The following is a 1153433-nucleotide window of genomic DNA, read 5'->3' on the forward strand; positions in this document are numbered from 1 at the left end:
AGAAAATTTCAGACCAATATCCTTAATGAACATCGACGCAAAAATTCTCAACAAAATTTTAGCAAATCGCATACAAAAACATATTAAAAAGATAGTGCACCATGATCAAATGGGTTTCATCCCAGGGATGCAAGGTTGGTTCAACATCAGGAAATCAATAAATGTAATTCACCATATCAACAGACTTAAAGTCAAGAATCACATGATTATTTCAATAGATGCAGAAAAAGCATTTGATAAAATACAACACCCCTTCATGCTCAAAACACTAGAAAAAATAGGGATAGTGGGAACATTCCTTAACATTGTAAAGGCCATCTATGCTAAGCCCATGGCTAATATCATTCTAAATGGTGAAAAACTGAAAGCATTCACCCTTAAAACTGGAACAAGGCAGGGATGCCCTCTTTCACCACTTCTTTTCAATATCGTCCTTAAAACTCTAGCCAGAGCAATTAGACAGACCAAAGAAATTAAAGGGATACAAATAGGAAAAGAAGAACTCAAACTATCCCTATTTGCTGATGATATGATTGTATACTTAGAGGAACCAGGAAATTCCACCAGAAAACTTTTAGATCTCATAAGTGAATTCAGTAAAGTAGCGGGATATAAGATCAATGCACATAAATCTAAGGCATTTTTATACATAAGCGATGAATCTTCAGAAAGAGAAATTAGGAAAACTACCCCATTCACAATAGCTTCGAAAAAAATAAAGTATTTGGGAATCAATCTCACAAAAGAGGTGAAAGACCTCTACAATGAGAACTACAGAACACTAAAGAAAGAAATTAAAGAAAACCTTAGAAGATGGAAAGATCTCCCATGTTCTTGGATAGGAAGAATTAATATTGTCAAAATGGCCATACTACCAAAAGTGCTATACAGATTCAATGCAATTCCAATTAAAATCCCAATGATGTACCTTACAGAAATAGAGCAAGCAATTATGAAATTCATCTGGAAGAATAAAAAACCCAGAATAGCTAAAGCAATCCTCGGCAGAAAGAGTGAAGCAGGGGGTATCGTAATACCAGATCTTCAACTCTACTACAAACTAATAGTAACAAAAATGGCATGGTATTGGTACCAAAATAGAAAGGTGGATCAATGGTACAGAATAGAGGACACGGACACAAACCCAAATAAATACAATTTTCTCATACTAGACAAAGGGGCCAAAAATATGCAATGGAGAAAAGATAGCCTCTTCAACAAATGGTGCTGGGAGAATTGGAAATCCATATGCAACAGAATGAAACTAAACCCATATCTCTCACCCTGCACAAAACTAAACTCAAAATGGATTAAGGACCTCGGAATCAGACCAGAGACCTTGCATCTTATAGAAGAAAAAGTAGGTCCAGAGCTTCAACATGTCGGCTTGGGACCAGACTTCCTCAACAGGACTCCCATAGCACAAGAAATAAAAGCAAGAATCAATAACTGGAATAGATTCAAACTAAAAAGCTTTCTCTCAGCAAAGGAAACTATCATCAATGCAAAGAAAGAGCCTACAGAGAGGGAGAAAATCTTTGCCAATCATACTTCTGATAGAGCACTAATCTCCAGAATCTATAAAGAACTCAAGAAACTCTACACCAAGAATGCAAATAATCCAATCGACAAATGGGCTAAGGAAATGAATACACTTCACAGAAGAAGATCTACAAGCAAGGAACAAACATATGGAAAAATGTTCAACATCTCTAGTAATAAGAGAAATGCAAATCAAAACCACCCTAAGATTCCATCTCACCCCAATTAGAATGGTGATTATCAAGAATACAAGCAACAACAGGTGTTGGCGAGGATGTGGGGAGAAAGGTACACTCATACATTGCTGGTGGGGCTGCAAATTAGTGCAGCCACTCTGGAAAGCAGTGTGGAGACCCTTTAGAAAACTTGGAATGGAACCACCATTTGACTCAGCTATCCCACTCCTTGGCCTATACCCAAAGGACTTAAAATCAGCATATTACAGAGATACAGCCACATCAATGTTCATAGCTGCTCAGTTCACAATAGCCAGATTGTGGAACCAACGTAGATGTCCTTCAATTGATGAATGGATAAAGAAACTGTGGTATATATATACAATGGAATATTACTCAGCCATAAAGAATGATAAAATTATGGCATTTGCAGGCAAATCGATGAAATTGGAGAATATCATGCTAAGTGAGATAAGCCAATCTCAAAAAACAAAGGATGAATGATCTCGCTAATAAGTGGATGATGACACATAATGGGGGGTGGGAGGGGTTAGTGTTAGGGTTAGAGTTAGGGTTAGGGAGGGGGGCTAGAATGGAGGAAGGAAGGACTGTATAGAGGGAAAAGAGGGGTGGGAGGGGTGAGGGGGAAGGGAAAAAATAACAGAATGAATCAAACAACATTGCCCTATGTAAATTTATGATTACACAAATGGTATGCCTTTACGCCATGTACAAACAGAGAAACAATATGTATCCCATTTGTTTGCAATAAAAATAAATAAATAAATAAATGAAACAATTTATGTAAAGTGCTCAGCTCCTGGTACATAATAAATGTTCCATAAATGGTAAAAAAAGAAAAAAGAAATTAGCAACATCATGTCTGAAAATAAAAAAAAATAAAAATAAAAAAGGCTGGTGGGTGAAAAATCTCAGGAGGCTAAGGCAGGAGGATCACAAGTTTGAGGTTAGATTTAGTAACTAAGAAAGACCCTGTCTCAAATAAAAAATAAATAAGGTCTGTGGATATGACTCAGTGGAAGGTGCCTCTGGTTCAATCTCTAATACAAATAAAAAGAAAAAGGAAAAGTGCCGTTAATGTAACTCAGTGGTAAGTTCTCCATTCGATATCCAGTATCCACCCCCAAATTCATGCTTGACTCATAATTCCACACTGATTGAAAGGGGCCTGTGTACTGCTTGACTACCATTCAAGAGTTTCTCCAAGGTTGGCATGAATCCCTTGGTGCCTAGTGCTCACTGCTCCTCAAGGCAGCCCATTTCATCTTTGGACTGCACAGACCATTTTGAAAACTTTTATTTGTATTAAATCAAAGTCATAAATGAACCAAACGAGATATGACCAGGAACAGGACTCTTTGGCTGTGTACTATAATTTCCCTTCCAGTCTGACCAAACCACTCTTTCACTCCTTTGGCTACAGTGGTTCAACTAGTTATAGGCTTTTCTCAACAAGCAGTTCAAGCATCCAGTTTATATTTTTCCATCTCATCTACAAGGAAATTATAGAAAACTTTGTCCAATGCCTGGATCAGATGAAATCCCGTATAGCTATCACATTCTCTGATCTGCCAATCTAGCAACCAGATCAAAAAAAGGAAATGAAGTCTGGGAGGGATATTTGTTTTTAGCAGGGCAATTTGTCAATGACTCAAAGTAATGAGTTTCCAGTGGCATACTTTCAGACATCATTGAAAGGCTGTCAGGAAGATGAGTTTTTGGGGGGGGCAGTGGGCTTCCTACTGCTCTTTGAAAGACATCTTAATAGACAGGGCCTCCCAGTTTTATTGTTTTCAATTGTACAGCACTCTTTGCACTTGTTTATTTATTTTAGGTTTCCATTTCAACTTTCTTTGCTCATATTAGTCTCTGTGTTTTGCCCTACCACATCTTTCCTCTCCCTAATTTATTCCCTAAACTCCTACATTTCCAGCCCCCAAAATGCATGAGCACATTTGCACACACATGCATCCCACATCCTCCATGTCCTCTGAGAATCAGTCTCTGAACCCTTCGCTAACAAGCATTCTTTTTTGTTCCCAACTTGGGTTAACTCCTCCTGTGTGATGTAGTGGAAAGTGTAGACAATGTCTGTCACAAAACAGATAACCAATAAATATTAGTTTCCTTCTCTGTTACCTCCAAAAAATCTCTAAAATAGTATTAATCACACTATGTTGTATTTTCTTGTCTGATATCACTCAGTTATGAACTCATTCATTCATCTGTTAATTTGTTCATTCAACAGATATCTGTTGCTTATCTACTGTGTGTACAAGTCATATTATGTTGATGTCTGGGATTCATTACATTCTAAAATATTTATTTTCACTCTTTCTTAGTATTCTGTATTCACAGCACCTAGCATAATGTTTGACAAATAAAGTACTCATTTAATCTGTGTTAAGGGAATGCACTTCCTCAGCAGTTTCTCAAATTGTGGTCCTTATATTACTTGCAGCTGGATAACTGAGGGGTGTAGGTTAATTCCCAGGTCCCTCTCCAAATCTACTGAATCAGAATCTCTTAAGGGTGAGCTGGAAGAATTTGCATTTAAATTTAGTTCTGCAAGTATTTCTCTCACCCTAAAATTTGGGAGCCACCATAAAATAGGAGATGGAAAGGGGAAAATAATGTCTATTTTTGAAAAGTGTTGCTAAAATCTATTGAATAATTTTTAATGTTTCTGTCTTCTGTAAGAAAAATTAGCAAAGGAAGAAAATGGCATTAGTTGAAATTCTCTAAAAAGATTTTAAAAATAGACTTGGAATATTCAACTAATTAAATGCAAGTCTTTCTAAAATTGAAGATAATAAGTGGAATTATTGCTAATAAAATCTAATCTTAATTTAGGTCAAATTTACCAGAGAGTTTTCATTTTTATATAGCTACTTGTAAACTTGAGAGTATACAGGGTCCCTTTGTATAATCTAACAGTATAATATGTTGATTCCCATATTGTAGACTTGAATTACAAATTATCAGAATATGTTCCAACAGTATTTGTGATTTGACACTGATCATATATGTGATTTATCTGATACCTAGTGCTTGTTCAAGAATGGTAGTGCTATTTTCCATGATAATTTGATCCATTTAACTGTTTTATGCCATAATTTCCAAGAGCTTGCTGTTATTAAAAGTGCTCTTTGCTGACAGATTAAGTATATAAGATTTGAGTCAACCTAAGACAGACACACTCTCTGTGGTATCTTTCAGGAAGATTTTAAAAGTTGGATTTTATGGTCATCTTCTTGGATCTGAAATTGTTCATTTTAGTTTGTCTTGACATGGGCTCATGTTCAAGAGCTGAGGTGACCTTGAATCTGGATATGAATCAAATATTCACAAGTTTGTACTTTTGTTTCCCTCCTTATAATTTCCTTTTTTTCCATTTTAAATCTAACTTAGGACTGCAGTGGTGATATCACTGTTGCCTAGCTCGACTGAAAACTGCTGTTTGCACTCTGTTCATTCAATACAACGTCCAATGACTTGAGAGTTCTGCATAATGTCTCCTTCCTGGAACTGCATGATTACCAGGACCAGCAGTTCAGTGGTGATAATGTTGAGCATGAAAAATTACTGAAAGAGAACTCCACACTCTATGTGGGGAACTTTTCCTTTTGTACAGAGTCAATATATGAGCTCTTTAGTGAATATGGTGACATCAAGAATGTATTTATGGGACTGGATAGAAGAAAATATCCTGTGGTTTCTGTTTTGTAGAATACCATAACAGGGCTGATGTTGAAAATGCCATGCACTTCCTAAATGGGACTTGCCTAAATGACCATATCATTGGCACAAATTGGGATCTCAGTTATTTAGAGGGTAGACAATGAGGCCAGGGCCAATCTGGGGGTCAGGTAATAGATGAGTTTTTTGAAAACTTTAATGTTTTTGATGGAGGATTTGGGGAGGCCCACATTAGGAGAGGAATCCACTAGAGAAAACCTTGAAGTTCAAATTTCTTGAAAAATAGATTAAAGAACAACATCAGATATGCAAATACCCCATTCCACAACAAGTTTAAATCACTTGCTGAGAAGAAACCCTTTCTCTCTGAAAATTTATTAAATGCCACAAACATAAACAAAATCCTTCAGTTCCCATCTTCTCTCTCTCTCTCTCTCTCTCTCTCTCTCTCTCTCTCTCTCTCTCTGTGTGTGTGTGTGTGTGTGTGTGTGTGTGTGTGTGTGCGCGCTGGGGATTGAATCTTGGGGCCCTTTACCACTGAGTTACATTCTTAGTCCTTTTTGTTTTTTATTTTGAGAGGAGGTCTCACTAAGTTGCTGAGGCTGGCCTTGAACATGCAATCCTCATGCCTCAGCTTCCACAGTTGTTGAGATTACAGATAAGCACCACCATGCCCCTCCCATCTTAATTTTGAAGGTGGCTGACCAATTTCCAGTTCACCAGTTTGATTATCAAACTGGTCAAAAGTGAAATGTTCTTCAGGAATGAATTCGGTATAAAAGATCTGTGGCCTCCAAAGTTCAACCTCCCTTTGAGGAAGACTTCAGCTGGATTTTACAAACATGTTCCTGGGGCCCAAAATGATCATTTTTTAACGTGTATTTAAAATGAAGTCAAATAAATGGAAAATTAAAGAAAATATCAAAGGAGCACAGGAACATTACTTTAAACCGTAAAAAGTCTGGAAGAGTTTATGATGAAAGGAGAATCCTCCTGCCCTACCCTCTCATATATGAGGCCTGTTCACTTTTGTTTTTGGTACTGGACATTGAACCCAGGAGCACTTAACCACTGAGCCACATCCCCAGCCCTTTTTGTATTTTATTTAGAGACAGGGCTTGTGAAGTTGCTTAACGCCTTGCTAAATTTCTGAGACTGTCTTTGAACTCGCAATCCTCCTCCCTTGGCTTCCCAAGATGTTGGAATTAGAGGGATGTGTTACTACATCTGGCTTAGGTCTGTTCCTTATGCAATAATTTAATTTTAAGCAGTTATTTTGTTTTTGAAAGTTTCCTCCATATCTCTAAATAGTATGACTGCTTATTTGTTTACATTTGAAACATTATCTAATTCCTGCTTTCATAATGAGGATTTAGCTCACTTATTACCTTAGTTTGCACTTTTCTAGTCTCCATCCTCTCAATATAGTTCATAACATTTTACTTCTTTTTCTACCATTAAGTAGTATTGATTAGGTTATGCTTCAGTAACAAACAACTCCTTAAGTCTTACTGATATAAAATCACTAAGAGCAATTCCTCCCACTACATTTCCATTGTTAAATATCTAGGTCTTTGTTTCATGTCATGATCATCGTCCTTTTCAGGATCCAGGCTGATATTATAATCACTAAGGGGAATGATGGTGATACAAGAAAAATCAGCAGCAAAACATGGGCCGGCTCTACAAGTTTCCTCCCAGAAATGATATATGTCACTTTTTGCTCACATTTAAGTTCTCAAAATATGTTGCCAAAACTGACTTTGAGGGGGTGAAGGGGTAGGGAAGTTTCTTCTGGGAGAGGCTCCGAATACGATAGATATTCTTGTAATTTAACATAGGTATTCTTCCATTTTTGTTCTACCACTTAGTACTCTCCACTTTGTAAGATGAAGATGTTAATTCCCCTTAGTCTTTTCTTCATCTTTCCTCCTCCCTTTCTACTTCCCAGTTTCTTTTATTGTACTTTTAATTTTACATTGTCAAAGTAAATTGATAATTAAGTTGTCCATGCTCTGTCTTAAGTTAATTCCAAATGGTTAAAATTAGTAAGGAGTATTTTATTATTGTGAATATGTAAATACTATTCTCTGAAAAGCCAAGGAGAATCCAACAATTATATTCTTCCTGGAATTTTGCATCTTTTTCTATTTTTTAAGGGTGGTTGTGGTTTATTCATTTATTTAGTCAGAGTTGAACACAATACCTTTATTTATTTTTATGCAGTGCTAAGGATCGAACCCAGTGTCTCACACATGCTGGGCAAGTGCTCTACCACTGAGCTACAACCCCAGCTCTTTTTTCTGTTTTTACACTATTTGGTCTTTATTGCATCCCTTAATTTTCTGCAAACTTCTGTTAAAATCAAGTGTTCTATGGAAATTCCCTTACTTTTTTCCCTGTAATCTTGTCTGTCCTCATGCTCCAATCTGGGTTTGTTACCCTATTGACATTCAGATCAGGTAATTCTCATAGGATGTTTGGTGGCATCCTTGACCTTGTATACCCATTAGATATAGTATTGTGCATTCACCCAAATGTGTGCAGATGCATGCACATGCACACATACTCCAACTTGTGACAATCAAAAAATGTCTGCAGACATTACTCATTGTTCTTGGCAGGCAAAACTAAAACTGGTTGAGAACTACTATTCTAAGACAACAGTCATCCACGTACTTTTTTTCACTATTGTCCTGCATCTGATTGACCATTTAGTGTTTATTTTTTGTGGTTTCTTGTCTTGCTTTGCTGGAACACATTACCAAGGAATCAAGACAAGACATGTGGTAAATTGATTTTTCTGAGTCATCTTTATTCTTCCCAACATTTTCTTGATAGTTGGCATTGGTGAAGAATTCTAGACTGTCAATAATTTCCATCAGGAGTGTGAAGTCATTGCTCCATTGTGCTCTAACATCCAATACCTGTCAGATTTTTAAGTCTTGCTATTTCTCTGTCAGAAATTTTGGTTTTCTCTTATTATTGATGTCCTGAAATTTCACAACCATGTTTATACAGTTGTGTTTTGTTTTGTTTTAATTTACTATGATGAACTTTCAAGGGGCACTTTGAACCTAGAGATTTCTGTTCTATTTGGAGAAATTCAATTTGTCTTATTTGTTATTGTTTCCTTCCCCTTCATTTCTTCTGCTAGTTTGTGATCCCCATTAGCTGGATATTGGGCTTCTTGGATTAGTTCTCTAGTTTTCATGGGTTTGGCTATGTAAAGCATTATGGTAATCCCCTCCCTCTTGCTGGTGATTGGTTTAGGAGCACAGGCTTAAGCCAATCAGAAATTGACAATCCTGTGATGATAGTTATTAAGTTCAGGGGTGGACAACAAGCAAGTGCATCCAAGTGAGATTGAAATGAAAGAATTTTACTTTATGCTTGAAGGATAGGCATGTGATGTGAACAGGTACAGTGATTACTACAAACAGAATTCTTACAGTCACAGGAGAAACTAGCCATAGGATGAATGGGACACTTCAGATGCTGAAAAGAGGGACCAAAAAAAGTCATGTCTTTCATGAGATCATTTAGTTGCTCCATGAGCTAACTTTGCAGCACACACTGTGTCTGGATGTCTTATTATGTAAGAAAATACATTATACTTTATTGTTTAGGTCAGCTCGTGGTGGGATATTCTGTTGACTTGGCAGCTAAAAGCACTCTGATCCCAAAGTTCACACATTTTGCCTTTAGTTTAATCCTTGTTGTAAATGAATTAAATCAATGCCTCATAAACTCAAGCATGTGTCTTCAGGGTTCATGATCTTTCATCTGGAAAAGTGGGTAAAATCACCTTCTAACATTTTTTTTTTTTTTTTGCTGTACTGGGGATCGAACCCAGGGCCTTGTGCATGCTGCAAGGCAAGCACTCTACCAACTGAGCTATCTCCCCAGCCCACCTTCTAACTTTTGACTCCTTCACCCTGTGACCTGATGTCATTCTCTCTGATCAGTAACTTTCTTTTCTGAATCAGGGAGGAAAGGGAATGTCAATTTTTATGGAGTGATTATTATGTGCTATGCACTTGTGCTGGTTAATCTGGATTGTTGACCTGATTAGATTGAGATACTTTAAAATTTAGAGACTTCTGGGTGTTCATTGAAGGTGTTTCCAGAGATGATTTGGCATGTGGGACAGCAAATTGAAGTGGGAAGAACTGCCTGGAATATGGGTAGCTCAGTTCAATAGGCCAGGGGCCTATATTTAAAAAAAAATGTAGAAGAAGGAAGCAGCCAATGCAGACCCAAACTCAATTCTTGAGTGGGTGCTTGGATTCCTCCTGTGATCACCAGAGGGTATGGAACGTCAGCTCCTTCACTCTCCCAAAGCGGACTGTGACCACCAATTCTTCAGGGAGTTTCCAGGCCTTCAGTCCTGGACTGGAGCTGCATTATTGGCTCTTCTTCTGAAGCTCCCGCTTCTTGGACTGAGAAACCCCTGGTTTCTCCAGTACTCCAGCTCACAGAAGACATTGTGGGACTAATCTGACTTCAGGTTCTGTAACCTAATCTAATATATATATATATATATATATATATATATATCCCCTATTGACTATGTTCCTCTAGAGAACTCTGACATACAGATTTTGGTACCAGGAGTGGTTCTAGAGAAAAAGAATTGTACAGGTGAATTTGTTTAGTTGGTTTTGTGACTTCAGGATTTGGCTCTCTAAAGTGTTTAGGCTTAATTTGTTAGGAATCAAGTTGCTTCTCCAACTAGTAGTATGGAGAGCACAGATGATAGTCCATGCTGTAAACTGTTTAAAGCGATATGCCAAGTAAAAGCTTTTTAAAAATTAAATAAAATTTTAGTTGACAATGGATCTTTATTTTATTTATTTACATGTGGTGCTGAGAAATTGAACCCAGTGCCTTGCACGTGCTAGGCAAGTGCTCTACCACTGAGCCACAACCCTAGCCCAAAGAAATGCTTTTGATGGTTTTAATTCACCACTTGTGAGAGGCAAAGGAGTTTAGTGACTCTAAACAGGATACTTTTGAACATTTCCAGAAAACTAAGGCATATAATGATGTTGGCTGATTGCTTCTCATTTCACTGGAGAAAGCAACAAAGGAGAAAGATGAGCTTAGAGATTCATCTTTTCATCTCCGGATTCTCACAACCAAGCTTAAATCTTCTCAGTGTGCTCTGAAAGAGAACCTCTGCTCCTGTAGCCATAGGGCTGAAGTTGCTGAAAAACGAGACACAACCCTCATCCTGCGATTGGCTGAATTAGGATACAAGTTTAACTCTCAGCCTCAAAGGGTGTGTGTAGTTGATGTGAGGATACTGCTTGGAAGAGAATGAGATCCTGTAAATTGAGAAGGAGACATGTGGGAGGACCCTGAAGAAGTTGGAGATTTTGAACTTCTATATGCTGATTTTTTTTCTTGCCCAAGGAAGTAGCCTTCCCACTGTTACTAACAGGAGGGCATCTCCATCCCTATCCTCTGTGGTATTGAATTCTCTGCCTCTCCCTGAGGGAAGGAATCCTGAATTGCCTGTGTAAACAGTAATGACCCCCCACAATGCAGTTGCTAAACATGACAATACAGATTCCCCTCAGGACCCACCCTCAAAACCTACTTTGGCCTCAAGGTCTCTAACCAGATGCACGTGTAAGCAGAGCTCTGGAGGTAGGATGTGACCCAAAGTAAATTCTTGACGTACCTAATTCTTACAGAGGTCTGGGGAATATGTATGGGTATAGATTTTAAGGGTGTGGGATAATAGTGGAAGGAAAATAAAATTAGACTAGTTTGAAATTAATGATGTGGGCCCATTAAAGCAGAGATTTTGAATTTAATATAGCAACTCACAGTTTTAAAAAAAGGTACTAATGGTTTGTTTTGTGATCCTTGTCCCTGATGCCAACCCAATAATAAGAACATGGTTTTGAGTAAAAAGGTAAAATAAGTGTTATTGCTTTGCTAGCAAAGGAGAAACACAGGGGACTCCTGTCCCAGAAGCTGTGATTTTGCCCATCAGCATGAACAGAGGATTTTTAAAGAGGTGACTCAAAGGCTATATTCCACATGTTATCTGTTGGAGTTGTAATTCACTTGTTAATTTGGGAGACAGTCATTTTGGAGATCTTCCGGCATTCCCCAAAGTCTGGATTACTTCGTTCTTGTGGTGCGTGTGTGCTCAAGGACAGATAACTCTGCCTAAGGTGGGGAAGAAAGGTAATCCTGTTTCCCCTGAGATTAGGGAAGGGGAGATTAAGGAGGAACAGGGGGAACAGAAGAGAAAGAAACATGTCCAACTTAAAAATAAGTTGTAGTGGGGCTGGTAGAGCACTTGCCTAGCAAATGTGAGGCACTGGGTTTGATTCTCAGCACCACATAAAAATAAATAAATAAAATAAAGGTATTGTGTCCACCTACAACTAAAAATATGTAAAAAATAAGTTGCAGTGGCAGAGTAGCAAGGGCTATATTCAAAGCATAATATTACACTGTTACAGATTTACTGAAATATGAGTCAAAAGATAGCCTACTGTGAAAGAGCAGGCAATGCCTGATATTCCTAGGTTTTCTGTTGATGAAGGGATTCAGAGGCTCAGAAAGTTTGAAATGCTGAAATGAATTTTCCATGTATGACCTTCTCCACATTGGGAGGGTCCAGCAGATGTGCCCTTATCAATACCAAAAGAAACAGATTTGTGAGGGGAGCACCAGGATCCTTTAAGAGCTCTGTCTTTGCTTTTCTCTATATCCTAGGCCTTATGGTGGGAGCTGCAGTCACTCAACTGGGAAACTTAAATGCAATGAGTTCAATTGGATCCCAGAGCAGCGGGGGCTAAGTGGTGGCACTCAACCACCAAAGGCAAGGTGGTCATATTTACCATAATGGGCAGCAAGAAGAAGCAATGAACAGAATGTTTTGACTCATGTAGCTTTGCAGCATCGGTTAATCAATCATGGTGTTCCCAGAAGTCAAATAAACAGGAAATTCACCAAATTCCTACTTGATTTCTATAAGCATAAAAATTCCAGGGCAAGTACTTAAGTCTGCTTTAAATCATTTAACAGCAGAAAATCATGGTCCCTCAACCAATTCTCAGACTTGAGCCAGTTTACAGACACAGAGTCCCTTGAATGAAGGGGAGACCAGGTCCCCTTGAGGAAGGACCCTGGTACAATATCAAAAACTTTCACTGTTAATCTTTCCCCCATGGTTCCCCAAAGGGACCTATGGACTTTTGCCAGGATGATCGTTCATTGGAGAAAAGACAATAATTGGAACTTTTGGGGACTACTAGACACTAGCTCTGAATTGACATTGATTCTGAGAGATCCAAAACATCACTATGGCCCTCTAGTCAAAGTGGGGACTTATGGAGATCAATTGATCAATGAAATATTGGCTAAGATATGACAGTTGGTCCAGTGGTTCCCTGAACTCATTCTGTAGCTGTTTTCTCAATCCAAGAATGCATAATTCTGATACATATAATTAGCTCTTGGTTGAACTCCCACATTGGTTTTCTAAGCAGTGGAGTGAAGGCTATTATTGTGGGAAAGGCCAAATGGAAGCCATTAGAGTTGCCTCTACCTGTGAAAATGGTAGATCAAAACAATATTGCATCCCCGGAGGGATTGCAGAGATTAGTGCCACCATCAAGGACTTGAAAGATGCAGGGGTGGTAGTCCCCACCACATCCCCATTTCACTCTCTTATTTGGCCTCTAAAGAAGATGGATGGATCTTGGAGGATGATAGTTGATTATTGTAAGCTTAATCAGGAAGTGACTCCAATTGTGGCCCTGTACCAGATGTGGTTCCTTTGCTTATGCAGATTAACAGATCCCATGATACCTAATATGCAACTATTGGTTTGTGTTTTTTTTTTCCATACCTATTCATAATACCCACCAGAATCCATTTGCTTTCAGCTGGTAAGACCAGCAATACGCCTTCACTGACCTACCTCTAGGGTATATCAACTCTCCAGCCCTATGTCATAACTTAGTTCATAAAGACTCTGGTCACCTTTCTCTCCTACAAGTTATCACATTGATACATTACATTGATGATATTATGCTGATTGAATAAAGTGATCAAGAGGAACAACTACTCTGGACTTATTAGTAAGCCAGTTGCATGTTAAAAGATGGGAAATAAACCAACTAAAATTAAAAAGACTTCTACCTCAATGAAATTTTGAGAAGTCTAGTGGTATAGGGTCTGCTGAGATATCCCTCCCTTTTTTTTTTGGTACTTGGGATTTAATCCAGGGGTGCTTAACCACTGAACTACATGCCCAGCACTTTTATATTTTATTTTGGGACAGAGTCTCACTGATTTGCTTAGGGTCTTGCTAAGTTGCTGAGGCTGGCTTTGAACTTGTGATCCTTCTGTCTCAGCCTCCCCCGTCGCTGGGATTACAGGTGTGCACCACCATGTCCAGCTGAGACATCCTTTCTAAGGTAAAAGATAAGTTGTTGCATCTGGCCCCTCCTTCAAACAAGAAAGAAGCCTATTTAGATTTTTGGAGGCAACACATTCCTCACTTGGGTGTTTTATTCTGGCCCATCTTCCAAGTAACTTGAAATGTTACTAGTTCTGAGTGGGCCCAGAACAGGAGAAGGCTCTACAACAGGTCAAGACTGCTGTGCAGGCTGCTGTGCCACTTGGGCAATATGATCCAGCAGGTCCAGTGGTATTTAAGTTGTCAGTGGCAGATAGGGATGCTCTCTGGATCCTTTGGCAGGCCCTCATAGGTGAATCACAAAGAAGGCCATTAAGAGTTTGGAGCAAGGCCCTGCCACCATCTGCAAACTACTCTTCTTTGAGTTCTTGGCCTGATGCTGGGCCTTTGTGGGAACTGAATGATTGACCATAGGCCATCAAGTTATCATGCAACCAGAGCTGTCCATCATGAACTGGGTGCTATGTGACCCACTGAGTCCTAATGTTAGACATGCATATAGCAATCCACTATCAATTGGAAGTGGAACATACATGATTGGGCCCAGGAGTGTCCTAAAGGCATGAATAAGTTGCATGAAGAAGTGGCCCAAATGCCTGTTTCCTACTCTTGCTACAGTGCCTTTTGTTCCCCAGCTTGCACCTATGACTTCATGGACTGTACGTTATGATCAGTTGATAGAGGAAAAGAAGGGCCTGGTTTACAGATGGTTCTGTATGTTAGTGAGTACCACTGGAAAGTGCATGACTCTAGCACTACAGCACCTTTCTGGGACATCACTGAACATGAAAGGAAATCTTCACAGTGGGCAGAGCTTCAGGCAGTGCAGCTCATTGTACATTTCATGTTGAAGGAAAAATGGCCAGATGTGTGATTGTATACTCATTCATGGGCTGTAGCCAGTAGTTTGGATGGTTAGGAGCCTGGAAAGAACACGATTAGAAAGTTGGTGAAGAAGAATTGGGGAAGAGATGTGTGGACAGACCTCTCCAAATGGGCAAAGAATGTGAAGATATTTTTGTCCCATGTAAATGCTCACCAAAAGATGAGCTCAGTAGGGGAGGACTTTAACAACGAAGTATGTAGGATGAATCGGTCTGTGGATAATAGTCACCTCTTTTCTTACCACCCCTGCCATTGCCCAATGGGCTCATGAACAATATGACCATGATGGCAAGAATGAAGTTTATGCCTGGGCTCAGCAACATGGACTTCTACTCATCAAGTTTGATCTGCAACCACTGCTGAGTGTCCAATCTGCCAGCAGCAGAGATTAGCACTAAGCCCCACCTATGGCATCATTGCCTGGGGTGATGAGCCATTGACTGGTGGCAGTTTGATCATTTTGTAAGGGGCAGTGGTTCATCCTTACTGAAATAGACATGTACTCTGGGTGTAAACTTGTTTTCCTTGCGTGTAATATTTCTGCAAAAACTACCATCCATGGACTTACTGAATGCTTTATTTACTCTCATGGTGTGACATGCAGCATTGCTTCTGAACAAGGAACTTGCTTCACAGTCAAAGAAGTGTGGTATTGGGCTCATGCTTATGGAATTCACTGAAGCAACTGGGTTGATAGTACAGTGGAATGTCCTTTTGAAGATGCAGTTACAGTGTCAGATAGGTGGCAGGGCTGGAGCAAGGTTCTCCAGAAGGCTGTATATGCCTTGAATCAATGTATGCTATATGGTACTCTTTCTCCTTTAGCTAGGATTCATGGGTTCAGGAATGAAGGGGTGGAAAGGGGAATGGTACCAGTCATCATTACTCCTAGTGGCACACTATTAAAATTTTTGCTTCTTGTTCTAGCAACCTTATGCTCTGCTGGCCTAGAAGTCTTGTTTCTAAAGGGGAGAATGCCCCTACCAGAAGACACAATGATTCCAATGAACTGGAAGTTAAGATTTCCCCCTGGTCACTTTGGGCTCCTCATGCCTCTAAGTCAACAGGCTGAGAATTATGGTGTTGGCAGCAGTGAGTGATCCAGATTCCCAAGGGGAAATTGAACTGTGATTCTACAATGGAGGTAAGGAAGAGTATGCCTATAGTGCAGGAACCCCCTTAGGGTGTCTCTTAGCATTACCTTGTCCTACTATTAAGGTCAGTGGAAAACTACAGCGACCAAATGTTTCAGATCCTTCAGGAATGATGGTGTGGGTCATGCCTCCAGAAAGAGAACCAAGACCTGCCGAGGTGCTTCCTGAAGGTAGAAGAAGTACAGAATGGGTAGTTGAAGAAAGTAGTTATAAATACCAACTATAACCACATGACTGGTTGTGGAAATGAGGATCATAATTCTCATGAGCTATTTCTTTCCTATTTGTTAAGAATATATTTGTGCATATATATATATATGTATGTATTATAAGCAGCCATGTTTGTTTCCTCTCCTCTCTTATTCCTTTATCATGTAACAATATTGACTGACTTAATGTCAATGCTAAAAGTCATGTTAAATCTACGTTATAGTATTTAAGCTGTGAGATGTCAGAAGAGTAAACACCACCTAAAAACCTTATCTCCTATTCTCAGGAAGAAATTAGTGAATTTTTGGTTGTTTGAAGGATAGTTATATCATGTTAGGTGAAACCATGACCTTGTTATTGTGTTTATTTGGAGACAGAGTATGATTTAAAGAGAAGTTTGGGTGTCAAGTTGAGTGGACTTGTGATGGTTAATCTACATTATCAACCTGATTGGATTGAAAGATGTTTTGAGATTCAGAGACGTCTGGGTACGTCAATGAGGGTGTTTCCAGAGATGATTGGCATGTGGGACAACAAACTGATGGGAGAGACACATCCAGAATATGGGTGGCATAGTCCAATAAGCTGGGCCTGGATGGAAAAATGGTGGAAGATGGAGGAAGTCAATGCAGATGAAGCTCAATTCTTCTTGACTGGGTGCTTGGATTGCTACTGTAATCACCAAGGATGATTCTTCTGGGGCTCCAGTTTCTTGGACTGAGTAGCTACTGGTTCCTCCAGATCTCATCTACATGGCCATTGTGGGATTCTCAGGCTTCAGATCCTGTAAGCCAATCTAATAAATCCCCTTTTATAATCATATATATATATATATGTATACACATATCATATATGTGTATAAATCACACACGCACACATATACATACACACACACATATATCTCCTCTTTGTTCTTTTCCTCTAGAAAACCCTGACAAATACAGCACTTTATATTTAGAACACAATCTCATTTATTCTTAACAATTCTGTACCTATTACATAGGTGAGGATCGAAGAGGTAAAATAATTTGCTCAAGGGCACCAACTAGTAAGTGGCACAGTTGGGATTCAAACTAAGGGAGTCATTGTTAAAGCTGATGCCCTTAATTAGGGTATTTTATTGTCTCTTTCCCTTTCTCTCACTGAGGCCACTAACTCTAAAACATTCTTTTTTTTTTTTTTATTTTTTTTTTTATTTTATTTTTTTTACGTTTACATAGGGTAATGATGTTTATTATATTTTTCCCCTCCCCCCCACCCCTCCCACCCCTCCCACCCCTCCCACCCCTCTTTTCCCTCTACACAGTCCTTCTTTCCTTCATTCTTACTGCTCTCCTTAGCCTAACTCTAAACCTAACCCTAAACCTAATGCTAGCCCCTCCCACCCCCCATTATATGTCCTCATCCGCTTATCAGCGAGATCATTTGTCCTTTAGTTTTTTGAGATTGGCTTATCTCACTTAGCATGATATTCTCCAATTTCGACCATTTGCCTACAAATGCCATAATTTTATCATTCTTCATTGCGGAGTAATATTCCATTGTATAAATATGCCACAGTTTCTTTATCCATTCATCAACTGAAGGGCATCTAGGTTGGTTCCACAATCTGGCTATGGTGAATTGAGCAGCAATGAACATTGATGTGGCTGTATCTCTGTAGTATGCTGATTTTAAGTCCTTTGGGTATAGGCCAAGGAGTGGGATAGCTGGGTCAAATGGTGTTTCCATTCCAAGCTTTCTGAGGAATCTCCACACTGCTTTCCAGAGTGGTTGCACTAATTTGCAACCCCACCAGCAATGTATGAGTGTTCCTTTTTCACCACATCCTCGCCAACACCTATTGTTGCTTGTATTCTTGATAATCGCCATTCTAATTGGGGTGAGATGAAATCTTAGGGTGGTTTTGATTTGCATTTCCCTTATTACTAGGGATGTTGAACATTTTTTCATATATCTGGTGATTACTTGTACATCTTCTTCTGTGAAGTGTCTGTTCATTTCCTTAGCCCATTTGTTGATTGGATTATTTGTATTCTTCGTGTAGAGTTTTTGAGTTCTTTATAGATTCTGGAAATTAGCGCTCTATCTGAGGTATGGTTGGCAAAGATATTCTCCCACTCTGTAGGCTCTCTCTTCACATTTCTGATAGTTTCCTTTGCTGAGAGAAAGCTTTTTAGTTTGAATCTATCCCAGTTGTTTATTCTTGCTTTTATTTCTTGTGCTATGGGAGTCCTGTTAAGGAAATCTGATCCTGAGCCAACAAGTTGGAGATTTGGACCTACTTTTTCTTCTATAAGATGCAGGGTCTCTGGTCTGATTCCGAGGTCCTTAATCCATTTTGAGTTGAGTTTTGTGTAGGGTGAGAGATAGGGGTTTAGTTTCATTCTATTGCATATAGTTTTCCAGTTTTCCCAGCACCATTTGTTGAAGAGGCTATCTTTTCTCCATTGCATATTGTTGGAACCTTTGTCTAGTATGAGAAAATTGTATTTATTTGGGTTTGTGTCCATGTCCTCTATTCTGTACCATTGATCTACCTGTCTATTTTGGTACCAATACCATGCCGTTTTTGTTACTATTGCTTTGTAGTAGAGTTGAAGATCTGGTATTGCAATACCCCCTGCTTCGCTCTTGCTACTGAGGATTGCTTTAGCTATTCTAGGTTTTTTATTCTTCCAGATGAATTTCATAATTGCTTGCTCTATTTCTGCGAGGTACATCATTGGGATTTTAATTGGAATTGCATTGAATCTGTATAGAACTTTAGGTAGTATAGCCATTTTGACGATATTAATTCTGCCTATCCAGGAACATGGGAGATCTTTCCATCTTCTAAGGTTTTCTTGAATTTCTTTCTTTAGTGTTCTGTAGTTCTCATTGTAGAGGTTTTTCACCTCTTTTGTGAGATTGATTCCCAAGTATTTTATTTTTTTCGATGCTATTGTGAATGGAGTAGTTTTCCTAATTTCTCTTTCTGAAGATTCATCACTTATGTATAAAAATGCATTGGATTTATGAGCATTGATCTTGTAACCTGCTACTTTACTGAATTCACTTATGAGTTCTAAAAGTTTTCTGGTGGAATTTCCAGGTTCCTCTAAATATATAATCATGTCATCAGCGAACAGGGATAGTTTGAGTTCTTCTTTTCCTATTCGTATCCCTTTAATTTCTTTGGTTTGTCTAATTGCTCTGGCTAGAGTCTCAAGGACGATGTTGAATAGAAGCGGTGAAAGAGGGCATCCCTGCCTTGTTCCAGTTTTTAGGGGGAACGCTTTCAGTTTTTCACCATTTAGAATGATATTAGCCATGGGCTTAGCGTAGATGGCCTTTATAATGTTTAGGAATGTTCCCATTACCCCAATTTTTTCTAGTGTTTTGAGCATGAAGGGATGTTGTATTTTATCAAATGCTTTTTCTGCATCTATTGAAATAATCATGTGATTCTTAACTTTAAGTCTGTTGATATGGTGAATGACATTTATTGATTTCCGAATGTTGAACCAACCTTGCATCCCTGGGATAAAACCCACTTGATCGTGGTGCACTATCTTTTTAATATATATTTGTATGCGATTTGCTAAAATTTTGTTGAGAATTTTTGCATCGATGTTCATTAAGGATATTGGTCTGAAATTTTCTTTCCTTGATGTGTCTCTGTCTGGTTTAGGTATCAGGGTGATATTGGCTTCATAGAACGAGTTTGGGAGGGTTCCCTCCTCTTCTATTTCATGGAATAGTTTGAGGAGTATTGGAATGAGCTCTTCTTTAAAGGTTTTATAGAACTCGGCTGAGAACCCATCTGGTCCTGGACTTTTCTTTGTTGGTAGGCTTTTGATGACCTCTTCTATTTCATTGCTTGAAATTGGTTTATTTAAGTTGTGTATGTCCTCCTCGTTCAGTTTAGGTAGTTCATATGTCTCTAGAAATTTGTTGATGTCTTCAAGGTTTTCTGTTTTGTTGGAGTATAGATTTTCGAAATAGCTTCTAATTATGTTTTGTATTTCACTCGTGTCTGTTGTGATGTTTCCTTGTTCATTCCGAATTTTAGTAATTTGAGTTTTCTCCCTCTTTCTCTTTGTTAGTGTGGCTAAGGGTTTATCAATTTTATTTATTTTTTCAAAGAACCAACTATTTATTTTATTAATTTTTCCGATTGTTTCTTTTGTTTCGATTTCGTTGATTTCGGCTCTGATTTTAACTATTTCCTGTCTTCTACTACTTTTGGTATTGGTCTGCTCTTCTTTTTCTAGTGCTTTGAGCTGTAGTGTTAAGTCGTTTATTTGCTGATTTCTACTTCTTTTTTTGAATGCACCCCATGAAATAAATCTTCCTCTAAGTACTGCTTTCATAGTGTCCCAGAGATTTTGATATGATGTGTCTTTGTTCTCGTTTACTTCTAAGAATTTTTTTATTTCCCTCCTGATGTCTTCTGTTATCCATTCATCATATAATAGTGTATTATTTAGTCTCCAGGTATTGGAGAAGTTTCTGTTTTTTATTCTGTCATTTATTTCTAATTTCAATCCATTATGATCTGATAGAGTACAAGGTAGTATCTCTATCTTCTTGTATTTACTAACAGTAGCTTTGTGGCATAAAATATGGTCTATTTTAGAGAAGGATCCATGTGCTGCTGAGAAGAAAGTGTATTCATTCTTTGTTGGATGGTATATTCTATATATGTCCGTTAAGTCTAAATTGCTGATTGTGTTGTTGAGATCTATAGTTTCTTTATTCAATTTTTGTTTGGACGATCTATCCAGTGGTGAGAGAGGTGTGTTAAAATCGCCTAGTATTATTGTGTTGTGGTCTATTTGATTTCTGGAATTGAGAAGGATTTGTTTGACGTACGTGGATGAGCCAATGTTCGGGGCATAGATATTTATGATTGTTATGTCTTGCTGATTTATGCTTCCCTTAAGCAGCATGTAATGTCCTTCTTTATCCCTTCTGACTAGTTTTGGTTTGAAGTCCACATTATCTGAGATGAGGATGGATACTCCAGCTTTTTTGCTGTGTCCGTGTGCATGGTATGTTTTTCCCCATCCTTTCACCTTTAGTCTATGGGTGTCTCTTTCTATGAGATGTGTCTCTTGCAGGCAGCATATTGTTGGATTTTTCTTTTTAATCCAATCTGCCAGTCTGTGTCTTTTGATTGATGAATTCAGGCCATTAACATTCAGGGTTATTATTGTGATATGATTTGTATTCCCAGTCAATTGACTCATATTTGTTTTTGACATGATTTGGTTTCTCCTTTATTTGGCTATTCCTTTAGGCTAGCGCCTCCTGTTGCTGATTTGCATCGTTGTTTTTCATCTCTTCCTCATGGAATATTTTGCTGAGAATGTTCTGTAATGCTGGCTTTCTTTTTGTAAATTCCTTTAGCTTTTGTTTATCATGGAAGGATCTTATTTCATCGTCAAATTTGAAGGTAAGTTTTGCTGGGTATAAGATTCTTGGTTGGCATCCATTTTCTTTCAGGGCTTGGTATATGTTGTTCCAGGCCCTTCTAGCTTTTAGGGTCTGGATTGAAAAATCTGCTGATATTCTTATTGGTTTCCCTCTGAATGTAATTTGATTCTTTTCTCTCGCGGCCTTTAAAATTCTGTCTTTATTTTGTATGTTAGGTATTTTCATAATAATGTGCCTTGGTGTGGGTCTGTTGTAATTTTGTATGTTTGGAGTTCTATAAGCCTCTTGTACTTGGTTTTCCATTTCGTTCTTCAGATTTGGGAAATTTTCTGTTATTATTTCATTGAATAGATTGTTCATTCCTTTGGTTTGTTTCTCTAAGCCTTCCTCAATCCCAATAATTCTCAAATTTGGCCTTTTCATGATATCCCATAGTTCTTGGAGATTCTGTTCATGATTTCTTACCATCTTCTCTGTTTGTTCCACTTTGTTTTCAAGGTTAAATATTTTGTCTTCAATGTCTGAGGTTCTGTCTTCCAGGTGTTCTATCCTATTGGTTATGCTTTCTATGGAGTTTTTAACTTGGTTTATTGTTTCCTTCATTTCAAGGATTTCAGTTTGGTTTTTTTTCAGTATCTCTAACTCTTTATTGAAATGATCTCTTGCTTCCCGTATTTGGTCTTTTAACTGTTGATTGGTGCGATCATTTAATGCCTGCATTTGCTCTTTCATCTCCTCCTTCAATGCCTGCATTTGCTCTTTCATCTCCTCATTAGCTTCCCTGATCGTTTTAATTACGTACATTCTGAACTCCCTTTCTGACATTTCTTCTGCTCTGCTGTCATTGGGTTTTATTGATGTAGTATCTAGGTTTGTTTGGGACATTTTCTTCCCTTGTTTTCTCATAATGGTCAGTTGTCAGTGGGACCCTGAGATATTGCAGTTTTCCACTATTGGCTTATAGTGTCCCAGTAGATTTCCAGTGTATCACCTCCCAGCCTTCAGTAGCCTGATGTCTTGGAGGAATCTGATAAAGCAGCTCATTCGAAGAATACTGCCCCTAGCCCCCTACTGGTTCCACGTTTTGGAACTGGCTCTGTGCGGAAATGCTCTCACTGTGGGCCTGCACCGTGCAGCTGGCCGTGTGGGAAGAGCCCACTGCCGGAGTGTGGAAGACTACCTTGGGAAGACTCAAGCCGGAGTGGGCAGAGCCGCCTGAAGAGGTCTCCGGCTGCCCTGCCCTTATCCCTGAGGCTGACTGCAGATCGAGGCTCTCCGCTGGTTCTTTGCAGGAGTACACTGCACTGCAGGGGCTCCGGGACTCAGAGCGTGCTCTGTTCAGACAGGCTCTCACTAGCGGGCCAGTTCCGTTCCGAGAACCTGGAGAAGCTGGCTGTGTGGGCGGGGCCCACCGCCGGAGTCCGCAGGACTGCCTGTGGATGACTCTAGCTGCCCTGCCCGGCTCCGATAAGCCACCTCTATCTGGGCCTGCCACCCGGGCCGAGCTTTACCCAGTGGGCAGACTCACCCGTGGCTCCACTTCAGTCCGAGTCTCTCAATGCCTCCCCTTCTTAACTCCTGGGTTGTGGAGCGACCGGAGGTGCAGTCTCCCTCTAGGCCGCCATCTTGGATCGCCCCGTGAAGAGAGCCCGCAGCCGGAGTGGGCAGAGCCGCCTGAAGAGGTCTCCGGCTGCCCTGCCCTTATCCCTGAGGCTGACTGCAGATCGAGGCTCTCCGCTGGTTCTTTGCAGGAGTACACTGCACTGCAGGGGCTCCGGGAGTCGGAGCGTGCTCTGTTCAGACAGGCTCTCACTAGCGGGCCAGTTCCGTTCCGAGAACCTAAACATTCTGAGTTTCTTTTTTCTCCGGGAATAATTCCTGACTACATCACACCGGAGCTCTCTCTTTCTTAAGTAATCCCAAGTGTGATCCCCTTTCTGGCTTGACTTCCAGGATCTCTTAGATCTCACATCTACTGCCACCTAGCCATAGTTATTTTTACATTTAGAGAAAAGGAAAACCATCTGACAATGTTTCTGGCCAATTTAGCTTCCTCTGCATATAGCAACAGAGTTTACCAAATTTTGAGCATCTCCCTTCTGCAACTACCCTAAAATAGAAAAAGAAATTTTAAAGTCATTGAAGTAAAATTTGTTTTCATTATAGGGTGCTTCTGGAGTAGAATATTGAAGTGTAACTCAACTATTCCTCCTAGTGGCTTCCAACTTGGATTGGTCCCAAGGATGTCTTCCTAGGCTCAGAAAAGGCTTTTAACAATTTCTTCTGAAGGATACTTGCAGTTAAGTAAAAGAAATTTTTTGCTGTGTGGTTGGAAAATTCCTCTAGTAGTTCTTACAATATGTTCCTCAAAATCGTGCTGAATGCATCAATAGATTAAAGGCTAAAACCCACACAATCATCTCAATAGAGTCAGAAAAAAGATTTTTTTAAAAAACCCAATACCCCTTTCCTTATTAAAAGAAACTCTCAGAAAACTAGTAATAGAAGAGAATGTCCTCATCCTGATAAAGGTTATCTATGAAAACCCTATAACTAACATCATCAGTGGTGAAATGAATCAATGGTTTCTTAGATATGACACCAAAGTTTTTAACTTTCCCCTGATGCCAGGAATAAGATATTTCTATTCAACATCATCCTAGTGGTTCTAGCTAGGGCAATTAGGCAAAAAAAAAAAAATGAAATAAAAGACATTCAGATTGGAAAAGAATATGTAAAATCGAAAATTATCTTTATTTACAGGTGACAATCATTTATAGATAAAACCTAAGGAATCCCCCCCCAAAGAACTATTGGGATTAATAGTTCCACAAAATTGCAGTATGCAAGATCAATATATTCAAATCAATTGTGTTTCTAAACACATCTGTAGGAAAATTCCAAAGTGAAATTAAGAATTCAATTCCATTTACAATAGCATCAAAAAATGAAATACTTAGGAATGAATTTACCAAAAGAAGTGCCAAATTTATACTCTTAAAACAATAAAACATTTTTGACAGAAACAAAAGAAGACTTAAATAAATGGAAATATATTCCATATTCGTGGATTGAATGACTTAATAAGAGGGTAACTCCTCCCATATTGATCTGTAGATTCAATGCAATTCCTGTAAAAATTCCAGCTGACTTTTTTTGTAGAGAAGATGATCTCAAAATCCTTATGGAAATGCAGCAGTTAGAATAGCCAGAACAATCAGGAAAGAGAAGAACACAGTTTGAGAACCCACACACACTTCCTGATTTCAAAACTTACTACAAAGTTACAATATATAAGACAGCATGGTACCGGCATAATGATAGACATGGAGATCAATGGGATAGAATTAACAATTCAGAATAACTGTTACGTTCATAGTCAATTAATATTTTTGTTTGTAGATGAACACAATACCTTTGTTTTATTTATTTTTATCTGGTGCTGAGGATAGAATCCAGTGCCTCTCACATGCTAGGCAAGAACTCTACTACTGAGCTACAGCCTCAGTTCTAGTCAATTAATTTTTGACAAGACCATTCAATGGATAAACTAATAGCCTTTGATATAAATATGCACAACTGGATGTATACACGGTTGGTTAAAGGATATACACTGTTGAAAGAATGAGGTTGGACCCATACCTCACACCATATGTTTAACTGGGAATGGGTCAAAAACCTAAATTGTAAGAGCTAGCACTATGAAACTCTTGGAAGAAAATATAGGTATAAATTTTTAAATTAAGCAATGCTTTCTTAGATATGACACCAAAAGCACAACCAACCAGAGGAAAAAGAGATAACTTGGATATTATCAAAATTAAAAGTCTTCAGAGTACACCATCAAGAAAGTAACAAGACAATCAACATAATGGGAAAAATTTTCAAATTATATCTGATAAGAAACTGCATCTAGAATATATAAACAACTCCTACAATTCAATAATAAAACATAAACCAATTTAGAAAGTGGACAGCCAGGAACAGTGGCACACACCTATACTCTCAGATACTCAAGTGTATCACAAGTTTGAGGATAGCCTGGGCAAAGTTAAAATATAAAGGCCTGGGGGATGTACTTCAGTGATAGAGTAAGTAAAATCTCCAGTATCAATTAATCAATATATAGTGGGCAATATCTGAATAGGCATTACTTCAAAGAAGAGATACACATGATTAATAAGTCCCCCAAAAGATGTTAAACATTGTTAGTCATAGGGAAACTCAAATCAAACCCAAAATGAGATATAATCACAGGGTGACTGTAACCAAAATGTCAGATAACAAATGTTGGTATAGATTTAGAGAAATTGGAACTCTCATACATTGCTGATGGGAGTGTAAAGTAAAGCAACCACTTTGAAAACAATCTAAAAGGTCCTTGACAAGTCAAACATGGAGATATAGCCTAGCAATTATATTATTAGGGATACATTCATGATAAATGAAAACATATGTTAATACAAAAACTTGTACACCAGTGTTCACAGTACTATAATTCATTATGAGCCCAAAGTAGGAACAACCCAAATGTCCATATATTGATTTAGGAATAAATAAAATATGGTATACCCATACAATATAATAGTATTCAGTTTAAAAGAAATGAAATACTAATACCTGCTACTAAATGGGTGATTTTTTTATTAGTTCTTTTTAGTTATACCTGACAGTAGAATCTTGAAAACACAATGCTAAGTGAATGAAGCCAGACATAAAGGGCCATAGGTTGTGTGATTTCACATATATGAAATATTCAGAGTAGGCAAATTTATACAGACAAAAAAAAAACAGATTAATAGTTGGCAGGAGCAGGTGCTCGGATGGGGGAGAGTAACTACTAATGAGTGTGAAGTTTCTTTTTGGAATGTTGAAAATGGCATTTAAATCCATGCAAATTAGTTCACCCACTGAGAGAATGTAGACTGAAAAGAAGTTATAGGGCAGTTCACTGAAGAATACCAGTATTGTTTTAAGGGTAAAGAAAGGATGGCAGGTAGCAAAGGTGAATGAGAAATAGCTAAGAAGTTAGGAGGAAAAACATGGGACTATATAGTCACGAAAGACAAGAGGGAAGTGTATTTCAAAATGGAAGGTGTGCTGAATGCTATTGAGAGCATGAGTAAAATGAGGACAGATAAGTGCCCATTAGATTTGGCAAAATATAGGTCATTGATGACAATAGTTGTTTTGATGAAATGTAGGGGTGGAGGACTGATTATAATGAATTGAGGATTGAATGGGAAGGCAGGAAGTCCAGACAGCATATTTACACAACTCTATATATGAGAAGTTGGTTAAAAAGGGAAAAGGGTAAGTGGGATGGAAGTTGAAGGTTTATGTATGATCAAGGGACAGTGTTTATTTTTTAAGACCAGAAGAACAAGGACATGCTTGAACTCCGATGGAAATGACCCAAGAGGGGGAAGGAAAAAGAGAGAGAGAGACAGAGAGAAAGAGGGGGGGAATATTGCAAAAAGGTGCATATTCCTCAAAAAGAATAAATGGAATGGGATTCAAAGCATAATGGAGGGACCAATTACCATCTTGGGGTATAAATATATGAACATAAAGGGAAAGCAATCAGCTCAATTGTGTGATATTCCCCTGCATTATTCAGCATCTTGGGTGCATGCCCCAAAAAAGCAGATGGCAGAAGATTAGAGTTTTGCCAGTAGAGTAAACTGAAGGGGAGATGGGCAAGGAGCTAGTGTACTTGCAAAGATGAAACATACATTCAAATTATAGGTGAAGTTAGGAGGGAGGCTGCTGGGCAGTGAGGAAAATAATGGGCAATGAATTTGAGGTCTTAGGAAGGTTGTGTGTTATGGGCTAAGTGGGTGTATTGATATTGAGGGTAAGTGGTAGATGAGTGGGATATTCCAAGTGAAAATGGCAGAGGTGATAGAATTTTTGTGATGATGAGGTGCAGGGTGTTACCATGGGAGTAAGTGACTGAGTTGGAGTTGAGAAAAAATATCATGTGAGTTAAATTGGTCAAGGAACTGAGAATTGTTTTATCCATGTAAATACTGAAGCATTAACTTTATGGAGTAGGAAGTAAAGCCATCAACAAAAGTGTGAGTTAACCAGTGTTTTTGCTCTTTCACAAGCAAGCCAGTTTTGCATTTGGATTTTAACTTCTTTAAAACTCAACTGAATCTTCTACAATACTAGAAAACTCAGCATTTTCCCAGTTAATTTCCTCTCCCATTTTTCAGAACAGTTATTTTGACTATGTACCATTTTCCAAATTAGGTACTTCACCATGTCTCTGATCATACTTCTAAGATGACTTTACCTCTTACTCCATAAATAGGACATCAGGAGGGAAATCTCTCTTACTAACTTCTTACATAGAAATTTATCTTCATACACATAGTTTCATGTTTTTTCTTTCCTAAGTAGGAAATCTATACATTCTACTAAAGGTAATGCTCCATCAATGGACCAACTCCCAATAATAACTCCTGTATCTTTACCCTCTTTCTACTTGATTGTTCCCCTGAGACTATAAACAGGCATAAATCTCTCCCACCTATACAATAGCAGCATCTGCAACTACAACCACCACTGGACTTCTTTTCAGTTAAACTTGTTGAAAGAATTTAAGAAGTAAAGCAAAATTGGTTGAAAAGAAGTTTCTGTCTTCACTTCATAATCACTTTTTTGCTCTTTTATTTTGACATAATTTTAGATTTATAGAAAAGTTGCAAGAGGAGTAGAAGAAAGATCCCAATTACCCTCCTTCCATATTCTTCAAATGTTAATATTTATCACATTTTTACCTCATCCTGTCTCTTCCTCCCACCCCCTACACACACACACACACACACACACACACACACACACACACACACACACCTCTTTGGTTCTGATCTGAGTGAATTGCAGACGTGATGCCACTTATAAATCCTTCAGAATGTATTTCCTAAGAGTAATGACACTCATATTACTCAAGTATAGTTTCAAAATCAGGAATGGAATACTGATACAATATGAACTAATTTACAATCCTAATACAGATTTTACTGAATTTGTTGCCCCAACAACATCCTTTATGAAAGAATAAAATCTTAGTTCATCAGTTGGACTCAGTTTCCACATCTCCTTTAATCTGGGAATTTATGTGGTCTTTGTTTTTTGCAGTATTGACAAATTTGAAGAGTACAGGCCAGCTATTTTGTAGGATGTTCTTCAGTTTTTCTGTATGAGTTGCTGTCACAATTAGATTCAGTTTATGTACTTTCAAAGAGAGTATCATAGAAGTGTTGTGCCTTCAGCATGCATATGATGTTGATTTATCCTATTACTGGCCATATTAACTTTGATCACTTGCTTAAGATCCTGCTTGCTAGGTTTCTCCACTATGAAGTTACTATGTTTTCCTTTTGTACTAATAAATCTAGTAGATACTTAGCAACCACATATATATATGTATATATATACACACAAGCACACACATATATAAATATTTTCTCATTACCCCTTATAATTAATCCACTAGCTTTAGTATCCACTGAAGATTCTTGCCTGATTCAGCAATTATTCTGATGGTGACCAAATGCTATTTTTTAATTCCATCATTTCTTCTACATTGATTTTTACCATAAAGATGAACTTTCCCTTATCTCTCATTTGTTTATTTCTATCAGTGTGGACTCATAGATTCTTATATTATTCAAAGAATTAGCATCTTTTATTATGATCATTTTAATGCTCTAAATTTCCAGATTTGGTGAGTGGAAGTCTCTTCATGCTGGCACTGTTTCCATTTGTTCATTTGACATTCCCCCATTATTTTTGAATACAGTGTTACTTTCTTGCACAAACACAATATTCTAGGCTCATAACGTACTTCTCTTACTGGTGCCCTGACCATCCATTTCTTTAAGGAGTTCTATTTGTCTTATTTCTTTTAGTGGAGAATAGCATTAAGCAACCAAAGTCTGGATACCTGCTTGTTTTATTATTATTTTTGTACCAGGGATTGAACCCAGGGATGCTTAACTACTGAGCCACATACCCAGATTTTTTATTTTTTTTAATCTAGAGACAGAGTAATGCTAAGATGCTTAGGGTCTCCCTAAATTGCTGAGGCTGACTTTGAACTTGTGATCCTTCTGCCTCAGCCTCCCAAGCCACTGGGATTACAGGTGTGCACCACCACACCCAGCTTGTCTGCTGTTCCTGTTGCATGTAGAGCCTCTCAGTGGATAGAGCTAACATCTCTATCAGCAGCTTGGGTACAGGTCACAAGAAGGCAGATGGTAGAGTTCATCCAGGATTGAAGTTTTATCAGTAGAGTAAAACTGAAGGAGACAGATGGGCAAGGGAGTTCAGTATACTTGCAAGGATGGAACATGCAGTCAGATTTGGAGTGAAGTCAGGAAGGAGGCTGATGGCCAGTGAGAAGAGTAATTGGGAAACTTTTTTTGTAATTTCTAGATCCAAAGGCCACTCTTTGATCTTGATCTTCCTCAACTTTTCCTGTGTTTGACTCTATGGACACTCCTCCTTTTATTAATTTATTTTTGAATTGAAGTCACTCTACACCTGAAGTACATTCTCAGTCCTTTTGTTTTTTTCCCACACTTTATTGGTGCATTATAGTTGTATATAATGATGGGATTTGTTGTTCCATATTAATATATGCACATATTATAACAATATAAGTTGACCAATATCATTCCCCAGTATTCCCCTTTTCCCTCCCTGGTCTGTTTCCTCTAATTTGCTGATATTCCTTCAGTTCTTATGCCCACCTTTCTTTTCCTTTTCCTAAATGCTATATTATTCAGGTTGGCCTCAAACTTGTGATCCTCCCCCTCAGCCTCTCAAGTAACTGGTATTACAGGAAGGTACCACCACACCAGACCTGACTCTCCTTGAGACATTCCATTTCCTTAGTGAAGCAGACAAAATAATTCCACCCCCGAAGATGTCCATATTTGAATCCCTGGAATTTGTGAATATATTGCTTTCATATTGAAGAACAGGCTTGTAGATCTGATTGAGTTAAGAATCTTGAGATGGGGAAATCATCCTGTATTATTTGGGTGAACCTAATGTAATCACAAGGATCTTTATGAAAGGGAAGCAAAAGAGCAGTCAGAGAAGGGGATGTGATGAGAGAAGCAGAGATAGTCAAGGGGATGTGACAACACTGTGCTGCTGGTTTTGATGGAGGAGGAAGGGTCCATGAGATAAGGAATGCAGGGTGTCTTTAGAAGCTGGCAAAGGCAAGAAAACAAATTATTCCCTAGACTCCAGGAGGGGTCAGCCCTGTTGAAACCTTGACTTTAGTTTGTGAGATTCGTTTTAGATTCTGGATCTTCAGAAGTGTAAGGTAATAAATTTGTTTTGTTTTAAGTTTTTAAATTTGTGGTGATTGGCTACAGCAGCAGTAAGAAACTAATATGCTTAACTCCATGATACTCCACTGTCCTGATTTTCCTAACTTCCTGACGGCTCCTTGTCTACCTCCTTCTGGGGTCCCTCTTCAACTGCCATTCCTTAAAGGTTAACGTTCCCCAGGCCTCTGTCCTTAGGCCTACTCTCATCTCCCCTTGCAGCCTTTTCCTTGGTGAAATTATCTGCTCTCTCAATTCCAATGTGCATGCTCATGATATACACATCTGGGTATTCAGTGCTTATCTCTCTCCTGAGCAACCCACACACATATCCATTTGTCTACTCAAAAATTCCACTGGATTGTTTAATAAACTCTTTAAATTCAGCAAGTCCAAAACTAATCTCATTATCCTTCTCCCATTTCCCTATTCCCATTTCCCTTAAAAGCCGGTTTTTCCTTCTGCATTCCCTACCACCATCACTCATACTCAACCAGAATTCTGAATAATGTCCATATCCCTTGGAATGTCATGCAGAGTCTTTGTGATCTAGCCTCTGACTACTTGATTAACTTCTCTTCATTTTGCTCCACATTCATTCTATGTGACCAGAATATTATCATGCTACTGAGGCTGCTACATTTCCTCTGGCCTCTGGGCAGTTTTGTGCTATCTTTCTGAAATGCCCTCTTGCCCCATATAACTTCTACACTGCTTTCAAGACTCATCTTTCCCTGACTATCCTCTTTCCACTTCCACTGCCAATTATGACCTTATTCTACATGTTCTGTAGCAGCTTGTATTTATCATATCTCAGTACTTTATCAAAATTTTAAATTCGTCTACTTAGTATCTTCCTCCTACGAGATTTTGAACTCCTTGAGGAAAGGGACTCAGTTCATATTGAAAAATTAAATTCCAGAATAATGAGTTTGATTTACATAAGGTACCAATCATGTTGCTTTGTAGTCACAAGCTTTTATCTTATCTTATTATATGCTTATGCATTGAAAATTATTTGAAATAAAATATAAAATAGAAATGCTAATTGTCATATATTTTTAGATATTTCTTAATCTTCTAATTATGTCCATCTGGACTGCATTTTCACTACTTGAAATCTGAATTCCCTTAGAATGAAAGTTAAAGTCCCACCTAAAAGACTGTCTTCAGTGAACAGGTAAGCAATTTTCCATAGAGTTGCACATAAGTGAGTTCTTCATTATTTTCTGCCAATTAACCAGGAATTAGAGACTCTAAGGGTTGAGAAAGACCTTTACATATCTCATTTTCCAGTGATTCTCAACTCTGATATCTCATCTGAGGGATTCTGTGAAGATGCAGATTCTAAGACCTAGCCCCAGAGGTACAATACAGTACAATCTTAGGTCAGTATTTCTACAGTTTTCCTCTGTAAATTCAGATGAACAGTCAATTTTTAGAACCTTAATCTGGTCTAGTGACAGGACATAAATTCTCTGGACACCAGTAGAGCAATATGCAATATTTTCAAACTTGATTATGCAGACTAATTTGAAGGAAGTATCTTCACAATACTGTGTCTTCCTATATAGGCATGTATCTATTTTTATTTAGGTCTTCTTACATACTATGATTAAATTACATGAGATAATTTTAAAAGTCCAAACATACACAGAAAGGATGATAGAAATGAATTCCTACATATCTATCATTTCAGTGTCAACAACTACCAACATGTGGACAATCTTCTTTTATCTGTGCACCAACTCATCTCTTCTTCATCTGAATTATTTTAAAACAAATCCTAGGCATGCATGTAATTTTCTCCATGAACACTGCAGTGTGCTTTCTAAAAGATAAGTTGTCTCTCCCTCTACCTTTTTCTCTCCGTCTCTCATTATAATTGGTAGAGTATTATTTTCACTTAAAAATTAACATGAAATCAATAATATAATCAAATATCCAATTAGCATTCAAAAATACCCAATTGTGTCATAAACATCTTTTAGAAGTTGGTTTCTTCAAATCAGAATGAGGATGTTAGTTGGACTGTTATTATTAGTTTTATCATTACAATCTCTGCCAAAAAAACTTCTAGTCTATACATTGACCTTCAGTGATGAGGAGCTTTCTAGCTTCCATGGCAGCTCATTTTAATCTTTGAATAGTATGACTATGAAGTTTCCATTTGATATAAAGTATTTATATCTTCCTATATCTTCCATCCATTGGGTCTTACACAAAACAAATCTGCTCCCTTGGCTCCATGACAGTCTGTATTGGTTGCCCGTGGCTGCCATAACAAATTATCACAAACTGTGTGGCTTAAAACAACAGAAATTTATTGTCTCTGGAGTTTACAAGTCTGAAATCAAGGTGTTGACAGGAGCATGTTCCCTCTGAAGGATCTGGGGTAGAATCTTTCCCTGTCTCTTCTAGATTTTTTTGGTAGGGGCTCCTTGTTCCTTGGTCTGTGGCAGTATAATCCAATCTCTGATTCTATCTTCACATGGCTTTCTTCCTCCTATGTTTGTGTTCAAATTTCCCTGTTCTCAAAAGGCACCAGTTTTATCAGAGTAAAGGCACACCCTATTCCAATGTGACTTCATCTTAATCAATCACATCTTCAAAGAGATCTTTCTCAAATAAGATCACAACCGAAGTTCTGGCAGTTAGGACTACAACTCATCTTTTGAGGGTACACAATCCAAATGGTAAAACAGCCACTCAAATACTTGAAGAGAACTATCAAATCCCTTAGTCTTCCCTTCTCCTGATCAAATTTTCTCTATTCCTTTAACCATTTCTGAGATATGGCTTTATTTTTTTCAAAACTCCTGGTATTTATTGAATAATCCAACTAATCTTGTCAGTCAAAAATTTGTTTAGGTGTAGTTCGGCCATGCAGAATAGATTCACAGTATCTCTTCCCTGGTTTCACGTAATCTGTTTCTATATCTGCAGTACAAATTTGAATCAATAAACTTCTATATCTCCTTTTTCTCTCTATCCCCTTTACCTTACACCAAGTTATGTGTCCTTCTTCTGTTTGTTTATTTTTATTTATTTATTTGTTAATTTTTGGTACTGGAGTTCAAACCCAGGGGCACTTAACCACTGAGCTACATCCCTAATCCTTTTTATTTTTTATTTTAAGACAGGATCTCACTGAGCTGCTCAGGGCCTTGCTAAGTCCCTGAGGAACTTTTGATCTCCTCAGAACTCCTTTTTGAACTTCTGCCTCATCTTCTTGGGTCACTGGGATTACAAGTGTGTGCCACCACAATGGCTCTTTTATTTTTCCTCCTTTACAATCACACTTATTGCACTACATGATAATTGTTTGTGTAAAAAGAATTAAGGATGTAACAAGTCAACTTAATGGGTTGTGGCCATAAAATAGGTGATTTATCAAGCATTCATTTAATTCTTAGAATGTTGCAGGTACCATAAATGGTGCCATCGGTACAACTTTGGATAAGCCATAATCCCTGCCCTTTAGTAGCTCATAATCTAATGAAGGATATGAACAAATAAGACAAATGCAGCCAAATTAGTGCCATGATAGAGACAAGTTCAGGATACCTTGAAAACACAGAAGAAAGCCATTTAACCCAGCCAGGATGGGGCATATTAAGAGAAGTCTTGTTTGAGGAGATGATGTGTAGGCTGAGTCTGAGAGGATGACAAGAAGTCAGCCAGGCAAAAGGGGTCAATAGTAGGGGGATGGGAATAAAACAGGCTTCATGAAGGAAGGCATATAAATGGAGAAATATAATGTCATGAGCAGTTTGGAATTGTTGAAACATTAGCTGTGAGTGAGACAGTAGTTGGCAAGTTTGAGGAGATTTGTATGGTCTTGACATAACTTGAACTCCATCTGGTAGGGTGTTACATGATCATATTTTCACTTTAAAAGGCTAATTCTGGTGACTGTGTGGACAACTGACTAGGGGAAGAACTGAAGGTAGAGAGTGGCTAACAGTTGGTTATAACTGCTAGGTGTGTGATGAGTTGAGAAATATTTGAGAAGTAAAATCACTAAAATTGGGTCAATGTTTATAGTAATGAGTGGAATGAGAGTGCTAAGAAGGCAAAAATGACTTTCAAGATTCTAGCAAGAGGGTGAGAGGATGATGCTATTAATTGAGGCAGAGGACATAGGAAAAGGAATAAGTTTTGGGAAAAGATATTGAATTTTATTTTGGCCATGTTAAATTTGAGGTGCTTGTGCAATTTTTCAGGCCTGCAATACAGTTCTGACCTGGAGTTTGAGATTGTGGTGTCATCAGGATGAAGGTATAAGCAGAAACAATGACAGAAGATGGAACCACCTAAGATAAATTGAAAAGTGAGAAAAACAAGGGCTGAGGACAGAATTCTTCTCATTTACTCATGTTTTACGGGCTGTCAGAGGAGAGAAAAGAGAAAGGTCACATAAGGGACAAAGCAAGAATAGAAAGGTGTGCAGGGAACTAGGAAACTAAAAATTGTCATGGAAACAAACAAATAAAAGTAAAAAAGCATTAAATGACATGGGAAGTTCTAGGAAAATAAGGATTTCTGTAAAGATCTTGTTTAATGCTTTGCTAAAATCCAAAGAAATGCCAAATTTTATTCCCCTTTTTTGTACTAAATATTAGCCTCACAATTCTTTGTTCTGTTAGCCTACTCAAAGAAGAAAATAGAGTTGATCTGATTTACTCTTAGTGAATACTGTGTTATTAATTAGTGTTTTAGAATTTTTATTAAATTGAAAAATGTGTATTGACCACTTATTATATTGTTCTAGGCTCTGTTCTAAGGTTCTCAGTAAGCAAAACTGACAGAATTCTTGCTATTGTGGAGCTTGTCATTGAGATATAATATTGCATAATGCTTATGAGCCTTAATCTAAATTCTGGAAAACCACTGATTAAGCTATGTGACCATGGATAAATTAATTAATCTCTCAGCCTTCACTTCCTCATCTATAAAATGAGGTGATTAAGAATTGTAGACATAAAGTTATTAAGATTTAAAGAATTAATACATATAAAGCACTTAGAACAATGTTTTTTTTTCTTTTTTCTTTTTCTTTTTACCTTTTGGTTGGCAATGGACCTTTATTTATTTATATGCAGTGCTGAGAATTGAACCCAGTGCCTCGCAGGTGCTAGGCGAGCATTCTGCCACTGAGCCACAACCCCAGCCCTAGAACAATGTTAAGCACACAAAAAATCTTAGTAAATGTTAGTTATTCTGAGGTGTGTGTGTATGTGTGTGTGTGTGTGTGTGTGTGTGTGTGTGTGTGTGTGTGTATGTGTAGGAGTGGGGAGAAGACAATAAGGAAGAAAAACCAGTTGGTGATAGGTTCATTGGAGATCATTAAAATAGGGAGGTTTCAAATTAAGTAAAGCAAATGTGTAGTTACTTTCAATTGGGTGGTGTAATCCAAGACAATGATGTTTGTGTTGAATTATGAACAAAAAAGAATCCTGACAATGCTTACTCCAAATTCAACAACTTTAGCCCTTGGGTCAAATTTTGATTTTGAAAATAAAGTTTTATTGTTTATGTATTGTCTATGACTGTTTTGCACTCATCAGCAGAGCTGAATAACTGGGACAGAGATTACATGACCCACAAAATCTGAAATATTTACCTCTGCTTCTTTTTTTTTAATTGTAAACAAATGGGATACATGTTGTTTCTCTATTTGTACATAGAGTAAAGGAATACCATTTGTGTAATCATAAATTTACACAGGGCAATGTTGTTTGATTCATTCTGTTATTTTTTCCCTTCCCCCACCCCTCCCACCCCTCTTTTCCCTCTATACAGTCCTTCCTTTCTGCATTCATGCACCCCTCTCTAACCCTAACTCTAACCCTAACACTAACCCCTCCACCCCCCATTATGTGTCATCATCCACTTATCAGCGAGATCATTCATCCTTTGGTTTTTTTGAGATTGGCTTATCTCACTTAGCATGATATTCTCCAATTTCACCCATTTGCCTGAAAATACCATAATTTTATCATTCTTTATGGCTGAGTAATATTCCATTGTATATATATACCACAGTTTATTTATCCATTCATCAATTGAAGAGTATCAAGGTTGGTTCCACAATCTGGTTATTGTTATTTGAGCAGCTATGAACATTGATGTGGCTGTATCTCTGTAGTATGCTGATTTTAATTCCTTTGGGTATAGGCCAAGGAGTGGGATAGCTGAGTCAAATGGTGGTTCCATTCCAAGTTTTCTAAGGAATCTCCACACTGCTTTCCAGAGTGGCTGCACTAATTTGCAGCCCCACCAGCAATGTATGAGTGTACCTTTCTCCCCACATCCTCACCAACACCTGTTGTTGCTTGTATTCTTGATAATCACCATTCTAATTGGGGTGAGATGGAATCTTAGGGTGGTTTTGATTTGCATTTCTCTTATTACTAGAGATGTTGAACATTTTTCCATATGTTTGTTCCTTGCTTGTAGATCTTCTTCTGTGAAGTGTCTGTTCATTTCCTTAGCCCATTTGTTGATTGGGTTATTAGCATTCTTGGTGTAGAGTTTTTTGAGTTCTTTATAGATTCTGGAGATTAGTGCTCTATCTGAAGTATGATTGGCAAAGATTTTCTCCCACTCTGTAGGCTCTTTCTTCGCATTGATGATAGTTTCCTTTGCTGAGAGAAAGTTTTTTAGTTTGAATCTATCCCAGTTATTGATTCTTGCTTTTATTTCTTGTGCTATGGGAGTCCTGTTGAGGAAGTCTGGTCCTAAGCCGACATATTGAAGATCTGGACCTACTTTTTCTTCTATAATTTGCAGGGTCTCTGGTCTGATTCCGAGGTCCTTAATCCATTTTGAGTTTAGTTTCGTGCATGGTGAGACATATGGGTTTAGTTTCATTCTGTTGCATATGGATTTCCAATTCTCCCAGCACCATTTGTTGAAGAGGCTATCTTTTCTCCATTGCATATTTTTGGCCCCTTTGTCTAGTATGAGAAAATTGTATTTATTTGGGTTTGTGTCCATGTCCTCTATTCTGGACCATTGATCTACCTTTCTATTTTGATACCAATACCATGCCGTTTTTGTTACTATTGCTTTGTAGTAGAGTTGAAGATCTGGTATTGCAATACCCCCTGTTTCGCGCTTTCTGCTAAGGATTCCTTTAGCTATTCTGGGTTTCTTATTCTTCCAGATGAATTTCATAATTGCTTGCTCTATTTCTGTAAGGTACATCATTGGGATTTTAATTGGAATTGCATTGAATCTGTATAGCACTTTTGGTAGTATGGCCATTTTGACAATATTAATTCTTCCTATCCAAGAACATGGGAGATCTTTCCATCTTCTGAGGTTTTCTTTAATTTCTTTCTTTAGTGTTCTGTAGTTCTCACTGTAGAGGTCTTTCATCTCTTTTGTGAGATTGATTCCCAAGTATTTTATTTTTTTCGAGGCAATTGTGAATGGGGTAGTTTTCCTAATTATTTTTTCCAAAGATTCATCACTTATGTATAAAAATGCTTTGGATTTATGTGCACTGATCTTATATCCCGCTACTTTACTGAATTCACTTATGAGTTCTAAAAGTTTTCTGGTGGAATTTTCTGGTTCCTCTAAGTATATAATCATATCATCAGCAAATAGGGATAGTTTGAGTTCTCCTTTTCCTATTTGTATCCATTTAATTTCTTTGGTCTGTCTAATTGCTCTGGCTAGAGTTTCAAGGACGATGTTGAAAAGGAGTGGTGAAAGAGGGCATCCCTGCCTTGTTCCAGTTTTTAGAGGGAATGCTTTCAGTTTTTCACCATTTAGAATGATATTAGCCATGGGCTTAGCATAGATGGCCTTTACAATGTCAAGGAATGTTACCACTACCCCTATTTTTAAAATTCTGTCTTTATTTTGTATGTTAGGTATTTTCATAATAATGTGCCTTGGTGTGGGTCTGTTGTAATTTTGTATATTTGGAGTCCTATAAGCCTCTTGTACTTGATTTTCCATTTCATTCTTCAGATTTGGGAAATTTTCTGATATTATTTCATTGAATAGATTATTCATTCCTTTGGTTTGTTTCTCTAAGCCTTCCTCAATCCCAATAATTCTCAAATTTGGCCTTTTCATGATATCCCATAGTTCTTGGAGATTCTGTTCATGATTTCTTACCATCTTCTCTGTTTGGTCAACTTTGTTTTCAAGGTTAAATATTTTGTCTTCAATATCTGAGGTTCTGTCTTCCAGGTGTTCTATCCTATTGGTTGTGTTTTCTATGGAGTTCTTAATTTGGTTTATTTTTTCCTTCATTTCAAGGATTTCGGTTTGTTTTTTTTTTCAATATCTCTGACTCTTTATTGGAAGGATCATTTGCTCTCTGTATTTGCTCTTTTAACTATCGATTGGTGTGATCATTCAATGCCTGCATTCGCTCTTTCATCTCATCGTTTGCTTCCCTAATCATTTTAATTATGTACATTCTGAACTCCCTTTCTGTCATTTCTTCTGCCATGCTGTCGTTGGATTTTATTGATGTAACATCGAGATTTGTTTGGGGCATTTTCTTCCCTTGTTTTCTCATATTGTTCAGGAATCAGTGGGTCCTTAAGATATTGCAGATTTCCTCTATCAACTTATAATGTCCCTGAAGATTGCTAGTATATCCCCTCTTATCCTTCAGTAGCCTGCAGTCTTGGAGGAAGTTGATAATGCAGTGCTCCCCAAGGAAGCTGCCTCTCTAGGGGTGGTGGCCTTCAGGTGGGGTATATTCCCTGATAGTGGGCAGAGGTGCCTCCACTTGTTGACCAATGGTCATCCAAAGGGGAACTAGGCTGCGGGCTGAGGCAAGGCCTGTTTGGGCCTGTGTCTCTGGTTTTACCGTCCTTGTGGGAAAACCTCACCCAGCAGGGAAGACTCACCTGGTGTTGAGGTCTCGCTGGTCAGTTCCCCTCCTAGAGCTTCCCTTCAATCCACAACTACCGCCTGGGCTGGGCTGCCTTCCTCTGCAATGTTCCCAGGAGCCCGGACCTACCTCGTGGGCCTGGGAGCCTCACCCTTCGCAGACGAGTCTCCTTAGGCTGCCCCTCCTCAGAGAATCTGCCCGCAGTTCTGGAATCTTCACTCCACCTCTCAGCTTGTCTCTGTGTGGCTCTTCCACCAAGAAGCCGCCTAGGTCCTGGGACCCTGCTCTGCACCTAATCGCCTGGCTATGTGGCCCCTCCTCTGAGCCACCACCTGGAGCCCCGTACAGTCGCTCTGAGTCCCAGCGACCCACCGACTCCTCTTCCTCCTGGCAGCCACCCGGTGTTCTGGTGTGGTCGCTAGGAGTCAAGCAACTCACTGCGCACCTCCTCCTCCCGACAACCGCCCATAGCCCTGGTGCAGTCACTCCAAGTCCAAGTGACCCGCTGCGCTCCTCCTCCTCCTCCTCCGGGCAGCCCCCCACCCCCAGTGTTCAGGAGCGGTCACTCTGAGTCCAAACAACTCACCGTGTGTCTCCTCCTCTGGGCAGCCGCCCAGAGCCCCAGTGGTTGCTCCAAGTCCCAGCATCGTGCTGAGCGGCCTCCTCTACGATGATCCCAGTTGTCTGTGTTCACTGCTCCAGCGGGGGGTGGGGGAGGGGTGTCTCGTTGGGCATCTCTAGTTCACAAAGTTCCCTGTGTTCCAGGACTACCGCCCCATCCGGATGCCTCCCCAACGGGAGAGACTCACCCGGCAGATTTGAGTTGGTCCCAAGTCTCTCACTATCTCCTCTTTTGAATCCTGAGTCCTGGAGCAACATGATATGTAGCCACCCTCTAGTCCACCATCTTGAAACGCTCTTACCTCTGCTTCTTACAGAAAAAGTCCCTGCTCTCGGCAGAGGGAACAGCAAATGCAAAGTCCATATGCATGGATGAGTGTGGCTAGTACAAGGAACAGAAAGAAGTACTGAAATGAATAAGAGGAATAGTGGTGTGAACCTTGTCTCAAATCAAGCCCATTGATCCTTACTTTGCAGAATCTACCTATACCTTTTGAAAAACTGCCTATCTCTAGTTTTTTTAATCTGATATTGATACTTCTCTCATTTGTTTGCTTTCTCAAGGAGTATTAACAGTGGTTCATTGATCTTGTTTGCAGGTTCTTAGTAGCCTCGAGGAAATTCATTCAGGATAGAATATTTGAACTAATTTAGAGCAGTACTCTCCATCAACTGTAGGCCAGTACCCTCCTTTTAAAAAGTCAATATCAACAGTATGTAATATCTCCAATTATTGCCTTATTTTAAACTTGCATCCCATTATACTTCATCTCACAGATGTCTTTAAGTTGGAATTTATTGCCATGGACCTAAAGTTAACTCTGATTAATATCTGTGATACAGACTTATACACACGCACACACACATCTCTCTGTATATATCTATGGCAGGGTTTCCAAAACTACATTTTGAGAGATGCTTGTGCCCTGTGAGATATTAGTAAATGAATAGAACATAAATATTCCATGACCAAATATGTTTGAGAAATGCTAAACAGTTAAAATAGGTTTTATTTCTGCCAGAACTTCTTAGAGCCTTTGTATGCTAATGTGTGCTGTAAGTCTCTGAGAGAGAGAGAGAGAGAGAGAGAGAGAGAGAGAGAGAGAGAGAGAGACAGAGAGAGAGAGAGAGAAATTCATTCTGCAGCATTTCCTAAACATGTTTGATCAATTTTTTTTCTCAGAATATTATTTAATATCTTCAGGGACACTAGTTCTTCTTGAGTCAGTTTAAGAATTTCTGGCATATAGGCAGTTGAGGTATTGAGTTATGTGTTTGCCTTTCTCCATGAAACTGCTGTGAACGCACTGGTTCTTCCAAGAGATCCTTTTCATGCAATGTTCTCATTGCAGATTGAAGATGGGGGTAAATTTATGTCAGACTTGCACAGATCATCTCTGAACTATACTCTTTACTCTGTATATTGCTATTTGTTCAGAAAATATTAGATCTACTGTGATCTAGGTACTGTTCTAGGTGTTGGACATCATACCTGTGATAGAAATGGACAAGGCTCTTGTTCTCATGCAATGTATACTCATGTGTGTGCATGCATGGAGGCACATAATAAACATATTTACATATTTTATATTAATTTTAGCTAGTGATAATTTCCCTGGAGAAAAAGAATACTATACTAGAGAATATAACGTAGAGGGGGTACTTTAGATAGGTTGGGAAGGGGAGGCTTCTTAATGAAGTGATGTATAATCTGAGGGAAGGCACTAGGCAGTCATGTGAATAGTAGAAGGAAGAGCATGCAAACATTCTGGGATGGCCAAGGGCATTGTGTGGCTTCATAGGGGTCAGAAGGCCAGTGCATTTAGATGGCAGTGAGCAAGGGTGAGGTGGAACAGGACGAGGTTGAAGAAGTAGACAGGGGCTAGCTAGTGCCTGGTCTTGTAGACCAACTCAAGTATTTTGAATTTTATTTTAGTGACAGAGAACATTGAAGGGTTTAAATCAGGGAATATGTGTCAAATGATCATTTTGAAAAGATCATTCTGGCTGCAGACTGATTGCAAGTAGAAGTGGGGACACCAAAATATGGCTTGGTCATGGATTGAATGTTGGGCATTGGGGCAAGGAAGGTGTCAAGGATGACATCCCAGTGTCTGACTTAAGTAGTTTGGTGGTGTCATTAACTGAGATGAGGAGGAGTAGAAACTAAGAGCTGTCTTATGTCCACATTAAGTTAGTGATATATTTGAGATAGCCAGGTGGAGATGTAAAATATTCAGATGGATATGCATTAAGTTAGTGATATATTTGAGATAGCCAGGTGGAGATGTAAAATATTCAGATGGATATGCAAGTCTGGACCCAGGGGAGAGGTCTGAGCTGGAAAGATAAAATGGAGATCATCAGCATATGTATTGTACTTAAAATTTTGAGATTCGAGGAGGTCACCTAGGGAGTGAGTGTCAATGGAGAAGGGTGCCAAGGTCTGAGCCCTGGGGCATGCCAACCTTCAGAGGTAGAAAAGCAGGAGGAGGAAGTCACAGAACCTGAGGAACAGGCAGTGAGATGGGAGGAATACCAGGAAGATGTGATTTCATGGAAGGCAGATGTGACACTGCTGGTTAGAAAGCATGGCCAGCAGAAAAGTTTAGGCTTGGTTCAAAAGACACATTAAAACTCCAAGAAAATATTTACCAATGTAACATAGCTATCAAACATACAACATATATGTTGTAACAAACAAAATTCGAATAAGTTACAAAATTAATAATAGCAATAGCAGAATATAAATCAAAGAAGAATAAAGAGTACCAGGGTCATGCCATTTCTCCATACTGGAAACATATGTATTTTGAACCACTCTCTCTTAAGCTGCCTGCACAGCCCATTCACAACCAGGGTTTTAGAACAATGTGCTATTGATGAGTCCATGCCAAAGTGCTTTTCTTCTTCCCATCTTATTAAGAGTCCCTGGTTAGAAAAGCCTTTCCTTGGTCAACCTCTGGATTTCAGACAACTAGCTACTTCTTTTGAGAGCAGTATGAAGGTCCCCTTCTGCAGAAGCATGGATTCTGTTGCACAACAGAATCACCCTTCTGTGAATTTTCCTCCCGGAACAGACTGGGCTCTGTGCTTCTCTCAGTAGAAAGTATCTGGAGCTGTTCCTCCCTGCTCCACATTCTTAGCTGGAAAAAATAGCCCATAAGCTATCCCTTTCATACTGTGGGCCTGTGGTGTGGTAAGTTTGCCTCAGATTAATTCAATTAAACACCTCAAGCTGAATCTGTCAAATTTTTTTCCCATGGGCCAGATTTATTTTGTTAATAGGATCAACATATGTTCTATACAAAGGTAACCATTAAATAATTATAAACAAATAATTTCATCACATACCCCCAATCAATTTTGCATCTCCTGCCAGATACAAAACATTTACTTTAATAAATTTACAGTGAGTAATTTACATAAAACCACTGAAAGTGAGGATACTTTCAAAGCAGCTGCTTATGTGCTGTGATTAGCAAAACTCTTCCCACCCCCCATTCCCACCCACACACACTATTAGTCATTCCTTTGAATTAATACATTGAAGGCCTCTGTTAAAATTAAAATATTATCTACTAATAGAGAGACAAATGAAGCTATTAGCATTTAGCTCAAATTAGTTGGTTGAATTCTTAATCATTAGCAAGATTCTTTGTGAACAGAACCCAGAAGCGGTTAAGTTTTGAGGAGGAAAAGGAAAAGTCCAGAACATGGGCTGCTGCCTGGGGAGGGAGATGGAATTAGGGAGCTACAAATAGAGCTCTGGTGAGCCAGGGGCTATTTTGAAAGCCCTGGAAGTTCAGGTGGAGGAGAGATTGCTAAAAAGTAAAGGATAGGATAGTTTCTAAAGGATGCTCTTATGGTTTGGATGTGAGGTGGTCCCTAAAGGCTCACATGTGAGACAATGCAAGAAGGTTCAGAGGAGAAATGATTGGGTTTAAGAGTAATTTAATCACATAATCAGTGATTTACTCCCCCTATGGGATTAACTGAGTAGTGACTAAAGTGGTAGGGTGTGGCTGGAGGAGGTGGGAATTGGGGCGTGGTTTTGTATCTGGAGAGTAAAGTCTCTGCTGGCTGATGATGTGAGCTGCTTCCCTCTGCCACACTCTTCTGCCATGATGTTCAACCTCACCTCGAGCCCTGAGAAATGAAGCCAGACTTATATGGATTAGGACCTCTGAAACCGGGAACCCTCAAATAAACTTTTCCTCCTTTAAAATTGTTCTAGTCAGATCTTTAAGTCACAGTAGCACAAAAGCTAACTAAAACAATGAAAAAGGTCATTAAAAGCAAATCCTTTATTGTCAGTTCTGTCAAGAGCTAGCTTGCTTTTTTCTGGGAATGTCCCTGATGAAAGTGGTCAGTTCTTCACATTTTAGAAAATTATGTAGCTCTCTGTGGAGATCATACCAAGTGAGATTGAAGGATTCTCAGGGAACAGTTGACTTCTGACTTAATTTTGGGTTCAATTTGTGTTTTGGAGACATACCTTAAAATTTTGTTTGAAACTACTAAAGGACAATCTCATTGCACAATATCCAATTATGAAATGAATAGAATCAAACACCATCCTTAGTTTTGGACTCACACTCTTTGCAAGGTGCTCCCAGGCTCTTACTATGCATCTCCTGACACGTACAGATAACTGGTTTCTTACATAAATAGAATCATCTGTACTTGTTCTGTGTACATCCTCTTTCTTTTTATTTTATATTCGTTTTATCATGGTAAAACATACTTAAGATACAATCTACCATTTTGATCATTTTTCAGTGTGCAATTTAGTGGCATTAAGTCCGTTCACAATGCTGTGTAACATACTATTTCCAGAATTTTTCATCATCCCAGACAGAAACTCTATGCTTTAAACAATAACTCTTTAGTTCCCCCTCCAATTAACCCTTGGTAACCTCCATTCTACTTTCTATCTCTTTGCTCCTTGCTCTTTTAAATGGTTTTTGAAAAGGCAATTCATGAAAATTACAAAAAATCCAAACAGTACAAAACAGAATATACAATGTTAAATCTTTTGGGTTTGATTCTCCATCTTATGCTTGACCTCCAGGCAATCAGTATAATTGGTTTCCTAGATATCTTTACAGAGGAGTGTCTGTGTACAAGTATATATACACATATACCTCCCCTTTTTTATACAAGTACTAGCAAATCATGCATAGTTTCCCCCCCCCCCCCAGGGGCACTTAAACACTGAGCCACATACCCATCCCTTTTTTTGCATTTTGTTTAGAGACAGGGTCTCACTGAGTTGCTTAGTGCCTTGCTTAGTTGTTGAGGCTGGCTTTGAACTCTCAATCTTCCTGCCTCAGCCTCCCAAGTGGCTGGGATTACAGGCATGTGCCACCTCACCCAGAAATGCATGCATAGTTCTTCACTTTGCTTTTCTCATTTAACAATATCATATATATTCTAATATATGTATACACCTGATGTATACATATGCATATATATGGTTGTTTTCAGTGACTACATAATTTATCTGTTCAATTATGCTGAGGTCATCAGACTTCTTACCCACTAACTATTTTTTGTAGTACTAGGGATTGAATCCAGGATATTGCTTGTTCTAGGCAAATGTTCTACCGCTGAACTATTTTGAGATACTCTCACTAAGTTGCCCAGGCTGGCCTCCATCTTGGGATCCTCCTGCCTCGTTCACCTAAGTAACTTGAAGGTGTGCGCCACCATACCCAGACTGACTCATTAACTTTTAGAAAAGCAATTAACTTTTTTATTGAAGCAAAAAACCACATAACATAAAATTTACCCTTTGAACAATTTCCAAGTATACAGTACAATATTGTCAAGTAAATGCACATTGTTGTGCAACAAATCCCCAGAACTGCCCCCATCCTGCATGACTGAAACTCTATACTCATCAAACAACAATTTTCACACCCCCACACCCTAGCCTCTGGCAAATACCATTCTACTTTCTTTTTCTATGAGTTTGACTATTTTAGATTTCTCATATGAGTAGAAGTATTCAATATTTGTCTTTTTTGATTGACTTATTTAATGTAGCGTAATGTTCTCAATGTTCATCCATATTGTAACATGTGACAGGATTTCCTCCTTTTTAAAGACTGAATAGTATTCCATGGCATGTATATATCGGATTTTCTTTATTCATTAATCAGTAGATGAACACTTAGATAAATTTCATTTCTTCATTCTCGTGAATAGTACTGAAATAAACATGGGAGTGAAGATGTCTTTTCTATTTTAGAGAAGGGTCCATGTGCTGCTGAGAACAAAGTGTCTTCAGTCAAGATGTCTCTTCTATATTCAGATTTCATTTCTTTTGTGTACGTACTCAGAAGTGGATTTGCTGCATCATATGGTAGTTTTATTTTTAACTTTCTGAGGAAACTCCATATTGTTTTGTAATTTAAAATCCCTTACATAGTGGCTGAACTGTTTTTCAACAGTGTGCAAGGGTTCCAATGTCTCTACAACCTTGTCAACACTTATTATTTTCTGTTGTTTAATATAATGGCCATACTAATAGGAGTGAGATGACATCTCATTGTGATTAGTGCTGTTGAGCATCTTATCACAAACTTGTTGGCCATTCATTCCTCTTCTTTGGAAAAAAAAGTCTATCTGTTGCCAAATTTTAGTGGTTTTGTTTTGTTTTGTTTTGTTATTGAGTTCTAGAAGTTCTTTATATATTCTGAATACTAACCCCATATCAAATATATGGTTTTCAAATATTTTCTCCCATTCTGTCAGTTGCCTTTTCACTCTGCTGATTGTGTCCTTTGTTGTACAGATGTTTTTACGTTGTATGTAGTCTCATTGTTTATTTTTTGCTTTTATTGCCTATGTTTTTGGTGTGACTCATTAACTTTTACTTCTCTTAGGGCTGGACTCTCATCAGAGTAGCCTGGTTGTAATTTTTGCCTTTGTTTCCACCTCAGTGCTCTCTAGCACATTGTTTAACAGGGGTGTTGGCTGAATACGATTGGTTCCCTGACAGGATACACCCAGAGCTACCTTAATTTTTCTGGACTTGTTCCCATACACAGTAAAAGAAGGCCTGAGTGAGAGGGATTCTTTCCTCCCATTTTATGGCTTCTTTCCCCTTCTCCCCTTTTTCTCCTTATTAGAAATAGTCTTCTCTGGGGCTGCCTCCTCCTTTCCTCTCTTGTGAGTGGGGCGGTGGTCTCTGAGCCAATGAAAGGTCAGCAGACAGGCCGCTTCCAGACCAATGGGAGGCTCTTGGGTTCCAAATGGACCAATCGGTTTATTAGGGATATTGAATACCTGGATAGCTAGCCTCTGCCCCATTGTCCTCTTCGTAATGACCCTCTTGTTTTGCCTGTCAAGGATTTGAAGGTGCACAAGACCCCTCCCCACACACACACACTCTGATAGCTTTAATCCATCCTCATAACTTCTGCCCAAGGCCAATAAAACAGAGCCATTCTCCCTTTGTAAAGAGAAAGTGGGGTTGGGTTTCCTTCAATTGTCTGCCCTTTTCTGTCTCCTCCACTATTTTTGTTTTACTCTGTAGTTAACTTTGCATAGAGGAGCTTCATCAGGAGGACCTGTGCGGTGGACCCAGGCACTCTCTTCTCATTGGCGGGTGCAACAGTCTTTCCCTTGTTTTAACCTGGGGGTTTGTGAGGCCAGGGGGTTGGTGGGTGGGAGAGAGTTTGGCCACAGTCTTCCTGCTTCATTTCACACACATTCTGCGCTGTCCCCCTCTGTTTCTTTCTCTCTCTCTCTCTCTCCCTCTCTCTCTCTCTCTCTCTCTCTCTCTCTCTCTCTCTCTCTCTCTCTCTCTCTCTCTCTCTCTCTCTCTTTCACACACACACACACACACGCACACACACACGCACACACACACGCACACCCGCCCGCTCAGGCCCCTCTCTGTGTGTCTTCGTTCAAGATGACAGGGCGCTGGAGGAAAGGCTGCTGGAATCAGCTGGTAGGTACAGTAGTAATCCGAACCCCACCCACCCTGTGCCTTTGCTTGCTCAGGTTTCTCCGGTCACTCCTGCTAGGGGAGAAAACATGTAAACGCGTCTCAAGAGGAGGGCCTGGGGGAGCTGGGAGTGGCGGGGGCGGTGGAAGGTGAGCCCAGGAAGGTGGCCCAGCGCCCCTTCTGCTGGGGCCCCTCCCAGTGCTCCCTTGGGGTGTCAGCCTCAGCCCTGTGTGCCCCCACTCCACCCCCCTTTTCGAAAGGATTGCCTTTTTTTTTTTTCCCTCTGCGGCGGCGGAAATGACAGTGGTGCTGCTGTGGTGTCATGGTGCTGCCCCTGGACTGAGAGGCGAAAACTCTTAAGTTTAGCCCAGGAGACCCAGCTGCGGTAGCGTCACCGTCGCCGTGCTGTCCCCTGCGGGGCGCGCGGGCTGGCGGATTCTGGTTGCTGCGCGGCGGCGGCGGCAGCGGCAGCGGCGAAGGCGGCGGCGAAGGCGAAGGCGGGCGGCGGCCTAGAGTGTCGGTGGCGGCGGCGGCTGCGAGGGCGGCCCGGGAGCTCGCGCCAGAGCCCGAGCCAGCTTGCTGCGGAGGCAGGCGGGCGCCCAGCGCTCTTGAGCGCGTGTAGGAGATGGCTGGCACACGGGAACGCTATGGGTAAAATGCGCCCCCTCGCCGCGGCCCTGGGGTCCAGCGTAGCCGCCCGCGCAGGGCTCGGCCCCGGCTCCGGCCGCTCCTCAGGTGCCACTGGGGCCTGGAGCTGGGCAAAGGCTCCCGGGTCAGCAGGAACGGGTGACGAGGCCCGCGAAGCTCCGGGCGGCGGCAGCAGGGACCCTGGCCTGGCCCTGGCTCCTGCCGCTGCCCTCCTGGGACGGTGTTAGCACTCCCGGGTGCCAGGCAGGGGTGGCCGGAGGCCCCCCGGGCGGCCGGGCTGTGTGGGGCAGAGCAGTTGAGCGGTCCTCCCGGCGCCTGGGCGTGAGTCTGGGAAAGGGCAACGCCGCCTTCCCACGCTCCCGCGGCCGGCAGCCTCTTCTGCCCGGGCGGCGCCCCTCAGTCGGCTGTCTGACCAGCGGTGCTGGCGCAGCAGCCTGAGATGCTGCGGACACCCTGTCGGCGGGGAGGCCTGGCGAAACTTAATCCTTTTTCTGTTGGGGGAGCAATCCTTGAGTCTCCGTCTGGGTGGTTCCTTATTTCTGGCCTAGCTGTGAAACCAGTTCTGTGGGGGAGAGGGAAAACTTACATGTGTTCACAGGACAGACTGCGACTGAAGCAGGGAAAGGTGGGGATTTCCATTTCTGGCTGGTGAGAATTAAGTAAATAACGGCGGAGCAGATTTACAGAAACATTACTGCTGATGGTCCGGTTTAGGTTACTTAGCACTTCGTGTGCAACACACTTATTTTCAGAGGCATTTCTTCTTAGAGCCCCAAATTGGGGTCCTGGGGTCGTTGGGCTGTTTCTCTCTCTCTCTCTCTCTTTCCCCTTCCTCTCTCCCTCTTCCGCTTCTTCCTTTCCCTCTCTCTCCCCCACACTCCCCCACCCATTTTCAAGATCACTCACTTTATTCCTGCCTTCCAACACCTACTTACCCACCCAAACCTCCTACCGGAGCCCCATCCACCACAGCCTTTCCCCATCATCCTATGCACTCCCAACCATGCAGCTTCTTGTTTCTGAACCCCATGTTGCCTTTTTTGAGGATTTCTGAGTGTGGGATGGGTGATGTGTGATGGTTGCATGTCTTTGAGGAGGAACCCTTATGAAGGAATATCTTCAAAGCAGCAAGTAGATAAGTACAGTATGGGGGTTAAAACATGATTCTTAAGTTGGACCTTTAACTCCATTCTGTTACATCTCAGTACTCAGTCTCTCTGGAAATGTTCCAATAGAAGGGGGTTGCCAAATATGAAGTTCCTCTCCCCTACTTCTCTTCTGTTTAGGGAGTTGTTTTGCTTTACCCCAGATGATCACCCCCCACACCCCTCTTTCTATCACCTGTCCACTCATCACTGCTCTGAGGGGGAAACAGTCTTTGCTATTTTTATATATTTCTGCCCAATCAATTAACTTAATACAGATATATAATATGAATTAGATTTCTTCTGATTGTTCCTCACAACTTGATTTATGTGGTTGAAATACTGGTCTTGGAGCCAAGAAGATCAGAGAGTTCATCCCAAATCTGATATTGCATTGGCTTTATGACCTTAGGACATTCCTATGACCTTTCTTTCATAGTTGGTGTACTTGTATAAAAGGCACAATATTGTGTACTGGGTATTGTGAGTCTTGGCTTGGTCCTTTGAAGATGAAAGGATTCAATAAATCCTCAGTATTATACTTCTCAAAGAAAGCACTTCATTTACCTTTTATGGGGTTAGTGGACTGACTGGGTGTAAGTAGGAACCCTAGTTTACCAAAATCTTAATTTTCCATTATTAGTTCCCTGAGATTCAAATCCATCATTGTACTTAGGTCCTAAGTCTGTTTTTCCCCAATGAATGTACAACTGTATGAAAACATACCCACAAGTAGGCACACAGAGTAATGGTAATGATTTTAAGTCGGGTCTTGCATCATATCTAATGTACTCTAACCCAACAATCTGAGTCAGACTCATTCAAAAACAACCTCACCCATTTTTAGCCCATACGGGGGCAGTTAGTTAATTTCTATTGAAAAGTGGCATAAATAATTTTAGGCCTTGCTATATTAGCATGATTAGCATCTGACAGCAGTGAGTCAACAATATTTATTAAGCATCTGTAATGCGCAGGGTCCTCTTTTGACTGGACTGAGTAGTTGGCCCAGTATTTTGGTCTCAGCTCATTCCAGGCTATGCTCCATACCTGTAGCTCCAGGATTAGGATGGGGAAATGCTATGCAGGTTAGGGGCAGAGGCTAGGTATGTAAAGGGCTGGTTGTGTTTCTTCTATTTACTCTCATGACTACTAGAATTCTCATCTAGCATGTTGCACCTTGCAAGGCCACTCCAGGATATACTGTTGCAAACCAGTGACTTGGTTGTTTCACAAGCATATCACCTAAACAGTGCAAATTGATTTTGATGAAATTGGTTTAGTTAATCCCTCCTTTAAGAACAGGGCAACTTGCTTCAACTTGCAGAACTTAAAGTAGTGCCAGTGGAGTCTCATAATTGCTTCCAAATATTGCTCTGGGTAGTGAGCCTGTCCATTCCCTCATCCCTCCTCCTATAAAATCTGCTGACATCACAGCAATTGGGAAGGAATCTACAGAAGGAATATGTCTTTATCACTCAGCAAAACTCATTGGCTTGATGAAGAGGAGAGAATGCTGTGTTTTCATTCAGTCCCTTAGAACTCAAGTTTTCTCTTTTTGAACAGGGACGTAGAGCCCTAAAAACTGTAAAAAACAGGGCTGAACCTCAGACTTTGCCTCAAATGGCTGTTCTTGGAAGTACCTGCTTGGCCTTGTGTATGTCTGTCATCCATCTTTATGGATCTTGTTAACTTCCTAGCTGTTAGGTCCTAGGACTGGGTTCTTAGATTCTGGGGCTCAGCTGTAAGGAGGCACAAGGGTGCTCCATTTCCATTTAGCATTAAATTTTTGTCCTCTCTTCTGTGCAAAAGAGACAAAAATGAGGCTTTGTGTTCATGAAGTGCCTCCTTACTTAAGCTGGGTTTCTCGACTCAGAGCATTGCATCATCTAAATATGAAGTATAACATGTTCATACTGGATATCCCACAGTTCAGAAGAGTTCAAAACTCTTCACTTTTTCATGATTGAAAATTTGATACCAAGGCCGTATTGCACAAAGATTGATATTTCAGGTCTCTCAAAAAGCACTGTGTTCCTCACTGAGCAGTTTATAGAAGAAACTAGAGAAGTGTTTCTCAATGAGTGTGTTGGGTCACATTAGCAAGCCAGAAGATCAGACGAGGGGTATTGAGACAAAAAATTCCAACTCCAGTTATCCCCCTGTGCAGATGGCTAATCCCCTTTCAGTTCCCCCCTCCTCCAATAATTGGTATTGGTATCCACTTTCATTTATTAAAAATCTGCTTAGAGTTTTTATGGGCTCTGGAGATTTGTGGCTCTTCCTGCCTGTTACTCTTTTCATCTTTCTCTTCTTTGTAAACATAGGCAGATATATTTTTGATAGTCAATCTTCCAGATTCTGTATTTTTTCCTTAGAAATTATATACCCTAGTAAGACTACTTGATGATATAAGTTGTTTAAAGTATGGGTGGTGGAGGGATTTTGAATAATGTGTCAGCACCCAGTCATTCTCTTCTTTATTTGAGGTTCACCTAAATACACACTAGGATGTTGGTTCAGGCTAACTGGATTGGCTAAGTATCATTTGTAAGTTATCCTACTTGGGTTCTTGTCTCTTTGCAATATTCTGATGCTTGACCTTGGACTTTGTTTCAGCATCTTTCCTGCAGGTCAGTCTTCAGTCTCCTCTGTCTCTGGAGTATCCTCTTATAGAGACCCCGGATGATATGATAACAAACACATTATATAATTTAATATCCTCCAGAAATATGAAAATCCCAGTATTTGCAATTTCCTCTGAGAGGATCATAATGTATATGCATGGCAAACAATGCTAATTCAGAATAGTGAAATGTCTGAATATATACAGCACAGGGATAGAAAAATGGTTTATGGTCCAGAATCCTCTATTACTTTGTCTATAGCCCTTTGTTCAGTGTTGCTAGGATCCATGCAGTTCCCAGGAGAATAGAAGCTTGATTTCAAGTAGGCCTCTGTTCTCTGTCCCTTGTTTCTGACCTGAACTTGGGGTCCTCTCGGCTTAACATTCACCAGCATTTCCTACATTCATATATATTGCAAATTTTATTCTGTAAAAATAGAGATGACTGCCCATTCAGGTGGACTGCTGAACTTTTAAAAAAGATTCACAAAGATTTCACTGGGAAACAGGCTGGGAAAATTAGTCCTGGAATAGATGAAGAGCTGTACCAATAGCAGTAGGTAAATTAAGTTTGTTCTCCATTTGTTCTCCAACCTTCTAACCTTGCCAGTGTAATCTGCATTAAGATAAAGGCGTTATGAATTATACTTAGGATTCCTGTCAATTATCATGTGTTACCTTGGCAAATCCGTTTCTTGGTTACTTAGATTAATCTTTTGCATTTGCAGCAGATTCAGGACTGTTAGTTCTGCTACTTTGATATTATTTTAATGTTTATGGTGACTATATTATATAAAATACCCAATGGTTGGACTTAATTATTGAAAGGAAAATATCATTAAATCCATATACTATAAAATATTAAATAGGCTTTAATTACCTATTAGATAGGACCTGGCTGTGGTTTTCTCTGCCAGTCAGTAATCAACCTCTAGTCCTCAGCTCTCCTTGTGTATGTGATGAAAGCTTAAGAGAACAGACAGTTTTTTTCCTTGGCGGGGTGGGATCCCAGCCTGAAGGGGAAGACATAGGAGAATAAGAAATACCACAGACCTGTGGCCATCCAGCAATCTTGTGGGGAAGTGTGATTATCCTCCATTATGACAATCAAGTGTTCAGGGTGAATTTTTAAAAAAAATTTTTAGTTGTAGATGAACACAATACCTTTATTTAATTTTTAAATATTTTATGTGGTGCTGAGGATGGAACCCAGTGATTCACACATGCCAGGCAAGTGCTTTACCACTGAGCCACAACCTCAGCCCTCGGGATGACTTTCCAAACCTTTTAAGCTTGTAAAAAATAACATGTTTTGTGTGTATCGTCTATAAATGTATGATGAGAATACTTATTTTTGTAAAACAGGTTGATTATTTTCTTTTATCCTCATCTGATCCTCACAAGAGCCTGTGAGATGCATAGGGCAGGTATTTTTAATTCAATATATATGAAAGCTGTGGCCCAGAGAAATGAAATGTCTTCCCTCGGATGGTTCTGCTAATTTGGTTTAGATCCTGGATTATAAATCAGACTCTATTTGGAGGATCAAATAAGATAATGACTTTGAAACCATTTGAAATGTATAAAACACTATACAAGTGTAAGGTGACTATTATGAATTTCAATTATTGACTACCTAGCCCTCTTTTTCTTGGTTTTTATTTTCCTCTTTATCCTCTATGATGAAAATTCTATGCATTGTTTGCACAGAATTTGAACTTCAAAGGGTTCTTTGGTAATCATAGTGTCCTGGGATTTTGTTGTCTTCTTTTTCAGTTGCAAAAGGTGTTCTCACAGTCTCACCTGGGACTACCCTCCTCTTTTGTTGTCCATTGGAACATTCATTGTAACTTCCCTGAGATACAACAGGCAAAACCATCCACTGTAATTCAGCACCTTGGCTTAGCCAAGGGAAAGTCATGCATTTTGTTCATTTCCAGTTCCCTTGGTGATGATACCCATCACTTGTTAGTCTTTCTAGTTAATATAATAAATAAGAATTGTATTTATATTACAACATAAATATTATAATATATGATATAAATATTATATTTAAAATAATCCAATGTGTCTTTCCTACTCATCAACAAATAACAGGGACTCTATAGTAAATAAGATGTCAGAGATGGAACAATCTTAAAGAGACTATCTGTTGATTCTAGTACAACTTGAACAACATTTTTCCATGGAGGAAACTGACTAAGCCAGGATTCATTTTCTCATCTCCCTAGATCAGGAAGACAGTTTCTTATATTTTAAGTAAGATCTCATGGGAAATTAATATTAATATTCTGAACAATACTTATTTTATATTAATTTGTTTTTAAATAAAACCTTACAATTCAGGTCAATTCTCAATCTACAGCCCAGAGGTCAGGCTTGGTTTCATACTCATGGATTTTCTGTGAAGGAAAGAAGACTGTGACTCCTCAGGTAGGTAGTGAGAGCCCAGAAACATGCTTTGAAGACACAGAAGATGAAAACTAGATAACATATATTAGCTGCTGGAATAAGTGGACATTTAATTATGTTCAGATAACATTTGAAATAATAGAACTCTGCCAAGTGCAGATCATGGCTTATCTTTTGATCAGAGTTACCTAAATGCTATATTTAGAGAGCAATGCTAAAAAACCAATCTTTAGTCTTGTAGTGGTAGAATGCATTTTTTTCTGAAATTTTAAATTTTATATTGAAAAGAATAAAATCATTCAATTTGCCTTAAGGAATACCAAAAAATATGAATGATAAATTGGCAACTTCAGATTACTCAATTAAAAATAGATACGGTAGTCCCATATTTATCACCTAGTGACATTTTACCTGCCTTAGTCTGTATGATTACACTATGATGTTTACATGATAATAGAATCATCCAAAATGCAGAATGCATTATTTTTTTAATCTTAATCATGGTCATTGAAATGCCTCTTTTGTGTTTCTACCCAGGCACAGAACTTTCTGATAACTCATTGATGAGTTTCTCATTGGTTTCTTTTTTCATGGGTTTCAGCCTAAAGAGGAGAGCAAGGAAAAATAACATGCAGAAACAATTTTATAATAGAGCAAGGGCAAACACATAAACATATATATTTGACTACACAGCAGTAACTCAATGATTTGGAAGTGAATTGACCCAGTTATATGCACATGGGCATTTGTTTCTTAATCTATTATGTCTCTGCATTCCATATGTAGGATACTATAAAAACTTAAATTGAGTTAAAATTTGTTGCTCGACTTAAGTTTTTTTTTGCAGAGAGGGATACCAGGGATTGAACTCAGGGGTTCTCAACCACTGAGCCACATCCCCAGCCCTATTTTGTATTTTTTTTTTTGAGACAGAGTCTCACTGAGTTGCTTAGTGCCTCGTTTTTTCTGAGGCTGGCTTTGAACTTGCAATCCTTCTGCCTCAGTCTCCCAAGCTGCTGAGATTACAGGTGTGCACCACTGCACCTGGCTCAATTTAAGTTTTTATAGATATCCTACATATGGGACATCAGGACATATACCAAATGGTCATACCATCCCAGGTATTTCCTTAATGCATTTTTAAAAAGACAAACCATTGTTTTCTGGAAGAAGTTTTATGATTACTTGTCATTGGACTGTACCCTATCAGGTCTTGTCTTTGACCTTAGCATATTCTTTATTTCCTCATAGATCAGTGATTTGAAATCTGAAGTTGCAACACTATATCATTGTTTTGTTTTTGTCTTACCAATTCCTTCTTCTAAACTTGTGTTGTGATGATAGGAGTCAAATATTTTTTAGGAGCTACTTAAATATTTTTAAGTAAAAAAAAATTGGGAGTTGAGAATTTTCTGACATCTGTTAATCATTAACAGTATCTCAGAGCATTTCAAAACCTAGATAGGGAATCACTGACCTAGAAAAACAATCAAAAGAAGTAAGCAACCCAGTAGAGTTTATAAATACTATGTAATTACAGTTGGCAGTATAGTACAGTGGTTAATTATTTCCACTTTGGAGTCAGACAGGTCTGGATTTTAATCTCCTTTTAAAAAATCGAGATGTAATTCACACACCAAAATATTCACCATTTTAAAGTGTATAATCCAGTGATTTTACTAGATTAAAAATTGTGCAACCATCACCACTATATAATTACAGAACATTTTCATCATCTCAGAAAGAAATCGTACCTGTTAGTTGTCATTCCCTTGCTTTCCTGACCCTTAGAAACCAATAATCCACTTCCTATTCCTATGGGTCTTTTCTTATTAAGGGAATCATGTAATACACAACCTTTGTATCTGGCTTCTTTCACTCAGAATAATGTTTTCAAGGGCCATCCATGTTGCACTTCATTCCTTTTTATAGTCAAATAATATTCTATTTTATGTGTGAACCACATTTTGTTTATCTGTTCATCTCTTAATGGACTTTTGGGCTGTACAAATTTTTCAATGAGCACTTTTCCAATTCTTTTAGGTATACAACTTGGAGTGGAATTTCTGGGTCTTACAATAACTGTGCATTTAACATTTTGAGGGACTGCTGAAATATTTTCCAAAGCAGCTGCATCATTTTACATTCCCAACAGCAATGTATGAGGTCTCCAATTTCTTCACATCCTGGCGGACACTTGCTATTTTCTGTTTTTGGCTTGTTTGTTTATAGCCATCCCTGGTGTATGTAAAGTAGTTTTTCAATGTGGCTTTGATTTGCATTTCCCTAATGGCTAATGATGTTGGGCATCTCTCCATGTGTGTATTGGCTATTTGTGTATCATATTTGAAGAAATATGTATTCAAATCTTTTGCCCATTTTTAAATTGGACCATTTTTTACTGTTGAGTTATAAGATTTCTGTGTTTCTAGATGCCATATTCATATCAGATATGATTTGCAAATATTTTCTCCTATACTGTGAGTTTTCTTTCCACTTTGTTGATGGTTCTGTGGACAGCCATAGAGTTTCAAATTATGATGAAATACCATTTACTTATAGTTTATTTGGTTATTTTTGCTTTTGGTATCATTAAAAAAACTGTTGCCTAATCTAAGTTCATGAAGATTTATATCATCCTTCGAAAAATGTTATAGTTTCAGCCCTTACTTTGGGGTCATTGTCATTTTGAAGTAATTTTCTGTGTTTTTTGCTTGTGGAGATTCAGTTGTCCCAGGACCCATTTGTTGAGAAAATTCTTCTTTGTCTATTGAATGACCTTGAACCTCTTGTCAAAAATAAGTTGGCCAAAGTGCTGGTGATGTAGCTCAGTTGGTAGAGCGCCTGCCTCACAAGCACAAGGCCCTAGGTTCAATCTCCAGCACCGCAAAAAAAAAAAAAAAAAAAAAAAGAAAAAGTTGGCTATAAATATATTGGGAGTTTCCCCCCTAAGTTTGAATATTAGCTTTGCTATTTGCAAACAAGTATGATATTGGACAAATTATTTTCTTTTAATAATAGTACCACCTTTTAGAAAATTGAGAAAGCTAAATGAAATAATGTATGTAAAAGTGCTTTGATAATCATGGAGGTAGGGAAAATGGAGGACAGTTGAAAGGATGCTGAATCACTAGGAGTAACCAGAACAAGGAGACCTTATAAATGAGAGATGAATAAATAATGTTTGAAGAAGTTGATAAAAGTATTCAGTTCCCCACCATTGACCAAAGTAGTTACTATATGAAAATAAAATAGAACAGAATAGAAACAGTACAGAAAAGTTACAAAAAGCAAAGATTGTAACCATCTTACATTGTCCTTCATAGAGTTGAAATCAGTTAAGGTTGGTTACTTTAGAGCACTGTGCTGCTTGAGTTTTCTGCCAAGGACTCTTGAGAATCCTTTGAAAACTATGGACAAGGAGCTAGGGATGTGGCTCAGTGGTAAAGTGCCTTTGGGTTGAATTCCAAGCACGAAAAAACTATTTTTGACCTTACTCAAGGTAATCCTGACCCACTGCATGTTTTCCCAAACTTAGTTTCATAGTGAGGTTCAAGGGTCACACTGACTTGGAACACATTTTAAGGCTTCAGGCAAAATTGGAGAACTTTCGCTCTGTATAGAACTTAGATGACACTCTTCTAAGACAGGAGAGCTGTAGCACTCTGGTAGATTTTATATAGGTTTCAACCTGTAGACCTGCTTTTCAGCAATGCTTCTAACCAACCCATGTAGTTTCCAACTCAGACACTGAGGAATGCAGACATGCAGCCCTAGAAGATAGTAATAGAAGTGCAGTGTGAGATGGAGATGGCCCTAGAGCAAAGAGATATGATTCTGGAACAGATCAGAATGAAGGAGGCAGATTTGGAGGGACAGAGAGACAAAAATAGAAGTAGAAACATGTTATTTAGAACCCTCTTGTATATAGTCAAGATAAAATATAGTGAAGGAAGTAAGATGATTGAAATAAAGGTGTAAAAAGCACAGGCATTGGTATTAGACTGACCTGTGTCTGGGTATTATGTTCCCAATTGATTTACTTAATGATGCTGAGCCCCACTTTTCTAACTATATGATGGATATAGCAATAATATCTTTCTCACAGGTTTTGTGAAAGAATTTAATGAAATAATGTGTGTAAAGTGCTTAGCATTGTACTCAGAATACAGGAAGTACTCAATAAATGCTAAATCCCTTCTTCCACTTTAAGGAATACTTTATTAACAACTATTGAATACCTAGCTTGCAGGATGTGTCATGCTGTGAATAAAAATATGAAATTTTTGATGCCCCAGAATAGCTGAAAGAGTTCACTGGATATACAGATATGTAAATGAAATGAAACAGAATTTTCTGGAAGCCAGAAGTGATTGAAGTTATAAATGTAAATGAGAGAACTCCTTGGTTTATAGGCTTGATATTTACCAGACAGATAAAATTGGAAAAGGATCTGATTTTTTTCAGGGGTAGTGGGGGAACATAACTTCATTTATGGACATGTTGAATTTGAGCATCTAAGTGAAATAAAGTAGCTATCTAAACAATATTTCTGCCTTGAGTGGAGATTGGAATCTTTCTGCTCTGTAAATTTTCCAGTTCTAAGATTCTGATATATATATATATATGTATATATATACATATATATATATATACACATATATATATATACATATTTTAATTTTTCATCTTGGTAAGTGAATGTTGATAGATTTTATAAGCTATAAAATACTGACCAACAATTTTCAAGTACTTACAGATTGTAAAAGAAAAATAAATCTCAGATTATTTTTCAGTACATATATGCTAGGCACGCACTCTAACACTGAGCTACACATCCCCAACCCACATCTTACATTTCTTTTGAAAAGTGGTTATACAGACCCTTGAACCTACTAAACTAAGAGTGGTTTGCTTTACAAAGAGATTCTTCCCTTTTACATCCCACTTTCCTATAAATTTCCATTAAGTATCTAGTTAGTTTAGTGTGCTTAAAAGATTTTATTTAGCAACAGCCTTTAGGTATATATCTATTGTACATATGCACTAGGCTTAATTATACTCAGTATTTATGCACTCTGTGAGAGGGCTGTGCAGATATAACTGATAAATATCTGAATACCAACAGTGGATTCAAAATTTCAAGTCTCCATGAGGGTTTCTAGTGATAGCAAGATGATGAACAAAAGCTACTCAAAATCAAAAGATACCTTTTTCTTTCCGATACTAATAGGATTAACAATTTCAGGCAGTAAGATATGCTTTATATTTTTACTTATTTAAAGCTAGCTTAGAATATTTATGTGTGTGGATTTTAATTAATGGAAGATCCATGGCAGTAAGTATCTGTATGTTTAACTCAGAAATGCCCGTAGGAGAATGGAAAGACTGAGAGACAGACCAAGTCATTAGTTTCTTGTCAGATAGGTGATTTCTTTTACTCTCTGATGCACACTAAAATGAAAGTCCCCAGATCTGAAAATTTCTGGCTGCTCATCTGGCTAAGTTTTATCTAGATCTTGGTTTGCATCTGGTTATGTTTTAGGAAGCATTAAAAGACATATGGAAGATAAGCTTCATAACAAGCTTTTGCTGGTTCAGAGAATGTTTAAAAATGAAATCAAACTGAAGCCACGAGGTAATATGACTATCATTGATCAGCAACTATTGCTGAATATGTCAAAACTCAAAGTTCATTCCCATTTGATTTGATGGGTCTTTGAAAGGTGAAGAAAGAAAGCAAATGTGAAAACTCTCATTTTTGGTTTCTAGCAACTCGGTTTACTAGAAATGGGATGAAACAGACATTTTCATGTGTGATAATAGGAAGTAATTCAAGTTCACACTCTGAAGAGGAACTTAGTATCCTGCACTACATTTTTTATAAAGTTCTCTCTTTTTTCATGCAGGCTCTCAAAATGGAATCATTTCAGGAAGCAAAGAGTTAGCTTGAAAGTTGGGCTTGCTTGCTTTCCACTGGATATGAAATAGAAGAAGCCCTTATATCTTTCCTTAAAGTGAAATAGAGAACAATATTGGAGAATAGAGATTAAGAATTTTGCAGGGCCTCCAACTCATCATAGTCTAGGAGAAGAGATGTCAGTGGAGAATATGTGAGAAAATGATCCATGTCAATATTGTGAGCTAGAAAGGTAATGTTAATCAGAAAACCAAAGGTGGCCACTTGGTTCTATTTATTAGTGCAAGAGAATAATTGCAGGCATTTATCAAAAATAATGTTTGAAGAAGGAAAAAACGGTTACCGAATTAGTTCCCAAATCACTTTCCTATTGCTCAAGCATCCCTGGGTAGTTCAGCATGTAAAGTCTCCATTGGTTAGAGTATAATTATGCTATATCCACTTTTCTGTTGGAAATACATGATGACTCTTGCTTTGTATTCCTTACAGGTGAAAGCCCAGCCTCTGTGGTTCTTAATGCCTCAGCAGGATTATTTTCACTAAAGATGGAAACACTGGAGTCTGAATTGACCTGTCCAATCTGCCTCGAGTTGTTTGAAGATCCCCTTCTGCTCCCTTGTGCTCACAGCCTGTGCTTCAGCTGTGCCCATCGCATCTTGGTCTCGAGCTGCAGCTCCGGTGAATCCATTGAACCCATTACTGCTTTCCAGTGTCCCACGTGCAGGTATGTTATCTCGCTGAACCACCGGGGCCTGGATGGCCTCAAGAGGAATGTGACCCTGCAGAACATTATCGATCGCTTCCAGAAGGCTTCAGTCAGTGGGCCCAATTCTCCAAGTGAGAGCCGTCGGGAAAGGACTTACAGGCCCAGTTCCGCCATGTCTAGTGAGCGAATTGCTTGCCAATTCTGTGAGCAGGACCCACCAAGAGATGCAGTGAAAACGTGCATCACCTGTGAGGTCTCCTACTGTGACCGATGCCTACGGGCCACACACCCCAACAAGAAACCTTTTACCAGCCATCGCCTGGTGGAACCAGTGCCAGACACACATCTTCGAGGGATCACCTGCCTGGACCATGAGAATGAGAAAGTGAACATGTACTGTGTATCTGATGACCAATTGATCTGTGCCTTATGCAAACTGGTGGGTCGTCACCGAGACCATCAGGTCGCTTCACTGAATGATCGATTTGAGAAACTCAAGGTAAGGGATCTGGGAAATATCCCTTACATGACTTTGACTCTTAATACATAGTTATACAGTTAGCAAGTTCCCTAATAAAATGGGTCGCTTTTCCTATAGACGTAAGTGATCTCCAAATTGTTCTAATGAGGAATAACTTGACCTGCAAGCTCTCACTGGAAACAGTTTTATCTGTTGCATAAACCTGCTTGCATTCATATACTTCTGGACAATTCCAAGGGAGTTAGCCCATGGTTCACTCTACCAGTAATTCATCCAGAGAATCAGCACCCTCTCTCCTCTGTCAGTGGCATATTGCACATTGCATATCTTTGCTATGATTTTTCTACCTCTTCTTTTAAGTATGTGAATGCCTGTGTAGGTGTACTACAATAAGCATATGCACTGATTTGCATATGTTTGGGTGTGTCTCTGTGTAGGTGTGGTTGGAGGTGTCTGAGTATATCTATATAGATGAGAGATTTTTGTGAAGGACATTAGCATATGTTTGTGTTTACATGTTCAGTACAGTAAAGAAACAGAAGTATGGCATTGGCCATTACAAATTGCCATTAAGCACTTAACACAGCTAATTCTAACCTGCCTTAAAAAGAAAAAAATTCAAAGAAACAAACAAACAAAAATAATGTACCACAAAATTAGGAGGGATAATCAAAGAACTGAACTAAAAATTTAAACTAAATGCAATAAATATTTAATCCAGTATTAAATTTAATGCCAGTGCTTGTTATTATGGGCTACAGACTGAAGCACTTGTTTGTAGTACCCACCTTGGAAGTTTCAAGTCTTTCATTTGTGTTCAGTGGACAGTGGACAGGTTTTTGAAGTTGTGACATTTAATGTTTATGTGCAAATCTAAGTTCCTATTTTTTTAAGTCCTCCTACCTCACATCAATGCTAACAAATGTCAGATCTAACAAATCACTTTATTCCCATTGCCTGCTATGTGGTATAATTTCTCTTTAAGAAGGAAACTACATAACAAAGATTCCAGAAAAATAAAATGTTTAAATGGATAGTACAACTGCCATCTCAAAATAGGTCCTGAGTAAGAGGCCAAGAGAATAAAGAGCTAGACAGGGGCAGGGCGTGGTGGCACACATCTGTAATCCCAGCAGCTCAGGAGGCTGAGGCAGAAGGATTGTGAGTACAAAACCAGCCTCAGCAATTTAGCGAGGTGCTGAGAAACTCAGTGTGACCCTGTCTCTAAATAAAATACAAAAAATGGCTGGGGACGAGGATCAGTGGTTAAGTGCCCCTGGGTTTAATCCCCAGTACCAAAAAAAGAAAAAAAAAAAAAAGAGCTAGAGAGCATGTAAGGAGAGCAAGAAGGGAGTGGAGATTTTCTTCCTGCCATGTTCTGGAAAATTTAGTCAAACTTATGTAAAAAATATAATGTTGGTGAGGGTAGCAGTAGTCAGAACAGGACACATTTTCCCTTCCATAATTTGTCATAAGTTATATCAAGAGTAGTCACACTGACAAAGGTTTGTACTTCTTGAGGTTATTATTTATATCTAATGTGTATAAAATTCAATGTTTATCTTTTGATTTCACTCAAGGTGATATTCTCATTCATATCAAGGCAACAGATGGGGATTATCTCATTGACTTCAATCCTTAGAATCATAAAATTTTAGTCCTTGGACCTGGTCTAGTCAAAACCCTACAATTTAAAGTTTATAAACTGAGTCTTTGAAAGATTAAGGGATTTGGCCAAAGTTACAGAATTGTTTAGTAATAGGAAAACTGGCACTGAAACTAAGTCTCTAAATCAAGTTAACTATTCTTTTCACTGTTGCCTGCTGCCACTTTGTTTTGGATGTATGTTCGTGAAATGTGATTTGAAACTTAACTTTATGCTCCAGCAACTGCACATTTCATGGGTCACAGATAAATGATTAGCAGCATCAAAGAAAGGGCATATTATATAAACTTAAAACTTCATAATGGTGAAAGATGGGGGAGGGATTGTAGGAAGAATGGGGGATATGGAGAGGATGGAACAGTCTCTGCCAAATATTTGCAGGTGTTAGGACTATAATAAGGCATTGACCTTGAGAAATATTCCAAACAAATATCTGTATCCATATGTACTGTTGAGATAACAAAAAGACCGGAGAGAGTAAGCCTGTATCTACCAAACACCAGCTATTTGAAAACATCTGAAAGCATGAAAACATTGAATGATTGATTAGACATTCGGCATCATCCAGCTATATAATGCTTGTCTCCGGGGATAGAGGAAACACGAAAGTATTTTATCAAAAAATGCTTTAGTATGCGACTAGTCAGTAATTTTTGGAGAAAGAAAGAGCAGATTTTTAATAGTTCCCCTTTAGTTTTTTAGGAAATGTGCAGAAAATTCTGATTATAAATTAAGTGGAAACTATTTTTGCTCATTTTTGGATGGAGAGTGGAAACATATGAATCATTCCCAACTATGTGGTTTGTTATGTTGTCTGGAACATCTTGGACTTTGGGGAGGAGAAGGAGGTGCTGCTTTGTGTGTGTGTGTGTGTGTGTGTGTGTGTGTGGTGGGGTCATTTTTGTTTGGTGGCAAGTGTAAAAGGATATCAGTTCTCCATATTAAGCAGAGAGCAGGAATGATTTTTAGTGTAATATATACTCACTTCTTGGGGTTAATTTTGAATTAGAGAAGCACTTAGGATTATCCTCTTAATCTGCTTGGTTCCTCCCCAAGGAGAAAAAAAGAAAGTTGACTAACAGAAGCTGTGGGGGAGACTGTCTGAACATACTCCTCTGACCCTGAGAAGGGGAGGGAAGTCCTGTAAGAGGAGAGAAAGGAGAAGACTGATTTTATTTATGTATATCTCAAAGGGGTTGACTTTCTGTCCTGTAACGAATTCAGTGTTTATTTTTATGTTTTAACTCTGGAGCTTCATTTTTAGTGTTTATAACTACCTTTTATGTACTAACCTCCCTGATTAAAATTAGTGGTCGCTAATATTTGCTTGTTCAGCTAAGTATAAACAAACCATTGTATTATAGATGAAATGTCAGAATAACCAGAAGCTGGCTTGTCATCTTAACATATACTCAAAATGAATTAGAGGTCTTGGGATACTTACATAGTATTGTGATCTTATTTAGTTGTCTAGTTTACCTATAAGATTGAGATGTAGAACACATGTCCTTTGGAAGGCTACCAGTGGTTCAATTAATTCTCCAATTTCAAAGGATACTTGTGTTCTTGATAATTATTACAGTTGTAAGGCCTATCAGAGTAATCATTTTCTTCATTGCCTCTCTCTTTCTTCTGACTTACTAGTCCCAATATATATCTCAGTTTATGATATGTGCTGCATTTGTATAAAACTATTTCACATTCAAGAATTTTCATCATCCCATGAGTTTCTCCCCGTATCAAAGATTGATATTATAACAATAAATGTTGACTGTTAAAAAGTGGTCAAATGTTGGTGGCTCTTTATTGCTGATAGACCTCAACTTGATACTCTATGTCCTATACAACTCCATGTGGTCCACTTATCTTTTCCCTTTACTACTCTGAAACATGCTACCTTCATTTACCCTCCTGTCTCCTAAACATCCCATTCTCTTTTGTTAGTGCTCTTCCCTTGGCCTGCTTAGGAATTACACCTATTTTTGGTGTTCAATTCAAACCCCTCAAGCTCAGCCCAATATACCACAGGTATATCCATAAATTCATTGAGGCCAGGCAGTTTCTTAAGTATCCTCCTTAATGTGTAGCACACGTAGTATATGCTTATGAAATCCAAATGAATTGTCATCTTTATGGTTTTGCAGGAAGTATACCATTTTCTGTAGATTGCTTTGGTTCTCATCTTAGTAGACAGAAATTGATCTTGCCACTATGAGCACTTTAGAGGTCTGAAAAGTCTCCTGTGAACTACTGACAATCTTTAAAACCAGAGTGTTAGCAAAAGTATGGCATGTCCTTAATTTTAAATATCCTATTCATTTTGATGGCTGAATTTTCCAACTGCCTAACCCTATGGTGACATCTGTATAAATCAGATGTGATTATTATAATTCTCTTTGCGAATGATGTCTTCACATTTCCATGCCCACAGCCTGCCAAAACTATAGCTGATGAAAACCAGGGGGAATAGAGGAATTTCCTGAAAGGAATAAACAAGCAAATTTTCTTTTTCTTATTACATTGCCACAAACTCATTACTACAAATAATTTTTAAATGAAGTTACATTTACATATGAGGGATCTTGTTGTTATAAAATATTACCTGGCACTGGAGTAAGCTTTTTGCCAGTGGGAAAGTAAAATACACACACACACGAAGAGAGACATAAGATTGCCAGACAAAGAGAAGGGAGATATGAGACCTGGAGAATGTTCAAAGGAAAACCACAACAGGAGTTAAAAGTTTGGAAAATATGATATTCTAGAATCTTATCACAGTTGATTACTTGTCCTTTTTCCTACTCAAGTCACTCTGTCATTCACTCACCAATTCTCACTCAGCTGCCACCTTCTCCCAGTTGTCTACTCACCCACTTGACACTCGCTTCCATTGACAAAGACAGATACCCTCTCAACTTATGTACCAGTGCACATTTGACTATTTCTGGACCAGTATGAGTATGAATGTAAGAGTAAGGATGAAAAATATCTTTACGAGAGACCAGGTTGAGAAAGGATATATATGTATACATACCTGTGCATCATTTTATAAGAATGTGTGTATTCTTGCATGAATGAGTGGCTGAGAATGACTCTGTGGCTGTATATCCTTGTGTCTACAAATGTGTGTTACTGTAAGTAAAGATGAGATTGTATCTGTATTTCTGAAATGTTGGGTAGGAGGGGACCATGAATATAAGGAAAACACTCTGTAGTCACTTTAGGGAGGGTTAGTAAGGCTAGGGATCACTCTAATAAATGACTTCCACTGCATTCACTTGTACAAGAAACATCTTCAATGGAGGCCAGGATGGGTTACCCTAGGTGAAGGAATAGTTAAAGATGTTTCTTGCTCACATTCACTTGAGTCCCGAACCACAGTAGGTAAATATAATAAGTACAAAATATTTGAGTCCATATTTACACTCTCCAGGATGTATAATGGTCACGGTGGACATATGTAGATGGGAATAGGGCCAGTATCTGTCAAGGGACTTCTCAGTTAAACCAGACTTCAACTCATGGTCATAAAGTTATTATTGCTTGTAGATTTGGCTTTTCTGCTGTCTCTATCTGTTCAAGACTTGCTCCCCATTATATATAATATGTACGAAGCTGTACATGTTTCATGTAACTATATAGGTAAAAATGCATTTTATTCTATCTCTACTCAAACTGTGTCCTAAGACTACTGTGAATCCTTGTTCTTTTTCCTCCAAGATTTATATTGATTTATCTGGCTTTATACTCATTTAATATTAACAGAATCCTGTGTTGAATGATGTTTTCTGTTGTTTCCATTGTTTGAGATCAAGTTTAACAAGTAGAATACTCCTATCATTTGTGCTCTTATCTTTCGGTTTTTGTTATTTGTTTTGTCCCAAGTCTTCTCTTCATCAACATCTGAAAGGTGCTAATGATCATTAGTTTGAGAATATTTTGCAAATGTTGACTCAGATTGTTTTGCAGTTGATAAAAAAAAAATCCTGTTTTTGTTGGGTAAAGAAACATAGTTGGAAATATAATATAGGTGAGGAAAGATTACAGAAACAAGAATTATTACACTCAAAGCAGTGGAGTTTGAAGGGAAAATGTGATATTGGCCTTTAAGTTCATGAAAGGTTGAAATAATGAGGTAACACCTTGTTAATTGTCATCCCTAGATAGAACAACCCCTAAAGTTAGAGCGCTTGCCTAACATGCACAAGGCCCTAGGTTAAATCCCTAGTACCTAAAAAAAGATAGAATAGTTAATAACCTAAACTGTAGCATTAGGAATTTAGGCTAGGGAGTAATTCACTCACTTAACAATGAATGAATATTTGAATTTTACTGAACACTTTGGACATTGTGTCCTACCACAGTAAAACAGATTTAGTCGCTACCAAAAAGGGGACTTTGAGTTCAGTAGCGGAAACAGACAAGTAAATGGAAAGTTCTAACTCAAGATGGTGAATGCTATGACAGAGGTTTTCACTAGGTGCTCAGAATCACAGAGGAAAAAATCAAAGAATGTTATCAAGTCAGAAACAGAGAATCATGAATGCATTTGTCAAGAGTAGAAGTCTCAAACTAGAGTCCATGAAGAAAGAATTGGCAGGACTTGGTATATGACTGTAGTGTTATATATGATGGAGAGAAAGAATTTTTAAAAGATTTTTTGAGTTGTAAATATCTTGAAGAATAATATTATTCAAGGCATTATCCTGACATTGAGAACAGAAATGGGGAAATTAAGAAAAGGCAGCAGTTTGGGTTGGATGGTTTAACTTTAGTTTGAATTTGATGTGATTGTGGATCATTCAACTTTCACTTATTCATCAGAATTTACTGGACACCTATTAGATGCCAGGCACTAGGAGAGGTTTTGGGGTTACACAGATTAAAGACAGCATAGTCTTATCCTTGATGGAGCTCTCAGTTTAGTGTGGGGAGACAGTCAAGTAAGGACACAGTTATAAGACAGTGTAGACATAAAGAGTTGTGATGGAGCATAGGAGGGACAGTGAGAGATTTGGGGTAGGTTTTTACAACCTCCCAATCAGGGGATGGGGTAAAGTCAGGGAAGGGAATGTTCTAATATACAGAAAAGAATGTGTTCAAACATCTGGAAATAGAGAAGCATGGAGTAAGTATGGAGTGCTCTTAGAAAGGAAAATGCTAGTGTTCTAGATGGAATTGAAATTCAGGCCTTTGCAGTGGCAGAAAAATCAGGGGAGACAAAGAGATTGGAGTGGCTTCAGCATGGAGGTAGACTTGTGAAGTCGTGAGCCAAGTGGGGGCCAAGAATTGAGCCTTGCAGCACACTCATGTTCTAGAAATTAGACATGAAGTGAGAGCAGATGAAAGAGAAAAAAAAAAGATGTGCATGACAGGCTGGCACTGAAGAGGAAGAGTGCAAGTTTAATACAGTCCTGAGGCCTCTAGGAAAGTAGAGTTGGCTTTGGCTAACTAGTTTGAGTGGTGCCAAAATAAATACTGGATTTAAGTTTTTAGTGCAGATTTTCTTTTAGAAGGTCCACATAATAATTTACCCATTTAAGTTAGATATTTAATTATGCTGTATGCCTGATGACAGGGTGGAAATGAAGGATGATTAGGTGAGGGGAAATGGGGAGGTGTGTGTCTTTGTTCGATAGAGTCTTCTGTGAAGAAGAGGGTTGGCAACCTGTTTTACCTGGCTTGAGTGTCTAATTATTCTCTAACAAGTCTCAAGTAGAGTCGGCCTATGTGATGTACATCCAGTTTATCACCTGCGTCTCATTCTGGGATGTAGCCTGTTTCTATACAACAGCAAATAAATGTTTGGGGAAAGAATAAACTCTGGCATAAGGGTGTGGGCTTCAGTTTGTGGACCAGATGGTGTGTTCTGTTGTTGAAAGGCCATATGTAATTGATACATAAAGTGACAGACTGAAGCAAAAGCAAAGTAAGTATTTTAAGACAAGCAGTTAAAAAAAGAAGGCAGAATGTGACCCCAAAAGCATGTGAAGATTCTGACTTCTGACTTTTGGAAAAGCTAGGAATATTGGTGTGTAGACAGGATGTTAAAAAAGAACATGTCAAACAATAGTAATGGGGTCACTGACTCAGATTATTTTTAAAGATGAAGTTGTCTTCTGTCAATTGGGAAGAGTTGGGCTTGGGATGGATTGTCCTTTCTTCCTTTCTTCACTTCTCCCTCTCCCCATTCACCTCAAGGTTCAATTTCCACATCAAAACTTCAAGATTGGAATCTTGCCTAGGTTTAGATAATGTTCCCCTTGTACCTGTTAGAAAGCAAGAAAGAAACACATATTCAATGACAATACTAGATGTTTCAATAGAACAAACGGAAAGGCTTGCATCCCATTTTAGTCTTCAAAACTTATGAGTCAGGTTGGTGCATGCAAGTGTGCTCATAAACATGTGACTACATCTGCCTTCCTAGAGTATGACAGATGGAGATCAGAGTCCAGTTTGTCCTGTAACATTAATCTCTTGCTTTTATGAAGAGCTGGTGTTTGATGCATGGCTAGGTTTTTTTGAGGGAGCATGTAAGAAAGTTACCTGAAATAACCTGTGTCTAGAGAAGTTTAAAAAAATAGCAATTATTTTGATAGGGTTAGACAAGTCATTTTTAAAAAATGGGATGCTGTCTGGAAGAATAACCTGTGCCCACCTTTCTCAGATGGCAAAACATGTTCCTCTTTGGGAAAGGTACTACGGAGCACAAAGAGGCTGTCTGTATAACACAAATGAAGTGGAACATGGGTAAAAATGGAACCAGTGTAGACTGCCAATTTAACTAACTTGGGTCGTTTGAATCTCAATTGTGCAAGCCAGCCAAATCTTCTCCTTGTTTTGTGTTGTTTAGACATGTGTACAATTTTGTGAGAGCGAGAATGATATAGTCATCTGGAGGTAAAGAGGGTCTCCCATTTTCATAAACAAAATGGTTTCTCTAACCCTCACAAAGGGGAAGCACAGAAGGACCCAGAGGTAACCTCCTGTTGCAGGAAATGGGAGCTTCATCCTGCTTTCCCTGCCAACCTCCTGTCCCCATTTCCTCCCAGCATATATCTCCATTCCAATCTCCCTGCCACTTTGGCTCTCTTGCTGTCATGGTTCAACTATTCTGAGAAAGTTGTACTAACTGAGTTTAGACAGAGGGAACCTGGCCCAGTCATTAACAGGACTGTACAAGAAAAGAACAAAACAAACCAATTCTTCAAACTAAACAACAAGGAAGAAAGCACGTTTATTTTTACATAAAAAAAATTTATACCCACACTCATGGGCACACACACACATACACACACTTTGTTTACTCAGCCAAAGGATAGACAAGATAATTCTTTGGCCAAGTCAATTAAATTATTCAAACCTAGAGTGGCCCATAATTTTTAGTTCTAAATGATATGTCAGTGCTAGGCATGATAAGGAAAGGGTGAGGAAATAGGTTGCATAATTGCTTCAATTCTCTGCTTCCCTTTGCATAAGTTCATTATTGAGAATCAATTCCAATTTGAGAGGAGGCTTTAATTCCTTGTAAATGAATAGGAAGTGAGTAAGTAAATGTTCGGTGTTTTCCTCAAATTATGTCTCATAATGTAAGAAAACAGTGGCAAAAAGCCATCAACAGATGGTGTTTTCATTAGTCAAAGATTTATTTTTCAAAGCATTTTCATATTAATGAAGCAAGGTTGAAATTAGAATCATCTTGTCAGTTCTAGTTCGCTGTTGTTAAAATGAACTAGCATTCTGCAGATTGCTAGGGGGCCAGAGCAAACTAACCATTTGCCATAATTTTGTGATGGTAAACCCAAGGCCCATAGTCTAACCAGACCTAAAATTATGTGTTCAGTTCTAATTTTTGTTTTCAGTGGCTTTATAGAAGGCGTGAGCCTCAGTTTGGGGCCATAAATGAGGAACACAGCAGGAATCTTTGTCCTGCTCTGCACTATGAATTATTTATGAGATATCAATTTCAGGACCAGTGTTGCAACAGGTCACATATGATTGTTAAAAATCATTTTCTCCAAGGAATCCTGTGTTTGAATGGAAATACATTACAGTTGGAAACGGACTTCTAATACTGTTTCTTCTCTGCATTTATCAGTACACATTATATTTACCTAATAGGCCAATATATTCATTTATGATACATGGAATTTCCACTGATTTAGGAATTTGGACCACCTGTAGAGGATAGTGTTGACCAATTGGATGTATTACCAATTACCACTCTCTAACTTAAGTTAGATCTTTTGATCAAACTGAGCTCTGTCATAGTCACTCTGACAAAACTTTTGAAGAGGAGTCTATACATGTAGCCTCAACTATGTCACTAATGACGTACTCTTTAACCCTATAATTTGGCATCTGTTTCCAAAAGCTTACTGAAACTTCTTTTTCAGAGATTATCTATGACCTCTAATTAGCAAATCTAGCTGCCTATTACCAATGCTCATATTTCTTGTACTCTCTGCATATATGACAGTGACAATCTTTTCTTGAAATGTGTTTCTCTCAATTATCCTCTAAGCTTGGTCCAGACCTGCATTAGCAACTACCTAATACTTCAGTTCTTCTAACCAGTGTCTCTTCCCCCCAGGCTTTCCTGTTTCAGTCTGCCCCACATATTGCTGCTAGGGTAATGTCCTAAATGAAACCCTGATTATGCCATTAGCTTGCTCAACAGCCTTTGGTAAGCACCCTAAGCTGGGAAAAAGGGAGGTATAAATTCATCTATACATTTCAGATCTTCATAACAGGACTTTGATCTCCATTTCAAACCTTGTCCCCTACTAATCTCTTTGTACCCTCTGTTCTAGCCATCTAAACTACTGTTCTCTGAACAGTATTCTCCCTCCCTTTCTCCTACCTTTCTTCCTTTTCATTTTCTTTCTTTCTTTCCCTTCTCCCTCCTTCCTTCCTTCCTCCCTCCTTCCCCCCTCTCTTTCTCTCTCTCTCTCTCTTTCTCCCTTCCTTCCTTCCTTCCTTCCTTCCTTCCTTCCTTCCTTCCTTCCTTCCTTCCTTCCTTCTTTCTCTTTCTCCCTCTCTGCCTGTCTTCCCTTCCTTCCTTTGTGAGATGGTATCTCACTTATATTCTCTAGGCTTTCCTGAAATTTCTGGGCTCAGGTGATCATACTGCCTCAGCCTTTCAAGTAGCTAGGACTACAGATGTGCACCACATAGCCTAGCTACTTTATTCATTTTTACTTTTGCTTGTGGTATTCCTTGTGCCTGGAACACCCGGCCCTCTTCCATCTGTGTAATAAAATTTTACTTATACTTCAAGATCCATCTTAATTTAACATCCTGTCTTTGAAATCACTGTACCTTGAACAGAGTAAATGCTCAATATATTTCTGTTGTGTTAAAAATCCAAACTGTTGTTTCTTTTTTCCTCTGGTATCTATTTAGCTTACAGATCATGTCCAAATCAATTATTGACACCCTGCCTTTTTCCTTCTTCCCTCTCTTTGTGCTTGCTAAGGAGATCACAGATTGAGATTTTAGTGGGATTAAAGAAAGTCAGGGAGGAAACCCTCAAGTCAAGAAAAGTGGAATAAATATTGAAAAATCACTTCTATGGGAATAAAGCCAAAGAAAATCAAAGATCTGGCAAGAAGGGAAGCAATGGTTAAGGTGGTCTTCAAAATCCTGTTTGATAACAAGTGAAATCAGAATACTCAGCCTAGAAACACATATATCTATGCGAGTATATCCTCTGGGATATATTCATAGGGACAATGTTCAGGTTGCTTAGCTATGCTACTTATTAGATTGGAAAAGGGCCAAGAACACAAGCCCCCTCTCTTCATCCACATCCCATTACTGCCCACTGTCCTTCCTATCCTCTCTTTCAAAGGTGTGAACTTTGGGGCTGGGGTTGTGGCTCAGTGGTAGAGCACTTGCCTAGCATGTGTGAAGCCCTGGGTTTGATTCTCAGCAAAGCATATAAATAAATGAATAAAATAAAGATCTATCAATATCTACAAAAATATTTTTTAAAAAGTGTGAATTTTGAAAAATTGCAAACCATTAAGAACCACAGAGACAACAATGAAGCAGTTAACAAGACTGAGGGAAGGAACACTATCACGATAAGGGCCAACAAGTTGGAGTGTTACAATTGGAATACACTTTGCAGGGTGTTGATATGATGGATGAGAAGGTAGTAGATATTGAGACAGGTGGTGGAGGAGAAGTAGCCATCAAAGATGAAGACTAGGGGAGAGAAGGATAAAAAAACCCATGATTCATCTAGAGTGAACACTCAAATGTTCACATAAGGAATAAGAAACAGTTGCCTGCTGAACTGAAAATATGCTGGAGTTCTGAGTACTGTTCTAGCTATTTTATATTGAACAAATCTGCAAAGTACTCCTAATGTGTGTGTAAAAGAATGCATGTGCTAATAAATGATGGTAAGCAATGATGTCCTCTTGACACAGTCAGATCTTGTGTTTGAAGCTGAGCACACCCGTGGATGATGCCTTAGTTCCAAAGAAGGAATGCTGTGAGATACAATGCTAGATTTATATGAATCTCACATTGAAGGAGCCTCCTGATAAAATTATAGTGTTATCAACAAGAAGACACACACACACAAAAAAAGAGTCCTGAGTCAAAACTGTGACTAGGGGCTAGAGATCTGAGTTCCAGTCCTCACTTTGCTGCAAACTGGTTATGTGCCTGCAAAATGCTTTACCCTCACTCAGAAGTTCAGTTCTCTCATCAGTAAAATGCTGGCATCTCCTTTGTGAAATCATTACAGTATTTTAATGGTATATATGAAATTGCCTGGAGTACTATCTTGCAAGCAATAGTCATTCAATAAATTATAGTTTTCTCAATCTACTCATCAGTAGAAAAGATGAAACCAATTTTTCATATGCTGTAAGATTTCTATGAGGGAAAATTGAGACATTGACTATGAAATACTTTTAAAAGTTCTAAATATTACAACATTATAAAACATCACATTGCTTAATGTTAATAAATCCCTATATCTACCCACAAAGTCATGAATATCATCTTTTGCTCAATGATTATACTCTGGAGCAGATGGAAAGCATTATTAACTATTATCTAGATCAGGTTTGGTCTGTAGCAAGTACTCAATGAATCTTTGAAATATCTACTTATTGACTGATGTCCACATGATATTGGTTCTTGGGCTCACTGTTCTTTTTTTCTCCCTTCTTCTATGTTTCCCTCTGGCTTCACATTCTCTGCGATGACAGCAAACTCTGGAGATGAACCTCACCAACCTGGTTAAACGCAACAGTGAACTAGAAAATCAAATGGCCAAACTAATTCAGATCTGTCAGCAGGTTGAGGTATGTAACAGAAATATTTGCAATTCTTTCAGAGGACCTGGATTGGGAAATCCTTTGGGACTTCAATTTTGGCAGAGTATAGCTCAGTCATTTGGAACAAAGGTCTGAATGGAAGTTCTAGGAAGTCTCATTCCTTTAGGATGCTTGTCCTAAGAAGAAAAAAGACAGATTCTGTGTTTTTTAAAATAGGTGATGGTGATGGATTGGCAGGATAACAGTCAGAGAGGTCATCCCTTCTCCTTTCCAAAAACCAGGCAGTATGAGAATCAGAGATGAAATGTGCTTCTTCCTTCAACAAATTGGACATTATTACTCCCTAAAGATATTATTGGAGTGTCATAGGCATGTTGGGAACTCATGAGTCCTTGGGGTAAGATGAGGGTCATTTAGCATAATATTGTTTCTGTAACAATATGATTAAGACTGCTTCTCTTCTTCCTAGCCTGTCCTCTTTCCATCCCCTGCCGTTGGTCTTAGCTATACCATGCACCCTACCTGGTCCTCACGTATCACCTTTCCACCTGTTCTTGTCATCAACAAATAATATCTACATTAAGGTTGTCTGTGTATTGTAAAGTGCTGTACAACTGTAAGGTTTTTCAAAATTGTTATCTACAGAGAATATTAGAGCATAGCTCAAAAGAGAAGTTGACCTCTTCTTAACTGGGCATCATCAAAGAAAGATGTTATTCCTCGCTCTTTCTCAACAACATGCACAAAACTTATGCTGTATTATTTAGTTTTATGTTGATTTTGTTGAAGAACTGATGATAGGCCTTAAAGTCTAAACAGGGTCAGATAAAAAAAAATTAGAGGATTCATCATGGCAAGGATTGGACAAGAATGTTTCTGATTCTATTTAGAGTCTGATTTTCTAGTTCTATTCTTACTTGTATAACAGATAAGTGGTAACAGTTCAAGTTTATTTTATTTTAAATAGTAAAATAATTGTATTTTAATACCATCTGAGAATTCTTGTTTAAGAGACTATAGAGACTTTGCTTCTTATAAAGCAAAGACTTGCTTTTTGTATATGAGTAACTCCACATTTCCCAATTGTTTGGACTTAAAGTCTTGGGTTTCTTGCAGTAGAGTGTACTTGTATGATGAGCATACCATAGCAATTTAATCACTGTGGGGCACTCTGTGAAACAGAGTGGTACTTTATATAGGTACATAGGGTACTGGTTAAAATTAGGTGTAAGAGCATAGAATAGGATAGGGGATTTGAGAAGAAGCATAAGACATGAAAGAAAAAAATTGGAATTTGGGTTGGAAAATTGGGTTCTAGACTTGGCTGTTCTGTTAACTGGTCACATAAATGTAAGCCATTTAACCTCCCAGCTTCAGTGTCCTTCCCTACAAAATAAGGAGTTAAACTGACCTTACAACCTTCTGTGTATTTCCAGAATTCTTATGTCACAGTTCTGTAAATGGTTACTTTATTCTGTTCCTTTTCTCTACTGTCTCATCCCTTCCAAGAGGGGAGAAATGAAATAGTAGTTCAGAGTGGTTTTCAGCTAATTAGAATCCCTCTATGTTCTGCTCTTTCAAAGCTTCTGATTATGCTGTTAGATTACAGTATAAGAAATCCACACTGGTGAAGGGACAATGGAGTATTGTGAGCAGGAGACTAGATAAGGGATCTTTTGGTTTAGAATTTGCATGATTGAAGGTGGAGTAACACTTAATAGTGAATAAAATATGGTTAGAAATTATAATTATCACCTTCCTCATTCTAATCAAAGGACTATTAAATACAGAGCAAGTTGTAGTCAAAATAGCAAAGTAAGTGGTTTATTTCCATTGCTCATTTGTTAGGAACTCTCTAGTGTCTCATCTCTGTAGGGAAGTTTATCACTGTGGCTGGACTCCCCCAAATATAGCCCTGTTCCAATCTTTCCCAACTCTTGCTGCCAACGAAGCCTTTACATTTGGGGCCATATGGTTTTCAAGTAGCAAGGAGCTAGTCCCCCCTCCCAGATTAATTCATCATTGTTTTGGTAGGGAAGGACTCACTCTTTTTTTGGCGGTGCTGGGGATTGAACCCAGGGCCTTGTGCTTGCAAGGCAAGCACTCTACCGACTGAGCTATCTCCCCAGCCCAAGGACTCACTCTTTGACATTTTTTGGATAACAGGTGATGTTTTTTTTATCAGTGCCTTTCGAAGTTGGCATTCCACCCTGAGCCTTAAGGAAGTGACACTAGTTGCCACATGCAAGTAAAACAAGAGGGAAAAGTAGCCCTGTGATGAACCAGCAAAGTAGGTATTCAAGGAGCACCCTTAGAGATGTTTGTTAAATCCCATCATGTACGCTACTGTCTGTTCTGGTTACATAAAAAAGTCACCTTTTACTAATACTTCTTTATGCATGGCATCATACGAGGTACAAAGAAAACAGTGCAAATGCAATATCTACTTTCTGAGGGTTGACCCTACAAAAATCCACCCCGACATGGATATCTGTGTGCAAGAAATATGGACAATGGAATAAAAACATTGAGAAAGAATAGTGAGATAATATAATATTGTTGAACATGAGAGTGTATTTTTTGTGGGTTAACTTCAAAGTCTATTCAGTTTAAAATTCTGTCCTTGACAGGGGTCCTATAGGATAGTTTGTGGAAGGTCATGTCTGTCCTCTATGACATCATTCTGTCTGAAAGGTTAGGGATGTGCCCTTACCTTCCCCTTAATAATAGGGTGAATCCAGGCTACTTATTGTATTCATTCAACATTGAGCCTGTGTGTCAAAAATGCTTCAGGACAAGCCCCAGGATTAGCAATGGAGTTAAAGGAGGGACGTGAAATTTCATAAATGCTTATAAATACTTAATAAAATGAAATAACAGGATACTGTCAATCTTGAGAGTCAGACACATAAGGATGGTTTGTTTTCATTTTTTCTAATTCAGATTTGTCTATAAGGAATGTCTATATTCACAGTGTAAACCAGGCATTTCACATTGGGTGGGAGTGGAGGCTTCACAACTAGGGCATTTCTGAGAAAACTGGAATAGGCTATTTCCCTGCCAAACCTGTTCCCTTCCTTATTGTCTGTAAATGTTTTTGTCACAGATTGACTTTTCATAAAGAAGCCATAAATACTGCCTCCCTATCCTAGTTCTTTCTCCCTGTTCTCTATTCTTTTCAGAAAGTAAACAAAGCTGCAGTCTTCCTATTATTACAGAAACAGAGATTAAGATCACCACAGATTTATTAGCTGAATTGTAGCTTGTTATAGTTGCTGCTAAGCTTTCAGAATTCAGTAAATAGGCAGTTGAAAATAATTTCTTTGGGGGCATGGGAAGGAGGTAGAAGCAGATCAAGACTCCCTTTAATCTGGTTAAGGAAGGACATGCCTTGACCTTGTTGCTCTGGCCACTTGATCTCTATATATAGTTCTTTGTCCTGGCTCATCAGGCATCCTTTGTTTGTATTTCCAAAGGAAATATCTGTATAATGCATAGTCAAGGAAAAATGTATACCAACAGATGGATACTTCCTTTTGGCTTCCAAGACTCCATGATTCTGTGAATAACAAGTATTCCTGAAAAACAGCAAGGGGGAAAAATAAATACTTAGTAATCACTAAGAAGTACTAACAGTACTTCTTCAGCATATACAACATGCTCAACAAGATGGTTGTCTTAGAGGTTACAAAAGAAATACATGTGGTTGGTGACCTCCAGGAGCTTTTAGTGTAGCTGGGGAAAGCACAGTATCTAGTGGCAAATTATGCAGTACAGGAAGTACAAATGAATGTAGTAGAGTCCTTCCAATTTTACTTTTTTGTTCTTAGCTTTTAGGACACTGAACACATTAAAGCACTTTCCTTTAAATTGAATGTGCCATCTTCTTTTTTCCTCTTCTCAGCTGCTACAACACAATGGGTTAATCTATCCCAGAAGCTGCATGGGCAAGTTGATCTTTTTGTGGCTCTTCAAAAACCTATTAAGGATCTGGGTGGTCCTGCTTTTTCAGCCATAAGACAAAGAAGAAAGGACTTGAGTTGAAAGAGAAGAAAGAGAGGCTTCCCTTAGTTTGGGGAATTTCAACTTTCTACTGTGCACTGTGTCTGAGCTTAAATCACTTTTGGAAATAGTTCTCTTTGGGGTCAAATTTTAGGTGACTTTTTCCTCTCCCTTTTCCAATGCTGTTGCTCCCTGGAAGGGAAGTTTTGGGAAGAACAAAAATCTTGAGAGTATATATACTAACGGTTTGATCACTTCTTCAAGCATAAAAATAGGTCTTCTGCAAGCAAATAATTTTTAAAAAGCACTGCTATAAATGTTTTCAGGAGATGATCCCTAAATGTTTTAGGGAGATTGAGCTAGAACAAGGAATAGAATGTAAACAATTCAAGTACAAACATGTTTGTTGGAGGAACCCTCTATAAGCACTGAAGCATGATAAAATTCAGGTGTGATTAGGGTGAAATGAGTGTAATCAGGAAAAATTTAGTGAAGGAAATGCATTTTGGTCAAATATTGATGGAGAAAAATTAACTTACCCTTCTCTGCTGGAGAGGCAGACAGCAGAAGTATTAGTGAAGGTGGAAATTACAAATCATATAACCAAAATGGTTCCCTAAGTTTCTGAGCATATAACAGTAAATAGGAAATGATTCCTGCCCTCAAGGAACACAGATTGGTTGGGAATATTACTGGAAAAATAGCAAATAGAATATGAAGTGATCATTGTTATGATGAAGATCATTTCAAGATGACAAACTAAGATGGAGGAAGAAACACCTAAATCTGCCTGAAGGACTTGGGAAAGACTGAAAATTGGAGATATAAATGGAGTTATCTTGAAATAGATATAGAATTTTGCCAAGAAAAAATGAGATAAAGGAGAATAGGTGATCACATGCAAGAACACAGAAGAGTGATCATCATAGAGATATTTATCAGAAGTTTGGTTCAGCCCAAATATAAGTTGTTAGAATCATTGCAAAAAGTGCGTCTGGTGATCAGGTAGATGCAATGGGTCACTGAATGAGAGAGACTTCAAGAAAAATCCATAGCTTTCTGGCTTGGAAGGCTGAATGGGTCTGTTACCTTTATCTTGGTTAGGAAATAGAGTTCTTTTAGACATGTGAGATTTGTTGTGTATGGCTCAGAGAGTCAGGTGGGAAATGCCTGCTATGCCTAGCTGGTTGGCTGGATCTGCAGGTCAGGAGAGGGCTCTGGGAAAGGAATAAGCCTGTTAGTCATCAGTATGTAAGTAGCACTTCAAGCCATGGAGAATGTACAAGAGAACGGGGGCTAGGACAAATCTCCAATAATTGCTTGTCTCTCAGAATACAACAACAAATTGGACTTCAAAAAGTAAAAAGAAAGACTGTGCTTTAATGAGATTACTGAGGTATGGTATGCATTTTTAAAATTAAATATCAGAAGTAAGTTCTTCATTTGTGGAAAGAATAAAAGTTTTAGATATCACCATTTTAAAGACTATAGTAAGAAGTAAACAGGAGCTGGAGTTGTGGCTCAGTGGTAGAGAACTTGCCTAGCACATGTGAGGTCCTCAGTTTGATCCTAAGCACCTTATAAAAATAAATAAAATGAAAGTATTATGTCCATTTACAACTAAAAAGTATTTTTTAAAAAATAAGTAACTGTGAGGATTTCCCCTCCTCCAGGTGAATACTTTATATGTGTCAACTTATTTAATCCTCATAAAACTCTATGCTGTAAACATTTATTATTCCTGCTTTACAGATGAATAAATGGAGATACAGAAAGATGTAAGTAATGCCAAGGTCATTCCACTAGTAGGTAATGGGGATTTGAATCCAGATTCTTTCGCTTCAGAGCTTATGCCCCTAATTGCTCTGTTACACTTTCTTTTGCAAGAGCAAGGTACACACTACTTGGATGTCTCCTTGTCACAGGTGGTTCCTGGACCCATTTTTCAAGATGACTTGTAGTGAGTAAGAAATATGAGATAGAGATGTGAATTCTAGAGGAGAGAAAAGGAAAGGTGGAAAGAACAGTTAAGGGAAGAGAAATACAATCAAAAACCAAGAATCAAAATATCAAAGGAAAAAAGGTCCTTATGGTAAGGAAGATTTGATAGAGTCCATTGGTGCGGAAACAACGTAGAAGAAATTATTATTAGTGACTTTTGAGGGATAAGGTTCTGTGCAAATATGAAGATGGAAGATAGATTCAGAGAGGTCAAGGAGAAAGTAAGTTGTAAGGAAATGCAGGCTACAAGAAGTTTTATCAAGAAGATGAGAGAGAAATAGGGTGGTAGTTGTTATCTTTTTGAAGTGGAAAACAATTAGACTCACAAACACATGTGTAAAGCTCTTTTTGTTTATTATTTTGTAACTGAGTAATTAACAATAGGACTCACTAGACCCACTGCTTTCAAATACCTGCTTCACTTCCCTTCCTGACTTGGTGTCCAGGCACCTCTCCAAGGAATCTCTTGCCCATCTCCAAATCTTTTCTTTTCCCAGTATTGGGTGTTGAACCCAGTGGTACTTACCACTAGCTCTATTCCCAGCCCTTTCTGTGTTTATTTTAATTTTGAGACAGGGTCATGCTAAGTTGTGACCCTCAAATTTACTATCCTTCTACCTTAGCCTCTTGAGTAGCTGGAATTACAGGCATGTGCCACTGTGTCCACCAAAGCCTTGGTTTTTATAACCTGCTTCCCCTAGAAGTGATGTGTAGATTCTCAGATGCAGTGTACTATGGTAGTTTTGAAGTTGGACAGACAGTAATTGTGCTAAGTGTAAAACTTTGATCTTCTCTGAGCTTCAGTTTCATCATGTATAAAACTTGGACTGATACCTTAAAAGGAAAGGGTAAGATATGGAGAATGCCTGTCACTGGGCCTGGCATATATAGGTAAAGCTTAATAAATAGTAGTGTGGGAGGAGAAGGGGTGGAGGGAAAGATGGAAAAGGAGGGAGAAGAGGTGAAGTAGTAGTAGCAGCAGCTGTTGATAGCAGTACTTATGGGCATCATATCTTTTGCTAGAGATTATCCTATTCTTGACCTTAGGATTTATAGAGGTATTTATCACTATCTCTAAGGGGTGTGGAGGAAAGTGATTCCCAAATGTTCACAATTTCAAATATAACATATATACTTTCCTTGGGAAGAGGGAGGTGTAATAAAATTGCAGCACCCGGAATGCTGGGAATCTCAGTCCTAAAGCCCTATTCAATAACCCCAGGAAGTCTGAAAAGGCCATAAACTAAAAAAATATTCTGTGCTCCATAAGTTGCTAGTTTTCAGCTACTAACTTAAACAAATTTTATTTGGTAGGGAAAAGTTTGTTGCCCTTCTACAAGAATATCTAAGGAGATATTTACATTGATACTTCAGTAAACTTGCCTTTCATCCTGCCCAAAGCCCTCTGGGTTACTGCTTCTAAGAAAAGGCAAAGAGAAATTTTAGGGAGGGACATATGCTTTCATCTGTAGACTTCTTTGGGGTTTTTAAATGTTCATTAGTCAAAGTATACTGTTAGTATTTCTGTGAAAGACTGAAGAGTAAGGGAAGCAGACACAGTAGCTCCTGAGAAGGATTTGAGCTACCAGTGCCTTATGAGAATGAAATGCCTATTTTGAAACTACCGTGGGATTATAGAAGAAAATGGTTTCCATGAACAATGGAAAAATATGTGCATATTGACCTAGTCATTCTATTCATTTATACTACTGTAATGACTAATTCAGAGTATTTCATTCAATTTATTATTTATATAGCAATTATATTTAATATAGGTAAAAAACTTAAATTTACTGCAATCTGAGGGTGGGCATAGCCTATTTTTATTCTAGGAAAGAAAACACTTTATAATCTTTCATATACCTAAGGTGTTCAGACCTTTTTCAAAAATACTTTGTGACAATTTTTGATGTTACAATAAAATAACACTTTCAATGACATTAAATATTGCAGTTGAAATATTTGGAGGGAATGAACATATAATAGGGTTTAGGGATAAAATGAGTTGAGATTAATATTGTTTTCCTTCCCCACATCTATAGAACAGGTAAGCTCTCAGGTATGGTCATGTCTTCTTAGCCAACAAAACAGTTCATATATGCATGCATTCTCATTTTACTTTGGTGTAACAAAACTCCTCTTATAACCCCATTTATCATCTGCTGACTTCCTCTTCCATTACCTATTCCTCAGTGTTCAAATGCCACGTGGCACTAAATGACCAGAACAGTTGCCTAATTTTGGCTCCACCTGCTTGCTCCACTCTCGATGACCTGCCCAAATTATCCATTTCCAATGAGCTCTTGGAAAGTTGATGCCTAATGATTCAGCTAAAGACCTATCAAGCCTATGTTGTACCTCTGAACATTTTCAGTTCTACTCTTACCTCTATTCTCTCCTGTCATCAACCCAGACAATACCCCAAATTCAAAAACAAAGCAAAACAAAATAAAAACCTTCAACAGCACACAGCTGTTGAGACATCCTTTCTGTCTCTGCCTGTCAAGAGGAGTTCAGCTGTGTGGTACGGTTAAGCAGGGACTGGAAGGGAGAGAGAATCATATTTGAATAATTTATTCTGGGCACTGTGCTAGCGGCATCATTGTTTCCAGTCTCACTTAGTGTTTATGACAACCCTGTGATACAGTTGATGTTCCCATTTTGTAAAAGAGAACTGGAGGTTTAGAGAAATTAGATGCCTAACTTGAGGTCACACATAGGATAAACTGGGGCTTCACTCTACATTTCTCCTACCCCAAAGCCCATGTTCTTGCCACTGCACTAGGCAGCTTTGAGGAGAAGCTATTTGCTTGCTTGCCACTGATTAATTTGTGTTCAGAAAGGAATGCCCACTGTTTTTCTCCCCTAAACAGTTCTAGCTCTAGAAGAATCGATGGCTTATTTAGGGACTCCACATACCTTGATTCAAGGCAAACCTCTTATATACCCCAGCCTTTGTCCTATTGTTGATAAAACAGAGTGGCTTTTCATATCCTAATAGTCCTTCTTAGGTAGGGAGAAGAAGGACAGCTGCTAGCATTGGCAAAAGGAAGCAGTAGTGCCTGACATCAAGAAGTTACTTGCTTAGATTAATTTTGGGGTAGATGGGAAGTGAAAATAGGGTGGGTAATTCGAGGTATCAGCACTATTTCCAGCCATATAGTCAGTTTATTATAGAACCTGCACTTTGTTGTCGAGACTGCCTGGCTAGGTCCTCCTTCCTTTTAAGGCTGTGCATGACCATGTTGCAGGGTAAAAGTTGTCTTGATGAGACACAACTTCTCTCATTTTTTTCCAAGCTTCATTACCATCCCCCAACTTTCTTTCTTTTTGTTTCTTTTTATTGTCACATTATAATTATGCATAATAGTGTGATTTGTTGTTACACATGCACACAATGTAGTAGTATAATATGGTCAATGTTCCACTTTTTCTTCCCTCCTCCCTTCCCCTGATTCCTTTTCTGTTCTACTGATATCCCTTCTCTTCGCATGAGTTCCCCCTTCCATTTTTTCTTTTTCTTCTCTAGTTTCCACATATTAGAGAAAAAAATATTACCCTTGACTTTCTGAGTTTGTATTATTTTGCTTAACATAATGCTCTCAATTTCCATCCATTTTTCTGCAAATGACAGTTTCATTCTTCTTTATGACTGAGTATAACACCACTGTGTACATATACCACATTTTCTTTAGTCATTCTTCTGTTGACAGACACCTAGACTGGTTCCATAATTGTGCTGTTGTAGACATGGGTATGCATACATCTCTAGAGTATACTAACTTTAATTATTTTGGAGAAATACCAAGGAGTAGTATAGCTGGGTCATATGGTGGTTCTATTCCTAGTCTTTTGAGAAACCTCCATAGTGATTTCCATATTGGCTGTACTAATTTAAAATCCCACCAACAGTCTAAAAGTGTTTCTTTTTCTTCATGTCCTCTTTGGCATTTATTATTATTTGTATTCTTTTTTTCTTGTTTTTTTTTTCAGTGCTAGAGATTGAACCTAGGGCTTTGCACATGTAAGGCAATTGCTTTACTACTGAGCTACATCCTAGCACTATTACTTGTAACTGGAGTGAGATGAAATCTCAAAAAAAAAAAAGATTTTTTTTTTTGTACTGAGAGTTGAATCCAGTGGTGATTAATCACTGAGATACATCCCCAGCCCTTTCTATTTTTTTTAAATTTTGAGACAGGGTCTCATTAGGTGGCTTACTAAGTTACTGAGGCTGGCTTCAAACCCATGATCTTCCTGTCTCAGCCTCCTGTGCCACTGAGATTACAGGCATGAGCCACCATGCCCACTCTCAATGAAGTTTTGATTTCTATTTTCCTAATTGCATTTTTCATGTATCTGAAGGTCATTTGTATTTCTTCTTTAGAGAAGTGTCTGTTTAGTTCATTTGCACATTTATGGGTTGACTTATTTATTTATTTATAGTTTATATATATTCTGGGTATTATTCCTCTGTCTAAAGAGTAGCTAGCAATGATTTTCTCCCATTCTGTAGGTTCTCCGTTCATGCGCTTGTTTCCTTGGTTATGTAGAAGCTTCAGTACTCATACGAACTTTAAGTGCATGAATTAATCTGCACAATAACCTGAGGATGTACATACTATTCTCATTTTGCAAACAGGGAAATTGAGACATAGAGCAAATAACCAATATGTACAAAGTCACATATGGAGTGTCAGAACGGGGGTTTATATGCAATTTGACTCTAAATCTATCCTCCTAACCACTGTGCTGTATTAAAAATAAAGGGCAAACCACAAGATTAATCAAGGATGACTCTGTGCAATGTTTTGCAAATTGCTGATTATTGTACTTATGATCAGGGTAAATATAAATGTCTGTGTTACCAGTCTTGGTGTGTTACATGGGTGTGTGTACATGTGGGAATGATGCAGTGTGAAGGTAGAGCAGTATTTTGGGCATGCCTTACTCTGGACTGATAATCTCTCTAGAGCATGCATCCTAATACACTTGCATGTGGCATGTGTTATGCATCTATTTTAAAGATGGCAGCCTCAGTGTTCATCTTTTGTGTTTGTGGATACATGTGTGCATGTAAGAGGATATATCTGGGAAGAAATATATATGTCCAGTGAGAGAATTCAAGTTTAAACCAGGTTGTGAGTTCTGTTTTTTCCTACCAAGGGTTCTTTTCAATTCCTTGCTGTTTTCTCCATATAAGTCGGAAAACTGGAACATAACAGGAGGACTCCCTAGCCTTTTGTTACTTCTGATTGGAAACATTGTCTTTTCTGTTCACAGCTGACTTTTCCCCTCTTTTCCATGTGGGAAGCCTCTGTCAGCTTCTCCTTATTACATCAAAGGCACAAAATAATCATTGGCTTTGGAACAATTTCTAAACTGATAAAACTTTAGCTCAAAGACTGTATTGTACCAATGGGTGTCCAAATTGCATACAACCACTGAGTTTCAGCCTTAACTTCTTCAATCTATAGAGAAGTAGTCATGTACTGGCACAGAACAGCAGGCATATAAATGCCCAAAGGTATCAGGCGCAGGAGCAAGCCTAGGACATGAAGTGAGAGGACTAGATAGGGGAGGATAAAATTGATAGATGAAGAAAAATTATGTAGAAAGGAAAGGGAACAAATAAAGAATGCCAATTTACAGTGCACATACTACGAAATTCTTGCCAAATTTGTGCTGTGTTCTAGCATCTGAAGAGTTCTGTGAAGAGCTCTGGATGTTCCAGCCTCCTGGGGCTAGTCTGGGTTTCTGATTGCCTAAGCGTCATCAGTTAAGAAATCCAAACCATTTGGGGAGGATTCCATTGGATTTCTAATGAAACAGATTTATATCATATTGGTAGCTCAGTGAACATTTATATTTAAGAAGTAAAAATCTGATATCACAAATGAGTAGGCAAATTGCATATTGTCTGCCTGCCAGATAGTAGAATTAAACACATTTGTGCTTTCACACTCAATTTCTGTTAAAAACAGAATATTGGCAGCAAACCATTGGGGAAAAAAACCCTACTGACCTACAGTAAGTACTACCAAGTCCCATGCTAAACCAATGACACATCATTAGCCTAGAAAATGAAAGCCAATGATGTTCACAATGTTTTGGTGTCTATTATTTATGGTCTTAAAATATAACTAACTTCCTAGAGAGTAAAACTGTAGTCACTTTTTCCTTCTTAATCTTTATCAGAAAGTGTTTCTTAAGATTCATTGTGTGTTTAGCATTGTGGTAAATGCTATAGGGCATACAGCAGGTATGTAAGTCATTATCCTTTCCTACAAGGACTTTTTAGTCTAGTTGTTAGAAGTTACAATATGAAGCCTTTGCAAACAATGCAAAATAAAATAATTCCTGTTAAATTGTATGATATTAACTGGAAGCACTATAGGTGTTCATAGGAAAGGGGTATTAAAGAAGGCTAATATCATCACTATTATCAATAGCTAACACTAATTAGCACTTTAATATGCACCAGGTATTGTGCTTTACATGTATTATCACATTTAATCCTCTTAACTATTGGGATAGGCACTACTGTTATCCCTAATTTTTTTTCAGATGAAGAAATTTAGATAGCTAAGTGACTTATCCAAGGGGAGTGATAAGAGGCTAGAGAGGTACTAGAGAGATACATAGGGACTTGATCATCAAGCATCTTAAAAGCCATGTTAAGAAGTTTGGAATTTATGCTATGGTCAGATAGAAACTATTGAACCTTAGTATAAAACCATTCTAAGCATGGGAGTGGTGTGTTTCCATAAAGATTATGCTGCCTGGCTGCTGAATTAAGAATTCTTTGGGAAGATAAGGCTGGAGACAGAGATACCAGTTAGGAAATGTTGTGGCACAGCGCTTGGCACATTTAAGACACTCAATATGTGTTTTTTTGAATGGATGTGTGGATGGATTCATTAAAGGACAAGATTTTGGTGGACATATAGTGAAGTGATAACTAGTAAGAACAGAACAGAATCTATTTGAATTGTACTTAGAAGGTTAAAATATATGGAATGTGATGATTCATTAGATATGGAGATGAGAAAGTCAGTGAAGTTAAGAATGATACTCAGTGTTTCTGAAGAGGCAGTGGCCCCCTAATTTCATTTAGGGGATGTTAGAGAATAATCAAATTTAATGAAAAAGGGAATGGAAGGAAATGAGTTCAGCTTTGGAATCACTGAGTTTGTGGTGCCTGTGTTTATGCAAATGAAAATATCTGGTAAACGGTGAGATATATGGGCCTAAATTTCAGGAAGGATTTAAGATAGAGATAAATATAAGTGAGGCAAAAAGGTGATGGAATTGTTCCATCTGAGGTGGAACAGTTGTTCAATCTGAGGTAATAGAATTGTTCTAAAATTAAATTGTGGTTATGGTTACATAATTTGTAAATTTACATAAATCATTGACTTATCTACTATTAAAATGAATGAGCATTATGACATGTATATTATATGTCAATAAAGCTTTTAAAGATAAAAATTAGAAAGATTAAATTACATCTCAATAAAACTTCTATTAAAAAAATTTAAAAAGATAAAAATATAGGTGGTAACTAAGACCTTACAAATGGATGAGATTACCTAAGACTTAATAGACTAGAACTCTCAGAATACTGGCACTTAAGGTACAGGTAAAGGAGTTGGAGTGTTATCTTTTTTAACATACTGTTATAAGAGCCTTATATATCTTTGAGTGTCAATGGGAAGGAGCTAGTTGATAGGAAGAGAGTGACTGAAGGAGAGGTAGGGAGCAGTTTGATCTACTAAGAACCCCAAGAGGATAGGAGAGGATGAGATACAGAAAACAGGTAGAGGAATGAACTTTCTTGATGAGAAATACCACTTCTTTGAGAGAAGGGAAAAATAGTCAAGGATAGTGGCATGTTTATTGATTTGTTGTGAAAATTTGAGGGTTTTCTCTGGAATGAGTTCTATTTTCTCTATGAAGAAAGAAGTAAAAATCATTTGCTATGATTTTCTGTGAGTGGAAAGGAAAGTGGAGGTTTGGGGATGGCAGTGATTTGAGTTAGCTAATTTAAGAACTTGCTTGAAACTGGAAACCATGATTTGAAGGGGAACTACTCTATGCTTATGATCATACATATAGACTGATAATTTCAGATTTAAAGAAAACTAGAGTTTCTTTATATATACATATATATCATATATGTCATATATATCACATGATACTAACCATTTCCCTGTCATGTGTTGTGATTTTTTTCCTCCAGTTTGTCTTTGTCTTTATTCTTTATATTGCTTTTGATTTTTCTAGCTTATGGAAGATCTCACCTTCCTTAAACTTTCTTTTCATATCTTCAGTGATTTTATTTTTATATTTTAAGTCTTTAATACCCCTAGAATTTATCTTAGCGTGTGAGGTCTTGAAATTTATTTTAGGATGTGTTGTCTTGTTTACTTCAAGTTAAATAGCTACAGTACCAAAAGACCATTTATTGAAAGAGAAGAGTCCTTTTCCCATTGAAAGAATATAGTATGTTTGCCATATTTTGGGTTTACATATCTACTTAGTTATAGACTCTCCTGTTACATTGATTTAATTTTTGTTTCCTATCCCAATACCTCACTATTTTTATGCCTTTATTTTGTTTATTTAGTTGTTGTTTTTTAATGTGGTGCCTGGGATTGAACCCAGTGCCTCACGTGTGCTAAGCAAGGGCTTCACCACTGAACCACAACCCCAGCCCTCAATACCTTACTATTTTGTTCATAGTGATTTTATGGTAGATTTTAACATTTGTTAATATCTGGTATCTCTTTTTCATTCTTTAAAATAATTTTATCCAGATATAAAATGTACTCAGTTTAGATTGTGATTATCATTTCATTATCATTATATATTAATTAGGGGGAGAAATATATTTTTGTTATCTCAAGTCTTCCTATCATGAATTATAGTATTATATCTGAATTCTTTCAATTTTTAAATTTGGGACCTTCTCTAATAATTTTTTCTTCAAATAGATACATTACCTTTAAAAAAATAAATTCCTAGATATTTTGTAGTCTTGTTCCCATCGTGAATTGGTTCTTTTTCTGATTCCAATTTTAAAAAGCACATGAAAAAATGTTTTGATTTTATGTATTTTCTTGTATGCGATAATTTTACCAGACTGATAATTTTAGATTTAAAGAAAACCAGAGTCTCTTAGGTTTATCTGGGATACTTTTATCTCCTTTACCAATATTTATGCCAATTATTTAATTTCCTAATTTATTTTGCCTCAACCAAGACAAAGAAACACTGTGGTGAGGGCTGGGAATGTAACAAAGTGGTTCAGTAGTTACATGGTATGCAAGGGGCCCTGGGGCAATCCCCAGTACCACAACAAACAAACAAACAAAACACTGTGGTGATATCAGATATCCTTGCCTTGTTCATGATCTTATTGGAAAGGGCTTTAGTCTTTTAACATTTAGTTTGTTTTCTATTTCTTCTCATCGTATTTAAATGTTGCCTTTCATTTAGAGTTTTCATTATTATTAGCTGCTGAATTTTGTTTTAAAAGTTTTAGAATGAACAAAGGAAATAAGGTGGTTGGGGAAGGGATTGGATATCATAACAGTGTAGAGAAGATCAGTCGAGTAGAAGAAGGAGAATGAGAGTGAGGGAGGAAAGAAGGAAAAGGGGAAGAAATATGGAATAACGAAATTGTGTTATATACAAATATAAAGGTACCAAAAGGAATTTCACTTTTATGTACATGTAGATTAAAAGAAGTTTAATAGAATAGAGGAGAGAAAATAGAAGGAGGGGAAGAGGAAGAAAAAGGGGAGGGAATGGGGATTCAAATCAAATTCCTTGTGTGTATGATTTTGTCAAAATGAACCAAACTATTATGTATAATTACAATGCTCTAATTTAAAAAAGATTTTAGAATATTTTAATATAGCCCTATTTATTAATATATTTTCTAATGTTGAGTCATTCTTTTATTTCTGGAATAAACCCTATTTGGTTTTGGTATTTTAATTCCTTTGTTGACCTATTGGATTTCACTTTTTATTTTATTTAGAAATTTTTGAATATGTTCAAAAGTTAAATCAATCTGTAGTCTTGGTGTGTGTGTGTGTGTGTGTGTGTGTGTGTGTGTGTGTGTGTGTATTTTTTTTTTTTGATCGAGGGGATTACTGAGGATTGAACCCAGGTGTACTTAACCACTGAGCCATATCTCCAGTCCTTTTTATTTTTCATTTCAGACAGGGCCTTGTTAAGTTGCTGAGACTGACTTTGAACTTGCAATCCTCCTGCCTCAGCCTCTGGAGCCACTGGGATTACAGATGTGGGCCACCATATCTGGCTTGATTATATTTATTTAGATTTTGGATATTATGGTATTATAGTAGATTCACTAAATGCATTTGGGTTCTTTTTATAGTTCTCTTTGGTTTATAGCTTAAATAGCTTGGGAATAGAATGTGACTCTAAAATCATCTGGAACCTTGGGAAAAAAGATAGATTTTTAATCACCTTTCCAATCTGTTCTAAAGCTACCAATCTCTTGAATCTTTTCTACTTTTTATTGGCTAAAATTAGGTAGTATGTATTAGATATCTCAGCTATTTGCCATAGGCTGCATATAATATTCCCTTATCATTACTTTTATAATCTATTTAGAAGTGTGCTGGAGCTGGCTTGCAAATTGTGTGACTTTTTTCCCATCGTGAGTTTAGTGGCTATACATTGGTAGCTTAAAATCCACCATAGTGGGAGTTTTTACACCAGGAAAATCAATAAGCGCTACAAATTGTGGCCAATTGTTAAATGTTTACCAGCCCACTATTGTCTTTATCTATGATTGTTATCTCCTTTCGCTTTGTTCATATTGTTTTCTTTTGCTTTTTCTTCTTCCTTAATCAGGATTTTCAAATGACCAGCTTTTGGTTTTAATTATTTTTGTAAGGTAGTTTCATTTTGATTTAATTAATTTCAGGTTTTTATTTTATTGTGCTTTCCATTTTTTTAATTAAATGATTAATTCATTTTTTTCAAATTTTTACATTTTCCTGACTAGAACTCTAACCATATCCCAACAATTTTGGTATTAAGTTTGTGCTCTTGTATATTTTCTAGAGAATTAACAATTTCTTTTTTTTTTTTATTTATTTTTTTACGTTTACATAGGGTAATGATGTTTATTTTTTTCCCTTCCCCCCCACCCCTCCCACCTTTTTCCCTTTATACAGTCCTTCTTTCCTTCATTCTTACCGCTCTCCTTAGCCTAACTCTAAACCTAACCCTAAACCTAATGCTAACCCCTCCCACCCCCATTATATGTCCTCATCCGCTTATCAGCGAGATCATTCGTCCTTTAGTTTTTTGAGATTGGCTTATCTCACTTAGCATGATGTTCTCCAATTTCGACCATTTGCCTACAAATGCCATAATTTTATCGTTCTTCATTGCGGAGTAATATTCCATTGTATAAATATGCCACAGTTTCTTTATCCATTCATCAACTGAAGGGCATCTAGGTTGGTTCCACAATCTGGCTATGGTGAATTGAGCAGCAATGAACATTGATGTGGCTGTATCTCTGTAGTATGCTGATTTTAAGTCCTTTGGGTATAGGCCAAGGAGTGGGATAGATGGGTCAAATGGTGTTTCCATTCCAAGCTTTCTGAGGAATCTCCACACTGCTTTCCAGAGTGGCTGCACTAATTTGCAACCCCACCAGCAATGTATGAGTGTTCCTTTTTCACCACATCCTCGCCAACACCTATTGTTGCTTGTATTCTTGATAATCGCCATTCTAATTGGGGTGAGATGAAATCTTAGGGTAGTTTTGATTTGCATTTCCCTTATTACTAGGGATGTTGAACATTTTTTCATATATCTGTTGATTACTTGTACATCTTCTTCTGTGAAGTGTCTGTTCATTTCCTTAGCCCATTTGTTGATTGGATTATTTGTATTCTTCGTGTAGAGTTTTTTGAGTTCTTTATAGATTCTGGAAATTAGCGAGAATTAACAATTTCAATTTTGATTTCTTCTTTGATTCCAAAGTTATTTAGGAGTATGTTTCTTAATTTCCAAGTGGTTAAGAATTTGGGGCTTCATCTTTTCAAAATTTTATTCTTATTTTACAGGATAAAGATCAGAGACAGTAAACTATAAACTCTTTACTTTTTGAATGTACATGCATTGTGTTCTTTGTGTCTGAGTTAATTGTGAATGTTCCATGAATGTAGGAGAAGAATGTTTATTTTCTGTAAGGTACAAAGTACTATAAATATATAACTATTACATGGATTTTCTGGCAGTTTTTTTCCAATCTATATTCCTTATTTTGAGGGGTACTGAGGATTAAACCCAGGGTTACTGTACCACTGTGGTACATCCCCAACCCTTTTATTTTGAGACAGAGTCTCTCTAAGTTGCTGAAGTTGTCCTCTAACTTGCATTTCTCTTGCCTCGACCTCCTGAGTCACTGAGAATACAGACTGTGTGCCACTGTGCCTGGCTCAACTCAATTCTTCTATATTCTTGCTTTTTTTCCCACTTGATCTGCCTCTTATTTTCTTATCATTCTTTCCCCCCCAGCCCCCCCCCCCCGCTCTCTCTCACAGTTGCTGGGGCTTGAACTCAGTACCTCACACATGCTAGAGAGGCTCCCGCTCCCTACCAGTGGGCTACATCCCAGCCCTTATCCTTCTATTCTTAAGAATATTTGTTTCCTAGAAATGAATGGTCATTTTAAAGTTATTCATACATATTGTCAACAATCTCTGTTTACTGAGGTATTTATACTCCCACCAGAGATGTACCCAGGGAGTAGATGGTGCTTTCATGCTTTCCTTTATCATGTTGTTACAGAATATTATTGAATTCAGTCACATACACATATCCTTTTTGTTCATCTCTCTGAAAATAATTATTGGGTGCCAGGCTATAGTTGAGAGCAGAAACTTCCACTGGGTTAGGGTTAGTGATGGCAGACCTAATGGATATCATCCAGTGGGCCTACTTCCCACGGTACAAAAAAAATTGTGTCTTAAGTACTTGTGTTGCTTCAATACAGAAAAAATAGAAATCAGAAACAGTTTTGAGTAAGTAGTTGAATGTCCTCTGATAGACTTAAGTAGTCCCCTCCAAAATTCCTGCTGCCCCAGCATCTCTTAAGTTTCTCCCTGTCTTTGTTCTTCCTAGTGAGAACCTTTTCTCCTCTCCAATATCTCCTTCAAAACTTGTTTTCTGATACTAAAATTCATAATGCTGCATGCCTGAATGAAAATCATTGTATAGGGATCTGTGTTTTCATAAAGGACATGCATTTCTGAAGATGGAATTTTAAGTTTCAATAACAAGAATGGGAGAGGTGCATAGAACCTGATGAGGTCTTCTGTTTTTTCACTATGAAACAACAGTAATTATGCATGAGAACTATGCATGGCCTTTGAAAAATCAATATCAGATTCCTCTTCATAAAGTTCCTGATTCAAACAAGACAATTTTAAGGGTAATTTTTTTGCATTAATGAGGAACTTTAAATATGGAACAAGCATTAGATGAATGATATTGAGGAATCGTTTTAATCATTGTTTTTATGTGATAAAATTTCATTTGGTTTTTGAGAGGCCTACTGAAGTATTAGGGGTGAAATAACATGGTATCTTAGATTTATTTAAAAATACCAACAGAAAAGGGAAGGAATAGATTAAACACATATTGAAAAGTGTTGATGACATTTTAAGCTGGGGGGGCACATGGAGTTTCATCATTTTCTCTAGTTTTAAATATCTTTAGGAAAATATCTTTAGGAAATTTTATAATAAAAATGTTTAAAATGATAATAGTAATATATTTCCCTAAAACCAGGAAAAATACCAAAATATATTTAAAAATTTTAAAGCTTTCCCTACTCTCTCTAGTCAAAATCTACAACCTAGCTTATTTTTTGTACATCAAATCCATTTTTATCAAAGTCCCACATCCCCACCCCCCAGAACTAGCCCAGTTTTCTCCCATGCCTGATTTATCTTCCTTTTTGTCATATTGTTTGAAGCTCCTCAGTGAGGAGACTGTGACAATAGGGAAAGATCCAGGTGCAGGCTAAACCACATGACTAAGTATACACAGCCCACGGGAAATGGGCTGCTAGTAGATCCTTTGTTAGAAAAATGTATTTGGAATCTGGTGCTGAGTATGTGAAATCTGAACTTGGTAAGAGATCACAGACATGAAGTGCAACAATATATTCATATCAAACTAACTGAACAAGTTTGTTCACTATCCAAATAAAGGCAATACAGCATTTAGGTTCTACCTAGATGAGTTTAAGAATGATTTTCCTGATTTTATAGAATGGAAGTCATTTCTGAGTAATCACTTAAAAGTTTTAAAATTATTTGGAAACATATTTGCATGTACATGTTATATACAATTAAAAATTCCCATTCTATGTCAAATAACCAACAAAAGATTATGGAAGTGTTTGTCATATGTGATAAACCAAGAGTTAAAATTCCAGTCATCCTATATTATAGTAAGACAAATAGAGATATAAATCAAAGACTGATTTTCAGTTTTCTGAGAAAGAAGTACTAACTTGTGTTCAGACCAGGGTGGCAAGAAGGGGTGGAAGAGGACTGAGGAAAGAAGTCAGTATTTATTTGACTTTTACTATGTTCCAGGTAGTGTAAGATCTTTATCTCTATTATCTCATTTGTTTCTCACAACCACTTGTGAGATAGGTAACATTATTTCTTTTAACTGGTAGAAAGATGGGCTCAGAGATGTTAAGTGACTTGTCTGAGGTCACTCAGTTTGTAAATATCAAAGCTGGAATTCAGACTAGGCCTGCTTGACTTCAAATCCATGGCCCTTTCCACTCTACTCTGTTGCCTCCTGGGAGAAAAAAGTGCTGAGAAAAAATGGAAACTTAGTATCTGAAAATCCTCAAAACAGAGAACATGGTTTTCCTCCAAATAATAGCTTTAACTACAAAGACAGTGATCAAAGGGCAGGGTTACTTTGATGGTTTGAATGAGACATGGGTAATCTGCAGGAACCCTGGCCTTGGAATTAGAAAGCCCAGTTTGGGGGTTGTTATTCCATCACTTGCTAGCTAATACGACTTTGGTGAATCACTTTACCCTTCTGGATCTCAGTTTCCTCATCCATAAAATGCATAGAGACATGCCTACTTTATCCATCTCATAGGGTTGTTGTGAAGATCAAATACAGAGATCAAATACATCTGAAAGCACTTTATACATTAAACTTTAACAACTATGTAGCTATAATAACTACACAACTGTAATTGTTTCTTTTTCTTAACAGTAAGAATGTGTTAGATGATTGGATCCTTGGAATTTCCTAGTAAATAGGAATTCTTTCCCTTTTGGTTTATTCCAGAAGCCACTGGACTTTCCAAAATGGGGAACCCATAGCCATAGGCATAAAGTTAAGATCCCAAATATATCACACTCTGTGCTATTCCCCACATGCCCTCACCATTTTGATATAGGTGAACCAGGTTAAGAGGAATCTCAAGGACAGACCTATATGGGAAAGAAGCTCCATAAAGGTAGGCTTTTGCCTAGCAAGTGTGGGGGTGGGGAATGAACTTGCTTTGCCCTAGTGATGGTGAAGAGAGATTATGAATTATAGGCATTATGCATACACAAATACACGTACATGAACCTCTGGGCATTTTACTACAAGGTTGAACCCATCAAGATCCCTGTGTAACCTAGGGCCTGTGTAAACTATGGCTGCTTCTGACTCAAGTAAGACTTTCATAGTACCACATTTTCTGATGATATTTTTAACAACTGTCTCTTCCTCCTGCATCCAGCAACAGGCAGGCTAGTAAGAGGATTCACTTCTATATAGAACAGAGATTGGATGTGGGATGTATTCATTAATGCATTAACGAATGTTTTAATGAGCCTCTAGTATACAATGCAGAGTATGGAACAGGCAGAGTTCTCTCTCTCAAGGAGCAAAGAGAGACTAAAATTGAAGGTAATTACTGTATTATATTTTTATAAGCAAGGAAACGTTAGATATTTTTCCTGCTTACACACCTATTTCTTCTAAACTCAAGTTATTATCTTTTGGGCTCTGAGCCTGGGGGATTGTGTTAATTATGGGGGAGCCCAGAGCAGAAAAACAAGCTCAGGCCAGCCAAGTTCATCCCCAGCCAATGATGTGAAATGTAATTGGTGTTTTGTCAGAAATTAGCAGTTGACCTCCCTTCTGGCATTGACCTTCTTGTCTGAATTAAAGAGTAGGTGGTAGTGTAGTTTCTGGTAGGAAGAGAGGCCTTCTTACCTTTATAGGCAAGGCTAACCCTATCCAATAGTATGGAGATGACTGCATTAGGAAATGATATCTAGGTGCTTAGATGTGGAAAAAAGAGTAAGAAAAGGGACATGACAATCTCAGGGAAAAACAAATCCTGACCCAGTATGTTCCAGAAAGCAAAGCAGACTACATTGAGAAACTAATTTAAAATAGACCAGATGAACCACAGTGAATTTCATCTGTATATATATCTATAGAGCACCAATTTAAAAAGTAATAAATAAATAGAAGGAAGACCAATGAGTAGAGGAAGAGAAACAGGGGGAGGGAAAGAGGAAGTACTAGGTACTGAAAAGGAGAAAATTATATTCCATGCATATATGATTGTGTAAAAATGAACCCCTCTGTTATTTATAACTATAATGCCCTGATAAAAACATTTAAAATAAACCAGATGATAAAATCGTGCTTGATTGTTAGTTCTGTAGAAAATCCCAGAAGATATAGTGGTTATAGCAATAGGAGTCATAGTTGTTGTCATGTCTTAGTAGTTAATAGTAAAACAAATAAAAAAGCAAAACACAAATATTTGACAACCTAGCATATATCAGGAAAGGCATTAGGCGCTTTACATATGTTATTTAATTTAATAAACATGCACAAAATCCCATAAGGCTAGGTATTCATGTTATTGTCATTTACAGAAGAATAAACTGAGACCATTTACTCCAGATCAAACAGGGTTTTGGTAAGTGGTAAAACCAGGAGGCTCACCTCAGGGCAGAGGCGGGGGGCGGGGAGCTGTTTGATTTCAAAGTCTATTTTTTAACTCTCTCCAATTTTAATTTAATTTTGTTTTTTGGTTCAGGAAAATATACTCTCATCCAAGGACTCCAAGGAACGCTCCTTCCTTGACACTACCTTAAGGGAATTGTCCATTCAGCACTTGATCTGATCTCTCTCTCTCTCTCTCTCTCTCTCTCTCTCTCTCTCTCTCTCTCTCTCTCTCTTTCTCTATCTCCCTGTGTGTCTCTGTCTCTATCTCTATCTCTTTCTATTTTTATCCCATCCTCACCAAGATAACCTGGCCAAGGGCTCTAGTCAGGACCCCTCCATCCTTGTGGGCTTTCCTCCATAGATATCCCTTAAATGTAGTCTGTTTTCCTGACATATGAAGGAGTTGAGATCTATAAAATATAACCTCAAGACATCTTTGTTACCACAGAGTTGGAGAGTATTCTAAGGCTTCCCTTCCCACTAATTGTCTCATAAAGAATTTCTCAGGTTCTTGTTCTTGGGGCTCTTTTCTGGTACTTCTCTATCTTCTCTCCCTACCTCCCTGCCCACCCTAAAACTTCAAGGCAATACAAGCCATTCATTAACTCTTTCCACTCTTACACTTGGGCCTTGCTTCTACTAGTTGTCCCATCTGTACCTTACACTTTGTTCATTTAGTCTACAAATATTTAAGCATATTTCTGCCTAGGGCCCAGACACTGGAAACACAATGATAGACATGGCATGTATCATCATAGTACTTACACTCTTTCCCTTTTCTTCTGGCTGACTACTGCTTGTCCCATAAGACTCATTTCAAGTGTCACCTCTTCCAGGAAGCCAACGTGCCTGCACCATGCCTTTCTCTGAACCTCCCATATCTGGTTCAGCTGTTCCTCCTCTGTACCCTGTACATACTTTCATCTTAACACTTATATGTGCCAATTTGTCTCTCCACCAGACTAAACTGTAAACGTGAATACTATACCCTATCCAGTTTTTTTATACCCAGCACATGACTTGGTACACAATGTATACTGAGAAAGGATAACTAAGTAAACAGTACCCTCTGGTGGCTAGCTGATGTAAGTGTGCTCTTTTCTGTTTTGGAAGTATGATTGCAGCACAGCCAATTACCTAGGAAACACAACTTGTTTCTTTTAATATTGGGAAAGGAAATATTTCAGAATATGTGGCCCTCTAGAACCTAGGTTGTTATTGTAACATCTCTTTAATTTTTTCATAATTCAGCAAACAATACTGAAGTGGCAGAAGAGATAAAAGAAAACCATTTTGAGTAATTGTGTAAAAAAAAGATAACGGAAATTTGTCTCATGTAACAAAAAAGCATAACATAGTGTAGTCATTCCACAGTATCCTTGGGGAATTGGTTCCAGGACCCCTTTGGGATACTAAAATCCACAGATTCCCTTACATAATATGGTGCAGTGTTTGCATATAACCTACCCATATCCTCCCATATACTTTAAATAGCTCTAAATTACATATAATACTTTATACACTGTAAATGTCATATAAACAGTTGTTATGCTGTATTGTCTAGGGAGTAATAATAGAAACCCCCCTGTACATGTTCAGGGCAGATTTAATATCTTTTTCCAAATATTTTCAATCTGAAGTTGGTTAAATAAACAAATATGGAACCCATGGATATTGAAGGTCAAATGTACACATTTTTCTTTTTATCTTTGTTTCATGGCCAACACATACATATTTATTCATTCTACAAAGCACCTAGGGTGTGCCAGGCACTATTCTATGTATGGAGGCTATGGTAATGAGCAAAACAAAATCCTTAGCCTTATGGAGCTTACATTTTATTTGGGGGAGACAAACAATAAAACATGTATATTCTTAGCTGGGCACGGTGGCACTTGCCTGTAATCCCAATGGCTTGGGAGACTGAGGCAGGAGGATCACAAGTTCAAAGTCAGCCTCAGTAAGGCCATAAGCAACTTAGCAAAACCCTGTCTCAAAATAATAAATAAATAAATAAATAAATGTATGTTATTAAGGATTAAAAGTATAAAAATAAGGTACAGAGTGAGGTACGTGTGTGTGTGTGTGTGTGTGTGAGGGGGGGGAGAGAGAGAGCAAGCAAGAGAGAATTTCTGATGCAAGTCCTTTATCAGATATGTGCAAGGGCCTGAAGATGTATTAGGATCTATTAGTTAGAATTTCAGTAAACTACAGAAATATTGATTTAGTAGACCTGCCTAAAAGTTTTTGGGACTTCCCCAGAATTTGTGTTTTCTTTTCTTCAAATTTTATTTTGAAGTAGTTTTACCTCACATGGAAGTTATTAAAATAATGCGAACTACACATATATCATTTGCCTAACCTTCCCCAGCACTAATATCTTACATAACCACCTAACTATGAGAATCAGGAAACTGTCATTGGTATGATAATATATTGAGCAAACTCTGGGTATGATTTGATTTTTTTTTGCCAATTTTCACACGAACTCAGCTTTTCTGCGTGCATGTATATTTGTCTTTGCGTGTGTGTGTTTCTACATCTATTAATTTTAACACATGTATAGATTCTGGTAATCACTACTATAATTAGGATGGTGTAGTTTCATCATCCCCACAAAATCTCATTTGTGCTACCTCTTTATTGTCATATCTGCCTTCCTTGCAACCACAAATCTGTTCTTCATGCCTATAGTTTGGTCATTTCTAGAATGTTATGTAAATGGAATCATATAGCATGTAAAATATTGCGATTTTTCTATTATTCATCATAATGCCACTGAGATCCATTCAACATGGATAGTATTTTTTTTTTTACTTTTATTGCTGAATAGTGTGCTATTGTGTGGATGTTCCACAATTTATTTATCCTTTCTCCAAGTGAAGAACATTTCAGTTGTTTTCAGTTTTTGGTTAAAGCAAACCAAGTTGTTATGAACATTCATGTAATTTTTTTTTTTGCATGAACATAAATGTTCATATTTCTACGGTAAATGTGTAGTGGTGAGAATTGGAGAGTTGTATATCTTCAGAGTTTATAAGCCTGTGCTACGCTTCACAAAACAAGCAGTGGAGTAGAAAGAACACTGGGTGGGGAGTCAAAAGATCTGACTCTAGACTTGGTTCTGTCATTTCTTAGTAGTAGGATGTTGGTTAGGCCCCTCCTCTCTCTAGGCTTCATATTTCTATCTATAAAGTGAACGGGTCAGAATATATGATTTTCAGTCTTTTCTACATATAGTCCTTTCATGGTTCTGAAGACATAGAAATGAGGTTTCTGCCTCATTTCACATAAAATTTATAGTTATGTAAGGAAACTTACTATATGCAAAACCTAGTTTATATCATTCCCAGTTTTTATCTCATGTTTTAAGTAGTTACTTGACATGCAGAGATATGGGGGATACAGTAACTAAGATTATAAAAGTTTGGTGGTCTGATTCCTAGAGAGGAAGAATTCCAAAACCAATACTGAATTGCCAAAAAGCAAAAGCCATTCGTAAGGCATGTATGTGGAGCAAATTGTCTTTGCTCTCTGCTCCAATATTTTCATTCGGTAAACTAGGTAAAATAAGCATGGAATATGTATGTGTACATATTTATGTGTAAGCATTATTTATGTTTTCTAAATATGTTTCATTTTATGTATCTTTACAGTATATTATTCCAAAAAGGAAGGAAATACACAAAACACTTACAATGGTTAGCTCTAGGGAATGTGATTATCTTTAGAGGAAATTCGAAGAGGAAAAGAAGCATGTTTGTGAACATAGACTCTCTCTCTCTCTCTCTCTCTCTCTCTCTCATTCTCTCTCATGCATGCCTACACACACACAGAGAGAGAGAGAGAGAGAGAGAGAGAGAGAGAGAGAGAGACAGACAGAGAGACAGAGAGACAGAGAGACAGAGAGAAAGAACAGTTAAAATCAAAGACATGAGCCAGACACAAATCCTGGCTGGTATTTACTAGTTTTATGACCCTGGACAAATTACATAACTTCTATTGTTCTCAGTTTCTTCTGTAGAATGAGAATAGGAAAAGTGTCTACCTCACAGGACTAATGGGAAAAGTATGAGTTAAAATATATGAAACATTTAGAACAGTGCCTAGCATGTGGTAAGCACTAGAAAAGTGTTGACTATTATTTTCCCAAAAGCTGACAGGAAACTTCTCTCAGGCAATGTCTTTCTTTTTTTTTTTTTTTTTTTTTTTTCAGGCAATGTCTTTCTAGAGGTCTCACATAGCATGTGGTTTGGAGCCCAATCCACTAGCATTCTTCCACTGTTAGAGATGCCTTAGCTGCCACCTCCCCACCCATACTATTTTTCTAATTTCAACAGCCCACTTTTCACTTACCTCCAGCTCCACCCTCTTAATCTCTGTTCCCGTCCCCTGTCAATATATAATAATTTAGGTACGGAGGCCATAGATTGCTTAACTTACCTCAGTTAAAAAAAAATCAACCTACTAGTCTTTAGTTACTCCAGGACAGGAAACTAAAAATCCTATTAATAGTTTCACATATCCATTAGTACTTTAAGTGGCCACCTCCCCCTAAATCTAAAGAAACAGATAAGAATCATTAAAGAAAACAAAAGAACCATTAAATAAATTACTGTTTCATTTAGTTATTTTTATATAAAGTTAGCAGGACCATCTTTGAAATGTTGTGGTGTTTCAAAAACAAAAAACAAAAAAAAAATAGTCTCTACCTCTGTTTATTCATTCAAACCTTCCTGATACAACAGGGTTGTGGCACTGGAGGTGCTGGTGTGTGTACGTGTGTCTTTAATGTGCAATCTGGTTAAAAACATTAGCATTGATGCTGCCACAGTGAGTGCTATGTCTGCTTCATAAAGATTGCGTTTTCTTATAAAAAAGTAATGAAGTCTTTGCAGCTCACTAAGATGACAATGCTGTTCATAACAACTTCTTTTTTTTTTGTATACCAAAATAGAACATATTCCAGTTTTATTTTTTTTTCTTTTTTTTTATTGTAAACAAATGGGATACATGTTGTTTCTCTGTTTGTACATGGAGTCAAGGCATACCATTTGTGTAATCATAAATTTACATAGGGTAATGCTGTTTGATTCATTCTGTTTTTTTTTCCCTTCCCCCCATAACAACTTCTTGATGATTTATCAGATGTCCAATTTACCTCCCACTTTTCCTTCTCATTTCCTTTGTATAGAAAGAAACTACATATTGAATGAAGTCCAACTCAACCGCTTTTCTCTGATGTTACAGAATCTGAGAGGGACTAAGGGCAATTGTGGGAAGTGGGGAGCTTGTCATGCCCTCGCACTTTGTGTACGATGCCTGCTTTCTCTCTCCACCTTGTTCTCAACAATACTTGAAGTGTTACTATAGTGCTAAGTTCCTCACATTTCATTCAGATACTTTCAGAGACACAAAATGACAGCACCTTTCTCCATAATACATCTGCAGCCTCCATTTCCAGCCTTATTTCCTTCATTGCATCTGTCAAGCTGATTTGCTTTATGGAAGCACGTTCTCCACTTTTCTGCCTGTGCTTTTGCTTACACTGTTCATAACATTCTCTCTGACTGGACTTCTCTCCTTAAATCTTCCTTCTTTTTTTGTCTTTCTATTGGTTCTCCTTAGTTATGCATAACATTAGGATACATTTTAACAAAATTATAAAAGCATGGAATATAATTTGTTCTAACTTAGTTCCCAATACTTCCCCTTTCCTTTCCCTCCTCTCTGCCTGTCTCTTTCCCTCTCTTCTACTGATATTTTTGCTATTTACCTATAGTTTTTTTTAAATTTAGAGTCTTGTGGATATACTTGATAGTGAGATTCACTGTGGTATATTCATATATGTATATAGGAATGTTTAGTCACATTCATTTCACTGTTCTTGCCTTATCCCATCCCTCTTCCTTCCCCTTCAATCCCCTTCATCTACCCCACTGATCTTTCTTCTATTTATTATCCTCCCCTGCCCCTGCATTTTGGATTATCTTCTGCATATCAGAGAAAACATTCAACCTTTGACTTTGGGGGGCTGGCTTCTATAACTTAGCATGATAGTCTCCATTTCCATCCATTTACTGGCAAATATCATAAAGTCATTCTTCTTTATAGCTGAGTAATATTCCACTGTGTATGTATACTACATTTTTCTTTATCCATTCATCTGTTGAAGAGCACCTAGATTTGTTTCATAGTTTGAAACTAATTCACAACTATATTGTGAATTGTGCTGCTATAAACATTAATCAAGACCAGTTCAACTACCGGAAACCTACATGAATTCTCTAATTGTCCTTTCCTGCACACGAAATTGTTTTCCCTTCTCTAAGTTCTCATATATCTTTATTTGTATCCTATTATATTATTCGTTCTGTCATTTTGTGAATTACAATTATTTGTGTTCTTATTCATTTTCTCTACTAAACTGCAAGTGCTTTGAAGGCAGATGGATTCTTTTTCATCATTATATCCCACTCAGGAAATAAAGCTTTGGAAATGGTAGGCACTTAGTAAATGTTTGCTGAAATAAAATTTCCCCAAATGATATTTAATGCTGGAATTTCAGAATATTCTAGGTGGAATGGGAATATGTATTTGTATGAGAGACTGCTGAAAAATTATCAAATTGATTCTCTTCAAGAAGTTAAGATACGAAGATCTAGCCCATTTACATTTTAATACATAAGTGAAACAATTGCCAGAATAGCTTTTAATTGTTTATTATGTCTATTTCTTCTTAGTGACCATCAGTAAAGTTCTTCCACAAAGGGACTTGTATGTTTGTATTATGGAAGAGTAGAAATTTGGGAAGACCAGGGGTCTTACTATACAGTCATTCTTTGGACTGGGAGGTGGGAAAGAACTTCAGGAATTAGAGCGGAGTGGGCAGTTGGAAAGAAATACACAAATCAAAAATACTTGTCATCCGTGGGAATAAAGTAAAAGTGCACAGAGCAGAAAGAAGCCTGTGTGTTTAGTGCTTAGGTCCTGGAATGTTGAGGCTCTTAGTCTTAAGTACCACAAACTGCCCCTTAGAAATTTTTTTGAGTTGGATAGATTTGCACAAGTAGATTGACAAAATTTCCCTAATGGCATTTTCAAGGAGGATAAATTGACAGACATAAAGCAGTTTATTTAAACCCACTAACCTAAAACAAAGAGCAAAGTTCAAATAAGTAGCTGTGGTCTTCCATAAAATAACCAACCAAGGACACTTAATGAGATAACCCCAGTTATTTTGAACTAGGGATTAATATGCAAGTGAAATACCTTACTGCATTTTCAAACAGAACATCACGGTTTTCAAGTGTCTTCCAAGCAATTTGAGTGGTTTTATTCACATCATGAAGGCACTTTCTCCCTGGAGTATTTCCTGTTCAAAGAACACTTAAATAACCTGCTCTTTTGGGCTGCTTCTTGATATGGAAATATTTTCATGTCACTGCCTTTACTTTCAGTTTGTGATTTTGCCTCTTCAGTCAAACTTCCACTCCACCACTTGTGCTGGGTTGTTTTGTCTCCCCTGATGTGGCTGTCCAAAGACCCTTCCTGACCAAGTTCCCACCCTTCAACTTACATTTTATCTACAAAATACACTTACTGAAGTGTGTTTTCTAATGGTTGGCATTCTCATTTTGATATTTTATTGTGTTAAAGTAGTCAGTAAAATATTTCATAAGTGTTCATTGTGCATAAGGCTTTGTGCCAGGTACCATGGGAGGAGCAAAGCAGCGTAAAAAACCTTTACTCAAGGAGCTTGTTGTCTAAATTTTTTCAGCAAGGGACTATTTGACCTTTCCTTTCTATTCCTGTTATCCTCCCTGTTCACATCACAATAGTCTCCTAACTTGTCCATAAGCTTGCAATTACCCCCATCACATCAGTCCCAGTTTCTCTTCTTTAAAAGTCAACTGTGGTCATCTTTCCATCACTTTACCTTCCCTCTACTCAAAAATATTTTTTTCAAAGATAGCATATTGCATGAAGAATCAAGTTTGGTGACTTTTTATCTTACTCAAACCCTATTGCTTGGTTTGAAATTTGCCCCTACTCCTACATTTAAATCTAAATCTTATTCCATCTTTAAGATTCATTCCAAGTCCCATGTCATTCATGTATCTTTTCCCCATTTCCCCACTGAGGGTCTGATCTTTCCTTTCAGTTTCTCTGATGATGTTCTACATCATTAATTTAATGTTTAACTTCTGCTACCATGATTTGTTTGTTTTACATATAAGGGTCTTGTCCATGTTTAGATTATAAATTATTAAGGACAGGACCTTAGCATAATGCATTGCACACAAATATGTTTAATACAGGTTTGAAAATGAAGATGGTGTTTTTTCCTGGTCTTTCGTTAAAGGGAAGATTCTGAAAGTAGGAGATTAATTAGGGAGGCTTTTGCAATAATAATCCAAAAGGGTGATTATTGAAGGCCTCAATTTATTGACTCCTTGGCTCAGATCCTCACTCTATTACCAGAAGAGCTTTTGCAAGATTGAAAAGAAGGGAAGGACTCTGGGACTGTTGTGAATTTATGTGGGGGATGAGGGAGAAGTAGAAGTCAAAGTTTTACTGAATCTGAGTGACTGCCAATACTCATATCATCATTGAAAAAAGTCAGAGGTGGAGGATGAATTTGGAGAGGAGATAATGATTGTTTTTAGATGTAGTGTAGAGAGTTTAAGATAATTTGGGTGATCAAACGATGTGCCTAGCAAGCAGTAAAATAAACTTTTTATCACCAATCAATTCAATCTAATAGATATTTACTTAACATACACTGTGTGTTATTCATTATGTTGGAAGATAAACAAAGTCAAATAAGACATAGTTCCTGGCCTCCAGAACTCATGTTTAAGTGGAAAAAGCAGACCAACACAATCACTATGATATAAGGTAGTAAATGGTATTATTGAATTAAATATAAAGTGCTATGGAAATATAAAAAGGGGACCAATGGATTGTGTATGGGCAGCTGAGAAAAAGTCACAAAAGTGATGATCATTGAGTAGAACCTTGAAAGATAAGTAGAAGGTTGTTCAATAAGTGAGGACATGCCCTTCCAAGGAAAAGTGTAAACATAGGCAAAGTCATAGAACATGAAAGTTCATTGCATTTTAAGGGAACAACAAGGACTCTGAAATGACTAAAGAAAAAGAGATAACAGGATAAAGAGGAATGGTGCAAAAGAGATAATGATTGTCAGAAAACGAAGATGTGTTGTTATATTAAACTGGAGAGGCAATATATGTATTGGGTAAAAATGTGGACTCTGGAGTTGGATTCCCTGGATCAAAATCTCACTTCTACCACTACTAGCTGTGCATCTTTGAGCAAATCACTTAATCTCTCTGTGCTCAGGTTTCCTTCTGCCAAATGGGAATAATGATACCTGCCTCATAGGATTGTTTTCGGGATTGAGAGAGCCGATATTTATAGACTGATAAAGCAGTGTCTGGCATAGAATAAGTGTTTTATAAAGATTAGTTCAAGAACTAAATTACAAGTGACAAGGTTGCACACCATTTTGTACTACAACAGCAACAGCCCAAAAAAGAAACTATAAATGGGAGGTGAGGTGCCTGGGTTTCCAGATACTCTAAGTAAGGACCCAAGAAGTAATAGATGAATCTCTTATTCTCAGATAAGTGTGAGTTCCTTGAGATGTTCAGATATCTACCTTGGAAAGGTAGATTGAATTTAGGGAAAGGGAGGGTATTCAGACAAAAAAAAAGTATGATGTGCATAGTGGGAATATTCCCTTAAAATAAGTAGAAACTCCCATTGTGACATTCTCCCTGAAAAGTGGAAATAAAGCAAAATAAGTGTGTCACTCACTAGCAAATAGATTTTATTTTGATTAAATAATAAACAGGAAATTAGCCAGTAGGGGCCTTACAGGATGAGAGAGGAGGTAACAGGTTCCAGGCAAAGATATCTTGCTGGAATTGAAGTATGTAGAGGAACCCTGTAGAAAAAAAGATGGCAATTAGAAATGCAGCCCTCTCTTGCTAATGAAGCACAGGTAACCCCTTGAGTTTTGATGCTCTCAAGTAACCCATGTCTATTCCTCAGCCTTCTAGAGCTCTGCTCGAGTGATCCTTGAATAGACTCTTGGAATGATTGTGCTTCCCTGTGTGACTGCTCTGTGTGCTGCTGAAATGGAACTGAACCTCGTCTGCTCACCCAGCCTGCCAAAGGGTTTCACTTGACAGAACTCGGTTTGAATTCTGGTTTTACCACTTTCTAGTTATGTGACTTGGAGCAAGTCACTAAAATTCTCAGAGCCCCAGCTTCCCTGTCTGTGAAATGCAAATAAAAATGATTCCTATATTATAGAGTTACATGGATAATTACATGAAAATTTTATCTATAAAGTGCTTGAAAAATGTTAGTTCTTGGTCCCTTCCTTTCCTTTTATATTTGGACAGCCCCCAAATGCCCTACTCTCATTTTAACCCCTTCTTGGGGCTCTGTGCCATCTAATATGAATAGTGATAGAGATGGGTGGAAGAAAAAAATCAATCCATGGAAAGGCAATGAAAAATAGTACTCTTTTTCAAACCTATCTACAAATTCATATATTTAATGTGAAAATATATCTGCACTTTCATATATTTAGAAAGTAGATGGGAACAAGGAAACTGAAAGCATTTTTGGTGAAGGCAGTAAAATATATTGTAGCAATGTTATCTTAATATTATTGTGCCTGTGGAGAAGGATCCTCTTTTCCTGACATACATAAATCTCCTTAACCTCTTTCCAAAAGAACATCAGGAGGACAGGGTGCTGGAGTAAAGGGAATTGCACAGTGGGAATAACATGCCCCATCTCATCTGTCCTTCTGCCCAGCCTTCCATTAACCATCATGATCTACCAGAGGCCCGGAGAGCTTCCTATCTGTGGTGCTTCAATGCCCTTGCATCATTAATATCATCATCTCTACTCTTCTTCTAGGAGTGGATCTTATCGAGGGAGGTATGGAAGAAGTTGTGCATGTTTAGCTGTCAGTCCGAAACTTTTAGAGCCAGCAGGGGACAAAGGCAACAATCACTGTGTAATACTCTGGACTTTCTTGGCAGGTGAATACTGCTATGCATGAGGCAAAACTTATGGAAGAATGTGACGAGTTGGTAGAGATCATCCAGCAGAGGAAGCAAATGATTGCTGTCAAAATCAAAGAGACAAAGGTAAAACAGCATTTCAGTGAGACCAAGGAAGAATTGACTCTTTATGAATGAAAAGAGTTGAATCCTGATGATTGCAATTTGAAATTAGATCATGAAAGCAAGAAGAAATGAGGTTACAGGGAGAAAGGCAAAGAAGAAATGTTTGGCCTAGTGCTATGGATCCAATAAAATGTATGGTAGTTCTGGATGCTGAAAACATGTTATACCTTGACCTATGTGTTGTTACATGGGTGTACGTATTTGTGAACATTCATTGAGTTGAACACTTAGGATATGAGTGCTTTTGTTGTTTGTTGTAAGTCAGCACACAGAAAGAAAAGAAAAGAATGATAGAAATGTGGGCTAGAATTAGGGAAAGACTGTGAATGTCACTATGAGTACTTTGGCCTTAGAATGAAAGTTGTTGGGAAATTATTCTAGAAGACTGATTGATATGGCCAAAGTGTGCAGGGCAGATCAGAACAGGATGATGATGAAGTCATGGAAGCACATTAGGAGGCTTACAACTTGATTCTTGGTATGAGTTGTTAAAGACCTAAAGCAGAATATGGACAGCATACAGAAAGAAAGAACATAGTACGCATTTCCAACAGAAAATGATTGGAATCATCCAATTTATTAGATATAAAAGATGAAGGAGAGAGAGTAGTCAAGGAAGACTCACAGGTTTTTAACCCGGGAACTAAAGAATTGTGGTGAAAAACATCAGGTGTGAGCTTCCATGCAGCTATATGATTTTAGGTTTGATGACCTTCTGGTCAGTGTTAGTGATTATAAGCTCATGCTGTGGGCACAATGTAAAAACTTATGAGAGTTTGGTTTGATGACCAATACTTTATGCCATGCTGGGTGGTTCCAGTTAGCAGAAATGGAAACTTCCAACAATACAGATTTGTGAACACACAGGTATGAGTAAAGATACTTAGAGAAATATATACATGGATATATATGTATATATATAGTCATAAAGAAAAATGAGGTACGTATTATGAAATATATGTGCAAAAATATATTGACAATAAAATGTAAACAGAGGTGATCTCTAAGTGGTAACATTTCTTTTTATACTTTTAACTTTTTAACTTTTCTATTATGAGCATGGATTGCTTTGACAATCAGTAAAATTAATGCTATCAATATAAAGAGGAGTTAGATAACTGAGACTATATGGCTGAGTGCAACATAAGTAAGGAAGCTGTAAATTGAAGGAGGAGGGGTTGGCAAGACAGTCTTAGTGGGTGGGGTGAGAAGGTGAATGGTTAGTAAAGGGACCATGGGGTATTAATAAGCCTTATTTTTGGAATCACTGCAGCAGATCTCCTTCATGTTGTTTTATTGTTTTTAATTAAGTGCTGTGTCTTTTATCTTATTTTTTATTTGACTAATTCCTTTAAGGTTATGAAACTCAGAAAGTTGGCACAGCAGGTTGCTAATTGCCGCCAGTGTCTTGAACGATCAACAGTCCTCATCAACCAAGCTGAGCATATCCTCAAAGAAAATGACCAGGCAAGGTTTCTACAGTCGGCAAAAAACATTGCTGAGAGGTGGGTTCCTTATATTCTTTTGATATGTCCAGTCTTGTGAAAAGGGGCCAGCTTAAAATCAGTGAATTCTGTTCAGGCATGTATATAGTAGCTGCCATTTGAAGATTTTACCAGCTAGGTAACTATTGAGCCTCGGTGGTAAATTTCCTGAGGAATTTCTGGATCCTTCTCTCCATCCTTGCAGCCTGCCAGTTCTTTTAATGAACAACCAAACATGAGGCCTACCTGCTGCCTTATCTCCTTGTTGCTCACTTAGGAGCTTGAGCTCTCTGTGATGGTAGTGGTGTAGGGTCAGAAAAACTTTTGGTTACATTGATAAGTGTGTGCATTTCTTAAGTCTACATGCAGTTTCTATTGTTTTTGTTTAGTTCTTGCTTTTATGAAACATTTAGAGCAATGATTTTTCACTTTTATTTAATCACTCTCTTTGAAAATCTGATGAAAGTCATGAATATTATTCCAGAGTGGAGAAAATGCATTTTAGATGTATACACAAATAATTTTGTACATAATTTCAAAGGACTCATGATGGATCTTTAGAAGCCTATCTATAAATTATTGACAAATATTCCAAGGTCTACTGTGAAACAGTGTTCAGTATAGTCACCAAGGATTCAAGGGGCTACAGGAGATCATTAGGCCAGACTTAACCTCCTTATTTCTCCCTCTCATTCATTGGAGACTTGGGTTCCAGGTTCATAGTCTTCTTCCTATTGCCTCTGTCATCATATGGGTGACATAAGCAGCACCCACACTGATCCATCTCATGCTCTAGCCATTTAGAGCATCTGTTCCTCCAGTGTTCCTCTCACCTTGCTCCACTTCATCTACCCACTCCCATTTGACCACATGTTGAACCTTATCATCACTCACAGTTGCACTGAAATCACAAACTGAAGCATCCCACTTTCTAATTACAACCTCCATGCTTGAAACTCTTTTCTTCAAATGCATCTCTATTTTTCAACTTCATTGGAACCTCTAGCCTGGACTCCTATGCTTTTTCCCACCTACCAGTTACTTTCTGTACTTCCAGTTACTTCCTACCTACCAGTTACTTCTTTCTTTAGCCTATTTTTTTCTGTGATTTCTCCCTTCAGCTTCTCTTTTTTTATGTTTGTTTGGTACCCAGGATTGAATTCAGGAGCACCCGATCACTGAGCCACATTCCCAGCCCTATTTTGTTTTTTATTTTTTATTTATTTTTTATTATTATTGTATACAAATGGAATACATGTTGTTTCTCTATTTGTACATGGAGTCAAGGCATACCATTTGTGTAATCATACGTTTACATAGGGCAATGATGTTTGATTCATTATTTTTTCCCTTCCCCCCACCCCATCCACCCCTCTTTTCCCTCTATACAGTCCTTCTTTCCTTCATTCTTACCACACTCCTTATCCCTAACCCTAAACCTAACCCTAAACCAAATGCTAACCCTTGCCACTCCCCAATATATGTCCTCATCCGCTTATCAGCGAGATCATTTGTCCTTTAGTTTTTTGAGATTGGCTTATCTCACTTAGCATAATATTCTCCAATTTCATCCATTTGCCTGCAAACGCCATAATTTTATCATTCTTCATTGCGGAGTAATATTCCATTGTATATATATGCCACAGTTTCTTTATCCATTCATCAACTGATGGGCATCTAGGTTGGTTCCACAATCTGGCTATGGTGAATTGAGCAGCAATGAACATTGATGTGGCTGTATCTCTGTAGTATGCTGATTTTAAGTCCTTTTAGTCTTGCTGAGATGCATAGAGTCTCACTCGTGAAGTTGCTGAGACTGGATTTGAACTCACAATCCTCCTGCCTCACCTCCCAAGCCGCTGGGATTACAGGGGGGAGCCACCAAGCCTGGCTCAGCTACTTTTTTCAATCTGCCCAATTCCATTGCCCATTATTGTTTTATCACACCCACCTGATAAAATCCAAACTCTGAAATCACTCCAACTATTCTTAACTTTTCCATGCCTGTATTTGAGTTGCAGAACTTCACTGGAAAAACCACATAGCCAAAGAGGTTGGTGCTACTGCACCACAAATTTATGGCTTCCCATCTGACCTGGGCCTTTAATACTGACCTAACATCTTTTTGTGTTACTTTAGTTCACTTCCTTTTTAACTCATCTCCACACTGACAAGTTTAAATCTTTTGCACCCACCTCAAAATTCCAACCCAGCCTCCTTCCTGCTTATGCTCAGCAAATGCCCATCCACTTTTAAACTGGTAGGTATGAAATGATAAATTCCTCAACTTTTTATAAGAAAGTTCTGGACACATCTACATCTACATCTATTACTTCTACCATCCTTCTGTTTATAATGGAAGAGAGGTTCCTTCATTTGTCCTTTGACCACATGCCCTCTTTTTTTCCATAGCTTTGATTTCTGCCATTCTGTAGTTGACTTCACGTCCATGTTCAAATTCACTGATGTCTGTCCTACCTAAAAACAAAAACAAAAGCCCTGAAACTTTCCTTTCCTCATATCCTTTTTAGCTGTCACTCATCCCTCTCCTTTCCTTCACATTAAACTACTTGCAAGACTTTCCAGTTACTTGCCATTAATTTACCCTAATATTTAAAATACATTTATGTCAATGATACCTTGTACATAATTAGAAAGTAAAATATTACTTTGAATCACATTGAAAGAAATATCAATCTTTCTTATCTCTAATTTCTGATCTATAACAATAATAATAAGAAGAAAAAAACAACAATAACAACTTACTTTGTGTTGGGAACTATGCTAATTCTTTATAAGATCTAATACATTTAAAAACCTTATGTGGTAAACACTGCTAATATCTCCATTTTATAAATGAGACAACAAGGCTCAGAAAGGTTAAGCAACTTGCCTAAGATCACCCAACTAGTAAGGGGCAGAAGCTGGATTGAGATCTATGGAGTCTATATCATCATCTACATTTTCTCAACAAAGCCAAGCAATTTCAAATCTATTAAATTGGCATGAACTTTACATTTGTAAATAGCATTCTTACCTTGCTATTTTTTACCTTTATTTTTGACTAATTATTTATTTATTTACTTTTTACAGACTGCATTTTGATTCATTGTACACAAATGGGGCACGTCATTTCTTTTCTGTGGTTGTACACTATGCAGATTCACACCATTCGTGTAATCATACTTGTACATAGGGTAATGATGTCTGTCTCATTCCACCATTTTTCATACCCCCTCCCCTTTACCTTGCTATTTTTAAATTCTTTTTTCAATTTTAGATATTAATTGACATGCAAATCTGGTAACATTTTTACCTATAATTTTTTCAAATATTTTTAGACCACCTCCTTCTTCTATTTTAGGTATTCCAACTACATGTATATTAGGGTGCTTGAAGTTGTCCTACAGTTTAAAGATGCTGTTTTCTTTTTTCCTTTTTTTGGAGTTTTTTTTTTTTTCCCTCAGTATTTCACTGATATTTCTTCAAGTTCATTAACTTTTTATTTTATAATGACTAATCTGCTCTTGACCCCCCTCCAGTGTATTCATCTCAAATATTGTAGTTTTCATCTCTAGAAGTTTGAGTATTTCTAAAAATATCTTCTAAAATATCTACTTAAGGTATTCAGACTTTCCTCTAATTTTTGAACATACAGAATACAATTTTAACAACTATTTTAATGTCTTTGATTGCTAATTCTAACATCTGTGTCAGATCTGGGTCAGTTTCAGTTAGTTGATTTTGTCTTCATGATGGGTTGTATTTCTTTAATTCTTTGCATGTCTGGTAATTTATTTTATCAGATGCCGAACTTAGTGAATTATATCTTGTTGGTTGTTGTTTATTTTTTTTTAATTCTTATAAAGATTTGTAAGCTTTGTTTTGGGACACATTCAAGTTACTTAAAAATAGCTTGATTCTTTTGAGTTTTATTTTTAGATTTGTTAGGAGAAGTGCTGGGGGAATAACTAGTGGTGGAATGCTTGCAAGGCCCTGGGATCCATCCCCAGCATTGTAAATATTAGATGAGATTAGAGAAGTGTCTAGTCTAGAATACTTTTTCCTCACTACTGAGGCAAAATACTTCTGAGTAATTTACACAGTGTTTCATGAATCCATGATTTTCTGGTACTCCTAGAATTAAAATTCTAAGTAAATTAGAATTACATTAATTTAAATGATACTTCTAGACTAAAATCTAAAAGATTTTAAAATTATATCTTTATACCAATAAAAATATATAAAAATAATTTCTTTAACCCAGTTTATCCAAAATTTCACCAAGTTTTGCCTTGGTTATGCATCGTTGACTATTCATTTTTGCTGTAAACTCAGGGAGTCTTTGCAGTCTAAGGACTAGTGATCTTTGATTCCGGAAAAATTTCTTTTAGTAGTCACTAATATCTTCCTCCCCTCTATCCTCTTGCATCTCTATTTCTGGGACTCTAATTGATCATGTATCGGACATCCTAGATTTTCCTCTGATTAAAAATATATTTTGGAATCTGGAGTTGTGGCTCAGTGGTAAAGTGCTTGCCTAGTATGCATGAGGCACTGGGTTCGATCCACAGAACCACATAGAAAAACTAAATAAACAAAATAAAGGTATTAAATATCTATATCTACATCTATATGTATATCTATATATATATGTGCATATATATATATGGTTTCCTATTTTCCATGACTTTGTCTTCTTGTTTTAGTGTTTTTATTTCCTTACCTTCTCTCCTATCTTTCTATTAAAATTTTAATTCCAGCATTCATATTTTTGTTTACAAGTTTCCTTTCTGGATACTTTTAGCATTATTCTTGTATTTTATGTTTCTTTTTAGCATTATTGCTTTGTGGATTCAAACTACTTCTCTTTCTGAGAATATTTTCATTTTTAAGTTTCCTTCCAAACCCTACATTGTCTTGCTGTCTTCCAAGTTTCTCTTCTCTATTAGTTTGTTTTGGTTTCTGTCCTACTCTAAATTTCTGGTAAGTTTTTGGCTGCCTTTTATGATTTAAGCACTAAAAGGTGCCTGGAAGCTCTGAGTAGATGGGGGCAATTCATTATTGGGTTGAATTTGCTGTAGTAATACAAGGTGGAGTGCCAGTTTTTTTTATTGAGGGACCTGAAGTGTCAATTCTATAGGCATTTTCTCTTAGGTCATTTTCCCTTGGAAGAAATTCCCCAATCTCCTGTTTTGGTGGGTGGAGGTTATAAGTCTGACTGCCAGGATTCTGAGAGCCAAGCAGGGAAAGGGAACTGAGAGTTTTAAGACTGCTTTTAGTATAATGTCAAGGCTCTGCATAAAACAAACCTCACATCTCCTGCCAGGATAAGGAAAAGACAGTCTCTGATTGAGTGAATCTGGGATCTAGCTGTTCTTCATGCAAACTTTCAAATTTGTGGCACTAAATCAGCTTGATGTTGTTGGCTTCCTGATCTAGCTTTTTCTGATCTGTTGTTGGTTACCACACATCCATTCCTTTCTAGCTTCCAAACATATGTTGACAATCTCTTAATCACTGGCACTTTTTCCATTCTCTTTGCCTTTGTGGGTTTATGATGCTTTATTCTTTGTCATTTCAGTGGGATTTCGTGAAAGCAAAGTTAAAACACGTATTGAAACCACTATATTTAATCATTCCCACTTACTCTTCAACTCTGTTTTTCTTTCCACTTCCATATCATTGAAAGTGCTTTTTTTTTTAAAGGTCACCAAAAGAAGATCTTACTGCTAAATATAATAGCCAATCATTTGTTTCATCTTACTCTTTCATCTTACTTGCTCCCTAAGTAGCATTTTTCTCTGTTGATCATGTTTTTGTTTGCAAACTCCATTTTATCCACAGTTCATCTATGTGTTTTTTTAATTCACAAATATGGTACATACAGGCAGTTACAATTGGTTATCATTAATAATCAAAGACACTGGCATAACATAGTCTTCATGAAAACATATCATAAAATGGAGAATACACAGTAATAATATTTTCAAAAGCAATGGTTGCAAATATCCGTATTTCTAAGAAAATATAAATTTACATATATATGTATTTTAAGGAAGCTTTATACTCTTGCATAAATTCAGAAAACAGAGTGTGAAATAATAATGCTTATTTATGGAAAAAATGAAAATAATTTAAATTATGATCCAGATGATTTTAAGTAATTAGAGTACTCATAGATTGGATGTAGAACGTAAAGAAATTTTCTGTAGTTTACAACCATCCTAGTTGAAAAGAGCTGAAAAGTTAATCAGTAAGTAGAATTGTAATTACCAAGTATGTTTAATACAAATTCCTTAGGTACAAATTGTAAATTGTTTCAACCCTAGCTAATTTAGGGACATAAGCACGAAGAGAACAGTATTCAGTTTTAAAATGACTTTCTAAGGAATTGAACTCTCGTCTAAATTAGTTTTTATGAGGTCATTTGATTTTAACTAAAATGGCTTAGAGACGATTTTATGAAATCTAAATATTCTAGTTCTTTAGTTTTTTCTCAAGGAAAGATACCTTCATCTGCTGACTATTTTTCCTTGAAATCACTCCGTCCTTATCTTCCATGAACTCCCCTAGTTTCTTTTTGTACCTATGTGATCTGTTTTGCCTTTGTGAGCAACTCTCCCTTGATCTATTCCTTTAATGCTGTTGTTCTTCCTGATTCTGTTTTTAGGATATTCCCTTCTCTCCCTATACATTTTCCTCTTTGCAAACCTATTAGCTTGTCGAGCTGCAATTACCATTGAATTACCATCAATTACCATGTTGATTGTTCCCAACTCTCTGTGTAAATCTTTTTTTCATAGGTTCAAATATAGTGTGTGGTGTAGGTGGAATAGATGACTGTTTATGTGGTATGATTTGAGAATCAATTATCCAACCTAATTATCTTTCTCACTGATTTTTCCCAGGTTCTGAAATTCTTCCCCACCATTATTCCCTGTATTGTGTTAAGGCACCATTACTTCAGACAAAATGAAGTTTTAGCTGAAAGAGCTGTCCTTTTCCCCTTACAAATAGCAATTGTTATATTATCCCTTATACCTTGAGAGATTGCAACGAGATGTGAATGTTGTGTTTTGCTTAAACACAGAGACAGATAGGCATGCACACCCACACCCCACAGCATTACTTTAACTCATTCTTAACCTTCCATCCACCATTAACATTTGGGAAGTTAGCATTCTAGTGGTTATATACATAAATATATATATATATGTATATATATATATATATATATTTCACAAACATATGGTCATTTGTATATACTGCATTATATCCTACATTTGAAACAACATATCACAAACTTTTTCCTATCGTTGTAAAACCAATGATCTAGTGATTTTCATCTTTTGATGAATGATATGATGTTTAACTCAGTCTCCATTGTTAGACAATTAGGTTACACATGCCGTGTTGAGTGCCCATATAGTTGTATCTCTGCATAGATCTAAATTATTTCCTTATTAAAATTTTTTATGAAGAACTGTGATGTCAAGAATATTTCATTGTAAGGTATTTTAATTTTTAATGCTAAATGAACCTTCAAAATGTCTATCAATTTCAGTCCTAAGAAAAGTATTTTAAATGGGGATAAAAGCCCCTATATCATCATTATTTATAACCTACATGCTATCTCACTTCAACTTATATTTCTTTAATTTCTCATGTAGTTTGGATTTTCAATATATTCATTGTCCATTTGCTTTCACATTTTTTGAGTAAACTCTTTCTGTTTTAGTTGTCTAAACTCCCATTACCACTTTTTACTTGCTATTCATTTCTAGCACCTTAAAATTCAGTCTACCTGCTTCCAATTTTGTTCCTTTCCAGTCCATCTACTATCGTCATAATACTCTTCTCAAAACATAAATTCAAGCAAATCACTCCTCTCCTTAAAATGCTTCAGTGGTCTCACTGGTCTTAAGATGAAGGCCAAAGTTTGTAGCATGAAGCCCTACAAGGCCCTGCATAACTATCTCATTCTCCAGTGTTCAGGCAAGAGAGAATACACATGCCCACATTGTCTTTGCTTAGCTAACTCCTATTCATCATGCAGGTGATTGCTCAAAGTTGACTTCCTCTGGGGAGATTTCCCTTAGAATCCAAGTCCCTGGTAGATGAATCCCTTTGCACATTAGTTTTGCTTAATAAGTATCGGATGAATTGATGGATGGATGGATGGATGGATGGACGGATGGACAGAAGAAAGAAAGAAGATTTGGGAGGCCAGGAAGAGATTTTATGTACCATTTTTTGGGCTGAACTTTTACCCTAAGTAGTTGTCTCCTTATTCACCAAATCTTAGAAGACTGGCTGTTCAATGTAAGGCCTTAAGATTGTACTGAGTTAGTATTTCATTTGTTTATACCAACCTGTACTTTATTCCCAAGATATCTCTATTTTCACAAATATCTAAGGGATATTTATAGATGTGTATGAGTGCATACCTGCATGAGGATATGTGTTTGTTCAACTCCCTATCCCCTTACAATTGGTTCCCCATAAAGATTTCCTTTCTTTTCTTCCTACACATCATGCCTCTTTCTTCCACTCTAACCTGCATATTTCTTTCCAGCCTATCATTTGCATGCACAAAGATCTTCATTGGCTTTGATTCAGAAGGTCTGATACAGAACTTAAGCATGTGTATTTTGGTAAAAGCACCCCCCAGGTAATTCTGATAGGGAACCATGGTTAAAAATTGCTCACGTGTAGCCAGGCGAGGTGGCATATGCCGGTAATTCCAGCAGCTTGGGAGGCTGAGGCAGAAGGATCACAAGTTCAAAGCCAGCTTCAGCAACTTAGCGAGACCCTAAGCAACTCAGTAAGACTCTGTCTCTAAATAAAATACAAAAAGGGCTGGAGATGTGGCTCAGTGGTTAAGCACCCCTGGGTTCAATCCCTGGTACTAAAAACAAACAAAAAAATTTGCTCAAGTGTGTAAAACAATTTTTTTAAAAAAGGAGCAGTATAAATGGTTTTGGGTACAGAATTTAAAGTCAGGTGGACATAGGCTCAATTATATTTTGACCTTTATTGGTTGTGTGATTTTGACCTAGTTAATTTGTTTTTCATTGTGTCAGTTTTCTTACTTACAAAATAGAAATACCATCTACTACACAGTGTTATGGTGAGGAGTGAATTAGATAATGCATGTAGTGTACATAAAAGTGCCCTATATATATTAAACACTAGATAAATCTTAGTAATTGTATTGTTGTTCCTGGTAATTCAGTTATTAATTCAACAATTATTTATTCACCATATTTCCAAAACTGTTTTAGGGACCATGGAAGATTAAGAAGTACAAAATATGAATCTCATTCTTGAGTCTCTTAGAATTAGTTGGGAAAATAAAATTATTGTAGCATTATACAATATAGAACAATAAAATGAAACATAAATATTATAAAAGATCAAATAAAGGACAGGATTTACAGTAAGGTATTAACCCAGCATGTTGTTCTGTTGATTAGCATGAAAAATAGAGAGGGAGGAAACGATTTCTCAAACTGCTCTTACCAAGCCTTCAGAGGTCTAGTTCTGATGCTGCCTGCCAGATGGAAAATGATGCAGAGGGGAAAAAATTCTGTATTTACTTCTCAAAATTAAGACAGGATGGGGGAGTATGTTTGAGGGGTGAACATATGTGAATAAATATGGTATAACTCTTAATTGGTTCCTGATGATTAAAATTGAAATGATTTGTTAGAAAAGCACAGCTATGATATTTTCAGTTAACAAATCAAGCCTTACAAGTCACTTATTTTCACCTCGTTAAACCAGAAATCAAACACTGGATGAAGGTTGCAAACCTATGTTGATGTATATTGATGAACTTTTCTTTTCCTTTTTTTTCAGGGTCGCTATGGCAACTGCATCTTCTCAAGTTCTGATTCCAGACATCAATTTTAATGATGCCTTTGAAAACTTTGCTTTAGATTTTTCTAGAGAAAAGAAATTGTTGGAGGGGCTAGACTATTTAACAGGTGTGAAAATAATGTGCTTTCCTTCCCATTTTAATTTTTCCAATGAGCTTTTACTTCAAAATAATCTGAAAAGGACAATATTTACAAGGAAATATTTTATAGTCTTTAAAATGATACATGTACCATTTCAGATAAAATGTGTTTTGGTTCATGTAACAGAAATTAAAGATGATTTGTCAAATATTTCTGGAGTCAGAATGCATATGTCATCCATACTTTAATGTAAAACACAAGAAATTGCTGATCCCTTTCTCCTTATGAGTCTATCAGTCATCTATTTTTAATTGTTATAAGGGTAAGAATTAGGGAATATTACAGAATGTCCCATATTGTTTAGGACCTACTCAAATGGTTTTAAACAAACTTAGGAATCAACAGATCAGGAAGAAAAATGTAAGAGATAACTGACTTGCAGACAACTTTAAAAAATATGGGATACTAAATAAATGTGATCCATTTTGATTTTGATTTTTTTCCTTAAGCATGAGCCATCTCAGCATTACTGAGAATTATCCTCTCTAACATTGATTTTAGTTACCATGTTTATTTTGTAAATCCTTTTTAAAGCATTATATCTAGTCTCAGAGCTATTAGGACTCAGGATTAGTTTTCAAGATGGGTTTTGCATATCAGAAACAGCTGTCAAATGTGACAGGGTACAATTGTTAAAATGTCTGAAATAAAGGATAATAAATGTCTACAAAAAAGAAAATAAGGGAGGCAACCAGCTTGTTAAAAATGCTGTTTACACTGAGGATTATTGAATGGTTATTTCATAAAAAAATACACACACACTAACATTATCTTTATAGTTATTTTGTTAATACATTAACATAGCTTTTGTTTACTGAACATCTACTTTATGCCAGATACTGTACTTTAATTTTATATAATCCTCACAACAAATCTATAAGGTAATTATCATCCACATTTACAGATGGGGAAATTCATAATGATTTGCATTTGAATATACTGTCAGACATACATAATAAAACTCATTTTGAAATAAAAATAAATATGCTGAGAGCCATGTAATAAGAAAACCATGTGGCTACTTTGCTCTAATACCTACATATGTGTTTACAGGCAGACTAGACAGCTGGGGTAATCATCATAATAACTTATGCTTGTATGTTGGCCTAAAATATTTTCATCATTGAAACAAAAGTACTTTGGGAGAGCTTGAGTTCTCAGCACTTTGCTTCAGGTTGCATGGTTCTTGCAATCTTAAGCTTCTCTACTAGGAAAACCTCTCCAGGGCTTGGGTATAGCTCAGTGGTAGTGTTTGCCTAGCATGTATAAGACCTTGGGTTGGATCCCCAGCACCACAAAAGAAAATAATAAAAATCTCTCCAAGAGATGTTGAGTTAGACAGAAAGAGTAAGGATTACAAACTTAAATAAGGAAGAATGTGCTTTCCTTACCTTCTTTTCTACTTTTCTTTACAGCCCCAAACCCACCATCCATCCGAGAGGAACTCTGTACTGCCTCCCATGACACCATTACAGTCCACTGGATCTCAGATGATGAGTTCAGCATCAGCTCCTATGAGCTTCAGTACACCATATTCACTGGCCAGGCTAACTTCATCAGTAAGTCATGGTGTAGTTGGGGCCTGTGGCCAGAGATAAGGAAATGTAAGGAAGCAGTAAGCTGCTCAAGATTGGCCGGGGCGCCACGAGGCAAGTGTTTGTAAGACATGTTAGGTTGTTTAGTATAGTCTTTCATAGACAGTGTAAGCTCCTCAGGGCATTGCAAAAACTTTATTTATGGGTGACAAGCAAGTTGTGTATTTCCTTGCTGGGCAGTCATTGGGGCCACTCCCATTTGTTTATGTAATCCTTAGCCTTTGCTCAACTAATCCATGGCACTCCACTCTCCTAAGGAGAGCACTGCTCAGCATTTGTTCCTGGACAGCTAAGCAACCATCATCACTGGTTCCATGTGTTTGAACATCTCCTTCCCTGACTCTTCTTCCACTTCATTATCATGATAAAATGTTTTGTTGAAAGATTATTACTTTCTTTGCTGTACTAATTTGTATCAGTGAACATGGTGACAAGCCTCCTGCCTCTGTCACTCTTCCCTTTATTCCATCTCCCTTTCCATGAAGAATTACAGTAAATATAAAAACATGTCAGTGGGCCACAAAATGAAAGATGCTATAAAGCAGTTGTTTAGCTCGCCTAGTATGATGGTTTCACCTTCTGGCAGGGTAGGAACTTGATTGATCTATTGCCAGTTAACAGGCATTGAGCTGAAAATTCTCCTCAATGTACTTGATGGGGGAATAGAAACAGAAGCAAAATTAAAGCTGGATTCAAGACTGGGACTGATCCCCACCCTATGATTGCATCTCCATAGCTGCAAATTAATATTTTCTTTTAACTTTGTGCTTTTCATTTATGTCTGACTTCACAGGCCAACATGAGAGGAATTTTTCCAACTAAGCCCTCCTTTTGAACTTCTTTTTCCTGTTTTGTGACAATTCTGGGGCAGAATTCTGTTTTGTGACAATAGTGGAGAGGGAATATGAGAAGACAGTTGGGAGTCGAACACTAAAAACACTTGCCTCCTGCAGCTCCAGCCTAAGCCACTTGGCTCATGTAGCTGAGTTCCTGGACGTTTCTTCAGTGACATACTTTTCTGTACTTGTCTTTCATGTTCTTGGAAAGTCTTAGAGCCAATATCTGTGCTTCTACTTCCTAATATGGGGAGAACAGTCATCTCCTGGGAGTTGAGGGCAAGTTTAAAAATTGACAAAGATCTAAAGGTTGTCACCTTTTGTTTTCAAGGCTTTGTATTCCTTTGTAAAGAAATATCTAGAGAATAATTCCTAATAGTGATAGGATTATAGCATCTTAGAGTTGGAATGAATCTCAGAAATCTGATCTTCTCTTCTGCCAGACATCCAGTAAATTATCATTCTGTCTCTGCTTGAGCATTGCCAGTGATGGGGAGCTCACTTCTAACAGAACAGCCCATTTGATGCAGCCGTAAATAATTATCAGTACTTCTTTTTAAGAGGCCTTCTTTCTCTTAGTAAATAATAAAAATAATAATTTTTATTATGCACATTATCATTGCCATTTATAAATACTCCTGCATATATTATTTCATTTAGTCCTCATGAGTTCTTATGTAGCCATATGAAATAGATTATATTGATTTTATTTCATACATGAAGAAACTGACACTCCAGAAAAGTGAGTTGCCCAAGGTCACAGAGTTATTAAATGATGTAGTCAAGATTGGAAACCAAACCTGTCAGAGTTCAAGCTTAATGCTCCTTGAATTAAACAATATCTACTAGATAGTACTGTCTGGCATTTTATGCCTTATTAACAAACCTAATCCATCTTTAACATGCCAGTTCATCAGATAATTTTAGGTAACTCCTATGTTCCATCTAAATTTTCTCTTTTCTTGGCTAGACATAATTAGTTATTTCAATTGCTCCTCATACAACATGGGTTTCAGACCCTTTCGCATCCTTATATCCTTTTTATTAACACTCTCTTGTTTGTCCAAGTGGTTTATGAAATGTGCTGTAACAAAGGCAATTTCCATACTCCAAAAGTGGTCACCATAGAGGATCACTGGATTATTTCTCTTGTACATGAGTCACTCTCCTTTTGATATATGCCCCAATTTTTTGTGTTTTGGCAGCCACATTGACTACTGATTTAACTGAGCATATAGTCAACTGAAAACCCTACATAGTCCAAATCCTGTTCCTATAAAATTGAATATCTAAAACTCAACACCTTGCATTTATCTCATTACATTTTATCTGAAACTGGTTCAGTGGTACATGCCTGTGATTCTAGTGACTTGGGAGTCTGAGGCAGGAGGATTGCAAGTTCTAGGATAGCCTCAGCAACTTTGAAAGACTGTCAGCAACTTAATGAGAACCTATCTCAAAATAAAAAAAAATGGTTGGGGATGTGGCTCAGTGGTACAGTACCCCTGGGTTCAATCCCAAGTACTGCAACCAGAAGAAAAAATCTGGTTAGCTTTGACCCCTCTTTTCAGCGTGCCAAAATCCTTTTGAATCCAAATACCTTCCAAAATATTTGCTTTCCCTACCAGCCTGACTCTTATGTCTTCCTGCAATTATTGACAGAAAAGTGCAATAGGACTGGAATAAAGACAGAGTGCCCTGCAGCAAAATTTCTGTTTGAAATGGAAAACAATTTTATAAGAAATAAATATGAAAATTCAAGGTACTAGTAAGGCCTGCCACTGAGGACTGAACCCCAGTTCTGAGAGCTAGTTTCCCTTGAGGCCTTTTCATGTTTTCTTTATCCACAAGTTTTCTTTCTTGATGGTTAGGCTTAAGTCTAGAGAAGTAGTTCTGTCTGTTTTTCAACTTACTTCCTTCACTTTTAACTTTCTTCCCACCTCTTCTAAGATTTGCAATTATCATGACCAATACTGTTTCAGATAGATGATGGTGTTAGCTGAATGAGAATTCCAACAGACATTAGTCTTCCCAATTATTCTATTATCCTTCCTCCATTTCAGTTTTGTGTTCTGCATTACAAAAGCAGTGTGCATAACCTGTGACTGGCTAGTCCATCTGTAATATACTGCCACAAAGATGTAACTTTCATTTCTCCTCCTTCTCACTCTCATGCAAATGCTCTCTACTATGCATTTGCACTAAGGTTCATAGATTTCCATATTGTGTCATTTCCCTTTTGAACAAGATATAGACTTCTGTTACCGTAGTTCAGTCATAAGTCCCATCTCATCACATCTCAGTGATACCCAGAGGATCATATATTTACCCATTTAAATTTAGAAATAATTTCAAAATTTAGAAAAGTTGCAAGACTACCATAAAGAATGTCCATACACTCATCGCCCACATTCCCCTACTATTAATATTTTGCCCTATTTCCTTTATCATTTGAAACATTCTATTTTTTGAATTTATTTATTTTTTTCTCTGCATTTTTATTGGTATATTATAGTTGTACAAACCAATTGGATTTTTGTTCCATATTCATACATGCACACAATTCTCTTTTTGTCAAAACTGAGAGTAAATTGCATGCATCATAGTCTTTTACCCCTGAAGTCCTCAGTGTGTGTTTCCTACAAATAAGAACATTCTCTTACATAACCATAGTACAATTATCAACTTTAAGAAATTTAACATTGATGCAATACTTCTACTTAAACCACAATTTATATTCCAATTTTGATAGTTAACCCAATAATGTTCATATAACTTTAAAAGAACCTAATATTGTCCTTTATAGTCTAGGATCAGGTACTGCATTTAATTGTCATTTCTCTTTAGCTTCTTTAGTCTGGAACATTTCCTTGGTCCTTCCTGTCTTTAATGATATTGACTATTTTTGTAAATATTTTTATTGGTTCTTTTTGTTATATATGACAATAAAATATACTATGACATATTTATAAAACATGGAATATAATTTGTTCTAATTCAGTCCCCTTTTTATTTCTTTATTATACTGTTCCTTATTTTGAGTTCGTTTGCTGTTTCCTCACAATTATATTCAGGTCACACATTCATGGCTAGAATACTGCATAAGGGATGTTGTGTCCCCAGAGTGTCGTATCTAGAGGCACATGATGCCAACCTTCCCTTCATTATTGATACTGATTTTGATCACCTGGTCAAGATATTGTCTGGTTTCTTCACCATGTCATTTGTGTTTCTCTTTTGCTAGTAATAAGCAATCTGTGTGGTAATACTTTAAGATCATTAAAATATTCTGCTTTATCATCAAACCCACCTCATCCCACTCCTGTTTTAGTATCAATTGATTTTTGTCTCATCCATTCTTTACCATGATGATAGCAAGGTGATGATTCTTCAGCTGTATATTCCCTCCCACATTTACAAGTTGGCACTTAGTTTTCTATTATAAGCAAGAGTCCTACCCTTTGTTCCTCATCATTTGTTTATTTATCAGTATGGACTCATGAATTCTACATTATCAATGATTTAGAATTCTTTACTGCCCTTATTTATTCAGATGCTCAAATTGTCCAGCTTTGGCTAGTGGGAGGCTTTCAAGAGGATTCTGCCATTATTTTCACGAGGACTTTCTTGCTTTCTGTCATAAAAAATGTTCTAGGCTTGGGGCTGTGACTGTAGCTCAGTGACGAGTGCTTGCCTAGCATGTGTGAGGCACTGGGTTTGATCCTTAGCACCACATAAAAATAAACAAATAAAATAAAGGTATTCTGTCCATCTACAATTACAAAAATTTTTTAAATGGTCTAGTCTAATTTTGAACTTATCCTGTCCCAGTCTTGAAATCAGCCATTTTGTTCAATGAGCCTTGGTTTCTTTCAGTGTGAGAATAGTAGTAGAGACCAAGGTCTGGATACTAGATATACACCTATAATGTACATACATATATACTCTGTATGTGACTCCACCTATGTGTGCATACAAAACATATGTAATCATCCCTTGGTATACACATAAGATTGGTTCCAGGACCTCCTGAGGATACCAAAATATGCAGATGCTCAAGTACCTTATATAAAATAGTATAATGTTTGCATATAACCTACACACATCCTCCAGTTATACTCTGCATCATTTCTAGATTACATATAATACCTGAAGAAATGTAAATGCTATGTAAATAGTTACAGTATTGTTTAGGAAATAATGACAAGAAAAAGTCTGTACATGTTAAGTACGGATGCAATTTTGAAATATTTTGAACATGTAGTTGGTTGATTCTTTGGACAGAGAACTTGAAGATAAGGAGGGTTGACTCTACATATTTTAGATGCCATTCAGTCACATCAATGCCAATTCCAACTCATCCTTAGGAGTTCTTTCTCATGCCATATTTTTATGTTCCTTCTTCCATAGTGGGACCCCTGTCTACCAACAACATCAATATGTATATTCATTTACTCAATATCATATCTAAAATACTTTTAGAGTTCCTCTGCACATACCACTATAAAAAGAAACCACCTAACAATACTTCAAGGATTTGCTTGTAGTTCTACCATCCCCATTGCTGTGGTGTGATTATTATTTATTGGAAAATTCATTTAGGATCATTAGTTCCAGTCCAGTTTTCAGTGTTTTTGTCATCCTTGCTGATTTAGCTCAAAAAGGTTACTCAGAGAAGTACCTTTCTTCCCATATCCTTTTTAAAACATGTTTTTATTAGTTGTAAAGGGACACAATACCTTTATTTTAATTATTTTTATGTGTTGCTGAGGATCAAACCCAGTGCCTCACATGTGAGAAGCAAGTGCTCTACTGCTGAGCTACACCCCCAGGCCATCCTCATCCTTTTTCCTCCACCTTCATCCTTTCAGGGTAACTAACTTCATTATTTACTGGGTTTTCTTTGCTATTATTGTTTTGTAAATATAAGACAATTTAATATGTTCTCTTATTTTCATTTTTCCCCTCAAGAAAATGTAGCATACTATATATACTCTTGTTTAATTAACTTTTTAAAATTGATCATATATCCTGGAAATCACCCTATATTAACTCATAGAGAGCATACGTATTCTTTTTCACAGATGCATCATACTACATTGTGAAGTTTTTTTTTATTGTTGGAAATGTGTCTGGAAGATCATATACTTTCCTCATATTGAAATTTTATGTGCAGTTTTTGATTCACATGCATATTGGTACATAGATATGCAAGGTCTCAAATGTTATTCCCAACCCTTATACCCTTATCCTTATTGGCTTTTTATAAGAATCACTGGGTGCCTCCACATACTTATTCTTCTTTCTAGGACAGAGGTTTGCCTCCCATTATGCTTCTTATTCTAGTTTTAATTTAGGCTTTTTCTATCTTCCCCCAAATGAATTGTAAAACGCTTTTGATCAGATCTCTTGCAAAACACTCATGACTTATTATTTCCAATTTCCAAACTCACGAAATTCTTTACTAGAGCTGCACAGAAGTGACTACATTCATTACTCAGTTTCCTTGCCCTTTCCTTTCCAATATCTGGTAGAACTGTGATTAAAAAGCGGTAGGTAAGCTGACTGAAAAAGAGGTAACAGAAGAGGAAAATCTAGATATTCCATAGACTAGAATGTAGGTTCTTCTTTTACTGAAAACTAGCCAAATACATATTTTAATTATGTATAGTCCCCCTTTGAAGTCAATGTTTATAGTCTAAAGACCTTCAAAAGCAGAAATCTAGATCTCTGATATTTTTCCCTACTTGGGAGGGGAAGATTCCAGATCACAATGTGTTCTTGGACTATCCAACCCCAGAAGAGTATGAGAATCAGTCAGGAAGGGTAAAAATATGTAGCGTTAGACTGAGATGATATCTTACTTTGATTATCATATCATCTCCTTGACACTTTGAAACCCAGCAAGATTGGAAAAGGTGAAGATGGTTACAAGAGAGAAATAAGTCCTGGAAACCTTCACAAGCTTGCAGAGACGAACACTGTCCTTCACTCCATGAATTGTGAGTTAGTGTAGAGAGAATACTGGACTGAGATTAAAAAGTACCAAGGTTATACTTAGCACTCTCACCAAAAATCTATGATCTCAGGCAAGTCTTCTCTCCATCCTAGTTTCCCATTTGTAAAATGAGGGAAACTCAATGTCTAGGTGTCCCTTCTGCTTTGAGTTTCTATGGTTCTGTGCTCTGCACAAGACTGCTCCACCCATGAAAGACCATATTCAGCTCTTAGAAGAATGGACATTTGGGGTAAAGATCCAGTGACTCCATAAGAATGATGGTTCTGTGTATGTAGTATAATGGTCATCCCTGGGTTATTTGGCAGAAAACTGAAGTAACCTAACTTTTGTTAGTGGTTTCATTCTATGGTTAAAAGTCAAGAGCGTGGCATAAACCCAGCTCTGTTGGACTGAAAAATAGTGGAATCATAAGCCCTTGTTCATTTCATTTTGTTGTCCAAGACTTAAAAGAAATGAATTCACTTTGGGGGACTTATGATTGAATTTTCAGTGTGCTTTTCATCCTCTCCTACCTGTTGATTAAAGTCCTTGTCTTTTCCCACTTTACAGGTCTTTATAACTCAGTGGATAGCTGGATGATTGTTCCCAACATTAAACAGAACCATTACACAGTGCACGGACTCCAGAGTGGGACACGATACATCTTCATTGTTAAAGCCATAAACCAAGCAGGCAGCCGGAACAGTGAGCCTACTCGACTAAAAACTAACAGTATGTTGTGATTCTAAAAGGAAAGATCCATTTTCTTTTCCCCAGGAAGGACAGCCTGGGCAGGCACCCGCAACATTGTGTGAGAGCAGTGACTCTGTGTAGAGGAGCTTTACTCTTGTAGTTTGTGTTTTGAGCAAGAGGTTTGTGTCTATGGGAAATTTGTGGACAAAGAGATACATAAAATAGCTGATTGTTTGGGAGAATGTAAGTGAAAGTTTTTTCTTTGCTTCTCCCTGCCCCTATGCTTGGTGGAAAATTGAGTGAAAGAGCATTAATTGTGATTGTGCAGCAAACCTCTACAGCAGAGAAACATATCTGTTAGGAATGCTTTTGACCACAAATAACAGAAAGGGTAACAAACTTAGCTTAACCAATAGTCTTTGTTGATAACTTAAACAACTAGTGTTTCTCTCTTTCTGAATATACGGACATTGTAACTCCACCTCACATTCAACCACAAGAATGTGATCAAAATTATAATGGGTGGCCCTCCAAGTACGTATAATATGTCAAAATACACTCTCCTGTCATGTATATCTAAAAACAACAAATTAAAAAAAAGTTTGGGATGGGCATGGTGGCACACACCTTGGAGGACTTGGAAGGCTGAGGCAGGAGGATCGTGAGTTCAAACCCATCCTCAGCAATTTAGCAAGGCGCTAAGCAACTCAGCAAGACCATGCCTCTAATAAAATATAAAAAAAGGGCTGGGGATGTGGTTCGGTGGTTAAGCACTCCTGGGTTCAATCCCATACCAAAAAAAAAAGTTTGCAAGTAGGCATTTCAGGGCTGGTGTAGCAGTTCTGCAATATCATAAATGGCACAAGTACCTTTTCCCTTTGTGCACTGGGTTATTGCCATGTGAGCACAACATGGCTACTGCAAACTACATATGTCTGCTTTCCTTTAAAAATAGGAAGACAGAGGAAAACCATTGGTACTCATGATGGTAATCTCTTCTATCAGGAAAACAGAAAGTTTCCCAGAAGTTTCTACCACTCTGACTTATAGTTCCATCTTATTAGCCACTCTTGGCAGCAAGGGAGTATGGGAGATTGAGTTAAGAGAATAAATAGGGAACGGTCATTGTGTCAGCTAACAGCATTTGTCACAGAAGCATTTTTAATAATAAAGCTTTTGCCATACCCAGCAACTGGCCCCTGATAGCAATGCTTTTGTCATATGGTTATAAAGAATTCTCTATTGTGAATGATTCTTACACAATAGAAGTTTTCTCTCATCTGATGATGCACTGTCACTCAAAGATGCCTAATGATATGCTGTTTACATCCCAATTAATGAGGGCAAAAGCTTGTATTTTTGCTGAGTCCTTCTCAGGTTTTTTCTTCTGTTTTTGTCACTAAACAGCAATTGCCTAATAAGTACTCCTCACTTTGTCCCCCTCAAACATCATAATACTCCTTCTCTTACAATATACTCAAATCTCAAACCACCTCCTGAAATAAAGCAAAGTACAAAACATATTTGAGAACACAAGCCTTAGAGAGATCCATTTTAATTTGATAATATATTGTGGTGGGCAGCTCACTAGCTCTCATGTGCTTAGAATATGATTTCAGAAAAATACTCATATGAGAGATCCACATTTCTCCTGCAATGGGAAAATAAATGCCTTCAGAAGATAATTTTATCAGGGATTGACCTCTATTTTTATTTAATTGAAAATTGTGTGGCTTCGATCTGCCTCCTTAATATAGTCTAAACAGCAGCCAACTTGCACTGACCAAAGAATGATCATTGTATCAAGTCTCCACTGCTATTGATGGTCCTGAAAGACAAAAGTAAATCTCTTAAATGGTTCATCACATCTTTTCTTTTTTCTATTTTTTTTAGGTCAACCCTTTAAACTAGATCCTAAAATGACTCACAAGAAATTGAAGATCTCCAATGATGGATTGCAGATGGAGAAGGATGAAAGCTCTCTGAAGAAAAGTCATACCCCAGAGAGGTTTAGTGGCACAGGGTGCTATGGGGCAGCAGGAAATATATTCATTGACAGTGGCTGCCACTATTGGGAGGTGGTCATGGGTTCTTCAACATGGTGAGTGGATCAAATTTTTCCTTTTTTCTTATTACATCTGTTGTTAAGTCTTTGGGGATTCAATTTTATAGCACAACCATAATACCAATAAAGCATGGTTAAAAAGTATGTGATGAGAATCAGTTCTAGAAAATATTTCTATTTTTTTTTTTACAAAATTATGGAAGATATATTGTGGCATGAGATGGAAATTACTATACCGCTCTAATTGCTAACTTTTCAAAACTCTAGTGATATCAGAATTATGCAACTATTTAAGGAAAAAACATGCATTCTACTTTCTATATGTCCTACATGATGTCTAGCACAACTCATATGATTTATGAATATGTATTTCTCTCTCCTTTCCATGGTCTCACAGGTATGCAATTGGTATTGCCTACAAATCAGCTCCAAAAAATGAATGGATTGGCAAGAATGCCTCCTCATGGGTCTTCTCTCGCTGCAATAGTAACTTTGTGGTGAGACATAACAACAAGGAAATGCTGGTGGACGTGCCCCCACAGTTGAAGCGTCTAGGTGTCCTCCTGGATTATGACAACAACATGCTGTCTTTCTATGACCCAGCTAACTCTCTCCATCTTCATACTTTTGATGTGACCTTCATTCTTCCAGTGTGTCCAACATTCACAATCTGGAACAAATCCTTAATGATCCTGTCTGGCTTGCCTGCCCCAGATTTTATTGATTACCCTGAGCGGCAGGAATGCAACTGCAGGCCTCAAGAATCCCCCTATGTTTCTGGGATGAAAGCTTGCCATTAAATTTCAAGAGAGCATATGATTCACTGGCTCTCCTGTTCAGCAGTTCTTCCCCTCAGTTAGTGTTCAATATACAAGATAAAATAAAGTTCATCTGAAGCATCCAAAATAACTAGATATTGTAGAGTTAATTTTGTGCATTAAAGCTTGTATTTGAATCAACATATTGAGTTTCTCAGAACAAATTATCTGAGTAGTCTGGGTTCAAGCCATCAAAGAAGAAATTTAGAGAAAGCCTCTGTTGCCATTGGAGAATTAAAAATTCCCAATGATTTAGGAGTATTAATTATATTGGAAGGAATTAGGGTAATTCTAGGTAGTAATGTAGAAAGATACTCTGAACAAGGAGCTAGCCAGCCAGAAAGGGGTATGGTGGTCAGCCTTTCTTATCACATATTACATGTCCCTTTTAATAAAAACCTACAAGCGAGGCTTTACCATAAGAAAAACATGAAAGTATATATAATATATAAAATAACCAAATTCATTTTATATATTATATTTACAAAATAAAATTTTTAATTTGCACATTTGGGTGATAAGTTTACTGGAAGGAAAAACACCTCACTTCATTAATTTTTTCCCTAAAAGAAACATCAAAATCAATCAGCATTTCTCCTCTCCCACTTCCATCTCTCCCCTCCCTCCACTTGTCACACACACATACACATGCAATCATGACACAGACAGTGAGAAGCATTCTTGGTTGGATTAAGAGAGACCTGGGGACAAGATTGTACAAAAGATGCTATTGCTAGATAGAAAACTGATCCAGGTGGAAGTGTCCTATGTAGCACAATTTCATTGATGATCATTAATGGAGGAGATCCATCTGAATTGTTAAAAATTATGTCAGAATATTTCAAAGAAATACAGTTTTATCGCTCTCAAATATGTACTGTTTCTAGAATTAGGCCAAAAAGGTTATATAATGCAGTTTCTTTAGAAATTCACTTTACTTGATCAGTAAGAAAGGAATTGTATAGGTGCAGCAACTATTTGCATATAAATGTACTGTTTTCAGATTAAAAAAAACTTGAAGTGCTTATGAATGCCTGAGAACAGTTTGTTCCTGTTAAATGAGGTTAAATACTCTTTCCATTTGCAATCTTCTTCACACTATTAATTTACTCAGCCACCTTTCCAAATACAAACTTTAACTCTGTCCTCATCAGCAAAGTTGAAGGGGAATGAATTTTATGGTCTGTGATTTTGTCAATTCTATTGCAGGGAGGAGAGCTATCAGAGAGTAAGAGCTTTCTTCTTTCCAGGAGCTAAGTCTTCCCCAAAGAGTCTATTCTTTAGAAGTTGTGAAAATACTACTATTTTGCAATTATGAAGTGATAGCTATAGCTATGATCACTTGTAGATTGGGGCCTTAAAGTAATGTCAAACCTTTGCTCATCTTGCTTTCCATCAGCTTGGTGAAGCTCATTTACTAATTTGTTCGATAAACTATTAGATTCCAGGAAACACACTACTGCCCTGAGAATGCACATAAGTAAGAAAACAATTCTTGCTCTCAAATGGCTTATTATTCTAAAGAAGAGAGAGTATCTCTACAAATCTCACCCAATAACAGTTAGATATTGTTTGTTTGCCTAACATGGAAAGCAAGACTGATGCAGATACAAAAGGAAGGCTCAAATTTACATAGGTAATGGTAAAGTCAGCTTTTTGGCTTTAAAGACCATATGTATTCACTGCTAATCAGGAAATGAGCAACCTCAGTAAGATTTAGGATTTTTGGCAAATAGCTTACTCTAATGGAAAGCCTTCAGGTTAGAATACCTTTGGGTTAGAATAATCCTAGTTTCTCAGCCATTTACTAGCAGTGTGACCTAGGGCAGACACCTCACTTCTCTGAGCCTTTGTTTCCTTTTCTGTAAAATAATACTTCACAGGCTGTTTCAAAGATTTCAAAAGATAGCATATGAAAACTGCCTAGCACAGCACCTGGCATTTAGTAAGTGTGTCATATATATACATAGATTTATCTCCTCCTCAAAGCCATTTATTGGATTTTGTGTCCTTTAGATTTTAGTGCCCTGGGACGACACTTGAATTTTCCCACTCTACTTTTGACTGTAACCTGGACTAAATTTCTCCACCCCTGACTCTCTCAACCAGACTAACACCTGATCTTCTAGACTGGTTTATGGGCCCCTCTTTGGAACTCACATGGCACTCTAAACATTCCCTCCCTCAGAAATAATCACAGTGTATAGCTGTGTTTTTCAAAATGTGGTCTTCAGAGCACATATGTTAGAATCACCTTCCATGATTTCTTTGTTAAAACAATTGATTTATGGACCCCACTACTGATCTACTTAATTAAACTATCTGGAAACAGGTGGAAATGTACATTTTTGACAAGCTCCTCAGGTTATTCTAATGCACATGAAAGTTTAATGTATAATAATTATCTTCCATACTAGACTGGGAATGCCTTGGGCAAGGACTATGTCTTGTTGTTGTTGTTGTGTTTTTAATACTTGGCACAGTGTCTGGAACAGAATAGTTGCCTGGCTAATGTTTGTTGATTGAATGTATGAATGAACAAATGAACAAACAAAATTTCTGTCTTGTACTCTGATGAACAGAGAAGTATTTGTTATTTCCTGGGCAGAAAAGCTTGGTTAATTCTCCATTTTGTCTGTATTGATATTTTGCGGATACACGAGGGCTCATACATATAAATGATCACTGTTCTCCTCAAATACTCTTTGGTAGTCAGTCATCTTGGGGAACTGTCTTTGGAATATGTGCCACCATTCTTTTCAATAACATTTCAGTTTTTTTGACTTGTCTTTTGAAGGTATATTTAAGTTGATTAGAGGCAAAAATCACTCAAAGCTAAGCCTACTAAATAAACTGGGAAATGAAAGAGTTTGAGGTAAGCAATGAAGTTTGACACTAAAGTCCCAACTTCTGAGCCAAATAACAAAGTGACATCTAAGATATAACATAGTTGCAAAGCACACAGTAGGGGTTCCTCAAATCCTAGATATTTACTTCAGCAAACTTAAGACTTTTGCAGAATCCTGGCAGTGCCAGGGACCATAAGCAAAGCCATTGGCTATCTCTAGCTGAACCCAGTAGCACAAGCCGAATAGAATCTGTATTTAACATCTTCAAGGAAGGTGACTTAATAAGCTTTTTTGTTGCTTTACTCAATCTATTCTCCACAGCTCTTTCTGCTAGAAAATTATTTTCTGTGTGCAATTTATGCTTCTTTCCACTTTTTATATTGTCTTATTGAAGAAAGCACAAACATGAAGTTTAGCCTGTTTTGAGAATATGAAAGAAATTTTAATACCACATAGAGGTTCTGGCTATTTACATATAAGTAAGAGTAACTGCATCTGACTGTGTTTTTATTATGTCATTCCATTCTATATCTTCAGATGCAGTGAAATTCCAATTGCAGCAAAATCACTTATATATCATATTCAGCTAAAATACTCTAGGCAAATTTTCTAAGCTTCCATGGTTTACATAGTTATATATGATGACTACCTGGATGGAGCAATCCATGGATGGACTTTTGAATAAGCTCAAACATTTGATACCCTTTCTTCCAAGGAATAGAGAATGTGAGGCAGGTAGATATGAACCACACCCACACTTATTTCTAGCTCCTGAAGCCAATTTCAGCCTTGGAGTCATTGGCTGTATTTGGCTGTGTATTATGAGTTGGCCAGACTTATTGCCATTGGGTCAGGAAAAACTGCCCTTTATGGTGTGGTCTGCCAGCTTCAGACATACGCTGTGTTGTTGTTATTGGCTAGAATATTTATTAGACTATTGTTGGACTATTTTTTATCAAATGCTTTATCCCAGGCTTGTTTGTACTGGGAGCTCTGGACCAATAGTGTCTCTCCTGGTGACAGAAATGTGAGCATCTGTGAATTATACACAGTCTCATCCCTCTAAAATATCCCAGCCCATCCAAAATGCTATATTATGAATTAAATAAATATATATGTATTCATGAGTTCTTGACTGTCTGTCACTGGAATTTAATTGGGGGAGGACTAAATGAATGATCATGGGTTACTGTAATTGGGTAAATGACTTGGGGGAAAATTACTCATCATATAATATGTAGAGATCTGGGCATAGAGGGTCTAGGAGGTCTGGAACTCAAGATCCAATTATGTAGATATTGATTTTAGGAGCAGTGTACAGTAAAGTCTAAGGAAATGAAGACATAAAGTCCAAAGAAACATGAGACATATAGTATTAGGTACTGGAACAGAAGGTAGGAAGTAAGGGAGAACAAATAAGTCCCTAGTGCCAGAACCCATTGGTTAAGGTCAGCGTAGGAACAGAAACCAGTGAGCTGACTTACTGGTAAATAATTGCCCTATATGAGGAGCCTAGGAATATTAGGCAGTCCCTTAGGGCTGGGATTTTAAATAAATTTTAATGCCACAAAGAGGCATCAATCAGATTTGTGGTTACCCTGAGACTAAAGGGCCATGCAATGTGAAGTAAACTGGGCAGTCAAGTAGGCAGAGTAGTGACTTGAAACAATTGATCAGACCAAGGGCCTATAGAACTATAGCCCAAAGGTAAGAGGATTAAAACATAAAGGAAAAAAATATAGGAGGCAAGAATTTGGAGTATCAGGGATTAAGTGGTCTAATTGGTAGCCTGGACCAGTGCCAGATATGAGGTCATTGTCCACAGTCAAGGTTTTAATGTGTATTTTTTGTGTATGCATGTGTGATGTGATGTTTTGAAAGGCCAGCTCTGGTCAATGTACCAGAACAGAGAAGACATAGGAATCTTTATCTTACCCAATGTAGGAAAAGAGTCGACTCCAGAGTCTCAATGAAGCTGAGCCTGTAGGTGAGGATGAGGTGGCCTCAGTTGCAAGTGTTAGGAGTAACAGAGATCAAGAAAGTTGTGTGAATATAGGGAATGTATGTAGCATGCTAGCTAATGAGAATGACTCCTCCACTGTGAATTTGCAGGAGAGGAGAAGGAAGTGGTCTTATAATTGCAAGGCACAATATACAAATTATAGTTGTAACTGGATTGACCTGATTCAAGAAGCATTTATTGATCACTCATTATGTTTCTAGCACTCTTAATTTCAGTGAGGGGATCCTAAGATGAAAAATATTCTAAATACTCATATTGGAGAACCCAAGTCAATAGTTTTAGGTGTCTGAACTCAGGGAGTTATTGGCAATTGAGAAAGGAAGCATTTAATGGAGACATAGAGATGAAAGTGGAAGCTCTTACCAGTGCCTATTATGGGGACTTGTGCATAGTAAATTTTTAGTAAATGCTGGTAAAATAGAATTAGAACATGATCAGCAGAATAACAAGCAGGCCTCTCCACCACCACTTAATTCCCCCTGGCATGTACTCCTGACCCAGCATTCCTATAACTGTTTCTTTCCATTATTCTTTAAGGCCAAGTTTCTTCAAAGGGAACATTTAGAAGAGTTAATAAATTAGTCATCAATAATGTGCTAATGGAGAAGTATGGACAAAATACATACCCCTACCAACTACTTACTCTATCTCTTCCTTTTCATAAATGTTAACAAGGACCTTCTAGAGTCGCTCTTTCATTGTCATTTAGGGGTGACTAGGTAGGAAGGGCAAACTCTGAGTTTTCATGTTTATAAGGGTCAACTGGCAATGTGTTGGAAGACTTGTAGGGAACATAATTTGAGTCAAGAGAAATCCTTCAAATCCTGGAATATAGATATCAACTCTACTCCTTGTAGGGTCAGCCTCATATAGAATGCAAAGAGGATCTGTTACTCCTCCAGCCAAACTGAAAGTCCCAGAAAACTGACTGATTTTCCCTTTGATTTAGAGTGACAAGAAAAAGCCATTATGAGCTACAGCTCTTTGTCCAGCTGAAATTCCTTTGTAACAAAGGAGGGTGCTATACCAAAATGTGAAATTCACAGCAAGCAACTGTCAGGCACACAAGGCAAGGCCAAATTCAAGGCCTGGCTGATTCAGCAAGTAACGATAAAATGAATTACTTTTAGTTTCATTGTATTTATTAACAGATGGTTGTTAACATAGTGAAAAAGAAAGCACCAGAAGTTCCATTTTCTACCAGTACTTCTCCCAAATACAAAAAAGGCTGACCTGGGGGCCAGAGGACTAAAATGTGTGGTGTGGGATATATCCCGTTGCTAAGAAGGCAATTCTAGACTGCAGATCAGTGGCTATATATTTTGTAGCCCTGTTCTGAGGGAAATGGGTCAGGAAGTCTTATACCTCATCAGAACCCAGATGGTGGGAGGTGATGAAAAACGGATATATACAGTCTCCCAGGGGAGATAGGGAGACAAGTGGATGATGGCTTTGAAGCATCTCCTCTCAGGCTAGCCATCCTCTTGTGCTCTGGGAATGGATCACAGGTAGTCTGACAAGACTAGCTGTGTGTGGTTCAAGTCTTTGTATACCATACCTATAAGGATAGTGCAACATCTCCATGGTGCCAGAGTGAAGCCCTTCTACAGAGACTTCCTGAAGTTCCAAGTAACTTCCCTGAGGGGGGTGGGGGAAAGCAAAAGGAAGTAAATCAGGGTCTGATCAGGAACTTCCTTTCTCCATCCCTTCTGGTGTCCTTCTCTTTTTTTCAACCTCTTTGGTATAGAGGGTGGACATGGTTCGGGGATTAAAGGAATAATGGGACAATCAAAAAATGCAGGCCTTGTAATGTTCAGTACCAAGGCCAGAGAATCCTAAGGTCCAATCTTTTCTATCTCTAGCCCTTGGGATTTTTTACTTTTTATTTTTATTTTTAGTTACATATGACAGTAGAATGTATTTTGGCAGAATATACATACATAGAGTATAACTTATTCTATTTTGGATCTCAATCTTATGGTTGTAACATGATGTGGTGTTACCCTGGTTGTATATTCAAGGCTAGGAAACTTATGACCAGTTAATTCTATTGTCTTTCCTTTTCCTCTCCCTCTCCGTTCCCTTCATTTCCCTTTGTCTCCCTCTCCCTTCCCTTCGTTTTCCTTTGTCTAATCCAATGGATTTTTGTTATTCCCCTCCCCAACCTCTCTTGTTTTGAGTTAGCATCAGTTTTTAAACTATCAGTTGAAGTATATGGGTAATTTCTAAGGTCTCTGCTAGGCCTAACTGGATTTCCATAAATGCAAATTTAGTGAATGTACTGATAGAAGCCTAATCTGCACACCTGCCCCAAGAAGGTTGGGACATTAAGGTAGATCATGGGGAATCCTATGACCACAACAGAGAGACAGATGGCATTATCTTTACTTTAGGACCTCTGTCAGATTTCCTTTTGAACTGACTATCCTCCCCCATACTCACTTACTTCACTTGGAACTCCCTTGCCAATCTCTCCCACTTATATTTGCACCATTAGTTTTCGTTTTTCACTTCAGACCTCTCCCCCCATCCTGCTTTACTCACTGACTGAACAAGATGCAAATACTGCTCTAGCTAGTCATGTCTCAGTGTCAAATTTCACGATCTTCCATTTGTCTGTGTAGGAAATTGTTAAAGGTATTTCACTTTCCAAGAGCAGAACAGGTCATTTGATGTAGCAACCAACAGGGGTCCTGTGGACCACCTTCCCAGTCATTGGCCTTCCCCTATCCCTCAGTCAAACTTCCACAAATACACCCCTTATCTGACTGAGGAACAGGGTCTTGGTCTAGCCACTAGCCCAAGTTATCATTCAATCGTCTATTTATCTATTCATTCAACAAGTTATTTGTGGATAGTCTCTTTGCGTTAGGTACTTGAGTTCAGTTATGAGTAAGACACAAAGTCCTTGCCCTCATAAAACTCATGATCTAATAGGGGCAGATGATCAACAAACAAGCACTTTTATAATCATAAGAGCTATCACTAATGGGTTGCTTACAATGTGCTTGACGCTATGCTAAGTTCTTGAGATGCAGTGACTCATTTTATCCATTCAGCAAGCATATGTGAAAAAGACTATTATTACTTCCCTAGAGCAGGAATAAATAGTTAATCCCTGCATCCTGTGCCCAGACCAGCAGATTCCTAGATGCTTGGCGAACTGCAGGCAAAGACGTTAGCCATAGTTGCCTTTGGCATGAGGTATCAAGTTTAAGAAGGAAATCACCTAGCCCAGGAGCTTCTGGGGGCAGGGTTGACCAGGAAGGATTTCCAGGTAGTCGCTAGATATCCTCAAAATCTCCCCTGGAGCAGTTTCCCTACCCTCATTTTCCTCCCCTTTCTCTCCCGCTCCCCAGTGCCCCACCCCCTTACAGCCCGGTCCCTCCCTCTGGGCCGCCTCCTCCCTGAGTCATTTCCCCTTCCCCGCCCCAAAGACTTTTGCTCCCTCTACGGATCCCTTCCCCGCTGGCAGGAAGTAAAGAAGGGCAAACTGGCTTTGGGAACCAGGTGCATGCTTTCAGCAGCGAGGATGAGAAAGGACTCCTCGCTCCCGGATTCCGAAGGACCGAAATAGAGGAAGTTCCCGGAGGCCGTTCTGCTGACGTTCCTGACGTCCCTGTCGTCTGAAGGCCTGGTGGCTGACTGTGGGAGTTGCCATAACCCCCGCTTCCCCCAGTGTCTCCTGGGACTGGATTGAAGCGGCGGTCCAGTCCCACAGGCCTGCGGAGTTGCGGTGGGTTCGGGTGGGGTGAGCTCAGCGCGCTGGGGAGGGACCTCACTGTTGTGGAAGCTGGAGGGCAGGACGGGTCGGCCCCAGAAACCAGCCATTGCAAGGGAGTGGTGGGGGGGAAAGGTCCCGAAGATGCTGGTGGGAATGGGGGCGTGTGCAAGGGGGCCAGTAGGTGTGGTGAGTGGGAAATGCATGTGCGCGGAGGGACGTGGGGAGGTGGGTGCTTATGTGTGGAGGCGCCTGTGTGCGGGGATGTGTATGTATGTGTGGAAATGTGTGGTGGTGATGTGAATGTACAGTGATTTATACAGGTGCGTATGGTGACTTAGGTATGTTCCTTCGTGGAGAGTGTGTATTGGAATTTCTGGGGACGCTTGTGTGACTGTGTATGTGTATGGAGCTGTGTGAGGCAATTTATATGCGTGCACCTGGTGCGTGCGTGGGGGTGCCGCGTGCGCGGGGGTGCGTGCGTGTAGGCGTTGGGGGGGGGGGGTAGAGGTGAGAACCGAAAAGAAAGCTGACCTACACAGCAGGAGCAGGGACTGACACTGCTTGTGCGCACAGGCGCGACCTAGGTAAAGATGTCACAAAACCTCTGGCTGACAGAGCTTGAAGTCATGATTCTCAATATTTTATGGGGGTGGGGGAGTGGGTGGGAGGGTGGACACGGACCTATTGGAAATCTGGGGAAAACTCTTGATCGTCTCCTAAAAGAAAAAAAAAAAAAAAGGTCCGCAATTTGCATATAAGTATACAGGGTTCGTGGGCCCCCTGTATGACCATTTCTGGACTCCAGATTATGATCTAAAGGGGAAGAGCAGATCCAAATAGGTTACTTTGATACTTGTCATTGTATGTTTTGATTTCGTGAGAGCAGAAATGAAGCATGACTGAGCTGTTCTCTAATCTTTCTGTGGTCCTGTTCTTGGCTTGCTGTGGTTTACACACTAGGTGAGCTGCTCCTGTGGGACATACTGCCCTCAGAATGAGGGGGAGGTTAAAAAACATGATCACTCCCCTGAGTAAGCTTGAGGAGACCTGATTGTGATACATTGTATGCAAAGCGCTCCCTGAGCGGGTCATGGGGTATCATTAGCTTTAGTGCTTTACTTTTCAATTTTTACTAAATAAGTTTGGAGCAAAGATTTTCGTTGCTTCCCTACGGTACCCCTCTCCCTAATTCTGGACAGGCAGTGGGTAATGTGAAAAGTAGGAATCTAAATTTGGGACTTTGTTGGGTGACTAGGAGACAACAGACTTGGATTCTGATCCCATCCTTACCATTAACTGTGTATAAACCTAAGTAGTTTTCTTGATCTTCCCATGCCTCACTTTCCTCTTCTATAAAATGGGATAGTAGCTCATGGGGTAGCTGAAAGTATAAATATGACTATAATGAATTCCCAGCACATAGAAAGCCTTTAACAAATGGCAGCATACCTAGAAACATGCATATATATGTATACAGTGGTCTGTAGGAATCCTGGGAGAATTGGCTCCAGGGACCCCAGTGGATACAAAAATTCTCAGATGTACAAGTCCCTTATATAATAAAATGGTGTTATATTTGCATGTAACCTATGCATACCCTCCCGTGTACCTTAAATCATCTCTAGAGTATAGTGCTTGATGCAATGTAAATGCTATGTAAATAGGTTTTATGCTGTAGTAAGGAATAATAATGAGGAAAAGAGCAGTGAAGCTGTTAACAACAGAGTGTTTGAAGTCAAATTGAAGTGATACACCTTGGCACCAGACTGGATAGGGAGTGAAGCTGCTGTGGTTTAGATCTGGAATGGCCCCTAAGGGTTCATGTGTTAAAGGCTTTGGTTGCTGGCCTGTGATGGAACCTATAGGAGGTTCAGATACAGCACCCCCCCACACCCCACCTGCCCCGACCTTGGCTTCTGGGGATTGAATTCAGGACCTCACAGCTGCTAGGCAAATGCTCTACCACTGAGTCACATCTCCAACCCAGTACAGGCTTTTTAAAAATATATTTCTTAGTTGTAAATGGACACAATACCTTTATTTTATTTATTTATTTTTATGTGGTGCTGAGGATCAAACCCAGTGCCTCACATGTGCTAAGCAAATGCTCTACCACTAAGCTACAACCCCAGCCCCTAGTACAGGTTTTTAAAAGAATAGTTTCAATCCTTGATTAGTCAAATGCACAGATATGGAACCCATTAATAAGGAGGGCTGACTGCATAAATATACACCTATAAAATATATAATATGTATATTTCCTAAGAAGTTAAGGTAAACATTTTATTCTGAGAGAAGGTATTGAATTGATTTCATTTTGGTTTATTCTAGGCACTCCTAATTGTGCATCCTCAGCCAAAGTCAACTTGGATTCAGCCTGTAAAGTCACACACCTGAAGTAAGTGGGATTTTATTTTGAATTATTTGCAATGTTCAGGTTCACCATTAATTCTTACCTGATTTGCTGTTTTGTTTTCCAACCCTTCACATTTGTCTGCTTTCCTCTCCTACGTTCCTCAATTGTACCCTACTCCACCACTGTCTAGCTGTGTCACTTTTTTATAAGTTGCTTCTTTAAGTACTTTTCCTTATTTGTAAAAGGGATCAGTGATGTCATTTACCATGTATAGATTTTGTGAAGAGTAGAAGAGATGATGCCTGTAGATTGGCCCATAGTAATTGCTCAATAATGGTAGAGTAAAAATGGTAAGAGCAGTGAAACTGCTAACAAGAGTGGTTGAAGTGGTACATTATGGCACCTATACTGGGTAGGGAGTGAAATTGCTATGGTTTGGATCTGGAATGTCCCCTAAGGGCTCATATGCTTTTTTAAACTCCTTTTTGAAAATATTTTTTAGTTGTTGATGGACATTTATTTATTTATATGCAGTGCTGAGAATCAAACCCAGTGTCTCATATGTACTAGGCAAGTGCTGTACAACTGAGCTACAACTCCAGCCCCTGGGCTCATATGTTAAAGGCTTGGTTGCCAGCCTGTGGCTCTATTGGGAGGTGGTAGAACTTAGAGGAGGTGGGTCCTAGTGAAGGAAAGTTAAGTCATTTGAAGCATGCCCTAGAAATGTTGGGACTTCCCCTTTCTGTCCCCGCTCCTTCCCTATTACCTTCCATCTACACTACTGACCTTTCTGCTATTTATATATATGTATTTTTAAAAGAGTCATGTGGTTTTTGAAAATTGATAGTATACTGCAGGAATTCCTTGTCTACTCAATGAGTGTCTTCAGGTTATCAGTGCTTTCCCTCTCTGACAACCTCTGCTAGGGAGATTCAAATATCTCTGTTGGGAATTACCAATTCTCCCTCTGGCTAGGGACTCCTGGGCTTTCCCCCTGGTAGGCACATCCCAGCTCTTCTGAGTTTGTTATATGTAATTTGAGGATATGTTGATTATTGTCTCTTTTTCTAAAGTTTGATGGGAAAGTATCTTTCATCTTGATAGAAGAGTGCTTCCGCTGCCCACTGAACTAAAGCATACCCGACACTGCCACATCTGTTGCCTTTATTGATTCATCTTCTGTTTCAGGAACCAATATTTTGGGGTTTCTTCTGGATACTAGCTCATTGAGTTACCTTCCTACTTTTTCTTGTTTCCTTACCTCAGTTTGTCACTGCAGAATTACTGACTTAATTCACTCTTGGAGAGCTGCTACAACACTGTGGATTCATCTTAGCTGCCATCTTTATATATTCTTATGTTGATGGTTATTTTTCACTTTCAGGTTATTGTGAATAAAGCTACTATAAACTTTTTTGTATAATTCTCTTTGAGGACACATGCTTTTATTTTTCTTGGGGGAATACCTAAGAATGGAATTGTCAGACAGGTGAATGTTTACTTTTTTGAGAAACTTCTACACCTTTGTACCATTTTACTATTTCATCAACTTCCTCATAATTATTTGGCAGTTTCAGTATTTTTCATATTAACCATTTTGGTGAGTGTGAAATGCTACTTCATTGCAGTTTTAATTTTGATTTACCTGATTACTAAGGATCTTTTTTTGTGCTATTGGCCATTTATATATCTTCCTTTGTGAAAGATCTCTTCAAATATTTTACTCATATTCTTTTCTTTTCATTGTGGCAAATATATATAACAAAGGGATGGGGAAATAGCTCAGTGGTAGAGCTGAATTTACATAAACTATATAGATCTTAAAATGTGACATTTTTCCCATTTTTAGGTATAGCCATTAGTGGCATTAAATTCACATTATTGTGCAACTATCACTACCATTAATTTTCATCTTCCCAAGCTGAAACTCTGTTAGCATTTGTTATGGTTTCAATATGTGTTGTTCCCCAAAGGCTCTTCTGGGTAGCATGCAAGAACATTTAGAGGTAAAACGATTAGGTTATGAGAATATTAACCTAATGAATGGATTAATCCACTGATATGGATTAACTGTTAGCTATAGACAGGTAGTGTGTGACTGAAGGTAGTAGGTCACTGGGGGCATGACTTTGGGGTTTATATTTTGTCCCTGGTGAGCAGAGCTCACACTCTGCTTCCTGGTTGCCATGTCCTGAACTGCTTTCCTCAGCCATATCCTTCTGCCATGATGTTCTGCCTCACCTCAGGCCAAAGGCTATGGAGCAGATCATGGGCTGAACCTCTGAAAACCATGAGTCAAAATAAACTTTTCCTCCTTTATGTTGTTCTTGTCGGATACATTTGTCCCAGTGATGCAAAAACTGACAAAAACACCATTAAATATTTATTCCCTATTACTCTTTCCCCCAGTTCCTCACAAACACTATTCTATTTTCGAAATTATGAATTTGACAACTCTAGCAATATAAAGGAAATCACACAATATTCGTCCTTTTGTGTCTAGCTTATTTCACTTATCATAATGACTTCAAGGTTCGTGTATGTTATAGCACGTGTCAGATGCTCTATCCATTTTAAGGCTGAATAATATTCCATTGTTTGTATATACAACATTTTGTTCATGCATTTATCCATTGATGAACATTTGGGTTGTTTCCAGTTTCCAATTTTCTTTTTTAATTGCATTTTAAATTAATTTCATTCAATTGATATTGATTTCTATTCTCAAACCATAAAATTCATCCTTTCAAAGTATGCATTTTAATTATATTGACTATTTTTACAATGCTGTACAACTATCAACACTATATAATCCCAAAATATTTCCTACACCCTACACAAAAACCCCATACTTATTTGCAGTCACCACCAATTTTCCTTTATATCCAGTTTTTTGCAACCACTAATCTACTTTCTTTATCTATGGATTTACACATTTTAGGTATTTCATAGCAATGGAATCATACAATATGTAGCCTTTTGTTTCTGGCTTCTTTTACTTCACTTAATGTATTTCTTCTTTTTTTATCAGAGCATCATAATTATAAAGAGTAATTGGGTTAATTTTGATAATATAATACATGCAAGGAATTTGATTTGAATCCCCATATCCCCCCTTTTCCTCCCCTCCTCCTTCCCTCTATTCTCCTTCCTCAACTTTACTAATTTTCCCTTCTTCTACATAGACATAATGGTGAAACTCCCTTTGGTACCATTATATATGAATATGACATAATTTCGTTAAATTCATTCCATTTATCTTCCCCTTTCCCTTCTTTCCTGCCATATTCTCTTTTTCCTACTCCACTGATCTTCCCTGTATCTTTATGATATTAGATCCCTTCCCCAACCACATTCTTTCCTTTGTTTTGCCCTAGCTTCTACATATGAGAGAAAACATTTGACCCTTGATTTTTCTGAGTCTGGCTTATTTCACATAGCATGATGTTCTTCATTTTTGTCCATTTTCAGGTAAATGCCATTATTTCATTCTTGTTTGTGGCTGAGTAAAACTTCATTTTGTACATATACCCCATTTTCTTAGTCCTTTCATCTGTTGATGGGCATGTCGGTTGATTCCATAATTAGGCTATTATGAATTGTGCTGTTATAAACATTGAAGTGACTGTATTGCTACAATATGGTATATTATGTGCAGTATTGCTATGATATGGTATACTATGATATATGGTATATTATGATATACCAAGGAATGGGACACCTGAGTCATATGGTGCTTCCATTCCTAGTTTTTTGAGGAATATCCACACTGCTTTCCAGAATGGTTGTTCTAATTTGCAGTCACACCAACAATGTAAGAGTGTACCTGTTTCCCTACATCCTCACCAGCATTTATTATTAGTCATGTTCTTGATAATTACCATTCTGCCTGAAATGAGATTAATGCAAATCAAAACTACACTATGATTTGTGCATTTCCCTAATTATTAGAGATGCTGAACATTTTTTCATATATTTTTTGACGATTTGTGTTTCTTCTTTTGAGAATGTTCTGTTTACTTATTTTGCCCATTTATTGATTAGGCTATTTGGGTGTTTTTTGGCATTGAGTTTTTTAAATTCTTTATATATTCTGGAGATTAATCCTCTATCAGAAGAGCAGCTGACAAAGGTTTTATCCCATTCTGTAGGCTCTTCACTCTATGAATCATTTCCTTTCTTGTACATAAGCTTTTTAATTTGATGTCATCCCACTTACTAAGTCTTGTTTTTATTTCTTGAGGTTTAAGGGTCTTGTTGAGGATGTGGGTACCAGTACCTATGTAATGGAGTGTTGACCCTGTGTTTTCTTCTAGCAGTTGCAAGGTTTCTGGTCTAATTTCTAAGTCTTTGATCCATTTTGATTTGACTTTTGTGCAGTGTGAAAGATAGGGATCTAAATTCTACATATGGATATCCAGTTTTCCCAGCACCATTTATATTAAAAAGGCTCTTTTTCCCCCAAAATATATTTTTAGCACCTTTGTCAAGTGTCAGATGTCTGTAAAAATTTGGGTTTTTCTGTCTTCTATTCTATTCCATTGGTCTTCATGTGTATTTTGATGCCAACACCATGCTGTTTTTGCTACTATAGCTCTGTTCCTGATTTCTTTCCCAGATGAATCACTGTTGGAGTATAGAAAAACTATTTATTTATGAGTATTGATCTGGAATCCTGCTACTTTGCTAAATTCCTTTATTAGCTCTAGAAGCCTTCAGGTGGAAGTTTTTTGGGTCTTCTAGATATGGGATCATGTCATCAGCAAACATTGATTATTTGACTTCTTATTTTTCAATATTTATCCCTTTAATTTCATTCTCTTGCCTGATTGCCCTGGCTAGATTTTCGAGAACTATATTGAATAGAAGTGGTGATAGTGGGCATCTTTATCTTGTTCCTGACTTTAGAGGAAAAGCTTTCTGTTTTTCTCTGTTCAGTATGATGTTGGCTATAGGTTTGTATAGCCTTTACAATGTTGAAGTAAGTTTTTTCTATTCTTAGTTTCTCCAGTGTTTTTATCATAAATGGTTGGGATATTTTATCAAAGAACTTTTCTGCATCTGTTGCAGTGATCATGTTTCTCATTCTGAATTCTATTTAAGTGGTGAATTACATTTATTGATTTGTATATGTTGAACCAACTTTGCATCCCTGGTATGAAGCCAACTTGATAATGGATTGAATCCAGGGGCACTTAACCCCTGAGCTACATTCACAGCCTCTTTCTGTTTTTGATTTTGAGATAGGGTCTTGCTAAGTTGCTTAGAGCCTTGATATGGTAAATTGCTAGGCTGGCTTTGGACTTGAGTTCCTCCTGTCTTAGCCACCCAAGCCTGGCATTACAGGTGTTCAACACCACACCAGGCTCTCCTTAATATGTTTTTGAATAAGGTTCCTTATATTTTATTAAGGATTTTTATATATGCAAAAATCATGGTGACATTTATCTATTGTTTTCTTAAATGAGTCTTTGTCTGGTTTTGGTATCAGGGTTATATTGGCTTCATAGAATGTGACTTGGTGTGTTTTTTTTACTTTTAAGTTTCATGGAATAATTTGAGAAAGCCTGGGGGTTAGCTCTTCTTTAAAGTTCTGGTAGAGCACTGTTGAGAATCCATCTGGTCCTGCACTTTTCTTTGTTGGCATTCTTTTAATTGCTTTTTCAATTTCATTATTTCATATTGGTCAGTTTAGGTTTTCTGTATCTTCCTGGTTCACTTTGGGCAAGTCATATGTGTCTAGAACTCAATTAATTCTAGATTTTGCAGTTCATTGGAGTATAAGTTTTCAAAATAAGTTCTTTTCAAAGAATCAACTCTTTGTTGCATTGATCCTGTATATTTTTTCTCAATTTCATTAATGTTGGCTCTGATTCTTATTATTCAATGTCTTCTACTTATTTTGGAGCTATTTTGTTTTTCTTTAAGGCTTTGAGATGGATCATAAACTTATTTATTTGGGATTTCTTCATTTTTTTGAAGTAGGAACTCAATGCAGTGAATTTTCATCTTATGCAGATTTTATACTGTTGCCAATATTTTGATTATGTTGTAGCTTTGTTTTTATTTGTTTCTAAGAATTTCTTGATTTCCTCATTTCTTCTTTGATCTAGTCTTCATTTAAAAGAGCAATTTTTAATCTTCATGTGTTTATGTGGATTCTATTATACTTCTTGCTGTTGATTTCTAGTTTCATTCCATTATGTTCCAATAGAATGCATGAGATTTTATTGATCTTTTTGTATTTGCTAAGACTTATCTTGTGACCTAGAATATGGTCTGTTTCAGAAAAGTTCCATGAGCTGCTGAGAGGACGGTGAATTCAACTGTTTTGGGGTGAAATATTCTGTAGATGTCCATTTGTTTCATACTATTATTTAAGTTGGATATATCTTTATTGATTGTATGCTTTGATGACCTATTGGTGTTAAGGGTGTGTTTAAATATCCCAATATTATTGTATTAGGATCTTTGTGAAATTTAATGTCAAGGATTATTTTTAAAGTAACTGCGCATATTGACATTTGGGACATATGGATTTACTGTCATTATATTAGCTTGATAGATTGTTCCCTATACCAGGATGTAATGGCTTTCTTTGTCTCTTCAGACTAATTTTTGCTTGAAATCAGCTTTGTCAGATTCAAGGATGGCTATTCCAGCTTGTTTTTGAACTTCATTTGTGTTAGATAATTTTTTCTATACTTTTACCTTCAGTCTGTGTCTTTACCTATGAGCTGTATCTCTTTCAAACAGCATATAGTTGAATCTTGCTATTTGATCCACTTTGCTAGTCTATGACTTTTAATTGCAGAGTTGAGATTGTTTATATTCAGTATTATTATGGACATGAGTTTATGTTATGCTGCCATTTCGGTTTTTTGTTATATTTTGTTCTATCTTGATTCTCATTTAGCTGATTAGTCTTCTATTGATCTTCATTTATTTGACAGTATCAGATTTTGTTTTGGGCATCCTCTATGTGCAATTTGTCTTTGAGGCTTCTTTGTAGTGCTAGTCTGGTTGTCATGAATTCTTTTAGTTTATCTTTGTCATAGAAGCTTTTTATTCTCCTATCAAATATGAAAGATAGGTTTTTCTGGGCATATCAATCTTGGTTGGCAATTGTTTTCTTTTAGAGCTTGGAATAGCTCTTTCCAGGCCTTCCTTGATTTTAGTATCTACCTTGAGAAGTCAGAAGTGAGCCTTATTGGTTTGCCTCTAAATGTGACCTGATGTTTCTCTCTTACAGCTTTTAATATTCTTTCATTTTATAAACTTTACATAACACTTAGACAAGGCTTAGACAGATATAGTTCTCAGATGCATACATATACCTAGTCACATATATTTAGGTTGTCAACTCTATTGTTATAACCTAAATAACAGTTATTTGTTTAACCAGTTGCAAAGTAATCATTTAAGACTTTTAACAGGTGCAAATCCTGCCGGGTGCATCAGTGGTGCAAGCCTGTAATCCCATCAACTTGGGAGGCTGAGGCATTAGGATGGCAAGTTCAAAGTCAGCCTCAGCAAAAGCAAGGCATTAAGCAAATCAGTGAGACCCTGTCTCTAAATAAAATACAAAATAGGACTGGGGATGTGGCTCAGTGGTCAATGCCCCTGAGTTCAATCCCTGGTACCCCCAAAACAAAAACAAAAACAAAAACAACCAAACAGGTGCAAATCCTAATTCCTTTAAGACTTAGTTTCCCCAAGTAATAAAACCTAACAATTACAAGAAAATTATCTTGATAGATAAGAGCAAGTTGGTGTTTCAGACTTTGTTTCATATCAGTTAAAATTCAAATAACTTTGATAATTATAGCCAGTTTAATCACAAACTTTTTGAGATTTACGTTCTGTAAACCTTCAGCAACTTACTTAGATGTGCACAACTTGTTAACATCCTTAGTTTTGCCCTTTTTCATCTTGAACTTTAGCACAAGAATATTACTTTACCAGACAAAATACTTTCTCATCCAGAAACATTTTTTATCTTCAAATTTTCCTTATTAAAATATTTCCATACCTATAACTTATTCTATCTTTTCTAGTTTCAGATACTTTCTTTATACTTTCTTTATACTCTGAACACTCCTTATAAATGTTATTTGCATTTAATTTACACAACAGATTTCATCCCAGGAGAGGGTTGGACAATCCAGCATATCCAAAAATTGTGGCTTAATCTTTTTTCTCCCAGGTTTCATTTAAGTGATTGGAGCACAGGATTGTTTTGAGCCTGACCTGTCTGTCTTATCATTATCACCACACCATCAACTTTAAGTTTTAAGTTCTCCACTGTCAATTGTACCCAGAGGCTTCTTTTGCATCTTTTTTTATACTGGTCATATTGATATGCAATGGAGGAGGCCCTTTCTATCCTTTTCTTTAGGCTTCTTTGAAGATCCTTTTGCAGAGGCTACCTAATAAAACATGGGTTGGCCTTAGTTTCTGTCTTTTTCCTTTCTGGGTGTAGTCATTTATCCTGCCAGACTCCCAATGCATATAGTTTGATGGGATACTATTTTAGCAAGAACTGCTTTGCCCCAGTGAATGGATATTCCCTGACCAAGTGGAGTATCCTGTCTGATCCCAAATGGGGAGACTGTTTCTGGCCTAGGTCATAAATTATCAGTGCTGAAAACTACTACCACATCCTTTGTGACCAGCAGCCTCCACCTGCCATGGGCAAAAGGGGCTGGAAAGCAGGGCAGAGGACAGGTTTCTTTGGCCATTTTTCTAAAGTTCAGGCAGCTTTTCTGGGATTTTTTTTCTAGTTTAGGGCTGGTGTCCTTGACCCACAGTGAGATGATCTGAGGCTGCCTGGGCCAGGCTGAGAAACAGTACTGGGAGTGCCAGGACTGGATTTAATAGATTTAATCTTTTTATAATCTTTTCTTCTGGTGTCCTGCTATCCTTGTACACTAGAGGCAGTGACTTTTGACACCTTCAAATTAGTTCCTGACTGTTCAAACTCCTTATCATGCAACTGCATAAATGACTTTACATACAGAATCTCTTTCCTATACTTTACCCCTGACAGACCAACTTCAACTTCAAAATTGTATAATCCAGAAAAACCATTCAAAGGTCAGATTGTGTTACAGTTAAACAGTCTTTCTCTTAGATAGACTTATACCTGTAGGTGACCCATTCAGCCAGATCTCTCTGCTCAAGTGACTACTGGTAAGATCAATGCAGTATGGCCCATGTCTTAAAGGGCTAGTACAGATACAAGAAGCAAAAACACAGATGAGAGAGGATCATCGAAACCAGGCTGACAGATGGGAACCTTTAAAACAGACAGACCTGCACATACAAACTTCTTCCACTTGCTTTACCTTTGATAGACCAACTCCAAATGCAAGATTGTATAATAATGCAGAAAGCTATTCAAAAGTCAGATCATTACAGTAAAACATTTTCTTAGACAGGCTTATACCTTTTGTTGGCTCTTTGTAGTTTATGTTACCTTTGACATACCAACTCCAATTGCAAGATTGAACAAAGAAACACAAAGAAAGACAACCTGAGTGGATCCCAAAAACCATGACCAACAGACGAGAATCTTTAAAACAGACCAGCCAAGATATTTCCCAAGAGACTTCTGAAAGATCAATGCAGTATTGTCCATGTCTTAAAAGGTGCAGTTACAGATAGAAACAAAAACACAGACGGACAACCAGAGGGAATTCCCAAACACAAGGCCAACAAACAGTTGAGAACCTAGAACAGACCAGAAAGGAGGAAATATTCCTAGGTTCTCAAGTCTCACTTAACCTTGACTCCTTGGCGCCACAGATATCTCCACAAAGAGGGACCAGCTGTGTGGAATCAAGTGTTCTGGTGTGCACACTGGGGTCTTACCAGATGACCAAAGTTGTCCCAACTTTCCTGAGTACAGTTTCCTTTCTCTCCAAGTGAACCACAATGGAGTAACCTGTACCATTCAGGGAAAGAAGGCAGGAGTTCCCTGAAGCAAAAGGAACTTTGACAGCTGCTGGGATGTTTCCTCAGTTCCTCCCTTTATTCAGAGGAAGGGCTCCTCTGGTGTACCTGAGGCAAACTCCCCTGTCTCCTAACTCTCCTGCAATAGTTGGCTCTCAACAAGTTTGCCAGCACCATGAATCCTCAGCATGGAAGTGGGGTTCCTTGGAGGGCCAAGTCTGCCCAAGAAAGCTGGAGTGGGGCCTGCTCTCAGGTCTCACCTGGGGTACCAAATTTGTTACTGAAAATTCTGTCCTTGTCCCAAATGCCAATCCAATAACAAGTACACATATACAATACTCATTGTATACATATATCACATTTTATCAGTTTTATCAGTTGATGGACATTTGGGTTCTTCCCATGTTTTGCTGTTGTGTATAGTACTGCAAGGAACATTGTTGCACAAGTTGTTTGAATACTAGTTTTCAGTTCTTCTGAATATGACTTAGATGTGGAATTGCTGGGTCATGTGGTAATTCAGTTTAATTTGTTGAGGAATTACCAACTGTTTTCCACAGTGTCCATACCATTTTATGTTTCCACCAGCAATGTATTAGGGTGTTAGGATAACTTAGGTTTTCTACATCCTTGCTATTTTCCATTTTAAAAATTGTAGCCATTCTAGTGGATTTGAAATGGATCATTAATCAGCCATAAAAAGGGAACAAAGTACTGATATATGGTATATCATGAACGAAACTTGCAAATATGTGGCAAGTCAAAAAAGCCAGATGCAAAAGACCATATATTGTAGGACTGCTTTTACATAAAATGTTCAGACTAGACAAATCCTTAGAGACATAAAATAGAATTGTGGCCACCAAGGACTAGGAGGAGAGGGGGAATAGGGAATGTCTGCTTAATTGGTGCAGTTTTTCTTATTGGGGTAATGTAAATGTTTTGGTATTAGTGGTGATAGTTACAAAACTTGGTGTATATACTATAAAACATTGAATCGTACACTTTAAAAGGGTAACTTTATGGTATGCTAATTATGTCTCAAATTTTTGAAGTACAGTCTCACTTTAGGCCTGGGAATGAGGATTGATCTTTGAAGTTTTATTGCATTTATCAGTAATCCTAACAGAAGAACAATCAAAGAACTAAATGAATGTTTTTCCAAATATCAAAAGGCTCTAAGCATCATTAATCATCAGAAAAATAGAAATGAAAAACACAATGAGCTATCACTTCACATTTGTTAAAATAGTTTTATAAAACAGGAGAAAACAAAAGTTGGTGAGGAATGATAAAAAGGGAACCCTTGTATTCTGTTCCTGGAAATGTAGATTGGCATATAACCATTGTGGAAAACAGTATGAAAGATAATATTAAAAGTAATATTAAAAAATATAATATTAAAAAAAGATAATATTAAAAGTAGATTTGCCATATGATCCAGCAATCCTTCTTCTGAGTATATAGTCAAAGGAAATGGAATTAATATTTTGAAGACATTTCAGCACACTCACATTCATTGCAACATTATTTACAATAACCAATAAGGCTGGAAAATTATACTGTCTCTCCTGTTTTTGTTAGCATGCATCGTGTACAGTCATCATGTAGAGTTGTGCAGTTTGTTGAATGAAAAGGCATGCAGCCAAAGATGTGAATGGGGACTGAAATTATCCTATACTCTGTTCTAACCTGTGTATTCTATGGAAACAACCTAAGTGTCTGTCAATGGATGATTGGATAAAGGAAGTGTAATATGTAATGGAATATGATTCAGACATAAAAGAAAGAAATCTTCACATTTACAAAATGGACAAACCCATAGGACATTATACTGAATGAAATAAACCAGACACAGAAAGACAGATACTGTATAATTTCCCTCGTATGTGGAATCTAAAAAAGTCAATCTTAAGGGCTGGGGATGTAGCTCAGTAGGTAGAGTGCTTGCATCACAAGCACAAGGCCCTGGGTTCAATCCCCAGCTCTGCAAAAAAAGAAAAGAAAAGAAAACAGAAAAAAAAGTCAATCTTACAGAAGCACAGAGGAAAGGTGGTTACCAGGGGCTAGGGGTTGAGGGAAATGGGAAGGTGTTTAAAGAGTATGCTTTCAGTTACAAGATGTGTAGGTTCAGTGGATCTAACATGTAAAACAGTGACTATATTTAATACTGTATTGTATACTTGATATTTGATAAGAGAGTAGATCTTAAGTATTTTCACCACAAAAAGAAAAGAAAAACTAAAGTGACTGATATTTAAGCCTGATTGTGGTAATCATTTTATAGTGTATGAATGTATATCAAACCATCACATATACATTATTTATGTAGTTTTTGTTTCTCATTTATACCTCAATAAATCTTGGAAAAATTCTAGTGTCTCCTGTATTTTGGGCAGCATGCATTTTGTAGAGTCACCATGTAAAGTTGTGCAGTTTGTTGAATGGAAAGGCACACTTCCAAAGATGTGAATAGGGACTGAAATCATCCTGTATTCTGTCCTGACTTATGTGCCCTAGGTTGGTCCTGTCTTGTCTCACAGGAAAGCATATCATTTCATCATTATATTATTCAGCTACCCAGAAGAGACAATCTTATTTGTTTTCTTCAAGATAATATATTTTAATACCTTACATAAATATTTCATAAATTCTAGTGGAGATCCTAGTACAATGGATACAACTTTCCCATTCTGGAATTTGAGCCATCTCTCAGCCTTTTCTGTAGCTAGGACTAATATCCAGCAATAAAATATCTCCCCCCAAATTCCTCCAAAGTATGTTAACTTTAATTCAGTCTCACATATAACTTTTATATTAGAATTCTTTACTTGCATATAACATAAATTGATTTGCATATGTTAATCAAAAACAGGGCTATTTGGAAAGATACTTGGTTGATCAAATTCAAATTGAAATGCTGAAATTCAAGGCCTCAAGTTCAGGAACCAATGAGCTTGAGTCATTTTGGTAGTAGAACCCCAGTCCCTACAATCTTTTTATTAAGTTTAAAAGTTCAAGGATGAGGAATCTGATTATTCCCTACAGGGATTGTAATCTCTTATTAGAGCAAAGGTGAGTGAAAGAATGCAAGATGAATAAAACAATAGTAATCAAAGGAGGTAAAAACAGAGAGGAGTCAATATCTAATTGGATATGTTGAGTAAATTTTTAAATGTATAAATTAGAATCTCAGAAGAGAGACCTAGACTGGAATAAACAATTAGGAGTCATAAGAATAACTGAAATAATGGACAAGACTTAGATTGCCCAGGAAAAGAGTGAGATACCATGCACCTCTCCATCTTCTTCATCTAGGGCAGACACTGTTACTGGAATAATTTTTAGCCAGAGAACTGATTATATTTAGTGGTGCTGGGGATTAAGTCCAGGGCCTTGCATATGCTAGGCAAATGCTATACCATTAAACCACATCTACATCCCAAGGATTGATTTTATCTTGAGAAAGATAATGATATTCCTAGAGATTGGGAAAATAATCCAAAATGTGTGAATATGATTTTATCCTGGAAACATTCCGTATCATAGGAATGAAATTATTATGTATAAATAGAATATGCCTTCTTTCTGTCAAAGTTATAATAAATGACATCTTATTTCTTTCTCTTAACATTTACCATTTGTATTATACCCGGCCCTGTGCTAAGCATTTTATGAATGCCATATTACTTAATCCTCACGAATTAATGAAGTAATTGTACTCACGAATTAATGAAGTAATTGTACTATCAACCATATTTCATATGTGGGTTTTGGAGTCTCGGTTTAATTTACTTAGGATCATTTTGCTAGAAAGATTGGAAATGGGACTTAAAGTCTATCTGAGTTCAAAGACATATCTACTCCATATAAAATGATAAAATACATTAGCTATATTTTAAGATTATTGAGTTTGCACTGTGTACTACATAGTGGACTAAAACTTTATATGCCTTATCTCATTTAGTATTCTCAATTACCTTATAGGGAAAGTACTATTGTTATCTCCACTTAACAAATAACAAAATCTGATGTGTAGAGATGCAAATTCTATGGTTGTCACATAGTAGGTAGTAGAGTCAGGGCTCGAACAAATTTATTGGATTCTAAAGCCTATTTGCTTCACTAATCCATTCTTTTTGCTATCAAAAATAACCAGATCTTAGGACAGTAGTTCTCTTTGCTAACTGTGTATTAGCCTCACCTGGAGATGCTTTTAAAAAAATCAATGCCAAGCTTCACCAAAGATTCTGATTTGATTTATCAAGCATATGGACCAGTAATTGGATTATCTTTGAAAGCATCTATTCATTCAATTTATTCATCAAATATTTAATGAATATCTACTCTGTGCCAAACATGTAGTAGCCATAATATGTTCTAGAAAGATTTATAGGTTAGCTATTGCCACAGTGGTACGTAACAACCACAAAATCTCTGTGGTACTAAGTACTTACTATCACAGCTCTGGAGTCCAGCTGGGACTTAGCTTCTTAGTGCTATTGGGCAACTGTGAGCAAGACTGTGGTGGCTCTACAGTTTTGCTCTAGGATTGTGAGTAAACTAGGGTAGCTGTGCTTCATATATTCCTCCTTCTTGGCTCAGTGGACTAGCTGGGGATTGTTTCTTTTGTGACTCCTCTCATAACAGTGACAGAATTATAAGATGGGGAGAGATTCAAGCTGACAGATTAGAGGAAGACTGCATTTCTAGTTGCTCCATGTCTTGGAATTCAAGCAGCAGTACTGCTTCTCACTCAGGTGGGTGAAAGTGGAATCTCACCAAAATTCAATAATTGTACAGAGTGTCTTAGAGACTCAGGAATTCTGGTACATTGAACCAAGAAGAAAGAGTACATTGGAGTCAAACCCGTTGTGGTAGTGGGCTGGTTCACTGCAGAAGGGAGGGACAACACAGAGAAACAAATTGAACAGATTTGATACAGAAAAACCTATAGATCAGAAAAACAGCCTGAACTTAGCTGATCCAGAGGCTGCACCACAAATTTGTGTTTTAAAAGTGATCTATAGTTCTCAACTGGTAAACAGAGAGCTAAGGCAGGAGCCATCTTGAGACAGCCATGTTGCAGCTAGCTGTTGCAGGAACCGAGGAGATCATAGCAAACATAGCTATACTCTCCTGGCAAGTGCCTGCTGTGTGGCATAGGGTGTACCTAGCAGAAAATGAATGAAACAGGCACAGGGGAGATTGTTCATGGGGAATTCAAGTTAGAAAAATGAAGAGGAGCCCAGCTCACTTCTTTGAGTCTGGTGGCTCATGTGACTAGCTGAAGAGGCTGTAGAATCTGAACAGGTGGGTGTGAATATACTCAGTGACTACACGTGGACAGATTGTTTGTGGGTAGCAGAGCGTGTGGAGGGTTGATTCTCTTGCCCGGTAAGTAGAATTCTTGGGAGGCTTCTGCAATTCATACTCCCAGCAGAGATCAACATCTGAGAGGGCATAGGGGTGTATTGATCTAATATCTCCAGAGCAGATATCCAACAAAGCCCCTAAATCCTGATTAGTCCTAATCCCCAGCTGGCAGAACTCTCCTCATAGAACTTGGCAGCAACCCCACCCTCAGAGTGTATCAGTCTTGTCTATCCAGACAAAACTCCAATCAACAGTGTATACCACTCCATCCTACCTTATACTGGTGAGAAGGGAAGCTAAGAACTATTTCAGTCAGATGCAGTCAGTACACTTGAAATAGGAGCTTGGTGAGCAACAAAAAAGAGGAAGGACTTAAAAACCCTCAGCCCTAGGCCTGGTTTGTGACTCAGTGATAGAGCACTTGCCTAGCATGTGTGAGGAACTGGATTCGATTCCTAGCACTTTGAAAAATGAATAAAAAAAAAATCTAGCCCTTGCATGCATGCATACCCCACACCTTAGTATAAAACCCATATGACCCAGCTATGCCACTTCTTGGTTTTTACCCTGAAGGAATTAAAGGCATCTTGCTACAGTGATACATGCATCCCCGTGTTTATAGCAGCACAATTCACAATAGTCAACTTAGGGAACCAGCTAAGGTGTATATCAGTGAATGAATGGATAAAGAAAACATGATATATTTATTTATCTATCTATCTATCTATCTATCTATCTATTTATCTATACACGATAGAGTTTTCTTCAGCTGTAAAGAAGAATGAAATTATGTCATTTGCAGGAAAATGGATGAAACTTGAGACCATTATGTTAAGCAAACTAAGTCAAACCCATAAGGTCAAGGGTCATATGTTTTCTCTCATATATGGGGTGGATCTCCTAAAAATTAATGGGGGAATCTGTAAAACAATAGAGGAAAGGGACCAAGGGATGGAGGAGGGTAGGGCGGGAGATATACAGGGGAGTGATATTGGCCAAATTTATTAGAATATATATATGTATTAATAAGTAGCAATAAATTCCACCAGTATGTACAAATATAATACACCAATAAAAATATGAGGAAAAAAAGGATTACAAGAGGGGACATGTTCAATTCTGTGTTCATTGTTTTGGTCAAAACAAGTCTCAAGGTTGAGCTGAAAGAAAAAAAAATAGGAAAATATACCCCAGTTTTTTTTATGTGGGATTGCAAATTCATGGCATTAACCATAATGCAGTTTAGGTGAAAAAACTGACAAATAACAATAATAATTATACATAAGTAAATTACTAAATATATTTGAATGTGATAAGTCATATTGCAAAGAAGGAAAATTAGTTCTAGATGGTAGTACAAAAATGGTTCTAGGGACTGGGGAGATAGCTCAGTTGGTAGAGTGCTTGCCTTGCAAGCACAAGGCCCTGGGTTCTATCCCCAGCACCACACCAAAAAAAAAATGGTTCTAATATGCAATGAGAACTGAAAACCACTGTTCTTACAATGTGAAACCTAAAAAGAAAGAAACCTGATCTAGCATTGCCTTAGCCATTTTGAAAATAATAAAACAGATCAAGAAAAGAGAATAATCTTACTCAAATTGCAAAGGTAGACAGAAGTTGAACTAAGGCCTAGATCTCTTGATTCTCTAGACTATTTCTCTTATACTACAATATTCCAACACATAATCTTAGAATTCTCCCTTTACCAAGATCACCAAAGATATGTTGTAGAAGGGTATTATAGCCATTATTTCTGTTTTGGATTACGGTTTTCTTTATTTTCCAGGATGAACAGTCAGAAGAAAAGAAAAGATATGGAACCTGCTTGTACCTGGAGTTTGTTGTCTGCAGAGAAAGGTGAATAATTGAATGAATAAGGAGTATTCTAAATAAAACTTTTTGTTTTCTTTCTTTTACTTCTCATAGCCTTTGTGATTCTTCTGAATATTTATATTTTGTTAGATGTGTATATGTGTATCTTTTTTACATTTTTATTTGTTCTAATTAGTTATACATAATAGCAGAGTACACTTCAACTCATTGTATATAAATAGAGCCTAACTTCTCATTTCTCTCACTCGATTCAGAGTGACACTGTTTGTGGAATCATACATGTACATAGGGTAATAATGTGTGTCTCATTCCACCATCCTTTCCACCTCCACACCCCTCCCCTCCCATCACTCCCCTCTGCCCAATCCAAATTTCCTCCATTCTTCTCTAGCCCCTCCCCCATTATGGATCAGCTTCTGGATAGCAGAGAAAACATTTTGCCTTTGGTTTTTTGGGATTGACTTATTTCTCTTAGCATGATATTTTCCAACCTCATTCATTTATCTGCGTATGCCATAATTGCATTCTTCTTAAAGGCTGAGTAATATTCCATTGTATATATATGCCACATTTTCTTTATACATTCATCTGTTGAAGGACATCTAGGTTGGTTTCATAGTTTAGCTATTGTGAATTGAGCTGCTGTAAACATTGATGTGACTGTGTCTCTGTAGTATGCTGATTTTAAATCCTTTGGGTATAAACCAAGGAGTGGGATATCTGGATCAAATGGTGGTTCCAATCCAAGTTTTCTAAGGAATCTTAAGCTATTGCTTGGATACAGTATTTACTTCTTAATTTAAAATTGACTCTACAAATTATGTTTTGCCTAAAATGAGGGAAAAGAAAGCCAAAAGGTGAAGAGGCAACTGTGGTTTATTATTTTCCATAATCCCCAAAACATTCATAATCATAAAAGACTCACATCTCTTCCTTTGCTGTAACCACAGCTTTTTCAAAAGAGAACACAAAAGAGCAAAGAGTAAAATTTGCTAGAGTCCTTCCCTGGTGGCTGACTCCACAACTGCAAGGAACATTTAGTTGTGGGGGAAAAAAGCCTGTTATGCCCATTATCTTCAACAGACCAGTCACTTGCTTTCTCATTTCTGTAACATTCTAGTGTCTGCCTCTGCAGACCCTGCTTCCATCCATCCACCTTTACCACCTATCATGTTACACCTTTTCCCAGAGGTGTGCAAATATTAAAAAAAAACAACTATAGGAACGTGGGGTTGTACATTTGGTTGTTTATTCTTACTTATTTCCTTTTTGTGTACTTACTTTACTTTTATGTTTGGATTGAATGTGTGTATGTGTATGTGAATGTAGGCCATTGTATATATCTGTTAAACTAATATCCACCAATACTTTACTCTTTCTCATTTACCATATTAGGCTCAGAAGAAGCCTCTACAGAAGCAATAGGCTAATGTTCAATGGAAAGAAAAATACCAGAAAACAGTCATTTCAAATATTGTATACATCTTTAAGTTTATGCCTAAATTTTCCTTATTAATCATAAGTTAAAATGTTCACAACCTATATATGTGTGTGAAGGAAGTTCTTACGTTTTCCTTCATGGTGGGCATTACTTATAAAATACCTTTGTAGGTACGTTAAAAAAAGATATGAAGTGACTTGCTTTCTTCCAGCATGAATGGTTGTAGCAATGTAGCTATATTTGTGTTTCTGTTTCATGTATGAAAGTGTATTTGATATAAAGGTATATTTGTGCTTTTCCTAACTCAAACTCTTTCTCCACAGCTGCTTCTAGTTCTCTGGCTTCATTTTCATGGAAGGAGCTTACAGGTAGATGTCTTTTTTATTTTACCCTCTTTTTCTATTTTGTGATTAGTGTCTCTCATCAACCCAGCTTCTCATTTCCACTCTTCTCTTATTTTTACATTTCTCTCTTATTCTTCAGCAGTTATTGACTTTTGGAAACACCTATGATTTTCCAAACTGTCATAACAAATAGTACTTTTACATCATGTACAATGTATCCAAATACTGGAAGGACCAGGAGGTGGTCATTAAGAGACAGATGTAGATTTTTATAGTCTAGCAAATTCTCTTTTGGAATTATATAAATAAGACCAACAAACTGTAGCTAGTTGGCCAAATCCAGTCAGTTGCGTATTTTTGTACAAAAGTTTTACTGGAAAAGACCATTCATTTACATATTGTCTATGACTGCTTTCATGAAAAATTGAGATTGCAAAATTGAGTAATTGCAATAAAGCCTGAAAAACCAAAACTATTCATGAAATTTTACAGAAAATTTTTGCCAGATCTTATCTAGTTCAGTATTCCCCTTCATTCTACAGAACATTGTCTTCCAGGAGTTAAAATCTTTGCTGTTATAAAAGGGTTCTTTAGTCATTTAAGACCAGAAAATGTTGGATTAAACAAATTTAAACACTCTGTTTAACTTGAAGTAAAGAAGTCTTTCATATGCTAATATCTAGCATTGAGAAACTCAGGGGGAAGAGGGTACGTTTCTCTCAATTTATTTGATCATAGAACACCTTTTTTACAGCTTTCCTTATTAATATATATATATATATTTTTTTTTTTTGGTTGGTTTGGTTTTATTTTCTGTAGCTTAATGGATCATTAAAACAATGAAACTGAGCTGGGCATGGTGATGCATGCCTGTAATTCTAAGAGCTCTGGAGGCTGAGGCAGGAAGATCGCAAGTTCAAGGTCAGCCTCAGCAACTTAGTGAGACCCTGCCTCAAAATAAAAATTTTAAAAAAGGGTTGGAGATGTGGCTCAGTAGTTAAGCAACCCTGGATTCAATCCCTGGTACCAAAAAGAAAAAGATAAAAAAAAAAAGAAGGAAGAAAGAAATTGAGATATACCTCCTTTTTGGTATTTAGAGGAAAAAATAATCTCTGTATGGAAGGACTTCATTTATTTTAAGAAAGCCTACAATTTGTCTAGTCATCAGTTTTTTCTGCTTTTGAGGCAAAAATCTTAATCCTTTTCTGAACATGTTCCCCACTCCCAATCTTATTTTCTTTTTTTTTATTGTAAACAAATGGGAAACATGTTGTTTCTCTGTTTGTACATGGCGTAAAGGCATACCATTTGTGTAATCATAAATTTACATAGGGTAATGTTGTTTGATTCATTCTGCCATTTTTTCCCTTCCCCCCCACCCCTCTCACCCCTCCCCTCCATCTATACAGTCCTCCCTTCCTCCATTCCTGCCCCCTCCCTAAACCCAACTCCAACCCCAACACTAACCCTTCCCACACCCCATTATGTGTCATCATCCACTTATTAGCGATATCATTCTTCCTTTGGTTTTTTGAGATTGGCTTATCTCACTTAGCATGATATTCGCCAGTTTCATCCATTTGCCTGCAAATGCCATAATTTTATCATTCTTTATGGCTGAGTAATATTCCATTGTATATATATATACCACATTTTCTTTATCCATTCATCAATTGAAGGACATCTAGGTTGGTTCCACAATCTGGCTATTGTGAACTGAGCAGCTATGAACATTGATGTGGCTGTATCTCTGTAATATGCTGATTTTAAGTCCTTTGGGTATAGGCCAAGGAGTGGGATAGCTGGGTCAAATGGTGGTTCCATTCCAACTTTTCTAAGGAATCTCCACACTGCTTTCCAGAGTGGCTGCACTAATTTGCAGCCCCACCAGCAATGTAAGAGTGTACCTTTCTCCCCACATCCTCGCCAACACCTGTTGTTGCTTGTATTCTTGATAATCGCCATTCTAATTGGGGTGAGATGGAATCTTAGGATGGTTTTGATTTGCATTTCTCTTATTACTAGAGATGTTGAACATTTTTCCATATGTTTGTTGATTGCTTGTATATCTTCTTCTGTGAAGTGTCTATTCATTTCTTTAGCCCATTTGTCAATTGGATTATTTACATTCTTGGTGTAGAGTTTTTTGAGTTCTTCATAGATTCTGGAGATTAGCGCTCTATCTGAAGTATGATTGGCAAAGATTTTCTCCCACTCTGTAGGCTCTTTCTTTGCATTGCTGATAGTTTCCTTTGCTGAGAGAAAGCTTTTTTGTTTGAATCTATCCCAGTTATTGATTCTTGCTTTTATTTCTTGTGCTATGGGAGTCCTGTTGAGGAAGTCTGGTCCCAAGCCGACATGTTGAAGCTCTGGACCTACTTTTTCTTCTATAAGATGCAAGGTCTCTGGTCTGATTCCAAGATCCTTAATCCATTTTGAGTTGAGTTTTGTGCAGGGTGAGAGATATGGGTTTAGTTTCATTCGGTTGCATATGGATTTCCAATTCTCCCAGCACCATTTGTTGAAGAGGCTATCTTTTCTCCATTGCATATTTTTGGCCCCTTTGTCTAGTATGAGAAAATTGTATTTATTTGGGTTTGTGTCCGTGTCCTCTATTCTGTACCATTGATCCACCTTTCTATTTTGGTACCAATACCATGCCGTTTTTGTTACTATTGCTTTGTAGTAGAGTTGAAGATCTGGTATTGCAATACCCCCTGCTTCACTCTTTCTGCCAAGGATTGCTTTAGCTATTCTGGGTTTTTTATTCTTCCAGATGAATTTCATAATTGCTTGCTCTATTTCTGTAAGGTACATCATTGGGATTTTAATTGGAATTGCATTGAATCTGTATAGCACTTTTGGTAGTATGGCCATTTTGACAATATTAATTCTTCCTATCCAAGAACATGGGAGATCTTTCCATCTTCTAAGGTTTTCTTTAATTTCTTTCTTTAGTGTTCTGTAGTTCTCATTGTAGAGGTCTTTCACCTCTTTTGTGAGATTGATTCCCAAATACTTTATTTTTTTCGAAGCTATTGTGAATGGGGTAGTTTTCCTAATTTCTCTTTCTGAAGATTCATCACTTATGTATAAAAATGCCTTAGATTTATGTGCATTGATCTTATATCCCGCTACTTTACTGAATTCACTTATGAGATCTAAAAGTTTTCTGGTGGAATTTCCTGGTTCCTCTAAGTATACAATCATATCATCAGCAAATAGGGATAGTTTGAGTTCTTCTTTTCCTATTTGTATCCCTTTAATTTCTTTGGTCTGTCTAATTGCTCTGACTAGAGTTTCAAGGACGATATTGAATAGAAGTGGTGAAAGAGGGCATCCCTGCCTTGTTCCAGTTTTTAGAGGGAATGCTTTCAGTTTTCCACCATTTACAATGATATTAGCCATGGGTTTAGCGTAGATGGCCTTTACAATGTTAAGGAATGTTCCCACTATCCCTATTTTTTCTAGTGTTTTGAGCATGAAGGGGTGCTGTATTTTATCAAATGCTTTTTCTGCATCTATTGAAATAATCATGTGATTCTTGACTTTAAATCTATTGATATGGTGAATTACATTTATTGATTTCCTGATGTTGAACCAACCTTGCATCCCTGGGATGAAACCCACTTGATCATGGTGCACTATCTTTTTAATATGTTTTTGTATGCGATTTGCTAAAATTTTGTTGAGAATTTTTGCGTCGATGTTCATTAAGGATATTGGTCTGAAATTTTCTTTCCTTGATGTGTCTCTGTCTGGCTTAGGAATCAGGGTAATATTGGCTTCATAGAATGAGTTTGGGAGAGTTCCCTCCTCTTCTATTTTATGGAATACTTTGAGAAGTATTGGAATGAGCTCTTCTTTAAAAGTTTTGTAGAACTCGGCTGAGAACCCATCTGGTCCTGGACTTTTCTTTGTTGGAAGGCTTTTGATGACTTCTTCTATTTCATTACTTGAAATTGGTCTATTTAAATTGTGTATGTTCTCCTCGTTCAGTTTAGGCGATTCATATGTCTCTAGAAACCTGTTGATGTCTTCGAAATTTTCTATTTTGTTGGAGTATAGATTTTCAAAATAGCTTCTAATTATGTTTTGTATTTCAGTCGTGTCTGTTGTGATATTTCCTTGTTCATTCCGAATTTTAGTGATTTGGGTTTTCTCTCGTCTTCTCTTTGTTAGTGTGGCTAAAGGTTTATCAATTTTGTTTATTTTTTCAAAGAACCAACTATTTATTTTGTCAATTTTTTGTATTGTTTCTTTCGTTTCAATTTCGTTGATTTCAGCTCTGAGTTTAACTATTTCCTGTCTTCTACTACTTTTGGTGTTGGTCTGTTCTTTTTCTAGGGCTTTGAGCTGTAGTGTTAGGTCATTTATTTTTTGAGTTTTACTTCTTTTATTAAATGCACTCCATGAAATAAATCTTCCTCTAAGTACTGCTTTCATAGTGTCCCAGAGATTTTGATATGATGTTTCTTTGTTCTCATTTACCTCTAAGAATTTTTTAATTTCCTTCCTAATATCTTCTGTTATCCATTCATCATATAGTAGCATATTGTTTAATCTCCAGGTGTTGGAGTAGTTTCTGTTTTTTACTCTTTCATTAATTTGTAACTTCAATCCATTATGATATCATAGAATACAAGGTAGTGTCTCTATCTTCTTGTATTTGCTGACATTAGCTTTGTGGCATAATATATGGTCTATTTTAGAGAAGGATCCATGTGCTGCTGAGAAGAAAGTGTATTCGCTCTTGGTTGGATGGTATATTCTATAAATGTCTGTTAAGTCTAAATTATTGATTGTGTTATTGAGATCTATGGTTTCCTTGTTCAATTTTTGTTTGGAAGATCTGTCCAGTGGTGAAAGAGGCGTGTTAAAATCACCTAGTATTATTGTGTTATGGTCTATTTTGTTTCTAAAATTGAGAAGGATTTGTTTAACATACATGGATGAGCCACTGTTTGGGGCATAGATGTTTATGATTGTTATATCTTGCTGATTTATGCTTCCCTTAAGCAGTATGAAGTGTCCTTCTTTATCCCTTCTGACTAACATTGGCTTGAAGTCCACATTATCTGAAATGAGGATGGATACTCCAGCTTTTTTGCTGAGTCCATGTGCATGGTATGTTTTTCCCCATCCTTTCACCTTTAGTCTATGGGTATCTCTTTCTATGAGGTGAGTCTCTTGCAGGCAACATATTGTTGGATCTTTCTTTTTAATCCAATCTGCCAGTCTATGTCTTTTGATTGATGAATTCAGGCCATTAACATTCAGGGTTATTATTGAGATATGATTTGTATTCCCGGTCATTTGGTTCATATTTAAAATTTTTGACACATCTTGGTTCCTCCTTTCTTTGACAGTTCCTTTAGGATAATTCCTCCCTTTGCTGATTTGCTTCTTTGTTTTTTATCTCTTCCTCATGCAATATTTTGCTGAGAATGTTCTGTAATGCTGGCTTTCTTTTTGTAAATTCTTTTAGCTTTTGTTTATCATGGAATGATTTTATTTCATCGTCAAATTTGAAGGTAAGTTTTGCTGGGTATAAGATCCTTGGTTGGCATCCATTTTCTTTCAGAGCTTGAAAAATGTTGTTCCAGGCCCTTCTAGCTTTTAGGGTCTGAATTGAAAAATCTGCTGATATCCGTATTGGCTTCCCCCTGAATGTAATTTGGTTCTTTTCTCTCACAGCCTTTAAAATTCTGTCTTTATTTTGTATGTTAGGTATTTTCATTATAATGTGCCTTGGTGAGGGTCTGTTGTAATTTTGTGTATTTGGAGTCCTATAAGCCTCTTGGACTTGATTTTCCATTTCATTTGGGAAATTTTCTGATATTATTTCTTCAAATAGATTGTTCATTCCTTTGGTTTGTTTCTCTAAGCCTTCCTCAATCCCAATAATTCTCAAATTTGGCCTTTTCATGATATCCCATAGTTCTTGGAGATTCTGTTCATGATTTCTCACCATCTTCTCTGTTTGTTCAACTTTGTTTTCGAGGTTAAATATTTTGTCTTCAATATCTGAAGTTCTGTCTTCCAGCTGTTCTATCCTATTGGTTATGCTTTCTATGGAGTTCTTAATTTGGTTTATTGTTTCCTTCATTTCAAGGATTTCTGTTTGGTTTTTTTTCAATATCTCTAACTCTTCATTGAAATGATCTTTTGCTTCCTGAATTTGCTCTGTTAACTGTCGATTGGTGCGATCGTTCAATGCCTGCATTTGCTCTTTCATCTCATCGTTTGCTTCCCTAATCATTTTAATTATGTACATTCTGAACTCCCTTTCTGTCATTTCTTCTGCCATGCTGTCGTTGGATTTTATTGATGTAACATCTAGATTTGTTTGGGGCATTTTCTTCCCTTGTTTTCTCATATTGTTCAAGAATCAGTGGGTCATTAAGATATTGCAGATTTCCTCTATTGACTTATATTGTCCCTGAAGATTGCTAGTATATCCCCTCTTATCCTTCAGTAGCCTGAAGTCTTGGAGGAAGTTGATAATGCGGAGCTCCACGAATAAGCTGCCTCTCTAGGGGTGGTGACCCTCAGGTGGGGTATATTCCCTGCTAGTGGGCAGAGGTGCCTCCACTTGTTGACCAATGGTCATCCAATGGGGAACTAGGCTGCGGGCTGAGGCAAGGCCTGTTTGTGCCTGTGTCTCTGGTTTTACCGTCCCTGTGGGAAAACCTCCCCTGGCCAGGAAGACTCACTCGGTGGGGACGTCTCGCTGGTCAGTTCCCCTCCTAGAGGTTCCCCTCAATCTACAACTACCGCCTGTGCTGGGCTGTCTTCCTCTGCAATGTTCCCAGGGGCCCGGACCTATGTCCTGGGCCTGGGAACCTCACCCTTTGCAGGTGAGTCTCCTTAGGCTGCCTCTCCCAGAGAATCTGCCCGCCGCCCTGTAAACTTCGCTCCGCCCCTAGGCGTGTCTCTGTGCAGCTCTTCCAGCAAGAAGCCACCTAGCTCCTGGGACCCTGCTCTGCACCAATCGCCTGGTTATGCAGCCCCTCCTCTGAGCCACCACCTGGAGCCCCGTACAATAGCTCCGAGACCCAGAGACCCGCCACACACCTCCTCCTCCAGACAGCCGCCCGGTTTCCGACGCAGTCACTAGGAGTCCAAGCAACTCACTTCGTGTCTCCTCCTCCCGCCAACCACCCGTAGCCCTAGGCAGTCACTCCAAGTCCAAGTGACCCGCCCTGTTCCTCCTCCTCCTCCTTGGGGTAGCCCCCCGGGTGTTCAGGAGCGGTGGCTCCAAGACCAAGTGACTCACCACGCTCCTCCTCCAGGCAGGCCACCGTTGTTCAGGAGCGGTCGCTTCTAGTCCAATCAATTCACCACTCGTCTCCTCCTCTGGCAACCACCCGTGGCCCTGATGCAGTCACTCCCAGACCAAGCGTCCCACCGCTCTCCTCCTCCAGGCAGGCCACCGGTGTTCTGGAGCAGTTGTTCTGAGTTCAAACAGCTCGCCACGCAGCTCCTCCTCTGGTAACCGCCTGTGGCTCTGATGCAGTCACTCCTAGACCAAGCGACCCGCCGCTCCTCCTCTTCCTCCGGTGTTCAGGAGCGCTCACTCTGAGTTCAAACAGCTCACCACGCAGCTCCTCCTCTGGCAACCGCCTGTGGCTCTGATGCAGTCACTCCTCCCTTATTAGTATATTGTGTAATAATGTTCTAAGGAACAACTCATTTGGAAAATACTGGTGTAGACATTCACTTAACAGAAGTTTCAACTGGATATCTGACTCCTTGTTATTTTTTTTAGATTCAGTTGAAAAGCTACCTAGTATAGTGTTTAAGCACACAGACCTCAGATAAACCTGAATCTGCCACTTACTGGAATTGGTCAAGCTACCAAATGCTATAAGGAGGACTGGCTATATAATTTGCAGTTTAGTACAAAGTGAAAACACAGGATCCTTTATTCAAATGTTAAGAATTTCAAGACAGCAATAGTGGGACATTAAATCAAGCATGGGTCTTGAGCATGAAGACCTGATGTACACTCCAGAAGCCAGTCCTGGTTATGTGTTTGAATTTCTTCAACTACCAAATGTAGAAAATACCTAACTGGCGAGATTGTTTTGAGAATTAAATCAGAAATGTATGTAAAGGGCCAAACACAATATCAGACACAGAATATTTAATAATAAATGACTTGCTTTTATTTCAAAAACATTTATAGCCATATTCAATAAATATATATTGAGTGTCCACTGTGTGCTGACCACCATGCTAGGTATTCAGGGTACTGTGGTGAAAAAGACAGATAAAACCTTTGTTGTCATTAAGATTATTATTTAGTGGGAAAAGCAAATAATGGAAAATTTTAAAATAAGATAATTATAAATTGTGACAAATGATATAAAGGGGAAAACAGTGTGCTGGGAAGGGGAATAGTAGAAAGAATATTAATTTGAGTGGCCAGGCAGATTCTCTTCTGAGAAGTAATATTTGAGATCAGAAGTATAAGAAGAAGCTGTTCATGGGAAGAATAGGAGGAAGAGTGTTCAAGTTAGAGAGGACTGTTAATGAAAAAGCTCTGAAGTAGGAGAGAATGTGGTATTTATGAGAAACTAAAAGTATGCTAGGGCAACTTTAGTGGAAGAAGTAAGGAGAATGATAAAGTGAAGCTGAGGAGGGGAGGTAGGTAGGGTCCAGGTCATGGAACACCTTGTAGGATGAAGTGAGAATTTTGATTTTTATGCCAAGGGCAATGAAAAGCTCTTAAACGATTTTGGACAGGGCAGTGACATGATCTGATTGATATTTATAGAAACTCACTTAGGCTGCTTGGATTAGATAGATAAGGGTAGACAAGTAGGAGTCTATTTCAGCAGTCCAGGAGAGTTCATAATACCTTGGACTTGGGTGATATTGAGCACATGCTGACAAATCAATGAATTTGAGGCTTATGTTTTTTAAGTTTTGTTAAATTGCATTTTAATTTTAATATTATTAGTTCTTTTTACTTATACATGACAATAGAATTTATTTTGACATAATTATAGAATCATGGAATATACTTTGTTCTAATTCAATCCCCAGTACTTCCCCTTACCCTCCTTTCCTCCCAACCCCTGTTCCCTTCCCTATACTCCTTTGATCTTTTTGCTATTTACTTTTAGTTTTTTTAAAATTAGTCTTGTGGGTGTACGCGATGGTGAGATTAAATGTGATATATTCATACATGTACATAGGAATGTTAGGTCAGATTCATTCCACTGTATTTCCCTATCCCATCCCACTACCCTTCCCTTTGTTCTCCTTTGCCTACTCCACTGATATTCTTTCTGTTATTCCTTTTTCTTGGTACCAGAGATTGAACCCAGGTGTGCTTAACTACTGAGCCCTATACCCAGCCCTTGTTATATTTTATTTTGAGACAGAGTCTTGCTAACTGCTCAGGGCCTCATTCAATTGCTCAGGGCCTCACTAAGTTGCTGAGGCTGGTTTTGAACTTGCAGTTCTCCAGCCTCAGTCTCCCAAGCTTCTGAGATTACAGGTGTGTACCATCATGCCTATCCTTTTTTACTTTCAACCTCCCCACCTTATTTTAGACTAGCTTCCACATATCAGAGAAAACATTCAACTTTGGACTTTTGGAGTCTGGCTTATTTCACTTAGCATGGTAGTCTCCAGTTACTTCCATTTACCAGAAAATACCATACTTCATTCTAATTTATGGGTAAGTAATACTCCACTGTGTACATATACCACATTTTCTTTATCCATTCATCTATTGAAGGGCCCCTAGGTTGATTTCATAGCTTAGCTGTTGTGAATTGAGCTGCTATAAACATTTATATGGCTGTATCACTGTAGTATGCTGATTTGAAATCAACTGGGTCAAATGGTGGTTGCATTGCTGGTCTTATTTTTTTAAATTTTTTGTAGTCATAGATGGACAGCATGCCTTTATTGTATTTGTTTATTTATTTATTTATTTATTTTTTTATTTTGTATTTGTTTATTTTTTTTATGTGGTGCTAAGGATCGAACCCATTGTCTCACAAGTGCTAGGCAACCACTCTGCCACTGAGCTACAGTCCCAGCCCCATATTGCTAGTCTCTTGAGGAATCTCCTTACTGCTCTCTAGAGTGGTTGCACTAATTTTCAGTCCCATCAAAAGTGTTTGAGTGCACCCTTTTGGCCACATCCTTGTCAACATTTATTGTTAATTGTATTATTTTTTTGTTACATGTATTATTTTTTGGTACTGGGGCTTGAACCCAGGGGCATTTAACCACTGAGCCACATCCCTAGCCCTTTTTGTATATTAGACAGGGTCTTACTGAGTTGCTTAGGGCCTCCTTAAGCTGCTGAGGCTGGCTTTGAACTTGCAATCCTCCTGCCTCAGCCTCCTGAGCTGCTGGGATTACAGGCATGCACCACCATACCCAGCCTATTATTTGTATTCTTGATAATTTTTGAGGCTTATTTTTGAAGGTATAAATGATAGGCCTTGTTAATTGGTATAGAGAATTGAAAGAAAAAAAAAAAATAAAGAACAAGTCCTGAAGTTTTTCTGATCAATTGGAAGGCATCATTTAACTGAGATAAGAGATGTTTGGGGGAGAGTTGTTTGAGGGTTCTGGGGCAAAGTCTGTGAGTAAATCAAGAGCTCAGGTTTAGACATGTAAAATTTTAAGAACCTTCGAATCATCCAAGTGGAGATGGTAGTGATTGTGGTATTAGTCGTAGTTGTTGTTTGCCATTATTGTCTAGGATTCTGTGATTATTTACTCTTGGTGTCACCTCACTAGATTACCGGGAAACATACAGAAAACATCTAAGAGAAAAATACCTAAAAATAGGAGTTGATAAATGTTATCACCATGGCAAGCATATAGAGTCACGACTGCTTCTTGTAAAAGAGCATGGTATATCAGAAAAGACACCATGTGGAATTCCTCAACAAGATCATTTTATTGAGATGGAACATGTATTTGATCCTAATGAAGAAGGCTCCAGCTCATCCAGAACTGTGGTGCTTCAGGGGTGTGCTGGGATTGGGAAAACAGCTGTAGTGCACAAGTTCATGTTCGACTGGGCAGCAGGAATGGTTGCTCCAGGCAGGTTTGACTATCTCATTTATGTCAATTGCAGAGAAATTAGCCACACTAATAATCTTAATGCTGCTGACCTGATCACTAACACATTTCAAGATATAAAGGGACCAATCCTGGACATTATTCTTCTGTATCCAGAGAAGCTCCTATTTATTCTTGATGGATTCCCTGAGCTGCAATACCATGTGGGTGACCAAGAAGAGGATCTTACTGCTAATCCCCAGGAGAGGAAGCCAGTAGAGACACTCTTGTGCAGTTTGGTGAAGAAAAAACTGTTTCCTGAATCCTCTCTCCTGATAACTGCCCGGCTCACAGCCGTGAAGAAGTTCCACTCTCTGTTAAAACAACCTATCCAGGCAGAAGTCCTATGGTATACAGATGCTGAGAAGAGAGCATATTTCTTGAGTCAGTTTTCAGGTGCTAATGCAGCAATGAAGGTCTTCTATGGTTTGCGAGACAGTGAAGGCCTTGATATTATGTCTTCTCTTCCCATTGTCTCCTGGATGTTATGCAGGGTCCTGCAGTCACAGGGAGATGGTGATAGAACTGTTTTGCAGTCCCTTCAGACCATGACTGACATGTATTTGTTCTACTTTTCTCAGTGCCTCAAAACTCTTACAGGCATCTCAATGTGGAAGGGACAAAGTTGCCTGTGGGGCCTTTGCTCTTTAGCTGCAGAGGGACTACAGAAGCATCAGGTTCTGTTTGCAGTCAGTGACCTTAGAAGACATGGGATAGGAGTTTATGATACCAACTGCACTTTTCTCAATCACTTTCTGAAAAAAGTTGAAGATGTCAATGTCTACACTTTTCTTCACTTCAGTTTCCAAGAATTCCTGACTGCTGTGTTCTATGCCCTAAAGAATGACCATAGCTGGATGTTTTTGGATCATGTGCAGAAAACATGGCAAGAAATATTCCAACAATATGGAAAAAGTTTTTCATCACCAATGATACAATTTTTATTTGGTCTTTTACATAAAGGAAAAGCAAAGACTGTGGAAACTACTTTTGGGAGAAAAGTCTCTCCAGGACTTCGAGAAGAGTTATTGAAGTGGACTGAGAGAGAAACAAAGGATAAATCTTCTAGATTACAGATTGAGCCAGTGGACCTTTTTCACTGTTTGTATGAGATACAGGAAGAAGAATATGCAAAAAGGATAATTGATAATTTACAACCAATTATACTACTCCAACCTACCTATACAAAAATGGACATTCTGGCTATGTCATTCTGTATAAAAAGCAGTCACAGTCCCCTGTCAGTGTCTCTGAAGTGTCAGCACCTACTTGGGTTTGAGGAGGAAGAGCAAACCACAGCATTCAAGCCAACAGTCTTAACATATAATCAGTGAGTATATTCATATCCTTCTAGATCTTTTGGCCTTCACAGACAATGGGCCTTCTTATTTATTTCATGTACTTAGGCATATGTTCATTTCAAGTATTTTCAATAAGTAGAAGTAATCATCTCAGCTTTCCATATTTTATGCCAGTCAATAGAGTAAAGATTTACTGATTATCTACCACGCATTGAACACTGGCGTAGGTAAACAATGAGGAAAGCTAATATCTTTGTGTACTTACCATGTACTGGGCACTGTGTGTGTATTAGTCTTCATTGTTACACTGTGGATGTGCTTTATCATTATAAAGTGTTATAAACATTTAAAGTCATCGAGATTATCATTGAGGACTCTGCTATTTTGGCATAAATGACCATTCTGGGAAAGGTTGTAAACCTAACTTCAAATTGGTTTTCATTCTTCTGTATGTATACCTCATCACTGAGGCCTCAGAGATTTCCAGGCTATTAAGGGGAAGAGCTACGTGTCTGTGTATCTTTCTATAAAACCTGAGCTCTTTCTACAAGACCTTTACAGAGGACTGAGAGCTGCAGTTGAAAGAGACTTAGGTAAACCACATTTATAATATGGATTATCTGTATACTATAAAATACAATTCTACTTCCTTATTTTTATAATGTGGATTCTGTACACTTTGTAATACAATTCTACTGACTTACTGATTACAGCAATGAATAACAATACCTATTTGTTCTCAATATCTAAGTTGAGGGATGATGCCTCTTTTGTACTTGTGGGGCCAAATAAGAGGTAGGGAACCCCAAGGAGGAGAGAAGAGTGAACAGAAAGCTCTCTTTGAAGAATACATTAACCCAAGTCTTAGCTCTTATAGTTTTATTTCCTCAGTGGGCTGTAGCATAAGAGGTGGAAATGGGCAATGGAGTGTATGTGTGTTTGAAGGAAATAGGGAGGGAGAAGGAGGTACAGCAAGAGTTTGTGTTTGAACTAACAGGGACAGGGATAGGAGAGGTTAAGTTGACAAATAATTATGAAGGATCTTGGCTATAAGGTTCCAATGAATTAGTGATAGCTTCAATCCAGTTGTATGTTATAAAGTAAAATAATGGACAAATATATTTGAGAGATTTAGAAAACTGATGGAAACAAAAGGGGCTTCTGATTTATTCTGGGTTTCCAGAAAGTCAACTTTAGATGGAGTCCCCCCTCCCTGCCTTTGTTGACTTTATCAGAGGACTTAACCTGTCAAAAATTTAAGCCAGAGCTGGGCGTAGTGGCACATGCCTGTAATCCCAGTGGCTCAGGAGGCCGAAAAGGAGGATCACAAGTTCAAAGGCAGCCTCAGCAAAAGTGAGGCACTACGCAACTCAGTGAGACCCTGTCTCTAAATAAAATACAAAATAGGACTGGGGATGTGGCTCAGTGATTGAGTGGCCCTAGGTTCAATCCCCAGTACCAAAAAAAAAAAAAAAAAAAAAAAATTAAGCCAGAACATTCCCAACATTAGCATGCTGGCAAAGTGAGAGTACACTATTCAACTTTCTTGGGTTTCAATTACTGTTAATTTTTCTATCTGAACAGACAACCAAGAATCAGTTATATTGTAAAGTTAGCTTGGGCAAGTCACTTAACCTCTTAGAACATCTGCAAGATGGTGATTATAATTTTAAAAACCAATAAATAAATAGAAGGAAAATCAGTAAAGGAAGGGATCATGGGAGGAAAGGAGGGAGAGAAAATGGAAGTACTAAGGATTGAATTGGAGCAAATTACATGAATTTATGAATATCTTGAAATGAACCCCACCGTTATGTTTAACTATAAAAAAAGTTTAAAATGGTGATTACAATAGTCATTAGGTTAAGGGCCAGATAACCTTGGTGCCTAGCACATAGTAGCATAGATTTGAGTCAGACCCGAGTAATGGCCTCAGTTCTATGTCAATTTATGTGATCTTGACCAAATTACTTTTTGTGCAAAAATTACCTAATCCGCAACCTGGTGTAATACCTTCTAATGTTTTTGGAAGGGTAAATTAGTACTAGCATAGAAAAAGAAGCCAAAATAAGCTTTTTGCTTAAAGTTTTAAAATTATTTTCTCATTTCTTTTAGGTCCTTTCAGCTGCACAATTTCCCAGTATCTCAGCTACACTTGCTTTGCCAAGCACTGCGTAATCCATACTGTAAAATCAAAGATCTGAAGTAAGTTGAACTTTGCTGTAAACTCTGAGGTATTTGCAGGTAAATACTGGGTTGCCAGAAATTGCACTGTTGGCTTATTGGATCTGAAAACAAAGTATAGCTAGTGTTCAGCTTGTCCATAATAGAGAAGTAAATGAAAACATGCTACAAACCTAGAAGAAAGGTGTCAGTAAGATCTTTGTCCACATGGGCCCGCTTTTTGTAGGTGCTGTTTCTTCACACAACAATGCACTGCAATGAATGGGTGGCAAGTTGTAACACCTAAGAGATTTGTCTGGTGTTCCTCCTGGATCTACCCATCTTCCATTTTCTACCAGATTCCTGAGATCCTTCCCTAAGTTTTCTTTCAGTTGGGTGCTGTCCTACTGTGGAGGTGGTTTGGTGATCATTTTCTCTCTCTCTATTCCTAATCCTCTGCCTCCATTTATTCATCAGAGTGCTCAGAGTAGTCCCCATCCTGACCCTGACCTGTCCTTACTCACTTTTGATTTGTCCACATCACAGGCATATAAGCACAAGCCTCCTTGATTTCCCACACCTTTGCCATATAGATCAGTGTCTGCTGTCCTGCTCCTGTCCTATCCCAGAAAAAAAAATGATTTTTCTAAAACCACAGAAGCCATTAAATTCAGTTTATTTGTATTTTTGTGAACATTTCATTATTTTACTTTCACATTACAGAATCATAAAAGAACATAGAAACCTTTCATCCAGCTGCCCTGTACTCTACCCTGTCCTCTATCCCCCCAACTCTATGGCCTCCCATTCCCTGACCATGAGACCACCCTTTCTAGGGTAGTATCTTATTTGCTAAATGTGTTTCCAGAGCTTTCCTATTCTTACTTAAGTAGGAATTTGTAACACGAGACAATCTATAAAGATATACAGCACACATAAAGATACAGAACTTTGGAGGTTTTGTTTTATACAAAAGGGACTTATATAATTTTTTTTTCATTTACCAGAACAGTAACTATGCCTCTAATACAATATGTCAAATCTACTTCATTCTTTCACATATTTCTTGCATTTTCAAGCTTCCTTCTGTGATATCCTTCCCCATGGCTCAAGTTTCTCCCACATTCAAAAGAACTCTCTCAACTGCGTATCCCACTTAACTTCATCTTGTCATAGTCAAGCTTTGTCCTTAAAAAGAGCTCCCCCTCACCGACTCCACTTCCTCACTTCCCATTCACTCAGTCCTTGCAGTTTGGTTTCTACCCTGCAACTCCCCTGAATCTGCTTGAAAATCCAAAGTAAATGCCAGACCCAATGGACATTTTCAGCTTATATCTCTCAGGGCCCCTCAGCATACATGACCTTCTTTTGATTCATCCTCTAATCAGACTATTCCTAATTACTTTATTGCCTCCAGTCATCTCCAACTTGGGATGATTTTAACCTTTAATGGATATGTAGCAATATCTAGAGCCATTTTTATCTGTCATGACTGAGTAAGTAGGGTGGGTATCACTGGCATCTAGTAGATAGAGGCTAGGGATTCTGGTGAATGTCCTATAATGCACTGGCAAGCCCGCCATAGTAAAGAATTATCCAATTGAAACAGTCAAGAGTACTGAGGTTAGGAAAGCCTATCTAGAGGGATATAAACAAACCCAAAGACATTTCTGAAAATTCCAGGCTAAGTGTCTGGCCTCCAGTTCTGATGGTGATTGTGCGCACCCTTCCCAAGAGGAAACAGCCCAAAGTCACATCTCTGCTGGATGTCCCAGGGCCATGGCAGTTTTCTGGTATGTAGGTCCACCGTCCCCAGGTGATGTCCAGGGCTTCTCCAGTCATGTCTCCTTGTGCTCCAGATGCACACCTCCTCCCCATCCTTCCACCTGAGGGCTAAAGCACACTTTTAGCCCCCTTCAACGTAGCTTATGGTCACCAGGAGGGAGAAACAGACCAACCTCCCGCCCACCCCCTTACTGTACTCGCTCCCCTCTTCCTCCCACCTCTCCCCCTCCCACTGGAGGTTGATTTCCCATTGGACATGCTTCGGTTCTATTTCACATTCCTGAATTCACTGAGATTTAGAGCCAGACTCTTCTACCACATTTTTCATGGTATTAGGTTGGAGGAGAGAATGGTCTAGATCAGCATACCTTCTGGGTGCTATCAGTTGCTCACTCACCTTAGCAGTGGTATGAGTTCAGATCTGTCCCTGGTTTCATCTACTGAGGAATGGGGAGAATTCTCCTGTCATGAGGCTATGCAGTTATAGCATTATTGCTGGCAGCTGGTGCTGCTTGTACTCTTTGTATGCAGCTCTGTGGGATTCCCTTAGGAGCGGCAAATTTCTGCTACGTTGAGTCAAGAATAAACCTGGGGCAGGGTATGGTGGTGCATGCCTGTAATCACAGCTGCTCAGGAGGCTGAGGCAGGAGGACTGCAAATTCAAAGCCAGCTCAGCAATTCAGCAAGGCCCTAGGTAATTTAGCAAGACCCTGTCTCAAAATATATATATATAAAGAGAGAGAGAGGGACACACACAAACACACACACACACACACACACATACATAGACACATATGGCTGAGGATGTTGCCCAGTGGTTAAGCACCCCTGGGTTCAATCCCCAGTACCAAATTAAAATAAAATAAAATAAACCGGGAGTTAACCCCAGACTTGTTCTGCTTGTTTCTTATGATTTAACGCCCTCAGTTTGCTCCTTGGGACTCTTTTGATGTAGGAATTCCTATTACTTGCCAAGCCTAAAGGGACTCCCCAGTCAGTTCCAAAGTTTTCTTTGATGGTCTGTTGTTTCAAATTTCTCTGCTGATGCCGGTTTCTGACTTTTAAATAATCTGGTTCTCCATAATAGGAACCCACTCAAGTTAGCTTAAAGGAAAGGGGATCTAGGTAAAGCGGATCCACATGTAGGGTAATTGCAAGATGTGAGCTCTTTTAGAGTCACTGGATCAACTCCTCTAAGCCTGTCTGTACCCTGGAACCTTACATTGCTGTCCTCCAAATGATACCTCTGTAATGTACCCAGTTTTGTTCCCCCACAGTCAGGGTCAGGCCTCATCTGTGGCCTTGGTGTTTATGGCTATGACCCAGGCCCTAACTAAGTTATCCTCTGCTTCATTGACCAACTCCATCTTGACTATGGCATCAACCTCTTAGTTCAGATGATCTATCCCAAGAACCTGTGTGGCTCAGTACAGGTCAAATGACCTGTTCCAATCATCATAAGGACTAGGTGGGCAGATGGTCTTTTATATACATGAATTTCCAGGCCCACCAGACACTAGGGCAGGGAGACAGACAGACAGACAGATAGATATACCCCTCTCTCTCTCTCTCTCTCTCTCTCACACACACACACACACACACACAAAGAAGCTGCAATAATTCTAGAGTGTTGAATGATAATGTTTTGTAATACAAAAGGGGTAATCAGACCAGTCATGGTGGCACATGCCTTTAATACCAGCTACCTGTGAGGCTGAGGCAGACAGATTGCAAGTTTGAGGCCAGCCTAGACCACTTAGTGAGACCCCATCTCAAAATTAAAAAATAAAAAGGACTGGGGACTCAATGGTAGAACACCCCTGGGTTCAATTCTCAATACTGCAAAAGAGGTGGTTAATCAAAACATGTCTCTCCTTCCACCATCTGCACCCTCCCCACTTCTCACCTCTCACTTCCCTCCCCCACCACCTCTGAAAATTGATTTCCCACTGGGTATGTTTTGGTTCTATTTCTTATTTCTGAATTCACTAAGGGCTTTGCAGCCAGATTCCCCTCCCACAGCGGAAGCAACTTTCCCTTCGTGAAAAATTCACAGCTTTACACCAAGGGCAGTCCCAATCCCCAGGCCTGCGAAACACTGGAGGTTTTCTCTGCTGATGGATTTCAAAGTCTTTCCTGTTCAGGGTTTCTTGAGGATCTAATCCCTGGGTCCCCATATCAGACCACCACAGGCTAACATCAAAGGCTGAGCTATGGGGAAGCATCTGAGGTGGAGGGGGTACTGTGATCATGCCTGATGGTGGGGATGGTGAGGGTAAGGCTGGGAAGGGAGACAATGGAGATGAATATGAGTAAGAGAATGAGGCAGGGAGCTGGACAGGGAGGGGTTCTGGTGAGGCAACAGACCCGGGATTCGGGGTCCCAGAGAGAGAAAACATGGCATTTTCCATGAATCTTTGATTTCCCTCCCTCTGCCCACCAGAGGCGTAATTTTTTGGCTCCGTGGTTCCAAGAAGCTGCAGGAAGCTCCCACCCAGCTCCTGTTCGGCCTCCATGGGGGCAGCCCCCACTGCATCACTTTCCTCTCTTCTTCCTCCTCCTCCTGTAGCATCATCTGTAGCCGCCGTTGCCTCTTCTATCTCACTTCCTTCGGTCCCCGTCCCTCTGGCAGTGGCCAGTCCTGGCCCCTCTACAGCCTGCTCTGGGAGAGCCCTCAGCTCCTGGGGGGAAGTGGGCAGTGATGAGATGTGGTCTGTGGACAAGTGAGGGGGCAGACTTAGGATGGGGGCGGGAGATGAGGCAAGGACGGTGGGGTGATCTTACCGCCCTGAGAAGCTTCCACCTCAGTAGATCCCGCTCTTTCTGCACCTCTGCCAGTTTGGCTTGGGTCAGCCGCAGCTGGAAGGCAGCCTCCTTGCGCTCCATCTCCTGCTGTGCCCCCAGCTGCTTCAAGTCTGAGGCCAGGGCATGCGCCGCTGACTTGTGTAGTTTGGCGAAGTCATGCAGCCACTGCACCCTGCGCCCCTGTAAATGCCCCTGCCTGCGTGCAAAGCGCACGCCCAGGGCCAGGCTACCCCAGGCACAGGCCTCCTGGGCCTCACTGGGCATCTCGCTATCCTCCAGGATAGTTCTTATCTTATCTTCCACTTCCTCCCAGGACAAGGTCAGATTGTCAAGGTAGAACTCAGGGCCTTTCGCGTGCCTGGCCATCTTCTCATTGATGAAGGCCACCACGTTGCTATGCCGAAATCCACTACAGGGGTCCTCAGGTTTCAAGGCCATGATGTTTAAGGGCCTTGTGGCTTCCTGATCTCTGGGAGATGGATCAACCAGTTGTGTCCTTCGCCTTTAGCCCCCCACCCCCATCCCCACCCCGCGGCCCTTATTTCCCCCACCCCCGCATCCTCTGCAGCCCCCCACCCCCACCCCCAATGTCCTTAGCTCCCGACCCACGCCCACACCCCAACCCTGTGGCCCTTAGTCCCTTCTGCCCTCACCCTTATCTCCCCACCCCCATCGCCTTTAGCTCCTCCCCCTGCCCTCATCCCCTCCCCTCCCCGCTCTTGGCCCCTCCCCTGGCCCTCATCTCCTCCCTGCCCTTAGCCCCTCCCCTCGCCTTCAGTCTCCTCCCCTTTCTTGCGCTCCGCTGTCCTCTCCTCCCGTCTCCTCCCCGCCCCTCACAATCACCCTCTGGCTCCCTTGTCCAGTCCTAGAACACCTCCCACCAGGCCTCACCAGAGGAGATCCAGGCCCACCACAGACTCTCCCACGGAGAAAGGGGTCCCGCTCACTCTGAGGGCTCCGGAAAAAGGGAGCCTCTCGGCCCAATCTCTAGGTTTTTACTCTAGGACGGTTCCAACTCCCAGGGACTACAGGGGTGAGCAAGAGTGAGAGAGGAAGGTCGCGCCCCCTCCTGGGCCTATAAGGGAACCCACCACAAGGCTGAAAGCCATCGAAGGCGTGAAGAAACGGGACTGGTTGGAAAAGTCCCAGAGCGAAGAAAACGAAGCTCTCCTGAGCAAGTCCAAAAGGTCCTACCCCACCATAATGGTTTGCTCCATGTCGGGTGAGACCCCTCCTACACATGGAATATTCTAGAACAGGAAGTGGCTCCAACTCCTCTGTCGCTTCCAGTAGACCCTGAAGGAAGAGGAGGAGCCAGAAAACAGCCCTTCCCCCAATGGCCCCTGAACTGGACACCGCAGTAATTTTGGTAATAAAGGGTAGCGTTTCCACCCTGAAAATATGCCCTGAATCTGTTCATCTCCATCCCTGATCCTAGTTTAGCACCTCTCATTTCTTCTTTCTGCCACTGCAGTTCTCTGACACCAGGTCAGTCTTCCAACCTACACTGTCATCAGTGGGATGTGGTTTTGTCTCTTAAAACCTTCAAAGACTGTCTGAGGCCTATAGGATAAACCAGAGAGATCATAGTTTGCATCCCCGTTTTGACATTTATATCCCCTTGAATCTCAGTTTCTACCTATGGGACCAGGATGAGGACAAAATGATGAAAATACATGTAAAGTTGAAGAAGTAATGTTCTGTGTGATCCCATTTTTGTAAAATGTAAAATTAAATCTCATATATATATGTAATCTAATATGTATGCATGCATTTCTATAATCTCAGAGAATTGGAGTGGGAGAGGGTGGCACCACAGTCTTAACGTTAGTTATCTCTGGAAGGTGGGGTCGGATGGGAGGTTAGAAAAAATTTTTTAACTTTTAAAATACATATTTTTTTGATTCAATTTGTTATAAACAATGTATAATTACATGTATGCATACATTTAAAAATATGGAAAGTTACATGCCAGCATTTTAATAATGGTTGTCTTTGGGTGCTAGGAATATAGAATTTGTGCATGTGTGCACACATGCTGGGGATTGAACTCAGGGCCTCCCATCTGCTAGGCAAGCAAGCACTCTACCCTTGAGCAATATCCCCTTTAAGAAAAACAACTTTATGTTTTTCTCTATTGCAAATTTTTTTCAGAATAAGCCAGACACAGTGATGCATGCCTGTAATCTCAGCAACTTGGGAAGCTTAGGTAGGAGGATCACAAGTTCAAGGCCAGCCTCAGCAACTTAGGGAGACCCTGTCTCAAAATAAAAAGGACTGGAGATGTAGCTCAGTGGTAAAGTACCCCTGAGTTCTATTCAAGTACAAAAAAAAATTAGAATAAACATGACTTTCTGAATTTTTAAAAAATCTGTTTTCCAATAATGTTTTATAATGGTAAATAATTTGTTAGTACCTGAAAAGCACATATCTTCCTATAATTCCACCCTTCCCCTATCCTGGGAGAGAAATGTTTTAATTGTTGATATATATCCTTCTGGTCTTTTAAAATAGGCCATAGCAAATAATTTGCAGTTTCTTAAAGGAGTTCTCAGTTTCCTTTCTCTTTTGCCTCCTGGCCTTTGCATAGGCTATTTCCATATGTGGTTGACCCTCAGCCCCTGCTACACTCTCCATTCCTATTCTCCATATCTACCTATTCCTTTTCAGTTTCCATTTCTCTTACACAGGCACTCAAGCATTTTTTCCTCTTATTATAAGTATTTCTTGATTCTCCCAACCCCCTTCTGAGCTAGGGGGTGCAAATTTTGTTTCCCCATAATGTTTTGTATCCATCTTGCAGTGCTCCTCACACTATATAATAACCTAGGATTTTCCAATCTTTTTTCCCATTAATTGGGCATTACTTGAGAACATAGTTTGTCTTAAATATCTCTTGTGTTTTGAACTCTAGCATAGTAGTAAGCACCCAATCCATTAATCATTAAATAAATGGAAAGTGTAAAAAAGTACCTTCAAAAAGAACCATGTTTTTTTCTTTCCTGAAATAATCTTTTTCTTCACATAGACTGATTTTCTGCCACCTCACAGCTTCTTGTGGTAAGGACCTCTCCTCAGTATTTGAAACCAACCGGTGTCTGACAGATTTGGAATTTGTGAAAAATACCCTGGAAGATTCAGGGATGAAGCTTCTTTGTGAAGGACTGAAACATCCAAATTGTATATTACAGACATTGAGGTAACTGATAGCAGGATAATATATCATTTGTGTGCATTTCATTTTTTTTGGTCACCTTCTATTTCTGGGGGAGTGAGAGTAAGAATAAGGTAATGAAGCCATTTTTCTTTTCTTTAAAGGTTGTATCGGTGCCTTATCTCTCCTACATCTTGTGGGGCACTTGCTGCTGTGCTTAGCACCAGCCAGTGGCTCACTGAGCTGGAATTTAGTGAAACAAAATTGGAAGCTTCAGCTTTGAAATTGCTCTGTGAAGGCTTAAAAGATCCAGGTTGCAAATTACAGAAGCTCAAGTAAGTTGTAACTGTTAGTTTCTATTCTGCAGGAATATTTCTAAAATACACAATTCAAGATGGGTGTGGTGTTACCAAAACACATTTCAAAGAGTCATGAAAAACAAGAATAAGAGTGGCAATTCCTGAACTTGTTCCTATGTAACTAGTTTAGAAAAATAATTTTTATTCTAATTGGTATATAATCAATGTCAATAGTAACTCATACTTTGTATTAAGCACTGAGCTAAATGCTTTGTATAATGATTTCCGTTAATCTGTGTACCAGCTCTGAGAGGTTCAGATTATTGTACCCTTTGTAGCAGAGGAGGAAATAGAAGCCCAACATCATTAGGCTAAACAACATGGCAAGGGCAGAATTCAAAACCCAGATTTATATGTTTTCAAAGTCCATGGTATTCACCAAAATCTGCAGGGTAGGCTGCAAGTCCAAAACCTGCAGGGTAGTCTGGCACACTGGAAACCCGGGGAAGAGCCCATGTTGCAGTTGATGTCTGAAGACTGTTTGCTGACAGAATTTCTTCTGAGAAGTTTAGTATTTTAATTTTGATACAGGGTCTTGGTAGTTGGGATCTCAGTAAGTTGCTAAGACTGGCCTGAAACTTGAGATCCTCCAGCTTTAGCCTCCCACGTAGCTGGGTTGATAGGCATGTGCCACTGTTCCAACTTATATGTGTGAGTTTTAAAAGTAAAAGCTCTTTGGCATTAGCATAAAAGTTTATAAAATCCACTTTGAGAACTCATTTTATGCAAACTACCTCTTTTTAAAATTTCAAAACTGGGGAGCTGTAAATTCATCTTCTTATGAACCCTCTTCAAGACTGAGTTTGGTGTGTCCCTCTACTCTCTCACTCCACCCTGCTCTGTGCCTCCTCTCCCTAAAAGTAGAACTCAAACTCCAAGATCTTGACTTCTGGGACAGCCTCCATGGCCAGGTCCAAGGATTACTGGACTGGGACATGGGAAACGAATCCTTTCTGCCCTTTACCACAGTGAATCTGCCCCTGATGGACCAGAACGTTGCCAGATACAAACTTCGAATAGTTGAACCACCAAAACTACCTTTGGGAAAAAAAAAAAAAACAGTGCTGATGAAGATGGTTCAGATATTGAGCCCAACCTGTGGGTATGGATGAACCCCAATGTGTTTTATCCCCCTGGCAAGCTGGAGGTTGCAGAATCTAAGAAAGGGGAGGATATGATGAGTGAACTGCAGTCCCTTCAGCCACCCCTAAAGGAGGAAGATGCCAATTTCTCAGAGGTGGCACAGTCAGAATCATTGCTGCATTCCTCCAGTAAGCAGTCTCCCCCTTAGAAGCAGTTGGTCTCTTCCTCCAGCAACTTGGAGCTCTCAGAAGAAGAGGAGGCTAAGGACCAGGATGCCAGCTCCTCTGTGGCTCTCCCATCCCCTCACAAAAGGGCACTCCTCCAGAGTTGGAGGCTTTGGCAAGCCATCAGCCCAGAGGGAAGGCTCTTGTCCCAGCCCCCTCTCAATTACTTCCACCTAATTGCCCTGGCACTAAGAAACAGTTCCTACTGTTGCTTCAATGGGCAGCATATCTACAGTTTCACTTAACACTTCCCCTTTTCCTGGACAGCTCCAGAAGGTTGGAAGAATACTGTTCATCACAATCTCTGTTTCTAAGACAGCTTTGAGAAAGTGCCAATGTGATGCCCTCTTTAACCTTTAACTCTAAGAAGCAGGAGTCTGCCAGTTTCCATTATTAAAGTTTCTCTCAGCAGCAAAAAAAAGGACATAGTTTAGAACATAGTCATGAAAAAATGAGGATTCAAAGATTATATTATGTATCTAGAAATTCTCGAAAGTATTCTCAATGGGAAATGGTTCAAGGAATTTGACTACTTAATATGGAAAAACAAAGATTAAGAAGACAGGGAAGTCAATAAAAAACACATTTCATTCCAAAAAAGTTATATTATATGGATGATTGTGATAAACTGGATTTCTCTAAACATGGCAAATTAATTAATACTGAATATTTTGATACAAGGAAAAGAAAATGCATTTGACTAAAAAGTTTATTAAGGACAATTATAGAATTTCCCCCCTGGGATTTGGAAGAAGTGAGCTGGAGTGTTGAATTAACACAGGGATTTAAAATGAAATCAGATTATCAAGATTTCCTCCCAACCTTTTTCTCAAGGAAGTCAACATTTATTGAGTTCCCACTGTGAGACACCTTGCCTTGGAAACATTTCATAATTCGGTGACATGTTCAAGATTTTGGTCTTATAACTGTGGATCTTTATTTTTTCTGTTCATGTGGTATGGTAGGTAGAAAGTGAGTAGTATTCTAAAGTGACCAATTCTGTCTCTCTCCATCTTTCTCTTCAGGTTGTGTGCAAGCCTTCTCCCAGAAAGCTCAGCGGCTGTTTGCAAGTATCTTGCCTCTGTTCTCATTTGCAACCCGCACCTCACTGAGTTGGACCTGAGTGAAAATCCCCTGGGGGACAAAGGGGTGAAGTATCTTTGTGAGGGTCTTAGACATTCCAATTGTAAAGTGGAGAAACTAGAGTAAGCTTCTTTCAACTCTCTGGTATTATGTAGTGATCATTTGTTGAGTGCCTGCTATGTGCTTGGTGCTTGCCAGACATCCTATCACTTTATTCACTACTTAGAATAATCATATAAGATAGGTTTTCTTATCTACATTGTACAGATGAAGAAACAGAGGATTGGAGAAAAAGTGACTTGTTCAAATTCATATTGCTAATAAGTGATATAGTCAGAATGTGATTCCAACATGTGTTTCCAAATCTCATATTCTTTGCAGTATACCACAGATTTGTGTTTATAGGAATGATATTGTTAACTACATAAAAAATACCTACTAAGTATCCAAAGATTATCAGGCTAGATGTCAGTGAAGTTATCAGAAGTTCTTCATATGACAGGGCTATCCTTAAGGACATAACAGATGTGTTATGATTGTGGAATCATTTAATGTCAGATGATCTCAGGAAGAGGAAGAAGTCACTGTGGGCTGGAGACATTAGGGGGAGCTTCTGTGAAGGTGGTGGGACAGGAGCTAGAATTCAAAGGAGGGAGCAGGGAGCCTGCTAGGACATTCCCAGGAAGCCAAAATGATCATAGTGGTTTATTTTTCTTTTCTTTTTCTCTGGGTAGCTTAAGCAAATGTAACCTCACAGATGCTAGCTGTGTGGAGCTGTCTTCTTTCTTGCAAGTGAGTCACACTTTAAAAGAATTGTTTGTGTTTGCCAATGTCCTGGGGGACACAGGAGTACAGCATCTCTGTGAAGGTCTGCTGCATGCAAAGGGCGTAATTGAGAATCTTGTGTAAGTGTCTGCTTATCCTTGTCCTTCTCATGGGCTTTTGCATTTGAGGGTCAGTGGGACTCCCAGCTGCTGTAGTTAACAGCCATCCGGGTGTCTTCATCCTTCCAGGCTTTCTGAATGTTCCCTCTCTGCAGCTTCTTGTGAACCCCTCGCTCAAGTCCTGAGCTCCACCCGGAGCCTGACAAGACTGCTTCTGATTAATAACAGAATTGAAGATTTGGGACTGAAATTGCTGTGTGAAGGATTAAAACAGCCTGACTGTCAGTTAAAGGATCTGGCGTGAGTATTCTGGACTATAGCCACAGGCAGTTTCTTGATATTTGAGCAACTCCCAAAATTAAATATTTTTGGCCTGGTCATTGAATCTCCAAGGAAGCAATAAATGAAGAGCCAAATAATTTAGAGGGAATAAATCATCCTTTCTCTACAATCACTGCTTAGCCCTGACCCAAGGGATTTTTTCTAACATGGCACTCTGATTGTCTAATATGATTTTCTAATGGGAAAACACAATTCCTAAAGTGACCTGGTACAGATGAAATGTCATCAGCTTTCTCTTCTTACTGGCAGGTTGTGGACCTGTCATCTGACTGGAGCATGTTGCCGGGATTTGTGCAACACACTGTATACAAATGAACACCTGAGAGACCTTGACCTCAGTGACAATGCCTTAGGGGATGAGGGCATGCAGGTTCTATGTGAAGGGCTGAAACACCCCTGCTGCAAACTACAGACCTTGTGGTAAATGTATGGGGACTCTGTCTAGTGAGCTTTTGTTTCAGGCTGTTTATGAAAGGGAGGGCCACTAGGAAACTTGGGATTACACAGATTTCTTAAATTTTTGATCCCTTCAGGTTAGCAGAATGTCATCTCACAGATGCATGCTGTGGAGCCCTTGCCTCTGTTCTCAACAGAAATGAGAACTTAACATTGCTAGACTTAAGTGGAAATGACTTCAAGGATTTTGGAGTGCAAATACTGTGTGATGCACTGATTCATCCAATATGTAAACTTCAGACATTCTAGTAAGTCACTATGGTGGGGAAAATGGGGCAGAGGGATTCAAGACAGGCATGTTGGGTTTGGTCATTACTTCAGTGAAGAAAGAGAAGTAAAACTGAAGGCAGACAAAGCTTAAGCAAAATAATAAAGTAAGTTATAAGGGGAGAAGCAGAGAACAAGCAGCCTTGTATCTCACTGCTAAGGAAGAAGCATGGTAGGGGAAAGAAAGCAAAGGATCTTGATATACATGGCTCAAATTCTGGGTTTTAACATCTACTGGCTACATGAGCAACAGCATGCTTACTTAATCTCTCTGAACTTCAGTATCCTTGTCTGAAAATGGGGATAATGCTAGTATTGACTACCCAAGGTTAACATGGGCATTGAATTTAGATGACAACTATGAATGTACCTAGTACAACCCTTAGCATACAGGAGGTACTCCATAAATTTTAGGGCCTTTCCATTTCTACTTCTAATACATGATGGAGTGCTGAATATGTGTATTTTGAATATCTCCAAAACTCAAGGGGATGAAGCTATAATTGTGTGATTACAGAAGATAGAGGTCTTGACCCTCTCTGATCAGTGTCCGTCTGCCAGCTCAGCAGGCTGGCATAACACACAAAGTAATTCTTAATTACAATACAACTGTGCTCTGTTGGCAACTAACTAGTGGCCAAATGGCCATGTGTTTCTGGCATTCAGAACTGGAACACATAATGGAAAATAAAGCCTGAAAGCAAAAATTCCACATTCCAAAATCAATTTGATAGGTTGAATCATAAATGAAAACAGCATAAAGGCTGGATTATAAGTGTGTCTAAAACAGAAGCTGCTGCTTTACCAGAGAATGAAGTCTTTTAGTTCCAAAGGCTCAAGAGTGTAGTGATTACTGCCCAAGCAGAGGTAATTATGCACAACATTATAAGCCTCAGGGGTTAGAGACCTCCATAAAGTCTCTCTCAGAAAGATGTAGATGGATCCTTTATTTTCAAGAAAATGAAATAAACTCAGTTATCAACTTAAGGTTCCTTTAAACAAAAGTAGTTTTAACGTGGCCACACGCTACAGTGTGTATGGTGTGGTAAAGTTTCTAAATAATAACAAGGAGAAATTATTTTCTTGGGGTTGGTGTGTAGTTACTTGTTTTTGATATTGTTATTAATTGTAAATTGTTGTATCATTTCCCATTTGTCTTATGTTTTGTCTTTTAACCTATATGCTTCCATTGTGTTTTCAGACCAACCTTCAAACCCTTGTAACTTGTCAATCCACAAGTTGAGAGCAGTGTGCAATTGTAATTTTGAATAGAAAATAAAGGACACACAGAGTAGACACAATATGTTGACTTCAAATAAATTTTTAGTACTAGAATGCATATAAAACAAAACTGAAATCAATGGAAACAGGTACTAATCCAAGTTAGGTAAGAGGAACATATGGATCATTTAATATGGTGAGTTGGCAATGAGTTAATCCAGGAGAGCCTCCTAAGAGTTGTCCTCTCTAGAAATTGTAAAGGCTAGAAGAAGGTTATTTTCTAATAGCTGCTTGAGTGCAGGATCTAAATCTTATTCCTCACTATATTTCCCCTGTAAACTTCCTAGCACAGTGCTAGGAAAAACATATAGGAGGCCAGTTAGTAATTTAGAGTATCTGGGGGCAAAACAAGAAAACAGTTATTGTTATATTCAATAAAGACTAAGTGTCTAGACATTCAGAAGATCAAGGAAAAAGAAGTATGTCTTTAAAGTGACAAATCTCACCTTCAGTCATTCCATGAGTATTTCTTTCATACCTCTTATATGTCAGGTAGATGTGCCAGGTGTTGTGGAAACAAGAATGAATAAGATATGAGACATGGTTTATACTTTTCAGGAGCCAGTGAGCCCAGTAGTAGAGAGATACCTAAACTTGTTAAAGCAGTGAGAAAATTAATCAGGAGATATTAAGGAAGCCTTTGCAGAATACAACTAACCCAGCCCTTTAAAAGGGTCAGGGAAAGCTTCTTGGAAGAAGCGCCACCTGAGTTGAATGTTTATGACTATAGCTAGGGGAGGTGGGTGTAAGGATGGAAAAGGGTAGTCCAGGCTTAGGAGATAGTATAATAAGGAAAGGTATCCAGATAACAAACAGCATGGTTTATGGTACTTGATGGGTACAGAGGTGTGAAATTTCTGACCAATTTGGTATTACTGGAGCATAAAGTGCTAAACGGTAGTCAATAAATGGACCTGGGGAGGAGTCAGGACCTCATAAACTTTATGTGATATGTTAGACCTGTTAGCAGAATTTAAGTATGTATGTATGTGTGTACACACACACACACACACACACACACGCACACACACATACACATAGTTATATGTAACTATGAGAGAAAGAGTTATCTCTCTCTCACATGCTGCTGTTGTGGTAGTAGTACATTTGAAACCACTCCATATCCAATATTTCCAAAGCTAGATGGAAAAATCAGTCTGTGGTTGCTGCTGTTTTTCACTACTACATGGGGTTCATCTTGAGAATTGATCCTACACCTTCCAACAGAAGCTTGGTGAATGGACAGTGATGCCCTGTTTGGTCCAGGATCCCTGCTAGTCCTGCAGTGACATTATACTTCCACTTCACAGTTACATGTATCTTATTCTATGTACAAATATGCACTCATTGTTCTATGAAGTACCATTTGTGTCAGGGTACCTGAGTGTGGAGGAGCTCCATTAATCAGCCACAGGTGTATACATGCTGAAGTCTTCTCTTGCCCACCAAGGTCTTTGAGTGGAGCAATGGTCACCATTTAAGCCTTTCTCTATTTTCAAGGCAATTTTATTTTAGGGGTATTGGCATCTTTCCTAGCCACTGGACCTTGACTGAGATTCCCTAGCTCATCCTTGATATTTGTTCCTCTTTTTAAATGTAGAAATAAAGGGTTGAGAGTAACTGACTCTCAACTTAACTTCCAGAAGACCTCTAGGCTTCCTGATAAAATTACCCCCTAGTGATAAAGCTTCCTATGCTGAGGGAAGGCAGCTTTTGGTAAGTCATTCAAAAAATTCTAAAGATGTTGTTACACTTGTATGGCAATTATATAATTAATGAAACCACTAGTTTCACTTTGCCAGATAAAGATTAGTTTTTATCCACTAAAAACTATACTTCACTGTATACTTAAAAGAGTTGTCTTTTGTAGTCAGTGGATTTTAATCATGGATACACATATTGAGTTTGAAGTACCTAAGGAACACCCAGGAAGTTTTCTAGTAGGTAGGCAGTTGGATGTAGGAGTATGCCCTGGGAAGCAATCATCTATGTAGAGATAATAGCTGAAATTATGGCAGTGGATAAGATCTGTTAGGAAGGATGAGAAGAGAAAAACCATGAGGAATCTCTCTGGAGGAATCAGCCCTGGTCAATATCAGCTTTTAAGAGGTGACTATGGAAAGGAAAAAACCATGGAGAGAACCAGGAGAGAATGGTGTTCGGGAAGCCAAGAGGAAAGTGGGTTTCAAGGAAGAAATGCTCAACAGCATCAAATGCAGCAAAGAGGTCCAATAAGATGAGTACTGAAAAGTGTGCATTGAATGTATCAATTAGGAAGTTATAAGTGGCCTTGTCAAGGGATGTTTTAGTGGTGTGGTAGGGCCGGAAACCATATTGTAGTAACTTGAGAAAAGATAAGGAAATGGAGAAAGAGAGTACTTTTTCAAGAAATTTGTGAAAAGTACAGATGTAAGATCACAGCTAAAGGGAGTTGTGGGTCTGCAAAAAGTAGGGATTTCTTTCCTTTTTTTGCCTTGTTTTGAGATAGGTACATTTGTAGGCTGAGAAAAAAGAGCCCATAGAAAGGGAGACATTGAGCTACAGGAGCAGGAACTAATGGACTAATAGAACAGGGACTTGGACAAGGCAGGGAGGGACAGGAGTGAGAGTCCAAAAGGAAAGTAGTTAAGGCTAGGAAAATAGGTAGACAAATTAGTGAATGCAGTAACTGAGTGGTGCAATGGAGCAAGTGTGAGTGGGAATCTTATCATTTAGAACAGGAAAGCTACTGCAAAAATCTGCCGGCTTGATTTTACTCAAGAGTTTTTCTTTTCCTTTTTCACAGCATTGACACAGATCATTTACATGAAGATACATTTAGAAAGATGGAAGCTTTAAAAATGAGCAAGCCTGGAATCACCTGGTAGTTCCCAAGGAGAGCCCCTGAACTGACTTGATATAGACCCTCTGCATTTGGTACCATCTTTAACAACTGTGCAGTATTATTTTTCCAAATCTCTTGACCTTTGCTGAGGAATCGTCTATGAAATAAGCATCAGTGATTGAAATTTCTTACATAAAACCATCCATTAAATAGGATGTAAAAGGCAGAAGCACCTTATTTCAAATGTTTTCAGCAATAATACCTTAAATTCATATATTGTATTACCATGTTTACTGTACTGTCACAAGAACCCTCTGAGGTGAGAAAGAGGTTCAGAAAAGATGTGACTAGCTCCAGGTCATACACATTATTAGTGAGAGAATTGAGACTGGAATATAGCCAGGTCTCCTAACTCCTAGACCATGCAGAGAAACAATAGGAAAAAAAATACATGAATGTGTCTACTTAAACAAGATCCTTGAAATGATAAAAAGACAAGGAAATATACAAACATATATTATAGCTTATGGTGCTGATTTTAAGTAAACTTATAGTTCGTGAAGGAGAGAAGAATGAACTAGATCAAAAGAGAAAGTCTCATGGAGGAGGTAAGACTTGATGTTGGTCTTGAAGAATGAGGAGGATTGAGATAAGCAAAGGTATAATAGACCTTGGCTTTAAGACTGCAGGGTAACCAAGTGTGGTGACACATGCCTGTAATCTCAGCAGCTCAGGAGGCTGAGGCAGGAAGATTGCCAACCTCAGCAATTTAGTGAGTTCAAGGCCAACCTCAGCAACTAAGTGAAACCCTGTCTAAAACAATAAGAAGGGCTGGGGATGTGGCTCAGTGGTTTAGCATCCTTGGGTTCAATCCCTGGTACCAAAAAATAAAAATAAAAAATAAAAAAGACTACAGGGTAACAGGACTGTTTTTGTATCTCACTAAAAGATACTAGGGAGAGAGAAATGTTTGCTTTAGAATTTCATGAGCTACCATAGTATCCATACTACTAAGCTCCTAAGAGTGCTCTCCAGTTCCCAGTCTTAATTCCTTTTCTGAACTTTTAATATCTCATAAATGTGTTCATATTTGTTCATGGACTACCAAGACTAATTCATTCCTCATACCTGACATCTCACTTATCCCAACAGTGATCCTTCATACCACCCTATTTCTATCTCTGCCTAGTTTCCACAAAATGTCAGATGAGACAAATGCAGAAAGAGTGCTAGGCAAGGAAAATAGCACACACTCATTGAAATAGGTGTGAATGGGGTATGGGATCAACAAAAAGAGGCCAACCTTATTAAAGTATAGAGTTGTCCCTGTAAGCTATTTAACTAGCTGTGTGATCCTCAATAATTCACTTAGATTCCTAGACTCTCCATTTTTTTTATCTATAAAATTTGGATAAATTTATTTTAGCCTTGAAGGACTGTTTCCCAACATGTTTCCTACTCCAGTAGGCAGCAATTAATTGTACTTGTCTGCATGAGTGTTTACTTATAGTATCACTCATCTGTGTTATCTTTGAACTCCTAGATTTTCTTGCTGTACTAATTAGTGCTAATGGTCCATTTGAACTAAATATGTACTGGAGGCAGTGAATCTAGTGGCAGAAGAGACACAGTGAGATGGTACTTCAGGTGAGGAACTGAGGAAGAGTCCAGCTGTTCCATGACCTCACCCATAATTGTATAGTGTTTACCACATCCTGGGAGATGGTAACTCTCAGTAAGGAGACCAGGTCTGTCCTGAGAAGAATAATCAAAATAGTTTGTCTCCAGATTAATCAAGTTCCTCTTTCCCTTTATTTATTTAACATATATTTATTGAACATTTATTATGTGCCAGGTTTTATGCTAATTGTTGGTTTTACAGAGATGAATATGCCTTTTTCTGAGCACTTCCCCTTCTGTATTCTCTGTTTACCCTAGTTCCTCTGTCAGTCCAGTAAAAAGCTGATAAAACTCATTCATATTAAGGACCTAAAGATATAAAGTTAAAAGAAAAATTGCAGAACAGTGTGTGTGTGCTTATTTGTATTTAGTTTGTAAACAAAATCATGTATATGAATTCGTATGTGTGTATCCAGAAAAATCTATGGAAGAATATTTACAATTAATAATAAACACTGATTAGCTCTGGCAAGAAGAATTTGGCAAGCAGAGCAATAAGGAGAAAAAGAAAGAAACTTTTCATCTATGGTCTTCTGTTCTACTTGATGTTTTTAACATGTGCATGTATTACTTTTATAATTAATAGACTTGCTGATAAAAATAAAAATCATACTGGTGAATTACTTTTCTTTTAAAATATGAAGATTTAGAAGGAAAACATGGCAGGAATTTATAAGCATGGCAGAAAAGTAAAGGAAAAGAATGAAAGATTTCACAACATCAAAGTTAGAAACATTTTAATATAAAAATGTACACCATAAATAAAATTAAAATATTAGTGATAAACTGGAAAAATATACTTCATACATGTAAAAGATAAGGCTGATAATCATAATATCATAAAAGCAACAAGTCAGTATGAGAAAGCAAAATTTGGAGGACTTCCACTTCCACAATTACGGAGTAGCAATGACTAGATTTACCCTCCTATCATAACAAAAAATGAGCAAATATATGAGACAAAAATTTTCAGACATTGGATAATAGGCAGAGTTGGGACAAATAAAAAACAAATAGCAAGATGGTAGGTTTAAACTGAATCATATCAATAATCATTTTAAAATCATTGGTCTCACAGCAATCCAATAAAAGGTTGATATTGGTAGAATGAGAAAAAAATAAAGGCCCCAATAGAGGTTGCTTATAAGAGATAAATTTGAAATAACACGAATAGGTTAAATATAAAAGACAGGAAAAGATACAATATTTAAACATTAATTTTTAAAAAGCTAGAGCGAGTGTGTTATCAGAGAAAATAAATTACAAAGCAAAGAATATTGCCAGAAATAAAAGGGGCCAGTTCAAAATGATAAAGTGGCTAATTCATCGAGAGAACATAATAATTGTAAATACATGTGCATTTAATAACAGATTCAAAATACATGAAGCAAAAACTGTACTTAAAAAAATAGACAAATTCACAATTTTAGTCAAGAGTTTTCAATACCTCTCAATAACTGATAGATCTGGGACACAGAAAATTAGTATGACTATAGAAAATCTGAACAACACAAGTAATAAACTTGACCTAATTAACATGTATACAACACTCAAACCAACAACAGAAAACATACTCTTTTCAAGTGCGTATTGAACATTGGTTCAATTGAACCAAGCTAAATCATTTCTGGTTGCATTATATAAAAAGTCTCAATAAAGTTAAAGGAATGAAATCTTATGAAGTATGTTCTCTGACTTCATGGAATTAAAATTCATTGAAAGATATACTGACCCCCCCAAAAAGAAATCTGAAAAAAAATACACTTCTAGATAACCCCTGGCTCAAAGAGGAAGTTTTGGGAAGTTAGAAAGTATTTTAAATTAAAGGAAAAATCATATCTGTGGGATATTGCTAGTGTAGCACTTAGAAAGAAACCTATAATACTAAACAGCTGTATTAGAAAAAGTCTTAATATCTCAACTTTCACCAAAAAAGAAGATCAAGTTCAAGTTTAAGGCAAAGTAAATGAAAGAAAGGAAAGAAAAAATATTAGACCAGAAATCATTGAAATAGTAAAGCAATAGGTAAAATCAAAGAAACCAAAGGCTGACTCTTAGAAGATCAATAAGATTCATAAACCTCTGGTAAGATTGACCATGAAAAAAGAAGACACCATTTAGTAATTTCAGGAGTGAGAGTGGGTCATCACTATAGATCCTACAGACATTAAAAAATAATGAAGGAATATTAAGGACAAACTTGTGCCAAAATATTGTAAGTTAGGTTGAATATAAAAATACTTCAAAAGACACACTACCAAATTTCAGTCAAATAGAAGCCCTGAGTGGCACGATATCTAGAAATTTAGTTATTTTCATTTTCCCCAAAAGAAACTCTAGGCATAAATTGTTTCACTGGTGAATTCTACCAAATGCTTAAAGAAGAAATAACACTAACTCTATTTGAAATCCTCAGAAAAGTAAAAAGAAGATAACAATTCCCAACTTACTCTATGAGGGCAACATTATCCTTCTACCCAAAACAGAAAAAGGCATTACAAGGAACAAAAAACTACCCAGTGACTCTCAAGTCTGAGGCAAGAGAATCACAAGTTCAAGGCCAGCATAGGCAACTTAAAAAGAGTGTATCAATTTTTTCAAAAAAATAATGAAGCTCTGATAATGTGGCTCAGTGGTATAGTGCCCCTGAGTTCAAGTACCACAAAAAGTAGTTTAAAAATTAGAAAGAAAAAACCATAACAATATGTCTTATGAAGATAGAGTCTAAAGTACTTAAATATTTAGCAAGTCAAATCCAGCAACAATTAATCATGACCAGTTGGGCTTTATCCGAGAAATACAAGAATGATGCAACAATAAAAAAATACTTTCCTTTTGTACAGACAGAAGTATATAACATGATTATCACAAGAGATGTAGGTAAAGCATTTGTCAGACTCCAATATTCTGATTTTTTTTTAAAAAGTAAACTGGGAATATAAAATTTCTCAGCCTGAAAATTGGCCTCTAAATAACAACCACCACCACCAAACCTACTTTCTTGAGAGTGAAAGGTTTTCTCTCTAAGACTGGGAACAAGGCAATGATGTCTGCTGTTACCACATCTTGCCAATATTCTACTAGAGGTTTTAGTCATTGCCATACCAACAGAAATAAGTAAAACTGTCTTTATTTCCAGAAAATCTTCTGTGTAGCAAATCTTAAGGAAGGTGTAGAAGAGCTGCAAGAAATATTAAATGAGTTTAATGAGGCTGCAGGATAAAATATATATACCAAAAATAATTGGGATATTTCTATATACTAATAGCAAACAAATCAGGAATTGAAAAAATTTATTTTAAATAGCATCAAAAATATGAAATAGTGTAAAGATAAATCTAGCAAAGTATTTGCAAGACCTGTGCACTGAACACTATAAAGCCATGCTGAGAGGGACTAAAGACCTAAGTAAACATAGTTATTTATCATGTACATGAACAGAGAGACACAATATTAAGGTACCCATTCTTCCTACATTCATTTCTAGGTTCATTGTAATCCCAAGCCAAATCCCAATAGGGATTTTTTTGGGGGTAGAAATAAAACACCCTGAATCTTGAATTCACATGGAAATTTAAATAACCTAGACTTGCTCAAACAGCTTTGAAAATATAAACAAATTTAGGGAACTCACCATACCTGATTGTAAAACATATTACATAAATATATTAATCAATACTTTGTGATGGTGTAAAGGTAGATATATGCAATGAAAACAGAAATGTGTCTACCCCCATTGGACAATTGATGCAAAGGCAAAGAGATAACATTTTTCAACAAAGGGTGCTGGAACAATTGGATAGGCATTTGCAAATGAATGGCTCTAAACCCCTAATTCACTCTATATACAAATACTGGCTCAAAATGGATTATAGACTAAAATATAAGAACTAAAATGATCAAAGAAAGCATTGGAGAAAGTTTTAGTCATCTTGGTTTGGCAAAATGTTTATTAATAAGACATATAATGATGAAATATAAAAGGAAAGAAATCAATAAATAGACTTTATCACATTAAAAAATTTGCTCTTTGAAAGACCCTGTTATAAAGATAAAAAGTCAAGACAAAGACTGGGAATATTTGCATAGTATATATCTGAAAAAACATATCTAGAACATAAAGAACTCATACTACTATACAATTAAATGACAACTCAATTTTTTGAAATGGCGAGGATTTGAACAGACATCTTAGCTTCACTTCCATGTAACACCAGCTCTCAGCTTGGTGAGAAACACGAAGAGATCAGGTTTAACAACCCCCAGTCCTTGATCCAAGGAGTACATAGCCCCAAAAGAAATACGAAAAGGACAGTAGCATAGGTCATGAATGTTCATCCTTGCCAACACTTCTGACCACCTCAGCAGAGACAAGCTCCTCAATTTTCATTAACTTTTTCTTGTGTTTAAAAATATTTTCCATTCTCTATGTGTGTTCTTGTTGTGCTGATTGATTCAAGAAAAAAAGTGTGTGTGTGTGTGTGTGTGTGTGTGTGTGTATTCATATAATTTGTCTTTTATTTTAATCATTTATTTCTTCACCTGCTTGTAACTTATCTTTGTTTTGACTTTGGAGAGGTAGAATTTTTTGTGGATTTGTTTTGTTTTGGTTTTATTTGTTTGTTCTTGTTCTTGTTTTTATTACTCCTTCAATTTCCTTCCCCTTTCAGAGGCAAATGCTCTTGTTCGCTCTTTCATTATTAATTTTATTACTTTTAGCTATTTTTTCACTCTTCCTTTATAGTCATCACCAGCTACCTGTCCCCTGCTTCCCCTCTCTTCACTTTTTAAGTATTTCAAATTTCTCTTGCCTTTCTTCCTCATTTTCTGTTTACTTAAGGAGCTATAATTTTACAATCTCTTAGAGCAAGGCTGGAAACATCACAATCTTTGATCTCAAATTGTGCTACAGAGCTATAATAACAAAAAACAGCATGCTATTGGCATCAAAAAAGATATGAAAATGAATGAAATAGAAGACACAGAGACAAATCCACATATTTACAGTCATCTGATACTTGTCAAAAGTGCCAAAAATATATGTTAGAGAAAAGACAGCCTTTTTTAACAAATGGTACTGGGAAAACTGGATATCAATATGTAGACAATGAAACCAGATCCTTATCTCTTGTCCTGCACAAAAGTCAAATCAAAGTGGATCAGCAATGTCAGAATTAGACCAGAAACATTGTAACTGCTAGAAAAAAACATAGGGTCAACACTCCATCATATTGACAGAGGCACTGACTTCCTTAACAAAAACCCTAAAGTTCAAGAAATAAAACCAAAAATGAGTAAGTAACATGGCATCAAATTAAAAAGTTTCTGTATAGCAAAGGAAATAAAAGCATGAAGAGAGAAGCTACAGAATGGGAGAATAACTTTGTCACCTACTCCTATAATAGGGAGTTAATACCCAAAATATATAAAAAAATGAAAAATCTTAACATCAAAAAAATCAATAAATGGGCAAAAGAACTAAACAGGTACTTCTCAAAAGAAGAAATACAAATGGGCAACAAATACATGAAAAAAAATTCCACATAACTAGCAGTCAGTGAAATGAAAATCAAACTACACTAAGATTTCATCTCATTCCAGTTCAAGTGGCAATCCTCAAGAATATAAATAATAATAAATGCTAGAGAGGATGTGGGGGAAAACTTACTATCATACATTGTTGGTGGATCTGCAAATTAGTACAACTACTCTGGGAAGCAATGGGGAGATTCCTCCAAAACTAGAAATGTAACCACCAGATGACCCAACTATCCCACTCCTGGGTATTTATCAAAAAACAAAAAACAAAAAATTAAAACTCACCTACTATGGCAATATAGCCAACAATGTTTATAGTAGCACAATTCACAATAGCCAAGTTATGGATTCAACCCAGATGCCTGTCAACCGATGAATGGATAAAGAAAATAGATACACAATGGAGTTTTACTCAGCCATAAAGAAGAATGAAATTAAAGCATTTGCTGGTAAATGGATAGAACTGGAGAATATCATGCTAAGTGAAATAAGGCAGATTCATAAGGTCAAGGGTTGAATATTTTCTCTCATATGCAGAAGATAGAGCAAAATAAGGGAAAAATGGAGGGCAGATTCCTGAAAATGCAAGGGAGATCAGTAGAGTAGAGGAAGATGTCTGAGGGGGAGAGATGTGAAAAGGAAGGAACTGAAGAAAGAATTTGACCAAATTATGCCACGTACATATATGAATATATCACAGTGAATTCCACCTTTACTGGTCCTTTATCAATAAAGGACCAATAAAAACAATAAATGACTAGGAGGAAGAACAGTGGAGGAAGGAGAACATTGGGAGGAGAGAGGGGAGAGAAAGTGGAAGCACTGAGGACTGAAAGGGAGCAAATTATGTTCCATGCATCTATGATTATGTCAAAATGAACCCCATTATTATGTGTAACTATAATTCACTAATAAAAACATTTTAAAAAGCATATGAAAAGACAAAATTAGCCTATTTTTTCATTATTTATTTTTTGTTTTATGTTATAATCACATAATTGATTCATTTTATTCTAGCATGCCTCTGCCAGTTTATTTGTATTTTTGAATGTGTTGAGTATTTTAAATTAAGTATTCATAAATTACTCTCATTTTTAGAAAATAAAAATATTTGTATGAGTGGATGTGACACATTAAACTAATGGGATTAAAATATGAAAATGATACCAATAATTGATATAACAAGCACCTGTACCTCTAAAAGATTTCTGAACAGTTTTTTATAGATACTTAACTACTGAACTATAATAACATTAACATTTTTAAATAGTTAACATTTCCTAATGTTCACTTTATCCCAAATATGATTGTCTATACATTGTGTAAAATAATTTATTTGTCTCATATAACAACATAACTATCCCAATTTATAGGTAAGAAAAGAGTATGAACAGCTTTTGAAAGTTTCTAGACAGAGCAGGAATTAGAACCCAGGCTCTTTTTTTTCCAGAATTCAAGCTCAGAAACACTTGGTGAGAGTCTGTGTGCATTGGTGTTCTGTGGTTCATTCTCATGTGGAGTCCTGTCAGCCCAAAAGTACATGATTCTCACCCTCACCCTTGGCTTCAGTCCAGTGGAATTATGGAAGTTTCCATGACTCCCAAATAAGTGTTACCTCTTGTGTCCTTTTATATTAACCACATTCTGTTTATCTCTCTGATGCAAAATTGCATTTATAGATTCCGAATGCTGAAAAGCTCCTCTTTCTAATTTTGTCCCCATGGAAGCACATCATCATGTTGATCAACATCATTATTTCTTAGGAAAATGTAAATTAAAATCACTGTGAGCTACAACTACGCATCAACTAAAATGCCTAAAATTAAGGTTGACCACATTCAACATTTACGATCATGAAACTCTCAAACATTGATTAGGAATGTAAAATTGTATATCCACATTAGAAGAAAATTTTTTAGTTGTTCACAATGTTAATTACTTACGTACCTTATATCCAAAATATTTTATTCTTAAGCATTTATTCAAGAGAAAGTAAAGCATATGTCTACACGACTTACATATGAATGTTCATGTCAGCTTTATTTACAATGTCCAACACTTGAAAACAACTCAGATCCCCATGAGCAGGTAAATGTATAAACAGATTATACAACATTCATACAATATAATGCAGCAAATAAAAAAGGAACAAACTGTTAATACATGCAGCACTTTGGATGAATCTCAGAATAAATATGCTGAATGAATGAAGCTAGGAAAAAAGGATGCATACTGTGTGGTTTCATTTTTATAAAATTCTAGAAGATTCAAAAAGTAATCTATTGTGACAGAAAGCAAGTAAGAGCTAACTTGGGAATAGGGATGGGAAGAAGAGATAGACTCCAAAGGGGCACAAGAAAACTTGTGGGTGATAGCCATGTTCATTATCTTGTCTTTGATGATGATTTTGGTCAAAAATTTTCAAACTGTATTTTTCAAATGCATTCAGTTTGTTATATGTCAATTATACCTCAATAGAGCTAAAAACACAAACATTCATATATTCACAAACATGTCTGAAAGAGTCATTTAAGAACACAATTTTCTAACCCCCTTATTCTACAGATAGAAAACATGGGTTCCAAATAGTTCCAGGTCACACAGTTAATTCTTGATAAACCTGATGTTGAAACTTAAATGTCCTTATTCCTGTTCTTGGTCTCAGTACACCAAATGAGGAGCTCAGATCAATGTAATAAATTTCAATTGTTGGATTTTCAGGCTTTTGTATCAGACCAATGGAAAAGACAGACTCAATGACAAGGTGTGACTTTCCCAGGATCCAGTGTGCTGGAACTGACTTGTACTGATTCATGAATGCTGATGGTTAAATTCCAAAGGAATTTTTCAAGTTGGTTGTTGCAAAAAGTTATTAAAAGGAAATCATATAAATCTACAATTAAATAAATTATACTAAAATAAAATTAATGAATACTCAAACTCATGACTACTTAATAATTTTACTACATTTTACTATCGTCTATGTTAAGGTTATTTACATTTTTGTATCTGTGTGGTAGAAATATTAAATAATGGTGTTTTATTTTACATCTCTTTTACATTCAGTGACATCACATTAGTAGCCTTAAATTGGCCATGGTGGAAGTGCCTACACTAGATAAATCATCAAATATTACAAACCAGAGATCTCCTTCCCATCCAAATAACTTGTTAGACACTAGTGCATTTCTGCCTTAAAGTATCATTTCCCTGGCATTCCTTTATGTCTGGACTGGAAGACAACCCATCAGTGGCTAAAGTCATTCTAGGTAAACAGTGGGCAGTCAATAAATGTTCTCAGATAATTATCCTTTCCAGTTTGCCCAGGACCTTTCTGCTTTTAACACTGATCATCCCAGAATATCTTTTGTCAGTTGTGGGAAAGACAGGATGGTTGATCATTCCAGTGTTAACTCGCTTTTCAAAAAAATGAACCAGCTACTAAGGAGGTGGAAGCAGGAGGATTGCAAGTTTGAGGCCAGTCTGGACAACAGAGTTAAACCGTGTCTCAAAATAAAAATGAAAAGGGCTGGGGATATAGCTCAGTGGTAAAGTGTCTCTGTGTTCAATCTCCAATACCACCACCAAAAAAAAAAAAAAAAAAATGGAATCGGGTGAGTAAATCAATAGAAAGATATAACATTTCTTGAAAAATTAGACCATCTATGAGATAAATAGTGGGTACATTTGTGCATAAACCCCTATACATTAGAGTCTCAGTAGTATCCAAGAGTAGAAGTCAGGGCCTTACACATGGTAGGTGCTCAAGAAATATCCATTGGTGGTAGATGACTGAGAGAGGCAGGACTGCAGGGGGAATGCAGCTCAAAGATGGTGGAGAGACACGGTGAACAGGAGGAACTGAATCAACCATGAAAAAAACTGGGAAGTAATTGACATTTGTTCGCAGCATCCTCCGTTTTAATTGTTTAGTGATATACCTAAACCAGGCTGCCATTTTGTTTACCAATGCTCCAGAACTTTCTCTTCCACCCCTCTCTTCTCACCACCAAAACTCTCTTACTATTTTTATTCTAGGATCCTAGGAACTAACCGGGAGCTAGTTTGCTAGCTTAATCATATGTTAGAATTTAACATGCTACTAATTGATTCTTATTTTCTCACTATGCAGTGCTTTTGAGAACCCTAACTCATGAGTATAGAAAAATGAAATGAATGGTCCTTCCCAGCAATGTCTTTGGTATTTTCAATGTGTTAACAACCAAAATAAGCACCTCAAAATTATGGCCACCTTGTTTAGTGTTCACGTATCACTCTAAATGACTGTATTGTTTTTATCCTTTTTTCTTGAGGCTTTCCCAACTTTTGTCCACCTCATATCTAGAGTCATTTCCACCTGGAGTTGCCACAATTTGGTAGATTTATCTCTTTTCTTTTTCTTTCTTTCTTTCTTTTTTTTTTTTTTTTTTTTTTCTTTTTCAAATCTAGGAAATTGTCCCTGAAAAATTTGGAGATGTAGTAATATGTTCCATTTCCATTCCCTAATGTAAATGTTTCATGTTCCATCTCACAAGCAACTTCTTAACACCCATAAGGAAGTGCCTGGAGTATGCCTTCTTTGATAAAAGAAACAGAAACAGACAATAATAATAATGGCACTGGAAATTATTACAGTTCAAGAACTTTTTTGGATAGACTTATACTTTACTATATTCTCTTATTTAATTCTATGAAGTAGATATTTATTTTCTGGATGTCATATATGACACCCAGTACTGTCAAGCAATTTGACAAAGGTCATAGAGGTAGCAAGTGGCAGAGCTAACATTCAAACCTTTATCTAATTCCAAAACTTGTGCTATTGATAAGCATACCTCTTCATGTAGACTCCAGCTTGGATTGGAGGAAGAAGGAAGAGTGGACATTTAAGAATTATTCCATCTGACAAATATGTGTATACTTCCTACTGTGTGCTGGGCTTATTGAATATAAAAAGATGAATATGTACAGTTCCTGCCATTAAAGAAATTATTTTGACAGAGGGCATTTGACCACTGTTCTAAAAGTCCTAATAAAAGCAGAATTGGATCAGTACCATAACACAATATTACCTAGTACTTATTGAGAGCACACAATGTATTAGACCCTATTCTGATAAATTCTAAATATATTTAATGCTCATGATGACTCTGGGACTATTATTTCATTGAATACATGAAGAATTAGGACTAGTGGAGAGTTAATTAAGCCCATCAGAGTCCCATCATTGGCCACCACCACGAATACCCACTACCACCACCTTTTTTGTTTAAAATCATTTATTCATTATGAATGTATTATATGTCACTGAATGGTATACTTTAAAAATACCTGAAATGGTAAATTTTGTGTGATATGGTTTTTACTGCAATAAATGAAACATTAATTATACAAAATGTTAAGTTTTATTTAAAAGTCTAATATACTTTGCATGGTTGCAGAAAGTCATCTTTCCACAAAATAAGGTTCAAAAAATATATAATCAGGGCAAAAGAACTTTTTTCCAAGGAGACCAGTAGGCCAGCTTACTACCACCACAGCAGAGTTTTGAAGAGAAGCATTGTCTCAATCATCTCTTACATTCTCATGCTATTTCATGCTACCTCTCATTCCTTCTTTCACATGTCTCCCTTTTATTCACAGACATTTCCACTGTGTGTCTCAGGTCCTTTGTTGAGTGATGAAAAAGCTCTCTTACACTCTCATCCTTGTTGACTGTTACTTGTACCTCCTTGCCTTGACTCTGGCATTTCCCCAGGGACACTCCTGATAGAGTATGCAGAGTGAAGGGTATTCTACTATAGGGACTGGAGAAAGGACTGATATCCTCTTGATTTTCTGAGGCAGCTTCCAGGCCATTGTTTCTCTGCTCTGTTGGAAACACAAACACATGCCAATTGCATCATTAACTTACCATACCTCAGGTCTGTTGCCTAGACACTGGTCATGCTTCCAAAGTGATCCAGGTCTTTCAACCTCTAACATATAGACTTCCTCGTGAACACTCATGTGATTGTTCCAGGGGCTTCAATGTCCACCTGGTTTATTTATCCAAACCTTTGGCCTAGCAGTTCCTAACTTAAAACCCAGTTGCTTTGATTTACCTCTGTTTTATTGACACATTTTCATGGCTACCCCCTGAAATTGTGCAGCATAATGCAGGAGCCAATAGCTACAGGTAGTTATTTAAACTTAAATTAACTTATATTAAATAAAAATTTAAAATCAACCCCTCATTTCAAGTGTTTGATATCTACATGGAGCTAATGACCAATGTATCAGATAATGCAGACAGAGAAATTTTCCATTATCACAAAAATTGTATTAGAAAGTATAGTTCTTAACATTCTCATCACACTTAACTGCTCCACCTCAGATATGTTTTAAATATGTATTGCATATCTTTTGTTTGGTAAGTACTATACAAGGTTAAGAGGATATAATGATGAACAAAACATATGTCATCTATTAAGGCTTACTGTATAGCTATACTAAACAAGACAATGTGGTATCAAGGAAGGGATATATGCATAGATCACTGAAACAGAATAAAAACCAATAAATAGATTCACATAAATATGCCCAATTTCTTTTTTCTTATAAAAATGCAAAAAAAAGTCAATGGAGGAAAGATAGCCTTAACATCAAATGCATATGGAAAAAATGGACCCCATCAAAATTTAAAACCTTTGCTCTGTGAAACACCCTTTCAAAAGGACAAGCTAGAGACCAGGAAAAAATGTTGACAAACTACATATCTGACCAAAGACTCATATGTAAAATATATAAAGAGATGTTAAAACTCAACAGTTAAAAAGCAGGAAATTCAATCCAACAATGGACAAAACACATGAAAACACATTTCACAGAAAAGGATGTACAGATGACGCATAAGCTCATAAGAAGATATTGATCATCTTTAGCCATTAGAGAACTACAATTAAAGCCACAAAAAGATATCATTACACATCTATAAGAATTGTTAAAATGAAAAACAGTGATGTGTTATATTTCCATTACTGTAACAGATACCTGAGATAATTAGCTTATAAAGAGAAAGGTTTGAAGTTTTGGAGATTAAAGTCCATGATTGGTTGACCTCATTGTTTTTGGGTCTGTGCCAAGGTAGCACATCATGGTGGCAGAGAATAGCCAAACCATTCCCCTCATGGCAGCAACAAAAGGGATAAGAGGAGACCAGTGTTCCACAATCCCTGTCAAAGGCATGCCCTTAATGACCTAAGACTTGTCAATAGACTCCACCTCTGGCCACCTATTTAACTTTAAACTACCTTCCATTTGCACCAAGCTGAGGACCAATTTTTTTAGCACATGAGCATTTGGGGGACATTCCAGCACCACCAAATGCTTATGATGATACAGAGACACAGCCACTCATACATTGCTGGTGGAAATGTAAAATGGTGTAGCCATTCGAAAACAGTTTGGCAGTTTCTTACAACACTACACACAAAACTACCATAGGACCCAGAATTGAACTTCTGGCTATTTTTCTAGAGAAATGCAAATTTTTGTTGACATGAAAACCTGTATGTGAATGTTCATTGCAGTTTTATTCATAGTAACCCAAGACTGGAAATAACCCTGATGTTCTTCAAAGGTTGAATGGTTAAACAAACTATTATACATGGTGAATGGGAAAAAACACTCTTAAACGTGGTACAGGTTTTATGAGTTCCAATTATACTACATTTATGAAATGGGGGAAATATTAGTTGTTACCAGAAGTTAAGGAAAGAGATAGGAATGTTTGTGACAAGGGTATGGGACAGAAATTTGGCTATAAGAAGAATCATGAAAGATCCTTGTGTTGGTGGGACCGTTCTGTATCTCAACTGTATCAATGTCAGTATTTCGAATATGATGTACTATAGTTTTGCAGAATGGTACCCTTGGGAAAAACTAGGTAGAGGTACATTAGATCTCTCTTATTACTTCTTATAACTTCATGTGAATCTATAATTATCTCAAAATAATAAATTCAATTTAAAAAGCCAAGGGTGGTAAAGAGTTCAAAAAGGAAGAAGTGATTAATTGCACCAAATGTTGCCAAGAAGTCAAGTCAGAAGAAATATGTCCATTAAATTTGACAATATGGAGGTCATTGTGACCTGAACAAGAGCTACTTTGCCATAGTAAAGGAGCTAGAAACCAGATAGAAGTGGGCTGAGATGTAAACAAGAGGCCAAGAAACAATGATAATAACTTTTAAGAAGTTTAGCTATGAAGTGGAGGATAGGGTCTTGAGTAAAATGTAGGGTTAAGCAAGTATTTATTGTTGTTTTATTTTGTTCTTAATGGAGACACTTCAATATATTTAGACCTGTTGGGAAAGATGCAATGGAAAGGGAAAAGGTGAAAAGAGAGGAAAGATTAAGGATCATCAATTGTGTTAAGGCTCCTGAAAGACACATAGAGGGATTGTAACTGAAGAAAAGTAGTAACTACTTTTCTAATGTAATGAAAGAGAGTAAGATGAGCATGGAAGTATAAAATTTTCTCTGTGATATACAGGAACTACTAGGAGCAGGTGTGGGTATGAGGGGAGGATGGAGTACATCAGAAGGAATCAGGATTTGAGGAGGCAGAAAGTTCCAAATATTTGTTCTGGAGAATGAGTTAATCAAAGAAACGTAGTAGTGTTGTGCACCTATTTAGGATTGTTGATCTTGAACTTCTCGTAAACATTATGTCCTGTTGTGCAAATTTCTTTAGCAGTGCTCAGGTGCTGGTACAGAGAACTGAGAGAATAGAGATCAGCATAATGGAGGCTTTACAAAACAAATTTAAGGCAAGGGAACCTGTACTACTGGAAAGAATTTTATTAAAATTATGAACCATGAAGTCTAAGCTAAATAATGAGGGAAATAAAAATGAAGGGCTTTGACAGAGTTAGAGGAAGTAGAGGGCTCCATGGACTTGAAGAGCTAGGGAATGATCATAGTGTTAGCAGTTGTGGCAAAAAGTTTTGATGCTTGAATTTATGATGTTGACTAATTCCTCTTTCGGGAGGGAGGCAGCTGCAGGTAATAAGATCTTAGGTGTGGCTAAGATGAAAGAGATCATTTGAGTTGAGGAGGTCAAGGAACTGCATGGCAAGGTGTCAGATGGGTTATCCTTGGGGATGTTGAAATCAGTCAGGATAGTAGCAGAGCTTGATATGGGAAGAAAGTCTGTGAACCAGGACCCAAAGTCATTGATAAATGAAGGGAGTCATCCAAAGGTAAATTCATGACTGACTAGGAGGGGAATAGGGGATATAATTGAATGACCTCAAAGGATCAGATTTGGGTTTTATAGTTTTCATTTATGTGTCAGTGTCGTGAACAGTGAGTAAGAAAGGAATCAAGTTTGGTTCCAACAAGTGGATTTTATTTATGCAATGCACACTCAACTTAACATTCCTAATAATAGCAAGTCACAAATACATTGAAGATTCACTCCCTTATTCACCTAGATTCTAATCCTCATGGACTTACTCAATGCAACGTCTCTTAGCCAAGAAGTCAGTAAGCAAGGCCGAGGGGATTCTTCTCAGCCATAGCCTCTCTCAACTCCTTGGATGTCTTTGGATGTCCTCAGGTGTCCAGTAAGCCAGAGGCTGGGTGGCAGTTTTCACCACAGGAGAGACAGTCAGTCGTCTGGCCTCGGTGACAATGGTTGATCAGCAATCAGTGATAGAGTGGACAGCAGCCAGGGCAGTCAAGAGACAGAGAGACATGGTCTCTTGTCAAGAGACAAGAGTCCTCTGGTGACAGTTTGCTCCAAAAGTCCAGGGGTTTAAATAGTGAATTTCAGCCCAGTCATGCTCTGGTCTTCATTGATAAAGACCAGAACATGACTATAATAGGAGCCACCACTCAAATCATAGATAAAAGTTCATATCAGCATTGTTCAGGAGTGTCATCCTGCCACACAGAAAGTTTGTCACCAGGTGCCTTTATGATTTTAGTTTTACAAGTCCAGGCAAACACCAAATACAGCTTATTATTACTACATAACATACAACTATAGCAATTCCTATTATTTCCTTGTCTCATTACAGTCAGGAGCACAGGGAAGTAATGGTCTGAAAGAACACACAGGGGCAAGCAGGAAGTTACTTGCCCTTCATGTATCTCTGAGGATAAAAAAAAAAATTCATACTCCAGAAGGCTGCACTGGAAAACACCAGGATTTAATAAAGTTTAGGAGGTGAAGGGAACTCTCAACGATGAGTGGGAGCATATGGGAGAGTTTGCTTAATATGTGACAGCTCACCGTATTTCAGGAGTTACAGAGGAAATTTTCTGGGCCGGGGGTGGGAATGGCAGACCGCAGCAGGGACAAGAAAGTATGTGGTATTTTGGAGATGATGGCAGAATGGCAGATAGGTAACATGGGAAGGAGGAGTGATAGCAACTTGGATGAGAGGCCTACACAGATAGCCTCAAAAGACTCTTACAGGAGGGTGGGAAGCAGCCCTAATGGCCAGTATTCTCTCAATCCTATAGTCTCTTGTCTACTTGGATTAACATGGTGGCAAATCCATGGGTTACAATTTCTATACTGGTATGTTTCCGGAATGGCACTGGTCCCAGGTGAGTTAATTTCAATCTCAATTCTTGTGACCTGGCGCAGTAGCATCCTTGGTAGCTACAGTTCTTATTTCTCTGACCTAATCTCAAGTCTTGTCACACGTCCAGTGAGGGTGAGGGAAAGAGTTCCTGTCAGAGAGATGGGCTGGTTGTAAATTAATCACTAAGAATCTTATTTAATAAAAAACCACAGGAGACAATTATCTTTTGAATCAGACAATACGCAACTGCTACAGTCTTTGAAATGTAAATAGAGACCTGGTCGCTTTGAATACTGAAGATCAGGCAGGTCTGCCTGCATCTCCGACTGTATGAGACCGAGAACTAACTTGGCTGAGACGGATGCAAAAGTTTAGAATCCTGAGAAGAAAACATCCTAATCAGGAATTCACAGAAAAATCTGTAATTTAGAAGGGGAAATTCCTCAGTGAGTTTCATAGTTTAAATATGTGTGTTCCTGCCACAGCTTCCAGCCCTCCAGAAATAGCATGGTTTCTGCTCCCTCGGAGGAAGGATGGAAGCCTACAAAACATAACTGCTCCCTGCTCAGGCAGAGTCCCTCAGGGCCAAGCCTCTTGACGAGGGGAGAAATATCACAGGGATTGGAAGCCCGATGGCAGGCTATGAGAATTTAGTTCGGACTGTAAGAGAAACTTACTTTTATTTGGTTCAAGATGTTGATTTGTGGTTTTGGGAAGATTTGCACACAAGTCTTAGAAATACTGCTAAGAACTTTAGATCTAAGACTCAGAAATGCTCCTCATCCAGGACCTCTTTGTCTTCTGGGGAATTGTCAGTTGATAAAAAAGAAAAGGATTCAGAAACTAGTCCCAAGCCTGTTTCTGTGGACAGAGAGTCACCTGATAGTCAGGGTGAAGTTTCTATTCAGAGGACTGGAAGGAATTCAGATGTAGAGGAAGATGAGTTAACATGGAACTTCTGTAATTTACATTTGAAAGGTCCTACTCTAGTGCCTTGCTCTGCCCCTGGAGAAGTTAGGGTACCAAGAATTCCTACCACTATTAATAGGGCATTGGAAGGAATTGGTAAAATTCGGGTTATACCCCATTTTTGAGCAAAATGATTCTCAAAGTTCTGAAGGGACTAAAAGAACTCATGGGTCTATTCCTTTTACAACATTAATGGAGTTAAAATCTGCATGCTCTATGTAGGCAGCAACACGCCGTTTATACTAAGTCTCTTACAATCCATATGTAATGAGGCTTTGCCACCTAAGAATTGGCTCTTACTAGCTAGCTCCTGCCTTTCCAAAGGCAAGTATTTAACATGGAAATCCAATTGGAGAGAGCATTGTTCGGATCAGGCAGAAATTAATAAATTGAATGGAGTTCAGATTACCTTGGATATGCTTACTGGCTCAGGACAATCTGCTGACTTGGACAACAGCTGACTTATGACTTACAACTTAGGCTCAATTAAGTGCATGTGCACAAAGAGCATGGAGAGAATTACCTGGCCAGGGAGAAAAAACTTTAAAGCCCAGCCAAATTCGGCAGGGGCCAGAGGAAAAGTTTTCAGACTTTGTAACAACTAACCTGGACAGTGTTGCTTCAAGGATTTGGAGATAGCCCTCACCTGTTCAGACAAACCCTAGCTAAGGACTTAACAGAATTCAGAGATAAAACATTTGTAATTGTTTTCCAATAAGTAGATGACATCTTTTATGTTCTACCACACAGGAGGACTATCAAGGCATTACAGAGGCTTCCTAGGGATAACTGGGTACTGCAGACCTTAGATTCCTGGGTATAGGGAATTAGCTAAGCCTCTTTACAGCCTCCTTAAAAAAAAAAAACCTACAACAAGGAGCATAGTAGCTTCATTCTCAAAAGAAATAGAAAATAAGGTCTCATAATTTTCTTTGACATTCAAACCTGTCCTAAAAATAAGAAATGGTTAAAATGCCTTCAGCATCAAGTTTTTGCTGGAACCACTAATCTTTCTTTTAGTTCCTTACAGGTCTCAGTGAAGTTTACATTGAGATGTAAGTGGAGAAGCCTGCAAACTCACTAGGAGACCACTCAGACCCAAAAGAAAAAAAAGGGGGAAAGAAAAGATTTTCTGAAGTTGATAAAAGATGTTCTAATTGTGCTTTTTGCTGGATTAATCTTTTGCTTTTTAGGGATGATTTTAGAGGTGAATAACAATCATCAGGGGCTGGGGATGTAGCTCAGTTGGTAGAGTGCTTACCTCACAAACACAAGGCCCTGAGTTCAATCCCCAGCACTGCAAAAAAAAAAAAAAAAAAACAAAATCATCAGGACAAAAGTCAGCAACTTAAAATATTATGAAGTTTTTCATTTTATATCTTAAATTCTTAAATAAATTAAATCAATGTTTAATGCATGTTTGTTCATTGCTATGTAGATTCACTTACAATAAATTATAAAAATTTCCTTTTTTTGACGGATCTATAAATGTGTGCACACAATGACTATTTACATGACTTCAAAACTTACAGTTCAATGAGTATGCTCACTTTTTAAAATTAAAATAAAATGGATCCTATAATTTTAATTCATGTGAATTAATTAGTAATTATTATATGAATTATTGGGTAAACAACTAAAAATATAAAAAGAGTTCTTTATACTTATTAATGTGCATTTTTCCAGGTAAAAATGCTTCTTAATTAATTCACATTTTTCAGGTGGTCAAATAAATAATAAAATTGCTAAATTCTATAATATTTAAGATCTTTGTCCTTTGCTTCTAACGTATTTTTAAACAGGAAAGAAATTATTAATATTATTGATATTTGTTTGATGTCTTGACTTTTGCAATTAAGAATAAATAAATTTAATTTGAGGTGAATAAAATTAATTATCTAGGCTTTTATTACAGGAGATACTTATTTGATTTACGAGGATGGGATGCTAAAAGATCATCAATTAGAACATCATCTACTAAATATGAAAACATCAGATACTTTTAACTAATACTTAAATATTAAACATATTTGTAATTTGGTTAATATAAAGAAGGTCTAAAATTCCTTTATTCTCTATGTTCTCATTGAGAACCAAGATACTAGCACTTAAACTATCAGGTGTGATACGTAAGGGTCTAAAAAATTTTTTTTTCATCTGATAAAATGGAAGACTATAACATGTTGAATAAATTAAAACAACATTTGTACAAAATAATTTTCAAAAGCTTTACATGTAATTAAATTGGCTATATATAATTGGCTATATATATAATTAAATTGGCTATATATAATTAACACAATCAGCTAAGGTTATTGAAAGTTTTTTATTCTTTAAATTCTTTAAGTTTCTATCATAAAGGCTATTAACAACTATAGACAAGATCTTTTCAAAACCCCTATTAATTGGACATTATAACTAAGGACAGAAGAAAAAGAAAATATTAAAACATTAATTTCTCATTGTAATAAAATAATTTCTCATGCCTGTTGAATTTCAATTATAAAAAATAAACTAATTTCAAAGACATTATGGTTTCTACAATTTGGTTAAACAATAGCTGTTATTTTACAATATCACCTTACATTCCAAATTTCAAATTTCTCTTTAAAAGTCAAATTTGCTTAATATAAAAACATCAATGGCTATATTTTAATTAACCATGGTAATTAGTACTTATTATATTACTTATATTCTTGTTTTCCAGATAAAGAAGTCTTTAAAATATTAGATTTAGACAAACATTTTTATTAAGCTGATGATCCCCAAAGTTTTTTCAATAATGTTCTCTTGCAAACTTATATTATAATTAAAAATTAATTTAAAAATTAATAACATTATTTAATATTTTAAAATTAAATAAATATAAGTTATACAATTCTTATATTACTCTCTACACTAAGAAGTAAACTTAGCTATATTTTTAGAGGACATTCAGGAGATTACTGTCTTATTTAAAGTCTAACAATATGAGATATAGAAGTATTTTAACACCTCCCCAAGAAGGGATGAAAGCTCTTGGCTTGCCTGTTTCACATTTCAGATGTGATATTAGATTATGCTACTTAATTTACATTAATCCAAAGAATTATATATGGAAATTTTATAACATAATATTCAGATAAAGAGGCTAAAGATAGTTTCAAGATTAAGATAGCTTCCCTAGATTTTGTCAAGAGATCCACTTAGGAAAATTTTTTTTTCGGTGCTGGGGATCAAACCCAGGGCCTTATGCTTACAAGGCAAGCACTCTACCGACTGAGCTATCTCCCCAGCCCCAGGAAAATTTAAGTATACATAAAAAATTTTTTTTTGAGGTTCTAACAACTATTATTAACATTTACTAAATCTTCTAAACTGCTTTCCATACATAAGCTCAGAGATATACATATTTTGTACATACAGAAATATATTGTTCATTTTAAAGCTTATAACATTTTAGATTACACATAATTAGTATTCTTTTACAACATTATGTTTAATGTAGATTTTTGTCATGTAATTTATTTATCCAAAACCCAATTTGGGACATTTAAATTATTTTTGCTTCTTTAAAAACAAGGTTATTAAAGATATTCATACACCTATATCTTTATACATAGATTATCTTTCCATAGATCCCTTAAAATATAATTTGTAGATCAATGACATAAATTCTAAGACTTTTAACTAATTTATTTTTAACTAATTTTATTTTAACTAATTTAACTAATTTATTGTCACTATCCTGACAGATACTACCAATTCTAATATAATAGCTTAAGTTAATTTAGAATAATAAAGCCATTACCTATAGAACAAACATGTCATAAGACTAATTTTCAATGTCGGCACTGACTGCATTTTATAGCTTTGTAACTCAGCCCACTATTAGAGACAAAATCAGATCTTATGTTTGGTGGAAACAGGGCCTTCCTTTTAGTGTAATGCCCTATTCAACTCAACAACATTGACTTTAATAATATGTAATTTTATTAATCTTCCTGGCCAAATAGAAATATTTATTAAGTCAGTTCTTATGGTTTAAATATTTGTACAATGCTAGGCCATTGTCTACAACTTAAGGTTAATAATGCTCCAGTATATAGCAATCTTTTTCTATAATTTAAAAAAATAAAAAGGGGGAAACAGATCCCTATGTAAACTTACTTAATTTCAAAAAATGTTGTCTAAAATTATGATATTAGGAGTTTCACTGCTGCTGAGTGACATATGGAGCAATAGAATGCACCAGATTTTACAATAAGGAGATTTCAAATCTCTAATAACAATATTTATATGCTAGCTCTCCTGAGCTCTCAGAAAAGTGAAATATATGGGAAATCTCTTGGGCCAATTTCACAGATTCACCTTTAATACATCCAAAAATGTGGACTGGAGAATCAATCTCAATATTTACTGATGATATTCATATGATGAGAGGTTTTACAGATATTCACATTACATCCATCCACGTGACTGGATTTGATTATACTGGCTGTAATGGAAACTTATCTATATGCTGGTTCCATGAGAAACTTTGACTGTCTAGAAGTAACCTTTAAGAAAAAGGCAGCATAAAGAATACCTAAGCCAACCAATTATACTGGCCCTTGGAAATTAGGATTCTGTGTTCAAATGGTTATTGGAATGGGACTTTCTCATATAAAGCCAGTCATTTCTATGAAATATTCACCAATATTTTACTGACTTAATTGTTCTGTGATAGAATCTGGCACCTTTCCTAAATGGATAAAACATACAAATATCTTGCCAATGATACATATTATCTCTAAAGGTGATAGCTATGTTTTTGGATTGACCTAAAAAAATTGATGAAAGATAGTTATATCAAAATATTTTCCTCTAGAAGATTCAAAACCAGAAAGGTCTAACATGGCAACATTGCCACTAAATATGTTTCACTTTTAATTCCTCTTGAAAAGAGTTTACAGGCAACCATATTTAATCTAAATCTTTACTTCTATGAAAGATCAAAGGAACTAGGCAAATAATTGAGTTGTTCAAAAGTGATTTTTAGATTACAAAATAAGATTAAATATACAATCATTCTGATTTTTGAAACTACATGCAATTTGTACTATTCCCTATTATTTGGATATTACTTTGCACTACTGGTAACCATGTATCTAACAAACTGACTGATATATTGATCACAAAAGAGAGATGAATAATTCACAATTATATTCTAACAGTTATTTCTTTGATGATAATTTGGTTCCTATATATTTTAATGTATTCTTCTAGGTTTCTGTCTATTCTCACATTCATTATACCTAGGGCCATAATTCCTCTGTTAAGATGCTATGGCCCCTGAAAGTTAAGTATTAATAGAATGATTGAGATTAAATTAAATGATTTAATAGCTACTATTTCAAATATCAGTGATGAGCTTTTTGCTCTCAAATTTAAACAAAGGCTTAAATGCCGTGATTGTAAGCATGTATGTTGTCACAACTAAATATCATACTTCCCAATGGGACTAAGATAATTAAGAATCATCTAATGGACATTTGACATAGCAGTAATAATAGCCTGGATTTTGTAAAATCACATCACTACATCAAGGATATTCAAATGATAGAATTGATCTCATAGACTCTACATTCCTGGTTGAGCAGATATTTCCTAAATGGAAAGATATTGAAATGATATGTTTGCTACTAATTCTTTTTGTATCGTGATAATAGGTTGCCATACCTCAGAACCAAGAACTGGAACCTCAGAGCAGCTCTCAGAACCAAGATCCAGAGCCTCATCATAACTGCCCATCATTTATATTTTAAAATATTAAGAGAGGAGATGTGGGAAGCCATCCTTATTTAGCAGAATCGGACTAAGTTGAGCCATGGGATGCAGAGGCCTGGCTTCTAGGAACTGCGGGGAAGTATGTGACACTGCATGGGAGTGTTTCCCTGTCTCCTTCTGGAATTTTCCCCCTAAGAGGATGGCTCCCCTAACTCCACCCTATCCTGTCTATCACAGAAGAGGCTCCTCCCGGTCCTTGCCCCCTTTACCTGTATGTTATAAATAAAGAAGAGCTGGGCAAGTTGTTGTAAGAGGCCACAGCTGGTATGCCCATGCCCGTCATGCCCCATCTCATATGAAAAGAGTATTGGCTCTTGTGTGTTCATTGAGTAGATAAGTTTTTTGGGTAATAGATAGAAAAACCACCAACATCCTCCTCCGGTAGTTAACCCTTTCCTCTTCCATGTGGGATGTGACAGAGAGGACCCCCACATCCTCACTTTTTCTCTTAAATGTAAATGATGGGCAGCTACTTCAAGGTCTCAGATCTTGGTTCTGAGGGTATGACAACCTATTATCATGATACAAAAAAGAATTAGTAGCAAACATATCATTCCAATAATATATCACATAGAGCATTTCAACATATTTCTAAGATTAAAGCCATTCAATTCATGAAGTATTTGATCAGTTAGAGACAGGGTCCATGAGATCAATTTTGATTTTTTGAATATCCTGGATGTGATGATGTAACTCCATAAGATCCAGGCTATTATTATTGCTATGACAAATGTCCATTAGATTATTCTTAATTATCTCCCAGTCCCATTGGGAAGTATGATATTTGGTTGCAGTAACATAGACATGCTTACAATCATCATGGCATTTAAGTTTTTATTTAAATTGGAGAGTAGAAAGCTCATTACTGATATTTGTAATAGTAGCTGTTAAAGCATTTAAGTTGATCTCAATCATGTTATCAATACTTAATTTCCAGGGACCATAGCATCTTGACAGAATGAACTGTGCCCCTAGATATAGTGAATATGGGAACAGATATAAGCCTGAAAGAATACATTAAAATATACAGGATCCAAATTATCATCAAATAAGAAATAACTATTAGAATGCAAATATGAATTACTCATCTTTCTAGTGTAACATCGACCACTTTGCTGGGCTCTAATTTGGTTTAAATTACATGGTTACTAGTAGTGTCAATACCCAAATGATAGGGAATAGTCTAAATTACATGGAGTTTCAAAAAAATCAGAACAATTGTATATCTAAACTTATTTTATATTCTGAAAATAGTTTTAAATAACTCAACTGTTTGCCTAGTTTTTTAGATTTTCCATTGTATTAAAAATTCAGATTAAACAGGTTGAAAATTCTTTTCAAGAAGAAGTAAAAGCAAAACATATTTAGTGGCAATGCTTGCATGTTAAGCCTTCCTGGCTTTGAATCTTCTGGAGGAAGTGACATTTTGATGTAACTGTCTTTTATTAATTTTTGAAGATCAATCCAAAACACATCCACCACTTTTAGAGATCTTATGTTGTATTGGCAAGACATTTGTACATTTCATCCATTTAGGAAAAGTGCCAAATTCTATTGCAGAACAATTAAAGCAGTAAGATAATGGTGGCTATTTCATAGAAATGACTGGCTTTTATGAGAAAGTTCCATTTTAATAACTGTTTGAACATATAATCATAAGTTCCGAGGGCCAGTATGATTGACTGGCCTAGGTACTCCTTATGCTGTCTTTCCTCAAAGGTTACCTTTAGACAGTCAGAATGTTTATCATGGGACCAGTATATAGGTAAGTTTCCATTATGGCCAGTATAATTAAATCCAGTCACATGGATGGGTGTAATGTGAATATTTGTAATACCTCCCATCATATGAATATCATCAGTAAATACTAGGATTGATTCTCCAGTCCACATCACTGGGTGTATTAAAGGTGGATCTGGGAAATAGGCCCAATAAGTTTCTCCATGAATTCCACTTACCTGACAGATCAATAGAGCTAGCACACAAACATTGTGGTAGGAGACTTAAGATCTTATTGTTGAATCATCCCTTCAGCCTGAAGTGTCAGGTCCTTCAGTTGTTTCCACGATGACAGGTTTTTTTGAAATATACAAATATAGTTTCTACCCTATAGTATTATAAATCTGGTGCATTCTATTGCTCCATGCGTCATTCATCAATGGTGAGATTCCTAATATCACAACTTTTAGAAAATTTTTTGAAATTAAGTGTGTTTATATAGGGTTCTGCTTCCCCCTTTTTATTTCTTAAAATTGTAGAAAAAAGTTGATATAAACTGGAGCATCATTAGCCTTAAATTGTAGACAATGGCCTAGCATTGTACACATATTCAAACCATAAGAAGTAACTTAATATATATTTTTATTTGGCCAGGAAAATTAATAAAAGTTACCTATTGTTAAACTCAATGTTATTGATCTGAAGAGGGCATTACAGTAAAAGAAGGCCTAGTTTTTACCAAATATATTATTTGATTTTGTCTCTAGTAGTGGGCTGAGTGACAAAAGTTATAAAAGGGACTCAGTTTTACAACTTGTTTGTTTTATAGGTAATGGTCTTATTTTCTTAGGTTTTTATATTAGAATTGGTAGAATCTTTCAGAATAGCAATCCAATAAGTTATTTAAAAGCCTTAGAATTTTATGTCATTGATATAACAATCAATTTTAAGGGATTTATGCAAAAATAACTTTTATGCATGAAGATACAGCTATATGTATATTCTTAATAACTTCATTTTTAAAGTAGCAAAAACAATTTAAATGTCCAACATAGGGTTTTGGATAAATAAACTATATGACAAAAAATTGGGGCATTCAAATTAATATTGTAAAGGAATATTAATTATGTGTAATTTAAAATAATTTCACAAGTTTTAAGAATAACAATAAGATTCTACATGTATAAAATATGTACAACTCTAAGCTTATGTATGGAAAACAGTTCAGAAAATTATTCACCAAATGCTAATAGTAATCATTCCTGGACAGTAGAATTCCAAGAGATTCCCATGTGCACCAAATTTTTTTTAAGTGGGTCTCTTGACAAAACCCAGGCAAGGTGCTTCAATTCTGAAACCAATCCTAGTTTCTCACTTGAATATTTTTTACAAAATTTCTACATATAATTTTTTGGATCAATATAAACTCAGTAACACAATTCAATACTGAAACATGAAACAAACAAGTTAAGAGAGCTTTTATCTCCTCTTGGGTGAAGGTGTCAAAATGTTTTTATATCTCAAATTGCTACCCTTCAAATAAACTAGTGTCTCTTAATTGTCGCTTAGAAATATAGATAAGTTTACTTCTCAGTATAGGGAGTAACATAAAAATTTTATAACATATTTAATTCTAAAATATTAAATGACATTAAATTTTTAATTAATTTGCTACTATTATACAAGTTTGGAAGAGACCATTATTGTAAAAAACTTTGGAGAGCATCAACTTAGTAAAATGTCTTTTTAAATCTTATACTTTAAAGATTTCTTTATTTGGGAAATAAAGATATAATTAGCATAGCAAGTTAGTAATAATCACTAAAGTTAATTAAAACATAGTTATTGACGTTTTTATAGTAACCAAATTTAGGTTTTAAAGAGAAATTTGAAATCTAGAATGTAAAGTGATATTTTAAAACAGCAGTATTGTTTAATCAAAATTGTATAAATCTTAATTTCTTTAAATTCAGCTTTTCTAAATAATAAAACTCAACAGATACAAGAAATTACTTTATTGGAATGACAGATTAATGTTTTAATTATTTTCCTTTTTTTTATCCTTAGAAAATTTAGAACTTCTTCATGTCAACCAAATTATAAATACACCTAATGTTAAAAAAAAATTTTAGTTAAAAGTATCTGATATTTTTATATTTAGTAGATGATATTTTAGCATCCAATCGGTGATCTTTTAGTTTTTCATGCTTGTAAATCAACAAGTATCTCCTGTAATAAAGACATAGATAATTAATCCTATTTACTTTAAATTTAATTTATTTATTCTTAATTTAAAAGTCAAGACATCAAACAAATGTAAATATCAGTATTAATCATCTCTTTCCTGTTGAAGAAAATTGTCAGAAGTAGATGGATATAGATTTTGAATATTATAGGAATTAGCAATTTTATTAATTATTTAACCAGCTGGAAAAATGCGAATTAACTATAAAAAAGCCTTTATTTTTATTTTTACCCAATATAAATTAAACCTTATTAACTCAAGTGAATTAAAGTTATTTGGATTTATTTTTATTTAATTTTAAAATGTGAGCCTGCTCATTGAACTGTAAGTAAATTTTGATATCATGTAAATATAATCATTGTGTGCTCACATTCATAGATTAGTCAAACAAAAGGAAATTTTTACAACTTTTTGCAAGTGGAGCTCTACAGTAATGAACAAATACGTATCAAAGCTTTGATTTAATTTGTTTAGAAAATTAATATATAATTAATTAAACTTTTATATGATGTAATTGATACCGCTCTTTACCGGTGACTAGTCCTACTTCCTCAGGTGTTGAAGTATAACGCTGGAGAAGCACGCCAAGGCAAATATAGAGTGGAAATTAAACTTTACTAAAGAAAAATAAAAGCAGACTTCTCCCAGGTGGAAGAAGGGGACCCAAAGGTAGAATCTATGGGATGAGCAAATCTTGTCTTTTTATAGGTTTTATTCTCCCATTCTCTCCTTATCTCTTTCCTTCCTGCCTACGTGATTAGGCCGGTTTTGCAGGTGAGATGTAAGAAGTGAAAAGCGGATGGGGCAGGGGGAGGGCCAAAGTGATTCAGCCAGGTAAGGGCCCAGGGGGCATTAATCAGCATCTTCCTGCCTGTAGTCTTTGACAAGGGCAGGTAAATTTGTTAATCAATGGGCTCTGCAGGTTCTTGACATTCCATTCTCCCAGGGCAGTCTCCAACTTCCAGAGGCAGGTGGCTTTCATGGCCTCCATTTCCTTGATCTGACCCGATCCCCTATTTCTACACTAACTGCCTGTCCCCAAATCTGACTTCATAATTATAAGGCAGGTTTGAAGTCCTACAACAACAAGACTCAAATATTTCTGGTTGCTTGTTGCTGTCCTAATGATTGTTGTTTCACCCTTAAAATCATCCCTAAAAAGCAAAAACTTAATGCATTAAAAAGCACAATTAGAACATCTTTTATTAACTTCAGAATTTTTCTCATTTAACTTTGGTTATAGATAATCTATTTAAGAGAATGAAAGAAAGTGCTGGTAAAATCAGTGAACTGCAGCTTGTTAATGGAGCTGCCACCAAGGCCCAACAGTTAGCTGAGATTAACCTGTAAAAATACTTGCTTTATGTATTTTCTCCAGCGAGTTGTTACTCAGGGAAGTAGAAGACTGTAGCCAAGATTTTAATTCCCTTTTCTTCTCATGCTGTAGAATTAAGAACAATTAGCTTTCAAGTGCAGTGGAGCGCGGGAGAAGGGCTAGAAATGAGTAGTGAAGACCATGTGGTTCCACTACGTTTTTCTGAATCCTTACAGCCAGCGCTATGGCATCTCTGATCTGCGTGTTATTTCTCCTCTCATCTTGGTGGTCTGGCCCTGAAGGCCTCTGCCAAAGGCAGGAACTAGCCTTGCTCTCTAGGAGCAGGTGGCACTCCGTGAGCTTTCCTGGCCACCCCAGGAAGTGTCCTGTCTGCGGCCTCCCATCTTCCCTGCCCGGGATCAGAAACCATGGGGTTCCTGCAGCACAGAAAACTGTGGGTGGAACACACACATTCAAACCACAAAACTTGCTTATTAATCTCCCGTGTCTAAGTTAGATACCTTCCCTAAATTCCTGAATAGGATCTCTTCTCCAGGATTCCAAACTTGCACACCTATCTCAATCAAGCTAGGCTTCACATGCAAGCTAAGTCGAACAGTCAATCTCTGCAGCACTCAGGCAGAGACAAAGGCAGACTAGGCAGGCAGACTTGCCAATGGAGCCTGTACGATTTTAAGCAAACAGGTTTGCTACCACTTTCAAAAACTGTAGAAGTTGCATTCTCTCCAGTGAATTTCCATTCTGATTACGTTATTGAGTATTGCTGAATGAATTTCTCTTTTCACTCGTTCTCTCTGTAAATTCCCCAGGCTTAATGTCACACTATGAAAAAATTCCTTTCTCTACCTTCAAATAACCTATTCACATGTGGGTGCTTCCCATGAGAAAGGGCTGACACCCACCTATAATTTACTTCTTCTGGAATCCTCTCCAACAGTCCCTGTTCAGGCGCCAAAATCTTGTGTCTTGTCACACGTCCAATGTAGGCGAGGGAAAGGGTTTCTGTTAGAGGTATGGGCTGGCTGTAAATTAGTCGCTAAGAATCTTATTTAATAGAAATACCACAGGAGACAATTATCTTTTGAATCAGGGAGCATGACGGGATTGAGCCATGCTAAGATCTGGCTCTAATGAGAAATGGAGACTGCACTTGGTTTATTTATAGCAGTAAAGATCAAAGTGGTGCCATGAGGAGCTTCTTTCATGAGAAACAGGATGGGGTGGAGGTAAGGAAGTCATTTTGCTTTAGCTGCTCATCCCAGCAGGACCTGCAAGTTCTGGCAGTGAGCCACTGCACAGAAACCACATACTCCAGGCAATCTGGAATAATCTCTCGGTGATTGCCAGTTCCTGAGAGCCAGATTTCCGTGTCTGACAGTTCACCAAGCCTGGTTTTATTTGCTGGGCCTGATGGTTTCCCACAACCCAATCCTTCTATTTCTATATCTATATTGTTATTGTACCTATTCTTATAATTCGTTTAATCTTCTAATCCTTTGATACCTTCATTAACTCTCAAACCCTGTCTTCCCAATATTTTCAACTGCCTCGCCCCTGGTCTATCCATTACACTTGCACGATTGCAGTTGCTATTGCACAATGTCACTCCAAAATTTGTACCTTCTACACATGGCAGTTGCACAGTCTCAACAGGGCTTTACATACTCATGAATCCATGTGTCCATTTTCAGCATTTTCTCCCATTTTCCCATTCACCCAAGAAGCCATGTCAGCCCTTTGTCTGTTTTCTCAAATACCTTCACCCCTTTCCCTCAGCAGATAACCTAGACTCCTATTAATCCATAAGTACAGAGCCCAGAAATAACCTCAACTTCTTACCCCTCAACCAGATACACCCCTCACAAACTTTGTAGGTATTTAAGGTTAATCATGGCATCTATGCTTTGTACCTTTATTCCTTGTCCTTAAGAATTTTGAGCCATTGTTTGATGGCCCTCCCTCCCTGCCATCATCCCCAGCTATATCTTCAAAAATTTTCCTTTCCACTAGTTTCTTTTTGTCTCTTACAAACACACACACACACACACACACATACACACACACACACACACAAACAGAATAAACATGCTCAAGCATCATTCAGCTTTAGAAAACAAATTCTCCTTTCGATTTTCTGTGATATTCTCTGCATTTTTTAATTATTTATTTTGACTGAATTAGTGATACTTCCACTATACAATAGCTTTTCTTGGGGGTAGGAGTGGGGCAAGTAGGAGGGAAGCAGGAAGGGTAGGGGAGAAGAAAGAAGAGTACAGATGCTGACAGTGGAAGAAGTAATGTTTCAATATAGTCTGTAGAAGTATCTAGTAGCTAGTAGAATGATGCTTATACAGAACATTTATTAACATGGCAAAGTGTTTACAACATATTTAACCAAAAAACAAGTTACAAAACAGTGTATATGATTTGACTTCATTTTTGTAAAAAGGTGTGTTTCATGTGTATAGGATAAATTCAGACCAGAAAGGTAAATGCCAAAATGCAAAATGTTGACCCATGATATTTTTAGTTTGTGGGATACCTTTTATTTATTATCTTCTAAATCTTCTACATGGACTTGTAACTTCTTTCTTTTATTATTTTTATATGTTTCATTTATTTATTTTTTTGTGGTCCTGGGGATTGAGACCAGGCTTGTTCTACCATAGAGGTTTATCCCCAGTCTTTTTTTTTTTTTTCATTTTTAAGTTTGAGACAAGACCCCATTATGCTGACAAAGTGGGCCTCAAACTTGTGATTTTCCTGCCTCAACATTCCAAGTAGTTGGGATTACATGCATGTGGCACTATGTCTGTCTACACATGTAACTTTTTCCCCTTTTTATTATTTCTTTTACTTATATATAACATTAGGATTCATTTTGACAAAATTGTAAAAGAATGGGATATGATTTGCTCTAATTTATTCCTCAGTACTTCTTTCCTCCCCCCTCCCTTCCCTGTTCCCTTCCCTCTACTCTATTGATCTTTCTGCTATTTACTTTTATTTATTTTCTCTTTTGTTTTTAAATTAGTGTCTTGTGGATGTACCTGATGGTGAGATTCATTGTGGTATATTCATATCTGTACACAGGAAAGTTAGGTCAGATTCATTCCACTGTTCTTTCCTTATCCCATCCCTCCTCCCTCCCCCTCAATCCCCTTCATCCAGTCAACCATTATTTCTTCTATTTTGATGGGACACTCCTCAATTTTCCTTTCTCTCTCTTTTTTCCCCTTATTTTGAACTAACATCTGTATGTCAGAGAAAACATTCAATGTTTATAGCAGCACAATTCACAATAGCCAAGGTATGGAACCAGCCTACGTGACCTTCAGTGAATGAATGGGAAAAGAAAATGTGGTATATACACACAATGGAGTGTTACTTAGCCTTAAAGCAGAATGAAAGTATGGCATTTGCTGGTAAATTGATGGAACTGGAGAGTAACAACTTTTTTTTTCAAGCACTCTACCAACTGAGCTATCTCCCCAGCCCCGAGTAACAACTTTTGTAATTAAAAAAAAAACCTCCTTAGATATTAGATCATCTACCTCCCCTGTATTTGCCACCCTATATCTCTCTTACCCTTCCAATATAGTTTTTGAATAGTCTCCATTCATTGTTTCCACTTTTCTCCTCCCTTTCTCTACTCAATTGTTTGTAATCTGGCTTGAGCACCCACCATCCACTGAAACTGTCCTCACCAAGGTTGTCCATGATATCCTTGTTGCTAATCTGTTGCATGGTTTTCTGTATTTATCTGACCTGGCCAAACTATTGGACTGGATTTAATACTATACAATGGATTATTCTGCTCTTCCTTACATTTCATCATCCCTTGGATCTCAGGACCACTCTTCCCTGTTTCTTGGCAACAAGCATGTGAACTGCAAAGGCAGACAAACATGGGTTTGAATTCTAACTCTGCCACCAATTAGCAGCATAAATTGGAGCAGGTGATTTTCATGTCTCTGAGTCGCAGTTTCCTTCTCAGTAAAATGAGAACATAATGGCTACATTGTGAAGTTTTGTTTGGTATCAAATAATATGATATTTGTAAACCATTTAGTACAGTCATTTGCACATGGCTAATTGTAGTAAACAATACTAGTGGCATTAGTGGAATTATTCCCACATCTCTGAATTCTCTTTTCAGCTTCCACTTAAAAGTCATTGCTCTCTAGGGCCCTTTCCTGGTTCCTCATCTCTTTTGATACTTCACACTGCCCCTGACTGATCCCATCCATGATCATGGCTTCAACTACCAACACATGCTAAAAAACTGTCAAATATGTACCACCATTCAAACCCTTTCTCTGAGTTCCAGACCCTTTTAATTTTCTGCCTGAGGTTCATTACCACTTGGATTTCAGAGTTGGGAAGATTATGCATACCAGTGGGGACCTCTTTGTCCCCTGGGAAGTCATATGTAACGTGTAGAGATATTTTGGGTTTTGTGACTGTAGGGTTGCTACTGACATCTAGTGGGTTGAGGCCATAGATATGTTAAACAGCCTACAATGCACAGGTCAGCCCTCCACAACAAAGAATTATCCTGCTTCAAAAGTTAATAGTGTTAAGGTTGAGATACCTGGCATAAGTAATCTCTAAAGACCCAGCTCTAAAATTCTTGTAAAGGACATCCAAGTAATGATGAACATGGTCCCTAAGGTTCAGAGGAGAAAGTGGCATGATTAAGATCACAAAGGGTTTTTAGTGGTGAAATGATTGTTGATTCTGTCTTGTTTCTTGTTTACCTTCTACCCCTCATTCTGCTCATCCTCTGCTTCTTTTGTTGACTCTTCTTCCTGTATTTATTCCTTAAACAACTGCCTCTTCAGTCTTCTGACCTCTTTTTCTGTTCAGACTCAAAAACACTCGGTGAGTGATCTTGTCTAGGTCCATAGCTTTACCTTCAGGCTTTATCAGTGACATCCAAGTCTGTATTTCCAAGACAGATTTTACACTCCTTACTTTGCTACATCTACATATGCCTTCTCTTAGTAAATATTTTTGTAAATGCCCTGTTTTTTTCTTTTGCAATACCCAATGTCCTAGAAATCTTCTAAATTTTCTTATGTTGATAGGATGAGGGTAGTTTAGAATGGTTGTACTTCTATCTGCTTATAGGAATTTGTCTTCCTACAGTATATTATGGCTCAGTGAATTTGGGTCTGGGGAAATAATTTTCCTTACAAACTGTATGTTGTTTTATAGCCAAAGTTTTCAAGAGATAGTGTAAAGGGTGAATGTATGGATGAAAATGTGAAAGGAAGCCAAGAAAATGAAAGAAGTAGAACAGAGCCAGACAAAGAAGAGAGAGCAGAGGACAGTCTTAAACAGCATAATAGTAAGAAAGGAGATCTTTGGAGAAGGTTCTTCTAAGAAAAGACTAAATACCTAAAATTGGATTTTTTCTTAGTTGTATATCCTTTTTTCATCTTCTTCGAGAAAATTTTTTTATTTATTTACTTTTTGTGGTGCTGAGTACAGAACCCAGTGCCTCACATGTGTTAGGCAAGTGCTCTGCCACTGAGGCACAACCCCAGCCCTTTTTACAACTTCCTTTTGCTGTGAAAGTCTGTGGCCCATCCTTTTGGTTCTCAGGCATCGTGTACACATACATGAGTCTTGACAAGTGCTAAGACTCCCAAATGAAGCACTGCAGTTCAAAATTGTCTTGTTTAAAGACATGTTTTTAGCTCATTACAAAAAAAGTCCAACATAGAAGGGAGAAAGGCCTTGTCCACCTTATAATCATGATCTAATTCCCTGCTCCCAGAGAATGGAAAGGTCAGAGAATCCTGAAAAAGAAAAGAAAATTAGAGGGCAATGACTTCAGTGAGATAATTGGCTAACCCTTTTGAAGAATCACGATCTGAAACTTTCATGCTACAACAAAAAAGTATCACATGAAGAGAAATAGACTTAACCACTTGACCCTATAGGAGCCTCCATGAAGGAAGGAAGAAGGTTCCTGGGCTTGTTCTGTCCTTATCTGAAACCTCAGTGGGCTCAAAGGCCTATGCAAACTTCATCCAAGTCATGGCACCAAAAGTACAAGGACAAAAATAAAGTGACTTAAATAGAGGTTACAGACTTTATTCAGTTTCTGTGTATCAGGCAATGAGCTCTTCAACATTAGGTAACTCCTTGAACTAAAGTATGATTGAGGGTTTTTTGGGGGGGAGTATCAGGGATTGAATGCGGGGGCACTTGACCACTGAGTCATATCCCCAGCCCTATTTTGTATTTTATTTAGAGAAAGGGTCTTAGTGCCTCACCATTGCTGAGGCTGACTTTTAACTCACGATCCTCCCACCTCAGCCTCCAGAACTGCTGGGATTACAGACGTGTGCTACCATGCCTGTCTAATGACTGAGTATTTTTTTATGAGATGATTCTTTCTTGGGATCTCTGGTGCAAATCTCCTTTTGGCGGCTGTGAGAACAGTTTTTTTCAAAATCTGTGTAAAGCTGTGAGTTGTCTGTTAACTGATTAATGTCAGTTAAGGTATAGAGAATGAAGACGTAGAAAATAAAACAAAGGGCCTGGGGAGATAGCTCAGTTGGTAGAGTGCTTGCCTTGCAAGCACAAGACCCTGTTTTGATCCCCAGCACCGCAAAAAAAAAAAAAAATGTATACATTCAAAAAAAGGACTGGGGAGATAGCTCAGCTGGTAGAGTGCTTGCCTTGCAAGCACAAGGCCCTGAGTTCGATCCCCAGTACTGCGAAAAAAAAAAAAAAACCAAAAAAAAAAAAAACTAGGAAACTAAACATCAAAAAGAAAATAAAACAAAATGAGAAAATAAAAAGAAAGGAGACAAAGTTCTAAGCAAGGAAAAATTGGGGTCTATTTTAATTCTATTAAAGTTCCACCAATTTCTTCCATTTGTGCACTCTCCACTCAGATACACAAATTCCTAGGTTCAAACCTCAGATTTTCCCCTTCTATAGCCTAACTCTAACCATCCTGTTGCTTCCACCACCCAATATTTCTCTGCATACCAGTTCTGCCCTCATATCTTCCATTCCATAGCTACAGAATAGGTCACAGCTATTGGGGGGGACCAGGAAATCAGGGAAGGCTTCATGAAGGATGCAGTATCTGAGTTGGACCTGGAAAGATAGGACAGGATTTACCAGAGTAGAGTCAGAGGGAAAGACCTGGTAGGAGACAAGGGTTTGAGTAGTTCTTCAAATAATGTCATGGAATACCTTCTTTGTGTTGGGCATTAATGGTGTCCTGGGTAAGAGTATGAACTTTAAGAAAAAATGCTTGAATCCCAAACCTTGTCACCTCCTTGCCACACCAGTGTTTGGAGATAAACCATGAAATGATCGGCGAGACAGTTAAAGTGGAGACTCTGATAAACTGAAGAGCAAAAGTCCTGTCTAACAGGGACAACTCCTGCTCAGATGATGGCTGTTATAGACACAGTGGCCTGATAAGGTGTGATATTCTGGCATTTCAAGAAAAGCTAGGATTCTGGAATTTATGTGCAATTTTTTAATTTTCAAAATACTAGCCACTAAATTCAAAAGGATAATTTGTAGGTCAAACTGTACACATCTGTAGGCTGGAACTCTTTATGTTTGATAAGTTTGCCATTCTGAATTCAAGTCTTAACTCTATACAGTAGTCCCCCCTTATCTGTGTTTTTACTTTCTGAAGTTTCAGTTACCTGTGGTCAGTCATGGTTCAAAAATATTACATAAAAAATTCTAGAAATAAACATATGTTTTAAATAACTTTTATTATAGTATATCATTATAATTATTCTACTGTGTTATTAGTTATTGCTCCTAATCTCTTATTGATTAATTTAAAATCAAACTTTATCATAGGTATGTATGTATAGGAAAAATACATAGTATATATAGGGTTTGGTACTATTTACAGTTTCAGCCATGTACTGGGGGTCTTAGAACATATCCCTTATGGATAAGTGGAGACTACTACACTTAGAACAATAGGCTGGGCTCTCAAACTAGGGCCTCTGCTTGACCTCCAGACTTGCTTCTACCAACATTTCTCTTCCTTCCTATTCTATGGCCCCATATGTTAAGACTGTTGCCCAGATTAGTCTCTATGTTCTTGCATGTATTATCCCCTCTGCTTGAAGTGTTCTTCTCCACATCTTCACTTCAATTTTCTTCTCCAGACTAGCATCTGTTATGCTTTAAGGGCCATCTCCTTTAAGAAGCCCTCACCAATTCCTTATTTTGGTTTCCTGAAACCCTGGGTAGTACTAACTGCATTGTATTGTCATTTCCTATCTACTGATTTTTCTTTTCCACTAGACTAAGTAAAAATCCTTGTTCATAAAGGCATACAAGAAATATTTGCTTGTAAAATAAGTAAATTAAACTACTATATGGGTCATCTGTTATATGTAAACATGAACCAAGAGAAATATAGAAATCCCCTTCTCTAGCCATTCATCCATTTATTCAGTAAATATTTATTGAGTACCTACCTATTATGTGCCAGGGATTGTTCTAAGTGATGGGTATACAGGACTGAGTCTGCTAGACAAAGTTCTTGCTCTCAGAGAGCACATATTTTAGTGTACAAATACACTAAACCCAATATGTACTATAATTTAATATGGCAATAAATGCTAGAAGGATAAAATAAAAGTAGGGTAAGGGAATAGAGGGTGACCAGTGCATTTTTGGAGAGGGTAGTTGGGGAAAGGCTCTCATAGAAGGTGACATTTGAGCAAAGACTTGAGGGAAGGGAAGGAGCATATCATCAAAATAGCTGGGGAACAGCATACCAGGTAGAAGGAATGCCAAATGCAAAGGCCCAGAGGTGGGGAATATTTAGAACCTTGAGGAACAGCAAGGAGGCCAGAGTGGCTATGGAAGAGTGAGCGAGAGGGAGAGTGGGAGATGAGGTTAGAGAGCAGTAGAGGGCCAGACCATGTTGCCAAAACCTATCTAACCACCAGTGAAGACAGCCTCACTGAATAACGATGTAAGTAAATTTTAGCCTTGCTGGGATGAGTGGTGGCAGTCCCAAAGAGCTATGCATCCTTCAAAACAATTTTCCCCACAGATATATGCTTCCTTTAGCTCTCTCTCTTACTCAGAATCCTTCCCACAGACTTCTCAGATGCAGGTGTCACAGGTGGCCAGTCACTGTTTGCCTTGGGAGGGTCATGACTGGTGGAGATTGGCCAAAGTTATTTCCTGATTGTTGGGGCTGGGACCAGGTTGTGCACCTCCACCTAGTTGGAAAGGGCTCCGGAGTGTTATTCACCAGATACACTGCTATATAGAAAAGTCTCAAGTTTCCCACCTCTCCCTTTCCCAGGAAATCACCAAAAAAGGGTAAGGAGACCTGTATTCTACTCCTTGCTTTACCTCTACAAAAAGTTGTAAGACCTTGGGCAAGTTTGGTACTCGATGAAATGAAGGATTTGGATTCTATGCTCAAGTGTTGTCAGGTCATGTTTGTGTCTTAACTCTTTGTGCATGGTGGGTCACCTGATTTCTAAGACTGGAGGTGGGCTTTCTGTGACCCTCTTCATGATGCCTTACCTATATGTAAGCAGAGCTGGACTTCTTATTGAAAAGCAGCATAGACAGGTGGTAGGTTTTGATGGAAGTCTCCAGGATCTTTGCTCCCAAACATCTCCATCCTTGGCTTCTTCTCTCCTTCATGCCCTGACAGTACCATCATTAGTCATTTCCCACAAACAAAGGTCAGGGACCATCCCCAGGGTGACAGCCGGAGCCACCAGGCCTGCAGGCCTGCAGGCTGCAGCTAGGGGTTCATTCATCCTCCTAGAGAGGAAAAAAGAAGGGCATCTCCACTGACAGGGCATAACACAGGCTCTGAGACTATCAGAAATCCATTGGGGGAGGCTCAGGTGGGACTCATTACTAAGTGTCCTTGAGAAGATCCGGAGTCAATGAACCAAAGGGAACTAGGAAGTTCACTGCCTGAGAATGCCTTAATGAATGGTGGCCCTAAAGACACACTTAACTGATCACACAGTTTGGTTTAGGACTAGCTACTGTGTAAACTCTTCTTGAGCAGTGAATTTTTAATCCACTAAAGTTGCATAAGGAGTATACCATTTGTCAAGACCTGGTAACTCAGAGGAAGGCTGCACATATTGCTTTGCTGATCTCAGCTTTGGGCTTCCCCTAGAGTTGCTGCTGCAAAGAATTGTGGGAGCCCTAAGTCTTCCTTCCCATCTGAATGACTGAACTGGGCAGGAAGACATGAGGGAAAGGAGGAGTCTTTGGACATATGGGGTGTTTGTGCAGTCCATAGACCTAGCACCTGGGGTCAAGGAGGAACTCCAGGTGCGGGAGGAGGACAGATACTTTCTCTTAAATTTTAAGGGTTAGAAGAGCTTATGAACTTAACCAGTCCTGGGTCCCAGATTCAAATTGCTTTCTTTGTGAGCTCTCATTGTAAATCTAGAGGCATAGTAACAACCAGGATGTTTCTTTCACTTTAAAGGAAGAGTCACAAGATCACAGGAAGTGGATTGGGAAGCAGTAGGGTGGTGGTCAGACCTGTAGGAGTTGGAGAGTGCTTGCCCCATCTAAAAGGCAGCAGCTATTACTTGGCTCTCAATTGTTGTCATGCTGCAATATGCCTGTGTGGCATCAGCTGTGAGATTTTTTCTTTGAAGAGAAAGATCTTTATAAGAAATTGTATCAGGGGACTGGGGTTATGGCTCAGTGGTAGAGCACTTGCCTAGCAGGCATGAGGCCCTGGGTTCAATCCTCAGCACCACATAAAAACAAAATAGTTATTGTGTCTTCCTACAACTAAAAATATTTTTAAAAGCAAGAAATCATATCAGAGATTTCCCACATTTCAACATTGGTAATGAGTTACATTTATATTTATATAACAAGTATGTTGATAGAACTTAATATCCACAGGCACTGTTCTAAGCATTTCACAAACAAATTATGTAGTTCCTATAATAGTATTATGATGTAGGTCTTATTGCACTTCATCTTATGCATGAGGAAAATGTAGCACAAAGAAATAACTTGCTCATGGTCCCTTAACTGGTAAGTGGCAGAGCCTGGGTTGAAAGCCAAGTAGCATGACTCTGGAACCCATGCTCTTTGTCACTACACTATGCTGTCTGTCATTAGAACAAGCACACAGCAAACCAAAAACAGAAAAAAACAAAGGACATGCAAAATGCCACACAGGACTAAAAAGAAATAGACAAATAAAACACAATGGAAAAACCCAGGTCTTCTGTTTGCTTTCTCTACTTTAAATCAAATCCAGCAGAATTTGCCAGATTTGCAGCAATCTCCAGCTTTTGTGGTCTACTTTGTAAGCTCCTTCATGCTTGACTCCCACCTTAACTCTTTTACTTTTGTAGATATTTCCAATGCTGATATCTTTCCATTCCTTCTATATAAGCAATCTTCTTTCTTCTCTTTTTGCCTTTCTGACATTCTTGCCCTCTGAAATACTACCTCTTTCTCTCTTTTCATTGTCCATTCTAGATCTTTCCTTCAAAAATCTTGCTCTGGTCTGATCATTGCATATTGTATACACATATTGAAATAGCATACCATGACATATAAGTATATGCAATTATTATTTTTGAATTAAATTTTAAAATTCCTGCTGAAATCCCCCCAGAATCTCTGCTTCCTGCCTGGTAGACTCATGGAATTCATTCTTCAGTGAGGATTTGGGGGCTCACAGATATCCATTGCTATATGTCACATTCCCTTTTCTATGCTAGTATTTATTTGTTGTCTGTGTTGCTTAATGCAGGTTTTCATAATCATATATTCCTTAGGATTAATACCTGTTTGTGGGTATTTGTCTTGTCTTCCCATCAAGAGTGTGAACCTGGGGTAAAGGGACTGTGTTGACTATGTATTTTACCATCCTTTTCCCAGTGCTTAGTGAGTGAAGGCATGGAATTTAGGACTGTCTAACCTAATCTCAAGTTCTGCTTCTGCTAATTATAAGCTGAGTGATCACTGGCAATCCATTTGCCTCAATGAACTTCATTTTCCTTATCTGTAAAATGAGTGGTATAACTAATGCCTCCTTCATAGGATTATTGCAAAAATATAATTAATATAAAATGCTTAACCCAGGGCCTGACTCATCTGGTAAACTTGCAGCATTTGGTAGCCCTTACTATGTCAGAGGTCCCATTAACCAGGTTAGGCAACTGTGAAATGCTTCAATCTCTTTACTTCAATCTCCAAATCTCTGACTTTTAGGTTTAATTTCACTCAAGAACAACATTTTTTAGAGTGTTGAATAGAACTGGTTTAAAAAACAGGGCCCTGAAATCATACATCAGAATGTAATTTTTTCATTGTTCAGGTCAAGCTCCACTTTTCTCAAATGGAAGCAAGTGAAAGATCTAGGACATCTTGGATTGAATAGGAATGTGTGTGTTTTTATTTGTGTGTGTGTGTGTGTGTGTGTGTGTGTGTGTGTGCGCCTGCACACAGGTAGTGTGCAACTGTGCATACATGTGATTTTTTTCAAAGCAGACTTTATGACATGTGTTTGTACAATGCGTCAACACAAATTGCCTAGGAGTAGGCTTCCCCAAACACTTTAATGTACACAGCAGATTGAGTCACACTATCGGTTAACATAGAGTTCCTGGTACTAACCCTTTCCAGCCTCCCTACTATCGCTAGGTAAGCAATCGGAGGCTACTCAACGAAAGCTGACTCATACTTATTGTTAAAACAACTCGTCAAAGGAGAACTTTCTGTATAGTTCTTCCCTCTAGGAGAGGAAACAATGATTTCCCAAATCAGCTGGACAGAAACCTCTGTGGCCTTCCTTAAATATACCCCCAAAGTGCCCCTGCTTCTCAGCCTTACAGAGGTCTCTCTCTGGTATTTTTCTGAATGTCTCTGGAGGGTTCCCAATAAGATATCCAGAGGGCACATTCAAGGACAGTGTGTTCACACCAGGTTCACTGCTGAGAGCAATTCCAGCCCCTATTTTGGGGGATGGTAGGAGAAGGGGTACTCTCGCTGCATAAAAGCATGACAGAATTCACTTAAGAGTTTCACTTTTTAGAGTCTTGAGCTTGGGACTTCCAACATGTCGGTTCAGAGAATTGTAGAATTATACACTACTTCCTCTTAAAGATTGTTAAAGGCAACTCTGTATGCTCCTGGGATAAGTTTATTATTATTGTTGATATGATTTTCAGTTTGTATTTCAACAAATATACCAGACCTTGTGCATCCAAATGAGTGCTGTCCTTGAAAATAGTTGTTTTGAGATACCATGAACTTGAAAAAGTGAATTCACCAAACATTTCTTAAGTACTTACTAGGTGCCACTACCAGGCCAGGTTCTCAAATCCACAGAAAAGTAACCACAAGTTAAGAGCACATGTTCCAGAGCCAGCTGACTTCAGCTGAGGTTGTAGCTCTGGAATTTATGTGATCTTCAAAAAAATTTCTCTTGGATCTTCAGATTTAGAAATTAGTCAATCACTGGGGACTGTTGACAAACAACAGTTGTACTTTTGAGAGGATGACTGGCAGCCATTTCATAATGGGAAACTGATAAAGTAAAATAAAAATGGTTGCTCACTAGCTGTATGCAGTAAAGAATGGGAAGAGGAACCAATATGTACAGGATGCGAAGAGAAACCAATAGGTACTGCCCTCTGAAGAGAACAAAACACCACCTAATTACGTATGGAGTAAGGCACAGAGTATATATTGGAAATATTTGAGATGAATTAAGAAGAATGAGAATGAATCCTGAGTCCATATGTTGCTATCCATGAGATTTATATAAATTGCTTAATTTCCCTGTGCTTCTGCTTCCTCGCCTACAGAAAGAGGCTAATCAAATCTCATCAGAATGTTAGGAAGATTAAGTAAGATAATGTATAAAGCACTTACTGCAATGTCTGGCCAAAAATGAGTATATGAGTGTGAGTAAAAATCATGAAAATATAGTTCCTTTTCTCTGTAGAAGCTTGTTATCTTACAGGTGTGAAGAGGAAAAATGTGTGAATAGTTATGGTATACCATAAACACTGTGCAAAAGGTATTAACTAATTCTCTGAAGGTAAGATTATATCACATAGGAATTAGTATACAATCCATGGAAGAGTTAGTAGCGAGGCTCATAGGATCAGTATATATTTTTTGACAATTAGGCTTCGCAGAGTGATCTAAGAGAAAGGAATAGCCCAAGTAAAGGTGCGGGTTATAAAAGTGACACACATGATCAGGTAAGAGACAGTATTCAGTTTTGTCTGGAGATCACTTATAAGACATTTGCCAGATCTGATGTTCTTTGTTGTTATGATGAGGAGAAAGTAGACAGGAAAGGCATGGTATCAATTGAATGACAGATAAAAATATTTATATCTAGGGAGGAAAGTGATGGAGAGTCATGGAAGATTTTTGAACAGAAGAATAACGTGATTGGACTTTAGAAAAACTTATCTGATAGCATTACAAGGGTGGATTTTAGAGGGATAAAGTTTGGAGGACAGAGGATGGGCTTTGAGGCCACAGCAACCATCCAAATGAGAGATAATGAGGGTTAAACTAGAGTATGGCACAGGAGAGAGGAAGGAGAAGAAGGACTGAAGAGAAGTTTCAGAGCTGACTTCAGTAGAACTTAGTAATGGTACAATGGCAGGATAAATAAAGATAGGAACCAAAAAATACCCAAATGGAGAGTTATAATGAGGGCATCAGCAATGGTGCTTGGGAAGTTGAATGGGTTTGGGGACAGAGGGTGATACATGTGAGATGGACTTTGAAGTACTAGTGGGGCCTATAAGAGATGCTTGACAGGCAATTGGAAAAAGGAAGGGTGCTGTGATTGCCTAAGGGATTTTTGAAACACCTTCCTTAGAATCATTCCAACTGAAATAACATATTTATACTCTAAGCACTGACTAGATTGTACCCATCTATATGTAATCCAAAAATTTCAAAGTTGTAAAAAAACTTTAAATATATATAATGAAATCCAATAAACTCTAATTCTTCCACAATGATTATTTTGAGGATAAAAAAATGTATGTGAAAAACTTTAGCCCCAGATTTTTCCATTCTGTCTGTGTGTATCTCTCTTTCATGTTGGTGCCATAAGAATGGCATTGATCTCTTTTGGAAACTTCAGACTGCCTTCTGAGCCAGCCCCCAACCCACACAAAGGTAACAGCCTTTTAACTTTATGACTGTGCCTAATTTCTTGACTAAAAACTAGCATTACTGAACTTGATCATCTACCTTATTTATTAGAATTAACCCTAAATGACCTGTTTCCATATAGCAAATCTCCCTCAAAGGGTGATAGTTTGTCACTATTTAGGACACTAGGATATTTAACTTTTTAATCTTATTTCACACAATACACAAAAATAAATTCCGAATGGTTTCAATTCAGATTCATAAATTCATCCATTCGACGAATAGTTTTTTTTTTTTTTAACAAATGAGGGAAATCAACACATTTATTTGGGCCTATTATTTTAGGCAAAAGTAGGCCCAAATAAAGCCAAGTTTTAGGCAATTATTTGCTTAACCCATAAGTAATTATAGAAGATTATATTTTAAGTAAGTTGCATCTCCCCTACTGACTTCTTTTAAAATTTTTTGTAGTTGTAGATGGACACAATACCTTTATTTTATTTATTAGTTTTATGTGGTTCTGAGGACCAAACCCAGTGCCTTACCATGTGCTAGGCAAGCACTCTGCCACTGAGCCACAACTCCAGCCCAACAAATAGTTCTTGAATGCTTCCTATGTGTCAGGCACTCTTCTAGGCCCTTGGGATAAATAGTGAATAAGACAGACAGAAATCCCTTCCCTCTTGAAACCTATATTCTAGAATGGTGAGAAATCAAACAAGTCAACTGTGTAGTACATTAGTCCCCCACCCTTATCCATGAGGGATACATTCCAAGAACCCCAGTGGATTTCTGAAACTGTGGAGAGTACCAAACTCTATGTATATGGTTTTTTCCCCTATGCACACATACCTATGATAAAATTTAATTTATAAATTCAGCATAATAAGAGATTAATAATAACTAATAATAAAATAGAAAAATTGTAATAAGATATTGCAATCAAAGTTATTTAAAACTTATGAATTAGGAGCTGGGGATATAGCTCAGTTGGTAGAGTGCTTGTCTGGCAAGCATAAGGCCCTGGGTTCAATCCCCAGTACCACAAAAAAAAAAGAAAAAAAAAGAATATACATGTAAAACTTATGAATTACTTTAAAATTTTCCTTGGGCAATTGAAACCATGTAAAACGAAACTGTGAATAAAGGAGGGTTACTCTATTTTAGAATGTAGTGAGCACTATGAGGAAAAGGGAAAGGTAGGGGGTTTAAGAGGTCTGGTGTGGGGGAAAGCTGAAGTTGAAAATTGTGTGAGCAAGAAACACTTTGCCAAAAACTGACAATCAAGCAAAGACTTTGAGGCAACGAGGGACTTCATCCTGCTAATATTTGAAGGGAAAGAGTTACAGGTAGAGTAAGCCTGGTACAAATGCTGTAAATAGTGGGACCATGCCTGACTATTTGGAGATTCAACAATAAGAGAAGTATGACTGGAACAGAGTGATGGGGAAAGTAAGGTAGAAGAGGTCAGAGAGGTGATGGAGTTGGTGAGACATATCATTTTAGGTTCTTCTAAGCTGTTTTTTAAATATTTAAAAAATTTTAATAATATATTTTATGTATCTCAAATGTTGTCACTTCAAAATGTCACCAGCATAGGAATTAGTGAGATTATGCTTTATTTTTTCAGGTGAAGGCTTTGAAATCTGATGTGGCTATTATAGCACATCTAAACTCAAACTAGTAACATTTCAAGAGTTAAAAAGCCATGTGTGACTTGTGGCTGCCATATTGGGCAGCACAGATCTAACATACAGTGCATTAGAATTGACATTTTCTTATCATTGCTCCTTTCATTAACTACCTAGAACGTGTCCATCAAGGCATTTAACATATGAGCTATGAATCTCTAAGTTATTTTAAAGTCTTTAGTTTTACTCTGAAAGACAGGTCTAGTGAAGAATCTGAGCAAAGGTGAGACATGATCTGATTTACATATTAAAAGGATTCTTCTGGTGGCTGTTATGAGAGTAAACTGAGAAGCATAAGAGTGAAAATAAGACCAATTAGGAGGTTATTTGCAGTGACACAGGGAACTGGTGCTGGCAGCTCAGAGTAGGGTGGGGAACAGTGAAGGTGGGGTCAGAATCTGGATAATTTTTGAACATGGAGCCCAAAGAATTTGCTGATGAATTAGATGACGTGTATGAGAGGAGAGGACTCAAGGATGATACCAAGGTTTTGTCCTGAGCAACTGGAAGGACAGAGTTGTCATAAATGAGATGGAAAGAGACAAAATTATAGAAGTATCAGAAAAATAAATAGTTCTATGCATTATTTAATGATGACATGCATTGTTTAATAATAATAATAACTTTCTATAGTTTTTGGTTTGGAAAAGTTCAAAAGTTTTCTTAGGGAAGTCATGTAACTCAGAAATTACAAAGAAAAAATCAATAGACTAAACAAAATGTAAAATTTATGGTGAAAGACAAAATAAAAAAGTGATGGGTTTTAAAAGGTGATGGATTAGAAGAAAATAATTATAACATAGATGCAAAATCCTTATTATGATTCATAATAGCAGCTGGGGTTGTAGGTCAATAGGAGAGCACTTGCCTCACATGTGTGAGGCACTGGTTTTAATTCTCAGCACCACATATAAATAAATAAAATAAAGGTCCATCAACAACTAAAAACAAAGTTAAAAAAGAGTCATACTATATGCAGAGTACTTCTTTATATATTTATAAAAGATGACCCAATGTAGTAAATGGGCTAAGGTTGTATAAGGTCAGTATACTGGGAAAGGAATACAAATTAGACCAGAAAACCTGTAAAAAGAGGCTCAATTTCATTAGAGAAATACAAATGAGAACAATAAACAATACCAATTTTTATAAATAATTTCTGGTGGACAATTTTACAGTCTACTGAAAGTTTAAAAGTTCATGTCTGAAGCATCAACTCCATTTCTAGGAACCAGTCTACAGAAATAATCACAAAATGGGCAAAAATCTAGACAAAAGGATGTTTGTTGCTTCATTGCTTATAATAGTGAAAAACTGGAAACAATCTAATAATTGCCCAATAATATGGTTAAATAATTTATCATATTGTCATTTTATAAAATACTAGGCAACCTTAAAACAAATAAAGTAGTCCTATATATGTAGTTGGACATAATGAAAGACATAATAGAAATGCTTTTTTAAGAAGAAAAAGGCAAATTATAAGAACAATATATATTGTACAATCACCCTTATGTTAAGAAAAATTCTGTGTGTGTGTGTGTGTGTGTGTGTATGTACATAAGTGCATAGAAATAGTCTGAGAAAAATGCTCAATTCCTGTTGCCTGTGAACCTGAGCACAGAATTATACATGTTGGTGAATAAATGGGGATGAACTTTTTTCCTTTTACTTTGTATACTTCTTTGTTCTTTAAAATCTTTTTGCAACCAAAGCATATTTTTAAGTTAAAAAAGTATAAATCAGATACCACATATTTCTGAAAGTTCCCAAGGATAAGCCGTGGAGGCAGTAGCATATTTGTTACATTATAATCACAGCATGCCACTGTGTAGTATAGTGGGAACAGCTTCTAATGCGTGCTATGTGGCCTTGGAAAAGACACAACATTTCTGAGCTTCAGTTTTCTTATATAGAAAATGTAGATAATACCTTCCCTATATATTTTATTGGACAGTTGCACAGATAAAATGGAAAAGCAGTTTAAAATCATAAATCCCTTTACAAATGCAAAGACTAATAATTCATGTTCCAGTTAATGGTTCACTTCTTTGAGCAATAGTCAATTAACACTGAAATTCGGTTCTAAGTAGAGAATTTGGATGATCTCTTTGTGTTTGTTTTAACAGAATTACTCCTGTGCCAGTTAGGTTTTAATCGCAACAGTGTAGACATGTTACTTAAATGTTCCAGAGTGTTTTATGTTGTATGAGATATCTGGTGCTGATGGGTTTTGGCAATACCCTTAAAACACTGTTTACTCCCATATTGAATTAATTAGCAAGATCTTCCTTACTTAGTACTTTGTGCCTAGCACTTCCCTGTGGGTAGATGACCATACATCCGGGTTTGTTTGGGACTGTCACAGGTAATGCTGTCTCTTCCATGTAATTGCTAATGATGCACCTTTCACTCTCAAAAATGTCCCAGTTTTAATGATACATTATAGGGTCGCTCTACTATGGTCACTTATGGGGCAAAAAAGAAAAGCAGAAAGCCCTTGGTTTACAGGTGCCAGACTTACAAATCTCTGGGAAATGGCAATGTTGATTTCAGGGAAGCCACTGTGAAAATCGCGGGTCTTTTGGAGACTCGGTGGACTTACCAGTCTAGGCAGATCCAAAGCTGAAAAGAGCTAGTATGGACCTCCAGAGGACCACTCTACAAGTTGTCCTCCTCTGCAAAAATCCCTCCCTCAAACCATTCCTCTTTTATTGCATTGGCTAGTCCTCCTGATCAGAGATTTATTTGGAGGAATACAAGTTTCCTATTTTTCAGTAGTGCAAGCAGGTTGAGGAATATTCACAAAAGATGATTGTTTTCCTTCCTAACATGGAACTGATATCTGCTTGTGCAGAGGAGGGGAATATTTCTGGGAGGAATAAGGATAAAAAGAAAAGAGAAATTTTGGAGCGTGGGATATTCTGGGGAGACTTTCTTTAAGACCAACCTAGGGACACAAGGGGTCATGAGCATCATTCCAGAAAGGAAAGTGGGTGTCAGGGACATGCAGTACTTATCGGGTAAAACAATGTTCTCTTGTTCACAACTTGTGTCTTGGGAAAAGAAGAGAATGTTCTTTCTCTGTCACCTGCTATTCCTTCTCCCCAATCTCTATGACCCAATATCTAGAATTGAAGCTGGTGATGAACTATTTGCTACATAACCTAGGAATGAGACTTCTTAATAGTATTGTTTCGACAGGAGTGTGTATTCTTGGGCACATTTTTGGGACACACCCTTTCATAAATTGGGAGCTGCCTGTATAAGACCTAATGCTACCCTACAGGAGGTCACAATCATCGGATTTGAGGTAGACTCAGTTAATAAATAAGAAATTACCTGAGAACAATTAAATGCCAACTATAGAGTATTGAATGACTCTAAGTAAAATGTTAATTTATGCTAGGAGAAACCCAGAGATGAGTGGTATGGGAGTTAATCAAAATCTTCACATAAGAAAACATGACGAGTCTGCACCAAGAATTTGCTTAGATGAACTGGAGGAGAGAGAAGAAAATTCTAAGTAGTTACAGAAATCACCTGGAACCAAAGCTTGGCATCAGGTATGAACATGGATGAGAAAGGAGGAATTAGGCCTGATGGAAGCAAAATGACTTTCTGAGAAGTAGGGGAAAATTGGCTTGGCTAAGATAAGATAGGGTCAAACTTTTATAAATTAGAGTTCATAAAACATATCACTTGAAACTTGCACATATTTCATGTGACCAAATGCTTTGAAGTAATAAATCTTGATAGCATTTTTCAAGTGGATGATTTAATGTGGCTAAAGGTCAGATGAGGTGAGGACCAGGTCTTGGATGACTGAGAACCCAGATGAAAGACTTTGGACTTGCTGAAAGAGTCCATATAGGATGTTATTGAAAATGATTGATTAGGGTTAGAACATTGACCTGTGACTAGTACACAGGATGAAGGAAGAAAAATTATGGGACACCATTTAGGAAGCTACTATAGTAAATCAAAGGTGAGGAGCTGAGTATTTGGAACACAATGGAAGCAAAAGGTTGGAGAACAGAAATATTTGAAAGGAAGTGTCTTAGATATGAAACAACAGAACCTAGAGATCAAATGGAAAGAGCCAGAGGAGGCTTTTAGGTTTCCTAAGGTAACTTAACCAGGAGGGGAACTCCATTATAAGTTTATATTCACATAAAGTCTTCTCACCTGTGAAGTTTCCCATGTCCTCCTAGTGAACCTCCATTTCCAAGGAAACTCTATAGCAGCTATTCAGTAACTTAATTCTGCAAAAGTTTAGACTCGTCCAATGAAAGTCCTGAAGCATTCATTCATTAACCTGATTTTGCCAAATTAGGTTAGTGAATAAGTGCTATAGGGTTTCTAACCTGGAAGACACAAAAAAATATTGCATTCTAGTGCCAGTTTGGTGGAAGATAATGATGACTGCCAGTGCTTCAAAGAAAAGTGACATGTCCAGTGTTTGTTCACATAGAAATGAGTTGCTTCATAATCCATACACCCTTCCTGTGAACTGCATCTCTCCAAGAAATCTTACAGCACCAATTTACTAACCTAATTTGTTAAAGAAGGTTAGTGAATCATTGCTATAAGATTTTCATGGAACTATTTGAAATTAATTAAACTTCTCAACTTTTATTTGTGTAAGTTCTTTTCCAACTGTATTTTTCACCACAAGTACAATTTTTTAATGAGATTGATTTTAAATAATGAGACTTAGAAAATCTTTGTACAATGAACTTGAAGAATTTAAATACATGGGTTTATTATTAACACAGTAGCAAATATATCAAGGATACACACCCCATGAAAAGTGTTTCAAAGAAACACAAACGGCTCTGAGAAAGGTCTGTACCCAATAAGTAAGCCCAAAGAGGCATGTTTGCTTGGTGATGCCCAGCAGATAAGCCTGGCCAACCTCAGTGTGCTTGAAGAAGCCAGTGTGAGACTCAGCCTAGGTCAGGCAAGCTGCTGCTCTCGACAAACTTCAACGCAATGGTATTCACATTTTGGAAGGTTTTTCTGATCCTAAACTGCCTTGCAGGTAAGGAAAAGATCTCCAAACTACCCAAGATAATTGGAAATGGAGTTTCCTTTTAGACTGAAATTATACATTTTTATATTAGGTTTTCCTCTCCTATATGTGAAAGGAATTGTGATTAGCATGCTAAGTAATTGTAAGAACTCTAGCTTAACAAATATGTGCCATGTTAATATTTGGGAGTCCAGCCTGCAGTAAAATTGTCTTGTAGACCTTCTGGATTGAATTTTTCTCAGAAAAAAATCATAGTATCTTACTTAGTTTATGAGTTGAACAAATAAATTTTCTCAGAAACCAAAGTTTGTGCTATGGATAATTTCTTATATCTTTTATTTAATGTTTCCCTTAAGTTCACCATAATTGACTTGCTTTACTACAGCAGGCAGAACCTGGGTTTAAGCCTACCAGGGCTTACATGTGGGAAGAACAGAGATTCAATGAGCAATTTATTATCCAATACTACTTAGGGAGTTTTTGGTTCGCTAATCCTAAGACTATATTTAGGAAAATAAGTGAGTAATTTATCAATGTGCACAATATGGGTGACTTTAGGAATTCAAGCAGAACAAAATCATTTTTAGAAGCAAAATCACAATGGTGGCTAAAAGCCTAAAGAGATCACTCATTTGTAAATGCCTTGGCCATTATTTTCCAAATACTAAATACATTTTGAATCTGTCCTTATGCTAACCTAAACCCATAGTAGATACAATAATATTGTTTATCAAAAAATGAGCTTATTTTTTAAGCCATTGGTAATGTTAGGTCTTCATTACAGTGAGGTTTACTAAGTACATTCAATGAAACAAAATACTAAAGATAAAATACTAAGTTAAAAAGCAGGATACACATAACTATAATAAATTACTGGAAGGTAATATACTGAGGCACTCATATTGGGAACTTCCAGGTGATGAGACTATAGATGATTTTGATTTTATTTACCAGTTATTTCATACTTTCTAAGTTTTCTATAAAAATTATTACTACTACTACTACTACTATTATTACTGTTATTATTATTTTACAATGCCCTGGGTTGAACTCAGGGTCTGTTGCATGCTAGGCAACACTCTACCACTGGGCTGTATCACCAGCCCCTATACTATTTTTACAATTAGAAATGATGTTACTTTGAAAACTATCTTGTGGTTAGCAATAATTCTTTTTTTAAGTTTGTTTTTAATTTTAAAATTTTTCTAGTTGTAGATGGACACAATACCTTTATTTTATTTATTTATTTTTATGTGGTGCTGAGGATCGAACCCAGTGCCTCACACATGCTAGTTGAGCACTCTACCACTGAGCCACAATCCCAGCCCATCAATAATTCTTTAACTGTTCATTACTAAATGTTTGAACAAAGATGATGTACAGAGTCAAGTAACCAAAAGGCAGTACTACAAATATCCCATTGCCTAAACAGGTCATATACTTGGAAACATGTTACTATTTTCCTTTACCCCAGAATATTCATTTAAATTTAATTTTAGACAGGAAAAATCTTTGTTCCAATCATTAGCCAATTGGGTCAAACCCAGGCCCTCTGCACCAACCCTCTAAGATCACATCTCTAGCTGATACTTAATTCTCTATGTGAGGCCTTACCCTGGCCTATACTAAACACATGGTTTGGAACAGTTGCACGAATGATTTTCACTATAAATCATATGTTATATGTATATATAACTATAAATCACTGTTATATGTATATTATATATATGTATAATAAATATATACATTTTTTATTGATTATATTTTTATAACCACTGTAGGAAGGATGTAAAATGCAGACATATATAAATAAGGAAATAAAAATCACCTGTAATTTTGCCAATCAAATTTGGGTGAATTTCTTATCAATATTTTTTCTTTGCAAGTATATATTACATTAAAAATGAGACCCATACATTGTATGCAATTTTCATGTTGTTTAAAAAATTATTTAGCACAATTTTGGGATCTTATTTCTGACTTTTAGAATAAAGCCTGATCAGAGTGACCAATAACTACTTCAGAATGTCTTTTTTAAAATTACAATATAAGTGTTTTTGTTGGTATATATTGTATGCTGTGTTTCTATGCATATATGATCTAGCTGGTATAAAGCAAAAAATAGTAGCCAGTCCAGCAGATGGAATGGAAATAGGGTATAATATGTCATTATTTGCTATACTTAATATGAGTGGATATCAGAGAAAGGAAGATTTAGATAATCTATACCTGCCATTTGCAGTGACCCAGATCCATCAGTTGATCCAGATCCTGAAGTTGATTCAGATATTACTGTGAGAAAATTGACAATATTTCCAATAATGTACAACTTAATGCCTCATCTGCACTTGTTTCAGAGAGAACATCACTTTTTGGTGCCAAGTAGGTGCCTGGAACATAGCAGGAACATAGTAAATGTTTATTGAAAGAATGAATTAACCTCCTAAACTCCAAACATTCAGACAGACATGATTTTCATATGAATATTTAAAATCAATTTCCTGTACAAATAAGCAGGGCAGATTTAATGTTTTTAGTATTACTCCTTCCCCTTATTTATTTTTAATTTAATTAATTAATTAATTTATATTGGTACTGCAGATTGATCCCAGGGGCACTTAACCACTGACCTACACCCCCAGGTTTTATAGTTTTTATTTTGAGACAAGGTCTCACTAAGTTACCAAGGGTCACAAAGTTGCTGAGGGCTTTGCAAAGTTGTTGTGGCTGACCTTGAACTTGTGAACCTCCTGCCTCAGCCTCCAGAGTAAGTAGGATTATAGTTGTGTGCCACCATGCCTGGCTCAGATTTTATTTTAATCAAAATATTGTCAATGGCTTCTTAGGAGGTCTTAGGTTAAACCTCAATTCAGGAAAGTAATTGTAATAAAAAATATCTTCCACAAAAAATTGATGACTGTCATTAAAATACTTGTAATATGTATTAGTCACCTGTTGGAAAGATATGTTAATATTGCTCTCATTTTCTGGAGATATGTATTATATATGTGAAAGAAGTGATATATTCAAATTTTGGTTTTGAAGTCAAATACAAAAAGTGAATGATCATTTGGTTATATTATTTTATAACTCAAAACAAAGCAATTATACCTGAAGTTACTGGAAATTAAATCACTTTAAATGCATCATGTTAAATATGGCTAATTGGAAGATATTTTTGCTGTAGTGTATTAGGAGAATAATAATCTTCCAAATAAGCAAAGTCCTTGCCCATATTATAGGCATTAAATGAATGAACTAATAACCATTACCAAAATGCAAGACATTTAAAAGAATCTTCCTAAAATGTTGATTGATTTAGTTGCATGCACCTTGGATTATATTCCTTTGATAAGAAGCACTGGCTTTTGAAAGAAGTAAATCATAATTCAACATCATATACATTTTGTATTGTTTTTTAATTCAGCCAAGTCAGTAAGTGGTGTTGCAATACTGTTTTGTTTAAATCGGGTATGATTCTTTAGATTATTATTTATTCACAGTCCTGTTAATTTATATATTTTTCTGACTTTATCAACTTTTAAATAATTTTTCAATTTAGAATTGAGTAATCCAAGGAAAGGCAACTTTTTTCTCCTTACAGTCATAGAATTGACTCTAGTTTAAGACTAAATTTATACAGGTCACTATCCACATGCAATTAAATTTAAGTTAACTCAAATTAAGTAAAATTGTAATATCATTTCCTCAGTCTTACTGGCTCAATAACTGCATATGGATAGCAGCTACTGAACTGCACAAAATGGAGATAGGATATTTCTATCATCACAGAAACTTCTGTTGAACAGAAAAAATTTTGAAATCCAGGCTGGGGTTGTGGCTCAGTGGTAGAGCCCTTGCCTAGCATGCATGAGATACTGAGTTTGATCCCCAGAACCACACTAAAACATAAATTAATAAATAAGCAAAATAAAGATTGTGTCCATGTACAACTAAAATATTTAAAAAATTTTTAGATCACCATCTGAATTCCAATGTGATATTTCTGAGTTTTTACACATATCAAATTAGTTATAGATTTTTACTTATTCTATATTTAAAATATTAGAAATGCTTGAATCGGATTTATAGTTCTCAAGACCTTGGTTTTCATTCACCTCCATCCTGGTCTGTGCTATAAAAGATTTCCTGCTACATTGACATGGCAGGAAAAGAATGTGTCTGTCTTGTTCCTTATGTTTTCCTCAGTGTTTAGCACTATTTGTGACACAAAATAGGTGTTTACCAGATATTTGTTGCTAAGTTCTATGGCCTCTTCCTTAGTTTGTCTTGTGTGAGAACTATGCTTACTCTACCTCCAAGCACTTTTTACTGAGACTGTCCATCAAAGGGTTGCTTTGCTTTACATGGTCACAAGTAACTACTGTTGATCAATTTTATAAAAGATAGTGAGACCCAAACAAGAGAACAAAAATTTGTTTGTCAAATCATCTCTCCAAAATCTCTGTTTTTAGGGAAAAGTTCTTGGGAACTTTAATGACTACCAGATACCCAGTTCTATCCCTTTTATTTTGAACATTTTAAAGACATTCTAAAGTCATCATTTAAGCACAGCCACAGATATGGCTAACTTCCAGGAGAATGGAGATGGGCTCTTTGAAGACAGGAGAGTTCCACTTTCCCTCTAACAGAGGAAATCAGCTTTATCCAATGACATTTATGTTGGAAAAAGTAGCTGCTCTCTGAAGGCCAGTTTCTCTTTTGGGGAAGGCATCATGGGAAAGGAAAGCAGGGGAAGAATAATGTTGCAAGAGGGAAAATGCATGGAATTAGAAGATGCTGTATTTGTGTCTAACCTAATGCACTCTTCTCAATTCATCAATGCATTAGTTGTCACATAAACTGTCATCTTCTGCCAAGGTGGGACTGGTTGTAACACAGAATACAATTATTGAATCCAGGAAACAAAGAATAATCAGTGCAATGGTTTACTTTTTCTTTACTTCTTCAAAATGTTTCCCAATACCCTAAATTCCTTTTCTCTGACTGCTGTCATTAAATAAGAAAAATGAGAAATAAAGTCTTTGGAATCTCCCCCATTCATAGGCAGGCAGAATTAATACTGTTAAAATGGTCATATTATCAAAAGCAAGCTATGATTCAATGTAATCCCCCTCAAAATACCAATGGTATTCTTCACACAACTAGAAAAAAACAATCACAAAATTCATATGGAAGAACAAAAGATCCAGAATTGCCAAAGCAACCCTGAGCTAAAAGAGAAATGCCGGAGATATCACAGTATGTGATTTGAAATTATACTACAGAGCCATAGTAACAAAAAATACAAGAATAAAAGCAAGGTACCAGCATAAAAAGAGTCACATCAATCAATGGAACACAACAAAAGACACAGAAACAAATTCACACAGCTATAATCATCTGGTTCTTGAAAGGTACCAAAAACATACACTGGAGAAAAAACAGCCTCTCTAACAAACGGTGTTGGGAAAACCAAATATCCATATGTAGAAGAATGAAACTAGATCCTGTACAAAAGTCAACTTGAAATGTCAAAAACTTAGGAATTAGACCAGAAACTTTGCAACTGTTAGGAGAAAACGTAGGGAAAACCCTTCAGCACATAGGTGCAGGCAAAGAAGTCCTGGATAGTACTCCTACAGCTCAGGAAATCAGAGGAAGAATCAATAAAAGGGATTTCATCAAATTAAATGACTTCTACACAGCAAAGGAAACAATAAAGAGATAACCAACAGAATGGGAAAAATCTTTACCAGTTACTTTTCAAACAGAGGCTTAATAGTCAGAATATATAAAGAACTAAAAACACTCAACAAATGCTTACCTAACTAAATCATTGTTTTCATTTGTTCATTAAGGGCCTTGACTTACCCATTTGTTTGTATAATATATATATATTGGTAACAGGTATTGAATCCAGGGACACTTAAACACCGAGACACAACCCAAACCCTTCTTATTCTTTATGTTGAGGGTCTTGTTAAGTCGTTCAGGACCTTGCTAAATTGCTGAGACTGGTTTTGAACTTGCAATCCTGCCTCAACCTCCCAAGTACTGGGATTACAGGTGTGAGCCACTGTGCCCAGTTTGTCACATCTCTTTAAATCCAACTTTCTGACTTTCTTTGTGGGTCCTCGTTCTGTACCATCCTTCCTATACCTTCCATTGCAGTATTTCACCAATCCCACCTTTCCATGTGAGCAGCATTTGGGTTCCATACTGTATCACTCAGTTTCCTCATACCATAAATTTTTACTTTTCTTTGCAACAGCAACTTCCAAGTTAGGGCATCCTTTTTCCTTAACATGCAGGCTAGGGACAAGTAACTGAGCATTCTTTAGAAAGAAACAGAAAGTACCTTTAAAGTTGATAGGTGATTTGCACAATGGCCTTGCATGGTCTGTTCTCAGAACATCAGGATGCCTGGAAAACAAAATCACAAGTGCACTTTGATACCAATTTGTAAGAATGCTGCTACGTTCAAGAATCATAAAAGAAAACTAGACCTTAAATAAAAGCCTACTAAAACTCACCCAATATGAAATAGATAATTTGAATAACCCCATAACCATTAAAGAAATTGAATTCATAACTTAAAAAGCTTCTTCAAAAGAAATCTACAGGTCCTTCAGTGGATATTTCTACCAAACATTTAAAGAATAGTTAACATCAATTTTGTATATTCACTTCTAAAAAAACAGGCAGGAACACTTCATCTCATTTTATGAGACCAGTATTGCCCTAACACTAAAACCAGACAAAATAGTACAAATATAGAAAATAACAGACCAATATCTTTCATGTACTTAGAAGCAAAAAATGTTCATGAAACACTAGCAAGTTGAATCAAGCAGTGTCTAAAAAGAATTATACATCATGACTAAAGGAGATATATTTCAAATACAGAAGGCTGGTTCAACATTCAAAAATTATTTCATGTATTTTCATGTAATAGTGTAAAGAAAAAATTGTTATCATATCAATTGGTGCAGAAAAAAAATTTGGTAAAATCCAATACTCATTCATGAGAAAAACTCTTTAGCATGTTAGGAATAGCAGGTATGTGAGCTTCATGGAGCTACTGTAAAAATTTGCCACAACTGGGTACTTAAAACAAGAAAAATTTATTATCTCACATTTCCGGAGGCCAAAAGTGTTAAATCAAATTGTGGTCAGGCTTGGTTAATTCTGAAAGCTCTGAAGGAAAATCTGTGCCACAAATTTCACCCTCATGGTGGCTGGGAATTCTCGGCATTCCTTGACATGTAAAAGTATCACTCCAATCTCTGCTTCCATCTTTATAAAGCCTTTCCCTGTATGTGTCCATGTGTCAAATCTTCCTTTCTTTTTACTTATAAGGACAACAGTCATTGGGCCAACCCTGAATGCATGATGATCTCATACTTAATGAGATACATGATGATTTTTAACTTAATTGCATCTGCAAAGATTTAATTTTCCAATAAAGTTATACTCCTAGATATTGTGGTTTAGGACTTGGACTAAACTCTTTGGGACACAGTTAAACCCACTGAAGAGAATTGCTTCAACTCAAGAAAGAACACGTACAAGTAACATAATGCTGTCTTTGTACTTAATGGTGAAATAACTGACTATTTTTATCCTAAGATTAGGATCAAGGCAAAGATATCCATTCTCGTCCCTATTATTCAACAGAGTACTTGATGTTATAGCCATTGCAATCAAGAAGGAAAAAGAAACAGCATATAGATTCAAAAGGAAGAAATAAAACTCTGTCTACCTGACAGAAGACTAACATGTAGATTACATAGAGAACTCTCAAATTGCAGCCATAAACAATCCAATTAGCACATGGGCAAAACATATGAACAGACATTTCATCAAAGAAGTTATAGAAACAGCAAATAATCACATGGAAAGATGTTTGGTATAACTAGCCATTACTGAAATGCAAATTAAAATCACAATGATATGTGACTACATACCTATCAGAATGGTTAAAATAGAAAATAGTGACAATATTAAATGCTGGTGAGGATATAGAGAAACTGGATCACTCATACCCTATCGATAGGAATATACAATGTTGCAGTCACTCTGAAATGCACTGTGACTTTCCTTTTTACATAAAACTAAAAATGCAACTACCATATGACCCAGCTATTGCACTAGTGGGTATTTTTCCCAGAGAAATGAAAATTTCTGTTCATGCAAATATCAGTACATAAATATTTGTTGGACTTAAATACTATAGACAAAAACTGGAAATACTTCAGTTGTCCTTAAATTGGTGAATGGTTAAACTGTGATGCATATATATCATTGAATATTACCAAAACAGTCAACTACTGATATACAACTTTGAGTGGAGTTTCAAGTAATTATGCCAAGTGAAAAGAACCAATGTCAAAAGTTTACCATGACTTCATTTATGGAACATTATGAAATGAAAAAAATCTTAGAAGACATATTAGTGAATGCCAGTGGTTAGAAACAGGGATGGGGTACAGGAGGGAGGTGGCAGTGTTCATAATAGGGCAACATGGGGCATCTTTGTGGTGATGGAATTGTTCTGTGTCTTGACTATAGTGGAGACAAAATCTTACACATGTGATAAAATTGAATAAAACTAAATACATACACACAGTTGCATGTGTACAAGTAAAACTGGAGAACTCTGAGTAAAGTCAGTGGGTTGTTGTATTAACATCAGTATCCTGGTTGTGATACTATACTATAGTTTTACAAAATGTTACCATTGAGGGAAACTGAATAAAATGCACTTGGGATATCCTTCTTGTTCCTAGAACTTCATGTGAATCTATAATTATCTTAATAAAATTTTTAATTAAAAATTATTGCGATGGAAATGGGGCATATCTCAGTGGTAGGGTGCTTGCCTAGTATGTATGAGGTCCTGGATTTCAACCTCAGCACCACAAAACAAAACAAAAAATTATTGAGGACCCCCAAACCTTTTTCTGTGTGAATCATTTCTATTTATATGTACTATGTTCAAAATTATAACTAAGAAAATAATTTTAAAAATACACAAGCACACATATCATTAGCCACTAGAGCAATGACATCATTACCTGTCATGTAGATTTTGGGAAACTCCAATGTGTACTCATGAGAGAGAATGAAAAAGAAAATAAAAAACACCTTAGTATTGTTATGAATATAACACCCCTCCAATGGTTTTAAGGAAGGGATAGCTAATTCATCCCAGTTTGCCTGGAATTTTTCTGGTTTCAGTCCTGAAGTCCTTTAAAAACTAATATTGTTTTCTTAAGACCTACTGAGTTTCAAAACTAAAAGTCCCACATTCAAAGGACTCTTGATGCTTAGCAAACTGGTTTTTTTTCTTTTCAAAACACATATTTAATGTTTTAACTTTTACAGGAAAGAAAATTAAATAATATATACTTGTTTTTGCTATTGACTTGATTATTTCACAAAGGTGACAAAAATACAGAAAGCAGTTCTGTGAAAATAAAAGCATAACACTGGGAATTTTCTTTAGCTTTCCACTTTAACAGCTGAAGATACTACACAGACTTGTGCGATGTCATCATACTCATATGTTGTCTTTAAGAATGTGTCTGTTAGTCTTAAGCCGGAGACTCTTCGTAGTCCCTGTACTGAAGACAGTAGAGTAAGGGCAAGGCAGAGAAAGGAACTTGGATGCAGCTTTCCATGCTGCCTTCCTGAAATACCACACCAATGGATTAAATTGGTATTGCACATTTCCAAAACCAGATCCATCGTCCTTTCACTGCTACAGTTAGTTATTTTACAGGTAATATGAAAAGTTCTTCTAGGTTTACAGTATCTGGAATTGCCTCCAAAGACAACCGAACATCTCCGTAACCTGGTGCCATTCTCTGAGGTTGGCTGGTTTGTAACCTTCCCCTTTCACCGAGGTTTGTTTTCCATACAATATCCAATTTTCCAATTACTGTTACTCCCTTAATGATGCCCGCTTTTTCTGCAAACTCCTTCTTGGGCTTTAGGCAGTATAAGTACTGGCGTGTATCCATTGGCTGCAAATATGCTCTTGATCCAAATGTTGATACACACTCTCCAGCTTGGTTGACAGAATTTAATTCTGTTACATTACACGTTATAGATGGCTCCAATGAAACTTTTTCCGTAAACATGGGTGAGGTTGTAATATTCTGAATCTGGGCTTCAAGAAATACTTCATCAGTCACAGAACTGAGGTCACTCTCCGCATTGTAAAATTTGGTTTTCACATCCAATGGTTCGAGAACCTGAAATTTGAAGAATTTTCTAAAGTACATTTTTTCTCCACCCTGAGTTGTATAACTCACAGCGCACACCAGGATGTGTGTTCCAATTTCCTTTACTTCGTGGTGTATGACATCATCAATACAACAATCAGGTTTAAGCTCAGTCACTGCAGCATTGGAAGCTGAAAGATTTAAACGCTGAGAACTTGTCTGAAGGTCAGCCTGCAGGTTTGGTTACACATGGCTGCCACCATTTTGAGACAACAGTCAGGACTTCACTGGTTGGTTTTTATCCACATTCATGGACCTTTTTGGGTCCTTGGAAAAGAAGGTGTGCATCCTTAAATAGAAAGAATTCCCAATTCAGTGCTATTACCTCACCATCACCTAGGATTTGAATATCTTTACACTGCAAATTATTAGAAACTCGCCTTTCCCTGGCCTCATTGCTTGCTCAGTTTCCCTCTACGGTTCATTCTTCACTGTCCTCCTTACTTTGGATTCTCTAAATAAGATATTTTTGAAAGTGTTTTGCGTCCCAAAAAAGTGTCATCCGAATGTAAGTGTGTACCATTGTTTTTCTGATGATTATCTTTTCAGGTCAGGTTAGCTTGGTGCAAGTGACCATTCCAGACAGTTTTGTAAATGTGACTGTTGGATCTGATGTCACTCTCCTCTGCTTCTACACCACCACTGTGGCCTCCACGGACAAGCTGTCTATCCAGTGGTCTTTCTTTCATAAGGAGGAAATGGAGCCAGTTACTGTAAGTTCCTAAACTCTTCTCTCTTGCTAGTCTGACTGAAAACTGTTGAGGTAATTATGAGAAAGAATGGTATGCCAGTGACAACAGTGACAGAACCTGACATACAAAGTTTGAAGATAGATGTTTAGGGAAGACCACCATGGAAGTGAATTTGCCTTTGTGTTCTCTTCATACTATTTTATATCTGTTATCTCAATTCTGTATAGGTCAATACTTTGTGTATCATGTATTCTATATTAGACAGAAATGTCTTCTTATGGGTGAAATGAACAGTAGTTCTGAAAGAGCTTTCCCTCCAAATATCTCCGTACTATCTCCTGAAGACTTCAGTTCAATTGCAAGTCCTAATTAATCTGCCGGTCTCTGCATCTGGGATCTGTCTGTTAAGGGAACTGACTCACTGCACCAGACTGTGTACTGACAGAAGGAGGAGACTCCCCAGATGGGTAGAGAGGGGCCACTTTAGAGGACAACCCTGGGTAATCAAGGGTAGCATGAGACCAGAGAGTGGGTGGGTAGCTATAAGATCTGGGGGGAAAGTTTGCCAGAGGATGGTAGATAAACATCAGTGAAGGGGAATTATTCCACAGGCATGTGGCCTATTCCCAGATTTTTTTCATCTGGCCTTGAGGGAAAATCCTTCTTTAAATTAGCCAAAGGATTAAAATTTTATGTTCACAGGTATGTTTGTCCATGCATCCACACGTGTAGGTGAGCAAATATGCAATGAATATCCATATACACCCCTTGAAGAAAAAAGTTTTTAGCTTTCACCAGGTTTTCAAAAAGATGCATGAATCAAAGTGGAGTTTAGAGAAGAGACCTATCAGTGTGGTTTGGTTTATTCAGTTGTGTAGAGCCTTGAAGGAAAGGAAGCATTCAGTTAGTAGAAAGATAGAGGGAGAACAAATTGAGAGGGCTAAGAAAGGTCCGGGGCAGAGGTAGAGGGGAAGGAGGACATTGAAGGAGGCACACTTGGCCAGAGTTGCTTCAGCCAGTGATGGTCAGTGCTGAATCCTTGCTTTTACTAGAGATCTTAAACATCTGTCAGCAGGAAACACCATTCAGGGGGAGACTCCATCAATGGCACTCTAGTCAAATAATTTTGCTGGGTCCTGGTTACCTTGGACAAATATTTGAATCATGTGCCTCTCTTTAAAACATGATAGAACAGCAATACTCATGGAGAATCAATTGACATAATGCATGTGAAAACATTTGGGAAAAATTTAAAGCCCTGTAAGTTTTAGCCCTTGTAAACACCATTATGATTATCAGCAGCAGTCATACCACCACCACCAAAAGAAAAATAGTTTTTCTACCAGTTTCCATCACCCAAAAATGTCCTGACCCAAGACCTTGCATGTTGGAGCCAACTAAGAAATTATCAGTTTCCATTGCAAGTTGCTCTCACTTAGAATGTGGATGGCAAAAATCACATAATCTTTAGTTCTTTTTTCTGACCAGTCTTTTCAACAAATTCTTTATCTGTAGACTTGAAGTTCTTCTCGTTTTTTCAGTAGGGACTGAATTTTAGAGACTTTGCTAATATATTTTGAAGTGTTTTATGCTTGATGCTCAAATCAAGATGGCCTCACCTGCCTGGAGGCCAGGCAAAGCCAGTCTGAGTTCAAAAGCACAAATTCTTCTGTATGACAATGGAATTCACAGGGTCACTTCTTGCTTGAACTGTGTTGCTAGTGAGGGAGGGAGTTGTAGGGCCAAAGGATATTGTTACCAGCAGTGAGTATTATTTTTTAGGTCTAGGAATGCAGGGGAAGACATATTTAAACTGAGTGTGGACTGAGCTCAGGGAATCTCTTAGAACTTTCAAAAGAAAATCCATTAACAAATAGGTATTTGAGGAGTGGCTCATTTACTTGCCATTTGCCTCATTCTTCAGATGTCAGGTACAAATGCAGCAAATAATTTAAGATATTTATTCTTTGGAGATGTCCAAGTGAAATGAGGTCCTTACCACCGAGCTGCTGTCAGGCGGGAACATGCTCCCTCATCTGAAAACTGCTTGAGATATGTGCTATGCTTGGGTCCTAACCATATGAAGGACAAGATAGAGTAGGGTCATCTCTTGGCTGGAGGACAGAGGAAACCAACACCCAAGGGACAAACTTTCTCCTCCTCCTCCTGTTTTCCTGTCTTGCTTCAACTTACCCTGACCAGATCCTCATTATAAGTATTTTAGATCTCTGTTTTGCAGAATAGAAACCCCTTCCTTCTCTTCCCATATGCTGCAGGCATGTGTTTCTCTGTGCTTTCCCAGATAAGTAGTTTTAGAGTCCCATTGGAAATCTCCTGATGGATGTCAGTTGTACTCCTTGCTATACTACTTACTTACTGGTTGGATGACCTTACAGAAGTCACTTAACTTTTCAGAGTTTTAGTTTTTCCATCTGTAAAATGGAGCTACTTACGTACCTCATAGTTTTAATAAGATTAAATGAGATGATGCTTGTGAAGCACTAAGAAGCCTTCCATACTGTAGCATTCAGTGAATGTGAGCTATTGTTAGTGCCATTGCTACTCACAAGTTGGCGATTTTGCAAAATCCTTATACCACTCATGCTCTGGTATATTAGAAGAACTGGGGAATGTACACAGGGAACCCAGCCTAACAAGATACATTTAGTATAACTTAACTGTTGGGACAGAACTTTTCAGGGACATCCTGGCCCAAGACTGACTCACAATTGCACTGCCTTCAGGATCTCTGTGGCTAAAAGGAGAACCTAGATGCCTTTTCTGCTGCTTTTTGTCTCTACCAGAGATTCTGCTCAGTCAAGGGATTGTAGACTTCCTGGGTAGAAATAGTATTCAGTTCAAGTCCCTTTCCTCTTTGAGCACTTCTCTGCATTGAAAATTCTGTAGAGCATGTTACATGTAAATCTACGGATTGCTGGTGGAACATTTTTGGGATGTTAAAAAGACAGTTTTGTGTTAGACAATTCTATGATATGGGAGTAAGTTGTTACCAGACTGACCACTGAGTAATTCAATTCAACTCCCGGGTTGATATGGTAGTATACCGTGTAGCATTCAGCTCTCAGATCCACCCATTTCTGCTCAAACACAGCATGGCTCGTGCCTCAATACACGAGGTATGGAGGAAAAGGCAGTCAGTCAGTGTCTAAAAATGGCGCATGCAAGAGACGCTCGGGGAAGATGTAGCTGGACCTCTCAGGTAAGAACACCTATTGGTGTACTACTAGACCTCTTCACTGTTTGGAATCTCTAGGGCACTGACACCAGCTTTAGGAGTGGGATCAAAGGGTCTGAGTTTGGTGAATATCCAGAGCAGCACAAGCCCTTAGCAAAACTGGGAAAGTCTTCATTTCACTCTCATATCCACATCTGGAACAGTTTTTGGCCTCCTCCAAAAGTTTCAGGGCCCTATTGGTGCCCCAATCTGGGCAGTGGCCAGCTCTTGCCACATGCCCATCTTCTTCTTCTCCCCCAAATTATTGTGTTAAAGTCGATTTGAGCTGGGCACCGTGGTGCACACCTGTAGTCCCAGCAGCTTGGGAGGCTGAAGCAGGAGGATCGAGAGTTCAAAGCCAGTCTCAGCAACAGTGAGGTGCTAAGCAACTCAGTGAGACCCTATCTCTAAATAAAATATAAAATAGGGCTGGGGATGTGGCTCAGTGGTTCAGTGCCCCTGAGTTCAATCCCCAATACCTCCCCCAATGCAACCAAAAAAAAAAGTAAAATTGACTCTAAGGCCTGGTGTTTCTCAGTACCCAGGGGCAGATGTTATCTCTTTGTAACTGTCCCAACTAAGGGGTTCTTTTGCTAAGTGGCAACTATATAAATATCTCACAAGTTTTCTGACCCAGAGACAAGATTATTTATTAGCAAGGTGGTCCTTTTAGAGAAGGCCTTTTATAAATTTGGACAGTTTCAGATAGTCAGTTCTTTAGAAACAAATCTCAGCTGAAAACTCTAGACCTGGTACAGGCAAGGTAGCATGGAAACTCTGGGTGGTCTGATGCCCCTCTTGTGTCAATGATGTCCTCTTCTTGCCTGTTACGGGTAAAATTACAGACTTCACCTGCCCATGAACAGAATACACATTGACTCTGCTTAGTGTGAGTCTCTTAGACAATACTCTTCTAGAATATTTATAAAGGAAGAAACCCTTTGATATCCTCATATTCCCAACACATGCATAAATTGGACGACTTCTTTCCAAGGACATAGTGCCCTCATGCTCTCCAGCTTCTCAGATTTTCCACCCTGGTCTGATCACTACAGATAGTGTTATGTTAAAATGTTTTTCAAATGTTGGTGTATGTGTGTGTGGGGGGGGTGTTCCATTACCTCAGAGTATTTAAGAATGGAGAAGGTGCTGATTTGATTTTTAGGACTTGGAATCCCTACGGGAATTTAGTGGGTGCTGGCTAGAGGTGCTAAATATTCTGCAAAACATAGGACAGACCCACACAACAAATTGTCTGTCCAAAATGTCAGTGTCACCCTTATTGATAAATACTACAAATCTCCCCCCCCCCACCAAAACAGTTATCTATTTTATGTCCCATTCCCTCAGGTCTCTATATTTGCTTTATCTGATAAATGAATCTAACACTAAAATGTTAGGAAGTTGCAATAGTTTATATTGTTGTCTTTCAGACAAATGCACTTAAGCTGCAATCTTCCATGACTTCACCCCAAAGTAGCAGATGGTAGACTGGTAAGAGAATGGTTTGAGGCATGAAAAACTTTCTTTTGGTATTTTATTCCCTCCATATGCAATCCCACCTCCCATAGTACAGACCAGTGAAAATTCTGGACTTGAGACCTTTGCCACCTTATCCTCCCCTCTTGCTTAACCCCTTTGTGGGCAGTACCAGAAAGCAAGAAGCTGCAAGGGGAATAGTGGGTGATTTGCTGACTTCATGCCTTCCACATTTCCCAAAGGAAACTGCAACAGAAGTTCTGGAAGCTAAAGGTATTTAGTAATTCCAACTCTGACTCAAATAGAAAGCAGATGAAATTCTTTCAACCCTTCTTGTTTATACACCAGTCTCTAGTTTGAGAGCAGTGGCACAAAGTTGAGGAAACATCTTTTAGGACAAATCTGGCTCCCAGATGCACAGCATTGTGTGACTAGGAACTTAACACAGTGAGAGAGGAAAGTCTGCTCTGCAAAGAACTCAGGAGCCTGCAGTGCAGCTGGAAAATGTCAAGGGTATCATGTAGTGAAGCTGCTTAGTGTGGGAAGCATCAGGTCAGTGAATAGTGGCAACTAACAAGAGGAAGATCAGACTGGAGTGGGATTGAATGGCCCCCAAGGGGAAGTTTGCCTGAGAATCATCTTCCTTGCCTTGGGCAGGAAGGACTCTGAATGCTATCTGAATACATTCAGTGGGAATTGGAAGGTATGGATTCCAGGTCTGAATGTAAATTGATTGTGTGACCTTGGAAAATGCACTTCCTCTACTGGGCCCTCAGTGTCATCTGTAATAGAAGAGGATGAATCAAAGTTTGCAAACAGTAGCCCTCTGGGCTAGATTTGGTCAGTGGACATATTTTGGTTGTTTAGCTCAGTGTTTCATTTGTTTCCACAATGTGCCCTGGCTCTCCACTTCACCATGGTCTCCACCATCCCTTATGATCCCACCACTATCCACCAGTCCCTCCCAACCATTTCCCATATTTACAATATCCACCTACCTCGTAAAGTTTTCTTAACCTTAGAAACCATGAACTAAGTGATCTCAAAGAGGGTCTTATAACTAACGTGCTATTGTGACTCTATACGTTAGTCTCTAGCATCACCAACGGAACAGAGAGGACCTTGGAAGAACACAGTGCTCTTTGCCATGAACAAAGGCACAAAGAGAAAGTGAGTGAAAAAATTAACAAGCACTTCTTAAAGGAACATTGGGATGAATTTTTGAAAAGCAGGACACCTCCACCTCGCACCCTATCCCACCAAGGATGTGGCCTGTCGAATGTTCCTGGACTTCAATTGCTTTGATATCTAAATTGACAGTAATCTGTCTTTGAAAAGTATACAGACCATGAAGGATCATGGGTTGGAACTTGGCCATTGTTTGGCTTTGATTTTTAAAAAAGAGTTATTCTTTTGTGAAAATGGAACCAAGTTGCTGTCCTTCCTATGTGATTAGATAAGCAGTTTCAGAAAAACATTTCTTTCTTTTTTCTTTACAAAGACAGTGCAACTTCTCTGTGGACTTCTCCCACAGAAAGCCCCTGCATCTATGTATCTGGCTACTATCTAACCACTTTCCCTCTCACACAGCACCCTGAAGCCAAAGTGATTTTTGGTCTCCATTATTATTCCTCCTTACTCCATTCCCTACCTCTAATACCAATTATTGTCATTTTTGAGAGGGAAAAGTGATTAGACTGCAGTGTAAAGAGATAGGGTAGAAGGGGTGGTGAGGTTTTTCTTTATGGGTAAGTTACAGGTCCAGGACCTCATTGCTTATTTGCTAGTTTTACCTTAATTCATGCCCAACTATGAGACTTTCACAGTGGCTTCTTTTCTTGTCCTAATCCTGGCCTAAAATATACTCTGTTGGGCTCCTGATCTCTGTCGAAACAAGGACTTTTTCACTTGGATCCTCTGGGTTTCAGGCAGGACTGATGTGTCTCATTGTGCTGTAATCAGTCATGAGTATAGAGTAGGACTGACTTACGACCCAGTCTTCTTGGGGGCAAAGGAAATGACTAGATGTTTAAGTTCTAAAGGACTTTATTGATGGACAGCAGGTTGTCTTCCAGGTAAGCGACAGAAGGGCTTCAAATAGTTGATCAGAAAGTGAGTAAACCAGGGTAAAACACGCCTGCAATCGCAGTGGTTTGGAAAGCTGAGGCAGATGGATTACAAGTTCAAAGCATGTCTCAGTAACTTAGCGAGGACCTAAGCAATTTAGAAAGACCCTGTCTCTAGATAAAGTATAAAAGGGACTGGGGATGTGGCTCAGTGGTTAAGCACCCCTGAGTTCAATCCCTGGTACAAAAAAAAGTGTTGACTAGTCAAATGGAGGTAAATGACCTTTGAAATGCTGAACCTCTTCCTGTCCCACTTGAGTACCTTGACTTACATTCGTAAGTCAAAAAAGATCACTCTGGTAAAAAAGGTATGTGGTTCAGTAGGTGTGAATGAATGAATTATAAACGGATGCATTTCAGGCAGGAAAGAAAGCATGTTGGTGTTAGAAAAAACAGAGGAGACAGTTTTTTTAATCATAAATATACCTGTTTCTTTTATTTTTCCCTCCAAATCTATCTTCCTGTGTTAGTTTTAATATATATTGACTTTCTGCTTAAAGGAATAGACGTTTGAATTTGGGCAATATCTTTTCATTTTCTGATTACTCTCTCTCTTTGATCAGTCAATTAGGTAAAGAGCTGGAATTAGGTGAACTGGGCTGTAATTCTATTTCAGCTGTTAATTTTGTGTGTGATTTTTAAAAAACTTTTCTGGGCTTCAGTTTCTTCTGTAAAGTAAGGGGAGTGAATTAAATGCACTTGTAAGACCCTTCTAGTTGATTTTATGAAAATGATTAGTCTCTTTGGACTAAGATAATACCAGCTTATTGAACAATAAATGACAATCACTAAATGTCACATTTATTCAAAACTGAAAAGTACATATACAAAATATGTAAATTATGAAGGGACCTCAGAGATTACCTTGTTTAGTGATTCCCAAGTTTCAGTCACTCATGTATCATCTTCATAATTTTTTTGTATTTGTGGATCACCAGTATTATTAATCACTTAATGTTTTCTATACTGACTTGGTTTCTTAAAATCTTAGAAAAATCTGCATTAGTCTATCTATAAGCAACAACATCAATGAAGTCACATATTTGATGAATTAGTTATATATTTTGAACACATTAAAATTAGTAGATTTTCCTTTAGGAACTTTCTAAAATCAACTTAAGTGACTATGCCTTGGGAATACATATCACACTTTGGAAAACATTGCTCTGGTTCCTTGTTCAGATGTGGAAACTAAAGGTTAGAGAGATTAAATAACTTTGTTTCTTATCACAAAGTAGGTTGCCATGGAGGCATGACAAGAGGCCACCTCCCCTGCCTATGTCATAGAGGCAGTGCACAGTCAGAGGGAGAGTTGAGGCCAAAACCCAGCCCATGTGACCCTTAAACCAGGCCTCTTTTTACTACATCATACTGTTCCCACAGTTCTTTGAACCAATTATAATCTAAGTATCCATATTCTTTAACACAGATAGGACTAGAATCCAGATCTTCCTTAAGCATAGTAAATAATAATAATAAAATAATAAATAAAATAATAAAAAAAATAATAAATGAATCCTTTAGGTTTAAGATGTGTCATTTAACCTTTAATCTTTCCGGGTCTGAGTTCCCTTATTTGACATGAGGAGAAAGATGATTGACGATTGACTAAGCACTTCCTAGGCCTTTTATTAGTTCATGTTGTTTCATCCTCAGGAAACCACTAGGAGGAACGGGGTCCAGATGATTTCTCAGGGATGCTTCTGCTCCGAAATCTGACAGTTCTAAGAAACAGAGCAAATCCAGGTTTGCTTATTGGAAGGTGTTTGTATGAAAAGAATATGAACATCTGAACTTTAACAAACATCAGATACTATTATTGAGTAAGGAAAACTCAAATAAAAAGTTTATGAAGAAGTAAAAAAAAAAATAATAGTTTTGGTTTCCTATCAGACATTTGGTCCTGTATAATAAGTTTCCTTCAGGAGGACTCAGTACATGAGCATCTTGATCTTCTAGCTCAGGGTTAAGAGTTAAATCCTATCAGCTCCAAGCTTTCCCCTCCTCTATAAAATAGGCATACCAACTATTGCCAATATGACATCACAGAGATGCTCTGAGGCCCAAATGAGGTAATCACTGTGAACAATTGTAAGAAAATTAAGTTCCCCAATGAACTGAAAAAACCTTGGTCACAGGGACCTATTCCCCAGAGAAGAATGATGCTGCTTCTTACCAAAGGTAATATGAATTGAAGGAGCTTCCAGAAAACTTATCCTAGTCATGGAGACTCTCTCATTCTCAGTTCTGCATTTTCTGTTCTAGATTTACTATTCTGAAGGTGGAGAAGCTAAAGCCACTGGACAATTCAAAGATCGAATTATAAGATCAGCCAGTCCAGGTAATGCGTCTATCACTATATTGCATATGCAACCAACAGACAGTGGAATTTACATCTGCGATGTCAACAACCCTCCAGATTTTGTTGGCAAAAACCAAGGCACTCTCAACGTCACTGTGTTAGGTATGGATACTTTTCTCTGCATTTTCTTTTCTTGGAGCAACTCAGAACACTGAATGACCAGGGTACTGAGTTATGATGCTAAATAGACCTTTGGGGATAAATATACTCCCTGTTCCTTTCATTATTGGGGAAACAGAGAAACATCACCAACTCAACCTGTACAATAACACTGAGATATCATTCATAAAACACATAGAAGCAACTGCCAAAACAAAAAGAACTGCAAAAATGATAGCAGTAGCTGATCCAACCTCCAGGTAACTCTATTTCTGAAGAATACAATGAGAACAGATGATTCAAGTCACTGTCCACCCCAAATGATCACTAGCAACTATTGCAGAGAGAACTTCCATCCAATTAGAGCCAGATTTACCTGGAGGAGACAAATGTCAACTTATTAATTCTCCCAAGACTACTACAATCTCCACCATGAAAACATGATGGCAAGAGTTCCCCTTTCAAAAATGCTAATGGTATTTGGAAAAGGGGGCACACATTAAGCCATTTTTAAGAATTAATTTCTGCATACACACATTTTCATTATATGATGTTGAGCAAGTCATATCTACTCTCAAAATGAATGTGGAGTAGTTCCTGTATTCAGTGTTTGTTGACTTCCTACTTTGTCCCAGGAGGGAGAAGTGCCTTTGGGGACCTCCAAATTTTGCCAATTTCTAGTGATCCTTCCAACTTCTATTTGAGAAGACATTGAGAACTAAACCCTGCAGGCCCTGGGAGTGGGAAGTACTAAAGGGCAGAAGGAAAAAACTGACAACCCTTACTGCCTACCCAGTTGACTAAGCATTTTCCCACTTCTATGTAATCCCAAATGGAGTCGATGTAATCATTTGCTCTTCTCAAACTGTGTATGTACATCATAGGAAAGGGGGCACTAGATCAAATCAGTAACAAGTGTTGCTTGGAAAAGCAACAGTTGGTAACAAGGTATACACCTAGGAGAATTGCTCACAATTGCTTTGGCTTGCCTCTGGGGTACAGAGACAGAAAAGAAATACTATTCATGTACTTTCCTGGGAGAGTTTATGTTCTAGTTTGAAAGACTAGCCATATACATGGGGACTAAATGGTGTGGTATTATTGCTAAAGCATCAAGTTGGGAGTCAAAAGACTTAAGTTCTTGACCTTATTCTGTACTCAGTGACTTCATGCAAATAAATCCACCTTTCTCTGGTCATTGTAAGATGGAGTTGTAACTCCTGACCTGTCTTCTTTAGTGATTTGTTATGAAGATAAAATGAGATACTGGTGATTAAAGAGCTCTTTAATGTTCAAGTAATTTCAGAGATTAATTCTGTAATTGATTTTGTTTCTCCCTGACTCTGGAGTGTTCTAAGCGGAAGCAATCTAAAGAGGCAAAGCTTCTTCAAGACAGGACTTGGAAATAGCCTTGAGATAAACTTAGACATGAAGGTTAATGTTCTTAAATTTAAGCTTCAGAGGATTCAAATGAATTTCCATATGAGGTCGAGGGTCACTTTCTTTGTGAGTTATTCTTTCCCATGAGTCTTTGAGTCAGATGCTTCCTGTCATGAGTGTTCCACAACTTCCTTAAGCAGCTAGGACCCAGGCAAGGTAAGAAAGTGAAGGGTCTATGGATTTCCTTGTTCGGGAAGTCTCAAAGTTTTTTATCTTTATTCATTTGGTGAAAAACACAGCCATTCTAGATATTTAGCCTTTCAGAAATTTCAACATGGCTAATTTATCTTAAAAATGCATAGTGTTGGGCTGGGGATATAGCTCAGTTGGTAGAGTGCTTGCCTTGCAAGCACAAGGCCCTGGGTTCAATCCCCAGCACCACAAAAAAAAAAATGCATAGTGTTTGCAGTTATCAAATCTCATTGCACATGAGGACCTATTCTGCTTGCTCTCCTGGGGGTGTAGCAAGGTGGGTACAGGTAGTTTTGGGAGATCAATTGCGGAGAAAGATATTGACGTTTCCTTAATGATGACTCTTTGTAGCAAAGTTTCTTTCAGAGACATTTCATTACCCAGCAATGAACACCAATCTCATGTATTTACCTGTGCATTCATGAATTCATTCAACAAATTCTGAGTACATATGTCAGTTACAGTGCTAAGCAATGAAGATGGGAAGATGTAAAAGATAGATTCCCTAACCTATAAAAGGTCGATCTAGTGAAGTAGATAAATATGTAACACAAAAGCTCTCTTTGGAGGTGTGAAATGATAGCTGTGAGGGCACAAGGGAAAGATCTAAAAGCTTTGTAAGGAGCAGGGCGTGGCAGTGCGTCCCTGTAATCACAGCGGCTCAGGAGGCTAAGGGAGGAGGATCACAAGTTTGAGGCAAGCCTCAGAAACTTAGTGAGATCCTGTCTAAAACAATAAAATAAAAAATGCTGGAGATGAGGCTCAGTGATTGAGTGCCTCTGGGTTCAATCGCTGGTACACACAAAAAAAAGGATAAAAAGCTGTGTAAGGGGACTAGAGAAGGCTTATTAAGGAAAGACTTTTATGCTGACTATTGAAGGATGTGCAAGAGTGTGTCAGGCAGAAAAGGGACTGAGGTGGCAGGGTACAATTTAGGTGAAGGAAATGACAGTAAGCAAAGAACCAGGTGGTTTTGATGAACATTCATTTGAAAGATTTTCATTAGTTATGACAACCTTGGAAAAATCAATCCCTGAAAAATACCCAGGTCAATCTGAATAATTATTTTGTGTGCATTTGGATTAAGCATTATTTCCCTTTTGCAATTTGGCACATACAAATAAAATGATTAATTTAGAGAAGGTTTGAGAACATACTGAAACATTTTCATTTATTTTCTGAGGTGAGACTTCTCCTCCCACACCAATTCTGTTGAAAGCAATAAAGCTAAAGGGTAGATCAATGACTTTGCCAGTAAAATATTCAAGTTCTACTGAGGACTTTAACAGGATAAAATGTCAATTCAATTTTGATTCAGTAGTTTTAGAAAATATATAGATTTGGTTCAAAGTGATTCACTAAGTGTTTTGTCAATAAAAAGAAAAGAAAGATGTGTTTAGCAAAAAAATAAAAAGCCTATCTGGGTTTGAATCTAGGCTCAAGGGACGAGTACAAATCATTACAGTTTTCTGTCTATAATTTAGTTCAAGTCCTGGTGTCTGACTTTTTCCCAAGGAAGCACCCATATGTAATTTTTGCTCAATTATTATATTATGCTGGACTGTTATAAAATACTCATATTTTTAAAAGTGGAAATTCTAGTGGTAGTTGCAATGGACTCCTGGTCAAATGGCCTATTTCAGGATAGGTAAACCAAGTTTTTTCCATCTGAGAATATCATTGATAAGGAAGACAAAATCAAGAGCTAAGTAGAAAATCCTTCTTTTAATCAAAAGACACATGTTTCCAAGGTATGACTAGTGAAGTGTTTCAAATTTACAGCAGTATGCATTTATCTTCTTGCTCATTTGTACAACGGGTTAGTGTCTGAAATGGCTGAATTGAGCAATATTTGATGGAAGATTAACTTTAGTAGCAGGAATTAGTCCTCTCCATGCTACCAGAAGTTCCATGTGCAATGTCCTATATATATAATTTTATTGAATCCTTGGATCAGTCAGAGGTTAGATATTCTCTAATTCACATTTTCCAGATGAGTCAACTGGGGTTTGGTTAAGTTAGGTAACTTGCCCAAACACATCTAGAGTGAAGCTGTAGAGCCAGTATTCTATGTGGGATCAGAGTTTTGCTTTTAAATACCATGACACAGGTTAAGAGATGGAGGGCTGAGCCTTTAAGATGTAACTTGTCTAAGAGAACATCAGCCTTTGGAGGGTTTTATAGTCGACTTAAGATAAGGAAGGTGAGCTGGGTGCAGTGACTGATGCCTGTAATCCCCATGGCTCAGGAGGCTAAGGCAGGAGAATCTCAAGTTCAAAGTCAGCTTCAGCAACTTAGCAAGGTCCTAGGCAACTTAGCAAGACCCTGTCTCAAAATAAAATATAAAAAGGGCTGGGGATGTGGTTCAGTGGTTAAGTGCCCTGGGTTCCATCCCTGGTACAGATATAATAATAATAATGAAGGTGAGTTAGAAATTAAAGAACTTCTGATCCTTGTCTACAATATGATTAATGATAGAATAAACTGTGCAAAGTAAGATGAATGGGAAGATTCGGTTTCAGTTTTCCAGTTTTTTCATGCATGTATTTTCATGTGTAGCTAAGACTCAGTCATATCCCAAACCACCTTCATTATAACTCCTTCCTCCTCGTCACTCCTTTCCCTAAAGCCTGCTCCTCTACCTGCATTCTTTATCTCAAGTATGGCAAGATCATATAGCCAGTTGTCCAATTCAGAAGCCTGGGAATCACCACAGATCTCACATTCTTCCCTCATCCCCCATATTCAGCTGGTCATTGTTGCCTTTATTTAATACCTCTTGAAACTGTCTCCTGCTCTCCCTTGGGTTTGGCACCCCCAGTGTCAGAGAGATCCATCTAAAATATTAAAATAACCATCATCACTAACCTGCTTCAGGTCTTTCCATGGTCTCCCTGCTTTCAGAATACATGGACTATAAAGCCCTCCAAGATAGGATTCCAGGCACACTCTAACTTCATCTCCCATTGCTCCCCTCTATCCCACTTCAGAAATGTGCCAATGTTACTTTTATATCCCTGGTGCTTAGTCCCATATTAGTTACACAAAAGGTACATAACTAAATACTTGGTGTGAAGGAGGAAGAAAGATTGCATTGCTGTGTAGCATGCACACCCAAAATGGGATTCCCCTGCTGATAAGAGACACAAGCAAATTCAAATTTCCCAACCATTTTGTGTCACGCACAGATGAACAAATGAAAAAAATGACCCATAAAGGAATAAAAATATAGTATTTATTAATAGAATTATTTTTAGAAAGAATAAAAACAGGTTATCTCAAGTTATTTAAGGGTTCTGTTTTCCTCTAAAACTTCTTTTAAAGTATAAGCTATGTTCATAGTTGTTTAGTGTTTGCTTACATTTGGCTGTTTTATTAAAGGCATATTTTAAGACACAATGTGGAAATTCATAGTTATAAATCTGGGGAGGAAGCAGACAGAGACACTAGTTGAATCTTAATGACCTCCTGACTAGAATGTTCCTGCACCTGAAGTGCTCTACTCCCATCTGGTGGTACGATCAGAAAACAGTCAAAAAAAGTATACACACACACACACACACACACACACACACACACACAGACATATATATTATGTACCACTAGGTACCTCTTACCACTATATATATATATATATATATATATATATATATATATATATATATATATTTGTAAAGTATATATATGTAAAATAAACATCTATTCTGCAAAATGAAAGTGAGGAAGTGATAGCGAATGTCTCAGGCTGCCATGCATCCTGCAGGAGTTTTACTCTTTGTAATTGTCTTACAGTCAAACCTTCTAAGCCACTTTGTAGCATCCAAGGAAGACCAGAAACAGGCCATAGTATTTCTCTGACTTGCCTCTCTTCTTTTGGAACACCGTCTCCTGTGTACCACTGGTATAAACTTGAGGGAAGTAATGCCGTGCCAGTGAAAGAAAGCTTTAGTAAGTATCACCTTTGGCAATCCTTGGCAAGGCCTGGTTTTGGGGGTTGACTGATAGCATATGTGACTGACTGTTGTCCTGACAGTTCAATATTATCTTTTACTTGGTTGGGGCGAGGGATTTAAAAAGAATATCTGTCTCCCAACATAAGACTATAGTATGGACTACTCAAATTCTAGAAGCCAGCTCAAGGCTTGGTTCTACCTGGTGGTAGATGGGCTACCTTTGGAACAGGTCCAAGTGGCCTAATTGGTCCATGGACATCTTAAGAAAGGGAGGGTAATGTAGGGGAGTAGGTAAGCATTGAATGATAAGTTACACTGATGTGATTCCTACCCACAAAAGAGATCTTAAAAGTCTATTTCCTGGTTTTGACAGACCCAGCCACTGGAATTTTGGTTATTGGAAATCTGACAAATTTTGAACAAGGTTATTACCAGTGTACTGCTATCAACAGTGTTGGCAATAGTTCCTGTGAAATTGATCTAACCTCTTCACGTGAGTTGACCATACATCTTTTACAGTTTCTCCTTGAGTCAAGTAGCCAGGACCTGTACATTAATTAGGATCTTCAGTTGGTCCTTTCTGCCTCTCTGGACATTTGTGTGCTTTATTTATAGACTGATATGATAAATGATTGTTCTGATAACTAATTCTTACATAAAACTTAATATGTTCCCTAAATCCTTTACAAAAAGCAAATATTTTAAGCTTTGCAAAAAATCTCTAGAGTTAACAGTATCAGTCTGGATTTCTCTTAATGATGCTATTGGTAAGTTCAGGAGACACTATAGCTATCTATGTCAAACACACAGCTCACAAATTTTCCAGTTCTTAACTATTTGGTAAAATCTATCCCTAATAATAATAAAACTCTCACCCACAATCATAGAACCTAATATTTGTCAATATTATTATTATTATTATTATTATTATTGCTTTTATGTGCCAAATACTTGACCAGTTGCTACATGAGCATTATCTCACCCAATCCTCCCAACCATCCTATATATGGAGGCAGAATATATTGTTAACCTTATTTTATTGAAGAAGACATTGAAGCTCAGGGAGGCAAATTACTTGCTCAAGGTCATCCAGATTAGTAACTGGCAGAGCCAGGTTGCCTCTGAACCTTAATCATCCTGTTCAAAGGTGCTTACTTCCTCTCTAAGCACAATACTTATGAGCCCTGGAATTGTCACATTGGACCAACCCAGGGAGTTTTCTTCATTATTTGTCCTGAAGCTTCTTGCTCTTCATTCTCATATCACTTTCAGCTATTTTCCCATGATTTTATCTATTGTCTTTCTTTACCTCTTTGCCAATCCCTGTCTGCTTTCCCACAGACACAATCATACTGCAGATATGCAGACACATAAGATTTGTACCTGAGCCTTGTTTCCCTTCTAATCTTTCCAATGATGCTCAACATTTGCCTGCCTTCCTATCCCTCTTCTTTCCTTCCCCTTTCCTCACTTCCTCCTTCCTTCCTTCTTTTCTTCCTTTCTTCCTTCCTTCCCTCCTCAAGCATTTATTGAATATCTGCTATGTGCCAGGGATTGTCCTAAGTGATAGGGATACAGAGATTAAGAAGAAATATGTCCTACACTCATGGAGTTCACAGTTCACCTAGAGGAACAAACAAAACTAAAATGTGCTGAATGCTATGAGAGAGGACACCAAAGAGGGAACAATTATGCTAATAGATCCAGGGTCAGTTTTGCTGACCAAGTACTATCAGAGCTGATTCTTTAAGGAACTTGTGAAGCCTGTTTCTTTATCTGTAAAACGGGATGTTAAAGAATGAAGAATGAAAATACAGCAGTCGGCATAGAAGGACAACCAGTCTATGGTGGAAGAAGAGGGAGAACTCCATAAAGGTTGTCTCTGAGGGAAAGAAAACATAAGAAATATATACATATATGATGTGTTTGAATCTATTGAAAGGAATTTAATGATTTTGTGGATGTGTTGGGATTGGTATAATGCATTTTTTTTTTTTTTTTTTTTTTTTTTTTTTTTTTTCATTTTTTTTTTTATTTATTTATTTTTTTTACGTTTACATAGGGTAATGATGTTTATTATATTTTTCCCCTCCCCCCCACCCCTCCCACCCCTCCCACCCCTCCCACCCCTCTTTTCCCTCTACACAGTCCTTCTTTCCTTCATTCTTGCTGCTCTCCTTAGCCTAACTCTAAACCTAACCCTAAACCTAATGCTAGCCCCTCCCACCCCCCATTATATGTCCTCATCCGCTTATCAGCGAGATCATTTGTCCTTTAGTTTTTTGAGATTGGCTTATCTCACTTAGCATGATATTCTCCAATTTCGACCATTTGCCTAAAAATGCCATAATTTTATCATTCTTCATTGCGGAGTAATATTCCATTGTATAAATATGCCACAGTTTCTTTATCCATTCATCAACTGAAGGGCATCTAGGTTGGTTCCACAATCTGGCTATGGTGAATTGAGCAGCAATGAACATTGATGTGGCTGTATCTCTGTAGTATGCTGATTTTAAGTCCTTTGGGTATAGGCCAAGGAGTGGGATAGCTGGGTCAAATGGTGTTTCCATTCCAAGCTTTCTGAGGAATCTCCACACTGCTTTCCAGAGTGGTTGCACTAATTTGCAACCCCACCAGCAATGTATGAGTGTTCCTTTTTCACCACATCCTCGCCAACACCTATTGTTGCTTGTATTCTTGATAATCGCCATTCTAATTGGGGTGAGATGAAATCTTAGGGTGGTTTTGATTTGCATTTCCCTTATTACTAGGGATGTTGAACATTTTTTCATATATCTGGTGATTACTTGTACATCTTCTTCTGTGAAGTGTCTGTTCATTTCCTTAGCCCATTTGTTGATTGGATTATTTGTATTCTTCGTGTAGAGTTTTTTGAGTTCTTTATAGATTCTGGAAATTAGCGCTCTATCTGAGGTATGGTTGGCAAAGATATTCTCCCACTCTGTAGGCTCTCTCTTCACATTTCTGATAGTTTCCTTTGCTGAGAGAAAGCTTTTTAGTTTGAATCTATCCCAGTTGTTTATTCTTGCTTTTATTTCTTGTGCTATGGGAGTCCTGTTAAGGAAATCTGATCCTGAGCCAACAAGTTGAAGATTTGGACCTACTTTTTCTTCTATAAGATGCAGGGTCTCTGGTCTGATTCCGAGGTCCTTGATCCATTTTGAGTTGAGTTTTGTGTAGGGTGAGAGATAGGGGTTTAGTTTCATTCTATTGCATATAGTTTTCCAGTTTTCCCAGCACCATTTGTTGAAGAGGCTATCTTTTCTCCATTGCATATTGTTGGAACCTTTGTCTAGTATGAGAAAATTGTATTTATTTGGGTTTGTGTCCATGTCCTCTATTCTGTACCATTGATCTACCTGTCTATTTTGGTACCAATACCATGCCGTTTTTGTTACTATTGCTTTGTAGTAGAGTTGAAGATCTGGTATTGCAATACCCCCTGCTTCGCTCTTGCTACTGAGGATTGCTTTAGCTATTCTAGGTTTTTTATTCTTCCAGATGAATTTCATAATTGCTTGCTCTATTTCTGCGAGGTACATCATTGGGATTTTAATTGGAATTGCATTGAATCTGTATAGAACTTTAGGTAGTATAGCCATTTTGACGATATTAATTCTGCCTATCCAGGAACATGGGAGATCTTTCCATCTTCTAAGGTTTTCTTGAATTTCTTTCTTTAGTGTTCTGTAGTTCTCATTGTAGAGGTCTTTCACCTCTTTTGTGAGATTGATTCCCAAGTATTTTATTTTTTTCGATGCTATTGTGAATGGAGTAGTTTTCCTAATTTCTCTTTCTGAAGATTCATCACTTATGTATAAAAATGCATTGGATTTATGAGCATTGATCTTGTAACCTGCTACTTTACTGAATTCACTTATGAGTTCTAAAAGTTTTCTGGTGGAATTTCCAGGTTCCTCTAAATATATAATCATGTCATCAGCGAACAGGGATAGTTTGAGTTCTTCTTTTCCTATTCGTATCCCTTTAATTTCTTTGGTTTGTCTGATTGCTCTGGCTAGAGTCTCAAGGACGATGTTGAATAGAAGCGGTGAAAGAGGGCATCCCTGCCTTGTTCCAGTTTTTAGGGGGAACGCTTTCAGTTTTTCACCATTTAGAATGATATTAGCCATGGGCTTAGCGTAGATGGCCTTTATAATGTTTAGGAATGTTCCCATTACCCCAATTTTTTCTAGTGTTTTGAGCATGAAGGGATGCTGTATTTTATCAAATGCTTTTTCTGCATCTATTGAAATAATCATGTGATTCTTAACTTTAAGTCTGTTGATATGGTGAATGACATTTATTGATTTCCGAATGTTGAACCAACCTTGCATCCCTGGGATAAAACCCACTTGATCGTGGTGCACTATCTTTTTAATATATATTTGTATGCGATTTGCTAAAATTTTGTTGAGAATTTTTGCATCGATGTTCATTAAGGATATTGGTCTGAAATTTTCTTTCCTTGATGTGTCTCTGTCTGGTTTAGGTATCAGGGTGATATTGGCTTCATAGAACGAGTTTGGGAGGGTTCCCTCCTCTTCTATTTCATGGAATAGTTTGAGGAGTATTGGAATGAGCTCTTCTTTAAAGGTTTTATAGAACTCGGCTGAGAACCCATCTGGTCCTGGACTTTTCTTTGTTGGTAGGCTTTTGATGACCTCTTCTATTTCATTGCTTGAAATTGGTTTATTTAAGTTGTGTATGTCCTCCTCGTTCAGTTTAGGTAGTTCATATGTCTCTAGAAATTTGTTGATGTCTTCAAGGTTTTCTGTTTTGTTGGAGTATAGATTTTCGAAATAGCTTCTAATTATGTCTTGTATTTCACTCGTGTCTGTTGTGATGTTTCCTTGTTCATTCCGAATTTTAGTAATTTGAGTTTTCTCCCTCTTTCTCTTTGTTAGTGTGGCTAAGGGTTTATCAATTTTATTTATTTTTTCAAAGAACCAACTATTTATTTTATTAATTTTTCCGATTGTTTCTTTTGTTTCGATTTCGTTGATTTCGGCTCTGATTTTAACTATTTCCTGTCTTCTACTACTTTTGGTATTGGTCTGCTCTTCTTTTTCTAGTGCTTTGAGCTGTAGTGTTAAGTCGTTTATTTGTTGATTTCTACTTCTTTTTTTGAATGCACCCCATGAAATAAATCTTCCTCTAAGTACTGCTTTCATAGTGTCCCAGAGATTTTGATATGATGTGTCTTTGTTCTCGTTTACTTCTAAGAATTTTTTTATTTCCCTCCTGATGTCTTCTGTTATCCATTCATCATATAATAGTGTATTATTTAGTCTCCAGGTATTGGAGAAGTTTCTGTTTTTTATTCTGTCATTTATTTCTAATTTCAATCCATTATGATCTGATAGAGTACAAGGTAGTATCTCTATCTTCTTGTATTTACTAACAGTAGCTTTGTGGCATAAAATATGGTCTATTTTAGAGAAGGATCCATGTGCTGCTGAGAAGAAAGTGTATTCATTCTTTGTTGGATGGTATATTCTATATATGTCCGTTAAGTCTAAATTGCTGATTGTGTTGTTGAGATCTATAGTTTCTTTATTCAATTTTTGTTTGGACGATCTATCCAGTGGTGAGAGAGGTGTGTTAAAATCGCCTAGTATTATTGTGTTGTGGTCTATTTGATTTCTGGAATTGAGAAGGATTTGTTTGACGTACGTGGATGAGCCAATGTTCGGGGCATAGATATTTATGATTGTTATGTCTTGCTGATTTATGCTTCCCTTAAGCAGCATGTAATGTCCTTCTTTATCCCTTCTGACTAGTTTTGGTTTGAAGTCCACATTATCTGAGATGAGGATGGATACTCCAGCTTTTTTGCTGTGTCCGTGTGCATGGTATGTTTTTCCCCATCCTTTCACCTTTAGTCTATGGGTGTCTCTTTCTATGAGATGTGTCTCTTGCAGGCAGCATATTGTTGGATTTTTCTTTTTAATCCAATCTGCCAGTCTGTGTCTTTTGATTGATGAATTCAGGCCATTAACATTCAGGGTTATTATTGTGATATGATTTGTATTCCCAGTCAATTGACTCATATTTGTTTTTGACATGATTTGGTTTCTCCTTTATTTGGCTATTCCTTTAGGCTAGCGCCTCCTGTTGCTGATTTGCATCGTTGTTTTTCATCTCTTCCTCATGGAATATTTTGCTGAGAATGTTCTGTAATGCTGGCTTTCTTTTTGTAAATTCCTTTAGCTTTTGTTTATCATGGAAGGATCTTATTTCATCGTCAAATTTGAAGGTAAGTTTTGCTGGGTATAAGATTCTTGGTTGGCATCCATTTTCTTTCAGGGCTTGGTATATGTTGTTCCAGGCCCTTCTAGCTTTTAGGGTCTGGATTGAAAAATCTGCTGATATTCTTATTGGTTTCCCTCTGAATGTAATTTGATTCTTTTCTCTCGCGGCCTTTAAAATTCTGTCTTTATTTTGTATGTTAGGTATTTTCATAATAATGTGCCTTGGTGTGGGTCTGTTGTAATTTTGTATGTTTGGAGTTCTATAAGCCTCTTGTACTTGGTTTTCCATTTCGTTCTTCAGATTTGGGAAATTTTCTGTTATTATTTCATTGAATAGATTGTTCATTCCTTTGGTTTGTTTCTCTAAGCCTTCCTCAATCCCAATAATTCTCAAATTTGGCCTTTTCATGATATCCCATAGTTCTTGGAGATTCTGTTCATGATTTCTTACCATCTTCTCTGTTTGTTCCACTTTGTTTTCAAGGTTAAATATTTTGTCTTCAATGTCTGAGGTTCTGTCTTCCAGGTGTTCTATCCTATTGGTTATGCTTTCTATGGAGTTTTTAACTTGGTTTATTGTTTCCTTCATTTCAAGGATTTCAGTTTGTTTTTTTTTCAGTATCTCTAACTCTTTATTGAAATGATCTCTTTCTTCCCGTATTTGGTCTTTTAACTGTTGATTGGTGCGATCATTTAATGCCTGCATTTGCTCTTTCATCTCCTCCTTCAATGCCTGCATTTGCTCTTTCATCTCCTCATTAGCTTCCCTGATCGTTTTAATTACGTACATTCTGAACTCCCTTTCTGACATTTCTTCTGCTCTGCTGTCATTGGGTTTTATTGATGTAGTATCTAGGTTTGTTTGGGACATTTTCTTCCCTTGTTTTCTCATAATGGTCAGTTGTCAGTGGGACCCTGAGATATTGCAGTTTTCCACTATTGGCTTATAGTGTCCCAGTAGATTTCCAGTGTATCACCTCCCAGCCTTCAGCAGCCTGATGTCTTGGAGGAATCTGATAAAGCAGCTCATTCGAAGAATACTGCCCCTAGCCCCCTACTGGTTCCACGTTTTGGAACTGGCTCTGTGCGGAAATGCTCTCACTGTGGGCCTGCACTGTGCAGCTGGCCGTGTGGGAAGAGCCCACTGCCGGAGTGTGGAAGACTACCTTGGGAAGACTCAAGCTGCCCTGCCCGATTCTGCTAAGCCACCTCTATCTGGGCCTGCCACCCGGGCTGAGCTTTACCCAGTGGGCAGACTCACCCGTGGCTCCACTTCAGTCCGAGTCTCTCAATGCCTCCCCTTCTTAACTTCTGGGTTCTGGAGCGACCGGGGGTGCAGTCTCCCTCTAGGCCGCCATCTTGGATCGCCCCGTGAAGAGAGCCCGCAGCCGGAGTGGGCAGAGCCGCCTGAAGAGGTCTCCGGCTGCCCTGTCCTTATCCCTGAGGCTGACTGCAGATCGAGGCTCTCCGCTGGTTCTTTGCAGGAGTACACTGCACTGCAGGGGCTCCAGGACTCGGAGCGTGCTCTGTTCAGACAGGCTCTCACTAGCCGGCCAGTTCCGTTCCGAGAACCTGGAGAAGCTGGCTGTGTGGGCGGGGCCCACTGCCGGAGTGCGCAGGACTGCCTGTGGATGACTCTAGCTGCCCTGCCCGGCTCCGATAAGCCACCTCTATCTGGGCCTGCCACCCGGGCCGAGCTTTACCCAGTGGGCAGACTCACCCGTGGCTCCACTTCAGTCCGAGTCTCTCAATGCCTCCCCTTCTTAACTCCTGGGTTCTGGAGCGACCGGGGTGCAGTCTCCCTCTAGGCCGCCATCTTGGATCGCCCCGTGAAGAGAGCCCGCAGCCGGAGTAGGCAGAGCCGCCTGAAGAGGTCTCCGGCTGCCCTGACCTTATCCCTGAGGCTGACTGCAGATCGAGGCTCTCCGCTGGTTCTTTGCAGGAGTACACTGCACTGCAGGGGCTCCGGGACTCGGAGCGTGCTCTGTTCAGACAGGCTCTCACTAGCCGGCCAGCTCCGTTCCGAGAACCTGGAGAAGCTGGCTGTGTGGGCCTGCATTTTTAAAAACTAAACAAATACGAAAGAAAAGAAAGGGGGGAAAACAAAAAAAATACCCAAATAAGGCAATTATTAGCTTTGGGGAGAAGGTTTTTAAAATGTTGCACAAGGAACAACAAAATGTTGCACAGTTCCTCAACTGTGCACAGTATTTGCATAGTCATAATACTGAAAGTTTTTTTTTTTTTTTTTTTTTTTTGCAGTGCTGGGGATTGAACCCAGGGCTTTGTGCTTGTGAAGCAAGCACTCTACCAACTGAGCTATCTCCCCAGCCCATACTGCAAGTTTTGTGTTAACTAAAACTTGTGATATATTAGTAGAATGTGATGGGACTTGAGTGAAGTGGTATAAAAGGACTAAATTTCCAATTTCCAGGGTAGGAAATCAAAATAGAATGAAGATTGAAAAAGGTAGGACATTCGGGGATAAGTACAATAGAAACACAGGGGCAGGGGGCCTCTAGTGATTGGGATCCAGAGATGGAGAGGAATGGAGCAGAGGGACTGCTATTATTTTTAGAAGTTTAGAAATATTTGACTTTTTAAATTATTTGAATTTTTTAATTATTAAATTTTAAACTTTAAAATTTATTAATTAAATTAATCCCCCAAAGTTAAAGGAATTATTAGGTAATTCAACTTGTCTCCCATCTCAAAATACAAGCTGCCCATCCTTGTTTGAGAGGAAGTGGATGGGGATTAGCCAGCTTATGACCCAGACCTGCTCTCTCAGGGACAACACCTCCAGGCTTGAAGGTCTAGTTCTCAGCTGGATGGTCTCACACTCATTAAATTTTTCCATACACTGACGTAATAAACCAGATGCTGGTTCATCAAAATAACCATATCCTCTCCTAGTGGCCAGAATGCACAAGGTTCCTCAGTGATCATGGACTATGCTAAATAAAAGGCTTTTAGGAACCTATTTCATCTGTGCTCTGAGGAAGCCTGGTGAAATGTCCCTACTTATAACAGAGGCATATTTCTGGTGAATAGATTGTGACTCCATGCTCTCTTTCTCCCTGTCTCCCTCCCTTTCCAAACAAATGCATACAGAACACTTTCTTCTCTAAAGTCCATTTCTAAAACAACCTGGCCTGTCTCAAGTTGGCATTTTTTTTCTTTTTGTGTGTAAATGTCAATGGTTAACCTACCTAGTCAAGGCACTCATCTTTCTTCACTCACTATAAATACAACTGGGATTCTAGGGGTTTCTGTTCCCTTGGCCTATAGGAGTCACCTGATATGTGAATATTCCAGATACTCTCTACCAGTCACAAACACACACGTGAGAGGACAATGTGTTTCCCTTTACTAACCAGCTAGCTGCTTGTGTCCTCCAGATCCAGAAGTTGGGATCATTGTTGGTGCCTTGATTGGTACCCTGGTAGGCGCTGCCATCATCATTTCTGTGGTGTGCTTTGCAAGGAACAAGGCAAAGGAAAAAGAAAGGAAGAAGAATTCTAAAACCACCACAGAACTTGAGTAAGCCCTTATTTACTTGAATACAAACCTTTGAAATATTGTCTTTACTTGAATACAAACATTTCTCAGGCATCTCTCTTTTAGTCAGTCCTTCCTAAGCACTCCTTTTAGCATAAGATATCACAGGTATCTTTCTACTTGGTCTCATTGCTTTTACAAAAAGAATGATAGGGGCTACCATTTACTGAGTCCTGTGTGCCAGACTCTGTTCTAAGCACTATATGCATATCCATTCACTTAACTCCCATGACCGCCCTTTTAGATCCAAGAAAACATTTTATGATATAATGTTAACATACTTGTGTTTATAAAAGTACAGTTGTAAATGTAATTTTAAGTATATTTTTTATGGAACAAGAGGCCCATGAAGGCAAAAGGGTCTAGGGACAACAGAAGTCATGATGTGGCCCTGCTTGCAGCCCACGTTCTTAACCACTCTCTCATTTCTTTAGTGTAGAACACATTCATTCACTTGTTCACTCATCTGCTTGCTTCCATAACTATGTGTTGGGTACCAACCAGGTACCAAATGTGATACTAGGTGGAATCAGAAGAAGAGATGCATCACGACTGTGAATTTGGCCCTCAGAGACCTCATTAGATTCCTAGACTCTCTCACCCTGATATCAGTTTTCCCACCTTTTAAACACTGGTCTGTCATTCTTGAATTTTCATCATAGAGACCTAACCTTTTTGAACACCAAAATGGACACACATGATCTGACAGTGACTCAGAATATCAAAATGAACAGACATCCTGAACAGTCTAGGAAAGACCTGTGTCACTGGAGGTATAATGAAATATCAGCTATCATTTCCCTAACTTGATCTTTTCTGGGTCTTCTTTCTTACAGACCAATGACAAATATAAACCAAACCCGAGAGAATGAAGCCATTCCAGTGGAAGATGTTGTACAGCTAGAAGCAACTCTGCCACCCTCCACTCATGAGACTGACCCTACTATCATCTTGGAACCAGACCATGAGCCTGCGCCACAGACAGAGCCTGTCCCAGCACCTGTCCTAGGACAGGAGCCTACTCTGATGCCTGAGCTTGAGATTGAGCTGGAGCCAGAGCAGGAACTAGAGCTGGAACCAGAGCCAGAACCAGATCCAGAGCCTGGGGTTTTGGTTCAGCCCCTGTGTAATGAGGAAAAGAACATGATTAAGACATAGATTAGTGCTCTGAGTACACCATTCATCACTAAGGAACCCATCAATGGTGTCCGGAATTCACTTGACCTAGCCCGTCCACATCCCCTCCCTCCATACTGACCAACCTTCTTCTAACAAGGTGCTCATTCTTAACATGAATCCAAAATAAATGGGTCAGGATAACTATTAAATAAATATAAGGGTTCCTACATTATCAATAGAGAATACTTAAAATCATACTAACAAATATGCATAACAAATGACAAGGCAAGTGTTTTCTAGCTCATTTGAAAGTTTTTCTGAATGGTCAGAAAATATTTTGTTTTTAGCTGTGCTTCATGTGTTCCACATGCACACACAACAAAGTGGCATTAATTAGTTATATTTTCTAGGGTTAGTTGTCAGGTTTCCCTATTTGTTGCTATATTTACCACTAAGAAGAGAATTTGACAGCATTATCTCATAGATTAGGAAAAAGTTCTCCAAAAACAACAGAGAACAATACACAAACATAGTATTTTAAATCAGGTCTTATTATCAATATATTTACCATGTTAAATTTCCTAAGAAGTCATCCTGGTGACTAATATCTAAGCACAGCAAAATTTTAAAATAATCCAAGATTTAAATGCCAAATATCATACAGGCAAACAATTGGAAATATGATTTTCCTTCAGTGAATACAAAGTGTTGATTAATAGGCGATGTACAAGTTAGCTTTGAATAAGCTATTATGTTATCACTGTGATGCTACTTTTATATACTTTGAAGGGGCACACTAGGAAAGTATTCTAAATGAACACTTAAGATCTATTTTAGATAACAACTAATTATAAAATCTGTTTTACTGTTGGTATATTCCACATCAATAAAGAAATGTTCTTCTTGTGTACATGCTACGTAGTAAAAAAATGCATTGATATCTCCTCTTCTTCACTTAAGTTTTTTCATGATCTTATTTCACTCACATCCCTCTGTGAAGAAATTTACAGGTAGACATACTTTTTTCACTTCTGTAATCAATTGTATCTTAAAACTTATTTTAAGGCTTAATAAATAATACTCAATAAAATCTCATTTTGATGACTCCTAAGGTAAATTCTTTCATAGACATCTTTATTGACATGTAATTTATGCATGATGAACAGCACCAACTGTGATGGGTTTTGTCAGTTATGCATATACCCAAAACCACCATACCTGTCTACATAGGGAACTTCTATCAGCCCAAATACTCCCCCATGCACAATCCTACTGTGCCCTGCAGCTCATCAAACAATGATGTTTTCTTTTTATTATTTATATATTGATTGATTGATTGATTCTTTTTAGTTATAAATGATAGTAGAATCAATTTTGGTATAATTATACAAGCATGGAATATCTCTTATTCTAGATAGGACCCCATTCTCATGGATGTACATGATGGTGGGATTCAGTGTGATTTTTTCATATATGTACATCAGAAAATTATGTCAGACACATTCCACTGTCTTTCGTTTTCCTATGTCCTCCCTTCCCTCTATTCCCCATTGTCTAAACTACTGAATTTCTATTCTCCTCCTGCCTTATTGTGGGTTAGCTTCCACATATCAGAGAAAACATTCGACTTTTGGTTTTTAGGGACTGGCTTATTTCACTTAGGATGATAGTCTCCAGATCCATCCATTTACTGGAAAATATCATAAAGTCATTCTTTTTGAAAACAATCCCATTCACAATAGCCTCAAAAATATTTGGGAATCAATCTAACAAAAAACGTGAAAGACCTCCATAATGAAAATGACAGAACACTAAAGAACGAAATTGAGGAAGACCTTAGAAGAGGGAAAGCCCTCCTATGTTCTTGGTTAGGCAGACGTAGTATTGGCAAAATGTTTTCTATCTATGTGGATTAGTTATGGATTGTCTTGACCTTCTTTACAAATGGGATTACAGAGTATGTATTTTTGTGTGTCTGATTTTCTTCTAAAAATCCTTTTCAAGTGAGGTCTGAAGCACTAACAAATCACAATTATATTTACATATAAAGAAATTTGTTATACTGCAATTTCTCTTCTATATAGATCATACCCTTCCAATTGAGGTAGAGTCTTTGAAGATTTCAGGGTGGACTGAAATGGAAATGAGCATTCATTTGTCCAGAGCCATGGAGAGAAGAGATAGCAAAATTATGTATTATCTTGGATCTGTCAATTTGCAGTCAATCTCAGAGTTTTGAAGCATTCCATTCACAGAAGACTGTACAATGATATATGGTATTTGATGGGTACAGGCAGCAAGATGATGAAGGTCTTAAGAATGATCTAATAATCCAAGATTAAAAACTAAACACTAGCAGTATAAAAATGTTAATAACCAGAAAGGCCAAATAGCTGGAATTCATTTTTCCCTTCTACTTTTAATATAGAGTCAAATCACAGGAAAAGAGACTGACATTTAATTGTCAATTCTACACCCCCAAATTTCTGAAGGATCAATGGTGACCAGGAAAAAAGTCACTGTTGGCAGTCTTACAGAACTCTGTCCTTATTAGCACTGCTCTGTTCAAAATACTGATAAATAGTTGGGCTGATAGTTTTTTACCTTTGTTTGAAATCATGAATCACTGTGAGAATCTGCAGAAAAATCTTGACCCCTTACATTGAAAAATGTTTTATAAAGTGACATATACAGTTTTAGATAAGTTATAGACTCCATGAATGCAAGATTAAGAATAGTGACTTAGTATTCTGTTTAACAGAATCATGATTCAAAATTATCTTGATAGCTTGGAAGCTGAGCTGAAATTAATACAATGAATTAGACATAATGGATAGAAAAGTCTGTGTTTTAAAACAATAGAGAACATGTTGTCCTTGTCAAAACCATATCTGGATAAGATTGGAAAGTTTGTGAGTTTCATCTGAAATGGTATCTTTGGATCTTTCTTTTCAGTCACCTTCCTGGACATTGTGGCAATTTATTTTCCAGACACCCAGGATTCCCATGCTCTTATTCACTTAGGAAACTACTCAGGTCTGCATCCCCCACGCAGAATTAAGCACTCAGGACCTACTTCTACATTTGCCACCATTTCAAAAAGATTCCTGTTTTGTTACTTTGCTCAGTGAACTTGAACTTTCAAACTTTCATCATCCTGTGATTTCAATCAGGTTGATAAATGAGTCCTCTTAAGGAGTATTTACACTGCCCCCCTTTTTTTTTGCAGTACTGGGGATAAAACCCAGGAACACTTTACAACTGAACTACAATTCCAGTCCTTTAAAAACTTCTTTTGAGACAGGGTCTAAGTTGCAGAGGCTGTTCTCACTCTTGCAATCCTCCTTCCTCAGCTTCCAGAGTTGCTGGCATTACAGAATTCTCCTGCCTCAGCCTTCAGAGTCATTGGGATTATAGGCATATACCACTGTACCCAGTAGGAATATTTACATTTTTTCAAATTTTTTAGGTATAGAAGTACATAATACCTTTATTTTATTTATTCATTTTTATGCAGTGCTGAGGATTGAACACAGTGCCTCACACATATCGGGCAAGCACTCTACCACTGATACACAACCCCAACCCCATATTTACATTTTAAAAGGAACTCTTGAACATGTAACCCTTAATTCAAAGAGTCCAAGTGTTGGAACAGATACTGGAACAATCAAAAAGAGAGATATTTCTGGAAAAATGAGCCTTCTCAGTTCCTTTCAAATCAAATCATGTGAGTTGTCATCCACTCGGCCTACTTAATAAGGTCACTCTGGTCGATGCAACTTCATCCCAATCTACTTAAGTACATCCATGACACAAACTATATGTATGTTTGTGATGAATCCTGAGACTGGTAAATACCAACACAATTAAGTACACTATATCTCACTTGGGCAGTAAAATGAGTTTATATGTTAAAGAGCAGCCCAATAAGGGAATAAAATATTTTTCCTGCTTCAACACTGGATCAGAAAATATTCTGACTAGTTAAACTTTGACCAAATTATTTCAGCAAAATGTTCATTCAGAGTGGGTACTAAATTATTTATTTTCCTACAAGCAGTTAAAATGTAAGTGGGCAGTCCCAACCAAATCTTAAGCCACGCTTGAGCTTAACAATCTTACCACCCAAAAGGATTTCCAGAAACATCTCTAATTTGTTTTTGCATTTAGCAACCAGGGTATGCCAAAATCAACAGAACACCCTTATGGTGGTAGATCCAAATTCCCTCCTAATTCATTTCTTTATTCTGTTACCCATTGGACATTGATTAAACTGCTACAATATACTAGGCATTGTTGTTTATGCTAGTGGTGCAACAGTAAGCAAAAACAGTGAGCCCTTATCTTAATGGTGTATACAGTTTTGCTATCTTTGACAAGTTCCTGTGTGTTACCATCAATTGTGTGTTGACTGCAGGAGAGGAAGGTTGGAATTTGTATTGCATTGGGGAGGGTCTCCAAATTATAGTGATCTGTGATGAAAATAGTAATTCTTGACCAATAGATTAAAAACCCACACATACTGATATTTCTTATGCCCTCTAAAATACCAGGTGACTTCCCCCACATACTATATGCTAAGAAGTTAATATTAGCCTTTTATAGTGGCCTATGTGTAATGTAAGTTTGAGGAACTTTCAGTAGGAATTTCAGAGCTGGAAAAAAGTTTACAATCAATAGTACTTTCGATGTGTCAAAATGCATTCTACTGTCATGTATAACCGATTAGAACAAATTTTATATATATACATAAAAGATCAATAGTATTCAAACTTTTTCAATCCCAGTACACCTGAAAGTTATAACACATATAATAACTCTCTCCTAACAATGATGGGACTGCAGATGAGATATGATGTAGAATTATATTCTTGATAGGGAAGACACAGAAGAGGTCGATGTAATTTCAAAAAGCTGGTTCATTCTTATATATTGTCACCAAGCCCACAGAGGATAAACCTTGAGTAAACAGAGGTAAAATAATCTGCTGGAGATTACACAAAAAAATATAAATGAGATATAAAGTCCCAGTGTGTTTTAGTCAACTTTTTCATTGCTGTGATCAAATGACCTGAGAAGAACAACATAGAGGAGTAAAATTTTATTTTGGCTTATGGTTTCAGAAGTCTCAGTCCACAGACAGCTGACTTCATTGCTGTGGACTCAAAGTGAGGCAAAACATCATGGAGGAAGGACATAGTGGAGGAACACAGTTCAGGACATGGCAACCAGAAAGCAGAGAGAGCTCTGTTCACCAGGGACAAAATATAAATCCCAAAGGCACACCTCAGTGACCTACTTCCTCCAGCCATACCCTACCTACCAGAGTTATGCATAGTTAATCCATATAGGTGAATTAATCCATTGATTAAGTTGCATCTCTCATAATCTAATCATTTCACCTCTGAAAATTCTTCCATTGTCTTACATTCAAGTTTTCGGGGGAATCTCATATATAAACTATAACACGGTGTAATTAATACTCTTTCAATGCACCAAACTACTAATTTCCATGAAAAAAACATGTTTTATTAATAAAAGATTGCTTTACAATGTCCACATGCTCCTTTCAAATCAAATCATGTGGGTTGCCATCCACTCAGCCTACTTATAAAGTCACTCTGGCCACTGCAACTTCATATCAAGCAATTCTACAATTCCCTGTGGACACCACTGGGTGTCCTACAACATTAATTCAATACTGACACTACCTGGAGTTATCACAGACCCCACAGGTTAAGGGCTAGGTCTTGCAAGACTGCCCCCTTTAAACACAAGTCACAAGTATTGGGTACCATCCTAATTAGAATAAGATATATTCCATATATGTATAATATGTCAAAATATACCCTACTGTCATGTATATTTAAAAAGAATAAAAAAATAAATAAAACAGGTATTGGGTGCCCAGTGTATCCACACTTCAGATTTGGATTCAAATAGGGAATCCTTACAATCTCCTCCTCAGGTTGGATAATTTGGTATAATGGTTCACAGAACATAGGGAAACACTTATGTTTACCCATTTATCAGAAAGGATAAAGGATATAGATGTGCAGCCATCTGAAGAAGTAAATAATGTGAGGTTCAGGAAGGTCCTGAGCATAGAGTTTCTGTCCCCATGGAGTTAGGGTGCACCACTCTTCTGGCATGTATATGTGTTCACCAGCCTTGAAGTTTGTTTAAACACATGGTTTAGGGATTTTTATGGAGGTTTTATCATGTAGAAATAATTTATTACTGACTCAGTCTCAAGCCCCTCCCCCTGGAGGATGGGAGATGGAGCTGAGAAAGTTCCAAGCTTCTGATCATGGCTTCTGATGAGCAGATCCATCCTGAATCTATTCAGGAGCCAAAGAGTTGCATCACTACAACAAGACACTCCTATTGTAATGGAATCCATTTAAATTTAGAAGCCCCAAGTTGTTTCTTCTCCTCCTTCTTCATGACCTGTTAATTTATTTGTAATGCTCGTTTCTCCATTCCAGTTTCCTAAAAGCCATCATCTCATGCTGAGAATAGAAGTTAAAACTGCCCCCCCCCAAAGCCCTGGCATCCAAAAAGATCAGAGAACTGGAATTCTAACATATCCCTCCTGTAGCACAGCTTGGCTGAATCTACCTATGTGTTTTAGTCAGCTTTTTCACTGCTGTGACTAAAAGTGTCTGACTAGCACAATTATAGAGGAGGAAAGGTTTATTTGAGGGCTCATGGTTTCAGAGGTCCTTGTCCATAGAAGGCCAGCTCAATTCCTCAGAGCTCGAGGTGAGGAAGAACATCATGGCAGATGAGTATGGCAGAGGGAAGCAGCTTGCACCATCAGGAAGGAGAGAGAGAGAGAAAGAGAGAGAGAGAGAGAGAGAGAGAGAGAGAGAGAGAGAGAGAGAGAGAGAGAGAGAGAGAGGAGAGAGAAGAGAGAGAGAGAGAGAGAGAGAGAGAGAGAGAGAGAGAGAGAGACTCCACTCTCCAGACACAAAATATATACCACAAAGCCATGCCCCAATTCCAATCTTTTCCAGCCACACCCTACCACTTCAACTAATCCCATCAGGGATTAATTCACTGATTGGGTTAAGACTCTTACAACCCAATCATTTCTCCTCTGAACCTTCCTGCATTGTCTCATATATGAGCTTTTGGGGGACACCTCACATCCAAATCTAACACTATGCATATGTCCAGGCTTAGTGTCCCTATAAATTGTAACAGAGAAGCGCATTGGCTCTTTTCCCACTTTTGGTCAAACTGTGATTAAATTCATTTTTTCTTTTTGAAAAATTATTTTCTCTTATTTCTGGATGCAGGTAGGTAACCAGTCTAGTTAGTTGGGACCCCAGTAGCCTCGGACCTAGGTCCTGGTAATACTATCACCTAAGAAACTCAAAGGAATTTAAGAGCTCTGGGTAAGGCACTTTGGAAATTACAAGGGCTTTAGGAGCTCTGTCTCAGGAACCTGGGACCAAAATCAAACAAGCATTTCTTATGTCACAGTCAATTTAAAGAAAAGTACAGGGTAGGTATTAAAACTAATGGGCTATTACCTAAATGCCAGAGTACCTTCCATTTGGTCCACTGTTTTTGAGTACTGGTAGAAAAGAAAATGTCTTAGAAGCCAGGAAAGCCAGATTGACTATTAGTCAAGAGTATTGACTATTTCTACAGCTTTGGGTGTTTTCTTGTCTGGAAAATGAAGATGATTTTGGTCTTCTTTAAGACTATGGTAAGAATGAATGTAAACAATTTTAAATTGTGACAGGGCTTTACTATTATAGAATCTACATGTCTTGACAATTGGTTCGGTAGTATTCTTTTGATCTCTCACTCAGGGATTCTTAATTTGGGGGGGGAATTATAGATTCCTTTGAGAATCTGTGGAAGGTATGAAACCTCTTCCTGGTAAATGCACAAAGTTCTGCATCCAACTTGAGGCAGTGAATAGAACTGTGGAGCTGGAGTCATAGACCCCAAAAAACCCTCATACTATATCAAAATGGCTAACAGACTGATTCAGAGACTTGATAGCATAACAGAATATGGAAACAGAAAACAGTAGATACAGCCATATGATGAATTCATTGTAAATTGGTGTATTTGAGAAATTGCCAAATAAAACACTGGGATCAGACAGTGAAATTGTCCCCAAAGATTCTACAGCTTACCTCAAATATCAGAACCTTGCTGAAATTCTCAATTGACTATAATAGACACCTAAGAATTTAAATTTTTCCACTATTTCCATTGACCTGTTTCTTCCATCTTATATTCTCAGCTAAACTCTGCAACTGAATTATCATTTTTAAATTAATTTTGGAAGTAACTGTAAAAAATGCTGACCTTGAATCACTTTCATCTCTATCAAATATCCTACAGGAACAGGTAACAACCTGAGGCCATTAATATAATTGTTTATACAAATCATTGATTTAAATAGTTAACAAGTCACTTAATTTAAAAGAGCAAAAGCCTACAAATGACCTCAGGCTTGGTTCCATTTGTACTGCTTATTGAAGAACTCATACTAAAGAAGTAGAATGAGTTTTCTTTTATGCCCACAAAACCTGTTACTTCAGACAATAAATTCAGTATTTATGAAGAAAAGGTCTTTAGTCCTAAAAGACCTTATAAGAACAAACTTTACTCTCTGGTCATGCTAAAAAAATTGGAACTAAATAACTTCTTCATTCATCAATTCTATCTCCAACCTTCAATATAGAAAGCTTTGTTCCATAAGATGCCTCCCTGGGCTTGGGGTGTAGATCTCAGTGATAGAGCACTTGCCTAGCATATGTGAGGCCTTATATACCATCCCTAGTACCACACACAAAGGAAATTCATATAAAAAGTTTTGTATGTCAACAACCAGTTCCTGTTTACAAAACTCATGTTAGTTACTGGTCATTAAATCTTTGACTCCCAATAAATCAGTCTGTGGGCTCACTTGGATCACTTACTTCAAGAAGTAGTTGTAGCATAAAATTCAAATTAAAAGTAATTTGAAGAGTCACTTGAAGTTTATTAGATTTTATGACTGATAATCATTTAAGATGCTTCCCTAAATTGAGCTCAAATTTACTTATTAATTTCCTTTTGCTCTAAATTTAGTTGGCAATCCAGAAGATTATTATTTTTAAATATTTAGTTGCAGTTCAAGATCCACTAATTTTATTGACTTTAGAGACACTCAAAACTGAGAAATGTCTTTATTCAGGATTTTACGGTTTAAGTGAATGTCTGAACAACTTGCAAGAAAAATTGGGAGATTCTTTCAATATTTTATTTTTTAGTTCCTGAAATACAAATCAAAATAACTTTTTGTTACATATCACTTGAACAAGCTTGATATTCTTTTCAATACATGGTGAACCAATACAGGTATTTTAACATTTCCTTTTTAATTACAATACATCTTGTTTTGGAGGAAAACAGCTTATCAAAAAGATGAATGTGTACACAGAGTTAGGATATACCCTCCAACTTAAAATTTGGTCCACTAAAATATATCAGTATTCCTCCTATAACAAAAATAAATTAACCCTCATAGTTGAAAAAACAAATATTTGGCACAGGCCTCTGAGATAGCTTGAAAAACAAGTTAAGATGTGTTTCAACTCTACAGAGGAACATACAAAATCCACCAGAAACATCTTACAGAAAAACCGGTCTGATTGCTATTGGGATTCTTCTGCTTCAGACGGGGAGAGAAGGTACACCAGAGGACAAGGAAGACTCACAATGGCCACAGAATCACTTATGAGAATTAATCAAAATTTAATACAGAATAACATATGACAACAGTACAATAATCTCAAGTTATTCAAATGCCTGGAAAGCAAGTTGTAAGCTTAGAACAAGTACCTCAGCAGGAACAATAGAACACATTTATATAATGTTGAAGGTGAGAAAACATCATTCATACATGATACTTTGTATACAAGTAACTTAGATTCTAGGACTCTGGAGACAACAAAACATACAACAACATATCCAAGCTGCTTAACCTTCAACCATTCTCTTGAGTATTAAACCCAGGCCACCTTTGGCCACTTGCAGAGGTGTTTTTTCTTCCTTATTCTCAATGTATATACTTGCTCCTTGGGACACCAGCAGCTTTGCTTCTTCTATTCTCTCCTCATCACAGGCTAAGTGTCTGAAATCAGGGATCACAAAGACCAATTAATCATTAATAATTCTATGTAATAGTTAGGCTGTCCTGCAAGGTAGTCTAAACTGCATATTATTAGGCAGTGATAGATAATATTGGGAAGATATTTCATCAGGAAAGGAAAATCAATTTGCATGGGAAAGACTATTTATAAATTAAAATTCACTGGAATAGCCTTATAATACCAGATTATAAATTTGAATCCTGGTCTTATTACAGTAGAAGAATGGATCAAAATGCTAGCCTAAGGCAAAATTTCTGAATTTTATGGAAATTACCCCCAAATACTATATGTCATAATTCAGAGTTTGAATTCAGAAAAGCTTCAATTTATAAGCTATCGATAGCAAATTTTGTGGCTTAAATTTTGGCAAAGCAGTTGAAAAGGTTTTATCTTGTTTGATGCATCTATCTACTTGATGTTAGCAAGGTATTATTTTCACCATTTTATAGTTAAAATTTTGACCGAGGTTAATGTTCTTGGTCAGAATGACGTGGTTTAGCAATAAACTGAGTGGGGGAGGAAACTAACCTTTGTCAGGCACTTGTAGTTTGCCAGGAAGGGTACTAAGCACTTTATATGTTATTTTATTTAAACCTCATAATAAGCTAGTGGGGAAGTAATTATAATATTAAAGATGAAATTAAAACTCAGGAAGATTAACTAACTTCCCTAAGTTACTTAATGTGCATATTTAATATGTTAGAAAGTGGCAGAGTCTGGATACTATTCCTACATCCTGTGTTTTTCCCAGGACCCTAAATCGTTTGTCTTCTAGACTGCTTCCAGACCATCCTGGCTTTCAAATATGGAGAAAGATGCTGGGGCCTGGTGCATGCCTGTAATCTCAGCAGATTGGGAGGCTGAGACAGGAGGATTCCGAGTTCAAAGCCAGACTCAGCAAAAGCGAGACCCTGTCTCTAAATACAATACAAAACAGGGACATGGCTCAGTGGTTGAGTGCCCCTGAGTTCAATCCCCATCACAAAAAAAAGAAGCTGGAATAGGCAAGTCTTTCTAAATATAGTAATTTAGAATTACAGGATAGATATTTAAACTAAGAGTTAAGAAAACAAACATATGGTAATAAAGTCAATCTGGAAAACCCATTCTGGACTAAAAAGCTGACTCATAGATTTTTTTGTTTCAAAAAAAAGGACTCACTCTTCAACAAAGAAGAAAAGTAACAAAGTACTGTGAAAAAATATCAAGGTAGGTTATGGCTTCAGGTTATACACATAAATTTCATAATAAATAAGTGTTAAATGCAAAACAATAACTCTCAATCAACACCTAAGAAACAAAACAGCCAGGCATGGTGGTGCAACCCAGTAATCCCAGTTATTTGGGAAGCTGAGGCAGGAGGATTTCAAGTTCAATCTAGTCTCAGCAATTTAGCAAGATCCTGTCTCAAAACAAAAAATAAAAAGGGCTGAGGATTTGGCTGAATGATTAAGCACAAGGTTCAATCCCAGGTACCAAAAAAAAAAAAAAAAAAAACAACAAACAAAAACACAATAAGAAAACAAAAAAAACCCACAATGAAATGTGAAACAAAACCTGTAATAAAATATAAGTAAATATGTAACTAATTTCAGGGTAAAGAACAGCTTTTCAGTCATGAGGGAAGATTAATATGTACAGAACTTGAAACTTTGTTATTTTAAAAAGAGCATGAACAAAATGAAAAGACAAACTGGGAGAAGTATTTTCAACTAACATGGCAGAAAAGTTAGTATTTTTACTATCTCAAGTCAAGAGCACTTAGAAGTCAGTAAAAAAGAAATTAGTTCTCCAAAAGGAAACAGAGAAAGGGATACCAAAAGTTAAAATTTAGATAAGAAATATAATTAGTCATAGGCATTAAGATTCAAAATCAATGAAAGTAAAAAATGTAAACTGCAACCATGAAAAACCATTTTTCACATAACAAAGGACAATTTCAGTGTTGATGAAGGGGTAATAGGCATTTTAAAATGCTATTTGGAGGGCTCAATGATTCAACTCCTCTGGAAGCACTTTGGTAATACATAGCAATGGTCTTAAAATGTGTGTATTTTTTGACTCAGCAATTCAACTTCTAGGAGTCTATACTAATGTAATATTCAGCAATATGGTCAAAGATTTTATACAAAATTGATCAGAGTAGCACATGGTGGAAAACTCAAAATTGTTTAGAGGAATGATTAAATTATGGCACATCCATAAAATGGAATTGTACCTTAGCATTAAAAATGTTTTAGGGGCTGGGGCTGTAGCTCAGTGTTAGAGTGCTTGCCTAGCATGTGTGAGGCACTGGGTTTGATTCTCAGCACCACATAAAAAAGAAATAAAATAAAAATATTGTGTCCATCTACAACTAAAAATATTTTTTAAAAATGTTTTAAACATATTTAATGACATTGGAAAATGTTCCCAATATACTATGAGGTGGAAAGAACAAGACACAAAACTATAAGACCCTATATGTACTATAAAACCCTAATTTTGCTAATACATATACATATATATATATATATAAATAAAATATACACATTTGCATGTATAAGACTGAAAAGAAATGCACAAAAATGCTATCTATGTTTATTTCTGGGTGGCAACATGATAGGCAATTTTTATTTTTATGCTTTGGTGTACAAAGTTTTTGCCATTAACTTGCACTGCACTTATAAGCATAATAAAAAAAAAGAAATGATGTGTAAGAATTATTGCAAGAGGGCAGATGTCAGGTAGAACACAAATGACTGCTGCTTGTCACTTACAGAGGAGTGTTACCCTCAGTGTCTTGGATGTTTGTGGATGCTTTGTAGTACAGAAGGATATGAATCATCTTCAAGTTACCCTTGGCTGCTGCCCGGTGCATTGCTGTAGCCTCATAATGATCCTTAGCATCTGGATTAGCCCCACCTTCTAGTAACATGACAGCAATCTGGAAAGACAGAGAAGGAAACAATGCGGAGATCCACTTGTGTTTTTGTATACATTTAGAACTCAAAAGAAGTAGGCTAAGGATGGACCCATACCTCATGCCTGTTTTTGGAAGCTGCATAATGTAGGGGAGTACAGCCATTTTGATTGACAGCATTCACTTGCGCACCTTTTCCCAGGAGCGCTTTTACAATTTCATCCCGGCCAGCAGAAGCAGCAATATGAAGAGGAGACCAGCCTGCCTGTAGGAAGTGGGTCATAGAAAAGTCAGAGGCCAAAGGCACGGGTATCAATGTGAATAGATTTTAAACATTCTTGTTTCCCCCTCATTAAGTACTGTGGAAAATCTGGAAACCAGAATGTATAAAAAGAAGAATCAACCCAAATCCCATAATATAGACATACTGATACATAAGTCTAATTCTAATGTGCTTTCTCCCATATAATACTTTTTAACATTAAAATTGGGAATGGATAATATATATTTCCATGTACATTTTTCCTAATTTCCACTTATCATGCTGGTCATTCTTTGGAATTATAACTTCGTTGTTTCTGTATTATTTTATCATATGGATATGTTTTATAGTATTCAACCATTTTCCCATTAAATTACTTTTATTTCTTTTCTATTATAAATATTACTTTGATAAGCATCCCTAAAAGGAAACTTTGCCTACATAAAAAGTTGCATTTTTTTTTTTGTACCAGGGATTGAACCCAGGGGCATTCAGCCTCCTAACCACATTCCCAGCCCTTACTTATTTTTTTAATTTTTAGGCAGGATCTCACTAGGCTGCTTAGGGCCTAAGTTGCTAAGGCTGCCTTTGAACTTGCAATCCTCCTGCCTCAGCCTCCCAAACTGCTGAAATTATAGGCATACATCACAGCGCCCAGTGAATGGTTCCATTTATATTTTTCACAATTCTAATCCTAATATAACCAAAAGCATTACAGTAAATATCTATATATAAAAAATAGGGCTGGGGATATAGCTCAGTTGGTAGTGTGCACGAGGACCTGGGTTCAATTCCCAGCACTGCAAAAAAAATCGCATATATATATATGCGATTATATATATATAATCGCATATATATATGTTTATGTATATATATAAACACATACATACATATACATACATACCTAGGCCCTCATTATTCAGGCAATACTCACCAAAAAATTCCAACATAATAAAAAGAGTATACAGTCTTTTAGGGTTCAAAAGAATAAGTGTTGGTCTATATTTTTTCCCTAAATCACAGAGTATGAGTGACAAAATTAACATTCTAAAATAATACAAACACTAGTCTCATGCTTGATCACCAGGGCTAGGCTATAACTTCCTTGTTGTAAAGGTTGCAATTTTGTTTATGAGCTTAATACTCATGCTTCAGTAAACACCACTCTGGAGTCTAAAGATAATTGGGCATTTATCAACTTTGCCAAGTACTCACATCATCTTTATCATTCACTGGCACTCCAAGTTGCAGCAAGAACTCAACAATTTCAGTATGTCCAGCTGAACATGCCCAGTGCAATGCGGTTCTGCTGTCCTACATGGGAAATAGAGAAACGCTACAGTCAACATTCATGAAGAGAAATACAGGCTAAAAGGCAGTAAAAGTTACACTGGTGTGCTGACAAACCTATAGCGTGAAAACAAGAAATGGAGAACACTGGATCCCCAGGTAAGTAAACTTAAAATTTTATTGCCTACAGTATAAGAGAGAGCAAGATTTTAGTAACATGTGGTGAATAACATCAATGAATGTAAACAATTCTGGCAGAGTACAGCAATGAAAGCAGTAGACAAGAAATTGATTCCAATGCTTTAGCAGAATGGAGCTTTGACTGTATACTACCACATTACTTATGTACCTGTATGTCTGGCACTGTGTTAGAAGATGTATGTGCATCATCCTATTTTACCACCAACATCCTATATAGTGGCTATTATCCCCTTTTACAGAGAAGGAAACGAAGACTCTTTAAAGTCAAGGTATTTATCTAAGGTCACACAACTTATCCAAAGTCTGTCTAACCCTGAACTCTCTACTACTACACTGATCTGAAGTTACATGTTCTAGAAAGAACCAATGAATCTAATGGGAGAAGAAATGTTCATAAAACTAGTTGAGATTATCTATATAATCATTTAAAAAACATTCCACACAAATTAAAGAGCAACAAAATTGTCTTTTGTAAAATAGCTAGGAGTTAGTCTTGTTTTTGAAAGAGAATCCCTACTTGCATTGATGACTGCTATATTTCTTAGTTGGTCCTAGGTAATAGAAAGTGGTATTATTGTTTATATTTTGCAGTGACAGGGATTGAAACTATGGCCTTCTGCATTCTGGGCAAGCATTCTACATATGGGTAGCTCTGAAAATAGTACTTTAATATTTTACCATATTTGCTTCAAAGTTTTCCTCACTTAAAAACGAATTCTATCATGAATTTTCACTCCTAAAATATAAAAGTACTTTCTTACATAACTACAAAACCAATGTTACATTTATTAAAATTAACATTAACTCCTTTATAACATCTAATATCCAGTCTGTATTCAAATTTCCCCAATTGTCTCCCAAATACCTTTTTGCAGCTGATTTAAAAACAGGATTCAAACAAAGCCCTTAAGTTGCATTTGGATACTACATTTATTATGTGTTTTAATTCCAAATAGCCTCCTCCCTTTAATCCCCATTTTGTGCCACAGACTTCATGGTTAAATTTTCAATGGAGTATTATTAAATCTCAATATGAATTATTACATTAAAATCAAATCATTATCTCCAGGCCAAAAGGAAGGCAAACTAGGAAAATGTAGGGGAGTTTTCAAGTTGAGTAATAAAGGAAAGTTCCAGAAAAGAGAAAATAGTCTTCCTGATTTTGAATTATCTTCCTAAAGACACAAAATGAAACATTTTAAGTATGGGACACTGTCTTACAGAAGGCAATCTATCTATCTATACATAGATGTTTGTTGCTTTACTGGGGCGGGGGCACATGATCTTGGTAGAAATTCACAGTGAAAGCATGAGGGTCCGTTTGAGCAGGAGAGCAGAAACACTTCAATATGTCTATTCATTTATGTTCTCTCTGTTTAAAAGGCGTGTTCATTCGCTGTGGAAATTCCACTCTTTCAAGGTCGAACTTCTTTTACATTTTTTGCAAATCCTTTTCTAATAACCACGACATTCGCATAAGGTCCTCCCATTACATCTTCTGAAAGTACCAGGTGAACTTCTCTCCAGGATATTTACCATTTGCAACATATGTTTTGTCGTTATTGTCGTTATTTTATTAATTGACCGTATACCCAGCTCCTAGCAAACGGCCTGGGACAGAAGGGGCGTTAAGTTTCACGTGGGCTATTGAATATAATCGCTAAGGGTAAAAATATTCATAAAATAAAGCTTCCCTCTCACGGATATCGCAGACGGGGCATTTCTGAGAAATGCGGTAGACGTTCTAGAAATATCCAAAATTCAGCGAGCTAAGCTCCGGGCCAAAAAAAACATTTGAGGTCTGCTGGGCTAGCTCTGGCAGCCCGAATACGAGTCCTCAGGTGACCCCGGGGTGCGGATGGGGAGGCGAGGGCGGGGATCTGCCCCGCGTGGAACCGGCCTCTGCTCGGGCAGGGCCCGGGAAGACACGTAGGGTTTCACTGATGCCGCCAGCAGCGGGCAGGCCCTAGTGCGGCTTTACCTGGTCAGTTCTAGTAGCCAGTGATTTATCGGCCAGGATGCTCTCCTTCAACTCCTCCAGCTTCCCGCTGTAGGCCAGGTTGCAGACCATCAGGTTAGACACACACCCCTCCATTTCGCTTTCCCAGGATCTCGGTGAAGCGCAAGCAACTCCCGCCTCACGGGCTCCGGCTGCCAGTCAAGAGAGCCTAGAGCTCCACCAATCATCACCTTTCTCGTTCCCGTGTTTCTTTTCCCATCGCGTGGCGTTTCTGGGAGTTGCAGTTTGAGAGCAGTTCCGGGCAGGGAGGCGCCTTTCCTGTCCTCACGGACTCGGCCCCTAGCAGTGAAAAACTACAAGTCCCAGGGTCCCTTGCGACGGCCATAGTCAAGTTGCCGGTGGAATTGGCCCAGGATGACAGCTGGAGAATGGAGTCAGGTACGGGGAGCGGCTTCGTGTGGAACTCTGTGGAAGAGCTGGGGTGGGTGGTCGCTGTTGGGGCATTGAGTCGGCCATATAAATCGGTTGCAGAGGCAGGGCAAGAGAGTTATGGGAGCCTAAAGGTGCTGTCCCTCGGGGGGCCCTGACCTGCACTGGCAGGCGGAAGGGACAACAGTTGGAGCTGAATACAACCTCCAGGGCTCGAACCAGTGACTGTGGTTACCCTCCCCCTCCTTACCACCGCCCGGGAGTAGAAAGAAGTAGGGTTTAATTATTCTGACATCTCAGCGGAGTGGCATCAGAGCAGGGTTCTGCCATAGCAGTGATAGCCTATAACACCATACTAAGATGATGTGCCAGTGTGATGCCAAAGGCAGGGTGTGATGCTGTGGAAGTCACTTGATATCTAAGAGAACTCAGTGAGTCCTTAGCCTGGTGACATCACTACTTAATGAGGGTCATTTTAAGAATACAGTGGTATGGTGTTGGCATTTTAATATCACAATAATAACGATGACATTGAGGCTTTGTTACAACTATTAAGTTAATAGTGTTTCTTTTTATGGAAATCTCAAATAGTGCCAAAGCAGAAGCAAGGCAAGGCTTATCCTTTATAGGGCAGATCCAGAAGGGCATTATGCCCAAACTAGGTAATTATAAGAATGAATACATTCAAGAAAGAGATTGATTATATTTATGTTTATCCTGTTATGGTGTAGAAAAGGGCTTACTTGGCAAAGTCTCTGTTTAAAATAAAATGGTAAATACGTTAGGCTTTTGGGACCAAAAGGTAAAATCAAGGATATTTTGTAAGCATTTATATGGCAAGAGAGAAAATAAGTTTTGACAAATGTTTATTGATCGAATTCAAACTATAATAATAACAGTGCTTATTTGTAACACAGGACTACTACTAAGAAGAATGGAATTATTTTGGGGATAGCATTTTGCTTAATTGGGTCTCAAAGTTAGTGTTCCTTATCATCAACATTGATGCCAAATATATCTGTCAATGCTGATCTGTAATGAAATTTTACCTATTTCATCTTTGAAAATGTCTTTTCACACAAATAAGCACTGCCAACTACTGAAATCAGTCCAGGAATGTATACTTTAAATTTTTTATCTAAATACATTTTTTAGATTTCACAATAGTTTTGGATTTATAAAAAAGTTGCAAAGATAGTACAGATTTCTCATTTATCTTTCACCCAGTTTCCCCTGCTGTCTTTTCTATTTTAACGGCTTTATTGAGGTGTATTTACATACCATAAAATTCACCTATTTCAAGTTTATAATTAAATGATTTTAGTGAGTTTACAGTCATGCAGTTTTTACTATAAATAGGGATTATAATACTTGCATCTTCCCAATAAGATCTCATGTCCATTTACAGTTAATCCCCATTCCCACTCCTAGCCCGGTCAACCAATGAATCTACTCTTGTCTCTATAAATTTGCCTATTCTGTATACCTCATGTAAATGAAATAATGTAGTATAAGGTTTGTGTCTCTGGCTTCTTTCATGTAGCATGTTTTTGAGGTCCAATCATGTTGTAGTATGTATAAGTACTTCCTTACTTTTTATTGCCAAATAGTATTCCATTTTATGGATGTAACACGTTTTTGTTTACTCACTAGCTAACAGACATTTAAGTTGCTTCCAATTGTTGGCTATCATGCTGATGAGAGAATCTGAGTGCAAGTTTTTGTGTGGATATATGTTTTCATTTCTTTTTGGTCCATACCTGACAGTGAAATTACTGGATCATAGGCATTTTTTTTTTTTGGTACTGGGGATTGAACCCAGGTGCACTTAACCCCTGAGCCATATCCCCAGCCCTTTTTTATATTTTATTTAGAGACAAGGTCTTGCTGAATTGCTCAGGGCCTCGCTAAGTTGCTGATGCTGGCTTTGAACTGGTGATCCTCCTGCCTCAGCCTCCAGAGCCATTGGAATTACAAGCATGAGCCACCACCCCTGGCTAGATCATAGGGAAATTTTATATTTGACTTTTAAAGAAATTGCAGAACTGTTTTTCAAAGTAGAAGCTCCATTTTGCATTTCTACTAGTAATATATGATGGTTCCTGTTCCACATTTTCAGAAACATTTGTTATTGACTCCATTTTCTATTTTAGCCATTCTAAGTGGGTGCAAAATGATATATCAGTGTATTTTAAATTTTCATTTCCTTAATGACTAATGACAGTGGGCATTTTTTTCATATACCTTTTAGTCATTGATATATCTTGAACAGTGAAGTATCTGTTCATATCTTTTCTCATTTTAAAATTGTTGAGTTGTAAGAATTGTTTATATATTCTACATTCAAGTACCTGTCAGGTATATTATATATAAATATTTTTCCCAGTGAACTTCTTGTCTTCTCCTTTTCTTTTTTTAAATATATTTTTTAGCTGTAGATGGACACAATAACTTTATTTTATTTATTTATTTTTATGTGGTGCCAAAAATTGAACCCAGTGCCTCATATGTGCCAGGCAAGTGCTCTACCACTGAGCTACAACCCCAGATCCTCTTTTCCTTTTCTTAAAGGTTTCTTTTGAAGTAAAAATGTCTCAAATATTGATGAGGTCTAGTTTTTTTTTTTTTTTTCATTTATGGTCCATGCTTTTTCTTTAACCTAACAAGTCTTTGCCTAATCCAAGATCTCAATGACTTTCTCCTATCTTTTCTTCTAGATGTTTTATTGTTTTATCTCTTACATTTAAGTCAATGATTCATTTTGAGTTAATTTTTCTGTATAGTATGAGGTGAAGATCTAAGTTCATATTTTTAATGCATATAACCAAATTATCCCAGCACTGTTTGCTGAATCTCTTTTCATATTAGTCACACTGATGAACACACATGGGATATTAATATTATCTGTACTTCACACCAATTTCACTAGTTTTACCTCTATCCGAATGGTGTCTATGATATCATGTTACACTCATTCATTCTGTCTCTTTAGGTTCTTTTGGTTCAACTGTGAAGGTTCCTTAGACTTTGCTCATTTTTATCACCTTAAATTTTTAAAAAAATGTTTGTAGTTGTTGAAGGACCTTTATTTTATTTACTAATATGAAGTGCTGAGAATCAAATTCAGTGCTTCACCCACGCTAGACAAGCACTCTACTACTGAGCTAAAGCCCCAGTCATTGACCTTAACATTTTTAGGTGTATTTGTCAGATACTTTGTAGAAAATTCCTCAATATGGATTTGTCTGATGTTTTTCTTGTGGCTTAGACTGTGGTTGTATTTTTTGGAGGAAGTCCGAAGAGATGAAGGGCCACTCTCATCATAGCTTATTAAGGGTACATAACCATATGATTTTAATTGAGCCTATTCATTGCTTGGAATAGAATTGTACTAGATTCATCATTCTCTTAATATTTACCTTTTAGAATGTCATTACATTGCAGATTAATAATTTCCAATTGAAAGTTAGGTGAAAGTTCCTCAACTGAACGTTTAAATGGATGTTGGAATATGAAAATATCCTTTGCACTTCCTCAAGGTCCAAAAACTATTGCTGAAACTGTAGTTTGAACTCGGAAAATATATATGTAGCAAATTTGTGTGGAAATGGAGATCACGTTTCTTGTCTTAACATTTTTAAGGTCAGCTTTATTGTGATATAAGTTGGACACAGTAAATCTCATACTTTTTAGATGAAAAGTTCAATGCACTTGGTTATAAAAATAACTGTTTTGTATACCATCACAATCAAAGTACAAAATATTTCTGTCATTCTCAGTAGTTCTCTCATGTTTCCTTGAGGTCACTTCTCTCTGCACAACTCCCAATTCTTGACAACAACTGAACTGATTTCTGACACTAACTTTTTAAATGTACAATTTAATGATTTTAAGGATTTTTGAAGTTATGTTACCATCAGTACAATATTATTTGATTATTTACATCACCCCAGAAAGAGACCTCATACCTATTTTCAGTTACTTCCCATTTCTACCCCAAACCCTAGGTAACCACTCATCTATTTTGTGTCTATGGATTTTCATTTTCTGTATTTTGAATATAGATAGAATATAGATATGTCTTGCTTTTTTCACTTAGCATAATATTTTTGATATTTATCTAAATTGTAGCACATATCATTTCTTTCATGGCTAAATAATATTTCATTTTATGGCTCTAACACATCATTTTTTATTAATTCATAAGTTGGGCATTTGGACTGTTATCACCTTTTAGTTGGTATGAATAATGCTGCTAATAAACATTTGTGTCCAAATTTCTATGCAGGCAAATGTTTTCTTTTCTCTTGGGTACATATCAGGGAGTGGAATTGCTGGTCACATGTTAACTATATTTATACTTTATAGTAGCTATATTTTATATTTAATTTATATTTGTATTTAAGTTTTTGAGGAACTGAGAGACTGTTTATCAAAGTGGCTATACCATTTTGTAGAAACTTATTTGGGATCAAAGTTCTCCACATATTTACCAATACATACTTTATCTTTCTTTTTATTACACCCATTCTAGTGGGTGTGAAGTGGTATGTCATTCTTATTTTATTGTTATGATTTGTCATATCATAGGAAGTATGTAAAGCATCTTCATATTATTTGTAATTCAATGTTAGTTGTTGATGTGACTAATGTCACCTATGTAAACTATACTAAAGTTTACTATGTAGACTTACTAGTGTAAGTTTCGCATCTACATTGTTTTGTCTTATAATTTTATGTTGAATTAATTAAGAAACATTTGCAAGTCTGCAGCAAAAGCTATATTTCCAGAGCCATTCAGTGTTCACTAATAGTGATTGAAGGCCGTTCCGCCTTTAAAATGTGAAAATCATCCTCACCTTGCTTTCCAAACAAACACATGAGATTGAATGAACTTAGCCTGCTAACCATAGTTTGCTAACAACTGGTGTAGAGCGAAAATACTTTGTATGTGGTAGGTGCTTGGTAAATATTTACCCAGTTCGTTATGAAGGTGTAGTAGACCTGTTGTGTGGTATTCACAAATACATGTGTATAGTGACATTTCCTCATAATAATACATCAAGGGACTGGATCAGATTGCTATAAACAGGTGGAAGCTCCAAATGTCTCTCCTACTGAGTGACTTGCTCAGGTAATCTTTTATAGAAAATACATTGTGCTTTTATTTTATTTGGTAGACATGGTAGCTCAGTTTCAGCTTGGAGTTTCTTAGGGCCAAGAGTCAGGTACTTCTTGACTTTTTGCAAGCTTCAAGGTAAATGGATCTTAGAGGAGAAGGTCTTGTCTTTTCTGTTGCTGGCTCCAAGTTATGGAAACAATGTGTTGGCTGTTTATATCTATCAAGGGACATTAGAGACTCCGTTAGGGTCTCATTCCCTTGCTGCTTACGTGATTGGATGCCTTTTCTATTGGTCACCTAGACTTAAGTGCTAGAACAAGCCAAGTTAACTTTCTAGACTTAAGTAGTAATACTAATAAAAACTAGCATTCATAGATCATGTGTCAGATATTGTGCTTATCCCATGTAACTCTTACAACAACCCTATGAGGTAGGTATTATTGTCCCCTAGCCCATACCTTTTAAAAATGAGAAAACAGGGACAGAGAAGTGAAGTAACATGTTAGTTAAAGTTGGAGCTAAAATTGAAATACAAGCTTATTTTACCTCAAAGTCCTAGCACATAACTACTGTATCATACTGCTGTATATTACTGAAGATAAAATTATGGAGAAATGCAAACCACAGAGAATACAATAACAATTTCTGTCAGAATTCTTTGGGCTGTAACTCTGCCTAATTGTGGGAATGACATGATTTTTCATGTTCTAGATTAACATTGTCCAATAGAACTTTTTGTGACGTTGGTCAATATCAATATCTATACTGTTCTTGTATGGTAGTCAGTAGCACATGGCTATAGAGCACCTGAAGTGTGTTTAGTAACTGATTTTAAATTTTATTTATTTTAATTATTTTGAATTTAACTAGCCTCATATGGCTAGTGGCTTCCGTTTTGGACTATGCAGAAGGCAAATTTTCCCCCACTTCTTTTAAATCATTACTATTTTACCTAATACAAATATTATTTCCATAGCACACCTGGGAATGAATACTTTCTATTAGTGAAAAAAATTGGGGGAGACCACACACAGAGTAGATGCAAATCACTTAACTGCATGACAGTCATAGAAATAGGTTCTGGGTTATCTAGCGTGGAACTCCTCCGCTTACTAGATGAGGTTTGAACAACTGGCCCTGAAACCCTTTCCAATTGATTTCTCATTGGTTGCAAATGTAATTTATATGGCCTTCACAATTGCAGTTGCCTGGTATAAGATGAGATGTTTTAATCTGTGGCTGTATTTTAAATCACATGTGCTTCTTAATCCTATTGTTAAATGTCCTTGCTATTATAGTTCACTGGCCTATAAAAACTATTCTCATTTAAAATCCGTCCCTTCATTAAACTGGCATACTGTTATAGACTATTATGGTAAAACATTTCATTTGTTTACTTTCTGAGTTTTAGCTTCCATACCTTTTTTTCTGAGTTATTTGCTTTTAAGTAATTTTTTAAAATATGAATAATAAAAGATCCATAAGAAGCTGCAAAAATAGTGCAGAAAGGCTCTATACAATCTTCATCCTGTTTACCTCAATCATTAGATTTTACATAATTATAATATCAAAACCAGTAAACTGTCATTAGAACAATATGTGCTTATATTTTATTTTGTTTTTCACATACATAGATTCATTGAACTATCACCACTATCAGTAAATGTTCCATCAGCATAAAAATCTCTCCTCTGTTACCCCTTTTTAGTCATGCTCATTACCTGCCTCCACCATTCATAACCCCTGACAATACTAATTTGTTTTCCTCCTACTCTGCCATCATGTTTGTATGTCACATATTTTGATATGATTTTCATTTTTATTCAGTTCATTGTTGTTGCTTTTTACTTCCCTTAAGACTTCCTCTTTGACCTATGAACTATTTAGAGGTATTTTGCTTAATTTCCAATTGTTTGAAAACTTTCTCATTTTCATTCAGTTCCCATTTTTTAGTTTGATTCTATAATAAACATTTTTAAGTTTCAGTAACAAAATTTCAGTTATTCAAAACTTGCTCATATTTGCTTTATGACTCAGGATATGGTCTTTCTTGGTGAATGTTTCATGGCAACTTGAAAAATGTATATTCTTCTGTTATTGGGCAGGTGTTCCATATATGCCAATTAGATCTTGTTGGCTTATTGTGTTGTTCATATTTTCTGTATCCTTGCTTATTTTCTGCTTAGTAGACTTATCAGTTTCTGAAACAAATGATGTTGAAGTCCCCAACATAATTGTTGACTTATCCACTTCTCTTTTCAGTTTTATCTGTTTTTGCTTTGTGTATTTTAAGGCTATATTTTTTAGTGCAAACACATTTGGGATTGATCTGTCTTCTAAATGGATTGACCTATTTATCATTATGTAGTTTCCCTCTGTCCCTTGCAATTTTCTGTACTCTGAAATCTATTTTAGCCAATATAATATAGAAATTGTTGCTTTAAAAATCATGTTTACATGATATAGCTCTTTCCATCTTTATATTTTCACTCTACCTATATTGTTATATTTGAATGGAGTTTCTTGTAGACAGCATATAGTTGTGTCATGTTTTTATCTATTCTGCCAATGTCAGTCTTTTATTTCATACATTTACACCATTTATATTTAACGCAAAACTTCACGTTAGGGTCTAATCTGCTGTTTTGGTTAGTTTAGTTTTCTGCATTGTCTTACCTGGCTTTCTGTGGGTTGCTTGTAACCTTTTTATTCTGTGTTTGAGCACATCTGTGTGTGTGTGTGTGTGTGCACGCATGTGTGGTTGTTACTCTAGGCATTATGTTATGCATAAGTAACATATCAGAGTTTACTGTGTTGAATTTTAATAGTTTAAGTAAAGTATAGAAACCTTACCTCCCCTTAAGTGACTTTACTCTTCCATTTGTGGTATAATTTTCTTAAATATTTCTTCTACATTTTTTTAGAATCTCGTCAATGTTACGATTTTTGCTTAATCATAATTTAGGAAAAAACAAGGAAAGTCTACTGCATGTACCAGTATTTTTACTCTTTGTGTAGTTATGTTTTTCCTTCCTCATATTCACAGTTTCCTTCTTTCATCTTCCATTTCCATTTCAAAAACTTCCTTCAGGCCAGGCCTGGTGGCCCACACCTGTAATTCCTACAGCATGGGAGGCTGAGGCAGGGGGATCTTGAGTTCAAAGCCAGCCTCAGCAAAAGTGAGGTGCTAAGCATCTCAGTGAGACCCTGTCTCTAAATAAAATACAAAATAGGCCTGGGGATATGACTCAGTGGTTAAGTTCCCCTGAGTTCAATCTCTGGTACCCCCCCCAAAAAAAAACTTCCTTCAGCTGTGCATTCCTTTAGATACATATGATGGCAACAAATTCTTAGTTTTTCTTCATCTGAGAATATCTTTATTTCCCCCCAAGGATGTTTTAACTGGGTATAGAATTATGGATTGTTAGTTCTTCCCTCTAGGCACTTGAAAAAGTTGCCATTTCAGTTTGTACTCCAAGGTTCTTGTTAAGAAATCGGTTCTTATTCAAATAATTTTTCCTCTCTAAGTAAAGTATCACTGTTTCTCTTATGGCTTTTTAAGATTCTTTTTCTGTTTCTTTTAGATTATGTTGCCTTCATGTGAAATTATTTGAATTTATACTATTGAGATTTGCTCAGCTTCTTCAATCTATAGTTTTATATATATTGCCAAATTTTGAAGACTTTCATGTTATTTTTCTTTTTTTATAGCAATGTTTTCATTTGTTCTAATTGGTTATACATGAGAGTAGAATGCATTTCAACACATTGTATACAAAGGGAGCATAACTTCTCATTCCTCTGGCTGTACATGGAGCTGAGTCACACCCATAGTGTAATCATACATGTATATAGGGTAATAATGTCTGTCTCATTCCACCATCCTTCCCATTCCCACAGCCCCACCCCTCCCCTTACTCCCCTCTACACAATCCAAAGTTCCTTCATTTTTCCCTACTCCTCTCCCATGGATCATCATCCACTTATCAGAGACAACATTCAGCCTTTGTTTTTTAGGGATTGGCTTATTTCACTTAGCATGATATTCTCCAGTTCCATCCATTTCATGTTATTTTTCTTGATTTAGCCATTCTACAATGTATGTACATATCACAACATTTTATTGTGCACAATAAATGCTACTTTTATTTGTCATTTAAAAATTAATTTCCCCCACATTTTTATTCATTATAGTTGTACATAATGGTGAGATTTGTTGTCGCATATTAGTATGTGCATACACTATAACAATATAATTTGTCAAGTATCACACAGCAACATTTCCCTCTTTCCTTCCACCCCGCCCACCCCAATTCCTTTCTTCTACTGATCTCTCTTTGATTTTCACGAGACACCCACCCCACCTTTCTTTTCCTTCTTCCTCTCTAAATTCCTCTTATGAGAGAAAACATATGACCCTTGACCTGAGTTTGACTTATTTTGTTTAACATAATGGTCTCAAGTTCCATGCAATTTAAAAATTAATTAATTTTAAAAATTTAAAAATTTTCATCAATTAGTTTTTGAATACTTCCTTAGCCTCACACTGATTTTCCTCTCCTTTTGGTACTCTAAATCAGGCATGAATTTTTAATATGCCATTATAGTCCCATATGTCTCTGAAGCTCTGTTCACTGTTTTTCTAATTTCTTTTCTTTCTGTTGTTTGGATTATGTAATTTCTATCACCAGTTTCACTGGTTCTTTTCTGTGTCATCTTCTTTTTGTTATTAAGCCCATCCGGTGATTTTTTCACTTGGTTATTTGATTTTTCAGTTCTAAAATTTCCATTTGTTTCTATTTTATACAATCTATTTCTTTTCTGATACTTTCTGTTTTTTTTAAATTCATTTCCAGAATGTTTATAATTGCTTTTTGAAGCATTTTAAGATAGTTTATTTAAAGTTCTTTTTGGATGATTCTAATATCTGTATCATCACAGTGTTGGTGTCTGTTGAATACCTTTTCTCATTCAAGTTTTTATGTTCCTGGTTATTTGCATCATGAGTACATTTTTATTATATTCTGGACTTCTACGTTTTGAGACTAGATCTTATTTCATTCATCTGTTTTAGCAAGCCTACTCTGACACCATTCTAGTGGGAATGGAGTTATGTATTAATTCCAGATGGAGGTGAGAGTTAAGGTTTCCTACTAACCATGTATTGATAACACGGTAGGGGTTGGGATGCCATTGTTACTGGGCAGGGGTAGAATTTCAGGATCCTCACTAGGCCTACACAAACACCATCCTGACTTGGAGAGAGAACCCTTTCATGTTCTGGGAGACTCATTGTTGCCTGGCAGGGATGAAAATAGTGGATCCTCATTCTACATTTTTTGAAACTACTTCATGGAGAAGGGGAATGGGATGTGTGACTATTTCAAGCCATTCGAAAAGGGAACACATGAAAATAGAATGGAGATCAGTAAATTAGAGGAAAGGAGGAGAGAAGGGAAAGGGGAGATACTGGGATATGAAATTGATCAAATTACTTGGGAATGAAATTGATCAAATTATGTTATATGCATGCATGTATGTATGTGTTGTAATGAATCCTGCTATTATGTATAATCATAATTCACCAATAGTAAAATAAAGCAAGATGAAGGTAGAAGTCTAGGTTCCCTACTTGATCTTTGCTGTTGAGAGTAGGGATTGAATTGTCGTTTTTCTCTGTGGTATTTGGCTGGGAAATTATCTTCCAAAAGTGTTCTTTCTTGTAGGTTTCCCCTTTCCTGAACCTTTGACTTAAGATAAGCTAGCTTTTTGATGGATGTATGTGCGCACCCCTCAGCTTGCTGGTTTCCCTTATCACAAGTTCCAGGATCTATTATTTAAAAACAAAACTGAGGAAACTCACTGCCATATCATTACTTGGGCCTTGAGGTCCCTAGTGCAGAATTCTTTCTACCTATAGGAGACTCATTAGAGATGAATCATACATATATTTATAAATAAATATAATATATAAATGAATATATATATATATATCTATAATTATAATGTCCAGTGTTTAAAACTATGCCTAGTGGGAGAAACAGGGAAAAATGAATCTACTCCATCTTTTCATGGAACCAGAATATATAAGTGGTTACTTGAAGAAGACATGGATGTTGTATTAATCCCAGTAAATATCTAGTTAAGAACAGTAAAATCACTCTGACCCTCATTCCCAGATTCCCAGTTCCTGTCGACCACTTTTGCAATCTCTATTTTTATGAATTTCATGCCTTAGATGTTTAGATGTCTCATGTAAGTGAGATAATATAGTATGTGTATGTGTGTACATACATAATACATATAAATATATATATACATATATATGATCACTTCTACTCTCGTTTATTGATATTAATACTACTATGAACATGGATATCCAAGTATTTTTTGAGACCCTGATTTCAATAATTTTGGACATTCATCCAAAAGTAGAATTGCTGTATCATATTGTAGTTCTGTTTTTCATTTTTGGGGGAACTTACATACTGTTTTCCATAGGGCTTGCATCACTTTACAATCCCATCAACATTGCCCAGCATTTCAATTTCTCAACATTCTTGCCAACACTTCTTGTTTTCTATAACCATCCTAAATGGATGTGAGGTGATATCTGATTGAGGTTTTGATTTTCATTTTTCTGAAGATTAGTGATGTTGAACATCTTTTTATATGCTTGTTGGCCATTTGTATTTCATTTTTGGATCAAAAAATCAGGATATTTTGATTTTTTGTTGTGAAGTGGTAGGAGTACTTTATATATTCTGGATATTAACCCCTTATTGAAAATATCATTTTCAAATATTTTCTTCCATTTTTAGGTTGCTTCTTCACTCTGTTGAATGTATCCTTTGATGCACAAAAGTTTTTAAAGTTGATATAGTCTCATTGTCTATTTTTGTTCTTATTGCCTAATGTTGATGTTATATCCAAGAAATCATTCCCAAGTCCAGTGTCATAAAGCTTTTCCTATGTGTTTTTTTTAGACATTTTATACTTTTAGGTCTTATGTTTAGGTCTTTAATTCATTTTGAGTTAAGTTTTGTATATGGTATATTATCAGGATACAACTTGATACTTTTGCATGTGGATATCTCAAGTTCCAAAATCATCTGTTGAAGAGAATGGCCTTTGTCATTGAGTGGTCTTGGAACCCTTGCTGAAGACTGAACATATATACTAGAATTCATATTTGAACTCCTTATTCCATTCCATTGTTCTATTTCTGTGATGCCTTTAGACCAGTATCATACTGTTTTGTCTACTCTAGCTTTGTAATACTTTTGAAACCAGGACGTTTCAGTCGCCCAACTTTGTTCTTCTTTTTAAAACTTGTTTTGGTTAGTCAGGGTTTTTTTGTGATTCCATATGAATTTCAGGATGATTTTTTTTCTGTTTCTTCAAAAAAATAGTCATTGGAATTTCAATAGGGACTGCATTGAATCTATATGTCACTTTATGTACTATGGACATTTTAACAGTATTAAGTCTTCCAATTCATGAGTATGGGATGTCTTTTAATTTACTTTTGTCTTCTTTAATTGCTTTTGGCAATGTTTTTTAGTTCCCTATTGGTATACTTCTATATAAAATTAAAAGTTGACTTTTATTTTTAAGAATAACAATTCTTTGCTAAACCTTGCTTTTCCAATGATATCAGGGTATATAACTATGGATGGGGTACCATTATTTAGTCCCACAAATTCTTTGCTGCATGGAAAAATTACTACTATTCCAGAGGCTTTGCTCATTTAGTCTATTGAAGCTTTAGCTGGCTTCTTTTACTACAGTAGAATGGGACCAGGGTTTTCATCTCATCTTTTTCTTTATTCACTCTCATAAAATTTCCCTAAGGACTAGCTATTTTTAGTGACTCTGAACCTGAGGCTCTGGAAGGACTGCCTAAGTGTGGCAACCAAGAAAGGTAGCACCAACCTATGGATGGAGAGTCTGAAACTAAACCCAGCCCTAAGCTTTGCTTTCTCTCTGAAACCTTCTTCTACTATGCTTACCCATGTTCACATTCTTAATCTGGCTTACTACAATACATGTCTTTACTGTACAACCCAACACTCTTTTTGTCTTGCCAAACACAGTAAAATCTCATAACCTGACTATTTCTGGGAAAAGGGCATTTTTTCTGGATGACATTTTTTCCAAAAAAAAAAAAAGTTTTTCCAAATGGCTCATAATTTGCCCAATTTAACCATCTTGAGCTTCTAACATTTTAACTATTCTAAATGGAGTTCTCCAAAAGACAATATATTCCCATGACTTCTGAAACAGAGTAGATGGATCATAATTTTATTTGAGTGGGTTAGGATCATTACTAACAGTTGTTATCCTATAAAACCATGATATTTTAAGGCATATTGAAATGTTTTTTCTAATGTTTGCCCTGGTACTAAATGGTCCCACAGTATTAAAGCTGTGTGTGTTTGTGCTTGTGTGTGCATGTAAGTGTGTCTGTGAATCCATTTAGACTTTCATGATTTTCTGTCTCTTTCCTTGTCATTTGACCCTTATTGCTGATGTCAAACTACTTTTGTAAAAGTATTCTCCACTCTGCAGCTAGGTGGGCTTAACAAAGTTTTCTTGATTGGACTTGACACCTGAAGGGATGAAGGATCCTGAGAGGTTCAGAATTTACCTTCTCTATCCATTTTGTTCATCTTCATGTTTGCTTTAGTTTGAAGAGCTTTATTGTGGGACTAAGAACTAAACCTCCAGGAACAGGAGCCACTGTGGCCCTTGAAACCAGATCACCCTAATTTTTCCTTATTTCAAGCTCCTTTCACATTACCAGACTCTTCAATTGGGGTTTGCCTCCTGGGGCTGCTAGAAAGAACAGTTGGTGACAGGAAGTGTTTTGAGTAACTCTATCCTATATCTCTTCCTCTCATCAGAGAAACAAACTTCAAAAGGTTCACAGGAAAATGCACTTTCCATTGGACCTCTTGCAAAGAGTATTTGGGGTGCTGACAAAGAGTTCAGAACCAGGAATATTATTAAAATTCATTATAGTGGTCATGATGTATGGCAGAGGGTAGGAATGAGAGCAGCTTTCAGGGGAAGTTAGTGTGACATTCAGAATGCAGGGGCACTTTGGCACTATGTGTACTGCTAGGCTGTTGCAGAAGCATTTCAAAGTTCTCAGTGTATCATCTCAATATAGCGGATGTTTCATGGCTGAAGATTCATGTAAAACTCATAACAGGGAACACCAAGGAAGGAGGCTATTAATTGTGCTTCATTTTACACATCTATTTTCAGTACTTGTTATAATGGAAGTGTTTCAACTTCTCAGAGATATTAGAAATGTGAGTATACTTGCTGATCCTGACTCTCCAGTGAAATGTAAGATATGTGAAACTGGAGTACAATTTCTGAAATGTAAGTGCATTTTCTATTGGCCACACCCAGGCACAAGCTCTTATTAAACACTCAGTTCAGGGCATATTAACATTTCTTTAAAGTTTACAAAGCACTTTCATATCAATTTTCTCATTTGATCCTTACTTTAGGCTCATGAGCAAAGTATTATCTTCATGAGGAAAGGTAATTTTAGAGAGCTTGCAAAACTGGCCCAAGGTGACTTGACCATAAAAGGCAGAGCAGAAATAGAACCTTGCTCTCCTAATTCATAGGCCAGCATTCTATGCAGTTTGTCTTGCAATACATACTTTATTGCAATAACATTTGAGGAATGAATTTGCTCAAAGGTAAGCTTGAGTACGTGAAAATTTTAAAGAGTTTATCTGGGCAGATAGTGATTCTTATATGTTGGACAGCACCAAACCATAAGTAGTTTGGCTCTGCAGAAGGGGCATGAAGGGAAACTTTTATAAGGTACTTGAGGAAGTAAGACAAAGAAAATATTTGATTGGTTAAAATGGAAAGTCCCTAGATATTAGTTGGTGGTTTCTGACTGGCAGATTCTCTTATTAGAGGTTATTTGGTGGTTTCTGATTGGTTAAACTTAAGTTTCATTTTCCTGTTTATAGAGAGTTGGATATTGGTTTGCTTAAGTAGGAACCAGAGGGACTGGAGTCACCTGAGCCCAGTGGTCTTCCTTTTCATATAAAAAATTCAAATTCAGTATATTTCCCTGATGAAGACCAGCTAATGTTATAGTAGGAGAGAACAATTACTAAGTTTGAAAATTTATAATCACTGTGAGTCTGTAAATATAGCTAGTATTTTAAATACTATAAATTGAAAAATCTAATAAATTAACCTTATAGATAATATCTGAAGCCTGTAACTGCTTTCATTTACACTTTAATTTTTAAAAATATTTTTGGTACTAGGAATTTAACCCAGGGGTGTTTTACTATTGGGTTACATCCCAAGGTCTTTTTACTTTTATTTTTTGAGACAGGGTCTCACTAAGTTGCTGAGTGCAGATTTATTGAAGTTGGCCTTGATCTTGTGATCGTCCTGTCTCAGCCTCCCAAGTTGCTGGGATTACAGGTGTGTCCAACTGCACCCAGCTTTTCATTTAGATTTGATGTGGGGGGGGCGGGTTTTTCCACTCTGGTAGTGAAAGAGCATATTGTTTTAGCATAATTTTGATCTCTGTTGCCAGGCTATATCATACATAAATCTAATATAAAACTTAACATTTTCTTTTTTTCTTTAATAAAGGTATACTTAGGGGTAGGGGATATAGCTCAGTTAGTAGAGTGCTTGCCTTGCAGGCACAAGGCCCTGCGTTCAATCCCCAGCACCATGAAAAATAAATAAATAAAAATAAAGGTATAATTACAGATAGTAAAATGCACAAATATTAAGTGTTCATTTCAATGAAATTTTATGCATGTGTAAACTCCACCCAGATCATTACAGCCCCTCATAATTTTCTCTTGCCTTCTCCTATTTAACACCCTCTCCCGTGGCTGGGGAGATAGCTCAGCTGGTAAAGTGCTTGCCTCGTAAGCACAAGGCCCTGAGTTTGATCCCCAGTCCCACAAAAAAAAAAAAAAAAAAAGATTAACACCCTTTCCCAAGGGTAACAAATATTCTGAGCACTGTCCTAATAAGTTAATTTTGTCTGATTTCAAACTTTAAAATTCATTCCTCTATTGATGAATTTTGGTTGTTTCTAGGTTTGGAATATTATGAATACAACTGCTATGGACATTTTTGGTCATAGTTTTAGTGGACATAAACAGTCATTTTAAAAATATAGACCCAGGAGTGGAATCACTAGGGTAGGTATAATAAAACAGTTTTAACTTAGAAAAGTATTAATGAAGGAACTGCTATCTGAGCATCTCATAAAGAAACACTTTATGAAGAGTCTCAGTTGAAGATGAAAATGGTCCTACGTTTGTTTAGCAGGTCAAGATTACTTGCCTGTCATAGATTAGAAAATATTTTTGCTTTTCTTATTGGGCTGGGTCTTTCATACTTATGGATAGATATTTATTTTCCTGGTATCTGGTCCATATGGTAAATATCAGGGATGAGGAGCCATTTACTTATGAGCCCTATCTTTTTTGGATGGGGTCAAATTGCCTTTTCTTGGGTAACGTGGCTCAGATGGTCATAAAACAACATAGAAAATCAAGTTCACTTTACAGAAATTTGCTTTAGGATTAACTTGGAATACATCTTTTGTTTTGAAAGTGAAAGTACACATGTAATTTTATGGAATCCCCAAGCTGAACTCTGGCAGTATAATTTTACATTACTTAGAAGGTAAAGAATTTTTAGACATCATATTTCTGCTGGCAATATTTACTAATGAAGTGTGATGTTGAAAGGGTATGGGGAGAATTCCTGTGGTTTGCGAAGAGGGTGAGGTGGTTAATAACTGAGGAGAAAACTGGGAAAGTGCTCCAAAGGAAGAGTACAATTTCTGGAAAGGGCTCTATACTTCTCTGGTGGTGGTTTAATATTTAACTGGCATTAACTGTTTCCTCAGCAAAGATAGTCACTTTTGGTCTTTTTTTTTTTGATAGAATTTGATAATGAATGGAAAAAAAATATAGTTAAGACCCTGAGTATTTGTTTTACAGGCAGTGACTTACTGTGTCACTTCTGTTCTGCAAATGCAGAATACCTGGGCTAATCTTGAGGCCTTGAACACCTTTTAGGGGCTCCATGAAGCCGGATTTCAGTCGAGAATCCTTACCAATGCCACCAAGGCCTGCCCATATTTCCTGGCCTCTCCAGTCTCAACCCTTGCCAGTCCCCACACAGCATCACTATTATACAGTCTGTCAGACCTCAGCAGTTTTTTAAAATTTATTTTTACTGTAAACAAATGGGATACATGTTGTTTCTGTTTGTACATGGAGTAACAGCATGCCATTTGTGTAATCATACATTTACATAGGGTAATGATGTTTGATTCATTCTGTTATTTTTTTCCCTTCCCCTCACCCCTCCCACCCCTCTTTTCCCTCTATACAGTCCTTCCTTCCTCCATTCTTGCCCCCCTCCCTAACCCTAACTCTAACCCTAACACTAACCCCTCCCACCCCCCATTATGTGTCATCATTCACTTATTAGCGATATCATTCGTCCTTTGGTTTTTTGAGATTGGCTTATCTCACTTAGCATGATAGTCTCCAATTTCATCCTTTTGCCTGCAAATGCCATAATTTTATCATTCTTTATGGCTGAGTAATATTCCATTATATATATATATATATATATATATATATATATATATATATATATATATATACACCACAGTTTCTTTATCCATTATCAATTGAAGGACATCTAGGTTGGTTCCACAGTCTGGCTATTGTGAAGTGAGCAGCTATGAACATTGATGTGGCTGTATCTCTGTAGTATGCTGATTTTAAGTCCTTTGGGTATAGGCCGAGGAGTGGGATAGCTGGGTCAAATGGTGGGTCCATTCCAAGTCTTCTAAGGAATCTTCACACTGCTTTCCAGAGTGGCTGCACTAATTTGCAACCCCACCAGCAATGTATGAATGTACCTTTTTCCCCACATCCTCTCCAACACCTATTGTTGCTTGTATTCTTGATAATCACCATTCTAATTGGGGTGAGATGGAATCTTAGGGTAGTTTTGATTTGCATTTCTCTTATTACTAAAGATGGTGAACATTTTTTCATATGTTTGTTGATTGCTTGTAGATCTTCTGTGAAGCGTCTGTTCATATCCTTAGCCCATTTGTTGATTGGGTTATTTGTATTTTTGGTGTAGAGTTTTTTGAGTTCATTATATATTCTGGAAATTAGTGTTCTATCTGAAGTATGAGTGGCAAAGATATTCTCCCACTCTGTAGGCTCTCTCTTCACGTTGCTGATAGTTTCCTTTGCTGAGAGAAAGCTATTTAGTTTGAATCTATACCAGTTACTGATTCTTGCTTTTATTTCTTGTGCTATGGGAGTCCTGTTAAGGAAGTCTAATACTAAGCCAACAAGTTGAAGATTTGGACCTACTTTTTCTTCTATAAGATGCAGGGTCTCTGGTCTGATTTCATGGCCCTTGATCCATTGTGAGTTGATTTTTGTGCAGGGTGAGAGATAGGGGTTTATTTTCATTCTGTTGCATATGGATTTCCAGTTATCCCAGCACCATTTGTTGAAGAGGCTATCTTTTCTCCATTGCATATTTTTGGCACCTCTGTCTAGTATGAGAAAATTGTATTTATTTCAGTTTGTGTCTGTGTCCTCTATTCTATACCATTGATCTACCTGTCTGTTTTGGTGCCAATACCATGCCATTTTTGTTACTATTGCTTTGTAGTATAATTGAAGTTCTGGTATTGTAATACCCCCTGTTTCATTCTTTTGCTAAGGATTGCTTTAGCTATTCTGGGTTTCTTATTCTTCCAGATGAATTTCATGACTGTTTGCTCTATTTCTGTAAGGTACATCATTGGGGTTTTAATTGGAATTGCATTGAATCTGTACAGCACTTTTGGTAGTATGGCCATTTTGACAATATTAATTCTGCCTATCCAAGAACATGGGAGATCTTTCCATCTTCTAAGGTCTTCCTCAATTTCTTTCTTAAATGTTTTGTAGTTTTCATTGTAGAGATTTTTTACCTCTTTGGTTAGATTGATTCCCAAGTATTTTTTTTTTGAGGCTATTGCAAATGGAGTTGTTTTCCTCATTTCCCTTTCAGCTGTTTCGTCACTTGCATATAAAAATGCTTTAGATTTACGCGTGTTGATTTTATAGCCTGCTATTTTGCTGAATTCATTGATGAGGTCTAGAAGTTTTCTGGAGGAGGTTTTTGGATCCTCTAAATATAGAATCATATCATCAGCAAATAGTGACAGCTTAAGTTCCTCTTTTCCTATTCATATCCCTTTAATTTCTTTAGTTTGCCTAATTGCTCTGGCTAGAGTTTCGAGGACAATGTTGAATAGAAGTGGTGTAAGAGGACATCCCTGTCTTGTTCCCATTTTTAAAGGGAATGGTTTCAGTTTTTCTCCATTAAGAATGATGTTGGTCATAGACTTAGCATAAATATCCTTTACAATGTTCAGGTATGTTCCTACTATCCCTATTTTTTCTAGTGTTTTGAGCATGAAGGGGTGTTGTATTTTGTCGAATGCTTTTTCTGCATCAATTGAAATAACCATATGATTCTTATCCTTAAGTCTATTGACATGATGGATTACATTTATTGATTTACGTATGTTAAACCATCCTTGCATTCCAGGGATGAACCCCACTTGATCGTGGTGCACGATTTTCTTAATATGTTTTTGGATATGGTTTGCCAATATTTTGTTAAGGATCTTTGCATCTATATTCATCAAGGATATTGGTCTAAAATTTTCTTTCCTTGATGTGTCTTTGCCTGGTTTGGGTATAAGGGTGATATTAGCTTCATAGAATGAGTTCAGTAGGGTACCCTCCTTTTCTGTTTCCTGGAATACTCTGAGAAGTATTGGAATGCATTCTTCTTTGAAGGTCTTGTAGAACTTGACTGAGAATCCGTCTGGTCCTCAGCTTTTCTTGGATGGTAGATTTTTAATGGCTTCTTCTATTTCATTGCTTGATATTGATCTGTTTAAATTGTGTTTGTCCTTCTGGTTCAATTTGGGAGGAGCATATGTCTCTAGAAATTTATCAATGTCTTCGGTAGTTTCTATTTTGTTGGAATACAGATTTTCAAAGTAGCTTTTCATTATGTTATGTATCTCAGTGGTGTCTGTCATGATATTTCCTTTTTCATCACAAATTTTAGAAATTTCAGTTTTCTCTCTCCTCTTTGTTAGTGTGGCTAAGGGTTTGTCTATTTTGTTTAATTTCTCAAAGAACCAACTTTTTGTTTTGTCAATTTTTTGAATTGTTTCTTTTGTTTCAATTTCATTGATTTTAGCTCTGATATTAATTATTTCCTGTCTTCTACTACTTTTGCTGTTATTCTGTTCTTTTTCTAGGGCTTTGAGCTGTAACGTTAGGTCATTTAGTTGTTGACTTTTCTTTCTCTTCTGGAATGAGCTCCATGCAATGAATTTTCCTCTTAGTACCGCTTTCATAGTGTCCCAGAGATTTTGATATGTTGTATCGTCGTTCTCATTGACCTCTAAGAATTTTTTTTATCTCCTCCCTGATGTTTTTTGTTATCCATGTTTCATTCAATAGCATATTATTTAGTCTCCGGGTGTTGGAGTAATTTCTGTTTTTTATTTTGTCATTGATTTCTATTCTCAGTCCATTATGATCTGATAGAACACAAGGCAGTATCTCTATTTTTTTGCATTTCCTAAGGGCTGCTTTGTGGCATAATATATGGTCTATTTTCGAGAAAGTTCCATGTGCTGCTGAGAAGAAAGTGAATCTGCTCATTGATGGATGGAATATTCTATATGTGTCTATTAAGTCTAGGTTATTGATTGTTTTATTGAGTTCTATGGTTTCTTTGGTTGGTTTTTGTTTGGAAGATCTATCTAGTGGTGACAGCGGTGCACTAAAGTCACCCAGAATTGTTGTGTTGTGTTCTATGTGATTCCTGAAATTGAGAAGGATTTGTTCGATGTACTGGGATGCACCTTTGTTTGGGGCATAAATATTTACTATCATTATGTCTTCCTGATTTATGGTTCCCTTAAGCAGTATGAAATGTCCTTCTTTATCCCTTCTGACTAACTTTGACTTGAAGTCCACTTCATCTGATATAAGGATGGAAACCCCCGCTTTTTTACTGAGTCCGTGTGCATGGTAGGTCTTTTCCTATCCTTTCACCTTTAGTCTATGGATGTCTTTTTCTATGAGATGAGTCTCTTGCAGGCAGCATATTGTTGGGTCTTTCTTTTTAATCCATTCTGCCAGTCTATGTCTTTTGATTGATGAGTTTAGGCCATTAACGTTCAGGGTTATTATTGAGATATGATTTGTATTCCCAGTCATTTGGCTTATTTTTGGTTTTTAAGTTGGCTTGGTTTCTCCTTTGAGTGGTTTTTCTCTAAGGTAGTTCCTCCCTTTGCTGACCTACATTGTTGTTTTTCACTTCCTCCTCATGGAATATTTTGTTGAGAACATTCTGAGGCACAGGCTTTCTATTTGTAAATTCTTTTAACTTTTGTTTATCATGAAAGGATTTTATTTCATCTTCAAATCTGAAGGTTAGTTTTGCTGGGTATAGGATTCTTGGTTGGGAACCATGTTCTTTCAGAGCTTGAAATATGTTGTTCCAGGCCCTTCTAGCTTTTAGAGTCTGGGTTGAGAAGTCTGCTGCTATCCGTATTGGTCTCCCCCTATATGTAATCTGATGCTTTTCTCTCACGCCTTCAAAATCCTATCTTTATTTTGAATGTTAGGCATTTTCATTATAATGTGCCTTGGTGTGGACCTGTTGTGATTTTGTGCATTTGGTGTTCTGTAAGCCTCTTGTATTTGATTTTCCATTTTATTCTTCAGGTTTGGGAAATTTTCTGATATTATTTCATCGAATAGGTTGTTCATTCCTTTGGTTTGTATCTCTGTGCCTTCCTCAATCCCAATAATACTTAAATTTGGTCTTTTCATGATGTCCCATAGTTCTTGGAGATTCTGTTCATGATTTCTTACCATCTTCTCTGTTTGGGCAACTTTATTTTCAAGATTAAATATTTTGTCTTCATTGTCTGAGGTTCTGTCTTCCAAGTGGTCTAGTCTTTTGGTGATGCTTTCCATTGAGTTTTTTATTTGGTATATTGTTTCCTTCATTTCAAGGATTTCCATTTGGTTTTTTTTTTTGAGAATCTCTTTCTCTTTTTTGAAATGATCTTTTGCTTCCTGCAGTTGCTCTTTCAGCTTATTGGTATTATCATTCATTGCCTGCATTTGCTCTCTTATCTCATCCTTTACTTCATGAATCATCTTAATCATGTATAATCTAAAGTCCTTTTCTGACATTTCTTCTAACATACTGTCATTGGATTCTATTAATATAGAATCTAGATTTGTTTGGATCATTTTCTTCCCTTGTTTTTTCATGTTGTTCATGTATCTTCCCCTCTAGCAATGCAGATATGGGGTATTGCAGATTTCCCCCTATAGGCTTATAGTGGCCCTATTGGTTTCCAAAACCCTTTCTGACAATGAGCTTCAAGCCTCCAGCAGGCATCTCAGGATGGGTTTTGCCCCACCTAAAGATCGGAGCTATGGCTTCCAGAATTTTCCAAGATGTCCCCTCTGGCTTCGAAATGTGTTAGCAAATGGGGAGCTGCAGCTCAGGTTGTGGCCATGGTCAGCAGGAGGTCCTGGAGGCGGGATGCGGTTGTTCAGGCAGGGGTCCTGGAGGTCGGGTATGATTGGTGTGGTTGTGGGATCCTGGAGGCCGGTTGCAATCAGTTCGTCTGGGGTCCCGGTGATAGGGCACAGTCAGTTGGCCTGGGGGTCCTGGTGGCAGGGAGCAATCAGTCGATGTGAGGGCCCTAGAGGCAGGGAGTGATCGGTCGGGCTGAGGGATCCTGGAGACAGGGCTCAGTCAGTCCGGCCAAGAGTCCTACAGGGCCTGGCTGTTGTCTCAAAATGGCAGCAGCCACGTGTAATCAAACCTGCAGGTACTGTAACAGTGAACTTCCAGGCAACAGTAGGCAACTGGTGCTCCACTGGCGGTCTGTGATCAGTTTGCTGACTGTTGTCAGACGATTGGGAGGTGAACCTTGTGTATTGGGTGATGGATAGGTGTAAGGCAGGCGATGGACAGGCGAGAGGCAGGCAAATGGTGGATGATAGGTGCCTGACAGTGAGCAATCAAGAAACAGATATCCTCTGCTTGAAACCGGAGTTACGGAGCAACAAGGAACGCAGCCTCCCTCTAGTCTGCCATCTTGGATCTCCAGACCTCAGCATTTTGATACAGGCTTTCTCTGCCTGGATTGTCCTTTACAGGTCTGATTTGTTTAACTCTCACTCATTCTTTAAGTCTGAGTGTTACTGTAACCTTTCTTTCCAAAACTGCTTCTTGGCCCCAGATTGGCTTAGGTGATTCTCTTCTTGTGCTCCCTTAGCCCCCTTGCCATACTGTATCAAATGAACTCTTCCCTTCTCTCCCTCCCTCTTCTCATTAGACTCGGAATTGCTAAAATATGTTGCTATGCACAGGGCCTAATGCAGTGCTGGTCACATGGTAGGCACTCAGTAAAGGAATGTTACATTGATATTTAGATAGACATATCAATCAGCATTTAGAGTTTTTTCAACATGCTCATTCATTCAATAAACATTTGATGAACCTTAGTGGATAAGTTATTGCAAGGCACTATGACCAGAGATATAAGGGATACAGAGATGATTGCTACCTGAACTGAGACTTTTAGGAGTTCATTTTAATAGCAGAGAGATGACATGTATGCAATCAATAATAACCTAAAGCACAAAGGGTTCAGTATAATAAATAAGATATAAATGAAGGACTATAGAAGTTTTATTTTATTTAATTTTTTTAAGTTTTGGGTGGACACAATACTTTTATTTTGTTTTTATGTGGTACTGAGGATTGAACCCAGGGCCTCACACATGCTAGGCAAGTGCAGTGCCACTGAGCCACAACCCCAGCCCAGGACTACGGTAGTTTAGAAGGAACTTTTCCCAACTTCTTGTTGCAAAATTTGAGGAGAGTTCATCAAGAAAATAGCCCTGGAGATAGGATTCAAAGGAAAGTAGGACAGAAATGAGCAAAGATAAGAATATCCAGTGCATGATGTTGTTTAATTTGAATGAAAAGAGTAGATACCATGAAGGAATAATAAGCAGTAGGAAACAACTAGAAATGTAAGAGGTGGCACTATTGGAGAGATCCTTAAATGCCAAGTTGATGAGTTTGTATTTGATTTCTATCAGGTAGAACAGTCTTGGAAGTCCATGGTAGATTTTTAGTGGTTTATTGACTCTAGCAGAGAGATTCCTTAAAATTAATCTGACAATGGCATATCTTAGTATCTTTTTAGTAGATCATCATTAAGTACTTAATTGCTAAGCTGACAGTTTTACTGAATAGTGTTATAAAAAAACTCCAAAGGTTTTAGCTCCTTGAACTTTACTTTTACTTTTTCTCACTGGAAATCTAGATGAGGTAATAGATCATATGACCAATTAGGTCTTAGAAATGAAAATTGAAATTGACAGAGAAAAGAAACACTACCAAGACAGAAATGCCTCATAAAAATGCATAGACATATAAAGTGTTGTTTGCTTAGGAACTGTGTCTAAAACATTGCCTTTAGCTGTCTGGAAAAACCTGGACATAGTATATGAATTATACTGTTAATATTTATTCCTTTGGAGGTAGTTTTAGGTCATTTCCAGTAAATATAACTACACTGTTGTATCCTCTGACTGTCTACTCTTACTCTCCTCTATAAACAGTGGATACTGCATTGTCAGTCTGTTTTATGGCAAGTTATATAACCATAACATCTGGTTTCTTGCCACCTTAGGCCAGGCCTTCAACACTCTAGTCCTGAATTATTGCAACAACATTCTCATTGGCCTCCTTGTCTTCAGTGCCTTGAATCACATTCTTTTCTTAGCAGCCATATATAGCAGGAAGAATACTGAATGGAGAATGAGATTAATTCTGTTTGAATCCTGGTTATACTGCCTACTAACTATATTACATTGAATAGTCATATCACCTCTTCTGAGACTCTGTTCCCTCAACTCTAAAATGGAAGTAATAGTCCTTGCCTTGCCTATCTCAAGGGACTGGTTCCAGGATCACATGAAAGTGCTCTGAAAACTGTCAATGTCTTTATGGAGAGTTGGACTCTACTGACTGGCTTTATACACTCTATAATCCAGTGCCATGCCACTTCTCTAATCTCCATTTTCAATATTCCCCAGAACTACCTCCCTTTCCCATGTACATATAGTATTGGTTTCCCTCATCCGGAATATTTTCCATTCTTGACTCTGCTCATCAAAACCAAGCAATAAAGACAAAATCCTAACTTCTTGAAATCTTACCAGATGACTCCAAATACTCATTCATTTCCCCCTTTGCTGAAATTTGACAGCACTTAGTTATTGTCAACACTTGCCTATATATTGCCATTTATTATTCTTGCTTTTACATAAGATTCATATGTTTAACTACACAATGATTTTATGATGCTTTGCTGCCTTGCTTTATATTTAGAAAAATATTTATGAGGAATATTGCCTCTGTATTCCTCATAGAACCAAATTCAACATAAGTAATTGTTGGTTCATTTATTTAGAAATTCACATAGAAACTCTCTTAAGAGAGAAATAAATGAACCCATCTTCTCTTTTTTTTATACTGGGGTTTGATCCCAAAGGAGCTTAACCACTGAGACACATCCCTAGTCCCTTTTTTATTTTTTATTTTAAGACAGGGTCTCACTAGGTTGCTTACAGCCTCGTTAAGTTGCTGACGCTGGCTTTAAACTTCCATCTTCCTTCCTCAGCCTCCTGAGCCACTGGGATTACAGGCATGCACCACCACACCCGGGCCATCTTTTCAGAGTTTGGACAACTCCTTCTAAGAACTCACTCTGTCACCACTTTCTATAGAACCATAGAAAAGTCATTAGAATAGAACTATCTAATAGAACTTTCTGTGATGATGGAAATGGACGCATGCTATACTGTCCAACATGATAGCCATTATCCACATGTGGCTATTGAGTGCTTGAATTGTGGCTAGTGCTATGAGGGATTGAATTATTATTTTTTGCTTTTTTACTGGGGATTGAACCCAGGGCCTTGTACATGCTAAACACATGCTTTACTACCAAGTTACTCCACCAGCCCCCTAAATTTTCATTTGTATTTAATTTAAATTTAAAACTGCATGAAGCTAGCATGTCAGTCAGTATAGGTCTAGACCAGTGGCTTTTTAACTTTTTTGATCACAAGAGCACAATGAAAAATACATTTTACATTGCAAACTGGTCTATATATATACAAACGAGCTTCATAAAGTAATACTTATTATATATAATATGCTCTAATATTTTGTTCTAGTTATGTTCAATTTTGTTTTATTAAATGCTGACTGCAACCCACTACATAGATTGCACAACCTACTGATAAATTATGATCTGCTGTTTGAAGAGCACACTGCACATTTTACAGATGGAATCTCAGGTCCACAGTAGTTTAGTAGGTTTTCCAAGGTCACATAGCAAGTTAAGTGGTACAGTGGGACTAGAACCTACATTTTGGGGTTCCTAGCCTAGAGCTATTTCCAACAGGAGTGGGAGGTGTTTCCTTTTCTTCCTTTTCCTTACCATACTGGGTAGAGAAAATCAGTTGTGACTAAATAGTGTCAGTTTCTTGATTCCTACATGAGACATGAGTTCACTCTTGAGTGTAAGTGCTTTTTACTTTGTTTTCAATGTCCAAAATCAAAGATACAATACCATGGAGGCTTATTTTCAACCCACTCCATGAGTTTGTAATGGCACTAATGTAAAACTGTCTTCCTTGGGGTTACAACCATACTTCCCATCAATTGCTCAGTGACAATTGAGTAGCAGATTCAGGTTGAATCTTAAAAACAATAAAACTTGTTGATAAAGAGTCAAGGTGATTCTCACTTCAGTTGTAGCAGAGGTCCCTCAAGTCTTCTTAAATCATATAGCCAATCAAGTACTTTTCCCCATTTATACACCCAGTGTGCTACCCTCTCTGTATGTCTTATCAACAAAGATGGTGGCAGCAACTTTTTTTGATCACAGAGGAATTTAATTATCCTCTCAAATCTAATCTCTCACTTTATTTTTGAAAAATGCATCTCTCTTAAATAAAAAGGAGTTATCAAAAACAAAATGAGTCACCAATTTGGAGGTGCTATGACTGATGTGTCATACATTTCTGACCAGTTTGTTCATGGAAGTCCATTTCCCCATGGGTATTTCCAAGTACATTTCATTTGGCGGACAACAGACAGCAATTTGTCCCTAAGTGAACACAGCAGTAGCAGCAGCAACAAAAATACACTTGACAAGGCAACAAGGTTTTCAAAAGCATCACTTTAAAGGTAACACAGAAATAGCTCAGTTTTGATTACATTTTTCAGTGGGATAAGCATTGCTTATGTCAATGGGACAAATTGACTGAGACCCCCGAGAAATATCAAATTTTGTGGAGCCAAGTTATCTACAGCCTGATTAATTTTTCTAGCTGGAAACCAAAGGGTCTTGCAACTTTACAATGGTCCCTTTCTAAGTGTACTGGTAATTTTTTTGCTTACTTATCCTGAAGTTTATCAGGTATAGCCTCCTATGCTCAACCACTGATTGCACTCATCAGTTAAACAGAATCTCATAAAGTCCTCTCTAGTTGAATGATACCCTTTGGTTAAGAATCCCTAATATGGGAGCCGGGTGTGTTGACACATGCCTATAATACAAGTGCCTGGGAAGGCTGAGGCAGTAGGATTGCAAGTTGAAGGCTAGCCTTGGCAATTTAGCAAGACTCTAAGCAACTTCTTAAAATTAAAAAAAAATTACATTGCAAGTTGGTTTACATGTACAGAGAATATGGCTATATATACTGGGGATGTGGCTCAGTGGGAAAGTGCCCCAGGGTTCAATCACCAGTACAAAAAATAAATCCCTAATATAAGTCTAAAAACAACACTGTTCCATTAGAGAGTCAGAATTTATACTGGTCTGTAGAGTAATCATGTCTTCTGTGTTGACAATCTAGCATTGAAAGGGTGTGACTTGCAGAATAAATCAAGGAAATTTGCAATTTCAAATGGGAAAAATCCACTTGAAATGCTAAGAATTGTCATCTAGTCTTCTATTTTCTAAGTTCTTGGTTGTCAGAAAAGCAGGAAACATGAAGGGAGATGGATGAAATGGGACAGGGCCTGTGCACAGATGAGAGAGGCTGAGAAAAAACAAGAATAGGGCAGTAGGTGAACCCAGGAAGAAGGAGTTAAAGGCACATTCTAGGCTGTACCAGAGCTTTGGCCTTCTGGATTCCTTGTGCCTTCCTAAGCCCTGCTAACCAACTCACCATCCACCATTGCTTCTCTTCAAAATCCCTGGGAAGGCCAACTTCCCTTTCACTTGTTTCCAGACCTCTCCTCCCTTTGTTAATCAAATCCACCAGTCCAACATGTTCTGGATCAATCAAGCTTATTCTTCCCCTGCCTAACTCCATATTTTTCTGCCAACATCTCATCACTCACACATGAAAACTGCAAGTTATTTTTGACTCTCTCTCTCACTGTCCCCTACCCACTCCACACTCACTTGCTTGCCAAGTTCTTTTGGTGTTCCCTCAACGGGGAATTTCCTCCCTTCCCCCTTGCCATTTCTATTTTATTGCTAGCAAAGCTCAGCTCTGATGCCCTTTCCTAGATTGGGGAAGGCCTGTTTACCCCCAGTTGTAATTTTTTTCTTTTCCTTCCCCTGGCTTCCACATCACTTGTCTTTCATATATCTGTTGTTAGTTGTTTCCAGAATACTTCCCTACTAGATTAAATGCTTTTGGAGGATAGAAGCTATATCTCATTGATGTTTTATTTTCCATGTTTAGCCTATAAGCAGGTAGTTTGTAAAGTTTATACAATGAAATGTGAATGAATACTCAGTCATTACCATACATATTAATCCCTACAGATGTTTTCATATATTTTTGAAGATGTAACCTGACAGTATGTTAAATATGTATGTATTGCTGAGAAGGCTGTTTTGGAACCAGCAGTATCCTAGCACAAGCTGTTAGAATAAATGACCTACTGGGAAGTTAGCCCATATCTCAAGCCCCTACTGGCTCTGAGATTTTCTGATCTTTTGATTCCACTTTAGAGAGTTTGTGGTGTTTCTTTCTTTAGCATAAGCTTCACAGAATCTAAAAGCCTTGATGTACAATTTTCTCATTTACTTGAAATTTCCAAAATAACCCTTAGAAATGTAGTCAATCACTAGAAAAAGTAAGAAATCAGCAAAAATGGCAAAGCAAAGACCTCTGAGAAATTGTCTCCATAATAGAAAGGAAAAAACTGACAGCAGTTGTCAGAATCAACTTTTTCAGAACTCTGGAAATGAACTAAAGACTTGCAGCAATTCAGGGAACATTTATCTATGAAAACTGACATGTTTGTAAGAGTGAGCTTTGTGGTATTTTCGCTTGCCTTATTCCAAACTCTTGCTAACACTGTTCTGCAGTAGCCTTGAAAATTAACAGCTTATAATTACAGGGAAATTCAGCACCCTGGAAGCCACCAAAAGAGACAAGATGGAGTTGAAATTCCTTTAAAGTTTCATTTCTAGAGAATTTGATCTGTTTGGAAGTGGAAGATGCCACTTACAAGACTATTATGTGACCTCCCTTGAGGTGCAGATACTCTTCTACCCAGGGTCTTTTAAAGAAACCATTAAAGACAATTAGTTAACTTCTAAGCTGCCTAAAGCAGTAGATAACATTTCCAACTAACCAAAAAGCTGAAAAAGAATAGCAGGGGACTTAGATTCCTTGGGGCTTTAAAAAGCATGGGCATATTCTTGGGAATCTAGACCACATGTGTTCATAGGGCTATGTGCATTCCCAGGGTTGTGTGCATGCTCAGGAAAGACCTGAATAGGACCTAAGGATTCACTCTGGCTGATCTTGAGTTCTGTGCTTTCCTGACTGGGTGTTTAAGACATGTCCCAACATGTACATAGAGCCCTTTGGCCAAGGCTGGTAGACTCTCTTCTTTTTTTCTTTTCCATTGTAGATGACCACAGTACATTTATTTATTTATTCATTTTATGTGGTGCTGAGAGTCGAATCCAGTGCCTCACACATGCTAGGCAAGTACTCTACTAACTGAGTCACAACTCAGTTCTGAGACTGGTAGACTTTTTTTGTTTTAGGAGTTTAAGGAAATCTTCATGCTCTTATTAACTGGCCAATAAGCTAACCCAGCAGAAGCTTAAATGTAATAATTCTTACTAAAGTAAAATGGAACAGGGGGCAGCCTATTGTCCCTCAGACCTTGGAGCAGTTATTTCTTGGTCTACCAAGAAATATTTTGTGATTGTAGAGTCCCCATCTCTTTAAATGGGCTGACAGGGCAGGGAAATGATATCAGGTCAATATCTGGTTTGTTAATTTTTAAAGGCAAGACAAATGTAGTTTGTGAAAGAATTTTTTTAAGAAAAGTATTGCTGTTAGTCACAAGCACTTGTGTTGGAAATTAGATTTTACTTCTACACCTCAACCACTTTCCAGATGTGTTTATTATCTAATTTCTCCTCGTAGAGGATCTATTCTTCTTTTTCCCCAGATCCCCTTATATATAACTTCCCCATCACTGCTCTTTGCTTCTTGTGTTCTGTTCTGTTAATATCATCTTCTGTTCTAGTTTTCATTTGTTTCATACGTGTAGCTTTGACTCAGAGTTGGCTATGACTGGACACCCTGCATTCTGTCCATCTATCTTCTAACAGAAGAATCAAGAAGAATAGAGACTATAATGACCTTCTTGCTGGCCTAGCTGGGTCTGGGAGTGGGTGAAGAGCCAGAGTCAAATTCTTTGGCTACCATTTTGCTCAGAGCCATCCCAAATGAAGCAGGGCAGTTGTTACAGGCTTTAAAGGGCTGTACTAATTTGACCAGATAGCTAGGCAATGAGTCACTGGGACAGGGTTGGCCATAGAGAAATTTTTTTTCAGCCAGTACTAAAAAAAGACCCAAGGCTTATATGCATACATGCTGTACATTGATCCAATGCCACCCTTCCTCACCTCTACCAGGGTGCCAGAGAGTGTGCCCTTTTTCCACAGTCCTCTCAGGCAGCTAATTTTCTGATTTTTATATACTTTCTAGGCTATAGTGAGTGTTCATTTTCACCTGATTTCTCCTGCCTGTAAGGGGTAGAGGGTGGAGTCGAGAGATACACAGTGATTTACCCCGCCTCAGTCCACCACCTCCTGGGGATGGCCTGACCTGAATGATCATTTTTAGCCTGGTATTTCCTGAGTGTGGGCCAGCAGCTAAGGCCAGCAGTAGAGAGGCTAAGAGGGCACAGGTCCCCTGGCAGATTTGGTGGTGATGAGTTTTCACCAGGGAACAAAATGGTGGTTCGATTTCTAACTTCTTTGGATTTGAAACACTGGAGACTATAATCTTTAATAATTAAAACATATTAAGGACAAAAGCTACTTAAATCTCTAAAAGACTGGAATTTGGTAATGTTTCAAGAAAGGAAGTATCCTTGGCTAGCTGTGTTTCTAAAAGTGTTTTACAGATTATAACTTCAATTTCCAATGAGGTATTTTGAGCAAATGAACTTGTTTTCCTCATCAGAATAGCCTTGGTTTATAGTTAGGAACATTTATTTCTGTGAAGACAGCATGCTTCTGCCTTAGAAAACAAAACCAAAACAGTTTGTCCTTTCAAATAAATTAAACATATCTTACCATGCCATTTGTACAGGAAGCTACACCCATAGGATTCTTAGGGACTACTTGGGAGTGTCCCTGAAGCTACTTATGTCTGCACAAAAGGGCCTGTACTCTCTGTCTGAGCTCACCCCCGCCCCCTCCCCCCCACACACCAATAAGGGTCAGGGAGCCTCCAAGAGCTGAGAGAAGGTGTGTGTTGAGTGTTTTAGCTTTGAACTTGAAATATATTTTCTTATACAAATAGCATCATAAATCAAATATCCTATCAATTTATTTTTCTGGTTACAGATTAAAATAGATATTTGTGAATTGACTTAAAAGCTTATTTAATATTTAGAATATTATTTCTTCAGAAAGTTGCAAAGGATTTGGAGATAGCATCCCTTCATATGTCAATCTTGTGCTTTATTTTGTTTTGTTTTGCAGACCTGTTCCTCACAGGTGGTACAACAGTAAATTTGAATTTTAACTCCTCTCATGTTACATATCATAAGTGTTGAAAGTGTGGCCTATGAAAGTTTAGTTTTATTTTACTTTGTTACTGTATCCTGAGAGATAACCATAGTTGTATGAGATAGGAAAAACCAAACTGTTTTTTGCTACTCTCACACTCACCACTGAATACTTCTGACACCAGATTGGTGTATGGGGAGGTTGTCCCCACATACCAAGAAATTCTTTAGCAGATACCAATAGGACATCTACTAATTTAATTTAGTTCTAACGATCTCTTCCTGGAGTCAGAGTCAGTTCCCATAGATTAAAGGCACAGTGCCACACCAAAACTACCCCCAATTCAGATGCCAGTCACAAGTTCCATCTTAGGTTGTGACCTGTGCTCTTGAGTGACTGGCTATACATTGTGATTCCTACTACCTCTTCTTCAGGTTTGATAATGTGTGAGGATAGCTCCCAGACATTGGGGAAACACTTTACTTATATTCCCTTATTCACTATAAAGGATATTGGAAAGAATGCAGATGAACAGCCAGGTAGAACAGATGCATAGGGCAAGATATGGGAGAAGAGGTGTGGAGCTTCTCTGCTCTCTCCATGAACACTAACCTTCCAGGTACTTGCACATGTTCAGTAACTGCAAAGCTCTCCAAACCCTGGAGTGTAGGGATTTTTATGGAGACTACATCATGTAGGTGTGATCTTTTTTTGACTAAATCTCCAGCCTCTCTCTTACCTGGAGGGTAGTGATGTGTTGACGCTTCCAAGCTTCTAATCATTGCTTGGTCTTTCTAGTCCCAAACCCTCCTTGAAGAGCCCACCAAGTATCACTCTATTAGAATAAAAAAAATGCTCCTATCACCCATGGAATTTCAAGGGATTAGACGTTTTGTGTCTGGAATTGGGGTCAAAGACCAAGTATCAGAACAGAAGGTGCACCTGGCATCCTGAGCACTCAAGAAATTACAAACGTTTGTAGGAACTTTGTGCCAGAAAATAGGGGCAGAGACTAAATATATATTGTACATTATATCACAACATCACATTTGTCATTGTGAATCCCAAGAACAAGTTATATTTATTATCAGCCTCAAGAGTCTTCTTTGCAGAAGCCATATGTGAATAAATGGGAAATAAAAATACTATAAAAACATCTGATTTTCAGCTAAAATATTACCATTTTAACAGTTGTACAATCTTCCAGGGCTTATCATAGCCTCCCCCAAGCCACTGGCCACTAGAAACTTCACCATACAAACATTGTGATACCTCCTGATGTGAGTAGTAATGAGCTACACAGGTATTATTGTATCACCTTGATACACTCCTCCTAGGAGAAGCTTGATCAGTGACTATTTACAAAGAAGGTCTCATGGTGGACAAAAAGGTTTTGAAGCAGCTGTGGCCAAATGATTTTTCAGAGGTGGTTTTAAATGGGATCATGAGAAATAAATGATCAAAAAAAAAAGAGATGTATAGAGAAAACCTTTCAACTAAAAGAGCATGAGGGCTTGTATCTTTGTTTCTCAAGGGAAAGGATTTGCTTCTATTAGATTCAAGCTGATGACTTTTCACTTTCAGGGCAAAGGTAATAATCAGCAAACCACTGAAGTAAGTGCCCTTTATTAAATTTTGCTTGTGTGTTTCTTTCATTTTCTTTCAGTTTTATCCAAGTGTGAAAACCAGATTACTATTTTCACTGACTACCTAGAAGAATTTCCAGATACAGATGAGCTGGTATGGATCCTGGGGAAGCAGCATCTCCTTAAAACAGGTAAGATTTGGTAGCATTTCTCTGTGAGAACCCAACTGAGATGGGTACCTGAGGTTAAGGTCCTATCCTTTTTTACTTCATGGGTTGACAGACCATTACCTTGATAAATGTTGATGTTGCTCTGAGGAGGATTTACCATGTAGAGAATGGAGTTTAAGCCTCAGGCCCCTTGCTTCCCTCACAGGCCCCTTCCAAGGTCCTTAGGCCCTAGCAGTATATTCACAGGGGTTTAGGTTTTGTACAATTTGTAAAAGAAATGTATTTTTGTTCTTTCCCTTAAAGGAGAACCCTCAAATTATAGAAGCCTTGGGTTTCAAAAACATAGAGCTCCTGGTGCCACTAACCAGAATCTAGTCTTTGGTGTCCAAGCTATATATTTCTCATTCCACTCATATCCTTTTCCTTTTAGATGAAAATACCAGGGACTTATAAACAAGACATGACTCTCACAAACATAGTAATTCATATGTTTTAGATCTCTTTCTGACTAGAACACTGTCTCTGTTTATTATGCTTTTATATAGAACTTTTAGCCACTGCAGTTAGATGGAAAGGGAACTTGAATTTTTCTTCCTTACAACACATTCTTATAGATTGGGAAAGACCTTTAGCCCTGAAAATGCTAACAACCCAGTATCCAGATAAAGTCTGAGTTCAGAAAGAGGAAGCTTAGAGATTTTTATCATTCTAAGGAGAGAACCTCTTCAGAGGCTGTTAGCATGAGGTAAGGAACAGGAAGACACTGATCGAAAGGCAGGAGAGGATATAGGTCTTGCCCCTTCTCCTGAGTCTGGCTTCATTATTTTGATTGGAGACTTGAATAGTGGAGAGAGCCTGGAGTTAGCAGTTAGGATACCTAATTGTTCAGACTTTTCTCCTAATTCAGGTAAGTTACTTTCTCTTTCTGGATTTTAACTTCCTTCCCTAGTATTTAAAATGAGGGGATTGGAGAGGATATCTTCTAGTTCTTCTGTCCATTGTGACAGGAATCCCCAGGTTGAATAGACCCATATTCAAATAAAAAGTTGGGAAATGTCTTTCAAAGTGAAAATATTGTTAAAATGCCTGCACAATCTTCCACCATAAAACCAAACTGGAAGGCATAGGGACTGCTGAGACAGGAGTGAGGTCAATATTTGAGAGGACAGGTATAATAACAGCTAACATTTGTCACAGGCTTACTGCATACCAGGCACCATCTAAGCACTTTACCTGTATAATCTTGTTGAATACTCACAACTCAATGAAATATTATAATTCTCCCCATTTTATAGATGAGGAAACTGAAGCTCATAAAGGTTAAGTAACAAGGTCACACAGCTGATAAGCAGCAGAATCAGAGTTCAAAGCCAGCTAGAGTGTGACTCCAGAAATCTTATTTTTAACTATTACACATCTGCATCCCAATATGTGATAGGCATTGGGGACATAAAGGGGAGGGAAAATCCAGAAAGCTCAACTTCCTGATTTGCTCAAAGGAAAGGGAGGAGAGAAAATAGAAAACATTGGCAAAAATTGAATTTCCTTTATTTTCCTTCTTTTATTTTTTGACTGTACTGGGGTTTAAACCCAAGTGTACTCTATCACTGAGCTATATCCCCAGTTCTTTTTATTTTTTTTATTTTGAATCAGGGTCTCCTTAACTTTCTGAGGCTGGCCTCAAATTTACAATCCTCCTGCTTCAGCCTCCCAAGTAGTTGGGATTACAGGTGTGTGCCCTTGTGCCTGACTCCTTTTTCTTCTAAAGTGCAACAACTATATAAATTCTATACAGAATGCAAATATGAAAGTGTTGTTGAGAAGAGGGAGAGAGATAACTAAGAAAGAACCACGTCTAAGTATAGGTGGAAATGTGACTATGGAAGTAAATTTGCATCATAAAATGCAAGAAAGCATACTTTGAAAAAAAGACACAAAAACATTGGTGATGTTATACATTCATTTAGATTACAAAAACTAGTTTCACTAGGTACTGTGAATAACTTTCTTACACACTTAACTTGTTTAGCAAGGACATTTCCTTTTCAGTTAAATGCATGCACTTACACACACACACAGAGACATACACAAACACACAATCCCTTAGTTTTAGGTAATATGTAGGGGGCACTGATGAGAGATCCTACCAGCCACTATCTTTCAGGCTGGGGATGATTGCCTTATTAATGGACCATCTCAGTTCCTTGCTTTTCCTATTCATTGTCTTTTGGCCATGATCTTAGTATTGATACCTGGGAAGACCATGTAGCCAAATGAGGAAGAGACAGGAACTACCCAGCATCATTGAACCAATCAATATAGTAACTCTGACTAAAACAGAGGTGAGGGTAAATATTGAAATTATTTGGCTAAAATGAGATTGGGTTTCCTATGAATTTCCCTAGCTCCATAACAATGGAATTGAATAGTTATTTGAAAATAAGTTTTGCTTCTGACTTAGAAGTCAAATGTAGACATTTTTAGATGGGATATAGTGATTTAATTTTAATTTCACATTTAATTACAGAAAAATCTAAGCTGTTGTCTGATATAAGTGCTCGTCTATGGTTTACATACAGAAGGAAATTTTCACCAATTGGTAGGTATACCATTTGTTGTACTGTGCTTTCTTCCTTTCAGATAGCTTATCTGAGGTTATCAGTGACTTCATAGAAACCTCAGAATTAACAGCTCACTATGGCAAAGAATTTGATTTAGGGAAGCTGGAAGGTCTTACACTTTATCCAAACATTTAATTGCTGAAGTACCTCATCACATCTGATTCCACAATGTTGACATGTTATGGCAGTATACTTTTGACCCCACTACCAAGTAAGTGTTCTGGCCCCGGATGGCATTACTTGTTTTACTTTTGAGGGTAAGGAAAAAATAACATAAGCTTTTGTTTTAGGCAATATCTATTAAATTATAGTCTACCACTTTGTAGAACTACTTGATTATTAAGGACAATTTGTGCCTTGAAGGGAAGAAAATCATTCCTTTGATTTTTTTTCTTATGAAATGAAAGCACCTTGACATTGGGAGATGAATTACAGATTTTCTTAGAACTAATTCTAGTCCGTTTCTAGCTGACATTTAGAAAAAATGACAGTCCTAAAAGCTAATGAGTATACTCCCTTTAGAGAGGAGTTGTAAAATGTTTACAAGCCAGGTGGCTACTTCCTAATATGAACTTGTAGGAAAAGGGCCTTCAAATGGTAGAAACTACTCTCCTAAGAAGAAATTTGACAGATCTTGACATGGGACTGGACCTAGTAATTTGATTGAAATCAACCTTTCTGTGAAGGACCAAAAATGAAGTCTACACAGACATTTTCTTTGCTTTTTGCAGGAAGTCATCTAAGCAGTAACACAAAAGAACATTCTGGAATACCCAGTGATTCCAAACTGTTAGCCTTCTCTGGGTGAGGAGGTCTTTGCAAGTCTGGAAGTTGTTTCCAACTCAGTTATGACAACATTTTGGCAATAGTCAATTTCTCTTTATGTGGGCCCCATTGTACCTGTTCCACACTAATCTGGCCTATAATTCCAGCATTAGAAAGAGCAAAGGACTTCCCTTCCATCTTACAATTTGACTTAGTCCTCCCTGTTTCACTTTAGCAAATTTCCTTCAGTTTCTACAACAAAAAGAAATCTTGTCTCATTATTTTATATTGTGGTCATTCTCATAACATCAAGTATTTGTACCATCCTGTGTGGGTTCTAGAACACAGTCTTTTGAGTCTTATGACACCCACTGATAGTACACGGAGTATGTATTATTATTCCAAGTCTGTAGATGAGGCTTGGATTATATAACTAAACTGATCTTCTGATGCCTATTCTGGGGCTCTTTCCTCTATTTTATATTATCCTTCTTGTTCAGATCTTTATAATGTATATTTAGAACAATTAAGAGCCTTCTGAATCTCATGGGCCATTTTGATGACTACCTTTAGTGGTACTTTTTTCTTTAACTAAGGTAAGACTTGCTTCTCAGAGAAGTTCAGGGCCATTCAAGTGAGCTGTGCAGGGCAGTTTGGTCTGATGAGTGATGACATTGAATGTACTAAGTGTTGGTAGTCATACATGGCAGTCACTTATCAAAATTGCATGCATACCTAGATGTCTCCAAGCAGAAAACCCAAAGGGCAGGTTTAGTTCACTTGTTTGTTTTGTCTTTGACCACAGAACCCATTTTGATTAATTCAGCATTGTCTTTTCAAGTTCCAACCATCATCCCAAACCCTATTTGATCTATCTCTTGGCTCTGTGTTCAAAGTATGTGTATCTGCCTATCTTGTGTGAGTCCCAGATATGCTGATGTCTTAGGAGAGGGCAATTCAAGGAACTCATTCATAAGTCATGCTCATCCATTTTTGCCAATAGGGGGAACAGGCCCATCATCAGATGCTGGCTGGGGATGTATGCTGCGCTGTGGGCAGATGATGCTGGCTCAAGCCCTTATCTGTAGACACTTGGGAAGGGGTAAGTTGCATGTGTTCTATAAACTGCTTCAGAGAACTATGTAGTATCACTTGCTGCTTTTTGGTTTAACATTAATGTTGAGCTTTAGGAACATTCAGTAACAAAGCTGCAGGCCCTAAAATGCTCTCTGCAAACTTAAGTGATGGAGCTGACAAGTGAATGAAGTCCTTCATAAGAAGGAAACAGCTGGTATTTCCTTGTGACTCATCAAGCCAGCGGTTATTTTCCTGAGACAGAATTGATCATTGAGGCAGGTGTGTCATTTAGAGTTTCCATCTTTGCTATTATTTAAAAAATACCAGATTACAAAGGGAGCAGGAAGAAGGGTGTGGTGGTAAGTCTGTTTCTTGACCTCATTTAAAATACCCATCTGATAAAGGACGTAAGTGACCTAAAGGAAGTACCTAATGAGGGAGCTGGTGCTATTTTTGTTTTTGGTTCACTGAGGATGTCCATTTGATGATGAAGGAATCATTACATTAGCTTCCTCAGGAGAGAGCTTCATTAATTAAGAACCTTCTGGTACTCATTGTTGGAACTCTTGAGTCTTGCTTTCTTTAAGACATTGTCCGTGCTTCCCTGTGGGCATCTGGAGGATGACTTTGGCTGGATGCCAGTTCAGGCACTTGGGTGAAAGTCCAATTAGACTTTGGGAAGAGAGAGTGAAAGGACATTTTGGATGAGACTGGGCTGCTGAACTCATTGGCTGTTGCTAATTGAGGTATGAAAACATTGCTCCCTTTTCCCTATTCTACAAACTCACAGATCCTGCTACAATTTTCAGAGTGGATCAGAGAAGGGTCTGGGAGGCTTTTAGGGCATATTGCCTTCTCTTCAGGCTTTAGGACATCCCATGCCTACTTTCCCTGGGTAGTATCATAATTTCTATTTTACAGATGAGGAAACATACTCATGGAGGTGAGGTGATTTGCCCAGGGTCAAACAGCAAGGAATCATAGATGTGGAGATAGAATGCAGATCTGCTGATTCCTCGTTGAGTGATTTCTCTACTGTACACCAATTCTTGGTATAGATTCATTCTTACTATTTCAGTTTTCCTCACTTATAGAACTCTTCAAGATGACTTTTCTGGAAGTAAATTTTGGAAGTGAGGAGCAGCCACAGTCAGCAGCCTCAGTCATTGCAATATAAAAGGAAGTAGCAGAAAACATTTGGAAAAAACCTTGTAATTAAGGTGAATTAAAACATGTAATTTTGCCAGGTACAGTGACACATGCCTTTAATCCCAGCAGCTAAGAAGGCTGAGGCAGGAGGATCTCAAGTTCAAAGCCAGCCTCAGCAAAAGCAAGGCGCTAAACAACTCAGTGAGACCCTGCCCCTAAATAAAATATAAAATAGGGCTGGGGATGTGGCTTAGTGGTTGAGTGCCCCTGAGTGCCCCTGAGTTCAATCCCTGGTACCCCGTCCCCCCAAAAAGATGTAATTTTGTAAAGAAGTCTTTTGGATTGTATCCTTTTCAGTCACTTTAAAATGGAGATGCAGTGTTCACTTAGCACTGTCATCAGCAAATACTTAATGGTACTTAGCAGCCAGTTAATCAGGATTTCCCCAGGCTTGGACGATTCAGTAGCTCATGAGAAAAAGTTGGATGTGGTTCACCTTCTGCAGGATGTGCTGGATCTAAAGTGTAAGACTTTGGTTTCAGAGACATCAGAGGCAAAAGGGAGCTGAAGAGTTTGGAGATAATGGCCTTTGACTTCAAGTGCATTTCAATTGTTAATTCAAGCTCTCTCTAAAACCTCAGGAGAGAAATTTAGGTCGAGGAGGCAAACTAAGCCTCAGAAATCTGCCCCATTAGACAGAATTCTTAGAATGGAGAGAATGGGAGTGTGCATTCTGTTCATAGCAGTGATTAAATAGCATTTCTGCAGTTTTCATCAATAAGTTCTAAGTGGCCTATGTAGGATTTGGGGGACTGTGCCTAAGGCACAGATGGGATCCCTACATATGCAGTGATTTTGGCTTTGGTCTTAAGGAAGCCTCAAATACCTGATAGCAAAGGTATTTGTTTTTTTCAAAGGTCAGCATGGATTTTTAAAAAGGTGTTGTAAAAATGTAAGCATACAATTTTTAAAAAAGTTTCCTCAGCTGTGAATTATGTATCTTTCCCTGTAAACTGCTGTATGTCAGAATAGCACTTCCCCCCATGAGACCCTTTTGGCGATGCTGCCAGAATGTAAGAGAAAAGCCTTTGCTGTCCGTGTGGAGAAGAGATATTATGGCATCTGGACACACTGCCAATTTTTTTGTTGACTTCCTGTTCAGAGTAGCAGGCCAGAAAGACCTTTTGTGATACCATTTTTGTATAATATCTTTCCAGCTCCAGCCCTTTCATTAAGTCAATTCCTTGGTCAACTTCTTTTTTGGCTTTTACTTTATATCTACTAAGTCTTTGAAAAGTGATCAGTTTCCAGATGTCTTTATTATTCAGATGAAAGATACTTAGGAATGTTCTAACTCCATCATTCCTGTCTTCTAGATGTTAAATCTTTATTTTCCTTCTAATTTGTAGTTACAATAGGAGTGCTAAGAGGTAAAAAACAGTTATAATAACGATTTCAGCCCTTTTTTTTCTTCAAAAGACTGGAACTGGGAGAAACAAAAAGAACAACCCAAAGAATACCAACGGATTCTACAGTGCTTCTTAGATAGAAAAGACTGTTGTTATTCTATCCATCAAATGGGTAAGATCCTTAATTAGTAGTTTGAAAGAAATACCAATACCTGATCTCTTTCTTCTCCTGCCTTATATAAGTGACTCTACTAAGTTGTCTTAATTATTATCTGTCTGCTTAATTATTTATGCAAAAATTTAGGAGTTTACAGCTCATTGGAAGATATTTTGCTAACATGTCAATTTTTTCCACATAAAAACAGCACAAATGGGTGTAGGAGAAGGGAAATCAATTGGCGAATGGTTTGGACCAAATACAGTTGCACAGGTGTTAAAGTAAGTAAAAGAGTCTGGCATCTTCCTCTTCTACCATTTCCTATGCTCCCCTCCCCAGCCAACTAAACCTTCCATCGACCTAAGTATTCTTGCATTCCCACTAAGCCCCCCTCCCACTAAGTCAACAAACACCTGGACCATTTTGCTCAGACAGTTCTTTGAAATGTGTACATGTCTTTCTTGGACTGATCAGAGTTGTATCTACTGTATCAGTATATGTGACTATACCCCAGGGTTCATCCAGCAGCTCATCCTACAGATTGATGTGCTTGTGCCAGAGAGTTATTAGCCTGTGGGGGGGGGGTCCTTTGAAGTGAAAAGGATTAAGTAGTAGAGACTTAGCCAGCCCAAGCAAGAAGTAGACTGCCCTTTCATAGTTTAAAAATCTATTAACTAATTCATTTAACATTTACTGGTGCCTTTCCTATGTTAAGTGCTGAAATAAACTGGAGAGTACTCACGTCAAGGAACTCACCACCTATTGGAGGTGAAAAACCCCTAGGGAGTCTTGGAATCCCTCAGCAGTTTGCCATCTCTCAGCAAACTCAAGGTAGCCCAGCATGACACTTCCATAGTTATCCTGTTAAATTCCAGAATTTGCCTCCCAATGTAAGAGAAAAGATCAGGGCCAACTTTTTGGAAGTGAATAGGGCATCGGATTTTCCTATGCCCGCAGGCCACCTTTCTTCTTGTCCCTCCTTCCTTCCTGACAACCTGTTCCAGAATGAAAACTCCAGAGCAGAGGATAGATTTTTCTTGTTCACTGTGCAACTCTACCACATAAAACTTCACACACACATAAGTGCTCAATAAATGTTTGAGAATGAATAAAAATGGCAGCTAGAATTTGGGGCCAAATTTAGGGAGCAGAAGATTGAAACCATCAGGCCTCCTTTGGTGTAGTGTATTTCAACTCCTGGGCATTATGGCAGGGCCTATTCCATGTAAGGTACAGAAGGGGACCTGTCTCAATTATTAGAAATTAATCCATTACTAATTAATTATCTAGAGTGCTTTGGAAATATGCATGTGTCAGGAGCAGTCTGGGCTTTCTGGGGACCAAGAGAAACTTATAATGTGGTTTTACTAACAGGAGAAGGGAAGCTGTTCTGTTAGTAAAACTACATTTTAAGTTTTCCTTGGTATCACATTCTTAATGTGCTTTTGATTCTTGATGTCTTTAATTTACAAAAGGTTTATCAGGTAGTAACTCTAGGAGCTCTTTACTTAGACCAGAGTGTGATTTGTGGGCTCATCTGTAGCTCAGTGGAAGAGCACTTGCCTAGCATGTGCAAGGTAACTGGGTTTGATCCTCAGCACTGCACATGAATAAATTTTAAAAAATTAAAGTTTTGGGGCTGGGGAGATAGCTCAGTCAGTAAAGTGCTTGTCTTGTAAGTACAGGCCCTGGGTTCGATCCCAGCATCCAAAAAAAAAAAAAAAATTAAAGTTCCCTCAATAACTAAAAAAAAAAATGAGTGTCATTTGAGTATCATTGACTTAACTGAGTCAGGAACTGGCAGTATTTCAGGAACTGCTGTAAGAACCCAGGACAGAAAGTGTAAAAGATTAGAATAACTGTGCTGAGCCTAGAACCTGGCTTGAAATAGTTGGTTTTTAAGTGACTTCCCTCAGAATTTTCTTCTTTCTTCTGAATGTCGAGGTTCCTAACAGTATACAAATGGAAGTACATAATTTAATTTAGCTCACATAATGTATATGGGCTCTGACTCATCATGATTGTTATCATCAACAACAATATTGATGTTCCTGGAGTTACTGCCTGATAAACCTGTTGTAAATTAAAGACATCATGAGTCAAAAGCATATTGAATATATTGAACCTATTGAACATTATTGCTTAGCAGTATGGTCTACTGTAGGATATTGGTTGTTTCCCCTTGTAATCCTGTGGCTGACTTGGAGCTGCAGCTCACTGCCACTGCCCACCATCACAGGAGAGTATCAGATGCACCAGGTATAGTGGTGCATGCCTATAATCCCAGCAACTCGGGAGGCTGAGGCAGGAGGATCACAATTTGAAGCTAGCCTCAGTAATTGAGCGAGGTTCTGAGTGACTTAGCAAGATCCTGCCTCAAAATAAAAAAACTAAGAAGGGCTGGGGATGTGGCTCAGTGATTACGTACCCATGGATTCAATCCCTAGTACCAAAGTAATAATAATAATAGAGGTGGTACATTATTAGCCTGGAGAAATATCCCAGTACTGAATGTGTATTGCTTTTGCACCATAGTAATTTTAAGTCAAACCATCATAAGTTGAGGAATGTCTCATACTATCATCATCATCATTATTATGGGGGAAAATAATTCATTAAAGTGAATGTAGCCAGGCGCCATGGGGCACACCTGTAATCCCAGCAACTCAGGAGACTTGAGGAAGGAGGATTGCAAGTTCAAAGCCAGCCTCAGCAAAAGCGAGGCCCTAAGCAACTGAGTAAGACCCTGTCTCTAACTAAAATAGAAAATACGACTGGGAATGTGGCTCAGTGGTTGAGTGACCCTGAGTTCAATCCCTGGTACTAAAAAAAAAGTGAATGCAATATGTATGAATATGATATAATGAATCCCACTATTATGTATAATTATAATATACCAATTAAAATAAGTAAAAAATAAAATGAATAAAATAAAATAAATAAAGGTGTAATGTTAATTAACCTCTTCCTGGGAGCTGCTTTGGTAGACAGGATGTTTTTTCTTTTGTCCAGTGAGACTGGACTTGACTCATATATCCCAGAAGTAGCCAAGTTAAACATGTCTTTTCTCAAACTGGCAAGGGAAGAAGGTAAGGGAAAAATGGGAAGGGTGTTTTACATAGGCCTCAGATAATCTCTCCTTTAGAAGGGTCTTCTTACTAATCCGCCCTGAAGTCATGCAGTTTGACACTGTCTCTCTTCAGCCAGTGTAAGGCCCCACACCCAAGTCATCTGTGATCTAAGTTTCCTTGAATGGAATTCTCATTCCTTGAATGTAGCTGGAGAAGGGAGTATAATGCATCTTTCTCTTTCACTATCTACCCTCCTCTATCCCCCTTTCTCTGTTTTTCTTTCCTGGAACTCATTATACATATTATCTATGCTCCCAAACTATATATTTTTGGTGCTGGGATGGACCCAGGACCTCATGCCTACTGTGCAAGTGCTCTACCACTGACCTATACCCCATTCCTAAATATATATATTTTTAATGACAGAATTATTCCCTTTTTTTAAGACAAGAAGTAATTCAGAATGTCCTTATTTAAGAAAACAAAATCTCTTGGTATTTGGGGGGCAGATACATAGGTAACTTTTCTTTTTCACTCAGTAGGAGTCCCATCATTTTGTGAGATGGACTTTTCCATGCTGTGAAGTGAAGTCTTCTTTTTGAGGTTCACATACAGTCCCTAGACATGGAATGTTCCAGAGCTCTGTCAAAGGAGTCAGAGATAACCTGAACACCAGCCTCTCTGGTGACATCAGGAACACTGGGCATAAATTGTACTGCTTCCTGATATTTTCATCTTCCCCAATTGTGACTCATTATATGTTCATTTGCAGAAAACTTGCTTTATTTGACGAATGGAATTCCTTGGCTGTTTATGTTTCGATGGATAACACAGTGGTCATTGAAGATATCAGTGAGTTCCCTAGCCTGTTTACCTTCCTGGTTAGTGGGTGATGAGTTTGTTCCTCACCATTCAAAAATATGGGGTTCTCTGACCTGTTCTACCAGGTCAGGGGGCCCTAGAGGAACACAGGGCTCTGCTTCTCTTTCTTTTCAGCCTTCTTAAAGGTAGAAAAACACTAGAGGGTCTTTGCTGCCTCTCAAAGATGTATCACTTCCCTTTCCTGCAGGAGAATCAAACTGTATAATCTATTAAACTACCAGTAGATGTCTCATGGAAGCCCACCCTTGTCCAGGCCATGGGGTTTAGAGAAACCTGAAGTTAATGTCCCTGTCAAGGCCCTTCCAGGCTAGTTAAGAGATGAGATTCTATCAATGAGCTCAGAATACCTGTACAGAGCTAAACAAATGCTCAGTGACCCAGCAAGAAGACCATGAAGCCGAAGGAATAGCCCAGGCTTTCTATGGGAAGTAGGGCCAACTGGGCCGTTTGGCTGGGGCAGAGACCTTCCAAGCAGGATAGGGAGCATGTGAGGGCCCTGTTAGTTTTACCTTTGTAGTATCTCCTAGAGCTAGATACTTCTTACTTACCCAGATCTCTTGTCTTTTGTTTCTAGAAAAAATGTGCTGTGTCCTACCCTTGAGTGTTGACACAGCTGATGAAAGCATCTCTGATTCTCTGACTGCTTCGAATCACAATAAAGGCACCTCTGCCTTCAGCCCAGTCTGGAAACCCCTGCTGCTCATTGTACCCCTTCGCTTGGGCATAAACCAAATAAATCCTGTGTATGTAGACGCATTCAAAGTAAGTTGCTCCTTTCCCCAAGCCCATTGCTTCCTGCCCATCACACCGCCATGTCAGCACAGAGATCCGTGAGCAGCAGTCCACAAGTGAGTTGAGAATCTTGCATTCTCTTTCCCTCTAGGAGTGTTTTAAGATGCCACAGTCTTTAGGGGCATTAGGAGGAAAGCCAAATAACGCCTATTATTTCATAGGATTCTTAGGTAAGAAAGGATGAATCTCAAGTAAGTCATCATGGGTTAGGGGAGGGTATGGGGTGAAGGTGTGCATGGGAGACCAGGCAGTTCCAGTAAGTGGGTCCTCATCTAACTCAGGGATATTCCAGCCTCTGGTTAGTTCCTTCTGTCTTTAATCTGACCTACAAAGGGTAATGCTCCAATATGCCTGATGGAAAGCAGGTCCCTTTTCAGTACCTCCACTTCCTTTCCTCTTGATAAGATGGTTTCACTACTTTCTCATAGAATATCCCCAAGGTCACAACATTGCTCCAGAACATCTGTCTCCTGCCTGTGAGCCTAGGCCAGTGGAGTTTCTGTCTCTAGACTTTGCTGATCTCCTTCTTATTGGGGTTCAGGCAATCAGGTTAGGAGGAACATTTTCTGGCTTCCTGTGCCCCCACCACTGGTCTTGCTGGTTCAGTGTCTAGAGTCATGACAGGGTGAAATCAGAGGTGGCAAAGATGGAAGTTTCTCTTTCCCAATAGTGACTGCTAAGCCTTAAGACCACTAACCTCCTAATGTGGACCTTAATTGAGCATCATGGAATTCCCTGCATAGGTCAGCACCTCTGGAGACCTAACCATCTTCCTTACTATCTGTGGCCAGATACATTTAAGGCCCTGATCACACAGAATGAGCTAGCCCAGTGCCTCTCAAACTTAAATGTACACAGGTACTGTAAGAACCTAGTAGAATGCAGAGTCAGTATGTGTGGGGCAGGGCATAACATTTACTTTTCTAACAAAGTGGTGCAATGCTGCTGGTCCATAGACAATGGTTTGAGTACTAGGGACCCAGATACCCAGTCAGTGCTGAAGACCATAAGCAAGGAAGTCATATATTCAGGGAAATTTGGCATAGGATGTCTCTGGCAGGAATGGAGTCTTAGAGACTGAGCTTCAAGGAAGTTATGAAGTTAGGTTGGTCACCAGGCAAGGAGAGCCAGAGCAGTTATAAGGGAATGTCATGAAAGGATATGTATAGGACATGGTGGAGAAGGCTTTGGTCATCCTCCCCAGCCTGTCTCTTCAGAGATTCTGGAAGGTTTGTTAGGATGGCAACAGACATACCTGACCTCATACACCAGTCCCCTATTTGTTAGCTGTGTGACTAAGGAAGATACCAACAGTCTCAGGTTCTTACATGAAATAAGCTAATGCCTGACTCACCATTAGGTCATTTTGCAGTAAAGCCTTCAGCAAAGAGCCAAGCACATAGTATGCTCTTAGTGAAAGGCTCCACCCCAACACTTCCATCCTTCCTAGCTTCCTCTAGGGTGTGGTTGCTAAGCAGCTGCCTCTGCTCTCTCCAATGCTGCCATCTATTGGTCAAGCCTAAGAACTACAGCACAATGGAAAATCTGGAGCCCATGGTGGCTTTTATTTTTCTAAGCATGAAACCCACTATTTGGAATTATGTAAGTTTAAAATGCTGTCTGTTTCTAAACTTTTGGGTTCCTGTCAAAGAAAATGTTACAAAAATATACATTCAGCCCTCCATATTTGTGGGTTCCACATCTGTGGATTTGACCAATCTGGGTGTCAAAAATATTTGGAAAAAATTGTGTCTGTACTGAACACATGGGTTTCTTTCTTATCTCTATTATCACAACACCCCTGTGGGGTAGAGACTGTCATTTTCATCTTATACATTATGCAAGATTAAGAGAGGCTATTCCTCAAGGTTACCTAGCTAGAAAGCATTGTGAAGTGAGGATTCCATCCCAGTTGGGTCATCTCGGCCTGCCACACTCTGTTGCTTCCCTAGGGTCCCCTGCCTGGTGAGAAGCTGGGAGAAGTTCTAAATGTGGGAGGCTCTGGCCAGGATGGCTAAGGCCTTCTATCCTGCCTAGAGAGAAGGAGATATTTGTTCTCTGCGCTTGGGCGTAGGTTGCTACCTGGAGATCCACATCACTAATGCTAACAGGGCTAGCCCTGTTTCTGTGGATGGTTGAGAAGCCTGCCTCTTCTCCCTGGGCCTCAGTTGAGAACCTTATTCAGTCCTCATGTAATTTCTAGAATTTATTTTTTACATCTTCTGCTGTATCTCTTGTAAGCACCATCAGAAAAGAGGCAGCCTGTAAAGCTCTACTACACACACACACACATACCCCGCCCATGGGGTAAGGTCCAAGCCTGAGTCAGACACATTGTTTTTATTCTCAGCACCTTAACTGGAAACACTCTGGTGGCAGAGAGTTTGGTTGTAGTCCAGTTTTGGCTATTTTCTTGTCTGCAACTTCCTTTTCCTTTCACTTTTCTATCATCTTAGGCTTCCTTCTTTACATCTTGGTTGTTTCTCTTTAGTGTGATCTGGGATTATTTTGATACCATGAATGTCACCCATCTTTGGTCTGGGGGAATATGTACCTTGACTTTCATAAAGCGAGTCAGAGGGAGATACCATATATTTGTAGGGGAATTCTTTTGATTTGAAGAAAGATACTTCTATGATGACCTTGCACTGATATTGTGTTATATGTATCTCACAGAGGTGAAATCTAGTTCTTATAACATCCTATGAGGTAATTCAAATAGGCTCAATGGCCCCAGTTAAAAAACAAGAAAATTAGGACAGGGAGTGTGTTATCTCTTTGGTTTATGATACAGAAAAGTCAAACTTTTCAACAGACATCAAAAATACATTCTTTACCAATAGAAGTATATAGATGTGCCCTCCTGGCACCATACCAGAAAGGTCTTTGGGACATCCCTCTCCACCTCATTCTCTTGATGCAGATAGATGTCTCTTTCATCACCTGACACAATCGAGGATAGAGACCCAGATAGCCCTCAGGCTTGGATAGTGAAATTAGGTGTTGCCTTAGGTACTTGACATGTACTAATGACCATTAGAAGAACCTCAGCCCTTTAACTATTAGGTCAAAGTAGATATTTTATTATCCTAAAAAGTAGATATTTTATTATCTGAAATTCCTGCCAGGTCATTTGGGGGCAAGGCTTTTTCAATGGAATGAATGCAGTGTGAATTTTCTCATGTATGAAAGGTCAGACATCTCCAAGTGAGGTGCATCTATACGTCTTTTAATGAGGCAAAGATAGTGCTTTCTGGCAAGGATTTACTTACTTGCTAACAATGACTAACCTGTTACCTAATCAACACCTGGAGTTAGCAATCCTTAGCAATTCCCCTTCAGTCTGGGTAGTATTTCTCTTGAAGGCTAAGGCCTGTTCCCTTACCAGAGGTACTTTCTGAATATAGATCTGAGAACTGGTGATCTAGAGTGAGATGTTTTTCAAGGCCAAAAGAGGCAGACAGCTCCCTAATGACTCCTGGGCTCAGAGCCTGGTGACTCTACTATCGCTTCTTTGCTACTGCTGCTCACAGAGCCTGCCATGTCATCTGTGCTCTCTCATTGCCACCTTTTCCCAAACATGTAGCTTTCCATTTTTGGACTTGGACTTTGAGGAGTTGTAAATGCTAGGGTAAGTCTTCTCATTGAATAATTAGATCTGGGCACAAGTGGTTTCTTTCAAGCATGCTCACCCTGGCTTCAGGCTTTCTGTCATTCCATTCTCATTGTCACCAAGAAAGGGGTTAGGAGAACTAGGGGGCCTGTCCCTAAGGATAGCAGTGGTTATTCAAATGTTAAGCATGTCTCCTTCAAAACAGGTGACGAGCTCATCTTCTTGGACCCTCACACAACCCAGACCTTCGTTGACACCGAAGAGAATGGAACGGTTGATGACCAGACTTTCCATTGCCAGCAGTCCCCACAGAGAATGAACATCTTGAACTTGGATCCTTCTGTAGCATTGGTGGGTATCTGAAGGTTGGGGGGTGAAATACAATGACACCCTGTTACAGATTGGTTCCCTGTGAATTATTTAAGTTGTTAGGTAGCATGCCTCACCACCCTCTTGAGAAGCAATGTAATATAGTAGAAAAGGAAAGGACACCGGAGCCAGATAACTCAATTTCGAATTCAGGCCCTGCTATGTACTAGATAAGGACTGAACTTTGGACTTTTTGTCATAAAATGAGGGAAACAATAGTTCCTTCCTTGTAGGGATGTATGAGGTGCAATGTGCATAAGACACTTAGCAGAGGGTCTGGCACACTAAGTATTCTATAAATGTTGTTATAGTATTATTATCTTTTGTCCTTTTCCCTCAAATTATAACCACATGGGCACAAGGAATAATATAGGCATGGCTAGGGAACACCCATTTCTTGATACATACATTTCAAGAAGTATCAGGTTTTCCCTGGAAGCATGGTTGCTGTCAACATGCATTGAAGGGGCATCTGCCAGTGGCTCATAGGCCTGTCTGCTCCCCTTTAACCCAACTGTCAGAACACCAGTGACCAAAAGCTGAAAAAGTCCTTCCCTTGTTGTGAAACATTCTTTCACTACTGTGGGATGGCTCTGAGGATGAGATGGAACCTGCTGGTTCTCTCTGTTCTGATAGATCATTTCTTGAAGGTCAAAGCCACCTTATTAAGTATTGCCTCTCGCTAAAAGTACTACTTGGCTTCTGTTTGCTGGTTTAATTGAACATTTTTAGAGATGTGTATATTTGTGCATTGTATGTGATGGAATTAACCCTGTGCTTTGGAGACTGATCTTCAAGTTAAAATATCTCACAGGATGGGGGGAGAGGGACAGGGGAAAGAGAGAGCAAGAGCCAGAGAAGCAAAGAGAAACAGAGTGAGAGAGGAAACAAATTCCAATATGTGTACCTAAGTGAGGCAATGGACTAGGAGACAGAGGCCCAGCCAATCTTCTCTTGCTGGAAATACACACGCAAGAGAGTGGCCCACCTCTTAAATCTCAGCCAACAACTTTATCTTGTAATACAAAGGGCAATTCTAAGTTGTGTTCTTTTGCTTCCCTCTCCCCAAGGGATTTTTCTGCAAAGAAGAAAAAGACTTTGATAACTGGTGTAGCCTTGTTCAGAAGGTAAAAATGTTTTCCTTAGTCTTAAAAATGAAAGCTACTCAGTCTGATTCATTTTTAAGATTGTTTTTCATAGTAATATAAACCTAGTCTGATAGAATTTTATTGCAAGAGAAAGAAACTAAGCAACAGATCATCTATCAGATATGAAGATTTGTGCATAAATTTGGGGGAAACAAAGACTTGTCTCAAATGTGCTTGTAACGTAATGTTTCATCCCATTAAGCCCACGAGTCATTCAAAATATACATTTTTTTAACCTAAAAATGCCAGTTTCATATTGATCAATCCTAAATCCTGCCTTACGCTATTCATAATACTGAGATGGTTAAAAAAACTAAAGCACTTTCTATTTGTTTTAGTGGTCCATTTATAGCTTAATATACTCCATCATGGTTAGAGGGATTATCCCTCCATTAACTGTCTTACTTACATAAAATGTACACATGCTACCTTTTAAAGGAATCACAATGTATAGAAATCCACATGAAGTTAGTGTTTCTCTTTGGTATCTTGTGTGATATCATTGACTCGCCAATCTTTGTATCTACCTCCCTCATCATCAGCCTCTAACCGATGCCACATAGATGGAAGACATTGGTAAATGCTTGTTGAGACAATGAAGGAAGATCATAGGGGGTAGTTTAAAGAGCACTGGGTGAGGTGGCAGGAGATTCCAAGTTCTCTCTGCAAAACCAAAGGTTCAAGAGATGGGAGCCCAGAGCCTTTGTAAGCATAAGAAGGAAAGATTTTTTTTTTCTTCACAAGTGAATGAATAATTAACACTAATGTCCCTACCTGAATCTGAAACCCCAAGTAATAATTTCCTGAGATATAATATAAAATTATTTTTCAGAGCATTACTTATATTTCAGAATGTAGCAAAATTGTATTGGTATCACATTTAAACAAGAAATTAATTTAAAAATAACTATGGTGAATGGCAAAAAGATCTGTAGAGTAGAGGGAAGGGAGTGGGGGTGGGGTGAGGAGAGGAAAAGAGAGGTACTGGGGACTGAATTAGAATAAGATATATTCCATGCTTTTATAATTATGTCAAAATGAACTCTCCTGTCATGCATCACTAAAAGGACCAATAAAAAACCAGGAAGAGAATTTTATAAGACTATGCCATTTAAATTAGGACATATACCTTAAATGTTGGACTATAACTGAAACCATGCCACTATATACCAATATTCTCTTGGGGCATATTTTTTCTTGAGGCATATTTATTTTGATTAAATGAAATTTCTTTGGAGCCAATAGTTCAGGAACACCTCACCCCTAAATTGAGCTGGATTCAGGCAACTGGCTTTGGGATGCAGCATGGGCAATGCATATGGGGGTCCATCAGCTATTCCCTCCTCCTTCCTGCCTGGCCAACAATATCTAGAATTGAAGATGGCTCAGGTCTTCAGATGGTTCAAGTAGAGGATATGCATACTTGCTATACTATTTTCCCCACCTGTCAACCTCTTAGGGTTTGGGGGTCACAAATTGACAACTGGACAGAAACCTAGTGGCTGTAGTATTTACAACTGTTTCTGTGTTTCCCCAGGAAATTCTGAAGGAAAATTTAAGGATGTTTGAATTAGTTCAGAAACATCCATCACACTGGCCTCCCTTTGTACCACCAGCCAAACCAGAAGTGACAACCACTGGGGCAGGTAAGATTTGTTTGGGATTTTAGGTCAGCAGACCCACACATAGCAGTTCTTTTATGAGACAGAAACAACTGTGGCTTATGCTTTCTGTGGAAAGTAAAATTTCTGCTCAGCTAGGCTGATCAGGGAATAGTGTTGCTGATTATTTTAATTTTCTGATGTGCCAATACTTGCCAGTTTCAAAGAATGACCAAAGAAGAGCATGAGCTTAGTGTAAAAAGTTCTATGCAAATTCATGATGACTAGATTTTGAATTACCCATGCTCTATTCAGAAACAGCAAATCAGAAGCCGTGGGTGATTCAAAAGGTGTCTGGACAGGCTTGCAGAGTCTCAGTCAGATCACTGTGATCAGGTCTATGAAACAAGTCTAGTTACTTTAAGTCTTTATAGAGAATGTCTCATACTTGGTAACAGTCCTAATTGTAAGTCTCATCCAGACAAGCCTTTCTTTAGCAAAGTAATTTAAAAATCCACCGTCACACTGAGGTCATTGATTGACCACATCAACCCACGTGTCAAGCTTTCCTTCTTTCTCATTTCTGTGTTCTGATAGAATTCATTGACTCTACTGAACAATTGGAGGACTTTGACCTGGAGGAAGATTTTGAGATTCTGAGTGTGTAGAATAATAGGAACTCAACTTGTAGGTCTGTCTTCCATCTGGCACCACAAGAACATGAACTTGTTATATAAAACTTTTGTAGTCAGCAAGTGCCTGGTATGCCAGCAGCATACAAACTCAATAGCAATCATGACTGAGCCAATTACCATTTCTCAGAAAAAAAACAACAACAAATGACAACAACCCTTCCCCAGGAAGAAATAGAACAGTCATGGAGTCTAGAAAGTTTAGGAGGAGTTCGTTGCTTCCCAGCTTGTCTTACATGGCTACAGCAAGTATTCAGCAGCTGAAATGAGAACATTTGGAAGACAGACAGAAACTACCATCTTGCCTCAAGCACCAGCAGATGAGAGATGGTTACACTGTTCTTCATCACTGTTTCAGGTGTGACCTCTGTGGAGCTAAATAATAAGAAGCAATCTGTTCTCTTGCTCAAATAATAAAGTAACTGAATCAGGGAGAAAAAGTTCTTGTCAAATTATTTGAATATGTATTTTAAATAACTGTAATATATAACCACACATTTGTCAAAGAAAATATGTCAAATGTACACTTCTTGATTGTCTTGCTATTTGGAGGACCCTTGCTGTTTGATGGGTCAGTCTCTTCATCCTTACTGGTACTTCTGTCTGATGTCAACTTGTCCTTAAATCATATTATGATCACTTAAATAGGAGGTCAGAACATTTTTCTCTAAAGGACCAGATTGTAAGTATTTTAGTCGGCAGGCCATGTGGCTTCTGTCACAACTACTCAATGGTGCAAAAGCAGCCTTAGACAATATGTATGTAACTGAACATGGCTGTAAGCCAGTACAACTTCACAAAAACATGTGAAGGGCTGGACTGGGCCTGCAGGCTGTAGCTTGCCATGCACTTAAATTGTTGCTTTATGTTTGAGGTATTAAAAATAAATTGTGTTTGAATTATACTGTTTTGGTAGATAGCCATATGTAGAAAAAATGAATCATGTGGCGACATTTAATCTGTGCATTAAATACATTTCCAAACCATTTCAGGACTAGTAACTTACTAAGTTTTAAAGCATATATTCATCAAATTAGCTTTGCTAACCACTGAGCTGTGAGTATACTCAAGTCTCAGCATTATCTTCCTATTTTCCTTTCCTTGCCTTCTTAACTCTCTGTATTTCACGTGGCTCTTTATTTTACCCCCACCCTTAACGGAATTCCACAGGACACCAGCATCTGGGGTTTGGATACTACCACCAACTAATTCACCTGTTTCCTTAGGTTCCATGTTTTTGTTTTTTGTTTTTTTTTCTAGTAGGTAATGTATTCCACAGGTTCAAAGCTCAAAAGAGGCAAAATGGTACTCAGTGAAACATGTCTCCCTTCCATTGGTTAGTTCCCTTCCTTGAAATCTCCCAATTATTATTAATTTCTTTTTTAACCTTCCAGAGGATGGATTTTATGCATATATAAATATATGTACATACTTAAGTATATGCACATATAAAATATGTATGCATATATACACACTTAAGTATATTTACATATAAAATATACGTGCATATATACATACATATATAGCTTAGATTTGATTTTAATGACTTTAGTAATTCTCTACTTTTAATTTATCTGTAAATGATCTTGAGGGTACAGGAGTATGGAAAATCCTTTCTTGAGCTCTAGCACGTCATGGGGATAAAAGCAGTTGTAGGCTTATCTTGAAGTGTGTTGTGGGTTTGTTGACCAATATGGGACTCCTTCAACCCTGACTTGGATCAATTCTCTTATTTTTATTGCCTCAACATTTTGTTACAAGGTTGAGTGAGAATTAATGTTAGAAAAGTTCTCATCAAAGAAGGTCAAAAGAGTCAAATGTTTAGATTTCATTCATTTTATTTGCTATGTACAAAGTTGATACCATGTTTATTACTCAACTAGGAGGTAAAGGTGACAGTAGTTCAGTTTATACTGATTATGCATTGTGTTGGCAGAGTTTACATAATACTTAAGGAAACAGAATCACCTGGAAGGAATTACCTCATGTCAACATAGCTAAGAATGATTTGGGAAACTGATAATTAAAGAAATGGCTAAAACAAATCTCACAAACAGTATACAGTATACTTTATAGCCAACTCAGGCTTGCTTAGTCTGCTCACTGCTAATGAGAGGAGTGTGCTAGATTTTTATGAGGTTTTAAAAACATATTAAAATAGTTTAAAAGGCTACCTGTGAAAGAGCACTCAGATGACCAATTTAATGGAAAGTCTCTAATAGCTTCAGAATGCAAAGAAACCAAAACACTGTAGCTTCAATTTGCCACATTGCACACATCTGGATGGCATTTGGAATAAACAGGGACTTCTGAGAAATCAGGACACAGGATTTACCCTTTTGTTCCTGGAGTCAAAAGCAAAATTCACACCTCCTTACCCATCCACCCCTCTACCCCTGGCCCAGGAAAAAGGGTTGTGGTTCTCATTTCCTTTTATGGGCTTGGCCACATTTGTTGCATCCTCTGCTCTACTTTGGACCAGGCCAAATTCTCTGTCTCTGGCTGGGGGAGAGCTGACCTGGAGGAAGTGATTTGTCTGGGACCTTATGGAGTTATTTGGCCCCTCTCAGCTGCTAGCCTTCAAGCCTCCTTCAGCAATATGGGATTCAGTCTTGCTCATTCTAGAAGGAGCCAAAGTCACCCCAGGCTACTGACTGGTACCTCATTCCAATTTTGTTGCCTGCTTAGACATAGGGGGGCTGCCTTGAATAGTGAGGGCTTGTCCTGTGCAGCATCTATGAATGTTCAGCCAGACAAAAATTTAATGTGGAAACACTGGGCTCTGGTTTAAGTCACATAATATGTGGTGACCTCTGGTCATAAAGCAGTGACTTCTTAACTATTGTGAAGTGTTTTCTGATCAAGACAGGGAGGAAAGCTAGCAGTCCAAGAAAGTGGTGGCCCAGCAAAGCTTTCTGAGGTAGCCATGAATAGTCACACAAACATCCAAATCAAATGGTAGCACCAGGTTGATGGAAATGGGACAGCAGATCTGAGCAGGGTGGGCTCATCTGCGAGGGCTGAGGGTCGGGTGACCCATGTCCAGCAGTCCAGCCCAAATGAGACTCCAATGTACTACTTGACAGACAGGCCAAGGGCTCAGGTCTTTCTTCTTCAGACTGTTCAGGTTTGTGAGGTGGCCATTGCGAAGGGGTAGAGAGGGCAAGGGGCAGAATGGCAGATGCCACCCTACAGACTTTTCATACACACCTGGCAGCGGCTGACCCGGGTATGGAGCTGCCCAGCTTTCAGCGTTTCAGACATGGGCTCCTCCCTAAACTGCTGCCTTTCTTCCACCGTCGTCAACCAGAAACTGTACTTGTTGGCAAAGTAGTGGCAGGTGCCTCGGGCACCACTGCACTCGATGAAAGGAGTGGCCCGAAAGTCCTCCAGGCAGGAGCCAGGGGAGACCAGAGACTGGCCTCCGCCCTCTGCCCCGGCAGCAGTGTGCTGAAACAGACAGGAGATTGTTTGGTAAACTGCGCCTGCCAGGGCCTGGCATGGGGAGGTGCCACAGAAGGGCATGTGTGTGCCACTCCTCAGCACTTGTCCTTTGGCTCTGCCCTAGCTTCTAGCCAACATGCCCCAAACTGTGGTTTAGAGGTAGAGGCTGCCCATCCTTCTTTGTAGTAGCCTTCCGGGTTGGGGGGCCCCCTCCAAGCTCCTTAGTTACCTCAAAACCCACTATGCATGGCCAATGACTACATCTCAATAAGGGTTTCCCAAACTCTGAATTTGCAGGTGGTTGAGGTGTCTCCCCACCAATTTCCATGAAAAAAATGAATCTGAGAAAGGCTGGGTTAAGGTAAATTTCCTAGGGTTTGCTAAGGCTTTATCTACTGCACCTTGTACTGGTAAGAAGGGAAAGAGCTTGCAATATTCCACAAACTGCTTCAACCATGGCCCCTCCCTTAGCAGCATGTCCATCAATAGCTGGTACCCTGAAGCTCCCTCCATGAGAACCACTTACACTTTCAATCTGTGCCATACCTTTCAGGGTAGCATATAGTGTTTGTTAGCTGCCAAGTAAAAGAAAAACCTCATTGTTATTTGGCCTCACTTCAGAGGACTTCCTCAGCATTTCATTCCAGGGCCACAAATGAGCTGATGGTCTCTAGTCACTGTACCCACTGGCAGCAGCCCCTCATCTCTCCACACCCCACCACTATCCCTTCACCAGAGCTGGACTGTCATCTGGACCACAGAAGAGGGGGAAGAGGCTCAGGACATATGCCCAAGTTGGATCCCTTACTTTGCAGAAGTACAAAGTTGGCTAGGGTAGAGAGGGAAAGTCTCCATGTGACCTTTCAAGTGACCCTTCCTGAAAGCTGAAGCATCAAAGATTTCCTCATTTTTGTGGGGGGTGGGTACTAGGGATTGAACTCAGGGGCACTCAGCCATTGAGCCACATCCCCAGCCCTATTTTGTGGCTTTTATTTAGAGACAGGGTCTCAGTGAGTTGCTAAGCACCTTGCTAAGTTGTTGAGGCTGGCTTTGAACTCTCCATCCTCCTGTCTCAGCCTCCCAAGCTGCTGGGATTACAGGCATGCACCACCATGCCCAGCAATATTTCCTCATTTTGACCTTCAGAATAGAAAACTTGCTCAAACACAGGACACATCTCTTTACTTTACCAAACAGTAGACACTGTGTATTTTCAACTTTGTAGACGACACATGGCAAATGTCAGTTTTTACAGGGGTAATTATGCAAAGGGTCCCATACCAAGAGGTACAGTTTTTACAATTCTTGGGTTTCTTTTGAATTATTTTCTCTTTTCTCCTTTTTATGTAACTGCTTCAAGATGCATTATTAGGTAGTCCAAACTTTTACCCTTAAGAGGATAAATATCCTAGTATGTTGAAATTATGTAAAATAAGAGTGAAGAAATTCTGAATAAGGGCTGAGCAAAGCAATTGTGATTGAGTACATAGCCTTTTATGGCTTCTTGTGGAAGCTTAAAGGCCTTTTCTCCTTCCTTCCTGGTTTGCGTGGTGAACAGAAAAGAACGACAAGTGAGGTGGCTTTGTATTACATTGGTATAAACTGCCCAATGTGACACCCAGGGCATAACAAAGAAGCACCATACCCCCAGTGGGTACACTGATATGTGGGAGCTTGTGACCTCTGAAAATTCTTCACAGATGCTCTCTCACCATCTCACCCCTGCTAATTCAGCAGAGAAGCTCTGGCAAGGCAGGACATTTCAGTGAGTCCCACATTGGTTTCCTGGGGGGTTGTCCTGGCCCTTAAATTGACTTTTCATTAAATGAAACATCCCCACATGTGAGTGAGCGAGTGACTTTATGCCTCCTTGGGCTTACATATGTTCTCTTTGTTACCAAGACACATAACATAGCTAGCCACTGCCTTCCCACAAAAATGAAGAGGCACTAAAAATGTCAGTGAGGGCATATAAACACAGTATGCCCTCATCTGAGCCTTTCAGGAGGAAATAGCAGTGGCAAGAATGGGTCCTGGAGGGTGGCACAAGAGTAGGGCATGCCATGCTCAGCCAGACCAGGGAGCGTATGTCCTGACCCTGACTGGGGCCAGTCTCTCCCTCACTGTCCCCTCAGATTATAGTATGCTTTGTCCTTTCCTTGGTGGTGTCAAAACTAAAGCAGGCATAGAAATGGTAGAGCCTTAGCCCAGAATTCATACATTTTTCATCCTGAAACACTGGGTACAGATTGCCATATTCCCCCACATCCAGAACTATATGCAGAACTGAGATCTCTGGTCTTTAGCCAAACCCGGGCCAAGCATTTCCCTTCTTTGAAAGCTCTGCTTTCTACCCAGTGTTCCTTGAGCCTGGGAAGCAATCTTGAGGGGCCCTCCCAGGGCTTCCAACCCTCTGCTTCTCCACTGGGGGAAGGGGCAGTGCAGGAGGGCCTTACCATGAGAAATGAGTACCCAATCCAGAGGCTGCGCCAGCCCAGGGGGCACTGTGGGATGGTGATGTCCTGGCTGTGCACAGCAATGGCTTGAGAAGGAGCCTCACACACGGAACAGCGGCTGATGTACTGGGGAATCTGGGTCTGACCAACAGGCATCATGGGAATGGGGGCAGTAGTGGAGAGCCAGTAGGATTTATCATTGCGCCTAGCATAGTGACACACTTCATTGATGTTGCAGTAGATGAAGGGCATGGTGCTGAAGCGGGGCAGGCAGGAGCCAGCAAAGCCTGGGGGGAGAAGGTGGGCAAGGACAGGTAAGGTCTGGCTAAGAGGCAGCACGACCAGGACTGAACTAGATGGTGGTTTGAGTTTACATCCAAATGCTTTACCAGACCAGGGCAGCTCTCTCCTGACAGTCCTGTGACACTGTCCATACGTAAATGCACCAGGGAACTTTAATAATGATGAGAATCTTTTTATAAACTGAATAATTGCTCCCTAATTAATCTGCTTTGTAAAACCAGCATTTACTAGACTGACTCCTCATTTAAGAGTTAGCACACCTACAGATAATGCAATTAATTCTTGGGTAATCATCATTACCCTGCAGGCCATGTTATTATTGTTACTGCTAATCACTGACACTTAATGGAAGCTTAAATTCCAAATGCTGTTCTAAGCATTTTACATTGGGTGATTCATGTGCTCCTTATGCCACCCTACTTGGTAAGTACTCGAATTATCTTTGTTCTATTAAGGAGGAAGTAGAAGCCTAGAGAGGTTGAATAACTCATTCAGGGAAAATGGCTAGTAAGTGGTGGGGTCAGCATTTGAACCCCTATTCACTTGACTCCAGAGCTGGTGCTTGTAACCTGCTACATAATGCTGGGCCCAAAGGGCTTGGAGAAGAGAGGAGATTAGCTGTTGGTCATCATGGTGACAGGTGGCCAGGGCTGGCTTCCAGAGTCAGTACTTACCCAGGTCCTGATTGTGGGCTTTCTCCTGCCCCTCCACGAACAGCAAGCTGTAACCCACCCACAGTTGGCTCATCCCAATGGGGCACAGGGGCACCTGTTCCGACTGGCTGTGCTTCACCAATGTGTAGCCCACTCTCACACTGTGCCCAGGCATTCCAGGCCTCCCAAAGGGGCCTTGCTGCCCTGGAGCTCCTGAGAGGGAAAGAGGAGAAAAGGGAAGCATGGTGTAGCCAGTGATAACATCAGCTACTCACTTGGCACCACACATTGTGCAAGGCACATTGTCTACATGGATCTTCTCACTTGAACCACACAACTACCCTAGGACAGGATGCCATTATTAGCCCAATTTGTAGATGAGGAGGCCGAGGTTTGGAGCTTCCACAGATAGTAAGTGATGGAGTCGGAACTCAGTTCAGATGTTCCTGGCTATAGAGTTGCATTTTAAAAAGTGCATCTCCCAGCTACTTATCCTTGAGCACCCTGTGAGTGGGGATGAGTGGGTGGTGTGTGATCATTCTTGGGCTCAGCCTCAAAGAACTTCCTAAGAGATAACTAGGGCTAGGGATATAGCTTGGCAGTAGAGCACTTCCCTTGCATGCCCAAGGCTCTGATTCAGACCCCAGTGCCAACAAAAACAGCTTTGCCAGATGTGGTGGTACATGTCTGTAAACTCAGTGGCTCAAGAGGCTTGGGAGGCTGAGGCAGGAGGATTGCAAGTTCAAAGGCAGCCTCAGCAACTTAGTGAGGCCCTAAGCAACTTAGCAAGACCCTGTCTCAAAATGAAAAACAAAAAGGGTTGGGAATATGGCTCAGTGGTTGAGTGCCCCTGGGTTCAATCCCAGTACTGAAAAAGGTAACTAGGTAGTTGCTGAATCAGAGGCATTAAAAGCAGTGTTAAGATTAAACCTTGCCCTCCTCTCCCACCCATGGTGGATTTGGCTAATGGATTGCAACAAGGTTCTCACTCAGTCTCAGAAATGTTCTGTACTCAGAACATTGATTTGCAACTCTTGATATAAAATGGAAGGTGAGTAGCAGAGGTATGGACAGACATACCTCATCCTAAATGTTATCCCTTGAACCACCCCCTCCTATCCATATCAGAATTCTCAGGTAGAAAGGGGGAGGTACAGGGCAGGTGACCATATTGTGGTATAGAGTCCTATGGCTGAAGATCTGGAAGAGAACCAAGAAAAGGATTTGGAACAATCCTTCACCTTCTGCAATGTAGGGCTCCCCTCACAGGCTCACAGGGCGGTGGTGGGGTGAATGGGCAACAGCACAGTTTTGAGCCTCCTGGTAGAGTCAAGCTCCACCACCATCTGACTGATTCTCAGATTTGAGTTTCTGACTTATCCCCAAGCCTCAAACCTCAGAGAAACCCTCTGCTTCCTGGTGTGATGTCACCAGACCTTCAAATCCTGGAGGGCCTTGCAGTCCGGGGAGACCAGGATCACCAAGGGCCCCAGGTGGGCCTGGAAGCCCACTGGGGCCATCTTTGCCAGGGATGCCAGGTAAACCTTTGGAACCTGCAAGAGAGAAAGCCCACAGGGGCAGAGGTGGTATTCAGTGTAGAGCATCCAGAGGTGCCCTCCCTGGGGAAAGGGGCATTGTGTCATGCCAAGGATTCGCTGCCTGACAACTGGGTGTGCACACTGAACAATGGAGTCAAAACCTGCCTGGGCTAGTTCTTCATTCAAGGAGCCAGCTCTGCCCTGACACCATGCACTCCACGTAGCCTTTCTGAGCCCCTTCACACACTCCCTTCCTCTCATCTTCCCAGCAACACTAAGAAGTCTGCCGGGCAACTGCCAGCATCCCTTAGCAAGAATGTGGCACTGAGTCCCATGAGACTACTAACTTACTCTAGTGGAGGCATATCTAGGCTTTAGAAGTCAGCTTTCCTGTCCCCAAGCCCTGAGCCTTCTCCAATGCCTCATGCTGCCCTTTATCCACCACAACAGTCCCTCCATCTCTTGGTAGCCCTTGAGAGAGGGATAGCTGTTTGAAAAAGTGGCCATGTTCTGCTCACACATTCTCCAAAGTCAAGTATAACCACTACTCTTTTGACCCTGCTGGCCTTTCCCCTCCTTGGCAAGAAGCATGGCAGCCTTGTAAAGGAGCAAAACAAGTGCTCGATGAAGGCACTCCCTAGGAACTGGGGTTCCAAACCAGTGGCTTCAGCCTCTCAGCCAAGACCATTTCAGCTTCCTAAGAAGACTCCTTTCTCTGGTGCCATCCTTACCTTGTAGACCAACAGGGCCTTGGATGCCAGGGTCCCCTGTGAGGCCAGGGATGCCATCAATGCCTGGTAGACCCAAAGGTCCAGGAGGAACCTGGACAGCTTCTGCAATGGGTGTTTGTCCAGGAGCACCTTGGGGGCCAGAGAAGCCTGTGGGCAGGTGGGAGTAACAGCACTGTCAGACTGAGGAAAAGGAAGACAGGCTGACTTCAGCAGAGGTCCTTTCTACCCTATTTGTCCTCATAGTCCCCAATAGATACAAGGGTGATTCTTACCAACCTTTGCACAGTGTCCTCTTTACCCATCTATCACCCAGTGCCTTGGTAGCTCCTTGAGGGCAAGGACTAGGTCATACTCATCTTTGTGCCTTGGCTCAGGGATAGAGCCACTGAGGGACTGAATTCCACCCCAGAGGTTTGGCTGGCATCACTGCCTAGGAGCCTGACCCCAGCCAGCTACCTTACTAGTGATCTGCTTAGTAATTCATTGAACAAGTACTTCTTGGGTGCTTACTATGTCTTAGGGACCTAGGAGATCTGGGAATAGAGCAATGAATGAGATAGCTCTTTATGGAGATGATGGTCTAGTGAATAAAGATGCACAGTGCACAATTTCACAAATGTCCTTAATCTTTGGGCAAGTTGTGAGAAGAGCTCTGAAGGAAACAAATAAGGCAGTGACAGCGGGGAGGAGCACAGGGTGGTATGGCATGCAGTCATTTGTTTGAGAGAGCAACCAGTGGCCTCTAAGAAGTAGGAACATTAATACATTGGAAGGAATTAGCAAGAGCACTTTTTGGAAGTAGAACTAGCTTGAGCAAAGGCCTTGTGGCAGAACAGGGCTTGCGTTTTTGGATGTCTGAAAGAGGTCACCTGCAAGAGGTCAGTATAGCAGAACACAGGGAGAGGATGGGCATGAGACTAAAAGGGGAGGCATCACATAGGGCTTTGTGGGCTATCAATGAATTTCTATGACATGGGCAGCTACTGGAAGATTTCATTGGCTACTATGTGGAAACATGACAGTTGGGGGAGGGGAGGAAGAGTGATGAATGAGAAATGTCATTGGTCTGAAACTTGGGGTAGCAGTGAGATCAGAAGTGATCAGAGGCAAAACACATTTAAAAGATACACCCTTGAGGGCTTGCTAATGGATTGAATGTGTGGGAGTCAGGGTGGAGCTGGTAAAGGATGGAGAGGAAGGTTCCTCATTTCTGGACTGAGCAAATGAGTGGGTGTTGATCTGAATGCAGCCCAATGCCCATCCATGAGGAAATAATGCAGGGAGAGGAGGTCCGGGGTAGGATCTGTGGTGGAAAAGCAGCAGTGACCTTCAGTCCTGGGAGCAGATGGAGGCAGAGTTTTTCCCCAATGTGCAGAAACCACCTCCTGGGGTGGGGCTTGATCCAGCTGCTTAGGCCTCCAGGGTTACCTGGCATGGCCAGCAAGGACTCCTGAAGGAACTTTACACCAAACCTTACCTTACCACTTTGAGCTTAGGTTCAGCCCAACACGTGCTCTCAACTCACCTCTTGGCCCTGCCCTCCCCTTTATTCCAGGGAATCCTGGGTCTCCAGGTGGTCCAATCTTGCCTGGAGTCCCCATGAAGCCAGGCTCACCTCTCATGCCTGGCAAAGTCCAAAGGAAAGCAGTCAGACCTTGGCATGACAGTGGTGGTAGAATGGAGACTGGGCAGGGGTGAGGAAGGGAGAAGCATGATCAGCCTCTCCTCACAGGGCTCTTTCTGACTGTGAAGTGGGGAGGGGCTCAGCAGGCATACCTTTCAGCCCTAGCTCTCCAGGGAGCCCAGAGAAACCTGGAATTCCTTGGTCTCCCTTGAGCCCATGAAGGCCAGAAATTCCAGGGAAGCCAGGGTCTCCAGGGTCACCTTGATCCGAGGATGGCCCAGGGGGACCTGGGGGCCCATGTGGGCCTGGGCGGCCTAGGGATAAGATTGGAAGATGGATGAGAGGTGGGTGAGCAGGAAGGAGTCGCTGCTGAAGGTTTATGGACTGACAGGAAATTAAAGCCCATTCCCAGGACAGAGAATGTTTCTTTGGCATCTGTGGAGTCCCAGTGCCCAGACCTTCCCAAACCTTTAGAGTAAAACACAGACAGTTCAGACTCCAATGCCCTAACTAAGGGGAGGGATGTATAGACAAACAGACCCATGCATGTCTAATAATAGGCCGAGCTGCACAGGATCCTCCCAAACACTAGACAAGATGGGACAGCCGGTCCTCTTTGGAGCGTCTTGTCTTTACCTCGTTCTCCATCTAGGCCTGGTGGTCCAGGGTCACCAGGCTGTCCTGTTATGACTGAGGGTGAAGAGATGCCTGGGGCACCAGGGGGACCAGCAGGGCCTTGGAGACCTGGGAAACCTGCAAAGAATAAATAAAGGGAGCTGGGTGGGTTTTGTGTGCCCAGGAGAGGGCCAGGTTGTCTCAGAGAAAATGGAAGTGCACACAGAGAAAATGGAAGCGGTTAGGTAGAAGCCAGACCAGACACTGCCAGCAGAGGGCTCTTCTCCCTTCATCTTACCTTCCCAGCAAGCAGACAAAAGTAATTGAGAAAGGTTCAGTATCCCCCTTTCCAGCTGGAGCTTCATTTTATTGGGACAGGGCTGTGGAAAGTTCTAGCTCCCCAATTTCACTGGTGGTCAAAATATTTTAGGCTGATTTCCTCCAAATCAGAAATAAAAGAAGGCATGACTGAGCAGCTGGAGTTTAAGTTTTCCACATGTTCCTAGACCTTCTGTTCCCATCAAACAATATTTCATAAGTTAGTCAGTTATGACTGATCCTATACAAAAGTTATGGACACAGATAGGCCTCAGGCCCCAGCCAGTCAGAATGGAGGTAGCAAGAGTGCTGCACCTCGCTGTGTCTTCTAGGCTTCTCAGCTATCTTCTGGGGTTTCTAGGTAAATTGGAAAACAATCTTTTAGAGGTAATTTGTAATATTAGCTGAACGTACAACTGCTCGTAGAACAAATTTCTCTGTACTAACAATCTTCTCCCCTTTGGATCAAAGAAAATAGTCATTTATTAGAGTAGATATAGAATAGTTGTTTGCTCAGATTTTAACACTGCTGCACATGTTTTCTGTTTTTGGAACAATTTCTATTATATGTTCAAGATCAAAACTTTCATCTTATAAATTCATTTAATATTCACATGTGAAATATATAAATGGTAATCTTGATGGGAAAACACATCAAAGCTATGTATATATATATGTAGAAGTTCATTTTATACATGTAACACTGAAGAAATGTTTTACTTTGGCACATTCTAGAAGACATTCAAATGAAGAGAAACTGGTTGATAAATTTCTGATGGTTGAGACTCTTTTTTTATGACAAGAAAATCCAGAAATGTTAATGTTGACTTTCCTATCATATCCATCTAAAATGACAGTAAATCCATGAAAACTTATGGCAGATTGGCTAATTCAGATGTTTAAAAATAGTGCATTAATTGATTGCATCATGAAGAAATCTAAAGATGAAAAACATAGATTTTGAGAAAAGACTCAATTTCATGTCTGGGAAAGAAAAAAAATAAAAAACAAAAAGAAAAGCTATTTGCAAAGCTACACAGTGCTACTTGCAGCATTGTCAGTTATGCCTTGGTGAACCTTTGAAGTACATTTCTTTTTCACAGAGGTAAAGATCTGAAAAGAAAGACTATTATATACTTTCTCTCTGAAATGTATTATTTTGGCATATTCTAGAAGATATTCAAATGAATATTCAAATGCCTGTATATAATCAAATGCATGAATATACATGTATATAGAGGGATTATATATTTATATCAGCTGAAAGTATGCAAAATTAATAGGACACCACATAACCACATATAATAGAGTCAATGTGGCAGTACACTGATTATTAAAGTTCCCATGCTAGTTTATATTTTTATTTTTTGTAGTACTGGGGACTGAACCCAGGGGTGCTCCACCACTGAACTATATTCCCAGCCCTTTTTATTTTGAGACAGGGTCTTGCTAAGTTGCTGAGGCTGGTCTCAAACTTAAGATCCTCTTGGGATGACAGGCATGTACCACCACACCTGGCTTCATATGTTTTTGAAGCTTCTTCTGCCCTTTACCTGTTTCTTGATTTAGAACTACAGCAATGTATTATAAAACCTGAGATAAAGGCACTGCTAACTTTATATAGTGTAAAAAGTTCATCTATTTCTTTGATTAAGAATGAAACACTTCTAATAAGCAGGCCTAAATGCAAAATGGTTTATTTTCCCAAGTCATTCCAGTGTCAAAGTCCTAAACAAACTAACTGTACATACGCAGTCCTTAAATATTTGGTGAAAATATGAAAACAACAGTGCAATTGAAAGTTATTTAGCTAAAGGTAAGGATAGGAGATACTCTATGGAATTTTTTCAGGTGTAAATCCTGTTTTTGCACTGACTTCCATTATCAAATCACAGGTTCCAATGGTGGGAGTATGATATATGCTATATTGTTTTTAAATAAATTGTTTTAATTAGATATTGGAAGGATACCACAAAATATTGATCAATAATATGTAAAGAATAATCCAGGTACAATGAACACACCTGTGTTCCAACTACCCCATTTGAGGAAAAATAAGATAGCATTACCTTTGGGCATTCTTGTGTGCCTGCCACAGATTCCACCCACCTCCCTCCCTCTCAGAGGCAGCTAGTCCTGAATTTTGTGTTCTTCATTCCCTTACTTTTTAGTTTGACCATGAATATTTGTATCCCTAAACAATATATTGGTTGTTTTGCTCTTTTGAACATTTATCAGTGGAACCATACCAATGTATCCCTTTGTGACATGCTTTTCACCCCCCAGTTATGTTCCTGAAATGTGTCCATCTCCACCTGTGCTGTTTACTATGTGATTGTGGTCCCCAGCTAAAGGAAATTAATTAATGACCATTCCCAGTCAACATTTGCAAACAGAAAAGAAAATGCCCTGTGCTTTTCTCTGATCCCTCGTCTCTGTCTTGTGAAAGAAGCCAGAGTCTCTCTGTAGGCTCTGGCCCTGCTTTGATCCCTTCCTCTGGAGAAGCTGCTGGCTTTCAGAAAAGAACAGGATGGTCCAGACCAAAGGAAAGAGTAAACACAGAAACAGCAGATGCACCAATTCAAAACGCAGCAGGAAATGAATTAATTTGTGAACACAGTTCCTGGGAAACATATGAACATTATGTGAACATAAACATAAACCAAGTGCTATGAGACTCCAGTCCCCAGAGCTATGAGAAACTGAATATTTTGGAATCTCATTTCCCCAGGTAACATGCAACAATATAATGACCAGCACTGATTCCTCCCAAAACCTGTGAGGCAGATTCTGTAATTACATCCATTTTACAGAAAAGAACAAGTAAGGGCTCATTTGAGATTGAGAGACAAGGAACTTCATTCTTCAAGGTCATATAGCTAGTGACATTATGGAAATGAGAATCCTACTGGTCTGATGTCAGAGCCTATACTCTTAGCCATGATGCTACACTGATTTCATTTCCTGTTTTACAATGAGTGGGATACATGTGGGTCTTCAGAACATTCCTAAAGGAAGTTGATCAACGAGAACCCATTTTTTTCTTTGTGGAAAGGGAAGCTCTGAAATAGACTTCAGGCAATCTGATGAGTGAGGGACTGAGATCAAGTGGAATCTGCTTTCCAGTAAACCCAATGAATCCTAATTTAGTGCATGCTGTGGGCCTGTCCTTGGAAGATACTTATTCTTAGCCTTGGGCTTCTTCTGGTAGCCATGGAAGTCCTGGAAGTCCCACCCATACTGGACACTGAGGAAATTCTGACCAATCTCTCAGTAAGTGGACAAGCACTATCCTCTAGGACCACTAAACCCATGTTCTGACCAAGAGAGTCCTTAAAGTTAAAAAAGAGTGAAAGGGAACCTGGAGACTGGAGGGGACTTGGTGACTGTTCCCTGACACCAATTCACTGGAAAGTCATAGGCATAGCCTCTTCTTTCTTTCTCAGCAGACCCCATGGGGTTCTGAGACTCGCACAGATGTTGAAGACATGCACAACACAACCCTGAAATCCATATGGCCCCGATGAACCCCAACCTGGACCTCCCTTCAAGGTCTCATTCAGTTTCTATGAGACCTGACATGGGCTCACTTACCTCGGCCACCTTTTTGTCCTCTTGGGCCTGGTTTCCCTGGAGCTCCAATGACAATTCCTGGTGTTCCCCTTTCCCCTTTGGGACCAGGAAGGCCAGCAGGCCCAGGGACACCAGTGATACTGGCTCCTAGGAGGAGATATATAGAGAGGGGAAAAGAACTCAGCAGGGAGAAGGCCTTCATGCCTAGCCCACTTGTCTATGCTCTGGAAGAAGATCTCATTCAGGTAGAAAGATAAATCCCATCCTCTTCCCCCCTTACATTAAGGAACCACAAACTGGTGAAGAGATATGGAACAGACCATAATGGACGGCTCATGGCTAGTTCCTGTCAGGTTTCAGAAAGAGCTGGTGTCTTCCTCCTTGCCCTTGATGGTCTTCCTTACCTGGAGTTCCATGGGTCCCCTTGGTGCCTGGAAGCCCATTCAGGCCATGTAAACCAGGAGGTCCAGGCAATCCTGAGAGGGAAGAACATCAGAAATGTCAAGAGTTATCCACTTACCCACGAAGCCACTTTAAGGTCTTCATGTTGAAGTTCTGGTATTTCTTAAGGTATCAATGCCTTAAAGGAGTATATCCTGCCCTTAAATTACACCATGCACCCTAGATTCTTATGACTTTTATCAGAGACAAATACGACTTTAAGAGTATAATGGTAGCTAATTAGACATCATCAAGAACTTAAGTGGTAATAACAGGACCTTGGGTTTCTATCTCCCAGAGATTCACAGCCCAGTCTCTGAGTCAGGGAATGGCAACATTTACAGGGCAATCAACTTCTGCCATGGTTTGAATATGTTTTTAATGTGTCCCCCAAGGGTTCATGTGTTGGAAGGTTAGTCCTCAGTGTTGCAAGGTAAAGAGGTGTTGAGATCTTTAAGAGGTGAGGCTTCGTGGGAGTTCATTAAGTGTTTGAGAATGCTGCCCTCAGCAGGGATTAAGGTATTTTTCCTGGGACCCTGTATTAGTTCTCCTGAGAGTTAACTGTTATAAAAGAGCTCTGGCTTCCTGTCTTGCCACACGATCTCTCCCTCTTGCATGACTTCTACCATGATGTCATTCGCCATGAGGTAACAAAGCCAGGGCATGTCCTCACCAGATCCAATGCCATGCTGTTTGGACTTTCAGCCTCTAAAAGTGTGAGCTAAATAAGTTTCTTTTCTTCATAAGTACCCAGACTCAAGGATTTCATTACAGTAAGGGGCAACTAATACCTCCCTTGTTAACTCTTCTCCATGGAGCCCATGATCTTCTTTTCCCCTCGCTTGCCCAAGTTCTTTCCTCTGCATCCTCCTTTCCTACTCTTCCTTATGTGGCCCTGTCGATGATTCCCTTGGGGATGGCTTAACTCTAGCTCCTAAGCTACTGCCTTCTAAGATAAAGTAGTTGTTGTCCTTCATTGAGGTAAGGATACTTTCCTCCACTTCCTCCCCTCAAATACACATACCTTTAGGTCCTAATAAGCCAGAGGGTCCAGGGAGCCCAGTTGTCCCTGGATGACCAGAGGAACCTGGAAGTCCTGGGTCTCCTCTCATACCTGCAATCCCTGGAACTCCTAAATGTGAAATGAAGGCAGAAGTTCAGAATGGGGCATGGCTTGAAGTTATTCTTAACTTTGTCAGAATAAGGTTGTCATGTGGCATGGTACCTGGGGAGCCAGGAAGACCAACATCTCCAGGAATACCAACTTTTCCAACTTCACCCTTGTTTCCAGGAAAACCAGTATCACCAACCAGTCCACCTTTTCCTTTCACACCTATGAAATCAAGACAAATGCTGAGTGGTCAGGTCACATTTCTGGCAGTGTGTTCCTCTGTAGGAAAGGATGAACAGGAAGGTAAAACTATTTTGAACTGCTGAGGGAACCTCATGCAATGAAGAATCTTTTGGGCTGGGTATGTAGCTCAGTGGTGGAACACCCAACATCACAAACAAAACAAACTAAAACAATGAAACAAACAAACAAAATCTCTGAAAAGTGCAGTGGTGGCTATTTTCACATTTGGAAAGTACCAACAGATTGAGAATTAAGTAGACTTGTTCTGGGCATCTTCCAGAAATGGAAACAACGGATTAAAATGTTTGAGAAACACAGTTTAAATAACAATCTATTCACAAAGGGAGGGATGCTATTATTCCAAAGGTCTTTTCTAGTCTTTGCAACTGAAGGTAAGAGTAGGCTGCTTTGCTTGAGGAATGTACAGGTAAAATATTTCTGCACTGGATACAAGTTGCAGAACTTGGGGTTGGTCTTCATAATTCCTTCTAATACTCAGTTTCAAAGCATCTGTGAGGCACATGAGACAAAAATATAGCAATCTTACCTTTAAAACCTGATTCACCAGGCTGGCCCTTGGGTCCTGGGCTACCAGAAATTTCAAACGTCTGACCCTGATCTCCTGGTGATATGAAGACATTGTTCAAATGATCAGGAGAAAACTATAAGGCATTCTGCACCAAAGAGATCTTTTCAACACATTTTCTTCATATTCAATATAGCTAAAGGAGCTCTTTGACAAAATTATCCATTACCCACCTTGAGTAAAAGGTGACTAATCAATCACCACCCAGGAGCTGAGATGCTACCAGGCTACTGGCATGAAATGCTGTTACATGCAGCAAATCTCCATTGGGAAATATATCACTAGGCTTGGTCTAAGCAGAGATGATGATAAGTGGGGCCCTAAAACATCACCAGAATATAATAGTAATGGCCAGCAAGGATGGGAATTTTCCTGCCCAATGGGCTCAGTTCATTAGGGCAAGAGACTGTCTGGAGCTAAGGTTCTCCCCTGCTGCTGAATCTGGAAGGCCGATGACTCAAACTATAAAGCCAAAGAACAGCCTTCTCTTTGGCTCCATGAAAGCCCTGGAGATCTTGGTAGGTATCATGTTTTGTTGCATTATCTTTGAGAAACAAGGATTGTAGATGGAGTTTGGCCAACAGAAAAATGTAAACTAATTCATTTCCCCCTAAACTCAGAGTCTACTCCCACAGCAGCTCTTGGCCTGCTAGAAATCCAGCCTGCTCTAGAAAAACACATTAAAAGAGAAAATGGTCCTTACCTTTTGAGCCTGGGAAACCAGATGCTCCTGGGAGTCCACGGGCCCCAGTGAGACCTTGTGGACCCTTCAAAACAATACAGGAATCATCATTTCTGCCTGGAGCTCAGGGTTCCCCACCATCTTGCTCCCCCTCCACTCCCCAAGCCATTGCTTGAGAAATGTCTATTATACACACTGTCAGGATAGGCTGGTGTACATTCTGTGAATGGGAAGGTGAAAACCCAGGGGTCAAGGCAATACTTAGGGTTAGAAGGGGCAGGATTCCATCTGCAGATTAATCCTTATCTTATCATTCCTAATTCCCCAATGTCCATCAAAATTGAAATCTTGGCAAATCCACGTGCAGCTGCTCTAGCAAGTCTCTTAGAATTTACAGAACATGCTGGTCATGGTGCACACCTGTAATTCCAATGACTTGGAAGGCTGAGGCAGGAGAATTGCAAGTTCCAAGCCAGCCTCAGCAACTTACATAGTCCCTAAGCAACTGAGAAGACCCTGTCTCGAAATAAAAACATAAAAGGATTGGGGATATAGCTCAGTGATAAAGCACTCTTGGGTTCAATCCCAAGTACCAAAAAGAAAAGAAAGAAAATACAGAACATGATGAGCCTGGCAACTCCACAAACAGTTGGCTACCACCACTCTGGTCAAAGCTCTAGAACCATTATATAATAAAGACAAGTGTTGCTTCACCATGTAGGGGGAGCCCTTTGCCACGGCTCCACAAGGAACAGAGGTGTTTCTGACACCAGGTAGCAGGATGTGTGTGTGCACATGCTGGAGCGCAAATTTGGATGAATGTTACCATTTTCACAGGAAAAGCTACCTTCACTGGCTAATGTCGAACAGTCTGACTCTGGGAAGTGGGTACATCAGTTGCTATTAGCAGAGTTCTTCCACTGGTACCTAGTATGGCTATGATTCATTTGGATATATACCCAGTAAAGACATATGGCAGTGACTTTGGGCAGGAGGTTGAGTACTAGATTGGGTCACTGTGCCCACTGAACCACTACCTAGGACACCCCTTCATTCTGCCTGTTTCCTTACCTGGTTTCATCTGGCACATTGCTATAGTTGCTCCTAATTATAAGCCTCTGCTCACACTGGGGCCCCTTCCAGAATGGCTTCCCACTTCGTTTCCATCCCTCCTCATTTTATAAGTAGTCAGGATTATTCAGTTTAGCACTATTTATTTTTGTATGTGTACACATTTAGGTATGTCTGTGAAATCTCTCTGCCAGATGGATGGACACTTTTGAAAGACAGGGACTTCACCTGCAGGGAGCAGAGTTGTGTCCAGTTCATTTTAACTCGGTGATATTGCTATTTTTGCAGAGCCTGCTATGTACCTGCCATGTTAAGTGCTTTACATGTACCATCTCACTTAATCCTCTTACTTTTTAAAAAAATTTTGTTTAGATGTTGATAGACCTTTATTTTATTCTTTTATTTATATGTGGTGCTGAGAATTGAACCCAGTGCCTTGCACTGCACATGCTAGGCAAGCACTCTACCACTGAGCTACAACCCCAACCCTCCTCTTACTTTTTAAAAGAGATTTGGTTACTATTCTCATTTTCTACAGAGGAGGAAAAGGAGGTTCAGGGAAATGAAGCAACGTGTAGAAGATCACAGAGCTAATAAGTGATGGAGGCAAGATCCAAACTCATCTGTCTCACTGCTTAGCTTACTCTACTATGCCTTTTAAGAGTCCAGAGAAACCAGACTTAACTTTTTGCTAGTTGTTGCCCCTTGTGGAGCTTCACAGATATTTCTATCAAAACATCAAGAAGTCTGTACTGAATTCTTACAACGTGCCCGACTCAACATGGGATGCTGGTAGTGGGGTATAGAAAAAAACAAGCATGGTCGTTCTTGTTCACAAGCCCTGGCAATCTCGTTGAGGAAGTCAGATTCCCCACAGAACCAACTAGATCAATGTAAGCAGTGAGAAGTGAAGAGTGCCAGCACAGCAGGAGCTCAGAGACTCAGGAGATGGTGCTGGGCTGGGGCCTAAGGGGCAGGCACATATTGGCAAGTGCAGAAGAAGGAGGAAGCTCGGCTTTGTGGAGGAGATAATGTGAGCAAAGACACAGTAGAGGGGAAGCTCAGGAAAGGGTGAGAAGACCTGTCAGAGAGGAAATGGTTTCATCTGAGGATGTCTTGGAGGAGAGGGCTGGAAAGTGGGCTGAGATCAGTAAGGTAGGTACTGGGGGCATGTCTCCCTATATAGAAGCCCTTCTGTGGTGGAGAAACAAAGATCTGGGCACACTTACACTTTCTCCTGGCATTCCTGGGAAACCTGTGATCCCCAGGGATCCCTTCAGGCCGGGTAAGCCCGGTAGTCCCATGGATCCAGGTGGCCCTGGCCTCCCACTAAGTCCTTTGATAGTGCTGGGGAAACCAGGAATTCCAGGTAGGCCTGGTGACCCTGGACGACCAGGCTCACCTTTGTCACCTGGGAGAGAAATAAAAAGGCTTGGGAAAATGTTCTGAATAAGAGAAAACCAGCTCATCCAGGTGCAGATACCCTGGGACACAGGTGTGGGGGGAAGGTTCGTTTTGGAAGCGGGGGCATGATGGGGGAGGTGCCTTTTACTCTTATGGGGCACCATCAGGGTCATCCTCAATCAAGCAAACAGCAAGTAGTTCAGTGCCCATGCCCCACTATCTGCCAGGCTCTTCCAGGGATACCACAGACTGTGATTAAAAGCCTTACTTCCACAGTGGCAATGGCAAATGGCAGACTCAAAGTCCAAGCAACCATCAGGCACAGGGAAGTCAGCCTCCTTGGACCCCATGCTGCCACCCACTGCTGCTCTATGGGGCCTTTTCTCAGGAAGGAAGCCAAGTCTGGTTGTAAACCCTTTCTTGGACATTTCTTGTAACTATTCCCTATCTCAGCACCTCTGGGCCCAGGAAATCCATCTGATCCAGCTGAGCCCTGAGAGCCTTTGTCTCCTTTGAACAATAGGTTCAGCATTGGAGGTCTTGGACTGGGTACTCCAACTGGACCTGGATCACCTCTGTCTCCTGCAAGGATGAACATTAGGCAATCAGAGTGAGAGATCGTCTAGATACAGACTCAGACAAGGGCAGAGCTTTCACATCATTTCTTTCCATGCCACCCCCAGCCCTCTTTCTGGGCTACTTTCATTCTCTTCTCCACCTCCATTTCCACAAATTTGCATTTTTGTGAATGCAAATCTCTTTCTACAAAACATCATTAATGGTTCATCATTAATTTAGACCCATAGCAAAACCCTTCTCCAAGTATCATCAGGGAGATGTATGGATGAAGCCTTTGTTATGGTTTAGATAAGTATCCCCCAATTCCCCCATGTGTTCTTGGTCTCCAGTCTACGGTGCATTGGGACGTGGTGGAGTCTATAAGAAGTAGAGTCTAGTGGGTGGAAATTAAGTCACTGTGGGCATGCCCTCCAAAGGGGCTCTGGTCTCTTTTTCTTCTCTCTTTTTTGCTTCCTGGCCACCATAATGTACTGCCTTATCACTGACCCAAAGGCAAGGTCACAAGATGACCATGAACTGAATCCTCTAAAACTGTAAGGAAAATAAACTTTTCCTTCTTATAAATTATCTCAGGTATGAGTTACAATACTGGAAAGCTAACACAGACAATTGGTACAAAGAATGGAGTTGTTGCTGTGACAGTACCTGAGATGATATGGAAAACCATTTGGAATTGGTTTACAGGAAGAATTTGGAAAAGTTTTGAGGAGTGGGCTAGAGAAAACCTAGAACACAGGGTTTAACAGAAATTTTGGTGGGAGCTCAGAAGACCACAGTACTGATAGAAATGTAGGCAGTAAAGGCTATGCTGATGAGGTTTCCAATAGGAATGAGGATTCTACTGGGAATTCGACTAGAGGCTACCTTTGTCACATCGTGGCAAAAAAAGAAAAAAGCAAAAGATAAAAGTCATCTGAGACTTTGTGGGAGGCTGAGGAAATGTCAAGACAGCAAGGCACTCAGGCAGTGGTATGGGTATTACTGTATTTAGTCAAATTTACTATAAAAATCAGGAGCAAAGAGGGGGCAGAGTGCGAAAATTTGAAAAACTTGCAGTTTGGTCAGAAAAAGGGTGTGTTTAAAGATGCCACCAAGGAGGACACTTCCTAAATCAATTAGTTTGTGCCATTAAAAATAAGCCAGTACCTTGTACAGGGACAACTGATAGATGCCTTGAGGACATCTTAGGAATTTGCAAGTCTTCACCATCACCTATCACCCATCCCAGATGCAAAGGTATAAAAGTGTAAACTCATTTCAATAACTTTCCTTTAACAGAGCCAGAGTACCTACTCACACAAGGTCACCTAGAGAATTATTTCTCCAGGTTTTGTTTCCCTGTATTCAAGTCCAGGTACTCAGAGGCTACTACAATGGGGGTTCAATCCAGCCTGGATACAGCTTGCTCCAATAGCCAACCGTGACATTGTGTGTGTGGTACTGGTTTTGCAGGCATGAATGATGCAAAGTTTTGGTGTTATGGAGGTTTCCACTGAAATTTCAAAGGAAAGCCTAGAAGGCCAAGCAGGATCAGAGACCCTGCAAGAAATCCCTGACAGGGTGATGTGCAAAGCTGTAACAATGAAACTGAAACTGCAGTGGAGTCCCCAGGAAGTTAGAGATGCCAAGAACATAGAATGCTGGTCAAAGGAAGCTGCAGACTGTGAGAAGAGCCAGCCCAAGAGAGGCCTGCTGGGCTGCAACTCCCGAGGCTATAGGGACAGGGTTGCACAAGTCTTTGGGAACCCACATTCCGCCACGGTGCATACATAATGTCAGACACAGAGCTACAGGATTTAACATTTGTCCTGCTCAGTTTAGGTCCTGCTTCAGTCTGATCCTGCCCCTACTCCTCCATTGTGTGTGGGAATAATTACTGTGCCCCATTATCTTGGAAATATGAAATTTGCTCTTTTGATTTTTACAGAGTTCACAGCTAAGAGTTTTCCTTGAGTCTCAGAGGAAACTTTGGGCTTGGACTTAACAATTTCAGAACTGTGAAGTCCTTGGGGACTCTTGGGGATGAACTGAATGTATTTTGTACCCCAAGATCAACATGAGCCTTTTGGGACTGGGGGCACAATACTAAAGCCCATATATTAAAGGCTTGGTGCACTAGGAGGTGGTGAAAACTTGGAGAGGTGGAGCCCAGTGTGAGGATGTTATTGAGAATGTAATCAAAGGGGATTGTGGGACTCTGGTCTTTTCCTTTTCCTCTTTCTTTGTTGTTTCCCAGTCACCATGGGGTAAGCAGCTTTCTCCACCACATGCTCCCTGCCATGATATTCTGCTGAGGCACATGACCAAAAGCAACAGGGCCAAGTGACCATGAACAGAAACCTCTGAAACCATGAGCCAATATAAACCTTTCCCCTAATATAAGTTGTTTCTCTCCAGTATTTGTATGGTAACAGAAAGCTAAGTAACATGGTCTCTGATATGCAGTGTTAACTCAGAAGTCTTTTGGTTTAAAGGACTTAATTTAGAAGCCCCAAATCTTGTTATTTAACACAGGGTTGGTATAAGGTACAGAAGTGACAAAGTCATCAAGCAAAATGAACATTGAGCAGGTCCAGCATTCACTTCCTCTCACCTTTTTCACCAGGTCTCCCAGCCTGTCCAGATGTTCCTACTTTTCCAGTTGATCCAGGAATCCCCTTTAATCCACTTGCACCAGGAATACCAGGGAGACCTGGCATTCCTGGAAAACCTACCAGTCCAGTGGACCCCTTCTCACCTGTTGAGGAACAAGAACTTGTATTATTATCACTGTTTTACAAATGAGGAAACCAACAGGGCTCAGAGAGTTAGAATTATTTGTCCAAAGTCATGCAGTTAAGAAGTTTCACAGAAGGGAATCAAATCTAGGTTTCTCTAACTCCAAGCCTCAGTCATTACTAAGCTCTTAGTCATTACAAATCACTCTACTTCCCTGAACAGGAACGAAGCACTAAGCAACACAAAGGAATGAAGCAGGTAGCTCTTATGATCCATCAAGTTAGAGCTCATGTGTGACACAGAAAAAAAATTCTAGGGCCAGAAGGCAGGGAGATGAGCTCTAGCCTGCCTCTGATGCTAATAAATTGTGTGCCTTTGGACCACTTTTCCCTGTTTAAAACAGAGTTGTCGCCTGTCCAACCAGTGATGACTATAAAGGCGATCAAAGGAAGTAAGAGCTGTTAGGTACCATGGCCGTGCAAATGAGAAACTTCATTGTGGCTGTTACTGCCATGGGTTTTTCTTTTTTTTAAAAAGGACTTAAAAATCAGGATACTACAGTATCACAGCCACATCAATGTTTATAGCAGCTCAATTCACAAGAGCTAGATTGTGGAACCAACCTAGATGCCCTTCAATAAATGAATGGATAAAGGAACTGAGGTATATGTACACAATGGAATATTACTCAGCCATAAAGAAGAATATATTATGGCATTTGCAGATAAATGAATGGAATGGAGAATAACTTGCTAAGTGAAATAAGTCAATCCTAAAAAGCCAAAGGCCAAATGTTTTCCCTGATAAGTGGATGATGATACATAATGGGACCCAGGGGGTGAGGGGTAAGAGAAGAATGGAGGAACTATAGATTATGTAGAGGGAAATGGGGGGGGCAGGGGTATGAAAGGAGGGAAATGAGACAGACATCATTAGCCTATGTAAAGGTATGATTATATGAATGGTGTGAATCTACATCGTGTACAACCACAGAAACAAAAAGTTGTACCACATTTGTGTATAGTGAATCAAAATGCAGTCTATAAAATTAAAAAAAACAAAAAATTATTTTTAGTTGTAGATGGACACAATATCTCTTATTTATTTATTTTTATGTGGTTCTGAGAATTGAACCCAGTGCCTCACACATGCTAGGCAAGCACTCTGCCACTGAGCCACAAACCCAACTCTGCCCTGGGCTTTTCTGACCATGATATTCAGTCCAGTGTTGCACCCAGCAAGCAGTCTGTGACTCACCTTAGAGTCTTACTTTAGTACTAACCTTTTCCAACTATCTTTTCACAGGAAGCCCTGCCCACCTCCCTTCCAGTTCCCCATTCCTGGGCAGAGAGAGGGGCAAAGCTGGGCAGCTGGTACTCACTGGTCACTTCACTGGCCTTCCTGATCATTTCACTTACCCTTTGGGCCTGGGAGGCCTGGCAATCCGGTGACTCCTGGCAAACCTGGGCTCCCCAAGAAGCCAATTAGCCCTGGAGATCCAGGAAGGCCTTTTGTCCCAGGTAGACCTCTTTTTCTAGTTGATCCAGGGTGACCTTTATCACCTTTTTGACCTTTCTTTCCAGGATGTCCTATGTCAGCGCAGGAGAGAAAACAGGACAGCTGTTAAGCAAGGCTCTGGCCAGATCTGGGCCACTGCCCATTCCCATAGCTTCTGGTTGGTTGGCTGGTTCGGTTTTGTAAATGGCCCTTTAACAATGACATACGCAAGCTGGTAACAGGCAGTTAGAGTTCCTAGTTGGCTGGAGCATTACCACCTACCACCCAGAGTGCCATGCCAAATGGCTATTACTTCCAGCATGGCACAATAGCTGGCAGGGGGAACAACCTCCTTGTGATTTAAACTTCTCCCTTTATGAATGTGGTTCATGCTTTAGCTTCTGAATGGAGCTTTGGGAAGTCAGAGTGGCCACTGGGCTCCAGTTTCCCCATACTTTCAGTCTGAATCGCTCCACAATGGCTGTTTCCTGAGCCAATCGGTGAGGTAGAGGTTAAAGCTGAGCTGTTGTTTCAGCCTCCCAGGGAGCCCTGGATGCAGGGCTGCCCTTTTAATCCCTCAAGCAAGCAGTTAAGTCAGCCAGTTCCTTGGCATTAGGGTTGAAAGACCCCCTAGTGCCAAGTACTGTAGAAACCTACAAGGCCCATTTGATCTCTGAGGTATTCTGAGCTGTCTTTCACCACGCTTTAAGTTGGTCAATGGGATTAACCTCCTGAGCTGCTGCCAAAGTGGAATGTTCAGGTACAAAGCAAGGAAATTAAAAAACCAAAGGATTAAATCGATGACGACAGAGGTATTTGGGCCCCCAAGGACCTAAATGAATGGCTGACTTAGCTTTCTATGGAATGAAAAACATCAAGTAGCTAGGAGCCCCAGGATTCCAATGGGAGGCTGTGAAGGGAACTCCTCAACAAGGGAAGGAAATTCAATGGGAGCCAACCCCACAGCACGAGCTCAGGGATCCCTGGCCTTGTAAGCAAGGGCATGTTATAGTGTATAATCAGATAAATCCCTGGTGGGGATCTTAGTCTTTAAGCTGGTGTGCTGTGTTTTTTCACCTAGGCAGCCTAAGCGAAGACCCCAGAAACCCAGAAAGACAAAGGGGATAAAAAGGATATTAATGGCTCTGCAAATAACTCAACTTCAGTCACTGGGCCAGGAGCAAGGGGGGGATGATAGGGTCATTGAGGAAGTGTAGGGAAGAAAGTGCACAAAAAAGACAAGTTGCGAACATTAGGTTGAAAGCAGGCGGTGCGGGGCCCCACTGCTGAGCGAAAGCCACTTTTTGGCATTCACACTTTGCCCAAGCTCCTCCTCAACCTGAAGTGGGCTCCCCACAGCTCCAGCGAAGGCAGTGGGATGCACTAGATCCACCTGTACAGCACAGGTGGCTTCTCTAACTGGGGAAGGCAAGAGGCTGGCAGAAGCAGGAAATGGGAGCATCAAGTCATGGAGGAGGGGGCAGGAAGTGAATTGTTATCATATTTTGGAAACTGAATTGCAGCAATCTGTTCTTCTTGGCACTGCCAGGAAACCTTGAGGTTTGAAACTTAAGTATTGAGGAAAATCAAGTCTCAGATCTAAGTTCTGACCATGTCACACTGATGCTGTTGCCTCTCACAAAACCTGGGCCCAGGGCCTAAGTGAAGTCTGTCATGTTGGGGTTCTTCCTCTGGTGAACCTACCTGAAGTACCTGGAAGACCTGGTGCTCCTGGGAGTCCAGATTTGCCCTTGATGCCATAGGGACCAACAGACCCTGGGAGGCCTGGCTGTCCCACTTGTCCTGGTGTTCCAGGGCTTCCCCGCTCACCTTTGGGGCCTAGCAAGCCAGATTTTCCATGCAAACCTAATAATAGGGAAGGGGGCAGATAATCACAACCTGGATCTATATCAGAGACTGAAGCAACAAACCAACTTGCAGCAGAAAAGCTTGGCCCAGGATTCATCTCAGGTGCCACTGTCTTCTCAGCTCCAACCTTGTTGCTATTCCCAACAGAAAACCAGAGTCTTTGCAAGAAATTTGGCTAGTCATTATGGTCACTTCTGGAATTACCAAGGCAGGAAAATGGACTCAGGCTATTTAAGGAAAATTTCCCAGATAAGAGAGACAGAACAAAATGATATTACATTTTAACCCTCTAATTCACCCTTCATCCCAGATTCATGCAAGTATACCAGTTACTTTAAGGCTTTCTGTAGATTGTTAAATAAGTGGGGCAAAAAGAGTCACCCTTCGGTCCTGGAAGGCCAGAGTCTCCAAGAAATCCTCTGTCCCCTGGTAATCCCTGTAGACCTTGCTCCCCCGGAACACCATTTTCAGCCCCAAAGATGTCACCAGGGGCTCCCTTGGAACCTGGTAAACCTGGACTGCCAGCCTTCCCAGGTAAGCCATCTTTTCCAGGAAGCCCAGGAAACCCAGGCAAGCCCTTCTCCCCACGAGGGCCAGGAAATCCTGTGTAAAGAGGCAAAAATAAAAGGCCATGGATATTTAGAAGTGACTTTTCTAGGTAGATATTTCCAAGAGTTTTTTTTTTCCTAAAATGAAACATGTTACTAAAGGTCAGGGGTCTCTCTGTTCCTGGGAGATTTGTGCAGAGGCAGGGACTGTACTAAGTGACCTGAAGAAAGTTCTAGTTTTATAAGGTTGACCATGGGCAGAGGTCAGCAACCTGCTTCCTGGGACTTGACAGGTGCTGGAAAGCACAGGTAACACCCAAAGCCTCCGAGCACACGCTCAATCTCCTTGGGGGTTGCTTGACTCCTGCTGTCATACCTCCTTCTTCTTGGGTGAAGAGAGGATAGTGGAAAGAAATGAAGTCCCAATAAGCTCTGGGACAGGTGGCCCAACGTGAGTCCCAAGCTCTAGAGCATAGGGGTTCAGAATCACCTGAGGTAACACAGAGATTGTTGGTTCCACCCTTGGAGTTTCTGATCAGTAGGTCTTGAAGACAGCATAAGAATTGGTATCACGAACGAGCTTACAGTTGATACAGATGGTGGCCCAGAGAACACAGTTTGAGAACCACTGGTGCAATGCAACCCCATGAAGCTTATGTCAGAACAACAGGGTGTGAGAAAAGGGACAGAAATAGATAACTTCCCTCTGACTGATGTGGATCTCTTTATCTGACCTTTAAGGAACTGACCCAGGAAAATGCTATAGTAGGCAACTCAGCAGAGTCCTAGCTGTCACCAGTGGTTTTGTGATCTTTGCAAGTCCTTTCCATCTGGGCCTCAGTTTTCTTATCTGAAAGTTAAGAGGTTTTTCAAACTGATCTCAAATGGCCCTTATTGCTCTGATATGCTGACACTCTATGGCTCTGTGATCTCTCTTTTTCTGGGTGTGAGATCAAACCATCCCAACCACACCAGAGAACAAACCTAGCTTCCCATCATCGGTGAAGGGAGGCCACAATCTGAACAGACACTCACACAAAGGATAAGCAAGTAAGAAGCTCTTTTCCTTACCTGGCAACTCAGGGAGGTGAACTAATCCTGGATTTCCAGGCTCTCCTTTATTTCCATGAGATCCAGGCTGGCCTGGAGTCCCAGGGAGGCCACGGGACCCTTTAGGGCCTAAAAATCCAAAGCAAGTAGTGAGGGGGAAGGATAGTCAGTGTGCCTGGGTATGATGGGTGATGTTCAGTCAAGAATCCCAGTCTCCTGGAAGGCCTCTACTATTCTCACCTCCCCACTCTACCCTCTCCAGCAGACATTCTGTTCCCTCAATCCTTAAGGCAGCCTTCAGGAGAAATGTTAATCCTCAAATGTTACTGGGTTAGGACTCTGCTTTCCTTGGCTCATGACCTGTCAAGTGTACTCAGTGACCTTCTCTGGCTTCATTCCATACCTGGGAATCCGGGAGCTCCTGGGAATCCTGATGGACCATATGACCCAGGAATAATACAAGGCAAGGTGATTCCTGTAAATGGTAACATGTATGTATTATGTGAATTCAATGAACCAGGGAAGATGTCCCCCAAGCAGGCTCCTTTACTTCCATTCCATTTAATGGGACAACCAAATTCTCCCCACTGAGTGGAAGCCCTCACAAAAAATCTTGGTATCAGAAGTTCTTGGAAGTTACTACCAGTGCAATTGCTTATGATGAGAATGCCCTTATTGTCTAAGTGCCTGGATGTCACTTATCAAATAGTTGCTGTCCAGTGGGCAAGCAGTCACCTATGCAGTGGGTATTACCTAACAAAGTTTACTAGAGGTGGCCTGTGCAAGTAGAGCAGCAAATGGTAATTGCCTATTCACCCTGCCTTAGATAGAGCCTCTCCAGAATGGTTTCTTGGGGTTAGTACTGAGGGTACATTATGCCTACATTACTAAGTTGGAGGGTTTGAAGCCAAGACCCCTCAAGTTAACAACTTCCCTTTTCTTGAAATGAAGAATTTGCCCAAGCAATTGGGTTCTTTTGATAACCCTTCATTTGGGATCTAGCAAAGCCCATTGATTTTTCTTGGTCAGATGCACCCATATGTCTGTACCAGGCAAACACCAAAGAGCACTTTCTTGGTCATGACAGACAAATGAGGACCCCTGCCTCAGCTCCTTATGTGAAACTGTCAAATACTCAGGGAGGAGGGCTAGTCAATTTCAATATTCAAGATGCTGAAATTGGTATGCATAACCTTCCCCTAGCAAATTCTTTCTTGCTCATTCATAGTGCAAATGAAAAGTCCATAAGATCACAGAGGGGAGGTTTAATAAAATACTGGTGAACAAATTGTTTGTGGGCTCCCTCAAGTGCCGTTTGCAAACAATTGCTATATTAATTAAAATTAGCCTTGCCTATTCATTAAAAAAATCCCCCAAGGTCTGCTTTACACCACAGGGCCAATAGTTCTAATAAACTGCTATAGCATTGCCTGTATTTAAAATAAATCACAAATTGTATTTCTAAAAAAAACATATATATATATATATATTTATATATATTTTCTTCTAAAAAATATATATATACAGCCTATGACTCAGATTGCTTACTCAACTGACTGGCATTCCACTTCTATTTTCCAACATGAAGTCTTGGCATTTTAAAAAAATTTTAGTTATATATGGACACAATATATTTATTTATTTGTATGTGGTGTTGAGAATCAAACTCAGTGCCTCACATGTGCCAGGCTACCACTCTGCCACTGAGCCACAACCCCAGCCACAAGCCTTGGCATTTTTACCCCACTTGTTTTATTCCTAAATCAAGACTGGGAATTGAACATTATAATATATTGTTTATATTGAGCTCTGAAGTCAGACAGACTTGATTTGGAATCCTAGTTCTGTTAATAACTATCAATGAGGGCAAGATGCTAAACTTCTCTAGCCTCCTGTGTAAAACAGGAACTACCTATCTCATATGGTGTTTTGTGAGAATCATATTAAACTGCTAATAGCACTTAGAACAGTGCCTGGCACCCTGGCATATGCTCAATGAATAATAGTTCTCCTCATGCTTGCCTCAAATCTTGCATGCCATGAGGCCCTGGGTGACTTTCAGTACTGAAAAAAAAAATTCTTGTCATATTTAAGGAGAAGAAGAGCTGCTGCAAGGCTATCCCCTGGTTTCCACCTCAGTCAGGCTAGTGACACTACTTTGTAGCCTGGGAAGCAATTTTCTGCTTCTAGATCTTAGGCTTTTACATTCATCTTTCCACAGCTGGGAAGCAGCTTTAGGACTGGATCCTCTTCCACAGGTGGTCACAACCACCTCCATCCTGTCAGATACTGAGATGACAGAGCTATTTCTGAGAATCACATTGCAACTATGGAAATAAACTCCACAGGTAAGCACCACATGGTAAGCTGCTTCACTGAGAAGATGCTTCTATCCCTGTGCTCTGCTCAGGCCTGGGTCCTCAGAACTAAGTGGAAGAACTGCCTTCGTAGCTGATGTCATGAGAGGGATCGTGTAGAAGACTCTTCTGCCCACAACTATCTCAATAGCCCATTAACTCTAATGTGCTGAACTCATAACCATTATAGTTCTATTGCTTTATGTATGTCTTAAGAAACAAACTGGATAAGCTATAAATATCTGTGGGCTGGGTTCAAACATGAAGCCATCCATCCCCAATTTATGAGATCAGTTTCATAGATTCTTTTCACCTGTGACAGCCAGATCAAAACAAAGCCTTTAAAAGATGGGGATGAAGACAGGCATCTGTTCCTGTACAGGAAAAAATAAAGATAAAGGGAAGGTATATAGAAACTAGAGGAAATCAAGGCAATACTTCCCTTCATAACTTTGCCCCAGGTAGTCCTATAGACTGCACTATACTAGTGTACTGAAAGTATGGGTTCAAAATGGTGAGACGGTAACGACTTCACATCACACTGGTAGCTAGCTTTTACTTTACATCTTGTCTTCTGCATTCCTAAATTCAAAACATTCTCAACAAAGCAGAAATCAGCCCTACACTTGCTCTGTTTTGTAAGTGCAACAAATGACCAAATTATTCCAAATATTCACACAAATGCCAAAATTCATCTTTTGAATATAAAGGACCTCTGGTTATAAAGATTTCTAACATCTTGATTTGTTCTGAGTTTAATGAATAAAGATTGGCATGCATAGATGATTGAAGGCACCTTCGTAAGCAAGGTACGGCTCCAGTTAAAGTTCAGAAAATGCAGTTGCTTAAGTTCGAGATTAGCCAAGCCATCAACATGCATGGTGAAGGGTATCAGCCCCTCTCAGGAACTTCATGCCCATTTATTTCTGTGTTCCCCCAGGAGGTATGTGTTAGGGAGCCCTCAAAGCAGTGTCAGTGTCAGCACCAGCCTTTGCATCCCAGCCTTAGAATCAACCCTCCCCAACAGGGTCTCCAGAGTGATGCTGAGGCCATACTGAGTGTCAGAAAAAAAAGAGACAAAAAGGAAGGGGCCTTTTGCCCACATTGGTGTCGAGAACCTGTAGACTTAGCTAGCTAGCTCACCTCCCTCTGTGTCTATGTCTCCTTTACCAACCTTTTCCCTGCAGCAGCAATCACCTAGACCAATCAAGTAAAGAAGAAATTAAAGCAAGACAGGAGTTCGTTGAGGCCTAAGGGAAGTCTTGTGTGCAGCTCAGAATGCCCACCAACCAAATTTGTTGTTTGGAATGAGTAGAGAATGCTGGCACCCTCACAGGATCAAGCACACAGTAGCCGCTTCAGTAATAATCAGGGTGATGGATTACTATGAGCATCTGGAGCCAGAGTCTCTTTGGAAACAGCCAGTTGTCAGCTTGCCCAGGGTTTGTAATAATTCACACTACTAGGCTGAAAGGCTTCGGATGACTACATTCTCTTTCTTGGCAATCCAGCTGTCTTAGCCCAGGCTATCACTGGCAGGGATGGGTACATTTAGGAATGGCATTTTAATATTTTTGTGGCAACAGAAAAGGCTGTAAGCAAATGCCTGAAGCCCACAGATTACTTGTTTTTAAAATTATGAGAAAGAAACCCAGGTTTGAGGAATTATATTTGCTTACCACAGAAAGAATAAGAAAGCCAATGCTCTAAATGAAATAATTGTTTTGAAAGTCTTGATACTATGACAAGTACATTTTCTGTAAAAGGCATCTTCCAGGATAAAGTTGACTCTAGCCCTATACTCTTGAGAACTTTCTGTGTCCAGGAACTAGTGAAGCTTGGGATAAAAATGATCTCATGGGTTTCCTCCTGTTGAGTCAGCCTGTTTTCAAACAATTGCAGTGTTGCTATTACCCAGAAGACTTGAGGGTGAATAAAATTTTTGAGATACTGGGACTGAACTCAGGACCTTGAATATGCTAAGCAAGTGCTCTATGACTGAGCTACATCCCCAATCCCAAGGGTGAATAAGTTTATGGGCACCATGTTATTATAACTCAATTTGTAACCTAGTTGCCTGGAAAATAGGTTGACCTAGAGTTAAGACCCATGATTGGCAGAATAAAATCACCATTAACATTGTTTTTGGAGACGGAGCTGGAAGAAAAGCCATAGCTGATATCAGGTCTTCCAAAAAGCAGAATGGTATTGTTTGATAACATTCTTCATAGTCTTCATTGGAATTTGTGAAATGAACTACTGACTTAGATTTAAGAATCATGAATGATCAAGTTTTAATCATCATGCTTATTGCATCAATTCACAAAAATGGATTTTAAAATAAAAAAGTTGTTACAGGACCTGATAATTTGTCCTTTAAAAAAAATCTTCAAGATGAAATGATGGAAAGAAGAGAAATTGGTCTAAGAAATAGCCCCTTGGTGGTTGGGAATACCATTTATTCTCCAACTAAATATTTGTCTCCTATGGAACATTGCACTATCCTAGGCAGGTAGAGACAAGCTCAGAAATATTATTCACCCTCCTACTTTCCAGAGACTTACAATGTAGCTGGAAAAAGTAAAAACATTAAGGGAAAGAAATACACAATTTAGTAGCAATGGCGTACAGTAGAAGTCAAGGGAAAGCTTAATAAGAAGTAGAGCTTATGTTGAACAATGAAAGATGGATATGATATGACTACATAGAGAAAAGAGGACAGGCATTCTAGAAAAAGGAAGCATAAGCAAAATATTTGAGCTGGGAATGGATATGTTTGGTTTGAGTACAGTGAATTTTTTTTTTTTTTTACTATGAAGAGAGTGAGATAAGGTTGAAAATGTTGGTTGTGTCCATGTTTGGAGACTTATGGGTATTCCAGGCTGAGGAGTTTGGAAATTATTCTCTACTCAGTAGGGACCATTCATAGCTTTGGATTAGGACAGTAACTTGATGACATTGGCACTTCACAAGTATTAAATTGGCAACAATGTTCATAGTATAATTGAATGGGCAGTCTGGAGGTAGGAGATGAGAAACTACTTAGGAAGTTATCATTCACTCACTTACTTATCCACTCATCCATTCATTCATCAATCCAACATCCAACCAACCAACCATCCATTTATTCCAAATAGTATAGAAATATTTGATAAGCTAGGCACAAGATAGTAAGAATTTAGTAGCAACAACAGGAAGGGAGAATATAAGAAGCATTTCAAAGGAAGAAAAAAAGACAACCTCAATTTTTCAAACTTCTGATGACTGTGAGTGTGAAAACGAATGAAACTTGAGAATATTATGCTGAATGAAATAAGCCAAACTCAGAAGGTCAGGGGCCATGTGTTTTCTCTCATATGTGGAAGCTAGAGAGGATAAAGGAAAAGAAAGGATGCGGGGGGGGCATCACATGAAAATTGAAGATAAATCAGTAGAGGAAAGGGGTAGAAGGAGGGGAGAGAGGAGGGAAATGCTGGGGAGTGATATTGGCCAAATTATATTTTTATATTGTGTGTATGTATGAATGTATAACAACGAATCCCACCAATATATACAACATAATGCACCAATAAAAATGTGGAGGAAAAAAGGGTAAAAAATAAAAGTATGATGCCACTAAGGGAAAGAGACAATTTCTGGACTACAGAGAATAAATTAGGATGAAGAGTTGTCCTGGGTGTATGAAAGAAGATGTTAATAGCTCAGGACCTTCATAATATATAAGCAGGAATGTCACTATTATATATCCTGAAATCCAAGTAGGAAAAGAAATTATAAAAAGAAGTTAATGTATTAAGTAATGTAGTATAGTCTCTGCACAATCCAAGATTCCATCAATTGAAGAAAGGATCTTCCCTGCTGATAAAATTACATAAAATTGAGAGGACACCTTGTCTAATCTCCCACTCATTACTTTGATGACATTTGCAGTAAATGGTCATCCAGCTTCTCCTTGAACTTTTCCTGGGATTATGAGCTCATAACCTCCATAGGCAGCTCTGTGACATTTTCAGACTGCTCTGTTCCTCACTAAGGAGAGCTGAAATCCATATTATTCTGCCTTCTAAGCTTATCACAATACAATCATAATCCTTTTCTCACTTAAAAACACTTAAGAGGATTAAAAGTAGTGATTTTTGTCAACCTAGTCTCTTCTTATGACATATTTCATGAACCTGAGTCATAGTTACTCTATGGGGGTTGAATTTTCAAGTCCAAAGCCATCTGATTCCATGACTCACCTGGAGGTCCATGGAGACCTTTTTGCCCTGGTAATCCATCTATTCCTTTATCTCCAGGAAGCCCACGGGGTCCAGGAAGTCCTGGTAGCCCAATTCCTGGAGGGCCAGTTGGACCAGGATGACCTTTTTCACCAGGAAGTCCTGGGAACCCCTTTTCACCTGGGAAGCCCTGTCCACCATCACCCTAGACAACACAAAAAAGAATGAAAGTCTCAGAGACTTTCCTGGAGAATCCTCTGACCATAGGAAAAAGTTAACCAATGTGACCAATAATTTGCATTTTGCTAAAATTCTCCATGACTGTAGTTTATTCATCAGTCTTCTCTGAGTTTAGTTAGTGGGAATGGTCTTTCAATTCTGTGTGATCTGATACTTCAAAAGGTTCTCTCTTGCAGGCAGAGGGCAGGAAATGTGTATTGTAACAACCCTTGAGATGAAAGAAAGCAGCTGGATTACTTGAAGGAGAAAGCTACTGAGAAGCCAAAACATTTTCAAATGATTTGGTCAATTGTTACTAACATTTACCAAAGGAGACAATGATTATTCTGAGAAAAAGATTCCCATTTTATAGGAAGAAAAGCACAGAGCCAAAAATGTCAGTGCAGGACCAGGATGAGATACTCCAGACTCAATTCTGCTGTTTCCTGGTCCAGGAGTCATTAGATCACCCCTAAGTCAGGTTTGAGAATTTAAAGAGTTAATCACCCAGGAATGATCAACTTACCCGAAGGCCTGGCAGACCTGGTAAACCTGGTACTCCATCCTTGCCTGGGGCTCCTGTTAGACCAGGGAACCCCTGGGGGCCAGGATCACCCTTCTCCCCTGGCATGCCAGATCCAGTACTGAGAGTTGGTTCACCCTTCTTTCCTTTGGGGCCTACAAGACCTGGAGGCCCAAATAATCCCTGACAACAGACAAAAGGGAATAATTAGGAGATGTAGACTTCATAGAATTCTGGCGCATATGACCTAAGGCGTCCTTGGGTACATTTTGGCACTGCTCTTGGCACTTGATTGCATTGACATCTTGAATAATAACTGCCCCTATTTTCTGTGTTCTTTCTAAATTTTGAAATCTCTGAGAATTGAAATTTCATCTTAATTCCTGTTTTATCTTCAGGGCTCAGCGTGGTGCTAGACCAATGCAAATAATTTTGAGGGAGGAAGGGAAAGGAAGGAGGGAAGGTTAAAGCAGAATGAGACTCTGGACACCATCTAGTCAGACTTCTTCATGTTATAGATCAAAACCCCAAAGCTTTGCTTTATCTTCTTCTTTTATGTGCTTTAGGAAAGTGATTGTTGAGGAGTGAGGGACACTTGAAAGCTCCCATTGCTCCCTCAGGGTCAAACTTTGGCAAGACTTACTGGAGCCCCTGCTGGGCCCTGTGTGCCCCCTGAGCCTGGATCTCCTCTGGTTCCTTTAAGGCCTGGAAGGCCCATGAGACCTTGTGGCCCAGGTAGACCTGGTTCTCCGGGTGGGCCAGTGTTGGGGACACCACCATCACAAGCACAAAATCCCGAGTCCCCTGGAAGGAAAACAGACAATGTCAAATAAAGTGGCCTTCTATTCAAGAAGAAAGATCTGATATTGGTTATTTGTGACTTGAACAACTTGCCTTGGAGAGTATCAAGAGACCTGCAGAGAACAGACTCAAATGAACTAGGTTTACTCTCCCTCAGAGTACATCTATGCTAGTAATTCAAATTCCACTGGTCTGGGATGATGTCAGTCATCCATTGAGCACAATGTGCAATCAGTGTTGAGAACCACTGACTTATACTTAACCAATTGAGAGTCTGGAATCCAAGCCACTCAACAATTCTTTTCATCAGAATTTCTTTTTCCCAGACTTTTGTACATATATGCACATAAGACAAATGGCCAAATAGACTGATTTCAGCAAAGCACTCCTACTGAGGAATCAAGGAGTCACTAAGGCAAAGTCAAATCTACTACACTTTTTCTGTGCTTAGAGTCTGGAGAATGAGAATTAGCAACAACATAGGTGAATCTGAGTTTCCCTAGTATTCTGAAGGACAACTTTTTACTTACAGAAAAATGATAAACCCTGAAACTGAGAAAACTATGTGTTCTTCAGATTAAGATAGGTTGAGTTTAAATGCTTTGAAATTGAAAACATTTTTTTTTATTTTGGCATTTTGGGTTAGGGTTGCTCAACCCATAAGGTCTGTGCAAATATTCCAAAATTCAAATAATATGAAATCTGAAACACTTCTGGTCTGAAACATTTTAAATAAGGAATACTCCATCCGTATTTCTCAAGTATGATCCATGGACCTCTCACATGAGTCACCTGTTTATAAGGCAGTTTTCCGGGCTCTGTTCAAGTATGAATCAATCAATCTTACAAGGCAAGTCCCAAGACTATAATTTTTAATAATTTGCCCTAGGTTGTTCTGTGGTCAATGATGCTTGACAATCACTATCACTTTTCTAGACTTAGAGAAAATCTTTTGGCCTCATGGAAATTTAGAAGGGGTAGCATTAGAGTTGTCCCTCTTTAATGAGTGAGAATGGTATTGAGAAATACACCAGCTGTGCAGAGTCAGGGAAGGGCCAGAATTAACATCCTAAGTTCAGACTTGCAATTTAGTGACCTTTGCACTCTCATAGTCTTCCTTGAGTCTGAATAATAGAGATCAATATTTCTGAAATTTCTGAACTAGGTCAAGACCTGAGAGTCTGAAACAGGTCACCGCTCCTATACTTAGGCAGTGACATTTTATGATAGGGAAGTGAAAAAGGAGAGGAGAGCTGTTAATTCCTGTAAAGAAGAGGGAAGTCTCAGATATCTGAAGTCCCTAGGCCATCCCTAAACCTCTGCCACCCAAGCCTGCATTGCAAGCATAATGAATTGATTTATTTAAGCATCTTTCCCTTAGAGGAAGGAGAAAGGAAATGACCCAAAGGCAGAAAGAAGATGGAGAGAAGCAGTGTGGTGGAAGGCTAGGCTTATTGATCAGCTCTTCAGCATCAGTGGGGACTTGGGTTGTTTTCCTGGAGTCAGTCAGCTTATTCAGTCTCAGGTCTTGACCAGTTCAGAGCTCTTTGCTTCAGGTTGAAGGTGATGATAAGTGGCTTCCAGTCTTGCTCTTGCAAACTGGGAGGCATTGGGTTGGTTAATACCCTGACAACTAGCAATAGCTTCAGCAGGTGGAAGGAGTAGGAAGAGTAGCCCACACCACTTTGTTCTATGTGACTTCAATTGCCAGCCTTGATCTTAGAGCCCTAATTATAGCACTTCCAATAATCCTTTGATCAAAGCCCCTCTCAAGAATCAAGATTGCTTCCATTAACATTCCTAAGGCTGTTGACTTACTTATTCCCCATAAAGCCTTTCTAAGAAGTTTGGGGGACAAAGAAGCTCAAGGGGACAAAATCACCTTTTACTCCTTTGAAACCTGGGTTTCCTTTTGGACCTCGTTCTCCTTGGAGACCAGGGAGCCCCGGCTCTATGCCATGTAAGGTTCCAGTCTTAAAAGGTGAACCTGAAGAAAAAAGAGACATGAAAGATCGGCAGCTTATAGAACTCACCTGACTTGGCACAGCAACCTTCTCACCAAGGCCTGGGTCCTTGAGGCTCAACACCCAGAGTAGAGACAAATATATCTAAGATGAGGACCTCCAAGTCTGAGGTAAAGAGCTAACAAATCCCATTGGCTCAATTCACTTCACTAATACTTAACCGAATGTTTACCATGTTCCAGGCATTGGGCATTCAGGGATGAACAAGATGGCTTCAGTAACTCAGCAGTCTCAATATGTAACCCAGAAAGCCCCCTTGGGACAAAAGAGGAATTAGCTGTAGGCTGCAGTGGTCAAGAACTCTTCAGGTACAAAGAAACGTGCTGGGGAACATTTCTAGTCTTTCTCTCAGAATCTGGAATCCCATATTCAGGTATAATATCTAAGAAGAATAGACTCCTGTGCAGGCTTTTATTTATTTATTTATTCATTTGTTCATTCATTTGGTGCTGGGGATGGAACCCCAGGCCTCATGCCTGCCAGGCAAATATGTACTCTACCACCAAGCTACACTCTCATCCCTACCTGAATAGGCTTTTTAGTAGCCACCTTAAGAATCTGGGCACAGTTTCTCCTCTCTGAGTCTTTCAGCCCATTCCTCTGGAGCCCTGAATCACTGAATCAGGGGAAGCTCAAAAGAGCCAGTGATTCTTCTCCAAGAGCTGAGAAGCCTGAGGGCTGAGGGCTGAGAACAGTGAAGGATGGAAAGGGAATCTACAGAAGTTGAAAGGCATTTGGTGTTTTTGATCATCAAGATGGCCCTAGCTTGCTTGTTCCCTGATGAAGAACATTGTGGTGTAGATGATACCAGTAGAGGCAGGGAGGACTCAGACAGGACGGAGCCTTCATTGCCGCCCCTGTGTAGTTATCATGTGTCCTGCCTTAGCTGGTTCACCTGTGAGATGCTTCCTCAAAACTCATGACTGTTCTGTAGTCTGGATCACACCCAATCCAGTCTCAAGACCACCAAAAGAAATGAACAACTTACCAGGTGGGCCTGGTGGGCCTGGTAGGCCTGGCAAACCAGTTCTTCCAGGAAGGCCAGTTGTCCCAACAGTGGTGGGGCCTGGGTTTCCTTGGTCTCCTTTCAGGCCTGGAAATCCCTGAGGTCCTAGGGCACCTGGCACACCTGGAAGAATAAGCCCACAAAAAAATGCTCATCACCCTACTTTCCAGGGTTCTTCTGATCAGTGGCAGATGTGGGAAACAATTCAAGGAAAGAAACGGGGAAATCATTTGCCCTTCTCTTGCATCGAGTTGAAAAGGTTCTAGAGGATGAATGAATCTAGCCTTTTGGGAAACTGAAAACCAAAGGAGAGTAGAAACATGGCTGGGAGCAGATTTTTAGTGGCAAACTCCAGTGGAAAACTGAGTCTTTAGCCTGTGACTTCTCTAGTTATTTCCATCTTGAGGCTGGGGTCAACTGTACTTTCTCCACATAGCTGCTTTAAAAGCGCAGGTATCCTTACAGAGGCCCATCCCCATGGAAATTGGGAACTGGTGACTTAAAAAGTAATGTCTGAGGTTTTATATCTGGGACAGCTCTCCCCTCCCAGACTCTAGCATGTTCTTTCTCTTCTGCCATTATAGAATGACATATGAGTATGCTCCTTGGGTGACTGGTGCAAGGGTAGCACGCACAGGATCCAGGGACCAGTTAGTGCTTGAGGTAAGCCAAAGTCAGGGTTGGGGTACAAATTTGCCTTTGGGCTTTTGTTAGACACTCTTGGCAAGCATCAGCCAGAGTGATGCTTCCACAGAAGAGTGATAGGGTTCCAGCTGCCAGAGGTAGGCCTCTGATTACAGCAAAACCTCATTGATAGTCTGGGATTGTCTGTCCATATGGTACATCATTTAATCAAAGGAAATCTTCGCACCAAGGTTCTACTCCCACATACACTAGCTTTGGGGTGGCAGTGGGAGAACCTACTGACTGTAATGTACCTTACCTTTGACTTTGGCTATATGTGTGCCCAGACCCAGAGGTATTAGAAAAGGATGTTAGGAACCAAAGTGAACAGAGGATTGATCTGTGCAAAGGATGGGTTAGTTTTTTCACCTCGTAAGGCTGGGAGACCAGGGAGGCCAGGAGGGCCACGCTGGCCCTGGATACCTTCATCTCCTTTAAGACCTGGGTGGCCTGGTACACCAGGGTCTCCAGGATAACCTAGCATTGCAACAAAAAATAAAAGAGTAAGCAAGCACAGTAGAGGCCCACAAATGTCACAAAATACCCAAGGAAACATGTAGGGAGCTGTCATGGGGCTAGAATTCATTATCTTGTCCTTTCTGGGTTTCCCAGATGCTAATGGCCTCACATGACAATAGGCCTACTGAAGCCTATGTTCCACTAGGGTTCAGAACTGGTTTGACTAGCACTTTCCTTCCATGAAGAGATCTGGAAAGTACTAGAAGGGTTCTTCCATGGCTAATTTCCTGTAATGCCTCAAATGTCCACCATTAAGATGAAGTCCACTATTTGTGTTATATACATAGGGTTCCTGGGACCAAAAAGCCACTGTAAACTATTAATATCAGACAGGGCATGGAACTGAGAGAATGAGAAGAAAGGAGTATGTTTGGAGACCCAGGTGGACGAGGCACTATAGTAGAAACCTTTGAGGGAGCAAGATATAGCTGGAACCACTAGGCATCTGGATCTTTGAAAAAGGCAAAGGGAAGAGTTGAACACACAGTAAATAGGAAAAGGAGAAATGAAGACAAACTTTCACATGAGGGTTCTCCATAACTTGCTCCCCTAACCATGACATTGGCAAGCACAAGCATGCATGGAATCATTTATATGAGACCCTGAGTGTTCCCTAGTGTTGGGCTAAAACCAGTTCACATGGAGGAGGATATCAATCCTTCCCTAAGCATTAATAGGAGAAACATTTTCATGAAGTTCATGCCCAGGCAGTCCCAAATTCTATTTTTTTTTTGTACTGGGGATTAAACCCAGGGGAATTTTACCACTGAGCTACATCTTAATGCTCTATATTTTTAATTTTGAGAAGGGTCTCACTAAGTTGTTTAGGGCCTCGCTAATTGCTGAGGTTGGCCTTGAACTTGGAATCCTCCTGCCTCAGCCTCCCAAGATGCTGGGATTATAGGCATGTGCCACTACACCTGGAAAAATTCTGCTCTTGATGGACCCAACACAAAAGTGGGAGGCTGTGTTGACTTCTCTGCCAGAGAGACTGGAATCAGTTTCATTTCCCAAGTTGAGGACCTACAAGGGGCCCTTGGTAGTGTCAGTAATTCAGTGACTGACAAAATATCCTATTATTAATTATGGGGGATGTAGAATTTAGTGTCCTATCTTTTCTTCTCCAGTCAAATCAATGAAGAGTTGCACCTGAGATCACAGCACCACCTGCATCGATGAAAATGTCTGGGCCTGGCAGGCCAATGCCACCCTTTTCACCCTGCAAAGATTAAATATGTTAAACACAAATAGTTCTCTGACCTCATCACACAAGATCTATGTGTCCTTATAGCCAATACCTAGGAAAATGAAATGTTCCTCCTTCTCAGACCCTTGATTTTCAGGGCCAGCTAGTCCAGAGTTAATTTCAAAGTCCAATAAATTTAAGTCAAAGGTGACACAAGGCAAGCCAGAGGCCTGACACTCGATTGCAAACCTGTCAAGGACAAGGAATCCCAATTTTATTTCACAACATTACTTAAGGTCATTCTGCTTCTGGGCCTGGGAAATACAGCACATACATAGACAACATGGACATACCTAAGATGTGCTAAGGAGGGAGTAGAATTTAAAAATGTTTTCTACTCTCAGCAGGTTTGGGACTGTAATACTGTCACTAGTTTTTTAGTGGATGATGTCACGTAGAGGTAGTCAAAGGAGTCCTAACTATCCCCAAAAAGGAACTCCAGAACCATAAGATACAGTGGAACACCCAGGGTAGGTGGTAGGTAAATGTCTGCCCCAGGTGCAGGCAACAAGGGATACAAGTCTGTAGAGAATTTTAAAACTATAATAAAACCTAAAATTTGGTAGTTTCTGAGGAATGCTCATCAGCTTGGTGTGCTCAAAGCAGGTTGCATTCATTTTTGGATGAAAAAATGCTATCTAAAACATCAATATTAAAAATACTTAATTTCATATGTAGGCATTTATAGTACTTCTTCACCTTTCCACCACCCGAACCCTACATTTTCACTTCCCAACAACATTACCTTAATTCCTGGAAATCCATTCAGTCCAGGAAAACCTGGGGGCCCCTTCATGCCCTGTGGCAGAAACAGAGTTTCACTAAGTTCAAAGAATAAGTGGATAAGAGGACTAGTCTTTGAATTAAGCCAGGGCAAACTGCACAGGAATTTTGGCTGGCATTCGGGGTATCTATGACTTCTACCTGACTCAGGAAGAAGAGAAGGCAATATGGCACTAGGCAGTCAACTTGCATATTAGGAAGTACAAAGGTCACAAGGCTATGGATACAAGCAGGTTAGTCATGCTAGTCCCGAGAACATGCCAAAGATGTATTACCATAATGGCATGGCAAGGCACCAAATTGACATTGGATACCCATCCATGCTTTTAGGTGAAAACAAAAGAGATTAACTAAGATATATTGTTAAGGGTGGGTGGACAGTTTGCATTCTAAGCAATGTCTCCATTTGGACATGTTAAGTAAAGCAAGGGGGCCTTTTGGTTAGAGTTTTGTACACCAAGGCATTACAGATATTAACCAAAATACCTGTGTCCCTGGAGGGCCTGGGACTCCTTCTAAACCAATGGGGCCCTGTAAAGAGAATAGCCACACCTTAGAAAGATTCTTGGCTCACACTGGAAAAGGCTGCTAGACTTACTTAATAAAGCTCTCCAACTGAGTTCAGGATTTAGTGGCTCCTAAAATCAGGTAAGAGAATGTTCCTAGACCTGACTTAATGACTTCATTCTAAGCACTAATCCATCAGGCTGAATAGTCACATGGAGAATTTTTAAGAGCTAAATAAATGGAAACATTTTAAATAGTAGGTGGAATTTGGTAGAAGGACTGGGTGGTATTATGCTTAGTCTGCATTACTTCCAAGTCAGAGGATTTTAAAATAGATTATGGGACAGCCTCTTGTCTTCTACTCAAATACATTCTTTGTTGGTGATTATGTGTTTTCAAGACAACGGAGACAGAAAGGTAGAGAAAGAATTGGCAGGGTAATGAATGAATGTTGTGAAATACTCAAAAGAACTCCTAACTAACTGCATGGACAAACTTAAAACACAGTTCTTTACAATGTTACTAATTTAACTAGGGTTGGCCAACTGCTTATAGCTGAAAGATCTAAGTGCCTGAAGCTAGGATCAGATAGGCTGACAGTTATTTTTCCATTCCAAGTGACATTATATTGTCAACTATTGACTCCAAGCATCAGTACATTCTAGAATTTCCCAAGCTTATATCTATCCTATAAAGGTTTTACTTGTCCCTCTTTCTTCCATCCCTGTGCTAACCCCCCACCTACATCTATTGGAATACAATGGAATAAAAGAAAAACAACACTCACATTCTTCTATAGCTCAGAAGATAATTGTACACTAGGGCAAGGAGAGTAAATAGACTGAGAAGTCACCTAAAGTAGAGAGTTTATCATTTCTTATTCTAGGGAGACACTCAGTCAAAAGAGTAGGGTTAAGTAGAGAGGAGGAGTTTATCTGGGGACTGAGGAAGACAAACAAGAGAAGCTTATGTGGCTATCAAGTACATAGCATAAAGGACAAAACATTAAAGAAAATGGAGCAGGTGACTTGATAATGGAAAGCAACATTCCAGGTTCATACCCTAGGTCCTGGCAAACCAGGAATTCCCTTTTCTCCCTTTTCTCCAATAGATCCAAGTTCCTAGAGGAAAAAAGAAACCACGGGTTATGACATTCTTCTTCTCTTAGGTCTCCAAGCTCCATCCAAAGGACGGAGGTAATTTCAAACCAGCTCCACTGTTCCATTAAGGAGGCTAATCATTATACTGAGTCCCTTGTCAATGCCTGAAAAGCACATAGGGCCTGAACATAATTTTGACTATTTCTTCAACATTCCTTTTTGGTTCTAGAAGTAAAGTCTTTCCCCTAAAACACTATTACAAGTATTTATAACACCATGAGCTAACAGCACAGGAATAATAAAATACCTAATCTGGTTGATTTTAGAGACCAGGAAACTAACATCTGAAAGGGTTAAGAATCAATGAGAAAGTTAGGTCTTCTGACTTTCACTTCTGGGTCCTTTCTGTGAGAATCAGCTCTTTTCTATCCTCTAGGAAATTGACTCTTTGACCCACAGAGGACTGTGAAAATCCTTGGGGGTCAGCAGGTTGAAATTAGAGGAAAGAATTTTCCCCTTTGGAGGCATATGACTGCAACATCCTTTCCTGTAGGAAAGAGTGTTTGTAACCAGACATGGTCCATAACTCTGCAGCTCCATACTGGGAGTGTAGGGTTCTTTCCACGACCTAGGAGTGTTGCAAATGCAACTATTAAGATGGACTCCAGTCCTCTTTGCCCTGCTCACAGGAGGTGAGGACTTGTACTATGGGTATGAACTGGGGATTCTCTAGGAACAAGCAAGGACTCCAAGAAGCAGACTGAAGGTGAGAGAGCTTCCTTCCCTCTGGGTATCAGGAAAAACGTCTGTTCCCCCAAGATATAGAAGTGTTCATTACTAAACTGAATAAAGTCTTTAATGGAAAACTTAACTTGGGTCATTTTGTTATCATTGTTTGAAATTGTATATTTTGGAGCATAGACTTTGGCAAACAGCATTTGAGAGTTAAAGAAGCAGTGAAACTTTCTCACGTGGAAACTTGTGAAAAGATGTTGTAGTGGCACATCTATTGTCCACTTGATGTGACCTGGCTCAGTTGGTGTGAGGGCACGAATCCAATTCCATTTGTAGCTTTTTCTTCCTCTTACATACTCAGTGCATTCCCATGGGTATTGAAGGCTGGCTGAATACCCCCATGGCTTTCTAGGTCTAAGGATTTTTTTTAAATGTGGGTTGTCTGTTGTTGTTGTTGGTTTTTATTACTGTGGGGAGGGTATGTGGCTGTGAAGGGTCCAATTAAAAGCAGGTTTTGCTTCCTTCTTGCCTTTTCTGTTTCCTATAGCTACACAGCTCAGTCCTTATGCTGAATAGATTTTCTAATTCTAAAGGACTGAGGGGCCGACTGAATACAAACTTGTTTGAAGGGTTTGAAATGTTTTTCTACATTTCAGATTGGAAACCACTGCATGCTGCCACCTGGTGGAATGTGTCTATGGGTCTCTGAGTTTGAACACTTCAAGCAGTTTTCCCTGACCTGTCCATGAAAGGTGTGATAGCCAGTGCTGCCCCAAAATCTTAAAGCACTAAGATTGGTTATGTATGAAAGTTTTATAAGCAGAAGGCCTCTTTCACACTTTCTTATGTTTCCCTCCAAAGCATAGTTACTGCTGCCTGAACACATACAAGGTAGTCCGGTAAATGATTGCTGAATTGAAGGCTTGGTTAATGAATAAACTTGTTTTAAATTGGTTTAAAAAGTTGTTGAATTGAATGGAATAATGGCCAAGAGAGTAAAACTGTGGCAAGGGGTGAAGAAAAGAATGTCCAGAACTGTCTCATGCCCCCCACTTATCTTGCCCACATTTATAAATGTAAGGAGACTTTGTACTCCTTTAAAAAGCAGAGAAAGCCTCAGGATTCTTGCTTTCTCAAAGACAGACTGAGAGCTTGTGCTACAGTGTGAACAAAAATAAATACATGAAAAATGGAAGAAGGAAAAATAACTTCGTGCATGTGGAATCAAGCCATTAAAAGATAAATGGTTTGGCAAGACACGGCTGTAGTCTCAGCTTGTCTCCCAGCACAGGGAGGCACTGCACAGGGACCCTGCTGAACAAGCTATTCTAGTAAGTTGTCCTGGGACCTGGTCCATCACAGCCAGCTCTTGTTGTAAGCAGTCCTGAAATGGCTGCTCCCACACTCCCACTCACCCATGACTTGGAAAGCCTCACTAGAGCACCAGCTTATCTCTTTCCTGGTCTCCTGGGCCCTGGGCTCCTGAGGCTTTTAAGTTCCAGAGAGACTGAAATGAAAGAGAAGCCCACCTACCCATTAGTTACCTCAGATCCACTCAATAGTCACTTCAGGATATGTCAGTTTCTTCTCTTCTGATTCCCCTCATCTCTTCCAGGTTGCTGGCCCTTTGACAGAGGGCACATGGCTATATGATTCTCTCTGACAACCTCCATATTAGGAACTGTGGCCTACAAGTATGAGTGTGCTGCTGGGAACAATAGGATAGAATATGCAAAGCTACAACTGAGCCAGGAAAATTGGGGATGTTTGGTCACTGGGGGCCAGTGGCAAGCAAAAGAGAAGGAGGTCTAAATCTGTCAGATTGGGTACCTTGTCTCCTGCAAAAATTTGGGCCCAGATGGAAAAGGAACAAATGGTTAAAGGGAACATTTTAGATTCCCTAGAGATTTCCATCCTCAGCAATGCCTTGTTTTTCATTGAGCATAGATAATTGAAAGTTGATGTGAGGACTTTGGAACTGAGAAGTGTGTTTCCCCCGAAAAGCCCTGAATACCCCAAATGCTACCACCTTTCTCCTCACAGCTTTTCTGCCAAGCACATAAGGTACTTATGAGTGCTCCCATTAAGCAGATAGAGATATTAGGAACTAAGCAGTTACATGATTTGGTCAGGGTAACAGTGAATCTGTGCTGAAGTGGGCTGAGAACTCTGGTTTCTGTTTCCACTCTATGAAAACATGCTGTTCTATGGAAAAGGAGGTATTTTCCAGCTTTGATGTCTTTGCAATTGGAGTTTCCATTTTTTCAGCCTTCACTGTGTTGTACTGAAAATACTGAACTTGAAACGGTGTTGCAATTTATTACTGCACATTGCGATCAGTCAGTTTCTTTTTATTTTATAGGACAAAAGGGACCAGATTGGAATTGCAGCAGAGGAAACCCTCTGAGGTCCAACTGAAGAAAAGGCGTGAGCATGAACGAGTGTATCCTATAGTACCAGAGCAGATCATAAAATTCTTTCTTAGAGACTTAGAGACCTGGAGCTGGAGAGATAGCTCCTCTTGGAGAGCGCTCGCCTAGCATGCGCGAGGACCACGGTTCTAATCCCCAGACCCGCAGAGACTTAGAGACCAAAATACCACGACCTCAGTGAGTAGAACAAACTGGACAGTAGGGGGCAGTATGGTATGGGGAAAAAGCCCCAAACTGGCTAGAATTCAACAAAGCTGAATGTCAATCTCAGATCTGCTAATAACTAGTTCTGCAACTCTGGACAAGACTCTTCATCTGTTCAGGCCATGGTTTCCTCATCAGTATGAGCGATAAGCCTGGATTTAACTTGCTTACCTCACAGGGTGCAAGGTGACCAGAATCCATATGAAATGCTCTACAAAAAAAGTTGCAAACCTTACTCCCCAAACCCCCTTGCAAAAAGCTCTCCAATAGAAATATAACATGAGCTGCTATGTTATTTTCAATTTTCTAGTAGCCACATTAAAATGTAAAATAGAGATCCATTTAACAATATTCATATTTACCCAAATATACAGTAAATATTATCATTTTCCATCAAAGTTAAAATTGTTACAGAGATATTTTATGTTATTTTTTCATACTAAATTTTTAAGATCTGATGTGTATTTTACAGGTACATTGTCTCATTTCAGATCAGTCATGTTTCTTTTTTTTCTTTTTTTTTTTTTTTTTGGTACCAGGAATTGAACTTGGAGGTGGTTAACCACTGAACCATATCCCTAGCCCTTTTTTGTATTTTATTTAGAGACAGGGTCTCGCTGAGTTGCTTAGGGCCTCACTAAGTTGCCGAGACTGGCTTTGAACTCATGATCCTCCTGCCTCAGCCTCCTGAGCTGCTGGGATTACAGGCATGTGCCACCATGCCCGGCTCAAATCAGTCATATTTCAAGAGCTCAATAACGATATGTGGCCACTGGTTATCTTATTGGACAGTACAACTTTGTATTTTGTAAAGAAACTTCACATACATTGTGAGTTGGGCCTCAGAAGAGTAAATATGACCACTGCCATATTACAAATCTACAAACAGGTTCAGCAACTTGCCAAAGTTCCAAAGCTGGAGCTGGATGCAAGGACTAGTTGTTTGTATCCAACACCAGGATTCTCCTGCTTTCTGATTCATTAGCTGCAGAGCTGATTAGAATCAAGGACACTGAACAAATGATTCTCTATGCTCATTTGTTTCTATGGAGTAATAGGAATCCTCATGGAAGCAACCTGTGTCCCTGGCAACCTGGCTCCCTTGGTTTTGCTTTCTGGCCATCCAGAGAGACCCAAAGTGTTTCAAAGTACTACAGGGAAGGACTGGAGCCATCTATCCCCATTGTGCTAGCAAGCAGGAGCAGGCCTTGCTATCTTTGATTCATCCATTTTCTTCCTGAGCTCTACCCCAAATCCACGAAAATCTTGTCAGTTTCTTCAAAACATATCGTATAATTTGAGATATATCAACCAAATGTAATGTATTGGTTTTATCTGTATTCTCATTCCAACAAGGTAACTGTAATTATATATGTAATAATCATGTTAGAATTTTTGTCTTATTTACTGATATCATTAATTAGTGATGATGATATTGTCACTATGTTTTAACACAGTTTTAGAAATACTATGGTATTTTTTATGAAATGATATGTGCTTCAGATTTGCCATGTATTGCTAATTGTTGAAGCCAGGTGATGGGTACACAGGGGGATCATTATGGCCTCTGCTTTCATGTATGTTTGAAATGTTCCATAATAAAAAAGTAACATGTTTACATTTTTAATTCATCCACTTCTTCCATTTCCATTGCTATCACCAGAGTCCAAGCCACCACCATCATCATTTGCCTGAACTTCTGCAATAGCCTGTGTTTACTGTTCTACACTCTCCCCTCTCTCTCCCATACAGTCAGAGTGATCTTTAAAAAAATGCAAGTCAGATCCTTCCAATGGCTTCCCATTAAACTTAAAAGCCACAATGAATCTGCAAAGATGGCCATGATCTTGCTCCTGGTTCTCTGTTTCTTGTCCTTTCTTACTTTGTCCTGCCAACTCATCTTGATGTTCCTCCACAGTGATGAACCTCAAGGTCTTGGTACTTATGGTTCTCTTGATCTGAAACTCTCTGATCTTTTCATGACTTGCTCTCTCCTAATATGCACGTCTGTGTCTACCTATCAGTTCCTCAGAGAGTCCCTTGTTGGGGATCCTGTCCCAAGTGGCCCACCCTGTTCCCCATCCACATTCTATCACTTTACCCATTTTCCATCTTTTATATGGTAATATATGAACTTTCTTTTTTTAATGGTGCTAGGGATGGAATCCTGAGCCTTGCACATGCTAGGCAAGCACTCTACCACTGAGCCACACCCCCAGCCCCTTAATTTGCTATGGATTTATCTGTTATTTATTTTCCATATCATCTGTCACTCCCATTACAATGTAATCACAATGATAGGGATTTTTACTTAGTTACTGTTGTAACCTCTTTTATGGTTTAGATATGAGCTGTCTCCCCAAAGCTCATGTATTAGACAACACAGGAGAGTTTAGGAGTGAAATGATTGAGTTATGAGAGCCTTACTGAAAGAATTAACTGGGTGCTAACTGTAGGCAGATAGGTTTTGGTGGAAGAGGCAGGTTACTGTGGGCATGCCTTTGGGGCTTACATTTTTCCCTTGTTGAGTGAAGTACTCTCTCTCTCTCTCTCTCTCTCTCTCTCTCTCTCTCTCTGTTTCCTGGTGAACATGTACTGAGTTTCTTTCCTCCTCCATGTCCTTCCATAGTAATGTCCTGCCTCACCTTGGGCCTAGAGCATGGAGTTGGCTGTTTATGTACTAAGAACTTGGAATTTATGAGCCCCAAATAAACTCTTCCTCCTCTAAAATTGTTCTTCTCAGGTCTTTTGGTCACAGCAGCAAAATAGTTGACTAAAACAGTCTCTGAGTTCAGCAGAACTCAGCAGAATACCTGTCATGAAGGAGCCCCCAAAAGGTATTTGCTTGAGTGGAAGAATCTAAGCTAGAAAGGCAGATCAAAATGTAAAGAAAGGATTACTAAGAACAGTTACCATTTACTGAACATTTGATATGTGCCCGGTATGCACAAAGCCTTTTTATTGCATATTATCTCATTTAATCCTTAGACTCTCTCTCTCTCTCTCTCTCTCTCTCTCTCTCTCTCTCTCTCTCTCTCTCTCCCTCTCTCTCTCTCTCTCTTTTAAAAACTTTTTTTAAAAAATCTAGAAACTGATGAAACCAAAAGTCAAGCCTGATTCTCTTCTAACTCTAGAGTTTAAGCTGATAATCTCTAAAATATACAGACTCAAGGAGAACCATGCTAATGTCCCCATGAGTTCAAGAATCAGGAATTTCCTTAAATGCCTTATAATATTGAGAATGGTGGCATTCTCTACAACCAGCATGAGAAGAGATCTTCCTGTTAGCTTTCTAGTACTAAAGGTTTTGTCCAATTCATCCCTTGAATACATGTTGACCAAGTAAGAAGACTTACCGGGAACCCTGGAGGACCACTCATGCCTGGGAAACCTGGAGGCCCTGGTTCACCCTGGAAAATATACCAAAAGCTAGTAAGTAGCAGCAGGGAGCAGCAAACACAAAGGATGGGTGGGCTGGGGTTGTGGCTCAGTGGTAAAGTGCTCGTCTAGCATGTGTGAGGCACTGGATTTGATTCTCAGTGCCACATAAAAATAAATAAAAAATAAAGGTCCACCAACAGCTGAAGAAATAGTTTTTAAAAATGTATTTGGGCTGGGGAGTGAGGAATTTAAGGATATCAGGATTGGGGAATCTAATAGTGTTGTAGATCCCCATGTTGCCCGACGGGCAGCTGAATCAAGATGTCTTGGTTTAGGGAGCCCTTTGCCATGTGGGAAGGATCAAGGCCCATGAGTGTCTAAATCAGAATCTCAAATGCACTGGTTATTTGGAAGACAAAAAGAATGACTATTTTCTTTCTTGTGGAAGAAATCTTTCAGTTTGATTTCCTGTAGCAAAATACAGGCTGCAGAGCAGTTCATGGTTTGGAAATAGGATAATAATGACAATTTGCATAGGCTCACATAGTGTTTTAATCTGCCTTTCCCTTATTTGCAAATTTATCTATGGGTACCATGGAAGGCTCCATAAGGTGTGCAAATGACCAGGGAGGCAGACAACCTCTTATATGCTCCTAGACTTTCCCAAACCAATTATTATTTCCTGTAAACCTGGAGGGTCCTGGAGCTATTGTTTCCACACAGGCAAATAGTAAAGAAATGAGACTAAACATGTTTGCCAGTCTGGGCCCTTTAGCCATGGGGAAAAAAATTATAAAACTCAAAGGAACCCTCAGAAGGAAGGGAATGCAGGTTAATGAAAGATATCTGCACACCTTAACAGAATACAAACAACCCTGCATATACTATGTACAGGGTTCAAATCCAACCCTGTACATAGTATATGCTCCCTCATGAAAAAATATAGATTATAAAATATCTCAGTTAAACAAGGTTACAGTTTAGGTTTTGGTAGTTTAGATCAGGTGAATTAGGACATCTACTACCACTTGGTGACAGTATATCCTACTGTAATGTCAAATTTTGAGGGCAAATGATGTCTTCAAAAATATAATTCAAATGGGATCCTAATTAGAATGTTACACTCCATGTATGTATAATATGTCAAAACACATTCTACCGTCATGTATTGTAAAAATAAAAAATAAAAAAAGATAACTCAAAAGGAAACATTTCTAACTTACATGTTCTGTCATAGTGCTTTGGGGACAACCTAAGTATTGGGATGCTTGGGAGTTAGAAGAAAAAACCCAAGTATTTAATTCTTATTTTAAGTTGTTCATCATATCACATATTGGATATGCAAGATTGAAACAGAGAAAATAGCATTTATGTGAATATCCAGAATCATGGGCACACTCACTCCTACACACCAAAAAACAGACACAAGCTTTTTAGAAAGCCTTTCACAAGGTAAAAAAGAAAGAAGGTTTTACTCTCACTTCCAAACAAAGGTTCATTACCTAAAACCTTCTATTTTTCAGAATAGTCTCATATTAGAGATGAATTCTGGTATCAATAAGAAAGGGATTACTAAAATTTTTTTCTATTCTAGCTTTTTAATACCTTGGATCCTTTCTTCCCTTTGGGGAATCCCATGAATTCTAGTTCCCCAGTAGATGGTGGTGGTCCTGCAGGGCCGGGGAGGCCAACATCCCCCTGTAAAATCAAAGGGAACATTAAACAAAGGCTAAACCACAGACTATTTTTCCAGAGGGTGAGTCTGTCCTCTGGATGTAATTCACAAATAAACTGTCCATTACTGTAGCTGTTTCATCCTTGCATCTATGAGGAAGCAAAACTCCTATTGCCAAGGGACTGAGAATTATAAATCTGACCAATTGAATTTTGTACCAGCACTGCAGAGGGAAGAAGCAAGATAGATAAAAGAAACCCACAGATTCATGGTTGCCATGGTCATGCACAAAAGGGTTTTTAGAAGAGAGCCACAAAGGCATTTGAACAAGGTGAACAGCTACCTCTTGGCAACAATGATTGACTCCAGCTGGTACAAATCTTTGCCAAGAACTCAGGCAGAGGCAATGAAGTATTTATTGGGACATTGGAGGCTACAGTTGCTCTTTCACAAAGCAGTGCTATCCACAAGAGCCAGTCAGGAAGAGGTGGATGGCAAGTTCCCAGCCTTGGTAGAGACTCCCAAATCACCATACAATTTATATAGAGGGAAATGAGGGAAGGAGAGAAATAAAAGAGAATGGTGAAAGGGAAGTTAAGAAAGAGAGATAAGAGATAGACAAGGATAGGGAGAAGAGAAAAAGAGGAGAAGGAAGGGCAGGAAGTATTAAGGGAAGGGAGGAAAATCAGAGAAAAGGAAGGAGAAGATAACAGAATATACAAAACCACAGGGAAATACCCAGGTGGAGGGAAGAACTATTTCAGGAGATTATATTTGTTAAGACAGATAAGAAGCAGGGAGATGACAGTATTTTGAAAGAAAAAGAACCACAAAAGCTGATGTGTGGCATATGTCCATGCAGCCCTCCAGGGATCCTATCAGGGAAATCTATGTGAATAGGAAATGCCCATTTCCTAAGGTGAAAAACCAATCTCCTATGGATCTTGAGGCTATCATGCTAAGTGAAATAAGCCAAACCCCAAAAGCCAAAGGCCAAATGTTCTCTCTGATATGTGGATGCTGGTTCACAATAGAGGCAGGGGAGGAGTGGAGATTCACCAGATTGGACAGGGGAGAATAGGGGTAAATGAGAGGGGATGGGAATGGGAAAGACAGTTGAATGAATTGGGCATAACTTTCCTATGTTCATATATGAATACACGACTGTGAAACTCCATATTATATACAACCACAGAATGGGAAGTTATACTCCATGTATGTATAATATGTCAAAATACATTCTACCGTCGTGTATAACTAAAAAGAACAAAACTGAAAATATATTATAAAATTTATTATAACATAAAAAAAAGAACCAACCCCCTTACACAAGCGGGCATGTGCTCCATGAAATCAGAGATGTTTCTTGGAGCATATCAAATGCAGATTTTACTTTCCAAAATCTATTTACCTTGACTCCTTTCTCTCCTTGGAAACCTAACCCCATGTTTCCCTGGGGCACAGGGGTACAGGGAAGGAAAAACAAAATCAATTACAAACAAGCTCCAGGAACTTAAATTGAAATGCAGTATTTTTTTTTCTTTTACCAGAAAGTAGGTTTAACCAAACCAGCTATCTCTCTGGAGAAACCAGAGTACTAACAGGAGACAAAATGCCATAAGACAACATATACTTACGTCAGGACCAGGGAACCCAGGGGGGCCTGGAGGACCCTAGATAACAAGAAAAGAGTTAGCACCTGTTATTTTCAGCAAAAAAGAATATGGGCATGTTGGAAGTCACTGGGGATAAGTCCTCCTCCTTGCTTGGTGAAGGCTGGCCTTCATATAGCAGATTCTAGCTCCTTCTCCCACAGTTTCTTTAATCTCCTGTCAAATCTCTCAAATTGACTTGGTAACCAAATTCATGCTAAGGAAATGAAGATTTCATGTGTCATTCTTCCCAACAGTTACAAAATTTAAAAAAAAATTAAGCTGTAGATGGACACGATACTTTCATTTACTTATCTTTTTATGTGGTGCTGAGGATGGAACCCAGTGCCTCACACATGCTAGGCAAGCACTCTACCACTGAGCCTCAATCCCAGACCCATAGGTCCAAGAATTTTAAATGATGACTTGATGAAACCAAGCCAAAGTCATAAGCAGAGGGATGGTATGCACTGCAGAGAACAGTCTGGGGACAGGGCTTTCCCAGAACCACAGTGAATTGGTTGTTTTTCTTATACCAGTGATACATATGTTTGATATCAGGAAAATAGGTAGATAAAGCCATCCAATATTCAATGCTGAGAAGAATTTTGAAGCTTCCTCAGTGTTCAGGGTATGTGACAGAAGTGGTGGTGGTATAATTGATTAGCAATGTCTGTCTTGGGTGAGGGATCAGAAGATAGCAAAAGAGATGTCACATATTTGCCATCCCTGGGCTATACTTTAAATTGAGTTGGATTAGGAGGCTTTGGAGTTACAGATTGAATGTTAAGAAAGACTCTGACAAATAAAGATAACCAATAGCTCCTAGCAAGAGCATGTTTCATTTTAATCCTCCAGGAAGGGAAGTTGTCTTTCTCCACTAAAAGGGCCTGGATACACAGGCTTACATTTAATCTGTGGTATGGTAAAGAAAACAATCATGTGAATTCTGTGATCACATATGCAATTTAAGTTGGTCTTACTTGTAATCCTGGTGGTCCTATGAATCCTGAATCTCCAGGAGATCCAGGTGGTCCACGTGGGCCCTAGAGAAGCAAGGTTTTTTTTATAGTCAAAAAGCAAGACAGTTTTCCAAGAAAAATGAAAATATCTATGTCCATAAAAATGCTACAAGAATGTTCATAGCAACTTTATAATAGTGAAAAAATGGAACTATTCCAGATATCCATTGATACAAGGACTGATAAATGAACTCTACTACATTCATACAGTGGCATAAATACTCAACAATAAAAAGTAGCAACCTACTGATATATGAAATGATGTGGATGAATCTCAAAAGCACTGTACTAAGTGAGAGAAGCTAGATTCAAAAGGATATACTTTATAATATTTCCCATATATGAAGTTATAAAGCAGACAGAAATTAATCTATGATGGAAAAAAACATAATGGTGGTTATGTTTGTGGTAGGGGCAAAGATTGACTGGCAGGAGGCAAGAGGGAATTTTCTGAGGTGATGTTCATATTATATACCTTAATAGAGTTTGGGTTACACAGTAGTATGCATTTGTGAAAACTCAGCAAATGTACATGCAAGATCTGTGAATTTTATTGTATATAAATTTTATATAAAAGGAAAGCCTGCAAACAAATATTGAAGTTTAATAATAGTATGCTATAATATTTAGGAGTAAGTGTTTCATTTTCTATAACTTTACTTTGCAGTGCAACAAAATTAGGATGAATTGATAGAAGGATGGACAGATGGATGGAGGAGAGATAAAGCAAGTATAATAAAATATTAATGGTATGGGTGTTCACTGAAAAATCCACTCAGTTTTACTCTATATTTTAATTGTTCTTACTAAAATGCTGTATAAAGGAAAAAAAAACTAAAAAGAAAGCAAAAGAGCTATTAAGTATCAGATTAAGTAAATGGCAAGACAAAGAATATTTCCATAGATTTTTAAAATTGCCAGAATTAAACAGGGGGCACTTCATAATGATAAATAAATCAATTCATGAAGAAGATGATATTAGATGTGTCTGTATCCAATAGTAGAGCTTCAAAGTATGTGAAACTCAAATTGACAGAACTACAAGGAGAAGTTGGCAAATCCACGATTATAGTTGGAGATTTTAATATCTCTCCCTCAGTAATTAATAGAACTAAAAAAAATGAGGACATTGAAGATCACAAAAACATTGTCAACTACTTTGTTCTAATGGATACTATTTAGATCATTATACTCAACAATGACTGAATACATGTTTTGTCAAGCATATATGGAACATTCACCAAGATAGACCATAAAGACCATAAACTAAACTTCAGCAAGTTTAAAAGAACTGGAATCACACACAGCATGCCTTCTTAACTGCAATGAAATCAAACTAGAAATCATTAGAAAGATAATCTAGAAGGTTGTCAAATATTTGGGAATGAAACAACACACTTAAATACTCCATGGGTCAAAGAAAAAGTCAGAAGGGAAATTAGAAAATGTTTAGAACTGAACACCAATTCTAAAGGCAACACAGAGAAATCAAGCGAAAGATTGGAGAAATGTAAGACCTAGTTCCAATGGGGACCATGTAACCTAATTCACTATTACGGTATATACATGAACATCAATCAGAATATTCCCTCCTGCCCCTTCCCAGTAAATCTTCGCCCCCATCCCAAGGCTAACAGAGGTCAGAACTTAGGAGGAAGAAATAGGAGTTTAAGTATAGTTCCTTAGAATGAATGATAGTATGAACATTGCTTTGAAAAGAAGAGCCTGTTTTCTCTTTACTGATCACAAATCTCTTGTTCAGTTATTGAACACCCTATCCTCAAATCTAAGCACTGATGACTGAGTAAATAGACACCATACCTTTGTGGACAGGGAACAAATCCCTAAGCATAGCTATGTAGCAAAAACAGTGTATATTATTCTACAAACATAATGAACACACCATCTAATCCTACTTTGTGTAGCTCTAGGGGACCTATATGCCCTTGGCCCTTACTCATCTTTGTTTTTGTGTAGGCTTGCATACCTCGAATTTCCTGCCTAAAGTCTCCTCCCACTGCCTGCAAGTCTAAACACCATCCATTCTTGTGAGAGGCCATCTTCTCTCTCTAAGACACAAGTCTCCCACGATGCATCTTTAGGTGAGTCACACCTCTTCTTCTAAGTTGCTATGGAATTCTTCTTTTCTTTTACAATCTTTATTTTAAATTGATATTTTAAAACAGTAAATTATCTTTCACAGCAGTGCCTCCTAGTCTGGTAACTGCTGTGGAATTCTTATAACTCATTCCTTCTATGAGTTTCTACATGGGGGGGCAGGGACTGTATCTGTGTTGACTTAGGGATCACTCATAGCACTTTGCTCATATGAAATGCTCAGTATCTGTTGAGGACTGAAAATGAAAGGAAGGGAAAAAGGAAGGAATACAGGAAAGAAGGAAGAAATAAGGAGAAATTGTTAGGCTACTTCAAAGGAAAGTGATGACTATGAAGAATTTCAAGGAAAAAGAAAACTCTTCTTTTTACTGGGGTTTGAACCTAGGGATCTTCTACCACTGAGCTATATCTCCAGCCCCTTTTAGTTTTTATTCGGAGATAGGTCTCACTAAATTTCCCAGGCTGGCCTTGAACTTGGGATTTTCCTGCCTCAGCCTCTTGGATTGCTGGGATTACAGATGTGTGCCACTGTGCCCAACAAACAGAGATCTTTTTAATACAACTAAGGTCTTTCATGAATAATTATCACTAAAAAAGAATTTTTTGTATGGAATACCTTTTGAGTAAGTGTGTTTTACTTCTTTTGTACAGAACTGAACACTTAGTAGATGCTTGCTGAATGAAAAGCAAAATACTTAGAAAACAGTAATCCCCCCTCATCCATGGTTTCATGTTGAATGCTTTAAGTTACCTCCAGTCAACCACAATTTGAAAATATTAAATGGATAAAGTATCATAGTGCTTATGTTCAAATAACCCTTACATAGTAGCCTAATGTTATATCCCAATGCCTAAGTCATTCACTTCACTTGATTTCATCACATATCTTCAAAGAAGGGTGAATACAGTATGGTAAGTTATTTTGAGAGAAAGCAAAACAGAGCAGGGTAGAGAGAGGACATTCACATAACTTTTATTACAGTGTATTATACTTGTTTCATTATTGGTTATTATTGGTAATCTCTTCCTGAGTCTAAATGACAGATTAAACTTCATCATATGTCTGTACATATAAGAAAATACACAGTGTATATAGAGGGTATATAGAAAGGACGCCAAGGTTTCAGGCATCCTTTGGCAGTTTTCTAACATATCTCCCACCGATAAAGTGGGGCTACATAGGTCACTGGCCTAATGTCTGAAAGCCTGTCTGTTGTGAAACTTGAGGTGGACAGTTCATCTTCTCGGTAGCTTCTCATCAGGAAAATGGGAATTGTATGACCTGTTCTACCTCAACTCTCTAGATTTTCCTTAAGAATCTCTATGAAGACCTTCAAACACCATACAAACAACAAAAGAGCTCAATACATCAATAACAACTTACAGTGATTCCGTCCAGTCCAGGTAGGCCAGGATCCCCCTGAGAAACAGACAAAGACAGGACTCTGAAGAGATTAATCAATCAGGCCTGCATTATTTTAAACAACTAAACTAAGATTCATGGAGATAAAATGCATTACTGAAAACATGGGCCTCCTCTGCCAGTATCTCATGTTTTAAATAATGCATTAATTGGACATATTCAACCATTTACTTTTTTCCTATGAAAAATCTGGACTCTTGAAAACAAATATTATAGCCTTGGCTGAACAGGATTTCATATTTTACTTGGATTAATTAATTTTCACCTTTGCTAGGAACTTATCAATTAGAAACTGCTTCTGCGGGCTGATGATTTTCCTGCTCTTTTTAGAGGAAGGCAAAGCTACCTTCCCGTGTGCCTTCATCCCCAGAGAATCTGTGCCCATATGTATACAATGCAAATCAGACATTTCAAGGGAAAATCAACAGAGCATACAGTCTCTGATTACGTTTTAATTACTTTGCAGCATCTTAAGTCACTGTATGAATCTGTAATATAACTATCTTGTGGAAATTGTTGTGTTCCACTGGATCTAGGGTCTCTTTGATTTTGGGCGAAACCATTTAATCAATATTTGCTAAGACAATGGCTATTTTGACAACTACTAGTCTTACCCCACTTGGCTCACAGTCAAAAATCCACTCTCTGTAGCATGGAAATAGTACTGCCTGGGGCTAAACTCTTTGGTGAACTGGCTTTGTGGCTTTGAACAAGTTACCAAGCCTCAGTATTTCTATCTGTAAAGTGAGCAATGAAAATCTGATAATCACAAGGTTCTTCCCATTTCTAACATCCTATTTTATGTTTACAACACCTATATTCAATATGCCCAAACCCTGGATCATCTCTACTTGTCCAGTTACCCAGCCCCATCAATGCCTTCCAAAGTAGTTTCCGGTGTCCCTGGCTCTGTGCACAAAAATGCCATCAAGTAGCTGAGTGAGCTTTGCACATCTTCCCCCCAGATGTTGGGCCCTTAGATTCTCATCTGCTACCAGGGCAATGATGGGTTCCTTTCTTACTCTGCAAAGGAAAAGGGTCAATCATTTGGAAGCAGGGTTTACTGAGACCCCATAAGGATACCAGGCAGCATATACCAAAAGTACAGTCACAAGAAAAAAGAAGGTTCTTGACAAGAGATGAAAGTTTCCATCCAGCTGCAGAGCTGATGAGCAAGTTTTTGCACACATCCAAGGGCCCACCTAGGGTAGTAGAATGGTATGCAAAAGCAGTGCAGGCCAGGCCAGGATCCTGGACTAGTGGCCACACTGAGATGGGCATGAATTCAAACTAAGATATACACATGTCAAGGATTCTAGGATATTCAAAAGATATCTGCCTCTAGAAAACATCTAGGCTTGTCAAAGAAAATTATACCCATGCGAACTGTGTGTCTCTTATTTTTGGTCTAGATCCTATAAGGCAGATCTCTTTGGCAGTATAGTTGCAAACATTTCTGTCAGTGTTTCCACCACAAAAGCTCAGAATCTTTTAAATCCAGCTTGGTGTGCTCCTTAAATAGAGACACAGATGCTAGTTGTAGAAGTATTCTTTTTATTGGAGGTGGGGCCCAGTCCTGGGAAACCCCGCTTACAACCTACTCAGCTGGCTGCCTTAGAGACTCTTACCTTTATTCCTGCAAAACTGCCTGGAGAAGGAACAGGTTCCCCTTTTGAGCCTTTCTGACCAGGGAGCCCCTGAGAAAAATATCAGGAGAAACTTGTGAAGAAATACATGCATGCATAATTTTATTAATAGTATGATCTGATCAGATGGAAGATGGAACAATGAGAGCCTGAAATTATTTGGCTTACTCTATGACAGAACTGGCTGTGCTAAGGGGCAAAGCACAGCCCCTTAATAGGTGCTGGTGTCTCAAAGTTGGATGTCTATTCCTCCATTACCCAGGTCAAAAGAATAGGGGTTAGACAGAAGAAAACTTTACATTTATTCATACCACTGATCTGAACAAACACATAATCCATAAACCTAGAGTTCACTACTCTGCCCACAAGAGGTATAAGACACACAGGGCATTTGTCTAGGACAAAGGTCAGCAAAGTTTTTACATAAAGAGCCAGATATTAAATAATTAAGGCTTTGTGGGTCACATCTGGAACCTGCCTTATATTTTTCTTGTGCTTTCTTTAAAAATACCTTTCAAATGTAAAAACAGGTTATAGGCCAAATGCCATTGTGGGCCAGTTGGTAGGCCCTGGCCTACAAGATACCTATAAAATCATGTTCATTCTGGGTTTCTACCACACAACCTCCACTTCAACACCTGCGTAAGAAGCTGGAGTGTCTTGCTGTTAACATGGAAAACAGCTCAAAAGTACCCAATCCTGGTCTTTGAATCAGATTTTTTTTTTGCTGTCTCAGTGGCAGAAGCTGGCTGATATCTTCTACAGTTTGTCCTCCTGGGGAAAACCAATGTCCTTACATCTAAGGGGAAGTCAGGATTAGTACTGGGGGAAGGGATAAGCTTTGGGGACTGAAGTGTTGACTGAATGATGGATTCTTTGAGCGCAGGGACCATTGGTATTATAAAAGAACAACATGGTCCCAGAAGCACAGACCAGTTTCTTTCCTAACACTGCTTGTTTGCCCTTATTCTTGTGGTCACTATTCTTTTCAAAGATGCTTCAAAGAAGCTGATTGAATAGAGATTCCTGGGTATTCAGCAGGGGGTAAGGTTCAGCTTAGTAAAATACATTCCCAAATTCCTATTTAGGCTTAAGGTGAGGTTTAGGGACAGGATTAAGTTTCTACCCTTGTCCTTTGTTCATCGGGGGATGTTTTATTACCTCAGGATCTCTATTCTCCTTGGGGGCAGAATTCCCTTTCCCTTCTCACCACAGAAGTATTCTATTCCCCTCCCCTGTTGCCATGGTAATATTTGAAGGCCTTTGTGATGCACACAGATTATTCCATGTTAGGAATATATCTTTTTCTACAGCTCCCCCCAGCTATACATTGGTTTTGGTCGTTAGGTGTCAAGGTCCTTTATTGCCAATCTGGGGTTTGTGATTTGTCTGTTTGTCTATCTCACTTTCTCACAGGTATACCCACAACCTAGTTACTGAAGGCAATGGTGATGCTATTCTAGTGAAATGCCAATTAATTCTTGAAGCTATGAAACTGTTTAATGGATAGTGTGGTTTCTAGTTAAAAGTCTCACATAAGAACCCTTATTAATTGAGATTTTTTTCAAGTGAGGTCAAAAATTGGCTTGAAATGTGTTATTTTCTCTTTCCAGTCACTTTAAAAAATCAGCCTTGCAAGGATATGATATGTACTAGAGATTCCTAAGATCCAAATATCTGAGGCCTATCTGGATGAATGGAATTAAGTAAAAGTGGTGACACTGGTATCCAATAAATACTTTATTAACCCTACAATCAGGGGTTATGATGTGGGGTGAAGACAAGCTTTTCTCAACCACGGAACCATTGACACATTGTGTCAAAGGATTCTTTGACTTCTTTTTAGGAGGAGGCTATTCTGTGCCCTCAATCATGACATGCAAAGATACTAGTAACAATTGCCAAATGTCCCCTGAGGGGGAAAAATCACCTGATTAAGTACCACTGGTACATAGCAAGCTTGCCAAGCCTCTGGGTTCTCATTAGTGCTTCTATGATTGCATGTAAGCCTTCCAAGCATTTCTCAGTATCCACTGATGTGGGAACATGTCAGATAGCCCAAGTGTGTATTTTGCTCTGAAATGTACTATAACCTTTTAACAGTCTTGCCAATTCCAAAAGCAACACTAAAAGAGCAAAGTGAAGTAGTGTGGCCTGTGTATGCCCCTCTGCAACTGGTATTCTTTAGACTTCTGCTGCTGTTGTGCTGCCAACACAGATTCCAGCTTTGGACAGGGGGCTGCAGTGACTGCCCCGAAGAGGCTTAATAAGATTTCCAGATGAGCAGAAAAAGAGTATATCTGAAGGCAAGCAATGCTGTTTAAATTCAAGTGCAAAGATCTGGCAGCATACAGGTGGTCCAAGAATCCCAGGATAGCCATCAGGGCCTGGAAATCCAACAGCTCCTTTAGTTCCATTACAGCCATCTAGGCCAGGCGGACCTCTGGGGCCTGGCTGTCCAGGGTGGCCCTGTTCAAATAGAAAAGGAGAGATCAAGTCAGCCACAGGATTGTCAATTAATCCAAAAAGCTCCACAGTGAGAAAAGTCAACTACGCTGGCTAAACTCTTGGCTCCTTGTCCACTTGCTTAACCCCATCACATATGCTCTCATACCTTTCTTTTAGACTCAGATACATGTGTCTAATCGCAGCTCAAAGATACCTCTCCCCAAAGGATCAATACTTTAATAGGATTCAAACTGAAACTGAAGGGATCAAGCACAAACAGATGGGATACACAAGGTGCTACAACTTTACATTCCCTGGGTTCAAAGATGTACTGAAGTGGAGCTTAGCAATCTGGCAGCTGAACCGCTCACAAGAGGGAATCATGCCAGGTCTTGGGATTCCTCAGACCAGACAGATACTGGGAAGTCTGGCACGATTTCTCTATTGGAAGCTCTGCATGGGAACCGATGCTGGATTTTGGTCTACAGAGCAGAAGCAGTTTCCATAGTGCCTCCTCTCCTGAAATCTGCTTGACCCAAAATAAGCAAGTCCTGCAAGAACCACACTTCCAATCTCATTTCCTCACAATCACATGTCAGGTTACTGCCTCATTTAGGGAACTGTGTCTTCTCCTCAGGAAGAGATTCTGGGAGTCTTCATTGGGAGACATAGGCTACAGATTGGAGCAGGAGGAGACTAAGCATAGGTATTTATTCCCCCAGGTCCTTGTTCCCTGGCTATATTTCTGGTAGTAGCCACATTTCTACATAGTCTTAGGTCCACTTGGGCAAGTTATTTCATGGTTCCAGGTCTCAGTGGGTTCCAGTACTATGATTCCATTTTTCCCCTTTGGGTCTAGGTTGTAAATAGCTTTCAGTTAGCTAATTTACCATCAATTGTTTCCCTTAATCCCTCCCACATCCTTTAAATATACTCTTTATTCAAGTCTATTCAGTTAAACTCTTTGGGTATACTGCCTACTTCCTGCTGGGGTCCTAATCACCACTGTAAAATGTCCCAGAGGAACTTCTTAGCGGTATCTCTCAGCTGGGTAGCAAGATTAAGTTAAAGCAAGACAACAGGCTGGTGCAGGGGTCTTCCTTGCTCCCAGGACTTTTGATTCTGTTTAACAACAAACAAATCATTTCCCTTTGCCTGGATTCTCCTTTGGTGTCCTCATTTTTCATATGGGCTCAATTCTTTAATAGTTTTGTCACCTAAATTCCTAATTTCTTACCTGAGGATTCTAAGGGTATCTGTTCACTCTTTTCTACATTAGTGGAATTCTCTAGAATTAAACTCTGATCTCTAACTCAGACATTCCAGCCCTTTCTCATCCAGCTGATATGAGATGGTGGATAATGCACGTTTTGGGCCAGTCAGGCTTGTGCTACAATGCTAGCTTTACCTCTCTCTAGTTGAAGCCTCAGTTCCTTCATCTATAACGTGGAGATGAATAACACTTACTTTATAGGGTTGCTGTCAACTTTAAAAATGAATCATGCCAACCCCATTGCATTCTGGTCAAAATCAAGTAGGATTAGGTTTACTAAGTAGGTGCTCAATAAATGGTAAGTGTTCTCCCAGGCAAGTTCAGCAAGGGTAAACCACAGGGCTAAGCTCAACCTCCCTCTTAATTCTCAGGGCCACAGAAATTCTGGTACTTTTGCCCTTTCTGGTTATAAGTAATGATTTTACATATGTGTGTGCCAGTTTTCCAAGAAAGTGCAGCTCTTTGAGGAAGGAAGTCATAGTTCAATGTAGCCATAAGGGACTGAGCACACAGACTAGGATTACCTGCTGTATTTCAGAAAACAGTGTTCCTTAGAACCCAGTTTCAAAGTTTCCATTTGGTGAGTGGTATGTGTCCACTTTGGGGATATAAAGCTGGTGTGCTCATTTATAAGTCTCCAGGCAGGGAAATGTTTGAGGTTGATTCCATGAGAAAAGATAAACATAAATTGCAAAAAGACAACTTGAAAACCTCTGTGCCCAACTTATTTGAACTGCAAGCATTTGACAAACATACATTTCTTATGGGTACCCACAGCCCAAACTCACAGCTCAGACATCATTAAAAGCCACAGCCCTACTATCCTCAGTCTACATTGTTGTAATGTAGAAAATCTTAGTGAATGCTTGTTTGTTCATTCTCTCCACTGGTCACTGTGCCCATTGGTGCAAAGACTCAGATTATCATAAAATGATTACTTACACATTCATGTTGAAACTGCCTACATGACAACAAAGATGGAGTTTTGGGACCCAAACCTGTGACACTTATGTTAATGATCAGCCTATATTAAGAAGGAAACCAGATCCATGCAGTAATCCAGTTCAGCAAGTTGTGTCGGAGAAGCTGTTGGTTTCAGCCAAATCGCTTAATAAGTTGTAAAAAGTCTGACTGCTCCAATGGCGTCTGTATTTCCCTCTGTCTGAAGGAGTCATGCCAGCCTGAGAATTATTTCATGAAAAAAATAGGTCCTAGAGGTTGGAGTCAGTCCTCTAAATCTTTTTAGATATCCTGAGGGATGTTGAACTCAACTCTAGGCCTCCAGAGCCTCTGGGAGGAGCAGAAAATTTAATCTGTGCTCTCAGGGAGTTATATGAGACTATCACATAGGACAACCAATAACTACCATGGGGCTCTATGTAATGAGGAGTTAGAGCATGTGAGACATTCACCAAGGCCTCCTGGGACCTTAGAGATGGAAGGAAGAGGTAAGTACTGAACAAAGGATGCTCAATATATACTTCTTAATTAGCTGGAAGAGAGGAAAGGAATAAGGGAGAAGGATTTCATGGAGTAATGAAGCTTGGGTCCTAAAGCTAGAGCATTCACAAGTCAAAAGAAAACAGTCAACCTTCGGTCAAGGGAGTGGCAGTGTCTACTGGGAACAGCAAGCTCATTGGGGGAGTCTGGACAGCTGCAACTCTATCAAGCAATGAAGACCCAAAGAGAAGCGATCAACTCCTGCAATCTCTAGAGCTCTCTTGGTTACAAGTTGAAGTCAGAAGTGTCCAGCTGGACCTGGGGACAGGTTCTAGCTCCAATTTGGAAATAGTCTGGGCCTCATATGATTTACTTATTCTACTTTCTACTTCCCATTAAAAAGAGACTGCAGGAGGAAGGGTGCATTAACACTGCAAGCTCCAAATCCCCCACTCGTCTCTGGCAAAGCCAGGTCCATAGGATGAATGAACAGTAGAGGCTGCTTCCAGTTTTCTAGTTTCTCTTACCCTTGGTTCCCAGAATATACACACTCTGAGTGGAGACTGGCTAACGTGACTGTAGAAACACAGCCATAAGAAAATGCCAGGAGATGTCATGAAAGGATGGCCATACCTGAAAGCACCCAGAAAGCACTTCAGACACAGGAACTCATGCAAGAGATTTTATTAAGCAAACAGGCAGTGTCTCCCTGTAGGGTGAGAGAGAAAATGAGAGGAAAAGAGAGAGAGAGAGAGAGAGAGAGAGAGAGAGAGAGAGAGAGAGAGAGAGAAAGCCAGGAGGAGAGAGCATGAAAGGGAGGAGAGAGAGAGAGAGAGAGAGAGAGAGAAAATGGCAGGGGAGCTATTCTTAAGTAGTTCGCAGGCTAATAACAGACCGATGACTGATGAGAATGTTCACAGGCTGACAACCTGGACCAATGACTGCCAAGAATGTTCACAGGCTGATGAGTGGATCAATGACTGGCTAGGATGTTTGCAGGCTGACAATCTGGACCAATGACTGTGAGAATGTTCACAGTCTGACGAATGGACCAATAGCTGGCTGGGATGTTCACAGACTCACAATCTGTGCTGTAAAATGGTATGGGGGAGGGAGAATAATAGCAGATCTGATGCCAATAATACCCATTCACTTTATTTTCCCACTGTCCTATTTCTGGGCATTTTTCAGACTCTGCATTTAAATAGAATGCAGAAATGTGAGAGCTGACTTGTTGATATGTGCAACAAATACAAGAAGACCTTCTATTCTCCAAATCCACAAATGTCTATCAGATCTTGGGAAAAAATGGACCAGATGATAATATCTTTGAGGGCATAGGCATAGTCATATGCTTCTGCTATATCCCCACAGTATAGTACTAGAACATATCAGATGATCATAAAATTCTTTTTTTTTTTTTGTGGTGCTGGGGATTTGAACCCAGGGCCTTAGGGCTTGCGAGGCAAGCACTCTACCAACTGAGCTATATCCCCAGCCCCATGAAATTCTTATAGGTTAACACAAAGAAATCTGCAACCCCTTCCTTAATACTAGATTATGTAGCATAGCAAAAGAAATTGTTAAGTCTAGGACTTCCCAAACCATGTTTTGATATGGATCAGAACTTCTTAGAGGTTGTTGGAAGGATGAAGGCATACTCTAGGGCCCCCTCAAATGGAGGATCTTCACTTTTTGGTTTTTGCTCTGTATGCTGATTTTCCTGCACAAGATCTGCTCTTCTCTTAAACAAGACTGAAAATCATTGCAATAGACCAACAGCCCAGGCTAAAGATTGAATATAATAAAAGTAACTATGGGCAAAACCAAACTATGGTAGCCAGTAAGTTCCAAAACACAATACAATAGGATTTTAAAGGCTGGGGAAATGTTACCATGGAATCTCCAGCAGTGGGTTAAGTGGAGATATAGGACAAAGATGGAGAAACTATGGGATTGGGTTGTATGGAATGGAAAATGAGATGTCTGCAAGCTCCCACCATACTACTTATATATAGCAAAACAAAGGTCCACAGGACGAATGAAAGAGTCTATGTCCAAGTGATCTTTTTAAAATGTAAAGGGAAATTCACTCTGAAATGAAGTAAAGCTGAAAAGATCAACATGCTGAAACAAAATATATCAAGATATCATTAAGGACTTCTTCTATCTAATTTTCAAGTACTTTCCCAATTCTCCTATAATGAGCATGTATATGGTTTAATATGGCTCAACCTCTGCACCTTAGAAACAGTCCCTCATCTCCAAAGCTCCCCTCAACTCACAAGACCCTACTCATTTGGTCTAAAATATCAATGGTTTCTTATGGATGCCCATGTCCCTCCACCCCTCAAAGGTCTGACTTAGAGCTTCCTGAACTTGAGTCCAAGGGTAACTGTGACCACTGCCCTTCAAATCTTACCAAATGCATCTCAATATTCGACCCTAAGCATGATTGCATGAGACAGGATGTTGCTAAGGCCAAAGTACTCCAGCTATGAAGTAGAACCTACAGGATGAAATTAAAAATGCTTCCATGGACACTTACTGGAATTCCATTGATGCCAAGAAAGCCAGGAACTCCCATGGGACCCTAAAAAAAGGAGTAGGCAGAAGAATGTAAGAGACAATTCATTGTATATCTGCTAGATATGGTAGGTTTGTTTATGTGAATCACAGACCTAAGTTTTTAAGATATGTTTTGTATTTCCCTTGCCATGCTGTGTGGCCTTGTTTTCTACTTCAGTACCAAGTGATCACTTGCTTCTACCTAAGGTCTTGGATGTGTCTGTGTTCTGAGATGAGTTATCATGTAGTATAGTGTTAAGTCTTAAAATTAATGCCAAATATCACATGCTGCTTTGACATCTGGAGAAACCCAGGAGGGCTTCGAGAGGCCTAACCATGAGTTCTCTCCCCACCTGCTCTTTCAGATAAAGTCCTGTAGCCAAACCACCCTCTTTGTCAAATGGACCAGGTGCAGTTTCTGCTTATCCCTGAATAGCTATTTCAATATCCTGCTGGACCACTGAATTATTCAAACAAGTCAAATCACATCGTCCTTCAGGAACCAGGACTCCTGATACATGAAGTCTGCCTCCTACAGCCTCTTAGTTTACTCTTCCTAAGTGTGATATCTGTGTGGTCTTGCATGGTATGCTGTGTCCTCCTACCCTGAGCTGTGAGTCTATATAACTAATAAACCATTATCGACCTCATCTGTTCAGTGTTAGGTGTCGTGTCTTCAGCCATTCCCATTATTCTACTGTGAGAATCTCTCCCTCACCAACCGGGTTAATAGGAGGTGATTACACTAGGCAGGGAACATAAACTGAGCTGCTAAACTCGGTTGACCTGACACCATGATATTATCACTCTTCTTTTGTGTAATTCTTTTCTTCCATCTGTGGCTCAGATTGCTTCCAAACCTTCTGAGTTCTTGCCTCCCAGTCTCCTTTCTGGTATTCTTGTTCTCTAGTGTCCTGCCAAATGGACTTCTGATATGTGCCCAGTTCAAACCCACATGATTTCTCACCACGATGAGTTCACTTGTCTGGCAAATAGGTTATGTATGCACTTTACAGTTTCCTTGCCATGAGAGTCTCTCCAGAAATGGGCTGGACCATCAGTAGCATATCACCCACTTCATCTCTCTTTTTTAAAATTTTTAGTTGTAGATGAACATAATATCTTTATTTTATTTATTTATTTATATGTGGTGCTGAGGATGGAACCCAGTATCTCACACATGCTAGGCAAGCACTCTACCACTGAGCCAAATCCCATCCCCTGTCTCATCTCTTATTAAAGTATGTAGCTGGACACTGAAGAAATTCACTAAGTATTATTTCCATAATTAAGCAGAATTGAGATTGACAACGTTTGGTCTTAATGCTTATGTCCCATGACAGGAAAAGCAAGATTTGGTGATCTTACCTTATCTCCTTTTGGTCCATATGGTCCCAGAGGGCCTGGGGAGCCCTTTTCCCCTTTCAACCCTGATAAACCAGTAGGGCCAGCAAATCCTTCAGGACCTGTGGGACCTTGAAATCCAATTGGTCCAGGTCGCCCCTAAGATGGTAAGAAGGAGTGCAATTAGTCAACACAGAACTCAACATCAACACTTTCCATTTTCCCATGCACAAAGAACACTGTCACCACTTCATTAAATAATTTTGGCTTACAGATCTCTGAGGCATGCCAAAGTTCCAGACAAGGATCAGAAAATGCTATTTTAGGGGCTGCTAAGCTTATTTGGATAGAACACATTTTATAAGCTCATTTAATAAGATTCATGTGCACCAAGATCCTTCAACTTTGTACTTCTTAGGAGATTAGTTATTCAGGCTGGATAATATTGTCTTCTTCCCAGTGAATGCCAGACCATCCATCAGATTGTCAAGAGTGAAAGAACAGAACACCAGAGAACATCGTGGCATTTTTTAACTCATCCAAATGGCCAGCCACAAGCTTACAGTGAATTTTGGAAATGGCCATGCCTAAACAATACTGACCCAGGGGGCCAAAGAGGGAAGAACCTAGAAACCTCTGAGCTGACCAACCTGTCAGAATTCATCTTTGGCTGATCCAGGATTCCACTGCTGTACCTGGCAACAGATACTCACAGGGAACACACACACACACACACACAAACACACACACACACACACACTGTTTACTTGCTCTTCCTATTCTCCCTCCTTTCCTCTTCCCCCAATCTGAACAGTGTTGAATGTGTAAAAAGCAAGGAGCCTGAGAATATCTATTAAGCATCAATTATGGTAGCAAGAGGGAGCAGCCTGAGGATTTTGAATGCCCTGGTTATAAAATGTCTGTAACAATTAAGTCTGAGAGTTCAGGCTGACATTTTAAAGCAGACTGAGACTGAGAATTAACCCCAGTGGGTACAATACAGGCAGCCTGGACTATCATTTAGAACAAATCCCAGTAGGGACTGAATTTTCTTGGCAGAAAAACGAAAACCATTAGTAATGTGCATTACCTCTCAGAAAACACAACACCATATCAGGTAGAGAGCTTATTTTCATAAATGCTTCCATCTCCACCTCTCGGTCTCTTTACTGACTGTCTGCAATTTCCTACAAATCTGTGAAAACCTCTGGCAAAAGCCCATTAATCATGCCCTTTACTATTCACGTTCAAGGTTTATTTTTTTGAGGGCCCCAAACAGGACAGATGCTTTGTACAGTGGCTAGAGTCACAAACTGGGTATGCAAGTGGACAATAGCTGTTCTGGTCCTTTGGAGTATAATTATCTGTGTCAATCAAGCCCATGAAGACTTAGGACTAATGAAAAGAAGTAAAAGACACTCTGCCCAAGAAGATGAATTTCTCTGGGGCCCCACCTACCACTCAACCTTTCACAACACCCAACATGCAGGCTACAAAAGGTGGTAGGCTGAAAACTGTCTCACAGGCTTACTTCTGGTAACGATGAAGATAGGGGGTTTAGTGTTCACTCTTGAGGATGTTACCTCCCATCGCTGGAATTTTGTTTACAAAGATTCTGTAATTTACTATTCTTGTAATTTTCACACAATTGATATGTGTGCATGTGTGTATAAAGAGAAAAATCACCACTGTCAAAAATCAATTGACTATATACATGTGTGCATCTATTTGTAGACTTTATTCTGTTTACATGTACTTTTATGCTAAATCACACTTGTGTGATTACTATAATTTTCTAATAAACTTCCTTCCTGATCTGTAAAAAAAAAGAGAGAAAGAGCAATACTTTAAAACAATTTTGCTGGGATGTTGCTGAGAATGAAAAAGGAAGTCAAAATCTGGGTTTCGAGAGTACTGTACAGGGCTGGGGTTGTGGCTCAGTGGCAGAGTGCTTGCCTAGCATGTGTGAGGCACTGGGTTCAATCCTCAGCATCACATAAACATAAATAAAATGAAGGTCCATTGACAACTACAAAAATACTTAAAAAAGAATACTGTTCACAAAACCATCACAAACAGTATAGGTCTAGAACAGAGTATAAGTACTTCAGGAACACAGGAGGGATTGGCCACAGATGTCTGAGGAATGCTCACACTTGGCCTATGGCTGGGGGAAGTCATGGGCCACATTTGGATGGCCAAAAGGGCCCAGCTGAAGTGGGCCTGTAAAGTCAGGCAAGAAAGTGGGAGACTTGATGTGGTAGGACATAGGGAACCATCTGGGAAGAAAGCAGTGTTCAGGGCTGAAAGTCATCAAGGAGCATTTTGGAGAACATGTGTGTGTCAGCAGGAGGCCAGGGCAGCCTGCCTGAGGCTGGAACAAGGGAGGCAGATAAGATCCAGCTGTTGGGGAGGAGAACTCTGCTTGGCGGGAGGATGGGATCAGGATGGGCTTGCTGAGGTCATGTTATTACTAGCAGAGAAGACCCAGTCAGGGCACTGAATGCTTGACCCAAATCTGAGTCCTGTCAAAAGTTTTCCCATGTCAAGGGAGGTGAGGGGCAAAGCATGGTAAACCACTGAACACCTTCTGAGAGAGTGAGCCGTGTCCAGCACAGGCACATGGACTGGCACACTCCACCTCTGCTACCTTGCCTCTGAGAACACAAGGGCAATACCCAGGACAAACAGGAAGACATAGGAATAAGGCGATTCTAGGACTGGACTTAACAGGAACACTGATTCCAACCAGCAAAGGCAGGGTTCCATGGCCTGCTTCCTTTTCCTTAGCTGGGTGAGCACATTAAGTTTGTTGACTCCTCTGTTCCAGTCACAAAAGTGAAAGTGAGTTTCTTAAAGACCTCATGAATCTTTTAAAAAAATTCCAATGCTTTTTTTCAAAGGGGCATTTGAAAAGGTACCACTTGGAGAAACATGGAGTTCTGGACCAATCCCCAGGTGTTCAGGATGGTGAGCATGTGAACAGGCTAGCTTCGAATCTCTCAGATTGACTTCAGATCTAGAAACAGGGCTTCTGTTGTGTCTTGAGGCTCCTGAGGCACTATTTGTCTTGAACTCCCTCCTCACTGTGGTGCCAGGCCCTTCTAAAGTCGGGAATCATAGGATATGATAATGACAAGGAGCCTTCCCATTGAAGCACTCTCATGCAGTGAGGCACAGAGTACCACTAACAAACAGAGGTGGCGAAGCAAAAATGGGTTGTATTGTCAGTCATCTCTAGATAAGCTTACTCTGTGGCTAATCACGGTTTGGTCTTTTTTGCTTATCTCCACTGCACACGGTTTCTGTCTTAGTACCCGGCGTACTGTTGAAGCTTAGTACTAAATCAGGAATGGATTGGTTTTTTTTCCTCCAGACATTATCAGCGACACTTTTCATAGCGGCCAGCAGAGGTCAGTGTGAGAACACAGAGACTACAGATGAGCAGGTGGTTGGGTGGGCCTCTCCCACTACAGAGAAAAAGAAATCAAACCAGTGTCAGAGAAGTCACAGAATGTTCGAGCAGGGAAGGCCCTTGGAGACCATTCAATCCAGGGTTTATTTTATACATGGGGTGGCGGGGGAAGGCTGAGAGAAGAGGAAGGACTCGTTTAGGTCACATAGCCAGTAGGAACAGTGGAGAACTTAAAACTAGACCGCCTGCTGCCAGTGGATGGTTCTTCCCTGTTTGCCAATGGCAGATGTCCTAGGGGGCCCATCAGGCTGGCCCCCCCTTGCCCCGGGTCCGCCCCTGGGACTGTCCCCATCAGTAGGCTGCAGCAACCAGATGCTCACACATCATTTCTCTCTTCCTAACCCTGATCATTTCACAGAACCAATCTGAAACACCATCACTGTTTGGACTGCTAGCAGAATTTCAATAGGCTTGGACCAATGCCCTGCCCTGATACATGTCATTTACTTTGGCAAATAGACCCAGACAGGGCAGAAGGGACTCCTCCAAGTCTTTCCAACAAGCTCTCCCGCATCCATCTGCTCAGGATTTTAAATGTGCATATCAGGGACTAATTCTCAAGGGAATGGCTTGGGACTTGTGCCTAAGGCCAGGGACTACAGGTTCATAACCACAGTTCAACCTGGATGCTTCCTCTTGATTATGGGTTGGGAACAGTGTGCATTTTAAGGTCACCATTGATCAGACCCAGACAACTGGGTAAGATACCCAGAAATGGGACTGCTTATAAAGTAGTACACGTATGCAGAAATAATACCCAGGAACCTTAAAAGCACATGCCTCAGACTTGGTAGTACTGTGAAAGTGATGGAGGTGGTTGACTTTTCATAATGTGATCCCCTTTGGCTTTTTATCCATCCCTCAAGAGTCCAGTGTTCTTCTCCCATAAAATTAAAATTTGTTCCTAAGGAAGAATCTGAAACTCATTCCCACCAACACATAAGTGACTGACAACAAGTTAGAGCTTTACTTTTCCCAAGGGGGATTTATAGTTTATGGTGAGCAAAATGTTAAGTCAGGGGATGCATGTGATGTTTATGAAGCAGAGAAGGAAGGAAGAATGGTGTGCCCAGGACTTCCATCATGGAGAAGTAGCCCAGAAGGTGCTGCAGTGCTAATAGGTAGACCTGGAATCAAAGCTCCTTATTGCCCTTTAATAGTAATGTCCTTGGGCAAGTGACTTAACCATTCTGAGGCTCAAGAGTTTGAAAGTAGTAACAGCTCTTGCATATGATTATTGTGAGTTAATGAATGGAAAACACCTGGAACGTAGAATGAAAATACCAGTTCCCTATCCCCTTTAGGGATGGAGATGGTAAAATGGAGAAGTTAGGATAGGGTACTCGATGCTCCTTTTTGTAAGTTTAGCTAAGAGATGCACAGACTTTATTGAGAAACCACCTTTGGGGCAAAAATGTGTGCCTGGGAATGAAGGAGCATGTATGCTGGCACCCCACATCTGTGGGGGCAATTCCCCTTATTAAGCAATGGTGTCCTGGTTCTTCCAGGTACTTGGATCCTAAGTGTGCTCATTTTCCCAAAGGGACCTCATCTACATGCTAATGACTCTCCGAATCTGAACCTCCAGCCTAGATTTTTCTTCGGAGTGTGCCAGAGACCTCTCCATCTGCATATTCTGACTCCAACTCAACATGACCAAAATAGAACTCACTGTCTTATCCTTAACCTCATTCCCCAAACCAACTCCTTTCCCTCAAATTACTGGAGTTAACTTAGTAAATGGCACTATCCATGAGGTTGACTGAGCCAGAAATTCAGGGATCCTCCATCGCAGCCCCCTTTGCCTCAGTTCCTACCCACATGCAATCCATTGTCAAGCACTGGCAATTCAACTTTCAAAATATAATGCAAATCTATCCCTTGATCTCCGGATGCTTTTAGTTCAGCTCTTCCTCATCTCTTCCCTAGAGTGTTGCCACAGCCTCCCAATTGTCTTCCATCTTGCAGTCTTGCATTACTCTCCCTAGTATGCTAGCTTTTATGTATATGCCTCTGCTCTCCTGGATAGCCCCTATGTATCTTTCAGGTTCCATAAAAGATTATCAGCTCCTTCAGAGAGCTTTCTTGATTACTTCTACCCCACAGCATCCCTAGGTTGCCTGTTTATGTGTTGATAACTCCAATAGACAGCTCCTTGAGCACAGGACCCATACCTGACTCCTCACTGCAACGCTCGTGCTGCACACAGTGGGCATTCAGTAAATGTTTTCTGAATGAATGAAGAAATGAATGAATGAATATACACACTGAAAAGTGCAATCAAGGAACATCTGCTCACAGGACTACAGAAAAGAGAGCTGCATAAGCCTCAGGATGTCATTTAGTTCAGGATGGAGAAACTGGAGCCCAGAAAGAAAAAGGGACATATCCAAGTTCATAGAATATCGAATCTGCACATTTCCTCACTTTTAAAAATTGGTGTATTATAGTTGTATTTATTGATGGGATTTGTTACATATTTGTATGTGCACACTATATAACAATGTAATTTGGCCTTTCATTCCCAGCATTTTCCCCTCCCTCTCTGCCTCTCACCCCTTGGTCCCTTTCCTCTACCGATCGCCCTTTGATTTTTAGGAGATCACTTGTTTTCCTCTTTCCTCTCTACCTTCCATATATCAGAGAAATATATGACCCTGACCTTGTGTCAACCCTATGCTCTTTTATTTGTTCTTTTTAGTTATACATGACAGTAGAATATACTTTGGCAGATTATACATACATAGAGTATAACTTATTCTATTCAGGATCCCACTCTTGAGGTTGTACATGTGTGGAGCCACCTGGTTGCGTATGCAAATACAAGCCTAGGAAAGTTATGACTGATAAATTCTACTGTCCTTCCTATTCCCCTCCCCTCCCCATCCCTTCCCTTATTTTCCCTTTGTCTAATCCAATGGACTGCTATTCCCCTCCCCAACCTCCCTTGTTTGGGTTAGGATTCACAAATCAGAAATAACATTTGGCCTTTGGTTTTTTGGGACTGCCTTATTTCACTTAGCATGATATTATCCAGTTCCATCCATTTACTAGAAAATGCCATAATTTCATTCTTTATGGCTCAGTAATACTCCACTGTGTATATATACCACATTTTCTTTATCCATTCATCCTTTGAAGGACTCCTAGGTTGTTTCTATAGCATGGTTATTGTAAGTCGAGCTGCGATAAACATCAATGCAGCTGTGTCACTGTAGTATGCTGATTTTAAGTCCTTTGGGTATATACTGAAGAGTGGGATAACTGGGTGAAATGGTGGTTCCATTCCAATTTTTATAAGAAATTTCCATATTGTTATCCATAATGTCAACCCTACACTTTTAAAAACACAGTATCATAATATCTTTTAGGAAATTTAAAAACAGAAATGGTCAAAATGTAATGTATTTTCTGAGCATTCTCCATCCTCTGAGATCTCTGAGTGAAATGTCTTTGGTTCTTATCCAGATTGGTGTCTATCCTTTCAACAATTATATATTTACCACCTAATATGTGAAAGGCTTTCAGGGTAAGATGGTGGGTAAAAGATAGCTTCTGCATTTGTGGAGGTTATAGTCTCAGTATCCCTTGAAAGAGATGTGCATTTATTACCCTATGTGCATATATGATCACATGTCCAGTGTAACTCTACATCATGTATAACCAGAAGAATGAGAAGTTACACTCCGTTTAAGTATGATGTGTCAAATGCATTCTATTGTCACATATAACTAATTAGAACAAATTAAAAAAAAGAAAGGGATGTGCGTGTCCATCCCCAATCTAATTCAACACTTTTCATTTTGGCCTGAGTGCTGTGCTAGGTGTGTATGCATCTTTGTGTGAGAGATGAGATGGTAATACACTAAGGAAACACACTGCATGGACCATGCATGTTGGGAAAGATAAGTCTATATTATAAGAAGAGATTGGAGATGAAGTCACATGCAATGAATTTTAAAAATTGTACTATATACACCATAAGTGCAAGAGGAATTCGGGGATACATGAGCTCACAAGAGGGGAGAGAAGTAAGGAAAAGGCTAACAACATGTTAGGGAATGCATTCCAAATACAGAGAATTGTGGGAATTAACAAATTGTGTAAGCAAAGGCCAGTTAGAAGCCCAGGCCTGGCTAGAGCTGAGGTAGCATCTCAAATAATCAGTGAGAAAGGGCAGGAGATGTTAACCTGCAAAAACCTCTGGGTGCTGGGGTGCTCACTCTAGTTCATTAGCTATGTTTTTTTTTTAAATTTATTTTTATAGTAAACAAATGGGATACATGTTGTTTCTGATTGTACATGGAGTAACAGCATACCATTTGCGTAATCATTAGCTATGTTTTGTTCTAAACTTTAGTCTGGCTCTCAACTTAGTTCAGAATTTAATGAGTCAACTTGGCATATTAGCTAAGAGGACAAGATTCTGAGTCAAAAAGTACTGGATTCAAAATCCCTCTTGACCACTGCAGGACTTTGGGATGGAGGACAACATCAGTTTTCTAACTTATCCAATCAGAATAATATTAGTGTCTACCTCAGAGGGTAATTACAAGAATTAAATGAGATAATTCATGTAAACCATGATTTTCACTCCTTTGTATGCATCTGAAACACCTGGAGGTAATGTTAGAAGACAGATGGCTGGGCCCCACCCCCAGAGTTTCAGATTCAGTAGGTCTGGTTGGATCTAAGAATTTGCATATTTATTAAGTTCCCAGGTGGTGCTGATGGTATAGGGTTGAGACCAAACTTGGAGAGACTGCTAAAAATCATTTAGCATGGTACCTAGAATAGAATAAATGTACAGTGAAAGTTACTTGTTATTGGCATATTATTCTCATTTAGGAAATGATTGTGGCTTGCACAGGTTTGGGATTCACAATTTCAGCATTCCTTTTTTGTTGTTGTTGTTGTTACCAGAGATTGAACCCAGCACCCCCAGCCCTTTTTATATTTTATTTAGAGACAGGGTCTCACTGAGTTGCTTAGGACATAAGTTGCTGAGGCTGACCTTGAACTTATGATCCTCCTGCCTCAGCCTCCGGAGCCACTGGAGGGGATTATTCAGCATTTGTTTCTCACTATGGTTCAAGGAACCTCCCCTTCTTTTTCATTATGACACACAGAAGGAAGGGTGGGTACAGGGAACAATACCAGAGATGAAAACCATTGAGGCAGCTGTGACTTCCTGAAGAGAAATAACAGTGACTTCGATTAGGTTCATGACACTTGAGACAAAGGAGAAAAGAGATTTGAGAGATATTTCAGAGGCTTTAACATAAACACTCAGGGTTAGATTGGAATCAATGGAAAAAATTGAGGAAGGTGCAGCAGGGCGTGGTGGCGCACTCTTGTAATCAAAGCAACTAGGGAGGCTAAGGCAGGAGGATCCCAAACTCAAAGCCAGTCTTAGCAAGTTAGCAAGGCACTAAGCAACTTAGGGAGACCCTGTCTCTAAACAAAAATAAAAAGATCTGGGGATGTGGCTTTGTGGCTAAGCACACCTGGGTTCAATCCCCAGTATAAAAGAAAACCCAATCAACCAACTAAACAAAGAAACCTGAAGAAGGTACAAAGGATGTTTCCCAAGTTTCTTTTTGGTCAATGAGAGATCTCTTCACTGACATGAGGAAACTAAGGGGAAGAAGAGTCTTGCATGGAAGATGAGGAGTTCAATTTTGGACAGGTGGAATTTAAGATGTTTTGGAAACATCTAAGGAGAAATTCAGCATTGTTTTTCCCACTAGACTGAAAGGTTCAAGGTCAAGGAATGAAGTCAGCTCACCACTGGGTTTCTAGAGATGCAGTGTCTGGTGTGCAGTGGACAAGAAAAACATAATTATGGAATATATAAAGATAGAGAACTAAACATACACCTGGAATCTTTAAAAAGGTCCATTCCAAGTCTCATTAGCTAGAGGCAAAATGAGATTAAACTACTGTTGCTAGCCTGAACGACCCATTGTAGCCTTCAAGAAGTAGGGAGCAGAGATCCCTGACCTCCAGTTAAGAGACGAGGTGAATTGAGTTTTCTAATTCATCCTTACTCTATAACTGGAATTTCCATCTCAGATATGGGGTGTAGTGGGCATACAGAAACTTAATAGATTCAGGGGACTCCTGCCACTGGGGCCCCTTCTCTTCATAGAAGTCTGCTGCTGTCACTTTTTCAATAAACCTGCTGGTTGCTTACTATCTCTGTGTCCTGTTCTAAAAATAAAAACAAACAATAACAATAACAACAAAAACACCTAACAAATTTCTGGTCTAAATAGATGGGGGGGTCTCTCCCCTAGCCATGAAATGTGGTAAAGAAGATATTAATGTTAATACTCCCAAGAGCAGACTAGGCTAAGAAGATTCAGACCACATTTTGCTGTTCCTTTGGATCATCACAATACATGTGTGAGGTATGCTGTGGGCACTAAGCAGCAAAGCAGTAAGCCAATGGGGCTGGCTAATGTCACAAAAATGCTCAGTGGCAGAGCAGGTATCTGGGCCTCCCAATCAACTTGGTGCACCTTTGTTGGAACTAATCAAGATAGATATCTTTAGATTTCTATATTCCACTCTTCTAGTAACAGCATTAATAGAATAGCATTGTTTATAGTGGTGAGTAGAGAAGAAAGAATATGGGTAGCTGAAGAATATATGTCTAGCACATGGCAGAGAAAAACTCATATCATGTAAATACATGAATCCATTTTGTGGCCCAGGAAACCCCGGTTCAGCTTGATAAATGTTAGCATCATCTACAATTTGCTAGCAAGCACAGTGATCCTTTATATCCAAATAAATATATAAATAATAGACAGATTAGATAGTGATTGGTATCTAGCAAAAAAATGAACCTCCCAAATTCTCAGGGTCTGCCACAGCTAAGAAGCAGTATCAGAGACTCCCTCTCAACACACAAATGAAAACACATTTCTTTCTAGTTCTGTGGCAGTAATCAGTGTTTGAAGCAGCCAGCCCAGGCATGAAGACATGCATCTACATGTTTTGTTTGCAAAGACACACACAACTATTCCATTGGCTATTCTCAGCGACACTGATTCTCTGCATTGAAGAATGCTCTGAATGTAGAAACACAAACCCGCAGTAAGAGATACTCTGGGCCAAAAATGTTGTTATTATTATTGATATCAAAGACATTTATCTCAATTTGCCTAAACTTTTCACTGGAACAGGTACTATTTAATAGAAATTTACTAGTGGAATCACTAAAGTCATCCAGAGCACCTCAAGAAATGGCACAATTAACTTAAAAACAGAGATAATTTCTTCTTGTTCTCAGTGAACATGGTCTCCTTAATTCTTCTATGGGCAACAGAAAGTTAATCAGGTTATATTAGACAAATTCTGGTGTTCTAGAAGCTCCTGGTGCTAGCATATTAATTTAGTGGAAGAAGTGGGAATATAAGCACAATATACTAATTTGGGATCATTGTGCTAAGCAGAAATTGAAGAATTTAATCTTCAACTGTTATATTTTCCCTTGTTCCCGGGGAATGTCTAGATAGAGGCAAATTAAGTTGATGAAGAATTTTTAGGTCTTCCTTTTCTCCATAACATGTTTATTAAATGGTATTGGACACCAGAACAAACTTTCCTTTTGTGATCATTGGAAATTGCAAAAACCAAAAGTCAAGTAAAATGTACAGATGATCAACAGTTGGTCATAAAAATAAAACAGAATAAACACCTCTGATGGAATGAACATCTCAAATGGCTGAAGGCGCCCCACATTTCTTGGAATGGACATGCAGCTTATAAATGAGCCCCAGTGTGTACTGAGTTTCCAGACTGCACGAGAAAATAAATACAGCTCTATTTGGGATGAATTTAACCTAAAACTAATATACCTGTTGGGAAAACATGGAATACTTAATTTGCTATGATTTTGTTTTCCTTCTTAGAATTTAGAAAGGCAACTTGAGATGATTTGATGGCACAGGCCTCTTAAAAGGCTTTCTAGCAAACTTGGAATAATGTTGTGTTTGCCTCTCAGAAATTCTTGTGTTTGAAGAAGAATCATTAAGATTTAGGTTCAATTCCCTGCTCCCACTTTCAGGCTGTACGATCTTGAGGAAAACCAATTAATCTCTAGGTTTTTGTCTTTTCATCAACAAAATGGGGACATTACTTGCCCTACCTATTTCCTGAGTTGCTTTGAACATCAGTTGAGATACAACAGTGAAAAGGATTTGCAATATTTATTCCATTGACAGAGCTTTGCTTTTGGTGGGAAAACATGAGTAACTAAACTTTAATTTCCAAAAAATCCTCTCATTTTCAGGCTCATCAGGCAATAAACCTTTAAATGAATAAAGGTTCATGAGGAAGAGTTTTCAGTAGAAAGAGATTGAATGAAATAAGGAGCAGAATTTAAAGTAGTAAAAGGCGGAGGGAAATTGACTGTCTAGCACAAGATTCTCATTATAGCTTTAAAATGATTAGACCTATACTATTAAAAATATGGGGTTTATTTTAAAACACACAGTTTAATTACAACCCAGAGTCAATCTTTTTTTTCGCATTTTTCTAGCAAAACATAGCCCTGTTTTTATAACAAAAATCACAGCAGAACAGGATTTGCCAGAAATTCACTTTGCAGCACTTTTTTTCTGTAGTGTATCTATTCCATTAGACAAGGGGTACTTTCAGCATTTTCTCTGACATAATAAATTGCCCATCATTGATATACTACACAACCTTTGGTCCAAAATGGAACTGGTGTAAGCTGATTGCTTCTGGATCAATGCTGGCTTCCCTGATTCTCTGGTGAGAAGCCATCAAGTTTGGGGAATGGGAGGTAACTGGGGAGCAACCAACTATTGCTCCTTAAACAGAAGAAAGGTAGAATTTTTAAAAATCCATCTGAACCCACTTGCTGAAGAACTCAGGGAGCTCTGAGAAGGAAGGGCAAGGAAAGTGGGGCAGCAATGTATTGACATAGTCTCAGTGATATTCCCATGCATACTTACATCCCTGACTTCAGTTAAAACCAGAGGAGCAGTTATAGCCACATCCATGCAGATAAATACACACATGCTCACAGGTGCAGGAGTCTGCTAAAATGGTAATGCCTGTTTCTACCATGGCATAGCCTACCGTACACCTTTCACCCAGCAGTGAGTTTGAATTCAAGAAGATAGCATGACTTACAGCTCCCCTATCATCCTGCTTCCCTCCCAGTGTATGCAGTAGTCCCTGTGCAGAAATAAAGTCATCCACACATCCATACAAAGGAAAAAAAGGAGATAGGAAGGGGGTGTGGAGGGCAAAGGCTCCGCTTTACATTTCTTTTTTGGGGGGAGTGGATTACAGGGATTGAACTCAGGGGAAATTAACCACTGAGCCACATCCCCAGGCCATTTTATTTTTTTATTTGAGACAGGATTCTGCTAAGTTGCTTAGGCCTTGCTAAGTTGCTGAGGTTGACTTTGAACTCTCAATCCTCCTGCCTCAACTGCCGAAGCCCCCCGATTACAGGTGTTCACCACCACACCCAGCCTGCACTCTACATTTATGATATTTTTTTCCTTTTACATGGTGGACAGTTGGATGCTGAAATGAACTCAAGCTCTGTGTGCAGTAGGAACAATGAGCCATGGAGGTGACAGAAAGCTATGGTATAGATTTCGAGTAGAAGCTCCAGAATTATTAGTAGCACTAGGAATAAGAGTTACAAGTTTGCATCAGAGCAGATCCTCAGATTTCAAAGTGTTTCTACTCTAGGACTCCATCTAATGTTCATATAACCCTATCCTAAATGTACCAGGGAAAGTAAGTGAGGACCAGAGATTAAATAACTTGTCCAGGGCCAGAAAGTTTGTACCGGCAGAGCCAGATCCATCTTAGTCCCAGTCCAGTGCTCTTTCTGCTACCTCCCTTTATAAAGGTGATGGGTCAGTTCTCTGTCAGAAATTCTCACTAACATGTCATGTGATTCTACCCAAAACCCCGAGTCTGGAGCATATGAATCCTTTTGGAGTTTTCCCCTTAATCCTACTTGTTGCCCAGGACACCTTTATTAACCAACTAGGTAGGTGTACAAAGAACAAAGAATTCAAATCAATCTATTATCCTCTCATAACTCATTGATTCAGTAAAATTTCACTGAGTATGTACTATGTACCAGCCATGACATTATATGTTAGTAACACAGACGAATGAAACATGACCTTTGCCTTTGAGGAACTCTCAATCCAAGTAGAAAAATAAGTCTTGCACATACATAAGTATACCATAAGGCAGAGGAGAGCAGGAAGGATATGATACTAAACCCAAAGACTGTCACTGAGTTTGTCTTGATGGCAGAAGAGGGTCCTTTTATTTCTCCAATCTAGAGAGCATAAGGAAGATGTGTAAGAAAAAAACCCAGAACAAGTAAGTAAGAGGGAAGTGGAGAAAGTCTATTTGAAATTGATCTCAGGTTTCTCAACAAACATAGCAGCAGGTCACAGGTAGGGAGGGAAGTTAGTTGAGTTGAGGTTGATTGGAAAGGGCCAGGGTGAAATGCTGTAGAGGACCTGGCAGGAAGTCAATCTTTGGAAAAACACAAAGGCCTGCCAAGCAGCACCAAGAGCTCTGCAGACACTAGACAACGTGCTTTGGTGGGGAAATGTTCCTCAAACAATAGTTGGCAATTCAAGAGCAGGAGCAGACGAAGCAGGAGCAGACGAAGCAGGTGGTGGAGGCTTCCAGGGTGGGCACTGACAGATACGCCAGAAGAACTGGGATTGAGGCTGAGGCTGGAGGAGAGGGATAGGCCTAATTGGAGGGTGGTAATAACATTGTGGAAATGGCTATCTTGGGTTTCAGATGGAGAGGGAGCCAGAGGGAGCTAGAAAAATTCCAGTAAGCAATGATTTACTAGAAACTTTGGCCTTGCTCAAAGAAAGAATTCTGAACTACCCATGGATATAATAAGTGCTATACATATAGCACTTAATACTTGAGTCAATTCTTTGAAGATAAATCTGGAGCCAGAGAGAGCAACCTGGAGATCCAAAGCTGGAGAAAATCCACCAGATGTTTAGCAATAGGATCCTTCATCTATCCCAGACTGAAGATCTCATTGCTTGGTTTAATATTGAACTCAAAGAGAGATGGTTTGGGCTAATGCAGAGAAAATGGTGCTAAGTAGCATGTCAGAGTTGATGGCCTGTGTAGGGAAGAAAGCAGGGGGTCCACATGCTCATGACTTTTGGAAGACACATGTTGTGTCAGAGTTCTTCATCCTCTCTACCTTCTCTACTTCCTACTCTCCCTACCACCTTCCTTAACTTTGCTGAAATTTTGGTTATAGCTTACTCTGCCCAAATGCTCTCTCAGAGTTAGTAGCAATGGAAACACTTTAAACAACTCACAAGTTAATTATCTCATTCCTAGAGAAAGCAGTTATGGATAAACCAGGAAACTATCCTGTAAGGAATCCATTGGAAATTGGGGAGGGAGGGTAAAATAGCTGGAAAGGGAAGTAAAACAGGCCAACTCTAGGACCTGTGAGAGAAAAAAAAAGTGGGGGAAAGGGAGCTGGATAGTCCAGGAGTCTGACTTGGGAGCGTTGACTGTGTAGGAGGCCCCATGTCTTCCTTACCCTCCCCTCCATTTTTTCATTCTCTGGTTTTATGAGGATTTTAAAAGCTTCTAGATTGGTGCTGGCAATCTTTCAGAAAATGTTACCAGAGAATTCTCTATAAAGTCCCCAATGAAGCCTGCCACAGCCAAGAGTAGCAATTGTCCTCTATAGCTGAGTGGAAAACAAATCTCGGGGACTTTCCCTTCCAGGCTTTGAGCACTTCAGGTCTTTTGGACTGAGAACCAAGCAGCTAAATCACTTCTCTTGCCTTGCTGACTCACAAAGAAGTTTCTTTGTTAGTCCAGTTTCAACCAGTCCCTGGAACCCAGAAATACAAAAACAGTGGTGGGGGGAGTGGAATGGGGAGATCTGTAATAAGTCCACTGGGGAGAGGCGAAATCTCCCAAAGGCTAAGCAAAAGAGCACAATATAGGGAGGTGCAAGTCCAGGTACAGCAAAGCTAACATTCGATGAGCCGTTCTGAGGCTCCTATCCCTTGGGACCCTGTTTGGGCAACTATCCTTCCTCTCCCCTATTTCTTCTGGACTAGTTGCTTTCCTTTGATCTGCCTGATACTAAAAAATAAAACAGAAAAAAAAATCCTTCCTCTGACGCCCTGATTCCCATCCCACCACACATTATTACCCCATCTCTCCACCACCTTTCCAGAACAAACTTCTTGATGAACTAGCCAGAATTCATTACCTCTATTTCCTCCCTTCCTACTCTCTCCAATTCCTGGCAATCGGGCCTACCACACTCCTCTCTTTTAAGAATACCTTCTAGCAGTGTGTGGGGGCACACACCTGTAATCCCAGCGACTCAAGAGGCTGAGGCCAGAGCATCACTCGTTCAAAGTCAGGCTCAGCAACTTAGTGAGGCTATAAGCAACCTAGTGAGGCCCTGTCTCAAAATAAAAAGTTTAAAAGACTGGGAATGTGGGCTCAGTGGTTATGCACCCTTGGGATCAATCCCCGCTACCAAAAAATTAAAGACTTTGTACAGTTCATCTTTCTTTCCATTTAAGTGCTTTGCCAAAGTAAGTGCTCACTTGATATTGTTTAACTGAATTAAGGGGACTGTGAAAAATACCAGTTGAACTATAATGAGGGAACTCTGACGTACTTCATAATGCTTTGGAAATTACTATTCATGCAATATTCTGACAAAATGCCATGTAATTCTCATTTTAAAATAAATTAATAATATATCCCAAATTAAATATTGGATGAAAGAGGAAATACAAATTATGAATTAATGTATAGTTTTAACTCTTGAACCATGATAATGTTTTCTATACTCTCAAAATTAAATTATGAAATATGGAGGGGGAAGGATCTCTGACTGAACAAGAACAGAAAAAATGAAGTATGGAGTAAACTATGGTGGGTAATAACTAGGAGGGGGTACATGGGAGACTTTTGGGGTGATGATAATGTTCTATATCTTGGATCTGGTAGGGCATTACAGGGGAGTGTTGACTTGGTAAAAATTCTTCATGCCCTACACTTACGGTTTGGGAATCTCGTGTTTACAATAATATCTTAGAAGTTTCTAAAATAAAAAAATGAGGCGCGGGCCAAGATGGCGGACTAGAGGGCGGCTGCATTTCACGCTGCTCCAGGACGCAAGATTCAAAAGAGGAGATAGTGAGAGACTTGGGACCAACTCAAAGCCGCCGGGTGAGTCTCTCCCGTTGGGAAGACGTCCCGGATGGGGCAGTAGCCCCGGAACGCAGGGAATTTGTGAAGTGGAGTTGCTCGGCGAGACGCCCCTCCCCCCGCTGGAGCGGGTAAACACGGACAACTGGGATCATCGTAGAGGAGGCGGCTCAGCATAGCGCTTGGACTCCAGCAGCCGCTGGGGCTCCGGGCGGCTGCCTGGGGAGGAGCTGCGTGGCGAGCTGTTTGGACCCAGAACAACCGCTTCTGAACACAGGGGGTTGCCCGGAGGAAGAGGAGGAGCGCGGCGGGACGCTTGGTCTAGGAGTGACTGCATCAGAGCCACAGGCAGTTGCCAGAGGAGGAGCTGCGTGGTGAACTGTTTGAACCCAGAGCGAGCGCTCCTGAGTGCCGGGAGGTTGCCCGGAGGAGGAGGAGGAGCGCGGCGTGTTGCTTGGGCTGGGAGTGACTGCATCAGAGCCGCGGGCGGTTGCCAGAGGAGGAGCTGCGTGACGAGCTGTTTGAACTCGGAGCAGCTGCTCCAGAACACTGGTGGCCTGCCTGGAGGAGGAGAGCGGTGGGACGCTTAGTCTGGGAGTGACTGCATCAGAGCCACAGGCGGTTGCCAGAGGAGGAGGCCGAGTGGTGAGCTGATTGGACTAAAAGGGACCGCTCCTGAACACCGGTGGCCTGCCTGGAGGAGGAGCGTGGTGAGTCACCTGGTCTCGGAGCCACCGCTCCTGAACACCCGGGGGCTACCCCCAAGGAGGAGGAGGAGGAACAGGGCGGGTCACTTGGACTTGGAGTGACTGCCTAGGGCTACGGGTGGTTGGCAGGAGGAGGAGACCCGAAGTGAGTTGTTTGGACTCCTGGTGACTGCGTCGGAAGCCGGGCGGCTGTCCGGAGGAGGAGGTGTGTGGCAGGTCTCTGGGTCTCGGAGCTGTTGTGCGGGGCTCCAGGTGGTGGCTCAGGGGAGGGGCTGCATAGCCAGGCGATTGGTGCAGAGCAGGGTCCCAGGAGCTAGGTGGCTTCTTGCTGGAAGAGCCGCACAGAGACACGCCTAGGGGCGGAGCGAAGTTTCCAGGGTGGCGGGCAGATTCACTGGGAGAGGCAGCCTAAGGAGACTCGCCTGCGAAGGGTGAGGCTCCCAGGCCCAGGACGTAGGTCCGGGCCCCTGGGATCGTTGCAGAGGAAGACAGCCCAGCCCAGGTGGTAGTTGTAGATTGAGGGGAACCTCTAGGAGGGCAACTAACCAGCAAGACGTCCCCAACGAGTGACTCTTCCCGGCCGGGGGTGGTTTTCCCACAGGGACGGTAAGCCAGAGATATAGGCACAAACAGGCCTTGCCTCAGCCCTCAGTCTAGTTCCCCATTGGATGACCATTGGTCAACAAGTGGAGGCACCTCTGACCACTAGCAGGGAATATACGCCACCTGAGGGTTACCACACCTAGAGAGGCAGCTTCTTCGTGGAGCTCTGCATTATCAACCTCCTCCAAGACTTCAGGCTACTGAAGGATAAGAGGGGATATACTAGCAATCTTCAGGGACATTATAAGTTGATAGAGGAAATCTGCAATATCTTAATGACCCACTGATTCCTGAACAATATGAGAAAACAAGGGAAGAAAATGCCCCAAACAAATCTAGATGTTACATCAATAAAATCCAACGACAGCATGGCAGAAGAAATGACAGAAAGGGAGTTCAGGATGTACATAATTAAAATGATTAGGGAAGCAAACGATGAGATGAAACAGCAAATGCAGGCATTGAACGATCGCACCAATTGACAGTTAACAGAGCAAATTCAGGAAGCAAAATATCATTTCAATAAAGAGTTAGAGATATTGAAAAAAACCAAACAGAAATCCTTGAAATGAAGGAAACAATAAACCAAATTAAGAACTCCATAGAAAGCATAACCAATAGGATAGAACAGCTGGAATACAGAACTTCAGATATTGAAGACAAAATAATTAACCTCGAAAACAAAGTTGAACAAACAGAGAAGATGGTGAGAAATCATGAACAGAATCTCCAAGAACTATGGGATATCATGAAAAGGCCAAATCTGAGAATTATTGGGATTGAGGAAGGCTTAGAGAAACAAACCAAAGGAATGAACAATCTATTTGAAGAAATAATATCAGAAAATTTCCCAAATCTGAAGAATGAAATGGAAAATCAAGTCCAAGAGGCTTATAGGACTCCAAATACACAAAATTACAACAGACCCACACCAAGGCACATTATAATGAAAATACCTAACATACAAAATAAAGACAGAATTTTAAAGGCTGTGAGAGAAAAGAACCAAATTACATTCAGGGGGAAGCCAATACGGATATCAGCAGATTTTTCAATCCAGACCCTAAAAGCTAGAAGGGCCTGGAACAACATTTTCAAGCTCTGAAAGAAAATGGATGCCAACCAAGAATCTTATACCCAGCAAAACTTACCTTCAAATTTGACGATGAAATAAGATCATTCCATGATAAACAAAAGCTAAAGAATTTACAAAAGAAAGCCAGCATTACAGAACATTCTCAGCAAAATATTTCATGAGGAAGAGATAAAAACAAAGCAGCAAATCAGCAAAGGGAGGAATTATCCTAAAGGAACTGTCAAATAAAGGAGGAACCAAGATGTATCAAAAATTTTAAATATGAACCAAATGACTGGGAATACAATCATATCTCAATAATAACCCTGAATATTAATGGCCTGAATTCATCAATCAAAAGACATAGACTGGCAGATTGGATTAAAAAGAAAGATCCAACAATATGTTGCCTGCAAGAGACTCACCTCATAGAAAGAGATACCCATAGACTAAAGGTGAAGGATGGGGAAAAACATACCATGCACATGGGCTCAGCAAAAAGCTGGAGTATCCATCCTCATTTCAGATAATGTGGACTTCAAGCCAATGTTAGTTAGAAGGGATAAAGAAGGACATTTCATACTGCTTAAGGGAAGCATAAATCAGCAAGATATATAACAATCATAACATCTATGCCCCAAACAGTGGTTCATCCATGTATGTTAAATCCTTCTCAATTTTAGAAACCAAATAGACCATAACACAATAATACTAGGTGATTTTAACACGCCTCTTTCACCACTGGACAGATCTTCCAAACAAAAATTGAACAAAGAAACCATAGATCTCAATAACACAATCAATAATTTAGACTTAATAGACATTTATAGAATATACCATCCAACCAAGAGCGAATACACTTTCTTCTCAGCAGCACATGGATCCTTCTCTAAAATAGACCATATATTATGCCACAAAGCTAATGTCAGCAAATACAAGAAGATAGAGACACTACCTTGTATTCTATCAGATCATAATGGATTGAAGTTACAAATTAATGAAAGAGCAAAAAACAGAAACTACTCCAACACCTGGAGATTAAACAACATGCTACTATATGATGAATGGATAACAGAAGATATTAGGAAGGAAATTAAAAAATTCTTAGAGGTAAACGAGAACAAAGAAACATCATATCAAATCTCTGGGACACTATGAAAGCGGTACTTAGAGGAAGATTTATTTCATGGAGCACATTTAATAAAAGAAAGTAAAACTCAAAAATAAATGACCTAACACTACAGCTCAAAGCCCTAGAAAAAGAAGAACAGATCAACACCAAAAGTAGTAGAAGACAGGAAATAGTTAAACAGAGAACTGAAATCAACGAAATTGAAACGAAAGAAACAATACAAAAATTGACAAAATAAATAGTTGGTTCTTCGAAAAAATAAACAAAATTGATAACCTTTAGCCAACTAACAAAGAGAAGATGAGAGAAAACCCAAATCACTAAAATTCGGAATGAACAAGGAAATATCACAACAGACACGACCGAAATACAAAACATAATTAGAAACTATTTGAAAATCTATACTCCAACAAAATAGAAAATTTCGAAGACATCAACAGGTTTCTAGAGACATATGAATTGCCTAAACTGAATTGAGGAGGACATACACAATTTAAATAGACCAATTTCAAGTAATGAAATAGAAGAAGTCATCAAAAGCCTTCCAACAAAGAAAAGTCCAGGACCAGATGGGTTCTCAGCCGAGTTCTACAAAACTTTTAAAGAAGAACTCATTCCAATACTTCTCAAAGTATTCCAGAAAATAGAAGAGGAGGGAACTCTCCCAAACTCATTCTATGAAGCCAATATTACCCTGATTCCTAAACCAGACAGAGACACATCGAGGAAAGAAAATTTCAGACCAATATCCTTAATGAACATCGACGCAAAAAATTCTAAACAAAATTTTAGCAAATCGCATACAAAAACATATTAAAAAGATAGTGCACCATGATCAAGTGGGTTGGGATGCAAGGTTGGTTCAACATCAGGAAATCAATAAATGTCATTCACCATATCAATAGACTTAAAGTCAAGAATCACATGATTATTTCGATAGATGCAGAAAAAGCATTTGATAAAATACAGCACCCCTTCATGCTCAAAACACTAGAAAAAATAGGGATAGTGGGAACATTCCTGACATTGTAAAGGCCATCTATGCTAAACCCATGGCTAATATCATTCTAAATGGTGAAAAACTGAAAGCATTCCCTCTAAACCTGGAACAAGGCAGGGATGCCCTCTTTCACCACTTCTATTCAATATCGTCCTTGAAACTCTAGCCAGAGCAATTAGACAGACCAAAGAAATTAAAGGGATACGAATAGGAAAGAAGAACTCAAACTATCCCTATTTGCTGATGATATGATGGTATACTTAGAGGAACCAGGAAATTCCACCAGAAAACTTTTAGATCTCATAAGTGAATTCAGTAAAGTAGCGGGATATAAGATCAATGCACATAAATCGAAGGCATTTTTATATATAAGCGATGAATCTTCAGAAAGAGAAATTAGGAAAACTACCCCATTCACAATAGCTTCGAAAAAAATAAAGTATTGGGAATCAATCTCACAAAAGAGGTGAAAGACCTCTACAATGAGAACTACAGAACACTAAAGAAAGAAATTCAAGAAAACCTTAGAAGATGGAAAGATCTCCCATGTTCTTGGATAGGAAGAATTAATATTGTCAAAATGGCCATACTACCAAAAGTGCTATACAGATTCAATGCAATTCCAATTAAAATCCCAATGATGTACCTTACAGTAATAGAGCAAGCAATTATGAAATTCATCTGGAAGAATAAAAACCCAGAATAGCTAAAGCAATCCTTGGCAGAAAGAGGTGAAGCAGGGGGTATTGCAATACCAGATCTTCAACTCTACTACAAAGCAATAGTAACAAAAACGGCATGGTATGGTACCAAAATAGAAAGGTGGATCAATGGTACAGAATAGAGGACACGGACACAAACCCAAATAAATACAATTTTCTCATACTAGACAAAGGGGCCAAAAATATGCAATGGAGAAAAGATAGCCTCTTCAACAAATGGTGCTGGGAGAATTGGAAATCCATATGCAACAGAATGAAACTAAACCCATATCTCTCGCCATGCACGAAACTAAACTCAAAATGGATCAAGGATCTCGGAATCAGACCAGAGACCTTGCATCTTATAGAAGAAAAAGTAGGTCCAGAGCTTCAACATGTCGGCTTAGGACCAGACTTCCTCAACAGGACTCCCATAGCACAAGAAATAAAGCAAGAATTAATAACTGGGATAGATTCAAACTAAAAAGCTTTCTCTCAGCAAAGGAAACTATCAGCAATGCAAAGAAAGAGCCTACAGAGTGGGAGAAAATCTTTGCCAATCATACTTCAGATAGAGCGCTAATCTCCAGAATCTATAAAGAACTCAAAAACTCTACACCAAGAATGTAAATAATCCAACTGACAAATGGGCTAAGGAATGAATAGACACTTCACAGAAGAAGATATACAAGCAATCAACAAACATATGGGAAAATGTTCAACATCTCTAGTAATAAGAGAAATGCAAATCAAAACCAACCTAAGATTCCATCTCACCCCAATTAGAATGGCAATTATCAAGAATACAAGCAACAACAGGTGTTGTCGAGGATGTGGGGAGAAAGGTACACTCTTACATTGCTGGTGGGGCTGCAAATTAGTGCAGCCACTCTGGAAAGCAGTGTGGAGATTCCTTAGAAAACTTGGAATGGGACCACCATTTGACTCAGCTATCCCACTCCTTGGCCTATACCCAAAGGACTTAAAATCAGCATATTACAGAGATACAGCCACATCAATGTTCATAGCTGCTCAGTTCACAATAGCCAGATTGTGGAACCAACCTAGATGTCCTTCAATTGATGAATGGATAAAGAAAATGTGGTATATATATACAATGGAATATTACTCAGCCATAAAGAACGATAAATTATGGCATTTGCAGGCAAATGGATGAAACTGGAGAATATCATGCTAAGTGAGATAAGCCAATCTCAAAAAACCAAAGGAAGAATGATATCGCTAATAAGTGGATGATGACACATAATGGGGGGTGGGAAGGGTTAGTGTTGGGGTTGGAGTTGGGTTTAGGGAGGGGGGCAGGAATGGAGGAAGGAAGGACTGTATAGATGGAGGGGAAGGGTGGGAGGGGGAGGGGGGGAAGGGAAAAAATGGCAGAATGAATCAAACAACATTACCCTATGTAAATTTATGATTACACAAATGGTATGCCTTTACGCCATGTACAAACAGAGAAACAACATGTATCCCATTTGTTTACAATAAAACAAAAAAATGAGACATTATAGGAGGCTCACAAGTTTCACACACACCCTATATATATACATATAAAACAAGTTGTATGTACATTTAATATAGTGCCTGATTCATAATAATAATACCTAGTGCTGACTGTTAAGTAAGGCTTGTGATAAGAACTTATAGGGATAATCTCTCTGAATTCTCAGAAAATCCCTGTGAAATAGGTACTATTATTATCACCCACAATTCATGCATGAGGAAAATTACCATTCGGAAATTAGTACTATTACCATTGGAAAATAGTACTATTAGAAGTTTTTTTTTTTTTTTTTTTTTTTTTTTTTGTGTGTGTGTGTGTTGCATGCACATGTATGTGAGGAGTTTAGAACCCTGAAAGTAAGCACTCTTTCACATAGATGTTTCAGAGAACCATAATCTTTGTGAGGGATGCTGTCTGTTGTATGTTAGCTGTTATCATTTTTAAGGGGTTCAACCTAGAAACTCTGGAGAAAGGTGGGTCCTGGCTCTTTTTGTCTCCTGCCAGATTTTTCTTCCTTTTTCCTTTCCAAATGATTAGAATCAATAAATCTATCTATCTATCTATCTATCTATCTATCTATCTATATGCATTATAGTCATACATAATAGTAGGGTTCATTTAGATGTATTCATAAATGTATACAACATAGTTTTCTCCATTTCAGTCCCCAGGACTTCTCTTTCCCTCCCTTCCTCCCTGCCCTGATGCCCTTCCTCTACTCTATGGTCTTCCTTCTATTTATTTATTGTTTTGTAATTGGAGTATTATAGTTATATATAAAATTGGATTGAATTGTGATATATTCATACACACACAGAGTATAATTTGGTCAAAGATGTGGCTCAGTGGTAAAGCACTTGCCTAACACATGTGAGGCCCTGGTTCAATACGCAGCAAACAAAGAAAAAAAATCTTTTCATTTTTAATAAAATTTTAATTTGGAATAATATTAGATTATAGAGAAGTGGAAAGATGTTCTGTTACACTCCTCACTTACATCACCTGGTTTCTCTAACACTAACATTGTATATAACCATTGTATATTTATCAAACTAAGGAATTAACATGGTATGCTACTATTAACAAAACTCCATGCTTATTCAGAGTCCACCAGTTTTTATATTAATGACCTGTTTCTATTCCAGGATCTAAGCCAGGATACCTCACTGCATTTAGTAAAATACATTTAACATTTTAAAAAATCATGGTAAATACATAACATTTACCTTTTTAACAATTTAAAATGTATAATTCTGTGGGCATTAGGTACATTTACATTGTTGTGCAAACATTGACACCATTCATTTCCAGATATTTTTCATCTCCCCAGTTGAAACCAGTAAAATGCATTTTTTAAACATAGTAAAATGCATTTTTACGACAAAGAAAACCTGTAGTCCAGAGTAGCTGGAGCCAAAAAGAAACACCAACCGTGCAATTAACAACTAAGTTGCAACAAGACCAGACAAGGGATTGATTTATATGGGAACCATGGAAACAGCTAAATATGAGTGGTACGTGTAGGAAACATCTAGATGAGGCTAGTGGTAAACCCTCTTTAAAACAAGATTTTGGCAATAATAAGCAAGGCCACCTATTTGAGTGAAACCATAGCCTGAACAAGAGACTGCAAATGGGTTTGAGGGGAGACAGTTCTATGAAACCAACCCATAAGTAAACAAATCACCAGGAGGAAGAAGGAGACTATATCTGCTTTTAGAAGAGAACTTAAAACCTGTCACAGCACATACTATCTAGACGTTACACAGCAATGCACATGATGCCTTAGTGAGTGATCAGATGCCCAGTGTGTCTGTCTCTGTGGTCCTTGCAAACCTACATGCACATAATTTCATGAATTCTGTACCATCAAGCAATTGTCAGTAGAATGCACAGTCAAGCACCTGGTAGTAGAGACAATCTTATATGTAAAGATCTCACAAAATGACTGTTGCACATCTTTGACTACATGAAGAAGCAGGAAGATTCTTGAGAGTAGGAATATGTTAGCTGCCCTCCATCAGTGCTTCTCAAACTATATTGTGCCCATAAATTGTCTAGTGATCCTATTAAAATACAGGTACTGATTCAGTAGGTCAAGAGTGAGACTTAAGGGTCTGCACTTCTAACAAGCTGCCATGTAATGTTGATGCTGCTGATTGGCAGACTGAATTGCCAGAGCAAGGCTGTAAAATAGCATTCCTAAACTTGGCTTCATGCTGGAATCACCTAGAAGCTTTAAAAAATATTGATCTCTCTGGGGGCAGTAGCACACACCTGCAATCCCAGCAGCTCAGGAGGCTGAGGCAGGAGGATTGCAAGTTCAAAGCCAGGGTCAGCAAATTAGCGAGGCCCTAGGCAACCTAGTGAGATCCTGTCACTAAATAAAAAAGTGTTGATAATGTGGCTTAATGGCTAAGTACCTCTGGATTCAATGCCTAGTACCAAACAAACAAACAAACAGATCTGGGGTCTCATTCCTAGGGAGTTTGATTTAATTAATTGGTTTAGGGTAATTTTGAAGCTCTAACCCTGAATGTGACTGTACTAGAGACAGGACCTTTATAGAGGTGATTAAGGTTAAATGAGGTTATAAGGCTGAAGCCCTGATCCAGTAGAACTGGTGCCCTTATAAGAAGAGCAGACCTGTCTCTCTCCATGTGAGGACACAGTGAGAAGAGAGAGCCCTCACCAGAACTTGACCATGCTGGTACTCTGATCTTGGACTTCCAGCCTGCAGAATTGTGGGGAAAAATTTTATTATTTAAACCACTCAGTCTCTGGTATCTGGTTATGGCAGCCCAAATTAACTAAAGTAAGGTATGGCCTGGACATTGGGATTTTTAAAATCTCCCCAGATGATTCTAATATACAGCTAAGACTTGAAAAGCTTTGCTTTAAATAGTTAAACTGAAAGAAACATCAAAGGTGCAACCTCTCATTCACCCATATCAAGACAAAAGCTATCAAATATGCTTGGAGAAACATCAACCCACATCACTAACTAATTACAGGGAAGCCATAAGCCTCTCTTCTGCTCAAATATCTTAGTCATATCCATCAGGATATGGGTGCCTTACCCAAAAGTTAGGAAAGTTTATTTGATGTCTACAAATTGACAACTGTTAAATTTTGTCTTTTAGTCTCTTTAGGAGAAATTCTGTGGATAATATTATGATTTGTATTTTCTATCTGTGGGCTTAACCATGGCATATGATCTTTTTATTTCAATGAGCATATGGGAAATCCTGTGAAGAATACATCCTTCAGATATGTTCAACAACATTTTTTGCTTCTTTCACAAGAGAACAATAGGAAAACAATCACTTTTCTCTGATTATATCAGGCAAGCCTGCACTGTCATAACGTAAGTGTTCACTTTTAAGCAACATTCTCAGAGTTGCGGCACTCAGAATCAACATTGAGTTTGAGCAGAAAAGAACAGATTTTATTTGAAAGACTTTTATAACAAAATCAAAAGATTAAGGGAGATGAATCAAGTTCTTTCATTGGTCAACTAATGTGCCACCGATTATAAAATTTCTCCTTAAGCTGACCAGTAATACCATAATTCCCTAAATCTCAGGCCCAGTGAACCTGGAAACATACACCTATGCACTTGATTTGCTAAAAGGTGTAGCTGCTGATCAACTTCTGCAGGGTGGTCCCTGATCATGGAAACTTCCTTGAATTGCTATAAAGGTTGAATGAGAATCTTTGATAGAAAAGTATTCTGAAAAAGAATTCAGTACTCATAGAACATGGTCATAGCATGGTGATCAGGTCATGTGAATGTTTGAAGGTGCTGAAGTGGTTGGAATGAATAAGCTTCAACTGATTCAACAGTCCTAACTACCACTTCTTTGCCTATGCAGATGATCAATAAATAATAATGAAAATCTCTAATAGTTTCCTTGGGTTTATGTTTTTGCTAGTTATCTCCAAGTACTCATTCCAAATAGAGCCAGCTTGGGTGGCCAGAGAACTGGACTTGAACCACAACAAAGATGTCAGTTTTCAGACACTTTTCAGGTGTACCCTGGCCACATTAGTAGAGAGTAAAAAGAATATATCCTAGAGGATCAGTTACGTGTTACAAAACACAGGGTCCTCATATATTCTCTCCCCAATAACTTGATTAGTATTTTCTCTTTAACTGAAAGAGAAATTTGTTTTCTGTGGGAAAAAGTCACACAGGAAAGCACTTCATCAGAATATGTGACAATGTCATAAGGCAAACAAAACAAAACAAAAACACACTCTTTTACAAATCTTAGTACCTAGCTTTAAAGAAGTAGACTGTTTTAACAGAAGGATATATGTGTGTATTCACGTACACACATGAACAAACCGGTCAGTCCAATAACATTCCTAATACCTTTCCCCAAGAAACCTCCTTCAACAGTGTATATTCCTTCCAGACCTTCCAACAGAAGTCTCACTATTGTGAGATATTTTTGTCATTAGTGGACTCAGGTAAATGGTGCGGTGAGTAGAGGGAATACCATAGAATTGTCAGCATTTACAGGAGTCCCACTGAAGGAACTCTGGGTCCAGTGGGTAAAACTGAAAAGCTGGATGTGCCCCAATCCCCCTCCCCAAAGCTGTGGTTTATTCACCAGTATCTTTGCATTTAGCATAACAACAACTCTAGATCACTGAGTCCTGTGTGAGAGTGATCATGTGTCTCAGCCACACTGTGGAGACAGAGGGTTGCCTATGAAACAGAGGGTTGCCTATGAAACAAGCATCTGTGGTCATCTGCATGTGAGTCACTTCCGAAGACGGTACAGACTCCATATTTCAATGTGTAGGTGGAATTAATGAACGAGTTTTACACCTTGTCTACAAAGGGTGTGCATTTTAGCAGTGAAAACAATGTTTACCTTGGCTACTGATCTGAATTCAGTGTAGGTCCCAGTGACCTGGAAGAGAAACATCAAATTCCACAGCCTGGTATAGTCTGGGCCACAACCAAATGATATTCTAGATTTCTCAGCAAGCAGAAGGCTAGCAGAGGATCCAAGAATTGAGAGGTCAGCGTAACCTTCTGACAGAGGCTCTAACCAACATTTTAATAGACTGCATAGAAGCAGCCAAGAGGGAGATAAACATGTCAAACTGAAGCGGCTGCTATCTCTATTCACTTTTCCTTTCTGTTTCCATGGCACTGATCACTTGGGTGCCTCTGAACAACTGGGGGAAATGATTGTCTTTTTCTCTGTTATCTCAAAAGAGGTCTGGGCTGCTAACTGCTTCATCCCCATTTCCTTCATTTCTTTTTTTGTGTAACAGTGTCAGATCTGGGTTGGAATCACAGGGGTGTTATTTACTAGCTGTGTGATCCTGGGCAGATAACCTCTCTGTGTCTCAGTTTTCTTATTTTCTGAATGGGGTTAACAATAGCACCTACTTGTCAGGATTGTGGTAACGATTAGATGAGATATTATTCAATCAAAGTTCTTGGCTGTAAGCAATAGAAATCAATTCAGCATATATTAATCCCCCCATAAGTGATTTACCTGAAGAACATAGAGCAGGGGTGGCCAAACCATTTTTCCCCCCTAAGGGCCAGAGAGGAATATTTCAGGCTTCGTGGGCCAAATTATATCTGTTGCAATTACTCAATTTTGCCATTGTAACATAAAAGCAGCCAGAGACAATATGTAGATTAATTTGTGTTCCAATTAAACTTTATTTGGAAGAAAGAGTGGTGGGGCAGATTTGTAGTTTGCCAATTTATGTTATAGAGACTTCCAGATTGTGTGAGAACATGGAGGAAACTTTGAGGATGCTGTAACAGAAAGAATCTGGTCAGGGTACTATCACCACAGCCACTGACTACCATTGTTATTGAATTTTGTCTCATTGTCTTAGGTCCAGTTGCTCTGGATTGAAAGTTTCAGAGAATATGACCTATTAGCCCAGCACAGATCCAGTGCCCACATCCTAGCTACCCTAGGACATGGCTTTCACTGTGAGAGGTGACCCCAGCCTTGCACCAAGACTCACACAATGGGGAATTCCTTCCAGAGAAAAAAGGCATTGGTATGCTGAGTGATTAAAAATGACAAATAGCCACTATGCCCCATAAAGTTCTTAAGACATTGCCTTACACACAGGAAGTTGTTGGTGATTATGATGAGAATGATGATGCTCATTATTGGTAGCAGAGCATGGGTACAATGCCTGATCCAAGTGAGCATTCAGTGGGTTCTACTCCTGTCCTCAGTCCTCCTTTTCTCCATTTCTGTAACTCACTTCCAACCCTTCACTCGTGAGAGGTGGCAGGACTTAATGCTCAGGGGCATAGATTTTGGAGACTGCTCAGGTTTAAGTCTTAACCGGATACTGACTAGCTGTGTAACCTTGGGTAAACCGCTTTTTTCCTTTGTTTTCTGTGTATAAATGCAATGATGAGAACAATAGTTCTTACCTCAATAGAGGTTGGATTAACTGAATCAGTTTATATAAAGTGGTTAGAACACTGCCTCCTACCTAAATGTTTATAATGGTTATTCACTCTCTTCTCAGAACTGCCTTACTCCCATGCTTCAACTCCCCAGTCTGTGTCTCCTATTCAATTGTTTCCTCAAAATTATTATGTTTTTGGTACCAGGGATTGGACCCAGGGTGGCTTAACCACTGAGCCACATTCCCAGTCTTTTTATATTTTATTTAGAGAGAGTGTCTTGCTAAATTGCTTAGGGCTTTGCTAAGTTGCTGAGGCTGGCTTTGAACTTGTAAATTCTCCTACCTCAGCCTCCATAGCTGCTGAGATTACAGGCACATGCACCACCATGCCTGGATGTTCCCTCAAACTTTATTATTATTATTTTTTGTATGGTGCTGGGGATTGAACCCAGGGCCTTGTGCATGCAAGGCCAAGTACTCTACCAACTGAGCTACATCCCCAGCCCTCCCTCAAACTTTATCTCCACATTTCTCACTGTGTCAGAGCATTTCTGTTGGGATGCTGAGCTGTCATCCAAGGCAGCTCATAATTCCAAATAATCATTGCCCTTACCCCACTATCTCAAACATGAGTCCTCAGAGTCACCACTGATTCCCTTCCCTTCCTTCATCTGCTATTGATCACTGAAATCTGCACACGCTTCCTGTGAAATGTCATTTGCATCTGTCTTCTTTCTTCCATTGTCATTACATTTGCATTTCTGGCATAAGGTTTTTTAAAATAGCTTACTAACTTGTCTCCCTGCTTTTACTTTCTGCTCCCATTGTCCCCCACCTCTGCCAATTCATTTTGTGCACAATGACCAGATTCAGCTTCCCAAAAGATTAAAGTCTACAGACCATTAAGCTATTCAAAAGCCTTTGAGTAAGGCTACCAGAGCAACTTAAACTAAGGTATAAGAATGGTCTTCAGAGAGTTCATAGCTCACAGCATCTCCCTGAAATTAATTGTATGAAAAGGTGATCATCCATGAATGGGTTTCTGAGGAGAGGAGAAAATATGTAGTTTTCACCAGACTCTCAAAGGAGTCTGTGGTCCTACAGTGTTTAACTGATGCCCTAAAATAGTATCCAGAATAGGGGCACAGGGTCCCCAGGAGAAATACAAGATGGTTCTTTCAGGCATGAGAAGAAAATATTAGAACTTTTGTGTTCATTTTGTATATCATCCTGTATAACATTTATGTATGCTTTATAATGTATTAGCATATTATAAGTGTATAGTTTAAAAATTAATACACATAAATTGGGGAGATGCTGTTTTACTGATAGGTATATATGATCAAAAGTGTTTTGAGGATAGTGCTATAAAGGATCAAATAAAAATTCCTTTGGCCTGTCCTCTCTGTTCTGAAGCTATTTCTTTTTCCTATTCTTACCTCTTTTATGTGAAGACTCCCCATATATTATAGGTTCATTCCCACATCTGGACCTTGGTTCATGTGCTTCTCTTTGCACAGATTACTTTTTTCCTTCTCCTTTACATATTAATATCATATCCATTTTTCACAGCTTCAGGAAAAGTCCCACCTCCATCAAGAAGTCCATTCTGACTGATCCATCTTCTACAACACTGCAAAACTCTCTCTCTCTGGAGCACTCCTTATGGCACTTAAGCAGACAGTTCTTAAATGTATATGTTGCATGTTTTATTGACTTCTCTCCCACACCTAGAGAGCAAGCTCATTAAGGGAAGACTATGGAAATATTTTCCATATCCCCTATAGGACTTAGCATAGTCCCCAAACTGGTGCTTAACCAAGACTTGCTGAATGGAGACAAAGCAATAAATTGCTTAGGGTGCAATGGAATGTAAAGCCCTCTGAGGTTTCTATATTCTAAATTATAAGGCTGTTGGTTGGAAGATGAGTGAACTCACATGAAGCAGGGCCTTTTCAGTAATTGCTGATGATCTGGAAACCAGGTATCAAAGGCTAGAAACCCTCAGCAAACACAATCTGATCCAGTCACCCCAGAAATTTTTATACTTTAGTCTATTTTGTTAGGGGTCCCAATTTTCTGTTAGGCTAATTCAACAAATGTATTTAAGGGGGAAAGTATTAATGACTGATAATGTATTTAATGCAAGACCTCATTCCAGATAATGGCTGCACTCAGAGACCTTCACTGGAGTGATGAATAATCCTTTGAATAGACACTGACAGGACTGGATGAGAAGATCTGGGCCTGGAGTTTTCCGCACGTCCTTCACATCATACCCCAAAAATGAATAGGCAAAAAAGGATAAATAGGACAGCAAGTGCCTGCCTGAGGTCAGAGTAGGCACTAGAGCCCTCTTCATTCCTCTCCAGGGCTATGTGACTTCCACGACATCTGCCTTCTCCCTTCCAGCAGCCCACAGCTGAATAAAATACAATCTGTGATTAAAATGCCCTCCATTGCAAAGTTCCATGTAGGTTGCAGTGACATGAAAGACATAGAACTTGAAAAATAGTACTTCAAAATCCAAATAACTCTAATTTTGAAGCTAGATTTATAACAATGGGTCAACCCCCCTCAGGCTGTGGAGCTGCTCAAATGAAACTCTGGGAACATTAGAATGGCATCCCATTCCCATCTCTGTTCAGCAGGAAGTCTGGAGGATCAGAGAAAAAGCCAGCTGGCCGGGCCAGGAAACCGTAAATTTCCAAACAATTTCCAATTAGCTTTAAAGTATCTGCTCTCTATAGAGCATTGCCTTTTACTTCAAGTCTTTTGGTGGTGGGAAAGAGCTTTGACAGCTAGAGGCAATATTAAGACCCCCCAACAACTCCCTGAGAAGGGGCCCAGTGGGGGAAAATGGCTCCTGGTGTTTTAAACTTCCCTCCACTACAAAGTGGTGGATACATATCAGGCAAACATCCTGAGATGAACTCTTTACCTATCTCAGTTCCTCTTGGCTACAGTCTATGAAATAATTAATTCCAGCCCCCTTGCCATCACTTACATGATCTAGAGAAGTTCATGGGCATTGATGACAAGGCTGTCAACCTCTCCCTAAAGCACCATTCCTTTGTGTGCATAGGCTCCCCTTCCAGTCTGCTCAATCTCTGGAGGACAGGGGCCTTTGTCTCGAAAATCCCTCCCTCCACAGTACAATCAGGGCTTAAGTGACTCCCTGGGCCTGTAGAACTAGTCACAATGCCCCACGCTTCCTGCCCTGAGAGCCCAGAATTCATGACCATGCAGATAAATGAATTATACACTTGGCCAGAGATTAAGCCTGGTCCTTTGTACAGCAACCTCTGAGGTCTGGGGGAAGATTTGACCTGTCAGGATCTGTGTTCATTCTGCCTTGATGAGAGGCAGAGCAAAGCGGTCCTGGCTGTACAATCCCACACCCTGGGGTGTGATAATCAGCAAATTGCAGACAAGGAATTGGCTATTGCCTGATTCTCATTGTCCGAGGCCCAGGCTGAACTGTTCAGTGGCTGGCTGGCTATTTTTCTGACTCCAGATGGCAGGCCCATCTCTTGCCAGGCAAGCCAAGAAAGAAGAGCCTCCTGGGCAGAGGTTCCGCCAGAAAGGGAGTTTCAAGGGACCAGATGCACAAGAGCTAAGTTTACCCAGAATCCTACATGGAGACTGAGGCAGGAAGGAAGCTTAGGTCTGAACTCTGCTTCCTTGGCTTTAAACCCAAAGGTTTAGGTATATCTGGGAGACCAAGAACATCTTTGTAACAACAAAAGCACACACACACAAAAATGCCACTTCAAACTGATTTCTTAACATGTCAACTGAGTAGCCTGCAAATGTGAGTCACTTCAAAACCAGACATCTTCAGATTTCCGGAGGCTTTTGTATGCCAAACACGAGCTGTCTGTTGTCTGAAGGGTAACACTCTTATCTTGACTAACTCCTCATGTCTCCCTCATGTTTCTGTTTAAATGTCTCTTCGTCAGAGAGAGCTATCTTGTTGCCCCAATCTACATCAGATCCCCTTGTTATAATCGTTACAAGTGTCCATTTTTTCCCTAGTACTTATAGATAATTTTTAATTATCTATATTTACTTTACTCATCTGTCCAACAAATATTTATTACACATTCACTGGCTCTGCTCCAGGCTCTGCAGATACCATAGTGAATGAAAAAGATGAAATTTCCTGTCCTCATGTAGCTTGGATTATATGTATAGCAGGGTAGACAGACAAAAGTAATGTTATATAATAAAAAGGGCCCAAACATGAATTTTCAGGCCAAATTTTTTAAAACTGATCATTGTATATGCTATAGTATTTAGTAATAAGTAATTATGTTTCTCTTTCTTTCTAGCTCAGATGAAAGCTGACCTTAGTGCATAACAACAAGGTGGTCATTAGAAAAGGAATAATCTTCCTTGTACCTACTTTCATTTTCTGTTAAATCAACAGAACATACATTGTTCTGTGTTCATACTTTTATAAAGCGTCTCTGAATTGTGATTGTTAATCTCCTGGTCTCCTTCTATCACCTGGTAGTGAGTTAGTTGCTTGAGGGAAAGGACTGTCTTAGTCATCTTTGTACCCCTAGACCCCAGTGTGAGGTTCAAGAAATATTTGTTAAAATAAGAATCTGGGAGCTTTATTGTAAGTGCCTTGATTTGCATATAAAAGCCCAGGACTGAAATAAGAATAGAGGACGCAATCATCCCAGTGGAGTCTAGGATGAATGGCTAGAACAGATCCAGAATCCTCCATTTTTTTCCCAAGCTAGCGAGGGCACTGTATGATTCATAAACCCTCCATCAGCCTTTGGAGATTTTATTCTAGGATTTGTGAGCGTCTTCAGGCACCATCTTTCAGAGAGTCCATTAATTTATTAAGGCATTTTTAGAGATTTCAGTGTATCTTTTATGTGATGAGGACTGTTGAAGAATGGACTATGTTTGTTTACAGAATTGATTCATTGAGACCTAAGGGGAAAACCTATGTTGATGAAAGTCTTCTAAGATATTGTCAGAAGCAAAAACTTCTGCCTCACAAGGTACTGTCAAGTGGAGATGACAGAAAACCTTTCTATTCTGTTGGCAGTCTAGCTGGGCCTCCAAGTTATTTTCCAGTAGATCTTTTTTTATTGTCCGAGACTGCTGGTGTAAGAAGTGTAGGAGATGGACTAAATGACTAGGGATCCCAGGACACTACCTAGAGGCTGCTTTTTTTCTGAGCTATATCCCCGATTTCTTCTCAGACAATTTTCCTATCACATATGATTCCCCCTAAAAGAACAATTCTACAAACAACATAGGTAGCAAAGGTTCTAGTCTATCAAGATTTTGTTGAGCATTTCAGTGGGATGTTGGTAATCCTATGGGCAAGCTTAATTTAAGGGAAATAATTTTCACTCTTCTCGAAGGTGGCTGAAGTAGGGCTTCAACAAAAGCACCCCTAAACAGTTGCAGTTGACATCAGAGAACTCTTATAGTTTGGTTTGAACCAACACAATTCTAGTCTCAAAGAACTTGACAAGCTGGTTTGCTAAATTGCAAGGAGAATAATGACTCTCTGTCTAGGGAAAAAAATAAGACCAATCAGTTGTACATGTTAAATTCACATTAATTTGAGGCTGAAATATTCATTTTACATGTCTCACACACTTCTCTAAGTCTTGTATCAATCAGATGTGGTAATACCAGTAGTCACTGTGCATAAAACTACCTCTACTAGTTTTGCTTATCTTGGGGAATTGTGCAGAATGGAAGCGGGGTGAGAAGTGGGCATATGCCAGGATGGTGAGGGCTGGGGGAGGAATAGGAATGGGTGGGGAAAAGGGAGTTAGACTTGAAGAAACCATCTGTGGGTAAAGCATTTTGATTACTTTACCTTATCTGGGCAAATCCTAACTTCTTAACTCTAGAAATAAAAAAAAAATCAACAATGGAAAATGGTGTCTCAGGAAAAAGAAACTTGGACCCAAAGTTTTGTGTAAACTCTGGATCTGCCAGGGAAGTTTTCCAAAAGCTGGAAGCCGAAAGAAGGCTCTACCCCTCTTGAGAGCACACTTACAAAGGATCACCAGTGTTAGTTTTACTGATTGCTCAAGCCACTCCGAATCCCACAGGGTGAAAGAAAAAAGGACACCCCAAATGGAGGGGCTTTGCTTCCTGAAGAGAGCTGTCTGCAAAGTTCTGCTCTGAAGGCCTGCTGTTTGAATTGGACCAAGGACAGGGTCTACCTTATCTAGAAGGGCCTGTATTAGTGTCCGCACTTTAGTAACTCTAAAAAGTGGAGCAGCATTTCTCAAGGGGTGTGTCAGGATGTTTTGAGAGGCTGAAGGAATGAGGCGGGAGAGAGTTTTTAATAAGTAAGACTCAGTAGCAAAATATACTTTCCCCTTGTCTGCCCAAAGACCACCATATACAATGCACTAGTCTTTTTTTAAATAGATTTCTTTTTCTAAACTTTATTTATTTATTTATTTGTTTGTTTATTTATTTTTATGAGGTGCTGAGGATCGAACCCAGTGCTTCACACCTGCTAGGCAAGCACTCTAACACTCAGCTACAACCCCACCCCGGCAATGCACTATTCTTCAGAAGCTCTTTTCTTTTCCTTGTTCTTCTCGTCTCTTTCTCCTAATTTTGTTCAGATCCAAGTTCTATATGTGTTCTGATTTTCAGTTCTCTCATGTCACTTGTTCTATCAACCTCAGCCTGTTAACAAACCCTGAATCTTTGCTCACGCATATTCTTTTTTATACTTCTATCTAATTATCTGGTAGTCAGAATATTTGGTCTCTCTTCTAGCCCTGAGTTTTTAGGACAATAAGGAACTCTGGCCTAAACCCCTAAAATATAACAACAGAGACCTTCAAAAAACTTATAAAATTAGGTTTAATGACAAAACTTTGGTAGAAAATTCATATCTTCGGTATTAGTGAAAGAGCTGTTAAGAAGTCATAAGAAGTCAGGAGGGAATAGTAGGGTGGTATCAAAATATTCTAGCCAGTGACATAAGATATTTGGTCTCAGACCTACCATCAGCTTTCTGTGATGATAAATGATTCTCTTGCTTTATCTGCATTTCAGTTTCCTTATTTGAAAAATAAGGGTTTTGAATGAAATCACTGCTTTTACAAAGAGTGATAACCAAACCACGGGTGCCTTGAGGCACAACATGGATAAATCCTTTTCATGCCAGTTGATTTGCATTTATTCTACTTTACATTAGCAAAACACCTGTTTTCCATTTCCAGTTTCATTTTAAAATACATTTCATCAAGAAAAACTAAGAACCAAATTATTTAGTAAAAATATCAAGCACTGTATATAGCAAGAATGAAAGTGTTATACAAATTTCCACTTGGATTTGATAAATGATGAGCTAAATGATTCTTAATGGCTCTATCATCTGGATCAATGAAATAATAACTAATATTTTACAATATTTAATATGTTCCAGGCATATGATAGTGTTGTAATATATAAATAAATATGTGTATTTTTAATATACATAAAAATTATGTGACATTCATAATCACACCTTATTATCTCTAGTTTTAGATGATGAAGCTGAGATATAGAGGGGCTAAAAGCTTGTCTAAGATCATATACCATAAGAGTTTGAGATAGGATTTTAACTTGGGCAGATGGGATCCACAAGTCACACTCTTTAAGTGCTATACCGGTCATTCTCAAAGAATGGTTCCTGGACCAGGAACATCAGTATCACTTGGAAGTTTGTTAGAAATATGAATTCTCATGTGCCTGCACCAGACCTACTGAATCAGAAATTTTGGAGGTGGAGCCCAATTCAAACTTGTATGTGCAAGACACTATACTATACTGAACCAAAGGTCACAAGTGTGAAATGAGAAGAAAGTGATTTGGAATGCAAACTGAGAGTGAAAGTGTGTGCAAGCTTGGTGAAACTTGGGCACATCCAACAGCAGAAAGGATGCAACCAGTTCAGAATTTTAGAAACTGAGGCGAAAAGGAAGAAGAAGAAAGTAGGAGAGTAAGGGGGTCACAAAGGACAATGAAGAAACCTATAATTCAGAGGACTGGAAAACATAGAGAAGGACCCAGGGAAGGAGTTGATGGCTTGCATTTTTCACTTATATGACAAAATTTGATTAATGGTTTTTAGTGGTGATGAAGGAGAACTGACCAAATTTTGAAGAAATAGATGGCTGACTCAAACCAAATGTTCTGTGGGTCACAACACGGGTGAAATAATATTTACTTACAGTGCTTAGGTCAGAGTAACAGTCGGAGATGAAGATTTTCCAATGAACCAAGCCCAGTGACTATTAGAGTTTTGTGGCAGCCATGAAAATGTGCCACTCAGAGCTCCTGCTTTGTGTAGCATAATTGATAGATGTCCCTAGTTGCTGACTCTCTGAATCTATGTTTGAGTCGAGGTCATGTTTGCAATGGGCAGTTCTCAACCAATGACTGTTTATGTCAAGAATACTAATGCAAACCCATTTCTGTGAAGCAGAAAACTCCTCTGATGGCGACTCTTAACTTGAGAAATCCCTATTGGCCTGGATGAAACTTTCTCAGAATTATGCTACAATGTGAGATTCTGCTTACCCAAGCCTGTTTCCTTCCCTCTCTTCTTCACAGGGTCAGAACTTGCACATAAGTCCTACCTCCTCTGGCCCTTTCCCTTTTTTCCCCTCATGGGAACTTTCCCAATAAATCTCCTGCAAATATAATACCATCTTGGAATTTACTTTACAGAAGGCCCAAACTAACAAAGGGTTCTTCAACTATATGACTTACTGTATTAGTGAAGACAGACTCTGGAAGGATGTCGGGGTTGGATGATTGGAGGTTAATAGTAACCTGAAGTTAAGGAATGGGGTTAAAGAGAAGATTTTGACAGTCTTATTCCTGTTTCATTCTGATTCTCTCAGTAATTTAGAGACAAATGTGAGGAATTTACGAAATAAGCCTTCTGTAAAGCTCACATTTATACCATTTTGTTCTCTATGTGGAAGAGCTCTAGTACCAGGCCCTGAGCCTAGTAGTATGGAAGGGGTAAATGAAATGAATGAAATGGAATGGATGGATTGTAGTGTGGGGATGAGATAGCTTCGATCTTGAATGACTGGGAAGTGTCTGGTTCCATGTAAAAATAAGGATGGCAGTGACAGCAAAAATAGGAAGAATGATTTGTCAGAAGTTGAAAGGGTTAGTAACATTGACCGTCAGACTTTACTTTCTAAGAGTATACATATATTCTGGAAGGGATCTCTCCTAAGCTATATTAGCCTCGGCAGAAGTAAGACCTGAGGACCCAATATTATAAAGATGGTTTACAAAACAGATGACAGTGCAGAAAGGTTCTGGGGTCCCACTGAAAGAGGAACTGAGATGGAAATAAAAAGTTCCAAATTTTTAAAACTTTACCTTTTCCACTTTTGTTTTGGTGGAGAGGACACTCATACCCTCTTCTCTCTTAAGGAACCCTAGGTATCTGGCCCACTTCTTCTAAGATCCCAGGGTATGGCAGAAGACAAGGCAGCCTTGTAAAGGAAATTACAAGTATAAGTCACTAGCTGAAGAGTGAGTCTTCCAATGGAAACTGGGGTGTTTGTCTTCTTAATAATGCCTTCAATAGAGCTGAGCTGCTTCAAACACTGAAACACACTGAAATTTAGTATAAGAACCCAATTGCAAGAATAAGAATGGGATCTTTAAGACACAACGAAGTTAAAAGGATAAAAAGGGATGGTAAGCTTCTCTAACACAACTTAGTGGGAATGTTCAACAGCAGTTTAGGATATAAACATATTTTCTAAACAGAAGCACTGAATGTTTGTTCAGAAACAGATGCATCTGGCAGTCAAGTGATAATGTGATTAACCACAATTATACCCTTTTCCTGATTGTTCATTTGTAGTAATTGTACTATGTAATCCAAATAATAATAGTATTTCTCACTTTACAAATTGTTTAACATTACAAACTTAAAGAAAGCATGTAAGTCCAACTCATGGGAAAATACAACAAATAATCTGTTTGGATGTGACCATCCCACATATCAATAGGTTAACCCAGTGTATTTGCCAGGCCTTTCCAGCCTCAACTGTTCAGGCAAGTAGACTTCATTTCCAGTACACTCAAGAGTGACGACATGTCTGCACCAAACATCCAAGGTACAATTTTCAAATGACAGACTGGAAACATTGTCTTTCTGGACTCCATGATTCATGAGGTTGGAATCTAGTCCCATTTTTTTTTTTTGCCACCAACTAACTGTACAATAATGGGTGACTTCCCATTCCTCCCTTCTTTAAGCCTCAGTATTCTCATCTATAAAAAATAAGGGAATTAGATGGAGTGTTCTCTAAGGTCCCTTTCAGCTATAGAGCTGAATGCATTTTATTGTGTTTTTATTTCTTACAAATTGATCACATTCACATGGGAAAGATTACACAGAGAAAATAACTTTCATCTTAAATGTTGCCATTTAAATACCTTAGTTTCTTGATCCTGGCTACCTAGAACACTGTATTCAGAAGAATTCTAAGGCTAGGTCCCAGTTCAGAAGGAAAAAATGCCAAAGTCAAAGGAATAACTGTGAAATGACAGCTTTCATGGGTGGATTTACCATTCCAGACATAATACTACTTCTCGGGTGACTGGATCATATTAGTTAGAAGTCTTCATTCTAACTAGTTTATGGAAATAGAGATTAGTATTTTTTCCAATACTTCAAATCTTATGAGTGCTACATGTTCTCTAAAACCTATCATGGGAAAGTCTTAACTAAATAGGAAATGTTTATAAATATTTAGTTACACTACTACTACAGATAGTAGTAACTAATAATAAGATTATTATTTCTATATTATTGCAAATATTGTAAATTTGGAAGTGGGAAATATGAGTCTAGGAAGAATATCTATCCACTGTTCAACAGCCAATTTTCGACCATGAGGACCTGTCATTGTTTTTAACTCAGACAGATTAATAACTTTATGCTGTCAGTGCTATGAGATATAAATCAATAAACTATTTCATGGAAAGGAAACATTTGTAAATTAAGAAAACAAGCTCCGTTTTGTATGAAAAAAGGTATAATTAATGTGGGATGATGGAAGTGATTCTGTGCAATCTGCTGTGTGTCTTAGGATGCACTACAGTGCTACTGTTTTCCCAGCTTAACATATTGTGGTTAAAAGCATGTTAACATTTCAGATAGGGAAAAAAAGGAAAATTAGTTCAATGACTTGCCACCCCCTTGCACTTTTTAGTGGAACTAATAAGAACATGGAAGTTGTGCAGTTTGAAAACCTGAATGTGTTTAGAATATTTGACTAAATCCCTCCTCCCACACCAGAGGAAAAGCATTTCTACTGATCAGTGTTTACTAACCAGTCTTTAATCTTCCCCAAATTAGAAACCACCATTAGCACAGATAATGACCTTCTGCATAGAGCTGGCTAACACCATTGCTAACCATTTAGCATTGTGCTGCCCTATATGATAGTAGCCAGTCACATATGGCTGTTGGATTGGAACAAATAATATAAAAATTTCAGTTCCTTGGCTGCATTATCTACATCCCAAGTACTCAGTAGTTACACATAGCCAGAAGCTACTGTAATAGGCACCACCAGTATAGAACTATTTTTAATGCAGAAAGTTGTAATGGATGGTGCTGTTCTAGAAAGCATAAATATGACACCTGCGTGGGTAGGGGTTCAAGATGTCTTATGAGTTCATAAACTGCCATGAAGATTTGTAGTTGGAGAAAGTCTTAATTTGAATTCATCGCTTTCATTTTATGGATTAGGAAATTGAGGCCATGAAGAGGTCACATAGCTAATTCGGAGCAGAACTGTGATTAGAACACAGGTTTTCTGATTCTGGGGTCCTTGAAAATTCCCTGATCCTTGTAACATGTCTAGAGCATTTTCCTGGTTGCTCTACTAGCCAAGGGCCATGTGTCACCAGTATCAGTAGCCCTAGACCAGTGGCCAGATGTTCCCATCTACTCCCTCCCAAACCAAGTATATTCTAGAGAGAAAACATGAGGAGAACACTGGATGGAGTCCAAGGTAGGGGAGGCATATGCAATTATGCAAGTAAATACCTAGCTCCAGAATTAAGAATAAACATTCCAACTGACCTATAAATATTTAACCAAAGTCATACATCTGGGGCTCAAAGAAGCGGGTTTGTTCTTGGCATTTATAATTAAAATAGATTAATCTCCTGACAGTGTTAATACTAGCCTTTCTTAACTATAAACATGTCCTAGGGTACTCTGCTGTGAGTATAAATGTACAAGGATACATTACTCAATGGATCACCAACTCTTGGTGAAAATACAATGGTCTGTTCTCAGTGCACATGAATGGGGGTGTTGCATCAGCAAGGGTTTTTTGGGTCCTGTTTTCCATGGGTGGTAAAGGGAATGGTCTTGTTTACAAGGCTTATTAGGCTATTCTCCCCAGGTCTGAGGGCAGTCTCACCTGGGTAAGTCCAAGGCTGGACTGTGTATGACAGTTCTAAGATAATACATTTTCACTGGCTTTCATTCCCTCCACTATCTGGAACCAGGTGCTAGCATAAGACATTGGGATTACAGACATGACTAGGCACCAGTTCACTGCTCTCATGTTATTTCTCAGGATTGTTCCTTGAACTACATGACTCACAAAAGTCTACCTCTACTAAGTCCTGAAATGGGAAGTTAAAGAAAATCCAACTTGTATTAACGAATCCTCTCAACTTCAAGCTGTTTTCTTTTTTCAGTACTGGAGATTGAACCCAGAGTATACTAGGCAAGCACTCTACCACTCAGCTATACCCTCAGCCCAATCTCAAGCTATCTTTGTGAGGACCATTTACCTGTCCCCGTCATTTCTTCACGGAGTCATGATTCTTCCTTCCTGAGAGTACTGGAGATATCAGGGACTTTAATGTATTATTTTTGACATTTAAAGTCAATGATCTGAAAAGGGAATATTTAAATCAAATACATTAATCACTAATGGCAGAAATTTAAGCATAAATTCAGAAATTAATGTAATTTTTAAAGATATGTTTTGAAGAAGAAGGAGAGTCCTGCTGCACTCTGTCAATTTCAGTCTCTGGTGTGACCATCCCTGTAAGACTGCCTTACACAATTAATGTGAAGGCAGATAAAAGTAAAGGAGAAGGCCTTGTAAGCACAAGGCCCTGAGTTCGATCCCTAGCACCCCCCCCCCAAAAAAAAAAGTAAAGGTGAAGCTTGTAAAGGAAAGAAATCTTGTCTCCTCCATTTGCTTAAAAAGAGACTAGCAGGGCCAATCATGGATTGGTGGTTAAGATGTCTATTTGCTCCTACCAATTCACACTTGTGAGACTTTTGCAGGCTTCTAGCTTTCATCTTTATAAAACCTCTGTCTCTTAAGAGCATTAATTACTCTACATTTAGTTTGATTGTCCAAAAAATTTTAAACCCTCACCCAAAATCCTTCCTTTATACAGGCAGAAGATATTGGAATGTACATTTAATAAACACTCTGATACATTCAGGAACTGTTTTGAAAAAACAGATGAAGAGCTGGGGTTCAGCTCAGTGGTAGGGCAAGTGCTTAGAATGTGGGAAACCCTGGGTTCAATCCCTAGCACCTACTCCAAAATGGATGAATGACTACTGTAGCAAACATTTTCTAAGTCCAGGAAGATTCATAAAGCCAACACAACACATGTATGATTATGTCAAAATGAACCCCATTCTTATGTATAACTAGAATGCACTAATAAAAACATTTTAAAAATCACCAGTCATCACGAATGATAGATTCTGGTGGTAAACAGGGTTCAGGAAACAGAAGCAGTTTACAACCTGTAACATTAAGTCAATGTGGCTAGACTAAATTCATAGAAAAAGAGAAATGACATCTTCCTGATGAGGTTCTCAAATGAGATTCCTGTGTCCCACTTCACAGAGCAGTGACTCACAGTTTTATCTGCACATTAGAATCATCTGGATTTCCCTCTAGAGATTCTGATTTAATTGGTCCGTCATTGAACCTAGGCACTGATGTTTTTAAAAACGTCTCCCAAGAGATTCCAAGATGCTCTCAGGGTTGAAAACTACTGTGTTAGAGCACAAGGTTCTGCTTGAAATTTTCATTCATCTGAGGCACTATAAATACCTTAAGACAGTGGTTCCCATTAGCATTTTCCAGTGAGGTTTTCAGAAATACAGATTCTTGGGTCCTAGTCCCATACTTCCAAATTAAAACTTTTAGGAATTGGTCCCAGGAGTCCCTAATTTTACAAGTTCTTCAGATAAGTCTTATATAGTCAGCATGGGAGGTCCTGGTTGGAGGAAATGCATATGGAAACTACTTAACTAAATCATCTGTTGTCTACAATGAGGCAGAGCAGTGGATCTCACCCCTGGTTGCTCCAATGCCTGAATCTCACTTCCAGGGATCTAATTTAATTGGTCTGGGGTGGACAACAGGTATCAATATTTTTTATAAGGTCCCTGTAATTCTATGTGCAATCAGATTTAGAAACTACTGGCTTGGAGCATAGATGGCAAAAATATAGCCAGCCCTCGTGTTCATGGCAGACATCACTAATCAATTCTGGCATTCATTCCTATGGTGCCCATTTGTGGCCTCATAATTCTTTTCACTATATTGTTCTAGTCAGTCATTCGCATGCATGAAATGGTCAGGCAACTACTATTTGCTATCTTTATCTTATATCCTGTCTGGCAGAAATCTAATGACCTCTGGAGAGCCCTTCCTGGCTTTATTTCTAGGTATAGTACTTAAATGTTCAGACTGTTTTCTGACAGGGTGTTGCTCTGAAGCAGAAAGTGGAAGCCAGAAGTGGAGCAACAAAGAGAGCCAGCATCTAGCTACCTCAACTACCCAGTGAAGCACTTTCAATCTCAACTTTTGCTGCAAGTAGAAAGACTTATACAGTGTAATTTACCTACATGTATATATATATTTATATCAGGTTAAGGGAGACTCTCTGCAAGACCTCCTAATACCAACTATACAGAAAAGTTAAAGCATATAGGGATTTCACTCAGCGTTTACCTCAAACACTGATGGGATCCCTCATGATCTTATTTGTACATCCCAGTCTACTTTCCACAAGCATTCCTCCTTTTGAAGGCTGCCTTATCATAGGACTCATACCCAGTGTACTGAACCTTTGTCCCAGGCTATAGATATGCAGGAGAGGACTTGAACTTTAGAATTAAAATCTTACTGTGCTATTCCCTGCTTTGGAGAACAAAGCCAAGTTAGCCAGAAGTTTCATGTTTCTTCTGTAACTGATAATTAATGTGGTATGTGAGTAAAGCAAAAAGAACACACTTTTTTTCTTCTAAAAAGGGGGCCTCTTTCCTTGGAGCCTGTTGTTTCAACAAGTGCAGAACAAAGAACTGCAAGAAGACAGTCCCCCCCCACTGGTACCCTGCAATAAAGCACCTTTAAAAGCAACAGGTCATATTTCTGATCAGGTTTGCAAAGTAAGTGCACATTAAGCATGCCAAGGTCCCAGAAGTCTATAGATGAGGAAATCTCTGTGGGAGGCAAGCAGCCAGAAATAAGGGAAAAAGCACGGTCTTTGGAGGCAGAATATGTTGAGTGGTTCTACCACTTATTAGCTGAGTGACTCTGGGCAAATGACTAAACACTCTTACCCTCAGTTTTCTCACCTACACAATAGAGTATTAAAATTATACCTTCCTTATAGAGTAGTAGAAAGGATTAAATTAGATAATAATAACTTTCTGTAAAGCCTCTTACAATATATCAGTTCCTGGCAAATAGTAACAAATGAATGATGGATAGTATAATTATTTGAGCAGGTCACTATACTGCATTGATTTTTCCTTCAAAATCCATATTCACCTTTCTCGAAGGATGATTTTTGGACAATCAGCATCAGAGTGTCCTAAGGGAGCTTGTTAAAATTCAGATTCCTAGATGACATTCCAGATCTAAGCATCATAATTGGACTTGGGTTTGTTTGTTAATAAGTCATTTTTAGCAAACAAATATTCTGGGTGATTCTGTTTCACATTTAAGTTTAATAACCCCTGATATTTATAATAGGGCCAATTATGTTTGATTTGTCCCACAAAAGTACAATTCATTCATATACAGAAAATCATGTACAAGTACTTGAGGCAAATGACACTATCAATTTTCTAAGTGGGGTTAAATGACATTTGTAGAGGAGGAAAGGTTTATGTAAGGGCTCATGGTTTCAGCGGTCTTACTCCATAGAAAGCTGGTTCCATTCCATGAGGTTTGAGTGAGCCAGAACATCATGGCAGAGGGAAGCAGCTCATGTCATGATCAGGAAGCAAAAAGACTCCACTTGCCAGATATAAATACCCAAAGCCATGCCCCAATTCCCACCTCCTCCAGCCACACTCTACCACTTCAGTTACCACTCAGTCCCATCAGGTGATTAATTCACTGATTGGGTTAAGACTCTCACAACCCAATCATTTCTCTTCTGAACCTTCTTGCATTGTCTCACATGTGAGCTTTAGGGGGACACCATTTCTGAACCACAACACCCTGTGTTCACTGCTTTCTTCTTTATATACAGGTAGCATAAGACTTAAAAAAGGTGTATTTCGAGTGAATTCCACAAAGATGCCAATGTTGTTTATAACAATAAGTTTTGAGTTGTTCTGTGAGCACATCACTGGCGATATTGCAGCAGTGAATAAGTTCCTGCCTTCACTAAGCTCAAACTAGAGGAGACAGACAGTAAATTATTTAAAAATTTGAGACTAAAATATCATTCATTCATTGATTCATTCACCCACTTGTTGTTTTTTTTTTTCAACAAACATGAAGTGGCATCTATAGGAAGACAAATTTTCAAGTAATTACAAGTCAGTAAGGGTTACAAAGAAATATATATTACTAAGGGATTATGTGTCTGAGGGAGGAGATTATGAAGTACAGCCTAATAAAAGGGGTGATTTTTATAGAAAGTGAAATTTGCATTGTGAACTGGAGGGTGAGTAAGCCAGGTGAAGGGCTGGGAGTAGGACTGGGAGAAGCTGACAAAGAGCATTTTGGGAAGATGAAACTGTTCATTGAAGGCTCAGAGATTGGTTGAAGAGAACACACTGCATTTGAAGATATTGTAATGGTTGCTGAGGATAGAGAGGGAAAGAATGGCACTAGATGAGAGTGGAGGGAAAGACTTAACATATGACCACATTTATTCACCCAATCTGGTGATGGGTTATAAGGCCAAGGTCTTTTCTTTGAGTATGGGTCACCTGACTGGAATTTCACAGACTCATTATTTAGTTACAACCTTAATGTATCCCATTTCATTTCCGGTGTCAGTTTTTGTTTTAATTTTTAATAATAGAGTTGGTTTAGGTCTTTCCAAAGCGTTGAACTTAGATTTAATGGAAACAGCAGCTTCCTTTTTACATTCATATTTCATAAATTTACATTAAATTCCCTAATTAAAATAGCTAGTTCGACTGGCATAAATGAATTTGGCAACAACACAACTAATTCTTGGAAAGTGTTCAACTTGATGTGTGGGAGCAGAAGTATAAGGGTCCACTGAAAGTAAACTAATTACCACGAGCTTCCAGTGTGTCCTGAACATTGGTCAAGATATATTTCAATAGAAAGTAAAAGCATCAAGTTAATCCATTAAGTAATTTTCAGTCAGTAAAAAGAGTTATTACTATATATGAGTTTATTTTAAAAAGGAATAATTGATGGGTACCATAGTCTCAATTTACTCTTGTAAGCAATTCTTTCTAAATATCCCCCCAGAATATTCATTAACCAATATTTTAAAAAAAAATTTTTAGTTGTCAATGAACCTTTATTATTTATTTATTTATATGTGGTGCTGAGAATTGAATCCATTGCCTCACACATGCTAGGCAAGCACTCTACCACTAGCCCTTATTAACTAATATTAATAATGGCCAATATGCATTGACTTAGTACCTACTATGTGCCTGGCATTTTGCCAAGAACCTCATGAACATTATTTTATTTAATTCTTGCAACAACCTTATGAGGTAGGATGTATTACGCCCACTTTATAAATGAGATTATATAGTTAAGAAGCTTGCCAAATGGCATATATCAAAAGAGATTCAGGCTGGGTGTGGTGGCATTCACCTGTACTCCCAGTAGCTTGAAATGCTGAGGCAGGAGGATTGCAAATTCATGGCCAGCCTCAGTAACTTAGCAAGGCCGTAAGCAAGTCAGTGAGACCCTGTCTCTAAATAAAATACAAAAAAGAGCTGAGGATGTGGCCCAGGGTTGAGTGCCCCTGGGTTCAATCTGTAGTACTGGAAAAAAAAGAGATTCAGAGCACATGAGAGTCCCTGGGTTCCATCCCCAGCACTACATGCACACACACACACACACACACACACACACACACACACACACACGAGTCAGAGAGAAATTGATTGATTCAGGCCTAAGGCAGTCTAGAGCCAACACTTATTACTATTTATACTATGTTCTCAACCACCAGGCAAATAAGTTCAGAGTCACAGCATGATATGCTGCCAGCTGCTGCTTTTCCACAGTCCAGTGGTGGAGCATTCCAAAGCAGGAGGCGCAATATCTATGGCAATGCACATAGCCAGACTTCTTTGCTTCTTCATCTTCTATGACATGGAAGCTATAGAGTTCTCTCTCACTAGCGATGAGCCAGCAAAACAATCAGGGACCAAAAGCAGATACTGTCTGAATTTATGGAAGTTCTTTATCAGTAGAAGCATTTTTTGCAACATTTTTACAACCTTATCCCTATTCATTATTCCTCTGGATTATGCTGTCATTTCTGAAGGCACAAAGCCAAACATTTTCTCTTGGCTCTACCATTAGAGCCACCACTCACTTACCTTCTGCCTCTAGAAATCACTGCAAGTAATTTGTCTTCCAGTTTTCCATGGAAGTATGGGAAAAGAGAATATCAAAGCTCAGCCTCTTTGCTGTGGCTGAGCTACATTAGCTCTTAGAATGAAGAGATGAGACAGAGTCTCACTGAATAGGTAGAGCCAGTCAGCCATATCAATCAGCTGCTGAAGTTGTGCTGCAGAAAAAAAAATATATCAGGAAAGAAAACTGTGACAAGTAAAAGGGAGGGGATTTCAGAGCTTGGAGTCATAGGAACCTCTGTCTAAAAAGGTTTATGACAGCCAAGTACACTGTCCATACAGGTCAGCTAGAAACCCAGAGGATGCAAATTTAAGGTGTTACCTTCTACCTGTAGGATGTCAGAGATCAGATATAGGAGTGCAAGTGCATTAAAAGCCAGAGGCACTGAGTTGCCATGGAGACTCACACCTGAGAAAATCACAGAGGCTGTATTATAGATATCAACTCACAACTCTTTAGGTTACCATTGAACAGCTTGGGTCTATAATTCTACCCGAAGAATACTGGGTAGAATGGGATAGATTCATGATTTCAGGGCCACTGAGGAACTCTATAAAGACAGGAAAGGGCTAAATAAAAACTAGCCTGGACCTATTAACATCTAAGTGAAACTCAGAGTCAGCAATAGGCATATAGACAGATCTCTGGTGACTTAATACTTATTCTTCAAAGGACCATAGTATGTCAGTTTTGAGGTTATTGTGGTTCAACTATCATGTGATGTTTGCATTTTCTTTTTAAAATCCATTTTTATTAAAATGAAGATTAAACAATAAAAATAAAATAAAAATGAAGATACTGGTATGTCTGTTTCAGGGACAACAGAATTTATGTCTGCGTGTTTTAGTGGGGGGGGGATTTCATCAATACCCACCCTAAGCAGGTCTCAGTGGAAAAGTAGATAGGTAGTGATGAATGTGAATGAAGGAAATGGGCAAAATTCCTGAGGTGAAAGAATGAAAGAACGAAAGAAGGAAGGGAGGAAGGGAGGGAGGAAGGGAGGAAGGAAGGAAGGAAGGAAGGAAGGAAGGAAGGAAGGAAGAACCAGGACACAAAGAGTCATCCCTGAAGATCCCGAAGAGCTATGGAACTTTAAGTAGCTAATAGGGCATATGTAATGGAATCTTGGAATTCATTGTGGCAAAAAGTGGAGAGAATTAGAAATCATGAGGGTTGGGTTTGAATTCCAGTTCTACCCAAATTTTCTATGTGACCTTGAGAAGATCATTTTAGGTCCCTGTGTATGATGTTTCTCATTCATAAAATGGGAACAGTCATATCTGACCTACCTACCTGTGGCAGATTGCACTTTTTACTCCAATTCTCTGTTCCCTTGTCTATCCATGCCATTTGACTCATTATTTTTCCATAAAGGAGACAGAGTATATTTTCTATTTTTTTTTTCAGAGTATATTTTCCATTCAATGACTGTAGGTTTTATCATATAACTTTCTATGGTAAACAGAATGATATGTAAGTTAACAGTAATACAGTTATAGACCTAGACTTTAAGAGAGATTCTATGCTTCTGTTTGCTCTTGCATCACAGCCTTAAACATAAAAAGAACATGCCTAGACCAGCTCACTAGTCCTAGGAGAATGAGAACATGTGAGGCAGAGCTACTCAAAGCCTAGATAAGTAACCCCCAGATTACCACAGGCCCATGATTGAGCCCAAGATTAGACTGGTCAATGCTCAACAAACCTGTGAACTAGTGAGAAAAAAATGTAGCCAGTGAGTTTTGGGGTGGTTTGTTACATAATGATGACTAATTTATATAATGACAACCACCTCATAGATGTGATGAGTCTCACAATGAAAATTTTCTCATCTTTGAAAATTTCCAATTAATGTTCTAAGAGTGATCAAGCAGCTCAAAGGTCTGGGATACTAAGGTAAAGTGGAATTGGATCTTCTTCTGTTCTCATAGGTTTTTTTTTAAGTTGTAGATGGACACAATACTTTTATTTATTTATTTATTTATTTATTTATTTAATGTGGTAATGATGATCGAACAGTGCCTCACATGTGCTAGGCAAGTGCTGTACCACTGAGCCACAACCCCAGCCCTCTTGTAGGTTTTATTTGAAAGGGTCCCCTTTGCTATAAGAAAACTAGGGGAGATAAGTCCTAAGGTTCGAACCCAATAACCTCATCCTGAAGCTATGGTTGCCCATGAATTCCTATTTAGGCACTTGAGGAAGAACAACAAGACTAGAACAAAAGGAGATAGTAAAAGGATGTCTTAACAAGAAGACTTTCAGATCTCTTCAGACAACAAAACAGGATGCCAACAGCTCTTCATTCTGCTTTTTCAAATACTTGTTCTGTTCATTAAATCAGCCATAAAATTCATCAGTGTTGGTGGAGTCTTGTGGGTTGTGGCCGGCAAGCTTGCTGGGCAATAATTCTGTCAGCTCTCTATTCCAAGCAACTGTCTCTGAGAGCTCCAAAAGCTAAACACAGGAAAACCACACTAGCCACAGGCCTCATTAACCAATAAACCCTTGATGGAAAGCAGGATCTCACACGGTTGTTTCTGGTATAAAATTCCCCCAAGGGAGAGGGACAGTTGTACTCAAAAATCCCACTGGGCTGACTACAGATGCTCCTATCCTTTACAATTTACTTCAGTTTGGGTCAGGCCTGTATTTCTACCAATAAAATAAATATCACAGGGATATTTAGAAGGCCTTGGCAAGAAAAGTGTAAGTAAATATAAGAGCACAGGCAGGGGTATTTTGAGACATAATATTAACTGGACTTAGTTGAACAGAAAGTAAATTATTTACACTCTTAAGGACTGAAAGCAGACTCAGCCATTTAAGGGAAGGAGGAATGACCATCTGCTCCTCCAGCAACAAGTGACCAGCTTACATGTCACACGCCAAGTCTTGAACCACAGCCAGAAATATGAATCATGAGCAGATAGAGCCTCAGAAAGTTCCTCCTTGGGGGTCTATAAAGGGAAAAAATATCATGGACTCTCTTCATTAGCAGTTGGGGTTGCAAGTTCTCACTTCATGCAACTGTCCAAAGGGAGAAATCTCCATTACAGAGGGTAAGATGCAAACTAATTCAAACGGGTTTATTTCCACTATGTGTCTCTTGTGAAATTCATCCCTCATCCAACCACCCTGCACAAGGTACACTCTACAATGGATGTATTCCCTATATTAGCCGGTTGCCTTCAAGTATACCCCAAAGCACCTGAAATCTAATTAATCAGTTTCCCCTTCCTCTAACCACAAAGCCAAAGTAGATCTCTTATCATCAAATTCCTTATTACCATTTTACCAAGACCAGAGCTTGTTACCCTTTCCATCTCTCACTCCCATATGCAAGGGGTCCCTCACTTTGCCTTTTTTTCTTTCAGGCACATCTCTCTTTTTATTTCAAACAGTTTTATTGAGATATAATTCACAAATCATTTTAAAATCTAAAATTTAAAATTTATTTAAAATCTAAAATCAGTGGTTCTTAGTAGGTTTACAGGGTTGTGTGATCATCACCACAATTTTAGAACGTTTCCATTACATAAAAAAAAAAACTCCATTACCATTAGAAGTCATTCCCCGTTTCTCTCCTCCTGCCTATCCTCCTTCCACTGCCCCTAATCCCAGGCACTTATCCACTTCCTGTCTGCATATATTTGCTTATTCTAGAGCAACTCTTGATCTGTTTTGTTTCTCTTCCCTTCCATTACTCTGCTCTGGCTAGACTCTGTTCCATCATGCTTACTTACTGCAACAGCCTATATGTTTCCTGGTTTCTAGGTTTTCTCTAATTTTTCTTCACGTTGCAATCTGATCATCTTCCTCAGTTACTATTTTGAAAAAAATCAGTTCATTCCCATTTTTTCAAAAGAATGAGAATGACTTGCTTTCCTATTCTATCAATGGACCTGTGGAGTAGCCTTATTATGCTAACTTTACTTACTGTGTCAGCCAACTTCAGGCTAGTACCTAGAACAGTGCTTCTTACCTTGAGACTTTACTCAAACTACTCCCTTTGCCTGAAGTACTTCTTGAGATCTTCTCAACACTCCTACCATTCCTTGCATGCAGGGTCAGCCCCTCTCTCCCCATGATAATTTTCCTAATAACACTAATGAGATGAGTCGAAACCTAATTAAAAACAAACAAGTCAAACGACAACAAAAGCAAGATAAACAGGAGGATTCCTAGTCTTCTTACAGGACTAACTAGTAACTAGTCCAGTCCTAGTCCTTACTGGTTTATTGAGGACTTCTTCAGCAATGCCTTTTCCACCCATCTCTCCTTTGCTATTTCAGTAGAACCACTTTAATTCAGGATGGCACTCACTACTCGTATCTGTCAGTAGTTCTCAATGTTGACCGTGCACAGGATTCAACCACAGAGATTTGAAATACTGAATGTCCATGTTATATCTGAGACCAATTAAATCAAAATCTCTAGAAGTGAGTCCTCAGTATCAGTTCTTTTAATTATTCTACACAATTCAAAATTTGAGAACCACAAATTCATATTATCACTCTACTTTCCTGCCACATTTTCTCTACTTCTTGTTTCTTGTCTGTCCAAAAATTTACTGCTATTTCAATGTTCAGCTCCAAGTGTTTCATTCCCTTACTCAAAATGTTTCAGTAGCATAGAGATACATGTGCTAAGTTAAACATAGGCAAACACAGTTTAGAAAAAATACAGTATGTTTAAATATAATTTTTACATGTGTCCTTAGTTCTCTACCACTGCATAAGAACTTTCCAAAAATTTAGCACTTTGAACTTTACAGCTTAAAACAACACAAATTTATGAAGTCATGGTTTCCATGAGCCAGGAGTCTGAGCATGTTTAAGCTGGGCCCTCTGTTCAGGGACTCTCACTGTTTTAAAATGTACATTTTTATTGTTAATTAGTTATGCTGAGGCCAGCAGATCAAGAGGTATGTGTCATTGAAAATACAGTTCATTACTCACAGTTCCCAAGAAGAAGGGGCTTGCTATGCCACGTAGGGCCTCATTGGGAAGCACCAGGGTGTGTCTGGAGGCAGAAGGAGTGAGGGGATCACATGAACAAGAGTCTTTCCATGGTTTTCGTGGGGAAGCAAGGCAAGGCAGGATAAATAAGCTCAGGATTGACTAGTATGAATAATTCCAATTACACTGGGGTATTAGGACTATTTCTAGTTTCCTGGTATTTGATCCTGCTATGACTGGGCAGAGGAATGTTGTCTCCTAGCATATAAGAGCCAGGCAGAGGAGATGGTTCAGAGTATGGGTTCTGATTGGTTGGTTTGCATATGCAAGGCATGGTCCTGAACAAGCTATTTGCTGTTTCTAAGATTTGGCTAGCCCTGGGGAGTCTCTCCCCAGTCACTAATGCTCTGGATGCCAAAGAATAAAAAAAAAATGCAAAAAACAAAAGTAGAGTTAATATACTCACCTGGTTGAAATCACAGTGTAAGATAGGACTGGACTCATGTTCATTGGTTGTTGGCAAAATTCAGTCCCTTGTGACTTTAGGACTAAGATTCCTGTTTTTTTTTACTGGATGCCTGCTTGGAATCAGCCTTTACGTTCAGCAGGTTCTCTTAGGTATTAAGCTACATGGTCCTCTCACAGCATGAAGATTGGCCTTCAAAGCCAGATAGAAATTCTCACATGATATAACATAGTCATGGGAATGATTATCTCAGCACCTTTGACATGGAATATAATGGAATGAAGAGAGCAACAACCCATCATATTCACAGATCCCACTCACAATTAAGGGAAGGGGATATAGGAAATGGGTATGAATCTTAGAATTCTGCCTTCCACAATATGCAATGACTTATATGTCTATTTTTCATGGAGAAAAAGTATGAGTATATGCATACACACATATACACATATACATATAGATAATCATCTCAGTTAAAGGGGGTTCAGGTGGTAGTTTTTATTAGATGACATTAAGTTTTATTCTATAAAGTATATGTATGAATTTGGAAGGGAGAAATTAAAACAGGAATGAAGGAGGGAAGGAAGGAAAGGAAAGGGGAAGAAGGAAGAAAGGAAGAACCTTCGGTTACTTACTAAAAGACTAAGCATACATTAATTTTGTCAATTTCCCCATAACATAATCCCAACTATGTTCAAGGAGTCATCTTCCAGTATCTCCTTAGAAAAATCTAATATTGAAGTCAAGATAAGTACCCTGGCCCATTAGTCTATGCTGAGCTTTTCTACTGTATGGCACACTCATGTTACTGCACTGCCTCATTTCTACCCAAATCCCTTAATCCCAATCTTCCCTCAAACACCACTGCTGACTTCTCTATTGTCCTTTTCTTTTGGTACCATGGACTGAACCAAGGGGCACTTAACCACTGAGCCACATCCCCAGTCCTTTTTATGTTTTATTTTGAGACAGGGTCTCACTAAGTTGTTTAAGGCCTCACTAAGTTCCTGAGGCTGGTTTGGAACTCATGGTCCTCCTGCCTCAGCCTCCCGAGCTGCTGGGATTACAGGTGTGCACCACCACACCTGGTTCTATTGCCATTCTTTATTTTACCAACCATGAGGTATTCTTGCTTTTGAAATCCTTGAGTAATGAGGCATAGGGATAAGCTCCCAAACTATGGTCATATTGCCTAGGTTCTATTCCTAGCATTTGCCACTTTCTAGCTGGGTAATCTGGGATAAATTGTTTGGCCTTTAATAAATCAGAACCACTGTTAAATGAGATAAAACCATTGAGAGAAGAAGGGATATAATTCATAATTGAAGGGGAACTAGAAGAGGAGGAATTGGAATTGAAATCTCCAAGACAGAAACCCAAAGGAAACTACATATGACTACAGAGGAAAGCAATTGTTTGGGACCAAGATTTGAGAAATCATTTGCTGGGGGTATAAGTGGAACTTTAAAGTCAAAGACCAGAACATAACCTTTCACTTGGAAAATTCTCTAGACAGAATATCATGCTAAGTGAAATAAGCCAATTCCAAAAAAACAAAGGTTGAATATTTTTGTTTATATGTAGAAGATAAACCACAATAAAGCAGGGTAAGGGAAGAAAAGAAGTTCAGTTGGTTAGACAAAGGGGAATGAAGGGAAGGGGGGAATAGGAAAAGGAAAAGACACTGGTGGAATGAATCTGACAGAAATTTCCTATGTACACATATGAAGATACCTAAGTGAATCCCACCATTGTATACACCCATAAGAATGGGGTTCAAATTAGAACAAGATATATTCCATGCTTGTATACTTTTATCAAAATGGATTCTACTGTCATGTATAACTAAAAAGATTTTTAAAAAAAGAAGGAAAATTCTCCTACCAAAGTCACAGACAGTAAACAGGAACTAAATGCTTCAGAGACCAGGCAATGCCATCAATGATGTTTCCTAGGCCATCTTTCCAAAACAGTGTTTCTCCTGTTTAGGTGTCTTTGTAGCAATATATGAGTACATTAACTCCAAGTGAGGAAATTTCATTTGTGAGTTCTTGAGAAGTGAATTTATCCAAGAAAATTAACCATCTCTTTTGATAGTTTTCCTCCTCCATTTATGCCAGTTAGATTATGAGAGGTAAAGGCAATTGCTTTCCAGATCCCTGTGCTTATTAAAAGGAATCTAGTATTCCTTCCTCTATTTGGTACTCTGTTCTGGCACAGAGGAGCACAAAAGGACTGCCAAACCATTCCAGGCTCCCTGGCAAGTTAAAGCTGTACCTTGATCCCACCAACTGACATATGAAATTGACATTCAGTTGATAAACCAGGTTAACTCGCCTTGGACTTGTATTCTGATTCATACATTCTAACTGTGTTTATTTATAGAATAATTGGGAGCTACATCACTAAAAGATACCATTTTAAGCTCTAAAGAAATAACTACACTATTAGCTGGGTGCAGTGGCACATGTCTGTAATCCCAGCAGCTTGGGAGGCTGAGGCAGAAAGATTGAAAGTTCAAAGCCAGCCTCAGCAATGTAGTGAAGTCCTAAACAACTTAATGAGACCTTGTTTCCAAAAAAAAATGGCAAAGTACTCCTGGTTTCGATCCATCAGAGAGAGAGAGAGAGAGAGAGAGAGAGAGAGAGAGAGAGAGAGAGAGAGAGAGAGAGAGAGAGAGAGATGGGTGGGGGGAGAGGAATAACTATACCATTAAGTTCTGTCATTATTTAGCACCTACTGTGTGCAAATATACTTCGCCTGTATGATCTCAACCCTCACAGCAACTCTGCCAACTAGGTAATCTTATCCACCTGTGAAAGAGAAGGACATTTGAGGGCAGAAAAATGAGAAGTTGAACAATATCTCTCATGGATCTCTCTCCTTTCTTTGATGCCCCTGGATTAACTCAGGACCTGAACACTTGGACCAAGATACCCTAAAGTCACTTCCTCCTCCTAAGACAAGTGACACTTCTTAAGACAACAGATCACTCCAATATTTCACAAGTATCTGCTGCTAGGCTCATAGGGAAATGGATCAGTGGAATTAGAGAACTTAAGGATGCCAACCTGTAACTGGTTAATCCCCAAATACATTCCCTTACCTTTCTGGGGTACTTTTTTCTCATCTGTATCATGAGAGGGCTGGACTAGAATGATAACATGAAAAATTTTGAAACTGAGAACTTTGTTCAAACGAAATCATACAGAAGCTCAAAACAGTGCCAGTGATTGGAAGAATAGAAGTGAGAAGGGCAAGGACAGTCTGAGGTATTCTGCTCAATCTTGGGGATTAGGGAGGAGTCCGTGGTTCAAAAACACAGTTAGACTAGGTATAACTCAAGGACCTTTCCAGCTTTAACATTTGATGCTTCATAAGCTGGACCCTTTATTTTTATATTTTACCATTTAATTCTCTCTTCCTCATGTTTAAAATAGAACATCTTCCAAGGTGGAGACATGACGTACTAATATTATATTTCTGCTCCTTTACCCAGTTCAATTCTGCACACTTAACAAGGGTTCAGTAAATCCTAGCTTTGTGCCTGTTGGTTCAAAGAATGTTTACCTTACCTTAAGATGAATATCCTCCTTTGGCCAGAGGGTGACCCTCTAAAGTTATTGGAGGGAAGCAAGTCTCAAAGATTATCATTCTATTCTCCTCAGTACCTAAAGCTGACTGTTGTGGGATCTGACAACCTTGATTATAGGGAACAGCAGGACACAGTGCTTTATAGCTGGAGCACTTAAGCGAGCCTTTAAAATCTATCATGACAATGGCATACAAAGTGACAAGAATGTATTAGACATGGGCTTCCAAGGGAATAGAGGGTTTGGTAGGAAAGTAGAGCCTCTTTGATAGAGGATGTTGGGGAAAGAAGATAGTTGGATATTAATTTGCTGTTTCAAAAGATGTTCTGGTGATAGAAGGCAACATCTGAAGAAGGGCCACACTTGAGAAATGTGAGCAAGATAAAGAAGCACAAACCACAGAGGCAGAAAAAATTGTGACACATTCAATAATAAGTTTAGTGTTATATTTATTGATTTGCTAATAATACTCTATTGCCCTGCCTGACTGGTAGAGGAACGACAATTCTTGTGCTTTAAGTTTAATCCACTCGAAAGAAAGATACAAAGACCTAAAGATGAATTGTCCTTTTATATCATTGGGTGAAACTCTCAATGAGTTTTTTTTTTTTTTTCTTAAAGACCACAAAAAACCTCTTGAATTGCCTCCACTGGGGAAAATCACTATTTGGCTCCAGACACTTCACAGATCTGTAACAAACCAGTTCAAAGAATGTTATGTTTTCTAAATCAATAAAAAAGAGGAGTCAGAAAGCGGGGCACTCAGCTAGCAAGTGTTTTCAATTTGCAGTATTAATAGTAATTGACAGTTCAAGTTTTCACCCTTATCTTTTGATAGTCATGGTCCAAGAGAGTTTATGTAAAATAAATGTGACCAAGTTCTAGTTTTGAAAGCTCACACAGCATCAAGTTTCAAACATGCTTCCATGTCTAACAAAGGTTTACTTCTCACCTTCACCTGGAGAGCAACTTAACCTCCTAATATCCATTTCCTCATTATGGAAGTATGTGTTGAATCCCATCAGTTATTTTCCCTTTACATCAATTCTCTATCCCTATCCTTCATTTTATTCAACAATATGGTCTTATGGAGAAGAAAACTGTACCCAATAAACAGTATTTTGTCAAGTCAAAATCATCTGCTCTCCCAAGTTGCCTGGGACTATATATTCTGGGTCTCCTGGGTGTCCAAATGGAAATCAAATCAGACAAGGCAGAGCAGTTCAGTGACTGTATTTACTGAATCTATTCTATCATGTGGACAGGTCCACAGTAGGAGAATCCAAGGGGAAAGAAATTTCCAGAGTTCACAATTTGGACTCCAAATCAGCATTGGAAGTTCCAGCCCAACCTCTTTTGCCCACATACTTTTCTAGGCTATTAGTTTGCTATTCCATACTCCTATGAGTGTGATACTACAAAATTCACTATTACTTGGTGTAAAGAATAATGATGATGGTGATGTTAATCATATGGAAGAAATGTGATTACATGAGGAGAGAGCTTTCATGGGGGATAGTTATATGGTCAACCAAAAGTTAGTCTGGGCAGGAGTTAAAGTGGTCCAGAGAAAAGGTTGTGTCTAATGTGTGCTAAATTTTTCTCCATCAGGAAGAAGGCAATGGGTTCTAAACTATGCAAAGTGAATGTCCCTGTGAAAGTTGGCTTCATCTGTAGGTGTTAGTTACTTTATTAGGGAAGAAAGAAAGTGAGCCATTTCAGGACTCATAGGCATAAACACACTGGGTAACCCTGGTTTCTTGGCCATGATAAACATAATCATAATAAGTCAAACAAAATGTTAAGCTCCACCTCTAACTTGGTGTCACTGATTAGGGAAATGGAACAACTCTGGCAGTTTGTTTGAGATAAGCTCAAAGGTATCTGGAGGTGTGGGGGCTGGAATTTAAACAACTCCAAACCAAGTTACTCATGTTGAAATTTTTTGGCTATAAAAAACACTGAAGTGTCATCTCATTCAGGTCATTTTTAAGCCACGGGTCAAAACAGGGTCAAACAGGACCTCCTCTGAACTATGATAAGGTTCTGAACTTGAGAAGTGATTGCTAGTTGTCCTTCTATTCCATTTTCCCATTTTCCACCAAATGACAGTATTCTGACATTGTAACCAGGCATAATAGGCACCCAATAAACACTACAGTTCTTGATCTGACTTGCAGATGAGTGTGACCTTGGGACTAAGTTCTGTTCCATGGGATGTTAAACAAGATGTGTCATGATTTCTAAATGTCTTTAAATGGAGGGGTTTGCTCGTTTCCCCTTACCTCCCATCTTGCTGTTGGAATTCAGATATGAAGGCTTTAGCTGGAGCTGCCATTTTTGAACCAAATCTGAAATCAAAGTTAGAAAAATCTGAGTCCCTGGTGACTATGGAGCTACTATTCAAGCCCTCATCTGCCAACATGGATTTGTACATCATCTCAACATTGAATTTTTTTTATCTCTGAAGTTCTATTTGGGAGTTTTTAATGTCTTTACTTAATATATCAATCTTTCCTCTAGGTGCCTGAACATATGGAAAACATGTATGACAACTTTTCTAAAGTCTTTGTCTACTGATTCTACCATCTGTTATTTCTGGGTCAGTTTCAATTGATTAGCTTTCTTACTAGTGGTCAGTATCTAGTGGAAGTATCTTTTGAATGCCTGATAATTTTCAATTGGATGCCAAATGTGACTATTTTGTTGGGTGCTGAATATTTTGTATTTCTATAAACATTCTTGGACATTTTCTGGGATAGTATTAAATTACTTAGAAACAGATTCTTTCAAGACTTATTTTAAACCATTATTAGACAAAGAAAATGTGGTACTATATGCAATGGAATACTACTCAGCAATAAATAAGAATGAAATTATGGCATTTGCAGGTAAATGGATGGAACTGGAGACTATCATGCTAAATGAAATAAGCCAATCTCAAAAAACCAAATGATTTCTCTGATATGTGGCATCACATACCACATCTCACAGCATCCACATGCTCACACAATAAGCCGGGGGGTAGAGAGAATAGAAGTTCATAGGATTAGACAAAGAGGAGTGAAGGGAAGGGAGGGGGATGGGAATAGGAAAGACAGAATGAATTGAACATAACTTCCTCTGTTCATATATGAATACACCACCAGTGTAACTCCACATCAGGTATGACCACAAGATTGGGAAGTTTTACTCCATGTATGTATGATATGTCAAGATACATGTCATGTACATCTAAAAAGAACAAATAAAAAAAAATTTTAAATGTTATTCAACAAGTCCAGCACAGCCCTGAATCTAGGGCTAATTTGGCATAACTATTGAGGCAAAACCCTTTGTGTACTCTGTCTTATGCTCTGTGAATTGGGGAATTTTCCATTCTGGCTGGTTCATCAGGCACTATTCCCAGCCCTGTGTGATCTCTGAGGATTGTTCCTTTTACTCCTCTTGGGAGGTTCTTTCTTTAGCCTAGGTTAGTTTCTTTATACACACATTGATCAGTACTCAGTTCAATGGTTCAAGGGGGACTCTCCTTGTAGATTGTTTCCTGTCTCTTCTTAAGTACTCTATCCTGCAAATTCTAGCTGCATTGGTCTTTCTGGACTCACAGCATCATGTCGTTATTCATTGGGCTCAATTTCAGCTCTCTCCCCCAATACCACTGCAGTAAGGTGGAGGCAATCATAATGTTCACCTTGTTTGTTTTCTGTCTCTCCAGGATCATGGTTTTTTGTTGCTTGGTGTCTAATGTCTGAAATCCATTGTTTTCATTTTGTCTGGGTTTTCCCTTGTTTCCAGCAGGGGGGTAAATCCAGTCCCTTTGACTCCATCTTGGCCAGAAGGGGGGAACTTTTACATCAGAGAGAAATGCATGACTCTATTATTTAACCCACTGTTACTTTGTGTTTTTTATCATTTGTAGGCAAATTCAATCCTAACAAGTACAGGACTGATACCTGATTTATTTAGAAGAGCTCCTAATTTTAATATAAAGAAGCTAACATTTTTAGAATAACCAAAGGCTTGAACAGTGCCAAAGTAAGGTCAAATACCTGGATGAAAACTGAAAGCTCTGTCATTTCCCATGAGGAGCATAGTGCTTATGCAGCCAAATCAATCCCAGCTGGTGCCAGTTGACAAAATAAAGTACATTTTTTACTTAGTGTGATTAATTTCTCATTCATGAAGACAGTTCATTCTAATTAGACAGAAATTTATTCAATAAACTTTTCTTCTGAGAATCTACTACAGCCTAGGCATTAGGCTAACTTCTAGGGATGTAGCCATGTATGGACTAGGGCATAATCCTCCACTAGCAGTTTACAATTTAGATAAGGAACTTCTTATATAGATAAGTTCCCTTGTCATGTGAATAGCTCATGAATTTGGCTAAGAGGCTTAGTGACAGCTTATTTTTTTTAAATAAATCTCTTCATTTTTTTTCTTTTAATTAGGGATAATGCCTTTTCAACCCATGATTCTGCAGTGAACCAAGTAATTTATACTTTCAGCATAAAGAGGCTTCTCCTGGAACAGGATATTCACATAAACTGAAAGTGTTACTGGTATCATTGCAATGGACAGATATGTTGGATAATGCCCTAATCAAATGATAAAGTTTAACATTACCAATCGTGGGAAAAATTACATCATATTCCTCCTGATGTAGGGCTCAGAGAAGGACACAGTAGTGCAGTAAACAAAAAGTTTAATCTTAATGTATTCACGAGGAATAATCAGACACATCCAGTTGAAAAACATCTGCAAAAATATTCGCCTGAACTCTTCAAAAATGTCAATGTTATAAATAATAAAAGAAAAAAATGGTGGGAGTCTGGCAAACTGTTCAAAATTAAAGGGGATCAAAGAGACTGACAACTAAATGCAATGCATAATTGGATTCTGCATCGAAAACAACACAGCTATTAGGATATTATTAGGACAATTGAGGAAGCTGTAATATAGACTTCATACCTGTATAATGTACCAATTTTATATTTACTGGGTGTTACTGTATCATATAGATAGGAGAGTGCTCTTGTTCTTAGGAAATTCATATTCAAAAATTTAGGGTGAAGATGGGCTGGGATTATAGCTCAGTGGTGGAGCACTTGCCTAACACATGTGAGGCACTGGGTTCGAGCATCAGCACCACACAAAAATAAATAAATAAAATAAAGGTATTGTGTCCATCTACAACTAAAAGAAACTGGAATGTTTAAAAAAAGAGGTTGGGGTGAAGAGTCAAGATATTTGCAACTAGTTCATAAAAACACATAGAGAGAGGTAGATCAAATATGGAAAAATATTAGCAATTGGTGAATCCAGTAAATGGTATATGGGAGCTCATTGTATTATTCTTGCAACTTTTCTGAATGTTTAAAAATGTTCAAAATTAAAAGTTGGCAGGGAAATGAAAAGCTTGTGACAAGTTAAAAAAGAATTAGCTTCTCTAATCCCTGCTGTGGGCATTAGCTTTGGTTTCCCTGAGAGGTTTCATGAGGAACCAAACCTGGACTTGTCAGCAGTGACCAGAAGTTCCTCTGTTCCTCTGGGCCTTCCCTTAAGTTGTTCCACCCTCTGAAATATCCTAAGTTAACTACTCTGCACTCACTTCTCCCACCCTTTTGCACATAGTAAAGTCAAGCACCTTGGGTGCTCTCAGTGGTAGAATGCTTGCCTAGCATGTGCTAAGGCCCCAGGTTCAATCTCTCCTGGAAAATAAAACTAAAAGCAAAACAAAACAAAACCCTGAATGACACTCACACTTTAATTATCATTTAAACTCAGGAAAACAATGGACTCAAAGCTAGAATTTTGCTTCCAGTGGTGTGCTGGAGCTGATCTGGGCTAACTTGTACTGGTCAGCACTGATTCACAGAAGCCATCTCATAAGTAACTTGAAATCAGTCATGGTGGAATTATTTACATCACGGAAATCATCAAATGCTACAAAAAAAAAAAAGACTTCCAACCTCACCCTCTCTCTGAACTAGTGGTTAAACATTTACCAGAATACTACTGATTTTAATCCTTACCCTGTGAGAGGTGTTCTCCAGACACTGTAATTGCTTTATTACCTTTTCAAAAGATTTTGAAGTTATCTGAAGATTGCTAACAAAACATCCCATAGATTTCCTGGTGGCTATACAGAGTCAAATGTAGACTTTGAATAAATTGAAGATATAGGTAAGAAGAAAGTTGCCAAGAGTAGAAAGAAAAAATGTTGGCTGTGCTTTCATACAAAAAACCTTTTAACTGGGTAGCAATTTAATGAAGTAGAAAAGAATGCAGGACCAGGAGACAGAGATGGCTTTGTCACTTACTTACCATATAAACATAACCAATTCAATTACCATTGCTGAGTCACAAGTTTCCCATCTGTAAAATGTAAAGATTAATGGAAGTACATATCTCATGGGGCTACTGTTAGGTGGTATGGGATCACTACATCTATCAGATTGAGAGAAAATTAAAAAAAAATTTTTTTAGTTGTAGATGAACACACTACCTTTATTTTATTTACTTGTTTTTATGTGGTGCTGAGGATCAAACCCAGTGCCTCACACATGCTAGGCAAGTGCTCTACCACTGAGCTACAACCTCAGTCCCAAATTGAGAGAAATTTGAAATAAATTTGATAATCATCAGACCTGATGAGTGCTTACTCAATGACATTTTACTAATTTCTTTAGACACATAATCTCAATTAGATTGTACTGAAATTCTACAAATTTGGAATTATTAATACTCCCTTGAGCTTAAGACCCATGCCCAAAGCCATGCAGCATATGCCTAGTATGTGTTTACTGTTACTGATAATCCTGTGGATTTGTGAATAATTGAATTTAGTCTGCGTAACAACCTACTGAACAAGCAAGGTGTCTATAACCAAAACTAAGCTTCAAATTAAGTGCACTGCTAATAAACAGCAGAGTAGAACTAAGCCCTTTGAGCTCTCAGTTCAATGGTATGGTACCTGTGAGACATTGGTCATTCTGTTACCCATCTTCCAGTATCTGCAAAAGGAAGGAGTTGAATTTGAAGATTACAAAGGGCTTTCCAAATTAAGTACGTCTTGATTCTAGGATGACCAATTTATTCCAGTTTGCCCAGGAATTTTTCAGTTGTAGCACTTCAAATTCCATATTTTGGAATCTTCATAGTCCTGGGCAAACCAGGATGCTTGGTCATCCTCTTTGAGTCTGCTCTCTCATTCCCAGAATAGACCCAGGCCTCCCCCCAAGAAAACATATGGAGTTCTAGTACCCAGCTCCAGTCACCTCATCCGCTCAGCTCTCATAAATGCCTTATTTACTGATAATTTCTCAGTGTCTTTTGTGGGCTTTTCTTGCTCTGCCTGTCCCATATTTTCTCCATAATCTTACCTGCTGGTGATAGCCACCGATAATCTTGTAGTCCATTTCCTTCCAATATTTTAAAAATATTAGGTATGCATAACTTTCCTATGTTCGTATATGTTTATGTGACCAGTGAAACTCCACATCATGTGCAACCACAAGAACGGGATCCTAATTAGAATAAGTTATACTCCATGTGTGTATAATATGTCAAAATACACTCTACTGTCATGTATATCTAAAAACAAACAAAAATACATAAAAAATCAGGAACAATTATAATTATTATCATTACAAAAATGTGAACATATTGTATAATTATTTCCTATAATTCCCACTTAACATTGTATCATAAACATTTTTCCAAATCATTAAGCATTCTTCAAAGACAAGTCATTTTAAGTGACTATGTGATAATCCACTGTAAGGGATTTAGCATACTTTCCTTTATTTAACCATTCCTGCCACTATAAGATATTTAAGTGATTTTTTTTCATTTTTTGCTGTTATAAACAGAATTTTGATGAATATCTTCATTCATAAGTCTTTCTGTACTGCTTTCTTTCCTTCAATTAAATTCATGAGTGGAATAATTAATGGGACAAAGACCAAACATTTTTGAGGCTACTGATAAATAATGTCAAAATGCAGAGTGGATTAACTCAGAGTAAATTTCCAGTGTTAATTTTAGAGACACATTTGTAAATGATTTGGAGAATATCAGGGTGAATGTGGAACTTCATTTTATATATGGCTCTGTGGAGAAAATTTAGGTTACTTTGGAATGTATTTTATAGTTAAAATCTAAAAAGGCAAACAAAATTGTTTATGAAAAGTTTAATGAACATTGTATTACTATGGGTGACATTTTAGAAACAGATGACACAGATGATACATTAGAGACTCCTTTTATAATCATTAGGTAAGAGTATGTCTATGCCCAGTATAAGGCATGCGACTTTATTTTATAATTTAGAATCATTATAGTTCTACTATAATTGTACCTTTGGTAATATGACAAAACCTTGGTCATGTTTTTCATTGATTTGATAGTGTCCTTGGTCTGAAATAGTTCCAATTATAGCCTTGTTTTTAAGGAAGCCATCTTTGGCTATTGCTTGCAGGACTGCATTTACAGTAAAAAATGGGTACCATTTATAACACCATTCTCTCCTCCTCCACTGACCACCAGAGAGGAGAAAATATTTTGAGGTAGCTTTCAGCCTATTTTGATCCTCCAAAGGGACTAAAGTACTTTCCAATGGTGGCTGCCCACTTAACACTGTCTTCCTTCTTCAGCTATTTCCTGCTGGGGGCTATTTCTTTAGCAACCAAACTCCATCCTTGTAAAATGGGACCACCTCTTAGAAGAACTGCTGTAGTTTAATTTATCAGGATTTACCAAGCTCTTTAGCGGAGTAACAGCCATCTCTTCCTGCTTGTTGTGTTTGCTTTTATAGTTCAAGGGATGGAGATAAGAAATATAAAGTAGAGGGGGAGAAACTATAATTCTATTTGTGACCATTGAAAATTAGAATATTTGAGGCAATCAAGACAAAATTTCCAGGACTCATCTATAGGCCACAGAGAACTTGTATGCAGCAGCAAGAGAAATAAAATCCTGAAAAATCACCACAATAATCTGTTTCAGTGCAACTCAGAATTTCTCTTAGCCCTTCCCTGAAAGTCTTACACCCCACTTCCAACACTCTGCTTACTGCTGCTATCACACAGTAGGAAAAAGTGTGACCCTCACTTCAACAACTGTCTGGCTAAGAAGTGAGTCAGTTTTATGGCTGAGATAATTTTATCCTTGTGTCCAATTCTCCAAGTGTGTGGCCTTTAGTTACCAGCAGTGCTGTGTTTTGGGAGGCATTGTTATAGCATAATGGTTGAGGGCATGTATGTCTGAGCTGGACAGATCTGGGACTGAATCTTAGCTTCACAGTTTTGCAGTTATGCTATCATTAATTTCCTTTATTATGAAAATGGGAAGGATAATAGTATTTATCCTCATAAGATAAATGAAATGAAATAATTAATGCACAGTAAAGTCCTTAGCAAAGTATCTCACATAGGGTAAGTAACTAATGACAACTATTATTATATTAGTCAAATTTGAGTCTCTGATACTTGCTTGTAGATTGTGAACGGGCAGCTCACTATTTAGAACCCTGCTGTTTACACTGCCTGTGTTTGGATAAGGTGTTATAATCTACTTAAACTCAAAATTGATAACTTCACTTGAAATCTATTCCAGATTCTCTTCCTAACATCCTAATTCTAAAATAGCCCATGGGTTATAATCTCAACTATATTTGGGTCTTTGGCCTCTACCCAACTACACAGCTCTGCCAGGGCTACTTGGTCTACTTAAGGAAGTCAGACTCAACCTGACCCTGTGCAACTCCCAGTCATGCTAAAGTACCCTACAGGCAAAGTGAAGTTTTGCTTTTTGATGACAACCGGGAATCGCTATAGATTCTTAAAGAGTGAAATATTATGACTACTGTGAGGAAAGCAGTTGGAGATTTCATGCCAAAAGTGATCTTTATGCTTTTAGTTGATTAAACTGGCAAGGATTTGCAGGAACTATTTCACTTGATTAGTATACTACCTGGCATGCACTTCCTTGCTTAATACATGCTTTTTTTTGGTTTTGTTTTACCAAGGCTTGCCTTGTGGACAGGAAGCCTAGGGAGATTCTAGACCATGTAGCTTGATGGGTGCTCTATAATTCCCCATTCCACACACGCTCTGATGCTACCAAAATAACTACCACTATTTATTGTGCATGTACTCTGCTTCAGAACATTGCATCAAACATTTAGCATGTATATTCAATTTAGTCCTCATAGTAGTCCTGTGATGTATGTACTATTATTATCTCCATTTTTCTACTGAGGAAACTGAGGCTCACAGAGACTAATTGCTCAGGGTTACACATTTACTGTGGGGCATCCAGACCAGAATGTAAAATCCAAGCCTGATGACAAAATTCTGTTCTTATCACTATGCTAAATAATGGTTTACTAATGAATGAAAGCAGGTCTAAGAGGGTGTAACAAATTAAGGTTTCATAAGTCTTTCAAACCTTTGATGCAAATTCATGCCACCCTCTGAGAGATTTTGTGAGGGTTACTGTATACTATACAAGGGAAAGTATACAGGAGAAGGGTGGTTGCTAGGGAAAACAAAACCATCAATCCCTTGAGGAACAAAAGAGAAGAGGGCAGGAAGTGGATGAAAGAAACAAGAAAGTTGCAATTTTTTTCTTATAGTGTCTCTATTAATGAAAATTATAATGAACCATGGCACAAATAAAGGACCACCAGGGAGACAGAAAGAGCTGCATGGGTTGGGAGGGGGCAGAGAGATCTGCCTTTGACTCTCAGCTCCACCTCTTATCCACTGTGGGAACTGGGAAAGTCATTCAATCTCCATAAATCTTAGATGCCTCATGTGTAAAATGGGGTTTAAAATAAATAAGTACTTTCTAAGGTTATTGTGAATATTAAAATGAGATGGAGCGATGAGATGTTCTGGAAATAGTGATGATGGTTGCACAACCTTGTGAGTACACTAAAAACTACTGAATTGTACTCTTTTAAGGGGCAAAACATATGGCATTATATTTATATCTCATTAAAATTATATGAGACAACATATATGAAATACCTAGCACAATGCTTGACAAAATACTTTATATATGGTGACAAGTATTACTATCTCATTGTTATGTATTATCCTTATAATTTTTGATGGTGAAAGATAACAATTATTATCTCATCTTTCTGACAGCAAATCCTTATATCTTAGTGGGAAAAATACATGTCTATGAACACATTAGTCAAGAGAGGGAATGAGCAGGCAGTTTCTGTATACATTTAGATCACAGATGGGATTACTAGGGTAGGAGCACATTTGGCATCTACAGGAGGCTCAGGAGACTCAAGCGGCTGGGTCACCTTTCCAGAATGAATTACAGCTTCCCCCTTGGGCTCTATCAACATTTCTTTCAGGAACTTTGACTTTCTGTGGGCCCAGATGGATACCAGAGGATCTTTTACAAATAATAGTAGAAATGCCAAAAGCCACCAGCAGTCTAGCCAGTTGGAAATCATGGTGGCATTTATGTCACTTATGTATTTAATTAAGCACCTACTGGAAGGTTTAGAAACAAGACTGTTGTTTAAAAAGAGTTAAGAAAACGTAGAGGCTGGCTTAATTTTTAGAAGAACTTTGAGTTGACTGGCAAGTTCAAACTCCAAAGAAAAAAGTTGCTGATTTCCAAGTTTTACTAATGTAATTCCTCTTGAAGTCAATGGTTTGGGTTTTGTGGATTAAATTTTTTTCCCTTCACTTGTTTATGTAAGCCAGATTAAAATTTTTCTCTGCACTGGGGCAGGCCCCATCTGGCAATTTACAGATAGACTGATCCATCTGCAAAGCAGATTGGTTAGTGCATATGGGATGTAATGCAAGAAAGCATGATTGTAGGTTTTGGATGGTCAGGGACTAGAAACATATGGATTTTATTTAATAATATTTCCAAGTCTGGGTCCAGGTTGTGGATGTTTTGTTGGTGTGGGTGGTGAGGGGAAAAGGGAAAGACTAGCCATCATTTAATGTGCCATAGTTGGCAGTAGTTAATGGCATGAATATTATAAAAACTAGACATTCTGTTTTTAATGGAAAAAAGAAACTTGGTTCAAAGATTCTATTTGGTTATTACCTCATTTTCACTCACAATGCTGCCAAATTATGTTATTAGAATGATCAACAACACCTAATGGGTGTTTTGAATGTTCACAAGTTTTCTAATAAAATTCAGGCTGTGTGCTTTTAAGAATGGTTATTCCCCAAAGGACCATATCCTCAGGGAAATATAAATGCCACTTGCAAATTTGTAAAGATGGTGGTAGGACTGGTAAGTGTTCAAAGTTGCTCAAGGTTCAAGATGACTGGAAATTAACTTAATCCAATACTGTAAGAAAGGTGAATTTATGTTGCTCCCTCTGTCAAACACAACAGATAAGCTCTGTTCATGTTAGAGTTGGCTACAGTCCTACTTCTGTCCCATACCTGGGAGGAGGTATTGGCATGATTAATGGATGAGAACTGCTACTCCCTCTACTTTTATGGTCCCATCATTTAAGAAAAGGGGAGGTAAAATGGCTGAATTGTGACTCCATTCTGGAAGCCTGTTCTCATGAGACTCAAGCCACCCAAACCAACCCCCAGTCAAGCTCTTCATAACCTATTTGTCTTCTAAGGCCCTGCTCTAGTCTCATGCTCTTATCAGTTACTCCTACCCATGGAAAAGTGTTTTCTGGATATAGAAAACAGTTATAGATATAAATGATTATATACTCTCCTATTGAATAGAGCTCTATACAAGGAAGGATCAAAACAAAGGAAACATTAATCCCATTCTCAAGGATCTCATCGCCAGGAAGGAATAATAATAATAATAATAATAATAGTAATAGTACCAAAAATAGCAATTATAGGGTAGTGGTCATAAAGACTATTGAGTGCTTAAAGTTTGCTAAGCGCCTTACATACTCAACCTCATTTACTTCTCACGATAAATGCTAATTTATTCATTTACTCATTTAACAACACAAATCAGACTACATCCCTCCTCTCTGAGGGCAAAGGAGATGAGAAACTTGACCAGTAAAAGTAGGCAGAGAAACAAAGGAATGGTATCCTGGAAGCCAATCAAAAAAAGATTTTTTTTAAGAGAGAAAGATTGGCTTATTGCACTTAGCATAATCTTCTCCAGGTCCATCCATTTACCAGCAAATGCCATGATTTCATTCTTCTTTAAGGCTGAGTAATATTCCATTGTGTATATATATATGCCACATTTTCTTTATTCATTCTTCTGTTGAAGGACACCTAGGTTGGTTCCATAGTTTAGCTATTGTGAATTGAGCTGCTATAAACATTGATGTGGCTGTGTGAATGTAGTATGCTGATTTTAAGTCGTTTGGGTATAAACCAAGGAGTGGGATAACTGGGTCAAATGGTGGTTCCATTCCAAGTTTTCTTAGGAATCTCCATACTGCTTTTCAGAGTTTTTGCATCAATTTGCAGTCCCACCAGCAATGTATGAGTGTACCTTTTTCCCTACATCCTCACCAACATTTATTTTTTGCTTGTATTCTTGATGATCGCCATTCTGACTGGAGTGAGGTGAAATCTCAGTGTAGTTTTAATTTGCATTTCTCTAATTACTAGAGATGTTGGACATTTTATCATATATTTGTTGATCAATTGTATTTCTTCAGTTCAAGTGTCTGTTCAGTTCCGTAGCCCATTTATTGGCTGGGTTATTTGTTCTTTTGGTGGTTTTTTTTTTTTTGAGTCCTATATATATCCTGGAGATTAATGCTCTATTTGAGGTTCGTGTGGTAAAGATATTATGCTAAGCAAAATAAGCCAATCCCAAAGAACCAAAGGCCAAATGTTTTCTCTGATATGCAGATGCTAATTAACAATAAGGGGGATGGAGAATAGAGGTATTTTGGACCAGACAGAAGGGAATGAAGGGAGAGGAGGGGTGTGAGGTTAGGAATGATAGTAGAATGAATTGGACATTATTACCCTGTGTGCATTTATGATTACATGATCAATGTATCTCTACATCACGAACAACTAGAAGAGTGAAAAGTTATACTCCACTTATGTATGATGTGCAAAATGCATTCTATTGCCATGTAAAACTAATTAGAACAAATAAAAATATATTAAAAAGAGAAAAAAGAGAGAGAGAAAGAAAAGCCATTTCAAATGCTGATGACAGAGCAAGTAAGAAAGAGCCTGAGAAATAATTGGAATTATTATTATTTTGTAGGACTGGGGATAGAACCCAGGGGAACATTATCCCTGAGCTATATTGTCATTTGTTTATATTATAATTATTATTTTTGAAATACTCTACCACTGAGCTTCATCCCCAGTCCTTTTTATTTTTTATTGTTTAATTTTGAGACAGAGACTCACTAAGTTATCCAGGCTGGCCTCAAACTTGTGATCCTCCTGCCTCAGCATCCCAAGTCATTGGGAACACACTGTACCAGTGTGCCCAGCTGATCACTGGAATTATTTTACATGCAGCATTATAAGAAATGGGTGGAAGGACTGGGGATATAGCTCAGTTGGTAGAGTGCTTGCCTTTTGCAAGCACAAGGCCCTGGGTTCAATCCCCAGCACCGCAAAAAAAAAAAAAAAGGTGGAAATGAAAATCTGTCTAGAATAGGTTCAAGAGAGAAAAGCATAGCAGAAATTTTTAGTATAAACTACTATTTTAGGGGGTTTTCAAGATGGCAGACAAGAGGGTGACTGCATTTCATGTCACTCCAGGACTCAGGATTCAAGAAGAGGAGGTATTGAGAGACTCGGGAGCAACTCAGAGTCACCGGGTGAGTCTCTCCCACTGGGCGAGGCTCCCCAGATGGGGCGGTAGTCCCGGAATGCAGGGAACTTTCTGGAGTAGAGTTGCCCAGTGAGACTCCCCTGCTGGAGCTGAGAACCCAGTCAACCGGGAGCATTGCAGAGGAGGGCCGCACAGCGAGAGGCTTCAGAGCACAGCTAAGGTCCCAGACCTGGGTGGCAGGACTGGACCACAGGCAGCTTCTCAGAGGAGGGCCACCCAGTGAAAGGCTTTGGCACAGGGTGAAGCTCCCTGGCCCAGGTGGTAGTACTGGACCCCAGGGAATGTCCCAGAGGAGGGCTGCACAGCCCAGGCGGTAGTTCTGGTCCAAAGGGAACTTCTCGGAGGAGAGCTACCCAGCGAGACTTCCCCACTGGGTGAGCCCTCCCCACAGGGCGAGGCTTTTCCACCAGGGCAGTAGAACCAGAGACACAGATCCAGACCAGCCATGCCCCAGCCTGCAGTCTAGTCCCCCTTTGGCTGACCATTGGTCAACAAGTGGAGGCGCCTCTGCCCACTAGCAGGGAATATACCCCACCTGAAGGCCACCACCCCTAGAGGGGCAGCTTCCTTGTGGAGCACCGCATTATCAAGTTCCTCCAAGAGTTCAGGCTACTGAAGGCTAAGAGGTGAGTTATTAGAAATCTACAGGGACAATATTAGTCAATAGAGGAAATCTGCAATATCTCAGAGTTTCACTACTAGAGGGGAAGATACATGAGCAATATGAGAAAACAAGGGAAGAAAATGTCCCAAACAAACCTAGATCCTACATTAATAAAATCCAATGACAGCATGGCAGAAGAAATGTCAGAAAGGGAGTTCAAAATGTACATAATTAACATGATCAGAGAAACAAACAAACAATGAGTTGAAAGAGCAAATGCAGGCTTTCAATGATCGCACCAATCAACAGTTAATAGAGCAAAAGATCATTTCAATAAAGAGTTGGAGATACTGAAAAAAAAAACAGAAATCCTTGAAATGAAGGAAACAATAAACCAACTTAAAAACTCCATAGAAAGCATAACCAATAGGATAGAATACCTGGAAGACAGAACCTCAGACATTGAAGACAAAATATTTAATCTTGAAAACAAAGTTGACCAGAGAAGATGGTAAGAAATCATGAACAGAATCCACAAGAATTATGGGATATCATGAAAAGGACAAATTTAAGAATTATTGGGATGAGGAAGGCACAGAGACACAAACCAAAGGAATGAACAATCTATTCAATGAAATAATATCAGAAAATTTCCCAAATCTGAAGAATGAAATGGAAAACCAAGTACAAGAGGCTTATAGGACTCCAAATACACAAAATTATAATAGACCCACACCAAGGCACATTATAATGAGAATACCTAACGTACAAAATAAAGACAGAATTTTAAAGGCCGCGAGAGAAAAGAATCAAATTACATTCAGGGGGAAACCAATAGAATGTCAGCAGATTTTTCAACCCAGTCCCTAAAAGTTAGAAGGCCCTGGAACAACATTTTTCAAGCTCTGAAAGAAAATGGATGCCAACCAAGAATCTTATACCCTGCAAAACTTACCTTCAGATTTGACGATGAAATAAAACCCTTCCATGATAAACAAAAGCTAAAAGAATTTACAAAAAGAAAGCCGGCACTACAGAACATTCTCCGCAAAATATTTCATGAGGAAGAGATGAAAAACAACAATGTAAATCAGCAAAGGGAGGAACTACCCTAAAAGAATAGTCAAATAAAGGAGAAATCAAGTGGTGTCAAAAAACAAAAATGAGCCAAATAACCGGGAAAACAAATCATATCTCAATAATAACCCTGAATGTTAATGGCCTGAACTCATCCATCAAAAGACATAGACTGGTAGACTGGATTAGAAAGAAAGATCCAACAATATGCTGCATGCAAGAGACTCATATCATATAAAGAGATACCCACAGACTAAAGGTGAAAGGATGGGAAAAAAACATACCATGTACATGGACTCAGCAAAAAAGCTGGAGTATCCATCCTCATTTCAGATAATGTGGACTTCAAGCCAAAGTTAGTCAGAAGGGATAAAGAAGGACATTTCATACTGCTTAAGGGAAGCATAAATCAGCAAGATATAACAATCATAAACATCTTTGCCCCAAACAGTGGCTCATCCATATATGTCAAACAAATCCTCCTCAATTCCAGAAATCAAATAGACCACAACACAATAATACTAGGTGATTTTAACACACCTCTCTAACCACTGGACAGATCCTCCAGACAAAAATTGAACAAAGAAACCATAGATCTCGATAACACAATCAATAATTTAGACTTAATTGACATTTATAGACTATACCATCCAACAAAGAACAAATACACTTTCTTCTCAGCAGCACATGAATCCTTCTCTAAAATAGACCATATTTTATGCCACAAAGCTACTGTTAGCAAATACAAGAAGATAGAGATACTACCTTGTACTCTATCAGATCATAATGGATTGAAATTAGAAATAAATGACAGAATAAAAAACAGAAACTACTCCAACACCTGGAGATTAAATAATATGATATTGAATGATGAATGGATAACAGAAGACATCAGGGGGGAAATAAAAAATTCTTAGAGGAAAATGAGAACAAAGATACATCATATCAAAATCTCTGGAATACTATGAAAGCAGTATTTAGAGGAAAATTTATTTCATGGAGCGCATTCAATAAAAGAAGAAAAAAAATCAACAAATAAACGACCTAACACTACGGCTCAAAGCCCTAGAAAAAGAAGAACAGAGCAACACCAAAAGTAGTAGAAGACAGGAAATAGTGAAAAATCAGAGCTGAAATCAATGAAATTGAAACAAAAGAAACAATCAAAAAAATCGACAAAATAAAAAGATGGTTCTTTGAAAAAATAAACAAAATTGATAAACCCTTAGCTACACTAACAAAGAGAAGGAGAGAGGAAATTCAATTTACTGAAATTTGGAATGAACAAGGAAATATCATGACAGACACGAGTGAAATACAAAATATAATTAGAAGCTATTTCGAAAATCTATACTCCAACAAAATACAAAATCTCGAAGACATCAACAGGTTTCTAGAGACATGAATTACCTAAACTGAACCAGGAGGACATACACAATTTAAATAGATCAATTTCAAGTAATGAAATAGAAGAAGTCATCAAAAGCCTACCAACAAAGAAAAGTCTGGGACCACATGGGTTCTCAGCCAAGTTCTACATAACCTTTAAAGAAGAGCTCATTCCAATACTCCTCAAAGTATTCCATGAAATAGAAGAGGAGGGAACCCTCCCAAACTCGTTCTATGAAGCCAATATCACCCTGATACCTAAACCAGACAGAGACACATCGAGGAAAGAAAATTTCAGACCAATATCCTTAATGAACATCAATGCAAAATTTCTCAACAAAATTTTAGCAAATCGCATACAAAAATATATTTAAAAGATAGTGCACCATGATCAAGTGGGTTTATCCCAGGGATGTAAGGTTGGTTCAACATCTGGTAATCAATAAATGTCATTCACCATATCAACAGACTTAAAGTCAAGAATCACATGATTATTTCAATAGATGCAGAAAAAGCATTTGATAAAATACAGCACCCCTTCATACTCAAAACACTAGAAAAAATAGGGATAGTGGGAACATTCCTTAACATTGTAAAGGCCATCTATGCTAAGCCCATGGCCAATATCATTCTAAATGGTGAAAAACTGAAACCATTCCCCCTAAAAACTGGAACAAGGCAGGGATGCCCTCTTTCACCATTTCTATTCAACATGGTCCTTGAAACTCTAGCCAGAGCAATTAGACAGACCAAAGAAATTAAAGGGATACGAATAGGAAAAGAAGAACTCAAACTATCCCTATTTGCTAATGACATGATTATATAGTTAGAGGAACCGGGAAATTCCACCAGAAAACTTTTAGAACGCATAAGTGAATTCAGTAAAGTAGCAGGATATAAGATCAATGCTCATAAATCTAATGCGTTTTTATATATAAGTGCTGAATCCTCAGAAAGAGAATTTAGGAAAACTACCCCATTCACAATAGCCTCAAAAAAAAAATACTTGGGAATCAATCTAACAAAAGAGGTGAAAGACCTCTACAATGAGAACTACAGAACACTAAAGAAAGAAATTAAAGAAAACCTTAGTAGATGGAAAGATCTCCCATGTTCTTGGATAGGCAGAATTAATATTGTCAAATGGCCATACCATCAAAAGTGCTATACAGATTCAATGCAATTCCAATTAAAATCCCAATAACATACCTCACAGAAATAGAGCAAACAATCATGAAATTCATCTGGAAGAATAAGAAACCCAGAACAGCTAAAGCAATCCTTAGCAAGAAGAGTGAAGCAGGGGGTATCACAATACCAGAACTTCAACTACACCAGAAAGCAATAGTAACAAAAACGGCATGGTATTGGTACCAAAATAGACACGTAGATCAATGGTGCAGAATAGAGGACACGGACACAACCCAAATAAATACAATTTTCTCATACTAGACAAAGGTGCCAAAAGTATGCAATGGAGAAAAGATAGCCTCTTCAACAAATGGTGCTGGGAGAATTGGAAATCCATATGCAGCAGAATGAAACTAAACCCCTATCTCTCACCCTGCACAGAAATCAACTCAAAATGGATCAAGGACCTTGGAATCAGACCAGAGACCCTGCATCTTACAGAAGAAAAAGTAGGTCCAACTCTTCAACTTGTTGACTTAGGATCAGACTTCCTTAACATGACTCCCATAGCACAAGAAATAAAAGCAAGAATCAACAACTGGGATAGATTCAAACTAAAAAGCTTTCTCTCAGCAAAGGAAACTATCAGTAATGTGAAGAGCGAGCCTACAGAGTGGGAGAATATCTTTGCCACTCATCCTTCAGATAGAGCACTAATTTCCAGAATATATAAAGAATTCAAAAAACTCTACACCAAGAATACAAATAACCCAATCAACAAATGGACTAAGGAAATTAACAGAAACTTCACAGAAGAAGATCTACAAACAATCTACAGATATATGAAAAAATGTTCAATATCTCCAGTAATAAAAGAAATGCAAATCAAAACTCCCCTTAGATTTCATCTCATCCCAATTAGAATGGCGATTATCAAGAATACAAGCAACAATAGGTATTGGCAAGGATGTGGGGAAAAAGGTACAGTCATACATTGCTGGTGGGGTTGCGAATTAGTGCAGCTGTCCTAGAAAGCAGTGTGGAGATTTCTTTGAAAACTTGGAACCACCATTTGACCCAGCTATCCCAGTCCTGGGCCTATACCAAAGGACTTAAAATCAGCATAGTACAGTGATGCAGCCACATCAATGTTCATAGCTGCTCAATTCACAATAACCAGATTGTGGAACCAACCTAGATGCCCTTCAATTGATGAATGGATAAAGAAACTGTGATACACACACACACACACACACACACACACAATGGAATATTACTCAGCCATAAAAATAATAAAATTATGGCATTTGCAGGCAAATGGATGAAATTGGAGAATATCATGCTAAGAGAGATAAGCCAATTTCAAGAAACCAATGGACTAAATGATCTCTCTGTTAAGCGGATGATGATCCATATTGGGGGGTGGGAGCAAGGCAAGAATGATGGAGGGAGGGACTCTATAGAGGGAAAAGACGGGTGGGAAGGGTGTGGGGGAAGGAAAGAATAACAATGTATCAAACACCATTACCCTAGGTAAATGTATGATTACACAAATGGTATGCCTCTACTTCATGTACAAACAGAGAAACAAGATATACCCCATTTGTTTACAAAAAAAATTTAAAAACTACTATTTTAAGGAATTATACTATAAGGGGAGAAGAGAAAAGAAAAATGGAACAATTAACTGTAGAAGACAGTTAAGAGAGGGTTTGATAATAATACTATACAATAATCAGTTTGTGGATTTACTTTGTGCTCTATACATGTTAGCCTGTTTAATAATCAATACAATTCTGTGAGATAGGTACCATTATACCACAGATGAAGAAACTGGAGCTCATAGTGGTTAAACCATTTGTCTAGTGCAGAATTTGTCAACCTTGGCACTTCTAAAACGTGGGGGCTGTCCTGTGCATTGAGGAACGTACAGCCACATCCCTGTACTCTACCCACTAGATGCCAGAAGCACTCCACCACTTGCGACAAACATGGCTAAATGTTCCCTGGGGGACATCGCTACTAATTTTATTTTAGTTGTAGATGGACACACTATCTTTATTTTATTTATTTGTTTATTTATTTTTATGTGGTGCTGAGGATGAAATTCAGTGCCTCATGCATGCTAGGCAAGCATTCTACCACTGAGCTACAACCCCAGTCTCTCAACACTGCTTTTTGTTGAGAATTGCTGGGTAAAGAAAGCACATGTGGTATATGATAGATCCAGAGCTTAAAAGATTGGTCTGACTCCAAAATCCATGCTGTCAATCACTGGACTCATTTGTACTCCCAAGAAAACATATTTCCCTACCATGCTTTGGACACCTATGAGCCCATGAACAGTGGGAAGAATATGTGGCCACTAAAATGAGGGCCAGTTAGATGCAAAGATTATTTTATCATACCTCTAATATGCATTCATGCTCATGAGTTACTAGGCTTACCTTTGCACATTGTCTCTCAAGCTTTCTCTTCTCTTTTCTTTTGTCTTCTCTTTTTCTTTCAGTGTCCCCCAGTCTCACCACACACACACACACACACACATACACACACACACATGCACACACACACAACACATCTGGCCTTCGTAACCAAGGAAAGAGTTTTTTTTTATTGGTTCATATTAGTTATAAATAACATTAGGAATTACTTTGACATAATTATAAATGCACCGGAGTATATTTTGTTCCAATTAAGTCCCCAATACTTATACTTGCCCTCCCCCTCCCTGTCTACTACTCTATTGATCTATGTATTATTTTTTTTCTAAGAACATTTTCATTTGTTCATTTATTTTTATTCTTTTTAAATATACATGACCAAGTGCATTTTGACCTATTATTCATACATAGAGTATAATGTGATCTTTCTATTTATTTAAGCACTCCCCGAAGTTTAAGTCTCAACTCTACCATGGATTTCATTTTCCCTGTATGTAGGATGAAGGAGTTAAACTACATGATCCCTAAGGTGCTCTTCTGGCTCTAACATCTGTCCTCTGATACTCAGTGCCCACCCTTTTTATGAAGTAAACATTTTGTGGGGAGCAAGGGAAATTTGAGGACTTCTAGTTCTGAAACTGGGGCAAAATTCCCAGGCTGTGTTTGTTTCTGTGTTGTCTGCTTCTCTCCAAATGGCTTCTCCCATCACTAAAGCCCAAAGGCCACTCTGGTTTGGGTCATGGGTAGATGTGATGGGGCAGCAGGTGTAGCTGCCAGAGCCCTCTACCTCAGCAGCATTGCCACTGACCTTAAGAGGTCTCCTGGAGCCTGCTGTGGGGCAGATTGCATGTGGTAATGGGGACTGTTCTCAGGACTCCCAAGGAGTGGGGATTTCTTGGGGACAATGTGAAGAGCTCATGTTGCTCTCAGGGTGGGATTGGGTTCTTTTCAGGATTCTGGGCCTGTGGGGACTGGTCCAAATATGGGACTGGATGGGAGGTCTTGTCATTAGACTGTAAATGGGGGAAGAAAGGCCCTGGCTTCTCGTTTTTGGGGGGATAGGGGTGTGAGTGAGGAGAAAGGTGTCCATCCTGCTCTCTGAGCTAAAGCTTGGTTTGCCCTTGATTTAAAAGGTAAATCTCAGTGAGAAGTTAATTTCTTAGTGTAGTAACAGTAACTGGAGCCATGGGCCCTGTTTCTGATAATGGATTTTATCAGGTCACTAAACTCCATGTCACATGCCTCAAAAACTAGTTCATGTTAGGCACTGTGGAACTCTGCTGAGTCTCTCTCTGCTTCTTATCTCTGCCTTGTGGTACCTTTATATTCCAGGAAAGGAGTTTGTGGGTAGTGGAGGTCAATATTAATATCTAGGTGGTGTATGTAGTTAAGTGCATTTTTTAGTTCGTGGAGTGCCTGAATGGGTTTTAAGAATAACAAATGTTGCTTTATATATGTACAGCTTTTTCTATATATCCTCAGTTAATTATTCTTCAACTGAATTGCAAAGGCCATGTTTAACCCCTGGCTCTCTTCCCTTTTTGAGCTTTGTGAAGTTTAAGGCTCTGTTCTTACAGCAAAAGGGCCCTGTCTGGGGAGCCTGTTTAGACCTGTCTCTTCCTTTTGTTTGCTTTCTTTTTTGTCTCTCTCTGGGGAAACCTGGCTCCTGAACCCTGGTTACCCCTCATTCCACTCAGGGCCCCACAGCATGTTTCTCTACAGCTCCTTCCTTTGCTCATAGCTTTATTGGCATTCCCCCAGCAACATGTGAAGGGGCAGCAATCACCGATTCATGTCAGCCCTGTGAGGGAACCCAACTATAGCAGTGGAATGCCAAGTCACTACAATTACTTGAACTAGCAAAGACATGTACAAGGACAGAGACCATGATTTCTTTGATATGGACGATAACTAAACATATACATTAATCTCCCTGAGGGTGGAAGAAATGAGCATTTCTTTTCATTGGGTTTTCAAAAATTAAAGAGTAAAACTACACTTATTTAGCTGAGGATAAAAGGTATAAAAGATGCCATTGCAAAGCCAAGAGTCTTGCTTAGTCCACAGTATGAGCCTGCCATGCTCATAGCTAGTAATTCAGAAGAAGGGCATAATTCCAAGGCATTTGGCAGTTTTTCCACCGGCCAAGCTTTCAAATCTGTCTTCTACAAAACAATGACATCCTTCGTTCATGATTCCCCTAACCCTACCTTTTATTCAAAATCCCCAGAACAGAATTTGTTGAATAGAAAATATATGCTCTTTCAGAAACCATTGAGTTGGTCTTTCTCCCTGTAGTAACTACTACACGAGTTCTTAGTGTCCTACAGAGAAAGAAATCTCACAGTCCTACCTCTGGAATCAAGATGGGGGTCACCTCAGTGACACAGGTTTTAGGATGGATTAACTTCAGGCGGAATCAGAAGAGAATAACCACTGGAGACACAAGTTTCCAAGGAGTTAGAGGAACGTCAGGGAAAGAAACTAGTACTATCTTCCAGAAAATTGAAAAAAATGAGATAATAAATTCATCTAAAATGAAGACAAATTCGACGGGGCGATCCAAGATGGCGGACTAGAGGGTGACTGCATCCCCAGTCGCTCCAGAACCCAGGAGTTAAGAAGGGGAGGCATTGAGGCATTGAGAGACTCAGACCAAAAGAGAGCCACAGGTGAGTCTGCCCACTGGGTAAAGCTCGGCCCGCGTGGCAGGCCCAGATAGAGGTGGCTTATCGGAGCCGGGCAGGGCAGCTAGAATCTTCCACAGGCAGCCCTGCGCACTCCGTGCTGGGCCCCGCCCACACAGCCAGCTTCTCCAGGTTCTCGGAGCAGGCCCCCTACTGAGAGCCTTTCTGATCAGAACAAGCTCCAAGTCCCGGAGCCAGTGCAGCATACTCGGGCCCGCAAGCGGCTTCAGGGACCAGGACAGGGCAGCCAGCGACCTCCCCAAGCAGCCTGGACCCCTGCGGTGGGAGGTGCCATTCAAGGCTAGCTTCTCAGAACAGACCGCCCAGTGAGAGCTTTTCTACATAGAGACAGCCACAAGTCCCCGAGCCAACGGAGAGCTTCGATCCGCAAGCAGACTCTGGGATCAGGGCAGGGCAGCCAGAGACTTCTTCAGGCGGCTCTGCCCACTCCGGCCGCAGGTTCTTTCCACGGGGCGATCCAAGATGGCGACCTAGAGGGTGACTGCATCTCCAGTCGCCCCAGAACCCAGGACTCAAGAAGGGGAGGCATTGAGAGACTTGGACAAAAATAGAGTCACGGGGTGAGTCTCCCCCACTGGGCGAAAATTGGCCTGGGCGCCAGGCACAGATAGGGGTGGCTTATCATAGCAGGGTAGGGCAGCTAGAGTCTTCCCAAGGTAGCCTTCCACACTCCGGCGGTGGGCGCCCCCACACAGTCAGCTGCACGGTGCAGGCCCCCAGTGAGAGCCTTTCAGCACAGAGCCAGCTCCAAGCCCTGGAACCAGTAGGGGCTAGGGGCACCTTTCTTCGGATGCACTGCATTATCAAGTTCCTCCAAGACTTCAGGCTACTGAAGGCTGGGAGGTGATACACTGGAAATCTACCAGGACACTATAAGCCAATAGAGGAAATCTGCAATATCTCAGATTCCCACTGACATCTGACCAATATGACAAAACAAGGGAAGAAAATGTCCCAAACAAACCTAGATACTACATCAATAAAACCCAATGACAGCACAGCAGAAGAAATGTCAGAAAGGGAGTTCAGAATGTACATAATTAAAACAATCAGAGAAGCAAATGAGGAAATGAAAGAGCAAATGCAGGCATTGAAGGAGGAGATGAAGGAGCATATGCAGGCATTAAATGATCGCACCAATCAACAGTTAAAAGACCAAATATGGGAAGCAAGAGATCATTTCAATAAAGAGTTAGAGATACTGAAAAAAAAAACAAACTGAAAAACTTGAAATGAAGGAAACAATAAACCAAGTTAAAAACTCCATAGAAAGCATAACCAATAGGGTTTAACACCTGGAAGACAGAACCTCAGACATTGAAGACAAAATATTTAATCTTGAAAACAAAGTTGGCCAAACAGAGAAGATGGTAAGAAATCATGAACAGAATCTATAAGAATTATGGGATATCATGAAAAGGCCAAATTTGAGAATTATTGGGATTGAGGAAGGCTTAGAGAAACAAACCAAAGGAATGAACAATCTATTCAATGAAATAATATCAGAAAATTTCCCAAATCTGAAGAATGAAATGGAAAACCAAGTACAAGAGGCTTATAGAACTCCAAATATACAAAATTACAACAGACCCACACCAAGGCACATTATTATGAAGATACCGAACATACAAAATAAAGACAGAATTTTAAAGGCCGCGAGAGAAAATAATCAAATTACATTCAGAGGGAAATCAATAAGAATATCAGCAGATTTTTCAATCCAGAACCTAAAAGCTAGAAGGGCCGAACAACATTTTTCAACCTCTGAAAGAAAATGGATGTCAACCAAGAATCTTAGACCCAGCGAAACTTACCTTCAAATTTGACGATGAAATAAGATCCTTCCATGATAAACAAAAGCTAAAGGAATTTGCAAAAAGAAAGCCAGCATTACAGAACATTCTCAGCAAAATATTCCATGAGGAAGAGATGAAAAACAACGATGCAAATCAGCAACAGGAGGCGCTAGCCTAAAGGAATAGCCAAATAAAGGAGAAACCAAATCGTGTCAAAAAACAAATATGAGTCAAATGACTGGGAATACAAATCATATCACAATAATAACCCTGAATGTTAATGGCCTGAACTCATCAATCAAAAGACATAGACTGGCAGATTGGATTAAAAAGAAAGATCCAACAATATGCTGCCTGCAAGAGACTCATCTTATAGAAAGAGATACCCATAGACTACAGGTGAAAGGATGGGGAAAAACATACCATGCACACGGACACAGCAAAAAAGCTGGAGTATCCATCCTCATTTCAGATAATGTGGACTTCAAGCCAAAACTAGTCAGAAGGGATAAAGAAGGACATTTCATACTGCTTAAGGGAAGCATAAATCAGCAAGACATAACAATCATAAATATCTATGCCCCGAACATTGGCTCATCCACGTACATCAAACAAATCCTTCTCAATTCCAGAAATCAAATAGACCACAACACAATAATACTAGGCGATTTTAACACACCTCTCTAACCACTGGATAGATCGTCCAAACAAAAATTGAATAAAGAAACCATAGATCTCAATAACACAATCAACAATTTAGACTTAACGAACTTATATAGAATATACCATCCAACAAAGAACGAATACACTTTCTTCTCAGCAGACACGGGTCCTTCTCTAAAATAGACCATATTTTATGCCACAAAGCTACTGTTAGCAAATACAAGAAGATAGAGATACTACCTTGTACTCTATCAGATCATAATGGATAGAAATTAGAAATAAATGACAGAATAAAAAACAGAAACTTCTCCAATACCTGGAGATTAAATAATACACTATTATATGATGAATGGATAACAGAAGACATCAGGAGGGAAATAAAAAAATTCTTAGAAGTAAATGAGAACAAAGACACATCATATCAAAATCTCTGGGACACTATGAAAGCAGTACTTAGAGGAAGATTTATTTCATGGGGCGCATTCAAAAAAAGAAGTAGAAATCAACAAATAAACGTCTTAACACTACAGCTCAAAGCCCTAGAAAAAGAAGAGCAGACCAATACCAAAAGTAGTAGAAGACAGGAAATAGTTAAAATCAGAGCCGAAATCAATGAAATCGAAACAAAAGGAACAATTGGAAAAATTAACAAAATAAACAGTTGGTTCTTTGAAAAAAATAAATAAAATTGATAAACCCTTAGCCACACTAACAAAGAGAAAGAGGGAGAAAACTCAAATTACTAAAATTCGGAATGAACAAGGAAACATCACAACAGACACGACTGAAATACAAAACATAATTAGAAACTATTTCGAAAATCTATACTCCAACAAAACAGAAAACCTCGAAGACATCAACAAATTTCTAGAGACATATGAATTACCTAAACTGAACGGGGAGGACATACACAACTTAAATAAACCAATTTCAAGCAATGAAATAGAAGAGGTCATCAAAAGCCTACCAACAAAGAAAAGTTCGGGACCAGATGGGTTCTCAGCCAAGTTCTACAAAACCTTTAAAGAAGAGCTCATTCCAATACTCCTCAAAGTATTTCATGAAATAGAAGAGGAGGGAACCCTCCCAAACTCGTTCTATGAAGCCAATATCACCCTGATACCTAAACCAGACAGAGACACATCGAGGAAAGAAAATTTCAGACCAATATCCTTAATGAACATCGACGCAAAAATTCTAAACAAAATTTTAGCAAATCGCATACAAATATATATTAAAAAGATAGTGCACCACGATCAAGTGGGTTTTTTCCCAGGGATGCAAGGTTGGTTCAACATTCGGAAATCAATAAATGTCATTCACCATATCAACAGACTTAAAGTTAAGAATCACATGATTATTTCAATAGATGCAGAAAAAGCATTCGATAAAATTCAGCACCCCTTCATGCTCAAAACACTAGAAAAAATTGGGATAGTGGGAACATTCCTTAACATTATAAAGGCTATCTACGCTAAGCCCATGGCCAATATCATTCTAAATGGTGAAAAACTGAAAGCGTTCCCCCTAAAAACTGGAACAAGGCAGGGATGCCCTCTTTCACCACTTCTATTCAACATCGTCCTTGAGACTCTAGCCAGAGCAATTAGACAAACCAAAGAAATTAAAGGGATACAAATTGGAAAAGAAGAACTCAAACTATCCCTGTTCACTGACGACATGATTATATATTTAGAGGAACCTGGAAATTCCACCAGAAAACTTTTAGAACTCAAAGTGAATTCAGTAAAGTAGCAGGTTACAAGATCAATGCTCATAAATCCAATGCATTTTTATACATAAGTGATGAATCCTCAGAAAGAGAAATTAGGAAAACTACCCCATTCACAATAGCATCGAAAAAAATAAAATACTTGGGAATCAATCTCACAAAAGAGTTTCGTGAAAGACCTCTACAATGAGAACTACAGAACACTAAAGAAAGAAATTAAAGAAAACCTCAGAAGATGGAAAGATCTCCCATGTTCCTGGATAGGCAGAATTAATATTGTCAAAATGGCCATACTACCTAAAGTGCTATACAGATTCAATGCAATTCCAATTAAAATCCCAATGATGTACCTGACAGAAATAGAGCAAGAAATTATGAAATTCATCTGGAAGAATAAAAAACCTAGAATAGCTAAAGCAATTCTAAGTAGCAAGAATGAAGCAGGGGGTATTGCAATACCAGATCTTCAACTCTACTACAAAGCAATAGTAACAAAAACTGCATGGTATTGGTACCAAAATAGACAGGTAGATCAATGGTACAGAATAGAGGTCATGGACACAAACCCAAATAAATACAATTTTCTCATACTAGACAAAGGGTCCAAAAATATGCAATGGAGAAAAGATAGCCTCTTCAACAAATGGTGCAGGGAAAACTGGAGAACCATATGCAATAGAATGAAATTAAACTCCTATCTCTCACCCTACACAAAACTCAACTCAAAATGGATCAAGGACCTTGGAATCAGACCAGAGACCCTGCATCTTATAGAAGAAAAAGTAGGTCCAAATCTTCAACTCGTTGGCTTAGGATCAGACTTCCTTAACAGGACTCCCATAGCACAAGAAATAAAAGCAAGAATCAACAACTGGGATAGATTCAAACTAAAAAGCTTTCTCTCAGCAAAGGAAACTATCAGCAATGTGAAGAGAGAGCCTACAGAGTGGGGGAATATCTTTGCCACTCATCCTTCAGACAGAGCGCTAATTTCCAGAATCTATAAAGAACTCAAAAAACTCTACACGAAGAATACAAATAATCCAATCAACAAATGGGCTAAGGAAATGAACAGACACTTCACAGAAGAAGATGTACAAGTAATCAACAGATATATGAAAAAATGTTCAACATCCCTAGTAATAAGAGAAATGCAAATCAAAACTACCCTAAGATTTCATCTCACCCCAATTAGAATGGCGATTATCAAGAACACAAGCAACAATACGTGTTGGCGAGGATGTGGTGAAAAAGGAACACTCATACATTGCTGGTGGGGTTGCAAATTAGTGCAGCCACTCTGGAAAGCAGTGTGGAGATTCCTCAGAAAGCTTGGAATGGAAACACCATTTGACCCAGCTATCCCACTCCTTGGCCTATACCCAAAGGACTTAAAATCAGCATACTACAGAGATACAGCCACATCAATGTTCATTGCTGCTCAATTCACCATAGCCAGATTGTGGAACCAACCTAGATGCCCTTCAGTTGATGAATGGATAAAGAAACTGTGGCATATTTATACAATGGAATATTACTCCGCAATGAAGAATGATAAAATTATGGCATTTGTAGGCAAATGGTCGAAATTGGAGAATATCATGCTAAGTGAGATAAGCCAATCTCAAAAAACTAAAGGACGAATGATTTCGCTGATAAGCGGATGAGGACATATAATGGGGGTGGGAGGGGTTAGCATTAGGTTTAGGGTTAGGTTTAGAGTTAGGCTAAGGAGAGCGGTAAGAATGAAGGAAAGAAGGACTGTATAAAGGGAAAAGGGTGGGAGGGGTGGGGGGGAAGGGAAAAAAAGAAACATCATTACCCTATGTAAACGTAAAAAAATAAAAAAATAAAAAAAATTAAAAAAAAAAGAACACAAGCAACAATAGGTGTTGGCGAGGATGTGGTGAAAAAGGACACTAATACATTGCTGGTGGGGTTGCAAATTAGTGCAGCCACTCTGGAAAGCAGTATGGAGATTCCTCAGAAAGCTTGGAATGGAAATGCCATTTGACCCAGCTATCCCACTCCTTGGCCTATACCCAAAGGACTTAAAATCAGCATACTACAGAGATACAGCCACATTAATGTTCATTGCTGCTCAATTCACCATAGCCAGATTGTGGAACCAACCTAGATGCCCATCAGTTGATGAATGGATAAAGAAACTGTGGCATATATATACAATGGAATATTACTCCGCAATGAAGAATGATAAAATTATGGCATTTGCAGGCAAATGGATGAAATTGGAGAATATCATGCTAAGTGAGATAAGCCAAACTCAAAAAACTAAAGGACGAATGATCTCGCTGATAAGCGGATGAGGACATATATTGGGGGGTGGGAAGGGTTAGTATTAGGTTTAGGGTTAGGTTTAGGGTTAGGGATAAGGAGTGTGGTAAGAATGAAGGAAAGAAGGACTGTATAGAGGGAAAAGAGGGGTGGGAGGGGTGGGGGGAAGGGAAAAAAAATAATGAATCAAAGATCATTGCCCTATGTAAACGTATGATTACACAAATGGTATGCCTTGACTCCATGTACAAATAGAAAAACAACATGTATCCCATTTGTATACAATAATAATTAAAAAAAATAAAAAATTAAAAATTAAAAAAATAAAAATAAAAATAAAATGAAGACAAATCCCATCATAAAATCACAAGTCTGGATGAATATATGTGTGTATGTTCCAAAACAGAATAATTTGCAGAAACACAGCATCTGAGCAGCAGAAAACGCACTTTCCTTTCTGTTGTGCTACAGGATATTGGACATGCCACTTAACCTATAAAAATAGGGTGCACAAACAGTCATGGTGGTGCACACCTGAAATTCTACCAATTTAGGAGTCTGAGGCAGGATGATCTCACATTCAAGTCAGTCTCAGTAACTTAGTGAGACTCTCAGAAACTTTGTGATCCCTTGTTTCAAAATAAAAAATAAAAAGTGTAGCTAAGTAGTACAGTCCCCTTGGGTTCCATTCCCAGCACCAGAACCATAATAATAATAATGATGATAATGATCAAGAAAAAATAAAGAACTACAAAGGCCTGGAGATGTAGCTCAGTGATAAAGAACCCCTGGGTTCAATTCCCAGTACTGAAAACAAATAAATAAAATAAATATAGAGACCCTAGTATCTGTCTTTTTCTCACTTTAATCCACCCTGTATAACCTCCATCAAATTAATCTTGCTAAGGAAATATTTTCGTCATAATATTTTTTAAAGAGTTGGCTTAATCATTCCAGACCATATCAATCTTTCCTTTTGAGGTTTTTGTGCTCTGCCATTCAAATTATTTTAATTAGATGCAGTGCCAGGTAGTCAAACACGCGTGTGTGTGTGTGTGTGTGTGTGTGTGTGTGTGTGTGCATGCGCATGTGTGTACTCTCCTTTGAAAGAGTCTGGTGCTTGCAATATGTTGGCACTCTCCATAGTTTCTGCACTGACATTTAGCCCCCCCCCCAGGGGCTTTCTAAAATGTTTGTCTAGTGGGTTTGAACTCACACAACACAATGAAAAAAGTAAAATACAGAATATAGTCTATGACCTCCACCTCTGTAGATTTTTAAGTGAAGGTGGTCATTAAATAATTGGCCATGTACTATATTTTTTATAATAAAAGCCCTTTTGAAAAGATGACAGTGAAGCAAATTTCTGCAAAGCAATGCACATTTTCCCATTGAATTTTACTAGCTTGTAAGAGAGATGCTATGCAATTAATTTTGTTAAGCATTCTTGGAAGACTTCCATTAATGCAAGTTTTTTTTTTCAAAATAGATACCAAATGACTTCCCTGACATATACTTGGTAATCTCATCTCCACACTCTTCTAATTCCACTGCAGTGAACTTTCATATAGTGAGTGGCCTACATAAAGGAAGAGACCTGCCTTAGGGCTATAAAAACTGACATGATTCCTCACAAACCTTGTCATTGCAGATGAAAACCAGGCTTTTCTTAAGCATGGAGTTCATCTCTTTAACCTTTAAAAGATTGAAATATTAGAAAAACATTTTAAAACCCAGACGAAGATATAAACATCCTACACATGCATTCAGGAGTTATTACTCACTGGGACAGAGGAAGAAAGGCAATTGATTTGATGATACCTGGTCTATGTCTTAGCACATTTTCTCCACTGAGTATTCCTCCATTCACAACAATGCAGTCACACTGAGTAATGCAGGATCTGAGTTGATTACAGCCATGGGTTTAAGATGCCATCTGACATGGTGGGAAGAGCACTGAACAGGGGGATGGAATACGTGGTTCGCATCCTCATTATGCCACTTACAAAGGACCTTAGGAAAGACTCAAACTTTCTGAAACTTTCTTCTGAATCTTTCATATTAAAGGTGAGGGAAAGATCACTTATAGTCATGCCTAGAAGGTCTTTTATAACCCATGATGTAACACTTGGGGGCTGATTCCAACCTCCTAGGTTTGTGCTTGCATGATTTTAAAAGTTCTTCTGCTATTTACTATGATTAGCTAATATTTCAAGACCCAGTGTATACTTATGGCAAAATCTTTTGTTATGGAGAATGACCATAAGACCATATTCCATGTAGTCTTTTTGATTATTCTTGCATTACTTTTTTGTGACTTCTTTTCATATGTGATTAGATTGTCATGACTTTTACCTCGTAATGAGTCTGATGAAAAAAATCATTCTATGGATAGACATGTGTGCTTTGCCACTTTCATGTACTTAAATTTTTAGTATTTTATTTGACACATGGCTTACCTGTAGGAATCTTCTTAAGTCACTTGTCCAATTTGCGAGGGTTAAGATAATTATACAATGTAAACCACAAAACACTTAGTTTGAGCTATATGAAACAGTAATGTTTCTGGTATACATATAGGAAAAGAAAATAGGGACTCCTCCCCAAGGTCACCCCTTCCATCCTGTCTAGCTCCTACTATTTAGGATACCTTACAGAGTGTACGCAACACAAAAGCTGTGGACAGACCCATCCAGTGAAAGTGCCAGTGAAATTTATCACATATTTGACAGGCTTAGTAATAGTAATAATGACTAACACAGCTCTTAGACTACCAGTTTCAAATGCTTTACCTATATTTTAAAATTAATTTTATTTTAATTTTTAATTTTTACAGACTGCATTTTTATGGAAACAATCAATAATGTGAAAAGAGAGCCTACAGAGTGGGAGAAAATCTTTTCCATACTTTACCTATATTAGATAATTTAATCCAAATCTGAGTTCCTTTCTAAATGTTCTCAATATAAATCTAAGTAGAAGTTCTATATATTCTTCTATACTCAGTGAATTAATTTTCAGTGGTCTACCCCAACCTCCCAATTTTGGAGACCACTGATCCAGGCTCTGAAATTTAGAATCTTGGGATAAGCAGGACACTTACAAAATGGTACATTTCACAACTCTTTCCAAATACCTTGCTGCTGAAGTTTATATGCCTGCTGGTTAGATGATAAAAAAAAAAGAAAAAGAAAAAAAAAAAAAAACAGAATCTGGTGACCCTGAAAACAATCCCAGGTAACTGAAAGCAGAGAAGTGAAATTGGTTGAAGAGGCCTTGGTGAGGAGGCCATGATGTGGGAAATGGGAATGAGGGATAGAGAGACAGAAATACTGGAGCAGGAGGGAGGGAAGTATAGAAGGAGAAAGAAGAACATTAGGGACTAGAGAAGAAAGAAAAGAACAAGGAGAAAAAGGGGGTAAATAGTTGGTGAGGGACAAAGAGGACAGACTCTAGGAGGAGTGAATATATCACATATTGATGTGCACGATGCTCACCCATGTTGTGCTATTCACTGTCTCTGAATTCTGGACCACCACAAAGAAAACTGAGTGGTCCCTAAAGATTTGTGATTTGTGCACACAGCTCCTCCCCAGGTGTGCAGGATGAGTCTACCTCCCCTCATTAGATGGGGATATGTAAATTATTCAAGCAAGGCAAAGAAAAGGCGGTATTTAATCCAAAGAATGAGTTTCTAGGATTGGGGTTGTGGCTCAGTGGTAGAATGCTTGCCTAGCATGTGTGAGGCACAGGGTTCAATCCTCAACACCACACAAAATAAATAAAATAAAGGTATAAAAAAACCAAAAAAATGCGTTTCTAAAGCTAGAACTGTAGGCAGAATGATTCTTAGGCAAGGCAGGGAAGGAGGAGTTATGGTAAAGAAGCATCCCTGTGATTCTTTTCAAATCACACTTCAATGTCAGGAGCCTCCAGTAGCAGCAATAGAGAAGCCATGGCAAGTGAGTTATGTCTGAGGCAGCTGCCAAAGTAGCACTTGAAAGATAGGACACTGTCAAACATCACCCTCTGTATCTCACTGCAACATTAGAAAGCATGATAAGATACTGTACAGGCTAGGACCATCATGAAATAGTAACACCATGTTTGACTTAGATCATGAGAGCTGGTGGGTTCTTTGAGATCACAGAGTCTAAAGCCCTAATTTTACTTGTGGCTAAACTGAGAGCCCAAGAGAGGAAAACACCAGCTTGAATTCATCCAGTTGGAAAAGCTAGGTCATGATACTTAGATCTCTGAAGAGCTAGAGCAGTGTTCTTGACCCCACAGCTGTGTATATATCTCCTCCTCCAGGTCCTTGGCTACTCTTTAGCAGAAGCCTCCCTTGCTAGTGTGGAAAATACACTCCATAAATCCCTTAATGTTCCAATATGATCAAAGAAATTATTCAGATCATCTGTGAACATGTGTTGGGCTATGCCTGCATCTTGATTCAGTGCACAGACACCAACTTTTAACATTATCATCAATTATCCTGGACATACATAATCATATTTAAATATACAAGGACTCTTGATTTTCCTCCCTCCCTTACCGCCACCCAGTGGCTGCTTCCCTGTTCAGATACTACTTCCTAACTTTCTTCCTTCCCCCACAAAGAAAAGGAACAAGGGAGACACAAGAACATCAATTTTGCAAAAGTTTAAGAGGCTTTAAGCAAAAGGTTTGGTGTCGAGGAGAATGCAATCAGTATCTGAATGAAAGTTAGGGTTATCTTTGACTCACAATTATTCAAGGATGTCCTCATCTTGAAGGAAAAATGAATTACTGGTAGTGAAATAAAAACTTTTTGCCAAATCCCTTGCATTGGCAGCTACAGAGTAAGAAGTGACTGGGCAAAAGAAAAGGCCATAGTAAAATATCTCAGAGGAGTTAGGGAGAGCAGAATCCCAAAGCAAGCTATGGGAACCAGGGTGTGGAATTCTTACAGCTAGAGGAATCTAAAGATTGTTAGAAAATAACTACCCTGGGCCTTTGCCTTCTTTCAGCAACTTTGAGTCCTCCTAGACAGAAGATATCCATTGGCTTTTCAGTGACCTAAGAGCCAATCCAGGATATGAAGGATGTAGAGCTGCAATCACAGCCATGCAAAATGGTTCAGTCAGTTGGTCAGTCTTTCAGAAATAGTCTGGAGTGCACACTGTCCCTGCAGAGACCAAGGAGACCCAGTTTCTGCCTTTTAGCTGTTCATGAGATAGTGGAAAGCACACAAGTGAATAGTTTACTGCAATTCAGCATAAGCAGAATGATAAGACAAGATAAACTTGGCCTTGGTAATCATGGAAAAAGAGAAGTTTGTGTCTGGTTTTAAGGGGTGGATAAGTGAAAGCAAGTTAGTAGGGAAAGGGTAGAGTTGGACATATATGGACAGTACACATAGAGTGAATAACAGGCATGAAACCTGAAACATTTCAAATGACATACCAGGTTCTAAGAACTGTAAATAGTTTAGTGCACATTTTTTAAAAATTTGTCTTGTTTTGTCTCTGGAGGGAAGAGGGTTTCTAGTGATGAGAGCTAATGTTGAAGAAGTGGTCAAGAGACAGATCATGGAGGATTCTGATCTTACTAGAGTTATGATTTCATTGTGGAATCTATGGGGAGCCATTGAAGGATTTTAAGCAAGACTTTCATAATGATATTTGTGTTTTGGAAAGATTAGGGCAGAAGAATGGATGGGAGAGAATGAGATTAGAGGCTGGGAGATCAGTCTGGAAGCTATTGCAGTAATTCAAGAAAGAAATAATACAGGCTCGACTGGAGAAATGAGAATGGAAAAATTGGATAGATTTCAGCTTGATTTAGGAAGACAAATGGAAAGGACTTGATGATGGACTGGAGTTGAAAATGTAGAAGGGAAGAATGACTACATTTTCTGGCTTCAGCAACTGAATACCTGGGGGTGCCTTTTGCTGTGATGGGGGAGACACATGTAGGACTTGAGAATAAGCATGTCTGAAGGGGAGTGGTGATGGGAGTTCTGAGGGAGGTATGTTTATGGTGCCAGTAAAAATCCAAGCAGAGATATCCTGCAAGAAGTGGACAATGCTGACCTGAAGCTAAGAATATAGGTCAAGCTACAGCTTGAGATTTAATATTTATCATTGTATGAGTGGTGGTCAAAATCTCTGGAACACAGGAAACCACCCTGTGAGGACAGCCCCTGGGGGATCCCAATCAAAATTGGAAAAGAATTAGAAGAGAACAAATATTATTATGAAATCCAAGGGAACAGAGAGATTCAAGAGAGAAGGAGGTGTCTTCTGCAGCAGAGAGCTCAAGGAAGGCAGAATTAAAAATGTTCACTGGGATTGGCAATAAGGTGGTTATCAATGCCTAGTTTCAAAATTGAGGCAAACCCACACAGAGCAACGAAGGCATCAAGGTTATTTGCAGGCAGTTGCAGAAAAATTCAGGCACCCAGGAGGTCATGGGCAATATGAGCTTTTACTTTGAAGAAGCAGAGGATAAGGACATTGGTGTGTGTTATAAAGTGATTGGTCAGGGCAGGAGTGTGTGTGTGTGTGTGTGTGTGTGTGTGTGTGTGCAAACATGGAGGGAGGAGGTAAAGGCATACATACTCAGCACTTGCCTAATTCAGGAGAAATTGAGAAGACCTCTTGGTAGTCATAGCATCAGTCGGTTAATACAAGGAACACCAGCTGGAGAACAAATTGAAGAACTACGGGTTAATTCGTCTGGGTTCTGGAATTCATGGGAAACATTTTGTGGTAGATGAGTGGGAGGATACAGGCAGAAGATAAGGAATTAAGAAACTTGGCCTCAATTTCACTTGAAACTCTAGTCTCATATTCTCAAGCAAGGACATGGATTCTCAGGCCTTAGAATGGAACGAATAGCCCTTACCTAGAGGGGAATCTAAATATTCCCTGATTTTTTTAAATTCTAGCACTGTTGGATTAGTGTGTTGATGCTACTTCAGATGCTATGGATAATGAAGAGTTTACTATGTTATATATGTTAAAAAAAAAAACCAGAACACTGCTAAAACAGGCAGAACTCTGAAATAATGTTAGGGAAAACTGGGTTCAGAACAAAATATACCTCCACCCTTCCTCCCTTCCCCAACTTCAGAGAAATGCACACTGATGGAATATAATGCAGAGATAGCTTTCAGATCCAGTAGGAGAAAAAAGGGAAGGATTACAATGTCAACCTAAAATGTTCTGTTCCATCAAAGAGCAGGGAAGAAATACTGACAAGAGAGCAACTCAAAAGAATGATTCTTTCAGATAAAACCTATGCCCAAGAAAGAAAACTGAAATTCAAATATTAAATACAAATCTAAATGTCCAAGACAGAAAACCCTTTATTTAACACTAGGAGGTATGTCATCTTTTAAATTTGCCATTCTTTTAAAGTAAGCTATATAAGATTTAACAGGCTGGTGACCTTGGGCAAGTCACTTACCTGTTCACTTGTTGCATATAGATGATTATACAGCCCCTGAAAGGTGCACTGTAATGCTTCAGAAAGTAAAAACTAGTATACCAATATCAAGCAAGAGTTTTACCAGGCAGGGCATACCTTAGAGAAATCAGTTTGAGAAAGCTTCAACCAAACTGGGTTGAATTGGAGCTTGCAGGACTGCTAGGTGTTGTATAAATGTCCCAGGCAGTTTGAGAGGACTTTGGCAAAGGAAAAGTACATACTGCCCAGCAAGTTATGTGCTTGATGTCTCCCCAAGGCAGGAGGCAGGCCTGCCAAGGGCTTCAACATTGCTCAGGAGTGACCCAACCTTTTGTTCCCCTCCCAGTTCGAGAGGAACAGCTTGAAATCCAAATGGGGCCCTCTGTTCAGCTAAGGAAAACAGTCTCAAATCTTTTTGACAACTGCACAAAAGGGGTACAGAGGGGCTGTTGTGCAGGGTCAATAGTGCTGGGGCTAGTTTAAACACTACCAATTGGCCCTGGGAACACGGGAGGGAAGGGAAGATGACTAAATGGGATCTGGCATGAAGAAACCATGTTCACATTTTCCCTCATGAGCACCAGCCCCCTTATCTATTTGGAAAACAGGACAGATATTCTTGCTCTTGATTCATAAAATACAAAATTGGCATGGTTCAAAAACCTTTAAAATATTCTCAGAAACTTCAGACCTCACAAATAAACTTTTAGGAATATGTTTAATTGTGTGAAGTCTGTGTTTTATAAATACTGAAGGAAAAATTCTGCACAACAATATTCCATTTTTCTCCATCTCCCACCCTTTCGATCACTTATCTGTTTCCAAAAGAGAAGCTAAACTTGGGCTCCAGATGTTTGGAACCCAAAAGAGGGTTCCTCATGGATTAAATCTAATGTTCTCCATTTTCAAAAATCCAAATTGCAGCCTACGATTAAACAATGAGGTCATTATAAAACATTTTTGCCTGGTGTAGTGCTGACCTCAGGTTCAGATATAGTTTTTCTATTTTTAAAAGCCCCCCCAACTCAATGCACGGTTCAGAGCTTCTTCTCAGTGTCCTGGTTGTTGGGTCTGATTAGCCAACCGTCCTGCCATAAGACATCAGGAAATGTTTCTTTGTGTCAAACTCAAATTGCATCTGCTTCCACTTGGATCATTTTTTATTTGCTCTGTCTTTGCATAGATGAAGCCAAAAAAAAATCTTCATGTAGGACAGTGGTTAAAGGATTTGTCCAGTAAATTCACAGAAGAAATACAAACTTCCAATGAATATGTGAAAAGATGCTTAAACTTGCATATAGTCAGGGAATGAGATGATTTTCATTCATCATATTTGCAAAATATCAAATGTTGGCAAGGGTGAAGAAACATGGGCATTCATTTACAATGCTAATGTGTATATGAATTGGAACTTACTTTGTGGGGTAATTTGCCAGTAGCTTTGAAACTTAAAAATGCTTGTTTTATTATTCTGATGCTTATTATCCACATAAAGATGAGTATAAGAAGACCTGTTCAAATATTTCCACTGTAGCATTGCCATTTTATAAAATAAAAATTCAGGAACAACTTAAGTGCCCAGTAAAAGGGAGATAGCTAAATCAAACTATGGGATAGAAAAGATGTAAAACACATAGTAAGTAGGGGAAAAGGCCCAGAATACACACACACACACACACACACACACACACCTCACATGATTCTATTTTGGAAATAAAGCCATATAAACACCTTCATTTTCTGGTTTTATTTCTAAAATAGAAGAATAAATTACCATATATGTGTGTGTGTCTATGTGTATATATACACATATAGCATTTCACTTTGAATGTACTGCTTACATGTTAAGAATGCATTTTTATATTTATCGTACCTTTTTTCCTGTTTGTAGATCAGAGACAAAGGTATGAGCCTTGGTGGTTACAGTGAACTTAGCTTCCCTGGGGGCTGTAGTGGGTAAGTGAGTGAAGTAAACAGGTGAGAAATCAAAGGACCCAGGTAATAGCCAGGAATCTGTCATCAATTTGCTGTGTGACCCCAGGAAGTCATTTTCCTTCTGAGTCTGTTTCCTCTGTACAATCAGTGGGAAAGATAAGAAGCTCACTAAGATGCCTTCCCTTTTTGATATTTTATGACTCTCTAAGTCTGTGTCTTTAATGTATAATAGGTCTGATCCTTTTTGATGAAGAGGTGGCTTTTTATTCTTTTCCTTCAAATTCTGGCATAGTTTGACATTTCACTTTACTGCAAATGGAAGATAATGAAAGAGAAGGTGGAGCGGTCACTGTGTTCCCTGTTTAGCTATGTTTTTGAAGGTTTGGTTGACCTATTTATGCTACTACCTTCCTTTGACAGTTAAGCTCTCAGACTTTTTTGAGTGTGATGAGAGTGCAAACACAACACTGGAAGTGAAAGATCTGGATTCCACAGGGTGACCATAAACTATGAATTTATATATATATATATTTTTTTTTTAACAGATTGGACCCCCTTGAATACTTTTTCTAGGTTATACTAAAGGATACAAGTTTATTCAGTGAAAATCAGAGATGTAATTCATCTGGGGGCTAGGTATGCACAGGAATCGATGTAAATGCTATGTCAATATACTGTGTTTGTTGCAACTGACACCACAATTTATTCATAGTTAATGAATATGTCACAATGTTTTAAAACATATCTTGTGTTTTAATGTAGTACTGATAAACCATTCTCTATGTATTGTTACCTATATTTTGGGACTTTATGGCTATCTTTTATTCTTGATTCTGTCTCTGATAAGCAGGGTTACTTTGGACAAGTCATACCTCTGTAGATAATGGTTGGACCACCTGTTGCCCAGAGTGGTAGGGAAAAACCAAGTAGACAAAATGAGCTATGAAAATTTGTACATATCTATAAACATTATCACACTCTGCTTGTGCACAACCTCATTGGCATTTGGAAATGATCTGATGAAACTGGGGAAACCCTGGCATTAAGTCAATGAAGGAAACCTGTTCTTGGTTCCTTAGAGACTTTGACCAGTCTAGTACTATCTGTCATTAGTTAACAAAACTCCTTCCAGTTGGTCCTCCTCACTTTGCTTGTTTCATGAGGTCAGAAGAGTAAATTCTAAGCAGTTTAATTCTAAAGAAAACAGAAAACAGCCCCTGTGGCTATTTGTCTTTCAACAATGACATAAGTGACTTACTCTCACTCCCTTCTCAGGAGAACATTTACAGCCCCCACTGCAGTCTTGGCCCCCGCATGGCTTTCCATAGGACTTCTTCTCTCCCTGTTAAAAAAAGAAAAAGTTAGTATAGCATGTGAACCAAGAAAGAGTTGCCCCAGGGAACTTAACCCTTAGATACACTCCTAACAGTAAATTTGAAGTAGACTAATGATTTCATCCAATGTTGTCATTATTTGAAAGAAAAATTCATCTACAACTAGTGTCCCCTTAGGTCACGTCTATATCTCACCAAATAGCCAGTTTGGTAGCTGCTTTGTGAACTGCAATTCAGCATTGCCTTGTTGGTAGAAATTCCAGTCACAAAATATAAGAGAATTTTTTTACATGGGGCTGGTGTGAACACAGGTGTCCAGTGACTTATGGATTTTCATTCATTGAGAAAGCAGTAGCTATAGGAGAGAACCTGGGAGAAATTCAAGTGCTAGAAGCACAGTGAAGGTACAAATGGGCACATTACACTCTGCTCTCATCTCCTCAGACTCCATTTGTGCATATAATTCAAACCTTATAGTGACATCCCATCCCCAATGAGTCAAATGCAAATTCCTCAGGTGATATAAAACAGTATCACCCAAACTCTCCAACTTCATTTTCCTCTCTCTCCTTCTTGATGATTATGATGTTGATGATGATGCTTACTTGCTGAATTTCTACAAGACCCTCACATGGCCTGATGTATACTCTGACCTTGTCCAATCTCCTCTCCTCATTCTCTCCCTGGCACACTCAAACTTCAACCATATTAGTGAACAGTCATTCTATTCTTTTAAAAATATCAAGCCTGTTCCTACCATAGGACCTCTGCCCTAACTGTAACTTCTTCCTGGAATATTCTTCCATTAAATATTTTTTTTAAATGCTGACCTCTTTTCATCATCCAGGTCTCAGTTTAATTGTCCATTCTCAGAGAGGCCATTCCTGATCACTCAGCCTCAGGGAGTCCCTGTTACTTCCAATCATATCCCTTGTTACTTTTTCATCATTAGATATTTAGTCTTGGGCCACTTGAATGCAAACTCCATTAAAGTAGGACTTTTATCTGTCTTGTCCCACATTGTATCTCCAATGCCTACAACAGTGGATGTTATTCAAGTAAAGTTTGATGATCACAGAAATGGAGTTATGATTTGAACATAGGTCTGACTAACTCCAAAGTCTTGAACTTCACCCCTGTATCAGCATTTTCTAAGACCTCTCTAAACCAGAGTCTCAATACAAGACTCCAAACTGAGGGAAACTGCCATTCTGACCCTATCCACCTTGGGAAAAAAGCAAAACATAAATTCTAACTAATATCTATAACAAGAACTTTATCTCTGGGATGGATTTAGTATCATCCAACTTTTTTGTTTAATGTTGGTCATTTTTTTTCTGATGAAAAAGGCATATTTATGAGCCAGCCTCACACTTAATCATTCTTGCTTCTGTGTACTGTGTGCTTTTTCCTGATTCCAAAGGATCACTGTGAATTTCTCAGATGGTCTCTTATCTCTTTAGACATTCCCACAATGCTTTATCACCACAGCACTTCAGTAATAAGGTAGTGATGGCAGAGCTATGACAAAATATTGCTAATTTCGATTCCAAACACCTTCCTGATATGAGATATTTTATCTCTCTTATATGCCTTTGACATGCTAAGTGCTATTGTACACTTTCCAGTTTGCCCTCCATTTTACAGTATATAGGACAAGCAAGTTTTTCATAAGGGTGAGATCAAGAGGTGCTCTGGGAAGTGAAAGCTGGGAGCTGGCATAGAATAACAAACAGAAAGAGAAACATCGAATTTAACCTTCATGTTTGCTATAACTTTGTCTAATGTTGAGTACTATGTTGCTTGGGATTATGGATAATTTGTATTGGGTTCACCATACATTTCTGTATTTTCCAAACAGTATTCAATGAACATGTATAATTAGAAGAAAATACAAGACATGTTATTAAATGATAAAAGGCAACCCTTCAAGTGAGAGGACTCAACAGGTGTTGCCAAAGTGGTATCTGTTTGGAGGTCTGACCTACTTCCAAATAGTGTCTGCATGGGTATCAAATAAAATTGGCATATCAAAAAATATAGAATTAGCAGAATTATTGGGGGTAGATTCATCTATCATAGAACAAAAGTTTCCAGATCTCTACTATGGAGGAAGGAGACTAGAAGCAAGGGAGCTGGATAAGACAAGAAAAATAATTCCAATGACAAGAACTGAGGAAAAACAGGGAACTTCTGCTAGAGGTTTTTCAGGAACTCACTAGAACACGGAGGCTGACACCTTCCTCCTAACAGACAGGAAGTCATTACTGTCCTCTGTCACTGAGGAAAGTAACTAGAGAAGCCCTACTGGCCACAAGGCAATTTCCTGTGATGATAGCCCTGGCAGTTTCCCCAGGAGTGTTCAATTACACTGAGGTGGGTGGGGTAGAGTGGTTTTCAGGGAACATGACCAGAACAGGCCTTCTGCTCTGTCCTGACTTGTCTGGGGACACTCTACCCCCTACTTAAGCAGGCCATGTTGCTGGAGTCATTCCCACCTTAAAATGTTGTCCTCTTCTTTCAAAATCCACCTGTCCTTATACACACAGAAAATTAAAACTGGAAAGGCCTCGGAAGGTCACCTAATATAGTGGTTCTTAACTCTATCAGACCAGTATATCCTTTTTATTACAATCAATTATTAATCTTCCTTGCCATCTAAAAAGAAATTCATAAGAAGGTATAATAAAGATGCAAGCAATAATTTAAAAAGCACATAATATGACCTAATTATATTGCAAAGAAAAACAAAAGGAAAGTCATTTATAATGAAACTATATGCATTTCGATATTTAAAAACTCATCCATGACTATATTAGAAAACATAATGAAGTAGTCAGAGGCTAGCATTTCTACACAGAATCATCATGAAAGCAATAGCTTGCTGAAACAGAAGGAATGACATTGGGTTGTGGCACTGGTGATTCAAGTATCAGGAATGCAGTTAGATTGGTGCAGTGATTCTCTGAAATGTAAATAACTCATGGTAATGTTCTGGAAGAAAAATACAATCTTCCCTTTATTTTACTAGGTATTTTAATCAGGAACAAAAATTCAATTCAATATGTGAAATGCAATTATGCTCTAAACTCAGACAATTGTAAAGTTTTCACCTCCACGAATGTCTAGAGTCTTCTTGTAGGGCAGGATGGAGTTCAATACTTCATAGTGTATAGAACATCTATCATTTAAGGTCCCCACTTATTAAACGACCCTCCTGCATTTGGATAACCAAATATGGTCTCATAATTTCCAAAATACCTCCTGGGGTGGCATATTTTGATTAAGAACCACTGTTCTACTCCAAATCATCCATTTTACAGATGAGAAAAATGAAGGAAATTACTTTGACCTGAGTAGACCCCAGCACTTCTGGCTCTAATGCTATATTCTTTCCCCTAGTCCAAGTGTCTCAATGCCAGGTTCAAATTCCATTTCTTCCATGACCAACTTCAGTGAAAATCCACAGAACTCATTAAATGTCCCAGTCAGTGGGCAAGCACCCCATGTTGCTATGGGACAGTCTTTGCAATTTTCTTTAGGTTGTACAGTAAGGTCTGTGATGGAAAGTCAACCTACTTTATTTCTTTGTAAATCCCCACAGTGTTAAAGAAGCAAACCTATGTTCTAGCTACTACTTCAGGCAGTATACCTTAGTTAAAATTACAAGTTCTGGAGCCAGCCTGTACAAGTTTAGGTTTAAATCCCAACTCTTAAGATTTCCAATTGTGTGAACTTAGGCAAGTGACTCACCTCTCTGAGACCCAATTTTTCCTTATGTAAAATGGGGATGCCAAGATTATTTGTAGTATTGGGTTTGACAGGAAGATACAAAGAGTGCAAAGCACTGTGGTAACTTACAGTATGCACTAAATGTAAGCCATTATTACTTTAACATTACCTATGCCAGACTACTCAGCATTTCTCCAAAACTCTGGTCTCTCTCTGGAGACAATTATCAACTGGTATGAACTGCTATTGCTGTGCCAGTTTGTCTATAACTGAAGTCCACTCCTCTTGGTCAGAATGTCCACTTGGATTTACAGTTCTCTGTGACTAATTGTTAAATATCTGTGGGAGGTTACTGGGGATTGGACCCAAGGATGCTCTACCACTGACCTATACCCCCAGCCCTTTTTATTTTTTAAATTTTGAGACAGGATTGTATTAAGTTATAGGGGTCTGCCTCAAACTTGTGATCCTTCTGCCTCAGTCTCCTGAGTTGCTGGGATTACAGGTGTGCACCACTGTGCCCAGCCTTATTGTTAATTTTTTTTGAGATAGGGCCTCTTTACGTTGCTTAGGGTCTCATTAAATGGCCAAGTTTGGCTTCTAAAGTGCAATGCCCCTGACTCAGTCTCCCAGGTTGCTGGAATCGCTGGAATCACAGGCAAGTACCACAGTGCTTGGGCCCTGATTGCCAAATATTTTTAATGTCACTTTTATTTCATATACCTATTCCCTTGCTGATTTTTTTTGGTCATTTTCCCATTTACCATGAACAAAATTTCTATTCATACTTCAAAACCCAACCCAAACACCCTCTTTTTGGCAAAAATGTCCCAAAATTCTGCCTCCCCCTCAGCAATTTCAGGCTAAAATTCTTGTTCCCTCCTCTTTGCTGATAATGTTTTGTTTTATTTTACTCAATCTATTTGGTTCTGCCATCAGACTTGGATCAGGACTGTCTTACTCTTCTCTGCAGCCCTGGCACAAGCAAGTAGCTGGTAAAGGAATGTGAAATAATTGCTCTCAGAATAAGTCAATTACAGCTGGGCACAGTGGCACACACCTGTAATTCTAGCGGCTGGGAAGGCTGAGGCAGGATAATCACAAGTTCAAAGCCAGACTCAGCAACTCAGTGAGACCCTGTGTCTAAAGAAAATATTTAAATATGGACTGGGGATGTGGCTCAGTGGTTGAGTGCCTCTGGGTTCGATCCACAGTACTCCCCCAAAAAAGAATAAGTCAGTTACAAGTGTTAGATTAGCAAAAACTATGATTCTCACTGTCCCCTTAGTTTCCTGAAATAGTTAAATTATAGTATCTCTTCCACTAGACAATATGTTTTCCTAGGCATCTTCAGTGCTTTCTGCTATGGGTGGTGGCAAGGGTGACAATGATGTAAAAGATAACCCAAAAGGCAAGAGATTGGATGTAAGTAGGTCTTAGCAAGGTTTGCAAAGCTCAGTTATCTTCATGAGCAGTCTGTTCCAGAAGCTTGAGTCACAGAAGTCTGGCTATGTAACATTTTATTTTGACCAGTTATTCAACAAATATTTATTAAGCACCTACTATATGTACCTGCACTATGATAGATATGGGTGTAGAGCCATAGCCATAAATGAATCCAAGACCCTGCTCTATGTGTTTATAATCCAAATGGAAGACACAAAGTAAACAAATGTTATATACCTACTTGTCAGATGATATGTACATGGAGAAAAATACATCAGTATATGAGGAATAGGAAGCATTGGGGTCACATTATTATTTTTTACAGGGAAATAAGGAAAGGTCTTGATTATGAGGTGACTTTTGAGCAGAAAACAGTGTTTCTCAGAGCTCAATCCTAGAAATGCAAATTTTTGCCCACTCCCATATCTACTAAATCAAACTACAGGGTTGGGGCTCGGATCTATGTTTAAAAAAAAAACCCTTCAGGTAATTCTAATGCAAACTAACATTTGAGTAATACCGCTGTAAAAAAGTGAGGGAGCAAGCTATGTAGATAACTGGGGAAAATATTCCAGCAAAAGGGAAAGCAAGTACCAGGGCAATCAATGCAAGACTGTGCTTGGGGTTTTGACTGAACAACAAGGAGGCTAGAGTGCTGGAATGAAGAACAATGCAAATGATGAAGCCAGATATGTAGCAGGGCCCAGATCATATAAGCTTTTATAAGTCATTTTATGAACTTTGCCTATGGAAAGTCATTGAAGAGTTTTGAATGCGAGTGCCATCAACTTATTTACTTTTTAAGATGGATCACTCTGCCTGCCATGTGAAGTATAATTGGGCAAGGTTTAGGGAAGAAGGCCACTTAAGAGACTGTGGTAGTACAGCAGAAGGTAATGGTCGCTTTAATCAGAGGGGCAGTTGTAGAGTCTGCAAGAAGGGTAGGGGTGCTGGAACTGTAGTTCAGTGGTAGAGCACTTGCTTAGCATGCCTGAGTCACTGGGTTCAATTCTCAGCACCACATACAAATAAGTAAAATAAAGGTCCATTGACAACTAAAAGTATATTTAAAAAAAAGAAGTGTGGGGGGGATTCTAGATTTCTTTTTGCAGTGTTGGGGATTGAACTCAGAACCTTGTGCATGCTGGACAAGTGCTCTAGCATAGTTTTGAAGGTAGAGTCACTAGTACTTATGGATGCATTGGATATGGGATGTGATTGAAATAAAGGGTGAAGGATGACTCCAGTTTCTGTACTAAGCAACTAGAAGAATGGGATTACCATCTATTCAGATGGTAAAACTTCTCAGAATAACTGATCTGTTGGGGGAGTGTATCAGAAATTCTGGTTCTGAGATGTCTATTAGACATCTAAATGGAGAAATCGAGCAAATTGTTTGCTACATAAGTCTGGAGTTCAAGTGAGATGGCTAGCTTGGAGATGTCCATGTGATGCCTTAGCACAGACTTAACTACGTTGAGGTAACAAACACCAAATCTCAATGTTTTAATACAGAAAGTTTCATTTCTCACTCATGTCACAATCTAATGAAGGACCAAGTAACTCTCTTTCTAAGGTGACTCTTGCTTGCAAGCACAAGGCCCTGGGTTCGATCCCTAGTACCACACACACACACAAAAAGTAACTCTTTGAAGGATTTATGAGTCTCTTTTCTCTAGCAACTCCTCCACTATCTCAGATGTTAATACCTATGGTTTTTTGAAAATTATTTACAAAAAATTATGGAAGTGCTGGATATTAAATCCAGGGCCTTACACATACTAAGCAAGCACATATAGTAGCTACTCTTGATTCCACCAAACTGTAATGGTTGCATCTCTCATGCTTATATTTTTCTTGACAAGAACCAGGCACCTTGAGCAATATAATGGCATGGAAAGCAAGAGAGAATGTTGATTATATGGTTATGGCCATCTCTCCTACTATTGGTATATAAAGGCACAAGTCTAGATATGATTGTCAAGGCAGTGAGTATAGATAAAAGGAAGCGAAGACATTCTAATATGAATCACTAAGGTACTTCAATGTTAAGAAAATGTGAGGAAGCACCAGAGAAGGAGTCTGAGAAAGTGAGTCCAGTGAAAATATTAATCAACACAGAGGAGTCCTGGAAGACAAGTAAAGAAAGTATTGCAAAGAGATGAGTAATAGACTGTTAAATTGGTCATAGGTCAAGTAAGATGAGGTATAATAGCACCAATGGATTTAGCAATATGATAGTCTGGACCAGGGAAATCTCAGTGGGATGGGGGCTAAAAACTAGATTGCAATGAATTCAATGGGAAGCGATAAGATGGAAACTAGATGTTATGGTTTAAATATAAAATGTCCTCCAAAGTGTCATATGATCAGAGATGGGATTTGGGGGGAAATGACTGGATTATGAGGACCCTGACTTCATCAGTGGGTTAATCCATTGATGGTTGAATGAACTACTGAGAGATGAGGAAGCAGGTCCCTGGGGGCATGCTCAGGAAGGGATTATCTTTTCTCTGGCCCCCTCTTTTTCTCTGCTTCCTGGCTGCCATGAGCTGAGCAGCTTTCTTCTACCACACCCTTCTGCCATAATGTTCTTCCTCACCTTTGTCCCAAAGAAATGGAGCTGACTGACCATGGACTCAAACTTCTGAAACCATGAGGCAAAATGGATTTTTTTTCTCCTCTAACTTGTTCTTGTAAGGTATTTCTGTCACAGCAATGAAGAGATGACTAACATCTAGAAGAAATCCAGTATAGTCAATTATCTCCAGGAGTAAAAGGAAGGGGAGAAATGGTACTGTATCCAGAAAAGGATATTGGAATTGAAAGAGTGTCTACTTTATAGGATTGGAGATAACAATATATGCAAGAATTTTGAGGAAAATACGTGTTAACACAGGAGAGAGAAGAGGAAATTTTGGGGGTGAATTTAAGTAGACTAGAGAGTATAGTGTCTCATATACAAATTGATGGAATGTCTTTAGATAAGAGCATGGGAAGTTTATCCACGGTGACAGGCAGAAAGGTAGAATATGTGGACACAGATGTAGGTAGGTTGGTTGGTGTGGACTTGAGACTCTGTGGAAGTTCCCCCTAGTGAAACATGAATCAAATTCAACAGCTTAGAATAAGAATGGAGGAAAGATAAAGTATATGGTCAGTTAGGATGGTAGGAGAATGTATCAGCTAAGGAAATGTGATAGGACTGCAAGGCAGCTCTGAAGGCCCACTTCAGATTGGTGGTCACGCATTTGAAGGAATAACCAGTTATCAGTACTGTGATACTTTGTTCAGATGTGTGAGTACAGACTCAGATTAGAGGGCTAGCTCGATACAATCAGTGTTGGGGTCTGCAAATTATAAAGGTAAAAAGAGGGACAATGGAATCAAAGTATATAAAAAACTGATGAACTGTGGGTCCTAAGGTTCCTAAGAAGAGAAATAAGAACATGAGGTATGTAAGGGGCAGTAAAAAGGTAGTAGGGTTAATGGATGATTGATCCTGTGGGATTGAAGAGATGCATGGATTTTAGGAGTGAGACTGAGAAGAAAGAAGGGGAAGTAATGGAAAGAGGTTAGGGCCTGTTAATACTTTACATAGTGCAAAATAAACTAGTCCATGGAATATAATAAATGTTTCTTGAATTAGCCCAGTAAACAGTTATTGAAATGGATGTTCAAACCTAGTTGCAGAAAACATAACAAAAAAAGCCTGCTTTAATAACTTAGGTTTCTTCAAAATACACTTCACACCAAATCTCATTTGATTTTTTCCACCACCAATCTGAAATAGGTATTTTAGATGTATATGTATTCAGTGAAATAGACACACAAACAATATTACACTGATTAATTTATGTCTTCCCCTGCCATTTTAGACATTAAATTCCTTTGAGATAAAGACCTCAGTTTGTTCAACCATAAGACAAATCAATTTCCTGCACTATAAAATAGGGAAAATATTTTACTTTGCAGGGCTTTGTGAGGTTAAAAGAAATAATGCCCCTAGTAAAGTGCTTGGCACATATGGTATGCTCAATATTAGCTGGTATGATGTATAACTGCAGTGTCTAATACTAATGAAGGAAGATACTTAATAGGTGCTCATTCAAAGACCAATTCACTTTAAGCATGAGGAAATGGAGTTTCAGCTCTTGAGTTCCTCAACAGGAAGTCAAGTACCAGAATTGGAATAAGAAACCAGTTATCCTCTGACTTTTTTTTTTCCTATTAGATTTGCTATCAGATTTGCTATCAGATTTTCCCATCAGATTTCTAGTTCTAGAAGTTAGTCTGAAAGTGAGAAGTCAGGAAAAGCAATAGAAATGTTGGGAATGATGCCTTTATTTGCACTTTTTCACACTACTACTTTACTTACTTTACAATATTACTTGTACTATTTGTATACTTTCTAAGCAATCTTCACATATGATTCTCATAACTACTTTTGAAACAGAATAAAGGAAGAATTTTTATATGCCCATTTTTTAGGGAAAAAAAAAACCTCTCGAGTTACAGAGAGTTGGTGTCATTTGATGACAGGATGAAGGCTCAAACCAGGGCTTCTCTTTTCAGTGCACAGCTAAACATCTAAAAGGGAAAAAATAACACAAGATGCTGAAATACCCTTTATGACCTACCCTGCTGCTAATCTCAGGGTACAGAAATCCAGAGGGGCCTCTGTGGCTATATAGACCTATTTCTGAGGCTACATTCATAATAATCATTATCATGAGCATTTTCTATGCACCTGACTAAGGAGTTAACTTTTCTTCTCACTGGACTGTCCCAGCTACTATGAGGTAGGCACTATCATAATCTTATAGATGAGGAAACTGAGGCTTAAAGGATTTATGTAGTCAGTCAGCTGGACTGTGGCACCAATTCAAACCCAAATTTAACTCAAATCTTAGAACACTTCCACTAAGCCAGATCCCCTTTAGCATCATTCTAGTTTTCTGAACTTTATTCTAGTAGTACAGAGAATCTGATTTGACTTTGAGCAATTCTAAAACAAAATTCATTCATTGAAATATAAACAAACAGAAACATTAAAACAAGCTGGGTTCTGTCCCACGTTTAATGTGCATTTGAGCTTTAAGAACATCTCCCTGTGAGTTTATGAATGAAAGACTCTGAGAAGAGAAGGAAGTCTTCTGTGGGAGCTGGCTCCCTGCCAGGTGGGACTTGTCACCACCCCCCTTTAAGAAAGAAGCTGACACCAGACATTGCTGAGTAGTTCAGGAAGGCATTTTCCCTCCAACATCTGCTCAACTTTGTTTGCACCATACACAAACATAACCGACAGGGTCAGGGAGTGGGAGAGGAACAAGCATGCTGCATTTCACTTAAAAAGCAATGATGATACAGTATTGTCCAGGTAGAACTGAAAGTAAATTCACCAAATGCTTATCACTCAAACAGACAAACTAAATGTTGCCTATAATGTTCTTAATTTGGTTGCTTCCCTCTCCTCTGCCAGTATTACTGAGCATCTATGAAAGAAAAGCATTTCCTAAGGCTAGTCACTGAGAACAGGTGAGGGATACTTATGGCTTAAGGCTCGAAGGGGTCAAAGGATCAGAGATCCCAGTATCCATGTAATTAGGGTGGCTAGATTTAGCAAATAAAATACAGATTGATGAGTTGTTTGAATTTCAGAAAAATGACAAATAAATTTTAGTATAAATACGTTGTAAATTATTACAAGTATTTTCATGCAATATTTGGTACATATTGCAATCAAAATTTAACTTGGTGTACCTTATTTTATCTGAAAATTCTACAAATTGTATCATGACACAATTGTGTGATAAGTTCTGTTGTGAGGTGTGTCCAAGTAGTTGTTAGTAATAATTTTCAAAGTACAAATTCTGCAAAGTGGTTTTGAGAAAATTAAGAGAAAACTCAAGTTCCTTTCTGTAATTGAGTCACTTTTAATCATTTGCATTCTGATATGCTATCCAAAGTAGAAGGAAAAACATAGAGTTATAACTAGCATTGGAAAGATTAAGTTCATTCATTTACTCAACAAATGTTTATGGAATGCCTGCTGTGTACCAGCTACTGTGCTAGATTCTGGAGATACAATGGTAGAAAATTAAATACAACTTGCATGTGAATACTCATAGCAGCTTTATGCATAATACCCAAACTGGAAATAACCCAAATGTTCATCAACAGGTGAATGAATAAACAACTTATATTTGTACAATGAGATACTTACTATTCATGAAGTAATGAAAAGAAATAAACTATTTTTAAATGTAACTACATGATTGAATCTTATAGACATTATGTTGAGTGAAAGAAGCCGTAAATCTAAGAGCATCATATTCAGAATGAATCCCCTTATAGGAAGTTCTAGAATAGGCAAAGTGCATGAATGCTAATAGGAATCAAGACTGGTGGTTACTTTCCATGACAATGGAGGGTAGAGTTGATTGGGGGCATGTTCTATATCTTTTGAAAGGTAATGTTTTTGAGTGTGCACATTTCCCTAAATTCATCAAGTTACACATTTATCATCTGTAAATTTTTTGTTTGTAAACCATAACTCAATTAAAACAATAAATATAGTCCCTGCCATCATGGAATGTACAGTCTTGTACAAACACTTGAAGAATAATGATTGTGATAAGGATAATGGAGAAGAAAGATGCTACAAAAATTTACAACTTCAAGTCATGAAAACATCAACATTTTTCCTTCATTCAACAAACATTTAATGTCTACTCTGTGCCAGGCACTGAACTATACTCTAGGTGTATACTGTTAAAGTAGACTTGGTCTCTTGCTCTTATGGAGCTTATAATCTTACAAGGGAGAAAGACACAGGAAAAGTAAATGATAATTTTCAAATTCGAAGTGTGTTATATGCCATAAATGAGACTAATAGAAGAAAAGAAGAACACAAAACAGGGTACCTGGATAGGTGGGATCAGAGGTTCATATAAGAAAGTGTGGTTTAAACTGAGGTCTGAAAAATGATGAAGCATCAACTAGGGCAAGGGATGGAGGTGAGACAGACAACCTTTCTGGCAGAGAGGATGATATACGCACATGCCCTATGGTGAGAGACACATGGCACACAAGAGAAAGTAAAATAAGCCAGGTCAGGTGTGGTGATGCATGCCTGTAATCCGGCAACTCAGGAGACTGAGGCAGGGAGATTGCATGATTGAGGCCAGACTCAGAAACTTAGCAATGTCCTGTCCCAAAAAAAGTTTTAAAAAGGGAGCTAAAGAGATATGTCAATGGAAAAGCACCCCTGTATTTGATCCCCAGTAATATAAATAAATAAATGCCAGAGTGGCTGAAATAAGAAAGTAAAGGGGAGAGTGGCATGAAATGATGTTGTACAGGTAGACAAGGACCAGCTTATGCAGACTCTTGTAGGCCATGTTCAAGAGTTGGTTTTTATCCTCAGAGCAAGAGCAAGTCACTAAATAATTTTCATTAGAGTTGAATTAACATGATCAGATTGAGGTTTTAGAGAACTTGTTCTAGGGGCAGTGTGGATGAGGATGGGAATAGGTGGTAGTGAGGTGGGAAGACCAATTAGGAGACTGTTGCAGTGGTTTATGTGAAAGAAGATGATGGTCTGAACAAGAGTTATGTGGTTGAATACAGAGAAGGATATGGACTTAGGAGGTATTCAAATAGAGGGGGTATAACCAGAAATGGACAAGGCTAGCACAAAGGCTTTCTCATACCAAGTCCGCATCACTGATTTGAGGACAAGTTTAAGGCATATCTGCTATGTATAAAGCCACTGTGTTGGGCACTATGGAAAAAAGACAAATATTTAGAAAATACACTGATATTCATTAAACTCTAGGAAATAAAAAAACTAGATCAAAGAGATAATTATGATCAAAAAGAAGAGAGTGAGGGGCTGGGGTTGTGGCTCAGTGGTAAAGCACTTGCCTGGCATGTGTGAGACACTGGGTTCGATTCTCAGCACCACATATAAATAAATAAAATAAAGGTCCATCAACAACTAAAATATATATTTTAAAAAAAAGAATAGATAAATACCACTGAAGATGATAAAGACATTATATTTCTATAACTTAGATGTGATCATGTTTTTTCTCCCCTTAAAAATCTTTGATGACTTCTTATTACCTCCAAAGTTCAAACTTCAGACATGACCTTTTAGGGCCTTCTAAATCAGATTCAACCCATCATTGCAGATCCATATATCACCTCCTGTATTCTGGTCTTGGAGATAGATTCATTGGTTATTTCATGTTCCTGGAATACCTTTCATATTCCATTTCTGTGGAAATCATAGTCATCCTTTTCTCTCCTTTTTAAATAACAGTTTTATTGAGATATAATTCATGTACCATACAATTCACACATCCATTTTAAAAGGTACCTTCCCTCTTTCCAATCAATAGCACATTTAATGTCTAATTATGATGTTTTTTGGTCACTCTAACAGCCTGTCTTTTCACTACTTCACAGAAATTGTGGTGTTTTCCATTAAAAATATACAAGATTATTTCAGGTGGTTAGACTTAACCTGCTTCTTCAGCTGAGCAATGAATACATAGTAAGGTTGCATGTTCTTCTATGTTCTGCAAGTCTACTCTTGCTACAACTAGACTTCAGGTATGCAGGGAGTGTCATGTGCTTTAGTGGCTGGGCCCAGAGTTTCATCACTCACTTATCGTAGGATGCCTTAGGAAAAACATCCCAAGTTAAAAACAAAATCATTTGATGTTTCTAGTTGTGAACCCAAGTTAGGATGGAAAACTCTCTAAGAACTGAAACAAAATCCTACAGGAATAGGAAAGGAATAGGACTCCAGGACAGAGGCTGCAGTCTTTTGGAAATATCCTGACAGATTGCCTCCTCTGGTATTAAGTTCAAATAGTCAAGGATACTGCCATTTCTGTCTTCTGTAATAGGAGGAGGGACTCTAACAAATGCCCAGTTGAGATAGACAGGGAATCCATGCGTAGTTAATCAAGAGTGGTAACTATTAGAAAACATAATGGGAGACAAATAAATGTCAATTCCTTGAAGATACTTAGGTAATGGTGTAAAAAGTCTGTAAGTCCTACAGGTGTCGATAAGGTTAAAGACGTTTCACCTTGGTCAGAGATGGGGAATGATGATATCCTGGAGAGAGGACTCTAAAACAGAAAGAGTGGCTCATAGAAAGTCTATTCTTTATGACTAGGGGGATAAATGAGAGGCGGGGAAATCCCACAAAGTACAAAATGTAGTACATAGTAAACCAGAACTTCTGTCTTCATTTGCCAAGGACAAGAAGTTACTTTTACCTAACTTATGGTTGCACCTTTAAGCTGCAAATTCTTTCGGAAATTAATTTTCATTTTTCTTTTTTCCCTTCTAATATGCAGAAATGCTGGATTAACAAGGTAAATTACAAAAAAATCAAATGTCAAAATGGATAAAAAACCTAGGAATTAGGGGGGGTTGGGGAGATAACTCAGTCGGTAGAGTGCTTGCCTTGTAAGCACAAGGCCCTGGGTTTGATCCCCAGCACCCTCCCACACACACACAAAAAAAAAAACCTAGGAATTAGACCAGAAACTATGCAACTCTTAGAAGAAAATGGAATAAAGAATAATAAAAAAAAAAAAGAAGAAAATGGAGGGTCAACATTCCAGCTTTGGGGCACAGGCAACCACTTTCTTAATAGGATCCCTAAAGCTCAGGAAATAATGTCAAGAATTAATAAATGGATGGCATCAAATTAAAAAACTTCTGCACAACAAAGGAAACAATTAGGAATGTGAAGAGACAATCCACAGAATGGGAGAAAATCTTTGTTAGCTACTCTTCTCACAGATGATTAATATCAAGAATATATAAAGAACTGAAAAATCTTTACACAAAAAAATCAAATAATCCAACTAATGAATGGGCAAATGAATTAAACAGACACTTCTCAAAAGAAGAAATACAAATGTCCAACACATATGAAAAAGATGTTCAATGTCATTAGCAATTAGGGAAATACAAATCGAAACTATACTGAGATTTAATCTCACACCAGTCAGAATAGCAGTCATCAAGAATACAAATAATAATTAATGCTGGAGAGGTTGTGAAGAAAAAGGAACACTTTCACATTCTTGGGGGGGATTGTAAATTAGTACAACCGCTATGAAAATCAGTATGTTGGTTCCTCAAAAGACTAGGCATAGAACCACTATATCACCAGCTACACCACTTATCGGTACTTACCCAAAAGAGTTAGAGGATCTTACTACAGTGATACATGCATATCCATGTTTATAACAGCACAATTTACAATAGCCAAACTATGGAACCAGCACAGGTGTCCATCAATGGATGAATGAATAAAGGAAATGATGTACATAGAGTTTTATTCAGTCATAAAGAAAAATGAAATTACGTCATTTGCAGGAAAATGGATGGAACTAGAGACCATCATATTAAGTGAAATAAGTCGAACTCAGAAGGTTAAGGATTGTATGTTTTCTCTCATATGTGGAAGCTAGAGAGGAAAAGGGAAAAAAAGGTGGGGGTAGATCACATGAAAATCAAAGGGAGATCAGTAGAGCAAAGGGACCAAGGGGTAGAAGGAGGGGAGGGAGGGGGAAGTGATGGGGAGAGATACTAGCCAGGTTATATTGTTATGTAATGTGCATGCACCAATATGTAACAACAAATCCCATCATTATGTACAACTATAATGTACTAATAAAAATGTGGAAAAAATAAGTACCTATATTACTATATTACAGAGTTTCAAAGTATTTTATTATAATTTTCATATCATTTTCTTTCGAAAATTAAAAAAAAAATCAATTGTAGTTCTACATACTAGCCAACAAAGCAATTTTAAGTTGAAATGAAAAACACTGTATGATAGCATCAAATACATAATACATCTGATAAGAAAATGTGTAGTACCCAGACACTGAGAACTTAATGATGAAAAATTAAATATCTAAATAATAAAACATATATTTTTTTGTATTTATTTATTTTTTTTAATTGTATACAAATGGGATACATGTTGTTTCTCTATTTGTACATAGTCAAGGTATACCATTTGTGTAATCATACGATTACATAGGGCAATGATGTTTATTTTTTTTTCCCTTCCCCCCACCCCTCCCACTCCTCTTTTCCCTCTATACAGTCCTTCTTTCCTTCATTCTTACCGCTCTCCTTATCCCTAACCCTAAACCTAACCCTAAACCTAATGCTAACCCCTCCCACCCCCCATTATATGTCCTCATCCGCTTATCAGCGAGATCATTCGTCCTTTAGTTTTTTGAGATTGACTTATCTCACTTAGCATGATATTCTCCAATTTCATCCATTTGCCTACAAATGCCATAATTTTATCATTCTTCATTGCGGAGTAATATTCCATTGTATAAATATGCCACAGTTTCTTTATCCATTCATCAACTGAAGGGCATCTAGGTTGGTTCCACAATCTGGCTATGGTGAATTGAGCAGCAATGAACATTGATGTGGCTGTATCTCTGTAGTATGCTGATTTTAAGTCCTTTGGGTATAGGCCAAGGAGTGGGATAGTTGGGTCAAATGGTGTTTCCATTCCAAGCTTTCTGAGGAATCTCCACATTGCTTTCCAGAGTGGCTGCACTAATTTGCAACCCCACCAGCAATGTATGAGTGTTCCTTTTTCACCACATCCTCGCCAACACCTATTGTTGCTTGTGTTCTTGATAATCGCCATTCTAATTGGGGTGAGATGAAATCTTAGGGTAGTTTTGATTTGCATTTCCCTTATTACTAGGGATGTTGAACATTTCTTCATATATCTGTTGATTACTTGTACATCTTCTTCTGTGAAGTGTCTGTTCATTTCCTTAGACCATTTGTTGATTGGATTATTTGTATTCTTCGTGTAGAGTTTTTTGAGTTCTTTATAGATTCTGGAAATTAGTGCTCTATCTGAGGTATTTTTAAGATATTTATTTTACTCCAACTGACCATCATAGATTCAATGCAATTTAAAAACTTATAGGAAAATGTAAAAGACCTAGCATAGGCAAAACAACTTTGGGGAAAAAAGCTTTAAGATTTACAGGACCTGACTTCAAGACTTACGAAGCTACAGCAATTAAAATAGTGTAGCATTGGTCTTAAGACAGACATACCAGTGGAACAGGGTAGAGAGTCCAGATATAGATGCACATATTTATGGTCTATTGATTTTTGATAAAACTTCAAAGGCAATCCAGGAGAGAAAATATAGTTTTTAGCAAATGGTACTGGAACAACTGGACATTCATATGGAAGACAGATAAATAATTAACTTTGATCTGCACCTTATGCTGTGTAAAAATTAACTCAAAATGGATAGCAGATCTAAATGTAAGTTGAGACCTTAAAATTTTTCAGTAGAAAAATTAGGAGAAATCTTTGTACTTTTAGATTAGGCAAAGATTTTGTAGATACAATATTAACAACTTGATGTATATGAGAAAATTGAGAAATTGGACATCATCCAAATTAAAAACTACTTTTGGAAAATAATCTTAAGAGAATGTAGAGCCAAGCCCAAGGCTGAGAGAAAATATTTGCAAATCACATACCTCAAAAGGGATTATTGGTACAGGCAACATCATGAATAAATATCAAGATAATTTTGTGAGTAAAACAAGCCAGAAAAACATACATATTTCATATCTCCATACATAGAATTCTAGAAAATTAAAATTTATCTATGGTGACAGAAAGTACACTTCCTACTGCCCAAGGATAGGGCCTGGTAGAGAGGTATGGGGGGAGGATTACAAAGAAGTACAAAGCAAATTTTAGGGGTGATGGATATGTTCATTATCTTGACTATGGTGATACTTTCATGGCTGTAATCATATACCTAAATGTATCAAACTGTACACTTCAATATGTATAGTTTATTGTAAGTCAATTATATCTCAGTAACACTATTAAAAATCACAACAAATTATTAGGGTCACTGAAAGGGACTAAAAATCCAATCTGATTAGACTTCAAGTGGCTAAATTGTGACAATTTGAGCACTGATAATGATAACTGTGGGATTGAGGGTATATCTCAGTGGTACAGCATTCGTCTAGCATGTGTAAGGCCCTGGGTTCCACCTCCCAGCACTTCGAAAACCAAAGGGGGCAGGGACCGCAATGAACGAAATGCTTAAAATATTTAACATTGCATGATCACATAATGGTACTCTCCCTACACACACACACACAAACACACACACACACCCTCACCAGTCACTTTGGAAGATGCTAGAGAAATAACTAAGGATTTTTTAAATTGATAAAAAGGTGGTAGAATCAAGAATTTATCCTGGCTTTTCCAAATGAACTATAACTCAGAATAACCATAAAAATTAATGGAGGGATGTATTTTACTAAATGAAGTATGCGAGTATGCATAAGAAAGACAGAATTATAGAATCAACATTTGCAACCTCCAATGAAATAATGGATTAAGACAATAAATATCACCAGCTGCTAACATCACAGAAAGAGGAACAAGCAGACATTCTTTGCATCAATAATGATAGAGAAAATATAACCCCACCTGATGAAATTGCCCTGCAGAGAAGAGACAGAGAAAGGAGGAGGGAAGAGAATAAAATCTGATTACGTCTATGAACCTAATTACCAACACTTAACTATACTTTCTAGTAAATGCAGAGGAATGGCAATTGACACATCAAAACTGTGGGGAATTTACAGGGCAAAGCACCCAGTTTCTTCAACAAAAGATTGTACAGAGAAAAGAGATTGAGAGGAAGCTATAGATTAAGTGATTTAAGACTTACAATTCAATTGTAAAACAGGGATGTAGAGACAGGGACACTCCAGTGTAAGCAAGCAAAACCATTTATAAAACAATGAAGAAATAAGAACACTGTTTGGACATTTGATTATATTATGGAATTATTGTCAATTGTGTTGTTAGTGTGACAGTGGAATTTTAGGTGTTTTCATAACTTATTTTTACAGATACATAATGAAATACAGATGAAATCATCTCTGGGATTTGTTTCAAGGTAATTGAGGATTGAGAGAAGTAAGGATAAATGAAACGAGAATGTCTAGGAATTGGTCAATTGGAAACTGAGCAATTGGAACATGGAGGGGTTTCAATGTGTTATTCTATATTAAAAGTGTTTGAATTTTCTAAGAAAAAGCATTTTGAAAAGTTAGGCTTCTTAGTTGCTGAATGGGCAGATTCAGAAGAATGACTGAGCTGTGGCTCAGTAGTGGAGCGCTTGCCTCGCATGCGTGAGGCACTGGGTTTGATCCTCAGCACCATATAAAAATAAATACATAAAATAAAGTTATTGTGTCCATCTGCAACCAAAAATGTTTTCTTTAAAAAGAAGAATGACTGTATGTAGGCGGTGAAGGAATAAAAGAATCAAAGGAAGCTCCTTCAGCTTGAGTAATAAGGAGCATGGTAGTATCATTATGGAAGCATGGAATAGGACTATTTTTTTAATATTTTGTTTTTAGTTGCCAATGAATCTTTTTTTATTTTATTTATTTATTTATATGTGGTGCTGAGTATGAAACCCAGGGCCTCACACATGCCAGGCAAGCACTCTACCACTGAGCCACAACTCCAGCTCCTAGGACTAATTTTTGTATGTGCTAATGTGTGCGCATGTGTGTAGAAAAAGTTCAGTTTATATATGTGTTCAATTCGAGATATCTGTGAATAGTCGGATGGCCAGGTCTAAAGATATATGTGGGCTTAGAGCTTGGAAGAGAGATTTGGGCTGAAACACAGAATTATGCATGATGAGCCTGTGTGCAAACAGAAGCTGTACTTGGAGAAAGCCTTGAAGAACATTTACTTGGGCTGAGGAAGTTGGGACCAAACTTTTATGAATACAAAGCAGAATGGAACAATGATTCTGCCTTTGTGGATCTCACACTTCAGCCAGGGGACACAGTCAATTAAGTTCTATAGGCCTGGTACTAGCCCAGTGTTATGGTTTGGATGTGAGGTGCCCCCCAAAAGCTCACATGTGGGACAATGCAAGAAGGTTCAGAAGAGAAATGATTGGGTTGTAATAGTCTTAACCCAAACTGTGAATTAATCCCTGATGGGATTAATTGAAGTGGCAGGGTATAACTGAAGGAGGCCTGACTTTGGGGTACATATTTCATGTCTGAAGAGTGGAGTGTATCTCTGCTTCCTGATCACCATGATGTGAGCTGCTTCCCTCTGCCACTCTCTCCTGCCATGATATTCAGCCTCACCTCCAGCCCTGAGGAATGGAGCCGTCCTTCTATGGACTAAGACCTCTGAAACCGTGAGCCCTCAAATAAACCTTTTCTCTTCTACAATTGTGCTGGTCAGGTAATTTGGTCACAGTAGTGAAAAAGCTGACTAAGACACCCAGAAACTGTATAGAAGACAAATTTTGAAAATTTTCAAATCTATCCTTTTAGATGTGTCATGCATCAAAATGGGCACTGATAGTGCCTGAAAAGTGAATAGGCAATACTGGAAATCAAGAGGTGGAAGACTGGGATAGGTTACTGTCCCAGAATGTAGGTGCCCTGTCAAATTTGACCCAAATCAAGCTGTCAGAGAGAAAGATGGGCTCACCAGAAGCTTCTGTGCATTTGCTTTACCCTCCACAGCTACACCAAACAATTTTTCTAATCCTAGCTTGGGTTCTAGAGATTAGGCCAAGTTTAAGGAGAGAGTCTGGCAACCCCAATATGTGTAGAACATCACCTTTTTGTCATATGCTGTTCACAAAGTCAAGATTTAGTAAGTGTTTAATGAATTAATAAATTCAAACAATAGATTTAACCAATCAGATTAGTCTAAAAGGAGGAGAAGAATCTATTTTACTTCCAGTTTTACAAGGCTTCTCTTTCTAAATTAAGTAAATTGCCTACATACAGATGGAATTTTGATTATCATTAGTGTTATTATCAGGAGTAAAGAAGAAAGTGATATGCACTTCGGTGTTTTTCTTGTGACTTTATTTTCCCACCTTGTCCTATCTTTTGTGAATGTACTTTATCATATTTTCTGACATGGTGCAAATCTCTTTGTACAGAGATCTCTTCTCTACATTCCCAGAGTTCAGCACTGTGCCTGGTAGTTAGTGGATGGCTGTATTAGTCAAGGCCCTCCAGAGAAACAGAACCATGAGGATTTGTGCATGTTTTTCTCTGTGTATTTGTATATATTTATTTTAAGGAATTGACTCATGTCTGTAGGTAGCAGCAAGTTTGAAACCTGCAGGGCAGGCTGGCAGGGTGGAGACCTGGGAAAAGTAGATGCTACAATGTGGCATCCAAAGGCAGTCTGGAGGCAAAACACCTTCATTCTCAGGAGACCTGTTTTTTTTTTTTTTTCTCTTCGGGCCTTTGATCGATTGAATGAGGTCCACATACATTATGTAGAGTAATCTACTTTACTCAAAGTCTACTGATTTAAATATTCATCACACCTGAACTGTCTCTTCATTATAACATGTAGACTGGTATTTGACCAAGCATCTGGGCACCATGGTCTAGCCAAGGGGACACAGGAAATTACCCACAACATTGTTTAATACCTATAAATATGGTAGAACTGAAATCACCCGTGGACTGTGCATTTGCATATCCACTTCTGAAACTCATGTAGTGAGTACAAGGGGCACACAGACACGAGGTAACACTAGGCCACTGATTCAATTCTAACTAGAAAAAACAGTGTTTCAATAATGTGGAACATGAAATGGAAGAAATTTAGATATGGATGGAATTTACTTTCAGATTCTAGTTCCTGCTTTATTACAGACTGGCTGAGCCTTTCTTTGTTTCTGTTTCACCAAGAGCAAAAGAAAGTCTCAGAAATCCCTTAAGGCAGTGTGATACAGTCAATGAAAGATCTGGGCTCAAGCCTTGCTTCTGACATTACTAGTTCTGGGCAAGTTACTTCTGAGCCCTAGTTTCTCCAGCTCCAAAATGGGAAAAAGATATTCACTTCACAAGAGGGTTACTATGATAAGTTGAGTGCACAGAGTATCACAGATGTTTGCATGGAAAGAACATCTGTGCAGATGGGAAGTTAATACTGCTTAGAAAAATATAACTTCCAACAGAGACTAATCATAAGTAGGAAACTTAAGAGATGCATGTGAGATTACACAGTCTTGCACTGCTTTTGTTATGATGGAATTTCATTTAGAAGAATATTTACGACCATTTGATAATTTTTCAGGTCAAGCTGAAGTCCCTTGGCTCTTTAACTCCCATTGGCCACTTTAATGAGTAGGTTTGTGGGAAAGCAAAGAAGGTCAAAGTTATGGAATCTCTATAGCAACACATAGAGGGTTAAGTGTTGGTTATGTGCCTAGCACTAAAGTTTGCATCATCTCATTTGATATTCACAACAAATTAACAAAGAAGTTACCATTATTCACGTCTTCATGTTTTTAGATGAGTAAACTGAGGCTCAGATATGTGGGTGAGGTAAATGTTCCATGATCAGATAGTTAATAAACACCAAATTGGAATTTACTCCAACATCAGTTTTGGTTCATAATAGATGATCTTAACTATTATACTCAATTGCTTCTCCTTGCAATGTATCTGTTTTATAAAAGACACAGGCATTTGAGATTTTCAAGAAACTTTTTCACTACAATAATCAGTGTACATGAATATGTCTGTATATTATTTATATACACATAGTTCCAGTAATTAAAAATTGGGATGTAAAGGAGCCAGAGTAGGTCATTTTTTTTCAAAATCCAAATAACTTCCTGAGTTCTACAATGGGGGTGAAGCAGGATAATTAGCAAACTCAATAAGAGGGCTATGTCTCCACTTATCTGTGATAATTGACTACATGTTATATTTTGCATGAGACTCACACAGATTATTCCTGGTAGTTGCCAAGTACCTAGTGTTGCCACTATATCAAGCACTGTGCTATGTCTTTATATGGATTATGCCATGTAATCCCCTAAACAATCCTATTCAGCAGATGAGAAACCTGAGGCTGAGACTTTATATTACTTGCTCTAGGTCATACAACTAGTAACAAATCCAGTATTCAACTCAAGTTCTGAGCTCCTGTTTTTAACCAATATGCTAGATTTCTGTGGAAAGCATGGAAATTTCTCAATAAATTAAATATAGAATCAATATAGGGTCCAGCAATTCAATTGCTAGGTACATACCTCCCAAACTGAAAACAAGTGTCCAAACAAAACCTTGTACATTAGTGTTCATAGCAGCTCTATTTACAATAGCCAAAAGGTAGAAACAATCCAACTGTAACTGGAAGAATGAATAAACAAAAGGTAATAAACTCATACAGTGAAATATTATTCAGTCATAAAAAGGAATGAAATTCTGGTATGTACTATGACATGGGTGAATCTTGAAAACATTATGCTAAATGAAAGGAACCATATGCAAAGGGCCATATGTTCTATAAATCCATCTGTATGAAATAATCAGAATAGATAAATCCATAAAGAGAAAAGAAGATTTGTGGTTGCTAGGGGATGGGGTGGGAAATGGGGAGTAATTTCTTAATGGGGTACATGGATGGTGGCAAGAAGTTCTGAAATTAGGTAATAGTGATGGTTGTAAAATATTGTAAATGTACCTAATGCCACTGAATTATACTCTTTACAGTGGTTTAAAAGGTGAATTTCGTGTTCTGTGTATTTTACCATAATAAAAATTTATCAATCCACTGATTCCTATGACTAACTGTGTATTTTGCTTTTTAAAGCATTATGAGTACTTCTTGTCTGCTGGCCCATAAACACTCTGGGCTCATTTCCCCTTCTCTGCCTAACTCTTGCTGTTCCTTTCTTATTCTTCTTAGGACCAAAGATCTCTGCTCCCTTCCCCACAATTTAAATTCTACCCTTCCTTCACAGTCTAGCTCATCCATGAAGAATGCCTTAATTGCTTATTCTCTTCTGCCTCTAATCAGGAAACCAGGAATGACCTAAGTAGGCCCACTTTAGTTTTAAATAAAAATTAAAATTATACAACTGTTTCTAAAACCATTCTTTTAGTTCTCAGTTCAGTGTCTCCCACAGCACTTAGCATTGTCACATGAGTTGGCATATTCATTTTTATACATATACATTCTGGGAGGGATTGCTGTCAGCCTCTCTGGTAAGACACTCCAAAATGGTAAATACAGTTCCCATTCTTTGAATCACCCTTCTTGTGCTGGCAGATAGTAGATGCCCAATAAATACTTATGATAAATGACCCACACATTTTCACAATGGGCCTTAAAACCACTGCTGACATGCAAAACAAGACAATACGACCCGTCACTCCATCAGAAAGGAAACATCTGTTTATTCGACTGTATTTTTAGTTTCTAACAAATCAAAATCACATGAACTCTTGCTAGTGAAATAAGGAGCAGACAGACAGCATCTAAGAGACAAGGGCGTATGTTCAGAATCAAGCAGATGTGGGAGTAAATGCCAATTCAGTATTTACTAGCTGTGTAACCTCAGGCAAGTTACCTCATCCCTCTGAGCTTTGGTTTCCTAACCTGTAAACATGGGGATATGAATAATTGTACCTACCTCATTGCTTTGTTGTGAATATTAAATGAAATAATGCAAACATTAGTGCTAGGCACATAACAAGCACTCAGTATGTTAGTATTTGTGATTATCAACTGTTTCCACAAACTTCCCTCCTAAGTGATCAGTTTATTCATAGACATAGGTCTTGGAGAAACATTCTTCTTAATTGTCTCTCGTATGACAGGTTCAACCATTAAGTTCTAAATGGTGGTACCATGACCCAAAGATATATATTATGAAGTTCAATAATCAATTCCAGGAAAACACAGGCTGATGCTATGGTACTGAATTACGACCTTATAAGTCCAATTAGCAGTGCCAGCCAGATTCCTTTTGGAGTAACTGCAGCATTCCTAACCCTGAGAACAAAAGTGGGACTTGAACGAAGGGTTAGTTTGCATCCTGGCAGATGAACAAGGGATCTGCTGGTGGCTTTCCAGCTGATAATAGGGAAATCAGTGGACGGGAATGAGATGGCATTCCCAGTGTTTAACCATAAGAATAAGCCTTTTAATTCTCTAAGCCCTGTGGATCTGTTGGACACATGGTTATTCGTCAATTTTCTTCAAACATTTGATTGCCCATGCATGCCAAGACAGCTGCCCACATTTGAGTAGACTGGCTCATGCCTGGGCACAGGGATTTGAGGCTGAAGAGTGAAATTACATGAGGTGGAAGGAACTAGGGGAGTTAGGGCAAGAAATGTCTTCGAGAATAAAGCTGTAATCTTTATAAAGAATCAGCAATGCACGCACATAATTTTTTCAGACTGTTCTTCCTCAGGAATCCAAACCTCTGTCAGTTTTGATGGAGGGTTTAGAAAGGCACTGGGAGAGATTTCTAGGATTGCAAACCACTAATGGTAGACAGTTGGCTGCTCTCATAATATACAATCTTGACTTGTGGGATTACTTTCCCAAGGTTTGATAGAATGGCTTGCTTGCCTTTTTGGGTGAGCTGTCTCTAGCTCTTCTGCCATACACTGTAATGTCAAAAGTCACAGTTAAAAATGAAATTGCACTATTGGAAACAAACACCTGTGTAAAGTTTTGTTTGGTCAGGACCTAAGATTGGTTATATACATTGATTTGTTTCAAAGACGCACTAATCGAATGAATGAGATTAAAAATAACAATTGAAAGCTTAATTGAGTTTGGGCTATCTACAGTATGTAAATGGACAGGGGTGGAGGCAGGAGAGAGAGGATTTTTACTGTCAAGCTAAATTTCACGGGATAAAAGAGAGTGTTTTCAGACAGCCTGCCTGACTAATGCTAGTACACTTTAAAATGGCTGCCCCTCTATAAATTAGTACAACTCCTACAGAAATCATTTTCCTCAAAAGACAAGTCATGGAACCACCATATGACCCAGTTTTACCACTTCCAAGTATTTACCCAAAAGAACTAAAGTCATCTTACTACAGTGATACATGCATATCCATGTTTATAGCAGCACAATTCACAACAGCCAAATAATGGAACCAGCACAGGTGTCTATCAACCGCTGAATGGATAAAGAAAAATGAAATTATGTCATTTGCAGGAAAGTGGGTGGAACTAGGTACCATCATGTTAAGTGAAATAAGTCAAACTTGGAAGGTTAAAGGTCACATGTTTTCTCTTATATGCTGGAGCTAGAGAGGAAAAATGAAAACAAAGGTGGGGATGGATCTCTTAAAATCTCGAAGGAAAACCAGTAAAGGAAAGGGACCAAGGAGTGGGAGGCAGGGAGGAGAGAAGTGCTAGGGAGTGATAATGGCCAAATTATATTGTTCTGTTGGGTGCATGTACAAATATGTAACAAAAAATTCCCACCATTATGAACAACATAATGCACCAATAAAAATGTGAAAAAATAAAATGGCTGTCCCTGATTTTCTGCTTATATTCAGTTTCCCTTGTGGATATATAACTATTCCCTTCCCACCAAACATTCTGGGAACAAGATTTTTTATTCTAATTTTTTTTTAAATTTCTTTTTACCAGTTCATTAAAATTATATATAATAGTGAGATTCTTTGTGATATATTCACACATGCACATAATTTGATCAATCTCATTTCCCATTATCTTTCCTCTCCCTCTCCTCCTCCCACCCCCAATCTATTTGCTCTACTCTACTGATCTTTCTTCCTCCTTCTCCTCCTCTTCTTCCATTTTTATTTTCATTAGTGTATTATAATGTGTGTGTGTGTGTGTGAGTCATTGTGGTATATTCATGCATATACATAGTATAATTTGGTAGATTTCATTCCCCAGTACTTCACCATTCCCTCCTCTCCTCCCTTGCTCTTGATCCCCTTCATTTTTTTTTTAGAATTGGTTGGATTATTTTATTTTTGTCTTGTCTGCTTAGCTGTGAACAAAAAAATAATTAATAATTGATCACAGGTCAGGAAGAGAATCTAATTCACAGGAATGCTAATCAGAATAATAATTGCTGGAAAATTGAAAAATCCCTATTCTGCTAAATGTGATTTTTAAAACATTCCTTAAATTCTATTGGAATAAATAAGATTTACACTGTATATTATTATACACATTGGAAAATTTATGGTTATATTTTCTCTTTTTGATTTTATTTTCATTGGTTCTTTTTAGTTATACATAGCAGCAGAATCCATTTTGATATAATTATACAAACATGGAATATACATTGTTGTAGTTAGTCCCATTCTTACAGATGCACATGGTGGTGGAATTCACTGTTGTTTTCTTATATGTACATGGGAAAATTATGCCAGTTGCCTTCATTTGCCTTTCCTTTGCTTATCCTTTCTCCCTTCCCTCCATTCCCCATTGTCTAATCTACTGCATTTCTATTTTTCCCCCTTACCCCTCACCTTATTGTGGGTTAGCTTCCACCTATCAGAGAAAACATTTGACCTTCGATTTTTTGGGACTGGCTTACTTAGCATAACAGTTTCCAGATCCATCTATTTTCCTGCAAATGCCATAATTTCATTCTTCTTTAAGGTTAAGTAATAGTCCATTGTGTATATATACTACATTTTCTTTATCCATTCATCTGTTGAAGGGCACCTAGGTTGGTTCCATAGCTTAGCTATTGTGAATTGAGCTGCTATAAACATTGATATAGCCATATCACTATAGTATGCAGATTTTTAACTCCTTTGGATATAGACCAACGAGTGGGATGACTGGGTGAGATGGTGGTTCCATTCAAAGTGCTTTGACTTCCGCTACTCTTTTGATCTCTCCTATTTTTGTGAGTTTCCTCTTTTACTACTACTACCTCTCTCTCTCTCTCTCTCTCTCTCTAGCGCGTGCATGCATGCACAGTTCCACATATGAAAGAAAACATTTGACCCTTGACTTTCTGAGTCTGCCTTATTTTACTTACTGTACTAGCACCAGGTTCTCTAGTTCCATTCATTTACCAGTAAGTGCCATAATTTCATTCATCATTATGGCTGAACACACATTTAAAAAAAATATTAACCTACTGATGGCCACCTAGGCTAGGAAACAATAGTTTTAATCAATACTTTTGATGCTGGGTGTTGAAAAAAATAACTGGAAAGACTTTCAGGAAAACCAGGAGTACACAATGGAGCAGTTCAGAAAACTGAGCAGAAGCCTGGCTAAATCAGACCAATATCTTCTGAATCCCACACCAAATTCCTGCTGTTTTATTTAATTTATAGAAAGAAGTCTACAATTGACTGAAAAATAATATTAAGGCCTCCTATAATGTTCCTTTCATTGTCTTTTATCTTTGGCTGAACTTTGCCCTTTTCATTCCCACCTTCTTTGTCTTTTACCACATTTAATCCCTCCCTGATCTCTTACTCTTCCCAAAGTAATTATTGTCAGAAATTCAACTCTTAGCAGCCCAGTTCAGGTCCCACCTTCACCTTTCCAAATTTTGACAGCTCCTTATAGTAGGAACCAATTCCTATTGGTCCACATACTTATAGATAAACTTGCCCTAACCATAGCTTCCAATATAAGTAGATAGGTTTCCCTTCTTGTGGGTGACAGCAATATAATTAGGAAATGAACAGATCTCAAGTTTACCCAGTCCTTAGAGCCCAGAGCACTGGCTTCAGATACCTTCATGTTGTTCAGTTTCTGTCCTGAACTGCTCTCTCTGACCTGCTTTGCCCTCTACCTTTTGGCCTCCTATTAAATCTTTGGCTTCTGACCTCATGACTCATTTTCCCCACTCAGTCTTTCCTTGATTTGATTCTTGCCACAGCTTCTCTATTTCTGAGCTATCTGATTTCCTTCACAATGATTCCAAATCTTTCTCTTGCTATGTTGCATTTGACTGCTCTGGATCAACAAGTTACTTATTCTCCAAACTCATGCACAGGATCTGGATACTTCAAACCAACCCCTCAACTAGTTTAGCTATAATTCCTGCAGCTCACTTAACATTTACCACATATAGTTTATTTATTTATTTATTTATTTATTTATTTTTTGTGATGCAGGGCCTTGTGCATGGGAGGCAAGCACTCTATATCCCCAGCCCCACATATAGCCTTTCAATGCAATATGTTCACATTCATTTCATAGACAGAGGGACTTTAATGTTCATGGTATGCTGGGGACATAAATAGTTATTTTCTAGTCAGGATCAAAGAGTTCAGTAGAACTTTCTGAAATGATAGAAATGCTCCATATGTATGCTGTTCAACTGGGTAGCCACTAGCCACTTGTGGCTAGTAAGCACTTAAAATGTGGCTAGTTCAATTGAGGAACATAATTTTCAATTTTGTTTAATTTCAACTCATTAACATTTAAATTTAAATGGCTACATGGATACCATACTGGACAGTGCAGACCTAATGTTTATATCTAGAAATGGACTTAATCAGTTGAAAAGCATGTTCATTTTCAACTTTTCTAGATATTGTCAAATGATTTCTGCAAAGGTTGTCTATGTTACTCCCAAAATAGAAAAAATAACTTACATATCTAAGATGAGAAGCCAAACAAATAATGACTACAGGGATACAACAGAACACTACCTAAGAGTTAAAATGAAAAACAGAAGTATAATATCAATGAACTTTAAGACATTGAATTAAATATCAAGCAGTAGAATGTGTCCCATATCACTTACATAAGGTTTAAAAAGATGTAAAATGATATTTTATATTTTTGAGGACTATAGTAAAATTATAAAGACAGGTGAAAGAACGAAAAATATCTGAAATTTAATTTTCATTGAAAAATAATTTTTTTTCTTCCAAGAATTTAGGAATTAAGAGAGGATGAATAAGAGGCAGGTCAAACATATATTTACACAAGTAATTTTACTTTATAAAGGCCATGAGAGGGGAACAAAGTTTTAGAATTTTATAGACCTCTATATTTATGTGTGCAAGAGATTTTGACAGAATGGCAAATACTTGCTTTGTCCTATAATGTTGACTGACAGTCATGCAACAGGGGATGTTTCTGAGTTCTCTGTCATTTGACCTGTCTAAACTCCCAGTGGGCTGTACTTTATTCACCCCAGCATGCAAAAGAGCAGGTACTCAATAACATGTATACAAATTGTTCTCTCTACTTAGAAAGTATCAGATTCTCTAATCCACTTCTAATTTGAGATTGAACTCCAATGTCAACCCTTTTAGAAAACCTTTCCTAACTCCCCAAGACAAAATTAATCACTCCTACCAATAAATAATTTTTCTTCTACCTGAAAAAATGGCAATGGCTCTGGGGTCAGAAATGCATTTTGCTCTTTCATTTGAGAGCTCTATTAGGTTATATAATGAACCCCAAAGTCCATGTGCAGTGATATACACATTCCAGTGACTCAAGGGGCTAAAGAAGGAGGGTTGTAAGTTTGAGGCCAGCAATTGAGCAGGTCCTCGTCAACTTAGTGAGACCCTGTGTGACAATATAATAAAAGGCCTGAGGTGCAGCTCAGTGATAAAGTATCCTGGGCTCAATCCCAGTACATGAAGCAAAAGATTTTCAGAGGACCTAGCAATGCAAACCACCAAACATGAAGAATTTGATGAATAAAATTTGAACATTTAAAATAAGACCAGAGCTAGAAAGTCACCTTAAAAGAGATAGCAGAGATTCTGCTCTGATAGTTCAGACAAGTAACCCAATCAATGCTATTATGATATATAAAGAAAGAGTTCACTGGGAAGAAAAAGGTCAATTGGAGATACTGAAAGGATTTTCAAAAAGAAACCCTTGGCAATGCAGCACTGCCAAGGCTAGGAAGAACCGTTGGCTCATGAAACCTACTTTTCATTCACTGAGGTCAGCACATTCCCATCCTGAAGATTGATGGATGCAGCCCATTAGAGTTGTCTGCCAGCAAATATTAGGATTATACAACCAACTTTCCTTACAGTGGTACCATAAATACCAAGCAACTTCTTGTTTTCTTTTGTATTTCCACATGAATTTTCCTACAGGCCAAAGACTTGCTCAAGGTGACTGTGGTTCTCAGCAATTTTTTTTCATGATAAGTCAATAGATTAGTATTCTAGTGGAGGTACCCACCCCTTGTGACTAGTGTGAGTCTGTCTTAAGGAAATGATAGATTCCCTACTACCTCTCAGCTGACCAGGTTAAGTTTCCTGGTAAGTAATGTTGTGGGCCAGATCCAGAAATGTGAAAGATGAAGTAATATGACATAAAAAAGGGCTATGCATTCTTCCGTGACAACAATCCTAAGCTATCACCCCTTTGTAAAATATTTCCAATGGATCTTCTTCCCCATAGACTCCTTCTTTAGGTTTTGAACCAAAAGTATGTTGTGTTGAGTGAGTGGTAACAAGCATGGAAGATTATATGGATAATTTTAAGCAGAAATCTTGTACACAGATGTGTTTTGCATCCCTACTAAAAAATAAGGTTTTTAAGGGCTGTGATTCTTTTGCTAAGTTCTTTGGGTCTACAAGTGAGCCCAGTACAATGCTTGGCTAAGTAGACACTCGACAGATCCTGAATGAAGCAGTGATTCTACAAACCCAGATGGTGAAATTTTAGAGCTATGTGGGACTTGTTTGTAGGATAACAGAAGAGACTGTTCATTTATTCAAACATTTATTTTGGAGTGCCTGATATGTGTTAGATGCTGAAATGTACATTGGGGACATACCAGAAAACAAGGAGAACATGGTTCTTGCCCTCATGGAACTTCTTTGTCTCACAGAGTTGTTCCAAGTGACAAGTATATAGATAGGCTGTTAGGTTTTTATTAGTCTAAAAATTTAGGAATACTATGAAGCAAAAGAAGATAGTGCTATGAGAAAGATCAATAGGAAAGCCTAAATTAGATAAATATTCAGGGATGGTTATCCTCCCTATGTAATGTCATTTAAACTGAAACCTGAAGTAGTAATTAGCCATAGAAGTAAATGGGAGAAAAAGCATTCCAAGTGAAGGGAATAAATAATATGCAGACTCTGAGTTTGGTGTAGTTAAAGAAATGAAAATACAATTAGAATGTAATAAGTAAGGGAAAGGATTGGTTGTGTTGAGACTAGAAATGTAAACAAAGTCAGATCACATGGAATCTTGTCAATCATTCTGAGTTGTATGAAGCAGGGATTTCAAGCAGTGGCAATGACCTGAACAGAGATGCACTGTGTAAAGATCACTTTAACTGCCCTCTGTGGAATACACTAGAAGAGGACAATGGATACAGGGAGACCATTAGGAGGCTGTTGTAGTCATTTAAGCTTGAGATGATGGTGGCCTGGACTAATGTCTGGAGTTGGTGAGATAAGGACAAATTACAGAAAATTAATAGGAGACAAAAATCAAAAGGGTTTGGTGAATAATTAGATATGGGGGGGAGGAAAAAGAAGGAAACAGTATAATGTGTATATTTCTCCTTGAGCAACTGTGTGGGTGGCAGAACAATTCACTGAGATAAGGAACAATGGAGAAGATCAGGTTGGGTTTTGTGGAGAGAGGAAAGTGTGGTATCTTTTGTTGAGTTGATATTGAGACATCTAAGAAGAACTATTAAGTAGGCATCTCAACAGCAACAATTTCCTAATTTGTCTTCATGTTTGCCCTCCATCAATCGCCATTCTTTTAAACGATAAGTTAATAAAATCTGTCCTCTACCCAAAATCCTTCATAGGCTCCCAGATTTTACTCAGAATAAAATTCTTTACAATGGTCTGTATCATTCTACATACTCTCCCACTTACTCTTTCAACTCTCTAAACAGATTCACAACTCTGGGTCTCATTCACTTCATTCTAGCCACACTGGCCTCCTTGCTAAAACATACCAATTTCATATTTTAGGGCCTTTGCACTGGTTCTTCCTTTTGTTTGGGACATTCTTCCTCCAGATATCCATAAGACCTATTTTCTTATTCCCTTCCCATATTGGCTCAAATCTCTCCTTCCTCGAGTAAGCCCATTTTTTTTTTTTTTTTTTTTTTTGCGGTTCTGGGGATTGAACCCAGGGCCTTGTGCTTGTGAGGCAGGCACTCTACCAACTGAGCTATATCCCCAGCCCTCGAGTAAGCCCATTTTGACCATTTAATGTTCAAACCCCCTTCCCAGGAATTTCAGCCTCCCTTCACCCAACCCTTTCTTTCCTTTTGCCAATGTTACCTATGACCTTCTAGCACACAATATACATGTGCTTACTTATATGTATTGTCTGCTCCTTCCCTTGATGTAAGTGAAATAAAAGATGTCTGTTTTGTTTAGTGATGAAACCTAAGTGCCTGGGAAGGTGCCTGGCACAGAGTAGGCACTTGATAAATATTTGCTGAATGAATGATGTCCAGATGGGTCTGGAACTTAGAGCAAATGCCTGGACTAGAGATATCAATTTGAAAATCATCAGCATATATGGGATCTTAAGCTCTGGAATGCTTAAGATTGACTAGGATACAAAGAAAAGAAGCCCTAGGGCCAAGCTCTGGGAGATTCTAAAATATAGAGGTAAGAGAAAGCTAAGCCATTAAAATAGAGTAAGAAGGAACATTCGGAGAGGCAGGAAGAAAGTAGGCAACTTTTTTGAGTACTAATGAAGGATCCAATGATAAAAGAAACAAGAAATTACTACTGAACTTCAGAACACTTTATTCAGTGCAGGCTCCTCATCTCTTGCCTACATCTTTGCAGTTGCTTTGCAATAACACCTGGCATTCCGATTCTCCCTTTTACTTTATATGCTATAATACCAAAGCCAGATTAATATTTCTATGAACAAGTTGTTTGATATTTAGTGAGATGGTGTGGAAAGAATAGAATTACAATAAGAATTGCCAACTAAAAGCAGTATATTCCAGGGCAAGGCAAAAAAAAAAAAAAAAGAAAGAAAAAAAAAAAAAAACCCTCACCCGCTCCCCAGCTTGTCTATCCAGAAAATGGGAATAAAGATAACTACTCATTTCACAAGATTAGCTTGGAGATTAAATGAAATGATGCAGGTGTAACATCTGGGCCCTGTTCCTCCAGCAGTAACAAAATCTTGGAGACAGGCTGGAAATATCTATCTCCTTTCGACTGTTGTAGACTAAATTGCCTAAGGTAGAAGGAGTGGATGAGGTGTTGTCATGGGAACGAAGGCTAAGATCAGACCCATTCTGCCTCCACAGGCCATACAGTGATTTGTGGCTGCCCTTGACCTTGCACAGACTTCCTAGCTTACTCTCAAGAGAAGATGTATGATTTGCCAATCATCACCAATTTCTCTAGAGGGAGGGAAGATCATTCTCTTTCCCTGGCAGTTGTCTCTTTTTTTCTTTTCCCTCTCTCAGAGAGTTACTATCTTCAGAGAGGGGACTGCCTCTTTCCACTCTCTGACACATCCTATAAATATTGGCCATGGGTTTTCATTTTATGTTAACACTAAAATAAACATATGTGATACCACTGTGAAAAAGTCCACCTTAAAGGCATTATTGGTTGCTTCTTTGGGGCATGACACTCTGCTATTTGCCGTCTTAAGATGCCTAAGATTCACTTGTCCACAAGAAGTGTACGTCTCATTGGAGCAAAATTGTACATATTCATGCAACAAATATTTACTGAGCACCTATTATGTACCAGGCATTGTTCTAAACCTTTAGGATTTATCAGAGAACAAAACAAAGATTCCTATCCCCATGTAGTTTATGTTCCATGAGAGAACAATTAGCTTTAATACACATATTAGAATACAGACAGCCCATGTTAATTGCCATAAGCAAGTTAAAGACAAGTCAATGAGTTCAGTTAGTGGCTAACTGAAATTTCAGCAGCACAGTGCAAGGGGATGAGCCTAAGCTTTGGAGTTGACCTGGATTCAAGTTCTCCTTATGCTACTTTAGTACCCACAGGCCTTGAATAAGTGAATTTACTTCACTGAGCCTAATCTTTAAAATTATATGGCTTACGTGAGAATATCTTATCAACTATGCAGAACAGGTCTAGAATATTTAATTATTTTCTCATTCTCCACAACTACCTCCACCCCTATCTCATTCCTTAAAGGGCTTCACAATTTTTAACTAAGGATCTGAAAACTAGGCAAGATATTTAATTCCTCTGAATCTCAGTTTTTTTAAATTTATAAATTGGGGATTAGGATAATTACTCCTAGAGTTGAGAGTTAAATGAAATGTAAAAAGATTCTAGTATAGTGACTGGCTCATAGAAGTGATCAATAAATGTTCAATGACTTCATTTATTCTTCTTTCTGTCTTGTCCAGGTCACCTACAATAGACTCATCCAGTGTCCAAAAGAGACTTAGAAAACTCAGCTGTTAAAATTTACTTGGCATAGATATAGTGAGAATTAAAGGAAATGTAGAATTGATGTGTCTGGCCCAATATCTGCACATAAAAAAGGTTCACATTCTCCATCTCTGAGAAGTTTAATTAAAAATAAATCCAAACCCAGGGTGTGTCTATATATATATTTTTTTCTGTCAGAGGAACCACACTATTATGTATAACTATAATGCACTAATAAAGCATTAACAAAGAAAGAAAAAAGAAGCATAACAAAACATTACCAAATGAGAAAAAAGATATGTAGCTAGAGACATTGAAATCGGGGTCAGAGATGAACATGATTTAGAAACTAGAAGGACCTTAAGTTTGAGATTTAGTTTTGCTGATGAATTAACCCTTAGTTGAAGTGGAAAACAAAGTATTCATTATTCAGATAATAAACATACAGCATGAGGGAGTCATCAGAAAGACTAAAGTAAAATTTCAAATTTTACTTCAAATTATTCCAAATTCCTTCTATTCCAAATTAGGGTGAAGATAAACACCATTCACCAGTTATTTTTGGCTGCAAAGGCAAAAAGCCAAAAAAGGCAGAGGGGGGAGAACTGGGGAGAGTTAAGTTGCCTGCCATTTAAACACATGTAGCCATTAACCAAAGGTGGCCCAATCAAGCAGCATGAAAGAGTGACAATAGTGAAATTGATTAGACAACCATAACTGTCTATTATCAAACGGTAGAGATAAAATACAATTGCTTCATTTTTGTTGTTTTCTATTTCACAAATGTTCTGTCTGCAAAGATTCACTCTGCTGATTGTAGTTAGTAAGAACTGTACCTATCTTATCAAACCCCAAGAATAAAATCAACTCCATTCCCAAAAGTAATGTTTCTCCCAGACTCAGATCTACATTAAAAGTACCAGAACAGAACTCCAAGCCTGAAGTCAGCCCCTAGAAACACCCAAAACATTAGTTTCCACTGAGAAATGTACTTAAAAGCAGAAGTTGCATTTGCCTTTTGCTTCAGGGAAGCAGACTAAAGCTTTAAACCCCTTCATATGGTAAGGTAGTGATCCCAGCCAAAGAACAAAGCAACCCAGGACCTCTCTCCTGGCCACCAAGAATAAACAAGAAAGAAGGAACAGCTTTACAAACAAAACAAAAACAAACTATCTTCCCCTTCTGCTTTCTTCATCCTACTTGGCAGAATCTCAGAGTTTTCGGGAAGATTTTGGAACATAAAAGATTTGTGCTTAAGATAAAACTCGAATTTTGCTGAGGCTCAGCACTTAAGGTCTTTCCAGAGGCATCTTTTTTCTGATGTTTCAAAAAGATAGTTTTAGCTTTTCTTGAGCAATTTAAGTCACACATTAAAAGCCATATTACCAGTAATTCATTTCTGATGAATTATTATGAGAAAGGAATGTTTTAAATTAATACAGTATTATAATGATCAACCATCATTTGTTTCTGAATCCAGATTCTTTGATTTCAGATTGACAAATTTATTTGCAACTAGGCTTTTTGGGGTTCAGATAGCTGCTTCATAAATCATGTCCTTATGTAAAAAAATATCCATTTTCCTCCATCAAAAGCAATGAGACCTTCACAGGAAGGTATTCAAGCATAAATGCAAGTATCTGACTGGATATGATTTATAATTTCATTTTACATAGAAATTAACTACAAACTGGTCTTGTTACCTAGATGAATACTAATCCTGATTGGTAAGTGGGGGATGAATGTGTCGATACTACTAAAAGACCTCAGATTGGATTAAGTGCCTAAACTAACCTAGAATATATCAAAGACATATAGGGTGGAGACCGGCTCCTAACTCCTGCCCTCAAAAGGTAGGGTTTTGTTACCTGGCTTTGAGTCCTCCAAACAAACAAAAGTTGCCCTACTTATTTTTAATCTATACTTAGTAAAACCTTAAATACTATTGTACCACTCTCATCTCCCCCATCCCATGAGACTTCATGAAACAAATCTGTTTTCAGATGATTTTTAGTGTGTAATAATGAAGAGCGGATTTTGCCACTTATCATCCACAAATGGACCCAAATTACCAAAATAGTTGAAAGTCGGCATAATTACAGTTTATCTAAATAAAACACATGTAGTCATCTTCTGGAACTGACAGAAGGGCATGAGTTATAGCACCATCTGGAATTGTGGACAAGGCAGATACATGTTGAAGCCTAAATTAATAAAAGCTGAGCAACAGCTAACAGCTCAAGCCTAGGAGATCAGCATTAATGAGATTAACTCTTAGACTGCCCTTGTACATTTACTCAACCTGATTACAAGGCCAGGTGTGAGCTTTTTATTCCCCCTCTTTATGCAAGCTGAACATATTAAATGGAAAGGGGTACAGTATGGCTGGGGTGACATTTGGTAAATACAGGTGGGGCCAATGCAAATTTTATGGATTAGTGATTATTGCCCTGGGTCAAGAGATTTGGGAGGAATCCATGTTCAAGGTTACACTGGAACTCTGCTTCCTTCAATAGTGTGCTGTTAATTTTCATCATCTTTGTCACAGATATTCAGCATCCTAAAATCATGTGGTACTTTGGGTGTATATTAGAATCACTTGGGGAATTTTGAGAAATCCCATTGTTCAGGCCCCATCCCAGATGAATTAAATCAAAATCTCTGGAGGTAGGGTCCAGGCATTCATTTTTTTAAATTTATGTTTTTATTAGTGCATTATAATTTTACATAATTTTGGTGTTCATTGTGACATATTCATGAATGTTTATTACTCCACTTCCCTAGTATCATTGCTTCCTTTCCCTCCTCCCTCCCCTGATCTCCAACATCTCCTCTATAGATTTTCCTTCTATTAATTTATTTTTATTTGGTGCATTATATATAAATGTGGAATTCATTGTGATATATTCATACATGCACATAGCATAATTTGATCAATTTCATTACACAGTTCCTCCTCTTTCCATCCCTCCTCCTCCTAGCCCCCCTTGACCCCCTCCCTCTACCCCACTGTTCTCCTTTCTATTTGCATGAGAGCCTACTTAAAAAAATCCTTACTTCTTTCTACCTTCTGCATATGAAAGAAGACATTCAACCCTTGGCATCCATATTTTTAAAGCTGCCTAGGTAATTCCAATGTATAGTCAAAGTTGAGAAGCACAGATCTAAATGTTGTGATTCACAAGGATTCAAAGCAACACAATAGTGAAAAACAGGGACCTAGGGACCCTCCATAAACACCAACATTTAACTGGAGGTTCAGTCGGCTCCGTACTTGGGGATCCCTATCTCACAACTGGGTCCATGCGGATACTGCCTTCCCCTTGGAGAAGATAGCCCACATTTGGTGAGCTTTACATTGTGCAGATGCTGTGTGCAAAGGGGTTCATGTGTGTCTCATTAATCCTCACAACACACCTACACAGACAGGATGCATTATTGTTATTGCCTTTTTACTGAGGAAAATGAGGCAAGAACAGGTAAAACGATTTTCCCAAGATTCCTCAACTCGTACTCTTAACTCCTCTGAAACAAACAAACAAAAATTCTGTCTCTCACAAAGCATCCAAAGGTCCTCTTTTGTTACATTGTTTTCCCAAAGAAAAAGGTTTCTTCTCTCTGGAGGAAGTGTACAGTGCAACCCTAATCCTTACCAAAGATAATGTACTTTACCAACAAATAGTGTATGCAACTTACAAGTTTTAAGCAACTCCTAATTAAGAACTGTGTTTCTCAAAATATTTTGTGGTTATCTGTCTTTCAGTTTTAGCCTTCAAGGAAGGAATTGAACTCAGGAAACATGTCAGAGGAGGGCCTGTCAAGAAAATCCACAGTTGAGACTAACAGCCAAAAGCAAAGATTCCAGAGAGGTCAGTTCCTTTACCTTACCTTTTGGTAAATCCTGTTAGCCACTATTCCCCAAGTTAATAATGCGCATCTACTGCCGGGGGAAAAAAAAAGACAATATTAAATTCCCAGAGTCAGTCATCTAGTATTGTTAGTGTGCCTGGTAAATTTTTCGAGGGTATTGTTTCACTAAAACCAAGACTGAGTAGAGGGAATGAACAAATTCCATTTCTACCAGCGCCCCACTGGGCTGGACATGTGTGAAGGATGGATGGCCCCAGGATACCAGATCAGACCTTGTATGGTGAGCTGCAGTGAGGCAACCCCAAGCAGGGAGGGCAGAAGAAAACCCATTAAAGCAGCTCTGAAGCCCCACTTCAAACAATGGGCCAGAGCTGCAGGCAGCAGGAAACAAGCAGCAGGCAGGCCAGGCTGGCTACAGCAATAAGGGAGTGCAGGAGGGGGTGTTTTCTGAGCTCCAGGATGACCTCAGAGCAGAGTCCCAATCAACCATCACATCTGCACAGCTGCAATTATAACTCAAAAACAGTCTTTGTGCGTACACTCTATGGAGTGGAAAGGGCTGAGACTGTCACCCTGGTCTTTTTAGCCCCATCTGTACTCACAGATAACAATCCCCATTAGTAGTATTATCTTCAAATGCGTGTAGAACATCAGCATAAATATAGCTAACATACCATTTCCGTGAATACAAATAGAGTGGCAGGACCTGTGCAGAGAGGATAATAATCTGTGATAGCTTTTCATTTTGTAAATGGATTTTCTTTACAGACAGCTATTTTTTAAAAAATCTATCTGCATACAGGAAAAGAAAAAAATATTAAAGTATGTACACTAAAATGTTAGCCATGTTTATCTCCGGATCTTAAATAACAGGTGTTTTAAATCGATTTTCTTTTGTTTGCTTGTATTTTCTAAATTTATGGGTTCATGGGTCATTTTTCAGATTTTAGAAGGATTTTATTGTTGTTTAAATTTTAAAAATAAAAACAAACAAAAAACTTCTTATGAATGTTTTAATTTACCCTCAATCTCAAAGATGTCATTGGAGACAAGGGATTAGCATTTCTAAAGATAGCACATGACACAATATATTCATGTACCCTTTGAGGGAAAAAAGGTTCTATAAATAAGCCACAAGAGGCCTTGGCAGGGGCTCAGTCTCAATAATAGAGACAGTCCTAAACTCTAAAAGAAGAGTTGGCCAGAATACCAATTCTACTGAAATTCAGAATCCTGGCAGAAAATAAACACTCATTTTTTTCTTGACTTTCAGAATCTTACCTTGGAACAACACTCAGAGTTTGGTTTGTCATTCTCTACAAGGATTGGGAACAGTTGAATGCTGGAGTCAGTTCACACCAGAGTCAGTTCACACCAGAGTCAGTTCACACTAGCTCAAGGCAGTGAACTGTGTGCATCTTTCAGCTCAGTATTCAGTGCCATCACATGGAGAGCTCCTCATCAGCCTAGCTGGGAGTACTTATACCATGGAAACTGGCAAACTCTACAAATCAAGACTTTCCCCTGCTCCCAGAGGGAGCCAGTTGTTAAACATGGAATACCTAAGCATCCCCTTTTACACAGCAGAGCCATCGTTTGTCTGATGCTTGAACTGGGGAGTGAAAACTTTTACTCTTTTACTACAAAAAAGACATTGCTGTAAAAACTGCAGAGAGGTTGGAGCCAATTCAAATTTAGCTAGGGTGTCTCATTGGCCCTCCTGGGTCTTGGTTCTTTCATCTCTGCTATGAGAGAACTATTCTCCTAAGGTCCCTTCAAGGCAGGGATAGCTTATGATCCTGAGCTAGAGAGAGACAGTTTTGTTAGGGGTTCAGATTTTGGAAAGAAGATAATCCTCAGTTTAGATCTTGGCTCTGCATTTATTAGCATCTGTGTGACCTCAGGCAAGTTACCTAACCTCTCTGGGCCTCCATTCCCTCATCTGTAAAATAATAATAATAATAATAATAATAATAATAATAATAATACCTTCATTATAGGGATGTTCTTAGGATTAGATGAGATCATTCTTGGTAACCATAGGAGCAGGCACCAATAAATGCTTGCTATAATTATTAAACCTGTTCCCACTTGTCCCTGACACAGAAATGCCGTAGAACCATAGGGAAAACTTAGTTTGCTAAGATATTTATGAGATGTTCCCTAGGCTACATTAGATAGATAGTATACACTATTACAGATTAATCAACATTGGAAATAGTGGTAGTGTCCCTTGCAACATACATATACACAATAAAAGAGGGGAGGGCTTAACATTTGTGATCTCCTATGCTAGGATTTTTATATACTTCTTATTTTGTCTAATGTTCACACTCCCTGGGTGAGCCAGGTGTTTCTCTGATTTGGTTTTTGTCCTTTTTATAGAGGTAGACACTGGGGTTCAGAGATGTTAGATAACTCGCTCAAGGATCCATACCAAATAATTGGGAGAGCCAGAAATCCTCTCCAAAAGAAATCATTTCAGACACCACCAAAGGAATTAGGAAACTATGTTTTGTTTTGTTTTGTTTTGTTTTCACATAGACAAACATGGGAAAAATTTTGTTGATTAAAGTAGAGAAGGATAGATAAAAAGGTACTACGGAACAAAAATACCATCAAAGATTTTAAAACAAAATTTGTAATAGGTCTGAAATTATGGAGTGCTAAATTGGATATGCTATAAAAATTATCCTAAATCAGGAATAGTATTTTGGAAAATTCACAAAATTTATCTTTTCCCTACATATTTTGGGATGGGACCATTTCTATATATTTTTGTAGGTAATGGTTCCCAAAATCTAGCCCCCAAATAAGCAACATCACCATCACTTATGAACTTGTGAAAAATGAAAATTCTCCACTGTAAACTGACCATGTCAGAAACTGGGAGCAGCACCCTTAACCCAAGCTCTACAAAGCCTGCTACCATTTGCAAATTAGTGTTGTAGGGATAGATGGAGAGAATGGAAAAGAATTCAAATCAGACATATAGAGATTTTTTTTTCTTTTGGTACTAGGGATTGAACCCAGGGGCACTTAACCACTAAGCAATATCCCCAACCATTTTTATGTTTTATTTAGAGACAGAGTCTTACTAAGTTGTTGAGGCTGGTTTTGAACTCGCAATCCTCCTGCCTCAGTCTCCTGAGCTGCTGGGTTATAGGCATGCACCAACATTCCAGATGAGAAATCTTTATATAAGCATATATTGCATTGACATGCTTGTGAATGGTGACAATATAAGTGAATATTTAAAGTGCTTCAGTCTCAAGAAAGACTTAAATCATTCATCTTTTCATAAGAAACAATTAAATCTTACAGAACACAGAGCTTCGTGTATCTTTGTCACATATCCTATTCTCCCCCCAAAACACTCATTATTGATTTTTTTTTTGAGAATGGTTTCTGAATGATAAATGATTCTCAAAGGAGCTTAATAGTTAGTACTGACTCCATTTCTGGTTTGGGGGCGGTGGCAGGCTGTGAGTACTCCGAGTCAGCAGTCAGAATCTAACCCTTTCTTCCTCACGAGCCAGAACTTGAGGTTTTAGCCAGTAATGAGCAGGGAAAGTTTTGCTTGCATTGCTGAGCCTGGGCAAGGACAGTCAATCCCTCTGAAATGGCTTCTGTTCTGGCCATTTAATTCTCTGTTCTTTCCACAATGAATTCTCTTGCAGCCAAGCTTAGCCTCAGGGGTCAGCTCTCAGGTGCGCATGCTAGCATCATGACTTTACTTCACTTCAAGTCACATTACTGTCATCCCCCAAAGAACAGTGCCCTATTGACAATTTCCTTTTCATTACTAAAGTGAAATTAAATGGATTTGTGTTCTGGAAAGATGTAATTGTCACTGTTATGAATGAAGGGATGGTCCTTTTTTTTTTCTTTATGCTTATTTTCATTTCCTGATTTTAAAATGAATTATTTTAGCAATGGATATGATTTAATTTTTAGTTTTTAAAATTTAGATTTTAAACATAAAAGTTAAGTAGTATTTTATGACATGCTGTCTACTGCACCAAGAGTGCAATAATAAGCACTGTTTTAAAAAAGCAGATGACTCTGTGTGAACATTTCTGTATGTGCCTGTTTGTGTGTTGAAAGGGTAGCTGAAGAGAATCTCGCAGCCACGCCTTGAGCAAATAAAAACCTGGGGCTGAGATCTACTGCTAAGGCACATGGCTGTATTGCCTCAGGGATACATCACAGATAGAAACACCTTGACAAAACAGCACCTTGATTTTAAAGTCAGATGTTTCAAAATTCAACAGGAAGCTTCATGTACTGAGGGGCAGAGAGGACAAAACAAAGAACAACAAAATAAAGTTATTTCCACTGGGGGGATAAACAGTGATGTTATCTACAAAGAAAGACCACTGAAGCCATGTATCTCTTCAGGCCACAAGACACATAAATTAACACACACTTAAACATGCACAGGCGCACACACACACACACACAGAGGCAAGACAGTGAAACAAGCTATCTCTATATTCACTGCACGAGTCTTGCAATCAGGGATCATTTCCTGCCAGAAAGCATACTGGCAGGTAAGATATCCTTTGCAAATTGCCTAGGTAATTGCCACCTTAATACAGAACCTCGTCCGCCCCATCAAGGTGGCAAGGTCTTTGGGACACAGGAACCTTGGTCAGAATGCTCCTGCCTTTAGTGCTTGTTTCAGATTGTGGAGAACACAGTTATCTGGAGGATTATTGGTGAGGCTGTTGTGAGCTGCTTACCTGTCTGTTGCCTCCCTTTTATGTCCACCTCCAGACAAAGGGAGGAACATACCTGACACATAAGAAGTAAATTCTCAAATTGTGTTAAAATGAATACAACCCAATGTTCTCCTTTGTAAGATGTGAATAGCAAAGTGATTGCCTCGAAATTGGTCATTTACTTTGCCAGGAAGCAAAGGCATCCATGTGCTTTGTATATATGCTTCACAGAATCCTCATGACAAACATTTGGGGATGACATTAATCTCCTTTAATGGATAACGAAATGGTACCCTGAGAGGAATTAACCACAAACAAATCTCATGTATGGAGCACTTACTATATTTCTGGCACTGGACTACAGACTCTCTAAATATTTTCTCATTTAATCCCTATTGCCTGGGATCAAGGTTGAGAAAACTAGTGGGATATGTAGTGGTGATCCCAGTAGTCCTTGAAAGCTGCAGCATAAACCTGGATTCATCTTCAGAGCATAAACTTTTACATAAAGCATTACTTTAAATGATTCAGCAAACCCAATTATATTTTGTTTTTTTATTCTAATTTTTAAATTTTCATTACTTTTTTATTTGTTCTATATTTTAGATAAGACTAAAAACTAGGTCTGAATTTTAAGGTAAAGTGGGTGCTTAGGACCACCACGCCAAGGTCCCTAAAGGGTATATACTTACTTTCCTGTCATTAGCAGTAAGCTATGCCATGCAGCTTCTAAACAAAGGTAGCAGGCCATTCTTGTCTATCCTCTTCTGAGACTTCCTAGATTTTTAGAGTTGTTCTTTGTGGGTATGGTTTTGTTTGTTTGTTTATTGCTGGGCATTGAACCCAGGACCTTGCACACGATAGTCAAGCATACTACCACTGAGCTATATTCCCAGCACTAGGATTTTACATAAGGAAATACATTGACTTTCTTGCTTCTTATCAGTTCCCCACAAGAGGAATCCCACCATTTACCTTCCTTGGCATGAAGAGTAATAAGCCACGGGTTGAAGGGGTGATGGTAAATGAGCCTTCTGACAGGGCAACTGAACTCCATAGGGTAGCAGTAGCAAGAGATAAGAAAGGCCAGACAAGGCCACCATCCTGAGTGTTTGTAGGTCCCAATGGTCTTCCCTCTAAGGCCTGAGTTCTACTTCTCAGTGTGGTGGCAAGTCAGATCTCTTCAGAAATTCCTTCTAAATTGTACTAAAGTAAGCCTCTTCTGCTTGATAATCACTTCCCAAATAATCCCCAAATTCATCTTCTCTTTTATCATGGGAGACAATGAAAAAACAAGCATCCCATACACAGAATACCTCTTGGTCTGCCCTCCAAAATGATTACCATTCCTGACTCTGTGGCCTTGGCATATATTTGAATCAACTTACAGTTCATTTGTAATTTTTTTCACATAGTTGAATACCTATATGAAGCCTCTATATTAAGCTTCAGGAGGATGAAAAGATTAGGAGAGAAGGCTAAATAAATTCACACCATCAAAAGATCACTTCCCACTGAGGTAGCATTTAAATGAGCTTTAAAGGATGGGAAGAATTTCATTAGGTAGAGATTACAGGGTGTGGGAGAGGCATTCCAAGGGAAAGGAACACCATAAGCAAGCATTCTGTGGGGGAGGGGATGATGGAAATATCTAAACAAAAGAGCACAGGGCATATACAGGAAATGAGGATAAGTACTCAAGGATGTCTGAGATTATATCATGGAAATAGTGGCAAAGATAGAACTTGGAAAGGTTTCAGGGTCAGGCTTAACGGTTTGATTGTATTTAACTGCAAGGAAGCACCACTAAATATGTGGACACAGAATAATACCATGAGAGAAATGCCTTAGAAAGATTAATATAGGGAAGCAGGAGAGGAAGAGAGACCTTGCAGATGAGACAGATTAAGGTGCTAAACAGGAGGCAAAGGGAATGAATGGTAGGATATGTTCTTTTCCCTCTAGAATCACATTCTCAGATAAATTAAAGCTAACCACTGTAAGAACCCAGAAACCACCCTGGACATGGGAATTGACATAAGAGGGTTTATTAAACAAACAGAGTGTCTCCCTGCAGGGTAAGAGAGAAAATGAGAGGAAAAGAGAGAGAGCGTGCCCAAGAGAGAGTGTGAAAAGCGAGGAGGAGAGAGAAAGCATGAGAAAAGATGGCAGGGAAGCTATCCTTAAGCAGTTGAATTCCGTAGGGCTAACAGGGGACCAATAACGGAGAAGGATACTTGCAAGCTGACTGATGAACCAATAGCTAGCTAGGATGCTCACAGACTGACAAGTAGATGGGAGGCGGGGAAATGAATGCAGCCGAAAGGGCAGGGGAGCAGCTTTATATTATAACCACCACCATGACATGCTTCCTAGCTACTTGGTCCTGTTTGAGTGCTTTATTTTATTTTTTACCTTTATTTAATTTATTTATTTTAATTGGTGTTGAGGATTGAACCCAGTGCCTCACACATGATAGGCAAGGGTTCTACCACTGAGCCACAGCCCAGCCTTTGAGTGCTTTATTATATGACTCTAACTATACAACTTCAGAACACATTTTCCCCACACAGGTGCTACATCCTGTGGTATACTGTAGCCCTGAATTTTGAACACTTGTGACCTGCAGCTCTTTCTTCTTTCCTTGTATTAATACCCCCTAATTCATAGGAGGGGAAAAGAAAAGGTTCATGAAAATAGCCGTTTTCTTAGAATGGTCTTTAAATTCCCATTCCAGCCTCTCCCCACTCTCAAATCACCTGTGCTAATTTGCTGAACAGACTTCTGAGATTACAAGTAAATATCATTTAGGAAGAAAAACATGCCATCTCTATGGCAACCTGGAAGTCTGAGAGGGAGCCCACCTTGAAATCACCAAACAATGGTCTCTTTGAGAAGTCTCTAGGGCCTGGGTTAGACAATTCCTTATTAAGAGGTTGGCTGCTTTTAGTGTATCTGCTTTTCAAACCCACAAATATAAGCCCTAACTCTTGACATTCCTATGCAGGTGGTCTCTTTTCTTTCCACATCTCATTGGAAAATAAAGTTGTGATGATAAAAAATAGTGAAAGTTCATTCAAAGGGTAGATGATTATTGAGCACCCACTGTGTGCAAATAACTATGTTAAGTATTCTAGGGATGGACACCATGATAAAAGTGACAAGGTCATACCCCTTGAGATGTCGAGAATGACCTAAGGAGACCCATGGGAACAAAAGAGGGAGTGACCAACTTTATCATGTACTCATTTTGCATTGACGACTGCAGGAGACACTGACATTAGAGAGATCAGATGCTTGGATTTTCCAAAGGAGTTCTGATGACATTCACTGCCTATCCCACCTAAATGATCACAAAATGTCCAAGAAATTTCAATACTTTAGAATTTAAAGTATATGTTCCAATTGTTTCTATACCTAAAAGGATATAAAGTTTCCCTAAAGAAAACCACCTCAGTTTTTGTTTCTGAAATTAGAAACACTCTGCTTGTTTATTCATTCAACCCATATTAATTTAACACTTCCACATGTTACATTGATAGTGGTCAACAAGGTAGATAAGGTCCCTGATCTCATGGAGCTTATGATCTGGCAAGACAATATATACTCAGAAAATATAAAGAAACCAGATATTTATTGATAGTGGCTGTAAACAATAAAGGAAACCACAAGGTGATGGGTGATCAGGGAAGGCTTTCCTGAGAAGACAACATTGGGTGGACACCTGATGGTAGAGTCAGCTACACAAAAGTCTTAAGGGAGAAAGTTATGAATAGAGGGAACAGCAAACAATTTCAGAGGTAGATAACAATACTGACTATGGGACAGCTAACTGTTCAAATGCTTTGCATACTGAAGTGATTTAATTCTCACCAGAATCTCCTGAAGTAGATACTTTAAATAACCTCATTTTTCAGAGGAGGAAACCAAGCTAAAGAGAAGATCCAAGACTCATCTATGGTCAACAGCTAATAAATGGTAGGCCAAAGATTGAAATCTGGACCATTTTGCTTTGAAGTCTGTATCTTTTCCACATGGAAGGGGAGGTATGCAAATAATGTAAGAATGTACATTAAGAGTTGGAATTTGCATAACACAAACTGAAAAGTCTTACAAAAGAGCCTAGGAAGTTATAGAGCTAACCCAGTATCTGGGCTCCTAGGAAGGAAGGAAGTTTGATTAGTGAAAGAATGGATTTTATTTTGAATCAGATTTAACACACGAAATTTTGGTCTATAGAATTATCTCTGAACACCTACACTCAAGACTTTTCAACAACATTCAAAAATGCTAGAGAAAAAGCCAGGAAATACCAGAGTATAAGGATATTAGCTCTGCTTATAAACAACAATCATAAATTCAAGTTTCTATCACCTACCTAAAGAGTCTCCAAGAAAAACAGTCTGATTAAATGAGATAAGTGTGAAGAAGCTGGCAACATATCATCAATACAGTCAGTTCAGAGATGTAATCATCATTCTTCATTTCCCTGGAATTTTTCATCTGTAATACTTATTCATTAGATTAATAAGAGCAAAAGAAGCACATTTCACCTGAAAAAAGAATCTCAAGAGGACTGCAAACATTGACTAATTGTCTTCATAATATAACAACAAAGAGTGGAAAAATCTTTTCCATTCATTTGAAGGAGGAAAAAAAAGAGAATTTTGAACTCTATAAATACATTTTGTCCACATCACCTCATTCTGGACCTTCTTCCATTCCTTTTCAGCTGTCTGAGATTTTAGCATTACCTCCTAAACATACACACATATCTTCAAAACAACAGATACAGATAATTCATGCAGTGAATGCTTATAATGATGGGTAGACAGCATGAAAATACACAAGGTTAGGACAAGAGAAAAAGGAATATTAGAGCTGGAAGACATCTGGTGGAGGGTTTTGTTTGGTTTTTTTGTTTTGTTTTGTTTTGGTACTGGGGATTGATCCCAGAGGCTCTTAACCACTGAGTCACATTCCCAGCCCCTTTTTATGTTTTATTTAGATACAAGGTTTCAGTAATTTGCTTAGGGTCTTGCAAAATTGCTGAGGCTGGCGTTGAACTTGTGATCCTCCTGTCTCAGCCTCCCAAGTCACTGAGATTACAGGCAAGCACCACCATGCCCCATGAATTTATCAGTATAACACTGGGAACAGGACTGTACAGGATTCCAAACCTACAGCCAGTAGTCTAGACCAGGCCTCCTCTGCCTGCTTTGTCACAGTGTGTAGCCCAGAGCTAGGTGATTTCTCAGTAAAAAATGATGAAATGGTTTGACTTCATCTCAGTTTTGACTTATAATGTCATTCTAATCTGGAATTTGATAAAATTTCACTTACACCCCTGGTCTCAGTTTCTCTACCTGACAACCACTGAGATAGGACAGTGACAAACATAGATCATCATTCAAATAAAATTGCTTCTGTGATTTCTCATTGCTTTTTATGATTAAGTCCAACTTCTTTAACAGGCCATGCAAGATCTTTGCTTATCACCTTCATCAACCCTACTTCTACACTAGAATTTCCCTTCTTTCATTCCATGCCTTCTGCAGGCAATGCTACTTATCCCTGCAATGACACTTCAGGCTTAGCCTACTAGTTGCAGGTTTGGAATCTTCCCTTGCTTCTTCCTTTCACCCTTCTCCTGAATAACTCCAATTTGCCATTTCTTTCTTGAGGACTTTTGGGAAAGTACATGATGTTCTAGAATAGGGCTGAACAGGGACAGGGAACCCTTAGTTAGGAAAGTATTTTAGAGTCTTCTAACCTGTTTAACACATAAGCCTACTAAAACAGTTGTGGACTATATCCAAGTAGTTTGTTACATATAACTTAAAAATACCAAAGTTTGAAAATGATTGAAGGCAGATTTAAGGTTATTCCTAAATACTATCACTAGCACTCAGGTTCTCTAAGAAGTCCTACAGGACATGTACCCTGATACATAAGGTACCCTAGATGCTTGCAGCACCCTTGTGTATACCCCTTAGAACTCTGCACTGGACTTTTCAGTTGTCTTATCATTCTTCCCTATTGGGTCATGAGTTCTTTGAAGGCAGGGTTAATATATTGTTCATTTCCGTATTTTCAGTGCTGGGCTGAGTCCCTGGCAAACACTTCTTTAATGAGAACATGAACATTGACACGTAGTGTAATTAAGAGAAAAGAGTAAGAATTTCTGTGAGGACTAATATGGCTTTCCTTTGTTTCATCTGCAATATTGAAGCAGACCTAAATTCAGTGGATAATGATTTTAAGAATTTTTTTTTATGTTCTCATTCTGTTGGTTATGATATAACTCAATATTGTTATTGAGAGAGACTGCAGACATAATAAAGCAGAAGTATTTCTTCATCAATCTTTGCCTCTTAATTCTATCTATGAGCTGGCAACACAAGATATGGGTAGAATAAGATGACAGAAATGGAAAGTTGGGAGTCCTGATCCTTTCCAGAGGGTGGTATTTCTAGAGTAGCTTGGGGAGAGGGCATATCCTGAAAAGACCTTTAGAATCTTAAGGAACAGGTCTGTACTAGAGATAACAGTTTCAACATGGTTCATGACAGAGCAGAACCCCAACCCCTTCTGGAAGCAGATCTATCTATATAAAGTTCAGAAGATATTATCTCCAAGTCTTTACTACTCAGTTATTCTCTCCCTTTCCTGTATCATCAACCATTCATTCTCCTTATCCACCTCCTAAAAATGTGTGATCCTAAAACCAACTCTATGAAGTAGGCAATATAATTATCTTTATTTTAGAAACAAGAAAGCTGAAGGCCAGAGAATGAAGTAAATTACACAAGGTCACACAGCTGGTCAGTGATCAGAGGTGGGACTCTAATCCAGATCTGTTGACACCAAAGTCTTTATTTTTTACCACTCTGCTAATATTCTCTTCTTATCTAACTCAAGCAAGGTGTAATTGCAGGATTTTCCCTATTATCCCATTTTCCAAGGTAATGGAGGTTAACCGTCAACACTAGTCATGCAATAATTTTCCCTGTACCAGGAGATTCATGGTTATGTCTAGCCCCACTCATTTCTTCTTGAAATTAAAGATAGATGGTTTAGCATTTACATTCAATTTAGCAGATCTTTAGTTAAATCAGTCAAACTCAGAAAAACCTATAAGTCCCTACTAGATGCTCACTCTGTATTTCTGGCTCAATACACGTTCCTGTCTTGAAGAGGGAGCAATGCATAAATATAGAATGTAAGAGTCAGGAATAAGTCAACAAATGTGTGTTATTTATTTATATGGTCATAAGTTTAGGATAATAGAGGCTGTCATCATTTGACTTTGCGAAGTGTAGGTTTCCAGGAAATACTACCTGCATAACGTATTTGTAGATAAGGAAATAAGAAGTTCCATATATATACCTTACTTGTGCAGAATCAACAGAAGTGATTCAGAACTGCTATATTCAGAGCAACTCTTAGAAGAATGGACACAGTTGGACAAAGTTCATTCTCTTCAAAAGAGAAGTATTTCTAGGCACACCAAAAGCTGTGACAATCATATGTGGAGGCAAGCAGATGTTTGGGGTTCTGTGTGGTAGCTAGCATTGAATGGCTTCATCCAACTGGTAAATAATCCCCAAGCCCATAGATCAATCTAGTTTTCTTTTATTTCAACTGGTAAGATCCCCACATCCTTTTATTCTCGTCAATATCCAAATGTCTCACTTTTCCATTCTGTTCAACTGTGACTCTCTCTGAACATGAAATCAGCAACCAAACAATTAATGCAAAATCTACCATGAAAAGTGCTGCTGGAAACACCACGGCATATCATATAAGACAGCATTAGGCTCTATGTCTCAAAAACTTACAAAGGGCTAATATTGGGTGAGAAGAATAAATCACATGAGAAGAGTAGTAGAATCTACTGCCTTAATCTATGACATGCTATATGAGAATGTGAACAGGTGTAAAGGATTTCAGAAGAGGGAGCACAGAGATCAACGTTTTTGGGGTGAGGATAGTCAGGGCAGTATCATGGAGTTGCCACTTGAACTCTTGGGGGACCAGGGGGTTGTCATTTATGAAGTATAAGGAAGGGATTTATATACAAAGAGGAATGGGAATGATTGATTGGAAAGAGAAGAATGAGTGTGGAAAATGAGTCTGGGACCAGATCCTGGAGGACTTATGTTTACAGGAAAGAGTTTAACTTTCATCGTATAGAAGCTTAAAAATGAAAGCTATCATAATGATAGTCTACAGGATATTGCAAACATTGATTTACTATTTTTAATTTTGTGGAAACCAGTCCCCATGACCCGTCCATGCAATATTTAATTATTCTTCTGCTATCGTTTTTAATTCTGTTTTCAAGGATTTTCCCCCCTCTGGTTGATTAAAATAATATATTTATGGCATGAACCCCCAGCTCTAGGGCCTTTATCCCTTAGCAGTTACAACCTGAAAAGTCACTAAGGCCTATCACACTGTACTCAGCTTAATTAACTGTGCAAATAGATTGTTTCTCTAACACAAAAATTATCTGGAGAGAGAAATAAAAGGATAGAGCGGGAAGCTGTGAGAAGCAGAAGCCAGAAGACAAATTTATCTCACTCAGGAAGCCATACTGGTTATCATAACAATAACAAATATTTATAGAGGGCTTTCATCCTGAAGAATCCCAGAGCCCCAGAGCAATGAATGCTTGTGGTAAATAGATTAAAGGAGCTACTCAGCCATCCAAGAGAGGAAACCCTCTCTCTCAGGCCCAGTGCACTAAGTCATTCCTGGGACAGAATTCGATTTTAGCCAAGGGATTTTAGAGGAAGCTGGATGGAACTTCCAAGTCATAAAACCTAGACAGCATGCATAAAGAACACCTCAGATTCTTTTCACAGGAGAGAGCCTGGAAGGAACAGGCATGCCCATAGTCATCTTAAGTCCCTAGCTTGAAGATCACAGCAGCTTCAGAAGCCAGTGAAAGCTCACTAATTTGAGGTAAAAGAAGTCATACCATCAGATGTTGTTTTTTATCTGAAACCATAGGTTTAATTTACTAACAAACACTTATAAATAAATTAATTCAATAAGTATTCAGTGACTGTATTAGAGAAGATGGGCTTATAATCTCTTCAGAAATTCAAATATACCATTAATAATACATATGTTGTTCCAGTGCCATTTTTAGATAAAATATTAAGTAACTGTATGATCTTAGACAAGTCATTTGACATCTTTGAATCACAATTTCATCAAATTAGTTGTGTGTGTATGTGTCAGAGAGAGAGAGAGAGAGAGAGAGAGAGAGAGAGAGAGAGAGAATTACTATTTAACTCTAATAACTGTTTTGCCTGCCTGCAGGAGTGATTACAAGTCATCTGACTTGAGGTTCTATTTGGAAATCTAAGAAATATAATCAACTAAATAGTTCAGAGATTCCTCTTAATGATAAATTTAGTAAAACATTTTAAAAGGGGAGCAGACTGCAAGAAGGCAGAACTTGAACAAATGCATGAAACATTGATTTATAGGATAAACTGAATTGTAAAGGTCACCTAGTTTAGAGGTTTTCAAATGATTCCATGGAGTGTCAAGGTTCCTTGGAAGCACTCATGGTCCACCAAAGGGACCAAAAGGGCTGGGTTCCCAGTCCAATGATGAAATGACCTATACAACATCCTTACTATTTTTGAAAAGTAGTAAAACAGCCTATGTTGGAATAACTACAATCACTGGGAACTCCTTCCCTCTCAAGGTAGCCTGTTGCTCCTTTGGAGAACTCAGACTTCCAATAGGAAGGGAGGTAATAAAAATAAAAAGTAGAGGGTTTATTACATCAGCCCCCAAATACAGGAAAAACTTGCCCCCAAAGCACAATACTAGTAAGTAGAAGAGTGATAGTTGAAAATTGGAGGTACAGACCCCAAAGCTGTATCAATAACAGGCACATGTATGTACATCTTAAATTTCCAGAACCTGCCCACCTCTTACCTATAAAGGAACCTTTAAAGATTCTTCATTCACCTCAGACACTCAGTCTGGGTTTGTCTGGGTTTGGTGGTATAATGACTTACATTTTATTCTGCTCCATTTGTTCTGTGTCTTTAAAGTTGTGCTTTGACTTTATCATTCTGGTAGGGAGGTCTTTTTAGTTGGGCATATTTCCTTCCCCCATTACAGTAGCCTCTTGACAATCCTAATCAAGATTGTAGAATTCAGAGCAAATTAAAAGACACTTTGCCTACACCCTTAAAAGACCCTTTTCTTTTCTTCCACAAATCAATTCAAGGAAGTTTTATTGAGCACATTCTATGAAATAATATATCTGAAAATATATCTGAAATATATCTGAAAAACTCCCTGTTGTCTAATGAAAGGAAGAAAAAAGTAAGTTTTTTAGTGTAATACATGTTATATAGGACCTTTGTAGTGTAATTCTCAGCCTAATTGAGCCCTGATTCCTCTTTCCCCAGCATGCACACATATCCCATGATCTAACCACACCTGATGACTTGCCACTTCCTAGGCAATACCATGTATTTAGTATGCATGTACTCCTGCTATTCCATCTGTGTGAGACCCCTGTGTACCTGGGGGGTTCATATCCAACTTCTAAATTCAATCCTAATATTTTCCTGCAGCCTTTTCCACTTCCTCACTTCCCAAATTAGGTAACCACTCAACTGCACTCCCAAGACACTGCTATTACAGTATGAAATAATACTTATTAAAGTCGCTTGTTTATTCACTTACATGACACTCAAAAAAGGAGACTTTATCTCAGCCATTTTCATCTTCCTATAGTTGCTTTCCCAGTGTTTGGAGTAGAGTAATGTTTGGGAAATGCTGAAAGATGCATAGAAAGAAGCAAACAAGGAATCTCTCCTTTTACGAGACCTTGACTCAGGGTAAGTACCATGTTTTTGCCCACAGTGGCTTTCACACAGGAGACCCATAATAAACCTCTGAGCAATTGAAAGCAGGTTTAAAATATGATTCTTAAACACAAAATCATTAAATGTATTGCTACCTCCTGTGTGCCTTGTTTCAAAGAAGAAAAGAATGTTTAAACTGGGAAGCAATTCAGTAATGAGACAAACAAACCCAAGTGCTCTAGAAGTTTGGAGAAGGGAGAAGTGAGTGTGGGCTACAGTTGTGTGGAACAGCAAGGTTGTAAGGTTCAAAGGACTAACCAGAGGAATTTGTTAAAATGCAGAAGCCGACTCAGTAAGTATGGGAGAAGTCCAAAATCTACATTTCTAATAGACTCTTGGATAAGGCTGATCCTGTGGTCCTTACGGACCACACTTTGAGTAGCAACGAGCACGTAGAAAGCCATTTTGGAGGAGACACTAAAGCTAGTTGTATTTCCAAGCTATTTAACCTAGGCAGAAGGCAAGTTAAGCAGGGAGGACAGCATAAGTAAAGTAATGGAAACAGGAAAAAGAATGTTTTATTTCCGGAAGAATAAATGGAGAAGAGGGGTCTTATAAGGACATCATGATAATGCTAGAGAGGTTAGGTGAGGCTAGATTATTAGCTGTATCAAAAACCCTCCAAAGAGGACTGGGGCTGTAGTACAGTGTCTGTAGAGCCTAGCACATGTGAGGCACCAGGTTCGATCCTCAGCACCACATTAAAATAAATAAATAAAATAAAGGCATTGTGTTCATCCAGAACTATATATATATTTTTAAACCTCCAAAGAGCCAGGCATGGTGGCACATACTATAATCCCAGTAACTGGGGGCTGAGGCTGGAGGATCACTAGTTTGAGGCCAGCCTCAGCAACTTAGTGAGACTCTCAGCAATTAAACAAGACCTGTCTCAGGATACAAATAATAAGGGCTGGGGATGTAGCTCAGTGCCATAGCACCCTTGGGTCCAATTCCCAGTAACTAACAAACAACCCTAAAAAACTCTTCCAAGGAGCTTGGACTTTCCATTGTAAATTCTTATGCAAGAACTCAATTATTATCATCATGCCTATATTCTTTTAGAAATGTCCAATATATAAAACATGTTTTCCTATGCATTGTTTTCATTGATCCTCACAACACCCCTGAGTTAGGTAAGGTGTTTTTGTTTTCATTCCCGTTTTACAGGATAAAGAAATTAAGGCTCAATGAAGTGAAGTTACATTCCTCAAACTTACCCAAACTTGGATTAGAGGTAAGAGGTAGTACCAAAACAAATTTTTATGACTCCCACTCCAAAGTGATTTTTCATCATACCATGCTGCAGATTGCCACTTTAAACCAGAGGGTCCCAAAAAAGGGCACTTGTGAAATTATCTTCGTATTATTTCAGTCTTCTCTTTAACTGCAGCTCATTATCTAGCTAGGGAAATCTGTCTTTAGAATTACAATTCTCTGACCCAAAAGGATATTAATTTCCTTCTACTTAGTCATTGAGGAGTTTCTCCCTGCTCCTTCTGTTCTCATTGTACATTAAAGAAGAATGAAATTATTGGAGTAAGAATGTGGGGAGGCACCTGCTAAACTATTTTGTTTGGGGAAATTCAATGGAACCAGTTCAAATCCCTTCATGATAACTACAGAGCCTCCTCCCTGAGGCCTTACTATTGTAGTTTCGCTTACCCCTGTACCTTTTGTTTGTATCTTGCAGCCTGGAGAACTGATCACTCTGTTATTGCCTATTGTGATCCCCTAGGAGTCTATTGTTCCACAGATTTCCCTTTTTTAGAGATACTTTTTTGCAAATTTGCATGACTAGGGGACTGATAGTGTATGACATCAGTGTCATATATTCCTAAGCCTTCTTTTTAGTTAACAAACAATGCGATTTGCCACTTTGGAATTAAGTAGATCCAAATTCCATAAAAGCAGCTCAGGAATTAGGAAACACTTTATCTAGAAAGAAGAAAAGAGAGAGATGAACTCAATTCAAAGATCTGTAGAACCTGCAACATCAAACAGATGTTAGAGACCTAGCACATTCTCAACCAACCTTTAGAACTCATTAATTTCTGAAAACAGGAAAATAAAGTGTGCCTATTTCATAGGGTTACTGTGAAGTTTAGTATATAATGTACGCACAGCATTTTTCACACTGTCTGGCACCAGAGGAGGCTCTCAGTCAATGGTGGCTGGTGCTCTCCTACTTATTCTTACACTTACTCTGAAAAGAACATGAAAAAATATTTAGACCAGTAGAACACATCCCTGTGTCTTTAATGACAGGAAACTAAAGAACCCAGCTGCTCTATGATAAATTGTAGTTACACAGGACTAAGGCAGATAATTTGGATCAGTGATTTCCAATTTTGGACTGAGAACCATAGTAAGAAATGCATTTTACATTGTTTCAAGAAACAATTATTCCCAGTAATGCCACTGGACATCTTCAACATAATCTATTAAGACACTGTCCATTTAATTTTATTACATTAGTAAACAAATGCTAGTCAAGATCTATGCAAATGATTTTTTAAAATGGATTTCAACCTGCAGTTTGAAAATACTGATTTATATATTCCCAAATTCCATTTCCATCAACCAAGAACAGAAAGAGTGGTCAGTAGTACTATCTAGATTTTTGGTACTACTCATCCTTCACATTTTTATCTTTTTTTTCATTGATACCAGGGATTGAACCCAGGGGTGCTTTGCCACTGAGCCACATCCCCAGTCCTTTTTTATATTTTATTTAGAGACAGGGTCTTGCTGAGTTGCTTAGGTTCTTGTTAATTTTCTAAGGCTGGTTTTGAGCTCATGATCCTCCTGCTTCCACCTCCCTAGCCACTGGGATTACAGACATGTGCCACCATGCCCAGCTCATCATTAACATTTTTAAATGAAATATTTCTTTAGAAAGTATTCCCTGATCTCTCAAGTCTAGAGTTTAGATCATGTTCCTTTGTTATATGCTGCTTTTCTTTTCAGAGCACTACTACAGTTGATAATTATGTATTTATTTGTGTTTTTTATGTGTATACGTATCTTCCTCAATAGCACCAAAGGTCCACAAGGGCAGGAATTTTGTTCATCATTTTCACTAGTATATTTTAGCATCTAGTCCAGCCCATTGCTTAATCCATAGGAGGTACTCTATAAATATATGCCAAATGAATAAACAAACTAACAAATGAATGAATACAGGTGTTCTTAGACCCTTATGTAAACCTGGGTAGTCACTCAACCCACAATGAAATAATTTGTTGGTTTTGCATTCCAAAATGAAAGATTTGTCGAGGTTTCCTTACAAACTGTCTCCTCCCATAGACTGTAAGTTCCAAGTTTAATGTACAATGAGAATCAAACCATGTCTGATTTTGCTCTCCAATGCACCCCAGAACCAGCTCAGTACCTAGCAAACAACAAATGTTTCATAAAATCTTGCTGCATTAATACTAAACATATAGGAGGGACTTCTGGGACATTTTCAAATTTCATGAATGGTTTTCAAGATGAACCTAATGATTGCAGATAAAGACCCAGCCTTTAACAGTACATATATCACATAATTTCAGAGGTGAAAATGGACCCTACCCACTAATCAGAGTTAGCAAAACTTTTCTGTATAGGATCAAATAGTAAATGCATTTTGTTTTGTAGGCAACTTCTCAACTTTGCCATTGTAGTGCAGAAACAACCTATTATACTTAACTGAATAGGCACACCATGTTCCAGTAAGTCTTTACTTACAAAAATAGGTGGCACACTGGATCTGGCTATAGTTTGCTGACTCTAAGCCTAGTCCAATCCTAATTTTGATATTTTATAGGGAAGAACTGAGAGGACCCTTTCCTCAAAAAGATAAGTGACACTATTTAAGGTCACGGAGCTAATAAGTGAACATGGGGACTCTCAGTTCACAAATTTCCTGAGATCACATGGCAGTCATGTTTGAAGGTCTGCTTGCTTGAATCCTGGTGTTAGTACTACCCCACCTTGTTTATTGAAGTTAGGAACCGTAGCTTAAATTGAGTATGCATTGGTGTTTTTTCATTTCACTTTTTTTTTAATATCCATATAGTCTGAAAATCTTGGAGGTTATAAGCTTTACAGAGAGAAGATACAACTCTTTTGCTCAGAATCCAGGAATTATACACCAGTAGGTTCTCTGAATAAATCATTCTGCCTTCTATGACATTAGGTCTGCATGGGCTAATAGGTGGGATTTCTTTTATATCATGTCCTTTCAGAGATTTTACCCAAATCTGTCACAAACCATTCAGTAGCAAAAGTTTACTGAGTTCCTACAGCACAGGCTGTACTAAGCCAGAGTTGCAAAGGAAGGAATGGTAAGGTTGGGAATATTCATAGCAGCTAACTTTTTTGAATTCTGATTATGCCAAGTGCATTATGTATAGCTTCTCCAAAACCTCAACATGGTGCTTCAAGGAAGAATCAAACAGACCAAATTGTGTCTGATCCACATCCAAACTCTGGTCTGTCTTTACTACTACTGCTGTTCTTAAAGGCCACAAGTTCCAAAACACCCTTCAAGGGATGGGAGATGAAGAATTTAAAGTTTCCGGCATGGTACACATGGTGTGCATTCATATGTTCTTATCATGTACCACTCTCCCTCACATGCTAACCCATGACTATATTTTTTGTATCTCTGAACCCACTGAACCTTTCCACAATCCATCAAAAAGGGATGGCCTTCCATGGTGCTGTGTCTTTATATGGGCTGTCCATTTTTCCTGGAATGCTGCCCACCAATGACCTCTGTTCTACCAAGACTCAGCTCAAATGTTGTATCTTCTGTGATGCTTTCCTGATGCCACTAGAGAGGGAAAATCAGTTTCTCCTCTATGCTCTCCCACACTTTGTTCAAACTTCTGTACTTGGATCTAGTAAAAAATCTGTTCTCTGGTTTATCACATTTATTATGAACTCTACTGAGACAGGGGCTGTCTTACTGATTTCCTTTTGAAAATAACATCTATTGTGTGTTTTTAATACAGAAAAGCATAAAAAGAGAAAAAAGAATGATAATTCATCTTCCAGAAACCCCTTTTGGCCTTTAAAGATGAAAGTGATATATGAACATGATAGGAAAATTCAAATTGTACAAAAATGTACAAAATCAAAATTAAAAGTCTTCTACTAGCTGACCCTTATCACAGAAGAAATCTTTGATAATACTTTCTTTTCTATTGTACTAGAAATACACCAGTACATATGTCAGAATTTATGTATAATATATATTGTATCTTATTAAGACATTTTCTTTTTTTCTAAAATTCAGTTTATACACCTTAATTTTTTCACTTAATTATATATCTGAGACATTTTTTCAAATCATCACATATAGTTCGACTCATTCTTTTAAGTAACTGTAAAGGATATTATTTGGGATGAATAATAATAATAATAAGTTCATTAATTTCAGTTTCCTAGCTATGGAAAATAGGCTTTTCTCAATCTTTTTTTGTTTGTTTTCGTACTGGGGATTGAAGCCAGGGGTTCTCTACCAGAGTTCATCCCCAGTTATTTTTATGTTGAGACACGTTCTCACCAAGTTACTGAGGCTGGCCTCAAACTTCTGATTCTCCTGCCTCAGCCTCCTGAGTTGCTGGGATTATAGGAGTATGCCACCACTTCTGGCTTTTCTCCATCTTACTATTGCAACTGTCACTGTAATATAAATTCCTTTAGTAACTCCTTGTGGATATGAGAGAGAACCATATATCATTGAAACAAAGACTCATCCCAATTTCAGAGATATCCTTATTTGCATAAAATGCAGATCTATTAAGTAAATGTATATCACAGAATCAAAGAAATATGGTATGTTTGTGGAACAATCACAAAGAAGTGGAACTGATAGATCCAAAGAGTACGTGAGTATGAATTTTGACATGTTACCCAAGAAAAAGGCTACATCACCTTCCATTCTCACGAATGGGAATGAGAGTAACAATTTACCCACACTCTTGGGAGGATGTGGGGGAAAAGGCACACTCATACATTGCAGGTGGGACTGTGGATTGGTGCAACCATCATAGAAAGCAGTATTGAGATTCCTCAGAAAACTTTGAATGGAACCACCATTTGACCCAGCTATCCCACTTCTTGGTTTATACCCAAAGGATTTAAAATCAGCATAGTACAGTGACACAGCCACATCAATGTTTATAAGAGCCAACATTTTAATTGTCAAGAAAAGAGACTGTACATAACTTACATTCATGAAGTACAGTTTGAATATCAATGCAATAAATTCCTTCTCAATATTTCAGCCTGGATATACTCTGATTTTTTGCAAAATTTCAACAACCAACTGGACTCAGCAAGTTAGAAGTTTCCAAGTTCAAGTCAATTCAGAAAGGAAGTTTTCATTCAGAGCAGCATTTCTGAGCCAAAGCACAGCAAGACAGACAATAAGGACAGATGTGGTTTTGGACATTTTATACAAGAAAAACACCTCTCTTCCCACAGGCACAGCTGAGACCACTCAGATTTGAAGCAAGAGTTCAGCTATCTCTGCCCTCTCTCCTGACTTTGCTCAGCTGATTGCCTTCTTTGGTTTCTAGATCCTTGTTCCAGTCAGCCCCTAAATCTGACCCAAATCATGTATCTTCTGGGAAAAGATCTATCTCCTCAAGGAAAGTGCTTTCTCATTGTATCCATTTACCTTGACATCCAGATAGCAAAATCCTACTTGAGACCAATGCACTTTTAGTTAACATTATAGTTTTGAGGACTTTGTTGTTGTTGTTGTTCTCTTGGTATTGGGATGGGTGACTTGTTACCTTCATATAGTTCCCACTATATACTTTACTAAAAGTGAGGTGGCTGCCTGTTGTAACTCCTTCCTTGGGATAAGTAAGCTCATAGAGATCTTTGACAGAGTGCTCATTTAATCAAATGCCCCAGAGAAGAGCAAACATTCAACAAGTATTTATTGAGCAATTACTGAATATCAGGTGCTTTCTCAAGTGCTAGTGGTACACCCCAAATCCCTACCTCTGTGGCTCTGTAGAGCCTGTGTTTGTGTGTGTGTGTGTGTGTGTGTGTGTGTGTGTGTGGTGCAGTGCGGAGGACACAAACAACAAAGAAACTAGCTAAAATAAACATGATGGCATGTGAAGACTAGTGCTATGGAGAAAAATAAAATAGGGAAAAAGAATGGGGATACCAGGGATTAGTTTAGTTATCATTCATTGAGTATCTAATATATTCCAGGTCCAGGGTAAAGTATGTTCCATACATGATGAAATAAGAGAGAGGGAGACAGGCAAGAATGGTATAGAAGTAGGAAGAGAATAGCCACATTTAGCTTACATGTATTTATGGTTCTGGGGACTGCACACTAGACCTTGAACATGCTAAGTAAGTGCTCTACCACTGAGACTGACAGTTAACTTTAGAATCAGTGAGGGCTGACAGGAGTGGACCAAGAAGGAAGAAGACAAAGTGACCCACTTCTCAGGTTTTCATGATTTTACATTTCCCTCATAGCATGTCATCACAATTTCTTTAGTAAGTTATCTAGTAAGATTGGACACACTCCTATTCTGATATGAAACATAATACAGCACCTAAAGGCAAATCTATATCTTTTTGGATGATCTATATACCTCCTCATTTTCCAATCACACAGTAATTAAACAGAGAGAAGAATTTGAGTGTCAAAAAGTGTGTGCAGTGCTAAGGGTTGTATGTGTAAAAAAATTAATAAAATGAGCAGGGCATGGTGGTACATACCTCCAAGCATAGCTACTTGGGAGACCAAAGCAGGAGGACTGAGAGTTTCAGCCCAGCCTGGGCAATTTATTAAAACCATCTCAAAATGAAACAAAAAGGACTGCAGATATATTTCAGTACCTAGCATCCATGAGACCCTGGGTTCAATCACAAGCACCACAAAAAATAGTAGTAGTAATAGTAATAAATAGATAGATAGATAGATAGATAGATAGATAGATAGATAGATAGATAAAATGAGTAAGTGCTATGGGAAGGTATGGATTAGATCACTGTAGGTTGTGACAGAGGTGCTGCATGGGAAAAAAGACAAACATAGGTGGAGGCAAAGAAGAGTGTGACTAAGTGCAAAAGATGGAAAAAAAAAGAACAAAAGCAGGGGAGAAAAAGTCGATTGGGCTGCTGCTGAGGTCATGGGAAACAAGTATAAACGAAATCTCCACTTTGCTCCCTCTGCATAGACTTAAACCCCCACCACCAAATAAGCATTATCAAAGTCAAGGAGTTGGCTAAAGCACTTTTTAAGTGCTTTGCAAAATCAAGGAAATTAATAGTCATTTTTCTCATTGGGGAAGGCTAAGCTTCTCAACATCAAAGAATGGCCCGTCTTTTCAGTGGGGCAGCTTCCCATAGCAGTACCTGGCTCCCTTAATCTCAGTAACTACAATAAATGCACAAGCCCCCTTTTGTGCAGATCTCATATCTAATCAAAACTAATCACTAAACAGATCTTTGCCTAGCATACCTGAGTAACAGAGCCAATATCTTTACCCTAGCAGAGGCTTCCAATAAACCCTTGTGAATGAGGAGAAGGGTGGTTGGGCTGCTGGGCTATGGGAAATGACTTGGTGCTCCGTGAAAACTCTACATTGACAGGAATTAAATCAGATACACCCGAAGGCACTTGGAAAACAAGGATCAAGTTAAAATCACGTTTAGATTGAATGAGACCAGGCAGATCCAGATACTGACAAAGTGAAAATAGCAGATACCTTAAAACTTGTTTTCTGGTAGAGGAGTTGAGGAAGTCTCATAGTGTGTGGGGGAGGGTGTTGTTGTGTAAACTAAGGAGGCCCTCAATTTAAAGATGATAAAAGCTCTTTCTCTAAGGAAGAGCTAAAGAGGACCCTTTGTGTAAGCTAACTTGTCTAGCAAAATAGTCAAGACAAACCAGGGCTCTAGTAATTGGGACCAATTAAATGGCCACCATTTATTGAGTGTTTATGGAAAACTAGGTGAAGTGAAGTGCAACTGCTTGGCTCAGATGGACTCATTTAGTGTTCAAAACAACCCTATAAATTATAATATACTGTTACTCCAGTTTTGAACCACTGCAAAAAATGTGAATCAAAAATTTTTTGGTTTCCAGTGCACATAAAAGTCACTTTTACTGTATATTATAATCTATTAAGTGTGCAATAGCATTATGTCTAAAAATGTGCATACCTTAATTACAAATATGTTTTGCTAAAAAATGCTACCTTTTGAGACTTTAGTCAATTATAATTGTTTTGCTAGTGAAGGGTTTTGCCTTGATGTTGATAGCTGCTGATTGATCAAGGTGGTGGTAGCTGAAGTTTGTAGTGGCTCTGGTAATATTGTAAAATAAGACAACAATGAAGTTTGCTGCAGAGATTGACTCTTTCTTTCAAGAAATATTTGTCTGTAGCATGCAATACTGTTTGATAGCATTTACCCACAGTGGAACTTCTTTCAAATTTGGAGTCAATTTTCTCAAACTCTGTCACTGCTCTGTCAAATAAGTTTATGTAATTTTCTAAATCCGTCATCATCATTTCAACAATGTTCACAGCATCTTCACTAGTAGTAGATTCCACGTCAAGAAACCACTTTCTTGCTTATCCATAAGCAGCTCCTATTGCATTTAAGTTTTCTAGGAAATTACAATTCTGCCTCAGCTTCAGGTTGCCCTTCTAGTTCTTCTATTTCTACGTCTGCAGTTACTTCCTCTACTGAAGTCTTAAACCTCTCAAAGTCATCCACAATGGTTGAAATCAAATTCTTTCAAAGTTCAGTTAATGTTTGTATTTTCACCTCATGCCATGAATCACTAATCTTCTTGATGGCATTTAGAATTGCAAATCCTTTATAGAAGGTTTTTGATTTGTTTTGTCCAGATACATCAGAGGAATCACCATCTATGGCAGCTATAACTTTATGAAATATATTTCTTAAGTAATAAGACTTGAAAGCAAAAATTATTCCTTGAAGCATGGGCCACAAAATGAATGTTGTGCTAGTGGGTATGAAAACAACATTAATCTTGTATGTTTCCATCAGAAATCTCAGGTGACCAGCTACACTGTCAAAAAGCTGTAATATTTGAAGGAATATTTTCTGAGCAGTAAGTCTTAACATATTCATTAAACAGGCTTTGCTGCTCCACTCATAGAGCACAGGCAGAATAGATTTAGTATAATTCTTAATGCTTCCAGGATATTCAGAATGGTAAATAAACACTGGCTTCAACCTAAAATCACCAGCTGCACTGGACCCTACCAGGCAAGTCAGCCTGTCCTTTGAAGCTTTGAAGTCAGGCATTGACTTCTCCTCTGTAGCTATGAAAAGTCCTAGATGGCATCTTTTTCCAATACATGGCTATTTCATCTACGTGGACAATCTGTTGTTTAGGTCAGCCACCTTCATCCATTATCTTAGCTACATTATCTGGATAACTCACTACAGTTTCTATATCAGCACTTAGCGCTTCCCTTTGCACTTTTATTTTGTTGGGATAACTTCTTTCCTTATGGCACTCATTGAAACTAGCAGAGATTGATTCAAAAGTTTCAACCTCTGCTAGTTTCAAACTTTTGTTCTACAGTTTCCTCACCTCTCTCAGTCTTCATAGACTTGAGGGGAGTGAAGGCTTTGCTCTGCATCAGGGTCTGACTTAAGAGAATGTTGTGGCTGGTTTGATCTTCCATCCAGACCAGTAAAACTTTCCCCCATTAGCAATAAAGTTGTTTCACTTTTTTATCATTCCCAGTTTCACTAAATTAACAATTTCCTTCAAGAACATTTCCTTTGCAGTCACAATTTGGTTGTTTGGCACAAGAAGCCTAACATTGGGGCTGGGTTTGTGGCTCAGTGGTAGAGAGCTTGTGTAGCATATGTGAGGCACTGGGTTCGATCCTCAGCACCACATAAAAATAAGTAAAATAAAGGTATTATGTCCATCTATAACTAAAAAAAATTTAAAAAGAAGCCTAACTTTCAGCCTGTTTCAGCTTTTGACATGTCTTCCTCACTAAGCATAATCATTTCTAGCTTTTGATTTAAGGTGAGAGAAGTTCAAGTCATTCTTCATTTAAACACCTTGGAGGTAGCCCATTTTAGAGTTATTGACTGGCCTCATTTCAACACTGTTGTCTTTGGAAAAGGGAGGCCCCAGGAGAGGGAGAGAGACTAGGGAACAGCCAGTAGGTGGAGCAGTCAGAACACACACAATATTTATCGATTTATTTTGCAGTCTAATATGGGTGTGGTTCATGGTGCTGTGCAGAAATAATTAGAGCAGTAACATCAAAGATCACTGATCACAGATCACTGTGATAGATATAAAAATAGTGGAAATGTTTGAAATATTTTGAGTATTACCAAAACGTGACACAAAGACACTTAGAGAGTACATATTGTTGGCAAAATGGTGCCAACAGACTTTCTCAATGCAGTGTTGCCATAAACCTTCAATTGTGCTGAAAACACACAAACACCCAATATCTGTGAAGCACAATAAAGCAAAGTACAATAAAATGGGGTATGCCTGAGAAAATTCTGACTCAGAAGGTAAGGAAGTTGCCTGAAACCACAACAAAGTGGGTAAGTTGGGATTCAAACCTTGGCTATGTCTATTTAATTCCAAAGTGTATATCTTTCTACTTTATGACACACATTGAGTATTCCTTATCTGATATGCTTGGGTCCAGAAGTGTTTTTGATTTTTGATTTTTTTTGATATTACAGAATGTCTGCATGTACATAATGAGATGTTTTGGGGATGAGACCCAAGTCTAAACACAAAATGCATTCACTTAAATTACACCTTAAACATATAACATGAAGGTAATTTTATGCAATATTTTTAATGTGCCTGCATTTTGGCTGCAACCTATCACATGGGGTCAGGTGTGTAATTATCCACTTGTGGTGTCATGGCAGTAATCAAAAAGTTTTGGTTTATTAGCTTGGTGGGGCAGTAGACCCATAATCCCATCTACCCAGGAGGCTTAGGCAGGAGGATCACAAGTTCAAGACCAGCCTTGGCCACTTAGCAACACTTTGTCTCAAAATAAAATAAATAAAAATTAAAAAGTACTGAGATGTAGGTCAGTGGTAGAGCACCTTGGGCTCAATCCCCAATCCCCTCCCCTTGCAAAATATGTTTTGAATTTTGAAGCATTTCAGATTTTGGATTTTTTGATTAGGGAAGCTCGACATACACCCCATTTCTAGGTATCTAGCTAATGCACATGATATAGAATTTTCTCTGTCATGTATTTTTTCCCCTGCAAAACTTTTCCTTATTCTGGTCCTGGGCCTTAATTCAGGAACCTTCAGTTCACTCCTCTGCCCTATAATCTTTTCTCTCTCTCTTTAGCCATGGGACTTATTGAGAATTTCAGAGCCTGACTGGATTCAAAATTTAAAACCCACTTCTCTCAAAGAATATTGAAATCCTAGCATGCCCTGGTTGGAAGTCCCTTGTGTACTACTGACCCTTGCATTTTGGAGAGGGTGACCTAAAGTTTGGAGAGTAGAAGTGACAAGCCAAAGGTCAAAGAGTTTCAGAATGGTGAAGTATGTATCAGGACTAAACCCAAGTATCCAGAATTCCAGTCCAGCATGGAATTCCCTCTTCCCTCCAGTCTCCTTCTTCCTCTTTCTCAACCCCTCCCCTGATTAAGCTGTCCTGATTAAGCCCATTACATCCCCCCAGTCCATCCTACACACTTCATCTTGTTCATTACTATCCAAAGCAGAGCCTCTACATCAGTCAAGCCTGTCACCTTAAGCCCACTTCAGTGCTCATTTACTCTAGAGCCTCTTCACACATATGCATAATGTTTGTGGCTTATAGATTTTTATAACTAGCTTAACCTCCTCAGATCCATCATCTCCTTTTTCTTTTATAATCCATTGTGTCCCTCAGTGGCCTTAAAGGTGCTTAGTAAACATGGGTTCAATTAACAAATGTTGTCTCCTTGGAAAAAACACAAATGTTTGCTAAAAGAATATATTCTCCTCCAAAAGAAAATAAAACAGGCTAAAAAGAGTCCTTATCAGTTCTCATTAGAATTTGACAAAGTATACACTAGTTAATTAGCCCTTAGCAAAGGCTTAGATAAGAGTCTGCTGATGCTAATTAACCCCAAGCCCCATGCAAACCAAAGGCAGAGAAGTGGGAAAATATTTTAAGCAAATTTTATTTTTAAGAGAGCTTGCTTACATGAAAACCAAACATGACATATTTATAACATTATGTGTTTAACTGCTGTAGCAACTGAGCCAAACTAAAAGCAAAGGGACCAGGAAAACATGGCAATTCATCTTCAGAGCAACTCATTCAGTACTTAACTCTCAAAATACCTCTTTGAGGTAGGAAAATATTATTGTCCCACTTGAACAATGGGGAAATTAAGACGGCCAGGTTGAGTGACTTACGTGAGTCTGAAAGTGTCCAAGACATATGACTTGGAATGGATATTTTACACATTCATTAATGCTGATAAACCACTGGAAGAATTACCCCTAAGATACAGGTGTGCCTGACATTTTAGTCATTGAAGGTAATTTAAAAAGGGGTATAGAACTGGGATGTATTTCAGTGGTAGAATGTTTGTCTAGCATGGACTAAGGCCCTGGGTTGGATCCTAGTGCCACAAAGGAAATGGGGTCTAAATCAAATCCTGTCTTCAATACAGAGAGAAGGTTCTTGGTGTGAGTGAATTCTTTGGTAAACAACCCCCTCATTTATCCATTTGGTAAATAACCTTCTGCCTTTTTAATCACAAAGTCCCTGGACAAGCAGTCTGACCAAGAAAAAGAGCTAGAATCCACCACTATAATCACAGAAGTGCAATAACTTAGGGTGTATTTTTCAAAACGTTAATAACTGCTTCATTCATTATACTGATTAGACTTCACACTTGCTTTAAGGATGAGAGTAAGGGTTGACCATCCATGACACAGAAGGATTGTTGTTATCAGCACTTGGCAGAATTTCATTCAGCTATTTGAAATCAGGAGAGAGCGCTCTGATTCATTTTAAAAGGCTTGCAGCCTCTTTAATAAAATTTACAAAAGTATTTTCAAAGCATTAAGTAAGTAAGCGGGAAAGAAAGTGCAATGAAGTTGTCTTTTCTGAGTTGTCTGTCCCCTGGAAACCATTACCATCCATCTAAGTTAGCTCAAGGACTTAGTATCATTTTAAGTAATCAAGGGGAAGGCTCCAGGCTTTCTAATCTAATTGCCATCTCCAGGGAAGTGGCTTCTTCACTTAGCTAGGTTGAAGGAAAAGAGCATCTCTGGGGATTAAGAAGTGAGTGATTTGAACTGTAGATTTTTCAATCATTTTGATGGTGCTTGTCTCAGGAATTAAGGGTTTTTTTTTTCCCTTCAAATTTGTTATTTAATGAAAGACACCGGCCTGTGTGCGTCTGTATAACAATCTACCTCTTTGGTGATTGCCACTAATCTGTGATGGCTGGCATGCTTCTCTTTACCATTTTAAGGGCTGCAAATTGCTGGTCTTGGGAATCTCTGCTAATCTGACTGGAAGATGAAAGAAAGTAGTATTATCCCAAAAAAAGACTTTTGTTCTGGGCTACTTAAAGAAGAGACATTTCATAATAAGAATTGGTGAGTTTAGAAACTTACTGTGATTTCTGAGATTCTTGGAAAATGCTGCCAACCCTTGCTTTTAACACCCTTCATAGAATTCTCTTACAGAATAGGTGCCCTTACCTATTTCAAAACTATCGTTTCTCCAGCTATCTTAATATGTGAGTCAGGCCACTACTTGATTTCCAACATTTGCAATCCTTCTGGAGCCATTTGCCCACCACCTGCAGTTTCAGTAATACTCCAAGTTCAAGAAAAAAAAAAAAAAAACCTAGACAACAGTTGACGGAGAGAACATTTAAAGAGTTCTAACTCAGCTTTTTTGTCTATGGTTAATGTCACTAGCATCAAGTCCTTGCTAGTCCAACCTTATTTCTGTACTCTAGTTCTCGTAATGTGATGGCTCCTCTATTTAGTTAGGTCACTTTGGCAATCTTCAATGAGCACCAATTATGTGCCATGCACCCTAGTTAGGACTTCAGGAGAGCTTAGCTTAGTCACATTTCAGATTTGTAATCTTAAAATGTTATTATATTTGTTCAGAGATAGAGATAGATCCAGGGTGCTATGAGAGTACAGAAGAGACTTACTTAGTCACCACCTTGTATGATTCATAATAATGCAAACAGGTTCTCTTCATCTCCCTGTGCATTCTTCATGTTGCCTGAGTTTCCTAGTACCTTTAGTTCCTTAGTTAAACACACTAATATTTGTAGGGTTGGGGTCCTACAGACATATTCTGAGGAATACATTTACATAGTTATATATATATATATATATATATTATATGTGTGTGTATATATATGTGTGTGTGTGCATGTTTATTTTTCTCTTACAGTTTCAGTGAATCAGGAATTTGAAAGTAGCTAATCTTGGTGCTTCAGGCCATGAATCTAACATTAAATTGAAATCAAATGTTCACTAGGGCCTAAGTTGTATGACAGCTAGTCTAGGTCTGAAGAATCTACTTCTTATTTAATTGACATGTGATAACATCAATGAGGTACAGTATAATGTTTCAATACATATAAATGTGTAATGATCAAATTATGGTATTTAGTATTTGATATCTGATGTACATAACTGGCATAATCTAACTCATATAATTGCCAACATAATGTTGAGTGTTGCCAGGGGAACTCAGTTAATCTCCCATAGGGAGATAACTCATCATAGGGTCAAGTGCCCTCACTCCTGTAAGGAAGATATGGCACCCAGAGTGAGTGATTCAAAAGGCTAAAGTGGAGGCTGCAATGTCTTTTATAACCTACCCTTGAAAAAAATCACACAGTCACATTTTTTTCATATTCCACATGGTCAAGTTCTGAGTCGAGGTAGGAGACTACACAGGGTATGAACAGTAGGAGCTGAGAATTGTTGGGAATCATTTTGAAGACTGGCCACCACAGGCACAAGAGCAAAGCAAAGAGGAATGGAAATGAACTTGGGGAGTGGGAAGGTGGTAAAAATCAGAAGAAAACAACATATTTTATTAACTATTCCACTTGAAGTATGATATGCTTTTCTGGCATTCAGTACTCTTTACTCTGTCTTATTTTTCTTCACAGGACTCAATGCTACCTGAAATACTATACATTTACTCATTAACCATTTTATTTGTGGATTCCCCACCAGAATAAAAGTTCCATGAAATAAAGAACTTAGATTATTTTGTTCCCTATTGGCTCCTGATAACTTTTAAATAAATCTGAATGTATAAAAATTGAGTTCTTTTTTGGGGTTACCAGGGATTAAACTCAGGGGCACTAGACCACTGAGCCACATCCCTAGTCCTGTTTTGTATTTTATTTAGAAACAGGGTTTCGCTAAGTTGCTTAGTGCCTTGACATTGCTGATGCTGGCTTCAACTCAAGATCCTCCTGTCTCAGCCTCCCGAGTTGCTGGGATTACAGGTGTGTACAACTGAGTCTGGCAAAATTGAGTTCTTAAAAGTTCTGCATTCCCTGATTCCATCCATAGATATTCTAATTCTAGAAATTTAAAAAATATGTCCTATTTTCAAAGTTCTCTAGGAGATATTAATAGTCATTCAGGGGTGGAAATCACTGTAAACAAAATGGAATTTGCCTTTGCCTAAATTAACAGCTTAACCTTAATAGAAGGGTGTCTGGAACTGGGAGCAGAATTGATCATTGGGTGGATAGACAAAAACAGTAGAGAAGTATATTAAGGTTTTGCCTAGCTGCAGGTACTAAGAGAAATCAAAAGATAGTACAAGATTTCATTTATGCAGCATTCATTGAGGACCTTCTAGGTTTGGGGCAGTAGTGTAGTCATGGGAGAAACCAGACTGTGGAAGAAGTAGAGAAAAATCCTTGGTGTCATAATTTATATTGCAGTGGGAGAGCTGAAAGTGGAGATGGCATGAGGGACAGCATGCCAAAGGTGTGATGCAGAGCATATCTGTAGGAATATGAATAATATACAGAAATTAAAGTAAGCAGGCAATTACTCTAGGTCATAGAGAAGAATTATAAAGAATGGTACTTTTTAAAAACAATATGTGTGTACTGCCTTATATTTAATTATTTTTGTTTTCATGTGCGAAATATTACCATGAGCATATCAGGAATAACAATTCCTCCATCATTGCCTGGACGCTTCACCTCCCATTCAGAACACAACTGAGCACCAGTAATTTTATTATAAAATTTTATTATAAATATTTATTGTAAGTAAACTTGATTATAAAAAGTTTATTTTTGAATTGTTTGAGTTTTTTTTTCATTTTTTCACAATAGAATTTTTCAGAACCTTTGACATGTTTACATGTATTGTGAATCTCCATATGGACGGAGAATCTAGTAAACCTATTTTCCAATCTCATATGATCTCAGAGTCCTTTTTCTCTAAGTCCCCATTACCTGTGTTGCATGTGTGGAATACTCTTTGAAAACTGTTGACTTAGAGAAAAGTTGGAAATTCTTAGTCCTAGAGACTGACTAGATGTTTATCAGACTTGCTTCTTGTGTAGTATTCCACATTCTCTTATCTGGATTCCATGGAAGACCCTAAGGCCTTAGATCAGGATTGGTAAACTACAGCCCACAGGTCAAAGGCAACTGTCACTTATTTTGGAAATAAAATTTTATTGGAACACAGCTATATACTTTTGTGTAAGTATTGTCTATGGCTGTTTCTGCTCAACAAAAACGGTGAGTAATTATGACAGAGACTAACCAACAAAGCCTTACAGAAAAGTTTGCTGACCCCTAACTTTATGAGCATAGATCTAATGGAAGGAACCTGTGTCTCTGAATGACTTTATGAAACAGGGGCATTCATTTCCTCCATAGATTCACACTGGACATTTATTATATTAAACTCCTGACATTTGAGGTTATTTTGTTACTACAATCAGCCTAATATTAAAGGATGACCTGGGTATTCTGTTTGCCTGCAGATCAACACTCTACCTTTCTCCACCTTGTTTTGTGCTCAGGGAGAATGCCTACATTTTTGTGAATAGTCACTTCATTAAACTTCTTAATTAGCATTGTATGTGTGCCATCTGTTTCCTGCTAAAACCCTGACTAATAGAAAGGATAGCTTTGACTCTATTTATTTTAAAAAATGAATACATTTGTGTATTTCGTTATTATGTTACTCACAATATACTTAATAGCTGATGGAGATGTATTCATAATATATACATACAATATATATGCATATACAGGTGAAGGAAAACTAGATTTGTCTCCATATCATATTTGAAGTAAATTAACATTGATTTTGCAGTGCTGGTAGTTGAACTGAAGACCTTGCATATGTTAAACATTCCTCCAGAAAATGGAGTCCCAGACTTTTCTCTTTGCTCTGTTGCTGACTCACTTTGTCTTTTCCCTTCATAACTGCCAATGACCAGACCACTTCAGAAGGCTGGAAGTCTATCCTACAAACCTCTCTGCCCCCAGTACTTGATAATGATCCCATGAATTCACTAACTAAGCCAATATGGTAAAGATTCAGCATACAATCTTCTGGGCTTATGCATTTATTGAGATTCTTCAGCAGGGGAATTTCTGCTTTATACTCAATTAACCAGATAATGCCTTCAATCCACTATTTTAAGAGCACAAACTAATGGAGATCTTAGTATATTTAATTAACACAGATTAAATTTAGGAAGGCTATTTTTTCACCACTGAATCAAGAATGTTGTTCATATTCTTTCCTATATAAATTGCTCTCTACAGCTTAAGGGGATTATCTCAGTAAACTAGTCCATAAATAGCTGAACTGGCTTTTAAGAAAAAAAAAAAGTTTAACTGAATCACTTTTTAGAACTGGATTTCTTCACAGCTGGAGGCATAGATCATGCACTGGCCAGAGTGAACACTGAAGTCTCCACTGGCCTACAGGTTATTTACTGAGCTTTATAATAGACAGGGGATGGGATATACATTGAACCTAGGAGCTTTTCCATAAGGCAATAACATCAATTTCAATCCAGAACAATCTGCGGTATTGATTAGCTTTTGGGATCTCTTTAACCACTACTGATCTGTCTCATCTTTTATTCAACAGTTCCCTGAAAGAAATTTAGAGGTAACTGTAGAACACCTGAGGCAAATCATACTTGTACCTTCTCTGCAACACTATTAGCGCCTCCATTTACAAACTCTCCTTAGAGAATGGAGAAAATGTGCAATTTTCAACACTTACTGAGACTACACTGTAAAAGACACAGAGCCAAAAATCAGAAGCCCAGAGTTCTCAAATCACTAAGTAGCTGTGTTCTTAGAACAAACCACCAAACTGGTTTGGATCTCATTTTCCTCACATGTAAAAAGAGGAAAATGATCAGCTACTTCATATAGTTGTTGAAAGGATTCAAAGAGATATATGCATACAGAGCACTTACTACAATGTTGGAGACATAGTGAGCACTATTAATAGTATATTATTAGAATATTATTTCCCATAAACTAGAGCAATATCACCTTTATGACTCCATTACCGTCTACTCATCAAGGTAAACCATCTGCTATAAGATGCCCAGTTTAGCACTGTTCCTTTAAAGTGTTAAACACTCAAACATGAGTTTATTATTAAAATATAGGTTGTATTACGTATTATTATGTTATCTGTCTTCCTCCAAAAGTCTCTGAGAACTGTAGAAAGGTATTACACCTCAAGTTTGTAACTCCTTTCACAGGGAGGTTCAGGTAACATAAATGAATTAAGCACTGTGGTGACACTGAAACCTACTTCAGAGCCTATTCCCTGTCTAAAAGGGCAATTCATAAAGTCTAGCTGAAAATAACCAAGTGGGAAAGCAGATCATATTTTTAACAGAAGCTGAAAAATCTGTATCTTATGAAAATGTGATTTCTTTTGATGCTTTCATGCTGAAAACAAATTAACTAAAAAACGGGCATTGTACAGATTAAAGACAAATAACTTGAGGTTAGATTTGGCTGTACTATTTACTAGTTTGTGTGGATTTTGGGCAGTTACTTAAACTCCTTGTACTATGGTTTCCACCATGGCAAAATGCAAATAATCAAACCTAATTCATAAGGCTATTATGGAGATATAGTGAGATCATGCATACTAAAAAATTAAAACACAGCTAGCACTTGGTAAATATTGACCATTATCATAATCATTGAAAAAGTTATTTGTAACAAGAGTATCATTAACAACGATAATGATATTAATGGTGACAGCATTAATATACTAATAAACATGTAATCATATGCAAATGATGGCATTGTTATTAAAAGTAATCGTTTTTTCCTATCTCCTTATTCCTAAGCACAGTGCTAGGCACAAAGTGAAAAAAGAAAATCTTTCATTCTTGATTTTCTGTTCATATCGTTCTCTCCTTGTGACTGATCTAATATCAGATCACATTGATTCTTTTTTTTTTCTTGCTGTGCTGGGGATTGAACCCAGGGCCTTGTGCTTGCCTTGCAAGCACCCTACCAACCGAGCTATATCCCCAGCCCAGATCATAGTGATTCTAATGCATGTATTTCTCTTGAACTGGAATTGTTTTCTCCATTCCTACTATTATTGCCTTATTTTACTCCCTCATCATTTCTAAGACTGTAACAATAGTATCTTAACTGGTATTTCAGACCTACTTTTGGTAGCTTCCAATCCATTTCCATAGCAGTCAGAGTGATGGTGCTAAAATACAAGTCTGCTCACACCTTGCCTCTTTCCAGAGATCTTCAAATGGGCACCCTAACAACAATATATCATTTCCTATTCATCTCCATTATATCTGCCAAGGTTTTAATCCTGAACCTGCCTCCTACTTGCTATGTGACCTTTGGAAATTTCCTGAGCCTTAATTTTCTTCCTATCTATTCCACCAGGTGGTTGTGAGGATTAAATTATTTAATTTAATATTTGTAAAGTTACCACAGTGCCCTGGCATATAATAATTCCTTGATAAATGGAAATATTTTCATCATTATAGTCTGATTAACAATTACATTAATCTCTACATTAATCTCTAGTATTCAGGCACAAAACAATCTGTTTTTAAGCATACCAGATTATTCCACACCTCCAAAACCATGAACATGTAACCTGTGATGAATTAATTATAATCCCTACAGCAAGCACTATTAAAAAACTCTTTCTACCAAACGTCTCTAAAAAATTAACCAAGAGACATAGTTTAACAGCTAATATTGAGATGAGGTAAAACAGAAAACAAGCAAAACAATTTTTTTATTTTTATTTTTTCTAAATGTAGGAAATAAAGAACAAAGGAACAAAGAAAAGAGGAGGAAATACAAAACAAATAGAAAGTAGACTTAAACTCAATCATAACACTTAATGATTTCTACACTTAATGAAATTCTGCAATTGTCAGAATCTATTAAAAAAAAGAGATCGTCAAAGTGGATAAAAAGATCCATCTGACCAGCTAAAGAGTCATAATTTAAATGTAAAAGGTCGCACATTAAATAAAGACAAAATCAGAGGAATTGAATTTAAGACGAAAAATATAGAGCCAGTGTGGTGGTGCATGCTATAACCCCAGAGGCTCAGGAGACTGAAGCAGGAGGATTATCAGTTCAAAGCCAGTCTCAGCAACCTAAGGAGGTGTTAAGCAGTGAGACCCTGTCACTAAATAAACACAGAAAAGTGCTGAGAATGTGGTTCAGTGGTTAAGTGCCCCTGAGTTTAATCCCTGGTACCAAAAAACAAAAACAAAAACAAAGCAAAACAAAACAAAACAAAAACATGCACCAAAAGTCCCACAAAAAAACAAAACCAAAAATACTACTAGAGATAAACAGGGACATTTTGCAATGATAAAAGTGTCAACCCATAAGAAAAATGTAACATTTATAAATATGCATGCATTTAACAACAATGCTTCAAGATACAAAAAACAAAACTTGATAGAAATGAAAAGAGGTATAGACCATTCAAAAACAGTAGTTAGAGACTTCAATTCCCCTCTTGTAATAACTGATACAAAAAGTAGGCAGAAAATCAACAAGGAAATAGAAGACTCAAACACTGTAAGTTAAATAAATCCAATAGGCATCACTGGAACATTCAATCCAACAATAGCAGAATACACATTTTTCTCAGGTGCACATGAAATGTTTTCTTGGATGGAACATATAACAGACCATAAAATAACCCTCAATAAAGTTGAAAGGGCAGAAGTAATACAAAGCATGTTCTTCAACCACAATGGAATGAAATTAGAAATCAATGGAAAAAAATATTTTAAAATCTCATAAATTTGATGTCAAGGATTTCCAGTGACCATTGATTACCAAATTTACCTGCCTTTATCAAGGACTGCAAGCATGGAGCTGCTAATTAATGCCCCCTGGGCCCTTATCTGCCTGAATCACCTTGGCCCTCCCCCTACCCATGGCTTCTCACCTTATGCAAAACCAGGCCTAGTCACATAGGCAGGAAGGAGAGATAAGGGGGGAAAGAACTGGAGAACAAAAGAGACTTTAACATATAAAAGATGTAGGGTGCGCTCACTTCTTGGGACTTCAGAACATCAGCCATGGCCCCCTTCTTCCTGCTGGGAGAAGTCTGTATTATTACCTTTAAATAAAACCTGCTTAATATGCTAAAAAAAAATCTCATAAATTTGTGGAAATGAAACCAAAAGCCCTAAATAACAAATAGGTCAAGGAAAAACTTAAAAAGGGAATCAGAAAATACTTTAAGACAAATTAAATGACAGCACAATAACCCAAACTTATGGGATATAATTCAACCAGTGCTGAGAGAAGTTTATGGCTATCAATGTCTATATGAAGAAAAAGAAATATTTCAAATCAATAACCTAAATTTGCATGTCAAGGAATTAGTAAAAGAAAAGCAAAAGTAAACTTAAAATAAATTAATATTATGCACTATAACAGTACTTTTAAAAAATCCACATGACCATTTCAGTAGAGACAGAAAAGTCATGAGATAAAATTCAGGTTTCCTTTACAATAAAAACATTCAACAAACTAGAAATAAAAGGGAACCTCCTAAATCTAATAAAAGTGATCTACAAAAATCCACAGACAATATCATGTTTAATGATAAAGGCTAAAAACTTTTCCACTAAGATCAGGAAAAAAGACAGAGATGTCACTTTTATTCAATATTTTACTAGAAATTCTAACCAGAGCATTTAGGCAAGAAAAAGAAATAAAAGACATCCAGATCGAAAAGGAAGAGGCAAAACTATTGTTACTTACAAATGACATTGTGTTATTCATAGAAAATTCTAAGTAATCTACTAAAACACTGTTAGAACAAGTGGAAGAATTTAGTTAGGTTGCAGGAAAAAAACCTGATATACAAAAATAAATTTTATTTCTATAATCTGGCCATGAATAATTTGAAAATTAAATTAGGAAAGAAATTCCATTAATAGTGGTATCAAAAATAGGATACCTTGGATTTAACTTAATAAAATAAGTGCAAAACTTACAATCAAAAAACTATAAAATGTTTTTCAAAGATATTAATGAAAATCTAGATAAATGGGGAAATCCATGTTCATGAATCAGAAGACAATATTTTTAAGATGGTAATATTTCTCCTATATGGTCTACAGATTTAATGATATCCCCATCAGAATCCCACATGCCTTCTTTGAATAAATGATCAGCTCATTCCAAAATTTATATGAATTGCAAGGGTACTAGATGAGCAAAAACAATTCTGGAAAAAAAGAACAAAGTAAGAGGAATCATACTCCCTGATTTCAAATACTACTTAAAAGCAATAGTAATTGAGACAGTGTATGCCATTGTAAGGACAGAAATATAGGTCAATGGCTAGAAGTGAGAGCCCAGAAATAAAATATATATCTTGGTCAACTGATTTTTCGAAAAAAGGTGCCAAGTCCATTTGATGGGGACGAAAGTGTTTTTTAATAAATGTTGTTAGTAAAACTGGATATCCACATGCAAATAATTCCACATGCTACTTTCCACCATATACAAAAATCAAGTAAAAATGAAACAGTCCTAAATATAAGAGCTAAAACAATCAAAAAATAATTCTTAGAAGAAAATATAGGGGTAAATATTCATGATCTCAGTCTTGTCAATGAATTTTTGTATTTGATTCTAAAAGCATGAGAAACAGGAAAATAGAGCAGATTGATTTTGCCAAAATTTAGAAAATGTATGTCTAAAAGAACGGTATCAAGAAATTTCAAAGGTAACCAACAAAATGGGAGAAATATTAGCGGACCATATATCTGACTTCTATTATTCAATAATAAAAGACAATTAACTTGAGGGGGAGGGAACAGGGGATCATGATCTGAAATTGATTTCCATGCATGTATGAGTTTGTTGGGATTAATCCAACCACTATGTAAAACTACAAAGCTCTAATAAAAAAGACAGTTAACTCAATTAAAAATGAACCAAGGATCTGAATAGGCATTTCTCTAAAGAAAATACATAAATGTCCATGAAAGATGCTGAACACTGAAAGCCATTAGACAAATGCAAATCAAAAACCACAACAAGTTACTACTTTATACCCAGTAGGGAAGCTTCTATGTTCTAAACATTTGTGTTCCACCAAGTTCATATGTTAAAATCTTACCTCCCACCAATGGCAATAGTATTAGAAGTTGGGGCTTTGAGGGGTGATTAGGTTATCAGAGCAGAACTTTCATGACTGAGATTAGTGCCATTATGAAACAGGCCCAAAGAAGTTCACTCATTCCTTTTACCAAGTGAGGAAACAGCAAGAAGGCTATCAATGATCCATAAAGAGGGCCTCACCAGAAAGTAAATCTGCCAACATCTTGATCTTAGATTTCTCAGCTTCCAGAACTGTGAAAAATAAATTTTGTCTGTTTATAAGCTACCTTTTAAGGTATTTTGTAATAGCAACCCAACTGGATTAACACAATGACTATAAGGAAAGAAGATAACAAGTGCTAACAAGGATGTGAGATTGGATTTTTCATATACTGCTGGCAGAAATGTACAATGGTATAACTCCCTCGGAAATCAGTCTAGCAGATTCCTAAAAAGTTTATATATGTATATATATGTGACCCATCAATTCCACAATTAGGTACATATTTAAGAAAAACATAAATATGTTTATGCAACAATTTGCATGCAAATGTTCTTTTTTATTTGTTCATTTTAAGTACGCAAATGTTCTTTCAAAAAACGTTTTAGTTGTAGATGGACATAGTACCTTTATTTTTCTATTTGTTTTATGTGGTGCTAATGATTGAACCTAGTGCCTCACACATGCTAGGCAAGTGCTCTACCACTGAGCCACAACCCCAGCCCAAAAATGTTTTTATCAATGATATTCATAATAGCCAAAAAGTATAAAAAAAATCTTACTATCCTTCAACTGATTAATGGAGAAGCAAAATGTGGTAAGTACATGCAGTGGAAAAATATTCAACCATGAAAAGGAATGAGGTACCAATACATGCTACTGATTGATGAACCTTAAAAACTTTTTGCTAAATGAAAGAACTCAGTTTAAAAAAAACCACACTCACATGATTTCATTAATATGAAATACCTGTACAGAAACCAAATTAATGTTTGCTTATATTTGGAACAGATAAGCTTATAGGAGGGTTATTGCCAACAAATACAGGGTTTCATTTTGATATGTGAAAATGTTTCAAAATTAACTATACCTCTGTGAACATACTAAAAACTATTGACATGCACACCTTAAATAGGTGATTAACATGGTATGGTAGGTAAATTATATCTCGGTAAAGTTGTTATCCAATAATTATGAAGACACAGATAGACTGAAAGAAGAGGTTGGGAAACATACCCCTTGCAAGTCCTAATCACAAAAATGCTGGTATAGTTATATGAATTTTAATCCATTCATCTTCTACATTAAAGCTGACAGGACAGTTCCTTGAAAGCAGGGATTGCATATAACTGGGCTATGGATTCCTAGTACCTAGCACAATGCCTGGTATATGGGAGACATTCATTATTTTCTCCTGGAATCACTGAATTATTCATTGATTGATTTGCAATAAAATTAATTATAATTGCTACTTGCAAAAACATGAATGAATTTCATAGACATGAGAACACAAAAAATTAGACATAAAGGAGTATACACTATATGGTTTCATTTTTATGAATTCAAGAACAATACAAACTAATCTATGATGTTAGAAGTAAGCCTGTTGCAATTCTAGAAGTGTTCTATATCTTGATCCAGGTGGTTGTTTTATGTACTGAGTTGAACAGTTAAGGTTTGTATACTTTATTGAATGTATATCATTCTTATATTTGAGAATTAATAGTTAAAATAAAAATTAATAGTAAAAGTGACATAAGGTTCTATTTGAGTTGAAATTGTATTAGTTTTTCTCATTCAATAAATTATTTCTAATTTGATTTACTTTATGCACTTATGTGAAACTGTTTTAAAACACATAAATCTAAATGAACTCAAAATTATTCATACTTATTCTTTAATAAGTAGAAATACTTTATTTCTAGCATTTTAGGACTTTAAAAATAATATTATAAAACACAATATGTTTTCAATATTTCAATATGATGAGATTGTAGTTGATGACTCTAAAGATCACTTTTCGGGCTGGGGAGATAGCTCAGTTTGTAGAGTGCTTACCTTGCAAGCACAAGGCCCTGGGTTCCATCCCCAGCACCGCAAAAAAAAAAAAAAAAAATCACTTTTCTATTTTTTCTATTGTAGTAATTGCTAATGGAGGTTTTCTTCTTCTTACCCTATAACTATCTGGAAGTATTTTCTTCTGCTGTTTCTTAAGTCTCTGAATTTAATGAATACCTTACCTGAGTGCAGGTGGTAATAATGAGCATGAACTCAAATATGTCCTTACACTAAATTTAGTTTTAATATTTAGTATTTCTTAAATAGACTCAAACTTATATAGTGTTCTAAATTTTAGATTGGGTGAGATTCTTTCGTGATGAGTGAAAATACTTTGTGAAATATGAAAGACATAGCATTCACTTATTGTATAAAAAGTTCTCTGAATTTAGTACACCTGATGGTTCCTCTGAATGTTCCAAATGGTCATTTGTTTATTAAAACTTATATTCATACACAAAACAATGATCTCCATATGAATACAGATTCTGGGGGTCTAAGTTGCCACATGCTAATTTATTTAGGAGGCATATTTATGTATATTATTGAGTGACTCTTCTTTTTATATTAATATCATTACCATTTGGCCCAAGTCTCAACCAGTTTACTATTGCTTACCTTTGTCATTTAATGTACTACAGGATGAAAAGACATGCACAAAAGTATCTTTTCCAATTAAAACTTTATTAACAGTTAGTGATTAAAGGTTAAATATGTGTTACTGCATGACCTTCCATATGCTTTCTATAGAACATCAAAACCTGACTCAGAGTTTAAAGTATGAAGAGTGTATCAGTTTGGGGGTGTTTTAGTTCATTTTCTCTTCCTATAAAAAATCGCTGAGGCTAGGTAATATATAAAGAAAAGAAGCTTATTTAACTAAGAGTTTGGGAGGTTCAAGGGTATTGCACCAGCATCAGTTCAGCACTGGTGAAGACCCCATGGCAGATGGCATCACAGTGAAGGGAAGGTGTGTGGATAGATCACATGGTAAGAAAGGAAGTAGACAGGGACAGACTTGCTCTTTTATAACAACCCACTTTCGTGAGAATAGCCAACTTCTTCCACAAGAGTGGCATCAATCCCTTCCAAGGTCAAAGCCTCCAAATGACCTAATTACCTTGCATTAAACCCCACCTCTTAAAATTCCTTCACCTCAGTACTGTCACACTGAGGACTAAGCCTCCAACACATGAAACCTTTGGGGACATACCTCATCCAAACTAACAGAAGATTTAGGGGAACTATTCTCTATAACAATCTGTGTACACTATGAAATGTGCCTCCTTGGCTAAAAGGAGAGAGAAGTTCTACATATATATTTATGAATCTCAAGGGAAACATATTATAAGGAAAAAATTATAATGAATGGATACAATAACAGTAGGTATCTCATATTTTTCTTTAACCAAATATCTAGAAAACATTACTACTGATAAAACAAAAAATAAAATAGATCAATGGATAAAATGCTTTTGGTTTGTCCTGGTGTTCTGATTAAGCAAGAGAATCCAGTTTCGACATCTCCTTTACCTTTCCATGTGCCGTGAATTACATTTTATATTTGACCCTACGGTTTGCATTGCAACTTGAACAAACGTACTATGCTTTTTCCAGTATAAGTTCTGCATTTTTGGAACCTAACTTATACCCTAAGAGTCCCTCACCAAGACAGATAGCAATCCCTTTTCAAAGGATTCCATTATAAGAGGGGCTGACCTCATTTTCTCTTCCAGTTAACCATTTTGTAGTTTTCTGATGAATCAGAACAAACATGATTTGTGTTCTTCATAGTCCTCATTTAAACATGGCTTTAACCAATTAAGCCATTCACACTGGACATTCTTACAGCCAATTTCTTCTGTGGGTTGAAGTATATTAAAATGTTAACTCTCTTTCCTTTCCCATGGTACCCCCTCATTCTGTAAACTCTTTAATGAATAAAGTTATTAAATAAAAGTTCTTAAATAAAAATATTACTTCTTTGGAGCAAACTGCCAATTGTCTGTGGAGTAATGGGAGTTGGATGAAAACTGTTTTCCCCAGGTATGTGAGAGCACTAGCCTGTACCTGTGCCTCTCACTGTTCACACATTCCTCTGTTGTGGAATTCAGGTCAGAAACTCTGTATCCCCCACCTCCACCCCTCCTCCTACTCTTTCCACCCTCCCTTCTCAAGGCCTCCCAAGAATGAATTCACAACCTTGGAATGAAGAAGGTTCTTTACTTGTTTTAATGTCTGTGCATTGGCCTGGGTTTTCCCAAATTGAGTGAATTCATCAAATGTGTCGGGACGGAGGTACTCTCTCTCATTAAGTGCACTCCAGCACAAAGGCATTTCTCTTATCTAAAGTCTGGGGCCTAGCTTTTGGACTTCTGGTTGTAAGATACCTATAGAAGCTCTGTTAACTCTTTCAGGACAGAAAGGTATGATCCAACAGTACCTCCCAATGTGAAATTATATTTCACCAGGTTGGTTGGGGAAATAAGGCCTACAATTCAAAAACATTTTGAGGCATCATACATTTAAGTTTTTTAAAATGATGTCATTCAGAAAGTGAGTCACAGGACAAGAGTTCAGTGTTGACTGCAAAGTCAGGGAAGACAATGTAATTCTACCTGTGCTCCCTATTTTTTCTGACTATCCAATTTCCATGACTCTTTCATGGCCTAGCTCAGGTTCCACCTGATCCAGGAAGGCTTCCCTGATCATCAAGATGAATGCTGACCTCTCTTTGTCCTTAGATCACTCATCATTTGAACTTGGCACATATCTCAAAACTCTATTTATAATGTCTTTCACTGCCTATATATATCATGTCTGTCCACATAGGATGCAACTACCTCCAAATGCATTCTTGAGTATGCTTCACACATCCTATCTTCCACAAAGGCAGTTACACACACGGTAGATTCTGAATCAGTTGAGAACCTCTCACTTTCATTAAGCCATGCTCCAACTATTCTTCAAGGTCTCCCACAAATAAACATGTAATCTATAAAACAATAGTGTATATGCTAATGTGAATGAAGTTTCAAAACAAGTCCCTCAGTTCTCCTTTCTTATCAAATTGCTACCTTCAAAATCTCTCCTACATGAAGATCCTGAATTTGTCACAGTGATGATGATCTGTTCTTTAGAGACTTCCTTAATCTTCCAAAAGGGACGACTACTCACTTACCATTCAAAAACAATTTTAATATATTTATCTTCTTCCTTTTTTTTCCTTTTTTGGTATCAGGGGTTGAGCCCAGGGCTGCTTAAACACTGAGCCACATCCCCAGCCCTTTATATTTTTTATTTTGAGAGAGGGTGTCTCTAAGTTGCTGATGCTGGCTTTGAACTTGTGATCCTCCTGCTTCTGCCTCCCAAGTTGCTGGAATTACAGACTTGTGCCACTATGCCCAGCTGCATTTGTCTTTTATAATTGTTGATCAAGTATAGTCAGTCTTGTGCTTTTCTCTCTTTTTTGTTTCTCAAACTAGCTATTAAATTACTGAGTGTGTGGAACCAGCATGTTCTATTTCTTTTTCATCTGCCACAGCTCTTGAATGCAGTGCTGTGTGCACTGTTAGCACAAAAAAATGACACTGAACGAATTGAAAATATTCAGGGCAACAAAAAATCTAAACAAAAATAACAAACAAATAGGGGCCATGTACCCACAAAATAAATCACATGGGATGGTATATTGATGCATTCATATCACAAAGACATTGCAGAGAACTGATACTCATTTACAGCTATTCCTGATTAGGTAGATGGGCCTCTGCCTACTTGTAGGTCCTGGTAGTGTTGACCACCCTTAGTGCCAACACATCTCTCTACAATGGATACAAAACAAATAAATTCCATTGAAGTCTGTTAAAAACTTCCAATTAGATAAAAAATAAGTTTTGAAAGGACTAATTAGCTGACATTTTGTTTCAAAATGGCCAACTAAGGCACAACATGAACAAGGTATTTACTGAGTTCCTTTTCCATGCAAGACCCTGTAGTGATGATGTGAGGATTTAATCCACAAAGCAGGTGGCTATTCTCAAAGTTATTGTGAAAGAGAAAAACATAAAGCCATGAGCAACATATGATAAAATAGTTAAATAAATCTCATTTTGCTAAGTCAAAATATACTCTCCCCACCCTGCCCTCGCAGCAAGAACTGACTAAAGATGAATCAATCTTCACCAACCCTTGGCACTGCCCATCTATTTCAGGCATTATCAGATTCTGAGTCATTTCACTTCAATTACTTCTGCAAATTTCCCCTCATTTTATGGAAAGAATCAAACTCTTGGAAATCTTGGTACTTAGAAGCCCTTGGCCATTGTCCATGGTTCTGTAGCACTTTTTTTCTTTGTGCCACAGACTCATTTGGCAATGAAGGTTTTGGAAGCCTTCTCAGAATGGTTTTAAATGCACACACTAGAACACTAAGTGTTTCCTATTATTTAAAGTTCAAGAATAAGCAAAACTATTCTACAACATTGGAAGTTAAGATAAGTGTTACCTGTGGGGGTTCCACTTTCTGGGGTGTTGGTAATATTCTTGTTCCTTCTTCTGAGTGTTTGCTGGTTACATGGTTATATTTACCTTATAAAAATTTATTGAGCTATCGACTTGTGATTTGTGCACTTTTCTGCATGGATACCCTATTTCAATGAAAAACTTCAAAAAATATAAATAGATATAGAATTACACAGGAAATGTAGTAAACTAAACTATAGTTCTATTATCAGACTCTTAAGGGATCCTATGTCTTGGTTAAGACCCTAGAGTATGAACTGAGAAAAGGTCAGGCTTGATGACACATATGTGTAAATCCAGAGACTTGGGAGGCTGAGACAGAAGGATCACAAATTTGAGGCCAGGTTGGGCAACATGGCAAAACCCTGTCTCAAAATAAAATTAAAAAGGTTGAAAATGCAGCTCATTATAAGAGCATTTGTCTAGTGTGCTTGGGGCCCTGGATTCAATACACAGCATCACACACACACACACACACACACACACACACACACACACACACACTTCAGAAAAAAAAGAGATAGTATATAGGGTATACAGAGAATATGGAACAGGATTCCCTCACTTCCACCCATTGATAATCTGGTTGTGGAAAAAAAGCTGACAAACCTGGAATTTGGAGGGACAAAGAAGTATACTTTTATGAACCAAATAAGAGGGAAAGTGAAAAAGAGAAAATTGAGAATAAACACTTTGGAACTAGAATGTAATGGAAGAGTGTCTGAAGGATTTGGAAACTATGCTGAAAATGGATGCATACGAAGTATCTGGATAAGCTGAAGAATATTCTCTATGTAGTATGACTAGTCAAGGGCTTGGAAGGCACTATATCTATTTGGCTATAGTGAAGGAGGTACATCAGACATCAGTAGATAGGTATGAAATAAAACCTGTAACTACTGCTGGGTACAGAATGGGAACAGAAGTTGGAACTGGATTTTATTTTTCTTTCTTTCTTTTCTTTTTTCTTTTTTAAAATTTTTTTTATTTATTTATTTTTTTGGTACCAGTGATTGAATTCAGTGGCACTTAACCACTAAGCTACATCTCCATTGCTTTTTATTTTTATTTATTTATTTTTTTTTTTGAGACAAGGTCTCATTAAGTTGCTTAGGGCTTCATCAAAATTGCTGAACAAGGCCTCAAATTTGTAATCCTCAGCCTCCTCAACTGCTGGGATTATAAGTGTGTACCACTGGATTTTTTATTAAAAGGAAATCATACAGTTTTTTAAATAAAAGTTGAAAGAGTATTACGGTGTGGATATGAGATATCCCCTAAATGTTCCTGTGTTAATTCAGTAATATTCAGAGTTGAAATGCTTGTATTGTGAGACCTGAAACCTACCAGTCCATCCTAGTTTGAGTGGGCTAACTGGGTGGTAATTGTAGGCAGGTGGGGTGTGGCTTGAGGGGATGGGTCACCGAGGGGGTGAGTCAGAGTCACCGGGGTGTGCCCTGGAAGGGTGCATTTTACCTGAAGCCCCATGTCCTATCCCTTCTCTGCTTCCCAGCTGTCATAAGTTGAGGAGCTTTCCTCTGCCGTGCCCTTCTGCCATGATGCTCTGCCTCACCTAGAGCTTACAGGAATGGAGTTGGTCGACCATGGACTAAATCTCTGAAACTACCAGCCAAAATAAACTTTCCCTCCTCTAAATTGTTCTTGTCAGGTACTTTGGTCACAGGAATGTAAAACTAACTAACACAAAAAGAGAATGCTGTTTTAGGAGTTCATTCACATCAATTTAATAAACATTTACTAAATATCCAATGTACTATGTTAGATTTTGCCCTGGTTAATGGCTTCAAATAGTCTCTAAGATTCTGCTTTGTGCTTTTCATAAGTATTAGACCTATCTAATTTGTAAATGGCCAAATTACTTTTACATTCTAGGTTGGTGTAAATTGGACTGCAGTTTAAAAGAAATTCAGACTCTTTAGATATTACAAATCAAGCAAAACTGGGGCAAAAAGACAATAGGATATGTTTCTATTTGGGTCAGGAACATGCCTCAAAGTTTTTAGTTGGATTGTTTCCAAGTGTACTGTTTGTCCAAGTGTTTTCCCTTCAGGCAATGTTCTTTTCAACACACAAAATGCTGGTGCTGGATGGAAGATGAGACACCCAGAGAAGGCAGCAGATTTTAATAACCATTGAATAACAATGATTCACCCTAGTATCTTTCTTTATTAACCATGTTGAAAGTTTGATAATGAAGAGAGACCATAGAAAAGCCCATCCAAGGATAAACACAGATGATAGAGAAATTTCCAAAATCCCCAGGCAACTTGTATTTTTCCTACTTGCCTAACATGGAGGTCACACTGAGTTGTAAGCTAGGGACTGTCAATTTCACATTGAAAAAGACAGTGGAGATGGCTGATTTCAGGGAGTTTACTGTGCTCCTTTCAGTGCCTAAAAGCCATTCTATCTTTGTCATCAAGACTACCAGTCAAGGCATGCTTTACTATTTCTGTAAGACATACAATCCAGACTACGTTGCTGCCAATAAAACATTTCTTTACTGAAGACCACACTAAGCCTCCTTTTTTGTGAGGTGAAGGTTAGTAAAGACTAATAATTACTAGGAAAATGCATCTAAGATAATCCTTTCAGAAGTGATTTCTCATCCCTGCTTACTGATAGGCTAATATTTTGCTGTTACTACCCCAGAAAACAGTCCCTAGGTTCACAGTTTAATTTTGCTCTCTCCCTCCTCCCCTCCTTTGTTCTCTCCTTCAGAGCCTTTCAATGTATGACTTCTTTACTATGATATTAAAGACTTTGGCCATAAATCACATACATAAGATAATATCTTATTAAACATGGAATAAAATTATTTACTTTCAGCATTTTAATACCAACATCCAAATTTTCATAGCCCAGTTATTTTTGCCCTTAAAGACTGGAGTTGTATCTCAGAGCAATGATGAAAGGAATATGCCTTCTATCTGGGGTCTAAATGTAATGGGGTGAAATTGCTCTGCCTCATCTCACCTGAACCTCAGAGTAAAAAGCCTTCTGCAATTTATAGTCTGGTCTGAGAAAAAAAATCTCTTTTTCCAGTTCCTGGCCTGAAAAAGTCAAAAGATAAAGCTTCAAATTCTGTTTTTTTGAAAAAAGCCCATGTGTGTGTGTGTGTGTGTGTGTGTGTGTGTGTGTGTGTCCTGCACATATTTAAACATAAATACACACACATAAATAACAGACTTCACTTCTTTACATAGTAATGAAGTAAGTCTTTCTTTCATACATGTTGTAAATGCTTTTCCAAATGTGGCATTGGGCTTCTAAGTTTTTCAGGATATGTTTTCACATAAAAAAAAGATTAGAAAGTGGTTCAATGCCACATCATGTTCTACCAGAAGAATGGGATCCTAATCAGAATAAGTTATACTCCATGTATGTATAATATGACAAAACACATTCTACTGTCATAAATATCTAAAAAGAACAAAAAAAAAGAAAGTGGTTCAATGTATCAGTATTTTTCTTTGTGTTCAGATTTTTACAATACACTTAGAAAGTTGTTTCCTACTCCATATTTATGAGAACATTATCTCTCCAACTCTTCTAGAATTTCTGCAGTTTTTATCTCATTCATTTAAATTTTTACTATACCTGATATATATGCTGGTGTATTTTATGCAATGCAAATTTGACATAATCAATCTTATTAGTCAACTGTCTTCACAAAACTAAGTTGCTACCTTCACTACATTAGAAGTTCATAGACATACTTAGAAATATTTCTGAAAATGGTACAAAAAGACAATAGGATATGTTCCTATTGGGTAATTTCTTGAGTCTTCACTAATGTGCACATACTGTGACTTAACATTTTTACTTGTAGTTACATATCCAAAGGAAAATCACAGATCAATATAAAACCTTAGCTATAAAAAAATGTTAATCAGCATTATTGATAAGAATTTATGTTGAAAGAAATCTAAAGTGCCTAACTTGGTGGAGTTACTGAATAAAATATGATGTACCTATTTGATATAACACAATGTAGACATTGAATTAGGTGATGTACATTAGAGATAGGATGTGAAATATAATTTTGATATCAATAAATGAAAATAGGAGGTTACAAAAGAGTAATATGAATAGAATGGTTATAGTCTTATAAATTATAGATGCATGTATGTATACAAAATCTATTGGGAAGATAAGGACCAAATAGCAACTGTGGAATAATGCATAATCTTATTTTTCATGTATAAGCTTTTCTGTTTTTTCTACTTTCTACAATGTAGTATGTATTTTGTAATGAAGGAATTATAAATGTCATTTTAAAATAAAATTCACAACATTTACAGGTTAACAGGGAGTAACCAAACTAAAATCTGAGACAGAAAACTTACTGCCTATTGCTTTAAAAATGTTTCATCCTCTATGCAGGTCAACTTGTCAGGAGTTATTAATGTAGTGTTATGTGAAATTCTCTCTCCTGAGACGAAAATTTTTTCTCCTTTAATTTGTTGACATGGTAAACTACATCAATATGTGCCCTAATGTTAAAACGACTGTTGCATTGCTGAGATTCACCTAACACATCATGATAGATTTTTCTTTTTTATATCCTGATGGACTTAGTTTCCCAATATTTTACTTAGAATTCTTATATTTATGCTCATGAAAGAATCTATATGGAGATTTTCCTTTCTCTTTTTCCATTATCTCTTTCTTTTTTTTTTTTTTTTTCTTCGCGGTGCTGGGGATTGAACCCAGGGCCTTATGCTTGCGAGGCAAGCACTCTACCAACTGAGCCATATCCCCAGTCCTCCATTATCTCTTTTTTCCCTTTAAAGATTATTGTGATCTCATAGAAGGAGCTGATGGGATACTACATTTTTTTCTATTCTCTTATATAATTTTTATATAGGAATTTGTATAGATTGGAATAATCTGTTTAATAAAGAATTCATAAAAATTCCAACTAGAGAATTCATTTCTTTAATAATTATTCTAAGTATTTGTCAATTTTATTCAAATTAAAATTTACTGACATAAGGTTCCTCTAGTTATATTTTTAATATCTGGAACATCTATAATTACATCCTCTTTTTAATTACTCAAATTGATTATTTGTAACTTTCTTTTCTTGCCAGAGGTTCTTCAGTTTTATTACTTTTTAAAGAACCAACTTTTAACATTAACAATCCTCTTCACTGAATGTTTTCTGTCATTGATTTGTGCTCCTACCTTTATTTTTCTAACTTCTTAAGCTGAATGCCTATGTAATTATTTTTGAGTCTTCTTTTCTACTACAAATTTTGAATACAATATATTTTCTTCTCTTATATAAATATCACTTCATCTCAGAAATTTGATATGTAGAATTTACATCATTCATTTATAATGTTTAATTCTATAGCAATTTCTTTTTACATGTTTTAAATATCTAAATGCATAAGGATTGTGAAAATTATTTTTTGTTGTTGACTTGTAACTTCATTTCAGAGTAGTTAGACAATATGTTCTGTAGATACATATTTCTTTTCATTCTATTGCAATTTACTTTAGGACACAATACACACTCAAATTTTATATATGTCCTATGTCTGCTTGAGAAAAATATGTATTCTACAATTGTTGGGTACAGTGTTCTATAAACACTCATTACATCTATCTTGTTAATTACATTATGTATCACATCTTTGTTAATTTCCCATCTACATAAGGTATCAATAATAGAGGGAGGTGTTTTTCCCTGTAAGATGTCAGCTGTGTGAATTTCTTCTTGTATTGAATTTTATATTCCATTTAGTTGGTAAGTGATCTGCTGTCAGTCTAACTGAAGTTCCCTGGTAAATGTTCTATTTCTGCTTTTAAGATATTCTCTTTGTTGATGGTGGTGCCTGAAATTTCACTGTAACATATCTAGGCTAAGATATTCCCTGTCTCTCTCCCCGGTACCTCTCTTTTTCTCTCTCCTTATATATATTCTGTGTTCTTTATATATTACTCAGTCTGTGGTATTCTGTTACAGAAACACAAAACAGACTACGATACTTTATTTTAATAAATAACAATAATGAATTGGTCACTATTACTACATTTTCCCTTTTTAAATAGCTAAACCTGCCCAGCTGTGTGATTTGAACATGTCACACGCTCACTAAACTTCAGTCTCTTGTTTCATAAAATCAGACTGCACTGGGCAGGAGGATGCATGCCTGCAAGTCACACCACTCAGGAGGCTGAAATAGGAGAATCACATATTGGAGGCCAGTCTGGACAACTTAGCAAGACCCTGTCTCAAAATAAAAATCAGAAAGGGAGAGGTTTCAAGATGGCGGACTAGAAGGTGGCTGCGTTTCACGTTGCTCCAGGACGCAGGATTCAAAAGAGGAGATAGTGAGAGACTTGGGACCAACTCAAAGCTGCCGGGTGAGTCTCTCCTGTTGGGGAGGCGTCCCGGATGGGGCGGTAGACCCGGAACGCAGGGAACTTTGTGAAGTAGAGTTGCCCGGCGAGACGTCCCTCCCCGCCACCCACTCGAGCGGTAAACACGGACAACTGGGATCATCGTAGAGGAGGCGGCTCAGCACAGCGCTTGGACTCGGAGCAACCACTGGGGCTCTGGGCGGCTGCCTGAGGAGGAGCTGCGTGGCGAGCTATTTGGACTCAGAATGACCGCTTCTGAACACCGGGGGGGCTGCCTGGAGGAAGAGGAGGAACGTGGCGGGTCGTTTAGTCTAGGAGTGACTGCATCAGAGCTGCAGGCGGCTGCCTGAGGAGGAGCTGCGTGGCGAGCTATTTGGACTCGGAACGACCGCTTCCGAACACCGGAGGTTGCCCGGAGGAGGAGGAGAGGCACGGCAGGTCGCTTGGTCTAGGAGTGACTGCATCAGAGCCACAGGCGGTTGCCAGAGGAGGAGGCGAGTGGTGAGTTGATTGGACTCAAAGCGACCACTCCTAAACACCCAGGGGACTACCCCGAGGAGGAGGAGGAGGAACAGGGTAGGTCACTTGGACTCGGAGTGACTGCCTAGGGCTACGGGCGGTTGGCGGGAGGAGGAGATGCGAAGTGAGTTGCTTGGACTCCTAGTTACCGCGTCGGAAACCGGGCGGCTCTCCGGAGGAGGAGGTGTGTGGTGGGTCTCTGGGTCTCGGAGCTATTGTATGGGGCTCCAGGTGGCGGCTCAGAGGAGGGGCCGCATAGCCAGGCGATTAGGTGCAGAGCAGGGTCCCAGGAGCTAGGTGGCTTCTTGCTGGAAGAGCCGCACAGAGACATGCCTAGGGGCGGAGCAAAGTTTCCAGGACTGCAGGCAGATTCTCTGAGGAGAGGCAGCCTAAGGAGACTCGCCTGCGAAGGGTGAGGCTCCCAGGCCCAGGAGGTAGGTCCGGGCCCCTGGGAACATTGCAGAGGAAGACAGCCCAGCCCAGGCGGTAGTTGTAGATTGAGGGGAAACTAGGAGGGGAACTGACCAGCGAGACCTCCCCACTGGGTGAGTCTTCCCTGCCGGGTGAAGTTTTCCCACAAGGACGGTAAAACCAGAGACACAGGCACAAACAGGCCTTGCCTCAGCCTGCAGTCTAGTTCCCCTTTGGATGACCATTGGTCAACAAGTGGAGGCACCTCTGCCCACTAGCAGGGAATATACCCCACCTGAGGGTCACCACCCCTAGAGAGGCAGCTTCTTTGTGGAGCACTGCATTATCAACTTCCTCCAAGACTGCAGGCTACTGAAGGATAAGAGGGGATATACTAGCAATCTTCAGGGACATTATAAGTCAATAGAGGAAATCTGCAATATCTTAAGAACCCACTGATTCCTGAACAATATGAGAAAACAAGGGAAGAAAATGCCCCAAACAAATCTAGATGTTACATCAATAAAATCCAATGACAGCATGGCAGAAGAAATGACAGAAAGGGAGTTCAGAATGTACATAATTAAAATGATTAGGGAAGCAAACAATGAGATGAAAGAGCAAATGCAGGCATTGAATGATGAGATGAAAGAGCAAATGCAGGCATTAAATGATGAGATGAAAGAGCAAATGCAGGCATTGAATGATAGCACCAATCGACAGTTAAAAGAGCAAATACAGGAAGCAAAAGATCATTTCAATAAAGAGTTAGAGATATTGAAAAAAAACCAAACAGAAATCCTTGAAATGAAGGAAACAATAAACCAAATTAAGAACTCCATAGAAAGCACAACCAATAGGATAGAACAGCTGGAAGACAGAACCTCAGATATTGAAGACAAAATATTTAACCTTGAAAACAAAGTTGAACAAACAGAGAAGATGGTATGAAATCATGAACAGAATCTTCAAGAACTATGGGATATCATGAAAAGGCCAAATTTGAGAATTATTGGGATTGAGGAAGGCTTAGAGAAACAAACCAAAGGAATGAACAATCTAATTCAATGAAATAATATCAGAAAATTTCCCAAATCTGAAGAATGAAATGGAAAATCAAGTTCAAGAGGCTTATAGGACTCCAAATACACAAAATTACAACAGACCCACACCAAGGCACATTATAATGAAAATACCGAACATACTAAATAAAGACAGAATTTTAAAGGCTGTGAGAGAAAAGAACCAAATTACATTCAGGGGGAAACCAATACGGATATCAGCAGATTTTTCAATCCAGATCCTAAAAGCTAGAACGGCCTGGAACAACATTTTTCAAGCTCTGAAAGAAAATGGATGCCAATCAAGAATCTTATACCCAGCAAAACTTACCTTCAAATTTGATGATGAAATAAAATCATTCCATGATAAACAAAAAATGAAAGAATTTACAAAAAGAAAGCCAGCATTACAGAACATTCTCAGCAAAATATTCCATGAGGAAGAGATAAAACACAAAGATGCAAATCAGCAAAGGGAGGAATTACCCTAAAGGAACTGTCAAATAAAGGAGGAACCAAGTAGTGTCAAAAAAATAAATAAATAAATAAAATTTAAAAAATGAACCAAATGATCGGGAATACAAATCATATCTTAATAATAACCCTGAATGTTAATGACCTGAATTCATCAATCAAAAGACATAGACTGGCAGACTGGATTAAAAAGAAAGATCAAACAATATGTTGCCTGCAAGAGACTCACCTCATAGAAAGAGATACCCATAGACTAAAGGTGAAAGGATAGGGAAAAACATACCATGCACATGGACTCAGAAAAAAAGCTGGAGTATCCATCCTCATTTCAGATAATGTGGACTTCAAGCCAAAGTTAGTCAGAAGGGATAAAGAAGGACATTTCATACTGCTTAAGGGAAGCATAAATCAGCAAGATATATAACAATCATAAACATCTATGCCCCAAACAGTGGCTCATCCATGTATGTCAAACAAATCCTTCTCAATTTCAGAAACCAAATAGACCATAACACAATAATACTAGGTGATTTTAACACGCTTCTCTAACCACTGGACAGATCTTCCAAACAAAATTGAACAAAGAAACCATAGATCTCAGTAACACAATCAATAATTTAGACTTAACAGACATTTATAGAATATACCATCCAACCAAGAGCGAATACACTTTCTTCTCACAGGACATGGATCCTTCTCTAAAATAGACCATATATTATGCCACAAAGCTAATGTTAGCAAATACAAGAAGATAGAAACACTACCTTGTATTCTATCAGATCATAATGGATTGAAGTTAGAAATAAATGAAAGAGTAAAAAACAGAAACTACTCCAACACCTGGAGATTAAACAATATGCTATTATATGATGAATGGATAACAGAAGATATTAGGAAGGAAATTAAAAAATTCTTAGAGGTAAATGAGAACAAAGAAACATCATATCAAAATCTCTGGGACACTAAGAAAGCAGTACTTAGAGGAAAATTTATTTCATGGAGCGCATTTAATAAAAGAAGTAAAACTCAACAAATAACCTAACACTATAGCTCAAAGCCCTAGAAAAAGAAGAACAGACCAAGACCAAAAGTAGTAGAAGACACGAAATAGTTAAACTCAGAGCTGAAATCAATGAAATTGAAACAAAAGAAACAATACAAAAAATTGACAAAATAAATAGTTGATTCTTCGAAAAAATGAACAAAATTGATAAACCTTTAGCCACACTAACAAAGAGAAGACGAGAGAAAACCCAAATCACTAAAATTCGGAGTGAACAAGGAAATATCACAACAGACACGACTGAAATACAAAACATAATTAGAAGCTATCTTGAAAATCTATACTCCAACAAAATAGAAAATTTCAAAGACATCAACAGGTTTCTAGAGACATATGAATTGCCTAAACTGAACGAGGAGGACATACACAATTTAAATAGACCAAATTCAAGTAATGAAATAGATGAAGTCATCAAAAGCCTACCAACAAAGAAAAGTCCAGGACCAGATGGGTTTTCAGCCGAGTTCAACAAAACCTTTAAAGAAGAGCTCATTCCAATACTTCTCAAAGTATTCCATAAAATAGAAGAGGAGGGAACCCTCCCAAACTCGTTCTATGAAGTCAATATCACCCTGATACCTAAACCAGACAGAGAAACATCGAGGAAAGAAAATTTCAGACCAATATCCTTAATGAACATCGACGCAAAAATTCTCAACAAAATTTTAGCAAATCGCATACAAAAACATATTAAAAAGATAGTGCACCATGATCAAGTGGGTTTCATCCCAGGGATGCAAGGTTGGTTCAACATCAGGAAATCAATAAATGTAATTCACCATATCAATAGACTTAAAGTCAAGAATCACATGATTATTTCAATAGATGCAGAAAAAGCATTTGATAAAATTCAGCACCCCTTCATGCTCAAAACACTAGAAAAAATAGGGATAGTGGGAACATTCCTTAACATTGTAAAGACCATCTATGCTAAGCCCATGGCTAATATCATTCTAAATGGTGAAAAACTGAAAGCATTCCCCCTTAAAACTGGAACAAGGCAGGGATGCCCTCTTTCACCACTTCTATTCAATATCGTCCTTGAAACTCTAGCCAGAGCAATTAGACAGACCAAAGAAATTAAATGGATACGAATAGGAAAAGAAGAATTCAAACTATCCCTGTTTGCTGATGATATGATTATATACTTAGAGGAACCAGGAAATTCCACCAGAAAACTTTTAGATCTCATAAGTGAATTCAGTAAAGTAGCAGGATATAAGATCAATGCTCATAAATCTAAGGCATTTTTATACATAAGTGATGAATCTTCAGAAAGAGAAATTAGGAAAACTACCCCATTCACAATAGCCTCGAAAAAAATAAAATACTTGGGAATCAATCTCACAAAAGAGGTGAAAGACCTCTACAATGAGAACTACAGAACACTAAAGAAAGAAATTAAAGAAAACCTCAGAAGATGGAAAGATCTCCCATGTTCTTGGATAGGAAGAATTAATATTGTCAAAATGGCCATACTACCAAAAGTGCTATACAGATTCAATGCAATTCCAATTAAAATCCCAATGATGTACCTGACAGAAATAGAGCAAGAAATTTTGAAATTCGTCTGGAAGAATAAAAAACCCAGAATATCTAAAGCAATCCTTGGCAGAAAGAGTGAAGCAGGGGGTATCGCAATACCAGATCTTCAACTCTACTACAAAGCAATAGTAACAAAAACGGCATGGTATTGGTACCAAAATAGAAAGGTGGATCAATGGTACAGAATAGAGGACACGGACACAAACCCAAATAAATACAATTTTCTCATACTAGACAAAGGGGCCAAAAGCATGCAATGGAGAAAAGATAGCCTCTTCAACAAATGGTGCTGGGAGAATTGGAAATCCATATGCAACAGAATGAAACTTAACCCATATCTCTCACCATGAACGAAATTAAACTCAAAATGGATTAAGGACCTCGGAATCAGACCAGAGACCGTGTATCTTCTAGAAGAAAAAGTAGGTCCAGAGCTTCAACATGTCGGCTTAGGACCAGACTTCCTCAACAGGACTCCCATAGCACAAGAAATAAAAGCAAGAATCAATAACTGGGATAGATTCAAACTAAAAAACTTTCTCTCAGCAAAGGAAACCATCAGCAATGCAAAGAAAGAGCCTACAGAGTGGGAGAAAATCTTTGCCAATCATACTTCAGATAGAGCACTAATCTCCAGAATCTATAAAGAACTCAAAAAACTCTACACCAAGAATGCAAATAATCCAATTGACAAATGGGCTAAGGAAATGAATAGACACTTCACAGAAGAAGATCTACAAGCAATGAACAAACATATGGAAAAAAGTTCAACATATCTAGTAATAAGAGAAATGCAAATCAAAAGCACCCTAAGATTCCATCTCACCCCAATTAGAATGGCGATTATCAAGAATTCAAGCAACAACAGGTGTTGGCGAGGATGTGGGGAGAAAGGTACACTCATACATTGCTGGTGGGGCTGCAAATTAGTGCAGCCACTCTGGAAAGCAGTGTGGAGACTCCTTAGAAAACTTGGAATGGAACCACCATTTGACCCAGCTATCCCACTCCTTGGCCTATACCCAAAGGACTTAAAATCAGCATATTACAGAGATACAGCCACATCAATGTTCATAGCTGCTCAGTTCACAATAGCCAGATTGTGGAACCAACCTAGATGTCCTTCAATTGATGAATGGATAAAGAAAATGTGGTATATATATACAATGGAATATTACTCAGCCATAAAGAATGATAAAATTATGGCATTTGCAGGCAAATGAATGAAATTGGAGAATATCATGCTAAGTGAGATAAGCCAATCTCAAAAAAACAAAGGACGAATGATATCGCTAATAAGTGGATGATGACACATAATCCACTGTGGGAGGTGTTAGTGTTAGGGTTAGAGTTAGGGTTAGGGAGGGGGGCAAGAATGGAGGAAGGAAGGACTGTATAGAGGGAAAAGAGGGGTGGGAGGGGTGGGAGGTGTGGGGGGGAAGGGAAAAAATAACAAAATGAATCAAACAGCATTACTCTATGTAAATTTATGATTACACAAATGGTATGCCTTTACGCCATGTACAAACAGAGAAACAACGTGTATCCCATTTGTTTACAATAAAATAAAAAAATAAAATAAAAAAATAAATAGCTAAACCTTATTTATTCACTCGTATCAAAGAATTTTAACACTGTTTATCCTTATATGTTTTGCTTCCAGGGACTTATTTCCTCTATTGATAAAATAGATAAAAATCTATTTTATTTCTGCACCTGATAAAAATCTTGTTGCTTAGTGTGTTTGTCAGCTGTCTATTGCTGTGATAAAACACCTGAGATAAACAACCTAAAAGGAAAATTTATTTATTTATTTATTTTGTCTCATGGTTTCAGACCTTGGCTGCATAGCCATATAGGTTTGGGCCTGTGGTGAGGCAGAACACCATGGCGGGGAGCATGTGGTAAAGCAAACTGTTCATCTCATGGTAAGTGGGAAGCAGCGAGAAGAAGGGGTCATGGTCCTAATATCCCCTTTCAAGGGCACACCCCCAACAACCTAACTTCCTCCCACTAAGCCCTAACTCTTAAAGGTTCATCACCTCTCAATAGCACCACAGGTTGGTGATGGTGACCAAGCCTTTAATACATAAGCCGGTGAAGGACATTTCAGAAGCAACTATTACACTAGAACGGGATGGAAGGAAGACAGAGGCTATTACTCCAATATGCAAATCATCCATTTCTCAGGTTTCAGAAAAAGTATCAACCTATATACCAGTGGAAATTTCTTTCCCTTTTTAAAGTATAATGTTTGTGCACATTAATTGTGCAAAATAATAGGGTTCACTGTGACATCTCCATATATCATATAACATGTTTTGATTATAAACCCTCCCTATTACCTTCTGTTACCCACCTTCCCCTGTTCTCCTCCAGCAGAAGTTTGTCTGTAGAAATTTCATTATTTACGAATAGAAACTATAAATTCATCTCACGTATCACATTGATCAATGAAATTGTTAAGTTCATAATTCTAAAACACATATAATGGTATAAGTCCACTGGAAAACAATACATCTCATTATTCATATGATTTTATCCAAACTCAGCACAGTATTTATTTGTTCCTTCTTCATGTCGTAAATACATCATCAAGCAGATACCTCCTATCAAATACTTATTTTACCTTTCCATGTATTCTTTTATACTTAGTAATGTGTGATGATGTAAAGATGCTGAAGTGAATGAAATAGAACTGAATATCAGTCATATACCATTACTAGTTTTTTAACACTGATGTCATCCTTTCCTATTAATCAAAATACAGTTTAAGTCATAAGTTCATCCTGAATATTTTAGTTTTTTATCATGTTTAAATCAGTCTTTTAGGTCAATGTTTGACAAACTTCCTTTTTGACAGCAGCACCCTCATCTATTCCCATTTAAACCAAATGTACACTAGAAACACACACACACACACACACATTCTAGAAAGCCAAGTTGTTCTAAATAAAGCATGAGTGAAGAAGAAGCTGTTCAGCCTCTTCTTTGTCTCCTATAGCTCCATAGAACCCTAGTACTTTTGAGAAAAAGTTTTAAATTTAGTATCATCTTTAGGTTGTGCTTGCGGTCAAGGTGTTCCTACTCTTAGCATAAGCATGCAGGAACTATTTTGTGAATACTGGTGTTATACTCTGGTTCGGTTCTCAATCTGTTCTTTTTATTTTACATTCTCTGCTTGAATAAACTCATATATTCCCACAATTTGAACTACCATCAGTATGTCCATCAACTCTACATCTATATCTAGCCCAAATCTCTATGAAAGACTAGTAAATCCAACTGCCTTATAGTTACTTTCACTTGCATGAACCAAGGGAGGTTGAGCATTTCAAACTTAACACATCCAAAACTGATGTTAAGTCTAATCCTACCTAAATTTTTCCCTGATCCCATGTTGTCTATATCAGTCATTGACATCACTATCCTGGAAACCTAGGATGAGAATTTTCCTCAATAATTACCATTCTTCTTACCCCAAGTGTACTAAATCATGATATCCTACCACTTTTATCTCCTAAGTATTTCCCGAATCTGTCTTTCAACTCCACTTTCTATAATCCCTGCTTTTATCTTAATCTCTTACTTTCTGGATAAATTAGAGAAATTGTCACCTAAATCATTAAACTAGCATCTTGGTATCCATGTTTATGCTAGAATCTTCTTGTAGATTGCTGACATGATAAATTTCAGGCCTCTTATTATTCAGGGTACCCCTTGATCTGGTGCCTCAAATCAAGGTTATTCTGGACTTTTTAAAAATACATATTTATGCTTCTCTAACAGTGAACTACTTAAAGTTTCCCATACATACCATGCTGGTCCTATTTCTAATGTTTGGCTCAATTCAGCATATTCTGCCTGAAATAGTCTTTCTATCTTCACTCTTTTTCTTAGATAACTCCTATCAATCATTTAGAATGTCCCATCAAGATTGCTTCACTGCTATGATTGTATGATAAACTTTCCATAATTCAATAAGAATGCCACATAACAAATGTGAAGGAATTTTGTGTGTGTCTTCCCTGCTAGATTTTTAACTTCTTGAGAGCAAAAACTGATGCTGCTGGTGGTGATGGTGATACAATTTTTGTGGAAGGAAGGAAAAGAAAGAAGAAAAGAAAGAAGAATGAAAGAAGAGTTCTTTGACATTTTAAGCAACAACAGTCTAAACATGCCTTCTGCAGGCTGTATTAGTATTTGACTGCCAAGGTTTTAATGGCATCTGTGATGTTGCTACCAGAAATCTCAACTGTAGGAGCAAATTATGTAGAATGGCTTTGTTATGTCTGCTAATGACTTTTAGATGGTTGCTTAAATTGAGTTTTATAACTAGAAACTATCAAGTCTAAAATCAAATGTTTCTGTCTCTCCCATGAGAGATTAATGCTAAATTTTTAAATTCTTGAGAGGGCCCCAAAATGTAGTTTGAGAAGGAGGGAGAGTGACCTATTAGTGAGTATTCAGCATTAATGACCTGCTTTCTTTCTTTGGAGTATATTATGGCTTACAAAATCTTTAAGTTCCAGCTAAGGGACCCCTTACCACCAAAAGTTTGGGACTCTCAATCAGGAGACAAAAGAATTTACAGTACTGTTGGAGAAAAAGGAGAGAGAAACAAAAAGGAAATCTCATTTTAAATGGAAAGGGAACCTGGAGTAATGGGAAGTTTCTTCAAAACCCAGAATAGTGAACTTGAATATAATTCAGGAAATATTTGTTGAACATCTGACATCCTAAGCACCACAAGGAATACACAAGTAAATAAAACACAGCCCCTTCTCTCAAAGAGCATATGATATACCAGGCATGGCTTCTGCAGAAACCTAGTTGAATTTCCATACCAGTGTTTTCCAAATCTGTGCTACAGAAATTAGACTTAGTATCTAACAGAGATGGGCACTTGAGTTTAAGCATTCTACAGTGTTTTAAAATATATGTAAAATAGTGTTTCCCACCAAACTCTGAAGAGGCAAGAAGCTAAGGAATCGATTTGCCAATTCTGTTGCTGTTTAAGGAATTCGAACATATGCTGCTGCTGCTGATGGTGGTGATCTGGGTGATCATGACAGTACCAGTTAGTGTTTACTGATTGTTCATGTGCCAAGCATTCTGAAAAGTCTGCTAAATACCTCAAAAATTTTATATACAATGTCTTATTTAATCCTCAGGACCCTCTGATATACGTATTATTGCAATCCCTATTTAACAAACAAGGAAGCCAAGGTTCAAGGAACTTAAGTAGTTTACAAAGGTCACACTTTTTTTTCTATTATTATTTTTTGTGGGGAGCAGTGCTGGGGACCAAACCCAGGCCTCATGCATGGTATGCAAGCAAGTGCGCTACCACTAAATCACATTCCTAAACCTTATTAGTGTTCTTTCAACCTTGTGAATGAGTGATAAAAACAAAGAAACAAACTCTGTAGCCATTTGCACTTACTGCATGTATTGAATTTTGTTTTTCACTTCTGTGTAGAAAAAAATGCAGGAACAAATTGAACTACAGACATTGATAAAAGATTCCAATTGCCATTCATAGCACCCAGCTTCATTTTTTGTATTGAAAATCATATGCACGTGTTTTGAAACAAAAAAAGAAAATCACATGCAAATATCACATATATGAACCTATGAAAATTTTCATAATAATAAAACATTACTTAAGTTCTTTATGTCTTGTTTTGTGTATGATTTCACATGGGACCCAAAGAATAGGTCGCCATTCAAAAGTTTTGAAAGCCACTGATCTAGGACACTTAAGCACTTTAACTCTGGTAATTGAAGAGACACAGCCTAAGTGAAATGTTCTGGACCCTTGGTCTCCATAGCAAGAAACCTGTGGTTGCCATGCCTAACTTTTAATCAGGCTGCATTTGCAGAAGACATAATTACCTTGAATAGAAGCAACTTGGTTTCAGTATGTGAGGAGGGGAATCCAGCAAACTGCTTTCCTTCACCTGTGGCCAGGAAAGCTTCTCAGAGACCTCCTCCCATAATGGCTACAAAAATAGGAACTTTTTCTGATGATGATGATGATCATCATCATAATTGTTATAAAGTACTCTATGTACTTTTGTATGATTACACAAATGGTGCAACTCTATTTCGTGTACAACCAGAGAAACGATAGTTGTACTACATTTATACTTATCAATATAATGAAAGTATGATGTTAAGAACAACTACCAGAAGTAAACAAGTGATTACCATGCTACATGATTTAAAAGTCTTATCTCATTTATTTCTCTCAACAATACTGGGAGATGGGTACTATTATCATCTTATTTTACTAGTGCAAAATTTCAGACTTGGATAAGTTCAAAGGGATTAATCACTTGTGCAAGGTCTCACGGTTAGGAAGTGGGTGAATTAGAATGGAGCTCAGGTCTAATGCTACCTTCTTAGTTCTTAATTATAGCAAACAGCATCTGCTGACTAGATAGCTATGCAAAAGCTCCATTTTTCTGCTCTTTTTTATTTTAAGCCCCTCAAAGGTAGTAGGGATGGATGGGAAGGCATCAGGCAGAAAGTGGATAGGATGCCAAATCTCTTGCTGAAAATTATGCCCCTCAGGACAATAGTAGCACTGTGTGATCAAGGGTGGAGGATGGTCTTCATTTTTCATTGAATGACTAATGAGATTGCCCCCACCAATGTTTTCCCTAAACTGGGCATGCTCAGCCCCTCTGTTTATTTCAAGCAGCTCATTCCAGGCTTGTCCTTTGAAGTTTTCCCCAGTACCCTTCTCTTATCATCCAAGTGAAAGATCCTTTGGGAAGGTAAAAATCTGAAATTAAGGAAGGAGTTTTTCAAGTGGCTATCAAGCACAGCAGGTTAGAGGGTGTTTGGAAAGTGATCAGTATGTTTTTTTTTTTTCTGAAGATTCTCATCCCAAGGGTAGAGATCAAAGTCCTTGAGTCAGTGAAATTCTCTCCAAACACAGTCTAGGATGCCTAACAAATAGAGAATCCAGAGGAAAATATGGTGGTATGGCCATTATGTTGATGAGCCTTTTATAACTCCCTAGCCTCCCAAATTTTGTACCTCTCTGTCGTCTTAAATTACTTGTTTAATCAATTTCACATTTATTGAAGACCTACTCTGAGCAAAAGCATTTTAGTGGATGTTGAATTAAGTTCATATTAAAACATTTTGTGGAAGGAAAAATAACAGAATGAGACAAACACCACTACCCTATGTACATGTATGATTACACAAATGGTGCAACTCTACTTCGTGTATAACCAGAGAAACTATAGTTGTACTCCATTTGTGTACAATAAATCAAAATTTAAAAAAAATTAAAAAACCGTAGTTTTCAGTGTAGACAGGGAAACAGACATATAGTCCAGATGATATGGCAGATGTCTGGATGGTTGGACATCGTTAGGGTTTTCTGGAACATATTGATGTATAACTTTAAATAAGGACATGAAATCTGCTGATTGACAATAGTAGTTTCTGCATAAAACATGACATAATTGAAAAAAACCAAAGTTGGAAGATAAAGGTCATATCTATTTAATTTCTTTGGGGGAGGGACTAAGTATTATAATTTTAAACGAATTTACCCTACCTCCTAAAGTTTTGGTCATAAGTACACCATTATCTATCAAAATTGTCTCTTCATAAATGTTACTATTTTAGGGTGAACGAAGGCTTTCATTGGACCCTCTCTGGTAAAACTCCAGTCACTCACAATTCTTTAGTACACCATACATTCATTTTACCAAATGAAATTGGCACCAAAACCTCAATTTCCATCTTAAAAGAATGAAGAAAAATGAGTTGTTTTTTAAAGTTTAAATAGAGAATGTTTACTCCTAAACAAAACCTATGCCAGCCCACCTAGGACAAAATCATTTCCCAAACTTTTAATAACTGTTATCTGTCTAGACATCACCTCATACTAAGAAAGTGGGGAAAGCTGTCAAAGGGTAAAACAATCAACATCATCAAAGGTGAAAAATTTGGGCACAGCAGAGATAAATGAAAAATAAATAAATTGCACTTCAATATGGTGATTAATGTGCAAGACAGATAAGCTTAGAGGTGGGCCAAAGCAAGCACTAGTTAATATCTTCTTTTAAAAATCTTGCCAGTAAGTCGTAATTATATATAGGGACCATAACATTTTTTCAAGGAGCTACCTTTCACTTGGCAAGAGGATAGTGCCTTAAAAATATAAGGAAACAACAGACTGATGATTATGATAATGTTTACCCTTTACTTTCTAGATGTCAGTTGATAGGAAAAGGTAGGCAATTTTGTCTTCTCTGTGATATGGAAAAGAGAAGTCTGAAATATGATGACTTTAAAGTTGTATGGGGCCTTGTGTATATATCCCACTATTATGTGGGAAATTGATAACAACCCTGTGAGGTTATCTCCATTTTACAAATGAAGCAACTCAGCAAGAATTGAAGAGAATTGCCTACGGCCATAGCGACAGGTCCAAAAGTCCATAGGCTTGCTACAGAATGAGTTTCCATTATTTCCACTCCCTTAAGACAGAGGAATGGGTAAGGGTATTATGTCATCTATTAATTTAATTTATCCAGAATATTCCAACATAATAGAAGGAAAAACAGAGTGTAACTTATATACTTCAAATGCTTAGAACTGCAATTATCTGAAACTTGTAAATCCAGGGTGTCTATGCATGCCAAAGTTGATGCTTAGAACATTAAGCTTTATTGCTGAAGCTGCAGGCATTTCAAGTACATCTCTTTGGTTTCATTTTACCCCCCCTAGTGCTATTTGGAGGGAGGGCTTGCTCAATGTTGAGGATAGAGGTGTGATCAAAGGGAAGAAAAGAGATTTATGGAGACTATGCAAGTGAGGCCACAGGGATGCCTATTGTGCCAGAGGCTGCATTTTCACAAAAGCACACTAGATCTTAATGAAGAGGCCCAGGAGATAAGCATTATCAGGGAAAAAGAAAAGACTCACAGGAATAACATTAGTGTTTGTTTTAATAGAAAAGCAGGAAATGTATTTTGGTATCCATCCAAAATGCCTGCTCTGTAAAAGGAGTGAGAGATGGTGTCAGTAGATTTGTGGGCTTATCTAGCTTTCTAAAAACAAGTATTGTATGTAAATATTGGCTTATTACTATTCACCATAATTATGTTAGAGGATCTGGCACAACATTAGGACAAAGATATATAGTCTCTCAGAAATATCAGATACAGGATAGCATGGTGGTCAAAGGTTCTGTTCCTCTCACTGGAAATGTGAATAGAGACAATTTCTCGCTGCTCAACATGGCTAAGCCTAGATTCAGGACCGCCATACATTCAGAAAGAATGAAGAAGCAGAATGAGGTTTAAGGATGCATCATCATGATATGCCACTTGAGGGGGTTTTCTTTCTCTGTAGATCTGTGGAGCTATCACTCCATTACACTGCTGCCCCACTGGTTTGACAAAAGCACTAACTGCCTCTGCTTCTCCTGTGACCTTCTAGAACCCAAACACCTCAGCTCCCATCTCCATGGAATGAAGGGAGAGCCCAGTTGACATGGGAAAGGTGGGTTTCTGACAGTAGTATACAATGAACCAAGTAGGTACACACCTGTTAGTTAAGCAACCAGTGCATAACAATGGCATTGTCCTGACACAGGGGATGATACATTTAATTCCACGATACATTTAATTCCACGTTACAGTTAATTCAACACATTTCTGGCACAATCAAAAAGTAAGCACAGCCTGCAGTCCCAAGTAATTGATTTGGTGTATGCATGCCAAAGAATCAAAGCTGAGGGTATGACTTTCTTTTGAAAGGTCTTGTTAGTCATTACTTCACAGTCTGTATCATTTGACTCATTTATTCTTCTTTGAAGAAAGCTGAAGGTTGGTGATATTTTATTGTGGATTTTGGAAGAGTAAGTAATATATCTTGAATGTTTAGTATTCTTATTGGCATACAGAAGGATTGTTAAACCAGTTAAAGTAATTTAAGGTAAAAGGCTTTATTTGGAGGTCTCCTTGCTACAGATTCAGTACTCCTGTCTCAAACAAAATTTTTACATAAAAATGTGGAACACCAAAGGAAAGAACTAATGTTAAAGTCAGGTGCAAGAAGACAATAGGTTTAATCATAGCACATTTTTAAAACTAAACTTTTTATGCCTTCATTTATTTTTTATTTTTATGTGGTGCTGAGAATTGAACCCAATGCCTCATATGTGCTAGATGAGTACTCTACCACTGAGTCATCACCCCAACCCCTTAGCACCTTTTTAAAAAAAGACAATAATCTGTTGAATAGAACTGAGTCAAAGGATTGTGTGGTTTACAGAGTTAATCATAATACTGGGGACCTGAGTCATTTCCAGTCTATCCAAGCTGATTCAGCTGTCATCTGTAGGATCCTGGAGGGAAAAGATAACTTGATAGGTCATCTGAAGCATCTCCATGCTTCTAGCAGCGTTTAGACAGTCTGCACTGTTTTGCTGCAAATAGGACACACTGGCCTTGCCTGAATTCTAGACACTGCAGAGAAACTAGTTTTCCAGCCTTGCACCATGGCACTGTGAAGTGCTACAAAAACTGAAGGTAATGTAGGAGTTAAATGTCTATTTCCACTGTTTTTCAGGAACAGTGTAGGTAATATCTAGTGGTTCTCATCTGTGCAGAGCTGTTCAGAACCATCACATCCTCAAGAGACGCTAATTAAAGGTTTCATTCTCTCTCCATGTCATTTGTTACAAAGTGTATGGGTTGAGGGTTAAGTCCATGGCCACTGCACAGAGCAAAGGGAAATTCATACCGACATGGAAAATGCAGTGTATGACGATTTTTAATGGGGATCTCTAATCAAACTTCTCAGAGTTATGCTCAGTAGTCAGTGACTAATAGGTTGAGGAGGAAAAGATTATATTCAATCTGCCTGTTAACTACAAGACTTTAATCAATTTCAGTGGAAAATGCTCTGAGGCAGAAAGAAATATAATAGGACAGTGATCTAATCTCCCAGAAAGCTTGATGCCATTTTCTATTTTCTCTCTCCAGTGGGGAAGATGTTAATGCTGAGACTATTCCTAAGTGTATTCTACATCAGTACTGAGGAAGAAGATGGTCATTTGGCTCAAAGGCCCACATGTCTTTGCTATGAATTGTTGAAACTTGAATTTCCTTGTTTGAAACTTGTTTGTAGTACATCACACCAGAACATCTGGAGGGGTTTGTTGGGGGTTATGCAAGTCTATGGACTCAAGTGTCTTGCTCTTCTCAACAAGACAGGCAGTAGATTTCCACTCCCAGCATTCAGCAGCACTGCTGAAAACAAAATAAGTCTTTGAACCAGCTTTGGACCATGGGTCACCAGTTTGTAACCTGTAGTCTAGACTACAATTATTAGAGGATTTCAGAGAAGAGGAAGATTAATGGAAGAAGGCCAGAACAGTCGTTGCATGCTTTGTGGAGGTAGCACAATTTGAATGGACCTTGGCAGATGAGTAGGATTTTTCGCCTCTCCAACTAATTCCTTTCATGTAAACATATATTTAAAAGGTCAACAAGCATCACCCCACACATATCCACTATATGCGTCTCTAAGCACATATTTATAAATGGTCCCATCAATTTACAATCAGGGAAAACATACCCCTTTCTCATTTGTAGGATTTATGAAAGAATGAAGGAGGCTGGCAAAGCTTGTTTTCATGTTATTAACTACAGTTTCATTTTCTCCAAGAAAACTTTCCTTTCCCTCAACCATCCAACTGATTAGTTTAGGATTTAATGCTTGTACCATTTATTTGGTTCACAGAGGAGCCTTACAATAAAATAGTAGATCTTTTGTTAGATGGGATATATCAGGGCCATAGGACATATAGAACAGGCAATGCGGAATTGTGGGAAAACCAACTGATTCAACTTGATTACAACTCTATAAATGGTTTCTCTACCTACTGGCTAGGTCAACACTTGTCATTAAGCTTCAGTCCCTTTCATCTAAAAAATGGTTCTGACAGGACTGGGATGTAGCTCAGGGGTAGAGCATTTGTCTAGCATGTGCAAGACCCTGGGTTCAAGTTCCAACACTGCAAAAGAGTGGAATGCATAATAATCCCTATGTATATAACTGGTAAATAGTTCAAATCAGGTAACACGTGAATATTCTAAACACAAGTGTAAAGGTATTATTTTATTATTCTTTTTAGTCTGTGAGTATGGGTTAAATTCACTCTAGAAGAACAATCTCCTTTCAAGTTGCAAAAAGCAACTCTCATTATTCATTATTATTTATTTCTCCTAGTAGTCTTTAATGACAAGAATTTCCAAGTTTGGGGATATATATTGGACATAAGACTTAAACAAAGGAGATCTGACTATGTTGTTGAGGTTCCACCTGAGAAACAACAGTGAAGAACAAAGAGGCTAAGGGAATAAGCATAAGGGAAGACAAAGTCACCAGTAATGCTGAAATGAAAGACAGATGTTCACCTAGGGGAATTAATGACAAAATACCTGCCATACGACTTAAGCCCACAGATTTTCAGTCATCATTGAAATGTAAGTAAATGTTTGGTTTGGGTATTTTTCTAGCAACCACTTATACATCCTTTCCCATTCTTCCTTTCTGCCTGTCCTTAATCCTACTGATAAAGTAGTGAAATGTAATGGTTAAAAACAAGACATTTCAACTGAGCCTAGTGTTAGTTTAAATCTCACTTCTGCCACTTGCTTATCTTATGACCCTCAGCAAGTTATTTAACTTTTCTGAGTCTTGGGTTTTTCATGTGTAAAATGGGGTAATAATAGCATTTATGGCAGAGGCTGGCACACAGCTTATTATGCCCAGTAAGTATTCATTATCATTGTTAAAGAAGATAATAAACAATTTGTTAAAACCCTCCATTACAAGTCTCCCCAGTAGTGATTCATACACCAAAATTGTTCTTCACCTCTTTCAAAATTACCCTGTCAAATTTTCATCACAGACAACCCCCCAAAAAAGGAACAATTTTGTGGTCATGTAGAAATTACTTGTACTTTCCAGTGATATATATAATTTGGGATAATGTCTAGGAGTATCAGTGGTCAAAGAAATGGATCTTTTTAAACAATGTGTGATAAATGGCAGAGAAAACATTTGCTTTTGGTGACTTTCTTTAGTAGGGATTTCCTAGGAAGATTTAGAGATTACACAGCTTAATGAATAACTACATACTCATACCAATGGCAAGCCTTACTTAAATATTATTTTCCTGGCTCTTCACCCATTTAAATATAAAATCTAACAAGCCAGGTCAACAGGCATTTATTAAGTGCTTATTGTATGCCTACTATCATGTGGGATATAGGACAAAATAAATGATGATTTAGTTTCTATTGCCCTATTAAGTGGGAGAAAAAGCTGACTGTACTCTAAAAGAGATATTATGATTCAACATAACAGTGGCAGAAGATGTAAAGACACGTACCTTGATTAATTAAGAGATATCTGAACCTCTATTTTCTCATCTATAATTAGCACAATAATATATCTTCCTTTCTGATTTCATAGGGTTCCTGACAGGATCAAATGAGATAGTACATATAAAAAAAGTTGTTACTGCACACAAATATTAGATGCTGATAAAGTAATCATACTGTAATATGAGAATTAGTATTAAAGCAGCAGCAATTCATTACAAGATGGAAATGGAGAAATTGCCCATAAAAATGCAACTAGAGGAATTCTGGGGGCTTCCACCAAAGCACACTGTCTGATACCAACAGCACCTCAAACATACAGGAAGAAAAAACTTACTACTTTGCTTTCCTGCGGTTGTTGCGAGGATGAAATGAAAAACATAAATCACGTTCATAGCCTGATGTCTGACACACTGTACTGTCATCATTGTTTGCTGTTATAATTATATTGCTATTAGTAGTAATTATTAATCTACATAGTAATGGAGTGAGAAATGGAAGCCCTAGTAAGTTTTCATTCTGAAATCCACTTAGAAGTCTCCAAATGCCACTGAATAATCTGCATCAATAGATTGGACCCCTCCCCCACTTACCAAATTAATGTTCCATGTAATGTAGGTATAAATTTTTTAAAATGTTCAGCTCTGCATAACATAAAAGGAGTAAAACCTTGTTGTCAAATTCAGTCCTTATTAGTGGAGACAAACACCAAGAGAATATTATTTTACTCACAATATTAAAACTCAGTATAGCATCCTACTTAGATTTTGAAACAAGCTTCTATGCTATATATGTAGAGTAGTAAATGACTTCAAAAATATTCTTCTAACAGACCTACAAAATATGCCATATGGACCTATTTGAAGAATACTGACACAGAAAGCTAAATTTTATTTTATAAAAATGTCTTTTGATAATGATTTGATAATGAATTTTATTTTTTATTTTATTTTTTGGATTGCTACTTTAAAAGTCACATACTAGTGAAAGAATTTATGTTAATCACAGCTTTCCTTTACTGTATCAAAAATATCAGAGACAAACAGCTTAAAGAGAAAAAGGATTATTTTGGCTCACAGTTTGGGAGGTTTCAGTTCATGGTAGGTAGGTTGACTCCATTGCTTTAGAGGCTGTGGTAAAGCAATATATCGTGGCAGAGAAACACATGGTAGAGCAGGCTGCTCACCCCATGGTACCACAGAACCAGAGAGAGAGATGGGGGTGGGAAGAGACCAAGGTTCCATAATCTCATTCAAGGACATGTCCCTGGTGACCTAAGATTTCACACAATGCTCTAACTCTTAAAGGTTCCACCAGCTCCCAATAGCACTGAGCTTGGGACTAAACCTTGACCACATGGGCCTTTGGGGGACATTCCAGATCCAAATTATAGCAGGATGCAGCATATGTTTAAGAGTAAACATTTAAAAGAATTATTAAGAGTTTGATATTACAACAATGTTCTTTAAACGTAAGAACTTATGGATCCCCAAGAACACATTTGCTGACACTCAAACGTAAGACTCTAGTAATGGGAAGCAATGGTTCTTTTCTAGCTTTTAACTAACTTGATATAACAAAAACACGCTAATAGAAGGATGTTGGCTCCCTTGCCTCTAGGAATGATTTAATAAATTAGTTGATAACATCTGTGGCTGAGGTATTCTAGTGGCAACAATATTTTGCAGACTATTTTCAAGTACTTTGAATAACTTCTCTTTTCTTATATAAAAGCCTAATATTTACATCTATGGTTACTGTAGAAAGTGAAAAGGCATCAAAATGTAATTCACAGTCATGAACTGCTAATGTTTATGAAAATCTTCACAAAGGTCTCATAGCAGATAGGCCACGAGTTGAAAATAGTTGAAGATTGGTGATAGGAACATGAAATTACATTATAGTGTTCTCTCTGCTTTGTTTACATATGGGATTTTCCATGAGGGAAAAAAAAACTGTCCTGGTTTCTAAATGACTACAATAAAGGACTATATGAGAAAAAAATTTAAAGTATATGTTACCACCACAGATATAAGAAAAACTGTTTCAACTCTGCACCAATGGCACGTGTCCTCAGATATTTAGCCTTGTGATTCTACATATGATAAAAACCCTGCTTTAATGTCAGAAGAGTAATAAATATCTCCTGATGCCAGAGGACCAACTATAGGAAAAATTGAAATTATCATTCTGATGGCTTCTCTGTGGCATTCTTTGAAAAGGTTCTTTCTTCCAAATCTACAAATTACATTATTTAATCTTTATAAATATTCGATGGTGAATTCTTCTATGACAGCCTGGGCAGAGAGAGGCTTGTGGTACAAACCAGTATTCCTTATCTGAAATGATTGGAACCAGAAGTTTTTCAAGTTTGGGATTTTTTTCAGATCTTAGAACATTTGCATATACATAATGAGATGTCTTGGGATGGGACACAATGTAAACAAAATTCACTTGGTTTCATATATACCTTATACATGTAAACTGAAGGTAATTTTATACATGTTTAACAATTTTGTACATGAAACTAAGTTTCATAGTTTGGAATTTTTTTTCTTGTGGGTTCACGTGGCAGTCAAAAAGTTTTGGATTATAGAGCATTCTGGTTGTATTTTTGGATTAGGGATGCTAAAACTACCTTGCAGATACTCTTGACTACCTATGTCAGATGTGCCATAGAAACTCTGTGCCTTTGTATTAGGACCTGTCTTTATATTAGAGGTATTTCCTTTATCATCTATTATTTTTAGTAGAAATGAAACTGCAATAATACCATGCATATATAATGCCTTATTCTAGATTGAAACATAGCATGGGTGGTGAAAATTTTTATTTATTTGAGCCTTACAGATAGGATCATGTCACTGATTCATTCAGGGCCAGTTTTTTTTTTTTATTTGCTTCAAGAAGGAATACATGCTTGTTGGCATAAGAATCCCAGGAATCTGATTTTATGACATGGAATTCATCAAAATACTCAAAAGGAGACAGTTAAATGGAAAATCTTTCTCTTCAAGATTAAAGACAAGATTCTGTTGTTACCAGTTGTCTCTGGGAGTAAATTACACTGCTGTCAGTTATACGACTTTCTTTACAGTAGGATCTGGCAATAACAAGAAGACAGACTATGAGTCAGAGATCCTGAGTTCAAGTTCAGGCTCCTCTAATATTTTACCAATTAGTTACATACCTCTGGGCAAATTGTTTAATCCCATCTTTATGACCAGAGGATTACAGAATTACTGATATTCTGTTGCCATAACAGTAAACATCAGGAGGTGAGGGAGAGTTAAAAAGGAGGGCATTTTATTAAAAACAAAAGTATTCTAAGGTAGTATATCTGTATATCACTGTAGAATACAACTACCGGAACACTAAAGGGGTAGAAGGAATCCAAATCAAGGGGAAAAAACATCTTGCATTAAACGACACAATGGCAGCATGCACAAAAACTACCAAACTGAAAAAAAAAGTTGCTTGGATTCTGCAGAAGCAAGGAAACAAGTATGGTTGAAACTAAAAGAAAATGACTTAAGGTATTTCAGAGAAAAGGACGAGAATAGAGTGACCAACAATGTTTTCATTTGTTTTTTGTGGGTACTGGAGATTAAACCTGGGAGTGTTCTTCCACTGAGCAACATCTCCAGCCCTTTACATTTATTTTTTTTATCTTAAGACAGAGTCTTGCTAATTTGCTAAGGCTGGATTCTGCCTCGTGAACAGCTGGGATTATAAACCTGTACCACCATGACCAGCTCTCCTGCTATCTATCTACAGGGTGCATTTAGTAAGAGCGTGAGAGGGGCATTAGTACTGCTCACTGAATATTTCCAGTTCTCTACCTTCAAGACATATGACAGGACTGCAATTCTTTTCTCCCAAATGGCTCCTGATAGAGGCTGACCAATAGTACATGAGAAAATGTGACATGTGTCCCATCCAGACATAAGATTTAATTTGTAATGCAATGCAAGACCTCCAGAGCTCGCTTTCCTTCTGCCATGACAATAAGCAATGTTTCAGAAGGTGGCTGCTCCATCTGGGTCTTAGATTGAGGACCACACAATGTCCTCCAGGTGACCTATGATGGTCATGTTGTATAAACAAGAAATAATCCTTGGCTATTTTAAGCCATTGAGATGCGGGGAGTAGTTTACTATGGCAGCATAATGTACCGTATCCCAAAGAATGAATGGCAGTTATCAAGTCTAGCAATCTATCTAACAGAGGGCAATAATAGCTTGGCTTTTTTCTCCAGGCAGATAAGCCTCAATAAGGGCCTTGTTAGTTCTCAGAGGCTTGTGCTTTAAAATATTAAGTTCTATTAGGAATATGAACAGGAGTAGTATGTCACTGTTACTGGCAGCTAATAGTGGACATGAAAAATATAAAGGACAGCTCAGGACAGGGGAGGCTCAGGGGATTGGTAACTGGATATAAATCCTTTCTCTCATTCTGTTCCAAGTAAATAGTGACTGAAAGTCATATGGTTCTTCAACGGTCCACCCAGAATTACTGGCCCAAGTCCAGCTTGAAGCAGGTGTCCTTCATAATAAAATTGGCACCTTCATTTGTCATTCTATTTTATAGCAGATTGGGCAGGAAGCTGAATAAACAAGAAAGGGAGAACTACATTTTATCATCTGAGGCACAGAAAGGTGTCTAGGCTGAGAATACTGTTAAAAAATTGGGGTAATAAGAAAAACATATATGTATATAATGTAAAGCTAACTAATTTCTTAACTAAATTATTTTCTCCAAAATACTCAAAAACTACTCAGAGCTTCTAATAGGCATAATGCTACAAATAAGACTAATAAATAACATTGCAGGAAGTTGAGGCAGTAAGTGCTGGCTCTCTTCCTGGCATGACTTCTGTCCACTAGCAACATCTTAAATAGGGGAATGGAAAATGATAAATTGTACCACAATGACATAAGAATTATTTGCCAATAACAGCTACAATTTGTTGAGTACTTTAGGATCCTTATAGCTAATCCTCAAACCTTATGAGTTGGGTGTTCTATTTTCTCAATAAAGAGACTGAGCAATATCAAGAGAGTGCAGAACCAAGCAAAGGGAGACAGTCTAGAGGACAAATGTCCCAAGAGTAAGATTCTGCAGATAGTTCAATGAGGATAAAGACTGGCAAGAAGCAATTGAATTTGGTGATTAGCCTTTAAGAATTCATCTCAGTGAACTGTCTCAAAAGGAAACCAGAATACAAAGAACTAAATAATAAATGATTGGCAGAAAAGTATATATACTAACTGTAGACTTCTTTTTCATGAAATCTGGTATTTCACACTCAGCTTACCTTTATCCATGTAAATCTCATCAAAGGTATGCATGCAGTCTTCCCCCAAAAGAATGCACACACACATCAGATTTTACAGACAATTTCAGGGTGCTCACAGACCTACCTGAAATCCAGCTTAGGAATGAAAGATATACACCAAAATGAAGATGGAGAAGGTGAGACTGTGGGAGTGGTACACAAGTGATTTCAAATGCATGTGTAGTATTTTATTTAAGCTGGTGATAGTCATATACTTGTTCATTATGTATTTTATATAATTTTATGTATTATCATTTTGTTGTTTTGAATATTTCATAATTAACTTTTTCAAACAGAAAAATGGCTATATAACAGAATATATTTGTTTACAGGAAATACATATAGAAGTAGTTGAGAATGATATGACATAATGTTTGAAACTTATTTTCCAATGGTTAAAGAAAAAAATGTCATTTAAATTGTTTGCCAATTTGTTTTCTTTTCAAGTATAGTACAAACAAGAAACCTTAATGGGCACATACTATCACAGGTATACAGGGAAGGTATAACCAAAATCATAGAGAAATGTGCACATAGAAATGCATAGTGAGATCCTCCAAAATACAAATAGAAGCTGCCATCGATTTGACTCTAAAGCACAAAGTTTTATGTCAAAATTCTCTTCCTCACTTACTTACACTCTGACTGAGTAGGAATAATCAAAAGACCTAGAAGTATCAATGTCTCTCAGCACCTCTGGCTATCATAGCCACTGAAGAAATTGGGAGCCTCCAGCTTCTCTCATTCAAGGATGGAGAGTTCAGGTTGAGGGCTCAAAACAGATGCCAGATATCAAAACAGGGGTAAGCTACAGATTTCTCCTAGTATTACCACTGTGCTTTCAAATCTTTCCATAGTCTTAGGGCAGAGTGCAGTAGGGCAAAATCTGACAGGAGGAAGAAATAGAAGAATCTGGAAATTAAAGGGTTAGAGCTGCAAGCTTCTTGACACAGAATATACTATTGTTCTCATTACTCCATTAACACTTAAAACTCAGAAAATGAGGGCTGGAAATGTAGCTCTGTGGTAGCCAATTTGCCTAGCATGTGTGAGAACTTGGGTTTCATCTCCAGCAACCCTCACCACACACATGCGCACGCACACACACACACAAACACACACAACTCAAAAATGATTTTATTGTTCTAAATTTGAGATTTAAGTCTTCAAACAACAACTAAAAATGAAAACCCCACTAAATTTGCTACCTACATTATCAGTTCAAATTTTGTCTGCTAAGCTTCCTTTAAGGAAAGAGTAACTGTACAAATGGCACTAAACACATAGATAGTTTATAAGAGCAAGTAGTTATATGACTTGGTGGAATGTGAGAACTAGATTTGGCAACTGACAATAAAAAGAGAGGAATGTGCTTCCAATGGAAGGAAATGAAATGGTCAGTGTCAAGTTCCTAATGATAACAGTAAGATTTAATTAACACTTACTAGGTGCTAGGAACCCTACTAAGAATGTTATGTGCATTATCTCATTTAAACATCTGAATAACTCTATGAAGTGGATACTATCATTTTACAAATGCAACGATGGGACACAAAAAGTTCAAATGAATTCTTCAAGCAAAAACTGCTAAGAGATTGCAGCATAGGGCTCTGAACCTTGATCGAAAGGACTGATACCAGCACCTGGGCCATAGTAACATCTCTTCAAATGGGAGATCCTGTTGTTAATAATATGATTACTGAATGTGACACACCTGGTTTCTGCCCCTAAAAAATACTCTATTGATTGGTGTTTGGGGAAATACTGACATGATCATTGAGTTTTCTGCCCACTCTTCTTATATCAGTTAATTGCTTGTCCAAAACACCCTAAATCCTACGTATCTAATATAAATACACTTACCACAAGTTATCTATCCATCCATCCATCCTTCTTTCCATCTTTTTGTTATAAAACAAAACTTTAGCTTTAGCCATAGTTTCTTTCTTCTATATTCTATCCTCCCAAATCACCATTTCCTTCTCCCGTTCAAAAAGTTATAATGACACCATGCAATCAAAGCCAAATTTTTCTTTGCTTTGATGTTAAGGCCTCCATACCCTAAACCAATTTAAACTCTCCACAGTCATTTCTGCCTACTCCACAAAAATCATTCCATGCTTTAGCCAGGTAGCTCACTGTCCTCCATTAACCATATTCATTCCCACTACAGCTGTACTGTAAGGTTGTTCATAAGGTTCACTGCATAGGAAAACCTGACTGAAGCAACAAGTAGTGGCTGAAGTCCAGCCTTCCCATTGCTCCTTGAGGAGTGTGACCTGAAACAGAACTATGACTAAGAAAGGGTGCCTTTGAAAGATACCATATAGGTTGGCAGCACCCTGATTCCACCTCCATATTTTTGCTCATGCTCTCTAAATGAACTATATTTTGAATGAAAAGATGAGTCAATAATTCAGACAAATACAAGTATATTTATAGAAAGCTAGAGAAGAAGACATTTATCATCCATTTTCTACTATTCCTTTAAGGCCGAGCACAAATCATACTTAGGTAAAGCCTCCCATAACTATGATCCAAATTGATCTCTTCCTTCTTTCATCATCTATAGCACTTCATTCTGGCCTGTGAAGTTTAACAAGTGATTATCCTATAATTCAGTGGTTTGAAAATGCGGAGGTATTCCAACAGTTCTACAACATTAGAGTTTAACTTCATTTTAAAAATATATTTTAACTATTTTAAAAGTGTAATCAAACAAAGCAGGCACTACTCAAATGTGTTAGATGCCAAGCATTAACACACTGGAAACCACTGATTGTGTGTGTGTTTGTATGAGAGTGTGTATGTAAGAAAGAGGGATAGAGCAAGAGACCTGTGTATATACACCTGGAAACAGAGGTTTTCTCATGTGTTTGAAGAGTATCCTGAGGTGGCAAAACAAAACATCCCCACACTACAATACCTGATATTTATTTGGGTACATCAAGATTTCTTCAACACTGTAATCGAAACGATGCAGAAATAAAATACAGACTAAGATTTCTATAGCTCTCAATTTCAGATTTTTATATTCTCTTCAGTCTCTTCCTTCTTATTGATATTAAAAATAGATGTTAAAACTTTCATTTACTAGCAGAGCACTTATTTTGATTTGGTTTTTATTTGGGGGGCACGTGAGATTTTATTTGTGTGGAAAAGGGTCTACTGCTATAAAATTTGAGAAATGTTCTAATCAATTCTTTTCTTCTTCATTATCAACATCTACAGTTTTATCTATGAGCATGCTCTGGATAGCTATTTGCATGGTACACACTGGAAGGTATTCATGCTACTTAATCATATCTCAAAGGCAACATAAATCTTATAAATCTAAAGTTTATCCTCATATTTAAGGGATCTGTTACACTCAGAAACAGGCATTTCAGAGTATCTCTGCAACCCTCTTCCATATGTAAGAAAAAAATGATCACTCAAAGTTTATGGAGCAAGGGAAAATATCACTTAACTTTCATTCCTTCCCTAAGAGAAAAATATATCTCCCAAAAGACCAATTCAGACTCACTGCCAGGGGTACCAGAACGGTGTAGGAAAACCTGGTATCTCTGGGTAAATTGCTTATGCTTTATGGTGAGGGAAATTTGCACTGAATATCACAAACCCCTCCTCAGTACAAGCAAACCAGACTGCAAGATAATGGCAAACTAGCCCTATTGTTGTTAGACAAAGGGGGACTAGGACTTCAGAAATGCCTGGAGAGGTGCTTTTAGGCATAATCTTTAGTTGGGACCCAGGTCTCCACAGGAGATCTCAAAGGTAGGGCAGCACAGGTAGAAGTGTTTTTTTGGAAACTGGAACAAGTATAATAACAATTTTATCTCTTTTTCTCCCCTGTGAAGAATGAAAAACAAATTCAACAAATAATTAAGCAATTTTCTGTAAACGGCCCCCCAATTGGGCTCACCACCCATTTGTAGTAGAGAAGCAATCACAGTGAGAGGAAAAGAACAACAATAATAGTTGTAATTTATGGTTAATAATGTATTCAATGACTTGTCCTAAGGTCATAGGTAACAGTGGAGTCTTTATTTGAATAGAGAAATATTTGGCTTCAAATGTAAATCTCTTTATTTTTTACCACTCCATAAAGAATTAGAAGAAGAAAAAATCAGGAAACAGAACTGTACGCTTGAATATGGGACTAAAAAAAAAAGATTGGGAATAGAAACATACCTCATGGTTTGCCTAAATTTTATAAATCAGAAAGGATCAGATGCCTGCTGAAGGAGTGGGTCCTCCATACATAAGGGATTCATCATTGTGCTGACACAGAGTGAGGAGTCACAATAACTATGATGCCAATCACATCTCACATAGAAAATACGCTATAACACAGGCATTATGCAAATGCCCTGAAGATTCAAGAAGCAAATAAAAGTGCAGGACAGATCCAGTCCTCTTTTATTCCTCCAGCATTATCTCACAAAGTGTTCTGCCTCCCTCCCTCCATTTCACACTCCCAGTGCTCTGGCTACAAAAGCTTAGTACCTGACATGTTCCTTTCCACAACAGAATCGACCACAATGTCTGGCACATAGAAGGCACTAAATAAATATTCATGGAAGGAAGAAAAAAAGGAAAAACAGTGGCAGTCAGAGGACACAAAGAAAAGATTTCAGAAAAATATTTCCTAAACTGGGTCTTAAGAAAAGAATAATATGTCCGTCTGTAGAGACAGGAAGAATGTGGAGGATGAGAAAAACAGAAGGAAAAACAGGAATAAATATGTGTGGCACATTGAGTCAACATCACAAGTATGACTCTGATCTAAACTTGAGCTACCTGAGGATGATAACATGAGATGGGGTTGGTTGGCAGAAAGGAATGGCAAGATCATATTTGTGTTTTAGAATAAGCCCTGTGACTTACAGAGAGGATTGATATCAGGATAGAGGGTGGGGAGGCAGGGGAAGACTGAAACCAGAACAGTTAGGTCTGTTATAGGGAGTCCAGATAAGAAATGATAAAAAGCCCAAATTAGAGAAAAAGCACAGTATGATGGGTTGTAACCAAATTCTGCCCTTTGTTGAATCTGTGACCTTAGATACATCAATTAATATCCCTGGAATGCAAATATTTGCCCTATGTATTTCACAGAGTAGTCTTGAGCCATTAACAAAATAATTTATGAGAACGCACTTTGTAAACTTGAAACACTAGAAAAGTTGTTATTACAGTGGTGGAAGGGAGGGGAAAAAATGAGAGACAAGTGAGAAACATGACCTTTGTTCAAGACACACAACCACAAATGGGAGAGTCTTCTCTGACATCTCCCTTACTCTCATCTGTTCATACATCAGATGTCAAAATTGAGAAATGATTTTTAATTTTCCATTGACATTAAAAGAAATGGAGGATAAGTTACTCAAGAGTCTGAGGTAGGAAGTAAACAAGTGCAAAGACCTCCTGGGCAACTTAACTGAGACCCAGTCTTAAAAATAAACTAAAAAAGGCTGTGGGGCTGGGGATGTAGTTCAGAGGACTTGCCTCTGAGGCAGAATGCTTGCCTGGCATGTGGGAGGCCCTGGTTTCCACACAAATTTTTTTTTAAAGATATGAGGATGTAGCTTAGTGGTAGAGTGCTTAACTTTGGTACTGATTCAATATTCAGTACAATCAAGCAATCAATCAATCTGGAGGGGAATGGGAATTTAGCAACTACTTCTCATGGTACGTTCACACACCTTATGTCATCTCATTTCACACAATGCCCATAATATCTCAGGAGGAAAATATTAAGCCCTTTTCTGGAGATGAGAAAATTAAAGTCTCAGAAAGGTAAACTAAGTCACACAGCTAGGAAGTGTGGGCAGAGGCAGCCTTCAGCAGAAGTCTAATTCTTGCATCCTCTCTCTTAAACATCACACCATTTGAACAAGGTTGTTATTTTTCCATCATATGGACTGTTACTGGAGTTATTATCACTAGTAATTATTAAGATAGAGAAGGAAAAGGCAGTTGTTGCAGGTCATTCAATGTAGATCTGTGTACTCACTTTAGTGTTATCAATTGATCACCCATGTTACACCTGTTAGAATCCTGGACATTGTAAGTACAAGGCTGAAAAGGGCAACACAGTCATATAAGCAAGGAGATTTCAATGCACATGGTTAAGTGTTACCAAAGAGGCTAACGAGCTTCAGAAGCACAGGGGAAGGAAAAGTGAGTTTATTCCGAAGAAGTCTGAGATTGTTTAATTCAGAAAATGCATTAGATCTATGTATTAAGGGTTGAGTAAGAGTTCACAAGGTAGAGGAGAAGCTAGAAATGGTGGAGAAGATAAAGGAAACAACATATACAAGAGTAAAGAGATGTGAAAAAACATAAAATCATTTGGGAATGGTTCAATCTGAATGAAGTGTAATATACACTATTTTGGGAAGTGTAATATACACTAGTTTGGGAAGGAAAGCTGGAAGGAAGAGACACATGAGGCTACAAAGGTTGTTGGGACTAGATAAGGAAAGTCCTTAAATTTGCCAAACCAAGGCTATGTAATTCAGAGTGGAAAAAGTAGAAAGCTAGCATAGGTTTTATATCAGGAGATAACACAATTGGATTTGTTGTTAGTAAAATAACTGCTGGCAATGTAGAGATTAGAATGGAATTAAGAGGTCAAAAAAAAAAAAAAACAGTTTGTAGGCTAGTGATGTTTAAGGATGAGGTTTGGAACCAAAAGAGTATGAATGGAAAAGTCAGAGTCTACAGATTTTTGGTAAAACTAATGGAACTTGTGAAGAAGGATGGAGATAAAGAGAGTTGGTGGCTGACTATGCAGTTTCTTCCTGAAACTGGGTAGATGGTAATAAAAAAAAAAGAAGAAAAGGATCACAGTAGGACTGGGCTTGAGGCTCAGTGGTAGAGTGCTCGACTGCCATGTGTGAGGCACTGGGTTCAATCCTCAGCACCAAATAAAAATAAATAAATAAAATAAATGTACCGTGTCCATCTAAAACTTAAAAAAAAAAAAGGATCACAGTAGTTTGGAGTGTCAATGGGAAGGACAAGAAAATAGATTCACCTTTTAGAGATGGTATATTTGGGGGATAAAAATAATTGTAGCTGGCTTTAGTTGAGTCCTTATACTAAATTCCAGGCACTATTGTAAGAATAAGTACTCAACTACAGCCAGGTACAACTGAGAGTGAGACAGAGAGAGAAAGAAAGAAAGGGGGGATAGTCATTGAGAGGTACAAGGGCTTAGTAAGCAATTGGAAATATAGGTTAGGAGCTGAAAAGGGATGTCTGTGCTGGAGATACAAACTTGATGGTCATCAATGTAGAGGAGGTATAGTGAAAATCATTGAGGTAACACAGCAGCAAGGGATGAAAGGCTCCGAAAAGGTCATCATTTTAAGGATCATGGAGAGATGAAGATTATAAGCTCTCTAACTAGAAAAACCAAGACTATCTTGTTTACTACTGTGTCACTAGGGCCTAAAGTAATACCTGAAATACATTGGTTTGCTCAATAAATATTTGTTGAATAAATAAAATTTTAGAAAGATCAGAAAAGCATAAGAAGAATCAATGAGCCATAGTGTGTGTCAAGGAACTCAAAGGGAGGAAGGAGGTTTCAGAAAAAAGGCAAATGCTAAATAACATGTAGAAAAGTCATATGGACTAGAAAATACAAAGAATAAATGGCGTCAGATAGGAGTCATTAGTAGACAGAAAGAGGGCAACTGTGGTGGAGTAAACTCAGTCTAGAATATTAGAAGTTAAAGGATAAATGGTCATTGAAAAGGAGTAGACAAGTTCCAGGAATTTGGCAGTAATGTCACTTAAAGGATGAGAGTTACTGAAGAAAATGAAGCTCTGGTGTTTTGTTTTTGATTATTTTTTAATATTGGAGGAAACCTAAATATTTTCCTAGAAGTAAAACAGAAATTCTAGGAGAAGAATAGATTAAAGATGGTAAGAGTGGATAATTGCTCTTAGTTAATTTTCCCACGATTATTTTCTCTGAGGCATGTTTATCAGGTTTTCTATATACATTTAGTTAGACCTTAAAAAAGTTAAAGCCCTAAGATCTGCTTCACTGGGACACTTGGTCAGCTAAAAAGCACTTTATAGTTTAATATAGTCTAGTGCTTCCTAATATGATATGTAGATATAAACAAACATACATAGAAGTTATCTATACGAAATAGGAAAAGTCAATACTCCAAGCATATTGGCAAAATTATGGCATTATCTATAGAATTCAAGCAAGCAATAACCAATATGCAACAATAACAGAAGTTAATTACTTTCATTATATCTTAATGAGGTAATCATGACAATAGCATACTTTTCCTGTGATCAGGCTTAACTATAAGCTTAAAGAATATATGGGAATATTTACTAGAGATTTCATACTACACCTAAAAACTAAAGGATTGTTCATATTCATATTTCAACAAAAATCCCCTTCTGCCTGGACAAACCTTAGAAAATGACAATTTGTTTACTGTAAAAACTAATTTCCTAAAAAGAGGTTCTTTTTTAATGCCATGGTTCTTTTTTAATGACTGACCATCTAGGAAAGTCTACTAACTTATTTTTAGAATAGTATTGTTGGGCTGGTGGTGTAATTTAGTGGTAGTGTGTGTGCTTAGCATGTGTGAGGTACTGGGTTTGATCTCCATTACTGCCAAAAGAATAACAGCAACATTAGTAGAATGTACAATAAAATTCATGGGATTGCAATAGAAATCAATTATATCAAAATGAAATACAGAGTGTGTGCTTAGCATGTACAAGGCCCTGGGTTTGATACCCAGCACCACATGAAAAGTAATATTCCTAAAATAATATAATAAAAATTCATGGGATTACAATGGAAACCAATTATACTGAAATACAATAATCAAACACATAATAACATGCAGAAGCTAGAGTGAAATAAAGGAAAGGGGGAGGAAAGGATAAGATCACATAAAGAACCAATTAAATGCAAATTAATAAATGAGCAAAGGAAGGGGAGGGGATCATGAAAGGGAAAAGGACAGGATCATGACTGAAATAAATTTCCATGCACGTATGAGTTTGTCAGGATGAACCCAATTACTATGTATAACTATAATGCTCTAATAAAAATAATTTTAAAAACATAATAAATTTGTGACATGGTAATATGTTTCCTTACTAATGCACTGAATAATATGCCATACCTTCCATTTCTTTCTTAAAATGTTCATATTTGATCTACAAATAGTTTAAATATGTTATCATCCAAGTATTATCTATGTACATAGTCACTTGATGATTCACTTGATAGTGTACTTGTACGTCTACACCAGTGTTCTCAGTCATCCCAGGAAAAATATTCTATGTTTGTATAAAAACATACATGTATATGTTATATATTGAAATTATTCAAAGATAGTGGATGTAGGAGATGTACTAGCAAAGCAGATAACTGCTTTAACAATTCATGGAGATACTGCCCCAAGTGAGGCAAATACAACTCTGATCTTTAAAGTAGAAAGGGATTTTTCTCCATCTCTGAACTCCTTTAACATGATATTCACACTCTGATGACTATTATAATGACTGGGAAAATCAGAGTGGAAAGGGCCAACCTAGGCAAGTTACAACTTTAAAGAAAGAAGTTGACTTACAACTTTAAAGAAAGATCTTGACTTGAAAGTGGTTAAAGGAATTTTACCTATGCTATCTGTTGAAGGGACAATAGATGCGTTTTTCTCCTTTTACTCTCCACCTGAACCCAAAAAATGTCTCTCACTAGGCCTTTTAATTTAAGTATGTTTGATTCTGTTGGAAACGTTTATGAAAGTACATTTGTACAGGAGCAAAGTAGGAAGAAAACTAAGGACTGTGACTACTATGAGGTATGTTTTATCTCCTAGACATAATGGCCTATGGTGAGATTTGTATCTTTGTAGTTTTCTTCTCTAACAGGATATAAGTATATACATGTAATAATTTATCATTAAGCAGTCTCTCTCTCTCTCTCTTTCTCTCTCTTTCTCTCTATATAGTGTGTGTGTGTGTGTGTGTGTGTGTGTGCGCACATGTGTGTGTATATGTAGTACTGCGGATTCAATTCAGAGGTGATTTACCACTGAGCTACATCCCCACCCCATTTTATTTTTTATTTTGAGACAGGGTCTCGTTAAGTTGCTTAGGGCCTTGCTAAATTGCTGAAGGAGCCTCAAACTTGCAATTCTCTTGCTTCAGTCTCCTGAGTTCCTGGGATTACAGGTATGTACTACAGTGCCCAGCTATAAGCAGCCTATCTTTTAAGGAATGAATATAATAACTTCCATTGCCTGAAAGTTCAGGGAGGCTGAGGCAGGAGGATAGCAAGTTCAAAGCCAGCCTCAGCAAAAGTGAGAAGCTAAGCAACTCAGCGAGACCCTGTCTCTAAATCAAATAAAAATTAGGGCTGGGGATGTGGCTCAGTGGCTGAGTGCCCCTTGGTTCAATCCCCAGCTACCCCCCAAAGTAAATTCCCAGAGAATTAGAAATAATATTTAAATGAGCCTAGCACAGCCACTATGTTAGTCAGACATTTAACTAAAGATGATTTTGGAATTCTGAAATCCTAGGCTCTATCTTGTTCAGATAAATCGTACAAATATTTCACTTGAATCATCATCAATTCTTTAAAATAAATTCAATGGAAACTCATCATTAAATCCTGGATTTTAACATTTAACTTTTAATTCCTTACAAGTTGTAAATTCTTCAAAAAAGCACCTAAATTATCCTATCTTTAAATGTATAACAATATTCCACTATTGGCAACTGAATTCTCACAGTGAAGAGACTTTGTCATAATGAAATGCAACAAAATTCCTGCCATTTTGTTTACAATAAGTTTTCATTACTAATACTCCAAGGCACAGAAAATTCAATTGTCTAAAATCAGCCAGGTGTGGTGATGCACACTTGTAATCCCAGTGGCTCAGGAGGCTCAGGCAGGAGGATCACAAGTTCAAAGTCAGTATCAGCATCTTAGTGAGGCCCTAAGCAACTTAGTGAGACCTGTCTCTACATAAAAGATAAAAAATGACTGGGGATATGGTACAGTGGTTAAACACCCATGGGTTCAATTCCTGGTACCAAAAAATAAATAAATAAAATAAAAATAAAACCATCCCACCATCTCCAGTACTGGGGATTAAACCTAGGGCACTCTACCCCTGATCTACATCCCTACCCCTTTTTATTTTTTCTTTCAATACAGGGTCTCACTAAGTTCCTGAGGCTGATCTTGAACTTGCAATCCACCTGCCTCAGCCTCCTGAGTTCCTGGGATTATGGGCATGCACCATTGTGCCCAGCTCTTGTATAAACCATCTAAAAGATGAAAAATACTACAAACCTAGAGAATAAATTGGAATTGAGAACAGAAGTTGAGGACCAGACAATGTAGATGAGATTCCACTGCAGAGTGTAAATGGTGTGTGTGTGTGTGTGTGTGTGTATTTATATGTATATATATATATATGTATATACATGTGTATATATATATCTTCCCCTTGAAAAAAGTCATCCTATAAGAACGTATCCTATGACTCTCTTCTTTCTTTTTGCCATTTTTCCAAAAACTAGAATAGCTTTACAAGGGAAAATATATCATGCATAATTAAATCATAATGAAGGAAGCAACTATGGACTTAAATAAGGCAAAAAATAAAGTATTGTCAGTGGATATCAAGGTTTATTTTAGTCTCACCATGGTCATGCACACTGATATATCAGATGTCATTGTAAAACAATGAGACAACATCTAGAACCTATGCACCAAAACAGTGTTGGATTTTGAAGACTCTGATACTTGGAAGAAATGGAAGCATCATCTTCCAATCAGATCATGTGACAAAGGATGCAGTATCTGGGAAGTCTTCAGCTATTTTGAATGATCTGTAGAGTTTTTCCCAAAAGTACACTGAATAAGATCAGCCAGTGTCTAAAAATAAATGTATTGCTGGAGGGTATTCTGCCCAAGTGTGACATTCTTACAAGTGGCAAGATTCCTGGACAAATTGTTAACTAATCAAAATCTGGCATTTTCAATAAATGTAGTATTGAGCCTCAAGGTAACACATAACTAAATTTGTATAAGGGAGGAATCAGATGGAAAAGTGCACAGAGTACTAGATCAATATTTCTGCTTACAAAGTCTAGAACACACTTACATAAGAGCCAATGTTCTGAGTTAAGGGGTTACGGGTTTTAGATTTTAAATTTTCTGACGTTACCCTCTTTTCATAAGAGAAATAATTTCACCTCATTCTGATATTTTCTTAAAGACATTATATGCTGGGATAAAGTCCTCCATTTTTTCATAAGCACGATAGGTGATTTTATTAGTTAGAATTAAGTATGGTTCTAGAAATCATATTTAAATGATTAAAAATAGAGCAAATCTATTAAAATAATCAAAACCAGTGAGATAAATATTTTGAATATATTTATCTGTTGTCTATACAGTAAATTACTACTATTATTAAGAGGGTTTTTTAACACTGCAATGAAATAGTACTCAATAGCCGACAACTTCATATTTGAACTCAACGGTAAACTATTTCTGCTATCATTAGCTAGTTCAACTGGAAAATTTCAATATCTCAGACTATTTGGGTCACTTTACCTTTGTGAAATTACCCTAGTAATTTCATTTTTTGAAGTTTATGGAGTCCACTTAATTTTTTTATTAATTTTTTATAGTCACAAATGGACAGAATGCCTTTATTTTATTTGTTATTTTTATGTGGTGCTTAAGGATGAAACCCAGTGCCTCACACATGCTAGGCAAGTGCTCTGCCACTGAGCTACAACCCCAGCTCTTCACTAAACTTTTCTTGAAATGATGTCTACAGAAATTCCTTTGCCTGCAGTCTCTATAGAATTTGATGAATGATATCAAACAGTCTATGAAATGTTAACTCTTATACGTTTTTTTTTTTTAAACTACTTTAACTTTTCACTTTCTGATACAGAAAACCAGGAAGAAACTAGCAGGTAGAAACTGAACATCATATAGTGGTATTAGTTTTTGATACTTGTCAAAAGACTAACAAGAAAATACTAAGTTTAATTTCTATAAGATTTGCTACAATTTTCAAGTCCCACTCCTTGATACTCTCCTCCCACTCTCAAACGTGTTTGCCAATTCATGTTCTTATAGACCAGGGAAAATTTCTTTTGCTTGGGAGATGGATGTAGAGGAAGGCATCAGATGTCACTCATCTTAAGTTGTCCGGAAGAAGCTCAGAAATGTGTGCCTCTTGTGTCTCCTACTTTTATTTTCCCAACTCGTTACAAAGTTTTAGGACAGGAAGATGCCTGGGTCCCAAGGGCATTAGCCTAACACAGTGCTTGCTGTTCCTCTTCAAGAACCCTATTAACTCCCATTGGAAAGGAGAGCGATATGAACTCAGTTTCGTGGTACAACCCTCTGTAACTCCCTAACACAAACCCAAGAGGTGGGGAAAAGGAGGGGGTCCAAAGAGTAGGAGGGAAAGGGGTCAGGAGAAGACTCACCGCTTCTACCAGTTCTTCGGTCAGGCAAAAGGAAACCAGAAGCAGCCACAACCTGAAACGAGAAGGAGTGTGAGTAATATTGGCTCTCTGGGTTCTAGGGTCTTGCGTCTGCCGCTACCCCCCAATCCCTTTTTGATGCCTGATTCCACTTTCTCTACAGTGACAGAAGTACAAATATAATCCGGCCTGGCAAAGTAGCCCGAAGTAGGAAAGAGAAGGGAAGCTCAGAGCAGCAAGAGCTCACCCAGGGTGCATGCTTGCGGCTCCTCAGACGCTGGGTCCCGGGAGACTGCTAAGTGGCTCCGCGGCGCTGGCTCATCGGGACTCCGTTGATGCTCGGCGGCTGCTTTCTTACTCAGGACAGGATAAGAGGGCTAAGTGGCTCAGTTTAGAAAAAAGCAGTCAGCTTCCAGATAAGAAGTGCCTCAAAGGGAAAAATGCTCAGCGGTGCCCGCTACAACTTGCTGCACTCAAGAGATAGTTCCATGCGCCAGGAGAGGAAGGAATGGAGGGGAACGGGGCGTGGCTGTCTGTTGTCAATCATCCCCCCTACCTTGGGCAGCCGGTTGTCTCTCACATTCAGGCACCTCTGCACACAGCAGTTCCAAATGTCTCCACAGCTTCATGCACAGGCATTTAGAAACTAATATACTAAGACTTAAGCAACTAGGCATTATATACTTCCGTAAACCACTGTTAAATTACACATAAATAGAGTTAGGCATACTATTCCTACATCTACAGGCCCCAAAGTGCTCATGCACTCAGGCCTAGTGCATGCAATACTCATTCTTATTGATTGCACACTAAGCACTTGGGAAGATAAGGGGGGGGGGGTCCTTGGAGTTGTAAATCGACTTACTCTAAACTCAGCAGAACCTAAGGATGAATGGGCCCGCGTGAAACAGATCCAAAAGACTCTAAAGTGGTTAATCCTAGGGAGCGAGATAACCGAAATATTCTGAGGAAGTCCTCAGCAAGTTCCTGAAAGACTCTCCAAGGAGTTCACAAATGTATTTTCTGGGCTTTTAGGCACTTTAAAAAATCTATCAAAGTTACCAAAGTAATGTTCAAGTCTACTTTATGTGGGAGATGCCAATTCAACTGCCATCAACTCCATATACATATTTCCAGTTAGGTGTTTGTGTTCATTCTAAGGAAAACTGCACTAAAATGATTTAATTCCTTTGCCATGTATCCTTCTGAAACACAACTACAAGAGTCAATACCTTTGTTAGGAGATAAATATTAATTATGGAATTCAATGTGGTTAAGTAAAAAGATGTGACTGTATCATGACAACATTCAGCCATATAATAATTCCTAATACATAGAATGCCTCCAAATCCTGTATATGTATCACACGTCGATTATTCACACACACTTAAATATGTTCATTTTCTTCATTCATAACTCTATATTTCCAATATTTTTACACTTTCTACTTGTATAAAGAAACTTTGCTCTGCGAGCACTTAGATGACAAAGACAACCAGAAATCCAGAAAGCTGCGACCAAAATTCGTTTCTAATGATTAACAATAAAAAACAGTCTCTCTGAGATCCATCCGCTAAAAAAATAGTCCCAGCTCAGGTTTATTTGTAATTGGCTTTGATGCTCACACCAATGAGTGGAACTGGGCAGGGAAGAGCAGTGCAAACGGAAGGTGCAAATGAACGAATAGGAAAGCTTCCCGGTTGAACTCACGGTGCTCAATCTACTGGTCTAGAAGTTTCCCTCCCCCAAATAACTGAGCGTCACTCCCTCGCAGGTTGCTGGTGGAGTCTAAAGCGGTGGCGGAGTGATACTTAAATTCCCTGGTGCTGGCGGGGAGGGGGCGGTGCGGGAGGGGGAAGAGAGGGCGGAAAGTAGATCTGTGGGACTTGAGTGAGGAAAAAGTTTGCAAGTCTGGACAGAAGGGAAAAGTGCTCCCGAGAGACCGGCTTTGGGGAGGGGAGGGGGGAGGGAAGAAGAGCTTCTCTTCTTTCTCTCTTTTTTTTCTTCTTCTCCCCCCCGTACTTCTTTCTCTTCACCCAAGCCGACCTACACAATTGGGACACCCTCGCTGTCCCTCTCCTGCTCTAGCTCTCTCCCAATAAACCCTCAAGATTATGTCAGTTGGTCCGAGCCAGCCGGGGATTTCGTGCGGGTGCTGAAGAAACTGCGGGAGCCGGAGAAGAATGAAACTGCGTGGAGTCATCCTGGCTGCTGGCTTGTCCTTACTGGCCCTGAGTCTTTGGGGGCAGCCCGCAGAGGCTGCGGTAAGTCCTCCCCCGCCCCATCACCGCACTCTCACGCTTAAATCACTTTTTTGTCCCTTTACCTTCTTTTCTCCTTGGCCTTGTCTACGGAATTCCACTTTGCTTTCACTCGTTTATGAAGAAACATCTTATTTACGACGCTGGTAACTCAAGCCTTCCGAAGTCCAAGGGAGAGTTTTAAGTGTTTAAAAATAGGGCTACTTGCTTCCCTGCAACTAGCACTTCTGGGGCAAGAGCAGAGGCAGGGTGGGAGACGATTATTAATGGATCACTAGGCTCTGGTGGGTATTTAAAACTTTTCCTCCCCTCCTCCGCCTTAGGGTGTTTCCCAGTCTGCCGGCTAACCTTTTCACTACTTGTACCCACCCACACACTCTTTTAAACTTTGCCTATAGTTTAATATTTCGGGTACTAGATGACCAAATCAAGTTTATCCCCTTTGCTCTTTCCTTAAGCAACACGAACCTACCACTGGTCAGTAAAGCCAATGACCTGCTTTCCCCTATTGACGACCTTGCTATACAAATGCTAAGGTAAAATACCAAGCAAAGCGAGGCAGAGAGATGGCCTCAGTCTTCACGTCTTTCAAGTGATTTTTTTTAAGTGATGGGTTTTTGTTTGTTTCCTTTTTTTAATTCACAAAAGCACCTGAACAAATTGAGAATTTGCTCATCACCTACTTAAAAGAAATAATTCTTTTTTTTTTTTCCAAAAAGAATGAGATTTTTCTGGGTTAAAGGAGAATGAACATGTGAAACGACAGACCAAAAAGATCCACTGGGTTTTAGGAATTTAGAATTAATACTTAAATATCTCTCCAGAAGGATATCTGGGTAGTCCCACCCACTATCCTTCTGGAAATGAGAGGTAGATGTAAATGAATGAATGACTTTATCACAGAAAATGTTCTCCAGCCTGGAGCCCGTCATCCCTAGTTTCACTTAACCTCTAAAGAATAAGTGTGTGACAAATTATTTAAATGTTTTATTTGAGTGATTATAATAGGTGGTTTTAAAAACACTTTAATATGAGATCATGGCTTAGGCCTTCACATGGTTGACTGACTATCAATTCTTTATGTGCAGTTGCTATGTTATAGCTTATCTAAGTCCTTTTTTAAGTTAGCTGTCTAGCTTCCCTGCAGCACTCAGCATGCCTCAGATCACATTGCCCTCTTTCTGTTCTTCAGAAAGTGTGTACTCAAGGTATGCAAACTTACTTTTCTTTTACTGTGAGTACGATATAATTATGATGGCAAATCTGCTGAAAAATCATGCATATCAAATATTTTAAATTATGCATGACAATTTCCCTCCATCAAAGTAGATAAATGATTTAAAATGGCTTTTTTGATGCAGAGCATCATTAATGGGGTAAGGTGTAGCCAGCCATTCAATAGAGCTGTAGACAGTTGTATGAAACTACAATTGTGTTGTTGAAAATAGTTCATTTTAAAAACATCTTGGTATCTACTGCTTATGGCGTTTGGCCCTGGGGGCAAAGATTTTGTGAATATTTCATTAAATATTTCTCTCTTCTTTCTGTTGACATTGCTAATAATAAATGTGAACCAGATACCAATTATACAGGTATGCAAAGCAACACTACACATCAATTTATATTAAAAGTGTTCTTTTTATGATTGACAAAACTTGGAATCAAGCTTGCTTTCTTGGATTCTTAAAGTAGTTTTCATGAAGAAATTACAGTTTTTTTCTTTTTTCCTCCCCTGTAATTTTTAAAGGACATTTTGCACTCCATTTTCTTATCATTAGAATATTAAACCTTTGTTAAACTAGGGATTTACTTTTTGTGCTTTACACATTAATATCCTAGTTGGATGAATGTTTTAATCATGTCAAAAATATGAATGGTATCCGCTCTTCATACTAGTGTGAGGGATATTGGTAACCTTCTTCAGAGTGAAACTGACTGGTAGTGGGGCTAGTTGTTGACTGAAGCGGTCTAGTATGTAGGTTTTTATATCAAGAAGAGCATTGCTATTTAAATTGCTTTACTGTTTCATACTTAAGTGATTTCTTTATCTTGAAGTCATACCAAATTGGGATATCACAATATGTAGGTTTTCTCAGTGTTCATTAGGTGGAATAAAGTAATTGAAAGGTGAGCAACAAGAGCAAAAGGGAGGTTTAGATTGATAAGTTCATATCTAGTGATGGAAATAGCATTTTTTGCCTTTTTTATTGATGCAGTATAATTTTACATAATAGTGGGATTCATCATACTATATCCATATATGAATAGAACATAATCAATTTCATTTCATTCCCTAATACTTTGCCTTCCCTCCCCTCCTTCCTTTCCCTGATCTACTTGTTCTACTTTACTAATCTCCCTTCTGTGATTATTATTATTGTTGTTGTTTTAATTAGTGCAGAAAATAGCATATTTTTATGTTAAGATAATTGTACTTGTATAGACTGATTCAGCAGGACATATACTTAAATCTATGGATATGGATATATGTACAATGTAAAAAAATTACGCTACTTTTACTATCCAAATGTGATTAAGTTGGTTTTTGTGCAGTGAAGTGGATAGATTTCTCTAATTTAAATATATTATGTGCCTTGTCACCAGTGGCAAGAATTCATCAAGGGTAGGAATGTGGTTTGTAGACTTGAAATAATTTTTTCTCTATGAAATGTACTGCTCCATAGGAACAGTTTGTCATCATTGTCTTCATTATCATTATATTTTACATTTTTGACAGTTTATTATGTGCTAGGCTCTATGCTAGTAAGGTAATAGACATTGTCATAAATTAATCGTGTGTGTGGGGGGGTGCTGGGGATCAAATCCCAGGCCTCATGCATGCTAAACACTTTTCTTCTTCACAACAGACTTATAAGGTAAATATCATTATTGCAGATGAGAAAAATACAAATCATAGAGGATGGATAAGTAACTTGCCAAAAATCACATAGGTAGTAAGTTGTAGAGCTGAAAAATTTAAATTTGGTCAGTTTGACTCCCTTTTCCCTTAACAACTCTTATACTGTGTCCTTCGTATGTAGTCTATAGAGATTTAGTTAGTATTCAGAGTGTTTGGATTTCTGCTACTTTTTGGGGAGTGACACAGAAGGTACAATGAAAATGACAGCAGAGATTGCTTTTCTTCCTGCTGACATTAGAAGAAGTAGCATAGTATAATGGCAGATGGAACTTTGTACTTAAAAATATCAGAGTTTGATCTATAAATTTGTATCTATGTAGAGTGAGGTAATTTAAATGCAGTTTAAAAGCAATTGCTGTTGCAGGTTGTTTGATTTTATGCAATCACAATATATAAAATGTTAGATTTAAAAAAAACTATAACTTGTGGTAGATGATTGACTTTAAATAAAAATTTCTCTTATGATTCTTTAATTAGTCAGTTTCCACAGTAATTTTAAATATGCTGAACTTTTCAGGAATGTCTCCTGTGAAAAAACAGTGTATATGTGTTTGGTAGCACATTTCTATTTAAAATGTTTAATTCAGTTTTGTTGTTACCAATTTGCATACACCATCATGTCCAATTCTATTTGCTTAACCACCTGTATATCTTTAGTCTTGTGCATCTATTTATACTTGTGCCTGTCCTGTGACTGTGCAAGAGTGTGTACATTTTTTCCTAAATTTATTTGACTGAGGATGTCTGTGTATGCAAGACTTGAGACTCTTTACCCAGTTAATGTTGATAGATAACTTGGTTAAAAGAGTGTCTGCTGAGTTTATCAGCTATAAAGTCATGATTTGCTCCCTTTGTAATTACAAAGTGAGATCTTTTGAAATTATACAGGGCAGTGTTGTTAGACACTGCAAAATATTTATTTCTCATCTGTCGCCACCTGTGACATCCTTTTTTCCCCCACAGTTTTAGCATCTATTAATGTTTCGACATAAATAATTATTACAGTGACAAATGGTGATTTTAATTTTCTGAAAAATTTACATTTATTAATTAATTGAATTCTATAATGGAATGTTTCCTTTACTATTACTGGTATTTTTTTTTTGGCAGTACTAGGGATTGAACCCAGAAACATTATCTCTGAGCTATATCCCCAGACTTTTCTTTTTCAAATTACAGCTGTATAATTATACATATATAGTAGTTGAATTCATCCTGAGAAAATTACATGAGCCTGAACTTCAATTTCAGTCTATTTTTCTTCTTTTCCCTTCCCCATTCCGCCCATTTTCCCCCCTTCTCCTTCCTCTACACTGGTAGACTTCCTTTAACTCTTCTTTTTATTTATATTTGATTGATTCTTTTTGCTTATACATAAAGGTGAAATTCCCTGTGGTATATTTATGTTATATGTGTACGTAACATTATTTAAGAATTAATTCTGCATGGCCTCAGGTTACCCATCCCTCCACTCTGCCCCTGCATCTCCTCATTCTGTTACTGAGCTTCCCTAAATCTTTATCCTTCCCTCCCCCTTTCTTTCATTTTACTCTTGCTTCCACATGTGAGATAAAAGATTCGACCTTTTAGTTTCTGAGTTTGGCTTATTTCGCTTAGTATGATGTTCTCCATTTCCATCCATCTGTCAACAAATGCCATAATTACATTTTTCTTTATGGCTGAGTAGAACTCCATTGTGTGTATATATATATATACACATTAATCCATTCAACAATTGACAGGCATCTGGTTTGATTCTGTAATTTAGCTATTGTGAGTTGTGCTGCTGTAAACATTGAGGTGGATATATCCATATGGTATACTGATTTTAGATACTTTGGGAAAATACCAAGTAGTAGGATATCTGGGTCATATGGTGGTTCCATCCCTAGTTTTTTGGAATCTCCATACACCTTTTCAGAGTGGATGTACTAGTCTGTGGTCCCACCAACAATGTACAAGTGTACCTTCTTCCCCACATCCTCATCAGCATTTATTGCTTTTTTGTATTCTTGGTCATTGCCATTCTGACTGGAGTAAGATAAAATCTTGGTGTAGTTTTGATTTGCATTTCCCTGAGTGCTAGAGAGGTTGAACATTTTTTTGTATATTTGTTGGCCATTTGTGTTTCTTGGAGAAGTTTCTGTTTAGTTCTTTTGCCCATTTATTGAATGGGTTATTTGGGTTATTTTGGTGTTACATTTAAAAATTTTTTTATATATTCTGGATATTGATCTCCTATTGGAGGAATACTCAGCCCATTTTTTTAAAGTCATTTTGAGAGAGGGTCTCCCTTAGTTGCCCAAGTGGGTTCTGAACTTGCTATCATTCTGCCTTAGCCTCCCCAGTGACTGGGGTTATAGGAGTGCACCACTGTACCCAGCTCCAGTATTATTGTTTTATTTTATGTATTTATGTAGTCATTTGTTCATTTATAGAAGTATAGACTTAATGAATGTTTTATTATATGGGTTATAATGAATAATACTACTATTACAGTTTTTTATTTGTTGCCAAAATTACTATAGATTTGGCCAACAGGCATCCCTTCACATTGGCTTCTATGTCTGTTCAACTTGTTTCCATCATTTATTGAGCTTTCCATTACTTTCTGGCACTACATAATGTTCTAGGCTCATTTCTACTTTCCTAGTCCCAATCCTGGAATGAGCCATTTCTCCAAGGAGTTCTGGTTCTTTTTATTAAAGAATGGTATTTAGAAACCAAGATATGAGTGCTTTTCATGCTCATTGCCACTGTGATGTCATTGCTTCTAGTCCTCAACAGATAAATCTATTAAATATATGTATATATATACATGAACACATACCTACTTTTATATCAGTTTCTTAGAATCTCTCATTTTATATATATATATATGTATATATATGTATGTGTATGTATGTCTCTCTCTGTATATATGTGTATATATATTAAAAATGCATGTATATGATGGATTCATAACAGTGTGTCTGATTCCAGTCTAAGAACACTAAATAAAACCATATCTTTGATGTAGTGTGTCTCACTATTTTTTGGTATCTCTCCTCATACATGTTTAGTTCGCTTTTTAAAGGTCTTACTCGGAGGTTTTAACTTGGCCTATGGAGTCAGAACTAAAATCTGACTAGTAGATATTTGACTTTTAGTAAAATAGTAAGGATGAGACAGGAGGCTCACAAGTTCAAACCTAGCTTCAGCAAAAGCAAGGCAGTAAACAACTCAGTGAGACCCTGTCTCTAAATAAAATATGAAATAAGGCTGGGGATGTGGCTTAGAGATTGAGTGCCTCCGAGTTTAATCCATGGTATGCCTACCCCCCAAAAAATAGTAACTTCTGAGCCTTTATTTCCTCATTGGCAAAAGGGGGACAGCAAAACTTATCTCACAGATCATTTTGAAGATAAAGTGAGAAAAGTTATGTAAAACACTTAAAAGAGCATTTCATTGTTGTTTTTAAAACTATTAACTTGTTTCCTTCTGTGGTGGTGATGGGGTTTATTAGGGAGGGGACCCGGAGCCTTGCACATGCCAAGCACATCTTCTATCACTAAGCTTCATCCTCAACCCCTTAACTTGCTATTTTCTGCTTCATCAATTCTCTGCCTGATTTTCAAGGCTTATCATGATTTCTTCCATCATCCAACCTTTTTTTTCATTACATTTACAATATACTCCCTCCATTCTAGCCTAGTTGAGTTTTCCTACAGTCCTTTGAGTATTGCATACATATTTTTGTTTTCCATCTTGATTTGAATTCTCTGGATACAAAGTCTTTGCTCAATTCTAGCATAATGTTTACATTCATTCAACAGATATTTGTTCAGCAAATCCTAAGTACTTAAGGATTTATTTACATTTTTCTATTTCTACCCTCATGGAGTTATATTTCCTACAAAACTATTTTGTGCTAGACACTATTGACAAAGGTAAGTAAGACAAGGTCTCTGCCTTCATGAAGTGTACATGCTAGTAAGAATAGATAAAAAGTCCTTTGAAACTTTCACTTACTACTATCATATCAATTGCTGATTGTACCCTTCTTTGAACATATATAATACTTAGCCTCTCTTAGTTTGGTATTTATATGTATTTTATCTTACAAACTTTTATTTTATGGGATTTTATCTATTTTTTTCTACTCAGTAATATACTCTTTGGAGATGATAACTATATATTTGTTCATTAATTTAACCAACTTACATGTTGATTTTGTCTGAAGATAGGTAATAAATATACACTTAATATTGAGAAGCTGGAAATTTTGGAAAAATGTAAAGAAGAAAATAAAAACCTGTTTATAGATTCTGTAGGCCAGAAATAACTTCTATTATTGTTGTGATGATTTTCCTTTCTATATATATATTTAAAAATAAATTGATTAAAATTTAAAATAATTTAGAATCATACTATATACAATCTTATATTTCAAAGTTTTCCCATCATTAAAATTCTTGGTTTTAAACCATTATTTTTAAATGATTATTGTTCATGCAATTTATGTTTATACACACAATAAAGTATTTACCTGTTCACTTTTGTAAGATATATATTTTTTATTTATTTTTGTTTTAAACATTTTCTCATGGTTGTAAATGGACAGAATGCCTTTATTTGTTTAGTTTTATGTGGTGCTAAGGATCGAACCTAGTGCCTCACACATGCGAGGCAAGTGCTCTGCCACTGAGCTACAGCCCCAGACCTGTAGGATATATTTTAAGAATTAAAGATTTTTAGCTATTGTATTGAGTGCTACTGTGGACATTTCTTATTCTATATTTTTAACTTATTTTATCATCACTGCCTCCTTCTTGGGGAATTAATGGGTTAAAGGCAATCCATATATTTAATCTTTGATATATGCAGTAGACTGATATTTACAAAGGTCGCATCAGCCTGGCACATTGGCACATGTCTTTTATCCCAGCTACTTTGGAAGCTGAGGCAGGAGGATTGAAAGTTTGAGGCAAGCCTGGGCAGCTTAGCAATATCCTGCCTTAAAAGTAAAAATAAAAAGTGCTGGTGATATAACTCAGTGGTAGAGTGATAGCCTAGCATGCATAAGGCCCTGGGTTAAATCCCTGATACCACACACACAAAAAAGCTTACATCAGCAGATAAATTATGATAGCCTTTTCTAGTGATTAGTGTTACACCTATTAGTGTCATTTCCACTTTTTTGAGTACTTCTTTTTTATTTAAATAAAATTTATTTTAACTGATAAATAAAAATTATACATATTAACAGGATATTATATGTATATTTTGTAATGTTTAAAACAAGTTAAAGATGTATCTGTGCCCTCAAACATTTATCATTTCTTTATGGTACAAATATTCAAAATGACCTCTTCTAGCTTTATGAAATGTAAAGTACATGATTGTTACATATATTAACCATATTCTACAATATTACATCAGATCTTCTTACTCTCATCTAACTGTAACTTAGTACCATTGATCAACCTTTCCCCAACCCCCCTCACGCGTAATCTCCCCACGTTCTGGTAACCACTATTCTATTCTCTACTTCTAAGAGATCAATTTTTATAGTTCCACACATGAGTGAGGTCATGCAGTACTTGCCTTTCTGTGCCTGGCTTATTTTACTTAACCTAATAATATCCAGTTCCATTTATGTTGTCACAAATGACAGGATTTCATACTTTTTATGAATGGATAGTATTCCATTGTTTATATGTATTATATTTTCTTTATCCATTCATCAGTTGATAGTTTTTTTTCTGTTTCTTGACTATTGTGAATAACACTGCAATAAAATAGGAGTGCCTCTTCTACCTGCCGATTTCATTTCCTTTGCATGTATTCTAAGGAGTGTGATCATCGAATCATACAGTAGTTTTATTTTTAAGTTTTCAAGCAACAATCATATATTTTTCCATAATAGCTGTAACTAACTTACACTCACACCAACAGTGTGCAAGCTTTCCCTTTTCTCCATATTCTTCCAGAAATTATTATCTGTAGTCTTTCTAGAAATAGCCATTCTTACTGGGTAATATCTCATTGTGGATTTGATTTGCATTTTCCTGATGATAAGTAATGTTGCTTATCTTTCATATACCTTGTGGCCATTTGTATATCTTCTTTTCAGAAATGTCTATGTAGATCAAGTGCCCAATTGTATTGGGTTATTTGTTTTTGTGCTCTTGAGATTTTGGAATTCCATAAATATTCTGGACATTAACCCCTTATCACATGTATTGTTTGCAGGAGCTGGGGAGATAGCTCAGTCAGTAGAGTACTTGCCTTGTAAACACAAGGCCCTGGGTTCGATCCCCAGCACCCAAAAAAAAAAAAAAAAACTATCATGTATTGTTTGCAAATGTCTTCTCCCATTCTGTAGGTTTCTTCTTTTTTAAAAAATAATTTTTTGTTGTCAATGGACCTTTATTTTACTTATTTATATGTGGTGCTGAGAATCAAACTGCCTCTACACTGTTAATTGTTTCCTTTCCTGTGCAGGAGCTTTTTGGCTTAAGTAATCCTATTTGTATCCATTTGCTTTTGTTTTCTGTGTTTTGGGGGTTTTGTCTACAAAATCCTTGCCTACTGTTTCCACTTTTACATACAAGGAATTTGAGACCCATGGAGATTAAATAATTTATCTAAGTTCATACAGTTAATAAGTGATGGGGCCAGGATTTGAAACAAGGCAGTGTAGCTGATGACATTTTTCCTCAGTCTCTAATTCATAAACGATAGAAGTTAGAAAAATAAAGGTATGTGGAAATGTTGAATAATTCCCACTGCCCTTTCTATAACTCCTTCTAACTGGTGACTTGATTGCCCCAATCCATTAATAATTCTTTACTGTAACTGTCTAGCCCATTTATCCTCAAGGGCCTAAATTTTAATTTTGTGAAGTATGCATCCTTTTACTTTTTCCCTCTGGACAAAAGGTGGAATGCCTCTCCCTCTTAACTCTTCATAGCTTAGTGCAGGTATAGCAAGCATACTCTCAGTCCACTGACATTCTCCTCCAGGAAAGCTTTGTGAATACATCTGAAATGTAAGCCTTCTCTGCCAAACATCCTCATCTCCTTTCCCAGACCTTGCACCATAAGCCTATCAGGCTTACACTTAAATGACTGTGTCTTAACTTAGTAATGTCCCTTGCTTTCATCTCACCCTTAGTGGTATTCTAGAAACTTCATTCATTGTTAATCTCTTCTCCCCACTTTGGGGTGATAATACCCTAGCCTGTGTCTCCTCTTTTTAGAAAATCAAATTTGTAAGTACATGTGGAACAAGAGACTCCCCAAGCTTTTGGCATCCCTCCCACTTTACCTTCTCCCTGCATTTCTTCAGTACTTAAATGGCTTTATTGCCTGCTTGCCAGCCTTGTTGCTTATGCAATTCAAATGTACTCCTCTGTAAAATCACAAACTGTTATGCATTCTGGCTTTTCCAGGTGGCATTTGAATAGCTGAACTTTAAGCTTCTGAGTGATAGAGATCTGCTCTTGCCAAATTAATTTCCAGAATGGTTTTTACCAATTATACTCCTATTGCTATTGTATAAGAGAGCCTGTGTGACAGTTTTAATAATTTTTTTTCCTATGTATTACAGTGACTATGGAATTGCTGTTCAATTGATTGCCAGTTGGTTGGCTGATTTGGACCTATCCTCTAATGATTTTCTTTTAAAATATAATCATTCCATCATCTCATCTTCTTCTGACAATAGCAGCCATGGAACAGAAGTCACTCTTGAAAACATAATCTTGCTGATTAACATTATAAATGAATTACCCAGACACATGGCTAAGGCTTTATTATAAAGATTTGTTTTTAATTGCAGTAATTCTTGAGGTTGTTTGGAGAAGCATCTTTAGTGTAATATCTGACATATAGGCTCCTATCATTTTAACAAACCAGATTCTCATTTTATGCATCAGTGCCTGAGTAAATACCTTCATAATCTGTCCAGGTCCAACTGTCCTTATTCCTTTAGCAGCTTCTGCTGGCCTTTAACCAAAAGGGAAGTCTGTGATGGCATTTGCTACTCTGTAGAACTGGGAACCTTGAATCCTATGTTATTTTCTAATTAAAGACTACAAAAATCAAATTATATAAATGAAATAAGCTTTTGCTAAATTAATTTTTAGCTTGTTCTTTTTTTACTGAATCTAAAGTAAACATTGGATTTACTTATTATAGGGAAACTAAATCACCTTTCATAAGCGAGTGCTAATCTGGTTAATATTATTATTGTGTTTTTGACAGTGAGTAATAAAATAGGACTCTAAGAAATTCTGTTAAGACATTTTATCATGTTGTAAATTCAGTCACATAGAACTCTTTAATTTGGAACTGACTGGTTGCCTTCCAGAATTTCATGTAGTATATATGACATTGAGTACTGAAGAGGATCTGAAAGTTTGAAGGGAAAAGTAGTCTAATGAGTGGGACACTACTGAAAAATTTATTACAGTCTATATTTCCAAGCTGTTCAATACTCTGCTAAAGGAGAGGAGATCCTTTTCTGTCCATACTCTCACAATATATCTAGTTGATTTAGTGAAGCATTCTGTATGTGGAACAAAGGTATAATAATGCCTCTTTATATATGATGGAGTACTTTCCATTGCAAGTGGTAGAAAACATGAATTCAGTTATCTTAAACAATGAAGAAAATTTTAACTCACATAATAGTAAGTTTGGAGGTAGATTGTCTCTAAGATTAATTAATTCAGAAAAATAATGACACTGTTAAGGATTTAGAATTTTTCTATTTTTCTGCTCTGCATATTATGCCTATTAATATACTAAAAAGATTAGTACCCCTCACACTCACAATATGGCTGCTGCAGTTCTAGGGATCACATGCAAACACCATAATGTCCAATAGAAACATATGAATTGTTGGTGTATATCCCTTTCTATCAGGCTTGTAAAGTTTCTCAAAAATCTCACATCTCCACCCTGTATATTGTTGGTATGTGTTATATATGTATGATTACACCACTACATTTGGCAAATGGAGTAGTACCATGCAGGTGGATTTAGATCAGCCACTTACACAACCATTCCTCACCAAAGCACATTGCTGCCTAGAAAAGTTAGAGGCAGGGCAGGAAGTCTCAATAAAATCAAGGATTTATTTTTAGGAAGGAAGCTATAAATCCTGTTCCACAATAAAAAAATATATTTGTAAGAAATTGGTGTTCGATTGAATATCAAATATATTATTTATATGGGGAAATTAATGTTTTGTAGAGTCATGCCAATGAAAGATCTTGACTATCTAACTGTAGTCATTCTAGAGTTGGAGGGGCACTGGGGTCCTTCATATCAATGGTTCTTAAAGTGTGGGACCCCTGGGGTACCCACAGTACTATCAAGGGAAATACAAAGTTTTTTTCTTAAGCAGTGATATTGTCAGACTGTTTGGACTGTCATAACAAAATACCTTAGACTCGGGGGATTATAAACAAGATGAATTTATTTCTCATAGTTCTGGAGGTTGGAAAACCAAAGAGCAAGGCAAATTTAGTGTCTGGTGATGACCTGCTTTCTTTTTCATAGAAGGTACCTTCTTGCTGTGTCCTCTACTGGTAGAAAAGGGAAGAGGTCTTTCAGGCCTTCTTTACCAGGGCACTAATCCCATTCATGAGGGCTCTGCCCCAGGACCTAATCATCTCCCAAAGAAGCCATCTACTAAAATCATCACCTTGGAAATTAGGATTTCAACATATAAATTTGAGGTGGGGACAAACACTTAAACCACAGAAAATATGGAGACCATTTTACCTTTTCCCACTCTTCACATTTACAGGATGGTGGGTAAAACTACTGGTAAAGTGTATCAAATTGTCCTCATAATTATGTTTTTCATACTCTCAGTGGAGAAAATCCAATTTTACCTAACAATGTCTTCAGTATAGCATTGATTTTATTAAATCTTGACCCTCAAGTGCACATCTTTTTAACATTATGTATGACAAAATGAAAAAGTTACATTACGCAATCACATAATATGAAGTAAGGTAGTTGTTCCTAGGAATAGCACTTGAGCAACCATAGGAATTGTGGACTGAACTGATTATTGCATGGAATACATTTTTCCTTGAAGTGAACAATTAAGACATGCTGTGGTTATTTAGACTTAGGTATTTGACAGGCAATTTCTCAAAACTGAGCAAAGTCAGCCTATTGTTTTAAGGAAGACTACTCATGATATTTGTTACCAATGAAAAGTTTCAACTTTTCAAAAGTGAAAATTAGAATTTTAGAAAAATAATCTGCTACTGTGAGTGTGACAGCTTTCCAAATCTTAGATTTTTCTAATGAGATTGGTGATTAAGTACTGTGTATGATTTTTGATATTGACAATTATTTTCACTTTGGAAGATACAGTTTTCATAAATATGTATTGGCATGTATTATTGTCACTTCAAAATAAATGAATAAATAACTAATTATTTTAAATATTAGTTTGTTTTTGCAGTATTGGGGTTTGAATCTAGGGGCTTGCATGTGTTAGGCAAGAGCTCTCCCATAGTGCTATACCCCAAGGTCCCTTATATGTTATATCTTGATAGATATTACTGATATAAACAAATGCTTTTGGGGTCTTCAGTTTGTAAACCACTGTTCTACAGAGACCAACTCCATCATTTTACAGGAAAATACAGTGACTGATGAAAGATGCACTTAGTTATTTGCAGAGGCGGGGATGGAAGCTGTCATCTCAGAATCATCCTTTCTTTAGTATGCTACATTGGTCTAGGGATAGGTGAACTGGCAATATGATTTTGTAATTTTATTCATCTTGGTAGATGCATAACAAATACCACACAGAAAATGGAAATACCAGATTATACTCATTTTTCTTCTGTCTTCAATCAAATTGCAAAGTTAGGTTTTTGTTCTGATGCTTGGGATTTGAAAGAATCATTCTTGCTTTACCATCCATAGCAGAACCAGGCATGGTGTCACACTCCTGTAATTCTAGCTCCTTGAAAAGGTAAGGCAGGAGGATCACAAGTTTGAGACTGGCCTTAGCAATTTAGTGAGATCCTGTCTCAAAATAAAAAAAAAATTAAAATAAAAAGGAGACTGGGGATATGGATCAGTGGTAGAGCACTTAACTGATGTGCAGAGGCCCTGGGTTCAATTTTCAGCACTGCAAAATGTAAATAAATTAATAGGACAGGGACTGTATCTCAGTTGTAGAGTGCTTTCCTATCTTTGCATTTGCCACAGTGTACAGATTTTCTTGAATATAGTTGGCTCTCAGTAGTTAGTTGTTTAATAAATGTTGAATTTGGGGGAAAAGTCAGTTTATTTGGAGAGCACCAAGAGGCAAGACCTGGAATCAATGGATTAAATTTTAGGAACTTTTGATAACAAGAATTTTCTAACATGCTATTTAGTAACAGGAGTATCCCATTACTAAAAGTATTCAAATACAGGGTAAGTCCCACTTTGTCAGAAATACTCATGGAGTCTGTTTCAATATTAAGAGTCTATTGTTCTGAGGTTAGAAGGAAAATTCTTGCTGAGTTCAAATCTGCCTTTATAATTTTAGAGAACTTTGAGGTGTAATTGGCATACAATACAGTACTTATATTTATGTTGTACATTTTTCTTGTGACCTATATACACCTGTGAAACCAACACTACATTCATGATAATGAACATATAAATATCCCCCAAAGTTTTTGTTCCTCTTTTTAATCCCTCACTTCTTATTCCTATACCTTATCCCCAAGTAACATCTAAACAACTATCTGTATATCAGTTTTATTTTCTAGAGTTTGATATAATTGGGATTATATTTTATGTGTACTTCCTTTGTTCTGACTTCTTTCACTCAGCATAATTATTTAGAGATTTATCGATATTATGGTGTATATTCATAGTTCATTATTTTCTACTGCGTAGTATGCCATGTATGAATATACCACATTATATTGATGGAAATCTGGGTTGTTTCCAGTATATCTTTATTAAAGTAAGCTAATATGAACATTTTTTGCATTTTAACTGTATTTTATTTAGGTATAATATACATAAAGTGATATTCACTAATCTTAGTTGAACAGTTTAATCATTTCTTAATAATTATATATACTTAGGTAACCAACAACCAGATCAACATATAATCTTTCCATTAACCTAGAAAACTCCTTCATGCCCCTTTTCTTTCAGTACCATTTGTGTCCTGTCTAAAAATATCTTAAACTCCAAGGTTGTAAAGATCACATTTTCCTTCTAAAATCTTTATAGTATAGTTTCAGATTTTGCATTTACATTTTCATACTTATAGAGATAACCGGTTGTTCTGGTACTGTATACTGAAAAGAAAAATCCCTTTTTCCATTGAATGAACTTGCTGATATTATTGAAAATCAGTTGAATGTTTATGTTTCGGTCTAAGTCAGAACTCTGCTGTGCTATATTGATCTGTTTGTACATTTTTATGCCAGTATCACACTGTCTTATTACATTGGCATTATAATAACTTTTAAAATCTTTCAGTATTAGCCCTTCAAATTTGTTCTTCTTCAAGATTGTCTTAGCTATTGTGTTGTCTATTTCTTCCATATAAATTTTAGATTCATTTTGTTAATTTCTACTGAAAAACTTTTTGAGATTTTGATAGGGTTTGCAACATTTTATAGATCAAGTTAGGAGCAAATGAAATCGTAAAATTATTGATTTTTTTGAACATGAACACTGCATACCCCACCATTAATTTAGATATTCTTTAATTACTCTCATCATAGAGGTCATGCTTATAATTTGTAAATTTCTTCCTCTACATTTGATTATTTCTGTTGTAAAAGCTATCATTTTTAAAAAACTTTCTTTTCAGTTGTTCATTGCTAAGATGTAGACAAGTCATTCATTTTTATATTGATCTTTTCATCCTAAGATAGTAATAATTCCTTTTTATGGGATGATTTACATAATATTAAATTCATTATTTTAATAATGAATTGAATTCACTCATTTTATACACAGTTCTGTGATTTTTGTCAATTGCATACAATGCTATAACTGTAGTCTCTAATCAAGATATAGGACAACATTGCTACATTTATTCATTAGTTCTATTTTTGCATCTGTGACTTTGGATTTTCTATGTACACAATCATATCATGCAAATAAAGAGACTTTTTTATTTCCAATTCCTATGTCTTCTTGCACTGGCTGCCTTGTTGCACTATCTAGGACTTCCAATATAAATGTAATAGAAGTAGTAAAGTATGACATCATATTTTTGCTCTCTGTCTTTTGAGGAAGATATTCAATATTTCATCTGTAGGTTTTCTATAGTTACACTTAATTGAAGAGGTCTTCTTTTCCTCTTTGCTGAGAGTTTTAGAAAAGTAATAAATGTAAAATGTCATCAAAATGATTTGCATCTATTTAAATAGTCATATTTTCAGGAGTTTAGCTAAGCTCTAGGTATCTGAGTAGTTGATTAAAATAACAAGTCAAAATGAAAATAACTCTCAAGTCTCTAATCACTCATTATGATTCTGTAAGCAAGAGGCTAAATTGAAAAAGTGCTGAGACCTTTACTTCCCTCCCAGTTATATTTTATGCCATGATAAGGTATATCAGTGCAGGCTTTGGGAGTTGGGCCATCTCAATGAAAAGGGAGCCCCAGACAAAAGGCTCCTGCAGTTTTGTGGACCCAAGGATCTAGAGGAGGGAGAGGGAAAAGATTAGTAGTGGAAAAGAACCTACTGAGTCAGAATGGAAAAATGCGTCTTCAAGGATTTTCTCTCCTTCCTTTCTGTGAAATTTGGGGATAAGTTTTGTGTAGTCATAAACTTAATTTTTCTTGGGTAAATATTATGGAATGAGATTTCTGGGTTGTCTTTAGTGTATTTTTAAATTTACAAGAAACTGCCAAAGTTTTTTCTTTTTACATTCTACCAATGTACTGAAGTAGTAGTTGTTCTTAACTGTCACCTGCATTTGCTATTGTACTATAATTTTAGCTGTTTTGATGTCTGGATACTGCTGTCTCATAGTTTTCTTATAGTCCCCTTTTAATTTATTTTCTATAAAATTCCCTGTCTTCGGTGTACTATGAGTTTTGATAAAACCGTACAACTTTGTAACCACTGCCATAATCAAGTTTCAGAACAGTTCCATCACCTTAAAATATTTTCTCATGCTGCCCTTTATAATTACCCCTTCATGGATCCACAGTTCCTGATGACTACTCAAATATTTTTTGTTCCTATAATTTTACTTGTTTCATAAGTGTCATATAGATTGAATTATATATAACCTTTTTGACTGTACCTTTTTACTGTTAGCACTATTTGAGATTCATCCATATTGTGTGCATCAGTATGCCATTCCTTTTTTTATTTGTTTTCTTAAAATTGAATGGTAAAATTTCTTTGTGCATTCGGGATATTGTATCTTTGCCTGATACATACCTGTCATATGGTATGTTCTTCCACTTGGTGGCTTTCTTTTTCATTTTTTACATTGGGATTTTCAGAGAATAAAAGTTCAATTTTGACATGATCCAGTTTATCAATACTTATGGTTATGGTTTTTTGTGCCTTTTGTAAAAAATTATTTTACTTCCCCAAGTAATAGATTTTCTTTTATATTTGCATTTAAAATTTTTTGTGGTTTTAACTTTTGATCCATTGATTTTTTTGTATGGTGTTTGGTAAGGATAATAATTCAGTTTTTTCCCATGTGTTTAACAAACTCCAGCACCATTCATTGAAAAAAATGTCCTTTCCCTGTGAATTATCTTGTTACTTTTGTAGAAGAGTGATTGACCAATCACATGTGAATCTTTCTTTGTATTCTAATCTGTTCCACCCATCTGTATATTTTTCCTTATGCCCATAATACACTGTCTTCATTACCAAATTTTTATTATAATAAAGCTTGAAGTCAGTGCAAATTATCCAAATTTGTTCTTTTTTTTCAATGTTTTGGGTCTTCCTTTTTTGCATTTCTGTATAAATTTTTACATTCATTTAATATTTCAGCAGTGATTTTTATTTTTCAGTGTGCAAGCTTTATGTATAACTTATTTAAGTGTTCACGTTTGAGTAGTATAATGGCATCAATTTATTTGTCATTTTTAATTTTTAGTATATATAAATGCAATCAATTACTTTCTATTGACCTGTTCACTGTGATCTTGCTAATTATTTCTAATAGATCTTTTATAGATTCTTTAGAATTATCTATCTACATGGTTATGTCTTTTGTGAATCAAGATAGATTTACATTTTTTGTTGTTGTTTTTTGGGGTTTTGTTTGTTTGTTTTTTGTTTTGTTTTGTTTTGTTTTGGTACTAGGGATTGAACCCAGGGGCACTTAACCACTGAACCACATCTCAAGCCCTATTTGTATTTTATTTAGAGACAGGATCTCCCTGAGTTGCTTAGGGTTTTGTTAGGTTGCCAAGGCTGGCTTTGAACTTGTGAATCTTCCTGCCTCAGCCTCTGAAGCCACTGGGATTACAGGTGGGAGCTTCACTTGCCATATAGATTTACTTTATTTTTCTTTTATGGTACTGGGAATTTAGCCAAGGGCATTGTGCATGCTCAGCAAGTGTGCTACCTCTGAGCTACACCCCTATCCCTCAGGTAGATTTAGTTCTTGTGTTTTAGTTTGTATATTCTTTTTTCCCCCTCATCTTATTTTCCTTGGCAGAGTCTTCAGGAGGATGTTTAACATAAATGTTGAGATCACAGTCCTTTGCTACCTTTCCCCAATGTTTGAAAAGTTTGTTTCACATATTTTTGTGCAGGTTCCTAGTTGTTTATGGCAAGAGGTCCATTCCAGAAGCAATTATTCCAACATACCCTGCTCTCAGCCTTTTGGTATTTATAAATAATACTGCACTGAACTTTTTTGAACATCTTTCTATTTCAGACTGTTTTTTTGTCCAGACATAGAAAATTCAATATTGCCATTTAGATAGATAGGTAGGTAGGTAGGTAGATAGATAGGCAGGCCTATCTATATGTATATTTATGCCTACAGTATGATAGTTACCTTGAAAACAGTGATCATATTTTGTACTCCTATACCATACATCATCTACCAGACAGCCTTTTGTTAAAGTAATGGAAAAGTTTGGTGATTAAATAATTTTCTCATACCCAGACTATTCCTTTAATTATAGAAGTATTTCAGCTCTTGCTTGTAAAGTTCAGAGAGAGAAGACTGGGCTCATTAGCATAGTCTTATTTCCTGTTATCTTTAACTGTCTTATTTCTCTTTGATAATGTTGTAGAAAACAAGGAATTAAACTATATATAGGTCTCAGATTTGGCTACTGATGAAAATATTTTAGGAGAAAAAATACAGTTTGGTTTATTTTGATACAAAAAAGACTTTTCCTAACTTTCCTTCATTTTGACTTAACACTGTAGGGTAATGCTTGAACAATGACCCTGTAGGAAATGGCTTCTAATAACTTTTTTTTTTTGGAACTGGGGATTGAACCCAGGGACACTTAGCCACTGAGCCAAATTCCCAGCCCTTTTTATATTTTATTTTGAGACAGGGTTCTTGCCGAGTTGCTTAGGTCCTCAGTAAGTGGCTAGGCTGGCTTTGAACTTGCTATCCTCCTGCCTCAGCCTCCCCAGCCCCTGGAATTATAGGCATGCATCACTGCACACTGACATAATTCAAGTTAATTTAGTTTCAGGAAACCTTCCTAAAATATGAAGCATTTACTTAAGGTTTAGTATCCCTTCTGAGTATTTTTCCAGGCTGGCTATTAAACAAGCCAATTCGCCCAGGCTCTAAGTCCATGTTGATTTTCTTTGTTTTAAAATAGAAAGGTCAATTCCTTTCACATTGTGATATTTTAAATTAAGCTGTCCATTTTCCTCAGATATGGGAATGTTAAAGGTTTCTTAGGTTTTGCAAACTTCATCTCTCAGGGGTTGTGGGTTTTCCCTTAAAGACACTTGATATATTTTGTAAGAAGGGAAATAATAGCTTCTTTTTCTTCCTGTTCTTTTAGCCAGGTGAGTTCCTGGGTTTTTAATTTTTAAAAATATTTTTACTTTGGAGTGTTTACACTCAATTTGTAAGAATTGGTTAATAGCGAATAAATTCATTCTTAGCACTAACCTTTCTCAATTCTATTTGCTTGCTTATCTTTTATAGCCCATTTTGGTGTTCCATTTTTCTCCACCGTTGCAGTAAAGACTTCTTTTTGTTACAGCACAAGCTCATTAGACCTTATCACAGCCTTCATGCCTTCATTTATGTATACTGTATAATGGAAAAAACCACAGACTAACGTTGTAAAATACCAAGTAAAATCAAACTGAACAAGGTCACCTTTCTGAGAGACTGAAAAAAAATTTCATCTTCAGGGGCTTGAATTTGTTTTCCTGACTAATTTTGAGTGCTACTGTTGAATTTGTAGATTGAAAACCTTTATAATAAAGACATAGGCTTATAAATTATTCTAGTAGATTTTCATACCCATATTCTCAATGTTTTCTCTACTTTATGATACATAGATTCAGGCATCCTTGTTCTTTTGATGTTTAAATTGTTACAATTTGAAGTTGGTAATATGCTGAAAAACAAAGGTGAGTTCAGAACTGGGTCTTTCTGATATCTGTGAAGTATTTTAAACATTATGTTACTCAAAGTTTGTTGTTCAATCAATCTTAATTTAACTTGGAAAGACTGACATTTTCGAGTGATAAATGGGATTAAATTATTAAAATATAGTCTCTTTCTTGTTTTACTTATGTCTTCTTTTTCATCGGTAGTCTTACTTCATAGTGCTTAAAATATTTTTTCAAGAATTTTACAGAATTAATAGAATGGGAAAGTGTTATAGGAGACAAGAGTAGACATAGGTTCTTAGGAAATCAGTTAATGAAATGTATGCTCCTAGGAACATTAACTTGGTTGCTTTGGGTAGAGTACTTTGGTGCCTAAATTTCATGTCCTTTTCTTACCATTGTTCTTAAAAATGCAGCAGCAGGATTGGGGGTGTATCTCAGTGGTGAGCATAGGTAAATTTGAGGCCCTAGCAACAAAGGGGGAAGAAAACACCACCAGGCTAAACATTTTTTTTCTGTTAACATAGGACTCCTTTATGTTACTTATTTAAAATTAAAGGGAGAAAATAGATTTAGAAGGTGATATTCTAAAATAAAATACTGGTGGCAAGACTTTGAGTCATTTTTCCCTTTTTCATTTATCTACAGTAAATGCTCATTACTTTTAATGTAAAAATGCTTTAAAACATTGAATATTATTTCAACATTTTTTAAAAAAATTTAAGCAAGGGTTTGTATTGACAAAAGGGTATAGATTTTCTCATTCTGTGTAGAAGAGGCATAGTTGAATGCAGTTGGCAGGAACAAGAGTGGCGTCCCATTAGGCACGTATTGCTCATGTTCCCCGAAGAACTGCTTCTCTTCATCATTCCTTTGTCAAGTAGTCAGAGTGTAGTGTGGGAGGTTCATTCAGCTTCTCCACATTATTGCCTTTCTCTCGTCCACCATAGCAAATTATTGGGAAAAGCAGGACTTGGACCTAGGTTACACTTTATTAATGAAGTAGATGGTGCTCAGAGTCTATCCTAGATACCAAAGAATGAGTAACGGAAAATATGACCTGTTTTAGCATTTGCATGTTATGCAGTAGGTACAAATTTCACTCTTTTCATGGCTGTACAAAACCCCTGTAATCACTAACTCTATAGGTATGGCAAAGTAATTTAATGGTTTAGTTTGGAGCATGAACATTAGCATCAGGTTGATTTAAGTCCTGACTTTTCCACCTAGTTATTAGATTAGTAGTGTAACCTGAAGTGACTTACTGTCTGGCATAAAGTTTTTACTCAATAAATGATAGCTGTGACTTTCTACAGGATCTGTAGTATCCTTTTCAAATATAATTTAGTTCATCTTAGGCCTAGAATTTGTTTTCTTTCCTGATCAATTTCTTTACCTCTGGCATTTTACCATAGAGGGGAAATATGTCATCAAAATATTTGTTTAGTTTACTTCTAGTGATAATTGCTAAATATTTTGTGAGTTGTATGCATATACCAATATTTGATATATTAGAAAACAGATATAATCCTATAATAGGGGTGTCTCATTAGAAATATAATGGTCCTAAAAGAGCAATAGGAAAATAGGAAAGTAGGAGTAATTGTAAAGAAAACAATTAGAACTAATGTAAAAATAAGAGAGCAGGTTTATCTGCAGCTATAGGGAAGAAATCTTAAAACTGCTTTACCTACTTTGATTTCCTGGGAAGCTTCATAAGATTTTAAATTACTAAATGGTTTTAGTTGAATTAAATATTTAGATAATCGCAGTATAGATAAGTATATCTGTATGTATATGTGTTAAATATATACAGGTTTGTTATACCTTAAGTAATTTAAAGTTTCCTTCTCACCCAAAGGGACTTTAAATAAATACTTTGAATATTTCAGTAAATACAGCATGCCATTTAGCAAATTTAAGGGAACAAGTGAATAACTTAGCTATTCCAACAATGTTTTGCCTCCGCATTCCTTGGCACAAACAGGGACCTCAACGAAGTGTCCCTCATGGGAGTTGCCTGGGGAGATCTTACTGAAAAAGTTCAGGTCTCAATTCAGATTGCTCTCCCTTCTATTTTTTTTTTAAATTCAGCTTTATTGAGGTATAGTTTGTGTACAATAAAATATATCAATTTTAAGTGTACAGTTTAATGAGTTTTGACAAATGTGTATACCCACAACAATTACTGTATTGAATAGTTTCGCCACTCCAAAATGTTCCCTAGAGTGTCCTAGCAAACCTTACACAGTTCCTGTATCCTGGAAACCTCTGATCTGCTATCTGTCCCTGTGAACGTTTGTGTACAAGTCACTTTGTCCATACAATTTTCATTTCTCATGGGTGAATTCAGAGGAATGAAATTGCTAGGCAATATAAATATATAATATATTTAAACTTACAATGAAGTCCAGAAGTATTTCCCAAAGTAATTGTATTATTTTATATTTCCACTAACAGTGTGTATGATTCCCCACCCCCTTTTTGCTAGGATTTGAACCCAGGGTCTTGAATATGCTAAGCATGTGCTCTGCCACTAAAGCTACATGTATGAATATTATATAAATATGTAGATATATAATATGCACTCACCTACAAAGTATTTTTCCCATTCATTGGGTTGTATGTTCTTTTTCTTAACAATATAATTTAATTAGAAGAATTTTAAAATTTTGATTGAGTCCAGTTTTTTTGGTTCTTTATTTTGATGTGGAGATTGACTCTGGTGTATGTTATATGTACATAGCAAAGTTAAGTCAGAGTCATTCCACTGTCAGTTTTTTGTAATTATTGCATTTTGTATCATATATAAGAATCCTTTAACTACACTGAAGTTTCAGGTTTTGCCTGCTTTCTTCTCATGTATGATGCTTTTAACTTTCAGTCTATTTAGAATTATTTTTGTATATAGCATGAAATTAAGGTCCTGGTTCAATTTAAAATTTCTATTGAGGTGGATTTCCTAGAACACAAAAGTATGCATTTAAAAGTTAACAATTGGGTGACATTTAGTTTTACCATGTGCAACCTCCACCTGTACCTAGTTCCAAACTTTTTTATTACTCCAAAATAAAACCCAATATGTAGTTTTTTTGCATTCTACCCATCCCCAGCCCCTGGAAACCACCAGTCAGCATTCTGTGTCCTTAGATTTACCTATTCTGTATATTTCATATAAATAGAATCATACATTATGTGTCTTTTTGTGTCTGGTTTCTTTCACTTAATATTTTCTCGGTTCATTTTTTTCTGTCATTTCTTTCTAATTCTCCATTCTTTCATTTCTTTCATTTCTCTTTATGACTCTATAATATGCATGGTATGAGTTCTATATCATTACCACATTTTGTTTATTCATCCATCCATTTGATTTGTTTCTACCTTTTATCTATGGTGAATAGTGCTGCTCTGAACATGTGTGTGCATGTGTTCGTTTGAGTACCTGTTTTTAATACTTTAGGGCATATACCTAGCTAGTGAATTCCTGGACAATATGATAATTCTATTTTTAAGTTTATAAAGTGGTTAAACCATTTAATATTCCTACCAGCAGTGTATAAAAATTCCAATTTCTCCACATTTTTACCAATACTTGTTTTTTTAAACTTTTATTTTTTATTATGGTCATCCTAGTTTATTAGGTAGTGGCTCTTCATTGTGGATTCAATTTGCATTTTCTTTTTTTTTGTCTTTTTTGGAACTGGGAATTGAACCCAGGGCTTTGTGAATACAAAGCAGATGCTTTGCCACTGAGCTACATCCCAGCCATGCATTTTCTAATGAATAATATTAAGCGTTTTTTTTTCATGGGTTTGATGGCCATATGATCATCTTCTTTATTGAAATGTCTATTCAAGGGCTGTCTTAGTCAGCTTTTCATCACTGTGACCAAAATACCTGAGAAGAACAATTTAAAGGAGGAAAAGTTTATTTTGGCTAACAGTTTAGTCCATGGTCAGCTGACTCCATTGCTCTGGGCACCAGATGAAACAACATCATGGCGAAGGTTGTGGCGCAAGAAAGCTGTTAGCTCATGGCAGACAGGAAGCAGAGAGAGAGAAAGTGAGAGAGACAAGACAGAGAGAGAGAGAGGGAGAGAGAGAGAGAGAGAGAGAGAGAGAGAGAGAGAGAGAGAGAGAACACGCAAGAAGGCAAGGACAAAATATAATGCCCAAGAACACCCCCCAGTTTCCTACTTCTTCCACCCATTCCTCATCTACCTATAGTTACTACCCATTAATCCATTCAAATTATTAATCCATCAAATGGATGAATCCACTGACAAGGTCACAGGTCTCATAATCTAATAATTTCCCCTCAGCACATTGCTACATTGGATGATACATGATCTTTCGGGGAGATATCTCATATCCAAACAATAACAAGGCTTTTGCCCATTTTTATTTGGGCTGTTTGTCTTTTTGTTGTCGTAATGTTCTTTTTGTGTTAAGAATATTACACAGATATGTAATCTGCATATATTTTCTCCCATCCTGTAGGTCATCTTCACTTTTGTAATAATGTCCTTTTATGTATAAACATTTAAATTTTTTCATGAAGTCTAATTTATCTATTTTTTTTCTTTTGTTTCTTATGCTTTTGTTGTCATATCTGAGTCCCTTGCCAAATAAAAGGCCATAAATATTTACCTCTATGATTTCTTTTATGAATTTCACAATTAAGGTCTTAAATTCAGGTCATTGATCCATTTTATAAATAATGTGAGGTAGAAATTGAATTCTTTTTGGTGTGGATATCTAGTTGTCCCAGCACTGTGTGCTTAAGAGACTTATTTTCCTACTGAATGGTCTAGGCACAGTTGACAAATATCAAGTCATGGTAGATATATGGGTTTATTTCTGAACTTGCAGTAGGGCAGTATCACACAGGTTCGATTATTGTAACTTTGCAAAGTAAGGTTAGAAATTCAGAGGTCTGAGTCTGCCAACTTATATTTTCTTTTCTAGACTGTGTTGGGTATTTGGGCCCATTTGCAATTGCACATGAATTTGAGGACCTGCATTGCCAATATATCTGCATGAAAGACTGTTTGCATTTTAATTGAGATTTCATTGAGTCTGTGGCTTTGGGTAGGATTGCCATTTTAACAAAGTTTAGTCTTCAAACTGGAAACATAGGATTTCTTTCCATTAATTTAAACCTTTAAATTTTTTTCCATTAGTGTTTTGTAGTTTTCTGTGTACTTCTTTTCTCCATGGATCAATTTTACCATTGGCATCTTATTCTTTTGGATTGTATCACAAAGAGAATTGTTTTCTTACTTTTTCACATTGTTTGGTGTGGTTGTGTAGAAACTGATTTTTGTGGGAGTTTTTTATTTTATTTTTTTAATGTTAGTTTTCAACTGATTTTTCTTTTTTATTTGTTCTTTTTAGTTATACATGAGAGTAGAATGTATTTTGATATATCATACATACATCCCATTTCTATGGTTGAGCATGATGTGGAGTTACACTGGTCATGTATTCATATATGAACATAGGAAAGTTATGTCCCATTAATTCTGCTGTCTTTTCTATTCCCTTTATTCCCCTTTGTCTAATTCAGTGAAAATCTATCCTCCCACCAGTTCCCACTTATTGTGAGTTAGTATCCCAATATCAGAGAGAACATTTGGGTTCTGTTTTGTGGGGATTGTCTTATTTCACTTAGCATGATAGTCTCCAGTGTCATTCATTTACTGGCAAATGCCATAATTTCATTCTTTATGGCTGAGTAGTATTCTGTATGTACCATGATTTCTTTATCTGTTCATCTGTTGAAGGGCACTTAGGTTGCTTCTACAGCTTAGCTATTGTGAATTAAGCTGCTATAAAAATTGACATGGCCATGTCACTGTAAGATGCAGATTTTAAGTCCTTTGGGTATGCCAAGAAGGTGGGATAACTGGGTCAAATGGTGGTTCCATTCCAAGTTTTCTGAGGAATCTCCATACTGCTTTCCAGAGTGGTTGCACTAATTTGCATTCCCACCAGCAATATATGAATTTAACTTTTCCCCCCACATCCTGGCCAACATTTATTGTTACTTATATCCTTGATAATTGCCATTCTGACTGGAGCAAGATAGAATCTTGGTGTAGTTTTGTTTTGCATTTCTCCAGTTGATAGAGATGTTGATTTTCATGTATTTGTTGACAGATTGTAATTCTTCTTCTGTGAAGTGTCTGTTCAGTTCCTTTGCACATTTATTAATTGGTTTATTTGTGGGGGTTTTTTGGTTAAGGTTTTGCGGTCTTTATATATCCTGGAGATTAATGCTATATCTAAGGTGCAGGAGGCAAAGATTTTCTCTAATTCTGTAGGCTCTCTCTTCACATTTTTAATTGTTTCTTTTGCTGTGAAGAAGCTTTTTAGTTCAATACCATCCCATTTATTGATTCTTGTTTTTATTTCTTGTGCCTTAGGAATCTTATTGAGGAATTTGGTTCCTAAGCCAACATGATGTAGATACCTATCTCTCACCGTACACAAAACTCACAGTGAATCAAGGACCCACGTATTAGGCCAGAGAAACTGCAACTACTAGATTTTTGTGTTTTGATCTTGTACCCCAACCTTTGCTGAATTTGTTTGTTAACTTTAGTAGTTGATTTTTGGATTCTTTATGACTTTCTACATGTCATATGCAAAGAGAGATGACTTTATTTCTGTCTTTCCAATTTGGATGCTTCTTATGTCTTATTCTTGTGTAATTACTCTGGCTAAGTACTCTCAGTAGTATGCTGAATATAGTTGGTGAAGTAATCATCTTTGTCTTGTTCCTGATCTTATAGGAAAAACTTTCAGTTTTACATTTGAGTACTGAGTCAGCTGTGGGTTTTCATAAATGATTATTATCATGTAGATTAAATTCCTTTCCTAGATCTGAGTGTCTTAATCAAAAAGGAGTGTCAAATTTTATCAAATGTTTTGTCTATATCATGTGAGATTATGATATTTCTTGCTTTTGTTATATTAATGTGACATAATGACATTGTTTCTTGTGTTGGAACCATTCTTATCTTCCTGGGATAAATATCATCTGGTCATGGTGTATAATTCTTTTAGCATGCTGTAGATTTGGCTTATGTTATGGTTTCGATGTGAAGTGTCCCCCGAAAACTCACAGGTAATACAGGAAGGTTCAGATGAGATATGATTGGGTTGTAAGAGTCTTAACCTAATCAGTGAATTAATCACCTAATGGGATTAATTGAAGTGGTAGAATGTGGTTGAAGGAGAATGGAATTGGGCATGGCTATGCGGTATATGTTTTGTATCTGGAGAGTGGAGACTCTCTTTCTGCTTCCTGATGATGTGAGCTGCTTCCCTCTGCCACTCTCTTCTGCCATGATGTTCAGCCTCACCTTGAGCCCTGAGAAATGGAGCCGGCCTGCTATAGACTAAGACCTCTGAAACCGTGAGCCCTCAGGTAAACCTTTCCTCCTCTATTATGTGCTGGTCAGATCATTTAGACACATTAGCAAAAAGCTTACTAGCATTTTGTTAAGGTTTTTTGCCTCTATTTTGATAAAGGATATTGGTTTGTGAATTTCTTTTCTGTACTATATTTTTTCTTGTTTTGCAATCAGAGTAATACTGGTTGCACAGAATGAATTTGGTAGTATTTCCTCTTCTGTTTTTTGGAAGAACGTGAGAATAATTGGCATCATGAATTCTTTCCATTCTGGCAGAATTTACTTGTGAAGCTACCTTGTTATAGAATTTACTTTGTTGTTATGTTTTTGATTATTGATTAGGTATCTTTACTTGTTATGAATCTACCAGATTTTTTTAATCTCTTCTTTAGTTAGTTGTGGTAATTCGTGTGTTTCTAGGAATTTGTCCATTTCATCTAGGTTGTCCAATTTGCCGGTGTACAAGTATTTTCTTATAATCCATCATATTTCTGTAAAGTTGGTAGTAATGTTCCACTTTTATTTCAGTTATTTTTATTCTTTCTCTTTATTTTTTCAGTCTAACTAAAGGACTGTCAATTTTGTTGATCTTTTCAAATAGCTCTTTTTTGGTTTCATTGATTTTTCCTTATTGTTTTTCTATTCTGTATATTGTTTATCTCCATTCAAATGTTTGTAATTTTCTTTCTTGTACTAAATTTGGTTTTAATTTACTTTTCTTTATCTAGTTCCTTAAGATGTAAACATATATAATTGATATGAGACCTTTCACTTTTAAAAATTTTTTGTACTGGAGATAGAATCCAGGGCATTGTCTTTTTTTAATTTATTTTTTATTTGTTCTTTTTAGATATACATGACAGTAGAATATATTTTGACATATCATACATACATGGAGTATAACATCCCATTCTTATGGTTACACATGATGTGGAGTTTCCTGGTCATGTATTCATATATGAGCATAGAAAAGTTATGTCCCATTCATTCTACTGTATTCCCTATTCCCATCCCCAGGACCTTGTGCATGGTAGGCAAATGTTCTATCCCTGAGATAGATAGATTCCCCGGTCCTTTTTTCCTCCCAGCTATTTGCATGTGAGTGTGTGTGTGTGTGTGTGCACACACACTGCTGGACATTTAAACCCAGGATGTTGCACATGCTAGGCAAGTGTTCTACTGCCAAGTTACAGACAGGATCTTACTAAATTGTGCAAGCTGACCTCTTGCCTCAGTCTTCTAAGTAGGTAGGATTTCAGGTGTGTACAACTGTCTCCAACTCTTTTCCTCTTTAAAATGTGAGAACTGACTGCTGAAAATTCCCTGGGACCATTCCTCTTCGTGTTTTCATTTTCTCTCTTTTCTAAGTAATTTATAATATTATTTGTAATTTCTTCTTTGACTTATTAAGAATGTGTTGTTTAATTTTATATATTTGTTAATTTTACAGTTTTATTTTTTTGTGGCTTTATTGTACTATATATGTAGTTGGATATAAAACTGTACGACTCCAACTTTTAAGAATATTTATTGAGATTGGAGAGGAATTTGTATTCTGCTGTTGTGTGAACTTTTCTGCTTTTCAGTGATAGTGATAAAACCCAGGGCCTTGTGCATTCTAGGCACGCTCTCTACCACTGAGCTTCTTCCCCAGCTCAAGATTTATATAGCCTTACTGATATTCTGTCTAAATGTTCTATCCATTTGTTTATCTGGGCACATCTTAATTTCTCTTTAATTATTGAAGGATGATTTTGTCAGATATAGAATTCTTGGTTAGCACTTTCTTTTTTCTTTCATCAGTTTAAATGTGTCATCCCACTGCCTTTTGGTCTCTCTGGTTTCTAATGAGAAATTGAATTTTAATTTATTGAGGATCTCTTGTTTGTGGTACATTGTATCGGTCTTGTACCTTTGATTGTGTCTGTTGCTAGCCTGATTACAAAGAGTCCTAATGTGGGTCTCTTTGAGGTTTCCTACCCAGAGTTCATTGAGCTTCTGCAGTCATTTCTTTCATCCTATTTGAACATTTTCTGTTAATGTATCTTTAAATATTCTTTCTAAGTCTTTCCATCACTCTCTTCTTCAGGGAGTCCCATAATATATATGTTGGTTTGCTGGATGGTGTAACTCAGGTCTCAGACTCTACTCAATATTCTTCCTGCCTCTGAGACTGGATAAAGTTAATTGTTCTATTTTCAAGTTCACTGATTATTTCCTTAAATCTGCTATTGAATCTCTCTAGTAAAGTTTTCACTTCAAGTAGTATAATTTTAGAGGGTTTTTGATAGAAAGCAAATACTATAATCCTTAATTCTAGAATTTCGATTTGTTTCCTTTTGTAATTTCTGTGTCTTTTTTGAAATACTCATTTTGCTCAATGTCTGGATTTCCTCAGGGAAGGAAATATTTTTTTTCATTAAATGGGGAATAATTTCCTCTCTCTTTATATGCTTTATATGCTTTGAAAGTTTTTCTTAACAACTTGTTATCAGCAACCCAGTCCGGGCAGCCTAGCCAAGGCTTCCTGGATCACTGCTGGCTGGATTGGGTCACCCACCCACATAAAACATAAGAAAAAGGTAGAAAAAGGAAAAGCAAATTCTATACAGTTTGTTCAAAGTGGGGAGGAGCAGCTAGATTGCTTCTCCTCCAGGTCCCACAGGAGCAGTTACAATTTATAGAAACAAAAGTCAGGTGATATACATATGTACATTTAGTTAGCCTGTGATAAACATTCCAGGGCAGGGGGAGATTTCCATTCTTGGCTTCTTTGGAGTCTGTCAGGCCAGAGGAACAGCCCTGTAGCCTTTACTCTCAGCATGAGGAAGAGGCCCTCAATTTCAGGGTGACCCTTAATTTCAGTCTGTTTCGAACTGGACACTTCATTTTAACATGGTAACTGGAAATCAGATTCTTGCCCTGCATCAGTGTTTGCTGTTTTGTGGACAGCTACAGTTATTCACTTTCTTAATGACTTCCCAACCTATTTTTGCAAAGACCACATACCTTGTTCTGTGTTGGGTCTTTGCTCATTTAGTTTATGTTCATTTGTTGTTTCGGTAGACATTTTCTCAAATTCCACTAACCAATAAAGAGAGAAATGAACTGTGAAAAGAAGAAAAAAAACATCTCCTTTGTACATTGGCTCTGTTTTCTTTAATGCTTAGCCACGCAACTTGTAGTGAGCCTGGAGATCAGCTAGAAGTAAAATCTTAGGGTTTTCTCAGTTTTTTTTTAATATGGCTCCTTCCTTGGATACATGGCTAGCTTTTTAAATTCCTTAGTATACAGGATATTTTCAATGCCTCCTTTTCACAAGGAGACTTTTTTTTCCTCAGCTTTTCCTGACAGGCTTTTGGTGCTGTATGTACTCTTTGCCTCACCTGTGATATTTTGCCCCAGACAACTACATTTTTCCTGAGTTAAAGACAAGTATCTTGCACCAGTTCTTCAGGTAACCCCCATACAAGTTCCATCATAGGAGAAGAGGTAAAAGAAAGGGTTCAGGGATTTCCCAGAGAGAAGGGGGAACTGAGCTTAGTACCAATGGGATCCTTGACTTACATGATGGAAAAGAATTTCAGCATGCACCAGTAAGAGGCATTGATAAAATTATTTAGGAAAATAGATACACATTCAAGGGAGAAATGAGGAAGTCTCAAGGGAGACACCTTTGGGCATAAAGCAAGGAATATATATTCAAGGGAGAATGTGGGCTATGTTAAGAATAAGAGAGGCATTTTGGGGGTACCCAGATCTTCTTTTAAAGGAAACTTGGTTAGAGGAAGGTATGGGAAGGCATGTAGGAAATCAGTCATTCTTGTGATCTCAGCAGTTTATGGTGGTCTGGTTAATGTCAGGATCCTTAGGTTGATGTGGTCTTCATTATCTGAGCAACAGATAGTGCTGGAAAGTCCCCTATATTGAGGTATTGAAATGTTTATATCTTTGCTTAATCTATTTATTGGGGGGTTAACTAATGGTGCACAAGTAGAATTACAGATTACCTGGGTATTTGCGAGTGACAAACATGGGAGAGAGAGACTGGTTTAGGGAGTGACAGACCTGGAGATGTATGTGGAAGTTCTGAATTAAAAATTTACTTCCGGGCTGGGGATATAGCTCAGTCAGTAGAGTGCTTGCCTTGCAAGCACAAGGCCCTGGATTCGATCCCCAGCACCGCAAAAAAAAAAAAAAAAAAAATTCCTTGTCCTTTCTTTATCTCTCTTTTCTGCTTATTTTTAAAATTTTTCTTCTATCTTACCTCAGTTGCAAAGGGCAAGCACTTATTTAAGAATTAAGTTTTCTCTGCTCTCTCTACAATGAGGAACAAAAGTCCTTCACTGTAAACATGACTGCCCTCTTTAAGACTGCCACTGAACTGGGGAGACAATTGAATGAGGGCAAACAAAACCACAACATACCAATCCTACCATTTTTAACTTACGTTTTTCTTGATTCAACATTTTCTTGGTTGTTGTAAACCATGGATTGTTATCCAGAGTTCTGAAAAAGTTGGTTTTGAGAGTTCCTACTTGATTTTTCATGTTTCTGTAAAGGGACAGATTCTTTGAGTTGCCCACTGATGTCCAAATTTATTAGTTGTTCTTGCACACTCCCCACCCTGGTTTTTAAAAGACAATCCTTTCTCTATTGAATTCTCTTTTCATCTTTGTTTAGTAAACTGACCTTATATGTGTGTGTCTGTTTCTGGACCCTCCACTCCATTTCGTTGATCTACATGTGTATCCTTGTGGCAATACCACAGTTTTGATTACTGTACCTTTAAAGTAACACTTGAAATCAGGCAGTGTAAGTTTGTCTTAACCATTATAACTTTATTATATTTCCATATAAATTTTGGAAAAAGTTTTTCCATTTCTGAAAAGTCTGCTGGGATCTTGATTGGGTTTGCATTGAATCTGTACATCAATTCACATTAACAATATTGAGTTGTCTTCCACACATTCATGGTATATTCGATATTTTTGTTCTGCTTTAATGTTTCACAGCATTTCATGCATCAGCTTTATTATTTCCAGTAGTTGTAACAACTTTTTGTCAATTCTTAAGAATTTTTTTGTGGTGCTGGGAATTGAACCCAGGGCCTTGTGGATGCGAGGCAGGCACTCTACCAAAGAATTTTTCTATGCAAAATTATTGTATCTTTGAAAAAGATGGCTTTACTTCTTTGTTTCCAGTCCACATGTTTACTATTTGTTCTCCCTGCCTCGTTGCCCTGGCTGAGATCTCCAAAACAATATTCAGTGTAAGTGGTGAGAACAAAATAGTGCATCAGCCATACTTACCTTATTTCTACTACTGGTGGCCAAACTTTCAGTCTGTTTCCATTCAAGGTGATTTTAGCTCAGTGGTTCCCAGTGGATGGGGGAACTTCACCTACCTGATTGAAACAGGTAAATTAAATTGCCCTTTGAAATTAAAACAACTTCCTGGTAACTGCTGTTACTACCTCATGTTGAGGAAAGACACCAAGTAAACAAAGACTGATATGTTCTTTAGCTAAGCACATAGTAGCTAAATCTGCATATGCGTTTTTCCTGCATTTTGTCCTACTGTGCCTCCTATTCTCTTTCATAAGCTTTCCTTGCCCTTGAGTCCCCCCAACTTGAAAATCAAGATAGAAAGGTCTTCTCTATCTTCCTCCAAGATGACTTTGAAGAAATCTGTTTTTCTTGCCAACCTGTCTCCCTAGTTTTTGTGGAGGGCAACTGGTGATAAAATGAAATGCCCTGGGTTTTGGGAGGACTTTTGGCAACATCTGGAGACATTCTTGGTGGTTATAATTAGAAGCTGTTATTGCTGTCTAGTGAGTAAAGTCTAGAAATGCTGCTAAACATCCTACAGTACATAGGAAAGGCACTCAGTGAGTGTCTGCAACAAGGAATCATCCACCTGAAATGTCAATATGGCTGCTGTACTAGCTATCATTTTAAGGTATGCCATGATCAGATTAAAGAAGGTGCATTTTATTCCTTCTTTGGTCAGAGTTTTCATCAGAAATGATGATTGAATTCACGTCAGATGTTTTTATCTGCATCTACAGAGATTATAGTTTCTTCTCCTTTATTCTATTAATGCTGTAAATTACCTTGATTGATTTTTTTAAATGCTAACCCAATCTTCCATTCTTGTTTAAACCTTAATTGGTTGAGATATATTATCTTTATATGTATTTTTGATAAGTTTGTTTCTGATATTCTTTAGTTATTTTTGTGTACATGCTTGTGAAACATTGGTCTACAATTTTCTCTCTCCCTTCTTCTGTCTCTATTTTGTCTCTCCTTCCCTTCATCATTTTCTTTTATATCTTTGTTTGGTTTTGGTATTAGGGTTGTGTTTATACTGTATGAGTGCCTTTCCTTCTCAGTGGATAGTTTTCATGTCCTGCAACTGAAATGTAATTCTTACAACAACCAGGAAATCAGAATTTAGAAATGTTTATTTACTGTATTACCTAACATTCTGTAATTGAACATAATAATATTTGTGTAATAAATTTATACATAGTCACATTAAAGGGAATAAAGACTATAAAATAGTTTCACATAGGTTCCTATTAAGTATTTGTTGACAGTTGAATTTTGGTGCCAGACTTAGGATTTGGGTCTGGAAAAATTTGTGGTTTAATATTGAAACTTGATTGATGTCTTATACCATTTCCATTAGATGCAATGTACTTTAATTGCAAATGCTAATCTTATGAGTAGGCAAATTTTTAAATAATGATTTTAGTAAAATTGGAAATATCTGTAATGCTATTTGCACACTTGGTCCTGAGACATTTCATCTCTGTCTGATTCGTTACTAAATGAAATAACCAATTCAAAGTTTATGTTCTTCTACTTTTTTGTTTTTGATCTGGGGATTGAACTCAGGAGCACTCAACCACTGAACCACATCTCCACACCAATTTTGTATTTTATTTAGAAACAGGGTCTCACTGAATCTCTTAGTACCTGACCATTGCTGAGTCTGGCTTTGAACTAGAGATCCTCCTGCCTCAGCCTCCTGAGCCACTGGGATTCCAGGCATGTGCCACTGTGCCTGGCTCTATGTTATCTTATGAATGTCAAGTTCTTATATAACTAGCCAAGACTTATATAAGGAACTTGATAACCCTTCTTAGTCTATTACAAGCACCATATCTAACTTCAGTTACTGCCACAGGTTCCTGACACATCTTCCTGCTCTCAAATCTCTCCTCTACCACCAGTTACTCAAATTTATCTTGAGACATTTATTCACAGTTTTTGGAATTTTTCACCAAGAATTAAAAGACTGAAAATGATTTAAGATTTCCATTGCTCTGGTGTATTTTCATTACCTTACCTGTATTAGTATTGAGACTGTTCACTAGAAGCTTTTCTATCCAAGTTCAAGTATAAGATGGGCTGTAATAGTTCTCTTTTAGTGTTATCTATCCCTGTTTCATCCTTTTATTTTTTTAGCCACAAGTACAGATAAAACTTTCATGACTATCTTACTGTATCTCACTAAAAATTGAATAGATATTTAAAACATGTACACTTCAGATTAAAATGCAGATGTATTTTAACAAAGTACTTCAGTGTAATATTCCAAAAATTATTTTTTAACAATGAAGTCAAATCTGAGTTCTACAATCTCAGTGAAGATATTTTGGGAATATTTGAATATTAGTGAGAAAAGGATTTGTTTCACTTTTATAAATGTCATTTTCAACACTAGGGCCTGAAGTCATCTTCTGAATTCTTTTGCAGAAAAACTTAGTGGAGTTTGATTGTGGGTGGTTATAACTTTGTCCTTTCAAAAAACATCATCAAGGCAATAAAAGGAAAATACATTATTTTGGCACTAGTGTGCTGTCTTCATAGCTAAATTTTGGCTATAAGTACTTGGAATACAATGATGAGTGGTGTTATTTGCTCCTTGCTTTAAACATATTTACCAATGTATAAAACTAATGAAGGTCATCATTTTGAAATTTTGAACCATTTATATATTGCCTGGTTGTCATAAATATCAAAATAGTCATTCAAATAATAAAGCTTACCCTAGCAAATTCTTTCCTTAGACAATTGTCCATTCCTGAGAAACAGAGGAACTTCATGCTTGTTATTTAAAATTTGACAAATATTCTACTAAAGAACTTTTACCACTTGTCAGCTAATTTAATAATAATCTTAAAATAGTATACAGACTGATGGGTTAAATTTTAGAAATGCCAGGTGCTTTGTAAAATAATGGGGTTAGCATTTTAAAAGCAGAGAGAGAATAAAGTTGTAATACTTTAAGCTGAAATTTGATTTATTTACTTTTAAAGATTGGTATTGTGCTTGGCTTTGGAGATATGGTGGTATACAGGATAGGCAGGGTTCCTATTCTTATTGATGTTTCCATTTAACACCAGAAACAAATGACTTTTTAAGCCATTCATGAAGTAAAAGTCTAAGCCAAAGGTAACTTTGGGCATCCTTAACCTGTGGGATATATTTTTATCACTTGGAAGTGAATGAAAATATGAATTATAAGAACATATGAGTTGTTTCTTTTTTTATTTACACTAAAATTTCTGATTACAATCCCAATTAAGGTCATTTGACAGCTTTATTGATACCATTCAACTCTTCTCTGAGACTTAAATGGGAAAGCAGTGCTTGCTTCATTTTGTCCTTTTAAAATATTTTCTTAGTTGTGACAAAAACACATGCAATTTACTCTCAGTCATTTTAAGTGTACAGTTCAGTAGTATTAACTACATTCACATTGTTTTATGAAACTTACTTTTAGCTTAAAATTTCACATGGTCACATAGGCTAAATTATCAGTAGATTCGTTATAACTTATAGTCTGAAAACATGATATGATGTTTTTTAAATGAACTTTTATAGCTCCATGCAAGTTATTAATTTTTGGCTGACTTTAGAGTTGGATGAAAATTTGTCTGAGGCTTTCTTGCCATGAAATGCTTTGATTTTTTTCCAGGACTGGGGATTGAACAAAGGGTCACTGTACCCTGTGGAAACTTTTTATTTTATTTTATTTTATTTTTTATTTTGAGACAGGGTCTTGCTAAATGGCCCAGAATGGCCTCCAACTCATGATCCTCTTGCCTCAATCTCCTGAATCACTGAGATTCCAGGCAGGTGCCACCATGTCCAACTGTGCTTTGGATACTAATTGGAGTGAGAAATTACCATGGCCTCTATTTGTTAAGGAAGGCTTCCATGGCATGGGTCCTTTAAAGATGAATAAGGACATAGAGTGGCCAAGGGAAGCCTTGAGGTATTTGGGAAAATTAGAGAAAGAAGCCAAATTGCTGAAACAAAATCTGTATCCAGTAATGTGCTTGATTTACTTGGGCTGGGGCTGGGGAGATAGCTCAGTTGGTAATACAAGGCCCTGGGTTCAATCCCCAGAACCACAAAAAAAAAAAAAAAAGATTTACTTGGGCTTTGTGAGTCTAAACTGGGTAACAGAGCTTCATGTTGGGAATGTGGAAAGTAAGTCTTGCCCTTCTGTTGGTTATCTTACTACAATTGTAGTGGAAAATATTAGGATGTTTTTAGAAAGTAGGTAGTGCTATTAGCCTCAGTTAACTGTTTCATTTTAGTTGACATTGGACATTTAATTTGTCATATATAATAATTTTTAAGGCTGCCATTACAAGTTGCTAAAAACGACAAAAAATTGTCTCACACAGTTCTGGTGGTTAGATGTCTGAAACCAAGATGTTAGCAGAGCTATTCTCTTTCTGAAGTCAATGAGAGTATCCTTTCTTTTCTCTTCATAGCTTCTGGTGGTTACTGACAATCTTTGTATTGCTTCATATATAGATTCAGGTTTCTGTCTCTGTCATCACATGGCATTCTTCCTCTTTGTGTGTCTGAGTCTAAATTTACATCTTCTTGTAAGGATATATGTCATTGAATTAGGGCTCACCCAAATCCAATATGATCTCATTTTAATTTGATTACATTTAAGAAGACCTTCCATTTAAGATTACATTCTGAGGGAATCCCTGTCATAGACATCATAATGCAGCCACCAACCATCACTAAGCCGCCCACAACCACTGCCTCATCTCCCAAGGTGGTCACCTCCATCTTGGGGCACCAGAATCTGGAGACAGCCACCCACCACAGCGCTGCCCACCCCAGCACTACATCTCCAAAGATGGCTGCCACCATCTTGGGACAACTCCACCACTGCTATCACCAACTCAAGATGTGGCAGCTTCCATCTTGGGACACTGGCCTGGGCCTAGAAGCCCAACATTAAATTTTCTACAGGTTTGCCATCCACGCTGCCGCTACCATGACTGCCATCTAGGGACATGGCTGCTTCCATCTAAGGACACCAGCCAAGGCCTGGAAAACCATCATCAAGATACCTGCAGGCTTGGTTACACCTGGGGTTTTCCTGCTAGGTGTGCTAATAGCCACCATCTTACTGCAGAGACTGGAGAGAGTCGTGCATGGGGAGGACGGGACTGGCTACTGTGGGTTGGTAGGTTGAAAGAGGGTGTGAGGGCATCTTGCTCTTGACTTGACCAGCCAACCAGTTCAGTACCCACAGGGTTCCCAGAACACATTTGGGCCAGCACTCACTGGGACCTGACACCAGCCTGATCCCCGACTCCCTCCCCATTCCAGCATCCACAGATGACCTGGTTCCACTGGTTTGGCAATCAACAGGGCTCTCTGACTCCCCAGTCCCCAGTCTTTCAACCCCTCCCTAGCCACCAACCCAGCCCAGTGCTTGCAGTATTTGCCAGGCCTATAACTCTCAGCACCTGGTCCTGATCTACCTGATACAGAGCATGTCTCCATGACAGGCACACAGGTCATGGTGCACAGCATTCAGGACTGCCAGAGAAAGAGGTACCTGATTAGAAAGTCAAATGAGCGGGACTGGGAGAGATTGAGTTCAGAGACCAGGAATTGTGGGGTCCACAGATGATGTAAGGGGCTAAGATCAGACTCCTACATCACATGAATAGAACCCAAGGGGGTTCCTGGGGTGCAGTCTTCTAGTGGGGACCAGCAGTTGCTATAACCTGCTTCCAGGAGTTCTACCTCCAAGACGAACTCTCCCACCCTAGTAACCTTCATCTTCCTGAGGGTGGTGATACCAGCCGACTCCACCTATGGGATGAGAAGGGAAGCAGGGAAGCTTTTCAACTCCAATGGAAACAATTGTTCAGTTTTTCTTTGAGATTTCTTTTTTTTTTTTTTTTCATTTCCCACTCTCACATCCCCATCATTTTTGAAACCAAGTATATTTCATGTATCAGGCTGTTGAGGACTGGAATGTCTGAATGGTATATTACAGTCTTGTTGTATATTCTTTTATTTTGACTTTTTTCTTTTTTTAATTTTTAATTTGTTTCTTTTTTCTGATTTTATTTTTTACTCTCTATATAAATATATGGTATTTAAAAAAATATATGTATATATATATTCCTCTCATTCATCTGTTTCCCCAAATTCTCTCTTTTCTCCAGCTAATAGCCAATTTCTGTTGATTCCTCTTTCACTCGTAATCTTATACTTATGTCTTCTTTCCTCCTACCTCATTAACATCACATTCTATACCACTCCTGTTTTCTCTTTTTCTACCATTAGAAATTGTAAAACCTTTTGTAAACCTACTGTTTATATTGCAGACAATAATTGAACGATATCATTTCTGTTTATTGTGACAAAACTGTAGATGTCTTAATAGGAGCAGTTCGGCTTAAGGCTGTGTATTATTTGCATTAGGTGCTGGTAATATTGATCTTCCCCTTAAAGATGAAGTAGTGGAAACCTGTAGGGACACTATAAGTCTACGGGGTAGAAATTGTAATACCTTGGATTCGCACTGCTAGAGGGGAAGACAAACAACATGATAAAACAAGGGAACAAAATACCCCAAACAAACCAAGATGCTCCAGTAATAGAATTCATTGAGAACATAGTACAAGAAATGTCAGAATAGGAATTCAGAATGTACATAGTTAAACTGATGTGTGAAATAAAGGATGAGGTAAGAAGTGAAATCAGCAATAAATTACAGGAGATGAAAGATCACTTCAGTAAAGAGACAGAGATTATGAAAATAAATCAAGCAGAAATCCTCAAAATAAAGGAATCAATTAACCAAATTAAAAATAAAATGGAAAGTATCACCAACAGACTAGATCACTTGGAAGACTGAACCCCAGGCAATGAAGACAAAATATATAATCTTGAAAATAAAGCTGACCACACAGTGAAGATGGTAAGAAACCATGAACAGAATTTCCTGTAATTATGGGGTAACATGAAAAGACCAATTTTAAGGCTTATCATGATAGAGGAAGGCACAGAGATACAAACCAAAGGAATGTACACTCTTGGCAGTGAAATAATATCAGAAAATAAACCAAACTAAAGAATGAAATGGAAAATCAAATACTTGAGGCTTACAGGATGCCAAATGTACAAAATTCCAAAAGACCCACACCAACTCATATTATAATAAAAATGCCTAAAATACAGAATAAGGATATAATTTTAAAGGCTACAAGAGAAAATTATCAAATTATATTTAGGGGAAACCAATTCAGATCTCAGCTGATTTCTCAACCCAGACCCTCAAATCTAGGCGATCCTGGAACAACATATACCAAACTCTGAAAGAGAGTGTATGCCAAACAAGAATCCTATATTCATCAAAATTAAGTTTCAGATTTTGAAGATGAAATAAAAACCATCCATGATAAACAACAGTTAAAAGAATTCACAACTAGAAAGCCTGTGCTACAGAATATTCTCAGCAAAATATTCCATGAGGAATAAATGGGAAAAAAACCAATGAAAACCAGCAAAGGGAGGAAATACACTAAAAGAAAAGTCAATCAAAGGAGAAATTAAATCAAGTTAAAAATAAAAAATTAACCAAAACGACCAGGAATACAAATCATATCTCAATAATAACCCTGAATGTTAATAGGCTGAACTCATCAATCAAAAGACATGGACTGGCAGATTGGATTTTGAAAAATCCAATAATATGTTGTCTTCAAGAGACTCACTCATCTCATAGGAAAAGACATCCACAGACTGAAGGTGAAAAGATGGGAAAAAATCATATCACTCACATGGACTCTGTAAACAAGCAGGAGTTTCCATCCTCACATCCGATAAAGTGGACTTAAGCCAAAGTTATTCAGAAGGGATAAAGGAGGACATTTCATACTGCTTAAGGGAATCATACACCAACAAGACATAACAATTGTACATATATATGCCCCAAACAATGGAGCATCTACATATATCAAACAAGTCCTTCTCAATGTCAAGAATCAAATAGACCACAACACAATAATACTGGGTGACTTTAACATACTTCTCTCAATACTGGATAGATCTTCCAAACAAAAACTAAACAAAGAAACTCTAGAACTAAATAATATAAAAAAAATTTAGACTTAACAGACATATATAGAATATTTCACCCATCAATGATTGAATACAGTTTATTCTCAGCAACACATGACTCCTACTCTAAAATAGATCATATCTTATGCCATGAAGCAACTCTTAGCACATATAAAAAAATGGAGATACAACCCTGCTTTCTATCATATTATAATGGAATGAAATTAGAAATCAATTACAAAATAAATATAGAAACTACTCTAAAACCTGGAGACTAAATAATACACTTATTGTATGATGAATGGATAGCAGAAGAAATAAGGCAGGAAATAAAAATATACTTAGAGGTAAATGAGAACACTGATACAACATACCAAAATCTCTGGGACACTATGAAGCAGTGCTAAGAGGGAAGTTACTTACATTGAGTTCATTCATTAAAAGAATAAAAGGTCAACAAACATATGACCTAACATTACATCTTAAAGCCTTAGACACAAGAACAACAAATCACCACCCAAAGCAGTACAAGACAGGAAATAATGAAAATCAGAGCTGAAATTATTTAAATTGAAACAAAAACAATTCAAAAAATTGACAAATCAAAAATTTGCTTATTTGAAAAAAAAATAAATAAAATTGATAAACCCTTAGCCATGCTAACAAAGAGAAAAACTCAAATTTCTAAAATTCATGATAAAAAAGAAATATCATGATGTATACTGCTGAAATAGGATAATTAGAAACTATTTTAAAAATTTATACTCCAATAAAATAGAAAATCTTAAAGACATGAACAAATATCTAGAGACATGTGACCAAACCAAACTGAACTAGGAGGACATACACAATTTAAACAGATCAATTTCAAACAGTGAAACAGAAGACACCATCAAAAGCGTACCAACCAAGAAAAACCCAGGACCAGATGGATTCTCAACTAAGTTCTAGATGCCCTTCAAAGAAGAATTAACACCAATACTCCTCAAATTCTTCCATGAAATAGAAAATGAGGGAACCCTTTGAAACTCATCTTTTGAGGCTAGTATCACCCTGATACCAAAACCAGACAAAGGCACATCAAGGAAGGAAAACTTCAGACTAATAACCCTGATGAATATAGACAAAAAAATTCTCAATAAAATTCTTGCAAATCACATACAAAAACATATTAAAAAGATAGTGTGCCACGATCAATTGGGGTTCATCCCAGGGTTGCAAGGTTGGCTCAAAATATGGAAATCAATAAATGTTATTCATCACATAAATAGACTTAAAGACAAGCATCATATGATCATCTCAATAGATGCAGAAAAAGCATTTGACAAAATACAGCACCCCTTCATGTTCAAAACACTAGAAAAACTAGGGATAGTAGGAACATACCTCAGCATTGTAAAAGCTATCTATGCTAAACCCAAGGCCAACATCATTCTATATGGAGAAAAATTGAAAGCATTCCCTCTAAAAACTGGAACAAGGCAGGGATGCCCTCTTTCACCACTTGTGTTCCACATTGTTCTTGAAACTCTAGCCAGAGCAATTAGACAGATGAAAGAAATTAAAAGGATATGAATAGGAAAAGAAGAACTCAAACTATCACAATTTGCTGATGACATGATTCTGTATGTACAAGATCCAAAAAATTCCAGCAGGAAACTTCTAGAACTAGTAAATGAATTCAGCAAAGTAGTAAGATATAAAGTCAACACCCATAAATCAAATGCATTTCCATTCTGAAAAATAAATTAGTAATACTACCCCATTCACAGTAGCCTCAAAAAATAAAATACTTGGGAATCAATCTAACAAATAGGTGAAAGACGTCTGCAATGAAAACTACAGAACACTAAAGAAAGAAGTTATAGAAGACCTTAAAAGATGGAAAGATCTCCCGTGAACTGGGATAGGTAGAATCAATATTGTCAAAATGGCCATACTACCTAAAGTGTTGTACAGATTTAATGCAATTCCTATTAACATCCTAATGATGCTCTTCATAGAACTAGAAAAGGCAATCATGAAACTCATATGGAAAAATAAGAGATGAAGAATAGCCAAAGCAATCCTTATAAAGAGAAGTGAAGCAGGAGGCATCACAATAGCAGACCTTATACTATATACTACAGAGCAATAGTAACAAAAACACCATGGTATTGGCACCAAAATAGACATGTACACCATGGTACAGAACAGAAGACACAGAGACAAATCTATATCAATACTATTTCTCATCCTAGACAAAGGTGTAAAAAACATACTTTGGAGAAAAGGTAGCTCATTGACAAATTTTGCTAGGAAAATTGGAACTCTGTAAGTAGCAAAATGAAATTAAAGCCCTATCTCTCACCTCACACAACAGAACTGAAAGTTGATCAGGACTTTGGCACTAGAACAGAGACTCTGTGCCTAACAGAAGAAAAAGTTGGCCCAAATCTTCATGTCAGCATAGGACCTGACCCCTTAACAAGACTCCTAAAACACAAGAAGTAAAATCAAGAATCAGGAAGTGGGATGGATTCAAACTAGAAAGCTTCTTCTCAGCAAAGTAAACAATCAATAAAATGAAGAGAGAGCCTACAGTGTAGGTGAAAATCTTTACCACATGCACCTCAGATAGAGCACTAATCTCCAGGATATATAAAGAACTCAAAAACTTTACACCAAAAACCCAATAACCCAATCAATAAATGGGCTAAGGAACTGAACAGACACTTCCCAGAAGAAGAAATACATTGATCAACAAATATATGAAAAAATGTTGAACAGCTGTAGCAATTAGAGAAATGCAAATCAAAACTACTCTAAGATTTCATCTCACCCCAGGCAGAATGGTGATTATCAAGAATACAGGCAACTGTGTTAGCGAGGATGTGGGGGAAAAGGTACACTCATATACTGCTGGTGGGACTGCAAATTGGTGCAACCACGCTGGAAAGCAGTATGGAGATTCCTCGGAAAACTTGGAATGAAACCATTTGACCCAGCTATCCCACTCCTTGGTTTATACCCAAAGGACTTAAAATCCACATATTACAGTGAGGCAGCTACATCAATGTTTATAGCAGCTCAATTCACAATAGCTAATCTATGGAACCCACCTACATGCCCTTCAACATATGAAGGGGTAAAGAAAATGTGGTATATATACACAATGTAATATTACTCAGCCTTAAAAAAGAATGAAATTATGGCCTTTGCAGGTAAATGGATCGAGGTAGAGAATGCATGCTAAGTGAAATAAGCCAATCCCTAAAACCAAAGGCCAAGTGTTCTCTCTGATATACAGATGCTGACCCATAATTAGGGGGGTAGTGAATAATGGAATAACTTTGAATTGGGCAGAGGGGAGTGAGAGGAAGGCAGGGTATGTGGGTGTGGGAATGAGGGTGGAATGAGCTGCACATTATTACCCTATGTTTATGTATTATTGCATGACCTGTGTGACTCTGCATAGTGTGCAGCCAGTGGAATGAGTAGTTGTGCTCCATTTGTGTACAATGTGTCAAAATGTATTCTGTTGTCATGTATAACTAATTGCATGCCTGTAATCCCAGCAACTTGGAAGGCTGAGGCAGGAGAATCAGTAGTTCAAAGTCAGTCACAGCAACTTAGAGAGGCCCTAAGCAATTCAGTGAGACCCTGTCTCTAAATAAAATACACAAAAAAAGGCCTGGAGATGTGGGTCAGTGGTTAAGAGCCTCTGAATTCAATCCCTGTACCAAAAAAAAAAAAAGAACAAATAAAAAATTTGGAAAAAAAATTTTTTAAATCACATTTTGTGATTCTATAGGGGTATGAATTTTGTGGGGACAGTATTTAACACAGTATACCATGTGTAAGAGAATTTCTTAATTGTACATCCAAAGGACACCTTGAAAAATATTTTTGTTTTAATATATTTGATCCATAAGCCATATAAAAAACTATTTTTTATGGGCAAATGTTCAGATATACTGTCCAAAGTTAGAGTGTCCCCAATCTTTCAAAACAACTGTAAAATGGAACACATAATACAAATGTTATTTTTTTCTTATTTAAATTCATCATAATAAAACAAATGATTACATTGGAAAGTGTTTGAGGGAGGAATTTGTGAGAAATTTCCTCAGACTTGTGTGTTGCAATGCATGTTGCTAGGTTGAGCTGTGGATAGTTTCCTCACCTGGAGAAAGCTCACAGTTCTGTTAGGGGACCAATTAAAACATACTCTGTTGAGTTTAATAGTAGAATTGTGCATAAAGCATAGGAAGAAATAATTATCTGAATTTCTTTTTATCAGAAAAATAAATTGTAGGGTATTCCAGGGAAATAATCTCTGTGTGTGTGTGTGTGTGTGTGTGTGTGTGTGTGTGTGAGAGAGAGAGAGAGAGAGAGAGAGAGAGAGAGAGAGAGAATTAACTGATTAGATTTCAAAGGAAAAATAAATAATTGAGATTGTTTATTCCATTTCCACTAATTCAAAAGTAGTGACCCACACATGTGTTAATACAGTTCCACCACTCATGACAAAATTGTTGATTTATTTATTCCAGAATGTTCTTTTTCTGACCAATTACAGTCTTTTGGAGCTGGACGATTTGCTAAAATTATCTTATAGCTTATCAGAAATTTTCAGTAGGGAAAACTTACCATGTAACACTATGAAAGAAGCATCAGCCTGATTAACTACTTATTTTGTGACTGAAATAAAAGGGTACCTTTAGTTCTTACCCTTCCTGGAGGTGGTATTTAAACAAGGGAAATTTGCTGTGATAATTTCCTCTGGCAGATGAGCTGTGCACCCTTTGATTGTTTTTCTTTTTCTTTTTTATCCTTCCATTTATTTTTTGATTCAGTAATATATTCATGTGGTTCAAAATTTGAAAGTTGTAACAGAGTATGCAATTAAAAGTCTTCCACCCTTTGGACCTAGGCACACAGTTATCCTTCCCAGAGGCAACTTGTTAACATTTGTTATTTTTACTTGGAGAAAAATTCCATGCATATACAAGCATGGACACTTGCAAACATGTTCACAAATTGTTTTCCCCCCATGTTTTTATGCATCTTTCTGTGTGTTGCTTTTCAAGCATTTCATATTAGAACATAAAGTACAGTGGCTGCATGATATAAATGATTATATAGATAAGCAATAATTTATTTAACCAGCTCCTCATTGAGTCCCATTACTTAGCTTGTTTCCTGTCTTTTGCTATTGCATTTCTGTAATGAATAATTTTCTAAGAGGTCACTTCAGATATGTGCTATCTTTAGGGTAAATTTCTTGAAATGAAACTGTTGGTATGAATGGTTTGTATCTTTGTCATTTTGATAGATATTGCCAGAATGTCCTCTATAGAGGTTGCACCAATTTATACTTCCTCTAGCAAATATATGTATCTGTTTCCCTGACCCTGCCTAACACATTGTGCTTTCAAACTGTATCTTTGGTAACATGATAAGGGGAAAATGCTATTTCATTGTGATTTTAATTTGCATTTCTGTTGTAAGGTTGAGCATCTTTTCATATATTTGCAACATTGTGAATTTACAAAAATGATTTCTTGTGTATGAATGACTAGGAAGCGAATGGATTGATGGGCACAACGTTCCCAACTTATACTGTGAGCACATTCACATATACAGAAGACAAAGGTGATTCTAAAGAGCATTTTTAGGTAAAACCAACACTAAACAAAGAACACTTTATGTATTTTAAAATTTTTATGAGCTTTTTATAATACACTCATTATATACTACTATATTTAACAAAGAAATGAATCAACATCTCATATTAATTTTTTTGTAGTTTGCAAAATAGTTTACCAGGAATGCATGTCATTTCAAAGAAATATTGTTCATTTTAAGACAAAATAATGCTTTGGAAAGAATTCAGACGTGGATTTGTATGTCTTTTTTCCCTTTTTGATTCTTTTTAGTTATATAAAACATTACAATACATTTTGAGGAGGGGTACTGGGGATTGAACTCAGGGGCACTCAACCACTGAGTTACATCCTCAGCCCTATTCTGTATTGTATTTAGAGAGAGGGTCTCACTGAGTTGCTTAGCCCCTTGCTAAATTGCTGAGGCTGGCTTTGAACTAGTGATCCTCCTGTCTCTGCCTGTGAAACCACTGGGATTACAGGTATGCCCCACCGTGCCTGGCATGAGGACACATTTTGATATAACCATGGAAGCATGGGATAGTTTTAATTGATTTAAGTTCCTCAAGAAATTTAATTCAATGTTTTTGTTAGTTATTTATACACACTACATTTTATAAAAATGTTTTTCATGCTCCAAGAAAAATAGGATTATCCATTATTTAGAAATTTATCAGTGTTAGAATTTGCACAGAATTATTCAAAATTATTCTATACTTGCCTTTGAAATATGTGTTTGCAGTTTTCTTTCTCAATACCTAAGCCACATTACAGGAAGTTTAAAAGTTCAATGTACATTTAAGTGTATTCACTGATTCATAAATGGCTCTGTACTCTGGGTTCTCACGACAAATTTTTCTCAGAGCTCTGTCTATGGCACTGTAGATCATCTCTCTTACAGATCATCTCTATTACGGTACTCATCAATGTTGGCCATGTATCATCATTAGTTATTTACATATCTGTATTTCTCACTAGATTGTGAACTTTTGGAGGATACACTTTATATTTTTCTCTAGCACGGGCTTATAAAATGTTATTTTGAATTGAATCACATTTATATTGGGATTCTGATGTTGAATTTTCAAAACATTTTTTCAGTTACTATTTCATTTTATTTTTTATGTATAGTCTTATTCTAATACTGCCCAAATTAGTTTTCTTCTAATATATTTGATTTTGTATTGGTAATTATTTGAAATAATACTCTATTGATGTCAGTGAAGAGTAAGAGGTATGCTTTGTTTTGTTTTATTTGGTTTCAGGGTTTGAACCCAGGGGTACTCAACCGCTGAGCCACACCCCCAGCCTTTTTTATATTTTATCTAGAGATAGGGTCTTTCTAAAGTGCCTAGGGCCTCACTAAGTTGCTGAGGATGGCTTTGACTTGCTATCTTCCTGACTTATCCCGAGCTTCTGGGATCATAGGAGTATGCCACCATGCCTGGAAATAATTTTATTTATAATTGTATTTATATCCTTGCTGTTCATCATTTTTCCATTAAAGTTCTGTTTTATTTCTAGTTGTAGGAAGTTCTAAATATTTAGTGAGCATAGTGGGTATATTGGATACTTGGTAAGGGATATAAATAATTTCTTCTCAGTTTCCCAGCTTATATAAGAAATTTCAAACATGCATTTAAAGTTCTGGTCATTGCTAATATTAAGTAATTTAGAAGGTTCTACAGCCTAGTGAGCAACCTGTCAAATGATATGGTGATTTTTTAGTTGAAAATTTTTAGACAATTGTGAATTCATATGCAGTTTTAAGAAATAATATAGAAAGAACCCTTATCCACTGTGTCCATTTGTCCGTAATGGAGGTATCTTATAAAATGATTGCATATTGTCATAACCAGGGTATTAATATCAATATAGTCCATACTCTTATTTTTACTAGTTTTGCTTGTGTTCATTTGTATATGTGTTTCAGTGCTACAGAATTATGTCATATATGCATGTTAATATATCTACCACCATAGTTAAACTACTAAACAGTCCCAACAACATTAAAATCCCTGCATTGCATTTTTAAAAACCCCCATCTTCCTAACCCCATGGTAACCACTAATCTGTTTGCTATTTCTAAAATTTTGTTAGTTCAGAAATGTATATATAGCATAATACAGTTTGTGACCTTTTGTGATTACTTTGGTAATCACCATAATTCCTTGCAGTTTCATCCAAGTTCTTGTATTATACTTTCTTTTTTATTCTTGAGTAATTCCACATTATGTATGTACCACAGTTCATTAACTCATTCACATGTTGAAGGAAATCTGGGTTAATTCCAGTTTGGAAGTATTTCAAGTAGAGATGCTATGAGTATTACTTTACAGGTTTTTGTGTGAACATATATTTTTTATTACTTTAGGATAAAAGGTCAAGGATGAAATTGATGAAGGGGAGTTATCATATGTATATTATTATAAGGTAGTTGTACGTAGCTTTATAAGTAACTGCCAAAATTTTACAGAGTGGCATTTCCATCCAAAATTAATGTTACAATCCTACAATGATAGGATGATTCAATTTCAGCATCATCAGTATTTGTTATTGTTTTCACTATTTTTTAAAAATTTAGCCATTCTTATTGGTAGTGATATTTCAATACAGTTGTAATTAGTAGTTCCTTAGTGGCTAATGATGTTGAGCACCTTTTGATGCCTCTGTTTGTTGACCTCTTTTTTTAAATGATTCTTCATGTCTTTTGCCCATTTTCTAATTGGATTGTTTGTTTACTGTTGAGTTTTGAGAGTTCTTTTATAGATTAATTAATACTTTGTTGAAATGTGATTTGAGGACATTTTATCCCAGTCCATGGTCTATTATTTCATCCTCTAAGCAAAGTCTTTTTCAGAGCAAAATATTTTAAATCTGATAAAGTCCAAGTTAGCAATATTTAATTTTATTGACATTGCTTGTGGTGCAGATCTAAGAACTCTTTGCCTAGCCCCAGATACTGAAAATTGTTTCCTGTTTGTTGTTTTAAAAAAGTTTTACAATTTTTTACATTCAGGTCTGTGATCCATTTTGGACTAATTTTTGACTCCACAGATTCTTCCCTTTTAGGACGGGGAGCATCTGAAGAGTGCCCAATGTGGGATCTGCTAAGTTCTGGTGCCCCTTTTCCCCATGTCAAATCGTGGCATTTCATTCATACTTGTTTTTTGTGTTTTAACTATTAAGTGCTATGTTATTTTCATCCTTCCTATTCGCTTTCATAGATGAGTACAGCATTATATTTTTAAAAATGAAAAATCCTTTAAAATAGATCAAAGAATTAAAGAGCTAAAACTATATAACTCTTAAAAGAATGCATAAGGAACACTCCATAACATTAAATTTGGCAATGATTTCTTGGATATGACCTCAAAAAATGGACAAATTAAAAAAAGAAAAATTGGACATAAAAATTTTTTTAAAAAGATTGTACAGAATCAACATGCTGAGAAGGCAAACTCTAGTATAGGAGAAAATATATGCAAATTTGAAAATAACTAACAAGATGTAATTAATCTTGATGCCAGCAAAAATGACAGAGTAGGGAATTCCAGAATCTGTCTTGCTATATACATCTCAGATAGAGCTAATCTCCAGGATATATAAAGAACTCAAAAAACTTAACACCAAAATCCCAATAACCCAATCAATAAATGGGCTAAGGAACTGAACAGACACTTCCCAGAAGAAGAAATACAATTGATCAACAAATATATGAAAAAATGTTGAACAGCTCTAGCAATTAGAGAAATGCAAATCACAACTACTCTAAGATTTCATCTCACCCCAGGCAGAATGGCAATCATCAAGAATACAAGCAACTGTAAGTGTTAGCGAGGATGTGGGAGAAAAGGTACACTCATATATTGCTGGTGGGACTGCAAATTGGTGCAACCACTCTGGAAAGCAGTATGGAGATTCCTCAGAAAACTTGGAATGGAACTCCCATTTCACCCAGATATCTCACTCCTCAGTTTATACCCAAAGGACTTAAAATCCACATACTACAGTGAGGCAGCTACATCAATGTTTATAGCATCTCAATTCACAGTAGCTAAACTATGGAACCAACCTAGATGTCCTTCAACAGATGAAGGGGTAAAGAAAATGTGGTATATTATACTCAGCCTTAAAGAAGAATGAAATTATAAATGAATGGAGCTAGAAAATGTCATTCTAAGCAAAATAAGTCAAACCCAAAAACCAAAGGTCCAATGTTTTCTCTGATAAATGAATGCTGATCTATAATGGGGGGGGGATAAGGAATAATGGAAAATAATGGAATAACTTTGGAATGGGTAGAGGGTAATGAGGGAAGGGAAGGGGGTTTAGGAATGTGAAGAACAGTGGAATAAAATGGACACCATTACCCTGTATCCATGTATGATTACACTACATGGGTGGCTCTGCACCACGTGCCAGAGAAATGAGTATTCGTGTTCAATTTGTATACAGTGTGTCAAAATGCATTCTACTCTCATCTTTAACTAATTAGAACAAAGTTTTAAAAAAAGAAATTCTGGTAAACCATTAGAATATCACACCACATAGAGATGAACAGATAGCACTTTGAGACCCTGCTTTTAATTATCTGGGCAATTACCTGGAAGTAAAATTGATGGGTCATAAGGAAATACTATTTTAAAAATTTGAGGAATTGCCATATTGTTTACCTTGGTAGCTGCACTATTTTACTTTCCAGCCAACAGTGCCCAAAGGTTCCATTTTCTCCACATTCTCACTAACACTTATGATGATGATGATGATGATGATGATGATGATATTAGCTATCCTTATTCATGTGAGGTGTTAACTCATTAGCACTTTGATTTGCATTTTCTTAATTATTAGTAATACTGGGCATATTTTAATGTGTCTGTTGACCATTTCTATATCATTTTTTGCCCATTTAAAAAATTGGATTGCTTGTAATTTTATTGTTGCGTTATATGGGTATTAAATATATTCTGGATATTAATCCCTTATAATATACATGATTTGCATATATTTTCTCCTATACTAGAGTTTGCCTTCTCAGTATGTTGATTCTGTACAATCTTTTTTAAAAAAATTTTATGTCCAATTTTTCTTTTTTTAATTTGTCCATTTTTTGAGGTCATATCCAAGAAATCATTGCCAAATTTAATGTTATGGAGTGTTCCTTATGCATTCTTTTAAGAGTTATATAGTTTTAGCTCTTTAATTCTTTGATCTATTTTGAAGGATTTTTCATTTTTAAAAATGTAATGCTGCACTCATCTATGAAAGCGAATAGGAAGGATGAAAATTATAGACTGGGAGAGATTTAACCTGCCATATAGTAAATGGGCAAGTAAAATATTTAATACAACCAGGGGATCCACACATATTAGTAAAATATGCCTTTATGTAGATTGATAGGTAATCCAAAAATGTCTGATCATTTTTATGACATTATAACCAAAAGTTAAATTTTGATTTTCTTTCTATCTTGTGATATGTAGACACTCACCTCATTTCCTGTCAGCCAATGAATTCCTCAGTTTTGATCCACTTTGGAAAATCATTAATTCTTATATAAGATTTTTGTTTCTCTGACTTTAGATAAAAATAGGATGTATGGAGTCTTTTCCAAATAGTACCTGACTTTGTAAGGTTTCACTTTCTCAAAGGCTGTTTCACTTGTTCTTTATCCTGGGCAATTTTCTTTGCTAAATATTAAATATAGTTGGCATTCATTTTAATTTTTATAAAGAAAGGATTGTAGAATTATTTTGAAAATTGACTAGTTAATTTAATGCCCTTTTGACTGTAGAATTCTTGTATCTGTAGACTTAGATAAATGATGAAGAATTTTAAAAAGGATATGTTTATGAAAAAGGATCCAGAAGCATTAATAAGTGATTCTGGAATTGTGCACCAATTTTAGAAATCTAAATCATCAGAGAATACATAACTCTGGTGTAAAGACCCTTAAGTTTGTCAACAAATACAGTCCACATGTATGAAGCAATTTGGATAGAATGGGTTCAAAGAAATGAATGATATCAAATAATAATAATTTTATTTTATAAGCTTACTCAAGTAGTGACCATTTAGGAAATGTACTGGAGAAAACTTAAGGTGAAATAATTTCTTTTTAAATTCAGCCTTCTTTGGATGAGTTCAATGTAGTGACTAAGGTCATTCTTTGTAGTACTTTTCTATGTTGTTTTTAATTTACATGCTTCACATTGGTGAATCATGTTGTTAGTAGAAATCATAAGTCAATATACATGGTGTTTTCTTCAACTTTGGTTCTGTTTGTCTACAAAAAAGAGTAAATGAGTGGATAATGTATCTCTTCTCTGAAACGAAGATTACAGGCATCTAATCCTTGGGTCTATATAGTCATCAAATATAGTACTATTTTTCACTGTAGGGAGCTCCCCAGTCATATGGGGGAATTAACCAGCACTTCTCAAATCTAAAACCTGATGTAGTGAATGGTATCTTTTAAATGATTTTGACATGTTAGTCAGTTTTCCTTTTTAATGGTTCTGTATATTAGTATTTTGCCACATATGAATCAAAACTGTGCCTGAAATATACTGTTAAATTGGTACTGTGCTTTGCTTACTTTATAGTTATTTTGATATTTCCTGATGCTCAGAAAATAATTTTAAAATCTCCTTAAAAATTGATTGCAACCATTTGTCTATAGTACTTCTTTATTATTTTTAATAAATTAAAATTTAAGCATGAGGATATATTTAACTACTGTTTTGACCTGCACAGCTCTAATATTAAGCTCTGTTTATAGTTTCACAGATTTTTTTCACAAGTGCAACAGATCTAGCATTATGGGAACTATATTTAAAAAACCACTCCAATAATTAAATTGTTTGAAATGAACGATCTAGAAAAAGTTCACTCTGACACATGGATATGCCTGTAGGTCAACATTTTATATAAAGAATATTAATGACAAATGGGTGATAGGAAGAGCAGAGAAGGAGATAAGATCCATAAGTAAAGATATAATCAGCTGCAGTTAGTACAAAGGTCAGGAGATTTGATGACATCTGTCTCTTTTTTCTAATTTTTCACTTTGAGTTGATCATATCTTTTAAAGGAAAGTAAGTATCCCAAGTTTTAGCACATTTATATTTCTTGAAAGAAATATTCAAGTTTTAACACATTTGTTCTATTTTCTTAGTTTGTATTTCAATGTGTTATAAGCATTTACTTCCAGAAGGACTTTATTCTGTAATGTAAAGTCCTGATGTTTTTATTCAAATGTATTATTGAATACATTTATAGGTTAGATAATATAGAGAGAGGTTTATGTGGGAATGATTGTTTCTCTTAGTATTCATTCAATGAATCATCCACAAGTTCTTAAAATGTCATGTTTTAAGATGTATTTGTGGCAGATATTATACTGAATAAACAATGGCATGGACAATTAACACAAAAGGAAGCTTTTTCATTCTCCCATTCTCCCTACCTCCAAGTTTTTGTGTCTTTTGGGATTTGTAATTAGAAATGCACTTGATATGTTTATGCTCTGGGTTAGGACAAGATGCTTAGGGACTCAGTTATGAATATTGACAAAGAAGAATGAAGTGTTAGGAATTATGCCATCTGATATTAAAGCCTGTTATATAGTCATACTTAATCAAGACAATTGTGGTAACAGAGAAGAGTAAACACGCAGATCAGTGAAATGAAAGAGAGAATCAAGAAATGGAACTGAACATATCAGCACAGCTGTTTTTTGCTCACCAAAGAGTAACCTCAGTTTGATGAAGAACAGCTTTTTCTTGTTTTTTTTTTTTTTTTTTTTGTGTGTGTGTGTGTATGTGTGTTTTGATACTGGGGATTGAACTCGGGGGTGCTTTACCACTGTGCCACAACCCCAACCCTTTTTTGTGTATTATTTAGAGACAGGTCTCGCTGAATTGCTTAGGGCCTTGCTGAGTTGCTGAAGCTGGCTTTGAACTTGTGATCCTCCTGCCTCAACCTCCCAAGCTGCTGGAATTACAAGTTCGCACCACCACACCTGGCAAGAATAACCTTTTCAATGGAACAATTAAATATTCATAGGCAAAAAGTTGTATCTTGACCTAAAAATCACACTTTTTAAAAAATTAACTAAAAATGGGGTTATGGGTTTGAATGAAAACTATAAAAATTTTAGAAAAAAATGAATAAAATCCTTGGTACTTAGGACTAGATGAAGAGTTCTTAAGACTTGATACCAAAAGCTCAATCTATGAAAGGAATTACTAATAAATTAGACTATGTCAATATTAAAAGAATTTGTTCTGTGAAAGTCCTTGTAAAGAAGATGAATGGTTCACTACAGATGAAGAAAATACTTGCTAAGCACATAGTCAATAAAAGATTAGTATTTAGAATACATAAAAATCTCTCAAAACTCATAAGGAAAAAAAAAGAATACCATTAGAAAATGGTTGAAGGACATGAATATACATTTCACATAAGAGAACATACATGAAAGGAACATTATTGGAAAAGCTGGTAATAAAGAAATTTGTGGAAAGAAATATGTGTATAGATCTCCCTGTATGGGCAAAAGACCTGAAGATATTTGTTTTCCATGTAATTGCTCCCCAAAGAGTAATCTGAGCAGAGGAAGTTTGAATAAGCAAGTGAATAGTGTGTCCTGCTCTGGACAATCTCTTTCCCCAACCACTCCTATCCTTGCCTAGGGGGCTCACGAGTCAAGTGGTCATGGTGGCAGGGATGGAGCTTATGCATGGGCTTAGCATCATGGAACTCCACTCATCAATTCTGATCTGGCTATTGCCACTGCTGAGTGCCCACTCAGCCTGTGGCAATAACCATCATTGAGCATCTGATATTGGCACTATTCCCCAGATGACCATCCAACTCTCTGGTAGCAGACTGATTGATTATATTGGAGCCCTTCCACTCCAGCGTTTTGTCTTTATTGGAATATACACTTTTGATACTGATTTATCTTCCCTGAACTCAGTTATTCAAACAGAACTACTATCTGTAGACGTAGAAAATGCCTCAATCCGTTGTCATACTATTCTGCCCAACATTGCTTGTGTGAATTCCTGAGTAGAAAACTTCATAGCCAAGGAAGGGCAGCAGTGGGCCCATGCTCATGGAATTTACTGGTCTTATTATTTCCCCCATCATCCAGAAGCAGCTGGCTTTATAGAATGATGGAATGACCTTTTTTTAATTTTTATTTTTGGTACTGGGGATTGAACCCAGGGTTGCTTTACCACTGAACTACATCTCCAGCACTTTTTTCTTTTTTTGAGACAGGACCTCACATAGTTCTCGGTTTTTTAGGGCCTCACTAATTTGCTGAGGCAGGCCTCAAACTTGTGATCCTCCTGCCTCAGCCTCCTGAGTCACTGGGATTACAGGTATGTGCCACCTTGCCTGGCTAGAATGGCCTATTTAAAGACTCAGTTGTAGCACTAGTTAGGTGATAGTACGTTTCAGGTGTGGGGTAAGATTATCCACAAAGGTGAATATGCTTCTGAATTCACTTCTAATATATGGTTCTGTTTTTCCAGTAGCTAATATTGACAGGTTCAGGTGTCTAGGTGTGGAAATGGAAGTAGTACTACTCACCATTTCCCACTAATAAAATTTTTGCTCCTTATTCCCAGGACTTTATGTTCTGTTTGCCTAGAGAGGTCTTTTTCTTTTCTTTCTTTCTTTTTTTTTTTTTTTTTTTTTTTTTTTTTTTTTTTTTTTTTTGGTGGTGCTGGGCCTCATTGAACCCAGGGCCTCAGTACATGCAAGGCAAGCACTCTACCAACTTAGCTATATCCCAAGCCCCTAGAGAGGTCTTAATTCCAGAAACAGAAATGCTTCCACCAGGAGATACAGTATGATCACACTGAGTTAGGACTACCACCTAGCCACTTTGGGACTCCTAGTACCTCTGAGTCAACAGGCAAAGAAGGGAGTTAAGATGTTGGCTGAACTCTTATCAGCATTTTGTAAAAATGCTACAAGATAATATAAAACTTGATATTTTGTTACATTTACACTGATGCATTTTATTTTTTGGTGGTGTTGATATTTCTTTTTTTGCTTTCAGTTTCCAGTTGTTCATTGTATATAGTAATACAATGCAACTGTATGTAGAAATACAATTAATTTTTATCTCCTTTTTCCATTTACAGGAATGAATTTTAAAATTGATTTTTGCACATCTTTTTTGTATGCTATGACCTTGTCCAGTTCACACATTATTTTTAGGAGATATTTTGTAGGATTCCTGAGATGTTTTACTTAGAAAATCATGTAATCTGTCAATTGGAACATTTTTATTTCTTCCTTTCCAATATCTATTGTTTTTATTTCTTTTTGTTCTCTAACTGCTTTGGCTAAGACTTCCAGTTTAATATTAAATAGGAGGGATAAGAGGGGATATACACTTATCTACACTCCATAATCATTTAAGTCTTTCACGGCTATAAATTATGCTAGTTCTGTTTTTTTATAGGAGTTCATTATTAGGCAAAGGGAATCCCTTATATTTCTAGCTACCTGAGGTTTTTATTTTTTTTTAAGATGAAATTTTGCTATGTTGCCTAGGCTGACTTTGAACTTCTCAGTTCAAGTGATTCTTCTGTTTCAACTTCCCAAGTAGCTAGGACACAGCTCATTGCTGAGTTTTTATTCTGAATGAATGTTTGAATTTTGTAAAATTCATTTACTGCATGAATTTCTATTCTTTATATTATTAATATAGAGAATTACATTGAGTTTCAAACATTGAACTCTCCTTGCATTCCTGGAACATACTCCATTTGTTCATGATGTATACTTCTTTATGTATATTGCTGGCTTCATTTTGCTAATATTTTATTGAAAAAGCCTACATCTGTATTCATGATTGATTATTTGGTTGTGGTTTTTCTTTTTGGGCTGATTTAATATACTTTTGGTGTTAGCATATTGCTGGCCCCCAAAATAATTTGGAAAGTGTCCCCTTTTCTATTTTATAGAAGAGATTATGTAGAATCAGTATTATATCTCCTTTAAATATTTGTAGAATTTGCCAGTACATATAACTAGCATAGATAGTGTTTTCTTTGTTAATATTTTTTAATTGTCAATGAATCTTTTATTTTATTTATTTATATGCGAGTTTCGAACTCAGGGTCTCACATATGCCAGGCAAGTGTTCTACCACTGAACCACAACTCCAGTCCTAGATAGTATTTTCAGAAGGTTTTAAACAATGAATTCAGTTTCTTTAAATGTTATAGAATGATTAAAGTTATGTTTTATTTGGGGTGAGTTTTATAATTCCCAGATTTTTAACAACTGGTCCATTTCATTCAAGTTGTCAAATTTGTGAACATGAGAGTTTTTCATGGTGTTCCTTTTTTATCACTTTGTTCTCTTGGATTAGTAGTGATGTCTCCCCTTTAATTTCTTAGCCTGGTTATAGAGTTTTATTAATTATATTGATATTTTTAACAAAGCAGCTTTTGTTTTCATTGATTTCTCTATTGTTTTTCTGTTTTTAGTTTCATTGATTTCTACTCTAATCTTTCTGCTTTTTATGTTTTATTTTGCCTTTTTTCTTTCTAACTTCTTAAGGTGTTCTATGACTGCAGCATGTTTTGCTTATCAATTCATCAGTTAATGGACATTTGAGTTGTTTCTTCATCCTTAGTGCACTTAATTATATTAAAGTAATGCCACTAAGAACACTATATATAAATACTGCTGTTGTGAAGTTTTGTATGGAACCTTTAAATGGAAGCATATTTTCATTTATCTTGGGCATGTATCTACAAGTAGAATTTTCAAGTGTTATGGTAACTCTGTGCTTAATCATTTTGGGGAACTAGCATGTTGTTTTTCTTTCTCTTCCTTCTTTTTTTTTTTTTTTTTTCTATGAACGTGGCGTCTGTCCTTCCCTCCTTCCCTCCTTCCCCCCTTCCTTCCTTCCTTCCTTCCTTCTCCTTTTGTTGGGAGTCAAACCCAGAGCCTTGTGCATGTCAGACACACACTCTACCACTGAACTGTATCTCCAACCCTCTAACAGCATGTCTAGTAAAATGACTAAATCATTTTATATTTCCTCCAGAGAGCATGTTGGGATTCTTAGAGAAGCTTGTTACAGAGTGCAAAAACCTCTATATTTGTAGGTCTCAGAAGTTTCACACTCCTGTGCTAGTTTGCAATTGAACTTTAGAAATTAGTTAATATTTCTAGTTTAACCATCCTACCTGTTTATACTTTATTGCATTCAGTATTGTCTTCCCTCGGTAAGCAAATGCTCGGGCCTGTTTCTTTATTGAGGTTTTGGGTTGGTTGTTTTTCCTGTGATGATCTCTGTTATCTGTAATAGGTCCAAAAAGTTGTTAACCTGCAACTTGCTTAGCTTTGTTGTTACTTTGCTACATGTTTTAGAGCAATGTCTTCAAGCTCTCTAAGCTAAAAGTGCCAGTTAATAAGTTAATACTGAGTTTTAGTAGTTGTTTATGGTATATTGTGTATCCCAGTAGGGTTTTCTCTTTGTTTATGTTTTGCGTACTTTTTTTTCAGTCTATTGCTTGCTTATTCTTTTTTTTTTCTTTTGTACTGGGGAACAAACCCAAGGGTGCTATACCTCTGAAATAATCCCTTTTAATTTTTTTTTATTTTGAGACAGGATTTTGCTACATTGCCCAGGCTGACCTTGAACTTGCAATCCTCCTGCCTCAGATTTCAGCTTATTTATTTTCTTTATGATGGTTTTTGATGCTTGTATTTTGTTGTATTTGGGATAGAACCCAGGGCCTCACACATGCTGTATAGTCTACCACTGAGCTTCATACCCATCCCCTAATGTTTGTTTATGAGAAATTTTTAATTTTAATGAAATATAATTTGTCCTTTTTTTCCTTTATCTTTATTGTTGGTTTTTCCTTTATTGTGTCTAAAGAATCTCATCCTATGCCAAGGTCACAAAGATATCTCCTATGTTTTTTATTTTCTAATAACTTTACAGTGTTAGCTTTTATATTTAAGGATCTTGGAAGTAATTTTTCATGGTGTGAAGTTGGAATTGACATGCCTGTTTAAAATATAGGCATATTATTATTTCATCAAAACCTATTGGAGAGTTTTCTTTTCTCAGCAAACATTTCTGCCACTATTTTTTAAAAAATTGACTTTATTCTTGCGGGTTTAATATTGGATTCTCCATTTTGTTCCATTGATACATTAATTTAGTAATATTGTGTTTGTTGGTTGCTGTAGTTTTCCAAGAAGTCTTAAAATCAGGATGAGTAAGTATTACAATTTTCTTCATCGTTTTAGTACAATTTTGTATAGTTTATGTCCTTTATATGACCATATAAATTTTAGAATTGCCTTGTCAATGTCTACAACAAAGTCTAAGAATTTTTATGGGACTGTACTGAATATATGGATAATTTCAGGGAAAATTGATTCCTTAAGAATATTTGGACTCCAATACATGAACCTAGCATACATTTTTATTCATTTAATATCTATATATTTCCATTCCATTCCTTTTCATTTTTCTTAGCAGTGTTGTATCTTTTTCATTTTATACATCTTGTACATCTTTCATTAATTTTATCTCTAAATAATGTATGCCTTTGGATGCCACTAAAAATTGTGTTAACTTAAATTTTTATTTTAAAAAATTTACTTATTTAGATTTATAGTTTTGTGGATAACTTCAAATTTTCTCCATTTAACAATCACATAATCTTCTAATCGAGACCACTTTAATTTTCCCTTTGCAAATATAAGGAAAAAAAATGTTACTCTTTTTTCCTTATTTGATTGCAGGGGCTAATCTTAATGACAAAATATTGAAGAAATATGAGAGAGGATATTTGTGTCTGTTTTCTAATTGTAGACAGAAAAATCTTCAATATTTCACTATTAATTATGTTAGATGCAAATTTTTTACATGCATATCATTAGTTTGAAGAAGTTCCCTTCTGTTTTGAGTTTTATGATCATTTTTATCATGAGTGGATCCAATGATTATATAATTTTGTCCATGAATTTTGTCCAATGATCATATAAAACAGTATAGTATATTATATAGATTAAGTTCTTACAAAATATACATTTGCCTCAAAATGTATTTATTTATACAAGCATACACACACTGAGCAAGGAATACAAATTGACAAGACTCTGGAATTAGATACATCAGTACATTAATAGAGTCCAACTTTGAATGTTGAAAGTTTATTTTTTTACTTTCATAGTTTTCAGGATGTATATATTTTCAGACTGTGAGTGTTACTTTATAATTAGAAAGTATAAACCTGAAGCATTTTCATTTTTGAGAATTAAAAGAGGATTTCTTAAGCTATCACTGGCAGGTTGGGAAATTACTAAAATACAATGTGGTAATTAAAATTCTAGCAATGTTCACATTTCACATTTCCCCCAATCCACCCACCCAAGATCAGAACATTAAAAAGTATCTAAGGAGGTGCATTCTTTCAGACTCTCATGAAAATTGCCAAGCAATTAAGGGGACACATCTTATTTGAAAATAAGTCCAAGCTTTCCTTTTTCTTCTTTAAAGTCTTAAAGAAATGAAGTTGTTCTTTTTTCATCTAGATATGGAAGGCTACTCAATGTCAGGTGACACTGGAAGAATTCAGCTTGAATTTTAAACTTCTTAAAACTTTTTTAAGAAAGGAAAGAAGATGAAAAGAATTACTTTGAAGAATTTTCTAGACAAATCTGATTAATATAGCCAATGATAAGATAAAGTAAAAGTTTTAGAACATGTAATACATTGTTATTGCTCCAGTTTTTCAGATAATTAAGAAATGATGTCTATTGCTGAGAGTCTCAAGAAGTACTGGGGGAAAAGCATGGATATTTTATAAAGTACTTCTATATTTATTAGATAGGTGACAGTTTGTGTTACCTAAGCTCTTATTTGGCCTTGAACAAAGGTATGCAACAACTGAAGTAACATTAAAAGAACAAAAAAAAATAGTGTACTTATTCAGGTATATCTGTCTGTCTATTAATCTATCACTAACCCTCCCTTACAATAAAATCTTGGAGAAAGATATGATTATTAAAAGTGTTAGTTTGCTTAGGGTGTTTCAACAAGTGAGGGTTGAGGATAGCAAGAGAAATGGGGACCAGAGGTCCAAAGAAAAGTGAAAGGATGTTGGGAGATGAAGGGAGAAAACAATTAGAGAAAAATCCAGAAGGGTAAGGAAGATTTTGTAATTCCCATATTTGGGTAAATTCAGAATGTTCCTATGAGGACTTGTGACTAAAATACATTATTATTGAGTTAGACTAGGAGTAAATGACAGTAGGGACAAAGAGGCTGTGGAAAGATGAAGGAATGAAAGAAAAAAGTAATATCTTACTTTCCCCATTTCTCTGGCTCATTATTTCATAATACATTGTCAGACGAATAGCCACAGTTTTGTCACATAGGATGCTTATTACATAGGATACAGATTCCTGAGTCTTATTCCATACTTAAAGAATTTATGAAAGTTTGATGCTTAATGAGTTTGTTAGTTTTAGTTTGAAAAGTAGTGATATTCTAAATTTATATTTTCCCATTTATTAGTTGTTATTATGGACTGGATTATGTTCTCCCAAAATACATATATTGAATTCCTGATACCAGTGTATCTGTATTTGGAATATGGATGTAATTAAAATCAAATGAGATCATGAGAGTAGGGCCCTAATTTGATAGAATTAGTTCTCTTTAAAAAACACACAGAGTATACTCTCTCCCTGCTATATGAGGACATATTTAAAAGGCAGCCATCTACAGAGAGACCTCACCAGGAACCAAAGGCTGCAGGAACCTTGAACTTAGATTTTCAAGCCTTTAGATCTGTGAGAAAATATATTTCTATTGTTTAAGCCATCTAGTCCGTAGAATTTTGTTATGGTATGCTGCGTTAACTAAGACAGGAGAAATGCTATCAAAGATCAGCTATTTTCCCACATCTATTGTTTGGTCACAAAGTAATGCCACATTTAAAAGGTAGTGTAAATGTTTTATGCTTTCTTTTTATTTACCATTTACCTGGGGAATGACTCTTATGCGTCATATAATATGGGACTTAATCTTTGGGAATATTTGAATTTAACAATATTTAACCTTTCCTGATACTCTTTTTTGGACACAAATATCCAGGACCACTGTGCTAGTTTACATTGCTCAATTCTAAGAGTTAGACAATACAGGGAAGTTAGAGCATAGGATAGTGTTAAGAAATAAGGTTAGGGAGTTACTGGGAGATTCAGATATTGCAGGAACACCTTATAGTCCATGGAAGGACTTTAGACAATCCCTGTGCCTTAATTCTAATATTTTCTAGCCATATTTCATCATTTTATCTACAGGAGTATTGTGTTTAACAGGGTACAGTGGCACACACCTGTAATCCCAGCAACTTGAGAGGCAGAGGCAGAAGGATCACAAGTTTGAAGCCAGCCTCAGCAATTTAGCAAGGTCTTAAGCAACTTAGCAAGACCCTGACTCAAAATTAAAAAATGAAAAGGGATGGGGATATAGCTCAGTGGTTGAGTGCCCCTGGGTCCAATCCCTAGTACTAAAAAAAGGAATACTATTTTTAACTCCTTGTTAATCTTCTCTATGAAATTAAAATCCCTATGCTTTTCATTTCCTTTATCTAAAAAAACTAATGCCTTACTTAACCTAGTATTTGTGGTACCTTTTCTTTAGTTTCTATAATTCCTCTCTTTATCAACACTGAAGTCTATCACTTTGAGTTATCTACTTTACTTTCCATACTTAAAAATAAATATCCCAGAAGTGTTTATAAGAAAGCTTGCATTAACTTAGTATGTCACTTATTTGATCCTAACAACATTAATATCTTCAAGAGTTACATTGCTTGCCCTTAGATAAGGAATCAACTTTCATTCTTATTAATTTGAAGACCACCTTCCTCGTTGCAGATAAACTTACCAAAGTGTTTTATAAGCACCAGACAAACAACTTCTCTGTTTGCTACTTTATTTTTTCTAAGTAATTTTTTCCCCATAAACTTTGGTTACTTTTAGGTTTTTAACTTTCTTACAGGTTTATGTTACTCATTGTGTCTATCTTCCTTTTGTTTCCCCCTTTTTTCTTCTTTTCACATGATTTAAAAATATAATTTAGACAGAATGTTCCCTTTGTCATACCTCTGGTTTAGTCACATGCCTTTCTTTTTCATTGAATTCCCATGCTTGTAGGATATAATTTTGCTTTCATAGAATTCATTAATCACAATTCTTTTAGCATTTGACAATGAAATCCAAGTTATAAATGTGAACTTTCCAAAATATTCTTATCATTTTACAGTGTATACAGCTGTCTGTGCTCTGCTTTTTCTTCCCTTGCTTAATATTAACAATACCAATCTGACATTACAGTTTTTCATTCGTTTGTAACTCTTACTGCCAAATATCAGTGCATTCAACTGTGTTCCCCAGGATTAAAGTCTAGAATACTTTTGTTGGAAATAATCTGATTTCAACCATTTTCTCAAAAGTGAGCATTTTTCATTTTTTAAATAATACAATAAAAGTATATTCAGTTCCTGCTGTTTAATGGTAAAATTATCAACTTCAAAAAATATTCATCTGATGAAAACTTTTATGGACTGGGTTCAAGAAACTGTTGTGTCCCATCGTATCAATGGAATATTTGCAATCACAGGTAATTAGTGAAAGATACATGAAAGATTTGTTCAGGCTCCTTATGGTGACTTCTCCAGTGAAACTTGATTGGTTTGAATCTTGGATGCTGATCAGAGTGATTTCTTATGCATTCTTTTGCATTTTTTGATAAGGAAAATATATTTTTCAATAATAAAAACTTCTGTTTGAAATTCCTCCAAAGTATCTTTTCTAAAATGAATTAAATAGTTCAAATTAATTTTACACTATGTAATAATTACATATTCAGATTTTGGGGATGATTAATCATTACATATAAATGTTCCAGGAATAATGTGTGTATGTAGTACTTTTTCTTGGGGGGCGGTGTTGGGGATTGAACTCAGGGGCACTCAACCACTGGGCCACATCCCCAGCCCTGTTTTGTATTTTATTTAGAGGCAGGATCTCGCTGACTTGCTGAGGCTGACTTTGAACTTGTGATCCTCTTGCCTTAGCCCCCCCGAGCCACTGGGATTATAGGTGTGCGCCACCGTGCCCAACAGTATAACAGTACTTAAAGTTTGATATTGATATAATCATTGATATTATAGCAGTGTCATGGCATAATAGTGAACAAAAAGTTGTAGAAGATTGAAAAAAAATTGATAGGAAGAAAAATTCAAAATAAAGTACAAGATCTCTGATGTTAGCTTCTGTGTATCAGTTCATCTTTCCCAGCCCTAGAGTACTCATTACTTTTGAAATAGTAAAGCTAGAATTAAATGCTTATAGAATCAAATTATATACAGCTCATTTCTTGATATTGCAGAAAGCTAGTAACTAGAAATGTGGCCAATACTCCCTCAAGAATGGAAAGATATTCCATTTTAAAAAATCTATCTAGTCACAAGTCAAGGTATCATATGTTCTCTTCCAATTTGGTCTATTCACATGTCTGTAGCTCTTATTCTACTAGAGGTAAAGTTTTAATTTCCTTTTTGACTTCTACTATGTCATATTTGTTCCATTCTTTCTGTTTTAAATTCAATGTTTTCCTTAGTTCTGTTTGTATGTCCCTGGTCACTTAAACTTGCATTTCTAAAATAGTTTTGCTAGTTTATGTATGATCTTTAAAACTTCTCACCAAGTACTCTTAATATTATTTTCTTAAAAAAGATCTAGTGGTAAAAATGAAGTATAGTCTCATATTAACATGAGACTAAATAGGAAATTGCCAGGTTGTTGAAATTTTTTTAAAAATAAATGCTCATTAGGGCTTGGGGTGTGGCTAAGGATAGAGCATTTTCCTGACATTATCAAGGCCCTAGGTTCAATACCCAGCACCTTGAAAAAAAGCTCATTGATTGACTGTAAATATGTAAACCATATCTTAGATTCCTTCTACCTACAAAGAATTCTCTACTTCCATCTTTCGTATCTGTTTATCAAATGATCTTTTTCTTGCCCGTGCTTCCACTGATCTCCCTAAAGTAGGGCTAAGCAAAGCATAGATTTTTGTCATGACAAGAGCATAAAGTGACAATATATTTTGAGTAGTATATAAATTAAAACTGCCTTTGAGATGATTGTTCTATTTGAGTGATGAGTATTGAAGACATACTGCCACCTTTAATATTAAGAGAAAGCTGTAAGTTTTTTAAAAATATTGACAGTTTCCACCTTACTGTATGGAGCTGGAGCTTTTGTGATTTGGGAAGGGCTGTGAGGGCATTGGTGCTGAATTTTCCATCTTTGATAGATAGATGATTTTATGTAATCAGTGTCCCACAATCAGGAACATTACTTAAAATGCAATGTTTTTCCCTGCTGGTTATAAATGAAACAGCCAGAACGTATTCCTGCTTTTAGTAATTATACTAACCTATACTTTTTCTGATTTCTGCTGGAAAATACCAGGGGATTTTTCATGCATAACATTGCTTTACTGAAAGTGGTAACAGAGCTTCTTGTTTTGCTGCCTATGAAATAAAGATCATATTAGCTCCTCCTATTGTGAATACCAGCTGCTGAGATGATCAGCCAGTAATTCTGTTAGAAATACACAGGAAATGCTGGTACACTCAGTGTAAGGGCAAAAACCAATTTCTTCTTCTTACCTTCCTGTAAGCAGGCAACAAGGAGGCCTAGGGCATGTTAGTGCATTTTTACACTGGCATCGAGCCCTGAAGTTGGGCTCACTGAGTCTTAAATGCACTTAGAACACAGGTTTTGACTGCTTCATAGGAGACATTCCAGACATATTTATGCTCAGCACAACTCTAAAGTTTTTATTCTTATTATCATGGTACTGTGGTCTTTTTGTTTGCTTCTTTTATCTGTGAGGTTAGTACTTTTCCAAGGCCAAGTTAAAACAAATAACTACAGATAAGTTGAACTTGTGCTAATCTCTTTATATTTATGGAACTGCTTTATTGCAATCTTGAAAAAGATATTGAAAAACATCATATGTCTGTACATGCCCTTTAGAATGGTGGTTTAGTCTGCTTTTTCATTACTGTGACTAAATGATCTGACCAGCACAATTACAGAGGAAGAAAGGTTTATTTGAGGGCTCACGGTTTCAGAGGTCTTAGTTCATAGAAGGATGGCTCCATTCCTCGGGGCTTGAGGTGAGGCTGAACATCATGGCAGAAGAGTGTGGCAGAGGGAAGCAGCTCACATCATCAGGAAGCAGAGAGAGAGACTCCACTCTCCAGATACAAAATATATACTCCACAGCCGTCCCCCAATTCCCACCTCCTCCAGCCACACCCTACCACTTTAATTAATCCCATCAGGGACTAATTCAGTGATTGGGTTAACACTCTTACAACCCAATCATTTCTCCTCTGGATCTTCCTGCATTGTCTCACACATGAGCTTTTGGGAGACACCTCACATCCAAACCATAACAAACGGAAAGGTGCAGTGCTGTCAATAGCCAGTTCATAAAGATTCTTCTTGCCGTAAAATCAGAATTCATCTTACTTCTCAATGTAGTTTTTTCAGTGTGGCCCTCACTATGGTTAAGACATTTATCTGGAAGTAAATCATTCTAAATAGTGTTGTAACATCCAGAAATATAACCTAAAATCTAAAGGTTTTATTGTGTCATTCATGTTTATCATACCATCATTTTGAAAAACTAATTATTTTTTGAAATTTTTGGATACTTTCTTCCAAAGAAATTAATTAGTAGTAGAAAGAATGTAGCATTTGGAGGCAAAAAACAAAACTCTGAGTTCAAGTGTTAACTTACTCTGTGGTCCTAAATGAACATGTTTAAGACTCATAACTCCTTCTAAACCTCAATTTATACATCCGAATATAGAGATAAGTATATTGCATATATCACAGCATTTTTACCAAGAAGATTTAATAAAATATATCACACTTTTTGTACATTTCAAAGAGTTATACAAATACTGGTTTTAACTTTTTTTGCTTTGCAACCATTTCACTCCAAACTTCTTTTTTTAAAATTATTTTTAGTTGTAGGTGGACACGATATCTTTATTTCATTTATTTATTTTTATTCGATGCTGAGGATTGAACCCAATGCCTCACACATGCGAGGAAAGCACTCTACCATGGAGCTATAACCCAGCCCCAATCTTCTTAATATATCAATTCTATGTGTCTAATCCCTTATGAATCATGTTAGATTTGATATTTTCACTTGAAACTGTATGTTCCATTTATTATTGAAAAATGCACATGTAACCAGATTTTCTTATGAAGTTTTCATATTACATACAAATGACAGTGATTATAGCAGAAAATTTTATCTTTTAAGTACGGTCCATCCCTCCTCATCCGCAAAGTGACATCAGTGCTTTCAGTTTAAGAAAATTAAATGTGTCCTTTTCTTCTATTATAGCTTTTTAGAAAAATGTTAAGTAGATTCATTGAGTTACTCTCATTTTAAGATTATATTAATATGTTACTTGCTTGAGTTCCTATTGTTGAATTTTCTTAAGGGTGTTAAACAGGTTAAATGTCTAATGAAGAAATGTCTTAAATCGAATTGTTATGGGCTGGCCGCCTTATCACTGGAAGTGTTAACAAGATAAAACCGAATGGCTAGAAATGTTTTAGGTGGATCTCATGGATCATGTAGAGACAAGAAGTGGAAAGCTATTAATTCTGTCATGCTGTGATCCACACTTCTATTTATTTTCCACTTTAGATTATGAACATGCTTGTATGTAGTTATTTTCTTCAAATATTGCTTGTTCCAGCTGAAATATTTTGGGAAGTCCTAATCATCAGGGATATGCAAATCAAAATTACCATTAGCTATCACCTCACACTAGTAAGGATGAAAGTTATTTAAGAACTAAAGATAAAGACTGATGAAGATGTGGACAAAAGGGAACCCTTGCACACTGCTGTGGGTGTGAATTTATATAGCTATTACAGAAAACAGTATTGAGATTCCTAAGAAACTAAAAACACAGTTGCTACTGGGAATATAACTCAGTGGTAGATTTCTTGCTTAGTATACATGAAGCTATGGGGTTCAATCCCCAGCACCATAGGCACATGTAAAAGTAGAACTCCTATATGATCCAGCAATTCCACTACTAGATGTACATCCAAGAGAAATGAAATCAGTATGTTGAAGATACACCTGTATTCCCATGTCTTTCTAGAACTATTCACAATAGGCAAGAAATGCAGACAATGTAAGGGTCTATCAACTGAGGAATGGCTAAATAAAATATGGCACATATACATAATTGAATACTATTTAGCCACAAGAAGAATGGAATCCTGTCATTTGCAACAACGTGAATGGGATGGGAGATTATTATGTTAAGTAAAACAATTCAAGGACAGAAAGATAAGAACTATACCATCTCATTTCTATGTGGAATCTGAAAAAAATTTATCTTATAGAAGTTGAGAGTTTAATGGTTGTTGCCAGGTTGGGGAGAGTAGAGAGGAAGGACGGATGGGGAGAGTACAGCAAAGGGATTGATCAGTAGGTACTAAGTTACAGTTAGATTGGAGTAAGAAGCACTAGTGTATTACTACACAGTATGATGACTATAGATAACAATTATATACTGTACATTTCAGAAAGCTGGAAGGATAAATGTTCTATGAGATAGATAAATTTATGCTGATTTAAACATACACAATGTACACTTGTATTGAAACATCATATATTACTCCATTAATATATAAATTTTTATGTGTCAGTTAAGAATAAATTGAATTTAAATAAAAGTGTATTTCAAAAACACATGAAACTAGTACTATTTGTGAAACACCCCATTAGTATGTACAATTTTCATGGTTTTATATATCAGTTAAAATATAGTTAATTTGGAAACTGGTACAATGACACAAGCCTCTAATCCTACTTAGGAGACTGAGGCAGAAGATTTTGAGCTCAGAGTTACTTTTGACAATGTAGCAAGATTCACATCTCAAAACAATTGAATAAATAAAATTAATTTAATTTAAATAAAATAAACAATTAAAATTCTAAAAAAAAAGAAGAAAAGATTTGGGAAAATTTAGGGGGAAATATACTTAAGTAAAAGTAAATTCTGTGTATGTTACCGGTTTTCTAAGTCTATTTTCCTCTTTTGAGGAGATACTTTATGTTCATCATGTCATTTATCTAATTCTATCTAATAACTAGTTATTTGTTTATTTCTCTAATTCCATTTATTAGGTTATGACATTCTTATTCAAGATAAAATGTTTATTATATTCATGTATTCCACATTAATTTATACAGAGCTGGAACTCAAATAAAAACTAGTCAAATTTAATTTATGATCTCTGGTACCTAAAACTTGGTGGCAAAGTTGTTCTTGATTAAAGTAGCTACATTTGGTTTCTTTCCCATCTGCCAATCATAAAATTCACTCTTAACATAATTGCCATACTGATTTAGGGTAACTTTCTAATATAGAAATACTGTTTACTCAAGTACTACCAAAAGCATCCAATACTCTAATTAGTAAAATGAGTTTCATTTCATGTATTTTCAGATGACATCCAAAGTACCTGTAAATAAAAAGATCACCTTAAATGAGCAATAAGCATAGCTTCCTCATCCCAAATGTAAAGCTATGGGGATTAATCTGCGGAAATTGTGGATTTTGAGGCTTAACATACTTGTAATGAAGTGATTGGTAATTTGTCCAAAGTAAATGCCAGATAAAACCATCATCTGATAACTGATATCTTCAAATCTTTGGACTCAATTTGATCAATGGTGAGTTTGAGTATCCTTAAAATTAGGCATAAGTGTTCCACCTGGTAAGCATTCTTAGGCCTTTCTTCTCCTTTCCCCAACCTCCCCCTGTCCCTACCCAATTGAAAATAAAAGAACAACCAAGTACCTTAAAAACTAAATTAGTACCTTTTTTCTTTGAATGTCTTATAAATTCCAATGTCTTTAATAAGTGGACATCATCAATTTTGTTAGTATCGGTAAACTACATGTTACAGGCATCATCTTTTAATAAGTTTCTGATATTTTTAGCTCCAAGTGTGTAGAAAGTGTCAGCTTCTGTTTGATTAAAAATATTTCCAACTGATTAATTGTTCATTTGTAATTTATTTTTTTAAGAAAGATTTTTATTATAGTGGAAAGAAAATATTTCCTCTTCATAGAATATCTGGCAAAATACCTTAGCTTTCAGAAATTGAAAGCAAATGAGAAGAAATGAGTTTGAAATATTAGAAAAGTCAAGAAACTGATACTAGCTCTGGCTCTGTCACTGACTGGCCCTCCATCTCTTCGTGTTTAAAATGACAGGAATATATTACATAATTTCTAAGACCTCTTTCAACTTTTCTAACATTCTTTTATTGATACCCTTTATTAGGGATATATAACAAGATTTTATTTTGGGTTGTGATAGCATATAAATAAAGGGATGTAACAAAGATATTCAGAATTTTTAACCCTGGACTGTTTAGGAATGGCAAATCCATGACTCCACAAATAGAGATCTTTCGTTAAGGGTAGCCAAGTTGAAGATAACTTCTCTTTTAAAATATTAGGTTTAAAATAATATCAGACTCATGCAAGTGCCCACTGTGTGATAATATGGCATAGAATTATATGCATTTGGTTTAAAAATTTAGTAATGGAAAACATCATTTCTTTTCCTCATCCCCTTTGACTTCCTGGATCAGTTCCTCAAGGGCAAAATCTTGCAAAAATTTTTTGCTTTTTCAACATTTTCTGTTTACTTTGTGCTATGATAGATGAGGTGCTCTTTATACTACTACCCTTTTTGCACTTCTTCAGTTTCCTCCCAGTGTTATACTATTTTGAATTAAATCATTAAACTGTTTACAGTATTTTGAAAATGTGGATATTATGAAAATGTTGCTTATTGTAGTACCATGTAATTCTCTCTGATTACATTTATTTTCCTGTGTAGATTTTTTCCTCATACTTTGTAATTACTTTAAAAAATTTTTGTACTGAATTTCTTATTATTTTTTTCCTAAATCACTATCTTATCTGGTTCCTTCCCTTTCTCCCTGGGAGACTATACTGGGAATACTATTATAAGTGATCTCTTTTTGTTTTCTGAATTTTGTTTATGGTATATGAAAAATAATAATTATAATAATGATTTTATATTTACCAACTTTACTAAGCTTTATTCTATTTGTAGATGTTATTTTGAATTTCCTCTCTGTAATCAGATAATCAAATGTGAATGACATTTTTGTTTCTTCTTTTCCAATTCGTTTGTTTTTTCAATAATGCCTAGGGCTATTTTAAATCCAACTTTGTCATACTGTATTTAGGAATTTTGCATTTATGTTTATTGATAAGATTGGCTTGTATTTTTCCTTTCACACTCACTCCTATTTAGGTTTGGTATCAAGGTTATGCTAATTTTACCCCTCCTGTTCTCTGGAAGAGTTTTAAATTTTTTTGTTCTAACTTAATTGCATGATGTTTAGAGATAATATTTAGTATGAATTCAGTCCTTTGAGATTTGTTTAGATTCATATATTCAAAATAATGTAAATACAGCTTACTCATTTGATGAAAATTGCATAACATTGGGAGGACACTGAGGGCCTACTGCATGGTCAGTTTTTATAAATATCTAGAATGTACCTGATATAAAAATGTTCTTCATTTGATGAATATACTGTATTATATATGTCCATTAGAACAAGTTTTTATTCATGTAAAAATCTCTCTACTTCCTTACAGATTATTTTGTTTACATGTTCTATCAGTTGTCAGAAGTCTATTTAAAATTCCCAGCTATATTGTGGATTTGTCTATTTATCTTTGTAGATTTTGTGGTTTTTAGCTTTTTATATTTTGAGGATGTTATAGTTTATACAGTTTAAATTGGTTTCCCTTTAGTATCTTTCTTGTGAACTAAACCTTTTATCATTCTGAAGTAATCTTCTTTTATTTTTCATAATGCATTTTACTTTAAAGTGTACTTTGTCTGAAATTAATATAGCTATAGCTATACCAGCTTTCTTTGGTTATTATTTATGTCTGACTCTTTGATCTTTTGTCTCAGCCTTTCCATGTTGTTACCGAGAGCTCAGTCCTTGTCCCCAATGCCAATACAATAATGAGGACACAGTTTTGAGAAAAAAAAAAAGTTTTATTGTTTTGCTAGCAAAGGAGAAACACAGGGTCTCCTGTCCCAGAGGCTGTGATTTTACCCATCATGGTGAGCAAGTGCTCTGTCTGGAGTTGTAATTCACTTGTTCATTTGGGAGATAGTGATTTCTAAGATCTTCTGGTGCCTTCCTCAAAGTACTTCTTCCTGAGATTAGAGAAATGGAGAGTTTAGGGAGGGAAAGGGAGAGAAGAAGAGAAAGAAACATATCCATTTAAAAAAAATCAGACACAGTGACAGAGCAGCAAGGGATATATTCAAAGCATAAAATGGACCACTGTTACAATGTGGCCTTATGTTTATAGTGTCTGTAATAAAAATCATACATGTTGAAATTTATCTCCTTTTTCACCATCTGAGGATATTTGTTTCCAGTATATTTCTCAATATTTCAAACTTGAATATCAATATTTTCACAAAATTGAAAGAATATATAATTAATGCCATTTTATCTTCATCTAGACTTAGTAATTGTTAGCGTTTTGCTGTATTTGCTTTATGTTTCTTACTCTCTGGTGTGTCTAAGTGTGTTCATGTGCTTAATGATCTTGTAAGTGTGTACGCATTTCTTTTTTGCTAGCCATTAAAAATAAGTTACAGACATATGCCTAAACACATCAATATATACATCATGTCTTACTTAAGGAAAAGTACATCATACTACATAAACATAATATAATTAGCACAGTTCAGAAAATTAGCAATATTTTTAAAGGATTATTAAATGATCAAGGTAATAACGGTTTTTAAAACTCTCTCATTGCTGTTCATATGCTACATTTGTTTATTCTCAATTTTTAAAAATTCTGAAATATGTTTGAAGAAAATTTTCCATGAATCTCTTATGTCTCTGTACATCATGAGAGGAGAGGAACTGTCCTCTCAATGAACTATATTTTTATGATTGTTTTATAGTGAATGACTTGGAAAATAGAGATAGTATCTGCCTTTGGAAGAATGGCCAGATTTGTTTACCTTCTAGCATAATAAAGATAATATCTCAGAGCAAAAGTCAAGCAAGCTTACTGCCCATTATAAAATATGTGGGTTCTCCAAATTCTTGATTTCTTTCCTATAACAACAGTGCAGTTCAGGTGAAGGCATCACCTTGACTAGTTATCATCACTCAGTGGAAATTGGGGTTCAGAGAAACCCAAGCTATTCCTTTTAGTGATAAATTGTTTGTTGTGTCTGATCAACACATCTTTTATCTTCTACAAGCATCCCTAACACACTGGCAAACTAACTTGTTAGCTTGCAAATAGGGAATAGTCTCAGACCCTTCACAGTTACTGACAGCATGGATTCCCACATATTTTTTCTTGACACTGATTTTGTAAAAGCTTCATTGAAATATAATTTACACACCATCTAGTTCACCAATTTAAAGGGTACTATACAATAGTTTTTAGAATATTTACAGTATCATGCAACATTCTCCTGAATCAATTATAGAGCATTTTTATCAAGCCAAAAGGAAATCCATATCCCTTAACTGTCATTGCCTATTGATCCTTAACCCCTCAGTCTTAGGCAACCACCAATATACTTGTTTCATTATAGATTTGTCTGTTTTATTTTTTGCATATAAGAAAAATCATAGAGCAGGCGGTATTTTGTGTCTAACTTCTTTCACATAATAATGTTTTCAAGGTTCATCCATGTTGCAGCATGAAACAATACTTAATTTCTTTTTATTGTGAAATAATATTCTATTTTAGATACATACTACATTTGTTTATCACCTCATCTGTAGATGGACATTTCAGTTGTTTTATACTTTTTGGTTATTATGAATAATGATGTTATGAATGTTTACATACACATTTTTATAAGGAAATGTTTCTATTTTCCCTGAGTATATAGTTAAAAGTGGAATTCCTGGGTCATCTGTTTATTTGGCAATCCTTCAGACTATTTTCTAAAGTGCACCATTTTTCATCCCCACCAGTAATGTTTGAGGGTTCCAATTTCTTCCCATCTTCAGTAACACTTGTTACTGTCTTTTTTGATTACAACTGTCTAGTATATGTGAAGTGGTTATCTCATTGTGGTTTTGATTTGAGTTTCTTTGGTGGCTAATGCTTATTGGACATTTATATATCTTTTTTTTGGATAAATGACTATTCAAATCCTTTGCTTTTCTTTACACTTCACAAGTGTAATGGAGTCAGGATTCTATCCTCAGCAGTTTTAGTTTTCATTTTTAACTAGTGTAAGAAAGAGTTGGTTTCATTGTGTCATATTCATATATGCATGTAACATTTTGATAATTTCAACCCCCATAACCTATTTTTACGCTCCCTACCCGCTTCCCCTGATTCCCTTCCTCTCCTCTAATAGTCTGCCTTCTATATTCCTGTCATTTCCCCATGAACTCCAAGATTCCCCATATGAGAGAAAACATGTGACATTTGTCTTTCTGAGTCTGGCTTATTTCACCTAACATAATCTCTATCTACATCTATTTTCCTGCAAATGACACGATTTTGTTTTTATTTATGCTTTGCTCATTTTTAAATTGAATTATTTGCCTTCCTAGCATATTATAAAAGTTCTTTGTATAATCTGAATATATGTCCCTTAAAAGATATATGGTTTACAAATACAATTTCCCATTCTGTGGGTTGTCTTTTCACTTTTTTGATAGTGTCTTTTAAATCAGAATTTTTTTATTTTGATGAACATTGTAAAATATTAGTTGTGATGAATTTTTAAAACATTTTTTTCTTTTGTCATTAGCACTTTTGATGTGATATTTAAGAAGCCTTTGACTTAACAAAGATCAGGAATATTTTCTCCAGTGTTTTTTTCTAAGTGTTCTACAGTTTTAGCTCTTTAATCTTCTATCCATTTTAAGTTAATTTTTATGTATGGTGGGAGGAGCCAGTCCAGGTTCATTCATTTGCTTTTGAGTATACAGTTATCCCAGCACTAGTTGTTCTTAAAACTGTTTCTTCCCCACTGAATGTTATCAGTACCATTATAAATAAATAATTCAATTAATTCACCATAGGTGAATGACATTCTCAATTATACCTCATTGACCAATGTCTCTCCTCATGCCAGTACCACATTAGTTGGATTATGTTTGTAATAAGTTTTTCAATATTGTTTTTACTTTGGGAATTTCTTGCAATTGCATATAAATTCAATTTTATTATTGGGTGTTCATTTCTGCAAAAGATATACTTGGAATTTTTATAAGTATCGCCTTGAATCTGTAGAAAAATGTGGAGAGTATTATTGTCTTAGCAATATGAAGTTTTCTGATCAATGAACATGGGATTTTTCCTTTAATTTAATTGGATAATCACTAAATTATTTCAACAATGTTTTAAAATTTTCAGAATGTATATATTTCAAATTTTTACCTCAGTTTATTCCTAAGAATTTTATTCTTTCTTCTGCTGTTCTAAATGGATTTTCACTTAATTTCATGCTATTATATAGAAATGCAATTGAATTTTGTATGTTGATTGTGTACCTTGTAATTTTGTTGAAATCATTTATTAACTCTAATAGGAATTTCTAGATAAAAGACTGTCATGTGTATATATATGTGTGTGTGTGTATATACACATATATATATATGTACATATATATTTATTTCTCCTTTTCATCATGGATGATTCCCTTCCTGTCTAATTTCCCTGGAGAGAATTTTTTAGTATTATTTTGAAAAGAAATAAAAGAGTGGACATCTTTATCTCATTCTGATCTTCTAGGGAAATGATTCAGTCTTTCATCATCAACTGTTGTGACATTAATTCTGTCTTTTTGTAGATGCCCTTTATCAGGTTGTAGAAGTTTCTTATTATTCCTATATAGTTAGTACTGTAACATCTTTCATTCCTGATTTTATTAATTTGAATAGTCATTTTTTGGCAATTTGAAATTTTGTCAACCAAGAACCACGTTTTGTTGATTATCTCTATTTTTTTCTATTTTACACTTCATTAATTTCAATTCAAATCTTTATTATTTTCTTCCTTCTCTTTGAGGTATTGTTTGCTCCCTTTTACTAATTCTTGAAGGGGAAGTTATTGATTGATGTCTTTTTAAATATAGGCATTCAATATTATGTATAAGTCTAATGCACTAATAAAAATATTTAAGAACAAAAAATTATATGCATTCAATGCTATAAATTTTCCTCTAGTACACTTTCAATATCTCACATGTTTTGGGTACTCAGTTGTATTATTTTAATGTACCTTACAATATTTTAATATACTTGTGATTTCTTTGACCCATAGATTACTTAGGAATATTTTTTTATTTTCTATATTCTTGTGAATACCTTAATTTCTTTCTGATCTTGGTTTCAAATTTTATTTCTTTGTGGTTAGAAAACATACTTGGTATGATTTCACTTTATTTATTGAAGGTTTTTTAATGGCCAGTTTTATGATCTATTCTGGAGAATGTTCTCTGCATTCTGAGAACATATATTCTTTTATTATTGGGTGGAGTGTTGAATAAATGTTCAGTTCTGTTGGTTTATACTATTGTTCAGTTCTCTATTTCATTATTAATCTTCTGCCTCACTGCTGTACCCATTATAGAATGTGGGGTATTGTAGTCCCCAAATACTATTATTAACTTGTCTGTAGTTCTCTCTTCAGTTTGGACATTTTTTGTTTCATGTGTTTTGGGTCTCTGGGTTTTTTGTTTGTTTGTTTTGTTTTTGCAGTGCTGAGGGGACTTGTGCTTGCAAGGCAAGCACTCTACCAACTGAGCTATATCCCCATCCCTTGGTCTCTGTTGTTAGGTTCATGCATAGTTATAATTGTTATGTCCTCTGTTGAATTGGACTTTTACCATTATAAGAGAAGATTTTGAAATATATAATGTATTATTGTTATTTCCAACTTTTTGCACCGTAGAACATCAGAACTTATGCCTACCAAAGTACAACATTGTATACATTTTCTGGCCTCCACTCCTCCCTCCTTCCAATATGTGCAACTATTATGTGTCAATCAGAATTGAAGTGAAATGAAAATTATGTATTCTTCTAGTCAACTTCTAGTTTGTACTGAAATAGAATCTTTAGGATGGTGTATTAGTCAGGGTTCTCAAGAGGAACAGAATCAACAGGAAGTATGATTATAAAAAGGAAAGTTTTTGGATTGGCTTGCATGACCAGAAGCTGGGTAGTCCACAATGGCCATCTGCAGCTGGAGAGCTGGAAGAACCAGCAGCTGCTCAGTCCAAGAGATGGAAGCCCCAGGACAAGAAGGATCAACAGTGCTACCCTAGTTGGAGTCCAGGGCTTCTGGAAACTACCTGGAGAATCACTGGCAGTATCCACTTTGGAAAAGTGAAGAGGCAAGAGTTCAGTATTCTCAGATGGAAGCAGCAATCAAGAACACTTTCAAGAAGAGTGGAGCTTGTATCTGCATCTGTTTCCTTGTTCTTCCTACTTTTATTCCATCCAAGTCACCATCCTATTGGGTGATATTGCCCCCACTTAGGGAGGGTCTCCACTTCAGTTCACTAACTATCCCACATTCCAAGCATTCCTAGACACGCCCTCATTGACACACCCAGAAACTGCCTAATCATCCCCATCTCTTAATCCAATCAAGTTGACAATTCAAATTAACCATTACAGATGGGTTCCTGGTATCCAAATTGTTACAAGGTTCTTTGGGCAATACTAATGTCTACAGGAATTTGCATTTTTTAATTTTAGTACTAGGGATTGAAACCAGGGCCTTGCACAAACTGGCCAAGTACTCTACCACTGAGTTACATCCCCAGCCTTTTCTAGTTTTATTTTGAGACAAGGTCTTGCCAAATTGCCCAGTTCAGCCTCTAACTTGAGATCCTCTGGAGTAGCTGGGATTACAGGTGTTCACCACTGCAGTGGGCTACAAGTTTGCTTTTTACTGTACTTTTAAACCTAATACCTATTATAGTTGGGTCCCCATAATCTGAAGTTTGAAACCCAAAATCTGAAAGGTTTTGAGCTCTGCCATTATACCACAAGGAAAAAATTATACATAATGTAATTTTGCTCCATGTACAAAATTATTTAAAACAATGCTTAAAATTACCTTCAGGCTATGTGTATAAGGTTTGTATAAGATATAAATGAATTCATTTTTACATTTGAGGCTCATCCCCAAAATATTCATTATTTATATGCAAATTCTAAAATCTAAAAAGAATTAATAATTAAATACTTTTGGTTCCAAGCATTTTGGATAATACTCAAATCTATAATTTTATTATAATGGCCTAAGATGTAATTTCATAATTTCCTATACTTATCCCAGCACCATATTTTTTTTTTATTTTTTTTTTTTATTTTTTTTTATTTATTTTTTATTTATTTATTTATTTTTTTTACGTTTACATAGGGTAATGATGTTTATTATATTTTTCCCCTCCCCCCCACCCCTCCCACCCCTCCCACCCCTCTTTTCCCTCTACACAGTCCTTCTTTCCTTCATTCTTACTGCTCTCCTTAGCCTAACTCTAAACCTAACCCTAAACCTAATGCTAGCCCGTCCCACCCCCCATTATATGTCCTCATCCGCTTATCAGCGAGATCATTCGTCCTTTAGTTTTTTGAGATTGGCTTATCTCACTTAGCATGATATTCTCCAATTTCGACCATTTGCCTACAAATGCCATAATTTTATCATTCTTCATTGCGGAGTAATATTCCATTGTATAAATATGCCACAGTTTCTTTATCCATTCATCAACCGAAGGACATCTAGGTTGGTTCCACAATCTGGCTATTGTGAATTGAGCAGCTATGAACATTGATGTGGCTGTATCTCTGTAGTATGCTGATTTTAAGTCCTTTGGGTATAGGCCAAGGAGTGGGATAGCTGGGTCAAATGGTGTTTCCATTCCAAGCTTTCTGAGGAATCTCCACACTGCTTTCCAGAGTGGTTGCACTAATTTGCAACCCCACCAGCAATGTATGAGTGTTCCTTTTTCACCACATCCTCGCCAACACCTATTGTTGCTTGTATTCTTGATAATCGCCATTCTAATTGGGGTGAGATGAAATCTTAGGGTAGTTTTGATTTGCATTTCCCTTATTACTAGGGATGTTGAACATTTTTTCATATATCTGGTGATTACTTGTACATCTTCTTCTGTGAAGTGTCTGTTCATTTCCTTAGCCCATTTGTTGATTGGATTATTTGTATTCTTCGTGTAGAGTTTTTTGAGTTCTTTATAGATTCTGGAAATTAGCGCTCTATCCGAGGTATGGTTGGCAAAGATATTCTCCCACTCTGTAGGCTCTCTCTTCACATTTCTGATAGTTTCCTTTGCTGACAGAAAGCTTTTTAGTTTGAATCTATCCCAGTTGTTTATTCTTGCTTTTATTTCTTGTGCTATGGGAGTCCTGTTAAGGAAATCTGATCCTGAGCCAACAAGTTGAAGATTTGGACCTACTTTTTCTTCTATAAGATGCAGGGTCTCTGGTCTGATTCCGAGGTCCTTGATCCATTTTGAGTTGAGTTTTGTGTAGGGTGAGAGATAGGGGTTTAATTTCATTCTATTGCATATGGTTTTCCAGTTTTCCCAGCACCATTTGTTGAAGAGGCTATCTTTCCTCCATTGCATATTGTTGGAACCTTTGTCTAGTATGAGAAAATTGTATTTATTTGGGTTTGTGTCCATGTCCTCTATTCTGTACCATTGATCTACCTGTCTATTTTGGTACCAATACCATGCCGTTTTTGTTACTATTGCTTTGTAGTAGAGTTGAAGATCTGGTATTGCAATACCCCCTGCTTCGCTCTTGCTACTGAGGATTGCTTTAGCTATTCTAGGTTTTTTATTCTTCCAGATGAATTTCATAATTGCTTGCTCTATTTCTGCGAGGTACATCATTGGGATTTTAATTGGAATTGCATTGAATCTGTATAGAACTTTAGGTAGTATAGCCATTTTGACGATATTAATTCTGCCTATCCAGGAACATGGGAGGTCTTTCCATCTTCTAAGGTTTTCTTGAATTTCTTTCTTTAGTGTTCTGTAGTTCTCATTGTAGAGGTCTTTCACCTCTTTGTGAGATTGATTCCCAAGTATTTTATTTTCTTCGATGCTATTGTGAATGGGGTAGTTTTCCTAATTTCTCTTTCTGAAGATTCATCACTTATGTATAAAAATGCATTGGATTTATGAGCGTTGATCTTGTAACCTGCTACTTTACTGAATTCACTTATGAGTTCTAAAAGTTTTCTGGTGGAATTTCCAGGTTCCTCTAAATATATAATCATGTCATCAGCGAACAGAGATAGTTTGAGTTCTTCTTTTCCTATTCGTATCCCTTTAATTTCTTTGGTTTGTCTGATTGCTCTGGCTAGAGTCTCAAGGACGATGTTGAATAGAAGCGGTGAAAGAGGGCATCCCTGCCTTGTTCCAGTTTTTAGGGGGAACGCTTTCAGTTTTTCACCATTTAGAATGATATTAGCCATGGGCTTAGCGTAGATGGCCTTTATAATGTTTAGGAATGTTCCCATTACCCCAATTTTTTCTAGTGTTTTGAGCATGAAGGGATGCTGTATTTTATCAAATGCTTTTTCTGCATCTATTGAAATAATCATGTGATTCTTAACTTTAAGTCTGTTGATATGGTGAATGACATTTATTGATTTCCGAATGTTGAACCAACCTTGCATCCCTGGGATAAAACCCACTTGATCGTGGCTGCACTATCTTTTTAATATATATTTGTATGCGATTTGCTAAAATTTTGTTGAGAATTTTTGCATCGATGTTCATTAAGGATATTGGTCTGAAATTTTCTTTCCTCGATGTGTCTCTGTCTGGTTTAGGTATCAGGGTGATATTGGCTTCATAGAACGAGTTTGGTAGGGTTCCCTCCTCTTCTATTTCATGGAATAGTTTGAGGAGTATTGGAATGAGCTCTTCTTTAAAGGTTTTGTAGAACTCGGCTGAGAACCCATCTGGTCCTGGACTTTTCTTTGTTGGTAGGCTTTTGATGACCTCTTCTATTTCATTGCTTGAAATTGGTTTATTTAAGTTGTGTATGTCCTCCTCGTTCAGTTTAGGTAGTTCATATGTCTCTAGAAATTTGTTGATGTCTTCAAGGTTTTCTGTTTTGTTGGAGTATAGATTTTCGAAATAGCTTCTAATTATGTTTTGTATTTCACTCGTGTCTGTTGTGATGTTTCCTTGTTCATTCCGAATTTTAGTAATTTGAGTTTTCTCCCTCTTTCTCTTTGTTAGTGTGGCTAAGGGTTTATCAATTTTATTTATTTTTTCAAAGAACCAACTATTTATTTTATTAATTTTTCTGATTGTTTCTTTTGTTTCGATTTCGTTGATTTCGGCTCTGATTTTAACTATTTCCTGTCTTCTACTACTTTTGGTATTGGTCTGCTCTTCTTTTTCTAGTGCTTTGAGCTGCAGTGTTAACTCGTTTATTTGTTGATTTCTACTTCTTTTTTTGAATGCACCCCATGAAATAAATCTTCCTCTAAGTACTGCTTTCATAGTGTCCCAGAGATTTTGATATGATGTGTCTTTGTTCTCGTTTACTTCTAAGAATTTTTTTATTTCCCTCCTGATGTCTTCTGTTATCCATTCATCATATAATAGTGTATTATTTAGTCTCCAGGTATTGGAGAAGTTTCTGTTTTTTATTCTGTCATTTATTTCTAATTTCAATCCATTATGATCTGATAGAGTACAAGGTAGTATCTCTATCTTCTTGTATTTACTAACAGTAGCTTTGTGGCATAAAATATGGTCTATTTTAGAGAAGGATCCATGTGCTGCTGAGAAGAAAGTGTATTCATTCTGTGTTGGATGGTATATTCTATATATGTCCGTTAAGTCTAAATTGCTGATTGTGTTGTTGAGATCTATAGTTTCTTTATTCAATTTTTGTTTGGACGATCTATCCAGTGGTGAGAGAGGTGTGTTAAAATCGCCTAGTATTATTGTGTTGTGGTCTATTTGGTTTCTGGAATTGAGAAGGATTTGTTTGACGTACGTGGATGAGCCAATGTTCGGGGCATAGATATTTATGATTGTTATGTCTTGCTGATTTATGCTTCCCTTAAGCAGCATGTAATGTCCTTCTTTATCCCTTCTGACTAGTTTTGGTTTGAAGTCCACATTATCTGAGATGAGGATGGATACTCCAGCTTTTTTGCTGTGTCCGTGTGCATGGTATGTTTTTCCCCATCCTTTCACCTTTAGTCTATGGGTGTCTCTTTCTATGAGATGAGTCTCTTGCAGGCAGCATATTGTTGGATTTTTCTTTTTAATCCAATCTGCCAGTCTGTGTCTTTTGATTGATGAATTCAGGCCATTAACATTCAGGGTTATTATTGTGATATGATTTGTATTCCCAGTCAATTGACTCATATTTGTTTTTGACATGATTTGGTTTCTCCTTTATTTGGCTATTCCTTTAGGCTAGCGCCTCCTGTTGCTGATTTGCATCGTTGTTTTTCATCTCTTCCTCATGGAATATTTTGCTGAGAATGTTCTGTAATGCTGGCTTTCTTTTTGTAAATTCCTTTAGCTTTTGTTTATCATGGAAGGATCTTATTTCATCGTCAAATTTGAAGGTAAGTTTTGCTGGGTATAAGATTCTTGGTTGGCATCCATTTTCTTTCAGGGCTTGGTATATGTTGTTCCAGGCCCTTCTAGCTTTTAGGGTCTGGATTGAAAAATCTGCTGATATTCTTATTGGTTTCCCTCTGAATGTAATTTGATTCTTTTCTCTCGCGGCCTTTAAAATTCTGTCTTTATTTTGTATGTTAGGTATTTTCATAATAATGTGCCTTGGTGTGGGTCTGTTGTAATTTTGTGTGTTTGGAGTTCTATAAGCCTCTTGTACTTGGTTTTCCATTTCGTTCTTCAGATTTGGGAAATTTTCTGTTATTATTTCATTGAATAGATTGTTCATTCCTTTGGTTTGTTTCTCTAAGCCTTCCTCAATCCCAATAATTCTCAAATTTGGCCTTTTCATGATATCCCATAGTTCTTGGAGATTCTGTTCATGATTTCTTACCATCTTCTCTGTTTGTTCCACTTTGTTTTCAAGGTTAAATATTTTGTCTTCAATGTCTGAGTTCTGTCTTCCAGGTGTTCTATCCTATTGGTTATGCTTTCTATGGAGTTTTTAACTTGGTTTATTGTTTCCTTCATTTCAAGGATTTCAGTTTGGTTTTTTTTCAGTATCTCTAACTCTTTATTGAAATGATCTCTTGCTTCCCGTATTTGGTCTTTTAACTGTTGATTGGTGCGATCATTTAATGCCTGCATTTGCTCTTTCATCTCCTCCTTCAATGCCTGCATTTGCTCTTTCATCTCCTCATTAGCTTCCCTGATCGTTTTAATTACGTACATTCTGAACTCCCTTTCTGACATTTCTTCTGCTCTGCTGTCATTGGGTTTTATTGATGTAGTATCTAGGTTTGTTTGGGACATTTTCTTCCCTTGTTTTCTCATAATGGTCAGTTGTCAGTGGGACCCCGTGGCTCCACTTCAGTCTGAGTCTCTCAATGCCTCCCCTTCTTAACTCCTGGGTTGTGGAGCGACCGGAGGTGCAGTCTCCCTCTAGGCCGCCATCTTGGATCGCCCCGTGAAGAGAGCCCGCAGCCGGAGTGGGCAGAGCCGCCTGAAGAGGTCTCCGGCTGCCCTGCCCTTATCCCTGAGGCTGACTGCAGATCGAGGCTCTCCGCTGGTTCTTTGCAGGAGTACACTGCACTGCAGGGGCTCCGGGACTCGGCGCCTGCTCTGTTCAGACAGGCTCTCACTAGCGGGCCAGTTCCGTTCCGAGAACCTGGAGAAGCTGGCTGTGTGGGCGGGGCCCACCGCCGGAGTGCGCAGGGCTGCCTGTGGATGGCTCTAGCTGCCCTGCCCGGCTCCGATAAGCCACCTCTATCTGGGCCTGCCACCCGGGCCGAGCTTTACCCAGTGGGCAGCCTCACCCGTGGCTCCACTTCAGTCCGAGTCTCTCAATGCCTCCCCTTCTTAACTCCTGGGTTGTGGAGCGACCGGAGGTGCAGTCTCCCTCTAGGCCGCCATCTTGGATCGCCCCAGCACCATATTTTAAATGATTCATTAATTTCATATTTATTTGACATGCCAACTTTTATCATATAGTAAATGTGTGTTTGTGTGTGTGTAGGGGCCTGTACCCCTGTGTGTCTGTTTCTGGCCTTAGTATTTTAGTTAGTTAATCTACCTATTCTTTGAATAATACCACACTGTTTTAATTATTATAGTTTTGTGATGTGTTTTACTATGTGATAATATAAAACCTTCCTTAATTTTTATTTTTTTATTTTCTCGCATAAAAAAATTAAAAGATTACTATAATTGCATAATTTTCCTGCTTTAACCAGCTTGTGTGGTTTTGTAGAATTAATTTTCCACAGTATTGAAAGGATAATATTTTAACCTTATCTCCTACTATAGCTTATTTTTCATGTTTACTTAGTAAATGTATGTAAATGTTCATTTTACCTGACTCTTTGCCTCATCCAATTCTATTTAATCTTAGTGTTTAGTATGGTAATTTGGTCTCTAGATGGCTTTCTTTCCACTTTTCCAAATTGAAGTCTACGCATTCACCATCTCTACTGAGTTTTTATTAATATTTTCAGGCTCAAGGGAATTTGTCTTTTTTATCTTTGATAACAGTTATTGACTATATACTCATTTCTGCTTGACAGATCCTAACAGAATCAAAATGAAAGCTAGATGCTACCTGAGGAGATCCCTTTGTCTATGTTTGTCATTTTTACAAATGAGAAAATAACCCTAGAGCATGGGAATGACTTGTCCATGGGATTCTAATAATTCAACTTCTGAAATAAACTCAGAGTATATTTCTTGTGTTTTAGTCCTTTTTTCTATTACCATTGCCTGTTATATCGATTTTTCATTGTATTTTAGTTTAAATTTGTTTGTGCTTAGTTCTTTTTTAAAAAAATCTAGATTGGAAGCTCCTTAAAGGCAGCACCCACATCTACACATAATAACCATAGAAATAATATTGTGCTTTGTGCTCTTTGAGCATTGAATCAATATTAATGGTAATTGGTTTTAAAAAAAATTACTCCATTAATCAGATGTCTAATTAGGGCTATTTCCTTATGGGTGCCACTGTTATAACTGTATAAAAAGTGGCATCTAGTGGTTAGTGTGTGTATTACAATTGCCCTGTTTTTGTTTTGTTTTGTTTTTAACCCATGAGTACCATAACCCTTTTCATAACCTGGGCAAAATAAATAAAATTCAATTTAAACTTTTAAATTGAATTTTAAAGAAAACAACATGTTAATTAATAAAGAAGTGAAACAAGATGAAATTACCAATTTTTAAGAAAAATATTGCATAAAATCACTTGGAAAATTGCACAGAAGAATATTAAAAGTTTTATTTGCTTATACATTATATTGAGATTTTGTTGGACACTGACAAGTGAAAAATGCAATTGTAAAGAAAAATAGTTTTATTCCCTATTAAAGAAATCCTATTGGCCAGTTGCTTTGCATTATTCTCAGGATATTTAATTCATATTTTAAAGAGGAAGATCTCTTCATAAAGACTGAATATGCAAAATTACATCATCTCCTACTTACAAGAAAACCCCATGCACATATTTTCACATATTATGTACCTACATTCATTCCAATTCAAATGTTATTCTTACATTAACAGCCATTTTGGATTTGCAGTAACCTTTGCACCAGTATTAATGCATGTAATTGGATGCTGAGAGTATACACAATCTAAAATTCATTTCTTCACAAACAATATTATGTATTTAATATTATGTATTAATCTCTGTTTCTGTCTCGTATTATAATTTTTTGTATGTAGGTTTATTCTTCCCATTAGAGAACTAAGATTTACTTTCTTTGTATTTCAGCTTGCACCTAACGTAACATAGTGGCTGGCATATAACAACACATGATAAATAAGTATTTGTTGAATTAGTTATGTATGTTAAAGGGAGTTGCATCTTATTCATTTTTACATCTCTCATACCTAAAAAATTTTTCTGGCCTCTAATAATGCTTACTTCATGTATGATTAATGAGTATGTCTGAATAAAACTATCTGCCCTGTAATGTAGTTAACATGTAACACTGAAATCTGTGTACAACCTAATCACCTTTTTATAATAAACAATGGATGCATTACAGACTTTGAATTAGAAGTGTCAGGAGTACATTTTTTACAGGAATAGCCTCTTACAGATGAGTGAGAGATCTTCCATCTTCAAGCCATTGTGGTTTGCTCTTATAATAAGGAAAAGAGATTTCAGCATGATGGTGGCTTCTAATTTTAGCTGTGTTCATTGATAAGGATTCAGAAAGGTGCTGTGTTAGAGACTAGAGAAAGGAAAGCATGGAGCTGGGCATATGCCTGCAATCCCAGCAACTCTGGAGGCTGAGGTGAGAGGTTCACAAATTTCAGGCCAGCCTCAGCAACTTAGGAGACCCCTGTCTCAAAAGGGGTAGGGACTGAGGATGTGACTTCAGTAAATTGCACTTGCAAAGTGGGGGGGAGGAGAAGGGAGGGAGGGAGGGAAGGAAGGAAGGAAGGAAGGAAGGAAGGAAGGAAGGAAGGAAGGAAGGAAGGAAGGAAAACTATGGCTTATTGAGCAGGAGAGTAAGGCACTTTTTAAGACACAGGCTCTCAGGTTGATCACTGATGAACACAATTTGGTTTTTGCATCACAAAAAGGTTTCAGTTTAGTCTGTTGATCTATTTGATGAAAAGCATGCCATGTTCTTGTACATAAGTAGTAAACTGTCTACCTAAGTTACACTAATTACTATTTGTTTTTATAAGCTGTTCAACTTCATGCCAGAGTAAAAAATAGTTCTGCATTGCAGAAGTTATCTACTTTCTTCCTATTTACTATAGACTTTTATTTTAAAGGAAGTTATTTTTCTGGTTTCAGGACCTTACTTCCTAAACTGAGTGAATGAAGTTGTTAGTTGTGGTATTTAGAACATTTAGGCTGTGGGGGCAGCTTTTGTGGTAAAGCTTGGAGCTGTTAGAGATTGAGCTACTTAGTGATGGGGGTTTGGGGCAAAGAAAGGAAGGGTAATAAAATATAGTATTATGTATTCTATGTGCCATGGCTGCTCATGAATGCAAAGAAACAAGTTGACTTCAAGTGGTAGCCATTCTTGGCTATTTGCCAAGGCGATTGCTATTTTAGATAGAGGTGACTTCTTTAAAGTAATATTGGGAGAAAAACAAAGGAATTTGGAGAACTTGGACATGTGATAAATCACATTACAAGGAAGTTATATGAATTTTTTCACTTTTATCCTCTTTTTAAAAAGACATCTTACTTTAGAATCATAAAAATTACATTGGATCATTGTGAAAAGCTTAAACATAAATGTATATAATAAAAGGTCAGAGAATAAAAGGTAGGGAAGCCAAGTGGTAACTGTAGTTTGTCATTTATATGTATCCTTTCAGATATTTTTCAGGTATTTGTTTTTTATGTTTATATTACTGAGTTCAGTTGAATTCTAAGCCAGATTTTGCTTTTCAGTTTTATTTTTAATTATTTCCCCCTCTTTCTTATCTTTATAGGCTTGCTATGGATGTTCTCCAGGATCAAAGTGTGACTGTAGTGGTATAAAAGGGGAAAAGGTAAGATTGAAGATGGGCCTTTGAAAACTTAGTAAAACCAGTAAAATATTGTTTTAATACATTTTGAAAAATAGGGCTTCTATCTCTGCATGCAAGCAAATAAAATGAGTTCTACTCTCCTGCTTATTTTGAGAACTTATAAAGGTTAAATTTTATGTCAGGGATCAGCTAACATCTTCTTATAAAAGGCCAACTAACAAATATAGTAGGCTTTGTGGAACACATAAGGTCTGTGTCACATTTTCTTCTCTCCCGTGTCTGTGTGTTGTTGCTGTTGAGATGCTGGGAATGGAACCCAGGACCTTGGAAGTACTAGGCAAGCATTCTACTACTTAGCTGTATTCTCAGCTCTTCCTTCATTTCCAAAAAAAAGTCCTTTTAAAAGTGATGAAGAAAATTCTTAGCTCTTAGACCATACAAAATAAACCTCTAACTGCATTTGGCCTGAAAACTTTGATCTACCCTTATTAATCTTGTTGAAGTCACTGATTTAGTAGGCAAAAAATACTTAAGGGAAAAATACTTAAGGAAATAAAACACGTATCCAGCTACTAAGCTGTTCTGGATACCAAGCTAGGCAATTCCATATCTTTTTCTGTAGATCATGTGAATTGATGATAGGGAAATGTCTATTTCTACCTTACTTTTTCTATATTAGCACCTCCTATTGTATGGATATGATGATTATAAAGGGAGAATAGGTAAGAAGAATAGGGCTTCTATCTCTGCATGCAAGCAAATAAAATGAGTTCTACTCTCCTATTAGAAGCCCTATTTTTCATAGGTAAATACCCCAAAAATAGCCACTGTTAGTGACTGATATAAAAATTCAAAAATTAGAAAGGGATAGTAAATTGGTGAATTGTAAACTAAAAAAAATTGTTACGAAAGAGGGGATCTCACTGTAGACTACTTTTTGGAGATCAATGAATATATTTGAATGAATAAGTGAATGTCACTAATTATATATGGAAAAGTTTGGGATAATGTCTCAAAGGCATATTTCACTTAGGAATATGGAAGATAAAGTAGCATAGTAAGATGTTTAATTATCCTAGATCAAAGAAAACCACTTGTTTGATTATTTTGCAGGTCTTTATTCTCAAGCCCATTTGAACTTTGTAACCCCCTATTTTCCCAGCAGAACACCTATTAATATTAGTTAAATAATCTTCCATGAAACACTTATATGAGTAGCATTAGTTTGAGGGGAAGAGTTTTATAGTAAGGGTGTTTTCTGTAGTGATAAAAAGAGTAAGAGGAATTCATTCCACATCACAGAGCAGCGACTGTTACCACATTAATTCATCTAGAGATAAGAATTAAAAACTCAGAACAAAATATAATTGCTACTTGATAACAGGATAGTTACCAAAGGAATAAAGTGGAGAGGATTCTTTTAAAAAGAATGAACACTAGATAAATTTGAATTTATGTAATTTTCTTCCCGAGTACACCCCTAAGTTTGCATGTCAGAGGATGGCTAGAACCTTGACAAAAACCCACAGTTATGATGGCTTGAGAAGACAGGGGAAAGAGTTGAGGATGCCAGATGGTTTGAAAGTAAGGGAAGATGTGCTAGAGAAGAAGGAAACAAAAAGAAGAGAGCCTAAAAATATGCTCAAAGACTTCATTCATATTCTTGGTTAAATACTGAACTTCATAGGTATAGGGGACGAGTCATACCACCCAGCACAAAATGCTGCAAGCACATGCACATAGATTTAACTATAGTTCGTTGAAAGGAAAACAGTTTTAAGTTTGAGTTCAGCTGAGTTAATTATTATACTTTTAGTATGGGGGATTGAACCCAGGGCCTCACATGCTACAAAAGTCCTCTACCACTAAGCAACATCCTCAGCCCTTTTTATTGTATTTTACTTAGTGTAGGTCAACTTTTTGTCACTGTGATCTAAATAACTGACAAAAACAACTTAGAGGAGAAAAAGTTTGTTTTGGCCCATGGTTTCAGAATTTCAGTCCATGGTCTACTGCCTCCATTGCTTTCTGCTTGGGGTGAGGCAGAACATCATGGCAGAAGAATATGACAGAAGAAACCTGCTCAGCTCATGACATATGGGAAGTAGAGAGGGGAGGAGAGGAAGGGACCAGGGACAAATATAGTCCAGGGCCATGCCCCCAATAACCTGTTTCCTTCAGTCACACCCACCTGTCCATAGTTATCATCCAGTTGTTCATTCAGATTATTAATCCATCAACTGGATTATTCCACACCTTTTATAATTCAATTTTTTTTAACCTAGGACTATTGCTATAGTGCTTAACACATGGTATCTTTGGGGAACAGTTTTAGAACCAAACCATACCTTTTATTTTAAGACAGAGTCTCACTAATATGCCCAGGCCGATCTCAAACTTTTAATCTTCCTGCCTCAAACAACCAAGTAGCTGGGATTACAGGCATGCACCACCATGCCTGGCTTAGCTAACTGTTTCTTACAACAGAAGTTCAATACTCTTCGGATGGAGATAAGAGAATCCAAAATTTCTACGTATTACCTACAGTATCCAATATGCAATTAAAACTTACCAAGTGGAAGCGACCTATAGTCAAGAGAAAGATCACAAAAATGAAAATCAATTCTAAAATAATACTGATGTTAGAATTTTTCAATGAAGAAAAAAATTCATCAGATAGACTTAACAGCAGAGCCGAGATAACAAAAGAAAAGGTCAATGAACTTAAATATTTTAAGTCTCAAGAAATGATCTAATATGAACACGGGAAAAAATGAAAAAAAAAGAAAGATTAGGATCTCAGTGACCTGTGTAACAATATGAAATAGTATAAAATAAATGTAAATGGAGTTCTACAAGGACAGGAGAGAACGATCAGAGGAGTAAAAACAATAATGAAAAATGGGGCAGTATTATTGGAAATAATTCCCTACCACTAGGTGAAAAATATGAATATATAGATATAACAAATCTGACGAACCTCAAGTAGGATAAAAGCAAACAAAACTACATATAGGCCCCATGATAATGAAACACTGAAAAAGAAACAGAATAAAAATCTTAAAAACTGAAGAAAATTCATATTGCTTACAGTGGAATGATGACATGAATGATGGAATTCTTAACAGAAGCAGTGGATGATGTACAATAATGTAAAATATCATTAGAAAATGAAAAATTCTGCAAACAATTATCATACAGTTAAAATATACTTCAAAAATAAAGGCAACTTTAAGGTATTTTACAATGATAAGAATATAGAGAATTTGGCATAAATGTACTAAGAGAAATTTCTTGAGGTTAAAGGGAAATGTCAGTAGAGAGAAGTGTGAAATTACAGGAAGGAATGAAAGGCACTAGAAATGGTGTATATGTGGTTAAATATAAAAGACTATATCCTTTTCCCCTTTCTTATTTAACACAAAAGAGTATTTAAAGCATAAGATCATAACTCTAAAGTACACGAAGCCAAATCTGACAGAATTAAAGTGAGAGAGACAGATTTAAAATCATGGTTGTAGATTCTGACACTCCTACCTCAGTCATTGATAGTACTACAGAAAGTCAGTAAAGATGTAGATGATTTGATTTGCACTATTAACAACCTGGCCCTTTTTGACATATAAAGAACCCTATGTCCAATAACTACAAAATACAGTTTTTTCAAGAGCACATGGAATTTTTAACAAGATACACTATATGATAGGCTACAAAATGAGACCCTACAAATATCAAGAGTTTGAAAATATGAGTATCCATTCTCTGACCACAATGGAATAAGTAAGAAACCAATAACTATATGTAGAAAATTCTCAACTATTTGGAAATTAGAAAGCATCATTTTAAATAACTGATGGATCAAGGAAGAAGTTGTAAAGACAATTAGAAAATGTACTAGTTGTATTTTGTTTAAAAGCAAAACTGAAAATTTGGAATGTCATGAAAGCAGAGCTTAGGTGGAAAACAGCTGTAAATATCTATGTAAAAAGAATGATTAAAATTGGTGATCAAAATTTCTCACTTAAGAAGCTAGAAGTGATAAGTAAACTAAATTTAAATTAAGAGAAAGAAGGTAGTAAGGTAAAAATCAAAATATATGAACTAGAAAACGAACAGTAGAAAAAATTTAGCCCAAATTCAGTAATTGAAAAATTGATAGCATGACTGGTAATACAGAGAAAAACACAAATATTAGGAATGATACTGTAAACACTAAAAGATCAATAAAGGAATATTATAAATAACCTTATGCAAATAAATTTGACATCTTAAGTGAAACTGACAAGTTCCTTGAGAAACAAACTTACCAAAAACAAAATAAATGAATGAATAATAGAATAAAATAAGCAAAAGATGAGTAACCCTGTATTTATAAAAGAAGTTGAATTTTTAACCCTTTCCACAAAATTTCCAGCTTAAGTTTCTCTGATGAAACATTTATGTAGGAGACAATGTTAAACTTGCATGAACTCATTCTGAAAATAGAGGAATAGGGAATGTCTTCCAGCTGTTTGTATGAAGCAAGCATAGTCCTGATATCAAAACTAGACAACGACAGAATTACCAAAACCGAAAACTATATCAGTAGTTCCCATGAACACATGCATAAATTCTTAAAAAGTTTTATCAAATTTTATCCAACAACATATAAAGTATATAATATACTAGGAATGCATGTTTCATTTAACATGTGAAAATCAAAGACTGTTATTCACTATATTAAAAGACTAAAATATTTTACAGCATAAATAAATAAACCTACCATCTACCTTAATAGATAATAAAGAATGCATTTAACAAATTCAATTTACTTTGCTGATAAACTCTTGGCAAATTAGGAGTAGGAGAGATTTCCTCATTAAAGAGAAACTACCAAAGCCATTCATCTAAAATTATACTCCGTGGGGAGTCCTTTTCTCCTAAGTTCAGGAACATGTCTGCTCTCACCACTTCTATTCAATATTGCCAGTAGAGTAAAGAAGAAAAAGTAAGCAAACAGCATCCACACTAGAATGCTTTATTTTTTCTTTGCTATTGTTGATGGCATACTTTGTCAATGCAGAAAATTCTATGGACATATACTAAAATGTTCCTAAAATTTATTACTGGTTTTAGAAAGATTATTTTTTTAAAATGAACAAATTAAGATCATTAAAAAATCAGTTCTATTTTCATAGTCAAACCATGAAAATTAGGAAATTGGAATTATAATAATGCCTTTGACTATAACATAAAAAAATTTGGAAAACTTAAGACCAAGACAAAAATATGCAGGTCTTCTGCATATTGAAACTGAATACTATCTAAGAATTTTGCTGGGAAAAATAGAAGACCTGAAAACTATAAGACACTGAAAACTATAAGAATTTTGCTGGGAAAAATAGAAGACCTGAATAAATGGAGATGTCTATCATGTTCTTGGACTGGAAGATTCATTATTATTAAGTAACTAGGCAGATAGGGCATACGTCAAGGAAGGAGGTCACTGGAGGTGTGCCCTTGGGATTTATATTTCCCTGGCACCCAGTTTGTATTCTCTCTCTTTCCTGGATGTCATGAATGGAGTAACTTTCTTCTGCCATGATGTTCTGTCTTACCTTGGTCCAGAACAATGGAGTTCATCACCTAGCGACTTAACCTCTGAAAGCATAAGCCACAATAAACTTTTGTCCTCTAAGTTGTTCTTTGGTCACAGTGATGAAAAGCTGAGTAAAACGTGTATTTCGTTAAAATTAGGAATTCCTTCTCTTTAAAAGACATTGTTGGAGCTGGACACGATGGGGCATGCCTGTAATCCCAGTGACTCAGAAAGCTGAGGCAGGAGGATCACAAGTTCAAGGCCAACTTCAGTAACATAGTGAGACCCTCAGCAACTTAGTGAGACCCTATCTCAAAATTAAATATATAGAGAGTGGGGGACTGTGAATGTAACTCCGTAGTAGAGTGCCCTGGGATTCAATCCCTGGTACCACCCTCCAACACACAGACATTATTAAAGAGAATTAATAAAAAGATAGCCCACAGTCTTGGGAAAAATTGTGAATCATATGTCTCTTAAAGAACTTGTATCCAGAATATTTAAAGAACTCTAAAAAAGTCAGCAATAGAACAAACAACCCCAACTAAAATTAAATTAGAAGAAAAAAGCCAGAGATTTCAGTATACTTCATAAAAGCAGGTATAAAGGTGGCAAAATCACACATGAAAAGATGTTCAACATTATTAATTAGGGAAATACAAAACATCCCAGGAGATTATTAGAATAGAATCTGAATATTAAACTTGGCCATACCAATTATAAATGAGGATGTGGAGTAACTGGAACTATTGTAGATTGCTGGTGCAGTATAAAATGACGCAAACACTTTGGGAAACAGTTTGACAGTTTCTTTAAAAGTTTGGCATACCATCTATTGTATTACCCTAACCCTAACCCTAATCCATCAGAAATGACAGCATACATTTATACAGAACTTGTGCATTAATATTCATAGTAGCTTTATTTGTAATAGCCAGAAACTGGAAACAACCCAACAGCCCAGGTAAATTAATGAACAAATTGCATAATATCTATGCAATGGAACATCAGCAATAAAACTAGATGAACTATTGGTAGCCATCAAAAAATATTTGAATATCAAAAAATGATGCTGAGTGAAAATTTAGACAAAAAATATTATCTGTGTGATTCCATTTATATAAAATTCTGGAAAATGCAAGTTTCACTAAGAAATACTTTTGTATGTAGTGACAGAAAGTCAGTCAGTCAGTGCCTGGGGTGGTGGGGTTGGAATAGATGGATTGAGGTACAGCGAAGTTAAGGGCACAAGGAAGCTTTCGTAACTGATGGATATGTTCTTTATTTTGGCTGTGATGGTGATTTCACTGGGGTATTTAACTCCCCATACTCTTAAAATTGTATACTTTACATATGTACAATTTAGTGTATGTTATTGTTTCCTCATTTTAACTGCTCTTAAATGTAAATTTAATATAGAAATGATAAAACTTCTAGATTACCCTGCAGGAATATATCCAAATGCTCACTTCTAAAAACAAACAAATGACCAGACTCCTCATGAGAAATTATCCAGTTGAAAACCTACAATGGATGGCACAGATGTTACCTAAACAAAAGTATATCCCTCTACACAGTAACATTAGCACTTGCTAGGAACTGGTTAGAAAAATGTAGACTCTCAGGCTCCATAGCTGACAACTCTGGTGACAAAACCAGGTAATCTATATTTTAACAAGTTCTCCAGGAGTTCGTTGCAATCTAAAGTTTTAGATCTTATGACCTACATATTGCCATTTTTATAGTTGCTAAAGATCTATTTTCTTATTCTCCTAATTATATTACATCAACTATTTCTTAGTGCTATTTAATTACAAAAACAAAATATAAATTCTGCAACAAGTAGAAAAAATATCTTGCTTAAGTAAATCTTTGTTTTCATTTGTTCATGGGGGGCTTTGCCTTACCCATATGTTCATATAATTTGTATATTTGTGAAATATTATAACCCATAGGAACTTTAATCTTAATTGTCATTATAGCATTTACTTTTTTTTTTTTTTTTTGGTCCTGGGGATTGAACACATAGTCACTTAACCACTGAACCATGTCCCCAGCCCTTTTTGATTTTTTATTTTGAGACAGGGTCTCACTAAGTTACTTAAAGCCTCCCTAAGTTGCTGAGGCTGACTTTGAACCTGCAATCCTCCTGCCTCAGCCTCCTGAGCCACTGGGTTTACAGGTGTGCACCACCACGCCTGACTGAGCATTTCTAATTTTTATTTTTTCTGTCCTCAGAGACCTAATATTTTTCTTGTTAATTTTATATCTTCTTAAAACATTTTTTATTCCCATGATTGTGAAATTTTCTTACTGTGTTTATAAAATACCTCTGTAAAATGGGAAGATTTTTATTGGTGCCTTTTAACTCACAAACTAGGGACGGTTTCTCAGCAAGTGAATCTATTTTCCTTTTGAGATGTAGCTTATTTTAAATAAACTCACATTGTCACAGAAAGTCATCCTGTGTGTAATCTTGCAATCATAACTCTTATTGTTTCTGAATTTTGGGCAAAAGTATTTGCTCAAAATTTTGTGTAATTTGTTAAGGAAGCACATTTATTGAATGAATATTACTAAGTATTTGTTATGTTAGACACTAAGAACACAAGATTGAAGAAGACATGATTGTTTAAATGATGGGGTAATGAAAAGAATGGAGTCAAATTTAATACAAATTTCTGGAATAACAATTATATTAGCAAAGACAATGAATTTAATGTTGTTATATAAAGTTTGTTGTTAGAAAAATTACAAAACTTCTCTTGTTAGTGATTTTTCATTTATAAAATGGAAATTATTTTATCTAACTCATCTTGTCATTGGGAGTAGTAAATAAGATAAAATATTGAGGATTTAGAATAACATCTGGGACATAGAAAACATTCATTATGGATTAGGTATTATTATTGTTGAGTTTTAAATACCTGTGATAAGACAGTTGTTTATAGAAATTTAACTTTATGGAGAAACATTGATACATGAAATTTCCCAGGGAAAGATAGAGAAGATCAAAAAAGAGCCTAGAGTGATACCAATAATTAAAGAACAGGTAGAGGGAGAATATTGTTCCACAAAGGAAAATAAGAATGATTTTTGAATATTCAAACAGGCAGGCAGCATAAACTAGGCTCTTTAGGTTTGATTTCCAGATATAGGCACACAACAACATTTTCTGTTTGTGATTATTAGCAAATAACAGTAAAATGTTGAGTGTTTTTAAGGATTTAAAGAGTCCCTAACAATAGCAAAGGGTAGGTACAAAATCAGTGTCAGCCTTCCGTATCATCGGTATTAGGAATTGGGTAGAGGACCTTCCCCTTAACCCTTTCTTACTCAAGACTTCTATAGTTTCTACTCAGAAAACTTAACCTTTGAGAGTCTCAGAATTGCTCTTGTAGCTTTTATGCTGCTCTCCAATCATTGACCTTCTATCTTGTTAACTATAATACTGTTCAGTCTGTTGGATATGATGTTATTAGACTCTAGTGTGAGAACATTTCAGGATATTTCACTTATTAGATGTATGGTTTTATTAATTCCAACACAATTAAGTTTTTCATCATCTTCTACTCTTCAGTCTCTTAACTGTAGCCCAGATAGCAGTTTTGTGTCAGAGAAAATACTGCTTTATTCAAATATTATCCTCAAGTTTTGGCAGAGGTATGTTTTATATACGGGTTGAGATCCCAAAAGGTAGCTGTTTTCCACTTATGGAAATCCACTAGAACTAGATTTTTTTCCTTCTTGCCTTTCTTTCTGATCAGAATTTGCAATTGTATTTTTACTACTATCTCTGCCAGTAATTAGCTATTTAATGATTTGAGACAGTTCTGTTGTACAAATTTTGAAATTTTTAATGTATCCCTTCTTGACCTGCTTTCTTCAAAATAATTAATTGAGGTTAATGAGTATTAAATCACAATTTTATGACTCATTGAGAAAACAAAGGAATATATTTGTAGAAAATATACACATATGTCAGTTATGTCAGTGATTATTGTCAAAGCTACAGGAGTCTTTCACTTTGTCATGAATTAGTCAACATTTGCTTCATTGGCTTTGAATTAACAAGTAGAAACTGACCAGAAATAGTTTTTCAAATTACCTATATTTTTAAAATGTGGGATGATTCAGCCTAAGGAATTATTCAATACAAAATTATCTAAGTTCTTTAGAATAAACTTAATACAGAACATACACACACACACAAACACACTCATTTTGGGGGTAGGAATAAAAGTCTACTGTATCTTAAACTCTAGGAGGAATATGTATTCACTGGCCTATGGGTCAGTTTCCTCATAAATATGGATGCTTTCTCTTTCTTAGGTGCTGCCTGGGCTGTTGTTCAGGATCTGGTAAGAGGGTTCCTAGAAAGACATTTGACTAGAGAAAGTTTTTTTTGAGAAATCCTTAAACCTTAGGAAATCAGGAAAGTATTAGTAGCCCGCTATATGGTAGCATGTGACAGGAAGCTATGAGCCCTTTCGTTCTTAAAGTTCATGGTGGAGAATTCCATGATTGGTCTCCATAGGAGTTTTGACTTTCATGCCCTCACTATTATTGGCTGTATGCAAATTAATTAAGCCTGTTTTATTAATCTAAATAATACACTGCTGGCTTTGATACCCTTGCCTTCCTGGCTTTACAGATACATCAGCTAACTCTACTATAGAGATGCTAATAATATGTGATGGGCCCTCAATGGTAGGTTGGCAGCCCTCCTGTGATTATGTTAACTGCTGTGGTCAGAATTGAGACTTGAGTCACAATTCAATTATTCTGAGTAGAGGTGGTGTTTTCTTGTATATTGTTTTCTACAGTGAACATGTATTTCTTTATCATATTAATTTTATAATCAGAAAAATATTAAAAAGTTGATGTTCTAAAGATTTGTTCTGGCTAATTTAATTGGATCTCCAATCAGCAAATGGAATTTTATTCTGGATAATCCTGTGATTCTTCTACTCTACAACAGATCCGGGAGCTTCTCCAATGGTTTCCTTTTACATTTCTTCATCTCTTCCCCATACTTTTTTCACGAAACATTTACAAGACCTGACTTCCTGATCCTATTGCCATCCTCCTTGTTAAAATCTTGATGTTAGCATGTTTAAATCTCACTTCATCTCTGATATACTATTTAATTTTATAAGGAGATTACAGTACTGTGCATGATATAAATTTGGGATGATTTGTGTTTTTTCTCCTTAAATCTTACTGGTTTCCTCATGTTAATAAGAAACTGCACAAGGCCCTGAGTTCGACACAAGGCCCTGAGTTCGATCCCCAGTACTGCAAAAAAAAAAAAAAAAAAAGATAAGAAACTGAATTTAATATCATTAAATTATGTTAGTTTTAAATAGCTAATTATTTGATCTTTTTGAATATCAACCATGCCTGTGTGCTTGAAAATTCACAAATAACCTTACCTTTAATTCTTGTTTAATTTCAGGGAGAAAGAGGATTTCCAGGTTTAGAAGGCCATCCAGGTTTGCCTGGATTTCCAGGTCCAGAAGGACCTCCAGGGCCTCGGGGACAAAAGGTTTGTGTTAAATTGCTAAAACCAGAGGAATTAAGTCATCTTAAATGTGGGACTGGGTGTCAAATTACTAAAAAGTTACTGTATTTTAGTGAGAAAGTATTTAAATCAGACATTGGAATGATGGGGAATCTGTAACTTATTGTTTTTTTTCTTAATTGAATATTACCACCATATTAAGATGATTTTGGAAGATGTTTTTATTGTATGTAGCTGTTGTGATCCTTTACAAAAGTTCTTTCAGGAACTTAGCTGAACTGGAAAGAGCCAAGCTGCCTAGTGTCAGAGTAGCTCATTATGACAATATATCATGCTGGCTGGGGATGTGGCTCAGTGGTAGAGTACTTGCCTAGCAAGCATGTAGGCCCTGAGTTTGATTCCCAGCACTGGGGGAAAAGAAACCATAATGAAAGTAACTGTTAAACATTTACTGATTTACTGCAGTATTATAAAAAAGAAGAAAAACCGGAGAAAGCACCAACTCCCCCATAGTTCTATTTTTCCCTTGCACGGCACCAGCAAGGGTCAGATGGATCTGCATAGAGGCTTGGAATCATTCATTGTTGGAAGAGCTCAAAACAAAAACCTCTTGAAGTTGTATAGCCCTGGGGGCAGCATGACAGAAAGGAGAAGGGCTAGGAATAAAAAAGTATTGAGTCACTGCAGAAAATGCTTTTTCAGGGTTTTGTACCAAAGGAGGTCTCTATCAAAGGCCCTGGATAAAGAGGCCTATCTGTATGAAAGCATGGCCATCCAGGAAGCTGCTTCAGAGAATGCAGTGCATTGGCTGTACACCAAGTTTGGTGTCAGGAGGGCAGCTGTTATCCATGAGGCCTACCATGAGGAATTGGGGTGGACCTGAAAAATCTTACATGGGTAAACGTTTAGATAGGTGCTAGACTCCTCAATTCTACCCTTTGATTTTTTAACACGTGAATGCGAAACATAAGCATGGACCTGAATATGCTGGACTTGAAGGGACTATGTCAAAAACCCTTTCAATTAGTCTGAAACCAGTTCTAAGCAGGATGATCAGAGTTGTCTGGAATATTGAATGTAATCATGAGCCATAGCTCTTGCCACCCCAAGAATAGATGTCCCATAGCCTGCCCAATCTACTTTATAAAGCCCAGAGGCTTTCTCTTAAGTCTTACCATGAGCTGTTTTACTTTGCCAATTTTAGTGATCTACGTGCAACATGAGGTGCTGGCAATCATAAAGACTGTTCCTTTTTTGGCCAGCAGGAAGCTGAGGGCTATAGGGTGATTTAACACTACTAAAAACCAAGGAATTTAGGCCAGTCTATTATGCTCCCAAAGCTGAGGTAGCGTCATTAATGTCCTCAGCAAGGGTCAAGTCCAGCACCACCTTTTTTACTTGAATGATTCTGACAGTGGGAAAGATTGCCTGGAGTTTATGCATGAGCAGAGAGGCTATAATGCCACCTGGCAATTCTCCTGATTAACCAGAGTCTTATCTGATTTTGGAGTTCCTCTCTTATTCTATAAAGTAGGATATACTTACTGGGAGGGACCACTATGAATATTTGGGAGTCTTTCATCAATATCTCATTATTTGCCTTTGTAGTAGTATTGAAAACCTGGAATTACAAAAATGAATAATATACCAGTGGGGACATACATAGTTCTGGGAATGTAAAAATCATTGATTACAATGGGGGTCATCCAGCCAAAAGTTCATTTTAATGGGCAGGGACTTGAGTGGAATTGGGAAATTTGTGTAACGTGGAAAAGGCCACTGCTATCAAGGTCAAACTGCTCCAGGGGTTGAACCCATATCACTTTTCCCCAGTTGTTTCAGTTGCTTCCATTTTGGACAGGAAGGATTTGACATACAAGGAGGTAATTTGTTCCTCTAGTGTCAGAGTTCAATTGTGGCAACAAATCAGTCCCAAAGTAAAAAGGTCAGGGCACCTGAGGTACTAAAATGGTGTGTTTACAGAGAAGTCCATTTGTAGTATTCAGCAGCACAGCAGTCAGATGTTTATCTAGGCGTTTGGGCAGTGGATGACTTATTCAGCAGTTTTGTCATATGCATAGTGGTGGCAACTACCTGGGGCTGGCACATCAATGAATTTGATAAGGAGGAAGTCTTGCAGGCTATTCTGTGGGAGGGAGAGAAAAAAGAAGTTTGATTCATAACCCCAGCTCCCATGCCCTGGTTCATGGATCAGAACGTGTTCTTGTCCTATCAGTTAAGTGAACTGTGTTCATTGATTTCAATGTGGGTAGTCTGTCCTGTACCATGAGCAAGGAAAGCATCTTTGTGTGCCTGTTAAGATTGGAAATGGGAAGAGATAATAGTGAAGTTTCAGACTAAGAGAAGTTTCTTTCTTTTAGTTTTTAATGGCTCTTTTGGCTCAGTGCCCTTTTCCATCTGTATTAGGTAGAGTGGTGAAGTGATACATGAAAGGGCAAGTTCTGTTCATTTGCCTGGAAGGAAAATTGGCTTAAAAACCTTTTTTTTCCCTAATTTTATTATTGTGTGTAATGATGGTACATCATATCATTAGAGTATTAAGGAAATTAAATGGATATTCACCAGGTAGTCCTCCTAATAAGGGAGGAAGGTTAAATGCATGAATACATTTTAACGTTTAACTTTGTCAGAGCTTAGATTTTGAGAAAATACTGATCATGCAGTAGTTTTGTTATATTCAAGAGCTGATGGGACCTGTACTAGATTTCCTGAGTAGAACTTGAAAACTAAGGAAACAGCGGGACCCTAAACGATGGCATAGAATTTTGGTGGATGGGCCATTCAACTGAATTAACTGGGTCAAATAGTACTTGGAGAGCAAGAAAGCAGAATGATTCTTGTGTACCCAGTAGGGGCACACAAGTAGAAGTAGCAGAGATATGAGTCAAGTGGATGGATTCAGCAGCAATTCATGAAACTATTGGCATAGGACATCTAAGTGAAATTCAGCTTGAACTAGACTGTCCCACCCCTCAACACTTTGGAACTACTTAAGCTCTCCAAAACAGACATGCTTTTGTGAAAATGAGGTGGGAACTCCAGTTGACTGAGTTTAAATTTCATTCATGTTATAAAAATGGATGCTTTGGAACAGAAATTAAGTTGAACAATAGAAAAAGTTATATTTCTTGCATCTAGTTTTATCTGGTAGTGTAGGCTGAGTTTCTTACCATGCTTATTGAGAGGTAACAGTTTAAGTAGACATTGTCTGATGTAAAAAGAAGTTAACTGCATCAGGATTTCTTTGAAATTATTTATCATTAACTGGGATTATTATGGTAATTTGTAAAAGTATGCTTGTATGCAGATTAAGTATCAAAAGCAGTCCAATCGTTTGCTCTGATTCTATTTCAGTATGTATAAAGAGAAAATAAAATGCTTTTAAACTTTTGGGATTCTAACTTTTAAGTGCTTTATATTTCTGTATCCAGTTTGCCTTCATATTTTCTAAAATAGGTGAATTCCTACTTTTATGTGATTAGCTATTCTGGTACATGTTATACATATATTACATCAAAAACTTTGTAGAATTGTTCTTTATTAGTACACTCCTATTTATGAAAGTAAACATGAAGCAAATATATATTTCGTATATGTATATATTACTATATGTATATGTTTGTTTATATATATTTATATATTTTGAAAGGTTTCTTATATTAATTTATTTGTACATTATAGTTATTTGTAAAAGTGAAATTCTGTGATATATTCTTACATGTACATAGTATAATGTGATCAATTTTGTTCAACAGTTCCTCCCTTTTCTCATCTCTCCTCCTTGATAGACATTACATTCACTTTGTTCAGGATAAAGTAACATAAGAGGGTATATAATGAAAAAAATCCTTTCCACCTGTGTTCATTAGTCACTGAGATATATATATACATACATTTACCCCTTTGTAAAATAGTAGTACATTATGTTTAACTTTTGTTTTTCACTTAATATAAATCATACATATTCCATATGTGTATACACAGAACCTCCTTATTATTTTCCGTAAGTATATTTTCTTTCATTGTGTATATAAATAACAACTTGTTAATCAGTCCCCTGTTGATTTAGGTAGTTTTCAATTTTTTTACTACTATAAACAGGCTTACTAAAACTTAGATTTGTTTAGATATCCTTTTACCAATTAGGGATTAACTGTAAGATAAATTACTAGAAATAGTATTGCTGGATCTGAGGGTACACATATATATTTGCAGATATTGCCAGATTGCCCCTCCAAAAGTTACATGATTTAGCCTTGGTTCAGCAATATGTAAGAACATCTATTGCCCTGTAGCTTCACCAATACTATTATGAAACTTGGATTTTTGCCAGTCTGATAAAAGAAAGTGATCTCTCAATGTACTTTTAATTTGCATTTCTCTTTGTATGAGTGAGAATATGCTTTTCATATGTCTGAAGAATCATTTGTCTTTTCTGTGATCTGTGTATTCATATCATTAACCCATTTTCCTACTGGATTATTGGTATTTTCATATTTCACTGAGCTCTTTATATGCTAGGGAGATTAGCTCTTTGTTTACAAAGAGAGTTGCATTATTTTCCCCTACTTTGTCATTTGGTTTTGCTGAGTGTGTTCATATATGTGTATGCATTTATGTGTCTGTATTTTTCTGAGATTCATTCCTTTATATTTTATGGATTATAAGTAGGAAAAACCTTCCCCATCCTAAAATTTTATAATTCTCAAATGTTTTTCTCTGGTAATTTTATTTATTTATTTTTACATTTAAACATTTTACTTGAATTCTTCCTGATGTATGGCTTGTGATATAAGTTCCACATTTATTTTTTCCAGATGGTCTCACATGTGTATCAGAACATCATTTTCTCCAATGATTTGCAATGATACCTTCATTATACAGTAGTCCTCCTTTATCTCCTTTGCATTTTTACTTTCCATGGTCTCAATTACTCATGACCAACCACAGTCTAAAATATTAAATGGAAAATTATAGAAATTAATACTTAATATATTTAAATAACTTTTATTATAGTATACTGTTAAATTATTCCATTTTATTAGTTATTATTTTTAGTCTCTTACCATGTCTGATTTATAAATTAAACATTATTATAGAAATGTATGCAAAGGAAAAAACACAACATATATAAGGTTTGGTACCATTTCAGGCATTAACTGCGTGTTGGGGAATGTATTCTCTTTGAATAAGGGGGGACTAGTATACACCAAATTCATGTGAATATATGAACTTGTTTTTGAAACTACCAGTAGTCTTCCAAGGGTTAGCTTATTCAACTATCAAAACTAAACTATATTAATTATAGAGGCTTTACGTTATATTTTTATACCTGACAGGGCTAGTGACCCCTCAGTGCTCTTTTGTTAGATTTTTTTCTGTGTTCTTTCTTTTTTATTTTTCCACATGAGCTCTAGAATTACTGCCTAGTTTTTAAAACTCATCACATCTGTTTTCATGATATAAAATTTATAATTAAATTCATTGAGAATTGACTTTTTTTTAGTACTGGGATTGAATTCATGGGTGTGTTACCATTCCCAGTACTTTTTAATTTTTATTTAGAGATGGGCTCTTACTAGGTTGCCCATCCTGGCCTCCAACTTGCCAGCCTCCTGACTAGTTCGGATTACAAGTTATGTGCTACCATGCATGCCTAAGAATTGACTTTTTGAATGTTTAATTTTGTTACTCAGGAACAGGGAATGACTTTAATTTGTTCAAGTCTTCTTTTGCAAACTTCAGGCATGTTTTAAATTTTTCTTCTTATAAATCTTGTAGTTTTCTTAAGTTCGTTACTAAATATTTTATCATTTTTTGTTGCAGTTGTAAATTGAATATTTTTTCTGTTATATCATTTAACTAGTAGTTATTGGTATAAGAAAGCTGTTGGCTTATAATATTAGTTTTATACATAGTTCTTGATGATAATATTTTTCTTTTAACAAGCTTGCATTTTTTTTATAACTTGCAAATATTAGTAGTTTTGCCTCATCCTCTCTAACTTTTAAAAAAATATGCTGGGGAATCAAACCCAAGGCCTTGTGCCTGTTAAGCAAATGCTCTACCTGAGCTACACCCCCAGCCCTATCCTTTCTAATTTTTATACTTCTAATTTATTCTTCTTAGTTAACCATGTTGGTTAGTACAACTACTACAATATTATGGCAGCTGTGTTTTATTTCTGCAATCAATGGAAAGGCAGAAAAGTATTCATCGAGGTAAAAGTTCTTCTATTTGCTTTAAAGTAGACTTTTGTTTGCTTTAATCCTCTTAGAAGTCCATCTGATACAGAAAGAGTAGATTATTAAACTTTTTAAATTTTTTTAGTTGTCAATGGACACAATACCTTTATTTTATTTATTTATTTTTATGTGGTGCTGAAGATCAAACCCAGTGCCTCACACATGTTATTCAAGTGCTCTACCACTGAGTCACAACCCCAGGGATTATTAAATTTTTTAAAAGCAGAGTGTGGTTGGGAGAAAAATGGTTTCCCTTTTCCATCCCAAAGATATCCATATTCTTATTCCTAGAACTTGTGAATAAGTTAGGTATATGAAACAGCTAGATTTTCTTTATTCAATTTTTAAAAGAAAATAGTTAATAAAATTTAGACAATATTTTAAATTTTCAACAACACAATTGTTATTAAAAATGGATAAATAGATGAACATACATGTGGGTAGCCTCTTCTGCATGGAGTTGACAACAGAACCTGAAGAGGAAGGTTACTTTCTCAGTCCTTAAGCTCTGTCAGTAGAAAGTATCTTATAAAATAAAACAAAGGTTTAAAACAGCAAATTCAAAAATAGAATGTATTTGGGTACAGAGATAATGCTATTTATTTGCAGCATGGCAGATTAACACAACATGGAAACTGCCCGTATTTTCACCTTTCATTTTGTTTATGCATAAATGATTTGGGGAATGTCCATAGCACTATCTCATCTTTGTTTTCTTGCATGATTCATACTTAACTTTATAGATATAAAGTTTCTCCTATATGTCAGCAGTTTTCTTCTCAGTCAATAAAGACTCTTCCTGTTTTTGGTCATATAATTTATCTCAGCACTTTTAGTTGCAATAATAAATGCTTCTTCCTTGGGTGTGTAAATTTTTCCCTAAATTTGACAAATGTTCACCGAAATTTCAGTCTGTTATATTGCAATATTGTAAATTTAGATATTTGAGTACTTTTCTTTTTTTAAAAAAATGTACTAAATATATTGTATTTTTCAGGGTGATGATGGAATTCCAGGGCCACCAGGACCTAAAGGAATCAGAGTAAGCAATATTTGCTGTATAGCTAGGGCTTTGTTCTTGGAAGAAGATAAAAAGCAAATGAACTATTATGAGAGAACTGGAGAAGACCCATTTTGAAATGTAGGAAGAAAATTATTCTTCACTTAAAAAGTTAAATTTTTAAATTGAAGAGCTGGCATATGACTACAGTTGTCCATTTTTGTATTTTGGTAGTTATATGTTTAGATGTCTGTTTAAATGGATATAAGATGATTTTAAAGTAACTTATGATTAAGAAACATGAAAATGCTAAATTCAGTTTTTTTCACTTTCTTCAAAATGTTTATCATATAGTTGATTCAAACCAGAACTTCCTAAGCATTGTGATCATGTCAGCCTGCTGGGGTTCAGAGAACTGGTCTCCTCAGGTGTAGACCCTCCCATTTTACCCTCTATAAGTATTATAAAATTGTGTACCTTGAAGAAGTTTGCTTTAAACAATTACAGAATAATTGCTTGTAGAAGTTTAGTTTAAACAATTAAAGAATAATTGCTTTTGGAAGAGTACATTTCCTCAATTTTAACTTGCATGATTTTTCGAATTGTAGAGTTCTGAAAATCAGGATGCATCTCAAAACTAAAAAGTACATTTAGTATAATTTTTTTCTCAAAAGCTTTCAGGTTGACATATATTTGACTGTTTTCTGGAAATATGAAGAAACTAGTTTAAAAATATACTGACTTTTGAAGGTCACATTTAATTTTTCTGAGCCTTGTTTTCTTCATGTGTTAGAGAGTTAATCAGCATAATCCATTTTGCTGTGAAATTCTTTCTTTATGGACTGATGATATCCCTTACTTTGACTATAAAATACATGGATGGGGCATTACATGTTTATATGTATGAAAAAAAAACCAACCTAATATTCTGGTCCTTTGATTTTCAGAAATTAGGAGATGTACACATCTTATATAAACATTCATATCATTCTGTTATATATGTTTTAACAGTTCAGAGCTTGCCTTATATGCTGTGTATAACTGATGTAAGTATGGTACTAGAGAAACAAAGAAGAAACTCAAAACCCTTAGTTTATTTTAGCAGACGTTCTTCCTTATTGGTAATAAATGGTTACCAATATAATATATAATGTCTTCATAATAATCATAACATATTTCATAATAGTTATAGTTAACTACATCCTAAGCACTGTGGAGACTAAAAAGAATTGGTCATCCTATCAATTCCCATTTCCAAATAGCTGGAGATATTTGGATAGTCCATGCCCCTCAACTACAACTTCATAAATGCTTGGGAAAAGGTAGACTAATAGTTCCAGCATCCTCAGGTCTCAACTAATACTCAATTCGTGACAGGCAGCTTTTGAAACACTTATTGTGGAAAATTTTAAGTGTCTACAAATGTAGAGAGATTATTATGCAGTGAACATCTATGTTCTTTTCTCCAGCTTCAAAAAAAATCAACATTTTGACAATTTTGTTAACTCTCTCCCCCTGCCATTTATTGTTTGAAATGTTTAAAGTAAATCTATCACATCATTCGTTCTACTAATGCTTCATTATGCCTCTGTAATGGAAAACCACATAATCACCGTATCATTATCATACTTAACAAATTAGGAGTCATTTTTCATATGCTCTAAAACTCAGTCCACATTCAGATTTCCTCAATTGTCTCAAAGGTGCCCTTTTACATTTGGTTTGTTGAAATCATAATCCAAGCAAGGTCCTTGTACTGCCTTTGATTGCTGTGTTTCTTAAGCCTCTTTTATTGTGCTATTGGAAAAACTGGGTCATTAGTATTGTACTGCATTCCACATTCAGAGTTTAGCTGGCTATTTCTTCATGGCTTCATTTAAAATGTTCCTTTGTCCCCCATATTTCCTACAAATTGGATGTTACCTTGTAAGAGACACTGAAGTAGTTTCTGGGGACACAAAAAAGTGCTATACATTTAAGATTTGTGTATTTACTGCATTTAAATCAAACTGCAATAAAATTAAATAGGAAAAAGTACACTTTATGGGTAGTGTTGTGCATTTACTATTGAATTACATCATGACACAAAAATATCTGGCTAGCCTAGTTTTTGAGACTGGGTTTAATCACTGGTCTTAGATAATGTCAGCCTATTTCTTGAATCAGGTATTTCCCCATGAACCTTCACTTAATGGTCCAGCATCCATTGATAATCATTATTTTGTTGAGAGTTACAAAATGGTGATTTTTAAAAAATACTCTGAATCCTTTTTTAAACTGTAATTTTAATAAGCTAATGAGTTGCTATACCAGCAATTTCCAGTTGTGATCAAGGGAGATTTTTGTGAATTGTTTATGATAAACACATAGAATTTAATGTTTCAATCAATGTAGTTGTTATTCATTTTGAAGCCTGAATTGTGCCATCCTTGGTTTGTGGGAGCTTCTTCAAAATCATTCCTGTCCTGTGCCCTTCTGACACTGATCTTTGATGGCTTTCTTCTTTTCTGGCGCAAGAACTTTCAGACTCATCTTCTGCATTTCCTCTATAAATGTAGCCATAAAAATTGTGCAGTTACTAACCTCAGATATCATATTTTGTTTTATAATTTCTAGTGTATCTTGGAGATAGACTCATAGAAGTGAGTTGCTAGGTTAAAAGGTAATTGCATGTGTAATTTTGCTAGGTATTTCCAAATCTCCCTTCACAATATTTGAATCCCCATTAGCAGTGTATGAGAACACCTTTTTCCCACAGCCTTACCTATGGGAACGTTGTCCCACTTGTATTTTTTGCCAATTCTGACCGGGAAATTTAATTGAAGGATCTTTGGGGGTAATCATATTAACATCCTTAGAGGCAAATATATTTGCTACCTCCCCTGCTGTACTCATTGTTCATTGCAAACCTGGGAGAACTTTACTTGTTAAAAGAGATGTTTCATCCACTACTTTGCTCACTCCTACCAAGTGCAAAGAAAACAATACTCCCTAAAATAAGTGTTACTTCTTTAGTTTTCTGTAAAAGAAACTTTTAAACATGTAGAGTTGAATTTTCTCTAATGTGTAAAATAACAATGAATGGTAGTAATTAATGAGAGACATTTTGTCCTTATCTAGTCTAAATATAAATTTCATAATACACTTAGGTGAGATATAGTTTTTATTGTTATTGGTTGTTATTTGGTTCACATATTTTTTCTTCTCATAGGGTCCTCCTGGACTTCCTGGATTTCCAGGGACACCAGGTCTTCCTGTGAGTAGAGCACTTGCCTAGCATGTGTGAATCCCTGGGTTTGATTTCCAGTACTACAAAAAGATAAAATAAAATCCCTTAAAAAGTCATCTAAGAAATAACATACATGTCTCATATCCCTTTTCAAAGGGAATGCCAGGCCATGATGGAGCCCCAGGACCTCAAGGTATCCCTGGATGCAATGGAACCAAGGTGATGTTTCTTTAACTTAATATTAGGCAATATGCCTGATAATAATAGACTTAAAAATCTAAAGAAACCAATATGAAGAAATTGAAGATAAGATATAGTGGCTTCATATCTAGGGCATAGGGTATATTTTGACTTAATATTTTCAATATATTAAACATCAGTAATTTCTTTAAGCATTTATAATTAGCTGGGATATTGCATTGGGTTGAAGATTGCTTCCCAAATCCTTTTTTGGCTTTTGTGTTTAGTAGAATGACTTTTATAAAGGAATTAGGGTATATATGTTTCAAATACCACAACAGTTGTTAAGAGTAATAATTGGGAATGTCATTTATTAGTTTTGATTTTTTTTGAAATGAGATACAAGTTAAGTTTTGGAATATTTCATGTTCTAATATTTTAACTTCCTAAACTGTTAGTATGAAACTAACAACTCCTTTCTGTCAGCAAAAAATGATGCATTAAACAGTTTTAAAAGAAAAACAAATCTTTAGATATGGCCATCATTTTTTTCCTGACCCACTTTTCCTTTTTTAGACAACTGTTTGGATTTAATGTAAGGTGACAGATAACAAGGAAAATTTGCTTTTGCATACTTACATGTGGTAGCCTCTATTCTTATTCTAGGAAATGCAGTTATTCTCTGTATCTGTTTGTGGCATTTTCCATTTTGCACATCATATTCCTTGAAACTATTCGTGAAATACCCTACCTAATTTTATATTTGTGTTCATATTTGAAATAGCTTGAACAAACTGTTTTGCATTACTTGGGTAATATTTTCTGATAATTTCTATAGTAGGTACTTGAATGCAATATAATTCTCTTTACTTCCCAGTATTTCTCCAGGTCATTATGATCCTTGCTGCTGCTGCTGCTGGTTACAATAATGATAATTTTTAAATGTTTGGATTCATGAGGCTTTCTTGTGTTCTTCATTTCTGTGGGGGCAACTTTTAGTGATAGGACCAATGGGGAATTAGTTTATATGAGATAATTCATGTTAAAGTAGATTCATTCTTGTACCTGTTCTGGTTATTTGTTGATGTGTTTTTTTTTTTGCTAGTGTGTGTAAGCAACAAACAGACCACTAGCCAGTGTTTTAAATTTCAAGGCTAAATATATCTATAGTTAGTATACTAAGGCATATAATTAAAGGGATCTTGTTTTTCCTTTTGTAAAGCAGTAGATTTAATTATTAATTTGTATTTCAGGCCAGCAATTACGTGAACAACAAATTTCAGAAAAGTTTAATGGATTTGTTATATCCATTAGATTTTAGGTTAGAATATTTTCTTATATTTCTCATTGTGTAAGTAAAAGAATGAACCCTATAGTTGAAACTACAATTTGTAGGTTCTTTTTTTCCGTCTTTTGAACTTGTGCCACTTCCTTTCTGGGTCTACTTTTTCTGTGTGTAAAAAGTGAAGAGAAAGGAGTATTGGACAATTCAAAGGCACGCAGATGCAGTAATTTTACTCTTTTAAACCTTCTGACATGGTTGTTTCTAGGATTACTATAGCATATAGGTATTTGAAAGAAGGTTGCATTGGGGTTCTTCTACAGTGATTTTAGCTTTTGTTTTCTAAACCAAATGTTCATATTAGTACTTTACAATAGTGAGTGGGAAAAATTCAGTGCCTAGAAAACATAATGACCTACAATTGCTAGAACTATTGCTATTATTGTCCTCTTGGTGATATTAATGGTCTTCTTTCTATCATCTTTTCCTCTTTACAAAAATAATTTGAAATAGTTTACAATAAAAGAAAAATGCAGTAGGGCAGTTAAAATAAGAATCTATATAACACATGGACAGGAAATTGGGGCAAATCATTAACTATTAAACGTGATGAGAGTTGGGAATCCATGGTGTGATGGTTTCAAAATGGATTTGTCAGAAGAAAATGAAAAGGGAAGTTTTTTTCCCTTTATTTCTGAAAGAGATGGATGAGTAGGGATAAAAGTGTCTTAGTAGGTTGAACTCATATGGATAGTTTATATTGAAGTAATTGGAAATAGAAGGCTAATGAATTTTTGGCAATCTGGCATATTTCAAAATGTCAGACATTCAAAAATGATTTTTGCAGAAATCTTTTCAGTAAGTCATTGTTTGTTGATGTAGTTATTCTTTATTTCTTGTTCCTCCATGCTCTTTATTTTAACTCCTTCTAGGGGGAACGTGGATTTCCAGGCAGTCCCGGTTTTCCTGGTTTACAGGGTCCTCCAGTAAGTTACAAAATCTGGGATTATAATGAACACAGTAATTAACAGAAGAAGCAGAAATGTAGAGAGTGAGATCAATGTATCTATGTCCAAAAAAAGAAATATATTTTATAGTAATAAACTAGAAAAATTTTCAAAAAATAAAAAGGAAGTTGGTAGGGCAAAATCAAGGATTTTATGGTATTTAATAGAAATGGTATCTCTTAAGTATCCTAAGATATAGAAATGACCTTATAGCAGCTTTAGTTCATATTCTGTTTAGAAAGCATTGGGTTCTTTTGTTTACTCCCCTCCTGTATATATAAAATTTTTTTTTCTTTTTAATAATAGGGGCCTCCTGGGATCCCAGGTATGAAGGTAAGCATCTCATGCTGAAAAGGTAAATGTTTTTGAATAAAGTATTTGAAAAGTCTGCACCTTCAATAGGACAGTGATTCAAACTTGTCTCAAAAAATGGATGCTTCTTTAAATTGCGCAAATGTACACATAGAAGCTTTCCTTAAGTAGTCCCCTCTATTCCTCTGGCTTTAAGTACCTTCTGTCTGCTGATTACTTGAAAATGTGTTATATCAGAATTACTTCTTTTCTGAAACCTTCAATCTGTATCGTATTATACTTTGACACACTTAACAGTCTGCTTTTTTAGAAGTACTCTTCTTCCCTGAGATCTGTGGCACTCCTCTATTCCTGATTTTTCTTTTGCATCACTGATTGTTTTGCAGTGTTCTAGGCAAGCTCATTCTCTTCTATCCAACAAAGCATGAGGACACAGTTCTGACCCCTTTTTCTTTTTGCCCACAGTTTTATTAATTTTATTAATTAAATTTAATAAATTTATTAATTTTATTTTAAAATGTCCATAGTATTGATTACAGTGTAGTTCCTGAATACCCACATTAATTTTTCCAAGCCAGACTTTTCTTCAGAATGGATTTTTCAGAAGAAAATAACAAATCTGAGTTGGATACATGTGTTCAACTCCCTCCCTGACATCTCCACTCAAATATCCCCAGATATGCAAATTTACATGTTCAAAATTAACCTATCCCCCTAACAAATCTAGTCTTGCCTCTGGCTCCCAATATCTAGAATTTACATCAATATATGACACTTTTACATAAACTCAAAACCAGAGGCTTACTTTCACAAACTTCTTCATTCCATTCTGTCACTGAATACTATTAAATTTACCTGTAAAAACTGTCTTATATTCATTCACTTTTCTCCATCTCCACTGTTACACCACTAGCCATAAGGGCTTATCTGAACTACTGCAGTAACCTCTTAACTAGCCCCCTTCTCTCTCTTTTCTCTCTCTCTTGCTATTATCTTTCATATCTCAGCCCGATTTATTCTCAAGCAACCAAGAATGATCATATATAATGTAAATCAATAATTTAATCTCCCTGATTATAAACCTTCAAAGGCTTCCCACTATGTGTCTAAAATATAGTCCACATTCTTTTCCATGGCTTGTAAAACCCACATGATCTGCGTTGTTATTTGAACGTGCTGAACTCTTTGTTTTTGGAGTCTTTTGTACTTACTATTTACACTTCCTCAACTCTTCCCCCCATTTTATCTCACTCACTCCTTTTTATCTTTCAGATCTCAGCCCAAAAGTTACCTCTACAGATTGCCCTTCTTTGACTACCCAAACTAATTTTCTTCACTATTTCTTTATCACTCAGAGTCATGTTTTTTCATAGTCCTTAACAGCACATTATCCTCTTATTTGTTTACATGTTTTGGTCTGCATTTCCCCTTTATATTGTTAAACCCATGAGAACAGAGTCCTCATTTATTTTTTTCATTACTGAGTATCCAAAGCCTAACAATTCTTGGCAAATACTTAATATTTAATAAATATTTTAAATGAATGAATAGCAGAAATTACCACAGGCACTAAATGATTATCTGTTGTACTTCTGTATACTCTGGCTACTTAACTCATTTTCTTTTAAAAGATAATTTGTTCATTAAGCTACTGAGATGACTTAATCTTTTACTATACTTTGGTGACAAATCAAACTTTCTGATCATTATTTGTACTCTTGCCAGTTTTCATGTATAACTGTCACAACATCCATTGATGGTGTCTTTTTTAGGGGGAACCAGGTAGTATAATCATGTCATCACTACCAGGACCAAAGGGTAATCCAGGATATCCAGGTCCTCCTGGAATACAAGTAAGCATTCAGTGATTTTTCTCCTTTGCTATATGATTAAATCAGAGGATCATAGCAACTCTTCAACCTTTAGTACTCTCTATTTTAGCCCATAGAAAATATCATCTGAAATTTACTAGATTCCTTGTACCTTCTATCTGAAAATAAAAACATTCTGGACAAGGGAGAATTTTAATAAGCTCTGTTTTATTCTTTTGTCTTTCCAGCCAGTGTCCATGGAAATGTTTGCTTTGGGGGATTGGCAGCAAAAATAAGTTCCTATATTCTTATTCTTGTGGTAGTAGGGTACCCAGTAAATGGTCTTATTAAAAATAAAAATCATTGGTCTCCCATTTAAGATACTTAAAAATATCATTTGTAACACTATCAATTATGCATAACATCTGAACATATTTTGATGGTTGAAGGAATACAATTTATGCATAGTAAATATCAGATGTAATCTTAAGAAAAAAGATCATGTTAACTTGCAGATAACATCCATACAGACAGTAATGACTTTAAAGTATTTATAGATTAGAATTCTGATCAGTTTCTGAGGGCTTATAATTCATGATAATTGATCCCTTTGCCAAAAAATGAAAATCAGAACTTTCTTTTATTTGATCACTGAAATATAGCATTGAGGACTTTTTCTTTAGCTCTCTTCTCATTCTTTACCTGACATCACCCATCCATATTTTCTTCAGGTCACTCATTCTTCCCCTTTGTAAATTGTTACTATGAATATTTGAAAATGCAACAGAATACATGTGAAATAGATGTGCATAATAAAGCAGAATTATAAAATGAATATCTATGAACCCAACACCACATATAAGAACTAGAATAGTACCAATCATTTTAAATCAACTTGGGTATTTCTTGTCAGTCATATCTTTCTGCATTCCCCCAAGATATAACTACCATCCTGAGTTTTCCATTGATTCTTAAAAATAGCTTTATTCCACATACAGATATCCCTAAACAATAGAGTACTAAGTTTTGCTTTATAAAATAATTGAATATTTATGTAATTTTCTGCAACATTTTTTTTACTACTTGATATTTTAAGATTCATCCCTATTAGTGTATGTGGCATCAGTTCGCTCAGGTTTACTTCCATATAACTTTTTGTGAATGTGCTATAATTGATTTCATTAGAAAATAATCTAGAATTTATGCCTAGATATAGAATTATAGGTCTCAGGGAAGGGACGTTTTCCATTTTTAAGCTGCCCATTTATATCCTGTAATACCTTTCTCATTCCCTTATCACTTATTCCAGTTAATCTCATTTCCCTCTTTGTCTTCAAATTAATTTATTTTAAAATTAGGCTGCCTTGAAAATAAAAATCCCCACTAAATGCCTATCTTTTCCATTTTATTCTTGAAATTTTCCTTATGTGTTTGTCCTACCTTTGTTATCCACTGTTTTAAAGTGTAGTCTTTACAAAATATGCATCCATTCTATGTTGATTTCTGAGGGCTTGGATTCCTTTAGAGTTATTTAATCCTTTTATATGTATGCATTTTAAAAATCTGCTTATAATACTGTAGGTTGATAGAATTATAGAATACTGGCAACAGAATTTTAAATTTCATCCATTTAGTTCTTTGTAAGATACAGTAAAAGGCTTAGTTTTGAAGGTTTTGTTTTTTCATTCTTTTCTTTATTCCATTTATAACAGGGCCCAGCTGGTCCCATGGGTATACCAGGGCCAATTGGTCCCCCAGGACCACCAGGTCTGATGGTAAGCTTCTTCTATAATTTTATTTCTCCTCCCTTTCTTTCTATTTTTTTCATTAACATTAGTATTATTTATAATACCTGAAAGTATTCATAACTATAATTTTGTTATTTAAGGATGGTTTTTGTTATGGTAAATAGTATGCATTCCAAGTAATAGTTCTCCATCTTACAGACAGAAAAAATGAGGTACATAAAATGAAAGATTTAAAATAAAGGGTTTTTTTCTTTTTTGCAATTCTGAGGATTGAGCCCAGTCCCTTGTCCATCCTAAGCATACATTCTACTACTGAAACCTAAAACAAAGCATTTTGCTGGTTGCCGCTGGATACATCACTTTGAAGTCAGTTTTGGCCATCTCAGGAAATCTTCTAAAGCAATCTTCATGAAAGCCTCTAGTTACTTGATGAAACATGTTTCTTCAAGATGCAGTTATTTTGTTTAAGAAGAATAAAAAGAGCTTCACAAAAAATTGGCCTTAATTTCATAGGGACTGGGAGATATGGTAGGAATGAGGAAGGGAACAACCACTCTGCAATGGAATCATATATTTGTGTACCTCAGCAGAAAGGCAAAAACTTGTAAAGACCCTGATTATGCAACCAGTCCTCTTATTACCTCTGTAGACACTCTTGTTTTATACACTAATAAATTCTAAGTACTTTTACCCTTGTAATACTTGTATTTCATTCAAGTCATGTTTTGGACTTAGAGCTTTGCATTGTCCTCTTAAAATGGCAAAAAATGTATTTCAAAGTACTTTCTTATATGCCACCCTATCTCTCATCTACCATATATTTAAGTGACAGTTTTCATTATACTTTTATAGATTGTAAATTTTGGTAATAGTTGATCCTCTACTCTTGAATGAAAGAAAAAATGTTTGGTAAATAATTGAAGAACCTACCATAAATGATTATGGTTTCTGGTTTCCTGGAATTCCTTGGGAAACAATTAGAAAACCTGATTGTTCAGTTTGTTAGTTTGTTTATTTATTTGTTTAGGTGCTGGGGATTGAACCCAGGGCCCCATGCTTGCTAGGCAAGTACTCTGTGCTTGAACTACATTCATAGCCTATCAGTTTGTTTTAGTTGTAAACCTCCTACAGAGCAAGAGTCCCTGAATCATGGCATTTTTTCCTAATTCTGCTGTTGCAACATTAGTGTTCCCTGGATAGGTTGTTAAACCTTGAATTTCCTTAACCCTTCTGTCCACTTAACCAATTCACTCCACACTTTCAAATGCTCTTTCCATTAACCCTTATTGAATACATGAAGCAAAATCTTAGAAGTGTTGCCAAGATACAATATGTAAATAAATACATCCATTGCAACTATGAGTGATGTACATGGGTAGATAAATGCCTATTTAATTTTTCAAACTTTGAAACATTCTGAAAAATGCAAAGACATATTACATGAAAAGAAAACTGGATTTAAAAAATAATCACATTTTTTGAGAACTATAGCTTATTAGGGCTGGGGGTGTAGCACAGTGGTAGAGCTCTTGCCTAGCATGTGCGAGGCCCTCGGTTCAATCCCCAGTACCAAGGGGAAAAAATAAAGAACTAGAGCACATTTCTGTGTTGTTCTTTGTGGTAACTCAATTAACCCATAATTCTGATAAAAGAAATAGGATAATTTTTTGAAGTTAACTTTTGAATTGATTTTTGGTACTGGTGCTGCCCCTCTCTTCTATCCATTCTAACTTTCTGCCCCTGCCCACAACCATTGTGTTGCCAGAAATTTCTGCATTCATCTAGTTTGAATTGATTTAAATGTGTATTACTGACTAAAAATCAATTAGTTGAAAAAAACAGGATTGTTGTTATTGTTGTTATTATTATTATTATATTTACAGTACTGTGAATTGCATTCTGAGCAAGTGCTCTACTACTGAGCTACATCCCCAGGCCCCAGAAATAGTTCAAGGGGCTCTTTTAGCCCTCACTGTATGAAACCAAATAATTTTTCAATAAACTTATCAATATAACATTTTTATCCTTTCCTGTGTCTTCTTAGGGTCCTCCTGGCCCACCAGGACCACCAGGACCAAAGGTAATATTCTTTTTCTTTACATCTTTTATTTAGTGTGGATTATATTTCTTATTGTCAATGAGATTTTAATCAAATCTCTCTCTTCAGGGGAATATGGGCTTAAATTTCCAGGGACCCAAAGGTGAAAAGGTGAGTAAAGAAAAAGTTGATTTTTCAACCTTAGCTTTCTCCTTTCATAGTCACTTGAACTGCCTTTCTTTGTTCCTTCCCTTGCCTCTCGTGACTAACATAGTTTACATGTTATTTTATTATCTGTGAATATTATGAAATATCACAATCTTAATTTATCTTGTAAACAGGGTGAGCAAGGTCTTCAGGGCCCACCTGGGCCACCTGGGCAAATCAGTGAGCAAAAAAGACCAATTGATGTAGAGTTTCAAAAAGGAGATCAGGTGAGTAGGTAAAGAGGAAATCAATAAAAGTCTATTCATGTATATGTTAATTAAATTGATCTTGGCAATTATTTTACAATATATATGTATACGGAAACATCACATTTTACATCTTAAATATGTACAATATTTGACAATTATAGCTCAGTAAAGCTGGAAATGTAAATAAAGCCAAAAAACTTTTGCTATGGGAGTGATAGTTCAATAAATGCATTGTAAGCTGAAATATGGTTATATATGAGGGTATTTTTATAAACCAGAATTTGGGATAATTAAAATTTTAAAGTAACTTTATTGGGCTATCATTACATATCATGCAATTTACCAATTTAAAGTGTACAATTCATTTTATGTATTTGCAGTATAGTGAAATTATTATCACAATTTAATTTTAGAAGTTTCTCTCCCCAAATTCCATACCTATTAGTTATAACTCCCTATTTCTCCCCAAACATTCCAACCCTAGGCAACCGCTGTTTATTTCTTGGCTCTGTGGATTTGCCTAATCTGGAGAGATATATGAAAAAAAAAAAAAATATATATATATATATATATATATTTGTAAACAGGGTGAGCAAGGTCTTCAGGGCCCACCTGGGCTACCTGGGCAAATTAGTGAGCAAAAATCCAAATGATGTAGAGTTTCAAAAATTTAAAATCATACAATCTGTGGTGTTCTGTGTCTGATTTCTTTTATACACCATAATGTTTAAGTACTTCATTCATTTTATGACTGAATAGTATTTCACTGTGTGAATGGTACATATTTTTTTGCCTATTTATAAGTTGATGTACATTTGGGTTGTTTTCATTCATTTTTAGCTATTTGAATAATTCAAGTATAAAATTAGGTCATGGTAGGGTAGATTGCATTGTCTTAGATGACTATGTTTTCTACATTTCAGTGATAACTTAAGAGAAATATGAGGTTGGTCTAATTGCCTTTCTTATGTTTAGAAATAGTTATCTGATACCTCAACTAGCATATGAAGGAATCAAACACATTTTTATTGCATACTGGTCCATACTTAGAAACACAGAGAAGAGAGTTAAGAATAAAGGAAAAATTGTATTGAAACTCCATGATCAATATGGGCCATTTAATTCTCTGCCAAAATGTACGTGGGATTTGCAGATCCCAAATCCCCTATTTTAGGTATTGCTCTTGCTTATAAAAATTTTTTGCAAGACTAATCATTAACATTTTCATTTGAAGTGTTGTTTTGTGTTTGCCTCGAAGCTTGGATGGTGTATACAGTAGAAGTTAGTGTAAGTGAGCAAATATGGCTCTAGGTTCTTCTGCCTAGCAAATTTCAAATTCGAGTTAGGAACATTCTTTTATCTTTGGTTATACTGTATTCAGTTGTTAAAAATGTTTCTGGCTGCCTCTAGTAGTTAGAGGGAGAATGCATATTCTAGTATTAATATTGCTTTCCTTTCTCCTAAAACCATGTAGGGACTTCCTGGTGACCGAGGACCTCCTGGTCCTCCAGGGATGCGTGGTCCTCCAGTAAGTAACCAAAAGCACCTTAGCATCATTTAATTTAAATTGATATTGAACACAGTATCCCATGAACTAATGTAAAACCACTTTTGTATGTACAGGGTCCTCCAGGTGGTGTGAAAGGTGAGAAGGGTGAGCAAGGAGAACCAGGAAAAAGAGTAAGTGTTATGAATACTAATACTCTTTACAAGAAAATTCTAAACATGTGCATTCCTGGATGTGTGTGTGTGTGTGTGTGTGTGTGTGTGTGTGTGTTATTCTTTCTTCCTAAATCCTCCTTTCATTGCCTGAGAATAATCACTCTACATATTTATTATGATATTAAAGTCTAAGAAGTCTAAAAAGTTTATTTAACATAATCCAAGGTACAATATAAAACTTACTATATTCTTAACCTCATACATCCTAACTAATAAATTTATGTTCTTTCTTCATCATTTCTTTGACCCTATAGGGTAAACCAGGCAAAGATGGAGAGAATGGCCAACCAGGAATTCCAGTGAGTATCTAAGGGCCTTTCCCCTGACCAAAACTAGTAGTTGTAGGTGTTGGTAGAAAAGGAGAAAGACAAGGAGTTTGGAGTTTGGAAATATTTTAAAATGAATGGAAATTACCTGTTTATCTTTTGAATATGAATATGAGATACTTTTTTAAGTTTATCTTTTGAATATGAATATGAGATACTTTTTTAAGTCAAATTTATTAAGATGTAATTTACATATAAGAAAATGAAGCATATTTAGTGTAGATTTCTGTGTTTTAGTAAACATATAGTTGTATAACCACCATCATAATCAAGAATAGTTTCATCACCTTCAAAACTTCCCTCATGTTCTTTTATTTATTCACCTCCCTTACTTGCCCTAAGTGCCTGGTAACATCTGATCTGTTCTCCATCTACATAATTTGCTCAATCCAGAGTTTCATTAAAATGGGGGCATATTCGATATATGTTATATATATATGTTCTTTCTAGATACACATGATAGTAGAGCATATATTGACATATTGTACATATATAGAATAAATATAACTTGTTCCAATTAGGATCTTATTATTGTGGTCTTACATGATGTGGAGTTACACTGATAATCTATTCATATATAAGAATAGGAAAAATACATCCAATTCATTCCACTGTCTTTTCTAGTCCCACCTTCCTCCCTTCCCTGTATTTGCCTTTGTCTAGTCCAATGAACTTCTAAACTTCCCCTCCCTTGTTGTAGGTTAGCATCAACATATCAGAGAGAACATTTGGCCTTCGGCTTTTTGGGTTTGGCTTATTTTATTTAGCAGGATAGTCTCCAGTTCCATCCATTTACTGGAAAATGCCATAATTTCATTCTTCTTTGTGACTAATATTCCATTGTGTACATATACCAGACTTTCTTTATCCACTCATCTGTTTAAGGGCACCTAGGTTGGTTCCATAGCTTAGCTATCGTGAATTGAGCTGCTATAAAAATTGAAGTGGCTGTGTCACTGTAGTATGCCAATTTTAAGTCCTTTGGGTATAAACAAAGGAGTGGGATAATTGGGTCAAATGGTTGTTCCATTCCAAGTTTTATAAGGAATTTCCATACTGCTTTCCAGAGTGGTTGTACCAATTTGCAGTCCCACCAGCAATGTATAAGTGAACCTTTTCCCCCACATCCTTGCCAACATTTATTGTTACTTGTATTCTTGATAATTGCCATTCTGACATGGGTGAGATAGAATCTTAGTGTAGTTTTGATTTGCATTTCTCTAATTGCTAGATATGTTGAACATTTTTTTGACTGTCTGTATTTCTTCTTCTGTGAAGTGCCTGTTCAGCTCCTTAGCCCATTTATTGATTGAGTTATTTGGTTTTTTTTTTTCTTTTGGTCTTAAGTTTTTTGAGTTCTTTGTATATCTTGGAGATTAATGCTCTATCTGAGATGCTGGTGGTAAACATTTTCTCCCATTTTGTCTGTGTAGCCTTTTGAATCATAATTCTTTCACATAGCATAATATATTATACTATGTATTGATAGTTCATTCCTTTTTTGTTTAGCTCAGTAATAGTTGGTTATTTGGATTACTAAGTTTGTTTATCTGTTTACACATTGAAGGACATTTTAGTTCTTTCTGAGTGTCAGCTATTATGAATGAAACTATTATAAACATTCACATACGATTTTTTGTGTGAACATAATATTTTTCAGTAAAAGTTTATTTTGATGGATTATTTTTGCCAGTGTTCTCATTGTGTCTGTGGAAGAGAGGATTTTTTAGAATTCCTTGCTTTGTCATTTTGCTGATAATATCTCTCTATATTTTTAAGGGTTTGCCTGGTGATCCTGGTTACCCTGGTGAACCAGGAAGGGATGGTGAAAAGGTAAGAATTTTAATATTTTGAAGTGGGTGGTTTTATTCAAGTTCACATAGTTCTTTTCTGTTCCAAAGTTGAGTTATAAGTGTACAAGTTATAAATATCTACTGTTGTATTCAAAACATGCTTTCATTATACATCTTTTGGTATTGCTTCTTTTTCTTTATACACCATCCTCTAAATTTCCTTCCATTGCCCTAAATCACAGTTTATATGGTAGACACACATGAAGAATTATTTAACTTTAGCATTCCTATTGTGAAGTCAGTGCTTTTGCTTTGAGCATGTATTGGCAAAATTTTTTTTTTCCAGAAAGAGTACTCATCATTATTTTAGTGAGGTGCTTTGACTAGAAAGGATTATAACTGTAAGATTAGTATGTCTTCTCTAAATATTTCCATTCTTTTTGCAATTATCATCTATAAGTCTGTTGCTAATTCTTTGTCTTTTCCTTTTCACTAGGCCAATGCAGCCTAATAATTTATTTAGCTATGTATTTTAAATGTGACTTTGAAAGCATGTACAATGCAAACAGTTACCTGGTTTTAAATAGGTTACAAAATATCCATGTCCTCCAAGACCTCTGGTCTCTTAATTTCTCTGTATCAAAACCAGAATGAAGAGCTTTGTTTTTTTAAGCAATGAGGTAAAGGTGTTACAAAATGTACCCTCTGGGTACATCCAAGTGGTTTATCCTTAAACTAGATCCAAGTGTGAGTTTGACCTGAAATGTACAGTTAGAATAAAGGGAGGTAGCAAACTACTAAGAAAGCAGGATTTTTTTCAAGTATTAAGTGGGTTATAAGACAGAATAAATTACTATAGTAAAATGAGTTTTTATATAGATAAAACGTTTCTATGAATGAGCCTAGATCAAGCACTGCAAAAAAAAAAAAAAAAGAATAGAGGTATAAGAATCTGTCTTTAGGTCTTGGCCAGTAGACCCAAAGTAAGAGTTGAATATTGTATTATTCATGCTATTGTAGCTATCAATCGAGGATAAAAATTTCGTCTGGAATTTGTCTTTCATTAGCTTTTTAGAACAAACTTGTAAAAGCAATTACCATTTGTTAGCTGTTACTGATGATAATTAACTCTACTGCCTCTAAAATATGTCACTAATAGAATTGGCACTAGATTATGCCCCTGACTAGTTTTATGAGAAGGAATACAGCTAAATGTAACCAAAAAATAAGTGATGGGTTTTAAGTGATTCTCGTGGTGCCAAGTTTTCATTTTTTTCTTTATAGAGTATTTATAATTTGCTAAATAATGAGAATCCTAAAACCAAAGAATGTTACAGCTAGAAGTCTTGTCCGAATCTTCATTTTTTAAATATGTTCCAGAGAGCTTAATTGGTTAAAATCATATAGCTAGTAAATCGGAGGCATCATCACAGGTCTTCCTCATCTTAATCCAGTATTGTTTTATTGCCTTATATTCTATTTCTCATTTGGGGTGTTTTATTATTGATTTGAATTTTTATGATACTTAATTGACTCATATTCTTGAGGAAGTTGATGTTTTCATGTGACTTTTACTAACATATTTTACAATTGTATTGAACAGGGCCAAAAAGGAGACGTTGGTCCCCCTGGGCCTCCTGGACTTGTAAGTTTTTTATGTCTTCATTTATCAATTTTAATATTGCATTATTATTTTGTGCCTTAATTATATACTCCCTACCTTTTGAGTCATTTCCAACTTCTACAGGCTTAGAAGTATTTATACCTAAGAATTTCAGTAGTGTTGATATCCAGGTCTTTGTACTGTTCTGCCTTTGTATTACTTCTCCATAGTAAAGGTTCAAAATTATGGCTTTGGGTTGTTTTGCATCATGATTGCCAAATCATTTCTTAAGCAACCAGCAGGTGGTGCAAGTGTTGCTTACAAAGGTTCAACCAAAGAAACTCTTGGGTAGGGGATTGGTCTTTTCCCCTGCAGAGCTCAAGAGAGAGATGGATTTGGTCCTAATAGGTTTTCTCAATTTGTAATTGTCTGATTCACACCTCTTTCTTTCCAGAGTGTGTGCTTTCTAGGGGCTCTTAATAACAAATATAGGAACTGCTCTATGAAAGAATAATTGGAGGGTTTACAGATTTTCTGTCATGTTTGCAATGACCATGAAATTTAAGTCAGGTTTATTTTTAATCTTATTAAGAATAAAATATGATTGCTGAGGTTTGACAAATTGGTTTTACTTTTCTTGAAACTTGGTTAGATTTTATATTTTAGACGACATTGATGCCCCAACAGTGTGATTGCCATAAAACATATATCCAGACACTTTGGTAACATTAAGTCTTTTTTTCCTAGTGAATCTCAGATATTAATACTTAGAACTATACAAAATGTAATGAGGATATACTTAAAGACACTTCTCTTAGGCAATTTTTTTAGGATTCAAGATATTTTATTAATAGCTACTATAAACAGTAAGCTCAATTAGATTACCAAGTACAAAATCAACATATAAAAATCAGTAGTTTACATATATTCAAACAATCTTTTGGAAAATTTAATGGAAGTAAATATTTCATATATAACAGTAACAAAAAATATATTAATGTTTGTCAATTAAAATGTGAGACCTATTAAAAATAAAAATTAAAATACCACTGAAGGCAAAAAAAAACCTTTCTATAATAGAAGGACCATATTATTATGTAAATTAATTTGTAAATTTAACAAAATCCCATTGAAAACTTAACAGTTTTAAGCTATATCACCTGATGGTAAATTTAGTGGAAAAAAATAAACATAGAAGTGGGACCAGCACTAAAACACATTAAGGCATTTTTAAAAGCCTAAGTAATTTAAGAGTATCATACCAGTCTATTAGCAAAACAGAATGCCCAGAAGTAAGTATACTCAGATACATATAGAAATTGAATGTATAAAGAGGAATTTTTATTCACCTTCACTTTAAAATCAGAGTTTCAGTTCTGTAAGGAAAAAATTCTTTAGAAAACAAGATAATAAAATTTTGATGAGTATCAGTAGAAATGGAAATTTTGAGAGTGCAGTCCTATCCAAGTAGTTCCCTTTTCCTTTTGAACCACTATCCCAATCCTGTGTCCTACAACTTTTGGTCTCCTCTTGTGTTAACATTTCTTATATCCAATAGAGGTAGGAGGAAATACCACACTTCACTTGTGGGTGTTTATTTGTACCTCAGACTGACACTTTCCTAGATATGAAATTTATTTACCTCTATGGGTGTATGAGATGAATTTCTAAATACTGAACTAGTATGAAGTTCTTTAGAATAAACTTAAGTCCTGAGTTCTAAGAAGACAGGAAACAGGTGTGATTAGTTGATTGGGTTTAATCAATACAGTTTTCTTGGAATAGATGTGGCTTATTGTTCTTTGTTAATGGAACAAAGACATGTGAGTATAGTGAAATATTGAAGTAAGGCATTACAGATGTTTGGAATGGCATATGCAAAGGCATAGATAAAATGTGTAAGTTGCATGAAGAGTCTATAATCAGACTTTATTCTAACAAAAATTCTTTGCTAGAAATAATAGGAGATGAAATAGGTGAGAGAGTTATCCAAAGTGAGAAGTGACTTGACGGAATCTAGGGTTGAAAATAGCATCAGATATAGTGAAGAGTAAGCAATTTCAAGTGCTTAAGCAGAGTAGTTAACACAGAAAAATAGGTTTTTGAGGAATTATATCTTGCAGTAGATTTGGATTCAAAGGTTAGTCCAAATGCTTCTTTTAGTCCAAGTGTGAGTTGAAAATAGTAGCTGTGACATTTTCAATAAAAAATTGTTAGACTTTAGATGATTGGAATGAATCAAATGTAAATTATAAGAGTAGAGACAGCAAAACAACTCATCTAGATTTGTAATCCTGGGGTTCAGAAAGGTGGTGATGTTACTGGTATTAAATATTTCCTATTCAGTCAGAGGATAAGAATGATGTAGAATGTACCTCTATATCTTAATGTTTTTACATCTGAGCACTTGGTAATAATAAAGTATTATTATATTTATCTGCTAGATTACTTTCAGGAGACAAGCCTCTTCCTCTTTGAGTTCCTTTATTTTCTCTCACAATAAAGGTAATTCCTAGACCTGGAACTGGCGTGACCATTGGAGAAAAAGGAAACATGGGATTACCTGGCTTGCCTGGAGAAAAAGGAGAGCGAGGATTTCCTGGAATACAGGGTCCACCTGGCCTTCCTGGACCTCCAGGTAAAATAGACTGTACTTATGTGGTTGTGCTCATAGCATCCTTACTAATCAATCCATGCATATGCTTTATCATACTGATTCTGGGGTAAGCATAGCACTAGAAGACAGGAGTGCTTTTTAATTGACAGATTCTGCCCAACTCATACAATAGTCTTTCTTTTTCTTGCCAAATTTTTCACTTGTATTAAAAAAGTAAATAAAAAACAAAATGTAAGTAGTACCCTTTTATTCTAAGAATCTAGTTTCTACCTTTTATTATTAATAAATTATACCAGTTTTGTGATCCAATAGATGAATCATTATACTTTTCATACAATTAGGGAAGGGGATGCTGCCCTATTAATGCCTAGTTTTGATTCACTTAGAGTTACAGAAATATAAGTAGAAATCTCCATTGTGATTTTTCTATTTAATAAAATCTGTGGAATCACTTATTGAGTTTTATATCATTCTCTTTTTTGATACCCTGTACAGTGTAGCATTTCTGATTTGGCCACAGATTGAACACTGCCCTTGTCTAGCATGTTTTTTTTTTTCAGTGTTCCCTGAAATGGGACGATAGTTGTTATTTATGTAAAATTTACAAAAGCAGCTGGTATAGTACCTAGCGCACATACATATTCAGTGAATTATGGTTCCTTTCTCTTCAAAAATGCTATGTCAATGAAATATCAGTATGACAAGTAGCACTCAATGATCCTTGCAAGAAGAAAGAGAACAAATGTGAGCTTATGTTCTAAATTTGTACTCTAGATTTCTAATCTCAAGATGGAGTACTAAATATATATTATATCTGAAAAATTAAAATAAGGTAATCTTCTAGGGTACAGTAAGTGTTAAAAAGTTGAGAAATATGAAAGAAAAATTGGGGTATAAAAGAAAGACTTAGAAGCACCTAAATGTACTATTTGGTAGTTCAAGGAGAAAAGAACAGGACAAGAGGCATTATTTGAAAACAAATAGTGGCTGAAAACTTACATCTGCTTAAAAAAAAAAGCACAAAGCCAAAAAAAAGAAAAATCACAAAGCCTGTGAATCAGATCATGAAGCACTAAGTAGGAGTAAAATAATAATATAAAAAACCATAACAGACACACTGTAGGGAAATTCCAGAATTTAGGCATTAAAAACTAAGAAAAAGGCAAATCACCTACGGAGCATTGAGAGTCAGGGAAAGATAATAGAATTTATTTTCAAAGTAATAAGGATATCTAGGTTGGTTCCCACAGTCTAGCTATTATGAATTGAACTGCTATAAACATTGATGTGACTGCATCACTGTAGTATGCTGATTTTAAGTCCTTTGGGTAAAAACCAAGGAGTGGGATAACTGGGTCAAAAGGTGGGTCCATTCCAAGTTTTCTGAATAATCTCCATACTGCTTTCCAGAGTGGCTGCACCAATTTGCAACTCCACCAGCAAGGTAAAAGTGTGCCTTTTTCCCCACATCCACGCCAAAATCTATTATTGTTTGTGTTAATGAATGAAAATTCAGTCTGTAAAAATTAAAGAAAAAAAAGTAATAAGGATTAAAACTAAGAAATTTCGTATTCTAAATTTTAAGAAAACTATCATCTTAGTGGGAAGATAGGATACCTACAAAGTTTACCACCTCCAGACCTTCTCTGAAATAGTTATTGGAGGTTTTATATAAGGGAAAGAATTCAGAATGAAGTGGACATGGAGGTAGAATGAAAGAACTAAGGGTTAGAAAAGATATAAGTAACTTATTAACTCTAAATCAGTTTTTAAAGGCTTTTAGCTTGCATATTTCTTTTCTTTCTTTTTAAAAATCATTTTGTTGTTGTTGTTTATTTTTATGTGGTGCTGGAGATTGAACTCAGGGCCTCATGCATGCCAGGCAAGTGTTTTACCACTGAGCTATCTCACCAGCCCTTTAAATGAGTTTTGATAATTAAAAACAACAGCAGCAAAGGTGCTTTAAGTAACAATCTGGAACTGGAACTGTATATTTTAACATGAGATATGTAGGTACAGAGGGGATCAGGGAGTTGGTGATGAGGGGTTTTTCTGTATTGTTGTTTCTTTTGTCTTGTTAGAAGGAGAAAATACAGAAATTATTAACTAAGTTTTCAGAAAAGTATAGATTTAATGACATAGGTTAAACATTTAAAAGTAACTACTAGAAAGGATTATAAATAAAATGCATAGCATTACACACTAGTAAAGAGGAAAGGAGATCAAAAACCTCTATACAGTAGAATTTAGGATTGGGGTAAAATAAGATAAACCCAGGTAAATAGAATATAAAATATAAGATAACTAGAAAAAGTTAAAAATAAATCAGTAATTGAACAAATACATAAAGACCAAGCACCAATTAAAAGACACTAAAATAAAATTGGGATAAAAATATCTTTATACTATATGCAATAGATATATCTAAAACAAAAAAAAACAATTTGAAAATAAAACAATGGAAAGAATAGATGATATCAGAAAGAAAGCTGGATTAGCAATTCTATAATATGAAATAGAATTCAACATAAAATGTATTAAATGGACAGGTATTTTATATGAATAAATTAGATAAATTATACCACAATGATATAAAAGTCATGAAATTTTATGTACTTAGCAAGTGGCTTTTAATATATAAAGTGAAAACTTATAAACTACAAGGAATAAATTGGCAGATCCCCAACACATCAAGTAGTTGAAAAAGAAGGATATAAATAATTTGAGCAGCACAATCAAGCTGTCTATATGAAGGAGAATAAAAATTAAACAGGAAAAATACATGTGCTTTTCAAATATACATGAAATATTCACAGATATTGACTCTATTAGACCAGAAACATCTACTATACATTCAGCTCATTCTCTGTGTGCACAGTAAAATAAAGTGATAATATAACAGCAAAAACACCAAATAACATTTTTATATTAAGACAAAATTACAAATAATTCTAAAGTAGAAACAAATGGAAATGACAAACTACAGAATGCTAAGCAACACAGAAAGCACTTTATATCAAAACTCATTGAATATAGCCAAAGCAGTACCCTTAATTTATCACAAAACTAGAAATTCTAAAAGTAAATAAAAGGCTTAGGAGTAGCTCAGTGGTAGAGTGCTTGCCTAGAATGTGCCAGACCCTGTGTTCAATCCCCAGTACCAAGAAATAAGTAAATGAGCTAAGTTTAGAACCCAGACACATAAGAAATGACACACGTAAAAGAGGTTGAAGGAAACACTTGATAAATAGTAAAATGAAAAACCTTTTACAACAATTTTAGTCAGGTATGAAAACTAAAAGATGATATTGAGAAGAAATTGAAATGTAAAAGCTCAGCAAGTATAATCAAGATGAAAATGAGAGAAGGCACAAATAAAATTAGCAAATAAAAAGTGATGTTACCATGACTTAAATTTTAAATTGAAGAAAACTAATTCTATCTTAATATATTTGGAATTTTACATGAAATATAAGACTCATCATGGAGCAGAAAACAAATGATTAATATTGTCCTGAGAAGGGAAATGTAAGTGGATCAATTAAAATAGAAGATTTTGAAATTGTTGGTTCTCCATGAAAAAGCATTGAGTTTTATGGGTGGTTTTATGACTTAAGTCTACTCCACTGTCAAAGAACAGAAAATTCCCCTATTTTAAACTATTTCAGAACACTAAAAGGTAACCCAATTTGATAATATTGATACCAACCACCAAGGGGACGACACTTCAATTAAGTATAATTCAGTCTTATCTATGAACATAGAATGAATAATCCTAAATAAAATATTATCAAGTCAATCCAGAAGAATATTATGACATTATAACATTACTATAAATGACTATATTAACAGTAAAAGAGAGTAGGCCAAAGATGTAGAGAAATTCACAGTAGTAATAAAACAAATTCATGAATAAAGCCAATAGAAGATACATAAGAGCTCTGCAGGATTTTATAAAATTTTATAAAATAAAATAAAATTACAAACTATATAGAAATGTACTTCATTATTACTTTAGGTAATAAATTGATATGATAAATAATTGATTGTACCAAAAGTTAGTCTTTAAGTTCAAATTAATCACATTTCAAATTCCAGTGGGTTTCTCAAAATAAAAAGTAACAAACTGATTCTGACATTAATTTAGAACAACAAATCTGTAAGCAAGGACGATTTTTAAAAACTACAAAGGTATCTGTAACTTCCTTACCAACTTTGAAACCACATAAAGCTGTAGTAACTAAAACGTGTGTTAGAAGTGCAGGAATAGACAATGGAATTGAAGAATGTCCAGATTCAGAGCCATGTTTACATGGGAACTTTGAAATGCCTATTTTTGTCTAATAACTTTCTTTTATTCTGAGAGTGTCCAAGTGGGTACAGAATTATTAGCACTTTCCATAAGTAATAATGTTACCTCGTATCATGATTTCTTACACTCAAACTTAATTACATTATTTGAACAACCTTTCAAATGTTGAGTATAATAGAAAAAAAATAAGAATATAACTAATATTATGTTAAAGAAAGGTCTAATCAGAACATAATATCTCATTGAGAACCAAACTAATATCTTCAATGTAAGATCATTTTGATCACTTTAATGAGTACTTTTTCTTATCTTAGGGACTGCAGTTATGGGTCCTCCTGGCCCCCCTGGATTTCCTGGAGAGAGAGGCCAGAAAGGTGATGAAGGTCCACCAGGAATTTCTATTCCTGGATCTCCTGGACTTGATGGACAGCCTGGGGCGCCTGGCCTTCCAGGGCCTCCTGGCCCTCCTGGACCTCACATCCCTCCTAGTAAGCTTTCTTTTTCTCCTGTTAAGTTCTATTTTTGTTTTTGTTTATTTCACTTATAAGTGAATCCAGCTAAAGATTGGCATCATTATTTGCGTTCCTGAGGTCAAAGAGATTCTATTGAGGATTTGATTTTTCAGTTTGGGTGATTTCTTTGGTATTTAAATTTGCTCTTTAATTAGTATTACCAACAATGTTGTGTCTTCCTTTTGCTTGTAGGTAATTGTATTTCTGCAAAGATATTACTGAAAATAAATCCTTTTTTTCCTAGCCTCTTGGGCTTTTTTGTTGTAGTCTTCTGAATGTTTCATAGCAATTAGTTGTTATCATTTCTTTATCTAATTTAGGTGATGAGATATGTAAAGCAGGCCCTCCAGGCCCTCCTGGATTGCCAGGTGATAAAGGACTCCCCGGAGAACAAGGAGTGAAAGGTTTGATCCCCAAATATGTTCATTCCTTCATTCTTTCATAACATCAGCAAAATTCCCTTATCTTCCATCCTACGTCAGTGACTCATTCCCTGTTCATACTCCAACATCATCTCATTAACAGTAGTGTATATCTACATAATCTAGATTTCATGAATCCCATTTTTTGTGATCATTTATCTCCTGTTTTTCTAGCTCACTACCTTTCACAGTCTGAATCCAGTATCACTTCAACACCATTGAGACCTACCAACTTTATCCCTTAACTTTTTGGGGTCCTTTCTTTGCTCTTAACTTCATTTAAACTCTATGATCAATCATTGGAATAAGTCCTATTCATAACCCCTTGACTCCTTTGCTCTTCCCTAACTTCCTTGTACTTGCTAGGAACTAAAATACAGCCCCAGTAGTTTGAAAATTTTCACCTCTTCAGAGCCTGTACTTTCTCTTCTCTCTTCATCCCCCTTCTCTATTCTCATTTTAAGATTCTGACCTAGCTTCATCCTTCAATGATCAATTAAAGTAATAACAAAAGTTTGTATATATTGCTGCCACCATATTTACTTAAATACTTGAATTTGTGCCCATATACTCTACCTTCCTGCCTGTTGCTGTTATAACTCCTATCTTAAACCAGTTCTTCTATTTGCATAATAAATTGCATTCTCTTTTGTTTCTCCAGGGATATTGGTGGAGAAATTTTTGCTCCTTCCACATCATCAATTTTTCCCCACTGGATCATTCCCTACTGCATACAAATATGCTTTTTATAACCACTGAAAAAAATACCTTAATGGTCATCCCACTCCTCCTGCTAGCTACTGCTCTATTCTTCTGCTCCCATTTGCAGCAAAACTCCCCAAGAATGTTGTGTTCACTGTTTCTAGATACTCTTCTCCCATTTTATCTTTTCCCTTATTTTTTTCTTTTAATTGATACAAAAAATTAAAAGTCATACATATTAATGGAGTATCATATAATTTTCAGTACATGTATACATTATATAATATTTAAATCAGGTTAAACAGTTATCTTTTCAAATATTTATCATGTTGTTTTGGTGGGAAAACTTTCAAAACACTTTCTTCTAGCTTTTTCAAATATAAAATACATAATTGTTATCTGTAGTCGCCATACTGTGCAAAAGTACCTTCAGAGCATCTCACTTCTCTCTAACTGTAACCCAGTACCTATTGATCAACCTCTCCCCATCCCTTCCTACTCTTTATTGTCCCAAGTCTCTGATAACCACTATTCCATTCTCAAATTCTGTGAGATCAGCTTTTTTAAATTCCACATATGACGAGGTCATTTGATACTTGTTTTCAGGTACCTGGCTTATTTCACTTAGCATGATGATCTCCAGTTCCATCTGTGTTGTTGCAAATGACAGGATTTCCTACTTTTTGTGGCTGAATAGTATTCCATTATGTATGTGGAATAATATTGTGTGCCACATTTTTTATCCATTCATCAATTGGTGATCCTATAGGTTGTTTCCATTCCTTAGTTATTATAAATAGTGCTGCAGTGAACATTAGTGTATACCTGACTCTTTGACATATACAGATGTCATTTCCTTTGAATATATACCCAGTAGTGGAATTCCTGCATTATATGGCAGTTCTATTTTTAATTTTTTTAGTAACCCTATTATTTATTATACTGGCTATACTAATTTACATTCCCACCAACAATGAGCAATAATTTTTTCTTTTCTCCATGTCCTTGCCAGCACTTGCAATCTTTAGTATTTTTTTTTAAATTTTAGCCTTCTAAGCTGGGGTGAGGTGCTAGTTCATTGTGGTTTTGATTTGCATTTCCCTGATGATCAGTGATATTGAGCATTTTTTCATATACCTGTTGGTCATTTGCATATCTTCTTTTGAGAAATATGTATTTAGATCTATTGCCCATTTTTTAGTCAGGTTATTTGTTTTTTTGCTATTGAGGTTTTGAATTTCCTTATATATTCTGGATATAAATCCCTTACTAGATGTTCACATTGCACATATTTCCCCCATTATCTAGGTTGTCTCTTTTCTTTCTTACATGTTCCCTTTGGGGTACAGAAGCTTTATAGTTTCATGTACTAACACTTGTCTATGTTTGCTTTCATTTCCTATGCTTTCGGGGTTCTGTCCAAAAAAATTCTTACCATTCCAATTTCCTGATGCATCCCCTTGTTTTTTCCTAGTAGTTTCATGGATTCAGGTCTTACTTTGAAGTCTTTAATCCATTGAGTTGATCTTTGTAACTGATGAGAAATAGTGGTGTAGCTTCATTCTTCCATAGTGCATATCCAATTTTCTCTGCACCGTTTATTGAAAAGACTGTACTCTTTCTAATGTGTGTTCTTGGAACCTTGTTCAAAATCAGTTGTCTGTAGACATGTTTGTTTATTTCTATGCTCTCTTTTCTGTTCCATTGGTCTATGTCTCTTTTTATGCCAATACCTTGCTCTATTCATCACTATAGCTTTGTAGTATATTTTCAAGTCAGGTAATTTAATGCCTCCAACTTTATTCTTTTTGTTCAAAATTACTTTAGCTATTCAGGATATTTGTGTGGTTCCATAGATATATTAGAATTGTTTTTCTATTTGTGTGAAGAATGCAATCAGTATTTTGATAGAGATTGTATTAAATCTGTAAATTGCTTTGGGTAGTGTGGACATTTTAACAATAGTGATTCTTCCAATCCATGAACACAAGATGTCTTACTACTTTTTTGTCCCTTCTTAAATTTCTTTCATCAGTATCTCATAATTTTTTGCAGAGATCTGTTACTTCCTTGGTTAAATTTATTCCTAGATATTTTATATTTTGAAGCTATTGTAAAAGGGATTACTTTCTGATTTCCCTTTCATATAATTTGCTATTGATGTTTGTATATTGGTTTTGTATCCTGCAACTTTGCTGAATAATTCCTTGGTTCTAATATTTTTGGTGGAGATTTTGTCATTTTCTATATATAAAACCATGTTATCTGTAAACAATGACAATTTGACTTTTTTTTTTCCAATTTGGATGCTTGTTATTTCTTTCCCTTGCTTGTTTGCATCCAAAACTATGTCAAATAGACTTGGCAAAAGTCAGCATCCTGATCTTGTTCCATATCTTATAAAACCTTCAGTTTTCCCCATTTCATTTTTATTTTCCCATTTAATATGTTATCTGTTAGCTTATTAGAATTGGCCTTTATTATGTTGAGGTATGTTCCTTGTATGCCTAATTTGTTCAGTATTTTTGTCACAAGGAGATATTGAATGTTATCAAATGCTGTTTCTGTGCTAATTGAGATAACAACATGGTTTTTGTCCTTCATTCGGTTGATACAGTATATCATGTTTATTGATTTGCATATATTGAACCCTCCTTGCATCCTTGCAGTGAATCCTACTTAATCATAGGAAAAAATATTTTTTAAAGTGCTACAGAAGGGGAAGGGAAAGGGAAGGGAAAGGGGAATGAGATTGATCTCATTATGTTGTGTGTATACCAATATGACATAATAAATACCTTTATTATTTATAGTTATAATTCAACAATTATAAATTTTTCTGACCAAACTCTTTAAATCCACTTTGAGAGTACAATAAAAGTACATTTCTGAGTAGGGAAAAAAATACTTTTGGATTTGGTTTGCTAGCATTTCATTGAGGATTTTTAAACTGTTTATCAAGGATATTGGCCTGTAATTTTCTAACTTTTGTTGTGTCCTTATCTGGTTTTGGTATCAGGGTAACACCAGCCTTATAGAATGTGTTAATGTGTTAAATGAATTCTTTTTCTGTTTTTTGGAGTAACTTAAAAAGAACTGGTGTTCTTCAAATGTTTGGTAGAATCAGCAGTGAAGCCATCTGGTTCTGGGCTTTTCTTTAATGGGAGATTTCTTTTATTACTCATTCAATATAATTAACAAGTATTGGTCAGTTCAGGTTTTCTATTTCTTCATGGTTCAGTCTTGGTAAGGTGTATGTATTCAGAAATTTGTCCATTTCTTCTAGATTATTAAATTTGTAGGTATATACTTGGTGTCAGTTAAAATATTTCCCTTTTCACTTTGGATTTTCTCTCTCTCTCCTTTTCTTGGTCTAGCTAAAGGTTTATTTCTTTAATCTTTTCAAAGAACTAGCCCTTACATTAATCTTTGGTGCTGTGTTTTTGATCTCCATTTAATTTATTTCCATTTTGCTCTTTATTCTTTCTTTCCTTCTCCTAATTTGTCATTTACTTTGTTCATATTTTTTAGTTCCTTGAGATGCAACGACAGGTTGTTTATCTGGGATCTTTATAATTTTTTGATGCAGGCTTTGATTACTATAAACTTAACCTGCTAGTATTGCTTTTGCTGTATCCTGTAGCTTTGGGTATGTTGTGTCTCCACTTTTCTTTTGGATGTTTTATCATTTTACCTTTCACATTTTGATCTCTGATCTATCTTCAGTAAATTTTTACGTCTAATTTGAATCAGAGATCAAAGAAGCATTCTCCCCTATAGATATACAATTGACTCAGTATTATAGTACAAAAGGCCATCAAAATTGTATTAATACTTTTGCATTACTTATATTAACGTATTCATTTCATTAAAACGTTCATTGTAAACCATAAGACTATATATGTGCGGGTCAGTTTTTGACCTCTCTATACTATTCTGTGTTTTTTTAAATTTATCTCTCATACCAATACCAGACTGTCTTAATTATTGTGAATTTATAGTAAGTCTTGCCTATTCTGGGTTCTTTGGATTTTTATATATCTAAGAATTATCTATTCAGCTTTTAATTTCAAAATGCCCCAGGGCTAAGTCCTTATTCCTCTTCCTCTTCTCTATCTAAACTCATTTATCCAGTCCTTTGACTTTCAATACCATGAACTTGTCAGTAACTTCCAAATTTCTGTCTCCTGTCCAGGTATAATTCTGCCTCTAGTTTTGTATGTGCAACTACTTAGTGTTTTGAACTTGACATCCCAATTGAGTTACAGTCCTAATTTCTGTTACTTCCTTCCAAACAATTGCTTTCCTCACATCTTCCCTTTCTTATATGAAAAGCAGGCTACTTTTGCCTTGTAGTTGATCAAGCTAAAAAACCCTGGAATCATCCTTGAGAGCTCTCTTCTTTTGTATTCCATGTATGATCTTTGAGAATATCCAATTGACTCTACTTTTAAGTATACCCAGAACTTAACAAATTCTGATCACCTCTATTGCTGTAACTCTGGAATGAGCTACCCTCTCTCTTGGATCCCTACAGAGGTAGCCTCTTAAGGGGTTACCAAGTTTCCATCCTTGCCCTTAGGACTTACTGTTAACACAACAGCCTTTGCTTTGCTTTTTAAATTCTTCTACAAGATTCACATTTCACTCATAATAAAAGCTATAGAGTTTACCATGGCCTATACTATATTTCATGGTAACCCTTTCCTTATAAACTATTCACTCTCTGATATGGTTCTACTTCTTCATTCTGCTGAAGTAATCTCATCTGCTTGTTCTTTCTTATGTACACGTCACATCCTGTAAGTTTTTCCTCATGTCTTCTTTTCAGTGAGGTCCACCCCGACCACCCTATATAAAATTGCAAACTTCCTTCCACTCACCCATCCTTGGCATACCCAATCTCACTTACCAAGCTCTACTTTTCCTACAAACAAAATGAACATTTTAATATATATTAAAATACTTAATATATTTAATATTGCATTAAAACATTTAATATATAATTTATTGCCTTCATTGTTTATTATTTCTTTCTACTGGTAAATTGTGAGCTCCACAAAGGCATGGATTTTTGTGTTTTTTATATCAATGTATCACAAACACCTGGAACAATTCTTTGCATACAGTGGATACTCAGTAAATATTTGTCAATGAATTGAGTCTAGATTTAAGCTTCCCTAAACACACTGTTAGGTAGAAATGTTATTCCTTACTATCAGCTTCTTTAGAACCTATCTAAAGAAGATTTAAGTACCCTTCCAGCCAGGCATGGTGGCACATGCCTGAAATCTCAGTGACTCAGGAAGCTGAGGCAGGAGGATCACTAGTTCAAAGTAAGCCTCAGCAACTTAGGGAGACCCCATCTCAATGTAAAATAAAAAGAGCAGAGGATGTAGATGAGTGGTAAAGTTCCCCTGGGTTTAATTAATCCTCAATACCAAGAAAAACATCTCCAAAGTATTCCTTCCAGGTAATAATTTTTATTATGATTTTCACCAGGTGACAAGGGTGATACCTGCTTCAACTGCATTGGAACTGGGATTTCAGGGCCTCCAGGCCAACCTGGTTTGCCAGGTCTCCCAGGTCCTCCAGGTAAAACATTTTGCCTAAAATATTTCTTGGCTAGACTCTAGTAAGTTACAGTTAATAAATACCAGAAGGTACAATATTATTTGTAACATGAAATGTTAAATTTATTTGAAAGAAAGGGTGATTTCATTTTAAGAATATAAAGGAGGAAAATAAAAATGCAAATTAAGTGGGATAGAATCGGGTTCTTATTTTCAAACTTGATTTCCTGACTTGGTGATTTCTATATGAACTTTATAAAGTTTTCAAGCTCAAAGCTCACATTATTTTATGTGTATGCATGCTAGGATCTCTTGGTTTCCCTGGACAGAAAGGTGAAAAAGGACATCCTGGTGCAATTGGTCCCAAAGGATTACCAGTAAGTTTTGAGTATATTATAAATAAAAAAATTAGAAGGAAGCCATTCACACTTTTATTTTCACATATGGAGAGATGGATATGTAGGTAGGTAGATAGGTAGGTAAGTAGGTAGGTAGATACATATATACATATTTTTATATAGACATGTATACAGAGAGATAGATAGATCTTATATTAAATTGTAATTTATTTGATTCCTTGACTCTCCCTGATGCATGTGCATTACTTGATTCATTATTTTGTACCCTAAACATTATTGGGTAGGTTGATGGATTAAACTGTAGAGAAGAAAGTATTACAAAAAAGGAAACTGATTTTCCTTTTTTCTTTCTTGTCCTCCCTCCTTTCATGTTTTCCCTCACTCAGGGCATACCAGGAGCTCCAGGTGCTCCAGGCTTTCCTGGACCTAAAGGGGAACCTGGTGACATCCTAACTTTTCCAGGAATGAAGGGTGACAAAGGAGAATTGGGCTCCCCGGGAGCTCCAGGGCTTCCTGGCTTACCTGGCACTCCTGGACAGGATGGATTGCCAGGACTTCCTGGCCCCAAAGGAGAGCCTGTGAGTTGGTTTGATATTCTTGGTCTTGTAATCTCAAATTTCCACTCTGAAATGTTTTCTAGGAGCATGATGGTGTGTACCTATAATCCCAGCCACTTTGGAGGCTGAGGCAGGATAATTTCAAGTTCAAGTCCATCCTGAGCAACTTAGTGAAACTGTGTCTCAAAATTAAAAAATAATTAAAAGGTTTGGGGATGTAACTCAGTGGTAGAGCACCTGCTTAGCATGTGTAGAGCCCTGGGTTCAATCACTATTATCCAAAGAAAAAATAGTTTCTTAAATTAAAACAAAGGATAGGCCTGGTACTGAGTTGTATACCCAATGTATGCTCAAAAGAATATGATACATATAGTAATGGTACATCATTACATGTAGTGTTTTCTTACTATTCTTATCTTTCAGTTCAATTCTAACTCACTACTACATTACTACTGGATATGAATAGGTGAACAGGAGATAAAGATGCTTGAGTCAGCATAAGGTTCACCCCTCTCTTGTTCTACATATTTGTAGCTGACAACCAGATACTTACAATTTTTATGTAAAGTAAGCTTACAGATTAATATGAGTATATGGCCATGTTAAATGTGCCACAGAGTCAAATATGGAACATTAAGGAGCAGTCTCATTTTGTGCATAACAAATGACCCAGAATATTTAGGTTGGAAGTATATTTTATAATATGTTAGCTAGACTCTAACCTTCTTGACTCATACTAGGTTGTAAGCTTCATGAGAGTAGAGTAGAGATTTGTGTCTACTTATATTCTCTGCTATATTTCTCACAGGTTACACATAAGTTCAAACATTTGTTGAAGGAGTGAATGACTAAGTGAATTGATTTCACATACCATCACATAATAGCACCTGCACTTAGGTAGCCATTAGAAAAACTGTTTATGACTGTATCATTTCCTTAGTTGTATTAAATAATACCAACCTAAGCCGGGCACAGTGGCACATGCCTGTAATCCCAGAGGGTTGGGAGGCTGAGGAAGGAGGATCACCAGTTCAAAGCCAGACTCAGCATGTCAGCAAGGCCCTGAGCAACTCAGTGAAACCCTGTGTCTAAATAAAATACAAAAAAGTCTGGGAATGTGGCTCAGTGTATAAGCGTCTCTGGGTTCATTCCTCCATGCTAAAAAAAAAAAAAGAATAGGGATGTGACTCAGTGGCTAAGTACCCCAGAGTTCATTCCCTAGTACAGAAGAATAATAATAATACCAACCTACAGATACAAAAGAATAATAATAATAATACCAACCTACAGATTGTCATTATATCTATGCGTTTCTGTAGTAAACTTTTCCCTTTTTCAGGGTGGAATTGCTTTTAAGGGTGAAAGAGGTCCCCCTGGGAACCCAGGTTTACCAGGTCTCCCAGGAGATATGGGGCCTATGGGCCCTGTTGGTTTTGGCCCTCCAGGCCCAGCAGGTGAAAAAGGCATACAGGGTGTAGCAGGAAATCCAGGCCAGCCAGGAAAACCAGGTAAGTTTACTCTAATTGTTTGTTCTATTTTATGTTTGGTGCTTAAGAGGAAACATGTATTATCATGTGGTCATATTTGGCTTCCTTTCCTGAGAGATGTGTTTTACTAACCTTTTATATTTGGACTCTTCGGAGCCCCATAGCAAGTGAACACATTTTTAAGGTGGGGGGAGTTCTCTTTAAATTTTTGTTCTTTTAAAGTACATGATCTATAATGATAATTTAACAAATAAGTATAACAGAAACACACATGTAATTACTATACACATCAAGAAAAAGAACATTGCCAGCATCCTAAAAACATCTGCCTTCCTGTCCCTATCTTTGTCTGCTCACAATAACCTTCTTTCTCTCCAAAAGTAACACTGTTCTGACTTTTGCAAAATTTCCTTCCATTTCCCCACTGTTTTATCACTTATATATGCATTCCTAAAAATACTTTAATTTTGCTTCTTTTTGAGCTTCATATTAGTGGAATCATAGGGTAAGTTTTCTTTATGTTCACTTTGTGTGTAGCTATAGTATATTCATTTTCATTGCTGTATATATATATAAATATATATATAAATATATATATAGTACTGCATCACATATATATATGTATGTATGTATATATATATATGCGTGTGTGTGTGTGTATCACAATCCATTCATCCATTCTTTTGTCAATGAACCAGTGGGTTATTTGCAGTTTGGGCCTATTATGAAAAATGCTTTTATGTACAATCACACACACACACACACACACACACACACACACACCCTGTTGTTCATGTACTCACACTTCTGTAGGGCAGGAGTTGGCAACTACTACCCATTGACCAAATCCAGCTCATCATCTGTTGTTATAAATAAATTTTTTATTTGTATATATCTATGCCCATTCACCATTGTCTATGGTTATTTTTTGAGCAATAACAGCAGAGTAGAATGGTTACTAAAGAGATCAAATGTTCCACAAAGGCTGAGATACTTACTCTCAAGTCCTTTTCAGAAAAAGCTTGCTTATCTCTGGGTTAGAGTATATATTTAAGATTAACATTTCTGAAGCAGAGGATATGACATTTTGAGGCAGCTTGACTAGATATCCAGAACAAATATACCAGGATATACTAGCATAAGAAACATTGGAGATTTTATTGCTCTACACATTCACAGATATTTTATTTTGTCACACTTTTACATTTTTGCTAGTATATTGAGTGTAATATATCTTGGCAGTTTCATTTTGCATTAAAACTTAGCTCCTTCTCATATATTTATTGGCCATTTGGTTTCCTTTTGTGAAATGTTTGTTTTTGCCAGTTTTTCTATTGGAATATTTTTTTCTTATTGATTTTGAGAAGTTCTTTATATATTCAGTGTATTACTTCTTTGTTAGCTATGCACTTTGTAAGAAATCTTTACTTACCATGGTTTGCCTTTTGTATTCCCTGTCTGATATCTTTAATGAACAAAAATCAACTTTAATGTGGTCAGATTTGTTGGTCTTTTCTCTCATGATTAGTGCTTATTATGTCATATTTACAAAATTCTTCTTTGTCCTGAGCCAATTTTAAGCCTCTCTTTCAATTAATGAGAAGTATTTGTACTTGGACTTTGTACATGAAAAACCTAAAAGTGTCATTAGCTAACCAAAAAGAAATATTTTCCTTGTTTACTACGATTTTTAGACTAACTCATATTTTAAAAATATATTTAAAGATAATTTCTCATATTAGGGTTCTCCAAAGGAATGGAACCAATAGGATGGATGGAGAGATAGATATGAAAGGATTTTTTAGGGAAATTGACTTACCTGACTATGGAAACTGAGAAGTCCCATGATAGGCTTTCTGTAACCTGGAGAAGTAGGAAAGAAGGTAGTGTGTCTCATTCCAAGTTCTAAGGTCTGAGAGCCTGGGAGCTTCTGGTGACAGTTACAGAGTTTGAAGGTTGGTAAATCTGCAGTTGTGATGTTCAAGAGCAGGAGAAAATGAGTGTTTCAGCTCCAGATGAGAGAACAAATTCGCCTGTTTTCTGCCTTTTTGTTCTACCTAGACCCTCAGATGTTGGGTGATGCTGGCCCACACTGGATGAGGACACATCTTCCTTACTCAGTCCACTAATTCAAATACTAATTTCTTATAGAATCACCCCCATGGACATACCCAGAAATAATGTTTTACCAACTATCTGGTTATCCTTTAACCCAGTGACACTGACATCTAAAATTAATCACATGTTCAATCATGGAAACTCTTAAAGCCATCATCTACTTTTCCTCTTTGAAATTTTATACTCATGTTTGATATCTTCCTAGAATATATAATGTGATATTGTTTTCTTGTGGGTTTTTGTTAAATTGCATTTGCAAAACATTTTTTACAATTCCCACTTTTGTTTTTAAATAAAAGAGAGTTTTAGGAAAATAAACTCTTTTCATTCACCACCAATTCATTTTTGTTTTCAGGTCCTAAAGGTGATCCAGGTCAGACCATAACCCAACCAGGGAAGCCTGGCCTGCCTGGTAACCCAGGCAGAGATGGTGAAATAGGTCTTCCAGGTATGTGAGGAATTTATTTTAAAATATCTCCACCATTTGTTGGCTTCTTTTTTGAATGTTTCCTTTCAACAACTGCTGTTTCTCCATAGGTGACCCTGGACTCCCAGGCCAACCAGGCTTGCCAGGAATACCTGGTAGCAAAGGAGAACCAGGTGTCCCTGGAATTGGGCTTCCTGGACCCCCTGGTCCCAAAGGTATGTTGGAATGTTGTAGGCAGGGTACATTAGCTGATTAGTATGGCATTATTCTTTGACAATGAAACATATTAATTAATGACTTTTCTGTGTGCTATAAAGAGTGCAAATGAAATGTTGTAGTGTCTATGCACTTTAATTTCATGATGCTTATCTAAAATGGTGTAGTCATAAAAATATCTAAATTATATATTCAAAAATGATTTATAAGCCAAAAACCATTACAATAATTATTATATTCTGTGTTCATCATTATGTCCTCAGAGTATTAAATAGTTCCTTGGATGTAGAATTCTTTCAGTAGATTCTTGTTGATTTAGTAGATTGTATTAAACAGAAAAAAGACCTACTGTATTCATTTATCCACTGTTTTATCCCAAGTAAAAATATTGTCTTGATTTATCAAAATGTTTTAGGACTTTTGCTTTAGTCCTCACAAAATTCATTCTTTTTCATGACAAGGGTACACATCTGTGTGAGAACAGTCCTTGAATGTGTCCTTACTCATTTATACCAAATACTTTGAAAAGTCTCATTTCATTTTATGTGTGAATGTATGGGCGATATCTACAATTATCTTTTTTTTTTTTTTTGGAAGGGAGTGGGTACCAGGGATTGAACCTGGGGATACTTAACTACTGAGCCACATTCCCAACCCTTTTTATTTTTTATTTTGAGACAGGATCTCATTAAGTTGCTTAGGGCCTCATTAAATTGATGAGATTGGCTTTGAACATGCAACCGTCCTGCCTCAGCCTCCAGAGCTGCTGGGATTACAGGTGTGCACCACCACACCTGGCTCTACAATTATTTTTAGCTCATTTACAGAAATATATGGGAGACATTTTATCCTACCATATCCGGATGCAAGCACAAGTTCCCCTGAGTTTTTGTGCAGAATTTATTCCTTAGTTTAGTTCTTCCTCATGTAATAGTCATTCTTTTTCTTCAGAAGAGTATATCTTCTACACGTTACCTGTATGTGAAAGTAAAATGATCATATGGTGATTGAGAGAGAATATCAGACGTTTGTAAGGCATAATCCTAAGTAGTTATACAGTATGTCATTGTGCTTTAACATCTTACTATAGTCACTAAGCATATTGGTAAGGTGAGAATATGGATCTGATAATTTCCAGATGTTTCTTCAAGTATCTCCTCTTTGGGGACTAAAACGCATCATGATAATTTTATAGGTTTTCCAGGAATTCCAGGACCTCCAGGAACACCTGGGACACCTGGAAGAATTGGACTAGAAGGCCCTCCTGGGCCACCAGGCTTTCCAGGACCAAAGGTCTGAGACATTTTAACTTTTTCCATCTCATTTTCCTATCTCCTTAGTCCTTTCCATTTAATTTTTTGACACCATCCAGTTTTTAGTGTACAGACAAAACCTAACTGATTATGCTTTAATTTCAATATGTTTAACACAAAACCATCTTTAATAGTACGGGGGGTGGGGAGGGAGAGAAGAATGGGAGGTGGGGAGGGAGAGAAGAATGGGGGCAGGGAGGGAGAGAAGAATGGGGGGGAGAGAGAAAAGAATGGGGGAACTTTAGATTATGTAGAAGGAAATGAGGGGGGTGTAAAAAATGGTGGAATAAGACAGACATTATTACCCTATGTACATGTATGATTACACAAATGGTATGAATCTACATCATGTACAACCATAGAAACAAAATGATATACCCCACTTGTGTACAGTGAATCAAAATGCAGTCTGTAAAAACTTAAAAGATAAATAAAAAAATAGTACATGAGCTCATACTTGAATCCAAAAAGGAGTTTTTGATCTTGTTTTAAAATTGCCAGTTATTCAATGACTTTCCCAGCACTTTGCTATACTCTCCTATTTCATCTCTGGCCATACTTCTACAATGATTGATTGAAAAAGTATTGAATGTATTAAGACCTTCCCATACTGTTTCCTTCTGTCCCATTTCCATCACAGATATATAATGCAAATCACTGCTATTAACAGTAATAATAATCATAAAAGATGTGTATTTATGCTATTATTCATTCCTCTATCTATTCTCAAACTTTCCTCAGTCATCCTTCAGCAAACTGCTGCAGTATGTAATTATCCTGACTGTTCCTCTATTTTCTCTGAGCTTAATTAATTTAAACTTCCTGTGTTTCATCATTATTACTTGTTTTCCATGGGAAAAAGAGCTGACCATGACCTCAGCTCCCATGAGAGAACCATTACTCTGTTGGTTGATTATTTTTCTTTTATTATGAACATTTTCAAATAAACACAAAAGTAAAAGAAGTAATACAATGAACTTTCATATATCTATCACTCAGATGCAAAACTATTAATATTTTATCATATTTACTTCATCTATTCCTTTTTCCTTTCTCAAATGTTAACCCAAATCTCAAAATCATGCTGTTTCACCTACAAAGACTTTGGTGTTCACCCCTAAGTAAGTGAACATTTTATACAAAAACCTCAATGCCATTATCATACTTGATAAAAAAAAATTATTGGAAATTATCTAATACTCAGTCTATAATCACATTCCTTCTTTGAGTAGATGTTATTTAATCCCATGTTCTCTGCTATCTCTTTCTTATTCTGAAACCAGTCCAACTCATCTAATTTGTTTTATAAAACCCTGTTTCCCACCCTTCCAGATGTTCTTTGTAAGATACCAATTACATTTCATTTAATTATCCTCCTCTTCTCCCAGTGGAAAAAAAGAATATTAACTTGTATTTTCTACTTTAAATTCTCTATAGTGAACAATAAGCACCAGGAAAGCCATGGCAGTTGTTTTTGTTGTGTTTTTTCATGTGTATGCTGAAGGGAGAGCCAGGATTTGGGTTACCTGGGCCACCTGGGCCACCAGGACTCCCAGGTTTCAAAGGAACACTTGGGCCAAAAGGTGATCGTGGTTTCCCAGGACCTCCAGGTCCTCCTGGACGCACTGGTTTGGATGGACTACCTGGACCAAAAGGTATGGAAGCTGTTGCTACTTCTCAATTTGATTTGAACTTTTATAATAATTGAAATCTGTAAGAAAGTTTATGGTGGTAATCCCAATTGAGTGGAAAGCCCCTGTTGTCCCTCTGTCACAGCTATACTATTTTTTTCAACTTCCATTGATTTTTTTATCTTTTATTTAATTGAATAGACATTAAAAGATATATGTATAAAAGTAACAGAAGAATTCTTTTCACCTCATCCTCTTCCAGTCTGTTCCTCTTCATTTCCATATTTACTTTTTAGTTTCTTATTTATCCTGTCAGTATTCCTTTATAAAATACTACCCAATATAAATACATTTCTTATTTTCTGCATTTCTTAAAAGATAAAGTGAGGGTATTACCTTTTGGCTCTTTTTTTCACTTATTTCACTTAACTTTATAACTTAGATATCACTCCAGAATACATAGAAATCTTGTTTAAAAAATGGCTGCCTAGTTTTGATTTGCATGAATATACTTAAGTTTATCCCACCACTTACTAATTGCTAGAATAGATTTTTGCCAGTCTTTTCTTATTAACCAATAATGCCACAGTGAATGTACTTTTGCACACATTATTTTGGATATGCTTAGGTATACTAATAGAATGGAGTAAAGAAAATGGATTTTCTGATTGAAGGGTGAATGCACCCTAGATATCATCATATTCCTCTTCATTTGCACCATCTTACACTCTCATCAGCAATGTATGAGTGTGCTGGTTTCCCCAAAGCATTTCTAACTGAAGGTGCTGAAAAACTCCCAAATTTTTGCTAGTTAGCCTGATAGAAATAAGTAGGTTTCTCTGTATGACTCTATTTTAAATCTTTATCATGAAAAATTTTATATATACAGAAAAAGTAAAAGAATTATACAGTGAACAGCCATATACCATTTCCTTGGTTCTACAATTAATATTTTGTCTCCCTCACATATTTTATTTTTAAAATTTTCAAATATAGGCTCTAGGGATATAGCTGAGCGATAGAACACTGGCTAGCATGCTCAAGCCCCAGGTTCAATCCCTAACACCAGAAAAAAAATTACATGAAGAGCAAAAAGTTATACTTCACAGTCTTTGGCACATATCTCTCCAACTATCCATCCATCTCTCTATCTGTTGATTTATTTTTGGATGCATTTTAAATAAATTACAACAGGACACTTCTCCCTAAATACTTTAACATGTCTAACATAACTAAACTTTCATAGCAGTTTTTTTCTTGTGATATAAAATTCACATTAAATGAGATGCATAAATCTTAAGTGTACTTTTGCTGGATTTTGTCAAATGCATACACCTGTGTAATACAGACTCCTACCAAGAGATCATCCCAGAGCTGGGAATGTAACTCAATGGTAAAGCACTTGCTCAGCATGCATAAGGCCATGGGTTCAGTCCCCAGCACCTCAAAAAAAAAAAAAGATAATATCCCAGAAATTTCCCCTATGTCCCTTTCCAGTCAGTCCCTATACCAGCACCCACAGTTGGCAACTATACTGCTATGATTTTTTTATCTTAAGTTAGTCTACCTGTTGTAGAACTCCTTATAAATGGAATCATATAATATGTACATTCTTTGTAAGTCTTCTTTCAATAACATAATATTTTTGATCTTTATCCATGTTGATGTGTTTATCAACAGTTATCTTTCATTGAAATTATTGAATGTTACTGTATGAATATACTATGGACACCTGGTTCAAAAGTATCGTTATGAAAAATAGAATGGTTTGCTTAGAAATATTTATATAAATAAATAAATGTTATTTATGACAGTAACAAAATGTATGTTATATTACAAAATTAACAAAAATGTGCCTATTTATAAGAAGTATTAAGACTCCTATTATTAACACCTTGAGAATGGTAGAATTAATTGGGTAATAAATCATATACATTCACAGGATATCGGTTCTCCCCAATTTCATGTGGTGTAATGTTTTTTGAGGTTGATTTAAGTACTGAAACTGAGTGTTCATCTTATGTTAAATTATGAAACTAATTATTGATGGATTCCCTCTCTGCTCTGGGTACTTATGTGTACTTTTCTTCTTGAATGAATGGCCAGTTATTCAAGATCTTTGTTTAACATGATTTGCCTTTTTACATGGGTATTGTGGTTTTTGAGGACTGGCGACTCAGCTGTTTTGTTTTTTTTTTGTTTTGTTTTGTTTTGTGTTGTTTTTGGTACCCAGAATTGAACTCAGGGGTACTCGGCCACTGAACCACATCCCCAGTCCAAGATTTTATATTTTATTTAGAGGCAGGGTCTCACTGAGGTTCTTAGCACCTCACTTTTGGACTCATGATCCTATTACTCAGCCTCCCAAGCCATTGGGATTACAGGCATGCACCATTGTGCCCAGCTTCACCTGTTATTTTTAATATCTAAACTGTATTTATTTCTTAAAGGTGATGTTGGACCAAATGGACAACCTGGACCAGTAGGACCTCCTGGGCTGCCAGGAATTGGTGTTCAGGGACCACCAGGACCACCAGGGATTCCTGGACCAATAGGCCAACCTGGTAAGATTGAAGTTGATATGTATTTTATAGCACTCACATAGCTTAGTAGGTCATAAGACCTACTTCAATCCCCAGTATTTCCCTTCTTATTCATCTAAATTTCATTTATTTCCAATAATGCAGTTTAATCAATTACAATATGTTATCATTGACATAATCATTAAGCTACATAATAGTTTTGGAAGCATAGACTCTAAACTTCTATGTAGCAATAATAACCCTCTCTGTGGAATCTCCTAACATTTCTTAGCCATGAGAACTAAAGTTAGGGCTCATCCAAGGAGCTCTTTTAAAATAATAACATAGAAATTTTCATTTCCTTTTCTGCTTTAAAAAATAAATGAGTTGAATTTTTTCTTTGTTTGCCTCTAATGGGTGATCACTTTATAACTCAGATCTCTAAACTCTTTTTCTTGTATTGTTTATTGGATACTTAAAAGTGTTTGCCAACGTGTAGCTTAATGGTTTTGCCTCCATAAAAAGAATGATATGGTTCCTTTCTGGTTGTGTTGAGAGTATATTGAGATTGATGATTCTGAGTCATCTGGTCATGTGAATTCCTGTTATTTTAATCTAAGCAGTCACAGTAAGGCCAAACCTGAGGCTGATATTATGTTATTGCAAAGTACCATGATAATTAATAAAATTAAAACAAAAATGGAATTTTTAGTCATTCCTTAACTCACGTGATTACATCAGAAAACTAAAAACCACAGTTCAGGATATGCATACATTTATTCTAAAGCCCCAGAAATACATTTCCTGGGATGGGGATGTAGCTCTATGGTATAGTACTTGTTTAGCATAGTGTGAGGCACTGGGCACCACAAAAAAAAAAAAAAGAAAAAAAAAAGAAAAGAAAGAGTGTATTTTTCTGACCTTAAATTATAATAGGTATTTTGTTAGTTATTATGCTAAAAACCTAAAAACACTGATTAACAGTATTAAAAGCCTATAAAGTAAAGGCTATTTTATCATGTTCTGTTTTTTAAAAAATTGATTTTAAGGCACATTGTACCTTTTTTATGACCTCAGACATGCCACTACTAATTTTAAAATAAGAAAACTTAAAGAGTGGTGCTTTGAACCAGGTTATTATAAAATAGTTGTTTCATCACTCATGAAAAAATTATGATTGCAACTATTATAGCAGAAAATCTTGAGAAAAACCTATTTTTAGGTTTGGTCATTGTCTTGACCTGCTGATTCAAAAAGATGGATAAAAATTAATTTATTACTTCTCTCATGCTTTATTATTTCTTTTAGTTCCAAAAAGTACTTGAGATTATGGGAACATTTTGCATCCTTTTATCAGAGCTGAATGAGAAGCCAACAATACCAGTCTGAACAAAACACAAATTTGTATATACATGCCTCATGCTTTTTCAAATTCAGCTAATACTCTTCAGTGTTTCATTCATATAATGTTCTCTCTCTCTCCTTTTTCTATTTTACTTCTGGGCTTGAAATGAGGAACACTCTTTCACTGTGCTATATCCCCAGCCCTTTCTAAAATTCTTTAAAATTCTGAGAAATGGTCCCCCTAAGTTGCCTAGGCTGTTCTCATACTTGCAATTGTCCTACTTCATCTTCCAAAACAGCTAGGATTACAGGCATGCACCACCATGCCCAACCTCTCCACCCTTTCTTCTGTTAGTATATATAGATATATTGACTTATAAAGTCTACATAAGATGTGGAGGGGTGTAACTAATGTTGCTGAATTCAACTCTTTCTTCCATAAGTACATACTTTGCCATAAAATTCAAGATCAATATTAATAGGCTTCAATAAATAAATGAAGTTCACAGAAATTAGCATGAAGATTATTGAATATAGAAATGTTGTCAAATCATCTTTTTTTAACCATGGCTGGACCACATTCATATTTGAATTTTTAGTTAAATTTTATTTACATCACCAAAGCAAAATATTACTTTAACCTGTTTAAAAAATGTCATGATTCCCTTTCATATATTTCAGTAATATGGTGATCAGCAAAACTGTTACTAATATCCTGATAAACCTGAATTATATAACTTTGCTGGAATATTAACTAAATTTTTTAAGAAATTTATTAATATACTCATTTCTTTTTATAATAGAAAACTTATTGCAAAATATTTTATATGGTTATCTCTTAGGTGTAAAATATTTTCATTATGCTTAACAGGGATTTTTTTCGACTCATCTTTTCTACTATTTACTTAAAGTTTTACTATTTGCCTTTCTGTTTTCCAAGGCAGAGTATACAGTTTAACACATGTTTATAAATTAAGGTCCTGTTGAATATCATTTCCTTGTTTGACAGCAGGAAATAAAAGAAAAATTGCCAAGGGATGAGAAGTGGAATGCTTTTCATCTCATGACCCACTAACCCAGACAAATATGGAGGTTGCTGAATTTTATTATTTAGCTTGGCCATTAACTGGAAGGTTAATACTTTAGTGAATCTTTTTAGCAATTGATTAAATATATTCTATTCCATATTCACAGACATGTTCCCATAACCTGGGCCAAATGTGTTGTAATGCTTACCTATTATCAGGAGAAAGTGTGTTCCTGGATCAGCTAAAAAGAAAAACAATATTCACCACCACTGTAACCAAAACAAATCAACCACAGACAACAAAATTCCAGGAATTATTCATAAGATTTTCATAGATTAAGAATACAGTAGGGGCTGGGGTTGTGGCTCAGTGGTAGAGCATTTGCCTAGCACATGTGAGGCACTGTGTTCAATTCTCAGCAACACGTAAAAATTAATAAATAAAATAAAGTTATTGTGTCCCTCTATAACTAAAAAAATTTTTTTAAAAAGAATACAGTACAGCTTGTTAACTTTTTTGGTGGGCTGTGAAACCCTTGGACAGAGTGAGGTTGTGTGTGTGTGTGTGTGTGTGTGTGTAGAAAAGTTTTCATAGGGTGTGAGTATATAGCTGAGTGGCAGAGTGTTAACCTGGCATGTGTGAGACCGTGGGTTTGATCTCCAGCACCCTTACACTAAAAAAGAAAAGTTTCCACAGATAGCATGTTTTTCAATTTATCCCTTTTTTTCCATTAGCATTTGCATTTGACTGCCAGTAAATTTACAGCATCTCTATACCCCTATCCATATGATTCCTGCTATTATATAAGGAGAGTCAACAGAACTTTTAAATTTGTATTGATTTTCATCCTGGATCTTACCAGGACCTGTTTTTGACATCTCTTCATGGAAAAGATCAATGCTGTGAAAAGTAAAACATATTGTTTGTTACTACTACTAATAAAAGCAATGAAGAGCAAAATCTTTGCCTAGTACATGCAAGTAGTTTACTCATGGTCATCCAGTAATAATTATTGGTTTCTTTCTACCTAAACTGTTATAGTATAAAATGAAATTATTTTTAACTTCCAACTAACCCTAGGGAGCTTAAGTTCCAATATGATATTGAAGCAATATAAAGGTCAGAGATGAAAACATGTACGAAGCTGACCTTCATCAAAAAATATTACTTTTGTGAATGTAAATATTTCATTATCTTTATTTACAGATACATTTTACATACATAATATGCTATATGGACATATGAGAAAATGCCTACAATAGTTCCTTTACTTGTTCTGAATTCAGTAAATGATAGTAATGAATTAATGTCTAATAACTTCTATTGGTAGACTTTTTTGTTCTAATCTTTTCATGCTTAGTTTTGTTTCCTAACCTAATGAATCTTTTTGCAACTTATTTCTGCTTGAGTGGTTCATCTTGTCGATGAACTGTAATTTCTTGCCTCTTGAACTTCAGGTTTACCAGTTATTGTAGCTCTTACTCAAAACTTGCAACTTAAAGCTTTGAATATCAAAAACAAAATATTTCTCTAGATTTAAATCTTTGGTTTCTTTTCATTATTTCATAGACCTGCTCTCTTGGAGACTATTTAAAGAGACAGATTATTATATTAAAAACTCAGCTATTAGCAAATTATTTGGGTTATAACATAACAACTTAGGTAATGGTCCATATAGAGCTATTATAGCATTATTAGGCATCTTATCATACTTCACAAAGACAGTAACATTAAATCTCTCTCCCCTGTTTATAGTATTTTACTATGAAATAGCAACATTGGAACTATCACCACTGTGACAACTAAGTGAAATTCTCTAATCTTTGAATGAATTTTATCAATTAAAAAAGCATGCTAGAATATGACATCAAGCAGATCTTTAAATCCCAGCATCTTTTTCTTTTTTATCTTGTTATTTTATGAAAATAATCATCTATGAATTTCTAATAGTAAATTTAGATTATATTGTTGAAGGGACACTCATATGATCATTTGGCTTAGTCTCCAGCTTCCAGTCTGTAATAGTATTATCCCCACTTAGCAAATGAGTAACAATATTAAGGAACTCATAAGAAAGACAGCTGATAAGTACTAGAGTGTGAACATGCATAATGTTTTTAATGTAATTTTTTTCCCATAAATATATTGTGTTTTGACCAACTTGTTTCTTGGAATAGTTTAGTCTCATAGAATCTTACTAAGATTAAGCATTTTTGTAATTTTTTTCTGCAAAATTCTGGTAGGAATACTAAGAAACAAAATTAACAAGAACTAACAAGACTATATTATTAAAACATCTAAAGCAAAGTCAAAATGAAATCAAATGACTCCTTGGAACCAAATTATTAAGTAATCATTTTTATGAATGGTAGGGATGTGTACTAATAATTCATAATGTGTTAGAACAGTGCAAATCCAAGTGTGGTCAGTGGACCATTGTCAAATCACAACTATTATCTGTGTACAGTGGAATAAGGACAGTCTATAGTGGTATCAGTCTACAATGGGATTAAGAGTAAGCATTTAGAAACTTTTATAGAAATTTAATGTGTAGTCATATTCATTGAGTATAGTAACCAAAAATGTAGAATTTTATTTTATGTGTCTTTGATTTTTATTTCATGTTTTAGTAATTTTATTGTATTTTATAAAAATTTTAAATCTGTGTTTAAGTAGGAATTAAGAAAATTAGTTTTAACCAGAAGTAATTTGAGAAGCACTGTCTTAGAGAAGTATAATTGAAAATCCTAAAGCTTGATTTTTCAGTCATTTTATGTGGATGATGCTAAAAGTATCTCTAATATACTCTTAGGCTTGTTATACACAAGGTTCTATCACTTGTTTACTAGAAACCTAACCAGGTGTGTCTTTTGAAACTGTCTTAATAGTTGTTAATATTGATGTTGTATCCACTAGGTTTGCATGGAGTACCAGGAGAGAAGGGAGATCCAGGACCTCCTGGGTTTGATATTCCGGGACCCCCTGGTGAGAGGGGCAGTCCAGGGATCCCTGGAGCACCTGGTCCTGTGGGACCTCCAGGATCACCAGGCCTCCCAGGAAAAGCAGGTGCCTCTGGATTTCCAGGTAATTTGCTTAATGTTTTCTCCGATTTTAGATTGAGGAAATTAATACTAATATGATTGGTAGATTATTCTCATGTGGCACTTTTCTGGATTGACACTATCTATTAAGGAAGAGTGCTAAATATCTTTGATTGCAGGAAACTCAGTTTTCTGCATGCACTCTCATAGAGATGAGAGCTCCAGTTATGTATTATTGTATAATAAACAACTCCAAAACTTAATGGTTTATACCAACCTTTTTATTTTGCTTTAGATTGTGTGTGTCAAAAACTAAGAGGTATCTTACTGAGTCATTTATCTGTAACCCATATGGCCCCAACTGGAATGGTTGGGGCTGATGATACTTCTCTGATTTTGGGTGTACCTTGGCTCACATGGCATCTCATTATCCATGGTGCCTCTTTGCATGACTTGAGCTCCTTACTCCATAGAATCAGAATAGTTGGTCTCCTTCCATTACATCTAGATTGCAAGAGAAAGAATTTCAGAAGCCACAAGTGAGTGTTTCCAGGACCTCCAGATAGAAACTGCAACATTTCTTTTGATCTATCCTTGGGAGTTATATAGTGCTATTTAGTCAAGGGTAAAACAGACTCAGTCCTTATTCCAGGGGAGAGGATTACCCCAGGATGTATATGCTGGGACATATGTTTCATTGGGAGGCATCTTTGGTGATTAGCTGCCACAATGAATGTCTATATTCCTGGGTATTGGCAATAGTGGTAGCTAAGGTTACAACAAGTGAAAAAGGTAAAACTTCACAGTGCTTTCTTTCCAACCTGCAATAGTTTTCCAGTTGACATCTTAAAACTTACTTTTTTATCTTTCCAAAGTCAAAAGAGGCAAAAATTACTTATTGATATTCTTCAAAGGTGCCAAAGGTGAAATGGGTATGATGGGCCCTCCTGGTCCACCAGGACCTTTGGGAATTCCTGGACGAAGTGGTGTTCCTGGTCTTAAAGGTAATATTCAGAGTTTGCTGGCAGATGTGTATAAGAGACAAAATTAAATATTACTTTACGTTGATACAGAATATTTTTATTTGACTACTTTAAAATGAACAGTGCATTGTTTCTATATAACATGGCATTTAAAAAGGTCTTGTTTTAAATTTGATGATATACTTAGTTTGGGTACCATGAAACATGATAAATGCTTAGCTCTAAATATAAGGATTAAATCTTGAGGTTTTTTTTTTGGGGGGGGCAGTCTATCATTGTCAAATAATTCCAAAAGGAAAGATTGTTATTTGAGTTTAAAACAGCATAAGTGCTCAAGTAATTCATAGACAATAACTTAAGCTGCATAAGTGTTTTGGGTTGCTAGCAGCTAACCCAACTGCTGAACATAAATAACCTATATATGCATTCATTGTGGATAGATAAATCAAATCTGCTGTGCCTTCTCCACACATGTTGATTTTAGGTGATGACGGCTTACAGGGTCAGCCAGGACTTCCTGGCCCTGCAGGAGAAAAAGGTGGTAAAGGAGAACCTGGCCTTCCAGGCCCACCTGGACCAATGGATCCAAATCTCCTGGGCTCAAAAGGAGAGAAGGGGGAACCTGGATTACCAGGTGAGTGAATGCATGTATTTATGGATATGTTTTCTGGTATGTCTGAGTTTAATTTGTGGGGAGAGGTGGTGCTGGGGATTAAACCCAGAACCTTGTGCATGCCATGCATGCACTCTGGCACTGGGTTATACATACCCTCAGCCCCCAAAGTTTAATTTTTAAATAACATGAAAGTAAATTGTAATAGAGAATTCACCAACAAAAGAAACTTACATGCATCAGATTTTGCTAATGAACATTTATTTTCACTTGGTTTATTCTGTTTTACAGATCAACTTTTGTTCAAGTATCTTCTTTTTAGTTTTCCAGCCACAAAGATGATTTTAAAGTAGACTTAGCCAGTCACCTTGAAGCCTTATAGAAAGTAGTACAGGATGTAGTAGATAGAAAACGATTCATGCCACACACACTTCAAAAACAGATTTCAGTGTTTAGGAAATTTGCTAGTCCTTTTCATTTTTTTCCCCTTGAAACCAGATGGGGATGAATGGCACATTGTTGAACTGTAGTGTTTTGATATCCATATCATATTTGGCTTCTAAATACAGTTCACTGTTATTCTACCTTAGCAAAATAAACAAATATTAGATTGTGGATAGCCAAGCTTGGCCCTGGGGGAAGTCACTGAAAGTAGGCTTAGGGAACAACTCTGCTATTATCGTTGTTTTATTAGAAGCAAATAAGGGGTAAAGTATAAATAAATTTTTGAAATTAAAAAATATCCTTTTTTCTTTTAATTGAAGTATAACATTTTCATAGCAAAACTTCACAAAATATAGATGAGCACAAATCAATATATAAAACACTTACAGAAAATAAACAAAAATTTTTAAAGCTCTTACAACACAATTTATATAGAATAGCCTTTCAAATCATATGGAACCTTAAATCTAGTTATGTTTATTTGCAGCTTGTAGTAAATTTATAACTCTTTTCGTATTCCAATCATTAATATATTCAGTTGTGTATACATGTGACTATGTGTTTACAGAGGTGTTATGTTTCCTGTTAAGCAGGATTTGACTGGATTTTTCCTCAGAAAAGAGTTTAAGGTATTTCAGTTTTATGCACAGTCACAAAAGAGGCAGGGCAACCTAATTTTTTATTATGGCTATCATGAAATGCCTTTCTTGGCTTATTCTTTGCAAGGGTTCTTTTTTCTTTCAACTATGATTTCTGTATAATAGGAGCAGTAAACTGTACTTGAGCTCTACTATGGACTTATTAAAGATAGCCATTGAGGGGCTGGGGTTGTAGCTCAGTGGTAGAGCACTTGCCTAGCATGTATGAGGCACTGGGTTCCATCCTTAGCACCACATAAAAATAAATAATAAATAAAATAAAGGTATTGTGTCCACCTACAACTAAAAAAATGACTGTCATTGAATTTGAAAGAGTCTAGGGATTATGTGTCCCAGTTTCTCCATTTTACACTGTAGGATGCTGAAACCCAAAGAGAAAAGTTACTTTATTGAGTTCTCTGAATTTCTTGGTGGTAGATTAATAAAAAGTAGGGTGATTAGTATGAGTCCAGTACTAATGGTACATACCACACTGGTTCTTTTATTTCACTTAGAGTTCAACACCTGGGTAACTTGTTTTGCCAAATTAGTTCATTGGATTAATGATAATTAGCATAACTTCTCTCTTTTACTTCTCCTTGGAAGGTATTCCTGGAGTTTCAGGTCCAAAAGGCTACCAGGGATTGCCTGGAGACCCAGGGCAACCTGGACTGAGTGGACAACCTGGACTACCAGGACCACCAGGTAGGTATGATAGACCACTTATAGTATTTGAATGACTTGACGTGGAATCCCAGAAAAGTAATGTGTTTTTCATGTTTGATGATGTTTTGGATCTCATCATGGTAATATGGAGTTCACCTTCAACAAAAATATTGCCATTTGGCCCAAGTTTCAACAGATATGATTTGTAGAATATTTCGTTGTGCTCATTGAGTTTCTTCTTATTTATGGTAGAGGGTATATATAGAATTATAGTTCAAGTAAGGTTCTGTGTTTTATTATATATGTTGCAAGTGACAATTATAAATATTTTATATATTACCATATGTGTGTGTGTATATACATACATATATAAACACACACATATATGACAGCTACCAGGTAGGTTACTTTTCCTCTTTGGTTTTATTTTTGCCTTCAGATAAACTTGTTATTACACTATTTAAAACAGATTGCTGCCAATTCTATTTTTAAAAATTTCTGTGGATGAAAATTTCACAACCTCCCTTACAACATTAATAACACTTAAAGTAAACAGGTTTTTTTCCTATTCCTCACAAAATTCTTTCTTGGTGTTTCTTTTTTTAAAAATATTTTTTAGTTGTAGATGGACACAATGCCTTTATTTTATTCATTTATTTTTATGTGGTGCTGAGGATGGAACCCAGGACCTCACATGTGCTAGGCAAGCGCTCCACCACTGAGCTACAGCCCCAGTGCTCTTGGTTCTTCTTAAGCCATTTTATTTTAGTTTGGACCCTACAGAAATAAAGAGCAGCTGGTCCCTATCCTTCTAAGAGCCCTGAAAATCCATTAATTTGCTTTAGACTCCTCACCACATTGCCTTGAAGTAGTATGAAAGAGAAATTCTTTCCTTGTCTCTCCCTCACATCTTTTTGCATTCTACTCCCCAAGCTAGAAATCATTGTGAAAATTTTAAAAAATGTTTAAGGTAACACTGTGGTCCTTGGAAAACACATAAGTGACATCACAGAGTTGATGTACCTATGCTCTAGGAATAATATACAGAAAAAACAGTATGCCTGTCAAGGGTGATTGTCCAGTGCCTCTTCATCAGCCCATCAACTCTTATCACTTTCCAGCCTACTGTAGTAGGACTGTATCATGACAGGTTACTCCATTCTCTTCCTGGTCTCATATAATCAGACTCTACATGGGAAAGCCATGTATGAATCTAGCTTATTATAATTATTAGCACATATTAATTGTACAAATTAATGAATTGTTATTGTGAAATTTCCATATGTGTATGTATGTACACACTGCTTCAATCATCATTATTGATCTCTTAAAAAAACATATTATATTGGATTTATCTTTGAAAATAAAATACAATAAGCATAGTTATACACATGTAACAAACAGATTAGAATTGTTTTAGGGGAAGAAACCAAGGTGTACTGTTTTTTTTCTTTTTTCTTATTTTCATTATACTGGGAGACCTCTATTACCCTAATTATATAGTAATATGTTTCTAAGGAGATTCCTTTACCTTTTTTTGCAGTACTACTAAGATTGCTTGGTATTTGATGAGGAGATATATCTGTGGACCTTAATCATATATTAATGTTTAACGCATCAAATCCCATGCATTACCCATTTTAATGTTACCCATTTCATTATTCTAGGCCCCAAGGGTAACCCTGGTTTCCCTGGCCAACCAGGACCTATAGGACCTCCTGGACTTAAAGGAAACATAGGTGACATGGGGTTTCCAGGTGAGTAAAAACTTCTCATATATTTAGTCCCATTAGGAAGGTGATCGGCTACCTTTTTTATGAGAAAAAGAGTCTAGTGTAAGAGCTTGGGGATGTAGCTCAGTGGTAAGGCACTTGCATAGCCTGCGTGAGGCTCTGGGATTGATCTGAGGCACTGAAAAAGAAAGGAAGGAAAAGAAGGGAATTGGTTAGGGAAGAAGAAGGAAGAAAGGACAGGACAGGAACTAGTGTTGATAGAATCAGACTAAGACCATCTCTAAATAATCAGTGGATAGAAGTCTAGTTACAAATTTTTTTAAGGTACTAGGGATTGAACCCAGGGTCTTGCACATGCCAAGAAAGCACTGTACCACTGAGCTATACCCCAGCTCTTGTTAAAAAAATATTTGAAGTGGGGACTTAAGGAATAGAGTTTTACACATTTTAAGAGTTAAAATCCACAAGCATATCTGCTCTCTAACCATGTCCCTTTTATTTAAACTTCCTTTAAAAATAGGCCTTTATATTTTCCTGACTGTGAAGCTCATTATTATAGAACTCAGCGTTTACAGAGGTTTTTTTTTATGTTTTGCTTGGTCATATGCATCTTAAATATGCCATGAGTAAAGAATATTTTGTAAAATATATTTTTAATAGGCCCTCAGGGTGTGGAAGGGCCCCCTGGACCTCCTGGAGTTCCTGGAAAACCTGGTTCCCCAGGATTACCTGGACAGAAAGGAGATAAAGGTGATCCTGGTGTTTCAGGCATTGGTCTTCCAGGTCTTCCTGGCCCAAAGGTAAAATCAATCATATTCTAGTCATGTGCTTAAGCTGTTCTAATTTTTAACACTGTGCTCATTCCTAATTCTTCATTAAGCAATTTACAGAATGGCATGGTAGATACTGGGTAAGAGATTTTTTCCTTCTTTCTTCTCTTAGATTGTGAGAAGATAATGTTTTCAGGTTTGCACCAAGCCCAAAAAAAAAGGAAAAAATAGAAAAATCTTTCTACATTTTTTTTCAGTTCCTTAATCTCTGAATACGTTTCAATAAAGGAGAGGCATATTTTGTCCTGGTTTTGGTTCTCCCTTTTTAATGATGGAGTTGTTGATGTTTTTTCTGATATTGTTATTAATTATTTTGAAAAGTTTTTTAAAAAAAGTTATTTTAGCAGTTAATGATGATACATAATGGGGGTGGGGGGTAAATGGAGGAACTTTAGATTACGTAGAGGGAAATGAGAAGGGGAGGGGATGGGGTAGGAATGATGGTGGAATGAGACAGACATCATTACCCTATGTACATGTATGATTACAGAAATGGTGTGAATCTACATCGTGTACAACCATAGAAACAAAAAGTTGTACCCCATTTGTGTACAATGAATCTAAATGCAGATTTTAAAAATTAAAAAATTAATTAAAAAATACAAATACTAAAAACTGGTTAAAATGAAAAAAATGAAAGTATGGTAGTATGCTTAACTGCATTATCTGGGTTAGTTTGTTAATACAGTTTTACATACTTCTCTTCTTTCCTAGTCAGTATGAAAACTTAGGTGGTGTTTCTCCAGTAATTAAATTTCAAACATATTTAGAACCAATAGACTCAGCAAGAATTTACAAACGACTGCTTAGTTCCATGTAAAAATGTAATAACTCCTTTAATCATGCAGTTAGAATACAGACCTAAGGAGAATTAGAAAAGAAATTTATGGTACCTAACTTGCATGGGATTAGTGAAAATTCCTACTGAAATAAAAATTCAGATTTATATTTTAAAGATGATTTCTTTGCAGTACTGAGGATTGAACTCAAGGTCTTGCACATGCTAGGCAAAGCACTCTACCACTAAGCTAAATCCACACACCCTTATATTATTTTGAGACAGGGTCTCACTAAATTGTTCAAGATGGCCTCAAACATGTGATACTCATGGCTCAGCTTTCTGAGTAACTGGGACTACAGGCATGTGCTACTGTATCTGGCAATAATTTCCTTTTGAATATGTTTCAATAAACCAGAGGCACATCCTACATAATATACAGAAAGACTATAGTTTAGTTGTCCAGTTGATCCACTTACTATAAGAGATAATCAAGAAGGAGGCTGAGACGGGAGGATTACAATTTCAAGGCCAGTCTCAGCAACTTAGAGAGACCCTACACAACTTAGTAAGACCCTGTCTCAAAATAAAAAGGGCTGGGGATGTTGCTCAGTGGTTAAGCACCCCTGGATTCAATCCCTAGTACCAAAGAAAGAGAGAGAGAGAGAGAGAGAGAGAGAGAATATCAAGAGAAGTTTCTGCATATTAATTCCATTTTAACAATGTAAAGTCTACTGAAGTAAATTTAATTTTTCTTTTATATTTACATTTTACCAATAATACATATACATTTTATTACAAAATAAAATATAGAAATATAAAAAGTAAAAATAAAAGTCTCAGTCAGGCCCTATCCTCATTTTTCTTATATTTTCCCTATAGAAGCACCTTTTCAACAGTTCACGTAGGAATTTGAGTCCTTTTGTCTACACATATCATATTTGTAGAGTTAGTGTACACACTATGCTTTGCCTTGTTTTATCACTTACATATTTTTTTCTTTTTCGGTATATCTTAGACAGTTTTCTTTGTCATTGTACATTCTTTCTGCAGAAACGTGTATAATTATTTATGCTGAATAGATTCCTACAAGTGAAATTGCTGGGTCAAGGATAAATGTATTTCAATTTTTTTGTGTTTCTTAAGTTTTTATAATAAAAGTAACATATGAACTTGACATTCAAATACACTCAATATGGAAATATATAAGATGAGAATTATTCTTTCTACATGTTCTCAAGCCCCAAATTCCCTTTCTTTTTTTCCCAGGGTAACCACTTTAAGTAGTTTCTCATTTACTCTTCCAGAAGTGTTTTTAATAAATATATGTGCATGCATATAGAATATTTCATCACTTTTAAGATTCCTTTTTTTACATTCAAAAATCTCTGATATTAGAGTACATGTTATAAAGGAAAGGATATTTTAATTAAATTTGGAAACATTTTTCTCAATTATTGATGTTAAATGATGCTACATCTTCCACATTGAAATGTCTTCTAATGTTTTATTTGCATATATAAAACCATGTGATACATCTGCTTACTTTGCTGTCATAGCTTAGTAAATCTTGGCAATCATATATTTATGGGCTGATAAATTTATCATTCTTTTGTAATTATATAGTATATTCTGTGTGGGTTCACAAGAAATAATTTAACCTATTAGGAATACTGAAGTCATTTCTATTGTTTCATGATTCTAAACATATATGACACTGAAATTTCTTATCCATACTTTACATATATATCTGAAGAATTTTTGATAAATATCACTGTAGAATAACTTCTGAGCAGAGTTGCTAGAACCTAACACATATTTGCCTTTGTAATATTGATATTTCTGTCATAGTTTTTTGTCAGATATCTCTACTCATTTATATTCTTGTGATTACAGTAAAATATTTTTATTTTCTCTTCATTTTACAAATTTCGTGTTATCAATTTTCTAATTTTAAATTGTCTAGTTATACTTTGCCTCATTCTTTTAGATAAAGGTTTGGTTTTAAATATTGAATTAAAGTACATTATAAATAGTTAAACTACATTCACTATAACTAGGGTCACATATTCCACAAATATTTTCTCCCCTTCAATTGTTTGTCTCCTAATACCATTCATGGTGTATTTCCATATGTAGAAGTTTTAAAATTTTAACATAGGTGAATTTGTATTCATTTATTTTATTCAAAATATATCTACTAAATATGCGTAATGTGCCAGGCACTGTGCTAGGTGTTGGAGCTACATCATAAAAGAAACAAATGCAGGGCTGGGGATTCAGCTCAGTGTTAGAGTGCTTGCCTAGCATGCAGGAGACCCTGGGTTCAATCCCCAGCATCACCAAAAACTAAAAATAAAAGATAAGGGAATACATTCACTGCCAACATGGTGCTTATATCTAGTCAAGGAGACATACATTAAACAAAGTAAATAAGTCTACAGTATGTTAGAAAGTGATAAATCTCAAGACAAAATATAGAGCAAGTAATGTGGATAGTAATTGCTGGGAATTGTTAAATTTTGAAACAGGTCATTAATGGAAAATCTCTGATAAAAACTGAGCATTGACATCACTGCAGTAAGGGAGTGAGTCATGCTAAGATCCTAAGGTGGGGGCATAGCTGATGTATTTGAGGAATATAAATAAGGCTAGTACAGATTAAGGGGAATGAATGTGGTGACACTAAATAGGTTATGGGGTCAGCTTGGTAATGGGGTCAGATTATGTAGGGCCTTGTATGTTACAGTTAGGGCTTTTATTCCTGAGCAAAATAAGGAGCAATTAGAAAGAATATGATTGATCGTACATTAATGTACATTAATCATATGTATGTATTAATCATATGTATGTGTATATATCTCACAGCTGCTGTTTTCAAAACAGATAATAGAGGAACAAGGATAAAAGTAGGTTGACCAGTTATGACACTGTTTAAATAACAGAGGGTAGAGATGTTGATGACTTGGATCATGATGGTTACAGTGGAAGTGTTAGGAAATCATCAAATTCTGAATATATTTTGAAGCTCAAACCAGGAAGATTTGCTTATGAAATGTGAGAAGAAGTAGGTGGAGCAAAGATTACTTCAAAGTTTTTATACTGACCACATGGAAGATTTTGGAAGAAACAGTTTAATGAGAAAGATCAGGAACATAGATAGCATTTTGATTATTTATATTTAGTCACTGAAATAGGAAATATATCAATGGGTTAGTAAGAAGGAGGAAGAGGTAAGGAAGGTTGAAGACATGATTTATAGGGTTTTTAAAATTTTTCTACTTATGAAGATTTCTACAGGCTAAGATTATAAAAATCATGTATTTCTTTCAGTATTCTAATTGTTTTGTTCTCTATATTTAAATCTTTAATCCATTTGAACATCTTTGTTTGTTGTATGAGGTAAGGGACTTTTTTTTCACATAAATACCCAAATAACCTAACCCCATTTGTTACAAACTCCATTTTCAATTATTCAAAAATTTCATTTTTTAAATTTTCTAAATTAATGAATGTATAATTTTTGGAATGAGCAAATTTTAACATTTTTATGGTAGAATGAAAATTATCATACCAAATCATCTCTGAATTTATAATGGATGATAGCAGAAAAAATGTATTTCAGTTGGCAAATATTCAAGGCATATTCAACTCAACAAAGAGACTGAGTTTTTCCATGTGGCCTATAAGTATATTTCAGTAAGCAAATTATACACTAAATTTGAAAACCTAACAGAGGTCAAAAAACAAGAAAATAATGAAAAGTAGTTTATTGTTTCTTTCAGGTGGTATTATTGTATTAGAATAGTGACAGGTTGAAAAATTAAGATTTTGTAGCTCACTTTTATCACACACAGACCATCTTTGCTTTGCACTGATCTAATACAAAGAATTTTCAGTTACAACTTAGTTAAATAATACTGATCCACAATCGCATGGCTCCAGTTTCAGTTACCATGGGATATTAGTTTTCAGTTCAGAAATCACTATTTTAAATAACATTGCATTATGATCAGTGAACAGTCATTTCACTTCTTTCGAGTCGTGTCAGTTATTAGTCACCATGCATCTGTTCGGTTCTTATACTGACAACAAAGAATGTAGTTGTGTTACAGCTCTATCTCCCAGTGATAAACCAATTTGGGATTTTACAAAAATGGAAAATTGAAAGAGGAAATTGACAAGGAAAGAAGAAAGTGCAAAAAAATATGGAAAATGGAGCTGGGAGTGTACATTAGTTGTAAATTGCATGCTTAGCATATATGAAACCCTGGGTTCAATCCTGAGCAACAAAAAAATAAAAAGAAAAAAAAGAAAGAAGAATAAAGGGGAAGTGATAACACTGAAAGTGAGATTTCAACCTATTGTAAATGGAGTTACAGAAAAAATAGCCAATGATAGGAATGTAGACACTGTGACTATTTGAGAGACAATAGGAAGCCAAGAATGGAGCTTATGTTGTACAAAATAAATGTGAAAAGTGGCACTGATGAAGAGAATGAAGATATTACAGAGGAGGTGATACCATCAAAAATCTTCACATTAAAGGAACTCTTGGAGACATTTTGCAAGATTGAAAGTGCAAAGGTTAAAATGATAGAAGCTGATCCAAGCTTAGAAATGGGACAGTTTCTGTGCCAAGGCATAGAAGATATGTTTCCTGCAAATTGTAAGCTGTACAGTGAAAAGAAGGGAGACACTGTTCAAACTATTCTTGATGAATTTTTGTTTCCTAGATAAATACCAGGGTTTTTGAAAATTAGTTTTCCTTTTCATAAACAGTTTGAAATATGCCTATTATATATTAGTTAAATTGTATTCTGCAACTTAATCTCTAATCCATTAAATAGAGTTTTGAATCTTCTCTGGATAAGCTTAAGGTTTTTTAAATCATGTTCACTATGTCTAACTTTTCATATCTTACATCTTCCTTTTGCATGATATCTTTTGCAAACTCATTTCTCCCAGGTGATCTTTTATGCTGAAACATGTCAGATTGACAGTTTTGGCTAAGTATGTTCAGTGGCTTTAATTAAAACTTAGATAACTCTTTTTATTTGCTATAAAAATATGATCTCTGACAATTGTCATGATTATTTGCTTTTCAAAAGTCTACATTTCTTTAGAAATAAGGATATCCCATCTGTGAAGCTGGGGTAGTGTTTACTATTCAGGCTAGACCTTTAATTTATTTAATTTTTATTTAATCCTGTGGTGGGAATATTTTTATTATTTTTAGAAATACATGACAATAGTGTATTTTGAAATATACATACATGGAGTAAAACTTAGGAAGAGAGGCTCAAAATAATAAAGTGCTTTCTGTCTTTACTGAAAACAAGTCTGTATTTCTGAGTTGGTGCTATGTTTTAGAATTAATTAAAAAAACTTTAATTCTCAATGTTCCTAACATTTTAAAGTAGACTAAATAAATGTAACTTTTACCATCTTTTTTCATTTCCCTATACATGTATAACTGACATTAAGAGAGATTTTAATGTTTCAATGTCTTAAACTTTTTTTTAAATTTTGGTACTAGAGATTCAACCCAGTGGCACTTAACCATTGAGCCACATCCTCAGCCCTTTTCATCTTTTGTTTTGGGAGAGGATCTCACTAAGTTGATAGAGCCTTGTTTAGTTGCTGAAGCAGGTTTTGAACTTCAATCCTCTTGACTCAGCCTTCTGAACTGCTGGGATTACATGTGTGTGCCAGCGTGCCTGGCTGTAACTTTCCTTTTAATATGGCACAATGATTCTTAACCTCCATTACTCATTCCATCTTAAAATTTAGCCATACTATGGATTCAATGCAATTCTCATTATAAATCTGGATTTTGTTGTTGAAATTGATAAGCACATCCTAAAATTCACATGGAAATGCAGGGGACCCAGAATAATCAAAAAGTCATGAAAAGAACACATTAGAAGGGCTCATGCTTTGGGACTCCCAAACTTACTACTAATTTCTAATAATCATGAAGGTGATACTGGCATAGGAGAGACATAGACACCTGATCTTCCTCAAAAGGCCAAGGACTGATTGTCATAGGATAGGCATAGAGTTTAATGAGATAGAGTAGAGCTCAGAAATAAATCCAGACATTTTTGGTCAACTGATTTTCAATAAAGGTGCCAGGACAATTAAAAAGAGAAAAGAACCTTTTCAACAAATGTTGCTGGTACAAGAGTATATCTATAAACAAATGGATGAATTTAGACCCCCTACCTCATGTCATATACAAAGATTAAATCACAATTGATCATAAACTTAATATAAGAGCTAAATATGATGATTTTAGAAAAAAAGAACACTAAATTCCCATGATATTAGGCTAGGTAATGGTTTCTTAGATATGATACCAATAGCACAAATAACCAAAGAAAAAAAATAAATTAGACTATATTAAAATTTAAGGTTTTTTTAACTTGTAGTCAGACTCTAAAGAAAGGAAAAAGATGAGCCACAGGATAGGAGAAAATATTTGCAAGTAACAGGTAAAAAAAATTGTATCCAGAATACATAAACAGCTCTTACAAGTCAATAGGAAAATAAATGACTAATTTTTAATAATGTGAATTGGACTTATCAGAGATGTAGAGAGCATTCTATTCAATAATAGCAAAATATGCATTTTTATAAGTTCATAAAATAGAATAGACCATATGTTAGCCCACAAATCTTAATAAATATAAGAAGATTAAAATTGCAGAGTTTGTCTTTTCTAATCACAGTGAAGTAAAACTAGAAATTAATATAGAACAACTGGAAAATCTACAAATATGTGTAGATTAAATAACATACTATTAAATAACCAATGGCAAAAAGAAGAAATCACAAGGGAAATTAGAAAATATCTTGAGACAAATGAAGATGAAACCACAACATTCCTAAATTTACAGGATACAGTGAAAGCAATGCTAATGGGGATAGTGATAGCTGTAAATGCTTATGTTAGAGAAGAAAGACCTCAAATCAAAAACTTACCTTTGAAGCTTAAAGCATTACAAAAAGAACAAACTAAACTCAGAGTTCCTAGAAGAAAGAAAAGAAAAATTAGAGAACAGGTAAAAAAATAACAATGTAGAAAATGAACAAAATCAAATATTGGTTCTTCAAAAATATCAACAGAATTTAAAAGCCATTAGCTAGATTGACTAAGAAAAAAAAGAGAAGACTCAAATAGCTAAAATCACAAACAAAGGAGGGGATATTACTACTGATTTTACAAAATTTTTTTTAAAAAATTAGTAGAGTACTAAGAACCATGGTTGTGCCAAAAATTGTATAACCTGGATGGAATGGACAAATTCCTAGAAATGCACAGCCTACTCAGACTGAATCATAAAAACAGATTATCTAAATGGACCTATAACTATTAAGGAGATGGACTCAGTAACCAAAAACCTCCCAACAAAGAAAAGCCCAGGATGAAATGGCTGCTGAATTGTACCAAACATTTAAAAGAGGAATTAACATCATTCCTTTTTAGTTTCTTCCACAAAATTTAAGAGGTGGGGAAAATTACAAAATTTTTGTGTGATGCCAAGGTTACCCCAATACCAAAGCCAGACAAAGACACTAGAAGAAAATGACAGGCCATATCCCTCCCAAATGCTGATACAAAAATTCCTTAATAAAATTCTAGCATAACAAATTCAAAAGCATATCAAAGGGATTGTACACCACGATAAAGGAGGATATATATCCCTGGGATGCAAGGGTATTTCAGCATACAAAATCATCAATGTAATACTTCACAGAATGAAAAGAAAAAGACACACAATAATCTCAAAGCATTATAAGCATTTGACAAGGGTTGTGGTTGTGGCCCAGTGGTCGAGCACTTGCCTCGCATGTACAAGGCCCTGGGTTCGATCCTCAACACCACAGAAAAAGATAAAAAATAAAATAAAGATATTGTGCTCATCTACAACTAAAAAAGGTTTTAAAAGAGTATTTGACAAAATTGGATTCCCTTTCATGATAAAGTACATAAAATACACCCAACAAACTAGGAATAGCAGGAAAGTACATCATAATATACACCGTATGTGAAAAACTCACAGTTTCACCACTTCTTTTCAGCACATTACTGGAAATCCTAGCCAGAGCAATTGACAAGAAAAAGAAATAAAAGACACAAATTAGTAATTATCTTTATTCACAGATGATTCACATGATCTTTTTTTCCCAGTACTAGAATTGAACTGCAGGGCCTTGCTAATGCTAGGCAACCAGACATAATTCTATATGTAAAAAATATCTATAGTAAGTTCACACATGCAAAAAACTGTTAGAACTAGTAAATGTGTTTAGCCTTGTTGCAGAACACAAAATCAACACACAAGAAACTATTGTATTTCTGTACACTAATAACCAACAGCCAGGGAAAGGTATTAAGAACACAATTACATTTGCAGTAGCATCAACAATAAAAAATAATATTTAGAAATGAGTCTAAACAAGAGGTAAAAACGTATACACATAAAACTAGGAAATACTGCTAAAAGAAACTAAAACATAAATAAACAGGAAGGCATCCCCTGTTCAGGAGTTGGAAGATTTAATATTATTAAGATGCTCCTACTACCCAAATCTACAGATTCAAAAAATCCCTGTTAAAGTCCCATTTACATATTTTGCAGAAATAAAAAATTCATCCTAAAATTTATGTGTACTTTCAAGTGACCCTTAAGTTTTCAAATCAATTTTGAAAAAAAAGAGTTGGAGGATTCATACTCATTGATTTCAAAACTTATTACAAATCTACAGTAATCAAGTTAGGGTGGTACTAACATAAAGACAGATAAATAGACCAACAGAGAGTGAATCCTACTATTATGTATATCCACAAGAATGGGGTCCTAATTAGAAAAATATATATTCCATGCTTGTATAATTATATCAAAATTGATTCTACTGTCATGTATAAACAAAAAGAATCAAAAAAATAAAAAAGGTCAGAGAATAAACCCTCTTGTATGTGATCAAATGATCTTTGACAAGGGCACACAATCAAAAAAGGACAGTCTCTTTAACAAATGGTGCTGGGAAATCTAGATGTCCACATGCAAAATAGCGGAGTTGAACCTGTTCCTTGCACCATATGAAAAACCTAAAATTGATCAAAGACATAAGACTTAAACCTATAAAACCCCTTAAAGAAAACGTGGAACAAAAGCTTCATGACATTGTATTTGGCAATGATTTCTTGTTTATGACACCAAAAGACCAAAAGCTTAGACAATGAAATAAAAAATAGATAAAATGGACTACACCCAAGTTAGACTCTTCTGTGCATCCAAGCACAGTACCAACAAAGGGAAAAGGCAACTCACAGAAAGAGAAAGTAATTTACAAATGATATATCTGATAAGGGACTAATTTCAAGATTACATAAATACTTCCTACAAAGCAACAATAAAATTACCCAGACAACCCAATTCAAAAATGAACAAAGGATTTGAATAGACCTTCCTCCAAAAAAAATTTTGAATGGAGAATAAGTACATGAAAAGATGGTCATTATCACTAATGAGTAGGGAAATGCAAATCAATACCACAGTGAGATAATACTTCATACCTATTAAGAAGATTGTTATAAAAATAGTAAATAAAAGGTACTCATAACTGTGCGGAGCACGTGGTTTGTGCATGGCTAATGGGAATGTAAAATGGTGCAGCCACTGTGGAAAACAGCATGGGAGTTTCTCAAAACATAAATTTTCCATATGTTTCAGCAATTTCACTTCTATATATACACCCCAAAAAAATAGAAAGCAGAGACTCAGATATTTTTATAGCCATGTTTATACCAGCAAGCCAAAAGGTGAAAGTAATCCAAATATCCATTATTGGAGGAATGGATAGACAAAATGTCTTGTACCTGCACAACAGAATATTATTCGATATTAACATGGAATGATATTTTGATAAGTACTACAATATGGATGAACTTTGAAGACATTAAGCTAAGAGGAATAAGCCAGTCACAAAAAGATAAGTATTGGGGCTGGGGATGTAGCTCAGTGATAGAGTACTTACATAGCATGCACAAGGCCCTGGGTTAAATCCCCAGTACCAACTTAAAAGAAAAGACAAATATTGTATGATTCCACTTGTATGAGGTAACTAGAGTAGTCAAATTTATAGAAATAGAAAGTAGCATGGTGGTTTCCAGCACTTTGGAAATATTGGTCAAAGGGTAAAAATCTTCAATTATAAGATGAGTAAGGTCAATGTATATGTGTAGTATATCATCACCTTGTATATCATAAATATATACATTTGTTATTTGTTTTGAAAACAAAGGATTTTTAAAAGTGAAAAAATGGACAAATGATTTAAACATTAAACAAGATGTACAAATTGCTAATAATTACATGAAAAGGTGTTCATCTTCAGTGGTCTTTATGTAAATGTATATTAAAATCACAATGAGAATCCACTTCACACTCAATAGAATAGCCATGATCAAAACAGAAAATAATAAGTGTTGACAAGGATCTGATGAAATCAGAATCCTTTCATTGCTGATGGGAATGTAAGTGATGCAACTTCTATGTAAAAATATTTGGTAATGTCTCGAAAAAATATAGAGAGAGTTATTGTATGACCTACCAATTCCACTCCAAGGTATATACCCAAGAGAAATGAAATTGTGTCTCCACTCCACATAGAAACTTGTAAGTGTTCAAAGCAATGTTATTCATAATAGAAAGCAGAACAAATTAAAATATTCATCAAGGAATGAATGGCTAAATAAATTACACTATATCCATACAATGGAATATTATTTGACAATTAAAAATACTGAGAAGTAGTGATATGTGCTATAACATGGATGAACCTCAAATACTATGCAAATTGAATGAAACCAGACACAAGAGACCACATATTATAAGATTTCATGGACATAAAAAGATCTAGACTAAGCAAATCTGTATAAACAATAGATTAGGTGTTGCCAGGGCCTGGAAAGAGGGTAATGGAGAATGACTGCTAACGACTACAGGAAATCTTTTAGGGTAGAGTGAAATTTTTTAAATTCGATTGTGATGATGATTGTACAATACTGTTATTATACTAAAAGCATTGAATTCTATAATTTATCTGGATAAATTGTGTGGAATGTTTATCATATCTCAGTAAAGCTATTTCAATTCTTCATGCACATTAGTGGGAAAATCCACAAGGTTTCTACTTATAAAAGTAATATTTTATTTGTCTTAAAATTACTGTCTTTTAAGGATATTTTAAGTTCTAGAATCTTGAGCTTGATGAACAGATGGGTGTTTTCCTTTACACTTAATTTCCAATACATTTTAAATAAGTTTATGTGCTGTGGTTACTAGAACTGCACAAACTGTGCTAATATGGAATAACCTGATTTTATGAGTCATATTTTTCTCTAATGTTTCTTTAGCATTTTGAGCTACTTTTGGCTCCACTGAGTTGATGTTTGTAAAAATTTGCTATTACTCTTTCCTTGTGTACTAAAAAATACTATTGGACCCATGATAAACTTGGTTCATGTTAATTTTCTCTAAGTTCATTACTTCAGAGATACACATATTATATCTCATTTGCTACCTTTTGGCCTACTGAGACAGTCTTGAGCTATTATTTATTAGTTTATCCTTGTTAGCTTATCATTTTACTAGCTGAAAGAGCTATATACATTACACACTTGAAAATCTTATTGTATACTCTCTCCTGTATATTAATTTATTAAATTAGTGGTTGCTCAGTGGGTATAAAGCATCATTTATGCAAGATGAATAAGTTCTAGATATCTGTCGTATACACTGCCTACAGCTAGCAATATTATTCATCTTAAAATATGTTAAATGGATTAATTTTAAGTGTACTTACCACAAAACACACACGTACACAAAAGGACACAAATAAATTTTTGGAAGTGATGGATGAGTATCTTCATTTACTAGTTTCTACCCTTCGTTTCATTTTATTTTTTGATTGACACATAGTGCTTGTATATATTTATAAGGCATACTGTGACGCTTTGATTCCTGTATACATAGGGTAGTGATCAATCTGGGTGATTAGCCTATCTTTCACCTTAAACTTTTATAATTTCCTCATGGTGAGTGTGTTCAAATTCCTCCTTTCTAACTATTTTGATATATATAATACATTACTATCAATTTTATTCACCTTACTGTGCTGTAGAGCACCATAACTTACTAAACAGTAGCACTGTACCTGTTAACCAATGTCTTCCCCATCTCTCCTCTTGACCACCCTCTCCCCACCTTTTGTCTTCCCTGTTCTCCATGCTTCTGGTAACCATTATTCTGCTCTCAACTTCTATGATATCTGCTTCTTTAGGTTCCCACACATGAATGAGATCATGTAATACTTGTTCATACCTGACTTATTTCACTTAATGTTCTCCAGGTCCATTCCTTCTTTAAATGACTGACTCAAATCCCATCATGTATATATGCCTAATTTTCTTTATCCATTCATCTGTTGTTGGACATTTGGATTGATTCCATATCCTAGCTATTTTGAATAGTGCTACAATAAGCATGGGAGTACAGGTGTCTTTTGGACATGTTGATTTCATTTCCTTTGGGTTTATACACAGGAGTAGGATTTTGTAATTGTCTGGTAGTTAGTTCTATTTTAATTTCACTTCTTGTTGATAGCCTCTGTCTAAATTAGAACCTTGAGCAAATCAGTCCTTGCCATTTATAGATTTATTTGTGGTATCCTTAATTTCCAGTACAGATAGGGCTGCAAAAATAATTAATAATTATATGTGGAATAGAATTTACAACCAAAAAATCACTGTTGCATAGAGCAGGATATTGTTTTTACCCTTTCTCACCAAATATTTTCCATTCTTTTAATGGGCAGTGCTTCTTCAATTTTACAGTGTCAGGCAAGAACCCAAAAGATTGACTTTCTCACCAACTTTGATGTTGTCTATGAAACAGTACAAACATATAATTATATTCTGTCTCTTAGATTATAATACAGAATGGAAGAGAAGATGCTGTTACTAAGACATAGTGTAGACTGACTATGAACCAATGTTCTTAGATTTCATTTTTACTAGGAATTTAATTGTGAAAGAATCTGAATTTTAACAAAAAAGATATCAAATTGAGCCTTTTTAACCTGAGCTGCTTGTAATACAACACAGTGACCTTGAAAGCAGTTTTATTTACAGGCTTGTCTTAAAAACAAGCATGCTAGTCTTCCAGTATTATTGTATTTTAGATAGTTACACAGTGGTAAATTTGTTTCATTAGTATGATATATTCCATTTCAGAATTTTATCAGAGCTTGACATTTAGAACAAATGCAGATATCTGCAACCCGAGTGTACTCAAATCTCTTCTAGTTCTTGAAGTGCAAATAGACTTGAATCTTACTTTCTCTGAGTGATTTACGGATTCCTGACCAGTTTGTTGATTTTCTGAGCTCTCTTCCTTATCTTTTCTGGCTTGCCTTTTTTGAAACTCATTGTTTTTTCTGTAAGTATATGAATAATAAATGTTAGATAAAGCTTAATCTAGTAAATTTTAGTTCTTTTCAAAACTCCTAATAAAATATTTACTCTCTTTTAAAATATATTTTCGGTTTGAATGAGTAGGGATCAAAGGGTGATGAGAGCAACTGTGTTAGGGGACAATGCTAGCTGAACTTAAAGATTAAAGTTCTGTGGAGAATTTAACATATTTTAGTACTGTAAGTAATTAGGAGTTTGTAAACTGCTTTTCAGGTTTACCATTAGCAGAATATTAGAACCTTTTCTCATTTTTTTATATATAAATTGAATTCTTTCATGCATAACAGGACTCAAAATAATTGATTCAAAGCTTTTTCTGTGTAAACATATAAGATACAACCAACTCAAGCCAAAACTTTATTGTCTGCCTAAAAATGAGCTAAATACTTGATATATAAGGAGTTAAAAGAAAAAAATCTATCCACAGCCCCAAATTCTTAACTGTTTTTTAAAATAACAGGATATAAGGTGAAAAGGCATTTACTTTAAAAGTTATTACCACAATGCCTAAACACACAAGTCACAAATAGAAGATCTTATTCACCCAGACAAGTGTAAACACTAAGTGAAGAAGGAAACATTCTGTAGGTGATGGCAAATACTGACATTTTGTTGAGGAGGTCGTGATTCTTGTGAGCAGAGCAGTGAGCACTGTGATAGAGATTTAGAGTTATGGTGCATGTTTTCATTATTACTGGGAAAAACTTAATTGTGAAAGTGGGTATGAATTGTTATAAGGTTCTGTTAGAAGAAAACATAATGCATATATTCTTTGAGAAAAAAATTGTAGCTGGGTGGGTGTGTTGGTGCATGCCTGTAATTCCAGTAACTCAGGAGGCTGAGGCAGGAGGATCACAAGTTTGAGGCCAACCTCGGCAACTTAGCAAGACCCTAAGCAACTTGGTGAGAACCTGTCTTAAAATAAAAAATAAAAAGGGTCCCTGGTTTCAACCCCCAGTACTGAAAGAAACAGAGAGAGAGAGAGAGAGAGTTAAGAAGGAGGAGGAGGAAGTGAGGGAGAGAAGAGAGAATGGTAATACATGAATAGTCTATGACCACAGAGATACTTTTTTTTAAGTTTAATCACTTTTATTTCAAGTTTTTTAAAAATTTTTTTAGTTGTTGATGGACCTTATTTTATTCAATTATTTATATGTAGTACTGAGAATTGAACCCAGTGCCTCACAAATGTGAGACAAGCACTCTACCCCTGAGCCACAACCCCAGCCCTTCAAGAGTATTTTTAATATCTTAAATTGGATTTTGTATCCAAAACTGAAACATTTATTTTTCATCAATTTGAACAAACTTTAGAGTAAATTGTCTTTGTCCAGAATGGCTTCATGGAAGAAGTAGGATTTTAAATGTCCACTGAAGAATTGATAGACTTATTCATAGTAAGATGAAATTTGCCTTTTACAGTAGAACCTACTATAGCTATTGTTTGGCATATTTATTGTAAGCAATGAATTGCACTGAAGTACAATAGGGATGAGTATCACAGGTTCTGAAATCAGACTGGATTCAAATTCAGATTCCACTGCTTACTAGCTGCATTGTTTTAACAATGGGATAATAATAGTATCTTTCTAAGGATTAGTAAGAATAATGCAGCTGCCTACCACTGGAATAGCATGAGCTTGGAGACAGATAGACTTTGGTTCAAATCCTAATTCTGCTACTTACTAAAGATCTTAGGCACTTAACTACTCTAAAATTTAGTTTTCTCAATTATAAATGAAGATGACAAAAACCTAACTCATAGGGCTTTTGTAATGAAATGAAGCAGTTTATATAAAGCACTTATCAGAGTGTCCAATGTATAGTAAAAGGTCTATGTTATGCTGTTACACAATCAGAGTCATGTAAGACTTCATTTTTATCTTTTTATTTGTGTTTTCAGGGTGAACCTGGTCTGCCTGGATACCCAGGAAGCCCAGGTATTAAAGGTTCTGTGGGAGAGACTGGTTACCTGGATTACCAGGGACCCCTGGAGCAAAAGGACAACCAGGCCTCCCTGGATTCCCAGGTAAGTATTCCTTTTCTCTTTTTATTTATTGGTTCTTTTTAGTTATACATTATAGAAAAATTCATTTTGCTATAATTAAGAAAGCATGGAATATATCTTATTCTAGTTAGAATCCCATCTAGTTAGAATCTTAATGAAAGTATTCCTTTTCTTAAATGCCTCCTTCTTTCCTTCCTTATCCACTCTAACAAGTATCACATAGCAGCTTCTTATTTGGCTGACTTGCATTCTATTTCCCAATCAGATACTGATTAGCAGCACAGTCTCAAACTAACTACTTCACTTTGCCCAAATGTTTTTCTGTATAAAATGAGAATGAGTATTACCAACTCAGCAGGACAATATCCTGTGGGAAGAGAGACTTGTTTGGTGGAGTGTTTTTCAATCTTTGACTGCTAGCCACAAATCAATTAAGAGGCCTTACTATTTTTGTAGGTGATAATATACTCTTCCAGGCCCTAGCTTGCTGCTGATTCTCTTAGAAAATTGTACGTAAGCACACAGCTGGTGGCTGTTGGTAGAACAATCATACTGTTCATTCGGATGGCTGGGACTGAGTCATTCAAGCAAAGGGACTTAGCTCTATAGTCAAGCACATAGCCTGAACTAGATTATTATATAGTACCTGCTTATTCATGCTTCTGTTAAATTTTTTTGTTTTTTTAATTGCATAGTGGCATGGATGAGTAGGTCTTTGGTTACCATTTTGTTAAACTTTATAATGAAATTTAGCATGCAAATATATGGTAAACTACACTGAAGTACATAAGAATTTCTACCTATGTATATGTCCCATGAACCTATCATACATATCAAAATACAAAATAATTCCTTCATAAACTTTACCCATGCCACTTCACATGGAATCCTCCCTCTCCCTATGATAACCATTACTCTAACTTCTATTAACATCAATTATTTTTGCCTATTATTGAAATTCATGTAAATGAAATCTTATGGTATATATTCTTTCACTCATCATTGTGTCTTTTTTAAGAGTCATTTATTTTGTTGCTTGGGTAAGTAGTTTCTTCTTTATGATTACTATGTAATATTCCATTGAAAACTATGCTACAATTAATTATGCATTCTCCTGTTGATGGTCTTTTGGGTGTGTCCAGTTTGGGACTATTGTGGGAAAAAATGTTCTTAACATTCTTTTACATGTCTTTTTATGGACATAAGCACTGATTTATTTTATATAAAATCTTAGTAGTAGAATTACTGAAATCATAGGGTAGGTGTACATTTAACTTTGGTAGATGGTACCATAGAGTCTTTAAAAGTAGTTTTATAAATTAGAGTCCTGTCAACCATGTGTGATACATCCAGTTATCCATATCCTCAAAATCACAAGATATTGTCAGTCTTTTTAACTTTTATCTATTCTGAGGGACATGTATTGATGTTTTGATTTATAATTTTTTCATGAATAATAACAACAAATGCCTTTTCATATTCTTACTGGCCATTTGGATAGCATCATTATAAAGTGCCTGCTGACGTTTTTGTTATTGTAGTTCATTATTCACTGGGTTATTTACCTTTTTTCTTATTGAAACAGAGCAATTCTTTATATATTTTGGATATGAGTCTTTAGTCAAATACATTGCAGTTATATTCTCCCCGTTTCAGATTTGCCTGTCACTGTCTGAACTGTTGTCATATAATCAACAAAAGTTGTTAGTTTTTAATAAATTACATTGTAGCAGTCTTTTCTTTCATGATTAGTGCTTTTGTATCCTATTCAATAAATATTTCCCTATTTAAAGCTTTGGAAATATTCTAATTTTTTACAGCCTTTAATGTTTAAAACTTTCACAATTAGCTTTAAAATTTACCTTGAATAATAATGTCATAGTGTAAGTTAACAGTCATGGTTCATTTTATTTTTCCCCGTACAGATATCAGTTTCTCCACATTATTTTAATAATGCATTTACTCCTTTTTCAGAAGAAATTCAAGTGACTGTATTTATGGGGATCTAATTCTACATTCTATATTCTCTTCCATTGGCTTATTTTCCATTCTGGTTTTAGTGCAATATAGCAATACTGTCTGAATTCTGTAAATTTATAGTAAGCCTTGAAACATAGTAGTCTAAGCACATCAACTTTGTTTCAGTTTTTCAAAGCTTGTCTTAGGTAATCTACATCTTTTGTATGAATTTGGGAATAATTTATCAGTTTCCATTAGAAAATACCTGCAGAGATTTTGATTAAGATTGCAATGAAACTAGATAAATTTAAGGATAGTTGACATTTTCACAATATTCAATCTAACAATTCAATTCATATGTACTCTCTCCATTTATTTAGGTATTTAACTTAATTAAAAATGTGTTGCACTTTTCATTTTATAAATCTTGGTCATCTTTTGTTGAATTTATATGTGGAAATTTAATGCCTTCTGATAGTGTTTGCCATTGTTTTGCCTTTCCAATTTCATTTTTTAGTTTTTTATTGGAAATAGATAGAAATAATTGATTTTGGAATTTTAAACATGTATATACAGAAATTTTTGATTCCACTTATTAATCCTTAGTGTGTTTAGATTTTTTTGTTATTGTAAATTAACATATCACCTCAGATACTACCTTTTATTCATTTTCTTGCCTAATTACACTGGCTAAAATTCCAGTACAATGTTTAATACATGTAGTTATAGTCTACATCCTTACCTTTTTCATCAACTCAGAAAGGACCATGTTCACTATTTTTCTATTAAATTTAACCTTTTTTGTCTTATAAGAAAATTATTTTCTATTTCTAATTCATTGACAGTATTTTTATCAAGAATGAGAGTGAGAGGCGTGGGCTACAGCTCAGCAGTAGAACACTTGTTTAGTATGCCTACTGCCCTGGGTTTGATCCCCAACACCACAAAAGTAAATAAGAATGAGAGTGAGTTTTATCAGTTACTCTTCTGAGTCTACAGAGATGATCATGTTTTCTTTTCTTCTGTTGACATAACAAATTACACTAATTGACTTTTTTGTAAAAACAAACTAATATTCTTGGGATAAATTCCAAGATGGTCATGCTGTATGGTATATATTATTTTTAGTATTATTGAACTTGATTGGGTATGTTTTATAGATTGTGTCCTAGATTTTATCCCTAGTATGACAAAAAATTTATATTTATAATTGTGTTTTCTCTCTTTCTCTTGGTCAATCTTGCTAGGCATTCATTACATTGTACTTACTGTTAAAAGTTAACTTTTACATATTATTTTCTCTACGGTTTAATTTCTCTTTCATTGGTTTCTGCTTATATCTTTATTATTTCTTACTTCTTTCTACAAATTTAATTTTGCTGGTTTTTTTTCTGGCTTCTGTATTTGGAAACTTAGATAATGGATTTTTCAATTTTGTCTTTGAAATAGATGTGTTTCAAACTTTAAATTTTCATCTTCCATGTAAGGAATGCTTAAAATGAATCCCCCAAATTTTGTTCCTTTGTGCTTTATAATTAAATTGAAAACAATGTTCTAATTTCCTATTTAATTTCTCTTGCTATTGATAGGTGATTTAGAATTTTGTGGTTTAAGATATAACTATTTGGGGGCTTTCAGATATCTTTCAGTAATTGATTTTCAGTTTAACTCTGTTGTAGTCAAAATATACACTTTGTATAACTTAACTATTAATACTTATGTAGACATATTATATGACTCAGCTTTATGGTTTGGGTAAATTTTCATGTTCACTTAAAAAACTTATATTTGGTAACTATATGTGTTGTCCTATGAATGTCCATAAGGGCAAATTGACTGATAGTATAGTTAAAATTTTGTATAAATTTTTTGTCTAATGTTCTTTCAATTACTGTTCAGTATGCTTTTAATGTCTTCCACTCTTTCACAGAAATTTTGATTTCCATGTTCTTCTTTTTTGAGTTAACCTTATTTCTCCAGAAATTCCCATTTTTCAAGCATTGTATACATATTTGACTGTAAGATTTCTTCTTTGTGCTAGGGACTGGCCCAGGGCCTCACTCAGGCTAGTAAGCACACTCTGTAACTCAGCTCCCCCTACAGCCCCCACCCATTTCCTTAGATTCCTTAATATATTTATTATAGCTATTTTAAACATTTTCTTCTGCTAATTCTAATATTTTAGATATCCATGGGTCTATTACTATTTTTAGTTCTCTCCTTCTGATTTAGAGTCATCTTTTCCAGATTCTTCATATGGGGTATTTATTTATTTTTTATTGTTTACTGAATTCTCTGAACTGTATGGTATAAAGATACTGAAATTTCTTAAATTTCTTTCAAAAGTGTCGAATATCATTGTAGCAGATAGTTTAGTTACCGGAGAAGCAACTTGGTCTTACACTAATGTGTAACATTTCTGATGTCCTTTCCTTAAATTTTTTTCATTTAGTATTTCTAGTATTTGCTGTTGGCAGCAAATTATCTTAACTATCACTCTTTAGGAAATGTTCTTTTTGTGCTTTTATTTGTTTTGAGTTATGTAGTAGATATAATGCCAATATGTTCCCCAGCAATATTTATTGCTCCTGGTTATTCAGTCAAACATTGACTGATTCATCTAGGTAATGCTGTGCAAAGATTTTGCAGACATAGTTAAACTGGTTCCCAAATTGGTTCATTTTAAGATATGGAGATATTCTGGGTAGGCCTAACATAATCACATAAGCTCTTTAATGACACATTTTTTTGCAACTGGTAGAAAAAGAGGATGTCAGAGAAATTCATGATATTAAAGAATATTCCATGTACAGAAGGATCTCCATTGCTCACATAGCAATGACCTACAGAGTGGAAATATGGGTGACCTAATGAACCTACAAATGGTTTCTAGCAACCAACCTTCAAGAAAACAGGAGCCTCAGTCCTATAACCCCAAACCTGAATTTGTCCAACAACTTGGATGAGCTTAGAAGTGCATTTTTTTCCTAGATAAGACCCTAGCTAGACCAACACCCTGATTTTGGCCTTGCAAGACCCGAAGCAGAGAACCTAGCTCAGCTGTACCCGGATTTTTGCCTATAGAAACTGTGAAATAATTAATAGCATTGTTTTAAGTTATTAAGTTTAGGATGATACATTACACATTTTTCAAGATTTCTCTTCCTTTCCAAATATGCCTGCTAGTGGTTTACTTTCAGAGTCTTTGAATACTTGAATGTTTGCTTTTTGTGTTCTGTCCAGTTTTTAATTGTAATTATTGTGAAAAAGTGCTGTAGTATTGTAATCATTGTGAAAAACAGACTATAATAGACTTAGTCCATTTTGCCTGACCCCAGAGTTCAGGGGTAAATTTAACAAAATATTTGCAAGGTGTGTTCACTAAAATCCATGAAGCTAGCTATGAGAAAAATGTAAATGCCCAAATATATGAAGAGATATAGAGTATTCATGGATTGGAAGATCAAAACTTATAAGATGCCAGTTGTAGCTGTTCTCTCCCATAAACTCAAAGCATTTCCAGTTAATAAACTAGTAGGCTTTTATAAAAACAATTAACAAACCAATTCTAAAATGTGTATGGAAATATAAAGGATATAGAACATCCAAAACAACTAAGAAAAACATAGTTGGAGGACTTGCATTACTAGATGTCCGGATGTACTTGCATAAGGATCAATAAATAAACAGAATATTATATAGTAAAGTGAATTTTGATAAAAGAATCAAAGAAATCCTAAAGGGAAAGTATAATCTTTTCAGCAAACCTTCCTGAAATATGTGGAAGTTCATATGGGGGAAAATGAAACTCACTTCATATGTTACATTATATAAAAAATTAATTTGAAATGGATCTTAGTACTAACATAAAAACTAAAACATTAAAGAAAGCTTTTAGAAGAAAACTAACTTGAGGATAGGCAACATTTTCTTTGGATATAGAAAGCAGTAACTGTAAAAACAAAATTAATAGATCAAACTTAATCAAAATTTAAAACTTCTGTACATCAAAGGACACCATTGAGAAAATGAATAGGAAAACTACAGACTAGGATAAAATATTTTCAAAATCTATGTCTGACAGATTATTAATATTTGGGATATAAAATGAGCTTCTTAGACTCAGTAATAAAAAGTCATATAATCCAATTTTGAAAAATGTAGAAAAACTTAAGCAGACATTATACAAAAAAGATATCCATATGGCCAATAAGCATATGCAAAGATGACCAGTGTCATTAAACATCAGAGAAATGTACATTAAAACACATTGAGGTAGTACTACATACCTACCAGAATGAGTATTATTAAAACTGATAGTATCACATATGTTGTGAAGGATCTGAACAACTAGATTTCCTATACAGTGCTGTAAGTGTAAAATGTCTTGGCAGACTTTTTTATAAAACACAACATACACCTATGTAACTCAGTGACCCACCAGTTTCACTCCAAGATAAATTAATACACGTCTACAAAAAGTCCTATGCAGAAATATTCATAACGAATTAATAATAGACAAGACCTGATAACAACTCATATGTTCAACAGCAGATGAATGGATTTAAACAACTGGGAAGTGAAATCCTGCAAATTTTACCAATATAACATGATGGTAGTATTTTTATGCTTATGAAGATATAATAATGACAACCTCTGGGAAAATAAATTTAAAACTTAATATTATTCTTAAGAATTTCCAAGCATCACCAACATTTTTCAGTTTCTTTTTGCTCTTCACTATTTCAGTGCTAACACTGTATGTTTTAAGTTTGAATTGTAGCTCTTAAAGTGGTGTGGTATTTATTTTTAAATTGAGCTCTTTATTTTAGGAACCCCAGGCCTTCCTGGACCAAAAGGTATTAATGGTCCTCCTGGAAACCCTGGCCTTCCAGGAGAACCTGGTCCTGTAGGTGAGCATAAAAATTAAGACTGCCATTCTGTAAAACTAAAGCTTATCATATTCAATTTGGGAAAGTCAAATTGTGGTTAGCTGTGAACATTTTCAAAGCAAGGATATGTGGTGATCATTCACTTAGCACTGAATATTAAGGATAATGTGAACAAACTTTTAATAAATATACTGAAAATTTCATTATGGAACTTTGTTTTCTTGGCTCCCTTTTTTCTGGAAGAGTAGATTTAAGTACCCTATAATAGAAGATGGAAGCTCTGATATATTTTTTAGAAGGGCTGAAGCAGTTTTGTTTGTTGACTCCTAAAGTAAATCACGTATCTTGGTCCATATGAGCCCTATAATACACCCTGTCACCTCTCACACCATACTCTTGGATATTCTATGGCCATTTTTAAATGATAAGCTCAAAAGCTTTGAATGTGGAGTGACTAGATTTTTTCTTTATGACACTATCCTGTCTTTTTATTCTTCATTTTCCTAAGGTTTCATGATTTAAAGGAGTGTCTCAAAAGCACTTTATATCTTTTGGATAGAAATATTTGGAACTAGTGTGGGAAAATGGGGTAGATGGAAGGAAAAGGATCTGGAATGATGGATATAAACTGTTGTACTCTATTCTTTAGGAGGTGGAGGTCTTCCTGGCCCACCAGGACCTCCAGGTGAAAAGGGCAAACCAGGTCAAGATGGTATTCCTGGACCAGCTGGACAGAAGGGTGAACCAGGTACTGTATTTGTTTTAGTTTTTCCTAATGCTCAAATTTCCATTTTGTTTATTCTCATTCACCATTTTTTATCCATAATAAAATTACATTATATTTCTTTTTTAAATTGCTTTGTAGTTGTAGATGGACAGCATGCCTTTATTTTATTTATTTATTTTTATGTGGTGCTGGTAATTGAACCCAGTGCTTCACACATGCTAGGCAAGCACTCTGCCATTGAGCTACATCCCCAGCCACATCATATTTCTTACCTTCTAAGATACCACATTATTTTCCCTTCCTAAATATCTTCTTCCTCTTCATCCTGAGAATATCAATGGATATTTGTTGATCAAGTTGGCGCCTTCTTACAAAAAAATCCAAATCCTGTCTTGACTAGTTTTTCACACTAAGAACTTACTCAGCTTTTTCAAATTTATCTGTTTTACTATGCAATCTATATTCCATTCATATATTTTTACATGATATATTCATATAAAGATATATTTGATGGTCACCACAAATAGAAGTTTTCTCATTTTAGAATTGTTCTGTTAGAAATAAGTCTTCTGGGACTGGGAATGTAGCTCAGTGGTAGAGTGCTTGCCTTAGCGTTTGCAAGGGTTTGAGCCCTAGCACCAAATAAAAGAGAAAGAAAAAGAAAAGAAAGAAAATCTTCTGCATGTTTTACATGATGTACATTGTAGCACTTAAAAATTTTAATGAGTCTGAAAATAATTTGTCCTTATTTTAGTTATTATTATCCATTTGAGATTTTTGTTTTGTTTTCTCATCAACAGGTCAACCAGGTTTTGGAATCCCAGGACCACCAGGACTCCCAGGACTTTCTGGTAAATCTTATTAAAATATGCTAAAATTAATCCATAAAATGAAAATGTTCTCCAGTACATTTATTTTTCCATCTCCACCATGTGGTTGTAAAATGCATATACAAACGCCCAAAACTGAAATCTTATTTCTTATTTAGCATCTTAACAAAGAGGTTGTACTATATAAAAATGCATACTTAAGGAAGTTTATCTGAAGATATCTTTTCATTGAATTCATAAAAATGCTGAGGTAATGACACAGAAAGAAGGCAAAATTGTGGGAAGAGACTTTTTGAAACTCACTTAGCCATGAGGAAAAAAATATTCTTTTCTCCCCATGAAAAAAATGTCAAAACAATAGAAGGAAATCCTGTAGAAATATGCACCAATAATGAAAATGTTTCTTAAACTCCATGTTAACATGTTTTGTATATTTGAATGGATATATGCGCACACATGTCTGCCTTTCCTCTCTAATGCTTAATATCATTGTAAAATGATGTAGATATGTATGTTTTTGTACTGAAATAACCATTGGCTATTCTATGGAGGCTTTCCTCAAACCACAAATATATCTCTTGGAAATTCTGATATCCTTCTCATGATCCCAACATGAAAATTATTGCTTTAATGTGCAACTGTTTATGACTCTTAAGAGTGTTACTGGTGTAGAATAAAATGTTGAGAACAGTTTGTCTGGATTGTGATTGTAAATCTTTGGTTCAGTGGTCTGCTGGGACACACAACAACCATTGCAGATCCTTATCTTCCATTTATTCTACGAAACATCTCTAACCATCTTTAGCTTATTCTTGAAGATATTTTATACTTTTAAATTTTTCTCTCTCTTTTTTCTCATTGATCATATGACCATTGCTCTGTGTCCTAATAAAAGGGTACCTTTCAGAATGCACTGTTATTGTTTCAGTATTTTTATATATACTCTGATAAATATATCTAATAGCAGATACATACATTTAATAGGAAGAATGATTTTTTCGTGTGGTTTTGGGATTTAATGGGAGATAGCAATTACCCTAGTGAATTCTTTAGTTGCTCTAATAGCTTTAGCCTTATAGACGAGCCTGTAATTCAGTATCACTTAATGTGTTCTCTAATGCCATTTTACTTTCATAGGTCAAAAGGGTGATGGAGGATTACCTGGCACTCCAGGAAACCCTGGCCTTCCAGGTCCAAAGGGTGAACCAGGCTTTCAAGGCTTCCCTGGTGTGCAGGGTCCCCCAGGCCCTCCCGGTTCTCCAGGACCAGCTCTAGAAGGCCCTAAAGGCAACCCTGGGCCCCAAGGTCCTCCTGGGAGGCCAGGTATGTTCATGAGTGGTAGGAGAATGGTCTGTTTGTTAGTCAATTTATTTAATTTTGCTGGCAGGTTATTCAGTCTTTAAGATCTTAGAATTTATAATGTAAAAACATATTATGAGCACATAGTTTGGTTTATACCTAGCTCCATCTATTTCCATGCCATCTAATTTATTATTTTTAGTAATTAATTTTATCATTTACTTAGTTAAAGTAAGGCAAAACAACTTGGATGGAAAAAAAAAGGAAATAGTGGTTTATTAGTCTTGCTGTTAAAGATAAAGCTATACTGATAACCTGGCAGCAAAATTCTACCTGCATTTTTAAATATGAACTTCTCAGCATGTCATCACAGAAATCATTGTAGTGATCACCCAATAGATGCTTGTGATCTATACCAGAAGTATTGCTATGGTTCTATCACATGATCAGCAAATGTCACCAGGCACAATAAAAAATTTTATGTTCTCTAGGAACTAGGTAATCAAATTTGTCTTTGGCATCACAGCATGATCAAATTGACTAGCTCTCTATTAATACCAACCTCATGTCTATACCTCATTTGTCTTGTGAACACCATTCACTTCTCTAGTTTCTAAATTTTGCATCCAATGTTCACCTTTTTATTTTGTGTCTGTGCTATGTCATTTCATTTTACTAATTTGGAAATGCTCATTTTCATCCTGCATTAATGTTGCTGAGTCCAGTCACTGGTGATAGGTTTTAGCAGATTTTTGGGACTTGGTATTCAGATTTTCTATTTCTAGTAATGAAAAAATTGTCCTTCATTGATTTAAAGAAGAGGAAAATCTAAGATTAAAGTTTCAAAGGAATTGTCCTTTTATCATTTGACAATTCATGACTTACTTTTAAAATGCATTTAAAATGAAAATTTTCATTAAATTTCAATAAAATCTTAAGTGATTAGAGTTAATTTTAATAAGATATCTTCTAAAACATGAATAAAATGAGATCACATACTATGTTCAGAGGCTTCATTTTCAAAATCAGATTTTTATCTAATCTTACTTGGCTGTCCTTTAGAGGGTATTATTTAAGGTTTTACCTTTCTGTACTATTGAAGAAAACCAGTGAAAATCTTCTCAGCCATGTTAACTCTCTTGCATGTAATATAAAGAATTGAAGCAAGTATCTTGTTTTGTTTTGCATGCAATAATTCAAATAAACCAAACTATTATCCTTCTTATATTCTAATTAGTTTTATGGTTATTCAGTTTTACTCATAATGGATCTGACTGTTGAACAATACTTTAAAATATGTCAACATAAAACCATTAGTCACAAAGGTGCTTTAAAAATTATTATTTTTAAAGAAATAATAATGAAAGCACTCAGAAGAACAAACATCTGATGAGTATTTCACTTCTTGATTTGTTTATAAACTACAAATTTAAGTAGGGTTTTAAATGCTATTGCTCTTATAATTAACTGTTCTTCATCTAAATTCATATCAATGATTATTATAAAAATGATATTTTTGTCTTTTACAATATGACACTTGTGCTATTTTCATTAATTCTAAGTATTAATGCTAAGTGGGAGATAATTTGGTTTATATACAAATGCATGAATGTAAACTTTCAAAAATATTACATTTTAACTTGAAAGTATTTAGTGTAATGCTTTGGTTTCTTGATATTGCTAACAGTTTTGATGTTTTTCCTTTTTGTTAATGATGACATTGGGCCTTGGTGAACTTTGACCCCTATCCAGGTCCTCCAGGTTAGATCCTTAACTCCAAAGTAGTAACTGCATGAAGTTTGAAACTGTTCTTATATATTTATATACATATATTTATGTATGTGTGTATATATACATATGTGTGTGAATATATATATTTATATACATACACATGCTTACTTTTGTATCTCATGTTTTCAAGTGTTTGAATGTATTTAAGAGCATATATGCCAATTCAATTCTTACATGGTGGCCTATCTCTGTAAGTTGTCAGGACCTTATAGAGCCCAGTATTTCTATTGTCATGACTCCACATTATCTAATTAGGAAAACTTATTTTCCACTTCAAAATGAACAAATTTATGTCATTTTTAGTTGAAAATATATAGTATGACAAACTGCTTTGTATAATATTTTACCTCAACTTTGTAGTAGAGTATATTTCTTTTATTTGCCATATATTGGTTAATGGAAAAGAAATTGAACTATCAGCTAGGCATGGTGGTACACAATTGTAATTGCAGCTACTTGAGAGGATGAAGCTGGAGAATTACTTGAGCCCAGGAGTTTGAGGCTAGCCTGGCCACAGAGTCAGACTCTTATCTTAAAAACAAAAAAGAAATTGAATTATCCTTCAAAAAGGAACTTTTTAACAATAATGTGTATCATCAGATCCTGCAAATATATAATCTTCACCATGGCATACTTCTTGCAGGTTTTCAAACATCTTCACATTTTGGCTTGTCACATTTTTCTAAATTCTATTGCTACGAAGAAGGCCTAATAGATAGAGTAGAAAAAAATCGATGCAACCAAGACAAATTAGAGGCTGTTAAACTTATTTTCATCACACACATGTAAACAATACACACCAAAGAATAATTACCAAAAGCTATCCAAAGGAAAAATGCTAATTCTCAGTAAAAGATGTTCACCTAATCAAAAGTAAAAAAAGCCACAATATTTAAATGTATTGTTTATTATTTAAAATAAATAGTCCTTTTCAAATTTCTAGGGCAGATTAAAAGATAGAAAAATATGCACTTGAAATCTGAAAGGACATTTTTTTCTTCTTACACATTAAAAATTCATAATTTTCTAGATGAACAGTTAAGAAACTTAAGAAGCCAACTATCTCTGTTCAAATTGATTCCCCAGTTTCTTAATCCCCCACCATTTCATTGAACAACAGAGTACCAGATCTAGAAGAGTTCTAAACTTTACATACATCAAAAAGAAATTACTCATTGTACTTGTTATGGCAGGACAGATTTTATTTGAAGGGGTTTCTACAGTAGAAGAGTATAACCTAAATCAACTACAAATACAATAAAGACAAGAAGAATGAGGAGGTCAGTGATGGAAAAATATGAAAGTCAAAGTTAGGCGGAGTTTTGCTAAACTGGATTTAATGGAATTCTTGCTACAGGCAGGCCAAGAGCTTAGATTTCAAGGGTGAGGGATGAGGCACTTGGGTCAGATATTGAGGGTGGAGGACTCTCCCTATACTGATTTAGCAGGATTCTTGCTGTAACTGGGCTTGCAGATCATATACATAGGCCAAGGATGATACCTAGCCAAGAAGAAAACTCAGGTTCAACTGTCTAAAGTTTGGTCAAGGAGAATGTCATTATCACATATGAAAAAACTGAGGGCCAAATTGTTTAAAAACTTGCTCAGAGTAATGTTGTTGGTTGTTGGTATAGTTGGGACTTAGGGCTCCCCAACATTTGGTTAAGTATCTATAACTAGTAGTGGTACCATATCATATTTCCACCTATCCTCTGGCTTGATGCTTTAGACCTGATCTCTTGTTCTAGTTATTAATATAAGTTAATGGAACAAAACTGCTTATACCATTTCAGGAAACATTCGGCCATAGCAGACTGGGCCTTCAATTCATATTCTTATTCTCTGTTACCTCAAAATCTCCATCCAAAATCTCCATCCACCCCTAATAACTGCTTCTCATGTTCTTTCTAAATGGATGTCAAGAATATTGATAGTATTTGTGATTTAACTATCACCCAAATAAAGAGAAGACTACAAGGTACTTTGAAGTAATTTTAAGCTCTGCTCTGCCTATCTCACATAGAATTCTGCTGCCCTGATCACTGCTAGACTAGACTGTCAGCAAAATTTCTTTTTACTAAGTCACTAGAATATATTTGAAGGGAAGAAGAAAGAAAAGTAGCCACATTTACTTTAAAACAGATTTAACAACTTTCCATTTACCAAATGCACTTAAATTATAGTTATGGAAACCAGGTGGTTGTCTTCTTTGTAATAGTTGAAGACTACAACCTTAAGTGAAAACTAGATTTAATGTCATGTGCATGTAAGAATATGTAATAACAAATCCCACCCTTATGTACAACTGTAATATATCAATAAAATGTGGGTAAAAAAAGAAAAATTAGGAAAATTTTCAAAGAAATCTAAAAAAAAAAACTAGATTTAAAATAATACCTGTCAACTCATCAGCTTATCTATAGCAATTACCACTTATATACAAAACTTTAGGTTTTGTTTTGTTTTCTAGTTAAACTTTGTTAGGTCACTTGAAAAACAAGGGAGTGAGAGCCTCATGCACAAAATTGATTTGGCATATAGCTCATTAAAATGTAACCTTTTAAAAATTGCCGTCTTAGAAGTTTTGCTATGACATGATCCAAAGTTTCTCTTGCTACGCACTTGAATTAAAATGTCATATTTCAACAAGATGTTTTTCTAAGAGTCCTTGTTTTGGGCCCTTCTATATCAAATATGCATGTGTCTGTACTTGAACTCTGAACTATGTTAAGTAGAAATTATCATTTATTGAACTAATTGCATGGCAAGACTGTGCTCTGATCTGAGTGCTGACTTAAGTTAGTTTGCTATATATGGTTTAGAAACCATTGAAGCAAACACAAGCCAGTTTTAGCTTTCTAAATTTCAAACTATCAAAGGTATTAAAAGCTTTATTATTGGGCAGTGATGATAGTGTTTCCTATTTATGTGACATACTACCATTTACATCATATAATGTACTTTTATTGTAAGCTCCTTGAGAGCGAGGTTTGTGTCTAACTCATCTTTGTATTCTCTGGAGCACCTTACACCTGACAGACCTTAAGTCTATCTATCCTTTAAAATTTGGTTTTCATCATTAAAACAATCCTGTGAGGTAGGCTGGAGTTGATGACACTATTCCCATTACACTCAGAGATTTAATTGCCCACCTTTATATATTTATTAAGTAGCAGAGTCAAGAATAAAATCCTAGGTCTTCTAACTCCTTTGACTCAGTACTTTAGCATAATTTATTCTCTCTTCTAAAATTAAGTGTTTATAAATCATAGCAAGACTTGTAAGAAAAGGAAATTGTGTTTATAGTCAATTAACACTAACCAAGAGGCATTCTATTTGTAGGCTTTTTATCTTTTTATTTAATGATCCTGGTTTTACTAGTGAATAGCCTGTCTTAATATAGGCATTGAATAATTAAGTAATTGTAATATTTTCTATGGTTTGGGATGGGATATTGCATGCCAAATATATTAAAATACCCCTTCATTGATAGTCTTCACATCTTTCAAAAATTGGAATTTTTTATTTTGAAGTTCAGTGGTGTACATGTATACATTGGGTTTTTCTCTTTAACTTATGGCAACTAATAATTCACAGAAGAAGGCCTCCCAATGAATTATGGGAAGAAATCAGAATGTGGCTTCATAGAATAATTTTCAAATAAGACAAACAAAAGTACATAGTATATTGGTAATGGCATACTTGTATTTTGATTTTTCTATTTTGTCACCAATGATCTGAGGCCTTTACTATCTCCTTGGGTCAGTCTGAACATATTAAGATATTTTTACCTGGTGTTTATTTTAAAGGATTGCAGAAGTCAAGATAAACATTTATCTAAAATTACCCCTTTGTTAAAGGAATTGAAGGCTGTCAGTGAAATGGTACTATCTTGCCAACTTTAATATTTTGAGAAGCTAACTTTTGGAAAACCACAGTAGTAATGTTAACATGTCTTCAGTAGACTTTTCCATTTTTTTCTTTTGGATTAATGAAGACTGGGAGCTTATTCTTCAGAATAAGCTCAATTTGAAAATGTTTGGCTCTCTACTCTCCCGTATGGTTCTGTTTGCATACTGATTATGCTGTAGGTATAGAAATGCTGGCAAAGAGGATTATTGTTTAACTTGTGCTATAATGTGAACCACTTCTAACTCATAATCTTATTTTGTACTGTGTGATGTCTGATACTGCTAACATCGATCTTTGGGCTTTGGTGAACTCTGATCTTCCCAGGTTTTCAAGGTTAGACTCTTCACTGGTCAATTCTTTTTTGTTGTTTGTTTTTCTTAATGCCTTGTATGTGTGATAAGAGAACTGCACTTTATTTTGCTATAATTCAGAAGTTGTTGAAGAGTGCTGTAATCCTCAAACAGTATCTGCTTGAGTTTTAGCATTCTGGCAAAGGTAATATGAGTTATGTATAATTGTGTTTGAAATTATACCAGGTCTTCATGGTTTTGATTATTCATAATAGATAATCCTATATAAAGACATGTTGAATTTTAAATGAAAACACACTTGATTTTTACCTTCAATACTGTATTAAGACATCTTTTTAGATAGGCATCTGGCCCTTTTATAATCTCTGCATATTGATTTCAGTTCCTTTAATTTTGGGTGTGCTTACATTGCCCTGATCTATGTGTTCATGTCTCTTTTCAGTAAGGGAAGAGGGAAACTTTTAAATATTGTTCAAAATAAAACCTTTATGTCCCTTATGTCATTAGTAACTCATTAATATAAATTTAAGGAACTTTAAACAGCAGATGTGAATTAACTTGTAAAATTCCCAATATTTCCTTTTAGTTGCAAAAAGAACAGTGCCCCCACCTTTGTTATGTTTGGTTTTTCAAATGATACAGTGCTGGTAACTTAACTGGGAAAGATGGTCAGTTTCAAAGAATCTTTTTTTCCCCATCTTAAATCTTACCTTGTTGTCATCAGGATGATTCAGAGATAGTTTTTCTCTTAATAAGCTTATTTGCTACCTGATATCTAGTACATACAAACTAACAATTTGCTTAGAAAACCCTATATACTATATTTGAACTAAGCAACCATGTCTTTGGGCACTGTTTTAAGTACAAAGTACCCCAACCCTTTCCTTATGATTGGGAAGGAAATTTTTGTGTTGTCTGATTGCCAGGCTAAAATGTTTATCTGAATTAAATTATTCATAAAGACAATTATTATACTGTTGTGAACCTGCTTTATCTTTCTCATGTACTGGATGGAGTAGTGTTACATTTTGAAATTACATAAAAAACTGAAAGATTAAAAACAGGCTCATATTTCAAATATGTTCATTCTTTCTGTTTTACTAATAATATAATAATACTAGCTGAGCACAGTGGTGCACACCTGTAATCACAGCAACTTGAGAAGTTGAGACAGGAGATTTTCAAGTTTGAGGCCAGCTTCAGCAAATTAGCAAGGTCCTCAGCAACTTATTAAGACCCTATCTCAGAATTTAAAAACAAAAGGGCTGGGAATGTAACTCAGTGGTAAAGGGCCCCTGGGATCAATTACCAGTACCTAAAAATAATAATAGTAATAATAACTATAAAAATAATATTTAGTTCTTACTATGTGCCAGAGACTATACTAAGTAATTCATACATGTTATTTCTTTTAATCCTTGCAACAAAGTAAAGTAGATGGTATTCTTGCTTTCATTTTACAGAAGAAATTGAAAGCAAATATATTAATAATCATGCTTAAGGTCAAACAGCTAATAACTAATGCTGCTGTGGTTTGAACCCAGCATTCTACTCCAGGGTCCGATTTCATAATGACTATGCCATTCTGTCTTGTTAATATGGAACTTTTGATTCTGAGTAATGAGAGTATTGGGGAAGGGAACTAAAGTTCAAGTTTAATCTCAGATCATAAAGATGACCCTTTGTCCATATGTAAACATGAACTAAGTATTCTAAATTCACATACCTGTTATAGTTCCATAAAAGTAATATCTATAGGGGTTGGGCTTGTGGTTCAGTGGTAGTGTTCCTCCCGCATGCAAAAGTTCCTAGGTCTGATCCACAACATCAGAAAAAATAATAATAGCATCTACATATTTTCATTTTTTATTGAAATCAGTAAAGAACTGAGACTACCAGAGGAGAAAAGCATAAGTGTTAGCTATGCCTCATTCATTATTTAGGACTTTGTAATTATTTTTAAGTCCAGAATATTTAATCTCAGCCTTAACCACCAATCACTCTGTAAATATATAGCACCTATTTCCCATCTGCTGACAAAACACTTGGCCAAAGTTAAGTTCTCCCTGGTGCTTATTGGATCTGGTATTGTTACAGGGCTGGGGTCTTCTGGGAAAATGAGGCAGCACAAAGATCTGCCCCTGCTTCAAACTCCTATTCTTGTGATCAAGTCAGAAAGATTTCAGACATTTCACTCAGAGTAAAAGGAATGAATATATTAAAGGGATAGATAGGGAAGGGGGATAGTCACCCACTCTCTGAGGCCTCTCCTGCACTCCAGTTTTATTGGGGATAAATAGAGAAGTCTCCAGAGAGTCCCACCCACATCCACTTTTTGACTTTTGACTGACAGCAGGGTGACAATAGATTTTCAAGTCCCCATTGCTGTGACAACTCTATGTCACTTTGGCCAATGCTGACTGGTTCTAATTGGATTCTTAACCATATATTCTTACAGATTGTATTGTTAGGAGGAATTATCCTTCTCTCCCTCAGTTTCAGGATATGGTCACAAAATACTTCCCCTTCAGGGTAACTTGGGTTCCTCTTATCAACATTATTTTGGGCCTGCATTTCTCCTGCAGTTAACAGGTAGTTTGCTGAGGAGTGTGACATGTCCTGTCTACTGAGGCTGCAGGTAAATTGCTTCTTGGAAAAGAAAGCATGTGGGGGTCAGCACAATGGACCCATTTCATAGAATTATTCTCTTAATCTTGTATTCCCACCATCCTCATCTGCCTGTCCCCTAACAGTATCTTCATTTTAGAAAGACAGGTTTAAAACAGCATAATGAAGAAGGCTTAGCCGGGCATGGTAGCACAGGCCTGTAATCCCAGCAGCTTGGGAGGCTGAGGCAGGAGGATCTCGCATATGTGCTGGGGATGTAGCTCAGAGGTTAAGCACCCGTGGGTTCAATCCCTGTACCGCCCCCCCCAAAAAGTTATCAGAATTCCATTTCAGGTTATTTTGTTTGTTCACAAGATACATGTAGAATTTTTACATGAGGCCCTGGGTTCAATCCCCAATACTACAAATAAATAAATGAATGAACAAATCTATCAAACTCAGGACCTTGTGCTAGGGAACAACTCTATCACTGAGCTACATCCCCAGCCCATGAAAACATTTTTTAAATAAATTTTAAGTGTACTACTAAGTAAATTTCTGACATTTAAAAATATTCCCCCATATCAACCATATCCCTAAAATGAAATTAATGATATTGCTTAAATATCTTAATTGCATAGTAACAAAAGCTGAATAAATGTAACTTCTTACAAATAGAGCAGGTTTTTTTTTTTTCTTTTTAAATGCATTTGTTTCTTTTTTCTTTGCCAGGGATCCAACTCAGGGCCTCACAGGTGGTAGGCAAGCACTCCACTACAGAGCTACACCCCCAGTCCCAAGTAACTTACTTTTAATCACAGTGAGACAAATAGCTTTGATCCTTAATGACCCTACAGCAGGGATTCTTTAAGTGTGGTCCTGCAACTAGCAGCTTCAGCTTCTTTTGGGCTCTTGTTAGAATGCAAATTCTTGGGCCCCTCCCTAGCCTTACTGAAGCGGAAATTCTGGGGGTGGACTCAGGATTTTTTTTTTTAGTTACACTTTTTTAGGATACAACTTGACATAAAGCATGGAACAATGCATTCCATTTCAGTCCCCCTCCCACTACCCTTCCCCCACTCCCGTCATCCCTCTTCAATCCATTTACTGTTTACTTCTTTTGTTTTTAAATTAGTGTCCTGTGCATACACCTGATGCCTGGTCCCATTGTGCCACATCCATGCATACACATACAAAAGTTCAGTCAAAATCATTTCACTGTTCTTCTTTTTCCCCATCCTTTCTTCCTCTTCCTAAGTCCCCTCCATCCACTTTACTGATCTGGCTCAGGAGTTTGACAAGCCCTCCAGGTGATTCTGATTCATGCATTCTTCAATTTGAAAATAGTGCCCCACTGTGTCTATTTCAGTTCAGTTTAAGTCACTTTGTTAAGGATTACAGAAGCAAACATAAGTATGCCCCAAGTTCTTTCTTTAGAGTTTTATGTGTTTAACAGACAATAAGTATAAGCCAAAAGGATCTACAAACTAGAAATAATAGCAAAAATAACTCAATCCAATTTACATCAGGAAAAGAATCAGCATAAATCTGTATATTTTAACATAAATAGTCTCTATTTTACCCTACATTACTACAAAGATTATTAATATTTTGAAAACCTGACATTTATGCTACTCGCTCATATACTGTACTGAAATGTGACCATTTGTTATGCATTATCAAGGTCTACCAGGTCCAGAAGGTCCCCGGGGTCTCCCTGGAAATGGAGGTATTAAAGGAGAGAGGGGAAACCCAGGTCCACCTGGACCACCTGGCTTGCCTGGTTTGAAAGGAGATCAAGGACCACCAGGACTTCCGGTAGGAAATGGGAATAGATGTTTGAGAGAGGAGTATGGGTGTTTCCTTTCAAAATGAGAATTCTAAGCTATAACATTCTAATTCTGACAAAGCTCTCAGTATTGCTCACTGGTGAACTAAAAAAATGGAGAAGGAAAGTTTCCTTTAGTTTTCCAACTAAACAAAGGATTCTTCAAAAGATACTTCACTTTCAGTGAAAGCAAATTTATGCAAAGGAGACACATATATCAGAACATTGCATGTGCATGAGTCCATAGGAAAGAAATTATGGTAAGTAGGAATATTTTAGACTTTGAAATGACATAGTTAGGGTCAAATTTCAGTTCCTTTGCACACCTATACTTTTTGTCTATGAGGAAAATAGACACCCTGGTTTTCCATCTGCACCTATAAAAACAATAGCATATCCACTCCTGTGCTTTCTACCTTGGTTTCAGTGATCCAGAGGGTCATATACTTCTTTATGAATCCTCAAATCTGCTTTCATTTATCCAATCAGATTGTTGGTAGATTTCACAGTCTTGGCTGTCTTCTAACTGTGAAGGTTACTTTATAGCAAGAAAAAAATCATCTAGAAGGTAGTGACTCTTAAAGTTTTCCAGTACCTAACCTTTTCCCCAGGGCATCATCACGCTTCTGCTAGTTATGTAGACTTGAAAGTTCAGTCCTCTCTTTATTTATTCTTTATTTGCTCCCTACCTCATTCTTCTCCCATGTGCCTCTACATTAAAGTCTACTGACTGATATATTTTGCCCCATTTGCTTTCTTTGTATCATGTATGTACGTGTTTGTGTAAATATATATGCATACACATAAGTATATACAAACATGTACTTCCTAAAACAATAGAGTAGTTGCATCTGTTACAGTATTTTACCAATAAATGCTTTAGTATATATTTACTAAGATTAAAAATGCTATCTTAAGGGGCTGGGTTTGTGGCTCAGTGGTAGAAGGCTTGCCTAGCTTGTGTGATGCACTGGGTTTGATCCTCAGCACCACATAAAATGAATAAATAAAATAAAGGTATTGTATCCATCTGCAACTAAATTTTTTTTTCTTTTCTTTTTTTTTTTTTTTTTTTTTGCGGTGCTGGGGATCGAACCCAGCGCCTTGTGCTTGCAAGGCAAGCACTCTACCGACTGAGCTATCTCCCCAGCCCGTGCAACTAAATTTTTTAAATGTCATATTAAGTAACCATATAGTATAGTTATCAATTTCAGAAAATTGATCACAAAAATAGTACTTTAATTTCTACCTTTAATTATCCCAATCATTTCAGTTGATCTAGTAATGCCTTTTTAGCATTTCTTCCTCTAGTACAGGATCTATACCAAATCATGTGATTGTCATGTCACATTAAAAAAGTGTATATATATATACTGCATCCAGGCATGATGGTGCATGCCTATAATCCCAGCTACTTGGAGGCTAAAGAAGGAGGATTACAAGTTCAAAGCCAGCCTAAGGAATTTATCAAGGTCCTTAGAGAGACCCTGTCTCAAAATTTTAAAAAATGAAAATAAAAGTACTTGAGATACAGCTCAGTGGTAAAGCCCCTTTGGGTTCAATCTCAAGTACCAATATACAAATGAATAATTCAAAAAATTGTAGTCTTCTCCCATTTAAAAAATAGAATACTCCTTTTGTCTGATGTTTCTTCTTAATTAAATTCAGGTTATGCATCCTCAGGTGGAATACTACATGAGTGATATTGTGTCTATCTTAGGGTAAAAGATAAGGAGACCCAGTGTCCATCTGCTCCTCATTTGTGATTTTAATTTTGAAAACCCAGTCAGGTTGTCCAAATTCTCCTCTGTGTGGTTGCTATTTTTCCCCTTAAAAGTAATAAGCAAAACTGGGGGAAAGGACATTAACATCATGCAAATATACTGTTCCTCATGAAAATATCCCTACATTTAACATCTATCAATGATTTTTGCCTCAACCCCTTTCTGTTGGAATGGTGGCAATATCATGATTTTCCCAACTCTATCATTCCCCCCACATATACCAGTCAACCCTACTGTAAGCAAGAGCCCTGCCTGCTCCTATTTATTGACAAACTTCATGTCAGTATAGACTCAAGATTTTTTGTTTTTTTTTTCAATGATTTATAGATTTTTGAACCATTATTTATTTCATGGTCCTATTGTCCCAGATTTGAAAGACCCTTTGAACTGGATCCTATGACTTTCTGTCACCTTTTCTTTGGCATTTTCTTATAGTTTGGTATAAGATGTTCTTGACTTACCCCTTTTTCATTCCTGCTATTATGAGCTTCATTATTCCACATTTGGACTGATGCAAAAGCCTCTAGGACCCAATACCTAGGAGCATCTTTCATCAAGAACCCCCCCCCCCATATCATATTCTTGTTTTTCTAGTACTAGAGATTGAACCCAGGGGCACTCTGCCACTGAGCTCCATTCACAGCCCTTTTTATTTTCATATTCTCAGACAGGGTCTCTCAAAGTTGCTGAGGCTGACCTCAAACTTGCAATCCTCCTGGCTCCGCCTCCCAAGTTGCTATGATTATAGTCACGTGTCACCAGACCCAACTGCAGTAGACTTTTAAATGACCTTGCTATTCTATATTCTTCCTTTAGATTCATTCTAAAGCAATTTTCTACTCTTTTTCTTTCCACACTTTTTATGACTCTCTAACCTAATTAAATAACAGGTCCTATAATACATTTGCTACTAAGTCTTTCAAACTTTATCTTTTCTATATGTCACTCTAATCAAAGCATTCATCACCTCAAATCTACACTAAAAAGGAAGTGTTTGTTAATAATTAAATAATAACAATTATTAAAAACGTCCCACATGCCGACCAATTTTCTGAGCAGTTAATATGAACTATCTCATTTAAACATCACTGGTACTGCATGAATTAGATGAACTATTATTTTCTCCATGATAAAGATGAGAAAACTATAGAGCAAAGAGATTAATCAACTCAAGTCCCACAAAGTAATAAGAGGCGAAGTTGGGATTTGAATCAAGAAGCACTCTAGAAACAGTGCTATGAACCATTCTCCATTACCTCTACCCTCACTCCCCTTCCTCCCCTCAATTTTTTCTAACAATGATAATTTTATTTATTTAGGGTAATCCTGGCCGGCCAGGTCTTAATGGAATGAAAGGAGATCCTGGTCTCCCTGGTGTTCCAGGATTCCCAGGTATTTGAAGAGATGTTTTGACATTTTCCTTTAAGTGAAACTCTTTTGGGACAAGATACCCATTTTCTGATTAGTCTGAGTAAAGACTGCCTCTGTTGCTTTGATGTACAATTATATGTACCTTCTTTTCAGGCATGAAAGGACCCATTGGAGTGCCTGGTTCAACTGGCCCTGAGGGGGAACCAGGTCTTATTGGACCCCCAGGTAAGAATGACTGATGCTTAGACACATTAAAGAACTTGAAAGTTTGCATTCTATCATTCAGCCAGACTGTCGTGCATCTAAATCCACAGTTCACTAATGTTTTAAACTATTTTATTAATGTAATGTTGATAGTAGACCTTTTAAATTTTAGATACAGGATCCAGAAGAATGCTTTAATTGATATTTTATTGGCTTTTACACTTTCAATTGAGCAGATCACAAGAACAAGTCACATATGTATGTTTGTTTATTTTTATATTAAAACAGTTTGTCTTGCTAAGAGGCTTGTGGAGGTTTCCTATAAACTATAAAAGAGGGTATCTGCTAAATTTCCCTACTAATTCACTGGGTCCCTTCATAAATACAAATAAAGAACTGCAAATAATATCAGAAGCAGAATGGACTTGTCAGGGAATGAGATTGTCTTCCCCTGACAGTGTTTGCAGCTTCATAATAGATTAGACTTTCTAGTAACTGAGTAATGTTCAAGGCTCAAAAAATAGGGAAAATATGCCCATTTTATCTCTTGGCCCTAAGAGAATTATTTTTCTGTCTTCTGTTAATGGTAGTGTTCCCAACAGATTTATGTTGATAGGGCAGCAGTTAAATACAAATAACTTCTTTCTTTCATACCAATTCTTATACTGATCTTAGGTCACTTTGGCATCCATTTCTTCTGACTTTTCTCTTCCCCACCTTCACATTTTTATGCTATGCCTCTTAGGTCCTCCTGGATTACCTGGTCCTTCAGGACAAAGTATTATAATCAAAGGAGATGCTGGTCCTCCAGGGATCCCTGGCCAGCCTGGATTAAAAGGTCCACCAGGACTACCAGGCCCTCAAGGTTTACCAGGTACCTTTGTCGATCATGGTTTTTGGCCTGTCTACTTGAAAACATTTTACAGGTTTCCCTATAACATGTCAGTTTGTCTCTGATAATAGAGTCTCAGCAACTAGTAAAATACTAGACCATCACAGGTCCCATTTTCTTTTTACTTAGAAATGTTAATTTCTTATGCTGAAATTTCTTTTAGGCTAGTGGATTCCATTTAGCTCTTCTGGTCATTCTCATTTGAAAGACTAATGCTAAAAACCCTGTAATGAAATGGACATGCACTTATGGTCTAGTGCTTTCTCCACCTTACCCAGTAGAAAGATGTGGTGCTGGAAATGGAACCTGGGATCAAACACAGGGCTTCATGCATGTGCTGGACCACTTAACTACTTCCCCAGACCTACCTTGACCTTTTCTTTTTCTGCAATACTGGAGATTGAACCCTGGGTTCTCTACCAAAGAATTATATACCCAGCCCTTTTTATCTTATTTTACTTTATTTTATTTTATTTTATTTTATTCTATTTTCAAGACAGGTTCTTTCTAAATTACCCAGGCTGGCCTCAAACTTGATATCCTACTGCCTCAGCCTCCTGAGTCACTGGGATTACAGACCTGCTCCACTTTCTCCCTTGATTTAAAACTAACTTTGGTCTTCTTGGCCATTTAAATCTATGCTTAGAGCCAACTTTGATTATATAACTAGCTTCAATCTTTTCCCCTTTATTGAGTTCTGTGTTTCCATAAATTGAGTGTACCTGACAGTAAAAGCCTACCTGTGGTAGGATAGATAACAAAAATTGTGACCTGCATTTCTGTCTGGTTCTGAAGGTGAAGAGACCACAACTACCATATTAAGGGGATCTCCTTAGAGGCAAATGGAATGTTTAAACTAAGGCTGAATCCTTGTCTGCTTTTTTTGTCTGAGTTATTTCTTCATTTCTCTTGATTGAAGATAAAAACAGAATATGAATTTAGTGTCTCAAGAACTTTAAGTATGCTAGATCTATCTGGATGTAGACTTTTTCTAACCACATTTGAAAACCCCATTTCTTTTCCCATAGGTCCAATTGGCCCTCCAGGAGATCCTGGACGCAATGGGCTCCCTGGCTTTGATGGTGCCGGAGGGCGCAAAGGAGACCCAGGTCTGCCAGGTCAGCCAGGTAAGACAACTAAAACAGTGCTGTTGGTGGTGCTCTTTTAAGTCTGCGAGGCCTCAGGATATAGGCCTCCACTTAGAGCTGTGAGATCTTCCTTTTGATAAACAGAGCTGACTGGTGAATCTGGAGCTGGAAAAAAATAGGAAGGCAAGTCCCAGCAGATTTGCCACAAATGGTTGCTTTTATTTATGTGTGTAGAGCACTGGAAAACTGAGATCTTCCCTCAGGTACTCAATGTAATTACCTATTCTGCTTGTTTCAATGTGTTTCTTTAAATCCCCTGACCAACTTGGAACTATTAATGAATCCTTCCACATTTGAAAATATCACAGGAAGTTATAATGTCACTCCCAAATCGTAGTACATGTAAATGAAATGTTTAAGTAATCCCCATAGACCTTTGAGAGTCAAGATGAGAGGATATATTGATATGCATATATTGGAGGTCACTCAATAATAAGGTGCTCCTGATAATATTGAGTCTGGTATCTACTAAATTTCCATCTGTAGTCAACCTATTTCCAAAAAGAATTTGAGTCAACTTGTAATATTTAAAAATACTAACGAAAGATTGCTAACATAGGAATAGAAGATCATAAACTCAGTAGACTCTTGATGTAGTTAGCAACTCTTGATTATATAAATATATCTTTAAATAATATAAGCATAAAGAATTTGTATTGGCAAAAATATCAGTGGCAACAAGGCAGAGTGGTAATGCTTATGACCTTCCTAGAACCATAAGCTTTCCAATTTATTACTTTCATATTTCCAAGGAAAAAACAAGTTGGTGTCATCCTCCTCACAGGCATTGCTATGAAGTTTTTTTAAAAATACAAGTCTATACATACATAGTGGTTAAACACCTGTATACAAAGCAAAATTTAAGTAAGCTCAAATCAAGAGGGTAAATGGCAAAGGGGAGCCAGTGATAGATTGAAATAGGTATTTTTGGCCAAGCACCATGGCACACACCTGCAATCCCAGCACCTGTGGAAGTTGAGGCAGGAGGATTCCAAGTTCAAGGCCAGTCACAGCAATTTAATGAAACCCTGTTTTTAAATAAAAAATAAAAACGTCTGTGGATATAGCTCAATGTAAAGTGCCCGTGGGCTCAATCCTCAGTACCAATAAATAAACAAACAAAAAAACATAAAAAATAAATAGGCATTTTGAAAAGGCTTCTTAAATACTCTGCCTCTTTTCTAAGCATCAAGGTGTGCCTGAGAAGAATTACTCAGATTCAAAGGAAAGTGTTTTTCAGCACTGCAGCTGACAGACCTATAGAAATAGTACCCTTCCTTTTTCCTTGAGGAACAAAACAGCAGGTTGAAATTTGGTCATGGGATTCAAATTCCTTTAGTATAGCAAGAGAATAGATAATATACAGGCTCCCCAAAAAAGCATCACTTATTCCCATCCATAGTTTCATTAACCTACTATCTTAGTGTCTTCAAGCAATACTAGAGGAAAAAGAAATACATTTAAATCTCTTTGAGGACAGAAACCATATGTTTGTTACTTGTAATTGTTGTTTATGAAATATTATGCCTTTGTAGACACTACAAATATTGAATAAATTTACTAATTAAATGAGGTCACTATGTTTTGTCAATAGCCATATAGTGGGTCAGCTCTTTCTCTGTCTTGTATACTGATGGTTTCATGGAAACAGGTACTCGTGGTTTGGATGGTCCCCCAGGACCAGATGGATTGCAAGGTCCCCCAGGTCCTCCAGGAACCTCCTCTATTGCTCATGGATTCCTCATCACACGCCACAGCCAAACAACTGATGCACCCCAATGCCCACAGGGGACAGTCCAGATCTATGAAGGCTTTTCTCTCCTGTATGTGCAAGGAAATAAAAGAGCCCATGGTCAAGACTTAGGTAAGATAATTGGTGTCTTATTTCTTATTGTGCATTTTTGTTTTGAAAATCCTATAGGGTTCTAGGGTAACCTTGGGAAAGTAGGTCACCCTTTTCTTTTGGGGATTTGAAATTGCAGACCATGTCAAGGGCAACTGAATGTATTTCCTGTGATTTTTAAATAAGTAATATTTACATATAACCTAAAGGCATTAATTAGCTAGTATGAGGTACATTCCTTGGCCTTAAGCAAAGCATTTTCGAAAGGGCCACATTTACTTTCAGTTAGCTTAGTTACTAAGGAAAATTAAACTGCTCTCTACAGTATAGCAGCTGCCTGAGTGGGCAGTATTTATAAACTGTCACAGAAGATTGTTTCCTCTTCTCTGAGACTGGTCTTCATCAAGTTGAAAGATAAATTCTGAAGAGACTCTTAGGTTCCTAGATCAAAGAAAGTAAGGTCAATGCTTAATTATGCTAGTTTGTAGTTCCTAAAACAGTGCCTTAGCTTTATAAAATATTATCAGAACAATTTAAAGTTATATAAAACATCACATTTCCATATAGAATCTAGTTTATTTAATGTGTTACCATGTATCTTTTCTCTCCTGGTATGGACAGCTTGGTTGATGGAATGAAGCTGGAATGGATGACTTTCAAGGACTCTTTGATTCCCCAACATTTTTTTTCCTAGAATTTTGATGTTGGATATTGAGATCTCATTATTTGACCCAGGGCTGCTATTTAGGATTCACTGTCACATTTGCCTGCATAAATACATTTTAAGATAGTCTGGGTTCCTTGTTTCTGGGATGTCTATAGTTGGAGGCTTCTTGACGTCTCATTGGCTGGGCCATTCATTTTATGAAAACATTTTAGGAGTAGAACCCCAGAGTTCTGCTCTGCTCACTCTGTTCCCAAGGTATATAGGGATGACCCACCGGCCAATTATGGCTCATCAGACTAGAAGAAAAGGGGAAGTCAGTGGCCACAGATAAATTTATGTACCCAAATAAAGCAAAGTTTACCCATCTTTCTTTTCCCTCTTCTCTTTTCTTCCTATTATTTTTCTCCTTTTCATCTTTCTTGTTTTCTTTTCCTCTTTTGCTTCATGTTACATCCTTTTTAATTTTACAATTGACAAATCTTCATTAATGTTATTTAGACAAGTTAAATATTAAATATCTAATTAATTAAATCATATCTTTAAATATTTTTTCTCTAGTCTTTCTCCCATAAAATTTTTCTCCTTTTTTTTCCCATTCTCTGTTCACTGATACAGCCTCACTTACAATCAAACTTGTAAACTTCAACTCTAACCTGTCAGGTTAATATGAAACCATGAGAAATTTTAAGCACTGTGAAATTTAAAATTCAAAGACACAATACAAGATAATGATCTTGTTAAAGTCTCCATTTACTGAAATTCTATAATACTTGGTTCTGATCCATCTCATTAAGAAATATATTTGGGGGGCTAGTGGTGTTGCTCAGTGATAGCATGCCTAGCATCCATGAGGCCCTGAGTTCAGTCCTCAGCACCTCAAAGAAAGAAAGAAATAGAGAGAAAACAAATCTATTTGTAATAAAGTTTGCCTTTTTGTTTAGTAATTATCAAAATTTACAATGTCATTTATTTTTAATCATTTGTGAATTAATAATGATCATAATGATCTATCAGGCTTATAGAAAACCATTAGAGGTTTTCAAGCACTGTGAAATCATAAAAAGTAATGCAGGGCTGGAAATGTGGCTCAGTAGTAGAGTGCTTGCCTAGCATGCATGCTTGAGGCCTTGCTAGTTAATTTAATGTCTTTAGATAATTTTGTCTAGTCTTTCTCCCACAAAATTCTCCTCCTTTTTTGTACTCTCTTCACTGACAGAGTCTGGCTTACAATGAAAATAAAATATTTAAAACTGGGCATGGTGGCACATGCCTGTCAGTCCAACAACATGGGAGACTGAGGCTGGAGGATGGCAAATTTGCAGGCAGCCTCAGCAACTTAGTAAGACCCTGTCTCAAATAAAAAGGAGGGGCTGGGGTTGGTTGCTCAGTGGTAGAGCCCTTGCCTAGCATGTGTGAGGCACTGGGTTCGACTCTCAGCACTACATATAAATAAATGAATAAAATAAATGTCTATCAACAATCAACATCTAAAAAAATTAAAATAAATAAATAAATAAATAAAAAGGACTGGTGATGTAACTCAGTGTTAAGGTACACATGGGTTCAATCCCCAGTACTGCAAAATAAAAGTATAAGTAAATAAAAAGAAATACTCAACCCATAAAGACTATCGTCATGGAAAGTTTTACAAAGTTATTTTATTTAAATTTTTGTTTCAGTAACAAAAATAGGATGATAATAGGATGATCAATAAAAGACTCCCCAAAATTAAAAAATGCATTAGGATTAAACTGTGTGAAAGTAATGGAATCAAAATATAATTTCCAAAAACAAAAGGAATGATGTATAATTTCCAACTGTTAAAGTGATTTTATGTATTTTTAAATGGTGATGTTAAATTTTAAGTCATTACATTTGATATATTTAAAAGTGATTCAAAAATTTGTTTTTAAATATCAACATTCACAAAATACCAGCAATGACAACTGGCAATGTAGAAGTGTTGTTTGTAGCCTCTGTTATTATTAAGTAGATTGATTATAAAGGGTGGATTTGGAGCTGAGAGATAATAACGAATAGCTTAATACTTGCATGGTATCAGTTTAACTTATGATCAAAAACATAGATATCATATGTGAGAGTGTACCTAACTTTTTGTAAGTGAATGAAAACAAAGAGTCAGTTACTAGAGAAGATAATGTTTATTGCCTCTACCTATTCTGAAATTCAAAGTCTATTTCCTTTTCTCTGTTTTCTCCTTCTCTGTTTTTTCCTTCTTTCCTCTATTATTTTTTTCCTTCTTACTATTCACCTCCAAACCTATCTGTGGGTTTGCTGTACCAATTGGTCAGCACTATTATTGTCTCCAAGTTTAAAGAAATTGCTAACCCACACAAGACACATGGAAATGTCATAGAAGAGAGGACACCCTGGAGTAGGAAATACTAATATAAGGATTCAGTGTGCATCTTTCACTTTTACATAATAAATTACTAAATATTTTCCATAATATATTATTGTTTATAAGATTCATCACCAGTTTAAAAACAGCACTGGGAAATATGTAATGAGATAACAACAATAAATCTCTGTGAAAGTAATGGAATCAAAATATAATTGTAATTGTAAAATATAATTGTAAAATATATCCTGATTTTAGAAATGTTAAAATATGAATCAATATTAGAATTTAAGAAATAAAGTGCATGTATTATCTAAGAAATGCTGTCTTTCTTTTTGAAGGTTGTTTGTTATTATTTTAGAAGAAACTAAAGAATCATCATAATGCATCTTTCTCTTTCCAATTCTTCCTAGGGACAGCTGGTAGCTGCCTTCGTCGCTTTAGTACCATGCCTTTCATGTTCTGCAACATCAATAATGTCTGCAACTTTGCTTCAAGAAATGACTACTCTTACTGGCTTTCCACCCCAGAGCCCATGCCAATGAGCATGGAACCCCTGAAGGGCCAGAACATCCAGCCATTCATTAGTCGGTGAGGCACTGGTTTAGCTTTTGATTTTACCAATCCCCAGTTAGTTTAGCTAGTCAGAAATTAGTCTACAACCAATTATCTTATGATATTACTCCCAGTTAAATAAACAATGCTGCTTTTTAATATTCAATTTGGTATTTAGTTTGATCTGTACTTATTGGGGATCTGCTTTTCACCAGGTCCTATGATATACATAATGTAATATAAAAAAAAACTACAGTCTAGTCATTAGTAAATATACTTAAACTAATCTGATATATGACAGTCTTGAGCTAAGTGCTATGATAGATCAAGTAGAAACATTAAAAGCATGGGGGAATGGATTTAATTCCAACTGGAGAAATACATGCTGTATGGAAGAAATGTATTTAAATTGGTCTGTCGATGATGGATTGAAAGAATTTGAGGAACAGGCCATTATAAAAGGAAAAGATATAAGTAGGCAGAGAAAATGAGAATGAGTAATAGATTAATGTGGCTAGGACATAGTATTTAACAGTTGCATGTATAGAAATGATTAGAAAGTTAGCATGGGCCCAGATGGTAGAATACTTTCAGGACCAAATCGTAGTGTAGAATTTAGTTGGTATATTATGAGGAGACTCCCAAATTATTGAGCTATACCTCAGGGAAGATTAAAGAGTCATCAGTTTACAACATGTATTACTGAAGGCATAGTCATGAGGTAGAGAGATCAGTTAGATTGGATGGTATTGCCGTAGTCCTGATGTGAATGCATTAGATCTTCCAGTGGGGAACATGTATCACATCATTAGGATAGAAAGGATTTGACAGTTGATTAGCTGTGGGAAGGAGAAAGTGACAGCTAAGATTTGGCCTATGAGTAACTAAGGGGAGAATGGTACTTTTAATAGGGATTTCCTGGGGTTTTGTAGCCTTGGAACCCTATTTAACTCAATCTCCCAGGAATGTTGGATATTGGCACTTTTATTCTCATCATGATCTAGGGTTCTAATAACTGTAAAGGATGAATCACTGGAGTATACTTCTTGTAACAGTGAACATAAAGATTAAACCTCATTCAACCTTATTATTAAATTCAAAATGTCCTTTTAAATATATTTGCCTAAATCCTTAGAGAATGTGTGTGTGCTTGCATATGTGACCAATAGTTTTGTCAATCTCAACTTTGAGGAGTAAAGACCTCTAAATGTAACATGTAGGCAAACTGGGCTAAGTTTGGCTTAGTCATACTTGGAGAGGTCCCCTTATTAACAATCGGGTAGACTCAGTTGTATTTACTGTCTTGCAGTTTTACTTGATTTTGAATTTTTGGCCACATTTCCAAGTGCCTGGGAACCTGCCCACAATTATGGATATGCTGTACTTATGTGGATATGGCCAAATGGTTAATAAGTGTCCTTTGGACTAAGACTAATGAGCAGAGGTTAAGCAAACATCTGCTTGTGTCTCATCCAGCTTACCAAACATGGTCCTTACCACAGCTGTAGCATCACTAAATGTCTGCTCTCTCCTGGAGCACTTTGATAGCAAGTAGTATATGCAATATACTAAATCAGACTCTTAGAGCACATATGACATTGACTATAGGAGTTTGAATACAAAACAATTAGGGCAGAATATAAAGTGAAAATACACTTTCTTCTCAGCAGCACATGGATCCATCTCTAAAATAGACCATATTTTATGCCACAAAGCTACTGTTAGCAAATACAAGAAGATAGAGATACTACCTTGTATTCTGTCAGATCATAATGGATTGAAATTAGAAATCAATGACAGAATAAAAAACAGAAACTTCTCCAATACCTGGAGATTAAATAATACACTATTATATGATGAATGGATAACAGAAGACATCAGGAGGGAAATAAAAAAATTCTTAGACGTAAACGAGAACAAAGATACATCATATCAAAATCTCTGGGACACTATGAAAGCAGTACTTAGAGGAAGATTTATTTCATGGAGTGCATTCAACAAAAGAAGTAAAAATCAACAAACAAATGACTTAACACTACAGCTCAAAGCCCTAGAAAAAGAAGAGCTGACCAACACCAAAAGTAGTAGAAGACAGGAAATAGTTAAAATCAGAGCTGAAATCAACGAAATTGAAACAAAAGAAACAATCAAAAAATTAACAAAATAAAGAGTTGGTTCTTTGAAAAAATAAACAAAATTGATAAACTCTTAGCCACACTAACAAAGAGAAAGAGAGAGAAAACTCAAATTACTAAAATTCGGAATGAACAAGGAAATATCACTACAGACATGAGTGAAATACAAAACATAATTAGAAGCTATTTTGAAAATCTATACTCCAACAAAACAGAAAACCTCGAAGACATCAACAAGTTTTTAGAGATATATGAATTACCTAAACTAAACCAGGAGGACATACAAAAATTAAATAAATCAATTTCAAGCAATGAAATAGAAGAGGTCATCAAAAGCCTACCAACAAAGAAAAGTCGGGACCAGATGGGTTCTCAGCCGACTTCTACAAAACCTTTAAAGAAGAGCTCATTCCAATACTCCTCAAAGTATTCCATGAAATAGAAGAGGAGGAAACCCTCCCAAACTCATTCTATGAAGCCGATATCACCCTGATACCTAAACCAGACAGAGACACATCGAGGAAAGAAAATTTCAGACCAGTATCCTTAATGAACATCGACGCAAATATTCTCAACAAAATTTTAGCAAATCGCATACAAAAATATATTAAAAAGATAGTGCACCACGATCAAGTGGGTTTTATCCCAGGGATGCAAGGTTGGTTCAACATCCGGAAATCAATAAATGTCATTCACCATATCAACAGACTTAAAGTTAAGAATCACATGATCATTTCGATAGATGCAGAAAAAGCATTTGATAAAATACAGCACCCCTTCATGCTCAAAACACTAGAAAAAATAGGGGTAGTGGGAACATTCCTTAACATTGTAAAGGCCATCTACGCTAAGCCCATGGCCAATATCATTCTAAATGGTGAAAAACTGAAAGCATTCCCCCTAAAAACTGGAACAAGGCAAGGATGCCCTCTTTCACCACTTCTATTCAACATCGTCCTTGAGACTCTAGCCAGAGCAATTAGACAAACCAAAGAAATTAAAGGGATACGAATAGGAAAAGAAGAACTCAAACTATCCCTGTTCGCTGATGACATGATTATATATTTAGAGGAACCCGGAAATTCCACCAGAAAACTTTTAGAAGTCATAAGTGAATTCAGTAAAGTAGCAGGTTACAAGATCAATGCTCATAAATCCAATGCATTTTTATACATAAGTGATGAATCTTCAGAAAGAGAAGTTAGGGAAACTACCCCATTCACAATAGCCTCGAAAAAAATAAAATACTTGGGAATAAATCTCACAAAAGAGGTGAAAGACCTCTACAATGAGAACTATAGAACACAAAAGAAAGAAATTAAAGAAAATCTTAGAAGATGGAAAGATCTCCCATGTTCTTGGATAGGAAGAATTAATATTGTCAAAATGGCCATACTACCAAAAGTGCTATACAGAGTGAATGCAATTCCAATTAAAATCCCAATGACGTACCTTACAGAAATAGAGCAAGCAATTATGAAATTCATCTGGAAGAATAAGAAACCCAGAATAGCTAAAGCAATCCTTAGCAGAAAGAGCAAAGCAGGGGGTATCGCAATACCAGATCTTCAACTCTACTACAAAGCAATAGTAACAAAAACGGCATGGTATTGGTACCAAAATAGATAGGTAGATCAATGGTACAGAATAGAGGACATGGACACAAACCCAAATAAATACAATTTTCTCATATTAGACAAAGGGGCCAAAAATATGCAATGGAGAAAAGATAGCCTCTTCAACAAATGGTGCTGGGAAAACTGGAAATCCATATGCAACAGAATGAAATTAAAACCCTATCTCTCACCCTGCACAAAACTCAACTCAAAATGAACCAAGGACCTTGGAATCAGACCAGAGACCCTTCATCTTATAGAAGAAAAAGTAGGTCCAAATCTTCAACATGTCAACCTAGGATCAGACTTCCTTAACAGGACTCCCATAGCACAAGATATAAAAGCAAGAATCAACAACTGGGATAGAATCAAACTAAAAAACTTTCTCTCAGCAAAGAAAACTATCAGTAATGTGAAGAGAGAGCCTACAGAGTGGGAGAAAATCTTTGCCACTCATACTTCAGATAGAGCACTAATTTCCAGAATATATAAAGAACTCAAAAAACTCTACACCAAAAATACAAATAATCCAGTCAACAAATGGGCTAAGGAAATGAACAGACACTTCACAGAAGAAGATGTACAAGCAATCAACAGATATATGAAAAAGTGTTCAACATCTCTAGTAATAGGAGAAATGCAAATCAAAACTACCCTAAGATTCCATCTGACCTCAATTAGAATGGCAGTTATCAAGAACACAAGCAACAATAGGTGTTGGCGAGGACGTGGGGAAAAAGGTACACTCATACATTGCTGGTGGGGCTGCAAATTAGTGCAGCCACTCTGGAAAGCAGTATGGAGATTCCTCAGAAAGCTTGGAATGGAACCACCATTTGAACCAGTTATCCCACTCCTTGGCCTATACCCAAAGGACTTCAAATCAGCATACTACAGAGATACAGCCACATCAATGTTCATATTGCTCAATTCACAATAGCCAGACTGTGGAACCAACCTGGATGCCCTTCAATTGATGAATGGATAAAGAAACTGTGGTATATATATATACAATGGAATATTACTCAGCCATAAAGAATGATAAAATTATGGCATTTGCAGGCAAATGGATGAAATTGGAGAATGTCATGCTAAGTGAGATAAGCCCATCTCAAAAAACCAAAGGAAGAATGATCTCGCTGATAAGCGGATGATGACACATAATGGAGGGTGGGAGGGGTTAGTGTTAGGGGTTAGGGTTAGGGTTAGGGTTAGGTTTAGGGTTAGGGTTAGGGAGGGGGGCAAGAATGGAAGAAGGAAGGACTGTATAGAGGAAAAAGAGGGGTGGGAGGGGTGGGGGGAAGGGAAAAAATAACAGAATGAATCAAACAACATTGTCCTATGTAAATTTATGATTACACAAATGGTATGCCTTGACTCCATGTACAAAGGGAGAAACAACATGTATCCCATTTGTTTACAATAAAAAAAAGAATTAGACAGTAAGATTCAATACCCATTCATGATAAAAATGCTCAGAGAACCAGGAGTAATAACTGCTTCAACTTGATAAAGAATGATAGATGTATTCCTATAATATGTATAATCAGAACAATGAAAGATTACACTCTATTTATGTATGATCTATCAAAATGTATAAATGCATTCTACTGTCATGTACAACTAATTAGAACAAATAAAATTTAAAAATTAAATTAAAAAAATAAGTGAAAATATTATAGCAGTGGTTCCTAGTTTCCTCAAAAAAAGTTTGCAGTTTCAGTTTATAATTTTTATGTCTATTAGAAGATAGTGCTTATACAAACACAATTCTCAAAGTGCTGCTTTCTCTTTTTCTGAGCCCTGAAGATACTTTAATGGGCCTCCCTATCAGGAAGGCTTCCAAAGAAGCAGTGTTGTTATTTACCACATACTTCTCTGTCCCTTTCCTTTACCAGATGTGTAGTATGTGAAGCTCCAGCTGTGGTGATTGCAGTTCATAGTCAGACCATCCAGATTCCACATTGTCCTCAAGGATGGGATTCTCTGTGGATTGGTTATTCCTTCATGATGGTAGGAAACAGTCTTCCTTGCCTTTGTCATCATAACTCATTGTCCAATATATGTTTATTCCTCTCCAGTTTGAGGAATTCCTATAACTTGCACAGTAAGAATTTTGAACCTCAGATAGCTTTCTGTCCAAGCACTGTGTCCCCCTCACACATTTTCTGTAACATATTTTCATAAACTATCTATTTGATTCTGTAAACTACCATTGATGTGGAGACTATTGTTACCTCTGCTCATGAATTTGTGAAACTAAGCTAGTTACACATCACTGGATATTCACTAAGTTGTTATGGTACACAGGTATTGTGGCACATTTTCCTTGTGTTTTCTAGCATACAAGTGCAGGGGCAGAGGGCTCAGGTCAAGCCCTGGCCTCCCCTGGATCCTGTTTGGAAGAGTTTCGTTCAGCTCCCTTCATCGAATGTCATGGGCGGGGAACGTGTAACTACTATGCCAACTCCTATAGCTTTTGGCTGGCAACTGTAGATGTGTCAGACATGTTCAGGTAAGGTACTTATGACTTTAGTTCAGGTCCAAAACTTCCTTCAGAGATGATAGGGAAGAAAGAGAAAATTCATGTGTGGTTGGGGATTTATTGAACTGGGTCCTTTTTTCTTGCTTGTTTTCCTCATCTATATGACTCAGTTCAGAAAAAAAAAGACCTGACTAATATTGGTGAATATGGTTAGAGATGGCTCACTAATCTTCCTTCAGTAACAAAACAGAGACAAGGAAATGTTATGTGACCTGCTCAATAATAAATCAGCAGCTCATCTACTAGAATGAGACCACCCCAGGAATTGAAGCTGTGATCTGTGTTCTCTAACTCAATCCAATGATCTCCTTTCCCAGAATGCTTTTTTTTTTTTTTTTTGGTTTTTGTCTTTCTTTTTAGTTTGCTTTTCGGTACCAGTTATTGACCCCAGGGGCATTTAACCACTGAGTCACATCCCCAGCCCATTTTATTATTTTATTTTCAGATAGGGTCTTGCTAAATTGCTTAAGGCATCACTAAGTTACTGAGGTTGGTCTCAAACTTGGGATCCTCCTGCCTCAGCTTCCTGAGTCACTGGGATTATAGGCATGTGCCACTGTACCTGGCCCCAGAATGTTTTAAAGGCTCTCATCCAAGTGTTTGATGAATGCATAAGATCACACATAATACTTGCATCTCAGGATACTTCAATCTACTGAAATTTGTTTTCAGGTTACATTTATTGATTTATGTGATGGTTCTTTTGAGTTATCATTACTTTGTACTTTTCTTATGGTCCTTATCAAATATTGATCATCAGTTACCTGGATCACATTCATTCTAGAAATACCAGAAAAGGTATCAGAAAGAGAGGAAGAAACAAATATACAAAGATAACATTGGTGGGGAGATCAGTCACAAAAATACCCTCATTCAGTAGTGACTCTTGGTCCATGTGAGTCACTTCCAGGTCATATTGCTCAGAAGTAAAGCACTGAGTCAATCTGTAGAGCCACTTAACACAAAGAGAATATTTGGGTGTGGATTTGAATCAATAACAGAATTGAAATAACAGAAAGGTAAAGCATTGAAGTCAGAAAAGGCGATTCTAATTGTCTTCTTCCTTATTTCCCAGTAAACCTCAGTCAGAAACACTGAAAGCAGGAGACTTGAGGACACGTATTAGCCGATGTCAAGTGTGCATGAAGAGGACATAACATTTTGAAGAATTTGTTGTTTTTAAATGTGACTTATATATGAAATTCCCAGGATGCATTGTCTCACTCTCCCCAACTTTACCACTGCTGTCACCAATGGTGCTACTATATATGACCAAGAGAGCATGCTGACTAGTGACCATGAAGATTCAAATGTACCTCAGCAATGTGCCATATTAAGGCCTCTTATTTTTTTTATGAAAGAAATAAGGAAGTGAATTTACTTTTGGGGTCCAGAATGACTTCTTCACGGATTACAAGATCAAGATTATATATTTTGCCCAGTTACTAAAACAGCACATTAAAAATTCAATTAAGAGAAGAATCACACTGAGTAAAATAAAAGACTGCAGTTTGGGGGAAGAATTATTTTTTATGGTGCTACTAATCCTACTGTATCCCAGGTTTTTAATATAAAAGTGTTAAGCTTATTGCTCTGTAAGTAAAGAATGTGTATATTGTGTAAACAACCTTTTTGCTCAAAATGTTGAGTCATTTAGATGTGACCTGGAATGAATCAGTTCTTACAGAAAATGTAAGAATACCTTGAGTACAGACAGCAAGATTTTATATGTGAGAGAATTTGTCCTCTTACATTTTTACTACTAAGAGTAAATTTATTTTGACTTTCGTCCCCTAAGTTCTTATTTGATTTTTTTAAAATATAGGTCATTTTAGCCACTTTAATAAGAATTTCAAAGTTTCATGTTACATATTAAATTATAATGTCCAATGGAGTAGTTTCTTTTTTGCTCTACTCTCCAAGACAAGAAACTCTTAAGACCAGATGCCCCCTGTTTTAATGATTTTTACTTCTTGTTTCTGTTCATCCCTTACTGAGCAAACTCCCCAACAATTTTGAGAAACAAAATTTACCACAGAAACTTAACTGTTTTTTTTTCCTGGTGCTTCTTACATAAGAATTATTCTCCTGTGGTCTCACATTTACAAGAACTGGGAAGGCAATACTTGGTTGATCTTCCCTCTTCAATTACAAAAAGCCAATGGATGTTTTTTACTCTTTTTTATTTTAAACATTTTATTATAAATAGTCATAGGATACCTTATTTCCCTAGCTGTCATCTTCTCACTGAATGTTTTTTAACTCACCAATATCAGTTTAATTAAACATATATGTTGTAAGGATGGTTTGTTGTGTGTCTCTTAAGCCTGTGTATAAGAACACCTGCTCATTTCCTGATAGACAGCACATCTGAACATCAACAATTATTCTTTTCTCAGGGAATCAGTTGGCTTCTGTAGACTTTGATCATTCTGATAGATGATAGAAAACATAGTAATATAAACTTTTACCAATGAAGAAATCAACCTACTAGAAGGTATTTTTGAGACAATAAATTTCTTAACATTGTATTGTTGAGAAAGGGAGCAGAACTAGTTTCTCTTTGGAAGAATTTATTAATAATGTTTAAAGCAGATTAGTGACTTAATATTCCTAATGATTAAGAATGAACCACATGTAGCTCTCTAAAATAGTTGAAGACTTGCTAAAAATAAAAGGCATTAAAAGCCTTTATAACACAATCTTATGTTACAGCTAAAGTATAAAACAATCAAAACAATTCTAAGAATTTTAGATCCTAATATGAACCCTTGAAAAATCAAAACTTAGAGCCTATAGCGGTAAAATTTGGGAATTTCAACAATGGTAATTCATAATTTTGTTGATTTTGGCTAACCATTTGAAATTTTAGTTTTTTTCCTATATAGCCCCATGCATGAAAACACTGATGTGTAATTTTCTGACTGAAAATGCCATTATTACATCCCATGGATTTTTCAACATGGTGTACATTCCAAGATGGCCCCTTGAGTTAGAGATGCAAATACTAATTCTAGAGGTTTTTCTGTTTATAGCATTCCCTCACATATATAGCTGGTTGAAGACCTTGGCTCAAAAAGAACCTTCTGACTTTTAAATTGTTGAATATACAGCTAGTCCATGTGTTTCTTAAATCCTTTAACATTCCCTAGACCTCCTTGGTGGTTTGAAGTACATAGACCCAATGCATTCCAGGACCCTAAAGTTGCTGACCTTTCTTTGCCACTGTTGATTCCAAAATTATTCTTAAGCTAGCTGTTCTACTAGTTGCCTTTGGTAAGTTTTCCAGTCATCTGTAGTCAATGGTTTTCCCACATGGGCAAACAGTAAATGAGATGTTCTGCTTAATCACCTAGTTTGATTACCAAATAGGAATGTTGGCCAAATGTGGTTTTACCTGTTAATAAATATTTTTTGGATTCCAATGTTATATGGGGACCAAATCCTATTGTTCCACAGCTATATGGAAGAATTGGTCCTCTACTCCTGGTATATACTTCCTATTTCAAAGAAAACTCTTGGTAGCACTATTTCCACCAGAGGAATTGTACATATCATGCCTATTGCTTTTATACATTCCTTTTTCTTCTATAGCTTGTTGACTTGATCTGCAAGCTAATGCCATGTTGGTATTGTACTCATCGTTTCCAAAGGAGGTTCTATTAGACACTGATTTTATAGTTTTTTTCCCATCCAATGAAATTTGAAAAATGCTTTCTGGTTCTTGCAGTGCCTATGAGGTTCTTTGCCTCAATTAGCATCATTAATTGAAAACTCACTGGTTATGCCAAGCCATCGAAAGTTTATTCAGAAATTAACGCAAGAGGGCACTATTGTCTATAAAAATAAATGAGCATTTGTAATGATTCCTTGAGCTCATTGTTGATGGTGGAGGTGGGTTTATCTAAAGTCGTACCTCCAGATTCCTCGTTTTAAGTTCCATGAAATTCTTTCAGCTTCATAAAAATCAGTGATAAATATTCTAAAAGATGGCCCAGTTTCCCCATTTCTGCATCCAAAATGAAAGGGCAGCTTGGCTCTCAAATATTCTCTTCCTAAAAGCCTGATTAGGAATTGGCTCTGGCAGCACTTCCCAGGCATCTCAACACAGAAGCAAAGAGAAATCACTTTTGTTTGGCCAACACTTCAATTGGCTTCTTTGGCAGAGAAGCTCTTTTCTCAGGCTGCGCTACACAAACACCTTCATCCCTAGGCAGCTCCAAAATAAACTGAATAATATTTGTAAGTCATATGTCATTTCCATCTTAAGAGCAGTGGTTTTTTAATATATTCAGTGTGCTTTGAAGGTTTGAATGGTAGAAATACTCATAAGTTGAGACATTGAAGGAATCAAATCCAGATCAGCCTGTCTCCCAAGTTCTACATTAACAAACATTTATTGAATGCTAATTAGCTGTAAGGTACCATGGGAGATAGCAATCCAAAGTCAACCAGAACAATGTGGTCACCTTAGCATATACTCTGGAGAAGAAATATGCTATTCTGTCTTTGACTCAGATGTCATATCTGTGTATCTTTCTCTTGACAATAATTTGGCCTTTACTTGGGCTCTAAAGAAGACTACCTCAAATGCTTCACTAGCAATAAGTGTAACACCTTATAATTATATAGTTTTCATTAAAATGTCATTCTTTACACATTTCAGCTAAGCCTCAGACAACTGATGCATTCAAGTAATGCAAGGATTAGTCTCCAATTCACAGATGAAAAGTTGAGCCTTGGAATGGTTAAATGACTTTCCCAAAATCACAGGACAAGTTATTAAATTCTTCTCCTGAAATCTAATCATCTTCTGGCCATGAAAATGCTTGTTTCAAGAAAATCAGATCCATTGTGATAGTGATTTGTAGGGTTCACATACAGGGGTTTCTGCCTTCTGAGAAGTGCTAGACTGCATGTTTTGGAAATCTTGGTTCCTAGGTAAGGATTAGTGTTTTTCCTATCACCACTGTGGCATCTGAGACCCTTTGGACTTAGCCATTGGATACAAGGAACTTGTAATGAATTTGCTGTACCTCAGGGATATTCCTATCTGTCTGGCATGAGCCTCTGTAGGTAAAGAAAACCTGATGTGTCCAGCCTGGTGCCTGCCTTGTGAGCTTCCACGGACTCTTCAATCCAGATGAGCTCTTAGAATTTGATTTCTCTGGTCTGCAAGCTGTACAGTGCTATTAATGCTTAAGTAAGGGCCAGTGATATAAATCTGAGACTATCCAGAGAGTATCTATCATATATTTTAGATAAAACAGAAAGTACTCTGGGGTCTCTTTAGTTGCAACAGGAAAATTCATTAAATCTTATGTACACTTAATATATATAAAAACACAGAAACAACATGAGTTTGCTAACTATACCCTCCACTGGTGATATTTCACATGTAGAAATTTAGTTCCTTTCAGCAGAAATTTTGGATGTGAATCAGATGAAGCAAGCCAGATGGGCCAAATAGTAAATGATTATCTGATTACAGAGGCAAGAAAAGTTAAAGTAGAAAAATTTCTATGCCAAAATAGGACCCTATTTAGTTTAACAATACTCAGGAAATAAGTCTGGCTTTGAGGTTACTGAGTTTAAAAGAGGGATTAAGGGGCTATGGTTATGGCTCAGTGGTAGAGTGCTTGCCTACCACGTGTGAAGCACTGGGTTTGATCCTCAGCACCACATAAAAATGAATAAATAAAATAAAGGTATTATGTCCATCTACAACTAAAAAAAATTAGAAAGTGGGTTTAAGAGTGTTCTTAAATTGACTAGCACTTTCAGATGTAGCAGCTGTTGCCCACCTTAAGGCCAGCAGCAGCATAGAATGCCACCCCCCCATGGAGTGTGAAGTGATAACAGCCTGAAGCCATTCTCACAATCACTTCCTTCTACCCTAGGAAACCTGCATTTTCTTTCATCCTCAAAGCAAGTAGAAGTGGCATTGGGTGCATGAAAATGTGCTAAGGCTTTTCACCTTGAAGCTCTGTTTTTGCTTCATCTATTTTGATAATCTGTAAATAGGTGCATAAAAATACTTGTAGTTGTCAGGCCCTTTTAATGAAACTGCATTTTATCATTATGCTAATGACAATATGGTAAACAAAATGCCAATATTATTTACACTGAAGTCTACAAAGATGGCAATTCGTCTGTCCAGTTTTTCTGGGGTGTGTGTGTGTGTGTGTGTGTGTGTGTGTGTGTGAACATAATACTTGGTTTTCCTTCCCATTATTTTACTGTAAATCTTTTTTTTTTTTTTGATACTGGGAATTGAACACAGTAGCACTTTACCACTGAGCTATGTCTCCAGTCGTTTTTTAATTTTTTTATTCTGAGACAGATGCTTAAACCTCGCTAAATTGCTGAGGCTGGTGTCAAACTTGCGATCCTCTGGCTTCAGCCTCCCAATTCACTTGAATTACAGGCATGGGCCACTGTGCCTGACACCTTTAACCCTTTCTATTTGAAGTGCATTTCCCAGAGTGCCTGTAGTTGAATCTTAGTTTTTTATAAAACTGGACAATCTTTGCTTTTTAATAGAGTGCATTTAATGCTATGGTTATTGCTATGGTTAAATTTAAATCTATAATCTTGTTGTTTTCTCTGTGTCCCATTTGTACTTTGTCCATTTTTATGCCTTGTTTTAAATTAATTATTTGTTCTGATTCCATTTATCCCCTTCATAGCAAATTAATTTCGTTAATTTAGTGACTAGTTTGATATTCATTAATGATATTCATCATTGATTTTAGAGTTTGATATTCATATTTAGCTTATCACAGTCTATGTTCAAGTCACTTAATACCTCTTCGTATATACTGTGAGAATGTTACAAGAGTATACTTTCAGTCCTTCCCTCATGAGCTTTGTGCTATTATTTTCATACACTGTACTTTTATGTGTTATAAAATTCATATTACATTATTATTTTTCTTTGAACAGTATATTCTCTTTTTATTAGATATAACTCTTACCATAAAATTCACCCTCTTAAAAGGTACAATTTAATTGACTTTAGCACATTCATAAATTAGTTCAGCCATCATCACGATCTAATTCCAGAACATACTTATCACTCCCCCAAAACACCCCACGCACATTAGCAGTTTCTCCCTGTCTTTTCCATCCCTTCCTCTCCTCTACCCTAGGCAATCCCTAAAGGTCCTTCCTTTCTATAGTTTTGCCTGTTCCAGGCACTTCATAGAATTGGAATCATACACTCTATGGCCTTTTGCTTCTTGAACTTACCTTAATGTGCTCAAGGCTGTAGCATCCATGTTGTGGCATGTGCCAGTACTTCACTTCTCTCTCTCTTTTTTAATGGAAAAGCCACAGGAAGTGTGCTTTATTCATCGGTTTAGAATGACAACAGGAGTGCTTTTTTAAGCTCAAAAAAGGGAGTTTGAGAGACAGAACAATTCATTATTTCAGTGAATAAAGGGGTTGAGGAGAAAATACGACTTAAATAGCAATAATCTACTAAGGAGAGCCAAGGTTAGGTGCCCTGGACATCCCCTCTCACCTGTTCTCATTACAGGACATTATTAATCTGAAAGATTGTTCTATACATTGCTTTGAGAAAAGGGGGTGTGTGTGAGAGAAGAATTCCACCACATTATAAAATCTTAATTCCAGTACTTCATTGCTTAAATTGAGGTGAGATTCATATCACATAAAACTAGTCTTTTTTCCCATACAGAGGATTGAACCCTATCTCTATCACTGGATTACACCCCCAGCCCCTTTTATTTTCTTTATTTATTTTTTATTTTTCAGACAGGGTCTTGCTAAATTGCTGAGGCTGCTGACACCACGTCCAATGAAATCAATCTTTTTTTTCAGTGCTGAGGATCAAATCCAGGCCTCTGTGCATGTCAGGCAAGTGCTCTGCCACTGAGCTACATCCCCAACCCCAAAACTATTTTAAAGTAAACAATTCACATAACATTTAATATGTCCCCAATGTTGTGCAACCACCACCTCTTATCTAGTTGCAAAACATTTCCTCACGCCAAAAGAAAACTTCATATTCATTAAGCAGTAAGTCCTCTGTTCCTTCTCCACCCAGTCCCTGAAAGAAACCTATCTGCTTTCTGTCTGTATGGATTTACTAATTCTAGATATTTCATATATATGGCATCATACAATTTATGACTTTTGGATTTTTTTTTCATTTAGCATAATGTTTTCAAGGTTTATTCACATTATAGAATGTATGAGTAGTTCATTGTTTGTATGTTGCATAATAATCTATTGTATGGATAGACCACATTTTCTTTATCCACTTATCCATTGACATTTGTGTTGTATCCTGGAACCTTTTGGTGACTGTGAATAATGTTGCTGTGATCATTTATGTATAAGTATTTATTTGAATACTTATTTTCCATTTGTTCAGTTGTATACCTAGCAGTGGATTTTCTGGGTAATACAGTAGTTCTTTTTTTTTTTTTTTTTTTTTGGTAACTGGGATTGAACCCACGGGTGCTTAACCACTGAGCCACATCCCCAGTTCCCTTTTTTATATTTTATGTAGAGACAGGGTATCACTGAGTTTCTCAGTACCTCGCTAAGTTGCTGTGGCTGGTTTTGAACTCAAGATCCTCCTGCTTCAGCCTCCCGAGCTGCTAGGATTACAGTTGTATACCACCGTGCCGGGCCATTTTATTATAGTTCTATGTTTAGTTTCCTGAGGAACTGCCAAATCATTTCCCACAGTAGGTGCACTTATATTCCTACCAGCAACACATGAGGGTTCCAATTTTTTCCACATCTTACTGAAACTTGTTCCTTGTCCATTTTTAATTATAATCATCCCTTGAATGTGAAGTAGCATCTCACTGTGCTTTTGGTCTGTATTTCCATAATGACTGATGATACATATTGGTCATATCTTCTTTGAAGAAATGTCTACTTTTAAGCTTTGCCTATTTTTAAACCTGGGTTGTCTTCTTATTATTGAGTTATAAGTGTGTTATAGATTATCAATGGTAGCCCCTTATCAGATTATTCAATTTCCAAACCTTTCTCTTACTCTGAAGGTTGCTTTTCTACTTTCTTGGTGGTATCTATTAAAGCACAAGATATACTAATTGAGATGCAATCTTATTTGTCTTTTCTTCCTTTTGTTTCTTCTTTTTTGGTGTTATATCTAAGACAACCTTTCCTAATCCAGAGGCATGAAGAGTAACCCTCTCTGTTTTCCTCCAAGAATTGTATCATTTTGGCTCTTACATTTAAATCTTTATCCATTTTGAATTAACTTTTACACGTTATGTGAGGTAAGGGTGCAAATTAATTTTTTGCATGTGGCTATTCAATCATCCCAGTACCATGTGTTAAAAAAATCTATTCTTTCCCCCATTAAATTGTCTTGATATGCTTATCAAAAAACAATTGACTGTGGATGGTATGCATTTGTATCTGGACTCTCAATTCTATTGCATTGATCTACATATCTGTCTTTATGCCAGTACCACATAGTCTTGATTACTGTAACTTTATAGTAAGTTTTGAAATAAGCAGATTTGAGTCTTTCACTTTTGTTATTCTTTTCAAGATTGTTTTGGCTGGTCAGGCTCCTTTGTAATTCTGTATGAATTTTAGAATCAGTTAGTAGGGGGGTAGCTAACTAGGATTTGATAGATTTCACGAATCTGTACATTTGTTTTGGGAAATATTATATTTTACACTATTAAGTCTTTTGTTCCATGAACACAATGATGTTTTCACTTTTATGTAGGTCTTCTTTAATTTCTTTCAATGTTTTGTAGTTTTTAGTATATAAGTCTTGTACTTCTTTTGTTTAATTTGTTCCTAAGTATTTTGTTCTTTTGATTTTACTGTAAATGAAATTGTTCTTAATTTCCACCTTTTCAGATTGTTCATTGCTAGTGTACGGAAATATAATTGCTTTGGGGTTTTTGTTTGTTGTTTGTTTATCTTTTCTTTTTTTGTCCCCTCAGATCAAACTCAGAGTCTCCATTCATGCTAGTCAAGCTCCCTACCACCAAGCTACTCCCAAGTTCTTATCATTTTATTCTTACACTGGGTCTTGCTAAGTTGCCTAGGCTAGCCTCCAACTCACAATCCTCCTATTTCGGCCTCCAGGGTAGCTGGCATGCCACCTTCCATACCTGGCTCCTTTTTTAAAGATATATATTGATCTTGTATCTTGCATCTTTGCTGAATGTATGTATTAGTCCTAATAATATTTTAATGAACACCTTGGAATTTTCTCTATATAAGGTCATGTCATCTGCAAATAGACATAACTTCTTCCTTTACAATCTTTATGCTTTTTATTTATTTATTTATTTGTCTGATTGATCCGGCTAGAAACTTCTGTATGATATTAAATAGAATCCCTAAGCCAGGTGTGATGATGCATGCCTATAATTCCAGCAACTGGGGAGGCTGAGACAAGGGGATTGCAAGTTTGAGGTCAACCTCAGCAGTTTAGCAAGGTCCTAAGCAACTTAAGGAGACCCTGTCTCAAAATTTTTTGAAATGCATGAAAGGCTTGGGGATGTGGCTCAGTAGTTAAGCACCCCTGGGTTCAATCCCTAGTACCAAAGATAAAATAAAATAAATATGTAAATGGAAATAATAAGGGCTGGAGATGTAGCTCAGTGGTAGAGCCTATGCATAGCAAATGCAAGGCCCTGGGTTCAGATCTCCAGTACCAATAATTTTAAAAAAAGGTAAAAGAACATGGATTTATTTTTTTCTAGTTGTTGATCTAAGGAGGAAAGTTTCAGTCCTTCACCATTAAGTATGATGTTAGCTGTGGATTTTTCACAGATGCTTTTTATCAGGTTGAGGACATTCCCTTCTATTCCTAGTGTTAGCTGTGTAAAATCATGTAAAGATACTGGATGCTCAACATAGGGAGACCCTGAGCAACTCGGAAAGACCCTGTCTCTAAATGAAATATAAAAAGGGTTGGGGATGTGGCTCAGTGGTTAAGTCCCCCTGGGTCCAATCCCTGGTAAGTACAGAAAAACAAAAAAAAAGATATTGGTTACTGGTTACTGTGAAATGCTTTTTTCTGCATCAATTGAGATAATCATACGGGGTTTTTCTTTTATTCTATTATTTAGGTGTATTACACTGATTAATTTAAATGTAAATACCACTTACTCCTGGTATATAATCTTGCTAACGTGATGTTGAATTTAGTTTGCTGTTATTTTTGAGGATTTTTGCATCTTTATTCATAAGGGACATGGCTCTTTAGTTTTCTTATAAGTTTTTTAACTGACTTTGGTATCAGTGTATATTACTGGCCTCAGAATGAGATGGAATGTATTCCCTTAACCTCAGTTTTTTGGAAAAATTTGAGCAGGATTGGTGATAATTCTTCATTAAATGTGTGATAAAGCCAAAACTCAAGTATTTGTGGTGTATGCTGTAGTCCCAGCTACTAGGGAAGATGGGGTGGAAGGATAACTTGAAACCACAACTTCAAGACCAGCCTGGACAACACTGAGAGGCCTGCCTCAAAAAAATCCCTTTTTTTTATTTTATAGAATTTGTCAGTGAATGTATATGGTCCTGGGCTTCTTAAATGTTGCTGGATTGTGTTGATTACTATTTTTCAAAAGATTTTGAGTTTCTGTCTTTAAGGAATATTGTTCTGGGTTTTCTTTCCTTGTGATGTCTTTGGTTTTAGAATCAAAGTTTTGTTTTGCCCTCATGGAATGAGTTGGGACACTTTACCTCCTTTTCCATTTTTGTAAAATTTGTGAGGGATTGGCGTTAATTCTTCTTTAAACACTTGATAGATCCCACCAGTAATGTTATTTATCCTGAGCTTTTTTTTGCAAAAGGTTTTTAAAAAAAGTAATAAATTCAATCTCAGTATTTGTTATATTCATGCAGTTTTTTCCATTTCTTCCTGTCAGTTTTGGTTGTTCATATCCTCCTAGAAGTTCATTTATTCCATCTAAAATATCTAATAGGTTTGAATATAATCCTTCATAGTATTATATAGTCATTTTTATTTCTCTAATATTAGTAGTAAAATCCCTCTTTCATTCCTGATTTTCATAATAGGAGTCTTCTATTTTCTCTTAGGCTAACTAAGGGCTTATAAATTTTGTTAATTTTTTCAAAGAACCAACTTTTCATTATTAAACTTGTGTATTGTTTTTCTATTCTCTGTGTCATTGATTTCTACTCTAGTTTTTTATTATTTTCTTCTACTTGCTTTGTGTTTAGTTTGTTCTTTTTCTAGTTTCTTCAGGTAGAAGTTTACATTACTGATTTGAGGTCTTTGTGCTTTTTCATATAGGCATTCGCAAAGTTAAATTTCTCTAAACACTGTTTTAGCCATAGCCCATGAGTTACCTAAGTTGTGTTTTGTTTCTGTTCATTTCAAAGTATTTTCTAATTTACCTAGCAATTTCTTCACTTATCCATTGGTTACTTAGAAGAGTGTAGCTATTTTCCCCATATTTGTCAATTTTCCAAATTTTGGGGGCTAATTTCATTCTAATATTAGAGAAATTACATTACATGATTTCAATTCTTTAAAACTTATTGAGACTTGTTTTATGAAATAAAATATGGTCTATCCCAGAGTGGGTACCATGTAATTTTGGAACAAGGTATATTCTGTCATCATAGGGTAGAGTGTTCTATAGAAGTCTGTTAGGTCTAGTTGATTTATAGTATTGCTCAAGTCTTCTGTTTCCTTGTTTATTTCCTGCCCAGTGATTCTATCCATTATTTAAACTGAGCTATTCAAATCTCCAACTATTGTTGAATTGTGTATTTATCACTTCAATTCTAGCCTAATTTTGCTTCATGCATTCTGGGATTCTGATCTTAGCTGTATATGTATATGTATATATATATATATATATATATATATATACAAATATTATACATATTATATACATTTATATATACTATATAATTATATATATAAAATTGTTCTATCTTCTGTATGGAGTCACTCTTTTAATCTTTTTTTTTTTTTGGTATTGGGGATTGAACCCAGGGGTGCTTAACCACTGAGTCATATCCTCAGTCCTTTTCTTTTTTTTAATTTTTTATTTCGATACAGGGTCTCACTAAGTTGCTTCAGGCCTCCCTAAGTTGATGAGGCTGCTTTGAACTCTCAATCTTCCTGCCTCAGCCTCCTGAGCCGCTGGGATTACTGGTGTGCATCACCACGCCAGGCTTGGAGTCACCCTTCCATCCTCATAAAAAGTCTTATTTCCACTAGCAATTTCTGTCTTCAAACTCTAATTTGTTTTAATATAGCCCCTCTAGCTCCGTTTTTGTCTGATTTTCTTGATACATCTTCTTTTGTCCCCTTACTTAGGTCTTCAAGTCTTAAATGTTTATCTGCCAAGTAGCATATGCTTAGATCATGTTGTTTATATCTTTTCTGCCAATCTCTGACTTTTGAGTGGATCGTTCAAGCCGTTCACATTTAATGCAGTTAGCGAAAAGGTAAAATTCAAGACTGCCATCTGCTTCCTCAGTTCAGGAAGTTGACTTGCATTCTCCCACACTTCCCCATGGCCTGCAATGGCTCTCCCTACAGTCAGCCAGGAGAGTTGTAGGGCTCACAAAGCTTCTCATTTCTCAGGGATCCCACTCATTTATTGCCTGATGCCCAGTAACTTGAAAATCCTTGTGAGTTTAGGGTTTTGTGGGGGTAGGGATTTTTTGGTCTATCTTTCATTTTGTTTTGTTTTGCTTTTTGCTTTTTCAGGTGGGAGGAAAAATCTGGTGTATCATGGTCAGAAGTGGAAGTCTTCCTGAAGCTCTTATTTCTCATTATTTAATAATGACTTGATACCAGCATTGTATATATTCATGACCACATAGGTTAAAATCATTGTAGAGGATATTGTTTACTGCGTGACACGTTGACTTTTAATGTAGGGTCATCCGTTATGTCTCTCGTAATAGAATATTTGTATTAGAATGGCCTAGTCTTTTGTCTAGTTGTGATTTAGTAGTTGGAGTTTCAATTAAGATATTTTTCTCATTAAATCTAGCAAGGTAAGGTTTTACTTTGGTTTTCCTGGGTAAAGTGTTAAATCTTGTTTTAAAGTCTCTGAATTCACTAAGAGAAATAGTGTGAGTAACAGGTGTAATGAAGACATTCCTTGGTGAGGATGGGAAGTGTCAAACCAGGGAGGGAGAAGAGAATGCTCTCCTTTCAAATCTTCTATGGCAGACTCTCATCTTGCATGGACTATCATGAGTCATAAAACTCGAGATTATCAACTCTACACAAAGACTCAAATATCATTTTCTAAAGTGTTGCTATTCTGGAGTTGGGTTTAGAACGTCAAAGAATCTTAGACAAGGTACGGACCAAGCCCTGTCAGCATTCAACTACTTCTCTCTCTTCATGTATTCTCTTCCTTGGAGAAGTTATTTCAATCATCTTTCCTAGCTACTCAAGTCCTGATAAAAGGTCCAATAAGGGAGTAGGATAAACTGTTGAAAATATTTTTTCTTAGTCTGCAGTTTTATGACATAGTATTATTGACATGCTTCCACAAGAAGACCTGGGCGTCTTGCAAAGATTTTTCAAGTATCTATCTTCCATGGGCTATATCTACTGTAACTAAAATATTTAGCTATAATTCTAAGAACTAAACACAACTACCAATACCTCTGGTCTTCCTAGAAAGGCCATAATCTTAACATAAGAGGGGCAAACAATTAAAAAAAAAAAGGTCAGACAGGTGGTTCCTAAGTTGCTTCTGAAAAAGTTAAAATTACAATAACAGAATTCTGAGCAAGAATGTATTTTAAAAGGCCCACATAATTTGAATCCCTGAAAATGTTGCAGAAAATGCAAAAATGTTGGAAACCTTCCTGGAGGTTGCAAGTGTGGAAATACAGAACGAATTGAAAGCTTCACATTTTTCTGTAGACACTTAAGAATCTGCTTTCCATTTCAATATTTCCTTGCTCCTTTTGTTATTGAAATGCTAATTCAGATTACTGCCAGTGAAAATAGAAGACCCTATAATGGATATTCTGAGGTTGAAACATCAAGGAATGGATTGCTTCTAGTTCAGTTCTATGGACCCAAATGTTTAATATTAAGTAAAATCAATGGCTTCCTCCCAAATTCTCAGGACTTTATTCTAAATAAGTTTCCCTCATTTACATAGCACAGCACTGATGTTGCTGACAAATTCCAATGTAGCATGCAACAGTGGTTCCTAATTGCTTTAGCATTTATCATGCACAGGAGACAGGAGGGAAGTTGTCTCATTTTGTACAGCTCAGTTGCATTTCTTATCTCTGAAGTACACTTAAGCAGCAAACGGGACTTAAGGTGGCTGCCTGAAAACCAGCATCCATTTACATGCATATCTAGGAGGGAAAATGAATTGGATTTTCTAAACCAGAATACAGTCCAACCTCATTCTCCGCATTAATTTTGCATAATTTCTTTTGCACATTTTATAAATTAGGGGCCATGATCTGGTTTACCCAAATTCACATGCACACATTTTCCAGGTTGTTCCTTTTGTCAGTTTTGTTTTCAAAACATTTTTTAAAAAGCATTTTGGAACATTTCCAAAATGCCCTTTGGGGTCAATTAGCACCTAGTAATATTTTTCTAAGCAGTCGCTGGGAGGTGCTTAACTAGTGTGTACTTAGGTATCTTTTACCTTACAAGTCTTCTGAAAGGTTTTATGTTTTAAAGAAACAGGACTCCAAGATTCTACAGAGAACATTTGGTTACTATGTATGAGACTATGAGAGTGAGGAAGCTGAAGTTCTGGTTACGCATTCTTGGATATAGATCCTTCTTGCTAGTGATTTCTGCTATTGACACAGCCAGTCTGTGCCTACTGTTCCAGGAATTTAAGTCCTGTGAACCCCAAAATGAATACACAAGTATCACTTGGATTGATGGGCATGGATGTGCCTATTTGTATTTAAATTTTTAATTACTTTATTATTATTATTTTGAGGGATTGCTGGGGATGAATAAAAACATTTGGGCTGTCTGACAAATATAGATTGTTCCCATGAAGTGTGGATTAAGAGTTTATATACACATATATTTATAAAATTGTATAAAGATGTAAAATTACACAGAAGCTAAAATATGTTGTAGACAGTTTCTAATAATAAAGGCATTCTAATTGTATCCTCCCATTGTGATAATATTTTGTACACATCTTCTCAGGTCTATCAATTAAGTTCAAGCTATAAAACCAATTTGGTTATTTGCATATACACAACCCATGTGGCTTACAGATTTTTCACATAATCTGGGACCTGCCTTCCCACCTTGTGGCCCATATGATCCCATGGATGCCTCTCCTCATTTCTGGGCAGATATTGGTCCAAAATTTGTTCTCACTGTTCTAAGTGGCAAGGGCAACTTGATAAAGAAAAAGTGGGGGAGAAGAGAGCAATTTTTCTAGCATTTTTTTAAACTTTCAGTTTCTAATAAGGGTAACATCATTTGCTAATAAATTCTTGATATTAAATCCATTTTTCCACATTCCATAAATGCAAAACTGCTGTCTTGCCATTGGTGTAACTTTCATGTATTTGTATTTTTCTTTGCGGTGGTTGAGAATAAGAAAGGGCATGGCTGACAGTGGCAAATGTCTGTGATCCCAGTTGCTTGGAAGGCTGAGGCAGGAGGATCCCAAGTTTGAGACCAGTCTTGGCAATTTTGTTAGCCGCTATTTCAAAATTTAAAAATAATTTTTAAAAGGGCTTGCTATGTAGCTCAGTGGTAGAGGGCCTCTGGGTTCAATTCCCAATACTACAAAGAAAAAAGGAAATGAAAAGGGAGTCATTGAAAGGACATCACTAAGTGGCAAGGGACGGAGACGAGAAAATTTATAAATGATCACCTCAATCTAGTTGAGTAGTTGCGTCAATGTAGGATTCACATGAAAATTCAGGTAAGTCATTTCAGGAGTTGTTCTATACTAGTATCTCCACATTTGGAGACTCAGGAGTTAGTTGACTTATGTTTCTAGGCAAAATAACTTTTAACAGATGCTGGGGTGGTAGCTCAGTGGTAAAGTACTTGCCTAGCACATGTGAGGCACTGGGTCCAATCCTCAGCACCACATAAAAATTAAAAAATTAAATGAAGGTATTGTGTCCATCTACAACTAAAAAATATTTTTAAGAAGTAACTTCAGGGGCTGGGGATATAGCTCATTTGGTAGAGTGCTTGCCTTATAAGCACAAGGCCCTGGGTTCAAATCCCCAGCACCACAAAAAAAAAAAAGAAGAAGAAGTAACTTCAACATAAACTTTGAATTACCCCCAATGGTTTCATTCTGAAAAATGAAGCCGATTGTACCACTGAATAGGAAAACATATTATAGTGCAGCAGAAAGAGCAGTATTAAGAAAAAACAAATTTCACGTGAATAACTTACATGAACACATTTATTGCAAGTAGCTCTATGGAAAGGCAAGTCAGATATATATATAAACACTATACAGAGTCGCAAGTTTGTCTCCCAAAACTGCAAATGAGATGTTTACAAAGAAGAGAGTATAAGAGTATTTACAAAGGAAGACAAAGCCAGAGCAACTCAAAGCAGATCTGTGAAGCAGAAATAGCAAATGTAATGAGCAGTTGGAACTGTAAGGTTTTAGTTTTTACTGACCATGTAACTATGTATGATACCAAATTAATGTAGAGGTCACAAAAAAAAATCGTTCCATCATTGGTTTTTCTTAACAGCAGCATAAACTGATAGCTGGAAGGCAAGTGATATGTTGGTACACATATTCTATAAAGATTCTTCCAGCACAATACTGAATAAATTAATCATCTGTAAACTAAGAAGTAGTGTCAAAAAGTTTGCATATTTGTTATGCTGTACCTGTGACTATTTGTACCTGTTACTATTTGTATGTACTGTTGTGTATGAGGTTTCCATTCATTTATTCAGCAAGTGTTACCTCTGTGCTGTACCCTCTGTACCCTGTCTGCTGGCAGCCCCTGAACCTAATATGTAAATAAAATGATATAGCATTTCCCCCCGGAAAAAAAACTTAAAACTTTTCTTTCTATAAATCTGAACGATTATGACTTAACTTACTTGTATATAATTGGTGACAGAAAGCTTGAAAAGAGGCTGCCTAAAGAGCACATTGTTATCATAATGAACAAAAGCCACACTGAGTTATTTGAGCAGGTTGAAAAGAGGAGTCTGAAGGGAGTGATGAAGCTGATGTACTAGTGATGACCAGTAACTAAAGCAGTGACTGGCCCTGTAGTCACACCATCTCCTCAGCACCCTTCAAAAGGGGGGGAAAAAGCCCCCCATCCCTTTGGTTGGTAGGCAAGGGAAAAAAAATATAAGTCAACTCGGTTCTTCAACAAAAGTTAGCAACATGTACTATAAGCCTGCTCAAAGATAGAAGTACACGTTCAAAGACATCAAAACCGAGTGGCAAAAACTTCAGATAAATATTACACTACTTCAAAGTTGCACATTAAATGCGAAGCTTTTTTTTTTTTTAACAGAGTTACACACAACAGGTACATCTATAATCACATGTTCACAGGTACACAAAGGTATGCATACACACAAATGTGCATACACACACTAGCACTCACACACTTAAGACACTCAAACACTCACACCCATCTGTGATATGATGAGGTTTGCCAGTGATGGTACAAGCCAAGATTTGTGTGCCACCACATAACAAAGCTCTAAGCAAGCTTCAAGACCTTTGTGCCTATCCTCTGTGGTCACCACCTGTTGGTGTCATGTTCTCAAAGGTCCAGGTTCCTAAAATCTTAATTCAGTTTCCATCAGAGGCAAGCAAAAATAGGAGGGGGGAAGCTTGCTCTGATTTTTTTTAAATTTAGTACATCTTATATCAGATCCTTGTCCAGAAGGAAACAAGGCCTTATAAGAGGTTCCTTTTGGCTTAAGTTTTAGTCAGAATATCGATTGATTAAGTACACACTAATTTCTTGAATATGGGAAACTGATTTCTTTATAGGAGTCCTGGGCATAGGAGGGAATGTGTATGTTGGGGAGAGGGCCAGAGAGAGGGGATGGTGGAAGGAAAGAGAGGAAGGCCCAGAGAGGCAGAGAGGGGCCTGTGAGAAGCAAACTTTTGAAGAACATTGCTTCTTATAGGAGAAAAATGTAGGTCACTTTAACAAAATAAAAAAATAACTGTTTTGGAAAATGCTCAATTGATTTGCAGACAGAACTTCACTGTGGTACATATGAGCAGGTAGCTAAACCTGCTTCTCAGTTCTGTCTTTAAAATGTTGGAAATACTCATTCAAGATATGTTTCATTGACATTTAATATAGACAAATTGTTGTAGTCTTGTTAATGAGTAAAAACTGAGATATCTGCCCTTAGTCCTGCCTTTAAAATACTGAAAATGCCCCATCAAGATATCAGTTCAGTTGTCATTTAAATCCTTGATCAAGAAATGTTCTATGTATGTACTATTCAGAGAAAGAAGATTCCAGATCATACCTACCTTCTCATTTGTGTAAGATTTTTTTCTTACCTTTCCTTGTTTACAGGTTTTGTAACTTCAAAATTAATCTAAATATTATGCATCATTAAAATTCGAATTGGCTCATTTTACAAGGAAATAATGTTTTTAAGAGAAAAGGAAACGGTTACAAGATGGTAACTTTTACAGTAATTGCTTCCTTTCAAAGACACAGATCAGGGAGTGGAAACTAGACAACAAAAAACAAAGCACAGTGTGAATATTCTTAATTCAAAATCAATGGATCCAGAAGGCAGCAGTAAAGAAGATCTCTGAGTAGGATCATCTAACTGCCAGAGTCCACTTGTAGGAATGTAGGAATTTAGGTTGCTTTCTATTCAGAAGCCTCTGAATGTTCTTTCTTTTAGGTAGATCTGGAGTAGACAAAGATGAAATCCTTAAGTGTCACTTTTCTTCTAATGTGTTTCTGTGGCAATGCATTCACTCTACAAAAGATAAAACAAAAATTATTTTCAAGACTAGTACAAAGCTTTTACCCTCACCATGTCCTCAAAACAAAACAAAACAAAACAAAACAATTTTACTAGAAATTTGTGAGTGATTTTTGAGAATGCCTTGGCATGGACATGGTTAATCAACTCTGCTGGCTGCCTGTGAGGCACTAGCACAAGCTGGGCAAAGACATGAGAGCAGTTACTCCTTTTGCCCCCAGGTTGCCACTCTGACATTTCTGGTACATAGTAGCATTGCACATGCATGCACTCATCTCCATCCTCCCTGTGAAACCCACAAGTGAGCAAGGCATCAAGCAGACGAAGAGAATGTTTTCCGTCTCCTACATGCTTGATTATGCCTTCGCCAGGTTATGTGGCATGAATCAAAGGATTTAGGCGCAGCCTTGGTGATAGTCTCCTGACCCAAACACAGAATTTCTTCTAAAAAAAACAGTCAGCCCTGCAAAAGACGTGATTGAAATTCTCATCTTTCTAATAAAAAGAGGTTAATTACTTTCTTCGCTTTTTGCTCATTGGGAGGGTGCTTAATGGGGAGCCTGGGATGGGATCAGGTATGAAGAAAAAGATATTTGACTGGCAAAGGGATGGGGATAAATGCTCGGCAAAATGATTATGGGTTATTATGGGTTACCAGTGTTATCTGAAGACTGGGTCACATCAAACTACCAAGTATTCTATTGCATTTGAGACAACCTAAAATAATCCGTTGGAAGCATCCTCCAGAATAAGCTTTCAGTGCAAGATCTTTATTAAACTGGAACTATACACTTTATTCATTCTTTCACCAGATGTCTTGATGAATGTAATGAATGTAATGAACTTGGCAGCTAGATGAAACATTCAGGTCTCCATTCCCCTACCTACTGGGCTACTGGTCTCAATTCATTGGATAGGTCCTCTTCTCACATTAAAAAGTAAAACAAAAAATATTAAGTTCCATTTTGTTTAGGATATTTTAAGATTCTATTTATCTTGTTTACACAGGATGAAATGTGCCTGTGACAACCATAGGTTAACTGTGAGTGCTTGTTAGCAACTCAGTCCTTTATTTATTTGCTACAAAATTAGGCCAGACTAGTACTGTGGAATTTCATCAGATATCAGCAACATGTTTTTGTTTTTTTGTTTTTTTTTACCAAAATTTGAGGTTAGAAAGATGTGTCAACTAATTTACTATTTTGTTTTAATATAAAAATAGCTTCCTATGTTCATACACAGCACAATGCATGTGCTTTAAGGGGGTTTTCTGACTCTCTCATATAATCCAGAGCATTTATATATATTTTTCCAGAAACATAAAAATTAAGTTCCAAAAACTACTTCATCGGCATTATGTTAAGCCTGAAATATGGGGCATTTGTTGCTGTTGGAGTAGTTTTTCTTTCTTCTTTCCTTACTCTAAATTAGAGGCTCTACTATGATATTTTAAAAAATATTTTTAGTTGTAGATGGACACAATACATTTTATTGATTTATTTTTATGTGGTGCTGAGGATTGAACTCAGTACCTCATACATGTAAGGCAAGTGTTCCTCCACTGAACTACAACCCCAGCCCTAACTATAAATTTGACTCACATTTCCACTGCTTTCCTACAACACCTACACCAGTGGTGGGTGAATGCTTGATAACTTTCTGAGACCTGGCAAATAATGGTGTAATTTCAAGTTTACAAAATATGTTTGTTGATTCCTGATTATGATAGTAGAAAGGAATAATGCTTTCCAAAACAGGATAATCCCCAAATAATTTAACTTGCTTCTGAAATGCATTGTGGGAATTTGAGCCTCAGATTTGTCTTTATAATCCTGTTTTACTTAGGCCAATATTAAAATTAGTTTACATTCCCTGAGCACATTCCAAAGAACAGCAAAAGGAAGCGACTCAAATGCTTCCTGGGTGGCAAAAGAAAGCAATTGGGGATTAAATGGGATTATAAACAGTCTACAGAATGAATATCGTCTCCTGTTCATTTTTATATCATTTCACCATCAGAAGTGTAAATGGCCATGCTTTAAATAATGTGGTCTGTTTTTGATGTATTATTCCTATTTGATACTGACAGGTTATAAATAATTACCTTATTGTATATTCTTATTTTCCAATTAATCAAAGATCTTTTTAATGACAAGTTAATTGCACCCCTAATTTTAATGGGTGGCAAGCTCTTCAAGTAATTTCTCTCTACAAGAAAGAAAAACTTAATAGACTTGGATGGGTCAAAACATTTCCCTTCTACTTCCTCCAGTCTGGCATGTATTATTTTCTTCTCAAAAATGAAAGAAGTAAACTTTTCTGTTTCAATTTGTATGATGATATAAACTTTAACATTAATTTTTAATATACTAATAAAGCACACATGACTTCAATATCCCTGGAAATCTGTAGGGTGAGCCAAGAAGGCAGTTTCTCCAGGGTGTTCCAGACCTCTTTATATGAATCATAAACACGCCTCCATTACTGTTTGAAGTCCAAAACAGCAATGGTTCCGCTGCGCAGAGAGAGGTGAGACTGTAACAATGTATTCAGTTATTCACTCATTCTCTTTTTATCCTCTCCAATCTTATTGTTTTATTTTTTTCTAATCTTTTCAACTCCAATTTTCCTAGAACTCAAAAATGTTTTTTCATGTTCTATTGAAAATCCTCACTCTGTTCATTAGATAACCACATTGGCTATCTCTGCAATCAACTGGTGATCCCACAAGCAAGGGGCAACCAAGTAAAACACTGAAGGCAGACAAACAAAAGGAAGTGAAGGGAAATGAAAGTGTGTACCCAGAGATGAACATATAATAATGCAATTATATTATTTAGCTTAACATTGTGTTTGGATTATAAGTAGATTTTTTTTCTTCAGTAAAAACAGTCATCACACCTTTTGGGGCCCCATGAATGTATAGGAGGATGGTTCCCTAGAACTATAAAAATCCTAGATCAGATGACAAAATATGCTTCTCCTCATAGTAGCAACAGTTGTGAGAGAATAGTCAAAATAATCTGCAAGGAAAAGGATGATACTTGTGTACCTCTACGATCTCAAAGGTCAACTCAATTGTTCCACCCCTGCCTTCACTAAGCAGCCCTGGACCACATCTTCATGTTAACTCCAGTCTTGATTATCTGCATACAAACTGGAGATCAGCTACAGAATTTCCATCCCAGGTCAGTTTCCCCACTACCTCCCAGCCACACTTGGTCCACTTTACTCTGCTGCCTAGTTACTGCCGACTTAAAGAATGCAAGTTACTAGAATTCTAATATAGGCAGTCTCCAATTTACAAAAGAGCCATATTCCAAGGTTCACTGTTGAACTGAAACTCAGAATAAATTATCACATAGAAGCACTGTCATAAATAAATGGCGAATAAGTTGGTAGCTTTGTCTACACACATCTATGTTTAACCTGTACAGTTCCTGAACTAACAGAGGTACTACTTTGACTATGTCCAATCACCATTTCTATGAGAAGATGTATTGGAACTTTTAATTTGTGACTCCAGGGAAATACACACATAACAATAGAAATAATGTCCCCTATACTCAAAAGGCTGGGATATATTTGGATGTAGGGATGGCAGCAGAAGGGAGACTTTGGGCAGAGCTGCAGCCACAATAATGATTCGTTCAAAGGAGGGACTCTGAGGTGAGGACAAGGTTAGTACCCTTTCAAGGAGAAGGAATAACATTATTACCAAGTGGGGGTTAAAATTACATTTGCTGGTCACACTTCCAATTTTCCAATTGTGAGCAATTTTCAAGATGAATTTAAAGATAATGACTTCACTGATATTCTGTTTCAAGTATACAAGTAGAAAATTAGTAATCATAGGAAGATTATATATATTTTGAAAACTAGCTAAAGTGACTACAGTTTAGGGGGAATTGGATATTCAGTAAATCCAGAAGATCTGGCTAGCATCAAACATATTGTGATCAATCTAACCATGGAAATAGCTTTAAACACCAGGCCAGCTGCCTCTGTGCCAACAAGTCAGAGTAGAGCAGGCAGCCTAGGCTTGAAACTGTACAAGGATCCCTTACAGGGGAGGCTGTTCCTGCAAGCTAAGCGCAGGCAGGCTGTGAACTAGGAGTTAACGACATCTAGGGAGGTCCTCCGTGGGGCCCTATGGGACTCCCAGGATGGCCCTCTCAACTTTTCAGTCAGAGAAATCAGAAAAGGCATGTTTTTCTGAGAATAAGGGCACAAGTCTGGCAAAGGGCACATGAGGGCAAAACTCCCAGAATACAATCAAGGCAATCCTAACAAATAAGGAAGGAGTATTAGGAAGTTAGGGGACAAAATAGTAGTAACTTTCTCATTTCACTTAATAGATATTTAAGCACATATTTTTCATTCTAAAACGAATTAATTCCCCAAGCAAAAGTTGAAAGTTACCCACTAAAAAAATACAAATCATATATCTACATTAAGAAAAAATCCTTACAAAAATCCTATTTCTCAAGTGTTGAGCCTACTTTCCCAAAGGACAGAAATGTGAGCCCTATAGCTACATAACCAAAAATCAATACTTTAAAATTAGCAATCTGATAGTTCTGCTAAAAGTGGATTGTGTTGTAATGCATTCATTTCATCAAAAAAGTAGATTTTTGGGGGGTATGAGGATGGATCCCAGTTCCTTATGCATGCTAGACAAGAGCTGTACCACTGAGTTACCTCCCAGTCCTTAACAAGTAGTTTCTAAAAATCTCTCATTTCTCACTCAGGACCAAGTAACAGTTTTTCAGTAATTTTTTTAGTGAAAAAAAAAATCATTCCAGTAAATGATCCTCAACACCAAAGAGCCGGCAGCACCTCTTAGACAAAACATACTGCAGACTTTAATTAAGCATCTTACAAAAGCTATTTTCCAATACTGCCAATAAAATGTCTGGGCTATTTTTACATAGTCTTAAAGACTTAAAAAGGTGCTAAACAAAATGAACTTAATTTTAAACAAGGATTTTTATGTCCTCAGGAGAGGATTTGATTTTCAAGGCTTCTAAAATCTACCTGCCTGACTGCCAAAAGCAAGTTTACTTTTAAAATAAATGAACATCTATTTCAACAGCATGTTTTCTTCTACCTGGCTTACTTTATCCTGTTTGCCCACTGTGATAGTTTAGATTAGAATATCAGATTTTATACAGAAAGGAATTAAATGAAAAGACTTTTTGATATAGCTGGCAGATGTCACTGGATTATTAGAAAAACCATAAAAATCTAATTTCAGTTAAGGAAATGACCATTCATTAAAGGACATTTACTGAATACACCCTCAATTCACTTTCATTCCTTTCAATGTTTCTGCAGGAACTAAATAGACACACACATTATTTGTGTTTGGGAGGTGAAGATTAGCTAGCTCCTCCCCAGATCAGATTTAAAACACTGACTTCCAGCACAGGTCAAATTCTTTTATTCTAAGAGCCCTGGCAAACAGTTCAATGTAATGAAAATTACCCAAACCCTGGCAGATGGTCTACATTTAAAAACACTTCAAATGAGTTACAACGAATTTTGTTACTATCAAATTCAAGCAAACATGTAATTTTTCCCAATACTTGCCTATATGCCAGTCTTTCATTGATATGAAAATAACTGAATGAACACCTGATTAAAAAGGGAATTGTGGTGTTCTAGGTGGGGCACTGAATTTGAAATCGGATGTATGAGTTAAATTTGCAGCTCTGCCACTTACCTTTTTGACCACAGGAAAATTCTTAACACCGGCTTCATGTCCAGTACTTACCGTTGTTCATCAATAAAATAATGAATGTGAATGTGCTTTGCAAACTATAAGGCAATCTGCAACTGGAAAGCATTCCCTCAATCAACAATAAATTGACAATTTAACAACATTCCATTTCAAATCACACAGTACTCCTTACTTCTCCCTATACTGGCCAGCCACATCTGTTTCAACATGAAGTTTTTTAAAAGCCTGAGTTAGTTCCCAAAACAACTAGCTCTCTGCCAATGACTCGGAAGTATTTTGGTTCATGTTTGGCGATTAGGGACAGGAAAAGAAAGCAAGAGATCCTGTTTGAGCTTTTATGCATGTGTGATATTCTGGCATGCTTAATTAAAGCCCTGGTCCTTGTTTGATGGAGATGTTTTGCTAGTGTCGAGAATTTTTATCCTGGAAGCTTCTCTCTTAAAATAGAATGAATGCAAATGAATCATGATTGCCAACAACTTTAGCTAACTTTAATTGAGTGAGGTCCTCTTTAATTGTTGTAGGTCAAATACCTCATTACTCCAAACAACTTTCCAAATTGTGGGGAGAGGCTGTTGAATGTTGCCTAAAATAAGTGACCCATCAATGGTGGCTGAGAAATCTCTGCTATATGGAAGTTTTATTCTAGTAATTTGCAATAAATAAGTTAATAGAATAAAGACAATTTGCTCCTACCACCTAAAATTTATGGCAATGGGATTTGGCAGGATTACATACACTCAAAAGAAGTTTGGGCTTCTTACACAGTGATAATGGTGCCTAAAATTTCAGAAGTTAATTACTAAAGTTTTATACTTATAAATACCAAATCTTATCATAATATAACTAATTTGGTTGACCCATTATCTCATGCCTTCCAGAGCTCCCTTTTTCATTCTCCTCTCTCTTGAATGAAAAATCAGGGAGTTTTTCACCTCAAATCATTTCAACCTATCAATTCTCTATCAGGTCAAGTAGTAAAAGAAGCAAAAGGTCATACATGGATTAGGAGTCAGACTAAACCATGAAAGAAATTACATTCTCCTCTTAAATGCTAACATATACTACAGTCCCTCTGTTTAAAATGTAAACACTTTATCTTTAAAAGATTTCACTTATTTTATAAAAGTAATATCCAAGTTATATTTCTGAGTGTTTCTTTCTGACCTGAAAGATGCCCTTAAAGTACTTTCTCATATGTAGAATAGATAAATGAGATTATTCATTTTGTTTCATGAAAAAAAAGTCTCATTGATAAACAGATCTCAACTGTGAAGATCCCAAGTATGAAAAACCCCATGGAGTATTTAAATGAGACTAACTGAAAGGTGAGATTTGTGAACAGAGAATTTTAATTTTTCTTTGTATCTCTAGATGTAACAGGAGTAACAACAACACTGATAATAACTACATAATAATTCATGTATAGCACTTACTATGTTCCAGGCATTGTTCTAAACACCTTCCATAAATTAGAATTAATTTGAAACATATAACTCCTAACACTATATCTTGCCTCTTTATCAGGGCACTTTTTTCATTTCCTAACAAGGTCTTCTTATTTTTAAAATGTTAAATCAGAAAATGAAGAGAGAATGGAAACAAAGGAAAGTTATTCCACAACTTTATACTAAGAAATGATCAGATTCATTCAGCCTATTCTTAATACTTCAAGACAACACTCTATTATATCAATTCACATTAAAATGCTAACCAAAGTCATTTCCTGCAATGGGTATTTCACCACACCCCCACCCCCTTCACACCCGTACCCCCCACTTTCCCACCATTCCTTCTATACATCTCAGCAAACTCAGCACTAAGTATTTTGCAAAAAATTAAATAAATTCTAAATTTAAATGGCTGAAACGTCATTTCACTGCTAATCCAATGACACAATAAAATCTTCCATTTCTAAAGTGCTTTAACATTCCAAATTGCTTCCACATTCATTCTTTTACTTCAACCTAAGTACCTGCTTCCCTGTGAGATACTGCCTCCTTGCTGTAGTCAATCAATAAAGTTAAGAATCTCTAAATAGACAATAGATTTAGAAAATGTCAAATCTCCAAAGTAGTTACAAAGTCATAAATCAGTAATTTATGGTATATGATCACTGGATCTCAGTAATCCTTGGGAAGGCAAGGTTTATTTGAAGAACACTCAGATTTCAACTATTTTTAATCTTTACCTAAACAAGATTATTGGAAATTACACGCAAACCTGCATGAAAACTCATCCCTTTCAAAGTTCCACAGGGACAAACAGTTATTTTGATGTATGTCTATTTTGATGTGCATTTTACATCAAAGTTGTAAACCTTGTCTTCAGCAGTTAGGTTCCCACAATAGCTTGAAATCAATTTTCAGGTGCACTTTACAGAATAAAATAGACTGGTTTCCAAAAATCTGATAATGAATTAAATGCTTGGAGATGGAATTATAAATTTTAAATGAAGTAGTGGTGATATTGTGTGTGTGTGTGTGTGTGTGTGTGTGTGTGTGTGTTGGAAAGGAGGCTCACAATTTAAAGGACATCTGAATTGAATTCTTTGGCAAGCTAAAGCATCCTTTAGTCGTTTTAATGATCACTCTTTTAGTGTGTCTGTGCTGCAAATGTGAGTTTTTGTATGGCAAGTTTTCTATAGCAGAGGGAGAAAGGGGAGGTGGGGGGGTTACACCTGCACTAAATAGGGAGCTTGTTAGGTGACTGTTGTGATCAGTCCCGGACTTGTTCTGCCTGATCAAGCACAGTGGGCAAAGATCCAATCACAAAAGCATTCCACGAAGCAAGCAAAGCAAAAATCTTCACTAAACTGACTACTGGAATGAAAACTGCTGGGGTCCATCCCTTCCCTTCGCTGGGAAGGAAGCATGTTTTACTGAAGACGGAAGGCAGTGGTGACTATGAGGACATCATATTTTGCAACCATTCCTTGAAAACATCAAGACAAATTTGTGCAATGTTGTACACAGTAGATTTACTAACTTTTGTTTCCAAGACCAACAGATCCTACTCTTTGGAAAATTAGCCCTTTAAATACTTCCCACTGTTCCAAGGTAGGCTGCCCCTGGGGTCAGCTTTTCCTCCAGTCTAGTTATCTTGCTTTCCTTGATTTCCCAGAAGACACACCAATTAGATATTTTAAATGCTTTTTAAATCTTTGAAACAATGTTCATATCCATTATCAAGTTGTCACCACACCCTCTTCTGAAAGGGTGGCAGGTTAAAAGAAGAAAATGAGGCACAGCAAACATGACTTGCCTGTCCCTACCAGTGACAGAGAAAATAGACACGGTTTCTCACAATTTATCCTGTGTAAAAACAAACAAAAAAAGATCAACACAAAAACACATTCCAGAGCCAAATACTATCTTCATTTAATCAGCTCCTGTTTGGGATTATTTATGGTTTGTCACCCCTCCCCCATTCATTGATGCTAACAATTGAGATTTAGCCTTTTTGGTCAATCAAAGCAAACCAGCAAAACAATGACTGCATTTCAAAAATATCAATAGTTAATTGTTACCGCTTAATATTCTGTGCTCTTATTTAATACGTGCACTTAAATATAGGCATTTGTGGAAAAGCATGTTTTAGTTGTCGACTTGAAAATGAGGTGATGGGTTGATGGAACTCAATTTACCATGTTCTGCTTTGTCCTATCATTTAAGGATGGAGAAGGATGTTCGAAATCATCCTCAAGTCCTTTTGTTTTAACTAATGCTAAAAAGTATAATCAATCTTCCAATGATAACCCGCTTTGTCTAAATTTATGGTTAGACCAAAGTTTAAGGTTTTGCAAAGATCAAAATGGTTTCCTGTGGAAAATTAAAACAGAATTTTACCCCCCACGTCAAATAGCACCGATTAATGAAATACTACCTCCCTATCCTTAAGGCTGTAGACAGCAGCGCATCGTCTCGCTCACTAAGCAATAACCACTAACTTTATGGAAATCAACTCTAAATTACCAACCTCTTTTCTGAGAGTCGAACTTCTTGTTGTCAGGTCTGGCAAAGTCCATTCTCACGTAAGTGTCATCGTCGTCGTCAGAATCTTCTCTCTCCAGGGGTCTCGGCCCCTGGTGGTGGCGAGGAGGCGGTGGGGGAGCAGCAGCTGCGGAAGCGGCCCCGCCCGCCGCATTCTCACCTCCGGCAAGGTCTGCAGCTGGGTCCGGGGCTCCTGGATTCGCGCCATCAGCAATGTCCTGGGCCCCCCTCACCGCCTCGGCATCAGCAGCATTAGCAACAGGTTGGAACCAGCGGGTGGAGGCGGAGTCAAATCCAGCGGCGGCCTCTAAGCCCGCGGCGGCTGCGCCGATGCCTGGGACCGCTGCGAGAGCGGAGGCCGCGGCTAACACGCGGCCCAAGGCTAAGGTCGGCGCCGCTGCCGCAGCAGCAGCCGAGGGGGAGGGAGCTGAAAGGTCTCTCTCGAGGCTATCAGTAGGGAAGGCCGAGACCACGGCCCGGGCGGCTGCAAATAAACTTAGCGAACGGCTTTGTGAGCGTCTTCGCTCTTGCTCCTCCTCCTGCGGCAGCCTAGCTACAGGTGGTGGTTCAGAGCATCGGCTAGGGGACAGGGAAATGTCCATACAGCACTCAGAAAATGGATCGACCACGTAGATTCGACCTGTTTCTGCATCGTAACGAATGGCACTGTCAGCAAAAGGCACGGCTGGTGTCATTGCTGGGTTGAAATTTACTTCAATGTAGTCGCCCTCTTCCACATTAGCATTGCTACCTGTAGCACTGGGAGGAAGAGGGCGAAGTGGCCACCTAGCACCATCCAGAGATAGGGGGTTGGCACCTGGGATAGCTCTTAAGAGATGTGAGAGGCGGCTTGCTGGATTTGGAAAGGGCACTCCAAATTCAACATTCACGTAATTAGAAAAGGCTGGCTGTCTGGGGTCAGCAATTATGCCCCACGAATCTGGCAGTCCTTGAGCAGAGGGGGCTGGCATATTGCTATCTCTTTTAGTGAAGTCAATGTTGACGTAGTCACTAGAGCTGTCAGCTTCTTTCTGCTCATGTGTGGGCTTTTGTGGTTTGGGCTTGATTTTATTTCCTTTTGTCATGAAAGAAAGCCGGTTAGGTCTCTTAGCCTTGTTCTTTGGGGGGCCATCATCTACGGGCTTTGAGAATGACCCCTCAACTGAAGGCTTTGCAGGTGCATCTTTGGGGCCCCAGTTAGATGAGGCTTCCTTGTCTAGGCCCCTCCCCAGGAACTTTCCAGGTAACATTGGTACATACTCACTGTGGTCACTCTGTCCCAAGGGTGAGCTCTGAAAAGGATTTGGCAGCGAGAAGTAGGAGCTCCAACTTTTGGACGAAGAGCCGCCCTGAGGATTCCTGGGGTTTTTTGGAATTGCACCAGCGCCAGGAGCCATAAACATGTAGTCACTGTCACTGTCATTGTCCTTGGAGTCATCCTCTTTGTTAGGATCGGGTGCTTTGGGAGGACTAGGGGCAGGCGGTGGGCTCACTCTAGGAAACATCATCATGTATCCTCTTGAATCTTCAAAAGGTGATCGAGAGTGGCGCTTTTTTGAAGCAGAGACATTTTGAGGGGCCATTGGCATGTAATCACTGGAGCTCGCCAGAGGGGCAGCCACCCCCGGCCTCATTGGCACATATGGGTCATCCTCATCTTCATCAAATGCTCTGGCTCTGTGGGGACCACGAGCTGCACCTTCTGAAGTCTCTGTCTCTCTCACCTCCTTGGCTTCTTTGCGTTCTTTGGTGGCTCCTCTGTCAGCACAAAAATAAAGGCGGAATCTTCCTCCAGACTTCCCTTTTCCACTAGTTCCCGCTGGTGGGGGTGGGGGCGGGGGCGGTGGAGGAGGTGGAATTTGCTGTTGCTTGCTTTGAGTTAATTTGCCAAAGTAGGATCTTTTCTTCAGAGATTTTCCTCGGTCACCATCACCATCTGAGCTTTTCCCACTTCCTGAGCCTTTGCCACCTCCAGAGTTCTTGCCACCACCTGAGCCATGGCCATCTCCCGGTCCCTGGCCACCACCTGAGCCGTGTCCACCTCCAGGTCTCTGGCCACCACCTGAACCATGGCCACCTGCGGTGCCCTGGCCATCTCCCGAGCACTGGTTTCCTCCAGTACTCTGGCCTCCTGAGCCTTGGCCACCTCCAGATCCCTGCCTCCCACCTGAGCACTGGCTTCCTCCCGAGCTCTGGCTACTGGAGCCTTGGCCACTTGAGCCCTGGCCACCTCCTGAGCCTCGGCCATTTCCTGAACCCCAATTGTTCATGGGCATGTAGTCGCCTTCGCTTCCTTCCTGACCCTCTTTGCCCTCTTTCCCTTTCCCCCCAGAGTTGCCAGAGTTGGAGCCGGAGGCTTCACAAGCTCTGTTACTGGGGTTTTCTTCAGGGTGAGGGGCACGTACCGGGCTGGGCGCTAAGCGGCGAAAAAAGCTGGCTGGCACTGAAACCGCTCTCCTGGACCTTCGCCCTCTGGGCAGGTGCAGCCTTCCTCGCCTGGAGGGGTGCAGAGGCTCGCTGGGTGATACGTAGCGCCTGGTGAAAAGCATCTCATCTTCTCCGTCGCCGATGGACCTAAGGTGGCAAAACTGCTCAAAGCGGGACCTTCGGAGCCAGCCGCCAGGCTCGAGCGGCAGCAAGCCCAGGTGCCTCCTAGCGGACAGCAGGGTTAACAGGTGGGCGCCAATGCTGATGCTGTAGCTGCGGCAGCGGGCTCTGTATTCATCTGCACACAAGGCTCTCATCTTCTCCAAAAACAGCTCGTGCATGTTTTGGGCCACCACACAATCATCGACCTGCATCCACAACTCCCCTGGACCGATAACCGTGGACCTGCCGACTTCCAAGAAGAAGTACTGCTCCGAGTGCCCGCAGCGACGGATGCTCAGGAGCTGGACGACCACGCTGGCCACTTCGGTGTTCAGCCTCACAAACACGACCTCCTCGTCGGTAAGACACAGCCGGAACACGCCGCTCAGCTCTTTTCTATGCCCCAGCCCCCTGGGTTTGACTACTACCTGCCACACATCTTTGTAGAAGGGTGGCTCCGCCGCCGCTGCCGCCGCTAGCGCGGCCGGCTCTCCGTCCGGCTGTGCGCCGAGCGTGCCGCAGCGGCGGCGCTTGCTCTCGAGGATGAGGCGGCTGAGCAGCAAGTACCAGCTTTCTTGCTCCGACTCGTTCTCGGCCACCATAGCGAAGTACTCGTCCTGCGTGAAAAGGGCAATGAGGTGGCGGTACCTTGCATCAGCCCGCTGGCTCACGGAGAAGCACTGGTACAGGGTGATAACGCGCCGCGGAGGGATGAGCGCGGGGACCGCTGCTCCCGAGGCGGCCGCCGCTGCTGCAGCCGCCGCGGCACGGACACTGTGCCGGAACTTCCTGGCATTTTCGTAGTATTCCAGCCGAGCTGGGGCGTCAGCGGTCTCGAGTTTGAGCACGAAGTAACGCCTGTGCCCGTGCTTCTGTTTCCGCAGGTAGCCGCGTTTGCAGACTTCGTCCCCGACGGGGAGGTCTTCCTCCTCAGACTCGGAGTCTGACCGGGAGCCAGTGGCCGTGGAGAGCCACATGGCTCCCGGACAAGACGACCCGGTCCCAATGAGTGCGGTCGGGGTTCCCGAAGAAAGAAGCGGGGTGGTCGTTACCGCCGCTAGAGCTGCCGCTGCCGCCGCTGCTGCAGCCCTCAGTCTCCTTGTCGCTTGGTCGCGAGCGAAGGAGCTACTCGCCATGGTGATGCACGATGGTTTTAAGGTGAGCGAAAGGGGGAGGGGGCACTCGGGGAAGGGAGGGTTGGTGGAAGAGGCCGTCTACCCCCATCGGCCCGCCCCAGCCCCCTCCCGCCTTGGCCCGCGCCCCCGCCCACTTCACTCTGGGCGCGCGGCAGCGGGCAAAACAACACGTGACTGCCGCCTCACGCGGCGGCCGCTGCGGATCCAGCTACCGGCGCAGTCGAGGGGCGCAAGCGGCCACCAGTAGAGGTGTGCAAGGGAGGGGGCGTCGAGCCCGGGAGGCGGGGCCACCTCCAGCTGGGCCGAGACCCTCTGGGTGGATCTCGGGGCCTGTGGGCCACGGGAGGAGGCGGGGCTCTCTGGCCACGCTGGTCCTAAGGGGGAGCTCAAAAAGGCAGGAGCGAGCGGGAGGAGGCCAGCTACCAGGGCTGGGCGCGGGCGCCACAGTCAGGGCGCTATTGGCTGGAGGGGGCTCGAGGTGGTGGGAGGGGGCGGAGCGCCAGCGGCGCCAGAGAGCCGAGCTGGCACAGCTGCGGGACGGTTTGTTTGTTTATTTGGGAAGCGGGAGCCAGGTGAAACTGTTGCAAGGCTCTGATTGGTTGGGCTAGGAGCCAATGGGAGGGTCCGACAGGAAGGCGGCCCTGAATTCATTAGTTTGGGGGAAGGGAGGGGAGCTGAAGGGCTAGGGGGCGTGGCTGGGGTCCCAGAGTGGGCTTCGCTGTCTGGTTGTCTCGCGCTGGGGCGGTAAACAACCCTCTGCAAGTGGCTGTTAATGGTGGTGATAAATTCGTGCAAGTCCCAGAGCCACAGTGACCTGGGGACCGATTCGGGCGCCCTCTCTCTCTTCCTGTCGCTCACACATTCTCTATTCCTATCACAGTCTGGTCCATTTCCTCCCGCTGCACGCGGCCGGCCTTACTTCTCAAGGGAAAGTGTCCACAACCCCTGAAAACGTCAGCCACCAGGGCGCTCAGACCTGCCGCCCACTGTGCTGCAGGAGCTCCAGAGCCCGCTCCACCCCTGACACACGAATAGGACATTCAGATAGCAGCGATGCCTTCAAAATGAACACAATCTTTAAACAGCGCATTTCTAGCCCATGAAATACAGGTTCGCTAGGGATGGTGTTGCTGACTATTTGATTAATGATGACTATGAAAGCACAAATTTGGGGGCCAGCGAAGTATACAGCCATGTTGAAAAAAATCGGACTGGATTCTTACTGAAAAACGCAAGTGTTGAGCTGTCGTGATTATTTGTGTGTGATGGGGGGGAGATGCTTTGAAAGGTGCCTTTAAAAGAATCTCAAAATATTAAGTTTCTCTTTCTTCGAATGACACCAAAAAACTTTAGAAAAAGAAAAGCTCATCCCTAGAACAAAGGACCCTACCGAATACACATCCTAGAATATATTTCACATCCCTCGTGTCAAGAAAAGAAGGTTTTACTGCATTTCAGTTTACAAGTTGACATCACAAAAATAAGAACTACTGCCTCCCTTGTTTCTGCAAAAACTGCCGGAGTGTAAGTGCAACCACCTTAAGTCAGTTTCTGTCTCTGTCTCCATCTCTCTGTTTCCATCTCTCTCTGTCTTTGAATAGGGTTTCAGACTCTTAAGGGTGAAGATGGGTCGAGAGTACATTAAAGTGTCAACGGAACGACCACATTTGCAATGAGTGATTTGGGGAAACATGGTATTTCTCTCCAAAACTCTGTAATGTCAGTTTACCCTTGCTCTAGGGTAGTACTGCCAAGGGTCTTATTTATAAAGTCTTAACAGTAAACTAGGCAATGTATACATATATCATGAAAATAGACACCATCTCTGTTCTCTTAAGAATTCATTCTCTTAGAGACAGCATAAACATTTGAATAGATGGCACCTTTTTGATGCTTTGATTTGGAGGGAAAAGAAACTGGTTTTGATTGTCCCCAAAACACAAGAAACAATTATTACCATTTCCTTTGCTGCCAGTGGCTTGTAAGTAGAGTATGTTCACAGGTGCTAGACACAACCGTGGTTGCTGAAAGAGACCCAGTAACTGGAGGCAGAATGGGTATGGAAGAACTAGGGATGCTACCTACCTACGTTTCAGATGCTTTGTCACATATTTATAAGATTCATTGCCCTTATAACCAAAATAATAATGAATAATCTCATTTGAGCTTTTTAATAATAGGTGTTATGATATATTGTTTTGCCAAGCACAAGGTTTTGCTTTAGATAGAAATGTGAAAAAAGGCAATGCATTGAAAAGTGCTTTGAGTAGTAACTAACATGACATTTTAAAATATATTTAAAACATTAAATGCATGCTAAATAAAATTTGTAAAGTATCAGATTTAAAAATACTCATGTTTCTTTATTTCCTCTATGTGTATAGAGTTTTTACATAGAATGGTAGGCTTATAATGTATATTATTTTGCATCCTGTTCTTTTCACTTAGCATTACATGATAGCATTATGGATCAGCCTAAACATCATTTAAATGCAACATAATATCCCACATAGTTGTAATATCATATCTTTTCAGTTCTAATGTACATTAATATACTTAATTATCATTTTGCTTTGGGGGATTTTAGGTTGTTCTCAAAGTTTTTCAGTATTACAAATAATACTGCAACAAATATCTTGTACCTGACTTTTAAAATATGTTTAAATTATTCCCTTGGGGTGGACAGTGAGGACTGCGATTACTGGGTTAAAATGTATGAACATTTGGAACATTATTTTTCAGAAATATTGTATCAGTTTTCTCTGTCACCACACCGATTGCCAGCACTGGACATTTTTATATTTAAAATACTACTGATGAAATGAGTGACATGCTTTTTCACTGTTCTTTTAGTTTACATTTTTGTTTACTAGTAAGGTAAAACGTTTGTATGTATATTGCTGACAATATATTGTCTTCTATAAAGTGTCTTTTTTATGTCATTTCCCCTATCAGATTCCTTGTGTTTTTTGTTCTTATATGTGTGATTTGTTTTTACAATAAAGATATTACAAGTTTATTACAAGTTTTTTCCCATCTATTAATTTTTTAAAATCACATTTAAAGCTCATTCTCTACTGTTTTGAAAGATGTGTAAATGTGACTCAGTGTGGTCTGTAGCACAGTTTAAAACGGAGCTGCAAATACACACAAATATCATCACGATCACTTCATATCTTTCTAAAGATCACATATATCTAAGTTCATATGCTTAAAGGGAAAGCTAATTTGTTCTCATGTCAAAAAAACTAAGAAAACATCTAGACTAGTTATATATCACTCTTAAATAATACTTTATGATGTTATTCACTAGGGGGAAAACCTAGGAGCAACCAATGTGTTTAAAAAGTGTGGAAATAATTTTTGAACAATCACAGTAAAATATTACCAGTGCTGATAACTTTGAAACCAAAGTATGTTATTGGGCTACAGCAAAGTAGTTAGAGATATAGTGAGATATTTTATAAAGGTGTTTTACTTTGTGAGTTTCTGACAATAGGAGATGTGGCAAGTGTTAATACTGGTGAACAGGGACAATATCTGACTAGAAGAACATTATTTTCCCCCCATAGGTCAACCAAACCTTCTCAGTCCTAAAGTTGTTCCAACACAGAGGTTCTTACAAGAGACCATCATTACTGAGTTTACCAAATGCTGCAGCTTGTCTATATGTATTTAAACTTGCATCTTCCTGGATAACTTAATGATATAGAATAGTTGTTTAGTTTAGGTCAGGTTTCAATAGGCAAAATAAAGCAGAGGGATGGTACAGACATCTCAATGGTTCAGGGGAAAAAATGGAGACTGTGTTTGTCCAGAACTCACCAGATGGTTGCTTTGATATCAGATCCCTTCTTTGGTTATAAATTCCTGTCTCTTAATTTTTTGTTTTTAGTTTTAGGACACATTACCTTAGAAAGCTACAGTTGCTTTACAGATTCCATTATAATGCCTGTAAAGTTGGACTCTGAACCAAGACTCTGAAACACATATTTTTAAAACAGCAGATTAGAATTAATAAAACCTACAATATTTCTTATTTTATCTTGCCAGTTTAGCTGAGGAGAAAAAGCCTCACAAGTACTGCAGTTGTTATTTTACATCTCGAAACTAAGGTAAATGGATAAACAGCCATGGTACCTTTAAAACAGATTCCACTTAGTGAATAAATATGCCTTTTATGGGGTTTGCCTTTAAAAGGAATTTCCCGTGCATCTTGTTTTAAGAAAGCAATTGTTTGACTGAATTGACTAGTCAATGATAATAAAGATTCATCTGTTCATTCCTTATCCACATTATCATCAGTAATCTAAATTCAACTTATACTAAAATCAAAATGGATAATTGAAATGTGGATTTACTTAGCTGAAAAATTGAACTGTTACATTAAATATGGATGATATTATTCAAGTGAATAAAACCTAAGAGGAAAAGTAACCAGTATAAAAGAGCTATTATTCTTGCCCAATGTATAAATTAGCCTTTAAGTATTAGCTCTATAATCTTTGTGAGCTAACGTCCAATTATGTTGATCAAAATATGGTGCCACTCGATATTCAAAAATGATACTTGCAATAAATCATTGCTTTTTCTATGTTTGGGCATAAATAAAACCATGTACAATGAATGATGCTTTCTATGCTATGCAGGGATAAGGGCTGCCCTGTGATTTGTGGCCCTAGCCACCGTTTGCAGATGATGGGTTTACTTCTCAGCTTTTTCACTTCTGTGCTACTCAAAACCTCTGCCGGAGAAAGCAATGGTCAAATGCCTGATTGCTGCACACTGATCAGGTCTGTTGGCTGCTTTTGTTTCCTAGCAGTCTCCAGCTAAAGTAGTTAGAGCAAATATGTGGTTTAATTAGGCTCCTAAACCTTCCCTGTTATCTGAAGAGTCAACTGAAAATCTTGCATTCTTTCCCTCCTCCAAAAGAAAAGTTTCATTTGGAAATAACTTCCAACAATGGAATCTGGTAAATTTTACGTGAATGTCATGAATTTGACCACATACATTGTATAAGCTAATATAAACGAACAATAGAAAATGTAGCTTACTACTGTTTCTTGTGGGTATCATGGAGCAGCTGTTTTTGGGTGTCAAACTATTATAGATTCACACTCACATGTCTTCAAAGTTTAGAAGTTTTACTTTGTAAATTATATACGGTCATGAGGTCATTCCAAGGTTAGGGTTTTGTTTTGTTTTTGTTCTTTGGTAGGGCGGGTATTGGGGTATTGGGGATTTAACCCAGGGGCCATTTACCGATGAGCTAGATCCCTATCCCTTTTTATTTTTCATTTTGAGACAGGGTCACACTAAGTTGCTTAGGGTCTCACTAAGTTTGTAAGGCTGACTTTGAGCTTTCAATTCTCCTTCCTCAGCCTCCTGAGTCACTGGGATTACAGGTGTGCACCACCATGTCCAACTCTTAAGTTGTTTTTTTCCCTTCTTTTACTTGTTATGTTGTCCACACTGTCCTGGAACTCCTGTGCTTAGGTGATTTCTCTCCTTTCAGCCTCTCAAGTAGCTAGGACTATGTGCATGCCCACCCACTGCGTGCTGACACCACAGTGAACCCTCTTTCTTACCCTCTTGCTGCCTACAGCCCATTCTTCCAAATTTGTCCCTCATTCTATTATAACACATTCTCATTCTCACTGTGGGAACTTCCAGTTAGGTTGATTTTTTGTGTGTGGCATTTGATACATAATTTATCCATTTCTACCTTTACCTTTAGAGGAGTTAGTATTATAAACTTGCATTTTCTTTCCAGTGTTTAGAAAACCAGCTATCATATGTATATAATCAACTCTTCTTTCTCCAATCTTCATATCATCCTTCAATATCTGTTGGGTTGAATCCTTCTTTCACTTTTGTAGTCACCATCCTGGTGTGTCATAATCAGCTCTACCAGGATTGCTGATGTACCCTCTTAAACTTCTCCCTTCTTCAGTCTCTTCATATAGCCTGTTTATTTCACTTTCATCAAACCATTTCCTGCTCAATGACATGCTGAATCCTCCTGCCTTTTCTTCTGCTATATCAGAACTAAACTTCTAATCCTAGTATTTGAAATACCCTCTTCCCATTGCCACCACAACCAACCCTCTTTCTATCCTCTTGGTGCATTACAACCCATTCTTCCAAATTTATTTCTCATTCTAGTATGATACATTCTCATTCTCACCACCTTCATTTTCCAGTTGGATTAATTTCTTTGTAATTTCTGAATATAATTTATCCATTTATTTCTTTACATGGATCATTTCTCATATCTAAAATTCCCTCCCCTTTCTCATCATCAACTGATGTAATCATCTTTCTGAAGAGTCAGATCAAGTCGGACACATGGTGCACACCTGTTATTTCAGCAACTCAGGAGGCTGATGCAGGAGAATCACAAGTTCAAAGTCAGCCTCAGCAATTTAGCAAGACCTTAAGCAACTTAGCAAGACCTTGTGTCAAAAAATATATAAAAGGACTGGGGATGTGGCTCAGTGATTAAATGTCCCTGTGTTCAATCCCTAGTACCAAAAACAAAAAAAGAGTCAGGTCAAGATTCACTTGTGAGAGCTCCCCTCACCCACATAATCCTACTACAACCACTTACTAATCTTAAGCACCGGATATAAGGAGAGCTAAGTATTTAGTTGGTATCGATGGTGGAGTCATATCATTACTAAATGATAGTCATTGTTATATGAAGCACACTTTGCTACCACTTGGCAACTAGCTTCTGCCCTTAAATTGCTGTCCCACAAGACAACTTGCCCACCCAGTTGTCCTAGCTATTCCAGTTTCTCTCTCAGGACCTCCTACCTCTCTGTTATCCATAAACTACAGGGATTACTGCTGGTACCCTAGGGGACTTCTGGGCCCCCGCGCATGAACCTTGGTTGTCTTATGTTGCACAGGTTATTAAATAGTTAAAATTACCATGCCTGAGTATAAACTAATCCCTGAGTTGGGAACATTATTTTAGATTATAAACTCCTTGAGGACCAAGACTATGTCACATTTATCTTTGTATCCTTAGTGCTTAGTATGACACTTGACAATCACCAATGCGTGTTTGTGTCAAAGGAAGAAGACAGGAGGGAGGAAGCAAGGGAACAAAGGCAAGGGGAAAAAGGACAAAAGAAAGAAGGAAGGGAGGGAGAGAGAAGGGAAAGAGGAGAAAAAAAAATATAAGACAGATTTCTAAATGATCATGCAGGATACTTCCTCTTCTAAACCACTCCTGCCAGTGCCCAAGCTCTCCATGACTGATGGCAAAGCTTCATGACTTCAGCTTTACTTAACTTCTGTTCCTCTTCAAAGGAATTATGCCTAATAAGACATATTACATGTTCTTATAAATATATCAAAACAGATTCTACTGTTGTAATAACTAAAAATCACTGATAAAAAATAAAAACCTCCATTGAAGGGAAAGAACTTACCAATTCTTTTAATTTTTTTAGTTGTAGATGGACACAATACCTTTATTTTATTTATTTATTTATTATGTGGTGCTGAGGATTGAACCCAGTGCCTCACAAGTGCTAAGCAAGGGCTCTACCACTGAGCCACAACCCCAGCCCCAGTTCTCTTATTTATTTATTTATTTTTTGTTTGTTTGTTTGGTACTGGGAATTGAACTCAGGGGCACACTGCTACTGAGTCACATCCCCAACCGTCTTTTGTATTTTACTTAAAAACAGGGTCTCACTGAGATGCTTAGTGCCTTGCTTTTGCTGAGGCTGGCTTTGAACTCATGATCCTCCTGCCTCAGTCTCCTGAGCTGGTGGGATTACAGGTGTGTACCACTGCACTTGACCCAGCCCCAATTCTTGCTATCATTGTTTCCCTTTTCCATTCCCACACTAGCATACAGGTTCCCTGTATTCTCCATGTACACTCACCATGTATTCTCAGAGCCTTGAATGGCACCTGACACACAGTAGAGATTCTCAGTAAATACTTGTTGAGTGAGTGAATGAAAATGAATAACATATGTTTTGATGTTAAAATAGAGATACCAAAGGGGTCAGAAGTGCTCTTGAAAAGGATCATCTTCAGAAACTCTGCAGGAATATTTATCTATATTTTTTGTGCTACAGGGGACTGAACTCAGGGCCTTGCAAAGACTAGGCAAGTGTTCCACCACTGAGCTATAACTGGTCCTCATCTCTATGTTTTAATTAAACATGATCTTTCTGAAGCATCAGCATTTGAAATATGACCAGCCTATTTTACGATCATTTTCATTTTCCATTTTTTTCTGATTGTTTACTTTCTAGTTCATTTTCATAGCAAATGTACAGATAGAACTTCCATATATTATAAATTAGCTGAGTTTCTTTGAAAAATCTGTATATCCAATCATCATTTATTTGGAGTGTTTCTGATAGTAAAATGTGTTCCAAGTTTGGAACAATCATCTTACAAACTGCTTTTATTTTACATTTATGAAGTTTCATTCAGCCTATCCTTTACTATCAGGATTGGTAATGGATTATAAGTACTTAACAGTTACTTCCTTGAGAGTATGCTTTATCATCCCAAGTATTTTGTAAGTTACACCCAGGGAAGACATTCTATTTCTCTATTTTAGTTTGCCTTTTCACGGTGTATAGTACTGCACTGAATTCAGTGATTACATTTGAAGGAAGGATTTTTACCTAAATGCAAAACATTACCCAAGGCGAAATCACACTGGATAAAATATCATTCAATGTATTCTTTACTATTTAGGGCTATTGTAGTTGAAAGTCATCATTAGAGATCACATTTTGTTTAGGCTTGTTAATCATTCCTCCTTGTCAAAGTTTTCACATGAGTTTTATTAAAAAGAGCAACAATACAGGACAATAAATCATAATTATAAAAATATCACCAGCATAGGTTTACAATATTTCATTCTTCAATAATTATATGATCCCTCTTCCCCTTAAATACATCATCAGGGAGGATCATGAACTACTATAAAAAGAATGTTATATGAATTAAGGAGTTTAGAAGTGAAATGTTAGTAATTATTTTTTTCGGGACTTTTTCCAAATTTTAGACTAAGGAATGAAAAGAGAATCATTTTTTGATCAGGAGCAAGGAAATTTACTCTCTCATAGCAAACTTCTCCCTTCCATCTGTGATGATATATTCAAAATACCTGAGATCATATTTCTTAACCTGAATGATAGGTACGTGGGCATTCAGTTTGTACTCTTCTGTAAATAGGATACATTTTGCAACCAAAAAAATAAAAGGAAAAATTTGACCCAAAGAAGGAAGCATATCAATACTTCCCATTGTTTCAAAATCAAGAACCAAGTATAATATGTCAAAATACATTCTACTGTTATGCATAACTAAAAAGCACAAATAAAAAATTTAAAAAAGAGTCAAGTATAAATCATTCACTCATTTGGTTAATTAACATTCAGAAAGGAATAACATTAACAATTGGATATAGTGTTTAAAGAAATAAAGTTTCCATCCGAAATAAAGAGTTCCTTGGAAAATAAAATGGGTGCTTTCAGTATTAAAATTAAAAAAAAAAAAAAAACAAGTTTTGCCTACCTGAGAAGATTTCTTGAAGGATTATTTCAAGATTTACCTAAAGACCTTTGTCACATGGTTCAGCACTCCCCTGGAATCTTCAAGATGTTACAGAATCAAAGCTGAAAGCACTCTAAAAAGTGACATGTTTAAGTTGAGAAACCTTATTCAAAGTACCTACTTGTACAAGCTGATATTTCTCAAGAAAAAACTTGCTTTTCCTCTTGAAACTTATTCATTATTCTATCATTTTCTCCTCTGTGTATATGTGTATGCAATATAATTGTGGCTTTTATGCAAAATTGTTTTTCTCATTAAGAAGATTTGTAAATTTCTCCTCAGAAATTTTTAGAGGTGATCTATTGTCCATCTTTTCATGCTCCCTGCATGGCTTAGCTCTGTTAGTTACCTGATACTTTTGCTTGATTTGCAAATGCATACATGTCATATTCTGATAGCTTGTGACTCCTTTGTGTCATCCATATTATGCCCCAAAGAATATGCTAGAGGATATAAGAATGTGCTGTCTTGCATATGCTCTGGAGATAGTCATAATCATTAATTGTTAAGTTTAAGGTTGTTTATACAATTAAAATGATTAAAATACAAACCTGAAAGCATGATGTGATTTGAAAATCTTTTAAATTATTCATTCTACAAATCAAACTTGAAAATTTTCAAACATTCAGGGTATTTGACTATTTGGTGCTGACCCTCAAGGGAGTACCCCCCCAACACCCCCGGAAAATACTCAGTTTACTAGCACAATAGGTTTATGCCTAAAATAAATCATGTCCCAATGACTCAATATTGATCAGTAAAATGAGAGATTACACTCCATTTAAATAAGATCTATCAAAATGTATAAATGCATTCTACTGTCATGTACAACTAATTATAATGAATAAAATAAAAAGTTTCCATTACTTAAGGAAAAACTGATTCATTATGTACAATCTTTCTGTGGATTCAAAGTCTAATAGGTTAAAATGTAATCATCATATTGTGACATTTTGCAACATTGCAAATTACCTTCAGACTCTACATTGTAATACATATCTAACTTCTAGATGCCATCATTCAACATTGTTTGAGTTACTATTTTATGAGGATTGTACCTATGTGATTTCCTTTCATTTTAAAATTCTAAGAACTCACCTGTAGCATGCCAAACTCTCAAAAGTAAAACTTTCTTATCTCTCCTGCCTTTTCCTCATGCCTCCTCACTAACTATTTGACCTGCCTTTTGACCTTTTTTATGCTGTGATAGAACCAATATTTGATGGTGACCACAATACTGATTCTTAGTACAAAAGTGAAGTGGAAACTGACCATGGTGGTGCATGCCTGGGATCCCAGCAACTCTGGAGGTGAATTGTTTGGGCAGTTTAGCAAACTCTGTCTCAAAAACCAAAACAAACAAGCAAACAAACAAAATCAAAAACAAAAATAAAACAATCTGGAGATGTAGCTCAGTGGAAGCGTGCCACTGGGTTCAATCCCCAGTACACAAAAACAAAACAACAACAAAAAATGAGTGATATGTGAAGAAGACTGTACTGGAACTCAGGAGAGGTGGGTTTTAATACTATTTCTACCACATATTGGCTGTATGGTTTATTTGGTTTTTTTTTTTTTTTTTTTGTACTGGGATTGAACTCAGGGGCACTCAACCGCTAAGCCACATCCCCAGCCCTTTTTGGTATTTTATTTAGAGACAGGGTCTCGCTGAGTTGCTTAGGGCCTTGGTAAATCGCTGAGGCTGGTTTTGAGCTCCCTATTCTCTTGTCTCAGGAGTCACTGGGATTACAGATATGCACCACAGGGCCCCGTGTAGCCTTGTGATCTTTGGTGGGTCATTTAATGCTTGTTTACTTTTTTGAAAAATGAGAGGTTAGAGTCCAGTGTTTTCTAATGTTTCTGAGACAAGAAGAGAAAGGACAGACATGTACCCTCCAGTTTCTATGTTTACATTGTTTCTTATTTTGAACCATTCACAAGAGAGAAAACTTTACTGTGCCCCTCAGAGCAAACATTCTAACAATTTAACATCTTTTTAAATTATTAAATCATAAATTTGCTGACATCATCTTTTCTTTCATTTATTCATTCATTCAAAAGTATTTATTACAAGTCATGGTGAATTCTAAGAGTGTATTGTAGCTATAACTGTGAAATGATGTACAAGGTCTTTACTCTTACGGAGTTAATATTCCAGTTAGGGTAGCCACATGAACAAGCATATAAGAAATTATCAGTGGCAAGTGTTGTGTTGAAAAATTTAACTGTAACATAACTATATTGGGTGATGGGGGAAATTTCTCTCACAGAAGAGGATTTTGTTCTGGGAGAAATACCACATTGTGGGGGGACTACCCATACAAAGATCAGAGGAAGAATTCCAGGCGGGGAATAGAAATCACTAAGACACAAAAACAGATTTGAGATTGGAATGTTGGCAGAATAAAATGAAGGCTCTAGAACACAGTGGGGTCAGAGATCCAGGGGTTACATCAGAGAAGGGTTTATAGGTCGAGGTAGAGAGTCTGGAATTTATTTGGAATGCAATGGACAATGATTTAAAAGATTTTAGCAGGAGAGTGACATGATCTAATTTACGTTTCAAAAGGGCACTCTGGTTGCCACTTGGATTATAGGTGACAAAAAGTGAATTGAAGAACAAGTAGGAAAATATTTTAGTAGTCCAGATTAAGTGGCTTAGACAAAGGTAATAGTGGTGAAGATAAAGATAAGTGGACAAAATCTGGATATATTTGGAATATAATATCTACAACTGACAGAGGAACTGGATTTAGAGTGTGAGAGTTAGGGGTGAATTAAAGATAACCCCTAGATATTTGACATGAACGGATTTACTGGAGTCCTTATGAATTTAAACATTTTTACACATACTGGAACCCATTAAACTTTATAGGATTTCATTTATTTTCCCCTCCTTTATTGTAGACACATATGCTTTTGTGTAGCTGTAGTCAGAGAAGCATGATATTTGAACAATATGATGTTATTTTATATTATTTCATATGGTTAAATTTATATATCAGCATAATCCCAACCCTTACTATTTTTAGCATGACTATATTCTCATACATTCCCCTATTGTTATTATTATCACCCCAATATTAAAATGTACATTTTAAAAAACACTGAAAATTTAATTTTGGCCATTCTCAGGTCTGTTTTCCATCTTTTTCAAATACTTATTAAGCTTGGTAGGCTGAGGCAGGAGGATTTCAAGTTCAAAACCAACCTCAGGAACTTAGTGAGGCTCTGAGCAACTTAGCGAGACCGTGTCTCAACACACACACACACACACACACACACACACACAGAGGACTACAGATGTGGCTCAGTGGTTAACTGCCCCAGGGTTCAATCCCAGGTACCAAAAAAAAATTATTAAGCACCTTCACCTACTAGGTAATTAACCACTATCTTTGTAATGGGTACTGGGGATGAAATCCAGGCCTCATATACACTAGGCAAGTGCTCTTCCACTAACCTAAATTCCAAGTCCCATCTTTTTATTTGAAATTTTAAAAATTCCTGTGCAATTCTAAAGATTGGAGATGGGTAGGTGAATGGAGTACCTAAAAACAACTGAGGAATTTCTGACCTACTTAGTTTCAAACGTAATATTAATTCCCTTTGTGTCAAATGCTGTTATACATAAAATTAATTAACTGATGGTTGTAGCTATCTTCATGTTTGGTTGGGACATAGAACTTACACATATGAAGATGACCCATGACTTTATGTTAGTCCCTTTTTTCAGATTATTGCAGTGCTATCCCAGACACTTCGAATGCAATCATTCAATCTCTGATAACTACACAAAGCAAACTGATGTACCTTCTGCCAATATTTCTCAAGTGAACATAGAATGCTACATTGTTTGAAGTTTTTATATTCAGCATGCCCTTGAAATGTTTCTTCTGTTCTCCTTGCTTATTATTTCCTCTCTGAAGATCACTATACTTGTTTTCATCCACCCTTTTCATTTAAATTACCAAGATTCTACCTTGCCATTTAAATTAGGAGAGACACATACAAGACACTAATGAAAACCTCTAAAGGCCATCAGTCTCTCTGTGGTAGCCTAAGAATGATAGCCAGGACAAAGATAAGGTGACAAGTCTTAGTGCTTCTGTTTAATATAGAATTGCACTTATGTGTAACATGCTGACAGGATTATGTGTAGGTTATTGTTATCATTGTGTTTGGGCACAAGGTTTAAAAAATTAAGTAGCTCTGCAAAACTTGTTATAAAAACAGCAGTCCACTTTCCCCATTTCCTTCCCTCCAGAGGCAAGCTATTCAACTCTAATGTCTTTACCTTTGATATATAGTACAATTTCATTTTTTTCTCTTACATGTGGATTTCTAATTGTTCCAAAGTTACTTATTGAATATACTATTCTTTCCCTTTTCAGGTGTCTTGGCACCTGTGTAAAACTCAGTTGATGATTATGTAAGAGTTTATTACTGATCCAGGAGTGGTGGTGCGTCTATAATTCCAGGAACTTGGGAGGCTTTGATACATAGTTCATTATTTTTTAACTAAATACTTACATTGCCTGTGTCTTGACTCTTTGGTTTTAGGCATCTCACTATGAAGCATTTTTTTTCTTTTTACATAGACGACCAAATACACTTCACATCCATCCATCCTTCCTATCCCTTGTTTTCCCATTGTATGTATATCATATCTGCAGCATTTTGAGTACATAAATGCAATTAACAGATGAATACTATTATATTTTAAATTTCTTTTACAACTTTTTGTTGTCCTTGGAATTAATCATTTTATTGTTATTGAATTCTCTATGATATTAATACTAATTCAATCATGTATTCTTTGCCTATTTTCTAAGTATGTTTTCAATTCATTCGGGTACAGGAAGTCCTTGAATTTATTTGCTGTCCTTTTTTCCATGTTTTTTACTCTCTGTTCATATTGATATTCCACTTCTGCTTTCATTTTTTTAATTTTCCTATTTTCTAAATATTTCTTTTGACATAGCATCCCATTATATTTTTATTGTTCCAATATCTTGTCTAATGTTGGAGATATTGATTAGTTATAATTATTCTCTCTGCATGTGACAGAGAAATTTCATTGCCTTCTAAATATCTTGGAAAAGTGCAAATGGTTAGGCAGCAGGTGGCAAGGACAGATTTTTTGTTTGTTTCACTAGAAAGCTGGTGGACATTTGTTAAAGGTAAAACAGTCACCTAGGATATCTTGGAAGTCAGACCACCTGCTGCTGGCTGAACCTACAGTGTTAGAGGAAATGGCTTTAAAAATTCATAATGTTGTCCTATCTTTACTTTTGTGCTGACTTTAGTTACTAAGTTGTTTTACCAAAGAGAGTGCAGTCCAGAGATAGCCTCAGCTCCAGGGAAGCTGGTATCACAGGTATGTGCCACTATACCTGGCTTACTTACATGGTATTAAAACCCAATAATTTTTAACATTCCAAAAGGAAACAGTGGTAATCAATACGACAGTATTAGTAGGAGAGAATATTTTGGCCCCAAGTATTTTCCAGGAGTTTCTTGTTAAGAGTTTTATTCCTGATAATGGAATCTATCAAAAATCAAAGTAAGAAAATTTCCTTCTCACTCAAATGTATTTTTAGATCTCTAGGTAGAAATCAATAGGTTGAGAAAGAAAGGGTCAGGTAAAACATAGTGACCAATAAATAAAAGATCAAACACATGACTAAGGACTTATTATAGAAAAGATCTTTGTATGTGTTTACTCCCTCATGGAACTGTCCAGAAGTAACAAGACTAGAAGCTTATAAGTTTTTGAGGATAGCAAATTACTAAAGAAGTCACAAGGTAAAGTTGAAAAAGGCTGTAATAAAATGGCATCAAAAACTTAGCAAATGGACTGGGGTTGTAGCTCAGTGGTAGAGCACTTGCCTGGCACATGTGAGGCACTGGGTTCAATCCTCAGCACAACATAAAAATTATAAATAAAATAAAGGTATTATGTCCATCTGCAACTAGAAATATCTTTAAAAACTCAGTGAAATACTAGTTTCAAATCTAATAAAAATATGTGCAGGATCTGTATGTTAAAAACTACAAAAGACTGATTAAATAAAATATACTATGTTCATGGGTTGGAAAACTCAATAATCATAAAATATTCATACTCTATATCTATAGATTCAATGCAAACAATAAAAATCCTAAAAGATTATTTTGTAGATATCAATAAACCAATTTCTAAAATTTATATGGAAAACAAAAAATTTAGAATGGATAAAATAATTTTTAAAAAGAATGAAGTAGGACTCATGCATTCTGAACTTAAAATTTATTATTTTGTTATATGAATCAATGGAATGTGTTATTTATAAGACACCAGACATATGGATCAAAGGAACAAAAGAGAGGGTCCAGAAACAAAAACGCAATGGCAATTCAATGGAGAAAGATAAGATCTTTTTGACAAATGATACTGGAAAAATTTGACATCAATATTGGAAAAAATAATAAATAATAAAACAACCCTTTGATCTTTGATCCTTATCTTGCATCCTATCCAAAATATTGATTCAAAATCATAGACCTAAATGTGAAATATAAAGGTATAGAACTCCCAGAAGAAAAATATCAATTAACTTTGTTAAACAAAATTTTCTTTTACATATGACACTAAGCATAAAGAAAGGTGTGGATGAATTTGATTTCGTCAAAATTTAATCAACTTGTTCTGTGAAATACACTATTAAGAAAATAAAAAATACCAAGCAGACTGGGACAAAACATTTGAGCCTTATTTTTTTTTTTTTTTTTTTTGAGTTGTGGTGTATTGAACCTAGGGCCTGATGCATGCTAGGCAAACATTTTGTCTTTAAATTACATCTCCAGTCCCTGGACAAACCATTTGAAAAACACATATCTGAGAAAGCACTTTTATCTAGAATGCATAATGAATTCTTAAAACTCAAAAGAAAATAACTCAAAAGTGGAAGACATTTGGGCAGACATTTCACAAAAGGAGATTCATGGATAGCAAATAAGCCCATGAAAAATACTTAGCATCTTGGTCATCAGTAAAATGTAATTTTAAAACATAATGAGATACTGCTATGCACCTTTCAGAATGGCAAAAAATTATTTAAAATAGGCACACAATATGCTGGTGAAGATGAGGAATAACTGGAAGTCTCACACTTTGCCAGTGAAATGAAAAATGGCACAGTCGCTTTGGAAACAAGTGGGATGAGCAGTTTCTTATAAAGTGAAACATATACTTACATTACAACCCAGCAATCCTAAATTCCCCACTTTGCCTCCCTCCCTCCCTTCTTTCCTCCCTTCCTTTCTTCCTTCCTTCCTAGACAAGTTCTCATGCACTTACTATGTTTCTCAGGCTGCCCTGAGCTCCTGGGCTCTAGTGATCCTCCTGTCTCAGCCTCCTGAGTAGTGTAGGCCACAGTCCAGCTTCCCAAATTTCTGTTTGTGTGGTACTAGGGATTGAACTTGCAGTTTTGTGTATACTAAGCAAGTATTCTACCACTCAGCCAAACTCCCACCCTTTTTAAAATTAATAAATTAATTAAATAAATCAATTTATTAATTTAATTAATTAATTAATTAATTTATTTATTTATTTTTGCCATACTGGAGATTGAACCCAGGGCACTCTACCACTGAGGTATACCCCCAGCCCTTTTTACTTTTTAAAAACAGGTCACAAGTTTGTGATCCTTCCACCTCAGCCTCAGGAGTCACTTGGAATATATGTGGGCAACTCACAAATTGGGTAAATTGGGCTAAACCTCCCACTGAGCACAATCACAAAAAACAAATGCTTCTTAAACCATAAGTGTATCAGAGAATTAACAAGGTAGCAAAACACACACAAACACACACACACAAGCACACACACTGGACTTGGATCCAAGGTGAAAATGGAAATCCAGAAATATGAGCTGCATTATTGGGCTGCTCTTCCCCTAGGATATTGCCAGTTCTACAAGACATGGAAGAAATAAAAAGCAGAGATGCTGAAAGACTTGAGGCTTGGAGGTAAAATTTAGAGTCCAAGAGTTATTAAGAAGTGGGAGACTTGAGTAATCAAATTTGAAATTTGAAAATTAAAGATATGCTGACTTTCTAAATTATTAATAAATCATAAGTCAAAATGAAAATTAGAAATTATTTTAACTGAACAATAATAAACATTGCATTTTGAAATTTGCATTATTCAACTAGAGCCATACTTAGAAGGAAATTTATAAGGTTACAAGATAAAATATTAGACAAGAAGAAAGACTGATAATCATTGAGCTAAGCATTGTCACAAGAAATTAAAATGAATGGCAGATTAAATTTTAATAAGGGAGTAATTTATACCAATGATAACAATAGAGAGTCATAAAATAGAAAACAAATGTACTGTAGAGGATCAACATGGCCCAAATTTGATTCTTTGAAAATAAGAATGCAATTGACAAATCTTTGGTAAGACTAATCAAAAACAAGGATGAGGAGGAGAAAATAATGTCAGGAATGATAAAGAAACATTGCTGTAGATTCTATACATTTTCAAAAGACTCAGATATGACATTATGGACAACTTTATGTCAATTTTTTTTTTTTTTTGGTACTGGGATTAAACTCAGGGTGGTTAACCACTGAGCCACATGCCCAGCACTTATTATTTTTTATTTTGAGACAGTGTCTTGCAAAGTTGCTGGGGCTGACTCTGAACTTATGATCCTCCTACCTCAGCCCCCTGAGCTCCTGGGATTATAGGTGAGCACCATTGTGCCGAAGTATGTCAATAAATTTTAAAAATTATAAGAAAGTGACAAAATTTTTAGACAATAAAACGTACTAAAATGGACAAAAGAAAGAATAGAAAATAAGAATCAGTAATTAAAAACCTTCCACAAGGAAAACTCCAGGTCCTGGTTTTCTTGCTAATGAATTCTGCCAAATATAAGGAAGAAATAACACAAGTCTTATACATACTCTTCTGGCAATTAGGAAAAAAAGACAAATAATCCCTCATTCCTATCATAGGGTTAGCATAACTCTCCTCCTCAGACCTGTCAAGGACTTTTGCAAGAGTAAATACAAACCAATTTCACTCATGAATGAATTTGCAAAAATCCTAAAGAAAATATTGACAATATGAATCCAGTAATATATAAGACAAGTATTGCTAGTAGCTACAGTATGGATGGTACAAGTGTATAATATATGCAAATTTGTTTTAATAGTTTGCAGAGTACTCCATTGTGTGGATGCACTTGTTTAGCTAAGACCAAACTGGTAAACATAAGTTGTTTGCAATTTTTGCTATTATAAAACACTTGGATCAATACTGCAAAGAAAGGGCTATATTAGAAGAATATTGGGCTAGTGCCATTTTTTTGGTGTATTAACAGCTAATACTTTTTAAAAAGCTAGTGCTATGCATACTTTGCTTGATTACTCCCATAATTCAGTTATGAAAGTATTTTTCTTTACTTGGACAAATCTTTCCATAGTTTTATAATTCTGAGTATTTCCCTTTGGAATAATCTTCCCAGTATTCAGAAGTATTTCTGACACCAGTTCCCTAGCAGGACTGAAAATAATGTTTTAATCCATAAAAATTATAAAATGCTTGCTCTTTAATTTCTTGGCAGTGCTAAGGATCAAACCCAGGACCTTGCGCATGCTAGATAAGTGCTCTACGCTGAGATACATCTGCAACCCTCAAACTCTTGGTGGAAGGAATGGATCATTTAGGAAATTATCCAGATTTAAGATATTAGTGAAATTCTCAGAAAGCCAATGTCGTGTGAAATATTTTAGTATATTTTTCCTCATAGGATAGTTTTTTTGTTTTGTTTTGTATTTTCTTCATTTAAAAAATTAGCATACAGACAGCAATTGTATGCAAAAGTGTATGTATGTACAGTTGAAGGAACATCAATGTGCCTACCACCTAGTCTAAGAAACAGAATATTATTCTACCCTTTAGATGGCCTATATATGACCCTCTGTCTTCATAGGTCCCTCCCATTCCCTAAGAGATAAATACTTGAAATTTGTGCTAATCATGTCTTGTTTTCTTTAAAGCTCTTAACCTTTAAATATTTATCCTTTAAAAATACGTAACTTATTTTTCCCTGGATTTGAACTGTACATACATGGAAACCTGTATATATTATTTTCTGTCTGACTTCCTTCATTCAAATTATGTTTTGTTATTGATATTATTGTTTTATATTGAGTGTTACTACATACATACAAGAAAGGACATAACTTACACTAACCTTAATTTTATATCTCAACAAATTTTTAAAAATTTTGGTATACATTCATCTAATATTACCCTGTAAAGATAAAGATTTGCAGCATCTCAGAAGGTATCTATAACCCCCTCAAAATAAACTACTATTTGGATTTCTATAATTAGTAGTTTTAAGTCTGTATTGATCTAGTTATACAGTGTGTGGTTTTGGGAGCCTATCTTCTTTTCTGGGGTACTAGGGATTAAACCTAGAACCTTGCACATGCTATGCACATGCCTTATCACTGAGATACACCCCAGTCTTGAAGTTCATCTTTTGCTTATCATCGTATCTGTGAAATTCATCCATATTGTTGTGGCATTGCTAGTGTGATCTTTATTATTATTATTGAAATGTTATTAAGTAATATTACATTGTATGAATATACTATGATTTATTTGTCAATTGTTTGATGATGAGTGCTTTGACTGGTTTTAGTTTTAAGTCAAGCAGTCTGTATATGTATTTTAGTGGTTATATGTATTCATTTCTTTGGGATGTATATACACAGAAGAGAAATAGTTAAGTCATAAATCATATGGTATATATATAATTAACTTTGCTAAATTCTTCCAAACAAATTTTCAAAGTATCTATACGATTCTACATTTCCAGAAGTAGCATATGAGAATTCTTCTTACACATCTTTTCTGACAGTTAGTACTGTCAATATTTTTAATTAGAGCCAGTCTGGCGGGTGGTGCTTCATTAAGGCATTAATTAGCACTCTCTTGAGACTACTGGTTGTTGGCAAATACCTTTTCATATGCTAATGGCCATTTATATGTTACCTTTTGTAAAGTATCTAAGTTTGTTTTCTCGTTATTTTGTAGTTTCTCTTTATATATATTTGATAGTCATGTTCAGATATATGCATTGCAGATATCTTTTGCAATCCTCTACCTCATTTTTTAATTATATTTGTGATTTATTTTTAAGCAGATTAACCATGGCATAATTCACATCTTACACAATTTACTTATTTAAAAAGTACCATTCAATTGCTTTTATAGTTGTGCAATCATTGACCCAGTAAATTTTGGAACATTTTCATTACCCTAAAAAGAAACCCCCAACTCACCAGCAGTCATTTTCAATTATTGCCTAATGCCTATTCTGCTTTTTGTCTCTGTGGATTTGCCTATTCCAGAAATTTCATGTTAATGTAATCATATAAATGTAGTCTTTTGTGACTTGTGTCTTTCACATTGAATAAACAAGATTTCATTCATGTAATAGCATGTGTTAATATTTCATTCCTTATTATGGCTGAATAATATTCCTTTGTATGGATATACTGCATTTAAATATCCATTCATTCACTGAAGGACATTGAGTGCTTTCACCTTTTGGTTACTAGAAATAATGCTCCTATGAACACTCTTGTACATGATTTTGTGGACACATATTTTAATTTCTTTTGGAAATATGCCTAAGGATTGCTAGACCAAATATTAGTTCTATGCTTAACTGTTTGGGAAGGGCTAGACCATTTTCCAAAGTGACTGCACCATTTTACATCCTCACTAGCAATACCTAAGGGTTCTGGTGTTTCTATGTCTTCACTAAAACTTTTCTTTTTTGGTTATAGTTATCATAGTAGGTGTGAAGTGATATCTTGTTTTGATTTTGATTTGCATATCTCTCATATCTCTGAAGGTGAAAGCTGTTGAATATGTTTTTTTTATTCTTTCTTTCTTTTTATTTTGGTGCTAGAAATTGAACCCAGGAACCCTTTATCACTGAGCTACATTCCCCCACCCTTTTTGTTTTTTATTTTGAGGCAGGATCTTGCTAGATTTCTTAGGTCCTCCCCACTTTGCTGAGGCTGGCCTCTAACTTGTGATCATCCTGCCTCAACCTTCCCACTCATTGGGATTACAAATAGGAACCACTCTGCTCAGCTTGATTATCTTTTTTTTTAATTAATTTATTGTGTTGTCTTCTCACTTTCTTCATGGTATCCTTTTACACATAAAAGTTTTTGATTTTGATAATATGCGTGATGATAGTTTGAACAGTTTTTAATGTCAGTAAAAGTCTAGTGTGTCATTTTAAAATTATTAGTCTTTTGTGTCCTATTTTAGGAAATTTTTCTATCCAAAGATCATTAAGTTTTTCCCTTACCTTTTCTTCTTGAGATTTTTTATTTTATTTTACATTTATAAAAATGATATGTTTAAAATTAATTAAGGCAGTCTATTTCTGGATTTTATATTTTTTCACTGTTTCTTTTTGATCTTTCTGCCAATACTACAGCATCTTAATTATTATAGCTTTACTGTAAGTCTTGCAATCTAATAGCATAAATACTCTTACTTTGTTCTTATTCAAGATTTTATTGCTTATATAGATTATTTGCAATTTTATGTGAATTTAAAGTTAGCTTGTTGGTTTCCACAAACATTTTTCCTGGGAATTTGTTTTGGATTGCACTGAATTTCTAGTTTAATTACATGAGAACTGGCTTCATAACAGTGTTTTCGGACTCATGGGTATGACATAGCGCACATTTTTTTGTCTATTTGGGACAATGTTCTGTAGTTTTTTATTATAGAGCATTTGTATCTTTCACTTACTCCTAGCTATTTGAAATTTTGTTCCATATATGAGAAATGGCATTTAAAGAGATTTTCAATATTTTTTTACAATTCTTTTTTTACACTGATTTAGTGTCTAGCTACTTTTATACATTATCTTATTTATTCTAATGATTTATCCCTATTTGCTTGTGCATCTTTTCGGTATGTTATCAGTGAATAATGATAGCTTTGCCTCTTCCTTTAAAATCCTTATGTCTTTTATATAATTTCAATTTCAATTTTTGTCTTATTGTTCTAGTCAGGTTTTTCAGTACAATAATGAATAGAAATGATAATAATGGGCAATTTTGTTTTTTCATGATCTTAAATGGGAAAGCTTTCAATTTTTTAATGAATAAGTGTACCCTTTTTTCTTTTCTTTTTTTTCACAGTATGGGAGATTGCACCCAGGGTCGCTTTACCACTGAGCTACATCCCTAGCCCATTTTTTATTCTTTGCAATTTTTTTTACATGTCCTAATTGGTTTTACATGACAGTAGAATGCATTTTGACACTAGCCCTTTTTTATTTTGTATTTTGAAACTGGGTCTCTGAAGTTGCTGAGTCTATCCTCAAACTTGTGATTCTCCTGCTTCAGCCTTGAAGTTGCTGGGGTTACAGACGTGTACCACCATGCCTGGTTGAGTGTACTATGTTCTAATGAATTTTTGTAGATGTTCTTTATTGGGTTAAGAAAGTTCCTTATACTTTGTTTTCTAAGACTTTTTTCTCATGAATAGACTTTGAATTTTATCAAACGTCTTTTCTACACCTATTGAGATGTTCATGGCTTACTTTTCTTTCTTTCTTTCTTTCTTTCTTTCTTTCTTTCTTTCTTTCTTTCTTTCTTTCTTTCTTTTCTTTCTTTCTTTCTTTCTTTCTTTCTTTCTTTTCTTTCTTTCTTTCTTTCTTTCTTTCTTTCTTTCTTTCTTTCTTTCTTTCTTTCGTTTTGTGGTGCTGGGGATTGACCTTAGACTCGTATGCATGCTAGGCAAGTGCTCTACCACTGAGCTACATCCCCAGTCCTTTTTATTTTTTACCTTGAGAAAAGTTCTCACTAAGTTGCTTAGGGCCTCCCCTAAGTTGCTGAGGCTGTCATTGAACTTGTGATCCTCCTGCCTCAGCCTCCCCAGCTGCTGGGATTATAGGCATGCACCACTGTACCCCGTGACATGATATCTCTTTATCCCTTAGTATTTCAGGGTGTTTCTTTAAACATCTTTTTTTCTGCATAACTTGTCCTGCAATGATGAAAATCAAGAAATTATCATTGTCTCATTAGTCTTTTCTAATCTATAAACCTCATTCACATTTTCCAATTATCCCAATAATATCATTTACAGAAAAATATTTTTATCTTCTATTTGAGGATTCAATCCAGGGTCAATATCACATTTATTAATCATGTCCCTTTAGTGTCCTTTAATCTAGAATATTTCTTCATTCCTTCTTATTGTTTAATGACTTTGGTAATTCAAAAGGCTTTAGGCTACTTATTTTTGTAGAACACCTTCTAATTGTGTTTATTTGATTTTTTTTTCATAACTAGATTCAGGCTAAACATTTTGTTATGTGTATTATAAAAGCAGTATTGTTTCCTTCTCAGAACATCTTAAGGAATCAGAAATGTTGGTTTATTTAGTCTCTGTATTGATATGCATTTTGATTACTTGGTAAAGCTAAAGTCTTCAGATATTCTTCACTGTGAAGTCAACGGTTTTTTTTTGTTGTTTTTTTTTTTTGTACTGGGGATTCAACCCAGAGGTGCTAACCACTGAGCAACATCCCCAGGCCTTTTTATTTTTTTATTTTGAGACAGGCTCTTGCTAAATTGCTTAGGACCTCACTAAGTTGCTGAGTTTGGCTTTGAACTTGTAATCCTCCTGCCTCAGGCTGCCAAGGCACTGGGATTACAGGTATGTGCCACAATGCCCAGCATATTTGTTTTTTTCAATTTGTAAGTAATAAATACTTTATGGGGATATGTTTTGAGACTATGTAAATATCCTGTTAAAAATATCCTTTTTTATGCAAGTCTATCTTTATTTGTATAAAATAACATACAACTAAAGCTAATTGATTTTTTAGATCAAAGTTCATTTAGTGATGTATTCGTCAGGGTTCTCTAGAGGAACAGAATCAACAAGAAGTATGATTATAAAAGGTGTTTTATTAGATTGGCTTACACAACCAGAGACTGGATAATCCACAATGGCCGTCTGCAGCTGGAGAGCTGTAAGAACCAGTAGCTGTGCAGTCCAAGACGCAGAAGCTCCAGAACAAGGGGAATCAACAGTGCTACCCTAGTCAGAGACCAAGGCTTCTGGAAACTACCTGGAGAATCACTGAGAGTCCACTTTGGAAGAGTGAATAATCGAGAGTCTGATGTCCTCAGACAATCAAAGCAGCAATCAAGAACCTGTTCAAGAAGAGCTGAGCTTGCATCTGCATCTGCTTCCTTGTTCTTCTAGATTTTATTCCACCCAAGCCACCATCCTTTTGGGCAGTGCTGCCCATGCTTAGGGAAGGTCTCCACTTCGGTTCACTATCCCACATTCCAATCATTTCTAGACACACCCTCATGGACACACCCAGAAGTCTCTTCATCTTCAGCATCTCTTAATCCAATCAAGTTGGCCATTCAAATTAGCCATTACAAGTGATAATGTACATTTTATAATAAAATTGTAATAATATACTGACATTTGATATTTTAAACAAAGTATCATTCATGTAAAATTCATGTCATATCATGTAAAATTTAATTAGAAAATTCATAGTTCACAAAACTACTTATATTTTGTTGACAGCTTGAGAACATTATCATAAACTAACTTAAGATACACAACAAATTCAGTTAGGCTTGACATTTAGTACTATAAAATTTTATACTGGAATATCCTGTTAATTATAAAATGTTGTCAGTCTTCCCTGAGCCAATTGTTATTATGATGATTGTCATATTGTGATTTGTAATTTCATGAATATTGTACCTTTATTAGATGATATCCTACTATAGGCATGAGATTTTCTTTTTTTATTTCTCTCCATATTTATTTACTTACAGTAGTATGGTTTCTGTTTGATAGGCAATTATTCATTATTATCATGAGGTTTTTTGGGGGGTGTAGATTTAACTCTGGGGCACTTGACCACCAATCCACATTCCTCAGCCCTTTTTTGTATTTTATTTAGAGACAGGGTCTCACTGAGTTGCTTAGTGCCTCGTTTTTGCTGTGGCTGGCTTTGAACTCGAGATTCTCCTGTCTCAGCCTCCCAAGCTGCTGGATAATAGATGTGTGCCCCTACACCTGACCCGTCATAAATTTTAATACTCAAATAGTCCTTGATTTGGCCAGTTAAAGATCTTTCAAATTGACACCTGTGTCTTTTTGGCATATCCATTTGGCTTATCAATTATAGATTAACTTTTTCTACATGAGACTGGTTTCTGTGAAGGTGTCTGCTTGTTGACTTCCACTCTGGTAAGTTGTGATTTTCCATTTCCATCTGTCTTCAATTAGGAGAGCAATGCTAAGCCCTATACCATCAATTCCCTGCCAAATCTAAGAAGAGTTGTTGATTTTTAGTTTATTCATTTTTTTTCTGATTTTTTTGAAGAGGGAAAATATATTCCAATCTCCTACATGTTGTAGCGGAAAACAACTTCATTCTTTTTAGAAGATGTATGGTACTACTATATTAATGTAAAATAATTTATTCAAGGACTATTTTTTGTATGGTCCTTTTTAAATTATAAACAATATACTTTTACACATATATTTTTGCAAATGTACCTTCAGGTTAAATTTCTAGAGTTGTGATTCTAGATGTAAAGATGAATGCACTTACAGTTCTATTTGCAGTCTCCCAAATACCTGAATTGTTATACTAATCCCTGACTCTTAACTAGGACATCTACTTTAATTCCGATGTCATTCAATGTGTTTTTACCACATTATTTTTTATGTTTCTTTCTGTTTCTATACTTGTTTGTTTTAATCCTTATCTTCTTTCTGATTTATTGATTTGATTTTTCATTTCATTTGTTTCCTTCAGGTGTTTGGAAGTTATTCCCTATTCTCTTTTTTATTGTGTTAAAGCATATAACATTAAATTTACCATTGTAAATTTTAAATGTACAATTCAGTAAAGTTAAGTATATTTACATTGTTGTAGAAAAGTTCTCTGTCAGGAGGTTTTTTGTTGTTTTTTTTTTTAATCTTACTAAACTGAAACTACATATTCATCACTAATTCCTCCTTCCCCCACCATCAGCATTTGGAAACCACCTTTCTATATTCTCTTTCAATTATTTTGACTTATTCATATACTTTCTATGAATGAAATCATACTGCTACAGTTTGGGTATCATTTGAGTATGTCCCCCAATGATTCATATATTGGAAGTTTGACCTTCAATGTGACAGTGTTAAAAGGTATTGGGACTTTTAAGAGGTAAGGCCTATTTGGAAGTCCTTATATCATTGAGGCATGTCCTCAGAAGTGAATGAAGTAGTTCTCATGGGACCCATGAGTTAGTTTGTGTGAAGTTGTTATAAAAAGAGTAAGCATAGCTTTGGCTTCCTGTCTTATGATCTTATTTCTTGCTCTCACAATTGTGATACCATCATTGTGATACCATCCACCAAGAAGCCTTCACCAGAACTCAGCTGTTGCCAATACCATGCCCTTGAATCTCCAGAAGAGTGAGCTAAATAAACCTCTTTATTAGGTTACTTAGCCTCAAGTATTTTATTATGGTAATAGAAAATGAACTAATACACATGTAGTATCTGTCTTTTTGTGACCCCTGTTTTGCTTAGCATAATGTCAGGATTCACCCATGTTGTAGAATGTGAAAGGATCCTATTATTTTTATGTCTCTATTCTATTAATGTTAATATTTCATTGTACCTGCATACCACATTTTCTTTATATATCCATCTGCCAATGAACACTTACACTCTTTCCACATCTTGGCTATTGCGAATGGTACAATGAACATGTTTCTACACGTATCTCTTTGAGACCTCCTCTGAGTTCTTTCCTATATACTATAGTCTGAATGTGTGCCAAAGTTTATGTGCTGGAAATTTAATGCCCAAGGCAACTGTGTTATGAGGTGGGGCCTTTTGGGAAGTGATTAGGGCTCCACCCTCATGAATGGATCGATGTACTTATAAAAGGGCTTGATGGAAGGAATTTGTCCCTTTTGTCCACTACCTTCCATTATGAGGAAACAACATTCTCTTAGGTGAATATATCATTCAAGGCACCATCTTGGAAGGAGAGGGCAGACCCTCATCAGACCCCAATATACAAGTGCCTTGGTGCTGGACTTTCTAGCCTCTAGAACTGTGAGAAACAAAATTACCCAGTCTCAGGTATTCTATTATAGGAGCACAAAAAGTACTAAGACACAATATAGACACCAAAGTGACCTTAAAGTATCAGATGGTAATTCTATTTTTAATTTTTGGGGGAACTTTCATACTGTTTTCCATAATGGCAGTACCATTTTACATTCCCATCAACAATGACAAGGGTTCTAATTCTTCCGTATCTTCACCAACACTTGTTATTTTCTCTTCTTCTGATAATGACCATCCTAATGGATGTAAAGTGATATGTCTGAATTTCTTTTTATTGTGCTGGAGATCAAAATCTAGGGCTTCATATATACTAAGCAAGTGCTCTCTCTCCCTCTGAGGTACACATAGCCCATCACTATAGTTTTGATTTACATTTCCTCTATGATTGGTGATGTTGGGCATTTTTTCATATGCTTTTTGGTGATTTGCATATCTTCTTTGTTATACTCTATTTTCCTTTTATAGTAATTACCCCAGAAATTGTAAACTTCACCATTTTCCTTATCATTTCTGTGTCTCAGACCTATTGTGTTTCTTCTCTTTCCCCCAGTTTAATTGATCTTGTGTAGAATTTATTTTACATTTATTTTAGTGAATAACTGCTGGGTAAAGACCAATTTTTTTTTGAAAAATCATCATTTTATTCTTGTTCTTATGAAGTATTTTTAGTACGTAAAATTCTGGGTTGACAGTTTTTCCCCCTCTCTCAACACATTTAATTTATTATTACATTCTTGTCAGCATTCCACTGCAGATTTTGATATAGTTTCAGTCTGTTATACCTTTCAGATTAATTTGACTTTTCCGACTTTTTTAAGGTTTTATAATTATTATTGATAGTTTAAGGTTTATCAAGTTGTGGTTTTCTTTTTATTCATCTTCTTTGGGAATTAATAGGTTTCCTGAATCTTTTGGATTCATAACTTTGATTATTCTTAACTTTGATTACTTCTAGAATGTTTTCTGGTACTACCTTTTTTTTAAGTTATCAATGGACCTTTATTTTTTATTTATTTGTTTATAGGTGGTGCTGAGAATTGAACCCAGTGCCTCACACATGCAAGGCAAGCGCTCTACCACTGAACTACAGCCCCAGCTCTCTGGCACTATCTTATGTCTTGCTTTTGACCTATTATTTCTCTCTTGTCCTATTGAACTCCAATTGGGCAATTAGATATTTTCACACTGTCTTCCAGTTCTCACTTTCTTACCAGTTCTCATGTTTTTTCTGTCTTGCTCTTTCTATGAATAGCATTTTATAACATTTCTCCACTTTTCTACTTATTTCATTCTTTTTGGTTTTATCTGATCTGCTGTTAATTCTGTCCATTGAGTTTATAATTTTAATTATTTTATTTTTCATTTTTTGGAGTTCTATAAGATTATGTTTTTCAAATTACCATATTCATTAACAATTTTCAAGCATTTCTTATAATACATTAAGTGTATTTGTTTTATATTCTGTATCTTATAATTTCAATATTTCAACTTTAGTTTAGTTTGATTTCATTGTCTCTTGCTTCTGCTGGCTCTTATTTGTTCTGATTTTTTTACCATATGGGCATAGTGATTCTTGACTGTCAATTGCTTACTTGCTTTGGAATTTTATCAGTAGAAATTCATTGGATCCTAAGTGAGTGCCCATGGAAAATGTTTTGATTACATATCTGAGATGTCTGGGAGTACCAGTAGTCTGAAACCACTTTATTAAGTTTTCTGTTTGAGTTTTTGGATCTCCTTAGTAAAACATATCTAGTATGTATATCTATTAGAAGCTTCAAAGTTGAAGCTTTCTTTTCTTCATGAAGTTCAGTGATGATTTTTCTATCACTCTCAGCACCTAGGTTCAAGGCAATTAATTCTCCTTTTGGCTTACTAGAGAGGTGGATTTATATGTTGATTACTCTTAAACTGACCTCAAATATTCGAGGTTCCAGATTCCTATTAGAAACCATTTTTTGTTAAGCACATAAATTTTTTAATGTATCTGTGTCCTTTATTTTTATTTACTTGTTTTCCATATTTTATGGTGCATTGTAATTATACATAATGATGAGATTCACTACATATTCACACATGCACTTGATATAACATAATAATTTGGTCAATATAGTTCCCCAGTATTTTCCCTTTTCCTCTGCAGGGACTTCTAATTGATTCCTCACCTTGAGAGGCTCCAGAGTTTGTCTTATTCCTTTTTCCATTAAATATCCAGAAAGCTGCATTTAATTTCATCTAGTTTGGCAAGTGTTATTAACATGAAAGCTTTAGTGCTTTACTTAGCTTTCTGTGGAACCATCTATTTTTTTCACTTTACTTTATCTCTGGCCTAACAATTCAATTCCTCAGTATTTGTGAGAACATAAATGACACTAAAATATTTTTGAAAAATATTTGGCTCATTATTATTATTTTTTCAGACTGAGGATCAGTATAAGAATGTATTCTGTTATATTATTACAAATGTAACCTAACATGCTTTTCAGAAGGCAGGATATACTGTGCTTTATGTTTCCAGTATTTTGTTAGCATTGCAAAATATCCTACATTTTTTGTTGTGAAGATATATATATATATATTATTATTATTATTATTATTATTATTATTGGTACTGAGGATTGAACTCAGAGGTACTTGACCACATCCCCAGTCACATCCCCTCTGGAGCTGCTGGGATTATAGGCATGCACCACTGCACTTGGCATGAAGACATATTTTAATTTGGGTATAGTCATGGTTGATAATAGAGTTGATCCAGAACAAATAGAGAAAATATGTCATTTAATGAAAATAAATATGTTGTCTGTTTATTGCCATTATCAACATTATTTCCTTTCTTCTTGAAGACCAGATTACAAGAGACAACTTTAAAATCTTTTGGCATTATTCATTGCTTCATGTTTTAAGAGAAAACCTTTAAAGGCATATTTGTGTACTGCTATACTTGAAAATATTTTATTGAAACCTTTAATGTTATCTTTCTTCAGAGCTGAGATAAACTGGAATGACAATTAGATTAAAGCATTTTAGCAATTTCTATGGATTATAAGGCTTAATCTGTCAGAGTGTGAAATTATATTTAGATGAGTGAACTCTCTTTAGAGTTCTCTTACCTCTTGAATTCGCCAGTATTTGACTCATTTTTTTTTTTTTTGGTTAGTAATGCTGAGAAATATAGAACATCCTGTATTTTGCAGTTTTCTTGATAGTATATTATTCTTTAGTGATAAAATAATTTGCAAAGCCATAAATTTCTGCAGCAAATAATTGATTTTGTCATGATCTTGTCAAGCAATTTTATCATTTGAAATGGGAGAAAATTACTTTCAGTTAATCTCTGTAATTTCTGAATTTATGACATTTCCCTGATTTTGTATATACTGAGTTCCTCAATCTTAATAAAAACCTTCATTATGCTTTTATACTCTAGAAAAGTATTTTATGAATGATTACAATCTAAAATTTCTACCCATTTATACCAAGAATAAAACATTTCTATCTATAAATAAGACACAATAATGTTTTGGCTTTTGTGTCTAGTTATGATGTTACACAGAAATGAAAATTACCGTACTTATTTAAATACTGTTTTAAATATAAATGAAGTAAATTTCAAAGAAAAAATAGTTTAATGTTGTGAAAGATCTAAATATCAGTGTTAGGGTTTCCAAATATGAATATTACCTGTTATAATTTATACAATATGAAAGATGAAATAAACCTTATATTTCTTTTTTTAAGTTCTGTCTCTCTTCCTCTTTTTTTTTCTTTTTCTTTTTTTTTTTTTTTTTTGCGGTGCTGGGGATTGAACCCAGGGCCTTGTGCTTGCAAGACAAGCACTCTACCAACTGAGCTATCTCCCCAACCCCTCTCTCTTCCTCTTTTGCTTATAGATGGACACAATAACTTTATTTGTTTATTTTTATGTGGTGCTGAGGGTGGAAACCAGTACCTTACACATGCTAGGCAAGCACTCTACCACTGAACCACAACCCCAGATTATATTTCTTTTTTTTTCCTACAATATCTGTATTTATTTATTTTTATGTGGAGCTGAAGATGGAACCCACTGCCTCACATGTTAGAGGTAGGAGCTCAACCACTGAGCTTCAGTCCCAGCCCCCAGCTTATATGTCTTTTTGCCAGTCCCTATGTACCTATAGTGCTGAAAATTTTAATGTTCCTAAGACTCGAAAGCACAATAGTTGATAATTATGGAATTAAAAAAATACTAACAACTTCTAAAAAAGACTTATTTAGATGAATTTGTTAACCTCTAATATGAAATATGAACAATTTAAGTATACTTTGAACAAATACATTCTTTGAACTGGAGTCCTAATTCTTCTGCCTCTATGTTAAGCCTGCCATTTTGAGATCCTTTTGAAGATTCTTGCATTTTTTTCCCAGTAGTGAGTTTCAGTCTAATAAATTTGAGGTCTCAAATATGATATTGGAACTTGAAGACAGGGTAGAAACAAAATTCCCCATCTTCCATGCAACCAAAGTCTAATCTTGCTTTCAGTCACATTTCTGAACTACCTTGTTTTTCTTCCCAACTTAAAAAAATTTCACTGTCTCCCAATACACAAAAGATAAAAGATATAGTCCTACATACATAACAGATCCTTCTTAGTATGTCCTAATCATCTCTGTAGACTCCTTTGCTCTTTCTTTCCCTGTCTCATCTCTATCTCTATCTTTATCTCTATTATCTATCATCTATCTCTATCTGTCGTTTTCCCATGCTTCAGTCATATGTATCTTTTCCTTCACTGCTGCAAAGGCAATTCTTTTTCATTGTCAAGGCCCGGTTCAAACTTTCCTCCTCTGCCTTACCTATTCATCTCAGTTATTATCTCATTATTGTTCATGGTAGACCAGGCTGAATTAAAATAGGCCCCCATATTTTATCAAATTAACATCATATAAATATTTTTCTTTATTTTTAGCAGTTGTGGGAACCAAGCAACTACAGAGGCAAAGGCAGAAGGATCACAAGTTTTAGGCCAGCCTTGGAAATTTAGTGAGACCCTAAGCTAGTTGTATCAAAAGAAAAATAAAAAGAACTGGGGGTGTGGGTTCAATTCCCAGTACAAACAAATAAAAACCCAAACAACAACAATGAAAAAACTGACACAGTTTTGAGAGATTTTTCAGGTTACTGAGTCTTATTTTGTGTAGTCCTTTAAGAAATGACATCAACAGATGAATGAATAAAGAAAATGTGGTTTATATACACAAAGGAGTATTACTCAGTCATAAAGAATGACTTTATGACATTCACCAGTAAATGAATGGATCTGGAGATGATCATGCTAAGTGAAATAAGCCAATCGCAAAAAAATGGTCGAATGTTCACTGATATGTGTATACTAACACACAAAAAGGAGGAGGAGGACAGAAGAATAGAAGTTCATTGGATTAGACAAAGGGGAATGAAGGGAAAGGAGGTGGAATAGAAAAGACAATGGAATGAATCTGATATAACATTCCTATGTACATATATGAATACACCACAGTGAATCGCCATATCATGTACATCCACAATACTGGGGTCCTAATTAGAATAAGATATATACTATGTCTATACAAATATGTAAAGATAGATTCTACTGTCATGTATAATTAAAAAGAACAAATACAAATTTTAAAAGAGAGTGAAGCTGAGAAAGCACTCCAATCTTCAACACATGGCTTCCAATTTACCCCGAATGTTCACATTATATGTAGCCAGAAGGGGGAAAGAGCATAGAGCATCATGCATGGGAGGTTTTAGGGTTCAGAACTGGAAATGGCCTCCATCATTTTTGTTTAGATTTTGCTGGATACAGAATACTTGGCCACACCTAACTGCTTTAGATGTTATGATGTGTGCCTAAGAAAAGAAGAAAAATTTTTTGGAGAGTTAGGATTTCTATGATACCTCTTAGGGGATTCCCATAAAACTAATTAAGCACAGTTCAATTTGTAATGCAATTATATTTTTAAGTGTTTACCTCTCTTAATGGTCCAGTTCTGAACTCTGAATTTGGAATTCGTTTTTTTAGTAAATGTTAAAAACATCTTTCATGTGCTAGTGTTTCTATACCTCTTACAGTGATCAATGCATGTTTATCAAACCAATGAATATATAAATTAGTGAATGAATATCAATCTTACCATAATTGGATTATGATGGTGTAGTGATATGATACTCTCTTGTTAAAAAATTCACACTGTCACTTGAATGATTTTTTTAACCTTCTACAAAACATTATTTTAACATTGTAATAACAAAAATTCTTTTCTGTGGTAGAGTCATGTTTCCAAATTAATTATTTAAATGACAGAGTTTAACTATTATAAGGCAGGGATTAGTAAGCTTTTTATGTAAAGGTCAAAAAACATATTTTAGGTATTGTGAGGCATAATCTCTGTTAAACCTACTCAATTCTGACTTTGTAAAGTGAAAGCTGTTTTGACCACTGGCAGGCCATAGATTACTAACCTGTGATACAGGGTAATATATAATAAAATGTAAAATCACAGGATAGTTTTTACTCCTAAAGGTGTGAATGATGTCAAATTGGTTTTAATGATTACACGGAAAACCAATATAGAAGAATGCTACCGCTGAGGGAAGATAGCATAGACTCAAAGTTCTTTATTCTTTGGCTCTAAACACAACTATACCAATCACAAAGGGATTCCAAATGTGCAAATAAAAAGGTAGAATAGCTTGAGAACTCAGAATTTGGAGAAGGATAGGCAGTGAGCTCCATCTTTTGTTGTTTTGTTTATCTCCCATGCATCCTGGAATGTGTGCTAGGGAGTTCAGCAACCCAGAAAAAACAACAGGTGTAGATGAAATAATACAAAAAAAATAAAAGCAAAAACCTGTTGTTCTAGCCCAAAAATCCAGAAAGGGGAAACTCAGCAGGCACTCAGCAGGGAGACCGGTATTTGCCCACAGCAGCAGGCCTACTGTAGTAAAAGCAGTGACAAAGTGGACTGACCCCGGGGTGTTAATCTATTCTATGCTTCACACTTGTCTGCAGAAGTGGGCACCATCTGCTAAAAGCAGTAAGAAGACAACCAGGGAAGGAAAACTCACCCCATGCCCAACACCAGGAGGCAGTGAGTGGGACACTCTGACCCTTGAAGAAGAACCACCAGGCCTGGTTTCTCTTTGCTTTTCATAAATAGCAGAGTATGCCTCAAGGTTAGTATCTTCCAGCCCTTCTTCCAATGGCAAGGGCCACCCAGGCTCAGTGACTCTTTGCCCCTCCATTGAGTGGCAGAAATTGGTTCATGTAGGTGCTTTCTTCTGAATGCGAAAGAAGAAATGTAGTGCTTGTCTTGCAAGCACAAGGCCCTGGGTTCAATCCCCAGCACCACACACACACAAAAAAGGAAGAAATGTAGTGGGAAACCCACAGGCAGTGATGAGAGAACAGGTCAGGGAAAACACGCCATCCTGTGTATCTGGTATCCCCATTTCATATCTAAAGACACACAGTGACAGTGGTAAGGATTCAGTTGCAGCTAAAGCAGAGCTAAAAGAAAGGCTATTTAGAATGTCATTGTAAGAATTCAGAAAGTTAAATTGAACTTTAAACCATAAACGTAGGATAGAATGAATATACATGCTAAACCTAAAAAGATCTGCAGAGGATCAAGAGTTTGCTATTATCAAAAATATACACTAGAAATTCACTTATACCAAGAATCAGGAAAATCATAACTCAATTAAAAAATGATTGATGGCCACACTGAGGTGAATCAGAAGTCAGAACTATCTGACAAAGATTTTGAAGCAATAACTATAAAATTCTTCAGTAGTAGTTGAAAACTCACTAAAACCAAATGAAAAAAGTGAGGAAAACATCAACAAAAATTTTGAATGAAAATTATAAAAGCAAAAATAAAATAACAAATAAAAACTCAGTGGCTACATGTACATAGGGCAATGACGTCTGTCTCTCAAGGGAGGGGAGTATGAAAAATGGTGGACTGAGACAGACGTCATTACCCTATGTACATGTATGATTACACGAATGGTGTGACTCTGCATGGTGTACAATCATAGAAACTAAAAGATATACCCCATTTGTGTACAATGAATCAAAATGCTGCCTGTAAGAAATTAAAAGCTAAAACAAAACTCAGTGGATAGAATGAAGATAACAGAAGATAAGGATCAGTGAACTAAAGGACAAATAACTGGAATTCATTCACTCTGAACAACAGAGAGAAAATCGAAAAAATGAACAAAGTCACATGCACTTCTAAGTCCAATAAAGAAAAGTCTGGAGACTGGTATTGTGGCTCAGTGGTAGAGTGTTTGCCTAGCACATGTGAGGCCCTGGGTTCCATCCTCAGCACCACATAAAAATAAATAAATAAAACAAAGGTATCATGTCCATCTACAACTAAAAAATATTTAAAAAAGAGAAAAAAATCTGCCTCTTATGAATGGCAGTGCATATATGAGTCCCAGAAAGAGACAAGAAAAAATGTGGGCTAAAAAAATATTGAAAGGAATCAAGTCCAAATTTGACAAAAGTCATAAACCTATAGATTTAAGAAGCTGAGAAAATCACAAACAGAATAAACCCAAATAACTTAAGAGTAAGATATATATAGTTAAACACAAAACTTAAAGGCAAAGAAAAACAATCTATACATCGATTGGTGCTAAATGACAGATTACTCATAGAGAAACATTGACTTGAATAGAAGAGGATTTCTCATTTGAAACCATGGAAGCCAGGAGGAAGAAGCACAACATACCATACTGGTCTACTATGTTCAAGGATTAAAATACTCAGTATAGGAAAATTGTCAGTTCACCCCAGTTGAGTCAAAGATCTAATGCAATTTCCATGAAAATCCCAACAAGGATTTAAAATCTAGATAAAGTTATGGTAAAAAATTAAATGGAAATGCATGGGCCCTAGAATAGCTAAACAATCTTGAAAAGAAAAAAATATCAAGTAGGAGAAATCACTCTATATTAATGCTTACTGTATAGGTACAAAAATCAAGACAGTGTCATTATCAGTGGAAGAATAGACACATGAACCACAGGAACAGAATAAAGAATTCAAAAATAGACCCACAAAAATATGTCCAACATATTTTTGATGAAGGTGCAACAGGGGCATGGGGGAAAGATGAATTTTTCAACAAATAGTGCTAGAGGACTTGGGCACCAATGAGATGTGAAGAAGAATCTCCACTTATCCTCATATCTTATACAAAAATGAACTCAAAATGGAACATGGTCTTAAATGTAAAACATGAAACTTTTAAACTTTTAGGGGAAAACATAGTACAAAGTCTTCAGGATCTAGGTCAAGCAAACAGTTTATAGACTTAACACCTGAAGCACAATCTACGAAAGCCAAAATGGATAAATTGGACCTCATCCACTTAAAATTTTTTGCACCTTTAACAACTGTTAAGAGGATGAAAAGAGACACTATAGACATGGAAAATATTTGCAAGCCTTATATATCTTATGAAATCTTATTGTTTAGTACATAAAGATTTATCATAACTCAACAGCTACAAAAAACAAAACAAAACAAAACAAAACAAAACCAGCCAAAGAGTTCAGTTAGAAAATGAACAAAAGACACAAATACACATTTCATTTAAGAGAACATATGGCTGTATGTGTGGATGCCAATTAAGCACATTAAAAGATGTTCTGTATCATTAGCCATGAAGGAAAAGTAGATTAAAACCATAATGAGCTGGGCATGGTGTTACACACCTGTAATCCCAGCAGTTTGGGAGGCTGAGGTAGGAGGATCATGAGTTCAAAACCAGCCTCAGCAAAAACAAGGACCTAAGCAACTCAGTGAGACCCTGTATCAAAATAAAATATTAAAACAGATGGGGATGTGACTGAGTGGTTAAGCACCTCTGGGTTCAATCCCTGGTACCAGGAAAAAACAGTGGATCCAGCACAGAAGAGAGAGAAAGGGAATTTCTAGAATGATGAAAATGGAGGTCCCAGCAGAATAGTTGCTCAGCCAACTTAAGGAGAATAAGTTTAGATTGGGATAGGATGGTAGAGAGCATCAGTGAAAACAAAATTGATAAGGGATTTCCTATGTAAAAAATTGTTTTGAGGTGATTTCACAGCCTCATCAGAAAGCGAGGGCAGACTTAGAAGTTCCAATTAGTTTAAGCAAATTTTAACCCCAATTTTAAAAAAAAGTTATATGTGACATGAATTATAACCATAGACTATCACATGGGTTCAGCACTGAATAATATTCAGATAGCTACTCTGTAAAAAATAGCAGAAGGGTGCAGCGGCACATGCCTGTCATCTCAGCTGCTCGGGAGGCTGAAGCAGAAGGATTGCAAGCTCAAAGCCAGTCTCGGCAACTTAGCGAGACCCTGAACAACTTAGTGAAAAACGTCTCAAAATAAAAAGGGCTGTGACTCAGTGGTAAACCCCTCTGGTACCAAAATAAATAAATAATCAATTGAAACTTAATTAAAAGAGCTGGGGATGTGGCTCAGTGGTTAAGTGCCCCTGGGTTCAATCCCTCGTACCAAAACAAAGCAAAAAAAAAAAAAAAAAAAACCACAATGAACTATCCACTATGTATTTATCAAAATGACAAAACAAGAAATGGTAATAATACCTATTGTTTGGAAGGATGAAGAGAACCTGGATCACTGACAAACAGCTATTGAAATGTAAAATTGTATACCCATTTTGGAAAAAAAAAATGTTTGGCAATCTTTTTAAAATCTAAGCAGTCAGCTTCCACACAAATCAGAAATTTCAGTCATGGGCAGTTATCCCAGAAAATGAAAAAATATGCTGACATAAAAAATCTGCATACATTCATAGCAGTTCATAGCAGCTTTATTCCCAAAAGTTCCAAACTAGAAACAACTCTGATGTCCTTTTTTATATAAAGTTAGAACTTTATTTCTTTTCTTTTTAAAAATCATTTATTTATTTTTATTTTTACAGACTTCATTTTGATTCATTGGACACAAATGGGGTACATCGGTTGTGCATGATGTAGATTCACACCATTTGTGTAATCCTACATGTACATAGGTAATGATATCTGTCTCATTCCACCATTTTTCATATCCCCCCATTTCCTTCTACATAATCTAAAGTCCCTCCATTCTTCTCTCACTCCCCACCCCCACCCCCATTATATATCATCCTCCACTTATCAGGGAAAACATTCAACCTTTGGTTTTTTGGGATTGGCTTATTTTATTTAGCAAGATATTCTCCAATTCCATCTGTTTATTTGCAAATGCCATTATATTATTCTTCTTTATGACTGAATAGTATTCCATTGTGTATATATATCACAGTTTCTTTATCCATTCCTCTGTTGAAAGGTATCTAGGTTGGTTCCTTAATCTAGCTGTTGTGAATTGAGCAGCTATAAACATTGATGTGACTGCATCACTGTAGTATGCTAATTTTAAGTCCTTTGGGTATAAACCAAGGAGTGGGATAACTGGGTCAAAAGGTGAGTCCATTCCAAGTTTTCTGAGGATTCTCCACACTGTTTTCCAGAGTGGCTGCACCAATTTGCAACTCCACCAACAATGTAAAAGTGTGCCTTTTCCCCGCATCCACACTAACATCTATTATTGTTTGTGTCCTTGATAATAGCCATTCTAATTGGAGTAAGATGAAATCTTAGAGTTGTTCTAATTTGCTTTTCTCTAATTACTAGAGATGTCGAACACTTTTTCATATATTTATTAATCACCTGTGTGTCTTCTTCTGTAAAGTATCTATCTGTCCAGTTCCTTGACCCATTTATTGATTGGGTTCTTTGTATTTTTGATGTAAAGTTTTGTAAGTTCTTTATACATTTTGGAGATAAGTGCTCTGTCTGAAGTGCATTTGGCAAAGATTTTTCTCCCATTCTGTAGGCTCTCTCTTCACATTTTTGATTGTATCCTTTGCTGAGAAAAATCTTTTTAGTTTGAGAACAATTAGATAGAGCAAAGAAATTAATGGGATACAAATAAGATAGGACTTTATTTCTTACAGTTCTGGAGGCTGGGAAGTTCAAGATCAAGGTGCTGGCAGGTTTGGTATCAGGTGAGGGACACAGTCTCTACTACAATGTCCTTTAACAGGTGAGTTATTAAGTGAACTGTTGCACATCCATTCCATGGAATAGCACTCAGCAATAAATATGAACAAACTACTGATACACATGACAACCCAGATTCATGTCCATAAAATTATGCTGGATGAAAAAGGCCAGTCCTGAAAGGTTATATGCTATATGGTTCCATTTACATAATATGTTTAAAAGGGCAAAATTATAAAAATAGGGAGAAGATTATGAGTTGCCAAATGTTAACGGTATACAAGAGAAGAGGGTGTGGTTATAATAGGGCAACATGTATGATCTTTATGATGATAGTATTGTGCAAATAAAAATGGCAAAATATGCATAAGGTAGGTGGATGGTATCAGTTTCATTATGCTGGTTGTGATATTGTACTATAGTTTTGTATGATGTTACTATTTTTTTTTGTACTGGAGATTGAACTCAAGGTTCCACTACCACTGAGCTACATTTCCAGTCCTTTTCTTTTATGTTATTTTTCATTTTGAGAAAGGGTCTTGCTAAATTTCTGAGCTTGGCCTCGAACTTAAGGATCTTCCTGCCTCAGCCTCCGCAGTCACTGGGCTTACAAATAAATGCCATAACACCCAACACAATGTTACCATTGAGGAAAACTGGGCAAAGTGTTTATGAGATACTTTTCTCTTTTTAGTACAAATGCATGCGAATCTACAGCGATCATAAAAATAAAGTTCAATGAAAAAGTATGATGTTGGCACACAAAGAGTCAGGAGTTACTTAGATATCCAAGAGATGGTTTTAAAAATTCATAATAATTATGCACTTTGATACTCAAAATGGGAAGCAAAATTATGAGAAATAATTTTTATAGAAAATGGCTCTAAAATCAACTTGCATTAATTTTGCCACTCTATTTATCCTTTGAAGTAATACTGGAATAAACTGTCAGGAAGGTGTGGATTTCCAAGTTCCTGCTGGACTTCAGTCTGTGTTGTCAAGATCACTCTTGTTTTGGGGCCATAATTACTGCTCAATTAGAAACCCATTGTAGAGGGAGGAGGGTCTTTGTTTTTCAGGAAAATCTTGTCAGAAAATAAAATTGAAAAGAGTAGAAAGCTGACAGGGCTTTTCCTCCTGGTAGAAATTAATTTTTTTGGAATTTTTTTCTTTAGAAGTTTATCAGAGAATGTCAATTCTATGAGATAAATACACCAAGAATACAAATAGCCCAATCAACCAATGGGCTAAGGAAATGAACAGACACTTCACAGAAGAAGATCTACAAGCAATCAACAGATATATGAAAAAATGTTCACCATCCCTAGTAATCAGAGAAACTACCCTAAGATTCCATCTCACCCCAATTAGAATGGTAATTAACAAGAATACAAGCAACAATAGGTACTGGCGAGGATGTGGGGTAAAAGGTACACTCATACATTGCTGGTGGGGTTGCAAATTAGTGCAGCCACTCTGGAAAGCAGTGTGGAGATTCCTCAGAAAGCTTGGAATGGAACCACCATTTGACCCAGTTATCCCACTCTTCATTTATACCCAAAGGACTTAAAATCAGCATACTACAGTGATGCAGCCACATCAATGTTCATAGCTGCTCAATTCACCATAGCCAGATTGTGGAACCAACCTAGATGTCCTTCAATTGATGAATGGATATAGAAACTGTGGTGTGTATATATATATATATATATACAATGGGATATTATTCAGCCATAAAGAATAATAAAATTATGGCATTTGCAGGCAAATGGATGAAATTGGAGAATATCATGCTAAGTGAGATAAGCCAATCTCAAAAAACCAAAGGATGAATGATCTCATTGATAAGCAGATGATGACACATAATGGGGTGGGAGGGGGGCAAGAATGGAGGAAGGAGGGACTGTATAGAGGTAAAAGAGGGGTGGGAGGGGTGGGGGGAAGGAAAAAATAACAGAATGAATCAAACACCATTACCCCATATAAATGTATGATTACACAAACGGTATGCCTTTACTCCATGTACAAACAGAGAAACAACATGTATCCCATTTATTTACAATAAAAATAAATTTAAAAAAACAAAAAACAAACAAACAAACAAAAAATGTGTTTTAAGGGCTGGGACTATAGCTCAGTGGCAGAGCACTTACCTAGCATGTGTGAGGCACTGGGTTCGATCCTTAGCACCACATAAAAATAAAAAGTGAATAAAATAAAGGCATGCTGTCCATACGCAACTACCAAAATATTTTTTTAAAAGATGTTTTAAAACATAGAAATGCTTACATATTTATCATCACTCCCCTAAAACTAAGTAACCAAGTTATGGACAATTTTAGTTTCTCGTTTAAGATCATATGCAAAACTAAATTACTCTTATATTGTAGTTTTGTAGATGTTTCCTGTCCATTAAAAAGCATATTCTTGTATTTCAAGTACAACAAATCTCATTATAGGAAGTGGCCATTTGTTTTATGCAAATCTCAATTTTATATTTATTCCTGATGACATGTTTGACTAGTATGTTTGTGTGTACCTGAAGTCCTCCAAAATTACATTACTTTATTTACATAGAGGGGGACAAAAATCATTTTATTTTTACCAAGTCTTCTCAGGTCTTCTGTAATGATTGCAGTTTATTTTTTTTTCATCAAGAATTGAACCCAGGGGCACTTAACCAGCCCTTTTTATTATTTTTAATGTTTTTTATTTAGAGACAGGTTCTCTCTAAGTTGTTTAGGGCCTTGCTAAGTTGCTGAGGCTGACTTTGAACTCTCCATTCTCCTGCACTGCTGGGATTACAGGTGTGTGCCACGACATGATAACTCTTTATTCCTAAGTATTTCCTCCTGCCTCAGCCTCCCAAGTCACTGGGATGTAATTTACTATCTTTATTAACACATGTTACATTTAAAAAATTGTCTTTCCACTCACAATTTTTTTATTGCACTTTCCTTGTCTAATTCTCTGCTTATAGTATATATATTGAACCTTATACACACAGAAACATAAAGTTTCCACATTTTCCACAATTTTCTTTCTTTTCTTTTTCTCTATATCTGCAGGTTCCACATTGGTAGATTCAACCAACTGCAGAATGAAAACATTTTAAAAAATTGCATCTGAACTGGGTGTGGTGGTGCATGCCTGTAATCCCAGTTGCTTGGGAGGCTGAGGCAGGAAGATCACAAGTTCAGCAATTTAGGGAGGCACTGAGCAACTCAGTGAAACCCTGACTCTAAATAAAATACAAAAAAGGGCTGGGGATGTGGCTCAGTGGTTAAGCACCCCTGAATTCAATCCCTGGTACCAAAAATTAACTAATAAAATAAAATAAAATAAAATAAATTGTGTCTGCATTGAGCATGTATAGACTTTTTCCTTCTCATTATTCCCCTAAACAGTATGGTATAACCACTGTTTATGTAGTATGTACATTGTGTTAGATATTATAAATAATCTAGAAATGATTCAAAGTATATGGGACAATATATGTGAATGGTATTCAAATACTACATGGTTTTATGAAAGGAACCTGAGCATTCACAGATTTTGTTATCCATGATATGGAAGGACAACTGTATTTACCTGCTGAGCCCTCCTCTAGTATGTATGTAACTTAGCATTGTAAATGGTTGTTTTTTTCTCCTCCAGATTGCTTACCATGTGGTTATACATCCTTATATGCTGCTCTACATATTGATTCCACTATTTTCTTTTTAAAGCTTCTAGAGAAATTACTTTTAACATATTTATTTTATTGTATTCTTAGTTATTTTGAATTACTCCCTATTTATGTCAATTGTTCATTTAAGAAATTGTTATCCTAGGTTTCCCTCAGTTTTCATTTACCATTGTCATGGCCCTGACACATTTTCCACAATTTTCTTTCTTTTCTTTTACTCTAGTAAGATCTACACCAGTCTGCTTTTTCTCCTATATTGTTTAAATATGTATTGACCATTACTTTTTCCTCCTTCAATCACTTCAGGCTCACTTAGCAGATATTAAAAGGTTGCCATGTGAGTTTTTTTTTTATTTTTATTTTTTGGTGCTGGGGATTGAACCCAGGGCCTTGTGCTTGCAAGGCAAGCACTCTACCAACTGAGCATCTCCCCAGTCTGCCATGTGAGTTTGTTTTAGTAAATAACTTTCATTATTATCATAGACATGGCTGACTACACACTAATCTAATCTACTAATACCTAATCTACTAACAACATTTCTAACCTATCTCAAGGATATATTCTCTGTGTATAGGATTCTATGGCATCATACTGATGCTTGGATCGTATCTAAGATTCTTTTCCTTTTTTTTTTTAATTTTAATTTTTGTAGACTGGGGATTGTACTGGGGGGTGCTCTACTGGGCTACAACTTGAGCCCTTTTTATTTTATTTTTTAAATTTTGAGCCATGGTCTTGTTGAGTTGCACAAATTGGCCTGAGATTTGCTAAAATTCTGCCTCGGCATCCAAAGGCTTTTACAGGCATGGTCAATTGTTCCGTGTAGGATATTTCCTATTTAAGCCCACCTTCTTTAGGGCACTTTTTCTTCTCAGCACCACAATTATAGCCTCATGTAGATGGGAATATTCTATAATAATGTGGAGGCCCTTTTAGGCTGTTTGTATCTGCAACTTCTGTTGTATTTATGAGCAGAAAATGGGCATTATAGATTCCATGCAAATCCTGATGTATTCTCCCCTTCCTTCCTTCCTTCCTTCCTTCCTTCCTTCCTTCCTTCCTTCCTTCCTTCCTTCCTTTGTTCTTTCCTCCCTTCCTTCCTTCCTTCCCTTCTCTCTCTCTCTTTCTTTCTTTCTCTCACCCCCCCTTTGGTACTCAGATTGAACCCAGGGTTGTTTTACCACTGAGCACATTCCTAGCCCTTTTCCAGGCAGGATCTTTCTAAATTGCTTAGGGCCTTGCTAAATTGCTGAGGCTGGCCTCCAACTTTTGATTCTCTGGTCTCAGCCTCCTGAGTTGCAGGATTGTAGGCTTGCACCAATGTACCCGGCTAATCCTGATATTTTAAATTTAAGACAGGAGGCTATAATAAACAATGTGGTGATCAGAGTCTGAAGTTTTGAGTTTGAGTCCTAGCTTCAAATATATGTTCTTAAAGAAATCATTTAAATCTTCTGAGTCTCAGTTTCTGTATCTGTAATATGGTCTACCTCACAGTTGTTAAAATGATTAATGTATTAAATTGTTTTATAAAGTTTTACTCTATAATGTCACTTAGATTTTCTAGACTCATAAAATATTAGACCTAGAGGCCACTCTACAGATCACTTAGTTCAAATACATATTTTTACAGATGACTAGTTAGTAAAAATCTTTATTAAAAATGTCAAGAAAACTGCTGAAATTTACTACAGCCAATGTGGCAAACCTGCAGCTAAATTGCATTAGTGCCTCTTAAAATTTCCTTTGTTCAGTCACTTGGTACCATAGAACCTGTCTTGGAAAAGTGTTTGCATAAAAGCTAACATTTATTAATATTACACACTCTTCTAAGCATTTTAAGTCTTTCCTGGAGTAACCTGGAGAGGTAGGTGCTATTCTTATTTCCCATTTTCCAGATGAGAAAATTGATGATCAGAAAGATTAAGTAATTCACCTAGGAATACATAATTTTCCTAAGATTAAAGTTTCAAAACCAAATGAAAAGGCAATGTGAATAGTTGGAAGGAAATGATACTCTTCATGCCCAAAGTAGGATAATGGAGAGAATAAATAGCAATGGCAGAATCCAGATCCTAATTCAGGTAATCTGCCTTTAGAACCCAAGTTACTAAACAGTACAGTATACTTTTATTGCCTCTTTTTTTGTGTGTGTGTATTTCCACCATCACCACTATAGGCCTAGTCCTCAATTCCTGCTAAAGGATTTCATCCCTTGTTCTCTTTCCCCTACAATCTATTCATGTCACCTCAGTCTGATCAGTAATTATGGGTCATTACTTCATTCATGTCATTATATTTTTTCAGGAGCAAGTCAATATTCCAAATTGCATAACAAATCAAGTCCCAAATCCTGTCTCTCTTACTCAAGTTTCTCTGGAATCTGATCTGTCTTCGTTATCTGATATTACTGTCCACTGTTCATCCTTTGCTCTAGTTAGGTGAATGGTTGGACAGAACCTGATCTTATTCTTACCTTTAGGTTATTGCTAGTTCATGGAATATTCTGTGTCAGAGAGGATTCTGTGTAGCAAGTGATGAAAAGATCAACTTAAACCGTCTCTAACAACACAGGAAATTTACTAGCTCATTCAACTGAAAAATTCAGACATAATTCTTTAGGCAAGGGTTGGTCTAGTGGCTTAGTGATGTTACCAAGAATCTGGATTCACTCTGAATTACTTGCACTCTGTTTTCAGTGATGTCCATACCAACCCTTAAGGACTACACAGTAGTCCAGGTACCCTATACCACACACATGCTTGTAAATTGAATCTTCATAATACACTATCCAGGAGAAAAGAAAAACCTGTATCCCAGCATTCCCAGAAAGTGCACTGAAGTTTACTCTGATAGGATCCTTTCAGTATCTACTTCAAATTAATTACTGGGCCCAGAGGAATAAGATGCAGTAATTGGTTTAGGCTTGGGTTACGTGCCAACCCCCAAGTCAGTCACTAATAACAGGAGGATAGAATATCCTGATTGACTTCAGACAATTACAATGCACACCTGGAGGTAGAGAGTCAACTCTGCCTAAAGCACTTGGCTGAGAATCATGGATGGAATGGTTTCCCAAATAAGAATTAAGTGCTATTGCCAGGAGAAGGGAAAGGTAGGTGTTTAGGTAAGGTACTCAGTTACAGTTCCCTTCTCCTCTTTGACAATTCAAATCATTTCTTTGATGTTCAACTTAAGTTTGGTCACTCTGGCTCACACCAATCTCTGAAGCCACATAGCTTATACTATTATTTTATATGCTTTGTGCTTATTCTGTTTTGATAGTTTGCATGTTTAGTTTAGAAGTTGTGACTCCAACAAAATTATAAGGCACAGACCATGTTTTCTAACTTTGTATGGTCCCCAGAGCCTCTAGAACATTTCCGGGCAAATAGCTAGTGCTATACAAGCACTTGTTTGCTGGACTTTTTGACTTGTTGAGTTAGGTACACCATTTTGTTCATTTTAGTCATCATCAGGATGGATGTTGATTGCTGTGGTTCACTCAATCTTTTGGTTCTCCACAGCAATCATGAGGATAACAAAGTAAATGGATTGGTTAGGCATCAGTCCATTCATGGAGCACTTATAGATAGGTATAGCCTTGCTGATAAATAATATTTGTCTGTATGTACCCAAAACATGTTTCATAGTTTTGTGTATGTTTTTGAAGACTTATTTTTTTTAGCTATAGCTACTATTAAAACCATTTCTATGGAAAGCATTCTCTAGTAATTGGTTACATTTGAGTTACTGGTAAGTGCTTTCCATTTTGCAGTGTTTACTTGTATTAACTATTGTACCCTGTTTGGTCTACATCCACCCCAACCTTTTTCTATTTTGTTTTATTATATTTTTTATGTCCCATAATTAAACTTCTGGAAAACAGCATTAGCCACATTGAGTGCAGTTCATCTTGTACAAATAATCCATTGTTTGCTTGATTTCCCCTAAATGGAACACTCAACTTTTTCTCCTGATCCATGGGACTTTTATTTTTTTCTATTATAAAATTAAGTGGATCCCAAAGAGTTCTCCGGTCCTTTTTTATAAGAGGAAAGTTTCAAAAGGTACTGAAAAGATGAAGTGTTTAGTTGAATACCGATGAGATGACTGGTATACAAAGTAATGAAAAGTAAAAACATTTGAAGTTAGGAGATCTCAACCAGAGTCCTGATGGTGCCCTTTAAATGTATCATGCTAGTGAGTTCTCTTGGCATTTAGGAGGAAACTTAAAGTTTAAGAGAAGAAAATTACATCTACCCAAGAAGTTGTGGGAAGATGTTTTGTGTGAATAGGCCTTGGAAATTTTCAAGTATCTTCATAAAATGCAGTGGCTATAATGATCACAAAGGAAATTTTGGAAAGTGACCCTTTTAAAGGTAAAATTGACTATATTCTCCCCTATTGTGGGTGCTTATTGAGATAGAGTATTATGATACCTGCAAGGGCCTGCAAAATCTAGCTTCAGTCTCTCTATCTTCATTTTCCTTCATGTTCTTCCACACTCCCTGCCATACTCTAACCATATTCTTCCTCATTAACAGATCTCCAAGAACTTGTTCTGCTTTTGAAAATTTGCACAAACTGGTAGAGTAATATGTTCCCCAGTTCTTCACTTATAATTAGTCCTTCTCATTCCTCAGGACTCAAATGAAATGTCATTTATTTATTAAGGTAGAGATTAAGTCTGTTTTGTTCACTACTTTGTTAGTGTTTAATAAATATTACTGACTGACTGAATGGCACATTATTAAGTCTCATTTCCACTAAAATTTAATTTGCAATATATTGATACAAGTATCATTTTCAAGTCAATGCAATGTCTAGGTTAGAAATCAAGTGGGCCATAAATATTTATCCTATAATTAATTTTGAGATTTGACAGACATCTATTTTAAAGCAAAACATAGAAATCTTTAAGTTAAATGGAAGTAAGCTGAAGCAGCAATAAAGATCTACACGGAAAGCTTCCTGCTCTAAAGATTTTTGATTAAATGAAATAAAACCGTAAGGCATAACATTGAAAGATTTATGTTCGTTAATAAAGGGCCTATAAACACAGACTAGACACCCTGCTTCCAAAAGGCTAGTACAGAATAATCATTATTATTTGAGAAATGTGAGTTAACTAAGAGTTATATTTCTTTTTTTAATTTCTCCTTAATATATAAAACTTCTACTTTGTAATACTGTACTTCTACCCATCAGATATTTATCACTTTTGATTTTCTTCAAAAAATGGTTTTATATATGTATTGCATATTCATGAAAGAAAAAGAAACATGGACAAAGTGTAGATAAGGAAAATAAAATCACAAATAAGGCCACCACCTGACATTGTGGTGCTTAGTTACCTAGACAGTTTAGTGAGCACATACATAATTATGGATTTGTGCAAAATGGGATTATATTGTGTGAATTGTTTGTGATTTTTTGGGGGGGAGTACTGGGAACTGAAAATACAGGTGCTTTACCACTGAGCTAAATTTCCCGTCTTTTCATGTTTTATTTTTAGACAGGGTTTCACTAGGGTAGGGAATTTGAAATTGTGATTCTTCTGTCTCAGCTTCCTGAGTTTCTGGGATTGCAACAAACTGTTTTTTTTTAATCATGGTAAAATATACGTAAGACAAATTTTACTCTACTAACTGTCTTTAAGTGGACAATTCAATGACATTAAGTACATTCACAGTATTGTGCAACCATCACTATTTTCCATTATCAAGACCTGTTAAGAAACAAGAAATTTTATATCCATTAAACACTAACTTCTCATTTTCCCCTCTACCATTGTAACATATATATTATTTTCTGTCTCTATGAACTTGCCTATTTTAGGTACCTAATGTAAGTGCAATCACACAATATCTGCTCTTTTGTGTCTGACTTATTTCACTTAGCATATTGTTTTCAAGTTTCATCCATGTTGTAGTATATATGCAATATAGCTTTTTTTATTTAAAGCATATTGTTGATGCTGTGTCAGTAACATAAAATGTAAAATTTAATAGCTATATAACATTCCTTTATAATATGAATTTACTATATTTTACCCAACTGACACAGATTATTTGCAGTATCTTAGCATTATTAAAAAAATCTTTGGTGGGCATTTTTATTTATTTATTTTTTGATTTTTACAAATTTTTGGTACCGGGAACTGATCCCAGGAGCACTTTACCACTGAACTACATTCTCAGTTACATATATATTTTATTTTTCTTTTTTTTTTTTGGTACTGGAGATTGAATTCAGGGATGCTTAACCACTGAGTCATATCCTCAACCCTTTTAAAAAATATTTTGTTTAGAGACAGGGTCTTGCTAAATTGCTTAGGTCCTCACTAAGTTGCTAATGCTGGCTTTGAAATTGTGATCCTCCTGCCTCAGCCTCTGGAGCTGCTGGGACTACAGGTGTGCACCATCTCACTCAGTCCTGAGTTCGATTTTAATTTTTATTTTGAGACAGGGTCTCTTGAGTAGTTGATGCTGGCTTCACACTTGTAATCTTCTTGTCTCAGCTTCCCAAGTTGCTGCTATTACAGCCATACACCACTGCACCTGGAGGCATTTTTTAAACAAATATTTTTCACCTTAGTATGATTGTTTGTAGTAGATTTCTCAGATTTTAATTCTTCAGGATATGCATGTTTTAAAAACATTTGATCCTTATGGACAAAAAGTTCTTCAAAATGCTCATATGAGGGAGCTCAGTCACCTTTGGTAGAATAATGCTATTATTTACATCCATTTGATTATTTTTGTTGGATATGATAGACAAAACTTGCTTTTGTTTCCATTAATTTAGTTATTAGGAATGTTTAGCATTTTTTATTGTTGTTGCTTAATATAGGGATTCTTTAATAACTTGCCTGTTTATGTCTCTTGTTCATTTTCCCTGATATTGTTGTTTTTTCAAGTTCATTTATGAAAACACTTTCCATATATACTATCTATTTAATTAAACAAGTTATGTAATATTATTCTATAAAAATAAGAAGTTGATGAGCAAATGAGAAGAAAAGTTAGTGAAATTCCATTACCTAGAGACAACTACTGCTGATTTTTTGGTATATATTCTTATAGAATTTCTCCATATATATGTGATCATAATATGAATAACTATTTTTCACTTAATTTGCTGTGACTATTTCTACATCAACATATACATATATACCTGCTTGTGTTAATAGACATAATATTTCATTGCATTAAGTAAAATATTAAACCAATTTCTTGCTGATATTTAGATTGTTTCTAATTGTGCAAATTAAAAATGGTAGCATGGGCATCCCTTGTACAGAATACCACCATGTCTAAAGAAAGTTAGAGGTGCTTGGCACACCCCTGTAATCCCAGTGACTCCGGAGGCTGAGGCAGGAAGATAGAGAGTATAAAGACAGAATCATCGATTTGTTGAGGTCCTAAGCAACATAGTGAGAACTTGTCTCAAAATTATAAGGGCTGGGCATCTGGTTCAGTGGTTAATCACCCATTGGTTCACTCCCTGGTACCATAAAAAAAGAGAGAGAAGAAAAGAAAAAAGGAATTGGTGCCACGAAAAGCATTCTTTTACACAAATCTCTTAACGTGTATCCAATTATTTCATTAGATAAATCTCTAGAAAATAAGTGTCGATGTTGGAGTACTTTTTATACAAATCGAAAAGTTGCCCTCCAGAAAAGTTACAATTTACATTCCCACCATGTGATACTTTAAGATGATGCCCATTTTCTTCCATCTACTTAACATTATTTTCATTTTTAGTAGACTTTGTCAATATGATGAACAGAAAAACGGTGTCATTACATAATTTGCATTTTTTGGTACTTGGGACTGAACCTAGGACCTCCTTCATGCTTAATGTGTGCTCTACCACTGAACCACACTCCCAGCATATTTTCATTTTTGATTACAAACAATGGTGAATTTATTTCAACTCTCTCTTGCCACTTACTGATCATTTGTATTTCTTGTGTTGTTTTCCTGATCATGTTCTTTGTCCATCATTTTCACATACTGGAATATGTACTTTTTCTTATTGATGCATAAGTGCACATTTTATTTTAAGGATATCATTCTTTAGGCTGTCATATATTTCAAATATTGTTTTTTATTTGTTTTTTTTTACCATTTTTATTTGATCAAAGTTTTCAAATGTATGGCATGTAATTGTAGCTTCTTTTGGAAAAAAAGAATCTCTATTCTGCTGTAGTAATTGCTTAATTTTTTTAATTCTAAATTTTGATTATTTGAATTTAACCTTCCTTTTTTCCTTCCTTCATTCCTTCCTTTTGCTACTGGAGATTAAATCCAGGGGTGCTTTGTCACTGCACTGTATCCCTAGCCCATTCTTATTTATTTTTTTAAATTTGAGACAGGATTGCTCTAAGTTGCTGAGGCTATCTTGGAACTTGTGACCCTCCTGCTTCAGCCTCTTAAGTCATTGGAATTATAGGTGTGTGCTACGGTGCACAATTTTATTTATTTATCTATTTATTTATTAAGTTATTTGTATTTTTCTAGTACTGGGGATTGAACCCAGGGACATTTTACCACTGAGCTACATCCCCAACCCTTTTTATTTTGTTTTGAGACAAGGTATCCCTAAAATATCCAGACTGGTCTCGAATTTACAATCCTCCTGACTCAGCCTCTTGAGTAGGTGGGATTATAGGCCTGTGTCCAGCCATTTCTTCTTTTTTTAAATTACTTTTTCTCAATAATTTTATTTGGAAAAATGATAAGCCTACAGAAAAGTGGTAAGAGTAGTATAATGATCACTTGTGTATATTCTTTACCACTTTCAATGGGTTCCCTTTCTCATTCTTTCTCCTCTATCTCTAATATATGCACATATTTAGTTGTTGTTTGCTATTTAAGTGTATTTATAGATAAAATTTAAAATTTTTATGTTGTCCAATAGTTTCTTTTATGCATTCTGCTTTTAATATTGGAAATTTCCTTTTATCATAAGATTATATATATGTTCACCAGTATCTTATTATTTCTTCTTCTTTTATATAAACATTTTAACTCTATATAGAATTAATTTTAACCTATTATTATTGGGATGAAATACTTTTTCCAATGATGAGCCAACTTTTCTTCCTGTATAAATAATCCCCACAAACAATATGCTAATAGAAAAGAATATGCTAGAAAAAATAGGTAACATATATGATTAAACAGTTTGCAGAAAATAAAAATAACAACTCCTAAATATATGAAAACATTCAAGTTCACTTGTTCAATAAATGCAAATTAAAGAACCGCAAGATAATGTATTTTCCTCTATCAGATTAATAAATATCATAAAGCTTATAATAGTCTGTATTGGAACCAGAGAATGTAATCAGAAAAGGAAATGCACTCCTACTGTGAGGTTAGATTGGCACACTATTTGTGGAGGGAAGGCATTTTAGAAATAACCATCAAAACTAAAAAGGGCCAAACTGTTTGATTTAGAAATTTCACTCTTGAGTGCTTATCCTTTAAATATAATCAAATCAAGAGAAATAATCATTGCAGTCTTGTTCGTGTAGCAAAATCTGAAAAACAACCATCACAGGGAGACAGTTACATTATGGTGCATCTGTACAATGGAATACTATGCAGTTTTACAAGGCAGCTCAACATGTATTTATATGAAAGCATATTGAAGATGGGGTTTTATTTTTATTTGTATTTATTTATTTATTGGTTATTTTTTAAGTTATACATGACAGTAGAACCCATTTTGGTATAAAATCATGGAATGTATCTTATTTTAGTTAGGATCCCATTCTTGTGAATGTTCATGATAGTGGGATTCACTGTGATGTTTTTGTATATGTACATAGGAAAACTATGTCAGATTGATTCTGCTCTCTTTCCTTTTCCTATCACCTCTCCCTTCCCTCCAGTCCCCATTGTCTAATCCAATGAACTTCTATTATTCCCCCTTATTGTGAGTTAGTTTCCACATATCAGAAAATATTCAACCTTTGGCTTTGGGGGACTGACTTATTTCACTTAGCCTGATAGTCTCCAGATCCACCCATTTACTGGCAAATGTTATAAAGTCATTCTTCTTTATGGTTGAGTCATATTCCATTGTGTATATACACACCACATTTTCTTTATCCTTTCATCTGTTGAAGGGCATCTAGGTTAGTTCCATAGTTTAGCAATTGTGAATTGAGCTGTATCTCTGTAGTATGCTAATTTTAAGTTCTTTGGGTATAGGCCAAGGAGTGGGATAGCTGGGTCAAAAGGTGGTTCCATTCCAAGTTTTCTGAGATATCTCCGTACTGCTTTCCATAGTGGTTACACCAATTTTCACTCACACCATCAATGTGAGTGTGCCTTTTTCCTCACATCTTTGCCAACATTCATCGTTACTTATATTTTTGATAATTGTCATTCTGACTGGAGCAAGATGGAATCTCAGTGTAGTTGTAATTTGCAGTGAAAAACATAGGGCGTAGATCAGTGTGATATTGTACCATTTGTGTGGGGAGAAAAGAATGTAAAAATATAAAATCCTTGAAAGTGTAGGTATTTTCTCTGGCAGGGTACACCAGAAATTGGAAAGACTCCAGAAAGGTGTAGAAACATGGGAGAAAGGAATATTTAATGTTCTCTCTACTTTTTTTTTGAATACCTTTTACTACTGGTATTGTTGCCTTCATCATATATTAAATACTTCTATGTACTTAGATATTTTGATACTGGTTTGGATGGTACTTGTTTGGTGGGGGAGAAAGCCCCTCACAAAATATTCTCAATACACTCACAAGATATTTAGCTTTCACTTTATCACAGTTTTATTAAATTTTTATTTTATTGTTGACTGACGAATTAAAATTGTACATATTTATGGCATACAAAGCAGTGTTATATGTGTACATCAAATCAAATTAATTGCATATTTATCACCTCAAACACAGCATTTTCCCCTTATACATGGGGAATATAATCCAAGACTCATAGTGAATACCTGAAACCACCACAGAGAGTACTAAACACATTATAATATATATTACAATATATATTATAAACACATAATATATATATATTATATAAACTCATGTATATGTTGCTTTTTCCTACATATACTTAATTATGATAGAATTTAAATGTTGAGTTATGCAAGTAACAAAGTAATAATAATTACAAAAGTACAACAATTATAGCAATATATGATGCCCCATAAGTAATGTGAATATGGTCTCTCTTTCTCTCAAGATATCCTGTTTTACTTTCAGCTTTTCACTTAAAAGAAGCACTTTGTTGGTTCTCTTTTGGAATATTCAAATTTCTAGCATCACTACTCTTGAACTTTGGGACCATTATTAAGTGTTACTTGAATCCCACAAGTGCTATGGTACTGTAATAGTAGATCTGATACCTGGGATGGCTACTGAGTGACTAAAGGCAGGTAGATTAAAGTGGGATAAACTGGACAAAAGGAAAATTCACATCCCTGGTGGTTGAATATGAAATTTCAACACATTATTCAGACTCACTATTAAAATAGATTGAATGAATTATCCATTTAATATTTTCAGTCTTCAGTTGATCACAAGTTACAGAAACTATGGGGATTAAAGCTGAGGGCAAGGTCTGACTACTGTATTTCTTCTTATTATTATTCTTATTAGAAGAAGTAGTAGTAATAGTAATAGTTTGAGGGATTGAACCCAGGGGAGCTTAACCATTGAGCCACATCCCCAGTATTTTTTATTTTTTATTTTGAGGCAGGGAAGGTCTCACTAAGTTGTTGAGGCTGGTTTTGAACTTGCAATCCTCCTTCCTCAGTCTCTGGAGTTGCTGAGATTACAGGTGTGTGCCACTGTGTCTGGTTTATTTTATTTTATTTTCTATTGAGACAAGATCTTGCTAAATTGCTCAGGCTGGCCTTGAATCTGTGATCCTCCTGCCTTAGCCTCCAGAGTCCCTGGGATTACAGGTATATGCCATGATCCCTAGCTGAAATTTCCGGTTCAAATGTAGCATAAAAATATGAAAAAGCTTCTTAATTTAAAATTTCAAGAACTTGCATTTATTTTTTATGGGCAAAATAATTGAAATTTATTCTCTTAAAATATGAATATATACATTGTTAACTATAGTCACCATGCTATGCAATAGATCTCAAAAAACTTATTACTCAGGACTGGGGTTGTAGCTCAGTGGTAGAGCGCTTGCCTAGCACATGTGAGGCACTAGGTTTGATCCTTAGCACCACATAAAAATAAATAAATAAAATAAAGTTATTGTGTCCATCTACAACCAAAAAATTTTTTAAATATTGTTCTTTCCTAATTGAACTTTGCATACATTGAGCAACATCCCTCTCCTCCTCAAATCCCTCACCTCTGGTAATCACCATTCTACTCTCTACTTCTGAGTTTCATTGTTTTAGATTTCACATATAATTGAGGTCATGAAGTATTTCTAATTGTGTTCCATCCACATTGTGAAAAAGACAAGATTTAATTTTCTTTATCCATCTATGCATTGATACACACTTATTCCATTTTTTTGGCTATTGAGAACACTGCTACAATAAACATGCTAATGCTGATATAACTCTTTGATATACTGATTTTACTTCCTTTGCATGTATACCCAGTAGTCAGGGTGTTGGATTATATAATAGTTCTAATTTTGAATTTTTGAGGAAACTCTTCACAATTTTTCTTAGTAGCTGTACTAATTTAAAATTTAAACAATGGTGTATAAGGGTTTCTTTTTTCCCCATATAATTGCTAATACTTTTCCTCTTTCATCTTTTTCATAATAGCCATTCTGACAGGTGTGAGGTGACATCTCATAGATTTAATTTAGGTTTCCCTAATGATCAGCAATGTTCAACTGTGCCATATATCTTTGGTCATTTATATATGTTCTTCTGGGAAATGTATTCATACCTTTGACCATTTTAAAATCAAGTTCTGCGTTTTCTTGCTATCGAGTTTTCTGGAGTTGTTATCTATTGTGGCTATTAACCCCTTATCAGGTATATGACTTGCAAATATTTTTTCCCATTCCATATGTTGTCTCTTCACTCTGTTGATTCTCTTTTTGTCCTTTGCTGGGGAGAAGTTTTTAGTTTGATGTAATCCTGTTTAGTCTATTTTTGTTTTTGTCACCTGAGATTTGAGGTTATATGAAAACTTATTGCCCATACCAATGTCATGTAGCTTTCCCTGTATATTGTCTTCTACTAGTTTTATAGACTTCACATGTATGTTTCAGTCTTTAAACCATTTTGAGTTTATTTTTTGTATATGATGTGAGGAAATAGTTCAATTTAATTCTTTTCAAGGAGGACATCCACCTTTCCCAACACCCTTTATAAAGAGGTATCTGTTTCCCATTGTATTTTCTTTGGACCTGTTTTAAAATTCAAATATCCATTAAAAACTCCATTTATTTCCCGAATCTTTATCCTGTTCCATTGGCCTATGTCTACTTTTAAGCCAGTATCGTGTATTTTTAATTGCGACATCTTTGTAATTTAGTTGGAAATCAAGTATTGAAAAAGAATGAATTTACCTCCCCTTTGAAATTGGGAATGGATTCCTTATGGTAGGGAGGCTGGGAAGATTGCACTCCAACCACCCTCCCAGCTGTTTCTCCATTCTATTCCTGCATCTGTAACATCCTTTCTTTAGGTATTCTAAGTTCTAAAGAAAACCCTCTGTCATACTTTTTCTTCTCCTCAGTTGAAAACAACAACAAAAAAAGAACATGTTTATCTAAAAGGGAGACAGATGCTGACCCCAGGAAGTCCTAGCACATTTTGATATGATAAAGAGACTCCAGAACCTGTGAAACACCTGGAAAACTCCTTTCCATCAACAAAATTCCCAACAGGAAGGAGGTGGAACCTGTGAAAATCTTTTGTCTTCATGTGGTTAACCCTTCCCTAGTAAAAGCTTTCCACCTCCCAGAGTTTTTCCAGATAGAATTTTTGGAACAATTTCTTCCATCGTCCTTTAAAGCTGGCTTCGGAAAAAACCCATTCTCCTGCAAATTTATTATGAATATCTCTGGAGCAGAGAGGATTGTAGCCTACCTAACCTCTTTCCTCCCTGGGAGGGATCTTGTGCCACCCAGTAATAGTAATATGATGTCTTTGTCTTTGCTTTTTTTTGTTTGTTTGTTTTACTCCAGGTTTTTTTTTTTTTAGTAATTACATATGAATTTTAGTATTGTTTTCTTCTGTGAAAAATGTCATTGGAATTTTTATAGTAATTGTATTGAATATGTAGTTTTTTTGGGGGTAGCATGAACTTTGTAACAATTTTAATTCTTCCAATTCAAAATGGAAAAACTTTCCATTTATTTGCCTTTCACCAATGTTTTAGAGTTTTCAATTCCTTAGTTTACTTTATTTCCAAGTATTGTTTTTTTTGGCAGCTATTATAAATGGAATGATTTTTAACTTTATTTTCCCAATGCTGTATTATATAAAAATATCACCGATTTTTGTGTTTATATTGTTATCTACAATTTTACTGTACTTATTTATTAGTTTGAATGGCTTTTGGTGGAGTTTTCAGGGTTTTCTACAGATAAGATCATGCTATCTGCAAACAAAGAAAAATAATTTCACTTATTCCTTTCCTATTTGGATGTCTCTTCTTTCTCTTAATTTTTCTGGTCAGGACTTTCAGTACTATGTTGAATAGAAGCATAAGAGTAAGCATCCTTATCTTATTTCTGATCTGTGAGGAAAAGTTTTGAAATTTTCACAGTTGAGTGTGATAGCTATATGCTTATTACATATATGGCTTTTGTTATGTTAAGGTAAATTTCTTTTATACCTAATTTGTTAAGTGGTTTTTTTTTAATCAAGAAAGGATGTTGAATTTTGTGAAATATATTTTCTGCATCTATTGAGATGATTGCATCATTTTTGTCCTTCGTTCTGTTATTGATTTGCATATGTTGAACCGCCCTTCCATCCTAGGGACAAATACCATTTGATTAAAGTGAATGATCTTTTATTTTATAGTTGAATTGAGTTTGCTAGTATTTTGTTTAGGATTTTTCTGTCTGTTGTTCATCAGGGATATTGAACTATAATTTTCTAGTCTTGTAGTGCCCTTGTTTGACATTGAGATCAAGGTAAATGTCTTGTAATGTAAGTTAGAATATATTCCCTTTTCTGCAATTTGAGAAGAGTTTGAGGATGCTTCATACCCTTTAAATGTTTTGTAGAATTCAAGAGCAAAATCATTCATTTCTGGTTTTTATATGATGGGAGACTTACTAACTGATTCAATCTTCTCCCTCATTATTGATCTGTTCAGAGTTTCTATTTCTCTCCCTAGGTTTTATGTGTCTAGGAATTTATCCATATCTTCTAGTTTGTCCAATTTGTTGACATGTAATTGTTCCTAATAATCTCTTATGATACTTTGTATTTCTGTCATATAAGTTGTACTATTTTCTTTTTTATTTCTGATTTCATTCCTTTTGAGTCTTTAAAAATTTTTTTAATTGTGGATGGACACACTTATTTATTTTTGCGTGGTGCTGAGGATGGAACCCAGTGCCTCACACATGCTAGGCAAGTGCTCTACCACTGAGCTACAACCACAGCCCTCATTTTTTTTCTTAGTCTAGCTAATGGTTTGGCAATTTTGTTTATCTTTAAAAAATGGTTCTTAGTTCTCTTGATTTTTTTTCTGTTGTTTCCCCATTCTCCACTTTATTTTATCTCTGCTAATTATTTTCCCTTCTTTCTGCTAACTTTGGTCTTAGTTTATTCTTCGTTTTCTAGCTCTTTGAGGTAGGTTTTTTGGAGTTATTTCTTCTTGTTTATAGGCATTTATTGCAATAAACTTTTCAAACCGTTTTGCTCCATCCCACAGGTTTTGGTCAGTTGTGTTTCCACTAATTTTAGTCTCATGATTTTTAAAAAATTCTTTTTTGATTTCTTCCTTGACCCATTTGTTGTTCTTGAGGATATTGAATTGTCAAATATTTGTGAATTTTCCAAAATTTATCCTGTTACTGATTTATGTTTTCATGCATTGTGACCAGAAAACATGCTTCATATGATTAGAGACTTAAAATTCAGACTTGTTTTGGTCTATCATATGATCTATATTGTAGAATGTTTCCTGTGCACTTGAGTAGAATGTGTATTTTGCTGCTCTTTGATGGATTGTTGTGTATATGTATGTTAAGTTCATTTGGTCTAAAGTGTAGGTCAAGTGTGGGATTTTCTCATTAATGTTTTGTCTGGTTGACCTCTTCATTGTTGAAAGTGGAATATTGATATTCCCCTCAATTATTCTATTGTAATTGATTTCTCCCTTCATATTCTATAATATTTTCTGTGTATATTTAGTTGTTGTAGTGTAGGGTGCATACATATTTACAATTATTATATCTTCTTGAGGTGTTGATCTAGTTATTAATATATAAGATCCTTCTTTATCTCTTTTTACAATTTTTGTATTAAGGTTTATTTTGCCTCGTGTAAGTATACATACCACTGCTCTTTTTGTCTCCATTTGTGTGGAATTTCTTTTTAAATCCTTTCATTTTCAGTGTCAGCCCTTAAATGAGATTAGTCTTTTACAGGCTGTATATACTTGGGTCTTGCTTTTTTATCCAGTCACTGTATGTCTTTTTATTGGAGAATTTAATCCATTTATTTTCAGGGTAATTATTTATAGGTAAGGACTTACGACTGACATTTTGTCATTTTTTTTCTGGTTGTTCTTTTGGTTCTTTGTTTCCTTCTTCCTCTTTTCCTGCCTTTTGTGATTTAATGGTTTTCTGATGTGGTATGCCTTAAATCCTTTTTGTTTCATTCTTCTACATCTACAACGTAATTTTGCTTTGTACTTAACATGCAGTTTATATAGGACATCTTATAACAGGTTATTTAAAGTTGATAAGAACTTAACTTTGGCTGCATATAACAACTCTGTACTTATCCTCCCTGGCAACATATATATTTTATGTTGAAATTTATGTATTTTTGTAGTTTATGTCCCTTAATAATTTATTTTAGCTGTGCTTGTTTTGATAGTTTTATCTTTTTCCCCTTATATTACAGATAAAATTGGCTTAGAATATTCTGAATATGATTATGTACTACTTATATTGTTGTTTTATTTTTTCCTATGTTTTATGTTATTAATGATCCTCAATTTCACCTTTTTTTCTTATCACAATATTATATTATCCCTCAATAATACCATTAATGAAAGTTTTCCTTCACTTGTTATTCTATATTTTATCTGTCTAACCAGATTATTTTGACCTTCTATGCAGGCACATTGCTTTACCTAAAATTAGGTGAACACACCACACACAAGAATGCTAATAAATATTTGCCCATGGGTTCCTTTCCAAATCACAACTAAAACCATGGTGGAATCTTTTTTCTAATGATTTATTTATTTATGTTTTAATTTTTTACAGACTGCATTTTGATTCATTGTACACAAATGGGGTACATCATTTTGTTTCTATGCTTGTATCCATTTCACCTTAAAGAACTCACTTCAACAATTCCTTTCAGACAGGCTTAGTGGTGATGAACCCCTTATTTTTGTTTGGGAAAGTTTGATTTCCCTCATTTCCAAATGACAGTTTTCCTGAGTGAAATATTCTTGGTAGGCAGTTTTTTCAACTCTTTGAATATATCATCTCAACTCTTTTTTTTTTTTTTTTTTTTTTTGGTGGTGCTGGGGATTGAACCCAGGGACTTGTGCTTGTAAGGCAAGCACTCTACCAACTGTGCTATCTCCACAGCCCTATCATCTCAACTCTTGATGACTTGCATAGTTTCTCCTAAGAAATCTGTTATGTTAGGAATCCTTTATATGTCAGGGATTTCTTATCTCTTGCTGTTCTCAGTATTTTTCTTTGATTTTTAATAGTTTGATTATTATTTATCTTGATGAACTCCTCTTTGGGTTGAATTTGGTTGGAGTCCTCTCTGCTTCCTATACTTGGATTATCAAGATTTGAGAAGTTTTCAGCTATTGTTTCTTTAAATATGCTTTATGGGTGTTTCTCTTCTTACCCCTCTCCTCTGTTACAAATTCTTATTGTTGTTGGGTGTGGTGGCACACACCTTTAATCCCAGTGGGTTGGAAGCTGAGGCAGGAAGATTAAGAGTTGTTCAAAGCCAACTTCAGAAACTCAGCGAGACCCTGTCTCTAAATAAAATATAAAAGGACTGGGGATGTGTTTCAGTGTTTAAGCACCCCTGGGTTCAATCATTGGTACCAAAAAAAAAATTCTTATTATGCAATTAAAAGGTTTTATAATTACCATAGTCATCTTACTTCTTCTTTTTTTAAATATGTTTTTAGTTGTAGGGGGACACAATGACTTTGTTTTATTTATTTATTTTTATGTGGTGCTGAGGATGGAACCAGTGCCTCACACGTGCTAGGCAAGCGCTCTACCACTGAGCCACAACCCAGCCCTCGTCTTACTTCTTTTTCCTGCTTTTTTCTTTCTTTTTCTCTGACTGGATAATTTAAAATGTTCTGTCTTTGAGCTCATTGATTCTTTCTTTTGCTTAATCCTAGTCTGCTGTTGAAACTTTTATTTAATTTTGTACTTCTGTCATTGTATTCATCTCCAGGATTTCTATTTTTCTTTTTTTTAAATATTTCTTTAGTTGTAGATGGACACAATACCTTTATTTATTTATATGTGGTGCTGAGGATGGAACCCAGTGCCTCACACATGCTAGGCAAGCAGTCTGCTAATGAGTTACAACCCCAGCCCCTCTATCTTTCTTTGTTTCAATTTCTTTGTCTTTCTTTTTTAAAATTTGTGTATTGTTTTCCATTTATTTAATTTTTTATCTATAAGTTTTTTATAGTTCACTGAACTTTTTAAAATGATTATTTTGAATTTTTTTTTTTTTTGTAATTCCATAGGTCTCTGTTTCTTTTGGGTTCATTGTGAAACCAAATACTGCTGAGGCAAGACATTCGTATGACTTGACATACATTTTTTGTGGTACTAGAATATGAACATGGAACCTTCTGTATGCTAGGTAAGCACTCTACCACTGAGTTACATCCTTAGTTGTTTAATTTTATTTTGAGACATGGTCTCCCTAAGTTTCCCAGATTGTCCTTGAACTTGCAATCCTTCTTTCTCAGCCTCCTGAGTTCCTAGGATTAAAGGCAAGACCCACCACACATGGCTTACGTGGGGGTTTAAAATTTAAAAAAAATTTGTTGTTGCCCAATAATTTTTGTTGAGTAGGGGTGGAGAGTGGGAGAAGAAAAAGACAACAGAGAAAGAGATGCATTTGAAGATGTATGTCACCATTACAGACACATCAAAATATCATGACCTCACATTTTGGCAATATCAAAAAGGAAAAAGAAGAAATTATACATTAAATGTGAATTTTCTATTTGACTACAGAAGGCCATTTCCTCTAAAGGGAGCATATCATAAGGACTCTTTTTTTGTTGTTTTCAGTACAGAAATATTATCATCAGGTTGAAATTATGGGATAATGACTCATAATTTGAAGGACATGAAAATTGTTTATTTGTGAAGGTGTGTGTCTAGTTTTGAAACTGCCTGATACTTTGTGGTTTAGAACCTGTATGAAGTCCAGAAACCTATTTTTCTCCTTGATCCCTCCTCCAATAAACACTAGCACTATGATTAGGAAATGGGAAAGCTGATACATAACCTTAAAACCAGTTAATAACAGGGGACAACCTCATAAATACATGGATAAAAGTGGATGAGTGTGAACTTGATCCCATGATTTCTAAAGTTGGCAATTTATAATTATGTAACGTGAAGTGCATTTTTGTGAATAGAGCTGAGATAAAGTTATTTTCTTGGTGTGTAACCTATATAAGGAATCATAAAAAGTTATAGACAAAGATTCTCAGATTGTTATGTAAAATATCTAATAATTCTTCCTGATGACTTTTAGTGAATAGCAATAAATATTCCTAGAAATAGGAAGTGATCTTCTCTAATACCCAGAAGGCTTCAAGCAAAGTAACCTTCTGGTTGAGAAGTGAGGAAAGTAGTATGATTTTCTTTTACCAAATTCTTGGATAGAAAGTATAGTTTATGTTTGGTCATTCAGATGTAATTAATTATTCAACTATTAGAATCTTATTCTTTTTCACACAGAGTGGAATTTGGGAAGTAAGATAAGATTCAATTAAGTTGGGTTAATACTTCTCAACTCCATGATTTTTAAATTCTTCTCTTATGTGAAGAATAACCTTGGAAGAAACTTGAACTTCTCCCTAGACTATATTGTAAGACGACCAGTTGTATATAGACCCCACTCCCTCTTTGTACCCATAGAGAAGATATTTTAGTTTCTATGTCTTGGTTATTTGATGAATGGCCCCAAATCTGAAGGTGAGAAAACAGTCTTTTGGAAAAAGCTGCCTGGGTTTAAGTCTCACTTCTGAAAATCATTAGCTGTATGACCTTTGAAAAGTACCTTAACTTTCCTGTGATAGGGTATCCTTGTCTATAAAATAGGAACAAGGCTGTAAAATGCAGACTAGAAAGGATAGACACATATGTCCCTGTTCCTTCCTACTAAATACAACTTTAATACCAAGAAATAATACAAGAAGAGAACTGAATGGTGGTAAGAAGAAGGTGAACTGGTTTGGAATTCAAGGATTAGAGGAATGGCAGGGCATATTTTGTGCCCCCAAACAAACAGATGAAGGTGACCCAGGCCCAGAATTTTCTGATTCCCACCAACAAAGGGCAGCCTGGGTAGGTACATTCCTCCTTTGATTCAACAGAAGTCCCACCTGTAAGACCAGGTAATCCTGGAAACCAAGGAAATGAAATTTGATTAATTGGCAGTCCTGTTTATAATAAGCAGCCATTCAAAGTGCTCTTCTTCCTGAATTGGCCTGAGACTCTGCTTCTACATTGAGAAATATTGGAATAGCTGGCATTGGCAAGAAGGTCCCCATCTCCACAGTGACCCACCTCAGAAAGTCTTTTTGTCCTTGCATGCCAGACTTCTTTCCACTGCCCAGAGATAGCTGGTCACACAAGTCATACCAGCAAAAGCACAATACCACAGAAGTCAGACATGCCTGGGCCCCTTAGATCTCCTGGTGTTGAGACTCCTTTCTCTTATAGAGATGAGATGAGCTCATTAGTGGAGTGGAGAAGGCAGAGGATGTAATCAATGAACTTCAGGACAGACTGATAAAAACATCCATTCTGAACTATAGAGGGAAAATGTACTGAAAAATAAGGAACAGAGATTCAGAGACCAATGGGATAATAACAAAAGATTTAATATTTTTGTCCTCAGAGTTTCAGAAGAAGAGAAAGAGGGGATGTAAGAGTATTTAAAAAATAATGCCTGAAAATTCCAAAGTGTGGTAAAAGACAAAACCTATAGATTCAAAAAAATTGAGTGAATTCCAAATATGATAAACCCAAAGTAATTCATGCCAAGATATTTCACGATTAAACTTCTAAAAATATTGGGATAATTAAACATTGGGTCATTGGTAGGATTGATTGGTATAATTCATGAAAATTACCTGGGCCATAGAAAGTGGACTAGGAACTATTATGATCTATCATTATGAGCTTTTTTATTGTCTTGAGGGGCACTCAGAAAGGATCCTTGAATATTTAAGAATTCCATTAAGATCAATATGTCCAGAAGCAGGGGCTTTCTATGTCTCTTATACAACACATGATCTTTCAGAATTGGAATGTCCTGTTTCTATTTGTGAGAAAAAGGTAGGGCAGAAAAAGACCAGGCACCCAGTCAGTGTCCTAGCAGGAAAGAGATGGCATGATTAAATGGGGAAATTGAGAAACATTTATCAAAGGTACTATTAGCAAAACATGGGCAAGGTTAAGGATAGTATGAGGCACTAAGACCTATATAGTGGGGAGCCTGTTAAAGGAAAAGAGGACTGCACAGTTATCAGAATTCATAAAACTATACAAGAGGACTACCTGATAGAAGGTATGGCCTTTTGTTCAAGGGACTTAGATAACTCAAGTTGATGGAGCAGAAAGGGAACTTGGGAAATAAATATCCTAATCTCATTTTACTGCCCTTTGATCATTTGCTAGGACCTTTTATTGGCCACACCTAATGGGAAGCCAGAGAATAAGATAACCTGATGATGCAGCCCATAAAGCCATTTCCAATTATTCACACCTTAATATGAATTGTTTCATGTGCTAACCAGAATAATTTCCTCTTGGAAAGGAGGAGGGAGATTATTTTTAGTATTACTCTATTTTGTAGAGGGCATCCTGGATGGCTTTGAGCTTAAAGAGACCATGAGGCACAACATCGTCTTGGATAGTGGTGAAGAAAGGTTATCTGGAAACAAGAGAAGGCATCAGGAAAAGAAACAAGAAAGGTAAAAAAGAATTTAGGATACTCTGCAATTTTTTCTTCAGTCCTAGTGGTCATCAAACCCCCTCTGTTTTCCACTGGTACCTGAGCTATTATAGGCCAAACAAAATGAAAAAGGATAACCATCTGACTCTTGGCTTAAAGCTTTCAAAGCTTAGCAGTATCTTGGAATGACTAATGTCTGGGCTTTTAGAATTTTGAAGAGATATGTCTACATTTACCAAAGCAACTTAAGATTATATATTTATAATCAGCAGTTTTAAAGCAGGAGTTTCCTCTATGCAAATATCGTCAGAGCTCAAAATACCTAATGCATTCTCTTGAACACTGATAGTTATCCTACTAGCCAAGTGATTAGAACCTCATTATAGACATTCAAATGACAATTTCTCTTACATGAGGTATCCACATGTTCTGATGTCACATTTGTAACCATCATTCACCAAAAGAGTCACATGATTGACTGTGGTTTGTCCTATAGTACCTCTTACAATCTGATGTTCAGACACAGAATCTTGAAGTGTGTGAAAGAGCTACCTGTAACTCAAAGCAGCTTATGAGATTTTGAGAATCTCTCCTATCAAGAAGACACAACTGTAGCTATCAATAGAAAAACAAATCTTAAAAATGTTGCTTTTCTTCTGATCTCAGATCTCCTGTTCTAGGAATAATCTCTTTTGCATCTGTGTGATTGTGAGAGTAAAGGAAACTCCAAGTCTCCTATGTAAACATTGATTCTAACTGGCTCACTAATGTTTTACTGAAAATCGTGGATAAGACCACATTGTTAGGTTCATGATTTTAAATAAGGAATCACTCTCTTGTGTTTGCTTCCATTTTTAGAGGGGAAAAGGAATGTTCTCCCCTGGGTTTGTTTTATATTTTATGGTGAACGACAGATAAAATAGGTTCATCAAAAGTTTTTTGGATTTTATTATGACAACACTACTCAGCATGCATAAACTCATATTTTCTAATGGGCAACTAAATGCAAATAACATTTCTGTAATGAATAAAATTGAAAAGCTGAGCTATTATGTGTTTCTTTAAAAAAACTTAGTTTCTCAGAACTACATCTATGGTGAGAAGTAGAGTGCAGTTATGTTCTCCATTGTTTGTCTTTTACCATTTATAAATAAGGCTCTCCAACAGGAGATAGATTTTCTTATTATTAAAGTCTCAGAATCTTTATCAATGCCATGCCTGATGGAAAAGTGATTGTTGAAGTCCATGAAAGTCATCTGCCTCTGGAAGTCTGGAAGATGAACACTGCCCCTGGGAGAATGGACTTTTTACATCTCACCTGCAAAACCAGCCCTAGTCACTTAGGCAGGAAGGAGAGATAAGGCAGGAAAGAATTGGAGAACAAAAGATTTTCTTATAAAAACAAATGGGGGAATGTAATGTACAAAGCTGCTCCCCCGCCCTTTCTGTTGCAGGCATTTTCCCCGCCTCCCAACTACTGTCAGTCTGTGAACATCCTAGCTAGCTATTGGTTCATCAGTCAGCTTGCAAGTATCCTTCTCCATTATTGGTCCCCTGGTAGCCCGTGGAATTCAACGGCTTTACTGTAGCTACCCCGCCATCTTTCCTCATCTTTCTCTCTTTCCTACTCACTTTCTCTATCCTCCTAGCTTTCACACTTTCTTGCACATACCCTTTCTCGTTCCCTTTCTTTTCCTCTCATTTTCTCTCTTACCCTGTAGGGAGACACTCTGTTTGCTTAATAAACTCCCTTATGTGATTTCCCATGTCCGGCGTGGTTTCCGTGGGATTCCTTACAATTGTTATAGCCACTTTGGAAAAAAGTTTTGATATTTCTTATAGGCATTTACTCAAGGCAATGGGAAATATATGTTCATACAAAAAAAAACTGCATAAAACTGTTCATAGAATCTTTATTCATAATTTCCCAAAAGTAAAACCAACCCAAATGTTTATCAATTAGTGAATAGATAAACAAACAATGGTCCATATAATGGAATACAGTTCATCAATAAAAAGGAGAGATACATTGCATTGATACATGCAATGATGTGGATGAATTGCAAATATGTATTACTTAGTGAAACAACCCAGATGCAATAGGCTACATGGATCATAATTAGAATAAGCTATACTCCATGTGTGTATAATATGTCAAAATATACTCTAATGTCATGCATATCTAAAAAGAACAAATTAAAATATTCTAAAAGTTTACATATTGCATTCTTATGGCATTCTATATAATGACATAAATCATACCAGTGACTGCCAGTGACTGGGGTAGAGGGGAAAATGTTCACTACAAAAGGGCAGAAGATAACTTTTGGGGATCATGGTTGTGGTTCCATGTTGCATGAATTTGTTAACATGCACTGACTGAACTCTGCACCAAGAGTGAATTTTTCTGTATCAAAAGAAATCATACTTAAAAAACATAATGTAAGGTATTATTTAACCATTAGTTATGACAATTATTCAGAGTAGATTAACTACTTGGTGAAATTTCTAAGACTTTGCTTCTCCTCTTACCCACATTTTGAATGGTTCTATGAGAAAATGACAGCAGCTAAAATGAGAACGGGCTAAACTTTAAATCAGTTATATTTATTATGGAAAGTTTACAGGTTAAACATAGGAAAATGAAGATCTAAAATTATATTGGGATATATTACAGATTTCAATGGTCTATCGTGGTGGTTCTGAAACATGAGAACCCAAATAGCTTTTGTGCATATGATTTATATCTCTGAATGTTAACCATATCACAAATTAAAACCAAGGAATGTTAAAAATATTTATTTCTTAATTCATTTCAAATGAGTAGTAATACATTCCTTATATACTAACATAACACATTTATTTAAAAAAAAACCTTTGTTTTTAGAAAAATGTGATGTCTGACTTGGTAGAATATAGCTGGATTCTCCTATCTGCTTCTGCATTTTCTCTGTTGTGATACCCCAGTCTACTGTAAACTTGTAAGAGGATGAGAGTAAAAAGAAAATAATATTTGTGGCTCAGTGGTAGAGCACTTTCCTGGTATGTGTGAGGCACTGGGTTTGATCCTCAGCACCACATATAAATAAATAAATAAAGGTTCATCAACAACTTAAAATATAATAATAATTTAAAATATTATTCTCACAACAGTTTTGATCTTATGGATACCCTGAAAGGATATTGGAGACCTGTAGGAGTCCCCAAACCACATGGTGAGAACAAATGTTCTATACTACCATGTAGGAGAAAGGACACAGTATTCATGAAACACCTACTACAAACTTGGTACTGTTCATAATGCTTTGCATACACTATTATTATCTTCATTTTATAGATGAGGAAACAGAGGTTCAGGGCCATTAAGAGATTGAGATTACACTGGTAGTAAATGGCAGAATTAGGATTGAAACCTACACCTTCTGCCCCTAAAGCTAGAGCTTTAGCTTTCTTCATTGTACCCTGACTCCATATTTACCAATAATTAAAGTATGACTTCTATTTGGTAGTGGAAAGAAATGGGACTTTACATTACTGAAACAAGTGAAGATATTACATAATTACTGTTTTATTTCATGTGTTTGGAATTTATTACTGACAAAATTGAAAGGGATTAATGACTCTGAGAAAAGCCATGCATTAATGCTAGCAGAAGTGCATTCCAAATTCCCCTTTCAGAATCTTTCTTTTCTCTGTCTTTTCAAATCCAGAGCACAATCACCCTCCAACTACCTTTTTGTCCCTCAGTATCTCTTGCAGGAAGGGATTGATAAAGCTAATTCTCACTTAGGTGTTAGGGATTTAATGATACTCATCTGAGGAGTATTTTTACTACCTGAGGGTGGGGAATGACTCTTATTCATCTTTGTAACCCCAGAAACCTGTACACTGTCTGGAACTGTCAGTGTTCAATAAATATTGGTTGTCTTTATAGAATAATAGGAAGTAAAAAGCCAAAGAGGGAGTTGCTGAAACCAAAGAAAGAGTGGAATTCTAGTCATCAGTAGGGGAAATGTATTTATTGGATAAACAAATCATAACCTGCATAAAACTATATATCTAACTGCATAGAGGGGCAACATTTACTCTAATGTAAATGCCCTTTCAATTAAGTTTGATTTTGCTATTCATTCAACTCTGTAAACTAGATATTGTCAATTTGACAATAATGCATTTCTTAAGATATTAAGATCAGCTGTTAATTATAAACATTAACATTTCTCACAGGTGTTGGTGGAGAGAGAGAGAGAGAGAGAGAGAGAGAGAGAGAGAGAGAGAGAGAGAGGGAAAGGAAGTCTATTTCAACTGACAATAGTATTGTTAATTACTTCTCTCATTAATGATTTGTCTTTACTGTAGCTTATTTAGTAATAAAAAGAAAGCTTCTAGTCATCTTTTACAATTGTTCCATTTGGAAGTTTGATCTAATCTAAGAGGGAAGGGACTTAGTCATTGTGGAGAGGATCAAAAGTGGGGCATAGCACATTATATGTACATTCTAATACACTAGTCTCTGGCTGATATCAATATCAGCTTTGACTCTGGCTAAATTATGTTTACATTGCATGCAGGTTTTTTAAAATATGCAGAGGAATACTGCAAATTATAATTGTGTAGTGATTAAAGAAATGTGTTTTTAATTTTGAATTTGAAAATAACCATGTTAAAAGTAAAAGCTTCTAGCCAGAATTCATCCTAAAAATGCTGGTGGAGATTGGTTCATGATACAGGCAATATTATTAAAATTTTGTTGTGTTGTTTGTAATCCTTTCTAACTTCCTCTTTCATGATTCCAAGACTGATACTGAGTTTGTCCATCTGTAAATAATGATTGATAGACAAAGTTATTAAATTTTGTGTTGTTGGCATGGCTACCTTCTAGAATAATAAAAAGTGTTAATTTCCTATCAACCCGTAGCATAGAAACCTGTTATAAAAACCGAGGGAAAACTTTCCCTACCCATGTGTTTTTTAGTACAGGATTTGTCTAAGAGGAATTCAGTGGTTACTTGTAAAAGTTCTTGGATAATACCACTTGCTACTCCTTTCAGTATATGTTGATGCCTTGATTCTGCTCAGGGCCTTGGATCTCCTATCCAAAATGGGCAAAAGAAATCAATATCCATGTGCTAAAATTATCCTAGGTAAGATCATTTCTATATCATAGAGAATATTCAAATGTGACTGGAATTTTCTTTTTTCATCACTGCAATATATAACTGAAGATTTTACTGAGCTAATTGGATTTAGATAATTAGACCAAAGTAATAGCACACAGTGCATCTTGCTAAGTGTTTCTCAATCAGCAAATAAAATCACTTTTCTAATCCTTTCGTTTCTCCCCTAAAAGCCTACTTTGGAGTGAAATGTTTCTTCTGCTCTCCTAATCTTTCCTACTTTGTGGGGGAATTGCCATCAATGTAATACATTTGGTCTCTCTTCATTCTTCACTATTCCTCCTCAAGAGAGATGGAGTGATATGTTTAGGTTAATGAAATTAAGAACAAAAACTGTTTGTCAGGCCTCCACCATCATTCTTGGAAATAATATGCATTTCCTTTTTTTTTTTAATTTGTATTGGAGATTGAACCTAGGGGTGCTTAACCACCAATCCACATTCCTCAGCCCTTTTTTGTATTTTATTTAGAGACAGGGTCTCACTGAGTTGCTTAGCACCTTGTTAAGTTGCTGAGCCAGACTTTGAATTCGTGATCCTCCTGCTTCAGCTTCCTAAGCCACTGGGATTGCAGGCATGTGCCACCAGACTCTGCATCTTATTTTGCTCTTGCAAAGGAAGGACTCTCCATCCATTGCATGGGGAAAAGCCTGCTTACATTTGGCAGTATCTGTGACTGGGTGGATATCACTGTTAATTCTGAGATTCACTGTCAGGAAATGCTCTTGACCAATAATAGCTACCTCTTCCAACCTATCCTTTATCTGTAATAAAGGCTCATTGTTTTGTCTTATCTCACATTTGATTCAGAATTCAGGTAGGGTAAATGGTGACCTTACCAAGATGCCAACACCAATCTCCATCCTCTACCTACTGAGCCATTCTTTCCAATGGAATCTACTTCTGCATTTTACCTATCCATTTATCTGTTCCATTCTCTTTCTATCTTCCCACCAAATCATATGCTATCTGAAAGAATAGCAGTTGTTATTATGTTTACTGGTAAATGGTATAACTTTGGATCTTACCTCGAAATAACTCAACATCTTAGGAACTAAACAAAAAATCAATAACAAATTTGAAGTAGAGTGTTGGGGGCTATGCCATACAGACTACGCCAAGATGGCGACTGGCAGCCAGCCAGAAGTTGTTTTGATCACTTCGGCGGTGAGGAAGTCGGTTAACATAAACACACCCAGGTGTTTTATCATTGGCCGTATTCAATTAAGTCCATGCACACAATGCGTACACATGTGTTCCCGAGTGCTCCTGCTCGTGCCTGCTCGTTTTTGACCTTTACCGTGATTGGACAGCTAGCTCCTCGCCTGATCTTCGCTTAACTAGCGTTGGCCCTGCCCTCCGCCTCCTGGAGGGGATATAAGCCGACTCTCCTCAACTGCCCGGTTCCCGGGTTCCTGAATCATCAATAAACCGTTTGGAATTCAAGAGTCTTGCTACCCATTTGTCTCCCGCGCCAAATTGACTCCGCTGGACAGCGTCAGTAGAGTTTGTCCTAGGGCACTGTAAATTCAAAATTGTCTTGGCCTCCTTGCCTGAGGGACTAAGTTGTGAGAAAGAAGTGACTCCCTTTGCAAACACCTAAATTATTTGAGACATCCATACAAAAAAAAACTTACCTCATAAAATTTCCAATTATCTACAAAGGGAAAAAATTGAACCACTTCTTCCCACTTCCAACATATCTACTTAACTGTATTTTCCTCTTTTAATGTTACCTTAAATGCACATTTGTATCTTATTTTACTGTAAGTAGAATTAGGAATATGTAGCAAGATTGGATGGAAGCATATAGTGTGATTTCCTCCAAGACTTCTCCCTCTAGAAGTGTCACCCAAATCAAAGTCCTGATAGAGGATGCAAATTTCCCAGACCAGTTGATATAACCAAACCAAAGAGTGTCATCTCTATGCTGCTGTTAATTTCAGAAATGACAGAATGCAGGTGCTTTGTGACAACAGTAGATCTGAAAATTCAAATACAGCAAGCATTCATTCTGTTCCTAATATATTCATGACTTTACTAAACATAACAGGGAATATGAAAATGCTGTCCACCTCAAGGTAGTCACAAAGTTCTGAAATTGTCTGAAAGTTATCCCAAAGCTTAGACTATGCATCAAGACTGCCAAAATTGTTAGGATAGCACAATATATGTGGAGGGCTTCCAGTGTCTATGACTTCAGTTCTGAGTAATGTAGCATAAGGTATAACCTCTGAGAGTTCTTTTTTCTAATGGCACCACAATCTGAATCCAGAGCCTTGCACAATCTAAACAAGCACTCTACCACTGAATTACATCCCTGGCTTTCTGAGGATTTCATTTTTATTTATATTTTTTAGTTATTGATAAACCTTTATTTTATTTATTTGTGGTTCTGAGAATCAAACCCAGTGCTTTGTTCTTGCTAGGCAAGCACTCTACCCCAGTCCCTGAGTATTAGTTTTTCAGCAGGAAGACATATAGTTGAAAACTTCTTAGAGATTAGCTAGACTAGTCTCCAACTGAATATGGACATCTTTGCTACAATATCCCGTATAGGTGATAATAGGTTGCACAAAATATCTCTTTGGACTGCACATGATCAGAGAAGATAAAAAAAATCCACAAAAATTGAAACAATATTATTGAAAGAAAACAAATACATTTTAAGTTCTATCTAATACATAAGAAGAACTTAAAGCTAAGACAGGACCACTAGCCCTTGTACTTTAGCAAACATGGATTTGTATCCACTCTACTAGTCGAATTTTATTTAAATGTGTCACAAATTTAAAAAAAAACAAGAGAAATAAAAAGTTCTTATCAAAACCAAAAAATATAAATAAAATGGAACTCTTATTCATTTATGTAGATAACATACACACTGATATAAGGTCTTTTAACCAGAGGATGATGTTTGACTTTATGAGGAAGTAGCACCATTTGTGAACAATTAAACAAAGATGTCATGGTTAAAGATATGAAAACCAATTATGGGAGGAATGGGACATAGTTTTATGGAAAGGGAGAGAGAGAGAGAGAGAGAGAGAGAGAGAGAGAGAGAGAGAGAGAGGGAGATTACTGTACTATTGTAAATACATCGATTTAATAGCTACATGACTGTAATAACAATGGAGTGAACCAGAGCATTTAACAAATGGTGAATAGCATGGAATATTCCTGAACACTACTAAAAGCAATGAAATATGCTACAAACACTAAGGAGAGCAGAGAGCCAAGTCTTTTTTATTAGGATTCCCCATCAGAGGTACAGATAATATTGGGAGTAACTCAAATGTGACCAACTGAAATGTGTGCCAACTTCCAGGAGCATTTATCCAGGATGTACCATAAGGTCTGTGAAACTGTTGATTACTACCCATTACTGCTGATTTTTATGGCACTATCAGAAGATCAGAAGATCAGGGACATATCTTCAAAGATTGTGAAATATGAGGCAGTAAATTGAAGGAGCTGAGAATCCGGGAATTCAGTCTTGGGTTTTTTTTTTTTTTTTTTTTTTTCTATTTGCTTTTTAGGCTGAGATAGAAGGCCGTGAATAGGATGATGCAAGAGATTTGCAAAATTTAAAGAGGCACTCATTCTCAGGGGCATGAAAGTGTAGGAACAGCAATTACACATCCTGAGAGTGGATGCCTTCTTAAATTTTGTACCTGAAAATTTCCTCTCGCTTCTCAACAGTACTGGCCCCACAGAGATTAGGGTAGGTAGGAGTGGGGTTTGTTGGGAGTTCTTTCAACAACAGTGTCATCAACTTTCTTGGATCAGGAATCTTGCTCACTACTAATGTTGACTCCCCCAACCTGATTTTCCCAGGGGACTGGTGAGCTAGAGGCATCTTTTATTCCCAGGACTGGGAGGGGCTCTACTTTGTTCATCTGCTGCTCAGGTACTAGTACTGACAGGACATCGAGTGCACAGTCTTCTGCACCTGGCAAACACTCTCAGTCCTGAGGAAGTCTCCAGGGGAACACTCCCCAAAATAAACCTTTAAAAAGACATGTTTATAGCTTTTCTCTCACCCTGTAGGTATGTGCACATTTGTCTCTGTCACTAGACTCTTGTAATCTAGGGTTTCACAGTTTTCATCTCTTCATCCATCTCTAAGGCTCCTTTCTTTCCCCACCCTCAACCTGCAGCTGAAGATGCAGCACTGAATTCTTGGGTTCCATTGTCTAGATGCCTGGGAGCTGAGATGAGGACACCCAGATCCTAGATAGCCATGCTCAGAATGCCTTTAACCAGAGCTCAGAGAAAATAGAGATAGGTGAGAAATATTCCAGAGAAAAAGAGTCCTGAGGATAGAGGGAGTTAGATATGTGTGTGTTTGGTGATGGTGGTGGTGAGGTTCAGTTGGAAACTTCTCTTACATGTGATGTGGATTATCTTCACATCTCTGGTGTGCTGGGTGGGAGAAGGTGCCATCCACACAGCCTAGTGATCTTGGGGTATAGAAAACTGCTGCTTTCTGGGGCCCAAGTCTTGAACTATTGAATTTCCCTGGTTAGAACACTATATACCTCTTTATTTTTCCCTTCATTCATCTGGAGGATTTGCAGGGATTCCAAAGAGGAAAATACTTGAGGGTTGAAATTGTCATCCAAGAAGGGAGGTATTCATCTCATACCCTTACACCCCTGATTCTTTCATGAACCACTGTTGTCAGTGCAGAGTTTTATCAGGACATCAAGACCTTTGGTGGTTAAGGGTGAAGAGTATTTGAGGACCAATGGTCAGGTTATAGGACAAAGATGAGTAATTTTGATCAAAGGAAGGACACAAGGATGTTCTCTACTCCCTGTCCTTCTGAAGGGAATCATAGATGAGAATTGAGAGCTATGGACAGTATCCTGGTCCATTGGTTCATTTTCAGTAAGAGCACTTTAGAGTAAGGCATAGAATGAGTCAGAAGATAAAATGCAGAGGCCAGAGAGAGTAGGGGGAGGGAGCAACAGGGAGAGGTTGATCAATGGGTACTAAGTTGCAGTTAGATAGGATAAGAAGTTCTTGTGTGCTGTTGCACAGTAGGATGGCTATAGATAACAATAATGTATTGTATATCTCAAAAAGCTAGAAGAAAGGATTCTAAATATTTTTTTTACCATAAAGAAATGATAAATTTTGAGGCTATAGTTATGTTTAACTTGATTTAAGCACCAACCAATGTATCTATGTATTGAAACATCACGTGGTACCCAGATAATATGCACAATTTATATATTTTATGTATCAGTTAAGAATAAATTTAATTTAATAAAAAATGTGATCCCACCTAGCTCCTGATGGCTCGTTTCAAGCTCTTTAGCAGAGGAGACTCTGAGCTCAAAGTGGCGGATTATCTTTTGGGAGCCTCAAGAAAAGTTGCAAATTTTAGTGAGGTGAGTAGCTGGCCCACCTCAGCCCAGGAGCAGAGAGTAGTAATTGTATCTTGTCATCTTTCTCAGTTGCCTCCACAGCAACCCCAAGGATTTGCCACATTTGAGAGCAGCTCCACAGCTGGCCCCTGACACACCCACAAGCTGCCTATACAGCAGCCGCCTTTACTGTGAGGCCAGGATGGGGGTGGAGTATCATCTGGCTGCTTCAGAGGGCTGAGTGGTTGGAAAGAATTTGGAGGGGAAGTCGAGGGGGACTTGTGGGAAAGAAATGAGGAGAAAAAAAAGTCAGTCAGCAAGGTAGTGCCTAAGTAATCCCAGCAATGATGGGAAATTAAAATGGAGTGTATATGGTCATAGGTAACTCTGCAGCTATGATTTTAAGTGTGCTCAAAGTTTCAGACCCTCTCCAGAAGTGGTAGGGCAGTATTCGTGTGCTGTATTGATATGCACAATTGATCTTGGACAAAATGGTAAGGGAAGCACAATTTATCTTTTATCTATTAATATTTTAATCAAATAATTTTACAAGTTTAATTAAAATATGTGTGTGTGTGTGTGTGTGTGTGTAATTCCTAGAGGCACATAGGATTTAGCACACAGACTGGTTTTGAGTGCCTGTCATTGCTGCCTTCCCTAGCTTCAGCCCTGCTCAGCTCATCCAGTCTCTCAGGCTGGATTTACTGTTCCCCGCTCCAGCCCCCTTTTTGTTCCTCTGCCTCCCTCCACTTCAAGTCCCTGGTCCTTTTCTCTCTCAGTTTCTTTTTCTCTGCTGCTCTCTCGAGTCATGCTCTCTGTACTCCCCTTCTCTGTACCCCCTCTCTCCCACTCTCTCCTCCCTTCCCTCTTAATCCCCCTCCTGTTTTTCTTCTTTCTGATCCATCTGCTCAGACCTCCCAGATTTCTCCCCTCTGGGGCCTCAGTGTTGATGTTCTGCTCTCTCCCTTACTTCCTTCTAGTACAAGACAGAAAAAGAGAAAAAAAACTTTAAGTTTTTTCATGCACTGAAAACTACCGTAATTCATCCTAATTGTGGAGTGGGGGTTGAAGTGAGAGAAAAGGAAGAGTTAAAATTCGTTAGAATTCATGAAAAATCTAAGCAATAGAACACTTTGAAATAAATGTGATTGTATTACTTTTGAATACATCTAGTAATACTGCTAACTGAAATGGGATTTGAGAGACTTATATGCTTTAACAAAGAAATAGGAATAATTTATAATTAGCATTATTTGAACATAACTGCAGCTGTTAAGGCCCTTACTCTTAAATAAGTTGATACTTCCCTTATTTACACACTAAATCTGCTAGCAGGCTCTCCTTTCACAAATACAAGTGAAAATTCTGTCATAATCTTTCTCTGTAATGGTGATTTCCATGTCACTGCAGATGGTCCCTTATAACAATACTTTGTTGATCTGGTTACTAAAATAACTGACAAAAATGTACAACGAATACTTTGGTTCCTATCTATTTCATAATTTTTCTCCATAAAGATCATGAAGTATTTTCCATTGCAGCTGGTAAATAAGAGAAAGAATTGGATATGTATTATTCTAGAACTGAACTATGTGAATGGATATGTGTTTTGTGCACAGATCTATGACTATCTGTGAACACTTACAGAAAGCAGGAGAAGGATTTAAGGGGGTTGTGAATAGTGTAGTTGATATGAGGGAGTCTGGATGTGTGGGCATGGAACATACCTGTACTTGTGTTTGGGTGTCCTGATAAATGTATTTGTATCTGTGTGTGTGTGTGTGTGTGTGTGTGTGTGTGTGTGTATGTGTGTGTGTGCATGCCTGTGTGTCTGATATCTGAGCCTTTATATAGATCTGAGTCTTTATATAGACAAGTTGTGAGACAACTTCTATAAACATTTGAGCCAAAACTTGAAGGAGCCCAGAGAATGATTATGCAGATTTCTGGGAGGGAGTTTTGCAGCAGAGGGAATAGCTAGTGCAAAAGCTCTTTGGTGGAAGCATGCATGACATTTTTCAAGGAATGGAGAAGAGGCATAGTGAACAAAGTGAGCAGGAAATGTGATCTAAAAGGAAGTGGTCAAGAGTAGGTGGAAGATCTAGTCATATACTTCTTTTCCTCTGCTGTTGTGCATCCTCATTTCAATTTCCTCCTATATAAAATGTTTGATAAACAGGATGGTGAGGATTTAAAGAGAAAACATATGTAAGTATCTTGGAATATTGTGGGCCCATATGAAATGATAATTTTCTTAGCTGTTTCCCACTCTCCATAAGTACCCCATGACTAGCCCTTTCACCAAGTGCAGGTAGAGTCAGTGAGAACAGCTATGGTTACTAACTTTCTTCCTGTTATGGTTTGGATGTGAGGTGTCTCCCAAAAGCTCATGTGTTAGATAATGCGGGAAGTAATTGGGTTGTGAGAGCCTTAACCCAATCAGTGTGTTAATTGCCTGATAGGGATTCACTGGGTGGTAACTGTAGAAAGGTCAGGGCGTGGATGGAGGAGGTGAGGCATTGGGGGTGTGCTTTGGGGGTATATATTTTGTATCTGGCAAGTGGAGTCTCTCCCCCTCCTCTGCCCCCCTCCCTAACAGTCAGAAAGCTGTCTAAAACACTCCCCTCTCTCTTGCTATATTCCGTATTTAAGAAGTATTTGTTCTGACCTTCTTGCCAAGGCTAACTCTACCTATGCTTTGTATTTCCATCTGTTTCCACTCTTTATCACCTTTCTTGCCTGCATTTTCAAACTCCCCTTTTCAACTAGCTCCTTGCCTTGGGGAGACAAGTATGCACAGGCCTCCCTTACCATAAAATATCTTCCTTTAACCCTACTACATACTCAAACTACAGCTTCGTCTCTCTTTCCTGTCAAATTTAAGAGTCACATTGCTTTTTTTGTCTCAATTCACAGGTAATTTGACTTCCACTTTTATTTCTGTATAGAAACTATCTTCTTCGTCACCAATCCAAAAGTATATTTTTAGCCTTCCTTATTCTTGATCCCCTTGCAGTGTGCTTTGATGAAAAGAGCACAGGTTTTACATCCAGACTCATATGCACTCAGATTAAAATCCTGGGCCTGCCATGGTGTGACTTTTTTTGAGACACAGATTTTTCCTCTTTAAAAGGGGCATGATAAAGCAATGCCAAAGATCAAACAACAAACTTGGAAAAAATATTCAAACATATATGAGAAAAGGGAAGGATAATATCCACCTTGTAGGAGCCATTATAGATCAGAGAAAATTGAATGTAGAGCACCCAGGACATAGCAGGCACTAATCTCTACCTTCTGTGATGGCTGCTTGAAACGTCTTTTGGTGGCCTTTCTCCTCCTACCTCCTTAAAAGTGTTTGCATACCTCAAGATTTTGCCCTTGTATCTCTGCTCACATCATACTGTACCTCCCTAGTGTCTTATCTACTCCCACCTCTTCCACTAATACATATGTCTGAATGGATTTGGCATCTAGTTCCTAGATGTCCAGAAACATTTCTCTTCTGATGTGAATTCTAATTTAAAGATCCATTTGATTAAAGTAGTCCCTCCTCATCCACTGTTTCACTTTCTACAGTTTCAGTTACCCACAGCAAACCACAGCTTGAAAATACTAAATGGAAAGTTCCAGAAGTAAGCAGTTCATAAGTTTTAACTTGGGTGATTTTCTGAGAAGTGTGATGAAATCTCGTGTTGTTATACTCCGTCCCACCTGGGATATGAATTATCCCTTTGTCCAGCATATCCAGATGTATAAGCTACCAGTCACTAGTCAGTAGCCATCTCAGTTGTCAGATCTACTCTTATGTTGATATCACAGTACTTGTGTTCAAGTAACACTATTTTACTTAATGGAACCAAAACACAAGAGGAATGATGCTGGAAATTGAAATATTCCAAAGAGAAGCTGTAAAGTGGTTCATTCAAGTGAAAAGGTAAAAGTTCTCCACTTAAGGGGAAAAATCCTGTTCTGAGGTTGCCAATGTCTACTGGAAGAATGAATTTTCTATCCATAATGTGGTGAAGAAGGAAAAAAAATGTATTAACTTTGCTGTCTCATTTCAAACTACAAAGTTACAACAACAGTCAATGGTTAAGTGCTTTGTTAAGAGGGTTACAAAAGACATTAAATCTGTGGATGGAAGACATGAACACACCAATATATGGCAACATGTTCTGCCAGAAACCACTGAACCCATATGAAGACTTCAAAAAGGGATCTCCTGAAGAAAATGACACCAAGCAATTTACTGCAGGTAAGGGAAGTTTACACAGACTCAGGGAGATGTTTTGATCAAAAATGTACATATGTAGTGTATAAGGTTTGGTACTATGTACAGTTTCAGGCATCCACTGGGGGGTGGTCTTAGGATAAGGGGACACTACTATATGTAACTTTTGTGATTCTACTTTGGGGATAAATGGGAGAAGAGTTTGAGAAGGGCATGAGACAAAGAGACACATGAGGAAATATGCTAAGTTCTAGGCTACAGACTTTGGCTTAATAAAGTCAGCCAAGGAAAAGGAGTTCAGTCAAGTGGAGTAACAATTCGAATTTGGTTCCTTTAAAAATATTTTTAATTGTATATGGACACAATACTTCTATTTATTTTTATGTGGTGCCGAGGATTAAATATAGTGCCACACAAAGCACTCTACAACCCAGGATTGAACCCAGTGCCTCACACATGCTAGGCAAACACTCTACCACTGAGCTACAGCCCCAGTCCTGAGAATTTGGCTTAATAATGAGGGATGCACTAGAGCAAAGAGAAGCTGGGGTAGGGAAGAAGCTATTTAAGAGGATACTGTGATAATTAGTTATCACTTCTTATAATTTTAGAAAGAAAAAATAAGTTAAAATCCAGGGAGTTTTATGGAGAAAGGATAAGAAAGATTTGGCAGCATATTGGATATAGTGTAAAGATTTGAGAAGCATCAACAATGTTCTATAGTTTCAGGAATGACACAATGGAAAATTAATGGTGCTGTTGGTGGTGATGGTGAAGTTGGGAGGAATTCTTGTTTTGAAAAGGGTCAGGCAAGTGAGAAGGGAAAATGATTAAAATTTTGACAGATTAAATTTTAGGGAACAATAGGAGACCCTAGGGAAAATACCTTGTAGGCATCTGGCACTGGAATACAGAAAAGACAAGAAGAAGTTTGAATTAGTTAGTGCTGGTACTGAATGAATTAGAGTTATTTGTATACAAGAAGTATCCAAAATGAGCAAAATAGATGAACTCCCCTGAAGGAATGAAGACAAAAGGGAATGGATGGGGGCAAAACTAAACTTTGGGACTTGGCCAGAGGAAATAAGTGGGAGGAAGAAGGAAAGCTGGAGAAACGAGAGACAGAAAAATCAAAAACACAAAAGGAGAAGCACTGTGACAGAAGCCTACCGATTTTTGCACTAATTCATCAGTCCCTGACTGACTCTTCGGTTATGTGCCCACTCTCTTTCACTCCCCCACCTGGGTCCCAAGCTTTTCTTTCCATTCATTGTTTAGCTGGGCCTCCTGGGCCTCAGAGCCTAATTATTATTCCCACTGTCTAAACCACTCTCAATTCATGCTTCCCTGCATCCATCAGCTATTAACCCTTCCTTCATAGGTAGTTAGTTAGTATGATCAAGCATAGTCATTTGCAAAAAAAAATACAGAAGATATTGTCTTTACTAATTTGGTAAGTGATGTTGCAAAAGTAGAATCCAGTAGTACAAGGTCTTTCTTTTCCAATAGAATGACCTGCAGGAGCAAATATAGGTAATCAGTCTTCATTTATTCAGAAGCAATAAATGAAATACCATCCCTAATATATTCTTAATCCCTAAATTAGTCAGAATATTGTGGGTAAATTAATATATAAAATGAGCAAAATGAGAGTGACATCTTCTAGACTTATGTGCATTCCTTTTCTATTTTTAAAAGTATTCATTCCTCAACATGTCTTGCCACCATCTATTTCTCCCCCTTTTCTTTCTTTCTTTCTCTTTCTTTCTTTCTTTCTTTCTTTCTTTCTTTCTTTCTTTCTTTCTTTCTTTCTTTCTATCACACCTCTTTCCTTCAAAAGCTTATGTTGCACACAAACCTATAAATACTATCAAAGACTCAAAAAATCTTTTCATAGTAACTTGCACACAAAGTCATTTTTTTCCTGCAGTGCTGGAGATCAAACCCAGGGTGAATGCTAGGCAAGTATTCTACTGAGCTACATTCTCATTCCTATAGAAATATTTGTTCACATGTTTCTGTGCTTTTATCCAGCTTAAGTATTCAACCAACACTCAAAATAGGATGAATAAATGTCATAGTAATCCAACATAAGAATTTATATTTTTCCATTTTTGTATCTGAAATAACATTTTGCTAATAAGGGTACAACCCAAGGCTCTAATACTTCATTTGATTGAGAAATAGGTTTTTCTCTATGACTTACATTTTACTTTACATAGTTCTACAAAATTAAAAATTTATTCTTTAAATAAGAATAGTTGACGAAGAAATGGTGAAAAGTCCTCATGTTTGGTGATGAACAGCATCTTACAGACCCATATGGTTAAGTAAACTCAAAGCAGAAAAATATACAAAGAAATTCATTCCTAATTATTATGGTTGATCTGTTGAAAATCCAAGATAACAACTTGAAAACAAAGCAAGTAAAATCTGATCTTCCATACAGAATGTCTTAGCCAGTTTGTGTTGTTAAAACAAAATGCCAAAAATTGGCTAATTTATGAACAGAAATTTATTGTCTCACAGTTATGGGATCTGGGAAGTCCAAGATTAAGATTCCCCTAGGCTTAATGTTAGTTGAGGTCTCTCAATTTCCAAGATGGTGTCTTGAATGCTGTGTCCTCATATGGAGGAAGGTGGAAGGGAAAAAACTGGCAAATCCTGTGCGAAGCCCTTGTGATTGGACTTAAAGCAGCCTTCATGAACTAACCACCTTTTAATGGTTCTACATCTTAATACTATTGCATTTTACATAAGTTTCAACATGAATTTTGGAGGGTACACGTCATTCAAATCCAAATATTCTGTCCTTAGCCTCCCCTCCCAAAATTCATGTCTTTCCTGTCCACAGAATGCATTTATTGCATCCCAATAACTTCAACATACTTAACTCATTTCAGCTTCAACCTTAAAGTCTGAGTCCAAAGTCTCATTTAAAAATCATCTAAATCAAGTATGGGTGAGACTTTAAGTATGATTCATCCTGAGGCGAATTGCACTCTAACTGGGAAACTGTGAGATTAAAAAAAGTTATGCACTTCCAAAATATAATGGTGGAACAAGCATAGGATAGATCCTTACTTCCCCAAAGGGATTAATAGGAAAAAAGAAAGCAATAACTGTTCCTATGTAAGTCTGAAACCCAACAAAACAAACATCATTAAATCTTGATGTTTGCGAATAATCTTTGACTTCATCCCTCACCATTCAGAGAAATTAGACAAGAAAAAAAGATAAAAGAAATCAAAATGAAAAATGAGGAAATGAAATGATCTTTATTTGTGTATATATGATCATGTATATGTATGGAAAATCCTAAAGAATGAATGAATAACAGTAATAAAAAACTTGATGGAACAAATAAATTCAGTAAAGTTGAAGGATACAAAATCAGGATACGAAAATCAGGAGTGTTTATGTAAACTAATAAAAAACTATCTGAAAGAGAAATCGAGAAAACAATCCCATTTACAACAGCATCAAAAAGTAAGTTACTTAGGAATATATCTATACTGAAAACTATAAAACATTAGTGAAATAAATTGAAGACACAAATAAAATATATTACACTTTATTGATTGAAACAATTGATATTGTCAAAATGTCCATATTACCCAAAGAGATCTATATATTAGGTATCCATATCAAAAGTCTAAAGACATGTTTTTTCATAGAAATAGAAAAAAAACAATCCTAAGTGTTATAGTCTGGATGTAAGGTTTCCCCCAAAAGCTTATATGTGAGACAATGCAAGAAACTTTAGAGGTGAAATGTCTGAGTTATGAGAACCTTAACCTAATTAGTGCAGTAATCCCCCATAGGGATTAACTGAGGGGTAACTGTGGGCTGGTAGGGTGTGGCTAGAGGAGGTGGGCATTGGAGGCATGCCTTTGGGATATATATTTTGTCAGTGGTGAGAGAAGTCTCACTCTCTGCTTCCTGGTACCATGTTCGCAGCTGCTTTACTCTGCCACACACTTCTGCCACGATGTTCTGCCTCATTTCAGGTCCCAAGGAATGGAACTGTCTATGGAATGAAATCTCTGAAACGGTGAACCCCAAAATAAACTTTTCCTCCACTGAAATTGTTCTTGTTAGATCTTTTAGGTCACAGTGGTGAAAAAGTTGACTAAAACACAGATTCATATGGAACTACAAAAGATCTCAAATAACAAAAGCAATCTTAAGAAAGGATGAAATTAGATCATATTTCTGGTTTAAAATTGCATTACAAAGCTATAGTGATAGAAACAGCATGATACTGGAATAATAACAGACAAAGAGACCATAGAGAATTGAGAGGCCAGAAATACGCCCATGCATATATGGTCAACTAATATTTGACATAGGCGCCAAGAATGCTTGATTAGGAAAGGATAGTCTCTTTAATAAATGATGTTGGAAAAATGAGATATCCACATGCAAAAGACTGAAATTGGGCCTCTGTGTTACATCATTCACAAAAACTAACTTAAATTAATAAAAGGTTAAAAGATAGGATCTGAAATTATACAAAATCCTAGAATAAAATATATGAAAAATGTCCCTTGACATTAGTCTTGACAACAATATTTTTGCATTTAAAATCACAAATGTAGGCAAAAAAAGTAAAAATGGTCAAGTAAGACTGCATTAAATCAGTTACACATAGAGAAAGAAATAAAGAAATTCAAAATCAAAAATAAAGATCAAATTGCCACTGTTCACAGATGACATGATGACACATATAGAAAACTCTCCAAACTCCTCTAAACAAATGAAGAAATGACTGGCACTAATAAATGAATCCATCAAAATTTCAGGGAATAAAATCAACATAAAAACATCAGTAACATTGGTATGTGCCTACAGTGAATTATATGAAATAAGAATCAAGAAAGCATTTCTATCTACAATATCTACAAAAAGTACCTAGGAATAAATTTAACCAAAAAGGTAAAAGATCCCTACAATGAAAATTATAAAACACTAATGACAGAAATTGAAGAAGATATAAAAAGTGGAAAAACATCTTCTATTCATGGATGGTAAAAATCAATATTGTTAAAATGTTCATGCTATCTAAAGCAATTTATAGATTCAATGCAATCCTTATCAAAAATAACAATGCCATTTTTAAAGAAAAAAATCAGTTCTACATTTTATGTGGAATCACAAAATCTCCAAATAGTCAAAGTAATTTTGAGCAAAAAGAACAAAACAAGAGGCATTACACTATCTGACTTCAAAGCATAATGCAAATATTCAGTAATTATCAGGAAAGCAATTGGTTCACAATAGCCTCAAACAAGCAAGCAAACAAAAAAACAAGGAATAAATCTAACAAAGGAGGTGAAATATCTCTAAAATGAAAACTATAGAACATTGAAGAAAGAAATTGAAGAAGACACAAGAAGATGGAAAGACCTCCCATGTTTATGGATAGGCAGAATTAATAAGATTAAAATGACCATACTATCAAAAGCAATATACAGATTCAATGCAACCTCCATCAAAGCACAAATGAAAATTTTCAAAGAACTAGAAAAGACCATCCTAAAATTCTTTTGAAAGAATAAAATACCCAGAGTAACCATAGCAATTCTAAGCCAAAAAAGCAATGCTGGAGGCACCATAATACCTGACTTCAAATTATACTACAGAGTTAGAGTAACAAAAACTGCGTGGTACTTGCATAGAAACAAATACATAGACCAATGGTACAAAATAGAAGACACAGAGACAAACCCACATAGACACAGTCACCTGATCCTTGACGAAGTGCAACAAAGACACATTGGAGAAAAGATGGCCTTTTAAACAAATGGTACTGGGAAAACTAGTTATCCAAATGTAGAAGATTGAGACTAGACCCTTATTACTCACCCTGCAAAAAGGGCAACTCAAAATGGATTACAGACCCAGAAATTAGACCAGAAATTGTGCAACTCCTAGAAGAAGAAAGTCAACATTCCAACATATAGGCATAGGGAATGACTTTTTCCATAGGACACCTAAAGCTCAGGAAATAATGCCAAGAATTAATAAATGGGATAACTTCAAATTAAAAAGTTCTACACAGCAAAGGAAGCAAGAATGTGAAGAGATAACCTACAGAATTGGAGGAAATCTTTGTTAGCTATTCTGACAGAAGATTAATATCCAAAATATATGAAGGACTCGAAACACTGAACACCAAAAAATAATAATAAATGGGCAAATGACCTAAGGACACTTCTCAAGAGAAGAAATATAAATGGCCATCAAATATATGAAAAAATGCTCAGCATCTTTAGCAATTAGGGAAATGAAAATCAAAACAACACTGAGATTTCATTTCACTCCAGTCAGAATGGCAACCATCAAGGTTACAAAAAAATAATAAAAGCTGGAGAAGTTGTGGAGAAAAAAAGAACACTTTAATAACATTGGTGGGATTGTAAAAATTAGTATAATAAGTATGGAAATCAGTATGGAGGTTTTTCCAAGATTAGGCAAGAAACCACCATATGACCTACATATATCACTCCTCAGTATTTATCCTAAAGAATTAAAGTCATCATAATATAGTGATACATGTCTACAAATGTTTATAGTAGCACAATACACAATATGTAAACTATGGAACCAGCTTAGATGTCCATCAACAGAGGAATGGATAAAGAAAGTGTGGTATATATACACAATGGGATTTTATCCAGTCATAAATAAAAATGAAATTATGTCATTTGCAGGAAAATGGATGAACTTGAGAACATTATGTTAAGCAAAATAAACCAAACCCAGAAGGTCAAGGGTTGTATGTTTTCTTTCTTTGTGGAAGCTTAGAGAGGAAAAAGGAAAATAAAGATTGGGGGGATTTCAGGAAAATCAAATAAGATCAGTAGAATAGAAGAAAGGGACTGAGGGAGAGAAGAGGAAAGGGAGGTGGGAAGTGCTGGGGAATGATAATGGCCAAATTATATTGTTATGTTGTGTGCATGTACAGATATGTAACAACAAATTCCACCATTGTGTATAACTATAATGCACTAATAAAAATACAGAAAGCAAAATGAAAAGCAAACTTGTTAAAATTAAAGCAAAAAATAAGTAAAAATGAAATAAGTGTAAAATAGATGTAGTAATCAAAACAGCATGGTATCAGCATAAAAGAGACCTCTAAAGCAATGGAATCCAGTAGAGAGACTAGAAGTAAACCCACATACTTAAAACTAATTGATTTTTGACAAAGGTGCTAAGGACATATATTAGAGAAAGGACAGCCTTTTCAATACATGGTGTTAGGAAAATTGTGTATCCACGTGCAGAAGAATGAAGCAATTTTGCACCAGTTACAAATATCAAGCCAAAGTGGATTAAGGACTTAAATGTAAGACCTGAAACTATGAATGTAATAGGAGAAAACATAGGGAAAATATCATCTTGCCCCAGTCAGAATGGATAATATTTAAAAAATGCAATATGCCAAGTCCTGGTGAGGATGTAGGGAAAAGAGATACTTGTGCACTGTTGGCGGGAGTGTAAATTAGTACAGCCATTACAGAAGACAGTATGTGGTTTCCTCAAAAAATGGAAGTAGAACTACCATATGAGCCACCTATCCCATCATTAGATATATATCCAGAGGGAATATCAGTATGTTAAAGACATTGCACTTCCATGTTCATTGAAGTACCATTCACAATAGCCAAGAAATGGAAGCAACCTGTGTCCATCAAATGGTGAGTGAACAAAGAGAATGTGGTACATTTACACAATGGAATACAATTCAGAAGTAAAAAGAATGAAGTTCTGTCATTTGTGACAACATGAATGTAACTGGAGATCATTATATTAAATGAAATAAACCAGGCATATAATGACAAGTACTGGATGATCTCATTCATATGTGGAACCTAAAAATTTGGTAGAAGTTGGCAGTAGAATGTTTACCAGAAGCTGGGGACAATGGGACTGGGAGGAATGGGGAAATGTTGATCAATGGGTACTAAGATATGGTTAAGAGAGGAGCAAGTCTTATAACTATTAAGGAAATTGAATTTGTAATTAAACGGTTTCTAAAAATGAAAATTCCAGGCCAACTTAGTTTCACTGGAGAATGCTACTAAACTTTTAAAGAGGAGTTTTCTTCAATTCTACATAATCCCTTCTAGAAAACAAAAGAGGAGAGGAATTATCCCTGGTCAGTTTTTGATCCTGGAATTAACCAGATTCCCAAATCAGAAAGTTAGCATAAAATGAAACTAGTGTGTTAGTTTTCTATTGCTCCAGTAGCAAATTACCACAAATTTAGTGGCTTCAAAAACACACACATTTATTATCTTAAAATTTAGTGCTTGAGAAGCCCAAAATGGGTCTCACCAGGCAAAAATATAAGTAGGACTGCATTCCTTCCTAGGGACTCTAGGGAGAAAATAAGCTTCCTTGAATTTTCCTGCTTTCAGAGGCCATCTGCATTCTTTGACTTAGGGTTCCCTTCCTCTATCTTTAAAGCCAGCAACTGAAGGCTGAGTTCTTTCCATGCACATTTCTCTGGTTTTCTTTTCCATACTCACATGTGCCTCTGATCACATCTGGGTAAAGTTCTCTGCTTTTAAGGACTTATGTGATTAAACTGGGTCCACCTGGATATTCCAGCATAATCCCCCTATCTTGAACTCTTTAACTTAATCATATGTGCAAGGTCTCTTTTGCCATGTTAAGTAACATATTCACAGGTTTTGGGGATTAGAATATTTTTCACTTTGGCGATGACCATGATTCTGCCTACCAAAACTATACATCGATACTTCTCATTTTAACAAATACTACAAAATATAATGCAGCCCTATATAAAAATGATATACAATGAAAAATTAAGGTTTATTCCAGATATATATGTGGATTAACATTTGAAAAATAAATAATTTGATCCACCGTTTTAATAGGCTAAAGAAGAAAAATCATCCAATCCTATCAATTGATGCAGAAAAAATCTTTGAAAAAACTCAGTGCCCATTCATGATGAGATGAGTTTGCAAACCTGGAATAGAGAGAACCTTCCCCATTTTGATAAAGTACATCTACAAAAATCTACAGCTAACATCACAGTGAATGGTAAAATATCGAACACTTTCTCCCTACTTTCTGGAAGCAGGTAAGAATGTGTGTTCTGCCACCACAATTCAATATTGTACTAGAGGTCTTATTCAGTACAATAAGACAAAAAAGAAATAAAAAAGTACATGGATCATAAGAAAAAGAATACTCCTATTTGCAGATGACATGATTGTCTTACAGAAAATCCTAATGAATCTACAAAAAATGTCCTAGAGGACTGGGATTGTGGCTCAGTGTAGAGCACTCACCTAGCACGTGTGAGGCACTGGGTTTGATCCTGAGGACCATAAATAAATAAATAAATAAATAAATAAATGTTATTTTAAAATCCTGGAACTAATTATTGAATTCAGAAATTTCACAGGCTACAAGATCAAATAAAAAATCAGCCTATTTCTGTATTAAAGTAATAAACACATGGAAACAAATATTTAAAATGTGTCATTTTAAACAGTAAAAATAAGTGAAGTACTTATCTAACAAAACACAAGATTCGTATGCTAAGAACTACACAACATCAATGAATGAAATCAAAGGAGTTGCAAATAAATGTTTCGAGACAGGAATATTTAACACAGGATAGATGTTAATTCTCCCCAATTTGATCTAGTAGCTTAACAGAGTTCCAAACAAATCCCACAAAGATATTTTGTTGATGGAGAGAAATTTATACTAAAATTTGCATGAAAAGGCAAAGGAAATAGAAGAGCTAAAACAATTTTGAAAAAGTACCATAAAGTTAGAGTAATCACTATCCTTGAGTTCAAGAGGTAGCTTACTATAATAATCCATACTCTGGAGTATTGGTGCAAGACTGGAGGAGAATAGAGTCCAGAAATAAATTAATGAATACTCAGTCAACTCATTTAAGAAAAGATGTAAAAACAATAAAATATCAAAGGACAGTCTTTTCTACAAATTAAACCAGAACAATTGAATATCCATAAAATATCCAACAACAAATGAACTTTAGTCTATTGTTTTATACCTTATACAAAAATTAATTCACAATGGATCCGATTGAAATTTAAAAGAAAAAGTTTAAAACTTTAAGAAAAAACATCAGAGAGAATATTTTGGGTGAAGGACTAGGAGAAGAGGTTTTTAAAAATATTTTTAAATTGACAAGTAAAAATTATATACATTTATGGTGTGTGATATGATGTTTTCTTATATTTATACACTGTGGAATGGCTGAATCAAGCTATTGAACATATGTGTTACCTCATATACTTATTTTTATAAGGAGAATACTTAAAATCTACTCTCAGCAATTTTCTGATATAAAATATACTAACTGCAGTCACCTTGATGTACACTAGATCTCTTGAGCTTATTTTTCCTGTCAAACTTACATTCTGTGTTATTTAACCAACATCTCTCCAATCCTCCCACCCCACAGTCTCTGATAAGCACCATTTTGCTCTGATTCTATAAATTCCACTTTTTCAACTGCATATGTAAGATCATCTAGTATTTGTCTTCCTATGCCTGGATTATTTTCACTCAACATAATGTCCTTCAGGTTTATCCACATTGTCATAATTGATAAGACTTCCTTCTTTTTAAAGGCTAAATAATATCCCTTTGTGTCTACTATATTTTCTTTATCCATTGATCCTTTGATGGACACTTATATTGATTACAAATCTTGACCACTATGAATAGTGCTGCAATGAACATGAGTGTGCAGACATCTTATCTACATATTGATTTCATTTCTTCTAGATGTATGTCCAGTGGTGGGATTGTTGGCTCATGTGATAGTTGTATTTTTAATTTTTTTGAGAAATCTCTGTACCGTTTACTATAATGGGCTTTACTAATTTACTTTCCCACCCAATAATATGCAGGGGTGCCTTTTGTTCTACATTCTCAACAATACTTGTCTTTTGCTTTTGGATAAAAGTCATTCTAATAGGTGTGAGATAATACATGAATGTGATTTCTATTTGTATTTCCCCTACCATTTTTTATGCTGAATACTTTCCCATATATCTGTTGGCCATTCTGATATCTTGTTTTGAGAATTATCTATTCAGATCCTTGGCCAATTTTAAAACAGGGTTATTTATTTTCTCACCATAGAGTTGTTTGCATTTTCTATGTTTATCAGGGATATGGTTTGCAAATATTTTCTCCCATTCCATTTGTGGACTCTTTGTTCTTTGGATTATTTTCTTTGCTATGCAGAAGGATTTATTTATAGATTTGATATGAACACATTTGTCTATTTTTTTATTGTGCTGCATGTGCTTTGAGGATCGTATTAAAAAATTATCACCTAGGCCAATGTCTTGGAAATTTCCCTCTATGTTTTCTTCTAATAACTTTATATTTTTGGAATTTATCTTTTAGTTTTTAATCCATTTTGAGCTGATTTTTATGTATTATCTGAGATGAGGTTCTTAAAAAAGAAAAGGAATGAGTTACTGACAACCCAGCAGCTAAGATGAATCTCAGTGAAGGAGACTAAAAAGTACACATTTCATTCATATAAAATTGTAGAAAATTTATATGAATGAAATGATCTGGGTGTGGTGGCTCATGCCTGTAATCCCAGTTACTCGAGAGACTGAGACAGGAGGATCACAACCTCAGTAACAGCAAGGCACTAAGTAACTCAGTGAGACCCTGTCTCTAAATAAAATACAAAATAGGGCTGGGGATGTGGCTCAGTGGTTCAGTGCCCCTGAGTTCAATCCCTGGTACCAAAAAAAAATAATAATAATAAAAAAAAAAATATATATATATATATATATTTTAGGAAATCTGATCTATAGTGATAGGAAATAGGGCTGAAGTTGCTGGTATATAGGTAGAATAGAGGGAGAGACATAGTAGATTGATTACAAAGAGGCAAAAGAAAACTTTTTGGGCTAATGAATTTGTTCATTATCTTGATTTTGGTAATTCATGGGTATATAAAGTTTGTCTATTTAGAATTAAATTATGTGGATTTTATTATATATTAATTATACCTCAATAATGCTTTTGAGAAAGAATAAAATTTCCTTGAACTTTTCAATTTATATCTGTGAATAAGTGATAATTTCCATTTTATTTATTTTTCCCCTGAGGATAGCTTTTCTTCACTCTGTAGGGACCTTATATGGGTTTTGATGGAAGTCACGGGGGAGCCCCAGCAGGTCTAATTCAGGGTAGGGTGTTCAATCCTTCCAGACTTCACAAGATGGACTCCTGATCACCTTATTGTTAATGACATAACTGACACTGTAACGCAGTTTAACAGAGAGCTTGGGAAGCACAGAAGCATCCAAAACACTCTCTCCGGAAATGTCCTTGATGGCTGCGGCCTCTACAGTGATGTTTTGAGTGACAGAATGAAGAACTTCTTAATGGCCTTGTCCTTGGGCACTGTACTGGGCATAGTCTGTGCAGTGAATAGGCTGCACATGGCCATGGCCCTTTATAGCATGACTGCTATTCCTTCTTTTTTGTCATCTGGGAAACAAGGTTCCGAGAGAGGATATCTGTGTATTTTTGAACTAGAAAAAGAGCACACTAAATCCAACATTAGCAGAAGGAAGGAAATAGTAAGGATCAAAGCAGAAATAAATCAAATAAGTCAAATTGAAAATAGAAAAAATATAGAAAATAATCAGTAAAATTAAGTTTCTTAAAAAATAAAAAAAAACCCTAGATAGACCAATAAAAAGGAGAGAAGTCTCAAATAAGTAAAATCATAAACGAATGTGGAGCCAGGCACAGTGTAATCCCATTTACTCAGGAGGCTGAGGTTTTCTGATTTAAAATTATATTACAAAGGTATAGTAATCAAAACAATATGGTACCAGCATAAAAACAGATACAGAGCAGTGAAACAGAAGAGAGGTCCAGTAATAAATTTAAACATGTATGGTCAACCAATTTTGACAAGAGGACCAAGAACACACAATGGAGAAAGGATAGTTTTTTAATAAATGATTCTGGGGAAAACTGAATTTCCACATGTAGGCAAATGAAATTGGACCCTTATCTTACACTACATACAAAATTCAACTCATCATGAATAAAAGACAAAAACATAAAATGCAAGACTATAAAACTCCTAGAAGGAGATATAGGGGAAACTGCCTCAACTTTTGGCCTTAGTATTGATGTTTTTTGGATATGACACCAAAAGCTTATGCTACAAAAGCAAAATAAATGAATAAGACTACATCAAACTAAAACACACCTGTACAGGAAAGGAAACAACCCCAAATGCAAAAGTAAACTATAGATTGAGAAAAAATCTTTGCAAAACATATACAAGATAATGGGTAAACATCTAAAATTTATAAAAAACTCAACAGTAAGGAAATAACACAATATTAAAATGGGCTAATGACCTCTATAGGCTAATTCTCAAAGAGACATACAAATGGTCATTGAGTATAAGAAAAGATGCTTCACATTACTAATCACCAGGGAAATGCAAATCCAAATCACTATGAGATAATCACTTTACAGATATTAGGATAGCTACTGTCAAAAACGTAGGAGGTAGTGTGTGTTTGTGAGTGTGTGAAGAAAAAGGAATTCTTATACACCATTGGTGGGAATGTAGACTGGTGCAGTCATTATGGAAAACACTATAGAGGTTACTAAAGAAATAAAAAATAGAACTACAATATAACTCAACAATCTCTCTTCTGGGAAGATACTCAAAGGAAATGAAATTAAAACTTTATAAAAAAAACCTGCACTCCCATGCTTATGAAAACATTATCTACAGTAGCCCCCCACTAGAACATTATTCAACCTTAAAATAGAGGAGATTTTGCCACTTGCCACAGTGTAGATGAATCTGTAAGACATTAGATTAAGTGAAATAAACCAGACAGAGAAAGACAAAGATTGCATGATCTCACATATGAAATCTGAATAAAAAGACAAATATACAGAAAAAGAGAATAAGGAGTGGGTTGAGATGAGGAAATGGGAAATGTATGTCAAAGGATACTAAGCAGTATATATGAAGGATGAACAAATTTAGAGATCAAATGTACAACATGAAGACTATAGCTAAAAAGAGTGAATCATATACATGACTTTTGCTAAATGATCAAATTGTAGCTGTTCTTGCCATACACAAAAAAATGGGAGATGACAAATATATTACTTTGCTTCACTATAGTAACCAGTTCACTATCTACATATATTTAATAACATTGTGTTATATATTTTAAATGTATACAATAAATTTATTTGTTTATTTATACATACATACATACATACGTACATACATACCAAGGATTGAACCCAGGGGCACTTAACCACTGAGCCACATCCTCAGTCCTTTTTTGTATTTTATTTAAAGACAGGGTCTCACTAAGTTACTTAGGGCCTTTCTAAGTTGCTTAGGCTGACTTTGAACTCATGATCCTCCTACCTTTGCTTCTCAAGCTACTAGGTTTACAGGCTTGTGCCACTGTGCCATGCTAAAATTTATTTTTAAAGTGTATTTTTTCTTAGGAAAATTGTTGAATCAAGTTGATTTAATTTAAAAATGGGAAAAAGAAAACCAAAAACTACTGTTAACATTTAAGTGTATACTTTCTGGTGTGTATTCTATGTACCTGCATGGAGAGTTAGGACTATTTTTTAGGCAGGACTATACTATATATATGATGTTAAATTTGATTTTTCATTTCATTCATCAAATATATATATATATATATATATATGTCAAAAATACCAATTGACAATCTTTTTAATGGTTTTACAACATTCCATTGGACTTACATACATTGTTTTCTAGCCAATGTATCCCATTTTGTTGCCGATTTTTTTTTTTATTCCAGGGATTGAACCCACGGATACTTAACCACTGAGCCATATCCCCAGCACTGTTTTATGTTTTATTTTGAGACAGGGTCTCACTAAGTTGCTTACAGCCTCACTAATTTGCTGAGGCTGGCTTTGAACTTGTGATCCTCCTGCCTCAACCTCCTGAGTGATGACATTTTTCTTAAATATTTCAGTATTATATATAAAACTGGGATGGACATGCTTATACTTGTATCCTTGCAAAGTTGTCTTAATATTTTCTTATAATAAATTATTATAAATTTTTTTTAGATGGAAGGATATTTTTGGAAAGGTTTTGATACATACAGTCAAATAAATTCCAAAAAGGTTGTGGCAACTTATCTTTCCATCAGAAATGTACGAGTGTGCCTATTTCTTCATACTCAGTCATCACCAAATATTTCTATTTTTGTTGGCTAATCTGATGTGTGAGAAGTGGTTATCCTGTAGCTATTTTAAATTTTTTGTTTGAATAATATTGAGGATGTATATCACTCAGGATTCTCCAAAGAAACAGAACCAATAAAAATTTATTGTAAGGTATTGGCTACTGTGATTATAGAAGCTGAAAAGTATCATCATCTGCCATCTGCAAGCTGGAGCTCCGGGACAACTTTTGTTGTAGTTCAAAGGTTTCAGAGCTGGATAGCCACTGGTGTAAATCTAGTCCATTTCTGTTGACCTGAGAAAGAGGAACACTGAGGGCAAGAGAAGATGGATGTCTCAGTTCAGTCAGGCAGAGTTAATTCAAACTTCAGCTGCCTTTTTGTTCTATTTAGCCCTTTAATGTTTTGAATGATGCCCACCCACATTGAGGAGGATCATCTGCTTTACCAGTCCGCCAATTCAAATTCTAAGCTCTTCTGGAACAACCTCACAGACACATGCAGAAATAATGTTTAACCTTCTATGTGGGCATCACAGGGCCTGGTCAAGTTGGTATATAAAATAACCATCACAGGATGTTCTTTTTTTTTTTTTTTGGTAATGAATGCCTGGAAATATTCAAGTGGAGCACTAAGTACAGTGCCTTGCATATCCTCAATCCTCAATAAATTTGAGTGAATCATATTTTTATATTTATTATTGTGATGGTTAGTTTTATGTCAACTAGACTGGGTTAAGGGATGCACAGGTAGCTGAGAAGAATCTTATTACTAGGTGTGTCTGTAAGGCTGTTTCTGAAATAAATTAATATTTGGATAGGTAGACTGAACAAAGATCTGCCTTCACCAATCTGGAGGGAATTATGTATTCACAGAGTACCTAAATAGAACAAAGAGGTACAGCATGAATTGAATTCTCTCTCTTTGAATCTGGGACACCCATTTTCTCCCACTCTCAAATGTTGGAGCTCTGATTCTTGGACCTTTGGACTCTGGGATTTACACCAGTAGCACCTCAGTTTCACAGGTCTTCAAAACCGGACTGAGAGTGACATCATTGCTGACCATATCTATATCTACCATCTATCTGTATGTCTATCTCTGAGATAGATATAGATATAAATGTCCTATGGCTTCTGTTTCTCAGGAGGAACTTAGTACAATTATCAAATTAATCTGTGAGTCTGATGATCTGGGAAGTGGGATAGTTGCATCAAATGCAAAAATGAGCTTTCATTGTGTGGTCTCCATCCTGAAAAAAATATATATAAATTTACCTCATCCAAACATCAACCATTAACTCCTTTCTTTTGCATATGAAATAGCTTGATATTTAAGGGCTAATGTGAGTCAACCAGAAAATCTAATTGTCCTTTCTCTGTAGTTACAAATCTGCACTGGATTTCTATTAGGGTGTGACAATTGCAATGGAATGTTCTGGAAAAAGAAAGATTTCCTTGGCAATTATCAAGAATACAAATAATTGTGCGTATTGGCAAATATGTAGGGAACAAGGTACACTCATACATTACTGGTGGGACTGTAAATTAGTGCAACCACTCTGGAAAGTAGTATGGAGATTCCTCAAAAGAACGAGGGATGGAACTACCATATGATCCAGCTATCCCATTCCTTGGTATATATCCAAAAGATTGAAAATCCACATACTATAGGGATGCAGCCACATCAATGTTTATAGCAGCACAATTCACAATACCCAAATTATTGAATCAGTCAAGATACCTGTCAAGAGATGAATGGATAAAGAAAATGTGTTATCTATACACAATGGGATGTTACTTAGCCATAAAGAAGAATGACATTATGATATTTGCTGGTAAATGGATGGAACTGGAGAATATCATGCTAAGTAAAATAAGCCAGACTCCAAAAGTCAAAGGTTGAATGCTTTTCCTGACATGGAAAATCTGGCCCAAAATAAGGAAATAGAGAAAGTGAGAGAGAAAGAAGGGGAAAAGGGTGTTTGGTGGAGGGAAATTCCATCAAAATAGAAGATAGATCAGTGGAGTACACAAAGGAGACTAAGCAAGAGGGGAAGGGAAAGGAGAAGTACTGGGGAATGAATTAGAGCTTTATAATTATGTCCAAATGAATCCTAATGTTATGTATAACTAAAAAGAATCAACCAAAATAAAATAAAAAAGAAAGATTTCCTGATAGTTGAGCCTGAGCATGAGGAGAAAACTTCTGAACAGCATATATTTCCACCTTCTATAGCTTCAGTCCTCATAGAGAATGAGAGTAAACAAAGATAGTAATGATTCCATAAACAGGAATCTGTAGCAGTTTCTAAGCATATGAAAGAACTTGAGACTAGATTGATGCCAGGTAGAAGAAAGTTGTCTGAGAACAGAAATGGTAACATTCCTGAATGAATGAGGTGAGTGATTGATCACAATGAAGATAAATAGTTGTAATTGGCCATTTTTCTTCAGCTGGACAAATGATGAGTTGAGACTTTTTTTTAATCATGTTCATATATGTAGTTCAGTCAAATTATATACAGATGTTTAAAACATTTAAAGTACATGAAATTGAAGATTGGTGTCATGAATATAACATTGACCATTCATTCATTTTATGAAATTAAATTTAGGTAAAAATAACACTGAAAATTGACACTTAGACCTAAAAAGTCTTGCAGCATTTAATCATAATCATTAACTGTGCCTTAACCAGATCAATGAGAAAATAATATAAAATGAAACCACAGAAGACAAATGAAATTGTATAAAATTGAGATGTACACTTTATTTTGTATAATGTTGATGCTTTTAGTGAGTTGTACGAATGTAGGGTTTAATTGCAACAGAAAAAAAATCACATATGAATTTCTTTTGAAAATACCTCTGTTGATCACTTAACCCATATGGCTTATTGTAAAACCCAATTTGGGCAATGGTAGATGAAAACGATCTCATATTATTGATTGAGAAGTCAACCAGATTGTAGGATAGGACTTTTCAGCATTTATCCTGCTGCAGAAATGGAAGTTTGAATAACTATCCATTCACAAAAATACCTTCACAAGAGCTTAGAAAACCAACTGAAAGATTACAACCAACATCTGAGTACAGTACAGAAATAATGAAAGATGCATTGAAAGGCTGGGGTTGTAGCTCAGTGGTAGAGCACTTGCCTAGCATGTGTGAGGCACTGGGTTTGATCCTAGGCATCACATACAAATAAATGAATATAATAAAGGTATTGTGTTCGTCTACAATTAATTTTTTTTAAAAAAGCAAGATGCATTGAAGAGGGAGAGAAATATTATTTTATATTACTTTCATCATCCTTCCTCCAACCCTAGGCAGCAAGGCTTGAAGAGAGAGATTCTTCACTTGTGGGAAGGAGAGGGCAATGAGCAACAGATTTTTGTCTCAGTCTCCAACACTGGGTCTATCTCAGCACTGTTGGCCCCAAACTCTAATCTGGTACTCACAGACTGTGACTTTAAGACTGCTCTGACTCCAGACCAGATCCTGTAGCCCCTGACTCCAGGCTTGCCCTATGGACACAAAGGAGGTCAGCAAGAAAGGAAAAGAAACAAAGATCTAAAAAAATAGACAGAAAATTATTAGCATAATGGAGGTAGTAAGTCCTTATCTAGCAATAATCATACTGAATATAAATTGATTAAATCCTCCAATAAAAGCATGTGTGAGGCACTGGGTTTGATCCACAGCACTGCATGTAAAATAATGAAATAAAACAAAGGACTATCTACAACTTTAAAATATTTTTTTAAAAAGACAGTACTAAATAAATAAAAAATGAGATTCAACTACATTTGGCCTATAAGACACTTTATTGACTATAAGGACACACATAAATTCAAAGTGACAGGATGGGACAAGATATTCCATGCTGTCTGTTTTGTGCTACTATAGCAAAAGACCAGAGAATTGAAATATATAAAGAGTACATATTTACTTTTTATAGTTTTGGAAGTTGGGAAGTCCATGGTCAAGGGGGACACATCTGGAGAGGGCCTTGTGCTGGATGGTGGATGGCAGAAAGGTAAGGAAGCATGTGAATGAGAAAGCAAGTGATCAAACATACAGTCTCTAGCTCTTTTATAATTAACATTAATCCATTCATGAGGGTGAAGTCCCTATAACCCACGCAACTACCATTAGGCCCCACCTCACTATACTGTTGCATGTGTGATTAAATTTCCAATGCAATTTCTTTTGGGAACAAATGGCAATGGAGATCAAAAGAGAGCAAGTGTAGCTCTACTTCATCAAATAAAACAGAATTTAAGTTAAAAAACTGTTAAATATGACCAAGAAAGTCATTATATAATGATAAAAGTGTCATTTCATCAAGAGGACAAAATAATTATAAACATACATGCATCCACCATTGGAACACCTCAATATATAAAGCAAATATTAATATATCTGGAGAGAGAGGGGAGGCTATAATACAGAAAATAGTATAATAATACTAGGGAACTTCATTATCTCCCTATTTTGGCAATGAATACACCATCAACACAGAAAATCCATAAGGAAATATCAGATTTAAACTACATTTTAAACCAAATGGACATAACAGACATATGCAGAACATTTTATCCAAGAGCAGTAAAATGCACGTTCTTTTCACATGAACGTGACGTATTCTCTAGAATAAAAATGTTAGTCCACGTAATATTTCCTTTCCAATTTAAGAAAAGTGAAATAGTATTATATATCTTTTCCAAACAAAATGCTATGAAACTGGAAGATTTATGAGAAATTTCAGAAAATCCACAAATATGTGGACATTGAACAACATGCTCTGGAACAATCAATGACTCTAAGAAGAAATTAAAAGAGAAATTATAAAATATTGTGAGACAACTAAAGATGGTCATACAACATGTCAACAAGCAAAAACTTATAGAATGCAGCCAAAGTAGTGCTAAGAGGGAAGGGTACTGCAACAAATTGTTATACCACAAAAGAAGAAATATCTCAAATAAATGATCTAACATTACACTCAAGGAACGAAAAATGAAAGAAAAGGTAAGCCCAAGATTAGCAAAAAAGAAATAATAAAGAAAAGAGTAAAAATAAATAAAATAGACATTAGGGAAATAATAAGAAAGATGAACAACACTAAAAGTTGTTCTTTATGAAATGATAAACAAAATCAACAAAACTTTAGCTACACTAAGAAATGAAGACTGAAGAATCAAATATATAAAATCAGAAATAAGATGGAAGACTTTACAACTGATTCTACCAAAATATCAAGGATTAAAAAAGACTACCATGGATAATTATAAGACAACAAATTGGAAAATCCAGAAGAAATAGATAAAATCCTAAAGATATACAATATACCAGTCTGACTCATGAGGAAATAGAAATTGTGAATAGACCAAAAAGGAGTAAGGAAATTGAATCAGTAATAAAAAAGCCTCCCCATCAAAGAAAAGCCAGGTCTTGATGGTTTTGTTCCTGAATTCTACCAAATATTTTAAAGAAGAACTCATACCAACCGTTTTTGATCTGTTCTAGAATTGAAGAAGAGGAAATACTTCTAAACTCATTTTATAAGTCTAGTATCATCCTGACTTCAATGCCAGGTAAGGGCACTAAGAGGAAAGGAAATTACAAAATACTATCCCTGAGGAACAAAGATGCAAAAATTCTAAACAAAATACTACTAAATTCAAGTTCAGAAGCAAAGTAAAAGGATCCTTCACCATGATCAATTTGGATTTATCAGTGGGATGCAAGAATGGTTCAACATAAGCAAATCACTAAATGTGATATACCATATTAACAGACTGAAGGACAAAAACAATATGATCATTCCTATAGATTCAGAAAAAACTACCAATAAAATTCAACTTTTTTTTGACACAAACTTTCAACAAATTAGGCATGAAAAAAATGAACCTCAACACAATAACTGCCATATGCAACCAACACTCAGCTAACATCATACTCAATGATTAAAAATTCCAAGCTTTACTTCTATGAAGAAAATCAAGCTAAATTAGTAAATTAAAATTGTACTACTAGACTTAGTTCATGCAATTAAATAAGAGAAAGAAATAAAAGGCACCTGACTGGAAAGAAGGAAACAAAATTATCTTTGAATGACATGATCACTACCTCTAAAGACTCTATTAAAAATGATTAGAGTTAATAAAAGAATATATAACGATGCAGAATACAAAAATCAACATACAAAATTAGTAACATTTCTATACACTAACAACAAATTATTCAAAAATTAAATCAAGAAAAATCCCATTTGCCATAATACTTAGAAATAAATTTAACCAAAGAAATGAAATATCTATACATGTAAAACTATAAAACATTGATTTAGAAAACTGAAGAAGATACAAATAGGTGGAAAAAATTCCATGTTCATGGATTAGAAGAAATAGTATTGTTAAAATGTCCACATTACCCAAAGTGATCTCCAGATTAAATGCAACAGCCATCTAAATTCCAACATTTTTCACCAAATTTGCAAAAAAATGTAAATTTCATATGAAGCCACAAAGAACCCTGAATGGCCAAACTGGTCTTGAACAAGAAGAACAAAGTCAGAAGCATCATGCTACCTGACTTCAAAATATTCCCAAAATCTATAGTAATAAAAAAGAATAGCTTTTTTTATGCTACTGGCATAAAAAAAGACTCATAGACAATGGAAAAGAAGAAAAAGTCTAGAAATGAATATGCACAGAATTGGAAAAGGCAGTCTCCTTAATAAGCGGTGCTAGTGAAAGACATGAAGAAGAATAAAGGAGAGCCTTATCTCACACCAAATATAAAAATTAATTCAAAATGGATTAAATAATTAAGCATAAGATCAGAAAGTATGAAATAAGTACAAGAAAATATAGGAAACAAATCTCCATGCCATTGTCTGAGTATTTTTGGATATGATCACAAAAGCACAGGTAACAAAAGTGAAAATGGATAAATGAGATTAGATTGAACTAAAAAGCTTCTGCACAGCTTATGAAACAAATATATGAAAGCAGCATATGAAAACTTATGCAATGAGAAAATATTTTCAAAGCACCCATCTGATAAGGGATTCATTTCCAAAATATGGAACTCAGATAATCAACAGCAAATGAAAAATTAGAAAAATAACTTGATTTTAAAAATCAGAAAATTACTTGAATAGAAATTTCTCAAAAGGATACATAGAAATAGAAGTGGTAAACAGGTATATGATACAATGCTCAAGATCACTAATCATTGGGGAAATGCTAATTAAACCACAATGATTTCTACTATTCTCGAAATGACAAGATATTACATGTGTTGTTAAGGGTGTGGAGAAGAGGGCACCCTTGTACACTGTTGGTTGGAATGTAGATTGGTGCACTCATCATGGAAAACAGTATGGAGCTGCACACAGCATCACAGACCTGTAATCACAGCAGTTTGGGAGGCTGAGGCAGGAGGATCTCGAGTTCAAAGCCAGCCTCGGCACCTGAGTGAGGACATAAACAACTCAGTGAGACCCTGTCTCTAAATAAAAAATACTTTTAAAAACCTGGTTGGAACTTCGTAAGGAAATAAAAATACAACTACTGTATACCTCAGCCACCTCACTCCTGGATATATATCCAAAGGAAATGAAGTCAGAAAACAAGAGATACAGAGATGTGTACATTTTAATGTGTATGGTTGCAAAATTCACATTAGCTAAGTTTTGGAATCAAGTTTTGTGTCTGTTGGCAGATGAATGGAATTAAAAAATGTAATATCTATACAGAGTGGAATATTATTTAGTGTTCAAAACAGGAGAAAGCTGGGCATGGTGGCACATGCCTGTAATCCCAGTGGTTCAGGAGGTTGAGGCAGGAGGATGGAAGTTCAAAGTCAGCCTCAGCAAATTTGTGAGATGTTGGGGTCTTAAGCCCCCTTGCTCTTCTCCACCAGCGACAAGGGAAGGGGACACTCCCCAACAAGGTCAGACCGGGATAGGTAGGGTCGACTGACCACCCGCTCCCAGCCCTCCGGGTGGAGGACAATCAGACGCGTCAGGGAGACCCGTCACAGTAGGAACTCGTTTATTGAGGAAATCCCACAGCTGTTATGTAGGGTGGGGGCTAGGCAGGAACCAATCAGCTTAAAGGTCAGCAAGGCAGGGGGGTTCACACAGGCGAGAGTCCCATAGGACTATATGGCAAGCACGAGCTGATCACGTTCGCGGAACTGTCGTTAACCAATCCCTGAGGGTGGTCCAGTTTATCTCATGAACCTTTGAAACCGCCTTTGAGCCTTGATCCTGCTCACTCACCAAGAAGTAAGGAGTCAGCCTGAGTTAGTTAATGTGTCATTAGTCCCAACAGTGAGACCCTAAGCAATTTAGGGAAACTGTCTCAAAATAAAAATTAAAAAGGACTGGGGATGTGACTTGATGGTTAAGCACCCCTGGGTTCAATCCCTGGAAAACAACAACAACAACAGCAGAAGGAAATTCTGACGTTTGTGATAACATGGATGAATCTGGGGGACATTATGTTAAGTGAAATAAACCAGACAAAGAAAGACAAACACTGATTGATATTACTTATATGTATTCTAGAAAAGTTGATCCCACAGCAAAGAGTAGAATGATGGCTGAGGTGTTTGCAGGGAGATGTCGATCAAAGTATCTACAAGTTCAGTTACATTAGAACAATAAGTTCAAGACATCTATTGTATAACGTGGTGATTCTAGTTAATAATAATGTGTTTTATCCTTTGTCTGTTCTCTCCTCCCTGGAAACAAATATGTGAAGCAATGCATGCTAGTTACCTCGATTTAGCCTTCCAACAACATATATGTAATTTAAAACATCATGTACACAGCAGACATATAGTACCATTTTTATCAAATGAAAGAAGGAAAAGTAGGAAGGAGGGAAGGAAGACAGGCAGGTAGGCTGGCTGGTCAGTCTTATACCCTCACCTCCCTGCTTGAAATGCTGGTATCATGCTTGTCTCCTTTATCCTCTTTGTAGATTCTGCAGAACTCTTGGAGACTTCTGTATCTCTTCTTTCAGCAGGAGCTGTCCCTGCTGGTTTTGCTGAGGGGCATATTAATGCCTTGCTATCAAACGCTTGGAAAGGGTTTGACTTAAATTGTAAATGGAGATGACCTATAAATGATTTTTAAGGCAATTTCTCTTTTCTTTGGATTTCAAAGGGGAGATTTCCCCCTTCAGTAAGGATAATGCTGATTAGAAAATAAGAAGAGAACTGGTGATGCTTCAAGGACCTCTTCTCTGACTCAACTCTTCTTCACCTGGAGTTGCCTGTAACTCTTAAGGTAGATCATCCTCTCCTTTTGGAAATGCTATTCTCTTAGTTTCCATGAAACTATATATGGTCCTGATCTTGTCCTGCTTCTCTCATCGCCACTTTCTTTCTCTTTTTGCATCTTTTTTTAACAATGCTTTTATTTTACTTATTTATTTTTATGTGGTGCCATACACACGCTAGGCAAGCACTCTACCACTGAGCTACAACCCCAGTCTCTCTTTTTCTATCTTAATCGTGTCCCTTCTCATACTGTTATCTCCCAAATGTATATACTTCGGTTCAGTATTTGGCTCTCTGCTTTTCTCTATGTATATATTTTCAACTCTGCTTCAAATGCCACCAAAGTATGCATAAGTTCTATTTTTTTCTCCAGGACCTACTATGCCTCCAAGTTCTTTTCATTTTTTAACTTCCTGCTGGATGTTTCCACTTACTTGTTTCACCTGAACTCAATCCCTCTTGAAATAAGTTCACTACTTTGTTACTTTTCCTGTGACATTACTAGTTCTGTTAACAGACCGTTTTCCTAGCTGTGAAATCTTGACGTCTGTCAATTTTCCTCACCCAATCACAGGGTTCTATCTGTTCTTCCTTCCCAATTATTCTTACGTTGTCCTTGCCTTTTGCTTCCCATTGCCAACCCCATATGTAGGGTCCTTATTATTTCACACCGACTGTGCTGTTCCCTGTTTACACCTACTGTGCCATACTGGTCCCTCCGCCTCCTATATTTCTTTCCTCTAAACCACTTGAGCAAATGTCCAGGCTCATCTTATCAATATATCATTTGCATTGTGTCATTAAATGCTTAAATCTACTGTCTCTTTTATGAAGTCCTAAGTCTTTAGTGTGGCACTGAATCTTCTTAATAATATTGCCCCAATAATCTTGTCCAAATTTATCTTTCATTATTTCTTAGAAAAATTTAACTGTTTCTCTACCTTGAGATTTCTATGTTATGGTTGCTGGGTTTTAATTCTATATTGTTAAAATCCCATAAGATATTATTATTATACCAGATAGTGAATGCCCATTTAGATGTACTGTGTTCTTTTTAAAATACCTTTATTTTATTCATTTATTTTTATGCAATGCTGAGGACTGAACCCAGTGTCTCACATGTGCTAGGCAACTGCTCTACCACTGAGCTACAACCCCAGCCCCTGTTTAGCATTTTCTTTACTCTTTATGTCTTCATTTTTCCTAGAGCACATCCTTTAAAATTACTTTAGTTGTAGTTCAGATCTGCTAATGGATATCTTAGCTTTTGTTTGTTTGAAAAAAGTCTTTATTTCTAAGTGACTGACTGAAAATTTCTAGGTTGGTAGTTATCCTTAAACTAATTGAAGTTACCATCCTATTGTTTTGTGGTTTCTTTTGTTGCTTTTAAGACATCAGTTGTCAGTCTCATTAGCTCCTTTGATGGTAATCTGCTATTTTTTATTCAGGTTGCTTTCAAGATGTCTCTCTCTCTTTGTTTACTGCCATTTCACCATGATGGATTGTCTCTCTGTTTACTGCCATTTCACTGTGATGTTTCCAGGTGCAGTTTTCTTAATATTTATTTTGCTTCATATTTCTACGTCTTTTAAAATTAATGGATTAGATTTTTTCATCAGTTTAGGAAAAATTTCAACCATTACCTCTTCAAATATTACCTCTGTCCCGTATTTTTCTCTTTTCTTCTTTTGTTTATCCTGTTGTTCTTTTGGTGTATATGTGTACTCTGCAATCAAAACCATACACTCTTCATTATGGTGACTGTTCAAGTCTTCAAATCCTCTATTTTTCTTTCAAAATTATTTTGTCTCTTCTAGTTTCTTTGCCTTTCCTTATGCTATGATCTAAATATTTCTGTACACCCTTCCCTGGGAATTCATATACCAGAAACTAAATATATCATGTTATTAAGAGGTGGTACTTTTGGGAGGCGATTAGATCATGAAGATTTTGCCCTCATGAATAGAATTAATGCCCTTACAGAGAGGTCTGGGGGAGTTTGCTTGCTCCTTCCATGAGAGGATATAGCAAGAAGGCACCATCTTTGAAGCAGAAAAGAAGTGTTCACTAGACACCAAATCTGCAGGTGCCTTGAGCTTGGACTTTCCAACCTCTAGAACTGTGAATAATAAATTTATGCTGTTTCAAATTACTCAAGCCCTTATAAGGTATTTTGTCATAGCTACCAGAATGGATGAAGATACCACATAAATTTACTATAATCCTGTCCACATAAAAAATCTTGTTGAGATTTGATAGGAATTTCTCCTATACATCAATTTGGGAAAATGGATACATTTACTTTGCCAAGTCTTCCAATCCAACAATAAAAAATTATAACTTTATTTAAATTTTTTGAAATTTCATTTTATTATTTTTTCACTACTATACATATTTTTTATATTTATACTTAATTTATTTTGGGGCTCCCACTGGAGCTGTGGCAAACAGGTTCCAGAGCAGGTCTGTGCAGCTGCGGGCTTGCCAGGCACTGCAGCCCCAGTCCCTGGCCCCCAACCCGCAATTGGCACTGCTTTTGGGCCAGGCCCCAAAAGTAAGGACAAAGCAGCTGCCAGGAAGGCCCCGACAGAGTGGAATTTACCTGAAACTGCTGGCAAACACACATGATCCTGGGGGTTCAGATACAGGAACCAGAAAGATCCTTGTGCTAACCCTAGTGCATTCTTTTGATGAGGAAACAAGGAAAATCTTTCATATTCTGATTGTATTCACTCTCTCTAAATTTAAGTTAAGCTAGTTTGCCCTTTAACAAAAGAAACAATATCTGGAAAATTACATTATCAACAGTGAAATTATATATTTTTATTCTTATGTTTCTGTAGCTTTTTCTCTTTTTCCATTGCTGAACAAAGACTGAAATCTGTGGTTTCTTCTGACCCTCAGTGGTACCTGAGTTGTATGTAGCACTGTGCTGTGTAGATAATTCCTACTGGAAGGAGTTGAAGTTTATTAAAGCCAGAAAGTAAGAGATTCTATTATGTTCAGTTCAATAAGGGAAATCTAAATTCCCAAGATTGTTTTTGTCTTTTTAGGAAAGACGTGTTGTGGTGAAAAGTGTTAATATAAAAGTGATAATTTAGTTCTAGTAGTCCTTTATGATGACACCAATGTATTCTAGAAATAGCTACATCTTTAGGGGAGTGTGCTTTAGTTTTTGACTTTTACATGTTAAGTGCAAAGGAGAAGTGGTCTCATGAAATGTTTAATGTAGAATGTTTACCTTAAGCTTTCAAAAATGGAATGAGTTTGAATAATTCAGAACATATATCTGTATAATCTTGATATTCATTTTTAATAATTTGTAGTCCAAAAGACTGCATTTTTAAAGAAGTTACTATTGATGCATTGGCCCATGTAGCAAAAAGATATTTGATTATCTTAAAAATTGTTAAATAACTTTTTCATGAAATTTCTCAGTATTGTAAGAGCAACTTGTGAAATTAAAGCATATTTGAATGTGATTTTTCCCATAATTTGAACTTACGGTATTGTTGTCCTGTATATTATGCTAAAAATTAAAAGATGGAAACCTTTCTTTGTGTATGCATGTTTAAATTAAAAGAAGGCAATGGAAAAAGTGAAAAAAATTATTTTCAAATGATATCAATTATACTGTAATTTTAATCACAGTGACCACATATGTGTTTCTTGTTAGTATAGAGAAATAGGATTGATTTTCTTATTGGTGCATTACAATTATGCATAATAGTTGGAATATGATTTATTTCTGTGTTATATACTTTGACTTTGCTGACTCACCTTTCAGTTGTAGGAGCTTTTTGCAGAATCTTTGGGATTTTCTACAAATACCAAATGATCCACAAATGAAGACCATTTTATTTCTACTTTCCAATGTGTTTTCTTCCCTTCCTTTTTAAATCTTTTTCCACTAGCTACAATGTCCAGTACTATGTTGAATAAGAATGGTGAGAGTTGATATCCTTGCTTTGTTTCCATCTTAAAGGAAAAACAGTCTTTTACCATTAAGTGTAATTTTAGCTTTAATTTTTATAGGAATACTTATGATGACATGAGGAAAATTTATATTTCTATTTTTTCTTACAGTTATTGTTTTCGTCATGAATGGACACTGAATTTGATCTAATATTTTTTCTGCATTGATGGATATGATCATGTGATTTTTTCCTTATTAGTTTGGAAATACATTGAATGACACTAATTTATTTTCAATAATTAAACCAGACATACATTCTATAATAGACTCCATGTGATAATGGAGAATAATCCTTATATATTGCTGAATCCTATTGCTAATATTTCATTCTTTTTTTGTAATTCAATAGGGCTTTTCAACAAATGGCCTGTATTTATAGGGGATATTGGTCTGTAATTTTCTATTTTGTGTACTGGTATTTGTCTCATTTTGAGGTCAAGGTAACATTCGTTTTATAAAATGAATACCCTTCTTCCTTGCTCATTTATACTCTGGCAGATATTTTGTAGAATTGAAGAATTATTTTTTAAATGGAATTTCTCCTGTGAAAATTTTTAGGGTTGGATAAGATTTACTTTATGGGTTTAATTTCCTTTGTAGATATGGAACTAATAAAATTATTTTATTTTGAATGAGTTGTGGTAGTTTTGGTTTTTTTGATGAATTGGTCTGACTTAAGTTATTAAATTGATATGTGTACAGTTGTTTCTAGTATTTTTATATTCTTTTGATGTCTAAAAGGGTTCATCAAAAGATATCCTTGGTTTTATTCCTATGTTGGTAATTTGTATCTTCTTTTTTACTTTGTCTTGTTAGTGATTTGTCAATTTTATTCATTTGTTCAAAGGACCAGCTCTTTGTTTCATTGATTTTTTTGGTGTCAATTTCATTGATTTTTGCTCTTATTTTTACTGTCTTTGCTTTTGCTTATTTCAGGCTTATTTTTCTCTTCTTTTTCCTATTTCTTGAGGGGTGGGCTTAGACTACTGATTTAAGACTTTCCTACTTTTCTAATGTAAGTATTTTATGCTATAAGATTGCTTTCATTGGTGCTTAAGCTGAAGCTCAAAGAATTTGACATATAATTTTTTTCTCCAGTATTGTTGCTCCCTGTTAAGCAACAAGGTCCGATGTACCTCCTCAGGGCCTGCCTGAGGAGAATACGGGCCGAGCAGGATGAGTGTCAGCGGCAATGGAAACACACCAGAGCCGGGAGGTCTGTCCGCGCACGAGGCACAGCAGGAACTCGTTTATTGAGGAAGTCACACAGCTTTTATGTAGGGTAGAGGCTAGGTGGGAACCAATCAGCTTAAAGGTCAGCAAGGCAAGGGGTTCACACAGGCGAGAGTCCCATAGGACTATATGGCAAGCACAGCTGATCACATTCGCGGAACTGTTGTTAACCAATCCCTGACGGTGGTCCGGTTTATCATCATGAACCTTTGAAACCGCCTTTGAGCCTTGATTTTGCTCACTTGCCAGGGAGTAAGGAGTCAGCCTGAGTTAGTTAACGTGTCATTAATGTTAACACAGTTATTTTTTATTTCACCTGAGACTTACTTTTTGACTCATAGATTATTTAGAATTGTATCGTTTAATTTCAAAATGTTTGAAGGCTTTCTCATAACTATTATGAATTTCAATGTGATTACATTGAATCAGATTCAATATTTTGTATGATTCAAATTATTTTAAATTTTGGGGGATTTGTTTTTATAGCTTATAATATAGTTCACTTTGATGTATGTTTCACCAGCAGTTGAAAAAAGTATACATTCTTCTGTTGCTAGGTGGAGTGCTGTATACATGTTGATTATATCCTATAGTTTGATGGTGGTATTGAGTTCTTCTCTATGCTATTAATTGCCTGTCTAGATGCTTAGTCAACTTTTGATCGAGGAATCCTTAAATTTACAGCAATAATTGTGAATTTCACTATTTCTCCTTTTAGTTCTACCAGTGTTTGCTTCAGACATTTTGTAGCTGTATAGGTTGGTACATATGTATTAAGTATTTCTATATTCTCTTTTTGGATTGATCCTTAAGTTATTATTATTATATAATGCTCCTCTCTCCATTCTGGTTGTTTTCTTCACTGATATGTACTTTATCTGACATATTAATTCCTGCTTTTCTTTTGTATGATATCTTTTCTCATTATTTTACTTTCTATCTCCCACTGTCTTTATCTTTGATGGAAATTTATTTTAGACAATAATGTCTTAACTATAAAAAGAACTCTGCTTCAGCCCTGCCCTAGATATACATCTATCTTATTTGCCTGGACAAAACTCCAATTATCACTACTTGCCATTCTTCTTGCCTCACAGTGCTGAGGAGGAAAGTTGATAGTTATTATAACCATTCTCAGGTCCTGGCTCCCCTAGGTGGCAGCTTAGTGAGCAACTCAACTCAGAAAGAACTGGTTTTACAATTTGCAGTTCTTATGCTCCCTATGGTGTACACAGCCAAAGAAATAATGGAAAGAAGGGCAGTATGACATAGGCAGTTAACATCCATTCTTCTCAGCAGCTTTGACCACCTCAGCAGAAAAAAAAAAACAAAAACAAGATTTTTTCCCTTTACATGTGGCATATATACACAATGGAATATTACTCAGTCATAAAGAATGAAATTTTGGCATCGGTTGGTAAATGGATGGTAAATGGAGACTATTATGTTTAATGAAATAAGTCAATCCCCCAAAACTTAAGGATGACTGTTCTCTCTGATAGATAGATGCTAACACAACAAGGAGGAGAGAAGAATAGAAGTTCATTGGATTAGACAAATGGGAATAAAGGGAAGGGAAAGGGGATGGAAATAGGAAAGACAATAGAATGAATTGGACATAACTTTCCTATGTTCATATATGAATACATGACCACTGTAACTCCACATCATGTACAACCACAAGAATGGGAAGTTACATTTCACATTTGTATAAATTAGTCAAAATACATTCTATTGTCATGTATATCTAAAAGGAACGAATAAAAATTTTTAAAAAAATTAAAAAATTTTCTTTCTTTATTTTTCCATTGAGTGTGAGTGTGTGTGTGTGCATGTGCACTTTGTGTGTGCAATCTTGCTTGTTTATTGGCTCATATAAACATATGTATGAATGTATACATTTTATTCTCTTGGTTATTATCATGTTTTCCCACCTTCACCTGCTTGTTTTTTTGCCTTGTTTTGACTTTATAGGGTTAAGGTTTTTGTTCATTTGTTTTGGTTTGACTTTGACTTTGCTCTTGTTTTTGTTTTTCTTATTATTCCTTCTCTTTTTCTTCACTCCCTAATAACCAAATTTGTTTGTTCTCTCTCTCTCTCTCTGTCTGTCTCTCTCTGTCTCTTTCTCCCTATGTATTTTACTTTTTAAGTTGTTTTTTTACTCCTACTTCTGTATAGCCATCACTTACTTCACCATTTTGTTTTTTAATAATGTAAAACTTCTTTGCCCTCTTACATTCTTTTCTTTTCTCTTAATGAATTACAATTTTACTCTCTCATAGAACTATTTTGTTTACACAATTCTTGCCCCATCACTCATGTTGAAATTATTAGTATTGTGGAGGGCTTAGTTAATACCAGTAGTATACTTTAATGCTAGATGGAGTTCATGGTTGTTTATTGGTATTGCTGTTTTTAAGTACTGACCCTGACATTCCTCATTTAGCTATAATTAGTATTTTACATATCGCACTATGTTCTAGATTGTAGATGGACACAATACCTTTATTTTATTTATTTATTTTTATGTGGTGCTGAGGATCGAACCCAGTGCCTTACATGTGCTAGGCAAGCACTCCACCACTGAGCCACAACCCCAGTCTCCAGACATTTATTTAATGCCATGTATCGATCACCACACTTGTTGCTGTTGCTTGCTTCCCCTTTTTTGGAGAGGGTGTGGGAAGCAACTGGAACAGTATGAGTTCATAAGGTAGAGTCTCTGCTGCTGAGCTACACCCATGACTCTAATGACAGGTCACCTTGCTTTACACATAAACTAACCCTGTTCAAGCGTCAACAATATTTTCAACACATAGGAGAGACAAAAACTACAGCAATTAGGCCCCAAGTAGAAATTACTAGAGGGAGATATCAGGTTTCACTCTTAGACACTTGCTCCTACAGAAAAATCAGAGAAAGACTCCAAAAGAATGTTATAGTGGTTTTTCAAGAGTGAATTAAATCAGCATGTCTGTAGTGGCATATTCAGAGGCATTGGTGATGGAAACTAATACTTGGATTACATTGAGCCTACCTTTTGAAGCTGAGATACCAAGAACACCAGACTTATAACAAAAGAGTTAAACTACATGCCAAAGGACATCCTCACCAAAGAGGTAGAGGAATACATCTCAACAGATGTCCAAGTCCAAGACCTCAAAAACATGAGGAAATAAGCAGACAAGTCTTCCCCCCAAATTTACAATCCCCACAACAAAAGAGCATACAGACATTGAAAGGGATAAAATTCCAGAAAAAGAATCTTAAAAACTGATTTTTAAAATGAGTAATAAGCTAGAAGAAGATCTGATAAATTGAGAGAGCAAATAAAGAAGGTGAAAGACCATTTCAATAAAAAAAGAGAGATTCTGAAAAGAAACCAATGAGAACTCCTGGAAGTGAAAGACATATTTTAAATAAAAATTCAATTGAAAGTGTCACCAACAGATTAAATTACACATAAATCATAACCTCAGGCCTCAAAGACAGGGTATTTGAAGTAGAACACTCAGCAGGCAGTAAAGCAGTGGTAGAAATCTAGGTTTCCGACTTTGTTTCCACCAACACTGGGGTAGAAAGAGTTGATGGGGAGAGCCCAATTAATGCCCAGCTCTGTATTTCACCCTCTGTGACACCTTAGCAGGGTTTTTGAGGCACCTTATTGAAGCTTGGCTAGCATAACCTTTGCAGGTGTGTGTGGGCAGGGCCAAAATTTTTTATGTGACACTTGGCAGGAATATAGTGTGCATTGTTGATTTGCCCCTTTCTTTGTTCTTGGACTACAGAAAGAAGAATTTTGTTGGGTTTTTCTTTTCTCTGGGTCCTTTTGCATTTCTGGGTTGCTGGCTTCTTCAGCACCCTGTATGGAACAGATGAAGAAACCTAGGGAACACATCAGACCCTGAGATTCCTCCTCAGTCTATTCTCTCCTTTCTTCCTTCCAGAGTCTTATTATAATTTTATTTATATTATCTACATATAAATTTGCATTTAGTGGAATAGTGAAAAGTATGTCTACTACATCTTGAGAGAAACAGAAATCTCTGAAAAGGTTTTAGAACAAGTCTAGGTAGACTGTTTTTTAAGAACTTTTTCATTTTATTTGCACTACGTACTCATAATTGAAAGACAAAAAATAGTCACATATGAGATATGAGAAAATTGAGGCGCAGAAGTATTAGGATGCCTCCCTAAGCACTGTAATAATTGCTAAGTAAATGTAAGGCGAGAGCCCTGCTGTTCTGATCAGCAGCCTAGGGTATTTCTATTACACCACATTTTATAATCCAAATAAATGTGTCTTTTATGCTGTGTTGACACTGAGCGTTCTGAAAAAGACAGAGGAACTTCACCCCATAAGGAACTTCAAAACCATAAATTGCAATAAGGTGGGACATAGCTTAATTGCCACAGAAGCACTTGATGTTGGCACACATTAGATACGGACCTTAAAGTAAATTTTCTGGTATACATTCCTAGTCAGTTTACAATTTTCAAATATGGTTCCCAGAAGAAGCACAAACTTTCAACCTCAGATCAGTTTATAAATGTAAACTTGTTAAAAGAGGTTTCAGTTTTATAAATGAACCCTTGCTTCTTAAAGATAGTGGTTATCAATCTATGCTGGGTGGCTCTCAAGGAGCAAAATGAAGGACCAATGGCAATTAGAGGCAGACAGTGCATCTTGGCATAAGACTTTTCTAACCACTGAAGTTATCCATTATGGAATGGGCTGCCTCATTATATTGAGTCTATCACTGGAGCACTTTAAGTCAAAGAATCCTATACAATTGATTCCTGTATTCAGTGCCCAGTTGAACTCAGAAGACCTGTCTTACTCTTGTGCAAAATCAACTCAACAATACCCTCCTGCCTCTGCCTTAGATTACTCTGTCTACTATAACCACATAACAGATTGGGTTGCTTAAACGACTGAAATTTATTCTCAAAGTTTGAAGTCTAAAATCAGGGTGCCATCTTGATAGGTTCTGATGAAGGTCCCTTTCCTGCCTGGCAGACATTCTCCTTCTCATTGTGTACTCGTATGACAAGAAAAGAGAGAGAGAGAGAGAGAGAGAGAGAGAGAGAGAGAGAGAGAGAGAGAGAATAATCCTACCAAATTAGAATCCCATCCTTAAGACATCATTTAACCTTAATCACCTCCTAAAAATCTTATCTACAAATATAATCACACTTGGAGTTAGGGCTGCAACATATGAATTTTGAAGGACACAATTGAGTCCTAAGTGCTTTCGCCATCCTTGCTGAAGTTTTTTTTTTTATATACAAGAACAATTCACTAGGACACAAGTTAAGAGAATGTTTTTGACTATATCTGATTTATCTTTGTAGTTCTCAAAGTGATTTGGTGTAATGTTTTTCACATAGTACATTGTTGAAAAAATAAATAAATGAATGAAGCACTTACATATGTTAAATTGTAATGTTTCAGCTCTAAGAAACATCATCTGTTTCCTTCAAAGATTCACCACTCACTCTAATATCCGAATTCCTTAGCATAGATTCCAAAGTCCTTTATAATCTAGCCCCTGTCCACATTTCCTTCTTCATCTCCCACTACTTCCATACCTGTCACCTAGGACCTAGGCACCCCAAATTTCTTGCTTTCCTCTAAATACATCAAGTAAGTTCTTTCATAACTCCAAACTTCTGCCTGAGCACATGTTCCTTTGTTAAAATGAACTATCTTTTCTTTTTCACCAGGTAGTTCCTTCAAGACCCAATTAAAGTGTCAAAATCTTTATGAAGAACTTTATTCCTGCAGGAAAGGAAGTGTTTCACTCCTTCATGATTCCATTGTATTTTCTTCATGGTTCTATAAGAGACTTCTCATTTTATTTATTTAAGTCTGTATCTCCAAGTTGACTGTGAACTACTCAAGGGCAGGAACTCTTGTCTTTTTACTCTTTGTATTTCTAGCACCTAGTGAATAATACATAGTGGGTGTTTAGAAAACATATGTACTTTTGAGCTGCACAATGTGATATTGGTTAACCTTTTTACTTAGAAATGGAGTTTAACTTTATTTAAAATGTTAATAGCATAAAAATAAGACAAATAGTAGAATTTGTCATGTAATCTAACATTTATTTTATATTGATGGTTTAAGAAATTTTGTGACATATGGACAAGGTGTTTTCCCAAAAGGTTAGTAAATTTGATGCCTCAGAAGTTAAATAGCCCTAAGGAATAGTGTGTGTGTGCATACACAAGCATTTATACTTGTAATTTGCTTTTTCTGATTCAGCATGATTTTTATTTGGGCATGTAGCCCTGCAAATTAACAGAATTAATATGCATTGCATCTAGAGAAAAATAGTTAATTTGACTTTCTACTACACATATTATATCTGCATTTTGTCTAGATAGACTGTATGCAGACATGTGTTTATTCAGTTTATTCAAGATGTTTTTCATTAGATTTTAAATTTCTAATATCGGTCCTGTAATGGAGATTGAAAGATATGGAACATTAAGGGAGCAGAGTTTAAAGGGAAATTGGCTTGGTTTCATAAACACATAAAAAGGGAGATTCAAACAAAAGTTGAAAGAAATAGTTACAACTAGATCTCTATCTACATGAATTTATCCATATGGACTGAGTGAAAAGTCAGAACAACATTTTGTCCAATACAAGATGAAATATATGGGGGCTGGAGGTGCAGCTCAGTGGTAGAGCACTTGCTTAGCATGCGTGAGGCACTGGGTTCAAATCTCAGCACCACATAAAAATAAACAAATAAAGATATTGTGTCCATCTACAACTTAAAAAAAAGTTTAAAAAGATAAAATATATAAGGATTATCTTTCTGTATTTTCTAGATTAGTGCTTCTAAGTGCAGTCCCCAGACCAGAAACAAGAGCATTACCTGACAACTTATTAGATCTTTGAACTCTGATCACATCAAAGACCTGTTAAATCAGAAACTCTAAGGGTAGAGCTCACAATATGTCTCTCAATAAACACTGCAGGTGATTCTTTCAATTCAAGTTTAAGAAACACTGCTCTAAGTTTCTGTACTTTATGTATTCCATGGATTGTTTTCAGGTGTTGACTATTATTATAAGGATTATCTGAACTCTCTTCGTCTCTGGGCTTTGTGATGTATGGATTCCTAACCAAGAAACCCCAAGTCCAACCTTGGATTCCTACTTTGGCCCCCCAGCTTTAGAATACAAGCTGCATCTTGTCACTTTAGAAATCCAGAAAACATACACACTTGAACAATAGAAATCACATACGGTGCTTTGCTGAATGTGTGTGAAAGTGAACTTTGATATGAGATCTGTATTTATTGACAACAAAATATGGTTTTAACTGAGACAAAAAACACATTGTAAAACAGCATGTAGCAAGAGCTTTCAGAAGTAGTGTCTATGTTTTCTTTTTTCTTTTTTGGAATGTATGTCATTTATTTTTTAAAATTTATTTGTTCTTTTTAGATATTCATGACAATTGAAAAATAAATTACTGAGGGCTTGACTAAGTTGCTGAGGTTGGCCTTGAACTTATGATCCATCTGCCTCAGCCTCTTGAATCACGGGAGTTACTGGTATGCACTGCCAGGTCCAGCTTAAAACCTCTCCTGTTTAGTCAGCAAGATTAGTATCTATCTTAATAAGGGTTTAGGTTGTGTGGGTTTTGCATTTGTTTAAAAACTCATTAAGTGGTACCATTAAAATATATATGTTTCACTGTGTGTGAGCTTTAAGTAAAAAGTTCTAAAAATATTGGACTCCAGTTAAAGATAGGTGTACATAAGTATTTAGTGGTAAATTGTACCCGTCTGAAGTTTAGTTTGAAAGGCATCAAAAATTAAGATAGACTGATCTATGATAAAGCAAACAGAATATTAACAATTGCAGAATCAAGGTATGATGCATGCAGGGATTCACTGTACACTTCTCTCAGTGTTTCTGGATGACAATTTTCATAATGAAATCTTTAAAAACAGCATGTGTACTATGCTCTCCTTGTGACTCTCCTTTTCTGATTCTCCATTATTTTGAGTTTGGCATATATTCTGTAAATTAACAGAATTAATATAAAGTTGCAATATAAAAATATTTATCATTTACATAGAAATATATCCAATCTTTTAAGTGAACCAAACAGCTTGTAAAAATTATAATATAATATGATCCCATTTGTGTAAAAACCAATATGTTTATACAAACAAATTAAATATCTGTAAGAATATACATGGAATCGTTAACACTAGGGATCCCTGGGGGTTGAGATAATAAGTGAAGCTTTTGTTCTCTCAGTACTATTTTGATGTTTTATAATATTCATGTATATTCAGCAAAAAACTCACAAAATACATTTCCATTTAAAAATTTAATTAATTGGTTTTAATGATGACAGATGGTATAATTTAGAGGGAAAATGGGAGCTTTCCAAACCTCTGCTTGAATACCTCTGGGGATCAAGCGCTATCTACTTCAAGAGACTGTCTGTTCCATTGTTGGAATAAGCCCCAACTGCAAGAATGTTTTTATAACAAGTGGAAATCTACTTGCCTCTATTTTCTTATTATAACAACACTGCACACGATGGCATACTACTATGTAGTGATCTCAAAAATGGAAAGATAACTGAGGTAACTAACTGGCACAAGGTATGGGTTTTGGACATAGACAAGAGGGAGCAATAGTATTTGGAAAAAAAAGACATGGTAACTGTGAAGAGATGTGACCCAGGTGCTACCTGGAACAAGAGCTACAAATTCATAGAAAAATCACCTCAACCAGCTTTCTGGGATTCCCAGTTGTTCTCAGCAGCTTAGGTACATAATTTTGTAAGTGTACTGTTATTCTGGTGATTCTGCTTAGCAGGAACTCTACTTGAGGTTACAAACTAGGACTGAAATAAATAGCTCTGCTACTAGAAATCTTCCAGCAATCAGAAAACACTGAAGTTGCAATCAAAGTATCAAGATGGAGATTGCCTTGTAGGCAATTTTGCCTGAGATATATGTTTGAGGAAAAACTCATCAGGTCTGCAGATGACACTGAATTTCATAGGGGCTTCTAAATATTCTCAAAGAATTCAATTCATAAAGACCTTGACTAATTAGAAAAAATGCCCCAACAGACAAAGAATGAAATTTAAAGAGAAAAGTACAAATTATTATTTAATAGTAGACTGATGGTTAAGCACTTACGTAAAAGGAAAGGACTGAGTAGATTGGAAAGGATCAAAATTTAGCAGAATTTTTAGCATAAAGCTATTGTGAGGAAAGCAGCCAACCAAATACCAGGGCAAATTTAAGATAAAAAATTCTGGGAAATGGTCCTTTATAACATAAATTTGTCCCTTTTTGCCCTTCTCCTCTTCCTCCTCTTCCCCTCCTCCTCCTTCCCACGTCATATTCATTTATTTTCATCTTGCCTTTACCCAGAAAAGTATTAAGCATCTTACAATGGTACAAGATAATGTAAATTAAAAGTAAATGGAAGGGAATAGAAATAGTTATGAGGACATAAACAGACTAGAAATGTGACTCCAATAATTTGAACCAAAAAGACATGTTCTTTTCATTGGAGCAAAGTAAACTTAGCTTTAATCATTTTATGTACTAATTACAAAAAGAATAAAAAAGAAATCAGGCCAATTATATGGTTTAGAAGTGTATGGTGTGTATGTTGGGTCAATTTTATAATAAAAGGTGGGCAATGTGGAAATGTGATTAAAGAAACCAAAATATCAATCTTACAATGGAAGGATAAAGGAAGTGAGATTATTTAGCCCAAACAAAAGGAAACTAGGGGATGGCTTGATGAATGTTTTCAAATGTTTTGGGAGATATTTGTGAGAGGTTGAAAGGAATTATTTTCCATGCCCAATGGAGAATAATAAAAAAGAAATGGACTTAATGTATTGACAACCTGTGAAAAATTGCAATGTACACAACAGGTTAGGATTTGTATCTAGAATATATAAAGAATATCTACAAATTGATAATAATATAATGAGTCACTTAATAGAAAAATGGCCAAGAGTTTGAACATGTAATCTACAGATGGAGAAATGCAAGTGAAAATATGCTCAACTCTGCTAGCAATCACAAAAGTACAATTTGTATCAACACCATTTCCCATCATTAGACTGGGAAAGATCTAAAAGAATGATAGTAATAAGTGTTGAGAAGAATATTAATAGGTAAATATGCTCCTAGTCTAATAAATGGAAATGAAATTTATAGTAACTTTGGAGTATAATGTGACAGTGTCTATTAAAATAGGAAATATTTAACCCTGTAACTCATCATAATTGGAATCATTAGTGTTATTCACTGTTGTGCAGTTATCCTCTCCTGAGCACACAAAAGGACTGTAGTGAATGGTTCTCTTATGGGGCTTTGTGTCTAGATCTGGGCATAAGTTGTTACTTCTTTGACAGGTGTGCAACTATGAAGAACTCTCTTTTCTTCTGCCATGGAGACTGTCAATGTTCAAAATTGTTGAAAACTTTTTTTTATACAACTAGTAAACTTTTGGGTGATTATGATGAGCAGAGCCTTTCAACAACCCTCAATTGACATACAGCTTGAGTAAGAAAATATCTTTTTTGCCATGTATGTTGGTACTGTAATCTCAGCAACTTGGGAGGCTGAGGCAGAAGGATTGCAAGTTCAAAGCCAATCTCACCAACTTAGGGAGGCCCTAAGCAACTTAGTGAGATCTTCTCTCAAAATAAAACATAAAAAGGGGCTGGGGATTAAGCACCCTGGGTTTAATCCCTGGTACCAAAAAAAAAAAAAAATCATCTCTTTTGTATCAATCACTGTACAGAGAATTTCAAAACTTACTGGTAAGTAATAAAGAAGATGCCAAATAATATACATAATACAACATCATTTATGTAAAATAATTCAAACCACACTGTATATCTTTTGTAACGATTCTTACATATGTACAAAGCATACAAAAGATAAAGAAGAATAGGTACCATAATATACACACTCAAAATAGTGATTACCTTGAGGACAGGATCTTTTTTTAAAAATATTTTTGAAAAAATTTAATATCAAGAGTACATTGTTTTGAGAGGGGAAGCAATCTTAAAACTACAGAACATTAATTTTCAGTAGTAACTATTCTTTTTTTTTTTTTTTAGCTTAGTAACTTATTTTAAGAACAAATGGCTCTCTAGGGACTTCAGCAGTTCAGGACACTACTGATTGGGGCTGGCGTGTTCTCCATCATGGTTTTCCTTCTTGGTGTCCGTTTTCAGTACCATTTAAGCCCAGTCCTGTGTGTAGTTGCAAACCATCTTCTAGCTTCTAATGGTCACTGGGTTACTCCAGAGTCTTCCCAGTCAGGATTAACCTATCCTTCTGATGGATCTGTCTTCATCTGGCAAAAGAAGGAGTGACAGAGCAGGATCACAATGACAGTTTATCTGTCAGAGGACAGGATCTTTAGGATTAATTTGAGAATGGTGTAAAAGGGGATTTAGTCTAATCTGTTTTAATTTTTATAGTAATATTAATTTTAAATAAAAATAATTTTAAAAGGCAAAATAATAAAAGGTATGGAAGATTTCTACTGTCTATTATTTTGTTTTATTTACCATGCTAGAGATTGAACTCAGGATTCTGCACATGCTAGGCGTGTGCTGTACAACTGAACTACAACCCTAGGTGAGAAATAGCTCTTTAGTGTTAAGATTTAAAGACATCAATCGAGTGTATACTTGGAGAATAAATTGGTCATATATATCTACATAAAATGCACATACTAGCATACAACGAGCTAGTATTTTAGGGGAGTATGTGTACTAGGATGCTTATTGCAGTAGTGTTATAATAGCAAAAGATTGTAAAATACTTAGATCCTTCATCAAAAAAGTGGTTAAATTAGTTTTGTGCATTCCATTCATACAATGGAATACTTGGCAGAAGTTCAAAAGATAGATGTGCCTCTGTATTACTGACATGGAAAGATGTCCAAGATAGATTATTAAATGAAATATGCAATGTAAAGAACATTGTGTACAGTGTATTACCGTTTATAAAAAGAAAAGTAAAAAGAGTAATTTTTAGTCTTCTTCCCCAAACCAACAAACACAATCAGAATGGCAAACTCAACAGACATATTGGTAATCTTATACAAGAGAAGGCAACAAAGGGCCTCAGTATACCTATGACTTGGAAAACATAGCCTACCTCAACTAAGAGACATCAAAATAATTTTTGCCTTATAATGAAACATTTGTAAGTACAATTATAGTAAAGGATTACTTTGGCAGAGATGCCTATGTAAGAATAAAAAAATCTTATCTGGGAAACAAGGTAAAATATGAGCAACGGAGAAAACTAGGTAGTCGTATTTAGGTGCATGTTGGAGGACCCATTGAGTCTGGGTGGGAAAAAGACTCTAAAAGCATAGGTCCTATTCTAAGGAGACATGGACCAGTGTTTCTAAAGGTGTGGTTCTATGAATGTGCAATTGGGATATCATCAGTATAATTTTGTGAGGTAGGACGTTAGACACTTCATATTCCATTTATAAGTGATATTTACAAACTTCCAGGCATATTTTGCCATTAGGTGCACTGTTCCCCTGGCTTGTGATGCCCTCGCCATCATAGGTCAGTAGGTGGACTTGATGTGACATTGGGTGTGATGTACAATCAGATTATGACAACTCTGTAAATTTCCATGTTAAGATGGACATTCCTAGGTACCCCAAGTTTCTATTAGTTTAACATAAGCAATTTGTTAGTAAAGAAAAAATGTTCCAAATAACACTGAGATAGAAATGAAACCAAGTTGCAGTGAGCTTCTTTCTGTCCTCTGTGTAGATTTTGTTTGTACTATTACCATTATTATGAGATGATTCTCCACATGTAGATACAAAACCCTCAAAGGGATATTTTTTCTTTATCAGGTACTTTGCCTACAATGAGATTACCATGCCATCAGAATGAGGCCAGTTGTCATAATTCAGTCAGTATTGGGATTAAATCTACCTGACTCATGTTTTATCTCCAAGTTGAATCACAGATATTAGTTTTCCCTCACTATCCATTTGTGACCCCAAATAGAAGCCTTTGCTAGAACAATATAATTTAAACATGAAATACCAAAGTATATTGCTTACCCAAAACATTGTTACCAAAGAGTGGTACTTGGATTACTTGCACCAAAAATCACTGAAAGCTTGTTAAAATTGTACATCTCTGTGCCCTGCCCCAGTTTTATGAATTCAATCATTGAGGAGGTGGGTCCCTGGAATCTGTCCTTAAAATTAGCTTCTTCATTTTTTGGCATACACACAAATTGATCAACTATCAGCCTGTGTGATGGTGATGAAAGCAGAGGTGGGGAGAAAAAATTAGTGAGAAAAAGTGTTTTTTCCTCAAAAAAGTGATAATTTTAAAACAGAGGAGATGTGTTGAGAAAGGGGTTAGGTGAGTTGAACATTACCCTATGTTACCTCTCTTAGCACATAAGAAAATGATCAATTTTCCTATTTATGATAGGAAAGTTTAGCCTGGAGGAAGCTACAGAGGATAAATGTATGCTCCTGCTAATGGTGACACTGATAAATATCTGCTAGATATCTTTTCAGTAAAGTAAATTCATTAAAAGTACAACTAAATGTGATTGCATTTTTCTATCTTTGCAAGTCTTCATATGAATAATTCACAGATCAGGAAAAAAAGCAATCCTTTGTTAGGCCATGCATGTGTCTCCTGATTTTTGGTGCAGAAAATATGGTTGCCTTAGTTATACAGGACTGAACCCAGGGATTATGTGTAGCACAGACAAGTAGATTTGTGTGTCATCCACGAAGATGATAATTGAATTCAGGAGACAAGTGGCATTGACCCTGGTACAGTAAACCCACCACATTTGGAACTGTGCAACTTGGTGGTTTTAGAATTTCAGCAGAAGTCAATGCTATGGGCAATCAGCACATAGCTGCTAATCTCTCTTGATAGCACTTTTAGCTTGGCTGATTTATTAATTCGGTCAAGGAAGAGGTACCTCTATCTCTCTTGTTGAGAGCTTCTAGAATATCTAACTTTTTCCCCTTTTCTCATAGTGAGAAGGCCTATAAGTCCCTTTGATTTGGGGAGCTCTAACAGTTTCTCTAAGAACAGACAGGACCTTGTTTGTATAGTAATAAAAAAGCCCAAATGAGAGTCTAAAGGCCAGTGGGAATTGCTTTAATGTGGAAGTACGGAATCAGATACTATAGAAGAAGCCAAATATATGAGATGCAAACTAGATGAAGACTGATATTACCAAGGCCCAGACCAAGGAGCATATTTAAGATTACATAATGATCCATGGTATCAACAGCAGCAGAGAAGTAGCTGTAATAAAGAGAAACTGTGCTTTGATGTGCCGCTGTGTTTTTCAGTGATCCTAACAAGCCAAGTTCAGGGTAAGACCATCCAAAGATTTTTAATACAGTGTATTATCAACTCACTCCATATATTTGATGATGAAAAAATAGAAAATGAAAATTTATTGATGCCTTCTATGTACCTGCCAGTTTATATTGTCATTATCTCTTTTCCCTCACTGAAGGCAAGGAAACAAAGGCTTAGAGACGTAACTCACACAAGGTAAAAACAGCTTATAAATGACAGAATTTGGATTCGAACCTAGTTCTTATTCCAAAAGTTATGTGCATTATACTGTAAGAGTCTGGCCACATGACATTTAACAGGATTTGTGTCCCATCAACCTTTTATCCTTTAGGACCCTACCTTGGATGTAAGAGAACCATCAGGGTTGAGGTGCCAATGGTGGGTATTAGTTGGCTGTAAGTTGGAAGAGATGACAAAGGCCTTTACTTATATTCATTTCCTGAAGCCTCACAGCAATCCTGTGATGTAATTACTGTTATCACTCATTTTGTATCTGAGGAAAAAATGAAGTACAGATCATTAAAGTAACTTATTCAAGGTCATTTGGTTAGTACACAATTAGATCCAACCAAGTTTGTTTGGTTTTAAAACTCCTGTGTTTGAATTATGCCACATTGTCCCATAGAAATGAAGAAGAGAAATCAGGAATATTTTTCTTTCTGTGTTAACAGGTTGAAGAACCAGAAGAGAGGGCTGGGGTTGTAGCTCAGTGGTAGAGCACTTGTCTAGCAAGTGTAAAGCACTGGGTTCGATCCTCAGCACCACATAAAAATAAAAAAAAGAAAGGTATTGTGTCCATCTACAACTAAAACAAATTAAAAACATCCAGAAGAGAGGGATGAGAATAAAAGTTCATTTTTTTTTTTTTTTGCGGTGCTGGGGATCGAACTCAGGGCCTTGTGCTTGCGAGGCAAGCACTCTACCAGCTGAGCTATCTCCAAAAGTTCATTTTTATTGCTGCATAATAATTGCAAAAAATAGTGGGTTTCATTGTGGCATATTTGGACATGCACATAATGATTTGATCAATTTCACTCTCAGATGCCTCCTCTTGCCCTCCACTTTTCCCTCCTCCTGACTCCTTTCTCTTTCTCAACAGCCTTCCTCCTACCTTCATGATAACCCCTTTTCCCTTTCTAGCTTCCACATATGAGAGAAAACATTTGATACATGTTTTATTTCAAACTAATATCTCTCCTGTGGCCCTGAATTCATTTTTTCTCTCTGCTTGACTGTTGATCTTTATTATATTATTCAGTAAAATCTCTCGTTCCTCTTCTATATATTACTTGTCCTATTTCTGATGTATCATTCTCTTGAAACCTAACACTTCAACAGCTTTCTCTTACTACACCCCTGAAGCCAATTCTGGTTCCTTAACATCTCTCTCTTCATTTTGAACCATCATGTAAGGCAAGCTCAAATTTCTACCAAATATTAGAACCTATTTCATCTTACCTCTCTACTTTATTTCACCAAAATGGAACTCTGGCTCTCATTTTCAAATACAGATTTCTCTACTGACTCACTAAAGACATCTTTGAACTTATTGGTGGCGTTTAAGCTCAATGCAAGTGAAGAGGAATTGCATCAGTGGCACACTCAGAACTTTACTGTAAAATGTGAACCATAGAAGATTAGAGCTGAAGATATACCCTAAGTAATCCCTTGTACAATAATAGCTAATATGGTTTGAATATGGTTTAACTGTATCCCCCAAAGTTTCACATATTTGAAGTGTGGTCTCCAGTATGATGTTAAGAGTTGGTGGGAGGCCTAGGGATAGCTTGTTAGATCACTGGGTGGGAGGGTTAATATAGTTATCATGGTACCCTTGAGTTAGTTCTTAGAAGAGGGTTGTTATAAAAGAACAATCCTGACCACTCCCAAGCCTCTGGCTTTCTGTCAGGTGATGTGATTTCTCCCTCTCACATGCACTCCCATTTTGATGCCAACTGCCCTGAGGTGATGCAGCCAGTGGGATCCTCACTAGAGACAGTGCAATGCTTTTTGGACTTTCAACCTCTGAAAGGTAAATAAATCTCTTCTTTATAAATTACCCTGCCTCAGGCATTTTGTTATAGTAATGAAAAAATAGTCTAATAGATCCCCTTCTCCCTCAACATTCTTGAGAGAGCACATGTGAAGCCTAGTGATTTTTCCTTATACTTCATATGTCTGAAGGCTTATCCATACAGTAATCATAAAATATGGAATCCCAGACTCACTTTTCTCCTTGCCACATCTTTATTGCCTTCAATTTTTTGAGAAACTAGCATCTAGATAACCTTTTTTCTCTCTACTTTGCTACATCTCAGCAACATCTATGTTGATCCACATGTCAATAAATATTTACTCTTTGTGACCAGTCAGATGCCAGAGATAGAGGAATAATAGTTCTTCTAAAATTTTCTCTTATATTTGCTACACACAAACAATAGACCTTCCAACCCAGCTCTATTTTAAACTTCAGTCTTCTTACAGGTTTCTGATCTTACTGTTACACTCTGTTACCCTGATTTCACTCACATCACTCATGTCATTGATTCTCTTCATGCCTTGCTGGGCTCCCTTGCCAGCCTCATTGCCACTACTCATTCCTGTACCCTTTGTTGTTGTTGAGTTCTTGGAACTTCCGTTATTATCTGACTCACTAATTTCTGTCTCAATGATCTTCTGTAACAAGCTGCTCTTAACTACTATGTCCCTATCTATTCTATTTTCCCTCTTATCCAAGATGTATGTTCACTTCACCTGCCATGGAAATATTTCTTTGCTTCTGTTTCTGCTTTTGCCTGCTTATCAAGTCTCAACTCAGGTCTTTATCCCTCTCCTGTCTGTTTTTTGTTTTGATTTGTTGTTGGGATTTTTTGGTTTTTCTGTCTATTATTGGCCTATTGCTCCTAACTGAGCAGGTAAGCCAACTATTTGCCTATAGTCTACCCCATAGTGAATATTGATAACCATCCAGATCACACTCTGTGCCAGTTCTGCTACACTGCTTGTCTTTTAGTATATTCACTTGAATTTTAAATCTTCCCTTTTCCAGAGAAGAAAAAAATTGAAGTGTTTAACATATTCTGTGCTAATATTGGCATTTAATTGAAGACAGTTATATTTGACAATGAAGGCCCTAATTTCTATTCTTCTTATTTATTTTTTCATTTGGCATATGTTCTGTGTAGTGTATTCAGAATTAGGAACATATTGAGAGTTTTAAAATTTGTATTCATTGTGGTCCTAGTCTAAAATATATTTTGTCTGGAGACAACAAGATGATAGGCAGAAATAGTTATTGCCTTCTAAAGGGAAGAACAAACAGTAAATTTGTGATTTGGAGAAGAGGATGCACTTAATAGTATAAAAAATAACTGTTAACTAAAGTAAGTTGTTATTCCCTGATTTTAATGACATATATATGTACAATTACTTATGGAACCTCTTACACCTACCAAGAAACACAAGACAGATGAACTTGAAATATTGATGTAAATTTCAAACATACTACTGCTTATTCATGAGAATTAATGACTTTAATAAAAGCAAATTTTCTTACTAAGACTCAACAAATGAATGGTCTTAGTTGTAAAAAGGAAGGTGGGTTCTTATAATTATTAATTACTCTTCAAAAGGAGGTGGAGTGATAACTTGCTACATTGAAAACAGCTCTTGCCATTTCTACTAAGAAAGTCAGGGTACCTAAGTTCTCATATTTGAATGCTTTTGCTAAACTGAACAAATCTTTTGTCATTCCTGAACATATCCTTTAATGTAGGTGAAGCCTGCAAGGGCTTTTGAACTCCCATAATTTCCATCAACCTTTCAAAGTCATTCCAAATAAGTACCCAAGCTATGAAGCAGGGATAAGCATTCTATGAGAAGGTGGCTTTTATCACTTTAAGAGAAGTTCTCTAGATCTTCCCACCATTCAGATTATCACCCCAAATTCTTCTGTAAAAACCGTCAGGATATGTAACTGCCTTTAACCATGGTTGTCTCTATTTTCATAATGATTCCTCATTCCCACTGTAGTCTGACCAACTGTTATGGTTTAGATATGAGGTGTCCCCCAAAAGTTCATATGTGAGACAATGCCAGAATTTTCAGAGACAAAATGATTAGATTATGAGAGGTATAACCTAATTGGTGGATTAACCCATTGGTATGAATTAACTGAATGATAACTGAGGCAGGTAGGGTGTGGTAGAAGGAAGTAGGTCACTGGGGCTGTGTCTTTGGGGTTGATATTTTGTCCCTGGTAAGTAGAGTGCTCTCTCTCTCTCTCTCTCTCTCTCTCTCTCTCTGTCCTCCTGTTTGTCGTGTCTTAAGCTGCTTTCCTCTGCCACACCATTCCTCCATAATGTTCTGCCTCACCTTCTGCTCAGAGCTATGGACTCAGCTGATCATAGAATGAATCTCTGAAACTGTGAGCCAAAATAAATATTCTAAGTTGCTCTTGTCAGTTATTTTAGTCACAGTGACAAAAAGCTAACTAAAACACCAACTGCTGCTCTTCCTTCAATAATGACTTTAAATTTTGCTTTCTCTGAGAAGTCTTCTTTTTTTTTTTTTTTTTTTTTTTTTTTTTCTTTTTATTGTAAACAAATGGGATAAATGTTGTTTCTCTGTCTGTACATGGCGTAAAGGCATACCATTTGTGTAATCATAAATTTACATAGGGTAATGTTGTTTGATTCATTCTGCCATTTTTTCCCTTCCCCCCCTCCCCTCCCACCCTTCCCCTCCATCTATACAGTCCTTCCTTCCTCCATTCCTGCCCCCCTCCCTAAACCCAACTCCAACCCCAACACTAACCCTTCCCACCCCCATTATGTGTCATCATCCACTTATTAGCGATATCATTCTTCCTTTGGTTTTTTGAGATTGGCTTATCTCACTTAGCATGATATTCTCCAGTTTCATCCATTTGCCTGCAAATGCCATAATTTTATCATTCTTTATGGCTGAGTAATATTCCATTGTATATATATACCACATTTTCTTTATCCATTCATCAATTGAAGGACATCTAGGTTGGTTCCACAATCTGGCTATTGTGAACTGAGCAGCTATGAACATTGATGTGGCTGTATCTCTGTAATATGCTGATTTTAAGTCCTTTGGGTATAGGCCAAGGAGTGGGATAGCTGGGTCAAATGGTGTTTCCATTCCAAGTTTTCTAAGGAATCTCCACACTGCTTTCCAGAGTGGCTGCACTAATTTGCAGCCCCACCAGCAATGTAAGAGTGTACCTTTCTCCCCACATCCTCGCCAACACCTGTTGTTGGTTGTATTCTTGATAATTGCCATTCTAATTGGGGTGAGATGGAATCTTAGGGTGGTTTTGATTTGCATTTCTCTTATTACTAGAGATGTTGAACATTTTTCCATATGTTTGTTGATTGCTTGTACATCTTCTTCTGTGAAGTGTCTATTCATTTCCTTAGCCCATTTGTCAATTGGATTATTTACATTCTTGGTGTAGAGTTTTTTGAGTTCTTTATAGATTCTGGAGATTAGCGCTCTATCTGAAGTATGATTGGCAAAGATTTTCTCCCACTCTGTAGGCTCTTTCTTTGCATTGCTGATAGTTTCCTTTGCTGAGAGAAAGCTTTTTAGTTTGAATCTATCCCAGTTATTAATTCTTGCTTTTATTTCTTGTGCTATGGGAGTCCTGTTGAGGAAGTCTGGTCCTAAGCCGACATGTTGAAGCTCTGGACCTACTTTTTCTTCTATAAGATGCAAGGTCTCTGGTCTGATTCCGAGATCCTTAATCCATTTTGAGTTTAGTTTTGTGCATGGTGAGAGATATGGGTTTAGTTTCATTCTGTTGCATATGGATTTCCAATTCTCCCAGCACCATTTGTTGAAGAGGCTATCTTTTCTCCATTGCATATTTTTGGCCCCTTTGTCTAGTATGAGAAAATTGTATTTATTTGGGTTTGTGTCCGTGTCCTCTATTCTGTACCATTGATCCACCTTTCTATTTTGGTACCAATACCATGCCGTTTTTGTTACTATTGCTTTGTAGTAGAGTTGAAGATCTGGTATTGCAATACCCCCTGCTTCACTCTTTCTGCCAAGGATTGTTTTAGCTATTCTGGGTTTTTTATTCTTCCAGATGAATTTCATAATTGCTTGCTCTATTTCTGTAAGGTACATCATTGGGATTTTAATTGGAATTGCATTGAATCTGTATAGCACTTTTGGTAGTATGGCCATTTTGATAATATTAATTCTTCCTATCCAAGAACATGGGAGATCTTTCCATCTTCTAAGGTTTTCTTGAATTTCTTTCTTTAGTGTTCTGTAGTTCTCATTGTAGAGGTCTTTCACCTCTTTTGTGAGATTGATTCCCAAATACTTTATTTTTTTCGAAGCTATTGTGAATGGGGTAGTTTTCCTAATTTCTCTTTCTGAAGATTCATCGCTTATATATAAAAATGCCTTCGATTTATGTGCATTGATCTTATATCCCGCTACTTTACTGAATTCACTTATGAGATCTAAAAGTTTTCTGGTGGAATTTCCTGGTTCCTCTAAGTATACAATCATATCATCAGCAAATAGGGATAGTTTGAGTTCTTCTTTTCCTACTCGTATCCCTTTAATTTCTTTGGTCTGTCTAATTGCTCTGGCTAGAGTTTCAAGGACGATATTGAATAGAAGTGGTGAAAGAGGGCATCCCTGCCTTGTTCCAGTTTTTAGAGGGAATGCTTTCAGTTTTTCACCATTAAGAATGATATTAGCCATGGGTTTAGCATAGATGGCCTTTACAATGTTAAGGAATGTTCCCACTATCCCTATTTTTTCTAGTGTTTTGAGCATGAAGGGGTGCTGTATTTTATCAAATGCTTTTTTCTGCATCTATCGAAATAATCATGTGATTCTTGACTTTAAGTCTATTGATATGGTGAATGACATTTATTGATTTCCTGATGTTGAACCAACCTTGCATCCCTGGGATGAAACCCACTTGATCATGGTGCACTATCTTTTTAATATGTTTTTGTATGCGATTTGCTAAAATTTTGTTGAGAATTTTTGCGTCGATGTTCATTAAGGATATTGGTCTGAAATTTTCTTTCCTCGATGTGTCTCTGTCTGGTTTAGGAATCAGGGTAATATTGGCTTCATAGAATGAGTTTGGGAGAGTTCCCTCCTCTTCTATTTTCTGGAATACTTTGAGAAGTATTGGAATGAGTTCTTCTTTAAAAGTTTTGTAGAACTCGGCTGAGAACCCATCTGGTCCTGGACTTTTCTTTGTTGGAAGGCTTTTGATGACTTCTTCTATTTCATTACTTGAAATTGGTCTATTTAAATTGTGTATGTCCTCCTCGTTCAGTTTAGGCAATTCATATGTCTCTAGAAACCTGTTGATGTCTTCGAAATTTTCTATTTTGTTGGAGTATAGATTTTCAAAATAGCTTCTAATTATGTTTTGTATTTCGGGTCGTGTCTGTTGTGATATTTCCTTGTTCATTCCGAATTTTAGTGATTTGGGTTTTCTCTCGTCTTCTCTTTGTTAGTGTGGCTAAAGGTTTATCAATTTTGTTTATTTTTTCAAAGAACCAACTATTTATTTTGTCAATTTTTTGTATTGTTTCTTTCGTTTCAATTTCGTTGATTTCAGCTCTCAGTTTAACTATTTCCTGTCTTCTACTACTTTTGGTGTTGGTCTGTTCTTCTTTTTCTAGGGCTTTGAGCTGTAGTGTTAGGTCATTTATTTTTGAGTTTTACTTCTTTTATTAAATGCGCTCCATGAAATAAATCTTCCTCTAAGTACCGCTTTCATAGTGTCCCAGAGATTTTGATATGTTGTTTCTTTGTTCTCGTTTACCTCTAAGAATTTTTTAATTTCCTTCCTAATATCTTCTGTTATCCATTCATCATATAGTAGCATATTGTTTAATCTCCAGGTGTTGGAGTAGTTTCTGTTTTTTACTCTTTCATTAATTTGTAACTTCAATCCATTATGATCTGATAGAATACAAGGTAGTGTCTCTATCTTCTTGTATTTGCTGACATTAGCTTTGTGGCATAATATATGGTCTATTTTAGAGAAGGATCCATGTGCTGCTGAGAAGAAAGTGTATTCGCTCTTGGTTGGATGGTATATTCTATAAATGTCTGTTAAGTCTAAATTATTGATTGTGTTATTGAGATCTATGGTTTCTTTGTTCAATTTTTGTTTGGAAGATCTGTCCAGTGGTGAAAGAGGCGTGTTAAAATCACCTAGTATTATTGTGTTATGGTCTATTTGGTTTCTAAAATTGAGAAGGATTTGTTTAACATATATGGATGAGCCACTGTTTGGGGCATAGATGTTTATGATTGTTATATCTTGCTGATTTATGCTTCCCTTAAGCAGTATGAAATGTCCTTCTTTATCCCTTCTAACTAACATTGGCTTGAAGTCCACTTTATCTGAAATGAGGATGGATACTCCAGCTTTTTTGCTGAGCCCATGTGCATGGTATGTTTTTCCCCATCCTTTCACCTTTAGTCTATGGGTATCTCTTTCTATGAGGTGAGTCTCTTGCAGGCAACATATTGTTGGATCTTTCTTTTTAATCCAATCTGCCAGTCTATGTCTTTTGATTGATGAATTCAGGCCATTAACATTCAGGGTTATTATTGAGATATGATTGTATTCCCAGTCATTTGGTTCATATTTAAAATTTTTGACACATCTTGGTTCCTCCTTTATTTGACAGTTTCTTTAGGATAATTCCTCCCTTTGCTGATTTGCTTCTTTGTTTTTATCTCTTCCTCATGGAATATTTGCTGAGAATGTTCTGTAATGCTGGCTTTCTTTTTGTAAATTCTTTAGCTTTTGTTTATCATGGAATGATCTTATTTCATCGTCAAATTTGAAGGTAAGTTTTGCTGGGTATAAGATTCTTGGTTGGCATCCATTTTCTTTCAGAGCTTGAAAAATGTTGTTCCAGGCCCTTCTAGCTTTTAGGGTCTGGATTGAAAAATCTGCTGATATCCGTATTGGCTTCCCCCTGAATGTAATTTGGTTCTTTTCTCTCACAGCCTTTAAAATTCTGTCTTTATTTTGTATGTTGGGTATTTTCATTATAATGTGCCTTGGTGTGGGTCTGTTGTAATTTTGTGTATTTGGAGTCCTATAAGCCTCTTGGACTTGATTTTCCATTTCATTCTTCAGATTTGGGAAATTTTCTGATATTATTTCTTCAAATAGATTGTTCATTCCTTTGGTTTGTTTCTCTAAGCCTTCCTCAATCCCAATAATTCTCAAATTTGGCCTTTTCATGATATCCCATAGTTCTTGGAGATTCTGTTCATGATTTCTCACCATCTTCTCTGTTTGTTCAACTTTGTTTTCGAGGTTAAATATTTTGTCTTCAATATCTGAAGTTCTGTCTTCCAGCTGTTCTATCCTATTGGTTGTGCTTTCTATGGAGTTCTTAATTTGGTTTATTGTTTCCTTCATTTCAAGGATTTCTGCTTGGTTTTTTTTCAATATCTCTAACTCTTTATTGAAATGATCTTTTGCTTCCTGAATTTGCTCTGTTAACTGTCGATTGGTGCGATCGTTCAATGCCTGCATTTGCTCTTTCATCTCATCGTTTGCTTCCCTAATCATTTTAATTATGTACATTCTGAACTCCCTTTCTGTCATTTCTTCTGCCATGCTGTCGTTGGATTTTATTGATGTAACATCTAGATTTGTTTGGGGCATTTTCTTCCCTTGTTTTCTCATATTGTTCAGGGATCAGTGGGTCATTAAGATATTGCAGATTTCCTCTATCAACTTATAATGTCCCTGAAGATTGTTAGTATATCCCCTCTTATCCTTCAGTAGCCTGAAGTCTTGGAGGAGGTTGATAATGCAGAGCTCCACAAAGAAGCTGCCTCTCTAGGGTGGCGTATATTCCCTGCTAGTGGGCAGAGGTGCCTCCACTTGTTGACCAATGGTCATCCAACGGGGAAGTAGGCTGCGGGCTGAGGCAAGGCCTGTTTGTGCCTATGTCTCTGACTTTACTGTCCCTGTGGGAAAACCTCCCCTGGCCGGGAAGAGTCACTCGGTGGGGACGTCTCGCTAGTCAGTTGCCCTCCTAGAGGTTCCCCTCAATCTACAACTACCCCCTGGGCTGGGCTGTCTTCTTCTGCATCGATCCCAGGGGCCCGGACCTACGTCCTGGGCCTGGGAGCCTCACCCTTCGCAGGCGAGTCTCCTTAGGCTGCCTCTCCCAGAGAGTCTGCCCGCCGCCCTGGAAACTTCGCTTCGCCCCTAGGCGTGTCTCTGTGCGTCTCTTCCAGCAAGAAGCCACCTAGCTCCTGGGACCCTGCTCTGCACCAATCGCCTGGCTATGCAGCCCCTCCTCTGAGCCACCACCTGGAGCCCCGTACAATAGCTCCGAGACACAGAGACCCGCCACACACCTCCTCCTCCGGACAGCCGCCCGGTTTCCAACGCAGTCACTAGGAATCCAAACAACTCACTTTGGATCTCCTCCTCCCACCAACCACCCGTAGCCCTAGGCAGTCACTCCAAGTCCAAGTGACCCGCCCTGTTCCTCCTCCTCCTCCTTGGGGTAGCCCCCCAGGTGTTCAGGAGCGGTGGCTCCGAGACCAGGTGACTCACCACGCTCCTTCTCCAGGCAGGCCACCGGTGTTCCGGAGCGGTTGCTTTTAGTCCAATCAACTCACCACTCGCCTCCTCCTCTGGCAACCGCCTGTGGTTCTGATGCAGTCACTCACAGACTAAGCGTCCCACCGCTCTCCTCCTCCAGGCAGGCCACCAGTGTTCTGGAGCAGCTGCTCCGAGTTCAAACAGCTCGTCACGCAGCTCCTCCTTCGGCAACCGCCCGCAGCTCTGATGCAGTCACTCCCAGGTCAAACAACAAGCCACGCTCCTCCTCCTCCTCTGGGCAACCTCCCGGCACTCAGGAGCGCTAGCTCTGAGTTCAAACAGTTCACCACACACCTCCTCCTCTGGCAACCGCCTGTGGTTCTGATGCAGTCATTCCCAGACCAAGCGTCCCGCCGTGCTCCTCCTCTTCCTCCGGGCAGTCCCCCGGCGCTCAGGAGCGCCCACTCTGAGTTCAAACAGCTCACCACGCAGCTCCTCCTCTGGCAACCGCCCGTGGCTCTGATGCAGTCACTCCTAGACCCAAGCGACCCGCCGGGCCTCTCCTCCTCCTCCGGGCAACCCCCCGGTGTTCGGAAGTGGTCACTCTGGGTCCAAACAGCTCACCACGCAGCTCCTCCCCAGGCAGCCGCCCGGAGCCCCAGCGGCTGCTCGAGTCCAAGCGCTATGCTGAGCCGCCTCCTCTACGATGATCCCAGTTGTCCGTGTTTACCGCTCCAGTGGGGGGAGGGGCGTCTCGCCGAGCAACTCCACTTCACAAATTCCCTGCGTTCCGGGGCTACCGCCCCATCCGGGACGCCTCCCCAACAGGAGAGACTCACCCGGCAGCTTTGAGTTGGTCCCAAGTCTCTCACTATCTCCTCTTTTGAATCTTGCGTCCTGGAGCAGCGTGAAATGCAGCCGCCCTCTAGTCCGCCATCTTGGCCCGCCCGAGAAGTCTTCTTTGATGTACCTAAAACAGTGAATTATTCTTTTGTGATGCCTAAATGTTTGCCAAATTATAAAAACATTCCCTGATTTACATTCCAATGATTTATTTATATGAATGACCCCCCACAGTAGATTACCATCTTCCATATGCAAGTATGATATATTTTGCATCCTCACCTCCTAGAACAATGTTTATCATAAGTACCTAGTTATTTAATATATGTGTTGCTCATATTATAATGCTTGAAATAAATAATTGAGAAATCTATTAATAAGCATACACTCCTATAAATAACTTAAGTACACACTGTACTGAATATTATACAGAATGCATTATGAACTAATCATAATGAGTAACTCATATAATCTGGACATGAAAAACCTCATAAATTCTGATTATGCCTATTCAGAAATTGAGATAATCATATTGATCAAACTCCAGATTACTTTATTTGGAATTTCTTCTTTCAGTTTTGCAAACTAATGGTAGCTATATTCAATGAGCCTAAAACAATGTAAAATTATTTTATTTAAAATAATTTATATCCTACTTAACAATTATTCTTTTTTTATATATGCATGTATGTATTAATTAATGTTTTGCAGTGCTGGAAATTGAACCAGGGGCCTTGCACATGCTATAAAAGCACTCTACCACTAAGCCACATGCCCAGTTCAACAATTAATTATTGTCATCTTTTTCTATTGAAGCAGATTCTCTTTTTTAAAAAAATATTTTTATATTTTAAAATAATATTTTAATAAAATATTATTTAAAAATATAAGTATTTAATCATATTATATTTAATATTAAATTAATATTTTATTGATAATAAAATTATCATCAACAATTCATTGTTATTAATTAATAATAAAATCAATATTTTATTAATAATGATATTTATTAATAATATTATATTTAATATTAAATGATAGATATTATTTTAAAATATTTTTATATGTGTGTATATGGACACAATACCTTTAGTTTATTTATATGTGGTACTGAGGTTTGAACCCAGTGCCTCCCACATGTGAGCTACAGCCCCAGCCCTTGAAGCAGATTGTCTTAAAGACTTATTTTAGGATATGGTATTTTGTTAACTTACATTGAATTAAAATGTGTGCTTGAGAACCATGGCACTTAGTGGAGAAGGCACTCAAAGTAAGAATAAAGCATAGAACTGAATTTGAGCAATGGTTCATTCCGAACGGGGATAGATTCAAAACAAAGTACTTTTAAATCAAAAGATGTACTAAAATCCCTTTCTTAAATTTAAGACTTGACATCCTAATAGTCTCCAATAAATATATTTCTCTGTTATGGTTTGGATGTGAAGTGTCCCCCAAAAGCTCACGTGTGAGACAATGCAAGAAGGTTCAGAGAAGAAATGATAGGGTTGTAAGAGGCTTAACCCAATCGGCAATTTAATCTTCTGATAGGGATTAACTGAGTGGTAACTGAAATGGAGGGTGTGGGTGGAGGAGGTGGGAATTGGGGCATGGCTTTGGGGTATATATTTGTATCTGGCAAGTGAAGATTCTCTGCTTTCTGATCATGATATGAGCTGCTTCCCTCTGCACACTCTTCTGCCATGATGTTCTGCCTCACCTCGAACCCTGAGGAATGGAGCCAGCCTTCTGTGGACTAAGACCTCTGAAACCATGAGCCCTCAAATAAACCTTTCCTCCTCTACAGTTGTTCTGGTCAGATCTTTTAATCACAGCAGTGAAAAAGCTGACTAAAACATTCTCCTGCACACATATTTTCCCTCATCCAAATCTATCTCAGCAAAGTATTTGATAGAATTTAAAACAAATGTTCCTTATTGTATAGTCACACATTCTCAAATTTAATTTAATAGACATCAAAACCTTAAGTAGAAAATAAAGTTCAGGGTAGTATATCTTTAACTGGATGATGGGGAGATATCTGAGAAAGGAAAACGAGTCTTCTGTAGATCTGTGAAATCACTCCATTGTAACTGTCACCTTCCGACCCAACTTTTGCCTTCTAAACCAACATTGTAACTAGCCTTGCACTAAGTGAAGGGCATGGACTTCAGGATATTGAGTTCACCTGTTTATGATAGTATATACTTTTCCTCACTCTGATTAAAGACAACAACAAAAACAAACAAAAATCCTCTGCAGAGTTTTATTCTTTAGTATTAAGTGGGTAAATATATCCAATTGAGCTTCTATAGACTTTTGGGGTTTGTCCAGAGACAAAGAAAACCTTGCTTTCTTCTAATGTTTGATGAATATTCAGTGAGCATTTGAAAGCATATTTTCCCCATAAGTAGGTATTCTGAGTACCTAAGTCTTCAGCCTCACCTAACCTCTATGTTTTAGCGTGAATTATCTGTCATTGAATAGGAATTGCCCCATTTTTAATGTGTGAGTTATCTTCTCAGCGACACTGCAGTTTAACTTTATTATGAACATGTATAGCTGGTGACCAGTTTAATGATTGTGTCATCTCTCTGGAAACATGAAATGGAGTTGAGATCCAGACACATATTTTGGTTGCAGTTGACATCAAGATTGATGGATCTTCTTCCAAGAAGAAACCAAATAATATTAATGTTCAGTCAAATTGTATGTAGACATGCCGTGTTTGCTAGGGGTGGGAATGGTACTGTGGAGAGGAATCCAAAATAGAATATGCTATTAATGGACACCAAAAAAGTGAGAGTAATGACATCATCATCAAGACATAATACCTTTCCTTTTGTGGTGCTGGGGATTAAAGCCAGAGGCTTGAGTATGCTAGGCAAATGCACTATTACTGAGCTGCATCTTCAGCTCCAAGACTTAAATGTCTTAATTTTGCTCATTGGTGTTCCTTTCTGTAAAATGGGCAGCATTTCTCTCCCCTGTCTATCTGAAGGGGCTGACTGAGGTTGAATGATGTATTTAGAGTATTCTTTTAAAAAGTCAAGATTTTTTTTTTTTTTTTTTTTTTTTTTTTTTTGCGGTGCTGGGGATCGAACCCAGGGCTTTGTGCTTGCAAGGCAAGCACTCTACTAACTGAGCTATCTCCCCAGCCCCTAAAAAGTCAAGATTTTTAAAAAAATTTTTTGTAGTTGTAGATGGAAAGCATGCCTTTATTTTATTTGTTTATTTATATGTGGTGGTAAGGATCTAACCCAGTGCCTCACCAGTGCTAGGCAAGCACTCTGCCACTGAACTACAGCCCCAGCCCTAAAAAGTCATTATTGATGTTTAGTAAATAACTGTCATCACAGAGCCAAGTCACAGAGTTAGAGTTAGCTTTAATCTACAAAACTGACAGATGTTATTTCTAGAACATATAAGGAATACTCTTGAATCAATTTTTTAAAAAAGCATACCAAATATAATAGATAAAAAATCCACAGAAACTTCTCCAAAAACTATATCTAAAATGTTAATAAATATATAAAAGATGCTCCATTTCATTACTCATTAGGGAAATGTCAATTAAAAGCACAATTAGATAACACCATATGTTGACTCAGAATTGCAAAAATGACACGAAGCAAATATCAGGAAAAATTGGAACTGATGGGAATATTATTCTGGGAAGTTCATGAACATATGCATGTTCAAAACCCAGTAATTTCACTCTTAGTTACTCACCCAACATAAATGTTTTCATACGATCAACAAACAACACGGACAAGAATTCTCATAGCAGCACTACTCATAACAGTTAAACACAGGATTCAAATGCCTATTAGCACTATGGATAGATATATAATAGTAAACCCAAAACTATACAAAAGTGTATATATGGGAACTGGGGGTTGTAGTTCAATGGTAGAGCACTTGCCTAGCATGTGTGAGGCACTGGGTTTGACCCTCAGAACCACATAAAAATAAATAAATAAAATAAAGGTATTGTGTCCATCTACTACTAAAAATATTTTTGAAGTATATATACAGAAAGAATGATTCCATTATGTAAAATGCAAACATAGGCAACACTAATATATCATGTTATGAACCAGGATAATAATAGTTATCATTTATGAGGTAGTGACTGGAGGAGACTTGAGGGTGGGTTTGGGATGCTCATTTTATTCTGCTTTTCCATATGAGTGCTTTTGCATAGGAATGTTCAATTTGTGGAAAATTCCTTGAGCTGAAAGTTTAAGTCTTCTTCACTTCTCTGCTCTTGGGTTACATTTCAATAAAATTTAAATAAAAATAATTAGTGACATGTTTTATTAAGGCTCTGAGCTCCCTGGTTGGTTCTGGTATTGATTAGGTGTGTGCTAGTAGGCAATAACTTGATCTTTCTGTGTCTAATTTATAATCTGAAAATGGGTGAATACTTACTCTATCTTGTAAGAATCTTTGAGTTTCAATTAATTAATGAATTTTCAAGTCAGTTGATGAAAGGAACTTATCTAAAACAGAATACAATTTTCATTGAAATATCTCTAGAGACAATTTCTTATTATAGCTAATAATACTATATTGTACTAGAAATGTGCTAGGACAGTAGATCTTAAATATTCTCACCACAGGAAAAAAGTAATCATTTGAGACGATGTCTGTGTTTATTAGTTTCATGTGTTAATTATTTTTAAATGTTATACACATGTTAAATTATCACATTGTATGCCTTAAATGCATGCACTTTTTATCAATTTTTCTTCAATAAAGCTGGAAAAAAATAACTTTTTTGAAAAGAGACAATCTCTCGTGCCTTGCTCTTCTTCTTTCCCACTGGCATGCAGTTTAGGGTCTTTTCCAGCTATACTCATTATTTTCCACATATTCCTTATTGCTTACAGTAACCATGTAACATATGCAAAAGAAAAGCAAGTTGTACAATTTTTTGAATATTGCAACTTCAGCCAGTTTTTCCTCAAAAACATCATGTGAACAGATCCATGAAAGGTTCTATAGCAGTATAGAGTTCATTCTTCCTCTTTTCTTCTTTCTTTCTTTCTTTTTTTTTTTGCAGCACTGGGAATAGAATCCAGGGCCTCCTGCATGCTAGGCAAGTGTTCACCACTGAGCTACATCTGTAGCCCCAAAATACTCTTTTAAAAATTTTAGTAAAACTTGTCCTGCTGTACAAAGACAGGAAGACCGCAACTATCCCTGAAGAAAATGTGGTAGTATAGAAAGGAAGTGCTAAAATTGAACTAAATAAATGTGTATTGCTTTTGACCTTCTCTCAGATAATAATGAACTTGCTTATAAAATCCTGTGCCTGCTGATGTCCTTGGAGGAAAATGTACTATAAAGTTCAATGAGGTCTCGATTTTAAAAGAATTCACTTCCAAAAGCTTTTCAAGAACCCAAAGAGCAGCTGGTACAATTGTCCTGTGTTGTTTCCTTGGAGACCTCATACTTCTCCTAAGAGGAAAAACTCAGTCTTATTGGCTGTGACCCTGTATGCACAGATGCCTAGTTGTAGCTAAAACCAATGGGCATCTCCAGAATCTTCAAATGAGAAATAGTAAACTAGCATTACTAGACGTGACTAATGAGGTAAGAAACTCAAATTCTTTTTAAGAAATTCAGTGAACCTTATCAGAGATAGGAGCTGGATAAGTTCTACTCTGTACCTTGTGGAATAAGGATATTGTCCTTGATTGATTCTATTATTAGTTTCACATCTTTCATAATTTCCCAACTAGTGTTTATTCATGGGATAGAGAGTTTTTTCAATTTTCAGAAAAAATTGGTCTTTATCTGTGCATAGTTTTGAATCTCTCAACTTCGTTTTCTGTCAACAGAGAATGGCAGCAAGTAGTTCATTTCACCTTGGTCTATCTTACCCAGTCCACTCTTCTATTTGTCCTTATTTTCTTTTCTATTATTCACCACTCAGCCATCATCTTTCTTCCACCTGCTTGTCTACTTATCTTTTGCCTTTTTCTCTCCCTTCCTATATCCCTCTCTCATTTATTCTTTCTCTTTTGCTTTCTTCCTTTTTTTCTTAACTATCATAGTCAACATCTTCCTATGAACTTTGTCCATCCTTCATGTGTTTTTCTAGAAACATGTTCACGTGCAATTGTTGGAGATTGTGAGCAACTGTGGTTGTTTGAGTGTGGAGGATCTGTAAGGATGGGGATATATATTTTATGATGATGCTTTCATATATGTGAATAAGTGCATTCATTGTTGCACCAACTGACAAACAAAAATTATTTACTTTATAATCCTTCTTTTTCTGGCCAAAGTGACTTGGAGGATCTCTTTCATGGTTTTCATTGCAGTTGGCCCGAACAAGAAAATTTGATACCTCCTGAGTCTGGTGTCACTACCTGCATACTTTGTCAATAATGTAGAGTTTAAGATGGAGAGGAAAATATCAAGGGCTAGATTCATGTGCATGTGACTTGTGGAGTCACTCAGGGGTCCACATTCAAAAGAACCTAGTGCTTAATTCAATGCTACACTATTGCCATCTTGACATTCTTAAACATTTTGCGTTTTGTTAGATGTAGTCAGACAGGAAAATGAGACATGCATGTGAGCATAAGAAACACATGCAACATGCATGTTTGCCACCATTTCACCCTATATGTATATAGCATTTATAGTGTCCCCAAACACAGAATTCCCATGGACCTACTCAGTGTATGGGAGTCCAGCAAGGTATAATATGATTAAGAAAGATGTTGTTAGTTAGAGAGATCATGCTTTCCATGCCCATGAAAACTTTTTTTCTAACATAGAAAGAAGGCAATAGTGTAAAAAAAAAAAAAGAGAAGGCAATAGTGTTCTAAAAAAACATGAATTATCAGACTGGGGATGTGGATCAGTGGCAGAACACTTGCCTTCCATGCTTAAGGATCTGGGTTCAATCTCTGGTGCCACAAAAATTCAAACATACAAACAAAAAGACCACGAGCTATCAAGAATCCCTATTATAAACTTTATCCCTCCTATTACTTCCCCATATCATCCAACTATTTAATCTAAAACACTGCATATAGGAATAGGAAAGATACAAATAATGTACAAACCCTGGTTCCTTTTCCTTTCAGTCCTTCCATATTCTGTAGTAAGCTGAAGATAGAGGATGTTAGTAGAACATGAGTTTTACAGTAAGTAAAAAAAAAAAGTTAAGTTTCATACAGTGTTTCCACTGTTGCAGTAAGAACAAAATGCATAAGCAGGTATATATGGGCTATGAAACTTGAATTGTAATTTTGGTGATTCCACATCTGAATTTAATGCTGTTATTTTTGCATCTGAAATTGCCATTGTACAGTATAATGATGAATGACAAAATGTACATAGTAATTAATACTTTTTACAATTTGGAATGGCATTGAATAATAAATAGAAAGCACTACTTTAAGTTAAGTGGAAAAGGGGCAGCAAGCCACAGAGGAAGGGGTATCAAGCTTTATGTTTTAGCACCTCTAATGGCCTTTTTAAAACAAGAAGCCCTACATTCTTGCTTTTCACTGACCCTTGCAAATTATGAAGATGGTCCTTTTCAGGTCTGATAATGTTTCCATTTTGGAGGAGTGAGTGCGTACGGAAAGGTGTTCATTTGCACTCAGTAGAAGTGAGCTGATGAATGTTTCACTGCTCAAAAATAGTAGAACAGAAATGACTATTTCTTATTATTATTTTCAGTCTATAACCCCATAATTCCATTGTTTTGCCATTTCTCTATTAAATTCATAGAGCCTACCTCTTAGACTAATGTGACTAAAAGATAGCATTAGAGATGAGATAATAGTAAAATTTTCCCAGTTTGCTTATACATAATTATTCATACAACATATATTCATTTATAGCCTACTATGTAGTAAGCACAGTTTTGAGTACATGAACTATAGCAGTAAACACAGGCAATGTTCCTGTCCTCATAAAACTATTTTAATAACATTACATATTTTTACGGATTGGTGAAGAAAGATTAATTTTTGTCATACCAGCAAATAGCATACTTTTATAATTTCTCACACCTCTGTTTACATAATTAGGATAAAAATGAGTACCGAGCTATTTAGATGATGGGATTCTTCAATTTAAGTGTGAAGACATTCCTTTTCTTTCAGCAGCAGGTTTTTTCATTCAAATCATCTGAATAATTGTTTCAACTCTTTGTCTTTGTCTAGGTAATAATCACTAATTTTTTTCTCTTCGAAGTTTTTTAATTAAAGAGTGCAGAACACCTTTCTTATTCACTCAGGCTGAAACCTTGCTGTCACCTTTGGTCTCTTCCATTACAGCCCACATCCAATCAGTTCCACTCCGCAGTAGTCCTGAAGTCCATTTCTTCCTCTCTATTGCCTCTCCACTACTCATTATATCTCTTACCTGAACTACTGCAATACTTACCTGTCTGATTTCCCTGCCTTTGTATCCTGAGGCCACTCTCCTTACAGTTGTCATATTCATTATTCTAAAGTATAACTCCAATTGTGGCACTCTAGACCCCCAATCCTGCAGTGAATTCCCATTACCTACTAGATGCAATCCATAACCCTAAGCCTAACATTCAAGATCCTTCACAGTATGAGCCCAGTGTCTCTTTTCAAACATGCCCCTTTATATCCTGATCCAGAGCCAAAAGCAACATCTTGTTCTTCTTCATATAGTCAATGTTGTGCATGCTGTTCCTTCCCCTTTAACCCACATCTTGTTGAGATATATATTTTCTTAAAATTATTATCATTGTGCACATTTTTCTGTTTTAATTTTTTGGTTCTTTTTAGTTATACATGACGGCCAAATCCAATTTGATATAATTATGCAAGCATGGAATATACTTATTCTAGTTAAAGTTCCATTCTTATGGATGTACATGGTGGTGGGATTCACTGTGTTATTTTCACGTATGTACATGGGAAAACTATGTCAGATTCATTCTACTGTCTTTCCTTTGCTTATCTCCTCTCCCTTCCCTTCATTGCCCACTTTCTAATCTACTGCACTTCTGTTCTTCCCCTCACCACTCCCTTATTATGGGTTAGCTTCTACCTATCAGAGAAAATTCGTGATCTTTGGCTTTTTGGGACTGACTGACTTCACTTTGCATGATATTCTCCAGTGCCATTCATTTATTTGGCAAAAGCCATAGAGTCGTTCTTCTTTCTGGCTGAGTAAATACTCCTTTGTGTATATATACCATTATTGTGCATAATGATTATACAAAATATTTGGTTTCATTTTGACAGCTTCATAAATACATATAGTGCATTTTGTATCTACCCCCCATCACCCTATCTTAAGCCCCCATACCTTTCTGCTTCCTTAATAGTCCCTCTCCTACTTTCATACCGTCCTTTTTTCTAGATACTATATATGAGAGAAAACATACAATTCTTGTGTTTCTGAGTCTGGCTCATTTTGATTAACATAATGATCTCCAGTTCTACCCGTTTTCCTGCAAATATCATGATTTCATTCTTCTTTGTGGCTGAATAATATTCCATTGTGTATATATACCACATTTCCTTCTTCAATTCATCTGCTAATGGACCTCTAACTTGATTCAATAACTTGGCTATTATGAATAGTGCAGTGATATATATATGGGTTTGTAGTTATCTCTAAAGCAGGCTGACTAATCCACATCTTTACATGTATAAACCCTACTTATCCTGCAAGTTCAAATGTCAGTCTAGGAAGCCTTTCTTTCAATTCTCAAATCCAAAAAAAAGAAAATAATTTCTGAATCTTCTGAAATTCCAAGTATTTAATTTGAATATATCTTTCAATATTTACCTCTTTTCACCTTTTTATGAAATTTTGCAGTTTGATATCATGTCATTTAAAACATTTTACTACTATCCCTGTTCGCTGATGACATGATTATATATTTAGAGGAACCTGGAAATTCCACCAGAAAACTTTTAGAACTCATAAGTGAATTCAATAAAGTAGCAGGTTACAAGATCAATGCTCATAAATCCAATGCATTTTTATACATAAGTGATGAATCTTCAGAAAGAGAAATTAGGAAAACTATCCCATTCACAATAGCATCGAAAAAAATAAAATACTTGGGAATCAATCTCACAAAAGAGGTGAAAGACCTCTACAATGAGAACTACAGAACACTAAAGAAAGAAATTAAAGAAAACCTTAGAAGATGGAAAGATCTCCCATGTTCCTGGATAGGCAGAATTAATATCGTCAAAATGGCTATACTACCTAAAGTGCTATACAGATTCAATGCAATTCCAATTAAAATCCCAATGATGTACCTTGCAGAAATAGAGCAAGCAATTATGAAATTCATCGGGAAGAATAAAAAACCTAGAATAGCTAAAGCAATCCTCAGTAGCAAGAGTGAAGCAGGGGGTATTGCAATACCAGATCTTCAACTCTACTACAAAGCAATAGTAACAAAAACGGCATGGTATTGGTACCAAAATAGACAGGTAGATCAATGGTACAGAATAGAGGACATGGACACAAACCCAAATAAATACAATTTTCTCATACTAGACAAAGGTTCCAACAATATGCAATGGAGAAAAGATAGCCTCTTCAACAAATGGTGCTGGGAAAACTGGAAAACTATATGCAATAGAATGAAATTAAACCCCTATCTCTCACCCTACACAAAACTCAACTCAAAATGGATCAAGGACCTCGGAATCAGATCAGAGACCCTGCATCTTATAGAAGAAAAAGTAGGTCCAAATCTTCAACTTGTTGGCTTAGGATCAGACTTCCTTAACAGGACTCCCATAGCACAAGAAATAAAAGCAAGAATCAACAACTGGGATAGATTCAAACTAAAAAGCTTTCTCTCAGCAAAGGAAACTATCAGAAATGTGAAGAGAGAGCCTACAGAGTGGGAGAATATCTTTGCCAACCATACCTCAGATAGAGCGCTAATTTCCAGAATCTATAAAGAACTCAAAAAACTCTACACGAAGAATACAAATAATCCAATCAACAATTGGGCTAAGGAAATGAACAGACACTTCACAGAAGAAGATGTACAAGTAATCAACAGATATATGAAAAAATGTTCAACATCCCTAGTAATAAGGGAAATGCAAATCAAAACTACCCTAAGATTTCATCTCACCCCAATTAGAATGGCGATTATCAAGAATACAAGCAACAATAGGTGTTGGCGAGGATGTGGTGAAAAAGGAACACTCATACATTGCTGGTGGGGTTGCAAATTAGTGCAGCCACTCTGGAAAGCAGTGTGGAGATTCCTCAGAAAGCTTGGAATGGAAACGCCATTTGACCCAGCTATCCCACTCCTTGGCCTATACCCAAAGGACTTAAAATCAGCATACTACAGAGATACAGCCACATCAATGTTCATTGCTGCTCAATTCACCATAGCCAGATTGTGGAACCAACCTAGATGCCCTTCAGTTGATGAATGGATAAAGAAACTGTGGCATATTTATACAATGGAATATTACTCCGCAATGACGAATGATAAAATTATGGCATTTGTAGGCAAATGGTCGAAATTGGAGAATATCAGGCTAAGTGAGATAAGCCAATCTCAAAAAACTAAAGGACGAATGATCTCGCTGATAAGCAGATGAGGACATATAATGGGGGGTGGGAGGGGCTAGCATTAGGTTTAGGATTAGGTTTAGAGTTAGGCTAAGGAGAGCAGTAAGAATGAAGGAAAGAAGGACTGTGTAGAGGGAAAAGAGGGGTGGGAGGGGTGGGGGGGAGGGAAAAATAAAATAAACATCATTACCCTATGTAAACGTAAAAAAATAAAAAATAAAAAAAAACATTTTACTATTACATATAACAATTAAAATTTTATTATAATTAATTATCTAATATAATAATTATGATAGTCTCAAGTATGATATTTGAAACTCATACCTGGTCTGGAGAATGTACTAAAATGCTGAAACTAATGAGTAAATGGATGGATGGTTGATTAAATGGCATTTTCCTCCCAGATAATCAATCAGGTGAATATTGAAAGTGCTAATAATGTTTACAAAGCCCTCTAAAACTCTCAGCTGTAAAATCCTTTTAAGTACCAAGTATAAATATTGTACAAATGGAAAAAAGACATTGACCCTGGTGAAAAATCTTATTTGTGGAAGGGAATACTTGTAGCTCTGTAAACCAAACCAAACCAAACGTAAGATAGCCAATCTTGGGTAGTTATCCAAGATGAGAACCACTCATGAATACCTTATGTCTTCATCCTTCCATACTTTATCCCTGAAGTGCCTTGCATCATGTCCCTTCCTATCCACTCCCACAGTCTTGATCCAGAATTTTATATATTCTTTCATGTGTACCATTACAAACTGCCTACTGATCTTGTTTCCTCCAGTTTTACTAAATTTTACAAATGCCTTAAAGTAGCTGAAATAGCAATCATTTCCCTGTTTTAAAACATTTTCCCCTTGTCTACCTAAATATAGTCTAACTTCTTTACACAGGCATTCAAAATTTTTCACAGTCTGACCCCAACATATTTGCAATGGTCATCACTGATATTTCCATCAACTTTTGAATAGGTTTTCCATATTTGCAAAAATTCCTGTACATGGAGGCTCACCCTTTAACTATAGGAGATAGGCCTCAAATTTCTAGCCTCCTCTGCATTTAGGAAGCAGGCATGTAACCTAGGATCTGCCAAACATGCACATTCATGTGAGACATTGATTGGCAAGTGAGCAATATGAAGAAACTGGTTCTGTGAGAATATCTCATTTTTATGCCACAAGTGGTGGCAGACATATATAAACTTTAGGAGGAGCCACAGCAGCAGCACAGATACGACATTGGTACTGGCAGTAATTGTCAAGTTGAGTTTTTGGCACTTAGCGTTTGGCAGTGGCAAAGACTGTAATTTCTTCCTCATCAGGCCAGTTCTATGGTATGGTTTTGGAAATCATTCTTGGAAACTTAGCCTTAAACCTGATTCTTCAGCCCTGCCAATGATACCGTGAACCACCTAATATGCATTTACCTTTTTTTTTTTTTTGCTTTAAATAGCTTGAGTGGGCTTTGCTGTATGCAACTAAGGACCCTAACTGACATACTTTTTATTCAGCCTATTATTGCTATTATTAGTTTTATAAATTCCTTTCCCATATGCTGCTATACCAAATTGCTTACTCATGGCTCCATACCTTTCCTCCTCTGGTTAACATGCATTCTATTATCCCTACCTTTTCAAGTCTAAATAATTCCTATTGCTTTTCATAATATACCATGAAACACCTTGAGCATATATCCCTGCACCCTCTTCCACCTTTTTAATTTACTTCATCAAAGTGTTTACAAACTTTGTTAGCATCCCAAAGTTGGCTGTCTTCAAATGAAGTTCATATTGCTGAGGCTATTCTTGAAGACATAGCACCTGTTATACAGATATTCCCCAAATGTTCCTCCCCTTACAACAGCTTGACCTCATTGTTTTGCCAGGAGTCTTTTTTTCCCTTTTAATTTAATTAAATTGAATGGTTTTATTACAAAAATGGTGCATATATATATATATATGTATATATATATTCTCATTGTAAAAAAATCAAACAAAACAGGAAAAGCAAAAAAAAAATCTATTAATAATCACTTCCCAATCCCAGAGCAATAAATGTACTTATGATATTCCTACTCCGTCTCCAAGCACATGGGGACCCAATAAATATTTGTCGAATGAAAAAAGAATGATTCTCAAGAAACACTGGGGACTTCTGTTATCCAGTCTGGCATTTAAGGAACTCAAAGATACTACTCTTCCTTAACAAGTAAAATGCTGAATGAACTTTAAAAAATCAACAATCTTTCTTAGATCTATCATCAGAGAGGTGAGATACTGGGCAAGTCACTCCCCCCAAAGCTGGTGAAATGGACTGTCAAATGGAGAAAAGCACAACTTGCTGGAACAGAAACCCATAAGCACAAACTTCCACAGGAATTAGTGTTGAAGTAAGGAAACCTGAATTATAACTGACTAATTGCTGGAGGCTCAGTGAGGTTTTTTTAAAATCCGAGAGATTTTAAAAAAACCTCAGGGGGACCCAGTCATTGGGTAGTTTCCTACACTTTTGGGTATTGTACTTCCTGGAGCTCTACCAGATTCTCATAGAAAATATTGGAGAAAAATCTCCTTGTGCTTCTAGCAGAGGCAGGGTAAAAAGAACCGTTTTGAAATATGCCAGAGCATTCTGTTCTTTTTCACAAAGTCTGCCCTCAGGAGAAACTATTTAACCAGTGCCTAAGCTGTTGGGGTTTAAGCAAAGCATAATTGACCTGGAGGAAGGAAATATCCAACTTCAGGACACTCTAGCTACCTGTCTCACTTTTACATGTATGTAGATGTGTGTGTGTATATGTGTGTGTGTGTGTGTGTGTGTGTGTGTATATATATATATATTCTAATACACACACAAACACAATATTTCCCCTTTTCTGTGCTTTGCTTTCTGCAATTTTGGTTACCTGCAATGAAATGTGATGTAAACCCATTCAGAGATGAAAAGTTCCAGAAATAAACCATTAACATGGTGGAAACATTTGCTCACAATTTAAATTTTGATTTTTTATGTTTTTTTATATTGTATATTTTTACAAAATTATATACTTGAATTCATCAATATTTTCTTTTAATTTCTTTGGTTTTTTTTTTTTGTTCCATTGAGGATTGAACCCATGGGCACTCTACTACTTAGTTGGCCCTTTTTATTTTATTTTTTTATTTTGAAGTCAGGGTCTCTCTAAGTTGCCCAGACTGGCCCCTAACTTGGGATCCTCCTGCCTTGACTTTCCCAGTAGCTGGGAGTCATAATACCTGACTTTATATATACATATATATAAATAAATAAAATATATATTTTTATATATATATTTTTTTATTGTAAACAAATGGGATACATGCTGTTTCTCTGTTTGTACATTTGTGTAATCATAAATTTACTTAGGGTAATGTTGTTTGATTCATTCTGTTATTTTTTTTCCCTTCCCCCCACCCCTCCCACCCCTCTTTTCCCTCTATACAGTCCTTCCTTCCTCCATTCTTGCCCCCCTCCCTAACCCTAACTCTAACCCTAACACTAACCCCTCCCACCCCCCATTATGTGTCATCATGGATTTTTAAAAATTTTCTTGGCGGGTTCTGGGGTTTGAACTCAGGGTCACTCAACCACTGAGCCACATCCCCAAGCCCTATTTTTAAATACTTTTTTAGTTGTAGATGGACAAAACATCTTTATATATTTTCATATGGTGCTGAGGATCAAACCCAGTGCCTTGTACATGCGAGGCAAGTACTCTACCACTGAGCTACAGCCCCAAACTAATCCCCGGTTCTATTTTGTATTTTATTTAGAGACAGGATCTCACTGAGTTGCTTAGCACCTTGTTTTTGCTGAGGCTGACTTTGAACTCGTGATCCTCCTGTCTTAGCCTCTGAAGCTCCTGGTATTACAGTTGTGTGCCACCACGCCTGGTTATTACGCGTGGATTTTAAGTCATAGATAGAAAGACTTTTCCCACAACATATTTTGTATAATTTCATTTTTGACAATGAATCTCTCACATCCAACTGGGTTTGTCCTCTATGGGGTGAAGTGTGAATCAATTTTTTTTTAAGTTTTCCAAATAGGGGTTGGGGTTGTGGCTCAGTGATAGAGTGCTTGCCTAAAGCATGTGTGAGGCAGTGGGTTCCATCCTTAGCACCACATAAAAATAAATAAATAAAATAAAGGTATTGTGTCCACCTACACAATAGATTTTTTTCTTTTCACACACATTTCCTGTTTGCCAAATTGTATACCTTTCATTTCAACTTTATTACTTTAGACTCTGCTATTATGATCAAAATAGTACTGATGGCCAACATCTTCACTTTGTTTCTGATTTTAATGGGAAGAGTTTTAATGACTTATAGTTAAGTAAATGCTTGACATAGGTTTCTGTAAGACACTGTTGAGATATAGAAAGTAAATTTTCTGATGAAAATTTGCATGTTTGTTCAATGTTATATTTTTCACTCTATTAATGGTCATATGGCATTTTTTCTTTTGCAATTTGTTAATGTGTACATTTCACTATTGAAGTTTCTAGGCTATATCTACACTTTATCAGGAGATGCTATACGTTTTAATTCCTGGATTTCACTTGTCAATATTTTATTTCTGATTTTCTCACCTAAATTTATAAGTGCTATTAGCCAGTAATTTTCTTTCCTCGTGTTACATTTCCCCCAGGTATATAAAATGATAACAATACAATAGATAGTGCCCATCTTTTTTAATACTCTAGAACAGTTTGTATTGAAATCCTCTCCTTTGAATGTTGGCCTCTCACACCACTTTGATCTCAATTGTTTTTTAGGGATTTTGTGTTTGTCCATTCAAATTTCTTTTATAAGTATTGGTCTTTTCACATTTCTATTTCTTTTGTACTTATTTATGTCACTTTTTTCATATTACATTTCATCTAGACTTTCAATTTAATTTATATGAAATCATGTTTAGTATTGACTTATTTTAAAATTTCATCTGTATTTGTAGATTTTTTTCTTTTGCTTTTTTTATTTGTGTCTTCTGTTTTTCTGGATCATACTGTTTAAAATTTAGTTAGTTTTATTTAGGATTTTTGCATTGATGTTTTCAATTGTTTAGAAGATTTTTGCTAACAGAACATGAAGTTTTTGAAAGAAGGAACTCATGGGGCTCACAGAGAGGCACAATAGAGGAGGTAAGCAAAAACAGAGTTAGGAATGTCCCCCAGAGATGTAGAGAGAGGATCATTTGGGATTATGCAGCCAGCTTGCAAAATAAAAACAAAGGCAAAGAGGGAGCTGAGAGTTTTAGAACGAGGTAAAGTCCTGAAGACTGGAAAATCACTGAGTCATGTAACCAAGTGGTAAGGAGTGAACAGGTCTACACAAAGGCTAGGGTTTGTTTCCAATGGAGCAGAGGCGACAGTGCAGAACATGAGCTACATAAAAGGCACTGCCATGTAAAGCAGGGATCAGATGATGGGAGAGTACAGTGCCTGAGGTTTTATAAGTTAATGAATTAATTGAGGGAGAAAAGACATATCTTGGAAAGTATATGAAGAAGCAGACGGACAATGAGGATTTTACCAGGGCTTCCCTCAGAGTTGGTAAATAGAAGTTAACACTGCCATAAACTTATATTTTTTACCATAGTCAGAGTGAAATCAGTGATTGTGTGGTATCCATGAATAATTTAAACATTAGCTTTTGGTGAAGAATTAATATTGTTTTAAGTGTTTTATGGCTGTGAATCATTTTATCAGTAGAACAACTCCAAAGTATAGGTAGCATTATCATCTTAATGTAATAATATAAAATAAGTATGAATAAGATGAGGTTTAAAAAGGTTGAGTAATTTTTCCAAGGTCACAGAATTGGGATTTGAGCCCGTTAGACTAACTTTGAGTCTGTTTTTCCTAATAGTCTATGTGCTATTCACAGGGCTTTTTCTGAATCTTCTTTACCTTTTTCTACGAAGCCTTTTATGTGCTCAGTTTTTCTTTTGTAATTCAACTAAGATATCTTAGTCATTTTGTAAAATTCAAAGAATATGAAGTGAAAAGGGAACTCTTGACACAGCAATTTATTTTGATAAATGTTTATGGTATGTATATCTTTGTGATGCATGTAGGAAATTCCCAATCTGCCATATGAATTTGTTTTGTCCAGTCCTCATAAAGCCCCAATAAATGGGCAGTAAGTATGTGTGCTATTGGGTGGTTAGTGTCAATGATGAAAGAGAGCCATGTAGGTCTATTGTTCTGATCAATTCAGGGTTCTTTACTATAGATTTAGAAAGGTTCTTGTGCAGTGATGCTTAATTTAGAAGTCCTGGGTAAAATAGAAATAGGATAAAAATCCTTTTGGAATTAAGCTCATTCAAATGTCTTTTGAGCAGGTTAGGATTCTTGCACAGGAAATTTCCCATTGCATTCTCATTCATCAAAATACAGAATTTCCATTTCAAGTAGTTCCTATTGCATGTGCAGAAAGGAGGTGTGCAGCTGGAGAGTCAGGCCTTTAGTGTTTAACTGTGAGGAAAAGCCCAGTATTATATTCAGGACATGGTATCCATGGCAACTTGCCCAGCAGCTTTTTAACTTTTCAACCTATCAAAACATGGTTTCTTTGGTTTTCCTTCAATTTTCTTTCTCTGCTTTTTCAGTCTATAGTCATAATCATTCCTGATTCATGTAGTATCATTATTTACTACACAATGAAATGTTGAAAGATCATATTAGATTGTCACTAGTATTTTTTTTTATCACGGGTAAATACATAAATCTTCATTAATTCAGATTCCTATAATTAACAATCTTTGAACATTGTGATTAGGCAGGACTGGGCAAAAGCTCATCTATATCTAAAACATGAAGGGAAAAAAGCCTTTTTAAGCAGATATGATCGACATTACATTCATATACATATAAACAGTTGTTAGACTCACTGCAGAAAAGCCTTGTTTACTTGAACAGTTCAGGGTTGGGAGGTTGTAACTGATTTACTTTCCTGGTTAACTGAACGTTAAGCAGAAAACCTTTATATTTTCAATCCATGTTACAAATTCCTCTGAAAGGTGCTAGTTTACATTCCTACTTTAGCAAGAGAGTCCACAGAAGATAACTGGCTCTTTCTTCCATGCCTGAGGATTCTGCAGTCCCTGAGGCTCATGGCTCTGAAAGTCAGTGATCTTTGTTTGGAACCACATATGTAGCTGCAGAGATGGAGAATGTAGAAGAGAGGGCTCAGTGTGTGCTGATGCCAAAACATACTCTGAAAGTTTCTTTCGTTTTGAAAATAAATCCCTGATATCTGATTTTTTTAACCTGAGGCAAAAGGTTGTTTATCTGAAGCAGCATAGTGCTCTAGTTAATAGCATAGGCTCTGGAGTCAGCCTGTTTGGGTTCAAATCTGGGCTTTACCTTTTATTAACTGTATGATTTTGCTCAAGGTACCTAACCTCTCCAGGTCTCAGTATCCTCATCAGTAAAATGGAGAGAATCATTGAACCTACTTCATATGGTAATTGTGAGAAATAAATGTGACAATTTATGCAAATTGCTTACAACAGTGCCTGCCTCCTACATAGAAGTATTCAATAAATTTTAGCTATCATTAATTCTCAGAAAGATAGAGTGCCAAGGAAGAATCTGCTTCATAGAAAAACTCTCATAGCTGGGTTCAGGGTAATTGCAATTGTCCTAAACAATCCATTCAGAATTCTGGGGCGACAGGTCCTTTACTAGGCAAAATGTTCTTAACATAGTTGGAGTAACTGTCTGCACTTGAAAGTAATAAAAATGCATGTCTTTAAAAATACTGTGTATTTCAGATTTTCCACTACTTCAGCCTAGCCCTGCCTCCAGTGACTCACAATAGTGAGACTATATTGGGCATTGATTTAGCAGTCTATGTGTGCCTTCAAATGTGTGCCAACACTGAAAACAATTCAAAAACCAAAAGGTAGTTTTTTATCCTCTTTGTCTAATTTCTGCTTTTTAGTTGGTTAGAAGATTCTCTCAGTTTTATATGGATATTTTTTCATTTGCTTCTTGAGAGCTGTGGCTGTTTTTATAGTTGGCTTTTTGCCTTTCTCTCACCTGAGGCATATGCTCATTTCCTTAGAAATGTATTTCCTACAGGTTTGAATTATTTAAATAAAATAAGTCCACACATATATACTAATATGATAATTTTGCACTTCTACAATTGTGCTGGAAAGTGAATCTACCAGAGGATATGAAAAAAGTGATTAGAATTTATTTTAGTGTGCAGAATGAAAAGGTTTGACAGAAAATTCTACCTTTGAAATGCTAGTATTTGGGGAGATTTGTGTCTTTTTCTGCTCTAATCCACCCTTAGGTGGAGTTTCTATGGAATCAGACTAACTCATTTACCCTCTCTCTTTCACACTTAACTGCTAATCCCGTCTCTTACCTCTGCCCCCTCCGTACCCCAGTCCCACTCCCCTCTTCCACCACCTATGGCTCTCTCTACTCTTTCTCCCATATCTCCCCTTTGTGCCTAAGTAATCTTTTGAGGGCTTGAAAAATGTGTGTTTTTCTGGATGTGTCCTTTTGTCCCTTTGTTTCTGCCTGAGAGTGTGCACGTGTCTCTGTAGCTACTGAGGACTCTGTTTACCATTGTGTATGCATGGGTGGGTGACTATGTGTGTCTCCTGTGGTGGAATACGGGTACTTGTGTAATAGGCTGCCTATACTTTGTAAATGCTCCTTAAATAGGAGTATAAGAACATCTTCAATCCCCATTGCCTTTCCTCTCAGAGCTACCTTAAATTTTCTGGCAGGATTCCCGCAGAAGGAGGCCCTGCCTCTGAGAGAAGGGTGCAGAGGCTTGGGTTTTCCCACTCTTCTTTCTTCCTTTTTGTCTGTTTTGAGAGCAGTGGCCCCTGGTAACTCGCCCTTTAACTCCCCCTTCCTTCCCATTTTCCTCCTCCTCTTTCTAGGCTGTGCCAAAATCTCCCCAGCAACATCTAAAGGGAAAAGGGGTGGTGCAGGGAGAGGGGGACACAACCAATCATTGGTTTGGGAAAAATATACAAGTTAATGAAATGTTGGCTCAGATATTGTTCCTGGATCTGTGGATGAATGTGAGTTTTCTTTGTACTAAATGGACAGATTAGCAGTATCGAGCAATAGCATATTGATAAGAGACTTTTTGATTAAGAAGCAAAAATACTATCAAACCTAAAACATGCTTCAAACATTTAGGAATTCCAAGTTTGTTTGATTATACTGAAATCTCTCCCAAAACCTTGTTAAAATTGAGCAGAATACAGGCAAGCTTACCTTTCAGTAACCTGCTATGAATTCTGATCACCCTGCAGAACCACACAGAGGACTCTTTCTTCCAGTAGAGACCTTTCATTTGACTGCGGAGATGGAGATCTGGATTCTAGTCCCATTTCTGCCATTGACCTACTGTGTGACCAGTGACACGTTGCTTAATATTAAGGCTCACCTTTTCTACTCTTGAAGGAAGACTGCTTACTCTTTCTATATATATTCACATAATAAATGGAGAACATGGGATAAACTATGCGATTGGCTTTGGGGGAATATTTGCTGCAGTGTTTGTTCAAAATTTTGCTAATAGGATCAGTCTTATCAGTCTTACTATTTTAAAGATGATTTGGATATACAATATACTGTACATGTTTAAAGTATACAATTGATATTTTGAAATGTATGTACCCATGAAACTAGCACTACAATCAGTAGATAATGAACATGCCAATCACTCCCCAAAGTTTCCCTGTTCCCATTAATGGACATTTTTCATGTTGTGATTCATATATCTTCCTTAGTGAAGTGTTTAAATTTTTTGTTCATTTTATTTATTTGGTTGTTTGATTATTATTGAGTTTTGAGAATTCTTTATGTATTCTAGATATAATATCCTTAATTAGATATGTAATTTACAAATATTTTCTCTAACCATATGGTTTGTGCCTTTACTTTTTAAAGAATATTTATTTATTTATTTATTTATTTATTTTTTGATACCAGGTCTGTTTTTTAAAAATATATATTTTATTTAGAGACAGGGTCTTGCTAAGTTACTGAGGCTGGCTTTGAACTAGCAATCCTCCTGCCTCAACCTCCTGAGCTGCTGGGATTATAGGTGTGTGCTACTGTGCCCAGCTCCTAAGTTTATCTTGAAGGAGCAGAAGTTCTTGATTTAGATGAAATCCACTTTTAAATTGTGTCCCTTTGTGAATTATGCTTTTTAATATAATATCTAAAAAATTTGTTGAATCTACCCTAGAATTCTTGATTTAGAGAGTTCTTTAGAAATAGATCTTTAGATGTGTTACTCAACCTACTGGATGCTCTTAACCTGGAGTACAGGGACACAGTAGACTGCCATTAAATATTTAACAGGTGGTTCTACAAGATCAAAAGCCCAAGTTTGTAACATTTGTAGTTTCCATAGCTGATTTCAAGTTGCCAAATTGACGTAAGTGAATCATGGATTTGGGAAAAGATGGCATAGTCACATGCCAACATACAGTATTTCCACCATGAAGATACAATAGATAGGAATAAGTAACCCTGTGATCATAGACAATAATAAAATGCAGTGAAGTAATTAGGAAATGATGAGTTTAGAGTTTTTATTACTTTTGTTTTAATATAACTTATTGAATTGTAAAATTATGTAATTTACTTTTTAACAATGGCTGCATTTAAGAACCAGTTTGCTAACTTCTGGAAAATTCAACAATCATCTATTGCAAGCCAGTTCATGCAATTCCAACACACCACTGTATAGACCACTTGTGGATCCCTGAATAGGTCCCTGGATAGAATTCAGGTTTAACTTTTATATGAAAAATTGCATCTCTATTTTTATTAACCTCTTAGGATTTCCTTTGATCACAAGTGTATTGTGAAATTGTGGGTAGATTCATTGTTAGATCTTATTAATAAAGAATATATTATAATATGAATTTTAAAATTTTGGTAACTAAATTTCAGCTTAATGCATCTTCTTTGTAAACTTATTTACTTTATTTTAGGCATTTTAAAAGGGTTTTATAGGCATCTCCAGATACTAGTGGAGTCCTTGGCACACAATTTTTTTTTAGGGAATTTTTGTAAAAGATTCCGGGTAACATCACTCTTCATACATAGTTTACAGATGGACAAGCTACCATCTCCTTGCTTATATTACTGTCATAAATGTCTACTTCCTTATTGTTCCTTAGATGCCTTATGGTGTAAGGAATTTTGGAGTCATGTAGATGTAAGTGAAAACTCCATTTTTGCTATTTGTTGATTTCATGACTTTAGGAAAGTTAATTTGGCTTTCTGCGCCTCATTTTTCAACTGTAATATAGAGGTAATGCTTCTTTCCTCAAAGTTTTATGATGAAGACAGAATGAGTGTCTGGCATACTTTAGGTGTTCAATAAATATTTACTTCCTTTTGTTGCAATACTCAGTGGGAGAGAAAATAAGAGAGAGAGAGAGAGAGAGAGAGAGAGAGGATGTGCGGGGTGTCTACTGCCTAAATCCATCATATTAAAATTATTAGTATTTTTTTCCTGAGGGAGAGTCCCTAAGTCAGAAGATACAATGCCCTTTCCTGCTTTCAATATCAAACATTGAAGTCTTGCAGAGTCTGCTATCCTGTGTTTGTCTCAGCTCAAGGCTGGAACCAAAATAATTTCTGGAGAGAGAAGACTGGGTTCTGGATCACCAGTTTGGTTGTTTGACTACTTTAATCTGCTCCTGACTCTAGGTCTTTACTGATTCTAGTCAAGATTCTGAGTGTTGAGCATTACCTCATTCAAATACACAGGCCCTTCTTCAACTAAGCCCTAAGGGCAGGTCACAGCTTCCAGGACATTGATGTAGTGACTTTCTGTCTTTTTCAGTCTGTGGATCTCTTCCAGTGGTAAAAGCTCTGTGGATCACCTGCACCTCCAACTCTCACTTGCCACAGGCAAAAAACAAAACCCAAACTCCTTAAAACTAATGGGAAGCCTGGCATTACTTTAAATGAGACACCAATGAGATGATGTCTGGTTTAAATGTCATAAGTGAATTATTTATTCATGCCAGAAACCAAAGTATAATCCTTGCCATACTGCAGATGCTAACATACAAAATATCAGTCTATGGACCTGTTCAGATGAACTTTGGAGACCAACAGTGCTTCTATTTGGAGACTGCATTCTGGGAGTTGTCACTTTCCAAGAGTGTTTCATGCTTATTATATAATATAGTAGATTCAAATGCAAATTTTCTCCTTTTCTTAGAGGGACACCAGGGAATAGTGGAAAGAACACTAGATTTGAGGTAAGATGGATCTGAATTTTAATCCTTTCTGTGCTAATAACTAGTTGTCATTAATTTCAGCAAGTTTTCTCCACCTCTCTGAGCTTCAGTTGTGTCCTTCATAAGATGGAATCTACTCTGTAGAATAGTGTGAAGGTTAACTGAAATCACGCATTTTCTGTAGCTAGGTTATAACTCATACATAGCACTTTCATTTTTAAATTTTCTTTTTCTAGGCCACAAAACTAAAGTGAAATCAACCAAGGAGCAGCCAATACCACAGCAATGTCACATTTATAAATTTCAGATGAAGAATTTGGCTAACAATGGCATCTATAGACTTTTAAAAAATCCCTTCCCTCATCCTATAATATTTTCATCCTGACAAACCATTCCCATATCCTCCACTTCTTATCTTTCTGACATATTTAATTTGCTAAACTCTAATTTAAGATCATAACAGTTACCCACTTCTTAACTTCTATAACCACTAATACTGAATCTTCTGAAGGAAATCACACATTTGTGCGAATGAATGTTGTGGCAAATTTGTGTTCTCCAATCTCAGCTGACTCTCAGTTCTATGCCCCTGGTTTCTGTCCTTATCCAAATCCGAGTGACAATTCCAAAGCTTTTTGCCTCACCATCTCTCCACTCTCTTTAGAAGCTTACTTTAACTCTTATTTCACAGAGAAAATTGAGGCTATTACAGATAGACTCTCTCAATTTTCCATACCTAAAAATCACCTTTATCTGTAACCACTCTCATTTCCTTTCTTCTGGTCTCAGAAGAAGTTTTCCTTCTCCTGTCCAAATCTAATATCTGTACCTGTCTCTGTTGCTTATCTCTTAGCATTTCTTCAAGAACCTCATTCTATCAGCTATTCTTTCTTTGCTTTGTATCTTCAGTATATCTTACTCCTTTCCATTGGCTTATAAACAAGTCCAAGTTGCTCTCATGCTGAAAATTCATTAACCCTCACTGGACTCTGCATACTCCTCAAGGTACTACCCTCTTCTTCTTTCTCAAGTTTCTTAAATAGTGATTGACACCACTGTCGCCAATTCCTTCCACACTTTCCATTCTCTCTTCAGACCATTATAAAGTGCTGTCTAACCCTAAATCTCTATCAAGACTGCTCTTGCAAAGGACCACTTAATAAGCAAAGCCAATGAACCCTTTTTGATTCTTATGTTACTTGATCACTTTGGAAAAATTTTGTATTGTTGATGATTCCCTTCTGGAAACTCCTACTTTGGCTTGTGAGATGCTACATTCAATCTTAACTCTGAGACTTTCTTCTCACGGTTTTTTTTCCAGACTTCTATTTCTCTATTTTTTCATTGTAGTTTTCCAAAACTAAAGCATTATCCTTGGTTCTCTCCCATTTTTTAATTTGGCCCTTTTTTGATTTGTTCTAATTAGTTATACATGACAGCTGAATGCATTTTGACCCAACATACATAAAAGGAGTATAACTTCTCATTCTTTTGGTTGTATATGATGTAAAATCTCTCGTACTCTTAATATATGCAATATCCCTGAACACCGTGTTCTGTTTTTTGTTTGTTTGTTTGTTTGCTACCAGGGATTGAACCAAAGGATGCTTAACCCCTGAGAAACATCCCCAAACCTTTTTTATTTTGAGACAGGGTCTCACTAAGTTGTTTAGGGCCTTGCTAAATTGCTGAGGCTGACTTTGAACTTGGAATTCTCCTGCTGCAACCTCCCGAGATGCTGGGATTACAGAAGTGCACCATGGCACCCAGATGTGTTCACGTTTTTAACTACCACCTATAAAGTGATTAAATCTCTATCATCAGTTAGCTATTCCCACCATGTTTTAATTCTCTACTGGTGTTTTCCAGTTGAACATAACACAGGTACTTCAAAAATAAATGGTTAGAAAATGAACTCATCTTGCCCCTGAACTTATTTCTAATCTAATATTTCTTATCTCAGAGAATGATAATGTAAACCATCCAGTTATTTAAGACATGAACCTAGGTTTTGTATCAGATATGTCTTTCTACTTTTTCCATCTGCAGTGTGCCATTTCTAGGCATTTATACCCTTGGATACATTACTTGCCATTCCCTGGTCTGTTTGTTTGTTTGTTTATTTATTTATTTCAGAAGGGCTGATCCCTATGAACCATGTTTCCTAGATTTTCATGTCAGGAGACTCTGACTGGATTTAAACAATAGGAAACTCCAGAAGGAAGTTGAAGAAAGGGAGGAAAAGAGAATCCAGGTTCTCTTGGTATCAGGTGAGTCTCTTCCATGTCTTCAGCTAATGTTGGACAGTCTTTCTATGATTCCATCTTTCCTTTGGTGACTTCTCTTAGTCTCTAGTAACACTATCTCTTCCTGTAATTCTTTTAGCCTTAGGAGCAGCAGACTACTAATCTCTGTGTAGCTTCACAAGCCTGTTTGTCTTCTCCATTCTTCCATCACCAATGTAACCAGTTATTGATATTTAATTGACTTTGTACTAGACATTCAGAATCATTTCTCTCTTTATTGGGTAGAACATGAAATTGTGTGCCTAGTCACCAAACACTATAGATGATGTCTACTTAATATCTACTTAATGTCCTTTATATATATCAGTGCTTCCCATTATCACTGACACTACATTAGTTCAGGCTTTGGGATTTCAATGCTCTGTGTCAGGCCACCCTCTAACTTCTTGACTGCCCTCCCAACCATAGACAGATTGGTCTTCCTAATACAAAAATTTAATAAGTTTATTCTACTGTCTAAAATCCTTCAATAATCCACAAATAGAACTGTTGCACAAATATTAATCATTTGCACTTCACTCTCATACTTTTTGCCATACATGTGTACATATCTACTACTATTTAGGTAATATTTTTCTTTAAATTTACTCATTTAAAATTTAATTTTGGCCAGGCATAGTGGTGCATGCCTGGATTCCCAGTTACTTGGGAGATGGAGGCAGGACAATCACAAGTTTAAGGCCAGCCTCAGCAACTTAGCAAAACCCTGTCTCAAAAATAAAATTTAAAAAGGTCTGGGGATATAGTTCAGTGGTAAAGCACTCCTGGGTTCAATCTCCAGTACTGAAAAATAATTAACTTTGCCCAGAGCAATACCACCTGTGAATTCATGGGTTTGGAGGTCTGAATTATTTTTTCTAATGCACATTAAAATACCAATCTACTAAAAATAATAACATTCAGCCATGTGCCAACCAAAATCATTTCTCATACATAGAGCATACCTTGTGACACACTATAGAATCAAGCCAAAACTCTTTCCTGGGATTATTGATATTTTTTTATGATCTGACTCTTGACCTCTACTTCACCATAAGTTGCCTTTCATATCTTCTGTTCTAGCCAGTTCCATTAACTCTAGTTCAAACTGATCACCAACTTCTTCATGACCCCTCTTTGCCATATATAGACAAATTTTTTGCACTTATCTGTTTACATGTCTTTTTGTCCCTACTAAACTGTCTGTTACGGTTTGGATATTAGGTGTCCCCTAAAAGCTGTGTGTGAGACAAGGCAAGGAGGTTCAGTGGGTGAAATGATTTGATTGTGAGAACTTTAAACTATTCAGTGGATTAATGCACCAATATGGATTAACTGGGTGATAAATGTAGGTAGGTAGGGTGTGAATGGAAGAGAGGGGTCTTTGGGGTCATGACTTGGAGGTTTATATTTAGTCTGGTGAGCAGAGTCTGTCCCTCTGCTTCCTGGTGGACATGTCTGGAGCTGCTTTTCTCGGCCATACCCATTTACCATGATGTTCTGTCTCATCTCAGGCCCAGAGCAATAGAGTCAGTTCAGAGCTATGGAGTCAGTTGTCCAAGGACTGCACCTCTGAAACAGTGAATCAAAAAAAACTATTTATCCCTTAATTGTTTTTGTCAGGTCTTCTGACCACAGCAACAAAAAAGCTGACTAAAACACTGTTTTATGGAAATCAATACTGATTGGTGTCCATATGCCTATGTTATTCTGGGATACTTGATGATAGTGATCCATTCTTTCCAAATATTTAACCCCTACTTAGACAAAGAAGAACATTAATATATTTTTACTGAAAAAATATTGTTTACTTGTTACCAAGACAGCCTGAATCATCAGTGTAAAGTGGCATTTTATTCTTTTCAGTCTCTAACATATGGACTCCCCTTGATAAAATTTGTTTAGACTACCAAGCATAGAAATTGGACTGGAGTGTAGAAATTACAATTTGCACCCACATCAATTCCAGGACTTTTTTGTCTTTAGAATATAATAAAAGTACCCAAAGAAAGGAGAAAAAAACTATGTTTCTTTCTTTTTCTTTCTTTCTTTCTTTCTTTTTTTTTTTTTTTTTTTGTATTCAGCCATACTGTTAGAACTGACTTCAGACTGATTTTCAGCTGAGGGCAAAGCTCGAAGGAAAGAGGAAAGAGGGGTATAGCTGCATGTTTTACAAGCAGCAACTGAGACTCAGAGCTAAATAGTACATTAGTGATCATCTTTTCCTTTGTTTTACAGATGGAAGGTGAATGGGGCCATGAAAAAAGGAAATTCTAATCTAGGTAAGAATTAGTTATCTAATTATTTTATTAGCACACAGATCATATATACAATTGCTTTCACTGTTTGTTTCTGTCAGGAAGGGGAGACTAGTGCTGAAGTCTGGGGTCACTAATAACCCCCATAGAAGATAGCAGGGTGACCTTTGCCTGTTTATATTCACATGGATGAGATTCAGAAACATCTATGGATCCATAGTCTCCCAGGTTAACCTGCTAGAGGGAATCTCTGTGGAACACAACTCAATGACTATTGCTTTGATTATGCATTTCTTTTTACAAAATATACTCTTTGGTGATTATCATTTTTTTTTCAAAGTAATCCTTGGGTAATTTGGAGGAATCTCTATTTTACAGATGGGAAAAATGAAGCTTGGGAGCAGAAAGACTGCTGAGATAGACAAGCAATACTAGGAGTAAAACTGTCTGCATAAGTAGTTCTAGACCCAGAACTACATATCTAGTGCCGTAATTCACCCATCTGATACAATTCTGGATTTTAAAAATTTACTCCTTCTTTATTCTTTTGATTTATGATTTGTGCTCCAGTCTTAATTAAAAAAAAAAAAAACACTCAGAAACGTCTAGAAGAAATTAAAGCCAATATAGACTTCTCTTTCAGAACCAGTGACTGATTATCATATTAGTAGATAATAGTGCCACTCCTCGCTCCCCACTCTCCATTTCCCTGCTCATTAGACAGGGATAAGAAAGGAAGTGAAACACAAATCTCTACATTTACTTAATTATCAAGAGCCCTGATAAAACTTGTGATTAGGAAAGAGGTAGAAATTAATGGATAAAAGTGAATTGTAGGGCTTACCTGTAGAATTACACTTAATCCATACTTTGCCTTTTCCCCACGACCCTGGTTAATTAAGAATTGACTGCACTGCACAGGGTTCTTCACTGAGAGAACTGGCTGTTATAAGAGGGTATTGTGTTACCTTTCTGTATTTATCAGCCCAGAAACTATTTCTCTGAGGAAAATATTCAGTATAGGGAGATAATTATCAACATAGTATTAGAGGACCAATCTTATTTTTGAATTATCTTCAATGACTGAGTTTTGGAAAAGAAAATAAAATGGCAGTATGTACTTACAGTAATATTTATAAAGGCAGTTCTCTTGCCAGATGTAAAATGAGTGAAGGCTTGAGGAACCTTATACACAAAAAACTGCTGTACTTGGGCTGTCTACAAATTATCTTTTTGGAGAAGTGGCCGAACAATGCCTTGTAGCCTTTCAGAAGTGCCATAAGACTAAGAGCTCTCAAGATATTTCCATGATCTGCTTCTTCAAACAGAACCTAGAAACTAGCATTGATTTACATTAGTAGGGCTACTTCACCTTCCAAACCCATTTCCTTACCTCATTGGCAACTCAATTCTGAAGGACTAGGCTTTTCTAATAAGTGTGTCACTTGGATTTTGTTTACTAAGTCCTAGCTAGACTTTCAAGTATATTTTCTTAAGCCACTGCATTATTTCTCACATCTCATGCTTCAAAAATAAGTTAGTGAAATAATAAGTATTGTGAAGGGCAGCCAAAGAAACACAAGCATTTGTGATTCTGACTTGAGGAGAAAAGTTAAGTGAACTGATATTTTTAACCACCTTAAAGAAATTTCAGGTGAAGATAAGTAGTATTTGTATATTGGAAAACATACTAATAAAAGAGACATTTGGAGTGGTGGTGTTTAGAAAGAAAGTCATGTTATAATAGAAAAAGATATACCTGAAAATTAAGGAAGAATTGTGATGATCCAACTGAAATATCAAAAGATCTTTTGTTAGCAAAGAAATAATGATAGCGGGCAGCAACCACTTAAAGTAGTTGAGTGCAATGAGCAATGCCTTGGGGTGCCACTGGGTGCCAGTGGTAGGCCTAAGGCTTGGGTAGGAGAAAAGGAGAAAGAAAAAAAATAAAGGAAAGCAAGTACGACAATAACAGCTGACAATAACACGAGATGAAAAAGAAAGAAAAAAGAAACATATATGGACAGAGTAGCCAGTAACCTTTTTTCTGATATCTTATTGGATCAAGACCATGAATTATGCTTGTGTTAGGGCTTAAATATAGGGATAAAATAAAACATTGTTTATAAAACTATTATTCATTTTAAAAAAATTGATTTCAGGTATTCTAAGAGTAAAGTCTTTACCCATGAAGTCGTTATATATGTTATTACTGCTTTCATTATTTTAGTGACAGTGGTTGCATAATACAATAATTAGAGTGAAGTTAGTTGTAGAAGAGTAGCTATGAAATACTGTTTCTGTTTTTTATTTAGATTGGTTTGTGCATTGTCTGGCTTAATGGTGCTCAACACCAATATTTTTATGGTTATGAGGGTGGGATTCTGTCTTTTTAAAAAATCCGTGAATTAATACATTATATAAACCCATTCTTTAATAGAGCAGTAAATAATAGATTATCAATATTACAACAAAATATCTTTTACATTAAGTGACTTCCAGGCAGTATCTTAAAGAGTTCAACATCATTTAGCCTGCTCCTTAAAATTTGTATGCTAAGATAGATCCATTTCCCCACTCTAAGAAAAAGCATGATTTCCTTCTAAACACTGGTGGTCGTACAATATATTCTCTCATTGCTATCCCTACTTGTCATAGATCCCTGTACCTATGACCTGAGCTGAAGACATGAACTTGTGTTGCCACGAAGAACTCAGTTCTCTTCAGCATCTATCTTGGTGAGTGACTGAAATGAACAGAATTAAATCTTGTCATAATTAGTTTCAGAACTATGTGATATCCCTTATCTAGAGAGTTTTAAAGAATTATCAAATTCTTCAAAGTTACTTACTTTTGAACTTTAAATAATTTTAGCACCATAGCAGATTAAATTTATAGCTAAGCAATCAAACAACTCAGAAAAGTTTATACTAAAAAAGAAAAGATGGAGTTTTCCTATGCTCATATCTCATTACCCTCAATCTTGTTCCTCAGTGGCAATCGTTGTTGACCTTCCAAATATTTTAAAAAGTTTCTCATATTTCTTCTGTATCTCTAAATAATATGTTTATGTTACCATTTATTAATTGACCTGAGATATTGTTTATTGATATCATGTTACTCTGTGGTGAATTTACATAAATTTCTTCCCAACTCCTTTTCTCCCAGTTCTATCACTTGTTACCTCTGAAATGTTAAATGAAGTTCAACCTCTGTCTCCAGTTCCATGTCTCTTGATTTCCCACTTAATAAGAGGAAGACATCAACGTTTATACTCTTCCTTTTACTACTCCTCATCATTTCCTCCCTCTTAACCTCTGTCAGCTATACCTTTATTTTTACATTATTAAAGTTGATAATATTTACATCCCATTAGGTAACCATATTTAAGTGCCATGTGACTTGTCATTAGAGTGATTCTAAAGGTAAAATATCAGCAGCATTTATATGATTATAACTGTGGTGTTCATTTTATAGCAAAATTGTGTGCTAGAATTATGATTGGTTTTCTATTGATGCAACGTTATACTCGAATGCAATCAATGGCAAATATTTAAAGGATTATATTAAAATAGACTATGCTATTTTTATGTTATGATTTTCTTGATTATACTCGAGCTATTTTAAGCATTCAACCACAATATTAATGTAATCTTCCCTTTCTTTTTTGCTGGATACCATTGGCATATCAATGGCATGGCTATGGGATCAATCACCATGACCCAACAATAAATGCAGCAGTTCTTTAGAATTTAGATCAACAAAAGATTTTTTTCAGGGAGGGTTATTTTATTGCTGACATTTTGAAAATTGCTGATAACATGATGGTAATAAAAGCCAGACAACTTTTATTCAGTATTATTACTGTTTTTAAAATACTTATTTTAAATGCACCCTTTTTTTGGCCTATAACTGGGGCAGATGACTCCCACTGTCCTTGTCCTCTGTACATCAATGCTAGTGACCTCTCTCCCAGATCCCTCTTCTATCTTCCAATAGGGACTGTTGCACAGTAACTGTTTTAGGAGTTCTCTTTCTTGCTCTTTGGATTTAGGTCTACTTTTTTCTTAGATCCCACCACTCTTTTTTTTTTTTTTTTTTTTTGGTTTGACTCTTTGTTTTGCTGTAACAATTCTCAAGTAACTTCTAAGAACAGATGTCTATGAGATAAACTTGCTCAGTCTTTTCATGTCTCAAAATGTCTTTATTCTATTATATAGTAGTTGATATATTTTCTTAGTTTGAAATTCTAGCCTGAAAATAATTATGCCTGAGAACTTGGTAGGCCTTGTTCTATCATCTTCTAGCGTCTGATATTGATAAATTCTTTTAAAAAATATTTTCTTAGTTCTCAATGGAGGTTTTAGATTTTTTATTTATATGTGTTGCTGAGTATCAAACCTAGGACCTCCCACATGCCAGGCAAGCCCTCTACCACTGAGCCACAACTCCAGCCCCTTTATAAATTCTTTGCCATTCTGATTCTTTCAAGGGTATTTTTTTCAGTAACAAGTCTGAGGATATTCTTTTATTAGTGGTGTTTTATTCTTTGGAATTTATGATTGTATCTTTTTACATAGTTTTTAAAAATTCATGGTGACAAATAGCTTATAAGACCTTCTAATTTACAGAAAGTTCCCTTTTGTGTGCAGGGAAATTATCTTCTTTTATTTCTCCACATTGTTTTCTTATTCCAGATTCTAGATTACTGGTTTAATTCTACTGTTTTTCCTAATTTCTATCTATGGTTTTATAAAGATGAAAGAGAGGTTTCCATCTCTTTATCCACCAATCTTTCTTTATGACTTTATATTTTATTCACATTTTAATTTCCAATGCTATTTGCTGTCCTCTGAGTGCTTTTTCTTAATGGTATTTTTAAATTTTTTCATATTTAAAATTTTTTGTTGGCATATCTGCATAATTAGTTGAATTTTTGTTCTGTTTTCTTTTGGTGGTAGTTGTTTTGAAGTTATCTTCTTTTTCACGTATGCTATTCCTCAAAGATTTTTTTTTATCAATTTGTTTTCTTTCAAGTTAGAGGTTTTCCTCACTTGTCTTATGGTCAGTGACTATCCATTTGTATTTATGAATGAGAAATTGAAAAGCTAACTAGTTACTCAATGTGTATGAGTAAGGATTATGGTCTGGCAGACTCAACTTTAGGATGAGCAGGTAGAGAATTAGCTGGTGTACTGGGGTTGTAAGAAAAATGAGGCTCAGTTCCGGTCCCAAGGCAGCTCAGACCCTTGAATCCAGGGGAGCAAGCACTCTGGGGTGCATGGTCCAGCGACAGCACACAGAAAGCCACTCCGGACACAGGAACTCACACCAGAGATTTTATTAGGTGGACGACCAGAGCGACTGCTAGGGGTTGGGAGAGAAAGAAAAGAGAGAGAGAGAGAAAATGGCGCAGTAGCTTCTCCTAAGTAGTGGAATTTCCCGGGCTAACAAGGGACCAATGACTGAGAAGGGTGCTCGCAGGCTGACTAGTGGACCACTAGCTGGCTAGGATGTTCACAGACTGACATCTAGGTTGTAAGATGGGAGGGGGAGAGATGGCTGCAGCGTAAAGGGCGGGGAGCAGCTTTATAATATAGGGGTACTTTAGATGCCAGAATGAGGAGGGCTTTATTCTGATACATTAACTTCAACACCAGCTTTTAGCTTTTAGGTTCTCTCCAGGCAGTCTTTGCCTAAGTATAAATGCTTAGCTTCATGGCATTTATTTTTTGTGGGGAAATAAGAAATGTGTGGATGAGAGATCAACATTTCCATATTAAAAATATACAAAGATTCCCCCATTTTCAGCTCACTTCTCACCCCCACTCTATGGTTCTTGTGGAAAGATTTCCCAATCCCATCTACTGCAGCTCCATTTTGAATGTTTTCTAGGTTATAGCTTCCTCTTTTTTCAATTTTACTAGTTACCATACTTTCATGTGCTTTCTTGGTTTCTAGAAATTTGTTGAAGTCTCTTATCTACTGATGATGCAATTAATTCCATTCTCTTTGCAAGCAATTGGCAAGACCAGGGGACCATAGGAAGGATGAAATAAACATAGAAGAAATAAGAAAATAATAGAAGATAAAGTTGGTGATTAAAGCATAAGGCTTGGAAGTATGGTAAGAAATTTGTATTTTCTTGTAAATGTAAAGGAAGACCACTGAAGGATTTTTCCCAGGTAAATGGCACAATATGGCTTTTTGATTTGTACATTCTTTTATTCCTTCATGATCATTTTAATGGAATTTTAATATGCCAGGCAGTATTGTGTAGTTTTAATAGTGCAGACTTTGTGAACAAATGACTGGCTCTGGAATTAACCAGTCATGAAATCTTAGACAAAATACTTTGTCTCTCTGTGCTTCCATTTTCTCATCTATAAAACAGAGACAGTGATGGCACCTACCTGTGTTAGCTACTATTAATTATTGTTGTTCATAATTATTGTTGGAGGAAGTGAAGATAAATGTAGGTAACACATCTTCTCTCTTTAAGAGGAAGTCCAGAGGTGTTGATTTACTGAGACAGGGCCAATGGATAGACACCTGTCTTGGGTTACATGTTTTCAGACATTAAAAGAAATAAAGGAAGTTTACCAATATCTTTTAAAATCTTTATTTCATATATTTTTCAAATTTTAAACGAAGATACTATTTTTATATCCTGGAATTTTCCTTCTTTGTAGTAAAAGAAAGGTGTGGTACTTGCTTAATAATGCATAATATGCATCATTTTTTCAAAATAATGCTCATAATTAAAAAATCTAATACTGTAAAAATACCAATAAAACTAACCATTCTCTGCCCAATTATCCTTAACTCCCCATTCCTCAGGTCCAATCACTTTTAACTTTTGAGCTGGTTACTTCAGTAGTTGAAATAATGTGTTTATTCCATTATCTTAATATTTCCATTTTAAATATTACCTATTTATTTCCAGATGTGGATTTTGTCCTCATACATCACTGCCTTTTTGGATCCCTATTCCTCTTATAATAGTTATAAAATAATTTTTTGTTAAACCAATAAATAGTGTTTATATTATCATGGACTCGCAAATATTGCTCACTTTGGAGCCAAGTTGGGCAGTGGGGTGGATATTGAGCAGCTATTTTCCTATAGTTATATTAATTTTCTCTCTTTCACTTTTCAATGTCTTCCTTAAAATGTCTTCCTGTTTTTCTCCCAAAAGTTTCACCAAAAGGTCTTCTATCCTGACCCCCTAGTTTCCAGGAGAAATCCTGCTTAATCCTCTGACCAATTGCTTCAAGCTATGCAATTGCTGTTTCTGTGGCTGTCATCCTTGGCTGCTCTCCTGGGTTGGATACAACATTTCTTGAATACCATCACTTACTGTTCCTTTGTTTATTCCTTTCTTTTGCTAAAGCTCATCCTCAACTAACTTCCTATGAAAAGGTGCATGGGGGAGCTAAGTTTCCTTTGATTAATTGTTTGACTGGGAAGAGAATTTTTAGTTGAAAATAATGATCCCTTCAAGTTCTCAGAGCATTGCACTACCATCTTCCAAGTATTCAGGAACTGCAGAGAAAACCAAATTCATCTTTATTCTCATTTATTTTAAATGACTTGTTTTTGAATTTGAAATTTTTAGGCATTTCTTTATTCCTGGCATTAGGAAAGTTTACAATAACAAGGCTGTGTATTTGTGCTTCAGTATTTGAGTGTGTGTGTGTGTGTGTGTGTGTGTGTGTGTGTGTGTGTGTATACTTTCTTTTTCATTTACTGTGCTGGGAATATGTTGGGACCTATCAATCTGATGGTAAGTGACCTAAAATTCTTGGAAGTTTTCATCCATGACTTTTTAATATAAATTATTATCCTTCATTTCTGTTCTTTATTTCTGTTCTCCTATTAAGTCTATTGCCAAACTTTCTAGATTTTTCCTGTGATTTACTTAGCTTTCTTGAAGTTAGCATTTAGTTAAATATACATTTCTCTGATTCATTTTAGTATTTCAATCTTTTGTATTCTATTGATAATTGTTCTAAAATGTAGCATATGGTCTATTTAAGTGAATATTCCATGTTTACTTGTAGAAAATATACATTACAGTCAGGTATAGTGTTTCATAATGTCAGTTAGATCAAGTTGTTCAAATCTTGTATAACCTTACTAACATCTTATCTTGTTCTTTCAGTTACTATGAGAAGAATTTTAAAATCTGTAATTATGTGGAGCTGGGGTGAATCTCAGTGGTAGAGCATATGCTTAGTGTGTGTGCAGCCCTAGGTTTACTCCCTGACACGAAAAGTAGAAACAAAAAACTTCCCACTGTGATTGTGGATTTGTCAAATATTTCTTTTATTTATGTTAATCTTTATTTATTTAGTTTTAAGATATGTTATTAGGTGCACAAATCTTTAGGATTAGTATGTCTTTCTGGCCAATTGAACCTTTTGTCATTATGGTATGACCCTATTTAGTTCTACCAACTCTACTTTCTTTGAAGTTTATCTTATCTGATATTTATATTCTAATAAAATGTGTGCATTGCATTATATGTCTTTTTAAAACTTTATTATCAATATGTTTATGTCCTTACATTTCAGAGGAAGATACCTGGGGAACAGAAGCTAGTGAGGAAAGCAGGAATTTGCAGCATTATTGCCACTCCACAGGAGGAATTTCTAGAGTCCCGAAAAGTGATAGGCAGGTGTTTATTAGAGAGAAGGTGAGATTAGGACACACAGTATGGAGTACGGTATGGGCTTTCTCCATAGAGAATGGATGCCCTTATAGAATCTGATTTTTAGAGGATTTGGGTTTCTTTGTTCTTGCCCCAGTTTTTTGCATACCCCCTTAAGAGCTTTATTACCTTTTGAATAGCTCTTTAGCAAACTTTATTTGTGGGGGTTGTGATGGTTTAGTCACAATGGGAGGATCTTGATGGCCTGGTCTTAAAAGATAAGGTCTTCAAACATTAGTTTGCCCAAGAGGTCATATTCAACGGTGCCTGGGAGTGTTTTGACACATTAATCTCCAGTTTCCCAAAACTTTTTTATATTGATAAGGTTTCCTGCCCCCCCCCCACTCTTGTGGCTTATGGGCTTTCTTTTCCATGTATACATCTGATGTCCTTCCTGTAAGTTATTGCCCTGTATTGTCTTTCCCCTGCCCACCTGTTCACAGCGTATCTACCTAACACTTGGGTTTAAAGTGTGCCTTTTTTAAATACTGTATAGTTGCATCTTTAAAAAAATCAATCTAGCAATTTCTTTTAACTGAACTATTTAATGTATTTATATTTGACATTACTATTAATATGATTGACTTTAAGTCTACCATTTTACTATCTATTTTAATTGCCTTTTTGCATTTCCTATGCTCTTCCTCCTTTTCTATCTTCTTTTTATTAATTTGTTAGCAATTCAATTTGTATCTTTATTGGCTTTTAAGCTATGCATTTTTGAATCATTTTTTTTCGTGGCTGATTCAGAGACACACAATATTTTTCCTTAATTTATCAGTCTACTTTGAGTTACTATTCTACAAGTTTATAATGTAAGAAACTCAAAAAACAGTATAATTCCATTTTCAATCCATCTAGCCTTTGATGTTATTGTCAACACATACTATACTTCCATGTGTATTTTATTTTATTTTATTTTATTTTTTATTGTATACAAATGGGATACATGTTGTTTCTCTATTTGTACATAGAGTCAAGGCATACCATTTGTGTAATCACACGTTTACATAGGGCAATGATGTTTATTTTTTTTCCCTTCCCCCCCACCCCTCCCACCCCTCTTTTCCCTCTATACAGTCCTTCTTTCCTTCATTCTTACCGCTCTCCTTATCCCTAACCCTAAACCTAACCCTAAACCTAATGCTAACCCCTCCCACCCCCCCATGTGTATTTTAAAAGCTCACCAAACATTCTTATTATATTCTCTGTTCTTTTAGATATTACTTAATTTATTTTATTTACTATTTTTGCTTTAAGCTTTTCTTAATCTTCTAGGGGCATTTAAAAACAATCATTTGGGTTAACAAGCATATTTACCACTTCTAGTGTTATTCATTCCTCCCTGCAGCTTTAGGCTTCCCCCTGGGGTCATTTCCTTTCACCCTGAAAATTTTCCCTTTGTATTTCTTGTAGTGAAATCTGTTGGTAACACATTCCCTTGGTGTTGTTTATCTGAAGATGTTTTCCTCCCTGCCTTTGTTTTTTATTCAGTTACTTGGTAGACAACATTCTAAAATACCTCACCCCCAAGATTCTTGGCCCTTTGTTGTTCAATTAACACTAATCTAGTTATGCAATGAAAGTAATTTGCAAATGTAATTAAGTACCAAGTCAGTTGGGTTCAAGATATCTGGTTGGGTTTGACTTAACAACATCAACCCTTTTAAAGCAGATGTTTTGCTCTGCCAGATAGAAGGAAAGGAAGACAGAAATATTTGAAGTGTGAAAGAGAGATTCTCTGTTGCTGAGATGTAGAAAGCCATGGGACAAGGAACTGAGATCAGTCACTCCCTGTCAGATTTTCAGGGGGAAAGGTGAAGGTTTTTAGTCCAACAACCTAAAGGAACTGAATTCTCATAACAATAAGTTTGAAAATGTATTTTATTAGGTGTCTCCCAGGTGAGAACACAACATAGCCGATACCCTAAAATCAGCCATGTTATATCATAAACAGAAAACCTAGTGATGCTGTGCTGGACTTCTGACCTACTGGAATTGTGAGATAACACAATCATGTTGTTTTCAGTCAGTAAGTTCTGGTAATTTGTTATGTAGTAAGAAAATAATACAGGTTTTAGTTTTACATTTAATTAATGCTAAGATCTTAAGTGTGCTATCCAGTTTTGTAAAATATATATGCTCATATTACCCATATCCCTATCAAGATCCAGGCTATTACCTGGGCACAGTGGCATGCACCTGTAATTCCAGTGACTTGGGAAGCTGAGGCAGGAGGACAGCAAGTTTGTGGCCAGCATCATCAACTCAGACCCTCTATCAAATAAAATAAAAAGGGCTGAGGATATAATTCAGTGGTAAAGTACTTAACTGAGTTCAATCCTCTGAACCAAAGGAAAAAAAGGTAAGAAATATTTTTTTATGCCAAAAAATTCCCTTAAGTCAACCTTACCATTATTGAGTAGCCTCTGATCTGATTTTTATCATCATAGGCTATATGTACTTTTTGAATCTAGATTATATCACAGAATAATATTTTTTAGATTCATCCATAATATAGGCCATTTATTTTGCTGAGTAGTATGTCATGGCATTTTGAATAATACCACAGTTTATTGTAATCCTATTAAGAGAAATCTAGGCTGATTTTACATTTCTCTGCCCATTATTTCCCCCCCCCTGCTTTTCTAGCCTTTCTTGAGTTAATCAAATTCATTATTAGAATATGTTTTTATTATTGATATTTATTCTTTTTTATTTTTAAAATAATTGTAGATGTTATAATACATATTTAAATTATCATGGTCTATAATCAAAATGTATCAGTTCATTAACTAGTAATTTTATGACTTTGTTTCAACTAGATTCCTACCATTTGTGCTATTATCATATATTTTAATTTCACATATACAATAAATCACAACTTTCTTTGTCATTGTGCTTATGTTAAATAGCCAATAGTGTTTAAGAGATTTACTAATGTAGATGTATGAAAATAAGAATCAAAGTTTGTAATTCTATTTTAATTTACTGACCAATTTATTCTTCCTGATTTTTTCCCTTTCTTCAAGCAGAACTATGTTTCTATCTGATATTTTTCTTTGACCCATTTTCTTTCTCTGAGTGTATTTTTGTAGTTCAGATCTGTGGGGGGATGCATTTTTAGCTTTCTCTATCTAAAATATCTGTATATCACCTTCATTTTTATTTTATTTGTTTATTTATCTATCTATCTGCCTATCTATGTATTTATTCATTTATTTGTACTGGGGATTGAATCCAGAGGCACTTAACCACTGAGCCACATCTTCGCCCTTTTTAATTTTTATTCTGAGACAGGGTCTCACTAAGTTGCTTAGGGCCTCACTAATTTGCTGAGGCTGGTTTCGAACTTGCAATCTTCCAGTCTCAGCCTTCTAAGCCACTAGGATTATAGGTGTGCACCATCTCCCCTGTCTCCATCTTCATTTTTAAAGAATATTTTTATATTATTTTGACCTTCACTAATTCGGTTAAGCTAACTATCATTGTTCTCCTGTATGTAATGTTACTTTATCCTCTGACCATTTTTACGACTTTCTATTTACCTTTGGTCTTCCTGTGTACAAAATTATGTTCTGTGTATACTGCTTGAGATTTGCTGAGCTCTTTGGTTTTGTGGTATCTTTTGTCAGTGTTTACAAAGTTTGGGACATTGTTGCTTCAAATATTTTTTATGCTTCCTTTCCTCCTTTCCTCTTGGAACTCAACTACATATCTGCTAGACCATTTTTTTTTTTGTTTTTTTTTTTTTTGGTGCTGGGGATCAAACCCAGGGCCTTGTGCTTACAAGGCAAGCACTCTACTGACTGAGCTATATCCCCAGCCCCTAGACTGTTTGATAATTCTATAGACCTCCAATGTTGTGTCCTTTTTTTTTCTTTACTTTTTGTCATGTCTTTGATTCAATTTGGATTGTTTCTGTCTTTGAGACAGAATATGTCCTGGAGTTTACTAATCCTTTTCTATTATTCAGCTTTCTTCCACTACAATGACTTCTAAATTTTATTTTTATTCTTATTTTTTTGAGACAGGGTCTTGATAAGTTCCCCAAGCTGGCCTTGAACTTGTGATCCTACTGCCTCAGCCTCCCAAGTAACTGGGACTTCAAGAGTGACATTTTTATTTTAGAGATTTTATTTCTTAGTTCTGTAATTTCATTAGTCCTTTTTTATTGTACTTATTAACACATATTAGTTGTACAAATTAATGGGATTCATTATGACACTCACATTCATGCATGTATTATGCATTGATAGTATCCACCCGCCTTTCTTCTTCCTTCTCACCTTTCCCCACTGACCCCCACCAATCGTACCACTTATACTTTCAGGTCATCTTCCTTTAGTGTTTTTTTTTTTTTTTTGTATCTGTCTGTGTGTTTGTTTTTAGTTTCCACATATCATAAATAACAAGCAATAATTATATTTGTGTGTCTGGCTTATTTGGCTTAACATGATGTTTTTCAGTTCTATCCATTTGCCTGCAGATTACAGGACTTCCTTTATCTTTATGGCTGAGTAATACTCCATTATGTATGTATTCCTTATGTGTTTAACCATTCATGTGTTGATGGACATCTAGGATTATTCCATATCTTAGCCATTGTGACTAGTGCTGCAATAAATATGGGTATGCATTTTTAGTCTTTGTTTACTCACTTCATATCCTCTGGCTATACTCCCAGGAGTGGGATCAATGTATCATATGGCAGATATTCTTTTAGTTTTTTGAGGAACCTCCATACTAATTTTCCATAGTGATTTTACTAATTTACACTCTGACCAATAGTGTGTAAGTGTTGTTTTTCCTCACCGCTTTTGCTAGCATTTGTTATTTTTTGTTTTCTTGCTAATAGCCACTCTAACTGGGGTGAGATGGAATCTCATTGTGGATATGATATTACATTTCTCTGATGGCTGAAGATATTGAGTATTTTTTCATATATTTCTTGACCTTTTGTATTTCTTCCTTTACGAAGTATCTATTCATAACATTCATCCATTTTTTGTTATTGAATTGCTTGTCTTTTTGCTGTTTTTTTTTGTCTTTTTGTTAAGTTTTCCTTATATGTTCTGGATATTAATCTTCTTCCAGATGAGTCACTGGCAATGATTTTCTCCAACTGTGTAGGTTGCTTTTTCACTCTCTTGATTGCTTCCTTTGATGTGGAGAAACTTTTTGATTTCATGGAATCACATTTTTCAATTCTTGCTTTTGCTTCCTGTGTTTGGGAATGTTCTCCAGGAAATTGTCACCTGTGCCAAAATCTTATTATTATTATTTAGTACTGGGAATTGAACTCAGGGGCACTCAACCACTGAGTCACCTCCCCAACCATATTTTGTACTTTATTTAGAGATAGGGTCTCACTGAGTTGCTTAGGGCCTGGCTAACTTGCTGGCTTTGAACTCGAGATCCTCCTGTCTCTGCCTCCTGAGCTGCTGGGATTACAGGTGTGCACCACCATGTCCGGCCCTGTGCCAATATCTTGAAGTGTTTCCCCAGTGTTTTCCTCTAATAATTTCAGAGTTTTCAGATCATATATTAAGATCATTATTTCACTTTGAGTTGTTTTTATGTAGGATGGGTCAAATTTCTTTCTTTGACATACGGATATCTGGTTTTCCAATCACCATTTGTTGAAGAAGTTATCCTTTTACCACTGTGTATTGTTAACAACTTTGTCAAGAATCAGTTGGCTAAATATGCATAGAGTTATTTCTTGATCCTCTATTCTGTTCTATTTGTCTGCATATCTGTTTTTATCCTAATATCATGCTGTTTTTTTTAATGTTTTGAAGTCAGGTATTATTATGTTTCTAGCATAATCCTTTTCCTTAGGTGTGCTATGGCTATTTAGGGTCTTTTGTGCATCCATGTGAATTTTAGAATTTTTTTTCCTAGTTCTGTGAAGAATGTCACTGGTTTTCTGATGGGGATTGCATTGAATCTGTAGATCAATGATAGTTTGGCAATTAAAAAACATTAACTCTTCCAGTCCATTTAGTGTCTTCTTTAATTTCCTTCTTTCAGTGTTTTGTAATTTTTACTGTAGAAGTCTTCCACACCCTTAGTTAGGTTTAATTCCTGGGTATGTTTTGTGTGGCTATCATGAATGGGATACTTTTTCTGATTTCCTAGTAAGTTCATTATTGATGTATAGAGAAGCTACTGATATTGTACGTTGATTTTTTTCTGAATTTGTTTATCAATTCTTATAATCTTTTTTGGAGTCTTTAATTTTTTCCTATATATGCAGTAATATCATCTGCAAACAGGGATAATTTGTGTTCCTCCTTTCTTATTTGTATGCTTTCTATTCTTTCCCTTGCCAAATTACTATAACTAAAATTTCTAGTTCTACATTGAATAAGAGCAGTGAAAGTGGATATCCTTGTTTTATTCCTGATTTTAGAGGAAATACTTATAGTTTTTCCACTTTTAGTATGATGTTTGTCACATATATTTTTTGTTATGCTGGGTTATGATTCTTTTATACTTAATTTATCCAGGGCATTTATTACTAAAGTGAGTTGAATTTTATTGAAATATTTTTCTGCAGTGATTGAGATGATCATGTGATTTTTATCCTTCATTATATTTATGTGCTGCATTACATTTGCTGATTTGCATATGTTGAATCATCCTTGCATGCCTGGAGTAAAGCCAACTTGATTGATCCTTTTAATGTGCTGTTGAATTCGATTTGTGAATATTTTGTTGAGGATTTTTGCATATATATTCATCAGAGATTTGGTCTATATTTTCTTTTTTTCATATCTCTGTCAGTTTTTGGTGATGCTGGGTAATGCTGGCTTTATAAAATAAGTTTGGAAGGGTTCTTTCCTTTATATTCTATGGAATAGTTTGAAAAATATTGATGCTAGATGTTCTTTGAAAGTTTGGTAAAATTCAGTAATGAAACCTTATCCTTGGATTCTTTTTGGGGAGACTTTTAATTGCTGATTCAATCTTATTATTTGCTATTGATTCAATCTTATTATTTGCTATTGATATACTTAGGTTGTTAATATCATCTCAGTTCAGTTTTGGTAGCTTATATGTGTTCAGAAATTTGTCTATTTCTTCCAGATTTTCCAAATGATTGGCATATAGTTTTTCAAGGTAATGATTCCTTGAATTTCTGGGTTATCATTTGTAATATCTACTTTTTCAGCTATAATTTTATTTATTTGGGACTTCTCTTTCTTCTGGTTAGTTTAGCTAAAATTTTCTCATATTCATTTATCATTTCCAAAAAAAAAAATCACCTCTTTTTAATTAATTAATTAATTTATTTATTTTTGAATTTTTTATTGTAAACAAATGGGATACATGTGGTTTCTCTGTTTGTACATGGCATAAAGGCATACCATTTGTGTAATCATAAATTTACATAGGGTAATGTTGTTTGATTCATTCTGTTATTTTTTCCCTTCCCCACACCCCTCCCACCCCTCTGTTCCCTCTATACAGTCCTACCTTCCTCCATTCTTGTCCCCCTCCCTCCTCTAACTCTAACCCTAACAATAACGCTTCCAACCCCCATTATGTGCCATCATCCACTTATTAGCGATATCATATGTCCTTTGGTTTTTTGAGATTGACTTATCTCACTTAGCATGATATTCTCCAATTTCATCCATTTACCTGCAAATGCCATAATTTTATCATTCTTTATGGCTGAGTAATATTCCATTGTGTGTATGTATATATATATATATATATATATATATATATATATATATATATATATATACCACAGTTTCTTTATCCATTCATCAATTGAAGGACATCTAGGTCGGTTCCACAATCTGGCTATTATGAATTGAGCAGCTGTGAACATTGATGTGGCTGTATCACTGTAGTATGCTGATTTTAAGTCCTTTGGGTATAGGCCAAGGAGTGGGATAGCTGGGTGAAATGGTGGTTCCATTCCAAGTTTTCGAAGGAATCTCCACACTGCTTTCCAGAGTGGCTGCACTAATTTGCAGCCCCACCAGCAATGTATGAGTGTACCTTTCTTCCCACATCCTTGCCAAAACCTGTTGTTGCTTGTATTCTTGATAATCACCATTCTAATTGGGGTGAGATGGAATCTTAGGGTGGTTTTGATTTACATTTCTCTTATTACTAGAGATGTTGAACATTTTTCCATATGTTTGTTGATTGCTTGTAGATCTTCTTCTGTAAAGTGTCTATTCATTTCCTTAGCCCATTTGTCGATTGTATTATTTGCATTCTTGGTGTAGAGTTTTTTGAATTCTTTATAGATTCTGGAGATTAGTGCTCTATCTGAAGTATGATTGGCAAAGATTTTCTCCCACTCTGTAGGCTCTTTCTTCGCATTGCTGATAGTTTCCTTTGCTGAGAGAAAGCTTTTTAGTTTGAATCTATCCCAGTTATTGATTCTTGCTTTTAATTCTTGTGCTATGGGAGTCCTGTTGAGGAAGTCTGGTCCTAAGCCGACATGTTGAAGACCTGGACCTACTTTTTCTTCTGTAATCTGCAGGGTCTCTGGTCTGATTCCGAGGTCCTTAATCCATTTTGAGTTTAGTTTCGTGCATGGTGAGAGATATGGGTTTAGTTTCATTCTGTTGCATATGGATTTCCAATTCACCCAGCACCATTTGTTGAAGAGGCTATCTTTTCTCCATTGCATATTGTTGGAACCTTTGTCTAGTATGAGAAAATTGTATTTATTTGGGTTTGTGTCCGTGTCCTCTATTCTGTACCATTGATCTACTTGTCTATTTTGGTACCAATACCATGCCGTTTTTGTTACTATTGCTTTGTAGTAGAGTTGAAGATCTGGTATTGTGATACCCCCTGCTTGACTCTTTCTGCTAAGGATTGCTTTAGCTCTTCTGGGTTTCTTATTCTTCCAGATGAATTTCATAATTGCTTGCTCTATTTCTGTAAGGTACATCATTGGGATTTTAATTGAAATTGCATTGAATCTGTATAGCACTTTTGGTAGTATGGCCATTTTGACCATATTAATTCTTCCTATCCAAGAACATGGGAGATCTTTCCATCTTCTAAGGTTTTCTTTAATTTCTTTCTTTAATTTCTTTAAAGAAATTTAATTTCTTTCTGTAGTTCTCATTGTAGAGGTCTTTTACATCATTTGTGAGATTGATTCCCAAGTACTTTATTTTTTTCGAGGCTATTGTGAATGGGGTAGTTTTCCTAATTATTCTTTCCAAAGATTCATGACTTATGTATAAAAATCCATTAGATTTATGTGCATTAATCTTATATCCCACTACTTTACTGAATTCACTTATGAGTTCTAAAAGTTTTCTGGTGGAATTTCCTGGTTCCTCTAAGTATATAATCATATCATCAGCAAACAGGGATACTTTGAGTTCTTCTTTTCCTATTCGTATCCCTTTAATTTCATTGGTCTGTCTAATTGCTCTGGCTAGAGTTTCAAGGACAATATTGAATAGAAGTGGTGAAAGGGGGCATCCCTGACTTGTTCCAGTTTTTAGGGGGAATGCTTTCAGTTTTTCACTATTTAGAATGACATTAGCCATGGGCTTAGCATAGATGGCTTTTACAATGTTAAGGAATGTTCCCACTATCCCTATTTTTTCTAGTGTTTTGAGCATGAAGGGGTGCTGTATTTTATCAAATGCTTTTTCTGCATCTATTGAAATAATCATGTGATTCTTGACTTTAAGTCTATTGATATGGTGAATTACATTTATTGATTTCCTGATGTTGAACCAACCTTGCATCCCTGGGATGAAACCCACTTGATCATGGTGCACTATCTTTTTAATATGTTTTTGTATGCGATTTGCTAAAATTTTGTTTAGAATTTTTGCGTCGATGTTCATTAAGGATATTGTTCTGAAATTTTCTTTCCTCGATGTGTCTCTGTCTGGTTTAGGTATCAGGGTGATATCGGCTTCATAGAATGAGTTTGGGAAGGTTCCCTCCTCTTCTATTTTATGGAATACTTTGAGGAGTTTGGAATGAGCTCTTCTTTAAAGGTTTTGTAGAACTCGGGTGAGAACACATCTGGTCCCGGACTTTTCTTTGTTGGTAGGCTTTTGATGACTTCTTCTATTTCATTACTTGAAATTGGTCTATTTAAACTGTGTATGTCCTCCTCATTCAGTTTAGGCAATTCATATGTCTCTAGAAACCTGTTGATGTCTTTGAAATTTTCTATTTTGTTGGAGTATAGATTTTCAAAATAGCTTCTAATTATGTTTTGTATTTCGGTCGTGTCTGTTGTTATATTTCCTTGTTCATTCCGAATTTTAGTGATTTGGGTTTTCTCTCTTCTTCTCTGTTAGTGTGACTAAAGGTTTATCAATTTTGTTTATTTTTTCAAAGAACCAACTATTTATTTTGTCAATTTTTTGTATTGTTTCTTTTGTTTCAATTTCGTTGATTTCAGCTCTGAGTTTAACTATTTCCTGTCTTCTACTACTTTTGGTGTTGGTCTGTTCTTCTTTTTCTAGGGCTTTGAGCTGTAGTGTTAGGTCGTTTATTTGTTGAGTTTTACTTCTTTTATTGAATGCGCTCCATGAAATAAATTTTCCTCTAAGTACTGCTTTCATAGTGTCCCAGAGATTTTGATATGATATTTCTTTGTTCTCATTGATCTCTTAGAATTTTTAAATTTCCTTCCTAATATCTTCTGTTATCCATTCATCATATAATAGCATATTGTTTAATCTCCAGGTGTTGGAGTAGTTTCTGTTTTTTACTCTTTCATTTATTTCTAACTTCAATCCATTATGATCTGATAGAATACAAGGTAGTGTCTCTATCTTCTTGTATTTGCTAACATTAGCTTTGTGGCATAATATATGGTCTTTTTTAGAGAAGGATCCATGTGCTGCTGAGAAGAAAGTGTATTCACTCTTCGTTGGATGGTATATTCTGTAAGTGTCTGTTAAGTCTAAATTATTGATTGTGTTATTGAGATCTATGGTTTCTTTGTTCAACTTTTGTTTTGAAGATCTGTCCAGTGGTGAGAGAGGTGTGTTAAAAGCACCTAGTATTATTTTGTTATGGTCTATTTGGTTTCTGAAATTGAGAAGGATTTGTTTGACATACATGGATGAGCCACTGTTTGGGGCATAGATGTTTATGATTGTTATATCTTGCTGATTTATGCTTCCCTTAAGCAGTATGAAATGTCCTTCTTTATCCCTTCTGACTAACATTGGCTTGAAGTCCACATTATCTGAAATGAGGATGGATACTCCAGCTTTTTTGCTGAGTCCATGTGCATGGTATGTTTTTCCCCATCCTTTCACCTTTAGTCTGTGGGTATCTCTTTCTATGAGGTGAGTCTCTTGCAGGCAACATATTGTTGGATCTTTCTTTTTTATCCAATCTGCCAGTCTATGTCTTTTGATTGATGAATTCAGGCCATTAACATTCAGGGTTATTATTGAGATATGATTTGTATTCCCGGTCATTTGGTTCATTTATTAAATTTTATTTATTTATTTATTTTTTTGACACAACTTGGTTCCTCCTTTATTTGACAATTCCTTTAGGATAATTCCTCTCTTTGCTGATTTGCTTCTTTGGTTTTCATCTCTTCCTCATGGAATAATTTGCTGAGAATGTTCTGTAATTCTGGCTTTCTTTTTGTAAATTCTTTTAGCTTTTGTTTATCATGGAAGGATTTTATTTCTTCGTCAAATCTGAAGGTAAGTTTTGCTGGGTATTAGATTCTTGGTTGGCATCCATTTTCTTTTAGAGCTTGAAAAATGTTGTTCCAGGCCCTTCTAGCTTTTAGGGTCTGGATTGAAAAATCTGCTGATATCCATATTGGTTTCCCCCTGAGTGTAATTTGGTTCTTTTCTCTCACAGCCTTTAAAATTCTGTCTTTATTTTGTATTTTAGGTATTTTCATTATAATGTGCCTTGGTGTGGGTCTGTTGTAATTTTGTGTATTTGGAGTCCTATAAGCCTCTTGAACTTGATTTTCCATTTCATTCTTCAGATTTGGGAAATTTTCTGATATTATTTCATTGAATAGATTGTTCATTCCTCTGGTTTGTTTCTCTAAGCCTTCCTCAATCCCAATAATTCTTAAATTTGACCTTTTCATGATATCCCATAGTTCTTGGAGATTTTGTTCATGATTTCTTACCATCTTCTCTGTTTGGTCAACTCTGTTTTCAAGGTTAAATATTTTGTCTTCAATATCTGAGGTTCTGTCTTCCAGGTGTTCTATCCTATTGGTTATGCTTTCTATGGAGTTTTAATTTGATTTATTGTTTCCTTCATTTCAAGGATTTCTGTTTGGTTTTTTTTCAATATCTCTAATTCTTTATTGAAATGATCTTTTGCTTCCTGTATTTGCTCTTTTATCTGTCGATTGGTGTGATCATTCAGTGCCTGCATTTGCTCTTCAATCTCATCATTCAATGCCTGCATTTGCTCTTTCATCTCATCGTTTGCTTCCCTGATCATTTTAATTATGTACATTCTGAACTCCCTTTCTGTCTTTTCTTCTGCCATGCTGTCATTGGATTTTATTGATGTAACATCTAGATTTGTTTGGGGCATTTTCTTCCCTTGTTTTCTCATATTGTTCAGGAATCAGTGGGTCATTAAGATATTGCAGATTTCCTCTATTGACTTATAATGTCCCTGAAGATTTCTAGTATATCCCCTGTTATCCTTCCCTGAAGATTTCTAGTATATTCCCTCTTATCCTTCTGTAGCCTGAAGTCTTGGAGGAAGTTGATAATGTGGTGCTCCACAGGGAAGCTGCTTCTCTAGGGGTGGTGTCCTTCAGGTGGTGTGTATTCCCTGCTAGTGGGCAGAGGTGCCTCCACTTGTTGACCAATGGTCATCCAAAGGGGAACTAGGCTGCGGCCTGAGGCAAGGCCTGTTTGGACCTGTGTCTCTGGTTTCACTCTCCTTGTTTGAAAACCTCACCCGGCAGGGAAGACTCACCCGGTGGGGAGGTCTTGCTGGTCAGTTCCCCTCCTAGAGGTTCCCCTCAATCCACAACTACCACCTGGGCTGGGCTGTCTTCCTCTGCAACGTTCCCAGGGGCCCGGACCTACCTCCTGGGCCTGGGAGCCTCACCCTTCGCAGACGAGTCTCCTTAGGCTGCCCCTCCTCAGAGAATCTGCCTGCAGTCCTGGAAACTTCGCTCCACCCCTAAGCATGTCTCTGTGCGGCTCTTCCACCAAGAAGCCTCCTAGGTCCTGTGACCCTGCTCTGCACCTAATTGTCTGGCTATGAGGCCCCTCCTCTGAGGCACCACCTGGAGCCCCATACAGTCGCTCCGAGTCCCAGTGACCTGCCGCACGCCTCTTCCTCCGGACAGCCGCCAGGTGTTCCTGTGCGGTCACTAGGAGTCCAAGCAACTCACTGCGCGCCTCCTCCTCATGCCAACCGCCCGTAGCCCTGGACAGTCACTCCGAGTCCAAGTGACCCACCCTGTTTCTCCTCCTCCTCCAGGCAGCTCCCCTGGTCTTCAGGAGCAATCACTCTGAGTCCAAGCTACCCGCTGCACGCCTCCTCTGGGTAGCCCCCCGGTGTTCAGGAGCAGTGGCTTTGAGTTCAAACAACTCACCACTTGCCTCCTCCTCTGAGCAGCTGCCCGGAGCTCTGATGCAGTCACTCCGAGTCCAAGTGACCTGCCGTCCTCCTCCTCCTCCTCTGGGCAGCCCCCCCGGTGTTCAGGAGCAGTCACTCTGAGTCCAAACAGCTCGCCGTGCAGCTCCTCCTCTGGCAACTACCTGTAGCTCTGGTGCAGTCACTCCGAGTCCAAGCAACCCGCTGCGCTCCTCCTCCTCCTCCTCTGGGCAGGCCCCAGTGTTCAGGAGTGGTTGCTCTGAGTCCAAACAGCTCGCCGCGCAGCTCCTCCTCTGGGCAGCCACCGGAGCCCCAGTGGTTGCTCCGAGTCCAAGCGCTGTGCTGAGCCGCCTCCTCTACGATGATCCCAGTTGTCTGAGTTCACTGCTCCTGCGGGGGGAGGGGCGTCTCACCGGGCAACTCTACTTCACAAAGTTCCCTGCGTTCCGGGGCTACCGCTCCATCCGGGACGCCTCCCCAATGGGAGAGACTCACCCGGCAGCTTTGAGTTGGTCCCAAGTCTCTCAATATCTCCTCTTTTGAATCCTGAGTCCTGGAGCAACATGAAATGCAGCCACCCTCTAGTCCGCCATCTTGAAAACCTCCCAAAAATCACCTCTTAATTTCATTAATCCCTTTCATTGTTCTTTTTGTCCCTGTTTAATTTATTTATTTTTGGATCTTTACTATTTCCTTCCCAGAACTGGTTTGGTTTGTTATTGCTTTTTCTAAAACCTTGAGATGTATCATTAGGTTTTTTATTAGATCTCTTCTTTTTTGTTGTCATTCATTACTGAATTTCCCTCTTAGTACAGCTTTGGTTGTACCCCATAGGGTTTGGCATTTTATATTTCCATTTTTGATTGATTTAAGAATTTTTTAGATTTTCTCTCTGATTTCTTTAATGACCAACTATTTCTTCAAAAGTGTGTTGTTCGAAAATTATAATTTCTGTAATTTCTCTTACTATTGATTTCCAGATGAACTCTAGTGTGATCAGAAAAAATACAGCATGTTATTTCACTTTTTTGAATTTGTTAAGATTTGCTTAGTGGCCTGTATAGGTTCTATATTAGAAAAAGTTCTATGTGGCAATAACAAGAATGTGTACTCTGAAGCTATTGAATGAAAATTCTGTTAATGTTAAGTCCACATGATCTATAGTGTAATTTAACTCTGATGTTTTCTTGTTGATCTTTTATGTATTTATTTTTTACGATTTGGATGATCTTTCTCTTGGTGAGAAGGGTATTGAAATCAACCACTATTAATGTTGGAGCCTATCTCTCTATGTCTAGGAATGTTTGTTTTATAAAATTGGGTGTTCTGACATTCATTGCATACAAATTTATAATCATTATATTGTCCTGATGAATTTAGCCCTTGATCAATATGCAATGACCTTTGTCTCTTGAATTTTTTTCTTAGAGCCTGTTTTATCAAATAAAAGACTAGCTACTCTTACTTCCTTTCTGATTTCATTTTGTTGGAATAAAATTTCCACCCTTTCAATTTTGGTTTGTTTGTCTTTTCAGGGAGTTCCTGGTAGGCAACATGATGCTGAGTCGTGGTTTTTAACCATTCAGTCAACATGTGTCTTTTAATTGGAAATTAAGATCATTTATGTTCAGAGTTAGTGGAAAAGCTGGGTCATATGGTGGTTCCATTCCAAGTTTTCTGAGGAATCTCTATACTGCTTTCCAGAGTGGTTGCACCAATTTGCAGTCCCAAGAGTAACATATGAGTGTACTTTTTTCATGCATTCTCGTCCAACACATATTATTGTTTTTTTTTTTTTTTTTTGGTGCTGGAGATTGCACCTGGGGCCTTGTGCTTGCAAGGCAAGCACTATACCAACTGAGCTATCTCCCCAACCCTATTGCTTGTTTTTTTGATAATTGCCATTCTGACTGGAGTTAGATGAAATCTTAGTTTTGATTTTCATTTCTCTAATTGGTAGAGATGTTGAACATTTTTTCATATGTTTCTTGATTGATTGTATTTCTTTTTCTGTGAAGTGCCTGTTCAGTTCCTTTGCCCATTTATTGATTGGGTTTTTTGTTTTGTTTTTTTTTTTTTGAGTTCATTGTATATCATGGAGATTATTGCTTTACCTGAGGTTCTTGTGGTAAAGATTTTCTCCCATTCTGAAGACTCTCTCTTTGTGTTATTGATTGTTTCCTTTGCTGAGAAGAAACTTTTTAGTCTGAATCCATCCCATTGATGGATTCTTGATTTTACTTCTTGTGCTTTAGGAGTCTTATATTGAAGGGTTTGTACTTTTCTTGCCATTTTATTTTTTTTCTAGTTGTTTTAAATAGTCTTTGTTAATTTCATCCTCTCTAACTAATCTTTGAAGTTTGATGGTTTACTCTATTGAAAATAGAGTTAAAGTTATTTCTTTTGCCATTCTAAAAGATAACCTTGCTGGGTATAATAATCTTGTTTGGCAGCTTTTTTTTCCAGGTCTTGAAATACGTTGCTCTATTCCCCTCTGGCTTTTAGAGTTTCTGCTGAGAAATGTGTTCTTAGTTTAATGGGCTTGTTTTTAAATGTGACTTGGTGTTTTTCTCTTGTACATTTTAATATTCTTTCATTGTACTCTAATATGTCATGGAGAGGTTCTTTTCTGGTCATGTCTATTTGGGGTTGTAAATGCCTCCTGTACCTAGATGTTCAAATATTTCCCGAGATTTGTGATTTTTTTCTGCTGTTATTTCATTGAATGAGTTCTTCTTTTTTAAGTTTTCAACCTATAAATCTTCTCCCTGATGTATACCATTGAAACAGATATTTGATATTTTATGGTGACTTAGAGAACTTATGTTTTTTTCATTCTTATTTTTATTTCCTCATTTCTGTCTGCATGTAATATTTCGAAAGACTTGTCTTCAAAGTTCAATTCTTTGTTCTCCTTGATCTATTCTCTTGTTAATGTTTTCAACTGAGTGTTTTATCTGAGTTAATTGAATTTTCAATGTCTAAGATTTATGGTTGGTTCCTTTAAAAAGGCTCTACCTCCTTAATGAATTTCATATCCTTCATCATCTTCCTTAATTCATTCAATTATTTATATGTATTCTGTTGGATTTTATTAAGCTTTTTAAAAATTATTCTTTCGAATTCTTTATTCAGCATTTCATCACTTTTAAATCTTTGGAATCTGTTAGTGGAAATTTATGAACTTCAGGAAGTGCCATGTTATCATGTTTTTCCATATTTTTTTGTGTTTCTGTGTTGAGATTTACACATCCATTAGGATGGATATCTCTTCCAATTTTTTATGTGATTGCCTGCTTAGTAAGTTTTTTTCTTTCTCTCTCTCAGCACCTGGGATTGACCCCAGAGGTGCTTAACCACTAAGCAACATCCCCAGTCCTTTTTATTTTTTATTTAGAGACAGGGTCTTACTAAGTTGCTTAGGGCCTTGCTAAGTTGCTGAAGTTGGTCTCCTAAGCCTGTTTGAATAGAGGAATGTGCCACTGTACCTGGAAGTAAGTGACTTTCTCTTGATGAAGTGTCTTGAAGTATCAGTTTGTTGTGTAATGTTGAGTTTATTTCCAGTTGTACCCCATAATGTAATCTCCCTATGGTTTCTTGGTTGTAATTAGTGGATTTGGACACAGTGTATATTGAATTGGAGTCTAAGGAACTCACAGCTTTTGTAGGTCTCCCAAGAACGGGGACTCTCTGGTAATTCAGGCAGGTGTTGATTAGACAGAATATATAGGGTGCACCTTCGGTGGGTGTTCCTAAAATGGAAGTGGAAGCCCCTATGAGGGAATGGGGTTTTCCACATGCACTGTCTATGTTGGCTATTACATGAGAGCAAGTCAGATACTGGTTGTCCCAATCATGGTGAAGGGCCTATAGCTCTTAGCCTCTGTTTTAACATTGGTGCAGTTCCTGGTATTTCTTGAGGAGAAGCAGCAGCTGGCATTCACATGCAGTTTTGTCAGCAGTGTACAATATGATAGTGTGTAGATATGATCAATGCAGAGAACCACCATAGTTGTCTTATCCAAAACGATTGTGTTATTCCTCTTTATTACTGTGTAGGTGTTTGTCCAGATACCCCCAGTTGTGCCCACCTGGTCATGGGTCTATTGCTGGGAGCTTTTGTTCCTCCCCCTTATTCTTTAAGTTGAATTATCTACTAAGGTTTGGGCAGGACTGAATTACAGGACTGAATTACAGGGCACAATTCTTCTTGGCTGGGCTCAGATATAGCTCAGTGGCAGAACAACAACCCAACATTATTGAGTCCCCAGGCCTGATTCCCAGTACCACAAAAAAGTAAAAAGATAAAAAAATAGAATGTCAACAGCAACAGAAAAGGGGAAAATAAATTAAAATAACAAGTTAAAATCTTAAGAATAACAAAAAGAAGAAAAAACAAAATGGAGAAAAGTAAAATAAAAAAGGGAAAAAAGAAAAAAAATTAAATCAAAACTGAAAATTTACCTACCCATTAAGGTGGTCAGATGAGGGGCAGTGAGCAGATGATTGTGATCTATGTTAATCAAGCTTTTCTGGTTCTTATTAGGCTGTGTGACCCATAAAAAGAGCCTAGCTAGGGGTTTTTCACCCCCCATTCTTTTAGTTTTGGTTCTGGCTAGGTAACCAGCATGAGCAATTTGTGCCTGAAATTAATTGGAATTCTTCTCACCTGCATTGCCCACTGCAATGAGCTGGCATGGAATGCGCAGTGTGTCAACCGAAGATGCTCTTCAGAGGCTTTTAGGCTGTATACTCTAGAGTTGGTGCAAAAGCCAAAGTTGCAGTGTGCCTCTGAATGTCTCTAAGGTTGGGGAGGTACAATGGACATGCAAATATTTGTGCCAGGAGCAAGGACAGTAGGATCTGCATGACCTGCCACCCTCAATCTGGTGGCCTTAGACCTAACTCTCACATTAAACCACACATATCTGTTCCTTTCTCCCGACTCAGTGGACAGATTTGCCAAACCATGGATTGTGGAGAGAAGTGCTTTCTGCACCCTTCTGTTATGGCACTCTGCATTTTCCACAGCATAAAATTCTCAACAGGTTTGTGTGAGACTCATTCCCCTTAGTCAAGACTGTCTGATGAGGTGGCTGCCTGCTGAGGCAGTGCAATGGAGTGGTTGCTGGTTCACAGAGATGAAATAAAGCAGGGGATTCTGACCCCCAGAGCATTAAAGGCTTCAACAATAGGATCCCCTCCTCAAGACAGCTCCCAATTACAGCACCCTGAGAATATTCTGGAAGATCCTGTGAATTCCTTCTCTAAAGTCAGCTTACTATATAGATTCCAGGTTTCTTACATGGTTACTTTATGTCTGTGAGGTGCGGGATTCCATTCCAATGAAAGACTCTCAGTCTTTTACCTATACCCACCAAGGGGATACTACTCCTTCCCCTGCCTTCCTTCCCCTGGTATTCAGTAGGTGTTCCATTTCTCTTGCTAAAATCTCTGGGTTTCATCAGATCTCCATCTCTCTACTGTTGAGTCCCAGTATTCTCCCATGGTCACACACCTCAACATGCAGCTACGTACCTGTTGTTTTGGTTTTATCCTTTGAAGAAGCAAGAGTGTGCTGGGTGACTTTATTTTGCTATCTTGCCCTCTCTTCATCTGCTCCTTTTAAGAGTTCCCTTTACTCTGATGAAATTTACATCTCTGTACACCTTTCCCTTATTTTCTCTAATTCCTAAACTATATATAATAACTATTGTAAACTTATTTACTATTAAATCCAGTGGTTGGATAATTTGTATGTCTCCTTCTAATTAATTTTTTTCAGGTGTTATGGTTCATTTTCCTGGTTCTTCACAAGTCTGTTAATTATTTTATTGTACACTGGACATTGTGGATGATATATTGCAGAGACTCTGGGTTGTGTTATCTTCTTCTAAAGACAAAGTATTTTTTTCCAGAAAGCTGTTAAATTGCCAGAGTATACCATGGATCATTTCAAGGCCTGGCCTTAGGTTTTATTTGTGGTGGAAGGCAGTATTTTTATTTTACCTCAGTTCTAGTGTATACCCCTTACTCCTAAGTTTGTGCCTTAGTTGTAAAGTGTAATCTTTCTCAGTTCTCAAGTGAGTGCTTGGTGTATTGATCAATGTCTCTTCAGTATGGATTGATTAGTCAGAACTCTACTGTATCCTCAGCACTGTATGAGTTTTGAAATCTCTAATAAATTCTCAGAGCCCTAACAGATATTCTCTGCTAGGACTAACAGTTATACCCTGAAAATGAAGATCTAAGGATTTGGTCAAGGAAATAAGGGCATATCATAGTTCAGATTCTAGGTGCCCCCCAAAAGCTAATGTGTGAGATAATGCAAGAAAATTTAGAGGTGAAACAATTGGATTATGAAAGCCTGAGCCTAATGAGCATATTAATCCCCTGATAGGGATTAACTGGGTGGTAACTGTAGGCAGGTAGGGTTTGGCTGGAAGAGGTGGATCATCGGTGGTTTGCCTTTGGGGTACATATTTTGTCCTTTTTGAGAGGATTTCTCTCTCTATTCTTGGTGGTGTGTCCTAATCTGCTTTCCTCTGCCACATGATTATGCCATGATGTTCTGCCTCACCTCAAGCCCTGAGGAATAGAACCATCTATCAATGGGCTGAGATCTCTGAAACATGAGCCCCCAATAAACTTTTCTTCCTAAAATTGTTCTTGAAAGGTCTTGTAGTCACAACAATTAAAAAGCTGACTAAAACAGGGTATTCCTACATAGTTTCCAGTATCCCCCTTGTTTCCAGTTACTGCTACATAAATTTCATTCAAGACAGGCACTGATAATTCTGACTCCCTTTCCTTCATCCCATGAGACTGCTGCTTTCTACTTGGGCTCCACTTCACTAAAATGGAGTTTAGAAATTGCCTACAGGTAGAAAGCCAGGGTAAATGTGAACCTCACACTTTGTGCTTCTCATCTCTTGAATATATCAGACTTACACATCTACTGACAAATGCTTAAAAAATATAATTTCATATATTTTTTTCAAGGAAACATCTGAATGTTGCAGAGACCTGTTGAGAAGGCATTGGCATGTGTTCACAGAAATCAGGTGGAGACATTTATAAATTTAGAACTTTTAAACTGGGTAAACTGTCAAACAGATTTCTCAGCATATTCTCTGAGAATCTGAGCACTTTCCTGAAGGATCCATTGTTACTCAGTGTAGTTCTAGCTATTACACAATTCACTATGCCTTTTACCCTAAGTGTTAAAAAAGCAAGAAACCGAGTATTTTAACAAGTTCTCACAACAGTAATAAATGCATATCTTGTGAGTGTACTGTGAATATCACAGATACTATGAGTATACTGTGAACAAGGTACTTACCCTACACCGCTATCCCTATAACCAGTTTTAGGAGTCAAGCAATTGCTTGATATTCTTCCTAGCAGGAGAATCTCAGCTAAATGAACTTGTCCAAGTTTATCAATCATCCAGAGATGATAGTACTGCAAATAGATATAAGATCATTCTCAATAAATTGTCTTCTGAATTAAGTATCTGTCAAGGATTCAAATTACCATCATCTTTGAAAATTTTTTCAATGTTTCTTAGAAACCTGATGATTCCAGGTCTGATGACATATTTCAATAATATCTGAGGGCTTAAGCTGTGATTAATTAAATTAAACATAAGAAAGAGGAAAATAAAGCTTCCATTGTTTCAACATTACTTTCTTAGACAACTAGCAACCTCCCTACTCACTGCTACCAGCAAGAAGAGTTGCAAGGAAGTCCTCTGCCTTAAAAGAGCAAGATCTGTAAGCTTCCCTGGGGCAAATCAATCTTTGCTTTTTTTTCTTCCACAAAAGTCAAGAAGTTCTGAGTCACTTAATTATCTACTGAGTAAAAAGCTTGTAGTTTGAAGTTTATCTGCACATGAACACTTTCCAAGCTGTTGAGAAATTACTACTTTCTATATATGTGCTAAAATAGTGGAGTGAACATTAGTCATATCCTTCATCAGCCTCTTAGTCCCATGTGTTGGTCAGCTTTTTGTCATTATGACCAAAATAACCTGACAAGAACAACTTAGAGGAGGAAAACTCAATTTTGGTTCACAGTTTGAGAGGTCTGAGTCCACGGTTGGCTGACTTCACTGTTCTGGACATGAGGTGAGGCTGAAAATCGTGGTGAAAGGGCATGGTGGAGATAAGCTGCTCAGAAATGGTAGCCAGGAAGGAAGGAGGGAAGGGGAGAGAGTTGTAGAAAATGAGAGAGAGAGGGAGAGAGAGAGAGAGAGAGAGAGAGAGAGAGAGAGAGAATCTTGAGAGGTATAAAATATAGACTCCAAGTGTATTCCTCCAGTGACCTACTTCCTCCAGCCATGCCCACCTGCCTATAGTTACCACCCAGCAGTCCATTCAGCTATAGTAAATTCATCCAGCAAATGGGTGATCTATTGATAAGATCAGAGCCCTCATCATTTCCTAAAAGCCTAACCTCTGAATTTTTCTGCATTGGGGATCATGCTTTCGAAACATAAGGTTTTCAGGGAATAGTCCAGATCAAATCATAGCAACCCTGAAAGTTTTATCATACCAACATCATGATTTGTTTACAACACGAGACCAATCTATATATAAGAAGTCTGTACAAATTGTCAAGGCAACCCTGTTGTAACAGAAATCAAGAAGAAACACACGTAGCTCCATAGTTTTGTCTTTTATTATTTGTACTATTCTCAAGTCTCTATGAGGATTACTTTTCAAATCAAGAAGATATTATTCTTGATTTCCAAATCAAGATATCATATCATCATATTCTCCAATTTCATCCATTTGCCTGCAAATGCCATAATTTTATTATTCTTTATGGCTGAGTAATATTCTGTTTATATATATATACCATAATTTCTTTATCCATTCATCAATTGAAGGGCATCTAGGTTCCACAATCTGGCTATTGTGAATTGAGCAGCTATGAACATTGATGTGGCTGCATCACTGTAGTATGCTGATTTTAAGTCCTTTGGGTATAGGACGAATGATCTCGCTGATAAGTGGATGATGACACATAGTGGGGGGTGGGAGGGAGGTAAGAATGGAGGAAGGAGGGACTGTATAGAGGGAAAAGAGGGGTGGGAGGGGTGGGGGGAGGAAAAAATAACAGAATGAATCTAACACTATTATCCTATGTAAATGTATGACTACACAAATGGTATGTCTTTACTTCATGTACAGAGAAACAATATGTATCCCATTTGTGTACAATGAAAATAAATTAAAAAAAGATATCATATCATCAGTAAATAAATGGAACTGGAGACTATCGTGCTAAGTGAAATAAGCCAATCCCCAAAAAACAAAGGCCCAGTGTGCTCTCTGATATGTGGATGCTGAGACACTATAAGTGGGGAGGGAAGAATAGAAGTTCATTGGATTAGACAAAGGGGAATGAAGAGAAGGGAGGGGGTATGGGAACAGGAAAGTCAGTAGAATGAATCGGACATAACTTTCCTATGTTCAGACATGAATACACAATCAGTGTAACTCCACATGCTGTACAACTATAAAAATGGAATCCTAATTAGAAAAAGTTGTACTGCATGTGTATGTCATATGTCAAAATACACTCTACTGTCATGTATATCTAAAAAGAACAAATAAAAATTATACACACATAAAAAGATATCATATCACAAGTAACTCTATGGAGTCTCTTGTTAAATTCCTAAGACTATACCCATTGAATGCAAGTATCTCAAATGTCTGTCTCTGCAAATTCTACGTTGTATTGAGTCACCTCCATTTGAAATGATGATACTGAAAGATCTTCCAGATTCACTTTACCTGATCAAAGTGCACAATTAACTGCAAGAAATCTCAGATTAGCCTGGGTCTTGAACTGGACCAGCAGAGAGTATCCATAAGAGAACTACCCAAGGAATTTAAGCCCTTCAGAGCTGTCAAAATGAGTTATTGTTCTTAAAGTATGACTTATATGGAGAAATTGCAGTGTTTTAAGAAGGTTCTTTTCTTGTTATCTTGGATATGCTAAATGTAGCATATCTGGGATCTGTTTGCATGAAAACCTCAGATAAAAGCTATTTCAGATGTTCTGGAAATGATTTTGATATTTTAAAGACTGTAAAAGAGTTCAACCTGTGACAAGGTACCTACTTTTCCATGGGGATGGTAGAGAATGGAGAAGCAAAAGGATCAAGAAAACTTAGATAAGAATTCATATTGATTTTGAAGGGCCATTATAAGGTAAGACTTTTTTCATTGTTTTGGGCTCCTTGTCAAAATATCTGAAAGGCATCCCAGAACCATGGGCATCACCTGCTGCAGCAGTTGTTGTTCATACATGGATTCACAGTCACTATTGTTTTTGACAATATGGCCTACTCATTGAGATTTTAAATTCGTTTAACCATTAAGTTAAAAGTGACACTGAGAAATTTGGAGAACACAGGTTGGAGAAAAGTAAAACAAATGTCCATAGTTCTCTGCCTTAACCTACCTAAATAAAACAATTACCATTAATGTTTTCATGTATTTCTGTTCTTTTAAAAATGCATTTGAAATTATTAGACACTTAAAAATTAAATGTTTTTGCACAGGGTAAGGCACTTCTAACCTACTCAGAAGCTTCTAAAATAAAAAGTAAATTTAACATCCTTATCTCCACCCCCAGCTGCTGTTGAATCCCTCAGATAAAGATACCACCTAAGTAGTCATTGGTTTCTACTTTACATGTGGTTTCCAATTTAGCATTAGATAATCCTTCTATTTCTTGATATTTTAAAAGCAGAGTTTAACAGTTAACAGAATAAATTCTAAAGCAGACTGCTTACATTTGAATCCTGGCTCTGCCACTTGGTGGCTTTGTGACCTTATGCAAATCTTTAATCTCTCTAGGCCTCAGTTTTCTCATAAATAACAATGGGGGTACTTATCTCAGGGTGTTTTTGTGATGATTATATGAGGTGAAGTGTAAGATGTTTAGAATAATGTTTAGCATCTATTATGTGTTCAGTAAATACTGTTATTTTTATTATTTGAAAGATGAAAATTGTAGCTTACTTTCACAGACTTTTATTTCCATTGTACTCCCTCGCATTTGTTATATTGTTTTTAGCTTTCCTTTATTGACTTCAACACTACTTTAAAACTGCATTTCTTATTTCAACTTTTAGAAAGTATCTATTGATACTGAAATGTGAGATATGGAAGTTCTTGAAATTAGAATGCTTCCAATTATCTTCACCATCCTAGGTCCTCCCGCTTTACAAATGATCAAGTAAGTTAATATTTATTTTTTGGTTTGAGAATGTAATTATGTCTTTTATGTTTCCATCAGGTTCTTGCTATTTAAAGTATGCTCCTTCCATCAATAGCTTTGGAAATTGTAAGCCTGGGGCTTCAGTAGAATTGTAGAATCTCAGACCATACCTCAGATTTGCTGAAGCAAAATCTGCATTTTGACAAGGTCCCCAGGTGATTCCTGTAGTAATAAAAGTTTAGGAAAAATGCTTGGAGCAGAGTTTCTTAATAGCACTTCTTCCCAGGGAATTCTAACAGAGAAGCAAGAATAAGGATTATTGACTTGTAGGTATCCGTCATGTGGATCTGAAGCCCGCATTACCTCAAAACTCGCCTCTCAGGAACAATCAGGCCCCTAAACCCTCAGAGCCTCTCTCCTCCAGCCTGGTAGTTTGCTGTCTTTAGAATGCAGATGCAGTTTTCAGGTTTAATCCTGATAGCAAGTCTAAGCTGCAAAACACTGTTGGCTCTGAGTGGGAGAGAGGGTAGTAGGTAGAAAGAGGATTTTTATTGGCCTGGTATTTGTGAATGCAGTTCTTCATGCTGAAAACTGTCCTGTGGTCCACTTTTACATTTGTATTTCCTGTGTCTTTAAGTTTAGTACTTCTCTGGAGTTATCTTGGAAGAAAGTACTTTTATTACCCTAGTTTCGGCTGCAATTTTCCCTCTCTTTTTTCCTCCACTAATCAGATCCCATCTGCTTTCTATCTTTAAGGATTTCCTCAAGCTTTCTGAGCTTTTGCTGAATACATTTTTGTTTTCTAACCCTGTTATGGTTTAACTGTTTTTGAAAATGTGTTTTCTATCATTTCAGTGAGACTATGGGAAAAAAAATAAGTAAATACATGTATTCAGTTCACCATCTTTCACCAGAACACCTTCCCCAGATCAGTGTAAGATACCAGAGATCAGGAGCATTCTCCAAACTCTCACCATTGCATAGTCATGATCAAGGAATCATGTAGAAAACTAAGAATGCACTGAAGTGGCTTTTCAGGGGTACTGGCCAATACTTATTAATCTTTGATTGATTCTTTTGTCATTTCATGCTCAATGTAATGAGTTAAGCTTGTTGATTTAATAATGGTATGATATCTCTGTTCTTGCCCTGGCTGTATCTACTCAGACATCCATGAAGACTTGAATATTCAAATTCCACATGCTGCTCTGTTTGCACCTAGAACCATGTACTAACAGATGGAGTGCATTTAATAATTGTTAGATGATGAATGACTGACTGTGTGCCTGCAAAGCATGCATTTGTACCAGAAGGCTTTTGCCGCTGTGAGTTGGTTAGAAGCTTAAATAAAGTGGGTTTCTGCTAATTTAGGTGACTATATGAGTCAAGAGGCAACAGTGTCATTACCAGAATGATTACTAGCAAAGATCTTCATCTGGAGAATTGTCAACAGTCAAACCATTGTATTCCTCTCTGCCATAACCATCTGTTGACTTTTTAGCTACACTTTTGAAGGACATGTCAGAACAAGATGAAGAGAGCAATAATTCTTTATTTCCTGAAATGGCCAAAATGGAGTCACTTGGAATTTCTTCACTTGCTAAAATAATTTGGCAGCTGATATCCACAATGCAGTTCCCTTGTCAGCTTAAAGACCATATTTTAGATAAGGAAGGATGTGGATTATGTATGCCAGGAGGCACTCTGCCAGACCATATTTTGTTCCCTAGACTCAGTTATGGTTGTAGGCAGGGATTCATTGATGTGGTGGTAGAATGAGAGTATAGTATTGTTACAGGGCAGGATTTTAGTCAGGGTTTTCTTGGTGTAATGCAGCCTCACACAATAGAAACAATGCCTGAAGGAAAACCTTTCTGCTAGCTCTCTGAGCCTATACAGCAAATGGCGAGATTCTAAAGGAATTCTGCTATCTGTTGGATAATGTTGCCTTTGCTCAAAACACATGCTGGCCACCTGTGTCCTACATTTATCCCCTGTTGCTACTTAACCATCCATACTGAGAATGTTTTCTTAAAGTCTTTCCTCCTCAACTTTCCCCTAGTTTGGTGACTTGGCTCACTTTTTGCCTTTTTTCCACCAGGGGTTGTTGCCTTACACTCTTCCCCTGAAATGGAAGGGCAAAAGAGTCTATTTACAAAGATAAGTGTTTTAAAGGGCTAAAGTGAACAAAAGAATAATACGTGGAGGAGTTGGGCTTCCCAAGCAAGAGAGACATTGTTAGAACAGAAAACGCTCTGTCTTTTTTAAGAGGTCTTTTTGCTGGATCTACAGCATATGGTCCTTGGTGGTGGTATGACTGTTCATATCCTGGAATTTCTTATAGGAAATAGCTATACTTCAAGTGGAAACTTTGCTAGGGACAGAGCCCTGGAAGAAAACAATCAAAAGGATTTGTGAAAACAGAGGGAGAAAAAGAAATATAGAGAAGAGGGAGAAGCACAAAGAGAGCAATGTGAATGAGTCAATGGAAGGCTGTTTTTGCATGGCAACAGGAAGCAGTCTTGAAAGCTGTATTCCTTAATGCCCTACGATACCAGCTCTGAAGTAAGTAATCAAAGACAGACTCAGAACAGAAAACAGATTGGGTGATCAACTGAGTAGCCTTATAGAAATCTTTAGGGAGAAGTCATTTGAATAGAATTCTAGTTCTCTAGAAGAGCTACAGACTCAATGTAAGAGATTTTTTTTTGATCCACATTTAGTTAGCACAGTATAATGGAAAATTAAATTCATAGTCAGATAATTGGAGTTAAATATCAGATCTGTTACTCACTATCTCTATGAACTTGAGAAAAGTAACAGACCCTCCTTAGTCTCATTTTCTCCATTTGAAAATCACTCTAAGTAACATTTATTTCATAGAAACCTTTTAAACATTTATTAAATGTGATCATATATGGAAAACATGTCCTTAAAATCATTTATCCTTTTGTTATTATTTCAGGGCATTAGCTGTTAATTTACTAAAACAAAATATTCCTCCAGGGAACTGTCAAGTACCGCTCAAGACCACCAGGGAAATTATCTATGGGGTCTTTATTTGTGTTAATCTTGACCTTTGCAGCTTCAACTTTGTAATATTTACCAGTTCCTGGTATTTTGGCTACTACAAGAGGTTCTTTTGGGGCAACAGAAATATGCCTTTCTCTTCTGCAGTTGGAAAAACTGGTGAAGGGTTTTCTCAAAATAATAATTGCCCAAATTATGTTGTTATAGTATGTGCATGTACAAATATGTAATAACAAATCTCATCAATATTTACAACTACAATGCATCTAAAAATGTGGAAAAAATAATAAGTGGAAATTTTTCATCCTTAGATTTACCAAGTATGCACATTCAAGAGCAACCAACTTGCAAAATACCCATCTGTGGGGACATGCACTTATAAGCAATGAATTCCACAAGTTCAACATTCTGAATTTAAAAATCAAGGAGAAAAACTGACTAGTTAGTTACTAATGATTGATTAAACTGAGAAGAACATGGCATCCAGTTTGACATTTTCTTGTTTACACCTATGTACTGAGATCAGATCACAGAAGCAGCAGGTTAGTTAGGTGGTTCAAAGGGTAATGAATTTTAATATTGAATAACAGTACCTAGAATTTACAGAACACCTGATATTCAAGTACTTCTCAGACATCATCTCATTAATTTTCAAGCCCGTCCTGTGAAGCAGATGTTGTTTTTGGTATACTAATAGGAAAAACAAGTCTCCAAAAGGTCAAAAGACAGGGTAAAACAAGTTAGAGATACAGCTAAGGATTAGAATCCAGGCCTACTGGCTCCCCACTTGATTCATTTTCTTGCCTTTTTTGAAATGTCAGAGGTGATAACTTAGGTCAAAGAGATGTTCTTTCATCTACATCAAGTTAAGAAGAGGATAGTCATTAGGATGTGTCAACTTTGGACTTTTGTTTGTTTGTTTGCTTGCTTGTAGATACTCTGTGATCAGCCATAGCATCAAGTTCAGAACTGTATTCATGAAGCTTTATGAATGTTTATAGCCATAGTTACCATAAAGTCCTTACTATAACTATCTTGGGTGTGCTTCTCAAGTATTTTTTTTCATGTATGACATCTCTCCAAAATAAATGTTAGTATTAATATATGAAGGAAGAAAATATTAAATAGTTGAATCTCTAGCCTTTTACCACTGGAATTTTGATTTGGCCACAATTCCATAGTATCTTCAATATTTGTTTTTACTATTTACCATTTTGTAGGTCTTTTGAAATTAATTTCCTACATGAAATAAGTTGGTGGCATGTCTCAGTACAATTTTAATCACTAGCTAGTATTTGGTAGAACTCCTAATAATTAGTGGGTTAAGATGCTGTGAAATCTGATACTAGAGTTAGTCTTAGAGTCTGAGATGTTATTTTCACTCCTCAAAATTGTACATTTATATAGAAAGCAGGAAACTTATTGAGATTGTGTCAAAAGGCTATAAAATCAAGGGAATAATTGATTTTTTCCCTAACTCTAAAGATTAGAAAAAAATTCCTCATTCTTTAAATTTATTTACTTATTGGTTGTTATATGAGTGAATGTATGACATTTTCTATAGGCTCTCCATTACAGAATAACTGTCAGAGGGGTTCTTAAGACCTCTCCTTAATAATAAGGATTTAAAAAAAGGTGATTCCATGTTTTAGCAGTCTTGATTAGTTTTTAAAAATTATTTAGCAATAATAATTATTTTCCCCTTCACACTCATTAGATTAAATCATAAGGGAAAGAAGAATAGTTGATCTGGGGAGAGAAAATGCTTTCCGATATCATGCCACAATGACCACACTTCATTAAGGAAATGATAGGAATTTATTTTTTTCAACAAAATAAATTACAAAAATGGAATATGAAATCTGTCATCTATGAGAATTGGCATTTTCTTTTCTATCTCCAAGGATTTCTGGTATTTCTCAAAGTTCTTATTTTGCTTGGGGAACAACACGATTGGCATTTGCGTTGAGATATTCCCATCTCAGTCTTTATATTTCACTTAAGGGTTTATCCATTTTCATAATATCCAAGCTCATTCAGAAACAATGACATTCCTCTAGTACTGTGGGACAATTTTGAAGTCAAGAAGTGAATCCAATTCATCCTAATTAGAATATCTTTAATTCACTGTAATCTCTCTAATTCTCCTTAATATGTGGGTCAACTCATAGATTGTTACATCTTAAAGTTACCAGGACTTTAGTGTTTTAAATTAAAAACACAAACTTATTCTTGTTATTTTCAGTTCAGCAGCCATCTATTGAGACATTATAGTGGAAAAAACATTGTACTAGGCATTGACATATAAAGATGATAAGACATAGTTGCTGCCCTAATGATGCTTACAAACATATGGGAGTAACAGATATAGATATATTTAATTTCTAAACAAATGTAAATGGAGGGTTCCCAAAAATTGTTAGATGAGCAATCTCTTATTCTAGGTGAGGGCTGGGGAGATAGCTCAGTCGGTAGAGTGCTTGCATTGTAAGCACAAGGCCCTGGGTTCGATCCCCAGCATCCAAAAAAAAAAAAAAGGTTATTCTAGGTCAGAATCTATTATGCAACCCAAGCTATTTTCCCAACTTCTACCCAAAATAATAATACTAATTTCTAATATCTTGGGAGATTGTTTGAACAAAGCCTTTATTACCCCTTCCCCCATGTCTTTGTCTATTAGGTGTTGGTATATTTTGTCTAATAACTATAGTTTCCCATCCTTTAATCCTGTTTAAAAGACTAATTATAAGTTTAAAGTTGTAATTTGGATATACCCATTTATTTCAAAAAGTAAGTTTAAGTTTTTCTTTTTGCTTTTTGCCTTCATGAGGTAGGTGCTGTTATCTGTGCATTTCATGCTTAAGGAAAATGAGACTCAGTGAGGAAGACTTGCTCAAAGCCACACAGCTCATAACTGGCAGAGCAGGGCTTTAAGATATGGGAACAATAACATAAATGTTTCCAAAATTTTGATCTTGACATACATATGATAACAGCTCTAATTTACTTAATTTAAAAATCTGAGTTCCCTCATTTTTAAGAAACTTAATCTTGGGGCTGGGGTTGTGGCTCAGTGGCAGATCACTTGCCTAGCACGTGTGAAGCATTGGGTTTGATTCTCAGCACCACATAAAAATAAATAAAATAAAGGTTCATCAACAACTAAAAAAATTTAAAACAAAAGAAACTTAATCTTATCCTAGGCTATAGAATCTGAGTAATCAAACGGTTTTTTAGTGCTAGCCATAGATATGTATATTTGTTTGTTTATACCCATAAAATGAAATAAATATAACTGTTAACATGAAAAAATTAGCCCCTGTCCCAGCTAAAATTATTTCTCATATGACAAATGATAATCATGCAACAGTTTGGAAACACTTCCCTACTCTATGCTATTTGTATAGTTAATTTAAAACTTGTGTAATTCAGTGCTACCTCTTTCTGTTTTCTCCAGAAGAGATTAAGTCAATTTAAAGAAAAATGAAGACCATCCAAAGATGTACTATGGCTCAAATACTAGGGAAAGTGATAGGTGACTGGTGGAACAGCAACCAGGGAAAAAGGTCTCATTAAGAAGAAAATTAAAAAAAAAAAAGAAGAAAATTTGAGCTAAGAGAACAAACTTCCCTAGCAAGTAGCTAAGAGGATAAAGCAAAGCACTGAGGAAATAGATACTTATTGGGGGACTTGGAGTTTAGTGCCAGCCATTACAGTGTGCAAATAGATCTAGTCAGTATTATTCTTGTGATTGATTGTAAAACAATGTGAGCTACTCTCACCCTAGGGTCACCATGACTTGCTTTAAGGAAATGTATGCAAAATTAGGGGCATCAATGTTTTTGACACCATTGCCACTTTACTTGAGAGGCTCCCAGGACCTCAGGTGCTGGCAGTGTAGATAAAGAGTAAGTGGTCAGCTGGCTGCCTGACTGTTCCAAAGGCCAACAGAACAGTTTGCGTGCGTGAGCAGCCTTGAGTTGTTATCATCTCTGTGTCTCTGGGATAAGGCGATGATTATGGATATAAATGAGGAGTGCTTGCTTGAGCTCTGGTGGACTCTATTTAGCTTAGACATGAGTTGTTACTGTTGTTGTTTTTAATTTGTACCATTAACGGAAAACATTTAAGAAGAAAACATAAGGTTAGGGATGAAACCAGAAGGCTTGTGGTGAAACCCAATAAGGTAGTATCCCCATTTTGTGTTAATTGGTTGTAACTAGCAATCAGAGAGCCCAGATGGCCTCCTCTGGGAAGGAGAGCACTACATTTTAGGGAAATATATGCTTGTCCTTCTTCATGAATATTCGTAATCTTGTTCTTGCCAACATCATCATTTTTCATTTTGCCTCTTCAATAACAACCCAGATTTCATTTGCATGTTTTAAAGAATATGACATAGGTATTAAACAATCAATCTGTGGAAAATTTTTCATTAGGAGACTAGTTTTGTTAACCTGAATTTTGGTGTACTTTAATAAATTGCGAAAATGTCACTCTTCGGGAAATATTAAGGACAATTTAGAAACAAACTCCAGAAATTAACAATGAGACAGTAAGTTTGTTTTTGAAATATGGAGTCATTTCCCACAAAATCTCTAGAGTAAGAGCTGATGAATTAAATTTCAGATGTGGAGCTAGCCAACAGGATATGATTTGGAGAGTCTGGGAAGGCTTGAGAATTGAGGGAGAAAGGTAGAATAGTTAGTAGCGTGAGAGTTACACCCAAACTGTCAGATTAAATTGTAAGTTTCAATTGTGGTTCTGTTTTTATACTCAGAAAATGAGATTGATCTTTCCATCTTCTAGGGTCTTCTCTATTTTCTGCCATTTGGTTTGTGTTAAAAACTAATTTTGGCAGTATGCCATCATCCACTCTCCACGTTCCTTCTATTTTTTGCAAGTTTTTTTCTATTACACATACTATGTTCTATTCAATACTGTACAGATGAGGCTTACTACTATTTACATGTCTAGATCATAAACACCAGACTGAAGAGAACATGCATCCATATTGATTATCAATCTAAAACATTCATTAAATATCAACACTTTCAAAGGCACCAAATAGAACTATATATAGGTTTACAAAGAAGCCACAGTTCCTAGTTCTTAGCACTTACAGTTTAGCTGGGCAGACAAAGAATCAATTCATGAGAAGACAACTAATATAACAACTCTAAAATGCAGTCTATGCTTTAAAAATATTTCAAATGAATAAATCGGAACTTGGTAAAATTATTTCTCACACCTTCCAAGTGATACATTTGGAGTTTATAAACTTAATCCAAAGTGGCTACATTGTTCAAAAGAATTTTTGGAAACCCTCTTGGATATTGTCTTCAGAGCCTGTGGTCCATTCTTTGGAATTTACTCAGAGGTCAAAAACATTTCTACAGTGAAGATGAAATTCATTTCAGGTAACAGGTAAGAGTCATTTGGAGCCAAGGCTTGTGAGTAGAAAGCCATATAAGATGAGTAATGCACCTTGGGGTTAAATTGAGGTGTGCTTACAAATCAATAAGGCTGGTGTTCTTGGGTGGTTTAGAAATAGATTTTGAAAGCAGTTTCCCCATGTGAGTTCCCAAGTTTGTTTGTTTCTTTCTAGTGGTAATGTCACTGTAATAGGTGGATGTTATGGTTTAGATAGGAGTTATCCCCCAAAAGTCCTATGTTAATGCAGGAATGTTCAGAGATGAAATAATTGGATTGTGACAACTGTAACCTAATCTGTCCATTTTGGTTTGGATGGAATAAGCTGGTGTTAATTTTAGGCAGGTGGGGCATGACTGGAGGAGGTTGATCATGGGGGCACCCTGGAGGGTTTCATCTTCCCTGGGTCCCTACCCCACTCTTTCTCGCCTTCCTTCCTGACCCCACCATGAGACAAGAAGCTTTCCTCCACTAGGGTCTTCACTTATGATGTGCTGTCTCACCTTGGACCCAGAGCAATGGAGTCAGCTCTCTGTGGACTGAGACCTTTGAAAATGTAAGCACCAAATAAACTTTTCCTCCTCTACATTGTTCTCATTGGGTATTTTGGCCATAGTAATGCAAACCTGGCTAACACAATGGACAACCTTCTAGTCATCAATAGGCATCTCCTTATCTGGATATTATGAATTTTAGAGAAGCTAGAGATTTCTCCTATAGGAAGTGCCCTAGTTGGGGGTTTGATTTCCAGAACAGATCACAAAAGTCTATTTAACTCTGTAATATAGCTGAAAAGGAGAATAACATTCTTTAAACAACACCTAATCAGAATTTTGAGCTTTATTTTATCTATGGGAAAATGCCATTAGCATTCAAACTCTCCCACAATTCTGGTAGCAGAATATAGAATTGCCTCCCTTTCACCATGACTGGTCTAGGAAGATCAGGGATTCTGGGTACAGGAATAGTGATAGATATTCCAAACATTCCATTCATTCGTTCCCTCTATATTTTTAAAATTGTCACTTCTCAAGGATTTTTAATTGGTGCTCACCCTTTTCAACTTATCCTGGTCATTACTCTATCAATCATCCCCTCTCTTTCTTGTATTTGATTCTTCTCTCCACTGGCCCTCTCTTGTGGACTTGCTCAAATTTTCTCATGGGGAAAAAGCTTCCATCGACATTAGTGTCCCCTGCTATAATTCATTCCTTATTTCTGTCCTTCTTGTCCAGCTTTCTGAAGAGAATAGCCCATCACTGTGTCCACTTCCTATATAATATTAGGTTCACTATAATTGGACCTATGTCCTCAGAACCTCAGAATGTTGGTAAATTGGTGATCAGAAAAAAATTTTTCTGAAAAAACCACTTTCTATTTGTGGGGACAGAAGCCTGATTGCAGAGTAAGTAAAGATTGTACAGTGAAGCTTTGAAAGCACAAATATCTACAATTTCTTGTGAAATTTTGCAGTGAAAAAGAAGAGAATATAGGTTTGCTGAGATGGGGTTTTCTGATCATGAGATGTGGGAAGAAAGACTCAAACCATGGTTTTGGTTAGGTAAAAAAGGATCTATATATGATTGTAGTAAGAAGGAAAAAACCAATATGATATGAGAGGTTGGAGCTGTTAGGTAGGATCTAAATGGAGTGTTTGGACTCAGAAATAATGGACACCTTTCTGTGGACGGAATGGTGAGACACACACACACACACACATACAATCTACAATATAGTCAGTAAACTGAAGACCCAGGTGAGCCGATGGGGTAGTTCCAGTCTGAAGGCTAGCACACCAGAGAACAGAGAAGAGCTGATGAATCAATTTGAGTCCAAATGCTGAATCCAAAGAAAAAAAAATTGATCTCCCAGTTCAAAAATAGTCACATAGGAACAATTCTCTCTTCTTTGCAGGAAGCACAGCCTTTTTGTTTTATTCAGGACTTCAACCGATTTGATAAGACCCATTCACATTAAAGAGAGTAATCTGCCTTACTTAGTCTACCAATTAAAATGTTGATCACCTGCCAAAACATCTATAGAGACGTCTCCATAATAATATTTGACAAAATATCTTGGCACCCTGTCAAAGTGGGCCTTCATTTTGCACTACTTCCTCTATCATCTTACCATAGCACACATGTCTGAATACAGGTACCTCCAATCTAAGAGACAATGAAATTGGCCATGTCTATTATTAGTGCCTTTTATCCCTTGCTATTTTTCTAAATATTAGAAATAGCTGGTAAGTTTTTTCTTAAAAGATGTCCAAAATCAGTCTTCTAATTCAACAAGACTTAAGAATCTGTCTCAGATATGTGAGTGATTTTAACCAGTGTTACTCATTTTAAATACAAATTAACCAGAAGATCATGTGACCATACTGCCTACTCAATTTATTGCTATAATTAATGCTTAGAATCTCTAGGACCAGCTGAACAGATGGAATGTTTTTGTATTTTCCAACCTTATTCAACCTCTAGCTTGGCTTTAAAATGATACTCTTCATATCATGACATTCTTTCTAAAATAACTACTCATAAGAGTCTTCCTATACTTCAGAGCTGCATTTAACTACTACTTTCAGTATTGAACATGGTTTCTAGTATTACCTAACTATATATATTGCTGAGGTCATTCCAAATTCATTGCCTGACTACAACTGACATTCTCTAGTATAGTATTATTGGGAGATGTATGTGCATTTGAAAACTACATTGTAGAAAATATGGTTTATCAAGTATGGTATTGTTAATAATGTAGAAGCATATGGCAAGTAAAACCTACTTTTGAATTCAAGCTATCATGTTGTGGACCACTCAGCATGGACAAAATTGACAAAGTAGGAAAATTTCTTAATATTTTGTGTGGTTTCTAGGCAGTCTGGCAAATACTGTAGAGCTATAGGGGCATTGCTGAAGCCAGGGGCATTCTGTCTGTTCTTTACCCTTAACTCTAGTCCAATGAGCAAATATCAATCTTTCCCTGTCTCCAAATTTTCCTTGCAAGTGCAGAACCAGATAGCTCAGTATCCACAGGGAACACTTGTGAATTGTTGTTGTTTACAAAAATATATCTCTTGTTTTAATTTAAATATTATAACATTTAAATATTACAATATTCAAGACATTCCAAAGCACTTCATGACTTATGTTTAACTAGATTCAGTATAACTTGGCCCTAATGTGGGACTTTTCATGGTTACTTGAACACTCAGTTAAAGATTCACTATACCAAGATTGCATAGGCTGAACCAGTATGATCCATCTAATCATCTTATTTTATTTTATTTGGTACTGAGGATTGAACCTAGGGATGCTTAACCACTGAGCCACATCTCCAGCCCTTTATTTGTATTTTATTTAGAGACAGGGTCTCGCTGAGTTGCTAAGTGCCTTGCTAATTTGCTGAGACTGATTTTGAACTCGTGATCCTCCTGCCTCAGCCTCCCAAGCTGCTGGTATTACAGGCATGCACCTTAATGCTGGTTTTATCATTTTATTTTTAATACACTTATTAAGCAATTTTGTTTTCAATTTACATTCATGGCTACTATTTTGCATACTGTGTTGGAAAGATATCCAAATTGTTTCCAGAAAGTAACCAACATAAGAGTGAAGCTAGAATCACTAAAATATTTGGTTTGGGGTATGCACTTCTTCATCAAAGCTTATAGAGTAACCAGCATCCCATTATTATCATTTAGATTTGGGTGTATAGATCCCTAAGTGCTTCTATGTCCCACGCCTTCTGTGCTCTCTACAAAAGATATTCTTTAGCAAACATCAAAGGCAGCAATGATGAATGACATGCACCTAATGCATAAAATCCCACTCCCACATCTATTTGAAGGCAGCCTGCTTTTCTTTCATGGACCCACACTACATCAATCTAGACAATTCAGGCTGAAAACAACCACATAACAATCCAAGGTAATTCATGTAAAAGCAGAGGCTTTTTGACTAAATTACCTAGGTAATGGTAGATGTGTAAAGAGGGTACTAAGGACATTTCTTTTGGGAGACAGACAATTAGATTATCCAATTTTATTGACTTTATTAGTGTCATTAGAAATATGGTGTGCTTAATTCTCAACGATGATTAAACATACTTCTCTTTTATCTGTAAGAGGTCAGCCTTCAGATATCAACTTCCTGGAAAGGTAGCCGAACTCCAGAACTCAGAGAAAATGTTTAGATGAGGAAAAAAACAGAGATAATAATGGTTGCTTCTGGAAAAAAGAGTGCAATATGGAGTGCTCCTCATGATGTCATAATTATATAGATATAAGTCAACTTTTTGTTATGTGAAACAATGTAAGCACCAAAAATATGCTATCTAAAGACAAATGCTTCCAAAACTTATGTATTTTAAGGTCCAAAGTCTTAAACAAGGGTAATATTCTAAAGAAGAAAATAATAGTAAATTCATTAACTTATTTTTAACAACTTGTTTCTATCACCCCAGATCAGTTGTCTAAGTAAAGCTTTCTACTCTGATCAACACTGTGAATATGTAAAAGTATGACCTGGGTGTTTTTGGTGTAAAATATAAAACTTGTAATATAAAGAGATGTTTGAATTTCTAAAATTCTTCTGGACATTTCTGCAATATTCTGCCAGGCTCAAAAACTCAATTTGTCCAAAAAGAAACTGGCAACCTGCTGCTCTCCCCCTCTTTTTCCCACCCACTGATTTTACCTTATTACGCTGAGTTCAGAAGATCTCCAACTCGTTTATTAGAACAGAATTTTACTTTATGGAAGCTTGTTCTCACAGATAAACCCTGTCTGTATATTGTTGGTAAGTGATAATAAATGTTTTGGAGGCAGAAGTGAAATATGGTAAATATTATGCTTGTGACATTTACTTCAGAATTTTTTTTTGTTTTGAATTCAGTGGTTTGAGAATCTAGGTCTGAGATGTGCATAGGTGAGTGTGTGTGTGTATGTGTGTGCGTGTGTGCATGTGTATGTGTATGTGTGTGTGTGTGAGATTTTTAGGGGGAAATGTTATGATTGAGACATATGGTATGAATGCCACAAAAAGGGTAACTGAATGGGGGCTGGGGATGTGGCTCAGTAGTGGAGCACTTGCTTAGCATGTGTGATGCACTGGGTTCAATTCTCAACACCATATAAAAATAAATAAAATAAAATAAAGGTATTGTGTCCATCTAAACACACATGTGTATATATATATATATATATACACATACATATACATATATATACATATACATATATATAAGTAACTGAATGGAAAGTTCTGCTTGACATCAGGTTCAATGAGTGCTAAAGAGTTTACATTGAGTTCTGTTTAACCCTCTTCCTCTTCTGAACCCAAGTGCAACAACACAGGGTCAGTATTTTATTATAGAAAGATAATAATATGTACAGGTGTGGAGGGATTGAATATCCTTATGTACAGAATCATCATTGTGGAGAATATGTATAACAACATGGCAAACTGAACAGTATTAATATGGGTAATCTACCTGGACATGGAAATGGTTCTGTTATGTTGAAAGTTCACCAATAGTGATATTTTGCCTGTAGAGACTTTTACTTAAAGAAATAAAAAATATCATAACCCGTTGAAGGCTAAATAGAATTACTCATTTTTCTTTTCTCCCATCACTTACTTATGCACATTGTCTTTTTTATTTAAATATAGCCTTCTATACTATTACTACTAAGCTTGCCCAAGGAGGGAAATGGTGAAGTTAAGAGATTGACATACAATCAAATGGTCTAAGAAAACAGAACATATATGCAGACTTCCATTTAGTTTGTAATTTTATGAAAGGAACCAGGGTAGGCTCCTATAAGTTGTAATTGCCTGTTGCACAGGATTGACTAAAAAAATGTTCTGGGGACTGGTGTTGACAGTCGGATTTATGAATTAATCACTGATTTTCTCCAGATTCAAAAGCAAGTGGAGGACATACTTTCAAAACTAGAAACATTTTAAGTCAGGATTTGAAAGAGTGGAAGTACAAAGATAGTTAGAAGATGTACACTGGCTAATCAAAGGATGAGGACAAGAGTATCCCAAATAACAGTGACATCTTCAAGTAACAAAGGAGAATGGCAATGTGAGTTTGTACAGAGTGACATTTCCTTGAATCTGTGACAAAACTCGTTTCCCTTTGAGTTCTACTGCTAGGACTTTCCATTGAGAAAAGGGAGCTAAGTGCTTTAAACTCACAGCCCTGGAATGCATATGTCACATCCTGGGCCAACCCTGTGGGAGGAGAAGAAATGAGAGATGGAGTTAAAGTGATGTGACAGTGCGTTTTTCAGATAAGGATAATAAGGTTCCATTCTTGATAGCAATTTGGGACTGAGTGAAGAGGTCTGAAGAGGGAATGCATAAGGTGGCCATGGTAACGAGAATGGAGAATTTCAACAGGAACATTTTGAGCCATTTCAGAGAGAGAGAGATGGGTTGGATGTGAAGGAGAAAAAACACAATAGTGAGGCAATTATTAAAACATAGGTAATGTTTTTTAGCTGTGTAGAGTAAGAAGAAATGAAGGTTAGAGAAACTGTTAAGAGATATTTAGATTTTGGAATGGCAAAATATAAATTGTTTTGCCTTAGTTTTGCTTTATTGATCATAGACCAAGATGAGGTCCTTGGGGGCTCCTCAACCTTTCTCCCCATTCAAAGGAGAATTTGAAGCAGATCTTCTGAAACTGGGGTCCATGGATACCAAAAGAGTACATAAATATAATTCAGGGGTCCCATGAATTTGTAAGGGAAATATTTAAAACTTTATTTTCAGTAATCCCTAAATGAAATACAGCATTTTCTTTAATTAGGAATGTAAGAACCAAGCTACAGTAGTATTAACCATATCTTAATCCATCTGGTAATAATCAGAGGTATTTGTGTATTCTAATTTTTTACATATTTGGAAATATAGTTTATATTTATCACTATATTGAAATTATGACATTTAGTAGATTTGCTACTATATCTTATTATTTAATGTAGCAATACAAAATACATGTGTTGATATATCACGAGTATGTTTTAATAATTTAAAAACTATGTTTTGTTATAATTGGTTTTCTTTGAAATCCTATGCATTTAATTTTCTGTGTTTGAAGAAATTTTCAGAGGAGATTGACTTCTGGTATGACAGCATATGTAGCCCCATTGACCCTCTCTCCAATTAAAATAGTAAGAATTATATATAAAGAAACAACAACTATTTAAAGCTCTGGAAATTGTCATGAGGGCAAAGAGAAAATGAAGAAAATTTATTCAAAAAAATCTATGGCAATTTGGTAAGAAAAGTAAATTTTCTGTTCTCTCCTTCTGCCCTCTCAGCACAGTGAGGAGAGACCCCACTCCACATTGTTGCTGCTGAGAATACAAGGCTTCTTCTCACCTTAGCTACCATATGAAGGGCTTTCATCCCCAAAAGATCAGAATGTCATTGTTTCTTTTCTTGCCTCAGCTGCCTATTGTCTGAGGCTGTCCTAGGCAATGTAGTAAAGAAGTGGGAGCTTCCATATTCTGTCCAACCTCCACATGTAGAACAGAGCTTCTATCTTGATCATGGCACACTGAGAACACTGGGACCTTGAGAGCCTTTAGTCTGGTTCATGAGGTGCCAGTTCTAGACCCAAAGAAGCAAGCCAAGAATTCAAGAATTCCTCAGTTACTACCACCCTCTTGTACCAAGCACTAAGCACCAAGTTCCTATGGGGGTTATCACTCAAAGAGAAGCTTATGATTCTTGACACACACAGTTCAAGAGCCCAACTCAGAGGATTTCATTGGTGTGTGTGTGTTTGTGGTGTGTGCACATCCTGAAATAGGTAGGTCCTAATCTCTTCCCAAATAAACTGATGTACTTTATAGCAGAACATGAAGAAAAACCCTCATTGGGTCAGAACAAAAAGCAAAGACTGACCTCAGAATTTATTCTGATTAGATTTGTTGTATAGTGATTCACACCCCAGGACACTGATGTAAACAATGAAGAATCAGTAGGTAATCAGTTGAGTTTAACAGTTGGGTGTGGTCAGAAAAATAGTAGTAGAGAGCCCTACCATAATGCTGATCCCAGTGTGGCTGTGAGCACATCCAAAGAAGTGCCTCCCTGAGGAGCAATATCAAACACTTAATATTGTGAAGTCAGGGAACAGAATTCACTAATGTAATCTACCCAGAAACAGAGGAGATAAATAAGCAAGTAACAATGATAAGCCCTGAAGAGGAAGGCAGTACTCAAGCTACTACAATATTTAAACTAAAATGTTTCAGTTTCCAAGAAAATATTATGAAACATGCAGAAAAATAGGAAAATACGATCCATGTGCTCCAAAAATTAGGCAACAGAATCTATGTATGAGAATAAACAGATACAATAGGAAAAAATTCAAAGTAGCCATTACAAATATAAGCTTGATTAATTAATTAAAGAAAGATGTGGTGACAATATTATATCAAATAAAGAGTACCAATAAAACAATATATATTTTCAAGAAGAATCAAATGTAAATTCTATAGTCAAAAGGAAGAATAATCGAAATAAAAACAACTTCAGTAAATAGGTTGAAAATAAATTTGAACTGTCAGGATAAAGAATTTACAAACTTCAAAACTGAAGAGAGACCAATAGATATTATACAAACCAAACAATGAACAAAACATTGAAGAAAATAAACAAAACATCAGAGAAATGTAGGACAACATGAAGCATAACAACATGCACATAGTGGGAATACAGGAAGAGGAGAAAGAGGAAGAAGTATTCAAAGAAATAATGGCTAAAAAAAAATCCCCAAATTTATGAAAAAGCAATAACCTACATATTCAGGAAGCTCAATTAATTTTGGGTAAGATAAATATTAAAAGACAAAGTAAAACATATATAATAGTAAATATGCTGAAAGTCAAAAACAAGGAGAAAAATTTGAAAGTAGCAAGAGAAAACAACACATCACTTACCCCAAAAAGATTAACAGCCGACTTCTCAGACAAAAGAGTGAAAGACTGAAGGCACTGGGATTATATATGCAAAGTGCTCAAGGGAAAAGAAGGCTTTCAACCAATATTTCTATTTTCAGCAAAGCTATCATCCAAAAATGAAGATGAAATAAATACTTTCTTAGATAATCCAAAACTGAGAGAATTTGTTTTTAGCAGAATTGTTTTACAAGAAGTACTAAAGGGAGTTTTTGAAATGGAAAGCAAGTGACTCCAAGTAATAATTAGAATTAACACACAAAAAGAGCACAAGTAAAGTTAATTATGTAACTATAAAAGACACTATTAATTCATATTTTCTTATTTCTTCTCTTCATTAATTTAAAAAAACATTTGCATAAAATAATGTGTATAATGTTTTGTGGGACTTATGTATATAGGCATGTAATATTTGTTTAATATATTTACTAGCAACATCACAATGGAGATGACTGGAGAAAAAACCTATAATGGACTAAGGAAATGACAATAGATGGTAATATAATGATTATAACAATAATGGTTAGTTTACTATCATTGATAAATATGATGATAATATTATAAGAAGGGAGAAAATAGAGTAGAGTTACATAGTGTGTGTACATATATATATATTTAGGTTTATAAATCAAAAGCTGATTCTGATTACTTAGGATGTATAAGTCTTATACTAGAGTAATTAATAAAAAGTACAAAAATATAGCACAGATACCATAAATGAAATTTAAAAGCTACATTCCAATGCAAAAGTAAGCAGTGCAGTATGAATAGAAAAACACAAAGACATGAGACAAAAATTATGATGGCAAACCTAAATCTAGCTATACCAACAACAGCATTAAATGTAAATAAAATAAGCAATCCAATCAGATGACAGATTGTCCAAATGGATTTTAAAAACATGATCTAACTGTATGGTGTCTACACAAGACATACTACTTCACAAGACAAAATAGATCAAAAGTAAATAATGGGACAGATGTATAATGCAAATAGGAATCACAGGAAAACTGAAGTGGCTATAGTATCATAAAAATAGACTTTAAAGCAAAAATATTATTAGAGATGATGACAAAAATGTCAATCCTTCAGGAAAATATAGTGACTATAAGCACATATGCAGCAAATAAGAAAAACAAAATTCTTTTTTTTTATTGTAAACAAATGGGATACATGTTGTTTCTCTGTTTGTACATAGAGTAAAGGCATACCATTTGTGTAATCATAAATTTACATAGGGTGATGTTGGTTGATTCATTCTGTTATTTTTCCCCTTCCCCCCACCCCTCCCATCCCTCTTTTCCCTCTATACAGTCCTTCCTTCCCCCATTCTTGCCCCCCTCCCTAACCCTCACTATAACCCTAACACTAACCCCTTCCACGCCTCATTATGTATCATCATCCACTTATCAGCGAGATCATTCTTCCTTTTTTTTTTTGAGATTGGGTTAACTCACTTAGCATGATATTCTCCAATTTCGTCCATTTGCCTGCAAATGCCATAATTTTATCATTCTTTATGGCTGAGTAATATTCCATTGTATATATATGCCACAGTTTCTTTATCCATTCATCAACTGAAGGGCATCTAGGTTGGTTCCACAATCTGGCTATGGTGAATTGAGCAGCAATGAACGTTAATGTGGCTGTATCTCTGTAGTATGCTGATTGTAAGTCCTTTGGGAATAGGCCAAGGAGGGGGATAGCTGGGTCAAATGGTAGGTCCATTCCAAGTTTTCTAAGGAATCTCCATACTGCCTTCCAGAGTGGCTGCACTAATTTGCAACCCCACCAGCAATGTATGAGTGTACCTTTTTCCCCACATCCTCGCCAACACATGTTGTTGCTTGTATTCTTGATAATCACCATTCTGATTGGGGTGAGATGGAATCTTAGGGTGGTTTTGATTTGCATTTCTCTTATTACTAGAGATGTTGAACATTTTTCCATATGTTTGTTGATTGTTTGTAGGTCTTCTTCTGTGAAGTGTCTGTTCCTTTCCTTAGACCATTTGTCGATTGGGTTATTTGTAGTCTTGGTGTTGAGTTTTTTGAGTTTTTATAGATTCTGGAGATTAGTGCTCTATCTGAAGAATGATTGGCAAAGATTTTCTCCCACTCTGTAGGCTCTTTCTTCGCATTGCTGATAGTTTCCTTTGCTGAGAGAAAGCTTTTTAGTTTGAATCTATCCCAGTTATTGATTCTTGCTTTTAATTCTTGTGCTATGGGAGTCCTGTTGAGGAAGTCTGGTCCTAAGCCGACATGTTGAAGATCTGGACCTACTTTTTCTTCTATAAGATGCAGGGTCTCTGGTCTGATTCCGAGGTCCTTAATCCATTTTGAGTTTAGTTTCGTGCACAGTGAGAGATATGGGTTTAGTTTCATTCTGTTGCATATGGATTTCCAGTTTTCCCAGCACCATTTGTTGAAGAGGCTATCTTTTCTCCATTGCATATTTTTGGCCCCTTTGTCTAGTGTGAGAAAATTATATTTATTTGGTTTTGTGTCCGTGTCCTCTATTCTGTACCATTGATCTACCTGTCTATTTTGGTACCAATACCATGCCGTTTTTGTTACTATTGCTTTGTAGTACAGTTGAAGTTCTGGTATTGCAATACCCCCTGCTTCATTTTTCCTGCGAAGGATTGCTTTAGCTCTTCTGGGTTTCTTATTCTTCCAGATGAATTTCATGATTGCTTGTTCTATTTCTGTAAGGTACATCATTGGGATTTTCATTGGAATTGCATTGAATCTGTATAGCACTTTTGGTAGTATGGCCATTTTGACAATATTAATTCTGCCTATCCAGGAACATGGGAGATCTTTCCATCTTCTAAGGTGTTCTTTAATTTCTTTCTTTAGTGTTCTGTAGTTCTCATTGTAGAGGTCTTTCACCTCTTTTGTGAGATTGATTCCCAATTATTTTATTTTTTTCGAGGCTATTGTGAATGGGGTAGTTTTCCTAACTTCTCTTTCTGAAGATTCATAACTTATGTATAAAAATGCATTAGATTTATGTGCATTGATCTTATATCCCACTACTTTACTAAATTCACTTATGAGTTCTAAGAGTTTTCTGGTGGAATTTCCTGGTTCCTCTAAGTATATAATCATATCATCAGCAAATAGGGATAGTTTGAGTTCTTCTTTTCCTATTCGTATCCCTTTAATTTCTTTGGTCTGTCTAATTGCTCTGGCTAGAGTTTCGAGGACAATGTTGAACAGAAGTGCTGAAAGAGGGCATCCCTGCCTTGTTCCAGATTTTAGGGGGAATGCTTTCAGTTTTTCACCATTAAGAATCATATTAGCCATGGGCTTAGCATAGATGGTCTTTACAATGTTAAGGAACGTTCCCACTATCCCTATTTTTTCTAGTGTTTTGAGCATGAAGGGGTGCTGTATTTTATCAAATGCTTTTTCTGCATCTATTGAAATAATCATGTGATTCTTGACTTTAAGTCTGTTGATATGTTGAATTACATTTATTGATTTCCTGATGTTGAACCAACCTTGCATCCCTGGGATGAAACCCACTTGATCATGGTGCACCATCTTTTTAATATGTTTTTGTATGCGATTTGCTAAAATTTTTTTCAGAATTTTTGCGTCGATGTTCATTAAGGATATTGTTCTGAAATTTTCTTTCCTCGATGTGTCTCTGTCTGGTTTAGGTATCAGGGTGATATTGGCTTCATAGAATGAGTTTGGGAGGGTTCCCTCCTCTTCTATTTCATGGAATACTTTGAAAAGTATTGGAATGAGCTCTTCTTTAAAGGTTTTGTAGAACTCGGCTGAGAACCCATCTGGTTCTGGACTTTTCTTTGTTGGTAGGCTTTTGATGACTTCTTCTATTTCATTACTTGAAATTGGTCTATTTAAATTGTGTATGTCCTCCTCGTTTAGTTTAGGCAATTCATAGGTCTCTAGAAACTTGTTGATATCTTCGAAATTTTCTATTTTGTTGGAGTATAGATTTTCAAAATAGCTTCTAATTATGTTTTGTATTTCAATCGTGTCTGTTGTGATATTTCCTTGTTCATTTCGAATTTTGGTGATTTGGGTTTTCTCTCGTCTTCTCTTTGTTAGTGTGGCTAAAGGTTTATCAATTTTGTTTATTTTTTCGAAGAACCAACTATTTATTTTGTCAATTTTTTGTATTGTTTCTTTTGTTTCAATTTCGTTGATTTCAGCTCTGAGTTTAACTATTTCCTGTCTTCTACTACTTTTGGTGTTGGTCTGTTCTTCTTTTTCTAGGGCTTTGAGCTGTAGTGTTAGGTCGTTTATTTGTTGAGTTTTACTTCTTTTATTGAATGCGCTCCATGAAATAAATTTTCCTCTAAGTACTGCTTTCATAGTGTCCCAGAGATTTTGATATGATATTTCTTTGTTCTCATTGATCTCTTAGAATTTTTAAATTTCCTTCCTAATATCTTCTGTTATCCATCCATCATATAATAGCATATTGTTTAATCTCCAGGTGTTGGAGCAATTTCTGGTTTTTACTCTTTGATTTAGTTCTAATTTCAATCCATTATGATCTGATAGAATACAAGGTAGTGTCTCTATCTTCTTGTATTTGCTAACATTAGCTTTGTGGCATAATATATGGTCTATTTTAGAGAAGGATCCATGTGCTGCTGAGAAGAAAGTGTATTCGCTCTTGGTTGGATGGTATATTCTATAAATGTCTGTTAAGTCTAAATTATTGATTGTGTTATTGAGATCTATGGTTTCTTTGTTCAATTTTTGTTTGGAAGATCTGTCCAGTGGTGAGAGAGGCGTGTTAAAATCACCTAGTATTATTGTATTGTGGTCTATTTGGTTTCTGAGATTGAGAAGGATTTGTTTGACATACATGGGTGAGCCACTGTTTGGGGCATAGATATTTATGATTGTTATGTCTTGCTGATTTATGGTTCCCCTAAGCAGTATGAAATGTCCTTCTTTATCCCTTCTGACTAACTTTGGCTTGACGTCCACTTTATCTGAAATGAGGATGGATACCCCAGCTTTTTTGCTGGGTCCATGTGCATGGTAAGTTTTTTCCCATCCTTTCACCTTTAGTCTTTGGGTATCTCTTTCTAAGAGATGAGTCTCTTGCAGGCAACATATTGTTGGATCTTTCTTTTTTATCCAATCTGCCAGTCTATGTCTTTTGGTTAATGAATTCAGGCCATTAATATTCAGGGTTATAAAAAAAATATTCAGAGTTATTATTGAGATATGATTTGTATTCCCGGTCATTTGACTCATTTTATTCATTTATTTGTTTATTTTTGACACGACTTGGTTCCTCTTTATTTGAGAGTTCCTTTAGGATAGCTCCTCCCTTTGCTGATTTGCTTCTTTGTTTTTCATCTCTTCTTCATGAAATATTTTGCTGAGAATGTTCTGTAATGCTGGCTTTCTTTTTGTATATTCTTTTAGCTTTTGTTTATCATGGAAGGATTTTATTTCATTGTCAAATCTGAAGGTAAGTTTTGCTGGGTATAAGATTCTTGGTTGGCATCCATTTTCTTTTAGGGCTTGAAAAATGTTATTCCAGGCCCTTCTAGCTTTTAAGGTCTGGATTGAAAAATCTGCTGATATCCGTATTGGTTTCCCCCTGAATGTAATTTGGTTCTTTTCTCTCACAGCCTTTAAGATTCTGTCTTTATTTTGTATGTTAGGTATTTTCATTATAATGTGCCTTGGTGTGGGTCTGTTGTAATTTTGTGTATTTAGAGTCCTATAAGCCTCTTGAACTTGATTTTCCATTTCATTCTTCAGATTTGGGAAATTTTCTGAAATTATCTCATTGAATAGGTTGTTCATTCCTTTGGTTTGTTTCTCTAAGCCTTCCTCAATCCCAATAATTCTCAAATTTGGCCTTTTCATGATATCCCATAGTTCTTGGAGATTCTGTTCATGATTTTTTACCATCTTCTCTGTTTGTTCGACTTTGTTTTCGAGGTTAAATATTTTGTCTTCAATATCTGAGGTTCTGTCTTCCAGGTGTTCTATCCTATTGCTTGTGCTTCCTATGGAGTTCTTAATTTGGTTTATTGTTTCCTTCATTTCAAGGATTTCTGTTTGGTTTTATTTCAATATCTCTAACTCTTTATTGAAATGGTCTTTTGCTTCCTGTTTTTGCTCTTTTAACTGTCGATTGGTGCGTTCATTCAATGCCTGCATTTGCTCTTTCATTTCATCGTTTGCTTCCCTTATCATGTTTATTATGTACATTCTGAACTCCCTTTCTGACATTTCTTCTGCCATGCTGTCATTGGATTTTATTGATGTAACATCCAGATTTGTTTGAGGCATTTTCTTCCCTTGTTTTCTCATGTCGTTCAGGTATCAGTGGACTGCTGAGATGTTGCAGATTTCCTCTATTGACTTATAATGTCCCTGAAGATTGCTAGTGTATCCCCTCTTATCCTTCAGTAGCCTGAAGTCTTAGAGGAAGTTGATACTGCGGTGCTCCACAAGGAAGCTGCCTCTCTAGGGGTGGTGGTCTTCAGGTGGGGTATATTCCCTGCTAGTGGGCAGAGGTGCCTCCACTTGTTGACCAATGGTCATCCAAAGGGGAACTAGACTGCGTGCTCAGGCAAGGCCTGTTTGGGCCTGTGTCTCTGGTTTTACCGTCCTTGTGGGAAAACCTCACCCGGCGGGGAAGACTCACCCGATGGGGAGATCTCGCTGGTCAGTTCCCCTCCTAGAGGTTCCCCTCAGTCCACAACTACCACCTGGGCAGGGCGGCATTCCCAGGCAATGTTCCCAGGGGCCCGGACCTTCCTCCTGGGCCTGGGAGCCTCACCCTTTGCAGACGAGTCTCCTTAGGTTGTCCCTCCTTAGAGAAGCTGCCCGCAGTCCTGGAACCTTCGCTCCGCCCCTCAGCTTGTCTCTGTGTAGCTCTTTCAACAAAGGGTGCCTAGGTCCCCGGACCGGACCGTGCTTTGCACCTAATCGCCTGGCTATGTGACCCATCCTCTGAGCAGTCACTTGGAGCCTCGTACATATGCTCCAAGCCCCAGTGACCCGCCGCTCGCCTCTTCCTCCAGGCAGCCACCCGGTGTTCTGTGTGGGCGCTTGGAGACCAAGCCACTCACTGCGCACCTCCACCTCCTCAGGACAGCCCCCCCATTGTTCAGGCGGTTGCTGAGCCCAAATAGCTCGCCGCCCAGGTCTTCCTCTGGCAGCCGCCGAAGCCCTGGCAGATTGCTCCGAAACCAAGCGGTGTGCTGCGCGGCCTCCTCTGAAAAGTTTCCCGCTGTCCCTGTTTACCGCTCCAGTGGGGGGAGGGGCGTCTCTCTGAGCAACTCTACTTCACAAAGTTCCCTGCATTCCGGGGCTACCGCCCCATCCGGGACGCCTCCCCAATGGGAGAAACTCACCCGGCGGCTTTGAGTTGGTCCCAAGTCTCTCACTATCTCCTCTTTTGAATCTTGAGTCCTGGAGCAACATGAAATGCAGCCGCCCTCTAGTCCGCCATCTTGAAACCCCCTAGAAAAACAAAATTCTTAAGAAAAAATTGACAGAAATGAAGGGAATAATGGAGAATTTAGCAACTGAAGCCTTCAATATCCAACATTTGATAATGGGTTTAACAAGTAGACAGATCAGCAAAGAAATAGATGACTTGAAGACATTATAAAATAACTAGACTTAACAGATATCTACAGAACACACTACTCAACAAGAACATGAAAAAATGTCTTCTCATGTGTACATGGAACATTCTCCAGGATAGACTATATGGTAGGTCATAAAACAAACGTCAATAAATTTAAATGGTTAGTGATAATATAAAGTGTTTTCTGATCATGATGGAATGGAATTAGGAATCAATAAAGGAAAAACTTTAGGAAAGTCAGTCACATGTAGACATCAAGAGCATACTCCTAAATAACCAATAGAAAAAAGAAGAAATCAAAAGGGAATTAAAAAGTACTTTGACGTGAGTGGAAATCAGGACATGACATACCAAAATTTATTGGATTCAGTTAAAGCAATTCTTAGAGAAAATTTAGAATTGTAAATGCCTACCTAAGGAAAGAACAAAAGAATTCAAATTTAATCTATTACCTTAAGGCACTGAAAAAGGAACACAGCAAATCCAGAGAAAGTAGGATAAAAAATAGACTAAAATAGAAATTAAACAATTTAAAAATAGAGAAAAATCAATTAAACTAAAAGCATGTTCTTTGAAAAACTCGACAAAATCGACAAAACTTTAGATGACTTAAACAAGAAAAAACAGGAAAAAAGACTAAAATTACCAGAATCAGAAATGAAAGTGTGATAATAAAATAGATTAAGGAATACTATGAATAATTTTATTCCAATAAATAACTTTCATGAAGTATTGAAACTAAATTTAGAAAAAAATAATCTGAATACATATAAAACAAATGATGGGATTGATATGTGATTAAAAAATTACTCACAAATAAAAGCCCAGACTTAGATGGCTTCACTACTGAATTCTAGCAAACATTCAAAGAATACCATTTCTTCACAAACTCTACCAAAAAACAGAAGATAAGAGAACACTCCTAAATAATTTTTTTGTAATTGCACATTTATCTCTTTTCTAAAGAATACTCCTTAATGTAATTCAATATACAAACTTGATTTCACAGAATTATAATCCGCTATGTAGCACAAAAGTAACCCAGATGCTTTGTGTGTCCACACAAGTGTGCATGTGTGTGCACTAAATCATTTTTGAGGCCAATATTTCCCTGACTACAAAGCTGGAGAAATGCATCATAAAAAGAGAAAGCTACAGTCTAAATTCTCTCACAAATATGGCCTCAAAAATCCTTGACAAAATGCCAGCAACCCAAAACTCACAAGACATAAAAAGAATTATAGACTATGACTAAGGGAATATATCCCAAAGATGCAATATTGGTTTAGTAGCCTAAAAAATCAATTAATAAAATGCACCCTGTAAATAGAGTAAAAAAATGACAGTATTATTTCAGTAGACAAGGAAAAGCTTTTCACAAAATCTAAAACTCTTTCATGATGAAACAATCAATGAACTAGGAATGTAAGGAAACTTCCATTTTTTTCTTGACTGTATTGCTGCAGATTTGTAAATGAACCCTTCATCCCTCCTAGGACAATTTTTGTTGATGCTGTCTATAATTGTGTGTGTGTGTGTGTGTGTGTGTGTGTGTGTGTGTGTGTTGTGGAGAGGATGGTGTTGGTATCTCTTACTCTACAATCTTGGTGATGTCTCAACTGATGGGAAGGAACTTCCTCAATCTGATAAAGGCCATTTATGAAAATCCCATGGCCGACTTCATACATAATGGTGAAAGACTGAACAATTTACTCCAAACAGTGGAAGAATGACAAGGATGTCCACTTTTGCCACTTATGATTGACATTATAATGGAGAATCTAGCTAGGATAATTAGGCAAGAAAATATATAAAAAGGCATTCTGATTGTAGAGGAAAAGGTAAAACTATGTCTATTCACAGATGACATGTTCATTGTATTAAAAATTTTGAAGAATTCACTAACAAACAAATTCATCAAGTTTGCTGCATACCAGATTAATATAAAAAAATCAACTGTATTTTCATATCTTCAGAGAGAGATAAAAGAAAATGAAATTAAGAAAGTTATTCCTTTCACAATAGTATCATAATAAAATATTTAGGAATAGATTTAACAAAACTAATACAAAACTTATATTCTGAAAATGACCAAGTATTATTGTTAAAAATTCTTTAAAATTTTAATAGAGGATATAAATAAATGAAAAAAACCATATGGTCTACAGATTCAATGCAATCACTACCACAGTTCCAGTTCAACTTTTGTATAGAAGTTGACAAGGTGACGCTAAAATCTATCAAGAGACCTAGAATAGACAAAATTATCATTGAAAAAAAAAAGAATAAGATAGGAGAACTCACCTCCCAATTTCAAAACTTATAGCAGCTCAATTCACAATAGCTAAACTATGGAACCAACCTAGGTGCCCTTCAACATATAAATGTATAAAGAAAATGTGGTATATATACACAATGGGTATTACTCAGTCATAAAAAGAATTACTTTATGACACTTACCAGTAAATGGATGGATCTGGAGACTATCATGCTAAGTGAATTTTCTCTCTTATATATGGATGCTAACACACAAGAAGGAGTGGGGATAATAGAAGTTCACTGGATTAGATAAAGGGGAATGAAGGGAAGGAGGGGATGGGAATGGGAAAGAGTGGAATGAATCCAACAAACTTTCCTATGTACATATATGAATAAACCACAGTGAATCTCCACATCATGTACAACCACAAGACTGGGCTCCTAATTAGAATAAGATATACTCCATGTTTGTATAAATATGTCAATAATTCTCTAGTGTCATATATATCTAAAAAGAACAAAAATTTCAAAAAAAACTTAGTATGAAGAATCAGTAATCAAGTCAGTGTGGTACTGACATAAGGATAGAAATATGGATCAATGGAATAGAATTGAGATTCCAGAAATAAACTCATACATCTATGGTTAACCAATTTTGGGGAAGGTTGCCAAGATCATTCAATGGGAAAATAGGAAAGGGAATAGGGGAGGTAGGAGAAGGAGGGTAAGGATAAGTACTGGGTACTTAATGGGAGCAAACTATTCTTCATGCATTTATAATTATGTCAAAATAATTCCTAATGCTATGTATAACCAATAACCAATAAAAATGTATTATGCACCAATAAAAATGTGTGTTCACTGTAAATAAAAAGAATAATCATTTCAACATTTGGTGCTGGGACAGTTTGAACATAGAAAATAAAGAATTTGGATGCCTACCTCACACTATATTCAACAATTAACTCGCAGACCTAAATGTAAGAGCAAAAACTGTGAAACTGTTAGAAAAAAGACAATAAGGGTAGGTCTTAATGACCTTGCATTCAGCAAGAGATATGGGTTTTTTTCTTGAGGTGGTAAAAATGTTTTAATATTTACCATGTTGATGGTTGCACATATCTGTGAATGTACTAAAAACCCAAGAGGTGAATAGTATGATATGTGAATTATATCTCAATAAAATTATTTTAAGAAAAAAAGAAAAGAAATATTGTACAGAAATTGTTCAGCTGGTTTCACCAGATTTCCCAGGTACCCATGGAACAAAGATAAGAACACCTAATTCAAAACTACTGCAGCAAGGAAAATTTAGACCCCTAAAGCTGTGCTGTCCAGTATGGTAGCCACTAGTCATAAGTGTTTATTTGTATTTGATTTAAATTAATAAAGTTAAATTAAAAATTCAGTTCCTTAGTCTCACTAGGCACATTTCAAGTTAATTTCAAGTGCTCAAAAGCCACATGTAGCTAATGGCTACTGAATTGGACAGCACAGATACAAAATAGCTAAATCATGGCAGAAAGTTCTATTAGATAGTGCTGCTACTGCCGCTCTACTCTCTATCCAAATTTAATTCCCACAAAATCAGGCTTAAGAGACAAATAGATTTCTTACGAAGCTGACATCAATCAACATTGATCATAGAGATCTACTGGGCTCCTGGAACTTTACATACATTATCTCATTTAATCAGCTAACAGTCTGTGGCAGGATATTTTCCCATGTAAAAATGAATTTCTTTTATTTGCCAGGCTGACTTCAAATTGGAGTTAAATCTCTCGAGGTTTCAAGAGGTGGGATCAGTAATCAGAATTCAGAAGAAAGGAATTGGAGATAGATTGGAGTCCTGTAATATTAATTTAAAAGATGCCAGATATTTCAACACATGTGAAATTTGCTTGATTGGAAGACCCAAAACTGACTGAAAATTAGAAGATGAATATAAATTGTCATTAATAGGAGGAAAAAAAGATTTTAATCACTTTCCTATTGTCTGGTTTACAACTGTAGGTGTAACAACAGAAACAGTTATAACAGCAACACAAATATACAATTTAGCTAAGATTTAATGAAAAGGCTGTCACTGGCTTGTCTGACTGCCAGCCTCTGATTTTAAACTTGTATTCTGGCTTTCAGAAACAAATGCATTTCCCACCCTGAAGCCATCTTGTAGATATATTTTCCAGCTCTCCCTTTCTTTTTTACCCTGAAATGTTCTCCTTGACATACATTGCAATTTATAAGTATTGGAAACAGCCAAATGTAAAACTAAAGTTAGGAACAAATTTGACAATATAAAGAAATTGCATCATTACAAGCTTCCAACAAGAAATGTTTATGGTGCATTTATCACTGTCATTTGGCTTACACTGGCCTCCTCTTAGTGACAGATATTTTTCTGTGAAAAGTAGCACAGGGGATTTTTTTAAGCAGTTCTTTAGTTAATAATACAAATGCCTGTTCAGAGAAGTCATGATGACCTTTAACAGTGATTTAATGCATGACTCATAGATGGACCACCAATGAGAGTCACACATTCTATTAGTGCCAAAACAGTTTTCAGTTTTACTCTTTTGTTCTTATTTTGAAAAAGAGAATAGGAAATGACATATTAATCATGCTCTTTCCTATTTGTAAAACGTCATAATAAATTTCATGATTTGGAAGACATTTATGATTGATTAATTTATATCACAGTTGCTTCTAATATGGCTTCACTTAGTACATTTGTTATAAGAAGGTGTATAAAGGAGTAATTCTGATCTATAAAATGAAAGTAAAAAAAGGAACTGAATTCAGCATTTCTTTTCTGAACCTAATGTGCATCATGTCTTTGAGCAAGTCACCTAATTAATCTCCTTTACTTGATATGTTAAAAAAAATATTTGCAGTGAAGTGCACTAATATTAAATGCACAGTTCAGTGAGTTTTTCTGTATGTCCATATTTGAGTAGCTACCACCTAGATCAGGGGTCACCAAACTTTGTGTGAAGGCCAGAGAGAGTAAATAATATAGACTCTGAAAGCCATATGGTCTCTGTCATAGTTACTCAACTTTCTGCTGTATCTTAAAAGCAGTCATAGACAATATGTAAACAAATAGTTATGGCTGTGTGCCAGTAAATATTTATTTAGGGACATCAAAACTTGGATTTCATAGGCTTTTTAAGTGTCATGAATTGTTATTCCATTTTTCCAACCACCGAAAATGTAAAAATCGTACTTGGCTGCCAGGCCATTAAAAAAAAATGTGGTAATTGATTTGGCCTCCAGGCTGTAGTTTTCTGACCCTTGACCTATATCAAGATATAAAATATCTCAAGCACCAAAGAAGTCTCCTTCAAGCCCCTTCCCAGTTAATACTCTCCCTGCAGATGTAACTGTTATTCCGTCTTCTATCATCATTGATTATATTTGATTGTTCTTGAACTTCGTATGAATGGAATCATATAGTTTCCACACATTTTGGTCTGTCTGCTTTCACTCACTCCTTGTCTGTAAGACTCAGTCACTTTGTGTGAATCAATAATTCATTTCTTATTTCTGTCATACTATTCCACAATATGAATGTATAATTATTCATTATTCATTTGTCCTACTTATAGATATTTGGAGTATTTCCAGTTTGGAGCTATTATGAATAAAGCTGCTACAAACATTCTTGTACACATTTTTTTGGTAGACATAAAGCATTTGCTTCTCCTTAATTAATGCGAGTGTGTCTGGGAGAGAGAGAGAAATGTTCTCAAATTATTAGTGCATAAACTTGTGAGACTATCTGAGCATCTCTTTTATAAATTCTTACATGAAAACTATTAAGAGTCCAGTGTTAGAAAACAGTGGAAAGATTCCTAGTGGAAGAGTTGGGATGGAGGATTCTCTGCTGCAGTAGGAACTGCCACTTCCCAAGAGCATAGAGAAAATCCTAAGACTGGAATGTGTGTCAGGCACTCAGACACACTGAAAACAAGGTATATCCATCCCATGTATCTGCTTTAGAAGGGGCATAAACCCAGAAAACTTAGCACTGCAGGACTGTGGAGGCATCTGAGTGTCTGACATTGAAAGTCTGGAAAATTGCTGGTGAATTCATCATGTCGACCCCCTGTCAACTCCGGTTTCAGCTTTGGCTCCCATACTCCTACAATTGTGATTTGCAATCAATTAAATGTGGTTAAAAAATGGGAAAAAAGAGCATATTTTCTACAGTCAAAATTTGCCTCAGCAGTTTGCCTCTGAATAGGTGATACTAAAACTTAATTTCCAAATTATGTGGAACAGAAAAGAAACAAATATTGAAGACTTCCAAGGGAGAAGAAAAAACAATGGGAGTGATTTTTCTCTTCTTTTACTACTATTATTTACCCTTTTCCTGTCTCAGTTTTTCTCCATCTGTTTCTGTCACTCTCAGTTTTTCTCTATGTGTGTATACACACACACAGAAAACATATTTATATACACACATAAATGCATATATATACATATATGTACATAATTGTTAATATACCCTTATATACATATATGTGTATATTTGTTTTCTGTATTAACAAATTATATATACATATATATATATATAATTTGTGTGTGTATATAATTTCCTTGTGGGTATCTCTCTTTCTCAATCTTAGTCTCTCAGTTTTACATTGCTTATATGGGTGTGTTTTTATTCTTTCTCTCACTTGTCTCTTTCTCTCATTGTCATTGTCACTCAGCCTCCCTTTCTCTCTTATTTCTTGGTGTATGAATATATGTCTCTCTCTATATCTCTGTTGCTCTCTGTGTTTCACTATGTGAGTGTGTGTCTCTTTCTTTCAGTATTTATGTCTTTGTGTGTATGTTTCTTTCTGTGGGCGTCCCTGTCTCTCTCTGACACCAAACTTTACTCACACATATACACACACAGCCCGTCTCCTAGACATAGAGGAAACAAAGCAAAGTATTCTGGAACATTGCACCTATTCAGAAAGAAGTCCAGTAAAATGGAAGCTCGCTAAATAAGAATGAGAGCACCTTTCACCCTCATTCTGCTTGTTCAACTCTCCAGATAAAAATGGTCTACATGCAAATTCTTGTTGTTTTTCTTTTTTCCCCTGGGGTCACTCTTAAAATAAGCTAGCATCATTGGTCTTAAATATTGGGCAAATATGACGATGCCTACAGAGTATGATTTGAGCAAGCTTACCCCCATCAAAGTTTGTCACAGTGCTGTCATGCTATCTTTTGTGATTTATTTCATCAGCTTCAATATTGCCTTCCCACTTTTCTCTTTTGAAATGCAAATATTCACAAAGAGATGATCATAGTTTATGAGAAACAGGAAAAAATCCTTTGGGCCACCTGGAATAAGGGTGTGTGTGTGTGGGAGTGGGAGACCTACTATTAATTTGGGGGGAACTTTGCCAAAATCACTTAGGTTCTGTAGACCTCAGCTTCCTCAGTCAAAAAATGTAAGAGGAGGAATAGTAAGGTAGTAGACTAGGCTGCACACCCTTCAACCCCTACTTTAATCAGAGACCCTCACCTTATCAACCCTATATTGGTCTTTCAAGTAGGATTTTGATTGAAGAAATTTGAAGAAAAAATTATTGTACTAGGGCATCTATAAGGTTCCTTTCTACTCAGAATGCCTCTGATTCTAATTCTAAAGGCCAAGGTTGTAGAACTATCTCTAAAAACGAGGTGTACAAATAGAGGAAAAATATTCAGCATCTGTAGCAATTAGAGAAATGCAAATTAAAACTACACTGAGATTTCATCTCACTCCAGTCAGAATGGCAGTTATTAAGAATACAAGTAACAATAAATGTTGGCAAGGATGTGGAGAAAAAGATACACTCATATTTTGCTAGTGGGACTGCAAATTGGTGCAAGCACTCTGGAAAGCAGTATGGAGATTCCTCAAAAAACTAGGAATGGACCCACCATTTGACCCAGTTATCCCACTCCTCAGCATATACCCAAGGATTTAAAATCAACATACTACAGGGATGCAGCCACATCAATATTTATAGCAGCTCAGTATACAATGGCTAAACTATGGAACTAACATAGGTTTCCTTCAACATATGAATGCATAAAGAAACTGTGGTATGTATACACAATGGAATATTACTCAGCCATAAAGAAGAATGAAATTATAGCATTTGCAGTATATGAATGGAACTGAAGAATATCATGCTAAGTGATATAAGCCAACCCCAAAAAACCAAAGGCCAAGTGTTCTCTCTGATATGCTGATGCTAACACACAATAATGGGAGGAGGGAAGAATAGAAGTTAAATGCATTAGACAAAGGGGAATAAAGGGAAGGGAGAGAGATGTGAATAGGAAAGATGGTAGAAAGAATTGGACGTATCTTTCCTATATTCATAAATGCATATATGACCAGTGTAACTCCACATTATCTACAATCACAAGAGTGGGAAGTTATCCTCCATGTAGATGTAATATGTCAAAATATTCAGAATAATTTGAAGTTGCTCTATCACCCTGTTCAGCATTTCTAGTGGCTTTCAAACAAAGTTAATCCCTTTAAATGCGTTTCTAATTGTTTGTAAACAAAAGTTCCTTCCTTATCTCCCTAGCTTTTGCCTGCTGAAAAATTTCAAGAAACGCTTCTGTGAATCCTTTGGGTTAAAGCTGATGAATCTTATACCTGTAAGAAGAAGTCTCTAATTTATGGTTTTAGGAAAAGTAGTTTCACATCCATTGACTCCCCTACTAGCTGAAGAAAATCCTCACAAATTCATTTTATATTTTCATAGTGAGAAATATCCCTGTTCCAAGTGCTAGCAAAACCCTTCAAAACTGAAACTTAAAATATGGTGGGATGTTCCTTTTTACTAATTATCCACATCTCTCTCAATTGTCAGGGATATGGGGCAGGAAGCATGAGAATTCAGGTATCCTGGCTCCCTATGATTCAGAGAGATTTTAGTGGAATTCAGCCCCTATTTCTTCCCATTTTTGTGACGTGTACAGGGAGAAAACTTTGCTGAGCTATGAGAAAGGTAGAATGAGAGAAGGCTAGTTTGAATTGGTGAGAGACCTTAATTATAAGCTATTCAAAAAGAAAAGTTTTTTTTTTTTTACTTTCATACATCATAAAGTGAAATAGACTAAAGAAGGGCTTCCTAATAGAACTTTCTCTAGGAACTGCTTCCAGGTATTGGTAGGAAGTTTATGTAATTAGCTTTAACAATTATGCATAAATGAAGGGAGTGCTTAAAAAGTATTGATCAATGCCTAGAAAACTGTAAAGAATTTTATAAATCTTTGCAGGAAAATTTTGTTTACCATTGTAATTAGCTTAGCAAATTGGCTTCTTAGAGCATAAAAATAAAGTAGGCTGATTTCTCCCTTTTCACCAGTTCTAAATTAGCAGATTCCAAACTGAGACCATTTGATTACATGCTGCACAGCTGTGGTTTGGCTCTTTCTGTGTTCATTCAGTTATTTCCCCTACACCTCTGCATCCCTACCCCCAAATAATGTGACCTCACCAGTATTATTTTCATTGATAATAACTTTTGCATGGAAAGGAACCAGGGAATTGAGTATTTGTTGTTGCTGTTGCTGTCATTCACCATTATTCCTTTTGGAAATTAGCTGAACAAAGCACTTTACCTATATGTCATGTGACCTAAGAAAGTGGATCTGAAATTGTGGACCTTTCTAATGGGATTGTACCTGTATCTATGATGAAAGAACTCTCTTTGCAAACTAATTGTGTAAACAAGAGAAATATTACCCTACTTCAGTTTGAAGACCACAGCAGCCGCATTTATATCCCCAAACTGAATGTCCTAATTATAAATGAACTGTGTCTACTCATCAAACCACTTACAGATCTCTGCAACGTATAGCATTGCCTTTTATCCTCTTGTCCCAGTCATTGGGATTACTTTATGTACTTGAAAGTAATGAGATTGTGTTCCCTCCCCATATATCCCCATCACTCATAGTTTTCATTTAAGGCAGACTGAACTTAGCCCCCAATTAGAACAAATTAATGATGTTTTACTTCATCTCAAAACCACTGAGCCATTGTAAGAGCAGAGTGGATGGTGGGGCTCTAATGGGCCCAGGACAGCTGAGTAGGAGAGAAAGGAACACAGAGCAGAAGACGTAAAGGAAGCAGGGCTGGGGGGTTCAAGGGATGATGACAGAAAGTGGGGTGATGGTGACAGTGGTAAGGACTCGGAGTAAAGAGAAAGGAGATGAAAGCGGGGTGGCCTGGGGAACAGGGAGAGCAGCCGAGAGATTAGAGTTGGCAGGGTGTTAAGACTGAAAGAGGAGGAAGAAAAAAAAGAGTAGGGAGAGGTGTGAGGGGGGAGCTGGGCCTCAGAATGGGGGCAAGTAGGGAGGGTGGTGAGGGGCTGCCCCATCTGCTTTTGGTTGATGCCGTATTCAGGAAATAGCCCTAGTTTCCTGTATGTCTGTCAGTATTTCTCTGTCCCAGGGCTCTTTTTATTCAGACTGATATGAATATATTAGGATAAAAAGTAGACAAGAGGTTACTCAAGGCACAATGCTTTTGTAAAAGGATGATGGCATTGGAGTCACACTTTTATATTCATTCTTTGAGAGGTCTGGCAAGTTATCTAGTTCCTTAGCACTTCCCTAGCCACATTCAAAATTAACGGCAAAAAATACTATTTTCTAAAACCATGGCTAGTAGCAAATTAAATTGTGTGCAGGTAAGCACCCAGCACACATCCAGGGTTTGCACGGTCTGTTTATAAAAGTTGGTGTGAGGGTCCAGAGCTATTAGTTATCAGCTCTGGATCCTCATACAAACTTTTTCAGATACACAGAACCTTTTGTAACTCTTTATTTGCACAAAGTAGGTAAACCACTTTGTGATATGATTTGAGAGACCCAGGGAAGGTTTGCCTTGGCAAGGTCTGCTCCTTGCCAAACACATCAAAGTCTCTTTAGAGTTTACAGTGGTATTTGCAGGCAGGTCTGATTCAAATCTGACCATCTTGTCTTGAGCAGAAAGAAAATATTTAGTTTCTGTTTTGTGTCATTTGCTTCTTAATAATGAAGGCAATCCTTGGAGAAAGGTAACATGAGATAGACTTGGTATGTCTTCCTCTTAGAGCTTCAGTTGTACTTCTGAATGTAGGAGAAAGCAGTGAGTAATATAATTTATGCATAATTGAGAATATTATTATATTTGGGCAAATACAAATACACCATGAAATACAAAGTAATTTGAATGACTTTTAAAGATGAAGCATGAACATGAGACTTTGAAACTTAGTTTCTACTGGGATCACATTGTCCTGTGCCCTCGGACCCCCCAGAAATACAAAATCAATCTTGTGGTTACATGGGTTAACCTGCCATAACAAATAGACCCCAAGTAAAGATGCCTCAATCACAAGAGAAGTTTATTGCTTATTTTTTACATTAAAGCATAAGGTGTGTGCTTTTGGTTAGGTGGTGGCTTTCCTCTATGTGGCAATTAAGGGACACAGGCTCTCTCTAGCTCATGATTTTATTTTCCCTTATGCCAGTGTTTCACAAAGTTTAATGAGCATTTGAATCTGCTATGAATCTTGTTGAAATACAGCTTGTGATTTCTTACCTCTTGAATGGGGACTGAGATTCTGCATTTCTAATGAGTCCTAAAGGGATCAGATGCTGCTAGTATGAGAAATGCACTTTGAGAAGCAAGACTATAGAGCCATGGTTATTAAACCTGACTGTACATTAAAATAATCGAGTGAACTTTTCAAAAAATGGTTATGGTTTGAACATAAAATGTCCTTCAGGAGCTCATGTGTTGAAGATTTGCTCCCCAATACAGCAGTGTTGAGGTGGGGACTTTGGAAGGTGATTGGATCACGAGGGTTCTGACTTCACCAATGGCTTAATCCTTTGATGGATTCATACCTTAATGGGCTATGGGAGGCAGTGGAAACTTTAGGAGGCAGGACCTACTTGGAGGAAGTAGGTCGTTGTGCAGTGTCCTTGAAGGGTATTATTTGTTCCCTACCACTCATTTCATCTCTCTGTCTCTTTTTCCCCTCTCTCTTTCTGCTCTTGACTGCCTTGAGGTAAGCAACTTTGCTCTACAACAGGATCCCCACCATAATGTTCAGTCTAACCACAGGCTCAGAAACAATGGCACCAAGTGACCATGGACAGGACTCTCTGAATCTATGTGCCAAAATAAATCTTTTTTCCTTTAAGTTGATTTCCTCAGATATTTTGACACAGTGGTTTGAAGCTAACAAAAAAATTGATTGTATTGACTTATAATTTATAAATAATAAATTGAACCCATTGAAAATGTTCATGTCCATGAGTTTTAGAAAAGCATAACAACCATAAACAAGAATAATATTATGTCATTTTCAGATAAATGGTTAGAATTGGAGACTATCATGCTAAGTGAAATAAGCCAATCTCAAAAAACCAAAGGCCAAATGTTTTCCCTGATAAGTGAATGATGATACATAAAGGGGGTGGGGGGTTGGGTGTAAGAGAAGAATGGGGGAACTTTAGATTATGTAGAGGTAAATGAGAGGGAGTGGGGGGTATGAAAAATGGTGGAATGAGACAGACATCATTACCCTATGAACATGTATGATTACACGAAAGGTATGAATCTACATTGTGTACAACCATAGAAATGAAAAGATGTACTCCATTTGTGTACAATGAATCAAAATGCAGTCTGTAAAAATAAAAATAAGTAAAAAAATATAATAAACTTTGTAATTGTTTCCATAATCAAGATACATATCCCTTTCATTATTACAAAAATAATCTAGTTGCCCCCAATCAATGACTCCCATCCCTAAACACTCACAATAACCAATGTACTTTCTTTCTCTTTTTTTTTCCATGAATGTTATTTTTATTCTGCAGGGTAAATACCTATATGTAGGAGTACTGAGTTACGTGACACATATACATGTACATTAACATATAACTTCCAAAATATCTTCCAAGGTTGGTACACCATTTTGTATTCCTGCCAAGTTGCTCTTTATCATCTTCACATTTGGTACTATTCTTTTTTTTTATTGTAAACAAGTGGGATACATGTTGTTTCTCTGTTTGTACATGGAGTAAAGGCATACCATTTGTGTAATCATAAATTTATATAGGGTAATGTTGTTTGATTCATTCTGTTATTTTTTCCCATCCCCCCAAACCTCCCACCCCTCTTTTCCCTCTATACAGTCCTTCCTTCCTCCATTCTTGCCCCCTCCCTAACCCTAACTCTAACCCTAACACCTCCCTCCCCCCATTATGTGTCATCATCCACTTATTAGCGAGATCATTCATCCTTTGTTTTTTTTTTTTTTTCATTGTAAACAAATGGGATACATGTTGTTTCTCTGTTTGTACATGGAGTAAAGGCTACCATTTGTGTAATCATAAATTTACATACGGTAATGTTGTTTGATTCATTCTGTTATTTTTTCCCTTCCCCCCACTCCTCCCACCCCTCTTTTCCCTCTAAACAGTCCTTCCCTCCTCCATTCTTGCCCCCCTCCCCAACCCTAACTCTAACCCTAACACTAACCTCCCACCCCCCATTATGTGTCATCATCCACTTATTAGCGAGATCATTCGTCCTTTGGTTTTTTGAGATTGGCTTAACTCACTTAGCATGATATTCTCCAATTTCATCCATTTGCCTGCAAATGCCATAATTTTATCATTCTTTATGGCGGAGTAATATTCCATTGTATATATATGCCACAGTTTCTTTATCCATTCATCAATTGAAGGGCATCTAGGTCGGTTCCACAGTCTGGCTATTGTGAATTGAGCAGCTATGAACATTGATATGGCTGCATCTCTGTAGTATGATGATTTTAAGTCCTTTGGGTATAGGTCAAGGAGTGGGATAGCTGGGTCAAATGGTGGTTCCATTCCTGTTTTCTAAGGAATCTCCACACTGCTTTCCAGAGTGGCTGCACTAATTTGCAGCCCCACCAGCAATCTATGAGTGTACCTTTTCCCCCACATCCTCGTCAACTCCTGTTGTTGCTTGTATTCTAGATAATCACCATTCTAATTGGGGTGAGATGGAATCTTAAGGTGGTTTTGATTTGAATTTCTCATTACTAGGGATGTGGAACATTTTTTCATACGCTGGTTGATTGCTTGTAGATCTTCTTCTGTGAAGTGTCTGTTCATTTCCTTAGCCCATTTGTCGATTGGGTTATTTGTATTCTTGGTGTAGAGTTTTTTGAGTTCTTTATAGATTCTGGAGATTAGTGCATCTGAAGTATGATTGGCAAAGATTTTCTCCCACTCTGTAGGCTCTTTCTTCGCATTGCTGATAGTTTCCTTTGCTGAGAGAAAGCTTTTTAGTTTGAATCTATCCCAGTTATTGATTCTTGCTTTTATTTCTTGTGCTATGGGAGTCCTGTTGAGGAAGTCTGATCCTAGGCCGACATGTTGAAGATCTGGACCTACTTTTTCTTCTATAATCTGCAGGGTCTCTGCTCTGATTCCAAGGTCCTTAATCCATTTTGAGTTTAGTTTCATGCACAGTGAGAGATATGGGTTTAGTTTCATTCTGTTGCATATGGATTTCCAGTTTTCCCAGCACCATTTGTTGAAGAGGCTATCTTTTCTCCAATGCATATTTTTGGCCCCTTTGTCTAGTATGAGAAAATTGTATTTATTTGGGTTTGTGTCCATGTCCTCTATTCTGTACCATTGATCCACCTTTCTATTTTGGTACCAATACCATGCTGTTTTTGTTACTATTGCTTTGTAGTATAGTTGAAGTTCTGGTATTGTGATACCCCCTGTTTCATTCTTCCTGCTAAGGATTGCTTTAGCTATTCTGGGTTTCTTATTCTTCCAGATGAATTTCATGATTGCTTGCTCTATTTCTGTAAGGTACATCATTGGGATTTTCATTGGAATTGCATTGAATCTGTATAGCACTTTTGGTAGTATGGCCATTTTGACAATATTAATTCTTCCTATCCAAGAACATGGGAGATTTTTCCATCTTCTAAGGTTTTCTTTAATTTCTTTCTTAGTGTTCTGTAGTTCTCATTGTAGAGGTCTTTCACCTCTTCTGTTAGATTGATTCCCAAGTATTTTATTTTTTTTTGAAGCTATTGTGAATGGGGTAGTTTTCCTAATTTTTCTTTCCAAAGATTCATCACTTATGTATAAAAATGCATTAGATTTATGAGCATTGATCTTATATCCCACTACTTTACTGAATTCACTTATGAGTTCTAAAAGTTTTCTGGTGGAATTTCCTGGTTCCTCTAAGTATATGATCATATCATCAGCAAATAGGTATAGATTGAGTTCTTCTTTTCCTATTCATATCCCTTTAATTTCTATGGTCTGTCTAATTGCTCTGGCTAGAGTTTCAAGGACAATATTGAAAAGAAGTGGTGAAAGGGGCATCTCTGCCTTGTTTCAGTTTTTAGGGGGAATGCTTTCAGTTTTTCACCATTTAGAATGATATTAGCCATGGGCTTAGCATAGATGGCCTTTACAATGTTAAGGAATGTTACCACTACCCCTATTTTTTCTAGTGTTTTGAGCATGAAGGGGTGCTGTATTTTATCAAATGCTTTTTTTGTGTCTATTGAAATAATCATGTGATTCTTGACTTTAAGTCTATTGATATGGTAATGACATTTATTATTTTCCAGATATTGAACCAAAATTGCATCCCTGGGATCAAACCCACTTGATCATGGTGCACTATCTTTTTAATATGTTTTTGTATGCGATTTGCTAAAATATTGTTGAGAATTTTTGCGTCGATGTTCATTAAGGATATTGTTCTGAAATTTTCTTTCCTCCATGTGTCTCTATCTGGTTTAGGTATCAGGGTGATATTGGCTTCGTAGAATGAGTTTGGGAGGGTTCCCTCCTCTTCTATTTCATGGAATACTTTGAGAAGTATTGTAATGAGCTCTTCTTTAAATGTTTTGTAGAACTTGGCTGAGAACCCATCTGGTCCTGGACTTTTCTTTGTTGGTAGGCTTTTGATGACTTCTTCTATTTCATTACTTGAAATTGGTCTATTTAAATTGTGAATGTCCTCCTTGTTCAGTTTAGGCAATTCATATGTCTCTAGAAACCTGTTGATGTCTTTGAAATTTTCTATTTTGTTGGAGTATAGATTTTCAAAATAGCTTCTAATTATGTTTTGTATTTCAATAGTGTCTGTTGTGATATTTCCTTGTTCATTCCGAATTTTAGTGATTTGGGTTTTCTCTAGTCTTTGTTAGTGTGGCTAAGAGTTTATCAATTTTGTTTATTTTTCAAAGAACCAACTATTTATTTTGTCAATTTTTTGTATTGTTTCTTTTGTTTCAATTTCATTGATTTCAGCTCTGAGTTTAACTATTTCCTGTCTTCTACTACTTTTGGTGTTGCTCTGTTCTTCTTTTTCTAGGACTTTGAGCTGTAGTTTAGGTCGTTTATTTGTTGAGTTTTACTTCTTTTATTGAATGCACTCCATGAAATAAATTTTCCTCTAAGTACTGCTTTCATAGTGTCCCAGAGATTTTGATATGATGTTTCTTTGTTCTCATTTACCTCTAAGAATTTTTTAATTTCCTTCCTAATATCTTCTGTTATCCATTCATCATATAATAGCATATTATTTAATCTCCAGGTGTTGGAGTAGTTTCTGTTTTTTACTCTTTCATTTAGTTCTAATTTCAATCCATTATGATCTGATAGAATACAAGGTAGTGTCTCTATCTTCTTGTATTTGCTAACATTAGCTTTGTGGCATAATATATGGTCTATTTTAGAGAAGGATCCATGTGCTGCTGAGAAGAAAGTGTATTCGCTCTTGGTTGGATGGTATATTCTATAAATGTCTGTTAAATCTAAATTATTGATTGTGTTATTTAGATCTATGTTTTCTTTGTTCAATTTTTGTTTGGAAGATCTGTCCAGTGGTGAGAGAGGTGTGTTAAAATCACCTAGTATTATTTTGTTATGGTCTATTTGGTTTCTGAAATTGAGAAGGATTTGTTTGACATACATGAATGAGCCACTGTTTGGGGCATAGATATTTATGATTGTTATGTCTTGCTGATTTATGCTTCCCTTAAGCAGTATGAAATGTCCTTCTTTATCCCTTCTGACTAATTTTGGCTTGAAGTCCACATTATCTGAAATGAGGATGGATACCCCAGCTTTTTTGCTGGGTCCATGAGCATGGTATGTTTTTCCCCATCCTTTCACCTTTAGTCTGTGGGTATCTCTTTCTATGAGGTGAGTCTCTTGCAGGCAACATATTGTTGACTCTTTCTTTTTAATCCAATCTGCCAGTCTATGTCTTTTGGTTAATGAGTTCAGGCCATTAACATTCAGGGTTATTATTGAGGTATGATTTGTATTCCCGGTCATTTGGCTCATTTTTTCTTGACATGACTTGGTTTCTCCTTTATTTGAGAAAACTTTATTCCTTTGTTCCTTTAGGATAGTTCCTCCCTTTGCTGATTTGTATCTTTGTTTTTCATCTCTTCCTCATGGAATATTTTGCTGAGAATGTTCTTTAATGCCGGCTTTCTTTTTGTAAATTCTTTTAGCTTTTGTTTATCATGGAAGGATTTTATTTCATCAAATCTGAAGGTAAGTTTTGCTTGGTATAAGATTCTTGGTTGGCATCCATTTTCTTTCAGGGCTTGAAAAATGTTGTTCCAGGCCCTTCTAGTTTTAGGGTCTGAATTGAAAAAGTCTGCTGATATCCATATTGGTTTTCCCCTGAATGTAATTTGGTTCTTTTCTCTCACAGCCTTTAAAATCTGTCTTTATTTTGTATGTTAGGTATTTTCATAATAATGTGCCTTGGTGTGGGTCTGTTGTAATTTTGTATATTTGGAGTCCTATAAGCCTCTTGTACTTGATTTTCCATTTCATTCTTCAGATTTGGGAAATTTTCTGATATTATTTCATTGAATAAATTGTTCATTCCTTTGGTTTGTTTCTCTAAGCCTTCCTCAATCCCAATAATTGTTAAATTTGGCCTTTTCCTGATATCCCATAATTCTTGTAGATTCTGTTCATGATTTCTTACCATCTTCTCTGGTCAACCTTGTTTTCAAGATTAAATATTTTATCTTCAATATCTGAGGTTCTGTCTTCTAGTTGTTCTATCCTATTGGTTATGCTTTCTATGGAGTTCTTAATTTGGTTTATTGTTTCCTTCATTTCAAGGATTTCTGTTTGTTTTTTTTTCAATATCTCTAACTCTTTATTGAAATGATCTTTTGCTTCCTGTATTTGCTCTTTTAACTGTTGATTGGTGAGGTCATTCAATGCCTGCATTTGCTCTTTCATCTCATCATTCAATGCCTGCATTTGCTCTTTCATCTCATCGTTTGCTTCCCTAATCATTTTAATTATGTACATTCTGATCTCCCTTTCTGTCATTTCTTCTGCCATGCTGTCATTGGATTTTATTGATGTAACATCTAGATTTGTTTGGGGCATTTTCTTCCCTTGTTTTCTCATATTGTTCAGGTATCAGTGGACCGCTGAAATATTGCAGATTTCCCCTATTGACTTATAGTGTCCCTGAAGATTCCTAGTATATCCCCTCTTATCCTTCAGTAGCCTGAAGTCTTGGAGGAAGTTGATAATGCAGAGCTCCACAAGGAAGCTGCCTCTCTAGGGATGGTGACCCTCAGGTGGGGTATATTCCCTGCTAGTGGGCAGAGGTGCCTCCACTTGTTGACCAATGGTCATCCAAAGGGGAACTAGTCTGCGGCCTGAGGCAAGGCCTGTTTGGGCCTCTGTCTCTGGTTTTACTCTCCTTGTTTGAAAACGTCACCCGGCAGGGAAGACTCACCTGTTGGGGAGGTCTCACTGGTCAGTTCCATCCTAGAGGTTCCCCTCAATCTACAACTACCTCCTGGGCTGGGCAGCCTTCCTCTGCAACGTTCCTAGGGACCCGGACCTACCTCCTCGGCCTGGGAGCCTCGCCCTGTGCAGAAGAGTCTCCTTATGCTTCCCCTCCTCAGAGAAGCTGCCCGCAGTCCTGGAACCTTCGTTCCGCCCCTCAGCTTGTCTCTGTGCGGCTCTTCCGCCACGTAGCCGCCTAGGTGCTGGGACCCTGCTCTGCACCTAATCGCCTAGAAGCGACCCACCGCACGCCTCCTCCGGGCAGCCACCCGAGCTCCGGTGTGGTCACTCCGAGTCCAAGCAATCCACCCTGTGCCTCCTCCTCCTCCAGGCAGCCCCCCAGTGTTCAGAAGCGGTCGTTCTGAGTCTAAACAGCTCGCCACGCAGCTCCTCCTCAGGCAGCCGCCTGGAGCCCCAGTGGTTGCTCCGAGTCCAAGCGCTGTGCTGAGCCGCCTCCTCTATGATGATCCCAGTTGTCAGTGTTTACCGCTCCTGTGGGGGGAGGGGCGTCTCGCCGAGCAACTCTACTTCACAAAGTTCCCTGCGTTCCGGGGCTACTGCCCCATCCGGGACGCCGCCCCAACGGGAGAGACTTTCGGGGTGGGTTTGAGTTAGTCCCAAGTCTCTCAATATCTCCTCTTCTTGAATCCTGAGTCCCTGAGCAACATGAAATGCAACCGCCCTCTAGTCCGCCATCTTGAAACTCCTCCCAATGTACTTTCTATCATTATAGAGTGCCTTGCATTTTCTAGAATTTCACATTCATAAAATCATATATTCCTGTGTACATTTGCTCAGCATAATGTTTTGATATTTATCTATGTCATTATATGTATCAGTAATTTATTCTTTTTATTACTAAATATTATTTTAGTGTATGAATATGCCACAATTTATTTGTCTACTCACCTGATGGTGATTTGAATTGCTTCCAGTTTTATGTGATTATAAACAATGCTATACTGAACATTTATGTAAAATTATTTGGGTGAACACATTTTCTTTTTCTTGAGTAATTATCTAGAAGTGGACATTTTAGATCATATAGCAGATGTAGGTCTAACTTGAAAGTTACATCACTTTTTTTCCAAAGTGGTTTGTCTTACTGTATTGTCTGTTGTTATAACAAGATACCAGAGAATAAATACTTAATTAAATAATGAGGGGCTTATTTTGGCTAATGGGTCTGAAGGTTGGGAAGTCTATGATCAGGTAGCCACATCTGGTAAGGGCTTCATGCTGCTGCAACTCATAGTGGAAAGATGAAAGGCAAATGGACATGTATGGAGGAGGTATAACATGAGGGACAGACTTGTTTATATCAACTTGTTCATGTGATAACTGATCCAAGTCTGGTGAGATTGAGAATTTACATGAAAACTAAAACCATTCATCCATTCCTTAGGACTTCATCCCTATAACCCAAAGACCTCCCATTAGGCTTTACCACCTAACATTGCTAAACTGGGTGCCAAGCCTCAATATGAATTTTGGTGGGGACAAACAAAGTTCATAAGACAGTATGTAGGAGAGTTATGGTGGGTCTACATCCTCAGCAACATTTGGAATCTTCGAGCTTTATAATTTGAGGTATTTTAGTGGTTGTATATTAATATTTCATTCTGATTTCAACTTTTATTTCCCTAATTAAAAATAATACTGAACATATTTTCACATTTATTGATAATTTATGTATATATGATCATTTGCATATATTCCTTCACAAAATACCCATTCAAATATTCCTCCTTTAAAAATAAATTTTTATCTTATTTATTCTTAAGTGCTCTTAATATATTCTAGATAGAGGTCCTTTGTAAGATATATATATATATATATATATATATATATGTATATATATATATATATATATATTGAATACTATTGTGAATGTTTTAGCTTGTATAATCTTCATTTTATTCTTTTTATGGCTTTTTATGAGCAGAATTTTAAATTTTGGTGAAGTCTGATTTATAAATATTTTATTTATGGTGATTATCCTCTATGTCTACAAATCTTTTGTCTCTGCCCCAATGGTGGACATAGTGTCCTATATTTTCTTCTAGAATTTTGTAGTTTCAGTTTTATTTTTTGGTTTATGATCCACCTTGAGTTAATTTTTGTGTTTGTTTTGAGGTAAGGATCAAGGTTCATTATATCAATAACTATTTATATCAGTTGGTATATATATATATATATTCTCCAGCATGTTTTGTTGAAATTTCATTTCTTCACCAAATTGCCTTCTCACTTGATGAAAATCAATTGACCAATACATGTTTGTCTTTTTTTGTACTTTCTATTCTCTTTACTGATCTGTATATAGATGCTTAGGTCAATACCATATCATCTTGATTATACTAGCTTATAAAAAATTTTAAAATCAGGTAGTATAGTGCTCCAATTTTTCCTCCTATTCCATAATTGTTTTGATTATTTCCAGTTATTTGCATTTCCAAATAAATTTTAGTATATGATCTATAGAGAAACCTGTTGGGATTTTGATTTTGGTCACATTGACTGTAAATATCTATTTGTGTATAACAGATGTCCTTTTATTGAGAAATATTTTACAATTAAACATTACATATAGTTTCAGTGTACAAGTCTTTTACCTTTTACCTTTTTGGTTAAGTTTATTCCTATGTGTCTTATTCTTATTTTTTTTTCAGTACTGGGGATTGAACCCAGGGCCTCACGCAGGCTAGCAAATGCTCTACTGCTGAGCTATATCCTCAGCCCCCTAAATGTTTAATGCTTTTTGTTGCTAATGTGAATGGGATAGTTTTCTTAATTTCTTTTTGGAATGCACATTGTTATTGTTCAGAAACTCTGCTGATTTTTGTATGTTGATTTTGTATCCTGAAACTTTGCTGAATTTGTTTATTATTTCTGACCTTTTGCTGGTGCTGCTGCTGTGGCTGCTGTTGCCATTGTCTTTAGGGATTTCTATATGAGATCTTTTCATCTGCATGCATATAATCTCATTTCTTCCTTTCCTTTTTGGGTAACTTTTATTTCTTTTTATTGATTATTCCTGTGGCTAGGACTTCCATTAGTATGTTTAATAAAAGTGGTGGGAGTGGGCATCCTTAATCTTGTTTTAGATCTTAAAAAGATTTCAACTTTTCACCAAGTATGATGTTAGTTGTGAGATTTTCATATTTGGACTTCATTGTATCAATATAAATTCTTTATTTAATTGTTGAGAATTTTTATTATGGATGGGCAGTGAACTTTTCAAAGGCTCTTTCTGCATCTAAGGAAATGATCAAGTTGTTTTTAATCTTTCATTTTGTTAATGTATTGATCAATTTGTGTATGTTGAAACATCCTTGTATTTCATGGATAAATCCTTCTTGTTCATAGTATATAATCCCTTCTATGGGCTAATGAATTTGGTTTACTAGTATTTTGTTAAAGAATTTTGTATATATGTTCATTAGGAGCATCGATTGCTCTGTAGTTCCTTTTTCTTGTGGTACCTCTGATTGGCTTTGGTATCATTATGATACTGGCCTATAAAGTGAGTTTGGAAGTCCTCCCTGTTATACAATTTTCTGGAATATTTTCAGAAGACAATAGTAGTTATTCTTTGACTGGTTGGTATAATTTATCCAAGAAATTATCTGGTTCTATGATTTTCTTTTTTGGGTTGTTTTTCATTACTAATTCAGCCTCCTTATTTGTTAGTAGACAGTTCAGGCTTTCTGCTTCTTCTTAACTCAGTATTGAAGGTTGTATGTTTCTAGGAATTTATCTATTTATTCTAGGTTACCCAATTTGTTGACATATAATTGTTCATAATGCTCCTTTGTGATCCATTTTATTTTGAGACACCCATTCTTATGTCTCTCTTTTTATTTCTTATTTTATTTACTTAAGCCTTCTCTCTTTTTTTCTTCATCTAGGTAAGGATTTCTTGATGTTGTTTGTGTTTTTAAAAAACAATCTCCCTATTTTCTATATGTGTATATGTATATATTTGATTTATTTCTGCTTATTCTATGTTATTTCCTTCCTTCTGCTAAATTTGGGCCTACTTTATTCTTTCTTCTGGTTGCTTGAAGTGTAAAATTGTTTGTTTGAGATACTGTAAGCAGAGAGCAAAAATAGACAAGTAGTACTGTATCAAACTAAAAAGCTCCTGCAAAACAAAAAGAGAAACAAAAGAGTGAAAAAGCAACCTTTGGAACTGGAGAAAACATTTGCAAAACAGAAGTTAATATCAAAATATAATGAACACATAAAACTAAATAGAACGAAGGTAAATGACCTAATTTCAAAATAAACCAAGAATCTTAATATATATTTATCAACAGAAGACATACAAGTAACCAACACGTGTATGAAAAGGTGCTCAACATCTACAATCATCCAGAAAATGCAAATCAAAACCTCAAAACAGTTAGAACAGTATTATCAGAAGGAGAAAAGATAACAAATATTTGTAAGCATGTGGATTAAAAGGAATCCTCAGACACTGGTAAATTGTAAAATGTAAATTGACTGCAGTCATTATGAAAAACAGTATGGGAGTCCATCAAACATTAAAAATGGAACTATCATATGATTCAACAATCTTACTTTTGGGTAAGGACATTAAATATGAATCTCAATGAGATATCTCTCTCTCCATCTCCATCTCCATGTTTATTTCAACCAAGATAATGAAAAAACTAAATCATTTATCATCGGTGAAAGGGTACACAAAATATCACATATCTATATATCTATATCTATCTATCTATCTATATATATATATATAGAGAGAGAGAGAGAGAGAAAGAGAGATATTTCTCTTCTCCATAAAGAAGACAACCCTGCTATTTGCACCAATATGGATAAAACTGGAGGACTTATGCCAAGTGAAGTAAACCAGACACAAAAAGAATACTGTATGATCTTGTTTATATGTGAGTCAAAACAGTCACACCCATAGAAGCAAATAGTAGCTAGCTTTTCTAACTTTGGACTTAGTTTCTTCTTTGCCTAGTTGCATAAGGAGTTAGATTGGATTGTTATAAAAAGTCTTTCTTTCTTATTAATGTAGACATTTATCACTATAAATTTCACTCATTATGTTTTTTGCTGCACATATAGGTTTTGGTGTATTGTGTTTCATTTTTGTCTCAAGATCTTTTTCAAATTCCCTTTTGATTTCTTCTTTGATCCAAGGGTTCTTTAAGAGTGTGTTGTTTAGTTACCGAATATTTGTGAATTTTCCCATTTTCTTGCTATTATTGATTTCTAGTTTCATCCCATGATGAATGGCCAGATAATAAGCATTTAAATTTGTTAAGATTTGTTTGTTGACCTAATATGTGATCTGTACTGACGAATGGTCCATGTGTGCTTGAGAAGAATGTACATGCTTCTATTGGGTGAAAAGTTTTGTATGTGAAAACTTTTGTATGTATTTTTTCTATAGTGTTATTTAAGTCTGCTGTTTATTGATTTACTCTCTGAATGTTCTATCCTTTATTGTAAGGGGTTTTGAAATCCCATACCATTTTTTATATTGCTGTCAATTTCTTCCTTCAGATCTGTCAATATTGGTCTCATATATTTGGTTAGTATAATTGGGTACATATATTTATAATCACTATATCTTTCTATTGAATCAACCCTATTATTATTATGTAATTATCTTCTTTGTTTCTCAATAACTTTAAAGTTTATTTCCCTGACATAAGCTTAGCCATCCCTGCTTTCTTTCTGTAACCATTTACATGATTTTTTTCTACCCCTTCACTTTCAGCATGTCTTTATTTCTAACTTGGTTCTCTTATAGACAGCTTTATAATGGGTCTTATTTTTTTAAAATCCATTCAGCCACTCAATGATTTTTGGTTGATCGGTTTAAACTATTTAGATTTAATGTCATTACTGATAAGCAAGAACTTACTATTGTCATTTTGGAATTGTTTTCTGATTGTCTTCCAGTTGTTCTGTGTCTTTCTCCCTCTCTTGATATCTTCCTTTTTTATTTGAAGATTTTTATAGTTTTTTTTTGTTTTGTTTTGCTTGACTTTTGAGTATGTATCATAGGCAATTAATGGGTTTTTGTTTGTTTGGAATCAGTGACTGAAAATATATTATATCCTTTGGTGATGCCATGTTTTCTCCTTACTTTCATGTTTTTTATAGTCTCATATTTACATCTGCACATTTAAGAGAATATTCATCTCTTCCAGATCGTAAGATCTGACTTTGATGGGGAAAGACCTTCACCTTGAAGTGGGTGTGAAGATGCTAGATGAGAAGGGCATGGCAGTTTCAGCTTTGGAAAGGATGTGCATCAGTAGTCCAGGCTTTAGAGAGGTAGCAACAATACAGTGTCTGTGGAATTCTGCAAGTCAAGGTTCGTATCAGTGAATACCATAAGGATCCTTGGCAGCCAATACTGCGGATGACTGCACCAGCAGTGAGAGTTGTTAAATTTTCTTTAAGTAGTGAAAGCTGCTGGAGTCTTCTTATTCTCATTTTTACCTATAGAGGGAAGCTTTAGCTAAAAGATTCCTCCTGGCACTGTGTTGGGTATATGCACATACTTGTTATGGTGGTGGCACTTGTATCCAGATCATGGGCACGTATTGAATGATCTTGGAACTGAGGTCCAGTATGTGTGTGTAGTTGTCGGTGGTGACTGCAGGCATAGGAAGGGTTGGGTACAGTGATGACCCTGATCTCAGAAAAGTGGATCACAGGATGGCTCAGGTCCTGGAAAGAAGTGCAGTTTGTAGCAACCATTCTGACACTAGGAGGATAGATCATAGCAGTTACTCCTGCCTTGGAGGAGAAGTGGTCAGGCACTTCAGTGGCTTTTATTTGGCGGGGTGCAGAGGTAGCTGCATAGTGGTGCCTCCTTCTATAGGTGAGGTGCACTGTCATGGACTCTGGATATCTCCATCAACTAGATTCAGTGCTAGTGAAATTGTTGAAAACTTTAGAGCTGAAAACTGATGGTATCTTCAGTATTTCAAGACTACTGGGATCCCTTTCCATCCCCTGGGGGTTATCTCCCGAAGGGGATCCCTTTTGGAGCCAGGTTGGGGCATGGGACAACACAAGTAAAATGCTTTGTACTCTTTTTATGTAACCATCTTTTTCTGTGCTTTGCGGGATTTTTCTAGCTTTTTTATTTTTTTTTCCTGTTATGGAGGTTTCCCAGAGCTATTTTTCATCAACATATATTTATTTGTTCATTGGAAGGAAGGGGTATACATTGGGACATCCTAATCTACTATCTTACTGATGTCACTCAATAATTGATATAGTAACAATCCCAGGAATTCTTACCCAACAGCATTATTTTACCTGTGCTCTTCGTCCAGATATCCTGGAGCAATTGGTCCAGAATGGAGCTGGATATTGATATGACTAATAGTTCTCCTTTTAAAAAATATGTATTCCAATTCATAGGGTAGAGGACATCTGCTCCAGGAGCTCCTAGTAGTCTGCATCTACCCAGGCAAAGGAAAACAGAAACTGGAGGAAGCGCAATTTCTTGAAAGCTTTGATTTGTAAGTGGCCATATCTCTTTTACTTGTATTCATTGGTAATAGCTACTCACATAGCTATACATATTTTGGTGCAAGACGTCCTGTATAGGCAACTGTTTTCAAGGAAAGCTGTATATTTTTGGAGGAATGAATAGAATATGGTGAAAGACAAACTGTTTTGACACAACTCTCCTCAGTTTCAGGATGACTTAGGGAATTTTTTTTTTGGGGGGGGAAGTGCTGGGGATCGAGCCCAGGGGCTCGTGCTTACAAGGCAAGCACTCTACCGACTGATCTATCTCCCCAGCCCCTAGGAT

The 1153433-nt window shown here is 36.9% G+C and overlaps 10 protein-coding genes, 1 non-coding gene and 2 pseudogenes across 19 annotated transcripts in view; 8 read left to right on the forward strand and 5 right to left on the reverse strand.

Annotated features, from left to right (window-relative positions):
* Ncbp2l (nuclear cap binding protein subunit 2 like) overlaps positions 1–5689 on the forward strand; it is a 10357-nt gene extending 4668 nt beyond the window's left edge. The window contains 2 exon segments of the mRNA XM_053743332.1: positions 5240–5433; positions 5436–5689. Coding sequence (XP_053599307.1) covers positions 5240–5433; positions 5436–5689 — 448 coding nt within the window.
* Positions 5690–48223: 42534 nt separating this feature from the next.
* On the forward strand, positions 48224–137051 carry Mid2 (midline 2). Of its 5 annotated transcripts, XM_047536510.1 has the most exons (11): positions 48601–49017; positions 55132–55218; positions 61607–62322; positions 75205–75300; positions 109425–109532; positions 110928–111076; positions 120920–121047; positions 122496–122729; positions 130080–130241; positions 132096–132303; positions 132665–137051. In XM_047536510.1, the coding sequence occupies exons 3-11, from the start codon at positions 61663–61665 to the stop codon at positions 133065–133067; spliced, it is 2148 nt and encodes a 715-aa protein (XP_047392466.1). In that variant the 5' UTR covers positions 48601–49017; positions 55132–55218; positions 61607–61662; the 3' UTR covers positions 133068–137051. The 5 variants fall into 5 exon arrangements, with proteins under 5 accessions (XP_047392470.1, XP_047392468.1, XP_047392466.1 ...); XM_047536514.1 differs by lacking the exons at positions 48601–49017; positions 55132–55218 and adding an exon at positions 48224–48369; XM_047536512.1 differs by lacking the exons at positions 48601–49017; positions 55132–55218 and adding an exon at positions 48498–48515.
* Positions 137052–141439: 4388 nt separating this feature from the next.
* On the forward strand, positions 141440–196391 carry LOC124972521 (NACHT, LRR and PYD domains-containing protein 12-like). Of its 3 annotated transcripts, none has more exons than XR_007106473.1 (15): positions 141440–141693; positions 144013–144079; positions 161157–161227; positions 162968–163012; positions 173762–175418; positions 177505–177594; positions 185171–185341; positions 185461–185631; positions 187988–188167; positions 188780–188950; positions 189059–189229; positions 189521–189691; positions 189805–189975; positions 191196–191411; positions 194061–196391. XR_007106473.1 is itself a non-coding variant. In XM_047536961.1 (14 exons), exons 3-14 carry the CDS (start codon positions 161158–161160, stop codon positions 194140–194142), a joined length of 3150 nt encoding a protein of 1049 aa, XP_047392917.1. In that variant the 5' UTR covers positions 141440–141693; positions 144013–144079; position 161157; the 3' UTR covers positions 194143–196391. The 3 variants fall into 3 exon arrangements, 1 of the variants encoding a protein (XP_047392917.1); XR_007106472.1 differs by having other exon boundaries at positions 191196–191364; positions 194061–194153; XM_047536961.1 differs by lacking the exon at positions 191196–191411.
* On the forward strand, positions 186591–187303 carry LOC124972201 (forkhead box protein R1-like; annotated as a pseudogene).
* A 43715-nt stretch (positions 196392–240106) lies between the features above and the next one.
* On the forward strand, positions 240107–240180 carry Trnaa-ggc (transfer RNA alanine (anticodon GGC)). The gene has a single exon. It is a non-coding gene; the product is annotated as a tRNA-Ala (tRNA).
* Positions 240181–245777: 5597 nt separating this feature from the next.
* Vsig1 (V-set and immunoglobulin domain containing 1) lies at positions 245778–283696 on the forward strand. Of its 2 annotated transcripts, XM_047536343.1 has the most exons (8): positions 245778–245867; positions 256700–256863; positions 259955–260062; positions 265948–266146; positions 271568–271723; positions 272102–272221; positions 281408–281549; positions 282404–283696. In XM_047536343.1, exons 1-8 carry the CDS (start codon positions 245819–245821, stop codon positions 282723–282725), a joined length of 1260 nt encoding a protein of 419 aa, XP_047392299.1. In that variant the 5' UTR covers positions 245778–245818; the 3' UTR covers positions 282726–283696. The 2 variants fall into 2 exon arrangements, with proteins under 2 accessions (XP_047392299.1, XP_047392300.1); XM_047536344.1 differs by lacking the exon at positions 259955–260062.
* LOC124972120 (trafficking protein particle complex subunit 13-like) lies at positions 255334–256321 on the reverse strand. Its single transcript, XM_047536345.1, is given in 2 exon segments — positions 255334–255658; positions 255661–256321. Coding segments are annotated over 2 exon segments (783 nt in total). The 5' UTR covers positions 256151–256321; the 3' UTR covers positions 255334–255365.
* An 8737-nt stretch (positions 283697–292433) lies between the features above and the next one.
* Positions 292434–299754, reverse strand: Psmd10 (proteasome 26S subunit, non-ATPase 10). 2 transcript variants are annotated; one of them, XM_047536472.1, is made up of 5 exons: positions 299492–299747; positions 297235–297333; positions 295876–296022; positions 295615–295781; positions 292434–292836 (listed from the first exon to the last, which is right to left on the reverse strand). In XM_047536472.1, the coding sequence occupies exons 1-5, from the start codon at positions 299603–299605 to the stop codon at positions 292683–292685; spliced, it is 681 nt and encodes a 226-aa protein (XP_047392428.1). In that variant the 5' UTR covers positions 299606–299747; the 3' UTR covers positions 292434–292682. The 2 variants fall into 2 exon arrangements, with proteins under 2 accessions (XP_047392428.1, XP_047392429.1); XM_047536473.1 differs by having other exon boundaries at positions 292701–292836; positions 295694–295781; positions 299492–299754.
* Atg4a (autophagy related 4A cysteine peptidase) lies at positions 299683–353817 on the forward strand (the record flags this gene model as incomplete). Its single annotated transcript, XM_047535291.1, has 13 exons — positions 299683–299908; positions 333950–334060; positions 336567–336638; positions 338429–338527; positions 341131–341232; positions 341426–341498; positions 345061–345140; positions 345745–345932; positions 346054–346132; positions 349781–349926; positions 351015–351071; positions 352630–352738; positions 353291–353817. Coding segments are annotated over 13 exons (1413 nt in total), but the record flags the coding sequence as incomplete, so codon positions are not given.
* Positions 353818–355211: 1394 nt separating this feature from the next.
* On the reverse strand, positions 355212–653435 carry Col4a6 (collagen type IV alpha 6 chain). The gene is made up of 45 exons (XM_047536018.1): positions 653196–653435; positions 652952–653003; positions 522899–522982; positions 423814–423948; positions 422426–422470; positions 417069–417185; positions 414699–414767; positions 413032–413067; positions 409491–409553; positions 408493–408528; positions 408267–408308; positions 406786–406878; positions 405156–405209; positions 398390–398449; positions 397308–397352; positions 396784–396837; positions 395942–396011; positions 394643–394750; positions 393572–393712; positions 392442–392546; positions 390402–390562; positions 389762–389941; positions 389038–389221; positions 382843–382914; positions 382461–382568; positions 381223–381444; positions 380677–380838; positions 378894–379064; positions 377351–377494; positions 374635–374760; positions 374004–374185; positions 371725–371788; positions 370983–371057; positions 370307–370414; positions 370106–370213; positions 369045–369116; positions 368662–368787; positions 364771–364887; positions 364287–364448; positions 364036–364134; positions 362511–362657; positions 361678–361794; positions 360263–360454; positions 359286–359572; positions 355212–356835 (listed from the first exon to the last, which is right to left on the reverse strand). The coding sequence occupies exons 1-45, from the start codon at positions 653204–653206 to the stop codon at positions 356575–356577; spliced, it is 5067 nt and encodes a 1688-aa protein (XP_047391974.1). The 5' UTR covers positions 653207–653435; the 3' UTR covers positions 355212–356574.
* Positions 653436–654848: 1413 nt separating this feature from the next.
* Col4a5 (collagen type IV alpha 5 chain) lies at positions 654849–871942 on the forward strand. Its single transcript, XM_047535914.1, is given in 54 exon segments — positions 654849–655212; positions 744049–744108; positions 755124–755213; positions 762453–762497; positions 765667–765711; positions 765841–765903; positions 768079–768132; positions 768460–768486; positions 770238–770318; positions 771989–772051; positions 774069–774104; positions 774192–774233; positions 774404–774496; positions 775953–776006; positions 776102–776158; positions 776455–776499; positions 778306–778359; positions 779923–779964; positions 782428–782560; positions 787166–787339; positions 787684–787767; positions 793990–794082; positions 794367–794437; positions 794806–794997; positions 796316–796484; positions 798937–799029; positions 799119–799223; positions 800420–800517; positions 802042–802192; positions 804619–804732; positions 809979–810146; positions 811018–811107; positions 811571–811720; positions 813388–813486; positions 815115–815204; positions 815841–815980; positions 832238–832301; positions 832304–832363; positions 839134–839214; positions 839843–839941; positions 840721–840771; positions 841888–842073; positions 843802–843810; positions 848077–848085; positions 852355–852488; positions 855602–855674; positions 855807–855878; positions 856603–856731; positions 857778–857876; positions 859549–859761; positions 863183–863360; positions 868974–869088; positions 869418–869590; positions 870696–871942. Coding segments are annotated over 54 exon segments (5073 nt in total). The 5' UTR covers positions 654849–655131; the 3' UTR covers positions 870778–871942.
* Positions 871943–888079: 16137 nt separating this feature from the next.
* Irs4 (insulin receptor substrate 4) lies at positions 888080–903043 on the reverse strand. Its single transcript, XM_047536358.1, has 2 exons — positions 899305–903043; positions 888080–889577 (listed from the first exon to the last, which is right to left on the reverse strand). The coding sequence occupies exons 1-2, from the start codon at positions 903041–903043 to the stop codon at positions 889573–889575; spliced, it is 3744 nt and encodes a 1247-aa protein (XP_047392314.1). The 3' UTR covers positions 888080–889572.
* A 92964-nt stretch (positions 903044–996007) lies between these two features.
* On the reverse strand, positions 996008–996354 carry LOC124972483 (putative 40S ribosomal protein S26-like 1; annotated as a pseudogene).
* Between the last annotated feature and the right edge of the window lie 157079 nt (positions 996355–1153433).

Source organism: Sciurus carolinensis, chromosome X, assembly GCF_902686445.1.
Source record: "Sciurus carolinensis chromosome X, mSciCar1.2, whole genome shotgun sequence".
Classification (NCBI taxonomy): Eukaryota; Metazoa; Chordata; class Mammalia; order Rodentia; family Sciuridae; genus Sciurus; species Sciurus carolinensis.

What these genes read in the sequence shown, in the direction of transcription:
- Col4a6 (XM_047536018.1), bottom strand. An exon ending in ATGGATTTCCAGGAATTAAG is followed by an intron (nt 396,012 to 396,783) that starts GTAATGTTGTTG and finishes TAATCTTTGCAG; the next exon opens with GGTGAAAAGGGTGGCATTGG. An exon ending in AGGGCCCAGCAGGGGCTCCA is followed by an intron (nt 389,942 to 390,401) that starts GTAAGTCTTGCC and finishes GTCTGTTGTCAG; the next exon opens with GGATTATTTGGGCCTCCAGG.
- Psmd10 (XM_047536472.1), bottom strand. Translation starts at nt 299,605, where the DNA reads ATGGAGGGGTGTGTGTCTAACCTGATGGTCTGCAACCTGGCCTACAGC. An exon ending in TGGCTACTAGAACTGACCAG is followed by an intron (nt 297,334 to 299,491) that starts GTAAAGCCGCAC and finishes TTTCCCATGTAG; the next exon opens with GACAGCAGAACCGCATTGCA. An exon ending in ACTGAGGGTAACACTCCTCT is followed by an intron (nt 292,837 to 295,614) that starts GTAAGTGACAAG and finishes CCCTGATTTCAG; the next exon opens with ACACTTAGCCTGTGATGAGG.
- Mid2 (XM_047536509.1), top strand. An exon ending in AGATCTGTCAGCAGGTTGAG is followed by an intron (nt 75,301 to 109,424) that starts GTATGTAACAGA and finishes CTTTCTTGGCAG; the next exon opens with GTGAATACTGCTATGCATGA. An exon ending in GCAAAAAACATTGCTGAGAG is followed by an intron (nt 111,077 to 120,919) that starts GTGGGTTCCTTA and finishes CTTTTTTTTCAG; the next exon opens with GGTCGCTATGGCAACTGCAT.
- LOC124972521 (XM_047536961.1), top strand. Translation starts at nt 161,158, where the DNA reads ATGAACAGTCAGAAGAAAAGAAAAGATATGGAACCTGCTTGTACCTGG. An exon ending in TTCATGGAAGGAGCTTACAG is followed by an intron (nt 163,013 to 173,761) that starts GTAGATGTCTTT and finishes TCACCTCACTAG; the next exon opens with ATTACCGGGAAACATACAGA. An exon ending in TGTAAAATCAAAGATCTGAA is followed by an intron (nt 177,595 to 185,170) that starts GTAAGTTGAACT and finishes TTCTTCACATAG; the next exon opens with ACTGATTTTCTGCCACCTCA.
- Vsig1 (XM_047536343.1), top strand. Translation starts at nt 245,819, where the DNA reads ATGGTATTCACATTTTGGAAGGTTTTTCTGATCCTAAACTGCCTTGCA. An exon ending in AGGAAATGGAGCCAGTTACT is followed by an intron (nt 256,864 to 259,954) that starts GTAAGTTCCTAA and finishes GCTCAAACACAG; the next exon opens with CATGGCTCGTGCCTCAATAC. An exon ending in GCCAGTGAAAGAAAGCTTTA is followed by an intron (nt 271,724 to 272,101) that starts GTAAGTATCACC and finishes TGGTTTTGACAG; the next exon opens with ACCCAGCCACTGGAATTTTG.
- Irs4 (XM_047536358.1), bottom strand. Translation starts at nt 903,043, where the DNA reads ATGGCGAGTAGCTCCTTCGCTCGCGACCAAGCGACAAGGAGACTGAGG.